The 1,153,433-nt window shown below is 40.1% G+C and overlaps 3 protein-coding genes and 1 non-coding gene across 13 annotated transcripts; 2 read left to right on the top strand and 2 right to left on the bottom strand.

The window, feature by feature from the left end:
• Positions 1-295,423: 295,423 nt before the first annotated feature.
• Positions 295,424-316,573, bottom strand: LOC126060383 (cytochrome P450 26B1). Of its 5 annotated transcripts, none has more exons than XM_049856500.1 (8): positions 316,491-316,573; positions 315,996-316,074; positions 314,519-315,678; positions 310,849-311,073; positions 301,094-301,369; positions 300,688-300,843; positions 299,396-299,680; positions 295,424-298,972 (listed from the first exon to the last, which is right to left on the bottom strand). In XM_049856500.1, the coding sequence occupies exons 3-8, from the start codon at positions 314,720-314,722 to the stop codon at positions 298,580-298,582; spliced, it is 1,539 nt and encodes a 512-aa protein (XP_049712457.1). In that variant the 5' UTR covers positions 314,723-315,678; positions 315,996-316,074; positions 316,491-316,573; the 3' UTR covers positions 295,424-298,579. The 5 variants fall into 5 exon arrangements, with proteins under 5 accessions (XP_049712457.1, XP_049712458.1, XP_049712456.1 ...); XM_049856501.1 differs by having other exon boundaries at positions 314,519-315,675; positions 316,028-316,074; XM_049856499.1 differs by lacking the exons at positions 315,996-316,074; positions 316,491-316,573 and having other exon boundaries at positions 314,519-315,774.
• Positions 316,574-347,495: 30,922 nt separating this feature from the next.
• Positions 347,496-1,060,612, bottom strand: EXOC6B (exocyst complex component 6B). 6 transcript variants are annotated; one of them, XM_049856493.1, is made up of 22 exons: positions 1,060,382-1,060,612; positions 941,425-941,590; positions 936,994-937,041; positions 935,274-935,385; positions 935,117-935,162; positions 913,537-913,741; positions 751,201-751,377; positions 733,844-733,912; positions 684,090-684,173; positions 683,672-683,718; positions 682,290-682,410; positions 671,715-671,786; positions 670,718-670,815; positions 668,919-669,024; positions 667,907-668,016; positions 663,136-663,247; positions 651,222-651,356; positions 642,186-642,365; positions 554,447-554,588; positions 522,546-522,619; positions 357,166-357,278; positions 347,498-352,635 (listed from the first exon to the last, which is right to left on the bottom strand). In XM_049856493.1, the coding sequence occupies exons 1-22, from the start codon at positions 1,060,492-1,060,494 to the stop codon at positions 352,509-352,511; spliced, it is 2,457 nt and encodes an 818-aa protein (XP_049712450.1). In that variant the 5' UTR covers positions 1,060,495-1,060,612; the 3' UTR covers positions 347,498-352,508. The 6 variants fall into 6 exon arrangements, with proteins under 6 accessions (XP_049712454.1, XP_049712452.1, XP_049712450.1 ...); XM_049856494.1 differs by having other exon boundaries at positions 347,614-352,635; positions 935,274-935,364; XM_049856497.1 differs by lacking the exon at positions 642,186-642,365 and having other exon boundaries at positions 347,496-352,635.
• Positions 785,980-786,086, top strand: LOC126061250 (U6 spliceosomal RNA). The gene has a single exon (XR_007513729.1). It is a non-coding gene; the product is annotated as a U6 spliceosomal RNA (small nuclear RNA).
• A 60,408-nt stretch (positions 1,060,613-1,121,020) lies between the features above and the next one.
• On the top strand, positions 1,121,021-1,125,526 carry SPR (sepiapterin reductase). The gene is made up of 3 exons (XM_049857522.1): positions 1,121,021-1,121,367; positions 1,121,954-1,122,244; positions 1,124,728-1,125,526. Exons 1-3 carry the CDS (start codon positions 1,121,046-1,121,048, stop codon positions 1,124,916-1,124,918), a joined length of 804 nt encoding a protein of 267 aa, XP_049713479.1. The 5' UTR covers positions 1,121,021-1,121,045; the 3' UTR covers positions 1,124,919-1,125,526.
• The last annotated feature ends 27,907 nt before the right edge of the window (positions 1,125,527-1,153,433 follow it).

Raw genomic sequence — 1,153,433 nt, 5'->3', positions numbered from 1 at the left:
ATCTACCTAGATTTATTCTGGTATAAATTATGAGCTATTATTTTAACTCCTCACATCCCCTACCTGTAAATGTATCAGACAGTAAATTCAAATTTATTTATTGAATAAGTTCATCTTTTCCCCATTGATTTGAAATGCCACTTGTATCTTGTAATAAATTCTTGAACATTTTTGGACTTGTTCTGGGCTTTGTCTTTTGCTCCACTAATCTGTCTCGTCCATTCCTGCAGCAGCTCCACACAATTGTGATTATTGTAACTTTATTATAATTTTAATATCTAGTAGCAAGACTCCCATTTCATTACTCTCCTTTTTCAAAAATTTCCTGAACATTCTCAAACTTTATTCTTCAGTGATTTTTGGAATCACTTTATCTGGTTCTAAAAATCCCATATGGATTTTGATTAGAATTAAAAATAATTTAAAGTTCAATTTGTGGAAAATTAACAGCTTTATAATATTAAATGCTCCCAAATGAGAACACAAAACTCTCACTAATTATTAAAATAATTTTGTTATTAAAGTGAGCCTTGTAATTTTCTTCATACAATTTATTTTTGTATATTTCCAAACACCTAATTGCATTTATAGGTGATATTGCATATATTTGCTGCTATTCCAATCAAGGTCTTTTCCCCATTATATTTTCTAACTAGTTAATATTGACATATAAAAAAGATATTTTTGAACAATCTTAGTATTTCCAGCCATTTTTAGTTTTTTTTTTTTTGAGCTTTCCAAATAGATAGTCATATTATCTGTAAGTAATGATAACATTACTAACTCTGTTTCAAGATTTATTCTACTTATTTTCATTTTGCTTCTTAATTCCCCAGGCTTCCCCATCCACTACAAAATTAAATTTATAAAGCACATATTTCTGAGTGTCACCAAGTATAGACAAAAATTGTGAGGCACATGACAAACTGTTAACTCTGGTTATTTTCTTTGACATAACTTTTGTGTTTGGTAATATTTACAGCAAACATCAGGGAAATCAACAAAAATATTTATAACGTATTTAAGCCTATATTACTTTAATTATTCAAGTCTAGAACGAGAAGAGTATCTATTCTCTCATTTCCAGTGATGATGAATTAATAGGAATGGGGCTTGCCCCCCCATCTTAAACAATTAGAAAGCAGAAAAAAATTATGAAACAACTGTTTTCAGACATTGGACAATAAGAAATTCAGAATTATGGTCCTGGGAGAAGGAAAACAAATTAGGAGAGACCTAGAACTGCATTGGCTTTCTGCCTGGAGGCACCTTCTGGACCACAGCACAAAGAGGGGGAATTCTAGACTGAGTAAAACAGCCTCACTGAGATGAGGAAACAGAGATTGGAATTTGGGGAGTCTGTGGCAGCTGAAGGCTGGGGGACAGAGTTCCCAAGTGGAGCAGACTCTGTGGCAAAAGAGGACTCATCTTGGATCTCTGATGAAAATTAAGATGATTGTGTGTAGAGTGAATCTCTCTGAGGCTGATAAAAGAACAATCAAGGAGTCATAAGCCGAAAAATTCTAAAAGATCAAGCAGAGCTGACAGAGTTGTTACTGGACATGAAGAGCATCCAGCAGAGTTCCTCGAAGAATCATACCTTAGCAGTAGTACTAAAGTAGCCTTAAAGTCAAAACAAGTCTTGAAAGGATCAAACCAAACTACCTTTGCCTATTACAGCAAAGCCCAATGTTCTTTAAAAGGAGATAACAAAATCCAGGCTCTCAACAAAGTACCATTTACAATGCCCAACAACCAATCTAAAATTTCAAGACATGACAGGAAGCAGGAAAATGTGACCAGGGGAAAAAGATGACCTTTAGAAAAAGACCCAGATGGTATAAATGATAGAATTATCCAACGATGATGCATAAACAGCTATTATTAATATGTCCAAGAAATTAAAGAAAAGCATGAACATAATGAGGTGGAAAAGTTCCCAAATGAAACTTCTAGAGATGAAAGACACTACATCTGAAATAAAAATTTTACTGGCTGAGAGTAATGCAGGTTGAAACAACAGAAGAAAAAGCTAGTGAACTTGAAGGTATAGCAATTGAAACTATAGAGATGAAGCACAGGGAGAAAGAAGATTGGGGGGAAAAGGACAGAGCCTTGGTGACATGTGAGGCAATACCTAGGGATAAAGAGTATAACACATACCAATATGTAATTGAAGTCTCAGAAGGAAAAAGCAGAGGGGCAGAAAAGTGAAGAAATTATGACCAAAAACATCCCAAATTTGATGAAAATGTTAAACCTACAGATCCAAGACAAGCCTCAAGCAAGAGTATCAAAAAGAGAAACATACCATTAAAAAATTTCTGAAAATCCATGTTAAACGGAAAAGTAGAGGCAGGCAGTGAGGAAAGATATACACAGAGGAAAAAAGGTAGGCTTTATCACAGACATCTCATCAGCGACTATGAGAGCCAGAACACTATGGAATGACATCTTTAAACAAGATGTCGATCTAGAATTCTAAATTCAAACTTTTATTTTAAAAGAGTAAGTGCAAATAAATCTTTTTCAGACAAATACTGAAGTAATATATGATCCATAGACTTTCACTACAGGAAATGTTAAAGTATTTCAGATGGAAGAAAAATTATACCAGGTACAAATCTGGATTAACAAAAAGGAATGAAGAATACTGGAAAGAGTAAATATGTGGGTAAATATAAAAAGCTTTTTTTCACTTTTTTATTTCTTTAAAATACGATTGTTTACAGAAAAAATAATGCATTGTGAGAATTATAACATATAAGAAAGTAAAATGTATGCCAATAATAGCACAAAGAAGGGGAGGCGTGGAAATATATTGTAAGGTTTTACGTAATGCATGAAGCAGTATAATGCCATTTGAAGATATGCTGTGTTTAGTTAAAGAAATATATAATAAATACTACAGCAATCTGTAAAAACAAAACAAATAAGTATAGCTAATAAGCCAATAGTGTTTATAAAATGACATCATAAAAAATAATTAATTCAAAAGAGGAAAAAACCAAAAATAGAATAAATAGAAAGAAAATAGCATGATGGTATACTTTTATACACAGCCATTTGTTGCTTTTAATTGCTGTTGATTCAGCTCAACAAAATGTTGCCCAGTCCTGAATCATCTTCATGATTATTGGTATGTTTGAGTCCATTTTTGTGGTTATTGTGCCAATCCATCTCATTTAGGGTTTCCCTCATTTTTGTTGACCCTATACTTTACCAAATTTGGTGAACTTTTCTAGTGATTTGTCTTTCCTCATGATATGTCCATAGTAAGCAAGCTGAAGTCCTCCCCATCCTCGTTTCTAAGGAGCATTCTGATTATATTTCTTCCAAGACTTATTTGTTCATTTTTCTGAAAGTCCATGGTCATACTGGTAATCATATTAAATGTAATTTTTTTTTCTTAAATGTAAATATTATAAACCAGAGGTTGGTAAACTTTCTGTACAAAGAGCGAGATTGTAAATATTTTAGGCTTTGTGAGCCATACAGTCTTTGTCACAACTATTCAACTCCAATGTGGTGCAAAAAGCAGCTATAGATAACATGCTATTGAATGATGTATCCATGTTTGGCCCTCATACTGTAGTTTGTTGACCCTGGTTGAAACACTACAACTAAAAGACAGATATTGTCAGTTTAGATAGAAAGTCAATCCCAACTACATGCTATAAAAAAAAAAAATTTTTTTTAGACTGCCTTAAATTTAAAGTCATAGATAGGTGAGAAGTAAAAGGATGGAAAAAGACATGCAATGCAAACATTAATCATAAGAAAACCGAAATGGCACTTAAACATCAATGTTAACTCAAGAGTAAATAATATTACCAGAGATAAAATATTTCACAATGACGAAAGAATAAATTCATCAAAAAGAACAATCTTAAATATGCCTGCAACCAATAACATACTGTCAAAATAGATGAAGCAAAAGCTGACAGAGCCAAAAGGAGAAATTTAAAAAGAAAAAAAAAATACAACTAAAATAAGAATTTTCAGCACTGCTTTCTCAGGAGTTGAAACAACAAGTAGACAGAAAATCAGTAAGTGTATAGAAAACTTGAATAACACAATCAAGTATCATGGCATAATCAGAATTTATACAACATTCCACACATCAACAGGACAATATATACTCCTTTCATACCCATATGGAACAGTCACTAGATATATTATGTGCTGAGCCATTTAAAAACAAATTTCAATACACTGAAAAATATTGACATCTCACAGAGTATTATGTCCACAAGCAATGAAATTAAACTAGTAATTAACAAAGAAAGATCTTTGGAAAACCTCTGATAATTTGGAAATTAAACAAGACATTTTTCTAACTGTACTTTAGATGAAGGTTTACAGAGCAAATTAGTTTCTCATTAAATAATTTATACACATATTATTTTGTGGCATTGGTTGCTAAACAAGACATTTCTAAATACCCAGTGAGTTAGAGAACAAATCACATATAAAATTAGAAAACATTTTGAACTGAATAAAAATGAAAAAGCAACCTATCAAATTTTGTGAGGTATAGCTAATGCAGTGCTTAGAGGTAAATTTATATGATTAACTATTTAAGTCAGAAAAAAAGAAAGGTCCAAAATTATTAACATAGTTAACCATCTAAGAAGTTACAAAAAAAGAAAATTAAGGTGAAGGAAAAAAAGAAAGAATAAAAGTAATAGCAGTAATTAATGAAATAGGAAACAAATATGAGAGAAAATCAGTGAAAACACAGTTGGTTCTTTGAAAAAAATTCCAATTAGTAAATTTCTAGCTGGATTTTTCAAGAAAAAAGATGCAAATGGCCAATATTAGGAATAAAAGAAGAAATATTAATTCAGATCCTACACACATTAAAAAGTAATAAAGTAATATTATGAACCCCTTTATGCCAGTAAATTTGATAGGAAATGCATAAAAATTTTGAAATATACAAATAAATAACACTGCTAAAAATTAATTTTTTACTTTAAAACTTTCCCATAAATAAAACAGCAGGCTCAGATAGATTCACCAGCAAATTTTATCAAATTTTTATCAAATATTTAAGGCAGAAATAATACCAAGCTGATGCAAACTCTTTCAGAAAATAGAAGAATCCGGCATCACCATGATACCGAACTAGATAAAGACATTCCAAGAAGAAAAAAACAATAGACCAATATCCCTCACAAAAATCCTTAATGAAATACTAGCAAGTTGAACCCAGCAATAAAAACAAGTTGTGACCAAATGAGGTTTATCCCAGGAATGTGAGGTTGGTTTAACATTCAAAAAATCAATTAATGAATTTCAGCATATTAAAAATAAAGCTGATAAAATGAATTATTTTAAAAAATAATGCTGAAAAAATATAATCATTTCAATCAACCAAGGAAAGCACTTGACAAAATACAACTCCTATTCATGATAAAAATTCTCAGCAAACTAGTAACAAAGACAACCATCTTAACCGGATTAAAAAACCTATACCTCATATAATAATACCTAACAATGACAAACAATGCAGTCCCTCTAAAACGGGAAGTAAGGCAATGATGTCTACTCTTACCTCTTCTATTTGACATTTTATTGGAGATCCTAGCCAGTACAATAAGCCAAAAAAAAAGGCATATAGTTTCAGATAAGAATTAATAAAACTTTCTTTATTCACACATAATACAATCAGGTACATAAAAATATCATAAGAAGCAGTCTACAAAAAAACCTTACTAGAACTAACAAATAAATTTAGAAAAGTTACAGGATAAAATGTCAATAAATATAAATTGTATTTTTATGTATTAGCAATGAATGGACCCCTGATGGTGCAGCAGTTAAGTGCTGGAGTGCCAACGAAAAGGCTGAATTCACCACCCACTCCTTGGAAACCCTATGGGGCAGTTCTACTCTGTCCTATAGGGTCAATATGAGTCAGAGTCAACTCAATGGCAGTGAGTTTTGTTTTCTGATAACAATGAATAGCTGAAAATTGAAATTTTAAGAATACCATTTACAATAGCATCAAAACATGGAATATTTGGGATGAAATTAAAACTCAGTTTTGTAAGACCTATACTGTGCAATCTACAAAACACTGATAAGAAGAAGTTAAAAAAAAAAAAATTACACTAACTAGATAGTAAAAAGATAGTAGACAAGAATTATCTTGGGTGAAGGGAAGGACAACACACAATACAGGGGAAGTCAGCACAACTGGACTAAACCAAAAGCTAAGAAGCTTCCTGAACACAACCAAACACTTCGAGGGACAGTGTAGCAGGGGTGGGGGCCTGAGGACCATGGTTTCAGGGGACATCTGGGTCAGTTGGCAGAGCAAAGTTTATTAAGAAAATGTTCTGCATCCCACTTTGGTGAGTGGCATCTGGGCTCTTAAAAGCTAGTGCACAGCCATCTAAGATGCATCGTTTGGTCCCAACCCATCTGGAGCAAAGGAGAATGAAGAACATCAAAGACACAAAGAAAACATTAGCCCAAGAGACAAAAAGGGCCACACAAACCAGAGACTCCATCAGCCTGAAACCAGAAGAACAAGATGATGCCCGAGTACCACCAATGACCAGCCCGACAGGGAAAACAACAGAAAGTCTCTGATGGAGCAGAAGAAAAGTGGGGTGCAGAACACAAATTCTAGTATAAAGACCAGACTTGATTGTCTGATTGAGACAGGAGGAACCCCAGAAGATATGGCCCCCTGACTCTCTGTTAGCCCAGAGCTAAAACCATTCTGGGGGCCATCTTTCAGACAAAGAATAGACTGGACTATAAGACATAAAATGATACTCGTGAAGAGTGTGCTTCTTAGTTCAAGCAGATAAATAAGACTAGATAGGCAAGTCCTGTCCGGAGGTGGGATGATAAGGCAGAAGGGGATAGAAGCTGGTTGACTGACACAGGAAATTCGGGGTGGAAAGGAGGAATGTGAGGTCACATTATAGGGATAGCAGCTAGGGTCATATAAAAATGTGTGTATAAATTTTTGTATGAGAAACTAACTTGAGCTATAAACTTTCACCTAAAGCACAATGAAAATTAAAAAAAAAAACTTAAGTGGAGAGAGAAAGAAATCATGTTCATGGAACAGAAGACTCAGAATTCTTAAGATGTATATTCTTCCCAGATCAAACTACAGATACAATGCAAACTCAATAAAAATGTCAGCAGGCTTTTTAAAAATGAAAATTAAAGAGCTGGTTCTAAAGTTTATGTGAAAAAGCAAGAGAACTAAGGTAGCCAAACTGATTTTGAAAAGAAGAACAAAGATGGAAGGCTTAAAATACTTGGATTCAAGACTTAATATAAAGCTACAGTAATCAAGACTCTTTTTTGGTATAAGGACAGACATATAGATCATGGAACAGAATAAAGCTTCCAGAAATAGATCTGAGTGTAAATTATCAATAGGTTTTCAACAAATGTACCAAGGTAATTTAACAGAGACAGAATAATCTTTTTAACAAATGATGCTAAAACAAATCGATGTCAATATTTTGGGGAAAAAAGTATCTTGATCCTTATTTCACACTATATACAAACACTAACTGAAAATGGATTACTGCCCTAAACAAAAAAGCTAACATCATAAAGCTTCCATAAGAAAACATAGAAGAAAATCTTTGTGACCTTGGGATAGATTTTATAGGTAGGGCACAAAAAGCGTACCCCTCTCTCACTAGAAATTGGCCAAATGGACTTCATTAAAACATAAAACTTCTGCTCTTAAAACTGGGCAAAAGATTTGAACAGACATTTCACAAAATAAGACAAACAAATAGCCAGTAAACACTTGAAAATATGCTCAGTATCATCAGTCATTAGGGAAATACAAACTAAAACCACAATGAGACACAACTATACACCTACACAAATGCAAAAAGAAATTTTCCATATCTCCACTCAAATGGTGAAGATATGGAAGAACTGGAACTGTCATACATTGACGGTGGGAATGTAAAATGGCATACCACTTTGGAAAACACTATAGCAGTTAGTTAAATGTACTGCTACCATAAACCTACTCCCAGGTATTTATCTAAGAAAAATAAAACTGTAAGTCCAAACAAATACTTGTATATGAATGTTTATAGAAACTTTATTCATAATCACCCCAAGCTGGAAATAACCTAAATATGAATGGATAAGCAAACCATGGTACATCCATATAATGGAATACTGCTCCTCAATAAAAAGAAACAAATTAATGATAAAAGCACACGATGTGGTTGAATTAAAAAAAAAATAGTATTCTGAGTGAAGGAAGCCAGGTATACTACATGATTTCATTTATATTAAACCTTAGGAAAACTAATCTAGAGAGATAAAAAAAACAATTAGTGGTTTCCAGAGGTCAGGGGTGGGGGTGGAGGGTAAAGATTACCTGGAAAGGGCCATAAGCAAACCTTCTAGTGCAATTAAAATACTCTATTTTTGTGGTGGTGGTTACATGGTTATACACATTTGTCAAAACTAACTAACTCATACACTTAAAAAATGTGTGTTTTATCACAGTAAATTACATCCCAATAAAATTTATTTTCAAAAAGAATATTGAGATATTCCCACAAAATATGGAGAACTAGTACATGTTTACTTCCTCACTCTTTTCCGAAACACTTTCTCTCAACTTTTGTTGAAATGATTTGATATTTTTATCACAGTAAAATCATTACTATTTTTACCTTTTTATCTCTTTAAAATACAACTAAGAAAGCAGTCTGATTGAAAACATTAATAATTATAATAATTTAAACTATTGGTACATTATTTTAATAATTATTACAGATTCTTTTATATTATGACTTCCTCATTTACGAACTCCCTGTATTTTTTTACCTCCTGGTTGGCTGGAGTATATTTTTACATAAGTTTCTTTTTTCCCTCCAGGAAAGATAGATGTGTGGTATTTTTCCTGAATATGTATATTACTAAGAATTTTCTTTTATTGATTTAATACACAAACTGCACCTTACTTCGCATATAGAATTCTTGAATCACAACTTTATGTTTTCAAAATTCTAAACATAGATTTATAATTTCTTCTAATATCTTAAGCTTCAAAGAAGTGTGAACCCAGCTTGATTACTATAAGTTCAATCTTAAAAATTTCTCTTCCCTCAATTTTCATGATTCCACAGCCTCCTGGTTTCCCCCTACTTCTCTGAATGCTCCTTCTCAGATTCCTTTGTAGCACCTCTTTCTCTTCTGCTCTTGAATTTTGGTGCTCCTTGAGACTCTATCTAGGTTCTCTTTTCTTCTCATGCTGTGTTAAGGGTTACAAACTCAGTCAAATCTATAGTTTAAGGCACTCAATAAAATAAATTGTTTCCTTGGAAAATACAAATTGCCACAATGGATTAAAAAAGTATTAAGTCTTAAAAGACCAATAATTAAGGAATAAATTGAGAAGGCTGACACAAATTACCTCCAAAAAATGGTGCAATGACCTGATAGTTTTATTACTCAAAAGTTCATGGAATTGAGAATTCCCATGCTAAATAAACTGTTACAGAGAGTAGAAAAAGATGCAAAAGGTCCAACTTGATTTTCTAAACCTAGATCAATCATGATACCAAAAAAAAAAAACCTAATAAATATAGTAATAAAACAAAATAAAGCTACTGACTAATACTTGAAAATTAAATCCTGCACTGCACTAAAATAATAATATACCTGGAGACAATAGGCATTATTAAAATAATGTAAATATTATTTAATAGAAAATCTATTACAATAATTCACTGAATCTTTAAGTCAAAGAAAAAACTCTATGATCATCTGGATAAGTGTAAATAGCAAGAAAAACCTGCTAACTCTAGGATGTAGAAAACCCTAAAGGAATGTTGATTCCTTCCGTAGCAATGGGAAAAAGGCCAGGTAGTCTACAAAATTATGACTTTTCCTGAACTTGTCAGAGAACTGATGTAATAGGCAACCAGGTGAATTGGACTTCAAAAAGTCACTGGCCCATCGGAGGAGAGACAGAACACATAAACAGTTTCACTTTGGCAGAGCACAGAACAAAGAGTTGGCCACACAAGGTAGCAGCAGCCCTCTGTTGGAGGAATTTGCATGCTGTAATGTGGTGAAAGTAACTATAACAACAACAAAACTCAAATCTAGTTCAACTGTTGACTAGATTGACTCAACCCCCTCCCTCACTAATGTCTCACAGAAAAATAGGTATACCCATTTCAGAGTGTAAGTACTATTTATCTCAGTCTCTGCTATTCTTGTATGTATAATGTCTAACATTCAACCAGAAATTACAAGATACACACACAAAAAACAAAAAAGTCTTTTTTTTTTTAAACCAGTTTAAAAAAAAAATTGTCAGCAAGCAAGTTTAAAAAAAAAAAAAAAATTGTCAAGGAATAAACCAATCAACATAACCAGACCCAGAGCTGACTCATATGTTGGTGCTATCAATAGTATCTTAAAATAACTGTGCTTTGTATGTTAAAGAATCTAGTGGAAAAGATGAGCAACATAATTAAACAGATGGAGAATTTCAGAAGAAAGATGAAAAGTTAAAAAAAAAAAGGTCAAATGACTATGAAAAAAATATCAGAGGTGAAGAATTCCTTTGACAGGCTTATCAGCAAACTAGACACAAAAGAAAAAAAGATCAATTGAACTTGAATATAAGTTAGTAGACATTATCCAAACTGAACCACAAAGAGGAAAAAAATTTTTTTTAAAGACACAGAAATTATAGAGCAATATCAAATTGGAGTCCCAGAAAGAGAAGAGAGGCAAAGCTGGAAAGAAGAAATATTCAAAGATATAGTAGTTGAGAAATTTTCCAGAATTATTGAAGGACAACAAACCACAGCTCCAAGATGCTCAGAGGAAAAATAACAAAAAAAAAACAAAAACCTAAACCAATAAAATCTAGACACAGTATGGTCAAAAGACTGGACACCAAACAGTTCCCAAAATTGACCTGTAGTTTCAATGCAATCCCAATGAAAATCCAAGTAGCCTTTTGGTAGTAGCTGACGAGCTAATCCTAAATTTTTTTATGAAAAAGCAAAAATAGAATAGCCAGAATAATTTTGAAAAAGAAGAACAAAGTTGAAAGACTCATACTATCTTATTTCAAGACTTACTATAAAGCTGCAGTAATCCAGACAGTGTAGTAAAAGAGATACTTAGACCAATGGAACAGAATACAGTCCAAAAATAAACGCTCACATATGTGGTTAATTGATTCTTGACAAAAGGTCAAGGGTAATTATTAGAGAAATGATGATCTTTTCAACAAATGGGGCTAAAATAATTGAACATCCATGTGCAAAAAAACAAAACAAAAACTTCATCCTGTGTCTCTTCACTCCATACAAAATTTAAGTCAAAAAGAATCATTGACCTAAATGTAAATCCTAAAACAACAAAACTTCTAGAAAATACTTTGGAGAAAATCTTAGTGACGCGGTTACTGGGGTTGGACAAAGACTTCTTACCTAAGACCTCAAAAGCACAAGAAAAAACGGGGAAAAATGATAAGTTGGACTTCATCAGAATTAGAAATTCTGTTCTTTAAAAAACACAGTTAAGAAAACAAAAAGATAAGCCACAGACTTCGAGAAAATATTTACAAAACACATGTGAATAACTTGCACCCAGAATATCTAAAGAACTCTTACCACTTAATAAGAAGACAGTTGACTCAATTTAAAAATGTGCAAATCAGTTAAACAAACACTTAAAAAAAGAAGATGTATAGATAGCAAATAAACAAATGAAACGATGTTCAACATCATTAATCACTAGGAAAACATAACTTAAAACCACAATGTGATATTGCTAAACCCCGATGGTTGTTGTTGCTGGGTGCCGTTGAGTTGGCTCCTACTCATAGCAATCTTATGTACACCAGAATGAAATGCTGCCCAATTCTATACCATCCTCACAATTGGTGCTATATTGGAACACATTGCTGCAGCCACTGTGTCAATCCATCTCATTGAGGCCCTTCCTCTTTTTTGCTGACCCTCTACTTTACCAGCATGATGTCCTTCTCCAGAGACTGGTCCCTCCTTATAACATGTCCAAAGTACTCAAGACAAAATCTTGCCATCTTTGCTTCTAAGGAGCATTCTGGCTGTATTTCTTCCAAGACAGATTTGTTCATTCTTCTGGAAGTCCATGGCATATTCAATATTCTTTGCCAACACCTTAATTCAAGTGCATCAATTCTTCTTCGGTCTTCCTTATGCATTGTCCGGCTTTCATATGCATATGAGGCAATTGAAAATACTATGTTTGGTTCAGGTGCACTTTAGTTCTCGAAGTGATATCTTTACTTTTTATCATTTTAAAGAGGTCTTTTGCAGCAGGTTTGCCCATTGTTTGATCTTTTTGACTGCTGCTTTCATGGGCGTTAATTGTGGATCCAAGTAAAATGAAATTTTTAACAACTTTAAAAACTGATAATATCAACTACTCCTGAGGAATGTAATAGGAACCCTTGTACCTAGCTGATGGAAATGTAAAATAGTTCAGCCTCCTTTGCCTGTACAGCCCATTTGGCAATTTCTTACAAAGTTAAACATACAGATGACTCAGCAATACTATTCATAGACATTTACCCAAGGGTAATGAAAACGTATGTCCACCCAGGGATCAGTATATAAATGTTTTTTAGGACCTTTATTCATAATAGCCTGAAATTGGAAAAAACCCAAAATTTATCAAGTAGTGAATAAACAAATTATCTTATATCCATGTTATGGCATACTACACAGAAATAAAAAGGGGCACGGCAGTGATACATGCAACAACATAGAGGAATCTCAAAAATATTATGCAAAGTGAAAAAAGCCAGACACAAAATGCTACATACTATATGATTTCATTTATTTGGCATTCTGATAAAGGCAAAACTATAGGAATAGAAATCTATTTCTCCTCCACGTTCATAAGCATTAATATTCTCCAAGTCAATTTTCTCCATGCAAATCAACTTATACAAAAAGAAACGTGAGTGGGAAAAAACTCAAACTTGAGTTGGTACCTTTGTAACATGAAGAAGAATGTTCATCACAGTGTTACTTGTTATAGACATTTAAAGTAAAAAATTGTATGAATAACCTATGACAAGAATGCTGCCATCTAAAATCATATTATAAAGAACATTAATGACGTGGATATATTTAAGTCATATATTTAAGAGAAAAAGAGGATTAAAAATAGAAACAAGAATAGGTAACAATTACTGAGGGGCGCAGAGCCCTGGTGGCGCAGTGGTTAAGAGTTTGGCTGCTAACCAAAAGGTTGGCAGTTCAAATCTACCAGCCGCTCCCTGGAAACCCTATGGGGCAATTCTATTCTGTCCTATGAGTGGGAATTGATTCAATCGCGACAGGTTTGGTTTCTGGTTTACTATGCTCGGGTGCTCCTCTAAGTGTTCTCTATGTATTATCTACCTGAATCCTGGCAATGACTGTTGTTATTATCATTGAATGGAGCTAAGGAGCGTGGGGTTTAGGAAATTGATGCAGCAAGTGATGGAGCCGGGATTTGAACCCAGATAATCTACCCTAAAGGAGCTCTAGTGGCAATGGTTAAGCGTGGCTGCTAACCAAAAGTTTGGTGGTACAAATCCACCAACTCTCTGTGGGAGGAAAGGGCTGGCAGTCTGCTCATGTAGATTGTTGTTAGGTGCTGTGGAGTCGGTTCTGACTCATAGCGACCCTATGTACAACGGAACAAAATGCTTCCCAGTCTTGTGCCATCCTCACAGTCATTGCTATGTTTTAGCCCATTGTTGCAGCCATGTGTCAATCCATCTCATTGAGGGTCTTCTTCTTTTTGGCTGATCTCCTAACTTACCAAGCATGATGTCCTTCTCCAGGGACTGGTCCCTCCTGATAACATGTCCAAAGTACGTGAGATGCGATCTCACCATCCTCACTTCCAAGGAGTACTCTTGCTATATCTCTTCCAAGACAGACTTACTCGTTCTTCTAACAGTCCATGATATATTCAATATTCTTCACCAACACCATAACTCAAAGGCATCAATTCTTCTTTGGTCTTTCTTATTCTTTGTCCAGGTTTCACATGCACATGAGGCGATTGAAAATACCATGGCTTGAGTCAGGTGCACCTTAGTCCTCAAAGTGACCTCTTTGCTTTTCAATGCTTTAAAGAGGTCTTTTGCAGCAGATTTGCCCAATGCAACACGTTGATTGATTTCTTGACTGCTGTTTCAATGGGCGTTGATTATGGATCCAAGTAAAATGAAATCCTTGACAACTTCAATCTTTTCTCCATTTATCATGATGCTGCTTATTAGTCCAGTTGTGAGGATTTTTTTTTTTTTTTTTATGTTGAGGTGTAATTCATACTGAAGGCCGTAGCCTTGGATTCTCATCAGTAAGTGCTTCAAGTCCTCATCACTTTCAGCAAGCAAGGTTATGTCATCTGCATATCGCAGGTTGTTAACGAGTCTTCCACCAATCTTGACACCACATTTTTCTCCATATAGTCCAGCTTCTCAGATTATTTGCCCAGCATACAGATTGAATAAGTATGGTGAAAGGATACAATCCTGACACACACCTTTCCTAATTTTAAACCGTGCAGTATCCCCTTGTTCTGTTTGAACGACTGCCTCTTGGTCCATGTACAGGTTCTGCATGAGCACAATTAACTGTTCTGGAATTCCCATTTTTCACGATGTTATCCATAATTTGCCATGATCCACACAGTTGAATGCCTTTTCGTAGTCAGTAAAATACAAGTAAACATCTTTCTGGTATTCTCTGCTTTCAGCCAGGATCCATCTGACATCAGCAATCATATCCCTGGTTCCACATCCTCTTCTGAATCTGGCTTGAATTTCTGGAAGTTCCTTGTCAATGTATTGCTGCAACTGTTTTTAAGTTATCTTCAGCAAAATTTTACTACCACCAAGAAAGAAGAGCCAGGAATGGAGCACATTGTTTGGGCTCAGGGTCCCTGCGCTGAGAACCTCCTAGACCCAGGGTAAGATTGATGCCAAGACACATGGAGATTTCCAAGGAAAGTTGGGTCCACAGATGTTGAAAGGAGGCAAGAACCTTCCACCAGAGCTGACAGAAAGAAAAAGCCTTCCCCTAGGGCTGGTGCCCTGAATTCAGATTCTAGCCTCTCAAACTGTGAGATAATAAATTTCTGCTTGTTAAAGCCATCCACTTGTGGTATTTCTGTTATAGCAGTACTAGATAACTAAGATTACAGCCTTTAAAACCCTATGGGGCAGTGCTACTCTGTAGTATAGGGTCACTATGAGTCAGAATTGACCTGACAGCACCCAACAACAACAACAGTCCACCCTAGACACAAAGCTCTACCCACTACCTTACTGTCTCTAACCTACATGGGTCCAAATCTGTGGTTTTTTAGAAAAACACACAACACAGGCCCTGAAGAAGCTTTATAAAAATGTTAACAACATTACTCCTGAGTGGGGGTTATAGGTAGCTTTTATTTTGCTTCTCTGTGGTTTTAAGATTTATAACCCTCCCAAAAAGGAGTCCAATCCAAAACCTGTTGTCATCGAGTCGGTTATGACTCATAGCAACCCTATAGGACAGGGTAGAATTGCCCATAGGGTTTCCAAGTCTATAATCTTTACGGAAGCAGACTGCCACATCTTTCTCCCACAGAGCGGCTGGAAGGTTGAACCATCGACCTTTCAGTTAGCAGCCAAGTACTTAACCACTGTACCAGGGCTCCTTCCAAAAAGGAGTATGATGCTTATAATGAAGAAATAAAATAATACGTGTGATTTAAATAGATAAAGACACAGTCTTGTCTGAAAACTTGCCTCTTCATGAGACATAGCATTCTAAGACCAGGATCTAGTCCCTGTGAACCCAAGTGTGCCACCCAGACTGGCATCTAGCACCCTCATTGCCCCGTCCTCTCCTCCCTGTGTGCCCCCACCTCAGAAGACTAGGATGGACAGAGAGGCACTGTCTCCAGAGAAAATCCTTCCAGCTGCCTCCGCCAGGCATCCTGGACGGCAGCCGGAGGGAGTCTAGGAGCGTCCAGCTCCCCCTGAGTCTGACGCCGGCAGGGCTGGCCTGGGTCCTCTGCTGGGCGCAGGCAGCAAAGACCTGGGTCTCCCAACCCTGGGGATGAGGTGGGGAGGGGGGGGATGGTAGCGAACAGGAGCCAATAAGCAGTGGTGGCAAAAGTTAACAGAAAAAAGAAAAGGCCTGTTTGATTAAGCCACGTCTTCCCTCCGCAGACCCCCTCTTCCCTCCCTGGGCTGTATTCAAACCCCACTGCATTTGGAGGGAAATCCAACCCATGTGTTTCTGATTCATTTACACTTAACTCATCAAAATCCTGTTTTGAAAGAGGCCATTGGATGGCCTACAAAGTCTGAGCGAAGCTCCCCGCCGCGGGCTGGTTGTGGACTCACCAAATACCCCTTCTAATCCGCCAGCCTGTGGGCAGCCTTGGCCCCACAGGAAGGCTGTCTCAACGTCTGCTTCCCAGTCTCTCACCCTTGGAGCCCCTCCCCACTGCCTTCTGCCTCTTGAGGGACCCTTAGTCTGCCTGTGATGGTCTGGGAAACAAAATGTACCATTCCTCTTGAAGCAAGGCTGGGATTAAGACAAACTTCTAGAGGAGAATGCCAAACCCAAAGAAGAGGAACCAATAGTGAGAATTCAGGTATGGGGGTGCATTTTAGGGCAAAGGGGCCTGTTCAGGTCTGCCATCATGGTTGAGTGCCATGCTCATGTTGGAGATAAGCAATGGGAAGAACACGTTGTATGCCTTGTTGTCAAGCCTGTCTCTCCCACTCAGAGTCTAAATCTGAATTATTTCTCCTCTTCAGACCTTCTTGGATTGTATTTGAATGGAAAAGCCAGTCTTCCATGAAAATTAGGGCAACTAGTTACCATCTTAGGGGCCCAGTAGGTTTTCTTGGGTCTCTGTGAGGTGGTGCTCAGTGTCAGCTACTGGTGCAAAGGCCAGTTCTCCCAAGCAGACATTTGGAAGTCGTTAAGTCAAAGAATGATTGACTCAGATGCAAAGCATGCCAGAGCTAGAAAAGACCTTGGAGGACTTTGTGATCCAGCTTCCACGTTTACAGATCAATCCCCATGAGATCCCCCTCCAGGAGGATTTGGGGCAAGCCAAGCTCCTCCAACTTGTTGCTTTGGGAGAGCGTGGGGTGTGGTCAGGGGAGACAAGAAAGTCTGGGCCCCTTCTGAGCAAGCCTAAGATGAAACATATGGGGAGCAAGAAAGGAGCCAAGCGAGTGGGGAACGGGGGCCTTCTGTGTGACCGTGACAATGGGCTTTAACCTTTGCGATAGCTTCCTTCCTTGCATGCATGTTGTTCTCTTCTCTCTTGGTTATTGGCAAGGAGAACTCCTCAGAACCTGCCAAGAGGGTGTGTGCACTTGGGGACCAGAAGGCAACCAGTGCCTGGAGACAGGGATGATGCCTGGGTCACGTTTGAGTCAAAGGGGGCAGATGAATAATAGCAGTAGCTACCATTTGTTGGGGGTCCTTCAACCATTAAGCTCAGAGAGCGTCAGTAACTTGTCCCATTTTACACAGTAAGCCTTGACACAGGGCTCCAGATCCACATCTTTCTTGCTCCAAAATCCATGCAGCCAAAGGAATAGGGGATAGCAGGACAGAGTGGAAAAGCCAGTGGTAATCCTGCGCTACTGGTGTGTGGGGTTGGTAATCAAGGAAGCACGCAGCAGGAGGTGCTGTTGTGCAGAGTTTGGGAGAAGAGGAGGCACATGACTTGTTGTGGAGGGAAGGAGGATGGTAACATGGGGAAATGGAGTGGGGAGAGCCAGCTGGGGCCCTCAGCTGCTCCAGGTACTGAAGGAATGTGGTCGATGCACCTGGAACCCACCAGCAGGTGGCAGTATTTCAGAACAAGAAGGGAACAAGTAGATTAGGGCCTTGATGAAAACAGGAGTAACTGAGCTCTTATTATGTGCCTGGCAGTGTTGTAAACATTTCATACAGAGGATCTCATTTAACCCTCACAACAACTCTACGAAGTAGGGAGCATTATTAGCCTCATTTTACACATGAGAAGGGTTTAGTAACTTGCTCAAGGTCACAGAGCCAGAAAGCCCTGGACTCTTATCCCACGCAGCCTAACTCCAGACCTAAACTCTGTAGACATAACATCAAACTTCAACCCATAAGTATTTACTAAATTTCTAGTTGTGCATTAAACATTGTGCTGGGCGCTAGGGATGCAAAAGCAATCTAGACATCATCCCTGCCCCCAGGAGCCCAACTACCTGATGGAGAAAAGTTCACCAATGAGCTATTTAATACCCTATAATGATTTATTTATTTATTTATTTATTAATGATGGAGGTAAGTACAGACAAGGCAGCAGCCTGACTGAAGTCTACAAACCCGAGGCCAAGTCCTGGGTCTTCCACTTACTAGCTGGGTGGCCTTGGGTAAGTTCATTGCTGTCTCAGAGTCTCCATTTTTCTGTCTCTGTATAACTGAGTGTAATATCTTCCTCATGAGGATTAAATGGGAGAAGGCATGTAAAGAATCAGACCTGGAGTAGGTCAGGTGCTTTGCCAAAATGACGGCAAATATCAAATACGAAATTCAATGGGAGCCCAGAGGTGGGGGCATTAAGTGAACTTCCAAGGCTAACCAGGTTGGTTGACAGTGGTGGTGGGGGGGGGGGTGCGGGGGCTGCAGTTCCAGCCTGAGAGAGGAACATTTACAAGGCATGGAGGCTTGGCAGCTGTGAGCCTACAAAAGCCTGAGGAGAGGAGGGTGCGAAAAATGCTGAGTGAGTGCCCCTGAACTCAATGGAACCAGTTGGCACTGGGATATGGTAGAGGCCTGAGAGGTATGGTCTTCAGAGGGTTTCACAATGAGCTCGGTTTGAACAAGGAACTAGACAATTTGGGGCACTCCAACAACTCTGCTGCTGTTCAGGAAGCACCTCGTGGGCCTACTTACTGCCAAACACTTTTCTGAAGTTGACTTAGCCTGGGCCTTTCTTCCAGCATGGTAGGTGTGTCCCTGGAGCTGCTGGAAACACTGTGGTGCCCTCGATTGGATCAAGTCCACTCAAGCCTCCCCTACCAACCCCACCCACCCCAGCTCTGCCCCCAACGTCTATGAGCAGCCCAGTTCTTATCAGAAGTTCCCTACATGTATGCTGTGCATAACCCACTCCTCCTTCCCACAGTCACAACCCCAGGGGAAGAAGGGTAGGGGAGAGTCCTGCTCCCTGGGGCGGCACTGTGGGAGATGCCGGAGAGGCGAGAGGGATGCAGAGCAGAGCCTGGAGTATCTGCAAGCATGGCGTCACCAGAAGGCACGTAGACCTGGAAGATGCTCGGGCAGCAGGGCCGTATCTCCTCCCTGCTTCCATTTCTGGACTGTGTTAAGTCTTCAGAAGCAGCAGTTAGGACACCCTCCCACTCCTCTCCAACAACACCAAGCCTCCCCCACACATGCCTTCCCATGCTTCAAGCTTTCCCTCTCAAGATAGGGCTGGAACAAAGACTAGTGGCTCTTCTGGGTGGGTGGAGGCTGATGAGAGTGTGCATCTGGCTCTGGCGTTGTCCGCACAGAGATGCATTCCTTCCCTGAACTGCCCCCCACCCAGAAGCATCATCATTCATTCCATCACACACACAGCTGGGGGCGGGGGAGGCCCTGACAGGTGGGCCAGCAGGGGAGACAGGGATGGGGCGCCACAGTCTTCTCCCATCCCCCCAACAAGACAGATATGTCCCCTCTGAACATGCTGGGGGAGATTATTTTAACAAGCACTTTTGTACCAGGAAATCAGTGTGTTTAACCTAACAAGCAAAGAACAGCCCAGCGGGGCCCATAAATCTAGTTCCCACCTATTAATTTTACGGCCTACATAAAGCAGTGTTGAAGTCCAAAGTATATGTGACCTAAAAAGGCATTGCTCATTCTGACACATATACGATGTGGCCAGGACTCGAACCCTGACCCTGACCCTCACTCCAGGAAGTCAGCTCCCAAGCTGCTCAGGGTGTAGGGACTCATACTGCAGAAACCTGTTCAGCCTCCCCTTGGAAGAGCAGGACAGCTGGAGGAGAAGGCTGGGGAGGGGCTGGAGGCTGCAGGCATTGCTGAGGCTGTGTCAGGGAGGATCCTACTTCCCCAGAGATCCCAGCCACCACCAGGGATGCAGTGTGTAGTTGTGCAGGTTGGTCACTGCCCAAAGGCTCCCAGGTGAGAGGACACATGGGGGTAGGAATCCAGCCTGCTCTGGCCACCATGTCTGGCCCTTTGGTGCAGGGCTGCATCCACCCAGAGCAGGGACTTTTTTTAACCAGCACAAAGGTGCTACGTGGATGAGCAGCAGCCCTAAGAGCCCCCTTAGATAAATCCTGCTCCCTGCCCTGACTTCGATGACGCGTTATATCCCCAGACCAGTTACACAACCTCACCATCAGGCAAATACTGACTGCCCCAAATGGACAAATACTGGTTCCCAACATCAGTTACCTGCTGATCTGCCCCAACCCAAACACGCTTTCATTTTCCCACCCACCACATAATGACCGAGACTGGGGCACTCTGGCCACCCCTAGCAGCTACGTATTGATTCCCCACCCCCAGCAGCTATATATTAATCCCCACAAAGTCATCAGGACATGGAACACCCTGGTACAACTGAACCCTAAAGCCAAGCCACCTCAGTCACGTGCTGGTGTACAATACAAGAAAAAACACCATGAACCTAAAACCCAAGAGCTCTCTGCTTTCTGCTGTCCAGGCCACATGCTGACTTCAAACCCAAGTGTACAACTATGCCCTCCGTTTGCCTGTCCAGAGTCCCGCTCCACTTTCCTGCCCTGTCTGTGCCTGGGGAGCTGACCTCCAGGGACTGCACTGGGGCTCCCTTGTCCTCTGGCTTCCAGCTGGTTCCAGCTGCTATCTGGTTTGGCCAGTGGGAAGTGCAGGCTGGGTATTGAAGGATAGCTCCCACCTTGCTAACCTCAGCTTGGCCATGTTCTTCCACCTATGGCCCCTACTCCCTCCAGCCTAGGCTGGTTACAGCTCCCAGGTCACTGTCCCTTTATTAAACCCCCCCCCAGTCACCGTTTGAGTTTGCATGTGTTTCCTGCCAGGGCCTTGACTGTAGAGCAGCAATTGGCTCTCTGGCTTCCATGCCCACAATTCCCACAGTCACTGAGCATCAGCGGCACCCTGGCTCACAAGATTCTACTCTAACCCTCCACCCCAGGCAAGCCCCAGTGTGGCGGCTGTCACACCTCCATGCAGAGCCACACAGACCCTAACCTGCACAGCTCGAACCTTCCCAGATTAGATCCCCTCTTTGTGAGGTAAGCGAGGGTGCCCACACTGCCTGAGACATATACTCACAATCAAGTTTTTTGCTTGATCTTGAAAATTCATGATAATTCATCCTCCATAGTATATGATTTATTTCTTATAAAAATGTTTCTCTTAGGCCCATTCCCCCAGTAGCTGATCCTGAGACAAGGATGTGAGGCCATTTACTTGGCAGGGGATGCCAGGAAGCATGGGTTGGGGTGGGCATTGTGTGGGGTAGAGGCAAAGCCCATATGGAATGCATTAATGAGTAGAGGACCACCGTCAGAAAGGGCTCAGTCTTGCTGAGGACCTGAAGGTGGGGTACATATCCACCAACCCTAGCCTGTCATGAGTGTTGGGCTATCACTGGGGGCATGAACTCCAGGAATTCCTGACCTGCTCCCACAGCCAAAGAACACCCTGGGCAGATTCACAGGGGCTGCAGCAGAGAGTTGTCAGCGTATAAGGTATGTGAGCGCTGAGGGGGATGGGCAGCATAACAGTAGCTTTTGCTGCAATGTTTTTGCCCAAATATTCAAGCAAGTCTCCACCCTGAATATCCCCTGGCTTCTGTGTGCCCTAAGAACCCCAGTTTTAGAAGTCCACACCCAAAACTCTCCATTCCAACAAGGTGCTGACTCCCCACAAACACTCTTTCCACCCCACTCCTGTGACCCATTCTCTCCTTCATAGTCACACAATGACCTCTAAACCCCACCACATGTGGAACCCAGAGCCCAAATCCTCAGCCATTTCTGAGTCAGCATTCGAGTCTATGTTCATGGGGCTCTGTTCCTTTGGGAGCCTTCCCTGAGTGACCACACATTCATCCCCACCCCTGACTTGAACCACACTCTAACTCCTCCAACTGAAACTCTTAATGACCCACTAATCCCCCAACACCCTGACCTCCCAAGCTGGCCTCACCCTGACCCTCAAACCTAATAGTGCAATGACCAAACACCCACACATTGCAAGTCCAACTAGTCCTTGAATCTTCAACCACAAGTGACCCTAAATCACACCCACCCCCAATTCCGACCACACACTGATGCTTCCATTTCATCCCTGGCCACATACTCCCACAGTCGAATATTTAGCCCAGCTACACATTCATCTCTGAACACAGTCACTCATGGGCCAAGTTCTTAAGACACACCAACTCCGCAGTTCCAAACAGTACATGTACTAACCCTATTAACTCAACGGCAGAATTTGTCCACCAAACCCCAGAGGGTGCTGGCCACCAGCTCTCCAATCCCTGCTGAACCCCAGTCCTAATCCTTGTCTGTCGCTCCTATCTCAAACCTCATATGGACTCTCACTACCCAATTAGAGCTACGGGCATAGATGCCCTGAGCTAAACACTCACTGACCCATAAGCCTCAGCCACACAACAACCTCAATCACAGCCACAGAGAGATTCCCCCCAAACCAGATATTCTGACCCCAAACAAGGCCACGCCCTAACCCCAAAACTCCAACTCATATTCAGCCCCAACCGAAGATTGATCCACTAAACTTAATCTCAGAGTGGCCCTGTCTCAGCTGTACACTGACCCTCAAATCCCATCCATGCCTTATCCCCAACCCAAGTCTATCCAACAAAAACATGCTGAACCCAAAACCAAAGCTACACGAACTCCCAATCTGGCTGCAAATTGAACACTCAAGGCCATATCTCACTGTCCCTCCACTTACTCAGGAGGGCACCCTGGTGGCAACCCCAAGCCCACACAGTCACTGATCTCCAGCCACATTAAACCCCATCTACACTGGACCTTCAAATCCTGACACACACTGACCATGTATCCTCACAACATACCAACCTGCCACAAAACATCCCCAAACCTAACCTCACTCTGTCCTCATCAACCTCACCCACAACTGGGAGAGCCTACAATTCCATCCTCAAAGACTACCCATGTTCAACTGCATCCTTATTCTCTAATACAGCCTCACCTCAGACACCCTGTGACCCCACACAAGCCAGCACACACAGCGATGGCATTTGAAGAGGAAATGTCTCCAGACTCAGCTGGCAGCAGCACCCCAGACCTGGATCCTTGATGTTCTTCTTTATGTCCTATTTCTACAACTCAGGGGAAGGTACCAGAAGCCCTTGCCCAGCAACAAAGGCTCAGCCCAGCTACATTCCTCCTTCTGTTTTGTGTCCCTATGTTGACTATGTTTCAAATTCCTCTCCAACTATGAACGTACTGACCTCCCACATGGGGCACAACTGCCTGGTGGCCAAGTGCAGGTCAAGGCAGTCTGTGCAGCCTGCAGGGCAGAGGGGTCAGGAGCCTGGATGATTGTCCTGCTCAGTTGCCAACAGGCTATGTGATTTCAGCTGGTCACTTCATCTCTCTGGAACTCATTTGATCCAATATATCAGGGGTCAGCAAACTACTGTTAGAGGATCAAGTCCAGCTATGCCCATTCATTTACCTAGTGTCTATGGCTGTTTTCAGGCTACAATGGCAGAGTTGAGTAGTTTCAACACACTGTGTAGCTCTCAAAGCCGAAAACATTTACTATCTGGCCCTTTACAGAAAAAGTTTGCTGACCCTGCTATCCATCCCCTAATTTCTTCTCAGAGGGTTTAATAACACTGGCGAATTTTCTGCATGATGCTTTAGATACGGGATCCCTCCCTTCCTTCTCTTGGCTTCTCCAGGAAGATGCTCTTTGATGATGTGCTGATTGTTCCCTACAATGATAATAAAGTCTGTGATTGTCTGCCCCACCCCCCAACCTGTAGGGGAGGGGCTTAAGTCAGGTCACAGGGTCAAAGAAAAGGCCCTAAGGTTTGGGATGCCCCAGTCTGTTTATTATGGACATTCTTCCAACATTATTGCTCTTGTTTATTGAAACCCAACCCCCATGGCACTCACCACCCTTGGCAGTGGGCCCAGACCTGCCCAGGCCCCAGCCTGCCAGTCCTGGCCAAGAGGACTGGAGGGTGGAAGGAGCACTGGCCAGGCCCCATTCCAGGAGCCCTGCTTACTTACAGCCTAAGGCATATAGTCTACCCCCCCCACCCCCCGCCACCACCACCACCACCAATGTCTTGCTTACAAGACAGCATTTGGAGACAATTTCTCATCAGACCTTCTTGTAAACATCCTCCTGGATGAAGCAAGCCTGAAGGAGCCCTTATTAGAAACACCTGTGGCAGACAGCAGGCCTGGTGAATGACAGCTTGCAGAGCTGAAACTAGTCCCCCTGCCAACCCTGGGGCTGGTGAGATAGGTGGGATGAGTGACAGGATGAGGGTTTGGGTGGAAGCAGTCTCTTCCCTCTCTCTAGCCTCCTTTCTGGACTCCCTAGGTGGCACAAAATTTAAGTGCTCTACCACTAGCCAAAAGGTTAGTGATTTGAACCCACCATGAGGCACCTAGGAAGACAGGCCTAGCAATCTGCTTCTTAAAGGTAGCAACCTTGAAAATCCCATGGAGCAGTTCTACTTGGTACAAGTGGGGTCCCCATGGATCTAAACTGACTCAATGGCAACTAACAACAACAGCCTTCCCTCTAAACTAGTCAGAAGGCCAGCCTTGCTGAGGCAGCACTCTTCTCTTTACAGGGTGAGAAAATCAGGGGTGTCAGGAAGGCCCAGAGAACAGAAATCTCTCATCAGCTGGTTCTTGTGGTACCCCAAATCCCCTCCATTATTCACCTCTTTGAGTAACGCATTGCTCTCTTCAGCTTCTCTAAATAAAATAACAGCCATACTTCTTTCTCATACATATACCCCAGGACTGTCAACATATTGAGCTTCTTACCACTTTTATTGAATGAAAATGTCCAAGACTTTCAGCACTGTCCAGGTTCGAGGGAAGATGCCTGGGGAGAGGCAGGTATGAGACTCCTTAAATGGAAATCCCAAGCTGGAAGTAGCCTTGACATGCCAGCAAAGATGTGGAAAGAGCCAAGTCAGAGCCCAAAGATCCTATCTTCCACTATAGGAAAGTTTCAAGCCATCTCCCCTGCTCCAACCATATATTTTAGCTGGTACAGATCCAAATCCCCATTTTGGTAAGAGACAACGGTAGGAGATGGGAAGGAAGAGAGGGAAGAGGAACCATACAAACTGAGCCATGAACCGCTAAGTAAACATCAATCATTATTCCATGTGCATTCTGCTACTAGTCTTTGATGGAACCTTCTAGTACTCCCTATACTGCCACTCACCCTCACCTAGAATCCCAGCCAAGCACCTCCAGCACAGTCTCATCCCACCTCTTCCACTCTTTGCCCCTTGAACCTCTTCCTTCATTCCTCTTTGCAGAATCTCCCTGCCACTTGTCTGCTGACTTGTTCTGGGACCGGTCAGGGCCAGGTCCCTCTGTCCTCCTGGAGGACAGGCAAGGTCTTCCACTGCTTCTGTATCTAAGTCTGGACATCCTATTGCACTCTTCCTAAGGTGAGTTGGGGGCTTCTAGAGGCAACAGAACCACAGGGCTCCCAGGACCAGACTGAGACAGTCTGCTCTCCACCCCCACCCCAACCTCTGAGCAGGCCACAGGGCTGCATGTGGGCTGGGGTGAGGGAGACTCAGAATGGAAGCAGACCTGCCTTTAATGAGTTGGGCAGAAAGAGTAAGCATGAGGCTCCGTGAAATAAATTAGTGAAATCTCAGTTCCGATAAATCCAGTTTCTTAAAAAAAAAAAAAAAAAAACAGCAACTGGTAGGAAAAAAAATGTAATTTATGCCCATTGAAAGGAGGCCAGGTTTAAATTGATGAAGTCTCCTGTTTATGTAATAAATCCATTTCCATTCATGTCACCAATATATTTATCCACACATCCTGGTCCAAGTCAAATCTTCATTATTTTATTATTCAATGGGGGGCAGAAGGGGAGGGCAGGGGACCAGAGTTCTGTGTCGAATTAATAAAGTCTCACTCTCTCCCCCAGATCCCCCCTTGCACAGGGACAATTTATTCCTAAGAAGTAGGCAGAAGAACTGGATGCAATTTATGTGCTTTGAAAAAGACCCAAACGTAATTAGGCAAAGTCTCAAGTTCACCAAGAAATAAATCCCAGAGAAAGTAGCCTGGGGTAAAATTTACGTTCCCTTAAAGTCTGAAAGCCTCTCTCCCACTGGCCTCCCGCCCCTCCCCCAGGCTAGCACAGGCCACCATGCTGGGTTCCAGAAGCCCATGAGGCCCCAGGACTTCGCTCCAAGGTGCCCCTAGTGCACCCTTTAACCTGCAGATCTCAGGTGCTCACCCTGCCTCTCCACTTGCTTACACTCGCACGCACGTGCGCACACATACACACACTCAGCCACTGTGCTCGGGGAAAGATCTGATAACTCCATTTACTCTGAGGTGCTAGTAAGGACAGTTGATAAGACCGTGGGACATCTTATCTTGTAAGAGTTTGCCCCAGAGAAATAAGGAACTGTTCAGAGTTCCTTTGCCTCCACAACAAATCAGAGGGATTTTTTTGGAGGGAGGTAGTTTCCCCAAGATAAACTGCAATAGGCACCCCCTCCTGGGGGGCAGGGGAATACAGGAAGCCTCAGGGTGGGACCACTCCCCTCCTAGCTGCGTTAACTTTGTTCACTTGGGTATGCAGGAGAGCATGGCCTTTTCTCAGGGAGTTGGGCATTTGGGAGTTGGGCAAGGGTGGTTCAGAATTTCTAAAACGATCAATTTGGAGAAGTCAGAGTGGCTCAGCTTCCTATGTCTGGCACAGGGGGCAATGGTCAAAGAGGGGGTGTTGCTAAGGGGAAACCTGTGGGTAAGGTGGGCAGGAAAGAGATTTCTACCTCTTGGGGAGGCACACGGGGCTGCCAGGAGCTCCATGGAAGGAGCACACATTCACTCAACAAGTCACTCAAGGTTGGAAATTTCCCTGCTCAGTCCTCCAGTCAAGCCCCCAAGAATGTAGCTTCGTGTGGTCATGGGAGTGAAGATGCCTCCAGGACTGAGTCTGCCCTGGGTGGGAGGCTCCTGAGTGAGGGTTCACATTGCTCCAGACAGGCTATGGGCCTTCACCTGAGTCCAGCCTGACTCCAGTCCTCCTGGAGGGGCCTGGGCTCATGGCACTTCCCAGTCCTGCTCCCTTCTCCCTCCACTGACATGCATCCTGCTCCTGGCAAGTAGAGCCAAAAGCATTCTGGATGGAGACTGGAAGTTGATAATGAGGCCTGAACCAGCCCAGGCCTTGGCCACAGAGAGATGGGGCAGACATGACAAGTAACACTTAGGGAAAATCAACAGGTCTCAGTGCAGAATTAAAAAGAGAAGGGAAGGAGGTGGGGGCAATGCCCAGGCTTCTGGCTTGAGCAACAAAGTCACTGGTGATGCTATTTGCTGAGCGGGGAGATTTTGTGGGAGAAGGAGTGGGTTGAAGGGAAAGGTGATGGGTTTACCTGAAGAAGAGCAGGTTTGGGAGAAAAGGAGGAAGAAAATGGGTCCAGCTTTGTGCAAGTGAGTTGGCTAAGATGCTTCCATACTCCTGGGAGAGTCTGTCGTGGATTAAATTGTGTCCCCCAGAAATATGTGTCAGCTTGGTTAGGCCAGTATTATGTGGTCGTCCTCCATTTTGTGACTGTAATTTTCTGCTAAAGAGGGTTAGGGTGGGATTGTAACAAGCTTACTAAGGTCATGTTCCTGATCCAATGTAAAGGGAGTGTGGCCTGCACCACCTTTTATCCTACAAGAGATAAAAGAAAAGGGAAGCAAGCAGAGAGGGGGACCTCATACAACCAAGAAAGCAGTGCCGGGAGCAAAACGCGTCCTTTAGAATCTGAGTTCCTGTGCTGAGAAGCTCCTAGTCTAAGGGAAGATTGATGAGAAAGGCCTTCCTACACAACCGACAGAGAGAGAGAGAGCCTTCCCCTGGAGCTGACACCCTGAATTTGGACTTCTAGCCTACTAGACTGTGAGAAAATAAATCTCTCTTTGTTAAAACCATCCACTTGCAGTATTTCTGTTATAGCAGCACTAGATGACTAAGACAATGTCTGTAGAGATACAGATGGGGAGCTCAAGAGAGAGTGCCTGGGAGTTTTTGGCACAGAGATGGTCGCTGGTGCAGGGCGTAGCCATGATCGTCCAGGGAGAGTGTGGAGTGAAGAGAGGCTCAGCCTGTCCCTGGAGATGAACTCAGGAATAAAGGCCTGCAAAGGGACAAAGAGGACACTGCAGAGGGAGGAGGGAGCAGGGAGAAGGTAGTGTCACAAAGTGGGGCACGTTCCACAGTGTGGAATGCACTGAAGGCTGAGATGGCTCCGTGACCATGGCTGGCAGAGAAGGCCCCAGAATGATCTTGGTGAGAGCCTTTTTGGTAGGTAAGGGGACAGAGTGAGGCCAGATCTTAGCAGGTGGAGGAGGGGAGCAGACACCTGTGTGTTGGGAAGGAGAAAGCAGTTTGCAGTGAAGCCACGGAGAAGGCAGAGTTTTGAGGATAGGGGAGATCCCAGAGAGGATGGAGCTGGGGAGTGGGAACAATAACTGACCTGGTACCACAAACTGAGAAGGGAGAAAGTAGAGGGTGGGCAGGGGGCTGGGTGGCAGGCTCTCAGAGCAGAAAGGAATGGAGCTGTGGAGAACATGAGGGTCACTGTTTCCTCTGGACATAAGGAGGAGAGATGTGCATGTTCAGGGGCAGGGAAGAGTTAAAAGCACTCTCTTAGAATGGGGAGTGGGGGCTGCAGCATATGGAGTCCCAGACCCAGCCCTGTCTCTCCAAGCTGATGCTCTTCTCTCTTCATAAGAACCCTGGGTTGGGGGCTTTTGCTGGCCACTGCATGACAAGGTGACCTGTTGGGGCTGGTAGCTGGGCCACCCCTGGAGAACATGGACCTTCCTATTTGCGCCCATCTGAGAAGGCTCTTGACATGACCAATTTCAGAGTCTGCTTTCCTTTGCGATGGCTCAGGGGCAGCTCCTCAGGCACAGGGTCCCACCTGGAGAGCCTGCTGAAAAAACCTGCTGAGCCTCCCATAATTCCAGCACAGCCCTGATTGCCACAACAACTAGGATTGACGCAGATGCTGGAAATGCAGATGCCTTTCTCATGCAGGCCCACTGGGCCCATCCGGGGCCCGCTGCCTTAGGAAGGCTGCTTGCCATGGGCCACGCCTCTGGGAAAGTCATCTTGGCTGAAAGGGGCCATCCAATCCAACTTATACATGATTGCTCAACAGCAGCCCATGGCATATGTTGATGGGAAATGGGCTCACAGTTCAGCCAAGGGGCTGGTGTCATTGGTGATGCAATAATCGCCTTCTCTGAGACATAGGCATTGTAGAGGGCTCAGAAAGGGGACCCTTCCATGCTTAAACACCACAGGGTGACTCTGGGTGACCTAGCAAGTCAGATCAAGTCAGGTGGTTGGGAAGGCTGGCATGGGCCACCTATGACTGGGTGGACACATGGCCACTGTTGCGTCTCCAGAGGTGGTCACATACCTCTGATGGGGACTGCTTGATTGCAGTCTGACCGCCCTGACCTGAGCAGCAGAGACTCTGCTTATAAAATTCCTATTTTATGAGGCTCCCTGGGAAGTCAAAACTCCCTGGCAAGTCAACCAGGGCAGCCCCAGAGGAACACTTCAAAGGAAGCCTGGGGGCCAGAAGGCATTGCATCTCAGTCACCCCAGTGCCAGAACACTAGCCACTGTCTTGGAGGAGGTCCTCGACTTGGTCATGAAAAACCCAGGCACAGTGGGAGGAATGGGGTGCAGGGAACACAAAGCAGTACAAGCCCAAGAAAGAAACATTTTCTAACCCCAGAGCCCTGTGTCTCCTCTGTTTTGCATCACCCCCAGAGAAGCCCCTTGGTGGACCTTTATCACCCAGAAGCAGACCCTGAGAAGAGGAGGGAATGCTCCCAGGAGAAAACAATGAAGGAGTAGGGGAGGCCCGATGGGAACAGGAAGATGCTAAGCAAGGTTGTGATTTCAGATGGAGTCCCAGCCTCTGCCTGATCCCGCTGAGGACTCTGGAGTATAAGCTGCAGACAAGACAGGAAGCTGAGATGTCATAGTCCTGCACCCTGCAAACATTCACGCTAGTCTTCCCCAGGGGAATAGAAATACTCAGCCCTTCCAGTGACCCAAGGGTAGACCTCCAAAGGCGTAATCTCTCAGGAGCGAAGCTGGGGTGTGGGTACACAGAACTGGCAAGGGGAGCCCCTACAGCCTCCTTTACACTTGGGAATGTCATTGATTAAAGAGAAAAAAAAAAAAAATTTTTTTTTTTTTTTTCTCCTAGAGTTGAGAAAAGGCACTGAAGGGCCTCTTTGCTCCCAGAGCTCTTTAACTTTTCCCTAAGCTATCAGCCTGCAAACTGTCTGTTCCATTTCCTAGGTGAGTAACCGCAGGATGGACCCAAAGCAGGGGCTTTTTCCTCACTGAAGGGGCAACTTCTCTGCTCTGTAAGGACCAGCCATACCAGCCTGCTGCTTTCAAGCTTAGCAAGAATTGGCAGCCTTCTCTTTTGTAAGCTTCAAATTTGTAATGACAAGGATTTCCCTCACTGATCCCCATGACACCATCCTACCCAACAGAGGTCGCTGTTGAAAACCATCTGCTCTCTCCTGGTGGCTTAGAGGTTAAGTGCTACGGCTGCTAACCAAAAGGTTGCAGTTCGAATCCACTGGGTGCTCCTTGGAAACTCTTTGAGGCAGTTCTACTCTGTCCTATAGGATAGCTATGAGTTGGAATCGACTTGATGGCAATGGGGTTCTTTCCAGTGTATATCACACTGTCCTGGCCTCAGAGCCCCAGGCAAAAACTACTTCTGGGCAAATGGTATGGTTTTAGTGTTACTCAAATGTGTCCTGAGAGCCATGATGACCACCACATCTCCCTGGGAATCACATCTGACAAAGAGGGTCCCCTATGAAACAGGAGAGATCAGGACTGACTTCTAGACCCTTCCTTTCTCTCTGGGATGTGATCTTTTGTCATAGTCACTGAGCAGCAAGGCTGGGCTGAGACATGACAAGTACTCACTCCTCTAGCTGCTCCAAGCTTTACCCTCATGAACCATCAAAGCTGTGCATTTGGGCCCATATACCAGACCTTTCCGAACTAAAAGTCAGTAAACCATTGCCGTTGAGTCGATTCCGATTCATAGCGACCCTATAGGACAGAGTAGAATTGCCCCACAGAGTTTCCAAGGAGGGCCTGGCGGATTCGAACTGCTGACCGTTCAGAAGGCCACCAGTATTCTCACAGAGAAGAATAGAAGATAGAGCTCCATGTGCCTGGATTTTTAGTACAACTTGTGTAGAGATCACTGTTTATTTTTCTCTGGGCTACAAGGAAGCGCCTATCAAAATTTTGTGATTAGGAGCCAACCACAGCCTTTTTGAATGTATATTCTCTTCACACACCTCTGGATTAGGAGGTTGTCTGTCCAGACACTGTTCCTGGTGTTGTTGGGTGCTGTTGAGTCAATTCTGACCCATAATGGCCCCAAATGACAGAGCAGAACTGCCTCATAGGGTTTTCTAGGCCATAATCTTGATGAGAGCAGATCTCTAGGTCTTTCTCCTATAGAGCCACTGGCTGGCTTTGAACCACCAAACTTTCAGTTAACAGCCCAGAGCTTAACTATTGTGCCACCAGGGCTCCTGTTGAAGGCTCCTTAATTTCCATCAAAATATAGCAACCTTCTTGCCTATGTGATCAGCAGAGCTCAAGGTCATGCCTTAAATCAACAACAGAGAATATTTTCGTTTCAGTTGTTTGCCTGAAATTGTACACTGAACTCTCTGCTACTCAGCTCTGTTCAAAAACTTCGTTTGGAGAAATAATCATCAGGGCTGGGTGAGGATCCTGGTGATACTACAAAGCTCATCCCTGAACCAAATCTGGCCATCCTAAGCCATCGGAGAGCTCATACTTGGGCCACATCGCTCTGAGCCCTCCTATAATTGCTGTTACAGAACTACCTTTTGGTCCTCAGCTTGCATTCCATCCCTACAGCCAATGGTAAGTTTCATATAACTGTATATGTGGTTTGAAACTTAGTAAATTGTGTGAAATTTTTGTTGTTGGATTAAGGGGATGTTGCCTAAGATCTTGTCTATTAAATATGTATTGCTCCCAAGAGCAATCTACAGAGAAAATTTTCTCTGACCTCACAGCCAAGAAGCCAGAGCCGTGGGTCTATATTTTTATTATATAGGCATTGAGAATTTGTAAATAAACCTCTGCTCCTCTTTGCTTCTGCTGCTAGCAAGCTTGGAGCCAAATTAGCAGCCTGTCTGTATCAGTCGTGCTTATGTGTAAGAGTTTCTACGGAAGAGCTGGGTAGACAGAACGTACACCTTTAGCTTCACTAGATATTATCAAGTTGCTCTCCAAGGAAATTGTAGCAATTTACACTCCCATCAAGAAATTTACAAGAGTTCTGTTTCTCCTTGTCCTCGCCAACATTGTGCTCCGTCACAGTTTAAGTTTTGCCAAGCTGAAGAGGTATCTCATTGTTCCTTTAATTTGCATTTCCCTAACTACTCAGAAGCATCTTTTCATATATTTATTTTTCTTGTAGTTAACTCGTTTGTAAGGTACCTGTTCAGAGCTTCTGTCCCTTTTTTTCAATTGGAATATTATTATCCTTCTTAATTGACTTCTATAAGATTTGCCAGACCTTTCTATTTCCTTTGACTCCTGATTTTACCTTACTTCCCCAATCTGTTCTGCCCCATCTTGATTTCTTTAACTATTTATTTATATATTCTTACTGTATATATCTATGTAAGCTACATAAATATTTGTGGAGTTGTATTAATCAGGGTAGGCTAACTGTGCTAATGAGTAACTCCCACATTTAAATGGCTTAACACAGTGAGTTTATTTCTGCCTCCTGTAGCAGTCCAGGAAACCCTGGTGGAATAGTGGCTGCTAACCAAAAGGTCGGCAGTTCAAATAGTGTCTGCTAACCAAAAGGTCGGCGCTCCTTGGATACTGTATGGGGCAGTTCTACTCTGACCTGGAGGCCTGCTATGAGTTGGAATTGACTCGACCGCAATGGGTTTTTGGGTAGCAGTCCAATGCAGGTATTGCTGGTGTGTGACTGTCCTCCCAGTGTGACTCAGGTACCTGGAATCTACACAACCTGTAGGCTCCTGAGTTCTCTAATGGACTCTCCATTTTCAGAGAGGGTGGGAGACTGTGGGAGAGATTCTGAGGGCCAGGCCTGAAATGACATACATCATGTCTGCTCATAACCCATTGGCCAAATCTTAGTCACCAGGCCCCACCTCTCCCCAGGGAAGACTGGGATGTCTTGCCCAGGGAGCAGAGGAAAAGGGTTTGGAGAACACATCACCATCTCTGCCATTATAGGAATATAAACACAGACTTTACTTTTGTCCTTCAGTTTGTATTTGATTGTTCAGTATGATTGCGTCTGCCTTCTTAGTGTCATTTCAGAAATCTTTATTTAGCAGCAACAAAACTTAAGCACATGTAGATGTGGCAGAAGGATGGCCAGGCAGAAGATCAGGACGAGAGTTAGTTCCATACAGCAAGACCTTTCTCAGAACTTCCCTGAGCTGGAATCACCCTGAAGTATTAGGAATACCCATCTTTGCCTCTTTGCTATGAAGGCTAGAGAAAGAGTAGCCAGGGGAAGGAAAAAAACTGGGAAAGTGGTGACATAGATATCAAAGAGGAAATCCATTTCTAGAAAAAGGGAGCAGTCCACAGTGTCAGGTGTAGACAGGCAGTAAAATAAAGAATAGCAATTGGGGCATTGGTAACCTCTTCATAGGCAAGGACGTGGTTGCAGGGGCCAGGGAATGGGGCCATGAGGAAGCGGAGCACTGAGAGAAGAGGTCTCCCCTGGGAGAAGCCTGACTGTGGAAGAGGGAGGCAGAGTGGGCTGTCTCTACCTGAGCCAAAGAGAAGCCAACAAGTTAGGTAAGCACGCCCCCTGTCCTCAGGGGTTTCCCTGCCTAGAAGGGCAGACATATCGCACACAGCTGATTACACAAGTCAGACCATGATAAACCACACAGGAAAGCTGTCAGCAAGCTGATAGAATGGACATCAGGGGAAAATGACTTTTCCAAGAGGGTTGAGAAGGAATTTAACTGAGCTTGGCAAGGTGAGTCGAATGTGTGACAGGTAGGAAAGGAAAGTGGCAGGGGCTTGCAGGTAATAGCACTCACTGGAATGAAACATTTCACCTACTATGTGCGCTTAAAAAAGCCCCCCCCCCCAAAAAAAGTTGCTGTTGAATGGGTTACAACTCAATAGCTACCCTATAGGACAGAGTAGAACTGCCAATAGAGTTTCCAAGGAGTGCCTGGTGGATTCCATCTTTGGGTTAGCAGCCATAGCTCTTAACCACTACACCACCAGAGTGCACTTAGCATATACTGTATTATGTTAGAATATATTATTTAATGCTCACAGCAACCTTCAGTTATTATTAGTCCCCCTTTACTGATGAGGAAACTGAGATGTGAAGATATATGAAGAGACTTGCCTAGAATCTCAGCCAGAAAGTGGCAAAAGAAATGACAGGAAGACCAGATCTAGGGTAGAACACCCTCTTCTTCTTCCCCCACCCCACTTCTCCACACAGACCCTGCAAGTCAGCAGTGCTATCCGCTGGAGTGAGGCTGGGTCTAGACCCACCCCACTTCCACCAACAATGCCCAGCATCCCTCTAGGTCTACAGCCTGGGGCAAGACCCTCTGCCCAGCCTCTTTCTGGGATCCTGGGTCCTGAGGCCAGCTTCAGGCCTGCTGTGGAGTGAAGAGGCCATATCAGGTGTCAGGAGGGTGGAGGAAAGAGCCAGGACTCTGGAGAAGAACAAGTGTGGGCTCAAAGCCTGGTTCACATTCTTGCTGCGAGGAAGTTGCTAGTTCTTCTAGTCTTGGTTTTCTCACTCATGACATGAGGATAACAACACCTATGTCTCAGGGCTGTGTAAGGATTAAGTAAGAGACATAGATGTAAACGTCCCTACCCCTAACCTATAGGGAGTGTTCAGCTCGGGTGGGACAGGACACAGCAGGGGCTCTCGTCTCTTGATGAGGGAGTGCAAGTGAGCCAGACTGAATGAGTAAGAAGCAGTTCATCTCTAGACTTCTTTCCCAGTTATTCAGGGTTCAGAAATTGTCCCCCAAATTGGGGACAGGGCTATAGCCAAGTCCTAAGCCTTCCTTTTGCAGGGAGTGTTGGACATTGAAGCCCAAACCCCAGGGAATATCCAAAGTATGTAGGCCAGGAGATGCAAGGCACCAAGCTGCAGTCCATGGCTGAAGCCACATGGCCATGCTGCACCTGGGGCTGGGACCAGCAATAGCTTTCTGGATAGGGGTGGATAGAATGCTAACCAATGCCAGCAGAGCCTCCTCCAGGGGGAGGAGGGTAAGAAGAGAAAGGAGAAGAGGAAGATGCTACAGAGGGAGAATTGGAAAACAGTCTAAGTCAGGGTCTCTCAGAAAGTCTTGTCTTGCAGCTTGTTCATGGTACAAAGGTGCCCTCCCAGGAGGTGAGGAAAAACTAAAATCTAACCCAGCCTCCACTCATTCACCAAGGCATGTTTCCTTCCCAGGACGCTGTCCTCCAGAGGAAGATCAAACTCTTCCCTCAGGACCACAGCAAGATTTTGTCCCCTTGCACTTTCTCTTGGCCCTCTTACCCCTGTTTCTGCCCTAACCCAGGGTGAGGATAGGTACTTCACGGAGGAGGATGCCAGAAGTCACTTTCCCAGAGGGGCAAGGTGGCCTAGGGCCTGGCCTTCTGCAGACTCCTAGCCCGTAAATTAGATAGTACTCCCTCTCCTGCGCCCACCCAGCACCTGCCTCCTCCTCTCTCACATCCTGGTTTGGCAGTGCTAAATTGGCCACTACCTCTGCCTGAGGCCAGTCCCCACTGGAAACTTGGTCCAACCATCTAAGGCCAGGAGGAATGGGCAAGACAACCTGGACTGTCTCTGTCTCCAGCCTGTGAGTCCACCTTCCCTCGGCTGCAGCCAGCAGAGGGGCCATCCAGTTCTTACACAACTCCAGGACTGGGGCACTCCTCCATCAAGAACCCTGGATGAACAGCATGGCAGGCCCCTACCTTGAGGCTCTTTTGGTCCAACCCTCTCAGTTTGTTGAGGACACTGTGGCCCAGGAAGGGACAATGGCTTGCCCAGGATCCCCATCAGACCAGCAGCTCTCTGCCAGGTCCAAGGGGACTCCTGATTACTGTAGCAGGAGCCCACCTCTCTTCTTCCAGGGGAGGTAAGTTGGTTGCATGCTCTTTTTCACTAGCCGTATTTGAAAACTCAGAAACCAGTATTTGAGCTGCTTGGGAGGAGGCAGAGGGAGGTCAGTAATGGTTTCGTTCTAACAAAATAAAATTTTATGTTCCTTAAATACATGAAGTCACCCTGAGCGGCCATTAAAACTACGGTCAAGGAAAGGTATTGGCAGTTTCATGGTGAGGTCAGAGTTCATGGATGATTGGCACGCTGACTGCACTCATGCAATTCAGGGTTGCCAAAGAGTGCAGCGCTCCCTCTGCCATCTGGAACCTGACCTGTGCTCGGGATCCCATAGCTCGTTATTATCTTGTTCCCACTAGGAGTTTGTTTAGCACATGTTCCCATCAGTAGGGTCCAATTCCTCTCTGCCCTTGTGAAAGCATCACAAATTCTAAATTAGAGGTGCCTGAGCTCACAAGGGCCTCTCTCTACTCTTATTAAGTTTCTTCCATTGTGTGTTTCTCATTCCCATCACCAGCTCCCAGCTAGATCTTCAATTCCGTGGAGACAGAGACCATGTCTTCTATTTCATCCATTCAACAAGTATTGATTGACCACCTGTCATGGGTTGTTCCAGGTTCTTTGGGGAATAGGAAACATGGGAAAGTCACAGTTTCCACCCTCAAGGAAGAGGCGGTGTGACTCTGCTAGTAACTACGTTGCCTTACTTTATATAGCCATCAACGTTTTTGATGCTGTTTTAGACAGTAGCTCATTGGATACCCACAATGGTCCTGTGGGGGAGGCAGACCTCATCTTGTGTCTACTGGTTGGATGAGTAACCGAGGCCCAGAAAGGCTAATGGACTACCCCAGCATCACACAGACTATTGGTGACAAAACTTGGGCAAGACCTCCTGGTTCTCTGTTGCTGCCAATCTGTCAGTAGGCAGTTAGCATGCACATGCTCACACACAGCCTTCTCTGCCAGCTCCTGTGAGGAGGCTGGATCATGCCCCTCCTCTCTGGCCCTGTGCAGTGCAGCACCAAACACCACCCCCACCCTGGTTTGCCCAGTTGAAGCAAGCATAGGTTCATGAAAGTGGAGTCCACTCTCCCTTGTTGAGAGAAAAACAAGAAAATGACTAAGGCAATGCAAAAAATGATATACAAAATGTGATATTTATCCAAATGTTCACAAGGGAGGAGGGGCCTAACTGGCAGGAAGCAGCTCCCCCCACCCACCCAGTGCCCCCTCACAGGGTTCTGCCCCCAGAGAGGACTCCATGAAGGAGGTATCTGTTCAGGGGTGGATCTTGCTTGGAGTTTTAAAGAAGACATATCAAACCATACCAGTTGCAGTCACGTCGACTCTGACTCATGGCGACCCCATGGGTGTCAGAGGAGAACTGTGGCCCGTAGGGTTTCAATGGCTGCTTTTTCAGAAGTAGATCGTCAGGTCTTTCTTCCGAGGTGCCTCTGGATAGACTCGAACCTCCAACCTTTTTGTTAGCAGCTGAGCACATTAGTCATTTGCACCACCCACAGATGCCAAAGAAAACATCGAGGCCCCTAACTGGGTATAACATTGTCCTACCAGCTCCCTGGGGTAATGAGGCTGTCCCAACCCAGGAGCCAGCAGAAAACTGATTTTGTGTCTGGAAGGCATATGCAGCCTTTTATCTGTAATCAAAAGGGACCATGGAGGAGTATGTTTGGAGTGTCCCTCCACTGCTGGGGACAAGGTTCTGGGGTAAAAATTGGAGCCAGATGAATCAACTGGAATGGGAACACTGGGTTTTGCACTTTCCTTTTCACAAGCCAACTCATTTCTTCAGCTGCTCAGGCATGTTCTCTGGTGATGCCGTTGCTCCCCTGAGGATGCTTCACGGATGTGGAAGGCCAGGCTGGGGTGAGGGGTGTGGGGAGGGCGGGAAGGAGGCAGATGCTGCCACCTGGTCTCCACTCCCACGGCACTGGGTGGCGGTGGAAGTGGGCCATAAACTTAAAGAGCTAAAAAGTCCATATGGGCGGAAATGACTTCTGGGGAGGAGGCAGGGGTAGACCCTGGAGGGCCTGTGTCAGTGCTTTCTCTCAGAGGGAGCAGCAGAGGAACACCAGCTCATTGGCCTTGGGAAGTGTTGGCCCAGGACAGCAGTGGTTCTCAGACATGAGCGAGGGCCTGTTAGGATGGAGATTGCAGGGCCTCACCTTGTAGTTTCTGATTTAGTAGGTCTGGAGAGGGGCCTGAGAGTTTGCATTTCTAACAAGTTTCCAGGGTTTGCTGATGTTGCTTGTCCTGGGTCCATACTTTGAGACCCACGGAAGCTTTCTAGGGGGATGGACAAGCTGACCTGCTATGTGAGGAGATTCAGACCCTCCTGTAGGTAGTAAAGATAAGCAAATCACTGGTCTGCAAAGATCTCTCTGTGGTGATTTAGGATGGTCAGGCCAGGAAATGGACAAAACGGCCTCTCAGTCTTCCTTCTTTCCACCTCATCAGAGAAGAGGGAGATGTTAAGGATGAGGTTAGGGACCAGAAGTGGCAAGGTGGGGCCTCCTGGAAGTGGAACCTGAGGGGTGTGTGTGTGTGTGTGTGTGTGTGCTGGGGAGTTGGAGCTGGCCTTTCTCTGCCTCAGAAGTTCGTCAGAAAAGCTGGCTCTGCCTCCAGTTCCCACTGTTTGACGTCAAATAAGTGTCCACAGCTTTTTAGGTCTCTCTTTTTCCACTATGAAAGTAATTTCATGGGGACCCCCCTCCCTGTCTCTCCTCCACCCAGCTCATATCCATCCTTCATGCCCAAGCCAAAACCTCCCTCCTCCAGGAAGGCTTCCCTGGCTGCTGGGCACACTTCTGTCTGTGCCCCTGGCTCTCTCCATACCACAGAGGCTGGACCACATGCGCTCCTTCTCCATTTAGCTCACACTGACCTTCACATGGTAAAGCCACAGTAGGCGCTCAGTAAATAATACTGAGCTGAATTTGATTTAGAGCAGAGCTAGGAGCACTAGGAGTGGGAGGCAAGCGATGGCAAGGCCATGGGCTCCCAACTGCTGTGCTAAAAGTGGAAAGTACAATCACAGCCGCCGAGTCTTGGCCTCCTTCCTTCTCTCGCCATCTGCTTTGCAAGGGAGAGAGCAGAGAGAGGCCACAGCACATGTTACTCACTTGCTGAAGTCACGGGTTGAGGCAGTCAGGGATGGGAGAGTTAGGGAAGAAGGCAGATCTTCCATCCAAGTGAATGGGCCCTCCAGCGATCCTGTGCTTCAGGCCCAAAACTCAGGACACTCCCTGCCCTTCATCCCCAACATCTAATTCCTCAAGAAGCCCAGCCAACTTTCCTTCCAACACACGCTCAGAGCCATGCACTTCTCTCCATCTGGCTGGCTGCCCTGGTCCAGGCCACTCTCTTCACTTGCCTGGACCCCCGCAGTAGCTGCTCTTGATGTTCTGCTCCAACTTCTATTGCCTCTAATTCATTCTAACCAGAGTGTTATTTCGAAAATGTAAACTAGTCACACTGCTTAAAGCCTTTCAAAGATTCCCCATCACACTTGAATGAAATCCAACTCCTTGCCTTGGCCTTCCAGACCCGTCCTGAGCGGGTCTCTTCTCCAGTCTCCTGTCTCCCAGTTTTCTTTCTTGTTCCATGTACTGTGGCCACATCAGCCCCCAGGCACTCCTGACCCTTTTCCTCTCTGGCCTTTCTGCATTGTTTCTTCAGGAGTGTCTGTCCTGTAACAATGTAGTGAGCTCATAGTCGCCTACAAGTCAGGTCACACCCAGGGCACTGGGCCACTGCTGGTCAGGCGATTGATTGATTAATTGATTGTTGGAGACAACACTAGCCCCAGGAGGAATTAGAAAGAAAGGATTTCCATCCTCGTGGCAGGCCAAATTTTAGAGTAAGTGGATCCTCAATTTGTAGTCCTCCCAGTAGTGAATATCCCAGAACCCCATAGCCACCTCCAAAGCCCAGACAAGCAGGGATTCCTCACCATACCCTGGGGCGGGGGGGGGGGGGCCTGAGGTCCTGTGTCCTGTGTGGATGGGCATCAGGGAAGCTTGGTGGGGAGGCCAGGTTGGCATTCATATCACCACCCATGTGAATGTGCCCCTGGAGCTGTTCAGCACACAGCCTGCGGGGGGCCGGTGTAAGACCCTGGAGAGTTAACATAAGGATCTGTTTCTAAGAGGGGCTAGGAAGGGGAGGGGTCAGTGAAGCTCTTGTCTCCTTGGAGACAAGGGAATGAACGTCCTTATCACTGATCCCCTAAGGGTCTGCTTTATATAATGCTTTTGTTACTACAGGAGACTTTGGCTAATATCCTAAATCCTAAGATGTCAATGAGAAGCAAAATGCAATATCTGGTCCCAACAGCTCCAGTCTCACCTCTGATCCTGCATCCCATCCTTATGGGTTACTGAACTGATAGACCAACACCTCCCTTGCTGTTGTCGGCTGCCGCTGAGTCCACCCCAACTTATGGCGACCCCCTGTACAACAGAAGGAATCTCTGCCCAGTCCTTTGCCATCCCACGATTGATCGGGACTTGGACTGTTGTGATCCATAAGGTTTTTACTGGCAGAAGTGGATCTCCAGGCCTTTCTTCCTAGTCCGTCTTAGTCTACAAGCTCTGCCGAATGAAACCTGTTCAGCATCACAACAACACCAAAGCCTCCACTGACAGACGGATGGTGGCTGTGCGTGAGAGGCATTTGCCGCATGGAAGGTGAGAATTCTACCAGTCACTAATGTCCTCACACCTCCCTCAAAGGTAAATGAAAATAGCTGTAAATCACCGAGCGCAGTGCCTGCCCCTAGGTATTACCGTTACCGTGCATTCTGTTAATGGAACTGGAGGGAGAGTGGGGGTTTGGGAACAAAGGGAACTTCCTGGCACCTCTAAAATTGTACTCTAAAGTGAAAGAACTGGAAGAAAGGGCAGAAAAGCAGGGAATGACAGTATTGCTTCTCGATATGCTTCTAATTTGGAGATACTGGCAGAGTGCTGGCTGTTGGGAGCCAGGGGAGCAGGGTGAGGCCAGCACTGATCCAGGGCCGGGAGGGCCAGGGTCTGGAAGCTGCTCTGCCATGGCCTCCGGGCCTGTTCCAGCCTCTTTCTGCCTCCATTTCCCCTCTGCACACGAAGGGGCCAAGCAGAGGGCACCCCCAGCCCAGCTCCCTCCTGGTGCTTTGAGTCTGGGATTCTATTTAAGACGGCAAGAACGCTCAGCCCATCTGGTTCCCATTGAGGAGGCTGCGTTTTCTCAAGTGCCGCCTCCCCCTGCAATCCACAGATTCCCACCATGTGACTCCATCTTCTCCCAATGGTGTTCTGTTTTACGGCTTGTTGTTCTGTGTGCGTGATTTGAGTTTGGGGACTTTTTTTTATCCCCCACACACAGATTTCCCTCCCTCTTCCAGAAAACGTGGAGCCTGAACTTTTGACTGCCTGAAACGCTGGGTGGGGGGGAGGGTGAAGGGGGGGTGAGGAGGGGGGGCAGAGGCGATGAGGCGCGCGGGTAGGAGGAGATGGATGTCTCGCCTGTCTCCTACCGCCTATTCTCGGCTTCTTCATATGTTTCTTCTCTGTTTGAAGCGCTCGTCCTGACGGCCCCTCACATGAATCAGTCGAGAAGGAGACCAGAGAGGAGGCTGGGGAGAAGGAATTGGTTTGGTTCAACAGTTCAGCCGACGTTTATTGAACCGTCAGGGCCTGTATGTGTGAGAGCTGAAGGAGGCCACATGCTGGTGGTGAGAGGCATGGGCACAAATAACCCAGTTCATGGGTGAGAGCCCACATCGGGCTGTCCACAGGGCCCCAAGAGAACAGAGAAAGAATGTGAACTCCACTGTGGCAGGAGAGGGAATATAGAGGTTTCCTAAAAGATGCAATACCCATTCATTGGTTCATTCATTCATCCCACAATTATCAGGTCCTTATTATGTGCTAGGAGTCTCTGGGTAGTGCAGTTTTGCTGCTAACTGAAAGGTTGGAGGTTCAAGTCCACCCAGAGGTGCTTGAGAAGAAAGGCTTGGCACTCTACTTCCAAAAGAAATCAGGCATTGAAAACCCTATGGGGCACAGTTCTACACCGACACACGTAGGGTCACCATGTGTTGGAATAAACTCGATGGCAACTGTTTTTTTATTAGGTGCCAGGCCCTGTACTGGGCAAGGCACTGTGTGTAGAGTAGTGAGTTTGTTTTAAACACAGTCCCTGTACTCATGAAAGGGAGCTTACAATCTAGAGGAAGAAAAGACATCAAGCAGATAATAACAAACATATATGTAGTTATAAAGGATGAAATGTTAGGAGCCATTATAACGGGGTCTCATTTAAATTAGCCAACCCTTAAGGAAGTGACATTTAAGCAAGACTGAAAGGGAAAGTAGGAATTACTAGCAAAAAGAGTGTTTACACCCTCAAGCAACAGAAAAAAGAGCAATGTGGGAGGAATATGTGGGCTGAAGGCAAGGTGAGCCAGGAAAGGGGTTGGGGGGAGGGGTGCCCCAGATCATCCAGGCCATGGTGAGGTCAGGATTCAGCCTGAGTCAGGGTCTGGGGTCATTCTGAGGTCAAGTTCAGGAGTCAGTCTGAAGCTAGGCTTTGGGCTCTGGAAAGGACCATGGTTAGATCTTTGATGCCAAAATTAGGGGTTGTTCTGTGGCCAGGGTTACAGTCAGTCTGAATCCAAGGCCAGAGTCATTCTGAGGTCAAGTTTGGGGGTCAACCTGAGGACAGGGTTCGGATCAGTCATCCACCAAATACTCACCAAGCATCTCCCCAGTCGAAGCCCCAGAGTTATAGGGATGGGCCTGATATCAACACTGCCCTCCTGGCACTTACAGTTGAATGGGAAATAGAATTATTAAACAAGTAATTGAATAGTTTATTAATTACCATTGCAGTGAGTGCTATGGAGGAAAATACTAGGTGCCACTAGACCTCAGAATAGGGTATCATTCCAGTTATTGTGGCTGCATAGCAGATCCCTCCATAACTTCATGGTTTAAAACAACCATTTTATTATGCTTACGGATTCTGTGGGTGAGGACTTGGAAAGGGCCTAGTAGGGATGGCTTGCCTCTGCTCTATAGTGCTTCAGCTGGGCAGACCTGAAGTCCTGGGGCAACTTGGTAACTGAGGCTGGAATCACCTGAAAGCTCCTTCACTCATAGGTCTGGCACCTGGGCCAGGACCAGCCACCATGTGGCCTCTCTATGTGGCTTGACTTCCTCACAACATGGTGGCCTGAAGATATTTGGATTCTTTTCCGTGGCTATTAGGATTTCAAGCAAACTCGTTACAGAGAACAGGTAGAAGCTGCGTCAACTTTTATGACCCAGTCTCAAAAGTCACACAGCATCAGTGACATTAGAGTATGTCAAAGCAAAGTCTACCAAGAGACCAGGAATGGGGAATTAGACTCCACCCCTGTTGGGGGGCGGGGCAAGGTTACACTGTAGAAGAGCATGCTGCTTGAGAGATATTTGAAAATCTTTGGAAAATACCATCTGCCACAGATACCAGCAGAGGGAGAGTCCATTTGGGCTGTGGTAAATCCCCGAACAACATTAGAAAGAGGGAAAGAGGGTTTCCTTCTGGAATGCACACCGGCCTCTTCCACAGTGGGACCTAACTACTTCGCAAGCAGCCCAAGCCATCAGGACACACTGGGGGTAGCACAGGAAGATTCGACATGGAATAAGCTCTGCAGTTGCTCAGATTCCAAACTCTTTCTCCCTTGTGCAGTGCAGAGATAGGGCAGGTCATCTCCCAAGCCTTGGCTCCAATATCTTACTCCACCATCGGTTTTCCCTTTGTACGATGGAGGTGAAATTCTACTTGCCTAGGTAGATTGGAGGCTAACATACTTCAAACTCATTTTGGGCTCCCTAGTGCTTGAAGAACGAGCCCTGATGGCACATTGGTTAAAGCGCTCGGCTGCTAACCCAAAGCTCGGTGGTTCGAACTCAACAGCCACTCTGAAGGAGAAAGATGTGGCAGTATGCTTCCGTAAAGATTAAACCCATTGCCGTCGAGTTGATTTCAACTCATAAACCATATGGGGCAGTTCTACTCTGTCCTACAGAGTCACTATGAATCGGAATCAACTTGGCGGCACTGGTTTGGGTTTTGGTAGAGTTTGAGGGAGCCACAGATAAGCCTACCTTTAACTGGTTGCTGTATTTTAAAAACTCTTGATGCCTCATAGATGGTAGTTGTTAATAACTAGTTGCTTATTCAATTAGAAGCATTGTGCATCATATTCCATACAAAGTACACCAGGGAACTCCTTGCTTTAATGGAATTCTCTGGTAAAGTCTTCTTTACAATGAAAAATACTTCGTAGAGTTAACAATTTCTCCCACTTTACCTTTCTTGAAAATGCAGATTTATATTTTGAGGAAAGCAGAGGCTTTCTCACTTTCCAGCCTACAGGCTCAGATAAAACATTTTGTTTGCTCCTGTTGGCTTTTCACTGCCATTTGGAGCTTTGTCTTCTGTCCTGGGGGGATGACAGGAAAAGAAATGGATTCTAACAGCAGCAAGGATTTAAATCAGAAGAGAGCAGAGTCTGAGTTATATGGGTCTTAGGAAAAATAAAAACAGCTGGACTAGGCACCAACCTTGAGACCGTTAAGATAAAATCAGGGCAGCGCTGGTCCTGCCTCAAGGGACCCCTACCTGAATGGAGTAGAAAGGGCCTGGTAATGGAGCCCTGGACAATAGTCATCATTTTACCATTAGCTCCCTGAGTGGCCTGAGGACCTCTCTCTGGGCCTCAGTTTCCTCCTGTGGCTGAGTTGCCTCTGAGCCTGACAGCACCCCACCCTACCCCACCTGTCTCTACCCCTTCTCAGTGGATATTGCCCTATTGCAGTCCAGGGCATGACCCCCTAACTCACTGCCCTTGGAAAACCTCCTGACCTGGCCAGGAAGTGTGGCCCAGATGACCTCATGTGGGTTATAGCCTCACTGCTCATCCCTCAGCAGCTTGGTGACTCACCTCATGGAGGGACAAGCCAAGGCCATTTAACAACCGAAAGCCCTGTGGGGGCCCTTCCCTTCCAAGGGCTCTGAGAACAGACCTTTGGCAGCTCTTAGCTCTTCCCTTCCCAGAGACCCAGAATGAAAAGCTAGATGTTTGCCAACCAAGGTCACTGTTCCCCCAGGGCAGGTAGCGTATCCTGTCTGCCCCTTCTCACTTCACTGAGAAGAGACACCAGGTCTCTTGACCCAGCTGGCTGCCCTCTCTTGACTGGCCTCTGCATCTCTAAGCCATAACCCCCCTGCTCTATCTCAGCCCCTCCCTTCTCTCCCTCCCCATCCATCTCAGTGTGCCTCCAAGTCCCCCCAAAATCTCATGCGTCTTAGCCTCAGGAAGCTTTGGCTGTATCTGAAAGAGTTCTGTGGCAAAGCTACTTGTTGCTTTCTGAATATTCATGAGTTTCCCCACATTTTCCAGCCCCCTTGCTGTTAAGCGGGACCTAGGGACTAGTTCTGACTGATAATTATTTCTTGGCTGAACATAGAAAACCAAAAAAAACCAGACTAGTTGCTGTCAAGTTGGTTCTTACTCACGGCCACCCCTGTGTTTCACAATAGAACTGGCTCCATAGGGTTTTCAAAGGCTGTGATCTTTCAGAGGTAGACCACCAGGCCTCCCTTTCAAGGCGCCTTTGCATAGACTCAAACCACCAGCCTTTCATTTAGTAGCTGAGCACTTAACCTTTGCACCGCCCAAAGACTCCTGAACAGAGAAAAAACCCAGTGCCTTCAAGTCGATTCCAACTCATAGCGACCCTAAAGGGCAGGGCAAAACAGCAAGTGGGAATTCTCCACAGTCTCTCTCCTGTTGATGCTTACTTAGAAGGTGAACTCAGAGATCTCATGTTATAGATTTGTCCTGTCCAGCATGGTGGCCACTAGCCACATGTGACAATTTAAATTAATTAAAATTAAATCAAATTTAAAATTCAGTTCCTTGGTCATCCTAGCCATATTTCAAGTTCTCAATAACAACATATGGCTAGTAGCTAATGTACTAGGCAATGCAGATACAGGACATTTTCATCGTTGCACAAAATTCTACTGGACAGTACCATTCCAGATGGTGAAGCTATAAGACATCAAGTTACCATCAGTTTGGGTCCTCAAGCCACCATAAGGAGCAGAGAATCCTGCCTTCCAAGCCACAGTGGACATGTAGCATGAACAAGAAATAAACTTGCATTATGTGCAGTCATTGAGATTTCAGAGTGAATTTGTCACTACGCTGGAGTCTGACTTATCCTAACACAGCCTACATGCGTGAAATAAACACAGAGTAACATAAACAGGCCAAAGAGAACCAAGTTCTAGGTTATTGGGCAAATGTTGTATGCAATTCAAACAGTCCATATGATGTAGAGTCAACACCATGCTGGCCTTGTTGGGGGAGCTGGCCATGAAAGAGCTCCTGGAGGAGGTGGAAGTTGGGTTGGGCCTTGAAAATGGGCAGGGTTCATATAGCCTTGTGGCTTTCAACCTACTGGAATGTTTGGCTGCCCACCTGGGAAAGCTGAGATAGGACAAGGAGAACAGGCTTTCCAGCAGGAGCACGAGAATGGGCAAAAAACACAAGCTAATGTGTTCTTGAGAACACAGAAGGACTGGACCCTGGAACGTTTCTTGAGGTTGCAAGGGAACCTTAGAGAAGCTTGAGGGATACATCAGGTAGGGATTTAGAGGTGAGTTTCTCTGTACGTTTCTATCCAGAGTTGGCTAAAAGAAGGGGGTAGAATATGTGAAGAATAAACGATTGACTAATGTTGTCATCGCTGATAGTCAAGGGTGGGGTTGACCTCAGGAATGACAAACTAGAATTCAAAGAGACTGAGGTTTTAGAGTTTGACTGGGAAGTGTGGGAATTCACAGAGGTGGCATTTTACTTATGGAATGATCAGTTAATTGGTGATTACGTCACAACCATAAGCTAGTTAACTCCAGAGCTCATCTCTTCTGAGTCCCAGGGGAAACTTTCCAATACTTTACTTGGCTTCCCTGGAGAGTGTCCTCTTAGCACCTCAGCCTCGGCATGGCCAAAGTGACCCAACAGCCCCACCTGACACCAATATATCAGTAGTCCAAGCTCACACCCTTAGAATCCTCTGGGATTCACTCCTCGCCCCGACACACTCAGCTCATGGCTCAGCAATTCCTGCTGTGACCTCTGCTAGCAACGCCTCACCTCTACTCCTTCTTCATCCCCTTTGCACCCCCGGAATCACGTTTGACTGTTGGTCGCCTAAACCACAACAGCCTTAGGACTGGTGGCCCTGCCTCTTCTTTCTCCACTCTCTCCAACTCATCCTGCATTCCAGCACCAAACAAGATTCCCAGCATTTACCTGGGTCCCGCCTCTGCTCAAAAGCCTTCTGGGGATCTCCAAAGAAATCTTGCCTCCTTGGCCTTGCCTTCCAAACCTTCCAATTTTTGGCTCCAATTCATGCTCAGCCTGATTTCTTACTACTCCCTTTTCACAAGTGCTGCCTCTTCCCTTGTGCTGTAATCTCACTGTTCTCCTCCTGCAGCTATGGAAAATTTCAAAGGGACAGACATTGCTTCTGAGGGCTGGGGCCAGCTTCTCCACTTACTGGCTACGTGACCTTAGCAAAGTCAACCTTCTTGAACCTCAGCCTCCTCATCTTTGAAGTGAAAATAGAATATAATTCTCACAGTAGCTAATGTCTAGGAAATGACTTTTTGAACCTTGAAGTAGTATGCAAATGGAGGGAGCACATTACATTTTTTATTCTTTTTATGTATGCATCTTGCCAACATTTCCCGCTCCCATAGCATCTGTCAATTTGTGGTACTTAGGTGGCTTGAGTGTTGCTATGAAGCTGGAAGCTATGCCACTGGCATTTCAAATACCAGCAGGGTCATCCATAGTGGACAGGTTTCAGCCCAGCTTCCAGGCTAAGAAACTAGGAAGAAAGGCCTGGTGATCTGCTTCTGAAAATTAGCCAGTGAAAACCCTATGGAGCACAAGAAATGTTGTCTGGTACAGTGTTATGTAGTCTCACGGACCACTGTCCTTTCCTTCCCAACTCTTTCACCATTAGTAATTACATACTGACCTGATTATTTTTTTAATGTCTGTCTCCCCTACCAGAATGTAAGCCGCAGGAGGGCTGCGGCCAGACCTACTTCAGTCACTTATTTAGTCCCAGGCAATGAAGCTGGCCTGTGGAGGTGCTCAATAAAGGTTTGAGGAAAGAATGAATGAGCAAATGAATGAATGTGAAAGATGGGATAATTTTTCAATTATGCGGAAGATCCTTAATATCACAGGGACTGACACCTCTCCAGGCCCATTTCCCCATAGTCACCTCTACACTCTACCCTCACCCCCATTACCCTCTGCCCATGCCTGCTCATCCTTACCAGACACAGGGGAATGGGCTGCCTCACATGGCTTCAGCTGGCCCATACCTCACACTGAGCCAGGCTGGGCCTGGGCTTGTGGAAAACAAACAGTTCTAATCCAGATGGACCTTGCTTTGCCCAATAGCTGGGCTTAGACACTTGGAGTCTGTGAATCTGATTTCCCCAGACTTCAGTCCCTCTGTGAGCTGCTGCCTCTACCAGCTGATGGGGCCTCTGAGCCAGAGCCAGGGCTCTGTCACCCTCAAGGTCTTTTGCCTCCCAGAGTTCTCGAGCCCCCCTGCTCATAATCTCTCCTGCAAGATGTAAAAATAAGCTTTAAAGCACTAAGTAGGGAGGTCATTACTTCAAGGAACCTCTTGGCAACTTCTTTTATCGGCCCCAGTTTAAAAAGCCAGAGTCTTCTTATAATGGGGCTTCTTAAAGCAGGGGCCACCTGTGAAAATACTGTCCTCTTTAGGGATTGAACAGGTCAGGGAAGGGCAGGAACGGGGCCCCTCAGCTGCTCCCAGAGGGAGGCAGGGGGAGAGGTTCAGCAGAGCTTAAGAAATGGTCTTAGAGAAGGAAACTCCCCATGGCTAACAACTCCAGATGGGAATTAACAATTTCAAGGCCTCGTGGAGGCAACCAGCATGGGCATTCTGGTCCAAGGTACAAGCCTGGACTTGGGACATTCATACCTCCTTGTATGAATCTAAGGTACTAATGGGACATTTCTTGTGCTGAAAAACTTTCTCCCTCCACTGTCCTAGCCCTCTAAACAGATGGCCTTGCCTTTGCTTGCCCAGTGAGAGGCAAGTGGTGGACTGGAGTCCCTCACACTCCAACCCCTGGATGACAAGGCTGCCTTCACCCTCTCATCTGGTCTCAGGTCTTCCTTCCAGTCAAAACAGGAGAGCTGTCCCCTCTTCACTCTAAACCTCTACTTTCCTTCTGGGCTCCATCTTCAATGGGAGTCCCACAGGCATCTATCCTCCCTTCTCAGAACATCCCTATTGCAATTAGGACCACCCCCCGCCCCCCCGCCACCTTATTCCATTTTTTACCTTCCCATCAGTGTTTATGATGTTCAAGTGTCAATCGTGTTGAAGCGACATTGCCCTCCAGCTGCTGCCCTCGCTTCCTTCTCCCATTCACAGCCACCTGCTTGGAAGCACTTACACTCACTGTCTTTCCTCCCTCACCCTGGCTTTCTCCTTAACCCATGGTAGTGTGACGTTTGTCCCCAAAACTTCCCTGAAAAAGCTTCAAGTGACCCAATGACCTCTTTATTGCTAAATCCAACTTGAGCAGCCTTTGGCCCCGTCTCCCCACGTGGAGATGCTCCTCTTCCTTGCCCTTCATGCATCATACTCATTGAGCTGCCTGCTACCTCTTTGGCTGCATCTTGTTGGTCTCCATTGGGGGCCCTCTTCAGGATTCTTTGATGCTCCGTTTTGTTGGTCTTCTCACACTCCCATCAGCTCCCATGACTTCAGTGACTCCAGCACCTTTATCTACTGCCTAGATCACTCCCCTGTGTATTGGATCTTTCTATTCATTCACTCACTCACTCTACAGAATGAACACCTGCTATTTGCCTGGAACCATTCTCAGGAACAAGGTAGATTAAGTGCCTACTCTTGGAGCACTTAACAGTATAGTAAAGACAAGCAATATAGAAGCAAACAAGATCATTCCATGTGGTGGTGAGTGCTAACAGAGTAAAGGATAATGTGACTGGGAGCGAAGGAGGCTGCATTGATCATAGTTACATCAGGAAGCAGAGCCACTGTGAGTATTATGAAATAGGGAATTTATTGCAAGAACAAGAAGTTACAAAATTGTGGGGAAAGCTAGGGAAGCAAAAATCCTAAAGGGGGCATTGGAGGATCAGAGGAGAGTCACTCACCAGCCCCTCTGATGCCAGACATGCCCAACCAGGAGTGGGTCCATGAGAAGGGTAGTGGAGAAATCTGTGGAAGGCTGTTTCCTCTACTCCTGGTGGTGGGCAGAACTGGCAGTGGGAAAGAATAACTGGACATGGAGTGGAAAGTACAAGGACAAGCTGAACTCCTCCAGCACCTCTGTCTCTGTCTCTTCCGCATCTAACCACAGTGATATGCAGAGAGCAATGGTTGCCACCTCACTTTGACTTCCCAGTGTTGCACAAATTTGTTTTTGGCTCACTCTAACCTGGAAGTGTACATTGAAGGGAATTTTGGGGATTATCGTTCCAGCTCAGCCAAGTTGATATAATACAAAACCATCACTGATACTATATTAGTTGAGGTGGGGGAAGGCCTTTCTGAGGAGATAACATTTGAATTGGATTTGAATGTTGAGAAGGAGTTAGTCATGCCAAAATCTGAAGAGAGAGCTTTCCAGAAGATGGAAAAGCAAGTTCAAAGGTGCTTTGGTGGGGAAAAAAAAAAAAAAAATGGACTTGGAGGTTTAACCTGCTCAAGGAATAGAGAGAAAGCCTTTATGGCTAGAAGGTCTTGAGGAAGGGGGGGGTGGTGGTGATAGGTGAAAATGATGTCAGAGAGGTAGGCAGGGGCTAGATCCTGTAGGGTGTTGTGGTCTATACCGGGGGTCCGAAAACTTTTTCTGTAAAGAGCCAATAGTGAATATTCTAGGCTTTGTGGGCCATATGGTCTCTGTCACAACTATTCATCTCTGCCATCGTAGTGCAAAAGCAGTCATAGGTAATACATCTAAAATGAATGGGTGTGGCTGTGTTTCAATAAAACTTTACAAAAACCAATGGTGAGCCAGATTTGGCCCCTGGGCTATAGTCTCCCGACCTTGGTCTATATCACAATAAGTTTTTTTTTTTTTTTAATTCCCCATTCTCTTCTCCCCTCAACCTTTGTTAACTACTAATCTTCCTTCAGATATCCTGGTGGTGTAGTGGTTAAGTGCTATGGCTGCTAACCAAAAGGTTGGCAGTTGAAATCCACCAGGCACTCCTTGGAAACTCTACAGGGCAGTTCTACTCTGTCCTATAGGATTGCTATAAGTTGGGTTGCTATGAGCTGGAATCAACTCGATGGCAATGTTTTTGTTTTTGTTTTAATCTTTCTTTGTCTGAATGGATTTACCTAGCTAATTCATGTAAGTGGGATTACACAATATTTGTTCTATTGTGTCTGACTTATTTCACTAAGCATAATGTTTTCAAGGTGCATCCATGTCATGACATGTATCAGAGCTTCTTTTCTCTCTTTTTATATAATTTTTTTTATTGTTGTAAATATATAAAATACATATACAGGTAACAATATATTTGCCATTTCAACAATCTTCACATAAACAGTTCAATGACTTTAAACATGTTGCTGAACCATCACCAGTAACCATTTCCAAATTTTTCCTTCACCCTTAAAAGAAGCTCAGTGTCCTCTAAGCATTGTGTCTTCCCTTTCTGCTCCCTGCCCTTGGTAACCACTCAAACTTCCATCTCTATACACTAGCCTATTCTTGTTGTTGTTGTCGTCGTTGTGTGCTGCCAAGTCAGTTCCAACTTATAGCGACCCTATGTACAACAGAATAAAACACTGTCTGGTCTTGCGCCATCTTCACAATCATGGTTGGGCCCATTGTTGCTGCCACTGTGTCAACTCATCTTATCAAGTGTCTTTCTCTTTTTCACTGATTCTCTACTTTACCAAGCATGATGTCATCCTCCAGGGACTGGTCACTTCTGATAACATGACCAAAGTACATGTGATGAAGTTTCGCCATCCTTGCTTACAAGGAGTACTCTGGCTGTATTTCTGCCAAAACAGACTTGTTCATTCTTCTGGCAGTCCATGATATATGCAATATTCTTCACTAACACCATAATTCAAAGGCATCAATTCTTTGGTCTTCCTTCATTGTCCAGCTTCACATGCATATGAGGCAATCGAAAATATCATGGCTTGGGTCAAGTGCACCTTAGTCCTCAAAGTGACCTCTTTTCTTTTCAACACTTTAAAGAGGTCTTTTGCAGCATATTTGCCCAATGCAGTACGTCCATTCTAGAATATAGAACAGCCTATTCCAGGTATTTCATATAAGTGGGATCATACAATATACGTCCTTTTGTGACTGACCTATTTCAGTAAGCATATTTTCAAGGTTCATCTATATTGTAGCATATATCAGAACTTCATTTCTTTTTTAATAATTTATTTTAATTTTTGGTGTTGTTGAACATATACACAGCAGAACATACACTAATTCAACCATTTCTCATTGTCTTAGTCATCTAGTGCTGGTGTAACAGAAATACCACAAGTGGATGATTTTAACAAACAGAAATTTATTTTCTCACAGCCTAGTAGGCTAGGCTATAAGTCCAAATTCAGGGCATCTGCTCCAGGGGAAGGCTTTCTCCAACCAACTATTCTACTATCCAACTATTTTGCGCATTAATGACATATGCCAATAACGAATGCCAAAGTATGGGGCTAGAGTAACATTGGCTGTGATGGTTAAGGTTATGTGTCATCTTGGCTGAGCCTTGATTCTCAGTGGTTTGGCAGTTATGTAATGATGTTTTCATCCTCTGTTTTGTGATCTGATATGGTCATCTTCCATTTGCATAATGCTGATTTTCACATAAAGAACTGGTCTTTGGAACCTAACCATGTCGAGAAATGAGGAGTGGGTGTATATTTTAGAGGCTAAGCTGTCAGGACTTACTGATTGGGTGTGGAGAATGAAGGGTGGAACCTCAGCTACTTACTGCGATGAAGAACACTAGGGGAGAGAGAGTTAGAGGGAAAGAGGATGAGAATTAAGTTGGAGATGCTTATTCAACATCCTAATGAAAGGGACAAGGTAGAAGTTGTATGCATAAGTCTGGAGCTCAGGGAAGAGGTTAGAGCTGGAAATGTGAAGTGAAGAACTGTCAGCCAACAAAAAGCCCTAGCATCTGGATGAATTCACCTAGAGAGTATGTAGAAGGAGAAGAGGGCTCAGGCTGGAGCCCAGGAAACTCATTATTGAAAAATCAGGCAGAAGATAGGGAGCCAGCTAGAGAGACAGGGAAAAGAAGACCATGAAGAAGGGAAGCTGAAGGGTATGGTGTCATGAATGCCAAGAGAAGACAGTGTTCCAAGAAGGAATTGCCTACTTGGCATTTCCAATTGGGTAACCCCAAGCACCTCAAACTCAACATATCCAAAGCAGAGCTCATCATCTCTCCCTTGCTAAGCTTCCTGCATTCTCTATCTCAAGGACTCCCCAAGTCTTGTTATTCCAAATTCTCAAACAGTTGTTTGTTGAATCCATGGGCTTCTCTCAATCTCCACTGCCATTTTTCTCATTCAGAAATCCATCAGCTCTCATCTGGAGTACTGCTGAGTTTCCTAACTGGTCTCCTTTATACTATGCTTATCCCCTTCCAATTTGTCCTTCATAGTATAGCCTAAGTGATCTTTCTAAAATACAGACCTAACATATCATTCCTTTGCTTAAAGCCCTTCCACACTCCCATTATCCTCAAAATAGTGTTTGGACTCCACAGAACAGCTAATAAGACTGACAGGGCCGTAATGACCCAGCCCCTGCTACCACAACAACTTCAGCTCTTGCTTTATCCTCTTGTGGGGCCTGCCCCCTGCTCACCCCAGACCTCTAGATGCTTGCTAAATAAAATTTCATTCAGTTTCTCATGCTCTTGCTCTCTTTTAGACCATTTTAGGAGGTAGCATATGATCAAGAACCAGTGGTACTGAAGAAAGAGATCCAAACTGCCCTGGAGGCACTGGCAAAAAACAGGCTCCAGGAATTGACGAAATACTAATTGAGATGTTTCAACAAACAGATGCAGCACTGGAAGCACTCACTCGTCTATGCTAAGAAATTTGGAAAACAGCTACCTGGCCAACTGACGGGAAGAGATCCATATCTGTGTCCTTTCCAAAGAAGGGTGATCCAACAGAATGTGGAAATTATCCAAAAATATCATTAATATCACAGGCAACTAAAATTTTGCTGAAGATAATTAAAAAACAGCTGCAACAGTACATCAGCAGTGAACTGCCAGAAATTCAAGCCAGAATCAGAAGAGGACTTGGAGATAGGGACATCATTGCTTATGTCAGATGGATCTTGGCTGAAAGCAGAGAATACCAGAAAGATGTTTACCTGTACTTTATTGCCTACACAAAGGCATTTGACAGTGTGGATCATAACAAATTACGGATAACATTGTGAAGAATGGGAATTCCAGAACACTTAATTGTGCTCATGAGGAACCTGTACATAGGCCAAGAGGCAGCCGTTCAAACAGAATAAGGAGATAGTGTGTGGTTTAAAATCAGGAAAGGTGTGTGTCAGGATTGTATCCTTTCACCATACGTATTCAATCTGTATGCAGAGCAAATAATCCCCGCAGCTGGACTGCATGAAGAAGAAGATGGCATCAGGATTAGAGGAAGGCTCATTAACAACCTGTGATATGCAGATGACACAACATTGCTTGCTAAAAGCAAAGAGGACTAGAAGCACTTACTGATGAAGATCAAAGACTACAGCCTTCAGTATGAATTACACCTCAACATAAAGAAAACAAAAATCCTCACAACTGGACCAATAAGCAACATCATGAGAAACAGAGAAAATATTGAAGTTGTAAAGAATTTCTTTTTACTTGGATCCACAATCAATGCCCATGGAAGCAGCAGTCTAGAAATCAAATGACGTGCCGCATTGGGCAAATCTACTACAAAAGACCTCTTTAAAGTGTTAAAAAAAAAAAAAAAAAAAAGACGTCACTTTGAGGACTAAGGTGCACCTGACCCAAGCAATGGTATTTTCAATAGCCTCATATGCATGTGAAAGCTGGACAATGAATAAGGGAGACTGAAGAATTGCTGCCTTTGAATTATGGTGTTGGCGAAGAATATTAAATATACCATGGACTGCCAGAAGAACAAACAAATCTGTCTTGGAAGAAGTACTGCCAGAATGTTCCTTAGAAGTGAGGTGGGTGAGACTTTGTCTCACACACTTTGGACATGTTATCAGGAAGTACTAGTCCCTGGAGAAGGATATTACACTTCGTAAAATGACAGGTCATCAAAGAAGAGGAAGACCCTCAATGAGATGGATTGACACAGTGGCTGCAAAAATGGGCTCAAACATAGCAACGAGTGTAGGGATGATGCAGGACCAGGCAGTGTTTCATTCTGTTGTACACAGGTCACTATGAGTCAGAACTCACTCGAGGGCACCTAAGCACAGGAACAGACCTTAGGAAACTCTCTCCCCCATATTCTTTGCCTGGCCAATTCTTAGCTAGTACTCAGCTTAGACATCTACCCCTTCAGGAAGCTTCTTAAGTGCCCCAGATTCTGTATTTCCCTCTCTTTTGCTCTTATCACACTCTCTAGTACCTGCAGTACCTGCAGGCTTGCTTGTGCTCGATCCTAAATGCAATGAGGAAAGAGCCCCTCACTGTGACCAGCCCATGCCTGGGGCATTGTACCTACTTGATATATGCTCAACAAGTATTTATTGAATTAGTGAGGGTTTATAAGAGCTGTGTAATAAAATATAAACATGATTATTCTGTAATGTTAATGTAAAAAGCAGAAAATAAAATTTTGTGCATATTAAACTGTAACTTATAAAATAAATAGAAAAGTAATCACAATGCAAATTTGAAGTCAGATGGGAGGAATCAGGCATAATCTTTAACAAAGATTTATCTTTGGATGGTGAGAATGTAAGTGGCTTTCCTGCTTTCTACATTTCAATTTCAAAATGTTCTTTACATTTAAAGTTAAAACATTTTTAACATTAAAAATTTTTGTTTCAAAAGCAATAAATTGCTCTCTTACCACTCAATCCTATTTTTACATCCAAATTCCTTCTAACCACATTTGTTCTATACTTCCAAGAATGAATATTGCTGTCTTAGAAGAAGCTGAATTTTTCCTTTCAGTAGGAGTTGACTGACCTGTCTTCCCTCTGTCGTCTGTTCCAAGATACCATCTGCCAGAAAATGTGTGCCTGTCCTCTCCTTGTTCGTCTGTCTTTGTATGGCTAAAATTAATCATGAGAGTTTAGAGCCAGATCAGAATGGAATACTCATGGGTACTTCTAGAGACATAAATGCCCCAGGTATAATCTCCTAAGCCCTGCTTAAGAAGGCAACACTTGCCCAGAGACAGTCCCTACAGGACATACAAGCACAGAGGACAAAATCAGGCAAAAAGGCCCTTTGTGCCCAGTTGGGACTTTGTCCCAAACCCCAGTGCAGAGCTGAGCCAGGTCTCCATTGGCTTTGCTCGGCGACCTTCTCCTTTCCAGGTAAAGCCAGCCTCAGGCCCTGGAGCTGTCACCATGGAAGAAGGGCAATCCTGTACACTCCAGCCCAGGGAAGGAGAGGGAGCACGGTGCAGAGGCTTTGAGCACTAAACCCCAGAGCAGCCCTGATCAAGAGCTCATCCCAGCAGGAGGGACACTGCAGGCTTATCCAATTTGCCAACCCAGTGAAACCACCCATAGACAGAACCTAGGAGAGAAAAGCAACCACACCTGTGGTCCAGTCTTTGACCCTGTGCATCTTTATTAGAGGAGGAAGAAGAGTGGAGGAAATCAAGGAGGAGAGGAATCTGGTCCTCCTACTAGAAGCCAATACCGAAGTGCACTTTTTTTGCATTTTTTTCAAGACTGAGGTCATTCCGAAACTTGATTTTCTTTAAATGCACCACTCTCCATGTTTTCTTATGTCTTAATGGATCTGTGCTCAACAAATAACTCCCTTGGGAGCTTTATTTGAAACCACCTGAAATAATTTCTAGACACTTCCTATCTATCTTAGAGCATCCTCTTTTTATCATTTCAGGCCATGCTAAGACATTTGGGCTTGATTCTGTAGGAAAGGGATAATAAAAAAAAGCCTTGACAATTGCCAAGCAGTAGATGGACTTGGTTGGTGTAGTGCACTGGAAAAAATACTCCAGCATTAATGTAAAAAATGGGTAGGGCAGGGTGAGAATTGATACGAAGGAGAGTTGTTAAGAGGCCCTGGCAGTACTTTAGGTGAGAGATAACAAAAACTCATACTTGGGCTATTTGAGGGGAGTGCAAGGGAGTGGGAGAAGGTTTGAGAGCCATTTCTGAGGTAGAGTTGATGGGACTAGAGGGGACAGTTAGGACCAAGGAAGACTTAAGGTTATGTCCAGGGTTTACAGCTGAGGAATCGAGTGCACGGTGATAGCTCTACCCAATCCCGTAATGCACAAGGAGAAGTGGACATTTGAGGAGATGATAACGAGTTTGAGATGCCTGAGTGATATCCAGGTAGAAGTGTTCAGTATACATTTGAAGATATGGACCTGAAACTTGGGATAGAGGTGATTCAGATATGGATATAGAGATAGATATATATAGATGTAGATACAAGAACAGATACAGATACATAGAAATGACAGAGACATATATTGAGATAGATCTAGAAAATCTTAACAAATGGTAATAAAAACTCAAATCAAGGTAACTATAAGAATTTTTAAAGGAAGAATTAACAGTAATTTGTGACCAGTTAAGTATACATGTAAAAATATGTAAGCAGTTAAAAATCATTCTGAATATTTGGATCTTGGTGTCTGGAAGAACAGTGGTCCCACTGGCAGAGACAAAGACCAAGCTGTGCAGGAAAGCATGACTGGTTTCAGAGCTGTTCAATTTGAGATGATGGTGGAATGTGCAATTGGAAATGCTTAGCAAGAAGACGTAGGTCCAGAGCTCTGGAGAAGTCAGCCTGGAGATGCAGAATTTGAAATCATAAAATTATTAAATGTTAGAGCTGAAAGAAATTTTAGACCCCATGTAACTCAGTGCTCTACTTTTATAGTTGAGAAAATCAAACCCAAACAGAAAAGGGGAAATTTCCTCAACCTCACACAGCTTTTGCTAGCAGAACCAGAAGTAGAACCCAAGTCTCTTTATTCCCAGCCCAGCACTTCTGTCACCTGCAAAGAGCTGGATGTTAAGATTACGGCAATGGATAAAACAGATTTCTGAGGGAGGAGTACAAAGGACCACATTAAATCATGGTGGTCCTGGGAGGTCTGGTATGGTTACATTAGAACACTTGGTTGGAAGTGACAGGAATTCATAATCAACTCAGAGTAGTGATGAAATTAGTACAGCTGGATCGAGGGACCAAATACCACCTGGACTGTTTCTCTCATACATCTCTCTTTTCTGTATGTGAGCTTGATTCTCTCAGACTAGATTTCACACATAATGGCAGACATCACCACAGGCATATTATAGACACTTCTCTTTGCAGCTTTTGAGTGAAAGGAGTTTAACCAGAAAGGGATCTGATTGGCCAACTTGCATCATGTCCCAATACATGAATAAACTGTCCACAAGACATCACATGTCTATAGTCAGGAAAGTGTTTCTTACTGGAAGAGGGAGTTGGGAAAGGGGTGCTAGGCAAAAAGAACCAACAGTCCCTCTAATGTACTCAACAAATGTTAGCGTACTCAACGTGAGACAGTTGAACGAGGGAAGGCTCAGGGCACAAGTTTGGTGATTTATAAATTGAGAGTTTAGGAACCAAAGGAGATATCTTTCTGCCTTAGGAGGGAGGGAAAACAGGAAAGGAGTGAGTGAAGTGGGAGAGAGGAACAGAAGAAAGCAGTCAACTAGTGTGTCAGGCAGTGAAAGAGAGGAAGACCCTCAAGGAGATGGATTGACGCAGTGACTACAATGATGGTCTCAAGCATAGTGATTGTGAGGATAACGCTGGATGAGGCAGTGTTTCGTTCTGTTGTACATAGGGTCTGTGAGTCAGAACTGACTCCTGACTCAACAGCACCTAACAACAACAGTATGGCAGGTACCTTTTAGAACGCAAGTCACGCTAAATCCAAGGGCTGTGCCAAGAGAAGAGCCAGAAAGATGCTTCTTCGAGGGTAGGAGAACTTTGAGACGGAGCCCTGGCTGGCTAGGTGGGCAATCAGAAAGGTTGGGTGAGGCAGAAAGAGGCCAGAAAAGGGAGCTCCTAGATTAAGTTTTCTAGGAAATAAGCAGTAGTCAGTATGACCCATAAAAACACGGATCATCCTTTGATAGGGTCACTAGACCAGGAGATTAGGGGAGTGAAGAAAATGTAGATATACAAAAAAGAAAAATAACCTATAATCACAATTCCCAGAGGTAACACTATTAAATTTCAGACATTGCTTTACATAAATGCATATTTTTTACAAAAAATGGAATCTTACTGTCATATTCTTTTATGACTTGCTTTTCACTTAACAATACAATGTGAGCATCTTTTTGTGTCAACACTTATATTTCTACAACAATATCTTTACTGTCTACATATAATTCTAGTGTATAAATATATTATCATTTATTTAACCAATTCACTTTGGGGAGCCATTTAGGTAATATCCAATTTCTTGTATTTCTGTAGCTAAATCATACGCACATGACCCCTAATTTAAAACTTAGAATACTGGAAATGAAAATTTCTTGTAAAAGAATGTGCATACTATAAGCTCCAAAATTGCCCTTCAGAAAGGTTGTACCAATTTACACTCTCATCAGCGATAAATAAGTGTGCCTATTTCTTTGTTCTTTTGTAAAAATTATTTCTTTCTAGCTAGTATGTGAAAAACAATATTTTTATAGTATTGGAAATATATTGTAAGTGTTCCTGTTCAAATATTTGAGAAAAAAGATAATATTTATGGGTTTTTTATTGAGTTGTTTTCATATTAATAGGTTTTAAAAGTTCTTTATATGTTCTAGATACAAGTCTTTTGTCAGATACATGCATTGCAAATATTTTTTTCCCAATCTGTGACTTACCTTGTCATTTTCTTAATGGTATTTTTCAAAGAGCAAAAGTTTTCCAATTCAATGAAGTTTTATTTATCAATTTTTTCTTTTATGATTATGCTTTTTGGTCCCAACCAAGAAATATTTGCCTGTCCCAACTTCATGCAGATTACTCCTATGATTCTTCCTCGAAGTTTTATAGTTTTAGCTTTTAATTTAGGTCTCTGATCCATTTTGAGTAACTTTTTGTGTACAGCGTGAGGTCAAGGTTCATTTTTTTTCCTGCGTGGAGATCCAGTTGATCTAGCACCATTTATTGAAAAGACTATTCTTTCCCCCATTGAATTAACTTGCCCCCTTTCTTCCAAAGCAATTGGCTGAATGTATATGGGTCTATTTCTGACCTTTCTTCTGTTCCATTGATCTGTATGTATCTTTATGCCAATACCAAACTATCTTAATTACTATTACTTTATAATAAGTCTTAAAATTGCTAATTATTAACTTTGAACTTCTTGAACTGAAAGTTGTGTTTTGTTTTTTTTTTTAATTTATCTTTAGTTTTTCTTGTTTAAAACGAAAGCATTCAGGATGACAAATTTGCCTCTGAATAAAACTTTGGGCGCATCTTTGTTATATAAGATGACCTTACCATTAAAACTTATTTTAAAGCTAACATAAGGAAAACTTAACATTACTAACATTTATGTGGGTTAATGTGAGGTAAGCGACTAAGAAAAAAAGAATTAAGGAAGTGACTGATCATTTAAGAAAAGTAGTAAAAGGATAATAACTTAAACATATAAAGGCCCAACCCTTTGCAGAACCATCCCCACCACTAAGATATTTCTAGATCCTACCGAGAGATGTTGCATATGTCTCGTGAATTTGTTCAGGCTGCTGGTCACCATTTGCTGGCCTCAGCAGCTCTAAGACACATTGCTGCTAATGGCCTCCACTATCTTCCATTGCTCCCCTTGACCCCAACCAGGTGTAGTGTCAGTCCACACTACTTTAGCTACCCTCTGTTGCTCTGATCCCCATTACCTGTGACCCCAGGGTCTCCTGGGGCTCTCTTGTCCTCCTCCCACTACTTTTTCTTCCCCAAGGTGCATTGCCCCAAAGATTCACCTTGGCAACTACTGTGCTCGATCCTGACTGTACTGAGATTGCTCAAAATCTCTTCCAGGGTGAGAAGAATACTCCTTCCCAAGACACTACACGTGGTGTGGCGGGGTGGAAAGTGGGAAGGGGCTGTCCCACATCAGGATCACTTGGGCTCCTGAAACACTATGGAGTTTTTGTGAAAATGACATATTTCTTAGGCAGCATGGGCCTTTCAGAGCCCTGGTGGCACAGTGGTTAAGAGCTTGACTGCTAAATCCACCCACTGCTCCTTGGAAACCCTCTGGGGCAGTTCTACTCTGTCCTATAGGATCACCATGAGTCAGAATCGACTCTACAGCAACGGGGTTTGTTTTTTTTTTAATGGGCCTATCAGAATTTTCCTGCTCTTTCAGAAATACACAGTTTTGTGTTTTTGTTTTGTTTTTTCTGTTTACAAAAGTAATACTTATTTTTTTTTTAATAACTTTTATTAAGCTTCAAGTGAACGTTTACAATCCAATCAGTCTGTCACATATAAGTTTACATACATCTCACTCCCTACTCCCATTTGCTCTCCCCCTCTTGAGTCAGCCCTTTCAGTCTCTCCTTTCTTGACAATTTTGCCGGCTTCCCTCTCTCTCTATCCTCCCAACCCCCTCCAGACAAGAGTTGCCAACACAATCTCGAGTGTCCACCTGATATCATTAGCTCACTCTTCATCAGCATCTCTCTCCCACCCGCTAACCAGTCCCTTTCATTTCTGATGAGCTGTCTTCGGGGATGGTTCCTGTCCTGTGTCAACAGAAGGTCTGGGGACCATGGCCGCCGGGATTCCTCCAGTCTCAGTCAGACCATTAAGTTTGGTCTTTTTATGAGAATTTGGGGTCTGTATCCCACTGATCTCCTGCACCCGCAGGGGTCCTCTGCTGTGCTCCCTGTCAGGGCAGTCATCGATTGTGGCCGGGCACCAACTAGTTCTTCTGGTCTCAGGATGATGTAGGTCTCTGGTTCATGTGGCCCTTTCTGTCTCTTGGGCTCTTAGTTGTCGTGTGGCCTTGGTGTTCTTCATTTTCCTTTGCTCCAGGTGGGTTGAGACCAATTGCTGCATCTTAGATGGCCGCTTGTTAGCATTTAAGACCCCAGACGCCACATTTCAAAGTGGGATGCAGAATGATTTCATAATAGAATTATTTTGCCAATTGACTTAGAAGTCCCCGCAAACCATGTTCCCCAGACCCCCGCCCTTGCTCCACTGACCTTTGAAGCATTCATTTTATCCCGGAAACTTCTTCGCTTTTGGTCCAGTCCAATTGAGCTGACCGTCCATGTATTGAGTGTTGTCTTTCCCTGCACCTAAAGCAGTTCTTATCTACTGATTAATCAATAAAAAACCCTCTCCCACCCTCCCTCCCTCCCCCCCTCGTAACCACAAAAGTATGTGTTCTTCTCAGGTTTACTATTTCTCAAGATCTTATAATAGTGGTCTTATACAATATTTGTCCTTTTGCCTCTGACTAATTTCGCTCAGCATAATGCCTTCCAGGTTCCTCCATGTTATGAAATGTTTCAGAGATTCGTCACTGTTGTTTATCGATGCGTAGTATTCCATTGTGTGAATATACCACAATTTATTTACCCATTCATCCGTAGATGGACACCTTGGTTGCTTCCAACTTTTTGCTATTGCAAACAGAGCTGCAATAAACATGGGTGTGCATATATCTGTTTGTATGAAGGCTCTTGTATCTCTAGGGTATATTCCCAGGAGTGGGATTTCTGGGTTGTATGGTAGTTCTATTTCTAACTGTTTAAGATAACGCCAGATGGATTTCCAAAGTGGTTGTACCATTTTACATTCCCACCAGCAGTGTATGAGAGTTCCAATCTCTCCGCAGCCTCTCCAACATTTATTATTTTGTGTTTTTTGGATTAATGCCAGCCTTGCTGGTGTGAGATGGAATCTCATCGTAGTTTTAATTTGCATTTCTCTAATGGCTAATGATCGAGAGCATTTTCTCATGTATCTGTTGGCTGCCTGAATATCTTCTTTAGTGAAATGTGTGTTCATACCCTTTGCCCACTTCTTGATTGGGTTGTTTGTCTTTTTGTGGTTGAGTTTTGACAGAATCATGTAGATTTTAGAGATCAGGCGCTGGTCGGAGATGTCATAGCTGCATATTCTTTCCCAGTCTGTAGGTGGTCTTTTTACTCTTTTGGAGAAGTCTTTAGATGAGCATAGGTGTTTGATTTTTAGCAGCTCCCAGTTATCTGGTTTCTCTTCATCATTTTTGGTAATGTTTTGTATTCTGTTTATACCTTGTATTAGGGCTCCTAGGGTTGTCCCAATTTTTTCTTCCATGATCTTTATCGTTTTAGTCTTTATGTTTAGGTCTTTGATCCACTTGGAGTTAGTTTTTGTGCATGGTGTGAGGTATGGGTCCTGTTTCATTTTTTTGCAAATGGATATCCAGTTATGCCAGCACCATTTGTTAAAAAGGCTATCTTTTCCCCAGTTAATTGACACTGGTCCTTTGTCAAATATCAGCTGCTCATACGTGGATGGATCTATGTCTGGGTTCTCAATTCTGTTCCATTGGTCTATGTGTCTGTTGTTGTACCAATACCAGGCTGTTTTGACTACTGTGGCTGGATAGTAGGTTCTGAAGTCAGGTAAGGTGAGGCCTCCCACTTTCTTCTTCTTTTTCAGTAGTGCTTTGCTTACCCGGGGCTTCTTTCCCTTCCATATGAAATTGGTGATTTGTTTCTCTATCCCCTTAAAATATGACATTGGAATTTGGATCGGAAGTGCGTTAAATGTATAGATGGCTTTTGGTAGAATAGACATTTTTACTATGTTAAGTCTTCCTATCCATGAGCAGGGTATGTTTTTCCACTTAAGTATGTCCTTTTGAATTTCTTGTAGTAGAGCTTTGTAGTTTTCTTTGTATAGGTCTTTTACATCCTTGGTAAGATTTATTCCTAAGTATCTTATCTTCTTGGGGGCTACTGTGAATGGTATTGATTTGGTGATTTCCTCTTCGGTGTTCTTTTTGTTGATGTAGAGGAATCCAAGTGATTTTTGTATGTTTATTTTATAACCTGAGACTCTGCCAAACTCTTCTATTAGTTTCAGTAGTTTTCTGCAGGATTCCTTAGGGTTTTCTGTGTATATAATCATGTCAGCTGCAAATAGTGATAACTTTACTTCTTCCTTGCCAATCCGGATACCTTTTATTTCTTTGTCTAGCCTAATTGCCCTGGCTAGGACTTCTAGCACAATGTTGAATAAGAGCGGTGATAAAGGGCATCCTTGTCTGGTTCCCGTTCTCAAGGGAAATGCTTTCAGGTTCTCTCCATTTAGAGTGATATTGGCTGTTGGCTTTGCATAGATGCCCTTTATTATGTTGAGGAATTTTCCTTCAATTCCTATTTTGGTAAGAGTTTTTATCATGAATGGGTGTTGGACTTTGTCAAATGCCTTTTCTGCATCAATTGATAAGATCATGTGGTTTTTGTCTTTTGTTTTATTTATGTGATGGATTACATTAATGGTTTTTCTGATATTAAACCAGCCTTGCATACCTGGTATAAATCCCATTTGATCAGGGTGAATTATTTTTTTGATGTGTTGTTGGATTCTATTGGCTAGAATTTTGTTGAGGATTTTTGCATCAATGTTCATGAGGGATATAGGTCTATAATTTTCTTTTTTTGTAATGTCTTTACCTGGTTTTGGTATCAGGGAGATGGTGGCTTCATAGAATGAGTTGGGTAGTATTCCGTCATTTTCTATGCTTTGGAATACCTTTAGTAGTAGTGGTGTTAACTCTTCTCTGAAAGTTTGGTAGAACTCTGCAGTGAAGCCGTCCGGGCCAGGGCTTTTTTTTGTTGGGAGTTTTTTGATTACCGTTTCAATCTCTTTTTTTCTTATGGGTCTATTTAGTTGTTCTACTTCTGAATGTGTTAGTTTAGGTAGGTAGTGTTTTTCCAGGAATTCATCCATTTCTTCTAGGTTTTCAAATTTGTTAGAGTACAATTTTTCATAATAATCTGAAATGATTCTTTTAATTTCATTTGGTTCTGTTGTGATGTGGTCCTTCTCATTTCTTATTCGAGTTATTTGTTTCCTTTCCTGTATTTCTTTAGTCAGTCTAGCCAATGGTTTATCAATTTTGTTAATTTTTTCAAAGAACCAGCTTTTGGCTTTGTTAATTCTTTCAATTGTTTTTCTGTTCTCTAATTCATTTAGTTCAGCTCTAATTTTTATTATTTGTTTTCTTCTGGTGCCTGATGGATTCTTTTGTTGCTCACTTTCTATTTGTTCAAGTTGTCGGGACAGTTCTCTGATTTTGGCTCTTTCTTCTTTTTGTATGTGTGCATTTATTGATATAAATTGGCCTCTGAGCACTGCTTTTGCTGTGTCCCAGAGGTTTTGATAGGAAGTATTTTCATTCTCGTTGCTTTCTATGAATTTCCTTATTCCCTCCTTGATGTCTTCTATAACCCAGTCTTTTTTCAGGAGGGTATTGTTCATTTTCCAAGTATTTGATTTCTTTTCCCTAGTTTTTCTGTTATTGATCTCTAGTTTTATTGCCTTGTGGTCTGAGAAGATGCTTTGTAATATTTCGATGTTTTGGACTCTGCAAAGGTTTGTTTTATGACCTAATATGTGGTCTATTCTAGAGAATGTTCCATGTGCGCTAGAAAAAAAAGTATACTTTGCAGCAGTTGGGTGGAGAGTTCTGTATAAGTCAATGAGGTCAAGTTGGTTGATTGTTGTAATTAGATCTTCCGTGTCTCTGTTGAGCTTTTTACTGGATGTCCTGTCCTTCTCCGAAAGTGGTGTGTTAAAGTCTCCTACTATAATTGTGGGGGTGTCTATCTCACTTTTCAGTTCTGTTAAAATTTGATTTATGTATCTTGCAGCCCTGTCATTGGGTGCATAAATATTTAATATGGTTATGTCTTCCTGATCAATTGTCCCTTTTATCATTATATAGTGTCCTTCTTTATCCTTTGTGGTGGATTTAAGTCTAAAGTCTATTTTGTCAGAAATTAATATTGCTACTCCTCTTCTTTTTTGCTTATTGTTTGCTTGATATACTTTTTTCCATCCTTTGAGTTTTAGTTTGTTTGTGTCTCTAAGTCTAAGGTGTGTCTCTTGTAGGCAGCATATAGATGGATCGTGTTTCTTTATCCAGTCTGTGACTCTCTGTCTCTTTATTGGTGCATTTAGTCCATTTACATTCAGGGTAATTATAGATAAATAAGTTTTTAGTGCTGTCATTTTGATGCCTTTTTATGTGTGTTGTTGACAATTTCATTTTTCCACATACTTTTTTGTGCTGAGGCGTTTTTCTTAGTAAATTGGGAGATCCTCATTTTCATAGTGCTTGACTTTATGTTAGTTGAGTCGTTACATTTTTCTTGGTTTTTATCTTGAGTTATAGAGTTGTTATACCTTTTTGTGGTTACCTTATTATTTACCCCTATTTTTCTAAGTAAAAACCTAACTTGTATTGTTCTATATCGCCTTCTATCACTCTCCATATGGCAGTTCAATGCCTCCTGTATTTAGTCCCTCTTTTTGATTATTGTGATCTTTTACCTATTGACTTCCATGATTCCCTGTTATGTGTATTTATTTTTTTTTTAATTAATCTTAATTTGTTTGTTTTTGTGATTTCCCTATTTGAGTTGATATCAGGACGTTCTGTTTTGTGACCTTGTATTGTGCTGATATCTGATATTATTGGTTCTCTGACCAAACAATATCCTTTAGTATTTCTTGTAGCTTTGGTTTGGTTTTTGCAAATTCTCTAAACTTGTGTTTGTCTGTAAATATCTTAATTTCGCCTTCATATTTCAGAGAGAGTTTTGCTGGATATATGATCCTTGGCTGGCAGTTTTTCTCCTTCAGTGTTCTGTATATGTCATCCCATTCCCTTCTTGCCTGCATGGTTTCTGCTGAGTAGTCAGAACAAAAAGTAATACTTATTATAGGACATTCAAACATACAGAAAATTAGGGAGAAATAATCATCTGTAACTTCACTATTCACATGTTAATATTTTTCCAGAAGTATTTTTTACTCAATTAAGAGTCAAATGGTTTCCCCAGTTTTATATCCTGCTATGATCCATTAATATTATTTGGGGAATATTATCCGAAAGTCCTGGTGATCTGTTTCTGTAAAGACTACAGCCAAGAAAACTCTATAGGGCAGTTCTACTCTGTAACACATGGGGTCACCATGAGTCAGAATCAACTTGAGGGGTTTTGTTTAGTTTGGTTGACCTTCCATTTTGCTGTTATAGGTAATGTGTGCTAAGCATCCTCGAACACATCTGCATTGTGTATTATTTCTTTAGAATAAATTCCTAGAAGTGGAATTAGTGGTTGAAAGTATGTAGATTTTCATAAGGCTCTGGATAAAACAAAGAGACAAATCTCTTTTTAGAGAATTTCTGTCAGCTCCTCCTCCTACCAGCCATGAACAAACAGGGTTGTATCACACCATTGTTTGCACTATTTTTTTTTAATCTTTGTTAATTTGATAAGCTGAAGAAAGACAATGCATTCTTGCTTTAATTTACATGTTTTATCAGTGATATAAAAATGTTTAAATAACTTTATTAATCTTTTTCCTGTGAATTTTTTTTCAGAACTTTGTTTTCAAAGCATTATATGTATATTAAGAACGTTACCTTTTTACCGTATTTATCGGAAATATTGTTCAATGTTCTAAATTGTCATGGACATTTGAAAAGAATACATATTATTTTTATCTATGATGCAAATTTTACCTGACTGTTTAAATTGCTCAGAGGATAGTAGTTGGCTAAAAAGCTCTCAAGGAATTTTGCTTTTATAAATCTCTACCTACAATTCTGATAAGTTTTGCTTTGTGTCTTTTGATGCTATAGTGTTTGGAGCATTACCGTCCATCCAGGTCCTGCAAAGAAACAGATGGTCCACTTTAAGTGGGTAATTTGAGAAGAGTTCATTGAAGGGACTATATGCAAAGGTGTGGTTCTGCTACAGGGAGAGGGAGACCATTAGCAATGAAGCAGTACCCTAGGGCTAGAAATAGCAGGGGGTCATTAACTTCCTTAGGTTTGCAGGGACAAGAGGTAGGAGCAGATGTGGAGCCTGGAAACAGGGAGGGCCATGTGGAAAGGGCTGTCCTGTGGAAGTTGTGACCTCAGGGTAGGGATGGAGCCAGCCCGTGGCTACCTTGCAGGAAAGTTGCCTAGGACTAAGCACTCAGCCCATCCTCCAACCCTCTCAAGTCTCCTGTGGGTGCTCCCCACTAGCCAAACCCATGTGGCAGCAGAGGGCAAGGGAGCTGTTGATGTGGTCCCTACAGGTCAGCCTCCTGGGATCCAGAGCAGCGATGAGTGGATTTGGAGGAGAACATCAGAGGTGCCCAGCGCCAAGACTCAATATTGTTAAATGGTCTTTAGTACTTTAACTTCCATCAAGAGAAATGGTCTTTTGTCAAATCTCTTTGTCTTAAATTCTGCTTTTTCTGATTTCTTATTTACATGTTTTCCTAATGTAATTTTGCCTATGTGTTTATTTAATAGTTTAAGATTAATTTGATTTTATTTATTATCTACATAGCTCACACTTATGCTTGCAAATTTCAAATGTGAGCTATAAGTAAGAGAAAAACGCCCAGGCACCAGGCAGAAACTGCAAATTGTCCCCTAAAACCCATTTCTCTTTCTTCTACAGGAATAGAACCTTCAATTATCTGGCCGCATTATTGCTCAAATAATGACTACACTTTCAGTCGCTTTTGCAGCTAGGGTGCCAAGTGACTAAAGCCTGGCCAACTGGATGTGAGAGGAAGTGATGTGAGCAATACTGGTCATTTTCCTGAGGGAAGGAACATAAGCCTTCTTTTCCCTTCCTCCACCCTGCTTCCTGGAGTGTGAGTGTGGTGGAGGGTCATTCTGGACCAAAGGAATGATGGAACAATAGAGTCCATGGGCCACGTGGACTACTTATCTCCAGATGAGAAAGAGATCAGCTTCTCTTTCATTTAAGCCACTGTTACTTTGGGTGTCTATTACAACCAACCAAACAAACAAAAAAGCCCAAACCCACTGCTATCAAGTCAATTCCGACTCCTAGCGGCCCTGGAGGAGAGAGTAGAACTGCCCCATAGGGTTTCTAAGGCAGCAATCTTTACAGAAGCAGACTACCACATCTTTCTCCCATGAAGCTGCTGGTAGGTTCAAACCACCCACCTTTTGGTTAGCAACTGAGCGTTTAACCACTGCACCACCAGGACTCCTTTATGTTACATCCAGCCAAGCCTAATTCCTAAATAATGCAGATATCTAGGGGCAAATTTTCAGCCATTCACTTAAAGGGAAAAGGGTTGTATTCATTTCCTAGAGCTGCTTTTAGAAATTACCACCAACTTGGTGGCTTAGAACAACATAAGTTTTTCTCTCATAGTTCTGGAGGCTAGAAGTCCAAAATCAACCTGTGGGCAGGACCATGCTCCCTCCGAAGGCTCAAGGGGAGAATCCATTCCTTGCCTATTCCAGCTTCTGGTGGCTGCCGGTGTTCCTTGGCTTGTGGCTGAATAACTCCAATCTCTCCCTCCATCTTACGTGGTCTTCTCCTTCCTCTTCCTATAGTCTCTCCTCTGTGTGTCTCTTATAAGAACACCGATCATTTGATTTAGGGACCACCCAGACAATTGAAGATGATCTCATCCCAAGATGCTTAACTTAAAGACATCTGAAAAGACCCTTTTTCCAAATAAGATTGCATTCACAGTTGCAGGGGTTAGGGCGTGGACATATCTTTTTGAGGTCCACCATTTAACCCAATAAAGAGGTTAACATTTTCTGAGCCACCACTACATACTTTCACCCATGTTATTGCATTTAATTATATCAATAATCCTGCAAAAATGGTACTGTTACCCTTCTTTCTACTCATGAGGAGACTGAGATTCAGTTAGCTTAAGAAACTTGCTCACGGTGACACAGCTAAAACACTGCCAAGACAGGGGCTTGGACCTGGGTGTATCTATCTGAGTTCAAAGTCCAGGTTCCCTTCAGGTATTCCTGACCTGAAGATGAGTGAACAGAAAAGGGACTCCAACTGGGCCAATAGCAAACTTAGGTCCAGGCTTTAATAGCCTCAAGTTCTCTAGAAACAACTTTCTTTTGGGTGAAATACACGGATAAGCCACAACACTTTCTTATCATAGCAACTGTTGTTTACAACTCAAATCCATTCTTCAGCTCTGAGGAATGGCCAGGAGGCCTCAGCCCAGGTGATTTATGAGTAATAAGACATGCATGAGCTCTAGTCTTCCATTGTTCGAGGGAGAGGCCTATAAAGGCTAAGGTACGTCATATACAAGGTCAAACATTTCATGACTCATACGTCACTACCAGCGCCATCACAGCAACTCTCTTGATTTGGAGCAAATTACATTCCCCAATGTTACTCCCATTTCTCTTATTTACATACCGGTGGCTAGGCAGGAGGGGAAATGAATCATAGAAACTCTGGATGGTTTTTATCCTTCCCAAGGTTCATAAGAATATGAGTTGGTTAGGAAAAGTGTCCAATTCCTGGATTTCGTTGAGTTGTCATTGCCACTGAATAAGGGCTCCACATTCAGACTTCCCTTTGGCCTCTTGGATGATTGCATTGGACCCACGCTTTGCGGGGTGCATGGGGAAATTAGCTCACCTCTAAAAACAGTCGTCACTGTTACTGTCTAGCATGAGCCTCCAATATCCATCCCAAGAGGTGCATTCCACATGCTACTGAAGCTTCTAGTCCTCCAGGCACGGAGCTTGGCTGGGTTCTATGTAGGGAGGACGGGAATGGTCTCTTTTCCATCTCCTTGGTCTGTTTTGTCATTTGGCCTCAAAAATAACTCTGGAGGCTGGTGGTCTCTTCAAGTTTTCTTGCACTAATTTACGGATTGCTTTCTTCTAAACATAAGAGCACAAAGCAGTCCACAGGGCCTGACAGGACAAAGTTTACACTGCCAGCTGGTCCCCAGTGCTATGGATTAAATTGTGGCCCTCCAAAATGTGTTGAAATCCTATCCCCAATAACTGTAAGTATTATCATGTTCAGAAATAGGGTTTTCTTTTGTTATGTTAATGAGGTCATGCCAGAGTAGGGGGCGTCCTAAACCTAATCTCTTCTGAGTTATAAAAACAGCAGAATTGACACAGACACACACAGCAGGGAAGACAGATGCCATGTGAGGATTTTCTACAAGACAAGGAACTCCAAGGAGCCAAGGAACACCCAGGGCTACTGACAAGGAAGGAATCTACACAGCCAAGACCCTGATTTGGACTGTTAGCCTCCAGAACTGTGAGAAAATAAATTTCTGTTCTTTAAAGCCACTCACTTGTGGTATTTGTGTTACACCAGCACTAGGAACTTGAGAGAAAGCCCTGGTGATCTACATCTAAAAAATCAGCCATTGAAAACTGTATGGAGCACAGCTCTACTGTTATACACATGCTGTTGCAATGTGTTGGAATCAACTTGACAGTAACCGGTACTAGCACTAGGAAACTAAGACACCCAGGGTTCTTTACCCAATGTTTTAAAAAAGTTGTTACGCAGGTATGACTGTTTGTTTCCATGTTTTTTAATACTGTGCTTCAAATAATACTTTTATTTTTATCAAAGCAGTACACGTACATGGTTAAAAAAATCTAATGACACAAAAGAGCATATGATCAGAAGTGACATTCTCCTGCCCTGCTCCTCCCCTCTCTGCCCAAATGCATTCCTTACTGATGGTCTCACTGCCTAGAGGCAGCCACTTATAACATTTTTTCTGGTTATACCAATTTATACTATAATGAGCATTGTATAAGGTACCAACTTCTCAGTAATGTCACCAATGCTGGATATTATCTAACTTTTTATCTCTGCCCCTAGAAAGACTAGAAAAATGATTTTGTTGTTGTTTTATTTTTCATTTCTATGTTCAGTAGTGAGAAGGGATGTAATTTCCCTGTGACTTGGTGGTAGGGAGAACATTTGTATTTTATCTTCTGTACTGTTTTATACTTTGTTCATTTTTCTATTGTGTGGCTTATCTTTTCCTTATTGATTTGTAGGCATTTTTTGTATGTAATAAGGTTAATTAACTTTTTTACCTTATATCTTTCCAATATGAGGAGCCCTGGTTGCACAATGATTAAGCACTCAGCTGCTAAATGAAAGGTTGGCAGTTTGAACTCACCCAGGTTCTCTGTTGGTGAAAGACTAGCAATCTGCTTCTGTAAAGATTACAGCCTAGAAAACCCTATGGGGCAGTTCTACTCTGCCACATGAGGTTACTATGAGTCGAAAACAGACTCGACAGCACTAAATAACAATATTGTGGTCTAATACTTCTGTTTTAGTCTTACAAAAATGAGTATTTCATCTGAATGAAGAGTCTCAGAAGATAAAAAGAACCCATCACTCGGCAGAATAAACATCACCAATACAGGTGGAGCCCCTGTGTACTCCCCCCTGCTCAAATCTTCCTCCTCCTTACAAGATATGTATGGTTTTTTTTTTTTCACTTAAAATTATGTTTGTTAGGTTAATGCATATTTAGCTCTAACTCACTAATTTTCACTGACGTATAGTGTTCCGTTGGGTGAATATATCAGTATTTGTAATCTGTTCTCATTCTGATAGTCATGTAGGTTGTTTCCAATGTTTTTCTATTACAAATAAAACTGCTATAAACCTTCTTATGTATGTTTTCTTGTTTACATGTTGAAGGGTTTCTTTAAGGTATATATGTGCAAGTGTGATTGCTTGGTTTGTAAAGTGTTTGCATCTTCACCTTTACTAGATATTACCAAATTGAACTGTGCCCCAATGCATTCCTTATTGGTGGTCTCACTGCCCAGAGGCAGCCATTTTTAATGTTTTTTCTGGGTATACCAATTTACACTATCATGAGCATTGCATAAGGTACCCATTTCCCTGTAATGTGGAATCTTAAGAATCTTCTGAGATTCTTAATTCAGATGAAATATTTAGTTTTGTCAGAGTAATATAGAAGTATTAGACCAGAATGTTGTTCTTGTCATTAGATGCCAATCAATATTCCCAGAAAAAGTATAGAAGAATTCCTACTGTGTCATGACCTGGTCAGTTTTTGCTCATGTTGTGGACAGGATTTTTTTTTTTTTTCCTATTACCATTCCCAATTGTTTGATGCTGGTGAAAGGTGTTTTTTTATTTTTATTTTTTTGTATCCTGATCTGTGCCAGCTAAACACTCCTATTATATGTTACTATACATAGTTTATCAATTGATTCCCTTGGATTTTATTAAGTAAGCAATCACATTATCTCACCAAAATGACAAATTTATTTCTCCTTTCCAGTGTGTATATTTCTTACTTAGTGCAATGAATTGGATCTCCGGAAAAATGAGTTGTGTTGATGGTACCAAATATCTCGTCTTCGTCTGGGGTTTAGTACACTTCTCTGATAGTTAGCCATTACATATAATACCTCCAAAGCTTTTTGTTGCTGTTGTTGTTAAATTTCCTTTATTAGGTAAAGATGTTTATTTCTATTCCTATATTGGTTGAAGATGTTTGTTGTTTTTTAAATCATGAATGAGTATTGAATTTCATGATTTTCTTTTGCATTTGTATGATTTTTCTCCTTTAATCTGTAAATATTATTGAATTGCATTGATAGACTTTCTATTATACCATTTGTGCACTCTTGGTCATGATGTACTATGTGTTCAATACACTGGTGAATTTTATATGTTATTATTTTGTTCGAGAATGTTAAATCTTCAACATAAGTAATATTGGTGATCTATACTTAATTTTCTTTTACTATGCTGTTTAATATCCTTATATTATACTGATATCCAGTTTAGATATCAGGGTTATGTTGGCCTAATAAAGATGAATTGTGGAGCTTCTATGTTCTGGAACAGGTTATATAGGATATTCGAAGTTGCTTGAAGATTTACTAGAACTTGTCCATAAATGCACCTGGGCCTTGTTTCTCTGAGTCTATCTTTCTTAAGTCAATTTAATTGTTTGTTTAGTATCTTCCTAGATGATTGTCTACATCATGTAGGTTTTCTTTTCTTTTTTGGTATAAACTCTGTATATAATATCCTTCAAAATTTCTTAATCTCTTCTGAATCTGCAGTTTTGTTCCTTTTTCTCCCTGATGCAGTTTTGTGTCATCACACCAGTTATTTATTTTGTATTTGAATGAAAATACAGTAAAACTGACTTTTTTGGTTTACAGCTCTACAAATTTTAACACACATATATTGTAATGCAAGCATATTGTAATACTCACCACGACCAAAGTGTAGCACGATCCCATCACTCCAAAAGCCTCCCTCGTGCTATTCTTTTGTAGTCACACAATTACCCCATCTGTAACCCCTGGCAACCACTAATCTGTTATCCATCACTTTACTTTTTGTCTTTTCAAGAATGTCATTAAGTGGAATTTGTGTAGCCAACCTTAAGAGATTGGCTTCTTTCACTCAGATAATGCCTTTAAGATTCTTACAAGTTGTTGTATGTATTAATAGACCACTCTTTTCTGTTGCTGAGTAGAATTCCCTTGAATGGTTGTACTACAGTTGTTTATCCATTTACCCACTGAACGATATTTGGATTGGTTCTAGGTTTTGGCAATTATGAGTAGAGCTGCTATAACGTTGTGTACTTAAACAAAAAACCAAACCCAGTGCAGTTGTGTCAATTCCGAAGCATAGTGACCCTATAGGATGGAGTAGAACTGCTCCGTAGGGTTCCAAGGCTATAAATCTTTACAGAAGAAGACTGCCACATATTTCTCCTGCAGAGTGGCTGATGGGTCCAAACCACTGACCCTTCAGTTAGCGACCAAGCTTTTAAACCACTGCACCACTAGGGCTCCCTGTATTTGTGTATAGATTTTTAAAACCTTAAAAAGCAAAGATGTCACTTTAATGACTAAGATGCACCTGATGAAAGCCATGGTCTTTTCAATATCCTCATACGTCTATGAAAGCTGGACAATAAAAAAAGAAAGAACTGATGCATTTGAATTATGGTGTTGGCAAAGAATATTGAATATTCCACGGACTACCAGAAGAATCTCCCAATCGTCTGTCAGTTTATCGTACTGGGGGGGCTTGTGTATTGATGTGATGCTGGAAGCTATGCCACAGGTACTCAAATACCAGCAGGGTTACCTATGGCAGACAGGCTTCAGCTGAGCTTCCAGACTAAGACAGACTAGGAAGAAAGACCCAGTGGTCTACTTCTGAAAAGAATTAGCCACTTACTGATGAAGATCAAAGACCACAGCCTTCAGTGTGGATTACACCTCAACATAAAGAAAACAAAAATCCTCACAACTGGGCCAATAAGCAACATCATGATAAATGGAGAAAATACTGAAGTTATCAAGGATTTCATTTTACTTGGATCAACACTCATGGAGACAGCAGTCAAGAAATGAAAAGATGCATTGCATTGGGAAAATCTACTGCAAAAGAACTCTTTAAAATGTTGAAAAGCAAAGATGTCACCTTGAGGACTAAAGTGCACCTGACCCAAGTTATGGTATTTTCAGTCACCTCATATGCATGCGAAACTTGGACAATGAATAAGAAAGACCAAAGAAAAACTGACACCTTTTAATTGTGGTGTTGGTGAAGAATATTGAATATACCACGGACTGCAAAAAGAACAAACAAATTGGTCTTGGAAGAAGTACAACCAGAATGCTCCTTAGAAGCAAGGATGGCATGGACATGTTATCAGGAAGGATCAGTCCCTGGAGAAGGATATCATGCTTAGCAGAGGGTCAGCAAAAAAGAGGAAGATCTTCAGTGAGATGGACTGACACAATGACTGCAACAATGCTCTTGAGTGGAGCAACAATTGTGAGGATGGCACAGGAGCGGGCAGTGTTTCATTCTGTTGTGCATAGGGTCGCTATGAGTCGGAGTCAGCTTGATGCCACCTAACAACAACAACCAGAAGAATGAACAGATGTCTCTTAGAAGAAGTACAGCCAGAAAGTTCCTTAGAAGTGAGGATGATGAGACTTCATCCTGCTTAGTTTGCACATGGTGTAGGAGGGACCAATCCCTGAAGAAGGACATCATGCATGGGTAAAGCAGAGGGTCAGGAAAAAGAGGAAGACCCTCAACAGGTTGGATTGACAACATGGCTGAAACAATGGGCTCAAACATTGTGAGAATGGCACAGGACCATGCAACATTTTGTTCTGTTATATATAGGGTCACCATGAGTCGGAACTGATTCAAGAATACCTAACAACAACGAATTTTCATTTCTCTAGGATAAATACCTCGGAGTGGGATTGCTGGGTCATATAGTAAGTGTATGTTTAACTTTTTTTTTTTTTAATTAACTTTTATTAAGCTTCAAGTGAACATTTACAATTCCAATCAGTCTGTCACATATAAGTTTACATACATCTTACTCCCATCTCCCACTTGCTCTCCCCCTATTGAGTCAGCCCTTACAGTCTCTCGTTTCCTGCCAATTTTGCCGTCTTCCCTCTCTCTCTATCTTCCCATCCCCCCTCCAGTCAAGAGTTGCCAACACACTCTCCAGTGTCCACCTGATTTAATTAGCTCACTCTTCATCAGCATCTCTCTCCCCCCCGCTGACCAGTCCCTTTCATGTCTGATGAGTTGTCTTCGGGGATGGTTCCTGTCCTGTGCCAACAGAAGGTCTGGGGAGCATTGCCGCTGGGATTCGTCTAGTCGCAGTCAGACCATTAAGTATGGTCTTTTTATGAGAATTTTGGGTCTGTATCCCACTGATCACCTGCTCCCTCAGGAGTTCTCTGTTGTGCTCCCTGACAGGGCAGTCATCCATTGTGGCCGGGCACCAACTAGTTCTTCTGGTCTCAGGATGATGTAGGTCTCTGGTTCATGTGGCCCTTTCTGTCTCTTGGGTTCTTAGTTGTTGTGTGACCTTGGTGTTCTTCATTTTCCTTTGCTCCAGGTGGGTTGAGACCAATTGATGTATCTTAGATGGCCATTTGTTAGCATTTAGGACCCCAGACGCCACATTTCAAAGTGGGATACAGAATGTTTTCATAATAGAATTGTTTTGCCAATTGACTTAGAAGTCCCCTCAAACCATGTTCCCCAGCCCCCAACCCCTGGTCAGCTGACCTTTGAAGCATTCGTTTTATCCCGGAAACCTCTTTGCTTTTAGTCCAGACGAATTGGGCTGACCTTCCTTGTATTGAGTGTTGTCTTTCCCTTCACCCAAAGCAGTTCTTATCTACTGATTGATCAATAAAAAACCCTCTCCCTCCCTCCCCCCTTCGTAACCACAAAAGTATGTGTTCTTCTCAGTTTTTTCTATTTCTCAAGATCTTATAATAGTGGTCTTATACAATATTTGTCCTTTTGCCTCTGACTAATTTCGCTCAGCATAATGCCTTCCAGATTCCTCCATGTTATGAAATGTTTCAGAGATTCATCACTGTTGTTTATTGATGCGTAGTATTCCATTGTGTGAATATACCACAATTTATTTACCCATTCATCCGTTGACGGACACCTTGGTTGCTTCCAGCTTTTTGCTATTGTAAACAGAGCTGCAGTAAACATGGGTGTGCATATATCTGTTTGTGTGAAGGCTCTTGTATCTCTAGGGTATATTCCGAGGAGTGGGATTTCTGGGTTGTATGGTAGTTGTATTTCTAACTGTTTAAGATAACGCCAGATAGATTTCCAAAGTGGTTGTACCATTTTACATTCCCACCAGCAGTGTATGAGAGTTCCAATCTCTCTGCAGCCTCTCCAACATTTATTATTTTGTGTTTTTTGGATTAATGCCAGTCTAGTTGGTGTGAGATGGAATCTCATCGTAGTTTTAATTTGCATTTCTCTAATGGCTAATGATCGGGAGCATTTTCTCATGTATCTGTTGGCTGCCTGAATATCTTCTTTAGTGAAATGTGTGTTCATATCCTTTGCCCACTTCTTGATTGGGTTGTTTGTCTTTTTGTGGTTGAGTTTTGACAGAATCATGTAGATTTTAGAGATCAGGCGCTGGTCGGAGATGTCATGGCTGAATATTCTTTCCCAGTCTGTAGGTGGTCTTTTTACTCTTTTGGTGAAGTCTTTAGATGAGCATAGGTGTTTGATTTTTAGGAGCTCCCAGTTATCTGGTTTCTCTTCATCATTTTTGGTAATGTTTTGTATTCTGTTTATGCCCTGTATTAGGGCTCCTAGGGTTGTCCCTATTTTTTCTTCCATGATCTTTATCTTTTTAGTCTTTATGTTTAGGTCTTTGATCCACTTGGAGTTAGTTTTTGTGCATGGTGTGAGGTATGGGTCCTGTTTCATTCTTTTGCAAATGGATATCCAGTTATGCCAGCACCATTTGTTAAAAAGACTATCTTTTCCCCAATTAACTGACACTGGTCCTTTGTCAAATATCAGCTGCTCATACATGGATGGATTTATATCTGGGTTCTCAATTCTGTTCCATTGGTCTATGTGCCTGTTGTTGTACCAGTACCAGGCTGTTAATAGGTTCTGAAATTAGGTGGAGTGAGGCCTGCCACTTTCTTCTTCTTTTTCAGTAATGCTTTGCTTATCTGGGGCTTCTTTCCCTTCCATATGAAATTGGTGATTTGTTTCTCTATCCCCTTAAAATATGACATTGGAATTTGGATCGGAAGTGCGTTATATGTATAGATGGCTTTTGGTAGAATAGACATTTTTACTATGTTAAGTCTTCCTATCCATGAGCAGGGTATGTTTTTCCACTTAAGTATGTCCTTTTGAATTTCTTGTAGTAGAGCTTTGTAGTTTTCTTTGTATAGGTCTTTTACATCCTTGGTAAGATTTATTCCTAAGTATTTTATCTTCTTGGGGGCTACTGTGAATGGTATTGATTTGGTTATTTCCTCTTCGGCGTTCTTTTTGTTGATGTAGAGGAATCCAAGTGATTTTTGTATGTTTATTTTATAACCTGAGACTCTGCCAAACTCTTCTATTAGTTTCAGTAGTTTTCTGGAGGATTCCTTAGGGTTTTCTGTGTATACGATCATGTCATCTGCAAATAGTGATAACTTTACTTCCTCCTTGCCAATCCGGATGCCCTTTATTTCTTTGTCTAGCCTAATTGCCCTGGCTGGGACTTCAAGTACGGTGTTGAATAAGAGCGGTGATAAAGGGCATCCTTGTCTGGTTCCCGTTCTCAAGGGAAATGCTTTCAGGTTCTCTCCATTTAGAGTGATATTGGCTGTTGGCTTTGCATAGATGCCCTTCATTATGTTGAGGAATTTTCCTTCAATTCCTATTTTGGTAAGAGTTTTTATCATAAATGGGTGTTGAACTTTGTCAAATGCCTTTTCTGCATCTATTGTACGTTTAACTTTTAAAGAAACTGCCTAACTGTTGCATCATTTTGCATTCGCTCCAGCAATGTATAAGAGTTCAGTTGCTTGGCATCCTCACCAGCAGTCTTTACTGTTAGTTAATTTTTGGAGCATGTGTCTGTGTATGTGTGTGTGAGAGAGAGAGAGAGAAAGAAAGAGAGAGAAATATTGTCTTTCATGACCTGTTTGTTCCAAGGCTTTTGCCCATTTTTAAATTCAGTTGTGTTTTTTTTTCTTACTGATGATCTTTGAGAGTTCTTTATATATTCTGGATACAAGTTCTTTGTCAGATTTGCAAATATTTTCTCAGTCTGTAGCTTGCCTTTTCATTCTCTTAGCAGTGTTTTTTGCACAGCAGAAGTTTTTTAATTTTAATGAAATATAATTTATCAAGATTTTTTTTTTCTCTTATGAATTACATTTTTGGTGTCTTTTAAGAGTTTGTTACCTAAGCCCAGGTCATGGGGATTTTCTCCTACCTTTTTTTTATCTGAAAATTTTATAGTGCTACATTTTAAATTTAAACCTATGATCCATTTTGAGTTAATTTTTGCATAATATGTGAAGTGTAAGTCGAAGATCATGGTTTGTATATGTATGTCCAGTTGTTATAGTGCTATTACTTGGAAAGACTATCCTTACTTCATTGAATTGCTCTTTGTACCTTTGTAAAAAATCAGTTGGCCGTATTTGTGTGGGGCTATTTCTGAAGTCTCCACTGTTCCACCGATCTAGGTGTCTCTCCCTTGACTTATATCACACTCTTGATTACTAGGATGTAGTATGATCAATTACTATGGGGTAGTATGATTCCTTTAACTTTATTTCTTTTTCAAAGTTGTTTTGGCTATCCTAGTTCCTTTACTACATATAAATTTTAGAACCAGCTTGTCTATATCTACAAAAATATCCTGATGGGATTTTGATTGCAATTGCATTAAATCTATAGATCAATTTGGGGGGAAATGACATCTTTACTTTGATGAGGCTCCCAATCCAAGAGCACAGTATTTTTTCATTTATTTAGGTCCTTTTTATTTATTTCATCAGTGTTTTGTGGTTTTTAGCATATAGATTCTGTACATGTGTTATTTGATTTGTACTGAAGTATTCTTTTGGAAATATTGTAAATGATCATTTTAAAATTTCCAATTATTTATTGTTTGTATATATGAAATTACTTATTTTTGTGTGTGTGTTGATCTTGTATCCTATGACCTTGCTAAACTCACTTATTAGTTTCTAGTTTTTCTGTGGATTCCTTGAGATTTCTATGTTGTCTGTGAATAGGGAGACTTTTGTTGTTGTTGTTCACCTATCTTTATTAGTTTAAATATCATATCAACTCAATTTAACAAATGTTTATCCATAGTACTTAATTCCAATAAGTGCAGGTCTATTGATGGCATTATTATTGCCTAATATTTTTTTTTCAATCAATTCCTGAAGAATACTTCCTCTGGATATAGAATTCTATGTTGGTAGTTATCTTTCTCAGCATATTGAAAATATCATCCCACTCATTTCTGGCTTCCACTGTTCTTCTTGAGAATTCAGTTGTCAGTCTAACTTTTGTTCTTTTTAATGTATTCTGTCTTTTTTCCTCTATTTGCTTTTAATAATTTATTATTGTATTTGACTTTCTGAAATTTCACTGATGCTGGTTTATGCACTTATTTATTTATTCATTATTATTGTGAAAATATACACCTATTCAACAATTTTTACGTATACAGTTCATTGACAATGGTTACTTAAAGTAGATAGACTTTTATTTCTTCCTTTTCAATCTGTACGACTTACTTCTTTTTGTTGCCTCGTTATACTGGCTAGAACTTCCAGTGCAATATTGAACAAGAGTGGGGAGAGTGAATATCTTTGTCTTGCCCTTGATTTTATGAGGAAAGCCTTCAGTCTTTGCTCATTAAAGTATGATATTAGAGATAAGTTTTCTGTAGATGCCCTATATCAGGTTGAGAAAGCCCCCTTTTATTCCTAATTAAACTAAGAGTTTTTATCCTGAAAGGATGTTGAATTTTGTCAGATGTTTTTCCTGCATCAATGAATATGACCATGTGGTTTTTCTTATTTAGACTGCTAATATGATGAATTAATTACATTGATTTTCAGATACTGAACCAATCTTGCATTCCCTTGAATAAATCCCATTTGAGCATAATGTATTTTATTCTTTTGATATATTGCTGGATTCTATTTGCTAACATTTTATTGCAGATTTTTTTCTATGTTCGTGAGAAGTATTATTTATCTAGTTTCCCTTTTTTTAATACTGACTTTGTCTGTTTTGGGTATCACGGTAATGCCAGCCTCATAAAATAAGTTAGAAAGTATTCCCTCCTAGTCTATTTTCTGGAAGTGTTTGTTTAGAATTGTTGTATTCCATCTTTAAATGTTTAATAGATTTTACTAGTGAAATTATTTGGGCCTGGAGATTTCCTTTCCAGAAGGTTTTTACCTAAATTTCAATTTGGTTCATAGTTATAGGACTCTTCAGGTTGTCTGTTTAGCCTTGGTTGAATTTTGGTAGTTTGTTGTTTTTAAGGATTTGGTTTCTTTCATCTAAGTTGTTGAATTTATGTGTGTATAGTTATTTATTCCCTTGTTAATCCTTTAATGACAGTTGGTCTGTAGTGTTATATCTTTTTCACTGCTGATATTGGTAATTTGTGCCTTCTTTCTTTTTTTTTTTTTTTTTTTTTTTGTCTGTCTTTCTCATAGTTTTATTAACTTTATTGCTATTTTCAAAGAACCTGTCTTGGTTTGATTAATTTTTGTTTGTTTTATGCCTGCTCTTGTCTTTATTATGTCTTTCTTTCTGGTTGCTTTAGATTTATTTTGCTTTTGTTTTCATAGTTTTTTAAAGGTGGAAGCTTAGATTATTGATTTAAGAACTTTCTTTTGCAATAAAAATATTTACTGCAATGAATTTCCTTGTAAATGCTGCTTTAGCTACATCCCACAAATTTTGTTAGGTTATGGTTTCATTTTGTTCATTTCAAAATATTTTCTAATATCACTTGAGGCTTTTTCTTTGACCCATGTATTATTTAGAAGTATGTTGTTTAATTCCCAAGTATTTGAAGATTTTCTTGTTATTAATTTCTAGTTAATTCCATTAGAGATTTCATTAGGGTTGTGTGTCAACTTGGCTGGGCCATGATTCTCAGTGATTTGGCAGTTATGGTATAGTTTGGCAGTCATATGATGATGTGATCACTACCATGATGAGATTTGGTATAATGTGATCACCTCCATAATGGGATCTGCTGTGAATAGACAATCAGTTGAAAGGGAGTTTCCTTGGGTGAGTGGCCTGCATCAAATATAAGTGGGCATTCTGGCAAGGCTTATGGGCTTTTGCTTGCTCTGGATCCTGCAGCTGGCTCCTGTTTGTCTGACCTCCAGTTCTTAGGACTCGAGCTAGCCATTTACCTGTGGTCTTTTCTGCCAATCTTGGGATTTGTTGGTCTTCACAGCCTGTGAGCAAGGGTCCTTCTCTCTGACCTGCCGATCTTGGGTTCAACAGTCCCTGCGGCTACTTGAAATCAGCTGATGCCTCTATCCTGACCCACGGACTTGGGACATTTCAGCCTCTACAGCTGCAAGAGCAATTGCCTTGGTATAAATCTCTCCCTATATATATTTATATGCTTAACTGGTTTTGTTTCTTTAGAGAACCCAGCCTAAGACACATACTTTGCATGATTTCAGTTCTTTTATATTTGTTAAGGTTTTTTATATGACACAGGATGGATCTGTCTTGGTGAAGGGTCATGAAAGTGAGTTTTGCCACTGTTGGATGGAGTGTTCTATAAATGTTAATTAAATACTCTTGGTTGATGGTGTTGTTCAGTTCTTCTACATCCTTGTTTATTTTGTATCTACTAGCTCTGTCAGTTACTCAGATGAGAGTGCTAAAATTTTTCTATTTCTCCTTTCTATTTTGTCAGTTTTTGCTTCATGTATTTTGAAGCTCTGTTGTTAGAAGCATACACATTTAGGGCTGATATGTCTTCTTGATGAATTGACCATTTTACCATTATACAATATTGCTCTTAATTTCTGGTGATTTTCTTTTTCTGAAGTTCACTTTGTCTGATATTGTTACATCCTCTCCCAGTTTCCTTTGATATTTGCATGGCACATATTTTTACATCCTTGGTGGGTTTAAACTTTTAATAGAGCCATGGTGGCACAGTGGTTAAGCGCTTGATGCTAACCAAGAAATTGGCAATTTGAACCCATGAGCCATTCCTTGGAAACCCTATGTGGCAGTTCTATTCTGTACTATAGGGTCACTATGAGTCAGAATCAACTCGATGGCAGTGGGTTTTATACTTTTAATGGAGAATTCCCGGTGGTGCAATGGTTAAGCACTTGATTGCCAACCAAAATATTGGCAGTTCAAACCTACAGCTGCTTTGAGGGAGATAGATGTGGCAGTCTGCTTCCATAAAGATTGCAGCCTTGGAAACCCTGTAGGTCACAATGAGTCAGAATACAATTTGATGGCAATGGGTTTGGTTTGGGTTTTATACTTTTAATGAGGAGCCCTGGTGGTGTAGTGTTTAAGTGGTGATCAGCTGCTAATCAAAAGGTCATCAGTTTGAACTCACCAGCCTGCTTCTGTAAAGATTACAGCCTTGAATACATTGTGGGGCAGTTCTACTCTGTCCTATAGAGTTGCTATGAGTTTGGAATTGACTCAATGGCAACAGGTTTGGATTTTTGGTTTATGCTTTTAAACTACTTATATTAGTATATTTGGAGTTAATGTTTTGTAGTCAGCATGTGCTTTTAATCCATTTTTACAATCTCTGTCTTTTAATTGGTGTGTTAAGACCATTTATATTTAATGTAATTATTACGTTGGAATTTAAGTGCACCATTTTGTTCTGTTTGTTCCCTTGTTTTTTGTTGCTGTTTCCTTTTTCTGCCTTCTTTTGGGTTGCTTGAACTTTTTTAGTATTTCACTTTAATCCACCTACAGGGTTTTGAATACATATCTTTGTACTATTCTTTTTAGTGATTGAAGTAGGAATTACAATAAACACACTTAGCTTTTCACAATCTTCTTAGAATCAATATTTTACTTCTTCAAGTGAAATGTAGAAACATTACTACTTCTTTTGGTCCTTTCGCCTTTATGTTTTAGACTCCTTATTATTATATCTGCATACATTAAAAACCCTTTACTATATACTACATACATTAAAATTAAATAGTTGCATTTACCAGTATATTTATCCAAGCTGAAAAGAGGATCTAACTGAAGGTGAACACAAGGATACCCTGTGACCCAATAATTCTACTGGTAGGTATACTCAACAAGAGTACATGCGTATAAGCACCAAAAGACATGTGTAAAAATGTTCATAGCAGCACTATTTATAATAGTTAAAACTGGAAATAACTCACGTTTTCATCAACAATTGAATAAGCACACGGTGGTGTATTTACATAATGTGAATCTATATAACAATGAGAATAAGAGAATTACTGCTTCATGAAAAAACAATGGTCTCACAAAATAATATTGGGCAAATGAGTATGAACTGTGTGATTTACAAAATTTCAAAAATGAGTTAAAAAATCCATGGTGATAGAATTCAGAATAGCAGTTTCCCTGGGAAAGAGGTGAGGGAGGAGACTAGTGAGTGCTAAGGGTCATGAAGGGGCTTCTATGATGCCATCAGTGTTCTATTTCTTCATCTGGATGCTGGTTTTAGGGGTGGTTATAGGTTCATTGGCCTGTATACTTAGGATTAGCGTAATTTTCTGCATATATGTTATGCTTCTCTAAAAAGTTTACTTTAAAATTATATTCACTGAATTACAATACAAAATAAAATTCACTACTAGAACTACTAGACAGAGACACACAAATTAAAGTAATAATGACACATACATCATTAATTCAACAATACCTAGTCCTAGAAGAGATGTGAATGAAAAGAGACTTTCACATATTGTTGGTGGCAATGTAAAAATGTTACCACTTTCATGAAAAGCAACCCACAAGTACCTATAAAATTAAAGTATATATATATATATAACCTAATAATTTTACTGCTGGGAATCTAGCCATAGCATTAAAAGCACATACAAAGACATATGTTCAAAGACATTTATTGCAGCATTGTTATGGTGGGAAAAAATTGGAAGCAAAATTAATGCTTGTAAATGGAATAGTAGAAAAATATGATTCAGACATATCATGGAATATTATGCTGCTGTTTTGTTTTTAAAATGGGACTAGAAATATACCTTTTGCCTTAAAGGAACTTTCATGAGGTGTTGTTGAGCAAAATTTGGAAAAGGGTAAATAATATTCCCTTTTTGTATTTTTATGAAAAATAACAAAAATAGGAAACTCTTATTATGTATATGAGTATATGTGCATGCACATACACATGTAAATGATGACATTAGCATGGAGAAAAATATGGAAGATTGTACATCAATTCATTAGCAAGAGTTGGGGTGCTATTATAGAGGGAGGGGAGATGAGAAGAGGAAAGAGATGCCAAATTTATGTAAAATTACCCATGCATGTAAATAAAGAAAATAAATAACTTTAAAAGACAAACCAAATAATAATTTTGTAGTCATTTTTGAAAGATTAAATAACTTAGATTTTTTGCTTCTCCCATTTTTCTGATTATTTGTGGTATTTAAGATACTTAAGTAGGGTTATAAACCCCGTTATATGCTTCTAAAATATAATTGTGCTGCTTTTCTTACTTTGTTTTATTTACTATTTACAAGATTTTTGCTTTAAATTGTCTTAAAAATGCTCAATGCAATAATTATGGATCGCCTTACCTTTCCTTGTTTTAACTTCCTCATAACACATGCTGCCAACTGAGCTTATACCCTCTGTTCACTCACCTCCTTTCTTGCACATGGAAATATGTGCTCTGAGGCAGGAACTTAACCTGTTGTTCACCACTGTGTCTCAGTGCCTGGAGAGGTGTCTGGCACACAGTAGATGCTCAATCAACGCTTAAACAAACTAATGAATGAATACATTTTCTATCTTGACTTCTCTGTTCTTGAGTTCATTTTACTGACTCATTAATTTATTTAGAACATGTTTAAAGGATGCTTACTACACTAGAAATAGGAATAAATGCTGAGCTAGGAATAGGAATAAACAAAAGGCGGAAGACATGACCCATTTCCCAAACTCAGTACGTGTTCCAAACCCATTACTGTTGAGTCAATTCTGATTCATAGCAACCTTACAGGACAGAGGAGAACTGCCCGGTAGCATTTCCAAGGCTGTAAATCTTTACGGAGGTAGACTGCCATATCTTTCTTAGCATACGTACATGGGAGAAAAGATCAGAAAGTAAGTGATTTCAGAGGTAATCATAATTTGAGCCTAGTGGCACAGTGGTTAAGCACTGTAGTGCTAACCAAAAAGTTGGCAGTTTGAATCTACCAGCCACTCCATCGGAGAAAGATGTGGCAGTCTTTTTCAGTAAAGACATACAGCCTTAGAAGCCCTATGGAACAGTTCTATTCTGTCCTATAGAGTTGCTATGAGTCAGAATTGACTAGATGGCAACGAGGTTTAATTATAATTTATTAAAGGGGCACCTCACTCCTAACTCAGCCTATGTGGGAATGCCTGTGGGAAAGTTTTCAGAAAGCAGTATCCTCGTAAGGGAAGGCACAGAGGCTGGGTAGGAATAGTTTGAAGGCAATGAGCAGGGCTCCACGGTTGGAGCCCAAGGGAATGCTAAGGATGCCTGGCTGGGAGAAGCTGGAGGGAACCAGACCAGGAGGGCTGGGAATGGCATCAGGTTCAGCATGAAGCTCAGTGTCCTGTCATCCCTGTACAGGCAAGGCTGTCTCCTAAGGGATCTAAATGGAATTATGGTAAAATCTTGTCCTGTTCCCTCTGCCAAAGTCCATCTGGAGAAGAATTGGTGGGGGCAGCTTGGTGCTGACCCTCTCCTTGGGTCAACCCTTTCCTTTGAATCATCTCTGGGCTTTTGCCAATGGATTTTACCAAAGTGGCTCTGCTTCCAAAAAAAAGAGAAAAACCTGTTGCCATTGAGTTGATTAAAAACTCAAAAAAAAAAAAAAAACCAAAACAAACCAGTTGCGGTCAAGTCAATTCTGATTCATAGTGACCGTATAGGACAGAGTAGAACTGCCCCATAGGGCTTCCAAGGAGCAACTGGTAGATTTGAGCAGCGAATCTTTTGGTTAGCAGCCATAGCTCTTAACCATTGTGCCACCAGGGCTCCAAATTCCAGGTCTGTGATACTGCTGGCTGGCTCAGTATTGTTGGTTTGCAGAGGAGAAGGCAGTCTGAGAGCTTCCTCTGGGCCCATCTCTGCGCCCGATACCTCGGGCAGGACCATTTCTCATCTCTGAGTCCGGAATAGGCCAAGAGCTCCTCTTCCCTATGCAGCTGTCCTATCTATGTGCATGATGTGAATTCTCCTGGCAATTTGTTGTAATGATTTTTTTTGTTTGGTTGTTCTTTCCTCAGTGGACTAATCTCCCTTTCCCAGCACTCCTGGGATTAGTAATAAGAACAAAACAGTTAATATTTACTGGGTTTTTATTGTGGTCCATCTCGTCTTCACAATAATCTTATGAATCAGTCGCTAGTATTATTTTTATTTTTCAGATGGAGAAACAGAGCCATGCAACCAGAAGGCGACATAGATTGTCAAACACCCTGATATCCCAGGCTTCACCCACCTAGGAAGCCACCTGCACCTTAACCCCCAAACCACAGAAGTCTGTGCTCCTGTTCCTTCCCAGTTCTATCTGGACTGCCTGTGGAATATTGGGGTGTTACCAGACGTCCCCTGGTTCTTCCCACCTCAGGGAATCACCTGGCTCTGGAACACTGCTTCCTCTTCTTAGTGTTGCTTTCGTAGGCTCAATATTGACTTTGATTGGGATGTTCCTGCTCTCCCTGTGCATCTCTTCCACAAATGTGAGAAAAGAGCCTTCCTGCCATTCCTCTGGAGTCCCTGGATGGTACACCCAGAGTCACCTCAAAAGAAAGGCCTGGAGATCTACTTTGGGAAAATCAGCCACTGAAAACTCTATGGAATAGTTTTACTCTGGCACACATGGGATCGCCATGCATTGGAATTGACTCCATGACAACTGGTCTGGCCATTCCACTGCAGAGGACCCTTAGACTGGGCTGTAGTACTTGACACAACATTGCTCAGTGGTAAGTAATGACAGGAAGGGATTGCCACACAGGAGATTTTACACCAGATATTACAGATGACTACCCTCAGAGACCAGAAGCCCAGGTCCATTCACAGGGATCCACTGCTAGATTCTGGGCTGCCTTGTTGGGATAGAAGTCAGCCTCCCTGCCCTGCTACAGTCTGCTACCTATCACCAGGTCAACCCCAAAGGAAGTGTGCTTGAACATGACCAAGACAAGATCCAACTGAGTCGTGTCCTAAGGGCTATAGATAGAGGGCAGTTTTGCCTCACTTAATTCTAAGGCCCACCTTCCAAGTTCTTTTTTTCCAGCCTTATGATTAACCTTTGGCAAGCATGACTGACAGTGGGTAATCAGCTTCCTTCAAGAATCTCCCACCCCTACGTCAGGGATATGGTCTTGCCCTTTGGCCCTTAAAAGATATCCAAACCCAAAGTTACAAATCAATACACTTCCCAAAGTCTAGCTTGTTTCTTCTTGAAAAATACCATCTGTGAGCTGTCAACAGTCCAAGACATGCCAGAACAATTTGTTTTCCATCTTTCCTTCAGCAACGGTGTTGACCCTGGCAGGTTTTCTGTTCTTTTCAGGGTCTTCTCCAAGATCTGTGACAAAACGGTTGAAGAGTACCATAGAAGCACCTCTCAAGAGCAAGCATATTCTACCAAGTAAGACAGCCTAATCTGGTAGTTGTAAAAGAGGCATTTCTTCAAAGGAAGTAAGTGCCTCTGCAGAGATGCAACTCTGACTATCCTTCCCCACCTCCAACACTCTCATTTAAGATGGTTTGCTACATTGTCAGGCAGAGAAACTTAGCTCTTTGGAAATCCATTGCTTTTGCTTTGCTTAATCACAAAGTTCATTGTCCAAGAATGAATCTAAGAACCCACCTCTAGCAACAAAGAAAACGACTTGGATCTTTGAAATCCTGCTTTGACCCTCCTCAATCAGGACTATAAAAGTCCTGTTCTTGGCTTAGGGATCAAACTCAAAATGCCTTGGCCTTCGCTTCCCTCAACAGCCTCTGCAAGAAATAAGTTTCAAAAGTGGATGGCCAAAGCTGCACACCGACCAGGTGCGGGACACCACACCAAGCACCCTTCATTCATTTTATCCCGTTTTCCCATAAGGAAAGTAAGATTCAGAGTGGGTAAGTAATTTGCCCAAGGCCCCATAGCTGATAAGTGGGAGGACCACTATTTGAACCCAATCAGTTCAACTCCAACACTTTTAACTCCAAACTATACTGCCTCCCAGGTGAAGGATGAGCCCAGTCCAAGGATGACTGCTGTTGCAAATGTGGTCCCCTCCTTAGCTAACTATGGGTGCTAGGGCGTTCTTTGGTGTAGGCTGAGGAATCAGTAACCCTCCACAGTACATATATATCCAACATTATATGCTTAGACTGTAAATAGACATTGAAACCACTCAATCTTCCTCAACCTGCAAGCCTTCCTCCCCGCCTCCACACTAAACCTGGAGAAGAATGCAGCTCTGCGATTCAACCCTTATTTCCCCCACTGTCAAAAAGAACCACTGAATGTGGTTACTTTGGTCCTTTTCTAACATCATTAATTCTGCTGGTGCTGACTCATCTCCTGACTCATCAGCTGCAGATGCTCACTTCCAAGAACTTAGTGGGACTTGCTGTCACTGTGGGTGCCTTACTTGGGGTTCCATGTCAACAAGGATTCTCTGACAGGATACTGGAGGAGTAAGTTTGGAGAAGGGATTGCCCAAGGGTTAGAGGAGAAGGAAACATAATTCCAACTTGGTGGAGGTTGCTAGCTTAGTAATTCATCTCTTTGCATTTTTTCTCTCTGAGCAGAGTCCCTTCTTGTCTCCATGGAGCCCTCCAAGGGTTCTCTTTCCTCGGTTTGCCAAACATGCTGGCTATTTGTTTTGGATCCAGAGGTGAAGCCTGATAACTATTTATGGTGTTTCTTAATCCAGGTCCATCAGTATCCTGTTTAATAGACACTCCTTAGTGTCTGTGGTATTTAGTTGAGTAACTGTATAGGCTCCTTTATTTATATTCTTTTACATAAGAGATAGCTTTAAATTAATTCAAGTCGTGGATAAATTAAGTCTCAGGGCACCGAAAATCATGGTAAATGTGATTACTGAACCATTTGTTGTTAATGTTTGAGAAGTCATAGAGAACTAGAGACAGGCCGCAGAATAGGAGATCAATAAATGTTGGATACTGTTACATAGGCAAAATGGATGGCATGTGATAAGTACAACATCTCTCACCAGAAGAACACTAAAATGGATTAATAAGCAGGTAGTTTCTACACACTAAATCACTATGCATAAATATGGGTTCATGAGGAACAGCTCATGCCAAATGACCTAATCTATTTCCACTTGGTTATTTGACTTACAGATCAGGGATCACCATGGAGGACATGGCATGACTTTAGTGACAAAGCAACTCTTGAATCTTAATAAACAAAATGAAGAACTGTGAGTTGGCCACTGGTATATTAGGTAAATTTATAACTGGCTGAACAACTATACCTAAAAATGTTCATACAATATTTTTTAATCAGTACCTCAGACAAGAGTATTTATGAGTGTTTATGACATGCTTATCAGATTTGCAAATGGCACCAAACTGGGAGGGGTAACTAATAATTTGGATGACAAAATTGTGATTCCAAAGTCTCTTGACAGACTTGAACTTGGGTTAAAATTAACAATAACAAAGGGAATAGAGCTAGTGTAAATTTTTTCTTTTTCCATTTGAGTTCAAAAACCAATGATATAACACAGGAAGGGTAGATGTGAGTTAGCAGTAATTTTTTGTGTTAGGTGGGGATGCTTTTGGCTGCAAGTAAAAAAAAATACCTGATTCAAGATGGATAAGGCAATTTATCATTTCCTATAACAAGAAGAGAGGAGTCCTGGTGGTGCAGTGGTTAAAGCTCTTGGCCGCTAACCAAAAAGTTGGTGGTTCAAACCCACCAGCTGCTCTGCAGGAGCAAGATGTGGCAATCAGCTTCCATAAAGATTTACAGCCTTGGAAACCCTATGGGGCAGTTCTACTCTGTCCTGTACGGTCACTATAAGTTGGAATCAACTCTATGGCAGTGGGTATAACAAGGAGACAGACGAAAAGCAAAGCAGCTGCAGGTGTGAAAGTTTTAATTCTCTGAGATACTCTAGGCTAGAGCTTCTCAACTTCGGGTGGTTTTGCCCACAGGGGACATTTGGCAACATCTGGAAACATTTTTGGTTGTCACAACTGGGTGAAGAAAAGCGAGTCCCACTGGCATTTAGTGGGCAGATAGAGGCCATAGATGCTGCTGAATATCCCACAATGCACAGTACAGCCTTTCCCCCCGGTGAAAGATTACAGTATGTCAAATAGTCAAATTATCAAAATGTCAATTATGCAGAGGTTGAGAAACCCTGATTTAAAGTAATCCAAATCTGCCCCTGGAGGGGTAAGGGATCACCTTCCCCAAAACACATGGAGAAGAGATGAATATCTGAACAAAATTGGGGTTTTATTAGGAAGGAAGTAGGAGAGAGATGAATGCTGGAGAGTCCTTCATAAAGACCAAACCAAAACCCTCTGCCTTCCAGTAGATTCCAACTCATAGTGACCCTATAGGACAGAGTAGAACATGCCCATAGGGGTTCCAAGATTGTAATCTTTACAGAAGCAGATTGCTGCATCTTTCTCCTGTGGAGGGGCTGGTGGGTTCGAACTGCCGACATTTTGGTTAGCAGCCGAGTGCTTTAACCACTCCATGAAAACAGTACATCCATATTAAAAGTATCTAATACTTTAGTTGACTATGAGCCCAGGTCACTGCTAGCCGGTAGAAGGTCTTTGTATGATTGAGAAAAGGTACCCCCTTCTTCAGACATTTTACTGCCACCTGCTGGAAAATTATTGTAATAAATAAGTCTGCAATATGTTGTAAATGGAGCCCCCTAGAGTTGTGCAGTACATAACTTCGCAACAGTTTAGAGCATCTCTGCTGTAAGTCTCATATGACCCAACTATGTGAAATGGCTGTCAAAGGAGTAACCTAGTCCTTCACAAACAGGAATAATATGTCCAAGTAAGGAAAGCCAAAATTTCACTGAACCACAGCTGGAATTCTTGGTTAAATTCCGGGTTCTATAGTTTAAGATTAAAAAGTGACCAAAGGAAGTTGGATTGGAGGAAGAAGAGCCAAAAATTCATGTTACGTGGGAATTTGTTTAAAAAAGAATGAAAGCAAGAGAGAGGGAAAGACGGAAGGAAGGAAAGGAAGGAAGGAAGACAAGAAGAAAGGAAGGAAGGAAAGAAAGAAAGGAAAACAGAAAGGAAGGAAGACAAGAACAAAAGAAGAAAGGAAGGAAGGAAAGAAGGCAAGAAAGGTAGTAAGGAAAGGAAGGGAGGAAAGAAACAAAAAAAAAAACTGGAGATGTAGAGCCTAAAAATGGAAACACTAGGTGGAAACTGGAGAGTTCTCTCCAGACATCTAAAGGGGTGTTAAGCAGAAGAAGAATCAAACGAAATCTGTGTTTCTCCAAAGGGTAAAACAGGGTCCAATGAGAAGAACCATAGAATTGCCAGCTCTCAAGGCTGGAGGTGCCTTGATGGTCAATTAGTCAAATCCCACAAATAAGGGCTACACTTCTTCTACAGTACTTCCCACAAGTCATCCTTCTAGACTAATTTTAGTGAAGGCACAACTCTATCCAACTTTAGGTCACCTTAAAGTTCTTTTTATTACATTGAACTCTGCATCCCCAACTCCTAACTAACATTCCCTGTCTCTGAGGCTGCTTTCTTACAACGAGTAGGTTTCAGAGAGTCAGAATTTGGCCTAACATAAGAGAAAAAAGGTTTTACAAGCAGAGTTTCCACCTGGGGGATCCAAACAGAAGACAGACAACTATTTGTCAGGGATCGGATTATTCATCCATACAATTAATCTAGAAGGTCTCCAAATTCTCTCCTACTGTAAAAGTGGAGTATGGCCTCTGAGGTACAAAATTAGGAGTATGATGTTCAGATACATGCTGACTGCCTAGGTTTTTCATCTCAATTCCTGACCCTTTTTACACATTTACACAATTTGGTATTTGAATTTAGTTAGTTAGCTTAATCAGTCCCCAACTGATAGAGCTTCAGATTGTTTTTAATTTTTCACTACTATAAACCACACTGCAATAAACATCCTTATACATAACTTTTGGGAACTTATGCAAATGTGCCTCTACGTGTATGTCAGTTTGTCGTACTGTGGAGGCTTTCGTGTTGCAATGATGCTGGAAGCTATGCCACCAGTATTCAGATACCAGCAGGGTCACCCATGTTGGACAGGTTTCAGCTGAGCTTCCCGACTAAGACACGCCAGGAAGAAGGACCCAGCAGTCTACTTCTGAAAAGAATTAGCCAGTGAAAACTTTATGAAAAGCAGTGGAACATTGTCTGATATAGCGTCGGAAAATGAGCCCCCCAGGTTGGAAGGCACTCAAAAGATGACCGGGGAAGAGCTGCCTACTCAAAGTAGAGTCAACTTTAGTGACACAGATGGAATCAAGCTTTTGGAACCCTTATTTGCTGATGTGGCATGACTCAGAATGAGAAGAAACAGCTGCAAACATCCATTAGTAATCAGAAAGTGGAATGTACAAAGTAAGAATCTAGGAAAATTGGGAATCGTCAAATATGAAATGGAACACGTAAAGATTGATATCCTAGGCACTAGTGAGCTGAAATGGACTGGTACTGGCCATTCTGAATCTGACAATCAAATGGTCTCCTATGCCAGAAATGACAACTTGAAGAGGAATAGCACTGCATTCATCGTCAAAAAGAACATTTCAAGATCTATCCTGAAGTACCATGCTGTCAGTGATAGGATAATATTCATATGCCTACAAGGAAGACCAGTTAATACAACTATTATTCAAATTTACTCACCAACCACTAAGGCCAAAGATGAATAAACTGAAGATTTTTACCAGCTTTTGCAGTCTGAAATTGAGCAAACATGCAATCAGGATGCACTGATAATTACTGGTGATTGAAACGCAAAAGTTGGAAACAAAGAAGAAGGATTGGTAGTTGGAAAACATGGCCTTGGTGATAGAAATGATGTTGGAGATGGCATGATAGAATTTTGCAAGAGCAACAACCTCTTCATTGCAAATGCCTTTTTTCACCAACAGAAACAGCAACTATACACATGGGCCTCACCAGATGGAATGCACAAGAATCAAATCAAATACATCTGTGGAAAGAGCTGATTGAAAAGCTCAAAATCATCAGTCAGAACAAGGCCAGGGGCCAACTATGTAACACCATCAATTGCTCATATGCAAGTTCAAGTTGAAACTAAAGAAAATTGGAAAAAGTCCACAAGAGCCAAAGTATGACCTTGAGTATATCTCACCTGAATTTAGAGATCGTCTCAAGAATACATTTGACATGTTGAAAACTAATGATGGAAGACCAGACGAGTTGTGGAATGACATTAAGGACATCATACATGAAGGAAGCAAGAGGTCATTAAAAAGAGAGGAAAGAAAGAAAAGATGAAAATAGATGTCAGAAGAAATCCTAGAACTTGCTCTTGAACGTCAAGCAGCTAAAGCAAAAGGAAGAAATGATGAAGTAAGAGAGCTGAACAGAAAATTTCAAAGGTTGGCTCGAGAAGACACAGTATTAAAATGACATGTGCAAAGAACTGCAGATAGAAAACCAAAAGGAAGAACACACTCGGCATTTCTCAAGCTGAAAGAACTGAAGAAAAAATTCAAGCCTCAAGTTGCAATAGTGAAGGACTCTATGGGGGAAAATACTAAATGACACAGGAAGCCTCAAAAGAAGATGGAAGGAATACAGAGGCATTATACCAAAAAGAATTGGTCAATGTTCAACCATTTCAAGAGGGAGCATATGATCAGGAACCAATGGTACTGAAGGAAGAAATCCAAATTACGCTGAAGGCATTGGCAAAAAACAAGGCTCCAGGGATGGATGGAATATCAGTTGAGGTGTTTCCACAAGTTGATGTCCCACTGGAAGTGCTCACTTGTCTACGCCAAGAAATATGGAAGAGAACTACCTGGGCAACCGACTGGAAGAGAGCCATATTTATGCCTATTCCCAAGAAAGATGATCCAATTAAGTGTGCAAATTATTGAACAATATCATTAATATCACATGCAAGCAAAGTTTTGGTGAAGAGAATTTAAAACTGGCTGTGGCAGTATATCGACAGGAAACTGCCAGAAATTCAGGCTGGCTTCTGAAGAGGATGTGGGACCAGGTATATCATTACTGATGTCAGATGGACCCTGGCTGAAAGCAGAGAATATCGGAAGGATGTTTATGTGTGTTTTATTGACCATGCAAAGGCGTTCGACTGTGTGGATCATAACAAATTATAGATAACATTGCGAAGAATGGGAATTCCGGAACACTTAATTGTGCTCATGAGGAATCTATACATAGATCAAGAGGCAGTTGTTTGGCCAGAACAAGAGGATACTGCATGGTTTAAAGTTAGGAAAGCTGTGCATCAGGGTTGTATCATTTCACCATACCTACTCAATCTGTATGCTGAGCAAATAATCTGAGAAGGTGGACTATATGAAGAAGAACAGGGCATCAGGATTAGAGGACAATTTATTAACACCCTGTGGTTTGCAGATGACACAACCTTGCTTGCTGAAAGTGAAGAGACTTGAAGCACTTACTGATGCAGATCAAATACCACAGCCTTCACTACTGATTACACCTCAACATAAAGAAAAGAAAAATACTCACAACTGGACCAATAAGCAACATCATGATAAACGGAGAAAAGACTGAAGTTGTTGAGGGTTTCGTTTTACTTGGATCCACAATCAACACCCATGGAAGCAGCAGTCAAGAAATTAAAAGACCCATTGCATTGGGCAAATCTGTTGCAAAGGACCTCTTTAAAGTGTTAAAAAGCAAAGATTTCACCTTGAAAACTAAGGGGTGCCTACCCCAAGCCATGGTATTTTCAATCGCATCATGTGCATGCAAATCTGGACCACGAATAAGGAAGACGGAAGAAGGATTGACACCTTTGAATTATGGTGTTGGTGAAGAATACTGAATAGACCATGGACTGCCAAAAGAAAGAACAAATCTTTCTCGGAAAAAGTACAACCAGAATGCCCCTTAGAAGCAAGGATGGCGAGACTACATCTTACATACTTTGGACATGTTGTCAGGATGGATCAGTCCCTGGAGAAGGACATCATGCTTAGTAAAGTATAGGGTCAGCGGAAAAGATGAAGACCCTCAATGAGATTGGACTGACACAGCGGCTGTAACAGTGGGCTCAAACATAATGATGGTGAGCATGGTGCAGGACCGGGCAGTGTTTCATTCTGTGGTACATAGGGTAGCTATGAGTCAGAACCAATTCCACGGCACCTAACAAGAACAACATGCAAATATATTTATAGGCTAAGTTCTCAAAAATGGAATTGCTGCATAAAAGGAGTCAATATTGTCAATTTGCAGTTTGCATCAGTTTATATTGGCACCCACACCAATACTGGACCATTACATTCTTAATCCTCTCTGTCAATCTGATAAACTTGTACTTGAATTTGAATTTCTTTGCTTATTATTAAGGTAAAAATATTTTCTTATGTTTATCAATTTCGATGAATTTCTGTTCATAATCTTTGCTCATCGTTCTACGTTGTTGTTAGGTGCCGTTGAGTCGGTTCTGACTCACAGTGACCCTATGTACAACAGAAGGAAACACTGCCCAGTCCCACGCCATCCTTACAATCATTGCTAGGCTTAAGGCCATTGTTCCAGCCACTGTGTCAGTCCACCTCACTGAGGGTCTTCCTCTTTTCCGCTGACCCTGTACTTTACTAAGCACGATGTCCTTCTCCAGGGACTGATCCATCCTGACAACAAGTCCAAAGTATGTAAGATGCAGTCTCGCCATCCTTGCTTCTAAGGAGCATTCTGGTTGCACTTCCTCCAAGACAGATTTGTTCATTCTTTTGGCAGTCCGTGGCCTATTCAATATGCTTTGTCAACACCATAATTCAAAGGTGTCAACTCTTCTTCAGTATTCCTTATTCACTGTCCAGCTGTCACATGCATATGATGTGCCTGAAAATACCATGGCTTGGGTCAGGCACACCTGAGTCTTCAAGGTGACATCTTTGCTCTTCAACACTTTGAAGAGGTCCTTTGCAACAGATTTGCCCAATGCAATGTGTCTTTTGATTTCTTGACTGCTGCTTCCATGGGTGTTGATTGTGGATCCAAGTAAAATGAAATCCTTGACAATTTCAATCCTTTCTCCCTTTATCATGATGCTGCTTATTGGTCCTGTTATAAGGATTTTTATTTTCTTTTTGTTGAATTTTTCTATGAGTTATCGATATTTTATAAAAGCTCATTGTAGATTATTGATATTAACTATTAGTTCTGGTATATATATATATTCTTTTTTATTAGTTCTGGTATATATGTTACAATTATTTCCAGTTTTTTATTAGCATTTTTGAATCTATTTAGGTCTTTTGCTGGACAGAATTTTTTTTTTTTTAATAAATCAGGTTTAATAAAATCGAACATGTTATATTTTTTAACTTTTAGGTTTTAAGCTACACTTAGAAAGGTGTTCCAAATGCAAAGATTATGCAAACATTCTCCAATACTTTTAGGGTAAGATTTATATTTACATTTAATTATTTAATCCATCTGAAATTTATTTTTGTATATGGTATTATGTAGATATAGCACTTTATTTTTTTCAAATGGGTATTCAAATATTCTGATGCCATATGTTAAAAAAGAAATCTTTTCCCTATTGAGGTGATTGCCATCTTTTTGCACACTTAGTTCCCATACGTTCATGCATCTATTTTTCACACTGTCTATTCTATTCCATTGGATGCCCTGGTGTCGTAGTAGTTAAGAGCTAGTCTGCTAACCAAAAGGTCAGCAGTTGAATCCACCAAGCACTCCTTGGAAACTCTATGCGGCAGTTATACCCTGTCCTATAGGATGACTATATGTGTTGGAATTGACTCAGCAGCAATGGGTTTGGATTTGGTTTTTGGATTCTATTCCATTAATAATTTTTTCTTTTCCTATATTTCTGTCATACTATTTTCATCACTGGGGCTTTATGGTACCATTTGATTGCTGGTAGAACAAATCCCACCCTTATCATTCTTCTTTTGGAGTCCTGGTAGTGCAGTGGTTAAGAGCTATGGAGGCTAACCAAAATGTCAGCAGTTCAAATCCACCAGCCCGTGCTTGGAAGCCTATGGGGCAGCTTTAATCGGTCCAATAGGGTCACTATGAGTCAGAATCAATGCAACAGCAGTGGGTTTGGCTTTTGTTTTTTGTTGTTGTTGGTTTGTTTTTAAAATCTTTTACAAAATTAAGATTGATTTGCCATGTTTAAATGGTAAAATTCCATTGAGATTTTTATTGGAATTAAATTAACAGAGCAATTTGGGAAAAACTGACATTTTTACACAATTAAAACTACCAATTTAGGAGCTTGTTCTACTTCTCCATTTATTAATCCAAATGTTCTACTACATCCTTTAAGAAAATTGCATTTTTTTAGTATTTATCTTATACACTTCTTGTTAAATTTGTTTCTATTTATTTTGTAGTTAAGCATGCTCTTTTGAATGAGGTTTTTCTTGAACATTCTATCTTCTAGTGGATTATTGCTGGTATGTAGAAAGCCTATTGATTCTGCACTTTTATGTAGATTTAATCTAGTTACCTCATTTATTGCTTACTACTTTATAGTTGATTCTCTTGGATATTTCGGTTACATCATCCACAATAATGACAAATTTTTCTTTTCTTTTTACTATAGGTAGTTGTTCCATGGGTTTTCTTAGCTCATCATTTTGTGTTGAACCTTCAGAACAATGATCAATATTAAAAGTGATACTGAGCTTATTTGTTTCTTTCTTGGTTTTAATAATAACAAATGTTTCTAGTGTTCCACCAATAAAGATAATGGTTACAGTTGTTTTATGATAAATAGTTTTTTATCAAATTAATAAACTTTTCTTATTTTCCTGCCTTCCTAGTTTTTACCTAGGGCAGAATTTGCACTTTGTCAGATAACATTTTGGCATCAACTGAGACAATCATAATTTTTTTCTTTAATGGATCAATGTGATTGATGAATTATGCAATATTGAACAGCCTTGACTTTCTGGAACACTTAGTCATGGAATTTTTTTTTTATCATTTAATACATGGCTACATTGAAATTTCCAATAATTTATTTAGGATCTTTATATTTCCATAAATTTATCCATATTTTTGGTGCTATCTTTGTCAGCTTTTGGTATCAGGGCTACATGAGTCTCATAAAATTGTTCGGGAAGAACTTTGTCTCTGAGTAACAACAAATGTATGCCTTTTGGAGGTCTACTAAAACTCAGTTATAAAACCACCTGCCCTGGGCTTTTGGGTGTTAAATATTTTATTACTTTCATACTTTTTTCTGTGGTTATTGATCTTTCTAGGTCTCCTGCCTCTTTTTGAGCCAATTTTGCTTATTATATTTTTCATCAAAAGTGCTCAATTATCTAGAATTTTAAATTTACTGACATCAATATGTACACAATATTAATTTTTTTAAAAGTCCCTTTCATACCTGTAGTTACGGAAAAGAGCTTTTTTTAAAAAGCCCCTTACACTTTCTGAGTTATAAAATTGTGTGCTTATATTCTTTTCCACTCTTTTCTTTTTCTTTGTCAGTCTGAAAGAGGTTTGTCTATTTTTAAAAATCTTTTCAAAGAAACTCCACAAGTGCAAAGATCGCATTTGCTTTGCTCATCTCTGTATCCTCAGGGACTCTGTGCAGTTACTGGCACATAGTGGGCACACGAGAAATATTTATTGCAGAAGTAAATCCAATAGAGAGTTATTTTGATTTTCTGTATCAGTTTTTTTTTTTCTTCTTTCTAATGCATTAATTTCTTCTTTCAACTTTCTTTTGTTCTTTCTTTTCTAATTCCTGGGATAAAACTCTTAGCTAGTTCTTTTTGATCTTTTATTTTTAGTAATTAAAAAATTATGACTTATGAAGGAATTAGGAAGCTATGAATTCTACTCTGAATGCGGGTTTGACTTCACCCCATAGGTTTTTATATGTTCTGCTTTCTTTGTTATTAATTTTTAAGTAGAAAATAGTTTTAAAATAATTGTTTTCAAGTGACTCCATTTTTAGATACCTTTTTGTTTTTGTTTATTATTTCTAGTTTTATTGCACTGTGGTCACTTTGGAAAATTTGTTTATATTCTTTATTTCTTTTCTCTCTCTTTCTCTCCCTCACTCTATCTCTTCCTCCCTCATGTACATGCATTAGCATTTCACAAAAAACAAGTATATCTTTCTTTATACCATTATTTTACACATTTTGTTTCAGTTCAGTTTAGATGTGTCTCTTGTAGACAGCACAATACTGGATTTGACTTTTATAGCCGGTCTGAGACTCTTTTCCTGTAAATAGAGAATTCAGCTTAGTCACATCTATTCTCATTTTTATGTTTGCTCTCACTCTTGACATTTTAAAATTTCCTATTTTCCCTTTCCTAAGTTTTACTGGATAAATTCTTTGTTCCTTTTATTCTGCAGTAGTTTCAAAGTCCCACCTCCTTTGTCTATCCTACCATCAAACCAAACCAAAACCCCGTTGCCATTGAGCTGATTCTAACTCATAAGGATCCTATAGGACAGAATAGAACTGCCCCATAGGGTTTGTAAGGAGTGGCTGGTGGATTTGAACTGCCGGCTTTTTGGTCAACTGCTGTAGCTCTTAAAACCATCCTACCATTGGTAGGGATCCATCCTACCACTGTTCGGGCTCCATCCTACCATTGGTCATCCTTAAATGTTAACAAATGTATTTGAACAAAATATAAAATGTGCACACCAATAAATAAATGCTATCTCAAAAAACAAAAGAAATTTTTAATGTGCTTTTAGACCATCCTTTCCACATATTTCCCCTCCCAGATTTTTATATTTATGTTTTTCTTAGCTTTTATAATCTTTCCATAATACTTGCATTACATTTCAAAATCCTATAACTAACACATTAATTTGGGCTAAACAGTTTCTTATATCCTGGATCTTCCCTTTACCTGGATTTATTTCTCCGATTCATTTTCTCTTTTGCTTTAAATCTATTTGTTTCATTTACCATTCACCCTCCTGCCCCACTTTTCCAGAAAATGTATACAATTATTTTGAATGCTGTGTCCTAGAAATGCCTTTGTCTCTTACATATGAACAACAGTTGGGCAAGTTTAAGTTTCTAGGGTCACCATCATTTCCCTTAGAAAAGGCAAATGAGTAATGGCCACCAGGCTCCAGGCATGGGGTTGGCCTGGGGTGGGAACTGGGTGGGAACAGATTAAGAAGGTAGCTTCCTCTCAGGATGGTGAGCTGGAGTTCTTAGTAAAAGGTTCATGGTTATAAGGGCTTTTGGCCTCATCCTGAATTGATGGTCAGTCTGCTCCTAGTGGTGGTCATGGAAACTGCTTTGGCCAACAGCTGGGGGTGAGGGGCTCTGGGAAAACTGTTCCCTGCTGATGGGTTCCTGGCCTCCTACTTGAGACATTAGGGGGCATGAGTGTCTCTAGCAGAGTCATTGATGTCAATAGGGGGAAGGAAGGGAGTTTCCATGGGTGTCTTAGGGAATTTCATCACCCTATGGATGCCTTTCAATCCTCCATATTTATTGTAATGCTCAGAGTGAGCTCGAACACTGCCTATATTCCACTTCATTCTTCTGTCTGTGGAGACTTGGTAAAGGACACACACAAAATGAACCTGCCGCTCTCACCATGGGGAAGTGACCTAGTTTCCAATTCATGTCATTTCAATTTGTCAACTCTGATTGTCCCACCACATACCCTCATTAGCAGTCTCTGATGCTCCAAACATTGAGTCCCTTGAGGCTCTGTTGGGAAGACCCCTGCCCTCAGTTTCAGGGACCTCCTCTTCACAGCTGTGTGCTGATCAACTCTCCCTCTAACCTGACTGCTTCATTTTTCCCAGAAATTTCTGCAAATGTCTTCTCTTTTCACAGCAATCTCCCCTTTTTATTTATCAGTGCTGCTATGGACTTTTTCTAACTTTTGTTCTTATTGACCACTTTAGTGGATCATTGGGAGGCATAAGAGATTCAGTGTGCTCCCCTGAACCTGGACAAGCCAGAGCTGCATCATAAAGTCCCAGAAGGAGTACAGCAGTCAGGAAATGGGCACCCAAGCCGGGAGACCAGGACTTACAAAAGTTGGAGGCCTGTGAGGTGGATAGTGAACCACAGGCATCATCTGCAGGTAGACCAGGGTGAGTTCCTGGTCAGGGTTGGAGAGGTCATAGGGCAGGGGCCAGATCATGAAGAGCCAGCATGCAATGCCCAAGAATTTGAACTTTTTTCTGCAAGGTTTGGGAGTCGTAGAAATGGTAGGGAGGTAATTGGGTTTTGTATTTTAGACATCACTCTGGTGATAGGGTGGAGGAGGGTGGATGGCTGCTGGAAAATCAGAGGCAGGGAGGAGACAACTGCACCAAGGGAAGGAGTTACTGAGCATTCAAATTAGGGCAGTGGCTGGGGAGATGGAGAGGAGGAAATGGATCCCAGAGATAATAAGGAATTATAATCACTTAAACTTAGAGACCTACTGGATATGAGGGATAAAGAAGATGGAAGAGTCAGGGATGATTCATAAGTTTCTGGTCTGGGAAAGTCATAGAATTATGATGCCACTCATCAAGATAGAAAATGCAGGAGGAGAAGCAAGTTTTGTTGGGGAAGAGAAGATAATGAGTTCAGCCTTGAACTTATTGCTTTAAAGTTACCTACAAAACAACAAAGTGCTGATGTCAATAGGTAGTTGGGTCTAGGGCTCAAGAAAGGAGCCCTGGTGGCACAATGGTTAAGAGCTCAGCTGCTAACCAAAAGGTCAGCAGTGTAAACCCACCAGTGGTTCCAAGGGAGAGAAGAGCTGGTGATCTTCTTCCATAAAGATTACAGCCTAGGAAACTCTATGGGGTAGTTCTACTCTGTCCTATAGAGTCACTATGAGTTAGAATTGATGGCACACAACAACAACAGGGCTCAAGAAAGAAGATGCGTTTAGGAGTCATTCATGTCTCGTTAATGCCAACGTGAATAAGATTGTCCTGGGAGTGTGTCAAGTGAGCAAGGTTAGCTTCATGGGATGTGTAACCTGTGCAGTCACACAGAATCCCTGCAAGTGGAAGAACTTCACTCTTGTTTAATGCTCTGCTGTCACCATCTTGAAACTTCTAATCATTTTTGAACAGGAACCCTGCATTTTCATTTTGCACCCGGCCCCAAAAATCATGTAGCCAGCTCTAAGCATGAGAAGGGACAAAAACAAAATGCTCTGAAGCAACAAGCCAAAAGGGTGGGTAGTGCAAGAAAAGCCTGGTCAGGCTCTGATATGGGGCCCTGTTCCAGATGGGAAGAGGTGCAGGAGAGGTGGGCCATGGAAGTGAAAGCAGTCGAAGGGATGGGAGCAGCAGCTCGGTTGCACTGCTTGAGGTGTGAAGAGGAATGAGACATGTAGACATGAATAGACAAAAGAGACTTCGACCCTGGTGATCAGTATGGTGAAAGATCCAGAATCCAACCACTTCTGACCTCCTCTACTGCCGCTATTGTAGTTCAAACCCTTCTCAGTGCTTATGTGGGCTACTGCAAATCCTCCTAACTCACCTTTCTGTTTCATCCTTGCCTCTGATGGTCACAGTGATTATGCTCACACTTACTTAGATCAGGTCATGCTTTTACCCAAATCAATCAAAGCTTTACATCTTAGAAGAATATCAAGTCTTTACCATGACCCTACGTATCCATTTCCTGATCCTTCCTTCCACTCTCCACTCACTTGGCTCAAGTCACAATGACTTGCTTGAGTTCCTCCAAAATTCTGGGCTTGCCTCAAAGTTTTGCACCAGCAAACCTTTCTGCCTGGATTGTTCTTCAACCATAAACACCCTGACTAATTCCTTCTTTTCCTTTAGGGCCTGATCACCCCTGACCTGGCTCTCTGCTCCCTATTGTTCTTAGCCAGTTGCTATTGAGTGGATTCTGACTCATGATGACCTCTTGTGTGTCAGGGAAGAACTGAGCACCATAGTGTTGTCAATGGCTAGTTTTTCAGAAGTAGATCACCAGACTTTTCTTCTGAGGCACCTGTGGGTAGACTCTGGGTTAGCACCAGACTGTGTTAACTGCTTATACCACACGGTCCCCCTGATCCTGCTTTATTTTCATGACTGCCCTCAGCACCACCTGACTGATTGCGTGGTTATACATTTGTCTTTTTCTCCTGCCCCTAAGAGAGTGGCTATTCAACTTTGTTTATAATTTATCTACTTGGCTGGTCTTGTAAAAGAAAGCAGCCTTGGGGACATCAGGAGCTATATGGACCATGTCTCCCAAGCCAAAAATTATGATGTGTTGTCTAGTGGGGCAACAGAATCTTCATTTGGCTCTTTGTTTCAGAAAAGGATTTAACGCAGCTAACAAAGACGGGTAAAATCCAGCAAGATGGCATAAATTAGAAGCAGGTGAGAAAGAAAAACGTAGTAACAAGGGAAAAGCCATAAAATGGAGCCAAGGATGGGACTAATACAAAATAAACATACCATAAATGTTGATCCATTTGCAAGGGGTGGGCCACAAATTCGGTTCTAACGTTTCTAGCAGCCAGTGCCAAGATGAAACATGATCAGCCACACAATTCCCAGGATCCTCAAGATTAAAGCAAACCACTTGCTTAGGAGAAGCATAGCATTCCTGATGTTCCAGAGAACAGAAGAAATGTCTCCTTAACTCCTCACAAGGAAGACAGTATGCCAAACAACAAGCAATGTGCTGAGGGGCGTCTTTGCCCAGACACAGCCACGACCTGTGCTCCTTACAGTTCCTGTGCAAGGCTTATGGGAGCCTGACCAATGTGAAAGGCGGTAAAACACTTATTTACTTATTTGGTGGCTGGGGGTGTGAGGGCCTGATGATCCAACTTTGTCTAGGTGCAAATGTTAGAGGAAATGGCAGCGTGTGCAGACTGCAGATCCCTCAAGACATCCTTTGCAGCGAGACAGTGTCTAGACCAAGCTTCAGGCAGGTGTAGGGGCCTGTAGGTTCTCCTGACTGGCACCTTGACTGAAGCTATTCTAGGTGGTGCAGGTTTCTGTGACCCAATGGCCCACCGCATGTCAAGTGGGGGGGAAAGCTTTCAAGTCCTTTTGTGAAAAATCAAGGAAGCCTCATTCTTCTTCTCGTAAAGCTAACAAACAGGACCAAGACTCTTCCTGGAAAATGATAGACCCAGTGCAATCTATTGCAAGTGACTTTAGCCTGCGAACATTTTAAAGGAGATCTAGCCAAACACCTACCCACATCCCCCGCCCCACCTCCGCCCCCTTTTTTAAAGAGTCAGCAAGGTTTCCTGGGATTCCTCGCTCTGAGCAGCCTCCTTCCTGTGGTGCCTTCCAAGATAAACCATTTGTGAAATGCTCCCCAAGGTAACTGTGAAGACACCTCCGGGTGTGGGATGATTAACTGCTGTTAAAAGCCAAGGGACAGCAACCAAAAATAATGACTTTGCTGATAGAGCATTTGATCTGCAGTCTTTCCTTCTGGCAATAATTAGATAGCAGGGCCAGCTGTCTCCTGGGACCAAGTACTGAAATCAAGCTGTCCCAGGAAATGCAGACTGCAGGCTGTGGGGTGCAGAACAAAGTGGGCAGCCCCTGCCCAGCCCCTCTCTCCACCCCTGATAAGCATCCTGCCACCTCCCTGCCTCTCCAGGGTGTTGAAAGGCTCCAAGATAACAAAGTGCCCCTCCTCTGAGTTCTTGGGAAGGACGGTGCTAGGCAAGTAAAAACCATGGCATGGTGAATAGCACACCAGGAGGACCTGAACTGCAAGGCTGGCTCCAGGCCCTGCCAGCTTTTTCACACCCCTCAGAACCTCAGCTCCTAAAAGTTATTTTCTCAGCTCTGTGACCAAGTCAAAGCCATGGGTTGGTGGCCCCTCTGGGTTAAAAAAAAAAAAAAGTTGCTGTCGAATTAATTCTGACTCATGGTAACCCCACATATGTCGAAACAGAACTGTGCTCCATAGGGTCTTCAACAGCTGATTTTTTTTTGGAAGTAAATCTCCAGGCCTTCCTTCTGAAGCACCCTGGGTGGACTTGAACTTCCAATTTTTCAGTTAGCAACAAATACGTTAACCTTTTCTAAATTCTTGACACAGATTAAAACATCACATCAGACCCAAAAATATTATTAAGCATATTCAATGGCCAAAGTATAGAGAGTCTTCAACCCAAGAGGTCCCCTACTTCACTTGTGGTGACCTACCAGCTTTCTTGATCTGCCAGAGCTGCCTCTCAGCCTTCCAGCCCACTCCCTCCACTCTCTGCACCTATTTCTTTTCCCAAGCGGGTCCACAGCAGAATCAGCTCCTTCAGGGGCTCAGCCCCACCTCTCTCGTTACTTCTGCCAGCGCCCCTGATCCTCCACACATCTACACGAGTTCTCACCCTCTCACTTGCTCTCTTGGGTTAGTCATAATAAGCCCTTGCTTTAGCAGGGCAAGCACTCTCCTTAGATCTGTACCATAACCATGAGGAGGTGAGTAGGTGGAGACTGATTGTTATCTTGACTTTATTTACAAATAAAGAAACAGGCTAGAATCTTTCCGTGATTTTCCCACAGCCAGGCCACAGGAGAGTGTCTAGGCGGGGAGTAGAACTCAAAGCTCCAGAATCTCAGCCTAGAACTCATCACATCCCCCAAACCAGCTACCTTACCCAGGACCAGTCAGCCTTGTCAAAGAGGACAACCAGGGCATGCACAGCAGACATGGGTGTGCATGGTGGGAGAGGGGACAGGTTCTCTGGAACACCACTGCCTCTACATCTCCTGCTCCATGGAACCAGGGAATAGCCTGGCCAGAAGGAACCCAAGAGTTTTCCCATTGAAACCCTTCACTTTACACATGGAGAAACTGAGGGTCAGAGAGAGGGAGGGAATACAAGGTATTGTATTGTATTGTATTGTATTGTATTGTACTGTACTGTACTGTACTGTACTGTACTGTACTGTACTGTACTGTACTGTACTGTATTGTATTGTATTGTATTGTATTGTATTGTATTGTATTGTATTGTATTGTATTGTATTGTATTGTATTGTATTGTATTGTATTGTATTGTATTGTATTGTAGAATGATCACTCCATGAAGAGAACTGGGCAAGCCATGGGACTCAGGATTTGGGGTAGATTGAGCACACCTTGTTGAAGGGTCAGGGTTAGATGTGCCATCACTCACACACATACATCTCCCACTCCACCTCCTATATGCCTACAATGCCCTGTTGAGTCCTGGCCGTGAAGGCTTCTGGAAAGAGCAGTGCATTGGGCATCTTCCCGCCAGCCCCAGTTTGCAGGTAAGCACCTGGGTGGCCTTGGGCCTGTTCCCTAAACTTTGAGAACCTGTTCTCAGCCTTTAGGACAAATGAGTCAACCTGAATGTGTCCCTAGGTCTTCATGACCTCAATGAGCATTCTAGGATCCTAGGACTTTCTTGACCTCTCCTTGGAGAGAAGAGATGCAGCCAAGTGGAGCAGAAACCATGGGGGTCCCTGGTGGCCCAACAGTTAAACACTCATCTGCTAACTAAAACATTGGTGGTTCAAACCCACCCAGGAGCTCCATGGGAGAAAGGCCTGGCAATCTGCTCCCCTAAAGATCCCAGCTAAGGAAACCCTATGGGGCAGTTCTACTCTGTCACATGGGTTTGCTATATAAGTCAGAATTGACTCTGCAGTACCAAACGACAACAACAAATGTTGGATTGTGGGTTACCTTGAAGAAGGGTCAGAGTTGAGTAGGCAGGAGGAGCACTAAAGAGGAAGAAGAGCAGGATGCACAGGCCAGGATGAGACTGAGAGCAGGCTAAGGCCCATTTAAGGCACCACAGTCTTCAAGGAACCTGAGGCTGGAGCCCAGCCAAGGTTCTGGAGTCCTAGAAGGTTCTGTCTCTTCTTCCTACAGATGGAAAAACTGAGGCCCATCTTTAACTTGAATAAACCTTAAACGGCTCTGGCCAAACATTTTTATATATAAACAGTCCCATTGCCTTTTGTCATAACCTACCTGTGGGATTGGGATTCATACCTCCATTTTGCAAACAAGAAAACTAAGGCTAGAGAAGTGCGTTCAGAGCAGAATTGCAAGAGAAGCAGGGATTACAGAGCCTGGAGCTGTGCTCTTCCCTCTGTGCAGACCGTGGCCCACACGTCCCTCTCCCCACGTTCGTGACCAGATCCCCTCGTCTCTGAACTGAGGGATACAAATGCTTAGCTCATGAAGAGAGGCTCAGCATCAAATACTGATTCCGGTCAGGAACTCGGAAGTGTCCTGCCCAAAAGCCAAAATTTTGCATTCAATACTAAACCCACCCATACACTCATCTTTGCATTTATTTCACTCATTAAACAAACATTTATTGAGCTCCTGTTGTGTGCTGGGCACTGTGCTACTCTATAACTTAACAGTTGTTCAGGGTACATGCTGTAAAATTACTGTGCTCCTTAGTATTCTGTAGCACTTGAGCATCCCTGGAATGTTTGGGGGACAGTGCTCCACCTGAACCCCCAAAGCGTTCCTGAGAAGCTGCATCTCCTGAGGATCTTTTGGGGGGTAAGGAGTAGAGACTGTGGGAGTCAAGGAGGAGGTGGAGGAGGAGGCGGAGAGAAAGAGCCTGAGAGACCTATAAAAGTGAGGATAGACAGAGAAGTTCCTCTCCATCATTAAAGAGGATCTTAATTAAGATCCCTGGAATCGATACTCAAAACAAGCAGCAGCTGTGGGAACTAGATCTGGCGGGGATAGCACAGCCGCCCAGAGGTGCTGGGTGTTAGCTGGCCGGCTCCTCACCTGTCATTAGGGAGTGGGAAATCACCCCACATCAAAGCCAGCCAGGAAGGAATGTGACAAATGCCATCCACCTTAAAAACGGTGATGGAAATAAATGTCAAAGTCTGCCAACCATTGTGTGTGAAAACTCCTCAGGCAGAAGGATGATCCTGAGAGAGAAGCAAGGTGTGTCCAGCCAGGAAGCTAAGACAGATGCTTGGACCTGGGAATGGAGTTCTCGCTCGGCTGTGGCGGTCTTGCTATGGACATACCTCTCCTGACCTTTGACCTTTGGTTTACCAGGGGCTGAGCCCTAGGGGATCCTGGGGGAGGAAGAAGCCATAGGGAAGCCCCTTTACTCCACCCTGCCTGATAGCCTAACGTGGTTCCTCCACTTCCTGTGGCTCCCTGGGAAGTCAGGGCCTTGGCTTAAGAGGCAGGGGACATGCCACCTGCGGCTGAGCACAGTCACTCCCTGTCTGTACTCCTGACCTCCCCTCCCGGGAGGCAGTTATTTTCTCTCTTTTTTTACTTGTGAGGTAGCTAATCCCAGACAAAAAAAAACTTGTGAGCCAGGGTGTTTCATTACAGCATAAACCAAAGTTGTTCCAGGTCACTTTATGGCCAATGCTGGCAGGAATTTTCCAGTGAACACTGGAAAGTGGGTACCTAGGAGTCAGTGTAACAAATCCTCAGCCCTGGTGACACACTGATGCAGTCCTAGGTGGAGGTCTGGTGACATGGGGTAGAGGAATACTCCAGTGCCAAGGCCACTTCTACATGCTCACCTGTTAACTACAAGGAGGATTGTTAATCCAGGCACTCCTCGTGAGCTGCCTGAAAAGGAAAGCAGAGAAACAGTGGCCAAGAATACAAGGCAGGGTGAAGAGAGACCCACAGAGCATTGGGGAAGGAGAAGAATACATGAGCCGGACAGCGGTCTCCACTAAGAGAGAGGCACTTCCCAATAGCTTTCTCTTGGCTCTTAGTCTTCAAATCCAACACTGAGAGAGGCCACATCTTGCCCCAGCCTCTAACTTTGGATCCTGTGAGCATCCTATGCCAAGTTCAAAGTGAGGTCCAATGACTCTTCCCATCCATCCAGAAGCCAAGTGTGGCCAGGGCTCCATCTCAGCCTTCCTTCTGCAGGGGAGGACCCTGAGTTCCCCAAAGGCAGGAAAGCAGACCTGTTTTTTGGTCTTTGTGGAAACTTTGTCATACTTCATCACCTCACCCTGGCCACAGATCTCAGCCATCACAGGAGAATAGGGTGGAAGGGCAGGAAAGACTCTAATCAACCTCTGGCCTACATCATACTAGCATCAAAAGCTAGAGGAATTCACAGAGGGAGAGAGGCCAAAGAAGTCTTCCTGGAGGAGGTGGCATACAGGCTGAGCCTTGAAGGATGGGTAGGAGTTGGCACAGAAGAAAGAGAACACCTATTGCAGTGGCACCTGCATTGGCCATGAGTTGGCACTTGGGAGGACCTGCACCTCTTGAGCCATAAGTGACAGGGTGAAAGCCATGTTAGAGGAACATCCCATGGACCTTGCAGTCAGATGCTATTCTGAGGTGGGGGCAGGTACAGTGAGGATTTGTACTCACAGCCTTTATGGGTACCCCATTTCGGTTTTGGAGTGTTTGCTCTTGTTCTAAAGGGTTGAGTCCTGGGAATCAGGACGATAGGTATGTGACTAGGACTAGAAGGCAGGCATGCCCAGGGATTGCCCTGGCATCATCCCCCATCTTTTGGGCTCTGGCCACTGGGATGCCTCATAGCATGGGAAACCAGGCCATCCTCCTCCTCTGCATTAAGTATGAGGGAGATATAGAGATGCAATTTGGCTGCGGCAAGCAAGCAAGGAGTCCGACCTAAGAGGAAACTTCCTAACAAGGGAAAGTTTGACACTCCTATAAGAGTTAACGATGGTCTTGGAATCCTTTGCCCTGAAGGTCTTTAACAAGATCCTTGTCTGCTAGCTGCTCATATTCCACTCCACACCTGTAAATCACGGACGTCTAGACCCCTGGGAATGGCTCAGAATTTAGCTCATCTGCCACTGTCACGATAAAAAAAGAGTAGTTATTGTTATAAAAAACAGTTGCCTTCAGGTGGATTCTAACTCATGGCCACCCCAAGTGTGTCCACGGGGCTTTCAATGGCTGGTTTTACAGAAGAGGCCTTTCTTCTGAATTATTATGATTGTAGCAGTTAATATTTTATGTTCCAGACACTGTCTAAATGCTTTTCATGCATTAACTCATTAACCTTTCGCACATCCTGTGAGGTACATACTACTCTCCCCATTCTACAGCTGAAGAAATTAAAGAACAAAGGCAAATAACTTGCCCAAAATCACCGGGCAAGTAAGTGGTAGGGCAGGAATTTGACTCTAAGTTTCTAAACTCTCTACAAACCTACCCATCTTCAAATACCTTTCCTGGGGGCCCCTCATGTGCTCAGTTTTGGGATGTTAGACAGAAGAGCTTAACACAGAAAAATCGAAGAAAGCCTACAACGATTTCATGAATATCTGAGGTATTGCAATATAATCTACAATATCTTGAAGCTTAAAAAATATCATGAAGCTTAGTGTGCAATAAAATCAAGTGGCCATTGACCCAAGTTCCTTATAAACCAAAGGGTTCTGGGTTCCACGAGGCTCATACCCGAAGACTGTGGACACGCAGTCCAGGCGATGATCCTGGGGCTGAAGACCCAGAGGTGCCTTTGTGGAGGGGTGGAAAGGGGCCCCAGCTAGACCTGAGAGCTCGGGGGAGAGCACTGAAAGCAGGCAGGCAGCTTCAAGCAGGGCAGCAGCAAGAGCAGAGTGGAGACGAACACTATTGTCTTCCAAACCAGGCGACTCTAGATGTGAGTGCCTCTTCTACAGGAGAATGAGCAGGAAGAAGAGTGCAGATCATGGCTAGTCTGGGGCTGGCACACCAGCCATACCTTCAGGATCTCACCATCTCAGATCAACTTCCCAGAAAGCAAGTAGGTAGAGGACAAAGAGCTTTAAGTAAATGCATGACCTGGATAATGACTGCAGAGCCCATAGTTGGCTTTCTGATTGCCAGCCTAAACTTAGATCTGCTTGGTGCGCACTGTTAGAGCCCTAAAGAGAAATGCCCTGAGCCCGACAAAGAGATACGTTCTAGTTGTGTTGACTCTTCGATCCTCAAGACACAATCATTAACTCTTTAAGTGTAAATGTATTTTAAGAGAAACCCCAAAAAACCCAAACCCATTGTCATTGAGTCCATTCTGACTCATGGCAACCCCACGTTTCAGAGTAGAACTTCTCCATAGGGTTTTCAATGGCTGTGATCTTTAGGAAATAGATTACCGGGCCTATCTTCCAAAGCACATCTGGGTGGAATCAAAAATACGATAAATTAGCCAAATGAAGTGTTAAATACACTGAAGACTACAAGCTTGTGTTCAGGGCAACGAGGGGAAACTGAACCAATACATTGGGATAAGCCTCCTTGGCAAAGGATTCTAGAATCTACTTGGCAAATGGAATTTCCACTCCCATCCTGGGAGAATGGTGTACACAGGCAGGATTAGCTCACCTTGTTTTAACAATCCTGAAGTTTCTCCAACTCAGAAATAACAGCTGGGCAAATCCCCAGCCGGGTGAGTGTAGGAGAGAAGGTGGTTGTGGTGGGTGGAGACCGTCCTTTCTCCGGCAGAGAAAGCCATTTATGATCTCACAGGATGAAAGGAACCAACCCAGGCTAGCCGAGCTGTTATTATAACAATTATCAAGACCTACCACCTCCCTTTGGGAAATGCTCCCTTTCAAGTTGCAGTGCCCTCCTATACCTTGGCTCACGATCGCACGCCATCATTACTGGGTGCCCAGGGCAATTTATTAATGCTGTCTTTCCTACGTGGACAGACATGAGCCTGTTTAAAGGGTCATAGCATTGCAAGTGGCTCAGTAAAGCCCCTGCAAGGGATGGGGAATGAGCACGTGCTCACATGGGTGAGCAAGCACTCATACTGTTACATCCAGCTACCACATCCCCCCAAGCAGCATGGGGATTAAGCATGCCCAGCCTCCCTGTATGTGAGTGCCAGGAGGAAGGAGGGAGGAGGACAAGGGAATGTTTTCCCTTTTTTTCCCCCCTTTTGGGTGACTCATCTCCACTGCACCCCAGCTGCAGAAGCCCCCATTCAGCTTTGGGGCTTGAGGGCATGCACGGACCCTATTTCCTTCTAGAAGTCGACTCAAAATATGAGCTCTCCTACCTGGATCTCTTTTCCCTGGATTCAAGTCCCTTGAGAGAAGACCGCCCTCTCCAACCCCAGCACCCACCCTACCCCCAGGCCAGTGACAAAAAGACAAAAACAGTGACACTAGATTCTAGAGAAAATAATGTCAAACCTGCAAGAACTTCAGAAACATCTGTTGTAACCACCTCATCTTACAGAAGAGAATATTGAGACTCAGAGAGGGACATGCCTCGTCCAAGGGCACATGGCAGGTGAGTGCCAAAGACAATGTAAATCCAGTGTTCCTTTCTTCTGGGACACTAAAGAAAGGTTGGACTCCCGAGTAACTGCTTAGGAGGATGTTCACGCTTCACTCAAAAATGTTTTTGAAATGGATCATTTTTTAGAAATGTCCTCTTTTTTTTTTTAAGCTTAAGTGTATTGGAAACCCTAGTGGCATAGTGGTTAAGAGGTATAGCTGCTAACCAAAAGGTTGGCAGTTTGGATCTACCAGGTGCTCCTTGGAAACTCTGTGGGGCAGTTGTACTCTGTTTTATGAGGTCTCTATGAGTCGGAATCAACTTGACAGCAAAGGGTTTTTAAGGGTATTGAGTCCTTTTGGATTCAGTCATTTAAGCCTCACACTAACACTATGAAATAGGTATAAAATTACCCCTATTTTAAAGATGAGAAGACCAAGCCACAGATAGTCACTTGTTCAGGATTTCAAAGTGGTAGAGCCAGAACTCAAACCAAGTGGGCCCCAGACCTGGTATCTTCACCATAACACTGTGGCTCCTGATTCTTCGTATCCTAGACCTCAAACAATTCTTCCAGAAGACCCCCACCACCAGCAACCAGTGAGACTGAATTACTCTACCCTCATATCTGAAAACACTCTTCATAGCCTTCTGCTTATCTGAGATGTGTTCTTGGTGGCCTCTTGACCCTTCTGGAACCTCATCAGGCATTATGTACACACTGACACTCAACAGATGCTTATGGAGCAGAACCAAATGAACTGATAAGGCACATAAAAGCAGTCTTCCTTTATTGGCATGTCCATTTTCCTCCCCAAAACTGCCTTCCCTAACTCATCTCATATCTTACTTACCATAACTTTGGGCTCTTTTTTTTTTTTTTAGGTCATTTTGTCCTCAAAAAGGAGCAAGAAGGGAATTTACCATAGGTGGTGCCTTAGTCATTTAGTGCTGCTTTAAAAGAAATACCACAAGCGCGTGGCTTCAACAAAGAGAAATTCATTCTCTGACAGTCTAGCAGGCTACAAGTCCAAGTTCAGGGCATCAGCTCCAGGGGAAGGCTTTCTCTGTCTCTGTTGGCTCTGGAGGAAAGTCCTTGTGATGCATCAGTTTTCCCTTGGTTTGGGGACATCTCAGAACAGGAACCTCAGGTCCAAAGGACGTGCTCTGCTCCCAGCACTGCTTTCTTGTTGGTATGAGGTCCCCATGTCTCTCTGCTCGCCTTTCTATTTTATATCTCAAAAGAGATTGCCTTAAGACACTACCTAATCTTGTAAACCTCATCAGTATAACCGTTGCTAATCCATCTCATTACATCATAGTAATAGAATTTATAACATACAGGGAAATCACATCAGAAGACAAAATGGCAGGTAATCATACAAGGGAATTGTGACCTAGCCAAGCTGTCAGACATTTTTGGTGGACACAATTCAATCCATAACAAGAGGACACATCAAAAAAAAAAAAAAAAAACACAAAATACTTATGCACCCAATGACAGGGCTGCAAGATATATAAAACGAACTCTATCAGCATTGAAAAGGGAGATGGACAGCTCCACAATAATAGTAGGAGACTTCAACACACCACTTTCGGTGAAGGACAGGACATCCAGAAAGAAGCTCGGTAAAGACATGGAAGATCTAAATGCCACAGTCGACCAACTTGACCTTGTAGACATATACAGAACACTCCACCCAACAGCAACCAACTATTCTCTCTTTTCTAGTGCACATGGAACATTCTCTAGAATAGACTACATATTAGGTCATAAAGCAAGCCTTGGCAGAATCCAAAACATTGAAATATTACAAAGCATCTTCTCTGACCATAAGGCCATAAAAGTGGAAATCAATAACAGGAAAAGCAGGGAAAAGAAATCAAACACTTGGAAACTGAACAATACCCTGCTCAAAAAAGACTGGAATATAGAAGACTTTAAGGATGGAATAAAGAAATTCAGAGAATCCAATGAGAATGAAAACACTTCCTATCAGAACCTTTGGGACACAGCAAAAGCGGTGCTCAGAGGTCAATTTATATGAATAAATGCACACATCCAAAAAGAAGAAAGGGCCAAAATCAAAGAATTATCCCTACAACTTGAACAAATAGAAAGAGAGCAACAAAAGAAACCCACAGGCACCAGAAGAAAACAAATAATAAAAATCAGAGCTGAACTAAATGAAATAGAAAACAGAAAAACAATTGAAAGAATTAACAAGAACAAAAGCTAGTTTTTTGAAAAACTCAACAAAATTGATAAACTGCTGGCCAAACTGACAAAAGAAAAACAGGTGAGGAAGCAAATAACCCGAATAAGAAATGAGATGGGCGATATTACAACAGACCCAACTGAAATTAAAAGAATCATATCAGATTACTATGAAAAACTATATTCAAAAAATTTGAAAACCTAGAAGAAATGGATGAGTTCCTAGAAACACACTACCTACCTAAACTAACACAAACAGAGGTAGAACAACGAAATAGACCCATAGCAAAAAAAGAGATTGAAAGGGTAATCAAAAAACTCCCAACAAAAAAAAAGCCCTGGTCCAGACAGCTTCACTGCAGAGTTCTACCAAACTTTCAGAGAAGAGTTCACACCACTACTACTAAAGGTATTTCAGAGCGTAGAAAAGGACGGAATACTCCCAAACTCATTCTGTGAAGCCACCATATCCCTGATACCAAAAGCAGATAAGGACACCACAAGAAAAGAAAATTATAGACCTATATCCCTCATGAATGTAGATGCAAAAATCCTCAACAAAATTCTAGCCAATAGAATTCAACAACATATCAAAAAAAATAATTCACCGTGACCAAGTGGGAATCATACCAGGTATGCAGGGATGGTTCAACATTAGAAAAACAATTAATGTAATCCACCACATAAATAAAACAAAAGATAAGAATCACATGATTTTATTAATTGATGCGCAAAAGGCATTTGACAAAGTTCAACATTCATTCATGATAGAAACTCTCAGCAAAACAGGATAGAAGGAAAATTCCTCGACATAATAAAGGGCGTTTTAAAAAGTTTTTTTTTCTTATACAAAGCCAACAGCCAACATCATCCTAAATGAGAGAGCCTGAAAGCATCCCCACTGAGATCAGGAACCAGGCAAGGATGCCCTTTATCACCATTCTGATTCAACATTGTGCTGGAAGTCCTAGCCAGAGAAATTAGGCTAGATAAAGAAATAAAGGGCATCCAGATCAACAAGGAAGAAGTCAAATATCTCTATTTGCAGATGACATGATCTTATACACAGAAAACCCTAAGGAATCCTCCAGAAAACTACTGAAACTAATAGAAGAGTTCAGCAGAGTGTCGGGATACAAGATAAACACACAAAAATCAGTTGGATTCCTCTACACCAACAAAAAGAATATTGACGAGGAAATCATCAAATCAATGCCATTTACAGTAGTCACCAAGAAGATAAAATATTTAGGAATAAATCTTACCAGAGATGTAAAAGACTTATACAAAGAAAACTACAGTACACTTCTGCAAGAAACCAAAAGAGACTTACATAAGTGGAAGAACATACCTTGCTCATGGATAGGAAGACTTAACGTTGTGAAAATGTCTATTCTACCAAAAGTGACCTATACATTTAATGCAATTCCGATCCAAATCCCAAAGACATTCTTTAATGAGGTGGAGAAACAAATCACCAACTTTATATGGAAGGGAAAGAGGCCCTGGATAAATAAGGCATTACTGAAAAAGAAGAACAAAGTGGGAGGCCTTACTTTACCTGGTTTTAGAACCTATTATACTGCCACAGTAGTCAAAACAGCCTGGTAGTGGTACAACAATAGATACATGGACCAATGGAACAGAATTGAGAATCCAGACATAAATCCATCCACATATGAGCAGTTGATATTTGACAAAGGCCCCAAAACAGTTAAATGGGGAAAAGACAGTCTTTTTTAACAAATGGTGCTGGCATAACTGGATATCCATTTGCAAAAAAATGAAACAAGACCCATACCTCACTCCATGCACAAAAACTAACTCAAAATGGATCAAAGACCTAAATATAAAATCTAAAATGATAAAGATCATAGAAGAAAAAATAGGGACAATGTTAGGAGACCTAATACATGGTATAAACAGTATACAAAACATTAAAAAGACTGCAGAAGAAAAACTAGATAACTGGGAGCTCCTAAAAATCAAACACCTATGCTCATCCAAAGACTTCACCAAAAGAGTAAAAAGACTATCTACAGACTGGGAAAAAGTTTTTAGCTGTGACATTTCTGATCAGCACCTGATCTCTAAAATCTACATGATACTGCAAAAACTCAACTGCAAAAAGACAAATAACCCAATTGAAAAATGGGCAAAAGATATCAATAGACACTTCACTAAAGAAGACATTCAGGTAGCTAACAGGTATATGAGGAAATGTTCACTATCATTAGCCATTAGAGAAATGCAGATCAAAACTACAATGAGATTTCATTTCACTCCAACAAGGCTGGCATTAATCCAAAAAAGACAAAAGAATAAATGTTGGAGAGGCTGTGGAGAGATTGGAACACTTCTGCACTGCTGGTGGGAATGTCAAATGGTACAACCACTTTGGAAATTCATTTGGCACTTCCTTAAAAAGCTAGAAATAGAACTACCATATGATCCAGCAATCCCACTCCTTGGAATATATCCTAGAGAAATAAGAGCCTTTACACCAACAGATATATGCACGCCCATGTTTATTGCAGCACTGTTTACAATGGCAAAAAGATGTAAGCAACCAAGCTGCCCATTAATGGATGAATGGATAAATAAATTATGGTATATTCACACCATGGAATACTACACATCGATAAAGAACAGTGAGGAATCTGTGAAACAATTCATAACATGGAGGAACCTGGAAGGCATTATGCTGAGTGAAATTAGTCAGCTGCAAAAGGACAAATATTGTATAAGATCACTATTATAAGAACTTGAGAAATAGTTTAAACTGAGAAGAAAACATTCTTTTGTGGTTACGAGAGGGGGGAGGGAGGGAGGGGGGGGGAGGGAGGGAGGGTGGAAGAGGGGCATTCACTAACTACCCAAACCCAGTGCCGTCGTGTCGTTAGATAGTAGATAAGAACTACTTTAGGTGAAGGGAAAGACAACACACAATACAGGGGAGGGCAGCACAGCTGGACGAAACCAAAAGCAAACTTTCCTGAATAAACTGAATGCTTCGAAGGCCAGTGTAGCAGGGGCAGGGGTCTGGGGACCATGGTTTCAGGGGACATCTAAGTCAATTGGCATAATAAAATCTATTAAGAAAACATTCTGCATCCCACTTTGAAGAGTGGCGTCTGGGATCTTAAACTCTAGCAAGCAGCCATCTAAGATGCATCAATTGGTCTCAACCCACCTGGATCAAAGGAGAATGAAGAACACCAAAGACACAAGGCGATTATGAGCCCAAGAGACAGAAAGGGCCACATGAACCAGAGACTACATCATCCTGAGACCAGAAGAACTAGATAGTGCCTGGCTACAACCAATGACAGCTCTGACACGGAACACAACAGAGAACCCCTGAGGGAGCAGGAGAGCAGTGGGATGCAGACACCACATTCTCATAAAAAGAATGGTCTGACTGAGACTAGAAGGACCCCGGTGGTCATGGCCACCAGGCTTTCTGCTGGTCCAGGACAGGAGCCATTCCCAAAGCCAACTCTTCAGGCATGGATTGGACTGGACAACGAGTTGGAGAGGGATGCTGGTGAGGAGTGAGCTTCTTGGATCAGGTGGACACTTGAGACTATGTTGGCATCTCCTGCCTGGAGGGGAGATGAGAGGGTGGAGAGGGTTAGGAGCTGGCGAAATGGACACAAAAAGAGAGAGTGGAGGGAGAGAGCGGGCTGTCTCATTAGGGGGAGAGTAATTAGGAGTGTGTAGCAAGGCGTATATGGGTTTTTGTGTGAGAGACTGACTTGATTTGTAAACTTTCACTTAAAGCACAATAAAAATTATTAAAAAAAAAAAAAAAAAAAAGCACGAAGACTCTCTTGGGATCCTGTGCTGGGCTCACTGGCTTCTCTGGATAGTCAGGACCAGCAGTTGTTGACCTACCCAATCTGGGCCCTTGGCTTCCTCCTGTGTGGAATCTAGAAGCTTCTGTCTCTTCTTGCGGATGTAGAGTTTGTCCCCGCCTCAGGTATGGGGGTGATGCGCTGGGGGTCCAGGACAGCGGGTAAGGATCAGAGAAGAGGAGGGAGGGGAGGTAGTGAGGCCTGAGAGAGAAGAGAAAGATACAGCCGCCCAGAGACCAGTTTAACGGAGAGAGAAAGAGATGTGAGAGACAGAGGCTGGGAGGCAGGCAGGGAGACAGTGGGTAGCAGGAAAGTGAGATGGGGAAAAAGATGGAGAGAAGAAGACAGGAGGAAAGGGGAGAAGGGGAAGAGGGAGGTGTTCACAATTAGGAAGATAGTTTATGGGGATAGGAAGGCAGGAACAGGGAGGCGATAGAGGAGAGGGATGAGAGGGAAGGAAAAGAAAGTGAGATAAGAGAAAGGAGAATAGCAGAAGGGGCAGTCCAGTAGTCCCAAGAAGGGACAATGTGGTACAAGGGGCAGAGGAGAACTTGTCTCCTGGAAGCAGCTTCCACAGCAGGGCTGTCCTTGAGTGAGACCTAGGTGAGGAGACAGAGGTCAGGAGATGGCCTCCACAGAAGCCATGGTCACAGGGGAGAAGGAAGCAGGCTTCAGAAGGAAAGAGAGCAGGGAGAGGCTACAGCAGGGCCAGGTGGGTGCTCCTCTCTTGGGCTGGCCCCTGGGCTCCTGTGGCTCCTTATGCCCCTGCATCAGCACTGCCTTGTGGAAGGGGCCTCCCTCCCTCCCTCTCTTCCTCTCTCCCTCCCTCCTTCATTCCTTCCTTCCCGTGAGTCCCTTCCTTCCTCCAGGCTCAGGCTTCCCCACACCCTATGCCCAGCATGGAAGCCCATGACAGGCACAGCCTCTCCTTCCATCACAATCCAGGAGGAAGTGAGCATGTATCCAAGGTGCCAAGAAATCTGAGGGCAAAGCCTTGGGAAAGCCCACTGCAGACAGCCTGCACAGTACCTCCCAGCAGTCCCACAGGGCACACTCCCCAAAAGGCACAGGATTGTCACAGTGCCCTTGGGAGGTGGGCATGGCAGGGGTGTTTCTACTCATTTTATAGATGGGAAAACTGAGGCTCAGAAAATTGAGCTCCCCCACCTGTCAGTGGCAAAGTCCCTGGGAACAGGGCCTGGCACATAGGCAGTAATCAGCAGGTATCAGCTCTGGCATTGTTACCACATGGTATGAATTCTTCTTCAGTCTTCCTTACTCATTGTCTAGTTTTTGCACGTATATGAGGCAATCAAAAACACCATGACTTGAGTCAGGTGTAGCTCAGTCCTTAAAGTGACATCTTTGTTTTTTAACATTTAAAGAGGTCTTTTGCAGCAGATTTGCCCAATACAATGTGTCGTTTGGTTTCTTGACTGCTGCTTCCATGAGTGTTGATTATAGACCCAAGTAAAATGAAATCCTTGGCAACTTGAATATTTTCTCTGTTTATTATGATGTTGCTTATTAGTCCAGTTCTGAGGATTTTTATTTTCTTTACGTTGAGGTGTAATCCATACTTAAGGCTGTGATCTTTGGTGTTCATCAGCAAGTGCTTCAAGTCCTCTTCACTTTCAGCAAGCGAGGTGGTGTCATCTGCATATCAAAGGTTAATGAGTCTTCCTCCAATCCTGATGCCACGTTCTTCTTCATATAGTACAGCTTCTCAGATTATTTGCTCAGCATACAGATTGAATAAGTGTGGTGAAAGGATACAACCCTGACACTCACCTTTCTGACTTTAAACCATGCAGTATCACCTTATTCTGTTCGAATGACTGCCTCTTGATCTATGTACAGGTTCCTTATGAACACAATTAGGTGTTCTGGAATTCCCATTCTTCCCAATGTTATCCATAATTTCTTGTGATCCACATAGTCTAATAAGCTGCTAAATCGAACTTGGGCACAGGTCGACCTTTTAAGAGCTGTTAGGGCAGTCACCAGCCACAACAAGTGGTTAATGACTCCTGTGTCAAAATAAGCCAGATGTGAAATGGCCCAGGGCATTAGGGTGTCTGTTGGCCACAAGCGAATGCTTGTGCACTGAAAGGTACACTTTAGTCTAAGCAAAACACAAGTCTAACCCTGCAGCAGACCCCCGTAGGATTATAGTATACTCTGGGAGACCCCAGGTTTCAGCTCATTAAGTTTGAACTCACTTTTTCTTTCTTAAGTGCACACTGAGATTTCAGCGCACAATCAGTTTCAGTGGACATTAAGGTTTTCAGTGTGCATTCAGGTTTTGATGACAAGTGCAGTTCTCTGTTTAAGTATAATGAGGAATGCTAGCTCTGAGGACTGCCTTCAGGCACTCTGGCAGCTTATATGAACAAACATTTGGCCTTCGCATCCACCTGTTTTAGAGCACTGGCATGCCTTTACTAAAAGCAGTTACGAAAATCATTGGCCATTATTGGGCTAAATAAACTAGTTTTTCTGCACTGTCAGTTAGAAAAGAAATGCTCCTGAATTCAGCAAATAAAATGGGGTGTCTATTTTTTATTGGTATTTGAAAGCCTCCAAAAGACATCAAGAAAGTAAAACTGCTTCTATGCAGGATAGCATTTCTAAATAGACCAAACAAGTAAGAGGAATCCAATGCCAGGCACCAACCTCTATTTATTCTACCCCTGTTCCTTCTGCTCCTCTGCCAGCTGATTTAACTTTATATCATTCTCTACCTTCTTACTCCTCTACTAAGACCCATTCTGAACTCCCTTTCTACCCAAGGGACCTGCTAAAAAAACAGCTAGAGAAATCAGTTATTGACATGGTCCCAGAAATAACTTTTAAAATAAGATACCCAGAGAGAACTGATAAACCTCTATAGGTTTCCTTTACTCTTTGGTCTAAAACAGAACTCTGTGAAATTAGGAAGGAATTTCCTAACCCTCATAAAGATCTTCAAAGGTTTGTCCAGGGATTTAGCAATTAATAAATATACTGGTAGGACCAGGAGAGGCTTTGAGACGGATGGAAAAGAATATCTAGAAACACCCAGAAAGGTCATTAGCTATAAAAGTCAATGCCTCTGATTTTGTCCCCAAAGTCTTTGTCCCCAAAATCTTTCTGTCCAAAAAGTTTTTTCCTAAGAAAATAGATTGGACCAAAGTATAATTATATGGACCACTTGAGCAAACGTTTTGCTGAACATTCAGGCTTGAATCTAGCAGATCCTGGAGCTGAAATAGCTTTCAACTCCGTATTCTTAAATGGACATCACCCTGAATTATCTGAACTAACCAAATGCCACAGACTGGATTAGGAAGCTGTTCCCAACACTGCTAGGAATTTTATTTGACTCTGGGAGACCAAAGTTTCAAGCTATTCTTAACATCCTTGATAAATGAGCCTGGATTTCCTCCTATTGGGACACTGGTTTGGAATTCAAGTACAAAAAACACTATAACCTGAATACACTAGAAGTAATTTGGAATTTCAATGATCACTTTGGAAAAATGAGTTCCCATCTGCTTTGTCTCCCCCCGCCCCTTGCACTTTGGGAAAATGAGCTCCCATTTGTGTTGTCTTTTTCTTCCTCTTTAGGGAATTTTGTTTGATGCTCAGGAATGCTGGGGGGTCTAAGACCACTCCATTTGAGACTCTGACAAGTTAAGTTTTATCTAGAACTTGTTTTCCTGTTGGACTGGGTCAATCTTACCAAAGAATTGCTGTGTACATTTTAAGAAACTGGGTTAATGATGGGTTAAGAGCTACAACTGCTAACCAAAAGGTCCGCAGTTTGAAGCCACCAGCTGCTCCTTGGAAACCCCATGGGGTAGTCCTACTCTGTCCTATAGGGTCTCTATGAGTCAGAATCGACTCAACAGCAATGGGTTTGGTTTTTGGTTTTGTATTATTTATGTTTTGTGGTATCGTATAGGCCTGGTCTTTGACCTGGCCTCACAGATTGGTGAGTTTATGTGATTTTCTGTTTCATTATGTTCTGAGAGTTTGCCTCTGGTCTAGAGAGTAATATCAGAGTTTTGTCTTGTATCAGGTTGGAGGCCATGGCTGGCAGTTACCATTTTTCGTGAGCATCTGTTTTTAGGTTTTTCTGGTTTTTTCCCCCTCCAAGAAAAACTGTTCTTTGCATCTGTCTTATGATTTGGACTTTAAGTGGCTACTTTGAGCTGTTTGAAAAGTGCAGTGAAAAAGGATAAAGTGTTTATTTTATTTGGTATAGTAAGGCTTTAAAATGGGACAAATTATTCTAAATTGCTTCTCTAAAGGATCCTATAAAACATACAAAAGATAAGATTATGAAAAAGTAACAATCTGCTACCCCCACAGGTGGTATTATTAAATTATATTATAATATTTCTTCTGATTGGATTACTGATAAATAAGCACTTATATAACTAAATAGTCTAGGTATTTTCAGGAATTAATGAAAGTGAATTGGTTCTGACAGAGATTTGTATGTTTTGTACTATGTCCATCTTAAAAGTGAAACCTTTCTAAGTAACTTAAGTAATAAAGTATTATTTTATTCCAGAAAAGGAAAAGGTAATTTTGTCTTAAAGTAAAACTAGTAGTTCCAGAGTAAGGCAAGGCTGGGGGGAGGGGGGGGAAGCTAGCCAAAAATTAACAGGTTCATTTTAAAAATTGCTAAAAAGCTTTGGTATTTACCGGGTACGTAAAAAGTTGTGATAAAGAGGTGAAACTGATTACCAAGAGAATAGAAAAAGGGAAAGAATTTGGTTACTTTTGTCTTTGAAAATATCCAGCCAAATTAAAAATGTGTAAATTAATTATGACAACCAATTCTTGTCTTTGTTCACCAGCCAAAAGATAGGGAGGGCAGGGCAGAATCAGCTGTCTCTGTCCCCCAGGCTCTGAGGCCATGCAGCACCAGGGAAACTTTTTAAAGACTCCTCCCAACTATGTAAACCCTGGTGGTGTAGTGGTTAAGTGCTACAGCTGCTAACAAAAAGCTCTGCAGTTCGAATCCACCAGGTGCTCCTTGGAAACTCTATGGGGGCAGTTCTACACCATTCTGTAGGGTTGCTATGAGTCGGAATCGACTCGACGGCAACGGGTTTGCCCAACTATGTGAAGACCTTTTTAAGACAAATGAAAATAAGAAAAATGCTGTCTTACTATGGTTATCAGAAATTGGGTGGATCCCCATCATAAAAGAACTGTAAACAAGATCTCTCTATTGTAGAGGCATTCTAAGAAGTCAAAAGATAGAAATCACAATGAAACACACCTGAAATGGCCTGGGGAAATGTTTCCACCTCTAGCCAGAGACTTAAGGTTATAGTCATAATACCGAATTTGTTAAGCAGAGACATCATGCTTTTCAAAACTAGTCGATAAAATCTTAAAGGGCTGAAGTTAGATTAGAGAAAATATGGAAAATGGTAAAAGTTTGAATGAAAACTTAGAATATTTAAACAAATGTTATTTCAACAGTAATTATGTTTTATGGTACATAGGCTTAAAATAATTTCCAAGATCTTTAGGCAACTTACTGCTAATAAATTGAGTTAATATTCTTTTTTTTAAGCTTATATACTTTTGATTTTTATGCTACACAGAAAGGATATGTTTAGGTCTGCTAATGAGTATGTTGGTTACTGTTACTAAAAGGGTTCTACTATAAGAGATACAAAACAAAGTTTAAAAATCTCTTAAAAAGTTAATTTATTTGATATGTTATTGTTAGGTGTCATCAAGTCAGTACCGACTCATAGCAACCCTAAGTAAAACAGAATGAAACACTGCCCCATCCTCACAATCACTGCTATATGTTTGAACCCATTATTGCAGCCACTGTGTCAACCCACCTCTTTGAAGATCTGTTTTTTAATGACCTTCTACTTTCATCAGTAGGTGCTTCAAGTCCTCTTCACATTACTTTCAGCAAGCAAGGTGGTGTCATCTGTATATTGCAGGTTGTTAATGAGTCTTCCTCGAATCCAGATGCCTCATTCTTCTTCGTATAGTCCAGCTTCTCAGATTATTTGCTCAGCATACAGATTGAATAAGTCTGGTGAAAAATACAACCCTGATGCACAACTTTCCTGATTTTAAACCACACAGTATGCTTTTGTTCAGTTTGAAAGACTGCCTCTTGGTCTATGTACAGGTTCCTCATGAGCACAATTAAGTGGTCTGGAATCCCCATTCTTCCCAATGATATCCATAATTCGTTATGATCCACACCGTTGAAGACCTCAGAATAGTCAATAAAATGTAGGTAAACATCTTTTGGTATTCTCTGCTTTCAGCCAGGATCCATCTGACATCAGCAATGATATTTCTCATTCCATGTCCTTTTCTGAATCCAGCTTGAATTTCTGGCAGTTCCCTGTGGATGCACTGCTGCAACTGTTTTTGAATTATCTTCAGCAAAATTCTACTTGTGTGTGATATTAATAATATTGTTCAGTGATTTCCACATTCTGTCAGATCACCTTTTTTTTGGAACAGACACAAAAATGGATTTCTTCCAGTCAGTTGGCCAGGTAGCTGTCTTCCAAATTTCTTGGCATAGACAAGTGAGAACCTCTAGCAATGTATCATTTTGTTGAAACATCTCACTTGGTATTCTGTCAATTCCTGGAGCCTTGTTTTGCCAATGCCTTCAATGCAACTTGGACTTCTTCCTTCAGTATCATCAGTTCCTGATTATATGTTACCTCTTGAAATAGTTGAATGTCGACCAATTCTTTTTGGTATTGTAACTCTGTGTATTCCTTCCATCTTCTTTTGGTGCTTCCTGCATTGTTCAATATTTTGCCCATAAATAAAACATAGAACCCTTCAATATTGCAACATGAGGCTTGAATTTTTTCTTCTGTTCTTTCAGCTTGAAATGCCAAGCATGTTCTTCCCTTTTGGTTTTTTAAGTCCAGATCTTTGCACATTTCATTATAATACTTTACTTTGTCTTCTTGAGCTGCCTTTGGAAATCTTCTGTTCAGCTCTTTTACTTCATCATTTCTTCTATTTGCTTTAGCTGCTCTGTGTTCGAGAGCAAGTTTCAGAGTCTCCTCTGACATCCACTTTGGCCTTTTCTTTCTTTCCCATCTTTTTAATAACCTTTTGTCGTCTTCATATATGTCATTCCACAACTTGTTTGGTGTTCTATCATTAGCTTTCAATGCATCAAATAAATTCTTGAGATGGTCCCTAAATTCTGGTGAGTTATACTCAAGGTTGTACTTTGGCTTTTGTGGACTTGTTTTAATTTTCTTCAGCTTCAAGTTGAACTTGCATATGAGGAATGGATGGTCTGTTCCACAGTCAGCCCGTAGCCTTGTTCTGATTGATTACATTGAGCTTTTCCTTAGTCTCTTTCCACAGATGCAGTTGATTTGATTCCTGTGTTTTCCATCTGGTGAGGTCACATGTATAGTCACCATTTATGTTGTTTAAAAAAGGTATTTGCAGTGAAGAAGTCATTGGTCTTTGTGATGTTTAAGGTTGTGTGTCAACTTGGCTGGGCCATGATTCTCAGTGTTTATATGTGATCACTCCCATGATGGGGATTCTACTTTGAGTAGCCAATCAGTTTGAAAGGGAGTTTCCTTGGGGTATGGCCTGCATCTGAATATGAGAAGACATTCTGGCTTTTTGTTTGCTCTTGAACCTGCAGCTGCATCCTGTTTGTCTGACCTCTGGTTCTTGGGACTTAAGGTATCATCTTATCTGCTGATCTTGGGATTTATCGATATTCACAGCTGTGAGAAAGAGCCCTGCTTTCTGACCTGCTGATCTTGGGCTTGCCAGCCCCTGTGGCTACATGAATCAGAAGAAGCCTCTATCCAAATCCATGGACTTGGAATATTCCAGTCTCTACTGGGAATCATGGCCTGTCATTGACTGAATTATGTCCTCCCAAAAATGTGTGTATTAACTTGGTTAGGCCATGTCTTGGTCATCTAGTGCTGCTATAACAGAAATACCACAAGTGGATGGCTTTAGCAAAGAGAAGTTTATTCTCTCACAGTCGAGTAGGCTACAAGTCCAAATTCAGGGAGTCAGCTCCAGGGGAAGGCTTTCTCTCTATGTCGGCTTTGGACAAAAGTCCTTGTGATGCATTAGTCTTCCCTTGGTCTGGGAGCATCTCAGTGCAGTCCTTTGGACATGCTCTGCTCCCAGCATTGCTTTCTTGGTGGTATGAAGTCCCCACTCTCTGCTAGCTTCCCTTTCCGTTTATCTCTTGAAAGATAAAAGGTGGTGCAGGCCACACCCCAGGAAAACTCCTTTTACATTGGATCAGGGATGTGACCTGGTAAGGGTGTTACGATTCCACACTAATCCTCTTTAACATAAAATTACAATTCCACCCTAATTCCCTCTAACATAAAATTACAATCACAAAAAAAAGGAAAGCACAAAATATGGGGTATCACAGCCCAGTCAAACTGATACATACATTTTTGAGGGGACATAATTCAGTCCATGATAAGTGGTGATTCCCGTCACATCCTCATTCAACTAGCCATTTGACCTGTGCAAAAAAACAGATGGATCTTGGAGAATGACAGTAGATTATTGAAAACTTAACCAGGTGGTGATTCCAGTTGCAGCTGCTGTTCCAGATGTAGTTTCAATGCTTGAGCAAATTAATACATCTCCTGGTACCTGGTATGCAGCTATTGATCTGGTTAATGCCTTTTTCTCCGTACCTGTTTCAAAGGACCATCAGAAACAGTTTGCCTTCAGCTGGCAAGGCCAGCAATACACCTTCAGTTGCCTACCTCTGGGCTGCATCAACTCTCCAGGCCTAAGTCATAATTTAGTTGTCAGGGACCTCAATCATTTTTTCCTTTCACAAGACGTCACTCTGGTCCATTACATTAATGACTTTATGTTCATTGGACCTGGTAAGGAAGAAGTGTCGATGACTCTGGACTTACTGGTAAAACATTTGTGTGCTAGAGGGCGGAAAATTAATCCCATAAAAATTCAGGCATCTTCCATCTCAGTGAAATTTCTAGGGGTCCAGTGGTGTGGGGCATGTCGAGATATTCCTTCTAAAGTGAAGGATAACTTATTGCATTTGGCTGCTCCCGCAACTAAAAAGGAGGCACAATGTCCAGTAGGCCTCTTTGGATTTTGGAGGCAATATATTCCTCATTTGGGTGTGCTACTCTGGCCTATTTATCAAGTGGCTTGAAAAGCTGCTAGTTTTGAGTGGGGCCTAGAACAAGAGAAGGCTCTGCAACAGGTTCAGGCTGCTGTGCAAGCCACTCTGCCACTTGAGCCATATGACTGAGCTGATCCAATGGTGCTTGAAGTGTCAGTTGCAGATAGAGATGCTGTTTGGAATCTATGGGAAGCCTGTATTGGGGAATCACAATGAAGACCCTTAGGATTTTGGAGCAAAGCTCTGCCATCCTCTACAGATAGCTACTCTCCTCTTGAGAAAGAGCTTTTGGCTTGTTACTGGGTCTTAGTAGAGACAGAACACTTAACCATGGGACAATAAGTCATTATGCAACCTGAGCTGCCCATCATGGACTGAGTGTTGCCTGACCCACACAGTCATAAAGTTGGACGTGCGTAGCAGCACTCCATCATTAAATGAAGTGGTATATACAAGACCAGACCTGAGCAGGACCTGAAGGCACAAGTAAGTTGTATGAGGAAGTGGCCCAAATGCCCATGGCCTCCACTCCTGTCACATTACTTTCCATCTCCCAGTCTGTGCCTATGGCCTCATGGGGAGTTCCTTATGGTTAGTTTTCTGAAGAAGAGAAAACTCATCCCTGGTTTACAGATGGTTCCGTGTGATATGCAGGCACCACTCAAAAGTGAACAGTGGCAGCACTATAGCCCCTTTCTGGAACCTCCGTGAAGGACAGTGGTGAAAGAAAACCCTCTCAATGGGCAGAACTTTGAGCAGTGCACCTGGTTGTTTACTTTTCTTGGAAGGAGAAATGGCCAGATGTGCAATTGTATACTGGTTAATGGGCTGCACCCAATGGTTTGGCTGGATAGTCAAGGACTTGGAAGGAACATGATTAGAAAATTGGAGACAAGGATTTATGGGGAAGAGGTACATGGGTAGACCTCTCTGAATGCACCAAAGAAGTGAAAATATTTGTGTCCCATGTGAATGCTCACCAAAGAGTGACCTCAGGAGAGGATGATTTTAACAATCAAGTGGATAGGATGACATGTTCTGTGGAAACCAGTCATCTTCTTTCTCCAGCTACTCCCATCATTGCTCAATGGGTTCATGAACAAAGTGGCCATGGTGGCAGGGTTGGAGGTTATGCATGGGCCCAGCAATATGGATTTCCACTCAACAAGGCTGACTTTGCTACAGCCACTGCTGAGTGCCCAATCTGCCAGCAGCTGAGACCAACACTGAGTCCCTGTTATGACACCATCCCTCAAGGTGAGCAGCCAGCAACCTTGTGGCAGGTGGATTACATCGGACCACTTCCATCATGGAAATGGCAGCATTTTGTCCTTATTGGAATAGACACTTACTCTGGATATGAATTTGCCACCCCTGCATGCAATGCTTCTGCCAAAACTACTGTCCGTGGATTTACAGAATGCCTTATCCACCATCGTGGTATCCCACACAGCATTGCCTCAGATCGAGGGACTCACTTCACAGCAAATGAAGTGTGGCAGTGGGCCCATGCTCAAGGAATTCACTGGTCATACCATGTTCCCCATCATCCTGAAGCAGCTGGCTTGATAGAACAATGGAATGGCCTTCTAAAGACACAATTATGGTGCCAACTAGGTGGCAATACCTTGTAGGGTTAGGACAATGTTCTCCAGGAGGCCCTATATGCTCTAAACAAGCATCCAACATATGGTGCTGTTTCTCCCATAGCCAGGATTCATGGGTCCAGGAATCAAGGGGTAGAAATGGAAGTGACACCACTTACTATTACCCCTAGTGGCCCACTCTCAAGATTTTTGCTTCCTGTCCCTCCAACTTTATGCTCTGGAGGTCTAGAGGTCTTAGTTCCAAAGGGAGGAATACTCCCGCCTGGAGATACATCATTGATTCCATTGAACTGGAAGCTTAGAATGCCACCTGGCCACTTTAGGCTCCTTATGCCTCTGGATCAACCAGGAGTTGCCATACTGGCTGGTGTGATTGATCGTGATTACCAAAAGGAAATCTTATTTGTGTTGCATAATGGAAGTAAAGAAGAGTATGTCTGGAATACAGAAGATCCCTTAGGCCATCTTTTAGTACTGCCATACCCTGTGATTAAAGTCAATGGGAAACTGCAGCAACCCAATTCCAACATGACTACTAATGACCCAGACCCTTCAGGAGTGAAGGTTTGGGTCACCAAGCCAGGCAAAGAACCACAACCAGCTGAGGTGCTTGCTGAGGGCAAGGAGAATACAGAATGGTTGTGGAAGAAGGTAGTTCTAAATATCAGTTACAGCCACATGACCAGTTGCAGAAATGAGGGCTGTAATTGTTATGAGTATTTCTGCTTTGTATGTGTGCATCAAATATTTTTGTTTTCTTCAATTATAAAATGTAAGATGTAAATGAGGCTAGTGAGTTTTTGGTTGTATGCCTTAGTTGTATCATGTTAAGCACAAATATAATTTTATAATTATTTTTATTCAGAGATTATGTATGGTTTAAGGAGATGTGTACATGTGCCAAGTTGACAAGGGGTGGACTGTGGTGGTTAAGATTGTGTGTCACCTTGGCTGGGCCGTGATTCTCAGTGTTTAAATGTGATCACTCCCATGATGGCATCTGCTGTGAGGAGCCAATCAGTTGAAAGGGCGTTTCCTTGGGGGTGTGGCCTGCATCTGAATATAAGCTGACATTCTGGCTTTTTGTTCAGTCTGGAACCTGCAGCTGCCTCCTGTTTGTCTGACCTCTGGTTCTTGGGACTTGAGGTATCAATTTATCTGCCGATCTTGGGATCCGCCATTATTCACAGCCTGTGAGCAGAAGCCCTGCTATCTGACCTTTCTGTCTTGGGTTCACCAGCCCCTGTGGTTAAGTGAATTGGGAGAAGCCTTTATCCTAATCCATGGAGTTGGGACGTTCCAGCCTCTACAATCATTTGAGCTGTTTCTTTGACATAAATCTCTCTATATATTTATACGTTTTACTGGTTTTGCTTCTCCAGAGAGCCCAGCCTAAGACAGACTTGCAAAATCCTATCATGCGATCTCCAGCACCGTTTCTATCACCAAGGCTATATTTTTCAACTACCAATCCTTCTTTGTTTTCAACTTTTGAATTCCAATCATCAATAATTATCAATGCATCTTGATTGCATGTTTAATCCATTCCAGACTGCAGAAGTTGGTAAAAATCTTCAGTTTCCTCATCTTTGGCATTAGTGGTTGGTAAGTAAATTTGAATAATAGTTGTGTTAACTGGTCTTACTTGTAAGCATATGAGTATTATCCTGTCTTTGACAGCTTTGTGCTTCAGGATAGATCTTGAAATGTTCTTTTTGACAATAAATGTGACACCATTCCTCTTCAATTTGCCATTCCCAGCATAGTAGACCATATGATTATCTGATTCAAAATGGCCAATACTAGTCCATTTCAACTCAGTAATGGCTAGGATATAAATCTTTATGTGTTCCATTTCATTTTTGACCATTCCCAATTTTCCTAGATTTGTACTTTGTATATTCCATGTTCTGATTATTAATAGATGTTTGAAGCTGTTTCTTCTCATTTTGAATCATGCCACATCAGCAAATGAAGGTCCCAAAAACTTCATCCACGTCTTAAGGTCAGCTCTACTTTGTGGAGGCAGCTCTTCCGCAGTCATCTTTTGAGGGCCTTCCAAACTGAGGGGCTCATAATTCTGACACTATATCAAAAAATGTTCAGCTGTTATTCATAATGTTTTTGTTGCCCAGTTTCTTCAGAAGTAGACTGCCAGATCCTTCTTCCAAGTCTTCCTTAGTCTGGAAGCTCCACTGAAACCTGCCTATCATGATGACCCTGCTGGTATTTGCAATACTGGTGGCATAGCTTACAGCAGCAAGCAAGCCACCACAGTACGACAAACCAACGCATGGTGGTTACTTGATATAGTCAAAGTTTTTATCTGTCTGGCTGAAAGTTTGATAGGTTAATTTATGAGAATTTCTAAAAAGCTTTCATGTCAAATAGCAAAGATTTGAGTTTCTCACAGGTAAAGTAAGAAAATTTAATTAAACACTGGCTTGAAGAGTTAGTCTATTCTTTGTGTAATCTGCCTCAAAGGCAAGGGTTCTGTGTCTCATTAGAATAAACTCCTGAGTCAAAAACCAAACCACATGACTTTGAAAGAAGCTAAGGTGTATGTTTTTACCTTTAAGATCTTTCGGCAAATAACTTAATTGTTGTTTCTCAGTGATTTGTGATAAACTCCTGCCAACTTTGAAACTCCATGAAAAGCCACAAAGGATTAGTTTCTAAGAAAAAAATTAAAAAGTTGTTTTTAATATGTTGTAAATTATATGGAATGTATGAAACATGGTGTCAACTCAGGAGAAGTGCCAAATTTTCTTTGGGTTAAAAATTTATTTGTTAGTGTTTCTTCTTACGCTTTTGCCTGATGTTAGACAAGAAGCACATACTATTATGTCATAATTTTGTTATTTTTTAATTGCTAACTTGGGCACAATTTTATTTCTTTTTGAATTTAACATCATCAAAGCCAACGGTTTTAACTAGGGAATTCATGTTATTTTCCCATACAGTTTTGTATTATTATTCAGATGTTTAGAGACTTGATAATCTTGGTATATTCATGGTATATCCTGACTACATATTATTATGCCTCAAGATTATTATGTGTTATATCTGAAACTCTTTGAAAATCAGGTTAGTCATTATGTTTAGAGATGTTGTTGTCTGAATTGACTTTATTTAATTAAAGTTATAATTAACTCCCACCTGGTCTTTCAATTTTAAAAAGTATTACTATTCCATATTAAGTTTCATCTTTTGCAGATGTGTTTTTATTTTTCTGAAAACGCTTGACCAAAATATTTCAACAAAATAATGGACTATGTTGGACTTATGAAAAGGACTATGACATACCACTAAACTGAATCTCGATTTCTAGAACTCTTGTGTAGAATCTGACAAAGTTTTCAGATTGCCATTGATCCAGAATTGCATGGAACCAAAGTTAACTACATAGGACTAAGTAAACTAAAAGAATTACTGTAAGGTTTATATGAGAATATTGATGACGTTCAGTGTTCTGTTGTTAGATATGAGAAACATTTTTTATTTTTTCCTTTCCCTCTTTTAATATAAGAATCAATTATTTCAGTAACTAATAACATCATGTTGACTACAGAATATCCTATGGATTAGAAGGTGGAAAAAAAATGCTACTTTAAAGTCTTTCACTTTGTTTCTATTATTGTAAAATGCTTACCTACCATACTTAATTCCACTTCGAAAGAATATTTTTCGTGGGTTAAAAAAGCCTTTAGCAACCAGAAGTTAGAATCCCAAAACCTGCTATTGGAATATGTCTATTGGAAGAGACATCAGTTAAAGGATTCATTGGAGCCTTGATGGAATTGACCACACATGGTTGTCTTTGCTAATCCACGTGCTGCTGAATTACAGGGAGTTAAAACCTGGATTCATCTGTCTCAACTAAAAAAAGCCAAGCTGCACCTGCCACCCTGTGGACTTGTCAACCCTCTGGAGAACTAAAAATCACTTTGAAATGCCCAGGCAGATGAAGCAGACAACATCTGAAATAGACAGCCAGTCCCAAGATCATGAAACAAGACTTCATGGAATCTGTTGAAATATTTAGAACTTTGCTTTATAACTGTAGCTATTCTTATGGTATTAACTCTATTGTATACCTGTGGCCTTACTTCCTAATAGTTTTTGTTCACTATGAAAGCCCATTTAAGTCTTATCATTTTATTTCTAACAGTTTCTTCTGACACTTGGAGAAAAAATGCACTTATTAAATTAGCCCAATCAGTAACTAATGCCAGTAATTATAGCTCTAGATTTTCTTTTAGCACAAGGAGGTGTTTGCAATAGCAAACATTTCTTACTATGCCTAGATTAGCAATAATATTTCTTACCTTGTCTAGATTATCAATAATAAAATATTGAGAAAACTCTTCAAAAACCTACCTGGTTACATATAAAATATAGAAGACTTAAAATCTGAATCCTTTTACTTTGACTTTTTTTTTGGTTGGTTACCTAAAGGTATTGGATCCTGAATTAATCTGTATTGCCAACTGGATTAATGATATTAATTGTGGTAATAATCATTGGAATAATCAAATGTTGCATGAAATGTGTAACCAATGTTATAATGCAAAAGATTAATTTAATGCTTGTGAAGACAATTATGTACAAAGATGAGATCCATTTCCTAAATGGATTCAAGCTCACACCCTGAGCCAGTCTTTCGGACAGTCAAGTTGTTACTCTAACGTGACCTTACTCTACACAGACACCCCCATCTAAGATCACAGAGGCTGAATGCTAAGCCATCGCAGGGCAAAGAGATCAGATGATGCCTGACTACTAAACAGGGGTTTTAAAGGCTTATCTAAATAAACAACCTTCTAAGTAATTACATGTCATCACTGCAACCCCCTGCAGAAGAAAGCATTCATATAATAGTGTTCAAAGGATGTTAATGAAATCCTTGATCTAAAGGAGGAAATGTGTGAGAGTTCCAAAACTGAAGCACCTGATTCATATCAGGATGATTGGCCCAGGTCTGAGCCTCAACTCCATCTTAACTTTTGCTTATTTACCCTGCAACCATCAAACTCTTAGACTAAAGTACATAACAAAGAATTTCCCCTGCAACCATCAAACCCTTAGACAGGCTTAAGTACGTAACAAAGGAAACATTTTTCTCTGTGGTTAAATCAATGAAGATTCCTAAGGGAGGGCCGGGACAGAAGACCTTTATCAGGAATCCCCTCAGCAGCCCTCAGGAAATGCTTTAAGATAATTACCTTATGACTACCTTGTAAAACCCCCTTAGTCTTATATTTAAAACAACCAATCCAAATAGCTCACATTTGTGTTTCCAACTACAAAAAAGCTAGTCATGGTAAAAAGCCCACATTCATGTTTCCAACCAATTACTGTAAAGCCCCTGCTTTCAGTTGTCCCACTTCGTGCTCACCTAATCTTGCAACTTCCAATCAGAATGCTGTATTTTACCTCATAAATATGCCTCTGTGACTCCACCATTTTGGAGCATTTGGTTTCACTTTGTGAGATCAGACGTGTCCCCAGTTCGAACTGTCTTGAACCCTCAGTAAATCTCTTTGCTTTTATTTTTAACAGAGAATCTGTTCTTACTTGTTTACATGTTATAGCAGCACTAGACAATTAAGACAGAATTTCATGCCAGGAGTGGGGTGCTGCTCTAACAGTCACCTAAAATGTAGAAGCCGTTTTGGAGTTGGGTAATGGATAGAGGCTGGAAGAGTTTTAAGGTGCCTAATAGTAAAAGCCTAGATTGCCTTGAATTATTGGTAGGATTATGGACATCAAAGGCAATTCTGGTGAGGGCTCAGAAAGACATGAGGAGAGCCATACAGAAAGTCTCCACTGTCCTAGAGAATACATATGGCACCAGCAACAAAACATTGCTAGAAATGTGGACATTCAATGTGCTTCTGGTGAGGCTTTAAAAGAAAATAATGTGTGACTGAACAATGGAGTAAGGGTGATGCTTTTTATACAATGGCAAATAACTTGTCTAAATTATATTCCAATGTTTGGTGGAAGGTAGAACTTGTCAGTGAGGGTCTTGTCTTGGATATTTAGCTGAGGCAATTTCTAAGCAAGATCTCAAAGGGGCCATGTGATTTCTCCTTGCCACTTATAGTAAAATGCAAGAAGAAAGAGATGGACTTAAAAATGAACAGTGCAAAATTAAAGACTTGGAAAATTCTACTGTAAAAACTAAGGTCACGTATCCTAGAATTTTCAACAAGTACATGGCTACACAATCTTTTGTTAAAGATATCAAGCTGGTGACTGATGGATCTAACCAACTACCACAGCAGAAAACCCATCAGCTTAGACTGAAGGGGACAGAGAAAGAACGAAAGGAAAGAACGTTGTCTGCCTCTTCAAATTCTACAGGCAGGAAACAGGCTAAAGGAGTTACATCGGTTGTCCTCCAAGAAAAGAAAAGGGCCATCCCTAAGCAGTTCAGAGATCAGCAGAATTTGTTAGAAGGAGCACAGGAAGCCAGGCCTTCACGGTTTCAAAGGGTGGGGCCATAGTCTCCTGGTTCTCAAAGGGTTGGGCCACAAATTCCTAGGTTTCGAAGAGTCAGATCTTCTCTAACTCTATTCCAGAGTGTGGGACTGCCATTAAGGTGTGGCAGGGGATAGGGTAGCTGCCCAAAGCTGAGGGGTTGGAGCTGCCATGCCCAAGGAGTAGAAGAATAGGGACTGCTAGGGCCAAGGGAGTGGGGTTGCCACTCAGATGGACTAGGAGAATGGGGCCACCCAAAACTGAGGGAGCAGAGTTGCTACCCCGGGGGGCCTGGAAAGTGGAGCTGAAGCCCAGGGTTGGGGGATCTCCACCCAGAATCCTGCAGGTATGATCAACACCCAGAGTCTAGAGGGCAGGGATATTGTCCAGATGGACTCAGAGAACAGAAGATTATTTTCAAGCCTAAAGAGTGAATATAAATTGTTCTGCTGGGTTTTGGACTTGCTTGGTACCTGTTATCCCTTCTTTCCGTCCAATTTTTCCCATTTGTAATGGAAATGTCTATTTTGTGCCTGTTCTGCCATTGTTCTTTGGAAACAGAAAACTTGGAGCCTAGATTTCATAGGTTCACAGATGAAGATGAATTTTGCCTCAGGATAGAATATGCCTAAAATCTCACCTATATTTGATTTACATGATTCAGAAGATGAGATTTTGGACATGGAGTTGACTTAAGCCTTTTGGGATTATGTGATGGGTTGAATGTGTTTTGCATGTGACTAGGACATGAATTTTGGGGGGCCAGAGGGTAGAATGTTATGGATTGAATGTGTACCCCCCAAAATATGTGTTGTAAATCCTAACCTCTAGCCTGTGGTTGAGCTCTGATGGCACAGCAGTTAAGAGCTACGGTTGCTAACCAAAAGGTCAGCAGTTTGAATCCACCTTGGAAACCCAATGGAGCAGCTCTATTCTGTCCTATGTGGTCACTATGAGTCAAAAACTACTCAAAGGCAATGGGTTTGTATGCCTGTGTTTATAATCCCATCTGGGAATGAATTTTCTGTTATGTTAATGAGGCAGAATTAGTATAGTGTGTGTCTTGATTTAATCTCTTATAGGAGATAAAAAGAGCAGATTAGGCAAGCAGAAATGGGGTGGGTGGGGGAGATGTCATGCCACATGAAGACTGCCCAAGAGCAAAAGCTCAGAAGAGACAAGGACCTTCATCCAGAGCTGACAGAAAGAGAAAGGCTTCCCCTGAGCCGGCACAATGAATTCAGACTTCTAGCCTCCTAAACTGTGAGAAAATAAATGTCTGTTTGTTAAAGCCTCCCACTTGCGGTATCTCTGTTATAGCAGCACAAGATAACTAAGACAAGAGGGAAAGGCACTCTTCTGTCTGGACCCTAAAATATATCATAAGACTATTTATGGTTCAAATGCCTCCTGGGGCCAGGCCAGGACCTGCAATACCTGGAAAATCATAGCAAGGTGGAGGAAAGGCCTGTGTCCTTGAGGCTTAGCCCTCGGCGAGATGTGCCGTCATCCAGGGGCAGTCCTCCCCGATCAAGGGGGTGAAGCTGGTCTTCGGACTCCAGGAGCCAGGGGCAGGGAGGAGCATCAGGGCCCAGTTCAGAGCCCTTTGATGCTTGTCTCAGGAAGGAGGGTATGATGAGGTGGAAGCCACACAGGCTCCAGTACAAGTCTGGGCTTGGACCTTTTTTCCTGGTTGTGAGAACTTGGGTAAGTTACTTTACTTCTCCAGTCTTGGTGTCATCATCTGTAAAGTGAGATGCTAATACGTTCCAGGAGGGATTAAAGAGGGTACCCAAATGCCAGACCCTGGACCTGTGGTCACTCAACAAACAGTGGTTCCTCTCCCCTTACCTGAAGGGAAATCCCGGAGCCCCCTTTGCCGAGTTACTGGTGAACGTGTCAATCAGTAATACCATTGAAAGGCTGTGCTGATATGGAACACTGTCTAGAATAGACCACATATTAGGTCATAAAACAAACCTTTGCAGAATCCAAAACATCAAAATATTACAAAGCATCTTCTCAGACCACAAGGCCATAAAAGTGGAAATCAATACCAGAAAAATTAGGGAAAAGGAATCAAATACTTGGAAACTGAACAATACCCTGCTGAAAAAAGACTGGGTTATAGAAGACATTAAGGAGGGAATAAAGAAATTCATAGAACGCAATGAGAATGAAAATACTTCCTATCAAAACCTCTGGGACACAGCAAAAGCAGTGCTCAGAGTTCAATTTATATTGATAAATGCACACATACAAAAAGAAGAAAAAGCCAAAGTCAGAGAACTGTCCCTACAACTTGAACAAATAGAAAATGAACAACAAAAGAATCCATCAGGCACCAGAAGAAAACAAATAATAAAAATTAGAGCTGAACGAAATGAATTAGAGAACAGAAAAACAATTGAAAGAATTAACAAAGCCAAAAGCTGGTTCTTTGAAAAAATTAGCAAAATTGATAAACCATTGGCCAGACTGACTAAAGAAATACAGGAAAGGAAACAAATAACCTGAATAAGAAACGAGATGGGCCGTATCACAACAGACCGAACTGAAATTAAAAGAATCATATCGGATTATTATGAAAAATTGTACTCTAACAAATTTGCAAACCTAGAAGAAATGGATGAATTCCTGGAAAAACACTACCTACCTAAACTAACACAATCAGAAGCAGAACAACTAAATAGACCCATAACAAAAAAAGAGATTGAAATGGTAATTGAAATACTCCCAACAAAAAAAAGCCCTGGCCCGGTTGGCTTCACTGCAGAGCTCTACCAAACTTTCAGAGAAGAGTTAACACCACTACTACTAAAGGTATTTCAAAGAGTAGAAGATGACAGAATACTGCCTAACTCATTCTATGAAGCCACCATATCCCTGATTCCCTAACCAGGTAAAGACATCACAAAAAAAGAAAATTACAGACCTATATCCCTCATGAACATTGATGCAAAAATCCTCAACAAAATTCTAGCCAATAGAATTCAACAACATATCAAAAAAATAATCCACCACGACCAAGTGGGATTTATACCAGGTACGCAAGGTTGGTTTAATATTAGAAAAACCATTAATGTAATCCACCATATAAATAAAGCAAAAGGCAAAAACCACATGATCTTATCAATTGATGCAGAAAAGGCATTTGACAAAGTCCAACACCCATTCATGATAAAAACTCTCGGCACAATAGGAATTGAAGGAAAATTCCTCAGCATAATAAAGGGCATCTACAAAGCCAAGAGCCAACATCACTCTAAATGGAGAGAGCCTGAAAGCATTTCCCTTGAGAACGGGAACCAGACAAGGATGCCCTTTATCACCGCTCTTATTCAACATTGTGCTAGAGGTCCTAGCCAGAGCAATTAGTCTAGATAAAGAAAAAAAGGGCATCCAGATTGGTAAGGAGGAAGTAAAATTATCTCTATTTGCAGATAACATGATCTTATACACAGAAAACCCTAAAGACTCCTCCAGAAAACTACTGAAACTAATAGAAGAGTTTGGCAGAGTCTCAGGTTATAAGATAAACATACAAAAATCACTTGGATCCCTCTACATCAATGAAAAGAACATCGAAGAGGAAATCACCAAATCAATACCATTCACAGTAGCCCCCAAGAAGATAAAATACTTAGGAATAAATCTTACCAAGGATGTAAAAGACCTATATAAAGAAAACTACAACGTACTACTACACGAAACTAAAAAGGACCTACTTAAGTGGAAAAACATACCTTGCTCATGGATAGGAAGACTCAACATAGTAAAAATGTCTATTCTACCAAAAGCCATCTATACATACAATGTACTTCCGATCCAAATTCCAATGACATTTTTTAATGTGATGGAGAAACAAATCGCCAACTTCATATGGAAGCGAAAGAAGCCCCAGATAAGTAAAGTATTACTGAAAAAGAAGAAGAAAGTGGGAGGCCTCACTCTACCTGATTTTAGAATCTATTATACACCCACAGTAGCCAAAACAGCCTGGTACTGGTACAACAACAGGCACATAGACCAATGGAACAGAATAAATCCATCCACATAAGAGCAGCTGATATTTGACAAAGGCCCAGTGTCAGTTAATTGGGGAAAAGATAGTCTTTTTAACAAATGGTGCTGGCACAACTGGACATCCATTTGCAAAAAAATGGAACAGGACCCATACCTCACACCACGTGCAAAAGCTAACTCCAAGTGGATCAAAGACCTAACCATAAAGACTAAAACGATAAAGATCATGGAAGAAAAAATAGGGACAACATTAGGAGCCCTGATACAAGGCATAAATAGAATACAAAACATTACCAAAAATGACGAAGAGAAACCAGATAACTGGGAGCTCCTAAAAATCAAACACCTATGCTCATCTAAAGACTTCACCAAAAGAGTAAGAAGACCACCTACAGATTGGAAAAGAATTTTCAGCTACGACATCTCCGACCAGCGCCTGATCTCTAAAATCTATATGATTCTGTTAAAACTCAACCACAAAAAGACAAACAACCCAATCAAGAAGTGGGCAAAGGATATGAACACACACTTCACTAAAGAAGATGTTCAGGCAGCTAACAGATACATGAGAAAATGCTCTCGATCATTAGCCATTAGAGAAATGCAAATTAAAACTGCGATGAGATTCCATCTCACTCCAACAAGGCTGGCATTAATCCAAAAAACACAAAATAATAAACGTTGGAGAGGCTGCGGAGAGATTGGAACTCTTATACACTGCTGGTGGGAATGTAAAATGGTACAACCACTTTGGAAATCTATCTGGCGTTATCTTAAACAGTTAGAAATAGAACTACCATACAACCCAGAAATCCCACTCCTCAGAATATACCCTAGAGAAATAAGAGCCTTCACACGAACAGATATATGCACACGCATGTTTATTGCAGCTCTGTTTACAGTAGCAAAAAGCTGGAAGCAACCAAGGTGTCCATCAACGGATGAATGGTTAAATAAATTGTGGTATATTCACACAATGGAATACTACGCATCAATAAAGAACAGTGATGAATCTATGAAACATTTCATAATATGGAGGAACCTGGAAGGCATTATGCTGAGCGAAATTAGTCAGAGGCAAAAGGACAAATATTGTATAAGACCACTATTATAAGATCTTGAGAAATAGTATAAACTGAGAAGAACACATACTTTTGTGGTTATGAAGGGGGGAGGGAGGGAGGATGGAAGAGGGTTATTTACTGATTAGTTAGCAGATAAGAACTACTTTAGGTGAAGGGAAGGACAATACTCAATACACGGAAGGTCAGCTCAACTGGACTGGACCAAAAGCAAAGAAGTTTCTGGGATAAACTGAATGCTTCAAAGGTCAGCGGAGCAAGGGCGGGGGTTTGGGGACTATGGCTTAAGGGGACTTCTAAGTCAATTGGCAAAATAATTCTATTATGAAAACATTCTGCATCCCACTTTGAAATGTGGCGTCTGGGGTCTTAAATGCTAACAAGCGGCCATCTAAGATGCATGAATTAGTCTCACCCCACCTGGATCAAACTAGAATGAAGAACACCAAGGTCACACGGTAACTACGAGCCCATGAGACAGAAAAGGCCACATGAACCAGAGACTTACATCATCCTGAGACCAGAAGAACTAGATGGTGCCTGGCCACAACCGATGACTGCCCTGACAGGGAGCACAACTGAGAACCCCTGAGAGAGCAGGAGATCAGTGGGATGCAGACCCTGAATTCTCATAAAAAGACCAGACTTAGTGGTCTGATTGAGACTAGAGGAATCCCAGCGGTCATGGTCCCCAAACCTTCTGTTGGCCCAGGACAGGAACCATTCCTGAAGACAACTCATCAGACATGGAAGGGACTGGACAATGGGTTGGAGAGAGATGCTGATGAAGAGTGAGCTACTTGTATCAGGTGGACACTTGAGACTGTGTTGGCATCTCCTGTCTGGAGGGGAGATAGGAGGGTAGAGAGGGTTAGAAACAGGCAAAATTGTCACGAAAGGAGAGACTGGAAGGGCTGACTCATTAGGGGGAGAGTAAGTGGGAGTATGTAGTAAGGTGTATATAAGCTTATATGTGACAGACTGACTTGATTTGTAAACGTTCACTTAAAGCTCAATAAAAATTATTAAAAAAAAAAAGAAAGAAAGAAAGGCTGTGCTGAGGGCCAATCACACAGGCTGGAGCATCGGGCCCCTAGAAATGGCTACAAGGCTGGCCTTGGCCCTGCCCACAGACAGCGTTAGTACAATCAAGGCACAGGGACACTGTCTGGGAGGCCATCCAGGACACTAGAGGCAACAAATGACAGCAAAGACATGGGCTGCAGCAGATGATGACCAGGCTGACCTTGTTCCCCATTGTCCCCCTATACAGTGCAGTGCCTGGGTGAGGCGTCAACCCCAAGATTGCCCCATGGGCTGCAGTCGACCAGGTGGAGTTTGAGCACAGGCCTCCCTTGAAATGCAAGTTGTGTAATATCAACATAATTATGAAAATGCAAGCACAGGAACATTTGCTTATGGGAAGTAATGGCTTTTAATGAAGGCAACCAGCTTAGTTAAATCAAATTATTAGCTTTGACAATAGATGTGAAAACAAGAACTTAATGAATTTGTTGATTGCTCTTGCCTACTAAAAAGCCATTACATGAGTCAGTGCAGCCTGGATACACATAATTGGGCTCCCCTTCTCTGTCTGGGCCACACCCTCCACCACACACACACACACACACACAGACACAAACACATTGGGATCTCCCTGAGGCAGAGAATATATCTCTCCCATCAGCTCACGGGATCCCAAAGGGCAGGGCCCTTCTTCTGTTTTTGCTTCTTATATCTTTGTTTTTCCTCCCATATACTGTGTACTTGGCGGCTCCCCAGGAGACGGTCTTGGGGAACACAGAACTGGGGGGACAGAGACTGTCAGGAAGAGGAAGGAAGGACATTAAGACACTGGGCTCCTGCTCTGTGTAACAGATCTCATTTAATCCCACCAAAACTCTTCATACTGTTTTTTTACAGTTTAGAAAACTGAGGCACAGAGGGAGGGGTGGGTTGGTGGTAGTAGCTCACACATCTGGTGGTAGATGTCAGACAGGTTTGGAACCAGGTTCTGTGTGATGGCATTGTCGGTAGTCTGCTCTTAGTGCAGGAATACCGTAAGCCAGGAAGAGGATCTCATCAGACGGAGGGAGCAAAGAGGAAATTCAGAATGAGGGGGTTGGATCCCATTGCTGCAGAAGAGAGTATTGGGGAGCCCCTCAGAAATGGGGGGGCCAGACCGGGGGACCATCACTGAGAAAGGGGGTCAGTGTCCAGCCCACCACCTATATAGACACACTGGCAGCAATGATGTCCCCCAAAACTTCTACTTGGGACATGTCAGAGGAGAAATCCCGGGGGTTGCTCCAGAGGGGGTGTCTCTGTACCCCTCCCCTGAGACACACGCACATGCCAGTATTAGTAGGCAGGTTTCTCACATGGTGCTAGGGGCAGGCATGCTGGTCCTGTGTTCTGTGAATAATGCAATAAGCCCAGTATGGGCTAGAGTAGGAGCCAGGTGGAGCTAAGGCAAACAACAGGCAGACACTCCCAGGAGATGGCTCATCGAAATCACCGTCCAAGATACCATCAGGCTGTTATACCGCAAACACCGCAGCTCACTCAGGCAGAAAGAAATGAAGTCAATCTGTAACCTGGAGCTTACAGAAGGAAACATTAGTCAGACAGAAGGAAAAGTTAGATGAAACCACCTCAGGCCCTGGACAGGTTCTCTGATAAACAGGTCAGCCTGTGAGGCTCCTGGTCTCGCTCCTGATCTGGCACTGGGGAAAGATGAGGGAGAGGCCCCAGCCTCTGCCCTAGGCTGAGGGATGAGACACAAACTCTGCCCTCTGTCTCTGGGATCAGTGCAAAATGCAGCTACCACCATCCAGTAGCCTTGGGAAGCCTGGTCTTATTTGGGCCAATCACACTTCCTACACTCTGACTCTTAGAGCCTGCAATTAGTTAGAGGGACAAAATATCTCCCATTAGGACACCCAAGACTGGGAGCCGTTACATAAAGACGTAGCCAAAAGCCAGGGGTTCGGGGAGGGGAGTAGCAGAGTAGGAGGGGCTTCTGGCCCATTGTCCTCCACCCCAAGTAAGGAAGAGTGATGATAGCTCCAAACTAGGGACAGCAAGTGCTGTATCCATGTGTCATCTCCAGCAGATGTACACAGCCTGGATACTCTGTGTCCATGTCTCCCCAAGGGAGTCTTCATGAGGAAGAGAGCCTGTCTCCAGGTAGCTTGGCCATGACCTCAGGCTGTCTGGCCAGGTGTGGTGGAGGTATTTGGTAACTCCAGAATCCCTTCCCAAAAGGAACAGGTCTCTCTCCAGGTTGAACCTGGTGATTTAGCACCAAAAAAAAAAAAAAAAAACCATTAATTCCTACTCATAGCATCTCTATAGGATGGAGTAGAACTGCCCCATAGGGTTTCCAAGGAGCACCTGGTGGATTTGAACTGCTCACCTTTTGGTTAGCAGTCATAGCCCTTAACCACTACGTTACCAGGGTTCCCAGTTCAGAACAAAGAAACTGAATAAGTAACCCATCACTGAACCTAGCCCTAGGACAGGGGTCGCTACCAGGGCAGAAGAGCCAGTCCTGAGGAAGGAAAAGAGAGGTCTCCATACCAGCCTCTGGCCCCAGCAAGAAATGGGTCCATCCTCTCCAGAACTCTCATCACATACTGTACATTCTTCTACTAGCACAGCGTGTGTAATTAAATATGTACCTCCTTCATGAGACGATGAGCTGCTTGGGTGCAGGCTGGTGTGCCTGACTCAAGAGTGAGCACCCAATATTTGTTGTGGAGATGGATGGGTGCATGAGTGGATGGATGGATGGACGGATGAATAACTGTACCTCCAGTAACCACAGTGTGGTTTGTCTTATTCTTCAGTTGGAGATGTATCATCTCTTCATTATAGATCCAAGCAGTTGATCCAAATGTCCACACAAGTGTCCTTACCCCGCAAAATTCACTTTTCAGAAGTGAATTGAAGGGCAGGGCCTGTTTCCCTCCCACCTTGCTAAAACTCCACTCTGGACTGTGCTCATGTCAAAAAACTTCCACGGCCCTATTGGCATATGGACAAGAAAGGGACAGGGTCAGAGTCAGAACTGGTTCAGGAATGGGGATGATTTCAATGGAGAGCAAGGCGGAGCCCACTGGTTCAGTCCCAACGTGGCCTCCAGAGAGGAAGAAAGGGAAGGCCATTCCAAGGGAGGGGTCAGGGCTTCAGAGCTCCCAGCTCTCCCCACTCCTAGCCCCTCCAGTAATGGGTGGAATCACCAACTAGAGTTACCCTTAAGCTGCCACTAACCCAGCCCCAACCTCCACTCTGACCCCAATAGCAACAGAATAACAAACACTTACATAGCAATTACCTTGTGCTACTTGCCGTTCCAAGTGCTTTACATAGATTAACTCTTTGTTTAAACCTCACAACAACCTATGAGGTAGGACTCCTGTTGGCTTTATTTTATAAACTAGGAAACAAAGGCACAGAGAGGTTACAAAACTTGCTCAAGATCACACAGCTAATAAATGATAGAGCCATGACTTCAACCCTGAATTCAAACCCCAACCCACCCCAACCCTTACTCCATCCTCAGCTCCCACCCCTCCAACTCACCTTTATACACTGACCCCCCAGAAATAAAATCCTGTAGAGATAAATTCCACTGCCAGGGAAAGAAGAACAAAGTAAGTGATACCAGAAGGAGGGAAGCAGACAAATCTAGAATGTGGGACATTCCACAAGACAGTTGACCCGGTTTCTGCAACAAGTCAACAGCTTATATAATAAAATAAATAAAAGGGGAGGGAAAGGACACGAAAAGAGAGAGTGGAGGGAGAGAGCAGGCTGTCTCATTAGGGGGAGAGTAATTGGGAGTAAGTAGCAAGGTGTATATGGGCTTTTGTGTGAGAGACTGACTTGATTTGTAAACTTTCACTTAAAGCACAATAAAAATTATAAAAAAAAAAAAAAAAAGGAAGAGGGAGGGAGAAATGCCCTAGAATCAGACACTTAAAAATCATAACAACCAAATGCGATGCATGGCTCTGGTTTGGATTCTGCCTGGCTTGAATAAATCAGCCACAAAGACATTTTTGAGACCATTGAAGTAGTTTGATAATGGGCTGAGTATTGGATGATACAAGGAATTATTAATTTTTGCGATGATGGCATTGTGGTCACAGGAAATGTTCATAACACTGAAGTACTTAAGAGTGAGGTGGCATGGTTCTGGAATTTGCTTTCAATCACTTCAGCTGGGGCGGGGGGGGAAGGGTGAGGAAAGATAGATAAAGCAAATGTGGGAAATTATTGATAATTGTTGACTGTGGGTAGCAGGTATATGGGAGAGATATGAGGGTCCATTAGTCCAGGTGCTCCAAGAAGCAGACACCAAGAGGGGAAGTATTGGTGGTAAGAGATAGGGAAGGAGTCAGAAAGGCTGGGAGATGCAAGGCTGAGCCTGAGTGATGGAGGGCAGGAGAGAGGCTGAGTAGAAGTGTCTGAGACTGCAGCTCAGTCCCAGGAGTCTAAGGACAGAAGCATAGAGGATCCTGGAATTAAAGTTGGCTAACAGAGAGGCCCAGGTCTCCCATGACTGGGCCTCCCTTTCTGTCCCTGCTGCACAGGGAGAAGCAGTCTGTGGAAGGTGGGACCTCAGCAAAATCAGGAAGAGAATTTCAAAGGCCTGGTGCTGGGGCCCAAGGTCAATGACAGCCCCTGTAGGGGGAGGTCTTCCAGGTTGCTCTCACACCCATGGTTCATTAAACTATTACCTCTACTTTCGAGTATGATTGAAATTGTTCTCTATGAAAATTAAAAGAAAAAAATGTAGAGAAAAGAAAAATCTAGGGAAGAAGAAAGGTGTAACCAAGTTACCATGTACAGCAATGCCTGGAAGTGCAACATGCGAAGTGATTGACAGCAGGCAGCCCACGCCAATCCTTCTCATTTTAATACTACAAGTTTGTACAACAATGCTACACAGTTTCCACATCACTTCCGCTCCTCCCCATTGAACCCTCACACCCAGGACAAAAGGTGGGAAGGGCAGGTACTTGGGTATCATTATGCTCATGGAACAGATGAGTAAATCTCTCTGAGTACTGGAACCTCACTTTGGTTAAGCTAGTCACCCAAATTTACCCAGCTGAGCAGAAGTCAGGTGAGAAGAAAGACTGGTTCCAATTCTCGGTTCAGTGCCCTTTCATGGCCTTCCATAGCCCACACTCCAGGCAGGCAGACTCAGGCTATGAGCTGGGTGCCTCTGGACCCAAATGGAGCTGCCCATATACCTGTGCCCAGTCTCCTTCTCACAAAGAGTGCTTTTTTATAAGATGGTGGGTAGGGATCAAAGGCCAGGGGAAGGGTGTTAAAGTCTGAGGCCAGGATGGGGTCACTCTGAGGTGAGGGCTAAGGGACTGGCTTGTGACCAGGAGTGACTGTCCCACCTCCAGTGCTGGCCTGGCTCACACAATCTTCTACTTTGCTCTACCTGGCCCCACTGGAGCTGTAGACAGGAAGGCTGGCCATATCTGTAGCAGAGGTACCCTGAGCTTGTCCCTTAGGCCCATTTCTATCTGGAGCACCTCTGGTTCACCTGAGACGATTTCTTGGCAAGGTGTCATAAGCCATCTGCCAAGATTTAAGCCCATTGACAGTAAGAACAGCTTTGGGAAGGGATCTGTCCTATCCCCCACCCATTGGCACAGACTTAATTACAGAGTCCAGTCATTGTGAGTGGCCACCTTCTGCCCCCACATGGGACAGAGGAGCGGGACAGGTTTGTGCTCCATTAGAAGGTATCAGAGGGAGAAATCAAGACACATTTCCCAGTAGTACAGCCTGGCAGTTTGATCAGCCTCAGTTGGAACTGTGAGCATGGTGGTTACATTCCCTCAGACTGCCTCTCACTGCCCTTTCAGTGTTCCTTCCCCCATTTCAGCAATATTCTCCCCACCACCACCGCCATAGAGCTTGATCCCTTCTTCCACCCTGAAAGGAAAGGTCTGAATGTCCTAAAACTCTATAAAAGGAATCTGAAGGGGGCAATCCTTAACCCCAAGATAAGATGACCCACGGATGGAATTACTGGCAGCATGGCCAGCAACATGGAGACTCTCTGGCGTAGGGTCTCCCTGGTGCCACACATAAACAAGGTCAGACGAACTATGGCAGGAGCAATGTCTTTCTCATTTCTTTAGCACCTCAGTGCCAGGCCAAAGCTTCAGAATGGGCTCCCCTTGAGCTGCATGAGAGGAAGACAAGTGTTCATGGTGCTGCTGAATCGTGGGCAGGGACTGGACTTGTATGCCAGGTCATGCCTACTGTCTTAGTCATCTAGTGCTGCTATAACAGAAATACCACAAGTAGATGGCTTTAACAAAGAGAAATTTATCAGCTCTGAAGGAAGGTCCTTCTCATCAACCTTCCCCTGGTCAAGGAGCTTCTCCACGTAGGAACCCCAGGTCCCAAGGATCTGTTCCCAGTACTGCTTTCTTGGTGGTATGAGGTCACCCTGTCTCTCTGCTGCCTTCACTCTTTTATATCTCAAAAGAGATTGGCTTAAAACTCAATCTAATCTTGTAGATCTCATCAATATAACTGCCACTAATCCATCTCATTAACGTTATAGTGATAGGATTTACAACACACAGGAAAATCACCTCAGATGACAAAATGGTGGGCAATCACACAATACTGGGAATCATGGCCCAGCCAAATTGATATACTTATTTTGAGGGGGACACAATTCAATCTATGACATCCATTATCCCACACTATCTCTTGGGCCTGCTCCCTCACCCCACACTTAAATCACAGTGCTGTGAATCTACTTCAGAGAAGTCCAGAAGTCCACCTCTCTACCACATTGCCCTGGCCCTGAAGTAGGGCCTCCTCTTCTCTCTCCTGCGCCTCAAGAGCAGCTTTCTACCTCTTCTCCAGGGGCCGCGGTGCCTCGAGGCCACCATCCCTCAACACAACTCTGCCCTGCAATAACAGGTCCAAACCAGAGTCAGCCAACCACGGGCCAGATCCAGCCTGCCATCTGTTTTCATAAGGTCTCACAGCTGAGGATGGTGTTTACAGATGAACGTTTCCAATCAATTTAATGATAGGGACCACTAGCTTTGAACCCCAATTAAGCAAAATGTTATCCCCCCAAAAAACCCACTCCTGATATTAATAGACCTTTTATTATAAGAAAAATTGTACTCAGTTATTATTATTTTAAATTTCATCAATAAAAAATTTGTGGATATTTGTTTTCTTTGCTTATCATATAAGTGCCTATAATATCCTCAATTTTTCCTCATGGCCTCTAAAGTCTAAAATATTTACTGTTTGATCCTTTACAGAAAAATTTTGACTACTGCTGGTCTAAACTTTTTCTCTGGGCATTCAACTCACCTGGCCATAAGCTCTCCCTGCATTCCCCCCAGCCCAGACAGACAATCAGAGTTCAAATTCTGGCCCTTCTATTTACCACCTTGGGTGAGTTATTTATATTCTTTGTGCCTCAGTTTCCTCATCTGTAAAATGGGGATGGTAATAGTACCCAGCTCTGTAGATTATTATGAGAATTGGAGTTAATATTTACAAAATGCTTAAAACAGTATCTGGCACATAGTATGTATATGTTTAATAAATAAGTAAAGCCTCTCCCAGCCTAGTACAACCCTGAACACTCCATTGAAGTTCCGTCTCCTCCCTCCAGCGTCCTTCTCCTTTCACTGAACTCCTACCTGCATAGCTTATCTCTGACACACAATGAGATTAGTGATAACACATGCTCTGGACGCTCCTGATCTGTTCTCTACAAGCTCCTTGAGGGCAGGGATAATGTCGTCTTCTGTACTTCTCAGGTTGTTACAGAGCTGAGCATAAACTGAAACCACATACACAAAGAAAGAAAACAGAAATGATGTTCAGCAACTACTTGAGTAGGGTAGAGCTTTCTTAATTTAAAAGTGAAGGAAGCAGTCATAAAGGGAAGCACTTTAAATTTGGCTGTTTAGAATATAAGTTTTCTCTATATCAAAAAATAATACAAGGCAAAACCATCACAAAAGGAGAGACTGGAAGGAGGGAGCGGGCTGACTCAGGGGGAGAGTATGTGGGAGTATGGAGTAAGGTATATATAAGCTTATATGTGACAGACTGACTTGATTTGTAAACTTTCACTTAAAGCACAATAAAAATTATTTTAAAAAAATAATACAAGCAGAATATAAAATCAGGCAGGAAACATGGAAGCAATATTTGAAACATATATAACCCATAAAGCAGGGTTAATGCCCTTAATATACAAAGAGTTCTTACAAATCAATATGAAAAAAAAGAACCAAAACAGGTAAATGCAGAAAGGATTTAAATAGAAAAAGTGAAAACATAAATGCCTAACAAATAAACGCATTTATAATAATCAATAATCCACAAACATAAATCAAACTAAGGACAAAAGGCAATTTTGCACATGAAATCAGTGGTTTTTAAAATAAGGCTATCCACACTTGACAAGGAAATAGGAAAATGCTTACTGCTGGTGGGACCGTAAATTGATCATCTCAGTGAATTTGACAATATGTATCAAAAACATCATTTAAAAAAATTCTCACCCTTTGACCGAGTATTCAGAGACTTGGGAATTTAGCCCAAGTAAATCATTTGAGAGATGCATAAATATTTGTGTACAGTGTTGTGAAAAATTGAAAATAACTTACATGCCTAACAATAGGGGATTGGTTTAATAAATTATGGTTCACCCATATGACAGTAGCTTATGCAACCATTTAAAATGATGTTTACAAAGAGTGTTTCAAGGCATGAGGTACAAAATTCTACAAACAGTTCAATTCTGAGTATATTTTTTAAGTACATAAAAAAGAGACTGGAAGGAAATACACACGACTCCCCATCTTCCAGGACAGGATTAGGGAGCTGAGCCTGTACATGAAACTTGTTACATGTATGTAGGCCTCTGTGCATAGGTGTGCACTGGGGCCAGGTTATATCTGTGGCTATGTGAGACAATGTCTTCATGTGTAGACCTGGGTATGAAAGTATACGGCTGGGTGTGCTCTAAGTATGAACACATATGTCTTAAGTACTTGTCTGTATTTAAGCAAAGCAATTAGCAAATGGCCTACCTTATTCCCATACCCTGAGCATGAGGGGGCCAGTACCCATAGTCCTCACAAAACTCAGTCCCTGAGCAGGCCCTCACCAAGAGCACTGTCACACCTAAGTTAGGGGCCCAGATTTTCTCAGGGGACCATGACTGAAGCTGGTTGGGGCCGAGCCAGGTCTGATTAGAGGTGATTTCGGAGACCCTGAAGGTCTAGAAGGAGGCTGCAATAGCACCCCCAAGGTCCTGGGGAGCCAAGACCATGACCGAAAACTGATCCCTAACTCATTTGACCCAATCTGAGCACTGCCCACCTGCCTGGCCCTCAAAGAGGAGGCCCACCTTCTCCTCCAACTTGAGTGACACCTGAGTCCCTTCCACAGGACCCACTTGATCACAGCATCTGCCTGTGTCACCCAGGCTCCTCTGTTCTCATTCCCAGTAAGGGGTTGTGGGGTGCGGTGATTTTTCACTGAGGAGTGCCTGCGTGATTGCCATCTCTGGCCAAGCAGGGCTGGCTCCGCCCACTGGCCTGGTTGGTGATAAGTGGGCCCCACCTGCTACCGGTCCCCCCTCCCCCCGCCCCAGGAACAGGTGAGGACAAGCTTGGGGTGGGGGGGTGTGCCACAATCCTATCTGGAGCACCCAACCCAGATCACGGGGTGTGGAACTCCCCAGACGCTCCAACACCTTCCCCAAGCCAGGACCCAGTCACATGAGCCAGAATTGAACCCTGACCTTGGGCACCTGGCCTGTCCCATTCTCAGTGGGCCCACCCTCCTCCAACCAGGTTATCTTGTCCACCCCTCTGCCTCCAAGCTTGGCCGACACTCAATTTGGCACACACTAGTTGAGCACTTATTCTGTCTCCAGGGAGCTCCCTTAGAGCCAGACCCAGCCACACCGGGTTTGAGTCATTGGCAGCCCTCCTGTGGAACAAGTAAGGGATGACCGAGCTAGTTAGTGGGGCAATAGCCTCTGAAGCCCCACTGAGGGTGTGCAGAGCCCTAAAGAGGCTTGGGGAGGTAAGGAGAGCGGACACAGGAGCTGGAGGCCCTTCCTGTCAACCAGGGAAAGAGAGCTCGCACATTCTATCAATAGCAACTACAGTACTACTGCGGGCCTGGCTAGGTGCTGGGCACTGGAGCCATCTTTGTCTTCTCAGAACTTCTGATTTAGATTGGAGGGCAGATACTAACCCGAGAGAAGTAAGTTTGCAATTGTACAGGCTTACTGTACCAGGAGAACCCCACAGGTGTCTTCCTCTCCACATGGGGGGGCTGCCTGCCCCCTGTCTATAATCCAGGCCTGTGACCCAGGTCCCAGCCTTGTGTGAGCATGCGCCTCAGCCTCCAGGGCTCCTGAAGTCAGCCCAAGCCTCCAGCCAGTGATCTCCCAGCCTTGGCCAGGCCTCCCAGTGACAGGATGCTCATGGGGCCTCTCTTTGTTGCATCGAAAGACTTCCACCAATCCCCACTACCAGAGACAAAATACCCATTATAAGGAACCAGCAGTGAGTGGAGCCCATCTGTGGGACAGGGGCAGTCACAGAGAGCAGACAGGGTCCTGGAGAAAATAGCACCTGAGAGAGAGTTGAAGGGAGAGGAGGAGCTCACAGACTTTGAGTGGAGGCAAGACTACCTGAGGCAGAGAGAACGGCAAGGGTGAGGGCCACCGCCAACGGGCACATGTCTCTTATTCCTACCTTACACGTACTGGGAAGCCACTGAAGATTTTTTTAAATCATTATTATTTCTTTTTTGGGATTCGTTTATATTTATTTATCTTCCCAACAGTTTGTGAACAACTTAAAAAAAAAAAAAAAGAACAACTTTAGATCACATCAATTTCAACCTTTTAATATTTTTTCTTTTTTTAAACTCTGTGCCCATTAAGCAATAGCTCCTCCTTCTTTCCTCCTCCCCGGTAACCTCTAATCTCATTTCTGTCTCTTTGAATCAGTCTCTTCTGGACATTTCATACAAATGGAATCATATAATATGTGGGGGTTTTGTGCCTAGCTTCTGCCACCTAGCATACTGTTTGCAAAGTTCATCCATGTGGTAGCATGTATCAGAACTTAATTTCTCTTCATAGCTGAATAATATTCCATTGTATGTGTGTCCCGCATTTTGTTTATCCATTCATCTGTTGAAGGATGCTTGGGTTGTTTCCACCTTTTGGCCTTTGTGAACAGAGCTGCAGTGAACATTGGTGTACACTGAGGGGTTTTAAGCAGAGGGCATGATAAATTTTACATTTGCAGGTCCCTCTGGCCTCCTTGTGAACACCCAGTGGGTGGCCAGCCAAAAGGAGCAGGGAGGCCAATCTGGAAGCTCTGGCAGTTGTCCAGGTGAGCAGCGTAGGGTCCTGAGTTGCAGTGGCAACCAGGTGGGCAGAAATAGACCAGTGGGGAGCCATGAAGTTTCAGCCACCAGGGGGCGGTGTGGGGAGTCAAGGTACAGGGATAGACAAGATGGGAACCCTATGGGATGGGTCAGAGGGACAGACATCCCCCATCATGGGAAACTCAGGAGCCGCCACTCAAAACATCTGACCTATGGGGTGAGATTGAGGTGAAGCTACAGAGGCCTTAATCTGGTAACCCCGGGGGAGTAGGTGGATAGACTGCAGAGAGCCTGGGAATTAGATGGGAAAAACTATACCTTTATTTTCACTTACCCCTAACTGAATATCCTTTCAAAGATGAATGTAGACAACAAACTACAGAAGTACACCGGGGTACGTGTGGCTTTGCCACCAATAAGGTCAGATATTTTCATATCACATTGCAGTGGTGAAGTTATCTTGAAATATCATAAATGCTTATCACTGTACTGAAATTGTAATAATTATTAAACCTGTTGCTATATCTTGTTATTTAAAGCACTAATATTATATACATCACTCCACGTCACCCAGTCAGTTCCGACTAATAACGACCCTGTAGGACAAAGTAGAACTGCCCCATAGGGTTTGTAATGAGTAGCTGGTGGATTCCAACTGCTGACCTTTTGGTTGGCAGCCAAGCTCTTAACCACTGCACCACCAGGGCCCCAATATTGTATATTAAAAAAAACCCTTTGCTGTCGAGTTGATTCCGACTCATAGCAACCCTGCAGGGCAGAGTAGAACTGCCCCGTAGAGTTTCCAAGAAATGCCTGGTGGATTGGAACTGCCGACCTTTTGGTTAGCAGCCGTAGTAGCTCTTAACCACTACGCCACCAGGGTTTCCTATTGCATATTACATATGTATAAACATTTTGCCATCCGATCTATTCTGACTCACGGATGTGTGTCGGAGTAGAACTATGCTCCACAGGGTCCTCAATGGCTGATTTTTTAAAGTAGATTGCCAGGTCTTTCTTTCAAGGTACTTCTAACCCAGCGCCGTCGAGTCGCTTCCAACTCACAGCGACCCTACAGGACAGAGTAGAACTGCCCCATAGAGTTTCCAAGGAGCACCTGGCAGATTTGAACTGCCAACCCTTTGGTTAGCAGCTGTAGCACTTAACCACTACACCATCAGGGTTTAGGTGAACTCAAACCTCCAACATTTCTGTTGGCAGCTGAGTGTGGTAACAGTTCGCACCACTCCGGGTACATATATTACAATATCACAAATGCAGATCTACATCATTCCCAGCTGCTGGTTCCCTGGGTCCCCTGAAACAGCCTCCATCCCACCAGGGAAGAACGAAGTACCTAATCAATCCTAAAAAAAAAAAAAAACCCATTACACTCTAGTTGATTCTGTCTCATAGCGACCCTATAGAACAGAGTAGAACTGCCACATAGGGTTACAAGGCTATAATGTTTACAGAAGCAGACTGCTGCATCTTTCTCCTGCTGAGCAGCTGGTGGGTTTGAACCACCGACCTTTTGTTTAGCAGCTGAGTGCTTAACCACTGTACCACCAGGGCTCCTTTAATCAATTCAAGAAGACTGATAATTAGGTGTTCCAATAAGCCAGTAAGATTTTAGCTGTTGTTCAGCTTTTATTTGATGGAAATAGGGTGAAACAAATTTTAAACTAATACAAATCACATACATTCTTCATGTTCAAAATAAGGAACCGACTACTTGCAGTAAATGTAACATAATATTTTAGTTTACATGGAATTGTCTTTATTTCACAGTTTCTCCATTATCTGTAACTAGCTACTATTAGTCACACTATCTCACTTCCATGCATATCACTACCAAGCTTTTCAAGCCTGAAGTTGCAATATTGAAGGATTCCATGGGGAAAATATTAAATGACACAGGATGCATGTAAACAAGATGGAAGAAATACACAGAGTCACTGTACCAAAAAGCATCGGTCATTGTTCAGACATTTCAGGGGGTAGTATACGATCAAGAATCGATGGTATTAAAGGAAGAAGTTCAAGAGGCACTGAAGGCATTGACGAAAAACAAGTCTACAGGAAATGACAGAACACTAATCGAGATGTTTCCACGAATGGATGCAACACTGGAAGTACTTACACATCTATGCCAAGAAATTAAGAAGACAGCTACCTGGCCAACTGACTAGAAGAGATCCATCTTCGTGCCCATTCCAAAGAAAGATGAGCCAACAGAATGTGGAAATTTTTATCGAGAAATATCATTAATATTGGAGCCCTGGTGGTGCAGTGGTTAACCATTCAGCTGCTAACCAACAGGTTGACAGTTCAAATCTACCAGCCACTTCTTGGAAATCCTAGGGGCAGTTCTACTCTGTCCTACAGGGTGGCTATGAGTAGGAATCGACTCAACAGCAATGGGTTTGGTTTTGGTATCATTAGTATCACATGCAAGTAAAACTTTGCTGGAGAGAATTCAAAAATGGTTGCAGCCATACATTAACAGGGAACTGTCAGAAATTCGAGCCAGATTCAGAAGAGGAAGTGGAGCAAAAGAAATGTTTGTTGATGTCAGGTGGATCTTGGCTGAAAGCAGAGAATACCAGAAAGATGTTTAACTGCGTTTTATTGACTATACAAAAACATTCGATTGTGTGGATCATAACAATTACGGATAACATTGCAAAGAATGGGCATTCCAGAACACTTACTTGTGTTCGCGGGGAGACCAGACCAACATAGACCAAGAGGCAGTCATTCAAACAGAAAACGGGACACTGTGTGGTTTAAAATCAGGAAGGATGTGCATCAAGGCTGTATCCTTTCACCATACTTATTTAGTCTGGATGCTGAGCAAATAATTCGAGAAACTGGACTAGGTGAAGGAGAAAGTGGCATCAGGGTGGGAAGTAGACGCGTTAACAACCTGTGATACGCAGATGACATAACCTTGCTCACTGAAAGTAAAGAGGAGTTGAAACACTTACTGATAAAGATCAAAGTATGGTTTACACCTTCAGTATGGTTCACATCTCAACATAAAGAAAAGAAAAATCCTCACAACTGGACCAATGAACATCATGATAAACAGAGAAAAGACTGAAGTTGTCAAAGATTTCATTTTCCTTGGATCCACAATCAACACCCATGGAAGCAACAGTCGAGAAATCAAATGACATATTGTATTGGGTAAATCTGCTGCAAAAGACCTCCTTAAAGTGTTAAAAAGCAGAGATGTCACTTTGAGAACTAAGCTGCACTTGACCCAAGGCATGGTATTTTTCAATTGAGCTAGACAACGAATAAACAATACCAAATAAGAATTGATGCCTTCGAATTACACAGTGAAAAATATTGAATATACCACAGACTGACAGAAGAATGAACAAATCTGTCTTGGAAGAAATACAGACAGAATGCTCCTTAGAAGCGAGGATGGCAAGACTTGTACTTTGGACAAGTTATCAGGAGGGACCAGTCCCTGGAGAAGGACATCATGCTCGGTACAGGGTTATCAAAAAAGAAGAAGAAAGAAGACCCTCAATGAGATGGATTGACACAGTGGCTGCAACTAGGGCTCAAACATAGCAACGATTGCGATGATGCAGGATCAGGCAGCGTTTCGTTCTGTTGTAAATAGTGTCCCTGTGAGTTGGAACCAACTTGACGGCACCTAAAAGCAACAACAGCTACGTTTTATTCACAATACATTAAAAGTTATTTTTATTCTGGTTCACGATCATCTACTCACCACATTTCTAAAGTTCTTTGTTTTTCTAAACTGGACTTTTTTTTGAGAGTCATGTCAAAGAGTTTAAACTTTATATAATAAGACAAATCATTCCTTCCTGATAAACAGTCCTGTATGCATCATGGAAACCCTGGTGGCGCAGTAGTCAAGAGCTACGCCTGATAACCAAAAAGGTGGCAGTTCAAATCTACCAGGCTCTCCTTGGAAACCCTATGGGACAGTTCTAGTCCATCTTATGGGGTCACTATGAGTCAGAATCGACTCGACTGCAACAGGTTTTGGGTTTCGTATACACCATGCATTATTTGGTTGTAGGATTTCAGTTGATTGCAGCTTTTGACTCCTGACCCCCGGTGAGAGACGTGTACAGGCTTATTGCAGAAATACACCATTGAGATAGGTTGGCACAATATTTTCTTAGTTCCCCTCAAGGCTTCTATTTCAGTGGGAGTGGGGCTAATTTGTATCTTGCCTGTTCTGTAGAGGATCACAGGTGGAAATCTGAGCTAGGTGGAACCCTATTTCTAGCTGAAACCTTTTGAACCCCTTACGGACTGGCTACTTGACAGGTGTTCAGATTGGCTTTCCCTGGATTGGGTTCTTCTTACCAAAGGAAACTGGACTCCAGGACAGCCTTTCACAGTTCTAAGTCATCTCCTATACCACATATGCAAGGAACCCCAAGGCCCACCAGGAGTCTTTTTGACTTTCGGCCCTTTTCGAGGGCCAGCACTGACCTAGCTGCTGGGGTCCTGGTGAAGCGTTGGGATGGATTATTGTGAAGCCTTCAAATGGACTCCATCCTCCCACAGGGCAGGTATGACATGGCCTCAGGTGCCTCGGCTACCCCACCTTCCCTTGGCGTCTCAGCAGCCCACCTCCTCTCTGCTTCCCATGATAACTACACAGGAGGGTGATTGATTACCTCATTCACAGTGAATGGGTGCACTGAGACCTCTCCCAGGGAAATATATCTGTAATCAGGGGACGTGCTTTAGTCCACAAGAGTGAATCACCACTGTGAGATCCCAGGCACCAAGACTTATGGTGGAGTCTGCCTGGAAAGAGAGCAGTCAGCATGGCCCAACAGTATAAGGCACTGCATTCAGGTTGCAGTCTTCCGTGGAGGGGTGGGTTTGAATCCCACTTCTGACAAAGCAACACTTGAAGAAGCCCTGGTGCTTCAGTGGTTAAGTGCTCAAATGCTAATGGAAAGGTTGGAAACCCTATGGGACAGCTCTACTCTGTCCTGTAGGGCCATTGACTTGTCGGCCATGGGTTGTTTTTTGGGGTTTTTTTTTTTTTTGAGAGAAGACTTCCTGACATACCTCCATTACACACTGTCCATTTGTCTTTGAGGCTATCCTTCTTCTGAGTCCTGACCCTCCTTGGGAAAGTCTCTGGGCTTCCTGATACCCTCCAATCTCCATCAATAATGTATATGTCTCCGAGCCCCCCCACTGCCTTGTCCCTGGGAGAGAAGGCATGACCCAGGAAGTCTTGAGCTTCTCTTCTGAAATATAGGCCACGCTGGGGAAGGAGAGCTGGCTGGGGCTGAGGAACCAGCAGGATTAGCACAGGCAGGCTTCCTGGGGGAAGAGGCAGAAGCCCTGGGCCTCTCACCAGCACTGCCCAGAACATTTCATTGGCATTCAGAAACTTCTGCAATCTGCCCTTTCCCCTACCCCCACCCCGTGCACACACCCTGAATATTCCTGGCCCCTGAATACACGTTCATTCCATTCTTCTGGCTATTTCCGTGCTGAGAAAGCCTGCTACCTAGCTGGCATCTCTGAAATCCTTCTGGTGGATTCCACAGAACTGTTGCTAAGCACCCAGCCCACCTATTCTCCAAGCCTTGATGCACAGCCATCCATGAGATTGTTCCTCAATGTGCCACGGCTCTGCCTTCTCCCCTTGCCCGCAGGACAAATGAATGGACGACTGTCCCAATATCACAACTTGCTTCCCTACAGCAGAAAATAGGAACCAATACTTGAAAAATGGCTCCAGTTGAGAGGTGGGTAGTGAATGTCAATGGAAGAGCTTCTGGAATCAGACAAGCCTGGGTTCGTACTCTGGCTCTCCTATTTACTAGCTGGGCACTCTTTTCCTTTTAACTACTTTTTAAAAAATTATTGTAAATATGCTATCTACTGCCTACTGTTACCTACTACTGGGTAACAAAATATCTGCCATTTCTGCAGTCTTCACACACACAGATCAGTGACATTGATTATGTTCATCATATTGTTCAGCCATCACTGTTAACTGTTTCTGAATTTTCCCACCATCCTTAATGGAAGCTCGGAAACCCTGGTGGTGCAGTGGTTAAGTGCTACAGCTGCCAACCTAAAGGTTGGCAGTTCGAATCCACCAGGCGCTCCTTGGAAACTCTATGGGGAAGTTCTACGCTGTCCTATAGGGTCGCTATGAGTCGGAATCAACTCAACCGCAATGGGTTTGGTTTTGGGTTTTAACAGAAGCTCAGTGGTCCTTGAGCATTGTGTCTTCCTTTCTCCTCCTTGCCACCCGCTCACGTAACCACTAGCTGGGCACTCTTGAGCCTTGGTTTTTCCCTCTTTTCTCGTCTTCAAAACAGGACTATTTGGGTAGTGGTTAAGAGCTTGGCTGCTAACCAAAAGGTCAGAAGTTCAAACCCATCAACCTTTTCTTGGAAAGCCTATGGGGGCAGTTCTACTGTGCCCTATAGGGTCTCTATGAGTCGGAATGACTCACACCAATGGGTTTGGTTTTTTGGTTTGTAAACTGCAAAATACTGGTTTTCCAAATGGAGATGGTAACTCAGGAATTGCTGGATGGATGGATACATAGACAAGTGAGTGAATTCCAGGCCAGGACAGGAATCTGGGGCAGGTGTGGCTGGCTGCCTGCCTCACCTATGTACAAGATCAGCCCTGGGCCCAGATCCTATTCTTACCCCCAGAATTCAGGGATTTGCCAAACAGGCAGCTCTTGCCTGAAAAGAAAATGACTCAGGCCTCCAGGAGAGCAGGAATGAATCAGGGAGGCAGGGAGTGAGTGTAGGGCCCCCACCCAAGGGCCCACGCCTCTCCCAGCAGGAAGAACATGCCAGCCCCCAGAGCTCTCTGGGTGAGAGGGCAATCCCGCCGAAATGCACCCTGGTCAGCCATAGGACACAATAGTAATCACCACCACACTCACTCCCACATTCCAGACCTGCTGAGGCGCTTTCACGATTGCTATCTTGTCATGCAGAAATCTCTAGGCCCAAGTTCTAGCTCTGCCACTGTCCATACCTGGCATGGACCCTGGTGAGACACATGGGCCTCAGTTCCCTTCTCTGTTAAAAGAGGTGGGGGGCTCAGCCAGCCCCAGGCCCCTTCCTGTCCTGGCTGCCAGGGGAGGCAGCAGACCGGAGCCCCTCAGGCACCCAGCCCTGCCACCACCTCCTCACGGCCTGTCCTCTCCCTGCTCCTCCTCAGCCCTGCCACCACCTCCTCACCGCCTGTCCTCTCCCTGCTCCTTCTCGGCAGCCCCTAAGGCCCCTTCTGGGTTCCTGCTCTCACAGTCAGTAGGATGCTGTATTTAGATTCTCATCTGGGACCTCTCCCCCGGATTCCAGACTCATCTGAAGCAGCTCTACTTGGGGTGCTTAAATAGGCAATGCAAACTCCACATGCCCAAGATGGACACTTTTCCTCTCCCCCCAAAAACTCTCTTCACCCTGTATCTCAGTCAGTGGCAATTCCATCCTTCCAGGTGTTAAGCCAAGGTGTTTGACTCTTCCCTTTCTCTCTCACCCTACACCCTATCCATCAGCAAACCCTCTTGCCTCTACCTTCAAACTAGATCCAAAATTCCACTGATTCTCACTGCCACCTCTTGCCCCTCCCTGGTCCAGGCCCCCACCGTCCTCCCTGGACCTCCTCCCCTCCCAAATCTCCCAGCCCTACCCCACCCTTCTCCTGCCTGCCCTCCACTCAGCATTCAGGGGACCCCTTGTAAGCAAGGTTAGATCAGGCCCCTCCTTGCTGGGTCTCTGAGTAAAAACCAAAGCCCTGACAATGTAGCCCTCCTCCTGCTCTTGAAATAAAACCAGCCTGGTTTCAGAGGGAGCCCTGGTGGCACAGTGGTTAGGAGCTCAGCTGCTACCCAAGAGATGGGCAGTTTGAACCCACCAGCCACTCCTTGGAAAGCATATGGGGCCGTTCTACTCTGTCCTAGAGTGTCGCTATGAGTTGGAATCAACTCAAAAGCAATGGGTTTGATTTGGTTTTTGTTTGTTTTGGTTTTGGAGGGGAGAAAAGTCCTTACAATAGCCAACAGGTCTCCGTATGCTCTGTCTTCCATGACCTCACATCCTTCTGCCCTACGCCCTCCCTCCCTCTCCTCTGCTCAGGCCCTCTCAACTTCTTATCTGTAGAACGTACAAGCTCGCTCTCTCACAGGGTCTAGCATGCCTCCCTCCCAGATGTCCACATGCTCCCTCCCTCACCTCCTTCAAGTCTTCTTTGAAATGAGTGCTTCCTTGACCACCCCACTTAAATTGCAACACATTCTCCCCCCAGCATCCCCAGTCCACTTTATACGCCTTTGCTTTTCCCCCACAGCACTTATTACTGGCTAACATGCTATCTAATTTACTTATCTATTAGGCTTGCTGTTTGCTGTCTTTCTCCTCCCTCTACAAGGTCAGCTCCAGGAGGCAGGGATCTTAGTCTGTTTTCTTCACTGATCTTTAGCACCTGGCACAGAGTACACGCTCAGTAAATGCTTGTAGAATGAATGAATAAATCAGAGTAGGTTGTAATGGTTACTAGAACTTTGGTAATTATCTCAGGTTGAAATTCCAGCCCTGCTGTTTCCTTGCTGTGTGACATAACCTCTTTTTGCCTCAGTTTGTTATTTGTAAAATTAAATAGTGATGTCTGACTCACAGGATTGTTGAGTGAATGAAACTAGACAAAGCAGGGGAGGTGCTGCGCTCAGGGGTGGCCTGTGACATGAGCTCAGAGTGCATGCACATGGCAGGTGGCCCAGGGCTCACTGATTCCTTTTCCAGGTCAAGAGTCACTCCTGGAATGCTCACCTCAGCTCACTCGGAAGGCTTCTCTCTCTCACAACTTCAGACGGCAGCCCCTCCTTCTTCTAGGTCCTAGGGGCCAGCACTGACCCAGGCACTCAATCACCCTGGGATGTCACAAGTATGACATGGAGTACGACATGCAGTGTGACATGGAGCATGACATGGAGGAACCCAAGCCAGTGGGGGAGGCAGTGGCCAGAGAGCACAGGGCCTCAGGTGGCCAGTGGGTCTCTCTGGGGCCAAGAAGCAGCCATTTTTATAATTTACACATTTCTAGAAGCTGGGAATAGTGGGACTTTTCAGGCCTGGAATCTGAGCAAACCCTCCCAGTTCCCTCTTTGAGTAGAAACAGCAGTGTACAAATCAGCCCTGACTACATCATTAAAATCCACCCGTTGTCTCAGTGAAGCCTCGGGGAACTTCCATGGGAGTCCCTCATTGCACCCATTTAACACCCAAATAAGCAGAGGCATAGAGAAGAAAGAGGATCCGCTTGGGGTCACTGCAGGCCCTAAATTCAGACTCCTTTCCATTCACAGAGAGCCACAGTTTGGACCAGGCCCTGCTACTCCATTTGCCTCCAACCAGAGGCTGCAGTTGTGATTTGGTTCAGGGCCTTCAGGCCATACAGGATTCCACAGCCTGCAGCTTCAATTTACCTCCAACCAAGAGGAAAAATGTAAGACGTGCCCGTGAGTCTCCTTTGATGGTCTGTGAGCTCCTCTGGACCACACTATTTGACTTACCATTTATACTCTACTTCCAAAAAAGACATGAGGTAACTTACAATAAAATACGTGTATATAATGCTGCTACCTGGAGAAGGACATCATGCTTGGTAAAGTAGAGGGCCAGCGAAAAAGAAGAAGACCCTCAACGAGATGGGTGGACATAGCGGCTGCCACAATGGGCTCAAGCGTAACAATGATTGTGCGGATTTCACAGGACCAGCAGTGTTCTATTCTGTCGTACATAGGGCCACTATGAGTCGGAACCGACTCAATGGCACCTAACAACTACAACAACAACAAATAAATAAAAATTCAAGAGGAGAAAGACACAAATATGCCACACATAGGGGCTGACACAGATAATTGTGATTAAGGATTAAATTCATAGCTAAGCTCCCTGGCAGCCAAGGAAAAAAAGGAGTCTCAAGGAGTTATGCAACCACCTTTTCTTCCCGCCCCAGCACCTGGAATCCAGGAGTCCCTTGAAGAATGTTTGAGAGCTGACTGAAAACATGGCTGCCCCAGTCTTTTGGGAAGGCTGAGCTCATGCTTTGCTTCAGCCAAGTGAGCACCCCCATTCTCTCAGTCTCCCCCCTAGAGGTGGGGGCACCAGACCTTGCTCCTCTGTCTTCTGAGTCTGTGGGTAGGATCTCCTCACCCACTCACTCACAGAAAGTGTGTCCCCCTCCATGAGTCATGAAGTCACGAGTGACCTTGGCACCTGTCCTGTTGTCTGAATGAATCAGGCCTTACTAAGGAGAAAGCCCCACGTGGCCAAGTGGAGTGATTCAAAATAACTTGATTTACTTAATTTAAAGGAGAGGAAACCAATCCCTTTTGAGGGATTCCCCGGCATCTGCTGGAGTTCTGAATGATGTGGCGATGTCCTCAGCTTGGTGTTTATGGTTCAGAGTGGCCCCAGGGTGGCCCTGGATCTTCAGTGTCTGGGAGAGAGCCAGGCAGCCAGGGATCACAGCAAGGCCATCAGCAGTGGGGGATCAGCCCTAGTTTTGTGACTTAGCCTCAGAGAACCAAGCCCTGTCAGATGTCAACCAGGGAGGCTTCCTGGAGGAAGGAAGGCTGGGTCAGACAACCCAGGAAGGATGGGTAGATGTAGGGAGTGGGGTGAGAGAGGTGAGCTTTCTTAGGGTGGAGGCAGGTCTGACCTCTGTGGAGAGGTTGGACCCAGTTCTGCAGAGGCAGGCCTAGTGGCCCTGAGAAACCACAATGAGGCAGGGGTGAGAAAGGGAGGCCAGAGTAACTGCCACCATCTGGCCTCTCTCCAGGGGTGTAGGTCTCAGCCTCTCTGATTCTCCGTGCCTCTGTAGAACTCCTAATATGATGGGGACAGAACATCCATGACCACTAAAGTTGGTCAGCACTTATAAGTGCCAGATACCCATTCAGTGCTGCCTGTAGTTTATCCCATTTACAACTCTGTGAAGGAAGTCATGTCACTCACCCCATTTTACAGATGAGGAAACTAAGCTCAGAGGGTTTAAGACATAGGCCCAAGAACACACAGCTAGTAAAAGGTAGAGCCAAGATTTGAATCCTAGTTTGTCCAACTCCAGCACTGCAGCTGCTCTTATCCCCCTCCTAGGGACTCCCCTGTGGGTGAATGAGACCCAACTCCTGCTCTCAAGACCCTCAGTCTGATGGAAGAGACATGGCCCTGTCCTTAAGAAACCTGGTCCACTTGGGGTAGCCTTTGCTGCGCTTAGGGAGCCCCTGGGATGACGGGGGTGGTTGGTCCCTCCCATCTGGAGCTACAGTCAGAAGGGGCAGGAGGGAGGATGTCCCTCAGTGGGCATAGCTGAGAAGTGGAATAAAGAGTTAAAGCTGGTAGAATCCATCAGCATCTTCTATCAGACCAAAGTCCCCTCTCCACAGACCACTTCCAGCAAGGGGACGAGGCAGGCACTGCACCTGCAGGTGCTGACTGCCAGGCAGATGGAGCACTGCAGCAGGATCCAAGGGGCAGGAGGGACACATCAGCAGTGCGGGGAGAGGGGCACCAGCCCCCAAACCCCCTGAGCACCTTACACGTCTTTGATATAAGTCCATCTAAAGCCAGGGCAGAGCCCAGACGGAGGCCAGAACTGGGACTCCATCTGAGGCCAGGGATCAAGTCTGTGGCCAGGGTCAGAGGTCAGCCAAAAGTCAGGGCCACACATGAGTTAGAGGCTGGATTGGGACTCATCTGGAGGTCAGCGTTAATGGTGCATCTGAGGCTGGGACTGGGATCAGCCTCTAAGCAGGGACTGCAGAAGGAAGGGCTGACTGGTTCCATGCACCAGGTCTTGGATCCAGAGGCCACAGCAAATCACTGGGGGGGACCCATGGAATCCTACTGCCTGTCAGTCATCTGCCAGGGAGCAGGGCATGAGGTGGGATGTGAAGGCCCCAGGGGTAGGCAGGAGCCTGCACCCAGCCCTATAGACTCCGCGCCCCTCATTCCTCATGGCTGAGGTCATTCCTCAGGCCCTGGCACCCTGGGCCTGGGAGGGGAAGCAGAGGTTCTGAGGCAGCTCCCCCAGAGTACCTGTGAGTCATGATCCCTAGGACTGCAGCTGCTGGCCTGGCAGAGGACCCCAAGAGTCAGTCCCAGAGTGAGCTATCAGCTACTGAGCCTTTACTATGCCCCAAGTATGGTTATAAAGTTTTACGCACATTGTTTCTTTCAGGCCAGGAATGTGTTATTATCCCATTCCATAGATGAGGAAACTGAGGCATAGGGTGGTTAAAATATGAGGCCCTGGCACTTAAATTCTGGTGCTGGATTTAAACCCAGGCAGTTTACCTAGCTCTTAACCACTGTATTATTTAAGATAAAACTGACAGCGAGCCCCCCGCCCTCTCAGCAAACTGTGGCATTGCCGAAGCTCTCCTCCCCTTTCACCCCTCTACTTCCTCCTGTAGGGAGCTTAAAGCCAGGGTCTGAACCTCTATAAGAGTGATTTCATGGTGCGAATGGTTAATACACTCGACTGCTAACCACAAGCTTGGAAATTTGAGTCCAACCAGGGGTACCTCAGTGGAAAGGCCTAGTGATCTACTTCTGAAAAGTCAGCCACTGAAAACCCTGTGGAGCACAGTTCTACTCCGACACACATGGGGTCAGGTGAGATTGAGTCTACTCAAGAGCAATTGGTTAAATTTCTAAGGACAGAATTCCAGGTGGCAGCAAAGCAGGTGTTTTGAGCTTGTTGGGCTTGAGGCAGGGTTGTATCAGCTCCAATTTTCCTGAGACCGGAAGTGTTATTATCTATACCTGTTTACTTTCCACTGGACGCAAGGCCTGTCAGCAGGCAGCTGACCCCGGCAGGGGTGGCCTTGCCCAGTGAGATGTGCTAGCATTCCATGGCACTGGGTCAGGGAACACCATACTATGGTGGAGCCGGAGGCTCTTTTGGGAACTGCATTTCTTTCTTCTTTTTTTTCCTGTGCCCAAGACTCTATAATTTTTTTTTTGAGTTTTTATTGTGCTCTAAGTGAAAGTTTACAAATCAAGTTGGTCTCTCATACAAAAATTTATATACACCTTGCTACATACTCCTAGTTGTTCCCCCTAATGAGACAGTACACTCCTTCTCTCCACTCTCTATTTTCGTGTCCACTCTGCCAGCTTCTGATCCCCTCTGGCCTCTCATCTCCCCTCCAGACAGGAGCTGGCCACATAGTCTCATGTGTCTACTTGATCCAAGAAGCTCACTACTCACCAGTATCGTTTTCTATCCCATTGTCCAGTCCAATCCCTGTCTGAAGAGTTGGCTTTGGGAATGGTTCCTGTCTTGGGCTAACAGGAAGGTCTGGGGACAATGATCTTCGGGGTCCTTCTAGTCGGGAGCTGCATCTCTATTTGATGTTAATGGTACTGATGAATCTGGGGCTCAAATGCAGACTTGTTCGGACCTGGACTGCTGAGGTCCTGAACGGGGATCAGTAGAGGCAGCTAAGTGCAGCAGTATTTGATCAACAATTCACCCCTCTCCAAGCACTGTCACGTTAAGTTCATCGGCCTCATAGGCAGAGGTCGCCAGAGCTGAGATTATCAGCCTTTTTCACAGGTGAAAAAATTGAGGGCCCCGTGGGATAAGTGCATCAAACGGGTTGGTGTCCTCTCAGCTGACATTGCACTCCACCCCCTTCTCTGTTGCTGGGAACTCCCACTTTCGTCTGGAGTTCATCCTCCCGAGAGCTCAAGGAAGATGTCCCCTCTCTGTTCCAGGGTGAAGTCCATTGACCTATGCCAGGGGCTTGCAGCCCTCTCAACCCCAACCCCCCTTTTTGATAGTATTTTGAGCTACCCTCTTTACTATCTTTTTTTAATTGTGGTGAAAATGGACTTAACAAAACATATGCCATCTTCACAGTTTCTACATGTACAAGTACCTCTTTGCTGTCTTGCGATGAAATACATAGATAGCATATTTCTAAAGAAAAAATACCAACACAGTACCATAACTAACATAAAGGAAGAATAAGAGAAAAATGATTTATAATAAAATAGACTTGTTTTGATAGATACATGGTCAAACAGGACCATTGCAACACACCACAACAGCTACGAACTGTCAGCCACGACAGCTACAAGCTGTAACGGACACAGGGAGCCCTGGGGTGCTACAGAGCTACACTGCCCAGGCTTTTGAACCCTTAGAAGTGGTGGAGCACTCTCAGTCAAATTCCAAAGAAAGCCGGGGGTAGTCTTGCCTTGGTTTACCTAGCAGACCTCAGGAAAGAGCACTTCGGTAAGATAAAGTTAGATCCCAGTCTTGGATAATTAAAAGGTATGGAGGCAACAGGACCGTCCCATGCATTGCAAGACACCTAGCCCCCACCTCACCACCTCCAAATGCCACAGCACCCTGTCACTGTGACAATCTTAGTGTCCCCACGGTTTTTCAAATGTCAATTTAAACTCCTCTGTGATGCTGCAGTGTAAGCCCCATCACAGTGTCTTGTTCCACTTGCCTGAGCACATCACCCACTCGTGGTCAGTGGGACCCGAGAGGCTTAGGGGAAAGTCTTCTCACTATGGAAGAGAGAGGGGACTTCCTGCTGGTTCCCCAGATGTGATTTCACCACTCACCACCAGAAGGGAGACACTACTGACTGCTGGGTTTGACAAGAAGGATAGAAAGTTGCCAGGTCCTTGAGGGTTGAAGGGGTTGTTGACCTGTAAAATCCACCTGCCCTGGAATCACTTACGTCTAGACCCCTTGCTATGTGAGAAGGTAAACCCACCTTGTAGGCCTTCAGTTACTTGTAGCCATGGGTGTCCAGATACAAGAAGTGACTTGTCCAGCCTAACAGCCACTCTAGAATCTGAACTCAGGTCTCCTGGCCCTCATATGGCCCCTCTCTCTACCACATCCTAAGGCATGGAAGTAGCCAGGACCAGGGCACTGCTCTAGGGAACTTCCTGGAAAGGGAGTGCTCTTGAGACCTTACAGCAGGCAGTAGATCCTGGAGGGGCAGGAGCTTCTCTGGGGCTTTCCCCTCCCTAGCTCCTCTTCTGACTCAAGAGACGCTGGGATTAGTAGCCACATTGCTCACCAAAGTCATCCTTTATGTTTTCAAGTGCTCTACAGGTGCCAATTAGTAGCCAAGCACCCCACCCAAGGGTGTGAGAAGCTAGGGCCACCATGGGTGACATAGGGCAGGACAAGCCTTCTCTGCAGTGACCAGCAGAGGCCTCCCCAAAGAAGCCCCAGAGTAGCCCTGGAGGTGGGCGTGAGTTGGCTGAGTGGGAGAGTGGGGAGAGTGATCAAAGCCCCTGCAAAGACCCTACAGTGGGGGAAACACAGCAGGCCTGAGGTCCTTGGAGCCCGAGGGCCAGTGGTCAGAGCAAGTGGACAAGAGACAGGAGCAGGAAGAAGGGCTGCAGCCAGATGTAGACTTCAGGCTGTGCAGGGCCTGTGGCCTCAGCACAGACACTAAGGTTTATCCCAGGTAGAAAAGAAGCCTTGAAAGGTCTTAAGCACAGGGTGACAGGACACTAATCCTCCTTCTCCTGACGCCGCTGGCATATGCCCAATGCTCCACAACCTGCCAGCCTCCCCCTGCAAACAGATACTGAGGCCTCAGTGGGTACCAGGTTTGTACAACAGCCCTGCTCCAAGTCCTCTGGGCTCACCTGCCAGAGAAAGGTCCTCAGGATGTCAGGTGAGAAAGCAATATGCACACTACAGCCTGTAGTTGCTTCATGATCCATCATTTGCTGCCCACTCCCAGTGCCCACTGGGTCAAGTCTAAGTCCACTATCTGGGCTCAAGTAGCCTCTCAACCTTTCTTCTTTGTCCACAAACACCAACTGCCTGGCATCAGGTACATTCCCTCTCTACACCGTTGCTCACACTGTTTGCCCATCTGGAACATTCTTCTCACCCCACTCTGCACACACACTCACTTCACCTGTAAACCCCAGCCATCTCTCAAGTGCTGGTTCTCCTCTCACAAACTCCATAGGAATTTACACAGCTCACTCAGCCCGCAGGGGCTTCTTAGTCCTCAAAGCAGGAAGGGGAGATTTGGCTGCATGCTCCATTATTGTCTCCAGGTATTGTCTGGGACAGTTACTTTCATCTTACACTGTTATTCATCTTTTCAGTATTTGTGTTCCGCTCCTTGCCCCCACGTAAGCTCTTAGAGGATGGAGACCTGTCTTACTCACGAATTCCCAGCACCTAGCACAGTGCTGGCACCTGCCTGCTGGCACCTGCCTGGTAGGAGCTTAGCTTTGAGTTGTGTTCGTTCCAAGGAATGACTCAGTGATGACATTCCATATGGATATTGGGTAGGGGGAGGAGAGAAGTTTCCCCTCTCTCAAATTACTGTCATCATCAAGGGATTTTGTTGAACCTCTTTGTTGCAAAGCAATGGGGAGGTGACATGCCCCTCCAGTCTGTGATGGTGGAGTGAGAGCTTGCAAGCCAGAGATGCAGGCAGAAAGGAGAGAAGCAACAAGACAGAGGCCAGGCAGGGATGGAGGCAGAGACACAGTCAGGGAGCAAGACAGACACAGGGACAGACAGACACAGGGTCAAGGGCAGAGGAGAAGGGGGGTAAGCAAAGACAGGGACAGACTGGTGGCTGGGTAGAGCAGGGACTCAGAGAGAAAAATAAACAAAGAGGGACAGAGAGGGGGAGAGACCAACAAAAGCTGAGAGAGGCAGCCAGACAGCAGCAGATAGGGGAAGGGCAGGGGCTCCAGGCGACCTGGGCCCTCCCTCCCTGCTGCCTCTTGGTCAGGCTGGGCTCTGTATCCTCAGAGCTGCTCCTGAAACTCCTGCGTGTTGAAGCATGGAGGCCAAAAGGAAGGCAGCCAAACTGGAAGGTAGCCGAGGACCTACTGGCAAGAGGCATGTACTCTTGATGGTGGCAGTGGGACCAAGAGATCTTGCCCTATCCTGTGATCCCACTATCATCCACCCACTCCTCCACCTAGCCAAGGGACAATGCCCTCACCCACTGGCTGAGCTGGGGTAATTGGCGATCCTTCTCCAAGACTCACCTGGGGTGTCTTCTGGGGACACAGAGAGGGAGTGGCCCAGCTGAGACCACAGTAGTTGGGGGGATCAGGAATGAAAGGGAAGTTGGGATTAAAGTTTCAGTAACCTGCCTCGAAAGCACTTAGGCATTGTATGGGCCACGATTCCTGGGTGCTGAGTAAGGCAGCCATTCCAGCATGGATGAGAAAGGAGAGGTGCCAGCCACTGGCTGATGTGAGGGGGGCAGTGGGATGGAGGGCCCAACTATAGCCTCCTCACCACCTCCTCCACCATGTAGCCCCTTTCTCATAGGCCAGGCTGGACACCCATTGCCTAAGGGCTTGATGCCAGATTAAAGAACGGGATGAGGGGCTGGGTCAGGATTTAGGGAAGGCTGGGCCTGAGGAGGCCTGGGAAGGATGGCTCTATGTGTGGTAAGAAGCTGAGAAAGAACAGGGGCTGAGGGACTTGGGAAGACCAGCTGGGTGAAATTTACAATTCATTCATGTGCTTAAGCAACATTTATTGCAGAAGAAAAAATGGAATTTAATCAGAAATCAGCATCTGCAGCTAAACCCTAACCGTGATCGCAGACTGAACTCTAAACCTGGCCTCACACTGAACTGTAATGCTGGTCAAGACTCACCACTAAACCTGTCCTGAGACTCACCCCTAATCCCAGCCACTCCAGCTACACCGAGCCTAAGCTTGGCTACTGGCCACCTAAAACTGTGTGCTTCTGTCTCAAAAGGTTTAAGGAGAGAGCATGTAGATGCTCTTGGAGAGGACCTCCCCATCACGAAGAAAACAGTTGAGGGGTTTGGCAGGAATGACTTTAGACTGCACATTAGAAATCATGCAAATCGTTAGAAGCCGTTGTTTCTCTCTATCATAGCCCTCAAAGTCGTTCATAATTTAGTCTGTTCTCCTTCACACCATTCCCTCTCCATGCCTGTCAGACAAGTTTGCCCACTCTCCCCTGACCTCTCAAGGCTCTTGCTAACTCCATGCCTCAGCTTCAGAACCCCCTGAGCCCAGTCTTTCCAGTCAAGCACAACCTTCACCTTCTCACCCAAACCAATCCCAGGCAGAAGGCTCTCACCCTCCCCTGAACTCCTGCAGCAATGTGATCTGATAATCCATTTGGCCACTGTCTTAGGCTGAGTTCTCTAGAAAAGCGTATACACACACACACACACACACACACATATATATACCCACTGCCTTTGAGTTGATCCCAACTCATAGCGACCCTGTAGGACATAGTAGAGCTGTCCTACAGGGTTTCCAAGGCTGTAAATCTTTATTGAAGCAACTGTCACATCTTTCTCCTGCAGAGTGGCTGGTGCGTTCAATACACTGACCTTTTGATGAATTTCACTTTAACCACTGCACCACCGACTCATAGCAACCCTACAGGACAGAGTAGAACTGCCCCATAGAGTTTTCAAGTAGCACCTGGTGGATTTGAACTGCTGACCTTTTGGTTAGCAGCCATAGGACTTAACCACTATATCACCAGCGTTTCCAGGACGCCATATAGAGAGAGAGAGAGAGAGATTTATCTCAATGGCTCATGAGGTTATAGAGGCTGGCAAGTCCCAAGTCAGTGAGTCAGGCTGGAACCTGGTGGCTTCTCCTGACTCATGTAGCTTCAGGGGCTGACTAACCCAAGGTCATCAGGTCAGGTGGCAGGCTGCTGGCTCGCAGGCTCGCAGGGGCTGACAAATTCCAAGAACAGCAGGCCACGTGCTCAAGTCCCAAGAACCAAAGGTCAGATGGTGACAAGCCAGACGCAGGACCCAGAGTGAGAAAAATCCAGGAAGCTTTTCCAGAATATCCATATATATTGGATGCAGGCCACACCCCCAAAGAGATTCCCCTTACAACTCATTGGTGATCACATCAGATCACATCATGGAAGTGATTACAGTATATCACAAGATGGAGGATAACTGTATCATTACATAACTGCCAAATCACTGAGAATCATGGCTTAGGCAATTCGACACTTAACTTTAACTATCAGAATCCACCCCTTATCAACTTGGTGCCTGTACACATCTCCTTAAACCATATATAATCTCCAAATAAAAACAATTATGAAGTCCTACTTGAGCCTAACAGGATACAACTAACATGAGTACAGCCAAAAACACACTAGCTGCATTTACATCCTATATTTTATAATAAGTAATGGAATAAAGGAGGGAGGAAAACAAAAGTATCTGATATATCACACATACACATATAACAAAACAAGAAAGAAATAGTAAAAACAATTATGATCCTCGTTTCTGCAACTGGTCACAAGGTTGTAGCTGGTATTTAGAACTACCTTCTTCCACCACCCATTCCGTATTGCCTTTGCCCTCAGCAAGCACTTCAGCTGGTCATGGTTCTTTGCCTGGTAGGGTGACCCAAACTTTCATTCCTAAAGGGTCTAGGCCATTAGTAGTCATGTTGAAATTGGGCTGCTATAGTTTCCCGTTGACTTTAATCACAGGATATAGCAGTACTAAGAGATGTCCTAAGGGACCTCCTGTATTCCAGACATACTCTTCTTTTTACCTCCATTATGTAATATCAATCCGATTTCCCCTTGGTATACCAGCCAATATAACTTCCTTCTTTGCCTGTTGATTCAGAGGCATGGGGAGCCCAAAGTGGCCAGGTGGCATACTTAGCTGCCAGTTCAATGGAATCCATGCTGTGTCACCTCATGGAAGCATTTCTTCCTTTGGAACTAAGACATCTAGACAAACACAGGGTCATGGGGACAGGAAGAAAAAATTCGTGAGTGGGTCACTAGAGTTAATTGTGGGTGATGCCACTCCTATTTCCACCCCTTGATTCCTGGACCCATGAATTCTGGCTATGGTAGAAACAGCACCATATATTGGACACTGCTTTAGAGCATAAACAGACTCCTGGAGAACATTACCCCAACTCTCCCAGGTATTGCCACCTAGCTGGTGCTGTAATTGTGTCTTTGAAAGGCCATTCCGTCATTCTTTCAAGCCAGCTGCTTCAGGATGATGGGGAACATGGTCTGATCAGTGAATTCCATGAGTGTGTACCCATTGCTGCACTTCTTTTGCTGTGAAGTGAGTCCCTTGATCCAAGACAATGCTGTGTGAGATACCATGACAGTGGATAAGACATTCTGTAAGTCCACGGATGGTAGTTTTGGGAGAAACATCGCGTGCAGGAAAGGCAAATCTGTATCCTGAGTTAAGGGTCTATTCCAGTAAAAACAAAACACTGCCCTTCCCATGATGAAAGTCATTCACTGTAATCAACCTGTCACCATGTTGCTGGCTGATCACCTCAAGGAATGGTTCCATATCAAGGACTCAGTGTTGGTCTCTGCTGCTGGCAGATTGGGCACTCAGTAGTGGCTGTAGCCAAGTCGGCCTTGGGGAGTGGAAGTCCATGTTGCTGAGCCCAAACATAACCGCCATCCCTGCCAGCATGGCCACTTTCCTTATGAGCCCATTGGGCAATGGCAGGAGTGGCTGGGGAAAGAGGGTGACTGGTTTCCACAGAATTCATCATCCTATCCACTTGATGGAAACTGTGGTGACATAGTGGTTAAGAGCTACATCTGTTAACCAGAAGGTCAGCAGTTTGAATCTATCAGGCACTCTTTGGAAACTCTATGGGGCAGTTCTATTCTGTCCTATAGTGTTGCTATGATTCGTTAAAATCCTCTTCAGTCAAGGCCGCCCTTTGGTGAGAATTCACATGAAACACAAATATCTTCACTTTTTTTGGCCTATTCAGAGAGGTCTATCCACATATCTCTTCCCTATACATTCTTGTCACCAATTTTCCAATCATGTTCCTTCCAAGTCCATGACCATCCAGTCAAACCATTGGTCACAGCTCATAAATCAGTACACAATTGCACATCTGGCCATTTCTCCTTCTAAGCAAAGTAAACAACCAAGTGCACTGCTCGAAGTTCTGCCCACTGGGAGGATCTCCCCTTATCACTACACTTTAGGGAGGTCCCAGAAAAGGGCAACAGTGCTGCCGCTGTCTACTTTCAAGTGGTGCCTGCATGTCGCGCAGAACCGTCTGCAAACCAGGCAGGGGTTTTCTCTTCTTCAGTCAACTGACCATAAGGAACACCCCATGAGGCTATATGTGCAGAGTGGGAGAGGGAAAGTGACGTGACAGGAGTGGAGAACATAGGCATTTCCTCATGTAACTTACTTGTGTCTTCAATTCCTGCTTGAGCCCAATCTCGTATATACCCCTTCAATTTAATGATGGAGTGCTGTTGTTCATGTCCAACTCTATGGGTCAGACAACCCCCAGTTCATGACAGGCAGCTCAGGACACATGGTGACTTGGTGGCCCATGGTTAAGCATTCAGTCTCTACTAAGGTCCAGCAACAAACCAAAAGCTGCTTTTCAAAATGAGAGTAGTTATCTGCAAAGGATGGCAGGGCTTTTCTCCAAAATCCTAAGGGTCTGCTCTGTGATTCACCAATAGACGCCTCCCAAAGACTCCAAACAGTATCTCTATCCGCCACAGAACTTCAAGCATGATTAGACCATATGGCCCAAGTGGCACAGTGGTTTGCATCGCAGCCTGAACCTGTTGCAGAGCCTTCTCTTAGTCTAGGCTCCACTCAAAACTACCAGCTTTTCAATTCACTTGATAAATAGGCTGCATTAGCACATTCAGATAAGGAATATGTTGCCTTCAAAATCCAAAGAAGCCCACCAGGCATTTTGCCTCTTTTTAATTGTAGGAGGGGCAAGATGCAACAATTTATCCTTCACTTTAGAAGGAATATATCAATGTGTCCCACATCATTGGACTCCTGGAAATTTCACTGAGGTGGAAGGTGCCTGAATTTTTGTTGGATTAATAACCCACCCCCTAGCATGCAAATGTCTTATCAGTAAGTCTAGAGTCTTTGATACTTCTTCCTTACTAAGCCAATCAGCATAACAATCAATGTAATAGATTAGTGTGATGTCTTGTGCAAGGGAAAGGTGAGCAAGTTTCCTGTGGACTAAATTATGACATAGGGCTAGATGGTTGATATACTTCTGGGGTAGACAGTGAAGATGTATTGCTGGCCTTGAAACTGCTTCTGGTGATCCCTCAAAACCAGAATCAAGGAGAAGGCATTGGCCAGATCAATAGCTGCATACCAGATACCAGGAGATACATAAATTTGCTCAAGCAATAAAATCACATCTGGAACAGCAGCAGCACTTGAAGTAACCACTTTGTCCAGTTTATGATAATCCACTGTCATTCTCCAATATTCATCTGGTTTTTGCACAGGCCGAATAGGAGAACTGAATGGAGATGTGGTAGGAATCACGGCCCTTGCATCCTTCAAACCTTTGATGGTAGCAGTAACCTCTGCAATCCCTCCAGGAATACAGTGTTGCTTTTGGTTTACTATTTTCCTAGGAAAGCGGAGTTCTTATGGCTTCCATTTCTTTTTTCCTACCATAGTAATCCTTCCTCCACATGTCAAGGATCCAATGTGGGGGTTCCACCAGTTGCTGAGTACGTCTATTCCAATTATGCATTCTGGAACTACGGAAATCACTACAGGATGGGTTCGATGACCCACTGGACCCACTATGAGATGAACCTGAGCTAAGACTCCATTAATAACCTGACTTCCATACACCCCTACTCTGACTAGTGGTCCACAGTGATGTTTTGGTCTCCTGGAATTAGTGTCAGTTCAGAGCCAGTATCCAGTGATCTTCGAAAAGTCTGATTATTTCCTTTTCCCCAAAGAATGAATAGTTACCCTCATAAAAGGCCATAGATCCCTTTGGGAAAGGCTGGGAGAAAGATTAACTGTATAAATTTTTGGAAGTGTAGGGGGGTCCTTTCTCAAGGAGACCTGGTCCCCCCCTCATCCAAGGAGAAGTGGGTCTATAAACTGGCTCAAGGCTGTGAATTAATTGAGGGGTTATGACTCTCTATTCTGGCAATTTGAGTTAGATTGCCCTTCACTTGAGCTAGAATTCTTCTGCTTGTACAGATCAAGTAAATACTTAGTAGATTTCCCATCTATTTCACTTCTAGCAACACCATGACTGAATAGCCAACATCAGAAGTCCATATGAGTCAGACTATTCTGATTACTGCTTTGACTCTGTTGTCCATTATAGTAACCATGCCCACCTTGTCTTTTTCAATTGAATGCCACCACTTGGCCCCTACCAGCATGGTGTCCAGTCAGCCCCATTGTAGTTAGGTGTCTTGATTCAGTTAGGTCAGTTCCCACTGTCAAATCCGACTTACATAAAATAGCAATCACGGCAGTCTTCAACAATGCTGGGACTCCCTTCACAAATTTGTTCCTCACCGTTGTGGTAAAAGGTATGTCCCCTGGGCACTCCATGTGTGGGTCTGTGGGTCTAACCTGATAAATCCACTCTAGCATACCAATTTCCCTAAGCCTTTGGATACCTTCTTATACAGTATACTAAGGCAGGTCTGGTACTCCAACTTGATTTAGTGTAGGCCACCACATAATCCATACATCGGCCATCCAATCAAATAAACTATCAGATCATTTCCTAACTTCTCGAGCTGAAACATTGAATGAAGAATCTGTGCTTAGTGAATCCATATCAATAAACTCAGACTCATCCATCTTTATGTTCCTTGCACCATTATCCCACACCCTTAATAGACATCCCCACACATATTACCCAGGTTTCTGTTTGGGCATATTAGAAAATGCAAGCAGTTCTTTTGGAGTGTAGCATACCTCTTCCTGGGTCACACTTTGTACTTCACCTTTCGTACTTACTGGGACTTGAGTCTAGTTATAGGTCTAGAAGCAAAAATGGGTGGTGGGGCGGGCCCTGGGAACATTCACCAATGTCTTGTAAGACGTCTACATCAGATGATGCCCCAGGCAATGCCCCAGGCACCACCCCAGGCTATATTTCAAACAAAGACTCTTTAGGCACAGCTGGGTTAATCTCATCAGATGGGGATGGAAGGGATAATAGTTTTCCTGTGGAAAGTGGTTTAGTACACAAAGATGGAGTAATCTCTTCAGGTGGTAGGGCTAGTTCTGTTGGCAAGAGTGATTCAACAGAACTTAGGGGCTCAGTGTCTCCAGCTTCCTGATTTTCTGCCCTTATGTCCCCACCCCAAGTTTCAGGGTGCCATTTCTTCCCAGTAAATGCCCTCACTTTAACTTCAGACATCATTCAAGGTTGAGAATTCAATTGGCATTGTAATTCAGCCACTCTTACGATAAGACTCTGAGTTTGGTTTTGGGCAATTTCATTTCAGTTACTACAAGAAATAAGGCTTTATTTCAAGGCCCAAGTGGCAAATTTGAGGTCTCTTATGTGGCACTTGAGCTGTGACTCCGAAGCCATGAGCTCATCTCTTACTTTCACCACTTTTTCTAGTGAAAGTAGGACCAACCAACCAGCTTCCCTATACTTCTCATTCTGACAAAATCGTAGAAAAGTATCAAACGTGAACATCCAGCTTGTCATCTTTCATCAATACGTGATCTATTGGTGATGATATTTTGCATATTATCATCACCACCTCATTCCATGGATTAGCAGCATCCTCTTTACTACTGGAGGCAGAGTCATCAGCGCTTTTAAGACTACTCAAACTTGAGAATCAATTTAGAAAATGTACATTTATGATTTTGTTTCTTTTGAACCACTCTCAGTACCACATGTTTTAGACTGGGTTCTCTACAGAAGCAAAACTAGCAAAGCATTTTTATATACATACACTCATGTATATATATAAAAAATACAAACCAAAAATCCCAGCTCATTGCCATTGAGTCGATTCCAACTCGTAGCAACCCTATAGAACAGAGTAGAACTGTCCCATGTATTTCCAAGGAGCACCTGGTAGATTCAAACTGTCAACCTTTTGGTTAGCAGCCATAGCTCTTAACCACTATACAACCAGGGTTTATAGATAGACGGACGGATGGACGGACAGACAGATAGACAGAAAGATAGATAGATATACATATAGATATGTATATATATGGGGGGCAGTTATCTCAAGGAAATGGTTTACACGGTTGTAGAGGCTGGCAAGTTCCAAGTCTGTGGAGTCATGTAGACTGGAGGCTTCTCCAGACTCACATAGCTGCAAAAGCTGATGAACACAAGATCAGCTGGTCAGCTCATGGGCTGCAGAGGCTAATGAGTCCCAAGAGCAGCAAGCAATATGCCATATAACAGCTCAAGTCCCAGGAACCGAAGGTCAGATGATGACTAGTTGGATATAGGATTCAGAGTGAGCAAAAGCCAGTGAGCTTTTCCAGAGAGTATGTATATATTGGATGTAGGCTACACCCATGAGGAGACTCCCCTTACTAACTGATTGATAATCATATCAGATCACATCGTGGAGGTGATTATGTTATATCACAAAATGAAGAATAACTACATTATTACATAACTGTCCTATTAGATCATTATGTAACTGCCAAACTATAACATTGCATAATTGCCAAACCACTGAGAATCACGGCCTAGCCAAGTTGACACATAACCTTAACCATCACAGCCATTAATCACAAACATTCCTTCTACTGTCTTCTTAAACTGTTATGTTCAAATTATAGCCCCAAGTAAATAGTAATTTTCCACTACTGTAAACGATGCTGTGATGAACAGCCTTGTAATATATCCTTATGCACTTGCACACTGTGTACTTTAAAAACTAGAGTACCATATTTTTATGCAAATAACACGTACCTTCTATGTTTGTTTGCCAACCACTCCCTCCCCACTGTGAAGTATTTTTTAAGTGTGCCATTCTAATTTTTTAATAGAAACATGTAAAAGAAATATTGGCATAGCAGTGCTTATGAAAATATCTTGTGGGGGAGGGAGCGATTGACAAACATAGAAGGCACGTGTTCTTTGTGTAAAAATACAGTAATACATAAAAAGAATTTTTAAAAGTCAAATAATTCTACGAAGCTATGATAAAAATTAGCAGTGCTCTGCCCCCCTCCTCCCCTCCCCTGAAAGCCCACGCCTTAGAACTAACCCCTTGCAATTACTTTAACATTTTTCCTGGTATTTAGTTGCATACATCTAAATAATTTGGTTATATTCTGCATTTTTGATTAATAAAATTTAAACATCATCTATGGAGGATGAAAAGGCAGCACTATTATGCTGCCACACACAAACATTTTCCCTTTTTGATCTTCCAATAGAGTTAAATTATAATGTTTCTATATTTAAGCCTAGTAGTATTTTTTTTTTTAGTATGTATGTATGTGTGTATGTGTATATATATATATATACTATATGTATATACCATTGGAAACTCTGGTGGCTTAGTGGTTAAGAGCTATGCCTGCTAACCAAAAGGTTGGCAGTTCGAATCCACCAGGTGCTCCTTGGAAATTCTATGGGGCAGTTCTACTCTGCCCTACAGAGTTGCTATGAGTTGGAATTGACTCGACAGCCATGGGTTTGGTTTGGTTTTTGAGTATATTATGATTACATATCCTTTCCTGTAAATTTTCAGTTATTCCTGAATAAATAACTGCCTCATTTTTTATTTACCTAGCTTTCCAGATTAAAAAAAGATACCTATTGCTAATTCTCCTCAACCTTTATGACAGAACCATAAAACCCCTTTAAGTAAGACAAATGCCTCAAGCGATCTGCCTTTTCCTTTTTCTCTTGGTGAGCCATCTACGCGGCTGCTCCCATCTGGTATGGATCTCTAGCACTACATGCCACTATTCTTTTAATATTTCTTTCAGCATCATCTTGTAAATTCTCCTTGCCTCTCTTGCGTTGCCTACCTTGTTTCCTGGCTCACCTGTTTTCGTTTTCTTGATTTATTTTCTTATCTTGTTGGAGCACAACTTCTAGTCGTTTTTTGAAGAAAATATGTCTCACAGATACAATTTTCGAGAAATTAGATGTCTAAAAATATTTTTATTCTACACTGGAAATTGTGTGATGGTTTGCCTGGGTATAAAATTCTGAATTTATACTAAATAGGACCCTCCCACTAAAATATAAACAGATCCTAAAAAAATTACCTGAAATGCGATTTTTAATTTATAGTCAGGCTCAGGAAAAATAAGGAAAATAAAAATAAAAAGGTCAAAAAACTTTTTTTTTATCATGAGAGCTGTAATTTAGGTCAAGTTCTCAACACTGTTTTTGTATTATATTCAGCTGTGGAGTTTTAAAAAACAAACGAACTGATATCAAGACCCCACCCTTAGAATCTGATTTAATTGTCTGCAAGGAAGATGAACATAGATTTTTTTAACTAACAATAAAAAGACTATGAACAAAGCAAAGAGCCTATGTTCTTTGATTTACCTTTGAATTTACATTGCTAAGTCATTCAACTGAAAATCTCAAAACACCTTTATTAGCTGCTTCACATCCTAATCAGTGAGGATGAGAATTTTCTCTATATTATTTATCGGTAAGGAATCCATAGTTTCTCCAGGTCAAAGGTTCTTAAATCAGGTTGTGTGTCAGAGTTAGATGAGAAGTTTTGTTTTACCTTATATTAATACAAAATCCAGCTCACACCATCCCTAAAACATACTGAATCATAATTTCCAGGGATTTACAATCAAGTCAAATTTATCTGTAGTTTTAAAAAAAAAACAAATCCAAGTGCAATCAAACAAGCAAAAACAAAGAAACACGCATACACACAAAACTGAAAAAAAAAGGAAGCTTGGAGAGGAGAAATATTAGCAAATTATAGAGGAGTGACCTTGAGGGCATGAAGATATTAGCACTATGATAAAACAAACAAAAATCAACCCAAAACTCTACATATTAAAAAATAAGTGAAGAGAAAAAGAAGCATAAGGAAAATAAGAACATGAGACCTGAAGATCTCAATAATCACCATAAAGTTAAATAGACTAAATCCACCAGTTAAAAAGATGGATATGACCAGATTAGATTTTTTTAAATTCATCTATGTGCTGTTTTAAAATGACACATATAAAACAGAAAAAATTTGAAAGTAAAAGAATGAAAAAAAGGTATTGCAAGTAAATGTTTACAAAGAAAAGCTATACCAATAAAAGTTTTTTTTTAACTTTAAGACAAAAAAGCATTATTAGGCATAAAAAGAGTCACTGCATAATGAGAAAACGTTTAATGTACTGAGAATGTATAACTGCAAACTTGCTTACACGTGTTAAAGCAGGTGATAGATACAGGGATAAATGGACGAATCCATCATTATACAGAGAAATTTCAGTACAACTCACTCAATTAATTATGGCTAAAGAAGAATAAAGTGCTTGGCTGCTAACCAAAAGATTGGCTGTTCAAACCCACTCACTTTGCTGAAGAAAAATGGGGCAGTATGCTTCCGTAAAGATTAAAAAAAGCAGCCTTGGAAATGCTGCAAGGCAGTTCTACTGTCCTAAAAAAAAAAAAAAAAATTTTTTTTTAGAGGGTCGCAATAAGTCACAATAAACTCAGTGGCAGCGGGTTTGGTTTTTGGTAAATGAGAATAAATATTAAATAAGATACACAGAATTTGAACAACACACTGGAGAAGAATGATTTAGTGGATATTTATAGGACTCAGCACACCACATTTAGAGAATACCCATGCTTCTTAAATACACATGGATTTACAAAAATTGACTACACACCAAGGCATAAGGCATACCTCAAGACATTTCAAACAACTGTTATCTTTTCAGACTACAATCTCTGATCACAATGCAATTAAGTTAGAACTCAAGAACAAAAATGTGATTATTGTAAAAACATATTCCAAATAATGGCTCAAAAGAGAAATTATAATAAAAACTAAAAATGTCAGAACATAAAAATTCTAGCTAACATTGAGTAATAATGACAAGACTCACTCTCTTATATTGAACAATGAGAAAACCTGACAAATATAAGTAACAATGGTTTTCAGACATAGGACAAAGACCCATACAGGACTTCAACAACTGAAAGAAGGGAAACAAATAAGATGAGCTCTATGATTGTGTCAGTTAACTGACCTCATCAGAAACTATGCAATACAGAAGATAAAGAAGAAATAGCATTAAAATACTGAGCAAAAACAATCTGTCAACCTAGAAGTTTTACCCAGCACAATATTATTTTAACTGAAAATGAAATAAAGAACTTTTTTCAGACTAACAAAAAGTAAAACTAAACGCAGAAAAGGTTGTCAAGGATTTTGTTTAACTTGGATCCACAACAACACCCATGGGAACAGCAGTCAAGAAATGAAAAGACTCATTGCACTGGGCAAATCTGCTATAAAAGTCCTCTTTAAAGTGTTGAAAAGCAAAGATGTCACCTTGAAGACTAAGATGCGCCTGACCCAAGCCATGGTGCTTTCCATCATCTCATATGCACGCGACATCTGGGCAATGAATAGGGAAAACCAAAGAAGAATTGATGCCTTTGAATTGTGGTGTTGGTGAAGAATGTTGAATAGACCATGGACTGCCAAAAAAAAAAAAAAATCTCACTTGGGGGGCCAAGATGGCGGACTAGGTGGATGCTACCGCGGATCCCTCTTGCAACAAAGACTCGGAAAAACAAGTGAATCGATCACATACATAACAATCTACGAACTCTGAACAACAAACACAGATTTAGAGACGGAGAACGAACAAATACGGGGAGATAGCGATTGTTTTCAGAGCCAGGAGCCAGTGCACCAGGCAGGTGACCTTCGGAGCCCGAGTTGGGGCAGAGCCCAGGGGGGCAGATGGCAGAGACAAGGGGCCCAGCCCTAGCCCCCGAACTCATCCCGGGAGTGAGCCCAGCCAGTTGGCGCGGGCGGCGTGGCGGCGCAGCCGGTGGGAGAAGTCCCCCGGAGGCAGTGACTGGTCTTGGCACAGGGAGAGCAGCGTCCCAGCCGGGGAGCCGTCCCACTGGGAGTTTGGCGGGAAGCGGGCGGGGTGCGAGCGCGGGGACCACCTACATTTCCCTGAATTGACCCTGGGGGGGGGTCCAGTCGTTCGTGTGGGAGGCGCCCACCCAGTTCGCGCGAGCGGCGTGGTGCGCTGGAGGGAGAAGTCCCCGGGAGGCAGTGGCTGGTCCTGGAGCAGGGAGAGCGGCATCCCATCCGGGACGCACAGTCGCACCTGGTTCGCAGGAGCTGCGCACGATGCGGCTGGAGGGACGGGGAGCCCCCGGGAGGCAGCGACGGATTTTGGAGTCGAGAGTGCACCGTCCCAGTAGGGGAGCCTTAACCTTGGGGTGGGGCTGACAGCGGAGGATCTGACTGTGACGCCAGTGGGCCAGACCCCCCGGGGGGCAATCTCCACACACCCAGTACATATAGGTGACGCACCCCCCGGAAATCTCAGATATAAGAGTCATTCCAAATAAGACAAACAACTCTGGCTATATTCTGAGGTGCTACACTCCGAGCTCTCTGATCCCTCCCCCACCCTCCCCAGGCGGCTCCATTAACATCCGAAAAGCCTGAGCCAGAGGGAGAACTCTGACAGGGATCTGACTGCATTTTTTTTTTAGCGGATTTTCTGGAAAAACTAGTTTCCCAGTGATGGCTCGGAGACAGCACTGCATATCAAACCACATAAAGAAGCAGACCATGACAGCTTCTACAACCCCCCAAACAAAAGAATCAAAATCTTTCCCAAATGAAGATACAATCCAGGAATTATCAGATACAGAATATAAAAAACTAATTTACAGAATGCTTCAAGACATCACAAATGAAATTAGGCTAACTGCAGAAAAAGCCAAGGAACACACTGATAAAACAGTTGAAGAACTCAAAAAGATTATTCAAGAACATAGTGGAAAAATTAATAAGTTGCAAGAATCCATAGAGAGACAGTATGTACAAATCCAAAAGATTAACAATAAAATTACAGAATTAGACAACGCAATAGGAAGTCAGAGGAGCAGACTCGAGCAATTAGAATGTAGACTGGGACATCTGGAAGACCAGGGAATCAACACCAACATAGCTGGAAAAAAAAAAAAAAAGATAAAAGAATTAAAAAAAATGAAGAAACCCTAAGAATCATGTGAGACTCTATCACGAAGGATAACTTGCGAGTGATTGGAGTCCCAGAACAGGGAGGGAGGACAGAAAACACAGAGAAAATAGTTGAAGAACTCCTGACACAAAACTTCCCTGACATCATGAAAGACAAAAGGATATCTATCCAAGATGCTCATCGAACCCCATTTAAGATTGATCCAAAAAGAAAAACACCAAGACATATTATCATCAAACTTGCCAAAACCAAAGATAAACAGAAAATTTTTAAAGCAGCCAGGGAGAAAAGAAAGGTTTCCTTCAAGGAAGAATCAATAAGTTCAGACTACTCAGCAGAAACCATGCACGCAAGAAGGGAATGGGACGACGTATACAGAGCACTGAAGGAGAAAAACTGCCAACCAAAGATCATATATCCAGCAAAACTCTCTCTGAAATATGAAGGAGAAATTAAGATATTTACAGATAAACACAAGTTTAGAGAATTTGCAAAAACCAAACCAAGGCTACAAAAAATGCTAAAGGAGATTGTTTGGTCAGATGACCAATAATATCAGGTACCAGCACAATACAAGGTCACAAAACAGAACGTCCTGATATCAACTCAAATAGGGAAAGCACAAAAACAGACTAAGATTAATTCTAAAACATAAATAAATAAACAAAATAATACATATAACAGGGAATCATGGAAATCAATAGATAAACGATCACAATAATCAAAAAGAGGGAATAAATATAGGAGGCATTGAACTGCCAGATGGAGAGTGATACAAGGCCATATAGAATGATACAAGTTAGGTTTTTACTTAGAAAAATAGGGGTAAATAATAAGGTAACCACAAAAAGGAATATCAACTCCATAACACAAGAAAAAAGCCAAGAAAAATGTAACGACTCAACTAACATAAAGTTAAACATTATGAAAATGAGGATCTCACAATCTACTAAGAAAAACGTCTCAGCACAAAAAACTATGTGGAAAAATGAAATGGCCAACAACACACATGAAAAGGCATCAAAATGACAGCACTAAAAACTTATTTATCTATAATTACCCTGAATGTAAATGGACTAAATGCACCAATAAAGAGACAGAGAGTCACAGACTGGATAAAGAAACACGATCCATCTATATGCTGCCTACAAGAGACACACCTTAGACTTAGAGACACAAACAAACTAAAACTCAAAGGATGGAAAAAAATATATCAAGCAAACAATAAGCAAAAAAGAACAGGAGTAGCGATATTAATTTCTGACAAAATAGACTTTAGACTTAAATCCACCACAAAGGATAAAGAAGGACACTATATAATGATAAAAGGGACAATTGATCAGGAAGACATAACCATATTAAATATTTATGCACCCAATGACAGGGCTGCAAGATACATAAATCAAATTTTAACAGAATTGAAAAGTGAGATAGACACCTCCACATTTATAGTAGGAGACTTCAACACACCACTTTCAGAGAAGGACAGGACATCCAGTAAGAAGCTCAATAGAGACACGGAAGACCTAATTACAACAATCAACCAACTTGACCTCATTGACCTATGCAGAACTCTCCACTCAACTGCTGCAAAATATACTTTTTTTTCTAGTGCACATGGAACATTCTCTAGAATAGACCACATATTAGGTCATAAAACAAATCTTTGCAGAGTCCAAAACATCGAAATATTACAAAGCATCTTCTCAGACCACAAGGTAATGAAACTAGAAATCAATAACAGAAAAACTAGGGAAAAGAAATCAAATACTTGGAAAATGAACAATACCCTCCTGAAAAAAGACTGGGTTATAGAAGACATCAAGGAGGGAATAAGGAAATTCTTAGAAAGCAACGAGAATGAAAATACTTCCTATCAAAACCTCTGGGACACAGCAAAAGCAGTGCTCAGAGGTCAATTTATATCGATAAATGCACACATACAAAAAGAAGAAAGAGCCAAAATCAGAGAACTGTCCCGACAACTTGAACAAATAGAAAGTGAGCAACAAAAGAACCCATCAGGCACCAGAAGAAAACAAATAATAAAAATTAGAGCTGAACTAAATGAATTAGAGAACAGAAAAACAATTGAAAGAATTAACAAAGCCAAAAGCTGGTTCTTTGAAAAAAATAACAAAATTGATAAACCATTGGCTAGACTGACTAAAGAAAAACAGGAAAGGAAACAAATAACCCGAATAAGAAACGAGAAGGGCCACATCACAACAGACCCAAATGAAATTAAAAGAATCATTTCAGATTACTACGAAAAATTGTACTCTAACAAATTTGAAAACCTAGAAGAAATGGATAAATTCCTGGAAAAACACTACCTACCGAAACTAACACATTCAGAAGTAGAACAACTAAATAGACCCATAACAAAAAAAGAGATTGAAACGGTAATCAAAAAACTCCCCCCCCCAAAAAAAAGCCCTGGCCCGGACAGCTTCACTGCAGAGTTCTACCAAACCTTCAGAGAAGACTTAACACCACTACTACTGAAGGTATTTCAAAGCATAGAAAAAGATGGAATACTAACCAACTCATTCTATGAAGCTACCATCTCCCTGATACCAAAACCAGGTAAAGACATTACAAAAAAAGAAAATTATAGACCTATATCCCTCATGAACATAGATGCAAAAATCCTAAACAAAATTCTAGCCAATAGAATCCAACAACACATCAAAAAAATAATTCACTCTGATCAAGTGGGATTTATACCAGGTATTTTTTTTTTTTAATGCAAAGCTGGTTTAATATCAGAAAAACTATTAATGTAATCCATCACATAAATAAAACTAAAGATAAAAACCACATGATCTTATCAATAGATGCAGAAAAGGCATTTGACAAAGTTCAACACCCATTTATGATAAAAACTCTTACCAAAATAGGAACTGAAGGAAAATTCCTCAACATAATAAAGGGCATCTATGCAAAGCCAACAGCCAATATCACTCTAAATGGAGAGAACCTGAAAGCATTTCCCTTGAGAACGGGAACCAGACAAGGATGCCCTTTATCACCGCTCTTATTCAACATCGTACTTGAAGTCCTAGCCAGGGCAATTAGGCTAGACAAAGAAATAAAGGGTATCCAGACTGGCAAGGAGGAAGTAAAGCTATCACTATTTGCAGATGACATGATTGTATACACGGAAAACCCTAAGGAATCCTCCAAAAACCTACTGAAACTAATAGAAGAGTTTGGCAGAGGCTCAGGTTATAAGATAAACATACAAAAATCACTTGGATTCCTCTACATCAACAAAAAGAACACCGAAGAGGAAATAACCAAATCAATACCATTCACAGTAGCCCCCAAGAAGATAAAATACTTAAGAATAAATCTTACCAAGGATGTAAAAGACCTATACAAAGAAAACTACAAAGCTCTACTACAAGAAATTCAAAAGGACATACTTAAGTGGAAAAACATACCCTGCTGATGGATAGGAAGACTTAACATAGCAAAAATGTCTATTCTACCAAAAGCCATCTATACATATAACGCACTTCCAATCCAAATACCAATGTCATATTTTAAGGGGATAGAGAAACAAATCACTAATTTCATATGGAAGGGAAAGAACCCCCGGATAAGTAAAGCATTACTGAAAAAGAAGAAGAAAGTGGGAGGCCTCACTCTACCTGATTTCAGAACCTATTATACAGCTACAGTAGTCAAAACAGCCTGGTACTGGTACAACAACAGGCACATAGACCAATGGAACAGAATTGAGAACCCAGATATAAATCCATCCATGTATGAGCAGCTGATATTTGACAAAGGACCAGTGTCAGTTAATTGGGGAAAAGATAGTCTTTTTAACAAATGGTGCTGGCATAACTGGATATCCATTTGCAAAAGAATGAAACAGGACCCATACCTCACACCATGCACAAAAACTAACTCCAAGTGGATCAAAGACCTAAACATAAAGACTAAAACGATAAAGATCATGGAAGAAAAAATAGGGACAACCCTAGGAGCCCTAATACAGGGCATAAACAGAATACAAAACATTACCAAAAATGATGAAGAGAAACCAGATAACTGGGAGCTCCTAAAAATCAAACACCTATGCTCATCTAAAGACTTCACCAAAAGAGTAAAAAGACCACCCACAGACTGGGAAAGAATATTCAGCTATGACATCTCCGACCAGCGCCTGATCTCTAAAATCTACATGATTCTGTCAAAACTCAACCACAAAAAGCCAAACAACCCAATCAAGAAGTTGGCAAAGGATATGAACACACATTTCACTAAAGAAGATATTCAGGCAGCCAACAGATACATGAGAAAATGCTCCCGATCATTAGCCATTAGAGAAATGCAAATTAAAACTACGATGAGATTCCATCTCACACCAACTAGACTGGCATTAATCCAAAAAACACAAAATAATAAATGTTGGAGAGGCTGCGGAGAGATTGGAACTCTCATACACTGCTGGTGGGAATGTAAAATGGTAAAACCACTTTGTAAATCCATCTGGCGTTATCTTAAACAGTTAGAAATAGAACTACCATACAACCCAGAAATCCCACTCCTCGGAATATACCCTAGAGATACAAGAGCCTTCACACAAACAGATATATGCACACCCATGTTTATTGCAGCTCTGTTTACAATAGCAAAAAGTTGGAAGCAACCAAGGTGTCCGTCAACGGATGAATGGGTAAATAAATTGTGGTATATTCACACAATGGAATACTACGCATCGATAAAGAACAGTGACCAATCTCTGAAACATTTCATAACATGGAGGAATCTAGAAGGCATTATGCTGAGTGAAATTAGTCAGAGGCAAAAGGACAAATATAGTATAAGACCACTATTATAAGATCTTGAGAAATAGAAAAAACTGAGAAGAACACATACTTTTGTGGTTACGAGCCGGGGAGGGAGGGAGGGAGGGAGAGGGTTTTTTATTGATCAATCAGTAGATAAGAACTGCTTTGGGTGAGGGGAAAGACAACACTCAATACAAGGAAGGTCAGCCCAATTGGACTGGACTAAAAGCAAAGAGGTTTCCGGGATAAAATGAATGCTTCAAAGGTCAGCTGACCAGGGGCTGGGGGCTGGGGAACATGGTTTGAGGGGACTTCTAAGTCAATTGGCAAAATAATTCTATTATGAAAACATTCTGCATCCCACTTTGAAATGTGGCATCTGGGGTCCTAAATGCTAACAAGCGGCCATCTAAGATGCATCAATTGGTCTCAACCCACCTGGAGCAAAGGAAAATGAAGAACACCAAGGTCACACAACAACTAAGAGCCCAAGAGACAGAAAGGGCCACATGAACCAGAGACCTACATCATCCTGAGACCAGAAGAACTAGTTGGTGCCCAGCCACAATGGATGACTGCCCTGTCAGGGAGCACAACAGAGAACTCCTGAGGGAGCAGGTGATCAGTGGGATACAGACCCCAAATTCTCATAAAAAGACCAAACTTAATGGTCTGACTGCGACTAGAGGAATCCCGGCAGCAATGCTCCCCAGACCTTCTGTTGGCACAGGACAGGAACCATCCCCGAAGACAACTCATCAGACATGAAAGGGACTGGTCAGCGGGGGGGAGAGAGATGCTGATGAAGAGTGAGCTAATTAAATCAGGTGGACACTGGAGAGTGTGTTGGCAACTCTTGACTGGAGGGGGGATGGGAAGATAGAGAGAGAGGGAAGACGGCAAAATTGGCATGAAACGAGAGACTGAAAGGGCTGACTCAATAGGGGGAGAGCAAGTGGGAGATGGGAGTAAGATGTATGTAAACTTATATGTGACAGACTGATTGGAATTGTAAATGTTCACTTGAAGCTTAATAAAAGTTAATTAAAAAAAAAAAAATCTGTCTTGGAAGAAGTACAGCCAGAATGCTCTTTAAAAGCAAGATGGCAAGACTACATCTCACATACTTTGGATATGTTAGCAGGAGGGGTCAGTCCCTGCAGAAGGACATCATGCTTGGTAAAGTAGAGGGTCAACGAAAGAGGAAGACTCTCAGTGAGATGAATTGACACAGTGACCGCAACAGTGGGCTCAAGCATAACAATGATCATGAGGATGGTGTAGAACCAGGCAGTGTTTTGTTCTGTTGTACTAGAGTCGTTATGAGTTGGAATCAACTAGATGGCACCTAACAACAACAAAGACAGAGAATACATCACCAGCAGACTTGCACTGTAAGAAAAGTTAAAGGAAGATCATAAGGCAGGAAGAAAACTAACAGATAATAGACTGCTTAAAGTAAAAAATGTTAACAACCAATTGTGCAGTTTACAGCATATGTAGAAGGAAAAAATAAAATGTTAAAGGGGATAGATGTAAACTCTTTTAAGGTACTTGCAACTAAATGCGAAGTGATATATTATTTGAAATTACACAATAAGTTAAAGATGTATATAGTAACCGAAAAAGCAGTAACTGAAAAGAGAGATACTGCTAATAAGCCAGTAATGGAAATAATAGCCCAAATAAATCAATTCTTCTTCAGTCTTCCTTATTCATTGTCCAGCTTTCGAATGCCTATGAGGCAATCAAAAACACCAGGGCTTGGGTCAGGCACACCTTAGTCTTCAAGATGATCTTTGCTTTTCAACACTTTAAAGAGGTATTTTGCAGTATATTTGCCCAATGTGATGTGTCTTTTGATTTCTTGACTGCTGCTTCCATGGGCGTTGATTGTACATCCAAATCCTTGACAAGTTCAATATTTTCTCTGTTTATCACGATGTTGTTAATTGGTCCAGTTGTGAGGATTTTTGCTTTCTTTGTGTTGAGGTGTAATCCATACTCAAGGCTGCAGTCTTTGATTTTCATCAGTAAGGGCTTCAAGTCTTCCTCACTTTCAGCAAGCAAGATTGTGTCATCAACATAATACAGGTTGTTAATGAGTATTCCTCCAATCCTGATGCCCTGTTCTTCTTCACATAGTCCAGCTTCTCAGATTATTTGCTCAGCATACAGATTGAATAAGTATGGTGAAAGGATACAACCCTGACACACACCTTTCCTGACTTTAAACCACACAGTACCCCCTTGTTATATTTGAACGACTGCCTCTTGGTCTATGTACAGGTTCCTCATGAGCACATTTAAGTGTTCTAGAATTCCCATTCCTCCCAATGTTATCCATGATTTGTTAGGATCCACACAGCTGAATGCCTTGCATAGTCAATAAGACACAGGTAAACACCTTTCCGGTATTCTCTGCTTTCAGGCAGGATCCATCTGACATCAGCAATGATATCCCTTGTTCCACGTCCTCTTCTGAATCCGGCTTGAATTTCTGGCAGTTCCCTGTTGATATACTGCTGCAACCGCTTTTGAATGATCTTCAGCAAAATTTTACTTGCGTGTGATATGAAACAGTGGTTAAGAGCTCAGGCTGCTAACTAAAAGGTAGGCAGTTCCACTCTGTCCTATAGGGTTGCTATGAGTCGGAATCGACTCAAAGGCAAAGGATTTTTTGGTGATATTAATGACGCTGTTCCATAATTTCTGCATTCGGATAGATCTCCTTTCTTTGGAATAGGCGTAAAGACGGATCTCTTCCAGTCGGTTGGCCAGGAAGCTGTCTTCCATATTTCTTGGCATAGACCAGTGAGTGTTTCCAGCATTGCATTCGTTTGTTGAAACATCTCATTTGGTATTCTATCAATTCCTGGAGCCTTGTTTTTCACCAATGCCTTCAGTGCAGCTTGGACCTATTCCTTCAGTACCACTGGTTCCTGACCATGTGCTACCTCCTGAAATGGTTGAACATCGACCAATTCTTTTGGGTACAGTGACTCTGTGTATTCCTTCCACCTTCTTTTGATGCTTCCTGCGTCGTTTAATATTTTCCCCATAGAACCCTTTAACATTGCAATTCTAGGCTTGAACTTTTTCTTTAGTTTTTTCAGCTTGAGAAATGCCAAGCATGTTCTTCCCTTTTGGTTTTCTAACTCCAGGTCTTTGCACATGTCATTATAATACTTTACTTTGTCTACTTGAGCCACCCTTTGAAATCATACCAAGATATGGTATATATTCATACAAACGGAAGAATACTCAGCAACACAGTAGGATAAACCACTGAAACATGCAACAATGTAGGTAAATATCAAAAACATGCTGTTAATAAGAAGCCGGATATAAAAGCTATAGACTGTATGCACCATTAGTATAAAGTGGAAAAACAGGCAAAATGAACCAAAATGTTGAGAAATCACAACAGCGGTTCTGAATGAGTGGCAGGGCACAAAAGAACCTTCTAGGGTAATTAAAATGTTCTACATCTTGGTTTGGCTGTTGGTTACATGGGGTAAATATGTCAAAACTCATTAAATTGTAGGCTTAAGATCTATATATTTAAATATGTATGCCAAATGTTACCTCTATTTAAAGCATTGTTTTTTAAAAAAGAAAAAATCTGATTAGAAACTGTGAGCATGATGGAGGGGCTTGTTGAGTTTGAGTTTCACCGCACAGCGGGCTGGCTGCACCATTTGTTCGGGAACGCTTTCCTTTGGGGCTGCACAGATTCTATGGAGAAGACTTTTCTGATCTACTCCCTAGAGGGTGAGGGCCCAGCTGCAAGCATTCTGGAGCCCAGTAAGGGAAGGCGGCTAGGAGTGTCTGCATTTAATATATATGTTCAACATATGTATATACATATTTATGTGTGTATTCAACTGTACTCATGTTTTCAACATGATGCACCCATCCTTAATAATGCCTGGTGTTCCCAAGTCCAGACTTTCTCTGTCTTGCCCTCTTGGGAGAATAAACCTCCAGTCTTCTGCCTGAGTCGGGGAGAGACAGCCACTAGGTGGCACAGAATTGGAGAGGGGCCCTGGGGGTCTAATTTCCTCTTAACATTTAAACAATCCTTCATATGTAAGCCACACACACTCTTTCCCCCACTTCCTTCTAGAAGTACCTGGTACCTTCAATTCTTGGGCCTTTTTTTTTTTTTTTTTAATTTTTATTGTGCTTTAAGTGAAAGTTTACAAATCAGGTCAATCTCTCATACAAAAATTTACATACACCTTGCCATACACTCCTGACTGTTCTCCCTTCAATGAGACAGCACAGTTCTTCCCTCCACTCTCTCTCCTAGTGTCTATTCGGATAGCTTCTGGCCCCCTCTGCCCTCTCACTCCCCGGCCAGACAGGAGATGCCAACATAGTCTCATGTGTCCACTTGATTCAAGAAGCTCATTCTTCACTAGTATCATGTTCCATCCCCTATTCCAGTCTAATCCCTGTCTGAAGAGTTGGCTTTGGGAATGGTTCCTGTCCTGGACTAACAGAAGGTCTGAGGACCATGGGCTTTGGGGTCCCTCCAGTCCCAGTCTGACCATTAAGTCTGGCCTTTTTATGAGAGTTTGGGGTCTGCAACCCACTGCTCTTCTGCTCCCTCAGGGATTGTCTGTTGAGTTCTCTGTCAGGGCAGTCATTTGCTGTGGTTGGGCACCATCTAGTTCTTCTGGTCTCAGGCTGATGTAGTCTCTAGTTTATGTGGTCCTTTCTGTCTCTTAGGCTCATAATTACCTTCTGTCTTTGGTGTTCTTCGTTCTTCCTTGCTGTAGGTGGGTTGAGGCCAATTAATATATCTTAGATGGCTGCTTGCCAGCATTTAAGACCCCAGACGCCACTCTCCAAAGTGGGATGCAGAATGTTTTCTCAATAGATTTTATTATGACATTCTTGGGCCTTTTGAAGACTCTGTGGTGTAAACTGAGTCCCTCACTGGTGCAAAAGGTTGATGCACTTAGCTGCTAACCAAAAGGTTGGAGGTGTGAGTCTACCTAGAGGTACCTTGGAAGGAAGGCCTGGCAATCTACTTCCAGTTCTGCTCTGACACATGAATCAGAATCAACTTGTTGGAGGGGGGGCCAAGGTGGCGGACTAGATAGACGCTACCCCAGATCCCTCTTGCAACAAAGACTCGGAAAAACAAGTGAATCGATCACATACATAACAATCTACGAACCCTGAACAACAAACACAGATTTAGAGACGGAAAACGAACAAATACGGGGAAGCAGCGACGGTTTTCGGAGCCTGGAGCCAGCGTCCCAGTCAGCGGAATTTCTGGAAAAACAAGTTTCCCACTGATGGCTCGAAGACAGCAGTTGATATCAAACCACATAAAGAAACAGACCATGACAGCTTCTACAACCCCCCAAACAAAAGAATCAAAATCTTTCCCAAATGAAGATACAATCCTGTAATTATCAGATACAGAATATAAAAAACTAATTTACAGAATACTTCTTCAAGACATCAGAAACGAAATAAGGCAAACTGCAGAAAAAGCCAAGGAACACACTGATAAAACAGTTGAAGAACTCAAAAAGATTATTCAAGAACATAGTGGAAAAATTAATAAGTTGCAAGAATCCATAGAGAGACAGCATGTAGAAATCCAAAAGATTAACAATAAAATTACAGAATTAGACAACGCAATAGGAAGTCAGAGGAGCAGACTCGAGCAATTAGAATGCAGACTGGGAAATCTGGAGGACCAGGGAATTAACACCAACATAGCTGAAAAAAAAAAAAAAAAGATAAAAGAATTAAAAAAAATGAAGAAACCCTAAGAATCATGTGGGACTCTATCAAGAAGGATAACTTGCGTGTGATTGGAGTCCCAGAACAGGGAGGGAGGACAGAAAACACAGAGAAAATAGTTGAAGATCTCCTGACACAAAACTTCCCTGACATCATGAAAGACAAAAGGATATCTATCCAAGATGCTCATCGAACCCCATTTAAGATTGATCCAAAAAGAAAAACACCAAGACATATTATCATCAAACTTGCCAAAACCAAAGATAAAGAGAAAATTTTAAAAGCAGCCAGGGAGAAAAGAAAGGTCACCTTCAAGGGAGAATCAATAAGAATAAGTTCAGACTACTCAGCAGAAACCATGCAGGCAAGAAGGGAATGGAACGACATATACAGAGCACTGAAGGAGAAAAACTGCCAGCCAAGGATCATATACCCAGCAAAACTCTCTCTGAAATATGAAGGCGAAATTAAGATATTTACAGATAAACACAGGTTTAGAGAATTTGCAAAAACCAAACCAAAGCTAGAAGAAATACTAAGGGATATTGTTTGGTCAGAAAACCAATAATATCAGATACCAGCACAACACGAGGTCACAAAACAGAACATCCTGATATCACCTCAAATAGGGAAATCACAAAAACAAATTAAGATTAATTAAAAAAAAATGCTCATAACAGGGAATCACTGAAGTCAAAATGTAAAAGATCACAATAATCAAAAAGAGGGACTAAATACAGGTGGCATAGAACTGCCATATGGAGAGTGAGACAAGGCGATATACAACATTACAAGTTAGGTTTTTACTTAAAAAAATAGGGGTAAGTATTAAGGTAACCACAGAGGTATAACAACTCCATAACTCAACAGAAAAGCCAAGAAAAACGGAACAACTCAACAAACATAAAGTCAAACACTACGAAAATGAGGATCTCACAATTTACTAAGAAAAACGTCTCAGCACAAAAAAGTATGTGGAAAAATGAAATTGTCAACAACTCACATAAAAAGGCATCAAAATGACAACACTAAACACTTATTTATCTATAATTACGCTGAATGTAAATGGACTAAATGCACCAATAAAGAGACAGAGAGTCTCGGACTGGATAAAGAAACACGATCTGTCTATATGCTGCCTACAAGAGACACACCTCAGACTTAGAGACACAAACAAACTAAAACTCAAAGGATGGAAAAAAATATATCAAGCAAACAACAAGCAAAAAAGAAGAGGAGTAGCAATATTAAGTTCTGACAAAATAGACTTTAGACTTAAATCCACCACAAAGGATAAAGAAGGACACTATATAATGATAAAAGGGACAATTGATCAGGAAGACATAACCATATTAAATATTTATGCACCCAGCGACAGGGCTGCAAGATACATAAATCAAATTTTAACAGAATTGAAAAGTGAGATAGACACCTCCACAATTATAGTAGGAGACTTCAACACACCACTATCGGAGAAGGACAGGACATCTAGTAAGAAGCTCAATAGAGACACGGAAGACCTAATTACAACAATCAACCAACTTGACCTCATTGACTTATACAGAACTCTCCACCCAACTGCTGCAAAGTATACTTTTTTTTCTGGCGCACATGGAGCATTCTCTAGAATAGACCACATATTAGGTCATAAAACAAACCTTTCCAGAATCCAAAACATCGAAATATTACAAAGCATCTTCTCAGACCACAAGGTAATAAAACTAGAAATCAATAACAAAAAAACTAGGGAAAAGAAATCAAATACTTGGAAAATGAACAATACCCTCCTGAAAAAAGACTGGGTTATAGAAGACATCAAGGAGGGAATAAGGAAATTCTTAGAAAGCAATGAGAATGAAAATACTTCCTATCAAAACCTCTGGGACACAGCAAAAGCAGTGCTCAGAGGTCAATTTATATCGATAAATGCACACATACAAAAAGAAGAAAGAGCCAAAATCAGAGAACTGTCCCGACAACTTGAACAAATAGAAAGTGAGCAACAAAAGAATCCATCAGGCACCAGAAGAAAACAAATAATAAAAATTAGAGCTGAACTAAATGAATTAGAGAACAGAAAAACAATTGAAAGAATTAACAAAGCCAAAAGCTGGTTCTTTGAAAAAATTAACAAAATTGATAAACCACTGGCTAGACTGACTAAAGAAATACAGGAAAGGAAACAAATAACCCAAATAAGAAACGAGAAGGGCCACATCACAACAGACCCAACTGAAATTAAAAGAATCATATCAGATTATTATGAAAAATTGTACTCTAACAAATTTGCAAACCTAGAAGAAATGGATGAATTCCTGGAAAAACACTACCTACCTAAACTAACACATTCAGAAGTAGAACAACTAAATAGACCCATAACAAAAAAAGAGATTGAAACGGTAATCAAAAAACTCCCCCCCCAAAAAAAAGCCCTGGCCCGGACAGCTTCACTGCAGAGTTCTACCAAACTTTCAGAGAAGAGTTAACACCACTACTACTAAAGGTATTTCAAAGCATAGAAAATGAAGGAATACTACCCAACTCATTCTATGAAGCCACCATCTCCCTGATACCAAAACCAGGTAAAGACATTACAAAAAAAGAAAATTATAGACCTATATCCCTCATGCATGTAGATGCAAAAATCCTCAACAAAATACTAGCCAATAGAATTGAACAACATATCAAAAAAATAATTCACCACGATCAAGTGGGATTCATACCAGGTATGCAAGGCTGGTTTAATATTAGAAAAAACCATTAATGTAATCCACCACATAAAGAAAACAAAAGACAAAAACCACATGATCTTATCAATTGATGCAGAAAAGGCATTTGACAAAGTCCAACACTCTTTTATGATAAAAACTCTTACCAAAATAGGAATTGAAGGAAAATTCCTCAACATAATAAAGGGCATCTATGCAAAGCCAACAGCCAACTTCATTCTAAATGGAGAGAACCTGAAAGCATTTTCCTTGAGAACGGGAACCTGACAAGGATGCCCTTTATCACCGCTCTTATGCAACATCGTGCTAGAAGTCCTAGCCAGGGCAATTAGTCTAGACAAAGAAATAAAGGGCATCCAGATTGGCAAGGAGGAAGTAAAATTATCTCTATTTGCAGATGACATGATCTTTTACACAGAAAACCCTAAGGAATCCTCCAGAAAACTACTGAAACTAATAGAAGAGTTTGGCAGAGGCTCAGGTTATAAGATAAACATACAAAAATCACTTGGATTCCTCTACATCAACAAAAAGAACATCGAAGAGGAAATCACCAGATCAATACCATTCACAGTAGCCCCCAAGAAGATAAAATACTTAGGAATAAATCTTACCAAGGATGTAAAAGACCTATACAAAGAAAACTACAAAGCTCTACTACAAGAAATTCAAAAGGACCTACTTAAGTGGAAAAACATACCTTGCTCATGGATAGGAAGACTTAACATAGTAAAAATGTCTATTCTACCAAAAGCCATCTATACATATAACGCACTTCCGATCCAAATTCTAATGTCATTTTTTAAGGTGATAGAGAAACAAATCACCAATTTCATATGGAAGGGAAAGAACCCCTGGATAAGCAAAGCATTACTGAAAAAGAAGAAGAAAGTGGGAGGCCTCACTCTACCTGATTTCAGAACCTATTATACAGCCACAGTAGTCAAAACAGCCTGGTACTGGTACAACAACAGGCACATAGACCAGTGGAACAGAATTGAGAACCCAGATATAAATCCATCCACATATGAGCACCTGATATTTGACGAAGGCCCAGTGTCAGTTAATTGGGGAAAAGATAGTCTTTTTAACAAATGGTGCTGGCATAATTGGATATCCATTTGCAAGAAAATGAAACAGGACCCATACCTCACACCATGCACAAAAACTAACTCCAAGTGGATCAAAGACCTAAACATAAAGACTAAAACGATAAAGATCATGGAAGAAAAAATACAGACAACCCCAGGAGCCCTAATACAGGGCATAAACAGAATACAAAACATTACCAAAAATGATGAAGAGAAACCAGATAACTGGGTGCTCCTAAAAATCAAACACCTATGCTCATCTAAAGACTTCACCAAAAGAGTAAAAAGACCACCTACAGACTGGGAAAGAATATGCAGCTATGACATCTCAGACCAGCGCCTGATCTCTAAAATCTACATGGTTCTGTCAAAACTCAACCACAAAAAGACAAAAAACCCAATCAAGAAGTGGGCAAAGGATATGAACACACACTTCACTAAAGAAGATATTCAGGCAGCTAACAGACACATGAGAAAATGTTCTCGATCATTAGCCATTAGAGAAATGCAAATTAAAACTACGATGAGATTCCGTCTCACTCCAACAAGGCTGGCATTAATCCAAAAAAACACAAAATAATAAATGTTGGAGAGGCTGCGGAGAGATTGGAACTCTTATACACTGCTGGTGGGAATGTAAAATGGTACAACCACTTTGGAAATCTATCTGGCGTTATCTTAAACAGTTAGAAATAGAACTACCATACAACCCAGAAATCCCACTCTTCGGAATATACCCTAGAGAAACAAGAGCTTTCACACAAACAGATATATGCACACCCATGTTTATTGCAGCACTGTTTACAATAGCAAAAAGCTGGAAGCAACCAAGATGTCCATCAATGGATGAATGGGTAAGTAAACTGTGGTATATTCACACAATGGAATACTACGCATCAATAAAGAACGGTGACGAATCTGTGAAACATTTCATAACATGGAGGAACCTGGAAGGCATTATGCTGAGCGAAATCAGTCAGAGGCAAAAGGACAAATATTGTATAAGACCACTATTATAAGATCTTGAGAAATAGTATAAACTGAGAAGAACACATACTTTTGTGGTTACGAGGGGGGGAGGGAGGGAGAGGGTTTTTTACTGATTAATTAGTAGATAAGAACGGCTTTAGGTGAAGGGAAGGACAACACTCAATACATGGAAGATCAGCCCAATTGGACTGGACCAAAAACAAAGAAGTTTCTGGGATAAAATGAATGCTTCAAAGGTCAGCGGAACAAGGGCGGGGGTTTGGGAACCATGCTGTAAGGGGACTTCTAAGTCAATTGGCAAAATAATTCTGTTATGAAAACATTCTGTATCCCACTTTGAAATGTGGCGTCTGGGGTCTTAAATGCTAACAAGCGGCCATCTATGATGCATCAGTTGGTCTCAACCCACCTGGAGCAAAGGAGAATGAAGAACACCAAGGTCACACGACAACTAAGAGCCCAAGAGACAGAAAGGGCCACATGAACCAGAGACCTACATCATCCTGAGACCAGAAGAACTAGATGGTGCCCGGCCACAAACGATGACTGCCCTGACAGGGAGCACAACAGAGAACCCCTGAGGGAGCAGGAGATCAGTGGGATGCAGACCCCAAATTCTCATAAAAAGACCATACTTAATGGTCTGACTGTGACTACAGGAATTCCGGCAGGCATGGTCCCCAAACCTTCTGTTGGCCCAGGACAGGAACCATTCCCAAAGACAACTCATCAGACATGAAACGGACTGGACAGTGGGTGGGAGAGAGATGCTGAAGAAGAGTGAGCTAATTATATCAGGTGGACACTTGAGACTGTGTTGGCATCTCCTGTCTGGAGGGGGGATGGGAGGATAGAGAGAGTTGGAAGCTGGCAAAATTGTCACGAAAGGAGAGACTGGAAGGGTTGACTCATTAGGGGGAGAGCAAGTGGGAGTAAGGAGTAAGATGTATATAAACTTATATGTGACAGACTGACTTGATTTGTAAATGTTCACTTGAAGCTCAATAAAAGTTAATAAAAAAAAACTCATATAGTGGATACATGACTTATGCATTTGTCAAAACTCATAGAACTGTTCAAGACAGAGTGAGTCCTAACGTAAACTACGAACTTTAATTAATAGTAATGTATCAATATTGATTTATTAATTGTAACAAATGTAGCACAGAAATATAAGATGACAGTAATAGGAGAAATTGGGGGGAGGTAAGGGGTACAGGGGAACTCTCTGTATTTTCTGCAAACCTAAAACTGCTTTAAAAAAATAAAATTTATTAAAAAATAGAGCATAAAGATGAGGGGGAGAAAGTTTGAGGTCAGCCTGAGTGTCGCTCTGATTCATTTCATTCATGCACTTGAAGTCAGCACTCACCCGAAGAAAGCGGGCACATATTAGGTATATCAGACTCTTGGCAGACATCAGTTTGAGTTATGTTTATCCTTTCACCCAGGGAAAAATAATTTTTACCTCCAGAATGCATATTTTACCAGCTTCCTAATTCTCTCCACTTGTATTCTCATCTAGACCGGTGGTTCTTAAGCCTTAAGCCATTTTAGAGTCTCTTGAAGAGCTTTCATGAAAATCCTGGGTTCATTAACTAATTAAATCAAAATATTGAGGAGTAGATCCCAGGCATTACAGCTTCTTAAAAGCTCTCCAGTTACAACTAAAACGCAGTCAGTATTTATACTCACTGATTTAAATACCCTCTGGGTGACACAAATGTTTAGCTCTTAGCAACTAACTGAAAGGTTGGTTGTTTGAATCCACCCACGGTACTGCAAAAGAAAGGCCTGGCTATCTGCTTCTGTAAGATTATAGGCATTTGAAAACTCTATATGGAGCATGTATCTACTCTGACACACATAGACTTGAAGGCAATTAGTTTGGCTTTTATATTTGGATTCCACAACCAGTCTGTCAGTTTTCAGTTTGTTAAACTGTGGTGCTTTATGTGTTGCTTTGATTCTGGAAGCTGTGCCAGCAAAGCTTCCAAACTAAGACAGACTATGAAGAAAGTATAGCGACCTACTTCCAAAAATTAGCAATGAAAATCCTATGGGTCAGAACAAAATATTGTCCAATATAGTGCTGGAAGATGAGTTCCCTAGGTTGGAAGGCAATCAAAATACACAGTAGCCACAACAATGGACTCAAACATGCCAAAGATCAGAGCTAACTCAATGGCAACTAACAACAACAAAATATTCACATAAATGAAGAAATTAATTAGTTAGAAAATTTGCTGTTGCCCAGCCCTATCACCATACAAACTAGTCAGTCTTCTCATCTACTGATTGCGGGAGAAACCAAGAGGTCATTACAGCAACACAAACACTTCAACATCTCATATTTTGTCATGCCCTTACTCCTTTCTACACAATAATTCCAGTATCTGCCTATTTTTTCCTATTCCTCAGTTCATCCTGCCCATCTGCCATTCACATTGCAGACTCCTCATGACCTCTATCTACATCCCATTCTAGTTCTTGATATGTGGGTAATACTGAGTAATCCTGTTGTCTATTGGATTTTTTTACCTAATCCCTAAAATAAAAAAAAAGAATCAACTTGTCAACAACTGGTACTGGCACTGGTGGTATAAACCAGGGGAGTTCTCAGCTCTCTCAGGTATGTCCAGCAAGTTATCCCTCATCCACCAGCTTTCCAGCTTACAAAATTGTGTTGCTTCTTTCTTCTCTCCCATTCTTCCCACCCTTGTGGGCTCAGGCCTTTTTAAACAACTCCTTTACTGTATCCTTAGTGGGATTTCAGAAGAGAGCAAAATTAAATGCATGTGTTCAATTTGCCATTCTCTCCTCATCCATCCATTTTTCAGCTTCCAAAGCTATGTTGACAGCTCTATTCTACTGTCATCTCCTTGTTATTTTACACTTCCCTTTTAACTTTACAGCAGGCTAGCGGAGTTTCAGGAGGGGGCAGAAATAATTCCATATATTCTATCCACCATGCTTAACTCAAAGTGCTACAATTATTTGTTTAGGATGAATTCCTTCCCAGAAATGGAATTATTGTATCAAAAGGTTAGCACAGTTTTAATGCTATTGATGGAGATGGTCAAATTGCCTTCCAGAATGGCAGTGCTAATTTATCCTCACACCAGTGGGGTGTGAAAATGTCAGCTTCTCTATACTCAGACATGCATTGTGCAGTATTATTCCTTTTAATCTCTTCTAACAGTTAAGGGGAAAAAGATATCTCATCTGCATTTATTTTTATTTTTCTCCTGACAATGTTTTTCATGTATTTATTGCCTTTTACTTTTTTTGAATTGTCTGCTCAAGTAATTTATCCATTTTTACAATTACACTGTTTATTTTCTTACTGATTTTTGAGAGTTCTTTATATAGAGACTATTAACTCCTTCTGTATTTTTATTGTGAATTGTTCTCACTTTGACATCTTTATCTTTTAGTTCTATCATAATAATTTTTACAGCATAAATTTGTAAGTTTTATGTACCCAAATCTATGAGTATCTAACTTTATTGCTTTTGATGTCAATAGTGGATGGGTTTTCCCCATCTGAGACAGTAAAAATAATACTCTATATTCTCTTTTAATACATTCATGACATAATATTTTCATTTAAATATGTAATCAATATGCAATTTACTTTTGGTGTAAGGAATAAAGAAGGGAATGCAAACACATATTTCTTAAAAAGAAGACAATTATCCAAATACTATTTATCATAGAGCCCATCTTTTCCCTTGTTACTGTTGTTAGGTGCGGTTGAATCTGTTCCCACTTGGCGACCCTGAGTACGACAGAACGGAAACACTGCCCAGTCCTGTGACATCCTCGTAATCATTGCTTTGTTTGATCCTATTGTTGCAGCCACTGCGTCAATCCATCTGGTTGAGGGTCTTCCTCTTTTCCACTGACCCTCTACTTTACAAAGCATGATGTCCTTCTCCAGGGACTGGTTCTTCCTGATAACATGTCCCAAGTACGTGAGCTGAACTCTTGCCATCCTCTCTTTTAAAGGGCATTCTTGCTGTACTTCTTCCAAGACAGTTTTGTTTGTTTTTCTGGCACTCCACGGTATATTCAATATTCTTCGCCAACGCCATAATTCAAAGGCATCAATTCTTCTTCAGTCTTCCTTATTCATTGTCCTGCTTTCACGTGCATGTGAGGCAATTGAAGATAACATGGCTTCTGTCTGGCACACCTTAGTCCTCAAACTGACGTCTTTGCTTTTTTAACACTTTAAAGAGGTCTTTTACAGCAGATTTGCCCAGTGCAATACATTGTTTGATTTATTGACAGCTGCTTCAATGAGCATCGACTGTGTATCCAAGTAAAATTAAATCCTTGGCAACTTCAATCTTTTCTCCGTTTAGCATGATGTTGCTTATTGGTCCAGTTGTGAAGATTTATCTTTTCTTTCCCTACTGATATGAAATCTAGTCTTTATATTATACTAAATCCTAATAAACATGTCTCTGGGTTTGGACATTCTCTTACTTCCATTTTTACATTTGTCTATTCTGATGTTAACCCTTGGTGGTATAATGATTAAGAGCTTGGCTGCTAACCAAAAGTTTGGCAGTACAAATCCACAAGACGCTCCTTGGAAACTCTATAGGGGAGTTCTACTCTGTCCTATAGGGTCACTATGAGTTGGAATTGACTCAGTGGCAACGGGTTTCTCTTTCTTTCTTTTTTTTTTTTTTTGGTATTCTGTTGTTGTCACCACTCTGTTTTATTTTCTGTCTTTAGAATGTATTTTAATATTTGGTAAAATAAAGATTTCATTATTTCTCTTTTTCGTAATTTTATTAACTGTTCTTTCATATTGAATCTTTACATAAACTTTAGAATATTTTTTTCAGGTTGGAAAAAATCATTGAGTTTTGTTGAAGATTACATTAAGTTCATAGATTAACTTGGGGAGAATTGATATAGTTACGAGCAGTCTTCCCAAAGAGATGTTAAATATGATATCGATATCTATAATTATTGCTATTAGGTAGAATTGCATAAAATTGCAATTGAATTTTTTTTACCTACAGTAACAGCAATTTTATATTGCTTAACCTAATAGACAGGAAATTATTTGTTTTTTATGTTTGTTTTTCTATTTGTCAGTGGAACTCAGGGGTAGAGAATTGGATTAGTCACACCTGTTGGTTCATGACTCACCCTCATTATTGGTCCATGCATGATCTGCTTTTATGTCTTCAGTTATTTAGTTCAGTAGGTCGTGTGGTAGCTTGTCTCCAAGAGAGATGCTGTCAATTCCTCCCTTTCCTGTGCTGCATACTTTTTCCCCTTTGAAAGGCAGTCTATTCCTCCCCTTGCCTTGAATCTATAGCAAAAGCAATTTTCTGGGATTTCTGAGGCTGGGTCATAAGAAGTCTCACAGCTCCCACCTGTGCCTCATAGTATACTCACTATTAGAGCTCTCAGTCACCATGTAAGACATCCAACTACCTTGAGGCCACCATGCTGCAGTTAAGTCTATGCAAGCCTCATGGAGAGAAAGAGAGAGAAACGCTTGGCAAGCCCCCAGTTGTTCCAGCCTCCAGCTATTGGGCTCATCCAACTGAGACCTCCAGGCATTCCAGAACATCGACAAGCCCTTCTGTGCCCTGTCTGAATTGCTGACTCACAGAATTATGAGGCATAATAGTAATAATAAACGTTATTTTAAGCCACTGAGTGAGGGTGGCTTGTTATGTAGCAATAAATAATAGGTTTAGTTATTGAGTTAGTGACTTAGTGTTAATAATTATGTAAGCATCTACGAATCTACCACACAGAACAAAAGTTTGGACCTTGACAATAACCTGCATCTAACCATATTGTCTCCCTTCAGCCCACTTCCCTGTCTGCTTGAACTCAAGTTAATCGTCATCCATAATCCCATAGTCATCATTTTCTTGCTTTCCTTTTTGTATTGATTAAAACAGTACATAGTTTTATTTTAGTTAACATTGTTTAAATGGTACCATGATGGATGTAGTCTTTTGGGACTTGTATTTTTCACTTAATATCATAATATTAAGATTCATCTTCATAAAAAGTTATGGAAAACATTAAGAAGAATGGGAATTCCAGAACACTTAATTGTGCTCATGAGAAACCTGAGCATGGGTCAAGAGGCAATGGTTTGAACAGAACAAGTGGATACTGTATAGTTCAAAACTGGAAAAGGTGTGCAGCAGGGTTGTATCCTTTCACCTTACTTATTCAATCCGTGTGCTAAACAAATAATTCAAGAAGCTGGACTATATGAAGCAGAGCTCAGCATCAGGATTAGAGGAAGACTCATCAACAAAGTGCAATATGCAGATGACACAACCTTGCTTGCTGAAAATGAAGATAAAGCACTTACTGATGAAGGTCAAAAACTACAGCCTTCAGCATGTGTTACACCTGAATGTGAAAAAACAAAAATCCTCACAACAGGATCGATAAACAACATCATGATAAATGGAGAAAAACTTGAAATTGTCATTCCACAAACAGATGCAGCGCTGGAGGTGCTCACTCATCTATGTCAAGAAATATGGAAGACAGCTTCCTGGCCAACTGACTGGAAGAGATCCATATTTATGCCTATTCCCAAGAAAGGAATAGGCTTCACATTCCAACCAAATGTGGAAATTATAGAACAATATCATTAATATCATATGCAAGCAAAATTTGGCTGAAGATCATTCAAAAACGGCTGCAGCAGTATATTGACAGAGAACTGCCAGAAATTCAGGCCGGTTTCAGAAGAGGTTGTGGAACCAGGGATATCGTTGCTGATGTCAGATGGATCCTGGCTGAAAGCAGAGAATACCAGAAGGATATTTACCTGTGTTTTATTGACTATGCAAAGGCATTCGACTGTGTGGATCATAACAAATTGAGGATAACATTGAGAAAAATGGGAATTCCAGAACACTAAATTGTGCTCCTGAGGAACCTGTACATAGATCAAGAGGCAATTGTTCGGACAGCGCAAGGGGATACTGATTGGTTTAAAGTCAGTAAAAGTGTAGGTCAGAGTTGTGTCCTTTCACCATACCTACTCAATCTGTATGCTGAGCAAATAATCTGAGAAGCTGGACTATACAAAGAAGACTTGGGCATCAGGATTAGAGGAAGACTCATTAACAACCTGCATTATGCAGATGACACTACCTTGCTTGCTGAAAGTGAAAAGGACTTGAAGCACTTACTAATAAAGATCAAAGACCACAGCCTTCAGTATGGATTACACCTCAACATAAAGAAAACAAAAATCCTCACAACTGGACCAATGAGCAACATCATGATAAACGGAGAAAAGATTGAAGTTGTCGAGGATTTTATTTTACTTGGATCCACAAATCAATAGCCATGGAAGCAGCAGTCAAGAAATCAAAAGACACGTTGCATTGGGTAAATCTGCTGCAAAGGACCTCTTTAAAGTGTTGAGAAGCAAAGATGTCACCTTGAAGACTAAGGTGCGCCTGACGCAAGCCATGGTATATTCAATAGCATCATATGCATGTGAAAGCTGGACAATGAATAAGGAAGACCAAAGAAGAATTGACACCTTTGAATTGTGGTGTTGGCGAAGAATATTGAATATATCATGGACTTCCGAAAGAATGAACAAATCTGTCTTAGAAGAAGTACAGCCAGCATGCTCCTTAGAAGCAAGGAAGGCAAGACTTGTACTTTGGACATGTTATCAGGAAGGATCAGTCCCTGGAGAAGGACATCATGCTTGGTAAAGTACAAGGTCAGTGGAAAATAGGAAGACCCTCAAGGAGGTGGATTGACACAGTGGCTGCAATAATGAGCTCAAGCAAACAACAACTCTAAGGATGACACAGGACCAGGCAGTGTTTCATTCTGTTGTACATAGGGTCACTATGAGTCGGAACTAACTCGACGGCACCTAACAACAACAACATAAGACAGAATATGTACTTATGAGGAGTGAACTTCTTGGCTCAAGTAGACACATGAGGCTATGTGGGTAGCTCCTATTTGGAAGCGAGATGAGAATGCAGACAGGGACAGGGGTTGGTTGAGTGGACATGGGGAATACAGGGTAGGGAGGAAGAGTGTGCTGTTACATTAGGGGAAGAGCAGCTAGGGTTACATAGCAAGGTGTGCATAAGTCTTTGTATGAGAGACTGACTTGATTTGTAAACTTTCATTTAAAGCACAATAAATTTAAAAAATATATGTAGCTATACCAGTTGTATCTAGGTTAGTATTTGCTGATACATCTTTTTTTCTTCCTTTTGTTTAACCTATTTTTTATTCTTGTACATAGCTTGAAGTATCTTATAAAAAGCATACATCTGAATTTTTTAAATATAATCTGTCAATCTTTGTCTTTTAAACCGTGAGGGCTTAAGGCCTTAAGGGCTATTCCTGGCCTTTTATTCTGATGTGTAAAGTTTAGAATGGTTTTAAGTTCCAGAAAAAAGAAAAAATACTGTTGGAATTTTTGCTGGAGTTGCATTGCATCTATGAATTCGTCTGGGGAGAAGTGACAGCATCACTACTTTGTTTTCTTATCCTTGAACAATGAATCTCCCCATATATTCATGTCTTTCCAAATTCTCTTAATACAGTGTTAGAATTTTCCCTGCAGAAGTCTTGCACATCATTTGTCAGATTTATACCTAGTTATTTGAGATTCTCTGATAATATTGTAAAGAGTCTCTTTAATAGCGCTTTCTAGCTTGCTGCTGCTACGTACAAATGCAATTGCTCTATGTTTATTCATATTACATGGACTCTTCTTCCTAGAATATATTATTTCTAATAATATATTTGCAGATTTTTTGGTGTTTTATTATAATGATATGATCATCTATAAACAATGATGTTTTTAACTTCTCTTTTCCAATCTTACGCCTCTAACTTCTATCTCTTATCCTATTGTCCTGGTAAGAACATCCAATAATGTGAGTAGCCCTTGCTGGCATCCTTGTCTCGTTCCTGATTATAAACAAACTAATTTCCCCACTTTGGATGATGTTTACTCTAGGCTTTTTATAGGTATTCTTTATGAAGTTTATAAATGTCCGTTCTCATTTTATTTGAGAATTTTTATCATGAATGGAAACCCTGGTGGCATAGTGGTTAAGAGCCCCGCTGCTAACCAAAATGTTGGCAGCTCAAATCCACCAGGGGCTCCTTGGAAACCGTATGGGGCAGTTCTACTCCATCCTATAGGGTCTCTATGAGTCAAAACCAACTCGACGGCAATGGGTTTGGTTTGGTTATCATGAATGATTTTTATCAAATGACTTCCACATCTTGGAATGATTATGTGGTTTTTTTCTTTTAATTTTGTTAATGTCTATGGACTTTCTAATATTAAACCATCTTTGCTCACCTGGTGGCCTAGTGGTTAAGAACTCGGATGCTAACCAAAAACTGGGCAGTTTGAATCCACCAGTTGCTCCTTGGAAACCCTGTGGGGAAGTTCTACTCTGTCCTATGTGGTCACTATGAGTTGGAATTGACTCCACAGCAACAAGTTATTAGTATATTCAAATAACTAACTTTTGGCTTTGCTGATATTCTTTACTGTTTTTTCCTACTTCATGATTCTCATCCTTATTTTTATCTGTTTCTCTTTTCTTTCTTTCAGTTTATTCTATTCTTTTTCTACGTTCTTAAGCTAGACACATAGCTCATTAACTTCAAGGCTGTTTTCCTTTCTCATCTGTATATTTAAAGCTGTACGGTTCTTGAAATTCCACAATCTCTGATACTGTTTTCTTGATCATTCTGATCCATATATTTTTATATTTTCATTATGAATTCTTGATCCATGAGTTATTAACCCCCCAACTTTGACTCATAGCCACCCTATAGGACAGAGTAGAACTGCCCCCATAGGATTCCCAAGGCTGTAAAACTTTAAGGAAGCAGACTGCCGCATCTTTCTCCTATGAAGCAGCTGGTAGGTTTGAAGTACCAACCTTTTAGTTAGCAGTGGAGTTAACCACTGTGCCACCAGGGATCCATATGAGTTAATTTGCAGTGTAATTTTAAAGCATCCAAATATGTGAGATTTCTTATTTATCTTTTTGTTTTAGCTTCTTAATTAAGTGTGCTGTGGTCAGAGATCATGCCTACAACAGGTTTCCCTCACCATCAGAATGCTCGCCTTAAGCCACTTTGCATGTAAGAAAGACCTACATTACTACCTGTTTGCACTAACGAAAAGCAATTGGAAGAGGATTTTCACTTTTAGTGTTCCCGTTTGTAAACAGGTGTTTTGGGGGCGTGCGCACCCTGCTGACGGTGGGCTCAGCAGGTGAAAACCCATTTGGCTGATGCTAGACCGGCTCCAGCCCCCAGCGATCATCTCAGGAACCTCAGGAGTGCGTCGTCCAGGAACTCCATGTGCGATGTGCCTGAAGGGGCTGCAGATCTGGCTGCTGGGGCCTGGGCAGCCTGGTCAGAAAACCCAGCGGCTTCTCCCCCCATGCCACTGTCTTCTCCTTGCCTTCCTCCGCTGCCCTGCCGCCTCCTCTTCCTCCTGATCATCTGGCTTCTCTCCTTCAAAGTTGTCGAGGAGGTCGTGGTGGCTGCCCTGCCCGGACAGTCCTTCGCAGCCCCCGCCCAGGCTTTCTGTGTTATTTGGCATGATCGGTAGATAATTTTTTTGGTCTGAAAAAGCTCAAAATTTTTTCCCATATAAATTAATGGTAATTACTTCGCTTTACGGCACTTCGGCTTAGGAAAGGTTTCATAGGAACACTCAACTTTCAGAGAGGGCGGAGACCTGTATTAGAAATTATAAGTATTTCTGGTGTGCTTGAGGAAGTGTGTGAGCTCTAAGTTTTGGATGCAGAACTTTTAAAATGCCCTTTAGGTCAAGCTTGTAATTTGTATTATTCAAATCTTTTATTTATTTATTTTTTCATTTGAAATCTTTCACGTCCTTGCTGATACAATTGAGATAGGCCGGATCTTCCAATACCAGGACATTTATCTCCTCCTTGTTATTTATCAATTTTTGTTTTATATATTTGAAGCTGTTTAATAGATGCATACTTGTTTAAAATTACTATATCTCCTTGGTAAAATGAACCTTTTATTATTGCATTGTGTAGTGCCCTATTCATCCCTCAGGAGACTTGGTGGTGCAAAGGGTAAGCCCTCGGCTACTAGCTGAAAAGGTTGGCGATTGGAACATACCCGGGGGCTCTGTGAGAAAAAGACCTGCTGATTTGCTCCTATAAAGATTATAACCTAGAAAACTCTATGGGGCAGTTATACTCTGTCATAGGGGGTCTCTATGAGTCAGAATCGACTCGATGGACCCTAACAACTGCAACTTTCCATCCCTAATAACGCTGTGTGTCTTGAAATCAATTTTATTTGATATTAATATAGCTATCTTTTTCTTTTTTTTATACCAATTGTCTTGAGGTTGGTATTTGCTGAAAAATACTTTTTTTTCTCTTCCTTTTACTTTTAGCCTGTTCTTGTACTTAGTTTTAAGTGTCTTGTAAATAGCATGCATCTGAATTTTTAAATCCAATTTGTCCATCTTTGCCTTATTGTTCTACCTAGGACTTCCAGCGTGATATTAAATAGGAGTGGTGATAAAGGGCATCCTTGTTTTGTTCCTATTTTCAGCCTCTCTCCATTAAGAATGCTGTTGGTTGTTGGTTTTGTATAGATGACCTTTATTATGTTGAGGAATTTCCCTTCTATAGCTATTTTATTGAGAGTTTTTATCAGGAATGGGTGTTGGACTTTGTCAAATGCCTTTTCTGCATCAATTGAGATGAGCACATGATTTCTTTATGCAATGGATTACATTGATTTTCTAATGGTGAACCATCCTTGCGTACATGGTATGAATCCTACTTAGTAGTGATGCGTTATCTTTTTTGATATGATGCTGAATTCTACTGACTACAATTTTGTTGAGAATTTTTGCATCTACATTCATGAGAGACATTGGTCTGTAATTTTATTTTTTTGTGGTGTCTGCATGGTTTTGGTATCAGAGTTATGCAGGCTTCATAGAATGAATTTGGAAGTATCACTTTCTTTTCTGTGTTCTGAAATAATTTGAGTAGTACTGATGTAAGCTCTTCTCTGAATGCTTGGTAGAGTTCTCCAGTGAAGCCATCTGGACCAGGGCTTTTTTCGTTGGGAGTTTTTTTTTTTTTTTTAACCTTTTTAATCTCTTCTCTTTTTATGGATCTGTTCAGATTTTCAACATCATTTTGTGTTAGTTTGGGTAGGTAGTGTGTTTCCAGAAATTTGTCCATTTCCTCTAGGTTTTCAATTTGTTGGAGTATTTCATAATCCTCCGTTATGATCCTTCTTATTTCAGTAGGGTCTGTTGTAATGCACCCCATTTTGTTTCTTATTTGGGTTATTTGTGTCCTCTTCTGTTTTTCTTTTGCAAATTGGCCAGCGTTTTGTCGATTTTGTTGATCCTTTCAAAGAACCACTTTTGGTTTGGTTGATTCTTTCTTTTGTTTTTCTATTCTCTATTTCATTTATTTCTCTGATTTTATTATTTTCTTCTGGTGGCTGTGGGCTTCTTGTGCTGCTTTCTTTCTATTTGTTAGAGTTGTGTAGCTAAGGTTTTGATTTTGTCCCTTTCTTCTTTTTCAATGTGTGCATCTATTGCTACAAATTGACCTCTGAGCACTGCCTTTGCTTTGTCGCAGAGGATTTGGTATGATGTGTTTTCATTCTCATTTGATTCTAGGAATCTTTTTTATTTCATCTCTGATTTCTTCTATTACCCAGTGGTTTTTAAGCAGGATGTTATTCAGTTCCCATGTAATTTTTTTTTTTTCCTTGCTTTTCCTGTTGTTAATTTCTACTTTGATGGCATTGTGGTCGGAGAAGGTACCTTGTATTATCTCAACGTTTGGGATTTTTTTGAGGGTTGCTTTATGGCCTAAGATGTGGTCTATTCTAGAGAACATTCCATGTGCGTTGGAAAAGAATGTGTACTTCGCAGCTGTTGAGGGAGTGTTCTATATACGTCTATGAGGTCAAGTTGGCTGATTGTGTCCTTTAGATCTTCTGTATCTTTGTTGAGTTTCTTTCCAGATGTTCTGTCCTTTACCTAGAGTGGTGTGTTGAAGTCTCCTACTGTTATTGTGGAGCTGTCAATTTCTCTTTTCAGTGCCATTAGAGTTTAAGTATTTTGGATCCCTGTCACTGGGTGCATTTATTACAGTTATGCCTTCATGATGGATCATCCCTTTAATCATTATGTAGTGCCCGTCTTTGTCTTTTATGGTGGATTTTGTTTTAAAGTCCATTTTATCTGAGATTAGTATTGCCACTCCTGCATTTTTTGGTACCTGTTTGCTTGATGTATTCTTTTTCCACCCTTTGATTTTTAATAAATTTGTGTCTCTGTTTCTAAGGTATGTCTCCTGTAGACAACATATTGATGAATCCTGGTTTTTTATCCGTTCTGTCACTCTGTGTCTCTTTATGGTGCATTTAGGCCATTTACATTCATCATAGTTATTGATAGGTGTGAGTTTATTGCTGGCATTTTGTAGTGCTTTTTTTTTGTGATGCTGATGTTTTCTTTGTTTGTCTTACTCTCCTGTGCTAAATTCCTTTTGTTCGTGGATTTTTTCATTTCTTTTGTTTTTGTAAATTTTGTTTTTACTGAGAATTCCTGTTTTTCTTCTTTATTTTGATGAGTAGGTTTGTTAACTTTCTTCGTGGTTACCTTAAAATTTACCCTTATCTTCCTAGGTTTGAACCAGTCTATTATTACTTAGTATCACCTTCTCTTCCTCTCCATTAGAAAGTTCTATACCTACACCATTTATTCCGCTTTTATTGTTCTGGCATTGTTGTCATTTACAGGTTAACCTCTCTGGCTCCCTGTTGTAAATCTTTTGGTTTTGAATAGTCCTTGAGAGTTCATTTCCTAGGTTGGTATCTGGCTGGTGCAATCTTGTGTCCTAGATTCAGGTTGTAGTCTGATGTTTTTTGTTCTCCAACTGAAGGACTTCCTTTAATAATTCTTGGAAGTTTGGTTTGGTTTTTACATATTCCCTTAATTTCTGTTTATCTGGAAACGTCTTAATTTCACCATCATATTTGAATGATTTTTGCAGGATATATTATTCTTGGTTGGCAATTTTTTTTCTTTCAAGGTTTTATATATATCACCCCATTGCCTTCTTGCCTGTGTGGTTTCTGCCAAGTAATCCGAGTTTAGTCTTATTGCTTCCCCTTTGTATGTGACTTTTCATTTTTCTCGAGCTGCTCTCAGGATTCATTCTTTGTCTTTGGTTTTAGCAAGTGTGATTATGATATGCCTTAGTGATTTTCTTTTGGGGTCTATCCTATGTGGGGTTTGTTGAGTTTCTTGGATGGTCAGCTTTTCATCTTTCAAGATGTTAGGGGAGTTTTCTGTCAGTAGTTCTTCAGTGATCCTGTCTGAGTTTTTTGTTTTCTCCCCCTGTTCTGGAACTCCAATCACTCACAGATTTTTGCTTTTGATTTTATCCCACATCATTCTCAGGGTTTCATTTTTCTTCATTCTTTTTTCTGATTTTCTTCAAAGTGGTATCCAAGTATTTGTCTTTGATTTCGCTGATCCTGTCTTCCATTGTTTCAAACCAGCTGCTCAGCCCTTCTATGACATTGTCCATTTCTGAAATCTTGTTGTTTATCTTTTGGATTTCAAGTTGCTGTTTTTGTTTGATTTCTAGTTGTGAATTTATTTTGACATTTTGTTCTTGTATTATTTTCCCGAATAATTCCATTTTTTGGTCTGTATTTTCCCTGAATTTTTCTGCCTTTTCCATGATTTTGTCTATTTTTTCCTCATTTTTGTCTCCTTTTTGCTTTGACTCTTGGATAGCTCTGAATATTAGACATTTGAATTCCCTATCAGGTAGCTCTAGTGCCTTTTCTTCTACTATTTTATTTTGGATGCCTACTGGAACCATCTTGTCCTTTTTTTTCCAAATGTGTTTTGATATTATCTGCTGTCTTTGGGACATTCAGTAGTTATTTCCCTCCTTTATTGATTGTAGATTTGTTTGTTTGTTTGTTTTATTTGGTTATGTCTGAGCAGGCGGGCTGTGCGTTCTTTGTTGTTTGCTCATCTGTGGGCACAATACTTTTCACCTCCTTGTCTAAGGGGCAGAGCCAGTGGCTCAGCTGTGGTGCAGCAGAGTGGGTCTAGCTGAGGGGGGTGAGCTAGGATGGGTTGCTTGTGGCACATACTAGGGCTAACAGGGCAAGCCAGGGGTCAGCGCAGAGCAGGTTCTGGTAGACCATGCCTGTGCTGCTTGGGGGTGTGATATTCAGCACACAGTGCAGGTAGGCAGGAGGGAGGGAGGAGGCTGTAATGTGTGGAGCTAAGATGGATATGGGAGAGAAGAGGGAGAGGAGAGAGAAACAGGAGCCAAAAACAAAACAATAAAGTGCTGAAGGATCTTGCCTTTGGAGTGGAGAGACGAGAAACTGAGGAATTAGGAAAAAGAGACAATAAATAAATAAAAATTTGGAAGAAAAAGAAATGCCTCTAGGGATCCCACCAGTGACTGGGGAAGTGGTTCCCAGGCCTTGGGGCACAGCCCATCTAGAAGGGGTGCAGATGGCACAAAGCACCAGGTATTCAGGAAACAGGAAAAGAAGGAAAGCAGAGAAACTGAGAAATGAAGAGACACAAAGGGGGGAAAATGGAAAAGAGAAAATAATAAATAAATAAAAGGCCCCCAGGGATCCCACTGGCACATCTGCGCAGACTGAGGTAGTGGCTCCCAAGCCGTGCAGTACAGCCTGGCTAGAAAAGGTAGAGATGGCACACAGCACCAGTTATTCAGGAGACAAGAAAAGAAAGTAAGTAGAGAGAGACAAGAAACTGAGAAATGAAGAAAAACAACAACAACAAAAAAGTAATAAAAAAGAAAGAAAAGTCCCTAGGGATCCCATTGGTGTGGCTGCACAGACCAGGGAAGTAGCCACCAAGCCACACAGTACAGCAGAGCTAGAAGGGGCAGAAATGGCACGCTGCACCAGTTATTCAGAGACAGGAAAAGAAGGTAAGTAGAGAGAGACGAGAAACTGAGAAATGAAGAAAAACAAAAAGGAAAAAGAAAAAAAAAAAAAAGAAATTTCCCCAGGGATCCCACCAACAAGGCTTTACAGACTGGAGAAGCGGCTCCCCAGCTGCACAGTACAGCCCAGCTAGAAGAAGCTCCCAAGCCGTGAAAAGAAAAAGAAAACAAAGAAGCAAACAAAACAGGAAGGCCCTAGGGATCCCACCAGTGTGGTGGCTCAGACTGGGGAAACAGTTCCCCAGCCGAGTGGCATTTCACAGCCTGTCAAGAAGAAGCAAAGATGGCCCACAGAGCCAGGTGCTCAAGAGAAAGGAGGGGAAGGAGGTGAAAGGCAGGGAAGAAACAAAAAGAAGCCTAAAAAACAACACCAGCAACAAAGAAATGGCACTGAAGGAGCTGCCTGGTGTGGGTGTGGGTGGCATGGGGCCGGTGCCTCCCAGGCCTCGGTTGCTTGGCCCACTGGGAAGTAGTGGAGGCCGAGCAGGGGGGAAGAAGTGTAGAGGTTGGGAAAGTGTGTATCGATGGTTACTGGGTGCTCTGTCTCCTGCTGGGAGCTCCGTGAAACTGCTTTCCCATACTCCCTGTCCGCTGATCTCTGACAGGAGCCCAAGATGGCAAATCCGTGGTGCGTTAGCTGATAGAGGACCTCTGTTCTTATCTCTCCTAGGTGTCTGTTCTCTTTCAGTTTCTTATTCCATTCAGTGCTTGGTTGAGTTCTTTATACCTTCTTTTGATGCTTAGGGTTTCAGGATTGACATTTGTCTCTGTTTTACTTAGTCTTTTGGGTCTTTTCTCTGGAGGGACAGCATGGTGCTTCTGTATATAGCACCATGTTGGCTCCACCTACCAAAAGACGTCTTTAAAGTGTTGAAAAACAAAGATGTCACTTTGAGGACTAAGGTGCACCTGACCCAAGCCGTGGTATTTTCAATCACCTCATAAGCATGTGAAAGCTGGACAATGAATAAAGAAGACTGAAGAAGAATTGATGCCTTTGAATTAGCAAAGAATATTGAATATACCATGAACTGCCAGAAGAATGAACATGTCTGTCTTGGAAGAAGTACAGCCAGCGTGCTCCATGGAGGAAAGGATGGCAAGACTTCATCTAACATACTTTGGACATGTTATCAGGAGGGAACAGTTCCTGGAGAAGGACATCACGCTTGGTAAGGTAAAGGGTTCACGACAAAGAGGAAGACCCTCAATGAGATGGATTGACACAGTGGCTGCAGCAATGGACTTAAACACAGCAATGACTATGAAGATGGCACAAGACCAGGCAGTGTTTTGTTCTGTTGTACGTAGAGTTGCTATGAGTCAGAACTGGCTCAATGGCACCTAACAACAACAAGAAGCTCTCAGGAGGTACAGATACTAGTTCCAGTACCACCCTTTGAATAAATAGCGAGAATCTAAACTTGCGTTGTCCAGCATGGTAGCTAAATCCTAGGTTTCAGTTTCCTCTTTACATGCTTCATCCAATGTGGATCTTTTTGTGACAAACCTTCTGAAGGTTTCTAGGACTAAGAGTATTTTTATCATGCCCTCATATTTAAATAACATTTGGCTAGACACAAAATTCTAGAGTCACAGTTCTTTCCTTATAACATTTTTAGAATAATATTCTGTTGACTTCCTGTATCCAGTGTTTTTTTGAAAATCTAAGGGTCAGTCAAATTCTTGTTCCTTTGTGTGTGAACTACTCTTTCTGGAAGCTTTTAGAATTTTCTCTTAGACTTCCCTATTCTTAAATTTCACTTTCTTATTTCACTTGCCCTATGTATTCCCTGAAGCCTCTTTCAATCTTTCTTTTCTTTTACCTTCTCTGTCTCCCCCACCCCCACCCCCGCCTCGCCCCTAATTCTGCGAAATTCATCATCACTATTTCTTCATATATGTCCTTCTCTTCATTTTTTATTTTTCTTTCTTCCTGGTACTCATATTACCTGAATTTTAGCACTTTACTATTATCTTCCATGTGTCTTGGCTTTTCTTTTATACATTCTCTATCTTTTCCTTCTTCGTTAAGAGACATGATCTCAGTCTGGCCTTCCAAATCGCTTACTCACTCCACAGGTAGATCCAGTCTGTGTTTATCCTATCTATTATATATATTCTATATATATATATTTTAACACTATATTTTTCATTGATCTTCTTCTGCCTGATCTTTGTTTATGTTTTCTTGTTTCCAGTTGTTAATATCTTCCCCATCCTTTTAGTTTATTACTCTAATTTTAAATCAGTGGTCCATCTGTTCTACTGTTTCTCCTTCATATGGAATCTGGTTGTGTGTTGTTTTTTGTTCGAACTGGCTATGATTCTAAAATGTGTTACTTTGGCCTAAGCTCATTTTCCATTGGGAATTTTGCCTTCTCTGTCAGTCGGTCCAATTAGGAGAAGGCCAGACCCTTGTCTGTGTGAGTCCCATGAGCTTAGGATATGGAAGTAGAGGAGTCCTAGAGTGGTGAGCCCAGGCACCAGAATCCATGTCAATCACTCTTTACCTCACAAAACAACTCTTTGGAACTGGGCTTCAGTCCTTTGCAGCCCCCAAATAAACAATATTATGAGGAGACCCTTCCGGGAATGTAATTCACCAGCCACGGGGACTTGGAGAAGGAGGGGTGGGAAGCAAGTGTCCAAAGTTCATTAATATCTGTTTGTTTTTCTTAGTTCCACGAAGTTACCTTGCATTTCTAGAATGAGCCCTACTTTAGCAGAGTGTGTTATTTTCATTTATGAATGCACTTGATTTGCTAATGTCTTACTGGAATTTTTGCACATATATTCATAAGTATTCCTAAGTATATTATTCGATAATTTTCTGTTTTGTGCTGCTTTATTAAGCTTTTGTATTCAGGCTAAATAAATTTTATTGAGTGAGCTGAAAAAGTTTTCCTTTTTTATGCACTAGAGCAATTTAAATTGCATAGAATTCCTCTCAGGTTTGAAATAAATCGCCTGCAGACCCATCTACCTTCTGTTCCAGTGGTGTAATTTGGAGAAAGTAGGGAAAAAGGGGCAAACTTCTTTACAAACGTCTTGATTTATTCCATGTTTATTGGTCTGTTCAGACTTTCTGTTTCTTCTTGACTCATTTATATTTTCCTTAAAACTCACCGATTATCTAGGTTTTCAAATTTCTTAAACTTGTTGTCTTTTTCTTTTTAAAATCAGCTTTATCAAAGTATAATTTACATTTTAAATAATCATCCACTTTAAATGTACAGTTCAATGACTTTCAACAAATGAATGCTTCTGTGTAATCTCCACCAAAAATATAGAATATTTTTTATGTCAAAAAGTCCCCCTGTGCCCCTTTGCAGCCAACACCCTCTTCCCATCCCTACCATACACATATCGGTAGTTTGTTCCTTTATATTGCTGAGTAGTGTTCCATTATGTGGATATATCAGAATTTGTTTATCCATTCACCAGATGATAAACACTTGAATTATTTCCTTTTTTTTATGGCTGTGGTAGGCTAAAAAATACCCTCCCCCACCCCAAACAAAGATATTCACGTCCTAATCCCTGGAATCTGTCAATGTTACTTTATATGGAAAAAGCATCTTGGCAAATATAATTAAGTTAATGAGATGATTTTAGATTATCAGGCTGTGCCCTAAATGCAATCACATGTGTCTGCACAAAAGGAAGGCAGAGAGAGCTCACACACACACAGAGAAGGTCATGTGAAAACGGTGCAGAGAGGCTTGAAGATGCTGGAGCGATGCAGTCACAAGCCAAGAAAGTCCAGCAGCCACCAGAAGCTGGAAAGGCAAGGAATTTATTCCCCCTGGAGCCTCCAGAGGGAGTACAGCCCTCCCAACATCTTGATGACAGTCCAGTGAGGCTGATATCAGAAATCGGGCCCCCAGAACCACGAGAGAATACATTTCTAATGTTTTAAGCCCCCAGGTTTGTGGTAATTTTGTTACAGCAGCCACAGGAAACTATTACAGATAAAGCTGCTATGGACATTTGTGTACAGACTACACATGGACATATAGTTCACTCTTCTTGGATAAATGCCTAAGAATGGGATCGCTGCTTGCATTTATAATAAATTGACAAGCTATTTTCCAAAGTAGCTATAGCATTTTTCATTCCTATTCGTAATACATGAGCATTCCAGTTGTTCCATACCCTTGACAATAATTTTATGGTCAGTCTTTTTAATTTTAGCCATTTTAGTGTGTGCTGGGTAATATCTTACTGTGGTTTTAATTTGCATATCCCTCATGACTAATGATGTTGGGTATCATTTCATGTTTTTCTGCCACTTATATATCTTCTTTGGTGATGTGTTTATTCAAATATTTTGTCCATTGTTTAATCAATTCTGAGCCTTCTCATTGTCAAATTGTAAGAATTCATTGTGTATCAGATATATTTGTAAATATTTTCTCCCAGTCTGCAACATGTCTTTTCAATTTCTTAATAGTGTCTTTCAAAAAGCAAGATTTTTAATTTCCATGAAGTCTGATTTAGTATATATATTTTTTTCTTTTACACTTTGTGTTTTTGTGTTTTATTTAAGAAATCTTTGCCTAGCCCAAGGTCACAATGATTTTCTTCTAGCAGCTTTATAGTGTTAGTTCTTACATTTGGGTCTGTGATACATTTCATTTTAAATTTTTTATGGTGTGAAGTAAGGATCAAGTTTTGCTTTTTGCATGGGAATATCCGATAGTTCCATTTGTGGGAAAGTATACCCTACCCCCATTGAATTATCTTAGCACTTTTGTTGAAAACCAGCTGGCCGTGTATGTTGCATTGATCTGTGTGTCCATCATCCCACTAATACAACGCTGTCTTTTTGACTGAAGTTTATACTCATGAAATCAGATAGTAAAAGTCCTCTAACTTTGTCCTGCCTTAAAAAACTTTTTTTACTATTCTGTCTTTTGCATTTCCATATAAATTTTAGAATCACCCTGTCAATTTCTACCAAAAGAAAAAAAAAAAGACCTAGTGGGAATTGAATTTTAATTGTTTTGAACCTATAGACCATTTTGGGGACAACTGAAATCTCAATAATATTGAGTCTTCCAATTTATGAACACGGCATATCTCTCTATTTCACTTGTGAATCTCTCAGCAATGTCTTATAATTGTCAGTGCATATGTCTTGCACATAATTGTTACATGTATCCTTGATTGTTTTAAGGCTTTAATGCCCTTATTAATTGTATATTTTACTTCAATTTCCAATTGTCTATGGCTGTCTTTTTCTTTAGAAATCTCTCTTTCTAAGATTTTGTGCCATTTTTCATTCATAACGTATCAAATGTTCTTTTTTGTTTTATTAACCCTGCTAAAGGTTCATTTTATTTTATTAGCCTTTATGCAAATAAACACTTTGGTTTGTTTAATAAATCCATTGAGTCTTCGTTTCCTGATTCATTAAGTTTTGCTTTTTTCTTTATTAATTTCTTCCTTTGACTTTCATTAAGTTTGTTTTGTTACTCTTTTCTAAATTTTTTAATTAGCTGTTGAATACATTAGCTTTCATCCTCTTTTATTTAATTATCGTGGTAACTTTGTACCCTGACCACTTAGCTAGTCGGGAAGAACTAAATTTCACAGAATTCCCTCCGTTATATGGTTGTAGGTTAGGGTTGGTCCCCAAGAGGGCAAGGGTGAAGAGGCAGTCATTTTTTTACATGAAGGTCAGTGTAGGGCCAGGTACTATTACAATTCACAAATGTTTTTGTTAATCTGTTGTCTGATCATTGATGTGGGCAGCAACCAGGCCCTTGGGTCCCACCAGATCTCCTTCTGCTTCTCAGAATTCTGGTCCATTGAATGTGAAGCTGGTGTCAGTTTATTGGCAGTGGCAAGACACAAGGAGCCCTGATGGTGCAATTGTTAATGGCTCCGCTGCTAATCAAAAAGTCCCTGGTTCAAACCTACTAGCTGCTCCGTGGGAAAAAGATGTGTCAATCTGCTTCTGTCAACTCTATGGCGCAGATCTTCTCTGTCCCATAGGGTCTCTATGAGTGGGAATTAACTTAACGGCAACAGGTTTGATTTTTTGCTTCTGAGAGACAGACAGGAGCTCCTGCGTGGTGCAGTTAATGTGCTCAGCTACTAATCAAAAAGTTGGAAGTTCTAATGCACTCAGAGGCAACTTAGAAGAAAGGCCTGGCAATCTACTTCTGAAAAATCAGCCATTGAAGACGTTATGGCTCACAGTTCTACTCAGACACACTTGGGGTTGCATTAAGTTGGAATTGATTTGATAGCAACTGATTAAGAAAGAAACACAGGTTCCCGTTGGCCCTGGTGGGTTCCAGTTTGCTCTTGTTTTCCCCTACTGCAGCTCTATCTCCCTTGCTGGCTTAACCTAACATGAGAATTTCATTTTGTAATAACAAAAGGTTTTTGGTGTAGGTTAATACTATAAATGTCTTTTTAGTTTGGTTAGATTTCTAGTGACTTTTTTTCCTCATTTCATTAAATTTCTAACAAAGTTGTTAACAATGGCTTCATTGCTTGCTACCATTTCTTTTATAGCATAACTTCCATATTTGAGTTCTTATTTTGATTCATTTCTCAGTCGTATTTCTTCAAGTAGTTTTTCAGAGGGAGTACAAGAATGGTTTACTTTCTGAATCCTGGCATATCTAACAATACCTCTGTATTGCCTTCCACATGAATAGTTAGGTTGGGTAAGTGAACAGGTGTTGTTTTTGCTGGCACAGTACCCATCGCTCCCTTTCAGGAATCATCCCTTCTCCGTTCTCCATTCCTGTGGACTGAGTGAAGATGACTTGGTCTCCAGACCCACGAGGTGGACAGATATGTGACAATGAAAGCACGATAATTCCCTGGCCAGGTGATTAGTTCAAGCAATGAGCTTGTGACCAATCTCAGGGCAACGAGAGTGACTTTTGCTAGAACTATTAGATTCCGACTCGTGGTGACTCCATGCACCCAGAAGAGAACTGCTCCGTAGGGTTTTCAAGGCTGTGGCCTTTCAGAAGCAGATCACCAGGCCTGTCTCTTGAGGCACCTCTGAGTGTATTTGAACCTCCAACCTCTTCATTAGTAGTTTAGGGCTTAACCCTTTGCACCTCCCAGAGACTCCTTGTTTGCGCATACCTTGTGTCATAACTGGCCCTCTACTCTATGCCTGTCTGCTCGAAGCCTGGGCTTTTTGTAGGTCTTCTAGGTAATCTGTCTACTTACTTTCCATGCAAGATGTAAGCTTCCTACACCTCCCTCAATCCCAACAATTCTTAAACCCCAAAAGGCATATCTCCTAAAGGAGAATATCAGAATGTAGGTGAGGAGAAGCGTGTTGAGGGGCAGGATAGTAAACGTCAATATTCTTTATTTCATATCAAACTAAAAGCAAAGCTCAACAAAATCCCTGACTGGTGATACACAGAAAATAGGGTGAGACAACTTCATAGGAGCAGAAGGGTTGGGAAACCCAATCCATCTCTACCTAGTTAGTTCCTGACTGACCGATGGTTTCTTCCCCTTGTTTTAAGAGCTAACGCAGACATATAAAGGGGGGATGGGCAGATAGACATCACATAAAGAAAAAACCTTTTTTTTTCCTTCAAAAATCCAGGTACAGTTTGAGCCACCATACCTGCCAGGAGGCAGCATTCCATTTAGAAAGATGATTTCCATTTGGGTAGTAATATCTTGATAGTTGCAGCAGAAGTTATTTGCTGTCCACAAAAACGCTCTCTCCATTTACTCCACAGTAGTAGCTCTACCTGAGAAGCAGCATCCCAGCTCGATACTACCCTTTTAGTCCCTTTTGCCCCAAGGCAAGGCCGTGTGACTAGCCTCACAGTAGACTCTGAGCAGCAATGATATGTGCTTTCTACCAGGCCTGACTCATAATCCCTCTCATCCACTTCTTCACGTTCCTTCAGCTGACTGAGACAGAAAGGACTAGAACATCCTTGGCAGTCAATGCTCAAGTTGGCAGAGCTGCCATCAGCCTGGTTTCCTGAATGGTTGGATGGAGCAGATTCCCCAACCTACATGAGAGAGAAATAAATTGTTTTCAGTCACATAATTTTGGAGTCTTTTTATTCCAGCAATTTTCCCTTTTATTCTAATACAATGGGATTCTTAAAAAAAATCCACGGCCACAGAGTCAACCTGTAGGACTGCTGTAAATCTTTATGGAAGAAGACTGCCACGTCTTTCTCCTGTGGCGTAGCTGGTGGGTTCGAACCACTTGCCTTTTAGTTAGCAGCCAAGCGAAGGGATTCTTAGTGAGTAAAAATAAATTTCTCCCCACCACCTGTCTTCCAGCTACTTCCATGGTATGAAAAGAACACAGAAGAAACTGCTCCAATTGTTCTGCAGAAAATTGTGAGGGAAACATTGAGTTTTCCTGGGCAGGCTGAAAAAGAGAGAATGAGGTCACCTGGAATGTGGAGAGAGATGGGGGGAGGAAAGAGGACCAAAGTGAGGAGGGAAAGACGAGAAACACAGGGGCCTGAGGAAAAGGGGCAGCCAGTGATATGACTAAGTATTGGGAATGACTAAGTACTGATGGCGAGGCGGTGGGAATGACTAAGTATTGATGGCCAGGTGGTTAAGAGCTTAGGCTGCTAACCAAAAGGTCAGCAGTTCAAATCCACTAGCCACGGCTTGGAAACTCTGTGGGGCAGTTCTACTCTGTCCTATAGGGTCGCTATGAATTGAAATTGACTCGACGGCACACAGCAACAACAATGCTGGCAAGCCTGAATCTGTATGGTAGGCTGGTAGGCTGGAAACTCTCAGGCGGAAACTGATGCTGCAGTTCATAGGTGCAATTTCTTCTGCAGGCTCTGAGGGAGAATTCGTCTCGTGCTCTCTACTGGCTGCCAGTGGCTACCGGCAATTCTTGGCATTCCTTGCCTTATAGACAAATCGCTCCAACCTCACAAGAGAACTGGATTGTGATCCAATACTACAATCACATAAATCAATTCCTTGCAGTAAATCAATCTCTCAGTTTATATGTATGTATAAAAACCAAACCCAGTGCCATTGAGTCAATTCTGACTCATAGTGACACTATAGGACAGAGTAGAACTGCCCCATAGAGTTTCCGAGGAGTGCCTGGCGGATTTGAACTGCTGACCCTTTGGTTAGCAGCCATAACACTTAACCACTACGCCACCAGGTTTTCCATATTTATGTATATATATGCCAAAAAAAAAATAAATAAACCCATTGCTGTCGAGTCAATCCTGACTAATAGCAACCCTATAGGACAGAATAGAACTGCCACATAGGATTTCCAAGGAGTGCCTGGTGGATTCAAACTGCCAACCTTTTGGTTAGTAGCCATAGCTCTTAACTGCTAGGCCACTAGGGTTTCCTACATATATATATATATACCTGGATGGTGCAGTTCTACTGTTTTCTAGGGTCACTATGAGTCGGAATCGACTCGACGACACTGGGTTTTGGGATGGTGCAAATGCTTAAGTGCTCAACTACTAGCTGAAAGGTTGATGGGTCAAGCCCCCTCAGAAGACAGGTCTGGCAATCTGCTTTCAAAAGGTCACAGCCTTGAAAACCCTATGGGGCAGTTCTAACTCTGCACACATGGTGTCTCCATGAGTGCAAATCGACTCAATAGCAACTAACTACATACGTATACATAGAGTTATGTCCTACTGGTTCTGTTTCTCTAAAGAACCCTGACTGATACAACAACCTTGGTGAGCCCAAGTTTCCTCATTATGAAGTGGCTGAATAATGTCCACTGGAACTTCCGGTTAAACATGGCAGACTGAGCCACTCTTCCTGGAAGTCCCACTAAAACAAAAGTAAAATATCTTTCTTTAGGCACAAACCCACAATGACAAACAGGAAAGGAATAAACAGTCACAACATATTAAACCACAAAAAACCAAACCTTTGCCATCGAATTGATTCTGACTCATACTGACTCTATAGGGTAGAACTGTCCCACAGGGTTTCCAAGGGGTGGCTGGTGGATTCGAACTGCTGACCTTTTGGTTAGCAGGTGTAGCTCTTAACCAGGGCTCTCACAACATATTAGAAGGTACAAAGTGGCCAGCCAAGTGGTAACTGACAACAGTCTGGTGAAATGAATTTCTGGGGAAGACCAAATAGTTTAGCTGGGCTTCGGAACTGCTGAACTACCTAAGAACTGGAAGTACCAGGCACCTCTGAAAGGGAGGGTACATGTGCAACTGAAAATAGAAGGCTTGATTGAAAATATTTGTGAAGGATAATTAGACCTTCATTGCCTCTCTCACTCTGGCAGAAGACTATGGATTCCCTCTCTGGAAAGACTGAAACAGAGAAGCTCTAGATTTAGAAGCACTGGGCACAGCCAAGGTGTGGGGTGGATTCTGGACTGTAAATTAGGGTATTAATTAAAGGTTGCATACAGCTCCCTCTCCCAACTCAGCTCCCACGTCCTAGCAGTAGGATTTATGCAGAACTCCCCCTCTGCCCCCACTTATTAAACCAACAAGCCCAGAAAAAAAGACCTGCACATACTGATGACATTCTGTGGAACCCCTACTGATCATCCTAACCAGATTGCCACCAACAAGGTCACCCACAGCTGCAAAGCTTCACCACACTCATAGTTTCCAAGTAGTTTTTTAGTGCCCCAATCTCACATATGAGCAGACAGCCAAGGATCACCAACATGTGATGAAGGCTGTTGACAAGAATAAAATGGGGTCATTTGATTATTAATGCTAATTACAGTATGTCTCAGATTGTTCAGAGGAGTTTTCACTTCCTTTAGAGAGTTAAAAAATTAATTTGTGACATATGTAAAAACTAAGTAATCAAAAACGGATCTTTATTAACTCCAGGGAAAATTAAAAGTTGCACAAAAAGCAAAACGTGATCATAGTATGCTACATGGCTCAGCTGTGAAGAATGGGTTAGTATGGTCATAATGTCAAGGCTGGATATTGGTCCATCCAAAAAGGTGGCATAATTTTATTGGAGGTCAAATACATCTATATGCTGAGAATGAGATGATAGTGAAAACCACATTTCCCATAAAAGGAAGTCAATAGACAATATGCAAATCTGAAAAAAGAAGGGAGGGAGGGAAAAAACATAAGAAATAGCTGTATAAATATAATCTTTAAAAATATAGAGACATTAATAGTTAAAGTTGTGTGTCAACTTGACTGGGCCATGATTCTAAGTGGTTTGGCAATTATGTAATGATGTAGTTTGGCAATTATGTAATGATATAGGTATCCTTAATTTTGTGGTATAATTTAATCACCTCCATGATGTGATCAGCCAATCAGTTGTAAGGGGAGTTTCCTTAGGAGTGTGGCCTCCATTCAGTATATATGAACATTCTGACAAAGCTCACTGGCTTTTGTTCACTCTGGATCCTGCATCCAGCTCATCATCATCTGACCTCCAGTTCTTGGGACCTGAGCCAGCAGCCTGCTATATTGCCTGCTGATCTTGGGATTCATCAGCCTCTGAAGCCTGTGGGCCAGCAGCCTACCACATGCCATCTGACCTGCCTATCTTGTGTTCATGAGTCAGGAGAAGCCTCCAGCCTGACTCCTGACCTACGGACTTGGGACTTGTCATCCTCTACAAACACGTGAGCCATTTCCTTGAGATAAATCCTTCTTTCTCATTTTTTTATATATGTTTATATATGTGTGTGTGTGTGTGTGTGTGTATATGTTTCAGTGGTTTTGTTTTCTCTAGAGAAGTCAGCCTAAGACAGAGACTAATATCACTAAAAGAGTTGAAATGGGCTGCCTCTGGGGAGTGAGACTCAGGGTGCTGGAAGGGTAGAATTACTAGACTTTTTAAACCAGGTATGTCTATAACTTTGTCAAAATAAAGCAAGTGTTTAAATAGTGTGCCAAAGTTTATAAAGGTGTTTTGTAAATTGACTTGTACTACAGCCACATAAATTGTCACGAATTCTTTTCTCTTTGTTTTAATTAATGGTGTTCCTCTCTGCAATTACTAGTCTCCCTGAAATGGTTCTTTTTCCTCTTCTTTCCATCTCCTCCTGGTGGGGGCCTAATAATTGAGGACAATAATACTGACAATAATGACAGCTGCTAACCTTCATTATCTTATTTAATCCTTGTAACAGCTCGATGAGGTAGGTGCTATTTCCTGTTCTATCTGAAAGAAAAGGAACCAGAGGTTCAGGGAGATTCAATACCTTCTCCCAGGTTGCATAATAGCAAGTGGCAGATCCAGGCTTGAATGCAGGCATCGTGACCCCAGAGCCTGTGACCTAACCCATCATGCCATACAGCTTCTTGTTACCGAAACAGGTGAGAAATCAGGAGCTTCATCCAGATAGTCAAATTCAAACCTACATCAGCCAGGAACCCTGAATGGAAACTGCCATCAGCAAGACAGACAGCAATCCCCTGCTCACTCTGACCAGGCAGTTGTTACCCTACAATCCCTCTCCCCAGTGGGGTTCTTGAGCTGGGATATCACTGTCCCACTCTTGTACCTGGTGCCTGGAGTGCTCATAGGAACACGTGTGGTTAGTGTGATGCTTGGCCTAAGCAATTCTTGTTCCAGCTCCTGGGGCCTCAACTGTTGTCTTTCTTAAGCATCAGTTGGATAGAGCCTCTGCCTACAGCACCTAGCAAAGACCTCCCACGGGAAGTCCCAGCCTAGCTGGGGAAACTAAGGCCATCAAGGACCTGGAAGAGGGTTACAAAGTAACAGCACATCTGCAAGAGCAAAACGAGAGGCCTTGAAAGATGGTGTGGTAGATTAAAGATGGCTGCTAAGTCTTTGCTGGTCTTACCATTGAAAGTGGTTCTCTTCCCTCCTCTGGCTCCCAATGGGCTGTCAGGCAGCCACACTGGGGAGACCCCTGTAAGCACTGTGGCCAGCAGCCCCAGCTGAGCCCCACCTGGTAGCTCCTGTCTAGGGCTTTGGACCACTGCCCCTGAAGGAAGTCACTAGACGGTGAATGAAGCCTTCTTAGACCCTCCAGACCAGCCCTTCCCCAGTTGAGTTTCACCGAGTAAATTTCATCCACATTAAAGGGGAGAAAGAATTGTTCAGCTAAGCCCTTTCTGAATCCCACAAACCTGTGAGAAGTAATAAGATGTGGATTGCTTGTGACACAGCAGCGGATACCTAGGGCAGATCACTTAGGCTAGGATAAACGAAAATTAAGAAAAACTTCCTGATGGAGTGGACTTTTGGTTTGTTGACATTACTGGAAAAAAAAAAAAAAAAATTTTTTTTTTTTTTTTGCACGGGGAATTTGCATGGGAGGAGACAAAGCAAATGTTTCTTATTTTGAAGGGAAGAACAAAATGGGGTCAGGAAGAAGGGGAGCTGAATTGGGGGAAATGAGCCCTAAGGCTGATGAAAGGGGGATATAGAGGGCACAGTTGGTAGAGAAGTCTGGAAGTTTGTAGGGGAGAGGGGAGGGAGACAATGGAGCATCCCTGAATGAGGAGGTGGAGGGCTAAGGGGCTCAGCAGGAGAGAGCACTCTGGAAGGAGGGCAGGAAAGAGGCAGGAAGGGACGCCAGGCCCCAAACCCTCATGTAGTTCTGGGGCCCCCAACTGTTCCCCTCTGCCTGAGCAGACAAGGGAAAAGAGGTGCCATCAGGGGGACCTTCCTGGAGCAAGAAGAGCACAATTGTGGGGCCCTGGGCTCCCTTCAGAGTTCTCTGCCCTCCAGAGGTATCTAAAGAGAGAAGAAGAGCAGGCAAGGCCCTGGTTTCCAGGAAAACCAAGGCCCAGCGTGAACCAGAAACTGCCCAGGGCCACACTACCCATCTGAGAGTGGAGCTGGGGTTCCAGGGCTCTGGGATTCCCACCTCTGTTCTTTCCCCCAGATTGCGCCTGAGTAACCACCTTGGGGGACGTGAAGGCGGCAAAGGTGAGGTGACGTGAAGGGAGATGAAGTGAGGTGAGGTGAGGTAGTTCACATCTCTGCTCAAAGTTTTCAGGCAGGACCATGGTTATTCACAACTCAGGGAAGAAACTTAACCCACTTGTCACCGTGCACACGTGCACACACACAGATGTCAGAATGCAAGGAGCTATGAGTCACCACGTTCTGTTCTGGGGAAATGAAGAACCCTCCAGAAACATGTGAACACCAAGACACAGGCTGGCAGACTCCACAAATAACCCTCTGCCTGCCATTTATAATCAAGGCTGGTGCCGGAGACCCCAGGAAGGAAGACACAGCTGGGGATTTCTGGCAGTGAAGATACCCTCAGTGTCCACCCTCATTCCTGGAGCACTTGTTGAATGGGGCGGGTGCAAGTCACTCCGCGGATGGGGTAAGGGAAGCCACGAGCCATAGAGCAGATTCTCTTCACCTCTTGCCTGGCCGCAGAGCACGTGAATCTCGGGCAGAAGGGCACACATGCACTGGCACGCATGCACCAGCTCACGAGCCTTCTGCCTCTCTGAAATTTGTGGGGCTTTTCACTCGCCTGCGAACCCGAGTGACTCAGAGTTTGTGGGGTTTCCAGATGATACTCCCTGTAGCTCGAATGACATAGCTGAGTAATCAGAGGGCCCGCAAGGGTCAGAGCCTGACCAGTTTCCTGACTCTTAGGCCTCTCCCTGAAAGTAGCGATCCTTGTCATAAGGGTCTTTTTCTTCAGAACTCCCACTCCCAACCCAGCAACCCAGTGCCTCAGTCCCCGATCTTGCCCAACAACCCTTCTTGGCCTCCATCTTGGCAAGCTCTCCTGCCCCCATCCGTTAGAATTCTGGGAAAGGCAAAGAAAGGAATGGAACAGTGGCCTAAAATTAGAACCCACAACAGAAGCATGGAACTCTGAGTCATGCATTGTTCTTTTCCTGCTGCTCTGACCACTGCCCATAACCACGGTGGTTCTGGCCCAGCATGAATGCTGACAACGGGGTTAGAGCAAGCCAGGCCTCCGGGTAGAGGGGCTGAGGGAAAGGCAGCCTGTGCTACCGAATGTCAGAAACAGGTCAGAGGACAGAAGGCCAGCCTTGCCCTGACGTCAACAGGTGTGGAGATGGGAGGCATACATCAGGCCACCTTTGCCCGCTCCATTTCCTACCTGTTGTCCTAGGCTTCCTTCAGTACCTATGGGATACCTGGTCACCCCAGGAGGCACTGTGGGTACTGGGGGTTGCAGCTGCTTCAGCTGCTAGGCTGGGCAGGTGTCCTTCCTTCTCAGAAAAAAATAATAATGATGATTCATAAGCGTGTCTCCAGTTTGGAGTCTCAGTGACTTGCACCCCCAGGGTGGGTCTATTTCCTTTTCCCATTAGGTTGGGGCTTCCCAAGGGTAGGGATCCCCAGCATGATACCTCACCTCCAGAGACCCCTTGTCCACCTTCTTGGTGCCCACAGAATCGGTGGCCACCTCCTATGACCACCTGTGCCCACCTCCCTCCACCCTGCCCACGACCCCTATGGAAGTTAGTGCCCCATCTCCAGGCAGGTCTATCCGGTGGGGCCTCAAAAGCTGCATTTGCACAGGGCTTGAAGATAAGACAGACTGAACATCACCTGTCAGTCACCCCCAGCACGCCCCAGGGCTCCTTGAAAGTCCACAAGAGCCAGAACCAAGCCGGTTTAAGCGCAGATCCCATTCCTAGGAAGCCTGGTTCTAGGGGGCTGAGGAGCCCTGCAACCTGCCTTCCTAACAAGGAGAATACACTTGGAGAAAACAGGGGGCTGAGGCCTGAACACATTTAGTGAGGCCCCTGAGCCAGCACACCCCAGATATGGCCGCCGCTAGGGGGAGGTGCCTGCCAGGAAACTCAGTGGTCTAGGGGGATGTGACCCAGAAGGCAGAAATTAGAAGTTAAAATTAGAAAGATTGTGAAGAACCCTGACTGTCCCATCAAGGAACCTGGTCTTCACCTACTGGGAATGCAAGCAGGTCAGAGCCAGGTGGGGAAGGGGGCTGGCAGTGTTGACAGGCCCGGGAGGCAGGCAGAAAAGGCCACAGAGGCATGTGCTTGGGTCTACATGTTCCCCAAGCATTGGACCACGACTGACCTGACTGTGCTGTGCCTGCTCTTATACCAGAACCAGTTGTCATAGAGTCGACTCTGATTCATGGCGCCCCCACGTGTGTCACCATAGAACTGTGCTCCATAGGGTTTTCAATGGCTGACTTTTCAGAAGTAGACTGCCAGGCCTTTCTTCGGAGGAGCCTCTGGGCAGGTTCTAACTCCCAGCCTTTGGTTAGTAGTCAAGCGCATTAACCGTTTGCACCACCCAGGGGACTCCACCTAGCCTTGTAGGGCCCAATAACTGTCCGTAGATTGTGTGAATCCCTGACCAAAAAGGCTTCTATGGTTGTCTGAGGTGAGGGGAGGCAGGCTGAGGTGGGAAGGGCCAAAGAAGAAGCTGAGGCAGGGCCAGGGGCATATATGAGGAAGATGGAAAACGGGGCCTTGGGAGCCTCGAACTGAGATACTGTGGAGCTGGGGAGTGGGCAAAGGTGACAGATAGCTGACCCAGGAGGATGGGAGAAAGGTGGTGCCGAGAGCAGACATGGAGGATTCAGGCGCCTGCTTCAAGTCAGAAGAAAGTGAGAACTCTTCCTTTCCAAGATGACTCTGCTTCTGAGGTTGAGAGGAGGTGGGGGTAGAAGTCCCAAATCTCACCTTGAGGCTGGTGACACATGTCTTCTGTCCCCTTCATCGGGGTTGTGGGGCAGTGCCCATGTCCTGACCCAATGGCCACGCACAGGCTCACATGTCCCAGGTGTAGAGGGGCCTGTCTGCTAAACTCAGTTCCCCAGAGGGCAAGGGACACATGGTCTCCTCACAGTGGGCTGACACTGTAAGAGAAGCTGCTGGCGGATGGAAGAATTTCCCACAACTGAGAGTCCCAGGCGCGTGGCTGCCTGTGGGAGAGAGAGGTGCCAGCAACCAGGCAGCCACCCGCAGCCACAGCCTGAGGCACAGCCAGGTCTGGGGGCGGGGGATGGGAGGGTCTGTTTAGACAGAAAGAAAATTGCCAGAAAGCCCAGAGCTTCGGTTCCAGTTCAGCCCGGCTCCTCGGTTCATTCTCTTCTTAAGAATCTGTCTTTGTTTATAAAGAGCATTTGTATTTGTTTCCATCTGAGATTCGGCAGATGAGTGTAGTGTTTTCCAGGGTTGGCTTCATGGATCAGCTCAACTCGAACGCACGCACATTCCACCCTCAGACTGCGGCAGGAGGGTCAGGGATGGGCTGTCTCCCGTCTGTCTGCTCCTCTGCAGCCCCAGAGGGCAGGGGGGTGGCAGACAGGAGAGAGGGGCTGCCCTGCCAGGAGAATCAAGTGCTAAAATAATAGAGCTGACCATTCATGGAGACTGCCAGCCTGCTCAGCACATGAATTGTTGTTGTTGTCATTGGGCGCCTTGGAACCCATTCCAACTCATAGCAAACCCATGTGACAGAGTAGAACTGCCCCATAGGGTTTTCTTGGCTGTAATCCTTTCGGAAGCAAATTGCCAGGTCTTCCTTCCAAGAAGCCACTGGGTAGGTTTGAACCAATAATCTTTTGGTTAGCAGCCAAGCGCTTAACCACTGTGCCACCAGGACTCCTGAATAACTACATTTAAATCCTTACAACAGCACCCATGCAGTAGGGACGGTTATTGCCACTGTCCAGACGGGAAACTGAGGTTGAGAGTTCAAACCATACCATGGTTGCTCTTCCCACGCAAGGCAGAGCTAGGATTTGCACCCAGGAAGCTGAGTGGTCTGACACTAGGGCCTGCCCTGACCATCAGGTAGTACCAGTTCTGTACATGGTTCTACTGCCCACAAGATGGACAGGGAAGAAGCCGCACCTTGGCCTCAAGGGCCTTGTCTCCTCTTGAAGGAGGAAGTGGGATGAGGAGGCAGGAGGGTGGACAGTACCAGAGCTGGGTGATCTACTGGCCCACCCAGGAAGTAGCCTCTCCCAGGCAGGGGCAAAAAGGCTCCGGGGGAAGCATCTTCTTGTTCCCCCAGGCCAGGGCAGCTGCAGAGGCCTGGGGCTCAGCTAGCCTGAGGCTGCAAAGGCAGGGGGCCCTAGTCTTAGGGCAGAAGGCCTTCTTCATGGACAGAGTACAACTGCTCCATGGGTTTTTCGTGGTTGTGACCTTTCAGAAGCAGATCACCAGGCCTTTCTTTGAGGAGTAGCTGTGTGGGTTCAAACCACCAACCTTTCAGTTAATAGTCAAGCACTTAGCCATTTGCGCCATTCAGGGATCTGCTTAAAAACATTTAATAACTGGCCTCAGCATAAAGGCCAAAATCTCTGGTTGCATACAATGTCTTCCACTGTGATCAGGACTTCAGTTTCTGCCATTCCCCAACTTCTAGTCAGTTCATACTTCTGACCATTTCCTCAGACGGGAATTTCCTTTCCACCCATCCCACTCCTAAATCTTCTGACAGGCATCGATCTTCAACACACAAGCTTCTCTGAAACTTCCTTGGTCTCCCGCTCTCCCTGTCAGGACAAGTACCTACCATGGTGCCTGGCCAAACACACTTCATCAGTGTTTGATAAAGGCAGGCGAGAGAAGGGAGGGAGGGAGGGAGAGCTGACAGACAGACTAGGGGAGAAAAGGAGAGGCAGAAAATAAACAGGTGACACCAAGGTGGAGTGATGCAGGTGAGGGGCTGCAGGGTGGAAATGCAGCAGCCTGCAACAGACCAATGAGAAGACATTAGTTTGGAGAGCTTGGAGCAGAAGTGTAGCTTTCTCAAGGCTGAGGAGACTCTGTGACAAGAGTGCTGTCTCTCTCAGATCCTGGGATCCTTGGCTCCTCGGCAGACTCCAACCCTGGTCCCACACCCCTGCTGAACTAGTTTCCTGGCCAGACCAGAGGAGGCTCCAGCAGACAAGAGCTTACATCCCTTTAAGGATTTTGACACCAGTGTCCTGGGTGGGCTTCTTTCCTGGTCGGCTGGCCAGACCCCTGTGAACCACGGTGCCCCCCCACCCCCACCCCTTGGCTCATTAGCCCAGGCCCCAGGCAAGGCTGGCCCGGCAGCCCCTCTAGACGGCCCCCTAGGCCTGCACCCAGCCCCAACTCTGAGATCTCACCAAATTACCTGCTTGGCAGGCAACAGAAGTAGGCCTGAGCAGCCTGCACCTGCTTCTTTTCCCAAAGCTCAACCCTGGTTCCTCCCACTTTTCCACAGGTGCAGCTCCAGGCCCTACCTGTGACAGAAACCACAAAGCAGAGAAGCAAAGGCAGAGTGTGACGGAGTCAAGAGCAGACAGAGAGTGCCCCCAGGGGAAGAACCACACGCCCTGCCCCTTCGCCTCCTCCTCGAACTAGAGTGGCCCCCTTGGGCTACTGGAACAGGACATTTTGTCCAAGGCCATTGGTGGAGGCTGAACCAGAGACCATACTCTCATTTTTACTGGATTCAAGTGTTTTGATGTTTTTCCCTTAGTGACAACGCCCTCACTCCGTGGGCTTTTTTCCTACAGCCAATGAGACGCACCAAGTATTTTTCAAAAGAGTTGCTGTGCTGCAAGGTGCTGCAATGTGGGTGGAGATAGCATTTCCCGTTTGTCCATTTTGAGTGTCATCACATTTAATTCAACCTATCTCTCCAGCCTGATGAAAAGCTTTGACCCTCAACCCTGGCACCCATTTGCATCCCTCTCAGCCCTAGGTCACACCCTCATTTGATAAGCATGTCATCTATGTCCTCATCTCCTTAGCAGCTAGAATCACTAAACAGGCTAAGACCTTCTGCTGAATCCTCCCTCCATCTGACCTCAATCAACACCTTTTGGGCGTGATCATTCACTCCTGGAGAGCGGGCTCCTTCTGGGTAGGAACAAATCCTGGCTTGGGAAACCTCAGAAAATGGGGAAGTGAACAAAACAGAACATGCCCTAGCAGGGGCTCAGCCAGGCCTGGTAGAGACAAGGATGACACCCAGATCCCCAGGAAGACTCAACACTGCTGCAGAGCGTTTTCTTCACCATCTCAGAAGCAGGAGACCCTCCTGTCCCTTCTCTGCCTGTTTCTCCTTTTTACTGCCTCCCCCTATGAGTCATCTCACTTTCAAAATTCCCTAGGAAAGAAGATCTACCTGGGCCAGCTAGGCACTATCCAACAAGGAGCGCCCATACCGGGCACAGTCCTATTACCATGGAGTTCACAGGCAGTTCGTCTCTCCTAGGTTTAGCAACAGATGCTTTCCTTGGACTTGAGTGCTGATTCAGGGGTCAAACAGCTGTGGTCAGAGAAGAGCCAGGTTCTGGACCACAATACCCAGCAATTCACTTTCAAGGAGCTGCCCAAGGCTGCTGTCCACCGAAGGGACCAATGGGGTGGCAGACAATGGAGTCTCATAGACTAGTACTTCCAGACCCCGCCTGTGCAAACAGAAGTTTAGGCTTGTAGTCTATAGGAGAGCTGGGATCTGGGACTAGATATGACTCTGGAGCAACGATTTGCTTGGGACACACCTGGCTGTCCTCAGTGGCAGAAGTGCCACAGGGCCGGTAGAAAGCAGCAGATTGGCCAGAGAGAGGAATGCAGCCGTGGAGGGCCCCAGGTGTCCAGGCAACCAGACTGCAGAGGCACAACCCAGGGGCTGCATGGAGCTCACTGGGAAGGCTGGGAATGGGTGAGAATAAGACTCTGTCCCAACTTTTAGATGAACTGAAGCCCTGGAAAGTCCCAAGGTAGGGATATGAGCCCAGGAGTAAGGCTGGATCCCACATTAGACTGTTGTTAGGTGCTGTAGAGTTGGTTCCAACTCATAGCGACCCTATGTACAACAGAAAGAAATACTGCCTGGCCCTGTGCCATTCTCACAATGGTTGTTATGCTTGAGCCCATTAGAGTGGGTTCAGGATAATCCTGGTTTCTAGATCTGGGTCAGAAAAAAAAAATCCCGCTGCCACCGACTCATAGCAACCACCTAGGACAGAGCAGAACTGCCCCACAGGGTTTCCAAGGAGTGGCTGGGGGATTTGAACTGCTGACCTTTTGGTTAGCAGCTGAGCACTTAACCACAGCACCATCAGAGTCCTGATCTGGGTCAGAGCAAGGCTGAAAACAAGAGATAACTGTACCACCATACCCAATTACAAAACTAGTTCCTTACATTCCCACAACCCTGGTGGGAATTATTCCTGAATCACCGTCCAGGTAGTTAGCTGGACATCCACCTAGCCTAGCTCTAGGGAGATAAAAAAGGTAGGGTCAGAGAAGGACCTGTCACCCCTGCCCACCCCTGCCCTCCATAGGCTCCACAGGGGTGATTAGGAAGACTCTGTAAAATGCCTGCCTGAATCAGACACACCCTGCCCCCTCCCTCCTACCTCCTGATTTGTAACCCATCAAAAATAGACATGAAGGGATTTCTTAGGTCTTCTGACCAGAGCTGAGTTGCTGGATGGTGCAAATGGTTAAACACTCAGCTGCTAACTGAAAGATTGGCAGTTCAAGTCCACCTAGAGGTGCCTTGGAAGACAGGCCTGGGGATCTGCTTCCAAAAGATTACAGTCATTGAAAACCCTATGGAGCAGAGTTCTACTCTGACACACACGGGGTTGCCATGAGTTGGAATTGACTCAACAACAACTGGCTTGGTTTGGTTTTGGTTTCTGAGCAGAGCCAGGTTGGCTCCTGATAGTGGCCACTTTCCTTTCTACAGATCCTCAAACTCTGTTCTTATGCATCTACTCAAGGAGCCCACTTGGGCTTGACACCTTCCACCATAATCCATCTTCTCCCCAGTTTTTAAATTCAAGGTGACCTCTGCCTAGGTTTCCTGTTCCTCTCCCAGTTTCCGTGATGACTTGGAATTGTGCAACTGAACAATTGTTTCCAGGCTTTCAGGTCATGTCCCGCAGTTTATCAGTGGGCTATCAGAACATCGATTGATTACCCTGGGGCAATGTTTGGATACTGTTTGAGTAATCAGGTTCAAAAAGGCAGTAGTGGAATGGAACATCTGCAGAAGTTCTGGATCAGTTTCTTAAAAGGGAGGGAAAATTCAGCCCAAAGGCAACAGGAGGAGCCCTGGCCTACACAGAGGGGAAGGGCTTCTGGGGGTGGTTAGCAAATGAGCCAATTTCTCATCTGTAAGATCAAGTCCAAACTCCTCAGCCTAGTGTGAGGAAATGACTCTTCACTGTAGGCAGCAGTTTTTCAATGAATGGTTTTGTGCATTTTAAAACATGAGTGTAAAACAATAGAGATAAGAGTCTAGAAAATTATTATACTTGAAAGACGTGAGGTCTTCTTGGGGCATTGGAGAAGCCTGGTGACTTTAGCTGGAAAAGGCCTTGCTCATCATTTGGGCTTAGTCATCTCCTTCCTCCAGATATGCTGGAAATTAGACGTGTCCTTATGGCTGGAAGAAGCAGTGATGGTTCCTTGGTAGAATCTTCACCTTCCATGTAGAAGACTTGGGTTGGACTCCTGGCCAATGAACAGCCACCACCTGTCTGTCAGTGTTGCTATGATGCTGAACAATTTTCAGAGGAGATTCCAAACTAAGACAGCCTAGGAAGAAATGCTTGGTGATCTATTTTCAAGAATCAGCCAATGAAAACCTTATGGATCACAATGGTCTAATCTGCAACCAATCACGGAGATGGGTCCAAACACTATAGAGTTTTGTTCCATTGTGCAGGGGGTCACCAGGAGTAAGGGGCTGACTCAATGGCAGCTAAGAACAACTATGGCTGGAAGCAGGAAACTTAAAGGTCTTAGGTGAGCTATGAATTTGGAAACAGGAAGAGATACCAGGCATCTCATTCTCTCCTGGTCCTTCAGCTTTTCCCTCCTTAACTCTCTCCTTCAGCATGAAAGCTCCACTCATCTTAATAAACAAAACAAATTTCACCAAGAGTGAAATGGTTAAACTATGAATTCCATATGATGTAATTTTGTGCAGCTATTAAACTTAAAATTAGAGTTTTAAGTAGCATGTATTGCTTTTTTTTTTAATAATTTTTATTGTGCTTTAAGTGAAAGTTTACAAATCAAGTCAGTTACATACAAGCTTATATACACCTTACTCCATACTCCCATTTACTCTCCCCCTAACGAGTCAGCCCTCTCCCTCCTTCCAGTATCTCCTTTCGTGACCGTTTCGCCAGTTTCTAACCCTCTCTACCCTCCCATCTCCCCTCCAGACAGGAGATGCCAACACAGTCTCAAGTGTCCACTTGATACAAGTAGCTCACTCTTCATCAGCATCTCTCTCCAACCCATCGTCCAGTCCCTTCCATGTCTGATGAGTTGTCTTCAGGAATGGTTCCTGTCCTGGGCCAACAGAAGGTTTGGGGACCATGACCGCCGGGATTCTTCTAGTCTCAGTCAGACCACTAAGTCTGGTCTTTTTATGAGAATTCGGGGTCTGCATCCCACTGATTTCCAGCTCCCTCAGGGGTTCTCTGTTGTGCTCCCTGTCAGGGCAGTCATCGGTTGTGGCCAGGCACCATCTAGTTCTTCTGGTCTCAGGATGATGTAAGTCTCTGGTTCATGTGGCCCTTTCTGTCTATTGGGCTCGTAGTTATCGTGTGACCTTGGTGTTCTTCATTCTTCTTTGATCCAGGTGGGTTGGACCAATTGATGCATCTTAGATGGCTGCTTGTTAGCATTTAAGACCCCAGAACCCACACCTCAAAGTGGAATGCAGAATGTTTTCTTAGCAGATTTTATTTTGCCAATTGACTTAGAAGTCCCCTTAAGCCATAGTCCCCAAACCCCCGCCCTTGCTCCGCTGACCTTCCAAGCATTCAATTTATCCCGGAAACATCTTTGCTTTTGGTCCAGTTCAGTTGAGCTGACCTTCCGTGTATTGAGTATTGTCCTTCCCTTCACCTAAAGTAGTTCTTATCTAAATAACCCTCTCCCACCCTCCCGCCCTCCCCCTTCTCGTAACCACAAAAGAATGTGTTCTTCTCAGTTTATACTATTTCTCAAGATTTTGTAATAGTGGTCTTATACAGTATTTGTCCTTTTGCATCTGACTAATTTCGCTCAGCATAATGCCTTCCAGGTTCCTCCATGTTATGAAATGTTTCACAGATTGGTCACTGTTCTTTATCGATGCGTAGTATTCCATTGTGTGAATGTACCATAATTTATTTAACCATTCATCCGTTGATGGACACCTTGGTTGCTTCCAGCTTTTTGCTACTGTAAACAGTGCTGCAACAAACATGGGTGTGCGTATATCTGTTCGTGTAAAGGCTCTTATTTTCTCTAGGGTATATTCCAAGGAGTGGGATTTCTGGGTTGTATGGTAGTTCTATTTCTAACTTTTTAAGAAAATGCCAGGTAGATTTCCAAAGTGGTTGTACCATTTTACATTCCCACCAGCAGTGTATAAGAGTTCCAATCTCTCTGCAGCCTCTCCAACATTTATTATTTTGTGTTTTTTGGATTAATGCCAGCCTTGTTGGAGTGAGATGGAATCTCATCGCAGTTTTAATTTGCATTTCTCTAGTGGCTAATGATCAAGAGCATTTTCTCATGTATCTGTTAGCTGCCTGAATATCTTCTTCAGTGAAGTGCGTGTTCATATCCTTTGCCCACTTTTTGATTGGGTTGTTGTCTTTTTGTGGTTGAGTTTTAACGGAGATGTCATAGCTGAAAATTTTTTCCCAATCCGTAGGTGGTCTTTTTACTCTTTTAGGAGCTCCCAGTTATCTGGTTTCTCTTCATCATTTTCAGTAACGTTTTGTATTCTGTTTATCCCTTGTATTAAGGCTCCTAACATTGTCCCTATTTTTTCTTCCATGATCTTTATTGTTTTAGTCTTTATGTTTAAGTCTTTGATCCACTTGGAGTTAGTTTTTGTGCATGGTATGAGGTATGGGTCCTGTTTCATTTTCTTGCAAATGGATATCCAATTATGCCAGCACCATTTGTTAAAAAGACTATCTTTTCCCCAATTAACTGACACTGGACCTTTGTCAAATATCAGCTGCTCATATATGGATGAATTTATATCTGGGTTCTCAATTCTGTTCCATTGGTCTATGTGCCTGTTGTTGTACCAATACCAGGCTGTTTTGACTACTGTGGCTGTATAATATGTTCTAAAATCAAATAGAGTGAGGCCTCTCACTTTTCTTCTTCTTTTTCAGTAATGCTTTACTTATCTGGGGCTTCTTTCCCTTCCATATGAAGTTGGTGATTTGTTTCTCCATCACATTAAAAAATGTCATTGGAATTTGGATCGGAAGTGCATTGTATGTATAGATGGCTTTTGGTAGAATAGACATTTTTACTATGTTAAGTCTTCCTATCCATGATGAGCTAGGTATGTTTTCCCACTTACGTAGGTCCCTTTTAGTTTCTTGCACTAGTACTTTGTAGTTTTCTTTGTATAGGTCTTTTACATCTTTGGTAAGATTTATTCCTAAGTATTTTATCTTCTTGGGGGCTAGTGTGAATGGTATTGATTTGGTGATTTCCTCTTCGATGTTCTTTTTGTTGATGTAGAGGAATCTAAGTGATTTTTGTATGTTTATCTTATAACCCGAGACTCTGCCGAACTCTTCTATTAGTTTCAGTAGTTTTCTGGAGGATTCCTTAGGGTTTTCTGTGTATAAGATCATGTCATCTGCAAATAGAGATAATTTTACTTCTTCCTTGCCCATTCGAATGCCCTTTATTTCTTTGTCTAGCCTAATTGCCCTGGCTAGGACCTCTAGCACAATGTTGAATAAGAGCGGTGATAAAGGGCATCCTTGTCTGGTTCCCGTTCTCAAGGGAAATGCTTTCAGGCTCTCTCCATTTAGAATGATGTTGGCTGTTGGCTTTGTATAAAAAAGATGCCCTTTATTATGCTGAGGAATTTTCCTTCAATTCCTATTTTGCTGAGAGTTTTTATCATGAATGGGTGTTGGACTTTGTCAAATGCCTTTTCTGCATCAATTGATAAGATCATGTGGTTTTTGTCTTTTGTTTTATTTATATGGTGGATTACATTAATGGTTTTTCTAATATTAAACCAACATTGCACACCTGGTATAAATCCCACTTGGTCGTGGTGGATTATTTTTTTTGATATGTTGTTGTATTCTATTGGCTAGAATTTTGTTGAGGATATTTGCATCTATGTTCTTGAGGGATATAGGTCTGTAATTTTCTTTTTTTGTGGTGTCTTTACCTGGTTTTGGTATCAGGGATGTGGTGGCTTCATAGAATGAGTTAGGTAGTATTCCGTCATTTTCTATGCTTTGAAATACCTTCAGTAGTAGTGGTGTTAAGTCTTCTCTGAAAGTTTGGTAGAACTCTGCAGTGAAGCCATCCGGGCCAGGGCTTTTTTTGCGGGGCGGGGGGGGGAGTTTTTTGATTAACGTTTCAATCTCTTTTTTTGTTATGGGTCTATTTAGTTCTACTTCTGATTGTGTTAGTTTAGGTAGGTGGTGTTTTTCTAGGAATTCATCCATTTCTTCTAGGTTTGCAAATTTGTTAGAGTACAATTTTTTGTAGTAATCTGATATGATTCTTTTAATTTCTGTTGTGATACGGCCCATCTCATTTCTTATTCAGGTTATTTGTTTCCTTTCCTGTATTTCTTTAGTCAGTCTGGCCAACGGTTTATCAATTTTGTTAATTTTTTCAAAGAACCAGCTTTTGGCTTTGTTAATTCTTTCAATTGTTTTTCTGTTCTCTAATTCATTTAGTTCAGCTCTAATTTTTATTATTTGTTTTCTTCTGGTGCCTGATGGATTCTTTTGGTTGTTCACTTTCTATTTGTTCAAGTTGTCGGGACAGTTCTCTGATTTTGGCTCTTTCTTCTTTTTGTATGTGTGCATTTATCGATATAAATTGACCTCGGAGCACTGCTTTTGCTGAGTCCCAGCGGTTTTGATAGGAAGTGTTTTCATTCTCATTGCATTCTATGAATTTCTTTATTCCCTCCTTATTGTCTTCTATAACCCAGTCTTTTTTGAGCAGGGTATTGTTCAGTTTCCAAGTGTTTGATTTCTTTTCCCTGATTTTTCTGTTACTGATTTCCACTTTTATGGCCTTGTGGTCTGAGAAGATGCTTTGTAATACTTTGATGTTTTGGATTCTGCAAAGATTTCTTTTACGACCTAATATGTGATCTATTCTAGAGAATGTTCCGTGTGTACTAGAAAAAAAAAGTATACTTTGCAGCTGTTGGGTGGAGTGTTCTGTATAAGTCTATGAGGTCAAGTTGGTTGATTGTAGCAATTAGGTCTTCTGTGTCTCTATTGAGCTTCTTGCTGGAAGTCCTATCCTTCTCCGAAAGTGGTGTGTTGAAGTCTCCTACTATAATTGTGGAAGTGTCTATCTCACTTTTCAGTTCTGTTAAAGTTTGTTTTATGTATCTTGCAGCCCTGTCATTGGGTGCATAAATATTTAATATGGTTATATCTTCCTGGTCAATTGTCCCTTTAATCATTATGTAGTGTCCTTCTTTATCCTTTGTGGTGGATTTAACTTTAAAGTCTATTTTGTCAGAAATTAATATTGCTACTCCTTCTCTTTTTTGATTGTTGTTTGCTTGATATATTTTTTTCCACCCTTCGAGTTTTAGTTTGTTTATGTCTCTAAGTCTTAAGGTGTGTCTCTTGTAGGCAGCATATAGACAGATCTTGTTTCTTTATCCAGTCTGAGACTCTCTGTCTCTTTATTGGTGCATTTAGTCCATTTACATTCAGCATAATTATAGATAAGTATGTGTTTAGTGCTGTCATTTTGATGCCTTTATGTGGGTGTTGTTGACAATTTCATTTTTCCACTTACTTTTTTGTGCTGAGACTTTTTTTTGGTAAATTGTGAGTTCCTCATTTTCATGTTTGCTGAGTCATTATGTTTTTCTTGGTTTTTATTTTGAGTTATGGAATTGTTAGACCTCTTTGTGGTTACCTTAATATTTACCCCTTTTTTCCTAAGTAAAAAACTAACTGGTATAGCCCTGTATCGCCTTGTTTTCATCTCTATATGGGGCAGTTCTATGCCACCTGTATTCAGTCCCTCTTTTTGATTATTGTGATCTTTTACATAAAGACTTCAATAATTCCCTATTTTGAGCATTTTTTTCTTTTTAAAATTAATCTTCAGTTGTTTTTGTGATTTCCCTATTTGAGTTGATATCAGGATGTTCTGTTCTGTGACCTTGCGTTGCTTTTGTAATAAGAAAATGCCAGCATGACCAAACAAAAACCAAAAAAAAAAAATTGATTTAAAAACATTGAGTGTTTAAAAGTCCATGGTAATGCTCACTTTTTTCATTCAATAGAAGTCCTTCATTAATTGAATTGGCTAGTTCACTGTCTATTAACTTTTTGGCTTATTTGGTTTTTAAATTTAATAAAAGTGACTCTCTCCATTTTCCCAGTCCTCCTGGCACAGTCTCTTTTGCTCCCTTCCCAGGCAAGCTTCTTCATAGAGGGGTCCAGACTTACCCACTCATCTCCTCTTTTCCTGTCCTCTCTCTAAACCTTTGCAAACTGACTTCCGCCTCTACTGCTCCAGGAAAACTGTTCTCCAAGGTCACCAGCAGCCCCTCCATGCTAACTTCAATAGACACTTTTCAGGCCTTATCATACATGATTTCACGGTAGTATTTAATATCTGACAACTCCCTGCTTCTCTCAAATTTCTCTCCCTTTAACTCCCACATTCTCTCTCTGATTTTCTTCCCAGCCCTTCTTCAGGCTCTCCCCTCCTTAACTTGCCCTCATTGTTGCTGCTGTCGTTGTTGTTAGCTGCTGTCAAGTTGGCCTCAACTCATGGCAATCGTATGCACAACAGGATCAGACCATTGCGATCCATAGGTTTTTCATTGGCTAATTTTTGGAAGTAGATCACCAGGCTCTTCCTCCTAGTCTGTCTTTGTCTGGAAGCTCTGCTGAACCCTGTTGAGCATTATAGCAACATGCCAGCCTCCAATGACTGATGGGTAGTCTTTGTGTATGAGGTGCCTTGGCCAGGAATTGAACCAGGACCTCTCACATGGAAGGCAAGAGTTCTACTACTGAACAACCACTGCCGCCAACTTATCCTTAGATGTTGACATTCCCCAAGGTCCTTCCTTGAGCACACTTTTCTTTTCCCTCCTTGTTCAAATCCCCTCCCATGGATTAAATTCCATTGATGAGATGATGACCTTCCTGAGCTCCAGGCCCAATCGCACATAAACTTCAAACCCGACAAGTTCAAAACCAAACCTATTGTCTCCTCTCGTGTGTGAGAATGCCACCACACCTGCCCCTCTTCCCTGTTGTTCATCTGTGTTTGTTCCACCACCCAAGCAGCCATTCTGGAAGGAAATATGGGAGATATCCTTGACTCCTCCCTTTTCTTTACCTCCCTCATTCAGCTCATCTTCAAATCCTATAACGGTATCCTCCTTAATAACTCTCAAACTCACTTCCTTCTCTCCACCTCCTTCTCAGTTCTGGGTGTCACCTCACCTCACCCAGGACACTGCCATAGTCTCCTGCTGGTCCTCTAATTGACAGTCCCACCCCCTGCCCACCCCCATCCCCATCCTCACTCTAATTCATCCTCCACACGAGGAGTTTTTCATGAAGTACAAATCTGATGATGTCATTCCTTTTATTTAAATCCTTTGAGGAATCCTTATCTCCTTTGGGAGGAGATCCACACCCCTGGCCTCACCTGCAGTCCATTCTAATGCTGCCTACCTCTCCAGCTCCCACCCTACACCAGCTCTTACTCCCTAGGCAATCCACCCCAAGCCTCCTTTATAAGCTCCTCAAACAAGCAAAGGTATTCCAAGCCTCCAGATGGTATTCTGAAATCCTACAATTGTGTAACCCTGGTTGGCCAAGGCCTCAGCAACTTCTGGGAACAAATGGGTTGCCCTCTTGAAAATAACCCAGATTTCTCTGATCCATGCCATACAAGAATTTGGCATCTTGCAATCTCCACTCCAAGTACTTCTGAGAGTCCCCAAGGGTGTCTCGCCTGTGTCTACAGATAGGACCAGTTGCCACCTTGTGGTCTACTGGGCCCTTGTCAAGGATATCATGCTGCCTTCCCAACAGCTATTCCACCCCTCCTCCATTGTGTCGCAGCTATGCAGTTTGAATGGTCCTGGCCCCAGCTCAACCCTAAGTAGGAGAGGGGGTCCTGACTGGTCTAGGGCAGGGTTTCTCAATCTTGGCATTATTGACATTTTGGGGCAGGTAATTGTACTTGTGTGTGTGTGTGTGTGTTTGGGGGTGGGGGTGCATTGTAGGATGTTTAGCAGCATCACTGGCCTCTACCCACTAGATGCCAGTCACACTCCACTCCTGTTTGACAAAATATCTTTAGACATGGCCAAATGTCCTCTGGGAGGCAAAATTGCTCCTGGTTGAGAACCACTGGTCTCAGCCAATTACATGATCACAGTTATTGGTTACACTTGGAGGACATATGACCTAAATTGCTTCAGTTAGATTGAAGTTGAAGAACTGTGTTCTGTGGTTTTGCTTTCTCACTCTGCTTGATGTGTAGACCTAAGAATTGGAGACACCCGTCTTACGAACACAAGGGGAGCTAGCTTTAGGATGAAGCCAAAACCATGGAAATAAAACAGAGAGATTAAAAAAATCAAGGCCTGAGTGACATGCTTGAATCTCTAGATCAAACTCCCTTAAGCTCATGCTTTACTGGACATTTCCATATATTGAACCTATGTATTCCCTTTATTGTTTATAATCTTGTTACTTGCAACTGTCATCGCCATTCCTAAGCTACACACTTCAGGCCAGACCCACAATCTAACATAAGACCCTGCACAGCCACTGGTTACATTTCCCAGTGGGCTCTGCTCTCATCCCTGAGCACTGCACCTGTATGCAGTACTTCACACTGGGCACTGCCACTAACTTCCTGAAATGTCAAGGTGCACAGCCATCTACCCCAAAAAGGGATAGAAATATCTCTTCCTTTATGTTACACTGTGAGAGACGATCTTGAAGCACATTGCTCTGGCAACAATATCATTAGAGCTTTAGTGAAACATATGTTTTGTTTTTAATTTTTTATTTTGTTTTCATGCAAACCCATGGATCATATCAGAATATTGTCTGATTTGCTTGATTTGGACACATCATCAAGAGACATCAGTTGCTGGAAGAAGACATCATGTTTGGTGAAGTAGAGGCCAAGGTCAAGAGAGACCCTTGGTGAGATGAACTGGCACAATAGCTGCTATGATGGACTCAAACATGCTGGTGATCGCAAGGACGGCACAGAACTGTGTAACATTTTGCTCTGTTGTACATAGGTCACCATGAGTCAGAGTCAATTCATTGGCTGCTACCTAGCTATCCATCTAGTCTTTCCAAGGCCAACCATGCTACACATGTATCTTTGTAATTTTAGAACATATTTTTTCCCAGAAGGCCCTTCAGTCTCTCATTCGATTAGACTTCTGATACATTAGGCCAATATTGGTATATCAGCTTGTGCTAGCTCAGGCTGCAGTAAAAGCAATCCCAAAATTTCAGTGGTTCACAAGTGTTTTTTCATCGTCAATGTTAATGTTTACAATATAAATATAACGGTTCTATATGGAAATTTAAGGAGACCTGGTGGTGCAGTAGTTAAGACATTTGGCTGCTAACCGAAAGGTCAGTGGTCCAAATCTACCAGCCCCTTCACAGGAGAAAGATGTGGCAGTCTGCTTCCATAAAGATTTATAGCTTTGGAAACCCTATGTGGCAGCTCTACTCCGTCCTGTGGAGTTGCTGTGAGTTGGAATCTACTCGACTGCAGTGGGTTTTGTACATATAAAGTTATTCACAGTTCGTCACCATTCTTTTATTAGAATGATTTCTCCATTTCAGAGTTCTTTATTTAGATTCATTTCTTGATTAACTGGATTCCATCACTGGGTAGTTTTTCAAGAAATACTTCTGGGTACAACAGGCTCTGCATACCTGCATGTTCTTGAATGACTATTACCTTCAGACTTGAGTGACAATTTGGCTGAGGGAAAGCTTATTAGATCGTACTTTTCTCAGAACTCCGGAGACAATGCTTCACTCTCTTTTGGTATTGAATATTACTGGGGATAAGCCTGAGGCCAACTCAGTATTGTTTTTTCCCTCATGAGTGACTTACTTTTCTGCCTAGATGGCCGTATGACTCTCTCTTTAGCTTTAATTAGTACTTAATTACTTCACTAGGATGTGTTCTTTCTGGAACACAACATGCCCTTTCAACTGTACATTCCAAGCTTCCTTTACAAAACAGTTTTCTGCTATTATGTTTTTGAATTTTCTTCCTACTCCATTTATTATGTCTACTTCTTCTGGAAAGAACAATTGCACGTGTGTAGGATTTCTTCTGTCTGTCTTGAATACCTTTTTTTTTTTCCTCTTTGTTCTTTTCCATTTCATTTTTCTCAAGCTGTTCATCATGTATTCCACTTTCTTTCAAAAATCTGTCACACTTGAGGGTTCCGGACAGAGATGGAGAAAAATTAGAACAAAATTCTAGCTCACACAAAAAAGACCAGGCTTACTGGCCTGACAGAGACTGGAGAAACCCGAAGGGTATGGCCCCCAGACACACTTTTAACTCAGTACTGAAGTCACTTCTGAGGCTCACCCTTCAGCCAAAGATTAGACAGGCCCATAAAACAAAATGAGGCTAAATGGGCACACCAACCCGGGGGCAAGGACAAAAAGACAGAAAGGGATAGGAAAGCTGATAATGGGGACTCCAAGGTCAAGAAAAGAAGAGTGTAGACATGTCGTGGGGTTGACAACCAATGTCACAAAACAATATGTGTATTAATTGTTTAGTGAGAAACTAATTTGCTCTGTAAACCTTCATCTAAAGTACAATAAAAAAAAAAAAAATCCGTCACACTCTTGTGTGGCTTTTGTTTTCAACACATTTGTTATTACCTTACCTTTCTGATTTTTTAGTTTTGTTGGCTCAGTTTTTAATCTTTATCCATTTTCTTCACGTTGCTTCTTTAGTCTCATATCTCTTCTCTGACTTCTTTTTCCCCCTTAAGCGTTCATGTTCTCATTAATTTCTTTGAGATCATGTAGATGGTATTTTTCTGAACTGTTCCTCTACATCCTGAAGTAATTCTGACATGCAATCTTCATCTGCTTTTTACTCCTTATGCGCTTTTCTTCCTCTCTCTGTTGTAACAGTTTTATTGGTGACTCCTTTCTGTCTATTATTCTTCATTGAATGGGGAAAGTTTTATCTAGGCCAGCATTTTTCTCAAGAATTACGTTGGAGAGGTATGGGAGAGTGACCCAGGGCAGATGACAGCTTTAATTTAGGTACATTTCTAGCACAACTTTTCACCACATCACAGTGTTCTCTACCTAAGTGCATGCTATTCCTTCAGGTTCTGGAAATCCTCTCCCATCCTAAGGATGAGCACTCCATTTTTTGTAGCTCCTTTTCTTTGAATATCCGTATAATTATTTTTCTACCTTTTTTCCATGAACTTTTTTGTGACTTTTAATTTATATACATTAAAATTTCCCCTTTTGAAGTGTAGTTTGATGAGCTTTGGCCATTGTATACAGTCATATAACCATCATCACCATCAAGATATAGAGCATTTCCATAACCCTAAAAAGTTTCCCTGTGTCTCATTGTATCAATTCCCTCCCCCAGTATCCCAGCCTGAGGTAATCATTGATCAACAGTCTGTCACTATAGTTTTATATTTTCCAGAATTCCATATAAATGGAATCATAAGGTATGGAGTCTTTTATGTCTTACTTCTTGCACTTAGCATAATGTTGTATGTCAACTGCATGTACCAATATTTTGTTCTTTTTTATTGCTGGTAGTATTCCATGGAAATTCTGCAATTTGTTTATTCATCTGTCAGTTGATAAACATTTGGGTTGTTTCCAGTTTGGTCCAATTATGAATAAAGCTGCTATGAACATTCACATACCAGTCTTTGGGTAGACAAATGCTTTCATTTCTCTTAGGTAATGCAAAGGGAAGGGAAGAAAAGAGCAGAGATCCAAGGAAGGAGCCTAGGCCCTCTCTACATTTTATTTATGATAATTCTGACAGAAAGAAGTTCTTAAATTTGTATATAGTTAAAACTATGGGTTTCGCCTTTAATGTTATATTTTAAAAGTCCTTTCTCTTTCAAAGGTTAGATAAGTATTCCTGTATGGTTCTTTTATAATTTAATTTTTTATATGTAATTTGTCCAGATTTTTTTTTCTCAGTAACATTTCCCAATCAAAGGACTAGGGTTTCATAAAGAAATGGCTGATTCCAAGGCAGGGAAAGTAAAAAATTAGCCTGGAACATCTTGTTGTGCCAGAAAATAAAGAAATGTGCAGATAGTGATGGGAACATGTCAAAGGGGCACAAGACTGGGACAGCTAGATTTCTACATGTGAAAGAATGAAGTTGGACCCATATCTCACATATATATTAACATTAACTCAAAATAGATCAAAGACCTAAATATGAAAACTAAAACCATAAAACTCTTAGAAGAAACATAGGGGTAATTCTTCAAAGCCTAGTTTTAATAATGAATTCTTAGATACAACATCAAAACCACAAGCAACAAAAGATAAGGTAGATAAATGGAACTTCATCAAAATTAAAAACATTTGTGCATGTAAGAACTGTATCAACAAAGTGAAGAGACGACCTACAGATTGGGAGAAAAATTTGGGGAGCCGTATATCAGAAAAGGTTTAATATCAAGAGCATATAAAGAAGTCTTACAACTTCAACAACAACAAAAATCCACTTCACCCCCCACCCAAAATGGCTGTGATTAAAAAAAAAAATGAAGAAACAGAAAATAACAGGTACACTGTGTATTTCTAGCACTGTTCACAAAAGCCAAAAGGTAGAAAGAACCTAAATGTCCACAAACAGATGAATGGATAAATAAAATGTGTCATATACATACAATGGAATATTACTCAGCCGTGTCATATACATACAATGGAATATTACTCAGCCATAAAGAGAAATGAAGTCCTGAAACCTACCACGGCATAGATGAACCTTGAAAACGTTATGCTGGGTGAAACAAGACAGTCACAAAAGGGCAAATATTGTATGATCCCATTTATATGATATAGACAAATGTATAGAGACCAAAGCAGATGAGTGATTACCAGAGGTAGAAGGGAGGAGAAAAAGGAGAGTCTTTGCTTAGGGGACTCTGAGTTTCTGTTAATAGTAGTAGAATAATTTAGAATCTGATACTGGTAATAGTTGCAGAACATGATGAATGTAGTCAATGTTGCTGAATTATACATGTAAACAATGTTGCATTGGCAAATGTTTCATTACATACATTTTTGTCACAATAAAACAAAAAAGGGGGCACAGAGGCCATAGGACCCACTGGCCAAATCAGGGACAATTTGAACTTCAGAATGAATAAGATAATGGTCCATTGAATAACACAAGAATCCGTGAGTTTATACCGACAGGTAGGCAAGGAAGGAAGGAAGAGAAGGAGAGAGAGAGAAGAGAGAGTGGAGGGTGGAAGGGAAAGGTCTTCCTGACAGAAAGAATGTTAGAGTTAGAAAATGTATTGCCTTGCAGTAGTCCTAGTAATAACTGATTTAGGCAAAAGGAGGTAAATGCATATTCACACAGCCTCAAAGTATTCACCCACGGATTTTGTATTAATCACAAAGGGAGCTGGAGTAACTTCACAATGGAGAAATCTGTCAAATGTCTCTTAGCCAGGTGATCGAAGCTGGCATCACCCACAGGAACCAACCTGTATCACATGCCTCCTGAAGTGATGGACTGAGAAGGACGCAACCTGTCTTATGCAGTATTTCTGCCAGAAGTGCATAACCTGATTCTAATTATGAAGAAATAGCAGATAAACACAAGTTGAGGGAGAGTCTTCAAAACAGGTAGCTTGTGTATTTCAAAAAATATCAGTGACACGAAAAACTAAGAAAGGCTGAGAAATTAGTCTAGGTTAAAGGAAACGAAAGACATGACAACTGAACGCAAAGAATGATCTTAGATTGAATCCTAAATGGGGTAGAAAGACTTCCCGTAAAGGATACTATTGTGAAACCTGGGAAAATTTGAATATGGACTAAGCTTTAGATGATAGTGTTGTATCAACGTTAAGATTTTTGAATTTGATAATTACATCGTGCTTACATAAGAGAATGCCCTTGTTCTATGGAGAATCTCACCTAAATACATAAGGGTAAAGGATACATGTTATCTGCAACTTACTCTCAAATGTTTCACGGGAAAAAAAGAAATACACACACACACACATATATGAGAGAGAGAGAAAGCCATTGTAAAATGTTAACAACTGGTGAGTCTTTGTGAAGAACAATTATGGATTCATTGTACTATTCTCGCAACTTTCCTGTAAATTTGGAAGTATTTTTCAAAATAAAAAGTTAAAATATAAAATATACATAATTAAAATCTGAAAAAAAATATTTTTATGTGTATTTTGAGGACAGACTCTAACTTAGCTGTTATTTATTGACTAGTCACTTCCCCGCACTGTAAAACCCTCCAAAAGCAATAATAAACTCTCACACACTTTGTATCTGCTCCTGCCTTCGGAATCTGTCCCTCAAATCCATCTGTCTGTTTTTCTGCTCCAGTATATCTGTTTTAATTGTTGCAGGCTTTAATTGTATTTACTATCTGGTAAGCCAAGTCCATCAAAATTTTCCTACCCAAGCTTTTCTCCTTCCAGAGAAACTTTACAGTAATTTGGTCATTCTTTTAAGAAAAAAAATCTCATGGAGATGTTGACTGGAAGGTGGTCACTTATAGATTGACGGGAATAATTGAAATCATATATCACTGAGTCTTCTAGAAAAGAGTTTGCTTGTTTCTCTCTTTGTTCAAGTCTCATTTTTAGTTCCTCTATAAGGTCTTTTTCTTTACATAAATCTTGCACATTTTCTGTTGAATTAGAGCCCATGAATTTTGTTGCCATTATAAATGCAATTTATTTCCATGATGTAGTCTAACAGCTTGCTCATTTTCATAGGGAAAGGACTGGTTTTTCTGTCTATATTTCCGTATTTCGTGACGGCTACCCTCTACTCTGTCCTATAGGGTCGCTATGAGTCGGAATCAACTCGACAGCACTGGGTAGCACTGGGTACCCTACTAAACTCGTTTGTTAGTTCTATGACTTTTTCAGTTGATTTTTTTGAGATGTTCAAATTACAAAACCATATCCCCTGAAAATGATGATAGTAATATTTCCTCCCTGGGAATATTTATGATCTTTATTTGATCTTGTTTATTCCATTCCTCAGAACTTCCAGAACACAAATAAATAATAGTGGAGGTAGAGGTGTTTTCATCTTGTTCCTGAACTTAATTGGGATGTCACTAATGTTTTCACAGTTAATTATGATGTTGCTTTCGTTTGGGAGCGATTTATCTTCGTAATATTAAAGGACTATTCTCCAATTCTTGTCTTAATTACAAAAACATCATCAGGAATAAGTGACAGTGTCTTGATATTTTCCTAAAACTATCATTTCCTGCGCTCCGATTGTGGGCTCAGCTCTGTGCCAAGAGTTGCATATTCATGATTTAATTTGATATTCACATGATTCTGATAGCTAGGTGTTATTTTCTATATTTTAGAGACATAGAAACTGCCCAAGGTCCATAGTCAAGAAGTGAGAAAAGGCAGGATTTGAATTCAGGCTTTCTGACTTCCAAGCCCAAATTCTTAACGCTACGTGACAGTGATAATGTGGCTTTCCACCTCGATCTCTTAACGTGCTCGGTCACATTAAGAGATTCCCTAATAAGGAACAACATTTGCATTCCTGGAATCAGCCTTTCTTGTACATAATGTATTGTTATTTTAAACATATGGCTGTGCTCAATTTTCTAATATTTTGTGTCTGTATTTGTGAAATTGAGCTGCGGTTTCTCTTTTGCCCATCTGCCTGGTTGGCTTTTGTGTCCAGGCAATGCTGGCTTAGTAAAATGATTTGAAAAGCTGCCCATCTTTTCTTTTCCCAGCAGGGTCGCTATGACAGCAAAGGGTTTGGTTTTTTGTTTTTTGTTTTTTTTTTTAACCCTGTTTAAACAATACAGAGGTTATCTGCTCCTTGAAGACTTGAAGGAGCTTGCCCCTCTTTTTTTTTACTTTATTTTTCTAGCATAGTTATTTGACAATTTTTTCAGCTTCTAGAAGGCTTACTAGTCTACTCAGCTTTTCTACCATTTCTTGAGTCAATTCTGGTCATTTGTATTTTCCTAGAAAACTATCCACTTCATTGAGATTTTCAAGCTGATTAGCATAAAGTTATAAAACCTATTTATATTTTTCATTTACTCTACATCATTTTTCATTTCTGTTCCCTTATGTCTCTTTTTCTTCATTAGGCTTGACAATGGATTCTCTAATTCATTGGTCTTTTTAAAGACTCAGGCTCTGCATTTATTTATCAATTTACTTTTCCCATTTTCTAATCCATTAATTTCTGAGGTTTCTCATTATTCAGTTCTCCTGCTTGTTTCCTTAGGTTTTGCTCTTGGTAGCAATGGCGGTTGTGTGATTTTCTCTTTTTCTGGCATCTGGGGGATAAATGTTTGGCTCATTTATTTTTCTGTGTTGTGATCATTATCATTATGTTCTATACAGTCTGTTATTGACATGTTTCTCCCCTCTTAGATCCAAGTGATTTTTAATTTCTCAAGTGAGTTGATGCTTTTGTTCTTTGTTTCTTTCGGTTTTTAATTTCTAGTTCTCTTAATTTCAATTAATTGTGCTCATGAGGAAACTGTACATAAATCAAGAGGCAGTTGTTCAGACAGAACAAGGGGATACTGCCCTGTTTAAAGTCAGAAAAAGTGTGTGTCAGGGTTGTATCCTTTCCCCATACTTATTCAATCCATATGTTGAGCAAATAATCCAACAAACTGGAATATATGAAGGATGGGGCATCAGGATTGGAGGAAGACTCATTAACAACCTGTGTGGTGCAGATGACACAACCTTACTTGCTGAAAGTGAAGAGGACTTGAAGCACTTACTGATGAAGATCAAAGACCACAGCCTTCAGTACTGATTACACCTCAACATAAAGAAAACAAAAATCCCCACAAACGGACCAATAAGCCACATCATGATAAACGGAGAAAAGATTGAAGTTGTCAAGGATTTCATTTTATGTGGATCCACAATCAAGACCCATGGAAACAGCAGTCAAGAAATCAAAAGACCCATTGCATTGGGCAAATCTGCGCAAAGGACCTCTGCAAAGTTGAAAAGCAAAGATGTCACCTTGAGTACTAAGGTGCACCTGATCCAAGCCATGGTATTTTCAATCGCATTATATGCATGCAAAAGCTGGACGATGAATGAGGAAGACAGGAGAATAATTGATGCCTTCGAATTGTGGTGTTGGCAAAGAATATCGAATATACCATAGACTGCCAAAAGAATGAAGAAATCTGTCTTGGAAGAAGTACAACCAGAATGCTTCTTAGAAGCAAGGATGGTGGCACTGCATCTTACATACTTTGGATGTGTCAGGAGGGATCAGTCCCTGGAAAAGGACATCATGCTTGGTAAAATACAGGATCAGTGGAAAAGAGGGAGACCCTCAACCGGATGGATTGGCACAATGGCTGCAACAATGGGCTCGAGCATAACAATGATTGTGAGGTTGGCAAATGATCAGGCAGTGTTTTGTTCTGTCGTGCATTGGGTCGCTATGATTCGGAACTGACCTGACGGCACCTAACAACAATTGCAACAGTTTTCTTAAATTCTGGTCAGAGACTATGACCTGTACAGTTTGTACATCTTAGGGATTATTGATAGCTTCTTTGTGACCTGGTATAAAATGGTTTTTGAAAATGGCCCCAACAATGATCGAAAAGAACTTGTATCCTCCGTAGAGTTCTCTCAGATGACCCCAGAGCAAGGTGGAAGAATGGAAGACAGTGTGTCTTTAAACCACCCTCCCAGGCCAGTCTCACCCAGCTCTCTCAACACCAGCAAGAGGAAAAGTAAAAGATGATGTTATGGATTGAATTGAGTCCCCCACAAATATGTGTTGTAAACCCTAACCTCTATGCCTGTGATTATAATCCCATTTGAGAATGGGTTGTCTTTGTTAAATTAATGAGACAGGATTAGTATAGGATGTATCTTGAGTCAATCTCTTTTGAGATATAAGAGAGATTAAACAAGCAAATGAGAAAAGGAGAAACGGGGTAAGATAGCAAGACACATGAAGATCTCCAATGGAACCAGAAAGCAAAAGCTGAAGAGACAAGGACCTTTTAGAGCCCACAAAGACAGAAAGCCTTACCCTAGAGCCAGCACTCTGAATTTGAACTTTTAGCCTCCTAACACAGTGGTTAAGAGCTTGGCTGCTAACCAAAGGGTCAGCGGTTCAAATCCACCAACCACTCCTTGGAAACCATATAGGGCAAATCTACTGTGTCCTATAGGATCTCTATGAGTCAGAATCGACTTGATGGCAACAAGTAAACTGTGAGAAAATGAATTTCTGCTTGTTAAAGCCATCCACTTGTGGTATTTCTGTTATAGCAGCACTAGATAAGTAAGGCAGATGTCAAAAGGCTAACATGTGGGGTTTCATGGACAACAAAAGCACACCAAGAGATGGCACACAAATCCCCACCCTGTCCTCCTGCCCAGTCCTGAGACAGGACCCGAGGGTGGCCTGTAAACTCTCCCAAAGGATGCTTGTGGTGAGCAGTAGAAGACTGGTAGGGACCCCTCTATGAGAATCATTTGACTGTTGAGGGCCTCAATTTTGTCTGCTTATTGAACAGGAGAAGGCAAACAGTCAAGTAGGAGCTTAGAGGGTCATCTGAATAAATGAGACGTACCTCCCACCCCTCAATCCCCTCTGCTGAACGCATACCTGCTCCTCACTGGCCCCTCCCTCCCAAGATATGATGTTAAAATTTGGGATGGTGGTGGGGGAGCGGGAGGACAGCTATTTAATCCTGACACAAACTCAGAAGATAAAATAGAAGCTAATTATTATTGGTTCAGCTGCTTCATCTTGCATAGACAAAGTGCGGTAACACGGAACCAGAAATCAAAACGTGTTTGCATGTGGCCAGTACAAAGTTCTCACTCACTAATGCTCAGAGTACACATCCGACTATCCCACCCCATGGGCTCCTCGTCCACAGTGTGCAGGCTCTCTGGGAATCCCTCCTGCCCTTTCCTTGAATTCTGAGTCTCTTCTCCCCATTCTTTCTCTCCTCTTCTATCATCGCAGACCCTCTTACCTCCTGACAGAAAGATGGAGAGTTCCCACGACTTGATTTTACTGAGGAACTCACCTCTCATTAGACACCTCCCCTTCCCAGACTGTGCCCTGGGGACTTCTTCCATAGTCTGTGCATCAAACAAGCAGGACTCATAGGCTGTCATCCCAAATCTCTTTTACTTTGGTTTCCCATCACTCTCCTTTAAACCTTATTCACTGGGAGACATTAATCCCAACCCTTGGGTTGAAAATTGGAGCACTGCCTTCTTTTTTTTTTTTTTTGCTTACTTTTAGTTGATAAAAATTGCTTGATACCAACTTAATTCAATAACTAAAAATATCCAGACCCATGAGATAATAAAATCCTCAATCTTGATTTGTATTTTCTCCCTCAGGAAGGGATGGCTTGACAGTTACAGCAGGAGTCAAGGGGTCTTGGGCATATGTCACTTCTCCCTTTTCCTGCCTGGCATTTCTTGACCTTCCCTAGCTGGCTAACTGTGGTATATGACCTCCAGGGCTGGGTGTTTGTGAGGGGAAGAGAGAGAAGAAGTAAGGAAATAGGAGACTTCTCACCTGGCTGGTGCTGTTATAGGACAGCTTCGTGCTCAGTGATTTAAAGAGGACTGACTGGCTTCTGGCACGTTTTGATGGATTCTTCAGAGGCTATGAGGAGCATCTGACTGCGCGTGCTATGAAGGAGCAGGTACATTTTCTTCCATGGGCCCTTCCCCATCTTCACACTGACCGTCACTGGGGGTTCCTTGCAGGAGGTTCTCTTGGGTGGGATTTATAACACTTCTCTTTGGTTCTCCCTCCTCATGGCCCACTCTGGCCCACAGGGAGCCGCGAGCCTGGGCAGCCCTTGGAGGAAGTGGATCTCAGTCCCGGGGCAGCAGCCCCCTGCCCTGCCACTCCCGGCTCAGCTGCCACTTTTTCCTGGGCAGGAGTCAGGCACCATCCACTGTGGTCCTCAAAATCCAGGAGACACGGACCAGGTTCTCCCAGGGCCTACACTGCACTCCACAAGGAAATTCCCCCTCACCAGAGTAGGTTTCATGACTCTTGGGCCCTTTGCCCACATCAAGGGTACGAATTCCACCATACCAGAGTAGGATGGGTCCTAAACCTAATCACTTCTAAATGGTGTCTTATAAAAAAGCAGACTAGACACAGAGACACACATGAAGAAGACAAATGCCATGTGACGAAAAACTGTCTACAAGCAAAGGAACACCAAGGATTGTTAGCAGACACCAGAAAACAGGAGATAGGCTCACAGAAGGAATCAATATTCCCAACACTGCTTTGGACTTTTAGCCTCCAGAACTATGAGAAAACAAATTTTTGTTCTTTAACTCCATCCACTTATGGTATCTTTTGTTACAGCAACACTATGTAACTAAGACAGGAGTTTTTAAAAATATGGAGCACCGATCCAGCAATCCCACTCCTTGGAATGTATTCTAGAGAAATAAGAGCCTTTACTAGAACAGATATATGCACACCCATGTTCATTGCAGCACTGTTTACAATAGCAAAAAGATGGAAGCAACCAAGGTGCCCATCAGTGGACGAATGGATAAATAAATTATGGTATATTCACACAACGGAATACCATGCATCAATAAACAACAGTGATGAATCTGTGAAACATTTCATAACATGGAGGAATCTGGAAGGCATTATGCTGAGTGAAATTAGTCAGTTGCAAAAAGACAAATATTGTATAAGACCACTATTATAAAAACTCAAGAAATATGTTAAACAGAGAAGAAAATATTCTTCGATGGTTACGAGAGTGGGGAGGGAGGGGAGGGTGGGAGAAGGGTATTCACTAATTAGATAGCACATAAGAACTACTTTAGGTGACCACACACAATACAGGCAAGGTCAGCACAACTGGACTAAACCAAAATTGAAGAAGTTTCCTGAAGAAACTGAATGCTTTGAAGGCCAGCATAGCAGGGGTGGGGGTTTGGGGACAAAGGTTGCAGGGGACATCTAAGTCAATTGGCATAATAAAATCTACTAAGAAAACATTCTGCATCCCACACTGGAGAGTGGCATCTGGGGTCTTAAATGCTAGCAAGGGGCCATCTAAGATGCAGCAATTGGTCTCAACCCACATGGAACAAAGGAGAATGAAGAACACCAAGGACACAAGGTAATTATGATCCCAAGAGACAGAAAGGACCACATAAACCAGAGACTACATCAGCCTGAGACCAGAAGAACTAGATGGTGTCTGGCTATAACCGATGACTGCCCTAACAGGGAACACAACAGAGAACCCCTGAGGGAACAGGAAAGCAGTGGGATGCAGACCCCAAATTCTTGTAAAAAGACCAGACTTAACGATCTGACTGAGACTAGAAGGACCCTGGTGGTCATAGCCCCCAGACCTTCTTTTGGCCCAAGACAGGAACCATTCCCAAAGCCAACTCTTCAGACAGGGATTAGACTGGACAATGGGACGGAGAGGGATGCTGGTGAGGAGTGAGCTTCTTAGGTCAGGTGGAAACTTGAGACTACGTTGGCATCTCCTCCCTGGAGGGGAGATGAGAGGGTAGAGGGGGTTAGAAGCTGGTAAAATGGACACAAAAAGAGAGAGTGGAGGGAGGAAGAGGGCTGTCTTATTAGGGGAAGAGAAATTGGGAGTAAATAGCAAGGTGTATATAAGTTTTTGTGTGAGAGACTGACTTGATTTGTAAACTTTCACTTAAAGCACAATAAAAATTAAAAAAAAATCAGCCATTAAAAACCCTACAGAGCACAGTTCTACTCTGACACGCATGGGGCCAGCATGAGTCACAATCAACTGGAAGGCAGCTGGTTTTCTCTACAGAATCTATTAAACTGTACACTGTGAGATATTTATAGAAACCTATGTCAGATCATGTAACTTCTTTAATTAAAACCGTCTAATGAATTCTCATCCCATTCAGGAATAAAAGTCAAAATCATCGGAAAAAAAAAAAAACATGGAACACCTAGGTCCCAACCTCCAGATTCTCTGTAACCTCCACAACCTGCCTGACCTTCCCACAATTGCTTGTACCCTTGATGTGGGCAAAGGGCCCAAGAGTCATGAAGCCAATTTTTACAAACTCCTTGGAAAGTCGATGTATAGTCTAAAACTGGATTACAACTTCGGGTGCCTGTTAAAGATATCTGAGGTTTTGCTATGGATTGAATTATGCCCCCCAAAAAGAAAAGTGGAAGACCTAACCACTGTACCTGTAAATATGACCCTGTTTGGAAATAGGGGTTTTCTTTGTTATGTTAGAGAGGTCATACCAGAATAGGGTGGGTCCTAAAACTAATCACTTCTAAATGGTGTCTTATAAAAGAGCAGACTAGGCACAGAGACACACAAAAGAGGAAGACAGATGCCATGTGATGAAAAGACCTGTCTACAAACAAAGGAACACCAAGGATTGTTGGCAGACATCAGAAAACATGAGACAGACTTACAGAAAGAATCAACATGCCCAACACTGGATTTGGACTTTTAGCCTCCAGAACTGTGAGAAAATAAATTTTTGTCATTTAAAGCCACCCACTTATGGTATCTTTTGTTACAGCAGCTCTAGGTAACTAAGACAGGAGTTTTTAAAAATATGGAGCTCCTGGGTCCCAGCCTCCAGGTTCTAATTTAATTGGTCTGAGGTATGGCCTGGACATTGCAATTTTAAAAATCTTCAGGTAATTCCAATACGCAGCCAATAATGAGGACCAGTGCCCCAGCCCAGCACTTCTCAAACTTAAATGTGCTTTGTAGAGGACCTGATGGTGTTACTGCTGCAGGATCTTGCTCAACAGGTAAGGGATGGGGTTGAGATGCCAATGCTTCTGATCCAAGGACCACGCTCTGAGTATCAAAAAGCTACAGTATTTAGGTGCCTTGGTAAAACTTTCATTTTTAACATCTTATTACATATTTATAATTCTAAAAATCCTAAGAAGATAACTTCCCGAATAAGTAAGGCAATTATGGCTCTATAGCAGAGCTTCCTAGCCTTGGCACTATTGACATTTTGGGCTGGATAATTCTTTGCTTTGTACGGCTGTGTTATACATTGTAGTATGTTTAACTCCATCCCTGGCTTCTACCCACTAGAGAAACCAAAACTGTCTCCAGATACTGCCATATGTTCCCTGGGGGTGGCAAAAAAAAAAAAAGAAAAAAAGTCCCTAGTGAAGAACTGGAGCCCTGATGGTACGGTGGTTAAGAGTTCAGCTGCTAACCAAAAGGCGGGCAGTTTGAATCCACCATCCTCTCCTTGGAAACCCCATGGGGCAGCTCTACTCTGTCCTTCAGGTTCGCTATGCGTTGGAATCAACTCAGTGGCAATGGGTTTGGTTTGGTTTAGTCAAGAACCAGTGATTTATAGCAAGACAAAGAACTGGCAGAAATTTTAAAATTTCATTTAAATTTTTTCATCATTTATGAATTATATTATTGAGTACCTATTGTGTGCAGGTAAAGTTCTAGTACTATAGACACAAAGGTGAATAAACCAAATACTTACACAATAATATAATGTGAAGTAGTAATAAGTTTGTGGAAAAAAAATTGAGCAGGATGAGGGAATAGTGACAACCTGGGATGGGGCCAGCCAGCAGGGAAATCCCATTAAAGAAAGTCCAGGAAGACCTCTCTGAGGACATGACTTTTGAGCAAGGAAATAATGAATTGAGGGGGTGAGTCAGGTGAACATGGAATGAAGGCAGAAGACGGGTTGCTCCAAGTTAAGGGAATGCTGGTGCAAAGGCCCTGAGGCCTCTGGAATGGAAATTCCAGAACACTTAATCCTGCTCATGAGGAACCTATACACAGACCGATAGGCAATCATTTGAACAGAATAAGGGGATATTGCTTGGTTTAAAATCAGAAAACGTGTGCACCAGGGTTGTATCCCTTCACCATACTTGTGCAATCTATATGCTGGGCAAATAATCCAAGATTATATGAAGAACAACGCAGCACCAGGATTGGAGGAAGACTCAAGAAGTCTCCGTTACGTCAGGTCGGCACCAGTGGACCAATCACCTCTTGGGCATAAGGTCAACTCCTCACTGGACCAACTTAAAGCTGAGGTAATAAATTCTTTTTTGTGGACAAGCTAGTTTGAGTGAGGATTCTGTCACTTGAAACCAAAGAATCCTGAGTAACACATTAAAAAAAAAAAAAATTACCATCGAGTTTATTCCGACTCATAGCAACCCTGTAAGACAGAGTAGAACTGCCCCATAGAGTATCCAAAGAGCACCTGGTGGATTCAAACTGCTGACCTTTCAGTTAGCAGCCGTAGCTCTTAACTACTACACCACCAGGGTTTCCAAGTAATATGTAAGGATTTGCTTACTGAGCCAAAAGTCACAGGGCCCATTCTGACATGTATGAGAAGGCCTGAGAATTCTTATCTACATCCTTCTTCAAGTAGCTGATTTCAAAGAAGGGGAATATTCACTGAGTGTGATTCATGGACTCAGTACTCAGGGTGGTACGTACAGCCGGGACATTGGCCTGAGAGCTGAGAGACCAGGCTTCACGCATAGTTCTGGCCTCACAGGCAGGCTCCACAGGGGCAGATCACTCAGGGGGCCTCGGTTGTTGCATCTGTTGAGTGGAAAGTTTGGGCCAAATGAAACTCATGTTCATCTTAGCTTTATGTCTCTAGTTGTTAAACATTTACAGAGTGTAAGGGTCACAGAAGGAGTAGTAAAGAGACCTTGTTCCCTTTGAGAAAACAGAGCTATATGCAATCAGAGAGGGGTCAAGTCGAGGGCCAGATCCCCTAGCACGGGCACTGAGAGAAGTTGCCCAATGGGGGCTGGCTTGGGAGGGCACGTGGACTCGGGGTGGGAGCAGACCTTATCCCTGGAGCTGTGTGGCCCAGGGATCCTCTCAGAGAAGGCTCTCCCGCCTGTTTCTGGCCCAGACCTGGGAGGCCTCACTAGAACTAAAGGTGGGTTGGGGAAGAGGTGAGACTCAAGCATTCAGATGGGGCAAACCATGGGCAGGCTGGGTTTGCATTCAGTACAGCAGAGAACAGGGATACCTGGGGGGCTTCAGGCAGAGGAGTCTGTAAAGCAGTCCGGCTTTCTGGAGGGGGCTGTGCCCTCTCCTACACATGAGGCCTACTTGCTGGATGTAGGAGCTAAATGCCATCCCACCTTGCTGGACTTTCCATTTGTGACCAAAGCTTAGGAATGGTCAACAATTCCCTCCAGCAGCTGTGCAGGGTTTGGCAGAGCCTGGGACAGGAGCTCCTCACCCTCTACACCACTCCATCCCTGCAGGTCTCAGGGTGTGGCCAAGACGGCTGATAAAGGTGCAGATAGTTTGTGGCTGGGCCACTGAGAGAGGTGGGAGATAAGGGTTAACTGGCACGAGAGGGAGCAGGGCTCTGCAAAACCGAAACCAAACGCATTGCCATCGAGTCAATTCTGACTTCTAGCAACCCTATAAGACAGAGTAGAACTGCCCCTAGAGTTTCCAAGGAGTGCCTGGTAGACTCAAAGAGCTGACCTTTTGATTAGCAGCAGTAGCTCTTAACTACTACTCCACCATGGTTTCCGGGCTCCCCAAAAACCACCCTCAGCCCAGCACTCAAGGCAATCAGAAGGTAGAGGGGATGGAGCCCGTGTGCCATGTTGAAGAGCATCCTCATGGCTGCCACCTGCACCTTCCCTCCCCACCCCCACCAACCCCGGGAGTAGATGGTACTCTTCTGGTCATGCAGCTGAGGAGCCCCATGCCCTCACCCTACCTCCTGGAGTCTGACATCTGGCCTTGCTGGGTTCCTATGGGGGCCCTGGGCCAAGACTGGTGACAAAAACCTGCACTCCCCTGCTGGCCAATCTCTCTAAGTTGCCCAAAATGAACTTTTCCTGGAGGCCTAATGAGGGTGTGCAGTCTGCCCGGAGTCTGTTTGCTGGACACAAGGGGAAAAGAAGTGTTGCTGTTTGAGGCTGCCAGCCTGAATTAGACTGAAATTCTTGTTTTTGAGACACCTGCTAGCCCCTCAGAAGGAAGATTAGGTCAAGAGAATCAGCCTCAGTCTGTAGACAGCTCAACAGTGGGTGTTATGGATTAAATTGTGTCCCCTCAAAATAATATGTTGTAAATCTTAACCTCTATGCCTGTGGTTATAATCCCATTTGGGCATGGGCTGTTTTTGTTATGTTAATGAGACAAGATAAGTGTAGGATATGTCTTAAATCAATCTATTTTCAGATACAAAAGAAATTAAATAAGCAAGCCAGCAAGCAGAGATGGGGAAAGAGAGATGCCATGCCACATGAAGATCTCCCAGGAGCAGAAGCCGAAAAGAGACAAGGACCTTCCCCCAGAGCCAACAGAGAAAGCCTTCCCCTACGGGTGGCACTCTCATTTCAGACTTCTAGCCTCCTAAACTGTGAGAAAATAAATTTCTGCTTGTTCAGGCCATCCACCTGTAGTACTGCTGTTACAGCAGCACTAGATAACTAAGACAATGGATCAGGACTTGCTTAGTTACATGGCTAGCAAGGGCCAGAGTCCTAACTAGCATGGGAAATACCCCACAGTGAGCAGCGGGCTAAGGCTCCCAGAAGGAGGTCAGGAGAGGCTGTGCCCAGCATGTTTTCCCACCCTTTTTTTTTTTTTTTTTCCGGACATTTGGGAGGGTTCTTTCTCTCTCCAAGTACTTGTGGCAGAACTGACAGTCACATGCCCCCTCAATGGAGACAGCCACATAATTCAGCTGGCCGATCAATTGTTTTTTGTTTTTTTTTTTAATCAGTTGTTCCAGTCCCTGCTCACAGCCAAAGTCTTCCTTGGGATTTTTACATGAACAATGGTGAGAAAAGTTCCCTTCCACTGGAGTTGCATGGACTAGTGCAGCCCTGGACCATCCTGTCCTCCCTCAGAATGGAGCCAGACAATCAGGCCTAAGAGATGAAGCAGGAGAGAGAATCCCATTTGAACCCCAGGAAATGAAGTGCCTGAAGTCAGACTCGTTCTGGACTCGGCCGCTCTGTTGCACTGTGGAACTTGTTTCCTGTTGCTTGCAAGCAAAAACGGTCTTCACTGACAAAAACCTAAACAGAGAACACTGTGTGCGGCTTGGGCCTCTGCTTCCTTCCAACTGGCACCGTAACCCACCAGCCCCCTAGCCTCACCCACTTCCATCTACCACACAGCATCCTGAGAGCAACCTCAGCCCAGACTGGCCATTCCTCATCTCAGAGCAGAGCTGCAGAGGGAGCCCACAGCCTGGCATCACATGGAGGCCCAGATGCCCTCGTCCACCCAATGCTACAACTCAGGGAGGCTGGTCTCTCTAAGAGTTGTCCATAGCACATAGATTCAAAGTCCCCACTCCCTGCCCAAATCCCTGCATTCGATGAAATCCTCAAGCATGCTTCCATAACAGCAAAAAGCATTTTGTCTCCCTAGCTCAAAAGTCAGTGAGTTATATCTCATTCAGGTAAAATGTCAAATCAAAGCTAATGAAAGGACTATGTTAGGAAAATGCCATGTTGAACCACAGCACAAAAAATTAGTGTCACATCTCAATCTTCTTGTGACCTGGCGGAAGCTGGGGATCTACATGGCTAGGAAAGGCTGAAGGATCATTTCAAGCCTGCAGTAAGGAGGGGATTCACTCAGCTAGTCACTGTGTACTTAGTGAGCCCAGACTTTGTTCATGCTCAGCTCCAGAGAGAGGAAAGCCCACATTAGAGGGTCTGGAAGGCAGCTTGGGACCCCAATTGTGAGGTGGGAGGGTTGGGGTGCCCTTTCCAGGACAGAGGCCCGGATGCCCCTTGCTGTGGGAGGAGCCGCCGGGGACAGAGATGCCCGGGTGTCTCCCCACTGCCCTTGCCCCCTCAGCGTGTTGTGACAGGGAGGCCTGGAGACTGGGGAAACCAGTCAGCCATTCTTATGAGTCAGGCCCTTGGCAGGCAGCCCCCAGCCCCAGGGCTTCTCTGACTCAGCTTGCTGACTGACAGACAGGGGACTGACAGACAGGAGGCAGAGAAAGTGCCGGGAAAGGGTGGCACTGAGGGCAGACAATGCGCCTGCTTCTCCAAAAATCCCAGCCCGCAGCAGTGTTCATGTTGTGAGGCCCCTGTCTGGCCTCATCTACCTCCTTCTTAGTCTGAGAGCCTGTGTGTATGAATGGAGCCTGAGGGACAGAGAAGAGTGCCCCCCTCCCAGTCACAGGCAAGTGAGCGTCCCAGTGCCCCCAGATTCCAGGGTAGCCCTTCAGAGAACAGGACACTCTAATGAGGGTGGAGTTGATGCTGAGGGCTGAGGAAAGATCACTTCCTGGCCCTCAACCCTTCCACACCCTGCAATGGGCCCCACCCTGCAACTAGTTCTCCCCAGTGCTGCTCACTGCAGGCACTGGGCCAGCCCTGACCCCCAGGCCGTTTTCTCAGGCATGTGTGCCTCATCGGCTTCCCCCACCCTGTATTAGCGCTGCCAGTTTGACCCCTCAGGACACATCCTATGCTCATTTCTCCAGTCTGAGCCCACACATGCCCTGACTCCTATACACTCACGTCATTCCTCTTGTCCTTCCAGGTGCAGCTCCCAGCCTGCCACTGCTAAGGAGCCCACCAGGATCACCCCCTGCCCCAGGGCTACCTAAAGGCCACAGAAAGGGCTTTGTGGAAAGTTCTTTCTCCAGCTATCCCAGAGTCCTAGGAGAGGACTTCTTGGTCCCGTTGTTCAGTCCCTCCTCTGCCACCCTACAGGAGTGAGGAGAGGAGGCCACACCCCACAGCTTGTGCCCCATCCTGGAGCTCCTGCACCAGTGGCCCAGGGCAGTCATCCCATCCCACTGTCTTCTGTCTGCACTCAGAGCCAGGAGAGGCTCAGGCCTTTCTGCAAGCCACACACTTGGCCCTCCCCACTTCTGGACACAGAATCTGATAAGGATTCCAACTTTGCAGCTGCGGGACCTTGGACAAGGGGCTTAGCATGCTAAGCCTTACTTTCCTTGCATGTGAAAAGGAATCATTGAGGCTGAGACATGGACAGTGTCATGGACTGAATAGTATCCCCTGAAAATACGTATCAATTTGGCTAGGCCATGATTTCCCAGTATTATATGGTTGTCCACCATTTTGTGATCTGATACGATTATCCTATACTAACCTCTGTGATATTAACTGGTACTGGAGGGAGCCATGGTGGCATAGTGGTTAAGAGCTTGGCTGTTAACCAAAAGGTCAGCAGTTTGAATCGACCAGCTGCTTCTTGGAAACCATATAGGGCAGTTCTACTCTGTCCTATAGGGTCGCTGTGAGCTGGAAGCAATTCGAGAGACTACTTTTTTTTTTTAATGATGTTAATGAGGCAGGATTAGAGGCAGTCGTGTTAATGAGGCAGGGCTCAATCTACGGAATTAGCTTGTATCTTGAGTCAATCTCTTGGGATATAAAAGAAAGAATCAAGCAGGGAGGAAAGGGACCTCATGCCACCAAGAAAGAAGTGCTGGGAGCAAAATGTGTCGTTTGGACCCAAAGTCCCTTCACCAAGAAGCTCCTAGACCAGGGAAGATTGAGGACAAGACCTTCCCCCAGAGCTGACAGAGAGAGAATGCTTTCGCCTGGAGCTGACACCCTGAATTTTGACTCCTAGCCTCCTAAACTGTGAGGGAATAAATTTCTCTATGTTAAAGCCATCCACTTGTGGTATTTCTGTTATAGCAGCACTAGATGACTAAGACATACAGTGAAACCTATGAGAGCTGCAACTTGACAGAACTGCCTTGTTTTTCTAGATCTTACAAGATTTCTGCCTTTGACAGGGTGCAATCTTACCACTTTTCTATCACTTGTTTTAGTGGAAAATATTTACATTTTCCTTCTCTGACAGGTTTCCGCCTTACTCAGGTTCCGGTTTTCACAGGTTCTATTGTAAAAGATAAATAAAGATGATCTCTTATTTTATTATTTCTGACCCTAAATATGGGTTCCCTGATGGCGCAATGGTTAAGAACTACAGCGAGCTATGGCTGCTAACCAAAAGGCCGGCAGTTTGAATCTACCAGCCCTTCCTTGGAAACCCTATGGGGCAGTTCTACTCTGTCCTACCGGGTCACCATGAGTCGGAATGGACTCGACAGCAACTGGTTTTGGGTTTTTGGACTCTAAATATAGAGTGCTGATTCTCAACCTCTCTAGGTCCCTGGGCCCCTTTATAAAGCCATAGAAACTGTAAACCCTTTCCTCCAAAAAGGCACACACTCAAAAAACTGTAAATACAATACATGGGTGGAAAGCCCCCCTGAGCTACCCGTGAGATCCAGGTTAAAAACCCCTGTTCCCAAATGTAGTCCTGCATGGCTAAGGGCTCTGGCTGAGGCCAGCACTCTTGATCACTAGGTCTGCCCCACAGTGGTTATCTCTAAGGCCTGTCTCAGCACCTTCGCCAGCTCCCAGGGTTCCCTTTCCTGGTGCCCTCAGTTTGCGCTGGGGGAAAGGCCTTTTCTCATTCTACCCAGGGCCTGGAGGTGGCAGCAGCTTCCCTGGCAGAGCCAAGGCCCGTGGGTGCACAAGGCTTCTCCCCGCAGCAGGCCCAGCTCTCCCACCTGGCTGCCGTCCACCCATGGCATCTTGGCTTGGGCACCTCAGGGCGTGTGCACGTGGCTCCAGGGTGCCCGTGCCAGTTGCACCTCGGGGGAGTGTGCCCATGCCACCCTCCTCACCTCGTATCTCTTGCCCAGGACAAATGCCATGTTCTTTTTATTTTTAAGCTTTAGATGTGTGTGAAGTGTAAGAGACCTATGGGGAAAGTGCATAAAACATAAATGTACAGTACAAAAAACTTTTATGAAGGGAACACTGGTGTAACCACCACCCGGCACCATCAGGGTCAAGAAGGAGAAACCTCCTTCCTAGAGGAAACAGACTCTCATGGTGATCGTTTCTCTTTTCATTCTATTTTTACCCACACCCCTAATGAATGCTTTTGCCTGTGTAAAAAAAAAATATATATATATATATATAATATCATAGTTATCTAGTGCTGCTATAACAGAAATACCATGAGTAGGTGGTTTTAACAAACAGAAACTTACTTTCTCACAGTTTAGGAGGCTAGAAGTCCAAATTCAGGGCGCTGGCTCTAGGAGAAGCCTTTTGGCCTCTGTCGGCTCTGCGGGGAGCTCCTTGTCTCTTTTCAGCTTCTGCTCCTGGGTGATCTTCACGTGGCTTACAGTGGGCCAGTCCACAGCCAATCATGGGGATGGCACAGGATTGGCAGCTTTTTGTTCTGTTGTGCATGGGATCTCCAAGAGTTGGGAGCCAACTTGACAGAGGCTAACAGAATATATACGTGTGTGTGTGTGTGTGTGAGAGAGAGAGAGAGAGAAATGACAAGAATAGGCAAATATATAGAAACCAGAGTTTATTAGTGGTTACTAGGGGTGGGAGGGAGGAGAAGAGGGGGAATCATTGTTTGGGAATTAGTGAGTTTCTGTTAAGGTGAAGGGAAATGTAACATCAATATAAGGAGAATGGCGTACAACATCAGTAACATCGTTGATATTACTGTAGTTGATATACCTGAAAAAGGTAGAAAATGGTTGAATAGGGCAGATATTATATTTTATATATTTCTATGCAAAAAAAAATAAAAGGCAGCTACTGATACTGCCTATGTACAACCAAATACCTCATGGGATTTGTTTTCTTGGTTTGGAGGTTTAGGGTAGTGGTTTCATGGGGCATTTCCAATCAGTTGGCCTAATATTGATTTTAGTGCTTTTGTTCTACCTCCTAGTTCACTGTGTAGTGCCCAGGGTCTTGTAAACTTGTGAGTGGCCAACGAAGGAACAGTTGGTCTCTATTCACCTGGAACAAGAAAGAATGAAGGAGGATCAAGAATAAGAGGGGAAAATGGATTACGTGTCTAGTTGCCTTCATTAACAATTGCCTCTTTTGCCCTGAGACCAGAACTGGAGGGTGCCTGGCTATCATTACTAAAAGTTTAAATCAAAGATTCTATAGAAGAATCATAATTAAAAGGAGAAAAAGTGTAGAACAGAACTTCAAATTCTCATGAAATCTAGACTTCTGGAGCTATTGAGGCTGGATGACCTCCCAAAACTATTGTGGCACAACTCAAAGAATATAACCAATGTCACTGACTTGTACATGTAGAAATTGTTTAATTGGTGTATGTTTTGCTTTGTATATCTTCATCAAAAATTTAAAAAACTTTTTTAAAAAAACAAAAATTTATTTGTTGTTGTTGCCATTGAGTAAATTCTGACTCATAATGACCCCCATGTGACAGAGTAGAACCGCCAGCAGAAGCAGATCGCTGGATCTTTCTGCCAAAGAGATGACCCTGGGTGGGCCTGGTCTAATCATGTGAGCCTTTTGCAAGAAGTCTAGAGGTCAGAGGCAGAAGAAGCAGCAGAGATGTTCCCCTGTTGGCCTTAAAGAAGCAAACTGCCATGTTGTCAGAGGACCGTGTATCAGGAACAGCAGTGGTTCTTAGGAGTTGAGGGCCTCAGTTGCACAGCTGCAAGGAACTGAATTCTGCCAACCACCAATAAGCTTGGAAAAGGACGCCGAGCTCCAGATGAAAATACAGGCCATGAGACCCCAGACAGAGAGCTAAGCTACACCCAGACCCCTGGCTTAAACAACCCAGGGATTGTTTAAGCCACTAAGTTTGAGGAAATTTATTAGACAGCAATAGAGAACCATACAATGATATTCCATTTTATGAATATGCCACTATTTATCCATCTTACTGCTGACGGACTTCAGATTGTTTCTAGTTTGGGGTAGGGCCACCATGAACATCTTTGTGCCTGTCTTCTGGGCTCATGTGAACAGTGGTTCCAGGACAGTCCTCAGCAGGGAATAGCTGGTTAGCTCGAAGAGCTTCTACCAAACCATTTTGCAGATTCAATTCTACTCTTTTGCAAGTCCATCCTCAGAGTGTGAGAGTTCCCATTGCTCAGCTTTCTCACCAGCACTTAGCACTACCACACTTTTGTTTACCCCTCTTGTGCATTCTTATGCCCTTTCACAGGGTCCAGGGTTGAACCTATAACCCCCAGGTACAGTAGCCAAGAATCCTCTGCAGATGGAGAGGGTGCGTGATTTCCCAGCTCCTTGAGACCTTCATCTAGCACTGATGAGTGAGGCTCTGCTTGGTGGCAGGCATTTTGCTTACATTGTCTCATTTAACCCCATTCAGCCTCACTTAATACTGATACGAGTCTCCTGTTTTGTAGATAAAAGCAAAGCAGAGATGCACCAAGTTCTCTGATTAAGAGAGGAAATTGGCTTGAGGTCACATCAGACACAACAAATGTACTTACAAAAACAAATCTGAGACTATGCAACTGTCATGGATTGAATTGTATCCCTCCAAAATATGTGTCAACTTGGCTAGGCCATGACTCCCAGTATTGTGTAATTGTCCACCATTTTGTCATCTGATGTGATTTTCCTTTGTGTTGTAAATCCTACCTCTGTGATGTACATGAGGCATAATTAGAGGTGGTTATCTGGGTTTTATCTTAATGAGGCAGGACTCAATCTACAATATTGGGTTGTGTCTTAAGTCAGCCTCTTTTGAGCTATAAAAGAGAGAAGCAAGCAGAGAGATATGGGAACCTCAAACCACCAAGAAACAAGAGCCAGGAGAATAGTGCGTCCTTCAGACCTGGGATCCCTGTGCTGAGAAGCTCCTCAACTGGGGAAGACTGATGACAAGGACCTTCCTCCAGAGCTGAAAGAGAAAGTATTCCTGGGAGCTGGCAGCCTGAATTTGGACTTCTAGCCTCCTAGACTGTGAGAGAATAAATTTCTGTTTGTTAAAGCCATCCTCTTGTGGTGTTTCTATTGTAGTAGCACTAGATAACTGAGACAGCAACTATCTAATTAGATATTAGACTATCTAATATCTGGCCTTGGCAGAGTGCTGGAACGTGGCTAGGAGTTGAAGAAGTGAAAGCTGGTGGTTTTTCAAACAGACCATGTGTGCAGAACCACATGGATAAATGGAACATTCTGTGCATCTCCCTGTGCACTTCTCTGCTTCATCTTTTCCAAGGTAGGTTCTTCCTTAGCAGTCAGTTCATTACTCAGTTTAATAAATATCTTGGCCTTATCTGCCAGCCTCTCTTCTCTGGTCCACCCCACCACTTAGCCGCCTACTAATGCTAGGTAATCCTGCCACCCTAGACATAGATAATTGGCCCAGAAGTGGACACAAGCTGGACCAATCAGAATCTTTCTCCCGAGAAACTGAATTGTTAGTTGGAACTGAGTCAACTGATGAGAAGGCAAGTCCACAATCTTCCATTGCTGGGGTCTCCAGAGCAGCCCTGCCCCTGCTCTTCCTGGGTCTTGGGGTTCAGGTCTTCCTCAGAGTCCATGAGACAGCCTAGTGCCTTCCTTTTGGGTGAAGCTAGTAACATTTAGTCCATCATTTGCAATCGAAAGAATCTGAACAGATCTCATACTGGCACAGGAAGGAAGCTCAGTGAGTATCCAATACCTTGCTTTTCAAATCGGAGAACTGAAATCCAAAGAGGGGAAATCGGTGGCCCAGCACCACACAAGAGTGGCAGAGATTGGACTGGACCTCAGTCCCCACACTCCCCATCCTGTGTCCATAGTGTCCCCTCTGAGAATCAGCAGGCTGTGAGCTCCCAACATCTGCCTCCTCCACCAGTAGGAGGCTCTCGATGGGTGTTAGGTTAGGGAAATGAAGAGAACATGATGAGAGGGAGACCTGGACAAAAGGCTTATAGCAGTTAAGTGCAGTGTCACATATATATTGGTACTTAGAAATTTGTGATGCCTTTTATAACCAATCTCCCCAAACTGGGGTGTCAAGTTATTCATAAGTTGTGGAAGTTAATCAAGACTTAAATTATGAAATTAATAAAGAAGAGTCATCTGGTTCATGGCAGGCAAATGTGTGCAGGTTGTGTCTCAAGTCCAAACTAAAGTTTGGCATTGGTTGATGTGACCCACCCTTGGGAGGCATTGGGGTTAATGCACCTCCCAGCTCCCGAGCAGAGGTGGGAACGGCAGAGGCAGGCTAGAACTTGAGGATGATGCTTCATTCTTGTTACCAACCCCAAAGGATATCCCAATTTTAGGATTTGGTCTGATGGAGTTTTGCTTGGGATAAAGGTGCCTAAAGGTAGGGCTGGGTAGTCCGGAAATTTGATTGGGGTGGAAAGTAGTGATGATGCTGGGTTAGTTCATGCTGCCCCTCCTCATTCTCTAATCTCCTTATGTTCTAAGGGATGGGAAACTGTCTCTAAATCCCGGAGTGGAGTATGAAGAAGTGAGTGTGGGAATGAGAAAGTACCTGTGAAGGCAATTTGTAAGGTAAACTCTGTGGTTAGGACGGGTCGATGATGTCTTTCCAAGAAAGAGAGGAGACAAGGGCCTCTGCACAATCCACACATACCCGCTGGTCTTTTCTGTCCCTAGGAGACAGGAATTCTGTCCCAAATGTGTCACTCTGTGACATCTGACTTAATTTCCCCTTCTTTTTTCCCACCACTTTTCACAATGGTAGGAGACCTTTGGGAGAGTTTCCAACTCTGCTTGTCTTTAAAGCAGAGGAGAAGCAAACCACAGATGTCAGCTAGGGTCCTCTGCCCTCAATATCAAAAACACAAAACCAAACCCAGCGCTGCCAAGTCAAGTCTGGGCTATGGTGACCCCATGTACTTCACAGTAGAACTGGGCTCCACAGGGTTTTCTTGGCTGTAATCTTACAGAAGCAGATCACTAGGCCTTACTTCTGTGGCACTTCCAAGTGGATTCGAACTACCAACATTTCAGTTAGTAGCTGAATTTTTGTTGTTGGTGGTGGTGTTGTTGCTGTTGTTGTTAGGTGCCCTCAAGTCAGTTTTGACTCATAGCAACCCCATGTACAACAGAACGAAAAACTGCCTGGTCCTGCACCATCCTCACAGTCATTGTTATGCTTGAGCCCATTGTCGTAGCCACTGTGTCAATCCTTCTTGTTGAAGGTCTTCTTCTTTTTCGCTGACCCTCTACCAAGCACAATGTCCTTCTCCAGGGACTGATCCCTCCTGATAACATGTCCAAAGTATGTGAGACGTAATTTCACCATCCTTGCTTCTAAGGAACATTCAGCTGTACTTCTTCCAAGACAGATTTGTTCATTCTTTTAGCAGTCCCTGGTATATTCAATATTGTTTGCCAACACCATAATTCAAAGGTGTCAAATCTTCTTCAGGCATCCTTACTCATTGTCCAGCTTTTGCATGCCTATGAGAAGATTGAAAACATCATGGCTTGGGTCAGGAGCACCTCAGTCTTCAGGATGTCTGACATCTTTGCTTTTTAACACTTTAAAGCTAAAGTTTTTAAGTTTGCTGACAGCAAATAATTTGCACCAAGACCTTCTCCAGAGGTAGGTGAAAGACTCAACACCTCATATTCCCACCCCCTGTACAAGAGAAAAGCCATGGGGCTTCTAGGGGCACCCATTCTGCCCATCCTCAAACCTTGGACTCTGGCCCCTGGATTCTGTCTCTCTGCATCCTGACATGTTTGTCTACATGCAGGGGCCCAGATGTGAAACTCAGCCTTGCTTTGACTTTTAAAAATACACGCACACACAAAGTCCTTGGTAGCATCGCAGACCTTATTTTGATGGAAGAGAATTTGACATCATAGTAATGCAAACAACTTCACATGGAGCAGCAGCAGTTTCAACTTAGAGTTTCTCCATTCTTAAAACATTATTTACCGCCCCTACCCCACCTCTGGGTTACCCTGCTAGCTACTTCCCTTTCCCCCGGGTTAACTTTGGTTTTCATTTGTCCCCATCCTCCTCCCCATCTCAACCTTAGGCTTCCAATATGTCAATTATCCTGAAATTGATACATAGTTTTAACACAATTCCTGTCAAAATCCTATACAAATTTCTATACGAATTTTTTTGTAGATACAGATAAAATTATTCTAAAAATTATTTGGAAAGACATTAGAACTAGAATAGCTGAAACAATATCAAAAAAGAATAAGAAAGTGGGAGGAATCATTCTACCTGGTTTGAAGACTTATTATATAGCTACACTTAAAAATGCTATAAATCAATCAAGATGGAATTCTTAAAAAATACTCAAGGGTCCCAAAGAAAGGCAAAAGATGGGGGAGGGGTCAGAGAAATGAGAAACAGAGGAAACAAACAAATACTAAAATGGTCGGCTTAAGCCCTAACATATATCAATAATTACCTTAAATGTAGGTGGTTTGAACACACCTATTAAAAGGCAGGTGTTGGCAGAATGGATATCAACGAACAAATGAAAATCCAACTATATATTGTTTACAAGAAATTCATTTCAAATTCAATGAGATAGGTAGGTTGAAAGTAAAACATCTTGCAAGGATTATTCTTTAAATAATAACAATAAACAATAAAATAAAAACAATAATAAAGCAGGATTGGCTACATAAATAGCAGGTAAAGTAGACTTCAGACTAAAAAAAAAAACTCGCTAGGAACAAAAAGGACATTAGATAATGATAAAAGGGTAAATACACCAGAAGCCATAATAATCTTAAGTGTGTACACACCAAACAATAAAGTCTCAAAATCCATAAAGCAAAAACTGATAGAACTGAAAGGAGAAATAGACAAATCCACAACTATAGTTGGGGATTTTAGTAACCCCCTCTCTGGAACTGATAGGACTACTAGACAGAGTAACAGCAAGGATATAGAAGATCTAAACAACACAATCAATCAACACGTTCTAATTCAAACATACAGAACATTCCACCCAACTACAGCAGAATACACATACTTTTCAAGCGTTCATGGAACATTCACAAAGATAGGCCATATCCTGGGTCATAAAATAAACCTCAACAAATTTAAGAGAACTGAAACTATTACAGAGTGTGTTCACTGACCATAATGGAATTAAACTACAAATCAATAACAGAAAGGCAACAGAAAAATCTTGAAATACTTGGTAACTAAACAACACACATGAGTCAAAGAGAAAGCCTTAAAGGAAATAAAAAATACATAGAACTGAATAAAAATGAAAACACAAAATATAAAAAGACGTAGATGTAAGACACAACTAAAGCAGTGCTTTTTCTAATGCTTACATTAGAAAAGAAGACAAAAACCAAACCCATTGCCACTGAGTCGATTTTGACTCATAGCAACCCTATAGAACAGAGTAAAACTGCCCCATAGGGTTTTCAAGGCTGTAATCATTACAGAAGCAGACTGCCACATCTTTCATTCATGGAGCAGTTGATGGGTTCAAACCGCTGACCTTTTGGTTAGCAGCCAAGCACTTAACCACTGCACGACCAGGGCTCCTTAGAAAAGAATATAGTTCTCAAGTGAATAATCTAAGTTTCTTCCTCAAGGAACTACCAAAAGGAGAGCAAAATAAACCCGAAGCAAGCAGAAGGAAGGAAATAACAAAGATAAGACACAGCTTTGACTGCTGAAAGTGAAGAGGACTTGAAGCACTTACTGATGAAGATCAAAGACTACAGACTTTAGTATGGATTACACTTCAACATAAAGAAAACAAAAATCCTCACAACTGGACCAATAACCAACATTATGATAAACGAAGAAAAGGTTGAAGTTGTAAAAGATTTCATTTTACCTGGATCCACAATGACCGTCCATGGAAGAAGCAGTCAAGAAATCAAATGACGCATTGCATTAGGCAAATCTGTGGGAAGAGACCTCTTTAAAGTGTTAAAAAGCAAAGATGTCACTTTGCGGACTAAGATGCGCCTGACCCAAGTCATGGTATTTTCAATTGCTTCATAGGCATGCGAAAGCTGGAAAATGAATAAGGAAGACTAAAGAACAATTGACACCTTTGAATTATGGCATTGGTGAAGAATATTGAATATACCATGGACTACCAGAAGAAAAAACAATAGAACAAAACACTGCCTGCTCTCGTGCCATCCTGACAATCTGTGTCATGCTTGAGCTCATTGTTGCAGCCACTGTGTCAATCCATCTCTTTGAGGGTCTTCCTCTTTTTTGCTGACCCTCTACTTTACCAAGCATGATGTCCTTCTCCAGGGACTGATCCCTCCTGATAACATATCCAAAGTATGTGAGATGAAATCTTGCCATCCTTGCTTCTAATGAACATTTTGGTTGTATTTTTTCCAAGACAGATTTGTTCGTTCTGGTAGAGAAATTCCCAGGTTCAGATGGTTTCACTGGAGAATTGTACCAAACATTTAAAGAAGAATTAACACAAATTTTACAAAATATCTTTCAAAAAATAGAAAAGAATACTTCTCTACTCATCTTATGAGGCAGTTATTGCCCTAATACCAAAACCAGACAAAGACAGCACAAAAAAAAAAAAATGAGGGATAATCTCTCTCATAAACTTAGATTCAAAAATCCTCAACAAAACATTAGCAGACCAAAACTAACTATGCATAAAAAAATTAATACCATGATCAAAAAATCACATGGGGTTTATTCCAGGCATGTTAAGTCGGGTTCAACATTTAAAATCAATCAATGTAATTCACTATATCAACAGTCTAAAAAAATCATATTATCCTATCAATTGATACAGAAAAAAGCATTTTATAAAATCCAACACTCATTATGATAAAAATTCTTAGAAAATTGGGAATAGAGGAATTGCCTCAATTTAATAAAAAGCATCTTTTTAAAAAAGGGGGGTGGGACGCAGGGCCAAGATGGTGGAGTAGTCAGATGCATTTGGTGGTCCTTCTTGCTGCAAAAACCCCAAAAAACAAAGTGAGTTGATTATGTATGACAATCTAGGGGCCCTGAACATCAAAGGCAAAGTTGAGGAATCGGACTGAGCGGCAGGGGGAGGGGGAGACGGTTCAGAAGCAGCAAGCAGTTGCCAGATCTGACCCGGAGGGAACCGGCACCCCGCAGCCCAGGTCCATTGGTGCAAGTGGTGAGTCAAGCAGTGGCATTCCGGACACCTTTTCCACATTGGAAGAGACCGAGTGGTGGAGTGTTCACTCACACATCTAGAATCAGCAAAAAGCAGCACTCTCAGAAAAGGTAAGTACTTGCATCTAATCTACCATGTAGACCAAAAAATACCTCTTTGGAAAAAACTCTCTCTATTTTGACTGACCCCTTTCTCTCTGCTCTGCACCTGTCCCAAACCAGCTTCAGTGAAAGCCACTTTCCCTGGGCCAGAAGTAGGACCTGCCACACACCCTAAACCATCCTCCCAGCCTTGGAGAATGAATAAATTAATGAACAGGGAAAAAAATAATCTGCCAGCTCCCCTAAGATGGGAACTCAGGGCAGAAACAGCTCCTTCATCTAGGCACATAGGCATAAGCAGTCCATGGACTTTGAATGCCTTTCACACCTGCATTGACCTGTGGGGGCCTATTCCAACAGCATGGACCCTCATTACCACAGTACAAGAGGGTATATACCTGAAGTCTAACTTCAAAAGTTTCAGCTATGTGGTGGAGAGGTAGGTTCATGATGTTTGTCACTTCTCTGCCTATTAAGCAGGGTCCTCACCTACTCACATCAGGGCCCTGAGGACTGGTGGCTTCACCCACGCCACCTAGCCACCCTTGACAGGGATCCAAGTATAAGTGGTGCCTACCAGTCCTTACAGCCAGCAGCACTGGGTGCCCATAGTTGGGCTGCAAAACCCCCCACCTAGGTGCCCTGGAGAACAAGAGCACACTTTCCTCACAGACACTCAAGGGTGGCTGTCAGTCCCCTAAGTTGCTCAGTGTGTGAACTCCTACTGCAGAAGGATACCTGTGCCTATACCAATCACCCCTGCTCATCTAAGACTGTAGGTAAGAGCCTGCACCAAACCCTTGGTGACCAGCTACCTGGACACATGAGCTGAATCCATACAAGAAAAGTAAACAGACTCCTGGCGTCATATACCTAGTAACAGCGTTAACCACCTGGTGATAGATGTTAGACCTTCAAAGGCACAATAATCAAACTAGCTTTCATGAGCAGCCTATCTGGGCATATCAAAACAAAACAAAACAAAACAAAACAAGAAGCTAAGACACAGTAAGCAAACATGAAATAAGTAAATACAATAACTTTTTGATGGCTCAGAGACAACACTCAACATCAAATCACATAAAAAGGCAGACAACATAGCTTCAGCTAGCTCCCAAAACAATGATTCAAGAAATCTTCTAGATGAAGATAACTTCCTAGAACTACCAGAGGTAGAATACAAAAGATTAATACACACAACTCTTTAAGAGATCAGGAAGGAGATCAGGCAAAACACAGAACAAGCCAAGGAAAACACAAACATAACATTAAAGGAACTTAAGAAGATTAGAGAAGAGCGTAACAACAATTTTAATAGGCTGCAAGAATCCATAGAGAGACAGAAAACAGAAATTCAGAAGATTAACAATAAAATTTTAGAATTATAAAAAATTTCAGAATTAGACAACTCATAGAAAGTCATTGGAGAAGAACTAAGGAAATGGAAGTCAGAATTAGGGAGTTTGAAGACAAAGCATTTGACACCAATATATTTGAGGAAAAATCAGATAAAAGAATTTTAAAAAATGAAGAACCCCTAAGAATTGTGTGGGAATCTACGGAAAGGAATAACCTACGAGTGATTGGACTACAAGAAGAGAGAGAGATAACAGAAAATACAGAGAGAATTGTTGAAGATCTGCTGGCAGAAGAATTCCCTGATATCATGAAAGATGAAAAGATATCTGTCCAAGGTGCTCATAGAACCCCACACAAGGTATATCCCCCAAAAATTCACCAAGGCATGTTATAATCAAACTTGCAAAAACCAAAGATAGAGAATTTTAAGAGCAGCTAGAGACAAACACCTCCACGTGTCTGTCAGTTTGTCATACTGTGGGAGCTTGAGTGTTCCTGTGATTCTGAAAGATAAGCCACCGGTATTCAGATAACAGCAGGGTCACCCATGGAGGACAGGTTTCAGCTGAGCTTCCAGACTAAGACAGACCAGGAAGAAGGACCCAGCAGTCTACTTCTGAAAAGAATTAGCCAGTGAAAACCTTATGCATAGCAGCAGAACGTTGTCTGATATAGTGCTGGAAGATGAACCCCCCAGGTTAGAAGGCACTCAAAATAAGACTGGGGAAGAGCTGCCTCCTCAAGGTAGAGTCCACCTTAATGACATGGATGGAGTAAAGCTTTCGGGAACTTCATGTGGTGATGTGGCGTGACTCAAAATGAGAAGAAACAGCTGCAAGCATCTGTTAATAATCGGAACCTGGAATGTACAAAGTATGAATCTAGGAAAATTGGAAATCATCAAAAATGAAATGGAAGGCATAAACATCGATATCTTAGGCATTAGTGAGCTGAAACAGACTGGTATTGGCCATTTTGAATTGGACAATCATATAGTCTACTATGCTGGGAATGACAACTTGAAGAGGAATGGTGTTTCATTCATTGTCAAAAAGAACTTTTCAAGATCTATCCTGAGGTACAACACTATCAGTGATAGGATAATATCCATACACCTACGAGGAAGACCAGTTAATACAACTATTATTCAAATTTACACAGCAACCACTAGGGCCAAAGATGATGAAATAGAAGATTTTTATCAGCTGCAGTCTGAAATTGATCAAACATGCAGTCAAGATGCATTGATAATTAGAGGTGATTGGAATGCAGAAGTTGGAAACAAGGAAGAAGGTAGTTGGAAAATACGGCCTTCCTTGGTGATAGAAATAATGCCGGAGATCGAATGATAGAATTTTGCAAGATCAACAACTTCTTCATTGCAAATACCTTCTTTCGCCAACATAAACGGTGACTATAAACATGGACCTCGCCATATGGAACACACAGAAATCAAATTGACTACATCTGTGGAAAGATACAATGGAAAAGATCCATACCATCAGTCAGAACAAGGCCAGGGGACAACTGTGGAACAGACCATCAATTGCTCAAATGCAAGTTCAAGCTGAAACTGAAGAAAATCAGAGCAAGTCCACAAGAGTCAAAATATGACCTTGAGTATATCCCACCTGAATTTAGAGACCATCTCAGGAATAGATTTGACGCAGTGAACGCTAGTGACCGAAGACCAGACGAGTTGTGGAATGATCAAGGACATCATCCACAAAGAAAGCAAGAGGTCATTGAAAAGACAGGAAAGAAAGAAAAGACCAAGATGGTTGTCAGAGGAGACTATGAAACTTGCTCTCAAATGTCGAGCAGCTAAAGCAAAAGGAAAAACTGATGCAGTAAAAGAACTGAACAGAAGATTTGAAAGGACGGCTCGAGAAAACAAAGTAAAGTATTATAATGACACGTGCAAAGAGCTGGAGTTAGAAAACCAAAACGGAAGAACCACTTGGCGTTTCTCAAGCTGAAAGAACTGAAGAAAAAATTCAAGCCTGGAGTTGCAATACTGAAGGATTCTATGGGGAAAATATTAAACGATGCAGGAAGCATCAAAAGAAGATGGAAGGAATACACAGAGTCATTATACCAAAAATAGTTACTCAATGTTCAACCATTTCAAGAGGTGGTATATGGTACTGAAGGAAGAAGTCCAAGCTGCTCTGAAGGCATTGATGAAAAACAAGGCTCCAAGAATTGATGGAATCTCAACTGAGATGTTTTAACAAACAGATGCAGCGCTGGAGGTGCTCACTTGTCTATGCCAAGAAATATGGAAGACAGCTTCCTGGCCAACTCACTGGAAGAGATCTATATTTATGCCTATTCCCAAGAAAGGTGATCCAACCAAATGTGGAGATTATAGAACAATATCATTAATATCACACACAAGCAAAATTTTGCTGAAGATCATTCAAAAACGACTGCAGCAGTGTATTGACAGGGAACTGCCAGAAATTCAGGCCAGTTTCAGAAGAGGACTTGGAACCAGGGATATCATTACTGATGTCAGATGGATCCTGGCTGAAAGCAGAGAAGATCAGAAGGATGTTTACCCATGTTTCATTGACTATGCAAAGGCATTTGACTGTGTGGATCATAACAAATTATGGATACCATTGCGAAGAATGGAAATGCCAGAATACTTAATTGTGCTCAAGAGGAAGCTTTACATAGATCAAGAGGCAGTTGTTTGGACAAAGCAAAGGGATACCGATTGGTTTAAAGTCAGGAAAGGTGTGTGTCAGGGTTGTATTCTTTCACCATACCTATTCAATTTCTAATGTGAGCAAATAATACTAGGAGCTGGACTATATGAAGAAGAATGAGGCATCAGGATTGGAGGAAGACTCATTAACAACCCATGTTATGCAGATGACACAACCTTACTTGCTGAAAGTAAAGAGGACTTAAAGCACTTACTAATGAAGATCAAAGACCACAGCCTTCAGTATGGATTACACCTCAACATAAAGAAAACAAAAATCCTCACAACTGGACCAATGACCAACATCATGATAAATGGAGAAAAGACTGAAGTTGTCAAGGATTTCATTTTACTTGGATCCACAATCAACAGCCATGGAAGCAACAGTCAAGAAATCAAAAGACGCATTGCATTGGGTAAATCTGCTGCAAAGGACATCTTTAAAGTGTTGAAGAGCAAAGATGTCACCTTGAAGACTAAGGTGCGCCTGACCCAAGCCATGGTATTTTCAATTGCATCATATGCATGTGAAGGCTGGACAATGAATAAGGAAAACCAAAGAAGAATTGACGCCTTTGAATTGTGGTGTTGGCGAAGAATATTGAATATACCATGGACTGCCAAAAGAACGAATAAATCTGTCTTGGGAGGAGTACAAGTAGAATGTTCCTTAGACACAAGGATGGTGAGACTGAATCTTACATACTTTGGACGTGTAGTCAGGAGAGATCTGTCCCTGGAGAAGGACATCATGCTTGGCAAAGTAAAGGGTCAGCGGAAAAGAGGAAGACGCTCAAGGAGGTGGGCTGACACATCGGGTGCAACAATGGGCTCAAGTATAACAATGACTGTGAGGATGGTGCAGGACTGGGCAGTGTTTTGTTCTATTGTGCGTGGGGTGGCTACGAGTCAGAATTGACTTGACGGCACCTAACTACAACAACATGGCAATAATGCTGGGGTGAGATGGCATCTTATTGTGGTTTTGATTTGCATTTCTCTGATAGCTGGAGATTGTGAGCATTTAATCATGTGTCTGTTGGCCACTTGAATGTCTTCTTTGTTGAAGTATCTGTTCATTTCCTTTGCCCATTTTTTAATTGGATTATTTGTCTTTTTGTTGTAGAAGTATTGGATTTTCTTGTAGGTTTTAGAGATTAGACCTTTGTCTGACTTGTAATAGCCAAAAAATTTTTCCCAGTCCGTAAGTTCTCTTTTTATTCTTTTGGTGAAGTCTTTTGATGAGCATAAGTGTTTAATTTTTAGATGATCCCAGTTATCTAACTTATCCTCTGGAGCTTGTGTGTTGATGATTGTGGTTTGTATCCTCTTAATGCCATGTATCAGGGCCTCTAGCATTGATCCTATTTTTTCTTCTGTGAACTTCATATTTTTTGGCTTTATGTTTAGGTCTTTGATCCATTTTGAGTTAGTTTTTGTATGTGGTGTGAGATATGGGTCCTGTCATTTTTTGCAGATGGACATCCAGTTTCACAAGTACCATTTGTTAAAAAGACTGCCTTTTCCCCCATTTGTTGGGCTTTGGGCCCTTGTCAAAGATCAGATGACCATAGGTGGATGGAGTTACATCTGGGTTCTCAGCTCTGTTCCGTAGGTCAATGTATCTGTTGTTATACCAGTACCAGGCTGTTTTGACCACCGTAGCTGTATAGTAGGTTCTGAGGTCAAGTAGTGCAAGCTCTCCTACTTTCTTCTTCTTCTTCAATAGTGCTTTACTTATCTGGGGCCTCTTCCCTTTCCATACAAAGTTAGTGATAAGTTTTTCCATCTCTTTAAAGAATGTTGTTGGTATTTGGATCAGTATTGCATTGTATTTGTAAACCGCTTTGGGTAGAATTGCCATTTTCACAATGCTGAGTCTACCTATCCATAAGCATGGTATGTTTTTCCATTAACACAGATCTCTTTTGGTTTCTTGCAGTAGTGTTTTGTAGTTTTCTTTGTATAGGTCTTTTACATCCGTGGTTAGATTTATTCCCAAGTCTTTATTTTATTGTTTAGGGGCTATTACAAATGGTATTGTTTTCCTGATTTCCTTTTCGTCGTTCTCTTTATTGGTGTATAGGAATCCAACTGATTTTTGTATGTTTATCTTGTATCGTGCTACTCTGCTGAATCTTTCTATTGGTCCCAGTAGTTTTCTTGTGGAGTCCTTTGGATTTTCTAAGTATAGTATCGTATCATTCATAAATAGGGACAGTTTTACTTCTTCGTTACCAATTTGGATGCCCTTTATTTCTGCTTCTTGCCTTATTGCTCTAGCTAAGACTTCCAACATAATGTTAAATAGGAGTGGTGATAAAGGGCATCCTTGTCTTGTTCCTGTTCTCAAGGGGATGGTTTGTCTTCCATATTTCTTGGCACAGATGAGTGAGTTCTTCCAGCACTACACCCATTTGTTGAAACATTTCAGTTGATATTCCATTAATTCCTGGAGGCTTGTTTTTCAACAATGCCTTCAGTGCACCTTGGGCTTCTTCCTTCAATACCATCAGTTCCTGATCATATGCTACCTCTTGAAATGGTTGAATGTTGACTAATTCTTTTTGGTATAATGACTCTGTGTATTCCTTCCCTCTTCTTCTTTTGATGCTTCTTGAGTTGTTTAATATTTTCCCCATAGACTCCTTCACTATTGCAACTCTAGGCTTGAATTTTTTCTTCAGTTTTTTCAGCTTGAGAAACACCAAACATGTTCTTCCCTTTTGGTTTTCTCTCTCCAGCTCTTCGTACATGTCATTATAATACTTTACTTTGTCTTCTCGCCCTTAGAAATCTTCTGTTCAGTTCTTTTACTTCATCACTTCTTCCTTTTATTTTAGCTCCTCAACGTTCGTGAGCAAGTTTCATAGTCTCCTCTGACATCCATCTTGTCCTTCTTTCCTGTCTTTTCAATGACCTCTTGCTTTCTTCACCTATGATGTCTTTGATGTCATTCCACAACTGGTTTGGTCTTCTTCAGTCATTAATGTTCAACATATCAAATCTGTTCTTGAGATAGTCTCTAAACTCAGGTGGGATATACTCAAGGTCGTATTTTGACTCTCGTGGACTTGCTCTGATTTTCTTAAGTTTCAGCTTGAACTTGTATATGAGCAATTGATGGTCTGTTCCACAGTTGTCCCCTGGTCTTGTTCTGACTGATGATATTGAGCTTTTCCATCATGCATTTCCACAGATGTAGTTGATTTGATTCCTGTGTGTTCCATCTGTCAAGGTCCATGTGTATAGTAGCCGTTTATGTTGGTGAAAAAAGGTATTTGCAATGAAGAAGTTGTTGGTCTTGCAAAATTCTATCATTTGATCTCCAGCATTGTTTCTATCACCAAGACCATATTTTCCAACTACCGATCCTTCTTCTTTGTTTCGTACTTCTGCATTCCAATCACTGGTAATTATTGATGCATCCTGACTGCATGTTTGATCAATTTCAGACTTCAGAAGCTGATAAAAATCTTCTATTTTGTCATCTTTGGCCTTATTGGTTGGTGCATAAATTTGAATAACGGCTGTATTAACTAGTCTTCCTTGTAGGTGTATGGATATTATCCTATCACTGACAGCGTAGTACTTCAGGATAGATCTTGAAATGTTCTTTTTGGCAATGAATGCAACACCACTCCTCTTCAAGTTTTCATTCCCAGCATAGTAGTCTATATGATTGTCTGATTCAAGATGGCCAATACCAGTCCATTTCAGCTCACTAATGCCTAGGATGTAGATGTTTATGTGTTCCATTTCATTTTTGATGATTTCCAATTTTCCTACATTCATACTTTGTACATTCCAGGTTCCGATTATTAATGGATGTTTCCAGCTGTTTCTTCACATTTTGAGTTGTGCCACATAAGCAAATGAAGGTTCCAAAAGCTTTACCATGTCATTAAGGTAGACTCTACTTTGAGGAGGCAGCTCTTCCCCAGTCTTATTTTGAGTGCCTTCTAACCTGGGGGGTTCATCTTCCAGCACTATATCAGACAACGTTCTGCTGCTATGCATAAGGTTTTCACTGGCTAATTCTTTTCAGAAGTAGACTGCTGGGTCCTTCTTCCTGGTCTGTCTTAGTCTGGAAGCTCAGCTGAAACCTGTCCTCCATGGGTGACCCTGCTGTTATCTGAATACCGGTGGCATATCTTCCAGCATCACAGCAACACACAAGCCCCCATAGTATGACACACTGACAGACACATGGGGGTCCAACTACCATAAAAACCAACTACCATACAACCTTGTAATTGCAGTCTTGGGCATTGTCATGGATTGAACTGTGTCCCCCCAAAATATGTGTCTACTTGTCTAGGCCATGATTCCCAGTATTGTGTGTTCGTCCTCCATTTTGTCTGACGTGATTATCCTAGGGATTATAAATCCTATCTCTGTGATGTTAATGAGGCAGGACTATAGGCAGTTATGTTGATTAGGCAGGACTCAATCTACAGGGTTAGGTTATTCCTTGAGACACTCTCTTTTGAGATATAGAAGACAGGAGCAAGCACTAACACCAAGCAAGAAAAGCCAGGAGCACATGCGTCCTTTGGACCCAGGGTCCCTGTGCTGAGAATCTCCTAGATCAGGGGAAGACTGATGACAAGAGCTGACAGAGAAAGAGAGCCTTCCCCGTGAAGCTGGTGCCCTGAATTCGGACTTCTATCCTCCTAAATTCTGAGAGAATACATTCCTCTTTGTTAAAGACATGCACTTGTGGTATTTGTGTTACAGCAGCACTAGAAAACTAAGTCAGGCATTTATCCCGGAGAAATAAAAGCGTATGTCCACACAAAACCTATACGTTAATGTTCATAGCAGCTTTATTTGCAATTGCCAAAACTGAAACAACAACCCAAATGTCCTCCAATATGTGAATGGTTAAACAAACTGTGGTACATCCATACCATAGAATACTACTCAGCAACAAAAAGGAACAAACTATTGATACACACACCTGGTTGGCTCTTAAAGGCATTACTGTTGTTGTTAGTTGCCATCAAGTCAGCTCTAGCTCATAGCAACCTTGTGTATAACAGAATGAAACATTGCCTGGTCCTCCACTATCCTTACAATTGCTGATGTGTTTGAGCCCATTGTTGACAGCCACCGTGTCAATACATCCAATCCATACCAAATATGATGTCTTTTTCTAGTGATTGGTCTTTTCTAATAATGTGTCCAAAGTAAGCAAGAGGATGTCTGGCCATCCTCGCTTTTAAGGAGCATTCTGGCTATACTTCTTCCAAGACAAATTTGTTCATTTTCAAGCAGTTCTTGGCATATTCAATATTTTTCATCAACCACACAATTTAAGTGAGTCAATTCTCCTTCAATCTTCCTTTTTCATTGTCCAGTTTTCACATGCACGTGAAGTGATTGAAAAGACCATACTTCGATCAGGTGTACCTTAGTTATCAACGTGACATCTTTGCTTTTTAGTACTTGAAAGTGGTCATTTGCAGCAGATTCTCTCAATGCAACAAGCCATTTGATTTCTGGTCTGCTGCTTCCATGGACATTGTTGATCCAAGTAGAATGAATTCCTTGACAACTTCAATTTATTCACCATTTATCATGATGTTATTGATCCAGTTGTGAGGATTTTCATTTTGTTCAGAGGTAGGTGCTTCAAGTTGTCTTCATTTTCTTCAGCAAAGTTGTGTCATCTGCATATTGAAGGTTGTTAATGAGTCTTCCCCCAACCCTGAAGCTGTGTTCTTCATATAGTCCAGCTTCTTGGATTATTTGCTTAAACAAGGTAATAGGATACAACCCTGCTGCATGTATTTTCTGATTTTAAACCACACAGTATCCTCTTGTTCTATTCTAACGAGTAACTCTTGATACATGTACAGGTTTCACATGGGTACAATTAAGTGTTCTGGAATTTCCATTCCTTATAATTTATGATAATTTGTTATGATCCACACAGTCAAATAGCTTCACGCAGTCAATAAAACACAGCTATACATCTTTCTGGTATTCTCTGCATTCAGCCAAGATCTATCTGACATCACGCTGAGTGAAAAAAGCCAACCTCAAAAGGTCACAAACTGTATGACTTCATGTATATAACCTTCTTGAAATGACAAAATTATAGAGATGGAGAACAGATTAGTGGTTGTCAGGGGGTTAGGGAGTGTTATGGATTGAATTGTGTCCCCCCAAAAAATATGTGTCAACTTGGCTAGTCCATGATTCCCAGTATCATGTGATTGTCCACCATTTTGTCATCCGATGTGATTTTATGTGTTGTAAATCCTACCTCTGTGATGTTCACAAGGTGGCATTAACAGCAGTTATGTTAATGAGGCGGATCTCAATCTATAAGATTAGGTTGTGTTTTAAGTCAGTCTCTTTTGAGATATAAAAGAGAGAAGTGAGCAGAGAGACATGGGGGGCCTCATGACCACCAAGAAAGAAGGACCAGAAGCAGCCTGTCCTTTGGACCCAGGGTCCCTGTGCTGAGACGCTCCCAGACCAAGGTAAGACTGATGACAAGGACCTTCCCCCAGAACCAACAGAGAGAGAAAGTCTTCCCCTAGAGCTGACACCCTGAATTTGTACGTCTAGCCTCCTAAACTGTGAGAGAATGAATTTCTTTTTGTTAAAGCCATCCACTTGCGGTATTTCTGTTACAGCAGCACTGGATAACTAAGACAGGAAGGATGGAGGGGTGAGGGCAACGAGTGAGTGTAACTATAAAGGAGGTGACAGGAGGAAGATCATTATGGTGTGGAATAGTTCTGTATCTTGTTTGTGATGGTGGTTGCATGAACCTACATACATGATAAAATGACATGGGACATTACACACACGTTGTACCAATTGCAATTTCCTGGTTTTGATATTGAACTATAGTTAGGTAAGACACTGGAGGGGAAAAGTGGGTGAAGGGCATACATGACTTCTGTATATGACCTTTGTACTTCCTGTGAGTCTATAATGACTTCAAAATAAGAAGTAAACACACACACACAGTCACATAAGGCTCTCGGGAGCATGGTAGACTTCGATTTGGTGAAGGAGTTGACATATAGTAATGCAAATGGTCTCATATGAAGCAGCAGCAGGCTTCAACTTAGAGCTTCTCCACTCTAAAATGTCATCCACCCACCCGCCTCCTTTCCTGTGCAGCTGGCACGTTGTCAATTCAGCCACCTGGTCTTCCCCCAACTTGTTATCTCCCTCCCCTTCCTCCTTGGCTGTGCTCTGGGGTAACTTTGATTTCTATCGGTCCCCTCTCACACTTCCTTCCCATCTCTACCTTGGGCTGCCAATCAGACATCACCAGGGCAGTCAATCAGAGGAAGCTATCCTCTTGGCTAGAGGCTGGGCATGTGACTCAAGCTAGGCCAGAGTCCTTGCAGGGGTTGCTATATCACCATTGCAGTTAGGGGCTCAGAGTGAGGCCTTCTAACTGCACACCTCCAGAGGGCACCACTCACAATGTGTTCTCCAAAGGGAATCTAAGATAGGCCAAAATGTCAAGTCTACACCGGGCAAGGCAAGAAGGGTTTCAGGGGGTAAGGGGCAGCCAAGCCAGGTAGGTAGGGGCCACAGTCAAGCAGGAAGACTGACACCCTCAGGTGGGCGGACAGCCTGGCCACAAGACTCCTTCCAGCCAAGGAATCCCCACTGTGCCTCAAACAGCTTCCAGGGCAGACCCAGGTCCCTTCAGGGTGGCCACACAGAGTCAGGCTCACCTTATGAACTTACCTGTCGCTCACCTGCTGGGGATCAGTGGGAGGGAGCCAGATTCTTAGAGCACCAGGGCTTGGGGTAGGGGCGGGAGGCCCCTTCACAGGCTAGGGGTCAAGGCTGAGGGAGTGGAAATAAGGCCTCCTGGGAGCCAGAGCCCCTGGGAGTGGGTGAGAACAGGCGAGGACAAACTTTGAACCAAACCAGCTTCTTCCAGCGAAATGGGAGTTGGGTGAAAGATGGGGGAGCTGTACTCAAGGCCCGGTCTGTTGTTCTCCATCTCTCAGTGCCCAGGGCCTCTATCAGGAACAGGGCCTGGCCTGCTGAGCCTGAAACCCTGAGGAAAGTGAGGTGTGTTTTTCCTTCAGCCTCCAGCAGAGGCACACACAGTCACACACATGCTTGTGCTCTTGCTAACTCTCACTCTCTCTTCATTTCTCTTTTTCTCTTTCTGTCCCCTCCAGCACGTCAAAGCTGAGCAGGGCTGGTGCTTGCAGAGTGGCATCTCTACCCTCACCTGGTCATCTCATCCTGTTGGCCCCAAGGCCCTGCTTTCCCCTGCCCTATTCCTGGCTCCTAGATGCCAGCCGCCCTGGACAGCCAGGCCCAGCCAAGGCGGGCTGTTTTGGAAAAGCGCTGGGAGGTGGCAGAATGTGTGGTCTGTGAATTCCCTCCAAACTGGCGCCCCAATCCTTGGACAAACAGTGTCCGTGTTTGCCTGTCCACAGCGACTTGTGTTCTCTTTCCAACCAGGAGATCCCAAGGGCAGGCGGTCGTGTGGAGGACCAGCAGGCAGGCGGGTGAACATCACTGACCTGCCAGGCCACGGGGGAGAGGCCAGGACAGACTGGGTGATGACAGGGCCAGCCACCCGCCCAGATGGGCCCACCCTGTGGCAGGGCAGTCAGGCCAAGGGCAGCCAGGGAACCACGCGCCTCTCACCTCTGCTACCACACAGGACATTCCACCAGGAGAGCTGGTATTTATACTGGGAAAAATGCTGCCTTCCCTTCCATGTTTTGCTGTGGAAGCTGGGGTTTTCACTGCGCGCCTTGTTGACCCTGGAGGCCTCTGTCTGCGGGAGCCCCTCAGAATGGGCATGTGCTGGGTGGGTCAGGTGACTCTGTTCTAGTGCTGGTGCAACCCTCTGCTTCTGTGGTAAGTCACTGCCACTCTGAGCTGCTGCTCTGTGTGATGGAAAACAGGGAAAGTCACCCTGCTCCTTCTCCCCCCATGGGGTGGGTGGAGGGTCAGTGCTGGGACTCAATGACCTGGACACGTTAGGAGGGGTAGCTGATGCAGAAGATGACCCACCACGAGTGAGCCCGGGTCAGGGCTTGTGGGGTGTCCTGCCCTGCCTCTGCTCAGGAGGTGTGGGGTTACTCTCCAGGCTCTGTGACCCTGGCCCCTGTGGGGAAAGTCTTATGTCCTAGATGTGCCTGGCCCAGGGTGCTCTGAGCAAGGTTGGGTCTGGTCTGACCAACTTGACCCAAGAGAGAAGCAGTAGCCACCAGTGAAAACCAGTTTCTGTCACATCAACTCTGATTCACGGTGACCCATGTGTGTGTCAGAGTAGAACTACATACCATAGGGTTTTCAAAGGCTATGATCTTTTGGAAGGTGCCCTAGTGGTGCAGTGGTTAAAGCACTTGGCTATTAACCAAAAGATTGGCAGTTCGAACCTATCAGCCGCTCTGAGGGAGAAACTGTGGAAGTCTACTTCCATGAAGATAAAAAAAAAAAGAAAAAAAAAAAAAACCCTGTTCCCATGAGTTGATCCCGCTGTACAGCCTTGGAAACCCTATGGGACAGTTCTAATCTGCCCTATAGGGTCACTATGAGTCAGAATCGACTCAGTGGCAGTGGGTTTAGTTTTTAGTTTTAGTGGGTGGGCAAACTTCTGGAAGTAGATCACCAGGCCTTTCTCCCAACGACCCTCTAGGTGGATTCGAAAATCAAACCTTTTGATTAGCAGCTGAGTGCATTAACCCTTTGCATCACTCAGGAACTTGGCTACAGGCACAGAAAGGTCTTTCTCAGCCAACTCAGGGCTTTCCCTCCCCAGGCTGTGGGGAGGGGACAAGGGTATGCAGAGACCCCACAAGCTGGACACTGCTGAGGTCTTTCAGCTAGGGCTGAGGTCCTTCCTGGTTCATAGTGTGCAGGTGGGGGGCCAAGACCCTCCAACCTCTCACTCACCACCCTCAGTCCTTAAAACGGCCCTGAAAGTTTCTTGTCCATCAATGGAGGTCACAGCAGGACCCTGGTCCTCACCTCCAGCCTCTGTGACAGTCAGGCCATGAAGATGATTTTCACAAAGTGAAATCACCAGCAAAAGAGACTTGGGAGATACTATGACCTGTGTCTACCCCTACACTCCACTGTCTCTTAGGAAATCACTGTCATCACCATGGCTCAAGGTTCTGAGAAGCCCTGCAGTAAAGGTACCTACTTCACTTTTTTTAACCCCTTTCCCAAGCTTACTTGATCATGGAATCCATTTGGTCATGCAACACCCATGACACAGGCTTTGAGAAATGCCAGCATGGGGCATAAGGCTAGAAGTCAAGGGAACTGGACGCTGCTCCCCATTTTGCCATGGGGCTTTGGACATCAATGCCCTTGCTCCATTAAACAGAAAGGGCTCCAAGGACAGGCCCTTTGGGCTCTGAGTTGCTGTGTCCAGCACTGAGACACCTTGCGCTGCTTCTCAGCGGTCCTACAGGCTTCTCCCTCAAGGGGCCCTCCCTAGAGGAGCCCACTCTTTCCAGCATGCTGCCATAGACACTGCTGATCCTGTACACAAGGAAATGTGGGCTGGCCTGACTGAACACGTTTTAGGAAAGCATGTTCCCAACTGAGGTGTCGGACCCAGAGATGCTGAAGTCAATTTTGGTGGCAGAGAGGGCCCATCCAGCAAGGCTGAGTAGCAGAGAACAGAGAGGCAGACAAGGGTGATTCCCCACAGTTTATTATGGAAGCCTATAAAAGAGCCACATTGAGTATTTCCAAAATCACAAAAAATGCACAACATTCATGTTTTTAATATGCAACGTAGAGTATTATATACAGATTAAAAACCACACAACAGGGAAACACACTCGCACGGCACCAGTTTCATATCAAACAAAATCCACGAGTGCTTTTTTCAATATTAAAACCACTGTGATAAAAACATTCATATTTTGAGCCATGTTTACAATAGAGAAAACATTCATATTTTACTAAATAACAAATATTTAACAGCAAAAATTTTATACTAAATATCTATTTTGAATTATAACAAAAATAGTACTCATAATAGTTTATAAAGACAGACACAAAATTATAACATTTATGAAAAAAAAAAGTTTTGTGTGTAAAATAATAGAGCCATCTGGGCAGGGTCAGGATGGTGCCCAGAACACAATGGCCAGCGCCCAACATCAAAAGTGCTTCAATCTGCAAGCCTGTGGCAGGTAGGGTTCTGTGGGGTTTTGTTTTTTTTTTCTTTTTCTTTTTCAATTAGTCAAGTTACAAGAGTTAGGAACAGTGAGAAAACACCATCCATCTAATGCTACCTCTAGGAAACACACTGACACACAGACACAGGCTCCTCAGTACAGATCTACAGAGGAGCAATGGATGGAGGGATTGCAACATGGAGTCTTCCTGTCAGCCAGCCAAGAGCTTTCTTCCCTTTTCTTGTTGCCTTTCAGACCCAGCAGGGCAAATGATCCTTCTTTCCTTCCTTACAGGGATCTCCTTCTGCTTTTCCTTCTCAGCCCTCTTCCCAGCTGGCCACCCCCAAGTAGGCCACAGAGGCTCCTTGCCCCTGCCCTGCCCCTCACGGGGCCAGGCCAGGTGGACTTCCTGTCTGGAGCTTCACTTCCTGCTCTCCCAGAGTCTGTCCTAACTGACTGGTACAGGGCAGGCTGGGTCAGCTTAGAGGATAAGAAACTTTTGGGACTCTGGGGCTTCCTTGTGGGTGACAAATTCCAGAGCACCATGGAGCCACTTTACAAGCTTTGATGAGTTTTTACAGGTTTGCCTGTTTTTCAGAATTGAGGAGGATTAGGACATATTATACCTTTTTTTTAAATTACCCATTACTTTTGCCAATAATGCTTTTATTTGCAATTAGGGGGACTGTCAGGTATTTCGCTCTTCTTCAGTGTTTCTGATTTTCTTATAAAGGGGAACCATTACTCTCATAACATCAAAAACCAATAGAGAGACATGGAAAGCAAACAACCTGAAAACAGACAAAATTGCTTAGAGACTCACCAAAGGCCCCCAAAACACCTCCAGGAGGAACCCCAAATTGCCGACACTCAAAATGCCAATGCCAGGAGCTATTCCTTCTGCCAGTCACCCTGGCCGGCCAGTTTTCAAACAAATCCCTCTGACCATATCGCACATGCCCCCTCCCCGGCTCACTGCAGCTCCTCCCCACAGCTGTCTCAAGACCAACAGAGGCCTCCGACCATGCTGAGGGAGGGCTGCCTTCTACGCTCACCTCCCCCTTGCGTTCATCTCATCCCCACACCCCTGAGCTGGGCTAAGCAGACAGGGATTTCAAGGACACCTTCCAAAGGGTTAAGGGCAAAGGGTGGGGTTAAGGAACTAAAGCTAGAGGCCCTCACTCCCCATCAGAAAGCAGAACCCGTATCCTTCCCCATGCTCTCTAGCTGGAGTGGGGGCATTGGGGTGAGTGGGGGCACTGGGGTGAGCAGTGGCCAAGCAGGAAGTGCTGGGAGCCTCCGCATGATGGGATCTTTGATAGAACAGGAAGGGAGGCTGTGGGCCCTTTCCCCATCTCCACCAGGGGACAAAATGCAGAGGTGCTAGGTGTCAGGCAGGGAGGGATGCTCTGAGGTTAAACCCGAATAACTTCAGCACCCAGGGAAGGTTCAACCCTAGGCCAGAGGGCCTGGTTCAAGGCAGACCAGCAACCTCTTCCTCTTCATCCTCAGAAGTCGTGCCCAGGACAGCTGGAATGGAGACTGGGAAATGGAGGAGATGCTTGCTCCAGACCCTAGGAACACTAAGATTTGGTGAATAAATACGGGGAGGGGGCACAGGTGGCCCATGAGCCAAGGGCCTCAGGTATGAGTGTAGCAGGGAACAGGGTCTGGCTGCAGGCTGCCTGGCAGAAAGGTGGGGATGTCAGTGCGTGTGCCCAGGGCCAGCATGGAAGATGCTGGGAGGGCAGGGGCTGGGGCTCCTTTGCCCCAAGATCAGGAGAGAAAAAGTAGCAGCAATAGGTAACTTCAAAGGTCCAAACTGGCAGAGGGGTGGGGCCGCTCCAGGGATGGCTGCAGGCTCTATCCCCTGCCAAGGCTGACTTGTGCTCTGTTATCCAGGATGCAGTTCTTCAGGGTGGCCACGCTTATTACCCATGATGCTGTTTTTCAAGGTGACCACACTCAGAAGGGCAATGCCCCAGTCTGGGCAGTGGCAGAATGGGGGGAGAGGGCACTGAAGAGGGGCCAAGGGGGGATCTCTTTTCCCTCTCTCCTCATCTCAATCACCTGATCTCAAACTACCCAGTTGCCACCAAGTCAATCCTGACTCATGGCCCCCCCACAGTGCAGAGCAGAACTATGCTCCATGGGGTTTTCATGGCTCTGACCTTTTGGAAGCAGATCGTCAGGCCTGACTTCTGAGGTACTTCTGGGTGAGTTCAAACTGCCAACCTTTCAGTTAGTAGGTGAGTGCTTAGCCATTTGCGCCACCCAGGGACTTGACCTCAAATGAAAAGGGTCAAAAAGAAGTGGGAAGGGAGGGGACGAATTCAGAACGCAAGCAAACACTAGCACGAGCAGACTGCCATTTAACACTGTAACGGGCATGCAGAGCCCCCGGCCATGCCCTTCCGCAGGGGCCAAGCTGGTGGGAACTGGAGAGAGGCTGGAGAGAAGCGGGAGCCAAGAGGGGGAGCCCCATCTCCAGGAAGGATGAGGCCCTTTTGGCTCTGGGGAGGGTTTGCCAGGACAGAAAACAAGGAAAGACAAGGTATGGGGGGCTGCTCACCCTTACCCAGGCCCAGCCCCCTCCCACACACAGGTTTCTACCCTTCCATCACTCCCACCCCCACTGCCTGGGCGGGGCTGAAGCGTGGGCACGGGCAGGAGCATGGTTAGACCGTGGCACTCAGCATGGCCTCCGTCTCTGGCAGGATCTTGTTCTGGTTGGAGTCCAGGCCAAAGAACTTGACGCTGAGGCCATCCACAGGGTGCAGGATGGGGACCAAGGTGATGCGGGGGAAGGTCCGGGTGGCCAGCTCGAACCGGCTCGTGCTGGCCAGCTCTACCGCCAGCACCTTCAGGAACAGCTTGGCCAGGTGCTTGCCCAGGCAGGTCCGGACGCCGCCGCCGAACGGGAGGTAATGGAAGCGGCCATCCTTGTCTTCGCTGCGTGCCTGACTGAAGCGGTCAGGGTCGAACACGTTCACGTCCTTGAACACAGGCGCCGTGTCGTGGGTGTCCCGGATGCTGTACATGACACTCCAGCCTTTGGGGATCTGGAAACCCTGGATACAAGATGAAAAGAAAGAAGAGGTGGTGAGAGCCAGAGGAGGCAAGGAAAGGACCCAGGACTTCCTCCCACCAATCCCACCCTCCTCCATGTCAAGGTCTGCTCTTTCTAGAAATATCCCCTTTGGCACCCCAGGCCAGGTCAGGCTCCCTCCTCTCAGCAGTCAAGTCCAGTCTCTTATTTACAAACGGGGTATGCAACTAGGGCTGCTTCATCTGGAGGGGTGGCACTCCCCCATCCTACTCAGGATTTGGGGTGGGGTCTTTCCCATGAGAAACCCTGAAGGCGAGCACTGTCCTCCACCAGGCTAAGAGGCACCCTGAGGAGAGGCTGGCCTTTCTCACCAGCCAGCTCTGTGCCCCCGTGGCAGTGATCCCGTGGTTTACCCCCACCCCCGGCCCCGTGGGCCCAGCCTCACGTCAAGCTCGAAGGTCTGCAGCACCGTGCGGTAGCCGCCAGAAATGGGGGTGAAAAGGCGCATGACCTCCTTGATGACGCAGTCGAGGTAGTGCAGCCTGCTGAGCGTGCTGAGGTGCAGAGTGCCCTCACAGGGGCAGCCGCCACCGTGCAGGATGCCATGGGCCCGCAGCTCCTCCCGAAGCTTCTCCAACACGGCCGGGTGCTTCAGCAGCTGCATGATAAGCGAAGTGCTGGCACTGGCCGTGGTGGCGTAGGCGGCGAAGATCAGCTCCAGGGTCCCATCCTGCAGCCACACACAGGAGGGGCGCTGCTGGCGATCTCCCTAGCCTGGGGCAGCCCCCGCCAGTGTCCCTGTGCCCCAGGGTCATCTGAGCTAGGCCCTGCCACTTCTGGCTGTGAATTCTGTTTTCTCTGAGCCTCACGTTAGGGACTTTAGGGCCATGACGGACACGGGGTCACAGGGCCAGTCCGATGGACAGGAGGCAGAAGCCTTGAAGTCCCTTGGGTAGGGCCACTTTTTCCTCACTGCTAGACTCCGCAGCGGGCCTGATCAAGGCAAGTGAGCTCACAGAGAGAAAGATGAAATCCTCCAGGGCGTGGGGAACCAGGCACAGTGCAGACAAGAGTATGTGGAGGGGTGCAGGGTCTAAGTCCAGCATCCCAACGGCCAGCCCCAGTCCCTCCTCCACTCTGCCTGAAAAGGAAGTCCGTAGTGGCCCAGGAAGCAGACGGTGTTGGGGAGGCAGTCTGGGGCCAGAGCTGTGAGGATCTGGGTCGGGGTACTCTGGGGTACAGGACACAGAGGTCATGGTACCCAGTGGAAGGATCTGGAAGGTCATCTAATTCCAAGCCTTGCATTTTACAAATGAGGATACTGGGCCCAGAGACAAGAGTGAAGGGACCGGGGTCTGGTATTTGCCATGGCACCACCTACGAGTCACAGAACTGCTTCTGAAATGGGAAAGGCAATCTGGCCCATTCCTGGTTCATCAGGAAAAAAGTTGGAGCTAGAATTCAGGAAGGAACGGCAGTGGGGATGGGACGTGTCCAGGGCTTCTCTGTGAGCGCATGCAAGCCCTTGGGTGGGCAGAGCTGACCACCCTGTCCTCCCATGAAACTGTGTGCACAGAAGGGACAGCCCATGTCACTGCCTGGGCCAGTGATGGCCACAGCACCCCCCGGCAAGAGAGTGTGAACAGAACCCGGATGGGGAGAGATGGCCGGGTGCCTTTCCTGTCAACGGGAAGCACTGGGAGTGGCACTGTGGGGCTCCTTGGTGGCAGCCCTCACCTTCAGCTCCTGCATGGTCATCTCCTTCCCATGCTCCTTGCTGCTCTGGATGAGGACATCCAGTGCGTCCGCGTAGTCCTTGCCCTGGGTGCACTGCAGCTTCTCACGGATCGCCTTTTCCAACCCCTTCTGGAGGGTCTGCCTTGCCTGGATGCCCTGTGGACAGAAGGCCCGTCACCCACAGGGAAGGGCAGGCCCACTCAGAACCTCCTCCTGAGGCCAGGCAGAGCTCTGAAGACTTCCTAACCGAGCCCCTGATACCACCAAGTTGAGGGTCCCCACCCACTCACCCCCTCCTCTGCTCTCTGTATGACCCCATGACTGTCTTAGTGGTCAGCTGCTCCCCTCCCTGACGGTGGGCTCGTGGGTACCCCGTCTTCTCTCCTCCCAGATCCTGCATGCTTACCCTCCGGTAGCCACTAAAGGGCAAGTCGACAGGCAGAGAGAAGACGTTCTCCACGAACTGCTGGTAGACCTCGAAGAGCTGCCCCAGGTCCTCCTCAGGGATGCTGAAGCCCAGCAGCACCCGGATGGCCATGCGGAAGGTGAGCTTCTGCGCCTCCTGGTACACGTTGATGGCCTCAGGGTGACTGCTCCAGGCACGCAGTGTGTCCTGGATCACCAGTTGGATCTTGGGCAGGTAGCTCTCCAGGGCCTCGTGGCTGAAGATCTTGGAGTAGACCTGGAGGGCGCAGAGGTGAGGGGGCCTGGTCAGCACACACCTGCCCCAGCTGGCCCACTGCAGCCAGATGGGCTCCGTCCTGCCGATGCAGCGTCTACTCTGCCGGGCTGCAGCCTGGCTCCCGTCACCGCAGTCAGAGAAAAGTTCAGGTCCTCAGCCCCGGCAGTCCCCCTCACCCAGCTGCAGATAAAGCCCTTCAGTCTCCCAAAGACCTCCCAGACACAGTCCCCTCACTGGGTCCGAACTCTGAAGCCCCATCCTACTTCCTTGTCTTGGAGGGGGAGACCGGGGCAAGGCAGGATAAATGCACAGTTTGTAAGCATTTTTATTGAAACTAGGGATCTTCCAAGTAACTCAAAAGGGTGACTTGAGCTGTCACCCCCTATCTTGGCCCCAAGAAAAGTGTGCACCCCAAACAATCGCAGAGCCTTGGGGACTGGGCAGCCTAGCTGCCTGTAAGTCTGAGGAGGATGTGGCTGTCCCAGCCATGGGGAGCAACATAAGAGAGGGTTTTGCCGGGCTGGGAGCCCCTGTTCCTGGTCATAATCTTTGTGAATTCCTGGGACGAAAGGCAGAAGAGCCCAGGAGGAGTGGACCACATCTGGACAGACTGGGCTAGGAAAAGGCAGGAGAGTAGTGGGTGGCTCTTCTACTCCACCGATGCAAGACGAGAACAAGACAGTCTGAGGATAGATGGCAAGCAGGACTTCCTGAGGAAAAAAACTGCTCTCACTCCCTGGGAAACATCTACTGTGTGGAGATTCTAGTAGGTCTGTTAACAGCTATGCCATTTAAGTGTCTTCAGGGTAGCTGGGTCTGAATAAAGAGGAATGGGGCAGTGGCTTTGCACCCCAAAGGGACACAAGGCCAAACAGAAGCCCTTTTAATTCTCTGCATCTTCCACGACCACTTTAAGGAGCCACCGAGTCCCTGTTTCCACCTCCCTGCCCACTGCCCTCCTGACTGGCTCAGCCACCCACTGCCCTTGCCCCTACTCACCCAGGTCCCCCCTGCACATGTTTTTTACCCTGCTGCTGCTGCTGAGGGTGAGAAGGAGCAGGGAGTATGTTAGTTTATTTACTGACAGCCTCTGGGTCTCACTTGTAACCCAACAACCTCCATGCCTCACAGGGTCCAGCGCAGAAGGTAGGGATGGCTGGACTCCCCACCCACATCCCCCACCAGTGCCAAGGGGAAAGGTAAGGAGGGAAAGGCAGTGCAGATGAAGGAGACAAATATTTCTCTAGCACTCCCCCAACCACACACACACACACACACACACACACACACGTCCTCCCTGCCTGCCCCCCAAACACAACCACTGCACAAACTGAAGTGTGAGAATTTCCCTGCAGTCAGCTCGAGGAGGAAAAGGTAACGTTTTCCTGGCCTGGGCCATGCATGGCTAATGGGAGGGCTGGTTTGCAGAAATAACAGTGCTGGCCCTTCAGTGGCCCAGCCAGGCGCTCACAATAGCACTTTCATTCCGAAATTCCCAGTGGGCAGAGGGAGGGAGGAGGAGAGGGAGGGAAGGAGGCCGGTGAGGGGCGGAAAGGCCCGCACTGTTTGGGGCCGCTCCTGCTACAAAGGGACAGCTGAGAGGCAGAAGGAGGAGGGGAGGTCGCCAAGGGCAGCACCGGCCTGGACAGGTCATTCACACCTTGCCCTGTTCTGGGGATCCCAGGGAATTTGCAGGGGGGACTTGAGATGCCACGCCCCTCACAGAGGGATCAAGGCAGGGCTGCCTTCCTCAGCCCCTCACCTGGTATGCTGAGTCCAACTCTAGCACCTTGGTCAAAGGGTCTTGAGGGGTAAGAGGGGGAGCCTTGGCCCCAGAGCCCTGTACCAGCTGACTAAGGGCCCTTACAGAACAGCAAGGCGCCTTCGGAGAGGAGAAGGGTGACAACTGGGAGCTGGGCAGGCTCATGAAGAAACGAGACAGGGAGGCAGAAAAGAGTACTCTGAGGCTACCAGGCCTCACTGGAGACTGGGGGGTTTGGAGCAGGTGGGGACAGGGAGGCCACAACCGGGCCCTGAGTCAGCCAGCCCAGGGTCCTCTGTCACAAAGGGGATGGAGAGAGGGGCTGTCCAGGAACCCCAGCCCAGGGGACACCTGGGGCCCCAAGGTAGGCCTGTGAGGGGGGATGGGGCAGAGGATACTCCCACCAGGACCCACCAAAGTCAAAGCCAGCAGTGGAATGGTGAGAAAGGACAGACTGGGTATCCAGAGACCTGAGTTTTAACCTGGGATCATCCACCACCAACTTACTAGGAGACCATGGCCAAGTCTCTCCCCTCTCTGAGCCTCAATTTCCACATCTATGAAATGGTGAGGCTGAACCTCTGGGGTTCCTTTCGACTCACAGAGCACACAAACACCAACATCTATGTGTCCCTAAGTAGATGCTATCCCCTCAAAGAAGCCCAGAAGCTAGCAATGTGGGAGCTCAAGACCCCTCCCCAGTGGAAATGCCTGTCCTGCCCCAACTCAGTGCACCCCATGTGCTATACTGCCCATGAGTGGCCTTCCAGGGTTACCAAAGGGGGAGCACTGAAGGCCCCCACCATACCCCGAGGAGTGGCCAGATGGGAACTGACAAGCCTGTCTTGCCCCATGGGTCCCATTCCCTGCGCCCTCTAGTGATGACTGGCTGAATCGCTCCTTCTCAGGTCTTGGGGCCAAGGAGGGCAGGGATGACCCAAGAAGACAGGGAGAACCCAGGGAGTCTGGGACTGAGCAGAGGGACCCCAAGGGCAGGGGTCCTGGGCAAGGCCAGGAGCTGGGATGGAAGCCCACTGCCACCCTGTACCTGCAGGTCCCGTGGCTGGGTCCTTGAAGGGAGAACTGAAGCCAGGACCCAGGGCTGGAATTCACCAAGTGACCGCCAGCAGGTGAGCCTCTCTGGGGCTGTTTCCTCGCTGGTTTCATGAGAGGTCTAACTAGATGTTCTGAGGTCCCTTTCCACCTGGCTGTCCCACGATCTCCTCAGAGACCCTCTGAGCATGTGCTTCCTGGAGCTCGAGCCCCCCTAAGGTGGAGCAACCACCCAAATGGGTGGTCAAGCAAAGGCCGGTGGCCGGGACTCAGCCTCAGGGGCTTTTCTCAGGGGTCACCAAATCCACACCCCTGCCTCTGGCCTACAGGCATGAGGGCTTCCCAGGCACCGGGAAAACGTCAGGACCTCATCTCCTGGGTCTGTGCCCAGGGTTAACAGTGAGGGCACTTCCCAAAGCTTGGGCAGCCCAGAAACCACCACCCACCACTAAGGGGAGGCGGAGGCGAGGTGCAGGCCAGGGGAGAGGGAGGCCAAGGCTGCGCAGGATGGGGTGGGTCTGAGGAAGCTGCCTGGGGAGGGGGGGGTCAGGACTTGGGCACACTGGGAAGGTGCCCGCCAGAGCCGCACACTGTGGAGAGGAAGGGCTCCGGCCCCCAGTGCTGACTGCCCTGACCACAGAGTGTAACAGAAGCCAAGGCTGCTTTGTTTCCCTCTGGGGCTTCCCTCGGAATACCCAGCAGTGAGCCAAGAATGCTGGACAAAGGTCATCCGGAGCCAGCCCAGGCCCAGGCAAAGCCCTGCCGAGGGAGCAGCAGGTATGGACGTCCCCCCAGGGTTGGTGCCTGGGGAGAGCCAGGAGGAGGGCCAGAGGGAGATGTGGGCTCTGCACTCCTGGAGCCTCAGACTCAAGGGCAGGACAGGCTCATGTGGAGAATATCCCCAGACAAACCCCTCCTGGGTATCAGTATCCCTAACAACACAACAAGCTTAAGGGCCCACGTCCCTGGCTCTCTGTCTGGGGCACAGGAGCCAATTCCACAAAGAGGGCTTCAGGGGCACCGCCAGGGAGCTGGTCAAGGCTCAAATTCCTTATACTTGTTTCTACAAATGCTTTCTCCCACCAGCCAGGCCTCCCTCCAGCCTCTTACTCAGTGCCCCTGGGAAGGAGTTTCTCTATGGCCTCCAGGGCTCTGGAGCTGTGCCCTTTCAGCCAGATACCTCCCACCTTCTCTGCTGGTGGCTATGGATGAGCAGACAGATAGATGGGCAGCCGCGGAGACTGGGGAGAGCCCGAGAGGGACCCCACTCCACAGGACAGTGACTCAGCCTGGGAGGAATGGAAGCTGCCGCCCAGAGGGGCGGGGGCCTGAGCAGGCCACCCAGCCAAACCACCGGAGCTGGGGCCTGCGGAGTGGAAAGAATAACATAGGGCGGGCGGCCGCCTAGGCAGCCATTCGCACAGGGGTGACGCCAAGGTGTGGACTTTATACTCAAGTGAGGGGGGCGGAGGGACAGGAGAGAACGTCATTCTCCCAGCTGCCTGGCATTTCCACTGCCTCCCGAGCCCCTCTGGCTGGGAGGGGTGGGCCCAGACCACTGCAGCCCCGCACGTGCCCCTCTGGGTCCCCACTGCCTCAGCATCTGGGAGACGTCAGTGCCTGTCCTCACAGGATTGCAGTTCTAATGATCTCCCCTCCAGTCCTCTGCTCCTTACTCCCCTGAGGCTTGTACACCGCAGCAAAAGCACATGGTGGGAAGGGGTCCTTAGCAAACACCTGCTGAAACACAGAGTCAGAAAAGGTTTGCCCAGGTGCTCTTACCCCTCACCCAGCCATAGCCAGCCCTCTGGGAAAGCTGAGGCCAGAGAAGTCACATAGTGCAGGACCTGACTGGCTACACCTATCAGGGGCCCCTGGACCCCTGGGGCCTCTGGTGCATTGTAGTGACCACCTCATCTAACCCCTGCCTCCCACAACTCCAACCTATGGCCAGCTGCCCTCGACCAGCCCTGCTGGGGCCTGTTAAGTTTCTCTGAGAACCCCGAAGGGGACCCTCTTCCAAGGCCCAAGCTTATCCTAAGGGTAAGGCCAGCTGCTCTGGTTATATTGGTTTGTTTTCCTCATTTCTCAGGCCCTTGGAGGAACACCCCCAGCCTGCCCCTTCTCAGGCTTGGTGAACCCTGGATGCATACAGAGGCTGGTAGGGGGAGCTCAGAGCCAGAGAAGACCCCAGCCAAACCTCCCCACTTCCTGTCAAGGCCACACTTGTCTTCCAAGGCTGGGAGAGTGAGCAAACACCTCCGCATCACAACCTTGGATCCCCGCCCCCCCACCCCGGGAAAAGGACACAGCAAAGAGGGAAAAAGGGAGGGAGTGCCCCCCACGCCCCAGCCGGCTCACCCACCCACTGCCTGGCACAGGGGCAGGAAGGGGGAGGTGCCCACTTGCAGGCGCACTGGCAGCTGACAGTGGGCTCCCTCCCCCACTGACCTTCAGAGAGATCCACTCTGGCCACCCACCCCCTCCACGGTCCCTGTACCCACCGCTGGTGCTACAGTAACTTTTAGGTGAAGGACTGTGGCAGGCAGAACAAAGGCTCTGTGCCTATGTCAGGGCTGGGCAGAGCCAGTCAGCAGGGCTGCCCTGCCCTGACACCCACCTTCCCATCCAATGTAGACTGGAGATTCTGCCCTGAGCTAAGCCTGGTGGACAGGACCACGCAGCTAGAGGGGGTACAGTCGTCCAAAAGCCACCTAGAACCAGGTCTAAGCCAGCCCCCCCGCCAGACCCCCACTGCCCTGGGCCCCTGACACCCAGGCCCCTTGACATCCAGGGCCCTTGACACGGACTCCTCCTGCCCAGGCACCTCCTGGCCTCTTCGTCCAACACAAACTGCAGGATGCAAAGGGCTCTGGAGGGGTGCAGTGAACCTGACCTCCACCACGACCCAGGGCAGAGCCCAAAGGCCAGGCCAGTGAGGGGAGGTGGGGGCCTCTCAACCCCTAGCCCCAAAGCCAGGAAGCTCTTCCCCACCTCAGCCACAGACACACAAGCTCCTATAGCCAGGGATCTGGGTCAAGGGGGCAAGCAGACCACTCCTGGGGTCTCTCCAGGTCAGGGGTTCCACGGCTAGGAGCACTCCCTGGGACACTGAGTTCCCTGACGGTATTTCCGGGCCGCCATCTGGGGTGCCCTGAAGCTGCTGTTGGTGAAAGAGGCCCAGGCTTTCTCCAAAGGCAAAGAGAAAATGCCTGTTCCTGGTGGAGTATGGGGTAGCCAGAGTCGAGGAGCCTGGGGATATGAAAAGGTGGGCAGGGGTAGGAGCAGAAAGGAGAAACTGGGCAGAAAGCGGGAGGCTCCTAGGTACAGCAGGCAGGGGCACAACCAAGTGCTGGGGGCGGGGGGGGGGGGGGCTTGAGCAACTGAGGTTTCCAGAACTATCTAACTCCATCTCATGTCTCTGACAGCCCTCCCATTCCCCGCTTCCAACAAGACTCCGTCTACCCTTCTAGGGCAACACCCCAGTTTCTCCATACACAAAGAACGACCCCTTTCCCTAGCATCAGAGGCAGCTAAACAGGTGAGGCCCCAGGATGCGGGTAAGAGGAGTGGCACGGAGGAAGGAGGGAGTCGGAGGCCCTGACCATAGGGACACAGGTCTGGCTTCCAGAGATGATTCTGTTAGACCAGGCAAGACTTCCTGTGTCTTCTCCCTGACAACTCTATCCCTGCTGGCCCGAGACCACAAGGGCAGGCGAGGCAAACACCTGGCATGCAGCAATGGCTGTAAGGAGCCCCCTCCCAGCACATCTGGTCAGACTCCCAGAGAAGGGGTGGGCCACCAGCTCCAATGGAAACAGTGACGCTCCTCCTTCCCACCAGCAGGGCCCCTGCACACCTGTGTCCCACTTCCTGTGAATACATCCTAACCAGGCCAGGACCTGGCCCAGCAGTCTGCTCTCCAACCAGGTCTCTGACTGCAGCATGAGCTAGATGAGGCAGCATGAGTGGCATAGGGCAGCCCCACCTAGGCCAAACTGGGTCCACCAGGCATTGGTTCACCAACACTGGCCACTCTCTCTAGGACCAATGTGGATATTTAGAAACATTAAACAGTAGCCCTGAGTATTCTCTTCTTGTCTTTCCAGCCAGACTCTAAACCTCTTGAGGGCAAGGACCAAGTTTCATCCATCTGTGTTTGTACCTAACTGAAGGTCTTCCAAGTAGTTCAGTCAACAGGTGTATAGAATATCAATCAGGGAGATTTGGGGGGGGGGGTATCCTTTATCTGTTGTCTAACTACCTATTTGCACAGCTAAGACACAAAGAGGATTCCTACATTTGGTTCCCAAGCCTCTGTCGGGACCATGTGCTATCGAGTTGGTTACGACTCATGGTGACCCTATGTGTTACAGAGCAGAAACGATCCCCAGGATTTTCTTGGCTGTAATCTTTACACAAGCAGATTGCCAGGCCTTTCTTCCATAGTGCCACTTGGTGAGTTTGAACTGCCAACCTTTAGATTAACTGATGAACGAAAACTATTTGCACCACCCAGGGACCTCAAAACAAACTAACTTCTAGCTATTCCCCACCCAAGGAGCTAGAGGGTGAGGGTGCTCCGAAAAGACTTAGACCACCAATGCCTCATTTATGGTCTTTGGGTTCTGCCTCCACTTTCGCCTCTCCTCCCCTATGTACTCCTCCCGTAGTGTTCATCTGTCTGTCTCCTTCCTCCCATTCATGCAAAATGGACAATCTAGGCCAAAACCTTGGAGCTTTCCAGGCAAGCAAGCCCTACCTGGCGGGCTGGTGGAAGAGGGTGGGCAGAACCGCAAAGCAAGAGCCTCATCCAAGAGCCTCCTCCAGCCCCAGGGTCTGACACTCTGGTCCTGACCAAGCTGCCTTCTTCCTCCCAGCACCCTCTACTCACCCACCCCAGCTTCTGGCAGCCCCAAGTGGGCAGGGCTGAGTGGGCCTGCTTGGTGGCACAGAAACAACTCTTGCCATGGATGCTGAAGGCCTGCCTTGCCGTTTCTTTGCTTCCTGACCTGGTCCAAGTCACTCAACCTCTGCCTCTGTGAAAAGAGATTACAATTCCTCTCCTGCCAAAGCCTCCGTAACACGAAATGAGGACGCAGCCACATCCTGGGGAGCTAGGTTCAGAATCTCAAGCTCTGGCCTGACCAACTGTCAGTCCTCAATTCCTCACTGTTTGGGATAGGCTTTTGGTGGAGACACAAAGACTGAGAGAGAAATAACTGTCCAACACATTGGAAAAGCCCCTATTCCTGCGTGTACAGCGCCCTCCCCACTACCCCTCAGAACACCTCCCCCCATTTGCCCCCAAGCCTCATTAGCTGCTTTTTTCTTGAAGCCTGGCAGATGGAAGAGGTGGTTCTGGGAACCCCTTTCCAGTCCCTGAACTACATGCTTTACTGGGGGATGTGTGGGGTACACGCAGACCAGTCCCCTCCATTTGATTTTTCCTTTTGTCTGCACGGAGCACACCCGTTCACTGGCTGCTCAGAAGACATCACATACCGTACCTTGCGTCGGCCAGTAGCATTTCCCTACATTCATCAAAGCCACCTCAGTCTTGGGGGGGGCTCCCCACGGTTGCTTCCTCTCCTCTCTCAGCCTTCCCCCTCTTCCTTCCCGCCCGCCCGCCACTCTTCTGGGAGATCGGAGCAGGCTGCTCCCTTTCCTTTATGTTTCAACCTGAGTGAGACCTCCGACCCAATGGAAAAACTGGAGGGGGTGGGTCCTGTAGCCCCGCTTCTGGCCGTTTTAAGCCTGGAGGCCGGCGCCCCGCCCGCCGCCGGCTCAGCTTTCGGGTTACTGCAGTTCAAACAGCACGTGCCGCCCGCGCACTGGAGACGCGGCGGCGGCAGCAGCGGCGGCGGCAGCAGGAGGAGGGGGTGGGGCGGCTTGCTCGGTGCGCGCTGACTAGCCTCCTCCGCGCCTCTTCCAGTCGCTCGGGAAATCCACAGGATAAACACCCAACTTTCTCTTCCTCTTTATGGGGGGATGCACTTTGATCCCCCGCCCGCGCCTCGGCTGCTTGCCCACCCATCGCCCTTCCCCCACCATCCTGGCTGGTGGGCGCAGTAGCCCAAATTTCCCTTCGCTCCTCCCAGGAGAGGACCCGCAGCTGCTGTCCACACGGTACCCCCAGCTCCACCCCCACCCCCACGCCCTCTCGCGTCGCCCTTTTGTGTTCCATAACGAAACCTATGGCGGGAAAGCCAGGCTTCATTTTAGTACTCAGAATTCCCGGGGAGGGGGGGTGGGGAGTAGGGGGGACGTGGCGAAGAGCGGAGCGCCGGCCACCCTCCCTCCCCCTTTTTCCTACTCCCGCTCAGTCTAGCACAGCGAGGACAGGCGCCTGATGCCCCAGTTCCCGCACATCCCAGCTCTGTCCCAACCACTCCCCAAACAGCCACCCGTTGGGTCTGGTGGTGCGCACCACACGGTCTGTCCTCAGGAGACGGGAGCGGAAGGATGCTTGTGCGGCCCTCGATCCGGGCTCGCCGCAGTCCAGACTGCGCACTGCGGGTCCTCGAGCGTGATGTGAAAATGAGGGCACAGACTGGGGGGTGGAGGATGTCCCCGGGGTCCTGTGAACTCCTTACCCCTAGGGAGGTGCGAGGGAGAGGAAGGTGAGAACACGGTTGAGGGACTCTTGGCCCAAAACTCTTACCTTGCGTTTGTTGCGGTGTATGTCGCCAATGGAGTTGGACACCGTGTTGGGGCCCAGGAGCATGCGCGTGCTGCGCGGCCACTCGGTGCTCACGAGGTGATGCTCGCCCATGAGGATCTTGCGCACGTTCTCTGCGCCCGTCACGCGAATCAGTGGTCGCCCGAGCAAGTGCGTCTTGAACACGTTGCCATACTTCTCTCTCCGCGACGACTGGAAGCCGGGACCCTGCGGGAGCCACACCGGAGACAGCTCTCAGGTGCATGTCGCCAGAGGGAACATCGCTGAGGACCAGCCTTAAAGCCCCGCGGTGCTCCCCGGGGCACCACTCACCTGCCCCCCTCACACACACACACAAACACATACATACAGACGCAGGTTTTATTTTCATAGCGTGCACAAGAACTGGGAAGTAGGGCCTAGAAGATAATAAATAAGGCAAGGAGCGGGAGACTTTTGGTAATGACTTGCGGGACGGAAAACGTATCCCGGATGGATGAACCCGAAGTTAGAGGCTCGCTCCCCTCCCCAGGCTCTCGCTCTGCAGCCTCTCGGAATAAATATTTCCAGGCTTTGAGCCACGGGCTGGCGAGATCCCGCGGGGTGGCTGTAGGCCAACGATTATTTATAGCGGCGAGCGGTCCATGCCCAGGAGGCAGCCACTACAGAATGGGGGCGAGGGGTTTCCTCGGTGCTCCAGTGTGAGCCGATAGAAAACCTGGCAGGCCTTTGAGGGCTCGGCAGGGCGGGGTCACGGGCCAAGAGCCGCGATTTTCTTAACGAATTTTGCCCTGGAAATAACCGAGAAGCACTTTCGTCGCCATCCTGGAGTTTGGAACCGGAGCGCGGAGGAAGGCGCTTCCCGCGGGGTAGGGTGGGACCCGGCGGGGCGGGCGGCGCAGGTAACCGGATCCCCGGCGGCGGCAGCGCGAGCCAAGGCTGGCGAGGCCCCGGCCCGGTCCGGCGCTCCGAGGAGCTGGCGGAGCCGGGCGCCGCGCGGGCACCGGAAACCGAGGGGACCTCCGAGGGGCGGAGGCAGGGGCGTCCCGCTCACCTTTGACGTCGTCGCTCGCCACTCCACCCCACGTTAACCCTTCTTCTGCCAGGGCAGCACGGGGTGGGGAGGGTCGCCACCTGTCCGACCGCCCCTGCCTGCAGCACTACAAACGTGCTGACCCGGGCTCCAGGCCGGCTGGGTTGTGCACTCCCAATGGAACAACTCGGCTCCCCCCTTTGCCGAGTTGGTCCCCCTCCTCACTTTCCTTTCGTCCTCGGAAAACTATTCTCCAGCTAGATGTGTACACACCCCAGCACTGCTGAAAAGTGACTCCGCAGAACCCGGAGTCCTAATTTCTTTTCCACATGCGCCTCCGGGCCCGGCGCGCGACAGGGAGAGAGCCGGGAGCGCACGCACCGCCAGGAGTGGGGCCGCGCCCGCGGGGGACACGGCCCCACCCCCAGACTCGCGGGTCGGGGAGAAGTCTCCTCCCCCGCAACGTGCCACTGTTCTAGACGGCAACTACCCCTTTAAGAGAAATCAAGGCGGGGGAGGGGGTGCGCCAGGAGAGGGGCAAGGACCGGGGTTCCCTCCCTCCGTCTGCTTCTACCAGTCAGACTCCTTCGCTCCGTCTGACTCCGCGTCTTTCCTCTCCTTCTTTTCCTCTATTTTTCTTTTCTTTCGACACAAAAGTTGGGTTGTGAATTTTCCGAGGTCACCGCCGCCTCGCTCTCCCCATCCCCCGCCTCTGATCTGCCTAACTATAATTAAAGTGCGTTTTTTGTGGCATTAATAAAGAGTTATTTGTCCGCCGTTTCACAAAGAGGACTTTCATAGGAGCGGCCGCTCGAGCCGCGAGTCCAATTTATACAAAAATGTTGTATTTTTAGCCCTGGGCTCTGTTTAGATGGCGCTCGGTGGAAACGGAGAGCCCTTGGAGGTCCCCCCGTAAAATCTGATAAATGACTCCGAAAAATAAGGCTAGGATTCAGAGGGCTCCCATTAACCCCTTCGGCGCTCCTTTACACGGGCACCCCCATCTCCCTCCCACCGCAGGGACTAGGGCACCGGAGCGGATGGATGGGGAGGTGCTGGTCTGCTATTTCCTCCCCTCCGGGTGAACGCAGAGCCCCAGGGGCACTTGTGGGTTTCGGAGAAAAGGTCAGGGGGGAACACTTGGCGGGGGTGGGGGGCAAGGAAAGGTCAGGGAGCGGGGTGGAGAGCAGTGACAGACCGCGGATTCCGCAGATTGGTTCTAACAAGGCGGCAGCCGTTACCCTTGTGAGTTATTTCCTAAATTCGCAGCCAAAAGCCTAGACCACCGCCGCAGTTAACCCTTTAAGTGTGGTGGCACAGCAGAGATTCTGGGTACTTCTTGCGTGGGGGTAGCCCGGTTGGTTGACGTGAACCCCATCCCGTTGCACGAAGAAACGCAAAAAGAGGCCAACTCGGGGACTTGAGAAGACCACAAGGCAAGAAACCCTGCACCCCCCTCCCCACTTCCACTCTGCTGTCCCTTAGCCCAGGGCGGGACGGGGCGTTGTAAGTGTGTGCGCGCGGGGATTGCACGCGTCTGTTAATTTCAAGCCAAGCTTTCGCTCTTCTAAAACCACTGGTCCCCGCGGGTGCGCTCACCTCCCGCCTCACCTTTCCCGTGCCCAGGTCTGTTTCAGGACACCCATCCTTTTCCTAATCCCCATTAGCACCCACCGGACAAAAATGTGTGCACAAGTACACAAAACACACCTCCCGCGGTTACCCCAGAGCCCCTCCAAATTGAGGTGTATCAAATTGCAAAAAAAGCTATCATCTAGCACTGACTAGGTTAATTCCAGGTTAATCTCCCCATTACCTACCTGGGTCTGGTCCGCTATGCGCCCTACCCCCATTATCACCAGCATTGTGCGGTTGTGCGGCGTCTAACAACAAACACGCACTCTCTGTACATATCTTAAACACACCTCTGCCAAGTTTCTTTCCTGGACCAAACTCCTTCCGCCTAAATAAATAATTAGATCCCCCACCCACCCTTCCCCGAGAGCCCTTGGGTCTCTCTGCCTTCTCATTTTCTTTGGGTTACCTTGTCCCTTCCCCAGCGCAAAACACACTCAGAGCGTGGATGGGAGACCAGGACAGTTGTACCTGACGCAGCCAGCTACTCGCGGGATCACAGCCCAGGTCTTAAAGGAGCAATTCAGGCTGCCACTTGCCCCCTTCTCCTTTCCCCGACTCAGTTTTCGGCTCCCAGCTACAATGCCAAAGCCGAAGGAACCTACAGCGACTTGAGTCTGAAGCGCCAAGGGTAGGAAAGAGCGGACCATGGACCAGATACCCTCTCCGACTCGTGTCCCACCAGGAGCCCCCAAGGCACTCCACACTCTCCCGCTCGGACGCCCGCGACCAGGACAAGCCACTCTTGGGAGCCCAGTGCCGTGCGAGAACCCCTCATATCAGCCCCCTATTAACCTGCGCACGGGGCGCCAGCGGGAGTCTGAGCCAAGCAGCAAGCCGGCAGGGGAAGCCCCGGAGGCGCCGGCAGAGAGGAGGGGAGGGGAGGGGAGGGGCAGGGACCAGTGCCTTTGGGCTCTCAGCGTCCCCCGGCCGGCCCGCGGCTCTGTCGGTCGTAGGATCTGGGATAGCGGACCCCGGAAAGCAGCGGAGCGAGCGCGCCCTTACCTGTAGCAGCCAGTGGCCGGTCTCTCCGATGAGCGGGAAGCCCATTGAGCCCTTGGGGATCGGCAGTTTGCAGCTCTTGTCGCGGGTAGCAGCCCAGCGCAGCTGCCACAGCTGCTGAGACACGGCCAGCAGCAGCGTCACCGACACCAGGCACGCGGCGAGGGTGGCCAGCGCCGACACCAGCTCCAAGCCCTCAAAGAGCATGTTGGCGGCCGCTTGGGGGATTGGCTGTGCCGGCCGCGGCGGGGGAGGGGAGGGCCGGACGGGAGGGGACCGGAGCGACGGGGGAGGGGAGGCTGCGGCCGGGGGTCCTGGCACCTCGAGCCGAAACAGAGAAGAAGGAAGGGGCCAAGGAAAGGGGAGTGGAGGCTGCGAGGGGAGCGGAGAGCGGGAGAAAAAAAACTGCCTAAAAGAAGAGAGAGAGGAGACACAAGGCGACTCGGAGTGTAACTTTGTTTGTTTGTTTGTTTGTTTGTTCCTTTATAGCGGGTTTAGGGGCTGTTCAAGGGGTGGTGAGATGAAGCCGTGAATCAAGCTGGTGGATTGGCTCTCCTGAAACTATCACACTCAGAAAACTTTAGAAAACTTTGTCCAGCGGGAGCCTCTCTCGTAAGCCCCTTCCCCTGCTCCAGGGGAAAAAAAAGGAGGGGGGACAGAGAGCTAGCGGAGAGAAAGTGCAATCGATTTTTCAGAAGTTTTCCTCAAAATTCCTAGGTGAAAAAAATTAAGGAAAAAACCCTAAACTCAAAAATTCCAACGAACCCAGAAACTTTGGGGGCGAGGGGAAGTCTCCCCAGCTGAAGCGAGTGAAGAGGCCCGAGCCCAGCGTCCCTGGGCTGCCACGGGCGGCGCACCCGAGCCCCACAGCCGCCGCTGCACCCCCGAGGCGGGCGCGGCGGGCGCGGCAGGCGAGGTGGCGAGGCGGGCGCGGTGGCCCGAGTGCGGGTGCGCAGCCGGCAAGCCGCGTCCGGGACTCAAGGCAGCCGGCGACAGAGCCCCAGGCGGGCGCAGGGCGGCGGCGGCGGCGGCGGGCTGGCGAGAGGGAGGGGTGAGGCGGGTTGGGGTTGGGGGAGGAGGTGGAGAACCGGAGCTGGGCTATTGTATCATTTAAGAAAAGGCAGTCCGTCCCGGGACGCAGTCTCTCGTCTCCTGAGTTGCTGCTGGGGGAAGAAAGGAGGAAAAAAAGAAAAGGTAAAAAAGGAAAGAGGGGAAAAGCAGAAGGCAGGATTTCAGGGCTGGTGGTTTTAAAAGCTTCTCTCAATGTGAATTTGAATCAAAGCGAGGCGGTGCGTCTGTTTATATAGAGGCGGGAGGCTGCGCCGTGGGCGCTCCGCCAGCACCCCCGCCCCCACCCCCTCGCTCCAAAGCCGGAGGCGTGGTAAGAGGCCCGGCCCGCGGCCGGCCGGAGCGTGTGAGCGCTGGACCGCCTCCCGCCCCGATCCGGCCGCCCGCCACCCGAGGCCCGCCCGGGACCCACTTGTAGCCGCCGAAGGATCAAACTCAGTTCACCTCTCGCCTCCTTTTCCTTCTGCCCGGCGTCTCGCTGAGCCCGGAACCTACAGACGGACGAGATGAAACACACACACGCACTCGCGCGCACACACAGATGCACACACACACACACACACGGGTGCGCACTCGCACAGTGCCCGCTTGGCTGCTGGGCTTCTTCCCTCCCTCTCTTCCTCCCTCCCGGGTCCCCGGCCCCCTCCTCCCACTTCAGGCAGTCCCGCGTGGGCAGTAGCCTTCTCGGCCTGGGTCTGGGCCAGACTAAAAGGGGGCGCAAAAAAGGCCCTGGACCTATGCCTAGGGTCCCGAGTTCTTATCCCGCTGGCTGCTACCTCCCGGGACCTCTCAATTTTCCCATTCGCCACTCTTAAGCCCCCCTGGCAGGGGTTACCTATCCGCGGTCCCTACACCCCAAAATCTCAGATGCCAGGTTCCTCCATCCCTCTTCCCACATATCTCTTACTCTACTAGACCTCGAAGTTCCCCACTCCCCGTCTGCGTCCTGGGCCGCTGTCGCTGTAACCCCTCGGCTCCGACACCTCCAGGTCTCCCAACTTTGTAGCCCCTGTCCAACCCCCGCAGCGTCGATAGAACCCGATGCTGGTGCTGGCGAGTGTCCCGCGCCAGCGACAAATGCGGCGGCCCGGCACCGGGAGGCGGGAGGAGTCGGGCACAAACGTTCATTGATATAAATGAGTAAATAAACATGCCCGGTGATCGCGGCCACCTTCTCAGCGCCGGCCGCAGAGGGCCCGGCGCGCGTGCCTGTGTGAGGTGTGCGTGTGGCCCGGGGCCGCACCTGTGTGTATGCGCGTGTGTGTCCCTGGATCTGCCGAACGTCTGTGGAGCTGTGTGGGGTGTCCACGTGTTTGCGATCTCCGGAGCTTTATGCGTGTCTATACATCCGTGTATCTGTCATCTGGAGAAGCCCTTGTGTGTGCAATCCATGGAGCTATGTATTCCCATCCCGACGTCTGTCTATTTAGTGCCTTAGTCTTCCCTCTCCCTTCCGTCCTGTTTATCCCATCCCCCTTGCCTCTTACTCACTCTCACATTCCCAGTTCAAAAGACTTGATATCCCACCTTCAGTTCAATGCGGTGTGTGTAAACGAAACTAGACTCCCCTTTTAACACCTCCCCTGCAACACGCAATATGATTTATATTTTAGAGGTTCTCCATAGAAGAGAACTGTGTGAGCATCCGAGATGCGCGCGCGTCTCTTGTCCCTGTGTGTGTGAGCTCTTCCAGGGTTGATGTGGCCGGCGGAGATTTAAAAGGCTGGTCTCTTGCTCCTAGCTCTTGGTCATTTCGGCGCCCACTCTCTGCCCTGGAACCCCACCTGGTGGGAAGTAGTGGTACTACAGCTCCAGAGGAAAACATTTCTGGTTTCCCCTTCCCCCAATCTCCTTTGTAGGGGGACATCAGCTCTGAAGAGCCTTTCAGGCTTCCAGAGAGCTCCACCCCCGCCTCAGTGCTCTCAAGCTGCTGTTCCAGGTGGCTTGGGGTCTGGACACTCACGAAGTACTTATCAGGACCACTGTAGCCCTAGAGTTGGGGAGCATCCTTACAGCAGGGAGGTTTCATAGGATACTCAATTTTGGGCTGGTCACCCACCCAGTAGTGATGAGGCCAGCCCCTCGCCACTCCCCATCTGGGGATGAAAGGGCAGGGGAAAGATGGAGCTCGGAGAGGTTGTTGAGGCCCTGCTGTCTTAGAGAATCCTAAGAATCTAGCCATTCCCCTCCCACCCCCCCGACACAGCACTGACTCTCAGACGTTAAAATGGGCAAGATAACCCTGGGGAACCATCCCAGGAGACATCTAGCTCTTAAAGGATGGACCACACACAGCCTTATAGAGATGCAAATATAAAAAATATATATATATATGCATTGGCAAATTACACACACACACACACACACACACACACACACACACAATGGCACATACACATAGAGAATCATTGTAGACATATCCACACAACACCTGCCTCCAAGCCACAAACCTCAAGAGTTCACAGGAGGTATCTACTTTGCAGGGATTATAGCCCCAGAAATCTCTCTGCACTCCAATTGCTCCTGCCCCCATCTCCCACCCCCCAGTACCCAGGGATAGCTTTTGTGCACTTTTGTCCTCCATCACCTGGCCTCTCCTCCTTGTTCGGGTATAGGGGAGGAGTTGGGAAGTGGCAGGGGCTGGAAATTAGGAGTCCTTCTCCGTGCCCAGCTGCCCGGTAGGGTCCTGGGGAACGTCCGTGGGACAGCACAGCCCCTCAGCAATAGTTGCCGCATTTCCTAACCGGACCATGTCTCTGCTCAAGCCCCAGAGTGACTTGGGACGGGGGCGGGGGCGGGGAAGAGAGAGAGAAGGAAAGTCATGGTGTTACAGTCTGATAAGACCTCACAGAGGTGCTGTGGAAGGTAGGAGTGCTGGAGCTGTGGAGGATTGTTCACAGTGTGGGTTAGGAACAGAGAACAGAGAAGGGTCAGCCGCTATCTTCAGCAGCCAGATTCCATCACAGGAAACTCTTTCTTCCACCTCAGATGGACTTCTGACCCTGGCCCCAGACTGAGCTTTGACCCAGACCTCGGTCTGACCCCTAACCCTGCCCTTAAACAGACCACAAAACCTAATCCCAGATTGACCTTTAATCCTGGACACAGATTGACTCAATCCCTGACCCCAGACCAAACCCGAGTCTTACCAAGCATCACCCAATGCCACCTTTGGCCACAGGAGTGTGGCTGGCCCACTATGGACTGCCCAAAAGGAGCAGGAGTGCTGTAAGACAGAATGATTTTCTCATTCTGGCCTACAGAATGAACTGTCTGTTCTCCAATGAGTTAGTTCCTTTCTCCCTCCAGGCTGCCTGTAGCTAGTATCACAGGAACTCCTGAAACCCCTCTCCCAATACGACCCTTTCCATGGGGTCCAAGGCACACCCTGGGGATTCAGTATTGCCTGCAGTGCTCTAAAGCCATGGCTTGGGGCTTGCCCCCCACCTCTCCCTCTAGCCCTTTAGACACTTTGAAATCAATCAGAATCAACTGGGGGTTCAGTCTTGGAGACACTAGTTCAAGTGGAGTTCTGAACTTTGTGGGGCTGGAAGATGGAGGGCAGGCTGCAGACACTCACGGAACATGCAGACAGTGGGCAGGCACAGCCTCTACACCCTCTTCCCTGGCTCAGAAAACACCCATCTGCATGGGCAGATCTGCAAAAGTTCTGGCCTCACCCAGGCACAAGGCTGTCCAGGAGCACTGTCTCTCCTGGACTTGCTATGCCCAAAGGAATGAAGACATTGCACCTTTCAAGTCCCTTGCACGAATGCAGTTCTATATAGCCAGAAAACCTCCACCACACCTATTATTTTAGTTGATCTCCACAACAGCCCTGTGAGATAATACTATTTTTAGAGATTTAGATTTACATATTACTTTTTGTACTGATGAGAAAACTGAGTCCCAGGGCCCCTCACCACTTCCCCATTGTATTATCCTATTCCTCTCTACCACCAAACATACATCCCCCGAGAACTTGTCCCCATAGCAGCTCCCCCTTTGTTTAATGTCTGTGCTTCTGACGATTAGCGCTGACAACAGAAGGAGCTGTCAGCTTCACACTCAGTTTTACACAGTTTTGTCCCTGGATTTTTTAACAAATGGCTATTTACTTTCTTTTCCTAAATCCTACCTCTGCTTTCTCCACCACAGCCAAAAGGGGAGAAAAAAGCCCGAGCTAAAAATGGGCTAGCCCCTTGATCCTGCTGGCCCTCAGAGTGTTTGGAGAGTAAAGAGACCAGGAAGTGGTGACCAGGAAGCAGGACTGGGTATTCAGGAGTTCACAGAGTATGTGCCGGGTCTTCCTGGCCTCCTATCTTGACTCTGAGCAGTCCAGCCTGGTGACAAAGCTCAGGGGTTCAGTTCAGAGAGTGGTCTCTGCTCGCAGCTCTGTCCTGCCTTGCTGCAACCGAGGAGCCTTTGGAACAGTCAGCACTCAGCTCCTTGTTCCCCCCGGGGCCTGAGGCTGGTCCAGGTTTCATTCTAAGACCCCTCGGTATACTGCCCGACACAGTGGCAGTATCCCTTGCCTGCAAAATTACAAATCCAGTCACAACGCACTTTTCTGTTTCCTTCTGAAGAGCTATGCCTCGAGGAGATGGCCTGCCCTGGGACAGGAGCTCCTGATCACACATGCCCTCCTAGCCCTTTTTCTTCAGAAGGGAGCAGGCACTGCGGCTCCCACTGGTCAGGAGGGCCCCTTTGGCCCTGGATTGCAGCTGCCGTCCCAGATATTCACTCCGAGGCCTGTTTGCCTACCCTTTTCCCATTCTCTGCCCTCCCTCCAGAAGAGGGGCCGCAGGTCTGGCAGTGCCCCTCCAGCCTCCAAACCTCAAGGACAGTTTAGAGGACACTTCCTGACTATGCCCTGGCAACTCTGATAGGGGCTGGAACCCCTGCTCCCCAGAATGGTTGGGAGGTGCAACAGGGGACTTAGCTCAGCTTGAAAATCATTACAGAGCCATAGATTCTGCCTCTCTGGACCTCCCAGGGGCTAAATGGCCCTCCCCCGCCCCATCCTTGCAGCTTCAGGGGCTCTGAGGCTGTTGTTTAGAGTATTAACGGACCCCTTTAAAACCACCGCCAGCCAGAATCCCACCCAGGTCCACCCACCTCTTTAAAGACGCCATCCTGTTCTTTTCGGCACTGCTGAAGCAGAGCTGGATTCCGGATTCTATGTATTTATTTCTTAAAAGCTTCCTCCTTCTCCTTTGTCCTTTACTGTGACTTGCTCCCACCCTACCCCACCCCCAGGTATCCTCTTGTCATTGGCTCTTCAGATTTTTTTGTTTTGCTTTATAGATACCAACCTCTGTCCAAATGTCTCTACCTGGCAGTGCCAGAGGCAGGCACAGCCTGGCTCCTCACTCCCAGCCCCTCAGAGTCGAGGGGCTAGGAGGGAGCCCTTTGCCCACCCCCCTGCAGCCCTCTGGGAAGAGGGTGGCCCTTGGGAAAGAATTTTGCTGCTTTCTCCTTTGCCTGAACGTGGAATAACCCTCGCCCCATACTTCATCTCAGAAATCTCAGCTTCAGTGATTTGCTCCCGAAGGAATTTTTTAAAGAAAGTGGAAATATTCGTATCTTCCCCTGTCTAAGCCCCCATACCCAGTCCTTCTCCTCCCACCCCACACCCAACCCACAGGAAAGCAATCCAAAAAGGGACTTGCCGATGGAGAGAACGGGATAGGTACGAGGAACGCAGCCGATAGCTGTGCCCAAATTGGCCCTGCTTGGGAAAGAGCAGCCTGCCCGGTGGCTATGGAACACCGGCAGTGCCCCAAGCTGGCTGTGGCTGGCAGAGACACTGCTGCAGCAATGGCGCTCCCTCAGGCCTGGAGAGCCAAGAGCCCTTTATAGCCTGAAACCTGCCCTGGCACCGCCCACTGGGCGGTTGCAAGAAGGGCCTGCAACTAGGGGAATCGCTATGAGCTGGGAGGGCATCCGTCCCAGGACCCCAGGGCTAGGCCCCCACGCCCAAGAATCTGGGATGCAACCTCCTCCCAGCCTAGGCAACTCTACGTCCTGATATGTGTGTGAGACAGTGTGTGTGTGTGTCTGTGTGTGTGTGCGCGCGCGTGCGTGCACGCGTGCGCTCGTGCTTAAACTTCCATTCAAAGACCTCAGATCTCTTTCCCTCATCCTCTTTCTCTGGCAGTAACAGTTTTTGAAAGGATGGGGAGAGCAGTGTGTTTCTGCTCAGTTTATCAAATTACACTCAGTGACAAAGGACTGAAGTGCATTTTCTTGAAGGCTTGACAATTGGGATCCAGGAAGAAAAAAGAAAGCCATGACAGAGAACCCAGAGCTTTTGTCGAAGGTAAAACACAGATATGAAAGATGGGGGATGTGGTTGGGTAGCTCCAGGAGAATTTGCCTTCATGTTTTTTGTTGTTAAAAACTGCTTCCGCCACCCTCATCCCAAGCTGCAAAAATCCCACAGATCTCAGAAATTGCAGGATTGTTGATTTTTAAAATGGGCACTGTTCATTGTCACATGGGCTGAGTCAGACAAGCTGGAGTCCAGCCTCCTCTCCCCAGGGCTCCTGGGATCCCCTTCCCTACCCCCCATGCTAGGGAAGCCTCCTCAGAGAGGTTACTTCTATTTCAACCTGTCTAGTCAGCTTCTCTGTAGGGATATGATTGGAACAGGGATAGGGTGGACCTCTCCCTGCCAATCAGAGTTCTGCCCTACACCTGAACTGAGAGGATGGATGGATGGAGAAGGATGGACTGGCAAGGCAGTTTGGGGCCTGAAGCAGAGGACACAGGTGGCATTGGGCTGCTTGTCCCAAAGGTTTCCATTCTTTGGGGACAGAGGGAAGGGCAGCAACCTCAGTTACCAGCCTCAGATGGAGACCAACAAGTCTGGAGAGGAAAAATACCCCCTTATCCAGAGCATGCAGACAATGCCTGAAACAAGTCCACCTCTACCCTGCCTTCCCATTCTCAGCTGGGTTTTGTAGAAGCCATTCAGCAGGTAGACGAGCCAACTGACTGGCAGCCTTGCCCAGAGACCTTGGAGAGCAGAGCTAATCTGAGAAGCTAGTTGGCAGAACTCCTCACCCCCATGTCCAAAATGCTACCAAATCACTTCCTCTTGGATGAGACCATGGCTCCCGCTGACTCCTCAGAAGGAGGAGATGAAGAGGTGGAGCAGGGAGGCTGTGTGGTTTCCCACCTGAACATCTTCCACCACCTTTCTTTTCACACCTACACCACTATACTCCACCCCAGCTCCCAGTTAACCTGGATCCCTAGTTTTCTCCCTAGACATCGAGTGGCCAAAGGTAAAAGAAACAATTCCCAGTAAGATGCCCCCAGTTCAGACTTGTCTGATAACCCCGCCTATTCTAGCACTTGCCTGAGATCCATCCAGGGTTTTACCTGGTCCCCACTATCAAGGCCTGACCACTGTAGGGGCACCAAGAGGTTCTTGGGAGGACTTTAGCCCCTCTAACACATTCTCTCCATCAGCATCTCCACCCAAACTCTACCCTCGCTCTTCAAGCTCAGCTTCAAAGTCCCTGCAACCAGATTGCTACTCTCAAACTCCTTCCCTTTGGAAAATCTGGAGTGCCTCTGACTCTCTCTTTTCATTTTTCCCTCCATTGGTTTCACGCTTTCCTTAGACTACTACTATTCCAATGTATTCATTTCTTCATACTTGCAAACGGGCAGAGTGGCTCAGTAGCTTAGAACAAGGGGCTCCGAAGTCAATTAGGCCTATGCGAAAATCTGCTCTGCCACTTAATAACTTGGGCAATACACTTTACCTATACGAGCCTCAGTGCTTCTCCTGTACTGTAAATGGATTAGAAGAGAATGAGAGTTGAGGCAGGGAGACTTGTTAGGAGACTATGGTGATAACTCAGGTAATAATAATATTATAACAAAATAGCTAACACTTATTTAGCACTTCCTACATGGTGCGGCTGAATAATACCGAATAGACCATGGAATGCCAAAAGAACGAACGAATCCGTCTTTGAAGAAGTACAACCATTATGCTTCTTAGATGCAAAGATGGTAAGACTACATGTCACATATTTTGGACATGTTATCAGCAGGGATCAGTCCCTGGAGAAGGATGTCATGCTTGGTAAAGTAGAGGGTCAAAGAGAAAGAGGAAGACTCTCAGGGAGATGGATTGACACAGATGCTGCAACAATGGGCTCAAGCATAACAATGATTGTGAGGATGGCGCAGGACCCAGCAGCGTTTCATTCCTGTTGTACATAGGGTTGCTATGAGTCGGAACTGACTTGACAGCACCTAATAACAACGTATGCCAGACAATTTTAAAAGCACTTCACATGTGAGATTTCATTTGATCAAAACAACAACCCAGTGAGGTAGACACTATTATCCTACCTTACAGAGGGAGAATCTGAGGTACCAAGTGGTTAAGCAATTTGCCCAAATGAATCTTGCTGCACGTTTGCACTTTGGGGTTATATTTAATCTCCTCTAGAATTCAAACCCAGGCAATCTGGACTAGAGCCCGAGCTGTTGGCCAACATGCTAAGGGCTGAACCAAGTTAATACCAGTGAGATGATGAAAAGTAGGCAGGTTTTAGAAAGAGTTAGAATCAAAAATATTCGACAGATTTGGCAACTGATTAGACATGTGGGGATGAGGGATAGGCTAGTCAGGGTTTCAGGTTGGGTAACTGGGTGCATGGTGGTGATATCTACTGAGGTGGAGAACTCAGGAGAAGGATCAGGTTTTGGGGACAAGATGATGAGCTTGGTTTTGGTCATGGCAGTTCCACATGTTTAAGGGATATTCAGGTGGAGCTGTCTGGTGGGCTGTAAAATAGAGAGGTCTGGAGCCCAGAAAAGAGACCTGGGCTGGAGAGAGATTTGCACATTGTTTGCATTCAGATAATGATAATGGAAGACATGGGAGTAGAGAAGCCTGCGTAGAAAGAGAAGCGGGCCTAGAAACAGCCCCAAGAAACACCAACATTCAGGGCACAAGAAGAGGAAAAGGAGCCTGGGAAAAAGGGAACTCTTCTCTTGCCCAAAGGTGCAAACAACTTTGTGCTCAGCTACTAGCTGAAAGGTTGGTGGTTTGAACCCACCTAATGGCACTGTGGAAGAAAGGCCTGGAGATCTTTTTCTGTAAATATTACAGCCAAGAAAACCCTATGGAGCTCAGTTCTACTCTGTAACAAATGTTGCCATGTATCAGGTTTGGTTTGGTTTGGTTTGTTTGTCTCTCACCCAACATACACCTCCTAGTTAACCTCACTTGAGACTGAATATTCTTTTTGTTTCCCCTTAGCATTTAGATTCTTGGGGTTCTCAAGGAACTCAGAGGTCAGCAATATCAGCCCCTACCCAGTGTAGGGACACACACATACACAAAATTTCTTGACTGACCCATGGGTTCCCATTAATAGGATTTTTTATCCAGCTGCCTTTTTAGCAGTTTTACTTGTATGTAAAACCATATATTACACTGAGGCTTTGTACCATATTATACAGTGGCATACACACTTCTAACTGAAGCCTTGGTGGTGCAATGGTTAACAGCTTGGCTGCTAACCAAAAAGTCAGTAGTTCAAATCCACCAGCGGCTCCTTGGAAACCCTAGGGGGCAGTTCTACTTGTCCTACAGAGTTGCTGTGAGTCAGGGCTGGCAATGGGTTTTTTGGTTTACACACTTTTAGGGATACCTAAAATTGAATTATAATGTTGGCAAAGACCAGAAGAATGAACAAATCTGTCTTGGAAGAACAGCCAGAATGCTCCTTAGAAACAAGGATGGCAAGACTTCATCTCATATGCTTTGGACATGGTATCAGAAGGGACCAGTCCGTGGAGAAGAACATCATGCTTGGTAGAGGGTGAGTAAAGAAGAAGACCCTTAACGATTGACACAGTGGCTGACACAGTGGATTGACACAGTGGCTGCAACGACGTGCTCTAGCATAACCTATGGCGCAGGACCCAGCATTGTTTCATTCTGTTGTACATAGGGTCACTGTGATTCGAAACAGACTCAACAGCACCTAACAACAACAACAACAGGGATACCCCCTATGTGGGTATGGGTCTTGTCTACCTGCAGACAGAACACATCCAGACTGCATCCCTTTAGTCAGGGTAGAATTTCTCCATTCAACTATGTCCTCCATCAGCCTGTGAGTCCCTGGAAACCACAACCTGGCTCTGTGGCCTTCTACTGTATGCTCAGAGCTGAGACAGGAAGGCAACCTCTGCGGACTGGGGTGAGCGAAGATCCGGTGAGGCCAGAGAGAAGACCCAAAACCTACTAGATGGAGTGGTCACACATAAATCCCATGTTGGAATGGGGTGTGCAGAAAGAGTGGGAAGAAATCCAGGCAATGAATAGAGAGGAATGGAACCCTTCGCTCCTCTGCTTTCTTGAACCACTGTGTGAGAGCCCACGTGGTGCAGGATTAGAGGGGGTGCAGAGGAATCCTTCGCAGCTAAGGCCAGCGGGCCTGGAGGAAGGCAGGGAGAGAAGGGCAGGAGATGCATGAGGCGGAGGAGGATGGAGGTGCTTAGGCAAGGACCCTACATTGTCATGCCAGTTACTACAGCGCCACTTCACCAAATTTCCAGACAAGTCTTTTTAGATAGCCCTGAGGGGAGACAAGCCCTCAGGGACAGGTGACAATTGTGAAGAAGATAACCGGGAAAAACTGTCAATGGAGACCAAATGAGCAGGGGAATGTTCATGATGCTTCCTCTCTGGGTGCATGCACATATCCTTATTCTCACTGTGTTCACACCTGGTCACAGAGAAGCACACGTTCTCTTCCTACCTTATTGCACATGCCAGCCCCCCTTCCCGTTCTCCATGAGGCTCAGGAGTGGAACTCCATGGCCCTGGAGGCTCTTGCTTGGCAAGAGGAGGGCTACCCACCATTCTCAGCACCCTTAATACCCAGGCCTGCTGGGGATGGGGCAGGCTTTTCAGAGAAAGCTACACTGATGCAAACAGGACCCCACATGGCCCTCTGCCGGGGTCCCAGAAATGGGCTTTCAGCTCTGCTCAGCCTCTGGGATCCCTCCACTAGTATCCAGTTCACATGGGGCCATGGTTAGCTTGGGGGAAGTAAGATTAACTCTTGTAGGGGATGGGCTGCCCAAAGCCCAGAGCCCATCACTGATCTCTTAGGATTCTGTTAGAAGAATTTCTTCCACCCTTCCTATCCCTGTTTCTGCCTCTGCCTCCTTTCTTTCAGGCACCCCAGGGCAGCTATAGTACTTGAGTATAAAATAACCTGTCCACAGCTTTAGGGGCATCTAGAAAGGAGACAGTTGGACCTGAGATCCCTCCTAGTCCAAATCAACCCTGGCCAAGTGGCAGTGGAATGAGTTAAAAAAAAAAAAAAAAGTACAGGCCACAAAATCAGACAGACCTGGTTTCAGTCATTGTTCTGTCACGTCCCAGCTGGATAGTCTTGGCCAAGTCACTTCATCTCTCTGAGGCTCAATTTTCTCATAAAATTGGGGAGAATAATTGCTGGGCAATTGGCAGTTGTGAGGATTTTTTTTTTTTTATGATGCATATAAAATACTTGGCACAGTGCCAGGCACATAGCAGGGGCGGACTTATGGTGAAGCTGAAGCTTCCGGCCCCTCATTTCTAGAGGCTCCTTCCAAAGTCCTGGGAGGGGCCCTGGCACTTCGACACTTTGAATTTTCTGAAAGAGGTTCCCCTAAATATTACAAGCTTCAGGCTTCATGAATCTTGGGACTTGAAGGTAGTTTTCTCCCAGATCCTGCCCCACCATCCTTAATCCTCTCAATGTCTCTTCCATGCCAGTATGGCCATCAGGGCTAAAATGAGCCCCCAGCAAGGAAGGCCTCAGCTCAGATGCAGGGCCTAAATGAGATCACCTTCCATGTGCAGGTGGCCCTAGGACTGGTCTCCTTCCTGAACTGGGCTTCATCTACTCTTCCCCACTGTCTGCTCACAGCAGCTAATCCAACCCAGGAACCCTATTAAATGCAGTCCCTGGGATTCTCAGAAGTTGTGGCTGACTCTGGGCATTGTATACCAGTCCGAGCAGGCGCTTTGCTCCAGAAAGTATGAACTCCTAGAGAAATCAGTTCTAGGGCTGTGCTAGGCAACACAGGGGCTCAGGAATGGGCCTTCAGGAAAACAAAGGCAACTTGGCTGGTTTCTCGATTAGCACCCGTTTCCCTAAGGAGCCTTGGAGGGAGTGGGGACACAGGGCTCCCTCCTCAGTGTCTGGGAGATGGATGGGGCTGATTTTTTTCCATGATGCCTCCCCATAAATCTGATTTGGCCCCTCATCTGTCTAGGCCAGTCTCCATGGAGGTGTGTGGTAGTGATGAATGGGCTGCCTGACTAATGTGACGGGGGTTGGCAGGGACTTGGGGAGGGGCTCTTCTCTGATGGATGGTTCTCATGAGGGCATATTGCATTAGGCACCCATAATGCAATCAGCAGGGCCATTACGATACCAATTTGTTACTCCTCCTCACCAGGGTGGGGCAGTGGCGCTGGAAGATTAAGGAGGATGTCAGGACTTTGGAGGTACCTGGGGGGATTTTGGGAGGGGGCAAGATTTCCCTGTTGGTAGCTTTTACTAGGGAGGTGATATGGAGCCAAAGAAAGTGAAAGCTGGGAAGGGAAGAGAGAAGAAATGAGACCCAGAGAGAAGGTGTAGACTGTCCAAGCCCACTTCTGGAACCAGAGCGAAGAGTTGGAAATCAGAGCTCAAGTCACCTGTTTTCTGTGCCAGGGTAACCTGGACCAGAGGAGGAAGTGGGATCAGAAGGAGAGAGTCAACTATACTCTGACCTCTGTGTTGCTGAATGCCCTCACACCCCTCAAAAGGTCTACTGAGATGGGTGAAGCCAATGCCTACTTCTATTAAAAAAGGAGGTGGTCTATGGTGGGTTAATACACTGGCCCCAGAAGGCACCCACCCTTTTCCCATCCCACCTATCCACATTAGTTCTGCTGTTTTTACCTTTCACCTGTAATTTTAAAAAAGTCTCCTGGACACTATACTGTCTCCAGTCTTTCCTTATCCTCTAGGTCACCAGAGGGATCTTTTAAAACAAAGTATTCTTTCCTGCTGAAAAGCTGTCAGCAGCTCCCTGTCATCCTCAGGATCGGAGACCCAGTGCCCCAGGCCTGCCCTCTTCTCCGAGCTGCAGCCCTGGGGTTGCCTCCCACTCACCCAGCCTCTTCCGTGGTCCAAGCAGACTTTGACACTTTTATATTGCTAAGTCTTTTATTTGGACTGCAGGGGCAGGAAATTGATACTCATTCTCCACGGTTCATGGATATTTCAGCAGGACAGGGCTCACTCTTATTTCCTTTTCCCCTTCAGTCCCCATTCCTGCTCTTGATCCCCTACCCCCACCCCAAACACACACTACCCTGTGTTGGTATATATGCCTGGTCGTGTATATCTATCTTTAAAAATGCGGCCATCATATGTATGTATGTATGTATTTTTAATTTATATAAATGATCTTGTATTATAGATCTCATTTGTTTCTGATTTTTTTTAATTAACACCTTTTTAGATCTAGTCATGTTGCTTTTTGTACTTCTAGTTTGTTACTTCTGACTGCTATAAAATATTTCAGAATATGTACCTACCACATTTTACCATAGCAACAGACACCTAGATCGCCTCCAACTCCCTGTTACAACAAACAGTGTACACTGAGCATTGTTGTACATGGACCTATGTGTGAGGGTCTCTGTGTGTTTAACCATGAGTGAGATTACAGGGTCCTAGCCTATGTGCATGCTTCAACTGACTAAGCTCTGCTGGGTGGCTCTCCAGGGAGGCTGCACTAGTCCACACTAACTAGCAATGCACAAAGTTGCCCGGCTCCCCTCATCCTTAGCAACCCTTGCATTGTTGCACTTTCTAGTTTTGACAGTCTGATGGGTATACAGTAACCTAAGCCTTTACGTATACCAGTTACTACTGCTTTTAATGTCCTTTCTTTTATTGTTCCCTTTCAGACCCTTCTGCTTTAAATATCGCGTCATTGCCTCATAAACTACTACTTACCTTTAAAATCCCAGTTCAAATATCATATTCTTTGTAAGGTTTTCCAGTTTGCCTCCCCTTCCTTGGCACTCCAGAGCATTCTGTGTATACCATCCCAGAACTAATCATATTGCTGTAATTTTTTCTTTCTTTCTCACTCATACACCACGGCCTAACTTGACAGTTAAGGCAGATATAGGCCCGGCCTAATGGAAACATGGGTGAGGGAGAAGGCGAGAGGGAAGGGGTGGGATGGGTTGTATAGGTGGGAGCTGGGAAGTCAGGCAATACATTATATGCCCCTTTCTCTTGATGGATTAAGAAGATTTCAAGTATAGAAGCTGTGTCTTCTTTATGGTTCCAGTGTCTATGCTCTCAATAAGTATTTTCTGAATAAATCCTCTTATATACTCTAGAACTGTGCTCACCTCTTTTATCTCAAGCAAATTTATTCTTGCCGTGTCTAAATGTTTCCTCCTTTCTGCCTATAACCAAGCCAATATACCCCTTAGCCTAAAAGGACTTTCCCTTAGCACCAATGAGCCTCTGGACGGACATCTCACAAAGGGTGGGATGTGATGGAAAGAGCATGACAGTTAGAATTAAAAGACCTTGGGGAAGTCACTTAACCTTTCTGAGTCTCAGTTTATGATCTGTACATTGGAGATAGGTTAGTTGTGCGGATTACATTAGCCATGTGACAACACCTTATGTCCAATCTTTCTCTGTCCTTTCCTTCATCAAGCTACTAAAAGATATCTTCTACACATGTCCAGGGGTGAATTCCTCATCTTCCCTAAAACCAGTCCTCCTCTGGACATTTTTCTTTCTAGCAACTCTTTCATTTTCCCAGTAAACCAAGGGGAGAGTAGTTTGACACCTCTACCTCCCTGGAATACTTAATCTGACTAGTTAACCAAAAGCCTATTGATTCACCTTCCTTGTTGATTCTTGAAAATACCCTTCATCTCCATCCCCAGTTCCACTGTCTGCAGAGTAGAGGAATCTTCAGGTTAGATAAGAGATTGCTTAGAGGTAGTACATACAAATTAGGTCTGCTAGTAACCTATATTTTTAGCTTACTTCCCATGCTAACCCCCTTCCCCCATCTACACTCATCTGATGGTTTACAGAGATCAGAAACCATCAATAATCGATCCTCTAGCTACCACCCCTGCCCCAGATGAAGTTAGTTTTGTGGGTTATGCCAAGGAACAGATAAGTCTTCATACACCAAAGCAAAGAGGAAAAAAATACAAGATTTATCAAAAAAGTATTCCTGCACACCAAAACAAAATCTTTTGAAGACAGCACAAAACATTTAAGTCCAGACAAATCTTACTTATGAATATTTATGCAAAAATCCTAAATCACATACTAGCAAATAAAATCCAAAGTTCATCAAAATAATCAGACACCATGACCAAGTGGGACTGAATCCATGAGTGAACCAAGAAATCCTGCAACATTAGGGCTTTACTGTATTAATAGGCAAAGGAAAAGAAGAAAAGATTACTCTTGTCAATGCTGAAAAAAAGCAGTTGATAAAATTCAACACTAATTTCTTATAAACACAAGAAGCTAGGAAGAGAAGAAAATTCCTTTACTTGGTAAACTCAAAGCAAACACTATAATTAACAACTAAGCATTAGAAGCCCTTCAATTAAAGTAAGGAAAGAGACAAATTCTCACCACGATTGCCTGGTGGACTTAGCCATGCAACCAGGAAAAATCAGAAATACGAGAAAAAATTAAAAGTATAAATATTAGTGATAGTTCTTTGACAGCTTTCTCAACTTCTTTCATGATTACTGACCCTTTAGCAGCAGCTCTGGTAGTACAGTGGTTAAGTGCTCAGCCGCTAACTGAAAGATTAGTGGTTCAAACCTACCAGCTGCTCCACAGGAAAGAGATGTGGCAGTCTGCTTCTGTAAGGATTTACAGCCTTGGAAACCCTGTGAGGCAGTTCTACTCTGTCCTATAGGGTTGGAAACGACTTGATGGCAGTAGGTTTTTGTTTTTTATTGACCATTTTGGGGTTTCTTTTCTTCTATGTCTATTTTGGTAATATTTATTTTTCTAGAAGCATCACCCATCTTCATTTAGGTTTACAGATTTATTTCCATAAAATTACATAGTGTATTCTCAACATTATTTACATTTAAATTATTAAAGTTATTTTATTTAAATTATTATTTAAATTTCCTCAGGTCCGTGGTTATTTCTGTTTTCTGATTCCTAATTTTGTTTAGGAATCAGAAAAGTATTTGTACAATTTTTTGCCTTGTTTGTCCTTGATTAGAGGTGTCTAGTGATTTGTCTATGTCAAACCTTTCCCCACCCATAACTAGCACTTTAATTTAGAAAGAAAAGGATATTGTCATTACCTACAGATATCATGATGGTCTACAATAGAAATCACCTGAAAATCTATTAGATCTAATTAATAGTAATCTGTTAGATCTAATAAGCCTATTAGGTCTAATGTAAGTCATTATACACAATAACTTGTTCAGATACATGACAAACATATAATCAATAGCTTTCATATCTGTTAGCAATAATAAATTTGAAAATGCAATTAAAAAATATATGTTATATTCATGAATAACGTACAAAACGTACGGGAAGAAACCATAAAACTTTATGAAATACATAAAAGAAGGCCTAAATAGAGACTTACCATGTTGGGAGGTCAATTTCTCCCAAAGCGAATAAAGTCAACGTAATCCAATCAAAATCCCCATGGGATTTTTAAAATGAAACTTGACAAATTAATTCTAAAGCTCATCTGCAAGAATAAACATATAAGAACAGCCAGAAAATTTTTGAAAAAGATCAGTGATGGGGGACTTTCCCTACTAGATATCAAAACATATTTTAAGGTTACAAAAATTAAAATAGTATCATGTTGGCACTGAGATAGACAGACCAGTAATAACAGAGTCTAGAATTAGGCTCATGCATTGAAAATCAGTAGGGAAAATACTAAAAATAAAAGGTGTTTAGGACCTTCAGATACCCATTCGAGGGGGAAAAAGGGTTAGATTTGCATCTTATGTAACTCAAAAACAAAATCCAGATAGTTTGAATATCTACATCTAAAACCGTACTAAAATATTTTTGTTATCTGGGGATGGGGTGTGGGGAGGGGAGGTGGAAAAGCTTTTCTAGGCAAAATGCAGAACTCTGGTACTTATGAGAAGAGACTAACAGATTTAACTGCACGAAATTTCAAAAGTCTGTATGATGAAAGCTACCATAAACAAAAAATTAAAATAGGTTAAAAGTGGACAATGGGTTAACAATTCTGAAGATGTTTACTAGGTTTGAATAAACAAGTAAATGGCTGGTAAATGGTAGAAGTCAAGTTTCTCATTATCAAAGGGGGAATTTACAGATAAGCAATAAATAAAGGCTAGAATGATCCCTGTGGTACTGGGTTAGAGTTGGAGACATCAGTATAAACTCATGTTTTACACACACACATTTATGTATATTTGTGTATATACACAACACACACATATAGTCACACACAGAGATTCAGAAGTGAAGATATGAGTGCATACATGGGATATTATATGTAATATCTTATCTAGCTTGTCTTTTGAGAGGGCCTATTGGGTTTTTTAAATGCAATGACACCCTAGTAACAACAAGCACACCCAAAACCCAGACCTTGGTTTTTAAATACCATTCTCTGGTAAAAGGAACCAGAGCTCGATGGATAAATGGCTAATTCCAAGGCTGAGTCAGGGAAAGTACAAGACGAGCTTGGAGCATTTTGTAGTACCATAAAGCAAAGAAGTGTTCAAAAAACAAAAGGATGCAGGTACGTCAGAGGCGCAAAGGAGCCAACCTGAAAGAGCTCCCAATGACCAAATCTGGAATAATTTGAGCAACAAAATAAATAAGCAACATATTGGATTATAATCCAAATTATAAAATAAATACACAAAAGATAAACATATAGATCAATGGAATAAAACTGAGAGTTCAGAAATAAACCCATATATCTGTGGTCAATTGATTTTCAGTGAGACTGCCAAGACCATCCATTCACTAGGGAAAGAACAGCGTTTTCAATGAATGGTGCTGGGTCAACTGTATAGCCACATGCAAAGAATGAATGTGGACCCCTACCTTATATATACACAAAAATTAATTCAAACTGGATCTAAGAGCCAAAACTATAAAACTCTTAGAAGAAAACAAATCTGTGGATCTTCATGACCTTCATGACAATGGTGTAAATGCATCATAATTAAGCAATGGCTATATAATTTTTTTTTTATAGACATGACACCAAAAGTACAAACAACAGAAGAAAAAAATGGCTAAACTTGGACTTCAATAAATTAAAAACTTTGTGCATCAAAAAACACTGACAAAAAAGTGAAAAGACCCACAGAAGGAGAGAAAATATTTGCAAATCATGTATCTGATCAGGGTCTAGCATCCAGAATATATAAAGAACTCTTACAAGTCAGTAATAAAATGACAAACAACCCAATTTAAAATGGGCACAGGATTTGAATAGACATCTCTCCAAAAATGATACATGCAGGTGGCTAATGAGCACATGAAAAGATTCTCAACATCATTTGTCCTTAGGAAAATGCAAATAAAGATTTCAATGAGATACCGCTTCACACCCACTAAACCAAAACTCCAAACCCACTTGCCATTGAGTCATTTCTGACTCGTAGTGATCCTATAGGACACAGTAGAACTGCGGCACAGGGTTTCCAAGGAGCGGCTGGTGGATTCCAGCTGCCGACCTTTAGACTAACAGGTGAGGGCTTACCCACCGCTCCACCAGAACTCCTCACATAAAAAAAAAAAAAAATAGGATAGCTATAATTAAAGAATTAAAAAAAAGGGAATAACAAGTGTTGGCAAGGATGTGGAGAAACTGGAACCTTCATATACTGCTGGTGGAAATGTAAAATGGTGCAGCTGCTTTGGAAAACAGTTTGGCAATTCCTCAAAAAGCTAAACATAGAGTTACCATATGATTCAGTAATTCCAATCCTAGTTACATCCCCAAAAGAATTGAAAACATACGTTCCTACAAAAACTTGTATATGAATGTTCGTATCAGCATTATTCACAAGAGCCGAAAAGTAAACAACCCAAAAGCCCATCAACTGATGAGTGGATAAACAAAATGTCATATATCCATGCAATGGAATATTACTCCACCATAAAAAAGGGATGAAGTATGGATACCTGCTACAACATGGACGGACCTTGAAAATATTATGCTAAGATAAAAGAGCAAGTCACAAAAGACCACATATTATATGATCTCATTTATATGAAATGTTCAGAATAAGCAAATCTATAGCAATACGAATGGAAACCCTGGTGGTGCAGTGGTTAAGTGCTACAGCTGCTAACTAAGAGGTCAGCAGTTCGAATCCGCCAAGCGCTCCTTGGAAACTCTATGGGGCAGTTCTACTCTGTCCTATAGGGTCGCTGTGAGTCAGAATCGACTCGACGGCAGTGGGTCTTTTTTGGGTTTTATAGAGATAGAAAGCAGGTTAGTGGTAGCCAGGGGATAGGGAAATTGAGAATGATCGCTAATAAGCATGGAGTTTCTTTTTGGCGTGATGAGGAATGTTCTAAAATCAAACAGTAGTGATGATTGTGCCACATTGTGAATATACTAAAAAACACTGAATTCTACACTTTGAAATAAGGAATTTCATGTGGTGTGAATTACATCTCAATAAAAAATTGCAAATTACAAAAAAAGATAGACTAAAATAGGTGCAAAAAATACATGTGAGTGCCTACTGATATAAATAAATGATTTAACAAATAAATAAATGTGAGGAAACAAACAAATCTTCCATACAGAAGAATCCCAAATAATTTATCCAGACACCCTCTCCTGGAGGTGAAGCTCAAACCCCACCCCTCCCTGCCACCACCTTAAGTGTGGGCTGCACTTAGTAACTTGCTTCTAACAAATAGAATATGGAAAAGAAAAAATAGGAAATTTATAGTGGAGAAACCTACCTTGACTAAATGAGGAAGTCTCACATCACCAATAATGTCTCTTGATATATAATGAGGAGGGCACCTCACCTCGGTGATACTCTTTCAAATAACGTATAACCCCATTCTAATCATGAGAAAAGGATCAAAAGCCAAAAAGCCAAAGCCACTGCCGTCGAGTCAATTCCGACTCATAGCGACCCTGTAGGACAGAGTAGAACTGCCCCATAGAGTATCCAAGGAGCACCTGGTGGATTTGAACGGCTGACCTTTTGTTGGCAGCCGTAGCACTTTACTATTATGCCACCGGGGTTTCTGAGAAAAGCATCAGACAAACCAAAATTGAAGGACATTCTACAAATACCTAACCGGTTCCTCACAGAACTGTCAAGGTCACACAAAACAAGGAAAGACTGAGAAACTGTCACAGACCAGAGGAGACTAAGAAGACATGACAGCTAAAGGCAATGTGGTATCCTAGATGGGATCTTGGAACAGAAAGAAAACATTAATGGAAAATCCAGTAAAATCCAAATGAAGTCTGAGTTTAGTTAATAGTAATGTGCCAATGTTGGTTTTTAAAATTTTCGCAAATGTACATGGCAATGTAGGAGCCCTGCTGGTGCAGTGGTTAAAGCAATCTACTGCTAATAGAAAGGTCTGCAGTTTGAAATCACTAATAGCACCTCAGGAGAAAGATATGGTAGTCCGTAAAAATTTATAGCTTTGGAAACCCAGTGGGGCAGTTCTACTCTGTCCTATAGGATCAATATGAGTTGGAATCATCTTGATGGCAGTGGGTCTGGTTTTTGGTTACCAAATCCAGTTTCCGATATTATCAATGTCTTATATTATCACTGTAATGTAAGATATCAATAATAGGGGAAGCTGGATGAGAGGCATGTGGGAACTCTGCACTATTTTGCAACTTTTCTGTAAACCTAAACTTATTCCAAAATAAAAAGTTCATTAAAAAGAAAAGTGAAAGATTGGGAGAGAATATTTGCTCATATATAACAAAAAATATGTAGCTAAGAATTAATCCATAGAAAAATGGGTCAAAGATATTGTGACAGATACAATCTCTTGCCTACTCAACATTCATTTCCCCCTGACTTCCCTACCGATAGGGCCTGGATTGGCTCAAACAGTGGTGCAGATCCTTTGATCTCCCGCCCCTACCCAAGCTCCAGTTTTTCTTTCATTCATGCATAGAGTCGGTTCATTCAACAAAATTTATTGAGCATATTTTACGTGGCAGGACCTCTTCTAGGCACTGATAAAGCTGTGAACAAAACACTGTGCTCTCATGGAGCTTGCAGAGAGTGAACCACAACTGGTGTAAACCAGACATGATAATCTTACATCCTTTGGCTACAATTGGTTTTGGGGGTGAGGGTAGGGCTGCGGGTGGTAATGTGATCCAGTTCTGGCCGATAAGATGTAACCCCATTGCTGTGGAGTCGATGCAGACTCACAGGGACCATACAGGACAGAGTAGAACTGCCTCACAGCGTTTCCAAGGAAGCAGACTGCCAAATCCTTCTCCCATTGATGGCTGGTGGGTTTGAACTGCCAACCTTTCTGTTAGCAGCTGAGTGCTTAACCATTGCGCCGCCAGAGCTCCTTAATAAGATGTAAGGGGGGTACTAGAGATAGTGTACTTTTAAATTTAATTTAAATTAAAAAAATTTGAGGATACTTTACATAATTTTAGGGAAATTAATCTGCATACCTGAAGAAAGATAGAAATCCTGGGCTTCTAAGGGACCGATTCAGCTTGCACACCAGCCCTTTATCCCTTTGCTCTTCCTCTCTCTTCCTGCCTGGAAAGTGGATGTGATATCTGGAGGTGAAGTAGCTGTCATTTGACTATGAAATGACAAGCACGCTAAGGATGGCAGAACAGAAAGATAGAGGTGCCTAGGTTCCTGACAATACTTCTGAGTGGCTGCTCCAGTCATATATTACTTACCTTCACTATGAGTCAGAATTGACGCCACGGCCGTGGGATTTTTTTTTTCTTTTTGTTAAATCTCCAGAATTATTCTTAGCTAAAAAAAAAAAAAAAGGAACAAAAACTACCCTGTTCTTTACAACACTCATAGTCCATTTTCAGTGACTTGTAGCTGAACACACTTCTTACAAAGATCTCAACAGGTAATTTACAGAGAATAAATGTAAATGGCTAATGATAGATGAAAAGGTGATTCAGCCTACCAGAAATGGGCAATCACAAATAAATATATAGTACCATTTCTGTCCATTCCAGTTTGGTAGTGTTGTTGAGGATGTGGAGAAATGGGCACCCCCGTATGTTGTTGGTAAGGGCATAAACTGGTGCAGCCTTTTCGAAGGACAACTGGTGTTATCTATCAAAATGTAAAATACACACCTTTTACCTAGTAATTCCACTTCCAGAAATTACTAGGAATCCTCCAGAAATGTTTGTATATATACAAAAAGATATCAAAGATACCCACTTAAACAGTAGAAAACAAGTTAAATATATGTATATATATAGAGTCGCTATGAGCTGGAATCAACTTTTTTTTTTTTGGGTATATTTAGGTATAATTACATTATGGAATGCTATGGAATATTTTGCAGACACCAAAAAGATTGAAACATTATGTAGAATACAAACCTGCACCCTATCTATTTGTAAAAACATCTCAATAGTTTGCCATATTCACTTCAGATTGTTTAAAAAAGAAATCTGAGTTTATAGATAAAGTAAAAAAAACCTCCTCTCTCCCCCAGACTTCATTTTTTCCCCTCCCTCTGCAGAGATAACAACTACCCTACATTTGGTGCTTATCATCCCCATGCATGTTTTTAAACTTTAAATTGTGTGGAATTGTTATCTATCATTCTTCAAATTGCTTTTATTTATTCAACAACTTTTTAAGATTTATTTATGTTGACGCATGTAGCTATAGTTCATTTTAACTGGTGTATAGTATTCTATTACATAAATACATCACAATTTATTTATTCTCCCATCAATGGACATTGAGGTTATTTCTAATTTTTCATCATCGTTAACAATGCTGTAATGAACATTCTTACATGTGTCTCCTACGCACAAGTGGATAGATCTGTCTAGGGAATATCCTTAGAAGTGGAATTGCTGGATCTTAGGATATGCACATCTTTAACTTTACTAAGTACAGGTCCACAATACATTGTTCAAAGCTCTTGGGATCAGATGTATTTAAGAATAGAATTTTTTTGGATTTTAGAAAGGCAACATGGTATATGTGCCATAGATAACATCTTCAGTGGGTTTGGGAAAGTATTCCCATAATCAAATACATTACTATTTCTGTGGTCTAAAAGTTTAAATACCCACATTAAGTGGGATAAATAAAGACTATCAATAGCTTCATATCAGGTCAGATTCTACCACCAAATGAGTTTTAAAAGGAAAATGTAATTTTCATAGCTTTCGGGATTTTTGTGGAAACCCTGGTGGCATAGTGGTTAAGAGCTACGGCTCCTAACCAAAGAGTCGGCAGTTTGAATCCACCAGACGCTCCTTGGAAACTCTATGGGGCAGTTCTACTCTGTCCTATAGGGTCGCTATGAGCCGGAATTGACTCAACGGCACTGGGTTTGTTTTTTTTTGGTTTTCGGGATTTCTGAATTGTGGATAAGGAATATTTGGATCTGCACCACCAAATTACCCTCTGAAGTTGTATTAATTTACCTTCCTACCACTAAAAGATCCTGTTTCTCTAAATCCTGATCATTATTTGGCAAAATCAGACTTAAAGTTTTTACCAATCTGATAGGTGTGTACACATTGCTTCTATAATTAAAAAAGAAAACATAGAACATGGAAGAAGAGATCTCACTTGTAACAGTAATGAAAATATAAAAACAATTATACAAAATAAGAAATGTGAACAATCCAAATGCAGAAAACTATAAAATTGTCTGAGGGCTATAAACATGATGAAAAAGTGAACAGAGATTTTTCATCACTGAATAGGTAGGTTTGTGACAGAAATTTTGAAACTTGAAAAAAATAATTTAAAAATTACTCTGGAAGAATAAATATCCAAATATTCAGGAACATTATGAAAGAGAAAAATGTGGAGGAATGGACCTACCAGATATTCAAACAGATTATAAAGATACAGTAATTAAAACAGCATGGTAATTACTCAGAAACAGAAAGATAATGGAATAGAAAAGAAAGTTCATAAACAGACCCAAGGATACATGGGAAGTCAATATATGATAAAGATGACATCTAAAAAATGAATCAATAGTGTTGTGGGGCAACCGATTAGCCACTTGGGGAAAAAATGAAGCTGGATCCCTGCCACATTCTTCACTTCAAAGTAAATTTTGAATTGATAGATGATTACTTTTTCGAATTGATAGATGATTTCTTTATTAAAATGAAATATCAAAAGAAAATGGGTCAATATTTTTTATAATTTTGAAGAGGGGAAGATCTTTCTAAGCATGACATGAAATCTAAACATCATAAGGAAAAGTCAGAAAAATTAACATTTCAAAAATGAAAAACCTGTATTGCCAAAAAACAACATGTAGTGGATATTGTGGCCTGTCTTCTCAATATTCCTTCTACCATTTCCCCACTGTGTAGCTGTCATTCAGTTTGTTTGTGGGTAAGCATTAACACCTTCCTACCCCAAATTCCAAGGGTGAGACCTGATTGCTTAAACCTACCAGGGTTATCCCACTGTCCTTGCCACAGCGATTGGTTCAGGTAACTCTAGTCTAAGCAGTAAGCACGTGACATGTTCCTGCTCAATCTAATTTAGGGCTCTAAATGTTTGTTAGAGGCTTATGGGACAGATGGTTCCTGTTTGTTAGAGGCTTATGGGACAGAAGGTTCCTCACTGGCATTGGAAGTCAGTTTCTGAACAGTGTGGGTATGGGGATGTGAAGCCTAGAAAAACTGCAGCCCTTTAGCCACTATGTGGCAAGTAGGATTTCGGACACCCTGTTGCTAAGTGATGTCCAGTTGGTTCCACCTCATAGAGACCTTAGGTACAACACTGCCTTATGAAACACTGCCCAGTCTCGCACCATCCTCCTGACCTTTGCTATGCTTGATCCCATCGTTGCAGCCACTGTGCCAATCCATCTCATTGAGGGTCTTCCTTTTTTTCACTGACCCTCCACTTTTCCAAGCATGATTCTTTTTTCAGGGACTAGTCCCTCCTGATAATACGTCCAAAGTATGTGAGACAAAGTCTCCCCATCCTTGCTCCTAAGGAGCATTCTGGCTGTACTTCATCCAAGACAGATTTGTTCCTTCTTTTGGCAGTACATGGTATATTCTTCGCCAACACTACAACTCAAAGGTAGTAATTCTTCTTCAGTCTTATTCATTGGACAGCTTTCGCATGCATATGAAGCAATTGAAAACACCATGGCTTGGGTCAGGTACAACTTAATCCTCAAAGTGACATTTTGCTTTTTAAAGAGGTCTTTTGCAGCAGATTTACCCAATGCAATGTGTCGTTTGATCTCTTGACTGCTGCTTCCATGGGTGTTGATTTTGGATGAAAGTAAGACGAAATGCTTGATTACTTCAATCTTTTCTCTGTTTATCATGATATTGCTTACTGGTCCAGTTGTGAGGATTTTTGTTTTCTTTATGTTGAAGCATGTTCCATCCTGAAGGCTGTAGTCTTTGATCTTCATCAGTAAGTGCTTCAAGTCCTCTGCACTTTTAGCAAACAAGCTTGTGTCATCTGTGTAATGCAGGTCTTCCTCCAACCCTGATGTCCTGTTCTTCTTCATATAGTCCAGTTTCTCAGATTATTTGCTCAGCATACAGACTGAAAAATTGTGGATACAACCCTGACATACACCTTTCCTGACTTTAGACCACACAGTATCCCCTTGTTCTGTTCAAATGATTGCCCCTTGATCTATACATAAGTTCCTCATGAGCACAATTAAGTGTTCTAGAATTACCATTCTTCGCAATGTTATCCATAATTTGTGATGATCCACACAGTCAAATACCTTTGTATAGTCAATAAAACACAGGTAAACATCTTTCTGGTATTCTCTGCTTTCAGCCAGGATCCATCTGCCATCAGCAATGATATCCCTGGTACCATGTCCTCTTCTGAATCTGGCTTGAATTTCTGGCAGTTCTCTGTCAATGTAATGCCGCAACCTCTTTTGAATGATCTTCAGCAAGATTTTACTTGCATGTAATACAATGATATTGTTTGATAATTTCTGCATTCTATTGGATCATCTCTTTTGGGACTAGGCATAAATATCGATCTCTTCCAGGAGGTTGTCCAGGTAGCTGTCTTCCAAATTTCTTGGCATAGATGAGTGAGCACTTCGAGCGCTGCATCCATTTGTGGAAACATCTCAATTGGCATTCTGCCAATTTCTGAAGCCTTGTTTTTCACCAGTGTCTTCAGTGCAGCTTGGACTTCTTTCTTCAGCACCATCGGTTCCTGATCATATGCTACCTCCTGAAGCAACTGAAGATCAGCCAATTCTTTTTGATACAGTGACTCTGAGTATTCCTTCTATATTCTTTTGATGTTTCCCGTATCGTTCAGTATTTTGCCCATAGAATCCTTCAATATTGCAACTTGAGGTTGAATTTTTTCTTCAGTTTTTCAGCTTGAGAAATGCCAAGCGTGTTCTTCCCTTTTGGTTTTCTAACTCCAGGTCTTTGCACACGTCATTATAGTACTTCACTTTATCTTCTCAAGCTGCCCTTTGAAATATTCTGTTCAGCTCTTTTACGTCATCATTTCTTCCTTTTGCTTTAGCTACTCGACACTCAAGAGCAAGCCTCAGAGTCTCTTCTGACATCCATTTTTTTTTTATTGTGCTTTAAGTGAAAGTTTACAAATCAAGTCAGTTTCTCATACAAAAAGTTATACACACCTTGCTATGTACTCCTAGCTGCTCTCCTCCTAATGAGACAGCATACTCCTCCTTTCCACCCTGTATACCCCGTGTCCATTCAGTCAGCTCCTGTCCCTCTCTGCCTTCTCATCTCACCTCCAGGCAGGAGTTGCCCACATAGTCTCACATGTCTACTTGAGCCAAGAAGCTCACTCCTCACCTGTATCATTACCTATCTTATAGTCCAGTCCAATCCCTGTCTGAAGAGTTGGCTTCAGGAATGGTTCCAGCCTTGGGCTAACAAAGGGTCCCTCTAGTCTCAGTCAGAGCGTTAAGTCTGGTCTTCTTACAAGAATTTGAGATCTGCATCCCACTGTTCTCCTGCTCCATCAGGGATTCTCTGTTGTGTTCCCGGCCAGGGCAGAGATTGGCGGTAGCCAGGCACCATCTAGTTCTTCTGGTGTCAGGCTGATATAGTCTCTGGTGTATGTGGCCCTGTCTCTTGGGCTCATCTTTACCGTATGTCTTTGGTGTTCTTCATTCTCCTTTGCTCTAGGTGGGTCTTTCCTGTCTTTTTAATAACCTCTTGCTTTCTTCACATATAATGTCCTTGATGTCATTCCACAACTTGTCTGGTCTTCAGCCATTAGTGTTCAATGAGCCAAATCTATTCTTGAAATGATCTCTAAATTCAGGTGGGATGTATTCAAGGTCATACTTTGGCTCTCGTGGACTTGTTCTGATTTTCTTCAGTTTCAACTTGAGCTTACATGAGTGTTGATAGTGGATCCAGGTAAAATGAAATTCTTGATGACTTCAATCTTTTCTCTGTTTATCATGATATTGCTTATTGGTCCAGTTGTAGGATTTTTGTTTTCTTTATGTTGAGGTGTAATCCATCCTGAAGGCTATAGTCTCTGATCTTCATCAGTAAGTGCTTAAGTCCTCTTCACTTTCAGAAGCAGGGTTGTGGTATCTGCATATCACAGTTGTTAATGAGTCTTCCTCTAATTCTGATCCCACGTTTTTCTCCATATAGTCCAGCTTCTTAGATTATTTGCTCAGCATAGAATATATCTATAGCTAGTTTATAGGGGAGGAAATACAAATGACCAGCAAACAAATATAAATGCTTAAGCTCACTAGAAATGAAAGAAATGTAAATTAAAACAAAAGGAAATTATTTTTACCTGTTAAAATTGGCAAGAATGAAAAATATTGATATTACTTATGGCTATGGGTTTTGGGTATTTAAGGGTATAAAGGAGCCCTGGCAGAGTAGTGGTTAACAGCTAAGGCTACTTAACCAAAAGCTCAGCAGTTGGAACCCACCAGCTCCTCCTTGGAAATCCTATGGAGAAGTTCTACCCTGTCCTACAGGGTCGCTATGAGTCGGAATCCACTAGATGACAATGGATTATTTGAGGGTATATAAACAGATACTCTCGAATACTATTGGAGGGAATATAAATTGATGGTTTTTCAAAAAAGTAATTGTACGATTTCTATTAAAATGTAAAATATTTATAGCCTTTAAACAATTCCAATCCTGAAATTTAATGCTATAGAGATGCCTAAGCAAGCAGGCAAAGATCTATATAAATGTCTTACAGCATTGTTTATAAAACTGAAATATTGGAAATCCCACATATTCATAAATTCAGAATTTGGTAAATAAGCTCATGGTACCACCATGCAATGGAAATACTGTATGGACTTCATAAAGGATGAAGAAATTCAATATGTTGCCATGAAAGATGTTTAAGATACCAAAAAAAAACCAAACCCATTGCTGTCAAGTTGATTCCGACTCACAGCAACCCTATAGGACAGAGTAGAACTGCTCCGTAGGCTTTCCAAGGGTCAGCTATTAAAATAGTCTGGAGGAACATCACCGTTCTGTTAGCAGTGATGATATGCGGGGAACAGGATTAGAGTTCAGTGGGGAAGCCCCGAATTCTGTCAGACACCCACATATACTTACACATGTACACACACATTCACCACCACCACCAGGACCACATTCTGCCCATCAGGAATTAGACTGCTATCTCAGCTTCACATCGGCCTCTTAATCTTAACCTGTTTTCAATCTGTTCCCTATTCTGTGGCATAGCCAGATTGGGGTCGTACATGTCTGTAGAGAATTTAAAAACCGCAACAAAACTGATTAAAAGCTGGTCTGCTTTCTATTATCACCATACACTGGAAATTCTAAACAAGGCCAGTGACAAAATATTCCTCTCAGTAGGAAGCACTGCTCTCGTGGCTCTTCTCCCTTGGCATACCACTGTCCCTACTCTGATTCATTTGGTCATATGTGCCCATGTGCCATTCACTGGGCTAGGTGCTTCAGGGCATTCCGAAATGAGTATGATGTGGTTCCTGCCTTCCAAGAGCTCATTATCTAGCAGAAGCATCAGACAAGTACACAGATACCCAGAAATCATCAGTCTCTCTGGGCCTCCACTCACTGTTTGTATGACCTTGTTCACGTATCAGACTCTCCTCCAGTTGTCCCTAGAAGGGCCCTGTCATCACCTCTTCCACCCCTACCTTGCTGCCCTCAGGCTGCCCTGCACCTGAGGCCTTACTGTTTTTCCTCACTTTAGCAAGAAAAAAAAAGAGCCATTGATCTTTTAATCTTACTTTCTCCTATGTCTCTCTTTGCCTCTAATGTCTAGATAACCACTTAACCCTCCAGTTGCCCTGAGAGTATTATCTGAAAACTCCCTTCTTTCCTGGCTTCTTTCCTAAAACTTTGGAAACATATCCAGGGAAAAACGTAAAACAGTCGATCAGAACTAGCTACCTGAAAAGCCTTTAGCTGGTGCAGTCATAGGCCCTTTTCCTTTGTCCATGGTAATGGTGTTTGCCCAACAGGCTCCTCTGGAGAAGGGACTCATTGGAGAGGGCAGGGCTTTACTCCATCAGCTTTAAAAATAAGCACCCCATGGAATAGAAAGAAAGAAAATCCATCTACCCAGCTTAACCTGAGCCTTGTAACAGAGAGGGGAGTGTGTGGGGAAAACAAGAGGGAGATCCAATTAATTACCCTTAGAAGCAAAGGTAAAAGTTGAAGATTACGAGACCCATTTACAGGAGGAAATAGACCCATCATTGAGCCTAGAGAATGGAAGGATTGTTTAGGGCCAGAAAAAGCATCTCAATGTTCAGATTCCATTCCTTTTCTGGAGCTTTGGAAAGAGGAAGGTCATGGCTTGGGCTTGGAAGGTACACTTAGCAATGGGTTCAGATTGGGAGGGGGGCTGTTGTATTGGGTCCAATTCTGGGCCTGCAGGCTGCCCCCCACCCTGAGGGAATAAGAGCTTCAATCCTTCCTGGGAGCTAATGTGGACAGGCCCATGAAGGGTTGGCCCCTGTGAGAGAGGCCCCACCATTACCATCACAACAGCTCATGTCAGACCCCACAAAGCAGCTGAGGCCCCAAATGCAGGGTAACCCTAACCCCACCACTGATTGAAACAGATAGAGGAGTAGCTCTCCCACACAATGCCCAGGCCCTCACTTCTCTCCTCCTCCTCCTTGCACTTCCGCAAGAGCCTTTGTCTTCTGGTCCCTTGGGTCTGGAGGCTCTCTCTCTCATTCCGGGTAAACACTGCCCATTAAATTCAAAGCAAGGCCTCGAGGGAAAGGGTCTGGCACTTTCTCTCCCTCCCTCTTCTTATCTCCCGATAGCTATTCCCCACCCTCACCTGCCTGGTGAGCAGATAAGCAGCTCAGCTGCAAGAAAGGGGACGAGCTGATGGCTGCTTCACATCCGTTTAGTTCCTGTTTTTCATTTGTTTTTCCCTCAGAGTGCACCCAAGGGCTGCTGTTACCTCTCTGGTTAAGGCTTTGGCCCTGACTTTATAACATTCAGTGCTCAAAAGCTGTGGGAAACGTTACGGGGTGAGTCAGTTTTAATTTGATTTTGATAGCCCAAGCCTCTGTACTGGACCCTCTTGTTGGTAATTTCCCCAACTAGCTGGTAGCCTCCCTGTACTCTCAAAAGTGCAGGGTCCTCATGCTCTCCTTAGTATTCCAACCTTGTTTTGGGAAAGAAAGCTGGAAGTGGCGGCTGCATTGGTATTTAGCTGTGACCTGGGGTTCAGGTAGGGCCTCCTGGAAAATGTGGGATGGCAGAGCCGCAGGTCTTGAAAATAATCCTGCCAGTGTTATATGGGGCAGGGAGAGGGAACTCCCTCACAGTAGAGGTAAGTGCTCAGAGCTTCTGGCATTCCCTCGAAGGAAGATCTACATTTCCAGAGGAATTTGGTTATTATTCAGTATTTTGTTCATGAATCTTTCTTAGACATTGATGAAAACCATGAGTCTTCTTTCCAGGAAAATGGGCGGATGCAAGACTATACGTGCAGGTATATACACACACACACACACAAATTTCAAGGGTTCACACACACACACACACACATTTCAAGGGTTCATAGACTCCTGGTTAGGAACTCCTGAGTTCTAGAGGGAGGTACAAGTTTTGGCCCCAAAATTAGAGAAGAAAAGGTTCTTTGTGGTGTTGAGGGGCAGATTCTGCCTAAAGGACTGGCTCTATTCTGAGCCAGGCAGCTGGCTGTCTGAGTTGAAGGGACTATACCTGTGTTGTATCCTTCCATCACACTTATTCAATCTGTATGCTAAGCAAATAATATCAGAAGCCGGACTATATGAAAAAGAATGCGGCATCAGGATTGGAGGAAGACTCATTAACAACCTGCGATATGCAGATGACAAAACCTTGTTTGCTTTTGAAAGCAAAGAGAACTTGAAGCACTTACTGATGAGGATCAAAGACTACAGACTTGAGGATGGATTACACCTCAACATATAGAAAATAAAAATCCTCACAACTGGACAATAAGCAACATCATGATAAACGGAGAAAAGATTGAAGTTGTCAAGGATTTCATTTTACTTGGAGCCACAATGAATGCCCATGGAAGCAACAGTCAAGAAATCAAATGACATATTGCACTGGGCAAATACACTGCAAAAGACCTCTTTAAAGTGTTCAAAAGCAAAGACGTCACTTTGAGCACTAAGATGCTCTCACCCAAGCCATGGTATTTTCAATCGCCTCATATGCATGCGAAAGCTGGACAATGGATAAGAGAGACGGAAGAAGAATTGATGCCTTTGAATTATGGTGTTGGCAAAGAATACTGAATATATCATGGACTGATAGAAGAGCAAACAAGTCTGTCTTAGAAGAAGTATGGCCAGAATGCTCCTTGGAAGCGAGGATGGTGAGACTTTGTCTCACATGCTTTGGACATGTAATCAGAAGGGGCTGGTCCCTAGAGAAGGACATCATGCTTGGTAAAGGAGAGGGTCAGCAAAAAAGAGGAAAGGCCTCAATGAGATGGATTGGCATAATGGCTGCAACAATGGGCTCAAGCATAGCAATGATCATGAGGATGGAGCAGGACTGGGCAGTGTTTCATTCTGTTGGATATAGGGTTGCTATGAGTCAGAACCGACTCGATGGCACCTAACAACAACAATACTTGTCTTATGTCTGGGTGTTTGAGGGGCATTACTACCACTAAGCCGGGGCTAGGTTTGAGGAAGAGAAGCCAGGAGGCAGAAAAGCTCTGGACAATTTGACTGATACTCAGTCATGAAGTATGTTGTGGAATTGGAGGGGAGGAAGATATCTTAAATAGCGCATATGCTATGGGTAGGTACTAGCTAAGATTTTGACCTTCCATAGTTCATTTATGCTTTACAACAACCCTGTAAACTAGGGGCTATCATTTTTCTTTCACTGATGAGGATTATGAGATTCGAGGAGGTTAAGAAATTATTCAAGGTCATCTAGCTAGTAAGTTGCACAGCTGGGACTGAAGCCCAGTCTCTCAGGCATCAGAGCCCAGTTGCAGTAGTCAGTCTTGTTACTGAAGAAATCGTTTTCAGTCTATGCCCCTGGCTTCTGTGGCAGCCTAGGGAGCAAGCAGACTGGGTGTCACTACAGTGACATTTCTGGTCTTACTCATCACGGTTCCAGTTGTGATTCTTCACTACCCTCCCCGCCCATACCACACTCGCGTCAACTTTCACTCTAATGTGGTCTGTACCTAAAATATTCCCATGGTTTAACAAAGTTTGAATTTAATTTCTGCAAGGCCCAGCTAATTAACATCATGTTGTCTCGGTGCTGTCTTCCCTGCCCATGCTCTTTCCTATGCCAGGCAGTCATCCCTGCCCCCTCTCCCACTGAGCTCTGAAATAGGCTCACCTCTCCCCCTCCCCCAGCCGAGTTTTGTTCCAGATAATCCTACATTGTTCCATCCTGACTGGGAGCCTTTCCATGGCAGGACCAGGGCTCAAAACACATTGGATCCTCTGTTACCTAGCCTAATATTCTGCATAAAGTAGGCATTTCCCAAGTTATTCCTCTCGAAGATGATTACGATGCCAGTGTTAATTGTATACATGGCAGGGGTGAGGGGAATAGGGTGTGGGCTGTGGGGACCTAACTCAGTAGTTGGGGATGTTTCCAAGGCCACAATATAAACTCCCTGCCTTTTCTGGCAGGTAGGCTTTCTCCTTCCCACCAAGCTTTTGCCTGATCTAGCTCCTCAGTCCAGTTGACTGGGGATGCAATGTCTGTCATCCAGCTGCACTGTACGAAAGGGATGGAAGAATAGACACAAAACAAAAAACCATGAGACAACACTGTGGCTTTTAAAACAGGTACATAGGCTCTCTTGTTTAATAGCAGCTAAAAGAGGAAAATGTACAGGAGGAATAAACATGCTCTTTCCACACAGGTTTTCTACTAACCATGCGGCTCATCTGCATCAGTAAGTTTTAAAGAAAAGAGTTCCCTTTAGAGTTAAAAATTAACTTTCCTAAATTTTCTCCATAAATGTGCAACTATTTGTGCAAAATAAAAAGGCCATTTCCCAACATATTAGTGAAAAATAATTGTGTACACAGGCTAAAAAAAAAAGAGGCAACTGAAGCTGCCAGGAGGAGTCCTGGAAGAAGGGAGGCTAAGGTAGGGAATCTCTGCAGCATGCCCCAGGGAGTGTGCTCAGAGGCCTTATGAGGAAGGTCATGGCCAAGACCAGTCTTGGGGGATGAAAAGCCCTGGGTCTGGGACTTGCTGAGAAAGCACTTGTCAAGTATGCAGTGAAGCTAGACTGACTTTGAGACCTGGAACACTGTTAGGCCTGGTATGCAATGAAAACACTGGTGAGCACTTCTTGGAAGCTATCCGTTCCCTTTGCCAACAGGGACTCTCTGCTGGTTCCAATTTCTAGACCCTGTTCTTCCCCACCTCAAAGAGCATTTACAGTCTGTTCAAAGAGATTCTCTTATGAATGTTAAAACTATGCAAGATGCCTATATTGCTACTGAAACCCACTAAGGTCCAAAAGCAGACTGCTCTTTCAAGAACATGGACCTCGTTTCCCCAAGAACTTGGCCAAGGGTCCACTGGCCAGAAGGCAGGTAGGCCTCCAGCCACCCTTGTTCTTGCCTTCTTATTGAAGCCTCTGGGCCATTTCTACATCTCTGGGCATTTGAGGGCAAATCTTAGCAGTCTGAGGGGCATGGGCACACACGCTTAGCACAAGTCCTCTCAAGGCTGGGTCAGCCTTAAGACAAAAGACTAAAAAATTCTGATTCACCAACTTAAATAACTTTGACAGTGCTGGCCCCCATTTTTACCTTCCTCTGACAACCAAGAGTGCCTCTACAGAAAACTGAGTAGCATCATGTTGTTTTTGTTAGGGAGGAGTAAGGGCAGAATGAAAGAGAAGAGATGACCAAAGGGGCCATCCATGTAAGTCTTGAGCTTGAATAAGCTCTTCCTTGGGAGGGACTTCTGTGTGCAAGGTGCAGGGTGATCACCATTTCTCCACCCTATTCACTTTTTCCTATAGCACAGTTCTTCCAGGATATAGGTTTGAGACCAGATCAGCAATGATAACTCTCTAAAAAGATTAAAACTATAATGCTTAAGATTCTCTCCCTTCCGGCTTCAAAGTCTCAGCACTCAAAGCTGAACAGATGCTGCCCCCAAACAGGGAAATAGTGAAGGGGGGTGCTTTGGGTTCTTCTCAAGCAACAGGACTTCAGATTGGTGCAGTCACTTCTTGCTGTTTTCTACAAAATCCAGAGCTTGGGAGAAGATGGTATCCTGGGTCTCACTCCCTGCCTTTCCTTGGCTTATGGAGTTGTGGGTGGCAGCACTCATCCCTGATCTTCACCCTAAGACCAACTGCCTAGTCCTCGGAATGAGCCTTAGTAGGCTTCTGCAGAGCTCACATGCAGCCTGGTCTCTCAAGCTTTGAGAAGGGCTTATGTCATTGTACATATTTTCTTCCCCATGGTTTTCAAGTTGTGATAGGATATGATGGGGGTACGGAGTGTAGAGTGAAAGAGGAAGCACTGCTCTTCCCAGAAGCAACTCAGTAGCTGACAGAAGTAATGAATTTTGTTTGATGAGCCTCTCCTCCCACTAATCCAAGCTGGAAATGCCAGTGTGGCGTATTTGTCATTGTTTGGTGAGGCACAATTATACTCTTGCCAGCAGCCATAATAGCATCTTCTTGAAGTGTCTTAAAGTGCAGGTTCCTCTGACTGACCTTATAACAAAGCCCTTGCATTAAGTCTCAGGAGCCCAACTGGGACAGTAGGCATAGCCTCTAAGCTAATCTAGGCCAGTCTTCCTGTGCAAGCTCCGGGTTTGGTGGGTAAGGGTTATAGACAATCTTTCTCAGGTGAGACCAAAAGATGGCTTTGGGGATCTCGAAAGAAGATGGAAGCTTGGGCTGAAGCAAGAAGAACTTCATACCCAGGGTGTGACTTAGTGAGGGACAGTTGGGTTAGCAGCAACAACCACTAGCCATGGCTAGCCCTGTCTACTTTATGGTGACACTGGCTCCAACCCTAGAGGCATCCAGTCCAGCTGTGGCTGCCCCCACACTGCAGAGTTGGTGATATTTCCTTTAAGGTGGCCAGAAAGCTGGTTTTAAAACATGAAGGAACAATCCCAAGAAATCCTCAGCCCTAAGGGTAAAGTGAGAGCTACTTCCAGGCTGCTGGGATCTGGCCTATCCCAATGACACTGCTGGAGAAGGTCGCATCTGGCATTCTTTGTGAGGGCCTAAGGAAGTAACTGTTGACCTGTGCCCTGAAGCAGGTGCCCTGACCCTGAAAGAAGGAAATGAGATGAACAGGGTAGGGACTGAGGTTCTGATTCCATTAACACTGGATTTGAAGATCCAGCAAAACTCTTTCAGTTAAGACCCAACATTCCTGGTATGAGGCAAACCTGGAACTAGTCAGGGAGTTTAATTATCGCCACTGCCTACTTAGCTCTATGTTGCCCCAGAAAAATGAGCAGTAAAAGCCTTGGGTCAGATCTAAGCTAAAGCAACTACTATCCTTTGGGGACTGGAGTGAAGCTATCCTTTTGCCACATACCACATCTGTTCACCACCAACCAATGAAAATCAGTGGTCTGAGGAGATGGACCTCCAGAACTGTGATGCTGGTCTTTAGTGTACTAAATAGTAATGTTTGCTGGGTCTTCTTTAACTTGCTTCAAAAAGAGTCAGTCTCACCTATGTGATGAATGGGGTGCCCAAGAGTGAACAGGATATCCTTTATTATCCTTTTGCCTATCCACCTTATCTTCCAGTGTCAAGGCCTTACTTTATGTAGTTCCTGAACCCCAGACCTAAGCTCTGGAGCCATGGATGAAAAGTGGCTCATTACACTGGGACTGCTGATACCATCATCTCTAGGATAATACAGACAGTGTAGTAATAACTTCCCCTGAGTCCCAGCCTAGCAACATCTCATGCATTTGCTTATTCTCATGCCTCTTTTGCTATAGGGAAAGGTTATGTGAATACTGTACAAGGGTTAATAAAAAAATACATATGCTCTCTTTGAAGAAGAATGCACAAATGAAGCGCTAGCCAGGGCTGGGTCCTGGACTATGGGGCTTCAGTGAACAGCCTCTGTGGGCCTGAGACCAGCCTTCATGAGTGGTGGCTGCTGATGAGTCCCCGGAGTTGCTTGGCCACAGTGTCAATCAGTTTCTGCTTGTCTCGCTCATTTTTCCGAAACTGTGCAAACACGTTGTTCTTGCGGCTAGTGTCTTTCATCCTAAACAGAAAGGGAAGGTTTTTAGATTAGATTTTTAGACTAATTATCCTAGAGAAGGATTCCCTTTCATTTGCTGAGTATGTTCCTTCTAAACAGAGAAGGAAGGCAAAAAGCTTGAGAAAACAATGGTGGAACGAAAACTTGTAGGAGGTAGGAACGACATAGTACATCTTACCCACTACTCAGAGTGGGAGAATATCAGGAAGCTGTTGTGTTGGCACTCACAGCCCTCCCAGTTCAGTCACCTTTGGGAAATAGTCAAGACCCAGCTTTAGAGGGACCAGTCTCCTTACATCCATACCCTACCCCACCAGTTCATTCCTTTCTCCCCTCAGCTATACCATACCTCTGTTACAGGTGTCTAGGACATGCTATAGCCCTGCTGATCAATAGAAGCTGGACTGTATGAATGTCTTCCCCTGTTGCCATTGAGTTGATTCCGACTCATAGCGACCCTACAGGACAAAACAGAACTGCCCCATACGGTATCCAAGGCAGTAATCTTCACAGAAGCAGATTGCCACATCTTTCTCCCATGGAGCAGCTGGTGGGTTTGAACCGCTGAACTTTTGGTTTACAGCTGAGTGCTTAGCCACTACACTACCAGGGCTCCACTTACCCTCATAAGCCTACTAATCTAGGAAATTCTGCTGCAATGTCTTAGTAGCTAGTATTTGAAAGGAAAGGCAAAAAAAAAAAAAAAACTCTTGACTAGCAATTCTAAGAGAACATGAGTTACCAAAAGCCACTGTGTATTTCTAAACCTCACTCAAGCTTATTACTCTATCCTACCTCTAACAAAACTAAGCGCTTGAATTATTTCCTTTCTTTTGTCTCAGGGTAAAGGCCTATAGGCAGCGAAGTAGCTAAGAGGGATAGTGTTGAGGAAAGTAGATGCCAAAGGACTGGGCCATCCTCCCACTTGATAAACCAGGACTTTAGGCAAAAGAAACCCCTCAGTTCTCAATGGCTGTCTATATCCTCAGATCCTTGGCCTGTGGAGAACTTTCTATTATTGGGTCATGCTAAAGCTCTATAAATGGCATATTCCCAAAGCGCAAATCATGGGGAGTTCTTGGGCCAATAGTTTTGTCAGACGGTGGGCCTTAACTGGGCTATATGTCAAGGCCAGGCTGCAAGTGTCATAGAAACCTCCAAATATGACTAAGCCATTGCGATAGAATCTGGGAACCTGCTATTTGCTGCAGAGAGCCACAACCCCTGACATCAATTGGTAACTGTTAACTCTGATCCTAGCCTCTGCACACCAGACTCCCCAGCCCACAGCTAGTTCTAGTGTCAGAGAATTAAGAATAATGCCTAGAGCCATTTTTCGCTAGGGTGGGGGTAGGCGGACCTTCACCATCATCCCCCAGGAGCTGGGCCACCTCTTTGGCCTTACTGCTCCCTGGGCTGCGTGGAGACAGGGTAGAAAAGGCGAGAGAAGGAACCTGGCACTGGGGAGTAAGAGAGGCAGATTAGAGGCCAGCAAATCAAAATGCCAAAGATCCCACAAGTGCATTTATATCCATGCGGTAAGGAGGTTCTGGTGAACACTGCAGCTGTATGGCCCTGGCTGACAGTGACAGCCACAAACTAATTGGGACTTCTCTTCCTGCTCTAAGGTCAAGGGCCTTAAGTCTGGTATTTCTCATGAAGCAAACTGAAAATACTGACTGTAAGGTATCAACACCCACATGGTGAAGGCCTGTGCTTGGAGGAAAGGAGAGATGGCAGGGGTTAGTTGGAAAGAAAGCACGAGGGTCCTCAAGGCTGTGATGATTACTGTATTTAGTCCCTTATACACTAATTGCATAATTATGTTTGTGCAACTGGCCAGATTTTAGATCATTTATCCCAGAGAAGGATTCTCTTTCTTTTGCTGGGTATGCTATAAATCTAAACAACATTAACAACACAAAATGAAACAAAGAAAAAAGGGGAAAAAAGCACTTAAGCTCTCTGCTGCTAACTGAAAGGTCAGTAGTCTGAATCCACCAGCAGCTCCACAGGAGAAAGATGTGTCAGTCTGCCTTGTAAAAGATTATAGCCTTGGAAACCCTATGGGGCAGTTGTACTCTGTTCCATAGGGTCACTAAGAGTTGGAATCAACTTGATGGCGACGGGTTTGGTTTTTATGTGATCGTTAATTTTATGATTCCTCGAAGCAGCCCAGGAACAGGCAGGCAGAGCTGGCTTTCAGCTCCCACAGGGAAACTCTTGTAATAATGTAAAAGAAAGGAAAGAAGAAGGTAGTCTCTGAGCCCCAGAGACTAGGATCTCTTGACCATTACTCTCTGATAAGGCCAGGAGTTGGGATTAGGCACTGTAAACGCAAGTGCCTGAGGGCTGATAATGGAATGTTGGTTTGTACCCTTGGAATGTTCTAACACCAAAGGAGAGCCCTCTCCACCTCCCATACCATTCTGTAAACCCAGGATCCTGAATGACTTTGGCTATGGCCACCTCTCAATGATACAGGGGCCTCAAATATCCTCACAGCAGGTCTTTACATTTCTCCATGTCTCACCCTGCTAAGAAGGGCCAGATTGAGAAGGGAGACTGCCCTGGTGGTACAGCTGGCTGTGAAGAAAGCAGGAATGTGTTAGGTATAGCGACTGATTCCTATAAGGCTGGGAGATGTGGATTTCAATGATCTGGGTGGCCAATGGTCCTGTGTGTTTAGAAGGAAGTTTTTAAACCCTGTTGATTGCTAGAGTAAGCACATGGTTAGGCCTCTGAAAGGCCTATTGTTGATCTATAGAAAAGGGATGAGCCACTACTTCAAGGATCTAGAGATTCTCAGGGACAGAGGAGGAAAGGACCTCAGTTGAGAGAGATAACTGACTGAAACCCCATTTGGACACAATGACTATCTAAGCACCAACTCAAAGGCCAAAATGTTCCCCATGTCAGCTGGGTACTGAGAACTCTGGAATTAGACCTCGGGCTGAATCTGCTCCTAAGGAGGAGTCTTCCTTTGGAGAGGTGCCAAGGGCCTCACCACCAGGAGGTAGGAGAGACTGCTGAGAAACTTCCTTCTTCAGGGCTGAGTTTCAGGCTCTGCTCAAGCAAGAGTATCAAGTGTTCCAGGAAGCTAAGTGGAACAACCCTTTACCTGGCACTGATGGGGAAAAATCCCTGCCACCACTCCCAGCCCCAAAGGAATTGGTAAGCCAAGGGTCACTCTAAGGACCAAGGATAGAGGAGGCAGTCAGCCAGTTGGCACCAGGCTGGTTTAGTAGATTAATATGCCAGGGCGAGAACAACTCACAGGGTAGGGATTTTAGTGTAGTCATTAGTGTCAATGAGGAAACCAGAAGGACTTGCCTCAAAGTGATGGAAAAGGCCCAAGTGAATAATATACTTACTCTCTAGATATCCTAGGGAGGAAGGTCATTGGGAAAAAGAACCATGGGAAACAAAGTTAAAATGGAAACATCAATCTCTGTCTTGGTCAGGAGAAAGTTGTACTCTGGGCTCTTAGCCTCTTGGCTAAGAACACATACACTGCATGCTGCTCTTGCCTGCTCTCCATCTCCTTCTCTTTACTCCCCTAACATATTACATAGTAAGAAGTATATACCTTAGCCTCTTCTCCTGCCTATAAGCTCCACTCTGGCCTCCTGGACTCTGTCCCTTGCCTTCCTAGGATTTGAGACCTGTTTGACTGACCATATACGTAGACTTGCTATACCGCTCGGATACCTTGGCTAGGTCCCGAGAACATTTTGGAGCCCTTCTTTCTGTGGATATGCCTCCTAAGCAGCTGGGAGTTACCCATTGCAAGGAAATGCTACCCTTTTACATGGATCTTGGTCTCTGGCCTGCCATCTCTCAACTAGGTTAGTAAAAGCCAGAGCCAGGGTGCAATCAACAGCAGATCCCAGCATGTGGTTGGCATATTGGTTAGCTGTGAGATGCTCTAGTGCTGGCTAACCCAATCTCAGTGACAGCACCTCTGCTTCAGAGAGGCCATAGGTCTGTGGCAGGCAACCTCTGCTGGCATGCCTGCTGAAGGCAGAATCAGATGCCTTCTCCAACAGAGCCTTTTAGGGACAGTCAACATAATAAAGCTCAATCTGGAAGGAGTAGGAGGCATGCAGGAGAAGGTTTCAGTAATTCATGCTAGGAACCAGAGAAGTCACCTGTTCTGTGGGCTGCCTGTCCATCATCATACTCCAGTTGACTCACTCTGTTCACCAAGTTGGCTTGAGCCCCAAACTAGGGCACCTTTCTTTCTTCTCCTGTCATCTCTAAAGACATGCTGCACTCATTAGCCTCCAAGGAAATGTCAGAGTCCAATTCTGACCCATGCTTAGCCTAGTTTGTTGAGGCTCAAGAATTAAGAGGCTATTAGAGGAAGACTGGCCTACCCAGTCCAAAGAGGAAGACAGCTGATAGCACCTAAGGGCAACTTCAAGAATTGGCCACTCTGTTGTCTTTTCAAGGTCTTGGAAAAGGTAAAGTCCCAATCCCCCACTCCTATTACTCTACTTCCCAACAAAGACCACTGGACTGGATACTCACTTCTCAAGCAGGGTCAGAGCTGTCACTGGGTTTACCCGGAGGTACTTGCAGTTGGGCTGACCATAGTCAGCAAGGTAGGTTGACCAATCCCACTGGATGAAGAGATCCAAAAGCTGTAAAACATTCAAAACCCCACCCAGAGATTAATCAGATAGATGAAACAAACCAGGATCCCAGAAATCCCTAACATTCTTTATCACCAGCTAAATTTTAATAGTACAGGGTCACTATGAGTCGGAATTGACTCGACGGCAACAGGTTTGGTTTTTTGGTTTTGAATAGTACATTTAAGGAGCCTGGTGGTGCAATTCTTAATCATTTGGCTGCTAACTGGAAGGTCGGCAGTTCAAACCCACCAGCTGCTACATGGGAGGAAGATGGGGCAGTCTGCTCCCATAAAGATTTACAACCTTGGAAACCCTATGAGGCAGTTCTACTCTGTCTTATAAGGTTGCTGTGAGTTGGAATCGACTCAACAGCACACAATAGTACATTTGAAAATAAAATAAAAATGTAATAAAAGATAGAATGGCTACAGACCATAATACCTACTGCTTACTGTTGCCATTGGGTCAATTCCGACTCATAGTGACCGAATAGGACAGAGTAGAACTGTCGTGTAGGGTTTCCAAGGAGCGCCTGGTAGATGTGAACTACAGTCTTTTGGTTAGCTGCCCTAGCTCTTAACCACTATGCCACCAGGGTTTCCACAGGGTTGCAACTAAGAAAATAAATGTATAATCATTAGAAGGAAGAGTCATCTCTACCATAACCACAATAGCGCTGCTAAGACTACATGTCAGTAGTTAGCTCTCAGAAGTAACCCTGTAAGGAAACTAACACTGGACTAAATCAAACCACAAGATATTATAATAATCATTCACTCATTCATTTATTTAATCAATACACACTGAATGCTTTCCAGGTACCAAGCACCATCCTAGGAGATCAGAGTCAACAACCAACAAATAAAGGTGCATCTAATCCAGTGGCGCATACACAACTGTATGAGCTTTGAAGTTAAAAGCTCTGAGTTCAAGTATCAGTTTTGTGACTTGTTGCACTGACTTTGTCCAAGTTCCTCAGTTAATACACATACTAATGCCTATACACAAATAGGACATATGGACAACACAGAAATATCGAACCAAGGCATAAATGGTAGTAGCATTTATATGCGGCAGTATGTATTATATCTACCTGGATACAGGCTAGGCAGAGAGAAACCAGGGCCGTGACAGGTCAGAACTAGGAAACATGCTTAGTCCATGACAGATGATGCAGAATTTGGAATGGGGGATGTGGGTGTTAAAGAGGATTGCCGAGAACTGGATATGTATTCATAAGAAGGCAGTGAGAGCTTTCTGAGGATAAGCTGATTTCTGAAACTAGGAAGAGATTTAAAATTTTTTTTTTATTTTTACTGTGCTTTAAGTGAAAGTTTATAAATCAAGTCAGTCTCTTATACAAAAATTTATATACACCTTGCTATGTACTTCTAGTTGCTCTCCCCCTAATGAGATAGCACACTTCTTCTCTCTACCCTGTATTCCCTGTGTCAATTCGGCCAGCTTCTGTCCCCTTCTGCCTTCTTATCTCCTAGACAGGAGCTGCCCACATAGCCTCATATATCTACTTGAGCCAAGAAGCTCGCTCCTCATCGGTATCATTTTCTATCCCATAGTCCAGTCCAATCCCTGTCTGAAGAGTTGGCTTTGGGAATGGTTCCTGTCTTGGGCAAACAGAATGTTTGGGGACCATGGCCTCTGGGGTCCTTCTAGTCTCAGTCAGGTCATTAAGTCTGGTCTTTCTACGAGAATTTGAGGTTTGCATCCCACTGCTCTCCTGCTCCATCAGGGATTCTCTGCTGTGTTCTGAAACTAGGGAGAGATTTTGACTTGGAGAAACTTAATAAGTTCTGTCAAAGGCTTTCATACTTAGTCACAGTTTTAGCCTCAGGCATAAAACTCAGGCATAACGAATATTGAAAAATTGTAGTTAAGTAAAGGTAAAAAAAAATTCAATGCATTTCAAATGTGGGTGTGATGAAAGAGAAGCTTTAGCACTCCTCTAAAGCTTCTAGAGGGGTCACAGTCCCAGACTCACATCACTGCATAGAGGGGCCCTCTAAGCAGCCTTTCTAATCTAACAACAGGGCATGTATAAAAGATTTTTGAGTCAGGCATTCCTTACTTCCCCCTTCCAAGAGATAACTGATGATGAGGATAAGTAGATGGCTATCTCTCTGTGCAGAAGAAAGGATGCGAGGCCCAGAGCGCCAGTCAAATCCAGTGTCAACGTCTGGGCTCTGGGTACACCTTCATCCCCCATCTGTTCTCACTGCGCTGCTGAGCAACAGGCAGTATGTAGGCCTTGCCCTGCTTGGCCAAGTATCCACTCTCCTCCATTCTCTTAGAGTAGCTGTTATGAACTTCCCCACGCAGGATGGGAATTGGTGTCCCAAACCTAAAAGTGAGAAAAGCCCCTACACCCTCAGCCAAGAAAGGAATGTTAAAGATGAGAGAAGGATGGAGGGAGAGAGACAAATAGACATATTGGTTGGTCTGGGCCAGCATGGCCCCAAAGGGACCTCTCAGGCCTCTTTTAGGTCATGTCTATTTTAGTCGGCAACTAAAAGGGCTTCTGCCACTTCCTCTGGCTGCCCCAAAGCCTCACAGAGCTCTCCTTTAGAGAGGATCTTCCTGACTTAGTACACTAACTTTGGTAGTTCTGTCTTATAGTGTCCAAAGACCACTCAAGACAATTCCTCTTTACTTGCTCTTAGGGAGAACCACAGATACTTGTGCTAAAGTTCTTCCAACACTGTGGTTTGCAAATGATTATGTCTTTTCTCCAAATCCCAGGAAAAAACCATGATAAAGCATAGCATTGTCTCAGTTTTTTTTCACAACTTCTTAAAAACCTTGGGGAGCCTTTTATTGTTTGCCCAGTAGGGAATCAATAAAATAAAAGTGAATGAATAACATGAGTATAATTGGAAAAACCAGAAAACTGATTTCCTAAAACTGCTTTAGGTATTATTTTTCAGATGTGGACATAAATATGCATGTAATAAAACTACCTTGGTCTCTGTTAATGAATTCCTAATTTCTCTGATGGAGTTAATGGTATCAGTATTTTCTGGTTTATTGCAAAGAGCACCATGTCTTTCTCGTTTCATGCAAACCTACTGCCATCTAGTTGATTCCAACTCATAGTGACCCTATAGGACAGATTAGACTGCCCCATAGGGTTTCCAAGGCTGTAATCTTTATAGAAACAAAACTGCCACATCTTCCTCCCGTGGAGTGGTTGATAGGTTTGAACTGCCGACCTTCTGGCTAGCAGTTGAGTGCTTTATCCACTGTGCCACCACGCTCTTTTCTGGCTGATGAGACCTGAATAAATCATTAATGGAGTATGCAGATCAGTTCATGGCTTAGCTCTAAGATTTATATTTTTATCTTCCTGTCAATGTCTCTCAATACCAACGCTGAGTCCATGAGCTCTGGGATGCCAAGCTACCTATTTATCCTATTCTAGGCTTGGAAGCTGATTAACATTATTGAGCTCAACCAAGATGAGCTTGTAGATCACATTTCTGGTCCATGTTGCTTTCCACAGTCTTTTAGGGTGGCTTATACCTAGGCCGTATCAGCCTAGGAAACCCTATGGGGCAGTTCTACTCTGTCCTATGGTACTGCTCTGAGTTGGAATTGACTCAATAGCACAACACAACAAACGTTTTTCTCTGAGAGAGATGGACACAGAACAGGGTCTGGTGTTACTTAACTAAGTTAGCTGCTTGGCGGCACAGTTTTACAGGATTCATACACCAGTGTTAGGATAAGAGGCCAAGAAAACTAGCAGACCTATTTATCAACACAGCACCATAATTCCAAGGCTATGACTTTTAAAGGTGAATTAGGCTCTCCCAGCCGTCATCTAGGTTCTCCATATGCAAGAACCTTGTTAGATCTCAATAAATTCTCTCCCAAATCTGCAGAACACTTAGTCACCACTAATCACATTCTTTTTTAAAATGTTTCATTTGGAAATAATTTGAAATGTATCAGAAAGTTGTAAGAATAAGACTAAAAAAAAAAAAAAAAAAACACATATACCCTCTACCTAGATCCACCCATTATCAGCATTATACCCCACCTGCTCTATCATTTGCATTCTCTCTCTCTCCACACACACACATGCATGCATACACATACAACACACACAATTTCTTTTTTGAGTAATATAAAAGTGAATTGCATATAACATGGCTGTTTATTCCCAAACACTTTAATGTTCCTAGGAATTAAAGACATTTTCATATGTAACCATACTACAGTTATCAACTTCTGTAAATTTAAATTTAATATTGATACTATTTGTATTCTAATTACTTAGACTGGTCCAATAATGTCCTTCATAGCCTCCCCTCCCCCTTTTTTTTTGGCACTCTAGTACACGATATAGTCTAGGATCAGTTATTTGTCTCTTTAACCCTTTTTAAAACAAAAACAAACAAACAAACAAAAAAACAAACCAACTCAGTGGCACCTAACAATAACAGTCTTATTTAATCTGGGATCTTTCCACCATCCTTCTTTTTCTTATAGGATGCTGACATTTTTGAAGAACATAAGCTCCCTTCCTTTTGCCCTCAGTTTGGTTTTATGTAATGTCATCTAATAATAAGATTAAAGAAATGCATTCCTGGCCAGAATACTATATAAATGTTGCTCTGTCCTCAGGGTATCACATCTGGAAGCGTGTAATGTTCATTTGCCCCACACTGATGATGTTAATTTTGAGCACCTAGGGAGGGTGTTGTCTCATTTCTCCATTGCATTGTCTAGTTATTACGTTTTCCTTGGCCACTAATAAGCAATTTGTGGAAAGACAAATTTAAGAACATGCAAATATCCTGCTTCTCATTAAAATTTCCCCTTATATTTACCATCCATTGATGATTCCTGCCTGCTCCACTTTTTACTATTGATGCAAATTGATGACATTCCAACTCCATTCTTCCACATTTATCAGTTGTCACTCAGCATTCTACTGTAAGCAAGTGTTCTCTTTTCTCCCTCATTAATTTATTTATCTATTTATTATTGATATGGACTCATGAGTTCCCATTTTTTCAATGGCTCATGTTCATTATTATTCCTAATTATTCTGGTGTTCAAGTTGTCCTGGGTTTGGTATGTACGAAGCTCCTTCAAGCTGGAGCCTGTGTCCTAGTGACATTCCCCCATTGTTTGTTTGAGCACTTCCTTACTTTCTGGCATAAGAAGATATTGCAGGCTCATCTTGCATCTATCCTTCCCCAACTCTGGAATCAGCCATTTTTCTGAGGACCCTTGGCCTCTTTTAGTGGGGAACGGTATCAGTGATTGTCTTAGCTATCTAGTGGTGCTATAACAGGAATACCACAAGGGGATGGCTTTAATGAACAAAAATTTATTCTCCCACAGTCTAGTAGGCTAGAGGTCTAAATTCAGGGTGCCAGCTCCAGTGGAAGGCTTTCTCTCTCTATAGGCTCTGGGGCAAGGTCCTTGACATTAATCTTCCCCTGGTCAAGGAGCTTCTCAGCTATGCTATGCTCCAATTCTTCTTTCTTGGTGGTATGAGGTCCCCCTCTCTCTCTGCTTGCTTCTCTCTTTTATATCTCAAAAGAGATTGGCTCAAGACACAATCCAATCTTGTAGATTGAGTCCTGCCTCATTAATATAACTGCCACTAATCCTATCTCATCAACATCATAGAGATAAGATTTAAAACACATAGAAAAATCACATCAGATGACAAAATGATGGACAATCACACAATACTGGGAATCATGGCCCAGCCAAGTTGACAGACATTTTGGGGGGACACAATTCAATCCATGACAGTGATCAAGATCTCATTGCTAGTGTGCTCATTGCTACTGGAGTGTCTTTGTTCACAGCTACTGGGGGGAAAACTACGGGGAGCTAAGCCCTTTCAGCAGACAGAGCTAGGAAACATACGCCTATAACTATACATACATATACATAGATATATGCATACATATACATATATTCACGTGTATTTATACATGCATATACACGCACACATTTTAGAAATCATGAGTCCACACTGATATCTCCATTTCTAATCCATTCTCACAGGTTCTTTCCTGCCCTTCCCCATGTGATGGTTAAGATTGTGTGTCAACTTGACTGGGCCATGATTCTTAGTGTTTTAGCAACTGTATAATGTTGTAATCACTTCCCTGTTGAAATTTGATACATGGTCACCCCTACGGTGGAATCTGCTGAGTGGTACTGGTGGGGGTAGGGCCTGTTGTGGCTCATCGTCCCCTCAGCCTTCATCTCTCCACCTTCTACCACTTACTTCCTTCCTGCTTGTCTTGCATAGGTTGTTGGCTTGTTCTGGATCCAGCAGCTGACCTCTGGTTCTTGGGACTTGAGCTAGCAGCTTACATGTCCATCTTGGGACTTTTTAATGTTCACGGTCTGTGAGCAAGAGTCCTGTTCCCCACCTGCTGACCTTGGGTGTGCCAGCTCCTGCTGCTACGTGAATCAGGAGAAACCTTGTTGTCTTGCCTGCCGACCTTGGGGATTTCTCAACCTTCACAGCCTGTGAGTGGGAGCCCTGCTCTCCAACCTGCTCATCTTTGGTTCACCAGCTTTTATGGCTCCATGAATTGGGAAAGGCCTCTATCCTGATCCAAGGCCTTGGGACGCTCCAACACCTACAAACACGTGAGCTGTTTCCTTGATATAAACCTCTCTCTCTCTATATTTATATGCTTTACTGGTTTTGCTTCTCCAGAGAACCCAGACTAAGACACCCCATTCCATATATGTATGTATTTTCTTCTATAGTGAGAAACCTGGCTCTCAACAACATCATCCCATTTACTAATTTGCTCAATTCTATAACATCTAGTTTAAGAGTTGCTTGTACATACCACTACAAAAATAACCCCAAGATTACAAAAAAAAAAAGAAAGAGTTCAGGATTTGCTTGCAATTACCCCTCCATGATCGTTAAGGTTGTGTGTCAAGTTGGCCGGGCCAGGATTCTCAGTGGTTTGGCAGTTACGATGTAGTCTGGCAGTTGTATGATGATGTGGTCACTTTCATGATGAGATTTGATATAATGTGATCACCTCATGATGGGATCTGCTGTGAATAGCCAATCGGTTGAAAGGAGTTTCCTTGGGAGTGTGGCCTATATCCAATACAAGTGGATTTTCTGGCAAGGCTCCAGGGCTTTTGCTCACTCTGGATCCTGTAGCTGGCTCCTATTCATCTGACCTCTGGTTCTTCATCAATCTTCCCAGGCTGTGATCAAGTGTCCTGCTGTCTGACCTGTCGATCATGGATTTGTCAGCTCCTATGGCTACATGAATCAGGAGATACCTCTATTCTGACTCATGGACTTGGGACGTTCCAGCCTCTACAATCATGTGAACCATTTCTTTGATATAAATTTCTCTATATATTTATATGCATTATTGGTTTTGCTTTTCTAGAGAACCCAGCCTATGATACTCTCAGAATCCAAGACTGAGTGCATACAATCAAATACTGTGTTCATAAGTTGCTTGGAGTAGCCCTTTTTCCTCCTTCAGTGTAGTAATGCTATTCATCTAAAGGTAACTGGGTTCATTTGTTTCCATTTGCTTTCAGTTTCTTTCTTCCATCCTTGCTAATTTTATTTTCTGAATATGCAGGATATTAATATGCATCCAAAAGTCAAAACTATACAAAAAGGTTAACTCAGAGAAGTGTCATTCCTTCCCTTATTGTATCCCTTCTGTCCTAATTCCTCCCACCCCTTACAGGTACAACTCCATTGCTTTCAGGTTTGGCCTTCCTGTGCTTCTTTTTGTAAAGAGAAGATATATGTATGTTTTATTTCTCTTTCTTTCTCTCGCTCTCTCGCCCTTTCTCTCTTCCTCCCTCTTTCTCTTTCTTTCTCCTTTCCTTTACTTCCTTCCTTCCTTTTATCACGTGATATGTGTAGTGGTTAAGGGCTTGGCTGCTAACCAAAACGTCAGCAGTTCAAATCCACCAGTTGCTCCTTGGATACCCTATGGGGCAGTTCTATTGTACCCTATAGGATTGCTATGAGTTGGAATTGACTTGACAGCAATGGGTTTGGGTTTTTTGGGGGTTTAGCATACTATATATGCTCTTTAAGACATCTTATATCTTGAAGTTTATAAGTAGGTCCTGGATGGAAGAGAGGAAAAAGAGGAGTGCCAGAGGTAGGAGACTGAAAACTTAAGATTGCTATTCTACCTTCATGATTTTTACTATATCCTCATACTAATTGTGTTATTATTTATTTAATATTTTTCTATTGATTCATGTTTTGAATATAAGAAAAATTGAAAGAACACTTTTTACATCACTATCATAAATGGAAAATCATTATCATAAATGGAAAATCATTATCACTTGCCATATATAGAAGATAACTCAAATACTAGCACCACAATGAGATGTTTCTCTTGTCATCAGAAAGACTAAAAGAGAATGGCTTTCTCACAATGTGATTCAGTGTTGCTTATTGGTACTTTTGGGTACTATCTAAACACACCTTGAGTACCACTTGATACAGTCTTCTGTACCTCCAGAATTCTATACACTCTGTGTTTCGGGATTAGTTTGTAACTTCAGCCAACAGTTGCATGATGACTGTGTACCTGAAATATTTCATCAGAACACTGCTAAGCTTCTTGATTCTGCATGTGATGACTTTTGATAGAATTTACGGAACCACATTTTGGGCCTGTACTATGTTCTATTTATACTTTTTAAGAGTTGCATAAAAATTGTAACCTCCTGAACTTCAAGTGTAGTAACCTCTTCTAACATCTACTTTTACAGGATTTGAAACATCAGTTATAAAACATGCTTGCTTGTCTCAGATTTTCTTAATGACGATGCAAACCCACTGAATTAATCAACTGTTTTTAAAGCATCGAATATGTGTAAGAAACTGGGTTGGGCCTTTCATATTAAATGAGTGGTCTCCCCCAATATAAAAAATCCATTGCCATCGAGTCAATTCTGACTCATAGCAACCCTATAGGACCGAGCAGAACTGCTCTATAGGCTTTCCAAGGCTGTAAATCATTACAGAAGCAGACTGCCACATCTTTCTCCCATGAAGCGGCTGATGGGTTCAAACTGCTGACATTTCGGTTAGCAGCTGAGCACTATAACCGCTGCGCTCCCAGATATGAAAATAAAATAAAAAACATGAATAGTTGTAATCCAGGCCAAATAAATTAAATGCTAGTAAGTGACATACTGACCAAGCTGTATTCCTCCTTTTGAAGCATCAGTTGAACATTCCGTGAAGTTTTCCATTTATAACGAAATTTAAACAGCAAATATAAATTGTGGTGTGGAACACACACACACAGTATACCTTAAGTTTATTCTGGTTATCAGATAATGCTTTAAAGATGATGGGAATCATCTCACCAATACCAAATACCAATTATGCTTATGTTTTTGCCGTGGAGTTCAACATGGAAAATGTGCCCACATTTTATTGACACCAGTAGCAGATTTTTTAAAATTTTTATTTTGAAATAATTTTAGACTTACATAAAAGTTGCAAAAATAATTTACACAGTTCATGAGTTCCCTTCATCCAGCTTCTCTAATGTTAACACCTTACCTTATCAGACTACAATTATCAGAACTAGGAAATTAACTTTGGCGCAGTACTATTAACTAAACTACAGATTTTATTCCAATTTCGCCAGATTTTCCACTAATTTCTTTTTTTCTGTTCCAGGATCCAATTCAGTATCTCACACTGCATTTCAACATCATGTCTCCTTAGTCTCATCCAATCTGTTACAGTTCCTCAGTCTTATCTTCCAAGACCTTGATATGTTTGAAAAGTTTATTTTTGGTCATTTATTTTGTAGAACATCCCTCGTTTTGGGTTTGTACAGTGTTTTCTTATGATTAGGCTGAGGCAGTGGGTTCTTAGCCAGGGGAGATTTTGCCTCCCAGGGGACGTCTGGCAATGTCTGGAGACATTTTGTTGTCACAAAGGCATGGTGGTGGTGCTATTGACACCTAGTGGGTAGAGGGCCAGGAGTCCTATCAAACATTTTACAGTGCACAGGGCACCCTACCCCTCAACCGCAACTTCCCCTCCCCACCCCACAAACAACAAAGAATTATCCAACCCAAAATGTCAATGGCAAAGTTCAGAAACCCCTGAATGGATGTTATATATTTTTGGCAAAAATACAACAGAAGTGATGTTGTACCCTTCTTAGTGCATCATATCAGGGGGTACATGTGTCCACATATCTTATTACCGGTAATATTAACCTTGATCACTTGATTAAAGTGGTGTCTGATGGGTTTCTCCACTGTTAAGTGACTATTTTCCCCTTGTAATTAATATATTTCTTGGGGGGCTATATACTTTGAGACTATGTAAATACCGGTTTCTCCACAAAGTTTTGGCCACTAATCTTCACATCTATTGGTTGATATTGCCTGTGACAATTTTAATGGTGGTATTTGACTAACGGTAATTTTCTATTTTCCTCAGTCCTTCTGTAGTTAAAATTTTTCTGTGAGGAAGTGCTGTCCCTTTCCCCCCATTTATTTATTTATTCAATTATTTATATTAGTGTGACTTCATGGGAATTTATTCTATTTTATGGGCTATAATCCAATACTATCATTATTTATTTTACTGTTTAAATTGTCCCAGTGTTGGCCATTGGGAGTTCCACCAGATTGGCTCTCCTGTGTACTTTCCACATGCTCCCATCTTTTTTTTTGAGACTTTCTTACTTTCTGGCACTGCAAGATGCTCCAAGTTCATCTTGTACTTTTCCTGCTCCAGCCCTGGAATCGACCACTTCTCCAGGGAGCCCTGATTCTTTTTATTGGAAAATGTCATTTAGGAACCAAGATCTGATTGTTTAGTATGCTCGTTGCTACTGGGGTTTCATTGCTCTTAGGCCCTTTCAGCAGATATAGCTAGGAAATCTGTGTATGTATATTATATATTAATCCATGCATACAAACACACCTATATTTATTTCTTTCTCTATTTGCATATATATATTAAAATCATGAATTCACATTGATGTCTCCAATTCCAATCCAATACCACAGGGTTCACTGTAGCTTTCTTTCTTTCCTTATTTATCTTTCCTTTCTCTGACAGTGAGAAATCTGGCTCTCATTATCAACAATATATTTTACTTATTTGTTCAATTCTAGTATAAAGAAGTTTCAGAATTGCTAACCCATTTTCCTGTGACAAATTTACTAACTAGAATACAGATTTGTATACAGTTCATTTTCTCTTTAGCCATACAGTTTCCAGTCAAAATACTGTTTTTGTGAAAGTTACTTTGGTTAGTTCTTTACTTCCTCACTCCGGTGTGATTATGTTATTCTTTCGTAATTCAGTTAGGTTCAATTTTTCTTTTCTATTGTGGTAAAGAATACATATATATAACAAAACCAGTTAGGGTCATTTTTCACTGTTTGTGTTCCATTTTGGATTCCCCCTACATTCTGGCTGATGTTAAGTATTTATTCATTTTGGGGTAGTGAAACAATACTATGGTTCTGAGAGTCAGAGCTACACAAAATGGTATACTCAGAGAAGTATCACTCCCTTTGCATCTTTACTAACCTCTTCCCCTTCCTCCCCTACCCGCCCCTTTTTTCTACCTCTTTCCTACCCATCCCTGGTAGATAACCAATCTAGTTTCTAGTTCATCCTTCTTTTACACAAATGAGTCAGTACATGTATATTTTCTTGTGTCTTCTTCCTTCTCATCTGAAAGGCAGCAAACTATATATACTCTTTCACACTTTGCTTTTTTCACTTAACAATATACCCTGGGGAGGCCTGGTGGCACAGTGGTTAAGCATTCCTCTGTATCCTGGAAGTCACTACCTATAACTATGTCCCTCATTAATGATCACATTCTTGATTTTGAGGTATTTCATTTTAAAACTGGTGGAACAGGAGAGTGCTAGATATTTACAGAGTAGGACTTACTGATAAATATTAGGGCTAATTAGATTAAAAGCAAAATCAATCAATCATTAACAATGCTTTGATCTCAAACACAGAGCTTTATTTATTTATTTAACAGTATCAGAACAGGAAAATTAAACTTTTTTTCTTCTTTAGCAGTTGATGTGATACTTTCTAAGGTACTAGATCAGTTTAAAACGTAAATTATGTGATTGCTGTCTATTATACACAAATGTATGTAAACAGGAGAGGAGATGATAAGGGAAGACATTTTGTATCAGGTTACACTAAGCAGGATACTATGTATGATGGAATACTTTTTTTGGTTTCCTGCATAAGCTTTTATCTCTACGACTTTTAACTAGGGCTTTGGCAGTTCTTAAGCTGCTTCTGCTATATTTCTCGGTTTCCTCAGAACATCCCTATTGCTTAATAGGACTTGAATTATAATTCTGATTTCACAGGGGTGGGGTGGGAATCAAGACCCAGAAAAGATAAGCAACTTGCTGAAAATCAAAAGGTAGACAAGTAGTAGAAATGACTTGGTGGCTCACACTCCCCAAGACTCTACAGCTGTTGATCCTAAGGAAATTCTCATTGATTCTGTCTCAGTGTTAGTTACTTGCCTAAGGCTAGGCCAAACTTCTCAAGAGACTTTCTTTTTGTGATGGTAGCTAAGGAAGACTAGAAAAATCTAAATGAGTGAAAGTGAAAACTAGTTAAAGATCACATAGTGAGTTAATTGGATAGAGAAGAAATAGCGTTATAACAGCAGAAAGAATACAAAGTTTCAGGAAAGATGGTCAGAATGAGATACTATTAAGATAAAGCAGAACTCTACAGATCCTTGCACCAATATACCATATACATTTCTCCAGCAGAAAATGAAGTAATTTGGATAGATGAGTTGTTCATGGGTAAAGGAGTTAGAAGGAAATCTTCAAGTAAGAATTACAGGCTACTACTCAAGCAAATGATCTTAAGGGTCCCTTTGTATTCTCTCAGGCAGAAAGGATTACCTGAAGAAGTCAAAAAGTGAAAATGAAGAGCCTGGCGAAGAATGCCCTTTGCTTGTTCCTACTACTGGAACAGCTTGTGTTACCAATTCATATCATGCCTACTCACAGGGGAAGGGAATTGACAGATGAGTGGAAACCCAGACCTTGATATGTGGTTCCAAGGTCTCAAAGGATGATACCTAAGACTAGTGACTAGTGAGTGAGAACTCAACAGATGATTGGTTCCAAGGTGACATCTGGGCTGGCTCCTAAGTAGGTAGTATGGGAAATTCATGCGAGAGAAAGCCTTTTCTTCTTGGAATGCCTTCAAAGATTTCCCCAGGGAGCAAAGGACCATAGGAGCAAAGTAGATACACAGACAGATACAGACATACCGACAACAGCCATACGCCCTTCTCCTTTGGGGTGATTTTTGTTTTTACACCTTTTCTCTTGTAGAGGCACACTGAGTCCTATAGAGAACTGTGCTCCTAAAACAGGTGTGTCCTTGAAGTCATTTGATGTAGGAAAACCTGAATTTGCACTTTATATACATTTCTGAAGAATTCTTCATGTCAAACAGGATAGACTACAGATGATTTCAAATAGCATGCTTCTCTGGAACACGTAACATATAATCTAACTGACAAAAATTCTAAATATGTGACCTCTCTGGAACATGGCCACTGCATAAAGTGGAGTCCATTTACGTAAGAGAACAGTAACACACAGAACACTAAGCCAGGAGAAATCTCTTCTGTCCACACCCTGCCTTTGACAAGATGAAACCAATCACACCATTATAAAGCATTTTTCATAATCGCTGATCCACAGGAATCTTTTTTGGGAGGCAGTATAGCATGGGAAAAAGAGCCCTAGGCCAGATGTGCCCTGATTGACAGTGTGACCCCAGGTGAGCCACCAAAACTGTTTTTCTGGTTCAGACATGGAGTCATAACAGTTCCTATCAGTAGTTGAGGGCAGACCAAGAGAAAAGTCCACTAAAAACACAGAAGTGACTGATGATCCATTTGAGTTTATTGTCCAAGATCTGTCCCCCCATTGACTTGTTCCCTGGTGCTGGGCCTCTCTGATTCAAAGAAGAGCATCTGCCTGCCTCCCAAGTAGTCTCCGGAGTACTGCCTCACGCAGAGATCTGGGCACATGCAGCATCAAGTGAAAAGCAGGACTTACTTTAACGAACATAAACTGAGTACCAGCAGTGCATCAGGCACTCTTCTAAGTACTGGGCATGAAAAGATGAATAAGATAGTGTCTCCAGTCTTGAGGAACTTAGTCTAGTAAATAAACAGATATAGAATGATATGAGTACTGTAAGTTGTATAAAAGTTCAAAGGAAGGGGGTCTAAACCAGAGCCAGGTATGTGGGGATTAAGGGGGCAGGGTGTCAGTCAAGGTTTTGACATAGTTGGGTCTCTCAGGAGTGCCTTGGGAATAACCAGGATGAACGAGGTAAGTGATAAAAGGCCTTGTATGTTAAACTAAGGAGAATGAATTTTAGTCTGGAGGTTTCTTTGTTTTCATCAAGGCTGCTTTCTTCTACATCAGGGGATGAAAACTACCACTTTGTATTTTGTAAATAAAGTTTTATTGGAACACAGCCATGCTTATGGGTTTGCATATTGTCTGTGGCTGCTTTTGTGCTATAACAGCAGAGTTAAATAGTTGCGACAGAGACCACATGGCCCGGAAAGCCTAAAATACTACCTGCTTCTTTACAGAACAAGTTTACTTCTAGGTCTAGGGCGGTGTGCTGTGAAATATAAGATTTCTAATATCTATTAAGAGAAAGAAAAGAGAATGGCTTCTGGGAGACCCTTCTAACTGTAACGAGGTGGCAAAAACATTATTTTAATAGCTGGCACCAAAATTCTTTTAGGGGAGAGAAACACATTTGGGAAAATATCTTGTGTGGTGACACCCCAAGGTGCCAAGACATCTAGTAGAGAAGAGGGAAGGAATTTGTTACTCTGGTTCATTTTTTTTTGTTGTTGTTGTTGTTACTCTGGTTCTTGAGTGACAGAGAGCTTACCAGAAGAGGAGTCTTCACTAACACGTGTAAGAGGGGCTAAGAAAGAAATCTCTAATGGTATTGTGGCCTCAAAAAACTTTGGAGACCTGGATCATGTAATAAGTGACTTTTTCAAGGCTGTCACCTTTGTAGTATGTGATATAAATCTCCCCTACAAACCCACCCACTCGATGCCAATCTCCAGACAAATCTACTCTGCTCCCAGGGTGATGTAAGCAGTTAAGGGCTAGACTACTAGTCAAAAGGTTGGTGATTTGAACCTACCCAGAGATGCCTGGGAAGACAGGCCTGGCGATCTGCTTCCAAAAGGTCACAGCCTTGAAAATCCTATGGAGCAGTTCTACTTTGCACACTTGACTCATAACATAACCACAACAGACTGTTCCCAATTGCTTGGGTGAATGGATTTTTTTCTTTTTTTGGTGGAACTCAAAAAACAGGTTTTGTTTCACTTACACCATAGAAATGGGAGCCCAGGAAGCAGAGGAGGCTGTAAGACTAATTGTTGCTAGTGCCTTAGAGCCCGTTCTGACTCATAGCAACCCTATGTAAAACAGAACGAAATACTGCCTGGTCCTGCATCGTCTTCCAAATCATTGCTATGTTTGAGGCTGCTGTTGCAGCTACTGTGTCAATCAATCTCATTTAGGGACTTCTTTTTTTTTGCTGATGCTCTGCTTTACCAAGCATGATGTCCTCCTTTAAGGACTGGTCCCTTCTGATAGTTACGTCCAAAGTACATGAGATGAAGCCTCACCATCTTCGCTTCTAATGAGCATTCTGGCTGTACTTCTTCCAAGACATATTTGTTCATTCTTCTGGCAGTCCACGGTATATTCAATATTCTTTGCCGACACCATAATTTAAAGGCACCAATTCTTCAGTCTTCCTTATGCATTAGCCTGCTTTTGAATGCATATGAGGCAACTGAAAACATCATGGCTTGGATCAGTTGCACCTTAGTCCTCGAAGTGACATCTTTGCTTTTCAACACTTTAAAGAGGTCTTTTGCAGCAGATTTGCCCAACATAATATGTTGTTTGATTTTTTGACTGCTGCTTCCATGGGCATTGATTGTGGATGTGAGTAAAATGAAATCCTTGACTTCAGTCTTTTCTCTGTTTATCATGATGTTGCTTATCAGTCCAGTTGAGAGGGTTTTTGTTTTCTTTATGTTGAGATGTAATCCATATTAAAGGCTGTAGACTTTGATCTTCATCAATAAGTGCTTCAAGTCCTCTTCACTTTCAGCAAACAAGGTTGTGTCATCTGCATATCACAGGTTGTTTGTGAGTCAGTCCTCCAATCCTGATTCCGTGTTCTTCTTCATATAGTCCACCTTCTTGGATTATTTGCTCAGCATAAGATCGAATAAATAGGGTAAAAGAATACAACCCTGACACGCACCTTTCCTGATTTTAAATCATGCAGTATCCCCTTGTTCTGTTTGAATGACTGTCTCTTGATCTACATACAGGTTCCTCATGAGCACAATTAAGGTCTCTGGAATTCCCATTCTTCACAATGGTATCCATAATTTGTTATAATCCACACAGTTGAATGCCTTTGCATAGTCAATAAACACAGGTAAAATTTTTTCCTGGTATTCTCTGCTTTCAGCCAAGATTCATCTGACATCAGCAATGATATCCATCATTCCACATCCTCTTCTGAACTCAGTTTGAATTTCTGGCAGTTCTCTGTCAATGTATTACTGCAATCATTTTTTAACTGTTCAGCAAAATTTTACTCACGTGTGATATTACTGATATTGTTCAATAATTTCCACATTCTGTTGGATCACCTTTCTTTGTAAAGAGCACAAATATGGATCTCTTCTAGTCAGTTGGTCAGGTAGCTGTATTCTAAATTTCTTGGCGTAGGTGAGTGAGTGCTTCTACTGTTGCATCCGTTTGTTGAAACATCTCAATTGGTGTTTCGTCATTTCCTGGAGCCTTGTTTTTCGCCAATGCTTTGAGTGTCACTTAGACTTCTTCCTTCAATACCATCATATGCTACCTCCTGAAATGGTTGATCACTGACCAGTTCTTTTTGGTACAGTGACGCTGTTTTCCTTCCACTTTCTTTTGATGCTTCCTGTGTTGTTCAATATTTTGCCCACAGAATTCTTCAATATTGCAGCTTGAGGCTTGAATTTTTTCTTCAGTTTTTTTCAGCTTGAGAAATGCCAAGCATGTTCCTCCCTTTGGTTTTCTAAGTCCAGGTTTTCACACATTTCATTATAATACTTTGCTTTGTCTTCTCGAGCTGCCCTTTGAAATCTCTTCAGCTCTTTCACTTAATCATTTATTCCTTTTGCTTTAGCTACTCTGTGTTCAAAAGCCAGTTTCAGAGCCTCTTCTGACATCCACTTTGGTCTTTTCTTTCTTTCCTGTCTTTTTAATGACCTTTTGCTTTTTTATGTAAGATGCCCTTGATGTCATCCCACAATTTGTCTGATCTTCAGTCATTAGTGTTCAATGCATCAAATCTATATTGAGATGGTCTCTAAATTCAGGTGGAATATACTCAAGGATGTATTTTGGGTCTCGTGGATTTGTTTTAATTTTCTTCATCTGTCTTAGTCATCTAGTGCTGCTATAACAGAAATACCACAAGTGGATGGCTTTAACTAAGAGAAGTTTATTCTCTTGCAGTCCAGTAGGCTAGAAGTCTGAATTCAGGACACTGACTCCAAGGGAAGGCTTTCTCACTTGCTCAGCTCTGGAGGAAGTTCCTTCTCATCAATCTTCCCCTGGTCTGGGGGCTTGTCTGCACCGGAACCCTGTATCCAAAGGACACGCTCTGCTCCCCGGACTACTTTACTGGTGATATGAGGCCTCCATGTCTCTCTGCTCACTTCTCTCTTTTATATCTCAAAACAGATTGGTTTAAGACACTATCTGATCTTGTTGAGCTTATCAATATAACTGCTACTAATTCAACTCATTACATCACCGTGACAGGATTTGTAACACACAGGCAAATCACATCAGATAACGAAATGGTAGACAATCATACAATACTGGAAATCATGACCTAGCCAAATTGACAGATATTTCTGGGGTACACAATTCAATCCATGACATCAGCTTTAACTTGAACCTGCATATGAGCAATGATGGTCTGTTCCACAGTCGGCCCCTGGCCTTGCTCTGACTTTGACTGAGGACACTGAGCTTCTCTATCGTCTCTTTCCACAGATGTAGTAGATGTGATTCCTGTGTATTTCATCTGGTGAGGCCCACATGTATAGTTGCCTTTTATGCTGTTGAAAAAAGGAGCTTCCAATGAATAGGCCAATTACAAAATTCTATCATGCAATCTCTGGCATTGTTTCTATCACATAAGCCATACAGAAAGGATGCCAGAGTTGTGAGACTAGAGGTATCTAAAAGTCCACAGAAATCTGGAGGAGGCCTTTGGATATTCCACAGGCTCTGGAATTGGGGTGGAAAGTGGTTCTGAGTTTCTCTGGATCCCTCTGAGTAAGGGGATCCTAGCTTATCCTAAGCTTTGCAATGATAGCCATCACTAGGCCAGTTTCTGGGCCTCCCAGAAAAGCCTGATCTCCTTCTCTTTTTTCCCTGGCTGAGTAAGAGCAAGGAGAGGGGCAGGGTAAGTGGAAAGTAGTGGCTATGCAACTCCCTGATATCCCGCCAGCCCAAGTACCAGGTGGACGGAGACCTCATTAAGCTCTTTCTCAGAGGCCAACGGCACATCAGCAGCTTCCTCTGAAAGGGAACGTCACCCTGAGAAATATTTATTTGCCTCATAATGTGGGTTTATAGGTTTACTGTCTAAACTTTTCACCTCTGAGACTATCTTGGTAAAAAGAAAAGGAAAGACAAGGAGGCTTAAGGCTTTCCCATTGTCACCAGCTGGTGCCTGGGGGAAGACTCTCTAATAAAATATGCTAATACCAAGCATTCCTTTAAGTCAGAGACTGTCCTGTAAGGTCATGTCTTACTGATGACAGCATCTATGCTGCTGTAGGGGAGCGGAAGAAAAACTTATTATCACAGTGGGTGATAATAATCATATTGTACATACAAGTTCAAGGGAAGGATGGGCTGACTGGGTTGTCCCTTGTTGGGCTGGGGAAGGCAGGCAGGTGCGGGCTTTTGGATGGAAGTGCTGTCACAGATGTGGTGGGAAGAAGGTAGGAGTCACGTGCCAGTGTTCGTTTTCTTTCTGCATACTGTGATTTGTTAAAAGTTCCTGAGTTAGTGGATAAGGAACTATATTAATGAGTTGTTAACTAAACTGTCATCCCTCTCTGTCCAAAATAAATAATTGGTTTAAAAACACCCCTGCAAAGAAACCATGGATTGAAGATAATGTTAACAATGTAAGTGTAAGCAAACATTAAGAGAAAGGCAGAGCCCACAAGTCTCCTAATCATAGCACAAGCTCTTTATCATTCACTTTATAAAGTAAAAACAATGACAAGTTAATCAGATTTGACAATAAGTCAGCCTCCCAGATTTGAAATTATCAAGAAAGTCCACTATTGTGAATAATGAACCTTACTTAATCTAATTATCTTTTGTGCCTTGAAATATTAGGTAATAATATTAGTACACACATACACACACACACAAGCAGATTTTTCAAAGGTAATGATAATGTCTGCAATGGGTACAGGAGAGTCTGTGTGGTAGTATCCTTTTGTAGCTATTCAGTATCTAATTATAATTTATTTAAAAATTCTTATACAAGCAAATGTATTAGGGGTGGATCCTCAAAAAAAAATTTTTTTTTTTACACAACAGTAGTTGTCAATCAGAAAGTCTGGAGACACTGGCTAGATACCTACAGGAAAAACTATAAAGAATTCATAATGAAAAGTGGTTTTGGCTCTCTTTTACAAATGAGTAATTAAGAAACAGAGTTGCAGAAAATTACTTCTTGCCTTATATGAGTCATTATTATAAATTCCAGCCCTGGTACTATATGATAGACATAAGAAAAAATATCTAACATTAAAGGATGGTAAGACAGGGAATGTCCTCATACCCTGGGCAAGTTTAGAATAAGCCAGAATCTCAGTAGCCTGGGGAATATGATTGGGTCTGGCTGAAAGGCTCAGCGCTATATAAGTAACTTCTTAAGGCCCTGGGCCCAATCATATTTGCACCTAAAACCTATTTTGTTCACTTGGGTTTAAGAGTCTGGAGATGTAAATTTCCAACTCAGAATTCCATACTAAAGTCTGTCAAAATATGGAAATAATCAATAGAGCAATTCAACAGGTATTAGATTATAAGTGGTTCAAAATCACCAAGGGATTCTTTTTTTTTTTTTTTTTTTCCTCCAGATTTTCCAAATTTCAAGAGTTCTGCATCCTAAAGGTTGCATTAAATAAATGTTAGTTCTTAGAAAGGACATAGTTTCAGTCTCAAGGGGCTAGGTGGTATATTTGCTATTTCCCTTTTCATTAAATTTCTTTTCTTCCTTTCAATTCTATTTTATGTATTATTTTAATGAGTCACCGCAGGTCCATTTTGGAAATAGGTGGTATACAAATTTGATAAAAAGTATTAACAAGCATGGCACCTGCTCTTGAGAGCCAAATGAGAGGCCCAAGCAGTGAGTACTATAGGAGTTCAGGGCAAGGAAAGACCAGGCAGACCAAAAGTTTTCAAGTTCCACTCTGCCAAAAAGAAGGGCACAATTTAGATAAATAGAGTAGAAAATGGAAGGAATTGCAATCAAAGAGACTACTGTAAGCCAAGGTGCAGAAACAGAAGTAGCTGACATGTATTTAAGAGAAGAAGAAAACTGACTTTGTTGAACATTTACTGTACTATGTGACAGATACTAGGCTAGACATCTCAGTTACCTCATTTCATTTAATCTCTAGAAAAATCAACAGCCTAAGAGGTAGGTATTTCCATTTTACAGGTGAAGAAAAGAAAGCTCCTTAAAGGTTAAAGGAATGGGTACAAAGGAACATGTCCAGTAAGTGATGGAGGCAGAACGTGGACCCAGGATAGTCTGACTCTTGAGCCTTGGCTTTTCCCTGTTTCCTTCTGGGCCTCTCTCAAGGGCCAATTGTATACTACCTCAATGCAAGCCCAGGTGGCATATAAAGGACCAGTAATAGAAACGCTGAAGAGGTAGTAGTAGGTAGGGTTAGGCTTTGGACAGCACTGACTGGCAGACTAGGGATTTTTTCTTTACTTTATATGCCATGGGAGTAGTAACATTTCAGTAGTAGTTCATTTAGTAAGATAAACTTGGCAGGAGCATACAAGGTGGATTTGAGGAGAAAATTTTCAGACAGAAGATTTGAGGTAATGAGGATCTGGACTAGAATGGCTGCAACAGGAGGAGAGAGAAAGGGACAGCCACTTTCTCAGGTCCAACTGAAGGATGTGAAGGCTGACTGCATGTTGGAGAGGGACAGAGAAGACTAAATGATAATCATGAGGTAAGGCTTTCAAAATCTGTTGACTTCAGGGATCGGGCAAGCTATACAATGAATAAATCAGGTAGATGAAATACAATAGGGAATGGCATGGGCCATGGAACACTGGAGAGTACATAACCCTCCTAAAGACATTCAAATTCTGATGTTTTAAAAACACTGCCAATCACTCCTTGGACCATCAGTTTGCAACTTTTGTGTAAAGTTTTGAAGCCAGACAGCACACAGGCAGACCAAGGAGCAGACTGTTGAGTAGTGCCAGATGACACACCTCTCATGTTCTCACAGCCTATTTCCTTCTTCCTTTATGAGGATATATCAAGTTAATTAGCGTCATTAATGATCCTCCCTTCTATCCACCAGGTGAGCTGACATGCCTGTCCCAGAAAAAGGGAATAAGGCCAATATGAAAACAAAATTATTTCAAGTCCCAGTCAATGTTTTCAAGACTGCTAGAAACACCATGCCTTGTGATGGGCTAAACCAATGGCCTTCAGGAGGACAGACAGCTCCCAAATGAACTGCTGCCTCCGAGGAAAACAAACACAATATCCAGGGCCTGCCCTCTCGCAGAGTAGGGCTGCTTCCTCTACTGTTCTGTTCCCTACTGTTGTCGTTGTTGTCGAGTGCCGTTGAGTCAGTTTTGACTCAAAGCGGCCATTATGTACAACAGAACAAAACATCGCCTGGTCTTGCACCATCCTCACAATCATTGCTGTGTTTGAGCCCATTGTTGCAGCCACTGTGTCAGTCCATCTCAGTGAGGATCTTCCTCTTTTTCGCTGACCCTCTGCTTTACTAAGCATGATGTCCTTCTCCAGGGACTGGTCCCTCCTGATAATGTGTCCAAAGTACACGAGATGAAGCCTCGTCATCCTCGCTTCTAAGCAGCTTTCTGGCTGTACTTTTTCCAAGACAGATCTGTTTGTTCTTCTGGAAGTCCATATAGTCAATGTCCTTCACCAACACCACAATTAAAAGGCATCAATTCTTCTTTGGTCTTCTTTATTCATTTTCCAGCTTTCACATGCATATGAGGCAACTGGAAATACCATGGTTTGGGTCAGGCTCACTTTAGTCCTCAAAGTGACATCTTTGCTTTTTAACACATAAAAGAAGTCTTTTGGGGCAGATTTGCCTAATGCAATACATAGTTTGATTTCTTGACTTCTGCTTCCACAGGCGTTGATCATGGATTCAAGTAAAATGAAATCCTTGACAACTTCAATTTTTTCTCCGTTTTTCATAATGCTGCTTATTGATCATCATGATTAAGTTGTGAGGATTTTTGTTTGCTTTATTTTGAGGTGTAATCTACACTGAAGGCTGCAGTCTCTGATCTTAATCAGTAAGTACTTCAAGTCCTCTTCACTTTCAGCAAGCAAGGTTGTGTCATCTCCATGGTGTAGGTTGTTAATGAGTCTTCCTCCAATACTGATGCCATGTTCTTCTTCATACAGTCCAGCTTCTCAGACCATTTGCTCAACATACATAATGAATAAGTACTAGCTGGGTCTATTTTGAAAAGGATTATTCAGGTCAAGCCAAATCATTAGAGGAGAAAGAAGGTTATAAATATTTATTGAGAACCTCAATAAATGATGGCTTCGTGGTATATATTTTAAACAGATGTTGTTGCTGTTAGTTGTTGTCTAGTCAATTACAACTCATGGAGATCCCATATATGCAGAGTAGAACTGTGCTGCACAGGGTTTTCAAGACTGTGACCTTTTGAAAGACGATTGCCATGCCTGTCTTCCAAGGCACCTCTGGGTGGGTTTAAACCATCAATCTTTCGGCTAGTAGTCAAGTGCTTATACATTTATACCACCCAGTGACTCCTTTTAAATAGACAATGTATTTAATTCTCTTTAACAATTCTGTGAGATCAATATGTCTCTGAGTTCTTATATCTGCCTCTTGCTTAAGCTATGCCTAGTACTTACACAATAGGAAACAACACTAAAATCAGATGATTACAAATCTGGGCTGTCTAAGCCAGGAAAGTCCAAACTGGGGAGCATATTTAAAACCAGGTATGAGACAACTATGAGAATGTGACAAGGGTAGATAAACAGTTGCCTGATTTTTTGTCCTTAATCAGGAGCTAGAATTTTAAAGCCAGAAAGAACCCCCAAGAAGAGCAGAGGAGAAATTCAGTGAGATTACAGGAAGCAACAGAATTCACTAAGGGAAGTACATGAAAAGAGTGTGGAGAAGGCTGAAGATCAGACTGGAGAATGAAGTGTCTCACCAGAGGTTTCTAGGCAGCAACACTGAGCCACCCACCAGGAGAGATAGGAAATTCATTTAGATTTTTAAGATTAATTTATGAGGCAACTGGCTTAGCAGGTAAGGTTACCTCCACCTTTGCTCACCACCATGCTCAGTTCTAAGATGCTAAAAGGCAATGTGTATAAGGAGGCCCAGTAGGTAAGTACTTGGTAGAAATCTTGGCCAAGCCTAAGAGGCACAACTGGCTGAGAACTATTCAGAAATGTCTGTGTGTGTGACTGGCACATTGGGGACATGGAGAGATATGTCCTGATTTTCTCTTTGACTTTGCTCCCTGTGGCTTTTTATAGGTAGAGGATAAGGCTGGCCAGAAGCCTATGGCAGGCTTTAACAACCAAATGCAGTCCAGGTTCAAAAAACAGTGAAGTCTTAGAAATTATCTAAACTCTAGGACAAACAGCCTCCTCCCCAACTTTCCCCTCCCCCCATCAGCATGAATATCCTTCCTTTTCTATCAGAATATCCTTTTTAAAATCGTCCTCATGCCAAAAACTGCCACAATATTACTTCTCAGAATTCTCCTCTGAGGGACTAAAAATCTTTCATGGAACTTTTTTTTTTGCTTGCATTCTGCCTGACATTTACACTCAAAACTTTCCATTAGTTCCATATTATCTGTCTCTTGGTTAGAAAATGGAAACCCTGGTGGCATAGTGGTTAAGAGCTATGGCTGCTAACTAAAAGGTCGGCAGTTCATATCCACTAGCCTCTCCTCGGAAACTCTATGGGGCAGTTCTTGACTAAAAGGACAGACTGTGAGAAGTTACACAGAACAGCACCATTCCTTCCTCTTATAGAGGAGGACACCGAGGTCCTGAAAGATTCATTATCATATGTAAAGCTACCATGAATGGGGTTGGAGTTAGAACACAAGTCCCTGACTTCCAGTCCAGTATTTTTCTTTTTTACTATACGGTAAAATTTAATCAGCTAGTTGAAAACTACAATCTATGAGAAGAGAATACAGGTCAAATTCCTAGAGAGGTGAAGGAAAGGGAGTTTTTTTTTGGCTTCTTAAAAAAAAAAAAAACCATAAAAAAGTAAAAAAGATGATATAAAATCTCTCACCCCTAGTGAACAAATGTTAACAATTTGCCAAATTTACTTCAGATCGTCTCCTTGTTTTAAAGGAATAAGAAAACAAAAATCCACTGCCGTCGAGTCGATTTCAACTCATAGCGACCCTAGAAGACAGAGTAGAACTGCCCCATAGAGTTTCCAAGGAGCGCCTGGCGGATGTGAACTGCAGCTGTAGCATTTAACCACTATGCCACCAGGGTTTCCAAAGGAATAAGACATTATAAACAAAGGTGAAATCCTTCTTCCTTCCTTTGTCCCTTCTGCCTTCCTAGAGGAGACTGCTATCATGATTTTGTTGTGTATCCACTACATCTGTATGCTTTTACTACAGAAACAATATATGGTAATGTTTTGTGTTTTAACTTACATATATATTACAAGGAAACCCTGGTGGCGTAGTGGTTAAGTGCTATGGCTGCTAACCAAAGAGTCGGCAGTTTGAATCTGCCAGGTAAAAAAAAAAAAAAAATTTTTTTTTTTTGGCCAGGTGCTCCTTGGAAACTCTATGGGGCAGTACTACTCTGTCCTATAGGGTCGCTATGAGTCGGAATCGACTCAGTGGCACTGGGTTTGTTTTTTTTTTTTATATGTTACAACATTGTACATAACATTCTGCATCTTGCTTTTTTCATTCAATATTATGTTTTCAAGATCTATCCATGTTGATGCATCTAAACCTAGTTCATTCGTTTTAACTCCTAAATAATATTCTTCACTGTATGCTGCTGTTATTGTTTGCCATTGAGTAAATTTTGACTCATAGAGACTTATAAGACATAGTAGAACTGCCCCATAGGGTTTCCTATGACAGCAGGTTGCTAGGCCTTTTTTTCTGCAGAGCCACTGGTGGGTTTGAACCACTGATCTTTTGGTTAGCACCTGAGTGCTTAACCATTGCACCACCAGGCTCCTTCTTCACTGAATAAGTATACTTAAACATACTACAATGTATTTATCAATTCATTCACTGACGGGGATTTGTACAATTGTGTTTCTGGCTGATGGGAAAATGCGGTGTTCACCTGTATCCAGGGAACAGGCAACATGCTAGGTGAGTAGAAATGATCAGTCAATCTTTACCACCATACCTATCTAAAATGGTGTAAAAATGTCAGGCCACTTAGTAGGCCAACTTAAATATTCCCTAATTTATACCACAGCAGATGACACAGAGAAAACTCAGGTGACTAGCCTAGACTAAGACTCTTAAGGAGATAATTGAAAGGAAGCCCATCTCTCCTTGGGAAAAGACATACAGTGGAGTAAAGGAGAAAGAAGCACAGTAAAGCCGATGTCACTAAACCTGCTCTGACCAGAACTAAGACAAACACAAAATATTTCTTTTCTGAATAGTAATGCCAGGAAGTTGCAACCCCATTTTTGAGCCTTTGGGAATTGATTAGGAAGTCTCTGAGGTTGACCTGGGATCATAACCCGTAACCCGCTGCCGTCGAGATGATTCCGACTCATAGCAACCCTATATAGTAGAGGGGGGAAAGCTCTGCTTCCCTAGCTCTTATTCTGGATTCCAGGCTTACATTTTCCTTGAATAGACTATCTACTCTAAACTCCCCCAAGAAACATCTAAATGTCCATTACTGTTTGAATTGAGTGGGAAGGAGAGGTTAGGTGAAAAAAGAAACCTCATTGTGAGAGAGCTTGGTATCATCTTCAGTGCTTCTAAAATGGGAATATTTCTTCTCTTATTCTACATAGACAAGCTCAGTCTTCTAATTTCTTGTGTGGTCAAAGCAATAAGGTCCTTAGTTTTGATGGCATGGGAGCCTTTATCCAACATTAAGTCTTTGTGTTTGTTTTATCTGGGTTATAGCATGGCTTGTTCTGAGGTCTCAAACTATTATGGATTTTTGACTGAGTTTCTCAATCAATTAGATGAATTTGGTAAAACCTGCTCCAATTTATTACATAAGGGTATGAAAACAAATACAGTAAATTAAAGCACTTGAAAATTTCACATTGTTATTATAATTACTAATACTACTACCACACGGTTTTCGATTTTTAAAAAGCAACTACATGTCGTTCTTCATGAGCTTTAAAACAACAGAAGCTGTCTGATTTTGCTTCAATATAATGTAGACCAGAGCCCCTGGCTCTCATCCAACCTACAACACCCTTCTTCTGACTCCGGACCCTCATGTCCACATTCTCTGGGAGCCAGGGGCAGACGAATGTTCTCCAGATTAGCATTTATCCATGTTGCTTCTTTCTTGGGAGCAGAGCTCCTTCAAGGATCTAAACAAGGGCCAGATCATAAGCAGTGGTTTTTGGGAGGGGACCACTGACAGTTTAAATACCATGAGCAACATGTGGGAGAGAAAATCTATTCTTCTAGCTGTGACCTCTCCCAGGTCAGCAGGAAAGTCACTCAAAAGTAGATACCAAGGTGCCATTAGCAAACCATCACCGTCTAGTTTTAGTCAATCCCTTTGACTAGCTCCCTCCATCTGGTAAGAAGCCACATTCCTGACTTGAAGACTACTTCTTTAGCATCTAAAGTCTCCCAACCCCATCCCACTTCCTGTCCTCTTTATGGATCTCAAAAACACATTTTACAAAACTGGGTTGAGGGATAGGATCCTTGGTGACACAGTGGTTAAAGCACTCAACCACTAACCAAAAGGTCAGTGGTTCAAAACCACCAGTGGCTTCATGGGGGAAAGATGTGGCAATCTGCTCCTGTAAAGATTTACAGCCTTGGAAACCCTATGAGGTTGCTATGAGTCGGAATTCAGTTGATGGCAGCGGGTTTTTGGGTTTGGGCTGAGGGCAGAGGGTGGGGGTTTAGGAAATCGTCAGAGTTATAAAGAGGAATACTGCTGTGACAAATTTAAGTCATTTTACCTAGAAGCTGCAGTTAAGGATTTTTATTGTTTCTCACTATGTGCTCTTGGGCAAGTTATTAGTCTCCCTTTAAAGTGGAAACAATAGTATCTACCTTGATAGTGATTTATGGGGTCCTGGCAGCACAGTTGGTTAAGCGTCTGGCTGCTAACCAAAAGGTGGGCAGTTCAAATACACCAGCTGCTCCTTGGAAACCCTATAGGGCAGTTCTACTTTGTCTTATAGGGTCGCTATGAGTCAGAACCAACTCGATGGCAATGGGTTTGGTTTTCTGACCTTGATAAAAACTACTTAGCACCATCCCTGGCATGTAGTAAATGCTCACCAAATATTACCTGTTTTGAAGATGATGAAAATGACAATGAAGATGACAAACTCATTCCTGACTGCATAACTTCACTCATGTTGTTTTCTGATTTAGAATGACTCTCCTTGTCTCTTTGGCCTGTCCAGATCCTTCCCATTCTTAAGAGACCCTCCAGAAGCCTTCTTTAATCATTCCCAAGAAGAGTATCCCGTATGGTAGCATCATACCTATCTTAAACTAATGCACTTCTTTTCTCTTGCCTCTACAGGGAGATTATAAGCTCCTTAAGGGCAGGATTTATCTTTTTTCTGCTTCTACCTGGCAGAGGACTGGGCCAGTGTTAGCTATGAAATACTTAGTACCAAGAATTGTCGAGGGAATTTCTATTTTTTGGTCACAGAGTGGTACCAAACACAGTACAAAAAGAATTTTACAGCTAAACACTGTTTCTTCTTGGCTGCTGGACTTCTGTTACCAAGTCATATAACTAAAACATTCTTAGGCGGACCGCAGAGGAAAAAAGCCTACATTCCCTGAACACCCCTCAAGTGAGTAAGGGATTCTAGAAGTTGACGTGAGATTTAATCCTCACCACAGATAATTCACCAAGCAGTTATTCCTGCTCCAGATAGTGGAGTATTAATTATGCTCCCACACTCCCAAGAGGGCTACTGAGGTACAGCAGGTATGTTCCCCAAGCACTGTACTGGCCCAGAAGCTCTAGACTGCCAAGGAACTGGGGAGTTGGTCAGGCTTCAAAGTGGCCACTGTTCTTCTGTAAGCTGCTGAAACTCAGGTTATAGGACCCCACCGTGTTACATACTACTACCTCTGTAAAAAACTAAAACCCATTGCCCTCAGGTCGATTCTGACTCACAGTGACCCTAGAAGACAGAATTCTCTGGCCTGGAGGCAACTCTGCAAATAGGCTGGAAACCATAGCAGGTACTCCAACAGAGGGGAACTTCTGACACAGTTCTATATGGAAGCTGTCTTTAGCCTTTTCTGGATATCAGCAGAGTCCCTCTCCTTCACCTTCTTACCTTACAAGATCATAGATACCCTGGCCTTTTAGCTTAAGGACAAGCACCTTAAGGCCTTGTCCACCTTCATCTTCTTAGTGTTGAGCTCTGTATGGTGAAGCAGAGAAGGTACTTGATAAATGTGTGTTGACTGTATGAGAAAGTACTGTGTCCTGGCAAGGCCCTGAGTACATCATAGCAAACACCTCTGCCTGATCTCTTCTTAGGGCTTCCCGCTGGGCTCCCTGAGGTACCCTGGGGTACCAGAGCCTGGTTCCACAAGGTGCTAGTCTGTGCTTCCTGTTGTGTTTCTTCATGCTCTCCAAAAGGGGGAGAATGGGTGGAAAGGCTCGGCTACAGGATATTGGACTGTTTACAGTTGGCTAGGCCAAGATTAGCGTGAGCACAACATATGCCAAGTTCATTGGAAGTTACATTTTCCCTTTGTTTACACATTAAAGGGGAGAAGACCAGAAAGTAAAAAAAAAAAAAAAAAGCAGGTGACCTCCTGTTAACCTCACCCGTCTGCAAGAGGCTGCTGCCCTCACCTCTGAATGAACTTTCAGATTATCTCAGACAAGATTCACCTTGCGCTGAACTTGTACGCCTGCTCTGAAGCCCCCAGTCACGTAGCTGTGATTAAACATTACAGAGTAGCCATAAATTTACAGAAGTATTATTGTGGCTTGCTTTCCTCTTTCTTCTTTGGGAGAGGAAGAGAGCAATGGGTTTGTGGTGGGGGGAGGAAAAAAAAAAGAAAAGGGAAACCCATAGTCAAACAAACAGTTCCTTTTCACAGCTCTGGGCAAAAGAGAAAACATTACATAGGTGTCCTAGAAAGAAGGGGAAAGAAATCTGGCCACGTGAGAGAAATGAAAGCTCAAAAAAAAAAAAAAAAAAAAAAACTTCAAAAGCCTAAAACTCAACAGAATAGCAGAGATGCTTCTGGTCCCACTTGCAGACATTGTGAAAGTTCTCAGGTGAAACACAAACCTGTTCTGCCCTTGCTCTTGGCTTGTCTTGAAGTAATACTTCTGCCTGAGAAAGAGACTCCCAGTATGGGTTTGTACATGGTACGGACAAACTGACAGGGAAGCAAGCAGAGGAAAGAAGCATGCAAGAAAACACAGTTTGTTTTATTCTTTAAGCTTCTTTGAGAAAGAAGGAAGCACTAACATCTGGGATGTTTAAACAGAGACTGGACAAAGACTAGACCGTGTTCTAAAAGAAACACCCTGTAGCTGTACCCAGGAGACTGACCAGATGACCTAAGAACATTTATTTCTATGATTCACTGTTTTATGCTTAAAGTAGGAAAAAAAAAAAAGGATATTCCACTGAAGTAAAGTTTGCTAAGCCCTCTAGGATTCCAAAGCCAAGATACGCCTGCAAAAGGCCTGTCCTGACCGTTAAACAATGAGACCTCTATGACCAGAAAAGGCCAGGGAGTGCTCTATTTGATCCAAAAGAATTGTAAAAAGTGGTCAGGAAGCCCAGACTGAGGTGATAGGCGCTGGCCAGCAAAGTCACCTTTGGAAAGGAGTTGTTCTGTCTCTGGTTACCATATGGCAGTGGCAGAGGTGCTAAAAAGGGTCATTGTTTCTACAGTTGGCAAGACCTTGTCCATAAATGCAGCAAAGCCCAGGTCCATCCACGTGAGGAAAGCAGCTCCGACTCTAAGCAGGATCTCTCGCTGCTGGTGAGACTCGACCAGGCGTCAGAAAACTGACCTTCGGAAATGATCAGACATTGCTTCTGACACACAGAGTTGAGCTGGGAAGTGAAATGGCCGTGGAGGCAGGATAGTACCAGGGCTATTTAGGCTTGGAACAGAACTTCTGAAGTCAACCTTTGGCCCAAGGGGCAAAATATGTTCAAAACTCTGCTCTGGACTTAAAGAAGAAAGAGAATGGGTTCCTGCCTCTCCATGTGAGTTCTGTGTTTGGTGGTAAATGCAGGAGTCTGAACATATGAAGGCTGGAATACGAAAATCATGGAAAGGCTGAGAGAGTCAGCAGGGGGCTATCCTGAAGCTGACAGCCTGAAATCAGGAGAATAATCACACAGTACACAGGTCCAAGCCAAGGGCAATGAGACAGACTGAATAGGGTGGCTAGGAATCAGGAAGGTATACCCAAAAAGAAGAAAGGCAAGAGTGCCAAGAGCTCGTAAATATATGATGAGACTTTTGAGTAGAAACATGGGAGAGGGGGGTCGGGTCATAATAAAAGTTACATTTGTTGAGAACTGTAAGTGGGCCAAGCACTATATTAAATGCTTCACTGGCGCTGTCCCATTTAATTCTAAAAGGGAAATACTGTCATAGTGCCCATTTGACAGATGAGCAAATTGAAGCACAGATTTTGCTCAAAATCATACCGCTACTAAGCAACGAAGTCAGGATCTGAACCCAGGTCTATCCGAGTCAATGCATCTCTAAATATGAGAACCCAGAAACCCAGTGCCCTCGAGTCAATTCCGACTCATAGCGACCCTATAGGATGGAGTAGAACTGCCCCATAGAGTTTCCAAGGAGTGCCTGGCGGACTCTTAAAACCATAGAAATAAGGAAATCTACAAAACCTCATGTCAGACTGAATGGAATATCCTCTTTTTCATACCATCCTTCAAGACCCTGCTTAAGTCCTCATCTCCTCTAGGAAACCTTCTTGAATACTACTGTCAGCTTCTTAGGCTTCTCCCTTCTCTGAACTCCATTGTACTTACTGTCTATAGTGCACAGGAAGCACTTTATTACATAGTTTTCTATTCTTTCAACTGTTTGTCCCTCACATCTGAACAGTTGATTATGTCAGTAAACCAGTTGTTGACAGAGAAACCTAAGTGTTTTATGTTTGTATCTTTCGGAATAGAAAGTCAACTCTCTGAAGCCTGAGACCTACAATGCCCGGTACAGTGTGTGACACAGTGCCACCTCTATACATTTGTGACTAAGGCCCCTCAAAACTAACAAGCACTTGAGGAACAGAAAAACAGAACATTTTTACAATGAAGAGAGTTGTTCATTAGTGGAATATGGTGGAGCACAGGGTGAAATGGATATGTGAGGGGAGAATGAGTTCTACTTCTTTTGTGCATACTTTTTTCCCCAAAATGATGTAACTTTATTGTCTTTCTCTATAATATATGCTTTTTGCAAAAAAATTCAGGAAAAACTTCTTTAACTCAAAAAAGCATAAAGGAGAAGACATCATACATAATCTCACATCCTAGAGATAATAAATATCAACAATATGATATCTAGCCTTCAAGACTTTTTCTGACCAAAAATCAGAGCAAACTATACATGCTGTTTCAAAAGCTGACCATCCCCATACGCACACTTAACACAGCACACCAAAAACACAGGCACCTTCTACATGTAAATATTGATGAACTTAATCATTTTTAAGGACTCCATAAACCAAAACCAAATTCATTGCTGTTAGCTCAGTTATGACTCATGGCAACCCCTATGTTTACAGAGTAGAACTGCTCCATAGGGATTTCTTGTCTGTAATCTTTATGGGAGCAGATCACCAGGCCTTTCTTCTGTGGCGCTTCTGGGTAGGTTCAAACTGCCAATCCTTAGATGAGTAGGCAAGCACAAACCGTCTGTGCCACCCGGGACTAGAGGCTTTGTGTCTTAGTTATCTAGTGTTGCTATAAGAGAAGTATAACATGTGGGTGGTTTTAACAAACAAATTTAGTTTCTTACATTTCAGGAGGTTACAAGTCTGAATTTAGGGTGCTGGCTCTAGGGGAAGGCTTTCTCTCTCTGTGGGCTCTAAGGAAGGCCCTTGTCTCTTTTAAGCTTCTGCTCCTGGGCGATCTTCATGTGGCTTGGCATCTCTCCCCATCTCTGCTTCTCTCGCTTATTTAATCTCTTTTATATCTCAAAAGAGTTAACTCAAGATACTCACTTATCCTGCCTCACTGACATAATAAACCTGTTGCCATGGAGTCAATTCCAACTCATAGTGACCCCATAGGACAGAGTAAAACTGCCCCATAGTGTTTCCAAGGAGTGGCTGGTGGATTCGAACTGATGACCTCTTGGTCAGCAGCTGAGCTCTTAACCACTCTCTGCCACCAGAGCTCCACTGACATAATAAACATAACCTAATCCTCATTGGGAAACCCTGGTGGCGTAGTGGTTAAGTGCTACAGCTGCTAACCAAAGCGTCGGCAGTTCGAATCTGCCAGGCGCTCCTTGGAAACTCTATGGGGCAGTTCTACTCTGTCCTATAGGGTTGCTATGAGTCAGAATCGACTCGATGGCACTGGGTTTGGTTTTGATGGAATCCTCATTGACAAAACCTAATTCTGCCTCATTAACATAACAAACACAACCCATTCACAAATAGGATTATAATCATAGGCAGAAGTTAGGATTTACAAGAACTTTTTGGGGGGTCACAATTCATAACACTCCATAAAAACACAAAACTCACTGCTATTGAGTCAATTCCGACTTACAGTGAACTTACAGGACAGAGAAGAACTGTCCCATACGGTTTTCAAAGCTGTAAATCTTTATGGAAGCAGACTGCCATATCTTTCTCCTGTGGACCGACTGGTGGGGTCAATCCACTGACTCTTCAGTTAGTAGCCAAGCACTTTAACCACTGCACCACTAGGGCTCCTTAAAGGCTCCACAGTATCTATTTTTTTTAATTAATTAATTAATTTATTGTGCTTTAAGTGAAAGTTTACAAATCAAGTCAGTCTCTCATACAAAAAAGTTGTATACACCTTGCTATGTACTCCTAGCTGCTCTCCCCCAATGAGACAGCACATTCCTCCTCTCCACCCTGTATTCCCCGTGTCCATTCAGCCAGCTCCTGTCCCCCTCTGCGTCCTCATTTTACCTCCAGACAGGAGATGTCCACATAGTCTCACATGTCTACTTGAGCCAAGAAGCTCACTCCTCATCTGTATCATTACCTATCTTATAGTCCAGTCCAATCCCTGTCTGAAGAGTTGGCTTCGGGAATGGTTCCAATCCTGGGCTAACATAGGGTCCAGGGACCATGACCTTCAGGGTCCCTCTAGTCTCAGTCACACCATTAAGTCTGGTCTTCTTACGAGAATTTGAGATCTGCATCCCACTGTTCTCCTGCTCCATCAGGGACTTTCTGTTGTGTTACCTGTCAGGGCAGTGATTGGTGGTAGCCAGGCACCATCTAGTTCTTCTGGTCTCAGGCTGATGGAGTCTCTGGTTTATGTGGCCCTTTCTGTCTCTTGGGCTCATCTTTACCATATGTCTTTGGTGTTCTTCATTCTCCTTTGCTCCAGGTGGGTTGAGACCAATTGATGCATCTTAGATGGCCGCTTACTAGCGTTTAAGATCCCAGACACCTCTCACCAAGTGGGATGCAGAACGTTTTCTTAATCACAGTATCTATTTTTTTTAAATGGCTATATGCCATACTAAATTGAACAAATCTCTTATTTCATGGATCAAATCCTGTCCCACAAAAATATCTATCAACTTGGCTGGGTCATGATTCCCAGAATTGTATGACTGCCCACCATTTTGTCATCTGATGTGATTTCCCTATGTGTTGTAAATCCTGTCTCTAAAATGTTGATGAGACGGGATTATCAGCAGTTATGTAAACTCAATCTACAAACTTAACCTACAATTTAAGCCAATCTCTTTTGAGATATAGAAGAGAGAAGCAAACAGAGAGTTGGGGACTTCATACCACCAAGGACCCAGGGCTCCTGCTTGGAGAAGCTCCTAGTCCAGGGGAAGATTGATGACAAGGACCTTCCTCCAGATCCAACAGAAAAAGCCTTCCCCTGGAGCTGATGCCCTGAATTTGGACTTCTAGCCTCTTAAACTGTGAGAGAATAAAAACTTCTGTTTGTTGAAGGCATCCACTTGTGGTATTTCTGTTATAGTAGCACTAGATAACCAAGATACTTTATTATAGACATTTTGCTTTGTTCCAATCTTTTCCTGTATTACTCAATGCCTTGATGAAGTTTCTTGAATAGGCACCTTTATGCATTTCAATAGTTTCCTTAGGAAATATCATTAGCTACAGTAAAGCACAGTCACTAAGAGTGTCATTTAGGCAGTCTAAGTTAGAATTCTGGCTCTTCCACTTACCAGCTTTGTGACCTTGGGCAAATTATCTAACTTTTCTAGTTCCATTTCATTACTTATATAATGGGGATTATATTAGTACATATATTATATGATTGCTGTGTGGATTAAAAGAGTTAATTTATGCAAAGAACTTAGAACAGTGCCTTTCAGACAGTATATGCTCAACAAAGGTTAGCAATGATGATGATAAATTCCTAGAAGCAGAATTCTAAGTCAAAACTTGATACCCACTGATAAACTCCCCTCCACAACAGTGCATCAATTTATATTCCCATTAAAAGGGTATCAGAGTGTTTTTGAATCTAAATACCTGAACAGACCCTAGATGATCATCTGTCAGAAATACTAGTGGGACTTTCTCACTAAACAAAAAAGCTTCTATGATCTTGATGGTATGTTCCTACTATAAAATCCCATGCTTCCTTGCCCTATTCCTAAACCATGTAGATATAATGAAAATCACAAGAACAAGTTGAAAATATTTGGAACACTTTGGAAGGAGAGTACTAACTTGCATTCAGATAGTGCTTTAGAGTTCACAAAAATGTTTTCAAATATATTCTCTTTGGTACAAATACCACCTAATTTATTGGCTATGTTGAAAAGCAAAGATGTCACCTTGAAGACTACAGTGTGCCTGACCCAAGCCATGGTTTTCAATTGCATCATATGCGTGTGAAAGCTGGACAATGAATAAGGAAGACTGAAGAAGTAATTGTGAATTCTTTGAATTGAGGTGCTGGCGAAGAATACCGAATATATTATAGACTGCCAAAAGAATGAACAAATCTATCTTGGAAGAAGTACAACCAGGATGCTCCTTAAAAGCAAGGATGGCGAAACTGCATCTTGGACATGTTGTCAGGAGGGATCAGCTCCTGGAGAAGGACATTGCGCTTGGTAAAGTAGAGGGTCATCGAAAAAGAGGAACACCTTCAATGAGATGGACTGACAGTGGCTGAAAACAATGGGCTCAAGCATAACAACGATTGTGAGCATGGCACAGGACTGGGCAGTGTTTCATTCTGTGGTACATAGGGTTGCTGTGGGTCAGAACCAACTTGACGGCACCTAACAACAACAACAACAACAACAACAACATGCCATTTCAGAATTTCCAAACGAGGACAGGTGAGGAATGATTAGGTTACAATATAACCAAGAGGATGCCAGGTCTCATCTTAATCCTTCTCTAGATCCTAAGACCCAGTCATGTATCTCAGAACTAGAAGACCCAGGGTGCCTCTATCCTCCACCCCACCACCCAAAAGTCTGAAGCTCTCTAGGGTTCTCATACTAGTAATCTTCCACTGTCACTATCCAAGCTTTCAGAAGCTTCTTCTCTTTGGATTTTAACCTGCAATCACAGCCATTTCTCTCCACTTTCTTATAACTCCTATGTCAAATGAACACACAGGCAAGGAGTTAGATACAATCTGGTTACCTGAAGTAGCTTGAATTATTTTACTTAGTTGTCTCTTACTTCAGCAATAGCAAGCATTTACTAGAACTTAACAAGTAAATGTTCCTTAGTTATTTCTACCCTGCTAATCCCCACTCCAATAAAACTTATTTTCTTAATTTTTTTAGGTTCCTGAAGAAACGAAGCTCAATCCAGTGTCTTTAGGACCTCCCTAAAATTCTCCATCTTAGCACTCTGCTCTGCTAACTAATAGGAAATGTGAGTAGCCCAGTCTACTAGAAGTGATAATGTCTTTCAGTCGAAGACCCAGTGCAGACATGTGATCACAGAAAAGAATAAGTGGTTCATTTAAAAACTGAGCTTTTAGTTACATTTCTGATCTTCATAGTATTTTCTGAAGTAGTAGTTTATGTCTACAGCAGAAAATCAGTGCTGTAACCTGCACCTTGAGTGTTAAAATCAAGGACTGACCTGACTGACTTGTTGCTGTATAGTTGATTCCTACTCATAGTGACCCTTTAGGACAGAGTTAACTGCCCCATAGAGTTTCCAAGGAGCTGCTGGTGGATTCGAACTGTTGACCTTTTGGTTAGCAGCCGAGCTCTCAACCACTGTGCCACGAGGGCTCCAAAATCAAGACTAGTACACCGAAAATATAACTATGGGCATATGAATACACTCTTACTTCAAATGCTCACTGTCAAGGGAGCCTCTCGTTCTTTAAATATGGGGTATTTAGTTTTGGCTTTCATGGTGACACGTTCATTCTCTTTACATTCAAACATGTTGCACCTAATGATGCTACTAAGGATGGATAACGCAGGCACGTATTTTGAAAAGAACTATAAATAGTAAGGTTTTCTTTGGTGGGTATTTATAGCTGCCATCAGCAGGGTATGATACCCTTTTGGGTGCTAAACCTTTGTTTGCCATCAGCTTCCTCCCTACTACTTTCTGGTTTGTTTCCAGGTATTATTTTTTTTTGGCATCTAATCAATCAATCTTTACTGAGTATTTTCTCTGCATTTACTATCCCGTGAATGCTATAGGGCTACAAAGAAAGGAGAAGATACTACCTCTGCCCTCAAAGAGACTATAATCTAGTTGGGGAGCCAGAACCGCATATTCGAGTCAGTCAAAACACCACTAATAAACCCCACCATTTTTAAGGATGATATATTGTTAACTTTCCACTAATGCTAAATAAAATGAGTACATAAGTATGAAGTAAGGCAGGGATCAGCACAGAAGATTTAGAAGGAAGAGCAGTGGGCAATGACAATATTTTGTTCATACTGGATACCTATTTCCTAGCACGATGCCTGACACATAATAGATACCCAAGAAATATTTATAGAATGAATTCCCCCTTCCCCAATCTGCCATCTATTTCAAAGCTAAGGCACCAGGTGTTTTCCAGGACACATCTACCTTCCCCAAAGGGCCACAGAGTCATTACAATTTCCATAAGGTTGTGCAGTTTTCTGGCAGTCATCCCAGAGGGGGGTTTGCCTCATCTAACAAGTTAGCGTGTGCTTCTTCTCTGGGGACAGTGCCCATGGGAGCCTGGTTTGCACTTCTAATGAGACTTTTTTTTTTGGTGAGTGGTGGGAAGCAGCAAGGTGGTGATCCAGGTTTTCAGGAGTTAGGCAGAAGCCTTGGAATCTTGGTCCCTGTTTCCTCAGCAAAGCATGTATATATACCTGATGTACATCTTGTGGCTCTTACCTCTTTCAGCAGTCTGATGTCCAGAAAAAGGTATTCAGCTCTGGAATCTTTGATATTATGACTGGGTTACAAGAGAGCAACACTTGTTTACAAAGCCATTTTCTCAAAGTATTTTCCCTTAGCACTTATTTGAAAGGTGCTGATTAGTCAAATGATATCTGTAGAAGGCTAAAACAGCAGCTCCCACTCTTTCCACACAACCACAGCTTCCTCTTCCCAGGGCTGATCCAGAACAATGTTAGCAGTTTTCCTTGCCGCCCTCTCCACCTGGAATGCACCCTGTCCGCACTAACTGCCTGGGCACCTGTGACCTCTAAGATGCATTCCTCAGTGGACCAGTTTACATGCCCCCTTGCAGGGTAACAGATGTTCTGACAAGTAACCCTGGAAGAAGTCATAATATTTCTGGCCTCAACTTTCCCACCTATAAAATGACGTTTTGGGGCTAAATGATTTCTAAGGACCCTTTTCTAGCTTCGACACAATCTCTAAATGTGTTGCATTCACCAATGAGAGGCTGAGGTGGGAAAATGAACTCTTTTCTTCTGCTAGAGTTCTGTCAGGGAAAAGAAAGTTTCAGAGAACTCTGGTATAAGCTCAGGAGTAAGGCTGGGCCCAGTGAAATACACACATGTATTCACCAACTCACTCCCCATTTAATGAATGCCTACAGTGAATGACTATCATGTGCCAAAAACAGTGCAAAGTTGTAATAGAAACAAAAGCTTCCTCCCTGCTTTAAGATTGTACACTATACCACACCCACCATATGCTAGGTTTTATGGAGATTTTACATGAGGCACTATGTATGGCAAAGTTACTAGCAGGTGATGAGCAGAATTATGAATGATTTTTATCATACATCTCCCCCACTCAGTAAATTTGGTACATGGTCTGGGAATGTAATCTGAGATTACTTTGAAACCAAGTTGAGTTTAGATAAAAGTATGTTTTGTTTTGTTAATCTAAGAGGCTATGTGAGGGATTTAGGAGGTTGCATATCAGTTTGGTTTACTTATTTCTTTGGTTTGGCTTTCTCTGCTACCCAGTTACCTTATGCTGCTTAAAGTTTTAGCCCAGTGACTCTCAGTGGTGGACTTTTTCCAAACCACATAGCCCTCCCCAAGACTTACTGTCCTAATGAGCCTCTACCACTGATAGGAGTGTGTGGAATCCCTTAGGTGTGTTAAGGTGGAAAAAAAAAAAAAAGTGGCTCCACTGCTTTGGAATATGCTGAGGGCATTTCTCCCTTTGGTCCAAGAATGCTGTGTCAAAGCGAGTGCTGTTTCAAAGGTGGCTGATAGAGTCTGGCCTTGGCCTAGGTTGGTGCCTCTCAGTGTAGGAAGATGACATCTTTGCCCTCAGGGAATGTGAAGCCTGTCTAGATGTAGGGAGCAAAAAACAATGCTCTCAAAGAGGTAACAGTAGTTATCGGTGACCAATACAGCTTTTTATCTGTCTGATTCAGTTCTTAATCCTCTCCACAGTTTCAGTTTCTTGGGGGCAGGGCAGGCTATTTTATGATCCGTTGTAGAGATTTACTTTAATCACTAACATATCACAGAGATAAACCAGAGTTTCCAACACACAGAGGAACAGAATAGCCCTAGAAAATAATAGCCCTATAAAAGAAGACTTGGAGTTGCTGGTACTGAGAAGGGATAAAAGAACAGAGCAATAAAAAAAAATTAAATGTCAGCATCAAGCATATTAACTGAACTGAAAATCCCTGTGTGGATAATAAAACACCTTCAACTTAATAAAAATGCATTTGACTTAGATAATAACGGGGGGAGTAGACCAAGAATTTGCATCTTGTTTCCTTCCAGGTCTTCTCTCGTAACTTCTGATCTTACTTAAGAGAAGCAGAGTTCAAGTCTATAATCAGCCTTTCAGGGCTCTATGGAAGGTGATGATCCCCATGTTTTCCATCCCCACTATAAAATGAACAAAAAGACATGGATGCCAATTGCAATACACAGCGCTTGGGGTTAAATACAAAACAATTCTTACCAGGGCAGAATAAGAGACACTGGAAGGAAAGCATTAGGTGGTGTAGTAGATTGTGTTTCCAAAGATGACTACAACAACATCTCCTACCCCATGTGCTCTTTTGCAAAGTGACCTTGCCACTCCTACATCAAGAGGTGGAATCTATATCAATTCCCCTTGAATCCGGGACTTGTTTTGACCAACACAATGCTGCAAAAATGATGTCGTATAACTTCTGAGGCTGAGTCTTAAGAGATCATAGCTTCTGCTTCACCACTTAGAACACTTATTCTTGGAATCCAGTTGCTATGTAAAGAAGCCCAAGCTAGCCATGTGGAGAGGTAGAGAGGTCCTAGCTCCTAGCCAACCCTGACAGGGTACTAGACTTGTAAGTGAAGCTATCCTGGATGTTCCAGCCCTAGCCGCTGCTTGACTGCAACCTCATGAGAGACCCCAAAACTGCCCAGCTAAGCCCAGGCCAAATTTCTGACCCATACAATTGGGAACACATAAAATAGTCCCTGATTAAAGTCACCAAGTTTTGTGATAAGTTGTTAGTAAAAGATACTTAGAACAGTTGAAATCTCCCTTCTAGGTAAATTCTAAGAACAGGTTAGACAGCCATCTGTTTTGGGAACTCAGGCAGAGACAATTTCCATTGCAAATGGGGAAAGAAGAGGGACAGACACCCTTATTCTTGTTAGAACTTTTGGGTGGGACTGCCTGATCAGAGACCTTCAAGCAAAAATTGGCTTTTCTCTGTAGGTTAGTGGCCCTTGGAACAGAAACTCTTCCTTCTCACTCAAGAAGGGGCTTCAGTGATGCTTTCCTGCTCACTGACCCCTATAGCTCCTTCCTAATGTGGAAAATTGAAGTAAGAAAAGAGTCACTTTGGTTGATATTGCCATTTGATATTATTGAAAATGATTACTGGTGCACTGGGCACAGAACGTGCTCTAAAGTATCCTCTCTGATGACTATTTGTTACCACATACCACTATGGTAATTCAAGTCCCTTTTCAGTGTCTGTTTCCGGTTAGGATTCTACAGCCAATCAACCCTGCTTCTATGGAATCATTTCCTCCCTGCTAGCCATACTTTCCACTCATCAGCTGATCTGCTGTTAGAATGCATCAGGCATATGGAGAGGTGACCACCTGCATGCTTCTTCCTCTAAGACCATATAATTCCATTGATGAGAGGTTCCCATCTACCATAAAAAGACTGTTTTGGTTTAATAAACAGAAGCACAGGCTGAGAGCTCAGGAGAAGCTTTTTCAAGGCTTGGTTGATGCTATGTTTCTGTATGTGAAAATTTTGCTTTGGGGTTGTGAACTCTTTAAAACAAACAGTTGAAGTCATTGTTAATGGGAGACAGGATGACTCGCGTAGCTTCTGTCAAGACTGACTACTTTTAGGGAGGAAAAGCAGCAAACAGGGTTGGGTCTTTTCACGATGATCCATCTTTCAAAAGCACAAGTGAGTGCCCCATCTCATTAATCACACAAGTCTGGCTTACACTGGAAGTGGGGAGCAAGAACTGCTTAGGAGGCCGTTACACCTCTCCTTCTGTTGAACGGTGAAACAAGGCCAAATACTGTCATTTTCTTCCCATTTCCCCATTGTGGAACACCTCTCGGGAAGGCTGGGCAAAGAAAAAAGGAAGGATGAACATTTAGATTAATAAGGTTTATTGTTTCATGGCTGTACTCTAGGGATGTTCAGGAGGAGAAATAATGTTTCATCCTGGGATAGCTTTGGACTAGGCACAAGTTCCATTATGTCTCTTCAATTCACTACCCTACCATCACCCACTAGTCAAAAAGGCCAAACAGATGCGTCTTCTGCCTCACATTACTTCCCCAACCTATCTTACTCCTCTACCTCATACAAAGCTTAACACCTAAATCTAACTTTCTAGCAAGAAACCATTATCCCATACAAAAGCGACTCCCCAAAGAAATCAGAGGGAAAATTGTACAGGAAGGAATAGCTTGAGACATCAGACAGTCACAGAACAAATGACTAGTCTGAAATCTGAAGAAAGACGGGCGTCTTCAAGAAGTCATGAACACTTGCTTACCTGGAGAAAATGCTGGGTGCCAGCCTAGCTAAAATTAATGAACTGCTAAAGGCTGAGTATGGATTATTATGAGAGTATAACATCCTGGGAGCAGTAGACACAAGAGAAATTTGTCCTATTCAGAGACTCTTCCCCACAAATCTCAGTGGGTACTCATGAGAAAGATTTGGGGCAGGGCAGAAGACTAGAGAAGGTAGAAGCCTGGGGGAGATGAGTAGTAGCTACTGCAGAAAAGGAATGAAACTTTACCTTGGAGGCTTCTATCCTTTCTTCTCTACAAAAGCCTTAAAGCTGCTGGGTCACAAGGGCAGCAAACCCTGTTGCCTTCAGGGCACAGGGCAAGACCCAGTGCAGTTGGGGAAGGGAATAGAAAATCAAAACTAAACAAACCAAATCAAAACCAACCCTCTCTCCATGGGCAAGAGGTAGGAAAAAAAAAAAAATGGGGTGCAGATGATTAGAAATCCCTTACTGTTGAGGGAGGGATAAGATCACTGAGAACAAAAAAATGTGACCACCACCAACCCTCATCGCCAGGCTAGCACACAATGAACACCCAATGACAGCAGTAAACAGCCACGGAATAGGCCTTCTGATATAAAGGAAAGGGAAGACCTAAAGTAAGAATGTCCACTCTTACCACTTCTCTTCAACACTGTAGTGGAAGGTTTTAGGCAATGCAATAGGGCAAGAGAAAGAAGTAAAAGGCTCACAGATTGGAAAGGGAAAAATAGCACTATTAGCATATAATATGATTGTCTATATAGAAAACCCCCATAAAATCTACAAAAAACTTCTAATGCTAATGAGTAAGTTTAGTAAGATCATAAGATACAGGGCCACTATACCAAAAAAAAAAAAAAAAAAATTCCATCCTAATTCTATATACAAGCAATAAACAATAAATAAATAAAAGAACAAACAAAACAAAACACAAAAAACATCATCTACAACAGCACTAAAAAAATGAAATTCTTAGGTATAAATCTAACAAAATAGGTGCCATATACATATGCTGGAAACTACAATATGATATTGAAAGAAATCAAAGAAAACCTAAATAAGTGGAGATATACTATGTTCATGGATTGGAGGACTCAAGATTATTAAGGTGTCAAATTACCCCAAATTGATCTCTAGATTCAACACAATCCCAATCAAAATTCCAGCAAAAATTTTTTTATAGAAATTGATAAGATGATTCTAAGATTTGTATAGAAAAGAAACGAGAAAAGCTAAAACAATTTTGAAAAAAAAAAAAATGTTGGGAGATTCACACCTATTTCAAAACTTACTATAAAGTCACGGTAATTATGACAGTGCCATGTTAGTGAAGTGATAGACATATAGATAAAAACACCAGAATAGAGTCCAGAAATAGACATACACATATGTGACCCATTGGTTTTTTTAACAAAGATGCAAAGGCAATTCAATGGATAAAGGACAGCCTCTGCAATAAGTAGTGCTGGAAGAGCTGAATAGCCATTGTATTCATATCCTGCAGCTTCTGTAATAAATTACCATAAACTGGGTAGCTTAAAATACCAGAAATTTATTCCTACACAGTTGTGAAGGCCAGAAATCCAAAATCAAGGTGTTGGCAGGGCTCTGAAGGCTCTAGGGAAGAATTTGTCACTTGCCACTTCCAGTTACTGGTAGTTCAAGACATTCTTTAGCTTGCAGTAATTATTCCAATCTCTGCCTTTATGGTCATATTGCCTCTTCCTCTTCTGTGTATCTCAAAACTCCCTCTGCCTCTCTCTTAACGATAAATGATACATGTAATTGCACTTAGGGCTCACCTGGATAATCCAGGATAAACTCCTCCTGTCCAGATCCTTAACTTGATCACATCTTTTACCATATAAAGTGATATTCACTGGTTCCAGGGATTAGGACATGGACATGCATTTTTACGGGCGACCATCCAGCCCACTAAAGCCATATGCTATCCAATCTATACATTGTTCTATATGTGGAAATTAACTCCAAATGAACCATATATCTAAATATAAAACCTAAAACTATAAAACTTCTAAAAGAAAACATAGGAGAAAATCACTGTGATCCTGGATTAGGCAAAGATTTTTAAGATATAACACAAAATTCACAGTTCATAAAATAAAAAATTGTTAAAATTAGACTTCATCAAAATTCAGAATCACTGTTGTCTGAATGAGAATGAAAAGACAGCTACAGACTGGGAGGAAAGATTTGCAAATCAGATACATGATAAAGAATTTGTATCCAGAATACAAAAAGAACTTTCAAACCTCAATTACAAAAAAAAACAAAACCCAATTTAAAAAATAGGAAAAATAGTTGGATAGACATTTCACCAAAGAAGATACACAGATGGCAAATAAAGCACAGGAAAAAATGCTCAACAACATTAGTCCTTAGAGGAATACAAATTAAAGCCACAGTAAGATACCACTACACATCTACGAGGATTGCTCAAAACAAAACTGCCCTATCAAGTGCTGGCAATTGTGCAGAGCAGTTGGAACTCTCAGACATTGCTGGTGGGGATGTAAAATGGTACATCTATTTTAGAAAACAGTTTGGCAGTTTCTCATAAAGTTAAAAACACATCAGTCCCATTCCTAGGTATTTACCAAAGCTAAATGAAAACTTACGTTCACATGAAATCTGTATGCAAATGCTTAAAACAACTTTATTCTTAATTGTGAAAAACTAGAAACAACCCAGATGTCCTTTAACTGGTGAATGGATAAACAGTAGTACATCCATACAATGAAATACTAGTCAGCAATATAAAAGAATGAACTACGAAACCAAGCCAAACCAAAACCAAATCCATTGCCGTCGAGTCAATTCCGACTCATAGCAACCCTACAGGACAGAGTAGAACTGCCCCATAGAGTTTCCAAGGAGTGCCTGGCGGATCTGAACTGCCAACCCTTTTGTTAGCAGCCATAGGTCTTAACCACTACGCCACCAGGGTTTCTATAGATGCACAAAATATGGATGAATATCAAATGCATTATGCAAAGTGAGGGAAGTCAGACTTAAAAGGCTCCATACTGGATGATTCCATTTACATAATACTGTGGAAGAGGCATAAATACTGGGACAGAAAACAGAGCAGTGATTTCCAGGGGCAGGGGTAGACGGGAAGTGGTTGATTACAAAAAGCATGAAGGGATTTTTTAGCATGATGGAACTGTTCTATATTTTGATTATGATGGTGGTTAAATGACTGTACACATTTGTCAAAACTGTACACTACAAAAGAGTGAATTTTACTGTATGTAAATTAGACCTTAATGATAACAAAAAAAAGAAAAAAGGTCATACCAATTTCTATTTCAAGTAATAGTAAATGTGAAAGTTAGTCTCACTATTCTTTTTTCCAGTATTAGATGAAAATTTTATCTTATTATTTTTTAAATTTTACTTCCTTAATTATGAGGGGCCTCATATATTTATTGGCCCTTTCTATTTGTTCTTTGATGAATTTCCTGTTCACATTTGTTGCCCATTTTTCTGTGAACTTTTACCTTTTGATTAATGGGAGCTCTTTATATATTCTGGATGATCAAATTATTCCCAGTTTGGCAGTGGAAGCCCCTTCAAGCTGGCTTCTGTATCCTTCTGACATGCCCCCATCTTCTTTCTGCACTTCCTTGCTTTCTGCCACAAAAAGATGTTCCAGGCTCACCTTGTACTTTCCTTGTAAACAGTCATTTGTTCAAAATGCCCCAGTTCCTTTTAGCAGTAAACTGTATTTAGAAACCAATATATAGCACTAGACATGCTCATTGCCATTGGGGTGCTGTTATTCCTAGGCGTTCTCAGTGGACAAACCTAGAGAATGTATATACTATATACATACATATACACATATGTACATATAACACATATATATGAAATGCACACATTTACCTCCATATTTATTTCTATACTTACCTATAATAAAAATCATAGTTTATACCACAGGGTTCACTTTTGTTTTCTCCCATTCCATACCTCTAAACCCCTTTTCTGACAGCTAGAAACTTGCTTCTATTATCTTTAATATATTCACTAATTTAATCAGTCTTCCTGTATATAATGAATCTCCTATCTTCCTTGCCACATTGTTCCTCATATGGACGCCCCTATTTTCTATTTTAGTGCTATTTTCATAGCACTGAAAGAAATAAAAAGTAAGGATAGATCCTGCTTTAAATGTGCTAACGCTGTAGCAGCTACTCATATACTCATGACCAAAGAATCAATTTCTTCTTTATGGGAAGGTCATCACCTTAGAAGCAAGCACAGAACCTCAGGAGCCACGAGGAAAGGCATCATCATCTAAGTAGCAGCAGCAACTAATGTTTGTTGAGCCCTTTATATATTCTCTGTGCTAGATACTTGTCATGGATTGAATCATGTCCCCCCAAAAACATGTGTATCAATTTGGCTGGGCCATGATATCCAGCATTGTGTGGCTGTCCTCCATTTTGTGACTGTAATTTTATATTAAAAGGATTAGGGTGGGATTGCAATACCACCCTTACCCAGGTCACATCCCTGATCCAATGTAAAGAGAGTTTCCCTGGGGTGTGGCCTGTACCACCTTTTATCTCTCAAGAGATAAAAGAAAAGGGAAACAAGCAGAGAGTTGGGGACCTCACACCACCAAGAAAGCAGCACCGGGAGCAGAGCATGTCCTTTGGACCCAGGGTCCCTGTGCCTGAGAAACTCCTTGACCATGGGAAGATTGAGGACAAGGACCTTCCTCCAGAGCCAACAGAGAGAGAAAACCTTCCCCTGGAGCTGACGCCTTGAATTTGGACTTTTAGCCTACTTTACTGTGAGGAAATAAATTTCTCTTTGTTAAAGCCATCCACTTGTGGTATTTCTGTTACAGAAGCACTAGATGGCTAAGACAGTCATGTTCATGTATCCCTTTATTTAATCCTCATAGTTGCTCTACTATTATCTTCTTTTTATAAAAAAGATGAGAAAACTGAGGCACTGAAAGGTTAACTTTCTCATGGTCAGATATGGGTGTGTCTGCATGTGGCAGAGCCAGGATGTGACTATAGGCAATTGCTATCATAGACTAGTATAGACTGGAGAGTTTACAAAAGAATGGACCCTGATCAATCAAAGGGGTGATGGATATTGCAGCACATGACCTAGCATCTTTCTAATCTGGTAGTGGCAGAGACAGGATATATACACACAGTTCTATAGACAACGTAGAAAGCAATTAATGTCATAAAAGACAGTGCTGGTAATGGGATCTTTGAAAAGGGAGAGATGACTTCCATCTGACAGCAGCATGGAGAATGATTCAGCAGACAAGACTGGCAAGAGGAAGATCAATTAAGAAAGTTGCAGTAATCAAGGTGAGAAAAGGTGGCCTGAATTAAGATGTCCTTCTCTTCTTATATAGGCCTTGTTTTGTGGATTAAAGGTTTACATTGGGTGCTTCCTATAGAATCCCACTATTATGCCTTATTTTCCCATTCCTGACCCACCCTCGATAATAGCAATACTTTCAGGTCAGGAGAAGTCAAAGATTAAAAAACATTAGGCAATTCTGGTATCTAAACCTAACATTCCCTCCCTCTTGGCTACTTTGTCTCCCTTCTGCTCAAATTAGGATAAGGAATAAATATACAACAAACAGAGAAGAGGGCCAAGAAGCAGGGTCTCCTGAGTTGGAACAGCATTGGACACCCAAGTTGGACTTCCACCCAGGATGAAAACCCTGGTGGCGTGGTGGTTAAGAGGTATGGCTGCCAAACAAAAGGTCAGCAGTTCGAATTCACCGGGCACTTCTTGGAAACTCAGTGGGGCCGTTCTACTCTGTCCTATAGGGTTGCTATGAGTTGGAACTGACTCAGTGGCAACGGGTTTGTTTGTTTGTTTTTTAATATGGTTACTATGTGCCAGACACTGTGATAAGCATTTTTACATATCATTTTATTTATCCTCAAAATAACCGTATGAGGCACTGTTTATTAATAAGCCAATGTATACTCGGAGGGAAAAAATATTACTTGCCTAGTGTCAACCAACAGAATACTTCATAAATGTGTTATTTGTGGATATACACGATAAGGCGTATGAAATGGCTACTTAATGTAGCAAGGTGAATTTTTTAGGTGGCTTCCTACTCTATTAGCTAGAGAGCTTTAATCCTAAGCATAAAGATATTTTACAGTTAAGCATTTATGCATATGCATGAATTCTTTGATCCTGCCTTAATTTCTAGGAACTCAACTTAGACCAAGGAGGCTATCCAAGAAGGGTCTTAGAACATGGTTTATGTGTGTATTTATGTATGTCTTTGTATCTATAATAATTACTAACCACTTTAACCAAGTTAGTCTGATTAGTAATGAACTATTTCTCTATTATCTTCCTGTATTACTCCTTACCTTGCTGAGTTTTCATTCTGCTGCAGGATCTCTTCTTTTGCATTTATCCTTCACTGCTTGCTCTGGTTTTTATATTTCCTTGGTCTTTGAATTCTATCCTTATAAACTCAAATTTAAAATTTTTCATTACAGAGAATGAAAATTTTCATTCGAGAGTGAAAAGAAGAAACAATGTTTTAGTAACTTGATTGAACCTACAGTTGTTAGTCTCCGGAGGCCTTGCTTTCTACAGGCAACGGGAGGTACTGCCATTCACCGATGATGACACTGAAAGAAAGGGCTGGTCTGGCATTCCTCAGGCTGGAGAAGAAAAGGCTGAAGAGAAGACCTGTGGCACCCATCAGTGGCCAGCCACTGTGTGGATACTGATAGCCAACTTACTACTTGGCTGCTTGGTTTAGGCAGTGGTGAGAGGGAGCTGTATGGGGATGGGAGGAGTAGGGATTGTTGGGAAGGAGGGAGTAGGAAAAGATGTAGGGCTACATGATCTTGAAAGAACACTGCCAGATCCGGGACACAGCTCAATGGTGTGGACAGCAGAATCCAGCTACTAAAGGCTCCTCTGTTCCCTGAATTTTAAGCCTCTTCATTCACGCTGCAGTATTGCTTCAGTTCAAACAATGATTCTTACACCAAGATTAGCAGTTTATAGCTTTGTTGCTACTGATATCAACCCCCTTTCCCCCTCAAAAAAACCAAACCCATGATGCAAAGACTCCCAATTTACCTCTTTCATTTTTCTCCTCCTATCTTTACTGCTCTTTGTTTTCCTTCTCTTTTCATCTCACATCTAAGAACTTAGTTTTACCTGACTATAACTAGCAATGGAAACCCTGGCGGCCTAGTGGTTAAGAACTACAGCTGCTAAAAAGGCAAGCAGTTCGAATCCACCAGGTGTTCCTTGGAAACCCTAGGGGCAGTTCTACTCTGTCCTATACAGTGACTATGAGTTGGAATTGACTTCACAGCAATGGGTTTCATTTTTTTTTTGCAGGGGGGTATAACTAGCAATTTTATTTATTTATTTATTTTATAACTAGCAATATAGCACTTTCAGTTTGCCTCATTTTATTTTCACAGTAATTCTTTGGGATAGGTGGGACAACAATCATTACAATCGTTGTTGTTAGGTGCCCTTTGGTCAGTTCCAACTCATAGTGACCCTATGGGACAGAGTAGAGCTGCCCCATAGAGTTTCCAAGGAGCAGCTGGTGGATTTGAACTGCCAACCTTTTGGTTAGCAGCTGAGCTCTTAACCACTGTACCACCAGGGCTCCTTACAATCATTAGTATCCCATATATGGACAGAAAACTAAGGCTGAGAGGTTAAGGCATTTGTGCTGGTGGAGCCACATTTGCACACTGATTCACCAACTATGGAGATACTGGCGACCTGACTCATGGTATAGACTCAGGTAAGCCACTTAACCCATTTGAGTCTAATCCTTAAAATGCAGATAAAAGTACCAACTTGCTTCTCAGGGAAGCTGCTGAGATTAATTAGCCATTAAACAATTGCAAAGGGATTTGGAAATTCCAAATGTTACATAAATGTTTTAACAAGCTTTAAATGTTAGGGTTGAATTAGGTACCCATGGGTGAAAATTAGGTGAATGGATCTGTGAGCATTCGTATTTTCCAGTACATAAACTGAGTTGAGCTGGAATATGCCCAGCTCTATCTAAATTGCCCTTAGGTGCGTGGCCCCAGTACTTGCATGTCCCATCTCCTACTGGTCCTGGCCACTGTGAATGCAAACAAATGGGTTGCTCCCTATCCAGCCAAGGCAAGGAGAAAATACGGGAGGAAGGGCTGGCTCCTCGTTACCCTGGGGGCAGCAGAGATGATCACAAGCAAGCTCCTCTAGTTAGCCCTACAGGTCTTCCAGATTGGTACTCTGACCTCCAAGGAAACATCCCTATTTCCAGAGCACTCAAGGCATATACAGTGTGGCCCCAGCCAATAAAAAATGACCTAGACCTATAGATAGGGGCTCCAGGCTACAGTTTCCCTCTCTCCTCTGAAATTCATTTAACTTGCTTTATAACAAGTTTAAGTACGCTATATTATATAGGAAAATTAGTGATAATTAACACCATATCAAAGAAAATATCTGAAATCAATTTATTTTGCAAGAAAAGAAATATCTAAGGCCCAAGGAAGACAAGTTGTATATAACACTATTGCAGTGTTATTCTAAAAAATTGTGGTCTGCTTGGTGTTGCTCAGTTTTGTAACTCTAAGGAAGTTAGTACCCCTTTCCTTTCTTTGTTTGTAAAGCAAATACATGGTCTCTAAAATCTGTCTCAACTGAAAATCACTTTAAATAAGGGTTGATATTCACTTTCTTCATCCACAAAACAAGGATAATGACATCTACATCAAAGGTAGTTACTAAATTAAAAAATGCATGTAAGTTTTAAATGACAAACAATGGTGCTCCCATCATCTGAAATGCTGCTCTTCTCTCAGATATCCACTTTACCAATCATCCCATCTCCCTCAAGTCATTGCTCAAATCTCATCTCAGTGAGGCCAACCCTGTTTCCCTCGATCCCCATATTCCAAACTCCCCTTCCCAATTCTTTCTTATTCTTTCCATAGTACTTATCACTTTCCTACAAACATTACTTATGTTTGTTAGTTATTATTCTTCTTCTATCCTTCCACCTTAGATGTAAGCTACAAGAGTGTAGGCATTTTGGTCTGTTTTGTTCACTGATGTGTCTCAATTGCCTAGAAGAGTGCCTGACACATAGCAGATGCTCAGTAAATATTTGTTGAATGAATGAAGGAAGGAATGAACCTCTAAGAATAATTAACTTTTAAATTACTGAGGACAAAGGCTAACTTCTTGTGACTGGTCACTATACCACCTCAAGGTTTGGGCCCAGAAGAAATTTAATAATACTTTCTATTTGAGTGATAGAGATGTATCTGAAAACCATAAGCACTCTGTGGCTACCTTCTTTTATTTGTCTTCTTCTTGATTTTGGAAGCCCGTATGAATTAACCAGCCAGGTAAGGTGTCAAGCCAAGGAGGTGAAGTTGGGTGAAGGCAAAGAATTTGAAGGAAAAGATGGGAGATGACCTGAGTGGAGACCTAGAATAACTGAGAAACAGCCAGTATACTCACAGTGATAAAGAGAAGTTACTAAGAGCTTCATGAAACCTGGGAGATTCATTAATGACACAGCCAGAGAAAATGAAGCTTCTTTTACACATGTACAATTTTGTTCTTTTCTTGGCTGAACCCATACCTGGCGTGTTCTAGCCTTTTGAATAGTGAACACTATAAGATATAGGGGATGCTATGACTGCCACTGAAAAACAGAATCAGATCTAAAAAAAAAAAAGAGAGATGCAAATATCACAGCAAGCTGATTAATACCTAGGTAAACACTACGTGTGGGAAAAGTTCACTGGGCAGTCTATGTGTCCCAAATTTATTAGAGAAGCCTTCCTACCGGAAGTGTGGGGCTTAAAGTATGGAAGAAAATATTTTCATATAGAAATAAGAACAAGTATGTAATAACTTTTTTTTAATAGGCGGGGCTGAAGGCATGAGAAAGTTCATTCAATAAGTTCCTAATAATTTTTAATATAAAACTTTATTATACATTTGAGTGTCACTGTCACTATGAGTTAGACTTGACTCGGTGGCAACAGGTTTGGATTTTTCGTTTTGGTACCACTAGGACAGTCTAAGCTGACTATCAGCTGGGGAGAGCACTAGCCATTCTTCTATATGGGGCACCAGTACCTTTGTTAGGAATTATCTGATATTGTGTCTTCTGAGTTGGCGACAGGTCATGTGGTTGGCCAAGCTACATGGGTAATTCTCTAGGAAAATGATGTCATCACAATTGCACAATGAGCTGTGTGTGTCACTTAACATATCATTACATCAAAGAACTCATCACAAGCAACTTTTTACTCTAAGTGTCACAGAGGGACTTTTACACTAGGGATCCCTCATATTCACCATTCTTTAATAACTTGAGCCAATAAGGTGAGGCTGATGGCTAATATGCTAAGAGGTGGAGAGGTGACACTTTCATCTGAGGACTTGCAGTGTTTTTTTCCTTTCTCTCTCTCTCTCTCCAAAGACTAGCTGCTTTATATGTGAGTCACCAGCACTGAAAATGTGTGGAAGCAACAGCATCTCTGTTCAACGTGTCTTTGAGGACCATCCTCTCTGCCCCACATGGCCATCAGGCTCTACTCTAATTTGGCAAGAAGATAGGATGAGTCTCAAAGGCAGACAAAGTTGGGAAGGTTAGCTGATTTCAATAGCTAATAGTCACTGAGAGAAAAACACTGTGTGTGTGGTTGGGGGTGGGGTTGGGGGCAACCACAAAGACTCCTTCAACTTGTTCTAAATCATTGGACTAAGCATGCTTAGACTTTGGGAAAGTGAGTACAGCACCGAGTTATGAGTTCAGTTTATAAAAGATAAAGATCTGAATCATCCCTTTGTGGTTACAGATTATGAAACCATTTCAGGCTCTCCCTATACAGCATTCCCTATGAATGTTAGATTGCAAACAGAGAAAGCAGAAGGGTTAGCATCTCTGATTACGACCCCTGTTAAGGTTTTCTCCTAAGCATCCTTCTACAGTTTACAATTTAATTTTCTGCCTTTGTAATCTGTAGCCCTTGTGTATATATCATCTAATGAAAAAGGACTTTTTTGAATTAACATGGTATTTGGAAAAAGAACATGTGTTTCTGTTTTATTATTAAACATATTTATAAAGAGAGAAAATGTTCTCAGACCTAGTGGGAACCTGTTTTTTTTTTTAAAGCAAGAATCATGTAACACTTCAGGAGGGTAGAATCCTTAATGTAAACACTCAGATGGGCTGGGGCACGATAAGTCTTTGGGTAGAGAGTAATAGTGGAGTTTAGGAATTCAGATTTGCCTCATCTGACCACCTTGAGGGTAAACATACTGCTCTGCCTTTCCCCAGCTAGTTGGTGAACTTGGCATCTATTAAGCAGGACATTCTGGAACACAGGCCCTTCCAATTACTACAATGGTCTTGTGTTTCAAGGCTGCTTGTTTATAAACACAGCCACTTTCTAGTTTAATTTCTCTCCTTTTTCCACTTTGTTTAAGGTCCAAATCTTTCTTGAGTGTAACAGCCTAAATAAGGCTTTTTGAGATTAATGCCTGGTGGTATGCATTAAAATAATAAAATTTAGAAATAGAAATGTATGTCACATAAACATCTAGTTTACGTTCACTAGTAATCAAAGAAATGGAGATTAAAGCAATAGTAAGTTGATATTTTATGCCTAAATATTAATTAAAAATATTAACTCTTGATGTTGGCAAGGTTAGGGTAAAATCAGTTCCCTCCTGCACTGCAAGTGGCTGTAATACAGCAAATCATTCAGGAAGAAGTATTTTATATGTCTTAAAAAGAATCATAAAAATACTTGGCAATGATCCCACCCCTAAAAATTTACCTGAAGGCTAGACTAAAATGTTATATGCGTGAAGAGGTATATTAAAGAATTCCCAGAAAAGAAGAAACATGAAATTGGAAGACAACCTAAATTAATGAATCTCAGCCAGGGGAAAGTACCCTTCTAAGGGGAGTATATCAACTCCTTCAGGGGAAAAAGAGGAAAGAACAAATACATGTAGTTTTAAAAACCATATTCAGAATTATCACTGCTTTTGTTTTCTTTTAGACACAAAATTGCTCTTATAATTTTAAATAATAGTAAATAGAATATATTTTTATGTTTATTTAAAAGAGGTATGGATACATAATGTTGAGAAAGGCTGACCTAAGTATCAGAAAGTCTAACGCTAAACAGAAAATTATAGAAAAGCAACTCAGCAGCAACAACAGTTAATGCTTACTGAGCACCTTACGTGTCAGGTATTTGGCTACGTTTTTTGCATATGCTATTCTTTATTTAATTTTCATATTACGTAGATGATAGAGTTATTGAAACAATTTACATTTATTAAAATAATCATTATCAGGACCAGATAGTAACATGAGAAATTCAGTTGGTCGCCCTAGAGGACAGGGAGAGGTCTGAGGCTTGGGTTTTCAAGCCCACACAGAGACTCAAGACACTGACATGGGCCTGTCTAGGTGAAGAGTTAGAACTGGGATTCCTGTGTGAGGACAGGACTCTTGAAGGGATGAACCCTTAGTGAAAGGGTAGACCAGAGGAAAAAAATCTACCCTCTGTACAAAGAGACAATCAGGAAACTTGTTTATCATAGCATACTAAATACAGTTTTACACTTTGCTTTCTTTCTTTTTTTTCCATTTGACAGTATATTGAGCATCATCCTATATCAGTATATAAAACACTTTATTGATATTCTACTAAACAGTTACAAATAATGATGCAGTGAATAACCTAATACATACACACAAATGTATTAATCTGTAGGACTGAGATCTAGGATAGAACTACTGGATCAAAAGATATGTACTTTGTATCTCCTCTTCAGAAGTTGATCCAATTTATACTAACACAGCAATGTCAGAAAGTGACTGTCTCTCCGTATCTTAGGAAGCATCATGTGTTGGTAACCTCTAAAAGGACAGAAATAGAATATAAAACCACCAAATTAATGGGAAGTGGGAAAAAAAAATCAATTAAATAGATGGCAGAGAGCCTAAGTAGATACAATGACTAAATGCAATGTGGTAAAACCTAGATTGGATCTTGAAACAGAAATAGGGCATTAGTAGAAAAACCGGTGAAATCCAAATAAAGTCTGTAGTTTAGCTGGTAATAACGTACCAGTGTTAATTTTGACAAATGTACTAAGGTAATAAAAAAGATGTAAACATTAGAGGAAACCGAGTGAAGAGTATACAAGAACTCTCTGCACTGTGCAACTTTTCTGTGAATCTAAAATTATCCCCCCAAAAGTTTATTGAAGGAAAACATAGGAATAAGGAGAAAGGCCATCCCCACTGGGGAAAAAGGAAGTATAAGAACAAGGACACAGAAAGTTCAAAGTGAAAAAAAAAAAAGGAATGGGAAAAAAGACACTGGGAAAATATTAAACAAAACAAAGCTTGTGCTGTTGTATTAATATTAAAAAAATAGATTATACAGCAAAAGAACATTATTAGCGGTAAATAAGGTCACTTCATACTGAGAAAGGAATAATCACCAAGATGACTTAACATGTATAAATTTTTATATATCTAATAGCATAGTTCAAAATATGCAAATATACCAAGGAAAAATTGATACTGTTACAGGGATAAATGGATAAACCATAATCACAGAGGGATATTTTTAATACTCTCAGTAATTGATAGAGTAGATTAAGAAGATCAGTTAAGATGTAGAAGATTTGAACAGCGCAATTATTAGCTTCGATCCACTGGATGTATAACCTTGCACTCATCTACTAGAGGATGCATATTGTTTTCAGGCACCTGTGAGGCATTTACAAAAACTGTCCAACCTCAACAAATGCCACATTCTTTGAATCAATACATTTATAAATAAATGTCTTTTTTTTTTCTAGTTTTTCCCTAGAAAGCTTAAAATCTTATTCAATTTAGCAAAACAACTTTGTGGGACAAAAAAACTAAGGAGGCGATACCTGAGTTTCAGCATTACATAACTAATGTTACTCACTAACGTTCATCAGGCCCAGAAGGAAGAAGAGTATCGTTGGTGGAGGAACAGTCTTTGCAAAAGTAAAAAGCTATGAAAGAGTAAGGCATTTTGGAGAGAGGTATGATTGCATAGGATGAGAGGGAAAAGTGGAAAAGAGGTTGTTAAGGTAGACTGAACTCAGACTGGAGAAGGAAGTTTGGATTTTATCCTGTAGGCAATTAGAAGCCATCAAAGGTGTCTAAGTGAGGGACTGATAAGAATTTGATCATTCTGCTCTAGTGTACAGGATGGACTACATTGAAGAAACAATGAAGCAGTAGAGATACAGAGTAGGTATTGGTCTGAGAGATGGTCTGGGCATGAAGTTGACATCACTTAACAATATACTGTATATCCAAAGGAATGAACAAGTGGAAGAAAAAGAGGAATCAAGGATAAATCTAAAGCTGCTAGTTTGGGTGACTGATAGGATGGTGATACTATTAATGGAGAGAAGGTATGTAGGAAAAAGGAAATGCAGGTAGGGGAGAAGAAAAGATAAATCACTGGGTTCAAGAGATACTGCATTTGAAGCACTGGTGGGACATCCTTGTGAAGATGTAACTGACAGTGACAGGAGAATTTAAAGGAAGCCATAGGAAGTAAGGGGAAGCCGACGGGGATTAGGGGGTATAAAGATGCAAGTTGACTGAAATTGGGCAAATCCAGGATCAGGCTGCCATTTGCCTTAAAGCCACAATCTTTATAACAATAGGGCAAATTTACAAAAAAAAAAAAAACTACATGCGCACACACACACACACACACTATTCTTTACAACAACAGAGCAAGATATCTTTCTAGACTTTGAAAGCTGGTATTATCAGAGAGACACAAGGCAGGGAGGCCCTCAACAGAAGCTGCAGAGTATCCCACAAATGGAAGAAGGAAAGAAGGAGACAATCTATAGATGCAAATATCTCCATTTTCATTCTTCTATACTTAACACTGCATAAAAATGAGAATAGCAAAAATGAGAAACAATTTGAATTCCTAACAAGGTTCACAATGGCAAATTATAGCACATTACCTCAAAATATTTCTTTCGGAAATTGAACTTAAGTTCAGAGAAATAGATACCACATTCTACTTAACATCCTTCCTTAACATTTACCCTGCTGGTGAAGCCTTGTCTATTTTTATGGTACTAGGGCTGCTATGAGTTGTAATTGACTTGATGGCAATGGGTTAGATGTAATTATACTAAGGCAGAGGATTTGTTCTGACATCCATCCCCATCTCAAAACATCTTATAAAGGTAGAATCACCTTATGTATGATGTACCCTAGATATAGAACCAAAGAAGGAACAGAAAAATCAGAAAGAAAAAGATGCGAGTGTATAGGGAAAGGACTTAGAATACCACTATTTTATGAAGTATGCTTACTGATTCACTATGATAAAAAGAGTTCTGCAGTTCACCAAGTTCGGCTCACTATGGTCAGTACCATATTAAAGGTTCTGAGAAGTCCTGCTGTAAAGAATTTGTTCAACTCAGCACATCTGAAATTTATTTGCTAAGAAACCCTTTCACCTGCAGGACACATTAGCATGCTAAGGAACTATGGTTCTGTTAAAGGTACTTTGAGAAATAGGGGTTCATTTTTTTGCGGGGGGGATTTTATTTCTGAACACAGTAGCTTTCAAAACAATTCTTTGTGCTAGGTACTAAGGAAAAGAAGAAATAGTCTCTGTAAGAACCTTACAAAACCTGGTAAGATAAAATTTTAAATTTTAAAAAGTGCTCAACTGTTAAAAAGTACAGACTGTCAGTGCTACTGGAATACAGAAGACAGAAGCATTACAGCTGGCTGGAGAAAGAAGGATTTCGTCTGGCTGACTGAAGTACTGCCGGGAGATGGCCAGGTAGAGGGTTTTTAGTCAAGGAGCTCTTAACCACTGCCCCAGCAGGGTGCCAGTATGGACAAAAGGAGGAGTAAAAATAATATACTCATAAGAGTGAAGAAATTGGCATTAGGGGTGTGTGCTGGAGATCAGTGGTTAAAAAAAAGTCAATAAAGAAGGCGTTAAAATGCTTTTTCCATAAATAAGAACAGCTGGAGATAAAGATTAAAGCAGTTAAAACTGATCTGATAAAATCATACTCCTTGAGAATGTTTGATTAAAAAGTTCCCACTGAAAATAGAATCTGGCTCTGGTTTAACATGGTGGAAGATAATAAGGGCTTGATACTTTCCCAAATTCTTGTTACCCATGAATGCAAACACACACACACACACATGCGCGCACACACACTTTAACAGCAATGGCACTGTAAATTAAAAAGAACTGATTGTCAAAATCTGGGGAAATAGATTAGTCAATGGTGCTGGAAAAATTAACTGTATGAAGCAAAACCAAATTAGATCCTCTTTTTAGACTTTTCTTCAAAATAAATTCTAGATGTATTGTTGTTGCCAGGTGCTGTCCAGTCGGTTCCAATTCATAAGGACCTTATGTAAAACAGAACAAAACACGGCCTGGTCCTATGCCATTCTCACAATTGTTGCTATGCTTGAGCCCATTGTTGCACCCACTGTGTCAATCCATCTCATTGAGGATCTTCTTCTTTTTTGCTGACTCTCCACTTTACCAAGAATGACGTCCTTCTCCAGGAACTGATTCCTCCTGATAACATGTCCAAAGTATGCAAGATGCAGTCTTGCCATCCTTGCTTTTAAGGAGCATTCTGGTTGTACTTCTTCTAAGACAGATTTGTGCCATCTTTTGGCAGCCCTTGGTATATTCAATATTCTTCACCAACACCACAATTCAAAGGCGTCAATTCTTCTTGGGTCTTCCTTATTCATTGTCCAGCTTTCCCATGCATATGAGGTGAATGAAAGCAACATGGCTTGAGTCAGGCACACTTTAGTCCTCAAGGTGACATCTTTGCTTTTCAACACTTTAAGGAGGTCTTTTCAGCCAATTTGCCCAATGCAATGCATCTTTTGATTTCTTGACTGCTGCTTCCGTGGGTGTTGATTGTGGATCCAAGTAAAACGAAATTATTATCATTAAAATATAGTGAGAATAATAATAATGTTTTGATGCGCATCACAAAGTAGCATACAAACTGTTGGGTGTGCCTCAAATTTGTTTGGGTGCTAACCAAAAGATCAGTAGTTTGAATCCTCCAGCCACTCCTTGGAATAACTATGGGGTAGTTCTACTCTGTCCTATTGGGTCACTATGAGTTGGAATTGATTGGATGGCAATGCGTTTGTTTTTTTTTCAACTCCTCACTTACCAACATGGTTAGGTTCCAAACATCAGATCATTACGCAAGACATGGGGGCCATGCCCTGTCTTTAGCACCGGTATCCCCCTGGTCACTCACCACCTGTCCGGCACTCATGGCATATTACAGGATGTGTGTGACACATTGGGCCCCCCTCCCCCACCATGCTTTGCTCACAACCACAGAGCCTATGAGGGTTGCGGGGGAGGTGGTGGTGGTAACGGTTGGGGATTGCCCCCTGCCTCCAGAGCAGCAAGGGCCCAGGCCCTGACGCCCTGCCTCTCCACCTTCCTGCTCTGCTGGCCTGGAGGTGGGCCTCAGTGGCAAGCAGCTCCTGGGCCTGCGGGCAGGTGAGGTCTAGCCACCGAGGCCCGGTGGAGGATGAGGAGGTGGCAGAGAGGCTTCTTTGGAAGAAGAGACTTCCAAGCCCCCTGCCCAACTCCTGTGGCCCCAGTTCCTATTGCCTCCTCATGGCCTGGTCACCCCTGCCTCCTGCGCGCTGCCTGCCCACCTTGCACTTGCTGCAGGCCCTGCCCACCTTGCACTTGCTGCAGGCCCTGCCCACCTCCCCCGGCCCACCTGAGTAACACAAACTGCCAGCAACTCACACGGCCTTGTTCCCTCTCACAAAAGCTGCTTCCTCCTCCTCCTTGTCTCACCTTAGCTCCTCACTAATGGGCCAAATAGTCAGATAGCAGGTTTTTTACTACTGTTGTAAATGTGAAATGTTGGATAACGAGATAGTCGATAAGTGAGTATTAGGTGTAATAGGTTTTACAAGGGTTAGTTTATAACTACGGGTTGTATGTAAGTCGGACATTTGTAACCTCGGGACTGCCTGTATTCTGGATATAAGTCCTTTACTAGATATATGATTTGTAAATATGTTCTCCCACTCTGTGGGTTGTATTTTTACTTTCTTGACGATTGTTTGGAGCACAAAAGTTTTTTTAATTTTGAGGAAGTCCAACTTGTCTATTTTTTATTTTGTTGTTTGTGCTTTTGGTGTCATATCTAAGATTTACTCCTATGTTTTTATCTAAGAGTTATGGTTTTAGCTCTTACATTTAGGTCTGTGATCCATTTTGCATTGATTTTTGTGTATGGTGTACAGAAGGTTCCAACTTTATTCTTTTGCATGTGGATATCCAGTTGTTCCAGCACCATCTGATGAAAATACTATTCTTTCCCCATTGTATTGTCTTGATATACTTGTTCAAAGTCAGTTGACGACAAATGTTGTTTTCGTTAGGTGCCACAGAGTTGATTCCGACTCATAGTGACCCTATGTACAACAGAAGGAAATGTAAGGGTTTATTTCTGGACTTTCAATTCTGTTCCACTGATCTATATGCCTATACTTATGCCAGTACCACACAGTCTTGATTATTATAGCTTTGTAGTAAGTTTTGAAATCAGTAAGTGTGAGTTCTCCAACTTCATTCTTTTCTAAGATTGTTTTGACAATTCTGGGTCACTGATATTTCCATATGAGTTTTAGGATCAGCTTATCAATTCTGGATCCCTGGTAGCGCCAGTGATTAAGCGTTCAGCTGCTAACCAAAATGTCGGCAATTCAAATCCACCAGCTGTTCCTTGGAAACCCTATGGGACGGTTCTACTCTGTCCTATAGGGTTGCTATGAGTAGGAATCGACTCAATGGCAATAGGTTTTGTTTTGTTTTTTTAAATCTATTTCTGCACAGAAGCCAGCTGGGATTCTGATAGGGATTGCATTGACACTGTAGAACACTGTGGGGAGTGTTGTCATCTTAACAATGTTAAGTCTTTCAATCCATGCACATGAGCTATATTTAGGTCTTTTTAAATTTCTTTCAAAATATTTTGTAGTTCTTAGAGTGTAAGTCTTATACTTTGTTAAATTTATCCTAAGTATTTCATTAATTTTGATGATATTGTAAATGAAATTATTTTCTTAATTTCATTTTCAGACTGTTAATTGCTAATATACAGTTCATTTTATGTATTGTTTTGAATATTAACCTTATATCTAGCAACCTCACCAACTTGTATAAACAAGTTCTAATAGTTTTTTAGTGGATTCTTTAGGATTTTATATACACGAGGTCATATCATTTGCACATAAAGACAGTTTTACTTTCCTTCCTTTTGAATCTGGATTACTTTTATTTCCTTTTTTTTTTTTTTGCCTAATTGCCCTAGCTAGAACCTCCAATACAACGCTGCATAAATGTGACAAAAGTGGACATCCTTCTCTTGTTCTTGATTTTAGAGTGAAGCCTTTGCTTTTTAGGTGGTTTTGATGCTGTCTTCAGGGGAGAGAATGAATAACACGTACAATATATCCAAAGAGGAAAATGCCTTTAAACTCCTATTCTTCAGACTATTAAAGCCTGAAACAGAAACTTTTAATTTAAAACCCACTGAGAAAAATTAATATATAAAACAACGCTAACATAATTAGCGCCCCAACTGTTGAAGAAACATCAGAATATGCATAGCAGTGACCTAGTTATATTCCCTATAACCTTTACTCCAAGATCCTCTTGAGCACTGATGTTTGTAAAACATTACATGAAGGATGAGACTGTCCATGAGAGTTCACTTGAGATTAGCAATGAGAGCTACTGGACAGGTCCCTCGCCTGTAACGATCTGTCTCAACAGGGCTAGCCACTTACCAGCCTACTTACTGAGAATAGTATAGCCTACTATAGAGAAAAAAACAAAAGAAACACATTTAAACCATTAAGTACAAAAAGAGGAATTAATGCTTTATGTTTACCATAGCTATTTTTTAATAATTACCCATTGTCATCTAGTCGATTCTGACTCACAGCAACCTTAAAGGACAGAGTAGAACTGCCCCTACGGGGGCAGGAATAGAGGGAGGAATTCAGCAGAGATTATTGCCTAAAAGAAAAATAAGGACACTGGGAATGCTGTCATTATCATACTGCCATGTGGTTAGTTACTTTTGCGTGTGGCCTTTCTAGACATGGTCTTGTAACTCCCACCCAGGACATTGGGTGGGATTGTGTGATAGGGCAATTGTGGCCTACCAATAAGGATTGGTCAGTTTTGCCTTAAAAGAGAGCCAATTCCAGAGCAGAGCAGAGGATCCTATCACCACCAAGGAAGAACAGCCACAAGCAGAGAGCACGTCCTTTGGACCTGGGGTCCCTGTGCTGAGAAGCTCATGGAAGCAGGAGAATGAGACAGAGAGAGAGACCAAGATGTAACCCTGAAGACAGTGATAAGTGGTGGCAGGAGAGATCTGGCAGGAGGAGACAGCATGGTGGGCTTCCCAGCCTTGGAGAGAGAAAGTCAAGTGCCTTTGGGCAGAGGCCTAAGGCCAGGGAGAGGCGTGCCTGCCAGCACAGCTGAAGATAGGCTGTCCTGATGAGAGAACTATATCCCAAGTGTTCCTGAGCCTGAACTGTAACTGTTACTTCCCTTATAATAAATCACGAGTATGGTCTCTGAGTTCTGTGTGGCCATCGTAATGAATTATTGAACCCAACAGAGAAGTGGAGAGTGTTGTGTGAGGGATGGTTGGTGTCAGAATTAGTAAAGACGGTGGAGAGAGGAGGCTTGTCTGGCCTCTGCCTCAGGGCAGTCAGCCTTGCACTGTTGATCTTGGTTCTCCTTCCCTTGGGTTGGAGGGGGTCAGACACTGTTCCTGCACCATAACTACAGTTGGCATTGGAAGTGGGATTCTTTGCAATGGCTCTAGATTCTTGAAAGCATAGAACTTTGTAAGAGAAAGAATGAAGGACCTTTGAAGTGAAATATTCAATTCTTGGATAGTTGTTTTGGTTGTTGTTACCTATAATGGCTGAAAAGCTGCTGCTGGAGAGGCCTGGGTCCAAAGCCAGGCCAGATAAGCAGGATGAATGATAGGGTGCCAGGGTCTTCTGGTTCCACCCAGCCAGAGGCCCAAGGCCATATGCATATGAATGGGAAAATAGTTCAGGTGTAGAGAAGACTAAACTGGAACGTTTCAAAAGGGTTATGTGTTTAGGATTACGCATTTATTTGAATGTACTATGGATATTGAATGTTTCTCCTACCTAATGTTGTAAAGCAGATCTAAATGTATGCTAGAAATAAATATTGGGTATTATAGATTACAGAGAGTGCATAACTCCGCTTTCAGCCAATACTGGATTGGATATGCTAAAAGGGGAACTAGGATCTCCCTGATGGAAACACAGGCTGTTGGTTTGAATGCAGTAGCCTTGTGTATAGAATGGGGGCTTAGGTTGAAAACCTGAGCCCCATCAAGGTCTGTATTTAAAAAGACATGCAGAACCACCCAGAACTGCTGAGGGAATAGAAGATTTGCATTTGAACGAAGAACTTACAGAAAAAAGTGGCTGTTTTGCTTTTTGAATTTCCAGCAAGTGGTTTGCTGTTGGATGCATCAAGGCAGGAAAAGTCAGTGCCCTTCGGAGGGAACCTCTTCCAGAACTGGGAGCTAAAGGGAGCCAGTGACTAGACAGCTTGGTCTGCTCGCTTGTGGCACCATCTGGGTCCACTAATGAGTGGAAGTGGGGAAGTGCAGCAATAAAGAGACATGCTGAGTTTGGACATGTTTCACTGGCACCCACTGACCAAGCGCATGGGGGCTGGAGATGAGAGACTGAGGAAGGGCTGGCTGGTCAGGAGTAAAAGGAATTGTTGGACTCCTGAAGTTCTGAAGTTTACAGGAAAACCTGTTGACCTAGCCCAAGGGAGCTAGGGATGAAAGAGTGTGAAGGGGCTGTCTGAAGTGCTGGCAGGTGTGTGTGAACTCTCGAGCCTGAGGCCACTACCCATTGTGACCTAGCTTGGATGGCTAGGGATGAGCTGACCGGAACCCAAATAAATTAAGAGAAAGATGTTTGACACTGTGAGCTGGTATAGATTGCTGCAATTTGAGGGCTTGTTCTGGACTAGACTTTGTCTGTGGATGCAGATGCTCAAAGTTCCAATTGAAACTGAAGATTCTTCAAGACCAAAGGATGTGCTTGTCTCCTCAAAGTACTGGTTTGACAGGGACAGGCAATTTAAACACTGGCTATATAAAATGAGGCAAGATAAAGGCATGAAGTGGCTGGCTTAAACACTTTCGCAGGTGTGCTTACATTCAGAATGAGGGGGACAAGGGAGGATCCCTTCTGAGTAGGTTCCTCTTTTCATGATGGGTATGCGGAAGAGAGGGTGGGGAAGATGTTGATAGGATTATATGATTCTGCTGTTAGTGTTAATTGTTAACAGGGCTAACTGTGACTACAAAAACTGTAATTGTAGAAGCTGTGAGTATACAAGAGTGGACTAAGTGGGAGGCACTTCTAGATTAGAGTACAGTGGCTGAACCTAAAGTCCCTTAAAGGTTTTGCTACTATGATACCTTGTGAGGCTCAGAGCAAAGGAACAATCTTCTCTCAGTTGAATTTTGTCAGAGGCCAGGAATGGTGAAGACAAGATGACTTTTGGAGAACCTGACCACATCAGATGGAAACCTGCAGCAAACCTGAATGGCTGGTACCTGAGTAAAATCACCCTTTGGACTCTTTGCCCTGTTGAAGGACTAATTGTTAATGATAAAATGGTAAAATGATTGGGAGGTGGAAGTTATACTCCAAATATGAAAAAACCATGGCTAGAAAAACCAGTGGGTGGCCTGCTGTGTGACTAATTAGTTTTGCATGTGGCCTTTCTAGCCATGGTCTTGTAACTCCCACTTGGGTAATTGAGTGGGACTGTGCGATAGAGTAATTGTGGCCTACCAAGGGGATTGGTCAGTTTTGCCCTAAAAGAGAGCCAACTCCAGAGCAGAGAGGGGGACCCTACCGCCACCAAGGAAGAACAGCCAAGAATGGAGAGTGCATCCTTTGGACCCAGGATCCCTGTGATAAGAAGGTCCTGGAAGCAGGGGACCAAGAGAAAAAGAGAGAGAGTGCAAGCTGTAACTCTGAAGGTGTTGAGAAGCGGCGGCAGCAGAGACCTGGCAGGGGGAGATAGTATGGTGGGCTTCCTGGCCCACAGAGAGAGACAAAGCTGAGTGCCTCTGGGCAGACACCTAGAGCCAGGGAGAGGCATGCCTGTGAGCACAGCAGCAGGGAGAGGCTGTCCTGGTAGAAGAACTACATCCTGAGTGTTACTTAGCCTGAACTGTTACTTCCCTTATAATAAACCCCATAATCATGAGTGTGGTCTTTGAGTTCTGTCTGGCCATTTTAATGATTTATCGAACCCAGCAGAGAAGCAGAGTGCTGAGTGAGGGACGGATGGTGTCAGAATTAGTAAAGATGGTGGACAGAGGAGGCTTGTGGGGCTCCACCTCATGGGAGGTAGCCTTGCACTGTTGATCTTGGTTCTCCCCTCCCCCTTGTGGGGTTGGAGGAGGTCTGACACTGCCCCCATGCCATTTTTACACATATCTTCCTCCAACCCTTCTTCCAGGGTTTCCTGAGGATAATATACTGTGCTGACCTGATAGCGTACTCCTGGCCTTCTAGCTCCATCCAGGTGTCAAAAGTCCTCCCTCTTAGATCTGCTATGAAATTAAGATACTTTTTGGCAGGCTGAAGTTTGTGACTGTAACTCCTCATGTTAACTTCCAGCTCCTTTTCTACAGCTGCCTTGGAAAGCACACATGGGAAATATGAAAATTTATCAGAATATGATCACTGGCCCATAGATGAGATTCTTTTTGGAGGGGGAGAAAGTTTTTGTAGTTTTTTCAAAGTTGATACTTTTGGTTCTTTAATGATTTGTTGTGATTCACCTTATGAAGAAGTTTGGAAGACTTATTAAGATGCTCTGAACTTGAACTTGGATATCCTTCTTAAGAATCTTAAGGAGTTGGAAAGGCTGTCATCTACTTTTTTATGGTGTAGGTGGAGTATGCATGGAGAATGGGAGATAGGCTAATTGTCCCTAAAAAGCCTTTCACCAAAGATTACATAATGATATACAACCAAATCTCAGAGATTCTGTCCACAGTTTTGCTTGCCAGTGGCCCTGGGATACGGGTCTGTTCTTTAATCTCTTGGAAGCAGTTCTTCACATAACCTGACTCAATCTGCCAGAACCTGAACTACTTAGATAATAATAAGAACAACAATTTAAAAATGTTGGAATTTTTTCATTACTATAATTCTGTGACCCATGACAGGTATATGTACTATACCTTAGATCCTTTAATGTTAGATTTTGTTGTTGTTGTTAGGTGCCGTCGAGTTGGTTCTGACTCATAGCGACCCTACGTACAACAGAACGAAACACTGCCCCGTCCTGCGCCATCCTTACAATTGTTGTTATGCTTGAGCTCATTGTTGCAGTCACTGTGTCAATCCAGCTCATTGAGGGTCTTCCTCTTCTCAACTGACCCTGTACTGTGCCAAGCACAATGTCCTTCACCAGGGAATGATCCCTCCTGACAACACGTCCGAAATATGTAAGACGCAGTCTCGCCGTCCTTGCTTCTAAGGAGCATTCTGGTGGTACTTCTTCTAAGACAGATTTGTTCGTTCTTTTGGCAGTCCATGGTCTATTCAATATTCTTTGCCAACACTACAATTCGAAGGCGTCAATTCTTCTTTGGTCTTCCTTATTCATTGTCCAGCTTTCACATCTATATGATGCAATTGAAAATACCATGGCTTGGGTCAGGTGCACCTTAGTCTTCAAGGTGACATCTTTGCTCTTCAACACTTTAAAGAGGTCCATTGCAGCAGATTTACCCAATGTGATGCGTCTTTTGATTTCTTGACTGCTGCTTCCATGGCTGTTGATTGTGGATCCAAGTAAAATGAAATCCTTGACAACGTCAATCTTTTCTCCATTTTCATGATGTTGGTCATTGGTCCAGTTGTGAGGATTTTTGTTTTCTTTATGTTGAGGTGCAATCCATACTGAAGGCTGTGGTCTTTGATCTTCATTAGTAAGTGCTTCAAGTCCTTTTCACTTTCAGCAAGTAAGATTGTGTCATCTGCATAATGCAGGTTGTTAATGAGTCTTCCTCCAATCCTGATGCCCCGTTCTTCTTCATATAGTCCAGCTTCTCGGATTACTTGCTCAGCATACAGACTGAATAGGTATGGTGAAAGAATACAACCCTGACACACACCTTTCCTGACTTTAAACCAATCAATATCCCCTTGTTCTGTCCGAACAACTGTAAAGGTCCCTCATGAGCACAATTAAGCGTTCTGGAATTCCCATTCTTTGCAACGCTATCCATAATTTTTTATGATCTGCACAGTCGAATGCCTTTGTATAGTCAATAAAAAACAGGTAAACATCCTTCTGGTATTCTCTGCTTTCAGCCAGGATTCATCTGACATTAGCAATGATATCCCTGGTTCCACGTCCTCTTCTGAAACTGGCCTGAATTTCTGGCAGTTCCCTGTCAATATACTGCTACAGCCATTTTTGAATGATCTTCAGCAAAATTTTGCTTGTGTGTGATATTAATGATATTGTTCTATAATTCCTACATTTGGTTGGATCACCTTTCTTGGGAACAGGCATAAGTATGGATCTCTTCCAGTCAGCTGGCCAGGAAGCTGTCTTCCATATCTCTTGGCATAGGCGAGAGAGTACCTCCAGCCCTGCAACTGTTTGTTGAAACATCTCAATTGATATTCCATCAATTCCTGGAGCCTTGTTTTTCACCAATGCCTTCAGAGCAGCTTGGACTTCTTCCTTCAGTACCGTCAGTTCCTGATCATATGCCACCTCTTGAAATGGCTGAATATCAACTAATTCTTTTTGGTATAATGACTCTGTGTATTCCTTCCATCTTCTTTTGATGCTTCCTGCGTTGTTTAATATTTTCCCCATACAATCCTTCAGTATTGCAAATCGAGGCCTGAATTTTTTCTTCAGTTCTTTCAGCTTGAGAAACACCGAGCATGTTCTTCCCTTTTGGTCTTCATCTCAAGCTTTTTGCACACGTCATCATAATATTTCGTCTTCTCGAGCCGCCCTTTGAAATCTTCTGTTCAGTTCTTTTACTTCATCAATTCTTCCTTTTGCCTGAGCTGCTCGACGTTCGAAAGCAAGTTTCAGAGTCTCCTCTGGCATCCATTTTGGTCTTTTCTTTCCTCCCTGTCTTTTTAATGATCTCTTGCTTTCTTCACGTATGATGTCCTTGATGTCATTCCACGACTCGTCTGGTCTTCAGTCACTACTGCTCAATGTGTCAGTGTCTGCCTGCCCAGTTATAGCCTTTATTACAATGGACCAAACAGGTCAGTACCTTCCTGATCTTGACAACAGCGTCTAGACATGAATATACCTGGCAAAAGTCAAATTTTTATAAGCTGCTTGAATAAATTTACCTGGTTATGATTTTTTTTTTTTTAATTTATACTTCCTTTTTCTCTTATCATTTGTTAAAACCTCAATTTCAATTTATTTCCTGAAGATAAAAAAGGTACAGGCCTTCACTGTTTAATTTGCTGACTTTTCTATTTGATACCGGCAGTGTCTGCATAACCTTTTTTCCTTCCCTGCCTACCTCAGTCCTGTTCCTGATTTTATTCTTTGACAAACTTCCTGATTTTATTCTTTGACAAACTTTTCCAACTTGGATTGCAAGCCTTTTCATCAACAACCAACTTACCAGGATAAGTTTTCTAGGCACACACGATGGTTCAAAGTTTACAAAGGAACTTATACTTACATGATAATTCATTTTCCATCAGAGTCTTAAAACCTAAAAGATAGTAATTTAAATGTCTTATATGGAAGGAACTGGTATGATGACGACACAATTTCTGTCACATACATGCGCTGGGTTATTTCTCCAGTGATAGGGATATGAACTAAATTCATTCCACTATTATTCATTTGGAACTAAAGGTATGCATTTACAATTTGGTGAGAAGTGCTAAGAGGTTAGGTGGTAGGATACATGTAATGAGTGAGTATAGGACATGAGTTCAAGAATATGTGGTGCCTCCCAGTCCTAACAGCCAACAGCACTGGGTGCCCATAATCTGGCTGCAAAACCCACCCACCTATGCACTCTAGGGAACAGGGACACATTTTCCTCACAGACACTCAGGGGTGGCTGTCAGCCCCCTGCCTTGCTCAGTGTGTGACCCTCTACTGCAGCGGGATACCTGTGCCTACACCAATCACCCTGTTTGTCTAGGACTGTAGGTGAGAGACTGCACCACACACTTGGTGACCAACTACCAGGACAACTAAGCTGAATCCATACAAGAAAAGTAAACAGACTCCTGGGCTTACATATCGATTAACAGATCTAAGCATCTGGTGACAGGATGTTAGAGCTTCAAAGGTGCCAATAATCAAACTAGCTCACACAAGCAGCCTATTTAGGCATATTAAAACAAAATAAGAAGTTAGGACACAGTAAGCAAACATAAAATAAATAAATACAATAACTTATTGATGGCTTGGAGACAACAGTCAATATTAAATCACATAAAGAGGCAGACCACAATGGCTTCAGCAAGCTCCCAAAACAAAGGTTCAAGAAATCTTCCAGAGGAAGAGAATTTCCTGGAATTACCAGAGGTAGAATACAAAAGATTAATATACGGAACTCTTTAAGAGATCAGGAAGAAGATCAGGCAAAATGCACAAGCCAAGGAACACATAGTTAAAGCAACAGAGGAGCTTAAGAAGATTATAGAACACCTTAATGATAAATTAAACAGGCTTTTTTTTTTAACAACCCATAGAGAGAAAACAAACAGAAATCCAGAAGATTAACAACAAAATTTCAAAATTAAGACAACTCAATAGAAAGCCACAGAAGCAGAATTGAGGCAATGGAAGTCAGAATCAGTGAAACTGAAGATAAAGTACTTGACACCAACTTATTTGAGGAAGAATCAGATCAAAGAATGAAAAAAATGAAGAAACCCTGAGAATTATGTGGGACTCTATCAAGAGGAATAATGTACAAGTGACTGGAGTACCAGGACAAGGGGGGATAACAGAAAACACAGAGAGAATTGTTGAAGATTTGTTGATAGAAAACTTCTCTGATATCATGAAAGATTAGAAGATATCTATCCAAGATGCTCACTGAACCACACAAAAGGTTGATCCCAAAAGAAAGTCACCAAGACATATTATAATCAAACTTGCCAAAATCAAAGATAAAGGGAATTTTAAGAGCAGCTAGTGATAAGTGAAAAGTCTTCTACAAAGGAGAGTCAATAAGATTAAGCTTGGACTACTCAGCGGAAACCATGCAGGCAAGAAGGGGTTGGGATAACATATACAAAGCCTAAAAGGAAAGAAATTGCCAGCCAAAAATTATATATCCAGTAACACTATCTCTCAAATATGATGGTGAAATTAGGGCATTTCCAGATAAACAGAAGTTTTGGGAATTTGTAAAAACCAAACCACAAATTACAAGAAATACTAAATGGAGTCCTCTGGTTAGAAAATCAGTAACATCAGATAACGACCCAAGACTATACCACAGGACAGAGCAACCAGATATCAACCCAGATAGGAAAATCACAAAGATAAATCAAAGCTAAAACGCTCAAAACAGGGAAACAGAGACGTCTTTATGTAAAAGATGACAACGTTAAAACAAAAAAGGAGACTAAAAAATGTAGTCATGTAGTCATAGATCTTTCATACGTAGAGGAAGTCAAGGCAATATAAAGTTCAGTTTAAACTTAGAAAAATACAGGTAAATATTAAAGTAACCATAAAGGAAACTAACAATCCTACACACCAAAACAAAAAACAAGAAAAACATAAAGACTCAGCAAATACAAAAGCAACAACAATGAAAAAGAGGAAAAGAAAATACATAAAGAAAAATGACTCAGCACAGAAAATTAAGTGGAAGAAACTGTCAACAACACACACAAAAAAGACATCAAAAGGACAGCACTAAACTCATTCCTATCAATAATTATGCTGAATGTAAATGGACTAAAAACACCAATAAAGAGACAGGAAGAGGCAGAATGGATAAAAAAACATGATCCATCTATATGTTGCCAACAAGAGACACACCTTAGACTTAGAGACACAAACAAACAAAAACTCGAATGATGGAAAAAAATATATCAAGCCAACAATCAAAAAGCAGCAGGAGTGGCAATATTAATTTCTGACAAAATATACTTTGAAGTAAAATCCACCACAAAGGATAAGGAAGGACACTACACAATGACTAAAGGGTCAATACACCACAGGGACATAACCATAATAAATATTTATGCACCCAGTGACAGAGCTTCAAAATACATAAAACATACTCTCACAGCATTGAGACGAGCGACATGTAGCTCCACAATAAAAGTAGGAGACTTCAACACACCCCTTTTGGTGAAGGAGAGAACATCCAGAAAGAAGCTCAATGAGGTGTAAATGCCACAATCAATCAACTTGACCTCATAGACATATACAGAACACTTCACCGAATGGCAGCCAAGTATACTTTCTTTTCCAACACACACGGAACATTCTCCAGAATAGACCACATGTTAGGCCATAAAGCAAGCCTTAACAGAATCCAAAGCATTGAAATATTACAAAGCATTGTTTCTTACCATAAAGCTATAAAAGTAGAAATCAATAACAGAAAAAGCAAGGAAAAAAAAATCAAACACTTGGAAACTGAACAACACCTTGCTCAAAAACTACTGGGTTATTGAAGAAATTAAAGATGGAATAAAGAAATTCAAAGAATCAAATGAGAATGAAAGCACATTCTACCAGAACGTTTGGGACACAGCAAAACCAGTGCTCAGAGGTCAATTTACAGCAATAAATGTACACATCCAAAAAGAAGGGCCAAAATCAAAACATTAACATTTCGACTTGAATAGAAAGAGAGCAGCAAAAGAAGCCCTTGGACACCAAAAGAAAGGAAATAATAAAAATTAGTGCAGAATTAAATGAAATAAGAACCGAAAAACAATTGAAAGGGTTAACAAGACCAAAGCTAGTTCTTTGGAAAAAAATCAACAAAACTGATAAACCATTCGCCAAAATGACAAAAGAAAAAAAGAAGAGGAAACAAATAACCTGAACAAGAAATGACATGGGCGGTATCACAACAGACCCAGCTGAAATTTAAAGAATCTGCTGCTGCTGCTGATCCTCCGCTGCTGTTTCTCACCATCTGCGCCTTCTCCAGTGTTAACTGTTCTCCTCATTGCTTTCTGGGTCTTCTATCCACCCACAGTTTCAAAGCCACTTCCACATTTTAGGTATCTATTAGAGCACCCTGCTCCCTCGGTACCAAATTCTGCCTTAGTTATCTAGTGCTGCTATAACAGAGATACCACAAGTGGATGGCTTTAACAAAGAGAAGTTTACTTTCTCACAGTAAAGTAGGCTAAAAGCCCAAATTCAGGGTGTCAGCTCCAGGGGAAAGCTTTCTCTCTCTGTTGGCTCTGGAAGAAGGTCTTTCTTATCAGTCTTCCCCTGGACTAGGAGCTTCTCTGCGCAGGAACCCCAGGCCTAAAGGACGCACTCTGCTCCTGGTGCTTTTTTCTTGGTGGTGTGAGGTCCCCCTGTCTCTCTGTTTGCTTCTACATTTTATATCTCAAGAGATTGCTTCAAGACACAATCCAATCCTGTAGGTTGAATCGTACTTCACTAACACAACTGCTGCCTGTCCTCCCTCATTAACATCATAGAAGCAGGATTTACAACATGTAGAAAAATCACACAATACCAGGAATCAGGGGCCAGCTCATTTGATATATACATTTTTGGGGACATAATTCAATCCACAACAGTGCCCATCAACAGATGAACAGATAAACAAATTATGGTATATTCACACAATGGTATACTACACAATGATAAGGAACGATGATGAATCCATGAAACATCTCATAACGTGGATGACTCTGGAAGGCATCATGCTGAGTAAAATTAGTCAGCTGCAAAAGGACAAATTATTGTATGAGACCACTAATTATAAGAACTCAAGGAAAGGTTTAAACAGAAGAAGACATTCTTTGATAGTTATGAGGGTAAGGAGAGAAGGAGAGAGGTATTCATTAATTAGATAGTAGACAAGAATTATCTTAGGTGAAGGGAAGGACAACACAAAATACAGGGGAAGTCAGCACAACTGGACTAAACCGAAAGGTAAAAAGTTTCCTGAATACAACCAACACTTTGAGGGACAGTAGCAGGGGAGGGTGTATAGGGAGCATGGTTTCAGGGGACATCTAGATCAATCGGCATAACAAAATTCATTAAAAAACTGTTCTGCATCCCACTTTGGTGAGCGGTATCTGGGGTCTTAAAAGCTAGCAAGCGGCCATCTAAGATGCATCAATTGGTTCCAACTCATCTGGAGCAAAGGCAAATTAAGAACACCAAAGACACAAGGAAAATATGAGCCCAAGAGACAGAAAAGGCTACATAAACCAGAGATTCCATCAGCCTGAGACCAGAAGAACTAGATAGTGCCTGGCTACCACCAATAACCACCCTGACAGGGAATACAACAGAGAATCCCTGACAGAGCAGAAGAAAAGTAGGGTAAAGAACTCAAATTCTCAAAAAAAGACCAGACTTAATGGTCTGACTGAGACTGGATGGACCCCATAAGACATGGCCCCCAGACTCTCTATTAGCCCAAAACTAAAACCATTCTCGAGGCCAATTCTTCAGACAAAGATTAGACTGGACTATGAGACATAAAATGATACTTGTGAAGAGTGTCCTTCTTAGCTCATGTAGATACATGAGACGCGATGGGCTGCTCCTGTCTGGAGGCGAGGTGAGGAGGTAGAGAGGGGCAGCAGCTGGTTGAATGAACACGTGAAATATAGAGTGGAAAGGAGGAGTGTGCTGTCACTCCATTATAGGTGCAGCAACTAGGGTCACTTAATAATGTGTGTATAAATTTCTGTATGAGAAACTAACTTGTGCTGTAAACTTTCACTTAAAGCAAAAAAAAAAAAAGAAAAGGGTAAAAGCTTTTTCAGATCACACTTTGTGGCCCTGAGCAAGTCACCAAGTCACTTCATACTTCTGAACAATGGTGATAACAACTGCCCTATAAGTTGTTGTGAGGACTGAATGAATAATATGCATAAAGCATGCTGACATTCAAAATTAATAATACTATTAATAGTCTCATCAATGAAAAGACTTAAAAATCACAGATAACAGTACTAGAACAGAACTTTAGAAATTCAGTGGTTCCCCTTAGATTTGGTAACTGTACTGGGTTGATTGGTGACCCCCCAAAATATATTTCCAATTCCTAACCCTTGGTACCTGTGAATGTGACCTTATTTGGAAGAAGGGTTTTTACAGATGTAATCAAGTTAAGGATCTTGAGATGACACCATCCTGGAATAACTGGGTGGACCCTAAATCCAATGACAAGTATTCTTATAAGGCAGAGGAGAGCAGAAGACATGGGTAGAAGAAGAGAAAGCCATGTGAAAAACGGAGGCAGAGATTGAAGTTTTGCAGCCACAGGCCAAGGAACACTTGGAGACAACAGAAGCTGAAAGAGGCAAGAAAGGATTCTCCCAGAAACGATTCTTTCAGAAGGAGTATGGCCCTGCTGACACCTTAATTTCTGTATTCTGGCCTTCAGAGCTATGAGAGAATAAATTTCTGTTGTTTTGAGCCACCACACTTGTGGTGATTTGTTAGGGCAGTGGCAGGAAACCAATAAAACAACTAAGATATTATCAAACCATTTTGCAGATGCAGTAAACTGAAGTTTAGAGGACTTAAGTTCAATTCAGAAAAAAGCATGAAACATTTAGTCTTTGAAATTGTTGCTTCAAAGTAGAATGAAAAGGCCCTGGAATATGAATTAGACTAGAATTCTAGCTATGTGACTCTGGGCAAGTCATAACTTCTCTGGGCATTACTTGTCTCATCTGTAAAACTGAGAGTGAGAGTGGTGAGTACAGGTCAGTACAGTTCAAAATTAGTTGATCACCTGAATCTCTTGAGAAACTTACTTAAAACTTTAGATTCCTAGTCCTCACCACACTATCCAACCTACTAAATCAGAACCACTGAGAATGTGGCCCTAAAATCCATTTGAAAGACTCCCAGGTAATTCAAGATCAACCAAGGTTGGTAATCACAGGGCTAGATGATCATCAAATCCCTTCTAATGCCAAATTTTATATCTCCGATTAGAGATCGATTCCCAGAGTTCTCAGCACTTAAGTATTTGCATGGCCTGGACTGTTTGTATCGGTGAACACTAGAAATCTGAATATAAAAGCAAGTATCTGGAACCTATTTATTCATGGTTCCACGGGCATGGAATTTGGGCCCAAAGTAACCGTTAATATCCTCTGTTCTATCTAAGCAGTCGCTGTCCCTCAGGTGACTCCCTGTGGTTTACATCCCGTCCCCATTTCACCATGCGCCGGGACAAATGACTGTGGAAAATGTTTTCTTTCCACAAAGGAAAAACACATACGTGAGAGGACACAGGCCAGGTGAAACAGGTAGTGTTCAAAGTGTCTGCATGTAAGTTAGTACTGTCAACATGGATTTGCCACATCTGAGAATAATATTCACAAAATCTTTTCCATCTTTCAGGAGAAGTCACACAGCTTAAAAAAAAAAAAATAAAACGCATCTCTCTTATTAGAAAAGGCCCAGTTTGATGAAATAAGTTATTTTAATTTTGTTTTATTTTAAACCCAGGCTGCAGTTTTCTTCTTGGTTCTTGGGTTTAGTTTTTCCGCCCCGAATTAATATCTGACACTGGCATTAGATCCTAAGTTTAATCACTAAATTAGTTACTCCTGAGTAAAACCAATCTTAGCAGAATGAAAGACCACTCTCAATCTCTAGTCGTTAAGTCAAGACTGAAGGCAACATGGTATTCTGATGTTTACCATAAGCTGAATGCAGTGTGTTAACAAGGCCTGTTAACACATAAAGCTTGAATTACATGTCTGTCAGCTACCAGTACATCCTTATGGAGACAGGATTTGTGAATTCTGCAGAATTAGGAAGAGTTAGAAAGATCAATGAAACACTGATGCCTCTCTATCTTGAGGAAGATCAAAGCAGGAGTTGTTCTGTTCACTCTGAACCACCTAATTTCCCAGGGCTGTGCTAGTCAGCACAAGCGACAAGCAACAGGATAGCATGAGGTCTGGTGGGGAGGCGTCACACGGTCCCATAGAGCATTCTGATTCCTACAACTCTGTCTCTTTTGAAGAGGAGTTAAACGGAGACAGGAATATCTCAATCAGGCAGTTGAGATTCTTTCCATCGTTCTGGGTCAAGTCCTGCAAAAAGGACACCCTCTGGGAACTTGCATCCTGGGACTTACAAAAGAATGCTACCTTCCTCACTAAATTTGACATTTAGAGTCGTTAAGAACTTTAAAGTTAAAAGACTTACATTTGATTAGATTTGTTTGCATTCTCTAAACCTAGATGGCCCAACATTCTCTTAATTATTTCTTTTTAAAATCTCAGAGGACTAAGCAAAGATGGGAACAATGTTATCCTTCTTTGTTAAAAGTCAAGCATAAACGGCATAGAAGGATCTCTTATCTCCCCCCATGAGACTGCTCCTTAAGAGCAAGGTTTAAAATTTGTTTTGTTTTAATCTGGGTGTTCCCACACAGAATAGGTGTTCTAAGAATGCTTGTTGAATAAACGAATAATAATAATAAAAAACCTGGTACTAGAAGGCCCTGAGGCAGTAACTACTCCACTGAGAATTTTAAGCTTGAATTTTCTCGACACGGTGGTTGTTACTACTTCCCACACCCCACCCTCACAATGTATTATGAAAAATTTCAAACATACAAAAAAGCTGAAATAATTTAACAGTAAATATCCATAGACCCACCACCTAGATTATATAATTTACATTTTACTATATTTGCTTTATCACACATCTATCCATTAATGAATCTTTTTTTTGGATGCATTTCAGTGTAAGTTGTAGACAAGCTCATCATGCATATCATTCAACGGAAGTATTTGTTTACAGTTCTATATTTTCTTGAGGTTAAATTTATATATAATGAAATGCATAAATGCATATACCTATGTAACCCAAACTTCTGTCAACATAGAACTTTTCCATCACCTAGTCTTCCTCCCCAGAGACAACCACTGTATTGATTTTTTCCATCATAGTTTTGTTTGATCTATGAGTATTGTAAAACCGAGAGTCACCTTCTCCAGAATTTCACATAATGAAAGCATACAATAGGTTCTCTTTTCTATAAGATTTCTTTCAGTCTTTATGTTCTTGAGATGTATCCATGTTGTGTGTATCAGTAGTTGTTCCTTTTTATCCCAGAATAGTATGCCAGTGTATATACTGGCTGTCTCTTTATCAATTCTCCTATTGATAGATACTTAGAATGTCTCATTTTTTTACAATTATGAATACAGTTGCTATGGACATACTTCCACAAGTCTTTTTGTGGATATATGTTTTCATTTGGGGTAAATGCCTAGAATTGGAATTGCTGGGTTATACTTTGATAAGAAACTGCCATCCTATTTTCCAAAGTGGTGGTACCATTTTACACTTCCACCAACAATGCATGAGAGCTCTGGTCGCCCCAATTAGCCCATTTTTGACTGAACGACTTCATTCCAGCTAGAGTCAGAATCGACTCAACAGCACCCAACGACAGTGTCACCCCAGCTTTTCATTCTATATTCCATTGCCTTAGGAGGGTAGCAGTAGTTGAGCTTCCCCTTCAAGTTTATATATTATAAAGAGGGGGTGACAGCAGTCACTTTAATTAGACATTATAGAAATACATATACATGAAAGGACATCGAACTGTATGCTTATCTGTGCATATCTAAGGGGAATGCTGTTGTCCATGGAGACTGTTAGACTTTCATTATTATCACAGAGTAAGGTGAGGCAGACTAGGGCATTATGAAAGGGCAACCTACTTTAAAAAATTCACACTTTGGAGCTAGCCTGTAGGATAACAGACCACATATCAAGTCTTGATATGTGAGGCAACAATTACGAACAGAGGGTCACTAGCACAACCTCTGTGAAATTGGAAGTGATTGTTTTTAAAAATATCCCCCACACAGATCAAGTTAAAAGACTGCCTTGCCTTTCCCCATGGCCAATAACCTAGACAGGATTTCAAACACCCTGAAAGAGTAATGGAAAAAAAAAAAAAACAACTCTTATAAAACATGGGGTCCAGTAGATTTCAGCAGGGAGAGTGGGGGAAGTAAAAAGAACCATCCAGATCATTTGATAAGAGAACAGAGAAGATCTTGGCAATTTCCTTGTAATAGCTGCAATTCTGGGTAACTTAATCCTTGGGGGGATGGTGAGGTGAAGATATTCCCACATGCAAAACCATATTCCAACAGATTTTCTATTAAAAAAGACTGCCCACTAAAATTGAGGTCTTATTTTGTATCTAATGATAATCTGTAGAATTTATTTTCCCTAAACCACTGACTTAGAAATATAAAAGTTAGTAAATTTATCCAGTTCAGAAGCTACTATATTTCTGCTTGCCTCTGCATGTGACTGCTGCATGGCATCTGTGATATCATGAATTTCCACTGTCTGTTCTTCAGAGGAATGGGAAGATGAATAAAGAGTTTATGTTGACAAGGACTATAAACTAAGCAACTCCAAACATACTCCCTCAGGCTCCCAGAATGTAAAGAAAAAAGTAATCACTCCAAATGACCCCCAACTATTTAGAATTTCATACCATCAAATCAGATGAACCAAAATTGCTACCACCTGTAAAGATTCAAAGAAATACAAAAATCACTACAGAAAGAAAGAAAAAAAAAACCCCGGCAGATGTGCTTGGAGGAAGGGAGACCAAGCAGAGGAAGAACATGCTTCGAGCACCCCCTCCAGGGAATTTCTGATCATATCAGAGACTGAGAAGTTCTGTCAGAATCCAAAGGAATAAAATAACATGCCTTATCAATTCTTTTCATACTTATGACTTTATGAAAAGTTGTTACAACTATGCATCTTTTAGAATCATAGAATTGAAGGCTTGAAGGAATTTGAGTTTGTCTACTCCCCAAATCATAGACTTTTAGCTTCAGAAGGGACCTTAGGAATCACTTAGCATAACTTGCTACTCAATATAAAATATCCTTTATAAACGTGAATCTGTTTTCTGCTTTCACACCTCCAGTTATAAGAAATGTAATCTGCTCCAATTTCTGAGAGCTCTAGCTGTTGAAAGGTTTTTCTCATGTATTGAATCAATCTGCTTCCCTTTAACTTCCAATCACAGGTCCTGGTTGCCAATACAAAAAAGTAAGTCTGCTTATAGTTCTCTATAAACTAGCTCTTCATTTGAAGCTGGATACATGAATCTTCTCAGTTTTCCCTTTTCCAGGCTGAAATACCCACATTTCTTTCAATAAGCGTTCCAGATCTTTTGCTAGTCTGGTTAACCTTTTCTTCTAAATGCACTTTATCAGTGTCCATAAAACGTGCTGCTCCAAATAAAATGCAAAGCCTTAGGTATAGACAAAGGAGCCCTGGTGGTGCAATGGTTAAACGTGTGGCTGCTAACCTAAAGGTTGGCAGAAGCAGAGAGAAATAGGACATCTACCTCCTGATTCACAGGTCTGTATTCTTTCCCTGTATCACACTGAAAATAACCTTTTGGACAGAAAAACAACCAGAACATGTTTCTTCAACATGATGACATGAGGAATGAATGGAAAACAATGAGAAAGGATCAAGTGCCTCCTCCTAGGCCAACTTAATTTTCTTCTTTGGGGTCTTCATTCCTGCCCATAAAGGAAAACTCAGGTAACCTCCCTGGGTGAGTCTTAAAGGATATAGTAGCAGAGGATCAAAGCATATGAGTAGCCTCTGATCTTTTTTTAAGAGGTTCAGTGCAGTCCAGACAGGTTCCCTGTACCATCTAACAGAAATCTCAGTGCTTACTTAGTCAGGCAATTAAAGGCAGCTTGCAAATCATAAAAAAATTCAAAGCAATTAAATGTTGGTCTGGGTGGTAGCTGTGGTGTTGATGGTGGGGGAAACCCAGGTGTATAAGGTATATTCATCTTATAATTAGAATGCTGAATATAAAATGTATATAGTAAAGGTGCAGAATGAAGTAGAGTATATAATAAACATTAAAATTAAGTTTGAGGGCATTGGGCGAAATAGTATTCTGGTTGCATATTGGTTGGGATTTGGCTTAGGTACTTTCTTTCCGTATCTCCCACCTCCCACAAATTCTGAATTCATCCTTCAAAATACATATGGAATTAATTCAAAATGTACTTACTACAAATCAACAAAAGGCACTGAGAGTTGAAATTCACAAAAAAGAGACTAAGACCAGCCTTGAAGTAACTCAGCAACTAGTGTTACTAAGCCAACCTGCGAACAATATACAAGCTACAATGCTATTAGAGAAAGTGGATGTACAGGGTATCAACACACATAGACTGCAAGCTTCTCCTCCAAAAGCAAGGTCAAGTTGGGGGATAGTTGAGAGCTGAGACTAATTTACATTCGACATCAGATTGAAAATTTCATGTAATCCTCACAAAAGACCTCAGGAACTCTTCTGTCAGCAGAATAAATTTGCCTTATCAAATTAACTGGCTTCTAGGACGAGTAGACCTGGATAACAACAGCCTGCTGGAGCAGGATGACAGTTGGATAGCCGTGCCAGACCTAGCCTGCACATTCCAGTATGGTCAGTTGGGCAGTGCTTTGACTCTGACATTCCTGAACTTTTCATGACTGAAGATTGGCTGCTAGAAGAGACTGCTCCATGGTCAAAAGTGGTACTCAATCCTTGTTTGTTTGGGAGGGGGGCACTGCTATGTTTGGGGCAGTATATAAAAAATCCAACTGAGATAGGGCCTGGACAAGCCACACTGTCCTTCCCCTCCTGCCACAGGGTAGACTATTAAGCAGAAAACTTTTATGTTGGACATAAGCCATTCTTATCCCCAAAGCAATTAATTTTATAAGCCAAATAACAAATAGAAACCAAATCTAGGAATGCTGAATTCACTAAGAAATCCAAAAGAGACATATCAACTGTCAATCCTTTCCCAAAGGAACTGGAAGGGGAGGCTGAATAAAGCAATTCCATAAAATGCAATCCAAAAGCCCTCACTGTTTACTGCACGGTACATCATAATGGCAGGAGTGGTCTTATCCTGTTACACTGGAAAATGAGCTAGAAGAAGATAAAGCCACAGCTACAGCCACTACATAAAGTAAACAAATACTTTATACATACAGCAGAATGCCCAGATAACGCAATCTCACAGTTCCCAGCAGCTCTAGCAAAAAGGAATTCTCTCTTTCAGGTTCTGCTGCAGGCACTACAATAAAGCATTCTGATGGTCAGAATGATATGAAGACCCTGAGATTAGTCTGCTTAGGACATCTCAGAGTCGGCTGGTGTTTGACTTCTGAGTATAATAAGTTTTATTTTCTTTTTTCTGAATTAAGAAAATGTGTCTGTCCCTGGGTGTATAAGAAAGGATAATGCACAAGAACAGACGCCACATATACTAAACCATGTTAATCTCTCCTGACTATAGAGCTGAAGACTGACATTTTATCTGTTGAATAGGAACAATGTCATAAGCAGTCAAGAGACCCAGCAATCCCCATAAACATACATCTAGTTTCACTTGGGCTCTTCTCACCAAATAAAAATCTTATGAGCATCAAAACAAGATGATTCAATACAGCCGGTCATTTTACTTTCAGGTATACTTCTGGGTTAGGTAAAAACCCTCAAGAAACATTCATATGTGAGCCCAAGAAACAGCATAAGAATGTTCCATGAAATGTTATTATTTTTTTTTTAATAACTTTTATTAAGCTTCAAGTGAACGTTTACAAATCCAATCAGTCTGTCACATATAAGTTTACATACATCTCACTCCCTACTCCCATTTGCTCTCCCCCTCTTGAGTCAGCCCTTTCAGTCTCTCCTTTCTTGACAATTTTGCCAGCTTCCCTCTCCCTCTATCCTCCCATCCCCCCTCCAGACAAGAGTTGCCAACACAATCTCAAGTGTCCACCTGACATAATTAGCTCACTCTTCATCAGCGTCTCTCTCCCACCCGCTGACCAGTCCCTTTCATGTCTGATGAGTTGTCTTCGGGGATGGCTCCTGTCCTGTGCCAACGGAAGGTCTGGGGAGCATGGCCGCCGGGATTCCCCTAGTCTCAGTCAGACCATTAAGTTTGGTCTTTTTATGAGAATTTGGGGTCTGTATCCCACTGATCTCCTGCTCCCTCAGGGGTCCTCTGCTGTGCTCCCTGTCAGGGCAGTCATCGGTTGTGGCCGGGCACCAACTAGTTCTTCTGGTCTCAGGATGATGTAGGTCTCTGGTTCACGTGGCCCTTTTTGTCTCTTGGGCTCTTAGTTGTCGTGTGGCCTTGGTGTTCTTCATTTTCCTTTGCTCCAGGTGGGTTGAGACCAATTGATGCATCTTAGATGGCTGCTTGTTAGCATTTAAGACCCCAGATGCCACATTTCAAAGTGGGATGCAGAATGATTTCATAATAGAATTATTTTGCCAATTGACTTAGAAGTCCCCGCAAACCATGTTCCCCAGACCCCCGCGCTTGCTCCGCTGACCTTTGAAGCATTCATTTTATCCCGGAAACTTCTCTGCTTTTGGTCCAGTCCAATTGAGCTGACCTTCCATGTATTGAGTGTTGTCTTTCCTTTCACCTAAAGCAGTTCTTATCTACTGATTAATCAATAAAAAAACCCTCTCCCACCCTCCCTCCCTCCCACCCTCGTAATCACAAAAGTATGTGTTCTTCTCCGTTCCATGAAATGTTATTTGTAACAACAACAAAAATAGAACCACATTGGGCAATAGAAGAAAATATAATAAAATGTGGCATATTAATATAATAAAATAGTATTCAGCAGACAAAACAAAATAGAATAAATTAACATGGAGAAATCTTGAAAATAATATTGAATGATAAAAATGTACAATAATACGTAGTCTGATTCATGCACGTAAATTTAGAAAACACACAAAGCAGTATTACGTATGTTCATAGATACTCATATATGACTTTAGAGTATAAAAAAATGCACTGAAAGGATAAATACCAAATTCATGTCAGAAATGGGCCTGGAGATCAAAGAGGATGTTATCTATATGTTTTGTTTTTTTTAAAATTTCCTTACATTTAACTATGTGTTCTTTCTTATTACATTTCTTTCTACTAATTGTATAGATTTTTAAAACTGAAGATGAAACAAACATAAAACATTAATTTTCAAGTCTGGACAGTGGAAACATAGTATTTGTTATGGTATTCTCTGTAGTTGTTTTTTAAATTTCTAAAAGAAAAAAAAAATCAGGTCTCAGATGAGCCAATCATGTGTCTGCATTTACACTGAAAAATGCACGTATCGAGGGTAAGGAATTCTAAACATAAGTAAAGACTCAGTATTGCCTAAAGTTTCCTGTGAAACTTCAAGGCAGAGAGATCATGGCTATTTGAAAGAGTACTTGCTAGATTAGATATGGGCCGGACATTCAGTTACACTAGTTCTAAGCAAGGCCACTGGAGAGAGGAGGTAGTGCAGAATAACAACTTACATAGCTTTGGTATCATACAGATCTGGGTTCGACTCCTGGTTTAACCACCGTCTTAGTTATTTAGTGTAGCTATAACAGAAATACCACAAGTGGATGGTTTTAAAAAAACAGGTATTTATTCTCTCACAGTTTAGGTGGCTAGAAGTGTGAATTCTGAGTGCCAGCTCCAGGGAAAGGTTTTCTCTGTTGGCTCTGGGTGAAGGTGCTTGTCATCAATCTTTCCAAGTCTAGCAGTTTCTCAGCGCAGGGATCCCGGGTCCAAAGGACACGTTTGGCTTCTGGCTCTGCTTTCTTGGTGGTAGAAGGTCCCCCCTTCTCTCTGCTTGCTTCTCTCTTTTATATCTCAAAAGAGATTGACTCAAAATACAACCTAATTCTGTAGATTGCATCCTGCCTAATTTATGTAATTGCCTTTAATCCTGCCTCATTAGCATCATAGAGGTAGGATTTACAACACATGGGATAATCACATCAGATCACAAAATGGTGGACAACCACACAATACTGGGAATCATGGCCTAGTCAAGTTGACATACATTTGGGGGGACACAAATTCAGTCCATAACAGCCACTAATTAGTGTGACTTTGGCCAGGCTGCTTGATCTCTTTGAAGTTCAGTTTCCGCATGTAAAAAATGGAAGTAATTTTATCTCACATGGTGTTTGGAGAATTACCTGAGATAATGTATAAATATACTGCTTAGATTTTGCCTAGCACACAGCAAATATTCATGAAAAAGATGAGGAAGTATTTATTCAGGGCTTTTCAGGTTAATCATTCTTTTGTCAATTCAACATACATGATGAATATGGCACATTCCCATCCTAACAGTGGGAGATGTGAGGGGGTAAAGAGGGACAGGATCGGAAGTGGTAAAGGGACAGGAAGCCCTCTAGATGTGCCCCTAAACCCTATGCCTTTTCATCACAACTTAGAACCACCGTTCTGGACTAGCAGAACCAAAGCCTGTATTTTAGGCTCCCAGAACTGCAGAGCTGTAGCTGGTAGCAACTCTAAATCACGGCTCCCACGGGAGCCTGGGTTCCAGAGATTACGGTAATATGAGACATCCTGAAATTGCTGGGTGGACAAAGTTCTGGGGCACTGGAAGGTGATGGTGGCTAGTCTTCTAAGCAGGCTGGAAGCAGGATTAGTGGTTTCAGGGGGCCCCATCCTGAATCAGAAGGCAGGGGTCCCAAACAAAGGCCAACAGGTTGTCTTGAAAAATCTACCCATTCTAGGTCTCAGTTCTCTCTTAAATGAAGACAACGTTATGTGTCACTCTCCTCCAAATATCAAGAAGGATTTAGAATAAAAGATACAAAATTTGAACTCTTCAGTCGTGTTAAGTCACAAACTTTGAAGGAACCTCAAGTGAAGTCCATCCTTCTACCCATTCCCCACCCCTATCTCCCTACCTTTATTATCTAGACTGTAGAAGTCTCTGTTGAAGACATAATAAAACTGTTTTTCTTAGCTGTTTGTGTTTCTCAACAGCATTTCTGTCAACTAAACCAATCTAATTAAAAAGGTATCAGTAGCAGATACCCATTCTTCCCTTGTTATTTATTTTCAAGAATTATAATGATCAGAAAATGAATAAAATTGATTTTCCTTTGTGTAAGCCTTACCTAAATGGTTCCTTCCCTAGACAATTTTCCTAATCCAAATGTTTCTTGTGGAAATTTCAACCTGTGGTCTCCTGATCATTTTTGTGTGTACCAAACATTGTGGAAGGAAGAGATCAGCAACCCAAGCAATGTTTTTAGCAGCTCTCAAGTATAAGATTGCTTGAGAAATACTCTCTCCAGATTTTCTTCTCATCCAGAGGCAACGCCTATCACCTCAGCAGCCAGGTACTTTGACATGTTTGCTATTACATTTAGAAAATGAGGGAACAGATGGTGGGAGGAGTTAAGTGACATGATTAAGGCCAAGAATAAGGCTTTTTAAAAACTCTTCACGTTTAATTTGTTGGGATATATTCTTTCTGTGTGCTTGTCTGCATTCTCTCGAGAGTTTAAATTAAGTAGGTAAAAATCAAGGTAAATGCTCTGATTGGGAGCAATATTTAAAATCCCAGTCCCTTGAGTAGCTTGCCTATCACTGAATCCTCGAATGGTTCTGCCTACATTAAGCATTATCTCCTGAGAAGAGTGCCTTCAGAGTCAGAATTAGTTTGTCAAATGATAATGTTTTTCACAAGAGAAAGATGGTTTATCACAGACGAGAAAGTAAAGAAGCAAAGAGAGGGAAGCAGGGAGAGAAGAGAAAGACAGCTCTGTTCTATTCCTTGGTTTTTGGAAAAGAAACATAAGATATGATGCTGGTGCTGATATAATAAAAAGTGGGCTGTGTATCTATGGGGAAATGCTGCATTCTCATCTTGAGAAATACTTTTGGGCTTGCACATATACCACAACAGATTATAGCTCAAGATCAAATCTGCACCTGCAGTTCACAATGACCTATATTTTGCCCCAGTCCCCCAAAGTTGCTCTGTAGCAAAGCCAAGTCAAAATAATGCTCAGAAAAGGGCTGAAAAAAAAAAAAAATTCCTGGCAATTTCCCTTTTACTCCACATGCTGCCAAGGTCACCTAGAGGTGAGGCTGAACTCTCCATTTCGCCTTTTTTTTTTTTTTTTTTGCTTTTCCTTCCCTCTTCCCCCTCCCTCCACTTACATACACACTGATAGGGTTTATAGCCTGTACCTCAACAGTATTATAACCCTGGATTTTTATCAGACCTGGGGTCAGGGGAAGTAGGAAAGGAGACTGGATATGCGTCTGGGTGTGGCAAGGTCCTCTTGCCTTATCAGGGAGGTAAGAAAGTGAATCCACCTGGTATGCCTCTGGCTGTGAAGTACAGTGAGGTGAGCCAAAGTGCCAGGGGGTCACTAGGAGTTCACTTTGGATAAGAGCCCAATGTTTGCAGGACTTAGCTCATCAACTTTTCTAATTTACAAAGATGTATTTCCTGTTGGGTTTCTTCCTCCTTGTCATCTAGGCAAAAGAATCCAGTACGCAGCTTGTTTAGTGTGTATAGGAAACATTCCCTTCCTGAATTAAACCTAATTATGGTAATTCATTCAGAAAATCCTTGGGATCCCTGGCACAAGTCGAATAACACAGGGTGGAGGAGTTGGGTATTAAGCACAGGGCACTATCTGTCAAGGATACCTGGGTGCTTTCCTCACCCCTGCGGGACCTGTACCTGAACCTACCCAACAATCATCTCACAAGCTACTTAACCTTGGCGTGCCTTGTTTTTCCTCTCCTATAAAATGGCTGTCTTCACTATTTATTTCTAAGCTGCTTCTATTACATGCTTCAAGATCCCTGGAGAGTAGAACAGCTAAGTCTCAGTGACAGAAAAAGAAACACAAATCAAGTTTCAAGCGTTTGTGCTTCTGGATTTTGGGGCTGAGGTCTGACTGACAAGGTGAGCCCTATGGCTTGCCTTGAATAGGGTGTTAATTGATTGTTGTTTTATGATAATATAGGATAGAATTGGCCATTGCTTGGGTCCTACTAAAGAGTGATTAAAAGTCGAAGAGGTGGGAGTACTAATTTTCTCCTATTAAGGTCCTGGTTGGAAACCCTGGTGGCTTAGCGGTTAGGAGCTACTGCTGCCACCCAAAAAGGTTGGTAGTTCAAATCCACTGGGCACTCCCTGGAAACTCTATGAGGCAATTCTACTCTGTCCTATAGGGTCACTATGAGTCCGACTCGACGGCAATGGGTTTGGTTTGGTTTGGTTTTAAGGTCTTGGCTGAAAATATTATAGAACACTAAGGAAATGTGTTCATTTTCTGAAACTTAAATTGCATTAAAGAGAAAGTAAAATATGAAAATGGAAACTCTTACTCTCCTGCTTAGAGTCAAACATTTAACTGATCTATTAACACTTTAATCAATTTTACTGGAACTGGAAGACTTTCTCAAATAAGGTATCCATGGCCAAGACACATCTCAAAGAACTGAATTCTCTGCTGAAATACACAGAGGGTGTGCCCCAGGCCCCATAGTAAGTAGCTCAAATAGGCTGGACATAAATATGCACTGGATACTTTAATTTCTAAGTATCTCTCTCATTGGAAATTATTTGACTTACTTCTCACTCCAACTTTAAAAAAAAAAGATTTTTAAATTCATTCATTCATTCAATCAAGTATTCTTTATTTCATTCATTCTACAAACATTTATTGAACAGCTGCTGTGTACCAGGAACTGAAATAAGGACATAAAACAAGTAGGACAACAGTCTCCATCTTAAACAGTTCACAGCCTCGTAGATGAGACATACAGGAAAAAATACAGCATAGTATGACAAGCTGTAATAGAGGTATACGAAAGATGTTAAAAAGGTGCAGAGGGCAGAGGCCAATCCCTGCCTAGGAGAGTCATGGAAAGTTTCCAAGTCTTAAAAGTTGAGTCAGTGTTTGCTAGGGGAATAAGCACCTAGGTAGGGGGAAGAAACTTTGCTATGTCATGTTTGGGGAGCAGTAACAAATTTGGTGTGGGTATACCAAACAGCTGGAAAGGCAGGAAGGAGCTGGTTTGGGAAGGTACTTGTATGCAAGGACTTTGGCCCCTCCCTAGAAGTGAGGGGTAGCTCCTCAAAGAGTTTTAAGCAGAAGAATAATACAATCAAACTTGTATTTTAGAAAGGTCCCTTTGGCAGCAATGTAGAGGAGGGATTCTACAATACAGAAGCAGTGGGAACATTAAGACAAATAGGAAAAATAACTACGATAAAGTTTACGATAGGTGCTGATGTTGATGTAAAAGTTTTATTATGTATGTGCCACCATGAGTGCTTTAGAAAAATAGCATAGTAAGAATTCAGAGTTTAGAATGGAATGACAAGAGCAGACAAGAACTGAGGAACAACTGAGGCCAGGATAGAGACAGCATCTCAGATTGAAGAAACAGCATAAATAAAGTGTGATGCTTCTAACTGCAGGCTAGAGACATAACGTGTCTGTGAACTAGAGAAAACGTATCAGTCTGATAGGATAAACCAGTTGCCATCGAGTCAATTCTGACTCATAGCGACCCTACAGAACAGAGAGGAACTGCCCCACAGGATTTCCAAGGAGTGGCTGGTGGATTCGAACTGCTGACCTTTTGGTTAGCAGCCAACCATTCAACCACTGTGCCAACATGGCTCTATATGCAAGGGAAATAAAATTACCTGAGCCCCTATACATTGAGGCAGGCATTCCAAGTTACACAGAAGTATAACACAGAAGTCCACCAAAGTTAAAAAAAAAAGGGACCTCAAATGGGCCATTCTCTGAGACACTGAGCTGACTTGATCATGCCTGTAACTGCTGTAGAGGGTCTAATCCACTTTTGTGCATTTGATCGAGATGAAATACAATGAGCAAATAGAAAGCATTTTCTTTCAAAAAGATATAGATTCATTTGGCTATTAGTAATATTGAACCTTAATCGCCAACCAAGTGATATGACATTAACTTGAGATAAGGAGACTTGTGAAGTTTCCTCTTCATTTATGTGTTCCTTATAGGACACACAGGCTGCTACAAAAGGAGGAGTTGGGAAGGCAAAGTGTGTGTCCTATCTGAAGCCTCTTCTGAAACAGGAAAACCTCAGTGTCACACATTTAGTGCTTAAACTAGGCAGAGAAATGAACAATTAGTAGATCATTCCAATCCTGTGAATGGAATAATTCCACCCAGTAATAAAACCCTTTTGGGTTATTATTCTTTGTTTATTAAATAAACAAGAGGATTCATTCCAGCCAGCCTGTCAAAAGCACAAAGTGAAACTAAACAGTTTGTTTAGTCTAACAATAGATGCTCTCAGCCAAAACAAGGAGGGATCCAAAATTTTTGCTTTTATAAAATGTGACTTTACCACGGAGTGACGTTACATAATTAGAGGGAAGAGACATGAACATGGAGGCAACAGAATGAAGTAGAGCTCTTTTTATTCTGAGTGGCAGGGAATGAAATGGATTTCTTGCCAGGCTTAAGCAGGGACAAGGCGCAGCTCATGACTGACTCCAGAGATAAATCCATTTTTTATGACATTCTCTTGACCTGGCACACACTTGATAACTGCATCACCATTATCCAGCTTTGTTGATTATAAAAGGTAGAAAGCTGCACACTTACTTCAAATAATATGTCATGGACAAGACAGTTAAAAGTTTATCTCAGATCCATTCATTCTAAACCATAAATGACCTCAGCACCCTCCTTACCATTAAGAAAGCTGTTATTGCTGTATAGTTTTACCTGCCTCATTTTGAATAGCTCCATAAAGTTGTCCAACCCATGTGTCAACGGACCACTTGGAGTTCAGGCAACATTTCATAGCCTGGTAATTACAATGTTTTCCTAAACATGTAGATGATATAGGATTTCCAAATTGCAGTAATCTTCTTAGGCAACTAGCAAGTCTGGTAACCTCATCACTTCAGGAATCAATTCGCAAAGTGGGCAAGTAAAGTCATTTTCCTCAGCAGTTTTAACAAATTTTATGCTTTCCATAGACATGGATGGTCAAGACTCATTTTTATTTTCTGATTAGTGCTGCTCAATTAATCCCCAACTCTCTTACAATCAGCACTAAAAGACACATAATCTTTCTAGAAGTACAATTGTCCCCGGACATATCCTGATTTTACCTGTTCAGGTCTCTGGGTATTCAATAAAGCAAGTTCAGCCGCTGTGCCAAGAGGCCACACAGAGTTCAAGGTAACACCTCACAGCCATCAGCAGGTTAATTATAATTTCATTTTCAAACACACCGACTGCATGCTTGTTTCAACTCCAAATGACCTTACCTGTTTAATTTTGGGGGGAAGGGCAGGTCTAGATGGAGTAAATTTCTGTCAGCAAAGCTGAAAGGCCACTCAGAGTTCATGGTAACAATTCATATTTTTAACAGGTTGCCCAGACCTAAGTCCTCACCTTCAAACATTCCAGGGAGAGCACTTAGAAGCTACAAAGGAAGTAGGGAGTGGGGGATGGGGATAGGAGGAACATGGAAAAGAGAAGGAGAGATAAAACTCCTGACTTCCCGAGTTTTGAGAGGTTCAGTGCCAATGGCCATCTTAGTGGGCTGATCCTGGCTTATGGGGGAAGGTCCTGCACTTTTGAGGTGGAGCCTTATAGGAGTTTCTAGATACCTACCTGATGACTGCCTTATGGCCAGAAGCAAAACTGGCTCAAAAGCAGCTTTGTGTTATGTTCTACAGGGATCACAATATTGGAAGTTTGACTCTGGACCAAAGGCAACTTGGACAAGTGCTGGTTTTCCTTCTGCTTCCTTAGTGAGTGAGAACAGAAAAGGAAGTTCTCGTGGAGGGTAGGTGTTTTCTGTAGACAAGAGTTCTTTCTCTTATCAGTTAGGCCCCAAAAGGCCCAGATAATACCCATGAAAAGAGTTAAGGATGAAAAGAGAAATATCTGACCCACATTAGCCATGACAGACGATCTGACTAAGGTAGTCATTTCACATGTGATTTTTCTCAACACCTGCACATATATTGTATCACATGTCAGAACAAGATTTGTAGGGATGTTCCCTAGGACCAACTGTCCTACTTTCCCATTTAAAACCCACCAAAAGCCAAATCAAGTGCCCTCAAAGCTTTTGCTCAGGCATGCTTTCTGTGTAACTCATCACTCATTCTGGAAACCTCATTTTCCATTTCACGGAGCTTAATTGTTTTTGTTTGTTGGGTTTGTTTTGTTTGAATTCTCTTATTTTTTCTTCAAACTACATAAACTGTTCATATTATTAAATTGTTCATTTTGTAAACAGTCTTGAAGAGCCCCAAAATAAGTATATATCCCACTAACATATTTCATTCTTTGCAATCTATTCCCCTGAAACATGTGACCTGCCCCAAGTTTCTTGGGAGAAGTCTTCCCTGGAACTTCAATCACCACCTAGCTAGGCTGTATCTACTTTCTTACAGCCTGTTCCGCCTTGCCAACCCTCTTTGACAAAATGAAATGATAATTTCTAAAACGTTCATTCATTCCCTCTTCAGAGGACCCTTTTCTTGGCAAACAAGTGGGTGGTGTAATAGCCCTTTTCACTCTCAAATCTTAACCACAGATTATCTCAATACTGCTTTTCATATCAGGGAGGTAATTTCTGGTTTTTGCAGGACCACAAAGCATTTAGCTGAGTGGACCACGTTCGTGTGTTGTTATTGTTGCATAATTCAGTCATTTAAATTTTTTTTAGTTCCAGAGTCTGTTTTCTTTCCCCAAATGATTTTTACAAAGAAGCCAAATAATATCAAAGCTGCTCAGGCAAATTTAGGATAAACCACCCAGAGACCCATCAGCTCAGCCCTTCTACCTCCTCCCATTTCCCCAACTTCTACCACCACAGCATAGAATCACACCCAAGGGAGCTCAATAAAACCACTAGCTTCCACACAACACAGCTTGAAACCTACTAGAACATAGATGTTAGCAGTAATTATAAAGTAAGTTTTTCTAAGTGGAAAACCATTTCTCCAAACTTAATTAACCCAGAACTATGTGAACGATTATGTTAGAACATTTTTTTCCCCATTAAATTATCATATCTTGAAGGCAGGAGCTCTGGCTTGTTTATAGTATATTCTCCCAAATGCCTCACTCATCCTAGATATTCAATAAATGCTTGTTGCATTAAACTCAACAAACATACTTCCCTGGGAGTGGAAAAAATTACTTTTGGTGAGGAATTCGTCATTTTAAAGGAAAGATATCCCTCTCCATTCCCACCCCACTTACTTAGCCCCAAGATCCACCCAGGAATCCTAACTCTTCACAGGGATCACCTAAGACTAGTCATCAGAGAAACACTCAATCGGACCTTCAACGAGGTGACAATCTTCATTTATCTCAATTTTTCTTAACGAGAAATGCAGAGTGACAACTGAAATTTGCGACTTCAATAAATCTTATTTGGTCTTAAATTTCTCACTTACAAATGGCATAATCAAACTGATCATTTGCAGTCCAAATCCGCCAGGCGCTCCTTGGAAACTCTATGGGGCAGTTCTACTCTGTCCTATAGGGTCACTATGAGTTGGAATTGACTCGATGGCAGCGGGTTTTTTTTTTTTTTAGCATTCAAAAGGAGATGGTAAGTGTTGAACCAAGGCAAGGAAGTCATTTAAAGTCTGCCTTTCATTTTAGAGAAACTGTTTCTTCTCAGTCAACAATCAACCAAGTATTTATTGATATCCTTTGGATCCCAGATTGAGAATTGAGCTTTGAGTCAGAACACTGGAGCCCAAATTTAGGATATTCTACTTCATGGCTGTATGATACTGCTTGAGAGCACCCTGAATGTCTGCTTCCTCAACTCTAAAAGTAGAATAATAGTTCTTACCTCACGAGGTTATTTTTAAGACAAAAAGGATAAAATCTATGAAAATATCTAGTATTGTTCTCGGTAGTTTGGAAAACTTGGTGGCGTAGTGGTTGAGTGCTACGGCTGTCAACCAAAAGGTCAGCAGTTCAAGTCTACCTGGTGGTCCTTGGGAACTCTATGGGGCAGTTCTACTCTGTCCTATAGGGTCACTATGAGTCAGAATTGACTTGATTGCCACGGGTTTGGTTTTTTTGGTTCGGTTCCTGGTGCATATTTGACTCAGGACCCTGTGTGGAGTCAAAGAAGAAAACCAAAACCAAACCCACTGCTGCTAAGTCTATTCCGACTCAAAGGAGATATACAATAGAAATAAACTGGTAACTTTACAAATCAACTGCCATAAGGTGAATACCCAGGCAATTTATATTTTAATACCCACAGAGCTCAAGGGTACAAGCCTAGCTCTAGAGGACTAAAGTTGTGTGTGGGGGGGGGGGGGGGGGGAGGGCGGGGGGGAGGCGTAGTGGCTCAGGGCAATGGGATTGCTTCAGAGCAAGGCTCAAGATATATCAAATAGAACTGGACTGAGAACACTATCAAGATTAAAGGTAGAAACGGAGTCAAATTCAATTTGTAGGGCAACATACTAATAGTTGTTCCATGGCATGAAAAGGACCTTCGTTCTAATCACCACACATCTTTTCCCATCACTACCTCTTTCTCCTGCCTCTCTTTTGTACCTGAATCTGGGCTGAACTGGAGCTAGAACAGAGACTTGATATTCTCAGAAGTAAAGAATCTTGTGGTCATAGGTCTCTTCTTAGAAGTAAAGAATCTTGTGGTCAAGGTCCATTTCCCAAATGAGATCTGTTCTTTTAGGTAATCACTCCTCTGTCAGGCTTTCTAGAATTGCAATCACACTTCAGTTTTCTGGCAGGGATAATCTGGTCTAGTCTTTATATAAGATTAAAATAAAAATGGCTAGGGTAAGATGGCTAGGGTAAGGGACTAGGCAGCTTTGCGAATCTGTACTTTGGTCCATACAAAAATTGTATAAGGGTTAAAATGTTAAAGAATTGATTTATATATGTGATAATATATGTTCCTGTTGTTGTGTTGTTGGTAGGTGCCGTCGAGTCGGTTCCAACTCATAGCGACCCTACGCACAACAGAACGAAACACTGCCTGGTCCTGAGCCATCCCCACAATCGTTATGCTTGAGCTCATTGTTGCAGCCACTGTGTCAATCCACGTCACTGAAGATTTTCCTCCTTTCCGCTGACCCTGTACTCTGCCAAGCATGATGTCCTTCTCCAGGGACTGATCCCTCCTGACAACATGTCCGAAATATGTAAGATGCAGTCTCGCCATCCTTGCTTCTAAGGAGCATTCTGGTGGTACTTCTTCTAAGACAGATTTGTTCGTTCTTCTGGCAGTCCGTGATATATTCAATATTCTTCGCCAACGCCACAATTCAAAGGCGTCAATTCTTCTTCGGTCTTCCTTATTCACTGTCCAGCTTTCACGTGCACGTGATGCGACTGAAAATCCATGGCTTGGGTCAGGCGCACCTTAGTCTTCAAGCTGACATCTTTGCTCTTCAACACTTTAAAGAGGTCCTTTGCAGCAGATTTACCCAATGCAGTGCGTCTTTTGATTTCTTGACTGCTGCTTCCATGGCTGTTGCTAGAGGTAATTCTTTATTCCTCTCAAAATTATGATGGTAAAGGAACTTTTGCTAAATTTACTCCTCCTTTTTGGATCAACATTAGTGAACTAGTTGAATAAGTATGGTTAACTTTTGTAAAGGTAATGCATCATTTAGAAACAACCAGATAACTAAGCAGCAGCAGTAACAACAACAACATCAAAAACTTGCTTTACTAAAACCAGGAAATGCTATCTAAAAATACATTTTTCATTTGTCTCACAGCAAGCATTCAGTGAGTTGTCTCAAACTGTATAGGGTCTTAGTCATTGCAACCTCTGATCTTCATTAATCTCATTCTTTTCTTTTTGAACATTTTATTGTGGTTTGGGTCAAAGTTTACAGAGTAAATTATTTTCCTATTTAACAACTTATACACATTTTGTTTCATCACATTAGTTGCAATCTCTCAATGTGACAACATTCTACCTACTTCCTCCCTGGGTTCCTCGTTTCTATTCACCTATCTTTCCTGCACCTTCCTGCTTTCTGAACTTTGTTTTTGGGCAAATGCTGCCCTTTTGGTCTTATATGGTTGATTGTTCTGAGAAGCACATTCCTCAAGGCTGTTATTGTTCTCTTTATAGGCCTATTGTTTGGCTGAAAGGTGATCTCCAGGAGTGGGTTCAGTTCCAGGTTTGAAGGGTGTCTAAGAGTCATAATCTCAGGGGTTCCACCAATGTCTATCAGACTAGTAAGTCTGGTCTTCATCATGAATTTAAATTTTGTTCTACATTTTTCTCCCACTCTGTCCAGGACCTTCTATTGTGATCCTGATCAGAGTGGTCATTAGTGGTAGCTAGGCACCATCCAGTTCTTCTGGTCTCAGGCTAGTAAAGACTGCCATTTATGAGTCCTTTGGACTAATTGTTTTCTTGAGTCTTTGATTTTCTTCACTTTTCTTTGCTCTGAATGGGAAGAAACCAACAATAGTCGTATCATAGATGGCTGCTCTTCTTAATCTCTTTGTGTGATTCCAGTTCTATTTTGCCATTTACTTCTTTCTGTACTTTTATTTCTCTTTTGCTTTCTCAGATTATTTTTTGAGAGTCTCTCTCTTTGCTTACATCACCTGTGACTGCTTCACAAATTAATTTGGTTATGTTTAAGCCATGGTAACTCATTATTTTTTGTCTTTTTTCACATTCCTTGGGCTCATAACTCTTTTTCTAGTAAAGTGCCTTGAGATATCTAAAACAGATATTAGAGTTAAGCAAAAAAGAAATTACCATTTCCCTGTGCACCATCATGGGTATAAAAGTCCACGATGTTGGCCAAAAGAATCACTGGATATTAAAATTAACTATAACTTCAGAGATCATGGTTGGGAATTTCTGAGGCTTCAAAGTATTAACAGTGGTAATGGCATCAGCCAGAATTTCCATTTTAAATCAATAAGCAGATTTTTGGGTATGATGGAGTAATTTGTAGCAGATCAGCACTTTTGCCAAGAACAATGAGAAGAGCCAGAAAACAAAGCAAAACAAAACAAAAATAGCAGCCTGAAAGCATCAGAGAACTGCTAAGTTACCCCAGGGTTGAGGGGCCAAGACCTGAAAGAGAAGGGAAGTTCACTGAAATGAACCCAACATTCTGCATACCATAGATTCTTAGTTTCAGGAGAGAGGTGGAAAAACCAGGAGAATTTTAGGCAAATTCATGGGGCTGGACGGATGAAAACTGAAGTTTGGTGCTACCAAGAGAGCAAGAATTTAAGTAAATGAGATTGCACAGAGAAGAAGAGAAAATTGAGTCTATGGCATGTACTGCCAATGCTAAGCTGTAGAGGGCAGGGGCTGTGATGCCAAGTAGAAAATGGCTAAAAAGTACAGCAGAGTTTCCTGCACAGTCTTGGTACTAGGGAGGTCAAAATTAGCCTAGGTCCCTCCTAGGTGGGGCCTTGGTAAAACATATCAGGCTTTCAGTTGGGACCCCTTGAGAGAAACATATAATAGTGGGTGTGGGCAAAGTATAGACTGAACCTTATAAAACTGCATCCCAGACAGGAGGTAGGGCCAAGATGGTAGAGTAGTCAGACGCTTGCAGTGGTCCCTCTTATAACGAAGACCTGAACAAACAAGTGAATTGATTATATATATGACACGCTAGGAGCCCTGAACATCAAAGGCAAAGTTAAGAAATCAGACTGAGTGACAGGGGAGGGAGAGATGGTTCAGAGGCAGTGAGGAGTTGCTGGGCCTGACTTCGGCGGGAACTGGCGCCCTATAGGCCCAATTCCCTGTAGTGACTGTGGTGGGGCTGGTGGTAGCATTTGTGATGCAGTTTCCCCAGCGAGAGAGAGTGAGTAGCACAGAGTCTACTCACACCTCTGGAATCAGCAAAGAACAGTGCTCTCGGCAAAAGTACTTGCATGTAATTTGCCACACGGACCAAAAAGCACCCCTTTCAAAAGAACTGTCTCCCATTTATCTGATCCTCCTCCCTCTGCTCCAACCCCTGAGCTGGCTCCAGTGGCAGTCACTTTCCCTGGGCATGAGATAGGTCCTGCTGCACACCCTGAGCCACTCTCCTGGCCTTGGAGAAGGAACAAATTAACAAACTGGGGAGAAAATAACATGCTGGCTCCCCTAAGCTGGGAACTAAGGGCAGAAGTGGCTCCATTCCGTGGGCACAAGCACAGGCGGTTCACAGACTTTGAATGTCTTTCACCCCTGCATGGAACTCGTGGGCCCATTTCAGCACTTTAGGCCCTTGTTGGCACAGTGCGACAGTATATGTGCCTGAGGTCTGACTTCAACTGTTGCAGCTGTGTGGTGGAGAGGTGGGTTCTTGATGTTTGACACCATTCTACCTATTAAGCAGGGTCTTCATCTACCCACATCAGGGGCCTGAGGACTGGTGGCTCCACCCGTGCCACATAGCCACCCACGACAGGGGTCCAAGGATAAGTGGTGCCTCCCAGTCCTTACAGCCAAAAGCACTGGGTGCCCAAGATCCGGCTGCAGAGCCCACCCATCTGTGCACTCTAGGAAACAGGAACGTGTTTTCCTCACAGACACTTGGGGGACAGTTGTCAGCCCCTGCCTTGCTCAGAGCATGGCTCCCTGCTACAGCCAGATACCTGGGCCTACACCAACTGTCCCTGCTCCTCTAAGACGGTAGGTGAGAGTCTGCACCACACACTTGGTGACTGACTTTCTGGGCACCTGAGCTGAATCCATACAAGAAAAGGGAATGGAATCCTGGGCTCATATACCTGGTAACAGCTCTAGACATCTGGTGACAGGAAGTTAGAGCTTCAAAGGAACCAATAATCAAACTAGCTCACTCGAGCAGCCTATTTGGGCATATCAAGGCCAAACAAAGCAAGAAGCTGGGACATAGTAAGCAAACAAAATAAATTAATACAATTACTTATAGATGGTTCAGAGACAACAGTCAATATCAAATCACATAAAGAAGCAGGTCATGATCGCTTCAACAAGCTCCCAAAACAAAGAATCAAGGAATCTTCCAGATGAAGATATGTTCCTAGAATTACCAGAGGTAGAATACAAAAGATTAATACACAGAACTCTTCAACAGATCAGGCAAAACGTAGAACAAGCCAAGGAACACACAGATAAAGCAGTTGAAGAAATTAAAAAAGTTATTCAAGAGCATAATGATAAATTTAATAGGCTGCAAGAATCCATACAGAGACAGCAAACAGAAATTCAGAAGACTAACAATACAATTTCAGAATTAGACAACTTAATAGAAAGTCAGAGGAAAAGAACTGAGCAAGCGGAAGGCAGAATTAGTGAGACTAAAGATAAAACACTTGGCACCAATATATTCAAAGAAAAATCAGATAAAAGAATTAGAAAAAAATGAAGAAACCCTAAGAATCATGTGGGACTCTATCAAGACAAATAACCTACGAGTGACTTGAGTACCAGAACAGGGAGGGAGAACAGAAAATACAGAGAGAATTGTTGAAGATTTGTTGGCAGAAAACTTCCCTGATATTGTGAAAGACGAGAAGAATATATCTACCCATGATGCTCATCGAACCCCACACAAGGTAGATCCCAAAAGAAAGCCACCAAGACATATCATAATCAACCTTTCCAAAACCAAAGATAAAGAGAGAATTTTAAGAGATGCTAGGGATAAATGAAAAGTCACCTACAAAGGAGAGTCAGTAAGAATAAGCTCAGAGTACTCAGCAGAAATCATGCAGGCAAGAAGGCAATGGGATGACTTATATAAAGCCTTCAAGTAAAAAAATTGCCAGCCAAGCATCACATATCCAGCAAAACTATCTCTCAAAATGAAGGCAAAATTAGGACGTTTCCAGATAAAAAGAAGTTTAGGGAATTTGCAAAAACCAAACCAAAACTACAAGAAATACTAAAGGGAGTCCTCTGGTTAGAAAATCAATAACATCAGATAACAACCCAAGACTAGAACACAGGGCAGAGTGACCAGATCTCAACCTACATAGGGAAATCACAAAAATAAATCAAGATAAAAAATGCTCAAAATAGGGAAAAAGCAATGTCATTACGTAAAAGATGATGACATTAAATCAATAAAGAGGAACTAAAAAATAGTCATAGATCTTTCATATGGAGAGGAAGTTAAGGCGGTATAAAGAGACAAAAGTTTGGTTTAAACTTAGAAAAACAGGGGTAAATATTAAGGTAACCACAAAGGAGACTAACGATCCTACACATCAAAATAACATACAAGAAAAACATAAAGACTCAGCAAAAACAAAATCAACAATAAAATGGAAGACAATACATGAAGAAAAACTATTCAGCACAAAAAATTAAGTGGAAAAAAGAAACTGTCAACAACACACAAAAAAAGACATCAAAATGACAGCACTAAACTCATACCTATCCATAATTATGCGGAATGTAAAAATGCATCCCAACCACATGTCAGCAAAAATCCTGAATGGATTGAGCTGATGTGCTCTCATTCCAGGTGCTTGCCAGAGGACAGGTAAATCTTTCTGGAGTAAGATATCATCATCTAAAACCATTAACCTGTTGCCGTCGAGTCGATTCCGACTCATAGAGACTCTATAGGACAGAGTAGAACTGCCCCATAGAGTTTCCAAAGAGCGCCTGGTGGATTCGAACTGCTGCCCTTTCGTTAGCAGCTGTAGCACTTAACCACTATGCCACCAGGGTTTCCATAGATCCTACAGATATGGAAAATAAGAGAGAATATTATGAACAACTTTATGCCAATAGATTTGGAAAATTAGGTGAAATAGACAAATTCCTAGAAAAACATAATTTATCAAAACTGACACAAGAACAGATCTGACTAGTTACTTATTTACTAAAGAAACTGAATTTATAATTAATATCTTTTCCACAAAGAAATTTTCTGTTCCATATGATTTCCCTGGTGAAACCTTTACAACATTCAAGGAAAAAATGACACCAATCTTACACAAATTCTTCCTGAGAAACAAAATGAGGGATGACTTCCCAATTTGTTTTGTGAGAGTGGTATAACCTCGATACCAAAACCTGGAAAGGCATCATAAGAAAGAAAAATATAAGCCAGTTTCTCTCGCAGACAGAGATTCAAACTTCTCAAACCTTACTAAATCAAATCCAGCAATATACAAAATAGACATAATGAACAAGTTAGATTTATTCCAGGAATATAAGATTGCTTTAACAACTGAAAATCAATCATTGTGGTTCACTGCATTAACAGAATAAAAGAGAAAAATCATATGATCATCAATAGATGCTGGAAAAATCATAAATTTTATAAATTCATGATAAAAAAATATTAGCAAACTAGGCTTAGAAGGGAAGTCCCTTAATCTCTAAAAGAGCATATACAAAAAAGCCTACAGGAAACATCACACTCACTGGTGAAATACAGAATGATTTTCCCGATAATGAAAAAAGGATGTCAGTATCCCCACTTTTATGTATCCCTGCACTAGAGGTCCTAGTCAGTGTAATAAGGCAAGGAAACTTTTTCTTTTTAAGGATTGTAAAGGAAGAAATAAAACTGTCATTATTTTACATAAGATAATTTTATTTGCAGAATGGATTCAAAAGACTCATCAGACAACTCTTTGAATAAATAAATTTAGCAAGATCACTGAATAAAAAAAGTCAATTGTATATTTATATAGTGATATAGTTATAAAACCGAAACTGAACCTGTTGCCATCAAGTTGATTCTGGCTTATAGAGGCCCTAAAGAACAGAGTAAAACTGCCCCATAGGGTTTCCAAGGATTCGAACTGCTGGCCTTTTGGTTAGCTGCCAAGCTCTTAACCACTGCACCATCAGGCTCCGATATAGCTTTAAAAACCGAAAAAGAAACCACCCAAATCTGTTGCTGTCAAGTCGATTCCAACTCATAGTGACCCTATAAGACAGAGTAGAACTCCCCCACAGGGTTTCCGAAGAGTGGCTGGTTAGCAGTGGAGCCCTTAACCACTGTGCCATCAGGGCTCCAATATAGCATAAAAATAAAATTCTTAGGAATAAATCTACAGAGAAAACTACTAAAACATTATTGAGATAAATAAACTAAGATGCAAATAAACGGAGAAAATTCAGTCTTACGCATCGGAAGACTTGACATTAAAACACTGTACATTCTCCCCAAATTAACACATAGATTCAGTGCAAACTAGATCAAATATCCCAACAGCTTTTCTGTGTGTTTGTGTGTGTGTGTGTCTTTGTGTGTGGTGTCCATGTAAACTGATAAGATGATTTTAAAAGTTATATTGTTGTTGTTGCTGTTAGTTGCTGTCAAGTCAGCCCCCAACTCATGGAGACCGCACGCACAAAAGAATGAAATGCTGCCTGGCCCTGCACCATCCCCATGGATCCATCCACTGTTGTGATCCACAGGGTTTTTACTGGGTGATTTTTCTGAAGTAGATTGCCAGGCCTTTCTTCCTAGTCCATTTTGGTCTGGAAAACTCTGCTGAAACCTGTTCAGTATCATAGCAACTCAAACCTCCACTGACAATAGAACGTGCATTTGCCAGGAACCGAACCTGAATCTCCTGCATGGAAGGCAAAAATTCTACCAGTGAATCAGCAATGACCCCATTGTAAAGAATAACCAATACAATTTCGAAAATGAAGAACAAAGTTCAAGCACTACATCATCAAATCCCAAGACTTAATAAAGGGTTTGGCACAAGGATAGCCAAACAGACCTATCTGGAACAGGTCTATGTACCAAACGGAACAGAATAAAAGGCCAGAAACAGGCTCATACATATACAGTTACCCAATTTATATCAAAGGTAACACTGCAATGCGGTACATAAAGGATGACCTTATCAATAAGTGGTGTTGGGTCAACGGGACAGCCATCTGAAAACAAACAATTTTTGACTCCACATTCACACCATGCACACACAAAACAAATTATAGATGGATTATATATCTCAGAGGAGGCAGTCAGTCCTTCAGATGGCACAAACGGCTAGTTATTCTCCCTTCCTTCCCCCCTGCTAGAATCTTTGGGCTTTGGAACAAGCCACTGCACCTCCCCCTCTGAAGCCCAAGAATTTGTTTAAATAAGCAGCAGGACTAAAGAGATACAATTCCAGGTTAACAATTCTGGGCTGGCACCCCAATGTCTGACAACTCCTCCTCTTTGGATGATCAGATGTTTCAGTGGGATGGACCACTTTTACATGGCCTTTCTCACCATGGTCTTGTAACTCTCACCCAAGTGACTGGGTGGAACCATGCAAATAAGTTCTATGGAACCCTAACGTAGGGATTGGTCAGTTTTGCCACCCTGCTGGACTTAAAATGAGCTGTCCCAGAGGCTCATCTGGGAGGGAGGAGAGGATCTCGTCACAACAAAGGAAGAGAGCCAGGAGCAGAGCTCAACCTTTGGACCAGGGATCTGTATACTGAGAAGCTTCTGGAACCAGGAGGCTGAGAGAGAGCTCTAACACTGCAGACAGTGAAAAGCGGTGGCAGAGAAGCAGCAGTAGCGGAGGCAGGAAACTGGCAGGAGATGGCACCGTGGGCTGGGAGCCCAGAGAATGAGAAAGCTGAGCACCTTTGGGCAGGATACTTGCTGGCAGAGTAGGGTGCCTTGGGGTACTTATCGGCAGAGCTAAAAGAGTTTCCTAATACTTGTCCAGGTCGAGGGCCAGACAGAGGCTTTGTAACACTTGCCCACAAAGTTAGAGCTGAGCATCTTGGGGCAGGAGGCTGGCTGGCAGAGGAAGGTGCCTCTGAACACTTGGTGGAGCTAGGTTTGCTAACTCACAGATCTAGTGCTGAGTGCTTTCAGGCAGAGGTTTACAGGCACAGTGGGGTGCCTGCCTCAGGGCATTTATTGGCAGAACTAAAAGAGCTTTGTAACATTTGCAGGGCAGAGGCCCAGGGCCAGAGAGAAGCTTGCTTGCGGGCACAGCTAAGAAGAGGTCGTCCTGACGTTAAGGACTGCATCCTGAGCATTCCTGAACCTGAATTGCAACCTGTTACTCTCCTAATGAACTCCATAATCATGAGTATTATCTGAGTTCTGTGTGGCCATTGCAAGGAATTATCAAACCCTGCATAGAAGTAGAGAGTGCCACGAGAGGGACGGTTGGTGTCAGAATTGGTAAAGATGGTGGAGACAGGAGGCATGTCCGATCTCCGTCTCAGAGACATCAGCATTGGGCATTGATTCTCCTTCCTTCTTGTGAAGTCAGAGGAGGTCAGATGCCTCTGTCACAACATTTCTACAGATGGAAAAGTTTGCATTGCACTCTGTGCAGTGGAATACACAACCCCTGGAATATAAAATTGGGTGGGAGAAGATTCTTAGAATCCTTTGTCCATTGTGCAAAGAGGGCCCCTGTGGAAGTTTTCCATCCTACCTGGACAGCTTTTGAGCCAGGGAGAACAGCTTATGATGGAACTTTTCCTGTTGTACATCGCCTGTTGTTTTTGAGTAATTAAAATGACTTTCACTATTGCCAACACCATGTGTAAGTCTAGGTGTACAACTTGATCAAGATAAATGGACATAACACCCATGGAGTGGTTGGTACCTGCCGTCATCAAGGTTGTATGTCAACTTGAACGGGCCATGATTCTCAGTGGTTTGGCAGTTATGATGTGGTTTTGCAGTCGTGTGACATTTTGATCACCTCCATGATGGGATATGCTTTGAGTAGCCAATCAGTTGAAACGGTGTTTCCTTGGGGGTGTGGCCTGCATCCAATATATGTGGAATTTCTGGCAAGGCTGGCGGGCTTTTGCTCACTCTGGATCATGCAGCTGGCTCTTGCTTGTCTGACCTCCTGTTCTTGAGACTTGAGCTAGCAGTTTACCTGCCATCTTGCCGGCTGATGTTGGGATTCATTGGTCTTCACAGCCTAGGAGCAAGAGCCCTGCTGTCTGACCTGCCAATCTTGGGTTCACTGGCCCCTATGCCTACATGAATCAGAAAAAGCCTCCAGCTTGACCCACGGACTTGGGACATTGTAGCCTCTACAACCATGCGAGCCATTTCCTTGATATAAATTTCTCTCTCTATATATATTTTTTACTCTTTACTGGCTTTGCTTCTCTAGAAAACCCAGCCTAAGATAGTATCACGGGTGAAATTCTCATCCCGGTACTCTGGTGGGTACTTGGAATCTGGAGACAGCCTTTAAGGCAGCCTGCATGTGCAACTTAATGTCAAAATGCAGAAGTTAAAATAATAAAGTATCTAGAAGAAAACTAAATGAATAATTTCTTTGATAAGGATAAGCACAAAGTTGGTTCCTATGAGGCAGAGGTTAAAGATGTCCCTAATGTCCAACTTTTCCAAGCTGCTGTACCATTCCATCATCTCTAACATCAACTACTCTCTCTCCCCTCAGTACTCCCCCTCCCATCTTTGGGTTCCCTAATTCACTGTGTCTCACAGAACTCATGAAGGTATAAAGGAAATCGTTCACATGGTTGTGGAGACTGCCAAGTCCCAAATTCATGGGTTACATGTAGGCTTCTCCCTGGCCCTCAGTCTCTGCCCAAAAGCACTCAGCTTTCTCCATCCATGGGCCCAGAAGCCCACTGAGCTGTCTCTAGCAGGTCCGTCCTTCCTTGGTGGTGGGGCCTCTTCTCTCTGCTCTGGAATTGGCTCTCTTTTAAAGCAAAATTGACCATTTCTCTTGGTGAGCCACAATTATCTTGTTTTCAAAGCCCTGCCCAATCACCTGGGTGGAAGTTACAAGATCATGGCAAGAAAGGCCACACTCAGTAATTCATCACACTGCAAAAAAACCAGAAGAATATCTTTAAGATCCTTAGGTGGATGAAGATTTTTTAAACAGGACACAAAGAACACTAATTTACAATCAAAATATAGATGATCTAGATTATATTAAGATTAAAAGCTTCTATTTATCAAAGTATATAATTATTAGAGTGAAAACGCAAGCCAGAGAATAGGAGAAGCTATTTGCTATACAGATATATAAGAATATATTTAAAACTACTACAAAATGATAAGAATCAGACAGACAATTCAATAGAAAACTGGGCAAAAGACTTGAACTGGCACCTCACAAAAGATATCAAAGTGGCCAATTTTCATACAAAAAGGTTGTTCAACATTATTAAAAAAACAGTTGCCACAGAGCTGGCTCTAACTCATGGTGACCCCACGTGTGAAGAGTAGAACCACACTCCGTGAGGTTTTCAATGGCTGACTTTTTTGGAAGTAGATCACCAGGCCTTTCTTTCAAGGTGCCTCTGGGTGGACTCCACCCTCCAGCCTTTCAGTTAGCCACTGAGTGCACTAACCATTTGCACCATCCAGGGACTCCTCAATATCACTAGTATTAGGTAAACAGGAAATAATGCCACAATAAGATACCACTGCACACCCAGTCAAATGACTAAAATTAAAAAGACAATACACCATGCGTTGTTGAGGAAGTGGAGCCACTTCAGTTATCACTACTCTTGGTATAAACTGGTTACAATTACTTTGAAAAATTGGTAGGATCTACTAAAGCTGACATACATGTGCCCTATGACCAGCAATTCATATCCCAGGTATAGAACCAACAGAAATGGGTACAATATGTATTACATCGAAAAACATGTACAAGACTGTTCAAGGCAGCACTATTTGTAATAACCCCTACTTGGGAACAATTCAAATGTTCATCAACAGTCAAACAGATAATAAGTAAATTTTGTTATATTCACATAATGGTACACTTTATAGCAATGGGAAAGGATAAACTACTGTTTTATGCTACAATTAGGATGAAGTTCATAAATCAAATGTTTAATGAAAGAAGCCAGATACAAAGGAGTATATACTGTACGATCTCATTCATATAAAATTCAAAATGGGTCAAACTAACCAATGGTGACAGAAATCAGGACAGTAATTACTTTTGGTTGGGAGGCTTTAGGGACTGGAAGAAGGTACAAGTGGAGCTTCTGAGGGATGTTGGTCATGTGGTTTTTGATCTGGGTAGTAGTTTTATGGGTACATTCATATTTTTAAAATGCATCAAGTGGTACATTTATGATTATAGATTTTTATGTACTACAATAAAAGGTTTATTCTAAAATACCAATAAATCAAATACTTTCCCCCTGCGTGAGATCTTCTAAGAGGGTACAGACTAAGCTGTGAGTAGCAGCCAGTGGACTTGAGAAGGGTGTGCTTGACAGCCACTTAGTTGGTTTTCCACTCAGCTGAATACAGCTAGGTGTTGTGATGTGTGCGTATTTAACCTTCATACTACCTGAAAATAATTTCATTTTTACTCATATATTGCTTAATTTTTACCCATAATAGACTGTTGGTTAAAAAGACAGAAAGCATAAGGAATACTGAAAAATAAAAATAAATGAAGAGCATAAAAATTACTATAATTTTGAAAATGAATTTCATATCTTCACCAGATTTATATTTCTATTCATTGATCAAAATCCTCATAATGTACATAAAATTACTTTTACTCTAAAGACTGGTATTTACAAAGATGAAATATGTTTATATTCAATTTGACTTTATATTCATTAGAGTTTAAGATTATTCATATTGACACTTATTTTTAGAGAAATACTTGAACTTACTAGCATGATATACCATTATTTAATTTAGAAACAAAGCTTGAAAATTATAAAAACAAATCAGTTGGTAATATTCAAATTAAAAAATTTCAAACAGGTCATATAAGTAGATTTTTGCTCTTTGGGTCTGTATCTTAATATATATTTGATGTCCAAACCCAATTTGATAAAATATTACATTTGAACTAGTCAATAAATTATGTTTGTCTTACACAATTTAAAAGAAATTTAATAATATGCAACTTTTTATATGGGAAAAGGTGAAACTTATTGAGTTAATATTTATAAATATTACATTGAAATGAATTTTATAATCTTTAATAATATGCAAAATATAAATTTTAATTTAATTGGCTTCTTTATCATATGGCATGAAAAAAATGACATTATTTAAAAATTCTGATGTGGGGGAAGAGCAGTGATAATACAATTATGTTTGCTATAAATTCCACAAGTCAATAAATGTTTGAAAATGCTAATTTAGTCTAAGCTCTATCTTCAGTTTTTACAGATAAAAAAACCTAGGCCCAAAATAGTTAAGTGACTGGACCAAGGACATATTTTTAGTTAGTGGCAGAGTCAGGCGAAACACTCAGGCTTTCTGATCGTTGCTTCAGTGATCTTTGCACCACAGCAGAAGATATTGACAACGTGCGATATGCAGGACTAAGGTGTGCCTGGCCCAAGCCATGGCAGTTTCCATCGCCTCGTATGCATGTGAAAGCTGGACAATGAATAACGAAAACTGAAGAAGAACTGATGCCTCTGAATTATGGTATTGGCGAAGAATACGAATGTGCCATGGACTGCCAGAAGAACGAACAAATCTGTCTTGGAAGAAGTACAGCCAGAATGCTCCTTACAATAGAGGATGGCAAGACTTTGTCTCACATTCTTTAGACATGTTGTCAGGAGGGACCAGTCCCTGGAGAAGGACATCATGCTTGGTAAAGTAGAAGGTCAAGAAAAGAGAGGGAGGCCTTCACTGAGATGGGCTGACATAGTGGCTGCAACGATAGGCTCGAGCATAGCAATGACTGTGAGGATGGCACAGGACTGGGCAGCGTTTTGTTCTGTCATACACGGGGCCGCTATGAGTTGGAGTGGACTTGGCAGGACCTAACAACAGCGTAAGCTATTTATACCTTTTAGTACTACGGGTCATATTCTTAGCTCCACAACTGATTTTTCATATGCACAGAAAGAACCTGATCAACTACAGCTATTAAAAATGTTGCCATGTCCTACAGAAAAATTCACAAATATCATGGCTCTTTACATTCTCCTCCACCTTCAATAAATTTGGCTTTCACCGGCTAATGCCTGGAAACATCTTTGGACAATTTTCAGCAGAGAAACAATAAATCAAAAATGTCAGTGGCTGAGAGGGGAGAGCTTTTCCAGTTTTCATAAACAAAAACTTCAGTGACAGCCGCTTTCAGGTTTTGAATGTAATTTTCCCAACTGATGTCTTCACTGTGGTGTGCCTTGGCTGCCTTCCACTCACTAGCAGTGAGTTATGGTGATGCCACACCAATATGAAAACCTGATCAAGAAAAGCAGAACTCTGAGAGAGCTGGAAGCAAGTCACCACTCACACGTGGATGGGGCAAAGACAAGGCTCATCTGTAAGAGTACTACTGCCCTGCTTCTGATTTAAATTGGCAGCTGATTAATAGCTAGCGATGCAGTCTCACGAAACCACCCACTGAAATAACTATAAAACTAAAAAAAAAAAAAGTTTAAACTCTTAACAATGTTAAAATCTACAACAGGTGGAATGCCAGAATTCAGAAGGATTTTCACACCAACAAAATTGGAGCAAAGGAGAATCACAAATCTTTTCATACACAGCAATCCATCAATTTTCTCTACTCTTTCTCGTGGATCAAGGAGCCCTGGTGGCACAATGCTTAAGTGCTTGGCTGCTAACCAAAAAAGGTCAGCAGTTCAAAACCACCACCTGCTTTGTGGGAGAAAGATGTAGCAATCTGCCTCCATAAAGATTACAACCTTGGAAACACTATAGGGAAGTTCCACTCTGTCCTTTAGGGTCACTGTGAGTTGGAATTAACTTGATGTCAACGGGTTTGGGTTTTTTCTTACGGTTTTATTCCTGGATCAGAAACAGGCCCTATAACAGTGTTTCCAAAAGTTTCTGAAAATACCGATGCTTTGGCTCTGTTTTCAGAGATTCTGATTCTGTGGTGGGACAGTTCAGAAGTGAATATTTTTTTTATAAAGCTCTTTAAGGGAATCTGATGATCTGCGAGGCGTGAGAACTACTGGCCTACACCAATCAGACAATTGGGTGGCTGACTGTCTGGTGCATAGCTGCTGCTTTCTTTTCTTTAAATATGTAAACTTTTTATTTTGAAATAAACATACAGTTACAAAAATAGTACAAAAAGTTTCTGTATACCCTTCAACCAGCTCCCCCCAATGATAATACCATTCATAACCACAGTACAATGTGAAAACAGAAAACTGATGTTGGTACAGTACTATTACCCTGGTACAGATCTTATTTGGATTTCACCAATTTTCACATGCACTTGTGTGTGCATGTATGTGTGTGTGGTGTATATACAGTTCTCCGAAATTTTGTCACATGTGTAGATTAGTGTAACCATCACTGCAATCAGAATGCAGAACTCTTCTACCATCACAAAGAACCTTATTCATTCTACCTCTTAATAGTCATACTCTCCCCTCAATCCAACCTCTGGCAACTACTGATCTGTTTCCCATCACTGTAATTTTGTCACTTAGAGAATGTTATATGAATTGAAACAGACAGTATGCAGCCCTTAAAGACTGGCTCTTTTTCATTCAGCATTAATGCCCTTGACAGCCGTCCAAGTTTTCGCATATATCAAGCTTGATCCTTTTTATTGCCATGTAGTATTCCATTACATGGATTACTACAGTTTGTTTATCCATTCGGCCTTTGAAGGATATTTGGATTTTTTCTAGCTTTTGGTTATTATGAATAAAGCTGCCATGAACATTCCTATACAGGATTTTATAACACTACGCTTTCATTTCTCTACAATATATTCCCAGGTGTGCGATTGTTGGGTTTTATGGTGTGTATTTAATTTTATAAGGAATTGCCAAGTTGCTTTGCAGAGTGACATTACCATTTTATATCCCCACCAGCAATGTATGTTTGAGACCCAGGTGCTCTATATCCTCATCAGCACCTGGTATATCAGTTGCTGCTTTTCAAGGTACACAAAGCTAGGTATCCTTCTTCTCAGCCCCTACCTAATACCTATCATTTTATAACATGGCGGAAGGCAAGAGGCGTTGAAATGATGCAAATGTGGGCAGAAAGTAGAAGCTACCATGTGGGGGCAACAGATTTTCCATTTATATTACTGATTAATGTCAGAGAAAGACAATGGGGATAGAATTATGAAAAACTGTAAACCATTAATGTCGCATTAGATGAAAGATGGCTAAAGGTGGGACACTCAGATAGGAATTGCGCATATCAACATGTTCTCTAGCTGTGGATCTGAGACATGGCTATCTAACTCAAGAATGGAGTTAACAGGTGTCTGGTTTTTAAAAATGAAAGTCTGGTATTTGATATGCTGTGATATGGTATGCGTGCCAACATTCTTGCTCATTCTTTAGGCTTGTAATACAAGCTGCTGTGCCAATTCTCTACTTGGATATAAGAGCATCAACATTCTGATATTTCTAGGGATGCACTAAACCCAAGTAAGCAGGACCATGGTGAACCACACTCCTTTTCTGTTAGAATACACAAATTTAAATATTTCTTCTGTGATGAATAATCAGGGAGGCGGAAAAAAAAAAACCTATGGAAAAATAGTCTAGGATCATAGCAAGGGATCATCATCCTTAAAGTTACAAAGGAAAAATATATTTCTGAAAAATATTTACTATAGAAACTAGAAGGGAATCAAAAAACAAAAACTGCTTTGCATTCCAATAGAAAGAAAGCAGAAATCCATAATGAAAGAAGTAGCCATGATAAAGGAGACAGCAGAAACAAATAACGCAAAAAAAAAAAAAGTAATAGTAGAATTGCAGTAAACATCACAGGTAGCAGTGATCACAACTTCAGCAACTTAAATAGTAGATATAAAGGACAAGCCTGAATAACTTTCATAGGAAAGCTGAGATGAAAAAACTGGATAAAAGGAAAGAAAAGATGGTTTTTATGGGGAGAGAAGACCTAGGAATTGAATCAACAATTATTTACTGTTTACTCACCAAAAAAACAAAACCAAATCCATTGCTGTCAAGTGGATTCCAACTATAGCAACCCAATAGGACACAGTAGAACCTACTCTCCAAAAAAAAAAAAACATTTATTATAGTCACTCTTCTCTTTCATCCTCAGATTGACTCTTCACAACCGAAACAGACTGTTCAGAATCAAATACAATTGCTTAGCTCTAGAAGTTTGACCAATGTGGCTCTAATTTTAAGGCATCCAAAATCAGGAAGGCACATGTTGAGGACAGGCAACAATTACCTACATCTGTGTTTCTTTCCTCAGAAACCTGACTGCATTCTGTGATGTCGTCTTTTATAAGCAACAGGAGAGGCGCTCCTAACCAAGTTTTCTTCTCCTTTCACATGCATATACACAAAACCCACAGCTAAGACTACAATCTCTATAGGTTTTTTTTTATATAACATGTTTTCTATAATTACAGGCTTGAATGATCTTGCTTGATCGATAACTCAATAACCTAATGTTCAATGAAATTAAATGCAGCTGCACTTCAATCTCTAACTGAAAATCAATACGCAAACATCTAACATGCTCACTAATTTTAATATTACAACCTCTACTTCCTTTTAATTTTATGTACTTGAATGTCTTTGACTTTCATTTATTTTTCTTTTGTTTTAACATTTCAGAGTCTCTTTTTGATATCTGGATTCTTTGTTTCGTCTTGTGTCATCCAGTTTTATGCTTTCTGCTTTGTATTGTTTGTTGTTCCCTTTGCTTTCTTCATTTGCTACATAGATATTTTCTTTGATTTTGTTTTTTGTTAATGATTTAGAATGTATATAACCTGATCTCAACTGAATTTTTAAAATATGAATTTCTATTCTGCAATTACCACTGTCAAAAATAAAAGAGCACATTGTACACCAATGTTTACTGAAGCAGTGTTCACAATAGCCAAACATGGAAACAACCAAAATTTCCATCAACAGAGGAATGGATACACAAAATGTGGTATATACATACAATGGAATATTACCCAGCCATAAAGAGAAATGAATTCTTGATATATGCTACAATATGGATAAATCTTGAAAACATTATGTCAAATGAAATAATTCAGTCACAAAAGGACAAATATTATATGATTCCACTTATATGAAATAGGCAAATGTATAAGACTAGAACTTATGACTGGTTACCAGGAGTAGTGGGAGGGGGAAAAGGGAAGTCTTTATTTAGGGGAAACAGAATTTCTGTTACTGGTAGTGGAATGATTTGGAAATAGTGGTGTATTTGCACATGATGAACACAATGTTACTGTAAAAAATGTAGAATTGGTAAATGTTTTGTTACTTATATATCTATCTATCTCTACAATATAGCAATAAAAAAAGAATAAAAGCACCTATTTACCTGACTTCTTCTCATCCCATAATATGATTGATATGATTAGAGATTTCAGACCCACTTCCTTATTTTTAAGTATTTAGAATATTTAAGTATAAAAATATTTTAAATACTAAATACATGTCTCTCAAAAATTACTCATCTTCAACATGTGTAAAGATTTTTAATGGCCTACCAGTCCTTTTATACCACCACATCCTTTTAATTATTTTAAAAATGTATTTCTATTGCCTTCAAACATGAACAACAACTTGATTATATCAAGAGACTTTTTTTCTTAAAAGTTTGTATATGGTTTTCACTATCTTCTTGAACTTAATGCTGTAGAGCAGGAGTTCGCAGGCCTTTTCTGTAAAGAGTCAGAGAAAAAACAGTTTAGGCTTTGTGGGTCATATGTTAGCCATCGTGACTACTCAGCTTTGCTGCTGTAGTGCAAAAGCAGTCACAGACAATAGGTAAATGACTGGGCATGACTATGTTCCAATAAAACTTTATTTACAAAAACAGGCAGTAGGCCATAGTTTGCTGATCCCTTCTATAGAGAAAACATCTGGGGCCAGCCTAATTTATTTTTCCCAGGAGTTAAATTCTTGTCCAATGTTAGATGATATTATATGAAATGACAAGCACAAATCCATGTTCTCTACTCTGGTATTCCTCTTATAAGAGACTGGGCCATTTATCTAGTAGATACTCAGTCATTATGATGATGACAAAAAAAAAAAAAAAAGGTATAACGACAGCTTCAATTAGTATTTTAAAACCAGAATGACCCAAATCTGCTCAGTAAAGACCATAATCTCTGAGTGTATTTAATTTCTTTGAGCAAGTTTATTCTATCAAGCAGAACACTTGGTATCTCCTATAATATGAAAGCAAGCCTAAGAGTTTGTCCCATGTCCTATGGGGCTCTGGTGAACGTGGCAACAGTGGGGACTCACTTTAGAGCAAATCCCAAAGGTGCTGTTACTCCTTTTGAGTTACTATGATAAACCCAGGCTGCAGTACACAATGGAGAGTAATAACTTCAATCTTGTCTGCTTCCAGGACTTGACTGGAGAAGCAATACAGGAAGATTTGTGATTATCTTATAACGACATGGATAAAGCGTTCAAGGAGTCTAATGGGCAGGGTTCTCATTTTCACCAAACTGAAACTATAAGGGAAGTATCAGTAGGTACGTGTCATCCAGGAGGTAGGAGGAGAAAGGGGGAAAGACAGCACCAGTTACCAGGGAAGTAAGGTAATGGAACTCCGAATAAGCCCAGACAAGACACAGCATAATCTAGTGGAACCAGTGCCCAATTGCAACTATAGGTACCAAAAAAAAAAAAAAACCAAACTCGTTCAGCCAGGACAAATCCATCAATCTCAGAGCTTCAATTTACCATTTAAAATAGGGACAAAAATCTCTTGATTTTCAGATTAGACGTTCTTTGTTTTGAAGATTGCTTGCCTCTTTGTCTCTCCTAAGTTTACTACAGACTTCCCAGAATAAGTGACACTATTAGGTATTAATGGTCTTTTTTTTTTTTTTAAATCATAAGAACTAAATTTAAAAAAGGAAAGAAAAAATGTATTTGCTACAAAAGGTTAGGATATTTTGGGGGAATAAATGATCTTAAATATATCTATTTATCTATTTGAGGGAATTTCTAAGATCTGTATCCTAAAACCATAATCCTATAATCCCTATTCCATTTGCCAAAAGAGATTAGAGTGAGGGGGTGGATGAGAAGGCATGCAAACAAGCACCAAAATTTACTTTTATATAAAATATCTATTAAAATACCTGAAATTAAGTCTATCAGAAGAATGATGTTAGAAAAAGTCTACCGAAAATTAAAAGAATGCCTTAAACTACAAGGTGTAAGGGACAGCAAACAGGTGCTAGAAGAAGCTAACAGAGTTAACCTTGAGAAGAAGACTAAAAAAAAAATTCCTTAATAGTGTCAGTACATGTCTATGTATATACGGTGATATCTATGTCTACACAATGATGTCTACGTATATACAATTCCAATCATGATCTAATAAGTATAATGTAGTAATGGTTTAGGAGCCATGGTAGCACAGTGGTTAAACACTCAGCTGCGAAAGGCTGGCGTTTTGAACACCAACTCCCATCTGTGCTCTATTTCCGTCAAGATCTACAGTCTTGGAAACTCTATGTGGCAGTTCTACTCTGCCCTATAGTGTTGCTATGAGTTGGAATTGACTCAATGGTAATGAGCTGGGCTTAATTTTTGAGTAGTGTCTTAGTTACCTAGTGCTGCTATAACAGAAATACCATAAGTGGATGGCTTTAACGAAGAGAAATTTATCCTCTCACAGTCTAGTAGGATGCAAGTCCAAATTCAAGGAGTTGGCTCCAGGGGAATGCTTTCTCTCTCTGTCTGCTCTGGAGGAAGGTCCTTGTCATCAATCTTCCCCTGGACTAGGAGCTTCTCAGATGCAGGGACCCCAGGTCCAAAAGATGCACTCTGCTCCCAGTGCTGCTTTCTTGGTGGTATGAGGTCCCCCTGCCTGGCCCCCTCTGCTCCCTTCCCTTTCCTTTTATCTCTTAAGAAATAAAAGGTGGTGCACGCCACACTCCAGGGCAACTCCCTTTACACTGGGTCAGGGGTGTGACCTGGGTAAGGGTGTTACATTCCACCCTAATCCTCTTTAACATAATATAATCTTGCCTCACTAACCACAAGCAGAGATTAGGATTTACAACACATAGGAAAATCATATCAATCACAAAATAGAGGACAACTATACAATACTGGGAATCATGGCCTAACCAAGTTGATAAATACTTTTTTGGAGGATATAATTCAATCCACGACAGGTAGTAATGGTTCTGAATGGTTTGTGAGCTCAAAGAAGGCCAGGATAAAAAGACCAGGCTTCAGGTAAAGGGTTGATAATATGGAATGAAGTTCCCTGGAGACTGTTGAACCTCCTTTCTCAAAAAGACAGTTAAGATCATTTACCTCTCTAACAAACTGCCACCTAAATCCCCTAAAATGGGTAAGCTTTAGTGTGACCTATAGGGAAGGAATTCCCTTGCTTTGCTAATTTGTTACCTAAAGATTTGCTGCCTTGTTTTATATATACATCACCCCATTTAGTGTTGTAATGGTAATGACTAAACCTATCACTGGCTGGCTTGTCATTACAGGTGATATCTCGTGCTGGAAGGAAATATGCCTAGCCTTAAACATGTATCAATTTAGTCTGCAACAAAGATGGTTTATCATCTCTGTAAGCCAGAACTTCTCAGACAGATGTGCCTCAAGTTCTCTTTGATTCCAACCTTTTAGGCATCCAGACAAAAAAGAAAGACCTGAGGGAATATTTCATTTCAGGATCCTGTCAGATGACTCACTGAATAAATCCCTAGTTTGAATCCTGGTCCTAAGTGTGAATTCAGCTGATTATAGATTGGTGTGGATCTTAAATCTCTAAAGCTACTTGTAGGTGAAAGTTTTTATTTTGATAAAATCCAGTTGGATATTTGCCATCACCTATCTGGACCTGTCAGCAGCTTGGGCATTAGCATCTTCCTTAAAGCCTGTCTAGAAAGAATGCAAATGTGGTAGAACAGCATTCCAGTGACTGTGGCTTTCATTTTGCTATCATACTCCCTCTTGCCCATTTGGTTGCTCTGACAAAGCAAGCTGCCATGATGTGAGAGGCTCTGTGGAGAAGCTCATGTGGCAAGGAACTGAGGGAGGTTTCTGGCTAACAGCTCTTTGAGGAACTGAAGCCTTAATCCAAAAACCTGTAAGGAACAGAATCGTCCAACAACCACGTGAAAAGCTAGGAAGCGGATCCTTCTAGTAGAACCCTGAAATGACTGCAGACTGTGAGAGACCCCGGCGTCAGAGAGCCCAGCTAAGCTGCACCCAGATTCCTGACCCACAGAAATGTAAATAATAAATATGTGTTGTTTTATGCCATGAAGTTTTGGAGTAACCAATAGATAACTAATACAAATAATGGGTAAGTTAAAACTACTCCTCAAGTCTAAGAAGTGTTCACATGGATAGATGCTGAGCTATTCTCCATGTTCAAGGAGCACCACAGTTAGCTTAAACATGGGGCTTAAAAGAACAGTAAAAACAGGAACAGGACTTGAAGAAGAGTTTCCTGGATATCAGGGGTCTCATGCTGAACGACTGAAAAAAAGTGAAATGTGAAGTATATGTCTTTCTAGATTTTCAAGCAGAGAAAAGACCACTCTGTCCTGAGCTCCTGAAGCATCTGCCTGCCTAAGCCTGACCATTAGATCAGAAGACACCTTAAAGCCCCTTCCAATATATTTATTTTATAGCAGATCAGATGATTAAACATAAAATAAATTAAGAAAAGCAAAGCAGACTTAAAGTATGTATTGTTTTTCAGCATATAGTGAAAGAGATTATACCTACAGGAGGTGAAAGTTAAATATTTACTAAAAGTCCTTCTTATAAGAGTCATGCCTCATAATTTCCCTGTAAAATAAATAAAACAAAATCCCCTTACAGATGAAGAACTCAAGGAATAGAGTAGTTACGGATTTGTCCAAGGGCATATGGCAAGCGGATTATAACAGAATCCTGAACATGTATGCCTCAATTTTAAATGGTATTAAATAAAAAATATGTTAAAAATAGATTTACTTCTGGTGGTTTCTAATGCAGTATAGTTTAAGCTTGCTGAAATGACGCCTTGATGTGTTTGGGGGGAAGAAACAGGTGTTTCAGATTCTTCCAAGGGAAAAACTTTCTGAGCTGCCAAAGGCAAGAGGGTTCAATTCTTTGGCCTTTCTAATGCCATGACCACTGCTCTCTTCAAGACACACGTGGACAGGGAAGAAGGGGCACTATAAGGAACCTCTCAAACATATAAAGAAAGATAATTCCTTTAGTATTTATTGTGGACAGGTAGAGAGTGGAGCAGATGAAGATGTCATGCTTTGTAACAATTATTTTTCTTTCTATTTTGCCTGCTTCCAAAAGTATTTTACAATAAAAGATACGTGTACAACAGTGATTTTAAAATGGAAATAGAAAAGACACGATCATATGACCATTCTCTAGGTATTTAAGGAACGTGACTATCAAGGAGGAGAGAGGAGGAAAACATCTCAAGAGACTAGAACTAACTAGGTGTAATGGGATGAAATTAGGCAAAGGAAAACGCAGGATAAACAGAATGCTTTTCTGTTTTTTTCCCTCAGTTTCTACTTATGATCTTAACTCCCTGAGGAAAATTGGTTGCAGTCATGTGAAAAGAAGGCTATTCTTCTTAGTACTATTCTACAGAGGCTAAGTCTGCAGAAGGAAGGAAGACAAAGGATGAACAAAATTATCTAACAGGGATTTCTACCAGCAATTTATCCTCTATAATTTATTATATTTTGAAAAAGTATGCAAGTAATATGCGAACACATTCTTAGAGGTTAAGTAATACAGAAGGTTATCCAGTAAAAGTTGAAAGTCCCCCTTTCCCTCCTAAACCCTCATTACTATTCAGAGGAAAGGATAATTTAATTGTTATGTGAACATACACAGACATGTACATACAGACATACATTCTGAGGTACAGATGGAATTTTACTTTAGTTATTATTCAGTGATTTACCTTTGTAAAATTAATTTGTCTTGGAGATCTTTTCATGTCAGTACATACATCTGTCTCATTCTTTTTAAAGGATATATAGTATTCCACAGTACGACTGCTCCATAATTTAGCCATTCTACTAATAGATATTTAAGTTTGTTCTGTTCTTCACTCTTATGCATAATACTATAATAAATGTTTTTATGTTATTGTACACATATGAGAATCTTTCTTTAGAACAGGTTCTTAGAGGTAAGATTACTAGAGATGAAACGGAAAGTCTAATTAAAAAAGGTAATAATTACAGCCAAAACTCCTAAAATATACCACCCCAAATTATACCCTTACTAATGGTTTCAAATGGAGCCCTGGTGGCACAGTGGTTAAGAGTGATGGCTGCTAACGGAAAGGTCAGTGATTTGAAACCACCAGCGGCTCCATGAGATGCGGCAATCTGCTTCTGTAGAGATTTACAGCCTTGGAAACCCTGTGGGGTAGCTATGAGTCAGTCATGTGAAAAGAAGGTCAGCAGTTTGAATCCACCAACGCTCCTTGAAAACCCTGTGGGGCAGTTCTACTCTGTCCTACAGGGTTGCTATCAATTAGAACTGATTGGATGGCAATAGGTTTGGTTTTGGAATGGCTTCAAATAGTTTTTCACTCCCTTGCCCTACTCAAAACCCAAACCAAACCCAGTGTCATCGAGTCAATTCCGACTCATAGCTTGCCCTAAGGAAAAAAAAAATTTTTTTTGTACTAAAAAATGTACTAGATACTATAAATTAAAAAAAAATTTTTTTTTACCAATCTGATAGTTTAAAAATGATACTTTGTTATTATGTTAATTTGCATTATTAGTGAAGGTATCTTTCATTTTGGGGGGACATTTTTAGTTCTTATTTTATGAACCAACTGTTGACATTCTTTGATCATTTTCCTACTGGACTGTTAGCCTTTTTTTTTTTTGGTCTTATTGAGTCCTTGGAATTCTTTACATATTCTGGATATTAACCATTGTTCCATTATAAGCATTGTCGATATTCTCTCATAGATTTTGTTATGATGTCTTCTATCATATTGAAGTCCTAAGTTTTGTTAATCTTTTATATTATGGCTTTAGATTTTATATTTTTGTTAGAAAGGCATTCCCAACTCTGAGAATATAAAAATATTCTTCTATTTTTCTTTTAATGTTTTTTAAGTTTAGTTCTTTAATACATTCGGAATTTATTTATGTGCATAGTCTGAGGCAGTGATCTAACTTAAATTTTCCCTGCAAGAGATAATGAATTGTCTTGGCATAATTTACTACAACTTTCTGACTGATCTGAAGTTGCCCCTTTATCATGAGTTAAGTTCCCATGTGTCTATTTCTGGATAAACTATTCTTTTTCCATTGCGCTACTTCATTCTTGCTTCAAAATCATAATTTTAATTTATGGCTTTACATAATATTTCAATATTGAGTAGTACAAATTCTCCCTACAGGTGGTAGCATAGTGGTTAAGAACAGGGGCTCTGGAATCAGCTGTTTTAATCCCAGCTCTGTCAATTACTAGTTGGGTGACGTTGGGCAAGTTACTTAATTTCTCTGTGCTCTTCTAGTGGATTTTATCTGAAAAATGGTGATACAAACAGTTCTTAGATAAAGTCGCTAGGATTAAATGAATAAATGCATGTAAAGTACTTAAAATAGTACTAATTCATGATAAACACTAAAATGTTAGTTGCTATTATTAAATTTTTTCTTGGTTATTCTCATATTATATCTTCCTGATAAGGTTGAGAATTAGATTGTCAAGTTTCATAAAAAAAAAAAAAAAAAAAACTCCACAGTGACTTCAATTGATATTCCATTAAATTCATTGGTTAGTGTCAAGGAGAACTTGAGTGTTTGCAGTTTTTGGCAATTATGAATAAAGTTGCTATAACCATTCCCTTACAGGTTTTTCTGTGAACCTAAGTTTTCATTTCACTTGGATAGATACTTAGCAGTGGGACTTTTGGGTCATATTTTAAGTCGATGTCCACAAGTTCCAGTGCTCTACATCCTCAATGACACTTGGTATTGTAAGTCAGTTTTCTTTTCCCTCATTTTAGCCATTCTAATAGGTGTATGTCATTGTAATGTGCCATCAAGTCAATTCCAACTCATACAACCCTTTAGGACTGGGCAGAACTGCCCCATAGGGTTTCCTAGGCTGTAATCTTTACAGGAGCAGATCGCCTGGTCTTTTCCACCCTGGAGCAGCTGGGGGTTTGAATCACCAGCCTTTTGGTTAGCAGCTGTGCACTTTAGCCATTGTATCACCAGTGCTTCTTAATAGGTGTATACCCACCCACCAAAAACCCAGTGCCGTCGAGTCGATCCTGACTATAAGGAAACAAAAAACCAAACCCATCGCTTTTGAGTCGATTCTGATTCATAGGGACCCTACAGAACAGAGAACCACCCCTTAGGGTTTCCAAGGAGCTGCTGGTAGATTTCAACTGCTGATCTTTTAGTTAGCAGACATAGCTCTTAACCACTGTGCCACCAGGGATCCAATTGGTATATAACCAAAAACCAAACGTACTGCCATTGAGTCGATTCTGACTCATAGCTGCCCCACAGGGTTTCCAAGGCTGTAAATCTCTACAGAAGCAGATTGTCGCATCTCATGGAGCTGCTGGTGGTTTCGAATCACCGACCTTTCCATTAGCAGCCGTAGCTCTTAACCACCGCACCACTAGGGCTCCTTCCAATAGGTGTACCGTGGTATCTTACTGCATTTCTCTAGTAGCTAACGGTGTTGAGCATTTTTTCATGTGTTAATTTATCATCCTTACATCTTCTTCGAAGTATTTGTTCAAAATTTTTGCCCATTTTTTTTTGTATGGTTTTTTATTATAGGTAATCCCTGACTTAGAATGTATTCGAGTTACAACGAACTGCACTTATGACCGTCTTTTTTTTTTTTTTGTATATCCTATCATTAATAATGTGGGCTACGCACAATGTTGCAGTGTGTAACTTACTGATGTCATCATATCTGTAAACTGTATGTAATGTTTCCAATCCCCAAATAAAGATTGGATTTATAAAGATACTGATAATAAAAGGCAATAATAATGAAAACTAAAAAAATAAATAAAAATTAGGTATTCCACTTACATCAGAACTGACTTATGATGGAGTGGTTGAAAGGGAACGCTGTCATGAGTCAGAACTACCTGTATTGACTTTTGAGAGTTCTTTACATATTCTGGAGTCCTGGTGGCACAGTGGCTAGGAGCTGTAACTGCTATCTAAAAGGTTGCCTGCTCGAATCCATCAGCTGCTCCTTGGAAACCCTATGTGGGAGTTCTACTCTGTCCTATAGGGTTGCTATGAGTTGGAATTGACCCAATGGCAATGGGTTTGGTTTTTTTTTTTTGGTGGGGGGGGTTAACATATTCTGGACACATGACCTTTGTCATATATGTGGTTTGGAAATATTTTCTCCTAATCTGTGGCTTGTCTTATATTCTTAACAGTGTCTTTTGAAAAGCAGAAAATTTTCATTTTGTTGAAGTCCAATTATCAATATTTCTTTTTGTGGATCATGCCTACTCAAGCTCATAGAGATTTTCTTCTGTTCCCCTCCCCCCCTCCCAGAAATTTTGTAGTGTTAGGTTTTACATTTTGGTCTGTGATCCACTTTGTGTTAATTTTTGTGTATGGTTAAAGTATAGACTGAGGGTTCTTTTTTTTTTTTTTTTGCATACGGCAATCCAATTGTTCCAGCACCCTTTGTTTAAAAAAAAAGATTGTTTCTCCACTGAATTACTTCTATGCCTGTGCCAAAAATAAGTTTACCATATATGTGTGGGTCTACATCTGGAGTCTATTCTAGTTCACTGACCTATGTATCTATCCTTTCACCAATACCACGATTACTGTAGCTTTATAGCAAGTCTTGAAGTCAGATAGTGTCAGTACTCCAACTTTGTTTTTTAAAAATTGTTTTAGCTCATCTAGATCCTGTACCTTTCCTTATAAATTTTAGAATTAGCTTGATGATTTCTAAAAAAAAATCCTGACGGAATTTTGATTAACACTGTATTGAATCTATTGGTCAGGTTAGGAAGAATCATATTAATATTGAATCTTCCAATTCATGAATATGGTATATCTCCTCTTCATTTATGTAGGTCTTTGATTTTTTTTCCATCAGTGGTTTGTAGTTTTCAGCATACAATTTTTTTTTTGAGTTGAAATTCATATAACAGAAAATTAATCATTTTAAAGTATACTACTCAGTGGTATTGAGTACATTCACAGTGTTATGAAACCACCAAAACATTTTCATTATCCCAAAAGGAACTCTGTACTCTGTATATCTTCTTGGTGAATTGACTCTTTTATCAATATATAATGCCCTTCTTTCTGTATTGTAACGTTTTTGACTTAAAGCCTATTTTGTCTATTAGTACAGCCACTCTAGCTCACTGTAGGTTACTATTTGCATGGAATGTTTTTTTTTTCTTTCCAACCCTTTTGTGTCTTTGGATCTAAGGCGAGTCTCTTGTAGACAGTATATTAGGCTTTTTTATTCATTCTGCCAAACTTTACTTTTTGATTGAAGAGTTTAATTCATTTACATTTAAAGTAAGTACTGATAAGGATTTACTTCTTTCATTTAACTATTTGTTTTCTGTATGTCTTTACGCTTTTTGTTCCTCATTTCTCCATTACTGTCTTCTTTTATGTTTAGTTGACTTCTTTGTAGTATGCTGTTTTGATTGTCTTCTCATATCATTATCTATATAATTTTTAGATACTGTTGTTACTACAGGTTTACCATTAGCATCCTAAATTTATAACTATCTAGTCTGAATTGACGTCAACTTCAATAGCATGCAAAAACTCTGCTTCTCACAGTTCTACTCTGGCACCCACAGGGTCTCCATGAGTCAGAATCGACACAATGGCAACTGGTTTACTGGTGTGTGTGTATTTTTCTGTGTGTGTACCAGAAATGTGTGCACATATGTGTCAAGAGTGCACAAGAATGAATATATAGCAGCTTTATTAAAAACAGCCAAATGTCCATCAATGGTAGAACAGACAAATTGTGATACATTTTTATAATGAGATACCAAACGGCAATGAAAATGAATAACCAAAACTACAAAGAAAGCATAGACAAATCTCAAAAAAACAAAAGAAATTCTGCTCCTGTACAGCTCTGTCTTCTCCCTTTTTAATGTTTTTGTCAAAATTACATCTTTATTCACTGGGCAACCATTAACATGGTTTACAATGATTGTTTTATATATCTGTCTTTTAAGTCATATAGAAAACAAAAAGAGGAGCTACAAACAAAAAAAAATACAATACTGGTTTTTATATTTACTATGTGATTACCTTTATCACTGTTCCTTTTTTCTTCACATGGCTTCAAGGTACTGCCTAGTGTCCTTTTATTTTGGCCCAAAGGATTCCCTTTGTATTTCTTAAAGGGCAAGACTACTAGTGACAAACTTCCTCAGCTTTTACTAATCTGAGAATATCTAAATTTCTCCTTGATTCTGAAGAATAATTTTGCTGCATAGATAATTCTCGGTTGACAGTATTTTTCTTTCAGCTATTTAAATATGTCATTTCATTGCCTTCTGGTCTCCATGGTTTCTGATGAGAAATCAGCTGTTAATCTTATTGAGGATCCTTTGTATGTGATAAGTTACTTCTCTCTTGATTAAAAGATTTTTTTTTCTTTGTCTTTTGACAATTTGAGTATAACGCGTCTCAGTGTGGATCTTTTTAAATGTATTCTAATTGAAGTTTGTTGAGTTTTTTAAACGTGCAGATTCATGTATTTCATAAAATTCAGCAAGTTTATGGCCATTATATGTCCAGATATTCTTTCTGTCCCTTTCTCTAGTTCCTCTCCTTTTGTCACTCCCATTATACATATGGTGTTATACTTCCGTCTCACAGGTCTCTAAGGCTCTGCTCTTTTTTTTTTTTTTTTTCATTCTTTTTTCTTTCTGCTCCTCTGACTGGATAATTTCAATTGACCAATCTTCAAGTTCACTGATCCTTTCTTCTGCCTGCTCAAATCTGCTGTTGAACCCCTCTAGTGAATTTTTCCTTTTGGTTATTGTACTTTTCAGCTCCAGACTTTGGTTACTTTTCTAAATTTTTATCTCTTTATTGAGATTCTTAATTTTTTCATACATCATTCTCCTGATTTCCTTTAGCTATTGGTCCATGGTTTCCTTTAGCTCTCTGAAGGTATTTAAGACAGTTGATTTAAAGTATTTATCTAGTAAGTCACTTATCTGTGTTTCCTCTGGGACAGTTTTTGTTAATTTCTTTTGAGAACGGGCCATACTTTCTTGTTTCGTGGAATTATATATATATATATTAAAAACTGGATATTTAAATATTATAATGTAGTACCTCTGGGAATCAGATTTATCCTCTTACTCGGAGTTTGTTTTTGTTGTTGGCTGTGTGTTTTAGCTATTCTATATCTAAACTATTTCTGAAAAGTATGTATTCTTTGTCATTTGTATAGGGATTTCCTATTCCTTTAGCTTGTGCTGAGCTAGTGTTTTGACAAGAATTTTCTTGAACATCAGGAGGTAAAAGAAAGAAGGTAAGAAAGAAAGAGACAAGGAAAGAAGGGAAAGAAAAGGGAAGGAGAGAGGGAAAAAGGAAAGGAGGGAGGGAAAAGAAAAAGGAAAAAAAAAAAACTCTCCTAGTCTTTACACCTCTCCCTTAGCCTTCATTTCCTCCCTGTGCTGAGCATAAAGATCTGTCCGAGCTAAAAGTTTAGGATCTTCTGTTTTTTGAGCACACATCTTTCTCTGGGCATTAACATGGATTTCTAAATCTCCCAGTATACACAGGCACTTTTGAATGTCCTAATTTCCCAAAGGAACTCTCTCCCAGCTTTTCCTCTCAGGCTTCTGGTGTGCCTATTGTTTGTCACAATCCTTTTGCACCTGGCGGCAGCAGGTTGTTCATTTACCTTACATTGTTTTTGAGGAGTGCCCACTGTTTTTCTGCCCTATGTTTCCATTTAGGTGAAATAAAGGCAAGTGCCTTGCATCAGTCTTTTGGGTAACCCCCAGGTATGTTAGAATAGACAAAGACAATTTGTTGAGAATAAGGTATGCTGTACTCCCCCTCTAGAACTATGGACCAGGGTCCCATACTGGGAACAAAGGCTACTATCTTCAAGACAACCACCAAGATGGGGACCAGAGTGGGGGAAAAGCAAGTGAAAACACTGCAAAGCTTTCCCACCATTTTGAAATTGCTTTTTTCTTGATTCAGCATTTGCTTGGTTACTGTAAACTTTTGACTATTTTCCAGAGTTCTGACAAAGTTGATTCTGACTGTTTTTGCTTTTGTGTATGTGCGTGTGTTTCTGCAAAAAGACAGGCCCTTGGAGCTATGTACTCTGCCATTTTCATTGACATCACTAGTGAAAACATTTTTGAACCTTTTTAAAATGCTGCTGGATTCAATTTATTATTACTTTCTTAAGGAATGAATTTAGACTCTTTTTGTTGGCATTTCAAATAGGTCAAACACTCTAAGAAGATTTTACATTCCACTAAGATCTCTCATCCAAAAGATATGGATTTGAACTATAAAACTGGTTCTAAGAGTCCAGAAACCCAAACCCAAACTCACTGCCATCAAGTAACTGTGAGTGACCCTATACAACAGAGTAGAGCAGTCTTATAGGGTTTCCAAGGCTGTAAACCTTTACAGAAGCAGACTACACCACATCTTTCTCCCATGGAGTGTCTGCTGGGTTTGAACCACTGGCCTTTCAGTTAGTAGCTAAGCACTTAGCCACTGCACTGCCAGGGCTCCTTGTTCTAAGAGTAGCCATACTAAATCAGGGGTGAGAATTCTGGTCAAACTCCCAAATTGGGGTTCCAAGATTGTTTCTCTAGCCAGGTGAAGATGAAAAATGTAGAAATGTATTGTGTGAAAAGGCTTGTGAGAGTAGGTAAGAATAATTCTGGGATTCTTCTTTAGGTGTTATCAAACTGCCAATCTTCAGAGCCCTGTAATACTGGGGACAAAATACTTGTCTTCCTTTGAAATGGGAAAATTGGTTATGCTGTCATATGATCTTCATGTAACTACTTTTTACTACAATTACAGAGGGTTGTCTTTATCCTATCCTCTCATTTAATTCCAGTTCATATTTCATTGTTTTCAAAACAGGATAAAAGCCTTCTCTGCTCTTTAGAAATCAGTAAAAATTAGGTAAAGATGGCTTGTGAAATACCAGCCCCTTGTCTCAACTCACCAATCCTACCCAGACCTTTTTTTATTTTTCTTACCTACTTCCATGAAGTTGAACAAACCAACACATAACTATTTAAGAGAACTTAAAGGAAAGGAGCCACATCTTCAGAAAATCAGCCACTGGCCTTGAAAAATACAGAACAGCTAATTACAAGGTTTGGAGTATTCTCTTCCAACAAATACAAATAAGTATAAATAAGGAAATTATCAAACAGTATCATTAATATCATATGTGAGCAAAATTTTGCTGAAGAGCATTCAAAAATGGCTGCAATAATACATCGACAGGGAACTGCCAGAAATTCCAGCCAGATTTAGAAGAGGACATGGAACCAGGGATATCACTGCTGATGTCAGATGGATCCTGGCTGAAAGGAGAGAATACCAGAAAAATTTTTACCTGTGCTAAGGTATTTGACTATGTGGATCATAAAAAATTATGGATAACATTGCGGAGAATGGGAATTCCGGAACACTTAATTGTGCTCATGAGGAATCTGGACATGGATCAAGAGGCAGTTGTTCGGACAGAACAAGGGGATACTGCACGGTTTAAAGTTGGGAAAGCTGTGCATCAGGGTTGTATCCTTTCACCATACCTATTCAATCTGTATGCTGAACAAATAATCCGAGAAGCTGGACTATATGAAGAAGAACGGGGCATCAGGATCAGAGGAAGGCTCATTAACAACCTGCATTATGCAGATGACACAACCTTGCTTGCTGAAAGTGAAGAGGACTTGAAGCACTTACGGATGAAGATCAAGAACCACAGCCTTCAGTATGGATTACACCTCAACATAAAGAAAACCAAAATCCTCACAACTGGACCAATAAGTAACATCATGATGAATGGAGAAAAGACTGAGGTTGTCAAGGATTTTATTTTACTTGGATCCACGATCAATACCCATGGAAGCAATGGTCATGAAATCAAAAGATGCAATGCACTGGGCAAACCTGCTGCAAAAGACCTCTTTAAAGTGTTGAAGAGCAAAGACGTCACCTTAAGGACTAAGGTGTGCCTGATTCAAGCCATGGCGTTTTCAATTGCCTCATATGCATGCGAAAGCTGGACAACGAATACGGAAGACAGAAGAAGAACTGAAGCCTCTGAATTATGGTGTTGGTGAAAAATGTTGAATATACTATGGACTGCCAAAAGAAGCAACAAATCTGTCTTAGAAGAAGTACAACCAGAATTCTCCTTGGAAGCAAGGATGGCGAGACTATGTCTCACATACTTTGGAAATGTTATCAGGAGGGATCAGTCCCTGGAGAAGGACATCATGCTTGGTAAAGTAGAGGGTCAGTGAAAAAGAGAGAGACCCGCAATGAGACGGATTACAACAATGGGCTCAAGCATAGCAACAACTGTGAAGATGGCACAGGACTGGGCCGTGTTTTGTTTTGTTGTGCATAGGGTCACTATGAGTTGGAACTGACTCGACGACACCTAACAACAATGACAACAACCAACAGATATAGACAGAGAGTGAGGTAAGAGATATATAGAATAGAAACCTCTCTCTATGTTTAAGGATATCCTCATCCATTTGTCCATGTAGTGAATAAATATTCATACAAGACAACTGTGGGAAGTGTAGAACTACAGCGAGGAGATTAGTTTTATCCCAATTTTTTTTTTAACCATCAAACTTCTTATTGATATTATGTCAAAATCATTGGGGGAAAATGTCATTTCTCCCAGTAGTTATAGGGTGATAACTATTTTACTATAACTTCTGCTCCACTTAAGTATTGCATGGCTAAAAAAAAAAAAAACATAAAAATGACAATAAGAAACATGTAGTACTTATTATATGCTAGTACATGTTTTTTAGTACATGTTAGTGCTTTACATGTAGTAACTCATTTAATCCTCATAACAGCTCTACGAGATATAACTGGAAATATTTTCTCAAATAGCATTTTCATAAAAAAGAGGTATCTGACAGCTTTCCCTTTAATGAACTTTGTAATCTGTGGTTCAAACCCACCAGCCACTCCATGGGAGAAAGATGTGGTGAAATCTGCTTCCATAAAGACTTACAGTCTTGGGAAACCTCTAAGGCCATTCTACTCTGTCCTGTAGGGTCACTGTGAGTAAGAATTGACTTGATGGAAATGGGTTCGGGTTTGGGCTTTTGGACTCTTAGAACCAGTTTTATAGTTCAAATCTGTATCTTTTGGATGAGAGATCTTAGTGGAACATAAAATCTTCTTAGAGTGTTTGATCTATTTGAAATGCCAACAAAAAGAGAGTCTACATTCATTCCTTAAAAAAGTAATAATAAATTGAATCCAGCAGCATTTTAAAAGGGTTGCTACAAATATCTGCATGCTCAGAGTCAAAAACGTTTTTGCTAGTAATGATGAAAATAGCAGGTAAGTTAAGCAAGTTGCCACTTGTCCCTTAGCCCCCAAAAGCTTCTTAATTTCTAAGAAAGAATTCTGAGCTCTAGAATCTCACTCTTAGAATAAAAATGATGTCCATAAGAATCTACTTTGATAGCCTAGCCCACATGGATCACGACAATCTGAGGGCAAAGAGTAGATCCTTGAAAATGCTCAGCGTTCAATAAATCTCTTAAGGTCATGCATAACCAAATTCTGAGTTAGTGTCAGGGAAGTAAGGTGTTTGAAAAATCATTCTGTATTTCTTGCTGTATACTTTTAAAAAAATTAAATAAATTTTAATATATATCATTCCTGATCTTTATTTATTGATATCTTAAAAAATAATGTATTATGACCTATTTTCTGTCTTAACAATATATTGTAAATAAATGTAGATTTATATTATCACTTTAACAGGTATAGTATGAATATACCATTTTTAAAAAGTACATAATGCTTACTATGTACTTTATAAATATAACTATTAACTCACTTTATAAATATTTATAACTGTTACCTCACTTGATCCTCGTTACAATTCTATGACATATGCACCATAATTTATCTAATCAGTGCCCTATTTTAGATATTTAGATTGTTCCAATATTTTGTCATTATAAACAATACTGTGACAAATGTCTTTGTATATACCCTTTTGTGCAGCTATGTGATTATTTCCTTAGTCTAAACTGAACAGGTGCCTTTTCAACAGATTGAAAGTAGTGGCAAAGGGAGCAGAAGCAGCAGAGACATGAAGTCAGAAAGGCACAAGATGTACCTGGGGAAGAGGGAGAGAATATACAGTTAATGTGTGTTTGCTATTTACCAGACACTGCACTAGAGGCTTTGACATACACTGATACATTCAATCCTCACAAGAACTATTTGAGGTAAAGTATAATAACACACTTTTGTCAGAAGAGGAAACTGAAACATAAGAGGTTAGTCACTTGAGAAGTTCAAGCAGCCAGTATGTAATTGAGGCTCTTCAATTATCAGCTAAATTATGTTAAACAAGTTGCTTATTCTCTTTGGTTTTCTTTTAGTTTGACTGTAAAATGGGAATCAAAAGATTTAACTTCACAAAGATGTAAATTTAAGTAATCCATGTAAATTATAAACTAAATACCAGAAATAATTTAATATTGTAAGTAAACGATTTCAAAAAGGACTGAGGCCAATCTTTCTAAGAAAATCACAATCTCAGATTAAAACAGCTAAACACTCTGCAAGACCTATGTCTTTATAAATGTTCATATGATTCCATTTTAGGGAGAAATATATAATCTGCAGTACAAGCAACAAAACGACCACTGAATGTGCGTGAGTGGGAGATTCCTCAAAGTCATCCAAGCAATTCTTCCACTTCCAGTGAGGAATTCTTCATATAGCATTCTAAAATACGGCCATCTGGCTCCTGTATTTTTATAGTGAGGACTTCTCAGGTAATGATGAGGAACAGCAACAATGCCAGGTTTGTCTTTACCCTCCCACTGAAGGCAGTGGTGATTCAGTAGTAGAATTCTTGACTTCCACGCAAGAGATCCAGGTTTAATTCCAGCCAATGCACCTCAAGCATAGCCACCGCTCATCTGTCAGTGGAGGCTCGCATATTGCTGGCTTTAGAGGAGTTTCCAGACTAAGACATACTAGGAAGAAAGGCCTGGTGATCTACTTTAGAAAAATCATCCAACGAAAACCCCATGGATCACAACAGTCCAATCCCATTGTGCATGGGGCACCATAAGTCAGGGCTGACTCAACAGCAGCTAAAACAGCCCTCCCAATAAATTTCTCATGAAAATACAGTACGTGATAACAAGTTTCAACCTCACTGGAAACTAAGAATCTTACTTGTCAGACTTCCTATTTTTTCAAGTAGTACAATTAGAAACAAAACCCCAGATTTTGGCATTAGCTGATGTCTGCCTGTCCCTTCTACCTACCTCTGACTTGTCAGTAAGCTGCTGTTAGCTGCCCCTGCTCATGGCGGCCCCAGGACAATGGGATCGGACTGCTGTGATCCACAGGGTTCTCACTGGCTGATTTTTCGGAAGTAGATCACCAGGCCTTTCTTCCTAGTATGTTTTAGTCTAGAAGTTCTGCTGAAGTCTGTAAAGCATCACAGCAACATGCAAGCCTACACTGACAGATGGATGGTTGTTGCACTTGAAGTGCTTTGGCCGGAACAGGAGAACAAGCCAGGAGTCCCCAACCATGTACTATATAAGTACAAACAGAACTTGCGAGCCCTAGAATTATATCCGTTTTATTTCACTGGCTTTTTCTTGGTATAACTTGAATCTAATCGTCTAGTGTTCATTGTTCTAACAGGCATGACTTAATCTGAAGAGCTGATTCAAGTAGGGATTAGTTTCCTAAAATTTCGGAGCATAATAATACACGAAATCATATTTAATTTACCTCATATAATAGACTAAGGAATTTTCCTAAGTCTGTGATAGCTCTTCTCCAACTCCTCCTCCACACTACAGTCAGAAAAGCCATTTAAAAACTCAAGTTTCATCACATCCCTTTCCTAAAAGGTGCAATGGCTTCCCATTATTTTTGATATAATCCAAATCCTAACTTGGTCTATATGGTCCTCTGTCATCTGGCCACTCATGCCTCACATACTCTCCTGCTATGGGGTCCTTCGAAGGCACTTATCATGGGGCTTCCCATGTTCTATCATGGGAACATCCCTCCCAGCTAACTGGGATTCATAAATGTCACTAATATCTGTCAGTAGGTTCAATCCCTCACTATCCAACTCACCTTACTCAAAATTCTTATTCAATATCTGCCTTTGCTGCTAGACTGTAGAAAGCGCCATAAAAGCAAAGACTTTCTTTCAGGCCATCATTAAGTAGGCATTCTTTGCCTCAGCAATTTATGAACTTGACACTGTATACTCTGTACCTACTAGTCTATAAACCAAGGACAAGGACCAGTTCTTATACACCTCTTCTACCCAATGTTTAGCACAGTGCCTTGTCAATAAAAGCTCAGTGGATTTATATTACCATTTACTCTAGAGGAATAATACAAAAAGTAATAAATACAAAACTATTAATAATATTAATAAGTAATAATATAAAAAGTGCCCCACGTGTCTGCCAGTTTGTTGTACTTTGGGGGCCTGCATGTTGCTGTGATGCTGGAAGCTATGACACCGGTATTCAGATACCAGCAGGGTCACCCATGGAGGACAGGTTTTAGCTGAGCTTCCAGACTAAGACAGACTAGGAAGAAGGACCCAGCAGTCTACTACTGAAAAGCATTAGCTGGTGAAAACCTTATGAATAGCAGCGTAATATTGTCTGATATAGTGTTGGACGATAAGCTCCGCAGGTTGGAAGGCACTCAAAAGATGACTGGGGAAGAGCTGCCTCCTCAAAGTAGAGTTGACCTTAATGACATGGATGGAGTAAAGCTTTCGGGAACTTCATGTGGTGATGTGGCATGACTCAAAATGAGAAGAAACTGCTGCAAACATCCATTAATAATCTGAACCTGGAATGTACAAAGTATGAGTCTAGGAAAATTGGAAATCATCAAATACGAAATGGAACGCATAAACATTGATATCCTAGGCATTAGTGAGCTGAAATGGACTGGTATTGGTCATTTTGAATTGGACAATCATATAGTCCACTATGCTGGGAATGACAACTTGAAGAGGAATGGTGTTGCATTCATCGTCAAAAAGAACGTTTCAAGATCTATCCTGAAGTACAACGCAGTCCGTGATAGGACAATATCCATACGCCTACAAGGAAGACCAGTTAATACGACTATTACTCAAATTTATGCACCAACCACTAGGGCCAAAGATGAAGAAATAGAAGATTTTTATCAGCTGCTGCAGTCTGAAATTGATCGAACATGCAATCAAGATGCATTGATAATTACTGGTGATTGGAATGCGAAAGTTGGAAACAAAAAAGAAGGATCGGTAGTTGGAAAATATGGCCTTGGTGATAGAAACAATGCTGGAGATGGAATGACAGAATTTTGCAAGACCAACAACTTCTTCATTGCAAAAACCTTCTTTCACCAACATAAACGGCAATGATACACATGGACCTTGCCAGACGGAACACACAGAAATCAAATTGACTACATCTGTGGAAAGAGATGATGGAAAAGCTCAATATCATCAGTCAGGAGATGGCCAGGGGCTGACTGTGGAACAGACCATCAATTGCTCAAATGCAAGTTCAAGCTGAAACTGAAGAAAATCAGAGCAAGCCCACGAGAGCCAAAATATGACCTTGAGTATATCCCACCTGAATTTAGAGACCATCTCAAGAATAGATTTGACACATTGAACGCTAGTGACCGAAGACCAGAAGAGTTGTGGAATGACATCAAGGACGTCATCCATGAAGAAAGCAAGAGGTCACTGAAAAGACAGGAAAGAAAGAAAAGACCAAGGTGGATGTCAGAGGAGACTCTGAAACTTGCTCTTGAATGTTGAGCAGCTAAAGCAAAAGGAAGAATTGATGAAGTAAAATAACTGAAAAGAAGATTTCAAAGGGTGGCTTGAGAAGACAAAGTAAAGTATTATGACATGTACAAAGAGCTGGAGATGGAAAACCAAAAGGGAAGAACATGCTTGGCATTTCTCAAGCTGAAAGAACTGAAGAAAAAATTCAAACCTGGAGTTGCAATAGTGATGGACTCTAAGGGGAAAATATTAAACGATGCAGGAAGCATCAAAAGAAGATGGAAGGAATACACAGAGTCATTATACCAAAAAGAATTAGTCGATATTCAACCATTTCAAGAGGTGGCATATGATCAGGAACCGATGGTACTGAAGGAAGAAGTCCAAGCTGCTCTGAAGGGACTGTATGCCCAACCAGAACTATCAGTCCAAACACTCCTTCCTCTTCATGCTCATCTCTTTAGATACCTCAGCCCTAGGTTCTCACATTTTATAGCATTATTAACTTTCAAAATCAACTCCCATTCTCTGTAGATACATTGAAAGCCTAAACCAAGAGACTGGAAAAAGCTAGAAGAGGGACGATTATAGAATAAACAAGTAATGGAATGGCTGTGGAATGGATAAGAAGGAACACATTAAACTAAAGTAAAACAACCTTCCTAGCTGATTCACTTCTACTATTGAGAGGGCATCTGTATCTACTCACATAAGTGCTTTGAGGGTTAATTGGGTTTATACATAGAAAGTGCTTAGAACAGTGCCTGGCACAACTATCATTTTTTAAAAAATACCTATCAGGCATCTGGAAACCCTGGTGGCGTAGTGGTTTAGTGCCACAGCTGCTAACCAAAAGGTCAGCAGTTCGAATCTACCAGGCACTCTTTGGAAACTCTACGGGGCAGTTCTACTTTGTCCTTTAGGGTCGCTATGAGTCAGAATGGACTTGAGGGCAATGGGTTTGGGTTATTCTGTTTTGTTTTTTTTTAAATAAGGCATCTAGAACTTAAGGCTTTGAGTAAAGGAAAAAGAATTTTCATTTGTAATTGCCATTCTAGACGAAGAGTGTTTATACAAAGCTGATGATAGTCTCCATATACATACATTTCTAGGGAAGTTCCTAATATCCCAACATTATCACTGCCCCTATCCTAATAGGTAGATAGTTCTTTATTATTTTGCTTAATAATTTTTCTCTTTTTTTTATTAGTAGAAAAGAATGGTGTTTTCTATAATTTAAATAACTAAACCCATTGCTGTTGAATCTATTCTGACTTATAGCAATCCTATAGGACAGAAGAGAATTGCCCCATAGAGTTTTCAAGGAGCAGCTGTTGGATGCGAACTACAGGCCTTTTTGGTTAGCAGCTGAGCTCTTAACCATTGCACCACCAGGGCTCCATAATTTAAATAAAGATGACTATAAATGTAGAGGTGATATACTTAAACCAAATTGTTTTTGTCATAAAAATAATTTCTACTAAAATAAGACAGAAAATCTGATAGAAAAGAGAATAACTAAAAGCTATTGGAAATAAGTCGTCTCAGGCAGAATTATGAGAAATCAAAGGACAACTCTGTAACCAAAGGAGTGGTGTTGCTGTCTTATTGTTAGGTGCTGTCAAGTAGGCTCTGACTCATAGCAACCTTACTTATAACAGAATGAAACACTGCCCCGTCCTGTGCCATCCACACAATTCTTGCTATGTTTGAGCCCACTGTTGCAGTCATTGTGTCAATTCATCTCATTGAGAGTCTCTCCCTTTTCCTCTTTATCAAATATGACGTCCTTCTCCAGCTACAGGTCTCTCCTGATGATGTGTCCAAAGTAAGATGAAGCTTGTTATTCTCTGTTCTAAGGAGCGTTCTGGCTGTACCTTCTCTAACCCTCTCTAGGACTAATTTATTTGTCCTTCTCGCAGTCCATGGTATATTCCATATTCTTTGCCAATACCACAATTTGAATGCATCAATTCTTCTTTGGTCCTCATTTTTTATTATCTAGTTTTTTTTTTGGGGGGGTAGCTTTTGAATGCATATGAGGCAATGGAAAAGATCATGGTTTGGGTCAGAGGCACCTTAGTTGTTTTTTTTTTTTTTAACACTTTAAAGAGGTTTTTTGCAGCAGATTTTTCCAGCTGCAAAATTTCATTCCTTTTTATGGCTGAATAATATTCCATTATATGAATATACTACATACAATGCAATACTTCATTTGATGTCTTGACTTCTGCTTCCATGGACATAGATTACTGATCCAAGAGGAATGAAATCTTTGACAACCTCAATTTGTTCACCATTTATCATAATGTTTACTGATCCAGTTGTAAGAATTTTCATTTTCTTTGTTCAGATGTAATCCATACGGAAGGCAGTAGTCTTTTACCATCATCAGTAAGTGCTTCAAGTGGTCTTTGCTTTTGGCAGGCAAGGTTGTGTCATCTGCACATCTCAGGTTGTTAATGAGTCTTCTATCCAATCCTGATGCCACGTTCTTCTTCATATAGCCCAGCTTCTCAAATTATTTGTTCAGCATATAGACTGAATGAGTAAGGTGAAAGAATACACCCCACCACACACCCTTTCCAATTTTAAACCATGTAGTATCCCCTGTTCTATCTGAAGGACTGCCTATTGATTCATACACATGTTCCACATGAACACAATTAAGTGTTCTCAGAATTTTTTATGATCCACACAGTCGAATCTCTTTGTGTAGTTGATAAAATACAGGTAAACATCTTTCTGGTATTCTCTGCTTTCAGCCAGGATCCATTTGATATCAGCAATGATATCCCTCATTCCACATCCTCTTCTGAATCCATTTTGAACTTCTGGCAGTTCCCTGTCGATGTATGGCTGCAGCCTTTTCAAAATTATCTCCAGCAAAATTTTGCTAGCATGTGATATTAATGATATTATTCAATAATTTTTCCATTCTGTTTGATCATCTTTCTTTGGAATGTTCTATACCTACAGAAAACTGTCCTGAAGTTTTTCTGCTATCTTTATCTATTTCAATGGTTGGCTCTAAATGGCCACCTAATGATTTTTATAGGAGGAAAGAGAGACAGGAAAGAAGTAGATACGTGGGGGAAAGAAACTTAGAAGGAGGAGAGAATGATTTGCCTACTCTGGGAGATTTATCTTCCACCATTTGGTGCCAAATTAATGGCAAATACTTCTAACCTCCTCTGAAACGTTCTCTTCAAATGAATTTTTGGTTATATGCCACTCATTAAAATGCGGAGTTACTGAAAATTATGCCGAACATGCATCCTTATGTTTTTTTTTTTCCTTTCTAGTTCACCCCCTAATCAGATCCTTCAAATACTATCCAGGTACTCTTCAAGTTAAATTCCATGACTGATTATTTCCCTACATCCCACAAAATATTTATTTACCTTTATTCTAATCTCTTTAGTAACCTCACCTATACTAAGACTTCCCAAATTCTTTTATTCATTGATACTAATTCAGAATGAAAAAAAAAAAAAGATTTGGCTTGGCTACTTCTTAACATTTCTTGATTTGTTACACATTTGGCTTGTTAGCACATCTTTGGGTTTTTTTTTTTTTTAATAACAAGCTTAAATATTAGCTCCACCCCATAGTTACATAACTATGTATTACATAAGAGATAGTCTAAGACTTAAAAGATAGAGATTTCTGAAAGAATAGAGACCACTGCGGGTTCTTTAATTTTTTAAACTGAGATATAATTCACATAACAAAATTCACCCCTTAAAAAGTATATAATTCAGTGGTTTTTAGTATATTCATAATGTTGTGCAGCCATCAACATTATCTAATTCAAGAATTTTTCATTGCTTCAAAAGGAAACCTTGTACCCATTAAGCAGTCATTCCCCATTCCTCTCTTCACCCTGGGCCCTGATGCCCACTAATCTACTTTCTGTCTCCAAGGATTTGCCTATTCTAGGTATTTCAGATAAATGGAGTCACACAATACATGGCCTTTTATGTTTGGCTTCTGTCACCCAGCACAATGTTTTCAAGGTTTATCCATATGTAGCATGATCAGTATTTCATTCCTGTTTATGGCTAAATAATATCCCTTTGTTCTGTTTGAATTACATTTTATATATCCATCAGTTGATGGGCTTTTAGTTTGTTTCCATGTTTTTGCTATTACAAATAATGCTACTATGGACATTCATGTACAAGTTTTTGTGTAGACGTATGTTTTTATGTCTCTTTGTATATTCTTAAAAGTAGGACCGCTGGGTTATATGGTAACATCACATTTAACTTTTTGAAGAATGGCCAAATTGTTTTCCAAAGTGGCTGCATCATTTTCTACTCCCACCAGCAGTGTATCAGGTTCCAATTTCTCTACCTTCTCACCAATACTTGCTTTGTCTTTTTATTACAGTAATCTGTCTTAGTCAGGGTTCTCTAGCGAAACATAACCAGTTATATATACATATATTTTTTTTTAAGTTCAAAGAAGTGGCTTGTGCTATAGCAGCGCAAGGAAACTAATACACCATCCTAGTGGTTGTGAAATGTACCTCATGGTTTTGATTTGCATTTTTGTAATGACTAATTATGCTGAGCATCTTTTCATGTGCTTATTGACATTTGTGTATCTTCTCTGGAAAAATGTCTATTCAAATCCTTTGTCCATTTTTAAACTGGGTTATATCTTTTTATTGAGTTGTAGAAGTTTTTTTTTTTTATAAATTCTAGTCACCTGTCCCCTATCAGATATAAGATTTGCAAATATTATCTTCCATTCCATAGCCTGTCTTTTCAATTTCTTGATAGTGTCTTTTGAAGCACAAAAGTTTTAAATGTTAATGAAGTCTAATTTATCTAGTTATTTCTTTGTGGTATGGCTTCTGGTGTCATATTTGAATATGATGCTTCCTTTGATACCTAAAATATGTCAACATTGGCTCTACTTTTTGTTATATTAATGCCTACCATTTACTGAGTTTCTACCATATGTCAGGCATTTTACATGTATTGTTTTGTTTAATATACACACAAACTCTCTGAGTTAGTTAGTATTACAACCATTTTCTAGGGAAAAAATCAGCTCAAAAAGGTTATTTTTTCAGGTCATTAAGCTGGGATGTGATAGAGGCAAGATTCAAACCCAGCTTTGTCTAATTCCAGAGCCCATGCTCTTTTCCCTCAACTATTGCTCAGCATTTTGTTACTGACAGCATACATAAAGTTTTTGACTTTGACAACAAAAGTAGGAATATATGTTGTATTAGTTTCCTAGGGCTGCTGTAAAAAATTACCACAAACTGGTTGGCTTAAAAACAACAGAAATGTATTCTCTCACAGTTCTGGAGGCTAGAAGTCTGAAATCAAGGTGTCCGCAGGTCCGTGATCCTTTAGAATTGTCTGAGGAAAAATACTTCTTTGCCTCTTCCTAGTTTTTGGTGGTTGCCAGCCAAGGTTAGCATTCCTTGGTGCCATGGATTGAACTGTGTTCCCCAAAATATCTGTTAACTTATGTAGGCCGTGATTCCCAGTATTGTGTGGTTGTCCTCCATTTTGTGACCGCTATTCAGGTCACAGCCCTGATCTAATGTAAGGGGAGTTTCCCTGGGGTGTGGCCTGCATCACCACCTTTTATCTTACAAGAGATAAAAGGAGAGAGATGCAAGCAGAGAGAGAGGGACCTCCTACCACCAAGAAAGAGGAGCTGGGAGCAAAGCTCGTCCTTGGACCTGGGATTCCTGAGCTGAGAAGCTCCTAGACCTAGGGGAAGACTGATGAGAAGGACCTTCCCCTAGAACTGACGGAGACAGAAAGCCTTCCCTAGGAGCTGGTGTCCTGAATTTGGACTTCTAGCCTCCTAAACTGTGAGAGAATAATTTCTGTTTGTTAAAGCCATCCATTTGTGGTATTTCCATTATATAAGCACTAGATAACTAAGACACTTGGCTTACAGAGGCATAACTCCAGTTTCTGTCTCCATCTTCACACAGCCTTCTCTCTGGTGTGCCTGTGTCTTCATAAGACATTCTCCTCTCTGTGTCTCTGTATCCAAATTTCCCTCTTCTTATAAGGACATCAGTCATTGGATTGGGGCCCACACTAATCCAGGATGACCTCATTTTAAATTGATTATATTTGCGAAGTCCCTATTTCCAAATAAGGTCACATTCTGAGGTTCTGGGTGGACATGAGTTTTGAGGGGACACTATTCAACCCAGCACACATGTTGTATTAGTTTTCTATTGCTTCCATAACAGATTATCACAAATTAAGCGGCTTAAACAACACTAAATTATTATTTTATAGTTCTGTAGGTATAGGGTTGCTATGAGTTGGAATCGAGTCAACGGCAACGGGTTTGGTTTTGGTTTGGTAATTCGGAAGTCCAAGATGAGTATCTCTGTGCTAAAATCACGGTGTTGACAGGGCTGGGTTCCTTTCTGGACGTTCTAGGGAAGGATCCGTTTCCTTTGCGGATGTAGGACCAAGAACCCTGTTTCCTTGCTGGCTGTCAGCTGAGAGTCGTTCCTAGTTTCTAGAGGGCATCCATATTCCTTGGCTGACAGCTACTTCCTCCATCTTTAAAACCAGCAAGTAACGAACAGGCAAAACTTCAGGTCCCTCTTACACTTCAAATCTGTCCTTCTCCTTCTTCAATCTTATCTCCCTGACCTACTCTTCTGCCTCCTCCTTCTGCTTTTAAGGACTTATGCGATTTTACTGAGTTCACCTGGATAATTCAGGATAATCTCCATATTTCAAGACCCTTAACATTACATCTGCAAAGTTCCTTTTGCTATGTAAGATAACAGGGATTAGGGCATTGTCATCCTAGGGGGTGCGATGGAGATATAGATGTATAATTTTTTTTTTCATCCAGGTAGAATATAGAAGGTAAGAAGAACAGAGGTCTGAGGATAAAACCCTGAAGTATAACATTAAGGAAGAATGGGCAGAGGAAGAGAAGCTCCCCCGCCCCAAAAGAGGGACTGAAAAAGAACAACCATAAAAGCAGGCTTAGACTAGATCTAAAGGAACACTGCTCTCAAAGATTCCTGTGTGAGGTTCTGCCTGTTCATTAATTACTGGTTTCCTCTTTTAACTTGGAAATAATTTTCTCAAAGCTCTTTGTCCAGTCTTTTACCTCCTGATCCAGTCATCTTTAATAGTTTTCATTCTTGGGCAGTGACCACTCAAGGTTCAATTTTGCACATAATATCCTGAAGCATCTCAAAATATTCAGCCAATAAATTGAGAAATTGGCTGAACATTCAGAGACTGGGTTTCCAGGAACATCTTGCTCCAAGCAATGGAATAACAGATCACTGCTAGAACTCCCTAAAGTAAGGTAGTAGTGGAAAGTTTACAACACCTACATGGTAGATTCCATTGGCAGGCAAGATCCTTACTGCAGGTTTTAAAATGGAGAAACCAAGCAGGCAGTCAGTCTCCTAGTGTCAATGCTTTTTTAGAAATGAGTCAAGTAAGTTCTATGAGCTATATGTGGAAATGAAAAACATTAATTAAAAGGGTTGCATGGATTTGTGTTAACAGCAAGAGGCCTGGTGGCACACTGGTTAAGCACTCAGCTGCAAAATGAAAAGGTTGGAGGTTTGAAACCACCAGCCCGCTGCATGGGAGAAAGATGTGGCAGTCTGCTTCTGTTAAGATTGTTGTTGTTGTTAGGTGCCGTCGAGTCAGTTCCAACTCATAGAGACCCTAGATTACAACACTGGAAATCCTATGGGGCAGTTCTACTCTATCCTACTGGGTCGCTATGAGTCAGAATTGGCTTGACGGCAACTGGTTTTGATTTTGTGTTAAAAGCTGAGGACATCAGTGACAGGAAAGCTAAAAAGCTTCCTACTAAATAAATGGGATCTTCTAAAATAGAAATATAAGAATCCTTAGCAAGTACATATAAAAAGAAGTTAAGGGAGAATCCATCTTTAAAGAGGACAAGTCTAAAGCTAGTAAGGATGGTCCAGGATCATAGAACATAAGAGATCAAAGAGAAAATGAAGATTATCTAAACTAATTATTTTCATTTTATATTGGTGATATTAAAAGATAAGGATGGAACTTTCCCAAGATAATATAGTTGCTGGCAACATCATGTGTTAAGTTCAGATATCCTGACTTCCCTTTCAATTTTCTACATCCTGGGGTGGTCCATTGGAATGGTTCTACTTCTTGGCATTGTTATTAGTTACTGTGAAGTCAATTCTGACTTACAGTGACCTCACGTGTGCAGAGTAGAACTGCTCCATAGGGTTTTCAAGCTGTGACCTTTTGGAAGCATATCGCCACATCTGTCTTTCCAGACAACCCTGGGTGGGTTTGAACTGCCAACCTTTCGGTTAGAAGTCCAGAGCTTAACCATTTGTACCACACAGGAACTCCTGGTAGCTTTATTAGCTGTTAAGTGGATTCTAATCTCTCATTCATTTTATTCTGGAGTCTCAATGAGGAGGACAAAAAAAAGTGTGTAAAACAATGCCAGTCATCACCACTGTAAGCAATTCCGGCCTCAGCCTTACCGGAAACTCAGTTACATTATCTGTGAATCTAAAAAACACCTTTGTAGGAGGAATAGAACATGACTTTTGAAGAGAAATGAGTTATAATTCTCTCTTTGGGACGAGTGTGCCCAGAAGACCATAAAACCATATACAACTCAAGACATGACAGCTCTGCATAAGAGATTTTAGTGGCATGCGTGTACGTGTATATAAAATTACTGTTGGATTTTGCGGAAAGAAAATCGGCAAGAAAAAGTAGGAATAAAGGTTAATGATTTCATCTCTACCACATCTGACTTTTTGCCAAGACTTTCTTAGTTCTATTACCTCATAAAAAGTAGGAGCCAAAATAAAGAAATTTCTAAAACCTGTGCTTCCCAGCATATTATGGGACACAACTAACATAAAACCACAGCTATTTTATTCTGTCCCAGACTGTGAAATTAAAAAAAAAAAAAAATACAAAAAAACATTTCATGGAGTCATTTGGCTTACCTGGGCCTCCCAACCCTTGCAGCTAGGCAATTAACCAGTCACAGCTTTAGCAATTAAATCCTATAATCCCTGTCCTGGCAATCTGCTACTTGAGAATAGCAGTTTCCAGTTTCTCTCCGTAAAAGTTGCGCTAGATTTCAGCAGGATAGACCCTCCACAGATGATGTACCATTCTCTGGGTTTCTGTGTGCCTAACGCCCTCCAGGGACACTGGCAACTATATTGAGAGGGACGATGGAAGAAAAGGACATAAGAAAGTATTAGAAGGTGTCTTATTAGCTTTGGATATCTTACTTGAGATTTCTCAGCCACTTCTCAGAATGGGCTATTGAATTTGTAAACTACAATTTAAAGCTAAATACAGTTCATATATCTTTTTTTTAAAAATTGTCCAAAATACTCTGTTTGGACAATCATAATTGCAGGGAGGACTTCTCCTGCCTCTCTCTCCTTGGTATACAGACATTCACTACCTTAGGTGGTCACAATCACCTGGTATCTTTTGATTTCCCAAACTCTCCATGTCTCACCACACTCTAATGTCCTCTGCTGTACCTGTACAATAAAAATTCTCTACAAAAGCCACAATACACTTTCCCAACAAGGAATCAATTTTCTACTTACCAAAACACTGCTTCCCAAGATATTCTGTCAAGTTACTTTGACCATTTTCAAGTGACTTCTACATTTCTTGATAAGCTGGATTTCCTTAAGTCCTCTCTGCCAACTTGTGATCAAAGACTTTCATGCCTGATTCACTGTTTTCCTCTCCATGCCAAATACTATCATCACCACCACAGACTTTTATTAACAGGTATAAATCAATCTATATTGTGGAGAGAGGGAATCTAAAATCAAGAATATTTTTAGGAAATGCTCTTTCTTAAGTTCATTGAAAGGTACAGATTTTATATTCAGTACGTACAACACATTTTAAAATCACTGACCAAAAACTCTGAAATCTCTATATTTTACGGTGCATCAGACTGCTCTGTAGAACAATTCGTGTCTAAAAGGCAATTAGCCATTAAGTACTTAAAACTAAACCGAACATGTGGAGGCTACACTTTTTTTCCTTAAACAGTATTCATTTAAAGTCTACCATGTGCTACTATTGCTATAGGCACTAAGAGTAAAGCTGTTAACAAAACAGGCAGAATTTTTACCCTTGTGAGATCATTTTCTAGTGGAGGAAAACAAATTATGCCAGATACGTAAAATAAACAGTATATTAGAAGATGAAACCTCTGCAGAGTAAAACAGACCAGAAAAGAAGACTGACAGTTTTGCTTTGGTTTTGGTTTGGTGGTGGGGTGGCAGAGGTGAGGGAGGGGAAGCAGGAGCTGCAATCTTAAATAGGGACGTCCTTAAAGAAAAGGTGAACTTTAAGTGACTTCTGAATAAAAACCAGAGGAAGATAAGGAAACAAGCAGTACAGGTATCTGGGAAAGAGCCTTATAAAAGAAGCAATATCAAGTGCAAAGTCCCTAAGATGTACATGGCATGTCTGAGAAACAACAAGCCAGCTACCAGAGCTAGAACAGAGTGGATGAGGAGAAAATTGGTAGGAGATGAGGTCAGAGAGTTAGCAAATAGGTTCATGGGTATACATATTCTGCAGGAGCTTCCAGGTCTTTAAAAAGAACTTTAGCTTTTATTCAGAGTGAAATGGGAAGCCATTGAGCAGCTTAGGGCAGACAAGTAACACAATTTGATTTTTGTTTTAATTTGTTCTCATTGGATGCCATACTGAGAATGGCTGGTTGAGAAATAAAGGCAGAATTATGAAGATTAGTTAAAAAGCTCCTCAAAGAATAGAGTGAGAGGTAATGATTACTTGGATTAGGAGACGAGAAATGATAGCTGTGAGTGGTTGGTTCTGGATATATTTTGAAAGGAGAGAAAGCATAATTTGCTGGCAGACTGGATGTGGGATATGAGAAAAAGAAATGAGTCAAGGATGACTCCAAGGTTTCCAATCCTAGAAGAAAGGGCAGAATTGCCATTAATTTAGATGAGGACTGGAGAACAAACGGGTTTTTGTGGGAGATATGGAAAAATCAGGAACTCAGTTTTAGGATATGTTAAGCTACAATAGAATACAACATACTAAGGGTGTTTCATTATCATACATAATGAAGATAAGTACAATTCTGGCATGAAGAATAAGACTGTTACATTTTCAACACATTAATCATTCTCATTCAAAGTGCCTCACTGCCTCAGCAGTGATTATTTAAGTCATTCCTAGGAAGCTTTCAACATCTTGAACTGGTTGTAGAATTTGTACTGGCATTCTGGCCTAATTTTGGAGCTCAGTTAGTGGGCTACAAAAGTCTCAGAGAAATATGACAAGGATGAAATTCTGGATGACCACCAAGGGTGTATTTGCATTGAAAAAAAAAAAAAAAGCCCCCCATTTAGGAATAGGAATAAAAAAACCACCTGACACTTGAACCCAGGTGCACACCAGGATTGGAAGAATATGACTGAGTGTTTCAACTTAAAGTTATCTCCTGTTGAAGCACTGAGAGTGGTCAGGTGACAAGCTATTTTCCTTCCCAGCATGGGCCATCTAGCTCCATGGTTCCCTTCCTCGGTAGGCCTCCCTCATGAATCTCACAAGAGAAGTTCTCGTATGCCAGGTCCCAGGAACTAACAACTAAATTCCCTTTTCCCACATTTGCATCATATTTGGTATGGCCTTCCTCAGTCCTGTGACCAATGAGTTATAGTTAATAAGATTAAAGTGCAAATGAGGAACATAGAGTGGAAGGAAAATGATGAGTACAAATACTATTCAGAAATTCAACCTAGTTTCACATACTTCTGAAATGCCACAAAACATTATTAAGTCAATTCATTCAGCAAGCAGTTATGAGAGCATATCTAACAGCAAATGTGTTATGCACTAGGGGAGGGGGAATTCAAGGATAAATAAAACAGGTATCCGTCCTTGATGAGGAGCCCTGGTGGTGTAGTGGTTAAAAGCTCGGCTACTAACCAAAAGGTCAGCAGTTCAAATCCACCATCTGCTCCCTGGAAACCCTATGGGGCAGTTCTACTCTGTCCTATAGGGTTGCTATGAGTTGGAATTGACTTGAAGGCAATGGGTTTGGTTTGGTTTTGGCCCTTGATAGGGTCGATAACTCAGAATCTAATGGCAGATAATTAAGGCAAGTAATTAAGGAGAATTTGATACATACCATAATGAAGGAACTTACCAAATGTCAGGGAACCAAAAGAGGAACAATTAAAACTGCCAGAGGAGGCTGGCAAGCATTTATAAAGGAGATGATACTTTGAGTCAAGCTGTGAAGGAGGGGAAGGATTTTGTCACTATACCAAGGGAAAGCGCTGTGTGATAAGACAGAGAAGCCTAAAGCTTACCCAGTTTTGGAATCAGAGAGGTGGTAGAAATGGCCTGGGTACAGGTTACCTGAGGAATAGTGACAGGATGAGACTAGGAAAACAAGCTGCAATCAGACTTCCTTTGCTAGGGGTTTGTCCTTTATTCTTTGGGCAACAGAGAGCCTCAAAGTTTTTAAGTAGACATATGCCATGAGCATAATTGTGTTTTTTGAAAAATAGTAGGTGGCAGAATGGAAGAAAAGAAATAAAAAACCCTCACTAGAAGGCATGGCATAAAACAGATCAAGGGAAGAAGTAAATTTTATGTAGAAGAATTTCATATTTCACAGAAAGAACCATGCGCATGTCCGTGTCCATGACCTACCCCAGTCTTCACAAGCTATCACCTTTCACTACCTCTCACCAATGAAATTAACTGTCTCCTTTCATGATCATCTCAACAAGGAGGCAGTGAAAGGAAAGATGTCCACACAGATATAAAGATGTAGTTTTCTCCAGGTATCTCAGAAAACACATAGAAAAACATCTTCGCCCGTTTCAGTATCTCAATCAGAGGTTATTTAAAAAAAAAAAAAAAAAAACCGTTGCCGTTGAGTCAATTCTGACTTATAGCGACCCTACAGGAGAGAGTAGAACTGCCCCATAGGGTTTCCAAGGAGCGGCTCATGGATTTGAACTGACAGCTCCTTGGTTAGCAGCTGTAGGTCTTAACCATTGCACCACCAGGGCTCCATCATATGGGAAGGTAAAAGTAAGAGCGTAATATGGAATTCTAACCATGCCTGGATTCAGAATATAGGGAAGCATGTATGAACACACACACACACACACACATCTACACACACACACCCCCACACCCACAGCTAGTATTGACAATTGACAAGCAGCTGTATACTCCGAAAAGAATAATTACATCTATTTTATCTCAAGAGTCCCTGGGTGATGCAAAATGGTTAAGCTCTCGACTATTAGCTGAAGGGTTGGCACTTCAAACCCACCCGGAGGTGCCTTAGAAGACAGACCTGGAGATCTGCTTTGGAAAGGTCACAGCCTTGAGAACCCTACGGAGCAGTTTTACTCTGCACGCATGGAGTCGCCATGAGTTGGAATGGAGTCAATGGCAACTAACAAACAACAACAATCTTTCCTCATAACACACATTCATTTTCAATGGTGTTCCCAATTTACTACTGCCCGAGATAGATCTTTTAAATATACTCTTGCTGTACCAATAGCTTCTAAGAACCACTTCCTCCCTATTGTTACTCTAAACCTCTTGTGGTCCCAGGTTACTTAGTACTAGAGGCTACACCTGTAGTAGTTTGTGAGGTGGCCATAGCATTGCTACAGGGAATCTGCTGCCTGCCTTGATCAAGTCCATAGCAGCAGAGCTCTGGGAAGCACTTGGGAGGCCACCCTCTCTGATTGATGTTTGGCTTAATGGACACGTCAATCTTCAGACTAATTCTCCAGAGCGTAATTTTAAGCACAGTTGGGCAAATGGAGGAGTTATACCTTAACTTTTTTGGCCAAGAGCAGGCTCATTTGCTCTTTTCTGTAGTTACACTGGAGTCAAGCAGTAGTCTGGACAATTTCTATTATCAGCATGCGATACAATTTCCTCAAATGACTACAGATTTCAGAGACACCATAAACAGTAATTCTCAAATGTTTTGGTCACAGAACATGTCTATAAAAACTAGAAAACCAAAATAAAACAAACAATATCAGCTTCTATTGACCACTGTGAAAACTATAACAAAAAAGAGCAAAAATTATCACTTATAATGGTACAGCAGTATCTTCCTCCTCCAAACTCACAGAATGTTGTTGTTGTTAGGCGTCGTCGAGTCAGTTGAGACTCATAGTGACCCTAAGTACAACAAAACGAAACACTGCCCCGTCCTGCGCCATTCTCACTATCATTGTTATGCTTGAGCCCATTGTTGCAGGCACTGCGTCAATCCATCTCATTGAGGGCCTTCCTCTTTTTCAAACTCATACAATAATTGTATGCTATTCACTTGGCAGTTAATCAACCATATGCTGTATTTTACTAATAGTTAACTTTTTATAAGTAATAGTCCTGCCTTTCTTAAAAAAAAAACTAAGGCTAAATGAGAGATGCATCAGATCAGATTGCAAAAAACTTTCCACACTGAACAAGGCAGCAAGAATTAAAAACATGGACGTTAGTAAATCCATATCCTTGCTGATGTCCATAGACCACTCACCATTTTTTATGTGTAGGAAAAAAAAGTGGAGTAAAAAAATAAAGGTACACTCTTATATCTATCTATTAACCAAAAAACTTAAAATTATAAGGCCCAATGTTGGTGAGCTGCTATAAAACTATAACCCTTTGGTATAGGAACCAGCAATACATTATAAAAGCCAGAAAATTTGTTACAACTCTTTAAAAAATTTTTAAAATTTTGTTGTTGAGAATGTACACAGCAAAACATACACTAATTCAACTGTTTCTACCTGTACAATTTGGTGACACTGATTACTTTCTTCGAGTTGTGCAACCATACTCATCCTCCTTTTCTGAGTTATTCCTTCTCCATTAACATAAACTCACTTCCTCATAAGGTTTCTATCTAATCTTTAGAGTTGCTGTTGTCAGTTTGATCCCATATAGATAATTCTTAAAAGGGCATAATGCTCAAGGTAAACAAAATATAGCAGAAGGATAGGACAGATAGCTCAATGGAAGACAGTATAGAGTCCAGAAATAGACCTACATATATTTGGTTAATTGATTTTTGATAAAGGTGTCAAGGCCAATCTATGGAGAAAGTATAATCTTTTCAACAAATGTGGCTGGTACAACTGGGCATTCTAGGCAAAAATAGGAACCTCAACCCATACCTCACATCGTATTGAAAAATTTGCTCAAAATCCATCATTATAGACTCAAATATAAAATCTAACACCACTAAAACTCCTAGAAGAAAACAGGAGAAAATCTTTGTGACCTTGGGTTAGTCAAAGGTTTCTTAGACACGACACATAGGACATGAGCCATGAAAGAAGAAAAAAAAAAAGATAAAAAACCAAAACCAAACCCATTAGAGTCATTAAAATGAAAATCTCAATCTTTCTGTTAAGAAAATGAAAAGACAAACTAGAGGCTGGGAGAAAAAATTGTCGAACACATATCCGACAACAGACTACTGAACAGAGTATATAAAGAAACTTTTACAACTCAATAATAATTATTTTTAACAATGGACAAAAGATTTGAACAAACACTTCATGAAACAAGAGATACGTATGCAAAGAAGTACATGAAACATTGTTAAGCATTATTACTCATCAGGGAAAATGCAAATTAAAACCACAGTGAGATACCATATGCCTATTAGAATGGATCAAATTAAAACAAAACAATAATCTGTAAAATAATCTTTATGCAAATGTTTATTGTGATTTTATTTATGATATCCAACCCAAATGTTCATCAAACGGTAAATGAATAAACAAATTGTGGTATATCCTTAGAATACTATTCTGCAATAAAAATGAATGAGCTACTAATATATGCAACAACATGAATGCAGCTAAAAAGCATTATGGTAAGTGAAAGAAGCCAAAATTAAAAGTATGATTTCATTTATATGACATTCTGGAAAAGACAGAACTATAGCATCAGAGATCACAGCAGTGATTACCAGGGGCTGGGAGTAGGGGGAGGAGATTGATTGCAATGATGCACAAAGAAATTTTTTGGATAATGGAAATACGCGGTATCTTAATTGTAGTGGTGGTTACACCATAGTGTAATTTATAAAAATTTATAAGACTGTACACCTAAGAAGGAGTCCCTGGGTGATACAAATGATTACACACTTGACTACTAGCCAAAAGATGGGCAGTTTGAGCCTACCCAGAGATGGAAGACAGGCCCGTTGATCTGCTTTCAAAAGGACACAGCCTTGAAAACCCTATGGAACACTTCTATTCTGCACACATGGGGTCACCGTAAGTCGCGACAGACTCAATGGCAACTAACCACAACAACCACAATACCTAAGGAGCATGAATTTTACTCTGTAAATAACACCTCAATAATCAACAAATAACTGTAGCACCAAGTGTTGATGAAGATGTGGAACAACTGAAAATACACACTGCTGGTGGGAATGGAAAATGGTACAACTATGTTGGAGCCCTGATGACACAGTAGTTAAGAGCCTGGCCGCTAACCAAAAGATCGGCAATTCAAATCCACCAGCTGCTCCTTGGAAACCCAATGGCGCAGTTCTACTCCGTCCTGTAGGGTCGTTGTGAGTTGGAATCAACTTGATGGCAACAGGTCTGGGTACGTTGGAAAACAGTTTTGACATTTTTTAAAATACAGTTAAACATACACTTACCTTGGATCCAACAATTCCATTCCTAGTATTATCCAAGAAAAATAAAAACATATGTCCACATAAATACTTGTGCATGAATGTTCGTAACAGCTGTATTTATAGCAGTCAGAAACTGAAAACAACCAAATGTTCATAAATATCAACAAGAGAATGGATAAACAAATGATATAAGTCATCAATAAGAAGAAATGAATTATTGACATAAGCAACATCATGGATAAATCTCAAAAACATTATGCTGAATGGAGGAAGCCAGACACAAAATAACTGCATGATCCCATTTACAGAAAATTCTAGAAAATACAAATGAAAGTGACAGAGAGCAGGTCAAGGGTTGCTTGGGAATGGGGGGAAGGGACTGACTACAAAGAAGCACAAGGGGGCTTCTTTGGATGATACACATATTCTTGGTGGTGGTGGTTACATAGGTGAATATATTTGTCAAAATTCATGGAACTGCAATATTTAAAGTAGGTACATTTTATTGTACATAAATTATACCTGAACAAAAATTATCTAAAATGTAACAGCCTAAAAAATGTTCACTGTTGTTGTTAGCTGCTATTGAGTCAATTCTGACTCATGGTGACCCTATGCATTTCAGAGTAGAACTGCTCTGTAGAGTTTTCAAGGCTGAGACCTTTCAGAAGCAGATCGTCAGGCCTGTCTGCTGAAGTGCATCTGGGTGGGTTCAAACCTATAGACTAGTAGCGGAGTGCTTAACTGTTTGCACTACTTAGTGACTCCAAAAAGTGTTTAAGAAAAGTTGAATATAAAATTATACATACAGGTACTACAAATATGCATATAGAAAAAGACCAGAAAAGGCCCCATCAAAGTAAAAACGATTGTATTAAGATAACAGATTTAGTAAGACTTTATTTTTCATCTTTAAAAATTGTTTTTAATACACTATAATGTGTATGTAAATAAATACATCTTATGAGAAAAGAAAAGCAAACTACTTCTAATTTGGTTAAACATGAAAAACTAGCAGATAAATTATTTTCTTTTTTAACCACTTTTTATATACAATTTTTTTTTTATATATATATATATACAATATAAAGAGCCCTGATGGTGCAATGGTTAAGCACTAGGCTGCTAGCCAAAAGGTCAACGGTTTGAACCCACCAGCTGCTCTGCAGGATAAAGATGTGGTAGTCTGCTTCTGTAAAGATTTACAGCCTTGGAAACCGTATGGGGCAGTTCTCCTCTGTCCTACAGAATGGCTATGAGTCGGAATCAACTGGATGGCAGTGGGTTTGTTTTTTGTTTTTTTTTTTTTGTTTTATGCACAATATAGGAGTCCTGTGTGATACAAACGGTTAAGCACTGGACTACTAACAGAAAGGTTAGAGGTTTAAATCCACCAGTGATGCCTTGGAAGTAAGGCCTGGTGATCTGCTTCCAAAAGGTCACTGCCTTAAAAACCCTATGGAACAGGTTTTTTTTTGTTTTCCTTTTTCCCCTCTGGAACAGTTCTACTCTGAAATACATGGGGTCATCATGAGTCAGAATCGACTTGAGGGCCACTGTTACGGATTGAATTATATCCCCCCCAAAATGTGTGTCAACTTGGCTAGTCCATCTTTCCCAGTATTGTGTGATGGTCTACCATTTTGTCATCTAATGTGATTTTCCTATGTGTTGTAAATCCTATCTCTATGATGTTAATGAGGTGGGATTGGCGGCAGTTATGTTAATGAGTCAGGACTCAATCTACAAGATTAGGTTGTGTCTTAAATCAATCTCTTTTGAGACATAAAAGAGAGAGGCAAGCACAGAGACAAGGGAGACCTCATACCACCAAGAATGTAGTACTAGGAGCAGAGCATGTCCTTTGGACCTGGGGTTCCTGCATGGAGAAACTCCTAGACCATGGGAAGATTGATAAGAAGGACCTTCCTCCAGAGCCAACGGAGAGAGAGTAAGCCCTCCCCTGGAGCCAGTGCCCTGAGTTTGGACTTCTACTCTACTAGACTGTGAGAGAATAAATTTCTGTTTGTTGAAGCCATCCACTTGTGGCATTTCTGTTATAGCAGCACTAGATAACTGAGACAGTGACTAACAACAACAACATGTGCAATATATCAACGAAGAAGCCAGGTCATTTAATGGTTATCATTCTCAATTCCTTCTCCTGAGAGACAGGATGAACCCCATTATGAGCCAATACCCAAAGGCACACATACCCTATCATGTAACAAATCAGCAAGAGTTAAGAAATCATTCCAGGTCTCCTGACTTTTACTTGGGTGCTGATCCCATGCATGTAGAGTTCTCAAGTAGGTCTCCTCAGTATAATAGTAGTGGTAATAATTATGGGAGCTACTATCTTTTTTTATGTTTACCAAATATCAAGCATCATGATTACATTGTCTTACTCAGCACTTACAGCAACACTTACAGGTTATTATAAAATCTTCATTTTATAGCTGAGAAATTACACCTTAAAAAAGGTCAAATAATTTGTTAATTGTCTCAGCTAGTAGCCCAGGTCTGCCCAAACTTCGTAACTCCAAACGTCTTAAATACTATGCTATCCTGCCACCCAGTATAGGGCTCCGGGAACTTGTGCTTACAGGAGCCTCATTTTTCTGATGCTTGAGAAGTTGAGGAAATGAGGAGAGACGCTAAAAGTTTAAACAGGCCAGGCAAGACTTCTCTTTCTCCGTATCTGGGGATTTGGAAAACTGCCGAGCACTCAGCAATTATTTGGAAATGACTCCAAACACAACTCTCTGCTAACCTACTGGGATCAGATCCTGAGTCCTTGGATTGATTGGTATCTTGCCTGTAACTAGTCACAATAGCCAGTTTTTCTTTTTCACTAAATATTCTTAACAAGTACTACATAAAATACGGAAAGGGAACATCAGAAGCTATCCTAAGCTGTGCTTTCATACCAATGCTATCCAGAAGGGCTTCATGTCCAATTCAACTTCATTGCATATATAAAAATTCCTTAGTCACATCTGGAGCTCTGGTGGCGTAGTGGTTAAGTGTTTGGTTGCTAACCAAAAGGCTGGCAGTTTGAATCTACCAGCCCTATGGAGCAGCTCTACTCTGTCCTATAGGGTTGCTATGAGCTGGAATCCACTCCATGGCAATGAGTTTGGGTTTTGGGTGTAGTCACATCTTAGAATGCCACAGCATATCCTCTTCCCCCTCTCTCATTTTCTCTCTCTACGTTCTCTAAAAGTTACTTTGCTCTTGAAATCAAGCAAGATGAAATGATTCTGGCTAGTCAAGGAGGAGCTACTTTAGGAGGTGAGAATCCCACAGACATGGCTGTTTGTTTGTGTCTGAAATCGCTCCCTTTGCAGCTCCCTTCCTGCTGACGTGCACTCTACAAAAGGCTCCTTCCTGGCTACCGCCGCTGCCTCAGAGAATCAACCTTTCCTGACTGTACCTTTACCGACCCAACTCACTCACTCTGGCTTGCCCCTCACTTTGGATCTTTCTTCCATTTCAGTTCCTTTTCCACCTTTGCTTGCCCCTTTGAGACTTGAGACTTTGGACCGTCCTCTTGGTTCTCTGCCTTCATTGATGCTGTCCTATTCCCCTTTCCCAGCCAGTCCTACTTCATTCCTTTGCCCATTCCTTGCCTAGGAGGAGGGTTTTAACCTTCAAATCAAGGCTCTGGATGATCTTTTTGTTTCTTATTTACTAGGATCTATTATTTTTTTATGCCTATAACTGTGGCTCCCAGGAAATACTCTTATGCCTAAGGGGGCTTCTTTCTTGGCAAACTGGAATATGTCCAATTCCCTAAGTCTGACCCTTTGATTTCACTCTCTGCTGCCCTCCAGCGACGATCAGTAGGATGCAATATTTACAAATTAGTTCTAAGGCCTGATTCCGCGCCCTTCCCTTGGCCTATCAGTGTCCTCTAGCAGGATGCTAGGCAGTACAGTTAATGGAGCTGAGACTAGTGTCCAGAACCTAGTAGGCTTTCATTCACCAAGCACTACAACAACAACCTTGATACCACTGCTACTCCCAGGGAAATTCACTGGTGATGACTTTCCTGTCCTTTCTCCTGAAGATGTGACTGTCTCACAAATTAAGTTCCAGTTGTGGGCATGTATATTTATGCTGTGTGTTAGAGGTAAGGGAGAAACTTCAGAGGCTTGGCTTGTTGGGAGAAGCAGAGAGTGGTGTAGGGCCTCAGGTTAGTCCAGGCAGCATGTTACCTCACAGATCATCTATGTCTTTTATGATACAAGATCATAACCAATGCTGTCTATGAGCTAAGGTAGAAATTGCCAGGTGGCTTACTATGCTATGCCTGTGAGCTCTTCACTCAAGAACTGAAACTGAATGGGGCCCTAGTCTCTGAACTGACAGACCTTGCTATGAGGCTATCTAGAGTCATGCTGGCACCATGCCCAGATTAAAAGTTACAGTTATCCTACTGAAGCAAAGGAGTGGAAGGACTGTCACAGTCTAAACTTATACTTCTGAAAAAAGGTCTTTCTAATGCCTCCTGGAAAGCATGTTCTACACTTTGGTGGAATCTCTAATTGGCAGGGCCCTGCTTCCAGGTTAAAGTAGGAAGTTTTGGACAAATCTATCAGCCAAACTTTAGGTTAGACTCCTCATCTATCAAAAGATTCTACCAATATGGGTTGACAGGTGACAATGTATAATGTTAGTGAGGCGAGCCCATGAGTCAGAAGGCCAAACCCATTGAGTTGTTCATGAGAAAATATGTCAAAAATCTCTTGTTTTGTCTCCTGCTACTCTAAAGGACTTCTCCTAACTGTGGGACCTTCACCCACTGCTTGTCTTCACATATCTTTAATCTATATAGTTTAAGGACCCTGACAGGGCCCAAATGCCTATTATTCACGAGTCAGCATTTCAAGACACACAAATTGCCTAAAGGGAAGGGCACTTAATGAGGTTCAGGGGCTACCTCTGTACCAAACACTACTGTACAAAGAACCAAGTGTCTGGGCCCTACATTCCTGCTAAGTGGGTGTGCTTCCTCTCTCAGGACAACCAAAGCCCCTGAAAAATATACAGTGACATTCACCAGAACTCCCACCTTCCCTTCAAGAATCCCAAAATTCTCCATTTAAAAAATCAATGAGGACTCCAATTCTTATAAGGCTACCATGGTTTCTATGTGGTTATCATCTACTACTATTACTCCTGCCCCTCTGACTCCTAACCTCCTGCGACAACTCCATGAGGGCTTTAAGAAATTAGACCTCTGAGGTGCTACCATTATATCCATAGTGGGAGGGTAACGAACAGAAAATGGTCTTCAAACATGCTATGATGCTAGTTGGCCTATTAAATATCTGGACATTTTCCTAGCACTTAAAAGACATCTTACATGATTTTGTGCACGAAAGAGTTGTGCTTTCCTTGTATGTTATTTCATGAGAATATGGTCTGGAAAAAATTGGATTCTGCGTTAAATCAGAAAAGGTCCTGAGGCAGGATTTCAGAGCTCACTTCCTCCTCACTTAAGAGGCTGGTATAATGTAAGACCAAGTATCAACACTTCTAGAGGAGACTCTCCTCCAATCAACCAAGGACATTCAGCAAATCCCAGAATTTGTTATATATAACTGACAATTCTCTTCATAAATTTTCCCTGATGGTTCTAGTTACTAATATCCCAGGCAAGGCAAGGAGATATAACTGGTTTTCAGAGGCTGCTGCAGTAACCCAGTAGCTGCAGACCTTACTCGCCTTTGTTCCAACCTTGTGTATGCTCACCCAGCCTTGGCTTATATGGTTGAGGCCAAAGACTGTAGCTCAACGAGGTCTTTTCTCAGAAATGTTCCTATCTTTATTTATTTATTTATTTTTACAGAACTAGGCCCAGATATTAGCTCTTTCCTGCTTGGGAATAGGAACTATTTACTGTCAGGGCCTCTTTTGAGGCTGGAGCTGTCACCCTAAAGGTTCCAGGTATCCAGTGACAATCTGGCAAAACAACCTGGGCACCAGAAAACTCTGCTTCCAAAAGCTAAAGGGCTACCTTTTGAAGCATTTCAAGTTGGTCATCTTATTTATGCTAGGCTGCCCAACCACAGCAAAAAGTCTTTCCTCAAAGCCTGTGTATCAGTACACAGATTTCCCAAGGTACTTGCCCTGGGAAATCTTGCCAGAAAACTCTGCAGCTTCCCTGAAACTGACCCATTCAGCATCAATTAAAAAAATTAAAATCTAGCTAAAATGACATTCCTCAAAATACCAGGACTACCTGAAGAGAGAATTTTTGAAGAGCAGAATGTCAAAAAGACCTGGTTTACAAGCATGGCAACTACAAAAGAATGTAAGCTCCATGAAGGCAGGGACCATGCTGTATTCACAGCACTATAACAGTGCTAGGCATAGTGCTGAATAAATGAATGAACAATTCCTGCTTCTTGTTGTGTGCCATTGAGTTGATTCTGACTCATAGTACCTATATGACAGAGCAGAACTGCCCCAAAGGGTTTCCTGGGCTTTAATCTTTATGGGAGCAGATCACCAGGTCTTTTCTCCCAAGGAGAAAAGCTGGTTGGCAACTAAGCGCTTAACCATTGTACCACCAGGGCTCCTTAAATTCCTGTTTAGGTAGGTCTTATCCAAGTGCTAGCTATGCCTGTGATAAGACATTGGAATATGGTCTGCAGATACTGTTAGTGGCTCTGTATCAAAAAAGAGATCTATGCAGATGGTCTGATATAGTACTACATCCTACATGCTTTTGGGATATGATAATTCTGGATTTCATTTCTGATCTGGCCTCCCCACATATCTACTTTACTATATTGGGGTGCAGATTATCTTTTCTAAGATAATGTGCCTTATGGCTTCCACCCCTCACCATTCACATTAGTCATAATGAAGACATCTTTCAATTCCATAAGTTATCAAGCTATTTGATTTCTGACTCTGGTGCACGTAATTCTCAGTTGTACTTTCCAAGATCATACATAATCTAAAGGTCAAACAGAATATTTCAAATGAGTACTTGAGTATTTGAGCTACTCTGCTTCCTACTGACAATATCACTGGTCCATATACTTTACTACTAGCATACAACTGTCTATTTTCCTACACCAAGAATATCTCTCTCATAAAAACTTTCCCCAAATATCTGTTCCCACACATCTCTTTTTTCTCCATCATGACTCCTTGGCAACTGGTCAGTTAATATTAGGAAAAACTACTGGCCACCCAAAAGAAACTCAAGTTACCTTTCAGCAGGTTAAGGGCTAATATGAAAAAGTATACGTGGGAGCTAGCCCTCTTCCTGTCAAATATAGACTGTCAGTTGTGGATGAAAAACAGAACACTGACACCTCAGGCCTGTCAAGATGTAGACCTGCCCCATCCACCTCTACCTCCTATCTCCTAGTTAGGGAGTAGGTTAGGGTGAAACATTATAAAAGAAATCCTAGGGGCTATATATCATTTTGACATGTGCTGTATCAGACAAAATCAGATTTTGATATGAACGGGCTTTCTATGGAAGTTAAAATACAAGTGATTATCAAAGTTAAGATTTTTCCATATGAACCAATAGCAGTCAAGGAAAGAGGGAATGTTCCTCTTATACAGTAAACTTCATTAGATTTAGGACAGGGCAAAGAGAAGGGCAAGAGATTTAAGTCAAAACCAAAATTTGATTGAATAGGATTAAGATAGGATGGGAAACAGGACGGGTGGTTCTGCACGCAGTTAGCTTCTTGAGCTGTTCTCAGATTTCCCCACCTGGTATTGACTAACTGAAGGTACTGATTTTATCACTATACCTCCAATAGGAATAGCATCAGAATCTGTTCAATACCTGAAAACAAATATACACTTATTTCTTTTAGGTTCTAAAGTTGTTTTTAAGGCATGTTAAATGTCTGCAATGGCAATGCACTGTGTTTACTTTAGACTGTAGGTTTAGAAATTGGGGAATAACTAGCCTAGAGGGAATGTCACTAGCTCTATCTAAAAAAAGCCCTAGATATCTTGGGATGGCTTTGCTGCATAAGAGTTGTTGCCAACAAGCTCCATTCAGGAGACCTGATGCAATGTCACAACCTAGTTCATTCAGCTTTACAAAAGCTTACAAATATTAGAAGTAAGTAACAATTGGGGCCAAGGAACAGAAAATAATGAGAGGTTACTAAAGAAAAGAACATCCACAAACCTCTTCCTATTAATTAAACATGCAGCTGTTTGTAATAAATAATGTAAAAAATTATCTAGGGAAGTTAAGATGCCTTTAAAATGATTGTGAATAACAGAAATGTGAAATGTTTCAGGGTAGCCCTCACTAAGAAGCATTAGATGAAAAGAAGAATGGAACATAAAAAGAGGCCCACAAGGAAGCCGAACAGCAAAAACAAGGAAGAAAGAAAAGAAATTAAGAAATGGGGATTTAAAGAAATTAGCCTAAAACTGGGAGCCCCTAGGTGCTGCAAACGGTTAACGCACTCAGCTGCTAATAAAAAGGCTGAAGGTTTGAGCCCACCCAAAGGCACCTTGGGAGAAAGGCCTGGTGATTTACCTTCTGAAAAATCAGCCACTGAAAACCCTACAGAGCACAGTTCTACTCTGACACACATGGGGTCACCATGAGTCAGAATCTATCTGATAGTACTGGTACTAGCCTGGAACTTAAAGGAGAAACGATGGCCAAAAAAAAAAGAGAAACGATAGTCTAGATCCTTCTAAAACCAACACAGACACACTCCCACGTTTTTAAACAAAATTTAAATCTGCTATTTTCTATGCTTGAAATATCTTCTTTTCTCATCAATGTCTAACTTTCTTTCAATTTAACTTTCTACTTTTTCTATAAAATATTTTATAACTACTCAGGCCTATAACTGCAAAGGCCCCTCCACTTCATAGCCTCTTTTTGGAATTAAAGATACAATCTGGCTCCTGATTCAATATGGGATAATTTTCTAATTGCATCTTTTATATATAAGTTTTGCATCCCAACTAGAGTGAAAGTTGGAGTCTATTTCCCCATTCCTTCAATATTGGTTGGCCTTATGATTACCTAGCTCTGGTCAACAGAATGAGGTGCAAGTGATGGTTTGCTAGTTCCAAGTTTACGCCTCAAGGGGTCTATACACTTCCTCTGGCTCCCTTGGAACCCCGCCAAGACGTCATGTGAATAGGCCTGGGTTAAGCTGCTGGTGGGTGAGAGCTGGCATGGAGCAGAGCAGACGGTGTGCGGAGGCCCCCTAGGCCAGCGAGATGGCATGGGGCAGAGCAGACGGTGTGCGGAGGCCCCCAGGCCAGCGAGATGGCATGGGGCAGAGCAGACGGTGTGCAGAGGCCCCCTAGGCCAGCGAGATGGCATGGGGCAGAGCAGACGGTGTGCGGAGGCCCCCTAGGCCAGCGAGATGGCATGGGGCAGAGCAGACGGTGTGCGGAGGCCCCCTAGGCCAGCGAGATGGCATGGGGCAGAGCAGACGGTGTGCGGAGGCCCCCTAGGCCAGCGAGATGGCATGGGGCAGAGCAGACGGTGTGCGGAGGCCCCCTAGGCCAGCGAGATGGCATGGGGCAGAGCAGACGGTGTGCGGAGGCCCCCTAGGCCAGCGAGATGGCATGGGGCAGAGCAGACGGTGTGCGGAGGCCCCCTAGGCCAGCGAGATGGCATGGGGCAGAGCAGACGGTGTGCGGAGGCCCCCTAGGCCAGCGAGATGGCATGGGGCAGAGCAGACGGTGTGCGGAGGCCCCCTAGGCCAGCGAGATGGCATGGGGCAGAGCAGACGGTGTGCGGAGGCCCCCTAGGCCAGCGAGATGGCATGGGGCAGAGCAGACGGTGTGCGGAGGCCCCCTAGGCCAGCGAGATGGCATGGGGCAGAGCAGACGGTGTGCGGAGGCCCCCTAGGCCAGCGAGATGGCATGGGGCAGAGCAGACGGTGTGCGGAGGCCCCCTAGGCCAGCGAGATGGCATGGGGCAGAGCAGACGGTGTGCGGAGGCCCCCTAGGCCAGCGAGATGGCATGGGGCAGAGCAGACGGTGTGCGGAGGCCCCCTAGGCCAGCGAGATGGCATGGGGCAGAGCAGACGGTGTGCGGAGGCCCTCTAGGCCAGCCAGCCCTCCATCTAGCAGCTTACGTCATAGTGTAAGTGAATTCAGTTGCACCTCACCTAAACTTGCTAGCCCGCAAAATCTTGAAGCAAATAAAAAACAGTACTTATTTAAAACCAGTTATTGTTTTGGGATAATTTGTTGTGCAACAAAAGCTGCTGAACTAATTGAAACATACACAATAATTTCATCCCCTCTTCGACAGCAGCGGGTGGGTTAATGTAATACTATCACAGTGTGTCTCATATTAGAAATAAATATTTGCTGATCACCCCTGAGCTCTTGGAGGGCAAAGTCTGTATTATACGCATTTGTGTATTTCCATAGCACTTAGGTCATGCTTTGTATACAGCAGGCACTCAGAGATTGATAAAATAAACATTTCAGTAATCAACTGAAGTCTATATTCTGGTGTTCATCAGCATTATCCACTTAATGTTTAACTTGGAAGACACAGACAAACCACAGTACTGTGGAAGAACCAAATAACTGCTGAGAACCTACTACTAGCCTTCCACTGCAAATTCCAATATGAACCATTAAAGGCCAGCAATTACTACTACCTGCAGTATACGTGGAAACCCTGGTGGCGTAGTGGTTAAGAGCTACAGCTGCTAACCAAAAGGTTGGCAGTTCAAATCTACCAAGCACTCCTTGGAAACCTTATTGGGCAGTTCTACTCTGTTCTATAGGGTCCGTATGAGTCAGAATCGACTCCACGGCAATGGGTTTTAGTTTGGGAGTGTACATGCCATTTCAAGGTAGCTAATAAATAAACCCATAGGTTGTCCTTCTAAAGATTTAGCATTAACCCTGATTTGTATTTTGCTAGAACTTACATACATATTTGATATATAAGCACACAAAGTTGTACTGCAATCCTGCTCCTATGAACTTATATAGAGAATAATACAGAGCGTCAAAAGAAGATTTTGATTTTTACTAATTCATGTTATTTTTAAAAGCAGGTTTTCTAAACCCAGAAATCTGACAAATGAGATACGTATGTAAATGTACTTTAACTCTGAAGTGCTATACAAATGTAAAATATCATGAAAGCTTGTTCATTCAAAATGTCATTTCACTCTTTTCCTTAGGAATTAGGAAACTGAGAATAGACAGGACAGATGAGAAGGGATGAATAGTTTTACTATATGCATTAATCAAATTCTATATCTCTTAAATGACACTCTGCTATTATACAGAGGTGATTTTGTTATTCCACGTTTGGAATATTTTTTAAATTATTACTCAATTGATAGGGTCTGAAAAACATTCTCAAGCAAGAGAACATGAAATCATGATCAGAATGAAAAGACTCATACACCAGTGAGGCAAATACATTTAATGAGAGTAAAAAAATATCCTTGCTGCACTGCACCAGGGACAGGGCCCCTTCTTGCATGGGTGTCATGGATTGAATTACAACCCCCCAAAAATCTGTGTATCAACTTGGTTAGGCCATGATTTTCAATATTCTATGGTGGTCCTCCATTTTGTGATTGTAATTTTATGTTAAAGGATTAGGGTGGGATTGTAACACCCTTACCAGGTCACGTCCCTGTTCCAATGTAAAGGGAATTTCTCTGTGGTGTGGCCTGTACCACCTTTTATCTCCCAAAAGATAAAAGGAAAGGGAAGCAAGCAGAGAGTTGGGGGCCTCATACCACCAAGAAAGCAGCACCAGGAGCAACGCATGTCCCTTGGACCTGGGGTCCCTGTACCTGAGAAGCTCCTTGACCAGGGCAAGATGGAGGACAAGGACCCTCCTTCAGAGCGGAGAGAGAGAAAAAGCCCTCCCCTGGGGTTGACGCCCTGAATTTGGACTTTTGGACTTCTTTACTGTGAGAAAATAAATTTCTCTTTGTTGAAGCCATCCACTTGTGGTATTTCTGTTATAACAACACTAGATGACTAAGACAATGGGTATGTATGCTGTAACTTGCTTTAACTTTAGCTTCTTCCTTTAACTTCTGCCATTCCTATTTAACATTTTTATCTTTGACTTACAAAAGGCATAATGATCAAATCAGTTAATAAGATGGATAACTGAATTAGAACCTAAAAAGGTTTACACAGGCTAGAATGATAAAATCTGTGTTGTTGTAATACGCCTGAAGAAAAATGTGGACTAGTAAGAGTAACATGTCCAATTTTGGTCCCTAATATTTAACCACTTAAGGACTAGATGGGGGATAGGTAATAACGCTACAGGTGAACAATACAGATAGGACACTCAATAAATCAGGAAAAAACCAGTAATAGAAAGCCTAGCCCCCAAAATATGAAGAGTCAATAGATCAAAGTTGAGGGGAGAAAGGTTTTAGCCAACTTAAGAAATATCTTTCTAATAATCAGTTTGTCCTAAGGTGGAATTTGTTGCTTTGGTTGCCTTGGGGGCAGTGAGTTCTCCTCAAGGGGGATATTCAAGGACAGTATGGGGTACTACACAGAGATTCAAGTATCAAGCCAAAGGTTATACTATTATGATTTTTAGGATTAGCCTTCAACCCTGAAATCAGTAATTCTGTTTTAGGATTCTGGAAAGTACATGAAAAAGGACACATATTCAAGGACATTTACTCATGCCTCATTTGTGGTCAAGGTATCTCCTCTGCAAACTTATCCCCAGGTTTTCTATTTATAGTTTGAGCATCTCTAGAGTTCAGAAGGAGTCTCCTTTTAAAAGGATACCCACTATAAATATGTTCTGAGAGTGTCTAAGATGAACGGCAAAGACAAAAATGTTTTCAGCATAGGATATGGAATGATTCAACCTACCTGGGGCCTACTAATATTGAACTGGAGAGCCAGGAAAGTTTTTAAAATAATCTACCTTAGAAAAATTATGCCTTTGAGCTGTTTTAATAGGGACAGACATAAGTAGAAATTAGGTGATAGATTCAACAGCAAGAGGCATATTCTTTCATAACTAGTAAAATTTTGAAGTTTTGGTTTCTATTGTTAAAACACCATTAAAGAAATCCTGGGGGCAAAAATGTAATAGAAAATTAGGAACGTGATCATAAAGAACAGTGCTCACTGAGACCTCACAAGTACTTGAGCATTCACCCCCTGCTCAGATCCACCTTACTTGGCTGTGGTTTCTAACTTACTCCCTGAGTTAACATTTTCTGTGAACACCAGATGCTTTCCATAGGGACCAAGACCACAAACTAGAATGACCACATTTCCTTCTCATGAATAGTGAGAAATTTTTTTCCTTGGGTGTGTTACTCCAATGAAATTCAATTTCTGCTTTCCAAGAAAAGCCAATTGGTTTAGAAGTTTCCAAAAAGTAAGAGAGGGGAAAAAATCCAACAGATACCACCACACAAAACCCTACAGCAAACTCCTAGTCTTTCAACTTTATATAAATTCAAGGGTTAAAACCTGAATGTCTCAGCTGAGTTGCTGAATCCACAGGTGGAGCGTCTGAAATGTGGGAAGAAATACTCGGTTCCATTTGTGACCATGATGGGAAAGCCCTTATGTGTAGGAGAACCCCCACCCTGGCCCCCAAATATTAAGTTGACACACGTTTCTGGGACGCGACCTGAATCCTCAACCTTCGGCGGGTCTACAGAGACACAATTTTCTGTTTTCTGCTTAACAGGGCTTTCCAGAATTGTCATCAGATGACAGATTACACCACCCATCCACAAGGATTCAGGGGTAGCTCAGGCCATCCATTACGGGTTAAAAGCTGTTCCAGCATGAATCGAGTCACAGTGGTAAGGAAACTATCGATACAAGGGGTCCTGCAGCTTTAAGAAATACCCTGGGCATCTAAAAGTTTTCAGAATGCACACTATGTCAGCTCTGAAAACAAGAGGCACTGCATCATTATGGCAGGAGAAACAAAGCAAGCCTCCTTTTTAAAACAGACAAAAAAAAAAAAAAAAGATTGTTTTAATAGGAAAGAAGCATCAGTCATTGATTCTTACTTCATTCACACTTTCTATCCAACCCCATCCATCTTCAGAGTGAAGAGATGACAGAGCCTAGTTAACTCTCTCCCTCTTTGGGCTCCCGCCCATCCTGCTCCTCTATACCCAAGTCACCAAGGCCTACCGACAAACCCATTTAAGTCTATACGGAACAGGCCCAAGAACTGCTCTGTCAGATGGACCTGTCAAAGCTCAGGTATGATTAAGTACCAGCTTTCATCACATCACTATAACTGCCTGTCAAGTTAGCATGACTTGGCAGGCCTTTGCTAATCATCTTCATAAATGACCACTTGGTCACACTCATGGCTGACCACAAGTGAGGGGATGGGAAGACTTAAGGCAGCAGGAAAAAGTCAACAAACCAAGCCAACAAACTAGAAGGTAAAATATTCATTCCTCTTAAATGCTGCTACCCACACTATCTGAAAACAAAAGCTCTCCATACAGGCAGTCTGCATCAGTGCACCTGCTTAGCATTGGTTTGCTAAGTTATCTTTTTGCTGTGTCTGCAGAAGCCAACTACAGCACAATGGGTCGTATCACTTGAGGGTCACTTGAGTCTCCCTACCCTTTAGGTCCCTCCTCCCACCCCCTGCCTTCCCCTCTAAACACAAAATCTTTAACTCCACCATAGCTAAGGATTCCAGATAGCTAAATAAAAGAGGTGGCCTCAAACACAAGGAAAACCTCTTAGGTCTCCAGTGTGAATCGCCAACGCCAATCCCCCTTCCCTCCCCTTTTCCTTAAGACCTGATGGTCTTCAGTCACACATCTTAAAAGAAAAACAAAAAACAAAAACACAAAGACTTACTTGTCTCAAGTCGATGAAGGCCAACTGCAGCGTGTCCTCCTGGAACCCAGGCACCGGGCCGGATCTGGCAAACTCTGTGGGAAAGAAAAGGGGATAAAAAGCGCCTTTAACTAACCATGGACAGGGAGATTGGCAGACGGATGACAGGGAAGACAAGAGAGGCTGGGGGAGAGGAGGACCAAGCTTCTAAGGAGTCATGTCTTTCTCCCTTCAGCTTCTTTGTTTGCCCTTCAAAATTCGTGTCATCAAAACACCATTAATTCCAGCATCCTGACAGCAAGGAAACTGTACTAATTCGACCTGAAATTTATTCCCATGAGCTGCGCTGGGCTTCAGAGTATTTGTTTTGTGAATGGACAAACAACTTGCAAAGGCGGAGGGAGGGGGAGAAAGAAAAAAGTTTTTCCTCTCAACACAATAAAATCTTCAGCTGTGAAACTCTTTTCAGTTCCGAAAGCTATTTATATTTTAGATCGCTGAAGGAATTTTCTAATTTCACGCCTGTCACCTTATTCCTCAAGCATTTATCAAAAAATATTCCCTGCCACATCATTAATTATTCCCTCACTGATTATTTGTATTATCTCATGAGTGCATTTTTGCCAGTACACACACACACACACACACACACACACCTCAGCAGCAGAGGCTGCACCAATTCAGTGCTTGCCTTTTGAGAAAAGAACTATTTGCAGATATGAAAAGACCCATCTGAATAAACCTCACTGCAAAACTTGAGAACATTTGCATGTGTCTGACCTTCTGTTGTGTTCTTTGTCCTTGACTTCTACTTCTATTCCACTCTCAAAAATTCTTTCTTCACTTCCCTCTACCCCAATTTAGTCTTAGGTCAAAGAGACCACATGAATGTTATTTGTAATTTACAGTAGTGCCTTGGGTATATGCTCAGTTTATGGCTCTCGCTTCTACATCGTTAGCAAGAAGATAACTGCGTAGGGCTACAGGGACAAATACTAGCAACAGTTAAGAATGTCAAGTTTTATTGTCCCTGAGTCCTGCTTATTATGAATCAAAAGGTCTTGTATAAGCTTCCTACACACACACACACACACACACACACACAAGCAAATTCAAAAGTTAGACAGCTACTGTGTCTCCAATTCTCTCTCTGAAGCCAAAGTGTGATGGACATTTAACATCAGTCTACTATTTACCTCAAAAACAACTCGTGTCTCTCTGCTCAAAGCGAATATGAAAAAGGAATGTTTTCTTTCAATTATATTTTTTTCTAGGATTGAATTTAAGGACTGGTAACATATTCTTCTTATGAAATTAAACAAAATTCATGAAGATGTATGCATATACACCTAGAAAATTACTTCCAACAACTAGTAGCTGGATAGATTCAAAGGATGATCTGTGAATAGTTATTAAAGACAACGACAGGAGTTTCTTCTGTTTAAAAATATTTTCCATCTTGAGCTTCTTAGACATAAAGGGTTTTCATAAAGTCCTTGCAACACTTAAAAATAGCACTAACAACTTAGATTGTAGGGATTATGGGAATGTTATGTGAAATGAAGTTTCAAAACAACTTATTAAATTAGTCAAAATATAGCAAAACTATATTAATCAACTGTGCACAATATATTATTGCAGACATTTCAAATAAAAATAGCTACCATAAATGGAAGAAGAGAAACTATACAGCATTGACAGCAGCAGTAAAGTTTCCATTTGCTTTGAGAAGAAAATACAAATGCCATTTTAAAATTAATTCTATCATATGTAAAGCCCGGTACTTAAAGTTTTAAAAGAATAAAATTTTAAAACAGTGCAAATACTTTAGGAAGGCCACGTTAATAGAAAGCTTGATATAATCCACTCTTCATATCTTATAATAGCCATTGTAAGTGATAACCTCATATGTCGAAGTTGCTCCATTTTCCTATACTACGTTCCTGTCAAAACTAGTTCTTGGAATTATAGCTAGAGTCACTCTTTTGACAGCCTAGGCTGTCAGATGATCACTTTAAATAAGCTTCCCATGCCTGATGGTTTCATCCAAAGTTGGTAGGTTGTCACTCTGGCTCCTGCATGACTCAGGCTATGCCACATCCTTTGAAGCTGCGTGTCCATGTGCTTTTGCTTATTATGTCCTCTTTGTTGGTAGAACCCTACTTGAGTCAAAATGCAGCAACTATCAAGGTGTTCTGCTGCCCTACACTTGTCCAACTGAAGAGAATTACCCAGCGATACACAGTTTGAATGCCCGGGAGCTGGCTACACGCTCCTGAACATTCGTCACTGGGCATGCTCCCTGGGCCAACTGATGGCGATGACGAGGCCACTCAGGGACCTGGATGTGATGCACATTTAGCTTTCAGAGCCTCCTTTTCAGACCTCGTTTTTATGACACACTGAATCCATCAGGCTCCCAAAGGACATGGCGGCCTTTTGGATTGATTTTCCCTTTTATAAATCAGGCAATCAATGAATGACAATTGCATCGAGGTATGACAAAGGGATACATTTTCATGCAGAGTTTATAGAATGTCTAATTACTATATATTCAACTTCATATTTATATTTTTCTCATTGCTTTATGTACATAATTATTATCTTCCCATGTAGACAGTAAACTCCTTAGGGATACGGACTGTATCACAGAACCTAACAAATATTCAAAATAGTAGAAGTTTAACAAATATTTGTGTTTTAATGAAATGTGTTACACTAATAGCAAGGTTCATTAACTGCTTATGCTCTTTACAGTCAAGGAGTTAAGGGTTCTTAACCTGAGTATCAGTAAGCAGGCTTTAGGAAATTCATGAGTTCCCTTAAATTGGTGCACAAATTTTGGGGCCATAAAAATCAGAGTTGGAGCTCCTGCTCCCTTCCTAGCTCTACAGGCTTGGACAAATTATGCTTCAATGTCTTTTTCTAAAAAATAAGGATAATAATAACAGTACATAATAACAGAGGATAATAATAAGAGTGCTGCTGTGAGGATTCAATAAAATAGCACATGTAAAGCAGTTGGCTAAGTATCTGGCGTATCATAATTGGTTATCATTATAATTAGTATTTTGTGGGAATACGCATTTCCCTGGGAAGAAGGTTCATAGCTTTCACTGAATTCTCAGAGTGTCTGTGACCCAACAACTAACAAAAGTTAAGAAACACTCTTCTATACTCAGAACAAAACTTAAGAAGAGATTCATGAAATTTTTCATTTATATGTACACACAAGAAGCCTACCTTTAAAGTTATCAATAAAAATTGTCCTTCTTTTGGCATCATCAAAGGGATAAATAAGTGGCTGTGGCTAAGCGGGACAAATGGACAGATGGAGCACAATGGACAAGTCTCTGAATTCCAAGATGTAGAGTAGGTTTACGGTCTCTAAGTGGCCTAAACCTGCACCAAAGTTTCCAAAGCTGGCAGTTCTGCAGTGTGGCCTCACTACCAGCAAGGATATCAAGGTGCTTACTTCACTAACATAGAACCAAGTTCTGCCTCTGACCATCACCTGTCACTTGGAGACTGAGTCAACATTCCAGTGAAGGCGGCGAGAAGGCTTTCTCTTAGAAAACATGATCAGGTTAGTAGAGCCCCTGACCAGCATCGCCCATCCTGCAGAGGGCTTGGGTCTTCCCAGCAGCTCTACCCCGACTTGGTCCAATAATGAGATGGAGTCTTAGAGTTTAAGCTAGCATCAAGATTCAATTTTCAACTGTGCAAAATAGTTTAGTGAGGAAATTGCCAAGTCATTGACTACTCGCTGAAACTCACTGAAGTTTATAAAGAAAATATTTGCATTAAAAAAAAAAAAAGGTGCAAAGCTATAGGAAGAAAGGTATATGGTAAGTTAAGGCATAAGAGGAGAAAAAACTCACAAGTAAATGCATTTTACTCACCAAATACACAACCTCACCTTACATTTCCATATGTGCTCAAATTTATGACAGGTGGTAATTGTTTTTTTTTTAAATAATTTTTATTTTGCTTTAAGTGAAAGTTGACAAATCAAGTCAGTCTGTCACATATAAGCTTATATACACCTTACTACTACATACTCCCATTTACTCTCCCCCAATGAGTCAGCCCGCTCCCTTCTTCCAGTCTCTCCTTTTGTGACCGTTTTGCCAGTTTCTAACCCTCTCTACCCTCTCATCTCCCCTCCAGACAGGAGATGCCAACACAGTCTCAAGTGTCCACCTGATACAAGTAGCTCACTCTTCATCAGCATCTCTCTCCAACCCATTGTCCAGCCCCTTCCATGTCTGATGAGTTGTCTTCAGGAATGGTTCCTGTCCTGGGCCAACAGAAGGTTTGGGGACCATGACCGCCGGGATTCTTCTAGTCTCAGTCAGACCATTAAGTCTGGTCTTTTTAAGTGAATTTGGGGTCTGCATCCCACTGATCTCCTGCTCCCTCAGGGGTTCTCTGTTGTGCTCCCTGTCAGGGCAGTCATCGGTTGTGGCCGGGCACCATCTAGTTCTTCTGGTCTCAGGATGATGTAAGTCTCTGGTCCATGTGACCCTTTCTGTCTCTTGGGCTCATAGTTACCGTGTGACCTTGGTGTTCTTCATCCTCCTTTGATCCAGGTGGGTTGAGATCAATTGATTCATCTTAGATGGCCACTTGTTAGCATTTAAGACCCCAGACGCCACACCTCAAAGTGGGATGCAGAATGTTTTCACAATAGAGTTTATTACGCCAATTGACTTAGAAGTCCCCTTAAGCCATAGTCCCCAAACCCCCGCCCTTGCTCCACTGACCTTTGAAGCATTCAGTTTATCCCGGAAACTTCTTTGCTTTTGGTCCAGTCCAGTTGAGTTGATGTTCCCTGTATTAGGTATTGTCCTTCCCTTCACCTAAAGTAGTTCTTATCTACTAACTAATCAGTAAATAGCCCTCTCCCACCCTCCCTCCCTCCCCCCTCTCATAACCACAAAAGAATGTGTTCTTCTCAGTTTATACTATTTCTCAAGAACTTATAATAGTGGTCTTATACAGTATCTGTCCTCTTGCATCTGACTAATTTCACTCAGCATAATGCCTTCCAGTTTCCTCCATGTTATGAAATGTTTCACAGCTTTGTCACTGTTCTTTACTGATGCGTAGTATTCCATTGTGTGAATGTACCATAATTTATTTAACCATTCATCTATTGATGGACACCTTGGTTGCTTCCAGCTTTTTGCTATTGTAAACAGTGCTGCAATAAACATGGGTGTGCATATATCCGTTCGTGTAAAGGCTCTTATTTCTCTAGGGTATATTCCGAGGAGTGGGATTTCTGGGTTGTATGGTAGTTCTATTTCTAACTTTTTAAGAAAACGCCAGATAGATTTCCAAAGTGGTTGTACCATTTGACATTCCCACCAGCAGTGTATAAGAGTTCCAATCTCTCCGCAGCCTCTCCAACATTTATTATTTTGTGTTTTTTGGATTAATGCCAGCCTTGCTGGAGTGAGATGGAATCTCATCGTAGTTTTAATTTGCATTTCTCTAATGGCTAATGATCGAGAGCATTTTCTCATGTGTCTGTTAGCTGCCTGAATATCTTCTTTAGTGAAGTGTGTGTTCATATCCTTTGCCCACTTCTTGATTGGGTTGTTTATCTTTTTGTGGTTGAGTTTTAACACAATCATATAGATTTTAGAGATCAGGCGCTGGTCAGAGATGTCATAGCTGAAAAATTTTTCCCCATCTGTAGGTGGTCTTTTTACTCTTTTGGTGAAGTCTTTAGATGAGCATAGGTGTTTGATTTTTAGGAGCTCCCAGTTATCGGGTTTCTCTTCGTCATTTTTAGTAATGTTTTGTATTCTGTTTATGCCTTGTATTAGGGCTCCTAACGTTGTCCCTATTTTTTCTTCCATGATCTTTATCGTTTTAGTCTTTATGTTTAGGTCTTTGATCCACTTGGAGTTAGTTTTTGTGTATGGTGTGAGGTATGGGTCCTGTTTCATTTTTTTTGCAAATGGATATCCAGTTATGCCAGCACCATTTGTTAAAAAGACTATCTTTTCCCCAATTAACTGACACTGGGCCTTTGTCAAATATCAGCTGCTCATATGTGGATGGATTTATATCTGGGTTCTCAATTCTGTTCCATTGGTCTATGTGCTTGTTGTTGTACCAGTACCAGGCTGTTTTGACTACTGTTGCTGTATAATATGTTCTAAAATCAGGTAGAGTGAGGCCTCCCAGTTTCTTCTTCTTTTTCAGTAATGCTTTACTTATCCGGGGTTTCTTTCCCTTCCATATGAAGTTGGTGATTTGTTTCTCCATCACTTAAAAAAATGTCATTGGAATTTGGATCGGAAGTGCATTTTTAAAAACAATATCAATTTCTCAAAAACATCCTGTAAGTTTACATTTTTAATAATCCTCATATTATAATGCAATGAAGTCACCTAAGGGGGAAAATAGAGATTTCACTCATTTGAAAATGCTTTCTAGACTTCTTGAAGGTTGCTCTTAATACTAAACTAACTCTTTCACTTTGAGGAGTAAAGGATAAAGATTACAAAATAAACTTTAAAAATTATCTGTTACATTCACATTTGGCTGAAGAAAACAAAGTATATATTTTATAAAGAGTGTAGAATGCTAAATTAGAATAAAATGAAAGTCTGTATTAGATGGGGCTTTGAGGAGTCAAAATGACTGTATTAATCTGTAATCTGTGCATCTAGGTAGGATATTTGAAAGTTTCTCAAAAGCAGGTTATAAGAAACAGAATGTAAAACTAATTCTTCCAAATCTTTGCAAGTTGTCCATAGAACAAAAACAACTTCCATAGAAGACAAGCAACTAGGTAAAATATATTTCAGAAAGACAAAACTATTGCAATGTCTGGTGAATAGGTAAAACAGCAATTGCTGGAGGAAAATATCATTTCTTTAAATAAGGGGAAGGTGAAAAGACAATCTATAAAATTTCAACAAGAGGTCCCTAGCTAAAATCACTATACTATTGCTCCCAGTGAACTTCTAGTTCAGACTTTGGACAAGATAGCATCACCTGCCCTCACTGCATGAATCAGAGATTTGCTTTTTGCCAAAAATTCAGATAAGAAAGAAAACTCAGAGCCCTAGGGCCTAAAGTGTGTTGGGTACTTGTTTATATCTTAAGATCATGTCAGGTCACATGTGGTTTTTGTGGGATTGAAAAAATAATAGCCGATGTTGCTGTATTAACATAATGGTTTCCTGGTATCTGGCTCCCTGGAGCAATAGATAAGGGGTGTGCTAGACTAGGAAGTGTGGCTCTGGGGAAGCTAAAACCCTCTTGCATCACTTCACAGTGGCTCTACTAAGCTAATTACAGAGAGGAGTTGATGGACTCCACAGGGACTCCACTCCAGGCCTTGATGGTCAAAGGAAGGTCTGCCGGAGGACAAGGAAGTAAGAGCTAAGGGGAAAGAAGTCAAGGAGTCAGAAAAGGAGGGGCGGGGGAGAAGCTCCTTGATGATTCATCTGATTATACTTGTGTAAGTGTGCTTGTATGACACGTGATCATAAAATATGACCACCCTTAATTATATAGGGTATGGCTCTGTGATATAAATTATTTTTTGCTTTGCCACACTTTAGATATGTAACTACTTGCTACATCTTCCACTTCAAGAAGGGCAGGGGAAAGTACAGGCTAACTCTAACTTATTCTTGAAGTTTTTTTTTTAAGCAGGAAATCTGATTAAAAATTTAAATCTGATAGTAAATGTTAAATCCGTACTTCAAATGGATTTATAAATTGTTTCTAAAGTTTAATTCTCCCAGCTCTTTTTGTTCTGAAAGATAATTGAGAACAAAGATAGATACCTACCCACTGCCTGGCCTTTTAATTAATAAGGAATTAATCCCCTATAAGCAAGGAAATGGCCATAAGCATGAAAGAACTTTCATGGTGCTGCTAAATAAACAAGCCAATCAATCTCCGTCTGGCTGCACTGTGTACTATGCCATGGAGAGGAAATAAGGGTCCAGGCTGCTCACCTGGCAGTGACTGATGTTGCTACAACACACATTCACCTGGGGAGAGAGGCTGTCTTAAGAGAAATAAATCCAGATGTTGGAGAATTCCCATATCTTGCCCAACATATGAGAAGAATCGGCAGATGGCTAAAGGAAATTAGTGAGCTACATCTAACAAAATAAACTAGAAAAAAAAATTCCTGTTCAAGAATTAAGGGAAGCAGATGATATAAATTCCTACCATTTCATGAAGTCCAGGGGCACTGGCTGCCTTACAGAAATAAAATACTGTCCTTTGTCTAAGGAAATAATATTTAAAATAATGGATACGAATATTTGAGCTGAATCCATTAAATTAAACAGAATGGCTTTCACATTGTGTGATTCCTTATAGGAGAAGATTGAAGGAAGTTAAGATCATAACGAGTGTCAGAACAATGTCATATCACATGGCATGGGATTCTTTCACTTAATATTCCAGAGACAGTAATAACCAAGGATACCAAAGACGTCCTAGGGCTTTAACCTACAACCCTAGAATCCTAAAGCTAAAAGGAGCATTTGTAATTACTGAGAACTTTTAAAGATGAAAAAATAAAGGCCAAAATGGTTAAGTCAGCGAACTAGTTAGAATCTAATCTCTATGTCTGCCCTTCTACTATTTTAATATGCATCCTCACCCAAGAATATCTAAAAACAAATATTCACTTTACATGTTTCTTTATATACATATCTTTTCTATTTAGGTAGTAGGAACAATAAAAATTTAAAAAAGTGTAGATCTGTATAAAGTCCTAAATTTCCTTCCCAGTTCCCAAATGCTTCACAATCTTGCATAATAAGGGCCAATTTCATAATAGACCATTCAAAACTACGGTGGAACCAGGCCTGTCCCAATTAGCAATCAGCAGTGCTTCTGTGCATAATCTCTAGGAAAGCTGAAGAACTGCCATGAAAAGAGTGGGCTTCCTGAGACATGAGAAAGACTGTATTCCAAACTAGTAATTTTATATCCTAGATATTTTTACTCTACCTTTAAGGACTTAACTTTATCCACGTGTTTGCTCAGCACTGATTATTCTGATATAGACAAAGCTATGGCTATCTAAAATTTTACACTGAGGAAGGATCCTGTAGGGCATTTGCTGTAACAACAGTGAAAGCCAAATCTCTAGAAAAGCACTGCTCAACAGAAATGCAAGCCACAGATGCAATTTTAAAATTTCTAGTCAACACATTAAAAAAAGAAAAAAGTAAGATTCGTTTTAAAATAGTAAGATATTTTATTTGACCCAGTTAATATATTAAAATATTATCATTTTAACATGTAATCAATGTTTTAATGAAAGAGTTTACTTTTTATTTGTACTATGGCTTCGAAATCTGGTATGTATTCTAAACTTCAAGCACATCTTATTTCTGACCAGTCACATTTCAGGTGCTCAACACTCACTTGCGGCTAGTAGCTTTAGTATTGGACTGTACAGCTCTTGATGTTGATTGCAATGAATATAAACTAAAATGAAACGTGTGAAGAATGATTTAGGATTTTGAAATGACAAAGAAAGAGTACTACTACAATATGAATTCTATTTTTATATTGGCTATAAAATTGGGATTGAAGTAAATGTCCATGATACCACTCAATGGCTTCAGTTCCCAATATGAAAAATTTCTCTTAGATCTTGAAATTTTAAAAACATGTTGCTCTCTTAGACAATGAGAGCTATATACTTTGCATATTCTTCACCGTGAGTGACAGCATATGCTTCATATATTCTTCACCATGCTTATCAGTACATTTTAAAATTCCTTTCTACTAATCCTTATGTTGATATCCTTGCCTTCCTCCCCTTCATTCCACTTTCTCTTCCTTATATCTAATTTGCAGTCCCTGGGCGATGCAAACAATTAACACGCTCAGCTGCTAACCAAAAGGCTGGAGGCTCAAGTCCACCCAGAGGAGCCTCAGAACAAAGGCCTGATGATCTACTTCTGAAAAATCGGCCCCTGAAAACATTACGGAGCGCAGCTCTACTGCGACACACATGCGGCCGCCATGAGTCAGAACTGGCTTGATGCCAACTGATTTTTAGATCTCATTTATTTATTTACTTTTTTGATTTATCTTGTTGAAAATGGTCTCGAATCTATTTTGGAAGAGAGAGTTATAAAAATTTTTTTTTAATGATGATAGCTGATCAGCAAATAAATTCTGGACAAAGCTCTTTGCCTCAGTTTTCACAGTCAATGATGACAGTAACAATATCCTGACCTATCACTACAAAACATTTTATGAGCGTAAGATATAAAATAAATGCTGACCATTACAAGGACAAGCACCAGGGCTCACTATCAGGACTTGTGAATATGGTAGAGGTATGGTGTCCTACATATACTATGAAAAAAGACAAAAATCAGAGATGTTGGATGTTTGCCAAGTTAAAAGAGATACGTTCTTGGTGTGTGATGTGGAGATGATTCCAACTCAGAGTGATCCCACATGACAAAGCGGAACTGCTCCATACGGTTTCCTAGGCTGTAATCTTTATGGGAGCAGATTGCTAGGTCTTTTCTCCCAAAGAGCAGCTGGTGGGTTAGAACCACCAACCTTTTGGTTAGCAGTCAAATGCTTTAACTACTGCATCACCAGGGTTCCTTAAAAGACAGATATATATCTTTCTTTTATGATATATAGATGTACACACACACACACACATACAAAGTATCAACACAGCTCTTCCCAAGCTAAAAGTACAAAGTTACCGTTTCCTTGGTATACATTTCATGGATGGCTTCAGAATTTGCTAGGACAACTAAATCTCATACCTAAGTTGATGTCTACCTACAAAGAACACATCATTGGCTAAGGTAACTGGGATCCCAGCTCCTTCTACAATGTACTAGTTATGTGACCTTAGACAAATTATGTAAGTTCTGAGTGCCAGATGTCTCAACTCTAAAAACAAAGGTAATATTTCACTTGCCTGAAGCTATGGGACTGAATCAGATATACTCTTTAGTTCCAATTCAGATCAAGAGCAATATAACTTGATATTGGGTCCATTTTAATATCTTGGTTACAGCCATACATGTCCCAGAAAAAGTAATCACTTGTGAAAATTATTGGACTTGGATACAATAAAATTAAAATAGCCATTTTCCCCTACATGGCCACTTCTTCAATGCATCAAAAACTTAAAGACATTAAATTAAAACAAGTACTCTTCATTATTAGCGTTCACTTTTGATATGGCAAAGTAAAAAGTTCTTCAAGTCTTGCCAAGAGGAAGTTGACAATTTCTGTGTTTTCTAGTTTTCATTCTTTGCTTCACAGCATTGATTTAGTATTAGCTAGGAATTTTTTTTTCAGAAGTATGGGATTTTAATGCAAACTATTAAAACAATGATCCCAAATCCACGTTAAATGTTTGTATTAGATCAGTATCAACATAAACACTGGTCTGCCATTATGCTTACACAGGCTAATAAATTTATTTTCAGAGTTCAGTACTATAGAACATAAATTTGCCACTAAGAGCTCAGTTTGGGGTGGCCATTTTTTCTTTTCCTTCAAAACAAACAAACAAACAAACAAACAAACACTCAAAAACAAAAAAAGGAGAGGAGAATCTCTGCTAATGAAGCCTGAGACCTTAAGCTGGGAGTTACTGTATAAGAGGCAAGAAACTGACTTCAGACACAACAGAAACTCTAGAGGAGGCTCTAAGGCATTTAACTCCCAGGTGCTGCTAAGCGAGAGAGGGATGTAACTAATTTAGGGTAGTCCAAAGAAAATGAAATAAAAAAAGAATTTTTCTTAAGGTACATTAGCAACTTCTTTCCATGGTAGACCGTGCTTTATAAGCAACAGCCTAAATGCTAGGAGGCATAGGAGATAAATGAACGTTTCAAGTAAAAAAACACTTCTGTCTTTAAAATGGTCCTTGTTGAAAAGCCCTCAAAAACGCTTTCCTAGAGGAGAGTAGCAAACTCTTTTCCCTGGTTAACTGCCTGGGCAGAGACTTGTGCTACACCTTTTTTCCATCCCTGACAGGCAACAGTTAACAATAGGATTCCAGTAAGTCAGAGGGGAAAGGCAGGCCCTAAGACTATGGCTTGGGCCTTAGTCATCAAAGTCCTATCTTTGCTTTTAAAACCTTTGAAGAGGTCTTTTGCAGCAGATTTGCTGAATGCAGTAAGCTTTTTGATTTCTTGACTGCTGCTTCTATGGGCATTGATTGATGATCCAAACAGAATGAAATAATGCACAACTTCAATTTCTTCTCCATTTATCATGAGGCTGTTTATCGGTCCAGTTGTGAGGATTTTCGTTTTCTTCACATTCAGGTGTAATCCATATTGAAGGCTGTAGTCTTTGAGCTTCGTGAGTAAGTGCTTCAAATAATCTTCATTTTGGCAAAAAGGCTGTCATCTGCATATCTCAGGTTGTTAATGAGTCTTTCTCCAGCTCTGATGATACCTTCTTCACATAGTCTGGCTTTTTGGATTATTTGTTCAGTATAGAAAAAAAAAAAAAATTTTTTTTTTTTTTTTTTTTATACAGACTGAATAAGCAAGGTGAAAGGAAACTTCTGTGCAACACACCTTTCCCAATTTTCAGTATCCTCTTAAGGAGCCCTGGTGATGCAATGGTTATAGCGCTTAGCTGCTAACCAAAAGGTCAGCAGTTTGAACCCATCAGCCACTCTGCAGGAGAAAAAAGTGGCAGTCTGCTTCTGTAAAGATTGCTTTGGAACCCCATGGGACAGTTCTACTGTGTCCTATAGGGTCGCTAAGAGTCAGAATCGACTCAACGGCAGTGGGTTTAGTATTCCCTTATTCTGTTCAAACAACTGCCTCTTGATCCATGTACAGGTTTTGCAAGAGCACAATTAAGCATTCTAAAATTTCCTTTCTTTGAAATGTTATCCATAATTTGTTATGATCCACTCAGTAGAACGCCTTCGCATAGTCAATAAAACATAGATAAACATCTTTCTCGTATTCTCTGTTTTTGGCTAAGATCCATCTGACAATAGTAATGATATCTAGTCCTTGTTCCACATCTTCTTCGGAATCTGGCTTGAACTTCTGGAAGCTCCCTGTTGATGAACTGTGGCAGTCTTTTTGGAATTACGTTCAGCAGAATTGCGCTAGCATGTGATATTAATGATATTGTTCAATCATTTCCACATTCCATTTGATCACGTTTCTTTGGAATGGGCAGGAATATGGATCTCTTTCAGTAAGTTGGCCAGAGAGATGTCTTCCAAATTTCCTGATACAGACAATAGAGTTGCAATCATTTTTTTTAAAGCATCTTAGTTGTTACTCTGTTGGTTCCTGGAGTCCCGTTTTTCACCAATGCCTTCAGTGTAGCTTTTAAGTCTTCCTTCAGTACAAGCAATTCTTGGTCACGTTACCTCCTGAAATGGTTGAGTTTCGACCAATTCTTTTTGGTACAGTGATTGTGAATTTCTTCCATCTTCTTTTAATATTTCCTACCTCATTCAGTTTTTTTTTTTTTTTTTAACCCATGTTGTTGTTATTAGATGCTGTTGAGTTAATTTCAACTCACAGAGACCCCATATGACCCTCATAGGGTTTCCTTGGCTATAATCTTTATGGGAGCAGACTGCCAGGTCCTTCTCCCATGGAGCCACTGGGTGGGTTCAAACTCCCAATCTTTCGGCTAAAAGCTGAACACTCTGCCACCAGGGCTCCTCTTTTTACCTACAGAATACCTCACACTGCAACTTGAGGCTTGAGAACGCTGATCATGCTCTTTCCTTTTGATTTTCTAACCCCAGGTCTTTGCAGAATTCAGCATAATACTTTACCTTGTATTCTCAAGCTGCTCTTTTAAATTTCATGTTCATCTTTTACTTCATCATTTCTTCTGTTTGCTTTAGCTACTCTGTACTTAACAGCAAGTTTCAGAGTCTCTTCTAAAATCTACTTTGGTCTCGTCCTTCTTTCCTACCTTTTTGATGATCTTTCACTTTCTTCATGTACGATGTCCTTGAACTCTTCCCACAGTTCTGCCAGTTTTTGGTCATTAGTGTTCAGTGCATCACATCTATTCTTAAAATGGTCTCTAAATTCAGGAGCGATGTAGTCAAGTGGACTTGCTTTGATTTTCTTCAGTTTCAACTTGAACTTACACATGAGCAATTAATTCACTAACGCCATTGCCGTCGAGTGGATTCCGACTCATAGGGACCCTACAGGACAGAGCAGAGCTGCCCCATAGAGTTTCCAAGGAACACCTGGTGGATTTGAACTGCCGACCTTTTGGTTAGCAGCTGTAGCTCTTAACCACTATGCCACTAGGGTTTCCTAATTAATTCACTAGTATCTAAAAACCTCAGCTTTTCTAAATACAAGTGCTGACAATTATACAGTTTTCACATTTTCTAAATTCCAATGTTAAAAATATGAAATTGAGAATGCTAAGGTGGTCATTGGGCTTCTCTCTCTCTCTTTCTCCCTCCCTCCAACCCTACATATATTCATATACGTACACATGCACACACACACACACACGCAAGCACACACACACAGTTAGATTAAATAAATGAACAGAGAAAGAAGACAATTTTTTTTAAATCTGTGACACTAAAACAGACTAAATTATTTAATTAAAACAGTGAACCCAAATCAGATGCTAAAATGTTAGAGCAGATAATGATGAGAAGGCATGAAAACTTCTCTTTTAAATGTCTTACAAAAATTAGGACTTTCATCAGTAAGTTTGAGATGTATAAGGTGTTGTTCTACCTAAAGGCAACAGGGAGATTAGAATGCTATGACAGGTTCTTGCAGACGTGAGTGAAAGTCTGTCAACTTTCAACAATTAAAATAATTTTTAAATAGACACGGTATTTAGAATGGTTTGCTGGTTTACACCCTACAAAATGGTCCAATTAAAATAAATAGTTTACTGGCATCAGCCCTAAAGACATGAAGTGAGAGCCAAAGAAAATACGAAATGTATAAAACACCTCAGTGTAAACACACAGAGACAAGCAAAAACGTGAATGCATCAGATATTCTTGAGAGGCTCTGGCCTACTACAGACAGTAAGACATTGGCTTACATGAATAAAAGGAAGGCACAAATGGCTTGATGAAAAGAGGCCGCAGTGCTAAAGAAATAAAATAGTTTCAGCTGAGACGATGTTTGGGGCTAGTGATACAGCACAACAGGATGGCCCAACACTGCTCTGGGGCTAACGGTAAGGTTCCTGGTTTGCAAGGCTTAAGACGGGCTGTTGTTTCTACTGGTTCATTTCTCCTTGAAAATTTGCCTGGGTCTTTTCAAGGAAATCATGGGGATTGATGAAAATTTTTAAATAATTGCTTTCTAAAGTTCCTAATAAATAAACAGTAAAAAAGCCTTGGGGATTAAGAAATTTCTATGATATTTTTCTCAACCGGTAAGAAGTTTACGTTTACCAAGTCTGGAAATGTGGTCAAGTGACATGAAATTAACAACAGCCACAACGTACTTTTTGGATTTTTCTTTTCTGAAATGGCATCTCTTAAACTTTCTGGCTCCTGAAACTTTCAAAGTGTGTAAGGTCTCAAAAAAAAAAAAGTAAGAAATGAATTCTCAAACAGCTAAAAATGAAATGTAGAGAAAGAGGGAAGAAGCACCAAATTTGGAATAAGAATTAAAAAAAAAAAAAACTGATCCTTTTCAATACCAGGCAGTAAAATGGCCTTTTGGTCATTTAAGTCAGATTGACCCAATTAAATAAAAAAATTTTTTTTTTACTTGAACTAAAACCAGAAAGAAAAATCAAAACAATTTCAAAGAAGAACCAGTCACTGTCCTTTGTTGGAACGGTGATGAGTAACACATTTACCAAAGAGCCAGACACAGTTTCAGGGGATTGGGAGAGTTTGCCACAGAAAATGCTTAACCGGGAATTACGATCCTCTATGTTTTTTTTTTTTTTTTTTTTATGTAACAGGTCCTTTGCACTCCCTCAACACCAGTGTCTCCCACAAAGAATCCAAGGTAACGTCTGCTACCAGAGAAGGTACTCTGTGTTGGTCAGTCTCTGGAAGCCAATAGCAGGGCTTGACAGTGATGTATAACAAGGTCAGAGCAGCATGATCCATCTTCATTTTCTTGACAAGGATGGCATCTCAGGCCATGGGGAAGAGGAGCAGGCTGCCTGCTCCCACTGCTCAGGCTGGCAGCACCTACTATCAAATGACCAGGTGTCTGGCAATGGGCTCAGAGAGACAATGACTGCCTTATCTCCTGGAATTCAAGGAACTTCAGCCCATAAACCAAAATAACTGCTGAGTGGGCACTACTCACTGACCCTTGTCTTAGAAAACCCTTCCCAGAGGGGACAGGTTCTATCATCTGTAGTCAAAGAGAAGTGGCAATGCCATCCTGAATGACAGCGAGGACTTCTATTTGGGCTCTCCAAAGCTAAGAAAGGTACATCATAAAAGCATACCACCTAGCACTGGCAAACATTGTAGGCATGGGAAGACAACAGCAGAAAAAGCAAGGCTTTTGTACTGTTCATTTTTGATGGAAGGAAGAAATGTACAGTTTTTGCTCTTCCCAAATCATTTTAGATGAGAATCCAAGCTAAATACTACTTTTAAAAAGACCTGGCAAGGGTGTGGGAGGTGAGGGAGAGACAAAGTCACACAAATCATGTTTTTAGAGGCTTTTGCATAGATCAAGCGAAAGTTGTGTGCTTGAGAAAGTGATACCAGACAATGGCCCTTATTTGCATCATCCTAAAAACTCCCACTACACGTAGGTTTTAAATCTGATTTCTCGCGTACAATATCTACAGTGTACCAGGTCCTGCAGAGAAAACAAGGAGCACAGAGAAGGAATGAACTGCTGATTACTGTATTTATGCACAATTGCCAGCTTAATGATTGTCCCTCACAAATCTGTAAGTTTTCACAATAAATATTACATCAAAATGAGAATTAGAATAGAACTGAGAGATGGAGAAACCAAATGATAAAATGAATAAAGAAGTGTATGTTCTTCCAAAGACTGACTACCGAAAACTCTATATATTTCCAGCAGAGAATGGAAATAACTATCGTAAAGAAGAATCATAACAAAATGGTTTTCTGATTCCATTAACTAGCTGATCAAACAAAACACAAAATTCATTAGCCATGAAATGTGTCTCACGGAACAAGTTATTGTCTTCACTATATTAAAGCAACAGCAACTCACCATCCTTAGAATCTCACATGTGAAGAGCGCTGGAAATTACACAAGATTCTTTTGGAATCTATCATAATCTTCTGTCCTTAATGTTTCTCAGATGGAAGATGGCAGAAAGAGAAAACTGAGGACAGCAGCTAAGGAATCTGAAATTAATGACAGTAAAACACGCTATATGCCCTTTGGCAGTCTACCTATAGGAAATTTGCATCTTCAAGCACTGTATGCCCTCTGACAAAAGGGGCATCTGTTATTTTCATATAATGTAAGAAGATGATGTTTAAAATTCTGCTGGGCTCAAACCTCCATTTGCCTCTATTTAAACTTACTGATGAAGCACTTAGTGATGAAGATGAAAGCCTACAGTCTTCAGTATGGATTACACCTCAACATAAAGAAAACAAAAATCCTCACTGGACCAATAAACAACATCATGATAAATGGAGAAAAGATTGCAGTTGTTGAGGATTTCATTTTACTTGGATCCACAATCAACACCTATGGAAGCAGCAGTCAAGAAATCAAAAGATGCACTGCATTAGGCAAATCTGCTGCAAAAGACCTCTTTGAAGTACTGAAAAGCAAAGATGTCACCTTGAAGTCTAAGGTGCACCTGATCCGAGCCATGCTATTTTCAATCGCATCATATGCATGCAAAAGCTGAACAATGAATAAGGAAGACAGAAGATGAACTGACACCTTTAAACTGCGGTGCTGGCGAAGAATATTGAATACACGGTGGGTTGCAAAAAGAACGAACAAATCTATCTTGGAAGAAGTACAACCAGAATGCTCCTTAGTAGCAAGGACGGCGAGACTATACCTTAAATACTTTGGACATGCTGTCAGGAGAGATTAGTCCCTGGAGAAGGACATCATGCTTCATAAAGTACAGGGTCAATGAAAAAGAGGTAGATCCTCAACAAGATGGATTGACAACAGTGGCTGTGATGATGAGCTCAAGCATAACAACGATTGTGGGCATGGTGCAGGATCCGGCAATGTTTCACTCAGTTGTACAAAGGGTGACTATGAGTCAGAACCGACTCAACGACACGTGACAACAACAACAAACTTAAGTTCTTAAGATGGTTCTTGGCTGACTCAATAGGGGGAGAGCAAGTGGGAGAAGGGAGTAAGATGTATGTAAACTTACATGTGACAGACTGATTGGAATTGTAAATGTTCACTTGAAGCTTAATAAAAGTTAATTAAAAAAAAAAAAAAAAAGATGGCTCTCTTTTGAAATTTGAGGAGACACCAAATACCTAAGATACAGTTTGCAAAGCATTCTTTGGATAATGTAGAAAAAAAAAAAATACACTTTCATTGTAAAGAAAGTAAATTAAAACTTCTCACAAGAATGATGCCATTTCCTACAGTGATTTGACATTTTCAGGATATACTTAATATTTCAGAGAGAGCCTACTTTTCTTTTTAAAATCCACATCTACCAGTATTCATGTCCAGATACCAAAGTTGCCAAAAGAAATGTATTCATATTCCCTGGCCTCCTCTGAGCTTCAAGACTGCTTATCTAACATCATGGCAACTCTAATTTTACCTACAGTCACATTGACAACTCTACCAGAATACTATAGTGCTTCAGGTCTTGAATACAGTAGACAGCTTGACTTTCTTCCTAAACCAACACTATCCAAAAGCAAACAGTATAAAGCAAACTTTAAGACAATTCTCCCTAAAATAATTATTTTAGAAGAGAATTACTGACCTTATTCCGATGCCACTGAATTTAAAAGAGCCCCAGATAGCAATCATTCAAAATCAGCTTTCTGCTTCTATTTACTCTGAGTGTAAGTTCCCTGAGAAACATGGCATTATACTTAACAGTAATGGAAACTATAATTAATATACTTAATATTTATTTAGTGCTACAAATATTTATTTATGTACTAGGGTACGTAAAGCATTTCACATGTATTATCTCACTTAATCCTTTTATCAACTCCCTGTTCAGTCTCCCCTCCCATGATAAACCTTAGCATCTTGAAACTAAATGTAAATTCATAAATCGTAGACCCCAGTTTTCTCATTTTATAAATGAGGATCCCCAAACCCAAACAGGTATAATAAACTCCCAAGGCCACAGAGCAAAACGGAGGCTATAATTCAAGTTTACTGACTTCCAGCCTGGTGCTCTTTCTGATGATGATGACAACAACGACAGTGACAACGATGATGTAACTAATGGTTGCTGAACACTTACTATGTATAATTGCTCATTCATCACAATAAGTCTATGAGACAGGTACAACTGTAACTTCATTTTATAAACAAAAAAAAACTGAGATTTAGAGGAGGAGTTAAATATGCCCAAGCTACTAAATTAATGACCTGGGTTTCAAAGTCCAATTTGTCTGTTTCCATAACCTAAGACTTTAATTATTATGCGTTATACGGCTGATACATTGAGGACTGACTGTTAGTGGCAAAGATGCTTTATAGTCCACAGAAGTTGGCTGTAGGATGTATGTGCTTCGCCAATCATTGACTCTCCAGTTGCGTACCCTTCTAAGAGAATATTCCCTACCCACATTCTAGGCTGCTCTGCTATTTGCATCTCTCGTCATTCATTCGGCGTTATTTCCTGCCTCTATGCCTCCCATCCTCAGAGCTGATGGAACAGATCCAGAAACTGAGGTAGTTGCTAATGGAGCAGTTTTTATTCTTTCAATAAACATTTATTAAGAAAGTACTATACATCAGGCACTATGTGAGGTGCCAAGGAGACAGTAGTAAGCAGGGCAGACACGATCCTTGCCCTAATGGATCTACTGTTTACCTTTTTCTCGTGTTCTATGAGACCCATATATTTAAAATAAGCCCTCCTTTATTCTTGAACTAGTTTCAGTAGATTTCTATTTGTTGCAAACAAACATACTCTATTTAAGACAGAATTACTGTTGCAGAACAAGCTGGCAAACAGAAAGCTTTAGAGCAAAAGTAGAATGCAACTGGTTAGCAGGTGATGGCAGGACAAAGGGTATTGAGATTTCCCTTCATTTCCTAGGCTGGAAAGCCAGCAGCCTAAGGAATGTGACAGCCAAGTTCATAATTAAGGAATTATCTGAAGTCACCTGGAAACAAGTTTCCACTGAGGGTGAAGTGTTAGAAGATTAGGTCCTGCTACTATTGATCATTTTAATGAGATTGAGGAATATCAGTCATGTAATTGCTTTTAACCACACTGGGCAACTTATAACAAAAAAAGGGCAAACTCTGGTCCTTCCTAGAATGCCCAGCTCAAGAATCCAAGAAAACATGAGTCATTATGAAGCTCTATTACAGTAATCTGCCTATAGCTGGATACCTGAGTGAGCTGAAAATCAAGTACATACATTGACTTTTCAAGTTATGAACCGATACTCCAGCTGCATTCATAACCTCACCATATTTTCTTGATACATGCAAGGGTACTGACTGGAAACTTGAACAATGATATCTGAGAGAAGTCAGAAAAATTGTGGAACCCTGACCCCTCAGTCTCCTCCAAAATGCTCTCCACTGCATTCCCTTTGCCAGAGAAGAGTAGCACTCTATTCTGCTATGCTTGATCCCTTATTGAATTATGTCGTGGGAGTAGGGTCTAAACACAACATGGGCTCAAGGGTGATATACAAAATCAAAGTAGAAAGAAAGGAATTCTATGCAGAAGGAAATGTAAGAGTTTGCTGGGAAACCTCAGGGAAAACTATGTAGATATGATTTTGCACCAATTAATTCAAGGACGACTAAACAATAATTTTAGATTGACAAATTAATTACTATAGGGCATTTCACTGGAGCAGCCTGATTTAATGAACTAGCTAGTAGTTAATTTAACAGTTTGGTTGGTTGGTTGGTTGATACAGATTTTAGTTTAGCACTAACTTTTAGTTGCTAGTTAGGGGCCAGAACTCCCTTTGCACAATATAAACTTCAAAGGCTGCAAGAGAAGACTGGCGGTACAAAACTGTCACATATTATATTATGTTTCCCAGCTGGGTCCTGAGTTCTCTCATCACTTCCCTCTCCTTGGCATTAGGAAGAGATTACCAAACGTGGATAATTAGCTATATGAAAATAAAAGTCAAGGATGGCTGGGCTGAAGTAATGGAGGAAATAAAAGAAGTGGGTATAGTTATCCAATTGGCAATTGCTTGGGTCTGGTACTTAAGGTTCAGAGACATCTCTTCATAAAGACTTATTTAGTTCAGAAACCCCAGTGGTAAAATCACAAATAAGACTATAAAGGTTTGACTGACTCATATTTGCTAAAACATCTCATACCTGAGTGAGAAGAGAGAGTCTGTTCTACCACAAAGGGACTTGCAGCCATTTAATTTAGCGATAACATACAAAGGTCCCTAGGTGGTGCAAATGGTTTGCACTCAATTACTAACTTAAAGGCTGGTGATTTGAACGCACTCAGTGGTACCACAGAAGAAAAGGCCTAGTGATCTGCTTCCATAAAGATCACAGCCGAGAAAATCCTATACAGACATTCTATTCTGAAATATACGGGGTTGCCATTTGTCGGAATTGACTCGAAGGCAAACAACCACAATAACAACAACATATACAAAGAAATGGATATGTCCAAACTCATCAGGAACTACCGAATACTGACTTTGAACTAACAGTAATTCAGGGATGCAGAAAGCCATGGGATTTGTCAATCAAAGTGAAGACTTAAGGAGGTTAAATGCTAAGTGGTGTTCTGCCCCTATTTTAATCATGATAGGCTCAGTGAGATACCGGAGGTTGTTTCTGCAAATCCAGAGTTCAGGCAGAATCTCTGTATTGGTTTTCTATAGAGTGAGGGCTCTTAGGGTAGGAAGAATGATATGGAAGGCTTTGGAGTCTCTCATTCCTTTGGGAAATAGTAAATCAAAGGCCAGATTAACTTGACCATCAAAGAACTGAAAGAAATCAGCACGATGCATCCTATTACCTTCCTGTTCAAGTATCCAGTTTGATCTGATGCAAAAAGACTGATGGATCCTGGGAAATTATGTAGGGTGACTTAAAGATGACTTACCCTATGTTTAAAAAGATGCAATTGCTGCAAATTTCCTTGCAACCAAATATGCCTGCATTTGAGCATAGGGTTTCATTATGTTATACTTATAATGTACCAATCTATTGAATAATTTAAAGAGCTGATGAGATAAATAAAAATGGAAAATATTTAATATTATACACCATAGGGCAGTAGAAGTGGTAACAAAAATAAGAAATCACATAAAGGAATATGGATAAAGAAATGGTAATTGCAGTAATATTTTCATGGCTGTTCACAAATGATCTTACAGATATTATCTCACTTCACTTCATAACAATACCAAACCAAAAAACCAGTTGCTGTCGAGTCGATTCTGACTCATAGTGACCCTACAGGATAAGCAGAACTGCCCCATACGGTTTCTAAGAAGTGGCTGGTAGATTTCAACTGCCGACCTTTTGGTTAACAGCCTGAGCTCTTAACCACTGTGCTACCAGGGCTCTGTGTGACAAATAACAGCAGGGATTAGTACTTCCCGTTTATTGATGGGCTCAGTAGGGTAAATGAGTGAATTCATTTGTTCCTATGGCTGGAATTATCATAAAGATATCTGCTAAAGCTCCCAAATTATCTCTATTGTAGGCTACTAAAGCAGCCTTCTAACTGGTCTCCAAGCATTCTGACAACTGCAGAGTCCTTCTGAAAACACATATAATCAGGTCACTCTCCTAATTTAAAATCCTCAAAAGTTTCCCATTTTATCTCTAGCCTCCGGCATGATACTTTGCACAGAGTTGAGGCTCCATACATATTTGTTGAATAAATGAACAGATTACTGAATTAACACTGATAAGTAGTTCAGCTGGAATATGAATCTAGGCCTCTTTATTTTAAATATACAAAGATAAAGCTTTGCAAATTCCAAATACAGTCAAAGAAGGAATATTCTAGCACATGAAAGATACAGTAGCTCAAGTTTGATCAAGGAAATAAGTATAAGGCAATCACTTACTGCTGTTTAAACCCTATTTCTCTGCCGGGATCCAGTGCTCCAATAACCAAAACCAAATATAAGATATAAATGTATAGAGACATAAGATAAAATTCACACAAAGCAGAAAAACCCAGAGGTCACTGTCAATTTTTAAAGGGAAAGGAACATTTTCTTCACAACTCCTAAATTCCTAATAACCTCCACTTTAAAGGTACTTGGTTTGGTTGCCTGTCAGTAAGAGTTACCTAACAATGCTCCTGTAAGATGATGGTACCCTAAGCTGTAGTTATTATCCCTAGTAAACAGGTCAGCTAGATGACTGCTTTCCTGCAAAAGCATCATTGAGGATTGGAAAACCATCAGGTCTGGATCCCATCTTTCTGGACAACCTCAGAAGCTTGACAGGCAACTACCAAGAGGAAAAATTTCGTTTCTTATACCAAATAAAAGTGTATCTCTCCAGACCGCATTCACAAACTATGGTTCAAGTGGTCTACAAAAGAACTTCTAAGAATTGCTGGATATTTACTAGATGATGATGATAACAGCAGAGTAGCTACTATTTACTGCATACTTAGTATCTGTCACACGATGAATAAGCCCTTTTGTGAAATACCTCATTTAATCCTCTCTCTATTCCTGTAATATTAGATACAATTACTATTGCTATTTCAAAAATGGGGCTGTGAGGGGTTACATAATTCACACATGGTCACACTAAAAGTAAGCGATGACTTGAATCCACTTCTGGTTAAGCTGACTCTAAATTCTATGTTCTGAATTTGCTAGATGGTACTAGCTGAATAGCTCAGGCTTGTGATAATGCATATAATTCCACTATACATTTGGGTTCTAAGAAAGTGGCAGCCCAGGTCTCAAAGCCCAATATTCAAGGTACATACACATTTTATTTTGTCCAGAGTTTGATTTCTTTTAGGACCTACACAGTTCTTCCAAGGACTTACAGACAAAAGGGAAAATACCTCATGCACACACAACTGGGTAGAAAGACATAAGTGTTAATTATCTTGTCATTTGGGGCTGCTTTTATACGCCTCTGTATAGTTACTTGAATTTTATGTATCATTTCTTTAAGATTTTTTATAGACCACTGAGCATGTAAAGAAAAAAAAAAAGAGGGGGATGTACAGGGAAAGACATGGAAAAGAGTTCTTTCTTTTAAAGTAAAATAAATGTCCATGGAAATTTTCTTGACAGTTAGACAAATACTGCCAATCAGAAATGAAACATCAAATTCTAAACCAATGAACCTTAGTGGCTACAAGATATATGAAAAAAATTACAATTTCAGTGGTAATACGAGATTATTAGTGGCATTGTCATGCCCTGCAAATATTGATCCCTCAAACTGATACTAAATCTGAAAGGTTATTACAAATATTGAATGGCTTTTTGGATAAGATTCAGGCTGTCTGGGACCCCTTTTGGCATACTGAACAAACCATTATGTCTTACACCTTCTCATTAAATAATCTCTCTACCTCAGTCTTAACGGAAAGTTGGTTCCCCTCTAAAAATACCAATTCCTTCAAGTAGAAGCTTTTTTTTTTTAACATAAAACATACTTCTGAATCAGGCCATTCTTATGGACATCTTCCTTACTCTTCAATGCTTTTCCCAGACCATCACTCCTCCTCAAGGCTTATCCACCTCAGCTTTATCACTCCATTTCTTTTTATCTATTAGCTCTATCAAAAATGTAGTCATTCCTAATCATTCATCATAGACTTTAACTAATGATGTTGGTTGGCTGCTTACCCCAAAGCTTTTTTCCTTCTTTTCCATTATGACAGGATGAGATTCTACTTTTTCCTCTGGGCTGAGGGAAGGATGACTTTATACCCAGCTCCAAGACTCAATCTTGATTGGTCTACCTAATAATTGTGATTTTATTCTACTGATCAATAATTGGGTAAGACAGAGAAATGTGAAATAATTCTGGATAATTATATACAAAGAATCTGGTGCATGAATTCTAGAAATATTTCTTCTACTTCTGGATATTAGCATGTCAGATGTAATCCCTGGACTATGCTTATTTCTGAAAGGCAAGAGTATATATAATTTCTTCCCTCAAATTTTCACAATGAGCATGTATTACTTCTACAAAGAAAAATAAAAAGGACCTTAGAAAGCCACTCACTTGATTCTGCTACTGGCCAAGATGGAGTAGTAGTAAGAGGGCTGTAAGGAAAAAAAAAAAAAACCCTAGAAAATGAACAAAGTATCTGAAAGAATGGCTTTAGATATTAGACAATAAGCAATGCAGGACTATGTCCCCTGAGGAAAGGAAAATAAACCAGGTAAGCCTGTCTACAGACAGTTTCCAAGTGGGGAAGAAAGGGACCTAAACAGAACATGATAGTCTCACTGACATGAAAAGGCAGAGATTAGAGTTCAGGAGTCCAGGGCAATCTATTTGGAGGGCTGAGTATTTGTAGGGCAGAGTGCCAGAGAGGAGGAGGCTACAAGAGAGACCACTCAGGAAAACCACAGAAGGGTTCTGTTGAATATTTGGCTGAGTGAGTACTTATCTAGGACCAGGGAAAGAGTCACCAGAAAGGAACAGTCAGAATAGCTGTGGTGCTCATATAAGGTTGTGCATACTTTGTGCTCCCACCAGCCAGAGCAGAAAGATACCCTAATACCTAGGGCACCAGAAAGAACTCTCCAAAGGGTACTGCTTTAGGATTGGGAGTGGAACTAGCCCGAGACTAAGATTGCTCTGGGTCTACCGTAAGCTTAAGAGCAAGTCTCAAAAGATCCAACTAATTCCAAGTAGCTTAAATGCATGTCAGAAAAACTCTAATACTATTTAAAGGAATGCACCAAAGTGCAGCATCCAGTAACATAAAATTTACAATACTAGACATATCCAATAAAAAATTACCAGGAGAACAAAGAAGCAGGAAAACATGACCCATAATCAGAAGAAAAAAAAAAATCAATAACCAAAACAGACCTGGAAAATATATAGATGATGGAATTTGCAGAAAAGGTGAATTAAAATAGCTATTATAAAAATGCTCCATATGTTGGAGATGATAAATGAAAACATGAGGAGAGAAATGAAAGATACAAAAAAGAGCAAAACATAAGTCATATAAATGTAAAAAGGTAACATCTAAAATGAAAAATACATTGGAATGAATTAATAACAGATTAGATACTGCAAAAGAGAAGTTCAAAGAACTTGAAAACACAGCAATGGAAACTATCAGAAATGAAACACATAGAGAAAAAAATAAAGACTGAAAAAATAAACAGCATCGACAACCTATGGGACAATATGAAGTGGTCTAAAAAACCTGTAACTGGAATTTCAGAAGGCAGGGAGAGATAAAAATATATATATATATATTAGTAGAAATAATGCCACAATTTTTCAAATTTAATGAAAATTATAAACTTGGAAATCTATTGTGTATAAGTAGAATAAACCTAAAGAAAGCCACATAAAGGCACATCCTAATAAAACTGAGCGTCAAGCAGCTAAAGCAAAAGGAAGAATTGATGAAGTAAAAGAACTGAACAGAAGATTTCAAAGGGCCTCTCGAGAAGACTAACTCAAGTATTATAATGACATGTGCAAAGAGCTGGAGATGGAAAACCAAAAGGGAAGAACATGCTCGGCGTTTCTCAAGCTGAAAGAACTGAGGAAAAAATTCTAAGCCTCGAGTTGCAATAGCAAAGGATACCATGGGGAAAATATTAAATGACACAGGAAGCATCAAAAGAAGATGGAAGGAATACACAGAGTCATTATACCAAAAAGAATTAGTTGATATTCAACCATTTCAAGGGGTGGCATATGATCAGGAACTGACGGTACTGAAGGAAGAAGTCCAAGCTGCTCTGAAGGCATTGGCGAAAAACAAGGCTCCAGGAATTGATGGAATATCAATTGAGATGTTTCAACAAACAGATGCAGTGCTAGAGGTGCTCGCTCGTTTATGCCAAGAAATATGGAAGACAGCTTCCTGGCCAAATGACTGAAAGAGATCCATATTTATACCTATTCCGAAGAAAGGTGATCCAACTAAATGTGGAAATAATAGAATATCATTAATATCACACACAAGCAAAATTTTGCTGAAGATCATTCAAAAACGACTGCAGCAGTATATCGACAGGGAACTGCCAGAAATTCAGGCCAGTTTCAGAAGAGGACGTGGAACCAGGGATATCACTGCTGATGTCAGATGAATCCTCGGTGAAAGCAGAGAATACCAGAAGGATGTTCACCTGTGTTTTATTGATTATACAAAGGCATTCGACTGCATGGATCATAAATTATGGATAACATTGTGAAGAATGGGAATTCCAGAACACTTAATTGTGCTCATGAGGAACCTTTACATAGATCAAGAGGCAGTTGTTCGGACAGAACAAGGGGATACTGATTGGTTTAAAGTCAGGAAAGGCGTCAGGGTTCTATTCTTTCACCATAACTATTCAATCTGTATGCTGAACAGATAATACGAGAAGCTGGACTATATGAAGAAGAAGGGGGCATCAGGATTGGAGGAAGACTCATTAACAACCTGCGTTATGCAGATGACACAACCTTGCTTACTGAAAGTGAAGAGGACTTGAAGCACTTACTAATGAAGATCAAAGACCACAGCCTTCAGTATGGATTACACCTCAACATAAAGAAAACAAAAATCCTCACAACTGGACCAATGAGCAACATCATGATAAACAGAAAAAACTGATGTTGTCAAAGATTTCATTTTACTTGGATCCACAATTAACAGCCATGCAAGCAGCAGTCAAAAAATCAAAAGATACGTTGCATTGGGCAAATCTGCTGCAAAGGACCTCTTCAAAGTGTTGAAGAGCAAAGATGTCACCCTGAAGACTAAGGTGCCCCTGACCCAAGCCATGGTATTTTCAATCACATCATACGCATATGAAAGCTGGACAATGAATAAGGAGGACCGAAGAAGAGTTGACGCCTTTGAATTGTGGTGTTGGTGAAGAATATTGGACTTCCGAAAGAACGAACAAATCTGTCTTGGAAGAAGTGCAGCCAGAATGCTCCTCAGAGGCAAGGATGGAGAGACTGTGTCTTCCATAGTTTGGACGTGTTGTCAGGAGGGATCACTCCCTGGAGAAGGACATCATGCTTGGCAGAGTACAGGGTCAGCGGAAAAGAGGAAGACCCTCAACAAGGGGGACTGACACAGTGGCTGAAACAATGAGCTCAAGCATAACAACGATTGTAAGGATGGCGCAGGACTGGGCAGTGCTTCTTTCTGTTGTGCACAGGGTTGCTATGAGTTGGAACCGACTCGACGGCACCTAACAACAACAATAACATAATCCAGTGACGAAAATCTTAAAAACAGTTGAAGAAAAAGAGATGAGTGTACAGAAATATTTAAAGTACTGAAAGAAAAGAAAAAATAAGCTGGTACTTAGCATTCTTTATCTAGTGAAAATATCTTTCTAAAATGAAGACAAAATAAAGATTTTATTTAGTTTAGAGAATTTACTACCAGCAGAATTGCACTACGATAAAAGTTTTAAAGGAAGCTCCTCAGGCAGAATAAAAAAGATTTCAGACAGAAATTTGAATCCACACAAAGGAATGAAAAATGCTAGATACGGTAAATATGTGGATAAATATAAATGTATTTTAATCACTTTAAGAACTATTTAAAAGATAACTGACTGTTTAAAGCAAAAATTATACCAATATATTGTAGAATTTACAGAACATGAAGAAATATGTTTGAAAAAAGAAAAGGATGCTATTCCAAGATTCCTACACTAATATAAAATGGTATAACATTTTAAGGTATCCTGTGTTAAGTAAAAGATGTATATTGTAAACTCAGTAATAACTAAAATACAAAATAAAGAGGATAGCCCTATCCAGCTTTCTTATGATTAGTGTTTGCATGATGTATCTTTTTTTCCCATTCGTTTCTCTTATTTTATAATTTTTTTGTACACAGCATATAACAAGGTCTTTCTTTTTAATTCAATCTAACAATCTCTGATTTTTTTATTGGGCTGTTTAGACTACTTATATTGAATATAATTTTCAATATGGTTGAGTTTAAATCTACCATTTTGCTGTGTTTTCTATTTTAACATCTACACTTTGCCTCATTTCTTCTCTTTCATTTGTTTTAGATTCACTGAGTAGTTTTTATTATTTCAGTTTATGTGTTTTATGGCATATTCCAACCCTCTGCTGTTGAGTCGATTCCGACTCATAGCCACCCTACAGGACAGAGTAGAACCGCCCCATAGGGCTTCCAAAAAGTGGCTGGTGGATGTAAACTGATGACCTTTTAGTTAGCAGCTGTAGCTCTTAACCACTGCATCACCACGGCGCCTGTGGCATATTACCTATATTAATATCAAAGCAGATTTTCAAGTAAGAAATATTATCAGGGATAAAACCATAAATTACATGTTATATTATTTTTTCCATAAAAAAAAAATAACCAAGAGAAACCAATAAGCAGTGAAAATAAAAAGCTGGAGCTGGCACGTTAGCAGACTCATGTAATATTATGCTTTTTTTTTTGCATTCTTCTTTTTTTTTAATTGTGCTTTAGGTGAAAGTAGACAAAACAAATCAGTTTCTCATTCAACAATTTATACACAAATCATTTTGTATATTGGTTGCAATCCCCGCGATGTGTGAACACTCTTTCTCCACCCCGGGTTCCCTGTTTCCAATCATCCAGTTTTCCCGTTCCTTCTTGCCCTCTGGTCTTTGCTTCTGGGCAGATGTTGCCCATTTGGTCTCATATACTTGATTGATCTAATAAGCACATTCCTCATGTGTGTTACTGTTTGTTTTATAGACCTGTCTAACCTTTAGCCTAAGGGTGAACTTCCAGAGTGATTGGTTCTGAATTAAAAGGGTATCAGAGTGGGCAGTGGTGGTAGCCGGGCACCATACAGTTGTTCTAGACTCAGGCTGGTGGAGGCTGTGGTATTTGTGGTCCATTAGTCCTTTGGATTAATATTTCCCTTGTGTCTTTGGTTTTCTTCATTCTCCTTTGCTCTGGGTGGGATGGGACCAGTAGATGTATATTGCATGGCTGCTCACAAGCTTTTAAGACCCCAGACGCTACTCACCAAAGTCCGATGTAAAACATTTTCTTTACGAACTACGTTATGCCAATTGACCTAGGTGTCCCCCAAGACCATGGTCCCCAGCCTTCAGCCCCAGTAACTCTGTCCTTCAAGGTGTCTGGATGTGTCTAGGAAGCTTCTATGACTTTGCCTTGGTCAAGTTATGCTGGTTCCCCTATACTGTATACTGTCTTTCCCTTCACCAAAGTTAACACTTATTTACTATCTAGTTAGTAGTTTCCCCTCCCCAGCCTCCCTTCCTCATAACCATCAAAGATTGTTTCTTTCTGTGTGTAAACCTTTTCAGGAGTTTTATAACAGTGGTCTCATATAGTATTTGTTCCTTGGTGATTGACTTGTTTCACTCAGCATAATGCCACCCAGATTCATCCATGTTGTGATATGTTTTGTGGATTCATCATTATTCTTTATTGTTGTGCAGTATTTCATTGTGTGTATGTACCATAATTTGTTTATCCATTCATCTGTTGATGGGCACATAGGTTGTTTCCATCTTTTTTTGCTGAATAATACTACAATAAACATGAATGTGCATATGTCTATTTGTGTGACAGCTCGTATCTCTCTAGGATATATTTCTAGGAGTTGGATTACTAGATCATACGGTATTTCTACAATATTTTAATTTTCTTAGAATTAGAAAAAAATTTCCAGGAGCCTTATAAATTTTTGTTCTTCTTCACTTCTCACTGACAGCATAGTGACCCATACATACTCTTCTTTCCTTCCTCCTTCCTTCCTAACAAAACCCTAATTTTGTGTTCAACCCCAAGTGGATATTCATGATAAGTATCAACTATGCCAATAATGATGCTCCTCTTTTACTTTGCCAGATACAAATTTCATAGTTTCCCTTAGAGCTAGGTGATCATGTGATAGTGTTCTGGCCAATGAAGCATAAAGGGAAGTTTGCTAGGGATCTTCTGAAAAGGTTTTTATTCTCTTAATAAAAAGAACAGGTAAGTTTACTATCTTGAATGTGGGGTCTCTCCTGAATATAAAATATAAAAAAAGAAAGAATATATGAGGATGAAAAGTCCACACTCTAAGGATGGCAGAGGAAAAGGATCAAAAGTGCCTAGGTCCATAATGATGTCACTGAGCAGCTATATCAATACAGCAAGTAATTACCTCTCAGAAAAATAAAATCACTCTGTTTAATGTTAAGCATTTCTGACCAATAAATGCACATACAATTGGTTCTTTCAACTAAGAAGAGCTTGCAGATAAGATATAAACAGTTTTAAAATATAAAATAAAAAAGAAACTATTAGAAACTAATTTTTTAAAGCATTTGGCTCAATCAGGTTTTATTTGGTGTCTATTAAATGCACATCTGCCTTATATCCCCCTCTAGATTGCAAGCTTCCTTGTGGACAGGAGTCTTTTCTGTTCTAAGTATAGGCCTAGGGACTTTTGGGTACTCAAATCAGCTTGAGGATAGACCCCATATCCATAAATCCTTTAAATTATCTCTAAGTATTCTTTGACTTCACCAGGAACAAGAGCCCCACAGACCTAAAATATATTTTGGGAGTATGCAGATAAGACAAATAAGCAAAGTGATGGTTCACTGTCTTACGTTCACATTCTCTGACATCCAAGTTGAACTGCTGTAACGCTCCCAAGGTGAGCTGTCTGACTTCAGCTTCTAGCAAAAGCTGCATCAAGGATGTGGCCAAATGCTTACAAGCTGACATACATGCTGTCTGGGCCACCTTTCCCTGAAATATAAGAGGATAAATTATCACGTTAATGGTTAAAATGAAATTCAAAGAAAAGTTAAAATAACTTATTTTTCAATTATTTCTCTAAGGTTCTCCATTATTATACCCTTGCATTCAAATAATCTTGGAATTTATAGAACTCGATGGCAACCATCTTAAACATTAACTCAATCACTGGCAGTCATGGCAGCTATAACAATAGGGTGAAATTTATATAAAGCCCCAGTATTTAGTCAAGAAGCATCATCTTCTCCCTTCTAAATTGACAGTAAAAAAAAAAAAAACACAGTAGAAAAACAATATTTAAAATCTTAAACTGGCAAGGAATAATTCTACAGAATAAATTTCAAAAAGCCTTTTCCAGAGACAAAGAACAGCATTATATAATGATAAAAGTGTCGATTCACCAGGAAGATATAGCAATTATAAATATATATTCACCTATATTAGTACCCCAAAATATATGATACAAAAACTGAGAGTGTGAAAGAGAAATAGAAAATTCTACAATAAGAGTTGAAGACTTCAATATACTACTTTTAATATTGGATAAAACATCTAGAAAAAAGATCAGTAAGAACATAGAGGATTTGAACAACACTATAACCAATTAGGGAAACCCTGGTGGTGTAGTGGTTAAGCGCTATGGCTGCTAACCAAAAGGTCGGCAGTTCGAATCCGCCAGGCGCTCCTTGGAAACTCTATGGGGGCAGTTCTACTCTGTCCTATAGGGTTGCTATGAGTCGGAATCGACTCGATGGCACTGGGTTTGGTTTTTGGTTTTATAACCAACTAGACCTAAGGGACACATACAGAACACGCCATACAACATCAGGACAATACACATTCTTTTCCAGTGCTTATGGATCGTTCTCCTGGATAGTCCATATGGTAAGTAACAAAGCAAGTTTCAACAACTTTAAAAAAGACTGAAATCAAACAAAGTATATTCTCTGATCACAATGGGATGAAACTAGAAATTAAAAACTGGTTATTAAATAATTAAATTAAAAATTAATAATAGAAGGAAAACAGAAAAATACACAAATATCTGGAAATAAAATACACAAATAAACAATGGTCAAGGAAGAAATCAGCAAATACTCAGAGCTGAATGAAAATGAAATCACAACATACCAAAACTTAATAAAAAGTTTACTGTTTTGAATGTGGGGTCTCTTCTGAATATAAAATACATGAGGATGAGAAGTCCACACTCTAAGGATGGCAGAGGAAAAGGATCAAAAGTTCCTAGGTCCATGATGAAGTAAAGGCAGTGCTCAGAGGGAAATTTATATTGGTAACACCTAAATTAATAAGAAGAATGATTTCAAATCAGTAACCTAAATTTATACCTTGAGGAACTAGGAAAAGAATAGCCAGCTAAGCCCAAAGCTACCAGAAGGAAAGAAACAGAAAAGTTCAAAGCAGAAATAAGTAACATAGAGTACCCTGGTGGCATAATGGTTAAGAGTTCGGCTACTAACCAAAAGGTTGGCAGTTCAAATCTACCAAATGATCCCTGGAAACCCTATGGGGCAGGTCTATTCTGTCCTATAGGGTTGTCATGAGTCAGGATCGACTCGACGGCAACGGGTTTGGTTTGGTTTTTGGTTTACAGAAAAACAACAGAGAGGACCAAGAAAACCTAAGTCATTTCTTTAAAAAGATCAAAAAATTGACAAACCTTTAGCTAGACCGACAAGGAAAAAAGAGAGAAGATGCAAATAACTAAATTCAGAAATGAAAGTAGGGACACTACTTTGCTTGTTTCTGATCCTTTTCAGAAATAAAAAGTATCCTAGAGAATACTATGAACAATTATATACCATCAAATTAGGTAACTTAGATGAAATGGACAAATCCCTAGAAACAGATAAACTACCTAAATTGATTCAAGGAGAAATTAAAAAATCTCAACAGACCCATAGCACATGAAGAGATTTAATCAGTAATCAAAAACCTTTCAACAATAACAACAACAAAAAAAGTCCTGGACCAGATGGCTTCACTGGTAACTTACACCAAACATTTAAAGAAGAATTAACATAAATTCTTCCAAAAGATAGAAGAGAAGGAAACACTGCATAACTCCTTCTTTAAGGCCAGTATTACCCCGATATCAAGGTCAGATGAAGACACCCCAAGAAAACTATAAACCAATATACGTTATGATTATGGATGCAAAATCTTTAAAATACTAGCAAACCAAATCCAAAAGCATATTAAAAGGATTATACACTATGACCAAGTGGGACTTTATTCCAGGAATGCAAGGTAATTCAATATAAGGAGATCGATCAATGTAATACATCACATTAACAGAACAAAAGAAAATAATCATATGATCATCTCAATTGATGCAGAGAAGTCATTAAAAAAAAATCCAAACTTCTTTCATGATAAAAATACTCAGAACCAAAAATAGAAGGGAAAATGCTCAACATGATAAAGGACATTTATGAAAACCCCCCAGGTAACATCACACTCAATGAAGAAAGCCTAAGAGCTATCCCCTTAAGATCAGGGACAAGGCAAAGATGCCTGCTCTCACCAATGCTATTCAGTACTGTACTGGAAGTTCTAGCCAAAGCAATGGGGCAAGGAAAAGATATCTGAATCAGGAAGAAGTGTTATTCGCAGATGGCATGATCCTATATAAAGGAAATCTCCAAAAACTCAACAAGAAAGCTACTAAAGCTAATAAATTAATTCAGCAGGCTTGTGGGTACACGAACCCTGGTTGTGCAGGAGTTAACAGCTTGTCTGCTAACCAAAAAGTCAGTAGTTCAAATCCACCAGCCGCTCCTTGGAAACCCTATAGGGCAGTTCTACTCTGTCCTATAGGGTCTCTATGAGTCAGAATCAACTTGAGAGTAATGACTGTATGTGTGTGTGGTGTGTGCAGGGTATAAAATTAACACACAAAAATCAGATGGGCTTCTATTCATCAGCAATGAGCAATCTGAAAAGGAAATTAACAATTTCATTTGCAGTACCATCTAAAATAATAAAATATCTATTTTTAACCAGGGACATGAAAGATTTATACACTGAAAACTATAAAACATTGCTGAAAGAAATTAAAGAAGACTTAACATGTAAAGACAAAATATTGTTAATATGTCAGTATTATTCAAAGCAATCTATAGATCTAACATAATCCCTATAAAAATATCAACAACCTTTTTTTTCAGAAATGGGAAAGCCAATCCTTAAGTGTACATAAAATTGCTAAGAGCCTTCGATAGCCAAAACAATCTTGAAAAAGAAAAACAAAAGTAGAAGGACTCAGACTTTCCAATTTCAAAACAGTCTTGTACTGGGGTATTATATGATGACATGAGAAGAGCCTAAATTGAGGCAGTGAACCTCTCAGTAATCAGAAATAAAGAAAACAATCCCTACCTAATTTGTTATGAAAAATCTTAAAAAGTTGGGAGGAAAAAGCATAGTTAGAAGAGAGTTGGGGGTGTATATTCAGCATATGGATGGAAAGAGTTAAACCTACTGCCGTCAAATTGAAGTGGTATAAACCTAGTTCTGAGATCTTCTCAACTTCTTTATTCTCAGTCATCTTTCAAGAAACACAAGAAATATCTCTTAAAATACTTCTCGTTATGTATATTTCTACTGAGGTATAATTACATACAGTACATGTACAAATCTACATGTATAGCTTGGTGACCTTTTGTATATGTAAAAGCTATGTAATTGCCATCCAGATCAAGATATAAAATATTTCCATAAACCCGAAAGTTCCTCACGGCCCTTTCAAGTCAGTAGACCCACGCACACTCCGAAATAACAACTGTTCTGATTTCTGGTCCCACAGATTAGTTCTGCCTAAACTTGAACTTCAAATAAAAGGAATCCTACAGAATTGTGCTCTTTTGTGCTTGGCTTTTGCACTTGACATAATGTTTTGGAAGTTCATCCATGTTGTTATACGTCCTCATAGTTTGCTTCTCTTTATTGCTGAGAGTATGAATATATCATAATTTGTTCATTAATTTTTCTATTGATATGCATTTGGTTTATTTCCATTTGGGGTCTATTATGAATTAAGTCTAAATGGAAACAGCAACTTCTTTTGGACAAATACCTAGAAGTGAGATTGCTGGGTTACAGGGTAGTTGTACGCTTAACGTTATTATAAACTAGCAAAGCTTTTCAGATCAGTTGTACCATTTCATATCACCAACAGAAATGCATGAAAGTTGTTTTATATCCACTCCAACACTAGGTATCATAAGTTTGTTTTTGATGTTTGTCTGTTTTCTTTTAAAAATTTTACCGTGATATATATATATATATATACACACATACATACATACATATATAAACCAAACCAAATCCATTGCCATCAATTGTGACTCATACCAACCCTGTAAGACAGAGCAGAACTGCCCGAGAGGGTTTTCAAGGAGCAGCTGGTGGATTCGAATTGCCAACCTTTTGGTTAGCAGCTGAGCTCTTAACCACTGAGCTCTTAATCACACACACACATCTGTGGAAAGAGATGACTACATCTGAGGAAAGAGATGATGAACAAGGCCAGAGGCCAACTGCGGAATAGACCATCTATTGCTCATATGCAAGTTCAAATTGAAGCTGAAGAAAATTAAAACAAGCCTGCGCCAAAGTACAACTTTGAGTATATACTACTCGAATTTAGAGACCATCTCAAGAACAGATGTGACACACTGAACACTAATGACCAAAGACCAGACAAGTTGTGTGATGACATCAAGGACATTATATATGGAGAAAGCAAAAGGTTGTCAAAAAGATGTGAAAGAAAATACCAAAATGGATGTCAGGAGAGACCCTGAAACTTACTCTTAAATAAAGGGTAGCTCGAATGGAAGAAATGATGAAGTAAAAGAGTTAAACAGAAGATTTCCAAGGGCAACTCAAAGAACTTGAGAACGCAAAGTAAAGTATTGTAGTGAAATGTGCAAAGACCTGGAGTTAGAAAACCAGAAGACAAGAACACGCTCAGTATTTCTCAAACTGAAAGAACTGAAGAAAAAAATTCAAGCCTAGAGTTGCAATTTGGAAGGATTCTATGGGCAAAATACTGAATGATGCAGGGAGCGTCAAAAGAAGACGGAAGGAATACAGAGTCACTATACCAAAAAGATATGGTCGATGTTCAACCATTTCAGGAGGTAGTATATGATCAAGAACTAGTGGTACTGAAGGCAGAAGTCCAAACGTCACTGAAAAAATTCATGAAAAACAAGACTCCAGGAATTGACAGAATACCAATTGAGATGTTTCAACAAACAGATGCAATGCTGGAGGCACTCACTCATCTATGTCAAGAAATTTGGAAGAGAGCTACCTGACCAATTGACTGGAAGAGATCCATATTTATGACCATTCTAAAGAAAGGTGATCCAACAGGACGTGGAAATACCTGAACAATATCATTAATATTACAAGGAAGTAAAATTCTGCTGAAGATAATTAAAAAATGGTTGCAGCAGTACACTGACAGGGAACTGCCAGAAATTCAAGCCAGATTCAGAAGAGGACATGGAGTGAGGGCTATCATTGCTGATATCAGATGGATTTTGGCTGAAAGCAGAGACTGCAAATGCACTCAACTGTGTGGATCGTAACAAATTATGGATAACATCGCAAAGAATAGGAACTCCAGAACACTTAATTGTGCTCACATGCAACTCATACATAGACAGAGGCAATCATCCAAACAGGACAAAGGGATATTGTGTGTTTTAAAATCAGGAAAGGTGTGCATCAGGGTTGTATCCTTTCACCATAGGTATTCAATCTGTATGCTGATCAAATAATCTGAGAAGACGGACTATATGAAGAAGAACACTGCATCAAGATTGGAGGGAGACTCATTAACAACTCTTAATATGCAGATGACACAACCTTGCTTGCTGGAAGCAAAGAGGACTTGAAGCACTTACTGATAAAAGGTCAAAGACCACAGCCTTCAGTATGGATTATACCTCAACATAAAAAAGCAAAAATCCTCACAGTAAGCAACATCATGATAAGCACAGAAAAGATGGAAGCTGTCAAGGATTTCATTTTATTGGTTCCACAATCAACACCCATGGAAGCAGCAGGCAAGAAACCAAACGTTTTGAATTAGGCAAATCTGCTGCAAAAGACCTCTTTAAAGTGTTAAAAAGCAAAGATGTCACTTTGAAGACTAAGGTGCGCCTGACACAAGCAATTGTATTTTCAATTGCCTCATATACATGCTAAAACTGTACAATGAATAAGGAGGACTGAAGAAGAATCGATGCCTCTGTATTAAGGTGTCGGCGAAGAATACTGAATACACCACAGACTGCCAGAATAATGAACCCAGAATGCTCCTTAGAAGTGAGACTGGAGAGACTTAGTCTCACGTACTTTGGACATGTTATCAGGAGGGGCCAGTCCCTGCAGAAGGACATCATGCTTGGTAGGTAGCGGGTCAGTGAAAAGAGGAAGACCCTCAAGGAGATGGACTAACATAGTGGCTGCGACCATGGGCTCAAGTATAGTAATGATTGTGAGGATGGTGCAGGATTGGGTGGTGTTTCATTCTGTTGTGCTTAGGGTTGCTGTGAGTTGGAACTGGCTCAACAGCATCTAACGACGACATATATATGTATACAAATATATATATATACACACACATATATATGTATGTATATGTATATATAAGGAACCCTGGTGGTACCATAGTTAAGAGCTCTGCTGGCAACAAACAGGTTGGTGGTTCAAACCCACCCAGGAGCTCCATCCAAGAAAGAAGTGGTGATCTGTTCCCGTAAAGATTACAGCCTAGGAAACCCTATGGGGAGTTCTATTCTGTCCTATGGGGTCACTAACAGTCAGAATCGACTCAACAGCAAACAATAACAATTAGAGCAAAACAAATACATGTAAGAAAACACTGGCAATGTCAACCATCCTTAAGTATACAATTCAGTGGCATTAATTATACTCATCATGTTGTATAACCATCACCACTATCCATCTTCAGTTTTTTTCCCCAACACTCTTAACAGAAACTCAGTAACCCTTAAGCAATAACTTTCCATTTCTCTCTCCCACCACTCCCTGGCAATCAATATTAAACTGTGGTCTCTATGTACCTGCCTATCCTAGATATTTTTCATATAAGTGGGATCATACAATACTTGTCCTTTTGTGGCTGACGTATTTCATTCAAGGAGTTCCTGCAGGTGCAAACAGTTAATGTGCTTGGCTGCTAAATGAAAGGTTAGAAGTTTGAGTCCACACAGAGGTACCCTGGAAAAAAGGCCTGATGATCTACTTCTGAAAAAAAAATGTCATTAAAAGCCCTATGCAGCGCAGCTCTATTCCGATACACACAAGATCATTGTGAGTCAGAATCAAACCAACAGCAACTGTTTTTTTTTTCACTCAGCATAATTAAAAAAAAAAACAACACAACATTTTATTGAGCTTTAGGTAAAAGTTTATGAATTATGTCCCCCAAAACAGCTGCTAACCAAAAGGTCAGCAGTTTGAATCCACCAGCCACTCCTTGGAAACCCTAGGGGGCAGCTCTACTTTGTCCTGTAGGGTCACTATGAGTCGGAGCCGACAAGATGGCAATGGGTTTGGTTTGGTTTGGTCTGGTTTGGTCCCCCAAAAATGTGTGTCAACTTGGCTAGGCCATGATTCCCAGTAATGTGGTTGTCCACCATTTTGTGATCTGATGTAACTACCTATGTGTTATAAAACCTAATGTCTATGATGTTAATGAGGTGAGATTAGGGGCAGTTGTATTAATGAGGCAGGATACACTATACAGGATTAGGATGTATCTTTTTTTTCCCATTTTTTAAAATTGTGCTTTAGGTGGAAGTTTACAGCTCAAGTTCTCATTCAAAAATCTATACACATATTGTTTTGTGACTTTGGCTGCAATCCCCACAATGTAACAGCACGCTCTCCCTTTCCACCCCGGGTTACCTGTGTCTATTTGTCCAGTTCCTGTCCCTTCCTGCCTTCTCACCTTGCTTTCATACAGGAGCTGCCTATTTGGTCTTGCATATTTAATTGAACTAAGAAGCACATTCCTCACATGCATTATTTTTCGTTTTATAGGCCTGTCTTTGTCTGAAAAGTGGGCGTTGGGAGTGGTTTCAGTTCTGGGTTAACAGAGCGTCTGAGGGCCATAGTTTCAGGGGTTCCTCCAGATTCTGTCAGACCATTAAGTCTGGTCTTTTTACGTGAATTTGAATTCTGTCCTATATTTTTCTCCTGCTCTGTCCGGGACTCTCTGTGTTCCCTGTCAGGGCAGTCACTGGTGGTAGCTGGGCACCATCTAGTTCTTCTGGTCTCAGCCTGGCAGTCTCTGGTTCATCTGGTCTTTTAGTCCTTTGGGCTAGTGTTTTCCTTGTGTCTCTGGTTTTCTTCATTCTCCTTTGCTCTGGGTAGGAGAGCACCAATAGATGTGTCTTAGATGGCTACTTGCAAGCTTTTAAGACCCCAGACACTACTCACCAAAGTGGGATGCAGAACCTTTTCTTTAAATAAACTATGTTATACCAATTGATCTAGATGTACCCTGAAACTACGGGGATTAGGTTGTATCTTGAGTCAATCTCTTTTGAGATATAAAGGGAGAAGAGAGTATAGAGAAGGGACCCATACCACCAAGAAAGAAGAGTGGGAGTGGAGCGCATCCTTTGGACCTGGGGTCCCTGCACTGAGAATCTCCTAGACCAGGGGAAGATTGATGACAAAGACCTTCCCTAGAGCTGACAGAGAAAGAAAGTCTTCCCTTGAAGCTGACACCCTAAATTTGGACTTCTAGCCTCCTAAACTGAGAGAGAATAAATTTCTGTTTGTTAAAGCCCTTCACCTGTGGTATTTCTGTTATAGCAGCACTAGATAACTAAGACAGTTTTCCATTCAACAATTCATGCAGGAGCACATTCCTCACAGGTGTTATTGTTTATTTTATAGGCCAATCTGATAGGTGGTCTCCAGGAGTTGCGTCAGTTCCAGGTTAAAAGGGTGTCATAGGGCAAGAGTCTCATAGGTTCCTCCAGTCTCTATCATTCCAGTAAGTCTGGTCTCTTAGCATAATGTTTTTAGGGTCTATCCATATCGTAGCATGTGTCAGAACGTCATTTATCTTCATGGCTGAATAATGTTCCACTGTATGGACATTCCACATTTTGTTTATCCATTTATCTGTTGATGGAGTCTTGGGTGGTTTCCATCTTTTGACTATTATGAATATCTGCTGCATTGAACATTGCTGTACAAGTATCTCTTTGAGTCCCTGCTTTCAATTACTGTGGGTATAGACCTGGCAGTAAAATTGTTGAGTTACATGGTAATTCTGTTTAAATTTCTGAGGAACCTCCAAACTGTTCTCAACAGTAGCTACACCATTTTACACTCACACCAATTTCTCCACATCCTCATCAATATTTATTTTTCTTTTTTTCTGATAATAGCCACCCTCGTGGAAGAACCTTGACAGGATGGACTGACACAGTGGCTGCCACAATGGTCTTAAACATAACAATGATTGGGAGGATGGCGCAAGACCAGGCACTGTTTTGTTCTGTTGTACGTGGGGTTGCTACGAGTTGGAACTGACTTGACGGCTCCTAACAAAGTCAGTATAACGTGATTTCTTGTCGTGGTTTTGATTTGCATTTCCCTAGTGACTAATGACATGGAGCATCTTTCCATGTGCTTATTGGACACTTGTACATCTTCTTAAGTGAAATTCTATTGAAGTTCTTTGCCCACGTTTTGATTGGATTATTTGTCTTTTTGTCGTTGAGTTGTAGGAGTTATTTAAATATTCTGCTTTTAAACCCTTTTCCAATATATGATTCCCAAATATTTTCTCTCCCATTCTGTAGGCTCTCTTCACTATGTTGATAAAGTCTTTTGATACAGAAATGTTTTTAAGTTTGATAAAATCCAATTTATCTATTTTGTCTTTTGTTGTATGAATATTATGTCTTTTTAATTTGTTATTTTGTTGGGATTTATTGGTATCTTACTGAAGTTTCAATTTGTATTCCCTTATAATGTTAAATGCTGTTAAATGTTGTTAAAACATATTGTCATATGCTTATCGGTCAAACAGATATCCTCTTTTATAAAATAACGTGTTCAAGTTGATTGTCCCTATTGAGGGGTCAGGTGGTAGCACTGGGGATTGTCTAACATTTGCTTCAAGTTTTGTACAAGGTCTTTACATTTTCTGGATGACTCCTTTGTCAGACAGATGTATTACATATATTTTTGCATATCCTGTTGGTTGCCTTTTCACTTTCTTAATGATATCTTCTTGGTGATTAGAAATTTATAATTATGATGAAGTCTAATTTACCAACTTCATCTGCTATGGTTAGTGCTCTTTGTGTCTTGCTTAAGAAATGTTTGTCTACCCTAAAGTAATGAAAACAGTCTCATAGATATTTTTACAAGACTTACTGTATTAGCTTTCACATTTAGATTTATAATCCATCTCCAATTATGGTGTGGAGTAGGTGTCAAGATTAATTTTCGTTTTAATTTGAATACTGAGTTGCTTGAGCACATTTATTGAAAAGACCTTTCTTACTCCCATTGAATTTTATTAGCACCTTTGTTGAAAATCAAGTGACCAAATATGTGTGTTTATTTTGAGATACCCTCTATTCTGTTCAACTGATCTTTTTGTTTAATCTTATGCCAGTACTATACTGTCTTAGCTAACAGTATAATGTCCTCTAAATTTCTTTTTCCTGGCTATTCTAGGTCCTTGGAAATTTCATATAAATTTACAAAATCAGCTTGTTAACCCTGGTAGTGCCGTGGTTAAGAGCTCAGCTGCTAACCAAAAGGTCAGCAATTCGAATCCACCAACTGCTCCTTGGAAACCCTACAGCGCAGTTCTACTCTGTCCTATACAGTCGCTATGAGTGGGAATCTACTCAATGGCAGTGGATTTGGTTCTTTTTTTTTTTTTTTGGTTTGTGTTGAGCCTGTATACCAGCATTTCTCAGGCAAGGCTCCACGGGAGAATTGAGCCTTACAGAAAATAACCGTAGTGACTATTTTATCAATTCCCCAAGATTAGTACATAGCTAGTACAGGAGTAGGAGAAACGTGAGTGCATTATATACAATGGATGCCAGAGGGCATTAGAATTTAATTCAAACCTGGAAACCTGATAAGAAAGAGCTGCTAAAGATTAACTATGGAAGAGCTGATATCTTAACAATAGCGAGTCTTCTGATGAATAAACATGGTAGGCCTCTACATTTATTTAGGTCTTCTTTAATTTTTCTTAGCTATGTTTTGTAGTTTTCAGTGTACAAGTTTTACATATATTTTGCTAAATTTATTCCAAAGTGGTTTCTCTTTTTTGATGGTAATGTAAATTATATTGGGTTTTATTTGTTTCTATTTACTCACTATTAGTATACAGAAATAGAAATGCTTTTTGTAATCTAAACTCGTATCCTGTGATTTTGCTAAACTATGTGTTAGTTCTAAGACCGTTTTTGCAGATCCCCTAGGATTTTCTACATAAACAATAATGTTGACTTAAAAAGAGAAAAAAGAAAAAAAAAAGTTTAATTATTTCTTTCCAGTCAGTGTGTGTTTCATTTCTTTTATCTGACTAATTGCAATAGCTAACTCCAATATGATGTTGAATTGCAGTGGTATGAGTAGACATACGTGTGTTGACCCGGGGAAAACATTCAGTCTTTCACCGTAAAGTAAAATGTTAGCTGTTAGCAATAGATAAGATAAACATTGTAGTTATAGACTCCAAGCTGCTCCAGCCCTTAGGAGCTCTCTGTCCTAGAGATTCCCCCTCTTTATGCCAAGGTACATTGCATAGACAAATAAGTCCACCTCTACTTCCCATCTCTCCTCTTAAAACTCCCTTGCCCTCTTCCCCTTCTGGTGGCCCACCTCTGCATAGTTAGCCTTCAGAAGGTCTCCTGATGTGAGAGACTGTTCCCTGTATTCAAACTTATCCAAGTGCCATCCCCAATAAATAGCCTTTACAACAATGATATGTTATGGTCATATCTTCTTCCTTGATCAGACTTGAAATGCCTTGAACTCACTATCGTGACCAAGCATACTGCTAAACTTCCTACAATGTGCAGTGTAGCCCCTCACAAGAAATATCTCGTCTAAAATGTCAATGCTGCCAAGGTTGAGAAAACTTGCTCTAAGCAGTATATTAGTGGCATCCCACAAATTGTAGTAGGTTATGCTTTCATTTTCATTCGTTTAAAAATACTTCCTAATTTCCCTTCGTGTCTTATTTGATATATTATTTAAAAGCATCCTGTTTAATTTCCAAAAAATTGGGGATTTTTAAGATATGTGTCTATTATTAATTTCTAATTAAATTCTGTTGTGATGGCAAACATAACCTATATGCTTTTACTCCTTTTAAATGTATTGAGACTTGTTTTATGGCCCCAAATATGGTGTACCTTAACGACTGTTCTATGTTTACTAAAAAAGAAAGAGTATTCTTCTGTTGGTGGGGTAGTGCTAATTAATGTTAAGTCAAGTTGTTTGATAATGTTATTCAAGTCTAAGTCCTTACTGACATTCCGTCTACCTGTTTTATCAATTACTGAAAGGAGTGTTAAAATCACCAACTGTAATTGTGGATTTGTCTATTCTTCTTTCAGTACTGTCAGCTTTTCTTTTATGCATGTTCAAGATTCGTTTTTAAGTGCAGACACATTTAGATCATAATGTCTTCTTGATGAATTTACTCTTTTATCATTACGAAATGTCAACCTTTGTCCCTAAAATATTCCTTCTTCTGAGGCCTACTTTGCCTGATATTAATACAGAAATTCAATTTTCATTATGATTACTGTTTGCGTAATGTATCTTATTCCTTCCTATTACTTTTAACCTATCTGTGTCTTTATAATTTAAAGGAATTTCTTGTAGAGAGGATATAGTCAGGTCATCTCTTTTTATCCAGAAAAATAAATTTCTGCAGTTGATTCATGGTGTTTATATCATATATTTATATGTAATTAACAATATGGTTGAATTTAAATCTATTACTTTGATCTTAATTTTTTTCCCATCTGCTGTTTCTTTTTTCCTAGTTTATTGCCTTCTCTTGAATTAAATGAATATTTTTATGTTTCTATCTTACCTTCACTTTTCAGTGATTAGCTATATCTGTTTTAGATTTTTAATGGCTGCTCCAGGGTTTACAGTATGAATCCTTATCATAGTCTATCTTAAAATGGTAGTATACTATTCGATGTACAGGAATCATAAAACAGTATTTTCCACTTTTCTTCCAGGTGATTTTCTTCATGCATTTTACATCGATATATGTTATAAATATAAACACTGTCATTATTTTTGCTTTCAACAGATCACTATTACATATATTAAAATATGAGAATGAAACATTTTATCCTTCCCACATATTTTTCATTTCTGACACTCTTTGTTTTTTTATGTAGATCCAGTTTTCCATCTTGGATTCTTTTCTTTCTGTCAGAGAAATTTCCTTTAATGTTTCTTGCAGTTCAGGTCTTCTGGCAAAAAATTCTCTCAGCATTTGATTGACTGAAAAAGTCTTTATTTCAACTTTATTTTTTGTTGAATATAAGATTCCGTGTTTGTTGACAACTGTTATTCTTTCAGCACTTTAAGTATGTGATTTCATTATCTTCTGACTTGCATAGTTTCTGATAAAAAGTATGTAGTCATTTTCATCACTGTTTCTCTACATGTAATGTGTTTTTTTTTCCTGTGTTACTTCTAAGATTTTCTTTGTCATTTTTTCACAGCAATTTGATTATGCTATACTTCGGGGTGTGTGTGCGTGTGTGTGTGTGTGCATGCACACGCGCGCGCACCCTGCTTGGTGTTCACTGAACTTCTTGGAAATATAGGTTTATAGTTTTAATCAACTTTGACATTTTTTGAGCCATTATTTCTATAAATACTTTTTTTACTCTTCTTTCTTCTGCTCTCCTACTGTGATGGATAATTTTATGTGTCGACTTGGCCAGGCCATGGTTCCCAGTCATTTGGCCAAACATTAGTCTAGTTGTTGTTCCATAATGTAATCTAATGTAACATGATGCAATCATCTTCCATAATGTAATCCAATGTAATAAAATTTAATCAGTCGGTCAGTTGGAAAGGGACTTTTCTTAGGGTTATGTTCTGCCCCCAGAGTATGTTTCGACAGCACTCTCTCTCTTTACTATGTACTCTTTCTTTTGCTCAGCCTATGGATATTGGGATGCAAGCCTACAAGAGTCTCCTGCCTGCTGCCTGACCTATGGATTTTGGACGTGCCAGCCCCCACAATCATGTTAGACAATTCCTAGAAGTCTCTCTCACCTTGATTAAGACATTTTCTGGGAAGCCAATTACACATATGTGTTACTGTTTGATACTGTCTCACAGGTCATCGAGGCTCTGTTACTTTTCCCCCATCATTTCTTTCTGTCCTTCAGTTTGGACATTTTCCATTGCTCTGTCTTTAAGTTCCCCAATCTTATTTTCTATAGTTGTTAATTTTTGCTGTTAATCCAATTCAGTAAATTTTTCATTTAGATTATTTTTGCCTTTAGAACTTCCATTTGATTCTTTTTTAATATAACTTCTACTTCTCTCCTATGTTTATATTTTCCTTTAAATCCTTCATATGTTGAGGGTGTGTGTGTGTGTATGTTATAGCATTTGTCTGCTAATTCTGTCACCTTGTCATTTCTGGATCTGCTCCCATTAACTTATTTTTTTTCTTTGTTATAGATCAGATTTCCTCACTTCCTGGCATATATAATACATTTTTACTGACTAGTGGACATTGTGAACATTAAGTGTTGAGTGTCTGGCTTTTTTTTTTTTTTTTAGTGCCTGGATTTTGTTAAATGTCTTTAAGAAGTGTTGGGCTTTATAATTGCAAACAGTTTCATTACTTTTGAATCAGTGTGAAATTTTGAGGCCCATATGTAGGGTCTAGGATCATTTTTACTTTCAGGTTACTTTACTTTAAGGTAAATACTAATGCTATTTTAGAACCACAACTAGCCCGCTCTTCTGGTGGCTTTACTGAATGCCCTGGGCATTTAATGAGGTCTTTCCCTTCTCACAGGTTGGAAGTGAACACCTTCCCTCCTTATGTGAGCTCTGGCAATTGTGCCCATTTCTGCCAACTGGTAGTTGTTTTTTTGCCTGACCTCATGGATTTTTCATGGTATGTATGAGCAGCTTCATATTCAGCCAAAGCCTCAAGGAGATACCAGTCCAATTTCTGGAGCTATTCTTCTGAATATCCTCCTCATTTCCAAAGTGTTTCCTTGCAAACTTCAGCCAATTTTTCCCCAAATTCTAACCTTGGGCTTCTAAACTCAGCAAGACTACCATGCTCTGTTTGGGTTCTCAACCTCCCTTCACCCCAGTTTGCAAAGTGCCTACAGGCAGACTGCTAGGGCAATTTTAGGATTCATTTTGTTTCCTTTCTCTCAGGGATTTCTGTCCTGCCCTGCCTGCTGTCCAATACATGAAAACAATTGTTTCATTTATTTTGTTCATTATTCTAGATGTTTATGGTCAAGAGCAAGTCTGGTACCAGTTACTGCATCATAGCCAGAAGTGGACATCTTACCTTTATTTTGAAAGATAATTTTGCTGGATACTGAATTCTAGATTGCCAATTATATTTTTCTTCTGGAGTTTTAAAAGTTCCATTCTATTGTCCTCTGACCTCCATTGTTTTTATAAGAAGTTAGCCATTATTCTTATTGTTTTTCCCATGAATGTATTATGTTTTTGTTCACTGGATACTTTAAAGTTTTTTCCTTATATTTCATATTTGGTGGTCTGATTATTATGCTCCCAGGTATAATTTTCTTTGTATTTATCCTGTTTGAGTTTGGCAAGCGTCTAGAATCTTTAGATGATGCATTTCCTCATATATGGAAAATTCTCATGTATTATTTAACTACTGCTTCAATTTTATTTTTCTGTACTACTTCTTACTTTCCTTTCCTCTGAGACTCCAAGTATATACATATTAGGTCTTCAACTGTGTTCCACTTCTCTCCTACAGTCCATTCATTTTAAAATTAATTTAGAACTTCTTATTCCTTTTTTCTCTCTGCATGTTTCTGTCTGGATATTTTCTACAGACCTGTCTTTGAGCTCATTAATCCTGATTTCTGCTTTGGTGAGTCTCCTGTTCAACCCATTTAATGCATTTTTAAAATTCATCTAATGAGTTCTTAATTACATATTTTATATTTTGCTATTCTAGAATAAACATTTTATTCTTAATCTAAGTTCAAATATTAACTTTTTAATGTATTTTTCCCATTCTTCTGTTTTCTTTAACACATTAATCATAAATATTTTGAAGTCTTTGCTAAAATCAGTATCTGGATCACCTCTTGATCTGCTTCCACTGAATATTTTAACTTGGTTATAGGTTAAGTGCTAATATATAGAGAAAGATATTCAGAGGTTCCCTCTCTGTTTTCCTCTCTTCTCTGGTATCCTACTCCTCTAAATTCTATTCACACTGACATCCCAAACACTGGTCCCTTCCTTTGTTGGGCAATACAGTGGTTTTATACTTTGTCCTGCTACTGATGACTAGAGGATAAGTCTGATACTAGTTGCTGCATCAAAACTGGAACCCAAAAATAATTTTTCAATTTACCTTTATATCAAACCAGGAAAGGCTACAATAGCCACTTAACAACTTTTGCCCTGGCCAGTAATTTGATATGTCTCAGTCTTGACTTTGGCTTTTATCCTGACAAACATATTGGCTTTATAACCACCCCCCCACAAAAAAAAATTCCATGAATGTGTCTTTTGAACACAAATTTATAATGAAAGATACAGAATGCAGCCAACTGATCAGTGCATGCCCATTTCAAAACAACAGTAACACCACCAGCAAGCACCTTAAGTTAAAAAGTCTACTCCCATGAACTAATAGCAATGTCAGAGCAAAAACAAAACAAATAAAATACATATTGTTCTGTGCCATCAAGTCTATTCTGACTCATAGCGACCCTATAGAATAGAGTAGAACTGCCCCATATACACATACACACACATGCCTATATACGTATATGTTTTTTTTAAGGAACCCTGGTGGCACAACAGTTAAGTGCTTGGCTGCTAACCAAAAAGTTGGTGGTTTGAACCCACCTAGAAGCTCTGAGGGAGAAAGATGTGGTAATCTATGTCCGTAAAGATTACAGCCTAGGAAATCCTATAGGGCAGTTCTACTTTGTCCTATGGGATCACTATGAGCTGGAATCAACTTGATGGCACAACAAATATATATATATAGAGAGAGAGAGTAGTTTTATATAAGTGAGAACCCTACTTTAATCTATGTAAGTCTTGGTATCATCATCTATAAAATGGGACTATTGTAACGGTTAAATAAAAATAATTCCTAAAAGCATTTAGCACAGTACCCAACTATATAAAGTGTTCAGTGAATGTCTTACAATTATTATAATTTTTATTCCTAGGATCTTGAATATGGAAAACAACTGAAAAAGACATTATGTATATTTCCTTATAATGTGAGTATTTTACCATGTTTCTGTGCAAATAACGTGTCCATGTAAATAACGCACCCACCCATATAGCACATGGCACACTGTATTTATGAAAATAGCGTGAGGGGCTGCATGGCTGGCAAAAAAGTGTAACATGTTATTTGCATAAAAATATGGTATATGAGTATTTTATTAATTATTTATGCCTTGTATAGAATCATACAATTTTTTTCTCTTAAGCCAAATAATTGTCATGCAAAAGAGTGGAAAGTGTACTTCCTGTTCTGAAGGAAGTTGAGGAGAACATTCAACTAAGTGCTAAATTGGGCAGAACAAACTCTAATCATTATATGATTTTAGAAAAACAGGTTATAAGGCCAAAAGAGTTGGAAAAGGCTTCACAAAAGTGGCTAGACTTGCTAGGTGATCCTCATTACATCCCAACAACAACACAGAAATTGTAACAAGTGACTTACAATTCAAAAGGGAGGTAAAAAATATAAAGTATTCTACAAATAATGACAATTACTACTACATAAACCTCTGGGAATGAGAAATCCTCATAATGAGAAATAAAAACCCTTCCTTTCTCTTTCCTCAACTCCTGTGCAGGTTAAAGGTCAACTTCATCAAGTCATCTCATTAACACAGAAATGTCTTTGAAGGTATTCAGTCTTTGCCGTGCTTGACATTTCACCAGACTACAACCAAAATGCTGAAGAATCAGATTTAACTATTAATGAGCAGAAGGTCACAATGAAGCAATCTTCAATGTCTATTAGTTTCTGTTTTCTGAACCTATCCAATTCCCTCTGCCCTTTCTGCAGTCTTCTCTTACTATAGACATTTACAGTCACTGGCTTAGTTTCAAGACACACCCTCTAAACTGTAATTTCACTTGAAGTGCATTTTAAGTGGAGGCCTCCCAGACACCGGATCCCAATTCAAGGGTGATACATGGAGGTATAAAGTTAAAATAAAAGGAAAAGAGGAAATCAGCTAAACACGAAGCTGATTTTGACATTAAGGTACTAGAACAACAACAACAAAAAGGCAAAAGAAGAAAGAAACCCTCTCTCTTTCAAAGTTTCCAATAAGCTATTTAATAACATGACAAAGCTAAGCTCATTAAAATATTAACCAAAGCTTCCAGGAAAATCTCCATAATTCCAATTGTTTATTCAAGACCTTTACAAACCTCATAAAAAATTAAGTGGGCTTGGAAAAAATACATCACAGCCATAGGAGAAAGTTTACAAAACACAATGGTGCAGACGCCTGACTGTCTGCCAGCCAGTCCCTTTTAACTTCCACTTACAACTTATTACTCAGTTCCTAACTGGTCAATACCCTAAATAACAACATTTTTCCTCCCAAACACCTCATTAGGTGGAGTTTTTTTTTTTTTTTTTAGTTAATGTATCCTGTAGGTGCTTTGGTTCATTATTTTCTGCCAATAACAAATGCTTCATTTCAGAATATTTAAAACTTTAGGTTTCTCGAGGGAAATCACTTAAGATCTTCTTTACAAGAAATTAATTTGCTCTTTATTTAATCTTGGTTTGTGAGAACTGTACAGGAATCATCATGCCCATTTTAAGGTAAGTGGTTGCGGTAATAAGACAGGACTAAAGAGAAAGTGATACGTAGAGAAAAAAGCAAGGACTTCGGTCTCATACACACTTACGTTCAAATCCTGGTCCTACCACTTACGTAACCTTTAGGAAAGTTATTTAATCTCCATTAGACAAAGCTTCCTCATTCATAAAATGGAGAAAATGACATCAACCTTGCAGATACTGCATGTAACAAAAGAGATAATACACATACATGGAGTTTGTAGAGTGTCCAGTACTTCACAGGGACTCAATGAATGGTAGCCACTTCATTATAAAATATTCATGTATTTTTGAGGAGTACGGTCCATTGCTCAAGGGAAACTTAAAGTGAAGCTGGTAAGTTTATTTGGGTCCCAAGAATTAAATCTTTCACATTTCTTGAAAAGTGTTACAGGAAAATTCAACATATAAATTCTAACATAAGGATTTGAACTCATAATCAACTCTTATACAGCTAGAAATACACTGTTACCATGCTGCAGGATATTGAGCATGAACTATGAATATTTATCCCAGTTTTTAGCTAATTAAACCATTTATATCTCAAAAAACAAATAAGTTGCATATTCTCCCCACGTCCCTCTTCTTCTCCCTGAATGGCCCTAACCGGAGTTGTAAAAGAGGAAACTTTTCATTACAGTGTATTTGTGTGAAAGCACCAAAATATGTTAACAATTAGAAAAGAGGAAACCTGAAAAACTGCCTTGTTAATTAAGGAACTTCCTACAAAGAACTAATGAAACCAAATGGCTGTTAAAATAAATATTCACTGAAAAAAATGCTGTCTGGATAACAGCCTGTTATACATTGGATTGTTGTTGTTGTTAGGTGCCGTCAAGTTGGTTCCAACTCATAGCGCCAGTATGTACCAAAGAACGAAACACTGCCCAATCCTGCACCATGCTCACAATCATTGCTTTGCTGACTCTCCACTTTACCAAGCATGGTATCCTTTTCCAGAGACTGATTCTTCCCGATAACATGCCCAAAGTATGTAAGACGCAGTGGCACCATCCTTGCTTCTAAGGCGCATTCTGGTTGTACTTCTTCCGAGACAGATTTGTTTGTTCTTTTTTATAGTCCATGGTATATTAAACATTCTCTGCAAACACAATTCAAAGGCATCAATTCTTCTTCAGTCTTCGTTATTCCCTGTCCAGGTTTCACATGCATATGATGCAACTGAAAATACCATGGCTTGGGTCAGATGCACCTCAGTCTTCAAGGTGACATCTTTGCTTTCAACGCTTCACAGACGTCTTTTGCAGCCAATTTACCCAATGTGATGCGTCTTTTGACTTCTTGATTGCTGCTTCCATGGGTGTTGACTATAGATCCAAGTAAAATGAAATCCTTGACAACTTCAATCTTTTCTCCGTTTATCATGATGTGTCTTATTGGTCCACTTGTGAGGATTTTTGTTTTCTTTATGTTGAAGTGCAATCCATACTGAAGGCTGTGGTCTTTGATCTTCATCAGTAAGTGCTTCAAGTCCTCTTCCTTTTCAGCAAGCAAGGTTGTGCCATCTGTATAACTCAGGTTGTTAACAAGTCTCCCTCCAATCCTAATGCCCCATTATTCTTCCTATAGTCCAGCTTCTCAATTATTTGCTCAGCATACAGATTGAATAGGTATGGTGAAAGAACAAAACCCTGACTCACAACTTCCCTGACTTTAAACCATGCAGTACTTCCTTGTTCTGTCTGAACTGCCTCTTGATCTATGTACAAGTTCCTCATTAAGCACAATTAAGTGTTCTGGAATTCCCATTCTTCACAATGTTATCCATAATTTGTTATGATCTGCAGAGCCAAATGCATTTGCATAGTCAATAAAACACAGGTAAACTTCTGGTATTTTCTGCTTTTAGCCAGGAGCCATCTGACATCAGCAATGATAACCCTCGTTCCATGTCCTCTTCTGAATCCGGCCTGAATTTCTGGCAGTTCCCTGTTGATATGCTGCTGCAGCTGCTTTTTAATGATCTTCAGCAGAATTTTGCTTGTGTGTGACATTAATGATATTGTTCAAAAATTTCTGCATTTGGTTGGATCACCTTTCTTGGGAATAGGCATAAATAATGGATCTCTTCCAGTCAGTTGGCCAGGTAGCTGTCTTCCAAATTCTTGGCATAGATGAGTGAGCACTTCCAGTGCTGCATTCATTTGTTGAAACATCTCAATTCATATTCTATGAATTCCTGAAGCTTTGTTTTTCAGTAATGCCTTCAGTGCAGCTTGGACTTCTTCCACATGCTACCTCTTGAAATGGCTGAACATCAACCAGTTCTTTTTCATATAATGACTCTGTGTATTCCTTCCATCTTCTTTTGGTGCTTCCTGCATCGTTTAATATTTTCCCTATATAATCCTTCACTATTTCAACTCAAGGCTTGAATTTTTTCTTCAGTTCTTTCAGCTTGAGAAATCCTGAGCGTGTCCTTCCCTTTTGGTTTTCTATCTCCAGCTCTTTGCAAAGGACATCATAATACTTTACTTTGTCTTCTTGAGCCACCCTTTGAAATCTTCTGTTCGGTTCTTTTACTTTATCATTTCTTCGTTTTGCTTTAGCTGCTTGAAGTTCAAGAGCAAATTTCAGAGTCTCTTCTGACATCCATTTTGGTATTTTCTTTCTTTCCTATCTTTTTAATGACCTCTCGCTTTCTTCATGTATGATGTCCTTGATGTCATTCCACAACTTGTCTGGTCTTCAGTTAATAGTGTTCAATGCTTGCTGTAATGCTGGAAGCTATGCCACCAACATTCAGATACCAACAGGGTCACCCATGGCAGACAAGTTTCAGCTGAGCTTCCAGACTAAGACAGACTAGGAAGAAGGACCCGGCAGTCTACTTCTGAAAAGAATTAGCCAGTGAAAACCTTATGAATAGCAGTGGAACATTGTCTGCTATAGTGCTGGAAGATGAGCCCCCCAGGTTGGAAGGCACTCAAAAGACGACTGGGAAGAGCTCCTCCTCAAAGTTGAGTTGACCTTAATGACGTGGATAGATGGAGTCAAGCTTTCAGGACCTTCATTTGCTAATGTGGCATGACTCAAAATGAGAAGAAACAGCTACAAACATCCGTTAATAATTAAAACCTGGGATGTACGAAGTATGAATCTAGGAAAATAGGAAATCATCAAAAATGAAATGGAACACATGAACATTGATGTCCTAGGCATTAGTGAGATGAAATGGACTGGTATTGGCCATTTTGAATTGGACAGTCATATGGCCTACTATGCTGGGAATGACAACTTGAAGAGGAACGGCATTGCATTCATCATCAAAAAGAACATTTCAAGATCTATCCTGAAGTACAAAGCTATCAGTGATAGGATAATATACACCTACAAGGAAGACCAGTTAATATGACTAGTATTCAAATTTACGAACCAACCGCTAAGGCCAAATACGAAGAAATCATATATTTTAACCAGCTTCTGCATCTGAAACTGATTGAACCTGTAATCAGGATGCATTGATAATTACTGGTGACTGGAACGCAAAAGTTAAAAACAAAGAAGATGGATGGGTAGTTGGAAACTATGGCCTTGGTGATTGAAACGATGCTGGAGATTCTGTGATAAAATTTTGCAAGACCAATGACTTCTTCACTGCAAATACCTTATTTCACCAACATATATGGTGACTATACATATGGACCTCGCCAGATGGAATACACAGGAATCAAATCAACTACATCTGTGAAGATGATGGAAAAACTCAGTATCATCAGTTAGAACAAGGCCAGGGGCCGACTGTGGAACAGACCATCAATTGCTCATGGATTGAATTAAAACAAACCAAACCGAACCCAGTGCCGCTGAGTCGATTCTGACTCATAGCGACCCTATAGGACAGAGTAGAACTGCCCCATAGAGTTTCCAAGGAGCACCTGGTGGATTCGAACTGCCAACCTTTTGGTTAGCAGCTGTAGCACTTAACCACTACGCCACCAGGGTTTCCCAATGGATTGAATTATATCCCCCAAAAACGTGTTGTAAATCCTAACCTCTATGCCTGTGGTTATAATCTCATTTGGGAATGGGTTGTCTTTGTTATGTTAATGAAGCAGATTAGTGTAGGCTATGTCTGAAATCAATCTCTTTTGAGATATAAAAGAGATTAGAGAGATGCCAAGCCACATGAAGACTGCCCAGGAGCAGAAGCTCAAAAGAGCAAAGGACCTTCCTCCAGAGCCAACAGAGAGAGCCTCCTCTAGAGCCAGCACCCCGAATTCTAGCCTCCTAAAATGTGAGAAAGAACTCTGGTGGTACAACGGTTAATGGCCAGCTGCTAACCAAAAGGTTGGCAGTTCAAATCCACCAGCAGCTCCTTGAAAACCCTACAGGGCAGTTCTACTCTGTCTTATAGGGTCACTATGAATTGGAATTGACTCAATGGCAATGGGTTTGGGATTTTGGTTAAGTGTGAGAAAAGAAATCTCTGTTGATTAAAGCTACCCATTTGTGGTATTTCTGTTATAGCAACACTAGATAAACTAAGACACAACTCTTTAGTATAGTGTCTTCCAAACACTCCCGATAGTAAAAACCCACAAAGAGATAGAAAGTCACAATAATGCTAAAACACAGATTGAAAAAAACAGAGATGAAGTGATCCTAAGCAGAAGGCACAACTAAATTTAGAAAACGTACCTAGAATTCAGAATATGGCAACTTAACAGCTTTGGGACATCTAACATGCTTCAAAAGTTCTCTACCGTTTAGCTCCTATTCTCAGAGACTTGGGGCGTTAACTACTACAGAACTAGCCAGTTGTCAATCTCTACGCTTTGCTACTCCTACCCATTAAGAATACCAAGCCACCCACTGCCATCAAGTCAATTCCTACTATAGTCTACAGAGACCCTATAGGACAGAGCAGAACTGCCCCATAGGGTTTTCAAGGAGCAGCCAATGGATTTGAATTGCTGACCTTCTGGTTAACAGCCTGAGCTCTAAACCACTGCATCAACAGGGCTCCAATCCAGAATACGGTTCTCTCTACTCCTGCTGACTCCTTTAACTACTCAATGCTACCCAGCTTCTTTCTCATCTAGACAGAAGATGCAAATCTTGTGGAGAGCTGGGTACAAAGTAACAGTGAAAGGACACTGGTGAAATACAGTGTAACTGGTGAATATAGTGTCACCATGGACAAAACATTATAAGAAAGAACAAAAACTTAAGGATCTTGGTAATAGGGCATGCTAGAAATTGATCTTTTATATCGTACTCTAAACGTCCAGGACACTTTCAGAGAACCAGACATTTGTGATAAGAAAATGCTACCTCCACTGAATATATTTGGCAGAATATGCTAATTGCCTACTAATCCATTCTCCCCTTTCTCCTTAGCAAAATAATACTTGGCAATATAAACAGAAAAATTGCATTTCACAGCCTTCCATCAAATATGGAAGGCAAATGATTTGAAAGTAGAAAGGTCTGCGGAAGACCTTCTCCTCAGTCTTTCCTTCTTCCTGTAATATGGATCTGATGGTTATAATTCTGGCAGCTGCCTTGGAACCTGAAGGAAAAGGCCAATAGGAAAAACAAAGACCTCAGCCCTGATGTTTCTGATCCTCTGAGCTAATATCACTTCTGGCATTCTTATTGTGTGAGAAAAATACACTACTATGTATTCAAGGGAATAATTAAAACTTGGAAAATTATATATCAGAGGATGAAGAGGAAAAATTCAAGAAATTCTTTGCAATAATCAGGGTATAAAATAAACTTTTCAATGAGAGAGAAGCAGAAAGCTACAAGGATAAAATAGTGTGAGATGAAATCATAACAAACGAATCAAAAAGGCAATAACAACAAAAAAGAAGATGGATAAGATAAAAGGGTTATAAGGAAATCAAAAGCATAGTAACTAATTAAAATCCACACGAGAAGGTGTAAGTAAGGGATTTATGTTGTGGAAAATTACTCAAGTTATGGGGAAAGCAAACATGAAATACTCTTCCAGAACTTAGAAAAACAGTTAGATGTTGAAAATCATAACAGAAAAGAAGATCAATTTGAAGGGAAAAATAGTTACCATCAGGTCAACTGATATTTGTAAAGGAGAGTTAAAAAAAAAAAAAAAGAAACACCAAGAATAATCAATATATTTTTTTGAGAGGAAAGAAAAAAAAAAACCTTATAAAAGCTGTAAAGATTTACCAATGCAGATAAAAAAGGCTCATTGAGAGTCAAAATGTATAAAGGAAGGGCTCAACAATATAAAGCAAATATTTTATCAGGAAATATACATTTTTAAATCACTGTCAAAAGGTCTGAACACTAATTAAAGCAAGATAAACTTAATAACTGTTTTAAACTAAACGTAAATTTCACAAGTTATGACACAATATAGAAAATAATGATGTAATAATAATAACACATGATCTAAAACATTAGAACACATTAACAAAAATAAAGGTGGAAAAGAGAACAAAATTGTGTGATAAACCACTTATATTAGATATATGTCACAAATCATACTTTTTTACTCTTAATTCCAACATTTAGAGAATTATAACAAAAAATATTTGAGGAAAAGATGAAAGGATATATGTTCTCCACAAACCTGAACATACGCAAAGTTAATAAAATATGGTATATGCACCAAAATAAAGAAAACAGGAAAATTTAAAAAAGAGAAAATATGAAACAAAATAACACTGGTATAACCAAATAATCAGCACAATAATTATATATGGTTTAAATTACTCTATTAAAAGACATAGCAATACAATAAAAAAAATTAACTGATAAATATAAAAAGAGAGGCGGGGCCAAGATGGCAGAATAGCCAGACAATTCTGGTGATCCCTCTTACAACAGAAACCCGAAAAAACAAGTGCAACGATTATATTTATGACATGATAGGAGCTCTGAACATCAAAGGCAAAGTTAGAAAACAGACTCAGCGCTAGGGGGAGGGTGAGATGGTTCAGAAATGGAGACAACTTGCCAGACCTTAATCACCGGGATCCCTCAGGCACCATTCCTGGGAGTGGCGGCAGTGGGCTGGTACTAGCGTTTGGCCTCAGTTTCCTCAGGGAGAAGAAGCCAGCCGCACAGCCTACTCATACCTCCGGAATCAGAGAATGGCGCTCTCGGCAAAATCTAATTTCTTGCATATACTTCACAGCACCCCCCTCCCCCAAGCTGGCTTCAGAAGCTGTTGATTTCCCTGGGCCTGAGATGGGCCCTGTTGAGCGCCAGGAACCATTCTCCTGGCCTTGGAGAAGGAATAAACTCACAATTGGGAAAAAAGATAATTTGCCAGCTCCACTAACCTGGGGAGCTCAGGACATAAGCGGCTCCTGTCCAGGCATAAATGGTCCATGGAGTTTTAATACCTCTCCCCGCTGCATGGACCTCTGTGGGCCTATATCGGGAGAATAGGCCCTTGTTCGCACACTGCAACTGTTTCAGCAGTGCGGTGGAGAGGTGGGTATTAGACATTTGACACCACTTTGCCTATAAAACAGGGTCTTCACCTACCCATGTCAGGAGCCTAGGGACTGGTGGCTCCACGCAGGTCACCCAGCCACTCACAACAGGGGTCCAAGGATAACTGGTACATCCTAGTCCTTACAACCAAAAGCATTAGGTGCCCATTGTCTGTCTACAGAACCCACCCACCTGTACGGTCTAGGGAACAGGCATGTGCTTTCCTCAGAGATGCTTGGGGGGCAAGTCTTAGCCCCCTGCCTTGTTCAGAGTGTGGCCCCCTGCTGCAACCAGATACCAGTACCTACATCAACCACCCCTGTCCCTCTAAGACTGCAGGACAGAATTTGTGCCATATACTTGATGACCAGTTACCTGGACACCTGAGCTGACTCCACACAAGCAAAGTGAACGGACTCCTAGACTGATATAGCTGATAACAGCTCTAGGCATCTGGTGACAGGACGTCAGAGGTTCTAAGGCGAAAATAATCAAGCTAGCTCACTCAAGACAGCCATATGGGCATATTAAAACAACACAAACCAAGAAGCTAGGATACAATAAGCAAACATAAAATAACCTAATGTAACAACCTATAGATGGCTCGGAGACAACAGTCAATATCAAATCACATAGAGAAACAGAACATGATTGCTTCAACAAGCTCTCAAAACAAAGAATCAAGGAATCTTCTGGATGAAAGTGCCTTCCTGGTATTACCAGCAGCAGAATACGAAAGATTAATATACAGAACTCTTCAAGACATCAGGAATGAGATCAGGCAATACACAGAACAAGCCAAGGAACACACAGATAAAACAGCTTAAGAAATTAAAAAGGTTATTCAAGAACATACAGAAAATTTTAATAAGCTGCAAGAATCCACAGACAGCAATCAGAAATTCAAAAAATTAACAATAAAAGTACAGAATTAGACACCTAATAGAAAGTCTGAGGAGAAGAATTGAGCAAGTGGAAGGCAGAATTGGTGAGACTGAAGATACAGCACTTGGCACCAATATATTTGAAGAAAAATCAGATGAAGAAATGAAGAAACCTTAAGAATTGTGTGGGACTCTATCAAGAGAAATATCCATTCAGTGGTTGGAGTACCAGAACAGGAAGGGATAATAGAAAATACAGAGAAAATTGTTGAAGATTTGCTGGTAGAAAACTTCCCTGATATTGTGAAAGATGAGAAGATATCTATCCAAAATGTTCATCGAACTTCGCATAAGGTAGACCTTAAAAGAAAGTCACCAGGACATATTATAATCAAACTTGCCAAAACCAAATATAAAGAGAGAATTTTAGGAGCAGCTAGGGATAAACGAAAAGTCACCTAAAAAGGAGAGTCAGTAAGAATAAGCTCGGACTACTCAGCAGAAACCATGCAGGCAAGAAGGCAATGGGATGACTTATATAAAGCCTTGAAGGAAAAAAAAAAAACGCCAGCCAAGAATCATATATCCAGCAAAACTGTTTCTCAAATATGAAGCTGAAAGTAGGACATTTCCAGATAAACAGAGGTTTAGGGAATTCGTAAAAACCAAACCAAAACTACAAAAATTACTAAAGGGAGTTCTTTGGTTAGAAAATCAATAATATCAAGTATCCACCCAAGACTAGAACATTGTACAAAGCAATCAGATGTCAACCCAGATAGGGAAATCACAAAAATAAATCAAGATAAAAAAATGCTCAAAACAGGGAAACAACGATGATATCATATAAAACAAGACAACATTAAAACAATAAAGAGGGACTAAGAAATGTAGTCATAGATCTTTCATATGGAGAGGAAGACAAGGTGATATAAACAAGTAAAAGTTAGGTTTAAACTTAGAAAAATAGGGGTAAATATTAAGGTAACCACAAAGGAGACAAACTATTGTACAAATCAAAATAAAATACAAGAAAAAAATAGAGACTAAGTAGAAACAAAATCAACAACAACGAATAAGAGGGAAAGATAATTACATAAAGATGAACTACTCAGCACAAAAAATTAAGTGGCCAAAAGAAACAGTCAACAACAAACAAAAAAGACATCAAAATGACAGCACTAAATTCATACCTAATAGTAATTACGCTGAATGTAAATGGACTAAATGCACCAATAAAGAGACAGAGAGTGGCAGAATGGATTAAAAAACACGATCCGTCTATATGGTGCCTACAAGAGACACGCCTTAGACTCAGAGGCACAAACAAAGTAAAGATCAAAAGATGGAAAAAAATATATCAAGCAAACAATCAAAAAAGAGTAGGAGTAGCAATATTAATTTCCGACAAAATAGACTTTAAAGTTAAATCCATCACAAATGACAAGGAAGAACACTATATAGTGATTAGAGCGACAATATACCAGGAGGATATAACCATATTAAATATTTATGCACCCAATGACAGGGCTGCAAGATCCATAAGACAAACTCTATCAGTATTGAAAAGTGAGATAGCACCACACTACAGTAGGAGTCTTCAACATACCACTTCTGATGAAGAACAGGACATCCAGAAAGAAGCTCAATAAAGACACGGAAGATCTAAACGCCACAATCAACCAACTTGACCTTATAGGCATATACACAACACTCCATCCAACAACAGCCAAGCATACTTTTTTTGTACCGCACATGGAACATTCTCTAGAATAGACCACATATTAGGTCATAAAGCAAGCCTTAGCAAAATCCAAAACATTGAAATATTACAAAGCATCTTCTCTGACCATAAGGCCATAAAAGTAGAAATCAATAACAGAATAGCAGGGAAAAGAAATCAAAGACTTGGAAACTGAAGAATACCCTGCTAAAAAAAGACTAGATTATAAAAGACATTAAGGATGGAATGAAGAAATTCACTGAATCCAATGAGAATGAAAACACTCCTTAACAGAACCTTTGGGACACAGCGAAAGCAATGCTCAGAGGTCAATTTACACCAACAAATGCAAACATACAAAAAGAAAAAAGGGCCAAAATCAAAGAATTATTCCTACAACTTGAATAGAAGGAGAGCAACAAAAGAAACCCTCAGGCACCAGAAGAAAGCAAATAATAAAAATTAGAGCAGAATTAAATGAAATAGAAAACAGAAAAACAACTGAAAGAATTAGCAAGACCAAAAGCTGGTTCTTTGAAAAAATTAACAAAATTGATAAACCATTGGTCAAACTGATAAAAGAAGAACAGGAGAGGAAGCAAATAACCTGAATAAAATATGACATGGGTGATATTAAAACAGACCCAACTGAAATTAAAAGAATCATGAAAAACTGTACTCTAACAAATTTGAAAACCTAGAAGAAATGGATAAATTTCTAGAAACACACAGCCTACTTAAACTAACACAGAGGTAGAACCAAATAGACCCAAAACAAAAGAAGAGATTGAAAAGGTAATTGAAAAACTCCCAACAAAAAAAGTCTTGGCTTGGAGAGCTTCACTGCAGAGTTCTACCAAACTTTCAGAGAAGAATTAATACCACTACTACTAAAGGTATTTCAGAGCATAGAAAAGGACAGAATACTCCCAAACTTATTCTATGAAGCCACCATATCCTTGATACCAAAACCAGGTAAAGACAACAACAAAAAAAATTACAGATGTATATCCCTCATGGACTTAGATGCAAAAATCATCAACAAAATTCTGACCAACAGAATTCAACCACATATCAAAAAAAGAATTCACCATGACCAACTGGGATACATACCAGGTATGCAGGGATGGGTTCAACATTAGAAAAACAATTAATGTAATCCATCAAATAAATAAAACAAAGAAAAGAATCACATGATTTTATCAATTGATGCAGAAAAGGCATTTCACAAAGTTCAACACCCATTCATGATAAAAACTCTCAGCAAAATAGGAATAGAAGGAAATTCCTCAACATAATAAAGGGCACTTATACAAAGCCAAGAGCCGACATCATTTTAAATGGAGAGAGCCTGAAAGCATTCCGCTTGAGATGGGGAACCAGACAAGGATGGCCTTTATCACCACTTTTATTCAACATTCTGCTGGAGGTCCTAGCCAGACCAATTAAGCTAGATAAAGAAATAAAGGGCATCCTGATTGGCAAGGAAGAAGTAAAAGTATCTCTGTTTGCAGATGACATGATCTTATTCACAGAAAACCCTGAAGAATCCTTAAGAAAACTACTGAAACTAATAGAAGAGCTCAGCAGAGTATCAGGATACAAGATAAACACACAAAAAACAGTGAGATTCTCTACACCAACAAAAAGAACATCAAAGAGGAAATCACCAAATCAATACCATTAACAGTAGCCACCAAGAAGATAAAATACTTAGGAATAAATCTTACCAGAGATGTAGAAAACCTATACAAAGAAAACTACAAGACGCTACTGCAAGAAACCAAAAGAGACCTATATAAGTGGAAAAACATACCTTGCTCATGGATAGGAAGACTTAACATTTTAAAAATGTCCTTTCTACCAAAAGCCATCTATAGATACAATGCAATTCCAATCCAAATTCCAACAACATTTTTTAATGAGATGGAGAAACAAATCACCAACTTCATATGGAAGGGAAAGAGGCCCCGAGTAAGTAAAGCATACTGAAAAAGAAGAAGAAAATGGGAGGCCTCACTCTACCTGATTTTAGAACGTATTAGACCGCCACAGTAGTCAAAGCAGCCTGGTACTGCTACAACAGATCCACAGACCAATTGAACAGAATTGAGAATCCAGACATAAATCCACCCACATATGAGCAGCTGATATTTGACAAAGGCCCAAAGTCAGTTAAATGGGGAAAAGATAGTCTTTTTAACAAATGGTGCTGGCATAACTGGATATCCATCTGCAAAAAAATGAAACAAGACCCCTAACTCACACCATGCACAAAAAATAACTCAAGTTGGATCAAAGACCTAAACATAAAAAAAAAAAAATTTTTTTTTTTTTTTTTTTTTTTAAAACTCTATGGGGCAGTTCTACTCTGTCCTATAGGGTTGCTATGAGTCAGAATCAACTTGACAGCACTGGGTTAAAACGATAAAGATCATGGAAGAAAAAATAGGGACAACGTTAGGAGCCCTAATACATGGCATAAACAGTATATAAACTATTACCAACAATGCAGAAGAGAAAATAGATAATTGGGAGCTCCTAAAAATCAAACACCTATGCTCATCCAATAACTTCACCAAAAGAGTAAAAAGATTACCTACAGACTGGGAAAAAGTTTTTAGCTATGACATTTCCGATCAGCGCGTGATCTCTGAAATCTACATGATACTGCAAAAAACTCAATTACAAAAACACAAACAACCCAGTTAAATAATGGGCAAAAGATATAAACAGGCACTTAACTAAAGAAGACATTCAGGTAGCTATCAGATACATGAGGAAATGTTCATGATCATTAGCCAATAGAGAAATGCAAATCAAAACTACCAGGAGATTCCATCTCACCCCAACAAGGCTGCCATTAATCCAAAAAACACAAAATAATAAATGTTGGAGACGTTGTGGAGAATCTGAAACATACACTGCTGGTGGGAATGTAAAATCGCATGACCACTTCGGAAATCGATTTGGTGCTTCCTTAAAAAGTTAGAAATAGAACTACGATACGATCCAGCACTCCCACTCTTTGGAATATATCCCAGAGAAGTAAGAGCCTTTACACGAAGAGATATATGCACACCTATGTTCACTGCAGCACTGTTTACAATAGCAAAAATATGGAAGCAACCAAGGTGCCCATCAATGGATGAATGGGTAAACAAATTATAGTATATTCACACAATGGAATACTACACATTGATCAAGAACAATGATGAAACCGTGGATCATTTCATAACGTAGAGGAATCTGGAAGACATTATGCTGAGTGAAATTAGTCAGTTGCAAAACAACAAATATTGTATAAGACCACTATTATAAGAACTCAAGAAATAGTTTAAACAGAGAAGAAAACATTCTTTGATGGTTATGAGAGGGAGGAGGGCGGGAGGGAGAGGGGTTTTCACTAATTAGATAAAAAAAAATTAGATAGCAGATAAGAACTATTTTAGATGAAGGGAAAGACAACACACAATACAGGAGAGGCCAGTACAAATGGACTAAAACAAAAGCAGTTTCCTGAATAAACTGAATGCTTCAAAGGCCAGCGTAGCAGAGGCAGTGGTTTGGGGACCATGGTTTCAGGGGACATCTAAGTCAACTGGCATAATAAAATCTATTAAGAAAACATTCTGCATCCCACTGTGGAGACTGGTGTCAGGGGTCTTAAACCCTAGCAAGCAGTCATCTAAGATGCATCAATTGGACTCAACCCACATGGAGCAAAGGAGAATGAAGAACACCAAAGACACAACGTAATTATGAGTCCAAGAGACAGAAAGGGCCACATAATCCAGAGACTACATCAGCTTGAGACCAGAACTAGATGGTGCCCGGCTACAACTGATGACTGCCCTGACAGGGAACACAACAGAGAACCCCTGAGGGAGCAGGAGAACAGTGAGATGCAGACCCCAAATTCTCACAAAAAGACCAGACTTAATGGTCTGACTGAGACTAGAAGGTCCCCGGTGGTCACGGTCCCCAGACCTACTGTTAGCCCAAGACAGGAACCACTCACAAAGCCAACTCTCCAGGCAGGGATTGGACTGGACAATGGGATAGAAAATGATACTGGTACAGAATGAACTTCTTAGGTCCAGTAGACACAGGAGACTATGTTGGCATCTCCTGTCTGGAGGGGAGATGAGAGGGCAGAAAGGGTCACAAGCTGTCTGAATGGACATGAAAAGAGAGAGTGGAGGGAAGGAGTGTACTGTCTCATTAGGAGGAGAGCAATCAGGAGTATATAGCAAGGTATATATAATTTTTTGTATGAGAGGCTGACTTGATTTGTAACTTTTCACTTAAAGCACAATAAAAATTAAAAAATATATATAAGAAGAAATGGGCAATGGCATACAAGAAAAAAAGCAAATGAAAAGGAAGAACTAGTACAATTAATAATAGTTTAAATTCACGGCAAAAGCTATTAAAGCAAAAAGGGTTGTTTTCTATTTATATTCTAAAATAAAGCCCTTATGTAATATATAATATTATTATCGAAATACTTAGTACAACTGCAGGAAAAGAAGAATAGCAAAAGAAAAAGACTGGCAGATAAAGCAGAAAAATTTTAAAGGATAAAAGGGATCTGATAATAATGTAATAATATGGACTTAATAGCTATATGGAGCCCCGGTGGTACGGTGGCTCCCAACCAAAAAGGTCAGCACTTAGAATCCACCAGCCACTCCTTGGAAACCTAGGGCGCAATTCTACTCTGTCCTATAGGGTTGCTATGAATCAGAATTGACTCGATGGCAACGGGTTTGGTTTGGAATAGCTATACACTGCACTTCGTACATTATGGTCAGAAAATATGTTTTCTCAGTAAACAGGGTAATCTTCCACAAAGTTTTCACAGTTATGAATAAAGCCAAAACTACTGGAAATACAGGGAGGATATGAAGAACCCTGTTAGAAACAGGAGACTTAAATTCGTCTCACTCAGTTTATGACAGAGGAAATGCACAACAGATATGAAAGATTATAGAGAAAGTGGCTGATGAACTAGACACTCCTCCCCACTCACACATAAAATATCCAAAATACCAGACCAAGACTGCTTTACAGTGAAGTCTACCAAATCTTTAAGGGACTGATGACTTCAGTGTTATTTTAGTCTAAACCATAAAACCAATATTAAAATATAACATAGATAACAGAACAATGAAAACTATAAAACCACTCTTACATATGAATATTGATTATAAAATCCTAAACACAAAAATATTAGCAAGCAGAATATTTAAAAATAACATACAAGGAGCAAGTAAAATTTATTCCTGGAATAGAAAGATGTTTCAATATTAAGAAATACGTTCATAAAATTCACCATTTCAATAGATCTAAAGTTTAAAAACTCATGCAATCATCATGGGAACTGAAAGGGTATTTAGAAAAAAATTCAATGTGCATTCTTGATTTTAGACGAAGCTTAACAAGAGATGAACAAAATACATACAGGAAAACTTTAAAAGGCTACAATGAGACAGAAAAATAAGATTTGAACAAATACAAATGTAAAGACATATCTTACTCAAAACTAACACACATAATAAATAGTACTTATCAGGAAACAATAGAAACTAATATTCTAAAAGTTAAAACACAAAAACTATTTCATCAATATCAGGAAATCAACAGCAATGACCACTACTACTATTATCTTTTAATACTGATTTGGAAGATCTTTCAAATATAGTAAGATAAGAAAATTAACTGGATGTCAATGTGGGGAAAACAAGATAAAATAATCTTTTGTTGCTAATATGAAGATATATCTTTAAAAAAAAAAGATAACAGAGTAAAAACTTGGCAGAATACGTAAACTAGATAATATAAATGGTTCAGGATGAATATGCAAAAATCAAAAGCCCTTTCTCACTCTAGTAACCAGTCCTTACCCAAACCCACTGCCATTGACTCAATTCCGACTCATAGCAACACTTTGGGACAGAGTAGAACCGCCCCATAGAGTTTCCTAGGAGTGCCTGGTGGATTTGAACTGCCTACCTCCTGGTTAGCAGCTGTGGCACTTAACCACTACACCACCAGGGTTTCCAATCAGTCCTTAGAGATATCAGTTCTCCCTAATTACAAGTTTAGATGGAATAATAAATACACGAGAGTAGCCAGGGAAAGTAAACAAATTAATTCCAGATGTATTAAAGAGTTAAATGAAAAAAATTTTTTTCAAGAAAGTATAGAAGATCACAAATATAATCTAGGGGCAAAAAAGACCTTTAAAACCAAAATGAAAAATCCAGAGGCTATAAAAGAAAAGTTAGACATACTTAACCATAAAATGATTTTAAAGGTTAATACTGTAAAAGATAAGTCACACCTATCAATAGACAAACGGTGAGCTTACATAATGTTTTAACACAGACATGAATAAAGAACTCCTGTTCTTATAAATTGAAAAAGCAATCTACTTAAAAAGTGGGCAACTCACAGAAAAGAAAATTTAAATGGCTATCAGAATGTTGGATTAAAAAAAAAATGATAAAGGAAAGATTAGTTCCAATGACTGATGGGCCACATGTACTACAGCCTCCACCAGACTAAGTCCAGCATAACTTGATGGTGCCTGGTTACTACCACCGACTGCTCTGACAGAGATATCACAGTAGAAGGTCCTGGACAGAGCTGGAGAAAAAATGCAGAACAAAATTCTAACACACACACATATAAAAAAAAAAAGATCAGACTTACTAGTCTGACAGAGATTGGAGAAACCCTGAGAGTATGGCCCCTAGACAGGCTTTTAGCTCAGTAATGAAGTCACTCCTGAGGTCCACCCTTCAGCCAAAGATTGGACAGGCCCATAAAACAAAATGAAACAAAATGGGCAAGGTCGAGAAGGGGAGAGTGTTGACATGTCGTAGGGTTGACAATCAATGTCACAAACCAATATGTGTACTAATAGTTTAAGGAGATGCTAGTTTGTTCTGTAAACCTTCACCTAAAGTACAATAAAAAAGAAAAAGCTCAATAATAATAATAATAATTATGATGAAAAAATTCCATATAAAATAAAACATTTAACAAAAATTCAGAAAGATAAACTATGAAAATTTTAATATTAGCAGGGTAAAAGAATATGTGAGTTGAAAAGGGAAGGAAATGATATATTCCTGGATGGTAAAACTGGATACTGCTAAAATAACTCTTCTAAAATTTATATGAACATTTGATTGACTCTAATTAAAATCTAATCAGAAATCTGCTTTTGGCCATGACAGAATAATAAAGCCTAGACTTACACTCAATAAACAACTAGAACTCTGGAAAAACAAATAAAACAACTGTATCAGTCACTGTAGAACAGGTAGTGCAGGACTTCCATCCCTTGAGAGAGAGAGGAAACCAACAGGGTGAGCCTTGAAATCATGGCAGATTTCTGCTTAGGGGCATAATTCTGGACCAAGGTGCAGGAACAGGGACACCAAGCAGAACACAGCAGTCTTGCAGAACTGAGGAAACAAATACTGAAGTTCAGGAAGGCTTAACTGGCTGCAAGTGCTAAAGCAGAGTTCTGAAGAGAAGGGAGATATATATCCAGGGAGATATGCACAAAAGAAGGTCCAGCAGGACTCTTGAGCCTTTGCTGAATGTTAAGTCATACATGCACGTGCAGGATTAAAATCCACAAATATGGTAACAAACAAGTGAGCTGAAAGTTCTACTTCTCAGAGATCACACAAAGTGAGGAGAGGCTAAAACTCAAACCAGCCAACACAGAAAGTCCTCAGTGGCCAGATGAGGACATTAAGTAGAGATGTCAGATAGGTCACACCTGAGTTAAAACTCCAAAACTATTCCTGGAATGAAGGAGAATCCAAAAAGAAAGTTCAAAAACAAGCCTTGAAAGGATCAAACAGATGGACAGGCAACTTGGCTGTTTGCCATAACACAGTCCAACACTCTTTAAAGGAAGAAAACAAAACCCAGTCTACAAAGTACATAATTATAGTATCCAGCATTTAAATAAAATTTACTAGACATGACAATTAGCAGAAAAACGTGTGACCACTAACAAAGAGAAAAAAAATAATTCAGTAGAAACATACCCAAAAGTGATGGTAATGATAGAATCACCAGACAAGGACTTTCAAATTGCTATAAGCTCAATATGGTTAAAAACTTAAAAGAAAACATAAATGGGAGAGAAATAAAGAGTATTACAAAGAATCAAATGAAATATCTCTACCTATATTTAAGGAGGCCTGGTGGTGCAACGTTTAGGCGCTCAGCTGCTAACCAAAAGGTTGGTGGCTTGAACCCACTCAGCAGCACTGTGGGAGAAAGACCTGGCAATCTATTCTTATAATGATTACAGCCAAAAACCCCTATGAAGCAATTCTAGTCTGTCATAAGGGGTCATTATGAGTCAAAAACTGACTAGACAGACCTAACATTTATATCTGAAATGAAATACTCACTGGTGGGACTGGCACCAGGTTAGACAATGCAAATAAAAATATCAATAGAAACTAGCCAAACTGAGGCACAAAATGAAACCAAACTAGAAAAAAAAAAGAACAGAGTCCCAGTGACCTGCAGAAGAATAATATGCTAACACTGGTAGAAGGAGCCCTGGTAGTGCAATGGGTAAGAACTTGGCTGTGAACTGAAAGGTCAGTGGTTTGAACTCATCAGCTGCTCTGTCACAAGGGGTCAGTACGAGTCATAATTGACTTGATGGCACACAATAACAACAACATTAGTGTAATTAGAGTCCTAGATAGGGAGGACAGGGACAGAGAGAGAAAAGCATTAGAAGAAATAATGGCCGATACATTTTCAAAATTGAAGAAAACCATAAATGCAGAGAACCAAGAACTTCGTACACTGATCCACAAAGGTACATCATAATCAAATTGCTGGATATCTGTCATAGATTGAATTACATCCCCCTAAAAAATGTGTGTATCAATTGGGCTGGGCCATGATTCCTGGTATTGTGTGATTTTCCTATATTTTATGTAAATCCTGCCTCTTTGATGTTAATGAAGGAGGATGGGCAGCAGTTGTGTTCGTGAAGCAGGACTCAACCTACACAACTGGATTGTGTCTTGAGGCAATCTCTTGAGATATCAAAGAGAGAAGCAAGCAGAGAGACAGGGGAACCTCATACCACGGAGAAAGAAGCATCAGGAGCAGAGCACATCCTTTGGACCTGGGGTTCCTGTGCGGAAACTCCTAGTCCAGGGGAAGACTGACAAGAAGAACCTTCCTCCAGAGCCGACACAGACAGAAAGCCTTCACCTGGAGCTGGCGCCCTGAATTCGGACTTCTAGCTTACTGCACTATGAAAGAATAAACTTCTATTTGTTAAAGCCATCCATTTGTAGTATTTCTGTTATGGCAGCACTAGATGACTAAGACAGTATCACTGACAGAAAATTTTAAACTACAGAGAAAAGACAATATTTACACTAGAAAAATACTTAAAAACAAACACACACACACAGATTTCTTATCAGAAACAATGCAAGACAGAAGAAAATCATTAGAAAAAGAAACCTATCAACCTAGAGTTCTATATACAGCAAAAAAAAAAAAAAGAGCTAAAAAATAAAAGTGAAATCACGAATTTTCTATTCAAACAAAACCAGACAGAATCCATAACAAGCAGACCTGCATGACAGGAAATGTAAAAGAAAGTTCCTCAGAGGGGAAGAAAATGATACTAGATGGAAACTTGAAATCTAAACTAATGAAACAGAATAATGAATAACATCAGAAATGGTAAATAGGAGGTTAAATAAAAAATACTTTTTATTTCACAGCTTTAAATTTCTTAAAGATGGACGATTTAAAGCAAAACAATGTATTGAGGGGTTTATAACAAATGGAAAAGTAAACCACATGACAATAGCACAAAGAATGGAAGAGTAGTTGAAAGAACACTGTTGCATGAATTTACATTATATGTGAAGCATTACGATATTAAAATTGTGCAAAAGCATTTGACAGTGTGGATCATAAGAAATTATGGATAACACTGCAAAGAATGTGAACTCCAGAATACTTAATTGTTTTCATGTAGTACATAGACCAAGAGCAGTCGTTCAAACAGAGCAAGTGGAGGCTGCGTGGTTTAAAATCAAGAAAGGTGTGCAACAGGGTTGTATTCTTTCACCATACTTATTCAATCCGTATGCTGAGTGCTGAGCAAATAATCCGAGAAACCAGACTATATGAAGAACATGGCATCAGGATTGGAGACAGACTCATAAACAACCTGGAATATACAGATGACACAACCTTGACAGAGGACTTGACACACGTACTGATGAAGTCAAAGACTACAGCCTTCAGTATGTATTACAGTTCAAAGTAAGGAAAACAAAAATCCTCACAACTGGACCAATAAGCAACATCATGATAAACAGACTGGAAGACTGAAGTTGTTGATTTCATTTTACTTGGATCCACAATCAACGACCATGGAAGCAGTGGTCAAGAAATCAAATGGCATATTCCATTGGGCAAATGTGCTGCAAAAGCCCTCCTTAAAGTGTTAAAAAGCAAAGATGTCACTTTGAGGACTAAGGTGAACCTGACCCAAGCCATGGTATTTTCAATTGCCTCATATGCATGTGAAAGCTGGACAATGAATACGGAAGACCGAAGAATTGATGCACTTTGAATTATGGTGCTGACATAGAATATTGAACACAACATAGACTTCCAGAAGAATGAACAAATCTGTCTGGGAAGAAGTACGGACAGAATGCTCCTTACAAGCTAGGATGGTGAGACTTCATCTCACATACTTTGGACATGTTATCAGGAGGGACCAGTCACTGGAGAAGGACATCACTATTGGTAAAGTAGAGGGTCAGCAAAAAAGAGGAAGACCCTCAATGAGATGTATTGACACAGTGGCTGCAACAATGGACTCAAACACAGCAATGATTGTGAGGTTGGTGCAGGACCAGTGTTTTGTTCTGTTGTACATAAGGTCATTATGAGTCTGAACTAACTTGATGGCACCTAACAGAGACAAGATAAAAATTTATTTACGTCATTGTAAAACAACAGAACATTATGAAACAGGCAGACATGAAAAGTAACTTCTAAATACGACTTCTAAAAAAATACTGCTCATGAGAAAAAATTTTTGGTTATGACAAATCCACCCAGCATCTAATTTCTCAAATCTATAAGATACTGCAAAACCTCAACAACAAAAAGACAAATAACCCAGTTAAAAAATCAGCAAAGGATATGCACAGGCACTTCACCAAAGAAGACTTTCAGGCAGCTAACAGACACATGAGGAAATGGTCACGATTATTAGCCATTAGAGAAATGCAAATCAAAACTACAATGAGATACCATCTCACCCCAACAAGGCTGGTATTAATCCAAAAAATACAAAATAATGAACGTTGGATAGGTTGTACAGAGACTGCTGGTAGGAATGTAAAATGGTACAACCACTTTGGAAATCGATTTGCAGTTCCTTAAAAGGCTAGAAATAGAAGTACCATATGATCCAGCAATCCCACTCCTTGGAATATATCCTAGAGAAACAAGAGCCTTTACACAAACAGATATACGCACACCCATGTTCACTGCAGCACTGTTTGCAATAGGAAAAAGATAGAAACAACCAAGGTGCCCATCAACAGATGAATGGATAAACCAATAATGGTATATTCACACAATGGAATATTATGCAATGATTAACAACAACGATGAATCTGTGAAACATCTCATAACATGGAGGAACCTGGAAGGCATTATGCTGAATGAAAATAGTCAGTTGCAAAAGGACAAATATTGTATGAGACCACTATTATAAGAACTAAAGAAAAGGTTTAAACACAGATGAAAACATTCTTTGATGGTTACGAGGGGAAGGAGGGAGGGGGTGTTCACAAGTTAGATAGTAGACAATGATTATTTTAGGTGAAGGGAAGGACAACACACAATACAGGGGAAGTCAGCACAACTGGACTAAACCAAAAGGAAAGAAGTTTCCTGAATACAACCAAACACTTTGAGGGACAGAGTAGCAGGGGCAAAGGTCTGGGGGTCATGGTTTCAGGGGACATCTAGGTCAACTGGCATAACAAAGTATACTGAGAAAATGTTCTGCATACCACTTTGGTGAGTGGCATCTGGGGTCTTAAAGGCTAGCAAGCAGCCATTTAAGATACATCAATTGGTCCCAAGCCACCTGGAACAAAGACAAATGAAGAGCACCAAAGACACAAGGAAAATATGAGCCTAAGAGACTGAAAGGGCCACATAAGCTAGAGACTACATCATCCTGAGACAAGAACTAGATGGTGCCCAGATACCATCAATGACTGCCTTGACAGGGAACACAACAGAGAATCCCTGATGGAGCAGGGGAAAAGTGGATGCAGACCTTAAATTCCAGTAAAAAGGCCAAACTTAGTGGTCTGACTGAGACTGAAAGGACCCCAGCAGTCATGGTCCCTGGACTCTGTTAGCCCAAAACTGAAACCAACTCCTCCGACAAAGATTAGACTGGACTAAAAAAAATAAAAAATGACTATAAGACATAAAATGATACTGGTGAGGAGTGTACTTCTTGGCTCAAGCAGACACATGCGACCACGTGGGCAGCTCCTGTCTGGAGGTGAGATGAGAAGGCAGAGGGAGACAGAGCTGGTTGAATGGACACAGGAAATACAGGGTTGAGAGAAGGAGTGTGTTGTCACATTGCAGGGAGAAGAATTAGGGTCACATAACAATGTGTGTATAAGCTTTGCATGAGAAACTGACTTGAATTGTAAACTTGTACTTAAAGCACAATTAAAAGGAAAAAAAAAATACTGCCCCCAAAATTTAAAATCAACAGATGGTGTGAACAATAGGTTGAACTAGAGGACAGATCTGAGGAATTGCCCAGAACATAACTAGAGTTAGAAAAAGTAAAAAATTTTAAAAGTAACAACAAATAAAAGATATTTCCTACAAAGAAACAACAAATAGGCTGAGGGCAATAATAGCAAAAGAGGCTAGAAGACAAAATAATACCTTCAATAAATGGAAGGAAAATAAGCATTAATTCAGAATTCTAACTCCAGCTAAAGGTGAAATAAAAACATCTTCAGATAAGAAGGTTCACACACCCCTCAAATCAGAGAATACTTCTCTAGGTAAACACCAGAAGTCTACTGAGAGTACACTGACTCAGTGCAATTCATAGATACACAAACTCTTAGTGCTAGGAAAGGCCTAGTTAGTCTTTCTACCCACCACAACACTGCCATTGAGAGAATGTCTGGAAATTACACAATGCCTCCAGAGAGATGAAGCTCACTAAATTATGGCGATAGATACATACACATATATACAGAAACCCTGGTGGCGTAGCGGTCAGTAGTTCGAATCCACCAGGCACTCCTTGGAAACTCTATGGGGCAGTTCTACTCTGTCCTATAGAGTTGCTATGAGTTGGAATTGACTCAAAGGCAGTGGGTTTGGTTTTGGGTATATATACCCACAAACCCAGTGCCGTCGAGTCGATTCCGACTCATAACGACCCTATAGGATGGAGTAGAACTGCCCCATATATATATATATGGGTATATATATAAATGTAATTACTTTTATATATATAAACTATATATAGTTTTTCATATATATAAAAGAATGTAATTACTTTTGCCAGGAAGTTCTTTCTTCTTAGTCCTGCTTTTTGGAGCAAAGATACAGCTTTTAGCTACCTGAAGGCAACCATTATGTGCCTTAACACTCTTTTTTCCAGTCTGAAGTAACCAACTTTCTTTCAAATATCCCCATAGGAGGATATTTGAGATAAAAAAAAAAAAAAAAAAAAATTATTTTAGAAGCACTCTAACTTGTCATTATCTTTTTTAGACTATAAAATAAATGCAAAATAATTGATTCAGGCATGCTATAACTACCATAAAGTAGAGAGGATTTTGTTCTAGATCAGTTCTTAAACTTTAGCACAAATCAGAATGATCTGGAAGACCTGAAAAAACACAGATTGCTAGGTCAAAATCAAGTTTGTATTCAATACACCGGAGATAGGTCACCAAAGCTGCATTTATAACAAGTTCCCAGGTGATGTTGGAACTGCTGACCCAGGGATCACACTCTGAAAACTGTTAGATAATATTCCCCTATTAGCACAATCTAAGATCAGTTTAGCATTCTGGCGTATCCATCATCTTGCTATTTAAACTGAACTTGCTGTCAACTCAAATTCCCACATCTTTTTTGCAGGCACAACTGATTTTTATAACCCACTTAACACTTCCATTTCTTGTTTTTTATTCCCATTGAGAAAATCAACACAAAGCATGCTACAAATGGTAGATGATTATTCCTTATATTTTACTTCTAGTTTATCAAGCTAAAAGGAGGTCCGGACTTCTGCCATCTATCTCTAACTTACAAGTTGAGCCAGTTTTTGAAATCTCCTGGTGTTCTCTTCCTGACATAAGAGAAATCCAAGGCTCCACACTGAGTATTCTACAATTATTTTTCTAAATCTCATAACAACAGAATTGCTAAGGATGACTAAAAACAATGAATCAACTGAATGATGCTTTCCGAAAATCCTAGAAAAATAACCACTGGCTCCCTCTCATCTATACGAATAGCTGATCTCACTATCCAATTATTAGTTGTTTCAAAAAAAAAAAAAAAGTTTCATAAATACTTACCCACAATTGAAAAAAAAAATTTACTTTCAAGTTTGAGTGCTTGACTCCAGTTAGCTAATGCAACAAGAAGACAAAGAGCCCTGCCATTTCCACACAGCACAGACAGAGGCCCTCTGTGCAGGGATATTAATATGCTTAGAGAACAGCCTTTCGAGGAACAGATGTGCTCAATGTCCATCAGTTAAACTTCGGAAATTAATGACCTTCACAAGCTTTGTTTAGTTATTTTTGTGCCCACTTCTTGGGTACCAAAGTTCAATTCAATTCAATTTGACAGATTTAAGATTAATTCCAAGAACACAATCTTTAAGTCTATAAAAATTTACCAGCTCACTAAAAAGGGCCCAGTTCTGCTTACACTTATCCCAAATCAAGATGGGGTTAGCGGAGGATCAACTGTAAAATAATTAAAAAATAATAATAATAAATAATTACTAGATTAAAATATAACTTCTATATTTCCTTTCTTTTTCCTTGCCTAATTTGTTAAGATAGGTATGACCACTGCTTTGGCTGAGTTAAGGTGATAATAAGTACTCTCTCCTGTCACTGAGTTGGTGAAAATATTTTTGGTAAAGGATATGAACATGCTGTTTTTACATGTCTTTCTTTTAAGGAAAATAATTAATAGCCATAGCAACACTGAGGGGTCCTTAGACTCAAGTACTCATTCCCATTTTTAAATCAGGAAAGATAATGAACCTTAAGGCTCTACATTCAACTAAATTAAGAAGCAAATCTCCTAACTGGAGCTTTTGCCCTAGACTCCCAAACTTAACTACAGAGTTCTGAAAACCTACAAATCAAAGGACGACTTTCACAAAGGAAAAGATGCTGAGCTTGCAGTCCTCCAAAGAATACAGTAATCAAAGGCTAAATCATTGTGGCTATGGCAAAAAGAAAGAAAAGAGAGTGGAGGAAAGAAGCAAGATCTTCTTCGGTTAAAGAAAAACTCATGCTTAAAAAGTACCCCAAAAACTCTTAAAAATGCACTGACACTGTAGAGTAGTTTGAAATGTATGGAAGCCTTTCCATGTGTTTTCTGACAGTGCAATCAATCACAGATAGATGCTACAACTCGCTGTCTCTTAAGTGTTTAAAGTGATAAACAGATTCAGACACCAGACTCTAGATTTAAGCATGTCTATGTGAACGCTGACAGAATAAAACTGTTGCAGAATACTGATTCACCCCACCAATGAGAAGGAATACGTAGCACAAAGTGAATTTCTGACCAATGGCCCTGATCTTATGACAAAACAATTAGAATGTTGGCATATAGTACATATGATATATATGAAACAGTAGACAAAAGCAGTAACAGTTTTCACACTAAATCTATAATTAGTAACATGCAGAGAAAGAGTGATCTCTAAGAAACTTTGCAGGCTTATCTACTTCAGAATTCTAGAGGTTAACATAAAAACTTTGATTGATACTGATTTATCAGAAAGCTTACACTAGTTAATGCTGCAGTAAAAAACAATTTCAAACTCCCCATGGCTCACAACTGCAAATATTTATTTCTTGCCCATGTTACATGTCAGCTGTGGGTTAGCTAAAGCTCTGCTCTGTATCTTGTTCATTCCAGAACTCAGGCTGAAGGAGCAGCCCCTTTCTGGGACATGCTACCTTCATGACAGAGAGAAAACAGCCATGGCAGATCAATGCAATATTTCTTAGGGATTCTGCTTGGAAGTGATATCTAAACCTTCTGTTCACATTTCATTAGACAAAGCAGGTCACACGGCCAAGCTTGATGTCATTGGGTGGGGAATTATAATTCCCTTGCAGGCAGAGGCAGCCAATAATTGGGGAAAATAATAATAATACCACAACCTGCCAACTGGTCGCAAATATTTTCTTTGCTTTTGCCCTATTGTACACAAAGTATGCACGCCCTGCTCCCCAAGGAAGATAACCCCTAAGTCCTATCCAATCATGGTATTAGTCTCACGAAGTCCAGGATCTTGTGATAGCCTCTATATAAAATCCAGATGTGGCACCTTTTACTCTGGAGACTGATAAACTAAAAAGACAAGTTAGCTGCCCCTCATATATCCAATATATGATTGCACAACATGGAAAATATAACTGGAATAAATCTCCAATTTGGAAAGGGGAAGAATGGGCAACACACAGCAGTCATTTATCCAATGTGAATTCTGAAAGTCTACTGGGCAGAAGTTGGGAGGGCTCTTGCCCTGGGAGTGGGCGATATTCCTTAATTGGGTCCTGGTTCTCCTCACTGGGAGTAGCTTCCCAGTTCATTGTTCTTGGAGGCCTCTGGCTCTGCTTCCTAGGAGGTCGTTCCTTTTCCTTGATCCTCCTTGGATACATAAATAAGGAACTACATAATATGCCCCTCTCCTCCTTCGGTGGCTGAGCAGTTTTCTCAGGCTGCTTTCTATGCATACAGGGTTGGAGACACATACAGGGTTGGAGACACATACATAATGCAAAACTCTTTTAAACCTAGTGGCCCTTTTGGCAGTACTACTCTCTCAAAAATTTAGTTGGTTTCTATTTATTTGATTGCAGTCATCTTGTTGTACCAATAGCCATACCCACAGGTCTTTTTGAGATATGCCTTGTTCTACACTTAATTACAGTTCCTTGAGGTGAGCAGGTTTCTGTGTGAGAGCCACAATCTTAGTCTTTTATTTTTCCTAAGCCTTTCATCCAAATGAAAGGATTTACTGTTACCCACTTTAGGTAAATCTGCGGTTTAACAAAAGTGTATAGGCTTTAGCCATTATTGGTCTTTGACAGATGAATTACTGTGGGCTTTTGCCCATTCAAATAATTTCCTAATTATATATTTTGCCAGTTGGAAATGAAAAACATTTGCATCTTTTGACCCTTCAAATCCTGGAATTTCTGGATTCTTCCCATTCGCTTTATATTCTGCTTACAAACTAGCCAATTCGTTTCTTAGCTTGTCTCTATTTTACAATACTTAATCAAATGGAGACAAGAGCAACCAAAGAATATTGGTAACATTTTGTTCCCCAAACTCTTTGACTACCACTCATACTCATATTCATTCCGTATATTATCTGCTTTCCTCTAGTGACAATTATACCAAATGTTTTGTCATGAGCACCACTACTCCTTAGGTCAAGGTCAATGACACTATATTCTAGCTATTATTTTTGTGTGTGTATCACACAGCATACCATTCCGTTACCAGTTTCTGCATCAGTCAGCTTATATTCAGTTATGATACAATAACAAATAACCCCTAAATCTCAACGGTTCACAACAAAGGTTTAATCCTCATTCCAATTATTGTTGATGAGGAATCAACTGCTCTGCTTCCTGTCCACTTTAGCTAGGAATGGTTCAGTTCCCCTTGGGGACATTCATGCTTATGGCAGAGGAAGAACAGTAACAGAAGAACCACTCAGTGGTTCTTAAAGCTTCTTCTGAGAAGTGACAAATGAAACTTACATTTATAATTTCACTGGCCAAAGCAAGTGATCCGGCCAAACCTGACACAGTGAAGGGCACTGACTAACTGGGAATAATACAGTTTACTAGAACAATGTATCACAACAGAGTGAAAGCAGAAGCACACAGAATTCAGCTGTCTTCTTTCAAGTTAGTATTAGAGATTTGCAAAATGTAAAACAATGCTACTTTTCTCACTAAATTTTCGGTTTTAAAAAATAGTCGCTTTTCATAAAAATGCTACTATGTTAACATATATAATTAACATATAATAGATTTACTATCGTTATTTTAAAATAATAAATATTTAAAAGAGTGCTCAGATTCAATTCCTAATACTGCAAATATTGACAGGTATAACACATATGAACAAAAGCTCTTTGGGACTCTCAATAAATTTTACTAGAGTGAATGGTTCCAGAAAGCAGAAAGTTTGAGAACTGCTGCTCTATAAGACAAACAATAGTAATAATCAAAGGATTGACAGGATTAAAAAAGATTCGGTTTGTAAGGTATGGCACTTGGCACAGAATAAATACTAAATATTATTTTTACTAATGATGACAAATTAAGAGATGAAAAGTAAAGAAGGAAAGACCCTTTCACAACCACAATAGTCAATTCTTAAAAAACACACAATTTTTTTCTTCAAATAGGAAGACAAATTCCTAAAGAATTTATAGCTCAATTTCCATATCTGTTGTTCTCTGATAACAAAATACATAATTTACCATAATTGTGGTTAAAAAAACATTACAGAAATGTTTATGGAAGGGCAGAAAGCCCCTGTAATCACACTGCAGAGATTAAAGATTTCAACCTTTTACTGACCTCTAGCTCCCCAGGTGGCACAAACAGTTAAGTGCCGGACCTCTGCCGGGAAGACTGGCAGCGCGAACCCACTCAGAGGCACCTCAGAAGCAAGAGCTGGTGATCTGCTTCCAACAGATCACAGACTTGAGAACCCCAGAGAGTGCAGTTCTGCTCTGCGTACAGTCGCCACAAGCACAGACCGACTCAACAGCAGCTGGTCTGCTTTCTGGTTTTACTGACTTCTAGAAGTTTTTCAGGAACCTTGCAGAAACACACACACACATTTTGGAAAAATGAGATCAGACCAGACATACTTATTTATAACATGCTCTTTTTGTATGCAAAAACGACAATGAATAAGGAAGACTGAAGAAGAACTGATATATCTGAATTATGATGTTGGTGAAGACTATTGATTAAATACACCATGGGCTGCCAGAAGAATGAACACATCTGTTTGGAATAAGTACAGCCAGAATGCTCCTTAGATATAAGGATGGCAAGACTTTATCTCACTTACTTTGGACATGTTATCAGGAGGGACTAGTCCCTGAAGAAGGACACCATGCTTGGTAAAGTAGACGGTCATCGAAAAAGAGGAAGACCATCAACGAGATGGACTGACACAGTGACTGCAACAATGGACTCAAACAGCAATGACTGTGAGGATGGCACAGGACCGAGCAGCACTGCGTTGTATCGTGCCTGGGATTGCTGGGGGTTGGAACCAACTCAACGGCACCTAGCAACATTTTTGCTTTTATTTAATTTTATCTTGTACTAATATTAGTGTGTATGTGTGTGTGTATCTTTCCACTATATGAATGTGTCAAAATCATTTGACTGAGACCATTTTGGTTGTTTCCAACATACCGTTATTAAAACCAGTGCTGTTCAAATACCATTCTTACAAATCATTATTTGAGAGTGTCTTTAAAGTAACGTATAAGAATAAAATTGCTAAGTAAAAAAATAGGAGCCTTTTTCTACATCCCATTTTGGTGAGTGGCATCTGGGGTCTTAAATGCTAGCAAGCAGCCATCTAAGATGCATCAATTGGTCTCAACCTACCTGAAGCAAAAGAAAATGAAAAACACCAAAGACACAAGGTAAATATGAGCCCAAGAGAAAAGGGCCACATAAACCAGAGACTACATCAGCCTGAGACCAGAAGAACTAGATGGTACCTGGCTACCACCAATGACTGCCCTGACAGGGAACACAACAGAGAATCCCTGATGGAGCAGGAGAACAGTGGGATGCAGACCTCAAATTCTCATAAAAAGACCAGGCTTAATGGTCTGACTGAGACTAGAGGGACCCCGAAGGTTATGGTCCCCCATCCCTCTGTTAGCCCAAGGCTGGAACAATTCCTGAAGCCAACTCTTCAGACAGGGATTGGGCTGGACTATTAAGACAGAAAATGATACTGATGAAGAGTGAGCTTCTTAGCTCAAGTAGACACATGAGACTATGTGGGCAGCTCCTGTCTGCAGGGGAGATGAAAAGGTAGAGGGGGACAGGGGCTGGTTGAATGGACATGAGGAATACAGGGTGGAGAGAAGGAGTGTGCTGGCTCATTAAGGGGAGAGCAGCTAGGGTTACACAGTAAGGTGTAACTTTTTTTATGAGACTGACTTGATTTGTAAACTTTCACTTAAACTGCAATAAAAAAAAGGGGGCCTTTACAATTTTAATAGATTATGTCAACTGCTCACTAAAAATCCATATTCTCACACTGAATCTGTGACTATTTTGTCATGCCCTTACAAAAATTAGGTATTTTTAATCTTTACCCATTTGATAAATGGAAAATCTCACTGATGTTTGCATTTGCATTTCTATGAGTAAATAACCTTATTTATTGGCCTTTGTATTTCTTTTTGCCACTTGTACTTTCTTCTAATTTTTTTTATTACATTGTCACTGTAAAAGACTAAAAGAATACAGAATTTAATAGAGCAAAATTTGAAAGTCTTTCTTTACACTTACTCTCTGTGCAAACTGTCTTCCACAGAGATACCTAGGCCAACAGGATGGAGTACATCCTTTCAGTCTTGCTTTTATGAATTTTCATACATGTAAAAGCACATATATCTTAGAACAAATCTACTGTTCTGTAACTTAATCTTCCCATGTCATTGCTAGACACCATTAAATTATGCTCCGAAAGGGCTTTACCACATCAAAAGTATACAAAAGAGCTGGTTTTCCTGAATCTTTTTTCATTTTTGCTAATCTGATAGGCAAAATATGTATTATAATGATTTTTAATTTCATTTCTCTGACTACAATGAGGATTGAAAATCTTTTCATTTATTCACCAGTCATTTCTGTTTCTTCTTTTGTGAAATATCTGTTCATATCATTTTCCTATTAAGCTAATTCTTACTAACTTGTAAGACTTAAATATTAATCTTCGTCTGCTATGTATACTACAAATATTTTCTCAGTCTGTCTTTAATTATCTACAATTATCTAATTTTAGATTGTAGCATCTTGAATCATGCACAAATTCCAATTTTTATGTAATCAAGAGCTTAAAAAATATGTCTTTGGTTTCTCTATTCTACTTCATTGCTCTCTGCATTGGCTCGGACCACCTCAAAAATACCAAATGACAGTGGTGACAGGTGGCAGCGGGCACTCCTGTCTTGTGTCTGACCTCATGGCGATGCTTCTGATGTTTCGCCATGAAACACTGTTTCATCTAAGTCCCTGATACAGCCACCAGCACCAACACCTGCTGATGGTGAGTAAATTCTGACTCCCAGCAACCCCACGTCTGTCAGAGTAGAATTATGCTCCACGGGGTTTTCAAAGGCTGCTGTTTTGGAAGTAGAGCTAGTACCTATCAAATTAATGAAGCTTCTGTCTAATATGAATATACCAAAGTAACAAACAAACAAACCAAACCCACTGCCATTGAGTTATAGAGTTTCCAAGGGTGTAATCTTTATGGAAGCAGACTGCCACATCTTTCTTCCAGGGAAAGGCTCATGGGTTCAAACCACCAGCCTTTTTGTCAGCAGCTAAGCGTTTTTAACCACTGCATCAGCAAATATCAGTACTTCAGGCTCCTCAAAATATTAGTATGCTGAGCTTTTATTAGGAATGGTTGTTAAGCCATATCAAATATTAAATTGTTAATTTCATGTCAAAATATTAAATTATCAATACGTATAGATGATCATACAATTTTTGTCTCAATCTTCCTGGCATATAACATATTTTATAATATGAAATATATTTCTATTACCCAATTTTGAGGTCATTTACTTTAAATTCTATTTTATATAATGTTAATACTGCTATATACTCTGTTTTTCTTAGCATTTGCTTGGAATATTATATCACATATTTATTTTAAGTCTTTTTATCTTGTATTATTTTACTATCTCTTTTAAATTACACAAAGCTAAATTTTGTTTTAAAGCAAATCTGAGTCTCTGTATTTTGTAGGAAATTTTACTATTTTCACATTTAATGTGATTATTGACATTTTTGGACTTCACTGCATATTTTCTATTTTATCGTGCTTTCTTGTTACCTTCTTCTGGATTGGAGAAATTTTCCTGTTTTTGTTTTTCCTCCTACTTTTATACATCTTCTAAAAAATATTTTTTAATTGCAGAAATTTTTAACACACTTAACTAGATGTATTTCAGTTAGTACCTAGAGTTAATCAATATTGAGAACTTCCAGTGGAAAAAAACAACTCTGAAATGTTTTCCCTTACTCTTCTCCCACCTGGTGCCCACTGTGTGTTGTGATTATCCGAAATTTTAGTTGTCACTTACAATATGTTTGAGTATTATTTATTTTTAGCTATAGGTTTGACTGCTTTCTTTGGGGTCACTGCTATTTTGCCTGGATTTATGCTTTAATAAATCCTGGTGGTGCAACAGTTACGCACTAGGCTGCTAACTAAAAAGTTGTAAGTTCAAACCCACCCAGTGGCTCTATGGGAGAAAGACCTGGCATTCTGCTCCCATAAAGATTACAGCCTAGAATGGAGCAGTTCCACTCTGTCATGTGCGGTTGCTATGAGTCAGAATCAAGTTGATGGTACCCGACAACATGCTTTACTCTGCCGATACGTATATCCTTGAGTAGTTTCAGAGAGAGATGAAAAGCTTTCAAGTTCTTCCACACAAATAACATCTTCGTTTTGCCCTGCCACTGTATACTAGAAGTCCTGCTTTGGAGGAAAGACTGACAAATAAAATAGGAGATTGCTTTCTCATGGTGTCTTGCATTCTGCAGGCATTAAACAAATATTTCTTGAATGAAGAAATAATTAAGTTGGATGACACTGTCTGAGATCATAAATTATAATTATAAAACAAAAAGATACACAAAGTGACTCAATACATTATTTTGAAGGACATTTATTTGAAAGTCTAAGTTATGATATGATTGTTTTAAAAACCACACACACACACATAACTAAAGACAAAAAGCAAAACTGAGAAGGCTATGTTTTTTTCATCTTATTACCTGCAGAGTTTTATAAGATAGCAAAAATTAATTGTTGATACAGGGTTAGCCGACATCTTCTGCTCATTTATAAAAGCTGGTCTTTGCTTCCAAATATATGGATGGAATAGATGGTTTTCCCTATAATCTTGAAGACTCTTAAGAATAATGTTTGAGAAGAAGAATGTAAAAGGAAAACAAAACCTCTAAAAACACATCAGCATCTTGAAAAGTCATACCAGAGGGCAAACTAAACTTAATTGAAAATACAATTTTGTGAGCAGCCAAGGCAAGACCTGCTCAAAGAAATGAATAATCTTGATTAAAGGGAAAATAAAAGATAGAAGAAATACTGACTTTCCTTTTTTTGGTTAATCCTCAAAGAAACTGAGCTGCTAACATGCCAATCCTGCCAATGAGAAATAAAAAACATCCTGCACTAAAGAGAACAAACGTTAAAACCAGAAATTTGAGACTGATTTTTTGGCCCAACCAGTTTCTGGCTATAGGTATTCAGACAAAGTATTTAACCACATGGGGTCGCCATGAGTCAGAACAGACTTAATGGCAACTGGTTAGGTTTTTTGTTTGTTTGTTTGTTTGTTTTGTTTAACCATAAGGGTCCTAAGTTCCTGAACTGTAAAATGAGACTACTAAAATCTCCCTTACTGGGCATTGTGTATTATTAACCTAAAAGTATAACAGAAACCCAAAGATCAGATAGTTCAATCTGTCTGGTTTAATCATCTGGACCGTAAGAAAGACCAGGGTATCATTTTTAAGTGATTGTAGTACTCTTACCTAGTAGAGAAAGTCTCAGTTTTCATATATTTTTTCAGAACTGATATCCTGCCTTCAAATAAGACTCACCCACAACTTTATAACTAAATTTTAAAATTTAAACATTTATTTTGATGAACACCTTATTCATTTAAATTTTGTTGCATATTAACTCCACCAATAAATTAAGGATCTTCTCTTATTTGATGTGGCCATAAAAAACATAAACAGGATCAGGTTGTGCTTTTATCTAGATCTTTAGTAAAAAAAAAAAAAAAAAAAAAAAATTGTTTTTTTTTAGTGGGGGCAGAGAATAGAACCTGCAGTAAAGCTAATTATTCACTGATATCATCAACTTATTTCACTCATGTATTATTCCCAAAGGGCATATTGAGGACAGCTGGATTCCAAATGTATCCCATGAGGTTAAGTGAGCAATACTTCAAATAATTACACTACATCTTCCCCACAAAAGAGATTCTGTCTTTATAACCTTACCATGCAGCACATCGCTGGACACATAATAGGTACTCAGTAAATGTTTGTTGAATCAAATTGAAAGCAGGGAACCTCAAATGCCAGGAGTTCATGTTATTCTACAGCTATGAACATGATAATAAAAAAGACTAAGCAAAGTAAAAGAAACCTAATTGAATTAGAATTGTACTGTACCAATTTACGTAGTGTATTTGACTATGAAGATACATTACAACTTGAGCAGAAAAACACCAGAAAAAAAATATATGATTCTGAAACATGTGCCTGTGGCTATCAATCTTTATAAAAGAAAACTTCTTATAGACCAATACATATACTTTTCCTTTATTCTTTTAGAAACGACCTTCAATTCACTTTTAATGCATTTTCTTTTCATCAAAAGTTCAGATCCCAGTTAAGAGTTTTGCTATAGGCATGTCTGAAGCAAGATATGTAAATACTGGGGTAATGGGGTAAAATTTTTTTTCTAAAGCCTCATTTTATTTACCTTCCACCATGTTGTCTAGAGAAACATGGGCTATGTAAGAAATATTAGGCTGATTATTTAAGAGGTTGATGATGCTTTTACTCAAGAACTAGCCAGTTAACCAGTTGTCATTGAGTTGATTCCAACTCACGGCAACTCCATGTGTGTCAGGTTAGAAGTGTACTCCATAGGGTTTTCAATGGATGATTTTGGGAAGTAAATCACCAGGCCTTTCCTCTGCAGAGCCTCTGGGTGGACCAGAACCTCCAACCTTTTGGTCAGCAGTCAAACATGTTAGCCATTTGCAGCACCAGGAGACTCTACCACTTATTAGTTGTGTGACCTTGGACAACTTACTTAAGCTCTCTGTGCTTGAGTTTCCTCATTTGTAAAATGTGTAACATAGCAGTACCAACTTCACAAGGTTCTTATAGAATTAATATTTGTAAAGCAACAAATAACAGTTGACATACAGTGTTGGTGTTTAAGTTTTTGTTAAATAAATAAGATCTAATTTAGAACAAACAGGAAACCCTGGTGGCGTAGTGGTTAAGGCCTACGGCTGCTAACCAAAAAGTCGCAGTTCGAATCCACCAGCTGCTCCTTGGAAACCCTATGGGGCAGTTCTACTCTGTCCTATAGGGTCGCTATGCATCGGAACTGACTGGATGGTAGCGGGTTTAGAAGAAACAACCTCAAGAGGCTTATTTCTCAGACAGAGGAAGTACAAAGACTATTGTAAAATCTGTAAATGAAAACATTTTAACTTAACCCTCTCTGTTTTTACATTTCGCTGCATTTTTTTTTTTTTTTTTTTCTAAAATAAAAATCAGAACCTTGAATGCTATTCTGACCTGGAATCCTATTCTGTCTCTCGTAGTAAAAAAAGAAAGGGGAAAAAAAAATCTCCAAGAATCATGAAGGCAGTATTTCTTGGTATATAACCTAATCACAAACAATTATAAACATCAAACCTATACACATCCCACAGATTCAACACATTTATGAAACTTCAATATGATATTGAGTTATGCTTACAGTAAGGATGGGGTCAGAAGAAAGACAAAGCTGGAAGATATAAAATCGTATCAGTAGAAGGAACCATTTTTTTTTATTCTTTTTATTCCAAATATGGAAACCCTAGTGGCGTAGTGGTTAAGTGCTACGGCTGCTAACAAAAGGGTAGGCAGTTAGAATCCGCCAGGCACTACTTGGAAACTCTATGGGACAGTTCTACTCTGTCCTATAGGGTTGCTATGAGGCGGAATCAACTCTTCGGCATTGGGTTTGGTTTTTGGCTATTCCAAATATGTTGTACAATGTCACAGGCATACCACTGCAATCCTGGAAGTACATATTAAAGGGCCTTATATTCATTTCCAAATCTAATGTCATCACCTGTTCCTAAAATTTCTTTTATTCTAAGTTACTTATTGTATTAATACTATCAGCTTCCCAATTCTTGACTCGAAGCCCTATACACCTACTCATTAGCACACTTACATTGATTCTATCTTCACAGTATCCGTTTTTAGTTCTTTGCTCAGCTCTATTCTGTCCATTAAAACATTGTTTAATCTGACCTGGATATAGGAGGTGGGATTTCTGCAACTAACTCTTAATTCATTTTCCCGCCCATAATTTACCCCATCTTCAATCTAATTTCCTGTTGTCAAATTAGTATTCCAGAAACAGAGCTATGATTTTAGCAATTCCTTATTCAAAAACCATCGGCGACTCTCCGTTTCCCTTAACTTGCTGCTTGAGTCTTCCACAATCCGAATTCAAACATTGCTTTTCCAATTTGTTTTTTTCCTTTATATATACTAAACTGCAGAAATATGAAACTACTCATTATTTCCCACATATGCCCCAAGATTTCCAGCCTTCATTTCCTTTTTTATGGAGTTACTTCAGGTTTTAAAAAAGACCTGTTATGGATTGAATTGTGTCCTCCAAAAAACATATATTGAAGTCCTAACCCTTAATACCTGCGAACATCACATTTTTGGAAATAGGGTCTTGAGAATGTGATTAGTTAAGATGAGGTCATACTGGAGTACAGTAAGTCCTAATTCAGTATGAGCGTTATCCTTAAAAAAGAGGAGAAGAGACACACACGAAAGGAAGATGGCCATGTGATAACAGAGGCAAAGATTATAGGAGACAGAGCTATAAGCCAAGGAATACCCAGGATTGTTGGGAGCCACCAGAAGCTAGGAAGAAGGCACGGAACAGATTCTCCCTTAGAGCCATTAGAAGAAATCAACATGGCCGATACCCTGATTTTAGACTCCTAGCCTCCAGAACTGAGGCAATAAATTTTTGTTCTTATAAGCCACCCAATTTGTAGCACTTTCTTACAACAGTCGTAGGAAACTAATATAGGACCTCTCCTAAATATTTAAAACCCAACACAGATGGTACGTTTTCTATAAAATCATTCCAAACTCCTCCCTCTCTATCTCTTAGCACTCCTCCTGCGACTTTTGTTGTGCTTTATCAGTATCTCTCGTAGGGCACTGATTATATCCTACATTGCCCTACCATTAGTAAAATGCCTTGTCCAGTGCCTTTCACATAGTAGGGGTTCAAAGAACTCATTTGAATGACTGCTGAAAATAGCATCTATCTTTATAGGAGGAAATGGAGGTTAAAAAGTTTTTTATTTTTTTTTTAATTGTGCTTTAGATGAAGGTTTATAGAGCAAATTGTTGTTGTTGTTAGGTGCTACGGAGTTGGCTCTAACTCATACCAACCCTATGTACCACAGAACAAAACACTGCCCGGTCCTGTCCCATCCTTAGAATCATTGTTAGGCTTGGGCCCACTGTTGCAGCCACTGTAATAGTCCATCTCATTGAGGGTCTTCCTCTTGTCTGTTGACCCTGTACTTTACCAAGCATGATGTCCTTCTCCAGGGGCTGTATCTCTCCTGATAACACGTCCAAAGTATGTACGAGGTAGTCTCGCCATCCTTGCTTCTAAGGAGCATTCTGGTTGTACTTCTTCCAGGACAGACTTGTTTGTTCTTTTGGCAGTCCACGGCTTATTCAACATTCTTTGCCAACACCAAAATTCAAAGGCATCAATTCTTCTTCGGTCTTCTTATTCATTGTCCAGCTTTCACATGCATATGATGCGATTGAAAATGCCATGGCTTGGGTCAGGCACACCTTAGTCTTCAAGGTGATATCTTTGCTTTTCAACACTTTAATGAGGTCCACTGGAGCAGATTTGCCAATGCAATGCGTCTTCTGATTTCCTGGCTGCTGGTCCCATGGGTGTTCATTGTAGATCCAAGTAAAATGAAATCCTTGACAACATCAATCTTTTCTGTTTATCATGATGTGGCTTATCGGTCCAATTGTAAAGATTTTTTGTTTTATGTTGAGATGTAATCCATAGTGAAGGCTGTGGTCTTCGATCTTCATCAGTAAGTGCTCCAAGTCCTCTTCACTTTCAGCAAGCAATGTTGTATCATCTGCGTATCACAGGTTTTTAATGAGTCTTACTCCAATGCTGATGCCCTGTTCTTCATATAGTCCAGCTTCTCCAATTATTTGCTCAGCATACAGGTTGAATAGGTATGGTGAAAGGATACAGCCCTGACACACACCTTTCCTGATTTTAAACCACTCAGTATCCCCTTGTTCTGTCCAAACAACTGCCTCTTGATCTATGTATAGGTTCCTCATGAGCACAACTAAGTGTTCTGGAATTCCCATTCTTCGCAATGTTATACATAATTTGTTATGATCCGCACAGGTGAATGCTTTTGCACTGTCAATAAAACACAGGCAAACATCCTTCTGGTATTCTCTGCTGTCAGCTAGGGTCCACCTGACATCAGCAACGATATCCCTAGTTCCACGTCCTCTTCTGAAACGGGCCTGAATTTCTGCAGTTCTCTGTCGATACACTGCTACAGTCGCTTTTGAACGATTGTCAGCAAAATTTTGCTTGGGTGTGATATTAATAACATTGTTAGATAATTTCTACATTTTGTTGGATCACCTTTCATGGGAATAGGCATAAATATGGATCTCTTCCAGAGCAAATTAGTTCCTTGTTACAATTAATATACATATTGTTTTGTGACATTGGTTGCCAAACCCATAACATGTCAACGCTCTTCCCTTCTCGACCTTGGGTTCCCTGTTACCAGCTTTCTTGTCCTTCCTCTGGGCTGGTGTGTCCAGTTAGTCCCGTTTTGTTTTATGGCCCTGTCTAATCTTTGGCTAAAGGGTAAACCTCAGGAATGACTTCAGTACTGAGTTAAAAGAGTATTCAGGGGCCATACTCTTGAGGTTTCTCCAGTCTCTGTCAGACCAATAAGTCTCTTTTTGTGAGTTAGGTTTTTTTTTTTTTTTTTAACTTTAACAGTACATTTTATTTAAACCAGTATACCCAAAATATTGTCACTTCAACATGTTTCAATATAAAAATTATTAATGAGATATTTGACATTCTTTTTTTTTGAATTTTTTTTTTAAATAACTTTTATTAAGCTTCAAGTGAACGTTTACAAATCCAATCAGTCTGTCACATATAAGTTTACATACATCTCACTCCCTACTCCCACTTGCTCTCCCCCTCTTGAGTCAGCCCTTTCAGTCTCTCCTTTTGTGACAATTTTGCCGGCTTCCCTCTCTCTCTATCCTCCCATCCCCCCTCCAGACAAGAGTTGCCAACACAATCTCAAGTGCCCACCTGATATAATTAGCTCACTCTTCATCAGCATATCTCTTCCACCCGCTGACCAGTCCCTTTCATTTCTGATGAGTTGTCTTCGGGGATGGTTCCTGTCCTGTGTCAACTGAAGGTCTGGGGAGCATGGCCGCCGGGATTCCTCCAGTCTCAGTCAGACCATTAAGTTTGGTCTTTTTATGAGAATTTGGGGTCTGTATCCCACTGATCTCCTGCTCCCTCAGGGGTCCTCTGCTGTGCTCCCTGTCAGGGCAGTCATCGATTGTGGCCGGGCACCAACTAGTTCTTCTGGTCTCAGGATGATGTAGGTCTCTGGTTCATGTGGCCCTTTCTGTCTCTTGGGTTCTTAGTTGTTGTGTGACCTTGGTGTTCTTCATTTTCCTTTGCTCCAGGTGGGTTGAGACCAATTGCTGCATCTTAGATGGCTGCTTGTTAGCATTTAAGACCCCAGACGCCACATTTCAAAGTGGGATGCAGAATGATTTCATAATAGAATTATTTTGCCAATTGACTAAGAAGTCCCCGCAAACCATGTTCCCCAGACCCCCGCCCTTGCTCCGCTGACCTTTGAAGCATTCAGTTTATCCCGGAAACTTCTTTGCTTTTGGTCCAGTCCAATTGAGCTGACCTTCCATGTATTGAGTGTTGTCTTTCCCTTCACCTAAAGCAGTTCTTATCTACTGATTAATCCATAAAAAACCCTCTCCCTCCCTCCCTCCCTCCCCCCCTCGTAACCACAAAAGTATGTGTTCTTCTCAGGTTTACTATTTCTCGAGATCTTATAATAGTGGTCTTATACAATATTTGTCCTTTTGCCTCCGACTCATTTCGCTCAGCATAATGCCTTCCAGGTTCCTCCATGTTATGAAATGTTTCAGAGATTCGTCACTGTTCTTTATCGATGCGTAGTATTCCATTGTGTGAATATACCACAATTTATTTACCCATTCGTCCGTTGATGGACACCTTGGTTGCTTCCAACTTTTTGCTATTGTAAACAGAGCTGCAATAAACATGGGTGTGCATATATCTGTTTGTGTGAAGGCTCTTGTATCTCTAGGGTATATTCCCAGGAGTGGGATTTCTGGGTTGTATGGTAGTTCTATTTCTAACTGTTTAAGATAACGCCAGATAGATTTCCAAAGTGGTTGTACCATTTTACATTCCCACCAGCAGTGTACGAGAGTTCCAATCTCTCCGCAGCCTCTCCAACATTTATTATTTTGTGTTTTTTGGATTAATGCCAGCCTTGTTGGAGTGAGATGGAATCTCATCGTAGTTTTAATTTGCATTTCTCTAATGGCTAATGATCGAGAGCATTTTCTCATGTATCTGTTGGCTGCCTGAATATCTTCTTTAGTGAAATGTGTGTTCATATCCTTTGCCCACTTCTTGATTGGGTTGTTTGTCTTTTTGTGGTTGAGTTTTGACAGAATCATGTAGATTTTAGAGATCAGGCGCTGGTCGGAGATGTCATAGCTGAAAATTCTTTCCCAGTCTGTAGGTGGTCTTTTTACTCTTTTGGAGAAGTCTTTAGATGAGCATAGGTGTTTGATTTTTAGGAGCTCCCAGTTATCGGGTTTCTCTTCATCATTTTTGGTAATGTTTTGTATTCTGTTTATACCTTGCATTAGGGCTCCTAGGGTTGTCCCAATTTTTTCTTCCATGATCTTTATCGTTTTAGTCTTTATGTTTAGGTCTTTGATCCACTTGGAGTTAGTTTTTGTGCATGGTGTGAGGTATGGGTCCTGTTTCATTCTTTTGCAAATGGATATCCAGTTATGCCAGCACCATTTGTTAAAAAGGCTATCTTTTCCCCAGTTAATTGACACTGGTCCTTTGTCAAATATCAGCTGCTCATACGTGGATGGATCTATGTCTGGGTTCTCAATTCTGTTCCATTGGTCTATGTGTCTGTTGTTGTACCAATACCAGGCTGTTTTGACTACTGCGGCTGTATAATAGGTTCTGAAGTCGGGTAAGGTGAGGCCTCCCACTTACTTCTTCTTTTTCAGTAGTGCTTTGCTTATCCGGGGCTTCTTTCCCTTCCATATGAAATTGGTGATTTGTTTCTCTATCCCCTTAAAATATGACATTGGAATTTGGATCGGAAGTGCGTTAAATGTATAGATGGCTTTTGGAAGAATAGACATTTTTACTATGTTAAGTCTTCCTATCCATGAGCAGGGTATGTTTTTCCACTTAAGTATGTCCTTTTGAATTTCTTGTAGTAGAGCTTTGTAGTTTTCTTTGTATAGGTCTTTTACATCCTTGGTAAGATTTATTCCTAAGTATCTTATCTTCTTGGGGGCTACTGTGAACGGTATTGATTCGGTTATTTCCTCTTCGGTGTTCTTTTTGTTGATGTAGAGGAATCCAAGTGATTTTTGTATGTTTATTTTATAACCTGAGATTCTGCCAAACTCTTCTATTAGTTTCAGTAGTTTTCTGGAGGATTCCTTAGGGTTTTCTGTGTATATAATCATGTCATCTGCAAATAGTGATAACTTTACTTCTTCCTTGCCAATCCGGATACCTTTTATTTCTTTGTCTAGCCTAATTGCCCTGGCTAAGACTTCCAACACGATGTTGAATAAGAGCGGTGATAAAGGGCATCCTTGTCTGGTTCCCGTTCTCAAGGGAAATGCTTTCAGGTTCTCTCCATTTAGAGTGATATTGGCTGTTGGCTTTGCATAGATGCCCTTTATTATGTTGAGGAATTTTCCTTCAATTCCTATTTTGGTAAGAGTTTTTATCATAAAGCGGTGTTGGACTTTGTCAAATGCCTTTTCTGCATCAATTGATAAGATCATGTGGTTTTTGTCTTTTGTTTTATTTATGTGATGGATTACATTAATGGTTTTTCTGATATTAAACCAGCCTTGCATACCTGGTATAAATCCCACTTGATCAGGGTGAATTATTTTTTTGATGTGTTGTTGGATTCTATTGGCTAGAATTTTGTTGAGGATTTTTGCATCAATGTTCATGAGGGATATAGGTCTATAATTTTCTTTTTTTGTAATGTCTTTACCTGGTTTTGGTATCAGGGAGATGGTGGCTTCATAGAATGAGTTGGGTAGTATTCCGTCATTTTCTATGCTTTGGAATACCTTTAGTAGTAGTGGTGTTAACTCTTCTCTGAAAGTTTGGTAGAACTCTGCAGCAGTGAAGCCGTCCGGGCCAGGGCTTTTTTTTGTTGGGAGTTTTTTGATTACCGTTTCAATCTCTTTTTTTGTTATGGGTCTATTTAGTTGTTCTGCTTCTGAATGTTTTAGTTTAGGTAGGTAGTGTTTTTCCAGGAATTCATCCATTTCTTCTAGGTTTTCAAATTTGTTAGAGTACAATTTTTCATAATAATCTGAAATGATTCTTTTAATTTCATTTGGTTCTGTTGTGATGTGGTCCTTCTCATTTCTTATTCGGGTTATTTGTTTCCTTTCCTGTATTTCTTTAGTCAGTCTAGCCAATGGTTTATCAATTTTGTTAATTTTTTCAAAGAACCAGCTTTTGGCTTTTTTAATTCTTTCAATTGTTTTTCTGTTCTCTAATTCATTTAGTTCAGCTCTCATTTTTATTATTTGTTTTCTTCTGGTGCCTGATGGATTCTTTTGTTGTTCAGTTTCTATTTGTTCAAGTTGTAGGGACAGTTCTCTGATTTTGGCTCTTTCTTCTTTTTGTATGTGTGCATTTATTGATATAAATTGGCCTCTGAGCACTGCTTTTGCTGTGTCCCAGAGGTTTTGATAGGAAGTATTTTCATTCTCATTGCTTTCTATGAATTTCCTTATTCCCTCCTTAATGTCTTCTATAATCCAGTCTTTTTTCAGAACGGTGTTGTTCATTTTCCAAGTATTTGATTTCTTTTCCCTAGTTTTTCTGTTATTGATCTCTAGTTTTATTGCCTTGTGGTTGAGAAGATGCTTTGTAATATTTCGATGTTTTGGACTCTGCAAAGGTTTGTTTTATGACCTAATATGTGGTCTATTCTAGAGAATGTTCCATGTGCGCTAGAAAAAAATGTATATTTTGCAGCAGTTGGGTGGAGAGTTCTGTTTAAGTCAATGAGGTCAAGTTGGTTGATTGTTGTAATTAGATCTTCCGTGTCTCTGTTGAGCTTCTTACTGGATGTCCTGTCCTTCTCCGAAAGTGGTGTGTTGAAGTCTCCTACTATAATTGTGGAGGTATCTATCTCGCTTTTCAATTCTGTTAAAATTTGATTTATGTATCTTGCAGCCCTGTCATTGGGTGCATAAATATTTAATATGGTTATGTCTTCCTGATCAATTGTCCCTTTTATCATTATATAGTGTCCTTCTTTATCCTTTGTGGTGGATTTAAGTCTAAAGTTTATTTTGTCAGAAATTAATATTGCTACTCCTCTTCTTTTTTGCTTATTGTTTGCTTGATATACTTTTTTCCATCCTTTGAGTTTTAGTTTGTTTGTGTCTCTAAGTCTAAGGTGTGTCTCTTGTAGGCAGCATATAGATGGATCGTGTTTCTTTATCCAGTCTGTGACTCTCTGTCTCTTTATTGGTGTATTTAGTCCATTTACATTCAGGGTAATTATAGATAAATAAGTTTTTAGTGCTGTCATTTTGATGCCTTTTTATGTGTGTTGTTGACAATTTCATTTTTCCACATACTTTTTTGTGCTGAGGCGTTTTTCTTAGTAAATTGTGAGATCCTCATTTTCATAGTGCTTGACTTTATGTTAGTTGAGTCGTTACGTTTTTCTTGGTTTTTATCTTGAGTTATAATAGAGTTGTTATACCTTTTTGTGGTTACCTTATTATTTACCCCTATTTTTCTAAGTAAAAACCTAACTTGTATTGTTCTATATCGCCTTGTATCACTCTCCATATGGCAGTTCAATGCCTCCTGTATTTAGTCCCTCTTTTTGATTATTGTGATCTTTTACCTATTGACTTCCATGATTCCCTGTTATGTGTATTTTTTTTTTTTAATTAATCTTAATTTGTTTTTGTGATTTCCCTATTTGAGTTGATATCAGGACGTTCTGTTTTGTGACCTTGTGTTGTGCTGATATCTGATATTATTGGTTCTCTGACCAAACCATATCCTTTAGTATTTCTTGTAGCTTTGGTTTGGTTTTTGCAAATTCTCTAAACTTGTGTTTGTCTGTAAATATCTTAATTTCGCCTTCATATTTCAGAGAGAGTTTTGCTGGATATATGATCCTTGGCTGGCAGTTTTTCTCCTTCAGTGTTCTGTATATGTCGTCCCATTCCCTTCTTGCCTGCGTGGTTTCTGCTGAGTAGTCAGAACATATTCTTACTTATTCTCCCTTGAAGGAAACCTTTCTTTTCTCCCTGGCTGCTTTTTAAATTTTCTGTTTATCTTTGGTTGTGGTGAGTTTGATGATAATATGTCTTGGTGTTTTTCTTTTTGGATCAATCTTAAATGGGGTTCGATGAGCATCTTGGATAGATATCCTTTCGTCTTTCATGATGTCAGGGAAGTTTTCTGTCAGGAGTTCTTCAACTATTTTCTCTGTGTTTTCTGTCCCCCCTCCCTGTTCTGGGACTCCAATCACCCACAGGTTATCCTTCTTGATAGAGTCCCACATAATTCTTAGGGTTTCTTCATTTTTTTTAATTCTTTTATCTGATTTTTTTTTTCAGCTATGTTGGTGTTGATTCCCTGGTCCTCCAGATGTCCCAGTCTGCATTCTAATTGCTCGAGTCTGCTCCTCTGACTTCCTAGTGCGTTGTCTAATTCTGTTATTTTATTGTTAATCTTTTGGATTTCTACATGTTGTCTCTCTATGGATTCTTGCAACTTATTAATTTTTCCAGTATGTTCTTGAATAAGCTTTTTGAGTTCTTCAACAGTTTTATCAGTGTGTTCCTTGGCTTTTTCTGCAGTTATCCTAATTTCATTTGTGGTATCATTAAGCATTCTGTAAATTAGTTTTTTATATTCTGTATCTGATAATTCCAAGATTGTATCTTCATTTGGGAAAGATTTTGATTCTTTTGTTTGGGGGGTTGGAGAAGCTGTCACGGTCTGCTTCTTTAAGTGGTTTGATATGGATTGTTGTCTCCGAGCCATCACTGGGAAACTAGTTTTTCCAGAAAATCCGCTAAAAAAAAAAATGCAGTCAGATCCCTATCAGAGTTCTCCCTCTGGCTCAGGCTATTCAGATGTTAATGAAGCCGCCTGGGGAGGGTGGGGGAGGGAACAGAGAGATAGGAGAGTAGCACCTCAGAATATAGCCAGAGTTGCTTGTCTTGCTTGGAATGACTATTATATCTGAGACTCCCGCGGGGCGCGTCGCCTATGTGTGCTGGCTGTGTGGAGATTGCCCCCGGGGGGTCTGGCCCGCTGGAGTCACGGTCAGATCCTCCGCTTCCAGCCCCACGCCCAGCGTCAAGGCTCCCCTACTGGGACGGTGCACTCTCGACTCCAAAATCAGTCGCTGCCTCCCGGGGACTTCTCGTCCCTCCAGCCGCGTGGCCTTGCCGCCCCCGAGAACCAGTTGGGCCTCCTCCCGGGGTTAGTTCAGATGGGTGGAGCAGGTCCCCGTGCTTGTGCCGTGACCGAGTGTCCCGGCTGGGACGCTGTTCTCCCCACTCCAATACCAGTCGCTGCCTCCCAGGGACTTCTCCTACCGGTTGCGTTCCACGCCGCCCGCGCGACCCGGCTGGTCCCCTTCCCGGGGTTAGTTCAGGGGGGTGGAGCAACTCTCCGTGTTTATGCCGTACCTGCGTCCAGTCCAAATCCCTGCGGGACGGTTCCCCGTCGCGGACGCTGCTCTTTCTGCTCCAAGACCAGTCACTGCCTCCCGGGGACTTCTCCTACCGGCTGCGTCCCACGCCGCCCGCGGAACCGGCTGGTCCCCCTCCCGGGGTTAGTTCAGGGGGGTGGAGCCGCTCTCTGTGCTTGTGCCGTACGTGACTGGTACGCTGGCTCCAGGCTCTGGAAACAATCGCTGCTTCCCCGTATTAGTTCGTTCTCCGTCTCTAAATCTGTGTTTGTTGTTCAGGGTTCGTAGATTGTTATGTATGTGATCGATTCACTTGTTTTTCCGTGTCTTTGTTGTAAGAGGGATCCGAGGTAGCGTCTGCCTAGTCCGCCATCTTGGCTCCGCCCCCTGTGAGTTAGGCTTTTGTTCTACATTTTTCTCCAGCTCTCTTTGGGACCCTCTATTGTGATCCCTATCAGAGGAGTCAGTGGTGGCAGCCAGGCACCATCTAATTGTGGTGGACTCAGTCTGGTGGAGTTTGAGGTAGCTGTGGTCCATTAGTCCTCTGGACTAATCTTTGCCTTATGTCTTTGGTTTTCTGCATTCTTCCTTGCTCCAGATGGAGTATTTCAAATGGCCGCTCACAGTCTTTTAAGACCCCTGACGCTACACACCAAAGTAGGACGTAGAACATTTTTTTTATAAACTATGTTATGCTAATTGAGCTAGATGTCCCTCAAACCATGGTCCCCAGGCCTCAGCCAGTAATTAGGTACCTCATGAAGTCTGGATATGTCTATGAAGCTTCCATTATCTTGTCTTAGTCAAGCTGTGCTGTCTTTCCCAGTATTGTGTACAGTCTTACCTTTTACCATAGTTAAACCAAAAAAACCCCAAACTCGTTGCCATTGGAGTCGATTCTGACTCACAGCAACCCTACAGTTAGCACTTAATCTATTGTCTATTTAGTGTTTTTCCCTCCCCACTCATCCCGTCCCTCGTAACCATCAAACATTGTTTTTTTCTGTGTGTAAACCTTTTCAGGAGTTTTTATAATAAAGGCCTCAGACAGTGTTTGTCCTTTTGTGACTGACCTATTTCACTCAGCGTAATGCCCTCCAGAGTCATTAATGCTGTGATATGTTTTGCAGATTCATCGTTTGTTAGTTATTGTTGTGTAGCATTCCATTATGTGTATGTAACATAGTTTGTTTATCCATTCATCTGTTGATGGGCATCTAGATTGTTTCCATCTTTTTGCTATTGTGAATAATGCTGCAATGAACATGGGTGTGTATATGTCATGTGATGGCCCTTATTTCTCTAGGATATATTCCCAGCAGTAGGACAGTTGGATCATATGGTATTTCTAGCTTTTAAGGAAGTGCCATATCATTTTCCAAAATTGTTGTACCATTTTGCATTACCTCCAGCAGTGCATAAGAGTTCCAATCTTCCCACAGTCTCTCCAATGTTTGTTATTTTTTGATTCGTGCCAGTAATGTCCGGGTGAGAGGGTATCTCATTGTAGTTTTGATTTGCATAATGGCTAGTGATTGTGAGCATTTCCTCATGTGTCTGTTAGTTGCCTGAATGTCTTCTCCGGTAAAGTGTCTGCTCATTTCCTTTGCCCATTTTTTAATTGGATTATTTGTCTTTTTTGTTGTAGAGGTGTTGGATTTCCTGTAGATTTTAGAGGTTAGACCTTTCTCAGATTTGTCGCAGCCAAATTTTTTTTCCCTATCTATAGGTTCTCTTATCACTCTTTTGGTGGTCTTTTGATGAGTAGATGTGCCGAATTTTTAGAAGATCTGTTGTCTAGCTTATCTTCTGGTGTTTGTGTATTGTTAGTTAAGGCTTATGTCCTATTTATGCTGTGTATTAGGGCCTCTAGGACTTACCCTATTTTTTCTTCTACGATCTTTACAGTTTTTGGTTTTGTATTTAGGTCTTTGATCCATTTTGAATTAGTTTTTGTATATGGTGTGAGGTATGGGTTCTGATTCATTTTTTTACAGATGGACATCCAGTTTTGCCAGTACCATTTGTTAAAAAGACTGCCTTTTCCCCATTTCATGGACTTTGGGCCTTTGTCAAAGATCAGGTGATCGCAGGTGGATAGATTTACATCTGGGTACTCGATTCTGTTCCATTGGTCAATGTGTCTGTCATTCTACCAGGACCAGGCTGTTTTGACCACCACAGCTGTATACTAGGTTCTGAGGTCAGGTAGTGGGAGTGGATGTTAAAAAGTTTTGAAGTTACCAGCCCAAAACCCATAGGGTTTACAAGGCTGTAAATCTTTACAGAAGCAGACTACCATATCTTTCTCCTGTGGTGTGGCTGGTGGGTTTGAACCGCTGAACTTTAGTGAGCAGCTGGGCACTTCAATCACTGTACAACCAGGGCCCCTGACTCCTTATTAAGTAGGCTCTAAATTCCAAACCATGAATCAGTTCACTTCGGTGTAAGTTTCTGCTCAATTTTGGATGGGACACCATGGCATCTGGGCAAATGGCTTTAAGAGAGATGGAGTATTAATGAGTATTCTTTCATACATTCACAAGTTAAAAAAGAGTCATATGAGGTTTCCTAGTGTCAGATTGTGAAAGGCAAGCACATGACTACAAATCCATTTTCACTTAAGTGTACAAGAAAAATATATTGCAGCTTAGATTATAAAACTTTTAGAAGTGTTACACTGGAACAGTAAACTGTCCATTTGTTTTAAGCCCTTTACCTTTTGTACTTATGTTCCTTTCATCAATTTCCAATTTGTCCTACAGCATTATCATTTTTTCGTTGCAGTTACTGAAGGACAGAGGTTCTAGTGAAGTCTTAGATCTCTCACAATGAAGCTCTATAACTATATTGGGTCAAATATAAGTATTTTAATAAGTAAATAAGAATAATACAAGAAACATAAAGTGAAAATTCCTCCAAATCCATGCCTTGATATTTATTGGAAAATCTAAAATTGACATTACCGTTAGTATAGTTTCTAATATGCTTTCACAGTTATTGTGTTGGATAACCTCTAAACATTAAAGACACACTATCAAATCATACCTATCCTTACCATTGCCATGGAGTCGATTCCGACTCATAGCAACCCTACAGGACAGAGTAGAACTGCCCCACAGGGTTTCCAAGGAGCCGCTGGTGGATTCAAACCGCCAATCTTTTGGTTAGCACCCAAGCTCTTAACCCCTATGCCGCCAAGGCTCAAATCATACACCAAATAATTCCTCACACGTGGTTCCAGCACAGAGAAGTAGAATCATGGGATCTCAGGGTTGGATGTGACCTCAGAGGTCTAGTCTAACACTCTGTCCTATGTGTAAACTGCCTTTGTCATGTCTCCAAAAATAATAACCTATCCCCTTTTCCAATGCTGCCCATGAACTATCTAGCTCATGCTGTAGTTATTAAGTTATTCCTTATATTGAAACAATTTTTACCTTTCTCTAACTTCTACTTGTTAGATCCATTCAAAACGGCTCTAATATACCTTCCATACTACCACTTTTTCCAGCATTTGGATTTCTCATTTTCTAGAAGAGGAAGCAGAGAGCCATATTCTAAATAAAAGGGAGCAAATTAATGGTATGAGTCAGGAATGATACCCATAGCAGCCAGCTGTAAGTTGTTTTCTTTCCATAAAAATTTGACAGTTCATCCTTTGAAGAAAATACTAACCAGATAAATCAGCACTCCAGAAAATTGTGGCTCCCCAGTATTCCCACACCCTGCAAATGTAGAGAGGGTAAAATGGACTACAAAGAGAGCTGAAGGGAAGAGGAAAAAGAAGCTAAACCCTGGTATTTGGACAAGATAACTTTCTCAGAGTGCTTCCCAAGCTTGGGAACAAAAGCATTTGAGCCAACTATCTGCTCAGGTTCCATGAAATCAAAGACAGCCTGATAAGTTTAACAGAGGATCCTGAAGGGCAGAGGTCATATAATGTAGAAGGTATAGACACATTAAAAATTAATCACATGACTTTCACATGATTAAAAAAAGTAAAGGAATTAAACAGTGAGCGAGGTTACTTGTTAACTTATGGCAAAACACAGTGAACTTGACTCATAAATTGATATTCATGATGTATGTCTAAAAATATCTTGGTTTGGTAGTTTTAAGTAGTGGTCGTAAGGCAAGGAGCAAAGGTCCTGCGGTCGGAGGGTACCTGTTTGAGAAACAGCGAAGACACTGCTGTGGTTAGAGGAAAACCAAGTAAAAGAGAAACAGACGGTAACAGGGGGTTAAGTGTGGAACCTAAAGACTTAGACAGAGAACAGAGGGGCCCCCAAATCTGCAAACAAAATAACAAGAAATAGGCCAGGGTGCAGAAACAAAGCCATTCCCCAGAACAATGGGTCAGGGTATCTAAAAATAGCCTGCAAAGGTCTTTAAAGTTGCCTTTCAGAAGCAGCTGGAAAAAACCAGGCCCGGGGACATGCGCAGAACATCCACCTATGACCACTGTGTGACCTTCCACCAGGGGCAGTGAGGGGCTACAGCCCCAGCCAGGGAATCGAACCCACGGAACGGGAGACTGCACAGACGTGACACCCCATAGTAAGTCCTGCTATGAATCCCAGAGGCCTACAGGACAGGAGCCATCTTGGAAAGCTGCTGCCCCCGCACCTTAGTTAACATATCCCTGCCTGTGTCTCTGAATAAACACGAATCTTTTTCTGCCCAAGAACTTTTAAAAACTCGGGCCTGTCTTTTGTTCTGTGAGATGAGGGTAAGCGTTGCTCTAGGCCCCCCTCGTCTCCACTTGCAAGCCTCTTCAATAAAGCTTTGCTCGTGTCGAAAACTATGTGCCTTGCCTGCTCATTCCTGACCAGTGAGAGGCAAGAACCTTATTCTGGTAACAGTCGTGTTTAATGAAAAAATAAAAAAAAATACAGATCTAATGCTATATACCATAATTAGAGGAATTTATTAAATTAGACAGAAGGTCACTAACCGTTCCCCTTGGCTTTCTACAGTTAACATCAATAGTACAATTGTGCCAGGTCTAGCAGTTGTCCCTCAGTGGCATAGAATAGGCATGATTAAGGCTAACCAGTAGACGGGGGCTATGAACTGACATCAGAGCTGGGCTAGGACTGGAGTTACAAGCATTACTAGTGAAGCTCAACATGCTATAAAGCTTATGCTCATTAGACTAAGTCCCTCCCCTACACTTAGGAGCCAGGTTCCACCAGGAAAGTAAAGGAATAAACAAAAAACACCGAGGATCCCCAAGGACTACTGCTAAAGGAAAGGGAACCCCTAAAGATTACAATTAAAAGTCCCCTCAGGATCTGACATTTCCTTTAGCACCTATAAGGTATATCAACATTATTCTTCTAATAATCTCAAAATAACTGACGCCTCTTGTATATGTTATAGAAAGACTTATTATTAAGTTTTAATAATAATAGCTATTATGTAAGTTTTAGTAGTATTATCTATTATAAATATAAAATATTATTAAATACTATGTATAGGCACTCTTATCACTTAATACACACAAAATTTTGTTGGTTTTAGATAATCTTGAATACTCATTTCCTGAAATGAAATTTTTCTAAGCCTACAAGTGTTAATGTAAAAACATCTGTGATCTAGAAGAATCTAACTTCATGTAAGCATTTGAAATTTATTTTTGCAATCTTTCCATTTTCCCTTCCAACCTACCAGTTAATATGAATGCTTCAGATCTCCTTTTAATATTTGAACAATTATATAGCAAAGTATACTGAATACATATAATTAAAGAATACCAAACAGTAAGAAGCTGAGATTACACACAGAAGATTGTAGAACAGACCACCACACTGGAATGGAAAACAGATGGAATGGGAATTAGACGTGTGAAGCAGAGAAGTAGAATATGGACATAATAATGTGATCAATGCTGCAATTTCTCAGGGAGAAAAAGTTTAATTTTGAAAATATTATTAGAAAATGAATTTATACCTCTGAAAGGGTAACAGGAATCATCAAAACACACCATTAAGAAGGTAAAAAGGCAAGCCACAAAGTAGGAGAAAATATTTGCAACACATATATCCTATAAAGGACTCACAACTAGAACAGCTGTTCTCAAAATGTGGTTTGCATGTACCTGGGAGTCCCTCAGATCATTTCAAGAGGTCCACAAGGTCAGAAACAAATTTTATAACACTAAGATGCTATTTGTCTTTTCACTATGTTGATATTTGCACTGATGGTGCAAAAGCAATGGTGGGTAAAAATACTGGCACCTTAGCATGAATTAAAGCTGTTGTACCAACATGCACTGATAGCCACTAAATTCTTCATGGCCAGGCACTCACAATAAAACAAATGGCAGTTTTATGTAAGAATGTCCTTGATGAAGCAGTAAAAATTATTAATTTCGTTAAATCCCAACATTTGAATACATATCTCTTTAATATTTTGTGTAACAAATTTGGAAGTACACACAAAACACTTACGATGCATACCAAAGTATGGTAATTGCCACAAGGAAAAGCATTTGTGTGACTGAGTAGCAAGCTGAACTAGCCCCTTTTCTCATGGAACACCATTTTACCTGAAAGGAGAGCTGAGAGACAAACTATAGTTATTCTGACTTGGGTATTTGGTAGGCATTTTCTTGAAAATGAAGGAAATGAACCTGCCACTTCAAGGAAAACAACTGACAGTGTTTGTTGCCAATGACAAAATTCAAGCTTACAAGCAAAATTTAGAATTTTGGAAAACTCATATCTGCCACAAGCTTCCCAAATCTTAAAGATTTTTCTTATGAGATTGGTAGTACTATTAATACATGTGACATTTTTGACATAATAAAATATGTCAACATTCAGGAGATCTGCATAACTCAGTGAGCCAGTATTTTCTAAATCATCAGTATATGATGCTACAAAATTATGCATGGGTAAAACATCCCTTCAAAGTACAAGACAGATCAGTGGACGTTCATGTAATAGAGCATAAAAAATTCATTGATGAGGTTTCGAATTCCGTATCACAACTAACCTTGAAGAAACTACCATATATCAAGTTCTGTTGTAATAACATGGAAAAACATCAACAATTATCTGAAAGGCTATTAAAATACTCCTCCTTAATCCAACTACATATCTGTGTAAGGACAGATTTTCTCAGTTGTCTTCTATGATGCCAGACATTAAAGTGATATGCAAAATATAAAACGATGCCACCATCTCATTTTTTTTCTCACAAATTTGTTTTGGAAAATACAGTTATTTTTCTGGAAAAAATATTATTCATGTTACTAATTAGTAGACATTATCATTGTTATTTTAAAATAAATATGTAAATAAATTTAAGATGCCTCAGTATTAATTTCTAATATGATATATATTGATAGGTACAACCCATGTGGAAACCCTGGTAGCATAGTGGTTAAGAGCTACGGCTGCTAACCAAAAGGTCGGCAGTTCGAATCCACCAGGCGCTCCTTGGAAACCATATGGGGCAGTTCTACTCTGTTGTATAGGGTCGCTATGAGTCGAAATCAACTCGATGGTAACGGGTTTGGTTTTTTTTTTACAACCCATATAAACAAAGGCTGTTTGGAGTCCTCAATAATTTTTAAGAGTGGAAAGGAGTTCAGAGACCAGTAAGTTAGAGAACAGCTGTATTAGCTTCCAATTTCTGCTGTAACAAATTACCACAAACTTAGTGGCTTAAAACAAAACAATTTTATTCTTACAGCTCTGGAGGTCAGAAATCCAAAATGGGTCTTATAGAGCTAAAACCAAAAGCTGTGATCCTTCTGGTGGCTCTGGGGGAAAATTTGTTCCTTGCCATTTTCAAATTCTAGAGGCTGCCCACATTCACTCTGACCTCCTCTCCCTTCCATCATCACATCTCCTTTAACACTGGCCCTCCTACCTCCCTCATTTAAGGACCCTTGTGACTATACAGGGTCTGCCCAGATGATACTGTAAAATTTCCCCATATCAAGATCCTGAACTTAATTACATCAGTCAAGTCTCTTTTGCTATATAACATTCACAGGTTATATATTCACATGTTGGGGACCATTATTCTGTCTACCACAACTGCTGAACTAAATATGTACTAAACTCTTTAAAATCATCAAGAAAAAGATAGATAACCCATAGACAAATGGACAACAGACTTCAAAAGGCATTTCACAAAAGAGTATTTACAAATGGCCAATAATCATATGAAATGTTCAGGAAAATGGAAATTGCGACCAGAATGTAATACCATTACGTGTCCAATAAAAGGGCTAAAGTGAAAAAGACAGCTAAGCCCAAATGGTGGCAAGGATGTGAACCAACTAAAAATCACCTAGGTTACTGGTGAAAACATAGATTGGTATAACTCTTTGTAAAACTGTCTGGCAAGATCCTGAACATCTTCATATATTTTGACACAGCAATTTCACTCCTAAGTATGTACTCGAAAGAAATAAGTTCACCAATATATATATATATATACAAGAAGTTTCAAAGGAACATTATTTTTAACAACCCCAAACTGGGAAGAATTCAAATGTTCAACAACACTAGAGTGGATAACAAATTGTGATATATTCATATAATGAAATATTGTTTAGGGTTAAGAATGAGCAAACAATTTCTACAGGCAATTGATGAATTTCACAGATAAAATGCTGAACCCAAGAAACGACACAAAAGAGTATATACTATATGATTCCACCAAAAGGCAAAACCAGCCTACAGTATTAGAAGTACAGATAGTAACTACCCTTGGTGGAAGAGGATAAAGATTTGAGGGGGTGAGGACTAGAAACGTCTTCTAGGAAACTGGTAATGTTCTGTTTCTTCACATCAGTGCTGGTTACACAGGTATATCTACTTTGCTTACTTTTCCATATGTTTGTTATTCTTCAAGAAACACAACAGCACATGAAGTTACATCCTTTTCTGAAAGATGGACTATTAAACACACACACATACATTTTTTTCACAGGACTCTTAACAAAAACAATGAGCTACAAGGGTGACTGTGCCTGTTTTACAACAGCAGACACACAGATATGGTCTACCTAACACCAAAAATGTAGTTCTAGGGAAAAAAAAAAATCCGTAGATTTTATATGGTTCCAGTTAGAATCTGTGCTCACATCTAGGAAAAATAAACACAAAAGAAAATGACTTTTTCAAAGGCTTCATGCTAAACATCCTGAGACTGTACTTAGGACCTGTCTGTCTATTGAAAGATTGCTTCCCATTTTCAGGTCCCTGTCACCTCTTGACCCTAATGTTACCTTCCAAAGCAGTTATCAAGATACACAATGATTAAACTTAAAATAAAACAAAAAAACACCAACCCACCAAAACAGAACAAAATGCACATACACAAACATATGACACAAAACTTCCTGGCTTTGTTAGTTTGACAGTTACTTTAGGTGCCAATGAGTCTCTATATTGGAACCGTTAAAAGGAGTAAATCATTCATTTGCAGGAATTCTGTAATGGCAATCGAATTATTAGAAATGAAGTAAAAAAAAAAAAAATACATAGATGCCGTCAACAGAAATCTTTTTTAAAAAAATATGCCATGATGCATTCAGGGAAATAATGCTGGGAGAAAATTCATTTTTGTTTTCTGTTTGTTTTTCTTGTTTACTAGTCATTTTCTAAAGAGGTAGTTTTTTCCTTAAGAAGAGACTGGATTTCATCAACAACCAGTGAGCTAAAGAGCACATGCTTGCAAGTTGCTAATTCAAAAAATGAGGAGTCCCCAGGGGCAAGTATGCGCTGTGTCTGATTTCCAATAATGTGTGTTATTTGTTTAGAGAGGTTCAAGCACTTACTAAACCATATGAAAACTGTGGCTAGAAACCACCATGAAAGTACTGCAGAACAGTGGCACGCACCAGATCCCCATCAGTTTAACTGTGAACTCCTCGCCCCACAACATGTGCAGTAAATACGCTGGGGTATCCTGGCACCAATTTGCAGGCTCAAATTTGCCATCTTGTCAAAGAAGTAAAAACGTAGTTTAGAAAGACCTAACCATAATATTTCCAAACTGCAACTATTTTCTTCCTTGAGAACTTGGATAAATATCTTATAAGTGCTTTCCCAGCCCTACTCTCAATGAAATAAAATCATAAAGCAAAATAAATGTATAATAAGGAGCTGTAATAAGAATAGATAATGTCATGTGATGGCAAATAGTCATCTGAGCTGTAAGTCGCTGCTCTACACGTGACGTTCCTATTAGACATACCGATTTCATCATGACATTCAATGGGTACCTACTTAATGGTGGACATACAAAAAAGCCTAAGAAAATTTCCTTCAAAGAACTTGTAACCTTAGTTGAAGATAAAGGGAATATACAGAAAAAACAAATAATTCAAGATAATATATCTTAAGTTTCAAATACAGAAAGTAGACAATAATATATATGAGTTTATAAGAAAGTCAAACCCTTGGGGTATGAATTGTGGGGAAGAAGGAGACCAGTACTAAAAGACTTCATGGGGAAATTAGCCCTTGAATTTGATTTTAAGGGATGGGGAGATTTGAAAGTGAGATGAGAAGTCATTCCAGGGAGGAGGAAAACCATGAACAAAAGTCTACAGTCAGGAATAAACACAGTATGTTTGGGAACAATGAACAGATCTACTTGGCTGAAGTCAAGGGTTTATGCAGGGGAATTATGGGAAATAAATTTAGTGCAGACAGGAGTTACAGAAGAAGGAGTGGGACTTATTAAAAATTTCTGAACAGAGTGACATACAAGCCAGTGTTTTTGGAAGATGCATCTGGAAATAAACTGGCATAAAGAGAAACTTTGTCTTATGTTCTTCCACTCATGTTCTTGTTTACAATGATCACACACCCTCAGTTGTCCTCAGTTGTGATTTACTGTCTGTCTTAGTTACCCATTGCTGCGATAATAGATATACCACACGTAGATGGCTTTAACAAAGAAAAGTTTTATTTTCTCACAGTTTAGGAGGCTATAAGTCTGAATTCAGAGTGCCGGCTCTAGGGTAAGGCTTTCTCACTCATACAGCTTTGGAGGAAAGTCTTTTGTCTCTTCAGCTTCTGCTTCCTGGTTCCTTGGAGATCTCCATGTGCTTCCCATCTGCCTTACCTCACTTCTGCTTCTCTCACTTATTTAATCTCTTTTATATCTCAAAAGATATTGACTCAAGATATACCCTACAGTAATCCTGCTTCATTAACTTAACAAAGACAACCCATCCCAAGTGGAATTATAACCACAGGCATAGTTTGGGATTTATGACACATTTGGGGGGGGGGGGGACATAATTCAATCAATGACACTGTCCCTGATCTAATCTAGATCATGCTTCTCAGATTCCTTGCCTATAACTCTGCTAGGATACCTCAATCCCACAGCACTCTTAGATACTCCAAACATCTTCCTTCCGTTTTTGAAATTTTAGGGAAAAAGCGACTAGTTTTAAGGGGAGAGAGAGTGCTATGCAATAATTCAACACACAAAGATATCTCTGCAGAATCAAAATCTCTAAAGGATTTAGGTGATCAACTGAACGCGAAGTCCTAAAATCACACTATTAAGGAGCTAATTTGTTGATTTCAATGTACTCTATGTAGCCTAAATAACCTAAATCTTGTCGACAATATATTAACAGGAAGCGTATCCAATTTCTAGGTGGGAAGAGAAATCATTAGCAAATCTGTGATTTCTGTTCTGTCAGGAAAAAGAAAAAAAAAATTCCTTGGGTGCTGGCTCTACCTATGTAATCAGTTTGAAGAAAAATTTGGATGACATCCTGAAGGCTCTGATATCTCTAGTTCCTCCGTGACACCTGATACTTCCTTACATTGTTCCAGAGAAAGCTATAGGGATTGAACCAATTTATAGGATCCGGTAAAAAAAAAAAAAAAAAATTTTTTTTTTTTTTATTACCAGTAGGTGAGAATTTCCATACAAAGTATCAAATAAGGGAACTCAGGTTAAGTTGGAAACAGGCAACCCACTTAATGGGAAACGTCTCATCACCAGATAGAATTTCTACTTCATGGGCACTTTACCATAGTTTACCTCTCCTACTGGGAATTGTCCTGGTAACAATTACCAAAATTTTACATACTAACAAACAAAAATACTGAGTAAGAATCTCACAGGGGAGACAGCATTTAAATTATGGCCCATAAAACATAGCTTGGCATTCCTCATAACTTAGCTTAAGAAAGAAGCCATTGCTGCCAAGTCAATTTCAACTCATAGCAACCCTATAGAGCAGAGTAGAACTGCTCCATGGCGTTTCCAGGGAGTGGCTGCAGGATTCAAACTGACAACCTTTTGGTTAGACCTTTTGGTTAGCAGCCATAGCTCTTAACCACTATACCCCCAGGGTTTCCCATACATAGCTTAGAGGCAGTATATCCTAGTGGGAGGGAACGAGGGATCTGGAGGCAGTTCCTATCCCAGTTCTACTATCTCTAGATGAGTAATTTTTGACAGGTTAGTAAACCTCACTATGCTTCACTTAGCTCATGTAATATGGGAGAATAATGCTTATTTTGCAAATTTGTAGCATGGAATAAGTGAGAAAATATAAATATATGTGTATTTTTTAATCCAAACTTAAACTTTTGGTCCTTATATCAGAATAATAGTTTATGACTTCTCTTTTCAATAATTAAGTGATTGCTTTTAACGATACACGTGATTCCAAAATGGTTTCAATCCCCAGGCAGAATCCACTTATTTTAGTTATTATTCAAAACAAGTAAAGGCCACAAAAAATGCACTGTGTACCATTTCATGTAAGATGCACACAGAGATAGTGATAAGACAAAGTCTGTAACCACAGGGTTCACAGTCCCATAGCTGGCAATCTAGTAGGTCGGATGGAATAATAGAAAACTTTGAAAGTCAAATAAGTCTTTGTTTAAATCCTGACTTGCCACCTATTTGCTGTGTCTCTTACAAAGTACATAGCCTCCCTGAGTTCATGTTCTCATCGTAAAATACATTTTGGGGGTATTTTTAGTTTTCATTAATTGGGATGACATAAAACAATGTAAAGTAGGTGCTTCTTAATTACTACCCTCCTCTTTCCTGAATCAAGTGCACAAATGAATGACACATCCTACTCAAAGTAGAATTACCCTAGTGGCATAAAGAACGAAGATGTGACATTTCATTACAAGAACTGGAAAGGGCTTGATGGACGGTGTGGTATTTGAAATGCGCTTTGAAGGGTAGGTCAGATTTCAATACATATACAGGCAGTCCCTGACTTATGACTTACAACTATCTGTTGTTGTTGCCTTTTTTTGGGGGGGGGGGGTACACCTTATCGTTCATAGTATGTTGCAGAGCGTAGTTTGCTGATGTTTTCATTCTCAGATGTTCACTTGCAGATGTTTGATTTTATGATTTACTCTTCAAAACACTGCCAGATTTATACAGATACTGATAATAACAGGCATTAATAACAAAAAAAAAAAAAATGAGGTTTTTGACTTATGTCAGAACTGACTACACAGAGTTCTCGAAATGAAACCCTGTCATAAGCTGAGGACTACATGTACTTAAAGGGCAGAAGCAATTAAAGTAAACAAAAAGGTGTGAAAAAAGAGCAAACATAGAAAAAAATAGCTGGACGTGCTTGACAAAGAGCATTATTTCAAGTTAGAAGGAATATATTGGACACATAGGAAACAGTGAGAAATACAGACAAAAAGATAATTTGGGGCCACGTTACAGAAAGTCTTGAGAGTCACAGAGAAGATTTTATACTTAGTGGTAGGCATTCACAATTTCTAAACAGAAGAATCATTTAATTATTCCTGAGATGGCAACAGTTTATATAATTAAATGGAGTGCTAAGAGAAATGACAGTTTAAAGAATATTTTGTTGTTATCATCTGCCCTTGAACTGGCCCCCTGCTCAGGATGACCCCTACGCACAATGGAATGAGATGCTGCTAGGTCCTGTGCTATCGCCATGATCGGCCGGGCACTGGAAAGTAGTCATCCATAGGGTTTTTACTGGCTAATTTTCAAAGTACATTGCCAGGCCTTTCTTCCTAATCTGCCTTAGTCAGGAAGAGCTGCTGAAACACACTCAGCATTCGGTGTCATAGCAACGCTCAAGCCTCCACTGACAGATGGGTGGCGGTTGCATGTAGGTGCCTTGGCCAGAAACAGTATTTGGGGCTTCCTTCTGGAAGACGAGAATTTTGAACTACCATTGCCCTCATAAAAGGGTTTTAGACAGGAAGAATTTCAGGGACTTATATGTACATAATAAGATGGCCCATTAGCTCAGGAAGGAAGGCCAGGGATAGGTATCGCTGTATCCTAGGCAAAGAAACTAAGCAAACCAAGGTGGGTTCAGAGAGACCTTGCCCTGGGTCATACAAATTAACATTAACAGCAGACAGAAAACAAATTCAGGATTCCCTCCTCTGGGTCTGTTACTTGAGACAGCATTTCCTCTCTCTCAAACATTTCTGAAAGATAATTATCAGTATAGCAAAGATAAATTCTCAAAAATATGCTCTTACGCTAAGCATGCAAAATGAGTAACTGCACGCAGTTGTAAACTATACAACTGAGGACTGAAAGAAATGCTTGGGTACTTACCTTGTCTGTTGACTCAAGGAACATGGTAAGTAAAACTTTAAAAGTCTAACTGTAGACACCTTATTATTATAATCATTTCTGGGTGTCTCATGTAAATAGGCAGGTTGCCTGGGTCACCAAAACTTCAAAGGGAAAATGACGGCAAAATTCAGTAACTTTTCCCATGACCACTCAGGGTCTAATGATCAGTGAAATCTAGCACACACTCACACACACACACACACACACACACACACACACACACACACACACTCACACACTGACCTATCCCTGTGGCTATGCTGCTGTTGTAGCAATAAAACATCCCAGAGAACTAAAAGAAACTGGGGGTTTCAAAATCTAAGGGAGCAAGACAGTCCTTGCCTTTATATTTTCAGTTCTCTTCATATACATATTTCCTATCATTAAATCCCTGTTTGACAGACAGCATTTCCTGCCTGGGAATTTCAAATACGAAAAGAAAATATTCATATTAAGTAAAAAACAAACAACTTTGTTTCTTTACCAGAACTAACTCTGTCCCTTCCCTTTCTTTAATAATGCTTAAGGGCAAATCTTAGATGCAGGCCTGTTTGCCACTAAGACAGGGTTCCATGAAGAAGTTATCTAGCATTCTGGGGAGCAGGAACACAAATGCTGCATGTTTGATTTTGCTGTGTGTAGAAATCTGGAAGAAGGGGTAATTTTAGGAGTCATACTCATCTGATTCTAGGAAATATAACGGTTGATAAACTACTTTCTGAAAGTGTGGCTTTAGAAAGAGACCGTTACATTAGATAGGACAGAAACATGGAATTTTGTGGAAGTAATACTGAAGATTTAAGGCTGTGAATTACCTCCTACCTTGATATGAATTGGAGCCCTGGTGGCACAGTGGTTAAGAGCTCAGCTGCTAACCAAAAGGTCAGCAGTTCGAATCCACCAGCCGCTCCTGGGAAATACTATGGGGCAGTTCTACTCTGTCCTTTCGGGTTGCTGAGTTGGAATGGCTGGATGGCAGTGGGTGTGCTTTGGGTTTTGATATGAATGGTAGGGAGAAAGTAGTTCTATACAGTAGAATCAAGTCAGTTCACACTGAGAGGTATGTAGGAGGCAATGGTGGCTCAGAATAAACAAAAGAGGAAAAAATCCTCAACTACTCACTGACAGTATATGCCCTGCAGGAAAGGTCACATCTCCGCATGCGGAAAAAGCATTCACTGTATTATGTGGCATATACGTATACACACGGTAACATTTATTAAAGTTAGCGTATCATTTTATTTTTTAAGCATAGGTGGGGGGAAAAAAAAAACAAGGGAGACAAAGATTGGGAACACTCGTCCAGGAAGACTCTGACATTGAACTACCACATTTTTTTTCTTATGATACTCCAAAATCTCACTCCTTCAAATAACTGTACAATGCTGGGGGAGACGTAATGGCCAAAATACTACTGGGCATCTACCTTCCAAATAAAGGAAAGAAACTTTCACACAAAAAAATCTTTCCTCAATAAAAAGTGTTCTTTAAAAATATATAAAGTAATTATCAAAGACAGAGTAATTTTTGTGATGGAGAATAATGATTCTAAACGCTGCCTTCCCTTCCCCCATATTGTTAAAGCACCTTATACTTCATGCCAGGAAAACTTTGAAAAAAAGATAAACAGGAATCCCTGGGTGGTGCAAATGGTTAAGCACTGGACTACTAACTGAGAGGTTGGAGCTTCAAACCCACCCAGAAGCATCTCAGAAGTCAGACCTGGTGATCTGCTTCCAAAGGGGCACAGCCTTGAAAACTCTATGGAATGTAGTTCTTTCTGCCCTGCACACACCGGGGTCATGATGAATCAGAACAGACTCCACGGTAACTAACAACAACATACATACATTAATAAAAAAAAGGCATCATATCACATGTAACATACACTATTTTACAATTAATAAATAATATAGTTTTAAATGAATATTTATCAACATTAAATTAATAGACAAATTATATATTACGTGAATATATAATTATTTATTTAGCTAATGTACCTGTTACTAGACTTTTTTATTCCCTACCCCTGATTATACAATAGTATGCATTGAACATACTTATATCTCGACTTTATAATGTATCCATTATTTTTTTCATTAAGTTACAATTCCAAACGTGGAATTACAGGGTAAAAAGGTAAATACATTTAAGGGATTTCTGAGGCATACTGAAACTGATCAAGAAGAAGACCATGCCAATTTACACACCTACCAGCAACATGTCACAATACCTATTTCCCCAAATATGTCTCACAAATATTGAATGCTATCATTTTCTTATTTCTGGCAAGTTTATAGGCAAAAATACCCCACAATTTTAACATGCGTGTCTTATTATTAGAGTTGCACATTTTGTTCATGTTATCATTTTTCTTCTTTTGTGACTTCCCAAATACAACCTTTGAGAATTTTCCTATCAAGTGGGGCCTCTTCTTCTTATTAAATTTGAAACAATACTTTACACATTACAGATATTAACCTTTGGAAATATTTATTGTAATTATTTTTCTTGATAAGCTTACATTTTATTTTCTTTATTAATTCATTTTAGGCACTTTAAAAAGCATTTTGCATAGTCAAATTATCAATTTTTTCCTCACTGCTTTCAATCTTTAGTGTCATTCTTAGAATATGCTCACTTTAAGATCACAGAAATATTTGTCAATATTTTACTGGTTTCCTCATAATTTCATTCATTTTTAAAATTAAAATATTTATTCTATCTAGAATTCAATCTGATATATGAGCTATGGATGTTAACACTCTTCAACACTATTCATATGGTCAGACTGCAAATCTTGAATGTCATCTTTATCATGTTCTAAATTCTTTGAACTATTTATAGATTTTTATATTGTATTCTTTTAATCTATCAGTATATTTCAGTTTGAGAATGATATTTTTACTTTATAATAACATTTCTATACTTGATAGCAAAAGGTCACCCTTGTTATTTTTTTTTTTCATATTTTCTTTGGCAAATATTGTCTATTTTTACTTCCAAATATATTTTAGAATTACTTTGTTAGGATACTCCCCCAAATTCACCTGGTTTTTGCAGTAATTAATCTTGGAAAAACTCTCTACTTTATAAAATATTCCCATTCTGGCACACTATGTATCTATATATAACCAAGTCTCTTTCATATACTACTCTGTGATGTGCTCTTTACATTACTTCTACCCATTTCTTGCTAAGTGTGAACACAGAGATCTTATATTTTACGGCCCAAAAGTGAATAGGGTATATTTTTGGAACACATTTTCTACGTAGGTATCTGTCCTTTGGGGTCACTGTGAGTGAGAATCAACTCAACGGCAGTGGGTTATTGCTAATACAAAGGAAAGCTTACTTGTTTTTTAGGTGAACCATTTAACCTACTAAATTTTTATTAGTCCTAATCATTATTTTTCAGTTGACTTTCTCAAGTTATCTAAGTAAGGGCAGTCCCCGATTTACACTGGATTCCTGTTACAAGAGCTGCACTTATGGCTTTTTTTTAGTACCTTCTCGTTCGTAACGTGAACTACATACAGTGTTGCAGCACGTCATCTGCTGACGCTATCATTCTCGGATGTTCACTTACAGATGTTCAGTATTATGATTTATAAAAACCTGTTGCCGTCGAGTCGATTCTGACTCAAAAGGCAATATTAATGAAAACTAAAAAAACAGATATTCAACTTAGGTCGGAGCCGACTTATGACAGAATCATGGGAACAAAAGCCTGTTGTAAGTCGAGGGCTCCTGCAAACAATAATAATCTATGAGTAATGATAACACTGGTATCATTAAAACAAACTGCCAACAAGGTGATTCCGACTCATAGTGACCCCATGTGTATCAGAGTAGCACTGTCCTCCGTAGGGTTTTCAGTGGTTGGTCTTTTAGAAGTAGATTGCCAGGCCTTCCCTTTTATCTTTTAACCTTTGTTGTTTTTTTTTTAATTAACTTATTTTGTTCCTGTTGTTGAGTATACATGACAAAACATACACCTATTCAACAGTTTCTACATTTATAATTTAGTGACACTGATTAAATTCTTCGAGTTGTGCAACCATTCTCACTCTTCTTTTGAGTCGTTCCTCCTGCATTAACATAAATTCACTGCCCCCTAAGGTTCCCATCTAATACTTCCAAGTTGTTACTTTAAGTCTGATCCCATACAGATAGTTCTTAAAAGAGCTTAACGCTTAAGGCAGACATTTTTTACAAGTTAAGCTAAACTACTTAATTTTAAGAAGACTTCATGGGATATTTTTGGTTTAAGGTTTAAAGATTACCTCAGGAGAAGAGTTTCAGAGGTTCATCTAACCTTCGTGGCTCCAGGAAGTCTGGAGTTCATGAAAATTTTAAATTCTGTTCTGCATTTCCCCCCTTTTAATAAGAATTCTTCTATAGAATCTTTGATCAAAATGTTCAGTAATGGTAGGGGGGGTGCCATCCAATTCTGCTGGTCTCATGGCAAAGGAGGCAGTTGTTCATGGAGACCATTAGCCACACATTCCATATCCTCCTAATTCCTGACATTTCTTCTTCCTCTGCTGTTCCAGGAGAAGAGAGATCAATTGTTGTGCTTTGAATGGCCACTTGCAAGCTTTTAAGACCCCAGACACTATACAACAAAGTAGGAGGCAGAACAGAAGCACTAAACATGTTCTTAGGCCAATTACCTTGGATGTCCCATGCAGGCCTTTCTTATAAGGTGCTTCTGAGTGGACTTAAATCACCAACCTTTTGGTTAGCAGCTGAGCACATTAACCATTTGTTCATACCACCTACAAAAAAATGAAAACCCGTTGCCGTCGAGTTGATTCTGACTCGTAGTGACCCGATAGGACAGAGTAGAACTGCCCCATACGGTTTTCAAGGAGTGCCTGGTGGATTTGAATTGTCAACCTTTTGGTTATAGCTGTTGCTCTTAACCACTGCTCCACACCATAAAATATTTATTATGTATCTATATTTCTTCCTTTATTTGATAAAACTTCTAATGCTGTGATGAGAAGAATAATCTTCGGCATACTTTTGATGTTAATGTGAATGAATGTTTTTAGTATTCCACTGTTGTTTTTTTTTTTTTTACTGTTAGATCTAAGAAGGATGCTGAATTTCAAATAGATGCTTTTTATCATGTTATTGAAATACTATACTGCTCATTATTTAGTAAGTTTTGTGCTTTATTTTGTTTTTTAATCAGGCATGAAGGCTGAGTGTTATACAATGCCTTTTTGGAATATATCAAGATGGTTAAATACCTCATCTCCTTCTCCCAGTAATGTGATAAATTCTTTTAATAGATTTTTAAATACAAAACCATCCTTGTGTTCCTGGGATAAATGCTATGTGGTAGTGCTAAATCACTTTCTTAAAACAATTTGAGACTGACTTGCTAAATATTTATTTATTTATTTTAAATCCATAATTGTAAGTAAGATTAGTTTGGAGTTTTCTTTTTTGTGCTACTTTTGTCTGGTTTTAGTATCAGGATGAAGCTAAATTATTTTCTGCAAGCCAGTACTCCTAGCAAAAACAACTAGAAATTCAGTAAAAAACTTGTAAGTCATATATTTAAAGATATCAGAGGGCAGTGAAGCAAAAAGGATTAATGGGAATAAAATTGCAGGGAAGGCAGAACCTTTCAAAGGTGAGCTAAGGATCTGTAGCTGTCCCTGGGGGCATTTCCTAAACCTGGGCATAGGCAACTGATTGAGAATCTGAGTTAGATCCACGCAGAAAGTCACTGCTAGGACTGAAAGAAACCAGGGAGATGTTGCTGCTTACATGGAGTAGAAGGCCAAAATTAAAGATTTGAAGGCCATTTTCTCCTTAAGACATTTGCTGAATTCTAAAGCTATATAGCTGAGAACAATAAAGAACTAAGCCAGAACCCTGGGGGGAAAAAAAAAAAGCAAAGGCTAATTACCCACTGTCTCAGAGTGTTTCAAAGAAAACAATTTGCTAGGAGAGAATCCATAGCCGAAACCTCTTAAGGGAGCGGTGAATGGACACTGACAATCTCCAACCATTTTTTTTCCTGGTATCAAATGCTGATCTGGGTACCACTAAGAATTTAGACTTGGCCTCTTACAGAGGGTCTGCTACGGTACAGAAAACTCAGGTATTTTTTTGAAGGTTGCGTGTGACTAAAGGCAAAAAAGTGGGGACTTGAGGGGCCCCAAATACAGGGCCAGACTCCCTCTCAAGACATCTGCCAAATTTTGAAACTGAAGAAGGCAGGAGGCTAAAGAGATAATATTTCTCTGAAAAGTGAGAATTTCCATAGTCCTCTTGGTGCTGAAAAGACAATGACCCTCCAGGTCACTAATAAAGCCCTGTAGGATGACAGCCTAGCAACAGGCCAAACCAGAAGTAGATTGCAACATGATCCAGCTCACTCCATGAGTGGATTAAGGTGATCAGCCTCAAACCACCACCCACACACTCATTCAACCTACTTAGCAAAGGAAAGGGTGACTGGAAAATATTATTATCTGGAATCTCTACACATTTTAAACACAATGTCTAACATCAGTAAAAAAAATACAAGGATTGTAGAAAAATAGACCATATGACCAATCAAGAGAAAAATCAAACAGATCCAGGTAAACTACACATCGGAGTTAGCAAATAATGACTTTAAAATGACTGATTTTAATACGTTCGAGAATATAGAGAAAAGATAGACAAAGTAGATAAAAAGATGGAAATTTCACTAGAGAATCTGAGTGTATTAAAAAAATTAAACAAAAATTCTAGAACTGAAAGATAGATATCTGAAATTCTAACTCCTAAATTTCTCTTTCATTTCTACCAAAACTTACATTCCGTCTGTGTACGAATTACCTTCAAGTCAGCAGGAAGATAAGTAGACGTGATATTAGGGGCCATTTTCAGAATAAATAAAATGCAAAAGTCAATGAAAAGATTATGGAAAATGTCTCTAATCCTCGTTTACAGTTGATAATTAGAGTGTCATCTTTTATATCCTGCACAACTTCCTGGCTAGTTAAAGCAGAAACTAACATCCTCACTAAAGTAGATCTCAAGGGAAATACTTTTCTACATCTCAGGCAAAGTAAGAGCAACTGTCACTTACAGGAAGGTGTGTGAATACAGCAAAGGTGCTACGTAGAAAGGCAATGAGGTCTACTAGGTAATCACTAGCTTTGTTGCCCAAATCTCCTGTCATCCAGTCGTAGTCTGCCAGCTGTAGAAACTGATCAATCTTCTGGTTTAAGTTAGTATAAATCTCTTCTTCAGCTGCATGCCTAGCATCCTGTGAAATAACACAAAATTTGAAAGATTGGGTAAATTACACATCAGGTAAACTACTGTATGGGCAAGGCAGAAGCTTATGCTTGGGAGCTGCTTTACTCTTCTATCTACTAAGTAACATAATTCAGAAGATTGAGCAGTATCACAATCTCCATTAATTTTCCTTTTTTCAAAAACACAATGAAGTCTTTTTCAGATTTTTTTGTCTACAAGACAAGGTATTTCACTTCACTAAATGGGTAAATTGTCTTCACTGGTCTCAGCTATCTGCATCCTTTTTTACTTTCTTATCCCTCCTGAAAACTCGACTTGCTCTCAGCAAGTCCTCTTCTGGGACTCCAAGAACCTTCTTTCCTATAATACCAACCTCTCTATAGCCTCTCGTTTCATTCCTTTAGCTTATAAGTATTCTGAAGTTTCAATTTATTAAAAAAAAAAAAACTCAATGGTATATAGTCCCACTAGTTACCATCCTACCCCTTTCCCTTCTTTACCATCAAACTTCCTCAAAGATTGGTATACTCCAATGTTTCCTAAATGTGTTCCAAGTTAGCCCTGTAAGATACTAAAGCAACAACAAAAGAGTTTCTTGATCAAGCAAGTTTGAGAAATCCCGTATAAGAGATTCATGATGTACATTAGCAGATTAAATAAACGCTCTTAGAAGTGTTGTGGGACTAACATTCCAAGAAAAGTACTTTCGGGGCAAAAGGGTCTACATTGTACCAGGGCAATGTAAATTCTGATGCTACCAATCCACCAACATGGATTGGTCCAAGGTAACCAATGACTTCCATGCTACCACATTTAATATTTTTCAGCCTGATCTTATTCGATCTCCATTAAACATTCTCTGCTTAAAACTCTGCCTTTCCTTGGCTTTTGTGACATGGTTTTCCTTTTACTTCTCTGACCTGTAATCTTTTCATTTTCTCTGAGTGATTTTATCAATTTCTATGGCTTCCAGTACCTCTGTCTTCAATACAGTTCCTTTCCCAACCCACCCTTATTCTAGACCCATCTATCTGACTGTTTCCTAGGCATCTCTGACACACAGACACTTTGAACTCACTAAGTCCAAAACTAGATTCTTCATATTCCTCAATTTCCACTCATTCAGTTAAGGCAGGGATTTAATCAACATATTGGATTCCTTTCTTTTTTTCATAGTCAATCACTACACCCTATAAACTCTAGCTCCTAAATTTCTAACTTATACCCTCCTCACCATTTTCATGTGAAGTAATACAAGAGATTTCTAACTAGCCTCTTTAATGCTATCCTGCTCATATTAACTACCTAAGAAGCTGTCATTTTTTTAAACCAAAGCAAAAATAAATTTATATTTTTACAACTACAATAAAATTTCAAATCATTATAAAATCTTCAAGAAATCCACAAAAGTATAAATAAAAATCTAAAATTCCTGGAGAAAACCAGTTAACATTTTAGGGAACATTCCATAACACATCCCTTCGGGAATATACAAACACAGATATTCAATTTTACATAAAATGGGACTATACTATGAATGATTTTCTAGAATCTTATTACTTCTCACCCAAAAATACATCTTGCATACATTTCCACTCCATCTTTTTTAAATGGCTACATAATTTTAAAGTGTATTTAGTACACTTTACAGTCAGTCACTATATTATATAAACAATGGTTCAATGAACATTTCTGTGCTTAATATTTTATTTGTATGATAACCTACTAATAATGCCCTTCATTCTTATTTTACTAAAAGGAATGGTTGCCTTTTTGGTTTCTTCCCAAATACTCATAGTTGTTTTGTTTTTTATTCCTCCTTTGATGTTTTTATAGTAGTAAATAATTTTAAACAATTTTCTAATACTAATAATCTTGATTTTGGACATGTTTTCAGGAGGGATCAGTCCCTGGAGAAGGACATCATGCTTGGTAGAGAGTCAGCAAAAAAGAGGAAGGCCCTCAGTGAGATGGACTGACCCAGTGGCTGTAACAACGGGCTTAAGCATAACAACGATTGTGAGGATGGCACAGGACCCAGCAGTGTTTCGTTCTGCTGTATGTAGGGCGGCTATTAGTCGGGACTGACTCGATGGCACCTAACAACAACAATAATCTTTGCGTTCCTAACTTTATTTTTAACCCTACTTTCTTCGTATGTACTTCTAAATCTTGTTTGATATTTTATTTTGGATTTTTACATCAATAAACCAAAACCAAACCCACTGCTGTCGAGTCTAACTCATAGCGGCCCTATAGGACAGAGTAGAACTGCCCCATAGGGCTACAAATCTTTACAGAAGCAGATTGCCATATTTTTATTTTGTGGAGCAGCTAGTGGGTTTGAACCAATGATCTTTTGATTAACAGCTGAGCACTTTAAACACTGCACCACCAGAGCTCCCTCTTTACATCAATAATTCCCTTTAATTGTTCAGATTATTTTCTGTGCTTTTGCCATTTTTTTCAATCATGTTATGCTGGCTTTGTAAAAAAATAACAAATACTTTCTTTCTCTATGATTTGAATTCACTGGTAAAACCATCTGGACCTTGCTCAATTTTAATAAGTCTTTGACAACGTTCTTGTTTCTTTCATATTACTAGTCAATTTGGGTTTTCTCTATCTTCTTGAATCACTTTTAGTCATATATTTTCCTAGATATCTTCAAATTTATGAGCTATAAAAATTTATTAGTTATACAAAGTATTCCAGGTATTTAATTTCCTCTCATGCTGAATTTTGTGTAACTGTGGTTTATTTATTCCTTCCTTTAAATTAGGCACGGTCGCATTATTTTTTTATTTTTTTAATGTACCGCTTCCTTGCTTAGAGTCTTCCAAAGACTTTAAGATATAGTCCAAATTACCTATTAATGGAAACCCTGGTGGCGTAGTGGTTAAGTGCTATGGCTGTTAACCAAAAGGTAAGCAGTTCGAGTCCGCCAGGTGCTCCTTGGAAACCCTACGGGGCAGTTCTCTTCTGTCCTATAGGGTCACTATGAGTCACAATCGACTCCACGGCAGTGGGTTTGGTTTTTTGGTTTTTTACATCTCACTGCCACATTTATTCTACTCTGAATAAGCCTGCCTTTACTTTATCGTTTCATCTTTCTTTGAACATGAAGTTGACTCTCCTTATAATGTTTTTCACCCCCTCCTCACTCTTTCCCTGTCTGGGTAACTTCTGCTGGTCTCAAAAACCAGCCGAACTTGTACCTTTCTTTTTTTTAAATTATACTTTAGATGAAGGTTTACAGAACGAACTAGGTTTCTCATTAAATGCTTGGTACACTTATCGTTTTATGACATTGGTTAACAACCCTACAACGTGTCAACACTCTCCCTTCTCAACCTTGGGTTCCCTATTACCAGCTTTCCTGTTCCCTCCTGCCTTCTAGTCCTTGCCGCTGGGCTGGTGTGCCCCTTTAGTCTCGTTTCATTTTATGGGCCTGTCCAATCTTTGGCTGAAGGGTGAACCTCAGGAGTGACTTCATTACTGAGCTAAAAGGGTGTCCGGCAGGCATACTCTCAGGGTTTCTCCAGTCTCTGTCAGGCCAGCAAGTCTGGTCTTTCTTTCTGAGTTAGAATTTTGTTCTACATTTTTCTCCAACTCTGTCTGGGACCCTCTATTGCGATCTCTGTCAGAGCAGTCAGTGGTGGTAGCCAGGCACCACCTAGTTGTACTGGACTCAGTCTGGTGGAGGCCGTGGTAGATACGGTCCTCTAGTCCTTTGGACTAATCTTTCCCTAATATCTTTAATTTTCCTCGTTTTCCCTTGCTCCCGAAGCAGTGAGACCAGTGAAGTATCCTAGGTGGCCACTCACAAGCTTTTAAGACCCCAGACGCTACTTGCCAAAGTAGAACGTAGAACATTTTCTTTATAAACTTTGTTATGCTAATTGAGCTAGATGTTCCCTGAGACCATGGTCCCCACAGCCCTTAGCCCAGCAATTCCATCCCTCAGGGAGTTTGGATGTGTCTATGGAGCTTTCATGACCTTGCCTTGTACAAGTTGTGCTGGCTTCCCCAGTACTGTGTACTGTCTTGCCCTTCACAATGTTATCACTTATCTATTGTCTATTTAGTGTTTTTCCATCCCCACCCTCCCCTCCCTCATAACCATCGAAGATTGTTTCATTTTGTGTGTACACCTTTTCATGAGTTTTTACAGAAGTGGTCTCATATAATATTTGTCCTTTTGTGATTGACTTATTTCACTCAGCATAATGCCCCCCAGATTCATCCATGTTATGAGATGCTTCACAGATTCATCGTTGTTCTTTATCGTTGTGTAATACTCCATTGGGTGTATGTACCACGGTTTGTTTATCCATTCATCTGTTGATGGGCATCTAGGTTGTTTCCATCTTTTTGCTATTCTGAACAATGCTGCAATGAACATGGGTGTGCATATGTCTATTTGTGTGACAACTCTTATTTCTCTAGGATATATTCCTAGGGGTGGGATTGCTGGATCATATGGTATTTCTATTTCTAGCTTTCTAAGGAAGCGCCATATCATTTTCCAAAATGGTTGTATCATTTTGCATTTCCACTAGCATGCATAAGAGTTCCGATCTCCCCACAGCCTCTCCAACATTTGTTATTTCCTGTTTTGTTTTTTTTTTTATTTGAGCCAGTAATGTCAAGGTGAGAGGGTATCTCATTGTAGTTTTGATTTGCACTTCTCTAATGGCTAGTGATCACCCGCATTTCCTCATGTGTCTGTTGGCTGCTTGAATGTCTTCTTTGGTAAAGTGTCTGTTCATTTCCTTTGCCCATTTTTTAATTGGATTATTGGCCTTTTTATTGTAGGGGTATTGGATTTTCTTGCAGATTTTAGAGATTATACCTTTGTCAGATTTGCCATAGCCAAAAATTTTTTCCCAGTCTGTAGGTTCTCTTTTTACTCTTTTGGTGAAGTCTTTTGATGAGTTTTTAATTTTTAGAAGATCCCAGTTATCTAGCTTATCTTCTGGAGTTAACTTGTACCTTTTCTGTGAAGTCATCTTTCAGGTCCCAAATCTGGGATACGGACAGCTCATCCTCTGTAGAATTTTCCTCCTTTTCTAGACATTTCAAAGTTGAAGTCCTTCAGAGCTCAATCCTTACACTTTTCCTCTATCTATACTCAATTCCCAGAAAAAATCCAGTTCTGGGGTATTAAATACCATCTTTATTACATTAAAAAAAAAAAATTTTTTTTTATTACATTGGTGAATCCTGAATTTTTATTTCTAGCTCTGACTTTGCCCTATTAAACATCTGTATGCAGATAACTATACTAAATATCTCAAGCTTATATATCAAAAGTAGAAGTATTGATTCTGCCTGTCCCTCCCCAAATCTGTGATTCTCTCACTATTCCCCATTTCAATGGCACCACTATTTATATACAGTTTGCTCAGTTCAAAATACTGAAATTATCCTAGACTCTGCTCTTTCTCTTATATACGTATACCCAATTCAGCAATAAGCCTTGTTGTCTCAACTTCCAAAAATATATCTTACCACTTCCACACCTAACACCCATTATCTCTTACCTGGACTACTGCAATAGCCTCCAAACACTCTTCTCTTCTTCCTCTATTACTGACCTATGGTTAATTTTCTGCACAACAATGAGCTTTACCCATTAAAAGCATAAATCATATCATCACCACCACCCCCATCTTCTATTAATTTCACATCTCATCTCAGAATAAAGTCTACAGTATTTACTGTGGCCTACAAGAATGGAAAATCATCTGACTCCTCGTCTCCTACCACTTCTACCACCAGTGACAGATACATCAATACCCAGCCAGATAAACCTCCTTGCTACTCCTTCAACACACCAACCTGCTACTGGACAGTTCTCTCTGACTGGAATATTTCTGTATTAGAAATACAAATGATTCAATTTCTCATTTCATCTGGGTCATTTATTTTTCTTACTAGTTCCTACTACTAAAAACAAACAAAAAATACCACTGCCGTCCAGTCAGTTCTGACTCCTAGCAACAGCCTCACTAGAATATAAGCCCTGTAAAATAATTTACAGACTTATTTACTGAAATTATTCATTTATTGAAAACTCTATGGAGTGGTCATTTATTGAAAACCCTATGGAGTGCAGTTCTACTCTGAAACACACAGGATTGACAACAACTAGTTTACTGGTTTTATAACATTGCCCAATATGTAGTAGATGCTTCATAAAAACCTGCTCAATCAGTGAGGAATTGAATGCATTTAATGTATTGTTCTAGTTGCTTTTGCATAATTCTTTATAGAACATACCATGTCTGTCTTCTCTGTAAATCATAAACTCTAAGTCGAGGGGCTAAGTATTTCTCCTCTCCCTTCCCAAGAACCTCCAGACTGTCACGCAGTAGATACTCAGCAACATTTGTGCTGGAGTAAACGGATAAAGTCTTTCATTCTCTTTTGTAGGATAGCGAGGAAATTCTATGAACCGGGAAAGTTAAGAATGACAATTTGATTATGTTGCATATGGCAGAAATAAGAGGGAACTCTGCAAGAAAATACCTTGAAGACCTTCTGATTCTTTTGCCTTTTTTCCAGCATAAAGATTTCCATCTGTAAGGGACTGTTTTCTAGAAACAGTAGCTTAAGAAAATACACAAAACGGAATTGTTATAATTGCCATGTTTATACTGCGTTCTGGGTTAGCTGGTCGAAACAGCCCTGGTAAAAATAAACTTTTAATGTGTTTTAAGCAACGAGAGTTTCCAAAAAAGCACTGTCATCATGACCTTCAGTGGTCTCTAGAACTTCTCCTGTACTAAGTATTTAACTGGCTGTCCAACTCCATGGCTTCCTGTCTATCTTAAATGTTCCCTCAGCATTTTCAGTGCTAGAGCAACAACAAAACACACAAGCCATTGTTTGGAAAGATTTCTGACTATAAAAAAAAAAAAAAAAATTTTTTTTTTAGACTATAAGACTTCATATAATTTGAAAAGCCTTTGAAATAAGAAAATTGAGACTTGGGTTGGGAAGAGTAGCAGTAGACTTTACATATCCCCCATATGACAGAAAGTATAAATGAACCTTGAGTTCTAACTCCCTGACTCCATATTCTCTATTGAACACTAAACTACAGCCCCTCCGACATCTTCTTTCCTGGAGAAATTTTGGCTTTCACAGTAAATCAAAATAGAGACCTTTTTTTTTTTTTTTTTAATAAAAGTACTGCCCATGCTCCATAAAAAGTAAGAGTAATTATAATTTATCTCAAATTGTCTTAGGTCATTCTGAAGTTCTTAAAGTTCTTGTCATATTTTTTTACTCATTCTTGGGGCCTCTTTATTAAACAATTCTTTCCCTCACTAAAATACATTAACATAATAAGATACTTCTGAAAAATTTGGAAGTATTGGAGCCCTGGTGGTGCAGTGGTTAAGTGTTGAGGCTGCTAACCAAAAGGTCAGCAGTTCAAATCCACCAGCTGCTCCTTAGAAACCCCATAGGGCAGTTCTACTCTGTCCTATACGGTTGCTATGAGTCAGAATCAGCTCGACAACAACGGGTCTGATTTTTGGTTTTGATACGAATATAACATGAGGTACAAGGAAGTTCTGTTTTAAGTAAATTGATAGGTAATTAGAAACAAACGATCTGTGTCACATCATGAATATGCAATGCAGTCTAGCTGCTGACCTGATCACATAGGTACGTACCAAGTATTTTGTGGGTGAATATCTCACCTTTCTCTTACAAAAGAAGAGTAGGTCATTAACAATTTTTTTTATCTGATAAAATATAATAAACAATATGAATTAAATTTGACTTATCCTCTCATGCCTACTCTCAAAGGAAGGGACAGATAAAAAAGGAAACGGACAAAAGGATGGGAAAAAGTAAACAATACTAACTAGTTGCCATCAAGTCAATTCCAACTCATAACAACAACAAAAAAAAAAAAAAACCTTATAGAACAGAATAAAACTGGCCCATAGGGTTTCCAAGGAGCTGCTGGTGGATTCGAACTGCTAACCTTTTGGGTAGAGCCAAGCTTTTAACCACTGTGCCACCAGGGCTCCAAAACAACACTAGGGGGCATAAATCATGATTTCAAGTATATATATCTAATTGAAATCAATTTATGAATTTCAAAAGAGTGATAAAGAATATTCAAAACTAAAACAATCAAATAACAACAGTAACAAAAACTCAAATCATACAAGTTGGTTTTTATGTCAGAATCCACCCGTTTAGCATTTTAGAAGTTGCTCTTTTACTTCTTCTCTTTAATATTTATTTAAAATTCACATGGCAATAAAAAGAATTTCTAAAGGTTCTTCTAATATAAGGTATTTACCCTTCAGAAACCCATCTACTGTCAATCCTTCTTTTTCTGTACAAGAGTGTCATCTTTCCCATTTGATCCACACTGGATCAAAACCACTGATATGAACTTGTGAGATGAATCTAAAATTGCTAGCTACAACAGCAGGGGGTAAAATTTTCTCACTAAAAAGTAAAACAAAAAATTGGACACAAGACACAGGAAGGAGGAGACAGCTAAATAGAAATTTTTAATAAACACAGATGTCAACCATAACCACTATTTCCCAGGCCATTCTTAAGAATTCCTGAATGTGATGAGGGCCAGCTTAGGAAATAGCCATTTTCACATGCAAAATGTAAGGAAGGGTTTAAATATCCAACAAGTACTGATATTTACTTTTCTAAGGAGATAGAGAGTGGGAAAAAAAAAATCTAAAGCACCTAATTTCAAGAGCACGTTATGGATCATACTAATGCATCCTGGGGGAAACAAGGCCAGGCTGGGTAGAATGCCCCAAGCTATGCATAGAAGAATCAGTGTCACTGTACTGTGGGATCTTCTCACCTTAAAAGTTGTGGTCCCATAGAGCTTAGTGGTGTGGACTGTTTCTGGAAGCACATTAGTGATATTGGTAATAAATTCTTCCAAATATTTACAGGATTTCTCCAAGTGTGTTGTATTGATGATAATCTGGACAAGCTGGAAAACAGTAAGTACATTTAAGAGTCATATTTGAGTATTCATCCCAGGATGAATGGCTTAATATAAATCTGTAGGAACTTTAAAAAAAAAAAAAAAAGAAGCATGATGGCAGAGGCCATCTGTATTCTGCAAAGGGTATTTTAAGGCATGGGTGTAGGTGTAACTTCCTTAAGAAGCCTTCCCTGACAGCCCAAAGCATCTTCTATTTCCCCTAGTATAGGAGCTTAACATTCTTTTTTGGGCGGGGGCGGGGGGGCGGGCATTCTATTTTGAACACATGTTTTCTTCTGTTTAAGACTAGACTAAGAACAAAAACTGCTAGGGTTTCACATATTGTCTGCCAATAAATAATTGGCCAAACAAATAAATGAACTTTCACTAAAAGAACAAGAAAACTGAAATGGCAACAAGAAGTTTTAAAATTAGGCATGTTGAACAGAGATGTTTGAATAGACTGCAGTATATTAACAAACTACATCAGGTTATGGGAGAAAGAACATGAATACTGAAGTCAGAGAAACAAAGAGATTAAAAGCTCATATATTATTGATCTTGGGAAAGTTTCTTAACTTCCCTAAGCCTGTTTCCTTATTTGTAAAATGTTAATAATTTCTAATCCATGGAGTTATTGAGAGGATTAAATATTGTGTTATAAATACAATTTCACTTTTCTTATAGAAGGCAGCCTGAAAGAAGACAATATCAGTAAGATAAAAGTAATCATATGCTATAAATTATTTTGGGAGGACACAGATAAGGAATAATTATCATTGTCTACATAGAGATTAAAAGTTTGAAACACTTCACAATTCATTTTCTTATGTTGTCTTCCCAGCAACCTGGAGAAGTGGGTTAAATGGACTAATTACTATTTCCTTTTTATTGTAACAGGAAAATAAAAGTAATTTTCTCTAGATTGCATAATCTAAATAGAGTTAGGACGCAAATCCAAGTAGTGTAACTTCAAAATATAAACTCACCTAAATGACTTCTGAGAGTGCTTTTTTAGCATAAGAAATCCATAAAATGGCAGCCCTGGAATACTGCATGTTTGTATGCATTAGGTTGAAATATCAGATTCTGAGTCTGCCATCAATCAACTAGACCTCTCCAAGATTTGGTTCTACGCTCTCTAAGAAAGAAAAGGGCGGGGGGGGGGGGGGCGGCGGGGACAGAGAGAGGTGCCTATTTTAACTATGAAAACTGTTTATATTCCCCAAAGTCTAAGAGAAAATCAAAGAAGAAATGAAATGGAACCCTGTTTTTCTCTGTATCTTTTCTACATATTTAGCTTTCCATTTTTACAAGAGTAGGTCTTACAGTAGGGTTGTGGCAGGTGGAGAGAGTCTTAGTATATAAGGCTGAGGATGATGAATTTTAGATCAGTCAAATAATGAGGCAGGGGGCAACTGGGATGATGACACAAAGAAACTGGAACTGAGGATTAGGGAGGTACTATGTATTTTCCCAAAATTAAATGATATTTCAAAACAATGTTTAAAAGTTGGGATGATGCTTCAGTAAGAGTTATTGTACTACTGTGTGGGATATTAAAAAAATATATTAGTAGAACTATAATCAGAAAGTACATTCTTATCTCCTCCATAGCACCCAGCCCAAGACTATGGCACATAGTTTATTCTCAAAAAATGCATGTCAACTGACAATGCTTTAGTAATGGCTTGGACTAAGAAAAAAGGTACCTTCTGCTCGAGTAAGGATCACCTTAAAGGTTTGAGGAAAAGAGCTACTTTTGAAACATAATGATTGTGGGCAAAGATCAGAGATGTGGTTCTAACCAATTCTCTTAGATGAAAAGTGACGGCAATATTGGGGCTAGATCTCTGTATTATTTATTCCCTAAAACTCATCTCATCAGGCAACTTCACCTAGGTCAGCAGCCCCTTCCTCTTAATTCCACAGTTTTAATTTGGAGACTTTGAATTTCGGACACAAGACTATTAGCTTCTATAAAATTACTCCCCAAAATCAGTCTTTAACTTTAGAATGCTCTAGGGAAAAATACCAAAATAAGCAATTCATCAACTTCCTTTTACTCTGTTTCTCCCTTGGAGGAGGACTAAAATAACTTTAAAAATTTAAGTTGTCTAAATTAAATCACTTTTCTTCCTGAGTGGGAAGGTGGCTACTGGCAAGGTTGTCTTGATGTGGAAGTCAGAAAAGTAAGAGAGTTAATTTGGAGAACTGAAAAATTTCTATTTTAAAATTAGCGTTACCTATAGGGAAGGCATTCTGTCTATCAAAAGAAATCCTAATAATAAGGAGGAATCGTGTCATGTTATCGAAATAAAAAACAGTGGCAGTCAAAGAGAAAATTGTCCTGTTTTACAGGATACTGGCAGTTTTAAAAAAGGAGGCGGCTTCACTGGGTACAGTGGTAATTTCCCATGACTTTTTAAAGATCTGTCAACACAAAAGATCACCATGAACTGCATCAATTGGCTGTCACTCACTTTTGAAATGTTTCATTGCTGAGCATAGAATAGACTATTAAAACACTCTAGGATTACAGTAGATACCATGTCATTTTCAGAGGGAATATTGTCTGTTAATGAGGTCTAAGTGATCTTTACTCCTGAATGACAGATATAAAGATCCTTAGAAGGGCATTTACAAATGTAAAGCCAGATGCTTTGGGGGTAATTTTATACTTAAGGATGAAACAAAGCAATTTCATATAACAACTTCCATCAGAGTTAGAGCTCCTCTGACGATATTTTTAACCCCTACTTCCCACTCTCTTATAAAAATATATAACTGCTGCAATCCAAACCAGCCTTAACACTGTTTCAAGAACATGGAACTAACAACAGATTAAATATTTATTACCTCTTATATGAAGTTCTTTGAGAACTATATAAAAAAGACAAAGAAAATACTGTAAGATGAACAACTACCTCTCACAACTAAATGACAAAAGTCACTTAAGTTCAAAACTATTAAGAAGTAAGAAATTTTCCTGAATTTCCCTCCCTGAATCAGAAAAAAAAAAACAAAAACCCATTGCTGTCAAGTTGATTCCGACTCCTAGTGACCCTAAGGACACAGTAGAACTGTACTAGGGTTTCCAAGGAGTACCTGGTGAATTCAAACTGCTGACCTTTTGGTAAACAGCTATAGTTCTTAACCGCTACACTACCAGAGTTTCCCTGTATCAGAAAGGATGCAAAGAGTATACTGTGGAGGTCACATCTCCTCTGACAATTCTGGTGGAACCTAAGACATGTGACTGACAGATGTTCTATTCTTGACTAACTCCAGAGAAAATGTCTTCATCATCTTCAGTAGTTCAAAAGTCAGCCCTAAATTCCAAGAAAAGCTTTCCATTCCCAAATATAAACTGCTTCTGGAGTATACACACACACTTATATTAGGCCTGAAATTAGGTTGCTTCCAAAAATAGAAAATTCAGCACACTAAAGCTCCAGGAAAACTAACACAAGGCAAGAAAATGAGACAACAGACTCCTCGCCACACCACCAGTATGCCGAAACTATTAGATTTATAAGAAGACAAAGAACTAAACAGCAGCCTTAGTTCCCACTCACAAAAATGAGCTATCTTCTAATGCTTCAGGGAATTTTATCTCAATTTTACCCCAGCTAGAATACAAAACGCTGTGTCAACTAACTTATTTTATACCACTTCCAAGACTAAACTATCTAAAATACTCAAAATACTTGGAACTTACCAGTCTAAATTCCAAGGTATAATACAGTTTATATTTGACATATAAATATAAACTGTTTTACCATAATGCAAGGAATATGACTGCTATTAACACAACAGATGAAGGCAAATAACAGAGGACAGGACCATGTGGTCATCAATCTAAATTATACTAAAAACAAAAATGCAAAGCATTGGTCATTTATTCAATCTCCTGGGAGACTATTATAGCAAAAAAAAAAAAAACCCAATATGGCATCACTAATAGGATCATTACAAAAAAACAGCAAAGAAGAAAAAGGCCAAAATCGAAGTGAAAAGAGGCTCTGAAACTTGATCTTGAGCAGAGGATAGCTCAAGTGAACAGAAGAAACGATGATGTAAAAGAACTGAACAGAAGATTTAAAAGGGGGCTTGAGAACAAGATAAAGTATATGATAAAAACTGCAAAGATCTGGAGTCAGAAAACCAAAAGAGAAGAATTTCTCAAGCTGAAAGAACTGAAGAAAAAATTTAAGCCTCAAATTGCTATATTAAAGGATTCTGTAGGTAAACACTGAATGAGGCAGGAAACATCAAAAGACGATAGAAGGAATACATAGAGTCACCGTACCAAAAAGAATTGGTCAAAGTTCACCCATTTCAGGAGGCTGCATCTGATCAAGAATCACTAGCACGGAAGGAAGAAGTAAGAGCTCCGCTGGCAGAAAACGAGGCTCCAGGAATCCACAGAATACCAGCTGAGATGTTTCAACAGATGAATACAATGCCGGAAGCACATACTTGTTTATGTCAAGAAATTTCAAAGCACAGTTACCTGGCCAAGCGACTGGCCATTCCAAAGAAAGGTGATGAAATTGAATGTGGAAATTATCAAACAATATCATTAACAGCTCATGCTAGCAAAATTCTGCTGAGGATAATTAAAAAATAACTGCAGCCATACACTGACATAGGCTGTAGAACAAAGGATATCATTGCTGTTGTCAGATGGATCCTAGCCAAAAGCAGAGAATACTAGAAAGATGTTTATCGGTGTTTCATCAACTATGCGAAGCCATTTGACTGTGTGGATCATAACAAACTGTGGATAACATTACAAAGAATGGAAATTGCAGAACACTTAACGTGCTCTTGCAGAATCTACACATGGATCAAAGGGCAGTTCTTCAAACAGAACATGGTGATACTGCATGGCTCGAAATTGGAAAAGCTGTGTTATCAGGATTGTATACTTTTACCTTACTTACTCAGTCTGTACGCTGAACAAATAATTCAAGAAGCCAGATGATATGAAAAAGAATGAGGCATCAGGATGGGAGGAAGCCTAATTAACAACCTTTGGTATGCAGATGACAACTTTACTTTCTGAAAACAAAGATGACTTGAAGCACTCACTGATAAAAATTAAAGATTACAGCCTTCAGTATGGATTATGCTTTAACATGAAGAAAACAAAAATCCTTACAACTGGACGAATAAAAAACATGATAAGTGACGAAGAATTAAAGTTGTCAATGATTTTATACTGCTTGGCTCAACAATTAATGCTCATAGAAGCAACAGTCAAAAAAATCAAACAAACATATTGGACTGGGCAAATCTCCTTAAAGCATTAAAAAGATGTCACTTTGATGACTAAGATGTGCCTGACCCAAGCCATGGGCTTTCCAATAACCTTATATGCATGTGAAAGTTGGATCACAAAAAAGGAAGACAAAAGAAAAATTGAGTGCTTGAACTGTGGCTTTTGTAGAGAATATTGAATATACAAAGAAAACAGTCTTAGAAAAAATATAACCAGAATGTTCCTTAGAAGCAAGGATGGTGGGACTTCAACCCTCTTACTTTGGACATGTCATCAGGAAAGACCAATTGCTAGAAAAAGACATCATGCTTGGTAAAGTGGAGGGCCAATGAAAACAAGGGAAACCCTCAATGAGGCAGACTGACAACAATGATCTCAAATGTATCAACCATCATGAAGATGGCACAGGACCACACAATGTTTCATTCTATTACACATGAGGTCACCAGGATTCAGAGATGACTCAATGGCAACCAACAACAATAATTATTATTAATATGAACTTATTTCATGTCCACTAGCCACGAGTTGTCTTTAATGTTACTAGATAATCACAGTATACAGCACTAATCCTCTTTTCCATACTTCCACAGAACTAGCTCACACCTTCTCTCTCCTCCATCCCCAACACTTTTTCCCCATCCTCACTTTCAGTTGCAGACCTTGCTTTCTACCCAACCATCACCATCTGCCAACATATACCCTAATTCCCATCAGTTACCAAGAATAATAGTCATACTGTGTAAAGCTCTTGGAGCTCTGGTGGCTCGGTTGTAACCCCTTCAATTGTGCATTAGATCCTAAACTCTCTCTCCCATTCAAGAACATCACTCCAGAGATTTCCCCTTTTCTTCTACATCTGAATTTTTTCCTTAATACTGTGTCATCCCCATTAGAAATAACAAGGTGTTATTTCTTCCATTAAAAACAAAGCAAAACAACTTTCTCTTAACCCCAGTCCCCTGCCAGCTGCTATTCCATTTCCTTGCTTTCAAAACTGTCTAGAAGAATTGTCTTGTACTTGCTGTCTCCAATTCCTCTCTTCTCATTCTTTTTTTTTCAATTAAAATAACTTTTCATTTTAAGATCGTTTTAGATTTAAAAAAAAAAAAAGTTGTAAAGAGTTCGCATATACCCCTCACCCAGCTTCGTCTATTATTAACCTCTTACATTATCATGATACATTTGCTACCACAAAAAAAAAAGGAACCAATATTGGTGCGTTACTGCTAAGTTCACACTTCATTCAAATTTCATTGGTTTTTCCCTAATGTTCCTTAAATGTTCCAGGATCCCATCTAAGATACAACATTACCTTTAGTTGTCTTGCCTTATAGTTTTTCAGACTTTGATGACTTTCACAATTTTGAGGAATACTGGTGAGGTACTCCTCAAAATTGGCCACAAAGGTGAAATGCCTTCCCATTATATCACATCAAAGGTACATACTATCAACATAACTTATCACTGATGATGTCAACCTTGATCACCTGACCAAAGTAGGCATTTCCAGATTTTTTCACTGTAACTTTTTCTCTATTTCCATACTCTTCAGAACCAAGTCACTAAGTATAGCCCATACTCAGGGGGTGGGAAGTTAAACTCCACCTCTTTGAGGACACAGGTCTATATAAGTGATTTGGAATTCTTCAGTACAGGACTTATTCTCCTTTAAGCCTACCCCACCAAGAGTTCCCTACCACTATTCTATTAAAAGTGCTCTTGTCAAGGTCCCCAATTTACTCCAAGTTGCTAAAGCTAATGATAATTCTTAACCTTCATCTTACCTGACCTACCAGCAGTATTTGCCCTAGTTGATCACTCCCTCCTTCTTGATATCTATCTTCACGTGACTTCTAGGACATCATACTTAACCAATTGTTTTCTCGACATTCCTGGCGGCTCCTTCCCAGTATACTTTGCTGGTTCCCCTTTTCTCTCGACGTCTTAACACTGTAGTGCCCAAGGGCTGAGTCCTTCATCTCATCTATTCTTCATCTTTACTCATTTCCTTTGTAACATAATCCTTTCGTATAGCTTTAAATATTTTTATTCTGCCAACTTGCAAATTTTTATCTCCAGGCTAGATCTGTCTCCCAAACTTCAAACTCATATATATAACCTCTTATTCAACACCTCAACCTTTGGTATATCTAATAAGCATGGCAAACAATATGTCCAAAACTGAATTGCCAAGCTTCCCCCACCCCAAATTTCTCTCTACCTGAGCTTTTCCCATCGTAGGTCGTGGCATATACAGCCTTCTAGTTGCTCATGTCAAAGATTTCTGGAGTTGTCCTTTACTCTGCATTTCTTCTCCTCCTTTACATTCAATCATGAGGAAAGCATGCTGGCTCTACAATCAAAATTTGATCACTCATCACCACCTCAATGACTACCTCCCTGGACCAAGCATCCATCAACTCCTGCTGGATTATTATCATAGCTTCCTAACTGGTCTTCTTATTTCCATTCTACAATTTATTCTCAACACCTCAGCTAATGTGATCATTTTGAAACATAAGTCAGATTATGTCACAAAGCAAAAACCTGCAATGGCTCTCCATTTCACTTGGAAGAAAAGGCAAAGGCTTTACAACAGCCCACCGTGAAACTCTGGTACCTCTCTGGTCTGATATCTTGTTCTTCTTCCACTTGTTCACCCCATTCCAGTTACCTTAGCTTCTTATTATTCCTTGAACTTGTCCAGAATTCTCCTACCTTCAGGCTTTTGCTCTAGACTCTACCTTTAATGTTAACTCACCTTCAAGATTTTGGTCTTTTTAATAAGACCAACCTTGAATCTTGTTACAGGTTCAATTGTGTCTGCAAAAAATATGTTGTAAATTCGAACACCTATACGTGTGGAAAGAAGCCCTGGTGGCACAGTAGTTAAAGCACTCAATTGTTAACCGAAAGGTCAGCAGTTCAAACCTACCAGCTGCTCTGTAGGAAAAAAGAGCTGGTGATCTGTTCCTGTAAAGATTACAGCCTAGGAAAGCCTATGGGGGCAGTTGCACTAGGTCCTACAGGGTTGCTATGAGTTGGAATTGACTGGATGGCACACAAAAACAACAATTACAAGTGGTTGTAATCCCATCTGGAAATAGGGTTTTCTCTGTTATGTTAATGAGGCCATGTCAGTGTAGGGTGTGTCTTAAACAAATCACTTTTTAGACATAAAAGGAGCAGATTAGGCACAGAAGCAAGCAAGCAGGAATGGAGGAAAGATAGATGCCACATGGAGATCTCAAAGGAATGTCAAGAAAAACGTTAGAAAAGCTGAGACAGGGATTTTCCCCCGAGTAGACAGAGAAAGCCTTCCTTGAGAGCTGGTGCCCTGAATTCAGACTTTTACTCTCCTGAACTGTGGGAAAATAAATTTCTGTTAGTTAAAGCCACCTAATTGTGGTATTTCTGTTATAGCAGCACTAATAAACTAAACAAACCTCCACTCAACTCCTGACCTTCTTAACCCTGGTTCTTTTCTTCTTTCCATAGCATTTACCACTTTTTGTCATACTGCATAATTTACTTATTTATTTTGTTTATTATTTATTATCGATTTCCTTTATGAAAATGTATTGTTGTTGTTCATGAATTTTTCCTAAGGGCTGGGATCAGTGCCTGGTACATAGTAGACAAAAAATATTGTAAAATTAATAAACTAATGATTTATCTTAATAAGACATCTTGTTCTAACCTTTTGACTTTTTCTAATCAAAAAATTCCATCTCTGTACTAGACCTGCCAATCACTGTTTGCCTGCCCAGATCTCTTTCTTACTAATAATAGGCAATATACATTGAGTGTTAATTATGTACCAAGCAAGCACTGTTGAAGGCCCTTTAGATGCTCATTTAGTCCTTACAACAATTCTATGAGATACACGCTATTACATTTCTCACAGAAAAGCTAAGTAATTTGCCCAAGGGCATAGCCACTAAAGGGAGCGTCAGAATTAGAACTCAGAATTTGCCTAAGGGCATAGCTACTAAAGGGAGAGTCAGAATTAGAACTCAGGCAGTTTAGTTTTAGGACGTAAACTTTTAACTACTGCTCAACTGCCTTGCCAACATAGCCTGGAAGAAGCAGCCTCTAAAATCTAGTTCAGTACCTGCTGACTGAACTAGGGATCACTTGCAGTCTGAAAAACAAGGCATTCAGGTTACAATAGATACTGGAACTGAAAGGTAATGTTGAGTTGGCTCAACATGGGGAAGCAAGGAAGCCATGAGAAGAGCAAAAAAGCCAGTACACAGAGAAAAAGAGAAGGATAATGCATTAAAAAAAAAAAAAAGTTTTTTTTTTTTTTTTTAATGCATATGGACAGAAAAAAGAAGAGACAATACAGGCAGACAGACAAACATTAGCTGCACAGGAACTTTGAAGTACTATAAGAATTGTCGGACTTCCCGATACAGGATTCTGTGAGTTTTTTGTGTGTTTTTATAATACTTCCATTGCTTGAGTGGATTTCTGCTCTCTCTCAAAACCATCTCTAATAGGATAATTTCCATGTTACTACGAACCACTTGTAAACTTCCCACCTTTGTTATGATGAAATAATTAAATCAATATAGAAGGTAGTACAATATAGTAAAAGGGAACAGGTTTTGGAATAAACCACCTGGGTTTATGTCTCATTTCTACCATTTTGCTAACTGTATGACCTTGAACAATCACCCTGAACATTAATTACGTCTTCTATAAAATGGGAATAATAACACATGCCCAACATACCTCAAATGTTATTGTACAAAGTGAGGTGGTGTTTGTGAGTGAGCTTTGGAGAATATAAACTGCTCCACAAATGTTAGCTATTATGATGATGATTCCAGATGTCAAAACGAGGGGACTGTCCTAAATGATGTCTAAAGTACCTTTCAGTTGAAAAAAAGGTGTTATAAATAGAGTTCAATCATAGCCAATGTCTCACTTTATAATCTTTTTAAATCTTATTTTAGAGAAAGAAAATCACTCCCCAAATCAGACAGAAGTAGATGCCCACCTGGCTTCCAGCCGTCTTTACCTGTAGACCAGTGTCATTAACCATTGTTAAATTTCACCATAACCCTTGACAGAGCACATCCAAAATGTCTACTTTTCCTAGAACAACTAACTTTCAGATAACCACCTCTACAGGTAAAACATATGGTCAACAGTCTTTCCTTCCCCTGTGAATAAAATTTCGCTAAGTGTTCATATTTGGCACTATAATTTCCAACAAAAAGCTGGTTGAGGCTACCCTGTAATTCCGGGTTTCCAAGAGAAAGGAAATTGCATATCTTTCTAAATTTTAGGACTGCATGCCAATGGACCAAACTTCTGTGTGCCAAGATACAGCTCCCAACATATGTACAGTATCCCTCCTCCCTTTGTGAGTTTGCTAAGACTTCCTAAGAAACTGACTATATTGCTTTCTCTCATATTTCCTCAATTCCAAATCTCCAGTCCCTCTGCCAAACAGATCTCATGCTGATAAAGAATAATTTACTATTCATGTGAGGTAATCTCCAAAACAAAAGCTGAGTCTAGTGATACCGTCATGGATTGAACTGTGCCCCCCAAAAATATATGTCAACTTGGCAAGGCTCATGATTCCCAGTATTGTGTGACTATCCACCATTCTGTCATCTAATGTGATTTTTTTTTCCCATGTATTGTAAATCCCACCTCTAGGACGTTAATGAGGTGGGATTATCACCAGTTATGTTAATGAGGCATAACTCAATCTACAAGATTAAGTTGTGCTTAAATCAATCTCTTTCGCGATACAAAAGACAGAGAGACATGGGAACCTCATACCACCAAGAAACAAGAGCCAGGAGAATACCGCATCCTTTGGACCTGGGGTCCCTGCGCTGAGAAATTCCTAGTCCAGGAGAAGACTGATGACAAGGACCTCTCCCTAGAGCTGACAGAGAGAGAAAGCCTTCCCCTGGAGCTGGCACCCTGAATTCGGACTTGTAGCCTCCTAGCCGGTGAGAGAATAAATTTCTCTTTGTTAAAGCCATCCACTTGTGGTATTTCTGTTACAGCAGCACTAGATAACTAAGATACTACTCAAAGACTATAAGTGCCATTATCCTTGGCACCAATGACTTATGCATGCAAAATGTGGTTTCATGGACTATATTATATTTAAACTGCCATTCATTTGGATAGGAACCTGATGTTGACAATATTCTCTAACCAAGTTTTAAAAATCTAATCAATGGCCAAGTAATACAAATTCATCCTAACAATTCTAGAAAGCTAGTTAAGCTAATGAAAACAATGAGAGGAAAAAAGAGACATTTTAGAAAAAGTAACAGATTTCTCAAAAGTGACTAAAGAAAAAACAAGAGATTTCATTTTATCCTTTTACCATTAGGGGACCATTAGGAAGAGCACAATAGACTATGTACAAAGGTATAATTAATTTATGCACAAGGTCCAGAACTTAGGACATCTGTTAACATATTGCCTTGCTGCATCCAGTGAGAGGAGCTTTACCTCAGTAAGTCCAATATTCTTCCTTTTAATGACATTCTGTAGAGAGTTGCTCAGAGTCCTGGTCAGTAACAGGTTTGTAGATTTACGAATCATATCATCAACTTCAGTTGAACTGAAAAAGAAGTGTCAAGAGTTAGTCATATCAGGTAGCGGAGTTATTTTGGCAAACACACAGGTACTTGTAATAATAATAATAAGGAGGAGGAGGAGGAGAAAGAAGAGAATAGCAGCAGCTACAAATAACGCTTATTGTGTGCCAGGAATTATTCTAAGTACTTTAATGTATTCAACTCATTTAATCTTCCCAATAGCCATATGAAGTAGGTTTTATTATTATCTCCACTTTACAGGTGAAGAAATGAAGGGACAGAGAAGTTAAGTAACTTGCTCAAAGTCACACAGTGAGTTCACAGCAAGAAAAGAATTTTAACCCAGGCAACCTAGCATTAAACACTATGCTGTGCTGCCTTCCAGGGTAAGTAAGAGTTCCCCAGCATGATTTCTCATCCTGAAAGCATTCCTTCTTCCATACAGGTAGTCCCCAACTTACGACATATACTACTTCCAACGAACTGCACTTAGAACCACTTTTTGGGGGGTACATCTTATCATTAGTAATATGTAGTACATAAAATGTTGCCCCTGGCAATTCGCTGATGTTATTCTCAGACGCTCACTAGCAAATGAGGAAGAGGAAGGAAAGAAGTTGTCAAAAAAAATTTATACTGAAGAGATTAGATGAAATTTTTTCTAAACTAAATCAGGAGGTTCAGTTGCTTGAAAACATGGACCCGAACAGTGATCACTTAGCTAAAGTCCACAGGCAGATTGGGTAAGTAGTAAGATGTTACCAGGAAATACATGAAGAAGAAAAAAAGGAAAAGGACCATTCAGACAACTCTCACAAACTTTCTGGCTAAAAATCCCATCTCCATTCCCAGGGACAATCCAGATGATCCGGAGCATTCCATAAGTTGAGTTATTACCACAACTAACAAATTGCCAATGTTGTCCAACTCTTCTTCATCTTGCAGTAAATTTTTATGACTTGTATATTTTTGTAAGTTTATATGTAGATCAGATTTATAAAGATCCTAATCATAAAAGGCAATAATAATAATAAAAACTAAAAAACAAAAAAAACGAGGTATTCAACTTACGTCAGAACTTACAACGCAGTCATCAGAACAGAACCCTATCGTAAGTCTGGGATGACCTGTACTTCCAAGTTCCTCCACAGATTGTTAATGTTTATAATTTGCCACCTGAGTGTCTCTGTAGAATTCTTGCACAATTAGCTGATAAGGGTCCTTAAAAAATATATCTCTGTTTCTGTATCGTTATGTTTCACATGTCTATTTAGCTTCTCATGCTAACATAAATGTTCTAAGCCAGTGGTTTAACTCTGCATATATGTTTTATAATCCTTACTATTCCAAAACTGATCAGTTATGACATTTTGTATTTAGGAAAGGAAATTAAACAAATAAAATGACCCAATGACTATTTTTATACGCAAATTTTAAAAAAAAGAAAACAAAACGGTCTCACAACCACTAGGCTAAATTCTAGATTTCTACATCCTCCATGAGCCCCTGAAAGCATCATGCAAAATGGGCTTCTGTAAAAGATATCTGTGTGGAACAAATATTTCTTCAATGATAAGGTTAGTATTGTAATGGTACTTATTGATAAACATCAAGAAACAATGGTAAATACAGACTGAGTTCACCACAACTAGATGGTGCCCAGCTGCCACCACCAACTGCTCTGACAGGGATCACGAGAGAGGGTCCCAGACAGAGCTGGAGAAAAATGTGGAAGAAAATTCTAACTCACACACACAAAAAGACCAGACTTACTGGTCTGACAGAGACTGGAGAAACCGCAAGAGCATGGCCTCTGGATACCCATACAGCTCAGTATTGAAGTCACTTCTGGGGTTCACCCTTCAGCCAAAGGTCAGACAGGTCCATAAAACAAAATGAGACCAAATTGGCACACTAACCCAGAGGCAAGGACAGGAAGGCAGGAGGGGACAGGAAAGCTGGTGGTGGGGAGCCCAAGGTTGAGACAGGGAGAGTGTTGACATATTGTGGGATTGGCAACCACTGTCACAAAACAATACGTGTATTAACTATTTAATGAGAAACTAGTTTGCTCTGTAAACCTTCATCTAAAATGCAATTAAAAAAAATTGAAAAGTATGGGGAAAAAAAGAAACAATGGTAAATAAAGGTTTGCAAATAGTTCTATGTCAAAAATATATCACTTGTGGACAGTAGTCATCAATTTTATCTCATTGATTCCTCTTTCTACAGAAGACAATCACAGGCTTTGCATCATCTGATTAAAAATATTAAAATTCTAAATACATGGGCAAGCTACATTATCATGCTATGTGGAAAAGAGAAAAATTATCATAAATAAATAAAACTACAGATTATAATCAGTTAGAAAAAAATGAAGTGCCAAAATATTTTTATGGGGACTTCCAAACAAAGACATATTTAGTTGACTACCACCTCCTCCCTTGCTATTACCCTTTCCTAAATTTTTATTGAATTGAAATAATTCATTCAAGAATATATACAGTACCTACCATATGCTGGGCATTGTGTCATGCTAAAACAGCGCAATCACAATGGTGAATAGTCATGGTTCCTGCCCTCACATGTTAAACTCATAATCCCATAATATCAGTTGTGGTATGAGGTAGGAATAAGTACACATTGCCATGAAAGTGATGAATACAGGTGTCCAAAATAGTCTGGGTACACCAATGTTCACTGCAGCATTATTTACAATAGTCAAAAGGTGGAAACAATCCAAGTGTCCATCAACAGATGAATGGATAAACAAAATGTGGTATATCCATACAATGGAATATTAGTCAGTCATACAAGAGAAATGAAGTTCTCATACATGCTACCACATGGATGAACCTTGAAAACATTAATCTAAGAGAAATAAGTCTGACACAAAAGGACAAATATTGTATGACCTCTCTTATATGAAATATTAGAATATGCAAATGAATAGAGTCAAAAATGTATTAGTGGTTACCAGGGTCTGGGGACAGTGGTTGCTTAGGAGGTACTGAGTTTCTGTTTGGGGTCATGAAAAAATTTTGAATATAGATAATGGTGTTGATTGCACAACATGGTAAATGCAATTAATGTCACTGAATTGTACTCTTAAAAATGGTTAAAATGTTGATTTTTTTGTTATATATATTTTATCACAATAAAGTTAAAGAAAAAAAAAAGCTAACCAACATGGTCTAGTGGCCCTGATGTTAAAATCACTCTCATGGCACCCTGTACTTATTCACAGTACTTATGTCTGTTATGGCTTAATAAGATCAAGCAGGAGTTTCACTTTTGCTCATGATGTAGAAGACCAGAAGAAAGCATCACTACCTTCACTACAACAACAACAACAACAAATCCAGCTATTAAAGTCATATTTTTCTTCAATACCACTGAAGAGCAATGAACACGAAGAAGTATAACTGAAAAAACTCCCACAATGGGACAAGGTCTTAAAAGATGAGAAAGAGCTGTGGCCACATGTATAACTGGGGCCACTGTGACTAATCTGGGTACAGATGGGTGAAGGACTGAACAAACTGTAAGCTGAAAGGCTTTGTTGGGATGAAGTGAAACCAGGTAAATCTTTAAGAGTATGGACTGGCCTGTCAGATTGGAATCTGGAAGAGACTCTAAACAGAAACAAATGTATTAAGCCAGCAATTCTCCCCTACGAGAATTCTATTCCATAAGCAACGGTCGAGGCAGTGCTAGAAATCAGAGAGAGATCTGTAAATTCTGTAGAAGCTTAGGTCCCAGGCCTCTACTGAACTTGAATCCAAAAGGGAGTAAAAATTATGTAAAGCTGAAACCTAACCCAGCTCCAATCCTGTAAAGTCCAGAGAGATAAGACCCTCAGTTAGAGCTTTGGAATTTCCGGGTTGGTCTTAAAAGCAAGGAGAGGCTTTTGCAATAGCATGTGAAATTATAAGTAATTTGAAACTTATTAAAACTGAGACCCAGGCTCAGCTTGCTCAACTAATAATGTGACCTGAATGACCTGTCAAGCAGCTAGAAGTCTCAGGAAAGGGAATGAAAAAGGAGAAATATTTAAGGAGATATTTCCAAACCTGATGAAAGATCTCAACCCACAGATCCAAGAAGCTCGGCGCGCTGTGTATATTATTCCCAGTAGATGTAGATACTAAGAATATCTGAGGGCAAGGAACTGTGTCTTTTACTGTTCTGTTCCCAGTAAGCAGGATGTATCTGATACATAATAACCTCAATATATGTTCATTAAATAATTAATCTTAAATTAAAGGAGATATGAATGCCTTTAACAAGTCCAGACAGTATTTGTAAGAAGGATGATTCTACAAGATTTTGCCTATTACTCCTTTACAGTTACCTGAAGTACAATGTTAAAACTAGTATAAGTTATAGTACTCTTTGCTAATGAATTTTCACTAATAGAAAGTGCTAAAAAAGCAAATCTGGAAAGAAAATACTAAAGAATAAGATACGTAATATAAACATACATACACACGAAAAAAATATTCAGAAGTTTCCAACTCTCCCTTTCACCATGACTGCATAAATACAGCTATGCCGTACTATGAAGGGCTAATACTTGTAAAATCAAAGCTGAAGAGAATATTCAAAGTTTTTCAGAATATCTATGTATTATGCAGTCACGATCTCAGCATTGGTTGCACTTCTACTGTTTCATACTATACCTTAGATGAAGATCTTCTGAGAATTTCAGACAGGCGTAGATAAATTCTTTAATTTGGTTGTAAACTTTTGGCACAAATTCAGAGAAAGGAAACTTTTTTGGAAATGGCTGCTGTAAATGCAAAAATTAAAGAGATCAAGTCATAAGGCAACACACACTGAAAATCAAAACCCACTGCCGTTGATTCTGACTCATAAAAAAAAAAATCAGAATCATAGTGACCCTAAATATTTATAAGTTAATTAAGATGCAAAGGAAACTTTCTTCCACATTGTGAACTATCTGCTTAACAACCTCAAATTTAAGACAGTGTCTCTGAAAGTTTCCTGACACTAAAAAGGATAATACGTAAACATAAATAATAACCCAAATGTCCTTTCACAAGTAAAGAGACAAATTGTGGTACATAGTCATCAATAAAAAATGAACACTATGGATAACATGCAACAACTTGGATGACTCTAAGGCATGATGCTAAGTGAAAGAAGTCAGTCTCAAAAGGTTATATACTGTATGATTCCATTTATATGGCATTCTGGAAAGGTAAATGTAGATAAATAGAGACCAGGTCAATGGTTCCCAGGGCATGGAGCTTGGGGAGGGGTTGATTACAAAGTGGCACTACACGGAAATTTTTAAGGATAGAACTGTTCTGTATCATTACTGTGGTAGTGTATACATAACTGAATGCACTGTCAAAACCAATAGTATCCAAAAGGTTACATTTTACTATATGTTTTTGGGAGAAAATGTCTCAAGAATGTAATAAAAGTAAATATTTCAAAGTGTAAATCAAATGAGGAAACCCCCAGTAATCCTCCAAACTCTTCAGAGGTGATGGAATCCCAAAGCCATCTACCCAGTACTTTGCTCTAAGCTACAAAGAATCTTCCGAGGATGTTATAGAGTTCAAGCCCATTGAGTTGGAGGTAATACTTTTAACGAGACAGATCCAATAAAAGCTTTTAAAAGATGCTAAATGACCAGAAAAGTAATTTTGAAGTACTGCTTACCTTTTCCAGCTCTATATCTTGGAATGGGAATTGACCTACTACCTTTTTATACATCTCTTCACTTGTTACTGGTATAGGACTGTAGTTGTCAGAATCAAGTATGTTTCTATAAAAAAAAAAAAAAAAAAAAAGGAGGAACACAAGTAATCACTGTAACAAATCACAAATAATTTTCAGATGAAGTCCATTGGTTATATATATATATATATATTGCAATCAAAAATTAATGTTCCCAGTCTGTATTCTATTCCCTCTACAAAAAAAACCTATTTGGTTTCAAGCAAGATCATCTTTTTAAGAAGACAGAAAGAAAACTACAATCTGAAACAAATGGAACACGAGTATAAAGATGATCTCCTAGTATTTGAAATTTACAGACGGGACAGAAAACTTCTAAGCAGTACAGCAACATGTTGAAGCTTTAAGGCAAGTAAGAGACAAACAACAAAAACAATGTATGCTCTTGAAAAGGTGAAGAGATTTTCTTTAAAAAATAAAATTTGATTATGTTCTTTAATCTAGTACTAGTAACTTCTATAATAAATCAAAGTTATGTTCATTCGCATTTCTTCATCTACTACTTTCTATTAATCATGAATTTATTCATCTATATGTTCTCCCTCCTTAACTAGATTGGGAATTTTCTAAAAGCAGAGACAACTCTAGCAATATGAGAACAGAACTTCACTGAAGGCATGAGATCAGAAGTACCAAAGGCTATGAATATATTATGTCTTTAACTTTCAAGCTTCCTGTAGAGATAACCCTACTCTAAACACTAGATAAACCTGGGTTTTAGAAATGTAAATGATTATATTAATATACAAATGAGTTGGTATAAGTAAAGTTCAGGGATGTGTTTATAAACTGTGAAGAGTAAGATTAAAGGAACATGTAAGACCTTAAAGCTATAAGAATCTAAAAACAAGGTGTGCTGATCAGGGGAAGTGGTCTTGCAGTAAGCGAGGATCACTTTAGGTAAAGGTGTACAATTTTAAAAGTAAAAGGAACTCAGGTGAATTGATATGGAATGTGTGCCAAGCAAACAGTACAAGGAGACATTTGTGAGTTGGAGGTATAATGGAGTAATTTTCTTATTATTGTATGCATGTTGCAACAACTACTTAAATAATATGCTTCATACACTGGACTTTAAAAGGCCCCTTCTCCATGCGTAGAAAGGAGAAAGATAAGAAATCATATGAGTGAGCCCTCACAGAAGGTTCAAAAAAAGCATATGTTATTTGTCAGGGCTCAAATGCCACTACCTTATATGAGCCATGGACTAGGCATGATCCTCAAAGAGAAAACAAAAAAACAGAATGAGAAGACACAAGATGATCTGGGCAGTAAGAGCCGAAATATCTGGGTTTGGAGGCTTCCTAACATCCTAGATACTAATATACTAAGATTGGCTATCTTGGGAGCTTTACTTCATATGTCACTGAAATTTACTGGAATTCTGGATCATAACCTGGAGAAGCTAGAAAATAAAAGCCACATACACTGTTTGCTTATTACATATGAAAAACCTTGTGCATAAACACAGCATGTACACACGTGTATATGCACACACACACACACACACAAAAAAAAACCAAACCAAACCCGGTTGCCACTGAGTCAATTCCGACTCATAGCGACCTTATAGGACAGAGTAGAACTGCTACATAGGGTTTCTGAGGTATGCCTGGTGGATTCGAACTGCCGACCTTTTGGTTAGCAGCTGTAGCACTTAACCACTATGCCACCAAGGTTTCCAAGTGTACACACACAAAAGACTATAAATAATTTCTCACCTGAAAATACCAGCCCACTTCTTTAGCAGGGTTTCACTGTACTGGTCTCTGATTTCTAACAGCATGTCAAAAAGCTGATTTACAGGAAAACCATACACCTGAAACAAAATAAGAAAATAGTTTTATTTTTTAAGGAGATTTTTTAACAACATGAGGAAGGTTAAGTACTAAAAGATAATTTTGCTCTTTGGCCAACAATTTAAAAGAGACCGTGATGTAGAATCTTTCATTCAACCTAATATCTAGCCTTTATCTCAAAAATTAAAAGACATACCAAAATGTTCAGCCAGGGAGGAAAAAAAAGGCAAAGATGAAAATTAAAATCAATATCTACTGGGTACACTGGCAGCTAAGTTCTCCTTGCAACTCTTCAGAAGTTGGGAAAGAAACTGAAGATGCTACCGATCTCTCCCACTTCTAATGCTATTCTCTTGGGTATAATAAGTGGTTCATCAAGATGGAAGGAGCTCTGGTGGCACAGTGGTTGAAGCGCTCGGTTGCTAATCAAAAGGTCACCAGTTCAAGCCCACCAGCCGCTCTATGGGAGAAAGATGTGGCAGTCAACTTCCATCAAGATTATAGCCTTGGAAACCCTACAGGGCAATTTTACTCTGTCCTACAGGGTCACTATGAGTTGGAGTCAACTACAGCAATGGGTTATTTTGCTTTTGCAACAAGATAGGAATTAATAAACTCCAAAGTCACTGAGGCACTATATCTAAATGAGGAACATCTTGAAAAACTAAGACAGTTTGTGACTCAATGAACTAATGTGATCTGAGAGAAAAAAGAGGGTAGGAACTATTTATGAGAACATAGAGAGTCAGGGTGAAAACCAGCAAATAATATAAAGAAATAAAAATATCTAGCTGTACGAAAGGAAAAAACATAATTGAAAACTAAAAAGTCCTTACGCAAGCTTAGGTAACCACTGAAAAAGATTTAAAACTGCTGAACTACTAACTTAGATGAGTGTAAGTAAACATATGTCACATACCTGAAGTGTGTCAGCAAAAAGCACAATGAGGTTCTTCAAATCTAAAACAAGGTTTGGATCAGAGCAGTAAGACTAAAGGAAATAAAACACAAAGGAGAAAAAATATCTCAATGATTAAAAATAAAACTAAACTTCAATGTATTTAATTATTTAATGCTTCACCTGATCTCACCCTTTCCTGGTATAAAGTAAAACCAGATTCAGCCAGGGAAGAGCTAAGGCAGAAAGAGTTCAATATACTATGATCTACATTTTTAATACTTGGAAATTAAAAAACATACTTCTAAAAATCTCTTTGGTTAAAGAAGAAACCAAAATTGATATTGTAAATTATTTCGAAATGAACAATGAAATACTTCATATCAAAACCTATGGTATATGGCTGAAGCCATTTTCCATATAAATTTTGTATCATTATACGCAAATTTTAGAAAACACTAGAGACTGAAAATAAAGTAAGCATTAACTTATGAAGCTAGGAAAAAATTTTTAAAAAACCATAAATGAGAGAATGAAATTAATAAAATTAAAATCGGAAACTTAATAGATTTGATCAATTAAACCAAAAGCCAAAGTTGAAAATAAATTCAATAAAACAGACAAATCCTTGGCAAGTCTAATAAAACAACAAAGAGAAAAAAAAAAAACTAAACAACACAAGGAATAAGAGAAAATAAGCATAAATATAGAAGAAAATAAAAAATATAAAGTCCAAGTACAACCTCATATTCACAAATTTGAAGACTTAAATGACATGGACTATATAGTCTCTGTGGGTAGGATACAAAGGTATATATGTCACTATCAATCAAGTACATTGATTTTGATATTTATATTTTCTTAAATGTAATTTTGTTATTTGCTCTCTGCTTGATCTCTCAATTCCTAACAGCACTGTGCTGAATTTTTCCATAACGATGTGGTGCGTCAGTTTCTCTTCTTAGGACTAAGTTTTTGCTTTATAAATATTGGTGCTTTTTTGTCCCCTGTAACAGAGCTATTGATTGTCTTTTTGGTGTGTTAAAACTAAAATCAATACAAAATACTCCTGTTTTTTCCCACTGAATGCTCTTCAACTTGAATTCTATTTGCCTTTTACAATATTGTAGTTTCTGCTTTCCTCTCTTCATTTTCAAACTTCTTTACATAATCTTATTTTTGGTATATCTTCTAGTAACCAAACTATATATTTGTTTTAACTCTTTGGCATCTCTTGGGCATATCTGGACTTATTCCTGCCATCTTAACTATTACAATGATTTCTTATTTCTTTTTATTTCCTTTTCTGTTTTTTTATTGGATCAGTTCTTTTTAATTATCTTATAAGCTACATCCTTTCTACCAACACTTCCTATGTTTTGTTGAAGTCATGTGGAACCTTCAATCACAATTTTTTTTTTAACACTATGTCTTTCCTTTTGCAGAAATTCTTAATAAAATTAAACTTTACAAATTATCAAATAGCAAACTATTATATTAATTTTATTATATAATATATTTTATTATAAATATAATAGTTATATTTATAATTAGATTTATCTATATAATATAGATTTATCTATGCATACATTTTATTTAATCACATCCCATCTTGTATCAAATCATTATTAGATACATTCAATAGTCTATATCAGTAATCTATGTTTCTTAATTCTTTAATATTTTCCATTTCTTTATGTCTTTAGGAAATATATTTGACTTTATCTTCTTGATCACAAAAAAAGGGATGTGCAGCCTTATCTATTAATTATTAAGATCTTTGAACTGATTTTTTTTATTCTGATACTCATAATTTTCCAAAAGAGCAATTTACCCTTCCTTGGAATGCTCCTTTATTCCCCTTCTTCCTACATTTTTTTAAAACTGTGAATATGCCATACATATAGAAAAATGAATAAAACCTATACGGACAATTATACTAGGCTAACCAAACAGACAACACCAGCTTGCCAGAAGTTTCTAGGTGTTCTAATCACAATTCCTTTTGTCCTCAATCAGAAAAACAATATCCTGACTTTTTGTGATAATTGTTTTCATGTATTTCCTTAGTTTTTAACCTCCTAAATATTCGGTCTTAATATTTCATTCCTCAACATTGTATAAATGGAAATAAACTGTACATATCATTTCTATCTTGCTTCTTTCATTCAACATTGTAATTCTTAAAATCATCCACGGTATTATGTATAGCTATAGTTGTAAAGTTTTTATTGGTACATACTATTCCATGTTATGAGTTTATCACAACTTATCCATTTTAATACTGATGGACATTTGAGTCATTTCCAACTTTGAAATTCCAACAATGCTAGAATGGATGTTTTTCCATGTGTATCATGGTACTCTAGGGCAAGTTTCTACAGGGATTATAGCTGGAAACAGAGTTTCTGGATCAGGCAAATCCTGGATTTTAAATAATGCCAGACTGTTTCTGAAAGGGTTTTACCAATTTAAACTCATATCCTTGATAGTGGAAAAGAGTTTCTATTGTTCCATATCTTTATCAACACTGGTATTGTTAATTCTTGCCAACCATGTGCATAATGTTATCTCATTTGGTTTTAGTTTGCATTTCCCTGATATAGTAAGGAGGTTAAGCACCTTCTCAGATGTTTCTCAGCCAGGTAGATTTCTTTTTTTTGTAAAGTACTTCTTTAAGTCTTTACTCATTTTTCTATTAGGATGTCTGTCTTTATTGTAATAATTTGTAAGCATTTTCTTACATTCTATTTAGTTATTTGCTGGTTATATGCATTGCAAATATCTTTTTCCAGTATGTAGCTTATTTTACCACTCTTTTTTTTTTTTAATACAGAGCAAATTAGTTTCTCATTGAACAATTAACAGACATATTGTTTTATGACACTGGTTGCCAACCCCGTGACATGCCAATACTCTCTCCTTCTCAACCTTGGGATCCCTATTACCAGATTTCCTGCTATTTAAGAAAGCACCATGCTGTTTTTCAAAATGGTTATACCATTTTACATTCCTACCAACAGTTCATAAGAGTTCCAAGTTCCCCACAGCCTCTCCAACATTTGTTATTTTGATTCATGCCAGTAATGTTGGGTTGAGATGATACCTCTCCAATGGCTAGTGATCACGAGCATTTCTTCATGAGTCTGTTAGCCACCTGAATTATCTTGGTTGGTGAAGTGTCTGATCATGTTCTTTGCTCATTTTTTAATTGGATTATTTGTCTTTTAGTTGGAGAGGTTGGATTTTCCTATAGATTCCTATATGTCTGATTTGCCATAGCCAAAAATTTGTTCCCATTCTGTAGGCTCTCTTTTTACTCTTTTGGTGAAGTCTTTTGATGAGTAAAACTGCTTAATTTTTAGAAGATCCCAATTATCTAGCTTATCTTCTGGTATTTGTATATTCTTAGTTATGGTTTGTATCTTCTTTATGTTATGTACTAGGGCCTCTAGTGTTGACCCTATTTTTTTTTTTTTTAATGATCTTTATAGTTTTGTTTTTATATTTAGGTCTTTCATTAATTTTGAATTAGTTTTTGTGTATGGTGTGAGGTATGGGTCCTGTTTCATTTTTTTACAAATAGATATCCAGTTTTGTCACCACCATTTGTTAAAAAAAAAAAAGACTATCTTTTCCCCATTTAATGAACTTTGGGTCTTTGTCAAAGATCAATTGACCATGGGTGGATGGATTTACATCCAGGTTCTTGATTCTGTTCCACTGGTCAATGTGTCTGTTGTACAGTATCAGGCTGTTTTGACTACTTTAGCAGTATAGTAGGTTCTGAAGGCAGGTAGTGCAAGTTCTTCAATAGTCCTTTTTCTTAAGTAGTGTCTTACTTATTTGGGGCTTCTTTCTTTTCCATATAAAGTTAATGATTAGTTTTTCCATCTTGTTAAAGAATGCTGTTGGTATCTGGATTGGGATTGCATTGTATTTGTAGATTGCTTTGGGTAGAACTGACCTTTTCACAATGTTGAGTCTACCTATCCATGAGTGTGGTATGTTTTTCCATTCGTGTAGGTCTCTTTGGTTTCTTGCAGTAGTATTTTGTAGTTTTCTTTGTATAGGTCTTTTATGTCCCTAGTTAGATTTATTCTTAAGTATTTTATTGTTTCAGAAGCTATTTTAAATTATACTTCCCTCCTGATTTCCTTTTTGTAATTCTCTTTATTGGTGTATAGAAATCCAACTGATTTTTGTATGTTTATCTTGTATCCTACTAATCTGCTGAATCTTTCTAATAGTTCCAGTAGTTTTCATGTGGAGTCTTTTGGGTTCTCTATGTATTATATCATATTATCCACGAATAGAGATATTTTTGCTTCTTCCTTACCAATTTGGATGCCATTTCTTTTTCTTGCCTTATTGTTCTAGCTAGGACTCTCGGCACAGTGTTAAATAAGAGTGGTCATAAAGGGCATCCATTTTTCCATTAAATTTTGATAAATAATTTTTAGTTTTACTGTCATTGAATGTATGAAGCTTTTTCTTTATGATTAATTTTTCATATCTTAGTTAAGAACTCTTTCCATATCCCAAGTCATGAAGATATTCTCTTTTATCATCTCTAAAAGGTTTATAGTTTTGCCTTTTATATTTTGATATTTATTGACCTGAATCTTGTTTTTTGGTATATGCTTTCTCTCATAAGGATAGTCAATTGTCCCAATACTATTCATTGAAAAGTCTGTCCTCTACCCACTGATCCATAACGCCACCTCTTTTATATGTATCAAAGATCCATGTAATCTGTGGAGCTGCTTGGGGGCCCTCTACTCTGTTCCATTATTTATTCAGCACCAATATCAGAGTGTCTTAGATTAATACGGAAACCCTGGCAACGTAGTAGTTAATTGCTATTTCTGCTAACCAAAAGGTCAGGAGTTCAAACCTACCAGGTATTCCTTCAAAACTCTATGGAGCAGTTTTACTCAGTCCTGTAGGGTCGCTATGAGTCAGGATCGACTCGACTGCAATGGGTTTGGTTTGGTTTTGGTTAGATTAATATGACTTTTAAATTAAATCTTGATATCTGATACATATTTCTCAATCTTCAGGAGTGTCTTAGCTGTTCCTGGCCTTTGTACTGTCTTAGAAATATTATAATCAGGTTTTTTATGACTTATCCCCTAAAAATAAAACTCTTGGGATTTTGACTGGCACTGAATTAAATCCATAGATAAATTTTGACAGAAGCATTATCTTCACAATAACTCTTCCAACCAGCAAACACAGTGTATCTCTCAATTTTTTGAGGGTGTTCTTCAATTCAATTTAATCCCTCAATAATAGTTCAGAATTTTCTTCATGGAGAATTTGAACATCTTTTGTTTAATATATTCCTAACTATTGTATATTTATGCTATTTTATAAATTTTATCTTTTAAATTTTTTTAATTTTTCAATTTTTATTCCTGGTTTACAGAAACATAACTAGTTTTGTATAATGATTTTATATGCAGGAAACTTGCTAAATTCTTCATTAATTGTTTTTCCATAAATTCCTTTGGATTTTCAATGTACAAAATCATAATGCCTTCAAAAATGACAGTTTGTTTCATCCTTTCAAAGTTTTATGCTTTTCATGTATTTATTTTTCTGCCTTTACAACACTGGATAGGAATACAAAACAGAAGTGGTGATAATTAAATATAAAATTTGCCATAAGTTTTTGAGGATACCTTTTGTCAAGTTAAGGGAGATCTCTTCTGTTTCTAATTTATGAAGAGATTTTATCATAAATGTATCTTGTATTTTATTAAATGCTTTGTGTGTCTATTTAAATTATATCATTTTCATCTTTTAATCTGTTAATGTGGTGGTTACACTACTAGACTCTGTAATATTGACTCAAGCCTGAATTTGCTAGTATAAACCCAACTTGCTATAGTAACATGATTTAATAAATTGCTGAATTCTCTTTTCTAATATTTTGTTTAGGATTTCTGATCTATATTTATGAATGAGTCTGACCTATAATTACAAATTACAAATGTATGAGTTCTTACACTATTCTCATCTGGTTTCAGTATCAAGATTACACATGCTTCATAAAATGAGTTGATGACTGTTTCCTCTTTTTTATTCTCTTAGAGTTTATGTAAGATAGGAACTGAAGATAGAACTGCCTGGACCTTGAGATTTCTTTGAGGGAAGAATTTTGACTTCTATTTCTTTTACTTCTAGTTCACGCATCCTGAAAAGAACAACCCTACCCAGCTAAATGTGGGAGGGTGCCAAATTAGACTCTCCATCTTGGGTGGGCCCAACGGGCTGTCAAAATCAAAGTTCAAGTTGTCTGTACTAACAAGTAACCTCAGGAAAAAGGCAGCTTGAGTGTTTAGCCTATCTCTCTTGATTTTTGTTTATCTTTGGATTTGGGCAATACTTTTTAACTACCCTGACTAGGTACTTTGAGGCTTGAGGAATACCAAGTGTGTGTGTGTATACATACATATACACATATACATGGAAACCCTGGTGGTGTAGTGGTTAAGTGCTACGGCTGCTAACCAAGAAGTCAGCAGTTTGAATCCACCAGGTGCTCCTTGGAAACTCTATGGGGCAGTTCTACTCTGTCCTATAGGGTCGTTATGAGTCGGAATCGACTCAAAGGCAATGGGGGTTTTATATATCTATATATACATATATAAATATGTATATACACACATATATACATATATATGTATACACACACGTATATAAATATATGCCATGTCATATATATAGCTCAATATTTTAGTTGTTTCCAGCAAAATCTAGCCTTCTATATTCCTAAAATCAGAAATAATTGTTACTTTATAAATTTTCTTCCTAGTCCATGAATTATTTGCATTTGCTAGAGAAAGCTATTCTGTTTATCTTTGTCTTCTATTTCATGCAACTGGTTTTACACAAATATTTTATGATTCTTAGATGTTTATATATTTGAATAAAGGTTGAGGTTGATTAGAATGAATATGGGTGTCCTTTTCATCTGTAAGTCTGTTTCCCAAGAGATTGACTACAGGCTCCTTGTGAGTCGTCAGAGCAGATGAATCACTCTGTTCAAAAAGCAGTACCAGAGCAATGTCAGCAAGATGGAGTAGACAGCTCCAAGCTTTTTCTCCCAATAAAAACAATGAAAAACAAGAAGAAACTGTCAGAACCAACTTTGTCAGAACCATGGAAAACTGTCAAAGGTTTACAACAACTAAGGGAAAGCTGAATAAAAAGGCAACTTAAAACAGGAGAAGTGTTTTGTGGCATTTTTATATGCCATGACCCACGCTGTCCCTGGCTCAGCGACCAGTTTGAACAAGGTACTCTGCATATCTATCATGGGACCCTGGCTCCTGGTTCTGGAAGGAACAGAGCAGAGCATATTTGAAAACTATTGCTTTTTCTGTTCTAACCTGTATGGTGACTACCTGAAGGACTGACATAAGATGGCTGTTTCTGTTTTGCCAGCTCAGAACTCACTCAAGACTGAAAAGCAGTAGGCACTGCTCAAAAACACTACAAGGCAAATGGTCAACCTTTAGCCTCCTAGGGCAAAATAGTATTGTTGAGATATAAGATAGGTACACGTAGATGCAAAAGTTCTCTACAAAATACTAGCAAACCGAATCCAACAGCATATTAAAAGAATTATACACTATTACCAAGTAGGATTTATCCCAGGAACGCAAGGGTGGTTCCACGTAAGATAAAAACCAATAAAAGTAGAACACCACATTAACAGAATGAAAGGAAAAAAATCCATAAGATCATCTCAATTGATATAGAAAAGTCATTTGACAAAATCTAACACCCTTTAACGATAAAAAAAAAAAAAAAACTGAGAAAAATTCCTCGACATGATAAAGAGCATTTATGAAAAACCCACAGTAACATCATACCCAAATGACAAAGACTGAAAACTTTCCCAAAAGATCAGGAGCAAGACAAAGATGCCTGTTTTCACCACTGCTATTCAACATTGTCCTGGAAGTTCTAACCAGAGCAATTAGCAAGAAAAAGAAATAAAAAGTATCCAAATAGGAACAGGAAAAAAAAAAAGTATCTCTATTTGCAGATGACAAGGTCTTATAGATAGAAAATCGCAAAGAATCCACAAGAAAGCTGTTGCTGTTGTGTGCCACTGACTCAATTCCAGCTCACAGCGACCCTGTATGACAGAGTAGAACTGCCCGGTAGGGTTTTCTAGATGGCAATCTTTACAGGAGCAGATCACCAGGTCTTTTCTCCCACAAAGAAGCTGGGTGGGTTCAAACTGCCAACCTTTAGGTTAGCAGCCAAATGATTAACCACTGTGCCACGAGGGCTCCTTACAAGAAAGCCTCTAGAGCTAATGAATGAATTTACAGAGTTGCAAATACAAAACCATTACACAAAAATCAGTTTTATTTCTATACACTAGCAATGAACAATCTGCTGAAGAAATTAAGAAAGCAATCTCATTTATAATAGCATCCAAAAGAACAAAATATCTAGGAATAAATTTAAGAAAGAGGTGAAGGACTTGTACACTGAAAACTACAAAACGTTGCTGAAAAATTAAAGAAGACCTGGATAAATGGGAAAGACATCTCCTGATCATGGATTGAAAGACTTTTATTGTTAAGATGTTAGTATTGCCCGAGGCAATCTAAGATTCAATGCAATCCTTCTCAAAATTCCAAAAATATTTTTTGTAGAAAAGGAAAAGTGAATTCTCAAATTCATATGGAATTACAAAGGGCCACAAATGGCCAAAAGAATCTTGAAAAAGGGCAAAGATGGAGGACTCACCCTTCCCGATTTCAAAACTTATTACAGAGCCACAGTGTTCAAAACAGTGTGGGACTAGTACAAGATAGACACATAGACAAATGGAAACAGATTTGAGAGTCCAGAAATAAACCTATATATCTATGGCCATTTGATTTTCAACAAGGCTGACGAGTCTACTCAACAGGGTAAGAATAATGTCTCCAACAAATGATGCTGGGACAAATGAGCTTCCACATGAAAAAGAATGAAATTGGACTCCTACTTCTCACCATATACAAAAATTAATTCAAATAGATCAATGACCTAAATATAAGAGCTGAAATCACAAAACTCTTAGAAGAAAACACAGAAGTAAATCTTTATGACCTTGGATTTGGCAATGGATTCTTAGATACAACACCAAAAGCACGAGCAAAGGAACAAAAAAAAAAAGATAAGGTGGACTTAATCAAAATTAAAAAGTTTTGTGCGTCAAAGGGCATTATCAAGAAAGTAAAAAGACAACCCACAGTATGAGAGAAAATATTTCAAAATCACACGTTTGGTAAGGATATGATATTCAGAATATATAAAGAACTGTTTATCCATCATATTGTTCATTGTTGTATCCCCATTGCCAATTCAATCTGTGCTCAAGAAATACTGAACAAATGAACAAATAATTGATTCAGTCAGCATACCCTACCTGAGATGAATTATCGAAAAACTCATAATAAAATATGTCAATTAAAAAAAAAAAAAATCCAGTGCTGTCGAGTCGATTCTGACTCATAGCGACCCTACAGGACAGAGTAGAACTGCCCCATAGAGTTTCCAAGGAGCGCCTGGTGGATTCGAACTGCCGAACCTTTGGTCAGCAGCCATAGCACTTAACCACTACGCCACCAGGGTTTCCAAAATATGTCAATAGACCACGGGAATTCATAATTAGGCAACTTATTGGTATGACAGAAACATTTTTTTCCCCCAAAACGAAGAGTAGAACTGTGAACCTCAAATTAGTGTTTACAGCATTATAGAAGGCAATATGGAATAATGAATATGAACATGGGCTTAGAAGTCAGACTGCCTAGGTTTAAATCCAACCTCCACCATTTACTGTGTGACTTTAGACTGGCTACCTAATCTCTCTGAGGCTCAACTACTCCCTTGACTATAAGGTAAGTATAATAATAAACCAAAACCATTGCCATTAAGTCGATTCTGACTCACAGTGACCCTACAGGACAGAGAAGAACTGTCCCACAGGGTGTTTCAGGAGTGGCTGGTGGATTTGAACTGCCGAAACTTTTGGTTAGCAGCCATAGCTCTTAACCACTGAGCCACCAGGGCTTCAAATATAATAATAGTATCTACCTTATACAGCTGCAGAAAGGATGAAATAAGATAATATACCAAGTACATAGAACAATGTCTAACACATAGAGTGCCATCAACAGTTTCTGTTTTCTAACTGCAAAGAACATCCACAAAATGGGATTCACTGTTTGAAAACATGGCAGTTTGAAGGGGCTACTTCCATATATCTTTGAAGGCAACAGCTAAATGGATGATTCCAAACAACACATATTGACAGCAGTAAAATACTGAATAAACAAACAAACAAAAAAAACCCAAACCCACTGCCATCAAGTCGATTCCAACTCATCACGACCCTGTAGGACAGAGCAGAACTGCCCCAGAGGGTTTCCGAGGGGCAGCTGGTGGATTCGAACTGCTGATCTTTTGGTTAGCAGCCATAGCTCTTAACCACTGCACCACCTGGGCTCCTAAAATACCTAATAGTATATAGATAATCAGCTTTAAGCAAGTACTTCTCTTGAGTTGCTTACATACCGAGTGAGTACGGAGTGCTGCGATAGTTTTTGAAAGTGCCATTTCCCATAGTTCATCAATGTAGGCTCTATTTACTAAGCCTTGGGTTGTATGTAAAATGTGATCTTCAACCACAAAAAATCTAAGATTGAGGAAAAAAGAAAGCATATTTGTCAGAAACTACAGAATTTGACTACTATCTCCAGGGTCTGATAAACACTAAGAGCTACCAACAAATTCAAAGTTTAAAAAATTCACTTTTTTTCTTAAGAAAGCTGTTCACTATCATAAACAAAATCAGAACTCTTGCACTTAGAATTATGTCCCTGCTCATATCTTCTTAAATTGAAGTTACATTTCTATTAGATGTTATCCATATTATCCAGCAATTTAAAATGAAGAAAATGTTTATAGGTAAAGATAGCTGATGTCGATATATTAAAAATAACTGACCAGCAATACATTCAACAAATTAATAGATTTTAAAGAGACAATGAAAGGTAAAGTATGCATTTTTAATAACGCAATGCCCAAAATATCAAAATAATTTCCTACATAAGGACTTTTATCCACGTGTTGAGAAGTATTTTACAGGGGTTAAAAAAAAATGCAAGCTTATTTTTAAATATTCTGCTGTGGTTATCTCAGCTATTTTATATGTGTTCATGCTAATTAACTCTTTAAATAAAGAATTTTATGATATATTTTAATCAAAATTATCAATTACATTGACAATCTAAATCTGAAAGAAAAGAAAGGAACTTGAAGGAATAAACCAACTTAATTTCCTTTCTTTTTACTGCAAAGTAATTATTTTATCACTAGAACAAGCTGCTTATATTTTAAAGGTTTATTTGAGAACTGCAGCCCCATTCTAGAATATACTGTAGATCAGGGTGGCAAGTTACAGCCCATGGAGCAAATCTGGCCTGGTTTTTGTAAATCTGTCTATTTTTATAAATAATGTTTTATTACAATATATCCATGATCATTCATTTAGGTATTATCTATGGCTGCTTTGGCGCTACAACAACATAGATAGTTGTAACAGAGGTTGTGTGGCCTGCAAAGCCTAAGACGTTTACTATCTGACCCTTTATAAAGAAAATTTTTGCTAAGTTTGCAGATTATTTGGTTCCCTCTTATCCAGAAAGGAGGTGAAAAAAAAAAAAATTAATCATTGTAAGATTACAATCAATGTTTTTCTCCCTTTATTCACTAAATATACTAGCCAATACTATATTGCTAAAGCCAACAGAATGTTCCTTTTAAATCCTCAGAAAATAAAAAATAAATCTTGTCTTTTTGAGGATTTAAAAAAAGAAAAGGAATTTTCCAAGAAAAATTTTATTTATTTTTCCAAGTTCCACAAATATACCTAATGAAAGAATATATATACCTACCCTACAATTTGATTAAAATACTTCCTGTAGCCATCTAAAGTTTCATGCTGCAACAAAGCAAAGAAGAAAAGTTATTGTTTCTGTTTTGATACATTAAGAAAAAGTTGAAATCAGTTACTTAACTCGTAAGGCTCTGTTCCCTAGACTATAAGGTTCATATAAGAAATAATAACTACTTTACAGGGTTATAATGAGGCTGAAATGAGACAATATATATTCAGTACTTAGAGCAATGTCTGACACAGAGCAATAAATAGATGTTAGTTGCTATTTTCTAGCAAGTCACATCTACCAAAAGCGGTCTCAGTTTAACAGTAAAACAAACAAACAAACAAAAAGGGCATATGCAAAATAATAAAAAGATGTCAGCACATCCTCAGGCAAAAGGGCTTGAGAAAAGTGGAAGCGGTAATCCTACCATGTTAGATGGAGGCTGGAGCACCAAACGCGCTTGTTTTCGCCTCTGTTTTCTGTAGTAGTTCTCAAATGTTTCCCGGGCACCCTGTAAAACAAACAAAAGAAAATGGATTGACATAATTGGACCGATTACTCGATTATTTCAAAAGAAAAGAAAAGCTCCCAAATCTGGAAATGTGGCAGCTCCACAATTCTCAAAATCTGATATTTTAAGAGAAAAAATAACAGTAATAACTACTACCACATACAGAACCTTACGTACAAACCCAGTAGGGGTGGATACATAAGATCTTTACAAGGAAACTATCAGAACTCAGTCAGCAGCACAATAAAGCTAGTTTCTGAACTAACAATTATAAATTTACCAAAATGAAGGCAAATCAACCTTCTCATAGGTTACGATAACAGTTGAGAAAATGTTATACGTAAGGTCACAATAAGTAGATGGTCAAACGACAACATTATTATACTGACCCAAATGCTTCATGGTCATTACTTAATCCACAGAATCTCACAGAAAAACACGTCACTTATTATACAGTTAAGTGCTTACCACCAAGAAATGTCCCTGTCCTCATTAAATTTATAGATTAAAGTGGAAGACTGGCAACTAAAGAAGCAACTGTATTAAAATGAACTACAGAATCCTATGGATTAGAGTGTCATGTGTGTCTGTGTATGCATAAGTGTGTATAATGGGTGGGGAGAGTGTCAGAGAAAGATTCCCCACAAAAAATGTCATTTATACTCATAAATGAAGAATGAGTCAGAAGGGTAGTTAGGTAAAGAGAAATGGAAAGAATGTTCCTAGTAAAGACAAAGAGGTTAAAGGAAAAAAAAGTTGGAACAAGTTTTCCATGGCTGGAACTTCAGGACTTAAGGGAGAGGAAGATAAGAGATGAGGCTGGAGGACTTTGTTAATTATATTATTTGCATTTCAACTCTAGTGACAATGAGAAGCCAACACGAAGAATTTTAGACATTTGGTAGTTGTAATGTACAGAGCCTAATGAAGAAAAGAAAAATTAGATGCAAAAGCTAAGTCATAAACGTCACTAGCCATTAAAAACCCAAAACTCCACTGCCAACAACTTGATTCCAACTCAGCAACCCTGTAAGATGCAGTAAAACTGCCCCACAGGGTTTCCAAGTCTGTAATCTTTATCGCTATTAGTCAGAATCGACTCGACGGCACTGGGTTTGGTTTGGTTTTTTTTTTTTGTAATCTTTATGGAAGCAGACTGCCACATCTTTCTCCTTTGGAGTAACTGGTGGGTTCGAACTGCTGACCTTGTGGTTAATAGCTGAGCACTTAACCATCTCACCAGCAGGGTTCCTCGCTGTTGTTGTTCAGTGCCTTCGAGTTGGTTCCAACTCATAGTGAACGTATGCACAACTAAGGCGAAACACTGTCTGGTCCTGCACCATCCTTACAATCGTTGTTATGCTTAAGCCCACTGTTGCAGCCATTGTGTCAATCTACCTCGTTGAGGGTCTTCCTCGTTTCCACAGACCCTTTACCAAGCATGATGTCCTTCTCCAGGGACTGATCCCTCCTGACAACATGTCCAAAGTAGATAAGACGCACTAAGGAGCATTCCGGTCGTACTTCTTCCAAGACAGATTTGTTCATTCTTTTGGCAGTCCATGGTATATTCAATATTCTTTGCCTACCCCACAATTCAAAGGCATTAATTCTTATTCAGTCTTCATTATTCATTGCCCGGCATTGCACATACTATAATACTTCACCTTGTCTTTCTGAGACACCCTTTGAAATCTTCTGTTCAACTGTTTTTACTTCATTATTTCTTCCTTTCGCTTTAGCTATTCAACATTCAACAGCAAGTTTCAGAGTTTCTTCTGCCATCCATTTTGGTCTTTTCTTTCTTCCCTGTCTTTTCAATGATCTCTTGATTTCTTCATGTACAATGTCCTTCCACAACTCATCTGGTCTTCAGTCATCAGTGTTCAACACGTCAAATCCATTCCTGAAATGGTCACTAAATTCAGGTGGGATATACTCAAAGTCATACTGGCTCTCATGGATTGTTCTAATTTTCTTCAGCTTCAACTTGAACTTGCACAGGAGCAATGGCTGGTCTGTTGCACAGTTGGCCCCTGGCCTTGTTCTGACTAATGATATTGAGCTTTTCCATCGTCTCTTTCCACTGATGTAGTCAATCCGATTCCTGTGTATTCCATCCAGCGAGGTCCACGTGTATAGTTGCCGTTTATGTTTTCAGAAAAAGGTATTTGCAATGAAGAAGTCGTTGGTCTTACAAAATTCTACCATGCAATCCAGCATCGTTTCTATCACCAAGGCCATATTTTCCAACTACCAATCCTTCTTTGTTTCCAACTTTTGCATTCCAATCACCAGTAATTATTAATACCTCATTACTGCATGTTCACTCCATTTCAGATTGCAAAAGTTGGTAAAAATCTTCAATTTCTTTATCTTTGGCCTTAGTCATTGGTATATAAATTTGAATAATAGTTGTATTAACTGGTTTTCTTTGCAGGCATATGGATATTATCTTTCAGTGACAGTGCTGTACTTCAGGATCGATCTTGAAATGTTCTTTTTGACAGTGAACACAACGCCATTCCTCTTCAAGTTGTCATTTCCGGCATAGTAAGACCATTTGATCGTCTGATTCAAAATGGCCAATACCAGTCCACATCAGCTCACTAAAGCCTAGTATATCAATGTTTATGCACTCCATTTCATTTCTGATAATTTCTAATTTATCTAGATTCCTACTTCGTACCTTCCACATTCCAATTATTAATGAATGTTTGCAGCTGTTGCTTCTCATTTTGAGTAGTGTCACAACAGCAAATGAAGGTCACAAAAGCTTGTTTCCATCCCCATCATTTAGGTCGACTCTACTTTGAGGAGGTAGCTTTTCCCCAGTCGTCTTTTGAGTGGCTTCCAACCTGAGAGGCTCATCTTTCAGTATTATATCAGTCAATGTTGTACTGCTATTCAAAAGGTTTTAGTGGCTAACTCCTTTCAGAAGTAGACCACCAGGTCCTTTCCCCTAGACTGTCTTAGTCTGGAAGCTTAGCTGAAACCTGCCTGCCATGGGTGACCCTGTTGGTATTTGAATACCGTGGCATAGCTTCCAGCATCACAGCAACATGCAAGTCCCCACAGAACAACAAACTGATAGACATGCGCAGACAAAACACAGAAAAAAAGCATCTTTTGATGGTCATGAAGGTGGGGAGGGAGGGGGACAGGAAATCACTAACTAGATAGCAGACAAATGTCAACTCTGGTGAAGGGAAGACAACACACAACATAAGTGAAATCAGCACAATTGGACCAAAGCAAAAGCATAGAAGTTTCCTAGACACATCCAAACATTTTGAGGGATGGAGCAGCTGGGGCTGGGGACCATAGTCTGGGGGGACATATAGGTCAACTGGCATAAGACAGTTCGTAAAGAAAATGCTCTACGTCCCACTTCGGTGAGTAATATAGGTTGTTCCTATCTCTGCCCCTACTATAATACTATTATTTTTTAGTATTCTCCAGTGCTGTGCTACCACCAGTGGTACTCCACCACACACTCTGGAGGCCTTAAAAAGGAGAATCCATGCAGTACAGGATGGGCAACCAATGTAGTCATCATTTCAGGATTGTATTTTCAAGACAGAAGGCAGAGAGTAGAAAACGGATAGTCAACTTTCAAGGACTGCTCTCTTTATGCCAGCAAAACCCACATCAGTCACCAACTGGATTTCTCAATCTATTCTATCAGTTCTAGAGTTAGAGGATATTCTACTCAAATTCAGACAAAATATCATTATCTGCCTCAGTTGTCAATGATGGTGTATGTTTTCAGCTTTTTATGCATCTAAAATATTGTAGTAAAATTTAAGAAAGGCTCAGAAGCCAAAGAAAGCTTTAACATTTTCTACACTAAATATGTATATTTCCACTTAAATTTAACCTAATTATTACATACTAGACATTATTGTAAAGAATTCCCCACAACAAATTTATCATTCACTTGTAGAACAACTATATCAAAAGAGCTAAATAATCACAAGAAGTATTCTATTTTTGTTTAATGTTAAAACAAGAGAAAGAAATATTTTCCAGGTTCTTTTAACCTCTCCTTCAATTTCTAATTCACAGCAACACTAAAAGTCACTTGGTGCTTTATCTACTATATGCATATTTAGTTTAAATATTTAGTGTCATTAGCAAACTCTATGATAAACTTAGAGAAAAGCACTAATGGTCACATGTTCCAAAAGCAATTGCCAATTCCCTAAATCTAATCATTAATCCCAGCACTGTCGACCAGGAAGTAACCCACTTTCCCTCAGTCTATGCTAAAAATATTTCTTTAATTTTTTTAGCTTTTTGCTTTCAGCTGTATTTTCATTATTATTCTTTTAAAATTATTATCAATTACAAAAGTAAAATATGTGACTTGCAGAAAAATCAGACACTACAGATTAGGCAAAGAGAGAAAATAAAGCCATTCGTAATCCCATCACTCAGCAATAACTACTGTTTACTTGTTGGTTTACCCACTTACAGGCTTTTTCCCACGCTAAACAGATAATTCACATGCACACATATACACAAGAAGAAACAGAGCCATTATTGTACCACCTTTTTCATTGAATTTTGCATGCAAAAATCTTATTCTCCATCTCCAACATCAACAGCAATTTAGTATGATTCCTTTTTACTCTACAGTGCTGTTCCAACTCCCCTTCTTCAAACACATGCTATAAACTTCAAACACACCATACAAATGCTGGGACCAACATGGTCTTTGAAGAAATGGTTAAAAATGAAAACAAAAACACGAGTGACAACCTTGAATTCTTCTTCATGTATTTAGACACTTCATGGGAAACACATATTTAATGAGGCTTTTTTTCCCCCTTCTCTGTAAAAATGGTAAAATTTACTGCTAACAGAACTCAAAGGCAAATTTTAGCTGCTATAGGTTACAATATGTCCCAGCGATCAAATAAGTCTGGATCCCAGTCTTGGGGAAAAAAGAAAAGGCCAGGTGAAAGATCTTACCATGAATTTTGTTTTCTTCACAGAAGATAACAATGTTCCTCACGTACACAAGAACTATGAACATTTCATAAATTCCTGAGCCCCATGTCTGTAAACATTAGCGGCATCTACGTGCCTAGTTTTGCAGAGGAAAAAAAAATTTACACTGGGACAATACTTTGTCATATGGACACCATGTCTACACAGCAAAGAGGGACAGACCTTCTATCTGCTTCATTAAATATTTACCGTGTCATTATTTGACTAAACAACTCTTTATCTAGTGGGTCTTTGCTGGCAGAGTTTAATACAGGGTCCACTGGAGAGAGGGCTGAGTCCTTCCCATCCATCACCATAACAGAAAATGAACCCTTGGTTTGAGAAGTAGCTAAGGACAACTACACAAAGAACAGAGGAGGGGAATGGAAGGAGGGAAGCACACACCATTGTTCTTCCGGCTTTGCCTACAGGAAGCAATATTTCCACTTGGTCTTGGACGCAGCCTGTAATTTCACCACTCTAGCTGCAGCTGGAACTCTCTTTTAACTGTCCCGGCATCCAAGTGAAAAAATAAAAGTGAAGACAGGTTTATTCAGAGTTCAAAAAAAAAAAAACTGAAAGAGCCATTTTAATTTGCCTCCATGTGAAAAACGGAGCACTTTTCATAGGGCCTCATAATGATGTTCAGCGGGATATTACACTTCACCATATGGCTAATTTGCACAGCAGGTCCAAAGCAGGATTTTCTTTCATTAGAACTGCCCTAAAGATCAGACTACAGACACATGTGTAAAGAACAAACCCAAGATGCCCCCTACTGCTTAAATGTGGAAACACTGCAGTCCCAGATGTAAAAGCCTACTCATAGAGTTCTCATGGCAAGGTCATTCAAGAGTTACAAAGGTAAGCTCCATTTACCAATATAAGGGCTTTGAAAAATGTCTAAAATTCAAGAGCCACAACATTGTCAAGCACAACACTGTCAAGGAAAAAACTACGTATAGGGAAAGGATACCTGCTATGGGAGATAATTTGTTATATAAAAATTGTAACTTGCCAAGTGCCCCACTTCCTAGTATCACTCAATTAGCCTACAAAATAAATCTACATAAACTTCCGACCCTTTTTGAAGAGAGCAGAAGCAGTCTGACGTTCTAACAGTGTCCTGTTTATGTTTAAGATGGCCCTTATAACCGATGCTTGTCTTGGCATTTCCTCCCTCTACCATATCCCAAGCCTGAACTATAGAAGATCATTCCCTCCAGGGACTGACAGTCTGTGGGATTAAAAAAAGAAAAAGAAAGAAATCCAATGTCTAATGATTATGGAGTAGTCGAGTGTGTGCTTTTGAAGAAAGTAAACAGTATGATTAACAATCTTGGCCTTTGTAATTAGCTTCCCCCTTCCAAGACGAGTGTTAATTTATTAAATATTTTAACAAAGAGTCTTTTATTATCAGATTCAGTTTGGCTGGCTTCTTTTATAGCATTACCAATTACAACCAATAAAGCTTTAATTGATGACTACTTTTTACAGCCTTTGACCCAAGATGATAAACAGTTGTACCTTAGAAGCAAAAGGGTAAACCTCAAAGGGAATGGTGTCTTAATCATGCTTAGCAAACCAAACTGCTTACAATTACAATCTACCTACCTGGCTAGAACAAAAACCCAGACTTCCCCTAGGATTAAAGTAATTGAGCAGGGAAAGACTTGAATTTCAGTTTTAAGATAAGTGTCCCTTTTGTTAGGGAAACCTACATGTAACTGTGCATCCTGAATGTGTGAATTGCTCAGTGAACAGGATTCAGTCAATTTGTTGACCATTATCTAGAAAATTCTAATATGTGACATAGCTTTTAATTTAAAGTAGTTGAAAGTCATTTTACTATTTTTGAAAAGTACTATGATTGAAATTCTCTCTCTCCAATTTCATCTTTTTATTCAGTTGCCCCTACAATACCAGGAATTAGTAAGGATATGTGAGCAAAGAAGTAAAACGAACTACTTGTCCAACAATAAAAAAAACCAAAGACCAAACCCATGGCCATCGAGTCGATTTCAACTCATAGCGACCCTAGAGGACAGAGTAGAACTGCCCCATAAAGTTTCCAGGGAAGCCTGGTGGATTCAAACTGCCAACCTTTTGGTCGGCAGCCATAGCGCTTAACAATTACGCCACCAGGGTTTCCTGTCCAACAATGGGACACCAAAAATTCTTAAGAGAATTGAGCACCTACACATCATAAGCCAGCAGAGTCACTTCTTTAATTCAAGTGAACACAATGGGGCTTTTCTGCATTTTCTCCAAAGAACTATTTCCAAAAAAAAAAAAATATTTCCAAAGTTGGTAGTTTTTCAGAGTTACTATTCAAACGCCTAATTTCACACTTCCCAATTTAAGAAAAGCCTCTTCTATTCTAACTTACATCTATCAATAGTCTAAACTGCTAACATAATTCACAATTTGGAAGTTTACAATTTCCCAGATATATGTCTTAATCTGTCTTTAATGTCGTCAAAATTATTAACAATTACTGTTGTTGTTAGCTGCCATCAAGTCAATTCCAACTCATGGTGACCACATCTGTGTGAACAGAACTGCTCCATAGAGTTTTAAATGCTGGGACCTTTCTGAAGCAGACTGCCAGGCATATCTTCCGAGGTGCCTCTGGGTAGGTTCAAACTGCTAACCTTTCGACTAGCAGTTGAGCTCATAACCATTTGCGCTACCCAGAGACTCCTAACAACTACTAACGAGCTAATAGGAAAATGTGGCATTTAAAAATGTAAATAATACCACCACGTTGCAACTGTTACAATCAATTCACGGAGATAGAGGAAATGAGAAATTGTTAATAGTCCTCATAATGGAAAGTACTGGGTTAAACAGAAGGTACACTTTATACAAAAAGAATTAGGGGCATAACCTCTAAGCAAGCTCCCATGTGTTTAAAGAAAGTCACTGTGGGAAAGAGCACAAAATCAGAGGCTCAGTTGAATTACTGAAAGACGAATACAGGTTATTTTTATGATATATATTGATACATAATGGCAATTTTACTAATGATACATGGCTGATCTCAGCATTTCAAACCCAAATTTGCCACAAACAAACAAAAAACACCATAACCCTTTGTATAGTTAAGCCAGGACCGGGATAACTTTGTAAAGATAAATCTATGCTTTTCTCTCCATAAATAGATGCTGTACAGAAACAAATTTAGAATACATGGATAAGGAAATCTGTCATACGGAATGTCAGATGTTCAGGAAAACAGGCAAAATATATAAAGACATAGGAAGTGCAAAAATATTGGGTCTACACTATATAAAAAGGGTAAGGATACAGGTTAAGAAAAGAAGCTAGAAGTTTTATTATGAAAGAATGTAGATGCGCATGCAGTTTGTAACGAGTAGTAGATCCCCTGTGGTCTTTACCAAGTTTCCTCAATGGAGACATCTTAGAAAAACATAGTACAATATTACAACCAGGATACTGATACTGATAGTCAAGATACATATTTCCAAAGCAACAGAAATCCCCCAAGTTGTCCTTTTATAGTCATGACCAATATCTACCCACTACTTAACCCCTGGCAACCATTAATCTGTTCACTGCTTCTACAATTTTATCATTTCAAGAATGTTACATAAATGAAATTATACAGTATGTACTGCCTTTTGGGATTGGCTTATTTCACTCAGCATAAACCTCTATTAGTTAATCCACGCTGTTATGCATATTGCTGACCAGTCTTCCATGGTATGAATATACCACAGTTTGTTTAACCATTCACCTGTTGAAGAACATCTGGGTTGTTTCTAGATTTTAGCTATTATAAATAAAGCTGCTACAGACATTCCTGTATAGATTTATGTATGAATTAAGTTTTCATTTCTCTGGAATAAATGCCCAGGAGTGTAACTGTGGGTCATATGGCAGTTACATGTTTAATTTTCTAAAAATGGCCAGATTGTTTTCCAGAGTGACTATACCATTTTATATTCCCAAAGGCATTTTTGCTAGAATTTGGTATTGTCACTGTATCTTACTTACTCTGATAGGTACGTGGCGATAGCTCCTTGTGTTTTAACTTGATTTTCCTAATGGTAATGATGTTGAACACCTTTTTTATTGCTTGTTTGCCTTCTATATATTCCTCTCAGTGAATTGTTTCTTCATGTATTTTACCATTTTCTGTTCGAGTGTTGTTGCTTTTTTTCTGTTGACTTTTGAAACTTTTTTATATATTCTAGATTACTACACCCTTTCAAATATGTAGTTTCCAAGTATTTTCTCCCACCCTGCAAGCTTGCCTTTTCATCCTCTTAACAGGGTCTTTTGCAGAGCAAAACTGCTGAATTTTTATAATGTCCAATTTATTTATTTATTTGATGAATCATGCTTTTGGAGTCAAGACTAAGAGCCTTTGCCTAACTCTAGATCCTGAAGATTTTCTATTTTTTTCTAAAAGTTTTATAATATTTGCATTATATATTTTAAGCCTGTGATCCTTTTTGAGTTCATTTTTTGTGTAAAATGTGAGAATTAAGTGAAATTTGGTGGGGGGGGTCTATGAATGTCCAATTATTCCAGCACCATTTGTTGAACTGCTTATTGCTTTTGTCAAATATTTCTCCTTTTACAACTTTGTCAAATATTTCTGCAGGTCCATTTATGGGTTCTCTAGTCTGTTCACTGATCCATATAGATAATAAATCTTGAGATTATGCAGATTTATTTCTTCTACTTTATTCTTCTTTATCAAATTGTTTTAGCTATCCTATTTCCTTTGCCTTCCCAGACACATTTTAGAACAATGTTGTCCATATCTGCAAAGCCTGGGAGCATAGTGGTTAAGAGCTACATCTTCTTACCAGAAGGTTGGCAGTTGGAATCCACCAGGCTCTCCTTGGAAACTCTAGGGGGCAGTTTTACTTTTTTTTTTTTCATAGGGTCGCTATAAGTCAGAATCGACTTGATGGCAAGGGGTTGTATTTTTTTTTTTTTTTTGGTCTGGATCTACAAAAATCTTGCTGAGATTTTGATAGGAATTTCATTAATGGTTTTGAAGTCTCCAACTATAATCATGGATTTGTCTGTTTCTCCTTTCAGTTCTATCAGTTTTTGCAGCTCTGTTGTTTGATGCATACTCATTTAGGACTATATCTTCTTAATGAATTTACTCTTCTACCATTATATAATGTACCTCTGTCTCTAGAAATTTTCTTTTCTCTGATGTCTATTTTATCCGATATAAATATAAATATAAGCTCTTCTGTTTTTTTAAATAATTTTTATTGTGCTTTAAGTGAAAGTTTACAAATCAAGTCAGTCTCTCACACAAAAATCCATATACACCTTGTTACACACTCCCAACTACTCTCCCCCTAATGAGACAACCCACTCCCTCCCTCCACCCTCTCTTTTTGTGTCCATTTCGTCAGCTTCTAACCCCCTCCACCCTCTCATCTTCCCTCCAGGCAGGAGATGCCAACATAGTCTCAAGTGTCCACCTGATCCAAGAAGCTCACTCCTCACCAGCATCCCTCTCCAACTCATTGTCCACTCCAATCCACGTCTGAATAGTTGGCTTTGGGAATGGTTCCTGTCCTGGGCCAACAGAAGGTCTGGGGGACATGACCACCAGGGCCCTTCCAGTCTCAGACCATTAAGTCTGGTCTTATGAGAATTTGGGGTCTGCATCTTTTTTTTTTTTTATCCCACCGCTCTCCTGCTCCCTCAGGGGTTCTCTGTTGTGTTCCCTGTCAGGGCAGTCATTTGTTGTAGCAGGGCACCATCTAGTTCTTCTGGTCTCAGGATGATGTAGTCTCTGGTTCATGTGGCCCTTTCTGTCTCTTGGGCTCGTAATCACCTTGTTTCCTTGGTGTTCTTCATTCTCCTTTGCTCCAGGTGGGTTGAGACCAATTGATGCATCTTAGATGGCTGCTTGCTAGCGTTTAAGACCCCAGATGCCCAGTGGGATGCAGAATGTTTTCTTAATAGGTTTTATTATGCCAATTGACTTAGATGTCCCCTGAAACCATGGTCCCCAGATCCCTGCCCCTGCTACGCTGGCCTTCAAAGCATTCAGTATATTCAGGAAACTTCTTTGCTTTTGGTTTAGTCCAATTGTGCTGACCTCCCCTGTATTCTGTGCTGTCTTTCCATTCACCTAAAGCAGTTCTTATCTACTATCTACTATCTAATTAGCGAATACCGTCCTCTTCCACCTCCCTCCCTCCCCCCTCTCATAACCAAAAAAGAATGTTTTCTTCTCAGTTTAAACTATTTCTCAAGTTCTTATAATAGTGGTCTTATACAATATTTGTCCTTTTGCAACTGACTAATTTCACTCAGCATAATGCCTTCCAGGTTCCTCCATGTTATGAAATGTTTCACAGATTCCTCACTGTTCTTTACCGATGCGTAGTATTCCATTGTATGAATAAACCATAATTTATTTATCCATTCATCCGTTGATGGGCACCTTGGTCGCTTCCACCTTTTTGCTATTGTAAACAGTGTTGCAGTAAACATGGGTGTGCATATATTAAGCTCTTCTGTTTTTATTTGTCTAGTATTTGCATGATCTATCTTTTCCCCTCCTTTTATTTTCAGTCTGCCTATACTGTTATATCTGAAGTGCTTTTTTTGTAGATAGCATATGCTTGGGTCATGTTTTTTAATCTACTCAGCCAATGTCTGTCTTTTAATTGGTGTATTTAGATCATTTATATTCAAAATGATTATTGATATGTTAAGGCTTATGTCTGCCATTTTACTTTTTGTTTCATGTTTGTTCTCTTTGTTTTCCATTTATTTCCCTTTTCTTAATTTCTGATGAGTTAGTTGAATGTTACATAAGACTCCATTTTTATTTACCTGTACTGTGTTGAGTGTATCACTCTGTGCAGCATTCTTAGTGGATGCGGTAGTTATTATCCTTATATACGCGAAACATATAAACAGTCCACTGCTGCCATCATTTTACCAGTTTGAAGGAAGTATAGAAAGACCTCCTTTTACATCTTTATCTTCCCCCATTTAAAATTTTCTGAAATATTTTCTCTACATACCATTAGAACCCAATCAGGCAATGTTGGCAAATCCAACTATCATTTATAGAGTACCCTAGTAACTGCAGAATATTCTTTTCAAGTACACACTGAACATTTGTATAATTATACTATATGCTAAACCATAAAGAAAGTCTCCATAAATTCTAAAGTGTTGGAATCTATAGAGTATAACATCTGACTCCAATGGAATTAATCTAGAAACCAAAAATGAAATGATAACTAGAATATTCCAGTCTGGTGTATTTTTCCAAGAGAGAAGAATACATAGGTCCATAAAAAGACTTCTTCCAAAATGTCATACAGCTTGATTCATTATAAGCCCCAAACTGGACACAACTCCAATATCCAAAAAATTCATAAAATGTAATATTATTCCACAGTAAAAACGAATTACTGATAGATGCAACAACATGTATGAATCTCAAAAACATTATATTGATGAAAAAAAGCCAGACACAAAAGAGAAGATACTTAAAAGAAAAAATTTTAAAAATTTTTTTCCTTGCTAGATGTTACATGAAATGTCTTATTCAAAGAAAAAAAGTAGTTTTATCTTAAAAAGTAACTTTCAGAACAACAAAAGAGAAAGAAATTAGTTAATCTTTTGCCTTTCAAACAGTCTAGGTAGACTTAAACATATGTAAATGAATTGAAGTGACCTTCCTCTATTTTTTTTTTTTTTTTTTCCTCTACCCCCCAGTCTCCCTAGCTAAGAATTGATGGATTCATTTCCAAAATCGCTGAAGAGCTTTGGTATTTACTGGGTAGATAGCATTTCAAAATGCCTCAGTCAATTTAAACATATGTAAATGAATCAGAAGGGCCTAATCTTGTCTTCTACGTTGAGTTAAAAGGTAGGTAGGATGGGGCAAAATCAGGCCTCCTCAGCCACCAAGGTTAAATAAAAATCACAGTGAAAAACCACCTGAAATGGCCTGAAAAAATGTTTCCAACAGTAGCCAGAGATTTAAGGTTATATCCATATCAATGGTCAATTAAACAGAGACTTCACGATTTCCCAAGCCAGTTGATAAAATTAGATTGGAAAAAAATGTGAGAAATAACAAAAGTTGAATAAAAACTTAAAATGTTTAAACAAACTTTATAGTTGTGTTTTCTAGTATATAGGCTTAAAATAATTTCTAAGATATTTTAGGTAACTTATTGATGTTAAATTGAGTTAATAGATATTCATCGTAATTTAAGCTTATATACCTTTGCTTTTTAAACCATAAGGATATATAACCCAGTCCAAAAAAAAGCTTATATACCTTTGCTTTTTAAACCATAAGGATATATATATGTGTGTATATTTGGGTCAGCTAATAAGTGAGTTCATTTTTGCCATTTAAAGGGAAGTAGAAAAAGATATATAACAAAGACAACTTTTAAGACGTTTATTAAAAAGAAATTTACTTGATATGGTCAAAAGTTTCACCTGTCTGACTAAAGTTTAATGGTTTGAGATTTTTAAGAGCTTTTATAACATACATAACAATTAGGTTTCTCACTGTTAAAATAACAAAATTTTCTTTGATTTCTGAGTTAAGGGGTTGATTTATTAGCGTAATCTGCCTCTAAAACAAAGGTTCGGTCTCTCATTAGAATAAGATTCCTGAGTCAGAAACCAAGCCACATGGCTTTAGGAAGAACAAAAGCTAATGTTTTTATTTTGAGATCTTTGGTTAACTTAAGTATTGTTTCACGGTAACTTACGATAAACTCCTGACAAGTCTGAAACTTCATGGAAGCCACAAAATTTTTATAAAAGTGCTAAAAAGGTTTATTTAACATGTTATAAATTACATAGAATGTGTTGTTAAAATCAAGAGAAGTACTGATTCTTTCTCTTTAGGTTAAAATTTATATGTTAGTATTTCCTCTTGTGTTTTTGCCTAATATTAGACAACAAATGCATAATATTATGTCATAATTTTATTATTTCTTTATTGCTAACTTAGTTGAAACTTTATTTTTTTGAATCTAGTATCATCAAAGCCAATAGTTTGACTACCCCCACCCCAGTGTTGTCGATTGCGACTCATAGCGACCCTACAGGACAGAGTAGAGCTGCCCCATATAGTTCCCAAGGAGCGCCGGGTGGATTCGAACTGCTGACTCTTTGGTTAGCAGCCATAGCACTTAACCACTACACCACCAGGGTTTCCAAATAGTTTGACTAGAGAATTCAAATCATTTACCTATGAAGTTATTTTTTATTACTATTGAGCTTTTTAGAGACTTGATAATCTTGGTATATTATTAGTATAACCTGACTATATGGTTTTATGTCTCAAGATTATTATGTGTTACATCGGAAGTTCTTTAAAAATACAGTTAATGTTTATATTTAGGAAAAATTTTTTATCTAAACTTTAACTAATTTGGCCTTTACATTATGCTTGTAATTAATTTCTATCAGGTCTTTCACTATTAAGAAATGTGTTTATAAATTAATCATGGCCATATTAAGTTTTGTCATCTACAGATAAGTTTTTACCGTGCTGATTTTCTGAAAACATTTGATCAGAATATCTCAAAAAAAAGATGGACTATATTGAACTTATAAAAAAGGCTGTGACTAGACTCAATAAAGATTTCCAGAACTCTTATACAGAAGCTGATGGGTTCACAGACTGCGGTCAATCCTGAATCACATAGAACAGAAATTAACTACATAAGACTGAGTAAACGAAAGGATACTACGGGTTTTATGTGAGACTGTTTTTATTACTAATGTTTTAAAGTCTTTCTTTCTAGAAATAATGCTTTACGGTCCTACCTCCTAGATATAAGAAACCATTTTCCTCTTTTCTCCAAAATTATCTAACTAATGGGTTTAGTTATTATAACTCTTGAATTAGAAGTTCCTGTTAGGAAACTTAGCAAAGTTGTAAATATCATAACCAGAAAAGTGTCTGAAATTTGAGCTACGATTTTACACATGAGAATAGCATTAGATTTTCTATTAGTTCTCCCAAAGAATAGTTTGGGCTTTAATAGATAAATTTTGCTATATTAATACACAATCATAGGTTTTACAGAATGTGATTGCTACAGAGACACATGAAAAACAGTTACTGATCCTGCTTATACATAAACAAACACCTCATCAGATTTGTTTCCTGTTTCAAAGATCTCAGAGTCATGGTTTCATTGGTTATTTCAGACAATTGGCCTAATATTATTGTTAGTGTTTCTATCCTACCTCCTGATTTGCTGTATGGTACCTGAGATCTTAAAAACCAGATAGTGCCCAATTACCACTTACTGAACATTTTTGATTAAAGGTTGTATAACAAGATCATGATTCAAAGAAGGGAACCATGAGAGAATTGTATGTGATTTTCCTGGAATCCAGATTTCTGGCTTTCATAGAGGTTGGGACAACCTTCACAGGCCATTGCCTTTGGGTGTCCCTTTGAACCTTGAGCCTTGGAAAAAAAAACAATTCCTGAAGCCACTTTATGAGTCAGACAATTGTCCAGATAAAGCAGCAAGACCATTTTGGCTCTGGGCGTTGTGATTTTTTTTTTTTTTTTTTTGAGGAATTCAGTCCGTTTTGAGAAACTGACTCCAAAGATCAATAAACAGAGTTATATTTAGGGTAAATCAGTAATCAGTTTAATCAGTCTTTAAGGCAATGTTGCATGAAATAACTGTCTAATGCTTGTAGTCAAACTCTCACTCTCTTGCTCTACAGAAAATTATGTAACTTAAAGAAATCAGGTTCTCAGAGGAGATCTACCTCATGGCTCAGACTCCATTTTGTCTTAGATTCCACTTCTGCTTCTGAGTGAGTCATAACTGTTAAAAGGTAAACCAATGAGGGACAGCTTGCCCTCAGGGAGAACACTTAGTATGTTTTAGGGAAATTAACTGGAGACCTCCAAGAGAAATCTATCCTGTATTATCTTGCTAATCATGTATTCTTTAACGTAAAGTTGTTTGTCTCACGTTAATTTTTCTATACCTTCTGTTTTCTCTAGACAAACTTTCAGTGCCTTTTATGGATATATGTTTTCGTGTAGTGGATCCAACTATACAAATTTAATGATTCCTTTCTAACTAATAGTGAATTTACGTAGACAATCTCTTGTTTAGATTCCTGGCAAATGCGTGGGCAACACATTTTGAGAACTTTAAGATTATCTTTTAGATATTCACAGTAAATACTAAAAGGTAATGTTAATTTGCTATCCTTTGTAAAATGAAAAGTCAGAAAAAAGCCCACTGGTCCAACACTCAGGGTATGGTTGGTAGATTTAATTCCTACTTTCGATATATTTGAATTAAAGAAATCTTTAAGAAATTTATCAATCACTATGGGACAAATAACAGACAAAGTTGCTAGTGAGATGGAAACACAACAGTGATCTCTGACCTCATTAAGCCAAGGTAACATATTACATAACAAAATAACCTTAGAAATTTTTTTATCAGTCCAAAAGAAGTGTAGTCTGTGGTGTAACAAATACCTCTTGTTACATTTGGATAAATAACACAGGAGAAGTAGAACAGGATATACATAACATTAGGTAACAAGCCACTTGGTTACAAACACCAGCTTTATTTGGTTGGTTAACATGACCTAGATCACTACTAAAGAGAACAGTAATATTCTTAGTCTGCATCCGGATAGCATTAGACATGATAAAATTTATCCTCTATTGTCTTACATACCTAAAAAGCAAAAGAAGGCCTCGGGCTAAAATGCTGGTGTACATTGAGTCTGCTCACTACAACAATACAATTGATGAGAACTTCGCTCTTATAAGATCCCGGTGAAGAACCAGATGGTATCTGTGAGTTTAAAGAACCTGCCACGGTCGCCATCTAAGAGCTCAACTAAGTCCAGGTATTGATCATCGATGTGTTATCTCCAGTCTCCGATCAAAAGAAGGGAGTGACTCAGGAAATAATATTGGAGTCATTATGCCCTGTCCTTGAGCATAGAGAATGTGACCCAGCCGGAGCTGGGCTCACAAGAGCTCACAAGGACTCACGAGGACACATCAACTGGGCCCTGAGGTATAAAGATAATAGATAGAATAAACTTGGAAAATATTTTTTAGGGAAACTTTCACAGAAGCCAGAACACAGAAGACTTTCCACTCTTATCTTTTTCTATTAACATTTAGGGAATAGAAATTTGTTGGACCAGTGAAGACCCTCCTGACTGTCCTTACTAAACCTGTACCATTGATTGCTAAGAAAGACAATTCAAAATGTAGGATGACAGTTTCTAGCCAATCTGTGAAAAGGTGAAGCTTTCAATGGTTTTGCCCATTTGTAATGTTAATATATACAGATGACTCTGTAACCTTCCTTGGACTTGGGCAGACATGGCTGTGGCAGCATGCTTGTCCATTTTCCCACTTTCGTCTATTCTGTAATTTCCTTGGACTCAGACAGACATGGCTGTGGTAGCATGCTTGTTGGTTTTTCCATTCTTGCTTACTCTGTAATATTTCCTTGGACTCAGAAAGATATAGCTCTGGCAACATGCTTGTCCGCTTCTCAACTTTTGTCCTTTTGAATACATGCCGAATAAAACTTTCTTTTTGCTTTACTAAACAACAAAAAAAGAGAACATACTAGATGATTCTATTCATATCAAGTTCAAGAACAGGGAAAATTAATGTATGGTGATAGAAAAAAAATTTGTTTACTTTGTGGAAGGAGGAAGTCTACTGATGGAAAAAGGGCAAGAATAAACTTTCAGGGGAGGAGGGATGAATATGTTCAATTTCCTGATCTGGGCAGTGGTTACACAAGCGTATAAATATGTAAAAAACCTTGGAGTTGTACACTTAAGACTTGCACATTTTAATGTATGTAAATATGTATAAAAAACTATGAGGAAAAGGACAGATTTGTTCACAAAGAAATTTTAACATTTCTATAAACCGAAATAAAAGAAAATCAAATAGTAACAACAAACTAAGAAAATAATCCTGAACACATATTAGTCAAAAAGTATTTATCTTTATAAATAAATTATAAGCATTCCAGCAAAATAATATGCAAAGGCATATTATCAAAATCTGGCAATTCATACCCACTCAAAAAAGGAAATGAGTGGCTTCTAAATATTTGAAAAAATGCCAACAACCAACAGCGATTTAAAATATGCAATTGAAATTCACAGTGAATCTTTTTTTTTTTTTTTTTTTTTGCCTATCAAGGAAAAGAAAACCATCCAGTATTGCTGAGAATATCGTAAAACCGCACTCCTATATTCTTCTACTAAAAATGAAAATTGTTATTACAACTTTTCTGAGGTGTTAGAGATCAGAAAGCTTAAATGTGTTTATGTCCTTTGATTGACTTTAATAATTTTACCTACAGTGATAATTAGATTAGTAAAAAAAAAAAAAAAAAAAAGTTTAAAATGTGCACAGTTGAAAGAACTTGGGTTCAGACTGTAAAACCTGTGGCGGCTGGAACCCAGCGGGACTGCCTTCTTTTTCCAAGTCTCACAAGTGTTCTGCCTTTGATAGGGTCTTGGGGTCTTATCACTTTTCTATTGCTTGTTTTAGTGGGAAATATTTGAGTTTTCTTTGTCTGACAGGCTACCATCTTACACAGATTCTGGCTTTCACAGTTTTTACTGTAGTATGTGTCAGGCCCCTAGATTATCCCTAACTCTGTGATCTTTATCAATTTATTTAATCTCTCTAGAGCTCAATTTCCTTATCTGCCAAATAGGGATATTAATATATACTCGTCAGAGCTGTTACGAGGATGAAATAAAACAATGTATGCAAATCACATAATATGGCTTAGCATGTATTAAGTACTCAATAAATAGTAGCCATTGTCATTATCATAATCATCACCATCAATTCCAACGACACTGCATGACTAAGTAAACGCATACTGTGGAAACAAAAACAATAATGTTGGGTCTATATTTATGGACATGAAAAGATATTTGTGATAGGATATCTGTAAAGGGGGGGAAAAGCAAATTATAAACAAATGCACATAGCATAATTGAATTTTTGTACAAAATGTATCACGTGTCCAGAGAATAATGTCTGTAAGAATGAAGACCAAAATGATGAAAGAATTACAGTTTGTTTTCTTTGTATTTTCCTATTTTTTTAAACAACGAACAAGGCATTTTCAAAGAAATACTGGTAGTCCCTGACATATAACGTATTCCAGCTATGACAAACCACACTTACAACTGTCTTTTTTTGGTACATCTTATCATTAGTAATATGTACTACATACAATGTTGCAGCACATAATTTACTGATATTATTCTCAGATGTTCACTCCCAGATATTCAATGTTAAGATTTATAAAGATACTGATAATAAAAGGTAATAATAATAAAAACTATTTTTTAAATGAGGTATTTCACTTACGTCAGAACCCGCTTACAATGGAGTCGATGGAGTGGAACCCCGTTGTAAGTCGGGGACCACCTGTAAAGAAAGGTTATTTCCTTAGTTCCCTTTTCTTACAGATACAAAAAGTAACACTAGCAACTATATCATAGCGTCCACTAACTGGCTTCATAGATCAGAAAACAAAAAAAGCCTAGAACAGACAGTGGTGGAATGATCCTTGTAAAAAATGTCACATGCCAAGATAAAGAACACTGAAAGAGAGAGAAAAAAAAAATATGCTTCCCCGCCTGGACTTAGAGGGAGTTACAGTGAATAGTAAGGAGCCCTGGTGGTGCACCAGTTAAGAGTTTGGCTGCTAAACAAACGATTGATGGTTCAAACCCACTCAGTCGCTCCACAGGAGAAAGAGCTGGTGATCTGATCCCATGAAGATTACAGCCTAGAAAACCCCACGGCGCAGTTCTACGCTGTCACATGGGGTTGCTAGGAGTCAAAAATTGACTCAACGGCATTGAACAATAACAAGAGTTAATAGTGCTGCCACATGGAAAAGAACTCACTGTCCTGTTGCAATAAGATGACCATAAAAACCCATGTTTTTTTGATCCTGTTATCTACCACTTCTGATGACAGAGATAGTAGCTGACTATCTGATGACTCCGCCCAGTAAACACCAAGAATGCAACTCTACAATAACTACATGGGATGATTTCAGGCATCAGAAGACATCCTGCACAATGGAAACTTTCAACAAAAGGTCTTTTAAAATAGCCAAGTATTTGAAGGTTTCCCCCAAGAGAATAATAAAGCTACGCCTGGAAAGAGGGGGAATTTTTGCTCTTTTGTGGATGGGAGGCTCCAAATGAAGCCTGATCTTGGAATAAACTGCACAATGGCCTGGCATTATGAAGGACTATTTGGCTATTCAAAGAAGGATGATCTACCTAAAACTAGTCCAGAATGCATTTGGCTAGCCTAATTTAAAGCTGGCAGTGATCCTTTAAAGCAGCAGTGTAAGCCACTGCCCCTCCCCTCCTGATTCTCCCAAGCCAGGTCTAGAGTGAAGAGGAGAGAGCACAGGGTAATATCTAACTAAAAATAAACCCTTAGGATGAACTGAAGAGAGCTACCTCAGCAAGACTGAAATTTTACAGGGCATTTCTAGAACTCTGACAAGCTCAAAGAGACCACCTATGATGACGCCAACACCTTATTAGAGTTCACCATAAGGCATCGCTTCCAATCTCTGAAGCAAAATACTGAACATATGTTGCCCATCTTCTGTCTCTACTTCAGTCATTTTTCTAAGGCAGAACCAATGTGGTTTATGTGACAGTCTTCCTCCAGGTGCCTATATCTTTCAGGTCTTTGCCAGTATTAGAAGGTAGGGCATGAAAGTTTCTTTTACTACAGTCTTTTCCAGAAACTACCAAGAGTATCATTGTCTTAATTAAAAATTTTATGTCTTTCTCCTCAAACTTCAAAGACCAGATATTAATGTAAAATTACACCAATGTACTTATTTTTTAGAAATACCTTCAGCAAGTATCATTATGGAAAAAGCCTTTTTACTAGTGGCACACTATTTGCCCCTGCAACAGAAACATCAATAATACAGTGAAGTAAAAAGAGGTTTCAAATACAACTAAGATCAGGCTTGGATCCTAGTTTTGTCCATCACTAGCTCTGTGGTTCACTGGTCAGACCAATTAATCTCACTGAGTTCTAATACCCTCAGCCATCAAGTTAATATAAGACGCCCACTATAAACTGTCATTTTGTTGTACTGTAGTGGCTTACATGTTGCTGTGATGCTGGAAGCTAGGCTACCACTATTTATTTCAAATACCAGCAGGGTACCCATGGTGGACAGGTTTCAGTGGAGCTTCTACGCTAAGACAGACTAGGAAGAAGGGCCTAGTGATCTACTTCTGAAAATTAGCCAGTGAAAACCTATGGATCACAACTGTCTGACTCGCTTGCTTTGGAAACGTCATCAGGAGGGGTCGATCGCTGGAACTTCATCATTTTTGGTGAAGTAGAGGGACACTGAGAGCAAGTGAGACCCTCACTAAGATGGACTGGCACAATAACCACAACGATGGACAGGCCAATGATCATGAGGATGATGCAGGACTGGCCAATGTTTTGTTCTGTTGTAAAACAAAATCCACCGGTATAGAATAAAATGTATGTGCGATAAATATTTGTTAAATTGATAAAGTATAATTGTATTAAAGCACTAGTAACTTCATTTTTTGGTGTGGTTGCTGTAATTTTCCCTTGAACAAGAATGTGTGGTGACTAAAAATTCACAATAGGGGTTCTAGATGTGTACATACTCCTTGTTGTCACCACCAAAGTCTTCTCCATCTTGGTTCCCCAAAATCAAATAACAAAAACCACTTCGTGTGGCATGACACATGCCTCAATGGCCTTAGAAAGAACCAATGGTTTTTAGGCTGCACAAAATAAAAAAAAAATATATATATATATATATATATAAAATCTTCCAATTTATAGTGGAAATTCTGTCAAGGTTTCAGGGAAAGTAATACTACAGGAAGAAGCCCTGGTAGTGCAGTGGTGAAGTGCTTCACTGCTAACCCAAAGGTTAGCAGTTCAAATCCACTAGCCGCTCCACAGGAGAAAGATGTGGCAGTCTACTCTCGTAAAGATTACATCCTTGGAAACGCTATGGGGCAGTTCTACTCTGTCTTACAGGGTCACTATGAGTCAGAATTGACTCAACAGCAACAGGTTTTTTGATATAGGAAATTTCCAATAGAATTTTGACAAATTCAATGAGATTTCCCTGATAATGTGACATTCAAGGAGAAAGAGTTTAGAGCATTTTGTTACCTTTTTATTAGGATGTCAAGCACAAAGGACTGATTTTATAATATTTCCTGAGTTCAAGAAACACTGTGAATCCTGCTGTATGATATATTTTTATTTTTTCTCTTTCATACCCCATTCTCAATCCTGCTCCCTTTATCAACACAGGCATTCACTCTAGCATACACAAGACATGGCATTCAAATCATTCTTCTGTAATTCAACCAAACCAGTGCCGTCGAGTCAATTCTGACTCACAGCAACCCTATAGGACAGAGTAGAACTGCTCCATAGAGTTTCCAAGGACCACCTGGTGGATTCGAACTGCTGACCCCCTGGTCAGCAGCCGTAGCACTTAACCACTACGCCACTAGGGTTTCCCTTCTATAATTACATATAAACGTATCTTTAAGATAAATATATGTAATGTTGTTTTATGGGTGTGTTTTATTTATATAAATGATATTGACCTTTCATTGTATTGACATATTGCATAAAATGCGATTGTATATGTTGTACAACTTTTATGTCTATTTATTCATCTACCTACCTACCTACCTACCTTCTTACTTTGCTCCCTCAGCATCTATTCTGAAACCTATATATATTGCTTTATGTAAATATTGTTCATCAGTTTCAATTGCTTGGTATACATTCTATTTTGCATTGAATCATAAGTAAACACCAATTTTATTCATCCATTCTTGCAGGGATGAGTACCTAGGCTGCCTTCATTCTTTGCTAACAGAAACAATGCCACGATAAACACCCTTATAAATGTTTCCTTGTGAAAATATAGGAGAGTCTTTCTGGGGCACGGATCATCGCAAAATAGCCTCAAGTCTAAACAGCAAGCCACTAGCCTATAGTGGCAACTTTGGATGAATTAGAAAAAGGTCTGCTAAGTTTGCTAAAAATTCCTGTTAGAATTTTTATTTGAACTTCATGGATTTTAGAAATTAATTTGAGGAGAAACTGACAATTTTACAATGTTCAGACATTGTATTTATTTAAAGAGTATCTCTCATTTATTCAGCATTTCCTTTATATCCTTTAACAGAATTTTGAAGTTTCCTCCATAAAGACCTTGTACATTTTGTTGGATTACTTTCTATAAAACTGATTAACAGGTATATTTATTTTTAATTATACATTCTTAATGAATATAACTGATTTAGAAAATGCTATTGGGTATGTTTTACAATCTTTTTTTTCTGTGTCTAGCAGCTCGGGACTAATGAAAACTATAGGTGAGTGCGGGCCCCTTTGTCTTCTTTCTCCCTTTATTGGGAGTCCTTCTAAAGTTTAGTCATTAAGTATGATCTTTGCTGTGGAGTTTTCATAGATGCTCTTTATCAAACTAAGAAACTTCCATATATATTGCTAGTCACATCATATCTTCTCTCATTATCTCTCTATATAGGTCGATTTTTCTTGAATGTAGGAATACATCTCTCCGCAGTATATAAGAAATAGTAGACAAACAAATAAGTAAAAAGATATAGTTGAAACTTAATATTCTCAGACAAGTTGGTCTTTTTCCTGTGAAGTCTGGGTCTGAGCTAGGTTATATCCAGCCATCCATCCACCCATCCACCCATCCACCCATCCATCCATCCATCCATCCATCCATCCATCCATCCATCCATCCATCCATCCATCCATCCATCCATCCATCCATCCATCCATCCACCCACCCACCCATCCATCCATCCAACCATCCATACATGAGTGAATGAGTAACTAAGTGGGTAAATAAATAAATATGAAGAAGGGATAGTATTTCCCATTCTGGCTTTCTATTATGGAGCTGGCCTTATATAGATAACATATGATTTTTCTTAGCTAAATGCTATGCTTCTACTGTCTGCTTACACAACTCTGTAACAGGAGTTTCTCCCCTCCCTTAAAGTTGCCATCAACCTCGCTTCGCACCAGGACGCCTACCTGAAGAGATCTCAAGTCACAAAACCACCTACTGCCCTGAAAAGTACCTATACCACTGCTGAAACTTAGAAACATCTTTTTTAATTCCCAAATTCTTATATAAAATGGAAAAGCTGTCGTTTCAGTCCACACTATCTGACTCTGAAGCCTATTCTCAATTGTATGTCTTTATCTAACGATCCGATTATTAGACACTAAATACAAGATAGTCTAGGCCATAAGATGTTCATTACTCCCCGGGGAGACAAATAAAACAAACAAAAACTGCCACATAGTATGATAAGCCTTTAAAGGATTATCCTTAGTAAGAAAGCACTTATCACCTATAGCACCTAAGAATTAGTATCCTGGCCCTGTGGACTTATCAGATATTTTCGCTAGCCTTTCCTCAGTCATTTAAGTCACATATGTAGTCCTGTAGCATGTGGCTTCAGATTCCTGATGGCCCTATTTCCTTGAAGACCAAGAATATTCAGTAATATTCTTTAACCCCTTCAACTTTGAGCTACAATTATATTATGCTGAAGTCTTCGGAGGTTCAAGCCATTAACCTACATAGCAGGATCAATACTGGACAAGCGAGTAATGAACTTGACCAATGGAACGAGAAATTTCAACATCAATATGTGCCTCCTTCTTCTATGTTTGCATAGCAAGCTTAGATCATGTTGGTGGTGGTTGCTATTGAGTCAATTCTGGCTCATGGCAACCCCATGTGTGCAGAGTAGAACTGCTTAGATCATATTTTCCACTAACATCATATATGATCTACCTAATGAAAGACAAACCAAATCTAAACCATAGACTACAATGACAAAAGATGTTAAGATTACCACAATTATTTGCAGATCTCCACCACTAGTATATACACATTGTAATGTATACAATGATGATTTAGCTTCAAGCTTCTAGAAAATGAAGCCATCTGCAGGGCACTGCAATACTTATATCTTGGCAGCATTCCCAGGGCATGAAAGGACTAATGTTTCTAAAATGTACAGCCAGGCACCCACCAAAATCTTTTCTCAGTCCATTCTCCTTAGAGCAGAATGCATTGTACCTTACAGCAACAAACGATAATCTTTACAAGTAAGTATTAAACATACACTCCATTATTTTGTACTTATTTATATATTCTATAAACGACTAAAAGCTCAAGATCAGGGATGAGTTACTTCTTACATATTTCAAAACCCATTATACATTTGAAACACCATGACCTCATTTCTCTATAGCTAGAATACTTAAAAAACAAAACAAAAAAAGTAAATGTAGATTTCCCTTAAGGTTTAAGTAGCTTATATGAAAATGCTAACAGAATTGACAGAAACATCATCATCAAGATTTCTGGAGGCGGGGCCAAGATGGTGGAATAGCCAGATGCTTCTGGTGAGCCTTCTTACAACAAAGACCAGAAAAAACAAGTAAAACCATTACATTTATGACAAGCTAGGAGCCCTGAACATCAAAGGCAAAGTCAGAAAATGGACTGAGTGGCAGGGAGAGGGAGAGACTGTTCAGAAGCAGAGAGGCATTACCAGACCTGAACCACTGGGAAATGTCAGGCACCATTCCTGGGAGCGACTGCAGTGGACTGCTGGTAGCATTAGGCCACAGTATCCTCAGGAAGAAACAGCCAGCTGCACAGCCTACTCACACCTCCGTTACTAGAGAAGAAAGGCGCTCTTGGCAAAAGCTAAGTACTTGGGTATATTTTACCGCACCCCCCAACGCCAAGCCAGCCTCAGTGTTTGTTGATTTCCCTGGGCCTGAGTGCCCTGAGTGCCCTGAGCCATTCTCCTGGCCTTGAAGAAAGAATAAATTCACAACTGGGGGAAAAGATAATTTGCCAGCTCCACTAACCTGGGGAGCTCAGGACAGAAGCGGCTCCTGTTCAGGCATAAACGTTCCGCGAACTTTGAATACCTTTCCCCACTGCATGGAACTGTGTGGGCCTATTTCAGAAGAATAGGCCCTTGTTGGCAGAAGGCAACCATTTCAGCTGTGTGGTAGAGAGGTGGGTGTTTGATGTTTGACACTGCTTTGCATAGTAAACAGGGTCCTCACCTACCCACATCAGGGGCCTAAGGACTGGTGGCCCCAGTCCGGTCACCAAGCCACCCATGACACAGGTCCAAGGATAACTGGTACTCCCCAGTCCTTACAAACAAAAGCACTGGAAGCCCTTGGTCCATCTGCAGAACCCACCCACCTGTACACTCTAGGGAACAGGGATGTGCTTTCCTCACACACACTGGGGGGACAGTTGTCACCTCCTGCCTTGTTCAGAGCACGACCCCTGCTGAAACCAGATACCGGTACCTACACCAATCATGCCTGCCCCTCTAAGACTGTAGGAGAAAGCCTGCACCACACATTTGATGACCAGCTACCTGAGCTAAATCCATACAAGAAAAGTGAATGGATGGACTCACAGGCTGATATACCTGAAAACAGCTTCTAGCTATATGGTGAAAGAATGTTAGAGCTTCAAAGATGAAAATAATCAAGCTAGCTCACTCAAGCAACCCATTTGGGCATATCAAAACAAAACAAAACAAAAAGCTAACATACAGTAAGCAAACATAAAATGAACTAATACAATAACTTATAGATGTCTCGGAGACAACATTCAATATCAAATCACGTAACGAAGCAGACCATGACCACTTCAACAAGCTCTCAAAACAAAGATCAAGGGATCATCTGGATGAAGGTGCCTTCCTGGAATTATGGATACAGAATACAAAAGATTAATATACAGAAATCTTCAAGACATCAGGAATGAGTTTAGGAAGGAGATCAGGCAATATATGGAACAAGCCAAGGAACACACAGATAAAGGAGTTGAAGAAATTAAAAAGGTTATTCAAGAAAATAACGAAAAATTTAATAAGCTACAAGAATCCACAGAGAGACAGCAATCAGAAATTCAGAAAATTAACAATAAAATTACAGAATTACACAACTCAGTAGAAAGTCAAAGGAGGAGAACAGAGCAAGTGGAAGGCAGAATAGGTGAGACTAAAGATAAAGCACTTGGCACCAACATATGTGAAGAAAAATCAGCTAAAAGAATTTAAAAACAAAAAATAAACCATAAGAATCATGTGGGACACTCTCAAGAGAAATAACCTAAGAGTGAATGAAGTACTAGAACAAAGAGGGATAACAGAAAATACAGAGAGAATTGTTGAAGATTTGTTGGCAGAAAACTTCCCTGATATTGCGAAAGATGAGAAGCTATCTACCCAAGATGCCCATCGAATTCCACATAAGGTAGATCTTAAAACAAAGTCACTAAGACATATTATAGTCAAACTTGACAAAACCAAAAATAAGGAATTTTAAGAGCAGCTAAGGATAAACAAAAAGTCATTTACAATGGTGAGTCAATAAGAATAAGCTCGGATTACTCGGCAGAAACCATGCAGGCAAGAACAAAATGGGATGACGTATATAAAGCACTGAAGGAAAAAAAATGCCAGCCAAGAATCATATATCCAACAAAATTGTCTCTCAAATATGAAGGTGAAATTACGACATTTCCAGATAAACAGAAGGTTAGGGAATTCATAAAAATCAAACCAAAACTACAAGAAATGCTAAAAGGATTCACTGGTTAGAAAATCAATAAAATTAGGAAACATCGCAAGACTAGAACACTGGACAGAGCAATCAGATGCCAACCCAGACAGGGAAATCACAAAAATAAATCAAGATTTAAAAAGAAAATGCTCAAAACAGGGAAACAGCGATGTTATTATGTAAAAGAAAACAACATTAAAACAATAAAGAGAGACTAGGAAATGTAGTCACAGATCTTTCATTTGGAGAAGAAGGCAAGGTAATATAAAGAAATAAAAGTTAGGTTTAAACTTAGAAAAATAGGGGTAAATATTAAGGTAACCACAAAGAAGTCTAACAATCATAGTAATCAAAATAACATACAAGGAAAAAATAGAGACTCAGCAGAAACAAAATCAACAAAAATGAATATGAGGAAAAGACAATACATGAACTACTCAGCACAGAAAATTAAGTGGGAAAAAGAAACTGGCAACAACACACAAAAAAAGACAACAAAATGACAGCACTAAACTCATATCAATCCATAATTACACTAAATGTAAAAGGACTAAATGCTCCAATAAAGAGACAGAGAGTGGCAGAATGGATTAATAAATGCGATCCATCTATATGCTCCGTACAAAAGACACACCTTAGACTTAGAGACACAAACAAACCAAAACTCAAAGGATGGAAAAAAATATATCAAGAAAACAACAATCAAATAAAGAGCAGGAGTGGTAATATTAATTTCTGACAAAATAGACTGTAAAGTTAAATCCACCACAAAGGATAAGGAAGGACACTATATAATGATTAAAGGGACAATATACCAGGAGGATATAACCATATTAAATATTTATACACCCAATGACAGGGCTGCTAGATACATAAAACAAACTCTAACAGCATTGAAAACTGAAACAGGCAGCGGCACAATTACAGTAGGAGACTTCAACACACCACTTTCAGTGAAGGGCAGAATACCCAGAAAGAAGCTCAATAAAGACATGGAAGATCTAAATGCCACAATCAACCAACTTGACCTCATAGACATATGCAGAACACTCCACCCAACAGCAGCCAAGTATAGTTTCTTTTCCAGAGCACACTGAACATTTTCTAGAATAGATCACATATTAGGTCATAAAGCAAGCCTTAGCAGGAACCAAAACACCAAAATATTACAAAGCATTTTCTCTGACCATAAGGCCATGAAAGTAGAAATCAATAGCAGAAAAGGCAGGGGAAAGAAATCAAACACTTAGAAACTGAATAACACCCTGCTCAAAAATGACTAGGTTATAGAAGACATTAAGGATGGAATAAAGAAATTCAGAGAATCCAATAAGAATGAAAAAACTCCCCATCAGAACCTTTGGGACACAGTGAAAGCACTGCTCAGAGGTCAACTTATATTAATAAATACAAACATATAAAAAGAAAGGACCAAAACTGAAGAATTATCCCTACAACTTGAAACAATAGAAGGAGTGCAACAAAAGAAATCCTCAGGCACCAGATGAAAGGAAATAATAAAAATTAGAGCAGAATGAAATGAAATACAAAACAGAAAAACAACTGAAAAGTTAATAAGACCAAAAGCTGGTTTTTTGAAAAGATAAACAAAATTGATAAACCATTGGCCAATCTGACAAAAGAAAAACAGGAGAGGAAGCAAATAACCCCAATAAGAAATGAGATGGGTGATATTACAACAGACCCTATTGAAATTAAAAGAATCATATCAGATTACTAAGAAAAACTGTACTCTAGCAAATTTGAAAACCTAGAAGAAATAGATGAATTTCGAGAAACACACCACCTACCTAAACTAACACAAACAGAGGTAGAAAACTAAACAAACCCATAACAAGAGGTTGAAAAGGTAATCAAAAAACTCCCAACAAAAAATAACATCCTGGCCCACACGGCTTCACTGTAGAGTTCTACCAAACTTTCAGAGGAGAGTTAACACCACTACTGTTAAAGGTATTTCAGACCATAGAAAAGGACAGAATACTCCCAAACTCATTCCATGAACCTAGTATATCCCTGATACCAAAACCAGGTAACCCAAAACCAAACTAAATGCATTCCCATCAAGTTGATTCCGACTCATAGTGACCCTACAGGACAGTGCAGAAATGTCCCATACCGTTTCCAAGGAGCACCTGGTGGATTCGAACTGTCAACCTTTTGGTTAGCAGCCATAGCACTTAACCACTAAGCCAGCAGGGTTTCAAACAAGGTAAAGACATCACAAAAAAGGAAAATTACAGACCTATACCCTCATGAACTTAAATGCAAAAATCCTCAAAAAAATTCCAGCCAATAGAATTCAACAACATATCAAAAAAATAATTCACCATAACCAAGTGGGATTCATACCAGCTATGCATGGATGGTTCCACATTAAAAAAACAATTAATGTAATCTATCATATAAATAAAACAAAAGACAAAAACCACATGATCTTATCGATTGACGCAGAAAAGGCATTTGACAGTGTTCAACACCCATTCATGATAAAAACTCTCAGCAAAATAGGAATAGAAGGAAAATTCCTCAACATAATAAAGGGCATTTATACAAAGTCAACAGCCAACATCATCCTAAATGGAAAAAGTCTGAAAGCATTCCCCTTCAGATCAGGAACCAGACAAGGATGGCCTTTATCACACTCTTATTCAACATTGTGCTAGAGGTCCTAGCCAGAGCAATTAGGCTAGATAAAGAAATAAAGGGCATCCAGATTGGTAAGGAAGAAGTAAAGTATCTCTTTTTGCAAATGACAGGATCTTGTACACAGAAAACCCTAAAGAATCCTCAAGAAAACTACTGTAACTAATAGAAGAGTTCAGCAGAGAATCAGGATACAAGATAAACACACAAAAATCAACTGGATTTCTCTACACCAACAAAAAGAACATCGAAGAGGAAATCACCAAATCAATACCATTTACAGTAGCCACCAAGAAGATAAAATACTTAGGAATAAATCTTACCTGAGATGTAGAAAACCTATACAAAGAAAACTACAAGACACTACTGCAAGAAACTAAAAGAGACCTATATAAGTGGAAAAACATACCTTGCTCATGGATAGGAAGACTTAACATTGTAAAAATGCCCGTTCTACCAAAAGCAATCTATAGGTACAATGCAATTCCAATCCACATTCCAAAAACATTTTTTTTAATAACTTTTATTAAGCTTCAAGTGAACGTTTACAAATCCAATCAGTCTGTCACATATAAGTTTACATACATCTCACTCCCTACTCCCACTTGCTCTCCCCCTCTTGAGTCAGCCCTTTCAGTCTCTCCTTTGTTGACAATTTTGCCGGCTTCCCTCTCTCTCTATCCTCCCATCCCCCCTCCAGACAAGAGTTGCCAACACAATCTCAAGTGTCCACCTGATATAATTAGCTCACTCTTCATCAGCGTCTCTCTCCCACCCGCTGACCAGTCCCTTTCATGTCTGATGAGTTGTCTTCGGGGATGGTTCCTGTCCTGTGTCCAAAAACATTTTTTAATGATGGAGAAACAAATCACCATCTTCATACAGAAGGGCAAGAGGCCCCAGAGAAGTAAAGCATTACTGAAAAAGAAGAAGAAAGTGGGAGGCCTCACTCTACCTGATTTTAGAACATATTATACTGCCACAGTAGTCAAAACAGCCTGGTACTGCTACCACAACAGACACATAGACCAGTGGAACAGAATTGAGAATCCAAACATAAATCCATCCACATATGAGCAGCTGATATTTGACAAAGGCCCAAAGTCAGTTAAATGGGGAAAAGTCAGTCTCTTTAACACATGGTGCTGGTATAACTGGATATCCATCTGCAAAAAAAAAGAAACAAGACCCATACCTCACACCATGTACAAAAACTAACTCAAAATGGATCAAAGATCTAAACATAAAATCTAAAACGATAAAGATCATGGAAGAAAAAATAGGGACAATGTTAGGAGACCTAATACATGGCAAAAACACTATACAAAACATTACTAACAATGCAGAAGAAAAACTAGATAACTTGGAGCTCCTAAAAATCAAACACCTATGTTCATCCAAAGACTTCACCAAATGAGTAAAAAAGATTACCTACAGATTGGGAAAAAGTTTTTAGCTATGACATTTCCGATCAGCATATGGTCTCTAACATCTACATGATATTGCAAAGACTCAACTACAAAAAGGCAACCCAATTAAAAAATGGGCAAAGGATATGAACAGACACTTCACTAAAGAAGCATTCAGGTAGCTAACAGATACATGAGGAAATCCTCAACCATCATCAGCCATTAGAGAAATCCAAATCGAAATTACAACGAGGTTCCATCTCACTCCAACAAGGCTGGCATTAATCCAAAAAACACAAAATAATAAATGTTGGAGAGGTTGTGGAGAGATGGGAACACTTATACACTGCTGGTGGGAATGTAAAATGGTACAACCACTTTGGAAATCTATTTGGCACTTCCTTAAAAAACTAGAAATAGAACTACCATACGATCCAGCAATCCCACTCCTTGGAATATATCCTAGAGAAATAAGAGACTTTACTCAAACCAATATATGCACACTCATATTCACTGCAGCACTGTTTATAATAGCAAAAAGATGGAGACAACCAAGGTGCCCACCAACAGATGAATGGATAAATAAATTATGATATATTCACACAATGGAATACTACACATTGATAAAGAACAACGATAAATCTGTGAAACATTCCATAACTTGGAGGAATCTGGAAGGCATTATGCTCAGTGAAATTAGTCAGCTGCAAAAGGACAAGTATTGAATGAGACCACTATTATAAGAACTCAAGAAATAGTTTAAACAGAGAAGAAAATATTCTTTTGATGTTTACAAGAGTGGGGAGAGAAGGAGAGGGGTTTTCACTAATTAGATAGTAGATGGGAAGGGAAAGACAGCACACAATATAGGAGAGGTCAGCAGAACTGGACTAAACTAAAAGCAAAGAAGTTTCCTGCATAAACCAAACACTTTGAAGGCCAGCGCAGCAGGGGCGGGGTTTGGGGACCATGGTTTCAGGGGACATCTAAGTCAACTGGCATAATAAAATCCATTAAGAAGACATTATGCATCCCACTTTGGAGAGTGGCATCTGGGGTCTTAAACGCTAGCAAGCGGCCATCCGAGATGCATCAATTGGTCTCAACCCACCTGGATCAAAGGAGAATAAAGAACACCAAAGATACAAGGTAATTATGAGCCCAAGAGAAAACAAAGGGCCACATAAACCAGAGACTACATTAGCCTGAGACCAGAAGAATTAGACGGTGCCCGGCTACAACCAATGACTGCCCTGACAGGGAACACAACAGAGAACCCCTGAGGGAGCAGGAGAGCATTGGTATGCAGATCTCAAATTCATATAAAAAGACCAGACTTAATGTTCTGACTGAGACTAGAAGGCCCCCAGAGGACCCCAGACCTTCTGTAAGCCCAAGACAGGAAATTCCCAAAGCCAACTCTTCAGACAGGGACTAGACTGGACAATGGGATGGAAAATGATACTGGTGAAGAGTGGGCTTCTTGGATCAAGTAGGCACATGAGACTAGGTGGGCATCCCCTGTCTGGAGGGGAGAGGAGAGGGCGGAGGGGGTCAGAAGCTGGTCGACGGACACAAAAAGAGAGAGTGGAGGGAAGGAATGTGCTGTCTCATTACGGGGAGAGCAATTAGGAGTATATAGCAAGGTGTATATAAATTTTTGTATGAGAGACTGACTTGATTTGTGACCTTTCAATTAAAGCACAATAAAATTTTTTTTAAAAAAAAAAGATTTCTGGATAATAATCATCATTTTACAAGTGTCAGCTTGATATTATTGAATCTGATTGCCCAGAGACATGCATCAAGGTTCTAAATCTATTCAGATATGGTATACCAAATTGTTAAGAGTTGATGGTATCTTCAAATGTACTCACAATCATATCATGAAAATTGAAAAAAAAGGAAAAGTTTCAATAATCATTATTTATATTCATTACAGATATGTTAGAGGTACTGATACTAGAAATGACCAGAAAATTCATTCATCAGAAGAGAAAGGGGAAAAAAATCTTAGGGTTCATATATATTAATTCTATTTTATGAGCACCATTATTCAACAGAAATATAATGCCAACCACAAATGTGAGTAACTTATGTAATCTTAAATTTTCTCATAGCCACATTAAAAAAAAAAAGCCACGTTAGAAAAAGTAAAAAAACAGGTTAATTTTAATAATACATTTTATTCAACACATTATATACAAAATATTATCATTTTAAGGTACCAAACCAAAACCCACTGCCATCGAGTCGATTCCGACTCATGGCGACCCTATAGGATAGAGCAGAACTGCCCCATGGCGTTTCCAAGGAGCACCTGGTGGATTCGAATTGCCGACCTTTTGGTTAGCAGCCGTAGCACTTAACCACTACACCACCAGGGTTTCCATTTTAATGTACACTCAGTATAAAATTATTATGAAATATTTTACTTCTCTTTTTGTACTGAGTCTTTTAAATCTTGTGTATATTTTACACTTACAGAACACCTTGATATGGACTCGCCATGCCTCAAGTGCAAAAGGCACATGAGACTAGTGAATATCACATTGGACACCACGGGACAGAACAGAAATTTTCCTGCCCAAACATAGAAGGATGGACCATGTATGGTGCATACAGTATGTATGCAATAGGTATTTGTTGAATGGATGAATGAACAATGTGCATGAAGTTGAGTCAAAATCCTGAAAAACACAGCAGCAACAAAAAACATACAACACAAGCATATAAATGAAAAAATCAGCCATCGAACAAAGGGAAGTTGACTCGATGCATGGTTCTCGCACCAAGCATTTCTGGCCTGCTAACCAAAATCTAACTTTTTTTAACCAAAAGGTCAGCAATTCAAATCCACAAGCCGCTCCTTGGAAACTCTATGAGGCAGCTCTACTCTGCCCTACAGGGTTACTATGAGTCAGAATTGACTCAGCAGCAACAGGTTATGTTATTACTATACGTCTTCAGTTATAGGAACAAAGCTCTGTGAATAAGCTTCTTGAAGTGGGAGTAGGCACTGGCTGCATTACTCACTCAGGTCATGACCAGAAGAGCCAGTGAAATAAAACAATGCCTCACAGAACCCCAGTTCTCACCTACCATGAGGGAGACCCAGGTTCGATTTCCGGTCAACGTACCTCAACTGAACTTACCACCGACCTGTCTGTAGAGGCTTGCATGTTGCTATGATGCTGAGCAGCTTTCAGTGGAGTTTCCAGCCTAAGACAGACTAGGAAGAAAGGCCTATCGATTTACTTCCCAAAAAAATCAACCAAAGAAAACCCTATGGATCACAATGGTGTGATCCCAGTGAGCGTGGGGTCACCATGGGTCAGAGGCTTATGTACATAGCCTCCTAACAACAACAACAAATATTTTTCTACCAATGGGATAAACTCAAAGCATCTAATTCACTAGAACACACCATTACCCAAAAACTTAAGGACAAAAGCTGCCCTTAATGCCCAAAGTAGTACAAGACCTCCAGCTGACAAAACAGCCTGCCCAGAACTGCTTGATTTACCAGTGGAGCAGAGAAAAGAAAAGAAAAAAAAAGGGGGAGGAGGTATCTAACATACTTCTTCTGCCCTGTTATTTCTACTCCCCACGATGACAAGACCTTTGTGAGCAGGCAAGGAAGTTGAGAAGAGAGAACTCAATCTCTGCAGCCGAGGCTGCTTCACATTTTTCAGAAATTACTGCATGTTCAAACAATGGAATATTTGTCAAAGTACAACCTGATCACCAGAATTCATCTGTTTTTCATAACCACATTTGACCTAAACTGTGCTGACTAAACAAGGTACCCTGTGTTTCACAGTCTGGAAAATGTGGCTTCTACCATCGTTTTTAGACCGCACTAAAACCTCTGGCCCCTTAGACTACAGCCGCTTGGTAACTGAGTGCATTCAGATTAGGCCAAGGATGATGTCTGCTGGCTTCCCTTGTTACCTCAGCCACAGATTTTCATTTTCAAGTCATAATCTGGTTAATTTCCTTTTTGCAGTTATCTATCAAGAGAGTGTAAAGGAGGTACATTTATTTTTTATGTTTTCTTTTTTCCCCTCCATATGGGCTATGTACATACATATAAATTCACATATATAAACACAGATACACTCTTAAATTTTTATTTGGAAATAATTTCAACTTAGAGAAAAATTGCAAGAATAGTACAGAAAACACCCATATACCCTTTATCCAGATTCACTTATTGTTAATATTTTATGCTATCACTTCCTCTCTTTCTACATAAATATTTTTCCCTGAACAATTTGAAAGTAATTAGACACATTAGGTTTCTTTACTCCTAAATGCTTCATTGTGCATTTCCTCCAAATAAGAATATTTTCTTACATAACCACAGAATAGTTATTAATTTCAGAAAATCTAACATTGATATAATAACCTTTTCCTAATCTACCATCCACATTCCAAGTCTGTCAACAGACTAAAAAAATGTCCTTTACGGCATATTTTTCCTCATGTATAGGATTCAGGCTAGAATGGTAGTCAGAAAACCACAGCCCAAGAGTCAAATCCAGCCCATTATCTGCTATGTAAATTTTTACTGGAATACAGCTAAGCTCATTCATCTACATATTGTGCCTGACTGCTTTTGAGGAGTAACGATGGATGTACATGGGATAGAGAGCCCTATGGCCCACAAAGCCTAAAATATTTACTGTCTGGCTCTTTACATCATAAGTTTGCCAATCTCTAGCAAACTAAATGTATTCCATTTAATTGTCATGTCTCCTTAGTTTCCTTTAAAGCTAAAACAGTTCCTCAGCCTTTATTTTTTGTAACTGATGTATTTTAATAAAAATGTCCTTCCTTCCTTCATTCCTTTCCTTTTTTCCTTCCTTCCTCCATCCCTCCTTCCCTCTTCTTTTCCTTCCTCCTTCCATTCTGTTTTTTTGTTTTTTTTTTCCATTCTGTAGTAGAATGATCCTCATTTTTGGTTTCTGGGATGTTTCCTCATAAATTAGATTCAGGTTATGTTCTCCACGTTGGAACACTACACAAGTGATGCAGTTTCCCTCTGAGGGCATCTCATTCAGAGGCACCCAATGTCTAGCTGATCCACAATTTTGATGTCTGAGGTTTTACCTCTTTGCAAGCCCACAAATTAGCATGTCACAGTTTCATGAATGCTAGCAGAAGGCACAAAGCTCATGGGTCAGGGACCAAAAAAAATATTATTCATAGTATAGCAGAAGCCAGAAAATCAACATTGACTTGCACGGATTCCCAGAGTCCCAATTCCCATATGGCAACGTGAATCTGTCCAGGTGATGCCTGCATGTGCAGTAGGCTGCATTAAAGGAGAAGAACCCTGAATGTAGGGAAGCCAAGCCCCTCTGTTCCATAGAAAAATATTATCTTTATCTTCCAAGGCTGGAAGCACACCTACTCTTTTCTCTGGAGAAAGAAATTATCTCTACCTTCCAAAGCAGTTGGCTACACAATTATCCTTGAAAATATGGTCTCTAACAAACCTAATCAGTGCCTCTGTTTGCAAGGTGTACAGAGATGCATGAGGCCCACGGAAAATTGTCTCTCAATAGTTAGCACTCAGCTCTCTACTGTAAGTAAGACCACATCCTTTTCCCCTATTTATTGATTGACTGACTGATTTTTCATACATTCATTCACTTATTCAGTTATATATCTGCTTGTATCTTTTTTTATTATTATTATCAGTATGGACTCGTGGTTTTCTATTTTTTTCCCAATGGAAACACACAAGCTCATGAAGTCTCTCACTTTTATATTTTCCATTAAGATTTTAAAGCCCAGCTACTTTACTGTGTTAACTGATTGAAGAAATATAATTCTGAATTTCTGAATAATGCAGGAAAATACGGACAGACAACAGGCCAAATGCAACTAAAATTTAGAGAAGGTTATTATCAAGGCTCTCCTAAAAACTTGCCTAATGGCTAAAAACCTCACAAGCAGCCACTGTCAACTACATAAACACAAAACCTGTTGTAGCCAAATGCAGTCCTGTGCGGGCCATTTACTCTCTTATATGGACATGGTTTTATGTTAATAGGAAAAAAGAAGTAGGAGAAGTAGGCAGGCAGACTCATTGTCATAGAAGAAAAGTAACTGATCTTAGTGTTTGGGGAAGGAAAATCCCCTCCCTTTCCCTGAAAACAGCTATGATCATCAGATGTCCCCATCAGATGGCCCTAGACAACCAGTGCAAAAAATTCTGACAAGTATAGTCAGTCACATAAAAACCGAGGGTATAGAATTTTGTTATAGTACCAAAGGTAACCCTGAAGGAGAAAATAATTTTTGAAAATGTAGCCTAAAAAATGTAGAAAATCATTTCACCCCCATTGCTATTCCCAATCATTACTGGCAGGAAACCAGACCCTGTCCCTCCCCAATACTGGAGGAAGAAAGACCATGGGTTGATTAGGTTCAGAAAGCTTGTGTATTTATGATAAATTAGGATGTAATATAATACACCAAGGTAAATTAATTAATACTTGTAAGTGCTTAGAATAGGGCTTGACAAATAGCACAATAAATTTAGCTACATTAATGATGATGATATTAACGGAGGAAAGAACACAAGACAGAACTTATATCTAGTTTCTGGTTCTAATTCCACTATTTATCACTTACTAGGTGGGTAATTAGAAACCCTGGTGGCGTAGTGGTTAAGTGCAATGGCTGCTAACCAAAGGGTCAGTAGTTCAAATCCACCAGGTGCTCCTTGGAAATTCTACGGGCAGTTCTACTCTGTCCTATAAGGTCGCTATGAGTCGGAATCGCTATGAGTCGGAATCGACTTGACGGCACTGGGTCTGGGAGCCTCAGTCTCCTTTTTATGTATGGTTCCCTTTGTGATGTTCAAAACTATTAGGACAAGGTATTAAAACAAATATCCAGGATAGAAGGACCCAGGAAAGTAAAAAAAAAAAATTTTTTTTAATTTAAAAATTAAAAAAAAAAATCTAGCAGGCAGTCACAAACAAAATAAGAAAAAAAAAAAAGACATAAGAGATCTGATTCTAAGTATGAGAAGAGAAAGATTCTAAACGCCAATTCCAGAGACCTCAGTAATAGGAGAAGTTCATCATAATTAATAGGGAGAGACATCAAAAGGAAATGCTTATCGGTTTGCATTTCTTGGGTAATGCGAAGTACGTTTCAGGAAAGAAAACTAACTGCCTGTGCGAAAATCACTGTGAGAGAGAGAACGTGAGGATCTGGGGCACAGGCTGTGCGTAGGCAGGGAAAAAAGAGCAACTAGCGATGAGGTGAGAGACTTAAGCCAAGGATAGAACACGGAAGGCAATACAGACCACGTTAAGAAGTTTGGACTTTAAGAACAATAAGAAACTAAAGCACTCTAAGCATAGTCTTGATACAATTAAAATTGTGCTTAAAAGGATTGTTGGGTGCTGTACGAAGAATGAATTGTTTCTTGTTCGCTTCGTCAAAGTTTGAAAAATAGTCATTACATTATTGTGGTGTCTAAAGCTGTTTAAGTGAGATATTATTGTTAGAAAAAAACAACTAATCACACTTGGGAAGTTCAACCTTCCCAAAGTAAGCATTTTGAAAAGCAGATGCAAGCATGTCTAGAAAATTAAAAAACAAAAAACTCCCATTTTTTGCCTCTGTTTTATTCAAGGCCAAATGATATGTACGTACATGAGTAATAAGGTCACCAGGTTAAAAGAGCAATATGACAATTATAAAAAGTTAGATTACAGCTACTACAAAACCGGGCCCATTAGCCCATACTGCAGGAAAGTTATCACTATAAATGGCTTTTCCTGTGTCCTTATCAATGCAGTGCACAAAGTATTTCACCCTCAGCTTTTCTCTATGATCTATGTAGTGTTTACGTCTATCTAGCCTTGCCAGGCACTAGTGGGTCAATGAAACTAGGAGGCAGTGAGATATGGCAGGGGAGTGATGAGACAATCTGTTAAGTGTCAGAGATGGACAACTTAAAAGTCACCAATCACTTCAGGGCAAAACTTTCCACATTAAAAAAAAAATCTCTAGAAAAAATACTTAAAATACACATTCTTATTGCTCAGAAGTACTCGAGGTCATCATGGAAACAAACCAGAAAGCTTCCAGCTCTTTTCTAACCATATAAGTTGGCTCCTCAATAGTGCAACTTACATTTGTACTAGATAGTGAGGAAAGCAGATTAATATTTTGAGGGAAAATGAAGCCCATTTAAAATAAAAATAAAATAATTATTAAAAGGATCAAAGAGGAAAAGTGTCTAAGTACCAGCTCTGGAAATACAGAAGTCATTTAAAGTTCTTAAAAAATAAGTTTCAAGTATATAGACATAAGAACTCCTCTCTAACATTAATACTACCCCAAAAGATTTGAAAAATAGTTCCCACTCATTTCAAATTACTATGCCCTGGAAGGTTTTTCCATTGAAATTTCAATGTCCTTTTATTTCCCATTGAATCTACATGTATCTCAAACAGGATAGTTTTGTTTTGTTTAAATCAGACCTCTTCAGAGTCTCTTACTTTTTTTTTTTTTTAGATCCACTAAATTATAAATTTTGGAGAGCAGAGAGTGTCCTGATTATCTTGGTATCTTTCAGCATACTAGGAAATGCTGGCATAGTTTTACATGTTTGTACTTCTGCAGATCTTCTCAGAATATACTTGAACATATTACTGTGAACAGTAAAAAACCCAAGAAGGCAATACAGCACACTCAGTTCCAATGACATTTTTGCCTACAGGAGCCTGACTCCTTCTTTTCAAACAGAATAACTGATGAGGCCAGTGTTCTCTAGAAATACAGCTCCACGAATAACTTCTGGATCATTAAACTATATTGCCTCTGGCAATGCTGGAATTCAATATCCACAATTGCCAATTTCTCACCACTGGAAAAATATTGTTTCCCTTTCTCTGGAACATCTTTGGAAACATCAAAAGAGAAAAAAAAAATTATTCACAAACTCTGGGCCTCTAGAATTTTGCATATAGGTGTTTCTCACTTGCCAAATTTGTAGCGTAGGACTAATAAATGACTCCGCTGGTATTTAAACCCAAACCAATATTTAAATGCACATTTAACTCTCTGTGTAAAATCAAAATATTTCAAATAATGGTTTTTTTTTTGTTGCAGTTATATAAAGTAAAAGGATCCCCACCAGCTCAATGGTTAAGTACTTGGCTGCTAAACTAAAAGCTGGCAGTTCAAAACCACCCAGCCACTCTGAGGGAGAAAGACCTGGAGATCTGCTCCCATAAAGATTACAGCAAAGAAAAACTTATGGGGCAGTTCTACTCTGTCATATAGGGTCACTGTGAGATGAAAATTGACTCAACGGCACCTAACAGCAATACCAATAATATAAACTAAATACGAGTCAACAGTTCCAATGTTTAAATCAGAATCAGAATAGCTCTAAAAAGAACACAAAACAAACAAACAAAAATGAGCTAGGCTATGGGAAAGTACTATTGGTTTTAATGAAAACTAAAAAAGCAACTCATAGTTCTACCTGTTTATTGCATTCATTGCCAGATCAGTTGTTGGTGAGAAGCACCGGCAAAAACTACATGTTCCAATTATTGTTGCTGAATTTACTTGGTTACTAAATAGCAACAATGCCTTCTTTTATAGACGGAACTATGTCCCCCAAAATATGTATTAGATCTAATCTAATGTAATCATGTTCCATAACACAATCAGTTGAGTCATGCCAATATAGGATGGATCCTAAACCTAATCACTTCTGGGATATATAAAGGGCATCATAAACATAAAGATATGCAAGCATATACTGGGGAAGACAGATGCCATGTGAGGATCAACAAGAACCAAGGAACCCCTAGCAAGGAAGGAATCAACATGGCTGAGACCCTGATTTTGAACTTTTAGCCTCCAGAACTGTGAGAAAATAAATTTCTGTTCTTTAAAGTCACCAACTTGTGGTATTTGTATTACTGCAAGTATTTGTGGTATTTGTATTTAAGGCAACTGATAAAAGTGCAAGAATGAGAATCCTAAGATCTTAGTTCTGGTGCTAACACAAGATTATTTCATAGCGTGGTTCAGCGCGAGGCTAGTCTCTACCTAATGAGGTATCTGCCCCATATCTGGAAGCTACTAAGCAAAGTGTTATATAAAATCCAAAATGATATTATGATAAATATATATTAAAACAACGCTTCAACTATCACTATTCAAAAGGATCTTGAATTTAGCCTTGAGAATATCAAAACTTTCTTTTTTTCCTTTTTCTTTAATTGAAAACTCCAGTACTATCTTACACTCTTGGAGTATTTATTTCCCAAGTGCTTTAATATAACAGCCAATTGCTATCAAAGTTCTTTAAGTAATCTCATTAAGTAATTCCCTTAACACCTCAGGAAGCATGTCACTTAGAACTGCTTATATCTGTTCCTTTTTCCTCTCCCAAAACCGTTCCTTGCTATTATCTATAGTTACAGACCATGGTATTTGTACTTTCCCCAGCTACCAGTACAGGCCAAACAGAAAAAATCCTCAGATTAGAGTGGGAGAAACATGTTCCAGTAAGATTCCTGCCTACCCCACCCCACTTACAGCCCCCACAAAAGCCAGGAAGGGTTTTGACTATTTCTGATTCTCTTCTCCAAATTACAGCCAAGTACTTAGAAATACTGTTAAAAGCAGATAAGAGGTAAAATATTCTGAAATTTAACACAATTACTTATGTTCAGGGAGATCAACTACTCACCACAGTTCTCATAATTATCTCTAAATTTTTGCTCTGACTCAGAGTTAGCTGCTGAGGCTAACTTATACTTAAGGAAAAAAAAAAAAAAAAAACAGGTTACCAGCTTGCCCGGCAAAATGGCTGCCCAGGGAATAAGGATTTATGACACAAAAATAAGGTCGCTTTGAAATACGCTTTTAAATTTAGCTTTTGGCAAGCCTTCCAAATCTAAGAAAAGGACAAGGTGGCAGGGAGTTCTTAGAAAGCTTATAAAAGGGGATACTCAAATGGGATTAGGGTGCGCTATTCTGGGGCACAGGTCTGTAGTCAGACAATACATGAAATCTGAATCAGTCTGTACTTCCCCTTCCATGAGGGTTCTTTCTGGGGTCTGTGGATAAGATTCAGGTTGATGGGGAAGCCTCTGAAACTCTAAGCAAAATATCATACACGTCTATATGTACATTTTGTCTGGGAAAAGGGTTCCCAGCTTTCATCAAATTCTCAGAGGCCCCTTGCCCAAGAAATACTGCACTCGCTAAAGTCTTAGTAATAATGAATTCACAATGGCATTCTGCATACCCTTAGATCTTAGGCTTGTTCTAGCCTCCTTTAGCGATTGGAGGAGAATTAAAAATAACTGAGGTTCTTATGATTCACTTAATATTGGGACTGTGGCTTACTAAAAAACCATATTGTTATAATTGCTATCCCTTACCCCAAGATGTCAGAAATCTTTAAACTTTTTATTACAGTATAACACACTTGCAGAAAAGTACATAAATCAAAGGTGTACACTTTATCAACTTTTTTTAACCTACGAGTTTTTTAAATTGTTAATAAGCAGGTGATGTAGATCCCTGGAGACTAAGATACAACAAGAAAATGAGATCACAAATGAGACCCACAAACCAGAAGTACGGTTATATTTAGAGGTATGCTCCTCCAGTCTCTCTAAATAACACCCAAGCTGCTTGTTATGGAGTATCTTATCGTTCCAGTGATGAAAGGGTAGGGGAGCAGCGAAAGTGCAGAAAATTCAGAAAGATGCTGCAGTGTATAAAAAAAAAAAAAAAAAAAAAGTGTATAGAGGGGCTTAATGTACATAGAAATCTTCGGCCAAATTGAGCTGGGTTTGAGGCTTGGAGTCTATAAACATGGCAAACATCACTAAGTTGGTAAACTTTTTGAAAAATCTTCAAGACAGACTGGCTTCTGTCCTAATTAGTTTGTCCATCTTCTTACCTAGTACTATACTATACAGAAGAACCTCAGATTATCATTAGTATTGATAATTTCTTTTCCAATAAAATGTTTAGCTTATTTTTCCATTAAAAAAAGTCTTTAACAACTGTAATAATGATATTTCATATCCCGCCCCTTACCCTTACCTACCCATCTCGTAACTTTATGTGATAAGTTAAACAATATAAATTGTTTAAAATAATTCCATAAAATTCATCTATCTATGCCTGCACACTTCCACTGCATTACTATATCAAGGACCAAGCTTCAATTAACCACTATCTGACCCTTGTTCACTTTCTTCCCACCCCTCCCCCTGCCAAAGTTTGCCCTTCCTGCCAAAGTTCAGCACTTCCTAGAAAAGTCTCACTGCCTGTTTGATATTGTACTTCACTTTAGTCACCAAAGGAAGAATTTACAGGTGCTTGGCCCCATCTATAAGACCATGACCGAAATCTGACCTCCTGTTACAATACGTGAACTCTTGCCCTACTGATAAGGCTGGCAGATATAAGTAGGATTTTTCAAATAATCCTTTGGGAATTTATAAGCAGTACAGCCATAAAAGGGGGGTGAATGGAAGGTCGGTTTCACTAAAAATAATAAATATTGCCATGTTTATTCAAAGTGTGCCTTGTTATCCTCTAGGCCAAAAGTTCAGATAAACACTATTGTAAATGACAAAATATTAGAACTTCTTGTTACTTATGCTATGATCCTTCCGTTGGACACCAACAGAACTGTTTTTCTTCGTATAAGTTCCAGCCCTGATATTGTATAACACTGCCTGAGACTAGAATACTGGACTCATTTGTGGGTCAAAAGGAGGGTAGTTATCTTTTAAAATAAAAAAAAAAACATTTATTGAGTATTATATACTAAGTATCATGCTAAATGCTGGAGCTAAAAAGATGGTACCTGCCCTAAAAGAGCTTACCATCTAGTGAGAAAAAAGAACACATATTTAGAATATAACATTATAATAAAGATACCAGTAATAAAAATATGCAGTGGGTGATACAATAGCACAAAGGGGAAGCGGAGTCCACTTAGTTCAACCTGGAGTGTCAAAAAAATTTGCAGGAGGACACGAGTATTAAAGTTAAATGAGAATAAGTAAAATAAAACTAAATGGGAACAGTAATACAGGCAGGCAGGACTGACATGAGAAAAGGATTAGAGGCATGAAACTGCATGGTACAATAAAAGAACTGGAAGCATTTCAGTATCAGTAGGGGAAGGTATGAACAGCAGGAAATATGGTTGACAAGACATGGAAGACCTTCTGCACTTCTGTATACTACATATTTTTTGTATATTTTTATATATTACTCCACAGATGATCTGCTAAAGGATTTTAAGCAGATAATTTATATGCCAGATTTATCCCTAAGACTATGATGAGAAGAGCTGAGTTAAGGGTTTAAGATATAAGATAGGAAGGCCAGTCAGGAGGCTCTTTTCGATAATCCTGATGAGAATCTGAACTACGGCAATCGTTTTAGGATAAGGAATGAGGAGAGACAGTAAAAATAAATTTAGGGGGTAACACCTATAAGATCTGGAGATCTGGACATGGTACTGAGAAAGAAGGAAGAGTTTAGGTTTCCAGCTAGTGACTAGATGGATGTTGCTATCCTTACCTGAGATGACTGGAAATTCAAAAAAAGCATGCTGACTGGGGTGGGGGGCAAGAAAACAAGCTCAGTTCATTCTGAAACATACAGAGTTTATACTACTTGTAGAATATCCAAAAGGTTAGGTTTAGTACATAAATATATATATATATATGCACACACAAAATTATATCACTATATATATAGTGATCCATAGGGTTTTCATTGGCTGATTTTCAGAAGATCTCTAAGCTTTTCTTCTTGGTCTGTCTTAGTCTGGAAGCTCTGCTGAAACCTGTTCAACATCACAGCAACACACAAGCCTCTACTGACAGATAGACGGGTGTTGCCTGCACATGAGACCCACTGGCTGGTATCAAGGATTCTACTACCGAACCACCACTGCCCCCTCTAATTGAAAGGTGAACAGTTCGAACCCACCAGCTACACCACAGGAGAAAAATGTGACAACCTGCTTCTCTAAAAATTTATAGCCTTGGAAACCCTATGGGACAGTTCTACTTTGTTCTATAGGTTTGCTATGAGTCAGAGTTGACTGAACAGCAACAGGTTTGGTTTGGGGGTTTATATGTATATATGCATAAATATGTATAAATATGTGTGTGTGTGTATATATATATATGCTTATATAAATTTATGTGTGTATACATATACACAAGGAGCCCTGGTGGTGCAATGGGTAAAGCACTTGGCTGCTAACTGAAAGATCAGTGGTTCAAACCTACCAGCCACTCCATGGGAGAAAGATGCAGTGGTCTATTTCCATAAAGATTTACAGCCTTGGAAACCCTATGGGGCAGTTCTACCCCGTCCTTATAATGTCACTATGAGTCGAAATTGGCTTGACAGCAGGTTTGGTTTGGTTTTATAAATATACATATATACACACATACACAAAGAACAGTTAGAGCCCACAGAGACCAAAGCAAGCAACAAGTAAAAGTACCGTAAAGGATGACAAAGGGATTAAGAGTTTTAAGGCATAAATGATCAACAAAGTCAAATGTAACAAAAAGGTCCAGTAAGATATTCAGGGTAGTGGTATACTGGATAGATGAGAGAGAATGAAGAATGAAAACACAGCAATAAGTACTGAAACAGAAAGAAATGAGAATAATACAGTTTATTTTCCCCTCAGTTCCCATTTCTTTATTCCTAAATTCTCACTTTTTAAGGCCTGCTGTTAATATTAATTACATCAGGGTATAAGAAAAAAATTATATTACAAATATTTATATTAAGTAATCCATTTTTAAATATCTTTGTTTTTAATATTATGAAGTTACCCTCTACCATACAGTAGTATAAATTAGTGTTTTAAGAATGGAGAAACAGATACAGAGAAGTAAAAAATTACAACCCAAAATAACCTATGTAAAAAGTCAGCACTAGCATATAAGTTATACATGCCGTGGTCCTCACTTCAGCTAAGGAGATAGTCTGTCCTTATTTCAAGGCCCTATAGGTCTGGAAGAGTAGAAACTTAAAAAAAATCCATGTATTCAAAAAAAAAATTAGGGCTGAGTTCTTATCACTAGTTCTACCTTGCAAAAGTAGGGAAAACAGTGAATAGAGAAAGAGATTTGTTTATACCATATAAACAATGTTTTATCAAATTGTTATAAAAAATTTATGAATACCAAATATTTAAACATTACAGAATACCAATATGTAGAATTTATTTTTAAATGCGCAGTTTAAATAACCACCAGTATGTCCTAGCTTCTACACAGTTTGGAACTATATAGTCACTGTACAGTTAAGAATGTGTAAATGTTATACAATCGATAAACTTTGTACACTGATGACAGACTACGACTGCTATCTATACGACTATACTTCACAGTATATACTTTTTGAAATACCAGTGTGTTCAACCATCAGTATCAGATATTTAACTCTTGCCAGATATTATAAAAAAAAAAAAAAAATGCTAATTATGTGCCAGAGACTGAGGTAGGCACTACTCATACAGTATCTATAATTGTCATGAAGTAGGTAATTGTTATTGCATTTTACGTATGAGAAAGCTAAGGTTTAAGTGACTTGCCTAACACTACACAGTTATTAAGTGCACAACTAAATTACTTCAGTGCTCTTATGGATCACTATTAGGGTTCTCATTCCAGGAAAATTGCTGTTACCTTTTTTATATAATTTTAATAAAGCTTATAAAAACTAATATATACACACAGTGATGAGATATAGTACTATTATATCATAGTCATTCATGGAATGTGACTTCTCCCCTCGTAGACGGAAACTTTTTAAAACATGGGCCCTTAATTTATACATTCTTGACTCTTCAAATCCATTTCACACAGAATAGAAATTCAGTAGGTGCTTACTGAATAAGTAAATGAATAAGATTCAAGTTAGCATATGTTCAAACCAATGTACTAGGTTCTTTTGCTACCACTTATTTATTAATTCACTCAACTAATACTTATTAAGTACCTACTATGTACCAGGTGTGGTTGTTGGTACATAAGCTGTAACATTAAACAAAACAAACTACCTATTCTCACAGATCATGCATTATTTTTTCAGAAAAAATCCACTTGATTTTGAAATTATGATGCTTGCTATAAGCCTTAAAACTAGATGTGAGTGAATATGGTTCTTTTTCCACTGGCATTTGGATTAAATACAAAAACGGTGAACTCCTATATCCATACATACTACTGAACAGACTAAACAAAGTCATGGAGCATGGAAGCAAGATGATAAAAGAGAAAGGAAAAGGGTGTGGCAATGGAAAAACTATTCCATACATGAATTCTACCAAACTTCAAAGAACAGATAATTCCTATCTCATACAAGTCTTATAGAAAAGAGGAAGAGATGTTCAACTCATTTTGATGAGGCTAAAGTAACGCTGGAAACCCTGGTGACGGAGTGGTTAAATGCTACAGCTGCTCACCAAGAGGTCAGCAGTTCAAGTCCACCAGGCGCTCCTTGGAAGCTCTCTAGGAAAGTTCTACTCTGTCCTATAGGGTTGCTATGAGTCAGAATCGAATCGACAGCAATGGGTTTTTTAAAGTAATGCTGACTTTCAAACCATATAAGAAGAGTGATTTTAAGCCTATGGAACTTGTGAACATAAATACAGCAATACTAAAATATATGTGTATATATTTTTAAGGGGTTAAATTTCACAGGTGTTAAAATATAATAATAGTGCTCATCAAGTCAGGCTTATTTCAAGGATGGACAGATGTCAACAGTGTTCCTCAATATCTGCAATAATTAGAAAATAAAGTAAAAAATGTTAACAAAAACTGTAAGTAAAAAAACTTAAGGAGTTTAAAATTTTATTCTTCCATGAATGAGATGACTCAGCATTATAAAGTTGTCAGTCCTTTCCAAAATTTATCTATAAAGGAGAGAAGAGGAAAAGAGAGGAAGCTACTCAAAGTGTTTTCTGAAATACTCAGAGACTGCTGCAAAATACTTCAGGCCATAAAGTCCAAAGACCACTGTCCCAAACTGTCCAGAGTAATGATTAAGTGACAATATGTTAAAAATGAAGGAAGAAAATAGATAACAGACTGGGCAATAAGACATACTGGAACATATTTAAAATAACCTGATATAAGATTCCCTGAACTTTGCTACCAAAGATACCAGTAATGAATACCTCTCATCAATTTCTTTGTTGATATTTTACCCTCATAGTTTAGTTTTCTGATTGCCTCTGTGTGTCTGTGTGTTTGCATACAGGTGTACTGCCAAGATGGGGAAAGTGGTCATTTCTTTAAATTTTCATTAACAACCATAATATTTTTCCCCCACAGGTTTTATTTTCTAAATTCCTTTATATGACAAAAGGAATAATTGTACTCAAGAATAAAGAGTAAACAGTCTATTTTAATAAGTAGGCTATTGTTATTTAAATAACACTATTATTAAATTATTAAATTAAGAACAAAAATCTGTGCATGTGACTACTTGTAGATATAATCTACTAATTTGCTGATGATTGATAGAAATGAACATCGCTAACTTTACCTATATATTGCATGACAAACATGAAAGATTCCAGAAGCAAGAAAATAATTACTTCTTTTTTTTTATAATACTCCTTAAACAACAAATAGTTTCCATCTCTCACTCTTAATAATGAAGAGAAAAACTAGCAAAAATGAGAAAGCAGAGTTTTGAATTCAATATACACCTTTATTAGGCAGAGCCAGATAAAGACTCACCAGTACAGAATATATGTGCAGACATCGATAAACAGGAGAGAAATCCACCAAATCTTGGGCCCCAGGTACCTGCAAACAAAACAAAGATCATCACAAAATATTAAAACAGATATTAAGAGAAAATTCACTTACTTTTAGCATTCAAGTGTATAAAATAAAGAAAAACAAAATCAGCTCTAGCTTCTAAAAGAGAAATACAAAACAAACAAAACCATGCTTCCCGGCACCCAGTTCTGATATTTTACCACTGAATTAGTAAATTATGAAAATATACACCAAGGCTGAGACAAAGCCCACAACGACGGATAGCAAAGAAAAGAAACAAGTTATGCTGGTCCTGCATCTGCTTTTAGAGCTACATCTCAGGTCATGTGCCTCCGATGTTGTTGTGTGCCATTGAATTGATTCCGACTCACAGCAACCCTATGAGCATGGGGCTCTAAAGGGAAAAATAATAAACATGGGGGAATGTAACTTTGATGATTTGACTTTGTCTTCTTAGATACATGGTGGTTTACATTAAAAAAAAAAAAAAAACTTAGGTTTCAGTGGTCAAAAACAAAATTTGCAAATTGAATTGCCTGACAACCAACTTTTGAAGAGCACAAGAATTAATGAATACTTAGGTCAGCATGCAATCAAAATATAGAAATATGCTAGGAAGAGAAGGGAAGTCATACAAAAAATATAATAAATGAAAAAGTCAAACCTAGAATAATACCAGTGGATTATAATGTAGATAATGAATGCAGATTAAACCTAGGCATCAAAAGAAAAGGCTTTAAAAAAAAAAAGCACTTGAGGGAAGAACTGGAATATAGTCTTGGTGTAGAAACTGATTTGCTATGTGACCTGACAATGAGTAAGTTGCAATTTAAAAAGGAAACTATCAGTTGACTTACAAAGGACACTGAAAGTAAAATGTTGAACAAACAAAATGAAAAAATATATATAAAGAAATAATCAAAATAAATACCAAGCAGAAATTTTTGCTGTAACTAGTATACCTAAATTGGGTTAAAGTGATTCCTGATAACAAGAGCAGTTTTCCTAATTTTATAAATATTTCTTCTTTTGGAACATAGCTTCTTCACAAGGTAATTTTCCTAATGAAATCTACTCACTCTACAATTCAAGAGCACAATACCTACTTTCTTTTTCTTCAAGAAATTATCTCTCTATATTCACTAGTTCAAATTTATTGACTGCTCTGTTCATCCGCTTTGCATCCAGGACAGAGACTAAATCTCTATGTTTAAGGACCTCAAAATGCTACATACTTAGTAAGTACTCAGAACAAATTTTTATGTGAGCCCAAAGACTGATGTTAAAGAGCTCAAGATCCTATACCATGGCCCAAGCGTGGTTTTACTTAAAAAAAAAAAAAAAACAACCAACTAACCAACCCTTGGAAGAGTTAATGAGCACCACAAAAATATTTTATGAACAGATGGGCACCGTGTAGTTAAAGAAGAAGTAGGATAAAAAAGCATCCAAAAATATTAACTTTAAGAATACGAATGGACATTCACTTTTATCCTAATAACACAAAAAGATTCAACAGGGAATCTTGTATGAAATGACCACAGTACTAAAGCATCTTTATAGTCTCCTTTCTTTAAGTGCCAAGTGGAGATTTAGAGTAAATTCATTTTATCTTGCCAGCAAACTAGCACCTACTAGTGAAGCACAATCTCAAAAGAAGTAAAAATACTTTCTAAAATCATATTTACAATAGTATTTATACTACATAAAAACTATACATGTATTTATAGAAAGACAAGAAGGAAGTATATATAAAAAAAAGTTCAATCTGTATAGGAAATGAAACTTTTTCTTCCACTTAGAATCAGTGGTTTTAAAGTATTATAAATACACCTACTCCTCACTTATTGATTACTGCGTTACCGACATTTTGCATTACGAAGATAGTAAAAAAATCTACTATCTATTTTGCACTCTAATGACATATGCCTGGCAGTAACGAACACCAAGTTGCAAGGTGAGAGTAACACTGGCCGTGATGTTAACATTATCTGTGAATTTGTCTGGGCCACGATTTTCAGTGATTTGGCAGTTATGTAATGATGTAATTTGGCAATTAGGTAATCTTCCATTTTGTGATCTGATGTGGTCATCCTCCATTTTCATATAACGCCGATTCTTACATAACGACCTGGTCTTTGGAACCTAACCGTGTCAGTAAGTGAGGAGAAACACACACACAAAAAAAGCTTAAGGAAATGTTCTTACCTCATTTTCAATAACTAATTCAATCCTAACTTTGCTTATATGTTCTTCTTTTTTTTTTTTTTTTGTAAATATCTTTTTTTTTTTTATAATAACTTTTATTAAGCTTCAAGTGAACGTTTACAAATCCAATCAGTCTGTCACATATAAGTTTACATACATCTCACTCCCTACTCCCACTTACTCTCCCCGTCTTGAGTCAGCCCTTTCAGTCTCTCCTTTCTTGACAATTTTGCCGGCTTCCCTCTCTCTCTACCCTCCCATCCCCCCTCCAGACAAGAGTTGCCAACACAATCTCAAGTGTACACCTGATATAATTAGCTCACTCTTCATCAGCGTCTCTCTCCCACCCGCTGACCAGTCCCTTTCATGTCTGATGAGTTGTCTTCAGGGATGGTTCCTGTCCTGTGTCAACAGAAGGTCTGGAGAGCATGACCGCCGGGATTCCTCCAGTCTCAGTCAGACCATTAAGTTTGGTCTTCTTATGAGAATTTGGGGTCTGCATCCCACTGCTCTCCTGCTCCCTCAGGGGTCCTCTGCTGAGCTCCCTGTCAGGGCAGTCATCGATTGTGGCCGGGCACCAACTAGTTCTTCTGGTCTCAGGATGATGTAGGTCTCTGCTTATATGTTCTTCTTAATGCAGTTTATTTTGTTTTGCTTTTTCTCAGAGCCATAGTTTCCTCTCTCAAAAGGAAATTGCTTCTAGCCATTTTTCAGACAGAGCCTTATCCCTTTCACATGTCAGAGCAATCCTTCCTTATAGAATGAACATACCTGTTAGGGGACAGATTCCCTAGAAATTTGTCAGGAATAAGTTAAGGTGCCCCTTAAGGAAAGATGCTTGGTTACTAATACACTAAGATTGGTTCATCTGAGGAGACTTTAAAAATGGAGTTATTTAGAGAGTGAAGAAAAGCCTTTCCTATCATGTCCAACAAGTAGTTACAACTAAATCTATTCTCTGTGAGAGGATCTCCTGACATCATGCTACTCAGTTTCACACTGTTCCAAGTGCCCTGACTTATAAGTATTTGCTCTGCTGTTTCTTAGCCTCTGGAACTATCATCCAGTTAAGTCCTCTTAAGCATGTAACTATCAGCTTTGACAGCAGTGCACTGAAATCTAGGCAAAAAAAAAAGAAGGCACAGAATAGGGCTTCGGTTCACAATCCCTATCCTCCACTCCCAAAATAGCCAATATTTAGAAATCCTTTTTTCCCTCTATGTTCCCTTCTGTGAGGAACACTAAGATGTGCCGTCCTTCCAGGAGTGCTGTGAGAATAAAGGTATGTAAAGTATGCACTGACTCATGTTGCTTTGAGCTAGATGTGTTTTCTCTGCTTCTACTAATGAAAAAGAATCACAGCTACAGAAAGGCAAAAGGAGAAGAGCAACACACACTCTACGTGAAGGAATGCTTCGTTTTTGGAGAGATAAAAATTGAACTTTCAAAAATCTAAATATATGGGGGCAAGGGAAGGATACCAGAACAAAAGGCAGTTTTTCCCAACTCATAATAATAAGTCTGTTTTAAGGTCCACATTTTGCTCCCCATTTAGAATGCTAAATCTCTGTCAAGGCTGTCTTCATTCTTCTTCCCTGCTGTCTCCCTCCTTCCCCTGAAGTTGCAAAGAATGATTCAAGCAGGTTTAGGTTTCAGCTAGGGGCCAAGGGAGGGGCCCAAGGACACTTTCCTAAGCTAACAATGACTGTCTCTAATGGTTTCTGTCTCCTAACAAAAGCCATGACTCTTTCTTTATCAGCTTCATCTAATTTTTCCTTTCCAAAGTAAATAACACAGGCCTTGCATTTTACACATGTCCAAGTCTGACAAATCATTATCGACAGAGACTATAACTGATAAGAGATAACTTTGTGGTAGGACGTTGTCATTTCCTCTCATAAGGGCTTTCTTTCTGAGATACAGAAACATGATTAAAATAGTTAAACATTTCCTCTGCCTGGCAGTCAGGAACTCAAGACATTAAGATACTGGGGTCTGTATTTTTCTCGAAGTTCAAATAGATCCATGAAGATATCAACAGTAGCTACAAACAGTATACTCTAAATTATCCTACTTTTTTAACTAGTTGGTTTCCTTAAGAATTCACATGAAATAATTTCATCACCAAGGACAGCAGCTGCCTAATTTCCTATCTAGTTTTTGAATGGAAAGCCTTCTGCTAGTTCAAATCTATTTCTTTTCAGGGAGGAGCAAAATAGCAGGTAAGATTTTAAATTCGGTAACTAAGATAACTTTGCCTTAGAGCACGGTCTCATGTATAAATTAAGAGGACTTGGATATATTTAAAAATAACCAAAAATAATCTATTAAAATAATTTATGGGTAGCTGATATCCAGAGGTAGATATCATGGAGACAATTACTGCATTCTTCCACAATTACACATTCACATACTCACTAGAGATCATGTATCCACTACGCACCAGCGCATATGGCTAATATGTTTTAGTACAATGATGTTTACATTTATATGATAAATATTAATAGCTTCAATCAAATCTGAACTATAGGGTCGCTATGAGTTAGAATCAACTTGACAGCAATGGGTTTTCAGTCAAAGCAATACTTCTTAATTTTTATCTGTGGAATATTTGCTATTAAGTAGCATTTATATCCTATAAATACACCAGCTACCACAAGACGCCACAGCATGTTGTTTTGTTAGGGGCTGTCGAATTGGTTCCAACTCATAGCAACCCTATAGGACAGAGTAAAACTGCCCCATGGGATTTCCAAAGAATGAGAACAGCTGGTGGATTTGAACTGCCGACCTTCTGGTTAGCAGCCAAGCTCTTAACCACTACACCACCAGGGCTTTGCCACTATATTGGATGGCTAAAAAGCATCTGGAGATGGGAAGCAAGGAAGTGAGAAAAGCTGCCGTATAAGTAGGATTCATTTAAATAAAAATTTTAAAAAACTGAAAATAAAGTCTTATGAGCCTCTACAGACAGAACTTATTAGGAAAGATGCAAAAATTCAGAGTAAAACTAGAAATATTAGCTGTTCAGGAAGAAAGGAAAAATGAGCGTTTTTGATTATAAAAACTCTTGCAAAACATCAGGATCTCACTTTTATGATATGTTTTTCTTCTCTAATACAAATTTAGTTCAGATAGAAAAACCAGAAAATAGAAAGGTAATGGCTAAGTTACTCTAGCAAAGGATAAGAAAAAATGTTTTTAAATATTAAAAAAGAGATTTTGATTTTAAAATAGATGATACCTCAAGTTTTAATAGATATATTTATTTATTATTTTCTAACAGACCACCACCTCCTCCTGAAAGAAAAAAAAAAGGACTCAGAGTTAGAAGCTATTCATACTATCTTAAAAGACTCACTAGTGAAGGCAGGCAGGGAAACAAACCTGGTAAATCTACCACTTCACTGCTGGATAAGCATAATCATTAGGAAAAGGGGAAGAGAGCACAAGAAAAGCTTGCTTGCTCCTCTCCACTCAAGAAGAGTGGCAAATGTACTAGGAGAGACTTGCCTATTCTGCTGATCAAGACAGCACAAGAAAACAAAACAGAAATGCAATAGTGTGCCCTAGCCCTATTTTTACTACAGCTGTCCCAGAACACACACACACACACACACACACACACACACACACACACTGGCCATTTGCTTTTCTCTTAAGAAGCTTTTCAAAGGAGATGGATCATCCAAAAAGAATACAATAGAGGTTTGCAAGGAATTTAGATATGTCTCTCACTAATTTTTTGAGTCATTCTCTACCTTGAAAATGCTGCTAATTACCACTTTGTACAAAAGAGCTTCTCAGTATTGGTGGGTGAATGCAGGGACTTGGTACCCACTTCTGAGCATCAGTTGGGTCTCAAGTCATTAAAATGTACCAGGCACTTTTTTGCAGGGAGAAAACAAATTATTAGCTAAAGGAGCACTGCCTTTTCATTCAGAGGATCAGCTGTGACTACCCATATTATGTCTGGAAACTAGGAAATAGCTGGGAAACATTTTTCATCAGAGTGATTTTCTAAATTACTTTGCTTCCAAACTTTAGAGAAAAGAAGAGTAAAAATAAGGGAGAATTCACTTGGACATAGGCTTTCATGGAGTTAGACTAAACATCACAGATAGACCAACAAAAGAGAAGGCCTGGGATTCTAAGTGACTAGAATGAGCAAAAGTATAAAGATTTACTAAGTCTGTGAGCATATAACAATACCCTAATAAGAGCTCCATACTAAATAGTACAGGGTTTTGCTAATGAACTTATAACAGATTATTAGGATTCCTCCCGAAAAAACCCTAAACAGACTACTACTTAATTTGCTCAAGTATGTGTATTAAGCAGAAGAAAATGAAGGGGAAAAGATGACCACTTCTCCTTATCAAAAGCACCACGAAAAGTCTCATGGCTAAAATCAAAGGACAGTCCCTCAAGAAGTCGTTGCTTGAAGCCAACCACTGGTGAAATAAAAATTCAGCTAGTCTTATTTAATGAGGATTCGTTTCAAGCTTAGAAAGTCAAAATGTTAGGCGGCGGGAGGGGGTGGGGGGGTGGGGGGGAAGGCAATTCAGCACTATGTATGATATTAAACATAAAAGTTTTGAGAGGATTAAAAATAAGTTCAGGAAAAGTAGGTGGAAATGTATTATACAGGTAAAGAGCTTATATCCCTAATATATAAAGATATCATAAAAATTGAAAGAAAAAAATGCACATGGGCAAAAGACATGTGGGAACTATTTACCAAAAAAAAAAGATAAAAATAGCCTTCCAACTCAGGATCAGATACTCAGGTTCACCCACAGTAAGAGAAAGCAGATTAAAACTACACAGAGATACCATTTCTCATCTATGAGACTGGCAAAAATTCAAAAGCTTTACAAAATATTCTCTTAAAGAAGCTGTAGAGAAACAGGCACCTCATAGGTTGCTGGGGCAGGGGATGCAGAAAATGGTACAATTCATATGGAGGGAATTTGACAACATCTACCAAAACTACCCATATATTTCCTACTGAATGCAACAATCCTGCTTCTAGGAACTTATTGTGAAAATACACTTCCCACTATATGGATTTTTTTTTAATCTCAGTTTGTTTTTTTTTTTTTAACCTTTTTCTTAAGTTTAATACAGAAAATTTTGCCTTTCTAATGAACAATTCTTTAAGTTCTGATAAATGTATACGGTCTTGTAATCACCATCACTGTTGCTGTTGTTAGGTGGGGTTGAGTCATTGTCAAATCCTAGTGATACCATGTAACAGAGCTGAGTTGACCTACAGGGTTTTCTTGGCTGTAATCTTTACAGAAGCACGTCACCAGGTTGTTCTACCACAAAGCCACTGGGTGGGCTCCAACCGCCAACCTTCCGGTTAGCAGCCACAAACTTAACCATTTGTGTCACCAGGGCTCCTCAATCAAGATTTAAGAAAAAAAAAAGGCTTCATCACCTTCCAAAATGCCCTCATGGCCCTTTGAAATCAAATCACTCCCTGACGCCCAGCCCTTGGCAAACAGTGGTCTATATTCTGTTTGTCTTTTCCAGAGCGTCATATAAGTAGAATCATACACTATACAGCCTTTGAAACTGGCTTCTTTCATTTAGCATAACACATTTCAGATTCTCCTGTGCTACTTAATATGTCTGTGGTTCAAATCTTTTTATTTCAGAGTGATATTTCAATTATGGATTTATCCATTTATCCCTTCACCCACTGAAGGGCATTTTGGTTGTTTCTAGTTTCTGTTGATTTATGAATAAAGCTGCTATAGACATTCAGGTTCAGGTTTTTGTGTGAACACAGTTTTCACTTCTCTTGGGTAAACACTGGGGAGTAGGATTGCCAGGTCATATGCTAAGTGCATTTTTATAATTAACTAGCAAACTGTTTTCCAAAGTGACTGTACCATCTGCACTTCCACAGCCACAACTGCCCGGCATCCTTGCCAGTACTTGACTTGGTATTGTCAGGTTTTTTGCTTGTTTCTTTTTTTTTTTATGTATTTTTTCATGTATTTTAATAGTGTAGTTGAAACACTATTTCTAATAGAACATATTGGAAATTGACTGAAAACTACAGTAAGTCCAAAAAATGGGATACTATTAACAATAAAAATGGAATAAGAAAGATTTCTATGATTTAATGATACGGAGTAATTTTCAGGATATATTTTCAAGTGAAAAAAAGAGTACAAAAAATATATATGTATGATGCTATTAATAATCATGCTGTATAAGGTATAAGGAAGGGTACAAACACACACACACGCACATGCACACACACACCCAAAACCTAACGATATTTATTACTTACAATGGGTGGACAGGAACAAAATGGAAAGAATAAAGAGAATGGCATTTCTTTGAATAAATCTTTTTACACAGTTTCGTCTTTGAATCATGTTCATATTTTACATATTCAAAAAATTAAATTAATAAGAATATGGGAACCCTAAAAAATAATATAAAATGAAACAGATGAACCTAATTGTGTATTAGCACAGTAATCATCACATAGAAGAAAAAAATGCTAAGAAACATTTGAACACAATACTCCAAACTACACAGCCTCGGCGAGATATACTCTGTGAGGAAAAAAGAACTTAAAGAAATCTTAAACTTAGTTTATTGCTTTCAGTGACATCTGCACAGTAATTCTGAAACCATTTGGAATATGTCCTATAATTTGGTAAACGAATAAATATATTGACACTATAACCCACTGCCGATGAGTCAATTGCAACTCATAGCGACCCTATAGGACAGGGTAGAACTGGCCCCATAGGGTTTCCAAAGAGCAGATGGTGGATTTGAACTGCCAGTCTCTTAGTTAGCGACCATACCTTTTAACCATTGCACCATCAGGGTTCCGTTTGACACTATGGGAACCAGAATACTCAGAGATACAAATATGGAATGGGAGAAGGTCTGTGATACTACTACACTAGGATTAGAATTATCGGCTTTAACTCATGATTTATAAAAATGTATGTGTCCTACAGGGTCACTAGGAGTCAGAACTGACTCAATAGCAATGGGGTTTTTTTCATGTGTTGGTGTGGCATGTATGTTTTTAACTGTGTCCACAAAAGGAGCATACCTAGTGCCCACATCTCAGTTTCTAAATATCATTCTAAATTTCTAAATATCAAAGGAACCAGAGCTCTTTGAAGAAATGCCTGAGTCTAGTGCTGGAGCAGAGAGGGTACACAGTGAACCTAGAACATACTGGGCCAAAAAAAAAAAAAACACTGAAGTGCTCAAAAATTGATGGAGGCATGTCAAAAAGACAAAGTACAAGACTTCCACTGGCCAAATTTGGAACAACTGGAGAACCAAAAAGAAAGAAAGAATGGACTATACTCATTGCATAAAAAATAAGAGTCCATGTGTCCATACCGGTACTAAGAAAAAAGAACAAACAAAAGTTTTAAAAAATTTTTAAGAAGGAGAGAAATTCTTCTTTACAGAAGAATGTCAACTAATGAATATGGAGGAAATCATAAAAATATAAAATTACTATTTTACAATACCCATAGTAAGATCACGATTCAGAAAAGTGCTATCAATGCATTCTAAAACTACTGAGTCAAAGATTATTAGGAAACAGGATAGTCACATGGTCTAAAAGTATCACTCTACAAATCACTTATTAATTACAAACAGAGAAAGGTACCTTTTTTTTTAATAATTTTTATTGAGCTTTAAGTGAATGTTTACAAATCAAGTCAGTCTGTCATACATAAGCTTACATACACCTTACTCCATACTCCCATTTACTCTCCCCCTAATGAGTCAGCCGAAAGGTACCTTTATGGTGGAGAAATTTGGTGGATGCTGCCTTAATCAATAGTGTACCTCCTGATGTGAGGCACTGAGAAACATAATATTACCTTTGTAATGTTCGTGCTGAAAGTGACTAACACGAATCTAATCATGAGGACACAATCAGATGGACCCAAATCTAGGGATATTAAAAGAGACTAAACAGACATGAAAATTAAATGCAATGCGTTATACTTGTCTGGATAGGGCTTCAGGAAAAAAATCAGCTATAACGGACATTTTTAGGACAATTTGGAAAATTTGGACACGGGCTATATATTAGGTAATAGTATTGTATCAATGTTAAATTTCCTGAGTGTGACAATTATATTGTGATTATGTAGGGGAAGTCTCTTATTCTCACAAACACAGGTTGCCATATTTAGAGCTGAAATATGGTGAAGTATGTTACAAAATGGCTCAGCTTTGACGATATACAAACACAGAGAAAGACAGCGATTCAGTTAAAGTCCCAAGTACAGCATTTAAGTGATGAGTATACGAACGTTCATGGTAGCATTCTTTTAACTTTTCTGAACACTGAAATTCTTCAAAAGGAAAAGAAATTTTTGAAAAGAGGGTGTTACAGACGGGGAGAATTGAGCTGGTCCTTCGAAAAAAGTACAATTCCATATTTTAGAAAAGAAGAAGGGGAAAGGGGGAGTGCATTCCCTAATTGAGGTTATAAACAATTTAGTACTGAGTGAAGAGGGTTGAATAAACACTACGTATGTAAAGGTGAATTTTTTTTTTTATTATGTAAAGGAGAAATTCTATAAGACCTGAAAAGGCTGGTATAAGTTTATAATTGAGGCAACTTATTTCAAAGTAATACAGCCTATATACTATCAGCACAATGAAAAAAAAAAGATATTAAAGATCTTAAATCAATCTTAGCCATTAAATATCTTTGCCAAGATAGACTTAAAAGATCAAAGAATAGGTACAAGAAGGCCAAAACAGAATGCCTAAAGCATCCCATAATGTTTCCTTCAACCTTTTAAATGGTCCTTATTGGCACCTGATTGTATTTATGTGTACCTACTTCTCGTTTGACTGTATATGTCCCTAACAAACCAACTTTCATCAAGAACAGGGGAAAAAATGAAGTAGGCCAGCATTTTATATCGCACTCTCTTATAAGACACACTGTGTATATTAAATACCTAGGACTACTATTCATTTTTACAAAGGATTGTGTTCTCATCATTTTCTTCCAAACATACGGCCCCAGCAGTCCTTAATTTTGATAGTTTTTGATAGAGGTTTAATGTAACTAGTATTATATCTCCCTAAGCAAAAACCCAAATGTCATAATAAATGGCAATTGCCAGTGTACCGACACAAAAAGGATTGTAGCTTATTGGAAAAACCATATCCCTTATGGCAATCTTGCTACTCAGGGCCAGTCTATTACCACAGTGCTTAGAAAGAGGCTAAGCTGGAAATCCAGATTTTTATGTGAATTTAACTGACTTTTAAAAGTTGGCAACTGATTTAAAAATTTTTAAATACTGTGAGGCCAACAACTACTTTGCAAGCTATTTCTGGCCCATGGACTCCCAGTCTACAACCTCTGATTTAAACTCTAAAGTTCTGATGGTATCATTATTTCACTTTAGCTTACTGAGAAACTACCCTTATTTTCTCTTCCAGAAATTTAAAGTTTTGCAATAACAATTTGAAATTTGGGTCAGGTATCATAGCAATCATAATTTTTTACAAGTAATTTCACATAACTACTGCTATTATTCTATAGGTGAGACAAGAAATGCCTAGAGAAGTTACATGATTTGCCCCAATGGCACAAAGTTAATACAAATCCTGTGTTCTTTCCAATCACTGTTACCTCAAAATCAGCACAGACCACAGTCATCAAGACATCCCGGAAGGCTTTCTATTACATGGCAACTGTATTTAAGCTCAGCAATTCCAACCTGTTAATTCTACATTTCAAGAGGCATCAAAATCTTGAGCACTAAACCTGAGATGGATTTATTTAGTCAACAAACATTTTTTAAACCGAACATCTGTATGGATGACATGATGATCACTGCTCTCTAATAGCTTATAAACAAAGTGAGAGAGACACAAACTAGAATATGAGATGTGCCATAAGCGTGGCAAAAATGAAGTCACAAGAATGAAGAAGCTCTTCGGTAGCTGAGAAACAAAGAAGAAATTATAGACCCTGCTTTTTGAAACTATTTTTTACTCAATATTGCTTTCTTTTAGAAGTTTTTGTTTACATTAAATTATACTCATCACTCCATGCAAATATACAAAACCAAAAACTGTATCAACTTATATATTCTTAAAAAAGCACACAATCATAATGCCATAATAATAGCTACCATACACTGCTAGCATTACGTGTACCACGTACTGTGACAAGAGTATTATATACATAATTATATACATAATTCCATTCAAGCCTACCCTCATTAGGTATTATTGTCCCCCTTCTCACGAATAATGTATCACCTGATGGGTTCTTTATATTTTATCTGGAAATATCTTAAAAATCATATTTCTGATGAATCTAGGACCATAAACTACTTTCTCAATGTAAAATGTTTACTTTTGGAAAAAAAAAAAAACTTTAAAAGTCCTATCTAAACAATTAGAGAAGAGCATTAGCATCTGCATATGTCTGAACAGTATATACAGATTCAAAAGAAATTCCCCAAATCATACATATACCCACTGAAAATCAACTGTCAATCAAATCAAGTATCAACAGTTTTCTATAATTACAACTAGCTTAAAAAAAAAAAAAGAACACTTTTATCTTAATTGTGCCCCTTTTGGAGCCCTGGTGGTGCAGTGGTTAAGAGCTCAGCAGTTCAAATCTACCAGCTTCTCCTTGGAAACTCTATGGGGCAGTTCTACTCTGTCCTACAGGGTCGCTATCAGTCAGAATCAACTCGATGGCATCAGGTTTGGTGCCCCTCTTGGTCAAAAAATAAAATACAATAAAATAAAAATGAAGAGAGAATTTTACTAGGAAATACTTGTCCTCACAACACTTCTAAGCAATCAGTATGTTCAACACATGGGATGGTTTGCACCCAAGATGACAATTTACCACTCTGACTTCATCTTCAGTGCTCCAGGCTATTAACTTTTCCCCATCTCTGGCATAAACTTCATTTCAGTTTAATAATACATTGGCTATCTGTATGCTTGACGGCAGTGGGGTTTTTTTAATCTGTATACTATGTGTAAAGTTATGTTCTAGGTGTTTGGTTTTTGCTAGCCATCTTACTATATGATCTTTATTAAGTACCATCAAGCTAAAGATGTAGTAAATAGCCTACAAATGTCATTCAACTCAAAGAAATATAGTTCCTATTAAAACGACAGGAAAGGGTAAAACAGTCTTACTTCAGAGAATAATAAAATACCTAAATTTAAGTATGTTAAATTAGAATTATAAAATTTCATAAAAGATAATGCTGGTAATCTCTTAAAAGCAATAGATTTTAGAAACCAAAATATAACTTCTTCTTTAAGTACAGTGTTCATTACAGAAAAAGTTTTGCCATATTAATGGAAAATCAAGAGGAGACCCATACACTTACGAATTTGATTTCTTTATGCACTAGTAATGCTATTTCGTGGTCCTATATAGCCTTGCAACTAAAAGCATGCTCCAAAGATCAGCAGCACCATCCTCACCTGGAAACTGAAGCCTGGTAAAAATGCAGACTCAGGCTCAACCCCCAACCTGCAGAATCAGAATCTGCATTTTAATATGATTCCCAGGTGATTCCTACGCACATTAAAATTCAGGAAGCACTGCTCTACAATGTGGGTTCTTAACTTGGATTCTAAGGGCAACATATATTTCACGAAGCCCCTGAAATTACATGCAGAATTTTTTGTGAGTTAATATATGTACATTTTACTGGGAAAAAAACCATATATTTCTAATCAAACTCTCAAAGGAATAAAAGACCCCAAGCAGGTTAAGAACCACTGCCCTATACATTTTATGCCATAATTGCCATGCTCTAAGATTAAAAATCACAATACTCCAAAAACTATTTACACTGCTCTCAATGAGGTCTGTTGAAGAATGACAAGAATGAAGGTCAGAACGTGACAGTGGGTCACAAATGACCTTATCTGAAGAATTTATTCACACCATGCAAGAACCATGCCAAGAAACCAGTTTGGAGACATCTAAATAAATAATTCTCTACATGAGGCTTGAGATTAAGAATGTGCACTTGAAGAAGATTCAAACTGAGAAGTAAATAAATATAAGGTACGATTTTTTTAAGATAGGATGCCATTAGATGACAGTGAACTGCTGAATTCTTGTTGTAAGGGCTCAATCAGCAAATCTCTAATACAAACTCTGATTTGGGATATGGGGCCATTTTAAAATGTTAACTTCCAATTACATTCTCATCGTATTTCCTTTATGAGGAACTCCAAACACATTTTACTAGTCCCACTTCCATCACCTTCTCTGGAACTCAGAAGATAAAATAAAGAAGAAATGTGGCACAAAAACTAAAGGGGACTTGTCCCTGGAATCTTCAGTGAGTTCATGATAAAGAATGGCTCCTATCCAGAAAGTTCTCACTGATATATGAGAACCATGTATATATTTCATTCTTTCATCTTATCATCTAACCATCTCTTCAGTGTGTGAATTATCCTGGGACAGAGATTATGTCTAACCTCTGTTGCCTTAAGCCATAGTGTCTGACAGAATTTCACTTCCATGATGGGCACCCAAAATGTACTAATAGGAGTTGACTGGCCTTTCTTGAGACTGACACTTTATTGTACTATTGTACCTTCTCATCTGTCATGGGCCTAATAAACAACAGACTGGTCTCCAGGGTGAACCCATATCCTACCATACCAATCGTTCCAGGCAAAAAGAGGGAATACTAGAAAAGTATTCAGGGTGAACACGTCTTCTCTGCCCCTTTCTATCTCCATGGATATCAGGCAAATGCCTGGTTGTTCTACCCTAAATTGGTCCACGAGATAACACTCAAAAAGATTTTTCTTAGCACTACTAAGAGCTATTAAGAATTCTTGTTATCCAAGTACAATAGGGCTTAGGATGATGCCTTTAAGCACGATTTACTCTATTAGTAGAGCTTATTTACATAATAAACATATTCTGATAAAGTATATATTTTAACTAAAAATGATAAATATATTTATTCATTTAAATTATAGAAATGTGCCCCCTTAATAATGGAAACTATTAAAGAACATAGTACTTTAAACATATGACAGTCCCTCAGATGCTCAGTCAAACTTAAATCACAGTGTTTTAGACACGTAACTATTTGGTTATTTGCTCTTCAGCCTCAACAGTGCCAACTCGATTTTTGAAGCGAAAAAGGAATAACAGTAGCAACAGACATAGTGATGCAGTGATACATAATGGGGGTCAAGCTAGGAACAATTATGAAAATAGGATTTTAGATTCTGTTTCTTTAGATTTAAAAAGACTCTTACACTTTTTAAAAGATCCAGAGTTTTTTTATTCTATACTGACTAAGTACTACATTAAGCGAAGACTATGGTTTACCTGAGATGAGATCTAGGGGGCCTTTACTGGAACTGGAACAAAGTTATTTGAGACAAATAACAAGATGTTACTTCAGTGGGCAGTAAATAAGTAGATTTCTTTCTTTTTTTTTTTTTAGCTTGAGAAATGGTATAGTTTGAAAATTTTTTAAAGTTCCAGAAAGTTTAGAATACATTCCCAGAGGAAATAAGGGTATGAGTGATTATGGGGAATCTGAGAATTCTGTGACATATCCATAACCTCCTAGATTAGTTCTGTGTCACTGTCAGGCAAAGAATAAGATTAACTTCCTTAATCAGTACGTATTTTTATATTCTCCTCCAGTGCTGAAAGTACATTAATGTGTTTAAAAAAATTAAGCTACAGATCACCTTTTATGGAGTAAGCACCATGTGCAAACCCTACCAGGTAGACACTATATTGTCATCACTCAACACTAAGATTTCAACAGATTAAACAATTTACCTAAGGTTATAAACTCAGACAGTGTCACGTTTTGGGGTGTAGTTTTTTATTTTATTTTATTTTCTCGGGGGGGGGGAGGGGGGAGACCAAGAAGGACAGGAGGGGTATAACAGGGAACAAGGATATAGAGTGACAGTCAATCCAGTTTCATCTGAAGAAATGAAACAATAAAAAAGAGACAAGCCCTTAAAGGCTAGATAGGCTACTGAGTACACATAGTGAACACTTCACACATAGTAAACACTTCCAAAGTCAGTAAAATTATTATTAATGATAATTTTAAAAAATAAAATAAAGTGGCAGTACAAGGATTTGAACACAGTCTGACTGACTCCAAAGCTCATTCTCCTAATCACTATGCTCACAAACTGATCCAGCATATGCAGCAAATGACATGTAGAAAAAAACATTTTACAGGAAACCTAAAATGTCACAGTAGCTTATTTTTTTTTTAAACACATTAATGTACTTTCAGCACTGGAGGAGAATATAAAAATACGTACTGATTAAGGAAGTTAATCTTATTCTTTGCCTGACAGTGACACAGAACTAATCTAGGAGGTTATGGATATGTCACAGAATTCTCAGATTCCCCATAATCACTCATACACTTATTTCCTCTGGGAATGTATTCTAAACTTTCTGGAACATTTTTAAATTTTCAATCTATACCATTTCTCGAGATTGAAAAAAAAAAAAAATCCACTTACTGGCTGCCCGCTGAAGTAACGTCTTGTTATTTGTCTTAAATAACTTTGTTCTAGTTCCAGTAAAGGCCCTCTAGATCTCATCTCTAAGTCAGGTAAACTACACTCTTCGCTTAATGTAGTACCTAGTCAGTATAAACCCACTGCCGTGGAGTCGATTCCGACTCATAGCAACCCTATAGGTCAGAGTAGAACTGCCCGATAGAGTTTCCAAGGAGCACCTGGTGGATTCGAACTGCCAACCGCTTGGTTAGCAGCCATAGCACTTAACCACCACACCATCAGGGTGTCCCCTAGTCAGCAGAGAATTAAAAAATTCTGGATCTTTTCAAAAATGGAACAGTCTTTTTCAGTCTAAAGAAAGAGAATCTAAGATACCTTAACATATCTTCAGTTTCTTTAATTTGGGGCCCATTTGTATTCAAAATGACATTTAATACCCAAAAGATCACAAAAGTTGTATAATATGGATAAATTCTTAATTACATCTCAAACATATTTACACCTAACCATAGTCTCATTTCTCTAGTTCAGATGTCAGTTACCTCTTCGTCTTCTTCCTCATCTTCAACATCCAGAATTCCCGAATCCTGTTCAGACTTGGGGCTAGTGCTCTCTATCTCTGCATCAAAAATAGTATATGCATCCTTCTTTGGTTTTCTCTTGATACCTATTCTGGGTTGTTGTAAGATGATGTTATCCAGGTTTCTCTGTTGTTGGGCCTAGGATAGAGATACACACACATTAGAAAAAAAGAAACTTAATAAACACTCAAAGAGCTTCTAAGTTTTGAACAAATTGGTATCTTAAAAAAAAAATACAAAATACCTTAATACATAAAGTTTTAGTCCCAGAAATAAAATGAAGCATAATAATGTATACATTTCTTAATGCTGAGTTTATCCCACTGGGACTCATTTTTCCAGGTTTCAATAGGAAAAAAATAATCAGTCAAGATTATGAGACTTTTCAAAAATATTCACAAAACCATCACGAAATGAAATTCACCCATTCTCACCTGAATACCCAAGAGGTTAGTACAAAGGGCAGAATATTTATCGTTTATAAGAAAAGGTCATACCAAAACTGGAGTGGTTGGGGAGGGAGGGAGCCTGGAATTATTTTTTATATACTTAAGCTTAGGGAACTCTTGAAAACATGTTATGCAGATATAATAGACCAATAAAATGTAATCAGGAGAATGAATTATCCTAATACAGAAACTTGAACTATTAATCAAATATGATTCCATGACCTTAATCTGTGGAGAACAGAGTTTCAAAGAGTTTCTTCTTCCTTTTATAGAAAAGGAAGTATAATCCCCTCGGCTTAACAGAACACGCTGAAATGAAGGTGTGGCTTCAATAGAAATAAGAGGAGGAAAATGTGACATGCAAAGTCAACAACAGAAGCATTAATCCACACAATATCAGAGCTGAAGAGACCCTGATCACCAGTAAGGAAACCAAGGCTAAAAGTCAAAGGAATATCCTTATCAAAAGGGGGAAAATGTAGAACAGAATTTCAAACTCTCATGGGCTCCAGACTTTCTAGAGCCATGAGAGTAGATGAACCCCTGAGACTACTGCCCTGAGATAATCTTTAAACTTTAAACCAAAAATATCCCCTGAAGTCATCTTAAAACCAAACAATAGTTTAGCTTAACTAGTAGAAAAAGGTCTGCCTTGAGCATAACGCTCTTTAAATTACTGACTCCTTTGAATTATAATGTTGGCGAAGAATACTGAATATACCATGGACTGTCTTGGACGAAGAACAGACAGAATGCTCCTTAGAAGCAAGGATGGCCAGAGTTCATCTTACGTACTTTGGACACGTTATCAGCAGTGACCAGTCCCTGGAAAAAACATCATGTTTGGTAAAGTAGAGGGTCAGGGAAAAAGTGGAAAGTCCTCAATGAAGTGGGCTGACACAGTGGCTGCAACAATGGGCTCAAGTATAACAATTTTGCAGATGGCACAGGACCAGCCAGTGTTTCATTCTGTTGTATACAGGGTCGCTATGAGTCGGAACTCAGGCTTGCCGGCACCTAACAATAACAACGAAGAACTACCTATACAGGATCAAACTGACAACAGCAACTCGAAAGATTAGATAGGAACCTTAGGGGCAGTGAGTTTACATTAATGAGGGAGGAACAACTCAAGAAAAATAGGGTGAGGATGACTGCACAACTCAAAGGAAGTAATCAATGTCATTAAATTGTACACGTTGAAACTGCTGAATTGGTGTGTTTTGCTGTGTATATTCTCAACAATGGCAAAATAAATAAAATTTATGGAAAAAAAAAAGAAAGGATTTGTTCAAGGTCACAAGGCTAGTTAGTGGTAAATCAGAGACTCCTAAATTCTAGATCTTTCCTTTATACCAACACTCCCTCAAAGCACCACAAAATGTTTAAAAAAAAAAAGTTCTGCTGTCAAACGAGTGAGAAGCACTCATACCGTGAGCCTTCTTATAAACATACAAATGCACATTAACACAGTAAGAGCTAGAAGTCCTATTTTGAGGAAACTTGTTGAATTTGGTTTAACGAAGTATTTTTTAAAGTATTTCAAAATAAATTTTCTCCCTTGCCTGCCCCCATAACATTTAGTAGCATTCCAAGATACAAAGCTTGAGAAATGTAGACTCTCAGAATATACATTCCTTAATCAGTATGTGATATTTCTCCATCTATCATTTTTTATCATAAGTAGAAATTAGTTCAGGAGAAAATCAGAGTCTCCAAATCTTTTGAATGAGATTAAGGAATTAAAGACAAATATTCAGTATGTTAGTCCAGGCACTGGCCAAACAAGACAATTATAATAGGAGAGAGAAAAACTTGAACTATGTGGGCTAGTTTCTGCCAAGAAAACGAAAAGAATCTACATTCCAGAGACTTGAATCAATGGACAAACTTGTTTCTCTGCATATTACCCATTGATATTCGGTGTGACTTACATAAAATACATAATGGTTTCAGTAACAAACTGAGATAGAGAAGGTACCCAAAAATATTTTACTTAGGTTTGAGACCCCAAATTAAAACATTCTTTCTATTCCTCTCAAAAGTTAAGATGTTCTTCCCCACTTCCAATGCAAATCACCCAAAAAGGAATCAGAGATTCTGGGGAAGGAATGGAAACTTCCTAAACCTCTCCTATTTAAAAAAGCAAGCCCTCAGCTATATAACAATCACTTCCTTGCTCCCTTAACTCTATCCTCACTTTCAGTAGAGCAAAAGCAAAAGCTTTCAGAAATAGGTCTTATTTCATCAAATCCCAAGTTAATTATTTTTCTTTACAATTAATAAAATACTGACAATGTATCAAAAGCAATCAAGAGGAGCCACACTTAAGTACTGTCATTTAAATTTGAAGTGATATAAATCTGAAAAGTATGCTATGGAAGTAATTTCAGATCTTTATGGTTTGGGTTTTTCTAGTTGATTATGTGCTTTTCTCATCAATTTGGAGGAGCAGCACAAAGTAGTTTGGGCCAAAAAAGAAATTGAGATAGTGAACCCTGTTGTATTCCACAGTTCTGTCAGGACCTGAGATCTCTGTCAGAAATCATCAAACTTTCTCCAGTCTGTAAAAAGCAGTCAGAGCAGCTCTACCAAGCAGGAACTGGCCCATTTGGAAACACCAAATCTCAGGTACAGCCATGAAAGTATATACTCAGATATCACCAGTATGTATGCTATGGGATTGGCAGGGAGTGAGGAAGATTAAACATAAATGTGTATAAATATATGATAACATACTAAAATAAAAATCATTAAAGTCAATGAAAAACATCCAATACAAGCCCTTCAGAGCTCTCTTCTAGCTCTTCTCTAACATGCTAAGGAGTCTCACTAGGCCCACTTATTCTGTCCCTTCAAAAACAACCCTTTTAATCATGGATCAAAGAAGCAGCTGATTGATTTCTGCACCCTGGGTTTAAATTGGGGAAGAAAGGATATGAATCATGCAAGTAGAAGCTAAATTTTAGGAAGCATTTAAGTGTTTTTCTTTGTAATTCATTCCCTTTGTGTGTAATTTTTACAAACTTAAGCAACTCTTACTCAAGTCCCTCATTTATGTTCTTCTCTGGTTTTCTACATGTAGACGTTAAAAAAAAAACATGTAGACGTTAAGCACAGTTTATTCCTCAGTCCCCTTCTCTCTTACCATTCCTTCCATTCTCCTGAGATCCAGCAGCACATCTGCAGTTACCACTGTGTGCACTACCATCATTTCACTTTCAACATAACCTAAAATGGAATTCATCAGCTTCTCACTACCATCCGCCCTGCATATTATGGCCAGGCTCTCCTTAAACAACACTGGTCATCGTGACAATTAGGCATGAGGAAAATTGGGGGAAAAATTTCAACGAGTCCAAACTATAATCTATTACCTTAGACCCCACAGTCATAGAAGCTGAACCTAATTTCCCAGTGTACTTATCTAGTACCCTCCAACATGAATCTTCCACTTGAATCAGGCCTCACCTCATAACATACTAGGTGTATTCCCACTTGCGTTTCTTTGCTTACACCACTTCTCTACCCAACGGCTTCGCCCTGCCTGAATCCAGCCTTTCCTCCAAAACCCATCTAAAATTCTCTTTTCTTCAGAAAGCCTTCTCTCACTGCCTTAAGTAGTGTTCTTTTCTCTCTGTACTCCTATTTTCAGTTAAACATGCATTAAATGTCTATTTAGTACCAAGCATCGTGCTGTATACTAGATATACCAAGAAGTAAGATGGAGTCCCTGACTCATGAACTTCAGATCATACTGGAAAGCAAGCAGATAGGCAAGTAATCAAAAACCAAACCGGTTGCCATTGAGTTGACTCTGACTCATGGTGACCCCATGTATTACAGAGTAGAAATGCTCCATAGGGTTTTTATGGTTATGACTTTTTGGAAGCAGATCACCCAGCCTTTCTTCCCAGGTTCCTCTGGGTGGGTCTGAACCACCAACCTTTCAGTTAGTAGCCACATACTTAACTGTTTGCACCACCTAGGGACTCCAATAGGCAAACAAAGAACTTTAATTCAAAGCAATGAGTATACTAACAAAAATAAATACAGATGACAATAATTGGAAAAAGGAGAGAGTAATCAGATCTGCTTGGATAAGTACCAGGGAAGGCTTCACAGAGGAACAGGTGCCAAAGTGTGCTCTTAAAAAATAAATCTGAATTTTCCAAAGGTATTAGAAAGGGTAACCACTACACAAGAAGGATACAGCATGAGGAAGAACTGCATGAGAAAGTGAATAATGTTATTCACTCAGGGAATGAAAAGTAATTTTGTATAATTAGAGCATAGGTTTCACCATCCTTACTTCTAAGGAGCATTCTAGCTATAATTCTTCCAAGCCAGATTTGTTCGTTTGTCTCACATGCTTCGGTACATGTTATCAGGAGGGACCACTCCTTGGAGAAGGATATCATGCTCGGTAAAGTAGAGGGTCAGTGAAAAAGAGTAAGGCCCTCGACAAGATGGACTGACACAGTGGCTGCTACAATGGGCTCAACAGCAACAATTGTGATGATGGCACAGGTCCGAGCACTATTAAACGTTCTGTTCCACTTAGGGCTGCTATGAGTCGGAACTGACTAGGTGGCACCTAACAACAACAGAACATAGGTTATGAAGGATTAACAAAAGATAAAGTTGCCATACAAAGAAGTTTCAACATTAGCCAGTAGGCAATGGACAGGCAATGAAAGAATGTAGGTAGGGGAACAACAGGGTCAGCTTTACATTCAGACAAATCCTCTAGAAGCAGAGGGATGATCAGCTGGGAGAAGGGAAAGACAGGAAGCAGGAAAGCCAATACAGATCACTGTAACAAATAACAATGGTGAGAACTTAAAGTAGCAGCAGATATAAAAGAAGTAGAAACAACAGAATTTACTGATTTGAATGTGGTATAGGGGAAGGAGCTAACAACAGCTCCAAGTATCCTGGCCTTCATGAGGATGATGGGGCCATTCCGAGCAACAGAGACCAGAGAAACAATAAGTTGGGAGCAGGACAGAGACGATTTCAGTAAACCTGAAGGCTCTTCAGGTGAAAAGGGCCGTACAGCACCTCAATATGTAACTTTTTGCTCTCTGAGGATAGGAAATATATTTTAGCATTCGTCAACACCCCCAAGCCTAAATATTAGTTCAGTAACATGCACATATGGAGCCCTGGTGGCACAGTGGTTAAGCACTCAGCTGCTAAACAGAAGGTTAGCAGTTAGAACCCACTAGCCGCTCCATGGGAGAAAAATGTGGCAGTCTGCTTCAGTAAAAATCACAGCCTTGGAAACCCAAAGGGGCAGTTCTACTCTGTCCTGTAGGGTCACTGTAGGTCGGAATCGACTCAATAGCAACGGGCTGAGTTTGGTTGGGTTTAGTAACATATACATAGTAAATTTAGATAAATGGTTACTACATAAATGCAATAGATAACGAACGGAATCCATGTGAGAATGAGATTTGGCCTCAAAAAAAAAAGACAAGACTTGAGTGCTCTTCTACCTTATTGGGGGGATGGGGTAGGAGGCACAAGCATCACTGGGTCCAGAATATTAACCTAAAAATGTCATTACTAATGCTTTTACAACTGTCAAAGATTGTCTATGAAGCATTCTACAGATGTCATTAAACAAAGTTTTAATGTGAAATACAACTCCCAAGGGTAACCAGCACAAGCCCCAAAGGGTTAAAATTATGTGAATCAGAAGCTAAAGGCCCCCATATCTTTATCAACCCAATACTGACCTCTGGTGGGCTAGAAGGGTACATACAAATGACCTTTAGACTCAGAAACCAGTGGAAAAGAGAAAGGGGTATATAGGCTTACAGGTCTGAAAACTAACCTAATTACATGGCCTTCAATAACAGGGTGCTATAACAACACTATGAGTCAGAATCGGCTTGATGGCATACAATAAGCGCAGCAAGAAAACTTTTTCAGAGTAAGATAACTCTTCAAATCTAAGCTCTGCAATTTACTAATTCTATAACCTCGGGCAGATTACTTCTCCGTGCAGCATCCTTACCTATAAAATAAGGTTAATTAAATCTACTTCGTAGCTGCTACAAGGATTAAATGAGATAATAAGTGGGAGGTATCTTGAATTAAAACAAACAAAAAACCACTAAAAATATTAAGCCCCATCCGTCTTTCGAAGATGAGATGAAAATTTTGTTTCACTAGCTACTATGCAAGTATCTGAGACTCAGCAATATTTTGTGCATAATCACAACAGTATCTAATATCGCTACACACTGACATTCAATTTTGCATTTGCACTACATTTCGAGTACACTTGGCAACTTCAAGTACAGCATTAGTGCTATACTGGGCACCTCTTAGGCTTCACGTCAAACCTTCTCAGTCTCAGCTCTTGTTCCAGCTGGAGCATCAGCGACCAGTTCTGGGCAGGCTTGGAAGCTTCACGCTGCACCATGACATCAACTCAGGCAGGTACCATACACCTCTAGCTTCCTGCCCTGGGGCTTTTGTGACACCACGGTGTAGAATTCCATAAGACTACTCAGCACTCAGGATGTACAACCTAGAAGTGAGGCAACACTTGACCAAGGAGCTGACAGATAATTGTTCCTCACCTCCTTTGTCCCTCCCATAGTCAGTTCCATGAGGCTTCTCAGAAAGCCCAGGGGTTAAGGAACCAGACTGCCCTAGAAGTATACCATTGTATTGACTCTCTCACCTTCTCTTTGCACTCCTCCTAACCCTTACTGGTGTTCCATAAAATCATATACTAGAATAAATCACTCACATATCAACCTCTCAGGTTCCCTCAGGGAACACAAGGCTAAAAAAATTCCATACAAAAATACAGTAAAGTGGGATTAACAGCCCCTGATTTGTTTCTGAAGCCGGAAGGATAACTCTGAAAATAAATGGCAAGATTAAGATATGAAGTCTCCAAAGTTGTCTTTTTGAGTATCACTAATCAAAAGAACTGCAAAAGGTACTAGCAACAGTAGAAAAAATAGATAAACTGGACTTTATCAAAATTAAGAACTTTTGTGTATCAAAGGACTTTTTTTTTTTTTTTAAATGAAGGGACAACCTCCAGAATGGAAGAAAATATTTGGAAACCATATATCTGTTTGAGGTTTAATATCCAAAATGTATAAAGAACTCCTACAAGCCAATGACAAAAAGATAAATAATCCAATTAAAAAATAGGCAAAGCATCTAAAATGCATTAATTGGTTCCAACCCACCTGGAGCAAAGGAGAATGAAGAAACCAAAGACACAAGGAAAATATTAGCCCAAGAGACAGAAAGGGTAACATAAACCAGAGACTCCATCAGCCTGAGACCAGAAGAACTAGATGGTGCCTGGCTACTACCAATAACTGCCCTGACAGGGAACACAACAGAGAATCCCTGACAGAGCAAGAGAAAAATGGGGTGCTGGACTCAAATTCTAGTAAAACGACTAGATTTAATTGTCTGACTGAGACTAGAGGGACCCCGGAAGACATGGCCCCTGGAATCTCCAATTAGCCCAGAACCGAAACCATTCCCAAAGCCAACTCTTCAGACAAAGATTAGACTGGATCCTAAGACATAAAATGATACTCGTGAAGAAAGTGCTTCTTAGCTCAAGTAGATACATGAGACTAAATGGGCAGCTCCTGTCCAAAGGCAAGATGAGAAGGCAAAAAGGGACAGGAGCTGGCTGAATGGACATGGGAAATTCGGGGTGGAAAGGAGAAGCATGCTGTCACATTACAGGGAGAGCAACTAGGGTCGCATAACAATGTGTGTATAAATTTTTGTAAGAGAAACTAACTTGAAGTATAAACTTTCACTTAAAATGTAAATAATAATAATAATTTTAAAAATGGGCCAAAGACTCTAACAGACATACCTCCAAAGAAGTATACAAATGGCCAACAAACACATGAAAAGATGTTCATTGCCATTATTTCTTATGGATTGAATTGTGACCCCCCCAAAATAACTGTCAACTTGGCTGGGCCATCATTCCCAGTATTGTGTGAATCGTCCACCATTTTGTCATTTGATATGATTATCCTATGTGTTGTAAATCCTGTCTCTATGATGTGATGAGATGGGATTAGTGGCAGTTACATTAATGAGGCAGGGCTCAATCTACAAGATTAAGTTGTATCTTAAATCAATGTCTTTTGAGATATAAAAGAGAGAAGTGAGCAGAAAGACATGGGAACCTCATACCACCAAGAAAGCAGCACTGGGAGCACAGCATGTTCTTTGGACCTGGGGTTCCTGCACAGACAACTTCCTAGAGCAAGCAAAGAGTGATGACAAAGACCTTCCTCCAGAGCCAACAGAGACAGAAAACCTTTCCCTGGAGCTGATGCCTTGAATTTGGACTTCTAGCCTACTAGACTGTGACAGAATAAACTTCTGTTTGCTGAAGCCATCCACTTGTGGTATTTCTGTTAAAGCAGCACTAGATAACGGAGACATTACTCCTGAGGGATATACAAATCGAAACCAAAATGAGATACCATTTCCCATTCACCATGGTTGCTATGAGTCAGAATCGACTCAACATCATGCACAACAACAAATGGATGGCTATGATCAAAAAAAATGAAAAATAATAACTGTTGTCAAGGAGAAAGAGAAAGTAGGATTCTCACGCATTGCTGGTGGGAAAGTAAAATGGTGTAGCCACTGTAGAAAACAATTTGGCGGTTGCTCGAAAAGTTAAACATAGAATTACCATATGATGCAGCAATTCCACTTCTACGCATATGCCCTCAAAGACTTGAAAGCAAAGATTCAATCAGATACTTGTACACCAATGTTCACTGCAGCAATATTCACAATAGCCAAAAGGTGAAAAAAACCTAAATGTCTATCAACAGATTATACACAAAATGTGGTACATACATACAATGCATATTACTCAGCCATAAAGAGAAAGAGTTCTGACACATGCTACGGTATAGATAAACCCTAAAAAGTTTATGCTGTAAGAAACCAAAAGAGACCTACATAAATGCAAAAACATACCATGCTCATGGGTAGGTAGACTCAACATGGTGAAAATTCTACCAAAGCAATCTACAAATACAATGCAACCCCGATCCAAATACCAATAGCATTCTTTAATGAGATGGAAAAACTAATCATTAACTTTACATGGAAAGGGAAGAGGCCCTGGATAAGTGAAGCACTACTGAGGAAAAAGAATAAAGTAGAGGACTCGTACTTCCTGACCTCAGAACCTACTATACAGCTACAGTGGTCAAAACAGCCTGGTACTAGTACAACGACAGATACATTGACCAATGGAACAGAATTGAGAAACCAGATGTAAATCCATTCACCTACGGTTACCTGATCTTCAACAAAGGCCCAAAGTCCATTAAATGAGAAAAAGACAGTATTTTTAAAAAATGGTGATGGTACAACTGGATGGCCACCTGCAAAAAACTGAAACAGGGCCCATACCTCACACCATTCACAAAAACTAACTCAAAATGGATCAAAGACCTAAATATAAAACCAAAAAACTGTAAAGGTCATAGAAGAAAAAATAGAATCAGTGCTAGAAGCCCTAATATACAGCATAAACAGGATACAAACCATAGCTAACAGTACACAATCACCAGAAGATAAGCTGGATGACTGGGATCTTCTAAAAATTAAAGACTTAGTCTCATCAAAAGACTTCATCAAAGAGTAAAAAGAGAACCTACAGCCTGGGGAAAAATTTTTGGCTATGACAAATCCAACAAAGGTCTACCTCTTCAACAAAAAGACAAATAATCCAATTAAGAAATGGGCAAAGCATATGAACAGACAAAGGCCCAAAGTCCATTAAATCAGAAAAAGACAGTATTTTTAAAAAACAGTGATGATAAAACTGGATGTCCACCTTCAAAAAAATGAAACAGGACCCATACCTCACACCATACACAAAAACTAATTCAAAATGGATCAAAGACCTAAATATAAAACCAAAAAACTATAAAGGTCAAAGAAGACATTCAAGCAGCTAACAGACACATGAGGAAATGCTCTCAATCACTAACCATCAGAGAAATGCAAATCAAAACTATAATGGGATATCATCTCACCCCGACATCACTGGCAGGAATGACAAAAGCAAAACGACACATGTTGGAGAGGCTGTGGGGAGATTACAACTCTTATCCACCGCTCACGGGAATGCAAAATGGTACAACCTCTTCGGAAAACCATATGGCACTTCCATACGATCCAGCTATTCCACTCCTAAGAATATATGCTAGAGAAATAAGAGCCGTCACACGAATAGACATATGCACACCCATGTCCACTGCAGCATTATCCACAACAGTAAAAAGGTGGAAACAACCTAGATGCCTATCAACAGACGAATGGATAAACAAACTGTGATACACACATACAATGGAATACTACACAAGGATAAAGAACAATGATGAATCTGTTAAACATCTCACAGCATGGATGAATCTTGAGGGCATTATGCCGAGAGAAAAAAAATCTCAAAATAAAAAGGTTTTCCTACACCATTATTAGGCACCAAAGGATTTCTATCAATAGGATGAGAAGACTACTAGCATTAGGATACTCTTTGGCATTTTTTTTTTAAGATTGAGAAAGGTGGTCACCATATCACCTTTAAAATTATAACTACCATTTCTAGCCATTTGAAAGTCTCTTGCTGATATTTAAAGAGCCCTGGTGACACAGTGGTTAAGCCTGGGCTGCTGAAAGGTTGTCAGTTCGAACTTACCAGCCCCTCTGTGGGGGAAAGATGTGGCAGCTGGCTTCCATAAACATTACAGCCTTGGAAACCCTATGGGGCAGTTAGCTCAACCCTGTCCTACAGGGTTTCTATGAGTCAGAATCGACTTGACAGCAGTGGGTTTGGTTTTGGTTTCGGAGTGGCGCAATGGTTAAGTGTGCATCTGCTAACCAAAAGGTTACCTGTTCAAACCCTGTGTGGGTTCCATAATGACTACAGCCTAGAGAGCCCTATGGGACAGTTCTACCCTGTGACACGGGGCCACTATGAGGCGAAAATCAACTCAAAGGCACCTAACAACAACAACAGTTCACATTTAAACCTGTATATCATGAAAAAAAAAAAGTCTTTGCACTAACAGAATTCATCGCAATAAGATGGACCTGACGTAGGACATTACACTGTGTGTGAAGTCAGAGGAAAGGTTTTACAGAATTATCTTGAAAATTAGGGTAATCCCAGTTCTTTTTAAATACTATCTTCCCTTTGTCAAGAAACCACACACACACACACACACACACACACATTTTAATTGCAGTTAATTAGAAAATAAATTAGAAAATAAAGATTTAAAAAACGGAAAAAACAAACAAAATCTCACCACTCAGTAATGATCAGTTACTTCAGTGGATGACGCCCCAGACTATTTTCTATGCACATGTAAAGATTTCTCTTTTTGCCTGTCTGTATTTTCTATACATCTGCAGTTAACATTTATATTATGTTTTACAAAAATGAATCATACTGAGTCCTCAAACAGATTTTAAACTATTATAAGCTTAATACTATATTTTACTATCTGGAAGGACAATGCTTACCATGTTCATCATATTTCAAATTTTCTTAGACATTTTCAATTACACTTTTTAAGAATGCCAGCTACCGAAAGACAGAAGCATTATGATATGTTTTTACTTCATGATTTAAAAAAAAAAAAATGATTAGCACAGTGATAAGGGCACTCAAAATTATTCATGCATAATCCTACAAGAGGGTAGTTTCTGAATAAATGAAATTTCACGATAATCCTGAACATTGTTTTAGATAGTGGCATTAAATCTTCTAGCTTTTTCCACAAATTAGTTTGCATTTACATCCTTTGTCACTGTCCATCTTTTTAGGTAGTGATGAAAATGATGTCAAAATTATCAAAAATATGGGTGAAGTTGGGAGGAAAAATAATCAAAAGTAGTTAGTACCCTCACAGTAGTACTCCCCTAGGCACGTAACATTTTGTTTTAACTTGTTCTTTGAGAAAAGACCAGGCCTATATAAGCAGGACTTCCTCAAAAGACTCCCCAAAAAAAGGGCCAGGAGGGGAACCCTAGTAAGAGAGACATGAAGTTCCTGAGTGGCACAAACAATTAACACACTTGGCTGCTAACTGAAAGGTTAGAGGTTCGAGTCAACCCAGAGGTGCCTCAGAAGAAAGGCCTGGCGATCAGCCATTGAAAACCCAATGGAGGGTCGTTCTACACTGACACATATGGGGTCACCAATCAACTCAACAGCAACTGGTTTGGTTTTTATTGACACCTCCTCAGTCTATATTTCAACTATAGCTATGATACTAACAAAGATTCTAATTTAACATCCTACTTTTAGCCTTCCATCTGTAACTAAGGGTAACAATGTGCAAAAAACATAAGACTATTTTCTGTAAGCCATTTTTTCAGAAGGCAACTTCCAAAATTAGAAAAAAAGAGAGTAAGTATATATCAACCAACTATACACATTCTGTAGTCACACTTAACTCACACAAGTTTTGAAGCATTCCTCTCAGTCAAATCAATCTAAATCAGATCTAAAAAATAAACACCTAATAAATGCATTATCAAATAGTAAAGTCATAGTGTATCACCTGTCTTCCACGTTCCTTCCATTTCCGTTATATAAAACAACCTTGTGCAGAAGTATCTTCTTTTCCTATATTTACCTGACTTACAATCAAAAGCCAACTGGGGGGGGGGGGTGCGATACAAAGACTACTAGTGACAAAAAGTAAAATCACTAGAATCTTAGGATCTATTTCTGAACATCAAGAATTATTGCATAATTGTGTATTCTATTGAATCACTCTTTCTATAAAATAAAAATGCTAATAAATTAATCTTTGTTTATCCACTATCTTTGTTTTAGGAAACTACGTGAGTCTTGCCTTTCACACATTCCTCTAAATTCTGAAATGTATTCCTAATAGAAGCAGAGTCTCAAGAGCTCTCAGAGGCAGAGGTGATACAATGGCTCAGGTAGAAGTCATTTCACCCAATGTTACACATTTCCTTAATTCCTTCCAAACTCTGAAGATTATATTTGTTTGCCCACCACCTCTTGTCTTTGTCCTCATGTGATACACCAGGAAAATGATATACCAGATCTGACATAACTTAGTTGACATGGCACTGGATGAAAAAAAAATGATGTGTTAGAAAGCTACATTTGGATTTAAAACATTCTGTTTCAAATAAAGGCTTCTGTAAGAAGTCCAATGAAGGGAAGAAATTCAAAGACCACATCAAAGTGAAGGGCAATACTCCAAGTTGCCCTCTGAAGAGGGGAGAACAATGAAGGAAGCCAACTTTCAAGAGAGGAAACACGTACCTTTAGTGTGGTTTAACTAAGAAAGCCAAGGGCAGACTTCTCCTGTCCTGTAAATTACCTTGACATTGGGACATAACATTAGGATTTCAGTAAAGTTGCTGGGTATATGTCACTGGCTATGTGGAGTGCTAATAAGGCCAAGGAATAGGGGCTCAAATGCATACAAAACAATTAAGTTCCCATACAGAAAACTCCATAAAAAAAAATTCTTGGTTATGGTACCTCGTAACATTCATACTTGTATGAGCTACTCCTAAAACTAGTAAAGAGCAAATTTGAAAAAAATAGTAAGAACAACACTGTAGCTTATAAATATAAATGGAAAAGCTACGAACACACAAAAAGCTTGTGTTTACATCCTAACACAAAGAATATCTAAAGAAAGTTACCAAGACACTTGATCTATACAGAATAGGAATACTTATAAGACAATAATCTGAATTGCTATATTGTGTTTGATTAAATCACCTATATAAAAAAATCACCTATACATAAGTAAAATAACAAAAAGCAAAGAGCTAAAACTAAGGATTTCAAAGTCTAGTTTTGTCCACCTTGCAAAGTTCTTATTAGCTATTCAAAAGTTCTGAATAAGTCATTCACTTGGTTTTATGTGAGACTGCCAAGCATTGTAACTAGCACAGAGTAGGAATTTTAGAAATGACAGTTTTTTCTTTCTTCCATAATCTAACATTTCCTTATGTTACCACTATCTTCCTAATAATACAGAATATATGTTTTTCATGACCCACACTAGACAGGTAAAAAGAGTATCAGAACCAGGAGAGCATATCTCTACTTCCTACTCCTAAAAATAAGTGCCATAGGAAAAGGAATAGCATAACTACAGTTCAGTCAACGATGAAAGACCAAACAAAACAACGATGATCTTGTTCATGAAAACAAACAAAAAAGACTGACTCAAATTTCCAGCAAAAACCAAGTGGTGGGCTACAGAATTTGGCCCCAGGGAAGTTTAAATTTCCAATTTGGACTGTTTATCTACAAATGTGGTTTTTATATGCCTCACCTTTACCAAAGAAGGTAGTGGTGGTCATTTCAAAAAGGAAAACAAATGAAGAGCTGTTTTGTGATGATCACTGGAAGCTGATTTACTATTAAACAGAGCTAACAGAGAGCCATGGTTAACTCTGTGGTTCTGATTAGTTACTCCACATTTTTTATTTTGATGTTTTATGAGTCTTTTTAATGGACTGAGACATACAATTTTAAAATACCATTTTTACAATATTACTTTGAATGGAATCATATTCTTAAAAACAATATTACAAAAAGCAGACTTGCTGTGAGAAGAAAAAGAGAACAAAGTTAATAAAAAATGACAGCAAGAATGGCTCAGGGCCAGAGACCCATTTGAAACTTATAAAATCTTCCTAAGATCAGATGGACATATGTTTTCTTATTCCTAGGTGTAAAACTATACACTCACACAAGCTTCTGTTTCCAGTTTTAACTTAAAAGCCAGGTGTTTCTCAAGATATTAAAGGATTCTATCCATCCTCCTAATAAAATGTAATCTTATTATCACAGCAGGTATCTAGTCCAGTAAGAATGACCAACTTTACATCAATAATACATGTAAAGTGGATGGTCTCTAAGTAATTTTAAATCTAGAAATATCCTTATGTAGCAAATAAAGAAGAAATCTAAATGTCTACTAATAGGCAAATGGATCAAGAAAAAGAATGGGGCATTTTACAACATAAATACGAAGGGATAATATATAAATTAGAATTTCGTGGAAAAAATGTTCTTAATATGTTGTTTCTAAACACCAAGATATGATTTACATATATTATATGATAAAAATTTTATAAAACAGATGTTAATATAAGAAATTGTAAAGGAATATTCCCTTTTGGCAAAGGTAAACTAGATAATTTGAATAAGAAAAGCCGAACAAAACATAAAAGCTGTCTGCTAAAGGCATCAGAGAACTAACGAAATGGCAAAAGCTTGTCAGGCCAGGATCCAGGAAAGGGAAGAGGCATGGGGAAGAAACACCAACATTTGTAGCCATTCTTCCTTCAAGGGCATCTGCTAATAATAAGGAAACCCTGATGGCATAGTGGTTAACAGCTACAGCTGCTAACCAAAAGGCTGGCAGCTCAAATCCACTGGGCACTCCTTGGAAACTCTATGGGGAAGTTCTAATCTGTCCCATACGGTTGCTATGAGTTGGGATTGACTCGACAACAAAGGGTTTGGTTTTGGTTTTGATCAATACTAAAAAGTGTGGCAGAATGGCTAAATGGTACTTTTAACAACCCCAAAAGATCAAAAAATACAAATAAAAACCAAGTTGCATCACAAAGGAATGATATTTGCATACCCTTCAGTCTGGATTAGAACCCTGAAGGGTTTCAAGTTAGGACAAGGGTAAACCAAGGTTAGATTGGCCCTTGTAGGGACTTATGTTAAGCAACGGAATCACCTTAATCCCTGAAACTGGATTACAGTACTACTGTTCCCATCCTACCAAATATCCTGGAATAATGTTGCCTATTCGCGTCTGATAGAAGCAAATATGACCCATCTCCAAAAAATGATACCATAATCCTAGGCTTTCAATTTCTTCTATAAAGAACTTGGAAACTGTAACACCCAAAAGACATTCAGAAGTAACCAAGCACAAAAGGAGAAAAGACACTGTAAACATAAACCAGCAGACAAGAGAGAAACTGAGGAAAGTGATATACCAGAGTTGCAAATTTGCGATTATTAGACACAAATTTAAAAAATTCAAACACAGGGCATTACTACAGACCCAACATACTTTAAGAAGATAAAAATGTAAAATCTGAAGAGACCCGTAACAAGAGAAGAGATTGAAAAGGTAATTTTAAAAAACTCCCAACAAAGTGGGAGGCCTTACACCACCTGATTTTAAAACCTACTGTACCACCACAGTAGTCAAAACAGCCTGGTACTGGTACAACAACAGATACATAGACCAATGGAACAGAATTGAGAATTCAGACATAAATCCATCCACATATGAGCAGTTGATATTTGACAAAGGCCCCAAAACAGTTAAATGGGGAAAGGACAGTCTTTTTAACAAACGGTGCTGGCATAACTGGATATCCATGAGCAAAAAAATGAAACAAGACCCCATACCTCACTCCATGCACAAAAACGAGCTCAAAATGGATCAAAGGCTTAAATATAAAATCTAAAATGATAAAGATCATGGAAGAAAAAACAGGGACAACGTTAGGAGACCTAATACATGGCATAAACAGTATACAAAACATTACTAACAATGCAGAAGAAAAACTAGATAACCGGGAGCTCCTAAAAATCAAACACCTATGCTCATCCAAAGACTTCAACAAAAGACTAAAGAGATTACCTACAGACTGGGAAAAAATTTTGAGCTATGACATTTCCGATCAGTACCTGATCTCTAAAATCTACATGATACTGCAAAAACTCAACTGCAAAAAGACAAATAACCCAATTAAAAAATGGGCAAAAGATACCAATAGACACTTCACTAAAGAAGACATTCAGGTAGCTAACAGATACATGAGGAAATGTTCACCATCATTAGCCAGTAGAGAAATGCAAATCAAAACTACAAGGAGATTCCATCTCACTCCAACAAGGCTGGCATTAATCCAAAAAACACAAAACAACAAATATTGGAGAGGCTGTGGAGAGATTGGAACATTTATACACTGCTGGCGGGAATGTAAAATGGTACAACCACTTTGGAAATCGATTTGGTGCTTCCTTAAAAAGCTAGAAATAGAGCTACGATACGATCCAGCAATCCCACTCCTTGGAATGTATCCTAGAGGAATTACAGCCTTTACACGAACAGATACATGCACACCCATGTTCACTGCAGCACTGTTTACAATAGCAAAAAGATGGAAGCAACCAAGGTGCCCATCAACGGATGAATGGATAAATTATGGTATATTCACACAATGGAATACTACGTATCAATAAAGAACAGTGATGAATCTGTGAAACATTTCAGAACATGGAACAATCTGGAAGGCATTATGCTGAATGAAACTAGTCAGGTGCAAAAGGGGAAATATTGTATAAGACCACTGTTACAAGAACTCAAGAAATAGTTTACACAGAAAAGAAAATATTCTTTGATGGTTACGAGAAGGAGGAGGGAGGGATGGTGGGAGAGGGGTACTCACTAATTAGATAGTAGGTAAGAACTACTTCAGGTGACGAGAAAGACAACACACAATACAGGAGAAGTCAGCACAATTGGACTAAATGAAAAGCAAAGAAGTTTCGGGAATAAACTGAATGCTTCGAAGGCCAGTGTAGCAGGGGCGGGGGTTCGGGGACCATGGTTTCAGGGGACATTTAAGTCAACTGGCATAATAAAATCTATTAACAAAACATTCTGCATCCCACCTTGGAGAGAGGTGTCTGGGGTCTTAAACGCTAGCAAGCAGCCATCTAAGATGCATCAATTGGTCTCAACTCACCTGGATCAAAGGAGAATGAAGAACACCAAGGACACATGGTGATTACGAGCCCAAGAGACAGAAAGGACCACATAAACCAGAGACTACATCAGCCTGACACCAGAAGAGCTAGATGGTGCCCAGCTACAACCAATGACTGCCCTGACAGGGAACACAACAGAGAACCCTTGAGGGAGCAGAAGAGCAGTGGGATGCAGATCCCAAATTCTCATAAAAAGACCCGACTTACTGGTCTGACTGAGACTAGAAGGACCCCGGTGGTCATGGCCCCCAGACGCTACTGGCAGGAATCAAAAAAACAGAAAACAACAAACGTTGGAGAGGCTACAGGAAGACTGGAACTCTTATGCACTGCTCATGGGAATGCAAAATGGTATAATCAATTTGGAAAACCATATGTCATTTCCTTAAAAAGCTAGAAACAGAAATACCATACAATCCAGGTAGTCCACTCCTAGAACTATATCCTAGAGAAATAAAAGCCATCACAGGAACAGCCATATGCACACCTGTGTTCACTGCAGCATTGTTCACAATAGCAAAAAGATGGAAACAACCTAAGTGCGTATGACACATACACACAATGGAATACTACATAATGATAAAGAACAATGATAAATCTATTAAGTATCTCACAACGTGGATGAATCCAGAGGGCATTATGCTGAGCGAAATAAGTTAATCACAAAAGGGCAAATACTGTATGAGACCACTACTATAAAAACTCATGAAAGGCTTACACACAAAAAGAAACAATCTTTGATGGTTACGATGGAGGGGAGGGGAAGGGTGGGGATGGAAAAACACTAAATAGACAATAGATAAGTGGTAACTTTGGTGAAGGGTAAAACAGTAAACAATACTAGGGAAGCCAGCACAACTCGTACAAGTCAAGGTCATGAAAGCTCCATAGACACATCCAAACTCCCTGAGGGATCAAATTACTGGGCTGAAGGCTATGGGGACCGTGGTCTCGGGGAACATCTAGCTCAAAAACTCAGGTGGACTTCAGGCAATACCAGACGTCAAAAGACAAGGGGATAGAGAAAGCACGAGAAGGATGTATTTCAAAAAATAATATAAAAAGTCAAGAGAATACAGACTTCTACTTTTTGCTATGATGTACAAAAAAAATAAAAAAAAAAACCCGTCGTGTATAAAGAGCCTGGAAATCATCACTCCCATCTTCACAAGAAGAAAAAACTGAAAATCAACAACTTTTCTTAGATCTATCAGAGGGCAAACCCTCACACCAAAACTGGAGAGACAGGCATACACAGAGAATCACAGCTTATGAGAAGCAGAAGCCCCAGGCCCAGTAACTGAACAGTTAAACTGTAATTGATGAATGGTGGAAGACTAAGTGTGGACTACTATCTGGAGAGTTAAAACTCCTGGTGCCCAGTTTTAGGGGAAACTCTACACTTTCATGAGTTTTAGCTCCAAGAGTCTCACCAGGTTCTCATGGTGAATATTGAGGGAAAAAAATCCACACTTGTTTCAGGTTTGGGGAGGGGAAAAGTAACCATTTCAAAATACACACAAGAAGAAAGTAACCAGAGCATTCTGTTCTCCCTAGCAAAGACCTTCCCTCAGGAAAATTACTTCACAGAGCCTTTTCTGACTTGGGAGAAAGGTAATTAGCCAACTCTAGCCCCCACACTTAATGGAGCCCTGGTGGCGCAGTGGTTAAGAGTTCGGCTGCTAACCACAAGGTCAGCAATTCGAATCTACCAGCCACTCCTTGGAAACCCTACAGGGCAGTTCTGCTCTGTCCTATAGGGTCCCCTATGAGTCAGAACTGACTCAACAGCAATGGGTTTGGGTTTTCTTTTTGGTTAGCCCCCTCAAAAGGAACTCTGGTTGCACAATGGTTAAGCATTCTGCTGCTAATCAAAAAGTCAGTGGTTCAAACCCATCAGTGGCTCCATGGGAGAAAAAACCTAGTGATCTCCTGTAAGGATTACAGCCTAGGAAGCCCTATGGGGCAGTTCTACTTCGTCATAAAGGGCTACTATGAGTCAGAATTGACTTGATGGCACACAACAACAACAATCCTCTCTAGCCTTCCTGTTTCACACAAGGGGAAGAAAAAAAAAAAAAACCCTAGGAATCTCTTCTTCATTGCCAACTTTTGCATTACAATCACCAGTAGTTATGAAAGCATCTTGATTGCTCATTTGATCAATTTCAGGCTGCTGCAGTTCGTACAAATTCCTCAACAAAATACTAGCAAACTGAATCCAACAGTATATTAAAACAGGATTACACACCATGACCGAGTGAATTTACCTAAGAAATGCAAGGGTGGTTCTGCATAAGAAAATCAATCCATGTTATACACCACATTAGGAGAACAAAGAAAAGAACCCCATGATCATCTCAGCTGATACAGAAAAGCCATTCAACATTGTACTGAAAGTTCTAGCCAGAGCTATTAGGCAAGAAAATGAAATTAAAATCTGAAAGGCATCCAAATCAGAAAGAAAGAAGTTAAAGTATCTCTATTAGCAGATGACATGAACCTGTATATAAAAAAAAATCCCAAAGAATCCACAAGAAAGCTATTACAGCAAATAAATGAATTTGGCAAAATTACAGGGTACAAGATCAATACACAAAAGTCAGCTATATTTCTATACACTGAGAATGAATAATCTGAAAAGAAAATTAAGAAAACAGTTATTTTTACAATAGTATCAAAAAAGAGTTAAATATTTATGAATAAATTTAACCAAACAGGTATAAAACTTACACACTGCAAACTACAAAAATATTCTTGAAAAAAATTAAAGACTATCTAAATAAAGGGAAAGACATCATGTTCATGGATTGAAAGACAATATTGTTAAGATGTCAATATTACCTGCCATGGACTGAATTATGCCCCCCCCCCCCCAAAAATGTGTGTATCAATTTGGCTGGGCTATGTTTTTTTTTTTTTATGATTCCTAGTATTGCACGACTTTCCTTCGAGTTGTAAATCCTGCCTCTATGATATTAATGAGGGAGAATGGGAGTGAGGCAGGACTTAATCTACAAGATTGGATTGTGTCTTGAGGCAATCTCTTGAGATATAAAAGAAATAAGTGAGCAGAGAGACAGGGGGATCTCATACCACTGAGAAAGAAGCACTGGTAGCAGAGCACGTCCTTTAGACCTTCAGTTCCTGTGCAGAGAAGCTCCTAGTCCAGGGTATGACTGACAAGAAGGATCTTCCTCCAGAGCCAACAGAGAGAAAAAGCCTTCCTCTGGAGCTGACACCCTGAATTTAAACATTTAGCCTACTTCACTGTGAGAAATTAAACTTCTCTTTGTTAAAGCCATCCATCTGTAGTATTTCTGTTATAGTAGCACTAGATGACTAAGACATTACCCAAAGCAATCTAGAGATTCAGTACAATCTCATCAAAATCCCAGCAAGCTGTTCTGGGAATACAAACTGATTCTAAAATTTATATGGAAAGACAAAAGACCCAGAATAGCCAACACGATATTGAAGAAGAACAAAGTCAGAGAACTGACACTACTGGACTTCAACACCTACAGTTATCAAGACAATGTGGCTTTGTTAAAGAAATAAATCAGTAGATCAATGACACAAAATAAAGAACCCAGAAATAGACCCACACAAAAATAATCAACTGATCTTTCGCAAAGGAGCAATGCAATTCATCACAGAAACTACAGTCTTTTCAACAAGTAGTGCTGGAACAACTAAATCCACCTACTGCCCACTGCCATCAAGTCAATTCCAACTCATAGTGACCCTAAATGACAGAGTGGAACTGCCCAATAGAGTTTCCAAGGAGCACCTGACGTATTCAAACTGCCGACCTCTTGGTTAGCAGCTGTAGCACTTAATCACTACGCCACCAGAGTTTCTGAACAACTAAATAACTAGATGTGAAAAAAAAAAAAAATGAATTTAAACACAGAGCTTACATCTTTGACCAAAAAAACCCTCAAAATGGATTACAGACCTAAATGTAACACACAAAAGTATACAAATTCTAAAATATAGGAGGAAATCTAGGTGACCTTGATTTCAAATCTAGGGTTTGGCAGTGATTTTTTAAATACAACACCAAAAGCATGGTCCATTAAAATAAAAAGATAAGTTGCGCTTCATTAAAATTCACACTTGTGCTCTGTGAAAGACATCGTTAAAAGAATGAAAAGACAAGCCACAGATTATTAGAAAATATTTACAAATCATATACCTGATAAAGGACCCGCATCCAAAATATAAAAGAAACTCTTAAAGCTCAATAATAAGAAAAACAAACAACCAAATTTAAAAATGGGCAAAAGATCTGAACAGACAATTCACCAAAGAAAACATACAGATGGAAAATAAGCATATGAAAAGATGTTCAACATCACAAGTCAGTAGGGACTATAGGAAACTATAAATTAACACAAAATGAGATATCACTATGTACCTATTACAAACCAAACCAAACCCAGTGTCGTCGAGTCGATTCCGACTCATAGCGACCCTACAGGACAGAGTAACTGCCCCATAGAGTTTCCAAGGAGCACCTGGCGGATTCAAACTGCTGACCCTTTGGTTAGCAGCTGTAGCTTTCAACCATTATGCCACCAGGGTTTCCATGTACCTATTAGAATGGCTAAAATCCAAAACACTGACAATATCAGATGCTACTGAGGATGTAGAGCAATAGGAACTCACGTTTATTGCTGGTGAGAACACGAAATGGTACAGCCACTTTGGAAGACAGTTTGGCAGCTTCTCACAAAGCTAGACAGTCTTACCATATGATCTAACAAAGCTACTCCTACGTATTTACACAAAAGGGTTGAAAGCCTATGTCCACACAAAAACCTGCACACAAATCTATGTATAGCAGCTTTATTCATAATTGCCCCAAACTGGAAAAAACCATGATCCCTTTAAACAAACTATGGTATACCCCTACAACGAAACATTATTCAGCAATAAATGCATATTCCTGAATGAAAAGATGTCAGTCTGAAAAGGCTACATGCTGTATACTTCTAGCTACAAGTTCTTCTAAAAAGGCAAAACTACAGAGGCAGTTAAAAGCTCAGTGGTTTCCACATGTTGGGGTTAGGGGTTGCAGGAGGGATGAATAGGTTGAAGCACAGGGGATTTGGGGAGGAGGGCGGTTAAACTATTCTGTATGATACTGTAATGGTAGATATATGACATTATGTATTTGTTAAAACCCACAGAATAATGGGTAGGCTTCAGTTAATAATAATGTATCAATATTGGTTCATTAACTATAACCAATGTACCATACCAAAGTAAAGTGTCAAAAATAGGAGAAATCGGGTCTGAGAGGGAATGGAGTGTATAAGAACTCTTTGTACTATGTACTAACTGCTCAATTTTTCTATAGACTGTCCTAAAAAAGTCTATTAATTAAAATTAAAAAAACAGTATTTACAAATAACACATACCAGAAAGATATAATAATATACTGAAGAAAATTATCCCAGAGGAAAATCTGCATTTTATGAACCCCTCTTGAACAATCTGTTTGAAAGCAAATAATAATAATAATAATAATCTTGATTCAAAAAAAGTAATCATGACTGGGGAAGATGGCTTTGAAAAGATTAGGAGGAAACAACAATTCTTTTAAAGTTGAATTAATTCAAAATAAGTTATTACACATTGATAAGACAACATGAAACTGCTAAAATTATCAAAAATGTATAGAACATAAACATAATATACAAAAAGAATAACTTCATATTACATAAAACAAATAATTTTATAACCAGAACTCACCAGAAGAAAAAGGAAATAAGAGCATTTGTTTCTTTACTCTTCACTGTGGGAGTCAACAAATATTCAACAACAAGAGGAAAGAATGAAGAGATAGGTTGAGGGCACACTGAATGCCAGGGTAAACTTCCAGAGTACTGAATGCATGTATCTCTCTAATAAAGCATTATCACTTGATACGGAAACCCTGGTGGCACAGTGGTTAAGTGCTACAACTGCTAACCAAAAGGTCAGCAGTTCAAATCCACCAGGCGCTCCTTGGAAACTCTATGGGGCAGTTCTACATTGTCCTATAGGGTCACTGTAAGTCGGAATCAACTCGACAGCAACAGGTTTGGTTTTTTCTTTTTTGGTTTTATCACTTGAGAGTGTAACTGGACCTAACCTCCTTCACCAAACTGAAACATACATAAATCCTTAGAAGACAGAGGTCATAACTGGTTTATCTTTGTGCCAAGCATATAGTAGGCATTGAATAAATAATGAATTTAAATTTAAAACATCAAAAGTATCACTAAAACATTAAAAGGAACTGGAAAGCTAAAATCTCCTTTAAGAGGGAAGTGTGGCTAGATGAAGAATTTATTTTCTTTTATATTCTTTTGTTACTGTATTATTATTTTAAAGGATAAGATCAAGTTTGTGGACAGAAGGAAAACAGCCAATTAAGAGGCTAAAATTTAGAAAAGAGAGGGGATAACTAATGAATAAGTGTTTTAAAAAAAATCAAAACAAGCACGATCAAGAAGGCAAGTAACTATTAGCCTCATTAAGGAAGCCAGGCACTTCTTCCACTGAAGTAGGAAAGAAAAGGTGACGCCTCAGAGGAAATTTGAAATGGAAAAAAAGAAATTTGAGAAAGTTAATTTCAAATGCCTGAAATCTATTCTAAGTATCTAATTATCTCCTTTTCCTAGGTAAAAGATCATGTGCTAAAGTTTAAGATTAAGGTAAATTTGGTGGATTGAGTCACACGAGAAAAGTTTGGAACAGTTATCTCAGAGAAAGTAATCAGAACTTAAGAGATGATAAAAGTATTTGTAAGGAGCCATGAATTTCTAGGTGAGTTTGGGCAGCATAATCATAGTGGATAAAATCAGGATAATTACACTACTTTTTCTAGGAATTAATATAATTCTCCGCAACAGTAATTTTTCTTATTATGGATTTTACTGCCCAAGTTTCTTGCCTATTTAATAAAACCATTATACTTCATGTGAGGAAGATAGAGCAACAACGAACACAGTAGTTAAGAGAACATTCTCTCACCAATAGAACAGATGTTGACAGCTCCATAGTCACATGCCTATCAACTAATTTAAAATTTTATCAAACACTTGATTGTTACTTCATAACCCATTTGCTATATAGTACAGTAATCTGAGATGAACTTTAATTCTCATTAACACTTTGTAAATTCATGCCAAAATGTGTTGATTATAAATATGACATGTGATTCCTTTTGTACAAAGCATCATCTTATCACACGGATTAATGACATCTGCTAACATATCCAAGATACACAAAAACAAATGAGCCCCAGATTCAAAAAGAGCAGACTGCTGAGGCTGAACAGCAGCCTTAGATGAAAATTAGGTATTCTTCCTCCTCACCCAATATCCCTGGATCTGGATTAAATTAATCAGAGCCATCAATCTATAAAATGACAACTTCTAGGAGATGGTGACACACAAATTTGGTGGGACCAAGAGTCTGGCTTTAGACTGAGTCTTTGACCAAAAAAAAAAGAGGACGAGGGGGAAAGAAAACAGTCAGAGTTAACCTGTGTATAGACAGATGGATTTTTTTTTAAAGCACTTTCTTTTTCACCAGGGAATATCAATAGCCTTTTAAGCAGCCTCACATTTAAATGTGTGTTCTGACAGTCATGTCAGAGCCTGGGTAAAAGCCTTTTCATGGAAATCATTAAAACGAAAAGATCCAGACAAGAAGCCTGTTTTTTTCTAGGGAGTGAGGGCGGAACAGAATAATGTCAGTTTTAAAAGATGGAGGTCCCTTAAATACTGATGGGATAGATGAAACACCTTCCCTCCCCTCCCTTTCTCTGGCCTTCTAGCCCTTGAAAATTTTTACCTGCTGCTGTCTAGAATGCTCTATTAGAAATAGACAAGGAACCTTGGGGGTGGGGTTAGAAGTGAAGAGAAAAAGAAGAAAAAGCTACAAGGGCACATCAGCCTATGATTCAAAGCAGAAGGGAAAAGAGTAATCCCAGAAGTATTCCAATAGAGCTGACCCTCCTGGGTCCTATACTCCCCATGTGTGACTCACAAAGTCTCACAGCTCTCAACTTTAAACTGCTGAATCATGTCAGCAAGCGGTGTGTACCTATCTGCTGGTGAGAAATAACAGTCATTCCTTGCCTCAACCATCATTTCCTTGCTCCCCACTGGTAAGTGATCTGCTGCCCACTGTCAAGCACTGAAGCTATGCTGACAGACTCTCCCTAGGAAAACTTGAAGTTAAGCCACACAGTCATGAAGGTCACTTTACAGCGTGGCTCAAACACTTGGCCCTCTGCAAAAGATGTTTTTTGTTCCTGAAAGACCACAGAGATACTGGTATTTCCCTTACCCAAGTTAACAGCTTTTCAAGGACTTCCCCCGCCCCACCGCCCCACCACATTTTTCCCCCTTGATCCTGTACTTTATTTTAAATATCAAGGCTGGAATCTTGATTTGTTGGAATGCTTTTTCATTTATATTTTCCATCAGTTGTTTCTGAACAATTATTAACTGTGCCAGAAAAAAAAAAAAATCAGATTTATTACTCCATGGTCGCTTGATACTGATGGAAGTTTCTGTCACACTGATCTTCTGGATTCCCCAGATGATTTAGTGGCTCTAACCATCTTAAGAAGAAGTATAACACAAAATCCAATGTCAATGTTAGTGAAATAAATCTCACTGATACCTGGAGAGTTTCCCCTGAGAGTTAGTGTCATTCATTCTTAAACCCACTATGGAAAAAAAAAAAAAAAAACCCTGTAAGTACTCTGTGATTTCAGATCCCTCAAAGACACCTCAAATAAAGTAATAATATTGGTTCTAACCTTAATCAATACAATTACACTGTCTTCACACAATAACTTACTAATCGTACACAGACTAAAAAAAAACTAACTTATATTAAATTTAATCCCAAATAGGAACTCTATTATAGCAAAGAGTGAGAGAAATCATTAAAATATTCTCAGCAAAAAAAAAAAAAAAAAAGCCTTCCCAGTCAATAAAGTCTGTAAAGACTGGTTTGTGTGCAAATATTTCTTCAGAAATCACTTATTAATTTATTCAGTTCCCCTATTGCTGACAACTAAATACCATAAATAGTGATTGCCCTATATATTCAATTATTCAAGGGTGTGTATACAAAAATACAAGTACCTGTTATACACTTAAGAATCCCATAAAATCTGAAAGCAAAATATCTATAAAAGTTACAATTAGGAATCTGCAATTTAAAGGGAGAAAAAATAAAGCCCCAGGATGAGGAGGCATGTCAATCAGTTTACATTGTCAAGAGAAACCAGGGAGGGCTTTGCAACTTTCAGTGCCATCTAATAGTCTCTTCCCAGTAATACCTTGATGATAAAATTACCCTCTTACCCCTAAGAAAAAGCATTTTATAAGTTTTTACTAGTTCTCACAATATCATATCAACTTGTGTCAAAAATAAAAGTAAACTGTTTTCTTTGCATTTTAAGTTCACAAAATTTCTGCAATAAGAAGAAACCTTTACATTTAGTCAGTCAGTCAGTCAGTCAGTCAGGTCAGGGAAAAGGATCTCTTCTGTGGCACCTCGGAAAAGACTAGACTATATTACAGACTGCTTCATTAGCTAACCTATTTCAGGCAAAAAACTCTTGGGAAGCTTTTATTTATATCTTCATAAAACCTCTTCAGGCTACTTTGTTGATTTTGTCCTCAGAAAAGATGAAAAGACAGTTAAAGAAAATGAGATTGTAACAAAAAATCATTGTAACTGACTTAATTTTATAGTTTCATAAGTACCTCTTACCTCAACCCAAAATCACTAAATATAGCAATCTTGATATTTATGATTTACAGAATGTGAATAACAACCCAATCTATTTCACCTTTTATTATAACAACTTAAGATGAAAATTGAAAATACAAAGCTATATTTACTATACATGCAATGCCCTCTACAGGCCATCAGTGGAGTGAATCAGAGCCTGATAAAGATTTCTCAGATTCTGTTATTATGTATTAATACAATTTATTAGATGAGTCTACATATCCTACATAATTTTAAGCAAATATTCTACACGCTTTCAACTCTTTAAAGAAAGTCTTTAAATGGCCCAATTAATTTACCAAGCTGATTTAATTTCAAGGTACTGTTAAGATCCACTAATTAATAAATACACACACATACATGTGTACAGTATACACACAAAAATCTTTAAACAGGCTTATGGATTAGCTATAAAAGTCTACTGCATATTAGTAAAGCATTCTACCCATCCTCACTGTATAAAAAGCCAGATATTAGACATTAGCCTAATATAAAGTTTTGAAGATAATCACTTGCCAGAAATATAAATACAGTCATTCACATTCTTTTAACCCAATGTTAGATTTAATCTAACAAATATTCCAAGTGCCAAACTTAACAAAATTACCCTCATGGCTAATGCAATATAACAGAACAAAACAAGAAATTTATTTCAGTGAAATTGTTTTCTCTTTGTTATATTTTAAACACACTGCCATTCTGGGAAAAGCACTGATTTAGATTCAGATATGGGGTTGGTGGAAGCGGCAATATGAAGAAGAGAAAGAAAGAAAGGAAACAGAGGTTGCGATACAAAAAACTATGCTTTCCCAGATAGGCTTAAAAAAACCAAAACCAAACCCGCTGCCATCGAGTTGATTCATAGAAGCTTAGGTTTCAACTAAATCTAACTCAAAAGTCCATGGTATTTACCCAAATTATTAGGACTATCTTGTGTCTCATAACGTATTGGAGATACAACCATACTTACTCAATTTTTTTAAATCATCTAAGTTTTAGAAATTGTCTCTCTCAAGAAATAATACAATATTTACAGATACTGTGTAATGTTTAATTGAAGCCTTTAGGTAAATGTGTGTGAAATATATGTTATACTTTAGAGTCCAAAACGTCAGTCATGCCCTAGTCTATAGACAAGAAAAATCTCTTTTAATTAGATTTATATAGTAATTGGACAGTTAATAACATGAAAATTCTTGTTCAGAAAATTTAATATTTATATAAATCATATATAAATAAGCTTCCTAAGATTTTTGTGAAAAATATGCGGTCAATTAAATGCCCATATGAAGAAGACAGGGAATATGTAAGTTTTTAATAAAAAACCCAACACAAATATTGTATCTAGTGTGACAACCTTAGAAAATACAGGTACAACACTACTAGACAGTTTGCCTACTAGCTGACAAGTCATAACACTTCATCCAAGTTTCAAACAAACCAGATGGAACTTTAATAAGACTTTCTAGTGGGTGGCTAGGCACCTAGAACTAACATTTTCATAACTGCTTGGATATTGGAATGAAAACAGTAAATATGAAAGTGATGCGAAATTGAAAAGAATTTCGATTCAAAGAGAAAAAGAAGATATTGAAAAAACTGTCAAAAATGGAATATTATCTGAAGGAATGATGGCTTTATGTAAATTCAGCAAATATGAAAAAAGGAATCATCAAAAATAACAAATTTAACAAACTAAACAATGCCGTTTAGACTTGAGTGCACAGTGCTAAATAAAAACAGAACGTAGCATGTAAGATACTAAAGATCTTCTTTCTGAACTCTTGAGCTTTACGGATCTCAGAATGGAGGTTTAATATTTAGCTCACAAAGGCCCAAAGCTTTAAGGAACTTGAAAAAGCCATGAGAAGTTAATAAGGTGCTCTGCGCCACCCTTAGAAGATACTAAAGAAAGGTAGATTTAAAAAGCAGAGAATATGGGATAAACAATAAAGTTTAGCAAGATTTCTAAATACTAAAAATAGGTAAATTCCAAAATTGCCTTCTTATAAAGGGTTAAAAATCACTGATCATTAAGAGTAGTTTATGAACTAAAAGACTTTTGTATTCCTCAGTTTTAATGATCATCAGTAGAATAATTCTTCCTACTAAACCCACCCTCGACCCCTTCACCCTGAAAGTCACATAAAATCAAAGATTTTTTACAATTATTTTATTGCACACACACATATACGCAGTAGCCAAAAAAGTTGGGGCTACTTTCTCTCCACATTAATGTTTTCAAAATAAATGTCAAAGCTGAAATATATGTTAAAAAACTAAATTCAGAAAAGGAAAAAGGAGTTCCAATTTCAGTTATGCCATAAAAGGCCAAAAAAAGACCATTTCTCTCACCATACCAATAACAATGAAAAAAAAACACCAAAAAGTAAATACACATACATGCACACACGTGCACATGTGCACACACACACATTTACCCCTAAAAACATAGAAGAGATGTGGATGGAAAGAAGGGTCTAAAAGAACAAAGTATCAGAAAGAGATGACCACTTCCTAAGTTAGCAGAGTTGGCATCACTATCATCACTAGGGGCATTTGTCAAGTCTGGGATACAGATGAAGAAGAATAAGCCTACTATAGATAGAAGAACTTTGCTGGAACAAGGAGAAACTAGCCCAATTTCTTCTTCTTCTTTTTTTTAAATTGTGCTTTAGATGAAGGTTTAAAGAGAAAATTATTTTCTCATTAAACAATACACATACTGTTTTGTCACATCAGTTGCCAACCCCCTGATATGTCAACATTCTCCCCTTCTCGAGCCTAGGTTCCCCACTACCAGCTTTCCTGTCCCCTCCTGCCTTCTCGTCCTTACCCCTGGGCTGGTATGCCCATTTGGTTTCCTCATGTTTTATGGGGAAACCCTGGTGGTGTAGTGGTTAAGAGCTACAGCTGATAACCAAAAGGTTGGCAGTTCGAATCCACTAGATGCTCCTCGGAAACCATACAGGGCAGTTCTACTCTGTCCTATAGGGTAGCTATGAGTCAGAATCGACCTAACAGCAACACAGTATGTTTTATGGGCCTGTCTAATCTTTGGCTGTATGGTGAACCTCAGGAATGACTTCGTTATTGAGCTAAAAGGGCACCCAGTGGCCATACTCTCAGGGTTTCTCCAGTTTCTGTCAGACCAGTACGACTGGTCTTTTTTTGTAAGTTAGAGTTTTGTTCTACATTCTTCTCCAGCTCTGTTAGGGACACTCTATTGTGATCCCTGTCAGAGCAGTTAATGGTGGTAGCTGGGCGCCATCTAGTTGTGCTGGACTCAGTCTGGTACCAAACCAAAAAACCAAACCCAGTGCCTTTGAGTCAATTTTGACTCATAGCGACCCTACAGGACAGAGTAGAACTGCCCCCATAGGGTTTCCAAGAACCGCCTGGTGGATTCGAACTGCCGACCTTTTAGTTAGCAGCCGTAGCTCTTAACAACTGTACCACCAGGGTTTCCCAGTCTGGTACAGGCTGTGGTATTTGTGGTCCATTAGTTCGTTGGACTAATCTTTCCCTTGTGTCTTTGGTTTTTCTTCATTCTCCCTTGCTCCAGATGGGGTGCAACCAGTGGAGTATCTTAGACGGCTGCTCACAAGCTTTTAAGACTCCAGATATTACTCATCAAAGTAGAATGTAGAACATTTTCTTTATAAACTGTTATACTGATTGAGCTAGACATCCCCCACACCATGGTCCCCAGCCCTCAGCCCAGTAATTCGGTCCCTCAGGGACTTTGGATGTGTCTATGTAGCTTCCATGCCCTTGCCTTGGTCAAGTTGTGGTGACTTCCCCAGTATTGTGTACTGTCTTACCCTTCACCAAAGTTACTACTTATCTATTGCCTAGTTAGTGTTTTTCCCTCCCTACCCATCCCCTCCCTCACAACCATCAAGGATTGTTTCTTTCCATGTGTAAACCTTTTCATGAGTTTTTATAATAGTGGTCTCACATACTACTTGCCCTTATGTGATTGACTTCTTTCACTCAGCATAATGCCCTCCAGATTCATGCATGTTGTGAGATGTTTCACAGATACGTCATTGTTCTTTGTTGTTGTGCAGTGTGCTGGTTAAGACCGTGTGTCAACTTGGCTGGGCCATGATTCTCAGTGTTTTGTCAGTCATACAATGCTGCAATCACTTCCCTACTGAGATTTGATATATGATCACTCCATGATGGGATCTGCTTTGAGTAGCCCATCAGTTGAAAAGGAGTTTCCTTGGGTGTGTGGCCCAAATCGAGTGTGGGTAGATGTTCTGTCAGGGCTCAGGGGGCTTTTGCTTGTTCTGGATCCTGCAGCTGGCTCCTGTTTGTCTAACCTTCAGTTCTTGGGACTTGAGCTAGCAGCTTACCTGTGGTCTTTCCTGCCTATCTTGGGATTCATCGATCTTCACAGCCTAAGAACAACAGCCATGCTCTCCAACCTGCCGATCTTGGTTTCACCAGTCCCTGCAGCTTTGTGAGTCAGGAAGTCTCTATCCTGACCCACGGACTTGGGATGTCCCAGCCTCTAAATCCATGTGAGTCACTTCCTTGATATAAATCTCTCTTTATATATATATTTATACACTTTACCGGTTTTGCTTCTCTAGGGAACCCAGCCTAAGACACATACTATTCCACGGTGTGAATGTACTATAGTTTCTTTATTCATTCATTTGTTAATGGGCACGTAGGTTGTTTCCATCTTTTTGGTACTATGAATAATGGCCAGCCCTATTTTTAATACGACATTTAGACTGGTGTGGGGGACTAGAATCTAGAGAAGCCCCAAACACAAAGCTATTTATTTCCACCTTCCAATTCCCACCTCACCTCTGCCCACAAGTCTAAAGCTGAATAAGCAACTGGTGGGAAGACAGAGCTAGTGCTGCAAGACACAAGAGAAGCCTAGAGCTTCATGGTACTTAAGATTCCAAAGCCATGCTCAAAGAGCAAACAATCAAAACTCACAAGACATGGAAACAAGCATAAAAATGTGACCCATAATGTGGTCCAAAATCAGGAGACCAAACAGTAATAAAAGCAGACCCACAGATGACTTAGATGTTCAAATTAGCAGACAAAAACTTTAAAATGACTACTACAAATATGTAAAAAAATAGGAAAGATTGGACAAAATGAGAGAAAAAAATAGGTATGACAAATAAAAACAAGGAATAAGATGAGAGATTTAATCACAACTATATCAGGATTTACGACAACATAAATGAGCTAAAATCACCACTTAAAAGATTGTCAAAACGGATTCAAAACGATGACCAAACTATATACTTTATAAGAGACACACTTTAAATATAAGAACACAAAAAGGCTAATGATAAAAAGATGGAAAAGATACATAATACACTAGTCATAAAAGAAAAGCTAGTGTGGCTATATTAGTATCAGGCAAAATAAATTTGAAGGTAAAGCATATTACCAGAAATAAAGAGGTACACTTCATAACAAAAATGGTTGAACCACTAAAACATAATAAAACTAAATGTACACACATACATACATATACATACTTATATATAACCTAGCTCTGCCCTTTGACAGGGCCTAGAAACAATGGAAACCCAGTAGAAATGAGCCCTCCCAGCACCCAGAATTTGGTTTCTAAATACCATTTCCAATTGAAAAACAGGGCTTGTCATGGATTGAATTATGTCTCCCCCTCCCCGCCAAATATGGGGGGATTGTAACACCACCCTTACTCAGGTCACCTCCCTGATCCAGTGTAAATGGAGTTTCCCTGGGGTGTGGTCTACACCACCTTTTATCTCTCAAGAAGGAAAAGGAAGCAAGCAGAGAGTCTAGGACCTCATACCACCAAGAAAGAAGCACCAGGAGCAGAACATGCCTTTAGACCTGGGGTTCCTACACAGAGAAGATCCTACCTAGTCCAGGGGAAGACTGACGAGAAAGACCTTCATCCAGAACCAACAGAGAGAGAAAGCCTTCCCCTGGAGCTGACACCCTGAATTTGGACTTGTAACCTACTAGACTTTGAGAAGAATGAAATTTCCCTTTGTTAAAGCCATCCACTTGTGGTATTTCTGTTATAGCAGCACTAAATGACTAAGACAAAATTTGGCACCAAGAGAGTAGGGTGCTGCTCTAACAGATACCTAAAATGTGGAAGCAGTTTTGAAACTGGTTGGATAGAGTTGCGACAGCGGCAGAGGACCAGCGCAACAGAGAACATGCAGCAGCAGAGAAGCAGCAAGAGCAGAGAACCAGCAGGAGCAGAGCCCGGAGACCAGCGCAACAAGGCACTGGAGCCAGCCCACAGAGCAAGAGAGTCGAGAGCCTGTGTGCACGAGGCTTCCTGGCAGAGTGAGGTGCCTTCCAGCATTTACTGGTGGAGGTAGGCTTGCCCACCCACAGAGCCAGAGAGCTGAGTGTCTGTGTGCAGGAGGCTTCCTGGTGGAGTGGAGTGCCTCTAGGCACTTATCGGTAGAGCTCCAGAGCTTTGGAACACTTGCCCCAACAGGGCAGATATGCGCGAGAAGCCCTAGGAGCCGAGAGGCCAAGAAACCATGAAGCAGAAGCTGAAGAGACGAGGAACACAAGAAGCTGAGCTGCCTCAGCCTCAAAAGGTATGGCCGTGTGCTTGCTTTGGCAGCACATAGACTAAAATTGGAATGATACAGAGAAGATTAGCATGGCCCCTGTGTCAGGATGACATGCAAATTCATGAAGTGTTCCATAATTTTAATTAGGAGTATATAGCAAGATGTATATAAATTTTTGTATGACAGACTGACTTGATTTGTAAACTTTTACTTAAAGCACAATAAAAATTAAAAAAAAAAAAAAGTATGGCTATGACCTCAGGGGTTTCAAAGAGTAGAGCCATGGCCTTTGGTGTTTCTAAGGATGGGGTTGCCACTCAGATGGTTGAGAACGGTGGGCCTAATGCAGAGGGAACAGAGTTGCTGTCCCAGCGGGCCTAGGAGGAAGAATTGAAGTCCAGGGCTGAGGGGCCTCCACTCAGAATCTGGACAGTGTGGCCAATACCTAGAGTCTGGAGGGCAGGGCCATTGTGTAAATTGTCTCAGAAAATAGGGGATTATTTTGAAAGCTTTGAGGGCTAATGTAATGTGTTCTGCTGACTTGCTTAGTGCCTTTTATGCCTTCTTTCCTTCCAGTTTCTCCCATTTGTAATGGAAATGTCTAGCTTGTGCCTGTTCTGCCATTACATCCTTAGAAGCAGATAACTTGTATTCTAGATTTCACAGATGAAGAAGAATTTTTGGATTTTGAACTTGGAGTTAAGACTTTTGCTATAATATTCTCGGGTGAATATGTTTTGCCTGTTGCAATGATGTGATTTTTTGGGGGGGCCAAAGGGTAGAATGCCAGGGATTGAACTGTGCCCCCCGCCCCAAATGTGTCAACTTGGTTAGGCCATGATTCCCAGTATTGTGTGGATGTTCTCCATTTTGTGACTGTAATTTTATGTTAAGACAATTAGGGCAGGGTTGTGTAACAACACCCTTACTCAGGTCACCTTCCTGATCCAGTGTAAAGGGTGTTGCCCTGGGATGTGGCCTGGACCACCTTTTATCCCTGAAGAGATAAAAGGAAAAGGAAGCAAGCAGAGTTTGGGACCTCATACCATCAAGAAAGAAGCACCGGAAGCAGAGCACGTCCTTTAGACCTGGGGTTCCTGCACAGAGAAGCTCCTAGCCCAGGGGAAGGTTGATGAGAAGAACTTCATCCAGAGCCAACAGAGAGAGAAAGCCTTCCCCTGGAGCTGACACCCTGAATTTGGATTTGTAATCCACTAGACTGTGAGAAGAATTAATTTCTCTTCGTTAGGGCCATCCACTTGCGGTATTTCTGTTATAGCAGCACTAGATGACTAAGACAGGGCTCCTTGGAGAAACGACTGATTCTAGGGCTGGGACAGGAAAACAAAAGATGAACTTGGAGTATCTTGTAATACCAGAAAGTAAGGAACTGCTCAAAAGTAAAAGAATGTGGGTCATCAAAGGGACACAGGGGGCAACCTTAAAGAACTCCAAATGGCTGAAACTAGAACAAAATAAATAACATAGTATTGGACACTGATTCATAGATTCAAGAAACCCAACAAATCCCAAATAGTATAAATAAAAAGGAATCTACCTCCAAACATGTCACAGTGAAGGTGCTGAAAACCAAAAATGTGAAGAAAAGTCCATGATCCAGAAAAACTTTTTTGAAAAGAAAAATTACATTCAAAGTGTCAGTTAGACTGACAGCTAACTTTAGAGCTTCCAAAATAGGAGCTAGAAGACAGTGGAATGACACATTTAATGTACTAAAAAAGAATAACTGCAAGCCCAGAATTAAATACCTACTTTCAACAATGAGGGTTAAATAAAGAAATATCAAACCAAAAGGGAACAAAAATGTTATTTACAGACAGGCTTTCATCCACAGAAATTCGAAAGGATGTACTTCAGGTAAAAAGTAAGTGACCACAAATGGAAGGTCTGAGATGAATAGAAGCAAGAAATAAAGAACTAAAATGCAGGCAAATGTAAAGTAACATTAAAAAATTGACTGTATAAAATAATAATAACGTCTACCCAAAAAACCTAGTGCTGTCAAGTCGATTTTGTTTTAAATTAATGTCTAGTAGAATTTAAAACAAAAATTAAGATAGAGAACAGTAATAACACATAAATCAAGTGGCGGGTAAATGGAATTTAGGTGACCATTTTAAAATCTCTATCCAGGAAGAAAGTAAAAGTTTTGATTAACTTCAGAATTTCATAAGTTAAGGATATATGTTGTAATTTCTAGGATAATCACTAAAAGAACAGAAATCGTGTACATAATTTTTAAAAGACTGTGTGTAGGAGTGGAGGATAGGATGATAAAAACAAAAATCAGTCCAAAAGGAGAGAAGAGGAGGATGAAAAAGAAGCATAGAAGAGCCATAAAAATAATAGAAAGCTCAAACTATGACAGATATAAACTCAAATGTATCAGTAGTATATTAAATGTAAATGGACTAAATTGAGCTTTTAATATAGTCACATTGGATTTTACTTTAAGTCGAACTATGTTATTTACTAGAAGTACATCTAAAAACTTATTTTCAGAAAAAATTAAAATGTTGAGAAAGATACACCATGAAAATACCAACCAAAAGAGTGCTAGTATTTCCTTTAAATGTCACACAAAATATCAAACAAAGGCATTATAGGAGATTCAATTTACCAGGATATTAAAATTCTAAATTTATGAATACCAAAGCTTCAAGATAAATAAGGCAAAAAGTGACTATGCACAATTATAACAGAATATGTATAACCATTATATATGTAATTTTATACACCAAGCCATATCAAAAAAACTTCAGGTCATCAAACCTGTATTACTCTCTGTCATTTCCGAACCTGTGCCCAGAAACAACACAAATGTCTACCTTCATTTGAGGGGATAATTACATTGTACTATGATTATTTGCCTAGAGCAATGAAAACGGATGAGCTATGAACACATGGATGATTTGTAGCAGCATAATGCTGAGTATAAAACGCAAGCCCCAGATGACTAAATGTAACAATTAAATATTTTTTTATCTTCTTAATAAAAATCAAAACCAAGGAAAACTAAATAATATGTTATCTATGGATACACACATCACCGGGTGCGCTGGGTACACATAACTACATGCTAATGTGCATACACGTGTGCTGTTTTTTTTTAAGGAGGAAATCTATTAAAATATTAACATTCTTTTTCTGAATGATCAGATCACTGATGATGTATATTTTTTCTTTGTACCTTTGAGTATTTTCCAAGTTCTCTAAAATGAGCATATTTTATTTTGTAATAAAAAATTTAGTCTCCATAAAATTAAAAATAGAAACAAACACTCAAGGCAAACGTTTTAAAAATTTCTGGTCTTGGGAATGCAATTCATTTTAATTTTAAAAATATGATTGTATTTAGAAAAACAACATCAGCATTTTGTTTCACATAAGGAAAGTCCCAACAATCTAGCTTCTAGGGCACTTTAGAAAAAGAGTAGAATACTGAAATGTTCACAGTGTTCTCAGGCCTAGAGTTCCATCAAAAACCAAAAGATGTGGGTAACAAATTATTCCAAATATCCAGAAGTAAAATTGAATGTAGAAAAATGTTCTGAACTTTTACTTCTGTTTAGGATAAAACAAAAAACATATGATCCCAAAATGCATGTTTGTGTGAACTGATAATTAACTGTCTACAGATGTTACATAGCACTGATCATTTCCATGCAGGACCAACAAAGGTCAAGTGACAGGCCACTTAGACAGCTAAAGTATTCTCAAGAGACAGAAGATGAAACAGAGGTTGATATCCTGTCTTCGTTCTCTTGATCCCACAGAGTATTTTATACCACCACAATTGATAAGCATTATGGAACGGGGAGGAAATCACAGAAGCAATAATTTCGTTGTCTGTTATTTTAAGAAGAAGAGTGGGACTGAAGAAAATCTAATGAAGTATAAACAATAAGAAGGCAAAATGCAAAAGGGATAATACAAAGTCAACTGTGGGTGAAAACTGAGGCTAAAAGCTTATATTTGTACTAGAGGAGAAAGAACATATCTAGTACAGGCAGTGCCCTGCTATAAACGGGATCCATTCCTAAGTCTGTCTTTAAGTAAAATTTGTAGGTAAGTTGGAATATATACATACAGTTCTTACTTAGCGTCAGTCAAATATTTGTCTTAGTATATAACATACACTTTACCTCTCAATGCATATAAAGGAAACCCTGCTGCGTAGTGGTTAAGAGCCACAGCTGCTAACCAAAAGGTCAGCTGTTCAAATCCACCAGGCGCTCCTTGGAAACCCTATGCAGTTCTGCTCTGTCCTATAGGGTGTGGTTTTTTTGGTTTATGCATATTAAACACTTAAGAAACACTTCCAAATACACTAAAACATCTTACACATAACAATAATACGGTAATAATAAAAGTAACTACATACGGTACTATACTGAAGACAGAGAATCTGTGTATGTGTAGGTATAGAGTACTGTAAGTAAAGATTAAAGAAACCATTCTTGAAACAGTTTAGATAGAAAAAAAAAAGATCATGATTAAAGGTTAACACTTATCTTCACTCCATCGATGTCCTGCACGCCAGAAGGAGCATTCAAGAGGTAGCATTATGATAACATTAACAGTGATGCAGGAGAAGATGACAGAGAGATGGCTACTGCTGAAGATGATGGCCCTGATGCTGAAGATGGTGGATCTGATGCTAGAGAGTCAGTGTTTGATACTGCCGCTGCAGAAAAGGGTTTACCACTACAGCCAATTTTTTTGAAGTAGCCAACAAGGGAGTTTTGTACAGAGCTTTTCTTTTTCTCATAATAAATGGCCTTTTAGCAGCTGAGGCCCTCAATAACTGTAAAGTTTGGTGAGCCTCTCAGTATTAAGATCTTGGTCCTCGAACTTTGCCATCCCTGCTTCAATGAGAGGAAAAGCTTCAGCTAACTCTTTAGTCAAAAATTTTTTCAGTTCTTGAGTTTTTAGGCCATGGTTGTCTTCCTCAAATGCTATCTTCTGCCGCTCTAGTTCCACAAGGTCTTCCTTGGTTAGTTCTTTGGCATGGGAGTCAGGGAACTCTATGACATCATTTTCACTGATGTCTAACTGTAGTTGATTACCAATATCAACCACAGTTTGCCTGGCTTCACAATGTCATCAGCTGTAAACCCCTGAAAAGCGTGCACAAATTGGAGGCACAATTTGATCCACACTCCTTTCATATTTGACTACATCACTTCATCCCAAGAATCAGCAATATTTCTGATGGCATCATTGATGTTATAATTCCTTCAAAACTCCCTTAAGTTCATCACATCGTCTTGGGTAGCCCAGACTGCTTGTGAGAGGTCTGCCGTAAATAACAGCCCTTGAAGTAGATTATACCTCCCTGATCCATTGGCTGAAGTAGCAATGTGGTACTGGGGGGTAAAAATACAACCTTCAGACTTCCAGCCAACAGGGCACCATAAACAGAAACACCGGGCCGTCCCTCCACAGCAAAGACCCGAAAAATTAAGTAAAACAGAGAGAAAGGTCAGTCCTGGAGCCCAAAGTGTTAAATGAAGGGACAAAGAACTCAGCCAAGCACGCAATGCAAAATAAGAAACTGACGCAGAACAGAGAGCAAGGAGAGATACATGCAGAGGTTCTCTATCAGTTAACGCAGCACAGATTCACGATCTTGGACTCCCATCAGAGATCGGCAGACAGGGAGCATAAGAAAGCAGCTTCACAGAGCCCCCAGCAGGAGACAGAGCACCTGGTAACCAGCAATCACATTTTCCCACTCCCATCCTCTCCCTGCTGCTCTACCTCCATGCTTCCTGGCTCACAGCGGTGGCTCCGCCAACCTGGAAGTGCAGCTTCCATGCCGCTTGGATTCGCCCCACCCACATCATACATCGGCAGACACAGAGTACAGGAAAGCAACTTCATGAAGTTCCCAGCAGAAGACAGAGCACCTGGTAACTAACAATGTTTGCCTTTCTAATCCCGACCCTTCTTCCCCTCCCCCCACCCCTGCTTCCCATTGGCTGCAGTCTCCTGACCCAGAGGCAACTGCTTCGGCCCTGGACTGCTTGGATTCACCCTGTTCACGCTGGCCAGCTCCCTGAGTGCCATTTGTCTGTTGCTGATATTGTTTTTTTCCATTTCTTTTGCTTTCTTCCATGTCTCCCACCACCTACCTCTCCTTTCTATCGAACACCTGGCTCCATGCGCCATCTTTGCTTCCTCTTGAAAGGCTGTGAGGTGTCCTTCGACTTGGAAACCACTCCCCCAGCCTGCAAGACCATGCTGGTGGAATCCTTGGGGCTTTTTTATTTATTATTATTGCTTTGTTTTCACTTGTTTTGCTTAGTTCTATTTATATGTTTGTTTTCTTTTTCTTTTCATGGCTTGGGAACCCCTTCTAGCTGGGCTACACTGCACAGCTTAGGAGCCACACCTCCAATTTGTGCAGCCATGTAGGTGGGATCCCTGGGGGCATTTCTTTTCTTTCCTTTTTTTCTTTTTCTTATTTGTCTTTCTTCACTTCTCAGTTCTCATCTCTCTATACTTACCTATTTTGCTGTCTTCTGAATATCTAGTACTGTGTGTTATCTATACCCAGTCTAGCCAGGCTATATTTCACAGCCTGGGAGCCACTTCCCTGTCTTGGCAGTCACAGTGGTGGAACCCCTAGGGGATGTTCTTTTCTTTTTTTTTTTTTTCTTCTTCCAATTTTTTATCTAGTTCCCCCCCTTTTTTGTTTTTCTCCATTTCTCAGCTTCTCATCCCTCCATTCCAATGGCAAGCTCCCTTAGCACTCTTTTTTTGTTTGTTTGTTTTTGGCTCTTGTTTCTCTCTCCTCTTTCCCATAACCATATTAGCTCCACACATCACAACCTCCCACCTCCTTCCTACCTGCACCGTGTACTGAACATCACACCCCTGAGCAGCACAGGCATGGCCAACCGGAACTTGCCCAGCATTGATTCCTGGCCCACCCCGTTGGCCCTAGTATGTGCCACAAGCAACCCATTCCAGCCCCTCCCCAACAGCTGGACCTGCCTTGCTGTACCATACCTGAGTGACTGGCGCTGCCCATTGGACGAGGTAAAGTATCATGACCACAGACAAGTAAACAGCAAAGAACACACAACCCACCTGCTAAAACATAACCAAATGAAATGAAAAAAGCAGGAAGAAACAAACAGATTGACAGACAATAAACAAAGAAAATAAGTACTGAATGTTCTGAACACAGCAGACAATATCAAAACATATTAAAAACACACGACAGGACGGTTCCAGTAGGTGTCCAAATTAAAACACCAGATGACATTCCAGTAGAAAAAAAGGCACTAAAACTATCTGATAGGGAATTCAAATCTCCAATATGCCGAGCCATCCAAGAGTTGAAGCAAAAAGTAGACAAAAATGAGGAAAAAATCAACAAATTCATGGAAAAGGCAGACAAATTCATGGAAAATACAGACAAAAAAGTAGAAGAATTCAGGAAAATAATGCAGGAAAAAAAATGCCAAAATAAATTTAAAACAAACCATAAAAAAACAACAATTAGAAATCCAAAAGATAAACAACAAGATTTCAGAAACAGACAGTATCACACAAAGAAGGGCTGAGGAGCAGGTTGAAAGGACGGAAGACAGGATCAGCAAAATTGAATACAAACACTTGAATAAAACTCTGAGGAAAAATCAGAAAAAAAAAAAAAAAAAAAGAAGAAGAAACCCTGAGGATTATGAGGGATACAATCAAAAGCAAAAATGTGTGAGGGATCGGCATTCCAGATGGGGGAGAAAACAGAAAACCCAGAGAGGATCCCTGAAGAATTGCTAACAGAAAGCTTCTCTAATATCATGAAAGATAAAAAGCTGACCATTCAAGAAACTCAATGAACCCCATACAAGATACACCCCAAATGAAAATCATCAAGGCATATCATAATCACACTAGCTAAAACCAAAGACCAAAAAAAAAAAAAATCCTGAGAGCAGCTCAAGAAAAACAAAAAGACACAAACAGAGGAGAAACAATAAGACTAATCACTCATTATTCAGCAGAAATCATGGAGGCAAAAAGCAATGGGATGACATACATAAAACTTGAAAGAAAAAAAACTGTCAACCAAGAATAATATATCCTGCAAAACTCTCATTCAAATATGATGGTGAAATTAGGACATTTCCAGATAAACAGAAATTAAGGGAATGAGTAAAAACCAAATCAAACCTACAAGAATTATCAAAGGGAGTCCTCCAGTCTGGGAACAAACAACTTCAGACCACAGCCTGAATCTAGGACACAAGGTTGTACCACTCAGATACCAACCTAGAAAATGAACTCTCAAGGAATATACAAAACCAAAAGAATTACAACAGGGAACCAGAGAGGTTAATCTGTAAATGACAACAATATCAGAAAAATAAAAGAGGGAGGCAAGGTGATATCAAGTAATAATAGACTAGTTCAAGCCTAGGAAGATAAGGGTAAATTTCAAGGAAACCACACACGAAGTTAACAAACCTACTCAATCAAAATGAAGAGGAAAACTATAAAGTCTCAGTAAAAATAAAATCTACAAAAAAAAAAAAAAAAAGAAATCCACAAACAAAAGGAATTCAGCACAGGAAAATAAGAAGAAAATGTCAGCACCACAAAAAAAAAAAAAAAAAAAAGCACTACAAAATGACAGCAATAAGCTCATACCTATGATAGATTAAAAAAAAAAAATTCAATAATTACACTGAATATAAATGGCCTAAATGCAGCCATAAAGAGATAGAGAGTGACAGAATGGATTAAAAAAAAACAGGATCCATCGACACACTGTCTGTAAGAGAAACACCTTACAATCAAAAATGTAAATTTACTGAAAATCAAACGATGGAAAAAAAATATATAAAGCAAATAAGTACCAAAAAAGAGCAGAAGTAGCAATACTAATCTCAGATGAAATAGACTTTAAAACAAAATCCACCATAAAAGACAAAGATGGGTGCTATACAATGATTAAAGGGATGATCCATCATGAAGACTGAACCATAATAAACATCTATGCATGTGATGGTTAAGATCGTGTGTCACCTTGGCTGGGCCATGATTCTCAGTGTTCTGGCAGTTGGATAATGTTGGATAATGTTGTGATCACTTTCCTGTTGAAATATGATATGTTATCACTCCCATGATAGCAACTGTTGACTGGTACCGGTAGGGGTGGGGCCTGTGGCAGCTCTCTGTCCCTCAGCCTTCATCCCTCTGCCTTCTGCCTTCCGCCACCTACTTCCTTCGTTGTCACCTTGCAAAGGTTGTTGGCTTGTTCTGGATCCAGCAGCTGTCTTGTGTCTGACCTCTGGTTCTTGGGACTTGAGCTAGCAGCTTACCTGTCCATCTTGGGATTCACCTATCTTCACGGCCTGTGAGCAAGAGTCCCACTACGCGACCTGCCTATCCTGGGTTTGCCCCTTCAGCTAAGTGACTCAGGAGAAACCTTGCAGTCTTGCCTGGGGACCTTGGGATTCCTCAACCGTCACAACCTGTGAATGGGATCCCTACTCTCCAACTTGCTCATCTTGGGTTCACCAGCTTCTGCAGCTCCATGAATTGGGAAAGGACTCTATCCTGATCCAAGGACTTGGGATGTTCCAACCTCTATAATTGCATGAGCTGTTTCCTTAACATAAATCTCTATTATTTACATGCACTACTGATTTTGCTTCTCTACAAAACCTAGCTTAAGACAACGCATCCAATGATAGGGCTCCAAAATACATAAAACAAACTCTAACAGCACTGAAACGGGAAACTGACAGTTCCACAAGAATAGTAGGAGACTTCAACACACTACTCTTGGTAAAGGACAGAAAATCTAGAAAGAAACTCAACAAAGATACAGAAGATCTAAAGGCCACGATCAGTCAACTTGACTTCATACACATATATAGAACACTCCACCAAACAGCTGCAAAGTACACATTCTTTTCCAATGCATATGGAACGTTCTCCAGAACAGACCACATCTTAGGCCACAGAGCAATCCTCAACAAAATCCAAAACACTAAGATAATACAAAGTATCTTCTCTGACCACAACGCCATAAAGTAGAATTTAATGACAGGAAGAGCAAGGAAAAAAAATCAATTATATGAAAACTGAATATCACCCTGCTTAAAAACCACTGGGTAATAAAAGAAATCAGAGATAGAATCAACAAATTCCTAGAATCAAATGAGAATGAAAACACATCGTACCAATACCACTGGGACACAGCAATGGCAGTCCTCAGAGGTCTATTTATAGCAATAGACTCACACATCAAAAAAAGAAAGGGACAAAATCAAAACATTAGCTAAACGTGAACAGAGAATAGCAAAAGATGCCCATAGCCACCAGAAGAAAGGAAATCATAAAGATCAGAGCAAAAATAAAATGAAATAGAAAATCAACAAACCAAAGGTTGGTTCTTTGAATGGATCAACAAAATGAACAAACAACTGACCAAACTGACTAAAGAAAAACAGAACAGGATGCAAATAACCCAGATAAGAAATGAAATGGGAGACTTTACAACAGATCCAACTGAAATAAAAAGGATTGTACCACAGAATTATGAAAACCTATACTCCAACAAATTTGAAAAACTAGAGGAAATGGACAAATTTCTAGACACTACCTCCCCAAACTAACACAAAATGATGATGAAAGTCTGAACAGATTCATAACAAGAGATTGAAAAGGTAATTAAAAAAAAAAAAAAAACTCCCAAGAAAAAAAAAGCCCTAGCCCAGATGACTTCAGTAGAGAATTCTACCAAATATTCAAAGAAAAGCTTACGGCAGTACTACTTGGACTAGTTCAGAACATAGAAAAGGAAGTGATACTGCCGAATTCATTCCATAAAGCCAGCATAACTCCGATACCAAAACCAGGCAAAGACATCACAAAGAGAGAAAATTACAGACCAATATCTCCCAGGAATATAGATGCAAAAATTCTCAACAAAATTCTAGCCAACAGAATTCAGTATCATATCCAAAAAATAATACACCAGGACCAAGTAGGATTCATACCAGGTATGCAAGGATGGCTCAACATTAGAAAAGCAATCAACGTAATCCATCACATAAATAAAAGGAAAGAAAAGAGTCACATGACCAACTCATTCGACACAGAAAAGGCATTCAACAAAGTCCAACACCCATTCCTGATAAAAATTCTCAATAGAATAGGTATAGAAGAGAAATTTCTCAACATAATAATGGGCATCTATGCAAAACCAACAGCCAACATTATTCTTAATGGAGAGAGGCAGAAAACATTCCCCCTGAAAACAGGAACAAGACAAGGATGCCCTTAATTGTCACTCCTACTTAACATTGTGCTGGAAGTCCTAGCTAAAGCAATAAGGCAAGAAAAAGAAATAAAGGATATCCAAATTGGTAATGAAGAAGTTAAACTGTCCCTATTTGCAGATGACATGATATTATACATAGAAAACCCAAAAGACTCCATGAGAAAACTATTGGAACTAATAGGAAGATTCACCAGAGTAGCACGATACAACACAAACATACAAAAATCAGGTGGATTCCTATACACCAATAAAGAGAACAATGAAAAGGAAATCAGGAAAACAATGTCATTTAAGATCGTCCCTAAAAAAAAAAAACCTTAGAAATAAATCTAACCAGGGATGTAAAGGACCCATACAAAGAAAACTACAAAACACTACTGCAAGAAACCAAAAGAGATCTACAGAAATGGAAAAACATACCATGCTCATGCATAGGTAGACTCAACATTGGGAAAATGACAATTCTACCCAAAGCAATTTATAAATACAATACTGATCCAAATACCAACAACATGCTTTAAAGAGATGGAAAAACTTATCATTAACTTTATCTGGAAAGGGAAGAAGCCTCGGACAAGTAAAGCATTACTGAAGAAGAGTAAAGTAGGAGGACTCACACTACCTGACCTCAGAAACTACTATACAGCTACAGTAGTCAAAACAGCCTGGTACTGATACAACGACACATACATTGACCAATGGAAGAGAACTGAGAACCCAGATGTAAATCCAACCACCTATGGTCACCTGATCTTCGACAAGGGCCCAAAGTCCATCAACAGGGGAAAAGAGTCTTTTTAACAAATGGTACTTGCAAAACTGGATGTCTATCTGCAAAAAAATGAAAAAGGACCCATACCTCACACCATATACAAAAACTAATTCAAAATAAATCAAAGACCTAAATATAAGGCCAAAAACTATGAAGTTCACAGAAGAAAAATAGGATCAATGCTAGAGGCCCTGATACACAGCATTAACAGGATACAAACCACAACCAACAACACACATACTCCAGATGATGAGCTAGATAACTAGAATCTTCTTAAAATTAAACACTTTTGCTCAATAGAGGACTTCATCAAAAGAGTAAAAAGAGAGACTACAGACTGTGAAAAAAATTTTTGACTACTACAAATCAGTCAAAAGTCTTATCTCTAAAATCTACAAGAAAATCCAACACCTCTACAACGAAAAGACAAATAATCCAATTAAAAAAATAGGCAAAGGAAATGAACAGACACTTCACCAGAGAAGACATTCAAGCAGCCAACAGACGCATGAAATCCTCCCGATCACCAGCCATTAGAGAAATTCAAATCAAAACCACAATGAGATACCATCTCACCCCAACATTACAGGCACGAATCAAAAAAAAAAAGGAAATAAATGTTGGAGAGGCGTTGGGGAATCTTATACAGTGCTGGTGGGAATTCAAAATGATACAACCATTTTGGAGAATGATATGGCGCTTCCTTAGAAAGCTGGAAATAGAAATACCGTATGATCCAGCAATCCCGCTCCTAGGAATATATCCTAGAGAAGTAAGAGCTGTCACACGAATAGACATATGCACACCCATGTTCACTGCAGCATTGTTCACAATAGCAAAAAGATGGAAACAACCTAGATGCCCATCAACAGATGAATGGATAAACAAACTAGTACATACATACAATGGAGAATCACACAACGATAAAGAACAATGAATCTGTGAAGCATCTCACAACATGGATGAATCTGGGGGGGATTATGCTGAGTGAAATAAGTCAATCATCAAAGGAAAACTATTGTATGAGACTGCTGCTGTAAAAACTCTTGAAAAGGTTTACACACAAATAGAAGCAGTCTTTGATGGTTACGAGGGAGGGGAGGGGTAGGGATGGAAAAACACTAACTAGACAATAGATAAGTGGTAACTTTGGTGAAGGTTAAGACAGTACACAATACTAGGGAAGCCAGCACATGCTGTACAAGGCAAGGTCACGGAAGCTCCACAGACACATCCAAACTCCCTGAGGGACTGAATTGCTGGGCTGAGGGCTGTGGGGACCATGGTCTCGGGGAACAACCAGCTTAACTGGCAAAACATATTTTATGAAGAAAATGTTCTACATTTCTACTTTGGTGAGTAGCGTCTGGAGTGTCTTAAAAGCCTATGAGCGGCCACCCAGGATTCCCCACTCATCTCACCCCTTTGGGAGCAAGGAAAAATGAAGAAAACTAAAAGTACAAGGGAAAGATTAGTCCAAAGGACCAATGGACCACATCTACCATGGCCTCCACCAGACTGAGTACAGTACAACTAGAAGGTACCCAGCCACCACCACTGACTCCTCTGACAGGGATCACAATAGAGGGTCCCAGACAGAGCTGGAGAGAAATGTAGAACAAAATTCTAACTCAGAAAGAAAGACCAGACTTGCTGGCCTGAGACTGGAGAAACCCAGAGAGGTTGGCCCCTGGACACCCTTTCAGCTCAGTAATGAAGTCACTCCTGAGGTTCACCCTTCAGCCAAAGATTGGACAGACCCATAAAATAAAACGAGACTAAAGGGGCACACCAGCACAGAGGCAAGGACTGGAAGGCAGAATGGAAAAGGAAAGCTACTAACAGGGAACTGAAGGTTGAGAGAGTGTTGACATGTCATGGGGTTGCTAATCAATGTCATAAAACACTAAGTGTTTAATGAGAAACTAGTTTGTTCTCTAAACCTTCATCTAAAGTACAAAATAAATACGACCTTTACATTGGAGTGAAGGTCATCTAAATGTATGGATGTCCAGGTATGTTGTCAAGCACAAGGAGAATCTTAAAAGTAATTTTCTTGGTCAAGCAATAATGTTCAACAGCAGGGACAAAAAGGTTGAAGAACCAATCTTCAGAGATGGCAAATGTAATCCAAGCCTTTGCATTTGCCTTCCAAATAATGAGTAGAGATGCCTTAATGATAACAGCAAAGTGCTCTCGGATTTAGGGAGTAATACACTAGCAAAGGCTTGAGCTTAAAATCCCCAAATGCTTTACCAACAAGAATAACATAAGCCTACCCTTCGATGCCTTATACCCTGGTGCATTTTTTCCCTCTTTTGAACTGTAGGTCCCATTCAGGCTTTTTTTTCCCAAAATAAGCCAATTTTGTCTACATTAAACATTTGGTCTGGCAAATAACCTCCCTCCTCAATAATTTTTTTCAACATTTCAGGAAAATCACTTGCAGGACTTACATCAGCACTCACTGCTTCACCTTGCATTTTAATATTATGTAAATTTGCCCTCACTTTGAAACAACTAAACCAACCCTTTTTGTTGTTGTTGTTGTTGTTGTTGTTAGGTGCGGTTGAGTTGGTTCTGACTCATAGCGACCCTATGCACAACAGAACAAAACACTGCCCGGTCCTGCGCTATCCTTATAATCGTTGTTATGCTTGAGCTCATTGTTGCAGCCACTGTGTCAATCCACCTTGTTGAGGGTCTTCCTCTTTTCCACTGACCCTGTACTCTGCCAAGCATGATGTCCTTCTCCAGGGACTGATCCCTCCTGACAACAAGTCCAAAGTATGTAAGACGCAGTCTCGCCATCCTTGCCTCTAAGGAGCATTCTGGCTGCACTTCCTCCAAGACAGATTTGTTCGTTCTTTTGGCAGTCCATGGCATATTCAATATTCTTCGCCAACGCCACAATTCAAAGGCGTCAATTCTTCTTTGGCCTTCCTTACTAGCAACAAATTCTTCATCACAATCACCTTCACTTGCTGCACTAATTGTGTCCCCCAAAAATATCTGTCAACTTGGCTAAGTCGTGATTCCCTTGTATAATTATATGATTGTCTACCATTTTATCTTCTGATGTGATTTCCTGTAGGTTGTAAATCCTAACACTATGATGTAATGGAAACCCTGGTGGTGTAGTGGTTAAGTGCTACGGCTGCTAACCAAAGGGTCGGCAGTTCAAATCCACCAGGCACTCCTTAGAAACTCTATGGGGCAGTTCTACTCTGTCCTGTAGGGTCTCTATGAGACGGCAATGGGTTGGGTTTTATGATGTAATAAAATGGATTGTCGGTAATCATACTGATGAGGTCTACAAGACTAGATAGTGTCTTAAGCCAATCTCTTTTGAGATATACAAGAGAGAGGCGAGCAGAGAGACATGGGGACCTCATACCACCATGAAAGCAGTGCTGGGAACAGAACGTGTCCTTTGGTCCCTGAAGTTCCTGCGCTGAGATGCTCCCAGACCAAGGGAACATCACAATGACCTTCCTCCAGAGCCGACTTTCTTCCAGAGCCAACCTTCCTCCAGAGCCCACAGAAAGAGAAAGCCTTCCCCTGGAGCTGATGCCCTGAATTTGGACTTGAAGCCTACTCAACTGTGAGAGAATAAACTCTTCGTTAAAGCCATCCACTTGTGGTACTGCCGTTACAGCAGCAGTAGATGACTAAGACAATCACTGAAAAGGGTTGCAGGCTTTTCTTATAAGGCTAACAGGCATCCTATGCTGATTTTGATCTCTAACCAAATTATCAATAGCCTTTCCATTACAATAATTAAACCACTGTGTTGCTTAGTAATAACTGTAGCTTTCATTGGGGCAGAGCCTTTCACACGCTCCGCTATTCTCACTTTATCCTTTAAAATTGTTCCAATTGTTCACCGACTGTAGGCTAACACTTTTCCAATGACTGATGGCGCTTCACCTTTTTCCAATCGTTTTATTATTTCCAATCATGATCATTTTCCTTTTCATTGATGCATCAGCCACACTTGCATCAGATTTGAGCGTTGGAGGCATGGTTACGAGGCTAATTAAGAGGAAAATGTAATCCAAAATTACACACTCAACACAGTGTAAATGGCAACGGGATCCAACTTAAAAAGGTGGGCAGCATTCTCATTCCTCAAGCCAATGAACTAATGAAGCCTCACAAAGTATTGCGTGCTTTCCTTAATACAAATCACCGTATTAATTCAAATGTTTAATATAATAGGCATTATGGCAGTCTGTCCTTAAGTACGAGTTGTCCAAAGTGGGATGTTCTTATCTCAGGGACTTACTGTACAAGAGGAAATATGAGAAAAGGCACATTGGCAAGAAAATGGAGAGAAAAGATTCTTGGGCTAAAGATGAATACCAAAAATCAAAGGTAGAGAATGAGAAGCCCTTGAAGGAATTAGAAAAAGAATGTGTATGCAAACCAGTTTTTGATCTAAACGACTCCAAAAACCATAGAGTTTAAAGTTGCTAGTATGTAAAGTGAGACAAAGAAGTGGTTGGTGAAGGTCAGAAAAAGGTAGTAAAGGAGTTGTTGTTACCTGCCATGAAGTCGGCCCCCAATTCACGGCAACCCCATGCACAACAGAACAAAACACTACCTGACCCTGTGCCATCCCCATGATCAGTTGCCAATTAGTTGTAATCTAGAGGGTTACACTGGCTGAATTTTGGGAGTAGATTTGCCAGATCTTTCTTCCTAGTCTCTCTTAGCCTGGAAGATCAGCTGAAACTTGTTCAGCACCATAGTAACACGCAAGCTTCCACTAACACACAGGTGGTGGGTGTGCACAAAGTACATTGGCCAGGAATCAAAGCCAGGTCTCCCACAGGGAAGGTGAGAATTCTACCACTGAACTACCAATGCTATAAGCGAAGGAGTGCTATAGTTGTAGTTAGATGCTGTCGAGTTAGTTCCAACAAATAGTGACCCTATAAACAACGGATCAAATGCTGCCAGGTTCTGCACCATCCTCACAACTGTTGCTATGTTTGAACCCATTGTTGCAGCCAATTTGTCAATCTATTTTGTTGAGGGCCTTCCTCTACCTTACCAACCACGATGCCTCTCCAGGGAGTGGTCCTCCTGATAACATGTCCAAAGTACATAAGATGATGTCTCGCTTCTAAGGAGCATTCTGGCTGTATTTCTCCCAAAACAGATATGTTCATTCTTCTGGCACTCCATGGTATATTCAATATTCTTCATGAACACTGTAATTCAAAGGCATCAATTCTTCTTTGGTCTTCCTTATTCATTACCCAGCTTTCGCATGCACATGAGGAGACTCAAAATATCATGGCTTGGATCAGATGCAGCTTAAGTCCTTAAAGTGACATCTTTTACCCAACACAGTCAGTCATTTGATTTCCTGACTGCTGCTTCCATGGGTGTTGACTGTGGATCCAAGTAAAATGAAATCCTTGACAACGTCAATCTTTTCTCCATTTATCATGATGTTGCTTACTGGTCCAGTTGTGAAGACTTTTGTTTTCTTTACGTTGAGATGTAATCTATACTGAAGGCCGTGGTCTTCGATCTTCATCAGTAAGTGCTTCAAGTCCTCTTCACTTTCAGCCCACAAAGTTCCGTCATCTGCACATCACAGCTTGTTAGTGAGTCTTCCCTCAATCCTGATGCCGTGTACCTCTTCATATAGTCCCACTTTGCTCAGAATTATTTATTATTTGCTCAGAATACAAACTGCATAAGTATGGTGAAAGGATATGACCCAGACACACACTTTTCCTGATTTTAAACCAAGTAGTATCCCTTGTTCTGTTCAAATGACTGCCTCTTGGTTTTTGTACAAGTTCTGCATGAGCAGAATTAAGTGATCCAGAATTTCCATTCTTCACAATGTTATCCACAATTTGTTATGATCCAAACAGTAGCATGCCTTTGCATAGTTAACAAAACACAGGTAAACATCTTTCTAGTATTCTCTGCTTTCAGGCAAGATCCATCGGGCATCAGCAATGATACCTCTCGTTCCACATTCTTTTTAGGATCTGGCTTGAATTTCTGATCGTTCCCTGTAGATGTACCGCTGCAACCATTTCTGAATGGTCTTCATCAAAATTTTACTTGTGTGTGATATTAATGATATTGTTCCATAATTTCCACATTCCATTGGATCACCTTTCTTTGGAACGGGCATGAATATGGATCTCTTCCAGTCAGTTGGCCAGGTAGCTGTCTTCCAAATTTCTTGACTTAGAGGGGTGAACGCTTCTAGCATTCCATCTGCATCCACTTGTGGAAACATCTCAACTGGTATTCTGCCAATTCCTGGAGCCTTGTTTTTTGCCAGTGCCTTCAGTGTAGCTTGGACTTCTTCCTTCAATACCGTCAGTTCTTGATCATTTGCTACCTCCTGAAATGGCTGAACGTCCATGTCAATGTTTATTACTGAACAGAATGGTCTGTTTAGTACAGTTACTCTGTGCATCCCTTCCATCTTCTTTTGATTCTTCCTGCATCATTCAATATTTTGTCCAAAGAATCCTTCAACGTTCTAATCCGAGGCTTGGATTTTTTCTTTAGTTCTTTCAGCTTGAGAAATGCCGAGAGTGTTCTTCCCTTTTGGTTTTCTAACTCCAAGTCTTTGCACATGTCATTATAATACTTTACTTTGTCTTCTCGAGCTGTCCTTCAGAATCTTCCATTCAGCTCTTTAACTTTATCATTTTGTCCATTCGTGTAGCTACTCTATATTCAAGAGCTAGTTTTAGCGTCTCTTCTGACATCTCTTTTGGTCTTTTCTTTCTTTCCTGTCTTTTTTTTAATGACCTTTTGCTTTCTTCGTGTATTCACGTATAATGTCCTCAATGTAATCCTTCAACTGGTCTGGTCTTCAGTCATTAGCGTTCAGTGTGTCACATCTATTCTTGAGATGGTCTCTAAATTCAGATGGAATATACTCAAGGTCAGAAACCCTGATGGGTAGTGGTTAAGTGCTACAGCTGCTAAACAAAAGGTCAGCAGTTCAAATCCACCAGGCACTCCTTGGGAACTCTATGGGGCAGTTCTACCCTGTCCTATAGGGTCGCTATGAGTCAGAATCAACTCAACGGCAACGGGTTTGGTTTTGGGTTATACTCAAGGTCACACTTTGGCTCTCGATGAATTAATTGTCTTCAGCTTCAACTTAAAGTTGAATATAAGCAATATGACAGTCTGTTCCACGGTTGGCCCCTGGCCTTATTCTAACTGCTGATATAGAGCTTCTCTAACATCTCTTTCCACAGATGCAGTCAATTTGATTTCTGTGTATTTCATCCAGTAAGGTCCACATGTATAGTCACCACTTATGTTGTTCAAAAAAGGTATTTGCAATGACTAAGTCATTGGTCTTGCAAAATTCTATCATGTGATCTCCTGTGTTGTTTCTACCACCAAGGCCGTATTTTCCAACTACTGATCCTTCTTCGTTTCAAACTTTCACATCCCAATCCACAGTAATTATCAATGCATCTTGACTGTACATTTGACCAATTTCAGACTGCAGAGGTTGGTAAAAATCTTCAGTTTCTTCATCTTTGGCCTTAGTGGTTAGTGCATAAAATTGTGTAATAGTCATATTGACTGTTCTTCCTTGGAGGTGTATGGATATTATCCTATCACTGACAGTGCTGTACTTCAGGATCTTGAAATATTCTTTTTGACGATGAATGTGACGCCATTCCTCTTCAATTTATCATTCCTGTCATAGTAGACCATATGATTGCCCAGTTCAAAATGGCCAGTACCAATCCATTTCTACTCACTAATGCCTAGTTTGTCAATTTTTATGCATTCCATTTCATTTTTGATGACTTCCAATTTTCCTAGATTCATGTTTCATACATTCCACGTTCTGATTATTAACATATGTTTGCAGTGAATTCTTCTCATTTTAAGTGATGCCACATCAGCAAATGAAGATCCCAAAAGCTTTACTCTCTCCACATCATTAAGGCTCAACTCTACTTTGAGGAGGCAGCTCTTCCCCAGTCGTATTTTGAGTGCCTTCCAACCTGAGAGGCTCATCTTCCACCACTATACCACACAACGTTCTGCCACTATTCATAAGGTTTTCACTGGCCAATTTTTTTGTAGAAGTAGACCACCAGGTCCTTCTTCCTAGTCTGTCTTAGTCTGGAAGCTCCAATGAAACCTGTCCACAATGGGTGACCCTACTGGTATTTGAAATACCAGTAGCACAGCTTCCAGCATCACAGTAACACACAGGCCACTACAGTACAACAAACTGATGGATAAGTGGGGGAGTGAAGGAATAGACACCAGTTGCCATCAAGATGATTTTGACTCATGGCAACCCCATGTATGTCAGAGTAGACTGTTCCCCAAAGGGTTTTCAACAGTTGATTTTTTCCAAGGTACCTCTGGGTAGATTCAAACCTTCTATCTCACAGTTAGCTGCTGAGTACAATCACAGTTTGCACCACCCAGGGATTCATGAAGGAGCTGACAGGGGCCTGAAAACAGACAGCCTTGGAGGCAGGAATAAGAAGCCAGGACATTACTTCTAGGGGTTGGAGAGTTACTGCCATTCGTAAAATGGGAGTTGCCCTTTACTGCTGTGAGTCAAGTAACTGTGGACAATGGACTTGAGAGAAAAAATGAAAGGTTAAAAGGTAAGTTAGCCTACGCCCAAAAAGATGAGAATCTGAACTGGGGCATTAATAGTAGGGATGGATATGAGGTTGTAGATTCAAAAAATATCTTAAGGTAAAATTAGCAAGACTTGGTAAGAGCAGACTCCAGGGTAGACTGCAAAAACCTGCCAGACTCCTCTACTTTCTAGTATAATCTTGGGCAATTTAACCTGTTAGCATTTCAGTTTCTTTGTAAGATAGGGATAAAAACAGATTCTACCTCAAAAAGGTCCTGTGTGAACTAAATGAGTTAGTATATGTAAAGAGTTCAGAACAATAGCTAACAAATAGTGAATACTGAAAAAAATCTTAAAAAGTTGTGCTGGCAGCAGTAACAGCAGCGATAGTGATGAAGGTTGTCATAACGAAATGGAGGTGAAAAGGGGGTGGGGGGATGAATCAAAGATCATTTATAAGTCCCTAATTTGAAAGACTATGTAGGTAGTGTGGCTACCGAGAAAGAAAAAAAAAAAAAAAAAAGAGTTTGTTGGGGGTTACAGGGTAAATGAATATGAGTTTAATTTTAAGTAATTTGAGTATAGGGTATCATTCTGAGTTTCATCAAAGTAAAGCTGTCCTATTTTTTTTATAGATAGAAAACAGGAGTGGAACTCAGGTGAAAAGTCAGGGCAGACAATGGCACTGGGGAGCCAATGATACACAGATGGTAAAGTCCTGAAATGGTTAAGTTTCATCAAGCACAAAACTTAAAGCAGAAACAAAAAAGTGGCCAAGTACAAAACTTCAAAATTATCACAAAGGAATGAAAGCAGGTTCTAGAGTCCTTTGGGAGAGGGGGGGAAGAAAACAGCCACCAAAAAAATTTCTGGGGCTCAGTGGGCCTCATCTAAGAAACGTTCTTTATACAGTTTGAACCCCTGGAAAGAACTGGGAAAGACAATAGAAAATGGGAAAGGCATGGAAAAAAGGAATAGTAAACATGGCAGCTATAAACAGAGAGTGAGAAACAGAAGACTACAAAACCCTAAGCATTAAATAGTATATGAGAATTAAGAACAATATATCATGCCAAACAAAGCTGGTTTCAGAAAGAAAGAGGAAAGGAGAGGGATACAGAAACAGGAGGAAACAAAGACATTAAGAAAAAAGAAGGAAGTCTACTTCTGCCCAGAACTCTCCTTACCAACCATTTATAAAGACATCTTTGTAGTCCTTTCTTTCACCTTTCCTTACAATACTTCCGATATAAGGGCCAAAATGAGACAGACACAGCCAATCTGGAGCAGTACCATAAAAAGACAACACAAATAATTCGTGAAATATGAATTTATTAAATACTAATTGTAACTAAGACATTGCATAAGAAACCAAAGATTACATGAGATACAGAGGCTAATCAGTCATTTAAAGAATTCAAAACCTCATGATAAAGTCAAGGCAAATATACAAATAAAAAAAACTTCAATAAAAGAATCATATGAAGATTATCAAATTAATGATCAGACAGTAAATGACTGCTTTAGGCTGGAGTGACTGGGGGGAAAAACAGGTACAGCAGAGAAAAGAGGTGTAGATACAGAATTGCTGAGTTTCTGATCCTGGCTCTGTTCTTTAATTTTTTAATCCTATGAGCCTGATTCTTCATGTATTAAATATAGATAACAGACTAATAGTTATCTAAGATGATGCATATAAAAGCACTTTGTCAGTTGCAAAGTATTATTAAAAAAAAAAGTCAACTAATGAAAAAAGAAGTAGACTCACTTCTCTCTATTCTTCATTCTAAGTAGAGCTAAAAATTCTGGACATCATATAAAAAACAAGACTTTAATGTTAGAGCTACGGAGCTCAGAAGCCTCAGGAACCAAGGAACATTATAGCAATGAGTTCCCTGGTGTTTTTCTTCAACTTCTCTATATTTTATTTTTTCTTCATATATCCCATATTGAGTACCAGAAAGGCTAGAAAAGCCAACAAAAGCAGGCCAAAAAAAGGTCCAAGAAAAGCCTCTGCTCTCTATCCAAAGGACTATGAAAGGGGCAACTGTGCAAGACAGCAAACTTTTATACAGCAATTGCCTCACAACAGTCAAACACCATGGAAATAAAATGAGACACCTCCCATCCCCAGTCTTACCCCCATCAGCAAAGGTCAAGTGGAGAACCTAAACTTCTACTCCCATAAGTGGTAACAAGGCATCCTTCCTACTCTCCATCAAAGTGGTGTCAGTGGGAGCCCAGTAGGAAGCCAGAACTTCCATCATCATCCAAATGGGCACAAAGCCTCCTTCCCAATATGGACCATTGGAAACTACTTGAGGAAGAATAATAAGATGTCCCTCCCTTTCCCAGCCAAGGAGGTAACAGGCAAGGACTAGCAGGGAACCTGAAATACCACCTTCTCCCAGTAGTAACAAGGCACAAGGATATCAAAGGAGGCCAAGTGAGAAACCTAGACTTCCACCTCAACCTGGCAAAAAAGTAACCTCTTTCCTTGCTGGAGCAATGTCAAGAAGGCCTCCTAAAACAGAGGATTTAAATAAGATCCAAAGTCTCATAACATAATACATAAAATGTCTATAATACGTAATCAAAAATCATGCATCATACCAAGAACATATTGTTTTGTGACATTGTTTGTCAACCCCACAACATGTCAACATTTTCCCCTCTCGACCTTGGGTTCCCCATTACCAGCTTTCCTGTCCCCTCCTACCTTCTAGTCCTTGCTGCTAGACTGGTGTGCCCATTGACTCTCCTTTGGTTTCATGGGCCTGTCTAATCTTTGCCTGAAGGGTAAACCTCAGGAGTGACTTCATTACTGAGCTGTAAGGGTGTCCGGAGGCCATACTCTCTCAGGGTTTCTTAAGTCTCCGTCAGACCAGTCTAAGTCTGGTTTATCTTCTGTAAGTTAGAATTTTATTCTACATTTTTCTCCAGCTCTGGCCAGGACACTACCACCACCAGTCAGTGGTGGTAGCCGGGCACCATCCAGTTGTGCTGGGCTCAATCTGGTCCAGGCTGTGGTAGTTGTGGTCCATTAGTCCTTTGGACTAATCTTTCCTGTGTGTCTTTGGTTTTCTTCATTCTCCCTTGCTCCAGATGGGGTGGGACCAGTAGATTATTTTAGATGGCTGCTCACACGCTTTTAAGACCCCAGACGTAACTCACCAAAGCAGAATGTAGAACATTTTCTTTATAAACTATGTTACACCAATTGAGCTAGATGTTCCCCAAGACCATGGTCCTCATAGCCCTCAGCCCCATAATCCAATAACTCAGGGAGTTTGGATGTGTCTATGGAGCGTCCATGACCTTGCCTTGGACAAGCTGTGCTGGCTTCCCCAGTATTGTGTACTGTCTTAAGCTGTTATGATTTAGTATTTTTTAAAAACTCCATTTTTTGAAAAGTTATATGAATATAAACCCAATGAGGTGTTTAAAAAAATCAAAGAGATAAAGCAAGTGAAATTAGGGTGATTTTAAAGTTTTCAAAACAGTCAAAGGTCAAGAGAGGTCTAAGATAGAGATCACTAAAGATGCTATCTATCAACATTTTATAAATGTTTATTAGTATAAACAAGCAAATATAATTCAGGGTAACCAAAGTTCTACAGTCATTCTAACTTGCTTAGTTTCATATGCCTAATCATCTTCCGTTTACATAAAGACTCATAAACTGAAAACCAAATCTTTAGGAAAACAATTGTCTCATATATTAGGAATGGAGAAATAATAATAATTTGTTGTTTAAATATATCCTCCTTAAATATCTAGATACAGTCCAGAAAGGAGGCATAACCCTACAGGTTCATATTGTCATTGTTGTTTTTAGCTGCCATTTAGTGCATTCCGACTCTTCTTGACCCTGTGTGTGCAGAGTAGAACTGCTCAATAGGGTTTTCAAGGGTGTGACCTTTCAGAAGCAGATCACCAGGCCTGTCTTCCGTGCACTTCTAGGTTGGTTCAAACTGCCAACTTTTCAGCTAATAGTGGAGCACTTAACCCTTTAGACTATCCAGTTTCAAATGCAACTTCTTCATTAAGCTTAGAATCAGATAAAAGTAGATGAAAATTTTACCAGCAGATTCCTACAATCTTTTTTTTTTTTTCCAAATTTCCTAATTCACTCAAAGCAGGCTCTCTCAAAAACCACGATCCATTTTTGGAAATTAAATTTCAATAAGATGTAATAAGGTAAAAGTAAATATCCTTAAGGTTAAAAACATTTGATTTTGTTTAGTCAATCTCAAATAGAGCCATCAGGGATATTTTTAAATTGAAAGGACATTTCTACAGATATTAGAGCTAGATTAATATGCTATTTATTACAACACTACACAGTAATAATGATGGTTGCACAGCATTGTAAATAAATCGATGCCACTGAATTACACATTTAAAAATGGTTTAAGTGGCAAATTTTATGTTATATATACTTTACAACCAAAGCAAACTTTTGAAGCTGATAATTTAATTAATTAATGGCTATTCATTAGATACATGGATCATTTCTAAGTAATATGGAATACTAAAACATTGATTCCTAAACATAATTTTATATACTTTTGATTCTAATTTCTATACATTATAAAGCTGTTACTACACGTGTTCATTTTTGAGATGTGTATGGATACAGAACATTATAGAAGATTTGCAGAAAAGAAATTATACTTGTAGTAAAGCTAAGGTTTGATGGGTTTATTTATAAGGAGCTTTTGTATCAAATATCATACTGACAAAAAGCTACAATTTGTTTTTTTTCTCTGCTAAAATGACAAAATTTAATTGGATTATTGGTCTGCTCTTTACCTTCTGTGTAAACTGCCTACATAACAAAAGATTCTATGTCTTAACAGAATAACCTTCTATGATTCATGTTAATTTTATTATGTCCTTGATTATTTAAGAAAACAAACATTTCTCACTTGGAAAAGAGGTAAGGTTCTTTACACTCATGTTACCTCCTATGTTTGCTTTTAAAATCTTTATTATCACCTTGATTAGACAGGTAACCGGGTATTGTTTGTCAGTAACTGATGATCCTATCTTAATCAAGCATTCAAATACACTAATAACAACTTTTGATATTTTGAGTTCCCAAAGATTGAATCCTAAATACCTTTTGAACCTAAAATTGTCTTTGAGATTTCCCAGAAAGGCCCTGGAAAATCACAAAGGGTTTGTTCTTTCACGTTGTAAAAAGAGAGGTGATAGAAATATTTAGGTTTATTTCATAGGTTACTATTGCCGAGTTAGCAAATCAGAAATGCTTCTTCTTCCCTGGATTAAATCTGTAAAATGTTATAAATATTTCAGAAATTATGCTGTATGACAAGCTTCTAGAGAACTGTCAGTGTCCTTGCTGTCCATGATATGTTTCTATTCATCAGAATCTTGGTGCTGCTTTCTCTGATATTAAAAATTAGACAACAGTATAATGATATCAGTCAAAATTCTAGTTATTTTTAAAATGTTAACTTGGTTGCAACTTTTACTTCTTTAATTTGGATCTAGCATCTTCTAGACCAGTGGTTTTCAACTGGGAATTCATATCACTTATCGAGGAAGTTTTATTAATATTTAGCACCTACTCCAGTCACGGTGCCCTGGAGGCACAGTAGTCAACTGTTTGGCTGCTCGGCACTTTGAATCCACCAGCAGCTCCTTGGAAACCCTCCAGGGCAGTTCTTCTCTGTCTTGTAGGTTCACTATGAGTCAGAATCAACTCGACAGCAATGGGTTTTTTTGCTTTTACTCCAGACATATAGAATCTGTTTACACTCTCGATATACTCTTGGTATATTCTAACTATATTCTAACTATACGCGTGGTATATTCATGATATATTACATCAGGATTATTATTGCGTTATATCTGAAGTCTTTTCCCTGTAAAGACTGTGTTCATCCATTTATATAAAGTATATGTAATATCCACTCTTCTTTGAAAATAGGGCTAATCATTATGTTTACAGGGTTTTTTTCTAAAATTTTTTTAAATGCCTTTTACTTTGTTTTGCACGCCACAGAAGCAATCAAATTTCCTTGTAAGTTGAATTATTCTTGAAATCTTATTATCAGATATTTCACTTTTTAAATTTATGAGTAATAAGTTAAACACAGCCAATTTAAGTCTTTGCGTCCACAGACAGTTTTCTGTTTTAGTCTGATGTTTCCTTGGAAATACTTGCAATCAGCTACAGGTCAAAGTGCTTCATCTTCAACTAAAAAGCCTTCAACTTCCTTGATAAACATTCCCTTGGTTTTCACCCGACATCACAGACCACATCTTGTCATTCTCCTTTCCAGAATTTTATCAATCATCCCCTTAAGTTGATGTTTCCACAAGGGACAAAAGCCTCGAAATCTAAAATATATAAACACTTCATACAAATCATTAAGAAAAGGGCAGATGTCTCAAATTTCTTTATAATAAACAAAAGAAGTAAACAGACATTTTTGCAAAATAAGATAGCTCAAATGGCCAATAAACATATGAAAAGGTATTCAACATCAATAGTCATCAGAGAAATAAAAACCATAAAGCACTACTATTACATACCCACCAGAAAGGCTAAAATTAGTAAGATGGAAAATATCAAGAGTAGTAAAAATATGGAGCAATTGGAATTCTCATATTCTGTTGACAGAATTTTAGATGAGTGCAACTACTTGGGAAAACTATTTGGCTGTATCTACTAAAGCCGAATATGCATACCCTAGGACCCAATCAGGATAGGTGCTTCCATCTGGGGCCGGAAAGGTTTGGTTGGACTGGGAGGGAACAAGAAAAGAGCTACTAGGATACTAATGACATTCCATATCTTGATCTGGGCGCTGATTACATGGGTTTGATACCTTGATTTGAGAAAATTCAAGCTGTACACTTTTGTACAGCTTTTATCTATGTACGGAACACTTTTCTTAAAAGTTTTAAAATGAAAAAAAAAAAAAATCCATTAAAAAAAAAAGTTGTCCTAAGTGTTTCTCTCTTCCAACTCCACAGCATGGTACCCATTGCCACTGAGTCAATTCCAACTCATAGTAACCCTACAGGACAGAGTAGAAGTGCCCCATAAGGTTTGCAAGAAGCAGCTGGTGGATTCCAACTGCCCAGCTTTTGGTTAGCAGCCAAGCTCTTAACCACTGCACCACCAGGGCTCCAACTCCATGTGTTCAACTACCATATGCATACTACCAACTCATACAGCTGTACCTCAAACCTAGAAGTCTTTTAGTGAGCCAGACTGAGACACATTGGCAAAATTAGTCATCGGCAACTGTTCAAACAGATATTCTTTAAATATTTGTTCAATATTTATTTAGATAGATACAAGGCTAAATGCTACATGGGGGTGTGTAGAAAAGTACTGATAAAGCCTACTATCTACTGTATTACTCCTAGCTATTAAGTCAGGCCTCAAATTTGAAAAACAAATGAGTTAAACAAAGCCTTGCAGTTATCCAATCCTAAATTTCTTGGAGAAAATTTCTAAAATTCTCTATTACTTGAACGTGCCCTTTATAGTAGTCATCACCCGCAACCCCCACCACCTCCAAAGGTTTATCCAAGTACATCTGCTCACATGTTTTGGTGCCCTGTGCACTGGTCCAGCAGACCTTAATCAGGCTTAACTACTGAGTTATTCATCTGCTAACTAACCTCATTCTAAATAGGTCCAATTTAAAAGGTTCCAAAGTTATTCATATAGGCTCCACCTCCCCATACACCCTAAAAGCAGCACAGCAGAGAATAAGTACAGGTATTTCTATTCTTGCTATATTCTTCCTAGAATCTCCTTTTTCATAAATGATATCACAATCTTCCTAGCCAATTCCAGTCAGAAACCTGGAAGTCATGAGCAGTACTGTACCCTTACCAGTTAAAAACCAAACCCATTACCGTAGAGTCAATTCCAACTCATAGCAAACCTACAGGACACAATAGAACCACCCCATAGAGCTTCCAAGGAATGGCTGGTAGATTTGAACTGCTGACCCTTTTGGTTAGCAGCTGTAGGCTGTAGTTCTTAACCACTGTACCACCAGGATTCTGTTGTACCCCTAGTGTGTACCAATACATAGTTTTAGCAGATAACTTAAAATGAAATGCTAATAGAGAATTTCAACCTATTTACTGCTTTTAGCCCTCAGTAGAAATGAAGAATAAAAATATAAAGGGCAACTCCTTGTTTTCTCTTCCCTCAGATAAAAATCAGGGAATATTATTCCATTTAACAAGAACTTACATAGCACCTGGAGCCCTGGTGGTGTAGTGGTTACAGCACTCAGCTGCTATCCAAAAGGTCAGCAGTTCAAATCTACCTGCTGCTCCTTAGAAACACTATGGGACAGTTCTACCCTGTCCTATAGGGTCGCTATGAGTCAGAACCAACTGACAGCAATAGGTTTAGGTAGTCGGTTTTATATGGCACCTACCACTTGCCAGGTGGTTCTAAGTGCTCTACGCATATTACCTTATTTAATTCTCATATCAACCCTATGAAAGAACACACAAAGAGTTTAGGTAGCTTCCTCAGGGTCACAGAACTTGTAAGTGGCAAAGCCAGAATTTGAAAGAGATTGTCTGGCTACAGAGTCCATGCTGCATTAACCATTATACTCTTCTACCTTCTAATCAATGGTAACAGCCTGTCACTATGTCTTTCCATACTTTCTCCATGCTCAAGAACATAGTTTTTTTTTCTTTTATATAAAGAGTCATAAAAGAGACTTTCAATAATGTTTAACATTTGTTCACTTATAAATTCCAAATGAGCCTTTATTGTCTTTTCATATTTGTCTGTAATTAAATGGTCAAAAAGAAACGTGAAGACAGTTCTGCTGGGATCACTGTTTTCAGCTATCTCTTAGACAAAACTTATTGCCAGACTCTGGAGAGGGACTGACCTCCTCGCCTGTCCATAAGAGGGGCAAGGAACATCGGTTTCTTGTTTCCCCTACTGTCCTCATTCCAGAAATCCACCTCATGAGAAACTCTCACATGTAACACATCTGGAAAGAGAGCTTTTTTTCCCAAAATTTGCTAGCATATACTAAGGAAGACTTCAGACTATACCAATTACCTTCAAATTCTTATACTCTTGCTCAAGATCCCAAATGTCAGGCATTCTCTTAAGATTACTGGCCTTTTTACTGAATTGTATAAATATCAGAGTACATTCTTAGTCTCCTTCCATTACTACAAGACCACCACAGCAGACCCATTACAAACCTATCTCCAGGAATATTCTCACCTCCAGTTCACATTTGGTCATCATTTACTCTAAACAATGGCTTTCAATTGAATTTACTGTGGTTTTTATGAAACTCTAAGTTTTCCATGGTTTAAAAGAAACAAAACTTGTATGTTCTGGCTATCCTTCAAAGTTTCTATTAATCTATTCCTCTCTTCTGAATTCACCCTCATTCAGAATTTAATAGTAGCCCTACTTTTCCTATATCAGGGAGACTGCATAAATCAAGTAAGTTAAATTTATGTTTCTCCTATCTACCAGAAAACCTCACCAAACCTAGAAAAAATTTTAAAATTTCAAAATACATGTTTTTTTCACTTAGAAGAATAAGAAAAGATGAAATATAACAACATTCTAAATTCATTATTGCAAATGAACTCACATTCAACAATAGAAATGGATAGCTCCTTCAACACTGGATTTATCAAAACATTGGGTTTATCATAAACAGAATAAATACTAAGTGGTTATCAAGAAGAGAACACCAAGGACACTAATATTTGGAGTTCATCTGAAGGTCATAAATAGTTGGCTTAATAGCTCCGAAATCTAAATTGATCTCTCTCACACTGTTATCTCTAAAATTTGTCTTCTCTTCTTAGTCCCTATACCGTTGCTCAGACCCTTATCCTCTGATGCTTAGATTTCTGAAAATGTCTTGTTTGATGGATTCCAGTCTTACCTTCATTTAATACCATACTCAATACTGCTGTCAAACTAATCTTATAAAAAAAAATTTTTTTTTAACTAATCTTATGAAAGTGTAAATCTAAAACACTTTAAAAAATCTTGTAGTAGCTGATTACTGTTCTCAAAATACAATGCATACATGCCCCTGACCTGTATTGGCACATTCTATAGGCACATTTTGAATAGGTGGATGAATGGACAAAAAACAGCTGGTTGGACAAACCAACCAAATGTTTTGGTTGATTCAGGAAAATTAAATTGTGTAGGTCTGGGGATTCAAAATATAAGATGATTAGCCAGTAAAAGTATTAAAGGAAAAGAGGGAGATAGAGCAAACAGAGAAAATGTGAAGAAAAAAAGCAAAATTCTAATTTTTATGATTTGTATCATGGACAGAAATCAGGAGAGGGTTTGGATAACTTACCTTCTGTTGGCAAATAATTTCTTTAAAACTCTAAATGCTAAATATTTTCTTCTACATGTCTTTGTATTTTTCTAATTTTCTTTAAAAATTTAATTTTTATAATATAAAATACTTTTAAAATTCAGTAATTCCCCATTTGCTTAAAGCTTCATTTAAAAAGTCAATCCTCCACTTCAAATGGCTTCTGCATCATGCTCTTGGAAAACTTGAAAAGATCAACAAATGTAATTACAAGAATCCACAGGTCACAAAAATATCACAGCAAAAGGGAAAAAGGAATTTCAACCTTCTATACACAACATCTTTGAGTCTCCTGTGAGTAGATTTTCCAACCTCAGCATCTTCTGAATATCAGGACCTAATGCACCAGGGATGCACGACATCATCTTCTCTCTAAAAAGCCAGGTTGTGTGAAAAAGATAAGCTTCTTCCAGGCCTCCACAGTGCACGTTACCTACACCAGAATTTGTTGCCATCAAGTAGATTCCGACTCACAGAGACCCTATAAAACCCAGTGCCGTCGAGTCGATTCCGACTCATAGCGACCCTATAGGACAGAGTAAAACTGCCGGATAGGGTTTCCAAGGAGTGGCTGGTAGATTCAAACTGCCGACCTTTTGGTTAGCAGCCTAGCAACCTAGGTGGCCGAATTATTCATGGCAATTAATTAATACAAGCAGAAACAAACACTTTTCATTAACAACTTAAATAAGAGCTTTTCTTAGTAACTTCATTGATTTTTCCTTTGAATATGAAAATATGACACTTTCTACTTGAAGCAAACTATCCAAAAAGCTTTTCCACCTCAGGAATTATTTCTGTGGATGGAACACTGGTTGCCTGAGAGTCTGTACAGCATAATTTGTTAAGGTTCTGCAGTATAAGTGGCAAGACTGTATTATTAAACAATCGGGCAATGCTCTCTGATGTGGCACCAGTAAAGGGAGCACTGGTAAAATGTAGAGTGTTTTCAATATGTACACTTGCAGGGTCTTAGACTCAATTAAAGAAGGAATTTATTTTGTAGTTTGCCCCAACTTTCAGTAACCTGAGAAGCAGAGATAAAGAGAGAAAACAATTTTGCATGCACAACAGCAATCAGAACAGCTAAAGAAAAATGGTAAGACACTGATTTTCCACTTTGCTTCCTGGAAGTCTGTGCATGAATTCTGCCCCCGTGCCCCATTTTCATGTAAGCTCAGAGGGCGATCTCTTCTTACTCAACTGTCAAACATGTGATATTCATCTGATACTGCTCTCTTTCCTAAATCTTCATCTAGTCCGCCCTCTGCAATAAAATACTCAATCAGCCTCATCAAACAGAAATTAAAGTTGCTTCTGAATACTAACATCTGTCTAATAAGGCACAGACCAGAATCATTTTAATTAAAATCACTACCCAGCAAGGATCCAACTTTAGCCCACAGCTCAAGATTGAGTACATATTAGCTGGCCGATAAACATAAGGTGAGGCAGGGGGAAGGATTCTCCCATTTGGGGCACTGACTGGGGAAGGAAAAAGCTCTTCCTTAGCAATGTTTAATAGTATATATAAAGTTCCACGCCAGTTAGATACCATAAAATATAAAAAGATGTCGTAATTTTTCTTTAATATTATTACAATCTACTTGTGAAGACAACTCTTACACACAGAACAAAAACCAGCATGGTATAGTATATAGATAGGAAACAAACACCGTAGGTAATAAGTTATGAAGGCAATCAGAACAGGGAAAGATAGATCACTACTGGTGGAGTGGTCAAGGGAAGCTAAATAAGAGAATTCACAGTTCTCACAGTTTGAAAAACAGTTTGAAAGGACCCCAAAATCATCTTGTTCAAACATCTATTTAAGGGTTGATAAGCCTACAATCAAAATACCTCCAAAAATTATAAAATTAGATCCTTTAGTGAAGCTAAATTATAAAATATTTCTCAGCATTGACAGGAAGCGACATAGTTTAGTAGAAAAATGTGAACTTCTTCGGAATCCACCAGATACTATAAAATCAGCAAAGTTAATTAACATTTCTGAGCCTTAGCTTCCTAATCTATAAAATGAATATAACGATACCTGTCATTATTCTTGTATTTTCTACACGAAGTGTAATACTCATATTACACTTAGAAAATAAAAAATATTGTTAGAATAATATTTAATGCATTGTTTGTTTAAGGCATATCTGTGTATCTATAGCTATCTATCTATCCATCTATCTATGGTGTTGTTGTTTACCATCAAGTTGATTCTGACTCTTATGACCCCTACGGCATAGTAGAACTGTCCCATAGGATTTCCTGGGCTGTAATCTTTATGGGGACAAATCATCACAACTTTCTCCCACAGGGCCACTGGTAGGTTCAAACCGCCAACCTTTTTGGTTAGCAGTATGTGCATATAGTTGTTTCCATCCCTTCACTTTCTCCCTGCCCCCTAGTTCTCCCCCAACCTCAAAGCTTCCATCCATCTGATATAATGCTACCCTCTTGGTACAAAAACATTACAGTTCTAATCAATTCCCCACATTTAAACTGTTTAAAATATGAAGCCATATCAATAGCCCCAAGGGTTCTCTCTTTTCCAGGTTAAAACATCCTTAGTCCTTCAAGTATTCTTCATATGATGTTTTGTTAGATAACTACTCTATTTCCATTCTTCTGAAGATGCTCTGCTTCAATTATATCCCATTAAAGTATGGTACCACAGCCTAATGTAACATCCAAGTGTATTCCACCCAGAACAGAATGGGACTATCATTTCCCTCATCCAGATACTACAATAGTACTAAACTACTAATGCAGCCTTGGCTTTTCTGGATGACCACGTTGCACTGCCTTTTTTTTTATCATCAGCTAATATCATTAGGATTTTTTCCACATACATTACTTATAAACTTTTCCCATCCTGTACTTAATTTTTTTTGACTCAAGAGCAGGATTTTACATTAACTCTGATAAATTTTAATTCTGTTAGATGAAGCCAGATTCATCACCTTGAAAAGATCCTTCATAATTTTGATTCCGATATCCGTCATTTTCATTTGATAGTAATTAGAAATATAATAAGCATCCTCTTAATATCATTATTCTGATGAAAAAGTCAATGCTCAACACAAAGGACCCCACTACACAATGTAAGGAGCCCTTGCGGCACAGTGGTTAAGATGTATGGTGAGCTACGTCTGCTAACCAAAAGGTCGGCAGTTCAAATCCACCAGCCACTCTTTGGAAACCCTATGGGGCAGTTCTACTGTGTCCTATAGGGTCACTCACTATGAGTCGGAATCGACTCCACAGCAATGAGTTTATGGATTATACAATGGCGGCAATCCTCTATTCTGACAGATTCATCTATCATCAGGTTTTATATTCAATCACCTATCTATTTATTGATCATTTTATCCAATTTATATCTCTTCACCTTGTTTAAATAGCCACTAGGATGGCAATGATATATAAAACAATGTTAAAAATAAGAAATGGTTACAAGAAGTAAATTACTTTCTATTTCCCAAATGCGCCATCCTCTCTCTCCTTCAGGCATTTGTAAACCCTGTCCTCCATACACAACATGCTTTTTCCTCACCAGACTGCAAGTTTTGGGAAGCATCATCAGCCATGGGTGCTTAGCCTTGAGAAGCCAACAAATCCAGAAAAAAACATTCAGAACCAAAGCAAGAGATCCGGTTACCCACGATCATTTCATAAGCTTTAGGGACAAATTCTACCATACCACACAACCATTTACCTCAGTGATGGAACTCTACCCCTCTTTTATCATCCATCATACTCCAGACTGTCATTCCCATATGCTCTCTAGAGCTCCTATGTGAGAGATCACAAACATGTGGCCTTTCAATATTTAGAAATTAGGAGAGTTCACATAAAAATCTGCATTTCCAATGCCTTTTAAAAAAGAAAAAAATTAAGGCCTGGTGACATTGGGACTACATTGCCCCCATGGAAATAATCAGCTAGGGTTGAGTAGTAGTTAACCCCCTTAGATCTGCATAGTCTCCGCTGCACTTATTTACATACCTGCTTGATTCTTGGAGTTAACTCAATATGCAACACCTGCCCTAATAAGACCTATTCCTATCCATGTCCATGACTTTGCCCCCAGCTCTTCCACTATGAATCACACTGAGACCATCAAACTTCTATTTACTCTTCTGTATTGTACAATAAACGTAATCTTTTTCTATACAGAAAACAAAATTAAACTTTTTACATTTTTAAAGCAATAATGCTGCCAAAAGTTAAGAAGTTTACAATTACTTCTCAAGCTAAAAAGAGAAAAGAATTCCCAAGTGAGCTAATTAAACAATTACAATAGGAGAAATGGCAATCCTAAAGCATATTAGCTGTATTTTTGCCCTGGAAAAAAATTTCTAATGTTCAAGTGCAAACCTCAAGAGGAAGTAGCAATATGAGTAATAATAATGTAATGCCACAGTAGTCAATCCTAAAGGAAAAATACTGGCATCATATCAAATCACCAAACTAAATAATCCCACAGTGACGCCCTAACATAGCAAACTGCACAATAGCACGTTCAGCATGACTTTGCATTACCACCACTAATCAGCACATCCTACAAAAACCAACTCATATTTACAAAAGGAAATATATGACAATGTGTGAACTGGCAATATGGCATAGTTAATTCTCTTCGATCATTCTAACACGCAGAATTGCACACGTGTGTGTGTTTGTATATGTATGTATGTATATATATGTATATATATGTATATATGTATATGTATGTATATATATGTATATATATGTATATATGTATATATATTTATATATATGGGGGCAATGTATATTTACATGTGTGTATATAAAACAATGTAACTTAAATAAATCAAAGATAAATTACCCATAACCCCCAAACCCACTGCTGTTGAGTCAGTTGAGACTCATAGCAACCTTACAGGACACAGTAGAACTGGTCCATAGGGTTTCCGAGGCTTTAAATCTTTATGGAAGCAGACTGCCACATCTTTCTTTCATGGAGTGGTTGGTGGGTTCAAACCGTCGACCTTCTGGTTGGCAGCAAGTGCTCTAACCACTGTGCAAACAGGGCTCGTATCCATAACCCCACATCTCTGTTCTGCTACTGCTCCACTCCATGCAATCATGAAGTTTAACCCTGATACAAAATCTATAAAAGAAAATGTTCAAAAACATGCACATGTGCAGGAGTCACAATTCATAAAAGAAAGCAAAGACTATGTGGGTTTTTTGGGTATCCAATAAATGGTGACGTCAACTTAGATTTTTACATCCTGCCATACACCAAAATAAATACCAGATAAATTAAAGAGTTAAATAAAAGGGAAACGATACCCAAATAATAAGAAAGGATCAACTATAAATACCTAAACATAAAAACAAGAAGAAATCACAAACAAAATTAAATAGGATATACAAGAGAGTAAATACAAATTGATGATTAAAACAACAACGACAAAGCCCTTCCAATAGAAAGAAGAATGAACAAGGGAAATGAACAGACAATTCACAGAAGAGAAATATAACTAGGAATAGACACAAGTTAAAATGTTCAGTCTTACTAGTGATTAGAGAAATGCAAAGTAAAACAACACCTATTATATTTTACATATTAAAGAAAATAGTAATACCTACTACTGGCAAGTGTACAATGAAACAGAAACTCTATAAAAGTACCAGTGAAAACGTAAATGTGAGAAATCCATTCAAAAAATTTTTGTGTTGCAAAACCTTAAAATACATACATTCTTTGACTCAGTAATTCCATTTCTCAGAATTTATTCTGAAGAAATGATCTTAAATATGGAATAGGCTATGGGCACATAGTTGGTATTTTAGTATACCCCCCGGAAAAAAAAAAAAAACTGTAAACAACCTACATGTCCATCAACAGAGTTAAAACAACTCTCTAGGTGAATGCAAAACATTCATTAAAAGTGATGTTTACATGGAACATAAAACATGAAAAATACAAGTAAATGTGTAAAATAAGATACACAATTGCATACACAGTATGACTAAGAATGTTTTAAAAAGCACAGTCATGGAGACAAAAGTTCTAAAGGAAAATAAGCAAAAATTAAATAACAGTAGTCTCTTACATTCTACTTAGCTTTCCCTCTACTTCTCAGCGCTCAGTGCTGCATTTGGGAGGAGACTACACTAGCTCATCCTGAAGCAGTGAGTACCAGGCACCAGCTTCTTAATCGACACCCTCACTTCCCCATGAAAGGAATGGGATTTGAAAAAACTTCTCTGAACTGACCAGCTAGGATGAATTGTACCATTCATTCCTTGGTATACCCATTGGTATTTGTGTTTTTCTACTTTTTCACTTTGTGATTTATTTAATCCTGCCTCATAGTTCATTGCAAAATGCAAAATCTGCCTGTCTAACCAAATATTAAGATCCTTAACAGCAACTACTACGTCTGCTAGAGTATGAAGATGTAGGGATTCTAAACAGAGAAGCACATGTTCCCAGTCCCCCCTACCCCCGAAATGGAGGAGGAACTGGACAAGATCTTATAGTGTTTGTTGTTGTTATTTTAGTATCACCTCCCTGCTCCCAACCCTATCAAGATTTTGAGGCCTCAGTTGGGAACTTCTGATAAAATGAGAACAAAATGAATTTGGATTCAGGCCAGCATTTGACACTGGCAGTTAAGCATTTGGCTGCTAACTGAACCTACCAGCCACTCCGCAGGAGAAAGATGTGGCAGTCTGCTTCCTGAAAGATTACAGCCTTGGAAACCCTATGGGGCAGTTCTACTCTGCTGCCCTGTAGGATCACTATGAGTCAGAATCAACTCAACAACAACAGGTTTCGTTTTTTTTTTTTTTTTTTTTGGTTTAATCTTAAGCAAATTTAACTGTTAGGGCTTCAGATTCCTCACCTAAAAAGAAAATAATATTTATCTTACAGGCTTGTGTGAATATTCAATTAGTAAATGTAGGCAAAATATTTAGAACAGCATCTTATAGGCAGACTCAAATGAAGGTTCACTTGCCCTTAACCGAAGTGCTTCAGTGTTAATTACTGTGCTAAAGTCTGGAATACCATTCTAGGACAGTATAAGCACCCCTTAGTCATTTCTGAATTCCTCTTTTTCTGAATCCCTAACACACAGATGAAATTGAATAGATGTTTATAGAACTGAAGGTATAATGTAACACATTGTAGTGGACAAAACATACAGGGTTTGTTCCCTTAAGGAACTCAGAATTTTGTGAGGATAAAAACAAACAGTCGCACTAATCAACTTAGAATAAGATATTCTCATAAGTTCTATGAAGTAAAAATTGACAGTATTATGAAGAAGCGTTGTTGTTGGGTGCCACTGAGTCAATTCTGACTCACAGCCACCCTGTATGACATAGGACCCTCCCCGATAGGTTTTCCTAGGCTGTAATCTTCACAGAAGCAGATCACTAGGGTTTTTTCTCCCACGGAGACACCGGTGGGTTCAAACCACCAACCTTTCAGTTAACGGCTAAGCACTTAACCATTGCACCACCAGGGCTCCTTTGAAGGAGAGTAGAGGATCTAACGGGATTCCCAAGGGTCAAGAAAGCTTCCTTTGAGGAAATGATATTTCAGCTGCAATCTAAAAGATAAATGGGAGACAACCAGGGAGACGATGAAGGTAGGAATGATCTGGATGGAAGAAAAAAACGCGTGAAGGTCCAAAAACAGGAAAGAGTTAGCAAGTTTAAAAAAAAAAAAAAAAAAGCCAATGGCTGGAATACAATGAGCAACTAGGAGAGAGGCTCAGAATGAGGCTGATAAACAATACGTAGCCAACTTGTGGCAAATTATGGCCTGTGACACAAATCTGGTCCACAGTTCATTTCTGTATGGCCTTCAGCTAAAAAAGTTTTTTTTTTCTTTGTCTATTTGTTTTGTTTTTTTTTTAAATATTTCTTAAGGGGGAAAAATAAACTAATAAAAAAAAACTGACTTCTACTTTTGGAAAAATGGAATAAATGCTCTTCCCACTCTTCCCATTGAATACAACTAAAAACTCTGCATGTTATATATAAAACAAACATAAGAAGACTACAAGGAAGAAAAAAGAAGGACCTTAGGGAACTTTCAACCCAAGAAATGACACAGTGATGAGTTCCCCAGTTATTTTGCCTCATATATACCAGACTGGATATTAGAGAAGCTAGCAACCTGGAACAGCCAGGAAAAGCCACTTGTCTCCAGCCAAAGGACCAGGAAAAGGGCAGCCAACAAGACAGAAAACTTCTATACAATAACTCCTTTACTTGAGCCAAACACCACAGAAGAAAAACTGCAGCCCCACCATAACCCCACCAGCAAAAGCCAAATGGGAACTGAAAATTCCATCCTCTCTAGGCCGCAACAAGGTGCTCCAGCTAGATGCCTTCTAGGGGTGATGTCAGAAAATCCCCTCCAGGCGGTAAAGAGGATACACCCCATGGTGTCAATGAAGATCTCATGATAGAACTGAAAAGAGAAATAGAGAAACCCAGTCATAGTTGGAGAATTCAACACCTCTTATCTCAACAAGTGATAGGAAAATTAGACTGGAAATCAACAAGAATACAAAACACACAAAAAAAACAAACCCATTGCTGTTAAGTCAATTCCGACTCAAAGCAACCCTATAAGACAGAGTAGGACTGCCCCCATAGGGCTTCCAAGGAGCTCCTGCTGGATTCAAACTGCTGACCTTTTGGCTAGCAGCTGTACTTTTAACCACTATGCCACCAGGGTTTCCAAGGAAGAACACAGAACTCAACAATATCATCAATCACCAAGATCTAATTGATACTTATAGAACACTCCACAGAAACATAGCAGAATATACATAATTCTCAAGCATGTATGGATATATATCAATAATATTCTGAGCTACAAACACACCTCAAGAAATTTAAAGCATTTAATTCACAGAGTGTGATCTCTGAACCTAAAGAGTATCCAAAACACTTAGAAGCTAAAAAAAAAAAAAAAACTTCTAAATAAAACATGGGTAAAGAAAAACTCTCAAGGGGAAAAAAAATAGACTAAACTGAACGAAAATGAAAATACGGCACCACACAATTATGGGACATAGGTAAAGTAGTAGGAAAATTAACAGCATGGAATGTATATGCTAGAAAAAGAAGGAAAATCTCAAATCAATAACCCAAGTTCCTACCCCAAGAAACTAGAAAAAGAAAAGAAAATTAAGCCTAAAATAAACAGAAGAAATAATAAAGATAAAAGTATAAATCAATTAAATTGAAAACTGGAAATCGATAGAGAAAAATCAATGAAACGAAAAGCTAGTTCTCTGAAAGATTAGTAAAACTGACACAAATTACCAATATCAGGAATGAAACAGGGAGTATCACCACAAACTGTGCAGACATACAAAATACAATAAGGGAATAAGAAAAATAAGTCTACACAAAAATGATTGAAACTACAAACTACCAAAACAAACCCAATGTAAAATAGGTAATTTTAATAAGCCTATAACTATGGAATTTGTTACTAAAAACCTCTCAAAAAAGAAATCTCCAGGCCCAGATGGCTTCACTGGAGAATTCTACCAAATATTTTAAGAAGAGTTAATACCAATTGTACACAGTCTCTTCCAAAAAATAGTTAAGGAACACCTCTGAACTCATTTATGAAGCCTGGATATCAAAAGCAAACAAAGACAGGAAGAAAAAACCACAGACCAATATCCTTTAGATATACTCTTAACAAAATATTAACAAATAGAATTCAGCAATATATAAAAAGAATTATACACTATGACCAAGTGGGATTTACTTCAGGGATGCAAGACTGGTTAAATATCAAAAAATTAATGTGATCCACTATACGTCAACATGCTAAAAATTTTTTTAAAAAGATCTCAAGAAAAATCATATGATCTTATCAATTGATGAAAAATCATTCAACAAAATTCAACATCCATTTATGATAAAAATGCTCAGAACGCTAGATACAGAAGAAAATTTCCTCAATTTGATAAAGAATGTCTATGAAAACCCTATAGTTGACATCAGACTTAACAGTAAAAAGTTGAATGACTCCCCCTTAAGATAACAAAAAAAGCAAAGATGTATGCTCTCATCACTGCTGTTTGAAATAGTGCTGAAAGTTCTAACCAGCAAAAAGGCAAGATAAGAAAATAAAGAACATACAGATGGGAAAGGAAAAAATCCTGTCCCTATTTGCAGAAGACATGATGATCTACATAAACCATTATCAAGGAATCTACAAAAAAAAAAAAACCACTTAGAACTAATAAATGAGTTACGTAAGGTCACAAGATACATCATCAACCACCAAAACCCAACTGTATTTCTACATACTATCAATGAACATGTAGAAACAGATGTTAAAAATATAATTCCATTTACAATTGTTATAAAAAACTAAACACAGAGGTATAAAATCTAACAAACTATATACAGAATTTGTATGTATAAGAGAAATCAAAGGTCTAAATAAATGAAAAAACCTACTATGTTCACAGATTAGAAGACTCAACATTGATATATAGGTTTGATTGAATTATTACCTAAATCCCAGCAATATATTGTGTAGGTATAGCAAGATTTTCCTAAAACTTATATGGAAAGGCAAAGAAACTGAATACCTAAAACACTTTTGAAAAAGAAGAATAAAGTGGGAGGAATGACTCTACCCAATTTCAAGACTTATCTTTTAGCTACAGCAATCAAGATTGTGGTGTTGGCAGAAGGACAGACACAAGTTCAATGGAACAGAACATAGAGTCCAGAAATAGACCCATGGAAGCAGGTCTAAGAAGAAGGACCTGGCAGTCTACTTCTGAAAAGAATTTGCCAGTGAAAACCTTATGAATAGCAGTGGAACACTGTCTGATATAGTGCTGGAAGATGAGCCCCCCAGGTTGGAAGTCACTCAAAAGATGACTGGGGAAGAGCTGCCTCCTCAAAGTAGAGTCGATCCTAATGACATGGATGGAGTCAAGTTTTCAGGACCTTCATTTGTTGACATGGCATGACTCCAAATGAGAAGAAATAGCAGCAAACATCCATTAATAATCGGAACATGGAAGGTATGAAATATGAATCTAGGAAAATTGGAAACTGTCAAAAATGAAATGGAACACATAAACATCAATATCCAGGCATTCGTGAGCTAAAATAGACAAGTATTGGCCATTTTGAATTTGACAATCATATGGTCTACTATGCAGAGAATGACAACTTGAAGAGGAATGCCACTATATTCATCGTCAAAAAGAACATCTCAAGATCTATCCTGAAGTACAACGCTGTCAGTGACAGGATAATATTCGTACACCTACAAGAAAGACCAGTTCATACGACTATTATTCAAATTTACACACCACCCACTAAGGCCTAAGATCAAGGAATTGAAAATTCTTACTACGTTCTGAAATTGATCAAATATGCAATCAGGATACACTGATAATTACTGGTGATTGGAATGTGAAACATGGAAACAAAGAAGGATGAGTAGTTGGAAAACATAGCCTTGGTGATAGAAATGATGCCAGAGATTGCATGATAGAATTTTGTAAGAACAATGACTTTTTCATTGCAAATACCTTTTTTCACCAACACAAACAGTGACTATACATATATGGACCTCATCAGATGGAATACACAGGAATCAAATTGACTACATCTGTGGAAAGAGACATTGGAAAAGCTCAATATCATCAGTCAGAACAAGGTCAGGAGTCAGTCAACTGCGGAACAGCCATCAATGGTTCATATGCAAGTTCAAGTTTAAACTGAAGAAAATTAGAAGTCGATGAGAGCTAAAGTACAACTTTGAGTATATCCCACCTGAATTTAGAGACCGTCTCAAAAATAGATTTGATGTACTGAACACTGATAACCAAAGACCAGATGAGTTGTGTAATGACATTAAGGACATCACACATGAACAAAGCAAGAGGTCATTAAAAAGACAGGAAAGAAAGACCAAAATGGATGTCGGGCGAGACTCCGAACATCAAGTAGCTAAAGCAAAAGGAAGAAACGATGAACTAAAACAACTGAACAGAGGGTTTCAAAGGGCAGCTGGAGAAGACAAAGTAAAGTATTATAATGACATGTGCAAAGAGGTGGAGATAGAAAACCAAAAGGAAAAACGACGCTCAACATTTCTCTAGCTGAAAGAACTGAAGAAAAAATTCAAGCCTTGAGTAGCAATTGTGAAAGATTCCATGGAGAAAATATAAAACGATGCAGGAGGCATCAAAAGAAGATGGAAAGAATACACAGAGTCATTATACCAAAAAGAATTGATCAATGTTCAACCATTTCAAGGGGTAGCATATGATCAGGAAGCAATGGTACTGAAGGAAGAAGTTCAAGCTGCACTAAAGGCATTGGCGAAAAACAAGACTCCAGGAATTGACGGAATATCAACTGAGATGTTTCTACAAACAGATGTAGCACTCCAAGTGCTCACTCATCTATGCCAAGAAACTTGGAAGACAGCTACCTGGCCAACTGACTGGAAGAGAGCCATATTTATGCCTATTCCCAAGAAAAGTGATCCAACCAAATGTGGAAATTATTGAACATTATCATTAATATCACACACAAGTAGAATTTTGCTGAAGATCATTCAAAAGTGGCTGCAGCAGTATATCCACAGAGAATGGCCAGAAATTCAGGCCAGATTCAGAAGAGGACGTGGAACCAGGGATATCATTGCTGATGTCAGATGGACCCTGGCTGAAAGCAGAGAATACCAGAAAGATGTTTACCTGTGTTTTACTGACTGTGCTAAAGCATTCAACTGTGTAGATCATAACAAATTATGGACAACATTACGAAGAATGGGAATTCCAGAACACTTAATTGTGTTCATAAGGAACCTGTACACAGATCAGGGGCAGTTGTTCGGACAGAACAAGGGGATACTACGTGGTTTAAAGTCAGGAAAGGTGTGCGCATCAGGGTTGTATCCTTTCACCATACCTATTCAATCTGTATGCTGAGCAAATAATCCAAGAAACTGGGCTGTATGAACAAGAACAGGGCATCAGGATTGGAGGAAAACTCATTAACAAACTGTATTATGCAGATGACACAACCTTGCTTGTTGAAAAGTGAAGAGGACTTGAAGCACTTTCTGATGAAGATTAAAGACCACACCTCAACATAAAGAAAACAAAAACGCTCACCACTGGACCAATAAGCAACATCATGATAAATGGACAAAGGTTGAAGTTGTTAAGGATTTCATTTTACTTGGATCCACAATCAACAGCCATGGAAGCAGCAGTCAAGAAATCAAAAGACGCATTGCATTGGGCAAATCTGCTGCAAAGGACCTCTTTAAAGTGTTGAAAAACAAAGATGTCACCTTGAAGACTAAGGTGCGCCTGACCCAACCCATGGTATTTTCAATCACATCATATGCATGCAAAAGCTGGAAAACGAATAAGGAAGACCAAAGAAGAACTGATGCCTTTAAATTGCAGTGTTGGCAAAGAATGCTGACTATACCATGGACTGCCAAAAGAATGAACAACTCTGTCTTGGAAGAAGTACAACCAGAATGCGCCTTAGAAGCAAGGATGGCAAGACTATGTCTTACATACTTTGGACATGTTACCAGGAGGGATCAGTCCCTGGAGAAGGACATCATGTTTGATAAAGTACAGGGTCAGTGAAAAAGAAGGCTCTCAATGAGATGGACTGACACAGTGGCTGCAACAATGGGCTTAAGCATAACAACAATTGTGAGCATGGCGCAGGACTGGGCAGTGTTTCATTCCATGGTACAAAGGGTTGCTATGAGTCAGAACTGACTGAACAGCAGCTAACAACAACAAAAAAGTACAGCCAACTGATTTTTGGCAAGGGTGAAAAAACAATTCAATAGAGAAAGAATAGTTTTTTCAGCAAATGGTGCTCGAGCTATTTGGTAAGCATAGACCAAAAATAAAAAACCTCACACCTTATACAAAAATCACTTAAAATAGTCATAGATATAAAGGAAAACCATAAGCTATAAAACATGGATAAGACAACACAGGAGAACGTCATCAGAACACAGTGCTTAAGGAGAAGTCCTCAGACATGATACCAAGGGCACAATCCGTGAAAGGGAAAAAAAAAAATCAGTAAACTAAACTTCAGCAAAATTAAAAACCTCTGCTCGTCGAAAGACCCTGGTCAGAGAATGAAGAGAAAGGCTACAGAGTGGGAGAAAATACTTGTAAACTATGTATCAGATAAAGCAACTGTACCCAGAATATATAAATAACTCTCAAAACTTAACGGTAAAAAATGCAAACAATCCAATTAGAAAATGGGCAAGAGACATTTACTGAAGAGGATGTAAGGATGGCAAATTAGCACACAACAGGACATCACACACCTCTCAGAATGGCTAAAATAAAAAATAGTGACAACATCAAATGCTGTAGATGATGTGGGAAAACTGGATCTCTTATATGTTGCTGATGGGAATGTAAAATGGTGTATCAACTCTGGAAGACAGTTCAGCAGTTTCTTAAAAAACTGAACATAAAACAAACAAAGAAAAAAATTCAGCAGTTTCTTAAAAAACTGAACATACAACCCATCAATTGTACTCCTGGACATTTACCCCAGAGGAAGAAAACTTATGTCCACACAAGAACCTGTACATGCTTGTTCACAGAAGTTTATTTGCAATAGCCAAAAACAACCAAAATGTCCTGTGAGACATCCATACCATGAAATACTACTCAGCAATCAAAAGGAACAGCTAACTGAAACGGTAACAACTTGGATGGATTTCAAGGGTAAGTAAAAACACTTGATCCTAGGTCACATACTATATGACGTGTGTGTGTGTGCGCGTGTGCGCGCGTGTGTGTGTAAAGCCATTTCAAAATGACAAAATTAAAGAGATGGAAAACAGATCAGTGGTTGCCAGGGGCTAGGTGGGAGAGGTGAGTGTGACTACAGAGGAACAGCAGGGGGAGCTCTTTGTGGTGATGGCATAGTTCATTATCTCGACTGCGGATCCTGGTGGTGGTTACACAAATCTATACATGTGATAGATAAAATGATATACAATTACATGCACACATTATAATGTCAATTTTCTGATTTTGGTGTTGTATTATAATTATGTAAGATATAACATGCAAAAACTGGGTCAAGGTATATGGGACCTCTTTATCCTATCTTTGCATCTTTCTGTGTATATATAATTACTTCAAAATAAAAGAATATGCAATAGAGACCATACCTGGCCCCCCAAGCCTAAAATATTTACTATGTATATTGACAACCTGGCCTTTTACACAAAAGGTTTGCCCACCCCTGATGTTGGGCATTTGGAGAATGGACAGGAGGGTGACAAAAAGGGAAGCAAGGAAATAATTTGAGACTATTTCAGCTCCCTGAAAATCTTATGCATATGCCAGGCAACAAAATTCTGAATCCTTAAGATTCCAAATTAAAATTACCCAAGGACTAGTTAAAAAGATTCATATTATAAAGGCTAGAAGTATGAGAGTCCCATTGAAAAGTTAGTTTAATGAGATAAGAACTGAAATTTAGGAAGTATTAAAATTCTCACAAAAAAGAGAACTTCCAGCATATATTCAGTGCTTTGAAGAGATTATCTTGCCAATTTTCTTTCATTTGTTTTCCAACTGAGTTATATTGTGGTTGTGACTGCGAACATTTATTCTGTTCACCAATATATCACCAACATCTACCACAGTACATGGCACAGAGCAGCTGCTTGGTAACTATTTACTGAATAACTGAATGAATCAATCAGTGATTAAGTGAATGAACAACAAAAACAGCCAATCCTTACTATGTGCCAGGAATGATACTAAACACTGCATATGTTTTATCTGTTTTAATCCATCAACTACTCTTTGAGGTAGGTTTATTATCTTAAAATTTGTAGAATATGAAGATTAAATTCCTTCTCCAAAGCCTCACTGTTAGGAAGTGGTAGGGCCAGGATTCGAAATTCTGGCAGGCTAACCACAAAGCCTGTAGTTCTAACCCACCATTCAATACTACTTCCATTAAACTATCCTCTACATGCATCTGTGAGTGAACTAACAAATAAGATGCAGGAAATTAGATTTAAAACTGAGGTGAGGTGGCTTGAACTGAATTGATTCAGCTGACTTTTGAAAAGGCACTTGAAAGAAAAACCTTTGAAGACACAATTGCTCTAACTATAACTAATAGACTAGTGGAAGATGCTATAATAATTTCTTATTTTAATAATTTAATGTAAGCATTAAATAACAATTTTCAATTGCCTATATTTATTAAGCCTAAAAAGATATATGCTTCCACTCTACTTGAAGATGAAATATAAGTATGGCACAATGATATATACATCCAGATGTGATTAGGCTGTCTCTGGCAGGAGTATGAATTAAATGCCTTCTAAAAGTCTCTTCCTAAGTTATACATGATCTCTAGTTTGGTATTTAATAATTTTATAAATGAGTCAATATGTGTGATTTTGCCAAATTTCTTAAACAAAACCATACATTGTCAGGTTAGGGCATTTTTATATATAATGTATTAAATTTCAAATTTCCCAAAAAAACTAAGAAAGCAAAACTGAATGATTATATTTAATAAACCCATTAGTGGGAAAGTCGGCCTTTAAAAGAAGGAAAAAAAAAAAAGGAGAAAGAAAAATGTGTAACCATCTGGCAACCATACAATATTTGAGAAAATGTTAGTGTTCTAATTGAGATCTAATTGAGTTTGATTTACTTGTCAAGATAATTGCTTCAGTATTAATTAAATATGTCTCCTGCAGCTGCAGAGAAAGCTAAACCTTACATTCTGCTGATTATATAGGATACACATCACTCATTCAGGTCAAAATTGCTAGGCTCATGTTACCCCAAAAATAGCTCTTTGTATATTGATTATTAACATTTCAGATTTTGACATTAGTATTTTCTCTGCAGATTAAGACTGAAATTTGCTAGAAGTTAAGAGGAAATTGGTGAAGCTACCTAAAGATTAGTCAGAATACTATTCACCATCAACAATATTCACTTCTGAAGAATTCTTTTAGAGGAGTTTTAAAACCCCAGAGTATCTGAAAAGTATCTGAGGCACCACAATTATCTGTATCTTTTAGTGAAAGACAAAATAAACATCAGAACTCATCTTTATCTATCTTCTTTATAATACTTCTGGATTTACAAGGTTAATCTTCCCAAATCAAAATAAAACAAAGAACTGCTATTTCTCATTGCCTTCCTTAGTAAATAACTGGATTTACTGACAGTCCCTGAAATTTTTTCCCATATATATTGAACTTAAATTTTGCTATATAATTAACCAATTTCTTTTTCCTCATTGAAACTGTGAAGAATAGCTGATCACCATTCTTTGAAAATTAACTGTGTATACACACACTAAGGAGCCCGGGAGGTGGGACGGATAAAGTGCTCAGCTGCTAATCAAATGATAAGCAGTTCAATTAACAGGAGCCCAGTCCTACTCTGTCCTATAAAGTCGCTATCAATTGGAATTGACTAAATGGCACCTAACATCATAGGCATAATTAAAGATAGTTAACAGAGCATTCAACTAACTTTTAGTCTTACCATAATCCTCTCAATCCTTTAACTTTGCCTCACTAGTTTTACTTTTTAAATCTTTTGTCATCACGGTAATTCTTTTCCAAATCTCCGAAGTTTAACTTCTGTTAAAATAAAGGGAATTTCAGTCTAATCAGTAAATGACTGCTGGAGCAGATTACCTGAGTTATACTTAAAGTCATAAACCAGTACATACATATATCTCATCTTCTATGTTTCATCCTTTCATTCAACCACTCACTCATCAACAATTATTTCTGAATATCCCATTTTATGCCAGGCACTAATTCCTACCCTCTGAGGGTTTACCAGGAGCCCTGGTGATGCAGTGTTTACTAGCACTTGTCCGCTAGCTGTAAGGTCATCAGTTTGAACCCACCAGCTGCATCATGGGAGAAAGATGTGGCAGTCTGCTTCTGTAAAGATTTACAACCTTGGAAATCTTATGGGGCAGTTCTACTCTGTCCTATAACGTTGCTATGAGTAGGAATCAACTCAACAGCAGTGGGTTTGGTTTGGTTAAGGTTTATAGTCCAATGGGTAATACAGACAAATGAAGAGGCAATTAAAATGCAATGTGCCCAGTGTCAGTATAAGAGAAGCAAAAATACCATGAATAAGTTCAAAATGTCTGGAACAAAGGCAGTAAGTGGGGAATTATGAAAGAAAAGCAAGAGAGTTAAGAGTCTATATATTCAAGGGAAATCAACACAACTGGACTAAACCAAAAGCTAAGAAGTTTCCTGAGCACAACCAAACACTTTGAGGGACAGAGTACCAGGGGCGGGGGTCTGGGGACCACGGTTTCAGGGGACATGTAGGTCAAATGGCAGAACAAAGTTTTTTAAGAAAATATTCTGCATCCCAGATTGGTGAGTGGCATCTGGGGTCTTAAAAGCTAGCGAGCAGCCATCTAAGACACGTCAATTGTTCCCAACCCACCTGGAGCAAACGAGAATGAAGAACACCAAACACACAAGGAAAATATTAGTCCAAGAGACAGAAAGTGCCACATAAACCAGAGATTCCATCAGCCCGAGACCAGAAGAACTAGATGGTACCCGCCTACCACCAATGATCACCCTGATAGGGAACATAACAGAGAGTCCCTGATGGAGCAGAAGAAAAGTGGGGTGCAGAACTCAAATTCTAGTAAAAAGACCAGACTTAATGGTCTGAGACTGGAGGGATCCCAGTCTCTCTGTTTGCCCAGAACTGAAACCATTCCTGAAGTTAACACTTGAGACAAAGATTAGACTGGACTATAAGATATAAACTGATATTCATAAAAGAGTTCTTCTTAGCTCAAGTAGATACATGAGACTATATGAGCATCTCCTGCCTAGAAGCAAGATGAGAAGGCAAAAAAGGACAGGAGCTCGTTGAATGGACATGGGAAATCCGGGGTGGAAAGGAGGAGTGTGCTGTCACATTATAGGGGCAGCAACTAGGGTCACATAACAGTGTGTATGTAAACTTTTGCAAGAGAAGCTAACTTGAACTTTAAAACACAATTTAAAAAAAGACACACATATATACAAAAAAAAAAAAAAAGAGCCTGTATATTATCGCAGGAGCTGAGGACCCATTAAGTGACTTTGGGCACTTCCTTAAATGCTTCAAATGTGAATTTCACAAAGATTATTCCAGCTGCTGTGTAACAACCAGATGGGGCACTGGATTTCAAGATGGCGGCCTAGTCAGACACACCACGCCATCACTCTCCAGAAAAGACCTGAGAAACAGTGTAACAGATACAGATGACAACCTCAGAATCCTGAGCATCAAATGAAAGGATATAGAATTGCATCAAACATTGACTGGAAAAGGAAACTGAATGACAGCAGCAAACAGGGAGAGATACAGAGCAGAGGTGCCCTACCAGTCAGTCTGGCACAGCAGGTCCATTTTGAAACAATACCAGTGGTGACCCCAGGCGAGGAGCATAGTAAGAGAACATCACAGAACTCCCAATAGGAGAAAGAGGAACTGTGTAGACACATACCCAGAGTGAAACAAGGTGTGCAGAACATGAACTGGCATTAAGGACAGAAAATACAAGAAGAAGGACAAGAGCTTCGGGTATCTTGGCATACAAAGAGCAAGGAGGAAATCAGGACCCAAAGACAGGGCAACTCTCCATCAGCAGTACCTGACCAGTAGGGCAGGTGGCGAACACAGAGCAAGAGATGAACCACTCTCTTTTTTACCTTTTTTATCCCCTGCCCCAGTTGCCTGCCCCATTCCTCCCCTGCCAGAAAGAGCACCTGTGTGACCCCCAGTTATCCATCCCAACACTTTGCAGCCAAAGAGAGTATCTGTGTGACCCCCAGTCACCCACTCCACCCCTCTCCTGCCAAAGAGAGACCCTGTGCAACCCCTGATCACCCACCTGCCCCTCTCCTACTGGACAGAGCACCTATGAAATCCCCAGCCGCCCACCCCACCGGTCTCCCACCAAAGAGAGCACCTGTACTACTTCAGCTGATCACCCTGCCCTCCCCTGCTGAAAGAAGCATCTGAACACCCCCCCAGCAACCACCCCACCCCTCCTCCACCACAGAGTATCTGTGCCCCCAGCCACACACACTGCTCCTTGCCTGCCACCGACCTACCAGATGAGTGACTGTGAACATACCCATACTGCCAGCTATCACCCACACAGCACACCCTCAGACATCCCACACATACAGTAAACAGCAACAAGGGCTGGCCCTGCACCCTGCTGCCCTGTCCACCTGGGGGCAGGTAAAGAACACCCCCATGCTGCCAGATGAACACACTCATCATATCCACTCTGATATATCAAAACAAAAAATCCATAAATAAATAACACCGTATCACCTCAGAGACAGCAGACAAAGAAACAAGACAAGACGGCTCAATAAACTGATGAAAATTAAAGGAGCAGAAAACCTCCCTAATGAACAAACAGTAATGGAACTGCCTGATAAGGAATTCAAAAGGCTTATATAGAGAGGGTTCTCGAAAAGATCAAGGAAAACACAGACAAAACCCTAGAAGAATTCAGGAAAATAATACAAGAAAAAAATGACTAACTGAAGAGACAATTAGAAATCATACAAAAACAGCAGCTAGAAATCCAGCAGATTAACAATAAAATATCAGAAATAGATAATCAAAGGACACAGAAGTACAGCTGAAACAATGGAAGAAAGAATTAGTGAAACAGAGGACAAGTTGCTTGATAGCAATTTGTCTGAGGAACAACAGAAAAAAGAATGACCAAAAAAAAAAAAAAAAATGAAGAAAACCTAAAAGTCATGTGGGACACCACGAAGAGGGATAATTTACATGTAATTGAAATCCCAGAACAGGAGGAGACCAAAATAAAAAAGCACAGGGAGAATTTCTGAAGATCTGCTGGAAAAAAAACTTCCCAAAATCATGAAACATAAGAATATTTCTATCCAAGAAGCTCAAAGAACCCCATACAGGACAGACCTCAAAGAAAGTTACAAAGCATATCATAATCACTCTCTAAGTCCAAAGATAAAGACAGAATTCTGAGACCAGCTCAGGAAAAACAAAATATCACCTACAAAGGGACACCAATAAAACTAAGCTCTGATTTCTCAGAAGAAATCATGCAGGTAAGAAGTCAATGGGATGACACATACAAAACCCTGAAAGAAAAGAATTGCCAATCAAGAATCATATAGCAAGCAAAACTGTCTCTCAAATATGATGGCGAAATTAGGAGATTTCAACACATGACTTTCGGTGAAGGAAAGAACATTTGGAAAGAGGCTCAGTAAAGACACGGAAGATCTAAATGCCACAATCAACCAACTTGATCTCATGGACATATACAGAACACTCCACCCCCAAGCACCCAAGTATACTTTCTTTTCCAATGCACACAGAACACTGTCCAGAATAGACCATATTATAGGCCATAAAGCAAGCCTTAACAGAATCCAAAACAGAGAAAAATTACAAAGCATCTTTTCTGACCATAAAGCTATAGAAGTAGAAATCAGTAAGACAAAAATCAAGGAAAAAAATCCAATACATGGGAACTGAACTACTGAACAAAAACTACTGGGCTATAGAAGAAATTAAGGACGGAATAAAGAAATTCACAGACTCAAATGAGAATGAAAACACTTCTTACCAGAGCCTTTGGGACACAGCAAAAGTAGTGTTCACAGGTCAATTTATAGTAATAAATGCACATCCAAAAAGAAGAAAGGGCCAAAATCAAAATATTAACCCTACAACTTGAACAAATAGAGTGCAGCAACAGAAGTCCTTGGGCACGAGAAGAAAGGAAATTATAAAAATTACAGCTGAATTAAATGAAATAAAGAACAGAAAAATAATTGAAAGAGTTAACAAGACCAAAAGCTAGTTCTTTGAAAAGATCAACAAAATCAATAAACCACTGGTAAAACTGACAAAAGAAAAACAGGACAGGAAGCAAATAACCTGAATAAGAAAAGACACAGGTGATACTACAAAAGGCCCAATTGAAATTAAAAGAATCATACAGAATACTATGAAAAACTGTACTCCAACAAATTTGAAAACCAAGAGGAAATGGACAAATTTCTAGAAACACACAATCTACCTAAACTAGCACAAACAGAAGTAGAACAAATAAATAAACCATAACAAAAGAAGACATAGAAGAAGTAATTTAAAAATTCCCAACAAAAACAAAGCCCTGGCCCTAACAGCTTCTCTGGAGAATTCTACCAAACATTTAGAGAAAAATTAACACCAGTACTGCTAAAGGTGTTTCAGAGCATAGAAAAGGATTGAGTACTCTCAAACTCATTCTATGAAGCCAGCATAACACTGATACAAAACCAGGTAAAGACACCAGAAAAAAAAGAAAACTACAGACCAATATCCCTCATAAACTTAGACACAAAAATCCTCAACAAAATTCTAGCCAACAGAATTCAACAACATATCAAAAAAAAATTCAACATGTCCAAGTGGGATTCATACCAGGTATGCAGGGATGGCTTAACATTACAAAAACAATCAATGTAATCCATCACATAAATAAAACAAAAGACAAGAACCACATGATCTTACCAAATGATGCAAAGCATGATAAAGGGCATTTATACAAAGCCAACAGCCATCATCATCCTAAACAGAGAGAGTCTGAAAGCATTCCCCTTGAGATCAGGAACCAGACAAGGACACCCTTTATCACCACTCTTATTCAACATTGTGCTGGAGGTCCTACCCAGAGCCTGAAAGCATTCCCCTTGAGAATGAGAACCAGACATGGATGCCCTTTATCACCATTCTCATTCAACAATGTGCTGGAGGCCCTAGCCAGAGCAGTTAGACCAGAAAAAGAAATAAAGGGCATCCAAATTGGTAAGGAAGAAGTAAAAGTATCTCTCTTTGCAGATGATATAATTTTATACACAGAAAACTCCTGAAGAAACCACAAGAAAACTACTGGAACTAATAGAAAAGTTCAGCAATGTATCAGGATACAAGATAAACATACAAAAATCAGTTGGATTCTTCTACACCAACGAAGAACTTCGAAGAGGAAATCACCAAATCAATACCATTTACAATAGCCCTCAAGAAGATAAAATACTTAGGAATAAATCTAACCAGAGATGTAAAAGACCTATACAAAGAAAACTATGGGAGACATCATACCACCAAGAAAGCAATGCTGGGAGCAGAGTGTGTCCTTTGGACCTGAGATTCCTCTGCTGTGATGCTCCCAGACCAAAGGAAGACTAATGCATCACAAGGACCTTTCCAAGAGCCCACAGAGAGACAAACTCTTCCCCTGGAGCCAGCACCCTAAATTTGGACTTCCAGCCTACTGGACTGTGAGAGAACGAACTGCTCTTTGTTGAGGCCATCCGCTTGTGGTATTTCTGTTATAGCAGCACTAGATGACTAAGACAAGCAGTGATCGTGTTTTGTCCAGCACCCATAATAAAAAATTAATGCATCATTCATCACACCATAAAAAAAGAAACCTACATAAGTGGAAAAAAATAGGGGCAAACCTAAGAGCCCTATTGAGTGGCATAAACAGACTATCAAACATAACTAAAAAAGCACAAACAGCAGAAGATAAATTAGATGAAAATAAAATACTTATGCTCATCAAAACACTTTTCCAACAGAGTAAAAAGAGAACCCACAGACTAGGAAAAAAAATTGACTATGACATATTTGACAAGGGTCTATACTCTAAAATTCATAGAAAACTCCAAAAACTCAACAACAAAAAGACAAACAATCCAATTAAAAAATGAGCAAAGAATTTGAACAGACACTTCACCAAAGAAGAAATCCAGGCACCCAACAAATACATGAAGGGATGCTCACGATCATTAGCCATTTAAAAAAAAAAAAAAATAGCCATTAGAGAGCTGCAAATCAAAACTACAATGAGATACCGTCTCACACCAATAAAAATGACACTGATCAAAAAAACGGAAAACAAATGCTAGAGAGGCTGTGGGGAGATTGGAAATCTCACACTGCTAGTGGGAATGTAAAATGGTACAACCACCATGGAAAACGATAACACTTCCTCAAAAAGCCAGAAATAGATATACCTACGATCCAGCAATCCCACCCCTAAGTATGTACCCTAAGTTAAGAGCCATGACATGAATAGACATATGCACACCCATGTTCACTGAAGCATTATTTACAATAGCAAAAAGATGGAAACAGCCTAAGTGCCCATCAAGGGATGAATTAATTAACAAACTGTGGTACGTACACACAATGGAATACTACACAACGTTAAAGAATAATGACAAATTCGCAAAACATCTCACTACATGGATGAACCTGGAGGACATTATGCTGAGTGAAATAAGTCAATCACAAAGGATGAATATTATAGGAGACCACTATTATAAAAAGTCAAGAAAAGGATTTCACACAGACAGAAACATTCTTAGATGGTTACCAGGGATGGGGGTGGGGGAGCACTAACTAGGTAGTAGACACAGACTAACTTTGGTGAAGGGAGAGATAATACACAATATGGAGGAAGTCAGCACAACATAATCAAGGTAAAGACACTCAAAGGTACACAAGAGTAAAAGGCAACAATGGTAAATACTAATATACAATCCTGCAACAACACTAATAACAAACAATAATGTATGAGTGGATACACAAGTAGGTACGTAAGCTGAACAGGGTGAGAGGGCATATGGAAGTATACCCATGTACATATATATGCGTACATGCTGCAAATATACCCATGTATGCAATAGTACACACAGGGGACACAGTCATGAAAACTTCTTAGCCTGGAACTGAGATACTAAGCTTGAGGGTTAGGGACCATAGTCCCAGGGGACATCTAGGTCAATTGGCATATTACAATCCATATAGACAATGTTCTACATTCTATCTTGGTGAGTAGTGACTGGATCTTAAAAGCTTGAGAGCGACCATCTAAGATACAACAATTGGTCTTTCCCATCCAGATCAAAAAGGAGTGAAGAAAATCAAAGACGCAAGGCAACAATTAGTCCAGAGTACTAATGAACCACATGAACCAATGCCTCTACTAGCCTGAGATGAGAAGAACTAGATGGTGCTCGGCTACCATTACCAATCGCTGTACAGGGGACCACGATAGCAGCTCGTGGAAAGAGTGGGAAAGAAATGTAGAACAAAAGTCAAACTCATAAAGACCAGGCTTACTGGTCTGATAGAGACTGGTGGAACCCTGAGACTATAGCCCTTAGACACCCTTCAAATTTGGAACTGAAATCACCCCCAGAGATCACATTATAGCCATACAATAGACAGGCTTATAAAATGAACAATAACACCAGTGAGGAATGTATACCTCAGAACAATCAACTATATGAGACCTAACGGGCAGCATTTGCCTAAAAGCAAGTTTAGAAGGAAGGTAGGGGCTGGAAAGCTGGGCGAATGGACACAGGGAACCCAGTGAGAATGGAGAGAGAGAGAGAGCTGACACATTCAGGAGTTTGCAACCAATATTACAAACCATGCTGTGTATAAATTGTTGACTGGGAAACTAGCTTGCTCTGTAAACTTTCACCTAAACCACAAGAAAACGGTAAAAAAAAAAAAAAGAAGAAGAAAAGAAAAGGGAAGGGAAGGGAACAAGACAAGTGGTAAAAGAAAACAGATTAAGAGCCTATTCCACAAATCCAGGAATGAGATTACAACAGAGTAAACTCAAGTAATGACAAAAGGAATGGCAAGCAGGAGAAAAATTAAAGAAATATTTAGAAAGTAAAATTGACAGTTCTTGAAACTGCATATAGAAGATAATGAAAGAGAAAGGAATTGTGTATAGTTAAGATTTTTATTTCTCCTGCTGCACCTGAAAAGAATTAGGCCTTCTTTTGACGTATCTTTTTATTTTTTAAGCTGATTTAACATTTTTCCTTCATTTAAAAATGGTAGTTCTTCACTGTGGAAAAATTTAGAAAACACAGATTAATAAAAAGCAGAAAATTAAAGTCACCCATATTTCCATTACACAAAATAACCATGGCGAAAATTTTGGTGTATATTCTTTCTGCCTTTTGACGAGTACATGTCATTTATTTTATTTACAAGAATAGAATCACAGTTTTATAATCTGCAGTTTTTTCCCTAAATATTTCTCTAAAATAATGGTTTTCAAAATGTGGCTCCTAGACCAGCTGCATCACCATCACCTGTGAACTTATTAGAAATGCAAATTCTTGTCCTCCCCTCCCAGAACTGCTTAATCAGAAATTCTGAAAATGGGGTCAAAGTGATTCTGATGCATACTCAAATAAATTTGAAAACCACTGTTCTAGAACACCATTAATGGCAGCACATTTTTTCCACCGTATTGATGTACTGTAATTTATTTAATCATTCCTCTAACGGTAGACATTGAGCCGGTTTGAATTTTTGCTGTTATCTACGACAGTACAGTGCATATCCTTATAACTAAATCTTGCATACATCCTTGATAACTTTAATTGAGATGATTCCTAAAACTTGAAATTCTAGGTAAAAGTGTTAAAGCTTTGGTGCATATTCTCAAATTTTCATTCACTCTTCAATAGTCCCCTCAATCATGAGTCTATGAGAACAGCTGTTTCTCTACTTTTCTGGTCACAGATACTATGACTTTTTTTAAATCTCTGCAATTTTCATAGGTGGCAATGGTATCATGTTAGAGCTTTAAAGTACATTTCTATTATTTTTCCAGAACTTGTTTTCATTTATAAACAAACTGTTCATGTTCTTTGCCTATGTTTATCAGGCACTTTGTCTTTAGAGTTCTCTGTTTACTCTCTGGATATAATTGCCTTTAGTGGTGTTTTTTTTTTTTTTTTTTTTTTTTGCTTTGTGTAAATAAAATAGAGGCTTTAAATTTTTGTAATGAAATTTACCAAATTTTCCCCCAAACATTATTATACTTCTCCTGGTATCATGTTTAGAAGTCCCTTCTGATACCCAAGATTAATAGACAATCAATCATACCATCTATCTTATGGGTTGTTTTTTGTTTGTTTGTTTGTTTGTTTTTTACCTCTTAAACCAGCTTATAGTGTTTGTCTGCCACAGTGAACCCTTTAGTCTTTTTGCTACTAATTTAAATTGATGCCTTTATTATATATCAATTTCTTATATGTACTAGGGCTTGTTTATGGACTTTGTATTCTAGTTTATTATTCCATCATTCCTGTACATTATAGCTTTATATATTTTCACATATTAACACAGTAACATATTTGTCATAACATGAAAATAATATGTGTGTATGTGTGTCTACACATACATATAAAACCAAAAAACAAAAACTTGTTGCTATTGAGATGATACTGACTCATGGTGACCCCATGTGTTACAGAGTAGAACTGCTCCATAGGGTTTTCTTTGCTGTAATCTTTATGAAAGCAGATTGCCAGGCCTTTCTTCCACGGTGCCATTGGGTGAATTCAAACAACTAACCTTTAGGTTAGCAGCCAAGCGCAAACCATTTGTGCCACACAGGAACCTTCTACATATTACATATACCCTATAAAGCATATAATCAAATATATATATAATTCCACGGAAAAATTATTTTAATAATCTTTTTCTATAAGGTAATATGTTAGTGGAGGAAAACAGTGATATTGAGTTGGAAGAGACCTAAAAAATCATCTAGTTCTGCCCCCCTAATCCTGTATACATGAATTCTCTCTAAAGAAGGAATAAGGTTAATTGGCTAAAGTTTCTGATTTGATAGCTAATATTTAAACCTAACATTTGAGCAGAAGCTTTATCAAATATAAAGCTTTCCACATACGCTTCAATGGGATCTATCAAGCTCCTACGCCCAGTGATTGTGGCATTGATAGAAATTAAATGAATTTAAATGTTAATAACATCTCAGGGGTTGTAGGACTGGTGGAAGTACATGTTTATAATAAACCATTGATAACATATACAATATCCTGTATTTAACTAAAAAAAAAAAAACTTATCAGAGATTAGATTTTCTTCTAGCTGTCAATCTACATAGCAGACTTCAACAACTGTCTCCTAACAAGTCATAATCCCAAAAGGTCCAACACATGTATATATTAAATACTGATGTTGGTTTCCTAATTTCTCTCAAGTTTATGATTAACTGAGTTAAACAAGGGAAACCCAAAAAGCAATTAACAACAATCACTTTAGGACGCAGGAGGCTGGATTTCAAAACTGAAATATGGAGTTTAAATTTGGCTCTGCCTTAAAACTGTTGGCTCCTCCAGAGATTCAAAATAAATGACTACGTGACTTTTCATCCTTTCTTAATATGTGAAATGTTTAAATACTGAGCACAAAAGGTTAGGTGATATTTTATATTTGATTGATTGACTGCCTTTCTTGACCACAAAACTTTATGCCAGGGCTATTTTTTAAGTCAAATCCCTCAAATATAACCCCCAACAGCTGTTATCACCCCACATCATTATTGCTACAGATGCTCCAGCAACAAAAATCTCTCAGTGAGTCAGCAGACTGGAGTCCCTGGTGGTGCAAATGGTTAATGCACTTAGCTGCTAACTGGAAGGCTGGCAGTTAGAGTCCACCCAGAGGCACCTCAGAAGAAAGGCCTGGTGATCCACTTCCAAAAAATCAGCCATTAAAAATCCTACTGAACACAGTTCTGCTCTGACACACAAGTCAAAACTGGCTCAAAGGCAATGAGTTTATGAATTTATAGGTTAATTCAGCAAAGAACAGACTGGACATGTTTTCTTGGGATTTATTACACCTGAGGAAACCCTGGTGGTGTAGTGGCTAAATGCTACGGCTGCTAGTCAAGAGGGCCACAGTTCAAACCCGCCAGGAGCTCCTTGGAAACTCTATGGGGCAGTCCTACTCTGTCCTATAGGATCACTATAAGTCAAAATCAACTCGACGGCAGTGGGTTATTAACACCTGAAATGTCTTAAATATTCTTCAGAAAAGAGACAGGAATATTGATTTCAAAAAAATAATACCATATATAAATAGTAATAAAGAGTTCACTCTTCATTTACATATATATTTATCTTTTGAAATTGGTAGCCCATGTAGAAGGAAGTCTAAATCCTGCCTCTACAAGTCCTTCAGCAATGAACCATGGTTGTGTTAATACTTTTCCTTAAGAGAACAAGTCTGGTTTTCCCACCGGTATGGGACACATACTCAATGTACAAATTACGGGATCAATGATTCAAACAATTAATAGATTATAGTAATTGCTCTATAAAAAGACTGCTAGAAGCAGTGGAATTTACGCAGAACTAAGTATAACCATGATTACTAACATCAATAGCTAGGGAATATGGAAGTCAATTAAAATAAGTTCAAGCGAAACTATCAAAGTTTTGTTTTTTTTTTTTTAAGTTTTAAAAAACCTATGAAGAAAAATCAGGCAGGTATCAGACTTCATCCCTAGATTCAAGAAGGCAATGGAGGAAAATAAATACATTCCGAGGGGGAAAACCTGTGACACAGAATTCTATTTTCAGGGAAGTCGTTTATGAGAGAGGATACAAGAGAAAAAAACACATCAGATATACAGTGGTTCCAAAAGAATTCCATCTGTGTAAACTTACTGAGAAAGTATTCAAAGACACAAACCAGTCAAACACAAAACAAATCAAAAATAGAGAACCCAAAGACAGAGAAGCTCTAGGATCCAAAGACTATCAATGAGAACAGAAATATTTAATAAAAAAAGATGTAAAATAATTGTTGACAACATGAAGACCAGAACTACAAATTTTGTTTTTATGTAGATAATACTTTATAAACTCAGTTAACATTAAACTAGTTAACCATTCCCGAGATATTCTACAAAGGCTCCAGTTTAAACTTCCATACTTTCTGAGCATATCTTGGTCTATAAAACTTGATAGACAGACCTTAGGGGGCAACAAATTTATGTTAATGAGGTATGAAAAACTCAAGAAAATAGGGTGAGAATGGTTGCATGACTCGGACAATGTAATCACTGTCACAGAACTGTACATGTAGAAACGGTTGAATTGGTGCGTATTTTGCTGTGTATATTCTCAACAACAGCAGCAAAATAAATTTAAAAAAAAAAACTTGACAAACAGCAAGGAGAGCAGAATACCATATCTCTGGATGGGCTGTCTCTAATGTAAATATATCAATTCATCCACAAATTAAAAATATAATGTAATTCCTTTCAAACTTCTATCAAAATTATTTTGAAATGTGACATTTTCTATGGAAATGTTGGAAATGAGGGAATAGATGAAAATGCCAAAAAACATTTTGAACTGAAAAATAATAAGAAAAATATAAACTATCAGATGTTAAAGTATACTACAAAGCGAAAATTGTTAAAACAGTGTGGAACAGATGGGGAAAAAATGAACAGAAAGCACAAAGACAGCCTAAGTGCCCAAAGGTAGCATTTCAGATCAGATGTACACACACGCACATATATTTGCACACATGTTGTTGCTCTTAGGTGCCGTTGAGTCACTGCCGACTCATAAATAATCTATGTACAACTGTATGAAACACATCCCAGCCCTGTGCCATCTTCACAACTGTTCTATGTTTGAGCCCATTGTTCCAGCCACTGAGGTAATTCTTCTCTTTTAGGGTCTTCCTGTTTATCACTGATCCTATACTTTACCAAGATGATGTCCTTCTCCAGGGGCTGGTTCCCCCAACAACATATGCCAAGTATATGAGATGAAGTCTTGCCATTCTTGCTTCTAAGGAGCATTCTGGCTGTACTTCTTTCAAGACAGATTTGCTCGTTCTTCTGGAAGTCTATGGTATACTTAATATTCTTCACCAACACCATAATTCAAAGGTGTCAATTCTTCTTCCGTCTTCCTTATTTATTGCCCAGCTTTTGCAAGCATATGAAGCGACTAAAAATATAACAGCTTGGGTCAGGTGTACCTATAGTCCTCGAAGTGACATCTTTCTTGTCAACTCTTCAAAGAGGACTTTTGCAGCAGATTTGCCCAATGCAATATGTCATTTGATTTGCTACTTCCATGGGCACTGGCTGTGGATCCGAGTAAAATGAAATCCTTGACAACTTCAATCTTTTCTCTGTTTACCCTGATGTTGCTTATTGGTCCAGCTGTGAGATTTTTCATTTCTTTATATTGAAGTGCAATCCATACTGAAGGCTGTATTCTTTCATCTTCATCAGTAAGTGTTTCAAGTCTTCTTCATTTTCAGCAAGCAAGATTATGTCATTTGAATACTGCAGGTTGTTAACAAGTCTTCCTCCAAACCTGATGCTCCATTCTTCTTCATATAGTCCAGCACACAGACTGAATAAGTATGGTGAAAGGATGCAACCTGGACACACAGCTTTCCTGATTTAAACCAAACTGAATCACCTCGCTCTGTTCTAATGACTGCACCTTGGTCTATGTACAGGTTCCTCATGAGCATAATTGTTCTGTAATGCTCATTCTTCCAATGTCATCTATAATTTGTTATGATCCATACAGTAAAATGCCTTTGCATAGTCAATAAACCACAGGTATATATGTTTCTGGTATTCTCTGCTTTCAGCCAAGACCCACCTGACATATTAATAATATCTCTTGTTCCATGTCCTGTTCTGAAACTGGCTTGAGCTTCTGGCAGTTCCTTGTCAATGTACTGCTGTAACTAATTTTGAATGATTTTCAGCAAAATTTTACTTGCGTGTGATATTAATGATACTGTTTGATAACTTCCACATTCTGTTGGATCATCTTTCTTTGGAATGAGCACAAAAATGGATCTCTTCCCATCAGCTGACCAGAAAACTGTCTTCCAAATTTCTTGGACATAGACAAGTAAGCACCTCTGGTACTGAATCCATTTGTTGAAACATCTCAATTGGTATTGTCAATTCCTACAGTCTTGTTTCCCCGCCATCCCATTCTCTTCAGTACACTGGACTTCTTCCTTAGTACCATCAGTTCTTCATCATATGCTACCTCCTGAAATGGTTGAACATTGACCAATTCTTTTTTATACAGTGACTCTGGGTATATCTTCCATTTTCTTTTGATGCTTCCTGCATCATTCAATATTTTCCACATAGAATCCTTCAATACTGCAACTGAAGGCTTGATTTTTTTTCCTCAGTTCTCTCAGCTTGAAAAATGCTCAGCATGTTCTTCCCTTCTGGTTTTCTAACTCCAGATCTTTGCACATCTTATTTTAATACTTTGTCTTCTTGAGCTGCCCTTTGAAATTTTGTCTTCAGCTCTTTTAACTCATTTCTTCTGCTCGCTTTAGCTATTCAATGTTCAAGGGCAAGTTTCAGCGTCTCTTCTGACATCCATTTTGGTCTTTTCTTTCTTTCCTTTTTAATGACCTTTTGCTTTCCTCATGTATGATGTCCTTGATGTCATTCTACAACTTGAGATCTTTGGTCATTAGCGTTCAATAAGTCAAATCTACTCTTGAGATGGTCTCCAATTTCAGGTTGGATATACTCAAGGTCATATTTTTGTTCCTGTGGACCTGTTTTAATTTTCTTCAGCTTCACCTTGAACTTACATATGAGCAACTGTTATCATTTGTTCTGGCTAATGATTTTGAGTTTTCCCATCATCTCTTTCCACAGATGCAATTGATTTTACTCCCGTGTTTTCCATCCAGTAAGGTCCACCTGTATAGTTGCCATTTATGTTGTTGAAAAAAAGATATTTGCAATGAAGAAGTTGCTGGTCTTGCAAAATTCTATCACGCGATCTCTGGTATCATTTCTATCACCAAGGTCATATTTTCCAACTATCAATCCTTTTTCTTTGTTTCTAACTTTCACATTCCAATCACCAGTAATTATCAATACATCCTGATTGCATGTTTGATGACTTTCAGACAGCAGAGGTTAGTAAAAATCTTCAATTTCCTCATCTTTTACATTAGCGGTTGGTGCATAAATAGTTAAGAGTCCTATTAACTGGTCTTCCTTGTAGGCTTATGTACATTATCCTATCACTGACAGCGTTGTACTTCAGGATCTTGAAATGTTCTTTTTGATGATGAATCTGACACCATTCCTCTTCAATTTGTCATTCCTGTCATAGCAGACCATTATGATTGCCCATTCCAAAATGGCCAATACCAGTCCTTTTCAGCTCACTAATGCCTATATATCAATCATTATGCATTCCATGTCATTTTTGATGACTTCCAATTTTCCTAGATTCATACTTCATACATTCCATGTTCAGATTATTAATGGATGTTTGCAGCTATTTCTTCTCATTTTGAGCCGTGCCTCCTCAACAAATGAAGGTTCTGAAAGCTTGACTCCAACCACATCATTAAGGTCAACTCAACTTTGAGGGGGCAGCTCTTTCCCAGTAGAATTCTGAGTGCCCTCCAATCCTAGGGGCTCATCTTCCAGCACTATACCAAACAATGTTCCACTACTATTCATAAGGTTTTCACTAGCTAATTCTTTTCAGAACGCGACCACCAGGTCCTTCTTCCTAATCTGTCTTAGTTTGGAAGTTCCACTGAAACCTGTCCAGCATGGGTGACCCTGCTGGTATTTGAAATACCGGTGGCATAGCTTCCAGCATCACAACAACAAGCAAGCCACAACAACACAACAAATTGACAGATGCACATATACATATACAAAGTATACATGTATTACTTTATAACTTATTCTTTGTTTTTTTTTTTTTAGTATTTTAATATGCAATATATAATTAAAATCTATTTTATTAACTACTTAACCTATAGGGTCGGTATGAGTCAAAATTGACTTGACGGCAATGGGTTTTAACCATTATTGCCACTACTGATCTATATTAGTTCTTTCCATTTTTCTTCACTTTCTTTGAACAATTCTCCTGCTGGATTGAACATATAGCTAGGACAACTGGATCTCCAAGAGTCATCCTGGACCTTGAGATACAACTGACAGATAACAGAGCAATAAGTGAGAAAAAGCCTGGGGCCCAGTGCTTTTTGTAGAATAAAGTCATTGTACCAGCCTTGAAGAGCCTACTATAAGAATTTTATATGAGAGAAAAATAAAGCACTCATTTAAATACTAGCTATTATCATTATTGAAGAATGTTCACTAGTTAATATTCCAGCTTTTAAAATCAAGTCATATATTGTGAACTGAGAAATATTCACAATATACAACTAGATTTTAAAAGCTGAACATACAAAGAATCACAAAAACACTCATCAAAATATCATCAGTGGTTACTTGTAAGTGCTGATTATATTTAATTTTCCTTTATTTTTCATGTACTTCCCAGATGTTCCATATTGTCTAATATTACTTTTGTAATCTGAAAAATATAATTAAAATAAGGCAATATATATTGGAAAATAAAGTCCAAACAACAGGTTAATCACCTAGTCCAGCTCTTAATTCTAACTTCCTCCATAAGATTAAACAAAAATACCTTTCAGGAGCAAATATAGATATGTCCTTGAGCTTTTAAGGATCAACCTACTAACTAAATTAATTTGAGTAGAGGGAAGAAGCAGGAAAGGGAATAAATCAAAGACATAGTAACAGCAACACTAGTTTTTTTTAATGATATAAAATCTACTTTAAAAATGTAAAAATAATAAAAGCTCAATAATTTAAAAGAACCAAAAATTAATTTCTTGATGGTAAGTGTAGTAATGATTTGTTAAAATAATCTGTAATTGTAATTAGTTTCATGGCTGAGCTCTCATTTTTTTCAAATATTATAATGGATAGAGGAAGAAGCAAAGACAGTTTCAGCTACAATGTTCCTTCCTTCGAATCCCCTTTCCGACATCACCTAATTCCTCTACCCTTCACTGCCCTGACATTGTGGTACTGGAGTTAACAAAGAGTTTGCACTTGACTTTCGTATGTGACTGACCATTTGATGCTACAATTCCAATTGGCAAGAAAGCAAGAAAAGGTTGATAAATACCATGTTGACATCTACTATGAAGTTTTAAAACACTTTCCTTTTTTTAATTGTTGTAAAAAACATACATAACGCAACATTTGCCAATTCAACTTTTTTCAGGTGTACAATTTAGTGGTATCAATTACATTAATCATGTTGTACACCCATCACCCAAAATGTCCCATCACCATAAATAAAAATTCACTGCTTCCTAAACAAACGCTTCCCCTTTCCCCTCTCTCCCACACCTGGTAACCACTAATAAACTTTGGTCTCTATACATTTGCCTATTCTTGTTATTTCATATAAGTGAGATCATATAATATTTGTCCTTTCGTGATTGACTTACCTCACTGAGCATATGGTTTTCAAGGTTCATCCATGCTATAACATGGATCAGGATTTCATTTCTCTTCATGCTTGATAAGTATTCCACTGTATGTATTTACCACACTTTGTTTATCCATTCATCCTCTGAAGAACACATAGGTTGTTTCCACCTTTTGCCTTCTGTGAATAGTGCTGCAATGAACACTGGTATACACGTGTTTGTTCACATTGCTACTTTTCGGGTCTCTTGGGTATATACCTAACAGTGGAATTGCTGGGTCATTAAAACACTTTCTAATAAATGTATTTGTTCTTATTGAGAATTAGTAATTTTCTTTTTTCACAAATACATTTTTATTATTTTTAAGGATGGTTATCGTGTACTGCCCATAATTAAGAGTTATATTTAATTTAAAAAATAAAATCTCTGCATCCTCTTAGACACTGTCAGGAAAAAGCCACACTTCTTCGTATCAGATAATGATGAAAATTATACAACCCGTGATACCTTTTTTAAACTTGACTGATAGAAAATTCAGAGTACAATTATGTGCAGATAAGTAGTAACTTTCTGTAGATATGTAATTATTTCCTCTCCCTTTAGCATATGTCCTATCCACCAGCATTTTTAGTACTCTATTACTGTTCATTTAATCCTACTATTCACAGGTCTACATCTTTTCCCAGAAAGAACCGCAAATTATTTTTGGGAGTGGGCAGATATACATAATAAAGTAAGAAGCAAACTGTAATATACACAACGTGAAAATAATGCAGTCTTTTGATTATGGCCAAAGTTTCAAAAAGCAACCTAAAATGAGATATTATCCTTCCTTCCGAAGAAGATGGTCACACAAGAAGTAAATGTCTCTCCATAGCATCCCTTCCCTTCAATCAAGAGGCTGCTAATCCTGTTAACCACTGTGTAAATCAAAAAAAAAAAAAAAAACCTAAGTCATTGCCATCAGTACCCAACTCATAGTGACCCTACAGGACAGAAGAGAGCTGCCTGATAGCGTTTCCAAGGAGCAGCTGGTAGATCCAAACTGCCAACCTTTTAGTTAGCAGCCAGGACCTTAGCCACTGTGCTTTAAGACCATGCAAAATCCTTTCCATTTATCCACGATTCACTTTTCACTGAATTCTCATAATTTCTTATTCCAATTTCTAATTATTTTACCATGAGAAAGAAAGTGAGAGAACTATGCTCACAGCTATATTTTATTTCCCCAAGCTCTTTATCTTGTTATTCAACTACAAACAAGCTTCTGTAATTTTTTTTTTTTCTTCCATCCAAAATTTTACTACTGCAGTGACCATGGTGCTGGCAAATGGCTCCTGAGCTGGAAGCAAAACAAACTTTCAAATAATTTATAAATAATCATTTCAAGAACACATATTTTATTCTTTTATCATACAAAAGACAGTATTTTATTCAGGACCCTAAAGCTGTCAACTTCTCAGCATACCCCAAATCCCACTTAGCTCTCTATTGTAAACAGTATAATACTGCGCTACCACATCAATAAATAAAATTCTTGAAAGAATTATTTTTGTGTTTGATTCACATTTGTTCTGCATATGCCAATGAACATATGGTACTTGTAATGGTAAACTCTTAAAAGCCTTAGCTTACAAAAGCGTCAGGCAATCTGAAAACAGCAAAGTCTCTACCCCATGCAGACCAGGCTGGATAAAAGCCAAGATAAGGAATCATAGCATAAACCAGTACGATAGTCTCCTTCACTACTCTCTCCCACTCTTTCCCTTTACTAAACCTTTTTTTAGAGTACGAATGAAGAATTGGCTTTTAAAACTCAGTCTGCAGATAGACAGTTACTATCCTAACATTTAAAAACCATGATTTACCTAATCAAAAGGTTGAAAGAAATAAAGCCTATAATAATTTAGTAACTTTGATCAGAGTGAAAAACAAATATTCATTGCACATATTCCCAGTGATATTTGTATACTGGGGGCACAGTGGTTAAGAGCTACAGCGAGCGATGACTACTAACCAAAAGGTCGGCAGTTCAGATCTACCACCCGCTCCTTGGAAACCCTATGGGGCAGTACTACTCTGTCTTATAGGATCACTATGAGTCAGAATTGACTCGATGGCAATGTTTTGTTTTGTTTTGTATACTCCCCCAACCCCAGTGCCATCGATTCAAAAAGCACTCTTTCTCAGTTTTAAGTTAAGTTAGCCTTTTTCTACTTTCCTTATTTAATAAAATATGTATATATAGAAATAGAGCTCCTTCTCATGGCACAGATGAAGAAGTATCTATGGCATCCTTGGAATTCCATTCAGGAACAGGGTACAAATGCTATCCCAATTCAATACTTCCTAACAAAAACTTTGTCTCCATCAATGCACTGCCCATTAATTGCCCTATCATGGAATGCTTTCAATTCTATGGTAACATCAGGAGCTCTTGCTCATTCTGTGATTACTTAGTCTATAAACAAGAGAGAACGGTTTAGCGCAATCTCTGTAAAATTCCACTAATGGAGTCCAGTGCCAGCTAAAATATCTCTCCCACTGAATACAGCTATAAAATCTGAACAGAAGGCATGGAACAGCTATTTGAGGATTCTGAAGAGTAAATAATAGGCAGATTCAGGAAGATTCAGATTCAGAATTTGAAGTACCACCAAACTGATGGCCAATTTACTTTTTTTTCCCCTGCTTCTGCTATCCCTCAGTCAGAACTCACATACCAGAAACATTAAAGTGGGCAAAGAAGTCCCAGCAGAAGCCCCCTAGTTCTGGCTCAAGGATCAGGAAAGGCACCACCTAATGCTCAGAGAGAGTAAGGAAATACCCCATCTTCTTTCTCTTTCTTTTCTCCATTTCCTCTCACTATAGCCCATAAGTAATCCCCAAGTAACAGTGGCACTGGTCACTAGTGGAAGCCCACAGGAGCCAAAACTCTACGGGAGGGGAACCTTTCACTCCATTCAGTGAAGTTGTGATTTCTACAAGGCAGGGCCAAATCCCAGTGCATTTTTTCTCTCTCTGTCCTCTTGCTGCTTGGTTCAGGATGAAGGGGCTGTTGGGGAAGTCCACAGCAGAGTAGGGTAACAAAAGTCCTAGTTTTCTAACCAGAGCACCAAAAAGAAAAGCCTCAAAGAACCAAAAAGTCCCAAAGAGATTATGAAGATGAAGGAAGTCAGGATGAGTGACCCTATAAAGTTGTTTACCTCCTGGTCTAACTCCTGAGCTGTGCAGGTGTGGATATGATCCTGTTCAATATACCAAAGATTTTAAAAACTGAACTGACAGACCACAGGCCAATGTCCAAGACTGGCTGTTGGGTAACACAAGCACGAGAAAGATCAGAACAGTACTACAAACACACTGAAAATTCAATTGACACTGAAACCACAGCACATAGAAGAAAGGATGAAATGCATGGCCTAAACATAATGAGGTCAACTGCTAGAGCAAAAATATCAGCAAGACAAAGAGTCTCATAAATAATATTCAAAATATCCAGAATACAATAGAAAATTCCTGAGCATATAAGGAACAAGGAAAAGCTCACATCATGTGGGGAAAGACAATCAAGAGATGACAACACTGAGATGACACAGATGTTAGAATTACTCGACAAAGATTTTTAAAGTACCTATTATAAAAATGCTTCAGCAAACAATTGCGAACACTTCTGAAACTAGTGGAAAAATACCACGTCTCAGCAAAGAAAGGGAAGACATAAAAAAGAACCAAATGGAAAACTTAGAATTGAACATTTTAGAACTGATCATTGAAATTCTGAAAACTCACTGTACGGGGCTTAATAAAACCAAAAACAAATCTGTGGCTTAACAGTAGAATAAGAATGGCAAAGGAAAAAGTTAATGAACTTGAGTAGAAATTAATCAATTGGATTAACAGCGAGAAAAAAAAAAAGATTGGGGAAAAAAATGAACAAAGACTCAGATACCTGATCATATAAATTGATCCAGAAAAGGCACTGGGCGAAATTTAATATCCATTCTTGATAAAAACTCTCAACAAAGTAGGAATAGAGGTAAATGCCCTCAATTTGGGCATTTACCAAAAACCTACAGCTAACATCATATTTAATAGTGACAGACTAAATGCTTTTCCCATAATGTTGGGAACAAGGCAAAGACATCTACTCTCACCACTCGTATTAGACACTATATTAGATGTCCTACTCAATGTAATAAGAACCAGAAATAAAACACAAATTGGAAAGAAACACATAAAACTGTGTCTATTCACAGGTGACACGGAAAAACCCAACCAATCTAAAAAAAAAAACCGAGAACAAGTAAGTGGGAAGCTTGTAGCATATGTAGTCAGCACACAATTACCAATCGACTTTCTATTCACTACCGATGAACAACTGAAGACCAAAATTATTAATATCATTTATAATAGCTCAAAATAAAATAAAATAGTTGGTGTAAATCTAACAAAACATTTATAGAATTCGTACATGAACACTCCAAAATGCTGATGAAAAAATCAAGAGACCTAAATAAATGAAGAGACATATTATCTTCATGGATTGGAAGACTCACTATAATAAAAATGTTCATCCTCCCCAAACTGAGCCATATATTCAACGAGATTCCAATTGAAATCTCAGTAGGACTTTTTATAGATTTAGATGAGCTGATTTTAAAAGAAGAAAAATATTGAAAAGAATCTTGAAAAATAAGAAAAGTGTGAGAAATTATGCTACCTAATTTTACTACTTATTGTAAAGCTAGAGTAATCAAGATTGGTGAAGGTATAGATGCAGACAGACAATCATATACCAAAAACCAAAATATCAAAAAACAAAAAATCAATCTTGAATGAAACCTCACATCTTATACAAAAATTAACTCATAATGGATCATGGATCATAGACCCTAATTGTAAATCCTAAAACTACAAAATTCTTAGAAGAAAATAGTGGCCTAAGGTTAGACAAACACCAAAATCATGATCCATTAAAGAGGAAATTGATAAATTGAACTTTGTCAATATTAGTTTTTTTTGCTCTGTGAATGACACTGCAAAGAGAATAAAAACACTGGAAGAAAACATTTCCAAATTACATACCTGACAAAATGCTTGTATCCAGAATATATAAAGAACTTCCAAAATTCAAAGTAAGCAGGAAAAAAAATCAATTAAGCAAAAAAATTGAACAGACACTTCACCAAAGAGAATATATGAATAGCAAATGAGCACATGGAAAGATGCTCAAGATCACTAGTCATCAGGAGAAATGCAAATTAAAACAACTCACTTTCATGAGATAGCTAAGACTTACCAAAACACAAAAAATGAGTATGCAAAGTGTGGGAAAAATGAAAAGCAACTGCAATTCTAAGATATTGTTGGTGGGAATGCAAAATGGTACAGCCACTCTAGAAACCACTTTGGCCATTTCTTATAAAGTTAAACATTGCAGAAACAGAAAAGCCAATCCTGAAACTTATACATAACTGCAAGGGGCCCTGAACACCCAAAGCAATCTTAAAAGAGAAGAATAAAGTAGGAGAACTCACACTCCCCCATCTCAAAACACATTATAAAGCTACAGTAATCAAAATAGTCTGGTACTGACAGACATATAGACCAATGGAATAGAATTGAGAGTCCAGAAATAAACCCGTACATCTATGGTCAACTGCTCTTTGACAAGGGTGCTAAGTCCATCCTGTGGGGAAAAAAATAGTTTATTTAATAAATTGTACTGAGACTACATTTCCACACTAAAAGAATGACCGGAACACCTACCTCACACCATATACAAAAACTAACTCAAAATTGATTAAAAATATAAATGTAAGAACTCAAACAATACAACTCTTAAAGGAAAACACAGGGATAATGCTTAGGGAGGAGTCCCTTTGTGGCACAAATAGTTGCTTGGCATTTGAACCTACCCACAGGCCCTCAGAAATCAGGCCCGACAATCTGCACCTGAAAGGTCACAGCCTTGAAAACCCTATGGAGCAGTTCTACTCTGTACACATGGAATTGCCATGAGTGGTAAATGACCTGCCAGCAACAACAACAACAAATACTTAGGGACCTAGTTTCTAACAATGGATTCTTTGAAATGACACTGAAAGCACGAGCAACAAAAGACAAAATTAATAATTGGGACCTCATTAAAATTTAAAACTTTTGCTCATCAAAGGACTTTACCTTATCAAGAAAATGAAGAGACAACCTACAGACTGGGAGAATATTTCTGGAAACCATATACTGAATAAGGGTTTAATACCCAGAATATTTACAGAACTCTTAAAACTTAACAAAAAGGCAAACAGCCCAATCAACAAATGAGCGAAGGACTTGAACAGACATTTCACCAAAGAGGATATTCAAATGGCCAACAAACACATGAAAACATGCTCAACATCTTTAGGAATCAGAGAGATGCAAATCAAAACCACAACGAAATACCACATCACTCCCACTAGGAGGGCTAAGATTAAAAAATATATAAAATAACAAATGCTGGTAAAGATGTGGGGAAATTGGAACCCTTATCCGTTGCTGGCAAGAATGCAAAATGGTACAGCCACTGTGGAAAACAGTGTGGCGGTTCCTCAAAAAACTCAAACTAGAACTACCATATGACCCAGCAATCCCACTCCTAGGTATATACTCAAGAGATTTGAAAGCAGTGACGCAAACAGACATATGCACACCAACGTTCATTACAGGAGCCAAAAGGTGGAAACAACCTAAATGTCCATAAATGGATGAATGGATAAATAAAATGTGGTACATACGTACGATGGAATACCACTAAGCTATAAAGAGAAGTGGAGTCCTGATGCATGCTACAACACAAATGAACCCTGAAAACATTACACTGAGTGAAATAATTACAAAAGGACAAACTTTGTATGATCTCACTTACATGAAATAACACTTATATGACAAGAATAGGCAAATAAACAGAAGCCAAAGTTTAGGAGTAGTTACCAGAGGTGGGAGAGAGGGGGAAGGGGGAACCATTGCTTGGGAAGCAGAGTTTTTCCTTATGGTGATGGGAAATTTGGCATCAGTTGAGGGTAATAGTTGCACAGCATAACTAATGTAATCAGTATCACTAAGCTGTACAATGGCAAATGCTCTGTTGTATATATTTTTACAACAACAAGAGAAAGAACAACTGTTGAAGCTGCTTATGTACAACTAAACACCTAGTTAGGAGATGCAGAGGCATGGTTTCACGGGTCATCCCAGTCAATTGGCCTGATGCTGTTTTTAGTGTTTCTGTTTTACTTCCTAGTTTTTTGCATAGTGCTTACAAGCTTCCAAGGTACAACTGGTCTCTATTTTCCTGGAACAGCAGAGGAAGGAGAGACAGGAACTGGAATGTATGTCTAATTGTCTCCATGAACAACTGTCTTATTTGCCCATGAGACTACAAGAACTGCACAGTGCCCAGGCACCATTACAGAACATTTTGATCAAAGATTCAATCTATCTATCTATAGAAGAATCCTGATAATAAGGAGGAAAATGTGGAACAGAATTTCAAATTCGCATGGAATTTGGAATTTCTGGAGCTTCTGAAGCTGGATGACTCCCCTCCCCCGAAACTATTGCCCTGAGATAATCTTTAAATCTTAAACAGAAACTATAAAAAAAAAAAATTCCCTAAAGTCATCTTTAATCCACAGTTTAGCTTAATTAGTAAAGAACGTCTGCCCTTAGCATTGCGCTATTTTAAAGGATTATCTTTATGGGATCTAAATGATAAAAGTAACTCAAAAGGTCAGATGAGAAGCTTGGGGACAGTAAGTTTATTTTAATGGGAGTGGAATAATTTGGAAAAAGATACTAAGAACGGTTGTACAACTTGAAGAACATAATCAATGTAGCTGAATTGCACATGAAGAAATTGTTGAATTGGTGTGTTTTGCTGTGCATATTTTCATTTAAAAAATTTTATTAAAAAAATAACAATTACAAATTTCTGTATGTATATTCCACCTTTGGCTCAATACAGACATTACGAGGTGATTCCCTCTATGTTCTACTAGTATGCCCCTGGTGCCTGAGTCAAGCTATAGTTTCTGCTGTAGAATTTTAAAAAAGAAAGAAAAAAAATATGAACAAGCACGAATAAAATGCTCAATAGTTTTTCCCAAGAAGATCCCATTAATAGAGGACAGACTTTGGAAAACAGCCCTTATAAAGGGATATGACATGAACAGACAAAGCTCTGAACCAGTATGTGTGCATCTCATTCTACTTAAAAAGGGAGTAAGTTTTCAATTTTTGATGGGAAAAAAAAAAAATCAGTTTTGCTTATAAGTCATCCTTAGTCTTTAAAAGACTATCCTGGCCATTTTCTGTCTCTCAACTCAGAACTTCAACCTTTCAAACGATTTTTTTTAAAAAGACTCAAACACTACAAAGCATTTGATTTAGTGAAAAGCACTTTAAATACCTCTCCAAGTACTCCCCACTGGATCAAAATGTCATAGAAATGTTGTAAACACTATCAGTCATGTTCCAGAAAACAATTTAAACAAACATTGTTTTGCTCTTTTGTCTGGAAAAGTAATTTCTGAAGTGAAGAGTTCAAAACTTTTAGCCCTCCATACTATACACTAAGAAAGAAAAAAAAAAAAAACATCTTTTAAGCATCAGAAGCAGGGTACACAATAGGCTTTGTCTTGTTAAACAAAAGAACATGCTTTTCATTTCAATCATTTCCAGCTGTATGATCTGGCCTTCATGGAATCAGAAATTAACAGCATATGGCATCTGGCTACCTGCACAGACTGCATATAAAATCTGAAGTCTTCAATAAGATTAACGGGTCTAGTGGTTGAGAGTGGAGGAAGAAGTTGTCACGGGGGAACCACCAAACACCATTTCCAAAACAGAGGCAATAACGCTAACTAAAGAAGGCAAGAAAAATCATCCCTACTTAATCAGATGTCAACTGTGAAGTGACTCAGATCACAAGACCTTCCTGCCTCCTGGACAGCTGCAGAAGATACCACCACTGACTGCATCATACATTTTGGTTCTCAAACAAGGAAGGAATTCATACCAAAAACCCTCTTTAAAAAAAAGTTCTGGGTTACCCCACCTAAAGACACATCAGAATGATACTTAGGACCCAAATGAACCAGAAACTCAAATAACTATCATTCTTATCATAAATCCCACTAAATCTCAGTCCCAGAAGGTAAAAATGCATAGTCTTCAACTAAAAGATCTTCAAGGGTCTTCCAAAATAAAACCATTCCAGACAAAACATTAATTTACCTTTCTTATTTGGATCAGTGAGTCAAAAATCTGCTAACTCTGGAAACATATTTCAGCTTTTCAGAATTCATATAGCCCTAACTTCTAACCTGAGTCTCACCTAAAAAAAACCAACCCATTGTTGTTGAGTCAATTCCAACTCATAGCAAACCCATAGGACGGAGTAGAACGGCCCCATCAGGCTTCCAAGGCTGTAAATCTCTATGAAAGCAGACTACCCTATCTTCTTCCCATGGAGTAGTTGGTGGGTTCGAACCACCAACCTTCTGGTTAACAACCAAATGCTTTAGCCACTGTGCAACGAGGGCTCCTTGATTGTCACCTAGTATAACATAAACTCTACCTCTTCCTTCCTATAGTTTGACTGTGGAGAGAGGGGTGCACAACAGTAAAGAATAAGTACCATCAAGTTATAAGAAATAGCTGTTCAAAACATTTAGTGAAAAACATTTCCTGCCCCTCTCCCACCCAACACTATCAAATCTACTCTTCACACTTTTAATCCTGCTTACTACTTTCATTTGGACCCTCTCCAAAGTACTCTACGTTCGGCTTAGGTGGGCTTGAAAGTCAAACAGTGCTATATTCCCGGACAGTGTATTTCATAACTCCTAGAAGAGAGAAGGAAACCCTGGTGGCATAGTGGTTAGGTGTATGGCTGCTAACCAAGAGGTCAGCAGTTCAAATCCACCAGGCGCTCCTTGGATACTCTATGGGGCAGTTCTACTCTGTCCCATAAGGTCACTATGAGTCAGAATAGACTCGACGGCAGTGGGTTTGGGTTTGGTTTTGGTTTTAGAAGAGAGAAGGAGCCCTGGTGGTTAACAGCAGTTAAGAGCTCAGGCTGCTAACCAAATGGTCAGCAGTTCGAATTCATCAGCTCCTTGGAAACCCTATAGGGCAGATCTACTCTGTCCTATAGGGTCGCTATGAATTGGAATCACCTCGATGGCACACAACAAAAGAAGAGAGAAAAAGTGTAATTTATTAGTAAATACTATAAGAAGCCGGCTTATAGCAATTTCATCAATAAAGTTTAATTCTGCCCTTAAGCATTTGGATCTTATAAAAGAGTTCCTCAATACTGCCTTAAGTGAAGACAGAAGAGGAAATCCAATCACAGTCAGAGGAAGAATTAAAGTGTCTTAAAGACATACAACTCGGGATAGACAAAATAAAAAGATGGGCAATCCATGAGAGAGATATCTACTTTGATGTTTTTAAGGCATACGTGGTCTGAGAACAATCTACCAGTGGAATTCCTAAATCAAAGGCTCTTTTATTGACTATAGGATTCCAGTAGGGCTATTAAGGGGAAAAAAAAAATGCAAAAGCTTAAAAGAAAAACAAACTTGTTTTCATCTCTCAAATTTTCCCCACAGTTCTCACCAAAGCCCTGACAGCCTGATGACATCAATGTATAGCACACCCTGAGGCACCAGGTCAAACGCAGGAATCTATCGCAGCTGCTAATGTTTTATCTCCACTTGAAATTTCTGAAATGCAAATGCAATGCATCAACAGCTGTTCACACTGTCAATTTTTTCTTGCAAAGCTGGTCACGAAATGTGGCTTCCTGAACATTTGTAACACAATTATCAATTTCTGTTTCAATGCCTACAAACGCTGCTGCCACTCCACTAGCGTACAGTTTGATTTCACAGCCCGGTAGTGGAATCGTGTAGCTGGATTGTTACTGGCTCTCTGGAAGAAAGGCGATAGTGTTACTTATTAAGGAACTGGAGGAAATTCATAGCTAAAACATACACAACAGCAGTCTGTTCAAATTAGGAATACAGATACACTGATATGTGTGCATGTACACATCAAATAGGTGTGCAACGTGAATTCTCGGTAAGTGCACTTGGTTAACATCTGTTCATTCCTACTGTTTTGTTGCCTAATAGGATTTCATAAGACACAGAAAATACCTGAAGATGCAGTCTCTCTGCTCTAGGAGTGAACACGCTACTAGGGTAATTCTTAAAAGTAACCTGGGATAGTAACAATTTTGAAACCTTTATGAAAAGTATGGACCCTCTCCCCAGAAATACATGCAAATATATGCAGTTCTGCATATAATTTCATAGGGTTAATGGACCTCTGGAGTCCATGGGCCTAAGATTAAGAGCCCCTCAGCTCTAAATTAAAAAAAAAAAAAACACGTAAATAAAGGAAATCTGGTTCTCTTGATTGTAAACTGCCAAGATTATGCCTTTGGAAGTGTATTTTCAATGAGTGAAGAAAGAAGGTTGGGCAGAATAACATTTCTAACTAATTTAAAAAATCTATCACTCTATGAGACTTAACCAATGGTATAAAAGTCACAGAATGAATTGGGAGAAGTCAGAAAAAGTAAACTATGCGCTTATAAATGGAGAAAATATTTTGAAGAGAGAAAAAGAGGACCTTGAAATTATTAAATTTTTGAAGCTGATAAAAATGGTAACAGAAAATTTCAAAGGAGGAATGGAATTTAACCAATACTCAGTTGAAGACAATGGTTCTGGCAGTACTAGCAATGGTGACCAGTCCATGGGAAGGCTACACAGTAAACAGTCGAGGGCATAGACTGTGAACGTGTGATCTTGGACTGGATCCTGGACCAAAAAGAATTTTTTTTTTTTTCTTTTAGAAACTTTGAATAACTTTGTAGATCGGGTAAGAGTATTGTATCAGTATTAATTTCCTGATTTTAATTAACAGTGTTATGATTATATAAGAGAATGTTAGTCTACAATTACCTCTAAAACCATTTGGTAAAATAAGAGTATGTATAATTATATGTAGAAAAAAAAAATTTTATTTTTTTTTTTTTATAATTATATGTAGAGAGAGAGCGATAAAGCAAAATTGGTAAATGTCAACATCTGGGGAATTGGATAAAGTACATACAGGACTTGCTCATACTATGTTTGCAACTTTTCTTAAATCTGAAATTGTTTTAAAAAAAGATTTTTAAAAAATCATGATGCAGATTCCTCTGTGAACCCACAAAACCCTACTTGTACACCTCCACCATGGTATCATACAATAATCACCAATTAGTCTGTCATCTGTATTAGGTTCTAAGCTTCTCAAAAGCAAAGGCTGTATCTTACATAAGCCTGTGATTCCCAAGCACAATACTTGATATAATGCAGGCTTTCAATTAAGGCTGACTGAATATATCTCTTGATAACAAAGCAGTAACATACGCCAGCTTTATCCATACTCTGACCTATTCCTAAAATTCCAATATGTGTGTACACATAGGATCATCTATTAAGTAGGAAATGAAAGCACTCGTCAAATACAGAGGGGTAACTCTTAAGCCAACTCTATACTTTTAAGTAAGTAAATGAAAATTTTAGCCAGGCAAGATTCCAATCACAAAAAACTAACTCCGTGCCTCTCAAGAGTTTAGGGAAAGAAGATAGCAAAGTAGTTGCCAAGAAAAGGGATTTCCCTTGAAGATATATCCACGGATTTCCTAAGAAACAACAATATTGTGAACTTAACTTTTTTAAGACAATATATATTAATAACCAGAATCACTTTTGCTGCCAGAGGCATACACCATATAAAATAATGTTTCATAAGTCCCTTCTCTCAACCAGAGATGGAATTGAATAAAGGTCATGACAGAGACTGGAGAAACCCTGAGAGTACGGCCCCCGGACGCCCCTTCAGCTCAGTAGTGAAGTCACTCCTGAGGTTCGCCCTTCAGCCAAAGGTTGGACAGGCCTATAAAATGATACGAGACCAAACGGGCACACCAGCCCAGGGGCAAGAACTAGATGGCAGGTGGGGACAGGAAAGCTAGTAATAGGGAACCCAAGGTTGAGAAGGTAGAGTACTGACAATGTTGTGGGGTTGTTAGCCAATGTCATAAAACAATATGTGTACTAACTGTTTAACGAGAAACTAGTTTGTTCTGTAAACCTTTATCTAAAGTATAATAAAAATAAAGAAAGAAATAGAAGGAAGCCCAAATTTCAATTCATAGAAGTTATTTCTAGCCAGAGTATCTGAAAAAAAGGAAATAATCATACTAGTCAGAAAGGCTAAATTATTCCTACAGTCAAAAGTCTTGACCAGGGTACCCTTTTGCACCATGAGCTAGCCAAAACACATGGCCAAGTAAAAAAGAGGCTGGAAAAAGGCACTTGAGCCATATTAAACACAATGGAAATAACATTTGAAAATAGTATACTTCACAGCTGGGTAAGAAATATGATGGCTCCAACCACCTGCTCTTTCTTTCTAAGATTCCTTTTCCAAAAATGGATAGATTGTTATTATTTATTCTGTTCAAGAAACAGAATCTCAGGTATGGAAGATCACAATTTCAATCAGATAAAATTCAGACAGTAGTAAAATAAAAGTGCACAAACTCGTAGACATATTTTATTGTTTTTCCTTTATATTTTCTTTTCTAGTGCCTCCTCCACCTCTTTCTCCTTTTTCTACCTTTTTTAATTGCTACCCCTTCTGTAAGAAAACTCACTAAGAAGTTTCTTGGGGGGGTAAAAAAAAAAGACAGGTTTTAGAGGAATTCTGAGAGTTGATGAGCTCACACACAACCCACAGAGTAACCATAAGAGATAAGGAGAAAGTATAGGACCAAAACAGATATTCATTCAATCAATAATTTTAAAAGATTTAGGCTGTCTAGTAACAAAGCTACTGTATATTAACATTTGAGTTAATTTGGTTCTGACTTTACACACTTAACTAAAAAAAACTACAAGGAGGAAATCCATTTTGATTCCACATATCGTTTAAGTAGAAAGGTTATGAGGCTATTTAGTGGTATCGTTTTATATCCTACATCTCCAAATCCTATTGTAGAATATCATGTGAACACATACCCTGTGTAATTATCCTTTCTTTCAGTGAACTCCCATAAAGCTGTCATGCAATTCTAGCGTTCTGCGAACAACATTAAAAACCAAAGGAACAGTTTTCTATTTCCAACTGCAACTAATTTACTATACTTCTTAGAACACCAAACTCCATGAAATTTAGTAATCTTGCTGCCCAGGCACACTAACAAAGGACTAACCAGCAATAGAGTCATATTAAGTCTACTTAAAGAATTTTAGCAAAAACCACCACAAACTCACTGACCACCTCCCAAAAACAATAATACTTAAGGCCTAGTGAACTACTTCCAAATACAAGCCAGTGAAAACCCCACGGATCACAAAGGCCTGATCTCATTGTGCACTAAGCCACCCTGAGTTGAGGGCCAGCCCAACAGCAGCTACCACCACCACCAATACTTACTCTGAAAGCTTTTAGCATCTGATTCAGTTTCACTGGATTACGAGTTCCTAGAAGGCAGAACTACATTGTTTTCTCAATTTTAATTCTCCATGCTCCCCAGTCCTGCTTACTCAGTGCCAAGCACTGAGCTTTACGCTAAAAAAAAATGACTGTTTTAAATAATTAGAAACGAAGCAATGTTCATTAATTGAGAAATAGTTAAATTATGGCATTTATATAACAAACTACTATACTGATTTGGTAGACTTATATTTATGAAGCAGTGGGTATATTTATGGACATTAAATATGTCTAAGGTATAAATTAAAAAGTTATCTTTTGTATGTATAGCTCAAGCCTATCTCTGAAAAAATATATACAGGTGGATTTCTGAAAAAAAAAATATATATATATAGATATACATGTATACATAAATGATTTTCATCTATTCATAGGTAAAATATCTATAACTTTTTTACCAAAATGTTAACATTGGTTATCTGTGGGCAGTGGGATTTTGAGTGGTTCCCATATTCCTGTTCATATATACCTTTCTGGGTTTTGGTGGGTTATATACTATATAAAAATTCTTAATAGTGACTATTAATCCTTCCCACAGATTATCAATAAAGCTATTTGCATACAGGAAAAAAAAAAAGTCAACTAAATTTAACTTTCTAAGCCAACTTCTATTTTTCTTCTTCCCAAATCTCTGAAGTGACTTCAGCCCTGGTATTCCTCAGGTCTTTGCTCCTCTGCCATTGCCATATCACTCCACCTTTCTGTCTTGCTTTTCTTCATGTTCTTTACTCTTTGCTTTACCAATATCCCATAGTGGGGCAGAAAACTCGCTATCTGGGCCATTCCAATTGCTTTTTTATTTCTCTTTTTCATCTCTTAATCCTCATTTTTCACACTAAATCAAAAATAAATATTGATTATAATGAGATAACACTGCGCACTCACCAGAATGGCTGAAGTTAAAAAGATAGTCAACAATAAATGTTGATGAGAAGGTACAGAAACTGAAACTTTCATATCTTGATAGTGGGTATGTAAAATGGTTTAATATTCTTGCAAAAAAGTTTGGCAGTACCTTATAAAATTGTAATCCAGCAATTCCACTCCTAGGTTTATTTACCCAAGAGAAACGAAACAAATGTTCACAAAAAGACTTGTACAATGATGAATAGTAGCTTTATTCATAATGGCCAAAAACTGAAACATTCTAAGTTTTCATCAGCAAAAAAAAAAAAAAAACACCCTATTAAATTCACACAGAGGAATACTACTCAGCAATGAAAATAAGTGAACGTATAACAAAATGGATAGATCTCAAAATCATTATGCCCAGTGAAAGAAGCCTTAAAAAAAAAAAAGAGTATATACTGTATTGTTCCATTTATATGAAGCCCTAGAACAGGCAAAACTAATCTATGATGGAAAAAAATCAGAACAACCAATGCCTCTGGGGAGGGGAGAAGGGGAGATAAAATGAAAAGGGTCATGAGGGAACTTTCTGGGGTAATGGTAATATTTTATATCTTGACAGGGCTTTAGGGTGAACAGGTATATATATTTGCTGAAACTCATCAAATGGTACACTTCAGGTCTGTACATATCATGGTATTTAAAATTTACCTCAAAAGAAAAAAGAATCATAAACAAATATTGAACTGTAGTTAATGATATACATACTGAAGTGTTTAGGGGTGAGTGTACTGATATATCAACCTTACTTTGAAACAAAGCAAAAAATGTGGTGGACTGATAGATGATAGATAGATATATGATAAAGCAAGTATAGTAAAATGTTAATTGTGAAATCTACGTGGTGAATTAATATGGATGCTGACCGTACAATTCTTTCGACTTTTCAATATGTTCGAAGTTTTTCAAAATAAAATGTTAAGAAAAAAGTAAACTATGATCTCCAATTCAAATTACCTTTTTGCTCTTTGACCAGAGATAGACAACCTCATTTTGTGGCAGGTGAAGTGAATTTTCCTCTAATCCAACCACCAGGCAGGCACACTTTCTATGCTACTTAGCAGTGGAGTCAGAAGTGGTAAAGCAGCAAGCTTGCCTGGAAGGAAAACTGGTCCCAAGGGATGAGCCAAACAGGAAACTCACTGGTGCGAAGTGATCAAGAGTGCCTACACTACTGCTCACTGTAACAGCACCTTTGGAGACTACTTTTTTGGGCCAAAAACCAAAGCACCTTCAACTAGCACTAAACTCCCTCTACAAGAGTCTGCCACCACCACTGGTGGTATATTCACTAACATTCTTACACAGTTTTTCTTCTCTAAGTACAACCAGAAGTACCTTCTAACAAAAACACACACAGCTTTGAATTGTAGCATGCGACAGATTTATGGAATATGGAAGACATTAAAGTATTCACTTTCTCTCTGAAAATAAAGAGCACAGACTCATAAACAATGCCTGAAAGGCATTTCAGCAGCTTAATCCACACAGGACGTGTTTTGCTTCTTGAGACAATCAGGAACTGTTGGATACAGGAAGCCATAAACAACAAGAATTTGGCTTATGAAAGAGAACAGAATAAATGTTTTTTATGGAAATCACTTAACATTTTTTGAAGGGGTTTATTTGTATGTGACAAGGTCTACAAGACACAGCTCGTACATAAACAGCAGCTCTTACAATACATCTAATATTGATTGACTTCTCAGGAGAGCAGCACCAAGCAGAACCAGTTTGTCAGCCCTTCCATCAACAACTACATTTTCTAGGGTTAATAATTCCCTTTTTCCAATTTTCTCCAGACACTGAAAACCACTTAGCTGGTTCTTAGCATTCAGGATCAGTCGAGGGTTTTTCTTTTAAGTTCCATCACACATGAAGTCTGGAGTTTGGGAAAGTGGATTTCCTTAGGTAAGTCTTTTAAGTTTCAGAGGTGAAAGAGTCATGATAGAAAAGCTATTCACAGAATTTTTTAACTTAACAAATATGAAATATGCAAAATTTACAGAGTAAATTAGGTTTAAAAGAGAATAAAGCAGCCAACACCATGGGGTAGTAGAAGAGAAATATTCCACTAGAAAAAAATATGCAATTATGATCTGATAATATTACTGAAGCAAAATAATTTATGAATAAGGCACAGATTTTTTGCCAAGGGCAGTATCTGAAAAAAAACTAAACAGTGCAAACTCAAGAGATAAAGGATTAAGTGTTCTGTTTTGAGACTTCTATGTAACCATAAGCAAGATTCTGAATTCTTTATTTACCCCATCAATAACATTAACCAAACTTTCTAAATTATTTATGTTCAAAGACAGAACTTCTCAGATAAGAAATACTAAGTATTGCTGGTATAGTCTTATTCCTTCTGACTACAAAAGAGGAGGGCCTGTACAATACAAACAAATAGCATTTATACTCCCAATGTCGACACATAGCACAAAATATACTCCTCAAATAGAGAATACATATCTCATACCCACTGAAATCATATAATCTTCGTTTCTTCCCCAATTTCCACTTCTACATTTTTCTTACATGATAGCATTTTATGGAAAGTCTGGAAAGAAATAAAAGCTGGCATCTTTGTCTTGGGATGCTCAGAAATAAACAGCTAACTACTGGAGCACTATATACGACCTATCATTTTGTTCAATACTACTAGCTGTACAGCATTCTTTTTCTGTTTTCTATGATGAAAACTAACTTCTAGGATTTCATGTTAAAGATGGCAAATTGAACACGTGAACTGAGCTGAACTCCTTCTTCAAAACTCCACTAAAACAGCCTTTATACAAAAGGTATAAAACCACAAAATCAAAGGGTACAGGAAAACCAACAGAAACAAAATTTTGGAAGTTGAAAAGTAGAGGGACCACTTGGTAACTGACTTAGCAAACCAGACAAAGCAAGAAGAGGCGAAAGCCAAGCTTAAGGGGGCTTAGTTGAAAGTCTGCCTAAGAAGTAGTTAAATCCTCAAGCCCCTTTCCAACTTCATTTAGCCAGGCAAATGCCTTTCCCTCACCACAGCAAAAGACTGTGGGTTTCTTCTCTAGAGAAGGCAAAATGAGGGTCTCTGGATTGGAGGATGGCTGTAACATCTGAGGGGAGGGGGGACCATTCTGAAAAAAGGTGAATTAAGCATGAGCGTTTACATACTGAATGTTGAGATTCCCAACTTTCCTCGCCCCATTTCCACTAGACTTCTTAAAATGCTGGCAGGCAACAAAGATTCTAGGAGCTCCTCACAGTAATTTGACCAGTCCCCCCAAAAAACTCATTAAAAGATACTGATAAAGGTTTCCCCCAAGGAAATTCTCCATCCGTATCATCTAGCCAGTGGGGGTAGGATATGGGAGAATGGCTTAAAAGCCAGAGTTGTTGTTAAATTAGTGGGAGATCAACAGGTGAATGTATTCTTAAGAGGTGAAGGAGCCATGATAGAAAATTTAGAAACCCATATTTATTACTTAGCATATATAGAAAAAGAGGAGCCCTGGTAGTGCAACAGTTAGGCATTCAGCTGCTAACCAAAAGATCGGCAGTTTGAACCCACGAGCCACTCTGTGGGAGAAAAGACGTGGCCATCTGCTCCCCTAAATATTACAGACTTGCAAACCCTATGAGGCAGTCCTACTCTGTCCTATAGGGTCACTATAAGTTGGAATCAACTCAAAGGCATACAACAACATGTACAGAAATAGGGTCCAGACTCTGCATTGCTATTGACTACTGTCTTATTTTAAATTCCCTAAGACAGAACCTGAGACAAGGATTAGAGTCCAAGGAGCTTATTTAAAGAGGATCCCAGGAAAGACTGGGGTCCTGGGGAAGGGAGACAGGGAAACTAAGGAAGTCAATAAATGGTATGTTATCAAACAAGTTAGGTCCATTGAAACTTAACCACGTGCAACGCTGAGAAATGGTATAGAATACCTGCTTCAGAGAGAAATCCTCCCACCTGAGGGGCAAGAGAAATGAGGTATTTATACACCAACTTCCATCAGATATTGAGTGAGGGCTACTGCGGTAGGAAAGGGTATAAGAAGGGGTAACATTAATTTCCTGTTTCTAGCCAGCTGCTTGCAGAAAGAGTGGGCTCTGGCATCCAATCAGAGTGCTCAGGCAAAGAAACACACTTGCTGGCACCTGGAGATCCGGTCAGCATGCACTGAAACGGTAAGAAAGGAATATGGACAGGAACCAATAGCACCGCTACATCCACCATGATAAATGAGATAATCTGTGTCACTATCTTATTCAATGTAAAAAAAAAAAAAAAAAAAGTCTCTTGTAGGTTCATTCTTGCATCCTTTTCTTTCCTCTTTCAGGAAGCTAATGCTCTAGTTGTAAATGGTAGGGGTGCCAACATAATAAGACACTTTTACAAAATTATCTAACCAAAACTGGACATCATTTTGGTAAGCGATAATTTCACATCACTCTGCCTTGTGGATAAACATTAACCATCCCTATGTCACCAACGAGAAAATGAGTCCAAAGCAATTAAGTGACGCGGTAAGTCCAAAAGTAGATCAAGGTAAAAATGAAAGTTTAACTCATTAGTTATGCCAATTCCCTGTTCTAAGAACTGTATCCCAGAGCAGATGGACAAAAAAGTACATGTTACTTTATTTCATGATGAGGTGTCCAAAACTAAAAATTATACCTGACTAGAATGTTCAATCTCTGAAAGGTAAGTCCAACCTTAATGTCCCTAAGGCCCACCAGTCTGAATATTCTATTAGGTTACTCTAACAGTATTATGTCTCTAAACCCATTGGTTCAAAACCTCACTCATCAAAGTGGCTGGACCTCAGTCTCCACTCATAGCACTTTTATCCACAGCCCGCTATGTATCTCTGTAAGAGTCTCTAAGACCTTGCTTTCTCCTTCTTCTGTATAGAAACTTCTTCCTTTTTAACACCTAGTTTGTGGAAAGATGGGTACCCAAGAGTAGGACTGGTATTCCTTGTGACATAATCTTTCAGTTTCACATTCTAAGGTACACAACTGCTTGGCTCTGAGGTGAGATTAGAGGAGAAGATTGGGTCAAAATGGTTAAATCAATGCTCCATTACAATATTCAGGTCCTGTGGCTAAGTCTGACTCACTGTACCAGGCTCCTTACTCACATGCTTATTTCTCTTAGGGACTCTACTTTCTCTCCCTGCAATCTGATCCCCTTATCCCACTAGAAATAACACAACTGTGGACAGGGTTTATCTTCTTTCTCATGTGGTCCATAAAGCACCAAACAGAGGACATAGCTAGATGCAAGTTTAAGTGTCCTGAGTTTTCTGGGATAGTTAAGGAGACTGTCTTCCCAAAAACATACATAAGACATTTATTGGAGCGTCACTTAACCTCTCATTCCCACTCTGACTCAGCCAAGACAACCTGTTTTACAAGTTGGAATTCTTCACGGCAGGAAAACAGAGATGGTTATTAAAGCCCAGGAATTAAACCTACTAGTTCAAACCAGTTTATCCCAAGTTTCTGTAGCCAGCCTGCCCAGTGCCTTTTCTCAGAGCACTTACTTTTACAGGCAGGGAGGTAAAAAAAACACTGACCTACTTCACAAAAATGTCAACAGTAACTACAAAAGCTCTAAACAGATATTTCATATCATCAATAATCTTTTTATCACTTGAGCACCACCTGGGTATATGATAACCAAGGACAGCAATGTTATAATTAACAAATATCTTTTCCCAGAGACCATGAAAAAGACTGATGTCCTTCTTTTCCCATATCCCTATGCCTCTATGCATGTTCTAATTATTTCATTTACATGAGACAAAAATATAGAATATCTCATTTTCTACATTAAGCTGATCATTCCTTTATTCCCAAGTTTCCTCAATATTTACAATATGAGTTAATAATAATGCTAATTCATCATTCCTGAAAAGAGTCTTCCAGTTTTAGCCATAAGGTTTTCAGGAGATTCTTTCTTTCAAATGCCTTGACAGAACCTAATACAGTTCCTTGTACTTAAAGAACAGATAAAAAAAAAAAAGTCACTGACTGCTACAGACTTACTGACTGCAGTTAAGCACAACTTGTTGACAAACACTAGTAACAAATCATGAGTGAGTCTAAGCAACTGAACAATTTGTTGTACACAGTATTAGTCTCAATTGCTGAATACAGAGCACACCCTGGTGGCACAGTGATTAAGAGCTACAGCTGCTAACCAAAAGATTGGCAGTTCAACTCCACCAGGCTCTCTTTGGAAACTCCATGGAGCAGTTCTACTCTGTCATATACAGTCGCTATGAGTCAGAATCGACTCGACGGCACCAGGTTTGGTATTTTGTTTATACCTGTTCGATTAGTTTTTCATGAGCTTTCCTTATGCTAAAAATTTCTGGGCTCATTTCCACATTTTTCTCACAGCACGATACTGAGAAAGCTGCCATATACACACGTGCACAACATAGAAAACTAGCTGGCATCAAGTCGACTCCAATGGCAACTGGTTCTGGTGTGTAGAGATATAAATGTGTATGGATACATATGGATCTTTCTACTTCTGTTTCTCTAAAACAGAATTGAGAATCCTATAGCACAGGGTCAGCAAACTTCCTCTTAAAGAGACAGTAAGCAGTTTTAAGTTTTACAAAGTTGTATCTACTCAACACTGTCGTTGGAGCACAAAGTCAGGCATGGACAATCCATAAACAAATCGGTGCGTGATGTTCCAACTAAACTTTATTTTATAAAGCATGTGGCCCACCCACAAGCCATGGTTTGCTAACCTCTGTTATAGAGTTATGGTTCTTGATCATCTTAAGATCACAGACACATAGTTATAATGTGTCTAACCTGGCTAGACTGAACTACATTTCCCAGAATTTCCTTCCCTGTATGTTTCTAGTTAGAGTGGGGCATAAGAGACATTTCTGTGCAAACTTTAGAGAATGTAAGCAAAACAGCAATCATTTTGTAGCTCACACATGTTGCACTTATCTGACGGCTAACCTTATTGGCACGGGGCAGCAGCCAGGCCTGCAATTACTCCACCCTCCCCTGGACCCTCCTTTAGCATCTCCTGAGCCAGGTGTGTGTTGGCCTCATAATAATGGGTGCCAACTTCTCCTGCAGGATACTCACACCATCAGGATCAGGGACACCAAGAATTGATACAGGTTGCAGTCTAACCTCGTCAGTTCCAGCTCATGCCTGTGGATTCAGCTTATCCTTATTCTCCCTGTTTTATCCACTTGCCCTTCCCAACTACCTTCCCTGCAGACTTCAAGCTCTAGCATCAAAGACAAACAGCCTTGCTAAGGGCTAAACACAGTGGAAGAAACTACACAATGAAAGGGGCTGGTTAAGCACTCTCCTAATGGTTCTACTCCTGACTGAGCTCTGACTGAAACTCAGACTCCTCTGAGAGTCTATGGAAGTTATAAACCAAGATAATACACATATAAGGATAAATCTTCAAACACTTTCAGGGGGTTCACAACTCCAGACCAAATGCCCTCCTATAGGGTAAAATCAGTGGAAAGTAGAAGTGTCAACCAAAAGGCTGAATGATTTCAAATTTTCCAGCCCTGATATAAATAGAACACAAATATGTCTACCAATCTAGCTAAAAATGAGTTAGCTTATCAAAGACATCAACTGCAACAAAAATAAGAAATGCATCCAAATCTGCTTTTAATATATAAATTTAAGATGTATAACAAACTTCTTTGATCTTGAAGTTTCAGATACTTCTTGGAAGGAAGGGAGGGAGGAAAGAAAGGAGGAAGGGAGAAGAAAAAAGAAAAAAAGTCAAGATTGGATACTATTATTTGGTGATCTGCTGTCATATCTGGCTTTGCACTAGCCACAGATTTCATGAAAAATACCAAGGACAAATAAAAATTTTATGTCCATTTACTTAATACTATAAAACCTGTAAAAGCCGGAGCCTGTGTAAGGTAGGAACCTGTCAGAGAAGGAAAACTCAAATATTTTCCACTAAAATGAGTGACAGAAAAATGGTAGGGCTGTACCTTTCAAAGGCGGAAAACTTGCAAGATCCAGGAAAACAAGGCAGTCCCACTGATTTCTACCTCTCACAGGTTTCATTGTAAATAGTTGTTTATAGTAAGAATCTGGGCTGTTGAAGAGGCAGAAGCATTAAGTGCTGTCAGCACAAGACAACCTATATTCAAACAGAACGATAGTTTCAGTTGATTATTAAAGGACGATAAATCTTGAAAATACCAGCATTTTAATTTTTTTAAGTGTCTAGCTAAAGAACACTAAAGGACTGAACACCTTGTTCTTATTACTGTTAGGTGCCATTGAGTTGGTTCTGACTCATGGTGACCCTATGTACAACAGAAAGAACTTAGCTTGGTCCTGCGCCATCCTCATAATCATTGCTATGTTTGAGCCCACTCTTGGAACCACTGTGTCAATCCATCTCATTGTGAGCTCTTCCTCTTCCTCGATGACTCTCTACTTTACCAAGCATGATGTCCTTCTCCAGGGACTGGTCCCTCCTGATAACTTGTCCAAAGCAAGTCAGATGAATACCTTACCCAATGCAAAATAAGCAGCTAAGCTTTCCCCCTTCCCCTGTTTTATTTTTCTCCATAGAAAATATCATTATTTGACATACTATATAATGACTTTTTTTATACTCAATAGGTAATTTGTTGACTGAAATAATAAATGAACTGTAAATCATCAAGATAATTAATAACTATCAAGATAATCTTGACATTTTAATATATTCAAATTCTGAGATATTACTTCATATGGATTATCTTCTACACATAAAATAAATTAGTAAGGTGAAAGTGTTATGGAGAATACTATGTGATTATTGACAAGTTCCAAATTCCTTTTCTATTCTCTCTCTTTTATGATTTTCACTGTACCAGGAATTGTATAGAATCTTCCTCTTCCTCTCTCATCCTATTCTTTATTAAGAGTACATCACATAAGGTGAAGCTGCCCTCTAATAACCTGCCCACGTGAAACTCTAAGGTAATCCTTGGAAAGAAGTGGAATTCACTAGAATTCAGTGACTAAACAGACCAGTCGCATTCTTCTCGGTGTGTAAAATATTCTACAAAAGCCCAGGAGAGGAAACTAAGTGGAATCTTAGGTTTCAAGCTCGTTTTCCATGAAGTCAACACTAATATCCTCAGGGCAAAGCTTATTCAACCCAATCAAGACTCTAGGAAAGAGAAAAACAGATTATCAACCCTCTACGACTCGACGCACTGGGTTTCTGGGTTACCTACTCCCAAACTACTCTTAAAAAAGGTTTAAGTTAAAAATACTCTTTAGAAATACTTATCTTCATGGCTGAAACACTGACCTTTAACAAAGAATTTGTATGAAATTCAATAGAAGGTCCAAAATGGTAGGAAAACAGCCAGCATTTCTCTTTCCTTTTCCTGCACCAGCCCCAACCCCATTTCAAAAGAGTAAAGGAGGAGGAGGAGAGCAAGAAAAGAAGAAATCTGATTTAACAAAGAAATATGATACATTGTAGAAAACACTTAAGGGCAAAACAGACTCAGATGGTTTTACCTGGAAAACTGTATTACCTATAAGGCTTGGAATTGTTTTAAAAGACAGAGGATAAAAGCAAGTCCTAAACAATAAAATGTATTTGTTTTCTCAACCCAGGATCAGTTGTAAACAGTGCTTTTGCCAGTAAAGTTGTTCAAGTTACACCTCCCCGCCTCAAGAATAACCTAGATGATAACAAAGTCCTATAGTGAGTCCTCAAAGCCAACTTTTGGGCCATTCTGAAAAACAAAAGAATGCTGCACAGATTCAATTCTTCAGTCTTTGGAGCAGAAAGTAAATGTGACGAAATACATCAGTGTTTGGTAGGGTTATTTAAACACATACCTCAGTATAACTGTGGCTGCTTTTGATTGAGATTTAGTGCCCACTCCCCATTTTGTAATTCCTAATCTTATATCTTATATCTACTCTCTGTAGTTCACCCATGAATTAGAAGCCTGGCTTACTTCTCTACTCACTCCCCTCTTTCCACCAATTTCTGCAACCTCTTTCTTCCTTTTTTTGTGCCATTTGCCTTTTTACTCCTTTTAAATACCTTATCCTTTCTGCTTTCCTAACAAAATATCTAAATCCCTTTCCCCCTATCCTACTCCTGTCACAAAAGCAGCCAAAAGATGTCTAAGGAATGTGACTTGAGATACTAATGCTGCCTATATTGCCCTTGAGGGAGTGTTGATCTATGCCCATGATATAAAAAGAAGTCCTGAGGATACTTCGAAACAGAAAGTTCTGGATACAAACTTTACCACTTTGTAAAAAGCTTGCTTCCTTCAAGAATGAACTTCACAGATCTCATCCAATGATTTAAAAAAAAAAAAAAAAACTAGCTTCAAAAGGTAGATAATTCTTCCACCTCTTTGTCTTTGGCCCAAGTACGGTGTTTTAGCAAATGCTCAATGAGAATGGAGAACTGAAGGACATGGCAATGCAAACTATATTTCTGTATGGGTTTTGTTGTTGATCTTGTTGTTCTTTAAAGGAGAAGGAAAATGAAAAGGCTTTCTTTCCTATTGAAATGCCACAGGAACAAAGAGTTGCTAAACAATCTTGCAAGTTCCACGGGCTGTGTATGCACACCTGTCCAGAGTCACCTTTCCTTTTGCAGCCCTGCATATTGCTAAGATAGACAGATTTCAGACCTTCCATTTGTAGCAAGACATTTCTCTGTATGTCATTTGGCAGATGCAGTTGTGGGGCTCTGCCAATTCACCCTGGAGCCCTCCATTTTAATCAGTATCACATAAAGTTTAACACATGCTTTGAAATGTGCACCAGACCCAAAGCTTTGCCTGGGGATGGGGGCGAGGGTGAGGGTGCTTGCTACAAAAACACATACCACCCCAGCCACTACTCCACAAGCAATTTTCTTTCACCTTTGGCTGAACCAGGAGAACTGTCAACACCAGCACACTGCCAATGAGAGGAAAAGTTATAGGGTCAAAGCAGAAAAAAATCCTGAACATTTTGGGGTTCAGCTTGGCCATTTGTTAATCCTGCTGGCTGCATGAAAGAAGCATGCTCTTTAGTCACCAAACACAGAAAAGCACAACTGTGAGAGAACAGCTGTGAGTACACAAGAATTTTAGTAAGCTTTTCAAGTAGTAAACACCTCAGTGAAGACTCAAAGCTTCTACAGTACAATAGGACAATCATGTCTTAGAAAGAAAGGCTAAAGAACTAAGACCAACAAACTAGAAACTGTCAAGTGGAGATAAGGATTAAACCTCATATACTGGCAATAAACACTTTTTTTCAAAATACATGAAAATATTCTTAGTTTTTCTTTGTATGTTGAAACCAAAGGCAAGTTGTCACTGATAATGAGAAAAATTACTAAAGCTTAAGTAGAAAGCCTAGTAAAGCCAGAATCTCCCCAACTTCCTATACACACACACACACACACACACACACACACACACAAAGGTTGAGATTTTTCCTAAAATGCCAACTACAAAATATACGAACACCCTACTTCTTCCAAAAGTAAAACTGCTCACTTACTATTAACATCTTGCTATTCTCTGGAAGAGCACACACATTTTATCTGCAATCTATCTGTGAAGGCAGCTCTAAATCACTGCATTCAGAAGGACTCTAGGCCTCAGCTCAGTACAGTGGGAAGAGTGTCATGCTTAACTGTTCCACATCATTTAGACCAATGGTCTCCAAAGTGGGGTATATCTACCCCAGAGATTATGCAAAAACAATACATAAGTGCTTATATTCATAGTTACTTTCATCTCAAAACAAAATAAAGAAATTAAGCTTTACTAGTATTTGAATTTGATTATCAAGATTATTTGAAAAAGAAATTTAAATGTATTTTTTTATTAATAATGGACTTCTTCCAAAATATATATCCTAAGATACTCGTTAATGATAGCAGTATACATGTATATGATTTATAAGTAAATAAATAAATATACATATACTAGGTGTATACTCAAAAACGTTTTAGTAAAGGCAGTTCATAGGCAAAAAAGTTTGGAACCATGGGCCTAATGAAAGCAGCATACACCCAATTTATAAATATAAACATTTACAGATACTGGGATAAGAGTGTAAAAAATTTTCAAGATCTCTAGTGAGCTGTCAAATACTAGGTCATAAAATAGTTAAAAAAAAGTCTTCATCAGACTGCTCAGTCCACCTCAATTTCCAGATGTAAGTCCCAAACAGTCCCAGAAACATGAGCATCCACAGTTCAAATATTCTTTTACTAATACAATGCATTTACACTTTACAGTATTGTGTATACTCCTCCCACATCCCATGATATTTTACTAAAAACAGATCACTACAACTAAAATACTACCTTTAACTTGTGGACTCTAAATCAACTGTAGGAAGGTCTAAAAAGAGTCCTGAAATAAATATAATCATATCCCTTTTCAATTCTAACCTACAACACTTCAGGGACTCCTGGTGATCCATATAAAGATTAAGGTCCGAATTTCTTAGCATGGCAGACTATTACCTTGAATGAATGATGATATCATTCAATGAGACAAGAAATATAGAAAGACAAGCATTTGATGGTCTGGTAATGGGGAGACGGAGTACAGTGATGTATGGCCAGTGAAAGGAGACTTGAGCACATCAAGTGCAAAGCAGAGAGAGCCACTGGAGAGGGGAAGCTGAAGAAAAAAGGAGAAATAGGAAATAACTGATGGAACAAGTAATGAGACTGAGCATAGGTAGAAAAAACAGCCTTAAACAGGAAAAACTGCTTCTTCCTCTCAGACTGGAGATAAAGCAATAAAAAATGGTAGAGACAGTTAAGGAAACATGGCGCTGAAAGCCAAGAGAGATTCTGCCTGATCAACCTCCAGGTTCTCAACGACGTTGGTTAAGGGGTAAAGTCACCCATAAAAAAATGAAGGGTGGGCATTTTCTCTGTGAAGGAGGTAAACTGAAGTCTTCATCAAATGTCTTTTCATGTCATACTGAAGAATGTTAATATTTAAATGGTACAAATTTTATGCTTACTCATACTATGCTATCTCTTCCTATTTCAAGTAAAAATTAGAACATTTTTGCATTGTTATTTTGTCCGTCTCTATTTCGTCAATACTACCTGTACAACAGAAATAAGAGGGGGAAAAAAGTGATGAAAGCACAGGAAAAGTCACAAACTAGTTTAGAAATACGACCTTATCCAACTTTACCATTATCTACAGCAAAATGCAGACAGAGCTCAACTAATTCTCTAACACCTATTTACTATCTAAACTTGGCTACTCAGAAAAATTTACCAGCACCTTGATTTGCCAATGTGTTAGTGAAGACAGCATCCATTTCCACTAATGGTATAAAATTGAACTCTAAGCCCGTTACAACTTTATTCAAACTTTTGTACTAAGTACCCTTCACAAATCATGAAGAAACTAAAAAAGGAACACCTCAGAATTTACTACTGATTCTGACACTGGTCCTGGACTTTATAACCTGGATAGCTCCCAGAAGACATATAAAATTGAGTATATTTCAAGGAGTCCCTAAATTCCCTGACATTTTATGAAAAATTTGTAATTTTGCTGGAAGGGTTTATGACTTTCATCAGATTCTCAAAAGGTTTATGTCACTAAAATGTTTATGAACTAGGAGGCGGAGCCAAGATGGCGGACTAGGCAGACGCTACCTCGGATCCCTCTTACAACAAAGACACGGAAAAACAAGTGAATCGATCACATACATAACAATCTACGAACCCTGAACAACAAACACAGATTTAGAGACGGAGAACGAACTAATACGGGGAAGCAGCGATTGTTTCCAGAGCCTGGAGCCAGCGTACCAGTCAGGTACGGCACAAGCACAGAGACCTGCTCCACCCCCCTGAACTAACCCCGGGAGGGGGACTAGCCGGTTCCACGGGCGGCGTGGGACGCAGCCGTTAGGAGAAGTCCCCGGGAGGCAGTGACTGATCTTGGAGCAGAAAGAGCAGCATCCGAGCCGGGGAACCGTCCCACAGGGATTTGGACTGCACGCAGGTACGCCATAAACACGGAGAGTTGCTCCACCCCCTGAACTAACCCCGGGAAGGTGACCATCCGGGTCGCGCGGGCGGCGTGGGACGCAGCCGGTAGGAGAAGTCCCCGGGAGGCAGCGACTGGTATTGGAGCGGGGAGAACAGCGTTCCAGCCGGGACACTCGGTCGCGGCACAAGCACGGGGAGCTACTCCACCCATCTGAACTAACCCCGGGAGGGGGCCCACCTGGTTCACGGGGGCGGCACGGCCACGCGGCTGGAGGGACGAGAAGTCCCCGGGAGGCAGCGACTGATTTTGGAGTCGAGAGTGCACCGTCCCAGTAGGGGAGCCTTGACGCTGGGCGTGGGGCTGGAAGCGGAGGATCTGACCGTGACTCCAGCGGGCCAGACCCCCCGGGGGCAATCTCCACACAGACAGCACACATAGGCGACGCGCCCGCGGGAATCTCAGATATAATAGTCATTCCAAGCAAGACAAGCAACTCTGGCTATATTCTGAGGTGCTACTCTCCTATCTCTCTGTTCCCTCCCCCACCCTCCCCAGGCGGCTTCATTAACATCTGAATAGCCTGAGCCAGAGGGAGAACTCTGATAGGGATCTGACTGCAGTTTTTTTTTAGCGGATTTTCTGGAAAAACTAGTTTCCCAGTGATGGCTCGGAGACAACAATCCATATCAAACCACTTAAAGAAGCAGACCGTGACAGCTTCTCCAACTCCCCAAACAAAAGAATCAAAATCTTTCCCAAATGAAGATACAATTTTGGAATTATCAGATACAGAATATAAAAAACTAATTTACAGAATGCTTAATGATATCACAAATGAAATTAGGATATCTGCAGAAAAAGCCAAGGAACACACTGATAAAACTGTTGAAGAACTCAAAAAGATTATTCAAGAACATACTGGAAAAATTAATAAGTTGCAAGAATCCATAGAGAGACAACATGTAGAAATCCAAAAGATTAACAATAAAATAACAGAATTAGACAACACACTAGGAAGTCAGAGGAGCAGACTCGAGCAATTAGAATGCAGACTGGGACATCTGGAGGACCAGGGAATCAACACCAACATAGCTGAAAAAAAATCAGATAAAAGAATTAAAAAAAATGAAGAAACCCTAAGAATTATGTGGGACTCTATCAAGAAGGATAACCTGCGGGTGATTGGAGTCCCAGAACAGGGAGGGGGGACAGAAAACACAGAGAAAATAGTTGAAGAACTTCTGACAGAAAACTTCCCTGACATCATGAAAGACGAAAGGATATCTATCCAAGATGCTCATCGAACCCCATTTAAGATTGATCCAAAAAGAAAAACACCAAGACATATTATCATCAAACTCACCAAAACCAAAGATAAACAGAAAATTTTAAAAGCAGCCAGGGAGAAAAGAAAGGTTTCTTTCAAGGGAGAATCAATAAGAATATGTTCTGACTACTCAGCAGAAACCATGCAGGCAAGAAGGGAATGGGACGACATATACAGAACACTGAAGGAGAAAAACTGCCAACCAAGGATCATATATCCAGCAAAACTCTCTCTGAAATATGAAGGCGAAATTAAGATATTTACAGACAAACACAAGTTTAGAGAATTTGCAAAAACCAAACCAAAGCTACAAGAAATACTAAAGGATATTGTTTGGTCAGAGAACCAATAATATCAGATATCAGCACAACACAAGGTCACAAAACAGAACGTCCTGATATCAACTCAAATAGGGAAATCACAAAAACAAACAAATTAAGATTAATTAAAAAAAAAATACACATAACAGGGAATCATGGAAGTCAATAGGTAAAAGATCACAATAATCAAAAAGAGGGACTAAATACAGGAGGCATTGAACTGCCATATGGAGAGTGATACAAGGCGATATAGAACAATACAAGTTAGGTTTTTACTTAGAAAAATAGGGGTATATAATGAGGTAACCACAAAAAGGTATAACAACTCTATAACTCAAGACAAAAACCAAGAAAAACGTAACGACTCAACTAACATAAAGTCAAACACTATGAAAGTGAGGATCTCACAATTTACTAAGAAAAACGCCTCAGCACAAAAAAGTATGTGGAAAAATGAAATTGTCAACAACACACATAAAAAGGCATCAAAATGACAGCACTAAAAACTTATTTATCTATAATTACCCTGAATGTAAATGGACTAAATGCACCAATAAAGAGACAGAGAGTCACAGACTGGATAAAGAAACACGATCCATCTATATGCTGCCTACAAGAGACACACCTTAGACTTAGAGACACAAACAAACTAAAACTCAAAGGATGGAAAAAAGTATATCAAGCAAACAATAAGCAAAAAAGAAGAGGAGTAGCCATATTAATTTCTGACAAAATAGACTTTAGACTTAAATCCACCACAAAGGATAAAGAAGGACACTATATAATGACAAAAGGTACAATTGATCAGGAAGACATAACCATATTAAATATTTACGCACCCAATGACAGGGCTGCAAGATATATAAATCAAATTTTAACAGAACTGAAAAGCGAGATAGATACCTCCACAATTATAGTAGGAGACTTCAACACACCCCTTTCGGAGAAGGACAGGACATCCAGTAAGAAGCTCAACAGAGACACGGAAGATCTAATTACAACAATCAACCAACTTGACCTCATTGACTTATACAGAACTCTCCACCCAACTGCTGCAAAGTATACTTTTTTTTCTAGCGCACATGGAACATTCTCTAGAATAGACCACATATTAGGTCATAAAACAAACCTTTGCAGAGTCCAAAACATCGAAATATTACAAAGCATCTTCTCAGACCACAAGGCAATAAAACTAGAGATCAATAACAGAAGAACGAGGGAAAAGAAATCAAATACTTGGAAAATGAACAATACCCTCCTGAAAAAAGACTGGGTTATAGAAGACATCAAGGAGGGAATAAGGAAATTCATAGAATGCAACGAGAATGAAAATACTTCCTATCAAAACCTCTGGGACACAGCAAAAGCAGTGCTCAGAGGTCAATTTATATCAATAAATGTACACATACAGAAAGAAGAAAGAGCCAAAATCAGAGAACTGTCCCTACAACTTGAACAAATAGAAAGTGAGCAACAAAAGAATCCATCAGGCACCAGAAGAAAACAAATAATAAAAATTAGAGCTGAACTAAATGAATTAGAGAACAGAAAAACAATTGAAAGAATTAACAAAGCCAAAAGCTGGTTCTTTGAAAAAATTAACAAAATTGATAAACCATTGGCTAGACTGACTAAAGAAATACAGGAAAGGAAACAAATAACCCGAATAAGAAATGAGAAGGACCACATCACAACAGAACCAAATGAAATTAAAAGAATCATTTCAGATTATTATGAAAAATTGTACTCTAACAAATTTGAAAACCTAGAAGAAATGGATGAATTCCTTGAAAAACACTACCTACCTAAACTAACACATTCAGAAGCAGAACAACTAAATAGACCCATAACAAAAAAAGAGATTGAAACGGTAATCAAAAAACTCCCAACAAAAAAAAGTCCTGGCCCGGACGGCTTCACTGCAGAGTTCTACCAAATTTTCAGAGAAGAGTTAACACCACTACTACTAAAGGTATTCCAAAGCATAGAAAATGACGGAATACTACCCAACTCATTCTATGAAGCCACCATCTCCCTGATACCAAAACCAGGTAAAGACATTACAAAAAAAGAAAATTATAGACCTATATCCCTCATGAACATTGATGCAAAAATCCTCAACAAAATTCTAGCCAATAGAATCCAACAACACATCAAAAAAATAATTCACCCTGATCAAGTGGGATTTATACCAGGTATGCAAGGCTGGTTTAATATCAGAAAAACCATTAATGTAATCCATCACATAAATAAAACAAAAGACAAAAACCACATGATCTTATCAATTGATGCAGAAAAGGCATTTGACAAAGTCCAACACCCATTCATGATAAAAACTCTTACCAAAATAGGAATTGAAGGAAAATTCCTCAACATAATAAAGGGCATCTATGCAAAGCCAACAGCCAATATCACTCTAAATGGAGAGAACCTGAAAGCATTTCCCTTGAGAACGGGAACCAGACAAGGATGCCCTTTATCACCGCTCTTATTCAACATCGTGTTGGAAGTCTTAGCCAGGGCAATCAGGCTAGACAAAGAAATAAAAGGTATCCGGATTGGCAAGGAAGAAGTAAAGTTATCACTATTTGCAGATGACATGATTATATACACAGAAAACCCTAAGGAATCCTCCAGAAAACTACTGAAACTAATAGAAGAGTTTGGCAGAGTCTCAGGTTATAAAATAAACATACAAAAATCACTTGGATTCCTCTACATCAACAAAAAGAACACCGAAGAGGAAATCACCAAATCAATACCATTCACAGTAGCCCCCAAGAAGATAAGATACTTAGGAATAAATCTTACCAAGGATGTAAAAGACCTATACAAAGAAAACTACAAAGCTCTACTACAAGAAATTCAAAAGGACATACTTAAGTGGAAAAACATACCTTGCTCATGGATAGGAAGACTTAACATAGTAAAAATGTCTATTCTACCAAAAGCCATCTATACATTTAACGCACTTCCGATCCAAATTCCAATGTCATATTTTAAGGGGATAGAGAAACAAATCACCAATTTCATATGGAAGGGAAAGAAGCCCCGGATAAGCAAAGCACTACTGAAAAAGAAGAAGAAAGTGGGAGGCCTCACCTTACCTGACTTCAGAACCTATTATACAGCCACAGTAGTCAAAACAGCCTGGTATTGGTACAACAACAGACACATAGACCAATGGAACAGAATCGAGAACCCAGACATAGATCCATCCACGTATGAGCAGCTGATATTTGACAAAGGACCAGTGTCAATTAACTGGGGAAAAGACAGCCTTTTTAACAAATGGTGCTGGCATAACTGGATATCCATTTGCAAAAAAATGAAACAGGACCCATACCTCACACCATGCACAAAAACTAACTCCAAGTGGATCAAAGACCTAAACATAAAGACTAAAACGATAAAGATCATGGAAGAAAAAATTGGGACAACCCTAGGAGCCCTAATACAAGGTATAAACAGAATACAAAACATTACCAAAAATGATGAAGAGAAACCCGATAACTGGGAGCTCCTAAAAATCAAACACCTATGCTCATCTAAAGACTTCACCAAAAGAGTAAAAAGACCACCTACAGATTGGGAAAGAATTTTCAGCTATGACATCTCCGACCAGCGCCTGATCTCTAAAATCTACATGATTCTGTCAAAACTCAACCACAAAAAGACAAACAACCCAATCAAGAAGTGGGCAAAGGATATGAACACACATTTCTCTAAAGAAGATATTCAGGCAGCCAACAGATACATGAGAAAATGCTCTCGATCATTAGCCATTAGAGAAATGCAAATTAAAACTACGATGAGATTCCATCTCACACCAGCAAGGCTGGCATTAATCCAAAAAACACAAAATAATAAATGTTGGAGAGGCTGCGGAGAGATTGGAACTCTCATACACTGCTGGTGGGAATGTAAAATGGTACAACCACTTTGGAAATCTATCTGGCGTTATCTTAAACAGTTAGAAATAGAACTACCATACAACCCAGAAATCCCACTTCTCGGAATATACCCTAGAGATACAAGAGCCTTCATACAAACAGATATATGCACACCCATGTTTATTGCAGCTCTGTTTACAATAGCAAAAAGTTGGAAGCAACCAAGGTGTCCATCAACGGATGAATGGGTAAATAAATTGTGGTATATTCACACAATGGAATACTACGCATCGATAAAGAACAGTGACGAATCTCTGAAACATTTCATAACATGGAGGAACCTGGAAGGCATTATGCTGAGCGAAATGAGTCAGAGGCAAAAGGACAAATATTGTATAAGACCACTATTATAAGATCTTGAGAAATAGTAAACCTGAGAAGAACACATACTTTTGTGGTTACGAGGGGGGGAGGGAGGGAGGGTGGGAGAGGGTTTTTTTATTGATTAATCAGTAGATAAGAACTGCTTTAGGTGAAGGGAAAGACAACACTCAATACATGGAAGGTCAGCTCAATTGGACTGGACCAAAAGCAAAGAAGTTTCCGGGATAAAATGAATGCTTCAAAGCTCAGCGGAGCAAGCGCGGGGGTCTGGGGAACATGGTTTGCGGGGACTTCTAAGTCAATTGGCAAAATAATTCTATTATGAAATCATTCTGCATCCCACTTTGAAATGTGGCGTCTGGGGTCTTAAATGCTAACAAGCAGCCATCTAAGATGCAGCAATTGGTCTCAACCCACCTGGAGCAAAGGAAAATGAAGAACACCAAGCCCACATGACAACTAAGAGCCCAAGAGACAGAAAGGGCCACATGAACCAGAGACCTACATCATCCTGAGACCAGAAGAACTAGTTGGTGCCCGGCCACAATCGATGACTGCCCTGACAGGGAGCTCAGCAGAGGACCCCTGAGGGAGCAGGAGAGCAGTGGGATGCAGACCCCAAATTCTCATAAGAAGACCAAACTTAATGGTCTGACTGAGACTGGAGGAATCCCGGCGGTCATGCTCTCCAGACCTTCTGTTGACACAGGACAGGAACCATCCCTGAAGACAACTCATCAGACATGAAAGGGACTGGTCAGCGGGTGGGAGAGAGACGCTGATGAAGAGTGAGCTAATTATATCAGGTGTACACTTGAGATTGTGTTGGCAACTCTTGTCTGGAGGGGGGATGGGAGGATAGAGAGAGAGGGAAGCCGGCAAAATTGTCAAGAAAGGAGAGACTGAAAGGGCTGACTCAAGACGGGGAGAGTAAGTGGGAGTAGGGAGTGAGATGTATGTAAACTTATATGTGACAGACTGATTGGATTTGTAAACGTTCACTTGAAGCTTAATAAAAGTTATTATAAAAAAAAAAAAAAAAAAAAATGTTTATGAACTACTGTTAATAGATTGGTCCCTCCTCCAATGTAAATAGATGAGAAGTCTTGAAGACCTATCAAGATAGGCAAACCGAACATATGCCCAGTTAGGCCACTCCCTTCTTCATCAGGGCAGCTGGGAGATCCATATGCTTAGGCTGAGAAAGGTGAAACGTTCTTTTGGAAAGTAGGTTGTACTATTTTTTGGCAGTTGCTTGTTTTCTCATATGGTTTGTTTAGAAGTAAGGGAAAGGTACAAATTAATAACAGACTTCAGCCTAAACCAACAAAATAAAAGTTACAGTACTGAAAAAAGATACTTCTGATTTGCAAATTCTCTAGCACCAAGGTAAAGTTACCATATTCAAGGCCAAGAGAGCCCTCAAAAGTGGACCAAAACCAACCATGGTTCAAGGCAGCCTGTAAGGACACTAAATGTACCTTGCACAATACAAAGACTACAGAAATACACAAACACACGGAATTATCCATGTCAACTACCAGATCTGAAAGACTTTCAGGTAGTAAGAGCTAGTGTCAGTTGTTGATTCTGAACAAATTTAAGAAACTGAAGCATAGAAGAAGTACCTTAAAAATTACAGAACTACAATCTACTTCTTATTAAACTAAAACACTGCTGTGTGAATTCCTGTTTTGTTTTGGCCTCCTTTTCATCCCTGCAAAGAGATCACAATGAGCTCATCAACACATATAGAAGAGATTTCACCTGTTTAACCATAATCATTGCTGGGGCACAAATTACAAGTTTAAATTCACTGGTATGCGATGAGCAAGGTTCGGTGGCAGACAGTCAAGATAAATCTATCCCTAAGTTAAAAAATTTCACCTGGGATTTCAAAGATAAATTGCATCTTGATATATCAAAGTTGAATATAAGAGTCATAGGTTTCATCAACAAATTAAAAGCCTAAGCAAAGCAGGAAAATATTAAAACTCTTAGAATATCCATGGAGATTCTCTGTGCTTAAATGCATATGTGCTCTGACCAAAAAAATATGTATATATCATAAGAACTTCCTGAATGCCTACCTTGTACAAGACAGTACACTAGGTTCTATGGGGGCAGAAAGAGGAAACCAACTCAGACATACGCCCTTGACAAACTGCCAATGCATGACCATTATCTTTAGGTCCACTTCTAGAGTCTATGCTAACTGAGACAAATCATACAGGCTCCCCTCCTCCACGCACATGCTCCAGCTGCTTTTTGTCACCTAGTAGTCTGCAATTTAAAGTTCACTTTCTTCATGGTGGCGTTTCACAGGACAGAACATTTTAACCACTGCATTGCAAGGCTGTTTTTAAAAACACCCAAAACCTGTTGCCAACAAGTCGATTCTGACTCACAGTGACAAACCAAAAAAAAAAAATCCAATGGCATTGAGTCGATTCTGACTTATAGTGAGTGACTAAAGGGCCCTCAAATTCCCTACTATGCTCCCAATCTCACTAACCACTGGTATAGTGGGTAATCATCTCCTATGATTTGTGAAATCATCTCTGATTTCTAAAACAATTATTTTCTTAGTTTTTAAAAACCTTCAAGTACTTAAAAATTAATAAAGACTCATTATCACTGTTCTAATGGCTAACCACACTCAAAGGCCTCAATTGTTGGCTGACTTCTGAATTTAAACAAACATACACACATGCTAGTAGGACCCAAAACCTTACAAAGCCTTTTCTTTCCTGCAAATAACTGACATAATCTGCCAGGAATTTTTTCCTCTGCAATGCAAACACACAAATAATAATTGAAAGCTGTTCTAAATTTGCTGTAGATGTGCAATTAGAAAATTATGTCAGGAAGGTAAAGTAAGTAGCCTGAACTTGTCAAAAGAACAACTTCTTTTGCAAGCTTTCAAAACAAAATGTAGTTAGTTGAAAATTTTAAGCTGATGGTGTAAACTCTTTACATTGCTTTATCAAGCTTCTCAGAAAGAACAGATGAGAAAGGAGTCTATGAGTTAAAAAACTGTAATGATCTGATCACATCCAATATTTTCCAGTCCAAAGTGTTTTTCCCTAGCTATCGTAGTGTGGTCATTTGTCCACTTTCTTTCTAACGAAGAAACAAAGTTTGCATCCCAACACAGTCAGGTTCAAAGGTCCTAAGGTCCTAAATTTTAGAAGCACGTAAACCTAGAAAAAGGAACAACTAGGTAGTTATCAGTCACTATTAAATAGTGAAAATTTTTTTGGTTTTTTTTGGGGGGGGAGGCGGTTGGTGAGGGTTGAGGTTCATTTCTCTGTTGAGATAATCTAACCAAGAGGGCATAAGAGGAATGCCACATTCCCCACATTTCTAGTCAATGAGTAGCCTAGCAATAGTCAATCAACTAACGTTTCTGGTAGTTCTCATTATCTGCTGCATGTGATTCCCATCCTACATTTTTGTTACACCCCAGGATCAATGGCCAGTAAAAAGAATAGAAAACCAAGCTCCGTTAAGACATTGTTGTAATCAAGTTGATTGCAACTCATGGCGACCCCAGGTGTGCAGAGCAGAACTTCTATTTACTCCACAGGGTTTCCAGGGCTGTGACCTTTTAGAAGCAGATCATCAGGCCTGTCTTCTCGGAAGCCTCTGGTAGGTTTGAACCACCAACCTTTCAGTTCATATTTGAGCACTTAACCATTTGCACCACCCAGGGATTCTTCCATTAGAACAGAAGAATAAAATCTATCAATTAGCTTAAAAATGCGCTACATATTTTTGTTTGAACACATGACATTAAAAAGGTTTTGATCAAGTGCTTCTTCCTTTGTACTACACACATGGGTCCCTTCTGGGTAATTCTTTTAGAAACTATTGGATACGGCAGCTAAATACATACAAAGGCACTTGTAAACAAATTTTCGGGGGAAGAATAATTCCTTTCCAGTGAAATAAGTTTTAGTAGTCATTCACCCAAAGAAAACCTGAGAGACAATGTGTGTGTGTTGGAGGTGGGGGAGAAGGGAAGACAGCCAGAAAGACTATATAACTCTCTATTCAAAATGAGAATTTGCCTTATTTTGGATAAGGAACCATCATGAACTGAAATTCTACCTTGGATTATCTCTCAGAGATTTTTACTTCTCTGTACTTTTGCTATAATTACATTACTCCTTTAGCCTGAAAAGATATTCCTTGACACTTGTCCTCTCAAAAGATGAGAGTCAATGACCCCTTCCCCTGAATATGGATAGACTTGCAATTACTTTGACTAATACAATCTGAGGAGCCCTGGTGATGCAGTGGTTAAAGTGCTCAGCTGATAACCAAAAGGTTCGAAGTTTGAACCCACCAGTCACTCTGCAGAAGAAAAGACCTGGCAACCTGCTTCCATAAAGATCTATAGCCTAGAAAACCCCAGGAGGCAGTTCTACTCTGTCCTATAGGGTCTCTATGAGTGAGAATCTACTCGAGTACAAACAACAACAATACAATCTGGCTTCCAAAAAACAAAACAAACCTGTTGCCATCAAGTCGATTCTGATTCATAGCGACCCTACAGAACAGGGTAGAACTGCCCCATATGGTTTCCAAGGAGTACCTGGTGGATTTGAACTGCCAACCTTTTGGTTAGTAGCTGTAGCTTGTAACCACTACACCACCAGAGTTTCCAACACGGCTTCCAAAGCTCGGTCAAATAAGGTAGGACATAGTCCACTTGGTTTGCACTTTAATCCTAATAGTAAGAAGGTCAACTATACTAAGGCCGCCGTGCTGTGAGAAAAGACCTCACTTAGGCACGCAGGTCAGCAGATCCAGTCATGCCAACCAAGGGGCCAGACATGTGACTGAAGGGCCTCCAGATGACTCCAGCCATTACTTTTCAAAGCATCCTAAACATCTTGGAAAAAGACAAACCATCTTTGCTGTGCTCTTATCGAATTCCTGACCAACAGAATTCAAAAGCTTACTGTTGTAAGCTACTATATTTGGGGATAGTTTGTTATGCAGCAATGGTAACTGGAACACAGCATATTCAAATTTAATTAAAATGCCACCTTATCACTGAATCTACAGTATCTCATGCAACTGTTAAGAAATTTCTCATTCTTCTAAACTCTCCTAGCAAATTGCCTTTATTTCTCTCAGGACACTTCTAAAAAAACCTGTTGCTGTCAAGTCGACTCCGACTCGTAGCAACCCTATTTAGGACAGAGTAGAACTGCCCCTATAGGGTTTCCAAGGTTGTAAATCTTTACAGAAGCAAACTGCCACATCTTTCTCTTGTGAAGCGGCTGGTGGGTTTGAATTATCGACCTATTGGTTCACAGCCGAGCGCTTAACCACTGCGCCACCAGGGCTCCTTTCATGGCACTTATCGCTTTCTATTTTGTATTCCTGTTATTTGTATATATTTTCATTTCTCACTAGAAAACAAAGCTCCTTTAGGACGAAGTTCTTTTGTGTTTCAGCATTGTATACCATAATACCTACCACAGTACTTTACCTGTACTAAACAGTCAGTAAATATTTCATGAATGAATAGATGAGTGAGTTAATCAGGATTAGGTGTGAAAGACATTAATTACAGGGATGAAAAGAAATATACCACAGATAAGAAAAGGAAGAAATAAAACAGTTATTGAAAGGTTAAAAACAAAATGCACATACTTATTTTTCTTTTTAAAAATGTTATAGAAGAATTCACAATGGTTCAACAGATTCTACTCTATAAAATTTTAAACTTTCAAATAAAATTACAAAAAGAAAATAGACTAGGGAAATATTTCCTCCTAAGAAAAAGCAAGAGTCTCTACTGAATAGAGTTTCAATATTTTATAGAATAAATCAAGTTGACAATAATAAACATGATTGAAATTCACACAGAGGAAATGCAAACACATAAACAACATATGTGAAAATAGCAATGATAGGGTGGTAGAACTATGATCCTGCACAGTTCAAAATACCACAGCTAAAATACTTAGGAATCTTCAGATGTTCTTGCATGATCCTTTAGTAACAGAATTTTCAGCTGGTAGAAACCCTGAGAAGTAAACAGTATATTCTCTAACTTCTGATAGCACTACTTCCCTATACGTTTATCAAGAAAAATCTAGACTTTTTTTTAATTTGTTAAATGTTAGTGGGGTACCTTTAAAATTTTTCTTTTTAATCTACATATGGTAAAATTATATTTTTGGTGTACCACTCTATGTGTTTTGACACAAATGTAGTCATACAGCCACCACCATAATCAAGACACTGAACATTAAAAAAAAAAAAAAAAAAGCCCAAAATATTCCCTTGCACTGCCCCTCCACATTTGCTTCCCTTTAATAAGTTCTTTATTCATTAATCAAAGCAATCTTTTAAAAATATTAATCAGTTTGCCTAAAACTTGTCAGTAGTTTCCTACCGCCCTTAGAATAAAACTCAAACTTTTCAATGGGTTAAGAGAGTTTTCATCATCTATTCTCTGCCCACTCCTTTACCTTCATTTCCCTACTCACACCTTCACTTACTGCACTCAAGTTGCACTTCAATCTGTTAAGTTTCTGAATCATACCAAGTTCTTCCTGGATGCTGTCACTTCTGCCTGGAATGTTTTCCCCTCAGTACTTTTCATGGTGTTTCCTCTTATCCCTCAAGTCTCAACTTAAATGGCACCTCTGTACAGAGGCCTTGCCTATCTTATCTAAACTATCTATTTCCTGTACAGAAGTAATGACAACTTGTACTTATTCCATCTATTAATTATTAATGCTCTGTTTCTATCTAAAATATATTCTTCATGACAGCAAGGACCTTGTCTTATTCTCCACTGTATCTCAGGGCCTGGCAACTAGGTATGCTCAATAAATACTTATAGGTATGTAGACAGGGAGGCAGGCAGTTAGGTAGTAAGAGGAAGAAAGAAGACTCTACATAAACATGCATGGTGTACACACACAAATACATATGCATGAAGTATCAGATGGGGTGTAGAATTTTATCAGTTTAATGACTTAAGTCCTTGGGTCTACTATTAAATAAGCCAAAAAAAAAAAGTTTCATTTCAGTCTCACAGCTCGGATGTCTCTCTCCTGATCAACTCGGTTTCTTTGAGATCTTCTTACTGAAAGTTGTGTTAGCTGCGCCAAAAGTGGGAATACCCAGAAAAGTGGGAATAGGTTCTGAAATTTTGCTTATGCAGTTAAGCAATCCCCCTTAAACGGCCATTTTAAAGAATAGCTACAGGAGAAGTTGTTCCCAGTCTTTCCTGAGGAAACTCAGCCCCAGAAAAGTCCAGATATCCCCCTTATATGGATAGTCTTTATTGCCCTGACATCCCACAATCAATTTTTTTTCAGCCAGGTTCATATAGTTGCTTTTATTACTTGAAACTACATTTTCTTTGAGCAGCTACTAGCTCTTCTTAGCTCCTACAGACTCTTCCCTGTCCTTTTTGGAATTTAGTCATCCACTTGCTTGCTGTTACTTAAGTTTCCTTTATTATTGCTTGATCATCAGTCTCACTGGATATTGCTACTGACTGGAAACTCAGGTGTCATCGCACTGTAGTTTAAAGATACTCAGTAGGGTTTTCTTTACTCTTATTCTGCGTAAACAAGAGCAGAAAACTGGCTCAATAGAATCTGAGAAGACCTCTTTGCCCATATGCTCTCATTCTTTCTCTCCTTGTGTCCCTTCTTCCAAGCAGATTATATATGGCTTATGTTGCCTTTCTTTTTTTCCAGTGCTGACATTTCTTATAATTCCAGTTTGCATTCCCGCTCTCCTTAGGTGCTCACTGCTCTGTGAGTGTTGGAGTCTAATGAAGACTTATTCACAAATCATGCCTGGTTATGCTGTGCAAAACTGTGAAGCGCTGATTTAATATTGTGAGGACAAGTATACCAAGACAGGTTATCATAAGAAACTTCTTGGCAAAATTATGAAATACTGAATGAATGCCTGAAAAAAGCCATGAATTTCCCCTCTCTGAACACTTTAAAAACAGCCCTGGTAGCACAGTGGTTAAGAGCTTGGCTGCTAACCAAAAGGTCAGCAGTTCAAATCCACTAGGTGCTCCCTGGGAACCCTATGGGTGAGTTCTACTCTGTCCTGTAGGGTCACTATGAGTCATAATCGACAGGTTTTGGTTTATACTCAAAAGAGATGGAAACTCACGTTCACATAAAAACCTACATGTGAATGTTTACAGCAGCTTTATTCACAATCACCAAAAGTTGGAAACAACCCAGTGCCCTTCAGCGGGTGAAGAGATAAACAGTGGTATAGCCAACACAATGGAATACTACTCAGCAATAAAAAGAAATGAAATACTGATACAATATGGGTGAATCTCAAAAGCATGCTAAGGGAAAGAAGTTAGTTTCAAAGGTAAGTATTATAGGATTCCACTTATATGGTGTTTTGGTAAAGGCAAAACAATAGGGACAGAGAACAGATACCTGCTTGCCACCGCTTATAGATGGCGGGAGGATTTTACTACGAAGAGATAGGTAGCATGAGGGAATTTGGTGGGGGGGGGGTGGAATTGTCCTGTATCTTGTTTACGGTGGTGATTACTTGAATCTATGCATGTGTTAAAACTCATGACCACCAAAAAAACTGAATTTCACTGTACACAAACTAAATTTTTTACAAAACTACTTTAGGGTTACCTGCTAAAACTTTTTCTCAAGGAAATCTGGAAAGATGTAAGAAAACACAAGTTACATTGTTCTTTCTTCTAGACCATCCTAGATTCATTACTCTCGCCCTTCTGAACTTAAGTCTGACTATTTCTTTGTCTTCCTTACTTTTTCTTTCCTCACGTATCAGTTCCCTTAGCATTATTTTGATGAAGTTTTTGTGCTCAGTAAAGAAAACATCTGATGGAGGACAAGATTAAAGCACTCGCTGAGAGCACAACAATCCTTGGAATTCTCAACTGGGTTTCTCCAGGGCCAGTAAGAGTTATCCCCCAGCTCCAAGGGCACATCATGGGGATTTCTGCAGGGCTCTAGGTCCAAACTTCAAACTTGGCCTCACTACGTTTACACTCATGGCAGGAGTCTAGGGGTCGTTGAAAAGAAAGTACAATACACCAATAAACTCACTTGTTCAAACCAAAAAGTATCAGCACAGAAGGCAATGAGAAAATACACTGAGCTCAGTGTACTGCTCAATCTAATAACTGAGAAACACAATCACAGGATGCATTCTAAAGTTATTTGAGGGTACTGTAGAAAAGCTAAAAGCCCAAAATCAAATTTCCAACAACAAAACAAAGAGGGTTCTCCTGAACCATTTAATCTCACTAATTTCTATGGTCTGAATTGCTTATTTCAACATCTAGGGTTTGGTTTCTCACTTACGTTAAAGCCATCATTGCAAATACAATTTTTTTTCAAACTGCATTTCTTAATACCAAAGCCTGAAAATAATAAGAAAAACTTTTTAAAGTTTAAAAAAAAAAAACTTCCTCTCCAAAAAGTGTGGCTCAAACTCTCCCAAATCAGTTTGTTTAAAAATACTCATGGAAAAAATGTAGTTGCAATCATTTAATAAGATGGAAAGATGGAGACACAATTGGTATCAGTCTATCAGTACTCAAGCTACATTCAAGTGAAGACTTTAATTATCTGATAAAATCACAGATTTCAAAACAAAAACAGCCAAAAATGTCACATTTATTAAGTGCTTGCTATGTACTAAGAACTTTCTATATATTATCTTATTTGACCCTCATTAATAAAGAAGGAAACTGAGGATTTGATTAATTTGCTCAACCAAATCCCAAGTGAGAGAGTCAGGTTTTAACACAGCTTTCTTGACCCCAGAGCTATCTTCTTTACTACTGAAGATATCATAAAAGTTTTTCTACGAGAAAGACTTGACTGAAATTAGGTATGAGCTTATTCTCTCCAGAAATTATTAGAAAGAGGGTAAATTGCTGCTATGTATTTCCGAGGCATCTGTATTAGTACCATAGCTGCATGTAACAAAGATAGGGTCAGGTATCGCCTCTCCTAGTTTGCAATTAGTGCAAGTCAAGTACACAGTAAATAAACGCACAAGGAACTTGATAGTATCAGCAACGGAACCAGTGGTCTAAAAGACCACTACCTCAAAACTTTCTCATAACCAATATAATCAGACTCAAATCTCTTAAAAGTAGCTTTGGTTCGTGTTAATTCCTCTTTGATTATAAAATTTTGTAACTCAGTTCTTCTATTCAAAAATATTATAACTTCTATAGTCACTATCCTAAGAGACCTATTTCCTTAAATATCAATGATTCCTGCCAGTCCAATGAAATCATTTTTTAAAAAAGACAACCAAATTGACCAAACATATCCATCAGGATCTATGAGATCTACTTTACAGAATTTTAGTAAATAGTTTTAAACTTATGGTAGAAAAAAACTGAGAAAGCATTTACCAAATTTAAGATGGAACTCAAACAATAGAGGAATTATTATCTGTAGGTTTAATCACATTTAAGTAAAAAAAAAAAAAAAAGCAAATGTACAGCTATTTAAAACATGTCCTTGGTATCATATTTGCTTGATAGTATTTACACTGCACTGAAATCAGGATTAGAATTAATAGTGAAGATAAATAATATCAGGAAAAAAAGTCTAGGATCTGGGAGGAACCTGAACTGATTATCTATTTGTTATGCTTGAATTTAAATCCTCTAAAAATGTCATACTTAGAATTGTCCTTTAGACCAAAGAACCATTATCCAGACAGCTAAGCACATATGCAACAGAAAGCAAATAACATAACTCTCAAACTTGATATAAACTTTACTATAGTTTTAGATCTGATATCAGGGCTGATTTTAAAAAATAAAGATTCTCATTTGGGGTGGCTAGCATGTAAGCCTACTTAGGGAGAATCTGAATCTTTAAGTCTTATAAGCAGGACTTTTAGAATAAGGGAGAGGGAGAAGGTGGAAGAGAAAGAAGGAAAAAGGAGTAATGAAGGAGGGAAGCACAGTAGGCGGGAGGTAAAAGAAAGAAAAAGGAAAAAGAAAAAACCTAACCACATAAAGAAGTGGGAAGTAAGAGGGAAGCAAGACTCTGTTTTAAAATATTTATTCAATATTTCCATCACACAGCTGTTATATCTGACTTGAGAAAACACCGTCCACGTCCAGCAAAGTAAGACAGTGACTTTATAAATACGTATAACAGATGAACACTACCCCATTTCGACTTGCAATGAGAGATCATTACCTATTAAATTTGATCATCACTTGTGGTTGTTCTTAGCCCTCTGTGTAGAAATGTTCAACAGCACTTAGGCTGTGTATTTATCTATTATACTTAAGGCACCATCTTAAAATAGCCTTTATTGTGTGTGTGTGTGTGTGTGTGTGTAACCATCAGCACTACTTATTTCTAAAGCTTTTTCATCAGCCAAACAGAAACTCTGTGCCCATTAAGCAGTAACTCCCCACTCCCCACAGCCCCTAAACCAAAAAAACCAAACCCAGGGCTGTCGAGTCGATTCTGACTCATAGCGACCCCATAGGACAGAGCAGAACTGCCCCATAGAGTTTCCAAGGAGCAACTGGTGGATCTGAACTGCCGACCCTTTCGTTAGCAGCCGTAGCACTTAACCACTACACCACCAGGGTTTCCACAGCCCCTAGTAACCATTAATCCACTTTCTGTCTCTATGCATTTGCCTACTGGATAACGTTTTTTCATAGCCTTGTATATTTCAGAGGTTAAAGTATACAATAAAAACACAACTGGGTATCATTTTACGGTAACGAGATTGATTCATTCATACCTCACGACTTAGATCAAAAGTACTGGTCTCAATGTAAAAGTCAAAAGGGTGTTCACTGAACTGAACCTCACTTCCACATTAGTGTGGCATACCTATTTATAATATTTGGGAGCCGTAGGCCATCCCAGGAATGTTATAGCGAAATGAAGTTTAAATATTGTATAAACAACCCAAGAAAAACTTCATAGTGTGGGTTATGTTCCTTTATTAACAGAAAGTTACTTTTCCCAATAAAATAATAATGAGGCCTCCAGCTCTCTCCCACAAGACCTTGAGACTAAGCCAATCATAGAAAGGTTAGTCATCTAGCAGCACTGCAGAAGACGGGCCTGGCAATCTGCTTCCATTAAGTTTACAGCCATGAAAACCCTACAGAGCACGTCCACCACGAGTCCAAAATGACTGAAAGGCAGCCGACAGTAACAAAGCCTATCAACACTTTTTCCTTCACTGCTCCTCCAATTCCCTCTTTTCCCCATCTTCCCATGCAGTGGTACAGGGATCATGCACTCACTCACTCATCAGAACATATGTACAAGCATGCAATGAGTGTGTGGGCTTGTGGCAATGGGAGGGTGGTGTGGCTCAACACAAAAATCAAGTTTACAACCTTTATCATCACCCTCAAGGTTTTTATATTAGAAAGAACAGCAATTGCTTTATAGCACATTATGTCATTTCACCTGTTCCCTTCTTTAATCACACACCTGAAGAGAACTGACTTGATCTGATCTTAATTTATATCTATCACATGAACTTAACTTACTGCAGGAGCAAAAAGCAATACTGCCATTTGTTGTTGCTGCTGTGTGCCATCAAGGAGATTCCGACTCACAGATAAGCATCAATAATCCCTTAAATAAGGAGGACCCTTCCTTTGTATCCTGAGGGTTAGATTTTTTCCTATCTCATAGCCAATCCTCCAGCAAATCCTGTCACTTATATATATATTTCAAGTTGGACCACTTATATTTCTTTACTTTTTAAAAATGTAATATATTTTATCAAAGTTACAAATGCAAAGCTACACACAGTTAAGTTACATACAGTCAAATAGTTCTACAAGGTTTATTATGAAAAACAAGTTTCCTCCTCTTCTCTTTCCCCCAAAATCCTGCTCCCCAGAGTAATCCTTCTTTTGATGTTTATCTCTTTATATAGTATGCTTAAGCATGCTACTCCTTGTTTTTTCAGTTTTAAGTATTATCTATCGGCTTCTCACTATGGAAGGTAAGGATTTAGCTCTCTTTCACACACATTCTACACTAGCACCACATATCTGCACACAGTGCCCATTCACCTATCCTTCCAAAAGAGAGCTAAACCAATGGATTAATTGGATAAATCAATTTTCAGCATTGAATTATTATAACTATAAACAAACACTTCAGGTATTCTTTGACTTTTATCTTCCTAAGAATACTTCTTTTAGACTTTCTAAAATGCCTCAGGCTATGCTAGTTGCACTTTCTGCCTGCTACTCCACTGTCAACCTAGTACCTCCCTTAACCATCACCTTGGGAATTCTCTTTGCTATTCTCCTCTATTTGATTAAGGTCCCTGGGTGTTGCAAACAGCTTGCTCGGGGTTACTAACCAAAAGATTGGATGAACTCCAACCAGAGGCACTGGCAGAAGAAAGGTCTGGTAACTGACTTCCCATGGAGCTCAGTTCTACTCTAAAACAAGTGGGGCTGCCTATGAGTCAGAAACGACTCAACAGAAACAGGTTTTGCTTTTGTTTTGTTTTGTTTTCTATTGGATTATCTGTATTCTGAATTCCATACCCTCCTCCTTTTTTGGTGCATGGAAAGTACATTTTGAGATCTTTCATTACTGAAAATACCTTTAGTCTACCCTCATACTTGCTTGGTATTGTGGCTGGATATGGAATCTGGATGGGTAATCATTTTCCCTCAGAACGTTAAAGGCACTGCTCCATTTCAGACTACCACTATTGCTGCTATGAAGTTCAAAACCAGTTTGATTCTAAATCTCTTGTATGTGACTTGGTTTTTTTCTCTCTGGAGTCATTTAGGGTTTTCTCTTTGTCCTCTGGTTTCCGATATTTTGTAAAAGTTTGAATCCACAACATGCCTTGATATAAGTCTATTTTCATTCCTTTTGTTAGGCACTTGGTGGGTCTTTTAATCTGGAAATTCATGTCTTAGAAATCTGGGAAAATTTTCTCATTATTTCTATGATTAATTCCTTCCATTCATCTGAGCTCTTTCCCTAGAATGCCTAGTATTCAAAGGCTGGATCTCCTAAACTGATCCCCTAATATTCTCATGTATGTTCTATTTTCCATCTTTTTGTCTTTTCACTCTTCTCTCTGAAATATTCTCTCAACTTTCTCTTCCAAACCCTTGTTTGAGTGATTTTTGCTATTGTATTTTTTCATTCCTACACATTCTTTTTCTTCTCTGTATTTTCTTCTTTTGTGCATCATTCTGTTCTTGTTTTTTATCTGAAATATTTTTTCTGTTATCTCTCTAATGCTACTGACAATTGTTTTATCTTTCTTCTTCTCCTCCCTGCACAGTCTGTTTTGTTCAGGTTGCTTTTTTCTGTTTGTTTGTTCTGACTTCTTTTATGTTAGAGGCTTTTCTCAAGTATCTGGTGAATTGGAACCTAAAAAACTCATAGAAAGTTCTGGGCATGTACATCGTCTAGTCAACTATGAACTCCAAAATGGTTTGACTTGACCAGTAGCCGTATCTTGAGGACTTTTCTCGTGGGTTAGTCAGATTACCCAGAGGGTTTTCCAATCTTAACAGTTGAAGGCTATAAGTCTGGCAATTAGAGTTCTGAGAGCCAAATCAGGAAAGAGGGCTGTGAAAGGAGGGAACTGATCTCAACATCTGTATATAAACTTTCACTTAAGTACCCTGTTTTCAGTAATGGTACCCCTACCCTAAACTTGTGTCTATTGCCCTCTAACCTTCTGCTAGAGTTGGGATGGGCCAGTTGACTGGTAGGGAACAGCTGGGGAAGGGATCAGGTTCTTTAACTGCTTTTGAAACAGTCTTTCAAGCAATCCTTCCTTCTGTTTGGGCCATCAATTTTACCTCCTTTCCCAGAGGAACACAATGCTGCCAATTCCTAAGACTTTGCGGGGGGTTCTACAAAAAAGGTTGTTCTCAGCTTTTTCTACTGCTAGTTTAAGTTTGCACTTTCTTGGGTATGGTAGGACAACTATTACTCATTCTTCTATTTTCCAGGTTCAAAAAAATTGTTGCTATCATCTACTCTCCTGTTTTCTTTATGTTTAGAAGTTCATATCTTTTTAAAATTGCCTTAGCTGTTGTTTTTGTAAGTTTAGAAAGGGAACAGGTATAAGCCCATGTGTTCAATCTACCATCTTTAACAAGAAGTCAATTTGATCACTTCCTCAGCACCTTCATAGTACACTTTCAAGCAGGGTTAAAATCCATACAAAGAACAATTTCAGATATTTTCATATACTTAAATAAGAATCTAATTGGAAACTAAAAACATATATCTTAGGCCATAAAAAAGATGGCTTGTCCTAAAAAATGTTAAGGCGTAGGTATGTTTAATTACTACACACTGAATAAAGTCAGTAATTATTTTATTAACTACTAATTAGCTATCTATAACCATCAAGTACTATGCTAGTAAGACATTGGGGTTATAAAGATAAAAACCACACCTCCACCCTTGCAGAGACCACACAGATTGGTTGGGAAGACAGATAAGTAAAGCAAAAACCACATTAATGGAGTTCCCCACTGATGTGAGATATCACCTTATAGTGCCTTCCTCCTTGTCACAGCTTAGCAATGAGTTGGTTCAATAAGACTGAGTTGGCTCATCTGAAGAATACTAGGTCTCTTTAGCTGTTACAACTGGCACGGGTATGAGAACTTCCCTAACCAAGTCATTTCTCTGACCAGCAAGGTTCCACTTAGTACAGAACTGACTTTGCTCCCAACTTCCCTATAAATGATACAAGAATATGGTCCCTCTCCCGAGGCATGTCATACTGTCTGTCCTCCACATCCTTCTACAGGATGACAAGAGAACGGTGTTTCCACGCATTGTGCTGACCTTTCCACGTAAAGGATTTTCTGAGGGAAAACTCATTTTACACCTATAAGGTGTGAGAAACCATCTTAATTCTCTCAGAATCCAGATTTCTGGGGTCCATGGAGTTGGGATGACCCACTCAGGCCACTGCCCAGGAGATCTTCTTTTGAACCTTAACACTTGAACTGACTGGTTTTTAAAAGTTACCTTTGAGACAAACAATGGTCTAGATAAACCAGTAAGACCATTTTGCCTTGGGCATTGTGCTCTTTTGAAGAATGCAGTCAGTTCTGGGAAACAGAGGCTCCAAAGGTCTGACTAGAACTATGTTTTAGGGTTAAATTGGTAATTATTTTAATTGTTTTCCAAGATAAGACCATACATAATCCTTCCTGACCACAAACTGTTTATCGGTTCTTTTCTAGCCTAGTGTTGATAAGATGGGGTATAAGAGTCTTCAGAGGTTCTCCCATCTTTAGAACATTTTTGACTCCCTAGGAACACTGGTGGAGCAGTGCTTAAGAGCTACTGTTACCTACAGCTGCTAACCAATAGGTCAGCAGTTCGAATCCACTGGCTGCTCCTTGAAAACCCTATGGGGCAGTTCTACTCTGTCCTTTAGGTCAATAGGAGTCAGAAATGACTCAACAGAACAAGTTTAGTCAAAATGTTACCCCAATTTATAAATCGTATATTAAATAAACTTCAATCAATTTCTATTATTGGCTTAATATGATTACTGTTTTAACAAGTGTGGTGCTAATTTTTATGTGTCTGTGCCTCTTGCAGAAATCCTGGTGGTGTAGTGGTTAAGTGCTACGGCTGCTAACCAAAAGGTCAGCAGTTCGAATCTGCCAGGTGCTCCTTGGAAACCCTGTGGGGCAGTTCTACTCTGTCCTATAGGGTTGCTATGAGTCAGGATTGACTCGACAGCAGTGGGTTTGATTGGTTTTGGTGCCTCTTGCATTATACCATCTGTCTTGGGCATCTAGTGCTGCTATAACAGAAATACCACAAGTGGACAGGGCTTTAACAAAGAGAAGTTTATCCTCTCACAGTCTAGTAGGCTAGAAGTCTGAATTCAGGGTGCTGGCTCCAGGGGAAGGCTTTCTCTGTCTGTCAGCTCTGGAGAAAGGTTCTTGTCATCAGTCTTCCCTTAGTCTGGGAGCACCTCAGCACAGGAACCTCAGGTCCAAAGGATGCACTCTACTACCAGCACTGCTTTCCTGGTGGTATGAGGTCCCCATGTCTCTCTGCTTGCTTCTCTCTTTTATATCTCAAAAGAGATTGACTTGAGACAGTACCTAATCTTGTAGACCTCATCCATATAACTGCCGCTAATCCATCTTATTACATCATAGTGATAGGAGTTACAACATATAGGAAAATCACATAAAATTGTGGATAATCATAAAATGGTGGACAATCACGCAATACTGAGAACCATGGCCCAGCTAAGTTGACAGGTATTTTGGGGGGACACAATTCAATCCATGACACAGTCTTTATCACTTATTAAATTCTTACATATATTTGGGTCTATTTGAATTATTCCTGTAATATTACATTGTTTTAATTATTATTGCTCTTTAGTACAAGCCAGGGTCCAGTAAAAGTAACATTCTCTAAAAAATTTAATCTCAAAATAACTGAAACCTATTTTATTTATGACAGATGGTATAAGTGATGTAAAAACTGCCCTTTCTCTAGATTTTCTAAGCAACAGGTCTATTTTAAGATGCACATACCACAAAACCACGTTCACAGACTATGATGTAAAGAGTTTATCTTTACCTAAAATAATGTGGTCTCATCCTTGTTTCCTGAGAAATAACTCTAAACCTTTTGAATTTCCTGAGTAATTGAGGCACCTTTATTAATCTAAGCAATACCTCAGAATTTGTGCTAATGAGTAAGGGCTGCCCAGTCCAGAAAGACCAGCTGGTATCAGCTAACCTCAGGAGGCATAATTCAACCTATCATGCATATGCAATGAGGCCTCAATCAAGACTACATAATGAATGCAACCAATAAAGGTTCTCAACACTGAGGCTCAAGAGCTTCCTGGTTAGTGAAGAGGTGATGTCACCTCTTTGGGACATGGAAGCTCCACATTAGGAACCATCCCAGACCTCATCCATGCATCTCTTCCTTATGATAATCCTGATTTGAATCCTTTTGCTTTAGATCAGTAATCATAAGTATAGTACCTTCTATGAGTTCTCTGAGTCATTCCTGAGAATCACTGAATGCAAAGGAGTAACGGCAGTCAGCAGGTAAAAGTGAGGAGCCCAGAAGAAGATCCCAACCTTGCAGATGGCATCCTGAAGGGAGAGTGGGAAAACCCCAAACTTGTGGTCAACAGGTCAGAAATAAGGGTGCCAAGTGGATGCCTAAGTTTGCAGGTGGCATCTCCCTATCTGGCAGTCTGAGAAACAGTGTCCTTTCAACTTGTGCGCTCTGTTAAAAACCGTTCACACCTAAATGTGCAGAGAAACACCAAAAATTAGTGTAACAATAAATTTATTGTGAGTACATAAGATTCCAATCAGACAACATCAAACCCAAAGCATCGGAAACATACACCGAAGAGGGGATAACCTGTTGCCACTGAGTCGATTCCAACCCATACTGACCCTACGGGACAGTATAAACTTTCCTATTGGGTTTCAAAGGCTGTAATCTTTATGGAAGCAGACTGCCACATCTTTTTCCCATGGATTAGCTGGTGGGTTCGAACTGCCAACCTCTCGGTATACAGCTGAGCACTTAACCACTGCGTCACCAGGGCTCCTAAAGAAGGAACAGTGGCAGGTTACATAGGCAGGGTCTGGGCAGAGTAGTCTCCTGAGGATCACTGTAAATTACTTCGAGGTTGGCTTCTCAGAGCACGTGCAGGGCTTCAGGGTCAGTCAGTTGTAAAAACGAAGTTATTAAGGGCACGCCATATATCCTAAAACACTGCTTCCAGTCAGACCCTGGAATTCCTGCTTCTCAAAACTGGCTGCACATAGACAATTCTCCAAAACGGCCCAATGCCAAGGGCAAAACAGTCCCCTCTAAGCTGCTTACTAGGCTACTGTTTGACCCAAAGGTGGCTCCAGGAAAACCAGTTCCTCAAAGGCTCAAGGTTCAAAAGGACAGCAAGTCAAATGGCCTTGGTGAGTCACCCTAACTCCATGGACCCAGAAATCTGGATTCCAGAAGAATCAAAACAGTTTCTCATCACACAGCTAGCAAATGACGAAACTAGGAGTCTAAACCAAACTCTAATGTCCGTTCTGTTAACTACCAAATTACTTCAAAGTAAACTAACATCAATACCACACTATCCTCTTTAGATTCTTCCTAAAATTGTACTATGTATCATAAGTTACTGGGTCCGACCTACTTCAAAAATCCCCAGAATAGCTCTCCCATACCCCTACCCTATCCCCAGACCATCCATATAGGCAAAAGGGCCAGGAGCAAAAAATAGAACTATATAAATACCAAAATCAAGAAGAAAAAAAGTACATAAAATAATCAAGGAATACCAGACTAACTTAAGACAAACTTCACGACTCTAAAGGCCACATTCTGTGGAGGTTTTGCATAGCATCCAGCTCTAGTCAAGGTTTAACCAAAGAAAGTCAAGAGTTTAAAGAATCATGGTGACAACTAATTTCACCCAAGGGTCAGTTTCTTTAAAATCACTTACTAAAGGAAAAATGCCTAGAAGCCTTCAATCTCTTTTATAGGCAGCCAGTTCCTTTCCTAAGCATCAGTTACATAACCCATATAATTTGGCAAAGGCAAGTCAGAATTTTAAAAGTAAATAAATCCTTCCCTTTGTTAAAGGGCCTCACACAGAAATCAACCTAGCCAAGAATGTTTACATTACAAATGTTATTTAGCCCCACAAAGCCTAAGGCAAACTAATCAAAATAAGAAATACAGAACTTCCCTCCTGCACAAATCAATTCCATAACAGTGAATTACAAAAAGCCGCTTCAATAGGAAAGCTAGAAAATAGTGGACAATTAACAAAGAACTTCTTTAGACATTTTTTATAAAATCGCTTCATGCTGAAGTGATAATTTCAAAATAGAGATATACAGTTATTTTGGGAGCACCCAGGAAGATCAACACAGAAAATGTGGTAGGAAAAAAAGGTAAGTCTTCATGCCTGCTTTAAATATGGTTCTATTTCCCATGGCAGAACCCAGGGGTGGATCTTCTAAATACTTTCAATCCAATACCATCAGGAAAAAAAAAAAAAAGTATATGCTCAAGGGGAAGGAATTATATGAAGTGTGCACACCAGCAGGTGGAATCTTGGGAACCATCTTAGAATTCTGCCTACAATACGCGGAGTAAAGATCTTCCCTGTAGTAAAGCTTATCCAGAGACAATAGAACGCCTTGACTACAGAGGAATGGACAGGCTACATAAAAAATGGACAGACTACATATCCTTCAGAAAAGCCTCAAATCATATTTTTTTGCATTTTATCTTTGATAAAATTGGACAAGAAGCAGTTTTAGATTATAATACAGGGAGTGAAAGAAGGAAGAGAGAAATGTCCTTGGAGATAAAGCAGAGTTATCTACATAATTTCTAGAGGAGCCCAAACCAACTATCAAGTATTCAGACTTTCAAATCTGTTTTCTCAGTATGAGTCTAGAGAATACTGCTTAGAATTTTTTAAAAACCAAGATACTATTATAAAAGAACAATATAAGAACAAAAACAAATTACTTAAATTAAAAACTATGGTTACTGAGCTAAAAAAAATAATAATAAGGTTCTGAATAGCAGCACCAACAATAAAAAATAAATCGGTAAATTAGAAGGCGAACACATGGCGGGGGATGACAGAGATGAAAACTATGAAGAAAAAAAGCAAGAGACATGGAAGATAAATCTTTCTAGGGTTCTATACATTAGTAGGTTGTGGCAAAGACTAGCTAGCTGCTCACCAAATCTATTTCTTCTTCCTCCTGATCACATAGCTAGACTGTATTTCCAAGTCTCCTTTGCAGTGTTTGACTGTATAACTGAGCTGTAGCCAATGTAATGTTGGCAGAAGCAGTACGTGTCACTTTCAGGCCTGGCCCATAAAAAAAAAACCTCCAGGTATTATTTCTCTCTTTTCCATTCTGCTGCAACCATATATGCCACATGTTGAAGTGGTAGAGCTACAAGTTAGAGAACTCCTGGATCCCCTGATGATCACCTAGAGGAGGGTCACCCCACCAGGAACAACCATTTTGGATTTTACATGAGCAAAAAATAAAACTTCTATAGTGATATTATGGAGTTTGGCTGTTGCAGAAGGCATTATTTAATGAATACAGAAACTAGCGTTGAAAACATGGGGCTGTCATAAGAAGAAAAACTAAAGTAAGTGACATTGGTTTAGTGGCCAGACAGCAGGTAGCAAGAATACACAGGTAGCCCCCGACTATGACAGAGTTCTATTCCAATGACTCCATCATAAGTTGGTCATGACGTAACTCAAATACTTCACTTTTTTTTTTTTTTTTTAGTTTTCATTATTATTGCCTTTTATTATCAGTATCTTTACAAATCTGATCTTTATTTGCCTTTGTGGGTTGGCATGAGAATGATAACATCAGTAAATTACACACCGCAACACTGTACGTAGTACATATTACTAATGATAAAATGTACCCAAAAAACGGACGGTCCTAAGTGTGGTTCGTCAGTGAGGTTCGTCATAGCTCAAATACACCGTTAAGTCGGGGACTACCTGTATATTTAACAGGCTGAAGTGCTACAGAGTTCTGTAATACTATGACAAAACAACTGGTAAAGCTGGAGCCTATAATAAAATGTGAATCAATGCCTACTGAGCCTACACCTCTAGAAGTGAATGCAGAGTCAGAGTTACAGCATGTATTAGCATTTACTTTCATAATACATAAAACAGATGAGGTCCGAAAAGATTGGCTGGTTTGCAGAACGACACAGAGGAAGTCAAGAAACAGCCCTCAGGTGGCTAGCTAGAAAGCTGAATACATACAGATCCCAAACAGTGAGAGAAAGGAAAAGGCTTGAGTAAAGCTTCAGGATGACTTCTAATTGAGTGAAGTGACTTACTCCTGAAGCAAAGATCACATTAAGGTGTGGTCTTCTCATCCATGGTTTCATGTAGCCTCAGAGTCCCAAAACCAAACCAAACCCAAGCCGTGGAGTCGATTCCTATAGGACAAAGTAGAACTGCCCTAAAGGATTTCCAAGGCTGTAATCTTTAAGGAAGCACACTGCCACATCTTTCTCCAGCAGAGCAGCTGGTGGGTTCGAACCACCAACCTCTCAGTTAGCAACTGAGCACTTAACCACTGCACTACCTGGGTTCCTAGCTTCAAAGCTTCAAAGTAGGGCCATTAAATTGAGAAAGCGGCAAAAGACAAGGGCCATGCTTCTCTATTTCCACTACTCCCCCAATCAAAGAAGGAAAAAAAATTAATCTTGAAAATTACATCAAGGGAAAAACACTGGGTATGTTTTCCACATAGAACCTATTGGAAAGAAACAGATCAGAAGCCTACTAAGTTTTGGAGGGAATTATAATGCCAAAAAAAACCCCACAAATCTGGACTAAACAAACCTTTGACTGTTCAGAACCTTAAAACCCTCAGGCCCCTAAATGTGCAGGAGCAGAAAACAGAAACTGATATATACAGAGAGAGAAACAGAGAGAGAGAGATGCAGATGTAGATATATAAAGAGTGAGAGAGAAGTACACCTTTTAAGAAAATTTAGATCTTTCTGAAGCGTACATAGGGAAATATAGACAAGGAAAAATCTCTTAGAGGGTATAGCCAGTAGCCCAGGAGAACAATCGACAAACCAGTTCCTTCCACAGAAATAAGGTCTAGGCAAGGAATTTCCCCATAACCAGGCCAGAAGGACTTCTCAATGTCTGCCCAAGAAAATTACATGATTTGCTATGGAACAGTGAATACAGCGTGTCTTCTACTCTTCCCTTTTGTAAATCAAAACTTTTATTGTGTGGTTATCCTACTCCAGCTTCATCACTGTACATTAGGGAGGTGGGGAGTGAAGACAGAGATGCAGATAACTTGTCATTTTAGTTCACCCGTCATCAGTCCATGAAGAGCCCCATCTGGATCTAATGGAGAGGACTGAGCATCACTGGAAAATACTAGACTTTGAGATGGATGTAGTGACTAGATGAGATGCTGGTTGTCTCTCTTAGGGAATGGGTGAGTGTGTTCTATGTATGGAAGAAAGAGCGAAGGGTAGACTATGGGAGAGACTAACTACTATTTACCAAATCTGTGTTCTCCTCTTCTTAGAGACAGAGCAAGATTACACTTCCCAGCCTCCTTTAGAGATTGTTGTTGTTGTTAGTTGCCACCAAATTGATTCTGACTCATGGTGACCCCATTTGTACGGCGCAAAACTGCTCCATAGGGTTTTCCTAGCTGTAATTGCCAGGCCTCTCTTCCAAGGCACCACTGGGTGAGTATGAACTGCCAAACTTTTGGCTAGTAGTTGAGTGCTTAATCATTTGTAACAACCAGAGACTCCCCCTTACTGATAGGTATAGCCATATAATGAAGCTCTGGCCAATGGAATGTGGTTAATAGACATGTGCTATTTCCACGTAGCCCTAAAAACTCTCTTTTGTCTTTCCCTTTCTGCACTAATCCTGGAAGCCATATTAAAGATGGCAGAGCCACATAATAGAAACATTCTAAGTCCCTAAACCATCATTGAGAAGAAAACCATCACAATGAAAAAAATCATTTTGAGCTTGACATACATGAGAAACAAGCCATTTCCTTTTCCTCTTTTCTAACATCTATTAATTCAAATAAATACTTCTTGAACACCTACTATGTACAAAGTATGTAACAGTGCCTCTCTCTCCTACTTTACTTACTTTCTAGGTACTAAAGAAGATTTAAGAGCCCTAGTGGTGCAATGGTTAAGCGCTTGGTTGCTAACTGAAAGGTAGGCAGTTCAAGCCCACCATCAGCTCCCTGGGAGAAAAGACTTAGTGATCTGCTCCTGTAAAGATTACAGCCTAGAAAACTCTTATGGGGCAGTTCTATCCTGTCATTATAGGTTTGCTATGAGCCAGAATCAACTCCATGGCAACAACATCAACAGAAGATTTAAAAAGGTGAAAGATATCTTTACTCAAGGATCTTATATACACCATAACAAAAAACCAAAAAACCCAGTGCTGTCGAGTCGATTCATAACATAGGGTAATAATATATGTAGTAAAATCCATACTGGAGATGAAAACTTTTATATGAGGAACGAAGGGTTATCAGTCAATTAATAAACTCCAAATTCATAAAAGGCTTCTTCACCATCTCTTTATATGACCAAAAAATAGCAAACAACTAATAATTTATACAAATTGAGTGCCATAGTGGACAAATTCACTCCAATCTGACCTGAATTCTACTATAGGCTCTGACCTTTACAATTGTCTGAAATTGAACAAATTACTTCTCTCCCCTGGGCCTTAATTTCTTCGGATAATCAAGGAGTAAGACCAAATAATATTATTCATTGAATGAGGTAATAATATTCTTCACAGAGTCCTCTCTTTCATCAAAAGGGAAGTAAAGTTAATTTCTCAAGCTAAGGCTTAGAAAAGCAACTTTAAGAAAGGAAGCTTCCAGAAGCTTTGTACTATACTCTTCTATATTTTGAAAATTTAGGAAATATTAATCAACTACAATACTCAAAGACTTGTCTCACAAGATACCTTCATTCCTATACTCAAAATACACTCAACAGCACAAAAGTATATTTTTAATGATTAATTTTGTTATTATAACACTACAAGAAGACATGAAATATCTATTTCTATCAGAAGTTTGTCATCAACTAATTTTAAACGTTGCACTTTGTAAAGTTTAACACTGACAAAACTGAAAAGAAGAAAAAGAATAACAGAAACAAGTTTATCTGCACTCCCTTAAAAAAAAAAAAAAAGCACTCCCTTAGGAAAGGGTAATTGGCAAATCTCTTTTGCAGAATTAAACAGATACTGGAAAGATTAGTAAGGCTAGCTGAGACCTAAAATATAACCCCAAATATAATCTACTCCCTTATTCCCCCCAGATGATAAGAATTACACATGACTTTTCAAGAACACAGTTGTTTATAGAACCAAGAATCATTTTCCATAAACAACTAAAACTTCTATTTCTTATCCCAAAATAGGTGGCTACATAATCAGGTAAACCGAGAAACTTCAATAAAATCAATGTGATTTAAATTTCAAAAGAGCAAGTAGTACTGAAAATCATTACTATTACTGCTCTTTTATTCATAATTATAAAGAAATTCAGATATTCCATGTAGCTTTGGTCACTTAGAGATTTTTTTTTTTAACTTAAAGATTTCTAATACATTTGTTAACTTACAGCTATAAAAAAATCCCCTCTATGATCATAATTCACAGGATTTCCTAATAAGTCTTTTTTCATTAACACCTGTTGATTAGGTCATTAAGTAAGAAGACAACTTTAAAAGCTCTTGGGCTTCAAATCATAACCAAAATCAAGGAAAGTACTTTAAAAAAACAGAAGATCTCTTCAAATCCAAAATATAAACCATCACAATCAAACAGCATTTACTGAACACCCACAGAGCAAAATACTAGTCAGTTGTCGCACTAGTCCCCATAAAGACAAAAAAACTTCCCTAAAATGACAAGATAAGCAATAATTAAGATACTTGGTAAAGAAAAACTTACGTTTAACTGAATATTTGTAAAGCCAATGGCCAACCTATCACAAACACAAAACCTACTTGCTTCATGGCGGTCTCTCCAATTTTGTCTGAATGTTTGCGGATACTCTCCAGAAAGTCTTTGAGATCGGACATAGAAACGTCTTTTATTTCTTCGCGAAGTTTGGGGATGTTGTCCACCATCACCTTGCAGAATCGATAATGGCTCACTTGAGGCAGATAAGTATGCTCTAAGTGCTCCAGAGTTTTCAGTGCAGGATAGTGCCTACGAAAGGAATTGATCACTTTCAGCTCAACTCGGTTTTCTTCAGGGTCACAGATATATTCCTCAGGCAAAATTTCTGAATTAGTTTTCAGTACATATTAAGACAAATCTACTATTAAGTTTTAATGAGAACAATGGAAAAATCTCAAATCATTAAAGATTAATACATAAATTAAAAGTCTAGTATATTATAACCAAAAATTCTTTTATCCCAAGAATTTAGAAAATCTATCAATGATGTCCATTATATAAAGAATTAAAAAATATTATCATCTCAAAAATTATCCTATATAATTAAGTACCAAGGCTAGACTTCCAGCTATGGCAGAGGGAAGAGTTTGGCAACTCTTCTTCTCAAAAAACAACCAAAAACTAGACAAAATTGTCAAAAAGAACTCTATCAGGGCTCTGGAAAACAGCCAATCACAATAGACTTTAAGACAAGAACTATTGCTAGAAACAAAGACAGACATTTCATAATAATAAAAGAAACACTATTTATCTGATAGGTAGAAAAACTTTCATAGCATACAAGGGAGAATAAAACTAAGATTGATAAAGTTGACTAGGTAAGAACCTAAAATAACTTATGTATAAAAAGAACAAAATAAAATAATAAAGAGGAAACAAGCAAAGTAGTAAAGATTATCTGCAACATATATAGGAAATATTAATAAACTTGAGTTAAAAAAATAGCACTGAACAAAGAAAATTCACGAAAGAACAAAAAATGGGCAACATATTTTTTAAAAATATGAAATTAATGTGAAGAAATGCAAATCAAAAACACAATTTTGTCACTCAAACTGCCAAAGGTTTCTGAAAAGATAATGTGTATTATCGTCAAGGGTTTCAATAAATGGAAACTGATAGTCTGCTAGCCAAATATTTTTCTTCTAATGACACAAAGTTTCAATGGAGAATTTTAGCAAAATGGGTATTCTCAACAATTCCACTTCTAAATAATATCAGATGTACAAAAGATAAACCAAACCAGCTGCCAACAAGTCATTTGGACTCATAGCAACACCCACTTGTGTCAGAGCAGAGCTGTGCTCCAGGAGGTGTCAATGGCTGACTTTTCAGAAGTAGATCACCAAGCCTTTTTTCCAAAGCACCGCTGGGTATACCTGAACCTCCAACCTTCCAGTTAGCAGGCTAGCGTGTTAACCAATTGCACCACTCAGAGTCTTGAATTGTAGTTTTGTTTTGTTTTTTGTTTTTAAGCAAACTTAAAAAATTAACCTAGATGTCTAATAAAAAGGAATTGGTTAAATATATTATGATGTACACACACACACGTAGTAAAAGACTAACAAAATAGCAAAATATCTACAATATTGTTAAATAAAAATTATTTCAGAAATAGCACATATAATCATCTGATTTTTCAAATTTATAAATATGCACGTAGAAATGATGAATTTGTATGCATTTATAAGATATGTATCACTGAATACACACATACACATATAAGCACATAGACTAGAAAAATATATACAAGAATGTTAACCATGGGTTTCTGTTTTATTTTGTTTTGTTTGGATAGCAAAATTATGGGTGACAATTCTCTCCTTCATGCTTTTAATTTTCCAATTTTCACATTTTTCCATGATATTTTATAGTACAGCAAAAACTCAGTTCCATCCTTATGAATTAAAAAAAAAAACAACTTATAGCTCTATTTGGGATTTTTAAAATGAATTTCACAGCAGATAATTGAAGCTCTTCTTGCTCCAACACACTTCATACCACAAAAACTAAAGACCAGGGACTGGTTTTACTTTTTTTTATTTCTTTTTATGTTTTCCTGAACAAGTTCCAAAAAACAAAATCTTACTCCAAATAAATGGAGGGAATAAAGGTTTATTCCCCCTAAATTCAAAAATAAATGCACATATATAGTTAAGTCAGGAATAGTTGCTTTTGTTAAAATTTTACAGACTCAAAAACAGTACAATTCACATGGTTTTATGTAAACAGAATGGTGTTTATACTACAATTAGGTATGAAGAGCTATGTGCAATAAAATGCAATTCCTCTAGAGAGAAACTTTAGACTGGATAGAAAGCCAGAAATTAAGCCAAAAAGATAAACACACTTTGGGGCTTAGTTATATTTTGGAACACTGTTTATAGAATGAGAAAAATCCAACAATGTTGCCTGCGGACACAAGGCACACTCACTGATGAGACACATGGCTGCATGCTGAAACATCTGGTCTGTCAAACAGCTCCACATTTTTCAAGGCTAATTAGTACAAAAGACAGTGATTCCTAGTAACAAGGAATGTCATTTTATTTCCCTATTATTGTTTCCCCAGCATACTCATATTCCAACTATAACAGATCAATAAGATTTCAGCTTATTCAAATATCTAGTGTATTTCCATAACAGTAACAGGTTAAAGAATGACAGCTAATTAAACACCCCATCAAGTCAATTCCGACTCAGCAACCCTATAGGCCAGGGTAGAACTGCACCATGGGGTTTCCAAGGAGCTCCTGGTGGATTCGAACTGCTGACCTCCTGGTTGGCAGCTGTAGCTCTTAACCACTATGCCACCGCGGTTTCCAAACACATATATAGCAGGCACCAAAAGAAAAAAAATTCTACTTCCAGTGGCCAGAAGAATCCAAAACTAGATTTTGACATTACATCTGACAACCCCCAAACATTATAAAAACTGAATTAAAGCCAAATTTCTAATTTTCATTTGCATGCATGTGCTCATTCACACTCTCTCGCTCCTTATGCAGGCTTTATCTCTAATAGAAATGTGTTTTGAAAGAAAGTAAATGAAATAAAAGTAGGGAAAAAAAAGGAAGAAGACAGGAAAAGAGGTCTAAATAATCCTATCAATTGGTTAAGTGAAGCCTGAATAACTTAAATATGGTTGAAAGCTATCATGAGAAGAGGAATGCTAAATCCGGGTAAAAATGATTTAGATACTTCCTTGCCATGCCCTAGAATTCCTTCATAATGATTGTTTTAAAATTCCAATAAGTGATCCCTTAAAGTGGATCATAACTACCCCAAAAAAATTAAAAAATATTCAGAGTAAGATAAAAATAAGAAACAAAAGCTCTCACCACAGAAAATACATCGATGATTAACAAATATTTAATCCTTTCTATTTTTTTTTTTTATGTGCTAGATATAAAAAGAAGGTCAGATATCTTCCCTTGGGGAGCATAAAATAATATAATCCATATTTAGAGCTAAAAAAAAAAAAAGGTAACTAGGTTTTCAGCCATGAAGAAGTAACAAGGAACAGACCTGACCTCCCACTTTAAACAAGTATAAAATACTGGCTAAGATAAATCAGGCAACTGTTTTTCAGATATTGGACATCATGCAACACAGAACTGTGATCTCTGAAAGAAGGGAAACAAACAAGGTAAGTTTAATAATTACCCAGATTATCTACGTGAAGGTGACTTCCAGATTGTTGATATAGTGAGGGAAAACCCAGAGTCTCGTACCCTTTCTGAGTTAAAGAGTCAAAAATAGGAGTTTAGGAAAGTGAAGGCAACTTGAAGTTGTGAGGCAGAGTTCCCCCCAACTCAAAAAAAAATGGAAGCAATGCAGAAAAAGAACTACAGAAATCTGCACAGGAGTTCCCTTGAGTCTTTGCTGAGTACTATGTCAGGCATAGGTAAACTGGAATTACACATGGGAAGGGAAGGAGGGATAAAAGGAAAGAGAGAGGCAAAGAAAGAGAGAGAGAGAAAAGAGAATGTGAGAAACTAAGAGAGAAGGGCTGGAAAGACATAAGATGAACACTTTCAAGAGCTCTGACAAGACAGGGAGATGTCTGAACTCTGACCACCCAGATGGAGAGTCCTTGGTGATCTCTGGGTTATTCAGGGTAGATTACAGATTTTACTTATTTAGTAAAGCTAAACTACCCCTGGAATGAAGGTGGGCCTAACAACATTTTAAAATGGGATTTAAAAGGATTAAATTGATCTGGAAACAACCTATTTGCCAAAACAAAGCCCAACACTCCCAGGGGGGCAGACACTCAACAATGTAATAAAACGCCCAACATTCAATCAAAAATTACTAGACATAATAAGAACTCCAAAAAGTGACCCATAACCCAGAAAAAAAAAAGTCTACAGAAAGAGACTCAGACATTGCAGAAATTATAGAACTAGGAGAGAAGTACATTTAAAAAGCTATGACTCTGTACTTGTATTTTTTAAAAGACACAAAAGTAAAAGAAATAAAACCAAAAAAAGAGAACTTCTAAAGATGAAAAATATATTCTCCGAAATGAAAATTTCACTGATCAGGCAATTAAAAAAAAAAAAAAACCTCAGTGTACTTGAACACAAAGCAACAAAATCTATTCAAAATAAAACATAAACAGAAAAAAATAAAAAAAGAACCAATCCTCAAATCACTTGTAAGGTAACAGCAAGCTGTCCAACATAGATGTAATGTAAGCTCCAAAATAGGGAAACGGACAGAAAAACGGAAAAATAATGTCTGAACATCTTTTAGATTTTATGAAAATTATAAATCCACAGATCCAAGAAACTAAACAAACTACAAGCAATATAAATACACACACATTTACACCAAAGTACATCAAAATCAAACTGTTAAAAACAAATGATAAAGACAAAAGCTTTAAAACATCTGGAGAAAAGACACATATGCACAGAGGGACAAATATAAAGATCGTTTGCATACTTCTCCCCAAAAACTATGCAAGCCAGAAGTCAATGAAATGATGTATTATGGGCTAATTAAACTATAAACCTAGAATTCTATACCCATCAAAAATAACTTTCAAAAATGAAGGGGAACAAAGAGATACCATTTCACACCCATAAGGTCACCATGAGTCGGAACTGACTCGACGGCAATGGGTTTTTGGTTATTGTTGTCATTGTTAGATACCGTTGAGTCAATTTCGACTCATGGCAACAATGTGTGTACAGGGTAGGACTGTTCCACAAGGTTTTCAAGGATGTGACCTTCCAAAAGCAAATCAACAGGCCTGTCTTCCCAGGTGCACCTCTAGGTGGGTTGAGATTGCCAACCTTTTGGCCAACAGTCAAGTGCTTAACCATTTGCGCCACCCTCAGACTCCTTGACTGTAATTTAAAAAGAAAAAAAAACACATATGCAGACAACAGCAAGTGTTGACATGGGTGTGAAGAAATTGGAACCCTCGCATTCTGCTGATGGGAATGTAAAATAGTGCAGCTGCATTGGAAAACAGTCAATTCCTCAAAAAGGTTACCATATGACCTAGCAATTCCACTCGTAGGCATATTCCCAAGAGACATGTCTGCACAAAAACTTGGACATTAATATTAATAGCAGTATCATTCATAACAAAAAATGGAAACAATCCAAATGTTCATTAACTGATAATAAAATGTGGTATATCCATACAATGGAATATTATTCAGTCATAAAGAGAAAATGCATGCTATGACATGGTTAAATCTTGAAAACATTATGCTAAGTAAAATAAGCCAGACGCAAATGGATAAATATTGTACTATCCTACTTATATGAAATATCTAGAACAGAAAATGCACATAGAATATCAAATGAAATAAAAAGCCATGAGGAAATACTAACATAAATAATTTGAAAGTTTGATAAAGAATAATAAATTTAAATAACTATCTATAAAACACTTCCCCATAAAATTTTTATTAATTACAAAGGGAAAAAGAGTAACCTTACAATGGAAAAGGCTGTAAGACACCATCTTAAGTAATCAAAATGAACGTCATCAAAAATAAGACAAATCAAATGCATGGGCTGCCTGATAAGATGTAATGAGACGAACACAGCATCACTTCTGTGACAGTCCAGCCAAGGACACAACACGAAGTATCAGTCAAACTCAAAATCAAAGGGCATTTTACATAACAACTGGCCTGTAATCTTTGAAAGTGACCAGGTTATGAAAGTCAAAGAAGACTGAGGACAGTTCCAGGTTGGAAGCAATGATTAAAAGCAGCATTTAATTTGAACTGGATTCTTTTGCTGTACAGCATGCCTGGGACAACTGGCAAAACCTGACCTGGGTCTGAGGATTTAGTAATGTGAATTTACTAATTTTTATGGCTGCACTGTAGCTGCATACGAGAGTGTCTTTGTTTGTAAGGAACCACACTAATGTATTTGAGGATGCTGGGGCACCACGTTACCAACTTACTTTCAACTGGTTCAGGAAAAAGTTCTACTGAACTATGAACTTGAGATTGTTTAAAAATAAAAAATTTTAAGACCTACAAAATAAATCTGACTATATCCAAAATTTAAAACTACTTCATAACAAAAGAGTCTAACTGTACTGAGTTCATAGATAAGCCATGCATTGGAAGACAAATTTGCAGTATGGTTAATATCCAAAGTATATAATAAATTCTTATGAATCAAAAAGAAAGCAGGAGACAACCTAAGAGAAAGATGGGCAAAGTAGATGAAAAGAAATCCAAATGTTCAAAACCCAATCATATTAGTAATCAAAGAAATGAAAAATCAGAACAATGAACTATCATTTCATAATCATTATTGGCAAAACAAAAAGTTTGACAATACAGATGTTACCAAGAGATAGAGTAACAGAAACTTCCAAAAAATGCTGGTGATAGTGTAAACTGGTAAACCACTTTGGAGAACAATATCTAGTAAAATCAAAGACACACATCCGCTTTCATTAATCCAGCCAATCTCCTTCTACTTATAAATCCTAGATCAGCAGAACTTGCATCACCCAGGAGCTTAATAGAAAATACAGAAGCTCAGGAACCACCCCACACCTACTGAATCAGAATCTATATTTAATAACCTTTCATGTGATTCACACACACAGCAATGTTTGAAAAGCACTGCCCTCAAGAAACTTTAATATGTGTCCAAAGAGACATGCACAAGGATATCTACTGCACCACTGTCTGCAATAGCAAACAATTGGAAACAAGCCAAAAGTACCTCATGGTATGAGCCAGGATAAGTTATTCTGTAGTAACAAACAACCCCAAAAATCTCAGTGGGAGGAGGCAGGGCCAAGATGGCAGACTAGGTGGATACTACCGCGGATCCCTCTTGCAACAAAGACTTGGAAAAACAAGTGAAACCGATCACATACATAACAATCTACAAACTCTGAACAACAAACACAGACTTAGAGACGGAGAACGAACAAATACGGGCAGACAGCGATTGTTTTCAGAACCAGGAGCCAGCGTACCAGGCAGGTGACCTTCGGAGCCCGATCTGGGGCAGAGCCCGGGGGGCAGACGGCACAGACAAGGGGGCCAGCCCTACCCCCCGAACTCATCCCGGGAGAGAGCCTAGCCGGTTGGCGCGGGCGGCGTAGAGGCACAGCCGGTGGGAGAAGCACCCGGGAGGCAGTGACTGATCTTGGAGTGGGGAGAGCAGCGTTCCAGCCGGGGAGCCGTCCTGCCGGGAGTTTGGCGGGAGGCAGGCATGGCGCTAGTGTGGGGATCAGCTATATTTCCCTAAAGAAACCCCGGGGGCGGGCCCAGCCATTCGTGCGGGCGACGCCCACCCAGTTCGCGCGAGCGATGCAGCCCACCGGAGGGAGAAGTCCCCGGGAGGAAGTGACTGGTCTCGGAGCGGGGAGAGCAGCATCCCAGCCGGGGAGCCGTCCCACTGGGATTTTGGCGAGCATGGGCAGGGAGTAAGCGCGTTCCCCTGAATAGACCCCGGGGGCGGGCCCAGCTGTTCGTGAGGGCGACGCCCACCCAGTTTGCACGAGCGGTGTGGCGCACAGGAGGGAGAAGTCCCCAGGAGGAAGTGACTGGTCTCGGAGCGCGGAGAGCAGCGTCCCAGCAGGGGAGCTGTCCCGCCGGGATTTTGGCGAGCAAGAGCGGGGCGTGAGCACGTTCCCCTGAATAGACAACGGGGGCGGGCCCAGCTGTTCGTGAGGGCGACGCCCACCCCATACGCGCGACCAGAGCGGCGCGCCGGAGGGAGAAGTCCCCGAGAAGAACTGACAGCTCTTGGAGCGGGGAGAGCAGCATCCCAGCCGGGGAGCCGTCCCACCGGGATTTTGGAGGACGCGGGCAGAGCGTGAACGCGGGGATCAGCTCTATATTCTGAGGTGCTACCCTCCCAGCTCTCTGATCCCTCCCCCACCCTCCCCAGGCGGCTCCATTAACATCTGAATACCCTGAGCCAGAGGGAGAATTCAGATAGGGACCTGACTGCATTTTGTTTTAGCTGATTACCTGGAAAAACTAGTTTCCCAGTGATGGCTCGGAGACAGCAGTCCATATCAAACCACATAAAGAAACAGACCATGACAGCTTCTACAACCCCACAAACAAAAGAATCAAAATCTTTCCCAAATGAAGATACAATCCAGGAATTATCAGATACAGAATATAAAAAACTAATTTACAGAATGCTTAAAGACATCACAAATGAAATTAGGCTAACTGCAGAAAAAGCCAAGGAACACACTGATAAAACTGTTGAAGAACTCAAAAACATTATTCAAGAACATAGTGGAAAAATTAATAAGTTGCAAGAATCCATAGAGATACAGCATGTAGAAATCCAAAAGATTAACAATAAAATTACAGAAATAGACAACGCAATAGGAAGTCAGAGGAGCAGACTCGAGCAATTAGAATGTAGACTGGGACTTCTGGAGGACCAGGGAATCAACACCAACATAGCTGAAAAAAAATCAGATAAAAGAATTTAAAAAAATGAAGAAACCCTAAGAATCATGTGGGACTCTATCAAGAAGGATAACTTGCGAGTGATTGGAGTCCCAGAACAGGGAGGGGGGACAGAAAACACAGAGAAAATAGTTGAAGAACTACTGACAAAAAACTTCCCTGACATCATGAAAGACGAAAGGATATCTATCCAAGATGCTCATCGAACCCCATTTAAGATTGATCCAAAAAGAAAACCATCAAGACATATTATCATCAAACTTGCCAAAACCAAAGATAAACAGAAAATTTTAAAAGCAGCCAGGGAGAAAAGAAAGGTTTCCTTCAAGGGAGAATCAATAAGAATAAGTTCAGACTACTCAGCAGAAACCATGCACGCAAGAAGGGAATGGGACGACGTATACAGAGCACTGAAGGAGAAAAACTGCCAACCAACGATCATATATCCAGCAAAACTCTCTCTGAAATATGAAGGAGAAATTAAGATATTTACAGATAAACACAAGTTTAGAGAATTTGCAAAAACTAAACCAAGACTGCAAGAAATACTAAAGGAGATTGTTCGGCCTGATGACCAATAATATCAGGTACCAGCACAATACAAGGTCACAAAACAGAACATCCTGATATCAACGCAACTCAAATAGGGAAAGCACAAAAACAAACAAATTAAGATTAATTCTAAAAACTAAATAAATAAACAAAATAATACACATAACAGGGAATCATGGAAATCAATAGATAAACGATCACAATAATCAAAAAGAGGGACTAAATATAGGAGGCATTGAACTGCCAAATGGAGAGTGATACAAGGCCATATAGAATGATACAAGTTAGGTTTTTACTTAGAAAAATAGGGGTAAATAATAAGGTAACCACAAAAAGGAATATCGATTTCATAACTCAAGAAAAAAGCCAAGAAAAACGTAACGACTCAACTAACATAAAGTTAAACACTATGAAAATGAGGATCTCACAATCTACTAAGAAAAACGTCTCAGCACAAAAAAGTATGTGGAAAAATGAAATGGCCAACAACTCACATGAAAAGGCATCAAAATGACAGCACTAAAAACTTATTTATTTATAATTACGCTGAATGTAAATGGACTAAATGCACCAATAAAGAGACAGAGAGTCACAGACTGGATAAAGAAACACGAGCCATCTATATGCTGCCTACAAGAGACACACCTTAGACTTAGAGACACAAACAAACTAAAACTCAAAGGATGGAAAAAAATATATCAAGCAAACAATAAGCAAAAAAGAAGAGGAGTAGCAATATTAATTTCTGACAAAATAGACTTTAGACTTAAATCCGCCACAAAGGATAAAGAAGGACACTATATAATGATAAAAGGGACAATTGGTCAGGAAGACATAACCATATTAAATATTTATGCACCCAATGACAGGGCTGCAAGATACATAAATCAAATTTTAACAGAATTGAAAAGTGAGATAGACACCTCCACATTTATAGTAGGAGACTTCAACACACCACTTTCGGAGAAGGACAGGACATCCAGTAAGAAGCTCAATAGAGACACGGAAGACCTAATTACAACAATCAACCAACTTGACCTCACTGACTTATACAGAATTCTCCACCCAACTGCTGCAAAATATACTTTTTTTTCTAGTGCACATGGAACATTCTCTAGAATAGACCACATATTAGGTCATAAATCAAATCTTTGCAGAATCCAAAATATCGAAATATTACAAAGCATCTTCTCAGACCACAAGGCAATGAAGCTAGAAATCAATAACAGAAAAACTAGGGAAAAGAAATCAAATACTTGGAAACTGAACAATACCCTCCTGAAAAAAGACTGGGTTATAGAAGACATCAAGGAGGAAATAAGGAAATTCTTAGAAAGCAACGAGAATGAAACTACTTCCTATCAAAACCTCTGGGACACAGCAAAAGCAGTGCTCAGAGGCCAATTTATATCGATAAATGCACACATACAAAAAGAAGAGCCAAAAGCAGAGAACTGTCCCTACAACTTGAACAAATAGAAAGTGAGCAACAAAAGAACCCATCAGGCACCAGAAGAAAACAAATAATAAAAATTAGAGCTGAACTAAATGAATTAGAGAACAGAAAAACAATTGAAAGAATTAACAAAGCCAAAAGCTGGTTCTTTGAAAAAATTAACAAAATTGATAAACCATTGGCTAGACTGATTAAAGAAAAACAGGAAAGGAAACAAATAACCCGAATAAGAAACGAGAAGGACCACATCACAACACAGCCAAATGAAATTAAAAGAATCATTTCAGATTACTACGAAAAATTGTACTCTAACAAATTTGAAAACCTAGAAGAAATGGATAAATTCTTGGAAAAATACTACCTACCTAAACTAACACATTCAGAAGTAGAACAACTAAATAGACCCATAACAAAAAAACAGATTGAAACGGTAATCAAAAAACTTCCAACAAAAAAAAGTCCTGGCCCAGACGGCTTCACTGCAGAGTTCTACCAAACCTTCAGAGAAGTCTTAACACCACTACTACTGAAGGTATTTCAAAGCATAGAAAAAGACGGAATACTACCCAACTCACTCTATGAAGCTACCATCTCCCTGATACCAAAACCAGGTAAACACATTACAAAAAAAGAAAATTATAGACCTATATCCCTCATGAACATAGATGCAAAAATCCTCAACAAAATTCTAGCCAATAGAATCAACAACACATCAAAAAAATAATTCACCCTGATCAAGTGGGATTTATACCAGGTATGCAAGGCTGGTTTAATATCAGAAAAACCATTAATGTAATCCATCACATAAATAAAACAAAAGATAAAAACCACATGATCTTATCAATAGATGCAGAAAAGGCATTTGACAAAGTTCAACACCCAAACTCTTACCAAAATAGGAATTGAAGGAAAATTCCTCAACATAATAAAGGGCATCTATACAAAGCCAACAGCCAATATCACTCTAAATGGAGAGAACCTGAAAGCATTTCCCTTGAGAACGGGAACCAGACAAGGATGCTCTTTATCACCGCTCTTATTCAACATTGTACTTGAAGTCCTAGCCAGGGCCAACAGCCAATATCACTCTAAATGGAGAGAACCTGAAAGCATTTCCCTTGAGAACGGGAACCTGACAAGGATGCTCTTTATCACCGCTCTTATTCAACATCGTACTTGAAGTCCTAGCCAGGGCAATTAGGCTAGACAAAGAAATAAACGGTATCCAGATTGGTAAGGAGGAAGTAAAGCTATCACTATTTGCAGATGACATGATCGTATACATGGAAAACCCTAAGGAATCCTCCAGAAAACTACTGAAACTAATAGAAGAGTTTGGAAGAGTCTCTGGTTATAAAATAAATATACAAAAATCACTTGGATTCCTCTACATCAACAAAAAGAACACCGAAGAGGAAATAACCAAATCAATACCATTCACAGTAGCCCCCAAGAAGATAAAATACTTAGGAATAAATCTTACCAAGGATGTAACAGACCTATACAAAGAAAACTATAAAACTCTGCTACAAGAAATTCAAAAGGACACACTTAAGTGGAAAAACATACCCTGCTAATGGATAGGAAGACTTAACATAGTAAAAATGTCTATTCTACCAAAAGCCATCTATACATATAACGCACTTCCAATCCAAATACCAATGTCATATTTTAAGGGGATAGAGAAACAAATCACTAATTTCATATGGAAGGGAAAGAACCCCCGGATAAGTAAAGCATTACTGAAAAAGAAGAAGAAAGTGGGAGGCCTTACTCTACCTGATTTCAGAACCTATTATACAGCTACAGTAGTCAAAACAGCCTGGTACTGGTACAACAACAGGCACATAGACCAATGGAACAGAATTGAGACCCCAGATATAAATCCATCCATGTATGAGCAGCTGATATTTGACAAAGGACCAGTGTCAGTCAATTGGGGAAATGATAGTCTTTTTAACAAATGGTGCTGGCATAACTGGATATCCATTTGCAAAAGAATGAAACAGGACCCATACCTCACACCATGCACAAAAACTAACTCCAAGTGGGTCAAAGACCTAAACATAAAGACTAAAAAGATAAAGATCATGGAAGAAAAAATAGGGACAACCCTAGGAGCCCTAATACAGGGCATAAACAGAATACAAAACATTACCAAAAATGATGAAGAGAAACCAGATAACTGGGAGCTCCTAAAAATCAAACACCTATGCTCATCTAAAGACTTCACCAAAAGAGTAAAAAGACCACCTACAGACTGGGAAAGAATATTCAGCTATGACATCTCCGACCAGCGCCTGATCTCTAAAATCTACATGATTCTGTCAAAACTCAACCACAAAAAGACAAACAACCCAATCAAGAAGTGGGCAAAGGATATGAACACACATTTCACTAAAGAAGATATTCAGGCAGCCAACAGACACATGAGAAAATGCTCCCGATCATTAGCCATTAGAGAAATGCAAATTAAAACTACGATGAGATGCCATCTCACACCAACTAGACTGGCATTAATCCAAAAAACACAAAATAATAAATGTTGGAGAGGCTGCGGAGAGATTGGAACTCTCATACACTGCAGGTGGGATTGTAAAATGGTACAACCACTTTGGAAATCTATCTGGCGTTATCTTAAACAGTTAGAAATAGAACTACCATACAACCCAGAAATCCCACTCCTCGGAATATACCCTAGAGAAACAAGAGCCTTCACACAAACAGATATATGCACACCCATGTTTATTGCAGCTCTGTTTACAATAGCAAAAAGCTGGAAGCAACCAAGGTGTCCATCAACGGATGAATGGGTAAATAAATTGTGGTATATTGACACAATGGAATACTACGCATCAATAAAGAACAGTGACGAATCTCTGAAACATTTCATAACATGGAGGAATCTGGAAGGCCTTATGCTGAGCGAAATGAGTCAGAGGCAAAAGGACAAATATTGTATAAGACCTCTATTATAAGATCTTGAGAAATAGAAAAAACGGAGAAGAATACATACTTTTGTGGTTACAAAGGGGGGAGGGAGGGAGGGAGGGAGAGGGTTTTTTACTGATCAATCAGTAGATAAGAACTGCTTTGGGTGAAGGGAAAGACAACACTCAATACAAGGAAGGTCAGTCTAACTGGACAGGACTAAAAGCAAAGAGGTTTCCGGGATAAAATGAAAGCTTCAAATGTCAGCGGAGCAGGGGCTGGGGTCTGGGGAACATGGTTTGAGGGGACTTCTAAGTCAATGGGCAAAACAATTCTATTATGAAAACATTCTGCATCCCACTTTGAAATGTGGCGTCTGGGGTCTTAAATGCCAACAAGCGGCCATCTAAGATACATCAATTGGTCTCAACCCACCTGGTGCAAAGGCAAAGGAAGAACACCAAGGTCACACGACAACTAAGAACCCAAGAGACAGAAAGGGCCACATGAACCAGAGACCTACATTATCCTGAGACCAGAAGAACTAGTTGGTGCCTGGCCACAATCAATGTCTGCCCTGTCAGGGAGCACAACAGACAACTCCTGAGGGAGCAGGAGACCAATGGGATACAGACCCCAAATTCTCATAAAAAGACCATACTTAATGGTATGACTGCGACTAGAGGAATCCCGGAGACAATGCTCCCCAGACCTTCTGATGGCACAGGACAGGAACCATCCCCGAAGACAACTCATCAGAAATGAAAGGGACTGGTCAGCGGGTGGGAGAGAGATGCTGATGAAGAGTGAGCTAATTAAATCAGGTGGACACTGCAGAGTGTGTTGGCAACTCTTGACTGGAGCGGGGATGGGAAGATAGAGAAAGAGGGAAGACGGCAAAATTGGCACGAAACGAGAGACTGAAAGGGCTGACTCAATAGGGGGAGAGCAAGTGGGAGAAGGGAGTAAGATGTATGTAAACTTACATGTGACAGACTGATTGGAATGGTAAATGTTCACTTGAAGCTTTATAAAGATTAATTAAAAAAAACAAAAAAAATCTCAGTGGCTTAAAACAAATATTTATAACTACTAACATTGTACAATGAGCCCTACTAGCAGGGTGGTTTAAGCACTTGGCCGTTAACTGAAAGGTCAATGGTTCAAACCCACCAGCCACTCAATGGGAGAAAGATGTGGCCGTCTGCTCCCATAAAGATAAAAGCCGTGGAAACCACATGGGGCAGTTCTACTCTGTCCTATCGGGTTGCTATGAGTCGGAATCAACTCAGAGGCAACAGGTTTGGAATGCTGTATATCCACAACAGGCTGACAGGAAGTTTTCTGTTCATTGCAATTACTCAAGGACTCAAACACTCTCTTGAAAATTACTGTTTACCATGACCAAGTGAAAATAAGAGAAGACTGGAAGATTTTGCACTGGAAGTTAAATACTAAACCCAAAACTAACACGCATCACTTCTGCTCACATCTTATCAACAACAGGCTGACAGGGAAGTTTTCTGTTCATTGCAGTTACTCAAGGACTCAACCACTCTCTTGAAAATTACTGTTTGCCACAACTAAGTGATAAAAAGAGAAGATTGGAAGAGTTTGCACTGGAAATTAAATGCTAAACCCAAAACTGACATGTATCACTTCTGTTCACATTTTATCAACCAGAAGCAGTCACATGGCTCCACCCAAACACATGGAGGCCAGAAATATAATCCTACTGTGTGCCAGATGATGAGTGAGCTAGAGATGTTGGTAAACAGCACATACAACAACCACAGGAATGGGAGGGGACTGGGGCAGATGTGAATTATTCATATAATGGACTACTACGGAGAAATTAAAGTGAATGAGCAAAATCTATATACGTGAAAAAAACAAGGCCCCATTAGTATCTAAGCTCCATAAGGGCACATGTTTTTGTCTTTTTTGTTCACACCTGCGTCCCTGATACCAAAAGCAATACCTAGGACATAACAGGTACTAAATTCATTCTGGTGAATGAATGAATGAATCTCAAAAAAACGAGGACTGAAAACCATCAGTGTGTTTTTAAAAACACAAATAAGGCAAGGGTGCCTGCTCTCACCACTTCTATTCAATATTGTATCAGAAGTCCTAGCCAGAGCACTAAGACAAGAAAAAGAAATAAAAGGTATCCAGATTGGGAAAGAACAAGCAAAATTATCTCATTTGCAGATGATATGATCCTATAAAGAAAATACCAAAGAGTCCACAAGAAAACTTTGAGAGCTAATAGAGGAACTAAGCAAAGTTGCAGGCACAAGATCAACAAACGGAAATCAGCTGGGTTTCTACACGCCAGCAGTGAGAATCTGAAAGAGAAATTAGGTTAACAACTCCACTTACAATAACATCCAGGAGAATAAAATATCTAGGAATAAATCTAACCAGAGATGTGAAGGCCATATACAATGAAAATTACAAAACACACTGAAACAGATTACAGAAGATTTGAGTAAACGGAAAGATGTTCCATGTTCATGGATCGGAACAGTTAATATTGTTAAGATGTCAATACTACCCAAAGTGATCTACAGATTCAATGCAATCCCCATCAAAATTCCAAAAGCCTCCTTTAAAAACAAATCCTCAACTTTATATGGAATGAGACCCCGAATAGCTAAAGCAGTATTAAAAGAGAAGGACAAAGTAGGAGGACTCACATCTCCTGATTTTAAAACATACTATACAGCTACAGTAATCAAAACAGCCTGGCACTGGTATAACAACAGACACACAGATCAATGGGACAGAATTGAGAGTCCAGAAATAAAACCACACATCTATGGTCAACTGAATTTTCTTTTAATTGTACTTTAGATGAAGATTTACAGAGCAAATCAGCTTCTCATTAAACAGTTTGTATACATATCGTTTTATGACATTTTAGCAACCCCACAACATATGAACACTCTCCCTTCTAGACCTTGGGTTCCCTATTACCAGCTTTCCTGTCCCCTCCTACCTTCTAGTCCTTGACCCTGGGCTGGTGTGACCCTTTAGGTTTTATGGGCCTGTCTAATCTTCAGATGGAAACCCTGGTGGCGTACAGGTTAAGTGCTATGACTGCTAACCAAAAGGTCGGCAGTTCAAATCCACCAGGCGCTCCTTGGAAACTCTATGGGGCAGTTCTACTCTGTCCTATAGGGTTGCTATAAGTTGGAATCAACTCAGCAGCAATGGGTTTGGGTTTTTTTTTTTATCTTTGGATGAAAGGTGAACCTCAGGAGTGACTTCATTACTGAGCTAAAAGGGTGTCCAGGAGCCACACTCTCGGGGTTTCTCCAGTCTCTGCCAGACCAGTAAGTCTGGTCTTTTCTTGTGAGTTAGAATTTTGTTCTACATTTTTCTCCAGCTCTGTATGGGACCCTCTATTGCAATCCCTGTCAGAGCAGTCAGTGGTGGTAGCCGGGTACCATCTAGTTGTACTGGACTCAGTCTGATAGAAGCTGTGGTAGTTGTGGTCCATTAGTCCTTTGGACTAATCTTTCCTTATATCTTTAGTTTTCTTCATTCTCCCCTGCTCCCGAAGGGGTGAGATCAGTGGAGTATCTTAGATGGCCACTCAAGTACTTTTAAGACACTTTTAAGACACTCACCAAAGTAGAATGTAGAACATTTTCTTCATAAACTATGTTATGCCAATCAATTGAGCTAGATGTTCCCTGAGACCATGGTCCCCATAGCCCTCAGCCCATTAATTCGGTCCCTCAAGGATTTTGGATGTGTCTATGGAGCGTCCATGAATGATCAACTGATTTTTGACAAGGGTGCTGAGTCCATTTGATGGGGAAAGAAGAGTCTCTTCAATAACTGGTGTTGGGAAAATTGGATTTCCACATGCACAAAAAATGAAACAGGATCCATTCCTAATACCATACACCAAAAAAAATCAAAATGGATTAAGGACCTAAATGTGCAAACTAAAACCATAAAATTCTTAGAAAAACAAGCAGGGGCCACACTGTCAGGCCTGGCTTTCAACAATGGATTATCTAATATAAAAAACAAAAGCATAAACAGCAAAAGACAAAATAAATAAATGGGGCCTAATAAAAATTTAAAACTTCTGCTCATCAAAAGACATTACCAAAAAAGTGAAAAAACAAGCTACCAACTGGGAGAACATCTTTGGAAACCATATATGCAACGAGAATCTAAAAAGCAAAATATATGGAAAACTTCAACAAGTTAACAACAAAAAGACAACCCAATCATAAAATGGACAAAGTACTGGAATAGGCATTTCACCAAAGAGGACACTCAAATGGCCACCGAACACATGAAAAGATGCTCAGTATCATTAGCCATCGGAGAAATACAAATCAAAATCGAGATACCATTTCACTCCCACTAGGGATGCTATGGAAACCCTGGTGGCATAGTGGTTAAGAGCTACGTCTGCTAACCAAAAGGCCAACAGTTCGAATCCACCAGGCACTCATTGGAAACTCTATGCGGCAGTTCTACTCTGTCCTACAGGGTCACTATGAGTCGGAATCAACTCGATGGCAATGGGGTTAGGGTCACTATGAATCACAGCCAACTTGACAGCACCTAACAAGGACAAGATGGCTAAGATTAAAAAATAATAATAACAAATGTTGGAGAGGATGTAGGAAAACTGGAACCCTTAACCATTGCTGGCAGAAATGCAAAATGGTATAGCCGTTGTGGAAAACAGTGTGATGGCTCCTCAAAAAACTAAAAATAGAACTAGTATGTTGTTGTTGTTAGGTGCCATTGAGTCGGTTCCGACTCACAGTGACTCTACATACCACAGAACAAAACACTGCCCGGTCCTACGCCATCCTTACAATCATTGGTATGCTTGAGCCCATTATTGCAGCCACTGTGTCAATCCATCTCGTTGAGGGTCTTCTTCTTTTCTACTGACCCTATACTTTACCAAGCATGATGTCTTTCTCTAGGGACTGATCCCTCCTGACAACATATCCAAAGTATGTAACACTTACTGATGAAGATCAAAGACCACAGCCTTAAGTATGGATTATGCCTTAACATAAAGGAAACAAAAATCCTCACAACTGGACCAATAAGCCACATCATGATAAACGGAGAAAAAACTGAAGTTGTCGAGGATTTCATTTTACTTGGATCCACGATCAACACCCATGGAAGCAGCAGTCAAGAAATCAAAAGATGCATTGCACTGGGCAATTCCACTCCTAGGAATATACCCAAAAGACTTGAAAGCAGAGACTCAAAAAGAGACTTGTACACCAATGTTAACTGCAGCACTATTCACAACAGCCAAAAGGTGGAATCAACTTACACACCCATCAACAGATGAATGGATAAACAAAATGTGGTACATACATACAATGGAATAATACTTACCCAGTAGGAGAACAAAGTCTTGATACATGCTACAGTATGAATGGAGCTTGAAGACATTATGTTGCGGGAAATAGGCCAGTCACAAAAGGACAAATAGTGTATGACCTCACTTACATAAAGAGACAAGAAAAGGAAAATGTGTGGAGACCAAAGTTTATTGGTGGTTATTAGGAGGTAGGGAAAGGGGAGCTAACCACGATGGAAAAATAGCTTGATTAATGGTAGGGTTGCACAATTAGTCAATTATTGTAATTGCTGTCAATAAGTTGTACACCTGTAAAAAGGTGACCTGGCAAAAGTTATGTGGTAGATACATTTACAACAATGACCAAAAAACAGAGTGGTTGCTGAGGCTGCTTATGTACAACCATACACCTCATGGGATTTGGTTCCTATGTTTGGAAGTTCAGGGTCATGGTTTCATGGGAACATCCCAGTTAATTCACCTAACGATGTGTTTAGTGTTTCTGTTCTACCTCCTAGTTCGCTGTGTAGTACCTGGGGTCTTAAAAGTTTGGTAGCAACCATCCAGGGTACAACAATGGTCTCTATTCACCCGGAGCAACAGAGAAAGGAGAGTCAAGAATAAGAGGAGGATATGGAATATGTGGCTAATTGCCTCCGTGAACAACTGCCTCCTTTGCCATGAGACCAGAGAAAATGGATGGTGCCCAGCTACCATTACCAAACATTTCTCATCAAAGATTCCATAGAAGAACCCTGATCAAAAGGGAGAAATACAGAACAGAATTTCAAATTCTCATGGACTGCAGTCTTCCTGGAGCCATGGAGGGCAGATGAACCCCTGAAACTACTGCCCTGAAATAATCTTGAAACTTTAAACCAAAGTCTTCTTTAACCCCTGAAGTCTTCTTAAATAGCTTAGTATAACCAGTATAAAAGGTCTACCCTCTATGCTTTTTTAAGAAGTATCTATCTTTATGGGATCAAACTGACAAGAGCAACTCGAAAGATTAGACGGGAACCTTAGAGGGCAGTGAGTTTATGGTTAATGGGGGAGGCACAACTCAGAAAATGAGAACAAGAATGGTAGCACAACTCAAAAGTAATCAATTCACTAAACTGTGCATGTAGAAACTGGTGAATTGGTATATGTTTTGTTGTGTATATCCTTAACAACAACAAAAGAAATAAACGTATTTTAAATAAATAAATAAATAGTTTTTAAAAAACACAAAGTAATACAATATGATTTATAGATATTAAAAACATGGACTAGAAGGACACTCACCAAATTTATGATACTGGTTTCCTCGGGGAAGTAGGGAAATGAATAGAACCAAGAAGGAGAATGATAAATTTTATCTGCAATTTTTTTTAATGTGTACTTTTACCTCATATATATGAAAGTATATAAAGGCTTCCAGAGCCCAGCGGCCCAGAGCCTCTCTCTCTCTCTCATATATATATATGAACAAAAACTGGAAAATTGTTAACATCTGTTAATTCTGAGAGTTTGGTACACAAGCATTTTTTATTCTTTGTAATTTTATAACTTTATAAAAAGTTCATTAGAGAAATAACACTACTTTCATATCTCCTTGAACAGAACTTTTCAAATTGTTCTACCTAAGCTCTTTTCAATGAGTAAGTCCTCCTGAGGATAGGAAGGGAGCCTGGGAAATAATCCTAAGAAACTAAAAAAGAAAAATTTTTGATGCCTCATGCTTTAGCTTTAAAATTCTTGAGAATCTGGAATTTTTATCCACAATATTTCTGTTTTTATTTCAATATTAAATACATTAAGTCCACAATTTTTTCTATCAAAATCTAGGTAAAATTAACACCTCAAGAAGAGGTGTCCCATTTATCCTACAGCTTCACAAATCCCCATCCTACTGCAGGGTGCCCCAGGGCAGAGGGGGTAGGGACACTAACTTTAGTTTAGGAAGAAAAGCCAAAGAGTAACTGTACAGTTTCTTCTGGAATAAGACGAGACGAAAACAGCACAGAGGAAAGGAATCCTCTGAACTTAAATCTTGAATCTTACCTCTGCATCAGAACCAGTAACTGTATTTCCAACTATAATACTAAACAAAAGCATATTTCTCAAAGCAACTATTATTAAAACAGTTACATGCTTTTCCCTAAAAGATTGAATCTTCTAAAACTCAAAACTATAAACAATGGTTTTTATTAAACAGAATACATTAGCATACCACTAGTACCTGTAAATCCAAGGATGAATAAATAAATATACAAATAACTGGAGAAGATGTTATGGAAATTTAGTTTTTGAAAGGTTACGCTAAAGATGGACTTTAAAAAATTCTATCAGAAATTTTAGATAACAACAACTGTCCAATAAAAAAAAAATCTTACCTTTTAGTTTTCATCTGGTCCCTCAGCTTGCTGTACATCTCCAGAACTTGAAAGAGAGGGGAAAAAAAGAGCACACAAGCATTACTTAGAGAAAGTGAAAGAATAATTAAAGTTAAGGAATTGCATCAAGAGTCCTACTCCACTTCCAGTTCCTCACCTGGAAGACACAGCATTAATTTATCAACAGTGGCAGAAATATTTCTCTGTTGTAGACGACACTGCTTCAGCTCTTCCATTGCTATTACCAGCTTGGCAAGAGGGAAAAAAAACTGAATTATGTCAATAGCTATAAATAAAAAGCTTTCAGTCACATTTTTCCATTCTGTGTTCAATTCATCAGAAAATCCCAGACAGTTTCATAGTAAGACCTGCCAAGGAGACTAAGGAACTGCCTTTCCCAACCAGTAAAACATTCCTGCAGTTCCCCACTTTCTCCCCAAGATACATACTATACTAAGATCGGCTAGGCAAAAATGAAATCCTAAAATACGGGGACTATCCAGAACAAAGGCAAAAAATTTGCATATTTTCTCCAAACTCTACTCAGGCTCTTCATGATTTATGGATTCATCAGTCTTCTAAGATTCGGTATCTCTTTCGTCAGTGCTAGACTCCTGGAGGAAAACAGTCCTTCCTACACAGCTTCAAGTGAGTCTTGAAAATGATCTCCAACTAAATCTCTATTTTAACAAATAAACCACACACTTAAAAGTTGTGGCTTTTCTAAGAGTTGCAGTTTAGTAAAGAGTAACTGACTTTTCTTCCCTGTTTTAAAGGCTTCCATCTGAAGTTATCCTACAATATAACTAGAAAAAATTGTACTCTCTGCATAATTTAGAATATGTGAGGCAAACTTTAAAAATGTAATAATCTATACACTGTAGTCTCTTGCAGCATTCATCCCATACCCATACCTAAAAATGTTATCTGCTTAGGTACCATGAAGAAAAGAACAAAGAAGAATGGTCCCGATTTAGTCACTGATAAAACAATCAAAAACTAATCTTAATGATAATTAGAATTAATACTTAAATAAGTATTAGGTGATAAAGAAAAACATGATACCAAGAACAGTAATCAACTACAAATCAGAAAACTTGGGTGTCAGTCCCAGTCTTGACAATCACTAACTATGTAAACTTTAGCAAATTATCCATTTAATTTCCTGATCAATAAAATAATAATAACTGCTCTGACTTTATCATAGGTCTGCCGTGAGGATCAAGTGATAAAAAGAATGTAAAATAATCCTGTAAACTGTGAAGCTTTAAATGGAATCAATTATTCATTTTTTCAAAAACAAGCATTTATTTAGCATCCACTTTGTGCTAATCACTATTCAGAGAGAGGGGATGCAGCAACGAATTACACAAACACAAATTCCTGACCTCGTGGACCTCATGGAGAAATTATCTAATAGAGGGAGAAGGGAAAAAGAACAAATATATAAGTAAAAGTCCACAATATCAGAGCATGATAGGCACAAGAGAGAAAAATAAAGCAGGAAAGGGTACAAAGGAATGCAGAGGTGGTCAGGAAAGGGCTCATTAAGAAGGTAACATTTGAGCAAAGATCTGAAGTAGGTGGACATTGAAGGAAGAACATTCCAGGCAGAGGAAACAGCACTGGCCATCTTATGACTGGGTTTTTGGGTCAGGTGACTTAAAAACACAGACAAGGAAGGCTGCATCCTCTCTCAATAGGCTTTCTAGCATCTATGTTCACTTAATTCAGATACACATTTGGAAGCACAGCAATGTCTAAATCCCTCCAACAACTGCTGACAGTCTTACAAAACACTAAAAAAAAACTTAGAGAATCATCAAAAGAGAATGACATGAAACAGAAAAGTTTTTCAAAAGGTAAACTGGCCTTACTTCCTTTCCCTCATGTTGTAGTTTTCTATTAGTATCCGTCACTTGATTCTGTGGAGAGAACACAATTTAAACTCATAAAAAACAATCATTTAGACAATAGTTTAATAAGATGAAGATTTAATTTAATATGCAAGAATGAGGACAGGCATTTTTAGATTGAATTTCAGTATTTCATCACATATTAGCCCAGTGGTATTCTCTTAGCTTAAATTACATCAACTTTTCTACTGGGGATTTACACGACCTTTTGAAAATTTACTAAAAGGTATATTTGGTTTGGAACACTGCAAACTAAGATACTATAATGACTAAAAATTGCACTTTTAACTTCGGAGAGAAGGAAAAGGAGAGAAAAAAATACACAAAATAACCAAAGAAACTTACCATCTCTACAATATCTAGAAGGAACAAATTTTATCACAGATATCCCCCACTTCACCAATGTATTTCTGGAAAAGTTGGGTATTAATTGAACTTTTAACTCAGGTCAAATTTTCCCTATTTGTTTTTCTAATATTCTATTAGAATTCTAATTTTAGAAAATTTTTATTTTCATTCTTTTTAGAACATTAATTCTGAATAGCTTCCACATTCCCATTTTGCCAACTTCATTTCTCCATCAGATATGAAGGAAAATATGTGAAAAAGCCTTTACATGATCTAGACTTTATAATTTAAAGGAATTGACATCTACTTTTGAAATCTCAAATGATGTAAAAAATATTGAGTATATGAAATAGTAATTTCCTCACTATCTCAGACATTACAATACGCGAGCAATACTAACTTCTAGAAATTTTTTTAATAAACACCTTCTACCCTTCCATTTTAATAACTGCCACTCGTTATACTTTTAAGGCACTCCCCTAACCCAGCATTTCCTATTATTGTCACTTAGAACACCAAGAAATGTTACTAGCAACTGCACGTGTTCACAGGGGCAGTGCAGGCCCACGTGCACACAGACATTTCTCCAGTCAGATACGTATGGGAAACAGCACTAACCAGGTTACTTCATTCGATACTTCTGGAAGCTTTTAATATTCCACACACACTATGAATGCACAAGAAAGGGGATATCGTACACAGTGATTTCCAAACTTATTTAATCATAACATCCTTTTATTGAGGAACATGTCAAGGGACTAGTTTTTTTGAAAGCACACCCTAAACTATACACTATACCTAAAAAACCAAAAACCAAGCCCATTGCCACTGGGTCGATTCCAACTCATAGTGACCCTTCAGGACAGGGTAGAACTGCCCCATATTTCCAAGGAACACCTAGTGGATTTCAACTGCTGACCCTCTGGTTTGTAGCTATAGGTCTTAAACACTACACCCCTAGGGTTTCCACACTATACCTAGACTATCATTTTCAGAGCAGACTACCACATGTATCTCTCTCAAAGACAACATGAAATCCTACATCCTCCAAGAAGCTTTATAAAGTATCAAAAAGAAACGCAAGAAACCCTCGAATTCCTTCTTTATTAATTAATAATTAAGAAAGCATCACATGTGAAAGACTTGGCAGTTTTATTGGACTACGAACTCATATACAAATTGTGATATAGCTGCCAAAAATGCTTACCTAAGGCAACATTAACAGAGACACTGTCTAAACCAGGAGTCAGCAAAATTTTTCTCCAAAAGATCAGACAGGCTTTGCAGGCCAGTCTCTGTCACAACTACCCAACTTTGTTGTTGTTGAGGAAGGCAACCACAGACCAACATGCAAACAAATGGGCAAGGCTGTGTTCTGATACAATCTTATTTACAAGGACAGATGGCAAGCTGGAATTGCCCTGTGAGAGGTAGTTTGATGATTCCTGGTCTAGAAAAAGTAAGATAGTAAAGCTGTAAAAGACCACACTGTGATAATTACATTCAGATGCCATGTTTTAAGAATGCCATTGACAAGCTGTTACATATGAATACGGTTGAAGAGGGACTTGAAACTATACCACAGGAGACAGAGTTGAAAGTATTTTTAACCAGAGAGGGAAAAATACTAATTTGGGGACACTATACACTATACCTGGATACTATAAAAAAAAAAAAAAATTTTTTTTTTTTTTTTTTTGGATACTGTAATGACAGCTGTCCTTCAAATATCTGAAGAGCTATGAGAAGGTTACCACCCAAATGGAGCTTATTATTCAAACCAATAAATGGATGTTACTAGAAAATACAATTCAACTCAACATGAGAAAATGCTTTCAAGCAATGTGAATAAAAATGGAACAGATTTGTACAATATATTGTATATATTTTTCCAGTGGATGTACCATATTTTATTAATCCTCTACTAAATTATTTTTAGGATCACTTTTAAGCTTTACGTATAATAAAAAATGTTACATGAACATCCTTGAACACACACCTCCAAAACCTAAACCCACTGTCATCGAGTCAATTCCGAGTCATAGCAGCAACCCATAGGGTTTCCGAGGCTGTAAATCTCTATGGAAGCAGACTGCCACTTCTTCCTCCCATAGAGCCGCTGGTGGTGTTGAACAGCGGACCTTTCAATTAGCAGTCAATTGCTGTAACCACTGCCCAGCAGGGGCGAACGCACAACTACAGCCTTAAAATTAATCTTAAAACTATGTGAGGTTTTAAGTACTGATATTGATATATATTAACAAATTCTTCTCTGCAAAGGTCGTAACAATCTAGACTACAACCAGGTTTGCCCACTTCTGTGTCATCGACAATCTTAAATATTATTTTTTTTTCATCTTTGCCATTCTATTATCACCACTGTTTGATTTTGCATTGTTTTAATTATTTCTAAATTATTGAGCTACCTTGTATTTCTTCCTTACATAAATTACATATTAATGTATATTTCTCAGTTTTCTATTAGAGTATTCATAATTTTCCTATTAATCTGTAAGGACTTTAGATATTAAGAAAATCAATGCTTTGTCATTCGTACATGTAACTACTTTTCATGATTTGCCTTTTAGTTTTTAATGTGCATGTAAAAAAGTTTCTTTCACTTTAATGTTGTCACATCTATCAATTTTTTCTTTCTGGTTTCAAAATGGTTTAGCAATGTACTCCCCACTCCCAAAATCATGTAAATATTCATCTATACTTTTTACTATTTCTTTATGGTATTATTTTTTACATTTAACTCTCTAGCTCATCTGGACTTAATTCTGAATAAGGAAAAGTTCTAACTTAATTTAAATTAAAATAGTGAAGCATTAAAGATTATTAACAACAAATCAAAACAGCTGTTACCTCTGGAGGAGAGGGTGGAGGAAACAACTGAGTAGGGGACAAAAGAGATTTAATTGTGCATGCAATATTGTATTTTTTAAGATGGTTGGATATTTGTTGTATAGGTTCATAAATCCTTGTTTGAAACCTTGGAACCTAATGTGTTTTAGATTTCAGAATTTTGGAGATTTTATAAAAATAATATGGCACATATTATATATCATATAATACTCCTCAATGGGTCTGGGACAGCACTCCATAATCAAACACATTAATATTTCTGTAGCAAACCACAAAACTTCACATTAAATAAAATAAACTAAAAAGTCTGACGCCTTCATGTCCATTCAGGTCAGGTTTCCCAGCCAAATGGGTTTTTTTACATTACTGTAGCTTTAGAATTTAACATCTCCCCTCAAAACTGTTCCTTTGCTTTTCTTACCAATGTATTCTTATAGTTTTATATTCACTCTCAAGTTCACCCCATGCCCAGGGAAAATCCTTTTGGGATTTTAATTAAATTCCAGTCAGACATGAAATTAGAAGCAAAAGGACTGGAAAGGAGGAAATAAAACTGCTATTATTTATAAATCATATGAGTGTTTACATAAGAAACACAACAATCAACAAATTATTGGAATTTACAGAAAAATTCAGCAAAGTGGCTAGATTTGAGATCAATAAGCCAAGTCAGTTGTGTAAGTCTGGTAAATTTGCTATGCCAGGGACCAGACCAACACGGCTAGCTTTTTTTTAGCCTCCTTCCTCAATTTGAGTCTGTCATATCAAGAAAGAACCTTCATGCTGTGATAAAAGACCCTCCACAACTACCACTGATTTTTCCTCCTTGGCTTAGGTGGCATGCTGCACGACTTCTACAGCAACGCCCTGGCATTCTGGCATTCTCCAGTGATGGCTTTTATCCAGCAAGGAAACAGACGGCATAAGGAGTCAACGGAATTTCTGCTCAAAGGAAAGTGGTACTGATCACCAGTGCTTATTCATTTGTAGTTATGTCAAACTTCAACTTAAAAGGGTATTCTTTTTAGCTAAGAGGCTATAATCTCAATTATCTATGTTTCTGTAGAAATTCCTTACTTACTGTACAAAACTGTTTATTACTAATATATAACTTGCAATGTATGCTAGTCAGAATCCCGGCATGGATCAGCGAAACAAATCTTCGAGTCTCCTTACTTTGAGTTTCTGGGCTTCTCCTCGCACTTTCAGTAGTTCAGTTATAGAGTCCACAAAGCCCTGGTAATGAAAGTTGCACATTTTCTCAATTTCTCGGTCATGGTTACGGATGCGAGTTTCAAGCTTCTCCATGAATCGTCCGTGTTCCTCACCATCGTAGACAGACCTTTTAAAAAAGGCATGAAGATTACACCAGATTGAATTCTAAGAAGGAGAAACAGAATTACAAACCAAGAAAAATATTTCTTTGGAAATTAGATATTTAAGGCACACAAATCACAAAGTAATTCAATTGCATTAACATTTTCCCCAATGCTAGATGAGTATTTTTAGGAAAATCCAAAATTGTACTTTCTCATTCATTCAAAAATGTTTGAGTGTTTGATAGTATGCATCACAAAATTCTTACCATAAAATGAAAGGACTGAATCACAACTCCCTCCCACCTTTGTTTCTCAATTAAACTAGTCTAAGAAACCCCACTATCCAATTATGCCAAATAAAAAAAAAAAAATTTTTTTTTTTTTTTATACCCAAGAAGATGAGCACTGCTGAAAAAAATCACAGACCTCTACTGGCTAAACTCAGTTTAAAAGTATAACTCAAATCTAAATTGGGCACCCAATACTGCTAGATAATACTACTACAATTTGCCCCCCACTCCAAAAAATCACTTTGTATTATCCAAAATAACTATGTGTAGGAACCTTACTTTCTCCTCTCCCCAAAAGTCCACCCCCTCAGTTAGAAGCTGGCGAAATGGACATGAAAAAAGAGAGTGGAGGGAGGGAGTGGGCTGTCTCATTAGGGGGAGAGCAATTGGGAGTATGTAGCAAGGGTGTATATAAGTTTTTGTGTAAGAGGCTGACTTGATTTGTAAATTTTCACTTAAAGCACAATAAAAATTAAAGAAGAAAAAAAAAAAGTCCACCCCCTCACTGTCAACTGCTGACCTGACTACATCACAGAAAAAAAAAAAAAAAGCAGAGAAATCTCTCCCCTTCCTACCACTAAAATCAACCAACCAACCATCTGTAACTCCTACTCTTGTCAACCCTCATGTAACCATGGAAGAAGTATTCCAGCTCTGACCTACAGTCAATCCTCCTTGCTGTCTCAAGAACTTTATTTTACTCCTTCAGTTATTCCCTCTTATCCCTCTTCTGTATCATATAGATGGATCTCCCTCTACTAGATCGTTCTCATGGGCATATAAACATGGCTTTTACAAACCTGCCCTTAACTATACATTCCTCTAGCTATCAGTCTCATTTCTCTGCTCTCCTTCCTTTCCACTTCCTCACCTTTCAATAGTTGGTGTCTTGGATTGAATTGTGTCCCCAAAAAATATATGTCTATTTGGCTAGGTCATGATTCCCAGTATTGTATAATTGTCCATCATTTTGTCATCTGATGTGATTTCCCTGTGTATTGTAAATCCTATCACTATGATGTTAATGAGATGGATTAGCGGCAGTTATATTGATGAGATTTATAAGATTAGATAGTGTGTTAAACCAATCTTTTTTGAGACATAGAAAAAGAGAATCAAGCAGAGAGACAGGGGGACCTTATACCACCAAGAAAGCAGCGCAGGAGCAGACTGCATCCTTTGGACCCAGGATCCCTGCACCTGAGAAGCTCCTCCACCAGAGGAGGACAGATGACAAGAACCTTCCTCCAGAGCCAACAGACAGAAAGCCTACCCCTGGAGCTGATGCCCTGAATTTGGACTTATAGCCTAACGACTGTGAGAGAATAAATTTCTCTTTGTTAAAGCCATCCACTTGTGGTATTTCCATTATAACAGCACTAGATGACTAAGACAATTGGTATTCATCTTACTTCACCTAATAGCAGCATTTGAAACATGCTCTTCTCTGACTTCAATGTTACCACACTAACCTCGTTTTCACCCTTTTGCCAACAGTCTTTCTCAATCTCCTTTCTGGGCTCCTTCTCCTCTACTACCTTTCCAAATGTTCCTAAAACCTCATCTCTTCTCGGTCTATGCTCTCTCACCAAGCAATGTCATCTAATCCCATGGCCTTAAAATACCATCCATATACTAAAGGTTTCCTAATCTATAATTCCGAGCTAGCACTTCCTGAGCGCTAAACTCAAGTATCAGCTATTATTTGACAACTTCAAATGGGTTTTTAAAAAAGCCATCTCAAATTTAACACAGCAAAACAAAATTTAAAAAATTCTTTATCACCAACTTATCTCCATTTCCAAACCTGTTCCTCCCCTCAAATCTTTCCACCACCCACCTGCCCTAGCAGAGTAAATGGCACTACCCAGGCATCCAGGCCAAAAATCTAGGAATCACTCCTAATCCATCTCTTTCCCTCATATACCCTATCCAATCTATTAACAAATCCTGAAAACTCAAACTCCAAAACTCAATCTTGAAACTGACCATATCGCACCATTTCCACCAAAACTCTAGTCTAAACCTATATTCTCTCTAGATTAGGCCAATGCAACAGCCTCCTAACAGTCTCTGTTCTTGCACTCCCCATCTCCCCCACCTCCACCACAGTGCAGGCACACTGTTCACAAAGCAGTTAAAATTATCTTTTTAAAGCAATAATTCAGATGTTATCATTCTGTTTAAATATCTCCAATGACTTCCCTTTACAAAAGAAATAAAATCTTAAACCCTAACCATGGTTTATAAGGCCCTACATAATTTAGCCTCTCATTATCTAACTTCATTTCTCTCTTCTCTCTACTCCTCCAACCCCAGCCCCATGGTTCAGCCCAGACCAGCTCTTCTCTTTTTTTTTTTTTTTAACTTTCTCTATGTCTCAAGAATGTTGTTTCTGCTGTTCTAATTATAGTAAAGCTGATCACCTACATCTTCGAACAGCCTTTTCCTTCTCATCATTCATAGTTTGTCATCTATCTCTTCTACCCCAACTCATCCCAACTAGATTCTAAGCTCAAGGCCAAGAACTGTATTTCTAGAACAGTGCTAGGCAGGTAGTGGGCAGTGAATAAACATTTGATGACTGAATGACTGACTGATTAACATTATCTCTAAGACTTCTTTGATCTATGACATTTGTTCACCATTAAAAAATACCAGCATTTTCTGGTTCTGTCATCATTTGTGGGCACCAGATCACTACCCTAATCCTGCGGATCAGAAAGTACACTCTCCTCAGCAGGTCAGCTTCACTGCCCAGACCTCAGCAGTAACAATAGACAATACACATACAAGGTTGGCTTCCAGTAAAAATTCTGAACACTTACTTCTGAAAAAGCAGAGCAATCCAGATTCATTCTCCCTCCCTTGAAATAAAGGGGAGAGATCTTTAAATAAATTATAAACAATTTCTGCTTTGGCTTTTAAGACACAACTGTAGAATAACCACTTGCAGGAAGAAGCTGTTTGGACTATACAAAACAGAATCTACCACTGACATCTCAAATAAGCTTAACTTTTCCCCTTTCAGAGAAAAGGAAAAGTTTCCATATAAAGACACCCATAATCCCTTTCCACTTGGAAAATGGGAAGAACCACAGAAAACGAATAAATCGAAATGCCATAAACTAATAATAAAAAATAATTTTTTTTTCTAATGCTATGCACAGTTAGACAATCTCTCCATTTTAGATTCAGTTTCATCATGATTGAAGTCTAGTTCCTTCTACTAGGTAAAACTTTTCAGTGTTTCCCTCCAAAGATCTGCATTAACATTGCAAAAGACAACATTCCGGAGAAGAAAATTCCAGGATCAAAAAATTCAGAACTTATATTAACGCCTCCCCAGTTCCCTGAACACCCAATTAAAAAAAAAGAAATCAAAGAAAATAAATGTAGGTTTTAGCTGCCTATGTGACCTTGGTCTCAACACTGTACCTAGCTATCAGTCTTTGGCCAACCCAGTTAATTTCCTTCTGCCTCAGCTTTCACATTTAGAAAATAGGGAGCAATCAATTACAGGAATATTCTCTAAAGTACTAGCTGAGCTCTGAAAAAAAGTTTTTTACAATTCACCTCCACTTTCAAGTTCAGTCAATAACGTAATGATCATACATTTTCAAAGTAGTGTAAATAGGTAGTTCAAAACAAGCAAATAAATTTTCTACCTCCTTAGCACTATTATGACTCTAATATTCTCTTTTATTATAATAACGTTGATTAACAGTGGATCTCAAATATCTTGAGAATAAAAAAGAAAAAAATATAAAACCCACGTATTTAAAATAAGTGTTGTTAATCTGTATCCTACAAACTTGTTTTCCACGGATAAGCTTCAGGAAATCCATGATTCCCTAGATTTTCTGTGGATTTTGCATGTCTGAGAAGTTGCATATACATGTATTTTTATGGGGAAAAGACCCACAGTTTCTACCTGGTTATCCAAGAAGTTAAAAAATACTGATTTAAAGATTTTGTTTCAAATTGTCCACCATAGGAAAAGGCAATTGTAGATTGTTCACTACCTAATAATTCACCTTGAATCAGCATTTCAAGCAAATCTTAGCCTTACTCAGTGCTAACCAACACATTGACCAGCAGTTTATATACGTGCTAAAAACAAAAATAAACAAGTCGTAAATTCTGGAAAGGTAATAATAAACCTACTAACATTAACTTAATATTGGTAGTCAGCGCTGTACTTCAGCCAAGTGTAGCTCCTTCTCCCCACCTCGTCACACCCAGCAAATGACATAACTAGAGAAAGACTGCCACCTAGTGATGGTTCATTTCAAACATTCCTTGAAACGTACGCTTGATGTGCTCAAGGACTGATTAAAAATCTAAAAACTATATGATAAAATATAACACCTGGTGGCCAAAGACTTACAGCTAGTTATTAAGTAAAATATTTTATTTATTTATACACTAATGTTTAAATTTTCATTTCTAATATGAAAGTAATGGGGCAGTTCTACTCTGTCATATAGGGTCGCTATGAGTCTGAATCAATTCGACAGCACATAACAACAATGTGAAAGCAGGATCTTGAGAACTAAGCCATATGCTGTGCACAGACTCAATATGGGTCAAAACAAACTCGACAGTACCTAACAACAACAAATCTATAAAGTATTCTGTACCACTAGTTTAATGATTTTTTATAATCACAAGGATATTCTAATTCCCAATAAAACATAAAAAGAATACTTGAAAAGTAATACCTTTTTATAGCCTAAATTTTGACTCAGTTCTGCCAATGCTGTCTTGTGAAGTCTGACTCCCAAAAGTCCCCAAATAAGTCACAGGTTTCAGCAAAAAAGTAAAAGGTTTTATCCCTAGTGTCTATATGCAATGTATACTTATAAACATCATAATGGTACTATATCCCTCTCCCACCTAGATTTCACGTGCACAGTAAGAGAGCAATTTTACCTCATAAAAAGGCACTTGAGGAATTCTATTTAACAAATATTTATAGTTCCTCTGTTCTAAACCACTACAGAGTTACGTCACTTGCTTATAACCTACATCAGTGCAAATGTTTGTTAGAAAAGAAAAATAATAATAATGTTATGAGCACATATTATCTCATTTAAATATATCCACCTTATAAATTGAGACATTATCCCCATTTTCTAAACCTAAAACCCAGGAAGATGAAATAATTTGCCAAGTTCACACAGCTAGAAGTGTCCTCTTTAGTGTATCAGTCCATCTTAGAAAGAAAAGCAAGTCACATGGACCCCTAAAACTTTAGAGTTGAAGAAGTCCTAGAGATAGTCTACAAAGCTCTCATTGCACACTTGAGGAAACTGGGGCCAAATAAAAGTTAAATGCCTTAATCAAAATTACACTGCTTGTTACTAGTACAGCTGGGCCTGACTCCCAAAGAAAACACAATTAGAAAACACAAATGCAGTATGAAGCCCAATACAAAGCTAGGTGGCTTAAAAAGGAAAAAAAGACAAACTTCTACTCAGATGAAGATGAATCAGCTGCCTATTAACTGTGTCTACACAACAGCTATTCTATTCTTCTTCCTATTGGAAGAGTCCCAATTTGTTCTGGTATTTCACCTTCCTATCCCATTCCAGGAAACCCTGGTGGTATAGTGGTTAAGTGCTACAGCTGCTAACCAAAGGGTCAGCAGTTCGAACCCACCAGGCGCTCCTTGGAAACTCTATGGGGCAGTTCTACTCTGTCCTATAGGGTCGCTATGATTTGGAGTTGACTCGACGGCACTGGGTTTGTTGTTTTTTTTTTTTTTTTATCCCATTCAAGAGGAGCTGTGGCAGCGCAGTGGTTAAGAGCTATGGCTGCTAACCAAAAAGTTGGCAGTTTGAATCCACCAACTGCTCCTTGGAAACCCTATGGGGCAGTTACAAAGCTGGGAAAGCTGTGGTTTGAACCCAGACAGTATGGCTCCTACCAACTGATCTTTTGTGGAGCCCTGGTGGCATAGTGGTGAAGAGCTCAGGTTGGGAGTTCAAATCTACCAGCCGCCTCTCGGAAACCCTATGAGGCAGTTCTACTCTGACCTATAAGGCCACTATGAGTGGAAACCGACTCGATGGCACCTAAGAACATCTCATGCTAGAAGGAGTCCTGGTGACGCACTGGTTAAGCGCTTGGCTGCTAACCAAAAAGTCAGAGGTTCAAACCTACCAGCCGTTCCTCAGGAGAAAGATGTGGCAGTCTGCTTCTATAAAAATTACAGCCTTTGAAACCCTATGGGACAGTCCTACTCTGTCCTACAGGGTCGCTATGAGTCAGAATCAACTCGACAGCAAGGAGTTTGGTTGGTTTGATATCCCATTCCATGGGGGTAAATACTAGTTTACCAATGATGGTAATTTCATTCCTCTCGTCAGTGACTAGTTAACATAAGAGCATGTGATACAGCTCTTGCCAATGAGAAGTAAAGGAAGTTCAGCAGTAAAACTCCAAGAAAAGGTTTTCTTTCCTGATGGATGCAGGGGAAAAAGAAAAGAAAAAAAAAACTTGCTTCTCCTACTTCGGACATCATTCTGTGAAAATATGATACTTGGGGATGCAGCAACCATCCTGAGATGAGGAGAGATATTGCCAATTATCTGAGAAAGGCAAAAGGGAAGATGGAAAACATCTGGATCCTTGATGCACTAACATCTTGAAGCAGCCCTATTCCAGACTTCTTGTTATGTGAGCTAATAAATTTCCTATTCTTTACACCATTTTTAGCTGGATATTTTCTGTTAGTTGCAAAGGAAATTATCCTAAATGATACAACATTGTTCAGTCTTCAAAGGTAGCAGGCAAATCAAAGAAACAAACAACAGCAACTTGAAGTATATACAATTCTAAGGAATCCTATTCCGTTGACCTCAATTGCCTTTCCCCCTTTTCTTCCATTTTAGTGAAGAAAAACTCCCACTCATCCTTAAGATCTCAGTTTGGACTTCACTTCTTATGGGAAACATTCCCTAATCACATAGACGTGTTATGTGCTCCCCCTTTGTGGTTATCACCATCACGGAATTTATTAAGCTATATTCTGATTGTTCACTTGTCAATTTCCCCGTACTAGAGCATTAATCTCCTTGTGGGTAGAGACTGTATCATGCCCCTTTTATCTCTAGCTTCTAGCACAGTGACTGGCACAGGCAAGAGCCTCCATTTATGCTGAAGACTGAGAAGAGAAGGAGGGAAGGAGAATGATTTAGATTTCAGATTGTTTCAAAGGCAGAAGATGTTTCAGAACCAAAGTAAACTTCAGGGCACAAAGAACTCAACATTTTGCTTTTTATTTTTGATTAATCCAAGAAAAAATTACAAAGTTTATTCTGGCCTTTTGTTTTTCATAGATATGTTTTTTAACTTCTGTCATGGTTTTAGTCCTCAGACATTTTCTTCTCATTAAGCTCCATAAAAGCATCATTAGTATTTTTGTTTACTCCAAAAGTTAAAAATAAAATGGAAAAACAGATTTCAGCATGATGTTGAAAGAGAAACTCCAGGAGGTCAAAAGGAGTTTAAAGTCCCTTCTCTCCCTTCATTTTGTCTATCAACTTAATTCAGACCTGAGTATGGTAATATGGATAATCTAGGCACATAAGGGTGAGAGCAGTGTGCTGTATATCATAATCACTGACAGGGGAAGCATATGCTAGTCAGTGAATCTGAGAGGAAGAATATATACACAAAGGTTTTTATACTGCCACAGGGCATTAAAAGTATTCAAACCTTTTTCCACCCTTGTAGATACCAAGGTACCCAACTATCTTCACCGAGATAACCCATGCAACCAAAAGAATGGCGTGATGGACATCTCCCTAAAGGCAGAAAGGGAACACAACCCTTCCATGATGACTGTTCTCAGAGGGATAAAAACAGGGTGGAGCACTTTCAGCTGGCACCTAGCCAAAGGGCCTATGAAAAACCTGGTTTCGGGTAAATAACACAGGAAAAGTAGGGAAGGGGAACTTGTCACAAAGCATCAGTCGAATCAACAATGGACTATTAAGAAATAAACTAATGAAAGTAAGGGCATTCCTAATTAAGAAGATAGAGCCTGCCATAACTACCTCCATGACAACGCCACAGTGTTGGGACAATTAATTGCCATTAGTGAACTGAAGACACAAAGGCACAACAGAGTATGTTTGTTTGACCTCTGTATCAATTTGTATAAAATGAAAAAGGATTTATTTTCCACTGCAGCTGTCTATGGTGGTCACCAAATCTGACAGTCAAAAGTTGAGTCATGGATGTTACTGCCAATTATAAGATAAAAAGTAAATGCGTCCTTCTACATCCTGGTGCCGCTCATTGATCTAACCTAGGAAAATGCTAAAAGCAGAGTAGTAATATATACAGTAATATATACAAAGTAGTAATATATGGAATCACCTTGATGGCTACAGTATATATAAAACCAAAAAACCAAACCCACTGCTGTCAAGTCAATTCCAACTCACAGCAACCCTATAGGACAGAGTAGAACTGCTCCATAGAGTTTCCAAGAAGCAGCTGGTGGATTCAAACTGCTAACCTTTTAGTTAGCAGCCGTGGCATATACAGGGTTATAACTCACACTAGTAAATTAGCTCCAGTTCATTGCATGGAATTCAAAGTGTCAAGTTTAACACTTAAACATGTAACATTGGAGCTAAATGAAATTACCAGCTCATTTAGTATCGACTACCACCATAATGAGTCTAAATCTAGGGTATGTTGATAAAACTTTCAAGATCCTTTACAAAGATATTAAGTATTTAATTAAATAATTACTCTGTAAAGATATGTAAATATTAAAAGAGATGGCATATCAATCACTGAAAAACTTTGGTATCTATAATTTAAACTATTATTATGATCCCAACGACAGAGATCATAAAGCTACAAATACAGAAAAACAAACCAATGGGGACGGGCAGTAGAAACACTTCAGTGACTAGTCCTAGCCTACTTATGAATGAGGATTCAAAATGGGTTTAAATTATAGACCAACCAAATTTCCCAGAATCACTGAATCAAACTAAAATAAATATAAGTGACCTCATTTGTAGATATGTATATATATATATGTATATAATATATATAGTACACACACGTACATATATAAATACCGCTTTAGAGTCACTATGAGTCAGAATCGACTTGACGGCAACGGTGTTTTTTTTTATATCTACAGCCTGCTTATCAGTTTGTAAAACTGTGGTGGCTTGTATGTTGCTGTGACACTGTAAGCTACGCCACTGGTATTTCAAAGACCAGCAGGGTCACCCACAGTGGGTAGGTTTCAGTGGAGCTTCCAGACTAAGACAGACGAGGAAGAAAGGCCTGGCAATCTACTTCGGAAAACCCTATGGATTGATCAATTGTAGAGAGACATAGACGAGTTAAAAAAAAAAAAAAAAACCTAAGGATCACAACAGAACATTATCCAATTACCAACGATCACGAAGATGGCACAGGACCAGGCAACATTTCATTCTGTTGTACATGGGCTCACCGTTAGTCAGCTGGCTCAATGGCAGTGAATGATAACCAAAAATATATGTGATATATATATATTGCACACACTCACATGTTTTTCTAACCTTCTCAGAAAGATCACATTCAACTGTTGGTCTAATTTCTACTCTATTAAAAACTTTACCCGTTGCCATTGAGTCCATACCGGCTCATTGGGACTCTAAAAGACAGAACAGAACTGCCCCATGGGGTTTCCGAGGAACACCTGATGGATCTGAACTGCTGGCCTTTTTTTTTTGGTTCACAGCCATAGTTCTTAAGCACTATGCCACCAGGGTTTCCAACTTTCAGTGGTTGTTTACTGATGCCCATGGCCCAATGCAACCACAATTTAAAGCTCTTTAAGTCCATAAATAATGAAGACCCTGGAGGTGGATGGATGAAAAGTATCAGAATAGTTTCCATTCTAAAAAGAGAGAAAGCAAAGTACAAAAACAGGATGAAATCCTATTTTCCACAATATGGAAGACAGGATATACCCTGAAAAACTTTCTACTACCAAATTCCTAAAAATGTTGGATTAAATTTCTAAATCTTTTGGTTCATGTCTAAGCAGAAAATAAGAAAAATCTCCAAAGACTAAAACAAAACAGGACCAGGAATCTAGACTCTACCAATCCCCTATAACCTAATGCTTCTATTCTATAGCCACAAAGGGGCAAAGCCTAGGGCCCACACAAGGTGGAGAGTCAAATCAAAGCCCTTCAAACAAATAAAGTGAAGATACCTAAGGGCTACATCCTTAAGTGAAAGATAAAGTAGAAAAACTCTTCCTTAACCCACTGCCCTCAAGTCGATTCTGACTCATAGCGACCCTATAGGACAGAGTAGAACTGCCCCACAGAGTTTCCAAGGAGCGCCTGGTGGATTTGAACTGCCGACCTCTTGGTTAGCAGCTATAGCACTTAAGCACTACACCACCAAGGTTTCCTAAGTGAAGGATAAAGTAGAAAAACTCTTCCTTATAGAGGGAAATAGCAAGGAAACCTGCCTATCTAGAACTTGGCTCTGGGTGGGGCAGGAGAAAAATGTCCCCTGATTAAACTGAAACCACAGCTGGCCTTCTTATAGACTATTCACACTATTCATGTTAACCGTGTAGTCGGAGAAATCTCAAATTGGGAATTTATTTTAAAAGTAGTCCCAATCTTCCTGTTAGTGGCCCCAAAGGCAAAGGCAAATCTCTCTGGAGGAATACACTTGAGCCCACAGACCTAAAAATTCTCACAGATAACATTCCTTTGAACTGGAACTTAAATATCAAAAACCATAAAACACACAAGGAAACAAAACGTATAAAGCAAGAAAGAATCAGAAGAAACAAATGGCAGAATCAGACTTGAAAAAAACTTAAAAATGGACACATATAAACTAAAAATAAACATGTATAAAAGGGTGGCACAAGCAGTTTGCAATCAGGTGCTAACTACAGGTGGGTGGTTCGAACCCACACAGCAGCTCTGCAGAAGAAAAGCCTGGCAAACTGCTTCCATAAAGATTACAGCCAAGAAAACCCTACGGAGCAGTTCTACTCCGTAACACACTGGGGATCGCCATGAGTTGGAACCAACTAAATAGCAATGAGCTTTTTTTTTTTTTTAAATATGTTTAAAGAAATATAAGAGAAAATTACCAAAAAAACTATCAAAAAATAGACAAACTGTTGTTGCTAGGTGCGGTCAAGTCGGTTCCAACTCACAACAACCCTATGTATAACAGAACAAAAATTGCCCCGTCCTGCACCATGCTCACAACCATTGTTATGCTTAAGCCCACTGTTGCAGCCACTATGTCAATCCATCTCTTTGAGGGTCTTCCTTTTTTTCACTGACCCTTTACTTTACCAAGCATGATGTCCTTCTCCAGGGACTGATTCCTCCTGACAACACATCCAAAGTATGTGAGACATAGTCTCACCAGCCTTGCTTCTAAGGAACATTCTGGTTGTACTTCTTCCATGACAGATTTGTTCCTTCTTTTGGCAGCTGATGGTATATTCAATATTCTTCTCCAACACCACAATTCAAAGACGTCAATTCACCTTCGTTCTTCTTATTTACCATCCAGCTCTCACATGCATGGGAGGCGACTGAAAGCACCATGGCTTGGGTCACCACGCCTTAGTCTTCAAGGTGATATCTTTGCTTTTCAACACTTTAAAGAAGTCTTTTCCAGCAGATTTGCCCAATGCGATACACTGTTTGATTTCTTGACTGCTGCTTCCATGGGTGTTGACTGTGGATCCAAGTAAAATGAAATCCTTGACAACTTCAATCTTTTGAATTACCTTCAGCAAAATTTTACTTGCATGTGATATTAATGATATTGTTCGATAATTTCCGCATTCTTTGGATCACCGTTCTTTGGCATGTGGACAAAAATGGATATCTTTCAGTTGGTTGGCCAGGTAACTGACTTCCAACTTTCTTGGCACAGATGAATCAGCACCTCCGGTGCTGCATCTGTTTGCTGAAACATCTCAGTTGGTATTCTGTCAGTTCCTGGAGCCTCGTTTTAGGCCAATGCCTTTAGTGTACCTTGGGCTTCTTCATTCAGAGCCACTAGTTCTTTATCACAGGCTACCTCCTGAGATGTCTGAATGTTTACTTTTGAAAAAACTGACCATGAAAACCTTACGAATAGCAGTAGAACACTGTCTGATATAGTGCCAGAAAATGAGCCCCTCAGGTTAGAAGGCATTCAAAACAGAACTGGCAAAGACTGCCTCCTCTAAGTAGAGTCCACCTTAACAACATGGATGGAGTGAACCTTTCAGAATCTTTATTTGTTGATGTGGCACTTTTCAAAATAAGAAACAGCTACAAATGTCCATTAATAATCAGATCATGGAATGTATGAAGCATGAATGTAGGGAAATTAGAAGTCATCAAAAAAGAAATGGAACTCATAAAGATCATTAGTGAGCCAAAATGGACTCGTATTGACCATTTTGAATCAGACAATCATATCATGTACTATGCCGGGAATGACAAATTGAAGAGGAATGGCATTGCATTCATCGCCAAAAAGAACATTTCAAGTCTATCCTGAAGCACAATGCTGTCAGTAATAGCATAATATCCATGCACCTACAAGGAAGACCAGTTAATACAGCTATTATTCAAATTTACACATCAACCACTAGTGTCAAAGAAGAGGAAAATGAAGATCTTTACCAACCTCTACAGTCTGAAATTGATCAAACACGCAATCAAGATGCACTGACAATCACTGGTGATTCAAATGAGAAAGTTGGAAACAAAGAACGATCGGTGGTTGGCAAATACGGCCTTGGTGATAGAAACAACACCGGAAATCACATAATAGAATTCTGTAAGGCCAACAGCTTACTCATTGCAAATATCTTTTTCCAACAACATAAATGGCAACTATACAACGTGGACCTCACTGGATGGAAAACACAGGAATCAAATAGACTACATCTGTGGAAAGAGACGATGGAAAAGTTCAATATCACCAGTCAGAACGAGGCCAGGGGCCAGCTGCAGAACAGACCATCAGTTGCTCATATGCAAGTTCCCACTGAAGCTGAAGAAAATTAAAAACAAGCCCATGAGAGCCAAAGTACAACCTTGTGTAAATCCCACTTGAATTTAGAGACCATCTCAAGAACAGATTTGACGCACTGAAACACTAATGACCAAACACCAAACGAGTTGTGGGATGATATCAAGGACTTCATTCATGAAGAATACAAAAGGTCGTTAAGAAGACAGGAAAGAAAGAAAAGACCAAAATGGATGTCAGAAGACACTCTGAAACTTGCTCTTGAACATAGAGCTGCTAAAGTAAATGCAAGAAATGAAGCAAAAGAGCTGAAGAGAAGATTTCAAAGGGCAGTTCAAGAAGATAAAGTATTATAATGAATGTGCAAAGGCCTGACGTCAGAAACCAGAAGAGAAGAACATACTCAGCACTTCAAACTGAAAGAACTGAAGAAAAAATTAAAGCCTCGAGTTGCAATTTTGAAGGATTCTATGGGCAAAATAGCCCATGACTAGGGCACTTAAAGAACACATAACACAAGGAAATTAAAATTCTCAAAATGAAAGACAGACCTATGAGTTTAACAAAAGTAATCCTCAACAGAACAGCACTCCTCTCTGTTCAATTATATTTATCAACTTTTAGAACTGGCTGCCTATTTATTCTTTCTCTTCATAGCTCAACTACAGTAATCACGTAGAACTTTGCTCCAAAGGAGCTAATGATACAAACACATGGAGCTCATCCAGTGTGTCGAGTCTTTAGCACCACTCAAATATTTGATGTGTCCTTTATCAGCTCATTCTTCCTTTACCTACAGCACCTATTCCAGACTGTCACTATTCTAAGATCCCAACTTCAATCCTGCAACTTGCTTTCACAACAAATGACTTCGCCACCTACTTCACAGAGGAAAATTAGGGTGCTAGGCAGGAATCTTAACTTTATGCACTCCAATATGCAAGTTGCCTATATCTACATCCTTATACTTTTTCCTTCCTAACTCAATAAAGTATATCACCCAGTTTAAGGATTACTATGCTCTAAAAATCTCATTTCTCCTCCACTACGGAAATGTTGCTTCGCTGAAGCTTTTGTTTGTTTGTTTCTGTACTTTCAAATGCTCTGTCTCTGTTGACTTCATTCTCTTAATACATCCCTCTCTTAAGAAAATAATATGCCCCACTATTTTTTTTTAAAAAAAAAAAAAAGGCACTAAATTAAAATCTTTGCTCTGATAGATTTCCTTCTGGTAATACCTGTCTGTCCCTGTCTCTCTCTCTCTCTCCTTGCCTCCCTCTCTCCTTTCACAGTTAAGAGTCTTAGAAGAGCACTGTATACGCAATTCCTCGTGAACCCAGTGCAACCTATTTCATACCTGTATGACCCCAATGAGCCTGTTCTTGCTAAAGGTCAATAAAAGCCTAATTGTCAAATCAAATATTCACTTTTCACTTCATCATTTACTCTTTTTTTTTTTTTTTTTTGGTATGTGCTATTGCTAACGGTTCCCTCTTTCTTGAATATCTACTCCCAGGGCTTCCATTACATGCCTTCTTGGTTCTCCTCATTAGCAATCTCCTCAGTCTCTGGCCCTCAAAACCTGCTCGGCCTTCATCTCTTCTCACTCTTTATCTACTCCCTAGGAGATTTCATCCATACCTCAGCTTTCACAATCCATTTAATTCTCAAATCAATAACATCAAGGCATATCTCTATAAAGTCCTACAAACCCCAATACCCACCACCTAAACCACTAAACTTTATCATACCATTCTTCCTCAAAGACATTTCAAACTCTACATGCCAAAAATTGAGTTTATCAGCTCTCTCCCCAAACCTATTCTTCCCTTCTCAATTAAAGATATCACCAACCACCCAATTATATAAATGAGAAATATGAATGTTAACCCTGACTACTCACTCCACCTCACCTTCTTCTTACAACTAATCAATCACCAAGACCTACCAATTCTATTTCCATAATATTTCTTCTATGCATCTCTTCCTCCATATCTTCCCCTGCTTCTTCCTTGGCTCATGCCATCATTATCTCTTCTTAACAACTATATTCACGCCCTGCCTGTTATCTTCCTAACAATCTATCTTCAATACTTCTTTCACAGTAATCTTTTTAAATGAGACCTTGATCATGAAACTGAGACACGCGTGCGCGTGCACACACACATACCTTAAGGATTAAGTCCTGCCTCAGGACCAAGTACAAAGTATCTAGCATAACAGATAAGACTCCCCCACATTCACTCTACAAGTCTAATTGAAGTCCCATGAGTGTATCATGCTCTTCTCTCTGCCTGAAATCTCCTTAATGTCACTTTATCTGGCAAATTCCTACTCATTCTTCAAGATGCAGCTCAACACTTAACCCTTCTATAAAACCTCCCTCCTTAGTGTACTATAATCTGATATAGAATCTCCCCTCCTTACCAAAAAGGTAGAACTAAATAAACTGTTCATAAAACCAAAGAGATTATGAGTAGTTTAAGTGTGCACTCTCCAGAGGCATTTACACCAAACAGAATTGTGACTCCATTCTTCGAAGATTCAAAATGGTTACTTTTCTCCTACTTACTGATATGCTAGTATTAGGTATCTTTTCCCAAGAGGGGTCAATATTGTCTATAATAAAATCTGTTATAACATGTAACAGTCTAGTTTTTTAAGCAGTATATTTAAAAGCCTATTTTTTTTAAGTGAAGAAACAAAATCTGTTGAAGTACCAAATTTCATCCTTGATAAGCAATGATAGTATAGGATAAAGATACAGGATAAGTGGCATTCCTTAATAACCACCTGGTCCTCACTTCGACAACATACAAATTTGAATGGGCCTTGAACATATAAGTGGTTTGAAGTAAATTTCAAAAGTAGTAGTATCATGTTTTCCTTTAAAGTTCTTGAACGAACACTTAATATTAACCTGAAGTTACATTAAGATAATAAACCCAGTGCCTCATAGACCTAAAAAAAATGAATGGGCACCACCACTAATGACATTAACTGGTAGAAAGCAGAACTGGTATCTTTTGCTTTGAAATGTTTACTTGTTCATATCTTTGAAAGCGTACTACACTGAACACTCTATACTGCAATGATTTATTTATATGCCTATCCCCCTTACAGAACCATGAATTCCTTGAGGGTTTACACCTGGAACAACACCTGTATCCACAAAGGAGGCATTATGATGTAACAAAGGGCCTAAAGCAATGCTCAAAAATATTTCAACATTTAAACTGCCCCCAAAGACAACCACTAGAGTTGATAATAAACATTCTTACTGAAAAGTAAATTCAAGTTTTAGTACTGCTTTGTACTTCAGCAAAAATACTAAACAGAAAAAGAAAAAAAATCAGAGGAAGAAAAGAAGGAACTTGCAAGGTTCAAGGAAATCTACTGTAGGAGGAGAGTAGTGTCTGGGAATAATTTGGTGATTTCCCTAGTTCTCCTCTAACCCTCTCTGGAAGCTAGGAGAAGGAAGATGATTAAACTGCAACAAGACCTGCCTCTGAAGGGATCTGGTGTTTCTGGCCCTTGTTGCCAGTGGAAGGGGGAGGGTGACGGCAATTCCTAAGGGCTTTTAGGAAAAAAAAAAATTGCTTCCAGGTGGAAATTCTTTATGTTACTGTGCAGCCTTGAGCCATTTTTTGCCTTCCTTCTTAACTATTGATGATTAAACCATAGACAATCAGGCCGCAACAATGGAAAGTCGGATAGCTACCAAAAATCATAGTTATATACTCCAAACTACAGGTTAACTCTCAAAGGAGAAAAGAACTTTGTTGGCAAAGTCTGTTTATTTTTATCATTATTTTAAGAAGATACGGTTGTGGAGTCTGTTAAAGATGTATTTGGTAGAACACAAAAGTACCCAAGAAACCTGTACCATAATGATAAACATCACTACATACCATACCATGACTGTAAGGTACAGTCATGGAGAGCTGAACAAACGGCAATGTTAAATATCCTGTTATTTAGCAATGTTTTATTACTTTATTTTGATCTGAATTCAGTGGCCTACTAAATGGTTATCATAGGAATATGTAAAGAAATCCCACCAGAAATCATGTGAGAGCACTAAGTCCATTTATACCTGCTCGTAATTCTGTAAACAGTTCTGAGGTATGTGTCTGAGTTTACAATGATGGCTCAAAAACATAATGGAAGAAAAGTTACTTACAACACCAACCCTTAAGAAATGCATAGAAAAAGTAAAGGACAATCATTTGACACCCAGCAACCTAGGAAACGTTACTATGCCAATATCATCCAGAACATTAAAATTTAAAGCCAATTCAAAATTATAACAGTAAAAGCAGGTATTTTTAAAATATGTATCAAGGTCTGTGTTAGGCATTTTGCATACATTAACTCATTTAGACCTCAAAAATAATCCTACAGGAGTACAAAACTATCATTTGACAGACGAAGGAACGTTTTTGACACTGTCAATATACAGAAGCATTTATCTTTCCCAGGTTGCCACAATTATATCAAGGATATTAAAATAAAAGACAAATATGGGAGAAGGCGGTGGGAGAGAGAAACAGAAGAGAAGTGGGAGGAAGAAGAGATCAAAAAAAAACAGGATGAGGCATGGCCAAGATGGCGGAGTAGTCAACCGCCTCCAATGGTCCCCCTTACAACCAAGACCAAAAAAAACAGGTGAATTGATTGTATATATGACAAGCAATGAGCCCTGAATATCAAAGGTAAAGGTAAAGTTAAGAAATCAGACTGAGCAGAAGGGGGAGGGAGAGGTGGTTCAGAAGCAGCAAGGAGTTGCTGGAACCGACTTGGCGGGAACCGGCGCCCTGCAGGCCCGATCCCCTGGCACAACCGTGGCGGGGCTGGTGGTAGCATTAGAAATGCATTTTCCACAGCAGGTGAGAGCGAGCAGCACCGGATCAACTCACACCTCCAGAAGCAGCGAAGAACTATGCTCTCAGCAAAAGATAAGTACTTGCATCTAATTTACCGCATGGATCAAAAAGTACCCCTTGTGAAAGAACTCTCTGCCATTTATCTGATCCCTCCTTCCTCTGCTCCAGCCCCCGTGCCAGGTTCAGTGGAGGTCACAATCCCTGGGCCTGGGACAGGTCCTACTGCGCACCTTAAGCCATTCTTCTGGCCTTGGAGAAGGAACAAATTAACAAATGGAGAAAAAATAATCTGCCAGCTCCCCTAAGCTGGCAACTCAGGGCGGAAGCATCTCCTTTGTCTCAGCCTAGGCACAAGTGGTCCACAAACTCTGAATGCTTTTCACCCCTGCATGGACAGCTGTAGGCCCATTTCAGCAGCTTAGGCCCTCCTTGGAATAGGGTAATGGTCTATGTGCCTGAGGTCTGACTTCAACTGTTTAAGCTGTGTGGTGGAGAAGTGGGTTTTTCACTATCTGACACCGCTCTTCCTATTAAGCACGGTCCTCACCTTTCCACGCTGGGAGCCTGAGGACTGGTGCCTCCACACATGCCACCTACCCACCCACAACAGGGGTCCAAGGATAAGAGGTGCCTCCCACTCCTTATAGCCAAAAGAACTGGGTAGCCATGGTGTGGCTGCAGAGCCCAACCACCTATGGGCTCTAGGGAACAGGGATGCGCTTTCCTCACAGTCACTCGGGGAACTGTTGTCAGCCCCCTGCCTTGCTCAGAGCATGACTCCCTGCTGCAGCTACATGCCTGCACCTACACCAATCACCCCTGCTCCTCTAAGACTGCAGGTGAGAGCCTGTACCATACACTTAGTAACCAACTACCTGGTTACCTAAGCTGAATCCATACAAGAAAAGGGAATGGAATCCTGGGCTTATATACCTGGTAACAGCTCTAGCCATCTGGTGACAGGATGTAAGAGCTTCAAAGGCACCAATAATCAAACCAGATAACTCGAGCAGCCTATTTGGGCATAACAAAACAAAACAAAGCAAGATACTAGGACACAGTAAGCAAACATAAATTAATACAATAACTGATAGATGGCTTGGAGACAAAAGTCAATATCAAATCACATAAAGAACTAGACCATGATTGCTTCAACAAGCTCCAAAACAAAGAATCAAGGAATCTTCTGGATGAAGGTATATTACTGGAATTATCAGAGATAGAACACAAAAAGATTAATACATAGAACTCTTCAAGAGATCAGGAAGATCAGGCAAAATGCAGAACAAGCCAAGAAACACACAACTAAAGGAGTCGAGGAAATTAAGAAGGTTATTCAAGACCATAATGACAAACTGAATAGGCGGCAAGAATCCACGGAGAAACAGAGAACAGAAATTCATAATATTAACAATGAAACTTCAGAATTAGACAACTCAATAGAAAGTCAGAGGAGCAGAACTGAGGATATGGAAGTCAGAAATAGTAGAATGGAAGCTAAAACACTTGGCACAAATATATTCAAAAAAAAGAGTTGAAAAAAATGAAGAAATCCTAAGAATCATGTGGGACTCTATCAACAGAAATAACCTACGAGTGATTGGAGTACAAGAACGGGGAGGAATAACCGAAAATATAGAAAGAATTGTTGAAGAATTGTTGGCAGAAAACTTCCCTGATATCGTAAAAGATGAGAAGATATCTATACAAGATGCTCATCAAACCCTACACGAGGCAGATCCCAAAAGAAAGTCACCAAGGCATATTATAATCAAACTTGCCAAAACCAAAGATAAAGAGAGAATTTTAAGAGCAGCTAGGGATAAACAAAAAGCCACCTACAAAGAAGAGTCAATAAGAACAAGCTCAGACTACTCTGCAGAAACCATGCAGGAAAGAAGGCAATGGGATGACATATATAAAAGCCTTGAAGGAAAAAAAAATTGCCAACCAAGAATCATGTATCCAGCAAAACTGTCTCTCAGATATGAAGGCAAAATTGGGACATTTCTAGATTAAGAGAAACTTTGGAATTTGCAAAAAAAAAAAAAACAAGAAATTCTAAAGGGAGTCCTCTGGTTACAAAATCGATTAACATCAGATATCAACCCAAAACTATAACACAGGACAAAGCAATCAGATATCAACCAAGATAGGGAAATCACAAATATAAATCAAGATAAAAACACTCAAAACAGGGAAACAGAGATCTCATTATATAAAAGATAACAACATTAAATTAATAAAGAGGGACTAAGAAATACAGTCATAGGTGTTTCATATGGAGAGGAAGTCAACGTGATATAAAGAGATAAAAGTTTGGTTTAAACTTAGAAAAACAGGGGTAAATATTAAGGTAACCATAAAGGAGACTGACAAACCTACACATCAAAATAAACTACAAGAAAAACATAAAGACTCAGCAAAAACAAAATCAACAACAATGAAAAACAGGAAAATACAATATATAAAGAAAAACTACTCAGCACAGAAAATTAAGTGGAAACAAGAAACCGTCAACAACACACAAAAAAAGATATCAAAATGACAGCACTAAACTAATACCTATCCAAAATTATGCTGAATGTAAAAAGACTAAATGCACCAATAAAGAGACAGAGAGTGGCAGAATGCCCTGTAAGAGACACAACCATAGACTTAAAGACACAAACAAAATAAAACTCATAGGATGGAAAAAATATATCAAGGAAACAACAATCAAAAAGAGCAAGAGTGGCAATACTAATTTCAGACAAAATAAACTTTAAAGTTAAATCCACCACAAAGGATAAAGAAGGACACTATATAATGATTAAAGGGTCAATATACCAGTAGGATAAAACGATAATAAATATTTACATACGAGATACATAAAACAAACTCTAACAGCACTGAAAAGTGAGATAGACAGCTCCACAATAATAGTGGAAGACTTCAACACACCACTTTCAGTGAAGGACAGAACATCCTGAAAAAAAACCTGAATGAAGACACTAAATGCCACAATCAACCAATCTGACATCACAGACATATACAGAACATTCCACCCAACAGCAGACAAGTATACCACCTTGTCCAACACACATGGAACATTCTCCAGAATACACCACATATTAGGTCATAAAGCACAGCTTAAGAGAATCCAAAACATCAGTACATTACAAAGCATCTTCTCTGACCATAAAGTGATAAAAGCAGAAATCAATAACAGAAAAAGCACTTTGCTCAGAAACTACTGGGTTATAGAAGAAATTAAGGACAGAATAAAGAAAGCCATAGAATTCAATGGGAATGAAAACACTCCCTATCAGAACCTTTGGGACACAGCTGAAGCAGTGCTCAGAGGTAAATTTATAGGAAACAGGCACATATCCAAGAAGAAGAAAGGGCCAAAATCAAAGAATTAACCCTACAACTTGAAAAAATAGAAAGAGAGCAACAAGAGAAATAGAAGAAAGCAAATAATAAAAATTAGAGCAGAATTAAATGAAATAGAGAACAGGGAAACAACTGAAAGAATTAACAAGACCAAAACCTGGTTCTTTGAAAAGATTAACAAAATCGATAAGCCACTGGCCAAACAGACAAAAGAAAAACAGGAGAGGAGGCAAATAACCCAGATAAGAAATGAGACAGGTGATATCACAACAGACCCAACTGAAATTAAAAGAATCGTATCAGATTACCATGAAAAATTATACTCTAACAAATTTGAAAACCTGGAGGAAATGCAGAAATTTCTGGAAACACACTACCTACCTAAACACAAACAGAGGTAGAACAACTAAATAAACCCATAACAAAAGAAGAGACTGAAAAGGTAATATAAAAGCTTCCAACAACAACAAAAAAAAAAAGCCCTGGCCCTGATGGCTTCACTAGAGAATTCTACCAAACTTTCAGAGAAGAGTTACCACCACTACTACTAATGGAATCAGAGCATAGAAAAGGATGGAATACTCTCAAACTCATTCTATGAAGCCAGCATATCCTTGATACCAAAACCAGGTAAAGACACTACAAAAAAGAAAATTACAGACCTATACCCCTCATGAACTTAGACACAAAATTCCTCAACAAAATCCAAGCCAATATAATCCAACAACATATCAAAAAAAATAATTCACCGTGACCAAGAGATTCATACCAGGTATGCAGGGATGGTTTAACATAAGAAAAACACTCAATATAATACATCATAAAAATAAAAGAACCACATGATCTTATCAACTGATACAGAAAAGGCATTTGACAAAGTCCAACACCCATTCATGATAAAAACTCTCAGCAATATAGGAACAGAAGAGAAATTCCTTAACATAATAAAGGGCATTTATACAAAGCCAACAGCCAACATCATCCTAAACAGAAAGAGTCTGAAAGCATTCCCTTTGACAACAGCAACCAGAAAAGGATGCCTTTTATCACCACTCTTATTCAACATTGTGTTGGAGGTCCTAGCCAGAGCAATTAGGCTAGATAAAGAAATAAAGGGCATTCAAATTGCTAAGGAAGATGTCAAAGTATCTCTATTTGCAGATGACGTGATCTTATACGCAGAAAACCCTAAAGAATCCACAAGAAAACTACTGAAACTAATTGAAGAGTTCAGCAGAGTATCAGGATACAAGATAAACATACAAAAATCAGTTGGATTCCTCTAGATTAACAAAGCTAACGTTGAAGAGGAAATCACCAAATCAATACCATTTACAATACCCTCAAGAAGATAAAATACTTAGGAATAAATCTAACCAGAGACGTAAAAGACCTATACAAAGAAAACGACAAGACACTACTACAAGAAACTAAAAGAGACCTACGTAAGTGGAAAAACATACCTTTCTCATAGACAGGAAGACTTAACATTGTGAAAATGTCTATTCTACCCAAAGCGATCTACAGATACAATGCAATTCCAATCCAAATTCTAATAACATTTTTTAATGAGATGGAGAAACAAATCACCAACTTCATAGGGAAGGGAGAGAGGCCTCAGATAAGTAAAGCATTACTGAAACAGAAGAACAAAGTGGGAGGCTTCACATTACCCGATTTTATAACCTATTATACCGCCATGGTAGTCAAAACAGCCTGGTACTGGTAAAAAACAGATACCAATGGAACAGAATTGAGAATCCAGATATAAATCCATTCACATATGAGCAGCTGATATTTGACAAAGCCCCAAAGTCTGTTAAATGGGCAAAGACAGTCTCTTTAACAAATGGTGCTGGCATAACTGGATATCCATCTGCAAGACAATGAAACAAGACCCATACCTCAAGATGGATCAAAGACCTAAATATAAAATCTAAAATGATAAAGATCATGGAAGAAAAAATAGGGAGCTAGGAGCCCTAACACATGACATAAACAGTATACAAAACATTACTAACAGTGTACAAACACCAGAAGAGAAACTACATAACTCCTAAAAATCAAACACTTAGGCTCATCCAAAGACTTCACCAAAAGAGTAAAAAGACCACCTACAGACTGAGAAAAAGTTTCTGGCTATGACAAATCCAATCAGTGCCTGATCTCTGAAATCAACACGATACTGCAAAAACTCAACAACAAAAAGACAAACAACCCATTTAAAAAATGGGCAAAGGATATGAACAGGCACTTCACCAAAGAAGACATTCAGGCGGCTAACAGAGACACAAGGAAATGCTCAGGATCATTAGCCATTAGGGAAATACAAATCAAAACTACAATGAGATACCATCTCACCCCAACAAGGACAGCATTAATCCAAAAAACACAAAAAATTGATGTTGGAGTGGTTGTGGAGAGACTGGAACACTTATACACTGATGATGGGAATGTAAAATGGTACAATCACTTTGGAAATCAATTTGGTGCTCTAAAAAGCTAGAAATAGAACTACCATACGATCCAGCAATCCCACTCTTTGGGATATAACCTAGAGAAATAAGAGCCCTCACACAAACAGATATATGCACACCCATGTTCACCACAGCACTGTCTACAATTGCAAAAAGATGGAAGCAACCAAGGTGCCCATCAACTGACAAATGGATAAATTAAGGTATATTCACATAATGGAATTCTACATAATGATTAAGAAAAACGATGAATTCATGAAGCATCTCATAACATGGAGGAATCTGGAAGGCATTATGTTGAGTGAAATTAGTCAGCTGCAAATGGACAGATGTTGTATGAGAACACTATTATAAGAACTCAAGAATAGTTTAAACACAGAAGAAAATATTCTTTGATGGTTACGAGGGTGAGCAGGGAGGGAGAGGGATATTCACTAAATAAAAAAAAAATAGTAGACAAAAAATATTGTAGGTGAAAGGAAAGACAACACACAATACAGGGAAGGTCAACACAACTAGACTAAACCAACAGCTAAGAAGTTTCCTGAATATAAGCAAATGCTTCAAAAGCCAGAGTAGCAGGGACGGGGGTCTGGGACCATGGTTTCAGGGGACATCATGGTCAACTGGCATAACAAAATGTATTAAGAAAACATCCTGCATCCCACTTTGGTGAGTGGTGTCTGAGGTCTTAAACGCTGGCAAGAGGCCATCTAAGATGCATCAATTGGTCTCAACCCACCTAGAGCAAAGGAGAATGAAGAACACTAAAGACACAAGGTAAATATGAGCCCAAGAGACAGAGAGGGCCACATAAACCAGAGACTACATCAGCCTGAGACCGGAAGAACTAGATGGTGCCCGGCTACCATCGGTGACTGCCCTGACAGGGAACACAACAGAGAATTCCTAATGGAGCAGGACAACAGTGGGATGCAGACCTCAAATTCTCGTAAAAAGACGACATAATGGTCTGACTGAGACTAGAGGGACCCCAGAGGTCATGGTCCCCCGGCCCTGTTAGCCCAAGACTGGAACCATTCTCAAAGCCAACTCTTCAGACAGGGATTGGACTGGACTATAAGACAGAAAATGATACTGATGAGGAGTGAGCTTCTTAGCTCAAGTAGACACATGAGACTATGTGGGCAGCTCCTGTCTGGAGGCAAGATGAGAAGGCAGAGGGGGACAGGAGCTGGTTGAATGGACATGGGGAATACAGGGTGGAGAGGAGGAAGGAGTATGCTGTTACATTACGGGGAGAGCAGCTAGGGTTACATAGCAAGGTGTATATAAGTTTTTGTATGACAGACTGGTTTGAACTGTAAACTTTCACTTAAAACACAATAAATAAAGAAAAAAAGATATAAAACCATATACACATCCAGTATGAAGGTAAATATGCCCAAATATTTTAATCCACATCTCTAGGGGAAAAAATGAAGAATAGAGAGAAAAACACCAAAATAATACAAGTGGCAATGTTCAGATAGTGCAATTGTACTTTTTCTTTATATTATCCTATAACTTTATATTTTATTTAAATAAACATGTATTGCTTTTATAATTGAAAAAAGGAATGTACTTGAGAGTCTATAATGGAAAAGGAATGTATTTAAGTGTCTATAATAGTACCTGGTTCATAACAGGTGCGCAATATTTAACTGAAGTAAAATCAAATAAGAACAAATACGCCTGGGTAACTTGAGATCTAATTTTTAATAATAATCCAAAAGTCAAATAAATGTAAAAAATAAAATAAAATGAAAATTTCTTAGAACCTATCCCCCCAAAACCCAAGAAACAATCACCACTGTTCGGAACTTAATAACTCAGTATCTTTTCTATATTGTAACCTTTCTTGTTATTGATCATACTCCTAAAATGCATTTAAAACATACATGTGATTGGTACACTGAAATTTTTTATTTGAAAACTGATGTCCCCGTTTCGTAGATCCTTTCCATTGTAGCTATGAAGCTCAACCTTGGCAGTTAGAATCCACCAGCAGCTCCTTGGAAACCCTATGGGGCAGCTCTACTCCGTCCTGTAGAGTCGCTATGAGTCAGAATCGACTCGAAGGCAACAGGTTTGGGTTTTTGGTTTGGTTATTATTCCTCAATTGGGAAGGGGAGAGGGGCAGAGCCTCAATGGCTATTATGATGAAACCTCTGATCTATTACTAAGAAACCTGATCAAGAACTGGAGGAATAGGCCACTTTCTGTTGTTTCCTATTCTACTTTAGTGATACACAAAGAGCTCTCTACCAAAAACATAAAGCATAAAACAACATAAACATTCACATTTTTGACAAAAATAAATCAGGACTGTCCCTTCACATCACGGATGCCATGTTGCCATTAAGAATCAATATTACATTGTTTTGTTTTTTTGTTTTTAATTGAAGCATTTGTTAAAGGGCAGTATACACTAATCGATTTTAACCATCTGTCTTTAACATAAAAATGTGTTTTGTTTTGTTGAGCCTCAAAGACGATCTAGCCCAAACTCACAGATTATTTGAATTCTTTATAGATCTCTCTATCAAATACTTGTCCAGCTTCTGCTTAAACATCCCAAGTAACAGGAAGTTTACTACAAGGCAACCAATCCCTTTGCAACACCTGTTGCAAAGTTCTCATGGAGAACTAAAATTCACCTTCCTATAATTTTCGCCATTTGTCTTATTTTTACTCTCAAAGGACAACAGAGAACAAATCCTTGATCCTTCCCTTCTCCAGGCTAAACACCCTCAAGTTATTCAGCTATTTCACATAAAAACAGCCTTTTCAAGTTTTTAACCTTTGGACATGTCCCAGTAGTCAAGATTCTTCTTAAAGTACAACAAAATGGGCAGTATGGTACAGTGGTCAAGAACACAGGCTTCAAAGTCAGAATTCCTGAATTCAAGTCTTGGTTCTGCTACTTAGGAGTTGTGTGACTTGAGAAAGTTATTAAGCTTCATTATATTTCAGTTTTCACATCTGTAAAATGCAAACAATAACAGCAATCACTTTATATACTTGTTGTGAGAAAATTAAATATGATAATATAAGTAAAGCATTCAGAACAGTGCCTGGCACACAGAAAGTATGCTATAAATATTAGCAATTTAAAAGGCAAGCAAGGCCAAGTAAGAGAAGAAGGCCCATTTCTTTTCATCCGATTAGTTAGCTTCTATTAAAACAGCCTAACGATACCCCTTCAGCAGTTTGGGCAATCGTATCATGCCCTTGGCTCAAATTGAGCTTAGGGTCACATAAAATCTTTTGTTTTTATATGGGGTCTCCATGAGTTGGGACAGACTCAATGGTAACACGCTTTTTTCTTTTTTATGCTAATTAGATTGGTATTCTGAATCTACAATTTACTACCTATCATAATTATAGTCCATTTTTCCAATCTTTTGAGATCTTTTGAGACAGTAATTTTGTCATTGTTCCCTTTGTTAGTAGGGGCACAAAGATTTTTACAACTGAAAACTACTACGGGGAAGGGCAGCAGCCCAAGCAACTCTAGGTTCGAGGAAAGGAGAGCCTTGGAAAACACCAACATATAAAATGGTGAGATTTCTGGTTTCCATTTTTAAAGAAGAAAGAGATACATTTAATCACATAAAATCAAGAAGAGAGCTTTAAAAAGTTAATGTTCAGCCTTAAAAAAAAAAAAAAGTCCAGGAAATAGAAATCACCAACCCCACTTCTTTTAACCAACATTCAGCCCCACAAAAGCATCCAACAGGTCCAACTTGGAGAGAACTTGCAATGAGCCAAAGCTTTTAATAGCCCTCCCCTTAGAAGGCACAATGGAGACAATTCCCAAAAACAAAGGAGTTGCGTCAACGAGCTCTCTGTTCTTTCAAGTTGGAAGGACAGTTGATTCACACCATGTGTCAGAGAGAAGCACCAGTTAGAACTAAAAAAAAAAAAATTTTTCTTTTTTAAAGTGAGATAAATTCAGGCCACAGAGCTGTTTACTATTAAACTGTAATAAATCATCTTTACAGCAAATTATAACCAAAATATTTTGTTTATGCTCTGTCGTGGCTTGAATTGTGTCCCCCAAACATATCTGTCAATTTGGCTAAGGCATGATTCCCAGAATTGTATGACTGTCTACCATTCTGTCATCTGATGTTATTTCCTTATGTGTTGTAAATCCTATTACTATGATGCACTGAGATGGATTAACATGTATATTGATGAGATCTACTAGATAGTATCTTAAACCAGTCTCTTTTGAGATAGAAAAGACAGAAGTGAGCAGAGAGACAAGGGGATCTCATACCACCAAGAAAGCAGTGCTGGGAGCAGAGCGTGTCCTTTGGACCTGAAGTTCCTGCACTGAGATGCTCCCAGGCCAAGGGAAGACTGATGACAACGACCTTCCTCCAGAGCCAACAGAGAGAGAAAGCCTTCCCCTGGAGCTGGTGCCCTGAATTCACACTTCTAGCCTACCAGACTGTGAGAGAATAAACTTTTCTTTGTTAAAGCCGTCTACTTGTAGTATTTCTGTTATAGCAGCACTAGATGACTAAGACATCCTCCCTCTCATATGCTACTCCCCTTGAAGAAAAATTTCAAGACAATTCATAAGTCCAAGATCACATATGTCTCACCAAGAAATCATTTTCAAATGAAGCATCCAGAACCAATGATCTGGGTCATGCTGCCAAAGCACTGCCCTGGCATATCAGAGTCAGTCTTGCTGTACAGCCATTTGTGTGCAACAGTAACATTAATTTAGTGATAGTCACAGTGTTAATTTAAGACCTCACCTTTGCCATTAACTATCTTTACATGGAGTCGTTTTAGTGTCCATTCTATTCAATGATTTTTCTTTTTACCTGGACCATGAAATGAAATACATATTCAGTTACATAAAATGATACTAACTAGGTTTTATTTTTAATATTCTGAAATGTAAAAGTAAAATGTGAAACAACCTTGATCTACATACATTCGTTTGGGAAAATGGTTCTAAAACAATCAAAATAAAATTTAACAGAGTAAGGTACACCAAAACTAAACCGTAAAATAAAGGTTGGTGAAGGACTATTTCAATAATGTAAATTTTTTTATGATAAAGCTTAACATATTAGGAGACATCTTTTCAGAAAGAGTGGGTACCAAGGTTGCACAATCGGTTCAATATAAAGAAATTAAAGAATTACAACGGGCAGCTACGGTCAAAACTTGGGTCAAAATTGTCTTCCTTTCAGAAATTGTCTATGATTATAATTTGTTAGGTATCTACCTGAGGTCTAGTGCCTATTTTCATTACTCATTTACTATCTGTAGGTCAATATGGTCTAGGTCATATAATTTATTTGGAGAATCTGGTACCCTGTACCGGTCAACTCAAAAGTTAACAAAGTGATGATCTAATATGGTCCCAATCATCACTGAAGAAACAAAGATTGCTTACCAGTAAATTACGTCTCCAAAGGGTTATATTTAGGTCACCCTCCCAATGCTATGAAATATCTCTACTACACCTATTTCTCCAATCTAGGGAGTAACTTTTTTTTTTTAGGGAGTAACTTGATTATTTACTTAATGAGAAAAGTGGAAACATTCTTTTTAACATTCAAGATGTACCAAGCTAGGAAAAATAAACTTCTAAAAGGCAGGAGATAATTGTCTAAGTGACCACAGCAAGTTAAATAGAAACTGTTTTCTCAGAAACTCGAGAATACTGCCTATACTAGGTGGTTTGGATTTTTACCAACATAAGCTCATTTAGTAAGTATTTACTGAGAATTTACTAACAAATAAAAAGACAAGAATGTTTCCCTTCGAGGGAGTTCATACTATAATAAGTAAGAAAAAAAAATAATAATAAGTAAGAAAGGACACAACTAAATCACAAAGTTTATTTTATACCTGGACACAAATTAACATAATTGGGTCCGTATACTTTAAAAGCAATGTACAAAAAGGAATGGTCAGTGTGGAACTGGATTAGTCAAAAAATGCTTCCTGGAGTTGCTGAAAACCAGTAACATAGAAAAAAAATCTTAAAAGCAAACAGATGAGAAAACACATTACACGCAAAGAAACAAAAAATGACCGCAGACTTCTCATCCAAATTATGTAAGCAAGAAGACAATGGAAAAACATCTTTAGAATGCTGAAGAAAAATTGTAAACTTAGTATTCTATATTCAGCAAATATATCTTTCAAAAACTAAAGAAAAATGATTTTTGCAGACATACAAAATCTTAGAAAAATTGTCACCAGCAGACCTTCGTCACAAGAAAAGTTTAAGAAATTCGTTAGACAAAAAAAAAAAAAAAAGAAAATTAAATCAGGTCAAAATGTGGGTCTGAACAAAGGAATAAAGACTGTAAGAAATGACACATTTGTGGGTAAATATAAAATAACTTTTGTTTTTTTTTAATTTCCTTAAAAGTGATGGCTTAAAGCAAAACTATTAACAATGAGCTCTGAAATTCATAACATATATGGAAGTAAAATGTATATGTTACCCAAAGGTCAGTGGGGGAAATGTATGTGCAGGTAGTGCCTGACTTATGATGTATTCAAGTTACAACAAACCACACTGAAGATCATCTGTGTTTGGTTTTGTTGTTGTTGTTTTTGTACACCTTATCATTAGTATACATACTATATAGAATGTTACAGCACGTAATTTGCTAATGTTATCGTTCTCAGATGTTCACTCGCAAATGTTTATATGTAATGTTTCCCATCTCCAAAGACAAATAAAGGTCAGATTTATAAAGATACTGATAATAAAAGGCAATAATGAAAACTTAAAAAAAAAAAAAAGTGGTATTCAATTTACATCAGAACCAATTTATGACAGAGTCATCAGAATGGAACCCTGCCGCAGGCTGGGGACTACCTGTTTACTTTTGTAACGGTCTTACATTTTACATGGAGTGTTATCATTTGGAGGTAGACTTTGATAAGTTAAAGATGCACACTGTAAACCCTAGAAAAACTACTAAAGAATAAAACAAAGAGGTATAGCTAATAGCCCAATAGTGGAGTAAAACAGAATCCTAAAAAATATTCAATTGGTTCAATTCAATTACAGAAAGGAAGAAAAGAGAAAAAAATGGAAAACATAAACAACAAATAGAAAGAGAGCAGATTTAAACCTAGCCATATAAGTAATTATAATATAAATGGTTTCCTCTTTTCCTTTCTTTTTACTGAGTATGCTTCCATTTCTCATCCATTTATCTTTTCATCTATTGTCGTTCCTTTGTATAGTGCCTTGGTATAGTACTGTTGCTTGTGTTTATCCCGGTTGAGGAACTTTGAGCTTCTTGAATCATCATTCTAATTTTCCAGAAAAAATTACTTTGAACTTTTCTATATAGTTCTGTTTTTAATTTTCTAGAGGTATGTCTATATCTTTGGATAATACGATAATATTGCTGTTTTCATTTTATCAGTTTTCAATATTGTCTAAGGAGCCCTGGTGGCACAATAGTCAAGCACTTTAGTTAAGTACTTTGCGGCTAACTGAAAGGACGGTAGCTCAAACCCAGCCAGTAGCTCTGTGGGAAAAAGACCTGGTGATCTGCTCCCATGAAGATTAAAGCCTAAAAAACCTTATGGGGCAGTTCGACTCCATTTTAGGAATGTACACAAAGACCCATTAACCAAAAATTAGGTATACACCACTTGCGGACTGTGCGCGCATCTTCCTATCACAGGACTGAAGATTCTCCCCTTGCTGCTCATGAATATGTATGTCACCCGTATAAAAAGAGCAAATCTGCCCTGGTTCAGAGAGCTGGCGGCCTTAGGTCACAAGTCCCTGCCTGTCTCCCAGTTTACAAACTGTGAATAAACCTTTCTGTTCTTCTAAATCTACATCTGACTGACTTCAATTCTCTAGTCTGCTTAACAAAAACCTATTAGTTGACGGCTTCGTTACTGCATCATACTATCCCATTCCTCTCCTCCATCTCAATATACTTATAGCACTATTTTTAGGTTTTCTAAAGATTATTTTTATGATTTAAATAATATGCTTTTATTTCTCATATCATTAATTGCAGATTATCTTGACTCCCAACTATGCAAAGTATAGCATTAGCTCCTGTTATTTTCTCTTTATCTCTCTTCCTTACCTTCTCCCAATTACTTAAATCAATTTTATCTTGATATGATTCACAATATATCTTTCTGTGCTGTAATCATAATTATCTTTCATGGTTTGCCCATATTTTGTCTTTGATAACCAATGAACATTTGTACTATTTTGACGATATCAATATTCTCCATCTTTAAGCCAGGTTGTATGCTAACTTTACCTTTCCTTTCTTGTTTGAATCCCCCTTTTTTCCTGGAAATCTCTCTCCTGGAGCTCTCCTTCATCCTGCTCCAATTTTGAACTGATACCTCTCCAAGTCATTTACATAGCTTGTTTGTGATGCTCTTTCTTGGCTGACTTACAGACCTGCTGAGGTAACTAGGAATTAAGGGAACAAAATGCAGAAGAAGGGGGAATCATACAAAGGAATTAGCTAACATTACTCAGTCACAATTTTTCCCCTCAGGGTATCTGCCAAAAAGTTTCCTGTAAAAAGACTGGGCAGAAAATAATGACTAAGAGGTAGAGAAACCAACTTTCGATAATTTTGTAGGGCTGAAGAAATACAAATTAGAGACTTAAGAAGTAAAGATTCTGGAGAGGAAAAATGGGAAGAAAACAAACTTTTCTGTTTTCCCCTCAGAACATTTGCTGAATTTTTAAGCCATGCAAGGCAGGAGACTAAGAAGAAAAGCAAAAAACCTCTGAGAAGCAGAACGGAGTTTTGGGTAGTTTTAAAGTGTGGAGAAAATAAAGATTAGAATTCGTATCCATCTGAGGGAAGAGGCCCTAATCATTACTCCAGGCTCTCTGGAATACGTGAAAGGTGAATTCTAAGGAAGTAATGAACAAAAAGCAGCTGTAACCCACAAAAAACAAACTCATTACCATCAAGTTGATTCTGACTCCTAGTGACCCTACAGGACAGAGTAAAACTGCCCCATAGGTATTCCTAGGCTATAATCTTTAAAGAGGCAGATCGCTAGGTTTTTTCTCCCACAGAGCTGCTGATGTGTTTGAACCACTGGCCTTTCAGTTACCAGCCAAGCATTTTAACCATTGAGCAACTAGGGCTCCTCTAAAAGCAGCCATACCCACTGCCGTCAGGTCAATTCTAATTCATAGTGACCCTGTAGGACAGAGCAGAACTGCCTACAAGGTTTCTAAGGAATAGCTGGTGGATTCGAACTGCCGGCCTTTTGGTTGGCATCCAAGCTCTTAGCCGCTGCACCACTAAAAGAAAAAAAATTTTTTTTTTTAGTGGTAGGGCTCCAAAAAAAAGCAGCCATAGCCTTGCCAAAGCCCAACCCTGGATTTGTCCAGCTCAGAGATTAGCTAAATTAAGGGTATCATCAACATTCTATTTGTCTAACAAAGAAAAGAATAAATCCTCTCTTATGGAAGATAATGTCACAAATTTTTATCCCCATTCTGTCCAAGTTACCAGGTATGACAAGACAGAAGATCACATGACTGAAAATCAAGATCTACAGATGATCCAGATACTGAATTTGCCTAAGACTTTAATATGGCTATGAATAATACAAATAAAAAGGAAAAGATGAAGAAAACAGATGGGAAAATGGATAATTCACCAGACACTTGGGAATCTATATATTCTTTTTGAGTGGAAATTTCAGAGCTGAAAAATACAATTTTCAAAATTAAAAACTCCATAAGTGGGTTTATCAGCAACAGAGAACTAGTGAAGGCAGGACCAGGACCCACTGCTGTCGAGTTGATTCCAACTCACAGCGACCCTACGGGACAGAGTAGAATTGCCCTATAGGGTTTCCAAGAAGCAGCTGGTGGATTAGAACTGCCAACCTTTTGGTTAGCAGCCTAGCTCTTCAAATATCCAGACTGACGCATAGAGAAGAAAAAAATGATGGAGAATATAGGAAATATAAAATATATTAGACATAGAAGGCCTAACCCAGCAATTCTCAATTTTTTTGGTCAAAGGATACTTTCATAATTTTAAAAAGTATTATCAGGGAAAAAAAAATCCAGCTGGCAACAGACTTTAACCATAGCATTAAACACAAGAAAAGACACTCAAGGAATAAAATATAAGCCAAGAATCTTAATTTCAACCAAGCTATCCTTGGTTAGCTTGAACATACAATAATTCAAAAAATACTATTCACATGTTGTTGTTGTTGTTGTTGTTGTTGTTGTTGTTGTTGTTGTTAGGTGCCGTCAAGTCGGTTCCAACTCATAGTGACCCTATGCACAACAGAAAGAAACCCTGCCCTGTCCTGCGCCATCCTTACAATCGTTGTTATGCTTGAGCTCATTGTTGCAGCCACTGTGTCAATCCACCTCGTTGAGGGTCTTCCTCTTTTCCGCTGACCCCGTAACTCTGCCAAGCATGATGTCCTTTTCCAGGGACTGATTACTCCTGACAACATGTCCAAAGTGCGTAAGACGCAGTCTCACCATCCTTCCTTCTAAGGAGCATTCTGGCTGCACTTCTTCCAAGACAAATTTGTTCGTTCTTTCGGCAGTCCATGGTATATTCAATATTCTTCACCAACACCACAATTCAAAGGCATCAACTCTTCCTCGGTCTTCCTTATTCACTGTCCAGCTTTCACATGCATACAATGTGATTGAAAATACCATGGCTTGGGTCGGCCGCACCTTAGTCTTCAAGGTGACATCTTTGCTCTTCAACACTTTGAAGAGGTCCTTTGCAGCACATTTGCCCAATGCAATGTATCTCTTGATTTCTTGACTGCTGCTTCCATGGCTGTTGATTGCGGATCCACGTAAAATGAAATCCTTGACAACTTCAATCTTTTCTCCGTTTATCATGATGTCGCTCATTGGTCCAGTTGTGAGGATTTTTGTTTTCTTTATGTTGAGGTGTAATCCATACTGAAGGCTGTGGTCTCTGATCTTCATTAGTTAGTGCTTCAAGTTCTCTTCACTTTCAACAAGCAAGGTTGTGTCATCTGCATAACGCAGGTTGTTAATGAGTCTTCCTCCAATCCTGATGCCCCATTCTTCTTCATATAGTCCAGCTTCTCATATTATTTGCTCAGCATACAGATTAAATAGGTATGGTGAAAGAATACAACCCTGACACACACCTTTCCTGATTTTAAACCATGTCTGTCAGTTTGTCGTACTGTGGGGACTTGTGTGTTGCTGTCAAGCTTGAAGCTATGACACTGGTATTCAGATACCAGCAGAGCCACCCATGGAGGACAGGTTTCAGCTGAGCTTCCAGACTAAGACAGACTAGGAAGAAGGACCCGGCAGTCTACTTCTGAAAAGCATTAGCCAGTGAAAACCTTATGAATAGCAACGGACCATGATCTGATATAGTGCTGGAAGATGAGACCCCAGGTTGGACAGCACTCAAAAGATGACTGGGGAAGAGCTGCCTTCTCAAAGTGGAGTCAACCTTAATCACGTGGATGGAGTAAAGCTTTCAGGACCTTCATTTGCTGATGTGGCACAACTGTTCACATAGATCCTCCTTAAGTAATTACTGCAGGAGGAGCTACACTCCAACTAGATGACAGGGGAAACTTTAGCAAAAAAGGCTGGTGGTGAAAAGCTGAATAAGGATATTTAACTGCAACTCTAAGGCAAAAACTAGGCCGGAATAAGAGAGACAAAAAATGGTATATAAAAGCAGTAGGTGTTAAAAACCATACAACAAAAAAAAAGGAGAGCAAAGATAGAAAGTAGAGTAAGGCAGCCGATTGCCTCGTATGTGATAGCGGGGAGTCAAAGTCAATCAAGTACAACTCTACAATCCCTCATCTAAAATCTTTGGGCAGGAATGTATCGTAACTCAGAATATTACACATCATAAGAAATATACTGCTAACCAAAGGGCCGGCAGTTTTTTTTGTTGTTTTTTTTACACTGCATATGTCACACATTATGGAACATCCCTAATGAGGTCTTAAGAAGTATTCCATAATCAAAAACATTGGTATTTCTGCAGCAAAGTGTTAAGAATAGTCACACAAGTGGTAAATATAAAGACTATGGACATCTCAGGTCAACTCAGATCAGGTTTTGTTGCCAAATGAATTCAGGACATTTAGTCAGGTTTTAGCAACAAATGGATTTCAGAGCTTTTGGGAGTTTGGGATTTCCAGTGAGAAATTACAGGTCGAGAGAACTCTAAGCATATTTAAGAGTACGACGTAAAACGAGATAACAGTGGTGGCGGCGTCAGTTGCCATGGAGTTGGCTCCAACTTATGGTGACGTTATGCATAAAAGAATTTGACTAAATATTGAATGATAATGGAAGAAAGAGTATATAAGTAAGTTTTATTGTTGCTCTAGAGTGAGGAACCAATAGATACTACCTTTAAAAAAAAAAAAAGAGGGGACTGACGATATAATATAAAGCAAAAACTAGAAAAATATAATTTTTTAATTCAAAGAAAAAAGAGGTCATAAGATATAGCTTCCTAATAATATCCCTCCCCCCAAAGAACATAATTCTTTGACGTGATATTAATTTTTTTTTTTTTTATGCTTTCAAGAGCCCTGGTGGCATAGTGGTTAAGAGCTCAGCTACTAACCCAAAGTAGTTTGAATCCACCAACTGCTCCTCAGAAACCCTATGGGGCAGTTTTACTCTGTCCTATAGGGTTGCTATGAGCCAGAGTCAACTAGAGGGCAGTGGGTCTGGTTTTGGGTTTTATAGTGCTCTAAATTCCTGTTACTGTGCTTACACAAGGAGTTGCTAGTGAACATAACAGTCACTAGGGGGCAGTAGAGCCCAAAGAGTGTCCTCTAAAAAGCGGTGAAAACCCCTAAGTACTTACATAGTGTCTACAACTGCCCAAATCATTTCAGTCATTCAAAAGCACAACAAAACAGCAACTAATCTGTACAAATTTTTCAATTCCATTACTTTATTTTTAATTTTTATTTTGAAATAATTTCAAATTTATACAAAAAATCTACACAAATACTCCCTCCCCCCACCAAAAAAAAAAACCATTGCTGTGGAGTCAATTCCAACTCATAGCGACCCTATAGCAAAACTATAGGACATAGTAGAACCACCCCATAGCGTTTCCAAGGAGCACCTGGTGGATTCAAACTACCAACCTTCTGGTTAGTAGCTGAGCTCTTAACCACTGCGCCACCAGGGCTCCAAAATTTTACCCAAAATTCATCATTTTGTAACATTTTTGCCATTCATTTTTCTCTCTTTTTACACAGATAATATGTTTATTTTTCTAAACTATTTGAAAGTAGGTTGCATACATCATGCCCTTAATACTGTAGTGTGTACTTCTCTTACTTAACTACAGTACAGTAATCAAGTCTAAGAAATTTAACAATGATATAATACAAACCTAATCCATACTTCATATTCAGACTTTTTTAATTGTCCCAATAATTTTCTTTAGAGCATTTTCAGTTCCTCCTAAAGAGTAACCAGTCTAGGATTATGTATTATGTATTCCATTTAATTATCACATCTCTTTAGTCTCCTTTAATCTGTTCTCAAACTTTTTGGACACAAGACCCTTTACAGTAATAAAAATTACAGAGGGCTCTAAAGAACTTTTATAAACAAAAGTTTTATATATATCAACTTTTATATGTATCAGTATTTACTGTATTAGAAATTAAAGCTTAGAAATTTAAAAAATTAATTCATTTAAAAATAGCAATAATCCCATTACATGTTGAAGAAGATATTTTTTAATAGTTACATATTCCAAAACAAATAGATTAACTGGAAGAGTGGCACTGTTATACATTTTTGCAAATTTCTTTAATGTCCGGCTTAAGAGAAGGCATTTGGATTCTCTGGATTCAATAACTGCTTCTGCATTCAATGTATTGCAATGTTTGGGTTTAGTTAAAATACATGAAGAAAATTCAGTCTCACAGAAATATGCAGTTGGAAAAGTAGGGAGTATTGTAAAAAGCCTTCTCAGATAATTATAGAGATTCATCTTTAATACCTCAAAACTTGGCAAGTGGTAGTTTCTTAAAGGTAAGCTGCAATGTAGAATCTGACACCATATCAATGAAAAGTTAGTACTGTGTCAAATTAAAAGTCTATCTTACACTTCAAACAAATCTTTTACCTATGCATGATTTCGTAACAAAAGGTATCAGTCATCTGAAAAACACTGGTACACTGCCTTGTACAGGTCTTCCAAATGTTGATATATTTCATTATATAATATCAAAAAGCACATTCATTAATATAATCAGCAGCCTCCTAAGAAAATTACTAGTACTGGGAATCTTTAGGAGGGCAACAGTCCACAATATGTACATAAAAAGGCAACAACAGTAAATTCAATAAGTAGGGCAAATAATAAATCAGTCATTCCATAGAACACAATAATAAAGATCAACTTAAAACCTAATCATAATAAACAATACTAGAATATCACTATAGAGCAGAATGACTAAAATAAAAGAGTGACACCACCAAATGCTGGTGACGATGCAGAGGAACTGGATAACTCACATATTACTGTGGGAATGTAAAATGGTACAGCCACTCTGGAAAATATTTTGGCAATTTCTTAAAAAACTAAACATACACTTATCATACAATTCAGCAATTGCACTTCTGGGCATTTATCCCAGAGAAATGACAACTTATGTTCATACAAAAGCAAATACACAAATGTTCATAGCGGCTTTAATCATAGTAGCCCAAAACTGGAAAACAGCCCAGATGTCCTGCAACAGGTGAGTGGTTAAACTGCAGTACATTCACACCATGGAATCCAACCCAGTAATGAGAAGGAATAAACTACTGATATACAAACAACTTTGATCAATCTTCAGGAAATTAAGTTGAGTGAAAAAAAAATCCAATCCCCAGAGGTTAAGTGCTGCATGATTCCACGTACATAACAATTTTGAAATGATCGACTTTTAGAAACGGAGACAGATTGGTGGTTACAGGGGGTGGGGGGGGTCAGCAGAGAGGTAGATGTGGTTATAAAAAAGGCAACCCAAGTGATCGTTATGAGGATGGAACTGCTCAGTAACTGGGCTGTGGTGATGAATACACAAACTTCACGAGCACAAACTGTATAGAACTAAACACAAACACAAATGAGTACAAGTAAAACCGGAAGAATTTGAATTGGTAGGTTGGTGGATTCTATCGGTGTCAATATGCTGGTTGTGACACTGTACTACAGTTTTACAGAATGTTACCCTGAGGGAAGGCTTCTCTAAGCAACACATAAAAGCCAGCAGCCGTAGGAAAAGACTGACAGATGTGACTACATAAAAAAATATTAAACTTCTATATAAAAATGGATACAACGAATTAGGTCAAAAAGCAAAAGAAAAAATGGGGAAATATATTTGTAAAGCATACATAGAAGATTAGTATCATAATACACAAAGATTCCTACAAGTCAGTAAGAGAAAAAAAAAAGCAACCCAACAGAAAATGAACTAAGTTTACGAGTTTCCAGGGGAAATTACTTTGGTCAACATACGTAAGCCAAGATGCTCAACTCCTCTTGTCATTACAGAATTGTGAATAAAAACAAAAATCAGATACTGTATTATAGTACTCAGGCATCAACAAATGCTAGCTTCCACCACCACCACCTCCCTTCATGCTTTGCAAGGAAGTCCAGTATTTTGAATATTGTGAATCTGCAAGCCCAGCAGTGTCTGAAACATAGCAGGAGCTCAATAAATATTTATTCAATGAATGAATGAACATGGTTCCTCAAAAGTCAGGAAAGAAAATAACAGAATAGAGAACTCCAAAAGTCCATCTCTCCATAAAAGCAATGAACTGGCAAAAAAAAAAAAAGAATACATTTCCTCAGAACTCTTCATAATAATCAAAAGCTTGCAGTGACCAAGGAATGATTAATCAAGAAAAAATAGCTGAATCTCAGTATTTAAGGAAGTCTCTGTCAAAGCACCAGCTGACCACTAAATTAATGGAACAGAGATTTCAATGGGCACACACAACGAATAACAGACAGACTACACAAAATTAGTCCAGAAAAGTCACTAAATAAGTAACAACTATAACATCATCAACAACAAACCCTACAGAGGGAGGAGAATCTAATTTCCAGAGTTACCACATTATGATATTCAAAATGTCTGGTTTTCAACAACAAAAAAATGAGGCATGCAAAGAAAGAAGAAAGTACAACCCATACACAAGAGGACAGAGCACTGAACCACAGAGGATTATTCTCAGGACTTCCATCCTAATGGAATTTGCCTACTAGGTTTTGGACTTCCTTGGAACCTGTATTAGTTTCCTAAGGTTACCATAAAAAAATAAATACTGGGTGGCTCAAAACAACAGAAATTTATTCTCTCACAGTTCCGAAGGCCTGAGGTCCAAAATCAAGGTGTTGACAGGGCTGGCTCCTCTTGGGGGCTCAGAGGGAGAGTCTATTCTATGCCCCTCTTCAAGTTTCTGGTGTTTCCTAACAATTCTTAGCATTCCTTGACTTGTGGCAACAAAACTCCAACCTCTACCTCCATCATCACATTGCATTCTCCCCGGGACTCTGTGTACAAGTTTCCCTCTTCTTATAAGGATACCACTCACACTGGATTTAGGGCCCACCAGAAACTCTGGTGGCATAGTGGTTAAGAGCTCGGCTGCTGCCAAAAGGTTGGCAGTCCAAATCCACCAGGTGCTCCTTGGAAACCATATGGGGCAGTTCTATTCTGTCCTATAGGGTCACTAAGAGTCAGACTGACTTGATGGCAACAGGTTTGGCTTTTTTGGGTTTTAATCCAGTATAATGTAATCATAACTTCATTAATCTGCAAAGACCCTATTTCTAAATGAGGTCACAATCACAGGTTCTGGACAGATACCCGCTTGGGGGACAGTGAGCACTACTCAACCAAGTACACTCCTCAAATTGATCTACAGATTCACTATAATTACCACTAAAATCCCAGCTGTCTTTTTGCAGAAATTGACAAACTGATCTTAAAATTTCATATAGAAATGCAAGGGGCCAAGAACAGCCAAAATAATCAGAAAAAAAGAAACAAGTTGGAGGATACATTCTTTCCAATTTTGAAACTTACTACAAAGCTACAGTTATCAAGACAGTGTGATACTAGCACAAGGACAGACATATAGACTAACAGAAGAGAACTGAGCATCCAGAAATACCTATATGTTTATGGTCAATTGATTTTCAGTAGGAGTGGCAAGATAACTCAATGGAGAAAAAACAGTCTTTTCAACAAATCATGCTAGGGCAACTGGATATCCACATGCAAAAAGAAGCTAGAATCCACCTCATACCATATACAAAAATTTATCAGAGACCTAAATTTAAGAGCTAAAACTATTTAAAAAAAAAAAAACTCTTAGAGGAAAACATAGGTGTAATTCTTTGTGACCTTGGGTGAAGCAATGGTTTCTTAGCTATAACATTTAAAGCATAAGCAGCCAGAGGAAAAAAAACACATAAATTGGGCTTCATCAGAACTAAAAACTTTTGTACTTCAACGGACACTATTAAAAAAGTGGAAACACACCACTTATATCTTATACCTAGTAAGGGTCTCACACCCAGAATATATAAAGAACTCTTACAACTCAACGATAAAATGATACATAATCTTATTTTAACATGGGCAAAGGATTTGAACAGACATGTCTCCAAAGACCATCTATACAAACGGTCAATAATCATATGGAAAATCATTTAACATTATTACCATTAAGTAAATGCAAATCAAAACCGCAACAACATAGGATGACTATAATCAAAAAAACTGAAAGTAACAAGTGTTGACAAGGATATAGAGAAAGCGGAACCCTCATACATTACTGATGGGGATGTAGAATAATGCAGCCACTGCACAAAACAATTTGGTGGTTCCTCCAAAAGTTAAACATTTTTCAATACAACACCAAAACCGTTCATAAAAGAAAAAACAGGTAAGTCAGGGTTTGCTAAAATTAAAAACTTCTGCTCTGAGAAAGACACAAGAGAAAAAAGGACAAGCAATAGACTGGGAGAAAATATTTGCAAAACACCTACCTGATAAGGGACTTGTATCTGAAATATACAAAGAACTCTTAAAACTCAACAATAAGAAAACAAACAATTCAATTAAAAATGGGCAAAATAGCTGAACAGACACCTCATCAAAGAAGAAATAACCAAAAAAAGAATCAAACCCAACGCCATCAAGTCAATTCCAACTCATAGCGACCCTACAGGACTGAGGAAAACAGCTCCATAGGATTTCCAAGGCCATAAATCTTTAAAGATGCAGACTGCCACATCTTTCTCCTGCAGAGCAGTTAGTGGATTTGAACCACTGGCCTTTCAGTTAGCAGCAGAGCACTTCAACTACTGTGCCACCAGGGCTCCTAAAGAAGATACACAAATGGAAAACAAGCATATGAAAAGATGCTCAACATCATGTGTAATTAGGGAATTACAAACTTAAAAAACGAGATGTCACTACACAACTATTAACCAAACCAAAACAAACCCACTGCCATCGAATCGATTCCAACTCATAGCGACCCTATAGGACAGAGAAGAACTGCCCCATAGAGTTTCCAAGGAGTGCCTGGTGGATTTGAACCGCCAACCTCTTGGTTAGCAACTGTAGCATTTAACCACTACACCACCAGGGTTTCCCTACACACCTATTCAAACCCAGCGCCCTCGAGACACCTATTGGAATGGCTAAAATCCAAAACACTAACACCACCAAACGCTGACAAAGATGTAAACGACAGAAATTCTCATTTATTGGTGACTGAACTACAAAATGGTACAGCCACTTTGGAAGACAGTCTGACAGGTACTTACAAAGCTAAGGAGGTTTACCACATGATCCATCAATTGTGCTCCTACATATTTACCTAAATAAGATACATATATATGTATATATTCCCTTAAAATATACTTTATATATATATATTCTCTTAAAAACCTTCACACAAATGTTTACAGAAGTTCTATTCAAATTGCCTAAAACTGGAAGTAACCAAGATGTCCTTTAATGTTACTGCTGTTAGGTGCCATTGAGTCATTTCTGACTCATAGCAATCCTATGCAGAACGGAATGAAACACTGCCTGGTCCTGAGCCATCTTCACAATCGTTGCTACACTTGAGTCCATTGTTACAGCCACCGTATCAGTCCATGTCGTTGAGTGCTTTCCTCTTTTTTGCTGACCCTCTACTTTACCAAGCATGATGTCCTTCTCCAGGGACTCGTCCCTCCTCATAACATGTCCGAAGCATGTGAGGCAGTCTCGCCATCCTCACTTCTAAGGAGCATTCAGGCTGTACTCCTTCTACAACAGATTTGTTCATTCTTCTGGCAGCCCGTGGTATATTCAATATTCTTTGTTAACACGATAATTCAAAGGCACCAATTCTTCTTTGGTCTTCCCTATTCACTCTCTACCTCATGCACATGAAAAAATCAAAAATATCATAGTTTGGGTCAGGCACACCTTAGTCCTCAAAGTGACATTTTTGCTTTTCAACACTTCAAAGAAGTCTTTTGCAGCAGATTTGCCCAATGCAATATGTCGTTTGATTTCCTAAACGCTGCTTCCACGGGTGTTGATTGTAGATCTAAGTAAAATGAAATCCTTGACAACTTCAATCTTTTCTCCATTTATCATGATGTTGCTTATCGGTCCTGTTGTGAGGATTTCTGTTTTATGTTGAGGTGTAATCCATGCTGAACGCTGTGGTCTTTGATCTTCGTCAGTAAGTGCTTCAAGTCTTCTTCACTTTCAGCAAGCAAGGCTATATCATCTGCATAAGGCAGTTCGTCTTTTATCAGTCCTGATGCTGTGTTCTTCTTCATATAGTCCAGCTTCTCGGATTATCTGCTCAGCATACAGACTGAATAAGTACGGTGAAAGGATATAACCCTGACACATACATTTCCTGATTTTAAACCACTCAGCATCCCCTTGTTCTGTTCCAACAACAACCTCTTTGTCTATGTACAGCTTACTCATGAGCACAATTAAGTGTTCTGGAATTTCCATTCTTCACAATGTTATCCATAATTTGTTATGATCCACACAGTCCAATACCTTTGCATAGTCAATAGAACACAAGTAAACATCTTTCTGGTATTCTTTGCTTTCATCCCAGATCCAAGAGGTGAATGGATAAACAAACTGTGGTACATCCATACAATGGAGAATTATTCAGCACTAAATTTTTTTTTTTTTTTTAAGAAATGAGCTCTCAAGCTGTGAAAAGACCTGGAGGAACTTTAAGTGAATATTGCTGAGTGAAAGAAGTTGGTCTGAAAAGGGTACATACTATACAATTCTAACTATATGATATTCTGGAAAAGGTAAAACTACAGAGACAATGAAAAGATCAGTGGTTGCCAGGGGTTCAGGAAGAAGGGGAGAGGGATGAATAGGTGGAACACAGAGCATTGTCAGAGCAGTGAAACTATTCTGTATGATACTATAATAGTGGACACATGACATCATATATTTGTCAAAACCCATACATATATACTACATAAAAAGTGAACTCTAATGTAAACTATTATTTAATAATAATGTATGAATATTGGTTCATCAATTGTAATAACTGTACAAGATGTTAATAATAGGAGAAGTGCAATTGTTAATGCAAGAAATTCAAGATGTTAATAACAGGAGAAACAGTGAACGGGGGAAGAGGCATATAGGGATTCTATTATACATTCTGAACAAATGTTCTGTAAACCTAAAACTGCTCTAAAAAATCAAGTCTATTTAAAAAGAAAAAAAAAAGGTAAACACAGAATTACCGTATGATCCAGCAATTCTACTCCTAGGTATAAACACAAGAGAGTTGAAAACATATGCCCACATAAAACTCATACATGAATGTTCATAACACCATTGCTCATAAATAGCCAAAAGGTAGAAACAACTCAAATGTCCATCAACTGATAGACTGATGAATTTGGATAAACGAAATGTCATTTATCTATGCAGTGGAATATTATTCACCATTCATTATTCATTCCATAAAAAGGAATGAAGTATTGACATGCTACTACATGGATGAACCTTAAAAACTGTATGCTAAGTAAAAGAAGCCAGACACAAAAGGTCACATACTGATGATTCAATTATATAAACATCCAGAATAGGTAAATCTATAGAGACAAAAAGTGGATAAGTAAGTAGTTGCCAGTGGATGAGAGGAGGGAGATATGAGGAGTAACTGCTAATGGGTACGAGGTGATGACAGTGTTCTAGGAATTAGATAGATGTGATGGTTGCACAACCTTGTGAATATATTAAAAACCACTGAAGTGTGTACTTTAAAAGGGTGAATTATATAGTAAATTATATCTCAATTTTAAAAACGAATGAGATGCTATAAATATATACACCCACTCCTCACTTGGAGCCCTGGTGGTTAAGGGCTATGGCTGCTAACAAAAAGGTCAGCAGTTCAAATCCACCAGCCGCTCCTTGGAAACTCTATGGGACTGTTCTACTCCGTCCTACAGTGTCACTATAGAGTCATTATGAGTTGGAATCAACTCAACGGCAATGGGTTACTCCTCACTTATCAACATGGTTTGGTTCCAAAGACCAGGTTATTATGCAAAAAACAGCGTCATGTGGAAATGGAGGATGACTACATTGGATCACAAAATATAGGCTGACTACATCACTACATAACTGCCAGACTGTATCATTACATAACTGCCAAACATCACTGCATAACTGCCAAACTACATCATTACATAACTGCCAGACTGTATCATTACATAACTGCCAGACTGTATCATTACATAACTGCCAAACGACATCATTGCATAACTGCCAAGCTACATCATTGTAGCACTGCCAAATCACTGAGAATCATGGCCCAGCCAAGCTGACAGATAGCCTTAGCCATCACAGAAAGCATTACTCCTGCATTGCACCTCGTTGTTCGTTACTGCCAGACATATGTCATTAATGCACAAAACAGTCAGACAGTAGATTTTTCACTATTGCCATAAATGCGAAATGTCAGATAAGGAGTTAGTTGATAAGTAAGGAGTAGGGTGCATATATATATATGTATGTATAAAAGAAGGCAAGGCCTGGTGGCACAGTGGCTAAGCACACAGCTACTAACTGAAACATCGGCAGTTTGAACCCACCAGCCCCTCCACGGGAGAAAGATGTGGCAGTCTGCTTCCATAAAGATTTAGAGCCTTCAAAACCCTATGGGGCAGTTCTACTCTGTCCTATAGGGTTGCTATGAGTCAGAATCGACTCAATGACAGTGGATTGTTTTGTTGTTGTTTTATATGTACACATATATGTGTATGTGTGTGGGTGTGTATGTGTGTGTATATATATATATATATATATATATACACAGAATAAAGCTACAACAATTAATCACCATGACACTAAAGCAAAATAAACAGTTCAATAAAACTGCTTCACAGGCAAAATACAGAGCATATTAAGAAAAACAAGTATTGCCAAACAGACAAAAATGTTTTTTCACATAGTTAATTTTTTTTTCAAATTGTCCTTTCCATGAGAATTAAAACAGATATATCAAAAATCAAGGATAAAGGGATAATGAGGAATTCGAGTCATTTCCAGACCAGGCATGTGTATCAGCAATATATTAAAGGCACTGTTAGCTAGCAACTTGGTCTCCAGGACTTTCTCAAAATCTGTAAAAGGCAATCAAAACTGAATAACTGCCAGATATTTAAACAAAAAGCCTCAACTGACACAAAAGCCTCTTTGAAAATGTAAATGGGGGAAAAGTAGCAAAAGCACAACTTCTTGAAATAAGAAAATTAACCCCAAAGACACACCACCTCTTGAAATCTATATGCACCAAAAAACTAAACCTAAGAATGTTCTCATATTTTCCCATGTATTCCTCAAAGCAACTCTATGAGAAATAAACAGCACAATAGTAGTTTCATCATCATCTCTATTTTAGAGGTTCAGAAAAGTAGCACTAACACCCTAGTCTGCAGACCGCTCCTTCTAGAATAATGTACTATCTACAACAGAAACAGAATCAACTCTTTAGTGACTTAACAGGAAGGAGGGTCGCTGTGAGTGGGAATTAACAGTAACAGCTTTTTTTTGTTTTAAAGTAATATAGCTAACGTGGTTATGAGGAAACTGTCATTTTATAGACTGGATAAGAGACAGTGACTGATCTTTAACCTCTTTAGGCCAACCAAACACAAGCTTTCAATTCAAGAAAGGGATATCCTGACCTCACTAACCAACACATTCAAGCTAAGAACTGTAAATGATGACAAAGATTTGTCATTAGTCATCTCTCGTTCCTTCTGAACACATCTCACCTTTGGGTTAAAAGATATCATACTGAAGTGACGTTTTCCCAAAATTCTATGTTTCAGAGGAAAGTTAAGATCACGAATGAGCTCCAAAATTGATCTTCCTTAGGTTCATTAGTTTTCAAAAAACACTGTTAAAGTTCAAAAATATAATACAGCAGATAAACAGATTAGTGAAAAAAGCAGGATATGAAACGTGTTTGCCTGTCTGTGGTAGTGCAATATAAACATATACAGTGTATATGTACATAAATAATATAAACATTACAGTACTTAAAATAATGATAAAATCAAAACAGTTGCTGTCAATTCCAACTCATGGTGACTCCATGTGTCGATGTAGAACTGTGCTCCATATGGTTTTCAAGGCTGTGTGACCTTGTCTTCCAGGGAGCTTCTGGGTGGGTCTGAACTTCCAACCTTTCGATTAGAAGTTGAGCACGTACTCATTTGTGCCACTCAGGGACAACCGTGTACTACTTTCAAGGGATTATTCTAAACAGTTTTTATGTATGATCTTGCTTAATCTCAAAACCACCTCATAGTTTAGGATGACAGTATTATCTTCATTTTACAGAAAAACATACTGAGTCACAGATAAGATAAACTGCTTACCCAAGTCACAGAGCTAGGAAGTAGAGCCATGATTAAGATATAAGTACACTGTCCCCGAGTGGTGCAAATGGTTTGTACTCAGTGACTAACACAAAGGTTGGTAATTCAAACCCACCCAGCAACACTGTGGAAGAAAGGTCTGGTGACCTGTTTCTGTAAAGGCTATAGCCAAGAAAACCGTATGGAGCAGTTCTATTCTGTCATATATGGAACTACCATGAGTCAGAATCGACTTGACGGCAACGGGCTGGGTTATTGGTTTATAATATTCACCAGGAACACACACTGATTCTTTTCTCTATCTGACATCTATTTAAAATATATACATATGCATTACATAATGTATATTATAAATACATATATACACAAAATTATATATATGCATGTGTATATCAACGACATAGAAAACATACATTAAAAATGTAAAAACACAGCCAAGCAAATATGTCAAATGTAATAGTGACTACAATGAGATAGATTATGGATGGAGCTTTGTTCCACTATGTTAAGTTTTTCTAAGTATTTTCAGATTTTAAATCAATAAGCATTATAGTGGCGACTATTTTGGTCAGATGCTCCTTCCTCAATACCAACTATCTTCTGGCAAAAGACCATACACCCCAGCCACAAAAGTAAAAATGGAACCAAGTTTGGGTCAAGTACAGTATCCCATCTCCACGGGGGCATAAGAACTAGACTCTTGTCTAAAAGGTGGGAAATAGAATCCTTTTCCCAAGATTTTAATAACTGAAACTCACAGAAAAGAGCTCTTTTCCTCTTTGGACTCAGAGACATTATAAAGGAAGCCTAGAGTTGCCAGTGTTATGTCACCTGCTACGTAGAGAAAGTCTGTCCGTTTTAGGAGAGGATGAAGACAACACAGGGAGAGAAGACACAAGAGATGGGATGAGAGAGGGAAGTCTGGGAAAGAAAAGATGGAAGTTCTTCTGGTCAATATGAGAATTCTTTGTTGCTATCTTACAAAAAAAAAAAAAAATTTTTTTTTTTTATCTTACCTAACACCAACTCTACCCTATGCTTTCAGATGCTTAGTCATAGTAAGCTAATAAATTGAACTTTTTTGCTTAAGTTAATTCAAGTTGAGCTTCTGTCAACTGTCACCAAAGAGTGTCAATAAACATGTATTGTCTTCATAATCAGAAAAAAAAGGCAAAAAATATTTCTACACTTTTTATTCCCTTTTGAAAAATAGTTTGTACATAACATGTTGTATTAAAACAAACTCCAAGATAAAAGGAATAATTGCTTAATAAACAATAAAAACATGCCTGCAATACAATGAATTTTCCAATGTTCCAAATGCCTGCATGTCAATATACTCAATACAAGTAAAAAATCACCTTTCACTACAGCAAAACAGGGTTAGACAAACAAATTCTTCTGCTACTTTGCTAAAATAACCTAACTATAAAGGGATTTTCTGCAGCATTTTTTTGTTGTCCTTATTGTGCTTTGTTTTGTTTTCTTCTATTTATTTTCAAAAGAGCACACATAGGTAGGAAGCAGCTGCTTTAGGAAACCTGAAAGATTCTGTCTCCTAAAATGTTATATCTTAACCTTGAAGAGTTGCTACATGATCTTACTTCCATTCGTGTAACTTGGCAAGCTGATAAAGGATTCCTTCAGCAGATGTCTACCAAATGAAGTAACAGCAGACAGAGTAACACCTAATTCCAAAGTGACTGTTCTTCACTTTAAACTGCTCTTAGGCTATCTGACACCAAATTATATCAAGTTTATGGCAGCATTTAATATGTTTACTTTATCTAAAGATGTGGATGTCAAACTGGGAGGAAAGGAGAGAACTGGTCCTTAGCTATCACAACCCCCCTTTACAATGTTTCCTCGCCTGTGTAACAGCTCAAATTACACAAAATCTGACGTTTCTACTAAGCATCACACAAGGCAGAAGCTATGACTGTTGGCTGATGAAGCTTACTGTGTACCTCCTGCCACGCTAGTCTGCCTCTTGAAAAACAAAATCCCAAGTACTGAACCCATATTTTGCGTCCTAAATAAAATGTAAAACACATGAGCTTGACAGTCTAGCACTTTCGCAATATTGCCCTAACATTCCTATCCATTTTTTCCTCGCACTACTTCTCTCCACAAAGTTTCCTCCTCTCCAGCCAAACCAAAGTGAGTTACTTTCTTCATCTTATAAAACAGCTTGATTGTCAGGATAGCCTAGATTATGCTGCGGCAACAAACGATACCAAAATTGCAGTTGCTTAAAACAACAAAGATTTTCTCCCTCTGATGGTATATGTCCACTGTAGGTCAGCAAGAGGCTCTGATCTACACTGTCCTCAAGCTGAGAAGCAGCTAATTCTAGAGCTGGAGTCAGCGAACTTTTTCTGTAAATGACCAGACGGTAAATATTTTCGGCTTTAGGGGAAATATGGTATGTCTCCCAACTATTCAACTCTGCCACTGCAGTACATAAGCAGCCACAGACAATGCATAAACAAATGAGTATGGCTTTGTTCCAATAAAGCTTTATTTGCAAAAAGAGGCCGCATACCATATTTGGCCTGCGTGCCATAGTGTGGCAATCTGAGCACGGCAGGTCACTAAGGCAGAGGAAAAGAAAGCCTAATGAATGCACAGACTCTTAAAACTTCTATTGGAAATGAGTCATTTCACTCCAGCTCACACATCACTGGCCAAAACAACTCACGGCCATACCTAACTTTCAAGGGGAAAGAACTCGCAATCACAACATGTGCCTGAGAGGAGAAACAGAAAACTGGTGCGTAATCCTAATGAATACCTCAAAGTCTTTATTTTCCTGACCACTTGTTGTTCCCTTCTATTGGAATGTCCACCTTTCCTTTCTCTACAAATCCAGACCCTGGCCATCTCTTCAAGCCTCAATTCAAATGCCACATTCTCCCAAAGCACTCTCTGAGTCTCAAGACCTCTGCCTCTTATCAGCTCCCAAAATACTCTAGTCTAACCTTTCTTATATCAAGTGTTTATTAACAAGTCCAACCTCCTTAGGAAAAATATCATGTATGATTTTTCTATGTATTAGTATTATGCCTTAAGAAGAGGTTTAATAAGTACTGTAGGATGTATGAAAGTACCATTGGTTTCTCGGTGCTTTTTGTTTAAGGATTTCAAGTGGCTTATAAAAATACAAGGTCCTTAGGTAGTACAGTTTGAGCTCAACTACTAACTTAATGGTTGGCAGTTAGAACCCGTCCAGTGGCACCGCAAAAGAAAGGCCCAGCAATTTGTTTCTGCAAAGATTACAACCAATAAAACCTGTGGAGCAGTTCTACTCTATGACACATGCAGTCGCCACGAGTCAGAACTGACTCAACAGCAATGGGTTCAGGGTTTTTTGGTTCATAAAGCTACCTGGCTACCTCACAGGGTTTTCTTGGCTACAATCTTTACAGAAGCAGATCACCGGGCTTTTCTTCCTCAGTGCTGCTGGGTGGGTTGTGTTAGGTTAGCAGCCGAGAGCAAACCATTTGTGCCACTCAGGGTCATATGGGGTCGCCATGAGTTGGAATCAGCTCTATAGCAATGGGTTTTATAAAGATACAAACAATATAATATTAAATAAAATTAAAATAGGAGCGGAATCTGTACAAAGGGTAGCAACCTAAGACAGAATTGAAGAAGATATACAAAATGAGTATCAGGGAATCATGTTTTTTCAAGGTGAGCCACAAATTTAGCACTTAGTGCTCTAGTAGCCAAACAGAAGAAGGAAGTAAGATCCATTTTATCAATCATAAAAAAACCTAGAATCAGCAAAATAAACAGTTTTTTCAAATAGGCAAGAAATAAAATTAGGTTCCTTTAAATAAAAGGTCTGGATTTTTTTTTTTTTTTTTTAAATAAAGCAAGACATTCTGTAAAACAGAGGACAAAGAAACACTTTTCTAAACAAAAAAGCTAGTACACAGAAGATACTAAAAGAAATAATAATGACTGAATATTTTTTTAAGGATATACTATGTTCTCTGCACCAATTTGGATACCATAAGGTTAAAAAGGAATTATATGGCCTTGTAATTAGAGAAACAAGACATACATAAGAAAAGACAGCAAGTACTAAAACTATAATTCAAACATTTATTGAGCACTTACATTCCAGATATTATATTCGATAACAAGGATAAAACAAATAAAATACTATACCTGCTTTCAAGAAACTCACAAATTAGCAGTGGAGACTGATGTAAACGACTATAATACAATCTAATAAATGCTATACTAAAGATTTTTTATAAAGTACTACTGGAACCAGGATAAAAAAAAACAATTGTTTCTGCTTCTAAGAAGAAATGACGGATACTTCACTGGAGAAGTCACTGCAACTGTTAAGCTATGCCACAGCTTCACTGTGAAGAGCTTACAATAAGCAAAAGAAAACAAACAAAGATTTAATCTGGGTTTTAGGAAAAGTTTAGGGCAATCATATAGAAAACGGACTAACCAGCAGATCATACACTCCACTAGGGCAAGCAACATATCTGTCTTGTTTGCTGCTGACATACTCAGTGCTGAGCACAGCATCTCACACATAGCAGACCTTGTTAAGTATACATTTGTTGAGAAAAGTGAAAATGAAGCAGAGAGATACCAGTAAGGAAACTATTGTCCAAGTGAAAAATAAGGACCTAAATTAGGGCAACGGCAGTGAGTACTGAGGATGACATCAATATTGGGTTAAGTCTTTATTTAAATGCTAAGTTGAATCGTTTATAAAGCAGCCCTGGTGACACAGGAGGGGTTAAGCCCTCAGCTGCTAACCAAAAGGTAGGCAGTTCAAACCCAACAGCGGCTCTGTGGGAAAAAGATGTGTCAGTCTGCACCCGTAAAGATTACAGCCTTGGAAACCCTATGGAGGCAGTTCTACTTCATCCTATAGGGTTGCTATGAGTCAGAATCAACTCAACAGCGATGGGTCAATGGGTATGATTTATAAACAAAAGGAATTTAGAGAAATCAGCTACAGGAACTAGGGAAGCAATCTGGTCATAAATTTCACAATGAACTATCCCAAAACCAAACCAAACCCAATGCCATCAAGTCGAATCCGACTCATAGCGACCATATAGGGCAGAGTAGAACTGCCCCATAGAGTTTCCAAGGAGCGCCTGGCAGATTCAAACTGCTGACCTCTTGGTTAGAGGTCGTAGCACTTAATCACTACGCCACCAGGGTTTCCCAGTGAACTATAAGTCAGAAGAATCACCTGACAACCTTAAACATATTACATGCTTTTAGGAAGTGATTCTCTCAACTAGTACTGGTTGTGAATTCATCTCAAAAGCCTATGGCTCAACCTCTACAGAGATTTTTTTTGTTATTGTTTTTGTTGTCTTTGCTTTATAATCCATAAGAGATTGTGTTAAAGTTTAAGATTGTAATTCACACACTGCAAATTCAATAGACTAAAAGAAAGACTTATCAAGCCATCTGAGCTAGATAAGAGAGACAACTAAAAGATTTTTTTTAATGCCTTGGTATTCACATTTTTACTACTGAAGCATGATCTCAAAGGTATCTGCTCAACTGAAACAGAAAGGATCATAACAGAATAATACGAAAATTTTACTCCAACAGATTTGAAAACCTAGAGGAAATGGACAAATTTCTAGAAACACACTACTTACCTAAACTAACAAAACTGAAATAGAAAGTCTGAACAGACCCATAACAAAAGAAGAGATTGCAGAGGTAATAATAAATTAACAACCAACCAAAAAAAGACCCGTCCTGGACCGCTTCACTGGAGAATTCTAAAAACATTCAGAGAAGAGCTCAAAGCAATACTACTCAAACTATTTCAGAGCACAGAAAAGGAAGGAATACTCTCAAATTCATTCTGTGAAGCCAGTATAACCCTGAAACCAGAGCCAGCCAAAGACTCCACAAAAAAAGTATAGACCAATATCCCTCACGAATATAGACGTAAAAATTCTCAACAAAATTCTAGCCAATAGAATTCAACAGCATATCAAAAAAATAATACATCATGACCAAGTGGGATTCATACCAGGTATGCCAGAATGGGAAACCCTGGTGGCATAGTGGTTAAGTGCTACAGCTGCTAGCCAAGAGGTCGGCAGTTTGAATCTGCCAGCTGCTCCTTGGAAACTCTATGGGGCAGTTCTACTCTGTCCTATAGGGTCACTATGAGTCGGAATCGACTCAACGACAGTGTGTTTGTTTTTTTGTTTATGCTAGCATGGTTCAACATAAGAAAATCCATTCATGTAATCTACCACATAAATAAAAAAGAATCACATGATCATCTCAATCGAGACAGAAAAGGCATCTGATGAAATTCAACACTCATTCCTGTTAAAACCCTTCAGCAAAACAGGAATAGAAGGGAAAATCCTCAGCATAATAAAGGGCATTTATACAAAACCAACAACCAACATTATTCTCAATAGAGAGAGACTGAAAGCATTCCTCTTAGGAATGGAAACCAGACAAGGATGTCCGTCATCACCATTCTTATTCAACATTTTACTGGAAGGCCTAGGTAAGAGCAATAAGGCAAGAAAAGGAAATAAAGGGCATACAAACTGGCAAGGAAGAAATAACACTATTCCTATTCACAGATGATATGATTTTACAATAGAAAATCTCAAGGACTCTTTTACAAGAAAGCTACCGGAACTAATAGAAGGGTTCAGCAAAGTAGCAGAATACATGATCAAGATACAAAAATCAGTTGGACTCCTACACAACAACAAAGAGAACTTCGAAAAGGAAATCAGGAAAACAATACCATTTACAATAGCACCCATTAAGATAAAATACTTACGAATAAATCTAACCAGGGACATAAAAGACCTATACAAAGAAAATTACAAAACAGTACTGCAAAAAACCAAAAGAGACCTACATACATGGGAAAACATATCATGGTCATGGATAGGATGGCTCAACATTGTAAAAACGTCAATACTGCCTAAAGCAATCTATAGATATAATGCAAGCCCAATCCAAATTCCAGCAACATTCTTTACTGAGATGGAAAAACTAATCACTAACTTTATATGCAAAGGAAAGAGGCCCCAGAGAAGTAAAGCAATACTGAAGAAGAAGAACAAAGTAGGATGCCTCACATTACCTGATCTCAGAACATACTACACAGCCACAGTAGTCAAAACAGCCTGGTACTGGTACGATGACAGACACACAGACCAATGGAACAGAATTGAGAACCAAGACGTAAATCCATCCACCTATGGTCAGCTGATCTTCGACAAAGGGCCAAAGATCATTAAATGGGGAAGAGACAGTGTCTTCCATAAATGTTGCTGGCAAAACTGGATGTCGATCTGTAAAAAAAAAAAAAAATGAAACAAGATCCACACTTCACGCCATACACAATAACTAACTAAAATTGGATCAAAGACCTAAATATAAAAGCTAAAACTATAAAGACCATGAAGGGAAAAGCAGGAACAACGCTAGGTGCCCTAATATATGGCATAAATAGAATACCAAACGTAATTAAAAATGCACATACAACACAAGATGAACCAGGTAAATGGGACCTCCTAAAAATTAAACACTTATGCTCAACAAAAGGCTTCTCCAAAGGAATCAAAAGAGAACCTACAGACTGGGAAAAAAAATCTGGCTACAACATATCCAACAAGGGACTAATCTCTAAAATTTATAGAAAACTTCAACATCTCAATAATAAAAGGCAAAGAATCGAATTAAAAAATGGGCAAAGGATATGAACAGACACCTCACCAAAGACATTCAAGGAGCTAACAAACATACGAAGAAATGCTCACAATCATTAGCTATTTAAAAAAAAAAAAAAATCTGTTGCCAGTGAGCCAATTCTGACTCATAGCAACCCTACAGGATAGGGTACAACTGCCCCATAGAGTTTCCATGGAGCGCCTGGTGGATCTGAACTGCCAACCTTTTGGTTAGCAGCTGTAGCATTTAGCCATTATGCCACCGGGTTCCCATCAGCTATTAAAAAAAAATTTTTTTTTTAGAGTCATGCAAATCGAAACTACAATGAGATGCCGTCTCACCCCGAAATTACTGGCACTAATCATAAAAACAGAAAATAACAAATGTCAGCACAGTTGTGGGGAGATTGGAATGCTAATACACTGTTGGTGGGAATCTAAAATGGTACAATCACTTTGGAAAACAGTATGGTGCTTCTCAAAAAAGCTAGAAATAGAAATATCATATGATCCAGCAATCTCACTCCTAGGTATATACCCTAAAGAAATAAGAGCCATGACATGGATAGACATATGCACATCTATGTTCACTGAAGTATTATTCTCAATAGCAAAAAGATGGAAACAACCTAAGTGCCCATCAATAGATGAATGAATTAACAAACTGTGGTGCATACACACAATGGAATACTAAGCAATGATAAGGAATAATGATGAATCCGTGAAACATCTCACAATATGGATGAATTTTGAGGACATTATACTGAGCGAAATAAGTCAATCACAAAAGGACAAATATTGTATAAGACCACTATTATAAAGTAACAACAAAAGGTTTACACACAGTAAAAAAAGAAAAAAACTTTCTTTGACGGTTACCAGGGATGGAAGGGGCAGGGAGGGAAAATTACCAATTAGACAGAAGGCAAGAGTTAATACTGATGACGGGAAAGACAGTACATAATATGGGAGAAGTCAATACAACATGACCAAGGCAAGAGAGGACACTGAGAGGAACACAAGAATAAGGGGTAACTACAGTATGAGTCGGAATCGACTTGACGGCACTGGGTTTTACAGTAACCACTATAGCTTAGGCAATCCTGCAGCAACAGTATTAACAAACAATAATTTACAAATGGACACCAAGAGGTACAGGAGGATGTAAGGGAACACACTCACAGGCAAATATAGGTTTGGTGGTGGATATTTCTACATACATGACTATAGGTGAGGCTCATATAAAGCACACAAAGGGTATAGTCAGGGAAACCTCTTAGACATAACCAAACACCTCGAGGGATGAAGTTCCTAGGCTAGCAGACAAAGGACAATAGACTTGAGGACATCTACATCATTTGGCACAACATAGTACATAAAAACAATGTTCTGCATACTACTTTGTTGAAGAGCATATGGCGTCTTAAAAGCTTGCAAGCGGCCATCTAAGATACAACTATTGGTCCGGAGCAAGGGAGCAGCCATTTAAGATACAACTCTTGGTCCCGAGCAAGGGAGGGTGAAGGAGATCAAAGACTCAAGGGAGCAATTAGTCCAAAGGACTAATGAACCACAGCCTACACAACCCCAAGGCTAGAAGAACTAGACAATGCCTGGCTACCACTACCAACTGCTCTGACTGAGATCACAACAGACGGTCCCGGACAGAGCAGAAGAAAACCATAGAACAAAAAATCAAATTCACAAAATAGACCAGCCTTGCTGGCCTAACAGAGACTGCAGGAATCCCCAAGACTATGGCCCTAAGACACCGTTCTGACCAGGAAAGGAAGCCAGTCCCAGAGATTACTTCCCAGCCAAATGACAGACAAGCACATAAGATAAACAATAACACCCGAGAGGAACGTATCCCTAGAATAATCAATTATAGGAGATCAAAAGAGCATTATCTGCCCAAAAACAAAGATGAGAAGGCAGGAAGGGGTAGAAAATCAGGACGAAAGAAAATGGGGAAACACAGGTGGAAATGGGGGGAGTGCTGACACATTGTGGGGAATGAAACCAAGATCATGAAACACTCTATGTACAAACTACCAAATGGGAAATTAATTTGCTTGGTAAACTTTCACCTGAACCACAATAAAAAAAATTTTTTAAGTTATTTGTAAAAGGGATGAGATAATGCCTATTTCACATTGTTATTCTGATGTAGCAGAATGGTTCTGATATAACATAGCAGTTAAGAGCAAGGACTCTAGAGCCATACTCCCTAGGTTCTAATCCCAGTTCCTTTTCCTAGCTGTGATCTCTGCCTTACTCAACCTCTCTGAGCTTATTTCCTCATCCACCTCATAGAATAGTTGTAAGTAGTAAATAAGTTAATATGAGTAAAATTGTTTAGAGTAGATGTTAGCACAAACTAAGTACTCAATAAATGTTAACGGCTACTATTATTAAAAATACCTAGTATATTACAGGTGTGAAGTTCAATGTGGAGGCTAGTCATTTAGCCTATGCATGGCCTTGCAAACTACCTAGCATCAACATTTCAATTAGTAATGTTTGGGAACTGGGGATTCTTAATAGCATGTATCTTTCAAAATTATCAAAAATCTCTCACATTCCTGGTGCCACCACTAGCAAAACCCTGGGCAATTTATAAGCCCATTCTTTGCTTCAGTTTCCTCCTTAGATCTTCAGGTCAGCTTTTTCTCCAGGATCCTGAGATGTCACAACTTCCCCACTGAGTTACTGATTTTAGGCTCTTTCACGGGCTATGCTTGACTTTTCTGGGTGTGGTCTCATGTTTGGCACCAGCTCTTCTGATAACACTGATGTGGTGGAATTCAGCTGTATTTAGACTGGTTTTCTGTGTAGTTTTCCATTGTTTATCAGGAAGACCGAAAGTACAAAATATTCACTAAGTTCTGCACTTGGCACTATCAAAACCCCTGGAACTAAGACCTTTGTCAGCTATCTTCTAAAAAAGTAGTATTGACTAGTCCCACCCAGACTGCCAATCAAGTGACACTTTAATACTTATATTCAATTATAAAATAATAAAATTCAAATATACCAGATGTACTGTCATCACAGTAACCTGAAAATAACAGATTTTTTTTTTCTAATTCAAATATCATTCTCCTCTACTTACTACCAGTATGTCATCATGGGCAAATTATTTAATGTATCTAAACCTCAGTCTCCTCGGATATAAAATAAGAATGTTCTCATTATTGGGTGCCGTCAGGCCAGCTCCAACTCACAGCGACCCTATGTACAACAGAACAAAACACTGCCCAGTCCTGTGCCATCCTCACAATCATTGTTGTGCACTGGCCCATTGCTCCACCCACTGTGTCAGTCTATCTCATTGAGGGCCTTCCTCTTTTTCACTGACCCTCTACTTTAGCAAGCATGACATCCTTCTCCAGGGGCTGGTCTCTCCTGATAACATGTCCAAAGTATGTGAGGCAAAGTCTTGTCATCATCGCTTCTAAGGAGCATTCTGACTGTACTTCTTCCAAGACAGATTTGTCCATTCTTCTGGCAGTCCATGGTATATTCAATATTCTTCACCAACACCATAATTCAAGATTTTTCTTAGGTCTTCCTTATTCACTTTCCAGCTTGCACACGCATATGAGGAGACTGAAAACACCATAGCTTTGGTCAGGTACACCTTAGTCCTTAAAGTGACATCTTTGCTTTTTAACACTTTAAGGGAATCTTTTGCAGCAGATTTGCCCAATGCAATGTGTCATTCAATTTCTTGACTGCTGCTTGCAAAGGCACTGATTGCAGATCCATATAAACTGAAAGCCTTGACAACTTCAATGTTTTGTCTGTTTATCATGACGTTGCTTATTGGTCCACTTGTGAGGATTGTTTTCTTTTTGTTGAGGTGTAATCCGTACTGAAGGCTGTGGTTTCTGATCTTCATCAGTAGTGCTTCAAGTCCTCCTGACTTTCAGCAAGCAAAGTTGTCTCATCTGCATATAGCAGTTTGTCAATGAGTCTTCCTCCAATCCTGATGCCACATTCTTCTTTCATATAGTCCAGCTTCTCAGATTATCTGCTCAGCATACAGACTGAAAAAGTGTGGTGAAAGGATACAAACCCGACACACACCTTTACTGACTTTAAACCACGTTGTATCCCTTTGTTCTGTTCCAATGACTGCCTCTTGGTCTAAGTACGGGTTCCTCACGAGCACAATTAAGTGGTCCGGAATTCCATTCTTCACCATGTTATCCATAATTTGTTATGATCTACACAGTCAAATGCCTCTGCACAGTCAATAAAACACAGGTAAACATCTTTCTGGTATTCTCCGCTTTCAGTCAGGATCCATCTGACACCAGCAATAATATCCCTTGTTCCACGTCCTCTTCTGAATCTGGCTTGAATTTCTGGCAACTCCCTGTCGATGTACTGCTGCAAACACTTTTAAATTTTCTTCAGCAAAATTTTACTTGTGTGTGATGTTAATGATATTGTTCGATAATTCTCTCATTCTATTTGGTCACCTCTCTTTGGAATGGGCAAAAATATGGATCTCTTCCAGTTGGTTGGCCAGGTAGCTGTCTTCCAAATTTCTTGGCAGAGATGAGTGAGCACTTCCTGCACTGCATTCATTTGTTGAAACATCTCAATTGGTAATCCATCCATTCCTGGAGCCTTGTTTTTTGCCAATGTCTTCAGCGCAGCTTGGACCTCTTCCTTTAGTACCATTGGTTGAATGTCAATGAGTTATTTTTTGGTACAACAACTCTGTGTATTCTTTCTAGGTTCTATTGATGCTTCCTGTGTCATTTATTATTTTCCCCACAGAATCCTTCAATATTGCAACTTGTGGCTTGAATTTTTTCTTCAGTTCTTTCAGTTTGACAAATATCAAGCATGTTCTTCCCTTTTGATTTTCTATCTCCAGGTGTTTGCACATTTCATTTTAATACTTTGTCTTCTCAACCCACCCTTTGAAATCTTCTGTTCGGCTCTTTTACTTTATCATTTCTTCCTTTTGCTTTATCTACTCAACATTCAAGAGCAAGTTTCAGAGTCTCTTCCTTCCATCCATTTTGGTCTTTTCTTTCTTTTTAATGACCTCTTGCTTTCCTCATGTATGATGTCCTTGATGTCATTCCATAACCCGCCTGGTCTTCTGTTCAATGCATCAAATCTATTCTCGAGATGGTCTCCAAATTCAGCTGGGATATATTCAAGGTCGTACTTTGGCTCTCATGAACTTGTCTTAATTTTCTTCAACTTCATTTTGAACTTGCATATGAGTAATCAATGATCTGTTCCTCCGTGGGCCCATGGCCTTGTTCTGATTGATGATATTGATTGAGCTTTTCCATTGTCTCTTTCCACTGATGTAGTTGATTTGATTCCTGTGCATTCCATCTGGAGAGGTCCACAAGTATAGTCACCGTTTATGCTGTTGAAAAAAGGTATTTGCAATAAAGAAATCATTGGTCTTATGAAATTCTATCACGGGATCTCCAGCGTAGTGTCTTTCACCATGGCCATATTTTCCAAATACCAATTCTTCTTCTTTGTTTCCGACTTTCACATTCCAATCGCCAATAATTATCAGTTTGCATCCGGATTGCATGTTTCATTTCAGACTGCAGAAGCTGGTAAAAATCTTCAATTTCTTCATCTTTGGCCTTAGTGGTTGGTGTGAAATTTGAATAATAGTCGTATTAACTGGTTTTCCTTGTAGGTTTATGCATATTATCCTATGACTGACAGCGCTGTACTTCAGGATAGATCTAATAGATATTAATATCTATTTCACAGCATTAAAACTATTAACATCATAATTAAATGATTATGATTAAATAAGCTAACATGTGTAATGCAGTAAATGCTAGTTTTTCTATCCTTTCTCTCCCTGCTTCATCAATACCCCTGGAAACGTATGATGAAAACATTGGGGAGACAGACTAGGATGGGTATATGTGATTGGTATGTTTGACTACAGCCTGGAGACACTGGGGTTCTTGACAACAATTCAACACCTTCTAAATTAAATGTAAATTAATGTTAGTCTCCTACTTCATTTTAGCTATAGCTCCCAAGTTCATAAAAGGTGGGCCTGATTACATGTTTACTATGTATGTGCCATGATTAATGGCAGATCAGAAATAAAACAGGTTCATTTTATGACTCAAAAGGCAAATGTTCTACCTTTTGGGCAGAATGTGAAAATTGGGAGAACTACTAACCAATGACACCAAACTTAATTTTCCCCCAAACTTTATATATATATATATTTCCCCGCCCCCCCAAAGGAACCCTGGTTGCAAAGTGGTTAAGCACTTGGCTGCTAACTGGAAGGTTGACGGTTCGAACCCACCAGGCATTCCATGAGAAAAAGATGGTGGCAGTCTGCTCCAGTAAAGGTTACATCCTTGGAAACCCTATGGGGCAGTTCTACTCTGTCCTCCAGGGTTGCTGAATTGACTTCAGGGCAATGAGTTTTATATATAAAGTCAATATGATGTACAAAGGGAAAATGTGCATAGATGAAGTAAATATGGCAAGATGTTAATTCATTATTGAATCTAGGTGGCTGTTCTTTCCATTTTTCTATGTTAGAAATTTTAATAAAAAGTTGAAGCAGAAGTAGGGGAAGGGGGAGACCCTGACACACTCATGCACTAACACTCCAGAATTCAGAAAAAAAAATTACTGTTTACACCACCTAATTTAATAAAAAAACAAAGCTTGATTTTTTTCTCTCTCTTCAAGTCTTACACCAATCTACCCAAATGCTCTTATAAACGTTACTTCAAAATAGATGATACTGTCCAAATCCATGACCATTGAGACCCCTATACAGCTGCCACGGTCAGAGGAATGGCAAGGGGCTAATAAGGAAAAGGAGTTTCCATCTGGCAGCCACAAATACCCCTTGCTCACTAACATCAGTCAGTTGAAATGGAATGCTTTGATATGTGTATACCCAGCTTCCATCAAGAAAGATACCTCTACTTCTGGGGAACAGTAGAAACCTTAACTGAGATAAAATTTTACAATTTTTAATCCAAGAAGGGAAATACTAAGTACAATCAAATAAACCCAAGAAAAACAAAATAGTAAGGCAGAAGCAATAAAGAGAAAGTTTATATAAACTGAGTGGCAAAAGAGGTCTTTCTCACCTAAATATAAAGATAGGAATTCTGTATTTTACATCCCAGCAATACTTCAACCGCAGGTGACCTACCCCACAATATGCTCTTTAATAGCAAACAAACTAAACATAATGTAAAGATGGGGACTTAGAAAAAGCTCAATAATTAGCTTATTAAAAGGTCTCTCAACTAATGCAGTCCTACAAAAGCTATGCTTTCGCTTATTCTGGCCTCCTAAAATTTAAAAGCTAAATATAGTAAACAAACTGCTCATACCGCCTTTATTAAGTAAAAAGGAAGGCAACTCTGTCCTATAGGGTCGCTATGAGTCGGAATCGACTCGACGGCACTGGTTACTGGGTTTAAGAAAGGCAAACAGAAGTAGTCCATTTTAATCTAGAACTGTTCAGCAGAAAACAATCTAAGTCTAAAAAACTGGACTAGTGGACTACTGTTGGTACTAAATAAGCCATCAGGAGCTTAAGTATAAATCTTGGTGTCATTACAACTTCCCTGAGTAGTTCCTAACAATCCACTTAACTATATCGGCATGCTAAAATAGAAAAAAATACTAACCATACTTTCTGAACTCAAAATAGGCTAACTATTAAAAATAAATTTAAAATCAAGGGCTACATAAATGCTGACTAGTAAATAATAATGATGTAAGAACAAATACAGCTGGGAAGGGCTCAATGCCCAAAGGATATATATTTTCAATACCTAGTGAATAAGCATCACTTAAGTCATCTTTTTAATCCTTTGGGTATACTGTAAATCTAATTGCAAACTATCAAATCTAGCCTCACCACAGTAAACACCAAAGGCAGTGAACACACAATAAACCAACATGAGATGTAATTCAGCAGCCAACCATGCAAGTTTCTGCCTAGTCCTGATCTCACTGAAATTTAGCTTCCAAATAATTTCCCAAAATCCCAGCTTCAGCATTTCAGGCTGGACTCTATTAAGATTAATTCTGGAGGTCTGGAATAAACTAGATTAGTTCAATTAGATTCTGTTGCACAGACATGGAAGATGGGGCCTCTCCCTTAAAATGGATATAAAGTTCTTCAATATAACTTTCTCAGGGTATATCTCTATTAAATACTTCAGAAAAAACTGTATTTTCACTGAATGAAAATTAAATAGCTATTTTCCAGCAACTTTCAAATCAAATTTAAGAATTACTAATAGCACAGTGAAAAAAACCTTGGTTCAAATCCCAGCCCTGCCACTTATTAGCTGTAGAGCCCTAGGTAAGTTATCTAACCAATCTGATTTAAAATGGTCATGACACCTAAGTTACAAAGTATGGGTTAATTCTGATTGTTATAACTGAACCTGGTCTTAGGGTTATTTTGAAGATTAAATAAAATAAAATGCTAAATTAGCATGGCAAAATGACACAAAGTAGCAATAACACAAATGTAGTTTCCTTCTCCTTATCATTGCTTCTAGGTTTTCTTGTTTCAGTTTCATCTACTTTTATTGAACTTTATCCTCCCTACCAAAAGTATATAGTATCTGCTTCAAATCATAATGAGAACCACAATAAAATAAGGAAAATATTACCATTCGTTTAGTGCTTACTATGATCAGCTAAGGAGCCCCGGTGGTGCAGTGGTTAAAGTGTTCATCTGCGAACCAAGAGTCAGCAGTTCGAACCCACTGGCCACTCCGTGAGAGAAAAGATGCAGCAGTCTGCTTCCATAAAGATTTACAGCGTTGGAAACCCTATGAAGCAGTTCTACTCTGTCGTATAAGGTTGCTATCAGCCAGAATCAACTCGACGGCAACAAGGTTTTTCGGGGTATGAGCAGCTAAAGAGGACGTTTGTGATTCAGTGGTAGAATTCCTTCCTTTCATGCAGGAGACCCAGGTTCAATTCTCAGCCAATGCATCTCATGCATACTCACCGCCCATCTGTCAGTGGAAGCTTGCCTGCTGCTACAATGCTGAACAGCTTTCAGTGAAGCTTACAGACAGCAGACTAGGAAGAAAGGTCTGGTGACCTACTTTCGAAAATCAGCCAATGAAAACCCTATGAATCACAGCAGTCTGATATGCAACTGATCATGGGAATGGCAGTGGACCAGGCAGCATATTTTGTTCCACTGTGCAGGGGGTCATCATGAATCAAGAACTGACTCAACGGCAGCCAACAACAACAACAACAACATGAGCAGCTAGACAGTGAGCTAAGCACTTAATATCATTTATTTGACTTAATCCTTCTTTACAACTTCCATTATGTTATTCCTGTTTACTGTGAAGCAACAAAGGCTAAAAATCAAAAACCAAACCCAGTGCTGTCAAGTCAATTCCAACTCATAGAGACCCTATAGGACAGAGCAGAACTGCCCCCTAGAGTTTCCAACGAGCGCCTGGCAGATTTGAACTGCCGACCCTTTGGTTAGCAGCCACAGCACCTAACCATTAGGCCACCAGAGTTTAACTAAGGCTAAGAGGTTAGATAATTTGCCCAAAGTCACTTGGTTACCAGTACCATTTTTACTTTTGCCCTACCAAGTGTCCCTCCCCAGTCGTTACCCCTTTCCTTTCCCCAAAGGTAACCATTAGCTTGAATTTTGTGATAATTATCTCCTTGTTCTTCTTTATATTTTACCACATATGTATATGTCTATACACAAGATTGGTTAGCTATGCCGATTCTTGAACATTATACAAAGGGGCTCATCGGACTGTATTCTTTTGTGTCCTATTCCTTTCAATATTATGTAAATAGTGCGATCCATCCGTGTTGTTGTATGGTTCATCCATTTTCATTGTTGTATAATATTCTACTGTGTGAACATACTATATTCATCAAGCCTACTGTTTTTGGACATTTGAATTGTTTACATGTTTTAGCTATTAAGTGCATTGGTGCTGTGAACATTCCCTTTATATATAATCTGATGTAAAGGTACAAGAATTTCTTCAGGGCAGTGAGTGGTCTTCAAACAGACACAGACTCCTGAGGGTATACAAACACTTTCCAAATGATAAGTGAGCCTAAAACTTTTCAAGAACCCAATTCCAAATCCACATTTCCATAAATACTGCTTCCTAAAACTGATCTTCCTAAAAACAGACCTGCATTTAAAATGAAATAAAGGCTTACCCCTCACCTACCTTAAATCTTACTATCATATATTGGTTTTGAATATAAAACTCATTGAAGGGTAAAATGTTTAGCCTTGAAGGGATGGAAGAATTCTCAACTGAGAATAATGTGATAAATTCTGTAATGGAGATATGAACAGCATTCTTTAGAAGCAAAGAAAACAAACTACTTAACTACCTGGAGGAGTCGGGGTAAAATGAGATGACATTCCAAGTGGGCCTTGAATAGTTGAGTGCGGTCGTCACCTGGCAAACGGCTGAAAGGACATCCATCAAACAAGTCAATGGGATGTAAGAAGTTGTGGGTACAACTTCAGGGAAAGCTGTAAAAGGGGGTAACTCAACTGGGAAACGAGCCCCTTTTGTTCCTGGGAAGGTATAGATTTGAACTAAAAAGAAGACAGAATGAAAGAAAGTGGATGCCAAAATAATTTGCGTTTACAGTAAAAACATGTTTGACGTGGGCAAGAAGTTGGTAGTTTGTAGGGACATATTAATAAGATGGAAGAGAAGAAAAAGTAACTAAAACGCAGTCCCAAGCTTTCCACTGGTGATAGTGTATCAGCAGGAGCTGCTCTAAATCCCATTCCAGGAGGGAAGTGTCAACTGGTAAAAGACTGTTCTTTGGTACTGGGGGATGAGAGATGAATACAAATCGATGAACAATAAATTGCTCTCCTGCTAATCACTGCCATGGTGCTCAGTAAACTAATAAACTGTATTCAAATAGAGAAATCCTGCCACATGCTACAAAGAATTACCCTTTTTAGAAGTAGCTCGATTCTGATCAGCACAGTATTTCAGATAATCTGTTCTTTGACTTTTGACATGGAGCTCATATTTGACACCATTGTTCCTTTGTCTATGACATCTTATGCATGGCATGACTCTCCAAACTGACAATTACATGGACCTCTTAACATAACTCAGCATCAGCTGCTCTGAAATGACAACTGCCCAGCTTTGAAGTAACCTCTCCCCCAGAGCTCCCCAAAGTGAATGCCATGTAACTTTATTTTAAGTCAGACAACCCTAAACGCAATCTCGAAATCTGGTGCATATCACCCAGATATTCTGGCAAAATACAGAGCAACAAACAGGAAGAAAAAAAAAATCATACAACACTAATAATCAGAAACACTTTAATCAGTTCCTACCACTTTATAAATTTCTACTTCCTCTGCTTACTTCCTGGAGAAGGTGCTAACTGATTATGACCTCACCAAAAGCAGACGAATGAGGTCAATGACCATTAACTTGATAAATGATGATGGTTATGTTAAACATTCAGATGAACATTTACTAAATGCCTACTCATTTACTATAGTAGGTGCTAGAAACAAGGAATTCATAGTCCGCTCAGCAAACAAATGTAAACTACTAAACATAATGAGCCAACTGCTGTAACAGAAATATAAAGAGTGTTAAATAACCAGAGAAGAAATAACAAAGAAGTTCTAAAAGAAAGTGAGACAGGAACATCACAGAAGATGCCACCTCATCTGGACCTTGAAAAAATACTATGAATTCATTCAGTAGAGGAAAGGGAAAGAATGAAATTCAAAGTAAGTACAAGGGTACAGCAAGGACAAAGGCACGGAGATATAAAAACACATGATTTTTTCTAAGAATAACAATTAGTCTAGTATACCTACAACAGCAGTTCTCAACCCTGGCTGGAAAGGAAGAGTCTTGGGAACATAATTTTTATACTATTTCACAGATGTTTCAGATATACAGTCAGGTTTGAGAAGCACTAAGCCAGAAATACAGATTACTGAGGTTGGGAGATGAAGTTAGGGGAAGAGGAGAGCTATGCTAGGGTTAGACTGAAAAGGCCTTAAAAGCCAGGCAAGGTCTCTAATGTTATTGTTGTTGTAAGCTGCCTTCAAGTTGGCCCCGACTAATGGTGACCCCATACACAACAAAATGAAACACTGCCCAGTTCTGCACCATCCCTATGACCTGTTACAGACGGATCTCTTGTGATCCATACAGTTTTCACTGGTTGATTTGCAGAAGAGATTACCAGGCCTTTCTCTTCCTAGGTCATCTTAGTCTGGAAGCTCTGCTGAAACGTGTTCAAAATCACAGCAGCACAAAAAGCTTCCACTGACAGAAGGATGGTTCTGAGCCTGGGTCTCCCGCAAGGAAAGCGAGAATTCTACCACTGAATCACCACTGCCCTCAGGTCTCTAATAGGCCCTCCCAAAACCATTACAAAATTTCTGTGTAAACATTATTTTGATGAAAAGAACCATACGTATCATCACATTTCAATGCTGGGATCCCCAAAACAGAGCCTCTTTTATAAGTAATAAGTCATCCAAGTTTTGAAACAGGAGAATAGCATAAAAACTATCCCTTCCTGTGGTAAGCAGAATAATGGCCCCCAAAAGATACCTATGTCTTAATCCTCAGAACCTGTAAATCTATTAGGTTACATAGCAAAGAGGAATTTGCAGATGGTTTAAAATTGCTAAGCAGCTGTGAGACAGGGCAATTATCCTGAATTCTCCAGGTGGACCCAAGGTACTCACAAGGGTCTTTAAAAGTGGAAGAGGAAGACACAAGAAGAGACTCAGAGAAAGAGATATGACGATGAAACCAGGGTCAGAGAGATGCTATGTTGCTGCCTTTAATATGGAGGAAGGGAGCTGTGAGCCAAGGAATCCAGACTGCCTGCAAAAGCTGGAAAAGGCTGGGAAATGGATTCTCTCCGAAAACCTACAGAAAGAAATATACCCCTCCTGAAAACCTTGATTTTAGCCCAGCAGGACCCATTTCAGACTTCTGATCTACAGAACTGTAAGGTAATAAATTCGTGTTGTTTTAAGCCACTAAGTTTGTGGCAATTTGCTACTTCAGTCATAGAAAATTAATACACTTCCTGGCTTAAAAATAATTTGATTTCACTATCTAGGGCCCAGCTCAAAAAGTACCTCTACTTCAAAGAATGAGTCACTATCTTATCTGTGCTCCCACCAAACCAAAAAAAGCCAAACCCAGTGCCGTCGAGTCGATTCCGACTCATAGCGACCCCAGCACCACAGCACTCATAAATATACACACTGATAACATGATTAGATACTACATACTCCTAGACAATGTGCTCCTTAAGAATAGCAAGCATGCTTTATTCTTCATCTATCCTGAACAAGTATTAAACCAAAACCAAAACCACTGCCATCAAGTCGACTTCAATTCATAGTGACCCTATAATGAACCTCTCTCTTCACCTGCACTTTCATGTCTCTGTCTCCCTCCTCTCCACCCCACCAGCATATGGTCAGAGTCTCGGTCCAATTTAAAAAAAAAAAAACTTCCTATCCAATAAATCTTAACATACTGCCAATATATATAGGCTCTCGTCCTGTCAAAACCTATATGCCACTCTATATAGTCAAGATTTGGATGAAGAGTTCTCAAAGGCATCCCCAAGGCCTCCATTGTCACAGGAGACAACTAGCTCAATTTATAACCAGAGGCATTTCACTTAGACCAGGGGAGGAGAGCGCTTATAAACAAGGCAATAATTCATCAAGCGGAAATAAGGTCATATTGCAAAGTAAACTCCCAAAGGGGTATAGTTAATGCTTTGCGAGTACAATTTAAGTTAAAGTACTTCTCAAGAAGGGAGACAAACAGTAGACAAATTAAGCTTCTGGGAAGTCTTCTGAGAGAAGAAACTTTAAATATAAGGAATGGGACAAGTGAAAAACCAAAACCCAAACCCATTGCTGTCCAGTCAATTCCAACTCATAGTGACCCTATAGGACAGAGTATAACTGCCCCATGGAGTTTCCAGCGAATGGCTGGTGGATTTGAGCTGCTGACCTTTTGGTAAGCAGCCTGAGCTCTTACCCACTGCACCACCAGGGCTCTGAGAGAAGCGAAGGGGGAGTCAAAGGAATAGCTTCTCCTGGAAATCCTAATGCTGGGATCATTGTGCATAGGGCCGATGGCACCACTGACCACCCCATCATTTTCTTTGCCTCATATACTTCCCCACACTAATCAAGAAGCATTAGTGTGGGTCTTCTTCCACAGTAAGGGTGATTTTCTGAAGGATAAGGGAAGAACTGATTACAAAATATCCCTGTTTCTTGCGATAACTCTGCCTGGTCCTGACCAAAAAAATAATAATAATAATAAAGTCTCTCTTTTTCTATGATCCTCTCAGAAAGGAAGGTATCCTAGCCAAATGTAAAGAACAATTTTTCACCTTTTTTTAATTCAACATGGAAACAACCTAATGAAAACATAGAAGAAGGTCTCTAAATAGAAGGCTACAAAAGCAGAGTAAAGATGAGATGATCTAGAATTTGGATCTTTTATAAGGAAAGGAGGGACCAAGGTGAAGATAGTTTGGAGAAGGCTAAGTTAAAAACACAAATTTAAGGGCTCCCTCAAGAAATCATTCCAATACAGCACCACTAGAAAAATGATCATAAACTCAAAGCCATACAAAGTATAGCCAAAACAATATACTTTGCCAACAGCCGAAAAGGAAAAAAAGGCACCATATCTGGGTTAGAGAATCTAGCTCAAATCTAAACTCTCCAACAAACTAAGACTTTAGATCATAATTAATTCACTCTACCTCTCTGGGCCTCAGTTTTCTCTTATATGAAATGCAAAGTCTGAAGTGAGTTTCATGGATATGACAGTCCACACTTGCCTTTAGTACCCACTCTCTGGACAGTGTTCTTATAACTATCATCTTACATTTCATTATTTATGGATAATGCCAAGAAGGAGATAGCTGCTTACACTTCCTCCCAGAACACTTGTTCGGTCTAGCAAAATTAAGGTAGACCACTTCATTCTTCTTCTATTAGATAAACAGATGATAGGTACATGGTGGAAGATGCATTATACTAGTCCCTCTACTTTGGTACGTGATTTATAAATTTCCATAATGTAAAGCTTGTTACCTAGAAAACACAAGAAGAAATTTTAATATATCCTGTGTCCTGAAATTTTAAAAAGAGAAAAATCCTAGGCAACTCCAAAATACTGACTTTGAAGCTGTCAAGGATTTCATTTTACTTGGATCTACAATCAACACCCATGGAAGCAGCAGTCAAGAAATCAAACAACATATCGCAACGGGCAAGTCTGCTGGAGAAGACCTCTTTAAAGTGTTAAAAAGTAAAGATGTCACTTTGAGGACTAAGGTGCACCTGTCCCAAGCCATGGTATTTTCCATCACCTTATACGCACGTGAAAGATGGACAGTGAATAAGGTAGACTGAAGAAGAATTGAAGCCTCTGAATTATGGTGTTGGCAAAGAATATTTACTACACTATGGATTTTTTTTTTATGGATTGCCAGAAGAATGAACACATCTGCCTTGGAAGAAGTATAGCCAGAATGCTCCTCGGAAGTGAGGATGACAAGACTTCATCTCACTTACTTTGGACATGTTATCAAGAGGGACCAGTCCCTGGAGGAGGACATCATGCTTGGTAAAGTAGAGGATCAACAAAAAAGAGGAAGACCGTCAACAAGATGGACTGACACAGAGGCTGCAATGATGAGTTCAAACATAGCAATGATTGGGAGGATGGCCCAGGACCAGGCAGCATTTCATTCTGTTCTGCACAGGGCCTCTATGAGTCAGAACTAAATTGAAGGCACCTAACAACAACAACATTAAAAAGAAAAGGTTAACAACAAAAAGACAAACAGCCCCTTCAAAAAAAGACAACATGAATAGACATTTCTCCAAAGAAGAAATACAAATGGCCAACAAGTATATGAAAAAATATGTTCAACATTATCAGTCATTACCCATTGCCATAGAGTCAATTACAACTCACAGCAACCCTATATACGACAGGGTAGAACTGCCCTATAGGGTTTCCAACCAGCAGCTGGTGGATTTGAACTGCCGACCTTTCAGATAGCAGCCGTAGTTCGTAACCACTATGCCGTCAGGGCTTCCATTAGTCATTACAGAGATGCAAATCAAAACCACAATGAGATGCCAAAGATACCCATAAAATGGCTATAATCAAAAATAAATAAAAACGGAAAATAAAAGTGTTGGCTATGATATGGAGAAATTGGAACCCTCATCCAGTGATGGCGAGAACAGAAAATAGTACACCACTGTGGAAAACAGTTTAGTGGTTCCTCACAGAAGTACCACATGACCCAACAATCCCATTTTAGGTAAATATCAAAAGAACTGAAAACAAGAACACAAATAGAAACATGTACACCAATGTTCACTGCTATTCACAATAGCCAAAAGGTGGAAAAAGCCTAAATGTCCATCAACAGATGAACGGATAGAAAAAATGTGGTACGTATAAACAATGGAATATTGTTCCTCTTGTTCTTGTTGTTGCTAGGTGCCGTCGAGTCAGTTCCGACTCATAGCGACCCTATGCACAACAGAACGAAACACTGCCCGGTCCTGAGCCATCCTTACAATCGTCGTTATGCTTGAGCTCATTGTTACAGTCACTGTGTTAATCCATCTCATTGGGGGTCTTCCTCTTTTCCGCTGACCCTGTACTCTGCCAAGCACGATGTCCTTCTCCAGGGACTGATCCCTCCTGACAACATGTCCAAAGTATGTAAGACGCAGTCTCGCCATCCTTCCTTCTAAGGAGCATTCTGGCTGTACTTCTAAGACAGATTTGTTCTTTCTTTTGGCAGTCCCTGGTCTATTCAATATTCCTCGCCAACACCACAATTCAAAGGCGTCAATTCTTCTTCGGTCTTCCTTATTCATTGTCCAGCTTTCACATGCATGTGATCCGATTGGAAATACCATGGCTTGGGTCAGGTGCACTTTAGTCTTCAAGGTGACATCTTTGCTCTTCAACGCCTTAAAGGGTTCCTTTGTAGCAGATTTACCCAATGCAATGCGTCTTTTGATTTCTTGACTGCTGCTTCCACGGCTGTTGATTGTGGATCCAAGTAAAATGAAATCCTTAACAACTTCAATCTTTTCTCCGTTTATCATGATGTTGCTTATTGGTCCAGTTGTGAAGATTTTTGTTTTCTTTATGTTGAGGTGCAATCCATACTGAAGGCTGTGGTCTTTGACCTTCATTAGTAAGTGCTTCAAGTCCTCTTCACTTTCACCAAGTAAGGTTGTATCATCTGCATAACACGGATTGTTAATGAGTCTTCCTCCAATCCTGATGCCCCGCTCTTCTTCATATGGTCCAGCTTCTCGGATTATTTGTTCAGCATACAGATTGAATAGGTATGGTGAAAGAATACAGCCCTGAGGCACACCTTTCCTAACTTTAAACTAATCAGTATCCCCTTGTTCTGTCTGAAAAACTGCCCCTTGATCTATGTAAAGGTTCCTCATGAGCACAATTCAGCATTCTGGAATTCCCATTCTTCGCAACATTATCCGTAATTTGTTATGATCCATGCAGTCAAATGCCTTTACATAGTCAGTAAAACACAGGTAAACATCCTTCTGGTATTCTCTGCTTTCAGCCAGGATCCATCTGACATCAGCAATGATATCCCTGGTTCCACGTCCTCTTCTGAAACTGGCCTGAATTTCTGGCAGTTCCCTGTCGATACACTGCTGCAGCCGTTTTTGAATGATCTTCAGCAAAATTTTGCTTGCGTGTGATATTAATGATATTGTTCTATAATTTCCACATTCGGTTGGATCACCTTTCTTAGGAATAGGCATAAATATGGATCTTTTCCAGTCAGTTGGCCAGAAAGCTGTCTTCCATATTTCTTGGTATAGACAAGTGAGCACCTCCAGCGCCTCATTTGTTTGTTGAAACATCTCAATTGACATTCCATCTATTCCTGGAGCCTTGGTTTTCACCAATGCCTTCAGATCAGCTTGGACTTCTTCCTTCAGTACCATCAGCTCCTGATCATATGCCACCTTTGAACTGGTTGAACATCGACTAATTCTTTTTGGTATAATGACTCTGTGTATTCCTTCCATCTTCTTTGGATGCTTCCTGCGTCGTTTAATATTTTCCCCATAGAATCCTTCACTATTGCAACTCAAGGCTTGAATTTTTTCTTCATTTCTTTCAGCTTGAGAAATGCCGATCGTGTTCTTCCCTTTTGGTTTTCCATCTCCAGCTCTTTGCACATGGCATTATAATACTTTATTTTGTCTTCTGGAGAGGCCTTTTGAAATCTTCTGTTCAGTTCTTTTACTTCATGAATTCTTCCTTTTGCTTTAGCTGCTCGATGCTCAAGTGCAAGTTTCAGAGTCTCCTCTGACATCCACCTTGGTCTTTTCTTTCTTTCCTGTCTTTTTAGTGACCTCTTGCTGTCTTCATGGATGATGTCCTTGATGTCATTCCACAACTCGTCTGGTCTTCGGTCACTAGTGTTCAATGCGTCAAATCTATTCTTCAGATGGTCTCTAAATTCAGGGGGGATATACTCAAGGTCATATTTTGGCTCTCGTGGACTTGCTCTGATTTTCTTCAGTTTCAGCTTGAACTTGCATAGGAGCAATTGATGGTCTGTTCCACAGTCGGCCCCTGGCCTTGTTCTGACTGATGATATTGAGCTTCTCCATCGTCTCTTTCCACAGATGTAGTCAATTTGATTTCTGTGTGTTCCATCTGGTGAGGTCCATGTGTATCATTGCCGTTTATGTTGGTGAAAGAAGGTATTTGCAATGAAGAAGTCGTTGGTCTTACAAAATTCTATCATTCAATCTCTGGCACTGTTTCTATCACCAAGGCCATATTTTCCAACTACTGATCCTTCTTCTTTGTTTCCAACTTTCGCATTCCAATTGCCAGTAATTATCAATGCATCTTGATTGCATGTTCGATCAACCTCAGATTGCAGCAGCTGATAAAAATCTCCTATTTCTTTATCTTTGGCCCTAGCGGTTGGTCCATAAATTTGAATAACAGTCGTATTAACTGGTCTTCGTTATAACAAAACCAAAAACCACTGTGGTGTTCCTTATAGGCGTATGGATATTATCCTATCACTGGCAGCATTGTACTTCAGGATAGATCTTAAAACGTTCTTTTGACAATGAATGCAACACAATTCCTCTTCGAGCTGTCATTCCCAGCATAGTAGACTATATGATTGTCTGATTCAAAATGGCCAGTCCCAGTGCTTTCAGCTCACTGATGCCTAGGATATCGATGTTGATGAGTTCCATTTCATTTTTGATGATTTCCAGTTTTCCTAGATTCACACATCATACATTCCAGGTTCCGATTATTAACAGATGTTTGAAGCTGTTTCTTCTCATTTTGAGTCACGCCACATCATCAAATGAAGGTCCCAAAAGCTTGACTCCATCCACATCATTAAGGTCGACTCTACTTTGAGGAGGCAGCTCTTCCCCAGTCATCTTTTCAGTCCCTTCCAACTTGGGGGGCTCATCTTCCAGCACTGTATCAGACAATGTTCCACTGCTATTCATAAAGTTTTCACTGGTTAATGCTTTTCAGAAGTAGACTGCCGGGTCCTTCTTCCTAGTCTGTCTTAGTCTGGAAGCTCAACTGAAACCTGTCCTCCATGGGTGACCCTGCTGGTATCTGAATACCAGTGGCATAGCTTGTAGCATCACAGCAACATGCAAGCCCCCACAGTATGACAAACTGACAGACACGTGAGGGCAATGGAATATTACTCAGCCATAAAGAGAAGTGAAGTCCTGATCCATAGTAGAACATGGACAAATCTCAAAGACATTATGTTAAGTGAAATAAGTCAGTCACAAATGGACATATATTGTATGATCTCACATATATGAAATGGGCAAATATATAAAGATCAAAGTTTATTAGTGGTTACTAAGGGTAGAAGGAAGAGGAAAAGGGGAAGTCAGTGCTTAGGAGGCACTAAGTTTCTGTTAATAGTGGTGGAATAATTTGGAAAAGGACAGTTGTAATGGTTGTGCAACATGATGAATGTATTCAATATCACTGAACTGTGCATGTAAGAATTGCTGAATTGACAAATCTTTTATAATATGTATTTTTATATATAATAAAACATTTGTCAATAAAGAAAAAAAGAAAAAACACACATAATTGAAAGTAATCTGTTGTTTCTATATCGATTTTTAATAATCTATTCTCCCATCTCAGTATCCAGTTCATCTAGAAACAAACATTAATTCTACTGAACCACAAAGTGAATCAAATGTAAAATCACAAAGAACAAATTCACCACAAATTAAACCTATGTATTTTCTGGAAATACCAAACAGGATCACAATATTTGCCAAAACAGTATTTCATCTGACTCAAGTTTTAGATTAACGAATCCTTCACTATGTACCTAGCATACAGCTTCAATAACTATCAGCATATGGAGAATTCTATCTCACCCCCACTCCCAACAGAAAAGAAAACTAACCACTCGCTAAAAAAGGATGATACAACTAATTTCACTTCCTATATTTCTAATATTTTATGAACAGTCACTTTTCTTGTAAAGGGAAACATCTGACATTATAGAATTACTCTTGTGATTTTTCAACTTAAGAATCTGAGTGCACTGCCAAAGGTATTCCCAATAAACTTTGCTCTCCTAATTTGTCTTTTTATCCCCTGGCATTAGCACAGTAACTGGCATGGTAGAGATTTAACAAATGTTTATAAACCAAAAGAATAAATGATAAAAGATCACTTATAAAGACAGTAAAAATAAATTTAGCCATTTTACGTTCCAAAGATCTACCTGCTGGAAAACACAAACTTAAAAGATTCCATTTTATATAACTCTATAGAGCAAAGAAAAATAATTTTATCTGATTTTTATACATTCTTAAGCTTTGCTTACCACAAAATCATATTAACTTTACCCAAATTCAAATTGGAAAACAAAGACAAATACACAAAAATGGAATACATTGAAAAGTTAAACTCAGATCTATACCATGTTGACATGACAAAGCAATGTGCTGGATATTTTAATTTTAATAACTAATCAAAAGAGGCTATTTTGAGATCCAAACTGCTAAATACCACACATTTATGAGACACCAAAGCAAGTTCCAGCACTTTCTAGAAGAAAACTAGTATATATATAATGATCACAAAGCTTAGATTTTTATTTTGCCATTTTCAAATATTTGGTCCCATGGGGACCAAACAAATTCATCTATGTGACTATTTTAGCAAATCGTAACTAAATAAAGTTATTTCATATCATATATATTTTTATTTTAAGTTTTAAAGACTGAGCCACAAAACATGGGGAACACAGGCCAAGGCAGCATCATGATTACTCATGAAACATGCAGATACTGGTCTGTATCATGCCCATAGAGTCATAAAGTTTACCAGCAACCCAGTAACATAAAACCTGTGAAACTCGGTAAAGGAAAACTTGGCAGTAATATAATAAAAACGGTAAGTTTATTTCCAGGCATTATTGTACAGAATCATTTGGCCTAAAGTTCAAAACTGTTTGAAATATACTCTAAATTAAATTTAAAATTGTATTTCAACATCAAATTTTATGCAAAAGAAACTTTTTTAAATATTTACAAAAAATAACCTTTTCTTCCTAAAAAAATGGGATAGGCAGAACAAAACATTTCTAACATACGAATGAGATAATTACTGTTTAGGGTTCATGGTATCTCAAAGTAATAGAATAGTAACAATTAGACATTAAAAATTATACATACAATCAAATAGAAAATAAAAAGAATTTATTATTAAAATTTATAAACATATACTTTCAAGTATTCATAAAGAATAAAATATATAATTTTTATTCACCACTCATTATGCCCAGGCATTCTTCTAAGCACTAAACATGTAATAATTCATTTAATTTTTATGACAATTTTATGAGCTAAGCACTATTATTATCACTCATCTAAATAAAAAGCAACCAAAGCCAAAGATAAGTTGATTTGAACAAAGTAATGAAGCCAGGGCTCAAACTCAAGCAGCAGGACTCGAGAAAGACACACCATTCTGCCCGTCATAAAATATCAAAATACCTGGTGGTGGATTTATGGGTGAGTTTTTAAACTTTTCTTTTTATATTACTTTGAAGTTTAGTAAAATGACTGAAAAATAATAGCAGCAAACATTTAATAAAAGCACTGACTATAATATACTTTCTTACAACAACCTCATAAGACGGATACTCTTATTATCCCCATTTTACAGATGAGGAAAGTGAGACATCCAAAGGCAAAGTAACTCCTCAAGATCACACAGTAAGTGACAGAGGCAGCAAACTCCTGTTGTCAAGCGTAGCTGTGACTCACAGCAACCCCAAGCGACGGACTAGAACTGCCCCACAGGATTTTCTAAGCTAGAACCTTTACAACAGTAGATCACCAGGTCTTTCTCCCATGGAGTCACTGCGTGGGTTTGAACAGCCAGCCTTTCAGTTAGCAACTAAGTGCTTATCTGTAGCACCACCCAGGCTCCTTTCAAAGATGTTAAGTAGCCGAATTTCTCCATCTACCTAAACCAACCCCCACGTGTCTGTCAGTTTGTCGTACTGTGGGGGCTTGTCTGTTGCTGTGATGCTGGAAGCTATGCCACCAGTATTCAGATACCAGCAGGGTCACCCATGGAGGACAGGTTTCAGCTGAGCTTCCAGACTAAGACAGACTAGGAAGAAGGACCCGGCAGTCTACTTCTGAAAGCATTAGCCAGTGAAAACCTTATGAATAGCAGCGGAACATGGTCTGATATAGTGCTGGAAGATGAGACCCCTAGGTTGGAAGGCACTCAAAAGATGACTGGGGAAGAGCTGCCTCCTCAAAGTAGAGTCGACCTTAATGACGTGGATGGAGTAAAGCTTTCGGGACCTTCATTTGATGATGTGGCGTGACTCAAAATGAGAAGAAACCGCTGCAAACATCCATTAATAATGGGAACCTGGAATGAACAAAGTATGAATCTAGGAAAACTGGAAATCATCAAAAATGAAATGGAACTCATCAACATCGATATCCTAGGCATCAGTGACCTGAAAGGCACTGGGACTGGCCATTTTGAATCAGACAATCATATAGTCTACTATGCTGGGAATGACAACTCGAAGAGGAATGGTGTTACATTCATCGTCAAAAAGAATGTTTCAAGATCTATCCTGAAGTACAATGCTGCCAGTGATAGGATAATATCCATACGCCTACAAGGAAGACCAGTTACTACGACTACTATTCAAATTTACGCACCAACCACTAGGGCCAAAGGTGAACAAACAGAATATTTTTATCAGCTGCTGCAGTCTGAAATTCATCGAACATACAATCAAGATGCACTAATAATTACTGGCGACTGGAATGCGGAAGCTGGAAACGAAGAATAAGGATCAGTAGTTGGAAAATATGGCCTTGGGGATGGAAACAATGCTGGAGATCGAACGATAGAATTTTGCAAGACTAACAACTTCTTCATTGCAAATACCTTCTTTCACCAACATAAACAGCAACGATACACATGGACCTCACCAGATGGAACACACAGAAATTAAATTGACTACATCTGTGGAAAGAGACGATGGAGAAGCTCAATATCACCAGTCAGAACAAGGCCAGGGGCCGACTGTGGAACAGACCATCAATTGCTCCTATGCAAGTTCAAGCTGAAACTGAAGAAAATCAGAGCAAGTCCACGAGAGCCAAAATATGACCTTGAATATATCCCACCTGAATTTAGACACCATCTGAAGAACAGATTTGACGCATTGAACACTAGTGACCGAAGACCAGACGAGTTGTGGAATGACATCAAGGACATCATCCATGAAGACAGCAAGAGGTCACTAAAAAGACAGGAAAGAAAGAAAAGACCAAGGTGGATGTCAGAGGAGACTCTGAAACTTGCACTTGAGCATCGAGCAGCTAAAGCAAAAGGAAGAATTCATGAAGTAAAAGAACTGAACAGAAGATTTCAAAAGGCCTCTCCAGAAGACAAAATAAAGTATTATAATGCCATGTGCAAAGAGCTGGAGATGGAAAACCAAAAGGGAAGAACACGATCGGCATTTCTCAAGCTGAAAGAAATGAAGAAAAAATTCAAGCCTTGAGTTGCAATAGTGAAGGATTCTATGGGGAAAATATTAAATGATGCAGGAAGCATCCAAAGAAGATGGAAGGAACACACAGAGTCATTATACCAAAAAGAATTAGTTGATGTTCAACCAGTTCAAAGGTGGCATATGATCAGGAGCTGATGGTACTGAAGGAAGAAGTCCAAGCTGATCTGAAGGCATTGGTGAAAAACATGGCTCCAGGAATTGATGGAATATCAATTGAGATGTTTCAACAAACAGATGCAGCGCTGGAGGTGCTCATTCATCTATGCCAAGAAACGTGGAAGACAGCTTCCTGGCCAACTGATTGGAAGAGATCCATATTTATGCCTATTCCCAAGAAAGGTGATCCAACCGAATGTGGAAACTATAGAACAATATCATTAATATCACACACAAGCAAAATTCTGCTGAAGATCATTCAAAAACGGCTGCAGCAGTATATCAACAGGGAACTGCCAGAAATTCAGGCCAGTTTCAGAAGAGGACGTGGAACAAGGGATATCATTGCTGATGTCAGATGGATCCTGGCTGAAAGCAGAGAATACCAGAAGGATGTTTACCTGTGTTTTACTGACTATGCAAAGGCATTTGACTGTGTGGATCATAACAAACTATGGGTAACACTGCGAAGAATGGGAATTCCAGAACACTTAATTGTGCTGATGAGGAACCTTTACATAGATCAGTAGGCAGTTGTTCAGAGAGAACAAGGGGATACTGATTGGTTTAAAGTCAGGAAAGGTGTGCCTCAGGGCTGTATTCTTTCACCATACCTATTTAATCTGTATGCTAAACAAATACTATGAGAAGCTGGACTATATGAAGAAGAATGGGGCGTCAGGATTGGAGGAAGACTCATTAACAACCTGCATTATGCAGATGACACAACCTTGCTTGCTGAAAGTGAAGAGGACTTAAAGCACTTACTAATGAAGATCAAAGACCACAGCCTTCAGTATGGATTGTGCCTCAACATAAAGAAAACAAAAATTCTCAGAACTGAACCAATGAGCAACATCACGATAAATGGAGAAAAGATTGAAGTTGTTAAGGATTTCATTTTACTTGGATCCACAATCAACAGCCATAGAAGCAGCAGTCAAGAAATCAAAAGATGTGTTAATGGCATTGGGTAAATCTGCCGCAAAGGACCTCTTCAAAGTGTTGAAGAGCAAAGATGTCACCCTGAAGACTAAGATGCACCTGACCCAAGCCATGGTATTTTCAATCGCATCTTATGCATGTGAAAGCTGGACAATGAATAAGGAAGACCAAAGAAGAGTTGACACCATTGAATTGTGGTGTTGGCGAAGAATATCAAATACACCATGGACTGCCAAAAGAACGAACAAATCTGTCTTAGAAGAAGTACCACCAGAATGCTCCTTAGAAGCAAGGATGGCGAGACTGCATCTTACATACTTTGGACATATTGTCAGGAGGGATCAGTCCCTGGAGAAGGACATCATGCTTGGCAGAGTACAGGGTCAGCAGAAAAGAGGAAGACCCTCAACGAGGTGGACTGACACAGTGGCTGCAACAATGAGCTCAAGCATAACAACAACTGTAAGGATGGCGCTGGAGCGGGCAGGGTTTCGTTCTGTTGTGCATAGAGTCGCTATGAGTCGGAACCGACTAGACAGCACCTAACAACACCTAAACCAATAAAACTCAGTTGCTGTTGAGTCAGTTCAAACTCATGACGACCCCTATGTATGTCAGAGTAGAACTGTGCTCCATAGGATTTTCAATGGCTGATTTTTTGGAAATAGATTGTCAGGCCTTTTTTTCCTAGGGGCCTCTGGGTGGAGTTGAACTTCCAATATTTCATTTAGCAGCCAAGCATGTCAAGCATTTGCACCACCAAGGGACTCCTTGGTATTGCTGTTGTTAGCTGCCATTGAGTCAGACCGCCAACTCACGTACGATGAGATTGGTCCACTGTGATCCACAGAGTTTTCACCGGCTAATTTTCAGAAGTAGATCACTAGAACTTTCTTCCTAGTCCTTCTTAGTCTGGAAGCTCTGCAGAGACCTGTTGAGTATCACAGCGACACGCAAGCCTCCACAGACAGAAGGGTGGTGGCTGCACCTGAGGTGCAGGAATCAAAACCAGCTCTCCCGGATGGAAGGCAAGAATTCTACCACTGAACCACCACTGCCTTCACTTGGAATTGTCAGTATCACATAAACCAAATCCAATAAAATTTAGGTGATGTTCCCATTAGGAGACCTTGCTTACTGATGAATTTGTGGGCTAAAGGCCTCAAGAATATTCAAAATATGAGAAATGAAACAGTAACCCCACCTGCATTGTGACTAATCTTGATGCAAAGAGAGAAATTAATAAGACTTCTGAACCCAAATTCAGAACCATCTCCAGATATTGAGTACTATCAAAAGGGCAACTTTCTGGAAATTCTGAACAACAACAAATGAACTTAGAACCAGCTGACCAGTTGTGACAGAATCACAACTGAGTCATACTCAAAGTACTGGCAAAGGCATGGGATTTACTCAACATACAATGGAGCTGTTAACAGGATCCAAACACTAAGTCATCTCAACATGGCAAGAACATTCACATTAAGGCTTCAGAATTGCTAAATTGTGAACAAACTAAACATACCACACTTAAAAAAAAGTCCAAAACACTTTCAAAGTAAATTCACTTAAGAGTTCATTTCTCCAGGGAAAGACAAAAAACAGCTGTCAGTATTAATGTAAGGAAAATGTGGCAGAAATAACTAAAACAGGAAAGAGGGAGTAAAAATATAAAGATTGTGCAGCTAGAATTACTGCAGCTATAAAAGCAATTTTAAAAAAGAGTACTCAGTAACAGCTTTGTAAGACATTTTTAAATATTTAAAAATAGGGTCTACATTTGCCCGTACAGTACATTTATATAAATCAGGGTATTCCTTCTTCAAAATATTTGACTGCCATCTGCTGAAGAAATGTCCTAGTGCCTATAAATCTACGTTGTCTACAATAAAAATTGTACCATCTTAGATACGGCACAACTATGCACTATACAACATGTACAACGCTACGTACACAGGAACCATACTTAAGAATTAACCTAACTTAGACCACACTTGAACCTCCACAGTGACTCAGAAACTTTGAAGACATCTGACTATAAAGTTCTCAGAGGTTAGGCTGACAGGAGCCTCCCAGCTATGTAAACAGCCTCATCTTTACCAGTAACTAGTGACAAAGCAATGCCACTCTGGCGTGCCAGCTTCCAGCAGATAAAGAACAGCTGGTTGTTCTCTGAACCTTGACTTTATATCAACAGGATGATACTACTTTGACTATGGACTCTAGTACATAGGAGACGAAGACTAGTTCAAGAATTTTGCAGCAGGCTCACCCATTCTCGTAGTTCTTTGTGGTTTTAATTTTTATTTACCTGTTTATTTAAAAGGTCTGGCCTGTTTATTTTAGCTGATAAATCCTTGAAATAAGCCCTTCCTAGAGACGGGGGAAGTGAGTAGTCTGCTTATTAGTAAATCATTATTTTAGTAACTTCAAAGAAACACTCTCTTAAAATTTTATTTGATAAACAGAACCTAATGGTGTGAAATGGTAGCAGCAGAAATAAATCTACAGAAAATACTCATATTTATATTCAGGTACCCAGCAACTTAGGTTTTACAGGCCCTCTTCACTTGTGGACCACAGCGAATGATCATTTCTTCCCCATTTAACTCTTCAAAGAGATATCGCAGAGGCCATCTCCAAGTACAACTGGCCTTTGACAACTAGAAAGCCAAGGAAAACAAGGAAAATCAAGGGGATTTTTAAGTCTTTCTAGAAACTTGTAAAGAAAAGAAAATCTTCTGGATTATCTTGAGAAGTGTTTCTGTCCTCTCCTCCTACCAATGAACTGTTGTAACATAAAACCAATTCTAAGTAACATAGAACTTTTCCTCTCAGTACCTAGTTTGTCAAAGACTGCTAGGTAGCAAAAAATAAAACCCTGACCAAGTTTGTATAGTGGCATGGGAAATACAAACAAAGAAAACACCTGGAATTTTTTTTTTAAGAATTAACTTATAAGCTTCTAGTTTTTTTTAAATGAGTCCAAAACAAGGCAAACTCTGGGTTATGTTATCCAAAGCATTAATTTGATAATTGAGGTCATAACAGTTTTAATCCGGTAGACCTTCGGGAGGCTTATTTTTCCAGCTTTATAAAGTACCAGAACGTTGTATATTGAAAACAGCCTACTTTATAAGTACTGGTCTTAGGCTCCTATACCATACAACTGATTTAAAACTTCAAGCTAAATAAAGCCTTTACAAAGACTCCTTCCTCCAGAATTATTCAAGAACCCCCTGGCCAATTATCTACACCACATGAACGACCTTTTCTGATTGAAAAGTAGAGCCTGAACTATGATATTAAAGCACAACCTATCCATTACAATTATATGCCGCATCCTGTGACCCTGGGCTTCTCCCATAAACACTATGCAACGAGCTGAGAAACTGTAGGCACAGATACTCTAATACTGATCGTAAGAAATAATTAGAAATAATATTGTTTGAGGCCTTTATTGACCCTTATTCAGCTTATGACTCTGGGTAAAAATTTTATAAGCTAAAAAAAAAATCTCCTTTTCTGATAATCAGAGCCTATTCCTTAAATTTAGCAGAAGAGTCAAAAACAGAAGGCAAGGTCTTCTGAAAAATCGGGTGGTAACTTTAAGTGTGACAAAGAAAAGATTTACTTTTGTTACTGTTGTTGTTTTGTCTTATACCGTCCGGATTTGATACCACTCCTGAATGAGCTGAATGTATGCCTCTCCACCTCGCCTCCATTCACCCCCACAGAGAATGGAAAGAAAAGCTGTCTCTTATGTGCTGATTATATGGTTTTAGGTGTAACCTTAAACAACTGTCCTTGCTGACTAATTATTGCCACAATAACTTCAGACCAACTACAGGCAGTCCTTGATTCACTCAATAAGTTCCTGGGAGTCCACATATGAAGTAAATATTTACAAATCAAAGCAAAATTTTCCAGAGTAATAAGGGTGGTACTGAAGTGTTTATGGATGAAATGATATGATGTATGGAACTTACTTCAAAATTATCCAAAGTAGGTGTCAGGGGAGGAGGGCAATGAGAGAATGTAAATGAAACAAGATTTGCTGTGTGTTGAAAACTGTTAAAACCGGTAAAGGGCACCAAAGGATTTATTATACTATTTTGTCTACTTTCATATGTTTTAAATTTTCCACAATAAAAATTTTGGGGAAAAAATGGGGAGGGAATTGGCAGTATTTATCAAAGTTTTAAATTTATATTGCTTACACTCAGCAAGCCCATATTTAAATACCTATTGTACAGAAACACCAATATCACTATGTAAAGATATTTGTGAGAATACAGAATTGTTTCTAATAACAGCATGGGGAGAAAAAAGAAGGTCTCAATACCATCTGAATGCCAATCAGTAAAGGAATGGTCATGTAACTCTATACAAGAGAATATTCTGCCCTCATTAAAAGGAATGAAGTATAGCTAGAAGTTTTGACTTATAAAGATACCTGATATATCTATATGTTGTTAATTAGAAAAATATAGATGCATACCAAAATGTATAGTGTGATTCCCATGTAAAAAGGAAAACTATGAGACTGTGTATATGAATATGAGTATGTACACACATGCTTATATAAGCATAGAAAGTCTAGAAAACTATACTTTAAGCCATTAATAATGCTTAAGGAGGTGAGATTCGAGTGATGACGTGTAAGAAATTTACTTAGACACTTCTAGATTGCTAGATTTTGTTACAGTAAACCTATAAAACTTAGTAAAATTTAAAAACCATTACAGTTGAAAAATAAAATACCTGATAGATAAAGTCTATGCGACTAAGAGAAAAATCCTAAATGAATGGGCTAGTAACTGTCACACACTCACAGATACAAAATAATTTCACATGAAATGCAAAAAACTTAAAGGAAAATCATGCAAACTAATATACTTTCCACAAAATATGAAAGTAAATGAAGAAATGCAGATAGTGGGACACGTATTTGAACAAGATTAAGTTTGCAGGACTTCTGCAAGATAGTAATGGATGGAGAGAACTAGGCTACCCGGTTGGAAAGTCACTGACAGTGCCAAAGAAAGGGGAGAAAAAGGACAGAAAATACATGGGAGGAAAAGAAGGAGAAAGTGAAAGACTTACGTATATGGAAAGGGGTCATACACATTGTACAAAAATGGCATTGAAAAACAGAGGAGGGACCAGGGAAGTTAGTGGCTATGGACAATCTTCTTTAGAGGTTTCCTTCACTTTAAAAAATCTAGCACATATATACTACTTCACGTTTACTGGCTTTACCCAAGAGGGTAAAAACTTAAATCAGCATGAGTAATGTGATAAACTAGCCATATGCATTTGCCTTCCTCCCTCTTGAGACCTCATTAAAGGAAAAGGTATAATAAACCTATTACTCCAAAAAGAACAAGAGAAGGGTCTACAGCTAGCAAAAAATTTCTGGAAGACAAAAACTGATAAAGGGAGGTAAAGATGAAGTAGAATGGTATGAAAAAACAGCCTAGAGTGTTTGTCAAGGGAATAAAATCCAAAAGGGAGTCTGTCTTTCTGTCATGTTCATGGAGAGGGTCAAGATTCAGAATGCTAAGAATAATGGATGAGCTGAAAACAAATGGATTAACTGAAAGATTGAATACAAAACAGTCAAACCCCTGTACACTCACTCCATACCTGGAAATTCCTAACCCTAAGGCAAGGTATCAGCCCTGGTGGCACAGTGGTTAAGAGCTCGGCTGCTAGCCAAGAGGTCTGCAGTTCAAATCCACCAGCCGCTCCTTGGAAACCTCATGGGGCAGTTCTACTCTGTTCTATAGGTTTGCTGTGAGTTGAAATCGACTCGACAGCAACAGGTTTGGTTTTGGGTTTTTCAGGCAGGATACCAAGAGGTTTTTCTCTGGAGAAAATTGCAGCAGTAGCAGCCTAAAAACAAATGGCTCCCCATTCAGGCTTTTAAGACTACCTGGTACTTGAGGAAAACTGGAAAACTGACTCTAGAAGTAGAAAAAACGTAATTCAAGGAACAGAAATGAACTGGGAAAAATAAATAAATAGAGCCCTCTAATCTTCATTTAGATTGACAAAGTGACTGCAACAATGGGATCAAACAGCAGGACTGTGAGGATGGTGCAGGACCCGTCAACACTTTGTTCTATTATACATGGGGTCACTATGAGTTGGAGCAGACTCAATGGCACCTAACAACAACAATCTTCATAGAAATTTAGTGAGACTTTTACATCTATAGAAAAAAATGGAGAGTCAAATTATATTACTAAGAGAAATAAATAATAATGAGCTCCTGGATATCAAAAACATGACGACCAAAATAAAAATTAAGTAGGATGGTAGTAAGACAAAGTCAAGGAAAGCTCTCAGAACAAGGCAGAAAACACATAAAATATTAGTCAATAGAAGGAGATCAAAGATAAAGAATTCAGCCTGCTCTCACTGCTGCTATCCTACTAGAAGATCTAGCCAGAGCAATTATGCAAGAAAAAGAAATAAAATTATCCAAATCAGGAAGATGTAGAACTATCCCTTTTCACAGATGATATGATCATATACATAGAAGACCCCAAAGAATCCACAAGAAAGCTATTAGGGCTAATAAACGAATTCAATAAAATCACAGGATACAGAGTCAACACAAAAAAAAAAAAATCAGTCAGGTTTTTATACATCATAATGAGCAATCTGAAAAGGAAATTAAGGAACTAATTCCATTTACAATAGCATCTAAAAGAATAAAATACCTAGGAATAAATTTAACCAAGGAAGTAAGATACATATACACTGAAAACTATAAAACATTACTGAAAGAAATTAAAGAAGGCCTAAATAAACAGGAAGGCATCCCATGTTCATGGATGGGAAGATTTAATATTATTAAGATGTCAAATTTATACAGAACTGCAAGCAGCCCTGCAGAGCCAATGCAACCTTGGAAAGAAAAAGGGGGAGGGGGCAAAGCAGGAGGATTCACATTTCCCAATCTCAAAACATTATAAAGCTACAGTAATCAAAACATTTACGAATGTGGGAATTATAGAAAAATATCATTAAAATCACATGCAAGCAAAATTTTGCTGAAGATTATCCAAAAACAGCTGCAGCAGGATATCAACAGGGAACTGCCAGAAATTCAGGCTGGTTTCAGAAGAGGACATGGAACCAGGGGTATCACTGCTGATGTCAGATGGGTCCTGGGTGAAAGCAAAGAATACCAGAAGGGTGTTTACTTGTGCTTTATTGACTATGCAAAGGCATTCGACTGTGTGGATCATAACAAATTACAGATAACATTGTGAAGAATGGAATTCTACACTTAATTGTGCTCATGAGGAACCTTTACATAAATCAAGAGGCAGCTGTTCCAACAGAACAAAGGGATACTGATTGGTTTAAAGCAAGGAAAGGTGTGCGCCAGGGTTGCATTCTTTCACCACACCTCTTTAATCTGTATGCTGAGCAAATAATCCGTGAAGCTGGACTATATGAAGAAGAATGGGGCGTCAGGATTGGAGGAAGACTCATTAACAACCTGGTTATGCAGATGACACAACCTTGCTTGCTAAAAGTGAAAAGGACTTGAAGCACTTACTAATGAAGATCAAAGACCACAGCCTTCAGTATGGATTGTGCCTCAACATAAAGAAAACAGAAATTCTCACAACTAGACCAATGATCAACATCATGATAAGCGGAAAAAAGACTGAAGTTGTCAAGGATTTCATTTTACTTGGATCCGCAATCAACAGCCATGGAAGCAGCAGTCAAGAAATCAAAAGACGCGTTGCATTGGATAAATCTGCTGCAAAGGACCTCTTTAAAGTGTTGAAGAGCAAAGACGTCACCTTGAAGACTAAGGTGCACCTGACCCAAGCCACGGTATTTCCAAACGCATCATATGCATGTGAAATCTGGACAATGAATAAGGAAGACCGAAGAAGAGCTGGCGCCTTTGAATTGTGGTATTGGCGAAGAATATTGAATATACCATGGTCCACCAGAAGAACAAATGTGTCTTAGAAGAAGTACAACAAGAATGCTCCTTAGAAGCAAGGATGATGAGACTGAGTCTTACATACTTTGGACATGGGATCGGTCTCTGGAGAAGGACATCATGCTTGGCAAAGTACAGAGTCAGCGGAAAAGAGGAAGACCCCCAACGAGGTGGACTGACGCAGTGCTGCAACAATGGACTCAAGCATAACAATGATCGTAAGGATGGCTCAGGACCGGGCAGTGTTTCGTTCTGTTGTACACAGGGTCGCTATGAGTCGGAACTGACTCGACGGCACCTAACAACAATGACAACAATCAAAATGGTCTGGTACTGGTATAATGATAAGTTCTATTCTACACAGACCAGTAGAATAGAACTGAGAGATAAACCCATACATCCATGGCCAACTGATTTTCAACAAGGGTGCTAAGTCCATCCAATGGAGAAAAAATAGTCTCTTCAGTAAATGGTGCTGTGAAAACTAGATTTCCACAAGCAAAAGAATGAACCTAGACCCATACCTCACAACATATACTAAAACTAACTCAAAATGGATCAAATACCTAAATGTAAGGACTGAAATCATAAAACTCTTAGAAGAAAACAAAGAGGTAAGACTTTGAAAACTAATTTTTTAACGGTGGTTTCTTAGCTATGACACCAAAAGCATGAACAACAAAAGACAAAAGATAAATAGGCCCTCAACAAAATTTAAAACTTTGTTCACCAAAGGACTTATCAAAAAAGTGAAGAAATAATATAAAGACCGAGAAAATTTTTGGAAACTATGTATCTTATAAGGGTTTAATATTCAGAATACATATGGAACTCTTACAACTTAATAAAAAGACAAACGACCCAATCAAAAAATGAGCAAAAAACTTGAACAGACATTTCTTCAAAGCAGAAATACAAATGGCCAATAAGCACATGAAAAGATCCTCAAAGTCACTGGTCATGAAAGAAATGCCAATCAAAACTACAATGAGATATCACTTTGTACCCACTAGGATGGCTATGATTTAAAAAATGGAAAACAACAGTTGTTGGCAAGGGTGTGAAGAAATAGGAATCCTCATCCATTGCTGGTGGGATTGTAAAACGGTACACTCGCTGTGAAAGATAGTTTGTTGGTTCCTAAAAAAAGTTAAACATAGAACTACCATAGGATCCAGCAATTCCATACCTAGGTACATACCCAAAAGAGTTGAAAGCAGGAATGCAGATACTTATACACCAATGTTCACTGCAGTACTATTCACAATAATCAAAAGGTGGAAACCACCTAAATGCCCATCAACAGATGGATGGATAAACAAAATGTGGTATATACATACAATGGAATACTACCTAACTATAAAAAGAAATAAAGTTCTAATAAATGCTAAAATATGGATGAACCTTGAAAAAATTACACTGAGTGAAATAAGTTAGTTGCAAAAGGACAAATAGAATATGATCCCACTTACATGAAACATCTAGTACAGACAAGTGTATAGAGACCAACATTTATCAGTGGTTACCAGGGGCAGGAAGGAGGAAAAGTGGATCCAATACTTAGAGGACATGAAGCTTCTGTTAAGGGTGATGCAAAAATTTGGGAATGAATAAGATGGTGGTTGAACAACACAATGAACATAATTAATGTCGGTGAACTGTACAAGTGAAGATAGTTGAAATGCCAAATGTTTTGTTCCATGTATTTACCAGAATAAGAAAACAAAAAAGAGACTTCAAGAGAGCCATAATACAAATAACAGAAATTTTAGAGGGGAAAAAAAAAAACAGAGAACACAGGGGTATAAAACACTAAAAGAAATATTATCAGAAGTTTTCATAACTGAAGAACACAAGTTTAGCTTTAAAAGACCTAAACCAAACCAAACCTGTTGCCACTGAGTCAATTTCGACTTACAGCAATCCTACAGGACAGAACAGAACTGTCCCATAGGGTTTCTAAGGCTGTGATTTTTACCGAAGCAGACTGCCACATCTTTCTCCCACCAAGCAGCTAGTGGGTTCCAACCACCGACCTTTCAGTTAGCAGCCAAGCACTTAACCACCACACCACCAGGGCTCCTTTAAATGACCTTCTGAATGCCAAATACAATGGAGAAGAAACACCAACACCAGAATTCTGCTACAGTGCTGGCAGAGCGTATATTAATATAATTAATTTAAAAAAATAATAATTTAGCATTATCTGGTAAAGTAGAACATGACAACCCTACAGGCAACAATTCCACTTCTAGATATCCAGAGAAATTCTGCACATGTACGTATACCAAGAGACATGTACAATAACATTTATTATCTGTAATAGCAAAAAAGAAGAAGAATTAGCCTAAATGTCCATTAACAAGAGAGTGGATAGAAAAACTAAAGTGTAACCAGACAATGGAATACTATGTGCCCTTATAAATGAGTCAACAGCTACAAAGGTCAACAAAAATTAATCACAGAGATATAATGTTAAGCAAAAAAGCATGTTGCATAACATAACCATAGTACAACTAATTCCATTTAAATACTGTCCAAACACATAAAACTAAGCAATATGTCACTTAGGGGCACATATGTACATGTTAAACTTTAAAGAAAACCGAGGGAATGATAAAATACAGAATAGCGGTGACCTCTAGAAGGAAGGGATAGCTGCATTGAGAAGTAGCCTCAAAAGTACTGACAATGTACTATTTCTTAGCTGTATGTACCCTTTATTATATTTTGTTATACTTTTCATAGAGTTCAGTCTTTGGGATGTATGAAATATTTTATAATAAACAAATTTATTTTTAAAACACACAACTAGGCACATTATTGTGAAATGTCAGAACATCAAGATAAAAAGAAATTCTTAAAAACTTCTAAAGGGGAAGGGAAAATAAATCAACTGCGAAAGAAAAATCAAGCTGACAGGATACTTCTCATCAGCAATGCTGGACAGAAGCAGCAGAGAAACTTCTTCAAAATTCTAAATGATACTGATTTTCAATCTAGAGTTCTACAGACAGCTAAACTATCAATCAAGTATAAAGACAGAATGAAGGTACTTTCAGATATGCAAGATTTCATGAAGTTTACTTCCCAAACATCCTTTCTTGGGAAATTATTTGAGGATGACCACCACTAAAAGAAATGAATAAATCAAGAAAGAAAACAGAGAATTCAGGAGATAGTGAATTCAGAATAATAAACAGAAATCCCAATATGACAGTAGCATACTACGGCTAGGGATCTATCAGCCCAGACTGGAGCAGGAGAATTGGGCACCTAAAAGAGGCAGACATCTGGCAGAAAAAACAAATTTTTTAATATATATCTGAGCAACATGATACCATCATCTTAAAGGCTAACAACATTTACACTGAGAGGGATCCTAGTTGCCTACCAGATATCCATTCTATTTCTAACTTAATTCTAATTTATTCAAGCAGCAATAAACTCAGCTTAAAAGATTACATTTCTTAGCCTTCCTTGTAGCTAGGGATAGACAAGGAGATACAAAGGAAAATTTGGGGATATGGTTTCAGAGAAATGAACTAAATAGAATTGAATTAGTTGGGAGATAAGTCTTTTTTTTTTTTTTTTTTGCAATTACCCAGCTTCCTCTTTTTTAGTCCACCTGAAACACAGATGTGATTGTTGGAACTCCAGCAGCCATTCTACAGGTAATCTTGAGGATAGGCACCCCACACTTAGGATGTTGGAACAGAAAGACAGATGGAGCCTGGGACCTGATGACCATAGAAACACTATACCAATCATAAATGGGTTACCCAGCATTTCCTTTACAAAAGAAGGAGAAAAATTAAAACATACTTTTACCAATTACCTGAGTTTTCTGTTATATAAGGATAAACTAAATAGTACTGATAATGAAAAATTTAGGGACTACAATGTCTATGAACACTTCTAGAGAAAACTACTTACAGATGAAATCTGATCTATCAAAAAATGACCCAAAATAAGCAACTCAAAAAGGGCAGAGAGGGATTTCTCTCCCCTTTGAAATATAGGCCTAATGCTAAACAACTGTGTAAATTAGGGTTATAAAACAAAATGTAAATGTTAAAAACCCAGAACAAGTAACAAAATAGAGACATGGGAAACAGCTAGTCAAAAAATAATGAAGAACTAGATGGTGCCCATCTACCACTACTGAGCATTCTGACCAGGGACACAACAGAAGGTCTCAGACAGAAAAGCAGAAAAATGTAGAACAAAACTCAAATTCCTAAAAAGGCCAGACTTACTGGACTGATGCCAAGACTAGAGGAAACCCTGAGACTATCGCCCTAAGGTACCTTTGAACTTGGGACTGAAGCTACTCTTGGTGGTCACCTTTCATCCAAACAACTGACTGGCTTATAAAATAAACAATATCACCCATGAACACTGTGCTCCATTAAATAATCAACTACATGAGACCAAAAGGTCAACACTTAGCCTAAAACAAAGATGGAAGCTAAGGAGAGTGAAGAAAGCTAGATTAATAGGAACAGAACAAAAAGAATGGAAATGAGAATGTTGACACATTATAAAAAATGTAACCAATGAAATGGAACAAGCTGTATGGAAATGATCAATGGGAACCGAATTTGCTGTGTAAACGTTCACTTATAACACAATAAAACTTTTTTTTTTAAAAAAAAAGAGCACATGAAAAGCTGCTGGACATCATTAATCACCAGGGAAATGCATGTCAAAACCACAATGAGATACCACTTCACAAGCACTAGGATGGTTAGAATCAAAAAGATAAAGACAGGTTGTGGAGAAATCCAAACAGTCATAAACTGCTGGTGGGAATGTAAAATGGTGCAACTACTTTGGAAAATAGTTTGGCAGTTCCTCAAACAAGTAATCATAGAGTTACCATATGAACTTGCAATTCTACTCCAAGGTATAAATCCAAGAGAATTAAAAACAAATGTTCACACAAAAACCTGTACACAAATGTTTATAGCAAATTTATTTATAATTGTCCAAAACTGGAAACAACCCAGATGTCTTTCAATGGGTAAATGATTAAAACAAACTGGTACACCCATACCACAGAACACCACTCGGCAATGAAAAGGAATAAATTCTTGACACACACAACAACCTAGATGAATCTCCAAGGAATTATGCTGAGTGAAAAAAAGCCAATTCCAAAAGGTTATATATTCTAAGATTCCATTATATAACATTCTTGAAATGACAAATTTATAGAAATGAAAAACATATTAGCAGTTGCCAGGGATTAAAGAGGATGGGGACAAAAGGGGAAGTGGATATGGCTATAGGAGGGCATCATGAGCAATCCTGTGGTGATGGAAATATATCTTGACTGTAACAATGTCAATATCCTGGTTGTGATACTGTTTTGCAAGATGTTACCACTGGAGGAACTGGGTAAAGGGCATGAGGGATCTCTCTATTATTTCTTACTATTGCATGTGAATCCATAATTATCTCAAATAAAAAGTTTAATTTTAAAATAGGAAGTAACAAACATATACAGTCAGATTCACATTTACCATTTAAAATGCCTCCAATAACCTATTTTTCTTCTGATTTCAAGAGCTCCTCTCACTTCACTTTCCTCTTACTTTTGCTACTCCATTGCGAAAAGATCTTCACTGGACACTGCTTCCTCACAAATTCTAGGCAACTCTTCTAACTCATTAAAAACAAACTGCTTGATGAACTCCATTATTTTTTTTTAACGTGTTACATAAGCAATCTTTCCCTAAATCAAACTCTATACCCACAAGTGTTTCGTAACATTGATTCCGTCAAGCCCAAGGCACACCCAACTTCATGTTTTTTCTTATTCTTACTGCCTGATAAGGTCATATTTCACATCAATACATTTAGTATTTTATTGTTTGCTGGCACCAGGGTTTCCCCAGGAATTGGAATTTGGTTGCATTGTGATTGCTCTTACTCACTTAGATGTTTCACTGGACAATGTGTGTTTTAAAGTTATAACTTACAGAAAAGAGGAGGGAGATACAAGGCAAGCACAAATATGAGGAAAGAAAAAAAGGTACAAATTGCAAAAGAGAAACACCAAGAAACAAGTTTCAAAAGTAGAGACACTGACAACAACAGGAACAAAGAGACTTGCTGAGGACACATAACAAGATGTTAGTGCTCCACTATACAATTATTACGGTGCCAAAATATATGCTTGAATCAAAGAGCTTGCCATGTTCAACGGCATATAAAAACAGGATCAAAATTGAAAGCCTGTGTTACTCCAACCCAGTGCTGTCGAGTCGATTCCGACTCATAGCGACCCTATAGGACAGAGTAGAACTGCCCCATAGAGTTTCCAAGGAGCGGCTGGCAGATTCGAACCGCTGACCCTTTGGTTAGCAGCCATAGCACTTAACCACTACGCCACCAGGGGTCTCCTGTGTTACTCCACAGCTTTTTAATCAAAAAAAATAAAGCAAGAGAACCTATATTTTCACCCAAATCATCATTTTTGGCAAATGGCCTTAATCACTTATCTATCATATAATAGAACATTCATCTAGATTTCTAAACACTGGCATCTAAATACTCAGATGAAACGATAGTCAACAGAACTATCCTAAAAGAAGTTTGTTATTATTGTTGTTATTTTTGCTTTTGTTTTTACTTAATGATCAATTTGATTATCAAACCATGTTAGTAACTGAATAGAAATTCACTACAGTGTGAGGTGCACTTTATTAGTATGATATTCAAGCCTATGAATGACAAGTGGGTGTTTTGACAAAGCCAAGTCCATATGTATCAATGCAAATTACATCAAGGTATCTAGTTGGTTCCACTGTGGTGGTTCTTACTTGCTTAGGTGTTTTGCTGGGTAATATGTGTTTTAAAGTTCTAAATTTTATTTATTTATAGATATATATACACACACACACATACACACGTATATATACATACATATACACACACACGGAAATGCTGGTGCCATAGTGGTTAAGTGCTACAGCTGCTAACCAAACGGTCAGCAGTTCAAGTGCACCAGGCACTCCTTGGAAACTCCATGGGCAGTTCTACTCTGTCCTATAGGGTCACTATGAGTCAGAATCAACTCGACAGCAATGGATGTATACATACACACACACGTATATGTATGGATTTATGTATACACACACCTGTAACATGCTTAATTTTACTTTATCAACCATTGTGCTCTTTGTGAGTTAATACATCTCAATTTAAAAATATGTTATAAATCTAGAACAGAGTAGGTCCCACACACTCCAGGTAAATAATCTCCTTAATTAGGCATACATCTTCCAAACAGTATATTTTAGAATTTACATTACTTAAGGCAAAACATCTGTTTTTAAATGGCCAAGGTGGGCTGGGTTTTTTTTAACATCAAATTTTAGACTGTTCCCAAAAAAAATCATTGTGACCTTACAGCTATTTATTTTAATGCTAGAGCACACACCAAATTCCACCTAGGGAAGAATCCTGGCCCTATGCCTGGGTACTCTCCCTTACTTCACCTCTTTTGGAGGTATCAGGTAGCTTATTCAGGTTCTTCAACATTCATAAAATGATATTAATCTTACCCACAGCTTGGTTTGCTTTTAAAGCATATATATCTCTATATTTAACCAAGAACATGAGCAAACTATATACCCAGAAAAAAGACAGGAAATATAGCCTTGAACTCACTGACACTGAGTACTTATCAAAAAGCTTGATGACTAGAATTAGTCTTTACAAAGAATTAACTGACACATACGCACTGCATACATTTTTCCAGATTAGAACTCACAGAGACTGGATGTACACGTGTTTTACTAAGGAAAGCCTACTGCTTTCAAAAGATTCTCAAAGTGATTAATAATCAAAAAAAAAAAAAAAAGGAGGGGGAAGGATGGGGAGGAGAAAGGGCTACACACTTCCAATCTAAATATCATAAAATCTATGCCTGGGTTACCCCAAACCCAGCAGAGAACTGCATTTGTGGACCACTTTATTTTGGCCCCCTGCAGAACTGCTTTTACTAAATTGTGCTTTGGTTATGCCATATACTTTCATTAAAGGATAATAAAAGAAACCGCCTATGAAACATATTGCTGCATTTACTATATGGATATTAATGTTACATATACAGGGCCTTCTTTGTGAGGACACATGGGAGAAACAGTTCTCTGGTCTTACTCAAAACCAAGATCAGTCATGCTTCTCCTAGGTAACTACTTTTTAATTTTGTTGTTGTTGAAAGTGCTGTCAAATCATATTTGACTCATAGCGACCCCATGTGACAGAGCAGAGCTTCCCCATAAGCTTTTCTAGGCTGTAATCTTTACGGGAGCAGATCATCAGGTCTTTCAGGGTGGGTCCAAACCACCAACCTTTCGGTTAGCAGCCAAGAGCTTAAGGGTTGCACCATTAGGGCTCCTCTTTTTAATTTTATAATACCATAACTCAAAGAATTGAGCATGTCCCTTTTTGCACCAGCTGCTAGAAAGCTTAGAGCTGAACTCCTGGTCTACCTTTACAAAATATACAGGCCCTTACGAGATGAGTCTTTTAACTGCCCTCATTCTTAGCTTCATATTCTCCTTCCCACTCTTATTTATCTTTTGTACCAATGTCCTCACCACCTTTGATGTATCTATTGTGTCTGTGTGCGTATTTTTTAAATCGTTGTGGATTTTTGCAAACCATTCTAAATCCTTTCTAGAACTAGGCAAGGAGAAATTCCAACAAAAAGAGAATAGTCAATTAGCCAGGATAAGAAGGGAAGGAGATTTTAAAAAAGAAAAAGGGAAGAAGACTGAGAATAACCCAAAAATAGAGTTAAAATTAGTCCAGAAAATGTCAAATATGGTATAAAATATACTTAATGTTAAGTTACATTTTAAAGGAAAATATCTACCATTCTGTAGATATCTAGAAATACAAAATACAATGTAAATAAAACACATCACAAATCACTTTTAAAAAACAGCCAAAACATTAAAGTAGTCCATTATTGCTGTCTATTTTTTAGAAAAACTCTCACTAATTCAAATGTTGGAACAAGGCAATGTTTGTCTTTGAACAAATGTCTTTCCTTACTTTCTAAATAATCCAGCAGACACTCCTGCATGGCAAAAAATGGCTTTACTCTTCCTTTCCACAGCCATAGCAGACATCTCTAAGAAATAACCTATTAGTCACCTCAAGTGTTTAAACTCAGCACTATGTGTAACTCACTTTTTCTAACTCCTCCCTTTCACTATTTTTTACTATGTCCCATGAGCAAACTTAAAATGTCATCATCGCTCAGCAACTCAAATCTGATTCATACGTGTCACAGACAGAGCACTAATTCCAGTTGCTTACTGCTAGAAACTTGATTTGGTATATGATTACCTCAATTATTACAGCATTAACAAATAATACAGACTATCAACTGCAATAACGTAAACAGAATATTTTTATTTTCTTCAATGACCTAATTAGAATCATATGTATCATATTCTCTAAGCCAAACCTGTGTCATAACTACCATCTAAAGTTCTAAACTGCTTCCAAAATCATACTAAAAATAATTGCCCTCATCGATAAATTTTAGCAACTAATTCACATATTAATTGTGCTTTATGTGAGAAATGTAAACACTTGGATATATGCCATGATATTTGAAAATTAAGATTTGCTGAAATGGTGACATCCTCTAATTTGCTAAGAATTTTATTTGTATATAAAGAAGCATTATTTAATAACACTGCACTACCCCAATAAAACCTACTGATTTCAATCTATCACAACATCCTGGGACTAGATTTTCTCTTCTTTTAAAATGCCTCTCTTTACTCCTGTCCTTTTATGACCAAAATAATGAAAACTGAAGTTTAAAGCTTTCATTCCTTAAAAAACAATGGCTTTTTGTTTTTGCAATCACAACTAATTTCAGCTTCTATACTCTTGATGACTGAAAGCAAAGCATAACCATCAAAATTTCTTTCCCAGTTCTCCAAAATATCAAAAAGAAAAATACTACCCTTACAGAAAAATGAGCAAAAGACAAGAACAGGCAGTATACACACACACAGATAATACCAAAAGACCTTAAACATATGAAGAAATGTTCACCCTCACTCATAATCAGAAAAATGCAAATCAAAACTACACTGAGATACCATTCATCACTTATCATATCGGCAAAAATTCAAAAGTCTAATGTATACTTTGTTAAAAAGGCTATGGAGAAATGAGCATCCTGAAAAACTGCTGGAGGGACAGCAAACTTCTACAGACTCTAAAGAGGAGAATTTGGTAACACATACCAAATTATAGATGCATTCAACATTCCCACTTCTGGGAATCTATACTACAGACAAGAGTATGAAATGCACAATGGTAAACAACAAATATTCAAAGTTATTCATTGTTGCACTATTTTATCCAGCAGAAGACTGGAAATAACCCCAGCATCCAGAAACAGGGGACCAGCACAATTAAACCAAAGTATATTCACATAAAATAACCCACTGTCGTTGAGTCAATTCCAACTCATAGCTACCCTATAGGACAGAGCAGACCTGCTCCGTAGGATTTCCAAGGAGCACCTGGTGGATTCGAACTGCCAACCTTTTGGTTAGCATCCATAGCTCTTAACCACTACACCACCAGGGTTTCTGTATTAACATAATGGAATACAAAATCACTGTAAAAAATAAGGAAAATCTCTGCTCAGTGATATGGAGAGATCTCCAAAATACACTGATAAATGAATGGAACAGAATCGAGAACCCAGGTGTAAATCCACCCACCTAGGATCACCTGATCTTCAACAAAGGCCCGAAGTCCATTAAATGAGGAAAAGACAATCTTTTTAACAAATGGTGCTGGCAAGGTCTAATATAAAAGCAAAACTATAAAGATCATAAAAGGAAAAACAGGGTCAACACGAGAGGCCCTAATACATGGCATAAATAGGATAAAACCGTAACTAACGATACACAAACGACAGAAGATAAGCTAGATAACTAGGGTCTTCTAAAAATTAAACACATAGGTTCATCAAAAGACTTCACCAAAAGGGTTAAAAGAGAACCTACAGACTGGGAAAAAAATTTTGGCTATGAAAAATCCAACAAAGGTCTTATCTATAAAGTCTATAGGAAAACCCAACATCTCTACAACAAAAAAGACAAGTGATCCAATTTAAAAAAATGGGCAAAGGATATAAGCAGACACTTCACCAAAGAAGATATTCAGGGGGCTAACAGACACATAAGGAAATGCTCCCGATCACCAGCCATTAGAGAAATGCAAATCAAAACTACACTGAGATACCATCTTGCCCCAATATTACTGGCATGAATCCAAAAAAAGCGGAAAATAACAAATGTTGGAGAGGTTGCAGGGAGACTGGAACTCTTATGCACTGCCGGTGGGAATGTAAAATAGCACAACAATTTGGAAAACAATACGGCGCTTCCTTAAAAAGCTAGAAATAGAAATACCATACGATCCAGCTATCCCACTCCTAGGAATATATCCTAGAGAAATGAGAGTCATCACATGAATAGATACATGCACACCCACATTTATTGCAGCATTATTTACAATTGCAAAAAAAAGGAAACAACCTAAGTGACCATCAACAGATGAATGGATAAACAAACTATGATACATACACATAACAGAATACTACGCAATGATAAAGAACAATGGTGAATATGAGAAACATCTCACAACACGGATGAATTTGGAGGGCATTATGCCGAGTGAAATAAGTCAATCACAAAAGGAAAAATACTGCATGAGACTATTATTATAAAAATTCATGAAAAGCTTTACACACAGAAAGAAATCACCTCTGATGGATTCAAGGAAGGGGAGGGGTGGGGAGGGAACAACACTAACTTTGGTGAGGGTAAAGTCAGCACAACTTGACTAAGGCAAGGTCAAGGAAGCTTCACAGCGCATCCAAACTCCATGAGGGATCAAATTACTGGGCTGAGGGCTGGGAACCATGGTCTCCGAGGACATCTAGCTCAATTGGCATAAGAGTTTATAAAGAAAATGTTCTACATCCTACTTTGGTGAGCAGCATCTGAGTTCTTAAAAGCTTCTGAGTAGCCATCTAAGATACTCCACTGGTCCTACCGTGTCTGGAGCAAGGGAGAATGAAGAAAACCAAAGACACAGGGAAAGATTTGTTCAAAGGACTAATGGACCACAACTACCACAGCCTCCACCAGACTGAGTTTAGCACAACTAGATTGTACCCAGCTACCACCACTGACAGCTCTGACAGGGATCCCAATAGAGGGTCCCAGACAGACTGGAGAAAAATGTAGAACAAAATTCTAACTCACAAAAAAAGACCAAACTGGAGAAACTCTCAGAGTATGGCCTTCAGACACCCTTTTAACTCAGTACTGGAGTCACTCCTGAGATTTAACCTTCAGCCAAAGATGAGACAGGCCCATAAAACAAACAATAATACACGTAGCTCAACCACGTATATGAGATTAAATGGGTACACCAGCCCAGGGGCAGGGATACAAAGGCAGGAAGGGACAAGAAAGCCGGTAATGGAGAACCCAAGGTCGAGAAGGGGAGGGTGTTGTCACACCATGGGGTTGGCAACCAGTGTCACAAAATAATATGTGTATTAATTGTTTAGCAAGAAATTAATTTGCTTCTCGTAAAAAGACTAAACTTAATGGTCTGACTGAGACTAGAAGGACCCCGGTGGTCATGGCCCCCAGACCTTCTGTTGGCCCAGGACTGGAACCATTCCCAAAGCCTACTCTTCAGACAGAGATTGGACTGGACAATGGGTTGGAGAGGGATACTGGTAAGGAGTGAGCTTCTTGGATCAGGTGGACACTTGAGACTATGTTGGCATCTCCACATTGGAGGGGAAATGAGAGGGTAGAGGGGGTTAGAAGGTGGCGAAATGGACACGAAAAGAGAGAGTGGAGGCAGGGAGCGGGCTGTCTTATTAGGGGGACAGCAATTGGGAGTATGTAGCAAGGTGTATATAAGTTTTTGTGTGAGAGGCTGACCTGGTTTGTAAACTTTCACTTAAAGCACAATAAAAATTTTAAAAAAAGAAATTCATTTGCTCTGTAAGCCTTCATCTAAAGCACAATAAATATACAGATATAGGTATAGATAAATGAAAAAATAAGATGCAAAACTATACAGTATGATACTTTGGGGGAAATAAGATCATATATGCTTTTATCTATATTTTAAAAAATGAAAGAATAAATAACAAACTAGTAATATGGGGAAATAAAGGAAACAGGAGAAAAAGATAGTAGATCTATGGTTAAGGTTACATCACCTTCTTTCCATTTTTTAGAGGCAGGGCCAAGATGACAGAGTAGTCAGACGCTTCCGGTGAACCCTCTTACAACAAAGACCCGAAAAAATGACTGAAATGATTATATTTATGACAAGCTAGTAGCCCTGAACATCAAAGACAAAGTAAGAAAAAGGACTGAATGGCAGGGGGAGGGAGAGTCAGTTCAGAAGCAGTGAGGAGTTGCCAGACCTGAATCGCCGGGAACCCTCAAGCACCATTCCCGGGAACGATGGCAGCGGGCTGGTGGTGGCATTAGGCCGCAGTTTCCTCAGGGAGAAACAGGCAGCCGCACAGCCTACTCACACCTCTGGAACCAGAGAATAACAGTGCTCTCGGCAAAAGCTAAGTACTTGTGTATATTTTACTGCGCCCCTAGCCTCCAAGCCAGCTTCAGTGGCTGTAGATTTCCCCGGGCCTGAGATGGGTCCTGCTGCACACCCTGAGCTGTTCTCCCGGCCTTGGAGAAGGAATGAATTCACAATTGGGGGAAAAGACGATCTGCCAGCTCCACTAACCTGGGGAGCTCAGGACAGAAGTGGCTCCTGTCCAGGCATAAACAGTCCGTGGACTTTGCATACCTTTCCCCCCTGCATGGACCTGTGTGGGCCTATTTCAGGAGAATTGGCCCTTGTTGGCAGACTGCAACTGTTTCAGCTGTGTGGTGGAGAGGTGGGTGTTTGATGTTTGACACCACTTTACCTATTAAACAGAGTCCTCACCTACCCATATCAGGGGCCTACGGACTGGTGGGTCCACTCAAGTCACCCAGCCACCCACAACAGGAGTCCAAAGATAACTCATACCTCCCAATCCTCACAACCAAAAGCACTGGGTACTCATGGTCTGTCTGCAGAACCCACCTACCTGTGTGCTCTAGGGAACAGGGATGCACTTTCCTCACACTCAGGGGATGGTTGTCAGCCCCCTGCCTTGTTCAGACCCCCTGCCGCAACCAGATACCGGTACCTATACCAATCACCCTTGCCCCTCTAAGACTGTAGGACACAGCCTGTACCACATACTTGTTGACCAACCACCTGGACACCTGAGCTGAATCCATACAAGAAAAGTGAATGGACTCATAGGCTGATACACCTATAAAAGCTCTATCCATCTGGTGACAGGACATTAGAGCATCAAAGGCAAAAATAATCAAGCTAGCTCACTCAGGCAACCCATTTGGGCATATCAAAACAAAGCAAGAAGCTAAGATACAGTATTTAAACATAAAATAAACTAATACAATAACTTATAGATGGCTCAGAGACAACAGTCAATATCAAATCACATAAAGAAGCAGACCAAGATCACTTCAACAAGCTTTCGAAACAAAGAATCAAGGAATCTTCTGGATGAAGGTGCCTTCCTGGAATTACCAGATGCAGAATACAAAAGATTAATATACAGAACTCTTCAAGACATCAGGAACAAGATCAGGAAGGAAATCAGGCAATATGCAGAACAAGCTAAGGAACACACAGATAAAGCAGTTGAAGAAATTAAAAAGGTTATTCAAGAACATAATGAAAAATTTAATAAGCTGCAAGAATCCATAGAGAGACAGCAATCAGAAATTCAGAAGATTAACAATAAAATTATAGAATTAGACAATTCAATAAGTCAGAAGAGCAGAACTGAGCAAGTGGAAGGCAGAATTGGTGAGACTGAAAATAAAGCACTTGGCACCAATACACGTGAAGAAAAATCAGATAAAAAAAATTTTTTTAAAGCAAAGAAACCCTAAGAATCACGTGGGACTCTATCAAGAGAAGTAACCTACGAGTGATTGGAGTATCAAAACAGGGAGGGATAACAGACAATACAGAGAGAATTGTTGAAGATTTGCTGGCAGAAAACTTCCTGATATTGTGACAGATGAGATTATCTATCTAAGATGCTCATCAAACTCCACATAAGGTAGATCTTAAAAGAAAGACACCAAGACATATTATAATCAAAGTTGCGAAAAACCAAAGATAAAGAGAATTCTAAGAGCAGCTAGGGATAAACGAAAAGTCACCTACAAAGGAGAGTCAATAAGAATAAGCTTGGGCTACTCAGCAGAAACCATGCAGGCAAGAAGGCAATGGGATGACTTATATAAAGCATTGAAGGAGAAAAACTGCCAGCCAAGGATCATATATCCCGTAAAACTGTCTCTCAAATATGAAGGCAAAACTAGGACACTTCCAGATAAACAGAAGTTTAGGGAATTCTTTCCATTTTTTTTAATATTTCAAACACAGCTTTAGAAAAACAGAGAGATAAAGAATAATTTACCTACATCATTTTTTATTTCCAAAATTATAGGAGGTAAGATTTCCAGGAGATGAGTTTCATCAGCATTATATTTAAACTGATGATAACTAATAAGCTCTTGAAATTCAGCAGAGTAATTACCAGCCGCTACATTCCCAATTTGTCTGTGGTTTGAATCTAGTTACGCAATCAGATAACACATCAGCATAACCTTCCATAGGAAGAGCTTCAATGAAAATTTTTATTTATTCACCTCAAATAAAAATCAGTCATTACGTCCACTGCTGCCTGAACCAATCAAAATTGTCTTATCAGCTATAAGAGGGTTTTTTCAGTTTTTCGATTTTCCAGTTTGCCTGACAGCTCAATGAGAATAATTTTTAAACTATTTATCAAACCATAAAGTATTCTCATATACCATATTGTAATGAAACTTATTTAATATTACCACTCCCTTTTCCCCAAATATATGACGTCAACTTTTTTTGCTAAATACTAAGCTTTATTTCTACAACTTACAAATGTTATTTATACAATAACATTTTAATCCCTAGGATTGTTATTATATTTAACTTTGCAAATTGTGGACAATAACACTCTTTAGGGGCCAGTTTATTTAGATTATACTATTTATTAATAGATAAAGAAGAACTAAAAAATTACATGTAATTCCAAAAGATAAACACATCTGATATGTTGAGGCTTTCAAGGTTTTTGGCAGTTTTATTTTTACTCAAAAGCTTAGTCATATTTTTTAAGACAGTTAATTTGCAAATCAGCTAATCAACCACCAGATAATTAACAGGTGATAGCACAATTCTTTTTTTTCTTTTATTGGACAATTCAACAATCCTGGGATACACATTCTAGTGGGGGAGACAATAAAAAAAAAATCTCCAACCAGTTACCCTCAAGTCAATTCTGACTCATTGGAGACCCAATTTGTGCCACAATAGAACTATGCTCTCTAGGATTTTCAATGGCTGATTTCCAGAAGTACACTGCCAGCCTTTCTTCCGAGGCACCTCTGGGTAAATTCAAACCTCCAATCCTTCAGTTAGCAGCCTAGCGTGTTGACCATTTGTACCACCCAGGACCCCATAAAAATATCTCAGGCAGGGCTAGGTTATATAAGCTCCATACACACATCCAAACTCCCTTAGGAACCGAACTGCTGGGCTGAGGGCTGTGGGGACCATGGTCTCAGGAAACAACTAGCTCAACTGGCATAACATAGTTTGTAAAGAAGATGTTCTACATTTTACTTTGGTGAGTAGCATCTGGAATATTAAAAGCCTATAAGCAGTGTTCTGGATTGAATTACGTCCTCCCCAAAATTTGTGTATTAACTTGGTTGGGCCATGATTCCCAGTATTCTGTGGCTGTCTTCCATTTTGTGATTACAATTTTCTGTTAAAAGGATTAGGATGGGATTGTAACATCACCCTTACCCAGGTCACATCCCTGATCCAATGTAAAGGGAGTTTCCCTGGGGTGTGGCCTGCACCACCTTTTATCCCTCAAGAGATAAAAAGGAAAGAGTAGCAAGCAGAGAGTTGGGGACCTCATACCAAGAAAGCAGCACCAGAAGCAGAGCGTGTCCTTTGGACACAGGGTCCCTGCACATGAGAAGCTCCTAGACCAGGGGAAGATTGAAGACAAGGACCTTCCTCCAGAGCCAAGAGACCGAGAAAGCCTTCCCCTGAATTTGGACTGTAACCTACTAGGCTGTGAGAGAATAAATTTCTCTTTGTTAAAACCATCCACTTGTGGTATTTCTGTTATGGCAGCATTTGATGACTAAGACAAGCAGCCATCTAGGATACTCCACAGGCCTCACCCCTTCCGGAACAAGGAAGAATGAAGAAAACTAAAGATACAAGGAAAAGATTAGTCCAAAGGACTAATGGACCACATCTAGCACGGCCTCCACCAGACTGAGTCCAGTACAACTAGAAGGTGCCCGGCTACCACCACTGACTGCTCTGACAAGGATCACAATAGAGGGTTCCAAAAGAGCTGGAGAAAAATGTAGAACAAAATTCTAACTCAAAAAGAAAGACCAGGCTTGCTAGCTGACAGAGACTGGAGAAACCCTGAGAGTATGGCCCCCGGACACCCTTTCAGCTAAGTAATGAAGTCACTCCTGGGGTTTACCCTTCAGCCGAAGACTGGACAGGCCCATAAAGCAAAATGAGACTAAAGAGGCACACCAGCCCAGGGTCAGAGACTAGGTGCCAGGAGGGAACAGGAAAGCTGGTAATAGGGAACCCAAGGTTGAAAAGAGAGAGTGTAGACATGTCATGGGGTTGTAAACCAATGTCATAGAACAACGTGTGTACTGACTGTTTAATGAGGAACTAGTTTGGTCTATAAACCTTCATCTAAAGTGTAATAATAATTTTTTTTTTTTTAATTTCAGGCAGGTGATAAATGCTATGAAGAAAAATAAAGCTCCTGCTCTCTTATTCCCCATCCCAGTAAATGGCACCACCATTCACTCAGTTACTTAAGCCAAGAGCCTTGGAATCATCCTTGATTCCTCTTTCTTTAATCCCCTCAACTAATACACTGTTTTCCCCCATGTGTCTGTCAGTTTGTCATACTGTGGAGGCTTGTGTGTTGCTGTGATGCTGGAAGCTATGCCACCAGTATTCAAATACCAGCAAGGACACCCATAGTGGACAGGTTTCAGCTCAGCTTCCAGACTAGGACAGATGGGAAGAAAGACCCAGTGGTCTACTTCTGAAAAGAATTAGCCAGTGAAAACCCTATGAATAGCAGCAAAACACTGTTTCTGATACAGTGCCAGAAGATGAGCCCCTCAGGTTAGAAGGCATCAAAATACGACTGGGAAGAGCTGCCTCCTCAAAGTAGAGCTAACCCTAACGACATGAATAGAGTCAAGGTTTAGGGACCTTCATCTGCTGATGTTGCACGACTCAAAATGAAAAGAAACGAATGCAAATATCCATTAATAATCAGAACATGGACGAACCATAAATCTAGGAAAATTAGAAATCGCCAAAAACCAAATGGAATGCATAAACATCAATATCCTAGGCATTAAAAAAAAAAAAGGCATTAGTGAGCTGAAAAAGACTGGATTGGCCATTCTGAATTTGACAATCATATGGTCTACTATGCCAGGAATGACAAATTGAAGAGGGCTCTCATTGCACTCATCGTAAAAAGAACATTTCAAGATATATCCTGAAGTTCAACACTGTCAGTAATAGCTTAATATCCATACACCAACAAGGAAGACCAGTAATATGACTATTATTCAAATTTACACACCAATCACTAAGGCCAAATATGAAGAAATTGAAGATTTTTACCAACTTCTGCAGTCCAAAATTGATCAAACATCCAATCAGAATGTACTGATAATTACTGGTGATTAGAACAGAATAGCTGGAAACAAAGAAGAAGGCCTGGTAGTTGGAAAAGATGGCCTTGCTGATAGAAACGATGCCAAAGGTCACATGATAGAATTTTACGAAACTAACAACTTTCATTGCAAAGAACTTTTTTCACCAACATAAATGGTGACAATACACATGGACCTTGCCAGATGGAATACACAGGAGTCAAATCGACTACATCTGTGGAAAGAGGCAATGGAAAAGCTCAATATCATCAGTCAGAACAAGGGCACGGGCCAACTGCAGAACAGACCATCAACTGCTCATATGCTAGTTCAAGTTGAAGCTAAAGAAAATTAGAATAAGTTCATGGGAGCCCAAGTACAACCCTGAATATATCCCACCTAAATTTAGAGGCCATCTCAAGAATAGATTTGATGTGTTGAACACAAATGACTAAAGACCAAACAAGCTGTGGAATAACATCAAGGACATCATACATAAAGAAAGCAAAACATCATTAGAAAGACAGGAAAGGAAGAAAAGACCTAAATGGATGTCAGAAGAGACTCTGAAAGTTGCTATTAAACGTGAAGTAGCTAAAGCAAAAGGAAGAAATAATGAAGTAAAAGAGCTGAACAGAAGATTTCAAAGGGCAGCTCGAGAAGACAAAGTATTATAATGACTTGTGCAAAGGACCTGGAATTAGAAAACCTAAAGGGAAGAACATGTTCAGCATTTCTCAAGCTGAAAGAACTAAAGAAAAAATTCAAGCCTCGAGTTGCAATAGTGAAGAATTCTACGAGAAAAATAATAAACACAGGAAGCATCAAAAGAAGGAATATACAGAGTCACTATACCAAAAAGAATTGGTCGAAGTTCAACCATTTCAGGAGGTAGCATATGATCAGGAACCAGTGGTACTGAAGGAAGAAGTCCAAGCTTCACTAAAGGCATTGGCAAAAAAAACAAGGCTCCAGGAATTGACAGAATACCAACTGAGATGTTTCAGTGAACGAATGCAGCCCTGGAAGTGCTCACCCCTCTATGCCAAGAAATTGGGAAGACAGCTACCTGGCCAACCTACTGGAAGAGATCCATATTTATGCCTATTCCCAGGAAAGGTGATCCAACTGAATGTGGAAATTATCAAACAATATCATTAATATCACATGCAAGTATAATTTTGCTAAAGATCATTCCAAAGCAGCTACAGCAGTATATCAACAGGGAACTGCCAGAAATTCAAGCCAGATTCAGGAGAGGACGTGGAACCAGGGATATCATTTGCTTATGTTAGATGGACCCTGGCTGAAAGCAGAGACTACCAGAAAGATGTTTACCTGTGTTTTATTTACTACGCAAAGGCATTCGACTGTGTGGATCATAACAAATTATGGATAACATTGCAAAGAATGGGAATTCCAGACGACTTAATTGTGCTCATGAGGAACTGGTACATTGATAAAGAAGCTGCCATTCAAACAGAATGAGGGGATACTGTGTGGTTTAAAGTCAGTAAAGGTGTGTGTCAGGGTTGTATCCCTTCACCATACCTATTCAATCTGTATGCTGAGCAAATAATCCGAGAAGCTGGACTATATGAAGAATAAAGGGGCTTAAGAATTGGAGGAAGACTCGTTAACAACTTCCATGATGCAGATGACACAACCTTGCTTGCTGAAAGTGAAAAGGACTTGATGTACTTAACTGATGAAGAATATCAAAGACTACAGCCTTCAGTATGGATTGCGCCTCAACATAAAGAAAACAAAAATCCTCACAACTGGACCAATGAGCAACATCATGATAAATGGAGAAAAGACTGAAGCTGTCAAATATTTCATTTTGCTTGGATCCACAATCAACACCCATGGAAGCAGCAGTCAAGAAATCAAATGACATACTGCATTGGCAAATCTGCTGCAAACGACCTCCTTAAAGTGTTGAAAAGCAAAGATGTCATCATGAAGACTGAGGTGCACCTGACCCAAACCATGGTGTTTTCAATCGCCTCATATGCATGCAAAAGCAGGACAACGAATAAGGAAGACTGAAGAATTGACACCCTCAAACTGTGGTGCTGGTGAAGAACACTGAATATACCATGGACTGTCAAAAGAATGAACAAATCTGTCTTGGAAGAAGTACAACCAGAATGCTCTTTGGAAGCAAGGATGGCGAGACTACGTCTCACATACTTTCGACATGTTATCAGAAGGATCAGTCCCTGGAAAAGGGCATCACGCTTGGTAGAGGACCAGTGAAAAAGTAGAAGACCCTCAACAAGATGAACTGACATAGTGGCTGCAACAATGGCCTCAAGCATTACAACGATTGTAAGGCTAGCAGAGGACCAGGCAATGTTTCTTTCTTGTACACAGGGTCACTATGATTTGGAACTGACTTGATGGCACCTAACAACAAATAAGCTGCTTTGGCTCTATTTTCAAAATATACCCTAATTCAACTACTCATCATCATCTCCTGTTATGGATTGAATTGTGTCTCCAAAAATGTGTGTCAACTTGGCTAGTCCATGATTCCCAGTATTGTGTGATTGTCTACCATACTTTGTCATCTAATGTGATTTTCCTATGTGTTATAAATTGTACCTATATGATAGTAATTATTAGCGGCTGTTATGTTAATGAGGAGGGACTCAATCTACAAGATTAGGTTGTATCTTAAATCAATCTCTTTTGAGATATAAAAAAGAGAAGCTGGCAGAGAGATGGGGGACCTCCTACCACCAAGAAAGCAAGGCCCGGAGTGGAACACATCCTTTGGACTGGGGGTCCCTGCACTGAGATACTCCTAGACCAAGGGAAGATTGATGACAAGGACCTTCCCCCAGAACCGACAGAGAGAGAAAGCCTTCCCCTGGAGCTGGCACCCTGAATTCAGACTTCTAGCCTCCTAAATTGTGAACGAATAAATTTCTTTTTGTTAAAGCCATCCACTTGTGGTATTTCTGTTATAGCAGTACTAGTCAACTAAGACTCCTTCCAACACTTTATCTTACGACACAATCGTATCTTGCCTCTTATCGCAAATGCCCCTTGACTGTTTCCCTGTTTCCTCTATTACTGTCTCCGCACAGCAGCCAGAATAATCCTTTTTAAAACTAAATTAGAGAATGTCACTCTTCTCCTTAAAACTCTCCAGTACTTTCCCATCATACTCAGAATAAAATCAAAGTGTTTACCTTACTCTACCTCATCTGAACACTGGCTACTCTCCTAAATCACCTCCTGCCACAATCTTTCTTCTGAGGGCCTTTGCACTTAGAAGCCCTGAAGATACTTCTTCCAGAGTCCCGAGGTCTGCTCCCTCACTGGATTAAAACCTTTGCCAGAACAACCTTTTCTAACCACCCAATGGAAAACAACACCCTTGTCATTATGTAGCACTAATCACTACACTGTATTACATTATTTATCTATTCATTTGTTTGTTTATTCTGTGGGTAAGTATATTTATTCATTTGTTTGTTTATTCTGTGGGTAAGTTCCCTAAGGATAGAAACTCGTCTATTCTGTTCCCTGCTGTATTCCCAGAGCATTGAAGAGTATCTGGCACAAGAAGTTGCTCAGTAAATATTTGCTGAATTAATACACTAATTCATGAATAAAGCCATTAAAATAATATGGCTATTAATATATAATGATGTATGAAACTGTATATAACAGTATATAAATGAAAAAGCAAGATGTAACATTGACAATACTCTTCCAACATTTAATGTGTGAGACGTTAGGGTGTTTCAGTGGTAGAATTCTCACCTTCCAAGCAGGAGACCCAGGTTTAATTCCTGGCCAATGCACCTTATGAGCAGCCACTACCCGTCTGTCACTGTTGCTATGATGCTGAACAGGTTCCAGCATAGCTTCCAGACTAAGACTGACAAAGAAGAAAGGCCTGGCAATCTACTTCCAAACATCAGCAAATAAAAACCCTACAGATCACAACTGGTCCAATTTCCAACCACTCATTGGGATGGCACAGGACCAGGCATCATTTTGTTCCATTGTACATGGGGCTGCCATGAGTTGGGGGCCGACTCAATGGTGGGTAACAACAACAATATGTAATGTGATTGTTATGGACTGAATTATATCCCCCAAAAATGTGTGTTTAAATCCTAACCTCTATGCCTGCAGTTATAATACCATTTAGGAATTGGTTGTCTTTATTATGTTAATAAGGAAGGATTAGTGTATGGTTTATCTTCAGTCAATCTCTTTTGAGATATAAAAGAGATTAAACAAGCAAGCAGAGCACAGATCAGGGAAGAGATATGAAGACTGTCCAGAAGCAGAAGCTCAAAGAGACAAGGACCTTCCTCCAGAGCCAACAGAGAGATAAAGCCTTCCCCTAATGCCAGCACCCTGAATTCAAACTTCTAGCCTCCTGAACTATGAGAAAATAAATTTGTTAAAGCCACCCATTTGTGGTGTTCTGTTACAGCAGCACTAGATAACTAACTAAGACAGTAATAAAATGCATATGGAAAAGTTAGGAAGAAATATATAAATATAGGAGTTGTAACAGGATGGCAAGTTTTGTGGGCTTTTTTTGTTTGTTTGCTTTCCTTATTGCCTGTTTCTTCTCTTTTTAAAACTCATCATATTCCATTACAATTAAAATATAAAAATGTTATTTTTAAAGAGAGATACTACTAAAAATAAGCAGTAGTCAATGAGAGATAATTTCTTTCCCTTCAGCGACTGTCAAGGAGGAGCTATCAAAATTATCCAAAGTGTTTTTATAAATTTGTTTCCTGTCCCTATCCATTCTCTACTCCATTCCCAAAATTCTGATATGCAGTCCCCAAGATCTGATTATTAAGTAGTATTATATCCCTCAGATATGTGGAAGCAAAGTTAAACACAAGGACAAGGTAGTGAATGTTACATTTCTACCACAAGGAATATAAATTTCATAGTAAGGAGATCAAAGTAAATCAACCAGAAATATATCCAGGCAAAAAAAAGATGGCATTCAACAAACAGTGCTGGAACAACTGATATTCACATGCAAAGGAATGAAGCTGGACCCCTTTCTTACACCATACACAGAAAATTAAATCAAAATGGATCACAGACCTAAATATAAGAGCTAAAATTAAAAACTTTAGCGCTGCAAATGATACCATCAAGAAAATGAAAAGACAACTCACAGAATGGCAGAAAGTGTTTACAAATCATATATCTGATAAGAGACTTATATCCAGAATATATAAAGAACTCTTACCACTCAACAATGAAAAAGATAAAAATGCAATTAAGTAATTAGCAAAGGATCTGAATATTTTTCCAAAGAACATATAGAAATAGGCAATAAGCACGTGAAAAGATGCTCAACATTATTTGCCATTGTTGTTGTTGCTGTTGTTGTTGTTGTCGTCAGGTGCCATCAAGTCGGTTCTGACTCATAGTGACCCTGTGTAAAACAACGAAACACTGCCTGATCCTGCACCATCCTCATAATCGTTGCTGTGTATGAGACCACTGTTGCAGCCACTGTGTCAATCCATCTTGTTGAGGGTTCTCCCCTTTTTCGCTGAACCTCTACTTTACCATTAGCCATTGAGCCTGTTGCCATCAAGTCAATTCCGACTCACAGGACAGACTAAAACCACCCCACTGGGCTTCCAAGGACAGGCTGGTGGATTCAAACTGCCGACCGTTTGGTTAGCAGCCGAGCTCTTAACCACTGTGCCATAAGGGCTCCCCCTTAGCCATCAGGTTAATGCAAATCTAAACCACACTGAGATGCCACTTCCCATCCACGAGGAAGACTAAAATAAAAATGATAATAACAAGTGGAACCAACGATGTGGAGAAACTGTAACTCTTATATTGCTGGTGAGAATGTAAAATGGTGCAACAGCTTTAGAAAACAGTTTGGCAGTTCCTCAAAATGTTAAATATAGACTTACCTATGACCTAGGAGTTCCACCCCAGGTATATACCAAGAGAAATGAAAACATACAGCCATACGAAAATGTGCATATGAATGTTTATAGCAGCATTTTCTTAATAGCCAAGGAGTAGAAACGACCCAAATATTCATCAACTGATAAAATGTGGTAGATGTATACAACAGAATATTATCTGGTAATGAAAAGAAATGAAGTAACGATACTTGCTAACACAAGGAAAACATAAGTCTCACATACACACATATTGTATGATTCCATTTATATAAAATGTCCAGAACAGGCAAATTCATAGAGACAGAAAGTAAATTAGTGGCTGCCTAGGGCTGGGGAGAGTGGAAACCCAGGTGGTGTGGTGGTTAAGAGCTACATCTGCTGACCAAAAGGTTAGCAGTTCAAATCCACCAGGCGCTCCTTGGAAACTCTATTGGGCAGTTCTACTCTGTCCTATACTCTATCCTATAGGGTTCATTCAGTCGGAATTGATTTGATGGCAACAGGTTTAGGACTGGGGAATGACTGCCAATGGATAGGGGATTTCTTTAGGGGGTGATAAAAATGTTCTAAAATTAAATTGTGGTGATAACTGCACAACTTTGTGTATATATGAAAAACTATTAAATTGTGTATTTTAAATGGGTGAATTGTATGGTATGTGAATTATATCTTAATAAAGCTGTTTTTAAAAATGGCAATATTATTTCAGTTACACTAAAAAGTTTGAAAACAAAATCTTAAACAGTAACTTAAATAGTTAATTGCTATTACCCAGAACTCAAGGTGAGGCGTTGACCCCTACTTAGTGATATGATAGAAGACTGAGATGTAAAGATGGGATTTGGAAAATGAAAACATAGAGCTATTATTCATGAGTGATTTTTGGTCAAAAGTTTAGTATTAGTACTACAGAGTCAGAATCAATGCTATTTTAAAAACAGAACAGACCCTAACATCTTCTGGACCTCTTTCCTTACCAGCAAAATTAGGACTTGCAGCTGATGAAATAATTTTTAAAAGACAGAGAAAAAAGAGATGGCTGCTTTCCCAAAAGAATTTGCTAGGCAACAGCTTCTCCGTGTGTGTAGATATGCTTAGCCTTTCAGAATTACAATGAAAAAGGAAAGGCACTTCCTTATGATGCATGGGAGTCAACTAACACTGCTTCTTTTGTTCAGGATTAAAACGATGACAGTTACATAATGAAAAAGTCAAGCCACTGTGACTCCTCAAAGAAAAAGAAATAAGACTGGAAGAATAATTCTGTACCATAGCAGGGAAAGAAATCAAGTAATGACAACACAAGTAATAACACAAGTAAGAGGTGGCAGAGAAAAGAGTCTGGTTAGGCAACATAGCTAAGTGGAATTTTGCGAAGAGCAGGAATTTTAGGGATGGGTATGTTAATCTTATATCGGCTATCAACTTACTGTTACTCTGTTCTTTAGTTCCTCTTCAGTTAAAAAACCTATCTCAAGAACAGCTAAGAATCTCATGTCTTAAAAAGCTACCTCAAACATGGTTTCGGGGGACATCTAAGTCAACTGGCATAAAACCTATTGAGAAAACATTATGCATCCCACTTTGGAGAGTAGCATCTGGGGTCTTTAACGCTAGCAAGCGGCCATCTAAGACGCATCAATTGGTCTCAACCCACCTGGAGCAAGTAAGAATGAAGAACGCCAAACACATAAGGTAATTATGAGCCTAAGAGACAGAAAGGACCACATAAACCAGAGATTACATCAGTCTGAAACCAGAAGAACTAGATGGTGCCCAGCCACAACCGATGACTGCCCTGACAGGGAACACAACAGAGAACCCCTGAGGGAGCAGGAAAACAGTGGGATGCAGACCCCAAATTCTCGTAAAAAGACCAGCCTTAATGGTCAAACTGGGACTAGAAGGACCCCAGAGGCCACAGTTCCCAGACCTTCTGTTAGCCCAAGACAGGAACCATTCCCAAAGCCAACTCTTCAGACAGGGATTGGACTGGAATATAGGATGGAAAACAATACTGGTGAAGAACGAGCTTCTTGGATCAAGTAAACACGTGAGGCTATGTTGGCATCTCCTTTCTGGAGGGGAGATGAGAGGGTGGGGGAGGGGGGCAGAAGCTACCCGAATGGACATAAGGAGAGAGAGTGAAGGGAAGAACTGTGCTATCTCATTAAAAGGAGAGCAATTAGGAGTATATGGCAAGGTGTGCATAAATTTTTGTATGAGAGACTGACCTGATTTGTAAACTCTCACTTAAAGCACAACAAAAATTAATTAAAAAAAAAAAAGCCACCTCAAAAGATCGAAAAAATTGGAAAGACATAATATGAAGAGGGATAGAGGAGTGTGGGGTTTACAGCTGAGGAGAGTTAAAGAAGAGTGCTTATAACCTTAGTCAAACCTCTCTAAGGACTGTGATGAAAAACAAAATATAATAATGATGGAGGTGCATCCAGGATAAGGCATGGGATCTGAAACATCAAGTCTGTGCATGCTACTGCCTCTGAATGGAATAAGCAAATAAGGTGAGATCATTACCTGTGAAAATGGGGAGAGGCAAGCTAAAGACAAAGATAGTAGGTACGACTTTACGATGTTCAGGTGATTAAATCTTCAGTCTGATAGTAAGATTTAGGGTTATCTGCCACAGAAAAGATGAGAACAAAAAATGAAAAGCCCCTAATAATGATACAGGGAGTCAGGAAAAGCAACTAAAGCTGTTGGTACAGTGCATTTTTTTCTAACTGTGCTCCCTTAGGGCAAAATATATCTTAATCTATCTACCCCATAAAAGCCCACTTCCCAGTGGAAAAAGAACTCTGTGATCATAATGAAGCAAGTTTTAGGAAGAATGGTAATTTACATTTGAACCAAAATACATATATTCTTAAAGTCAAGACACTAGAAAAATTACGGGCCAAAACTAAGTTGATACAAATATGTATCATTATTCAGTGGAGAGTTAACCTAATAAACTACTACAAACTAAACTGACAACACTAAAGTCCATCCATCATATAAAACAAGAACTTTGAAAACCACAACCAGTTCAAGACAACACTGATGGTGCTTTGCTAGGTTGTCAACTGCAACTCAGTGGTCAAATTTCTGGGTAGACTATTGAAAACAGCATCCTCAGTAAACTCCAGTAACATTTTATTTTACAAAAAGCAAATATTAACAACTATTAAGGCCCTTAGTAGGACACTAGTAAGTAGCCCTTAGTTTCTGGAAAAACAAAGACTAGGAAATGAGGATCATTCACCGTGAACAGCTTAATGAGAAAAGCATGGTCATCATGATCATAATGTATGAGAGCAGAGGGGAGAGTAAGATACCCATAGTGCTGAAGAACTGATCCAAAAAGAGAACCAAAAGTCACTTTAAAGGACAGAAGGCAAAACCTGAGGATAAAAGTGTCCAGGGATGACACTGGGAAAACTGTGCTAACAATGCACCCTGGAGAAGGAATTGCAGCTGGGGCTGAGAAGTCATCTCCAGCCTGGCCCTCCTTCAACTACTCTTTCATAACTCTTCTTTGAAGGGAGGAACAGTGACCTAGACTGAAAGGATGAGGATAAGTTAGCTCTAGGGCATTGCTAAACTGAAGGGTAAGGGAAAAGTAGCTCTAAATTGGGCTTTGGTGTGTAATTATCAACAAAAAAGTAAGGCAGATGATAATTCCCAGTTGAGGCAAAACAACAGCGGTTAACAGTGCAGACCCTGGTAACTAACGTCGCTGATCAATTTTTCTACAAATTGTCAAATGGGAACCTAATTTGCTGTGTTAACTTCCACTGAAAACATAATAAAATATTGTTTTAAAAAAAGTGCAGACTCTGAATCCAGATTGCCTAAGTAGGAATCTTGACTTCTCCAATTTATTTTCTCTGTGACCCTGGGCAAGTCGCTTAACCTCGCTGTGCTTCATCTGTAAAATGAGAGTACTAATAATACCCACCTAGTAGGATTTTGTTGTTGTTGTTCTGCGTTTAAATAAATGTGTAAATCACTTAACATAACGTCTTGCACCGTATATAAGAAGCATTACCTAAGTTTTGTTAAATAAGTAAGTTGGGATCGGTCAGGGTTTGTTTTGACATCTGCAAATAAAATTGGGGTGTAACGGGGGCGGGGGGCGGAGAAGGGGCAAATTTTTCTCAGCCATGAGAATACTATGAGGCTGCACCTTTGCAAAGAGTCATCCTCCTGGCAGGGTTCGCGAGCACCCGCTCCAAGGAAAGGGGCGCGGGTTGAGGGAAACTTTCTTTCCAGGGCCAAGGATTTTCAGGGGCTCGTTTTTGAGAAGTGGTTTTGATTTTAAGGCGGCAAGAGTATCATTTCTAGGCAAGGGACCGTGGGGTGAAATTTCGTTTTGTCTGAAGAGCAGGACTTATGTCTAAGGCAGGACGAGGGTTCGAATCGGAAGGAGAAGGGTGATGTTCCCAAGGGGGAAGCTCTGCATCTGTCGGGTGATCTCTAGTTGCCCGGCGCTGGGCAAGGCTCGAAGGGAGAAAGAAGGCTGCCTGGCCCGAGGGAGGCAGGAGGCTCCTCCTGAGGACCGGGCTGTGGGGGGCCGCCGGGCCGGGAAAGGACCCTACGTCGGGGCTCCGGCGGGAGACCCGCCTCACTGAGGCGGAGGCCGCTCGCTGGGCTCCCGAAAGGAGGGGCAGACGCCAGCGCTGTGGGAGTCCGGCCGGGCGGACCGACCCGAAGGACTCTGCCCGCCGGTCCCGCCCGTGTCCGCCCGTCGGTGGCCCGGGTATCCGGAGTACCTGAGCGTGGGCCCGATGCAGGCCGTGTCGGTGCTCTCGATCTCTCGCAGGATCCGCTCGTGCTCCGCCGCTGTCTCGAGGCTCTCCGCCTCCGCCATCTTGCCCCGCTCCATAAACCGGGGGCACCTAGCAACGCGTCCCTTCCTTCAGCTCGGTTCACCTTTCGCTCCCTCACACTCCCTCTCTCACCCCGGGCTCCACGGCCACCCCAGCCTCCGGCTACCCGCAGGACGACCCCTCCCTCAGGCTCGGCACGCCCCCTTGCGTCACCGCGTCCGCCGACGTTCCACGCAATGCATGCTGGGCTTTGTATTTCTCTGGGCGATGTTAGGCTGAACGCCGTTCATTATTCGTTGGTTCCACAAATGCTTGTTGAAAGCCCACGTTAAGCCGGGAACAGCGACACTGCATATGAAAAGAGTAAACAAATCAGGCAGTGACACTAATTCCACAAATTCTTGTTTAACACCTTTACCGCAAAGTGCAAAGGCTCTGTAGGCGCAAACAATAAGAGGGGAGCCGTTGTGGCTCAGTGGTTAAGCGCTGGGCTACCAACTTAAAGGTTGGCGATTGGAAGCCACCAGCCGCTCCCTGGGAGAAAGATGTGGCAGTCTGCTTCTGTAAAAACTTACAGCCTTAGGAACCCTACAGGGCACTTCTACTCTGTCCTATAGGTTAACTATGGGTTGGATTTCCACTTGACACCAATGGGTTTGGTTTTGGGTTTGGAACTAAGTTCCTTCAGGCCATTGGGGAGAAAAGCTGGATAAGCCCAAAACTATGATATAAAACAGAATGTGTCAGTAAGCAAGTTTAGAAAATTAAGCTCAGGGATCACATCTGGGTTTGAAGACTTCAAAGAGAGATGGGGCCTAAAGGTTAAAAGGGGTGACCAGAAGGTGTGAGGAGAATCCAGAGAGCCAGCAAGAACTCATTTTCACTGGCATGTAGAACTGTAAGTAGCAAGAAATGGACTGGAAATGTATTTTGGAAAAATAAAGAAAAAAGCCTTAAATGCTGAGTTGAGAAATTTGTACTTTATTCTAATAGTTCCACCGGTCCAACAACCAAGTGCATCAAAAGCACCTGGGAGGTGTTTTGTTTGCTGTTGTTTTCTAATACAGACTACAGATGTTACATCTGGAGATCCTGATCTAGGCAACTCCCCAGATTAGAATTTAAAAATCAGATTTATTAATCATTATTTGAGTTTTACATAACACGATGGGAAATCATTGAAGGTTTTCAAGAAGAGGAGTGACACAATTAGAACCTTAGCATTAGGAAACTTAATCGAGAGCAAGTGTGCAGCTGCCATCTAAGATACAGCTATTGCTCTCTTCCCGCCTGGGGCAAAGAAGAATGAAGGACCCAAGACTCAAGAAGAAATTAGTCCACAGGACTAATGGCTCATGCAAAACACAGCCTCTTGTAGCCTGAAACCAGGAAAACTAGATGGTGCCCGGCTTCCACTGCCAACAATCAACTATACAAGACCAAATGGTCAACAATGAGAAGGCAAGGAGGGGCAAGAAAACTGGATGGATGGAAACAAGGCGGGCTGGGTGGAAATGGTGAGAGTGCTGACGTATTGTAGGGAGTGTAACTAATGTCACAGAACAATGTGTGTATGAATTTTTGAGTGGGAGCCTAATTTGTTGTGTAAAATTTCACCTAAAACACAATAAAATATTAATTAAAAAAAGAGCAAGTGTGCAAAATGGCTAGAGATAGTTTGGAGATAGGAAGATGCTACAGGAGATAAGGCCTAGACTAGGGAAGGGAGAATGAGAATGAAAAAGAATGCACAAATAAGAAAAGCATTGTAAAGGAGGACTTGGCAGGATCTACTAGATACAGAGAAGGAAGAGGCTCAGTATTGCTCCAAGGTTTGGAGCCAGAATGACTGGGAGAATGGTGTTGCCACCAACAAAAGGATAGCAGAAGAACCAAACTGGAAGATGAGGTTAAATAAATTGTGCTATACCCATAATGTCTTTGGCGGTTTTCTCTAGAGCAGCAAAACTAGTGAAGTGTATAAATATAGAGAGAGAGAGATTTATATTAAGGAAATGGCTCATGCAGTTGTAGAGACTAGAACGTCCCAAGTCCATGGGTCAGGCTGGAGGCCTCTCCTGATTCACGCAGCCACAGGGCCTGACAAGATCGGCAAGTCAGACAGCAGGGCTCTGGCTCCCAGGCGACTAAGACCGACAAATCTCAAGACTGGCAGGCAAGACGGCAGGTAAGCCGCTAGCTGAAGTCCCAAGAGACAGAGATCAGATGAACAGGAGCCAGCTGCAGGATCCAGAGCAAGCAAAAGCCAGAGAGCCGTGCCAGAAAGTCCACCTGTCCTGGATGCAGGCCACATCCCCAGTTAAACTCTGTTTCAACTGATTGGCTACTCACAGCAGATTGCATCATGGAGGTAATCACATTATATCAGATGTCATCATAGAGGTGATGACATCATCATACGACTACCAAGCTACACCACAACTGTGAAACCACTGAGAATCATGGCCCAGCCAAGTTAACACACAACCTTAAAGATCACACATACCATGGATTGTTCTGCAGTCATTCAAAAGAAAAGATTCTATATTCAGATATGAAACTGTCTCCAAATTGTAGTTCAGTGGAAAAAAGAACAAGGTATGTAACAGTTTATAGAGTATGTTCACATTTGTTTTTTAAAAAGACTAAATATTCACATATATGTGTAAACAAAAAACCCATTGCCATCAAGTCAATTCCAACTCATAGTAGCTGTATCGGACAGAGAACAGCTGCCCCATAGGGTTTCCAAGGAGCAGCTGGTGGATTCAAATTACTGACTTTTTGGTTAGCAGCTAAGCTTCTTAACCACTGTGCCACCAGGGCTCCTGTATGCTTATGTATAGATAAAATATTACATAAGTAGAATATTTCTGAAAGAATACCCAAAAAACTGTTACCAGTAGTGGCAGTCAGGAGACGAACTGAGAGGAAGGGGTCTGGAGTAGGCCAAAGTAAAAAAAACCAAGGCCAGTGCCGTCGAGTCGATTCCAACTCATAGCGACCCTATAGGACAGAGTAGAACCGCCCCGTAGAGCTTCCAAGGAGCGCCTGGCGGATTCAAACTGCTGACCCTTTAGTTAGCAGCCGTAGCACTTAACCACTATGCCACCAGGGTTTCCACTGGAGTAGGAGGAGGTAATATTTAATTATGTATCATTTGCACTTTTGAATTCTCTCCTTTATACACACATTACTTTTTTCTATAAAAACTAGTAGTTATTAGCTGAAAGAACATTTGAAAAATAAACAGACCAGTAGTCATGAGAATAAGTTACAAGTCCTGATTTGCCAGGAACTGGGCAAGTTGCTAAACCTGTCGGTTTCTAGATAATCTCGGGCTGTCCTCATTTTATTTCATTACTCATGCTTAAGCAATTTCAGACAGATGTAGGAGGGGTAGGGAGAGTATGGAGACTTTTATATTTTTAAAGATCTCTTAAAAAAAAATTAGATGGTTCCTTCAGGCACCAATTTTAACATCTCACTCAGCAAAAAGCTTTTCATTCATCAGGAAAAAGCTTTTCATTCACAGGAAGCAGAATAGTGTGTAGACCAGATATACGGGCGGGGGAGGGGGCAGAGAGAGAAAGAGGCAGTTGTACTAGATTCCACTACCGTCAGCAGTTTTTTAGAGCCCCTACAGAGACCAGAGCTTTCAGATCTTGCTAAAAAGGCTGTGTGAGTCTAGAGTTTCTGGTGTAACTCGAAGGAAATGGCCTGCCCTCCAAATAGAGAAGATGTTAGGTCAGTGTGGAATAACCAGAGAAGCGCTGGACTGAGACCTGGGGGCTTTTGATTCACTTCCGGTGTTAGTAGTTAAAACTCACAGAGTACGTTCTATGTGCCAAGCACAGTGTACAAAGCAAGCACTTCACATGCATTGACCTCATTAAATCCTTAGAACAATCCTTTGCATTAGGTATTATATGTCCTAATTTACAGATGAGAAAGCTGAGAGGTTAGGTGATACCCCAAGTCTCACAGCTAGTAAATGATGAAGCCGCTAGTGAAACCCAGGGCCATCTGATTCCAAGGCCCATTTCTTGTCAGTGGGCCATACTGCCCCCACCATACCATCCATTGCCTCTAGTCTATCTTGTGAGCTTAAGTAAATCATTCCGTCTCTCTGCACCTGCTTCCACATTACTATAATGGCTTGTATTGTTTCTCAGACCCCTTCCAAACTACTCCTTAAAGCCCTCTTCACAGAACCACCTCCTTCCACTTACTCACTTTAAATGAACCAGATTTCTCTTCTCCTGCATCACTACATGTAAAGTGTCAGAATTCCCACTGCTCCCCACTGCCACTGCTAGACTATTGTTACAGCGCCCTGATTCCTCGACTCTCCTCTGAAGTTGAGGCCACTCACTTGTGCCGCATTCATCTACTAACACACATATTCCCCGGAGATTTTACCACTTGGTTCACCATTTTCCTCTCCACCTCATTCTCTGCCATCATCCTGAGGCACTTGGACATCAACATGGATGACCCAGTCAACATCCTGATCTCATGGATTCCAACTGTCCCTGCCCAGATCCTCAAGGCACACGTTCATGACCTCACCTTTTACCTTAAGATCCCACAAACACTGTTCTACCCTCAAGACTGCAAACTCTAAAATTCCGTTCTATACCTATAATTGCTTTTCCATCTACCTCTTCCTCTGCCTAATTTCAATCGACCCACACTTTACTATAACCCTGATCTTCATCCCTGATTCCTATATAGTCTATAAGCGTCTATTCTCTATTATTCTGGATTTTATTCTATTCAGTCTTCCAATTCAGAGATATGTGAGTTTGATTCCTGGCTCTTCCATTTACCAGCTGCATGAATTTGGATAAGTTACATGCTTTCCTTAAGCTGCAATTTACTCTTATATAAAGTGAATTTTATAATATATGCCTTAGAAAGTTGTAGCATTAGGAATAATTAATGCAAGAGACCTAGAACAGGGTTTGGCAGAATAAATGTTACCTGCTACCCAGATGGATTCCATGAACCACCGATTTCACTAAGCTTTCTTTTTTTTTTTTCTCTAATTCTCTAGCTTGCTTTAACATCTTAAACTTTCAGGATACCCACATTGCCAGTGTTTCCCCTTCTATTGTAGCTGGGATGGGGGAGAGGGGAGAAACTGTAACTACGACAACTAGCACTACTACACACTTGTGCTGCTGTCATCTAGACCCTCAGGGCTGCTCACTCATCCTTTGATTTCTCTTCTTGTGCACAGCATGCATATACAATCCTTTCCTCTCTACTTAAGATTCTAGCTCTGCTCCCTATCCCTTTCATTCTTAGCAAATGCCTTTGCCTCCCACTTCACTGAAAGGACTACCATCTATTATTAAATGCTCATCATTCTTCCCCTTCACCATCTTTTCACCCAACTCCTCCTTACTTCATGAACAAGAGGAATAGAGATCCCTACCATCTTTTAAAGCCAACTTCTCCTCTGGGAGGTGTTGCTTCCCATTTCTTTGTGACCTTTCTCACAATTATTTTCCTTTCCTCTTCTAACTTCAGTCTTCCTTTCTTTGCTTTGCCTTGGTCGGTAAATACATGCTTAACTCTTTCCAACTAAACCCTCCTCCCCTCAACCTTGCTTCCCTAAGCTATTCCAGTTCCTCCTTCCCTTCACTACTTGGAATCATGTTCTCTGCTCCTTCCATTCATTCCTTAACTAAACTACTGCAGGCAAACAACTTTTAAAAGTTGATCCTAAGCCTTCCCATTGTCAAATTCAAAGGCATTTTTCCAGTGTTCATCCTACCTGACCTCTATGCATGATTTGACATCATTGACCCCAGGTGATGAATGGAGCTAGGGAATAGGAAGAGAAGGAGAGTGGGCTTCCTTTAGTACTCTTCACTAAGGTGTTCACAAAATGTTAGGGGTGGGCCTAGTTCATTACCTGGAGTTTACTGCATTTTTTGTTCCCAATTCTTCACTCTTCATTTGGCTTTGCAATTCCTCCCACTACGGGTGGACTGTACTTCCCTGATCCTTGACTTTGGATGCAGCCATGCAACTTGCTTTGGTAAACTGGCAGACAAGTGGTAGGCAGAGGCCTGAAATGTGCTTACAAGGTTGAGGTTTCTCTCTTGCCTTTCTGCAGCACCCTGAGAAACACATGTCTTGCACAACCCACTGGTCCAGGAAGAATGAATGCTATTTGTGGCAGGGATACCTAGCTAACCCACAGAATGCAACCTGAGGCAGAGCTGCCTCAGCTGACCACAAACGCTTAAGTGAGAAATAAATACTTTTGTTGTGTGCCACTCCTTTTTGGGGTGATTTGTTACACAGCTTTATTGTGACAACAGCTAACTGATAAATCTTTCCTTCCTTTGTATAAGTTTCTCTTCTTTTAGATCCTGGAGTACTTAACTCTCCTGGTTCTATTCCATGCTTGCATCTTCCTCTTATTCACCATCTTCTTCTTATTCACCACTTTTTCACTCTGTCTACCCACTTGGCTCTCTTTTCAACCTCCTTTTCTAGCCACTTCACAATCTCTTCCTAAGTGATCTCATTTAGTCCCGGAGGGTCAAAAATCTCTACCTTGCACTCCTAATGCACTCCTCTAAATTTCAGACCCTGCCTTCTGTAAATTGCTGTTTAATACCCTGCTACCACCTCAAACTCCACATTTTCATAACAAATTTCTAAAAGTGATTGGAGCAGAGATCAGCCTCTGGAACTTTGCCCTCTGAGCTTCATTCAGAGCTCCATCCAGAAGGCAAAGCCAGGAAAATTTTATCTTTGCTTCCAGTCCTAATCACCATTGACTACCACCCAAAATGCAAACCCTTTGACCTCTTTCTCTCCCTTCCAAAATAAAACCAAACCCATTGCCATCCAATGGATTCTGACTCACAGCGACCCTATAGGACAGAGTAGAGCCGGCCCATAAGGTTTCTAAGGAGCCGCTGATGGATTCGAACTGCCAATCTCTTGTTCGGTTAGCAGCCGTGCTCTTAACCACTGCACCACCAGGGCTTCCTCTCTCCCTTACTGCTCTGTAATTTCTCCCCCACTGCTGACCTTTACCTTAAGCCAGCCTCCTTTAGTCTCTCCACAGACCAACCTTGCCACCTCCTATTTTGAAGAATTCTGGCTTTCCTTTGAGAACATAATTTCCTTGAGGCTGTCCTGAGGCAAGATTAATGGTTCTGTTCTTCTAACATCGCCCTCAATGCCTGACCCTGGTCCTTCTATTGCACTGCCCTACAAACTCCAGTTGTGACTCAAACACCCTTCTCCTCAGGGCTTCAAACTGGTTCGTTCTGCTTTAAACTCCTGCTGAGAATTTACATTTCTAACAAATTTCCAGGAAGTTATACATAAGAATCTCTCAGGGATTGTGTTAAAACATAGATTCTGACTCAGTATATCTGGGGTGGAAATGCAAATTCTCAACAGGGAACCTGTCCTCCTACACTTGAACTGCTGAGGACAATTAGAAGAGAGGGCAAACATGTACACTGGTGCTTGACAATTTCTGCAAAAAAAACCTGGGATTTTGTAGCTCTGCAGATCAATTTGGGGAGTATCGACATCTTAATAATAATAAGTCTTCTGATCCATGAACATGGATATCTTTTCATTTGTTTAGCTCTTTAATTTTTTCAAGAAGCTTTTCGTAGCTTTCAGTGTATAAGCCTTGCACTTCTTTTTACTAAATTTATTCTTAAGTATCTTATTTTTTGATGCTATTGTAAAATGAATTGTTTTCTTAACTTCATTTTCAGAATGTTCATTGCTAGTGTATAGAAGTACAATTGATTCTTACATATTGATCTTGTATCTCACAACCTTGCTCTGCCTGTTTGAGTATTAACAGTTTTTTAGTGGGTCCTGTAGGTTTTCTATACATGAGATCATGTCATCTGCAAACAGAGACAGTTTTACTTCTTCCTTTCCAATTTGGATGACTTTTATTTATTTTTCTTGCTTAATTGCCCTGGCTAGAACTCCCAGTACAACGTTTAATAGAAGTGGCAAAAGCAGATTTGTCTTATTCCTGACCTTAAGGTGAAAGCTTTCAGTCGTTCACTGTTGAGTATAACGTTAACCGTGGGTTTTTCACAAACGCCCTTTATCAGGTCGAGGAAGTTCCTCTCTCTCCCTAGTTAGTTGAGTGTTTTTATCCTGAAAGGGCATTAGATTTTGTCGAATGCTTTTTATGCACCTATTGAGATGATTGTGTGTTTTTCGTCTTTTATCCTATTAATATGGTGTATTACATTGATCAATTTTTGTATGCTGAATCACCCTTGCATTCCTGGGATAAATTCCACTTGGTCATGGTGTGTAATCCTTTAAATATGCTACTGGGTTCAGTTTACTAGTATTTGGTTAAAGATTTTTGCATCTGTATTCATAAAGGATAGTGATCTGTTTTTGTCGGTCTTTGGTATGAGGGTATTACTGGCCTCATAGAATGAGTTGGAAAGTGTTCCCTTGTCTTCTATCTTTTGGAAGAGTTTGTGAAGGACTGGTGCTAATTCTTCTTTAAACATTTGGTAGAATTTGCCAGTGAAGCCATCAGGGCCTGGGCTTTTCCTTGTGGGGAAATTTTTGATTATTAATTCAATCTCTTTCAGATTTTTTTACTTCTGCTTCACTCAGCTTTGTCTTTCTAGGAATTTGTTCATCTCATCTAGGTTATCTAATTTCTTGGCATATATTTTTTCACAGTATTCCTTTGTAATCCTTTTTATATCTATAAGGTTGATAGTAATGTCCTCTCTTTCATTCCATGTTTTAGTGAGTTGAATCTTCTCTTTTTTTCCTTGGGTGGTATAGCTAAAGGTTTTTTAATTTTACTGATCTTTTTGAAGAACCAACTTTGGTTTTATTGATTTTATCTATCATTTTTCTATTCTCAATTTCATTTATTCTGCCTTAGTCTTCATTAGTTCCTTCCTTCTGCTTGCTTTAGGTTTAGTTTGCCCTTCTTTTTCTGGTTTCTCAAGATGGAAGTTTAGGTTATTAATTGGAAAACTTTCTTCTTTTTTAATATCAGCATTTATAGCTACAAATTTTCCTGCATCTCCTAAGTTTTGACATGTTGGGCTTTCGTTTCCATTCATGTCAAAATATTTTCTAATTTCCCTGGTGATATCTTCTTTGACCCACTGGTTATTTAGTAGTGTGCTGCTTAATTTCCATATATTTGTGAATTTCCAAATTTCCTCCTGTTATTGATTTCTAATTTAATTCTACTATGGTCAGAAAACATACTTTGCATTATTTCAATCTTTAAAAATGTATTGATATAGTCTATTATAGTGTTCCACGTGCACATGAAAAGAATGTCTATTCTACTGTTCTTGTGTAAAGTGTTCTTTAGATGTCAATTAGGTGTAGTCGGTTTATGGTGTTCTTCAAATCTATTTCCTTGTTTCTAGTTATTCTATCCATTACTGAAAGTGAGGTAATGAAGTCCACAACCAATCTTGTTGAATGACTATCTACTCTTCAATATATCCCACATGCTTCAAACTCAGTGGATTCAAAATTGATTTTATACTCTCTCCCTTCTCAAACCCATCTCAATGAATGGCACCTATGTACTCACACCAGAAAGTCAGGAGTAATTCTAGATTTCTCCTTCTCCCTTATCTCCTACATCCAATAGACCACCAAGTCCTGCCAGTTTTACTCATCTATTGACTCCTCTTTATCCCACCTAGGAGCCTTGGTGGCACAGTGATTAAAGTGCTCAGCTGCTAACTGAAAGGTCCGTGGTTCAAACCCACCAGTTGGGCCGTGGGAAAAAGATGTGGCAGTCTAGCTCTATAAAGATTTACAGCCTTGGAAACCCTATGGGGCAGTTCTACCCTGTCCTAAAGGGTCACTGTGAGCAGAAATTGACTCAGTGGCAGTGGGCTTTTTGTTTGTTTATCCCATCTATCCCTACCCTAGTTCAGATCCTTGCCTCTTTCACCAGGACCACTAACCATTCCACTTCCCTTCATTCTTTCTCCCATTTTTTTAAAATGTGATTTAAGTGAAAGTTTACAAATCAAGTCAGTCTCACTCCTTATCAGTATCATTTTCTGACTTATACTCCAGTCTGACCCCTGTCTGAGAGTTGGCTTTGGGGATGGTTCCAGTCTTGGGCTAACAGAAGATCTAGGGACCATGACCTCTGGGGTCCTTCTAGTCTCAGTCAGACCATTAAGTCTGGTCTTTTTACTAGAATTTGAGGGTCTGCATCCCACCGTTCTCCTGCTCCATCAGGGATCCTCTGTTTCTACTTCCATTCTTGATGTTGTTTTGCTAATGCTATTGATTCCACTTGGAACAACACACTCATTCTCTAAGACTTAACTCCAGAGTTGCCCTCTCCTCTGGGGAGTCTTCTAGTTGATCTCATTCTCCCTTCTGGGTTTTCTCAGTCTCCTGTGAATACCTCTGTCCCAGGAATGACCACATGATTTTTACGTACCACAATCTTACCTCAGAATCCTGGTGGTATTGTGGTTAAGAGCTTGGCTGCTAACCAAAAGGTCAGCAGTTCAAATCCACCAGCCACTCCTTGGAAAACTTATGGGGCAGTTCTACTCTGTCCTATAGGGTTGCTATGAGTTGGAAATGACTCGAGGGCAACAGGTTTGGTTTTGATTTTTTATCTTCCCCTCAAGGGTCCCTGGTAGTGCAAAGCTCAGCAGTTTGAACCCACCAGCTGCTCTGTGGGAGGAAAATGTGGCAATTTACTTCAGTAAAGATTTATAGCCTGGGAAACCCTATGGGGCAGTCCTACTCTGCCCTACAGGGTCTATGAGTCAGAATCAACTTGGCAGTGGGTTTGGTTTTTTTGTTTGCTTGTTTGTTTTAATCTTCCCCTCAGGACAGCTCTGTCTGTTACAGCACAGTAGTTAGGAGCACAGACTCTGGAGCCAGACAGTATAGATTAAAATCCTGACTTTCCCAGTTTCTAGCTGTGTGATTGAACAAATTATTAATTTCTCTATGCCTTAGTTTCCTCACCTGTAATGGGATAATAGTTCCTATCTTATGGAACTAGATTGAGTTAATAAATGCAAAGTGTTAGCATTAATACTATTGTTTATGTCTGTGGCTCCAGCACCTTACCACGGGGACTGGAATAGAGAGCATTTAGTCCATGTAGGTTGAGCTGAGTTGAACTGAACTACTTATCCTTTTTCTGTCTTTGTGTGTACGATTTTATTCCTTCTGTACGAAATAGTCTTTTCCTTCCTTCTCATTGCTTGTTTGCTAAATTCATTCTTTAAGACGCAGCTGTGTGAGCTTCCCCTGTGAAGAGAAGCCTTCCCTTCCCATCATAGGCAGTCAATCACTCTATTCTTTGTCAAAACTATGGCTTCTATTAAATACATAACCCTGCATCGTCCCTGTCACGCCATGTGACTTTGCATAGTGATGATAATAACAGCTACCATTTATTAAGCATCTGCTGGGTGCCAAGAGTGTAATAATCCTGCTAAAAGTCAAGAATTGTTGTTTCCATTTTATTGATGAAAAAACTGAGTCCCAGTGTAGTTGCCCAAGGACAGATGGCTAATAAGTAAGTGATAGATTGAGGTTATAGCCATGCCTAGCTACTCTTTCTGCTCCTTTTATTCATTTGCAAGTCTATCTCTCCCACTAGACCATGAGCTCCTTGGGGACAGGGACCAGTTCCAGCAAATAGCTCTCTAAAAGGAAGAGACAAACTCAAAAAGTTAGATAGGAAGCTTAGGGGGCAGGGAGTTTATGTTAATGGAGGAAAAGCAATTTAGAAAAGGAGGGTGAGAATGGTTGCACAACTTGAGGAGTGTAATCCATGATACTGAATTGTAGATGTAGATATGGCTGAACTGGCATATGTCTTGCTGTGCATATTTTTAACAACCACAAAAAAAACATTTTTTAAAAAAAAAAAAAAGGAAGAAACATGTCTCCCTATAAGGCCTAAAGTATCCTGGGTGCAGAGCATCAGTGCTCCTTCCTTCTGTCTCTTTCTACAGTGGTAAGATAGGGTTCTATGCTGGTGGGGGCAGGGTGGAGGCACATGAAAGAAAAGAACAATAATTGAACAGCTGATGAAAGCAGCTCAGCCCCCCAGTGCCCTCTTGGCCATGTTTGCTGCTCCAGCATCCTTGGGGGCTGTGAAAGAGGCCTGCTGCCTCCCTGGAGGCTGAGCTCACTCCGTCCCCTGGGTGGTGATGTCAGCCTCCTGCTCTCCAGGCCCAAGTCCACAATCACAGTGACATCACCCATTTTCCACTGGCAATTCAGGCCTGGTTCATTTGCATCTGCTTGAGACAACTTCTGTGATCATCTTTCTGGGAGTCTTTTCCTTTGCCCAGAGATCTCTTTCCACATGTGAACAGCTGTACTCCCTGCCCCTTACCCTAACTTAGCTGTCCCCTAAAATTGTAAAATTCACTCAGTACTGTGCTCTATTCATAACCTGCCTGGAACCTCTTACCCATCAATCTAAATACAGAAACACAGGGGCTTCAAAAAAAAAATGTTCCCCAGTGATTTTGTCAGACTGGAAAAGGGAAAAGCTGAGCAAGAGGAAATTAGGACAAATTATTATTTTTCCAGGATCTGGCTGTAACAGGGCTGCTCCAGTTTAAAGTGGTTGAAAATTTAAAAGAGCTTCAACCCTGAAATTTTAGACTTTTAACTTGCCACTGTCTCTTAGTCATAAAGAAGCCATCTCTACAAATGGATTCTCTCCCTCCATCCACCAACCCCACCAAGTTTAAGTCAATCAACAAGTATCTGTCCAACAGCTGACCAAACAGTTGTCTCCCAAAATACCTGACACTATGGGATATGTCAGGATCATGGTGACCCAACAGTTAAAGCACTCAGCTGCTAATCCAAAGGTCAGTGGTTCGAACCCACCCAGTCACTCCATAGAAGAAAGGCCTGGCAATCTGTTCCCATAAAGATGACAGCCTCGAAAACCCTTTGGGGCATTCTACTCTGTCACATGGGGTTGCACTGAGTCAAAAACTGACTTGATATCTAACAACAACAATTTGGGATGTTTTAAAATGAAAACTAGACTAACATTTCTCTGTTAGAACCTTTACATGGCTCCTTGGTGTACTTAGAATAAAATCCAAACTTCTTGCCACAGCCTCACGCACCTTGCCCCTGACTACTCCCTACCCTCTACTTGTATCACTCTTCCTGTGTTCACCCCTCTCCAGCCACATCAGCCAATTTTTTCAGTTTATATTTATGTTGAGACTTTTAGGACGGGTCAGTTAGTTAGTAGGTTTTAGGTTACTTACTGCCTCAGAGATGGTAACAAACAATGTGACTGACAACTTGAGCGTGGAGTTTGAACTGTTAAAAGTGCAGTTTGAAAAGGCCTGGCAGGTCTGGCCATTCCAAGTAGCAGCCTCAGACCCAGGGCCCCTGGGTATGGTCTAGATACTGCTCCAGTAGAGCTGAGGCAGGCTGCAGTATTGCATCGAGCTCCTCTCCCTATAACAACCCTGGCTTTAGCTCTTGAGTTAGTTGCTCTGATGCTAAGATGCTAAGATGAAGACCATCCCAATTTGTAATGAGATGTTTGTTTGTTCTTTGTCTCCATCACCAGGCTGGAAGTCCAAGGGGGCAGGGCCTCAGCTTATTTGTTTAGTGTATACCTAATATCTAGAGAAGGACCCCCGGTGGTACAGTGGTTAAGAGCTCAGCTGCTAACCTCAAGGTCGGAGGATCAAACCCATCAGGCTCTCTATGGGAGAAATACGTGACAGTGTGCTTCCTTGAAGATTAAACCCAAAAAACCCATTGCCGTGGAGTTAATTCTGACTCATAGCGAGTGAGTCACAATGACCTCACAGGGTTGCCAAGACTGTACATCTCTGCAGAAGTAGACTGCCACGTCTTTTTCCTGCTGAGCAGCTTGTGGCTTTGAACCGCCAACCTTTCGGTCAGCAGTTGATTGCTTTAACCACTGTGCCACCAGGGCTGCTACAGCCTTGGAAACCCTATGGGGCAGTTCTACTCTGTCCTATAGGGTCCTACAGGGTCACTATCAGTCTGAATTGACCCAATGGTAACAGGTTGTATCTGGAGCAGTGCCTAGCATATAGTAGGTGCTTAATAAATATTTGTTGATCAAATGAATGATAACTGTGCATTCAGAGAGCTTCTCCTCTGTTTGAGGAAGCCAACTACCACACACAAAGCAAGCGTAGATTTTGCTTTGCAAACTGGGTATGCAAGAAATGGTACATTTTTTGAATTCCTTTCAATCAACTTAAATCTAAATCCAAATTTGTATCCTGCTAGGCTAGCAGGAAATTCAGTCTCAATCTAGAATTGGGTGAAGACCCAGGAAGCTTTCCTGGAGCAGAACCTTCCAGGGATCTCCTTAACTGAGATCCTCATTGTCCCAGCCTAAGTGGTGTTGTGAAGTAGCTCCACAGCTCCCAGGCAACACTTCCCCCTTAGGAAGAATTGCAGGGTTGGGAACCCTGGTGTCTTGAGTGCATTGGGTAGCCATTTCTCTCACCACCTCCCCAGGTTGCCCCAAGGGGGAGCCCAGGGTTTCCACCTGCTTAAGAACCCCTAGCCCCCTCACCAAGTGATAGGGAATTCTTCCCTCCTATCCACCCTCTACACTTCAGTCTTATTCCTTCAGACACTATCTATCACTCGTCCTCTCCTCCAAACTAGTAACAACCCATCAAGGAATTTAGACTTCCCTCTGTCTGCTTTCTTTTTCTGACTTCATGCAAACAGGCTCAAAGCACTGGTACCCAATGCCACATTACATCCTTGGAATCAGACAAGAAAATCAGGGCAATGAAAGACAAAATAAAAACTCAATACACTATCTTGCTCTACATCAAATAGGAAATGTCACAAAGACAGAATACGATAATACACTAAGTTAAAAATAACTAAGTCACCAACTGTATGGTGTAATCGAGAGTGTTTTGAAGAGGTGAGGCCAAGATGGTGGGGAAATCAGTTACTTCCTGTGGTCCCTCTGACAACAAAGACCCTAAAAACAAGTGAATCAATTATATATGACAATCTAGGGCCTTGAACACTAAAGGCAAAGCTGAGGAATTGGACTGAGAGGCAGGGAGAGGGAGAGATGGTTCAGAAGTGGTGAGGAGTTGCCAGACCTGACCCAGCATGAACCTGCACCCTGCAGGCCAGGATCGGCTGGCGCCAGCGGAGAGAGAAGCAGTGGTGCTCAGACACGTTTTCCACATCAGGAGAGACCCAGCAGCAGAGGGTCTACCTACGCCTCCAGAATCAGCGAAAAGGCGTGCTCAATCTCCAAAAGGTAAGTACATGTGTCTAACCTACCGTGTGGATCAAAAAACACCACTTTGGCAAAGGTGTACGTCATCAAACCGTGAGGTGTACTAGCCCTAGAAAGAAATGTGTCCTCTCCACCAGACCCAGGGAGACTGAAGACTGCGAGGATTACTCAAAATGCTATGTATGGAGAATGGGTGACTGGTCTAAGTGCTCCATTACCTGTGGTAAGGGAATGCAGTCCCGTGTTATCCAGTGCATGCATAAGATCACAGGAAGACATGGAAATGAGTGCTTTTCTTCAGAAAAACCTGCAGCTTACAGACCGTGTCACCTTCAGCGCTGCTGCAATGAGAAGATTAATGTAAATACAATCACGTCGCCCAGGCTGGCTGCTCTGACATTCAAGTGCCTGAGAGATCAGTGGCCTGTGTACTGCCGGGTGATACGTGAGAAGAATCTCTGTCAGGACATGCAGTGGTATCAGCGCTGCTGTGAGACATGCAGGGACTTCTATGCCCAAAAGCTGCAGTAGAAGAGTTGACCTCTAGCAGGATGGCTGGCTCACAGCTCTTTGCAGTTACATTATTTATAAGCACACACACTAGCATGTTTTTCAGACCAAATATTATCAAATTATGCATAATTTAATCAAATTAATTTATTTTTTGCCTACCAAACATCAATGTGGTGTTTGTTTTGGTTACACAAACATCTTGATTTATCCTATATGACTTCATAAATAATTTTATATGGACAAGTTGGATCCAGTTACCAGAATAAAAGAAAAAAGAAAAAAAAACATTGTAAAAATGAATTTTTAAAAAAATTTCTTTTTTTAAGTTAGGGCTGTCTCTAAGGTACTATTCTCTCTCCACCAATACTATTAAGTTATCCAGAATGTATACTAACTTAGCTTAATAAAAAAAAAATATTAGCTTAGTAATATTTGGAGAGAAATCATTTCTGTGTGTGTGTCCTGATGCAGAATTAGCCCATTTTCTGTAATCTGTGGAACATAACTAACCTCATACTGTTGAACAGGTTTTCAGAGAATGTATTATGAATTTGGTTTAGATATAGAGACATCAATAGGAAACATTCTACTGTAATTATAGCCTTCTTTTAATAACAGAAAATAAAAGTCAAAATAGAGACTTTGATCATGTTCATGAACATGTACTTGAACACAAGTATTGTAACAATGAAACACTAAAGATTTACACTGAATCACCATTGCACTGTTGATACAGTGTAGAGAAACCATTATAGAAATGTTAACATCTTACGAAAATATGTATTATTTTAACATGTTGTCATTAGATTTTAGTTTTTCTTTTTTAATATTTTTAACAAAAAAAGCATTGATCCACCCCTTTCCTTGTATCTTTTTGCAGGGTTTTGAAAGAGTATAGTATTTAGCCTCATAAATCGTTAGGAGAATATTTACTAAATATTTTTCAGCCTTTTCCCTAGGAACAAGGAAAACCAAAAAGCTTATAAAACTCTCAAAAAAAAAAAAAAAAACACCACTTTGGGAAAAAACCTCTTTCCCATTTACCTGCCCCTTTCCCACTCTGCACTGGGTCTGAGCTGGCTTCAGAGATTGGCATGTCCCCTGGGCCAGAACTAGGACCATTTTCCTGGCCTTGGAGAGGGAACAAATGAACAAACGGGGAAAAAAACTGCCAGCTCCCTTAAGCCGGGAACTCAGGGCAGAAACAGCTCCCTTGCCTAGGCACAGGCATAAGCAATCCACAGACTTTGAAAGGCTTTCACCCCTGCATATACCTGTGTGGGCACATTTCAACAGTGTAGGCCCTCATTAACATAGTACAACAAGGTATATACCTGAAGTCTAACCTCAACTGTTTCAGCTTTATGGTGGAGAAGGAGTTTCATAACATTTGACACTGCTCTGTCTATTAAGCAGGGTCCTCATCTGCCTACATCAGGCGCCTGAGGACTGGTGATTCCACCCATGCCACCTAGCCACTCATGACGGTGGTCCAAGAATAAGTGGTGCCTTCCAGTCCTTACAGCCAATGGCACTGGGTGCCTATACTCTGGCTGCAAAACACACCCACCTACCCGCTCTAGGGAACAAAGACACACGTTCCTCACAGACACTCAGAGGCAGCTGTCAGCCCCTTGCCTTGCTCAGCACATGACCCCCTACTGCACCCAGATACCTGTACCTACAGCAATCACCCCTGCCCGTCTAGGACTATAGGTGAGAGCCTTCATGACACACTTGGTGACCAACTACCTGGACACCTGAGCCGATTCCATACAAGAAAAGTAAACTGACTCCTGGGTTCACATACCTAGTAACAGCTCTAACCACCTGGTGAGAGGATGTTAGAGCTTCGAATGCACCAATAATCAAACCAGTTCACATGAACAGCCTACTTAGGGATATCAAAACAAAACAAGCCACTTGAACACAGTAAGCAAACATTGAATAAATAAATATAACTTATTGATGGCTCGGAAACAACAGTCAATATCGAATCACATAAAGAAGCAGACCATGATGGCTTTAGCAAGCTCCCAAAACAAAGACTCAAGAAATCTTCTGGAAGAAGGGAACTTCCTAGAATTACCAGAGGTAGAATACAAAAGACTCATATACAGAACTCTTCATGAGATCAGGAAGGCAATAAGGCAAAATGCAGAACAAGCCAAGGGGCATAATAACAAAGCAATAGAGGAACTTAAGAAGATTAGAGAAGAGCATAATGACAAATTTAAGAGACTGCAAGAATCTGTACAGAGGCAGCAAACAGAAACCCGGAAGATTAACAATAAAATTTCAGAATTAAACAACTCAATACAAAAAGGAGCAGAATTGAGGCAACAGAAGTCAGAATTAGTGAGACTGAAGATAAAGCACTTGAAACCAACATATTTCAGGAAAAATCAGATAAAAGAATTTTAAAAAATGAGGAAACCCTAAGAATTACGTGGTACACTATCAAGAAGAATAACCTACAAGTGATTGGAGTACCAGAACAGGGTGGGGGGATAACAGAAAATACAGAGAGAATTGTTGAAGATTTGTTGGCAGAAAACTTTCCTGATATGGTGAAAGATGAGAAAATATCTAACCAAGATGCTCATCGAAACCCACATAAGGTAGATCCCAAAAGATAGTCACTAAGACATAATATGATCAAACTTGCCAAAACCAAAGACAAAGAGAGAATTTTAGGAGTGGCTAGGTATAAATGAAAAATCATCTACAAAGGAGAGTCAATAAGATTAAGCTTGGACTACTCAACAGGAACCATGCAGGCAAGAAGGCAATGGGATGACATATATAAAGCTTTGAAGGAAAAAAATTTGCACCAAAGAATTATATATCCAGCAAAACTGTCTCTCCAGTATGATGGTGAAATTAGGACATTGCCAGAAAAACAGAAGTTTAGGGAGTTTACAAAAACCAAACCAAAACAACAAGAAATACTAAAGGGAGTCCTCAGTTAGAAAATCAGTAACATCAGACAACAACTCAAGATTAGAACACAGGACCGAGCAACCAGATACCAACCACATACGGAAATCACAAAAATAAATCAAAGCTAAAACATTCAAGATAACGAAACAGTGACATCGTTATATAGAAGATAACAACATTAAAACAAAAAAGAGGGACTAAAAAATGTAGTCATAGATCTTTTATATGGAGAGGGAGTCAAGGCCATAACAAGAAATAAAAGATTTGTGTAAACTTAGAAAAATAGGGGTAAATATTAAGGTAACCACAAAAGAAACCAACAATCCTACACATCAAAATAAAAAACAAGAAAAACATAAAGACTCAGCAAATACAAAACCAACCATAATGAAAAAGATGAAAAGAAAATACATAAAGAAAAATGACTCACAGAAAATTAAATGGAACAAAGAAACTCAACAACACAAAAAGAGATATCAAAATGACAGCACTAAACTCATAAAAAAATAAAAACTCATACCTACCAATAATTGGGCTGATTGTAAATGGACAAAATGCACCAATAAAGAGACAGAGAGTGGCAGAATGGATTAAAAAAACACGATACATCTATATTCTGCCTACAAGAGACACACCTTAGACTTAAAGACACAAACAAACTAAAACTCAAAAGATGGAAAAAAATATATCAAGCAAACAAGAATCAAAAAAGAGCAGGAGTGGCAATATTAATTTCTGACAAAATAGACTTTAAAGTTAAATACACACAAAGGATAAGAAAGGACACTATATAATGATTAAAGGGTCAATCTGCCAGAAGAACATAACCATATTAAATATTTACCCACCCAACGACAGGGCTCCAAAATACATAAAACAAACACTAACAGCATTAAAAAGAGAGATAGACAGCTCCACAACAATAGTAGGCGACTTAAACACACCACTTTTGGTAAAGGACAGAACATCCAGAAAGAAACTCAATAAAGACACAAGTGATCTAAATGCCACAATCAACCAACTTGACCTCATAGACATATACAGAACACTCCACCCAACGGCAGCCAAGTATACTCTCTTTTCCAATGCACATGGAACATTCTCCAGAATAGAACACGCATTAGGCCATAAAGCAAGCCTTAACAGAATCCAAAGCATTGAAATATTACAAAGCATCTTTTCTGACCATAAAAGTAGAAATAAATAATACGAAAAAAGCAAGGAAAAAAAATCAGACACATGGAAAATGAACTACAAACGCCTTGCTCAAAAAAGACTAGGCTGTAGAAGAAATTAAGGATGGAATAAAGGAATTCACAGAATCAAATGAGAATGAAAGCATGTCCTCCCAGAACCTTTAGGACACATCAAAAGCAGTGCTCAGAGATCAATTTATATCAATAAATGCACACATACAAAAAGAAGAAAGGGCCAAAATGAAAGCATTAAACTTACAACTCGAACAAATAGAATGAGGGCAGCAAAGGAGTCCTTAGGCACCAGAAGAAGGCAAGTAATAAAAATTAGAGCAGAATTAAATGAAATAGAGAATAGAACAATAATTGAAAGACTTAACAAGACCAAAGGTGGTTCTTTGAAAAGGTTGAAAAAATCGATAAATCATTGGCCAGGTTGACAAAAGAAAAACAGGAAAGGAAGCAAATAACCCAAATAAGAAATAAGATGGGCGATATCATAACAGACCCAACTGAAACTAAAAGAATCATAACAGAATACTATGAAAAGCTGTACTCTAACAAATTTGAAAACCTGGAGGAAATGCATAAATTTCTAGAAACACACTACCTACCTAAACTAACACAAACAGAGGTAGAACAGCTAAATAAACCTTTAACAAAAGAAGAGATTGAAAAGGTAATTTAAAAAACTCCCAACAAAAAAAGCCGTGGCCCTAATGGCTTCACTGGAGAATTCTACCAAACTTTCAGAGAAGAGTTAACACCACTACCACTAAAGGTATTTCAGAGCATAGAAAAGAATGGAATACTCCCAAACTCATTCTATGAAGCCAGCTTACCAAAACCAGGTAAAGACACCACAAAAAAAGAAAATTACAGACCAATATCCCTCATGAACTTAGACACAAAAACCCTCAACAAAATTCTAGCCAATAGAATTTAACAACATATCAAAAAAATAATTCACTGTGACCAAGTGGGATTCATACCAGGTATGCAGGGATTGTTCAACATCAGAAAAACAATCAATGTAATCCATCACACACAAAAAAACAAAAGACAAAAATATGCAGAAAAGACATCTGACAAAGTCCAACACCCACTCATGATAAAAAAAAAAAAAAACCTCAGCGAATTAGGAATAGAAGGGAAATTCTCAACATAATAAAGGGCATTTGTTCAAAGCCAACAGCCAACATCATCCTAAATGGAGAGAGCCTGAACGCATTCCCCCCGGAGAACAGGAACCACACAAGGATGCCCTTTATCACCACTCTTATTCAACATTGTGCTAGAGGTCCTAGCCAGAGCGATTAGGCTAGAAAAAGAAACAAAGAGCATCCAAATCGGTAAGGAAAAAGTAAAAGTATCTCTGTTTGCAGATGCTATGATCTTATACATACAAAAGTCCAAACTCAGGGCATCGACTCCAGGGAAAGGCCTTCTCTGTCTGTCAGCTGTGGAGGCAAGTCTTTGTCATCAATCTTCCCCCAGTCGAGGAGGTCCTTAGGCGCAGGGACCCTGCGTTCAAAGGACACTCTCTGCTCCCAGTGCTGCTTTCTTGGGGGATGAGATCCTGCTGTCTCTCTGCTTGCCTGTATCTCAAAAGAGATTGGCTTAAGACACTACCTAATCTTGTAGATCTCACCAACGTTAACTGCCAATAATCCATCTCATTAACATCATAGTGATAAGATTTACAACACATAGGTAAATCATATCAGATGACAAAATGGTAGACAATCATACAATGCCTGGAATCATGACCTAGCCAAGTTGACAGGTATTTTGGGGGGACACAATTCAATCCACAATACCTCCCAAGTGTGGTTTCTCTCCGGTCTGTCCAGCTTAGGCAGCCTAATTCTCTTGCACACTACAGAGACATTCCTGAACCCAGATTTACATCATGAAGTCTTGTCAATGATTTTACTTCCATAGTGGCTTGGATCCTCCCACTCCTCCTTTAACACCACTGCTACTACCAGAGGTCAAGGTTTAATATCTTGCACAGGGACTTTTACAATTCTCTACCAACTTATTTTCCTAAACTCCTCCTTCCCCACCATTCAATCCTTTGCTCTTCTTCTCAAAAAATATTTTTGAGTGATTATGATGGCACTTACTGCACAACCTTAGGCAAGTTGCTTACATTCTCTGTGCCTATCTGTAAAATCAAGATAAAAATAATACCTCTTTTAAAGGACTATTACACTGTTATAAAACCTTGCCTGGCACATAATAAGGGTTTGATAAATGTTGGCCATTATATTTGTTGTTGATATTACATGCCAGGCACTCTTAGGTATAAAATCTCAGATAGTTACAGGGCTGTTTAGAAAATTAAAACAGAGTGATATAATAGAGCTCGAACAAGTAGCTCCTAGATTAACGGTCACAGACAGTATCTCTGAGGAGGTGACATTTAAGCTGAGCTCTGAATCACAAGAAGAAGCCAACCATGTTAAGATGGGGAAGCAATAGAAGCAAGGAGTACAGATAGTACAAAAGCCCTAAGATAAAAACACGTTTGGAGTGTTTCAGGGATCTTAAGAAGGCTAATCTGTGGGAGCATTGTGGGCAAGGGAAAGAGAGCTGGGCTGAAGTCGAAGGTGGGGAGGTGAACATGGTAACCACAGAGAGCTCTCTCAAGAAGTTTTATATGTATATATATAAAGGGAAACAGAAACAGGGCAGATGCCTGTGAGGAGATTTTTATTTTCTTTCATTTTATTCAAGATGAGAATGATCCAGTAGAGAGTGAGAATTGATGATGCTAAGGAGAAAGGCAAAGTTGCAGGACTAAAACCCTTGAGTAAAGGCAGTGAATGGGATCCACAGCATAGTGAAGTGTGTGTGTGTGTGTGTGTGTGTTTTCAATTGTACTTTCGACAAAGGGTTACAGAGGAAATTAGTTGCTCGTTAAACAATTAATACACATATTGGTTTGTGACATTCCTTGCCAACCCCATGACATGTCAACACTCTCCTTTTCTCGACCTTGGGTTCCCTGTTACCAGCTTTCCTATACTCTCCTGCCTTCTCATCCTTGCCCCTGAGCTGGTGTGCCCATTTAGTCTCATTTTGTTTTATAGGCTGTCTGATTTTGACCAAAGGGTGATCCTCAGGAGTGACTGGGGGCCATACTCTTGGGATTTCTCCAGTCTCTGTCAGACCAGTAAGCCTGGTCTTTTTTTGTGAGTTTGAATTTTGTTCTACATTTTTCTCCAGCTCTGTCTGGGATCCTCTATTGTGATCTCTTTGAGAGCAGTCGGTGGTGGTAGCCAGGCACCATCTAGTTGTGCTGGACTGTTAGGTAGAGGCTGTGGTAGTTGTGGTCCGTTAACCCTTTGGATATAGTGAAGTTTTTTGGTGAGAGTTGATATCAACATAATTTCCTGTTTCTATGCTTAATTATAGGGGGACATTGGTGGTTCAGTGGTAGAATTCTGGTCAAAACTACCAAGTATTAGTTTCCTATTGTGGCGATAACAAATTGCCACAAACTTCGAGCCTTTAAAAAAAAAAAAGTTTATTATTTTATAGTGCTATAGGTCATCATTCTGTAATGGGTCTCACTGGACTAAAATCAAGGTGTTGGCAGGACTGAATTCCTGTGAAAACCCTAGGGAGGGAACCATTTCTAACTTCTGTAGGGGTGAAACTGCGTTCCTTGACTTGTGATCCCCCTTCCATCTTCAAAGCCAGCAACCCCATCCCCCTAACCTCTGCTTTCATAATCACATCTCCTTTCTGATCCTGCCTCTCTCTTTCACTTATAAGAGCCTCAGAAACGGGAAGTGAAGGAGAGTTATGTGGCTATCTAGGGAAATGTACAAGAGACTGAGAAATCAGTAAGTGCAAAGATCTTGACTAGAAAGCATGCCAGCTGGTCAAGAAACAGTAAGGAATGTATCAGAAGTAGAGTGATTGATGGGCAGAAGGGTAAGAGCCAAAGGCAGAGAAGTAACCAGGGGCCTGAAACTCTCATGGCGTAGTGATTAAGAGCTACAGCTGCTAACCAAAAGGTTGGCAGTTAGAATCCACCAGGCGCTCCTTGGAAACCCTGTGCAGCAGTTGCACTCTGTCCCATGGGGCCGCTATGAGTCAGAATCAACTCAGCGGCAATGGGTTTGGTTTTTTCTTTTTTATAGCCCATCTTAAGAATTTGGTTTTTTACTCTGGATAAGATGGAAGACTTGGTGTCTTTTGAGGAGAGAAGTGGTAAGATCTGCCTTACACATTGAAAGGATAGTCTGGTCACTATGTGGTAAACACATTGTAAGACTGCAAGGAAGGAAGCAGGGACTCGTATAAGTTAGAAGGAAGTTATCGTGATTGTCTAGGCAGAGATGATGATGATTTGGACTATGCTGGTAGTTCACTGAGGTGGTGAGTGTGGTAGTGTCTTAGTTATCTAGGGCTGCCGTAATAGAAAAACCACAAGTGGATGGTTTTAACAAAGAGAAGTTTATTCTCTCACAGTCCAGCAGGCTAAAAGACCGAATTCAGGGTGCTGTGCTGGCTCCAGGGGAAGGCTTTCTCTCTCTATCGGCTCTGGAAGAAGGTCCTTGTCATCAATCTTCCCTTGGTCTGGAAGCACTTCAGTGCAGGAACCTCAGGTCCAAAGGACACGCTCTGCTCCCTGCACTGCTTTCTTGGTGGTATGAGGTCACCAACGCTCTGCTTGCTTCCAATTCCTTTTATCTCTTGAGGGAGAAAAACCGTGGTGCAGGCCACACCCCAGGGAAACTCCCTTCACTTTGGATCAGGAATGTGACCTGGGTAATCCCACCCTGATGCTCTTTAACATTAAATTACAGTCACAAAATGGAGGACAACCATACAATACTGGAAATCAGGGCCCAGCCAAATTGATACACACATTTTTGGGGGGACATAATTCAATCCATGACAGGTAGGTTATGAGATGTATTTTGAAAGTAGAGCTGGCAAATTTTGTGGGTGAATTAGATGTATGGTGTGAGGGAAGGAGGAGTCAAGGATGATTCTAAGGTTTTTGGCCTGAGCAACTGAAGAAATGCAATTTCTGTTCTCTAAGACAGGGAAGACTTGGGAAGGATCAAGTTGGGAGGTAGGTAGTGAACACACGGCCCAGAGCAAGGGTCTTTGCTGCTCAGGCCTAAGGGTTGTTTTGAGGTATTGGTGGTTCAGTGGTAGAATTCTCACGTTGCATGCAGAGACACAGAAGACCCCAGGAGACCCGAGTTTGAGTCCCTGCAAATGAATCCTGTGTGCAGCTACCACCCATCTGTCAGTGGTGGCTTGCATGTTGCTATGATACTGAACAGGTTTCAGCAGAGCTTTCAGACTAAGACAGGCTAGGAAGAGAGGCCTGGTGATCTACTACCAAAAAATCAGCCTATGAAAACCCTATGGATCACAACAATCCAATCCTCAGCTGATGATGCGGACGGTGTGGGTGACAGCATTTTGTTCTGTTGTTCACAGGGCCACATGAGTTAGGGGTGGGGGTCTGACTTGACAGCAGCTAACAACAAGGGTGATTGTAAGGTCTGTCAAGAAGCAATGCCCAACTCCCTTCCAAGCTGTTCACTTAATCCTCAAGAAACTCAGGCTTCACAGCACTAACACAGGCTGATTTGGTGCTTCCTTCCACCCCCAGCCCCCAACCACACCACTACCTCTTTTCTTCCCTGCTTAGAAACCAGGGCAAGATCAAGTATTTCACTGCCTACACTGACATCCCCTCAGGAAGTGGAATGCCATTCTCCCCCCACCCTCCAATCTCTGTGAATTGTCCTCTTGGGGTGTCTTCTTGGCTTGAGGGAAGGGGGGCGGGAGAATTGCCACTCACAGTGAATATGCTCTCCCAGAAGGCCAGACACTCCGAAGCAATCTTCCTCCTCCTTCTCTCCATCTGGTTTGGGGGTATTGATGGTTGCCGGTACTGGAGCCAGTGTCACTCCCTCTTCATAATCCCTGGAAGGGGGTCTGGCTCAATTCTTGGCAACTTTCTTTAGAATATGGTTGTTGTTGTTAGGTGCCATCGGATCAGTTCTGACTCATAGCAACCCTATGCACAACAGAAGGAAACAGTGCCCGGTCCTGTGCCATCCTCACAATTGTTGCTATGCTTGAGCCCATTGTTGCAGCCACTATGTCAATCCATCTCGATGAGAGTCTTCCTCTTTTTCGCGGTGACCCTCTACTTTGCCAAGCATGATGTCCTTCTCCAGGGACTGACCTCTCCGGATAACATGTCCAAAGTATGTGAGACATAGTCTCATCATGCCTGCTTCTAAGGAGCATTCTGGTTGTACTTCTTCCAAGACAGATTTGTTCGTTCTTTTGGCGGTTCATGTTATATTCAGTGTTCTTTGCCAACACCACAATTCAAAGGCATCAATTCTTCTTTGGTCTTCCTTATTCATTGTCCAGCTTCTGTATGCATACAAAGCGATTGAAAATACCATGGCTTGAGTCAGGCGCACCTTAGTCGTCAAGGTGACATCTTTGCTTTTCAACACTTTAAAGAGGTCTTTTGCAGCCAATTTTCCCAATGCAATGTGTCTTTCGATTTCTTGTCTGCTGCTTCCATGGGTGTTGATTGTGAATCCAAGTAAAATGAAATCCTTGCTCCATTTATCATGATGTTGCTTATTGGTCCATTTGTGAGGATTTTTGTTCTGTTTATGTTGGCGTGTAATCCACACTGAAGGCTGTGATCTTTGATCTTCATCAGTAAGTGCTTCAAGTTCTCTTCACTTTCAGCAGTCCAGGTTGTATCATCTGCATAACGCAGGTTGTTAAGGAGTCTTCCTCCAATCCTGATGTCTTATTCATCTTCATACAGTCCAGCTTCTCAAATATTTGCTCAGCATACAGATTGAACAGGTATGGTGAAAAGATACAACCCTGACACACAAGTTTCCTGATTTTAAACCATGCAGTACCCCCTTGTTCTGTTCAAACAACTACCTCTTGATCTATGTACAGGTTCCTCATGAGTACAACTAAGTGTTCTCAGATTCTTCGCAATGTTATCCATAATTTGTTATGATCCACACAGTCAAATGCCTTTGCAGAGTCAATAAAACACAGGGAAACATCTTTCTGGTATTCTCTGCTTTTAGCCAGGATCCATCTGACATCAGTAATGATATTCCTGGTTCCACATCCTCTTCTGAATCTGGCTTGAGTTTCTGGCAGTTCCCTGTTGATGTACTGCTGCAGCTGCTTTTCAATGAGCTTCAGCAAAATTGTACCTGCATATAATATTAATAATATTGTTCAATAATTTCCACATTCCATTGAATCACCTTTCTTTGGAATGGGCATAAATGTGGTCTCTTCTAGTTGGTTGGTCAGGTAATTGTCTTCCAGATGTCTTGGCATAGACAAATGAGCACTTCCAGCGCTGCATGTGTTTGCTGAAACATCTCAATTGGTATTCCATCAATTCCTGGAGCCTTGTTTTTCGCCAATGCCTTCAGGGCAGCTTGGATCTCTTCCTTCAGTACCATGGGTTCCTAATCATATGCTACCTCCTGAAATGGTTGAACGTCGACCAATATTTTTTGGTCTAGTGATTCTGTGTATTCCTTCCATCTTCTTTTGATAACTTCCTACGTCTTTTATACTTTCCCCATAGAATCCTTCAATGTTGCAACTTGAGGCTTGAATTTTTTCTTCAGTTCTTTCAGCTTGAGAAATGCCAAACATGTTCTCCCCTTTTGGTTTTCTAACTCCAGGTTTTTGCACATAGCATTAGTAATACTTTACTTCGTTGTCTTGAGCTGCCCTTCAAAATCTTCATCATTTCTTCAGTTTGCTTTAGCTACTTGACTTTGAAGAGCAAGTGTCAGTTTCTTCTTACATCCATTTAGGTCTTTTCTTTCTCTCCTGTCTTTTTAATGACCTCTTGCTTTCTTCATGTATGATGTCTTTGATATCATTTTGCACCTCATCTGTTCTTCAGTCATTAGTAGTCAATGTGTCAAATCTATTCTATTAGAATATGGAGTATTTAGCATTTCTTTGGTCCTCAGCTCTGGACCTTAGGTGCCATTTCCAGCTAAGCCCCACTCAGCACCCTGCTTCGGTTTTATGACTCAGGCACTGATGAGCAGGCCATGTTGTAGAAAGCTACAGGGAGACCCTGGGCCAGAAGGATGGCAGGTTAAGGGACCCAGGAGTGAGTCCCCATTCCTCAGCTGCAGAGTCACTGCCTAGAACCTGGAAACTGCTAAATTCATTCCTGTCCCCTACTTTCTATTTTGTTGAAATACTGTTTAACATATAGAAGCTTTAGGGATATTCTCTTAAAATAGTTCACAGCAAAGGGAACAACAACAACAAAGACTCCGAAACACATGAAAAATGCTTAGCCCTACACATAATAACAGTTAAAATTAAAATTTAACCATTTTTCACCTATCAGGTTGGCAAATAAATAAACGAATAAAAATGTTGATTATACCCTCCATGCGGAGGGTGTGAGGAAGGACACAGTTTTCTACATTGCCGGTGGAAGTAGAAATTGCTTCAGCCTCTCTGGAAGGCAGTTTGACAGTATTCATGAAAATTGCAAACACCAATATTTTTCCAACAATCGCACTTCTAGGAATTGATTCTAAGGTATTCTCGCACATGTGTAAGTGGTATGTCATTCATGTAGCATTGTTACTAACAGCAAAAAGATTGGAAACAACCTAAATATTCACCAGTAGAGGACTGGTTAAATCAATTACAGTAAGTAATGGAGCACGGTGTACTATGTAAGAAACCATGGTGGTACAGTGGTTAAGCACTTGGCTGCTAACCTAAAGGTCGGCGGTTCACACTCACCAGCTGCTCTAGAGAAAGATGTGGCAGTCTGCTTCTGTGAAGATTACAGCCTTGGAAACTCTATGGGGCAGTTCTACTCTGTCCTATAGGGTCACTACGAGCCTGAATCAACTTGACGGCAGCAGGTTTACATACTATGCAAAGAGCCCTGGCAGCGAAATGGTTGAGCACTTGGCTGCAGTTATAACCCACCCAGTAAGGCCTCAAGAGCAAGACCTGGCCATCTGCTTCTGTAAAGGAAGCCTAGAAAACCCTATGGAGCAGTTCTACTCTGTCACATGGGGCCATTATGCGTCGGAATGGACTTGACGGCACCTAATAATAACAACATGTACTATGTAAGAAATTACAGCAAAACAATGGAGCACTATGAAGCAGTAGAAACAAATGAGGACAATCTCCCTATTACTGAATCAATAACCTCCTAGATATATTTTTAATAAACTTTTTATTTTGGAATAATTTAAATATACAGAAAAGCTTCGAAAACAGTACAAAGAGTCCCCATGTACCCCTTACCCCGTTTCAGTTTTCCCTAATGTTATCATCTTCCATTACCTAATATATTTGTGAAAACCAAGAAGCCAACATTGGTATATTAAAAAAAAAAAAAAAAAAACCCTCTGTCCTCAAGTAGATTCTGACTCGTGGCAACCCCACGTGACAGAGTAGGACTGAGCTCCATAGGATTTTCTTGGCAGATCTCAGGCCTTTCTTGTGAAGCACCACTAGGTGGGTTTGACCCAACAACTTTTTGGTTAGTAGTCACGCACAAACCATTTGTGCCACCCAGGGACCTATGGCTGGTATATTATTATTATTAACTAAATTCCAAGCTTCATTCAGATTTCACCGGTTTTTCCATGAATGTCTTCTTTTTGTTGCAGGATCCCATCCAGGCTACCACATTGCATTTAATCATCATGTCACTTAGTCTTCTGCAATCTGTGGTAGTTTTTCAGACTTCCCTTGTTTTTCACCATCTTGATAGTTCTGAGCAGTACCAGTCAGGTATTTTGAAGAATACGTCTCACTTTGGGTTTGGCTGATGTACTTCTCGTGATTAGACTGGGGTTAAGGGTTTTTTGAAAGAATACCACAGATGTCAAGTGCCCTTTTCACTAATCGTCAGGGGTTACATGATCTCCACATGACGTCACTGGCGATGTGAACCCTGAGTACATCATTAAGGCAGTGTTTGCTAGATTTCTCCACTATAAGGTTACTATTCTTTCCTTTCCAAACTCTATTCTTTGGAATCCAGTCATTAAAGCAAGCTCGCCTTCATGGGTAGACGGGGAGTTAAGCTTTGCCTCTTTAGAGAGAGACTATATACATACAATAAATGAAATTTTGGGGAAAGGAAGATTTGTCTCCTCTCCTCCACTTATTTATTTATTCGAACATTTATTTTTATCAGTAGGGACATACGTATATTTAGTTTGTATTTGGGGCAGTGATCCAAAACTATATTATTTATTTTGTTGCTCAAATTGTTCCAGCTTTGGTCACTGCGAGCTCCTTCAGGTTGGCTCATGTGCCCTTTCATCGTGCCCCTATCCTGTTGTTTGGTGAGGACTTGCTTAATTTGGTTCTGTTGCCTGAGGCCAGTGACTAGCCTCCCTCTCTCTATACCCTGCTCTTTCCTTGGGACCTCAGGCACTTCCTCCTCTTTAGCCTGTAGCCTCTCCAGCCCTCCCCTCATTTTGGGTTAGATAACTCTTTGTGGAGGCCTAAAGCCTAAGAAAACACCACACCTCAGCAGTATCTGTCAAAAGATAATGTAAGGGCTGTGTCTGTCAGCAAGAGACATAAGCAGCCCTGCCCTGCATCAAAGCCCAGGGCTCCTGCTCCCAAACCTCTTTCCACCTATAGCAGTGGGTCCTCGGGGCACAGGGATGGGGGCCCCCCGACATCTGTCACATGACTGCTGTCACCATGGCGCTCTGGTGCTGCTTCCCCAGGGACCAGGACCCAGGGGACTAAGTCTGCAGGGGAACAGCCAGCTAGCTTTTCTCCAGAGTTCTGCAGGGAGAGCCTGGTTAGGTGAAGTCACAGATTTGTAGAGCTAGAGTAGCCCACACCTGGGGATCTCACTCTTCTTATTTCACCTTATCATATGTATAAAAAAAAAAAAAAACTTTTTTTTTTTTGTGTGTGTGTATACCTCCTGACCGAGGGGCACCCAGCCCTTCAGTTCTTCCCTGGATATAATACTGCTTTCCCTCCAAGGACTGACAGAGAGAGAAGAGCAGGGATGTGGTCATTTGCTAGCACCCAGGCATCTGTGCAGGGAGAAAAGCAGTAGGTGCAGGAGCTGAGGACATAGCCATGCACGTGAACATTTAATGTGAGTGTGAGTGTGTGGAAGAGGGAGCCTGCTCACAGTAGCACATCTGCACTGCAAACGTATCTTTCATTCCTCATCCCCAGATTCTATGTATGTCTTGAACCCTTTGTCTTCTCCCCATCTCCATTGCCCCACTCTCACGCCACCACCATCTCTCACTTAGACCGTGGCGAAATCCTCCTAACAGATATCCTGCATCCATGCTTGTCCTGCTCCAAATCATTTTATAGACATTTTTTATCATACAAATCAGATTACATCATTAAAATTAAAACCCCATTGCTATCATGATAAAGACCAAAATTCTTAACCCTGCCAACCTCCTTTCGCTTAGCTTGTGCCACTCGTTCCTCACTGTCCAAATTTCAGCCACCTCTGGGCTGCCTGTCACACTTGCCTCTTGGCCTGGAGTCCACCTCCTTCCACTGCACCCCCATGCCCACACCCTGTTCCGCTACATCCTTCAGACATTAACGCAAACACTTCCTCAGGGGAGGCTCCCCTGAGCATCAAATCCAAATTTTCTCATAACACCTGTGTGTGCTTCACAATATCTTCTCATACAGTTTCATGATCATTTTATAATGTCTTTTTACTTCACTACATTGTAAATTTCTTAATGGCAAAGATAATATTTATTTTGCTCACCATTGCATCCCCAGTGTTCTGCACAGTACCTGGCATGTACTAAGTGTTCAAAAAATATGTGTGACATCAATGGATAAAGCCAGTTCTCCTCTGTGTTCCCATTCTCAGGGAACAACACTACCACTGTCCTTTGCTCAGGCCAGAAAGCAGAGAGCCCTTCTCTCCTCACTGCCCATGTCCAGTTGTTCACCACGTGCTGTTGGTTTAATCTCCCAAATATCTCTCAAATCCATCCTGCCCTCTGGATTCATAGTGCCACCACCCTACTTTCTGTTTTAATGCAAGAGCCCCAGCTGGCCTCCTTGCCTCCAGCATCATCCCCTCCAAATCATATTCCACCTTGACTGCAGAAGGAAGTGATATCTCAAATGCAAATCTGATCAAGTCATAAACCCGTCTGCAGGATAAAATTCGAATGCAGACCCTTACCAGAATATACCAGCTCTATTACTGATCCTGTCCGCTTCCCAGCCTCACAGCTCTTCACCCTCTACTCATACCCTACACTTCAGCCATAGGAAGCCACATATAGCTCCTCAAACAGCGTGATCTTTCATGCAGCTGTGTCTTTGAAGGTCGCTCTCCCTTCCAAATGTAATTAACCATGAGTCATCATTGAAAGTATCTCCTGGGGAGGCTTCTCGGGATGCCCATCTCACATGTTCTCCCCAGGCTCTGTGCCAACCTTTCCCCCGGCACGGAACACACTGAGCTGTAATGTTCTGCCTACACATCTGTCTCCTCTGTTTTGAAACCTAGAGAACGGAGGCATATCTTATTCACTATTAGGATGTTTTCCCAGTATTCAGCTTTTTTTTTTTTTTACCATTTTCAGAACACGTTCACATACACTATCTTATTCTATCCTCACAACAACTCTACGAGGCAGACAGGACAGACATGTTTTTCCCCAAATTACAAAAAAATGACTGACTTCACTCTGAGCCCTTGGCAGGATGCATCCCTCAGTTCCCAGTGCTCCTGAACCTAGGTGAGCTCTGGATGGGCGCTGAGCCAGAGATCCTCTACTCAGCTCCAAGGGTGCTGGAGCTGGGCTCACACACCCCATGCTGCACGTTGCAGAATTCTTCTCAGGACGATTTGGCCAACCTAAAAAATAAAGCCTTCAGATGCTAAAGTTGGGCACCCCAGGAAAATACCTGGGTCCCTGCCTATTCACTCTGAGGTAAAGCCCACTGATCAGTAAGTGCCCATCCTCCTATGCGAACACGTGTACACACACACACACACACATATGCACATGAATATAGACAAATATATACACACAGGTTCCAATCACCTCTTTATTGCTTCCTCTTAAATCTGGAGAACCAAGTGTAACCAGACATTTGAGGAAGACTTCTACATGAAAGACAGAGACCAAAATACATACACGGAAAGAAGAAAGAAAGATGGGGGGAGGAAGGGAGAGAGTAAAGAGAGCCAGAGAAAGAAACAAACAAACAAAAGGAGCTTCAAGGAAACAAATACAATACAAAGATAGAGGTAAACTTAAAAAAAAAAAAAAAAAAAGCAGTAAAATGGGTACATAGTTCATCCATGATACAAGATAAGTATTTGGAATTTGAGGTTTTATTGTAACTCTTTTTTAACTGTAATCCACATACCATACAATCACTCATTTAAATTCAGTGGTATCTGGTATACCCATAATGTGCAACCACGACCACAATCAATTTTTTAACATTTTCATCACCTAAAAAAGAAACCCATACCGTTTAACTGTTATCCCCAATCTCCCTCCACCCATACCCTAAGCAACCACCAACCTACTTTCTCTCTCTTTCATAGATTTCCCTAATCCACACTTTCCCCAGCTATCTGTCAGTTTGTCGTACTGTGCGGGCTTGCATGTTGTTGTTATGCTGGAAGCTATGCCACCAGTATTTCAAATACCAGCAGGGTCATCCACGGTGGACAGATTTCAGCAGAGCTTCCAGACTAAGACAGACTAGGAAGAAGGACTTGACGGTGTAATTCTGAAAACATTAGCCAGTGAAAACCTTATGAATAGCAGCAGAACATTGTCTGGTATAGTGCCAGAAGATGAACCCCTCAGGTTGGAAGGCACTCAAAATGCAACTGGAGAAGAGCTGTCTCTTCAAACTAGAGTCGACCTTAATAATGTGGATGGAGTCAAGCTTTCGGGTCCTTCATTTGCTGATGTAGCATGACTCAAAATAAGAAGAAATAGCTGCACACATCCATTAATAATTGGACTATGGAATGTACAAAATACGATTCTAGGAAAATTTGAAGTCATCAAAAAATAAAATGGACTGTATAAAAGATTGATATTCTAGGAATTGGTGAGCTGCAAGGAACTGTTATTGGCCATTTTGAATCAGATAATCATATGGTCTACTATGCTGAGAATGACAAATTGAAGAGGAATGGTGTCCCGTTCATCATCAAAAAGAACATTTCAAGATTTATCCTGAAGTACAACGCTGTCAGTGAATAGGATAATATCCATTCGCCTACAAGGAACACCAGTTAATATGACTATCATTCAAATTTATGTGCCAACCACTAATGCCAAAGAAGAGCAAACTGAGGATTCTTACCAGTTTTTGAAGTCTGAAATTGATCAAACACGCAATCAAGATGCATTGATAATTACTGGTTATTGGAATACAATAGTTGGAAACAAAGAAGAAGGTTTGGTAGTTGGAAAATACAGCCTTGGTGATAGAAACAACCAACATCCGGAGATCGCATGATAGAATTTTGCAAGACCAACAACTTATCCATTGCAAATACCTTTTCCCAACAACATAAATGGCGACAATACACGTAGGCCTCACCAGAGGAATACACAGAAATCAAATCAACTACATCTGTGAAAAAAGACAATGGAGAATCTCAATATCATCAGTCAGATCAAGGCCAGGGGCCAACTGCAAAACAGAACATCAATTGTTCATATGCAAGTTCAAGTTTAAGATGAAGAAAATTAGAGCAAGTCCACATAAGAGCCAAAGTATGACCTTGAATTTAGAGACCATCTCAAGAATAGATTTGACGCATTAGGCACCAATAATGCAAGACCAGACAAGTTGTGGAATGACATCAAGGACATTATACACAAAGAAGGCAAAAGGTCATTTAAAAGACAGGAAAGAAAGAGAAGACCAAAATGGATGTCAGAAGAAACTCTGAAACTTGCTCTGCAACATAGAGTAGCTAAAAATGGAAGTAAAAATGCTGAACAGAAGATTTCAAAATGCAGCTCAAGAAGACACAGTAAAGTATTATAATGAAATGTGCAAAGACCTGGAATTAGAAAACCAAAAGGAAAGAACACGCTCGGCATTTGTCAAGCTGAAAGAACTGAAGAAAAAATTCAAGCCTCAAGTTGCAATATTGAAGGATTCTATGGACAAAATACCAAACGACACAGGAAACATCAAAAGAAGATAGAAGGAATACACAGGGTCACTGTACAAAAAGAATTGGTTGATCCTCAAAACATCTCACAACATGGATGAATCTGGAAGGCATTATGCTGAGCGAAATTAGTCACAAAAGGACGAATATTATATGAGACCACTAATATAAGAACTTAAGAAAAGGTTTAAACACAGAAGAAAACATTCTTGGATGGTTACAAGGGTAGAGAAGGAAGGAGAGGGAGTTCACTAAGTAGATATAGATAAGAATTACCTTAGGTGAAGGGAAGGACAACACACAATACAGTGGAAGTAAGCACAACTGGACTAAATCAAAAGCTAAGAAGTTTCCTGAACACAATTAAACACTTCAAGGGACAGAGTAGCAGGGGCGGAGCCTGGGGACCATGGTTTCAGGGGACTTCTAGGTCAATTAACATAACAAAGTTTAAGAAAATGTTGTACTTTCCACTTTGGTGAGTGGCGTCTGGGGTCTTAAAAGCTAATGAGCGGCCATCTAAGATGCATCGATTGGTCCCAACCCACCTGGAGCAAGAGAAAATGAAGAAGACCAAAGACGAGGAAAATATTAGCCCAAAACACAAAAAAGGCCACATAAACCAGAGACTCAATCAGCCTGAGGCCAGAAGAACTAGATGGTGCCCAGCTACCACCAATGACCGCCTTGACAGGGAACACAACAGAGAGTCCCTGACGAAGTAGGAGAAAAGTGGGGTGCAGAACTCAAATTCACATGAAAAGACCAGACTTAATGGTCTGACTGAGACTGAAGGAACCCCAGAATACACGGCCCCCGGACTCTCTGTTAACCCAGAACTAAAACCATTCCTGAAGTCAACTATCATGGATTGAATTGTGTCCCCCCAAAATATCTTTCAACTTAGCTAGGCCATGATTCCTAGTATTGTATGATTGTCTACCATTTTGTCATCTGATGTGATTTCCCTGTGTGTTGCAAAACCTATCACTATGATGTAATGCGATGGATTAATGGCAGTTATATTGATGAGATCTACAAGATTAGATAGTGTCTTAAGCCAATCGTTTTTGAGATACAAAAGAGAGAAGCAAGCAGAGAGACATGGGGACTTCATACCACCAAGAAAGCAGCACCAGGAGCAAAGCACACCCTTGGGATCTGAGGTTCCTGCACTGAGATGCTCCCAGACCAAGGGAGGACTGATGACAGGGGCCTTCCTCCAGGGCCAGCAGAGAGACAGGGCCTTCTCCTGGAGCCAACACCCTGAATTCGAAATTCTAGCCTACTGGACTATGAGAGAATAAATTTCTCTTGGTTAAAGCCATCCATTTGTGGTATTTCTGTTATAGCAGCACTAGCTGACCAAGACACCAACTCTTCAGACAAAGATTAGAGTGGACTATAAAACATAAAATAATACTTGTGAAGAGTGTGTTTCTTAGCTCAAGTAGATAAAAAAAAAAGATGCACGAGACTAAATAGGCAGCTCGTATCTGGAGGCAAGATGAGAAGGCAGAAAGGGACAGGAGCTGGTTAAATGGACACTGGAAATCCGGGGTGGAAAGGAGTGTGCTGTCACATTATAGGGATAGCAACTAGGTCACATAACAATATGTGTATAAATTTTTGTATGAGAAACTAAGTTGAGCTGTAAGCTTCCACCTAAAGCACAATAAAAAGTAAAAAAAGATTGTTACAGGGAAAAAAAAAAGGGGGGTTTGGTTGATGTTCAACCATTTCAGGAGGTAGCATATGATCAAGAACCGATGGTAGTGAAGGAAAAAGTCCAAGCTGCACTGAAGGAACAGCAAAAAACAAGGCTCTAGGAATTGACGGAATACTAATTGAGATGTTTCAACAAACAGTTGCAGCACTGAAGTGCTCACTTGTCTGTGTCAAGAAATTTGGAAGACAGCTTCCTGAACAACCGACTGGAAGAGATCCATATTTGCACCCCTTCCAAAGAAAGGTGATCCAACAGAATGCAAGAATTATTGAGCAATATCATTAACATCACACGAAAGTACAATTTTGCTGAAGATCATTCAAAGGGGGTCGCAGCAATACATCCACGTGGAACTGCCAGAAATTCAAGCCAAATTCAGAAGAGGACGTGGAACCAGGGGTATCATTGTTGACATCAGATGGATCTTAGTTGAAAGCAGAGAATATCACAAACATCTTTATCTGTGTTTTATTGACTATGCAAAGGCATTTGACTATGTGGATCATAACAAATTATGGATAACACTGCAAAGAATGAGAATTCCAGACCACTTAACTGTGCTTATTAGGAACCTGTACATAGACCAAGAGGCAGTCATTTGAACAGAACAAGGGGATATTGCATGGTTTCAAGTCAGGAAAGGTGTGCATCAGAGTTGTACCCTTTCACCACTCTCATTCAATCTGTATGCTCAGCAAGTAATTCAAGGAGCTGGACCGTAGGAAGAAGAATGTGGCAACAGGATTGAAGGAAGACTGCATATCAACCTGTGATATGCAGATGATACAACCTTGCCTGCTGAAAGTGAAGAGAACTTGAAGCACTTACTGATGAAGATCAAACACTACAGCCTTCAATATGGATTACACCTCCACACAAAGAAAACAAAAATCCTCACAAGTGGACCAATAAGAAACATCATGATAAATGGGGAAAAGATTCAAGTTGTCAAGGATATCATTTTACTTGGATCCCAAATCAATGCCCATGGAAGCAGCAGTCAAGAAATCAAATGACGTATTTGCATTAGGCAAATCTGCTGCAAAAGACCTCTTTAAGTGTTGAAAAGCGAAGATGTCACTTTAAGGACTAACGTGCACCTGACCCAAGCCATGATATGTTCAATCTCCTTATATGTATGTGAAAGCTGGACAATGAGTAAGGAAGACTGAAGAAGAATTGATGCTTTTGAATGATGGAGTTGGTGAAGAATATTGAATATACCACGGACTAGCAGAAGAACAAATAAATCTGTCTTGGAAGAAGCACAGCCAGAATGCTCCTTAGAAGCAAGGATAGTGAGACTTCATCTCCCTTATTTTGGACATGTTATCAGAAACCAGTCCCTGAAGAAGGATATCATGCTTAATACAGAGTCAGCGAAAAAGAGGAAGACCCTGGACAAGATAGATTGACACAGTGGCCGCCAACAGTGGGCTCAAGCATAACGATTGAGAGGATGGCGCAGAGCCGGGCGGTGTTGTGTTCTATTGTATGTGGGATAGCTATGAGTCGGAATCTACCCGATGGCACCTAACAACAACAACCTGCACATTTCATGTTAATGGAATTGTATAATACATTGCCTTTTATATCTGACCTCTTTCACTTAGTATAGTGTTTTTAAGGTTCATCCATGTTGTAGCATGTATCAGTACTTCGTTCTTTTTTATGGCTGCATAATATTCCATTATGGGGCCCTGGTGGCACAGTGGTTATACATTTGGCTGCTAACCAAAAGGTCAGCAGTTCAAATCCACAGCCACTCCTTGGAAACCCTATTTGGTAGTTCTACCCTGTCTTATAGCGTCACTAGGAGTCGGAATCAACTCAGTGGCAAAGGGTTTTTTGTTTTTTGTTTTTTTTTATGTGGATATACCATATTTTGTTTATCCATTTACCAGTTGGTGAACATTTAGGTTGTTTCCCACCTTTTTGGTTATTATGAATAATGATGCTATGAACATACGTGTGCAAGTTTTTGTGTAGACACATATTTTCATTGACCTTGGGTGAAATATCTAGATATACACCGAGGAGTGGAATTGCTCGGTTTAACTTCTTGAGGATCTGTGAGACTGCTTTCCAAAGTGGCTGTACCATTTTACAGTCCCACCTGCAAGGTATGAGGATTCCGATTTCTTCACATCCTTGCCAACACTTGTTATTATCTGACTTTTTGATTACAGTCATCTTAGCAGGTAAAGTGACATTGTAGTTTTGATTTGCATTTCCTTGATGACTCATGATGTGCCTCTTTTCATGTGCTTACTGGCCATCTGTATATCTTCTTTGGGTTTTTTAATTGGGTTATTTGTCTTTTTATTATTGAGTTGCAAATGTTCTTTATATATTCTAAATACAAATTCCTGATCAGATTATGATTTGCAAATATTTTCTCCCATTCTGTGGGTTTTCTTTCAGTTTCTTTTTTTTTTTTAATTTTTATTGTGCCTTAAGTGAAAGTTTACAAATCAAGTCAGTCTCTCACACAAAAACTTATATACACCTTGCTACATACTCCCAATTGCTCTCCCCCTAATGAGACAGCCCACTCCCTCCCTCCACTCTCTCTTTTTGTGTCCATTTCACCAGCTTCTAACCCCCTCTACCCTCTCATCTCCCCTTCAAGGAGGAGCTGCCAACATAGTCTCAAGTGTCCACCTGATCCAAGAAGCTCACTCCTCACCAGCATCCCTCTCCAACCCATTGTCCAGTCCAATCTCTGTCTGAAGAGTAGGCTTTGGGAATGGTTCCAGTCCTGGGCCAACTGAAGTCTGGGGGCCATGACCACCAGGGTCCTTCCAGTCTCAGTCAGACTATTAAGTATGGTCTTTTTATGAGAATTTGGAGTCTGCATCCCATTGCTCTCCTGCTCCCTCAGGGGTTCTCCATTACATTCCCTGTCAGGGCAGTAACCAGTTGTAGCCGGGCACCATCTAGCTCTTCTGGTCTCAGGCTGACGTACTCTCTGGTTTATGTGGCCCTTTCTGTCTCTTGGGCTCGTAATTACCTTGTGTCCTTGGTGTTCTTCATTCTCCTTTGATCCAGGTGGGTTGAGACCATTTGATGCATCTTAGATGGCTGCTTGCTAGCGTTTAAGACCCCAGCCACCTCTCTCCAAGGTGGGATGCAGAATGTTTTCTTGATAGATTTTATTATGCCAACTGACTCTTTCAGTTTCTTGATGGTACTGTTTCTAGCACAAACATTTTCAATTTTGATGAAGCCCAGTTTATTTTTCCTTTTGCCAAACCCAAGGTCAAAAAGATTTACTCTTATGTTTTCTTCTGACAGAGGTTCCTGTGTGGCATAAAGGGTTTGCGCTTATCTACATGGAGCAATTCTACTCTGTCCTATAGGGTTGCTATGAGCCAGAATCAACTTGACGGCACTACGTTTGGTTTGGAAACCCTGGTGGCGTAGCGGTTAAGTGTTACTGCTGCTAACCTAAAGGTCAGCAGTTCAGATCCACCAGGCACTCCTTGGAAACTCTATGGGGCAGTTCTACTCTGTGCTATACGGTCGCTATGAGTCAGAATCGACTCAACGGCAACAGCTTTTTTGGGTTTACTAACCTAAAGGTTGGCAGTTCGAATCCATTCAGTGCCACCACAGAAGAAAATTCTGGCAATCTGCTTCTGTGAAGGTTACAGCCAAGAAAACCCTGTGGAGCAGTTCTATTCTGTAACACATGGGGTTGCCATGAGTCGGAACCGACTCGTTGGCAATAGGCTTGGGTTTCGGTTTTGGTGTTCTTCTGAGAGTGTTATAGACTTGGCTCTTGCATTTAGGTCTCTGATACAATATAAGTTATTTTTAAAGGGTCTAACTTCAACCTTGTGCGTGTGGCTATCCAGGTACCCCAGCACCACTTGCTGAAAAGACTTTTTTTTCCCATTAAGTGGTCTTAGCACACTTGTTGAAAATCAGTTGACCTTGGGTTTATTTCTGGACTCTCAATTCTATTTCATTGATCTATTTGTATATCCTTATGCCACTACCACACTGTGTTGATTATTCTTGCTTTGTAGTAAGTTTAAAAAGGTGGGGGGGTATAATAACTTCTCTGACTTTGTTCTTTTTTAAGGTTATTTTTGCTATTCTGAATTTTAGGACAAGCTCCTCCATTTCTATGGCAATTTGTTGTTAAACAGAACAATCTAAGAATAAGAAAGAGCTCCAGGCTTAAATTGGTATAACTAAAATTAAAAACCCATAAAATAGTTAAAATATAAAATTGAAGAAGTGTTCCAGGGAGCAGAACAAGAAAATAAGAAAAGAGAGAATGAAAGAAATTTAGAGTATTAGTTCAAAGATGAAATATCCAACTAATTAGAATTGCAGAAAGAGAATAAGAGAAAATGAAGAGGAAAGGATAAAAAAAAAAAAAAAAAAAGACAGGAAAAAAAAATTTAACAACACTGACTCAGGTGCCCCGCACAATTAAGGAAAACAAACCCATACCAAGAAGCACCGCAGTGAATTTCAAAATACTAATGGTAACAATACTAGACGTTCCAGAGAAGAATATATAGGTCACCTATAAAAGACCAGGAATTGGAATGGCATGAAATTTCTCAACCACACCTTGTAAGGCAAGAAAGGAATGCTTTCCTTCAAAAGTGTGAAGAAATCTTACTTTCAGCCTCAAGTTCCATGAAGATATTTTCAGATATCATAAATGTACTTCCAATGCACGCTTTCTCAGGAATCTACTAAGGACATGCTCCGTTAAAACACAAAGAACCAAAACAAAAAGTTTTCCCAGATTTTTCAATTTTCCCCACAGGCCACAATACCCCTCAGAAGAAATGGATGAAATGGCTAGACTCAGGCGATTGGTTTCCCCTAAACCAGGGGTTCTCCAACTTGAGCAAGTATCAGAGTCACCAGGAAGGCTTGTTATAACACAGATTGCTGGGTCCCACCCCCAGAATTTCTGACTTCACTAGTAAGCTACGTTCCTTTTCTTTTTAATATTCTTCTCTCATTAATCCAATTTGTAAGTCCAAATTAAAAATATCTTGATCTATCAGATACTCAGGTATCTTTATTCTGTGTGCACTTCTGATGAGTATGACAGAATATAGACTTCCAGGTTGAAAATCATATTTCTTCAGTGCCATCCCCTCTTCCCTCATTTCCTTTCTATTCATACCTGACTTTGTCCAAGCTTCTTCATGCTCATAGGCTAGCTCTCTTGCCAAAGAGGGTGACTGTTATCCCCCCAGGAGTGGCATAACTTGTATACAGGTGGTATAGCCATGTAACTGAGCTAAGCAACTCCTGCAAGGGGTCCTGAGTGGGCAGAGATACACTGAGCTTCCATAGTCTATTAAATAAATAAGTGTAACACTTCTAGGTCATGTCCCCCTACTGCCAAATACAGAGAGAGAGAAAAAAAACCAAAACAACCTAGAGGACTGCCAACGGCTGGAACAACTGACTAAGGGGAGGCAGTGGTGGTGGGAGGGGTTGCCACAGTGGTGGCCCCACAACCTTTAGAGCGGGGTCTCCAGGTGCTGAGTCAGGTCACCCTCTCTGCAGTAGCGGAGATTCCCAGATGCTTGTCTGAGACATCATGGGAGAGAGGCTGAGTGACAATAGGGACCCTCACGGGGTGAGGGCTGCACCTAGCTAGAGAAGACCATTGTGGTCAGGAGCATAGACCCGAAGGGAAGGTTCAGCAAGGAGAATGGAGAGGGGCACGCACAGAGCTGGGGCCGCCCTCAGCCATGACTGAGCATATGGAAAGGGTTAAAAAAATTTTTTTTTCGAACAATCCTAGAGAACTCTTCTGGGTATTTTTTCCCCCCTCTTGGGGTTACATTTCCAAATCTTTTCCAGAACCTCAGACTATCAAGAATCCTAGTGCTGCCACCCCCACTGCCAACTCCAGGAACCTTCTAAATCAATATCTGGCTGTCAGGTTCAGCCAGACTCTGTTTTGAAAGGGTGCTCTGGTTAGCAGTCCTTGATGCGACCTGTTTTAACTTCTCAGGAAAGTACCCATGAAAATACAGAAAAAAAGAAAAGGCACCAAGCACTGCAGACTCACACCAAATCTCAGAGGAACTCATGAAAATTATAAGGCAGACAGAGCAAGGTCTACCAAACCTCGGCAAGGCCAAGATGGCTTCAGGAATGATGGTCCTGTAACCCTCAGATTTAACTAATTCTAGGGATCCTTGAATTTTGCCAGATTTTGTTTAAGACTAGATGCAAAAATTTGGGAAGAAGTGATGAAGTGACAAATCAGGAAAACTTTATATTATTAATAAATCAAAATAAACACTTTGATAGGGCTCAAGCACTGAAAATCCACTGTGTATTAGCAATAAAACAAAAAACCCCAAACCAGGTGCTGTCGAGTAGATTCCGACTCATGGCAACCCCATCTATTTCAGAGTAGAAAGTAGATTGTTAGGGTTTTTGCCCAAGGCACCTCTGGGTGGATTCAAACCCCCAGCCTTCTAGTTAGTAGCTAAGAGCTTAGCTGTGCCACCCAAGGACGTGTATTAGCAATAGTGGGGCTTTTAAGCAAGGCAATGCTTGCATGTGTTTCTTATTTTGGGAGAGGCAGGATAGTGGAATGATGAAAAGTAAAGCCTGAAACCAGACTAGAAACCAAAGGATTATGAGAACAAGGCCTCGTCTGTTGTTGTTAGGTAACCATTGAGTCAGTTCCGACTCATAGCGACCCTATAGGCCAATTCCTTTAGGGCAAGAAGGGGTCTGGACTGGCACTGAAAAAGCTTCAGATTCTGCTGCCACCTTGTGGTGATCAAACTACCAAACAGTATCCTTGCTCCTGGGTTATGCGAGGGTTCTTGATTCAGGTCACTCTTAGGGCCAAAAAAGACCAAGGTAGGCATACATATCATTTTTTCCATGCACAATAAGAATGAAGAAAAAGTAATTTTAAAAGCACGGGAGATTACAGCCGAATGTTAAGACCTGTATCTTTGGAGCCATGCAAACCTCATTTTGACTCCTGGGTCACCACTGGGCTAGCCGTGTAATGCTGGGCAACTCACTTTAACCCCTCTGTGAGACTTCCCTCATGACGCTAGGTTAAGTGAGATGCTGACTGGCACTTTGAGTTGCTGGTATACGTGGTATATAAAAAACTAAAACCAAACCAGCTGCCGTCGATTCCAACTTGTAGCAAGACTATAGGACAGAGTAGAACTGCCCTATAAGGCTTCCAAGGAACGGCTGGTAGATTCAAACTGCCAGTGTTTTTTGGTTAGCAGCTGTAGGTCACTGTAGCTCTTAACCAGTGCACCACCTGGGCTCTATGTGGTATATGAGGATCAGTTAATTGCCAATAATTGATATAGGTAGACAAGGAAATCAGGCTAGTTCTTTTCTGAGAGACTTTTTTTATTTGGGGATCTTTAGTTTATAATGCATGTTCATCACTGGTCATGGAATACATAAAAATGTACTTCTTTGTTGGGATCAGATCTTAGATACTATCTTGATCAAGTAAGTTTAATTCAAGTACTAAAAGGAAACAACACACACTTACACACTCACATTTGTGCATACACACACACACAAAGGTATACTACACACTTTAGCACTGGTTATAGTAACTCATTTCATCCTTAGGCCAATTTTGTCATGCTGTCTTCCGCAAGAAGCACTGTTCCCTCTTTCATCTGGGTTATGTAGGTGTGGGGTATTCAGGGTTTTAAAGATTACTTTTAAATCTAGTGGAAGTGAGCTCTAAGCTACAAGGAAGAGCGTGTCGTATATCCCCTTACAGGGGTGCAGCGGGCAGGCTGCAGGAAAGAAAGGGCAAGTGGCTGAGTGCCCTGAGGCAAGTGGCTAAGTGCTTTTTGAAGGACAAACAGTAAGGGGTTTTGTATTTTGCTTTTCCTCTTAGTTTAAGTTTGTCTATTAGTTTAAAAAAAATAACTAGCTGATCTTTTTTCTTATTCATTTAGTTTTATTTCCATAGTTATTTCTTTGCTCCCTTCTTTAGAACTTTTTTGTTCTCCTAAAAATCGAACGTTGGATATTTATTATTCTCTCAGCTAACAAAATCATTTAAAACAGTGAATTCATAGCTGAGCATACAGCTTTGTCCATATAGCTTAGACTTGATATAGTGCTTTTCCATACGCGTTATTTCTCTAAAGAATCTGATACTGTAATCTTGATTTCTCCAGGATTCTAGTGCTGTTTAGGATAATTATTTTTCCTTTTTTGATTTTCAAGCGCTTGGGTTTTCTTGTTATTTTCACACTATGTTTTTAGTTTGGTTACAATGTGTTTAGAGAACGTGTTTTGCACAATTTCTACTTTTTTGGTGTTTCTTATGTGCAATCAATTTTTTACGGATATTTGTAGATCACATGCATTTCATAGGCCACAGAGTTAGGTTTGGTAAGAAATGTAAGTTGATTTTTCTCTTGGATCCCTGGTGGCACAGTAGTTAAATGGCTGCTAACGGAAAGGTTGTCAGTTAGAATCCACCAGCCGCTCCTTGGAAATCCTATGGGGCAGTTCTACCCTATCTTATAGGGTCGCTATGAGTTGGAATCAACTTGACAGCAATGGGTTTGGGTTTTTGGTTTTTATTTTTCTCTTATACAACTTTACCTCTATCCTGAGCATCCATTACTCCAATTAGCAAAAACAAAACAAACAAAACCCACATAGTATTAATCACTTCCATGTAAACTTTGTCATTTAAAATTTTTCAGAATTTTTCACAGGCAATCAGGATTTCCCCCTTCACATTTTTGCCTAAGAGTTCATCTCGGTATGGTATACTTTCATAGCATTTCATCTGAACGTTCTGTGGTTATCACCTGTCCACACTGGCGTCCACGGAGATGTCCATCATCTCCCAGGCCTTTTCACCTGCCACAGACTATGCCATCATTAGCTTACTCATCTGTTTCCCGTCTGTTTCCCACGTCTCCCAGTGTGGGGCACCTACACTACTGACCTGGACTTCAAGGCCATGTCCACTCTGCCAGTCCAGCTACCTTTGTGCCCCTCTTTGGCAAAAAGAAACCTTTACATACTCTTCTAAACAACGCTGGGACCTGAGGAGACATGGTGGCTGTCTCAGGTCCTTCAGTCCTTGAACAACGTTGATACCTTACCAGGCTGCCTTGAGCTGACTTCAGTTTTACCCCAGGAATCTCCACTTTTGGACTTCACATCCCTAACTCGGCGGTTCTCATACACCTTCCAAAGGAGTTTCAACCCGGGGAGCAGAGGGCAGGGTCCCTTCTCAGAGACCCACGCATCAACTGACTTTATGTAACACCGGACATCTCTGGGGCTGCAGGATCCAAATCAACCCGTCTCGGCTGCGCTTTGGCGCCACCTGGTGGCGGTTTAGCTGATCCGGCTTAAACCCAGGTTAGGATGCACCAGTTGGTGTTCCAACGTGGTCCTTGTCCTGGCTGGGACTACCAAGAGCCTTTCCAGGACCCTCCTGAATGTATGGCGCTGGCTTTGTTGGGTGGTGCCTGCTCTGTTGGGTGATTTAGGGAGACTGGGCACAGGTAATACCAAGGACACAGCGATCTGCCTTCTTATTCCCAGTTTCCAAAAATAAGGTGGCCTGAGTTTTCACCACCGGGCTTTCTCACCACCCTACCCCACCCATACACACACGCGCACACACACACACACACACATCACCACCACCACCACCCCAAGATAACTTTAATCCCCACCAGCCCTTGGAGACAGAAAACAATCACCAAACTATGCTATACCAGAATTCACAAGGTGGTGCAGGCATGTTACTGTTGGTTTTATTCATTATGCCTCCCCAAGTGTTATGGGTACTTGAAAAGACATAACAGCCTTTCTTTATGAATGTCTGATTCTCCTTTCCAGACTCCTGGGCTCACATACCTAGTGACAGATCTAACCACCTGGTGACAGGACATTAGAACTTCAGAGGTTCCAATAATCAAACTAGCTCACGTGAACAGACTATTTGGGTATATCAAAACAAAACAAAACAAGAAGTTAGGACACCATAAGCAAACATAAAATAAATAAATATAATAACTTATTGATGGCTCAGAGACAACAGTCAGTATCAAATCACATAAACAGGCAGATTGCAATGGTTTCGGTAAGCTCCCAAAACAAAGAATCAAGAAATCTTCTGAAGGAAGATAACTTCCTGGAATTACTGGAGGTAGAAAGTAAAAGATTAATAGACAGAACTCTTCAAGAGACCAGGAAGGAGATCAGGCAAAATGCAGAATAAGCCAAGGAATGCAGACATAGCATTAGAGGAATGTAAGATGATTACAGAAGAGCATAATGACAAATTTAACAGGCTGTAAGAAGCCATACAGAAATCCAGAATATTAACAATAAAATTTCGGAATTAGACAACTCTATTTTTTTTTTTTATAGTCAGAGGAGCAAAATTGAGGCAACAGCAGTCAGAATTAGTGAGACTGAAGATAAAGCACTTGACACCAACTTATTTGAGGAAATATCAGATAAAAGAATTAAAAAATGAAGAAACCCTAAGAACTTTGTGTGACTGCATTAAGAGAAATAACCTACAAGTGATTGCAGTACCAGAATGGGGGGGTGGGGGACAGCAGAAAATATAGAGAGAATTGTTGAAGATTTGTTGGCAGAAAACTTCCCTGATATCATGAAAGATGAGAAGATACCTATCCAAGATGCTCATCAAACCCCACAGAAAGTAGATCCCAAAAGAAAGCCACCAAGACATATTATTATCAAGCTTGCCAAAACCAAAGATAAAGAGAGAACTTTAAGAGTGGCTAAGGATCAACAAAAGTCACCTACAAAGAAGAGTCAGTAAGACTAAGCTCAGACTACTCAGCAGAAACCATGCAGGCAAGAAGGCAACGGGATGACATATATAACACCTTGAAAGAAAAAAAAATTGCCACCCAAGAATTATATATCCAGCAAAACTGTCTCTCAAATATGATGGCAAAATTGGGGCATTTCCAGATAAACAGAAGTCTAGGGAACTTGCAAAAACCAAACCAAAATGACAAGAAATACTAAAGACAGTCCTCCAGTTAGAAAATCAATAACATCAGATAAAAACTCAAGACTAGAACACAGGACACAGAAACCAGATATCGACCCAGATAGGAAAATCACAAAAATAAATCAAAGCTAAAACACCAAAAATAGGGAAACAGAGATGACAATATGTAAAAGAAAATAACATTAAAACAAAAAAGAGGGCTAAAAAATGTAGTCACAGATCTTTCATATGGAAAGGATGTCAAGGTGATATAAAGAAATAGAAGAGTTTAAACTTAGAAAAACAGGGGTAAATACTAAAGGTAACCACAAAGGAAACTAACAATCCTACACATCAAAACAAAAAACAAGTAAAATATAAACACTCAGCAAATACGAAATCAATAACATTGAAAATGATGCAAAGAAAATACATAAAGAAAAACAACTCAGCACAGAAAATAAAGTGGAAGAATCTGTCAACAACATGCAAGAAAATAGACACCAAAATGACAGCATGAAACTCATACCTGTCAATAATTGCACTGAATGTAAATGGATTAAACACACCAATAAAGAGACAGAGAGTGGCAGAATGGATAAAGAAACATGATCCTTCTATATGCTGCTACAAGAGACACCCCTTAGACTCAAAGACACAAACAAACTAAAACTCAAAGGATGGAAAAAAATATATCAAGCAAATAATGGTCAAAAAAGAGCAGGAGTGGCAATATTAATTTCTGACAAAATAGACTTTAAAGTAAAATCCACCACAATGGATAAGGAAGGATGCTATATAACGATTAAAGGGACAATACACCAGGATGACATAACCATAATGAATATTTATGCCCCCCAACAACAGGGCTCCAAAATGTATAAAATAAACTCTTAACAGCATTGAAAAGATAGACAGACAGCTCCACAATAATAGTAGGAGACCAACACACCACTTTCGATGGAAAGAACATCCAGAAAGAAGCTCAATAAAGACATGGAAGATCTAAATGCCACAATCAATCAACTTGATCTCATAGACATGTACAAAACACTTCACCCAACTGCAGCTAAGTATACTTTCTTTTCCAATGCAATGGAACATTCTCCAGAACAGACCACAGATTAGGCCAAAAAGCAAGCCTTAACAGAATCCAAAGCATTGAAATATTACAAAGCATCTTTCTGACCATAAAGCCAAAAAAGTGGAAATCAACAACAGAAAAAGCAAGAGAAAAAAATCAAACATAGGGAAACTGAACAACACCTTCCTCAAAAATGACTGGGTTAGAGAAGAAATTAAGGACACAACAAAGAAATTCACAGAATCAAATGAAAATGAAAACAAATCCTACCAGAACCTTTGGGACGCAGCAAAAGCAGTGCTCAGAGATCATTTTATAGCAATAAATGCACATATCCAAAAAGAAGAAAGGGCCAAAATCAAAGCATGAAACTTACAACTCGAACAAATAGAAAGAGAGCAGCAAAGGAACCCACGGGCACCAGAAGAAAGCAAATAATAAAAATTAGAGCAGAATTAAATGAAATAGAGAACAGAAAAACAACCGAAAGAGTTAACAAAACCAAAAGCTGTTTCTTCGAATAAATCAACAAAATCGAGAAATCATTGGCCAAACTGACAAAAGAAAAACAGGAGAGGAAGTGAATAACCCAAATAAGAAATGAGATGGGCGATATCACAACAGACCCAAATGAAATTAAAAGAATCACAACAGAATACTATGAAAAACTGTACTCCAACAAATTTGAAAATCTAGAGGAAATGCAAAAATGTCTAGAAACTCACTATCTACCTAAACTAACACAAACAGAGGTAGAACAACTAAAAAACCTATAACAAAAGACGAGATTGAAAAGATAATTAAAAAACTCCCAACAACAAAAAAGCCCTGGTCCTGATGGCTTCACTAGAGAATTCTACCAAAATGTCAGAGAAGAGTTAACGCCACTACTACTAAAGGTATTTCGGAGCATAAAAAGGACAGAATACTCCCAAACTCATTCTATGAAGCCAGCATAACCCTGATACCAAAACCAGGTAAAAAACACCAGAAAAAAATTACAGACCAATACTCCTCAAGAACATAGATGCAAAAATCCTCAACAAAATTCTAGCCAGTAGAATTCAACAATGTAAAAAAAAAATAATAATAATTCACATGTCCAAGCATGATTCATACCAGGTATGCAGGGATGGTTCAACATTAGAAAAGCAGTCAATGTAATCCATCACATAAATAAAAAGACAAGAACCACATGATCTTATCAATTGATGCAGAAAAGGCATCTGACAGAGTCCAATGCCCATTCACGGTAGAAACTCTCAGCAAAATAGGAATAGAAAGGAAATTCCTCAACATAATAAAGGGCATTTATACAAAGCATTTATACAGCAGTCTAGGGTCAAGGTCTAGAAGGCAGGAGGGGGGCAGGAAAGCCGGTAATAGGGAAACCAGGGTTGAAAAGGGAGAGTGCTGACATGTCGTGGAATTGTTAACCAATGTCATAAAACAACATGTATATAACTGATTAAGGTGAAGCTAGTTTGTTCTGTAACCCTTCCTCTAAGGTGTAATTTTAAAAAACAACTACAACCCTGTAGAGCACAGTTCTATTCTGACACACATTGGGTTGCCTTGAGTTGGAATCAACTGGATGGCAACTAACAACATCTCCCCCACACGACAAGAAAAGGGCAGGGGCCCTCTCTGCTCTGTGGTCTGTTCCCCATGCTGCCCCAGCACCAAGCCCAGGACCTGGCACTAATGCAAGAAGTGCAATTATACCATCAGTGTCCAACACAATTCTGACATACCGTGATTCTCTAAATGTGTTCCGACCATCTCAGTTCTCTAAAATGACCTTGCTTACTGATTTTTAATCATTTTTCTCGAAGATCAGGTTGACCTCTTTGGGGGTTTATTCTTAGATCACTGAGCTATTTTGACATGCCAGCAATATACAACATGCATCTGCATGTGGCTGGTAGACTACTTTGTTTTTATGATGTTGAGCTTTCCACCAAGATACATAGCCTGATGTTTGCCCTGAGTGACAGTAACTTGTACAGCAAATCTGTTTTGGTCTCAGGCAAAGCAAATCTCATTAGGTTCCTAAAGGGACATGTTAATATTTCAAGAAGGCAAGACCTGGTTCCAAATTTCAGAATTTTGCGATAGTTGTTCAATCACCAACCACAGCCACTTTAAAAGCCTCTCTGTGATCACCTTTCCAGCAAAAGAGAAGAGTGGTACACATAATAAGGGATATTACCTGTAAGATTTTTCCCTCCTTAAAAACCATCAGTATGAGGCAAAAAGGTCAACAATTACTCAAAAGCAAATATGAGAAGATAAGGGGGCAGGAAAACTAGAGTACTGGGAATGGAACAAACAGGGCACAATAAAAGAGAATGCTGACACATTTTGATAAATGTGACTAATGTCACTGAACAATTTGTGTGGAAATTGTCAAATGGGAACCTAACTTGCTATGTAAACTTTCACCAAAAACTCAAAAAAAAATTATTAAAAAAAAAAAAATTCTTGAAGAACACCAAACACACGAGGTAAATATGAGCCCAGGAGACAGAAAAGGCCTCATAAACCAGAGACTACATCAGCCTGAGACCAGAAGAACTGGATGGTGCCCTGCTACCACCAATGATTGCCCTGACAAGGAACACAACAGAGAATCCCTGATGGAGCAGAAGAACTGTGGGATGCAGACCTCAAATTTTCATAAAAAACCAGACTTAATGGTCTGAGACTGGGGGGGACCATGGGGGTCATAGTCCTCGGACCATCTGTTAGCCCAAGACTGGAAACATTCCCAAAGCCAACTCTTCAAACGGGGATTGGACTGGACTATAAGACAGAAAATGATACTGGTGAGGAGTGAGCTTCTTGGCTCAAGTAGACACGTGAGACTATGTGGGCAGCTCCTGTCTAGAGGCAAGATGAGAAGGCAGAGGGAGACAGGAGCTGGTTGAATGGTCACAGGGAATACAGGGTGGAGAGGAGGAGTGTGCTGTCTCATCAGGGGGAGAGCAGCTAGGAGTACGTAGTAAGGTGTCTATAAGGTTTTTGTCTGAGAGACTGACTTGATTTGCAAACTTTCACTTAAAGCACACACAAAAAAAAGTAAAGAATAGGTCATTGTACCATTACAGGAGAGGTAAGCTTTGGAGCAAACAGGTTTAAAGTCTTTATCTTTCAGCATGAATACCAAACCAAACCCAATGCCGTAGAGTCGATTCCGACTCATAGCAACCCTATAGAACAGAGTAGAACTGCCCCATAGAGTTTCCAAGGAGCGCCTGGCAGATTCGAACTGCAGACCCTTTGGTTAGCAGCCATACCTCTAAACCACTACACCACCAGGGTTTCCTTACCATGAATTAAAAAAAAAAAAAAATAGATAAGTGAAAAACAGGGCAGCTTCAAAAGGTAGGTATCAGCCAGAGCCGTGTTGGTTTTAACTCATTTCAACCCATGTGTGTAGAATAGAGCTGCTCCATAGAGTTTTCAAGGCTGTGACCTTTCAGGAGCAGATCAGCAGGCCTGCCTTCTGTGGTGCCTCTGTGTGGGTTAGAACTGCCAACCTTTGGGCTAGTTGTCGAGCGCTTAACCATTTCACCACCCAGGAATTCCTCACCAGAGCCATACTTGTGTTAAAATATCAGAAACCTTTCCTACTGGTTGTTAAATGACTTGCACCCGCCTGTCCCTCCTCCCCACCCCACCTTCCCACATCCAGCATTCTGGCCTGGGTCTGTTCTGACTGGTTGGTGTCCTGGTGTGACAAGTTGTTAAATGTTTGACTGACCATTACCACTGTATAGGAATTCAACTAGGTGTAAAGAGTTGTTGTTGTTAGGTGCCGTCGAGTGGGTTCCGATTCATAGCAACCCTATGCACAACAGAACGAAACACCGCCCAGTCCTGCGCCATCCTTACAATTGCTGTTATGCTTGAGCTCATTGTTGCAGCCACTGTGTCAATCCACCTCGTTGAGGGTCTTCCTCTTTTCTGCTGACCCTGTACTCTGCCAAGCATGATGTCCTTTTCCAGGGGCTGATCCCTCCTGACAACATGTCCAAAGTATGTAAGATGCAGTCTCACCATCCTTGCCTCTAAGGAGCATTCTGGCCGCACTTCTTCCAAGACAGATTTGTTCATTCTTTTGGCAGTCCATGGTATATTCAATATTCTTCGCCAACACCACAATTGAAAGGCATCAACTCTTCTTCGGTCTTCTTTATTCATTGTCCAGCTTCCACATGCATATGATGTGATTGAAAATACCATGGCCTGGGTCAGGCGCACCTTACTCTTCAGAGTGACATCTTTGCTCTTCAACCCTTTAAAGAGGTCCTTTGCAGCAGGTTTACCCAATGCAATGCGTCTTTTGATTTCTTGACTGCTGCTTCCATGGCTGTTGATTGTGGATCCAAGTAAAATGAAATCCTTGACAACTTCAATCTTTTCTCCATTTATCGTGATGTTGCTCATTGGTCCAGTTGTGAGGATTTTTGTTTTCTTTATGTTGAGGTGTAATCCATACTGAAGGCTGTGGTCTTTGATCTTCATTAGTAAGAGCTTCAAGTCCTCTTCACTTTCAGCAAGCAATGTTGTGTCATCTGCATAAAGCAGGTTGTTAATGAGTCTTCCTCCAATCCTGATGCCCCGTTCTTCTTCATATAGTCCAGCTTCTTGGATTATTTGTTCAGCATACAGATTAAATAGGTATGGTGAAAGAATACAACCCTGACGCACAACTTTCCTGACTTTAAACCAATCAGTATCCCCTTGTTCTGTCCAAACAACTGCCTCTTGATCTAGGTAAAGGTTCCTCATGAGCACAATCAAGTGTTCTGGAATTCCCATTCTTCACAGTGTTATCCATAGTTTGTTATGACCCACACAGTCAAATGCCTTTGCATAATCAAAAAAACACAGGTGAACATCCTTCTGGTATTCTCTCCTTTCAGCCAGGATCCATCTGACATCAGCAATGATATTCCTGGTTCCACGTCCACTTCTGAAACCAGCCTGAATTTCTAGCAGTTCCCCGTCAATATACTACTGCAGCCATTTTTTAATGATCTTCAGCAAAATTTTGCTTGTGTGTGATATTAATGATATTGTTCTATAATTTCCACATTTGGTTGGATCACCTTTCTTCAGAATAGGCATAAATATGGATCTTTTCCAGTCAGTTGGGCAGGAAGCTGTCTTCCATATTTCTTGGCATAGACAAGTGAGCAACTCCAGCACTACATCCGTTTGTTCAAACATCTCAATTGATATTCCATCAATTCCTGGGGCCTTGTTTTTCGCCAATGCCTTCAGAGCAGCTTGGACTTCTTCCTTCAGTACCATCGGTTCCTGATCATGCGCCACCTCTTGAAATGATTGAATATTGACTAATTCTTTTTGGTATAATGACTCTGTGTATTCCTTCCATCTTCTTTTGATGCTTCCTGTGTCATTTAATATTTTCCCCACGGAATCCTTCACTATTGCAACTCGAAGCTTGAATTTTTTCTTCAGTTCTTTCAGCTTGAGAAATGCCGAGCGTATTCTTCCCTTTTGGTTTTCCATCTCTGGCTCTTTGCACATGTCATTGTAATACTTTATTTTGTCTTCTCGAGAGGCCCTTTGAAATCTTCTGTTCAGTTGTTTTACTTCATCAATTCTTCCTTTGCTTTAGCTGCTCGATGCTCAAGAGCAAGTTTCAGAGTCTCCTCTGACATCCATCTTGGTCTTTTCTTTCTTTCCTGTCTTTTCAGTGACCTCTTGCTTTCTTCGTGGATGATGTCCTTGATGTCATTCCACAACTTGTCTGATCTTCGGTCACTAGTGTTTAATGCATCAAATCTATTCTTGAGATGATCTCTAAATTCAGGTGGGATATACTCAAGGTCATATTTTGGCTCTCGTGGACTTGCTCTGATTTTCTTCAGTTTCAGCTTGAACTTGCATAGGAGCAATTGATGGTCTGTTCCACAGTCGGCCCCTGGCCTTGTTCTGACTGATGATATTGAGCTTTTCCATAGTCTCTTTCCACAGATGTAGTCAATTTGATTTCTGTGTGTTCCATCTGGCGAGATCCATGTGCATATTCGCCATTTATGTTGGTGAAAGAAAGTATTTGCAATGAAGTTGTTGGTCTTGCAAAATTCTATCATTCGATCTCCGGCATTGTTTCTATCACCAAGGCTGTATTTTCCAACTACTGATCCTTCTTTGTTTCCAACTTTAGCATTCCAATTGCCAATAATTATCAATGCATCTTGATTGCATGTTCGATCAATTTCAGACTGCAGCAGCTGATAAAAATCTTCTATTTCTTCATCTTTGGCCCTAGTGGTTGGTGTGTAAATTTGAATAATAGTCGTATTAACTGGTCTTCCTTGTAGGCATATGGATATTATCCTATCACTGACAGCGTTGTACTTCAGGATAGTTCTTGAAACTTTCTTTTTGATGATGAATGCAACACCATTCCTCTTCAAGTTGTCATTCCCAGCATAGTAGACTATATGATTGTCCGATTCAAAAGGGTCAGTACCAGTCCATTTTTTTTTTAATGCCTAGGATATCAATGTTTATGAGTTCCATTTCAGTTTTGATGATTTCCAATTTTCCTAGATTCATACTTCGTACTTTCCATGTTCCGATTATTAATGGATGTTTGCAGCTGTTTCTTCTCATTTTGAATCATGCCACATCAGCAAATGAAGGTCCCGAAAGCTTTACTCCATCCACGTCATTAAGGTCGACTCTACTTTGAGGAGGCAGCTCTTCCCCAGTCATCTTTTGAGTGCCTTCCAACCTGGGGGGCTCATCTTCCAGCACTGTATCAGACCATGTTCCGCTGCTATTCATAAGGTTTTCAGTGGCTAATACTTTTCAGAAGTAGACTGCCAGGTCCTTCTTCGTAGTCTGTGTTAGTCTGGAAGCTCAGCTGAAACCTGTCCTCCTTGGGTGACCTTGCTGGTATCTGAATATCGGTGTCATAGCTTCCAGCATCACAGCAACACACAAGCCCCCACAGTATGACAAACTGACAGACACGTGGGCGGGGGGGGGAGTAAAGAGTACAAAATGCAAATGCCTACACCATTGGAGTGGTGGGGGTCCTGGGAAACTGGAGTGCACGGTCCCCTTCCCACAGCCAGACTGTCTCCCAGTTTGCCAGACCTTCCCATTGTTAAGATAAACTGGAAATTCTGATATTAGATAAAATCTCCCGATTTAGAAATGTTAGCTCGAACTTTAAAAGAATTTAAAAAGCCCTGTTTGGGCCAAACAAAACAGAAGTGAAGATTGTATCTGGGCACCAGTTTAATCTCTCATTGTTTGAGATGGAGCTCTTAAAAACAAAACTTAGTCATAGGCCATAGAGAACCAACAGATCCAGAAGAGAAAAGCAACATGTTTTTGCTGTAACTGTATAAAAGTATAAATGAATTGCAATAAATTGTACAATTCTCTGGCTTCCTATTCAAATTCAACGTTATGGACTTTTTCCTTAACTTCTTTGAATTTAGACTTAATTTCAACACCAAAATCTTGGCTCCAACAACATTAGCATAATTGTTTTCTTTGTCTCACTTGACATAAAATAGTTTTAAAATAATACTACCCATTTTTTCTTCACTTTAAAAAAAGTTTTATTGTGGTGAAGTATATATACCAAATATTTGCCATTTCAAACATTTTTACATGTACAATTCAGTGATACTAATGACATTCACCAAGCCTTGCAACAATCACCACTGTTTCAAATTTTTTCATCACCCTTCACAAAAAGTCTGTACCCCTTGAGCAATAACTTCCCCTTTACTCCTGCCACCTACCCTTGGTAACCACTAATAAACCTTGGTCTCTATGCATTCGCCTATTCTGGATATTTCATGTAAGTGGAATCATACAATATTGGTCTTTTTGTGATTGAATTATTTCCCTCAGCATAATGTTTTCAAGGTTCATCCATGTCACAGTATTTCTCTTTAGGGCAGAATAATATTCCACTGTATGCATATACCATAGCTTGTTTATTCATTAATCAATTGCTGGACATTTGTGTTGTTTCTACTTTTTGGCTATTGCGAATAATGCTGCAATGAATACTGGTGTACAAGTATAGGTTTGCATCCCTGCTTTCAAGTCTCATAGGTAAATACCTAGGAGTACGGCCACATTGTAATTCTATGTTTAACTTTCTGAGGAACCACCAAACTGTTTTCTACAGCAGCTGCACCTTTTTAAAATCTGACCAACAATAGATGAGAGATCCAATTTCTCCACACCCTCACCAACACTTGTTGTTTTCCATTTTTCTGATAATAGCCATCCTAACGGGTGTGAAGTGTTATCTTATTGCAGTTTTGATTTGCATTTCCATGATGACTAATGACATTGAGCATTTTTTCACGTTTGTTGATCATTTGTATCTCTTCTTTGGTAAAATGTCTGTTCAAGTCTTTTGCCATTTTCTGATTGGGTTGTTTGTCTTTTTGTGGTTGAGTTTTAGGGGTTTTTTTTTTTTAATAAATTCTAGATATTAAACCCTTATCTGATATATGGTTACCAAATATTTTCTCCCCATCTGTAAGTTGTCTCTTCACTTTGTTGATAGTCCTTTGATGCACAAAATTTTTTAAAACTTGATGAAGCCCAATTATTTGTTTTGTCTTCTTTTGCTCCTGCTTTAAGTATCATATCCATGAGTCCTTTGTTGAGAAATAGGTCCCAAAGGATTACTCCTGTGTTTTGTTCTAAGTGTTTTATGGTTTTACTTCTTGCATTTAGGTCTTTGATCCCTTTTGAGCTAGTTTTTGTATATGGCATGAGGTATGGGCCTCACTTCATTATATCCAGTTATTCCAGCCCCATTTATTGAAGACACTATTCTTTCCCTATTGGGTGGACTTAGCACCGTTGTTGAAAATCAATTGGCCGTAGATGTATGGGTTTATTTCTAGACTCTCAATTCTATTCCATTGGTCTGTGTTACTGTTATCATATCAGTACCAGAGAGTTTTGATTACTATAGCTTTATTATATGTTTTGAAATCAGAAAGTGTGAGTTCTACTACTTTGTTCTTTTTCAAGATTGTTTTGGCTATTCGGGGCACCTTGCAATTCCATATAAATTTGGGGGTTGGTTTTTCCATTTCTTCAAAGAAGGCTGTTGGAATTTTTATGTGGATTATATTGAATCTATAGATCACTTAAGGTAGTGTTTGGGATTGAACTGTGTTCCCCAAAAACATGTGTTGTAAATCCTAACCCCTTTACCTGTGGTTATAATCCCATTTAGGAATGGGTTTTCTTTGTTATGTTAATGAACAGTATTAGTGTAGGGTTTGTCTTGAATCAATCTCTTCTGAAATATAAGAAGAGCAGATTAAGCAAGGGAGCATAGATGGGGGAAGATAAATGCTACACAACATAAAGATCACCAAGAAACTAAGGAACAAGGACCTTCCACCAGAGATGACAGAGAGCGAAAACCTTTCCTGAGAGCCGGTGCCCTGCATTTGGACTTCTAGCCTCCTAAACCGTGAAAAAATAACCTTCTGTTTGTTAAAGCCATTCACTTCTGGTATTTTTGTTATAGCAGCACTAGATGACTAAGACAGGTAATATCAACATCTTAACAATATGTCTTTCCATGTAAGTCTTTAATTTCTTCTAGCAGTGTTTTACAGTTTTCAGCATCCAAGTTTTTCACCTCCCTGATCAAATTTATTCCCAGGTATTTTATTCTTTTAGATGCTACTGTAAATGAAATTGTTTTCTTAATTTTCTTTTCAGATTGCTCATTGTTGGTGTATAGAAAACTAATTGATTTGTGTGTGTTGATTTTGTACCCTGAAATTTTGCTGAATTCATTTATCAGCTCTAGTAGCCTTCCTGTGGATTCTTTGGGATTTCTATATGTAGGATCATGTCATATGTGAACAGGCATGGTTTTTCCATTTTCCTTCCCAATTTGGATGCCTTTTGTATCTTTTTCTTGCCTAAGTTCTCTGGCTAGAACGTCCAGCACAGTATTGAAAGCAGTGGTGAGTGCAGGCTTTGTTCTATGGATCCCTGATGGTGCAGTGGTTAAGTGCTTGGCTGCTAACCGAAAGGTCAGCAGTTTGAACCTACCAGTTGTTCTTTGGGAGAAAGATGTGGCAGTCTGCTTGCATAAAGATTACAGTCTTGGAAACCCTACAGGATAATTCTACCCTGTCCTATAGGGCAATAAATTGGAATTGACTCGATGGCAGTGGGTTTGGTTTTTGAGTTTTTGGTGAGAGCGGGCAACCTTGTCTTTTTCCCGATTTTAAGGGGAAAGCTGTTAATCTTTCTCCATTGAATATGAGTTGAGCTGTGGGTTTTTAATACTACCTTTATTAACAGTAATCCTACTAAATGAAATTTAAATTTTCTTTACAGTTTCATTTGTTCTTAGAATATGTTCCATTGGGGGTGTACAGTCTGAACTGTACATTTTACCAAAAGCTTTTTTGCCCATGTGTGACAAATCTGAATCCAGGTTTCCTCCTGCGCTAAGTGCTGGGGGCACCTACATAGACGAGTGAAAAGCTTCTCCCAGAATTGTTTTTTCAATGGTGTTAGAAATAATAGCCTACAAGGAGACAAAATGTGTTTTTGCAGAAGCCTTAGAAGGTAACTTTGCTGTCTATCCCCATGAGGGCACAGGCCTGTGTGCAGTTGAACTGAGTTATCATTGGAGGTTGCTACTGCCCTTGCTAAACTCTGAGGAGACTTTTGTTTTAGGAGAGTTGTAGCTGTCTGCCAAAAAAAAAAAAAAAAATTTACCAACTGGTCCCATATTTCCTTTCTCACTGAGGGCTGGGAGAGGTGGAGGAATGTGGATTTTCTGAAGCACTAGACTGAATTCAGGCCTGGAGGCACTGACTTAGGTGGTTGTCTGCATAAACGTGAATCTGGGAGTGGATGGAATGGCCCACTAGGGAGAGTGTAAAATGAGCAGGGAACAGAATCCCGGAGAACACAGAAATTTAGGGAGTCAGAAATTTCAGAGAGGTAGAGGAGACCGGCGAGTTGCTCAGAGGTAAGTGAGGACGAAAAGGTTTTTTAACCTCATTTGGATGAGCGACTGGGGTTTTCCCGGAGAAGGATTCTTTTACTCAGAGGGCAGTGAGCTCCACAAGCCTAGCAGGACCCCAAGTCCTAAACGGCCATGGGCTTCATTCGGGGCTTTTACCGGCCACGTACAGGGATGCACCGAGCAAGGTGCCCTGACCTCGAGGAGCTCACTTGCGCAAGCATTTGGATCTGGAATTGGGAAGAAATTTATAGAATGCGTCCCAGTTGCGCCGGAGTGATGGGCGAAAAACAAGGCGCGCTTGGAACTGGGCTAGGTTTGCCCGCAGAGGCCGAGTTTTCGGTTTAGCTCCTTCGCGCTAGCTCCAGTCCAGCCCGCATCATTTCCTCGGTCAGCGGCCCAGGTAGCAAGGCCCAGGTTGGTCGCAGCGCGCAGGCTTAGGCTCCCGTCCCCGCCCCCTCTGGGCGGGCCCTCCCTTCCCACCAAATCGTGGCTCCTTGCACCGCGAATGCCCCGCCCCCGGCCCCGCGCTGCGCGAGTCGAAGGTCAGAGACATGGAGGGTGGCAACCGCAAGGCGGAGTTCCTGGGGCGCGCCGTGTGCGTGCTGACCGGGGCCTCCCGCGGCTTCGGCCGGGCGCTGGCACCGCTCTTGGCCTCTCTGCTCTCGCCCGGCTCCGTGCTGGTCCTAACCGCCCGCAACGACGAGGCGCTGCGGCAGCTGGAGGCGGAGTTGGGCGCCGGGCGGCCTGGCCTGCGCGTGGTCCGGGCGCCCGCCGACCTGGGCACCGAGGCCGGCCTGCAGCATCTGCTTGGTGCCCTACGCGAGCTGCCCAAGCCTGAGGGACTGCAGCGGCTGCTGCTCATCAACAACGCAGGTAAGACGAGCGGGAACTGAGCTTGGGGCGCGGACTTTCCATTTGGAGTACTGTTTAGTATCCTTTCCTGTTCTCCCTCCTTCCTCCGAACTCTCCCTTCCCCCACCACTTGGGAATAAGGGGTCAGATAAGGAGTCAAATAAGACGCCTAAAGTCCTAAGTGCTCCTGCTTGGGGGGCAAGCGGTGGCCAGGTGTGCAGGAGGAAGACCGGATGCCCTTGGAGCGCTCCCCTCTACCTCCACCTGGTCCCACCCCAGTGAAGCCAGGTTTTTCTAAGGCACCTGTAGAACTATCCCGATCGTCTTGTCGAGCGCCCTCTGGCGGAGGCTTCGGTCAGAGCATGGGGTCTCCAAGCTGAAGAAAATTCCCAGACATCTCCAGAGCTCTTCCCAAGTCCTAGAGTAGGGCAGGCGCCTTCTCAGCCCGCTACTTGGGGAGCGTCTGTCTGCAAAGCTGGGAAAGAAGAAGGTGTTTTCAAAAGTGCAACAGGGACTCCTCCCATAGATCTGGCGGAATTTGGGGAGGGCTGGGGAAGGAGAAAGCCCTGCCAGCATTGAGTGATTCCTAAGGTCTGATTTTTCACAGCCACTCTTGGGGATGTGTCCAAAAGCTTCGTGGACCTGGCTGACCCCGCTGAAGTGAACAACTACTGGGCTCTGAACTTGACCTCCACGCTCTGCCTGACCTCCAGCATCCTGAAAGCCTTCCCCCAGAGTCCTGGCCTCAGCAGGACGGTGGTTAACATCTCATCCATCTGTGCACTGCAGCCCTTCAAGGGCTGGGCACTGTACTGTGCAGGGAAGGCCGCCCGTAACGTGATGTTCCAGGTCCTGGCGGCGGAGGAACCTACTGTGAGGGTGCTGAGCTATGCCCCAGGTAGGTAGGCAGTACTGCTATCCCTGCTCCGCCAGAACCTGCTTGGCAAGGGGTGTAGTCTGTCCTTTGCAGGGAAAGACCCACAGAGGTATTGTCCCTGAATCATGACCCATGACCCCTTAGGGAAAATACAGGTTCCAAGAAATGTATAGCAGGTATGCAAGGAGCGGTAGTTAGAGAATATGGGCAGTCGGCTGGATGGGAGGGTGAGGCAGGGAAGTCTGAAGTATTGGATACAGAATCTGAGAGAAGACTAGGGTTTGAATTTCAGACCTGTACCCCATTTCCTATGTGAAACAGAAAAGATGCTTTGTTCGTACTTCTAATTGTTATATAGGGCTTATCACACTGTATTATCTTCATATGTTTACTTCTCTGCTTCCCTCACTTGACAAGAAAGTCTTGAAGGCAGGGACCATGCCCTATTTATTTGAACGTCCCCAACATCTAGCAAAGCTCCTGTCCTCATGAAAATTAAGGGGTGGGGGGTCTTGTGACACCTGGTCTGAGTCTAACTACCCCATTGTGACACCATAGTAACTCCTGAGGTTCCTGGAATTAGAAGGTGGTGACAGAGCTTTTGTAGAATATCTTAGCCACTTAGATGGAAATCTAAAATGGTCTATTCCTCTTGAGTTACGTATCAGGACCCCAGGGGCAGAGGGGTAGAATGGCCTGCCCAAAGCCCAGGTGTGGCAAAACCAGGATTAAACCTTGCATCCAAGCTCCTGATCAGCGCTGTTTCCACTTTCTCATGCTCTCCAGTATCCAGTCCCCTCCCTCCCTAACACACAGACACTCGTGAGTTACTCTTACAGCCAGCATTCACTCAGCACCCTTTCTGAGCCCAGCCTAGGGCTCACTCAAACAACAGTGGGCAGAATGAATGAGAGGCCCCCAGGGCCTGAAGGAAGGCTGAGACCAGTCTGGTTTTCATCGCACTCTCAGGAAGAATGTTTAAACAGGTGTCCAGTAGTGGAATGGGCTGTTTAGAAAGATAGCAAGTCCCCTCTCACCAGAGGGTCGCAGGTTGTTACAAACATTTGAGGATCAGGAGGGTGGTTCTTCCAACCCTGAGATGTGGTGATATTCTGCCTCTGAGGACCGTTAACTCTAAATTCTGAAGTGCTTCCTATATGAAGAGTAAACCCGCTGCTGTTGAGTCAGTTCCCACTCATAGCGACCTCATAGGGTTTCTAAGGCTGTACATCTCTACAAAAGCAGACTGCCACATCTTTCTCCTGCAGAGCTCTTGGTTTGACAGGGGTGATCAACTAAGTTTTAGACATGGTGGTTTGGAGGGACCATGTTCAGTGGGCATTGGAATTTGAGCCTAGAACGCAATAGTGACAAAATGAAGCCCTTGGCATCGCTGACCACACGTCAGCCAAAGTGAGTACAGCGCAGTTAATTACGTAATATAGCCCTTCTAGCCATAGCTTTTGTAACTCCCACTGAATGGGTGGGACTATGCAGATAAGGTACTTGTGGCCCACCAAGGGGGTTGGATAGCTTGCTAATACTGTAAATAAGGAGCATGGCACCCTTGTGAGAGGTGGGACCATATAAATAATATGTATGGAACCCTAAGGAGAAGACTGGTCAGCTTTCCCATTCCACTAGGCTTAAAATAAGCCATATCAGAGTCAGAGCGGGGAGTCACACTCCCACCAAGAAAGAATGGAGCATGTCCTTTGGAACCAGGATCGCTGCACCAACAACCTCCTAGACCCAGGAGACAGAACCGTAACAGGAGATGGTGAGAGACGGCAAGGAACAGTGGCAGAGAAATGGCGGCAGCTGAGGCAGCAGAAACTGGAGATTGGCAGGAGATGGTGGTGGACTTAATGTCCCATGGAGCCAGAAAGCTGAGTGCCTTCAGGCAGGAGTCTTGCTGGCAGAGTGGGGTACCTCCGGGCATTTAGCAGCAGAAATAGAAGAGCTTTGTAACACTTGCCCAAGCAGGACAGAGGCCGGCCAGGCCAAGAGTTCCAGGGGCTGAGGGGCTGAGGTCCAGAGAGAGGCATCCTTGCAGCATGGCTTAGAAGAGGTGGTCCTGATGGAAGAGCTGTATGCTGAGTGGTTTCTGATCCTGAATTGTAACCTGTTACTTCCCTAATAAGTCCCATAGTCATGAGTACTGTCTGTGAGTTCCCTGTGGCCATTGCAACAAATTATCAAACCCAGCAGATAAGTAGTGCCCTGGGAGAGATGGTTGGTGTCAGAATTGGTAAAAAGGTTGGAGAGAGGAAGTATGTTTGATATCCATCTCATAGGAATCAGCTTGGGCTGTTATCTTGATTCTCTCTCCCCCTTGTGAAGTTATAGGAGATAGCCACCTCCACTGTGCCATTTTTACAGTGAGGTATTGTCTCTGGGCAGATCTGACTCAGACTCCCCCCACCCGCCCCTGTAGCTGGGGCCCATGTCCCTCTGTCCTTGCTTTGGCCCTGTCCCCTCATCTTCTGCTCTTTGTCCCCTAGGTCCCCTGGACACAGACATGCAACAGTTGGCCCGGGAGACCTCCGTGGACCCAGAGTTACGACAGAGTCTGCAGGCGCTGAAGACAAAGGGGCAGCTGGTAGACTGTGGAATGTCGGCCCAGAAACTGCTGAGCTTGCTGCAAAAGGACACATTTAAGTCCGGAGACCATATTGACTTCTATGATAAATAAGCCCATGTCCTTGGCTCCCTGGGCCTTCCTGCCCCACTTGCAGGCATACCCCAGAAGCCCCATAGCTCCCCACGTCCTGCCGCAGTGCCATCACCAGCCCTGCCTTACACAGATAGGCACTCACGCTGTGAGGGCCCCCATGCTTACTGGGCTTACCAGTCCTCAGGAGTCTGCTCTGTACCCTGGGTTATGAGAAGGCTTCTGTAGGAGGCTTGGGAGAGAGAAATTATGGATGTTTGTGTTCTCTATCCCCAGGAATAGATTTTAGGCACAGGAAAGGCAGGAAAAGAAGCTGAAACATGGAAGAGAGGAGGTTGGGTCTCCCACCCATGGCCAATCCAGGGGAAGAGGAGAGGGCAACTTTGGGTCAGAAAGGAGGGCCCATGTAGATTCACAGGTCACCTGGAGGGGAAGGGAACAGCACAAGTGCCTGCCATGCAGATGCCTCTTGCCCAGGTAGCAGACCCTTCTGTTCAACTTTGTGTCCTATCCTGATGCCTCCTCCCTCCAGAACCTACCAACCCTCCCCCAGGCTGGGGGAAAGGGCCCTTGAGAGCCTCTTGTGTACTTTCCAAAGGCAGATACAAATAAAATGTGGAGTATCCTTTGCTGTAAATCATTAATGCCTGCTTTCTCCTCTGATATAAGGCCCAGCCAGTGACTGACTCCCTGGCTAGCTGTGCCCAGGGATGTTCCTAAGACAATAAGCCCAAACCTAGGGCACCACCCCTATTTCCTGGGGAGTTGTTCTGGGGCTGTCTGCCTCTCACCAAGCCCCACCCAGCCTCAAGCCCACATCCAAACAAAGTTGGCTGAGATGGACATGCCCAGACTCCTTTTTTCCTTCAAGCCTTTGCATTGATTGGTTCAGTTTTTACTGCCCTTTCCTCACCCTTGGAGCCTTGGTGGCACAGTGGTTAAGAACTTGGCTGCTAACCAAAAGGTCAGCAGTTGGAATCCACTAGTCACTCCTTGGAAACCCTACGGGGTGGTTCTGCTCCGTCCTGTAGTGTTGCTATGAGCCGGAATCCACTCTGGTGACAGATTTGGTTTGGTTTTTCCTCATCCTTGGGCAATTCAAAGAGTACCCATCCTTCAGGGTCCTACCTGTGGCTTGTGTAGATGGATCCTTTCTCTGATTAACCCGTCTCCCCTGGATTCCCAGTTCTACCCCTTGCCAACTATAGCAATGCTCTAAATGGAATCCCAGCTCCCTGTGGGCCTGTCATGAGTCCTCCTGGTAATGTCCATCTGGCTTATGGTTCCGGTGCTCAGTGGGGTGGGTGTAGGATCACCATGCCTTTGGAGAAAGTGGACATGTTCACAAGATAGAAGACCTGAGAAACCAGGGTTGCAACGGAGCTGATCCTTCTGCGAGTCTGTAGCTGGGGCAGGCTGGGGATCCACAGTGGTGGTGGTCTTAAGCCAGCCAGCTACTCACCCCGGCCCACCTTTTTCTGGGGGGAGGAGGCATGGCCCTGCTTCTGCAGGAGGAAGCTCTGTGATGCTCCTTGTGCACAGCAGAGGGCGCATGGAAGCCGTGCCTCCTGGAGAACTGACGGCAGCACTGTTTGTAGAGGGGCAGGCCTTGCAGGACAACAGAGCTGGCATTGCCCTGTGTGGTCTCTGAGGTATGAGTGAGCAACTCACACTCTTAGCTCTCATCTTGGTCAACAGAACCCACCCCTCACTGGGGTCAAAATCCCAGGCTCCGATCCCTGCTCTGCCGCTTAACAGCTAGTGACCCAGGGCAAGTTGCTTCTCTTTTTTTGTGCCTCAGTTTCCTTATCTGAAAAGCGTGGATTATAATGGCGCCTACTTCAAAAGATCTTCGTGCATATTAAATGATCTGTTTGTAAACGGTTAGCGCAGTGCCTCGCATTGCAGTAAGTACCCCATAAATGTAATAATGTTCATTGACTTTTAATATCCAGGTCATCTTGGAGCCCCAATTGTAGCCTCCTCTCCACAAGGCCCAGATGCCTTCCGCTGACGTGCGTAAGAACTCTCCCTGCACTGCCATCCTGCCAGGCCTTGCCGGCCTGGGGTTCAGTCTGGTCAGCTTGTCCTGCACTCATTGGACTGGGGAAAGTGCATGAGCCTTGGAGCCAAGCATTCAGTCCCTTCCCCTCTCTCTGACAGATGCTTTGGGACCTCAGGCAGGGCCTCTTCCCCCTCTGTGCTTCAATATCCTTAGAACAGACGAGCGCTAAGTTTCCTTCCTGCAAACCTTTCTCTTGAGGTGTTTTAAACGTGAGTATTGCTGCATCCGATGGCATCGGGTTCGGCCTCTGCAGGTGGGTGCAGGCCAGCCTGGACTGCTCCTGTCTATCATGGTGGGTGTTGGCTGGATTCTTTCACCTGCCCATGCTTCTGTGGGAGAGCAGCCAGGTCAACCGCTGTTATTCCATCAGGGTGGGCTCTCACTCGCCCTCCTGGTTAGCCCAGGGCTTACTGAGGAGTACCATAAGTGTCCACAAGATGGTGAGGCCCTCACACACCTGACACTTGAGTGGGGTGGGTGGTTAAGAGCCTTGGAAATGTTTCTTAGGCCTGTCTCTCTCCCTGTAGTCCAGGATTCTGGACTGGGGGAGTAGGGGTGGGGAGGGATCTGGGGGGGTCAGAAAGGGGCTGGAATCACTCTCCCTAGCAGGTCAGTACCAAATCCTGTGTTAGTTATCTAGTGCTGCTATAACAGAAATACCTCAAGTGGATGACTTTAACAAACATAAGTTTATTCTTTCAAGGTGCCGGCTCTAGGAGAAGGCTTTCTCTCTCTGTCAGTTCTGGGGAAAGGCCCTTGTCATCAATCTTCACCTGGTCTAGGAGCTTCTCAAGGCAGGGATCGAGGATCCAAAGGACACACTCTGATCCTGGCACTACTTTCTTGGTGGTAGAGGTCCCCATGTCTCTCTGCTTCCTTCCCTGTTTTGTATCTCAAAAGAGATTGGCTTAAACACAACCTAATCTTGTAGATTGAGTCCTGCCTCATTAAAATCATAAGAGGCAGGATTTACAACACGCAGGAAAATCTCATCAGATGACAAAATGGTGGACAATCACACAATATGGAGAATCATGGCCTAGTTAAATTGACGCACATTTTTGGGCGACACAATACAATCCATAACAGCCTACTTTGTAACCCTCAGGGACTTCCCAGGCCTCACCCAGCCTGGAGGACCCCTCCCAGGCCTAGACTCAACCTGCCCACCCCTACCACCTCTGGGACAGGGAGGATCGCATGTCAGCCTCCAGGCTAGCCATCTGTGTCCTCCAAGTATGTGGCCTGGCCTTGACCACCACACACATGAGCACATATGAGCACACACGCAAATACATGCCTGCACATACCAATACCGCAGCTGCCAAGGTGAGCAGGGCAACAGACCCGCCAAAAGACAAGCAAGGTCTCTCTTTGTCTTTAGTGTGAAAGAACCAGACAGTTTTTTTGGTTTTGTGTTTAATAGCCCTGAGCTGGGGGCCAGCAGCTGACCTGTGAGGAGCAGGAGGGTGAGGGGAATGTTCCAGGCCCACCACAGGGAGCTCTAGCACCTTTGTGTCTGCTGAACTTGCTTGTGCTGCTGCTGCTCACACCTGTGAGTCTGGCTGGCTGGGACTAGGCTGTCAGGGCCCCCGGTTCCTGTCCTTCGTACCATGAATACACACACATGTGCTCCAGACCCAGGCTGGTGCTGAAGTCCGTTGTCAGCCTGGAGATGCCCACCTGCCCCTACTACCCCACTTAGAATCCTCCCCAGGATATGCTCTAACCTGGCACCTCCTGCTGTCTCACCTGGGGAGCTGGGCTCTGGATGTGGCTGTCTGATCTCCTGCATCCACAGCCACCTCCCTGCGGCCTTACCCTGCAGAACGTGGCCTCAAATGCTAACATGTGTATGTACCCTAGACAGGAGCCCTGTGCAAAGGGCAGGAATGGCTGCATTACCAGGAACAAAATGGGCTTTCTGTAAGAGTCCCTGCCGGTGGTCTGCCTAGGGGACAGGGAAGGAACAAGGGGCGAAGTGGGGGAATTGAGAGGAGGCAAGTGCCTTCTCTTCTCTGGAACATCCAGGTAGAGAGACTAAAACAGACACAGGGTCAAAGACTGAGGCTGGGTGAAGGGGACAGTGAGAGAGAGTTGGAGAAAAGGACAGAAACAGAAGCACAGGGAGGAAAACAAAGTCTTGAAAATACAGTAAGACAGATTTAGATGGAAAGAGAGAGATAGCAGGAGAAACCACACACCCTCACACACACACACACACACACACACCCGGGCGTGCGTGCACGCAGCCGCCCTGAGCCTCGTTGGAAATAATCCCGCTCGCGACGCCGGGGCCTCAGCTGCACAGGCGGTGCCGAGCTGTTACCTTGCACATCTGTCAGCTCCAAATGCAGAAGCTGTCACGGGGTTATGTGTGTGAGTGTGAGAGTGTGTGTGTGCCTGCTCCTCCCAGAGAATTTTGAGGCCTTCACCCAGGAGAGGGAGATCCCCGAAGCCTGGGAGCCCGTAGGCTCTCCAGGAAGTCTGCACCCTGGCAAGTAGCCTCACACCATCCCTTCCTGCAGAGGGAGAGACCAAAGCTCTCCCCAGTTTTAGGAGAAAGCTAGCCAGATTGGCTTCTGTGGTCTGGCTCTCCAGTTACAGCCACCAAGTCCCTTCTCCTCAGAGCAGCTGGGTCTCCTTGCTTGTTAGGTGGGGATGTAAGGTAGCCACCCCACCTGGCTCCTGGAAGGGTGGTGATGGCTCCTGACCCTCGAAGCATGGCAACACTCCTGGGACACCAGAGACTTATTGTCATGCTTATTAGAGCTGGGGAGTCTTTCCTGTGTCTTAGACTTCTGGTCACACACCCAGTATACAGGTCCTTCTCGAGGCCGAGGACATTGTCCTCTGGCCTGCTTTCCCTCCAGCTGCTGTTCTTGTCAGACCTGAGGATGCACCTTGAGCACTGACTTCAGGCTGCAAAGGATCTGAGAACCTCAGACTCAGGCTCCTAGGAGGGGTGTCTAGGAGCTGAGAGGGTTGGCACAAGCCCAGAGGCATGTGAATACTTAACCCTTTCTTGTAAGGATCCTTGGCTAGAACCCTCCTGATTTAATCTAAGCTTATCAGAGAGGGATTTTACACCAGTGAGGAAGAGGGCCCAGAAACTACTCAGTAAAGATGGCAGCCTTTTCACTTTAAATAATGGAAAACAGAGACCCTAGCCAAAGGGACCCAGCTCTGGGTGGGCAGTCAGATGAAGGGTTGGCTTGAAACCCAGGTCCTGACCCCTGTGTCTGGCTCTTCCAGCAATGCCATGCCCACCCAATTAAAGTCCCCCCAGACCCACAGAACTGGACTTTCAAGACATGGCCCAGCCACCTATCCCCCAGGCTGACAACCTTGCCCCTTGGCCTGGCCTCTCCAAAGCCCATCCCCACCCTGCAGGCCATCTCCTGATCTTTCTTCAGATCCACCGTCTTTTCTGCCTAAAGATTTGTCAGGACATTCTAATCAGGCTTTGAATGATCATGGTGCTCAAAGGAGGGCACTCTGAGAGAGGAGACAGGGCCTAACACTATGTACCTGTGGCTTGAGTCCTGTCTCCTCAGGAAGACCAGAGACCATCACCCAGGTGTGTTTCTCTCCTCCGGGTCTGGGTTTCTGTGCGCGCACATACACGGAACAGCACATGGCCTGCCCTGGGCCCCAGCCACATGTGTGTGTACAACTGTTGGTCACCTTAGTATTAGTATTAGTCAATGGGTGCTTGAACATTTAGCTTTGCTTATGCGTGGTGATGGGATACGTGGAGAAGGAGTTGTGTGACTGTGTGTACGTGTGCATGTTTTGATGTAAACCTTGCCAAAGTGTGTGCATGCAAATGTGGATTTGGGTGTGTAATTGTGTGCAGATACCTATAAGACCATTGTGTGAATGTGAGTATAACTTTGTAAACTGCTGTGAGTGCACTGAAGCATTTATGTTTGAATAACTGTGAGCAGGTGTGTTTAAACCATGTATGCATACAAACATGTGATTATATGTAATCACATGTTGGTCTCTGTGCTGCTGTCAGTAAACTGAGTGTGCATGTGTGCACATGTGACAGGGTGTCACCTCGTGAGTGTGAACTTGTGCAAGCCTGTGCCTGAGATTTAGCCTGTGTGTGTATGTCTAGGTGTGATTTTCATATAAATGAGTGTGTGCAGGTCTGTGACTGGGGGACCATTGCATGTTGACAGGCTCCAGATCTTCCCTTAAGTCACATCCAGTGAGAAGGAAATCTGTAGAATTATTTGTTAAAACACAACAAAACAGCAACAAAATGCCAGGTCCTGCCTTAGCGGGAGCAAAGCGAGGAAGTTTCTCTCTGTCTCTCCTCTCCTCTCCCTCCAGCATCTCGGCCCCTCTCTGGCGTCGTTCCCTCACACCTAAGCCCAATGGTGTTTTGCAGCCTTTCAGCTGTTACCTCAGTCCCTCCTCGCCTCATTCCTGATTCACTCCGTTGCTATAGGTATGTTTGAAACCCCAGCGTGGTAGATTTTAATTAGTCTTCCTACAGATGGCCAATTAACATTCATTACTTTTGCCTTGAGCGATTAATTATGAGTTTGGATAGAAAAGAAGAGAAGAGGAGAGGAAGATGGGCAGGTGAATGAAAAGAGAAAAGAGAAGGGGGTTTGATTGGGAGTTTGGAATTTTTACACAGAGCAGGCTGGTGGGGGAGAGGGTGGGAAAGAGCAGTTTGAATCCCCTCACTCCCAGCGGCCTCTCTCGGCCTACAGCTGCTCTGGGCCCCTAATCGGCTTGGCTGGCCCAGCCCTCCAGGAAAATAGAGCTCACACCCTCTGTTCCAGCGTCCTTAAGCCTTTGGTCTTCCCCGACACCAGCCCCTTTCATAATACTGGCCCTCTTGTTTCTTGTGCCAGAGCTGGGTGGGAACTGTGTCAGGAATCATCCAAAACTCAGCAGGTAACCCAGAAACAAAGCTCCACTGCTTTTGGCTCATTCCTGGAACGATAGCAGCTCATTGTACAGATGAGAACACTGAGGCTAGAGCAGGAAACAACTCCCCCTAGCTCATGGGTCTAGGGAGTGGAGACCAGTTTTGCTGACCCCAGGTCCAGTTCTTTTTCCACCGCAACCACTGCAATGCTCAACATTAATGATCTAGAACACGTGCGCCTTACATCATACGGCAGTGTTCTTCAAGGTTTCAAACACAATTCATATCCTTTGGTGTACATCCAACTGCTGACTGCTCAGTGTGATTTCCCAGCTCATTAAAAGACTCCCTGGGTGATGTTGTCAGGTATAGGAGCTACATCCATGTTCCAGATCCTAAATTCATGCCAGGAGCGGAGGACAGACTTGAAAATAGCCACGGTGGTCTCTTGAGTGGTAGAATTACAAACGATTTTGAGTTCCTCTTTAAAATCATCTGTATTTTTTACTTTTTCCACTAAAAATGTGTTACTTGAACATGTGAAGTACATAAAGTATGGCTATACACTACTTGAAAATTTTTAAAAATATATTTTGTAAAAACAGAAAAGGAGCTTTTATTAGTTTATGATCCTTTTTAAAAGACTATACATATGTAGAGCCCTGGTGGTGCAGTGGTTGAGAGCTCAGCTGCTAACCAAAAGGTCGGCAGTTCGAATCCACCAGCTGCTCCCTGGAAACCCTATGAGGGCAGTTCTGCTCTGTCCTATAGGCTCGCTATGGGTCAGAACCAGCTTGAGGGCACATAACAACAATAACATAAATAAATATGTACATCAAAATTCTAACAGTGGCTAGCACTCAAGCCAGCCTGCCTAGACTCAAGTCACAGCTCTGCCACCTACTTAAACCAGGCCTCAGTTCCCTCACCTGTTAAGTTGAGCTAAAAAGAGTACCTGCCTCAAAGGGTCATGACGATTAAATAAAATAATGTATGTAAAGTCAGAACGGGGCCTCATATGTAGAATAAATGTTTAAAGAAAAAAAGCCTGTTGCTGTCTTGTTGATTCCTTCTCATACCAACCCTATAGGACAGAGTAGAACAGCCTCACAGGGTGTTCTTGGAAGGAGCAACTGGTGGATTCAAACTACTGACCTTTTGTTTAGCAGCTGAGATCTTAACTACTAGCCACCAGGGCTCCTAATAAATGTTTTTTTTTAAAAAAAAAAAAAAAAAGAAAACCAAGCCTGTTGCCGTCGAGCTGATTCCAACTCATAGCGACCCTATAGGAAAGAGTAGAACTGCCCCATAGGGTTTCCAAGGAGCGGCTGGTAGATTCGAACTGCTGACCTTTTGGTTAGTAGCCATAGCTCTTAACTACTACACAACTGGGGTTTCCTAATAAATGTTAGAAATTATTAATATTAATAACAATAATATTTTAAGACAATGATCTCTGGGTGATGGGATTTTGAGGAATTTTTTATTTAGTTCTTTTTGCTTTTCTGTATTTTGAAAATTTTCCATAATGAACATGTATTACCTTGGTAATAAGAAGAAAATGTAATGAGAAAGAGAACGAGAAAAAGAAAATGAGGAAGGCAGGTAGGTGGATGTACTTACTCCTCTCACAGCAAATGTGGTTCTGCTGTTTTAAATTTCTATTAAATTTCCACAGTTTTACTCATGCTGTTAGTGCAACTGTACTGCCATGTCCCCTGGAGGTCTTACTCATTACCCTGACACACACTACCTCCAGGAAACTGCCTGCTTCTCCTCTCTTGGTCAGCTAACTCTTCCTCTCCTTCACGCTCCCAACAGTCTTGCTCCCAGCTCCAGTCTGGCCCAGAGACCTGTTCTGCTTGGGACTCTTTGCTTTGGGGAGAGACCACACAGGTAGTGGTTTGCCATAGTATGGATGGTGAGCTGGATGGAAGCCCCTGCTTTCTCCCCCAGGGGCCCATTACCGTATTTCTGCTGGTTGGCTCCATTCTTCTTCCGCCCTTCTTGTTCACTTCATCTGCTCACACAAAGCCTTTGCCCCTGGTGATTTCAGCATGCGTGTAGCTTGACCATGTTTAACTGCAATGTCCCTCTGTGTCTCTTAGTTCATATTTCTTAGAGTGAGAATCCAGTTGGCCCAGGGCCTCTTTATGAATCACTTTAAAAGCCATGGCCAGACCATGGATTAGCTTCCATGGACCACAAGTCCTTGGTCCAAGAAACAGTGGAGAGGTGAATGGTGTGTGGCAGGCTCACATGGTGCAGAATATGACTGTTTGGGGCAGAGTTTCCTCAGATGGAGAGCTGGATGAGACAAGGAATGATTGGCATCTTTGATATTGTGTCCTTGCCTTGTGCTCCCAAAGCACCTTCTGCCGTCCGCTCAACATCATTCACATGGTTCCATCAATGTTGGACTGCTTGTTCTATTCCACCCAACATGCTAAGCTCCATAAGAGGGACTCCATGTTTTATCTTGCTCAATGGTCTGTCCACGGCACCAAGCACAATGCTTGGCACATAGTAAAAAAACATAGTAGGTGCTTGATAAATATCTGTTGAATGTTGAAAAAATGCTTTATATAATTACACTATTCTATTTTTTTTTTTATTCTTTATAAGGTCTTATAGAGATCCAAAGGTGAACACATGTTACGGAATCATTTGTGGGCTTCAGACTTCTCTGGACAGAACTGGATGATCCAAGTGTGTTGGAGTAGTTAGGGAAGACTTCCTGGATGAAGAGAATATTGAACTGAAGAAAGAGAGGTGGGGCTTCCATTGCAGCAAGAGAAGGCTTGGCTTAGTACTTCCTGGCCTTTTTTGTGGTACATGTCTGAGCAACCAGGAGTTATCCCAACCACAGTGTCAGGACGGAGGATATCCAGACAATAGAGGTAGAAGCAGCAAGATGGAGACCTGGGCTGCAGGTAGAGGCAGAGTGGGAAGGGCAGGGCAGACCCAGTGGTATAGATGATGGGGCAAATTCTGTGATCCCTGGTGAAAGAGGAGGATCTCCAGAAAAGCCGCCAGCCGGTTCATTAGGATAACGAGGGGCTCTCCCCAGCTTACTGAGACTCCTGGGCTTGCCACACCTGAGCACTAATATGCTCATTAGGGGATGGTTGGTTGCAAGGTGCTGGGGCTGGACCAGGGCTGATGTAGGATGGGGCAGAGACAGGGGTATTCCTGGGGCCAGGTGGGAGTGAGTGGGTGGGCTGCAGCCTGGGAGGAGCATCCCTGTGCCTTTCTGGAGGCAGAAGGAAAGGGAATAGCTGAAACCAGAGCCTTCCTGAATGTACAAGAAGGAGGTATTGGGAACTCAGAAATGGATGTGGGAGAAAGGAACCTTTTCTGACTCTCCTTTCTCTTTTGAGGGGACCGTGGAATGTGCCAAGAAGGGAGTAGGGCCTGAATTTCTAGTGTGAAAGCCAAAGGCAGTGGCTGACCTCTTTCTTTCATGCCACAGTCCCAGAGGAGTCCAGGGTGCCTTATACCTTCCTCAGAGTTATACATGTGCAAGTGTAAATGACAGCCTGAAGATTCCAAAGGGCATCGCTCAGGAGAGAGAGCAATGCAAAGGGCAGCCAGGAAGAAGCGAAACTTGAACAAGCATTAAAGGTTGAACAGGGTTGGCACTGGTGGGAGGAGGAAGAAATGCTAGGTGGCAGAAACCTCACGAGCAAAGGCACTGAGGGGTGGATGGGTATGGTGTGTAGGGACAAGGAGACCAGCTGGCCTGGTGGCCTGTGGTCTGTCACAGAGCAGGGAGGGGGAGGAGTGGGAAAGGCTGGATGGTAGGTATCTTTGAAGAACTGGGGTTGAGGAACTGGGCCTACACAGAGCTGCTCTCATGGGGACTATGCAATCAGGCTCCTGCCTCAACACGAGACTTCTCAGGGCTGTCTCAAGGGCTTCCTCCAGACCTCTCCCCATGCCCTGAGGCCACCAATATCCAGTCAACTGTCCAAGGGATCCTGCAGTGCCTTCCACACCCATTGCATCCTTCAGTCGCCCGGATCTCCTAGCTGTCTCTTACCTAGTTAGTCCATTTCCCAATGAGCCTGATGAACATCTACTGTGCATGCAATAACAAGACATAAGAACTGTGCTCACGGACTTAAGTGTTGTGCTGGGGATTCAGACACAAATGGAGCAGTTCCATGATAAAGGTCAGGAGCTCCTGACCTTAAGTACAACAGGCCTTCCAGGGTGGGGGAGGAGGTGCGAGAAGCCAAGGGGTTGCTGCCCTGGGCTCACTCTGAGGCCCGGCCCTGCGGGCTCCACGCACTGCCGCTGCCTCCCTGGTTTGCTGCACTTGTTGCCCCTCTGCCCACTGCCAAGTGTCACTTCCCTCTGGGTCACATAGTTCAAATGCTTGAGAAAGAATCTCATTGTTTGAGCCTGACCCCAAATCAAGGTCACCAGCAAGCCTATGGTGACCACCCAGTGGTCCAAACAGTGATGGCCTGGAGGGGGCCATCCAGGCAGACAGCAGGGGCTGTGTGGAGGTGTGGGCATAGCAGGCAGGCACAGTGGGAATTCTTGCTCAAGTTTAGCTATTTCTTCATTTACTCTGCTATTCCACAAAATAATGTTTCTACAATTTCTTTCATTTTGCTGTTAACTTGTTTTCGAAAAACACAGATTTAGTAATGTGGCCACTATTTATTGGAAATAAACATTTATTCTAATTTTTCTGATATAGTAGGGGAAAATACACTACTTGAATTAACATGAACTTTTTTTTTATTACATTTTTTTTCCCACTTTGAAACCTTTGGGGATTACTCTGACACATTTCTCTGTTCTGTCCCCAGTGATTTTGAAATATTTATTGCTTCTCTCAGATGATAAACCATGAAATATTGCTTCTACCTTTGATGGCAAAAGGAAAAACGTCTATAGCTTCAATTAGAAGCTCTTTTGAAAAAAAAAAAAAAATGCCTGCAATGCTTAGCCGATTGTTTAAAATTTGTAAACAAAAGGTGAATTCAAATTTGGAAACCAACGTCAGCCAAGGCCTTACTGCACCAACCACCTGCGAGTTTCAAGAATTGCTTGATACAGCTTCCCATGTTTTAATAACCTGCAGGAGCCTCTCAGTCACAACCAATAATCCAACATGTTTTCAACAACCTCAGAGCCTTCTGTATGTTATGCCTTCAACTCTGCTTACAAATGTTTTGAAAAATTGCCAGCTTTTCAGAGATGCATGAATAGTGTCATACAAAGAACTGACAGTGCTGAGATCGCCGTGGAGCTCTTTCATATCCCAACAAACCTCAACACCGTTAAATCGCCAAGATGACAATGTATGTAGAAAGCTCTTGGCTTGCCCTCCATGAACGTGGTAGCAACACCATTAAATCTTCCACTTGTGTCAGCACCTCCAGTGTAGATGTAGCCATGCATTTTTTAAAAATCAGTGTTATTACAGATACAAAAAAAAAAAACCCATTGCTGTCCAGTCGATTCCGACTCATAGCGACCCTATAGGACAGAGTAGAACTGCCCCATAGGGTTTCCAAGGAGCGCCTGGTGGATTTGAACTGCCAACCTTGTTAGCAACCTAGTTCTTAACCACTGAGCCACCAGGGCTCCTTATTACATATAGCTATATGTAAATATGTACATACTATTCTTTTACATAAATAAATAATTCCACGTAAGGTCCTCCGATTATCTTACCCATTCCCGCAGTAATCATGAATGTCTTCTCAGTGAAGATGCCTTCTCACATTTTTGCAAGGAACTTATATAGAGGGTAGGTATCACTACCCCCATCAATTGTCTCATCACGTGTTGTAAGTTACGGAAACAATGTCCATCTTTATTCTTCTATTAATAATTCTAAATGCTTGCTATGTCCCAGGCATTGTTCTAAGTGCTTTACATGTATACATACTCAATGAAACCTCCCAACAAACCATAAGGCGGGTTCTGTGGTTATTGCGAGCTCCCTGGTGCAAATGATTTGCAATCAGCCCCTAACCTACAGGTTGGTGGTTCAAGCCCACCTACCCATGGGAGAAAGGCCTGGTGATCTGCTTCCGTAAAGATTACAGTTAAGAAAATCCTTGGAGCAGTTCTACTCTGTAACACATGGGGTCGCCATGAGTTGGGATTGACTCCACGGCAACAGGTTTGGTTTTGGTATGATGATTACCATTGTTCAGATAAGGAAATGGGCACTGATAGGTTGTCCAAGTTTCACAGACAGGTAAGTTTGCACACTGTGCAAATCAACTTAAATTATAAGTTCTCTTTATTACAAATCACCTTGATTTCAAACTCATAACTCTTACCTTTGTTTACAAATTAGATTCCCTATGTCCATGATAGATGGTTTTCACAGAAATAAAATATTTTCAACTTCAGATACATCATACCTTCCTCAATGAACCCGTTGCTGTCAAGTTGATTCAGACTCGTAGGACCCTATAGGACAGGGTAGAACTACCCACAGGATTTCCAAGGCTATAATCTTTACAGAAGCAGACTGTCACGTTTTTCTCCCTTGAAGCAGCTGATGGGTTCCAACTACCAAGCTTTGGGTTAGCAGGTGATTTCTTAACCACTGGGCCATCAGGGCTCCTAAAATAAAAAAATACATTTCAATTAATCAGATAATAGCATACAAAAGGCAATTTCCCCAAGAGTAGATGTTTACTACAAAACTACACCAATTATAAATGCTTTTCACATTTTTCTCGTTTTCTGAAAATTTCCAGGAAGTTTTTCAAGTTGTAATTGCTCTTTTCATTCCAGAATTTTTGTTAGAACAACTAGATTGGGTAACAGAATTGCATATCCTTTATAATGCTCTGTTCTGCTCATCGAAAATCCAATTACTAAGATTTTTTAAAAATGTTTTAATTCGCCTGGGACTCTTTGTGCTTTGAAGGTAGTTTTGTGTCAATAAGGCCATTACTTCTTTTCACAAATTGCAAGCCCCATGTGGAATCTTGCCTTGAAACGTGTTACTCTCTATACCAATCCTTGTGTCAGCCCTTATTAACTCTTGGTGGTGAAATACTTAATTACTCTTCACTGCTACTATTGGCATCATAATATGATGGTAAACTCTTGAAAAATTTTTTGTGAAAAATAGAAACTCAAACTTTTGTTTTGACATCACTTTTTAAATTCCTGTGATCTAAGTATTTATTTAGAATTGCTCAGGGATTGTGTTCCATCTCCAAGAAGGGAATGCCAATGACAGATTCTCTTAACACTTCATATTATGACACTTTCCATGTTTTCTCAGATATTTTCTAACCAGATTAAGGTCCCAAATGAGAGCTCTTTCAGCCTAGTGGCATGCTTCTGCTATAGCCCTAGAGGCCATGCATTCGAGGCTTTTCCACTGACTATAGCCTTTACTGGAGCCTTGGTGGTACAGTGGTTAAGAGCTTGGCTGCTAAACAAAAGGTCAGCAGTTCGAATCCACCAGCTGCTCCTTGGAAACCCTATGAGGCAGTTCTACCCTGTCCTAAAGGGTCAATATGAGTCAGAACCCACTCGACAACACATAACAATAACCTAGCTTTTACTGAGAAGGGATTTCATATTAATTAATTATCTTTCACCCAAATTATTTATTTTATCTTTTGTTCATTTGGAAGTAACACCCCATTTTTTTATGGATATCCTAGAAATTTTAATATGCATGTTTAACCCCCAAAATCTAAAGTTAACCACTATCCTTGTCCTCCTGAAAATTTATGACCCAAGTTTGCCCTAACTTTGGTCACCACCCCGCCCCAATTTATATGCTATTGTTCAATATTTCCATTTCTTTAGTCCCACAAAGTATACAAGAACATTAAGATTTTATGCAGTCAATATATGTTTCTATTAACTTTATTCACCATTCATTCTTTCAACTCAGGCTCATTTTCTGCAATAATTTTCCTTCTACCTGAAATCCCTTTAAGTGAGGGTCAGTGGGTAGAAACTTTGGTTTTTTGTTTGTCCCAAAATCTCTTTATATCACCCTTATTCTTGATAGACAGTTTTTGCTGAAAGTACAATTCTGGATTGTAATTTGTTTTCTCTCAGCCATTGGAAGATATCCTCCCTCTTCTGGCATCCACTGTTGAGAGTCAGCTGCCAGTCCAATTGTCATCACTTTGAAATAATCTCTTTTCTATCTGCCTACTTTTGAGATCTCTTTTTCTTAGGTGTCCTGCATTTAGATTGTGTGTATGTAGATTTCTTTTATTGTAGCATTGGAATTCAATGGGCTTCCCTAATCCAAAAAAAAATATATATAATTCATTCATTTGAAAAATTTTTAGGCATTAGCTCTTCAAATGAAACCTCTCCCCCATTACATCTATTCTCTCCTTCTAGAACTCTGATTAGATATATGACAATACTTCATACATTAGCCTTCGTATCTCTTAACCTCTCCTTGGTACTTTGACATCTCTTTGACTCACTCTGTGCTACATTCAGGTAATTTCTTCAAGTCTTTCGGTTCATGAATTCTCTCTTCTGCTGTGTTTTCTGTAATCTGCTAATTCCTTATCAGTTGAGTTTCTAATTTCAGTTATTGTAGTTTTTATTTCTCTTTGGTTCTTTCCCAAATTGGCTGGGTTCTTTTTGTTTATGTGAGGTGCAATTTACATACTATGAACTACATAAATCTTAAATATACATCTTAATAAAGTTTTACTATGTGTACATTCATGTAATTCCCACCCTCATTAAAACAGAGAAGATTTTCAGGACCTCAGAAAATTCGCCTGTACCATTCTTCCATCAGTAATCCCTCAGGAAAAAAAAAAAAAAAAACCCACTGCCGTTGAGTCGATTCCAACTCTTAGTGATCCTATAGGACAGAATAGAACTCCCCTATAGGGTTTCCAGACTCAGACAGACTAGGAAGAAGGGCCTGGTGGTCTACTTCTGAAAAGAATTACCTAGTGAAAACCTCATGAATAGCAGTGGAACACTGTCTGATACAGTGCCAGAAGATGAGTGCCTCAGGTTGGAAGGAACTCAAAAGACAACTGGGGAAGAGCTGCCTCTTCAAAGTAGAGTTGACTCTAATCACGTGGATGGAGTCAAGCTTTCGGGACCTTCATTCGTTGATGTGGCACGACTCGAAATGAGAAGAAACAGCTGTAAACATCCATTAATAATCAGAATCTGGAATGTACAAAGTACAAACCTAGGAAAATTGGAAATCGTCAAAAATGAAATGGAACACGTAAAGATCGATATCCTGGGCATTAGTGAGCTGAAATGGACTGGTATTTGTCATTTTGAATCGGACAATCTTATGGTCTACTACGTCAGAAACAGCAACTTGAAATGGAATGGCGTTGCACTCATCATCAAAAAGAACATTTCAAGATCTATCCTAAAGTACCATGCTGTCAGTGATAGGAAAATATCCATACACCTAGAAGGAAGACCACTTCATACGACTATTATTCAAATTTACACATCAACCACTAAGGCCAAAGATGAAGAAATTGAATATTTTTACCAACTTTTGCAGTCTGAAATTGATCAAACATGCTATCAGGATGCACTGATAATTACTAGTGATTGTAATGCAAACGTTGGACACAAAGAAGGACTGGTTGTTGGAAAACATGGTATTGGTGATAGAAATTATGCCAGAGATTGTATGATTGAATTTTGCAAGACCAACGACTTCTTCATTGCAAATACATTTTTCAACAACATAAATGGCAGCTATACGGGTGGACCTTGCCAGATGGAATACACAGGAATTAAATCAACTACGTCTGTGGAAAGAGAGGATGGAAAAGCTCAGTACCATTGGTCAGAACAAGGCCAGGGACCAACTGTGGAACAGATTATCAATTGCTCATATGCAAGTTCAAGTTGAAGCTGAAGAAAGTTAGAACAAGTCTCCAAGAGCCAAAGTAGAATCTTGAGTATATTCCACCTGAATTTAGAGACCATCTCAAGAATAGATATGATGCACTGAACACTAATGACCAGAGACCAGACAAGTTGTGGAATGACATCAAGGACATTGTACATGAAGAAAGCAAGAGGTCATTTAAAAAATAGGAAAGAAAGAAAACACCAAAAGTGGTGTCAGAAGAGACTGAAACTTGTTCTTGAACGTCGAGTAGCTAAAGCAAACTGAAGAAATGATGAAAATTTCAAAGGGGAGCTCAAAAGGACAAAGTGTTACTAATGACATGTGCAAAGACCTGGAGTTAGAAAATCAAAAGAGGAGGAACACGTTCGGCATTTCTCAAGCTGAAAGAACTGAAGAAAAAAATCAAGCCTCAAGTTGCAATATTGAAGGATTCTATGGGGAAAATATAAACAAAGTACCACCCAGTGCTGTTGAGTCAATTCTGACAGAAGTATCAAAAGAAGATGGAAGGAATACACAGAGTCGCTATACCAAAAAGAATTGGTTGACATTCAACCATTTCAGGAGGTAGCTTATGATCAGGAACCGATGTTACTGAAAGAAGAAGTCCAAGCTGCCCTGAAGACATTGGCAAAAAACAAGGCTCCAGGAATTGATGGAATACCAACTGAGATGTTTCAACAAACGGATGTAGCACTGGAAGTGCTCACTCATCTATGCCGCGAAATCTGGAAGACAGTTACCTGGCCAACCAACTGGAAGAGATATAAACTTACGCCCATTCCAAAGAAAGGTAATCCAACGGAACATGGAAATTACTGGGCAATATTATTAATATCATATGCAGGTAAACTTTGCTAAAGACCATTGAAAATTGGCTGCAGCAGTACATCAACAGGGAACTACCAGAGATGCAAGCCAGATTTAAAAGAGGATGTGGAACCAGGGATGCCACTACTAATGTTGGATGGATCCTGGCTGAAAGCAGAGAATACCAGAAAGATGTTTACTTGAGTTTTATTGACTATGCTAAGGCGTTCGACCGTATGAATCATAACAAATTATGGATAACATTGTGGAGAATCTGAGAACACTTAATTGTGCTCATAAGGAACCTGTACATAGATCAAGAGGCAGTCGTTTGAACAGAACGAGGGGATGCTGCATGGTTTAAAGTCAGGGAAGTTGTGTATCAGGGTTGTATCATTTCACCATACCTATTCAATCTGCATGCTGAGCAAAAAATCTGAGAAGCTAGACTATGTGAAGAAAAACACAGCATCAGGATTGGTGGAAGACTCATTAACAACCTGCATTATGCAGATGACACAACCTTGCTCGCTGAAAGTGAAGAGGACTTGACACACTTACTGACAAAAATCAAAGACCACAGCCTTCAGTATGGATTACACCTTAATGTAAAGAAAACCAAAATCCTCACAACTGGACCAATAAGCAATATCATAATAAACGGCAAAAAGATTGAAGTTGCCAAGGATTTCATTTTACTTGGATCCACAATCAAGAGCCATGGAAACAGCAGTCGAGAAGCCAAAGGATGCATTGCATTGGGCAAATCTGTTACAAAAGACCTTTTGAAGTGTTAAAAGGCAAAAATGTCACCTTGAAGAGTAAGGTGTACCTGAACCAAGCCATGGTGTTTTCAATTGCCTCATATGCATTTGAAAACTGGACAATAAATAAGGAAGACCAAAGAAGAATTGATGCCTTTGAATTATGGTGTTGGGGAAGAATATTGAATATACCATGGACTGCCAAAAGAACGAACAAATCTGTCTTGGAAGAAATACAGCCATAATGCTCCTTAGAAGCAAAGATGGAGATACTACATCTCACATACTTTGGACATGTTATCAGGAGAGATCAGTCCCTGGAGAAGGACACTATGCTTGCAAAGTAGAGGGTCACTGAAAAAGAAGATGAACCTCAATGAGATGGCTTGACACCATGGCCGCAACAATGGGCTCAAGCATAACAACGACTGTGAGGATGGTGCAGGACCAAGCAGTGCCTCATTTTGTTGTACATAGGATAGATATGAGTCAGAACCAACTCGACAGCACCTAAAAATAACAATATAGGTTTTCCAAGGAGCGGCTGGTGGATTCGAACTGCCAACATTTTTGTTAGCAGCTGAGCTCTTAACCACTGTACCACCAGGGTTCCAATCCCTCAGAGGTAACCGCTATCAATGTAGATTAATTCTGCCTGTTTTACAGTATCATATAAATGAAAACTTACAGTCTGTACTCTTTTTATTGTGTCTGACTTCTTTTGCCCAATCAAGTATTTGAAATTTACCCATGTTGTTGCAAGTTGCATTTCACTGTATGAATTTAACTATTCATTCTACTGCTGATGGACATGTGGGTCATGTCAATTTTTTGGTGATTATGATTTAAGTCTCTTGTGGACATATGCTTTCATTTCTCTTGGGTATATACCTAGGAGTCAAATGGCTATAAGTTTAACTATATTTGAAACTGCCAAATAATTTTGCAAAGTTGTACCACTTTACATTCCCATACTAGGTATTTTTTATAGTTTCTTCTTTTTTTTTTAATTGCATTTTAGGTGAAAGTTTAAGGCACAAAGTAGTTTCTCATTCAAAAATATATACACAAATAATTTTGTGACATTGGTGGCAATCCCCACAATGTGTCAGCACTCTCTCCCTCTTTCCCTTTCCATCTCGGGTTTCCCATGTCCATTCTCCATTTATCCTGTCCCTTCCTGCCTTCTTGTCTGCTTTTGGGCAGACGTTGCCCATTTGGTCTCATATACTTCGTAGAACTAAGAAACAAACACATCCATCATGTGTGTTATTGTTTTATATGGCTGTCCAATCTTTGGCTGAAAGGTGAACTTTGGGGGTATCTTCAGCTCTGAGTTAGCAGGGCATAGTTTCTTTTTAATATTCTCTTTTATTTTTAAACATATTAAACACAATTATTTTATATTCTATAGCTGATCATTCTAAAATATGCAGGTTTTTCTGGTCTGATTCTGCAGTCTGTGCTTTCTGTTCTCATGGCAGTTTGTTTTCCTGCATATTTTGTCATTTTTGATTGTGAGTTTGTCTTCCTTGAAACTTTATCTAGGGAAATTATTTTGAAGTTTGGCTTCCAAGTATGTTCTTCTAAGAGAATAATACACTTGTCTGCTTCTGCCAGGGGATACTAAATTTTCAGCTAGGAGTTATTTGGGGCCTCCTAGAATTACTGGTCCCAAATCCAGGGACAGTGGAGTTGTGGTCAAGAACTCTCAGGGAAACATGTTCTCTTTTTATTCCCTCTGCATAAAATCACAGCTAAGCCAGGCACATATGTCCACTATCTCTCTTTCTTGGAATTTTTTTTTCTCATTCACTCAGTAAAGATGTCACTTCTCAGGGGTCTTTGATCTGACTTCCTGCCTTGGATGAATTCCAAGCTTTGTCTCCTGTCCCTCTCACTTGAGGCCCTTTAAAGTTGGAGCTTGACACCACCATAAAATTGGGATTTGTTTCAATGCAAACTCCAGCTTCAGAATTCACTTCCTTCTCTTGATATGAGCTTTCTATAATTTCTGGGCAGTTGATGATTTGTTCTTACTGAGGGTGTGATGGATCTTTCTTGTGTGGCCTTTGTAGCCATGGGAAACCCTGGTGGCATAGTGGTTAAGTGCTACAGCTGCTAACCAAAAGGTCGGAGGTTTGAATCCACAGGTGCTCCTTGGAAACTCTACGGGTTTGCTGAGTCGGAGTCGAGTCAACGGCAGTGGGTTTGGTTTTGGTTCTAGCCATGGTCTTGTAACTCCCACTCAAGTGATTGGGTGGGATTGTGCAAATAAGGCTACTGTAGCCCACCAAGGGGATTGATCAGTTTTGCCTTAAAAGAGAGCCAGTTCCAGAGCAGAGAGAGGATCCCACCATCACCAGGGAAGAACAGCCAGGAGCAGAGAGTACAATATCTGGGCCCAGGATCCCTGCACTGAGAAGCTCCTGGAGCCAGCAGACCGAGAGAGAGAGAGAGAGAGAGAGAGAGAGAGAGAGAGAGAGAGAGAGAGAATGTGTGTTCCTGGGGTGCCTCTGGGGACTTATTCGCAGGGGCTAAGAGAGTTTTGTAACTTTTGCCTGACCAGGGCAGAGGCCTAGGGCCAGAAAGAGGTATCCCTATAAGCACAGCTGAAAAGAGGCTGTCCTAATGGAAGAGCTATATCCTGAGTGTTCCTGACCCTGAATTGTAATCTGTCACTTCCCTAATAAACCCCATAATCGCGAGTATTGTCTGTGAGTTCTGTGTGACTATTGCAATGAATTATTGAACCCAGTAGAGAGTGCTGTGGGAGGGATGGTTGATGTCAGAATTGATAAAGATGGCAGAGAAAGGAAGCATGTTTGACTTACACGTCATAGGAATCAGCCTTGGGCTGCTGGTCTTGATCCTCCCTTCCCCCTTCTGAAGTTAGAGGAGGTCAGATGCTGCCCCCACACCATTTTTATATTACTTTTGTGCCAGCACAGCCGTCATTCAAAAAGGTTGGTAATTGAAGTTGAATGATAAATATATTAGGGTTCATTATACTATTCTCTCTCTACATAAAATATATTTGAAATTTCACATAGTAAAATGTTGGGTTTTTTTAAAACAATTACCATAAAGATTCATAGTCAGGTATTTAGAGGTGAAACATCATGTTGACTATAGTTTATTTTAAAATACTTCAGAAAAAAAGGGATGAAGCAAAATGGAGCAATGTTAATAATGGTAAAATCTAGGCGAAAGGGTATATGGATGTTCATGATATTTTGTCTGTTTATGTATGTTTGAAAATGTTTATAATAAAAAAGTTAAAATAAAATTAAAAGGATTCTTTGGTGTTCTGTATTGGGAAGGTTCTATGCACATCTAGTCTATCCTGTTATCAGAAACACATCTGACATCATATTCAGTTAATTGCACTTATAAAGAAAGAATCCACAAATGACCCCGGCCACATTACTGAACAACTAAGAAGAGTAAGAAATATGTGTACTTGCTTAGGGGACACTGAGTTTCTTTTAAGGGTGATGGAAAAATTTGGAAATGGAGAGTAGTGATGGTTGAACAGGATGTGAACATAATTAATGCCACAGAAATGTACATGTAAAAAGTGTTGAAATTGCAAGTGTTTTGTTATATATATTTTTACCACAATAAAAAAGAAAAACAAAGAAATATGTGTACTGAGTGATGCAAAGCTGTTTAGATGTAGACATGAACAAACAAATTTGTGTGAGTGGGCAGGTGAGCAGGTGGGCAGGTGGGCAGAACACCAAGTCAGGTAAGGATGGGACTGCCGAAGTGTGTGTGTGTGTGTGTGTGTGTGTGTGTGTGTGTGCGTGTACGTGTGTGCTTTAGGTGAAAGTTTACAGCTCAAGTTAACTTCTCATACAAAAATTTATACACGTGTTGTTATGTGACATTAGTTGCAGTCCCTACAATGTGACAGCACACGCCCCCTTTCCACCCCAGGTTTCTTGTGTCCATTCAACCAATTCCTGTCCCTTTCTGCCTTCTCATTCTGCCTCCTGACAGAAGCCGCCCGTTTGGTCTCGCGTGTCTGATTGAACTCAGGAGCACACTCGTCACCAGTATTATTTTTTGTTTTATAGTCCAGTCTAATCTTTGTCTGAAGAAGGAGCTTCAGGAATGGTTTTAGCTCTAGGTTAACAGAGCTTCTGGGGGCATAGTTTTGGAGGTTCCTCCAGTCTCTGTCAAACCATTAAATCTGGTCTTTTTATGTGACTTTGAGTTCTGCTCCTCACTTTTCTCCTGCTCTGTTGTGTTCCCTGTCAGAGCGGTCATTGGTGGTAGCTGGGTACCATCTAGTTCTTCTAGTCTCAGGCTGATGGAATCTCTGATTTATGTGGACCTTTTGCCTCTTGGGCTAATATTTTCTTTGTGTCTTTGGTGTTCTTCATTCTCCTTTGCCCCAAGTGGGTTGGAACAAGTTGACGCATCTTAGATTGCTGCTCGTGAGGTTTTAAGACCCCAGGCACCACTCACCAAAGTGGGATGCAGAACATTTTCTTAATAAATTTAATAAACATTTTCTTAATAAATTTTGTTATGCCAGTCGACCTAGATGTCCCCAAAACTATGGTCCCCAGGCCCCAGCCCCAGCTAGTCTGTCCCTCAAAGTGTTTGGGTGTGTTCAGGAAACTTCTTATCATTGCTTTGGTCCAGTTGTGCTGACTTCACCTGTGTTGTGTGTTGTCCTTCCCTTCATCTAAAATAATTCTTGTCTACTATCTAGTTAGTGAATACCCTCCTCCCTCCCTCCCCACACGCGTAACCATCAAAGAATGCTTTCTTCTGAGTTTAAACATTTTCTTAAGTTCTTATAATAGTGGTCTCATACAGCATTTGTCCTTTTGCGACTGACACTGGTGGCGTAGTGGTTAAGTGCTACGGCTGCTAGCCAGCTCCTTGGAAACTCAATGGGGCAGTTCTACTCCATCCTATAGGGTCGCTATGAGTCGGAATCGACTCAAGGGCACTGGGTTTGGGTAATTTCACTCAACAGAATGCCCTCCAGATTCATCCATGTTGTGAGATGTGTCACAGATTCATCATTGTTCTTTATTATTGCGTAGTATTCCATTGTGTGGATGTACCATAATTTGTTTACCCATTCCTCTGCTGATGAGCACCTAGGTGGTTTCCATCTTTTTACTGTTGTGAACAGTGCTGCAATGGCTATTATTTCTCTAGGATATATTTCAAGGAGTGGGATTGCTGGATCATATGGTACTTCTATTTTTAGCTTTTTAAGGAAGTGCCAGATTGTTTTCCAAAGTGGTTGTACCATTTTACATTCCCACCAGCAGTGCAAAAGTGTTTGAGTCTCTCCACAGCCTCTTCAATGTTTATTATTTTATGTTTTTTGGATTAGTGCCGGCCTTGTTGGGGTAAGATGGTATCTCATTGTACTTTTGATTTGCATTTCTCTATGGCTAATGATCTTGAGCTTTTCCTCACGTGTCTGTTATCTGCCTGAATGTCTTCTTTGGTGAAGTGTCTGTTCATATCCTTTGCCCATTTTTTAATTGGGTTATTGGTCTTTTTGTTGTTGAGGTGTGGCAGTATCTTGCAGATTTTAGAGATTAGACCCTTATCGGATATGTCGTAACCAAAAATTTTTTTCCGGTCTGTATGTTGCCTTTTTACTCTTTGGGTGAAGTCTCTTGATGAGTGTGTTTGCTTTTTAGGAGCTCCCAGTTATCTAGTTTCTCTTCTGGTGCTTGTGCATTGTTAGTTATGGTTTGTATACTATTTATGCCATGTATTAAGGCTCCTAGCACTGTCTCTATTTTTTCTTCCATGATCTTTATGGTTTTAGATTTTATATTTAGGTCTTTGAACCATTTTGAGTTAGTTTTGTACATGGTGTGAGGTATGGGTCTTGTTCCATTTTTTTGCAGATGAATATCCAGTTATGCCAGTACCGTTTGTTAAACAGACTGTCTTTTCCCCATTTAACGGACTTTGGGCCTTTGTCAAATATCAGCTGCTCATAGGTGGATGAATTTACATCTGGGTTCTCAATTTAGTTCCATTGGTCTATGTATCTGTTGTTGTACCAGTACCAGGCTGATCTGATTACCGTGACAGTATAATAGGTTCTAAAAGCAGGTAGAGTGAGGCCTCCCATTTTGTTCTTCTCCTTCAGTAATGCTTTACTTATCTGGGGCTTCATCCCTTTCCATAGGAAGTTGGTGATTTGTTTCTCCATCTCATTAAACAATGCCATTGGAATTTGTATTGGGATTGCTTTGTAGGATTGACATTTTTACAATGTTGAGCCTTCCTATCCATGAGCATGGTATGTTTTTCCACTTACGTAGGTCTCTTTTGGTTTTTTGCAGTAGTGTCTTGTAGTTTTCTTTGTATAGGTCTTCTATGTTTCTTTTTGGTTTATTCCTAAGTACTTTATCTTCTTGGGGGCTATTGTAAATGATATCGATTTGGTGATTTCCTTTTCGAAATTCTCTTTGTTGGTATAGAAGAGTCCAACTGATATTTGTATGTTTATCTTGTATCCTGATACTTTGCTGATATCTTCTATGAGTTCCAGCAGTTTTCTTATGAATTCTTTGGGGTTTTCTGTGTATAAGATCATATGATCTGCAAATATGGATACTTTTACTTCTTCCTTGCCAATTTGGATGCCCTTTATTTCTTTTTCTTGCCCTATTATTCTGACTAGGCCCTCAAGTACAATGTTGAATAAGAGTAGAAATAGAGGGCATCCTTGTCTGGTTTCCATTCTCAAGAGGGGTGATTTCAGATTCTCTCCATTTAGAATGATGTTGGCTCTTGGCTTTGTATAAATGCCCTTTATTATGTTGAGGAATTTCCCTCCTAGTCCTATTTTGCTGAGAGTTTTTTTCACGAATGGGTGTTGGGCTTTGTCAAATGCCTTTTCTGATTATGTGGTTCTTGTCTTTTGTTCTTTTATGTGATGAATTATATTGATTGTTTTTCTAATATTGAACCATCCCTGCATACCTGGTATGAATCCCACTTGGTCATGATGAATTATTTTTTTGATATGTTGTTGAATTCTATTGGCAAGAATTTTGTTGAGGATTTTTGCAACTATGTTCATGAGGGATATTGGTCTATAACTTTCTTTTTTGTGGTGTCTTTACTTGGTTTTGGTATCAGGGTTATGCTGGCTTCATAGAATGAGTTCAGGAGTATTTCTTCCCTTTCTATGCTCTGAAATACCTTTAGTAGTAGTGGTGTTAACTCTTGTCTGAAAATTTGGCAGAATTCTGATAAAGTGTCTTGACATTGAGCCATACCAAAGGGCTCAATTTTTCATTGTATGATTCAAATGTCTGCTAATTGATAGCCCCATCCATGCAGTCACAGGACCTAGATTCCAGCATTCATAGGTCTAGCTCCATTAGTTTTAGGAATGGAAGATTGACTCCCAGCTCCAGTCCAAATCTAACCTGTTCTCTAAATCCTTCTGACTCCTTCTGCTGCTTCATACGATGTCCCAGGAACATCCATTCCTGAACTCCCAGGGGCTGGCCTTGCCTGAGGCCCTATTAGGGCAATCATGCACTTTTGTATCTTTCTCAAAGTCTGGGCATTCCTTCTGGTATAAAATTCTTAGTGGGCATTTAACAGAAAAGTTCAGAATGGACTTTAGCAATTCTAGTCCCCTCTACCACAGTGGGAGATGAAGGTATAGTCCTCTCTGCCCTTCGATTTCCAGTCCTATGGAGAACTATTTGAATAAGAACATATATATACTCCCAAGAAAGACCCTTAATTTTCAGGAACAGGACAGCCTAGACACATATGATGAAAAGAGACATCCCCTTCCCCCCAACTAGTTAACCTGCAAAGATAACATGCTATAATAGAGAAGATATTTATACTGTTATGCAGAACACTTGGACCATGGAATCTCTAGTTGCTCCATTCAAGAATTAGGTCTTTCAGCACACAATACAGGAGAGGTCAGCACAACTGGACTAAACCAAAAGCAAAGAAGTTTCCTGAATAAACTGAATACTTCAAAGGCCAGCATAGCAGGGGCGGGGGTCTGGGGACCATGGATTCAGAGGACATCTAAGTCAATTGGCATGATAAAATCTATTAAGGAAACATTCTGCATCCCACTTTGGAGAGTGGCATCTGGGGTCTTAAATGCTAGCAAGTGGCCATCTAAGATGCATCAATTGGTTTCAACCCACCTGGAGCGAAGGAGAATGAAGAACACCAAAGACACAAGGTAATTATGAACCCAAGATACAGAAAGGGCCACATAAACCAGAGACTATATCAGCCTGAGACCAGAAGAACTAGATGGTGCCTGGCTACAACCAATGACTTCCCTGACAGGGAACACAACAGAGAACCCCTGAGGGAGCAGGAGAGCAGTGGGATGCAGACCTCAAATTCTTGTAAGAAGACCAGACTTAATGGTCTGACTGAGACTAGAAGGACCCTGGAGGTCATGGTCCCCAGACCTTCTATTAGCCTGAAAACAGGAACCATTCCCAAAGCCAACTCTTCAGACATGGATTGGACTGGACTATGGGATAGAAAATGATACTGGTGAAGAGTGAGCTCCTTGGATCAAGTAGACACGAGACTATGTGGGCAGCTCCTGTCTGGAGAAGAGATGAGCAGGTAGAGGCGGCAGAAGCTGGCTGAATGGACACAAAAATAATGCTGTCTCATTAGAGGGAGAACAACTAGGAATATATAGCAAGGTGTGTATAAGCTTTTGTATGACAGACTGACTTGGTTTGTAAACTTTCACTTACAGCACAATAAAAATTAAAAAAAAAAAAAAGAATTAGGTCTTTGGTTTATCAGTGAAGTAGTCTTCCCAGAAGAGAGGGATATTTGTTCCAAGTTCACATGTCTTGCAATACAAAACACACTGGAAATTTTGAATGTATAGTCCTTCCTTTGTTCGCCAAGAGTTCATCCAGCTACTGAGCAGAGTCCAAGTTCAAAGTGTCTAGGTTCCTTTCCTGTTGGAAGCTCTGTAGGAGGAGCCTTCTTCCAAGATGAGCCACAGGATGGGAAACCCACTCTGAAGGACAGGCAAGAATTCCAACTCTCCTTCCATGGCAAAACTCACAGGGTGTGAGCTATCTCTTATTATACGTTCAATTGTGATGAAAATTTGCATTTTCTATCTTAGAACAAATAAAACCTTGAATATGTTTCTCAAATTCATACGTTCAGTCAAAAATTCTTTAATGAGCATCTATGATATACCAAGCAACTGTGCTAGGTGTTGGCAGCACAGCAGTGAACAAAATAGAGTTCTTTTGAAGTTGGCGTTCTATATAGTTGACTTCATGTACTTTTGACAATTTTCCTCATCTCAGAAGTTGGGCTGGAAAGGAGAATGAAGAACACCAAAGACACAAGGTTATTAAGAGCCCTAGATACAGAAAGGGCCACATAAACCAGAGACTACATCAGCCTGAGACCAGAAGAACTAGATGGTGGGTGGCTACAACCAATGACTGACCTGACAGGGAACACAACAGAGAACCCCTGAGGGAACAGGAGAGCAGTGGGATCCAGACCTCAAATTCTCATAATAAGACCATACTTAATGGTCTGACTGAGATTAGAAGAACCCCAGAGGTCATGGTCCCCAGACCTTCTGTTAGCCTAAGACGGGAACCATTCCCAAAGCTAACTCATCAGACATGGGTTAGACTGGACTATGGGATAGAAAGTGATACTGGTGAAGAGTGAGCTCCTTGGATCAAGTCGATACATGAGACTACGTGGGCAGCTCCTGTCTGGAGAGAAGATGAGAGGGCAGAGGGGGTCAGAAGCTGGCTGAATGGACATGAAGATAGAGAGTGGAGGGAAGAAGTGTGCTGTCTCATTAGGGGGAGAGGAACTAGGAGCATATAGCAAGGTGTATATAAGTTTTTGTATGAGAGACTGACTTGGTTTGTAAACTTTCACTTAAAGCACAATAAAAATTGAAAAAAGAAAAAAAGAAGTTGGGCTGACACATACTCTGGAGTAACGTTTTTGAGCAAGGCTTGGAGGGTATGCAGAGAGCATCAACTTCCTGGATGCAGGTGGTGGCAAAGAACATGAAGTTAGAAAGGGAGGTACTTACTCACGGAGAGCCTTGAAGGATAAAATAAGG

The sequence above is a fragment of the Elephas maximus genome, chromosome 17 (assembly GCF_024166365.1).
Source record: "Elephas maximus indicus isolate mEleMax1 chromosome 17, mEleMax1 primary haplotype, whole genome shotgun sequence".
Taxonomy (NCBI): domain Eukaryota; kingdom Metazoa; phylum Chordata; class Mammalia; order Proboscidea; family Elephantidae; genus Elephas; species Elephas maximus.
The sequence above is the reverse complement of the archived record's forward strand: the minus strand, read 5'-3'. Positions and strand labels throughout refer to the sequence as shown.

Bases quoted from the DNA above. Each gene is read 5' to 3' on its own strand.
- LOC126060383 (XM_049856500.1), bottom strand. From the start codon at position 314,722: ATGCTCTTTGAGGGCTTGGAGCTGGTGTCGGCGCTGGCCACCCTCGCC. The intron at 301,370-310,848 runs GTAAGAGTTTTG...TGCGCCCTCCAG, and splicing joins TACACCGCAACAAACGCAAG to GTCTACTCCAAGATCTTCAG. The intron at 300,844-301,093 runs GTAAGCATGCAG...TTCTGTCCACAG, and splicing joins CCTTTAGTGGCTACCGGAGG to GGCATCCAGGCAAGGCAGAC.
- EXOC6B (XM_049856493.1), bottom strand. From the start codon at position 1,060,494: ATGGAGCGGGGCAAGATGGCGGAGGCGGAGAGCCTCGAGACAGCGGCG. The intron at 937,042-941,424 runs GTAAGGAGACTC...TTCTCTCCACAG, and splicing joins GAGAAGCCCAGAAACTCAAA to AATCAAGTGACGGATACTAA. The intron at 751,378-913,536 runs GTAGGTTTTGTG...TCTCTATCCTAG, and splicing joins GAGAGACCGCCATGAAGCAA to GCCCAACAACAGAGAAACCT.
- SPR (XM_049857522.1), top strand. From the start codon at position 1,121,046: ATGGAGGGTGGCAACCGCAAGGCGGAGTTCCTGGGGCGCGCCGTGTGC. The intron at 1,121,368-1,121,953 runs GTAAGACGAGCG...GATTTTTCACAG, and splicing joins GCTGCTCATCAACAACGCAG to CCACTCTTGGGGATGTGTCC. The intron at 1,122,245-1,124,727 runs GTAGGTAGGCAG...TTTGTCCCCTAG, and splicing joins GGTGCTGAGCTATGCCCCAG to GTCCCCTGGACACAGACATG.